Below are 1,153,433 nucleotides of genomic sequence, written 5' to 3'. Positions count from 1 at the left end.
TCACACCAGGTACATAATTCATTTTAACCACTGTATCAGAAGAACGTCTGCATTTTTCTACATCACCTATATAAGTTATTTTAGTACCTAACTAATATTCTCCTAAGGGTTTGGCTCATAATTTCAGCATTCCTTTCTTACTGGAATTAAGGTTTCCACCCACCCTGATTTTCCATTAGTATGAACTATCCTGCAAGGAATCACTTTTTCTTTTTTCTGGATAATTTCCTCAGGATAAATTCTCTGAAGTACTATATAACAAGGGTCAAAGGGTACCAGCATTTTTTATATTCTATCAGATTGCTTTTCTAACAGATTTAATGCTACCAGCACAACACAGTAAGGTATAAATTTCACTGTATTAGATAATATCACTCTTATTGTTCCAACTGAATAGACGGAAAATGATACCTCATTTTCAAAATTTGCACTTCTAAATTGGTATATTAAATTTTCTCCCATTTTCCTGATTTTATTTCCGCTTATGTGAATTATCTATTTCTTTCACACATTTATCTATCCAAACCTAAATGCTCTATGCAGTGCTTAGACACTAACATTAATCTCTTGTATGATAAATTTGTAAATATATTTTTCAGTGTTTGTTTTAATAGTTTCTGTACAATTTAGCTTTTATTTATTCAAAGGAGTAAATATTTTCTCTGTAACTTCAACTACTTCAAAGCCTACAGAGTTTTCACTTTGATACTTTTAATCGCTGAGTTATGGACCTATCTTTTCCTCCAGATTTATATATAGGCAGATTAATAAATGGTGTTGGAGTGCCAATCTCCTCCCCTTATATTAGATATATATCCTTACAAAATATTTTCCTTTCCTTCTTCCTCTCTTTCTCTCCCTATTTAGCCAATCTATCTATAATATTATCGGATTTTCTTTACTCATACTTATCTACATGAATGTGTATGCTAATCAAATATCTTCAAATATCTCTCTTCTTCAAAATTTTTAATTTTTTTGCTTTTTTAGGGCCGCACCCATGGCATATGGAGTTTCCCAGGCTAAGGGTCTAATCGGAGCTACAGCTGCGGGCCTACACCACAACCACAGCAACACAGGATCCGAGCCACGTCTGCAACCTACACCACACCTCACGGCAACACTGGATCCTTAACCCACCTAGTGAGGCCAGGGATCGAACCCACAACCTCATGGTTCCTAGTCAGATTCATTAACCACTGAGCCACAACGGGAACTCCTAAATTTTAATGCATTAACTTCTTATGGGAGAGTTCCCTACCACGAAAATATTGTCCTTGGTTCTCAAAATGATATTTTATATTCTTGCCAGTTTCCATATATATAAAAATCTTGTCATATTCAATAAATTCAGTTAAAATGTGTGTTTTTTCATTATAGTTTATGTTAAATGCATAAATTAATGAGAAATTTTTATCTTTATGGTCTTTATTCATCCCATCCAGATGAATAAAGACCATAAAGATCTTTTTTTTTTTTTTTTTAGGGCCACACCCATGGCATATGGAAGTTCCCAGGCTAGGAGTCAGTCAAATCAGAGCTGTAGCTGCCAGCCTATGCCACAGTCACAGCCATGCAGGATCCAAGCCGAATCTGCAATCTACACCACAACTCACGGCAATGCTGGATCCTTAACCCACTGAGCAAGGCCTGGGATCAAACCCACGTCCTCATGGACACCAGTTGGGTTTGTTACCACTGAGCCACAACAGGAACTCCCAGAATTGTACTGTCTTTATCTTTATTCTAGTCATTTTCTATAACTCTCAAAGTGAGATAGATCTATTTATATAGATCATATACATCTCCTATTAAGTTCAATCAAGTCATCTTATACTTAATTACTATTTTGATTGTGATATTTTTCATTGCGTTCTTTTTTGAAATTGTGGTTAAATACACATAACATAAAAATTTTACTATTTTAACCATTTCATTGTGTTCTTTAACTAGCTATCAGATTTATATTGGCTATTTCCAGACACTGACATGTTCAATCTGCAGGCTCAGTTGTGACCGAGGAACTTGAAATATTTAGGATCTTCATCATTGCCTATAAGTGGTGTCTAGATTTAGCTTTGCTGTCATAAATCTAGAGCCCATTTTACTTAGGGTAAGCATCACCTGCTGGGATAGGAACTTGCCATGAACCCTAGCTAGCTTGGCATCATGCTAACCTTATCCCCTAGGACTTGAATACAGCATCCTAAATTATGAATCCCAAATATTGGCAAGTTTTTTTCTCCCAAACCACCAATCAATGTGGAACTGCATTATTGCCAAAGGTCTGCCTAGAAGATCAAGAAGCTGTATCCTAATTATCAGATCAGAAGACTCCTTGGATATTGTCAATGGGCCAGATAAAAGACCACTTCCCACCATCTCTAGAAATCTTGATTTCAGCCATGGCCATCCCACATGGACCTCAACCAAGTTGCAAAACTGCCTCATGGTTGTCAACTTACTCCCTTTTTATTACTGGCCATTACATCGGTGGTCACAGTAGCCTCAAGGCTGAAACTGCCCAATATATAGCAGAAATAACCAGTATCCACTGTGAATCACTTCCTCTAGAACCCTGGAATACAAAGTTAAAGCTATCTACATATGTACTTGAAAAAATCAAATGAGCATTGTTATTTTACTTCACATACTATTACATGCCTTGTATTTATCAGATTTTCTCATTGATTAATCATCAAAAAATTATCATTATGTGGATACACTTACTTCAAATATTTACTGTGACAACATAAGTCATTTTAACAGGGGGAGAAATTTAGATCTGTTTTTTAAAACATGCATAGGGTTAACTCCCTTTACTTCATAAAAATACTCATAGCTTAGCTTCCAAGTAATAGGTATACTTGACATTACATAACAAGTTATAACTTAACATTTTCACTTATATTATGCCATTTAATCCTCATAACAACCACGTGTGATATTTAGGGCAGATAAGTACAGAAAAAAGAAAACAAGGACCAAGCAAGCTGAGTGTTTCCAGCTGATCACGGGAAACAACAGAACCCAGGTGTTCTGGCTGTTTTGGTCAGTGGTTTTCTTCTACATCATGTTCGTTTTTCTTTTTGGCCATGCCCACAGCATGCAAAAGTTCCTGGGCTAGGGATTGAACCTGTGGCCCAGCAGTGACAACATTGGCTCCTTAACCAACTATACAACCAGGGAACTCTGAAATCTGGTTTTTTGAAATGGGAAGAAAAATCTAACTATATAATAAATACCAGCATAATTTTCAATAAATATGTGAAACACACAAGATTGGTGGCAGTGATACTTTTGAAAAATAGGTTTTTCTATGGAAATTTAACATATATTGCAGGAGTTCCCGTCGTGGCGCAGTGGTTAACGAATCCGACTAGGAACCATGAGGTTGCGGGTTCGGTCCCTGCCCTTGCTCAGTGGGTTAACGATCTGGCGTTGCCGTGAGCTGTGGTGTAGGTTGCAGACGCGGCTCGGATCCCGCGTTGCTGTGGCTCTGGCGTAGGCCGGTGGCTACAGCTCCGATTGGACCCCTAGCCTGGGAACCTCCATATGCTGCGGGAGCGGCCCAAGAAATAGCAACAACAACAAAAAGACAAAAGACAAAAAAAAAAAAAAAAAAAAAAAAACATATATTGCAGGAAAATTTTTAGAAATCTGTATTTAAATGGATTGTGTTTTTTTTGAGAAATGGACAGAGCTTTAGAAATAGTAGTTCAGAACTTTCACTGCTATGACAAATCTTGTTAAAGTAACAATTTGCAATTTCTAAACATTTTAAAAATATGTAACTATTACGCTTGAGTGTATTTTTCAGTCTTTCCTATAAAAATGGAAAGAACACACACCTGCAGATGATGTAAATAAGCTTGCAGAAGTTCCAACAAGTTCTATAATATGAATACTCAAAGAGCACTCACATTATATTCATGTATAATACATCAGAAATGAAATACTAAGGCAAGTATTTTCAATCTCTCCCTAATTTAAAAACAAAACAAAACAAAACCAACCCTCAATTCAGAAGGATACTTGCTGTTCCCATCTCATGGTCTGGTGAGAATGTGCATATCTTTCATTTCACTGGTTATATTGAAAACTCCTCAAGTGCAAAGACCATGTTTTTGTTTCTTAAGGCTATCCATTCAAGGCCACACACCAGAGACACTCAACAAACACTTGCTGAAAGAGTGAATGAGTAGGTACAGAGAGCTTTGAATTATCAGAAAGCTTCTTTTGTTTTGCCTCTGAACAAAGCTTTTTTTCCCCCTTTTTAAAAAAATCTTAGAACAAGTAAATATTCAACTCTTCTGAAGTATACAAATCTAATTAGGACCTGCACTACTGAAACACAACACAAACTTTAAAGACAATGTCACCGCAGTAACAGCACCACAAAAAAAAAAAAAAAAGAAAAAAAAAGAAAAACCTTGAATTCTATTTTTAAATCTTCTAACTCATTTAGCAGCCACACAACTTACTTAACTTTGTGAGAGCTAGAGTGTCTGAAGGCAGCTAATAAGATACCTTTTATCACCCAGAGGGCCCAAGCATTCCTAGAATAGACACACTGAAATTTGTTGTTGGAGTAAAATTATCTAGGTAAACACTTCAAAATCATGAGTTACTTGGGTCAAAAAGTCAGACAGGAGTTCCCGTCGTGGTGCAGTGGTTAACGAATCCGACTAGGAACCATGAGGTTGCGGGTTCGGTCCCTGCCCTTGCTCAGTGGGTTAACGATCCGGCGTTGCCATGAGCTGTGGTGTAGGATGCAGACGCGGCTCGGATTCCGCGTTGCTGAGGCTCTGGAGTAGGCTGGTGGCTACGGCTCTGATTAGACCCCAGCCTGGGAATCTCCATATGCCGCGGGAGCGGCCCTAAAAGGACAAAAGCCAAAAAAAAAAAAAAAAAAAAAAAAAAAAAGTCATGGGTAATATGCTTATTGAATGAGAAGGAGAATTCAATATCATGATGGCTTCTTATAAGCAGCTTTCATGTTTTGCTCTATCCTCCCACTCCATTACACAGACACACATATACACACACACACACACACACACACACATGTTAATGGATTCATTTTTATTTATTAAGTACTTGTGTTCCAAATTCTGTTCTTAATCAAAGTAGCCATTGACATTTGCCTGGCTGCCATATTTCCTTCCCAAGACTCTGTTTATAGGCAACTGAACCAAAGTGTGGCCTAGAGGTTCATTCAAAATAAAACCTAAATTCAGTAAGATTAATCTTCAGCAAGGTTCTAAAACTGGCACATTTTGTTATTTCCATGCTGTTCCAGAGCTCACAATGTTTAAAAAAAAAAAAACAACTTCAATCTTGGTTTTAATTATCCTCCATCTCAGATTCTATTTATGTTTTTATTATATGAAACTCTACCTTGCCCATATTGGAAAATGTTCTTCCTGCTTTCTTTGATTAATCCTTACTCAGCATTAAAGTGTCAGCTTAAATATCAATTCCTCAGGGAAGCTTTCCCTGTACTCCCAAACTAGATTCCTCTAATTTTCTGGATGTCTCCCTTATGCACTTGAGATAACTAAAGTGAATGTTGGTGTTATACATTTCCCCCTTGTCTTCATCAGGATAAGGGACTATGCTATACTTGCCTATTGCTGAACCTGCTTGTACAATATTCAACAGAAAAAAAATGTATACTCAATAAAAGAATATACAACAAAACATATTCCTTTCTCAATACAGATCATATATATCTAGAAATCAGAAGGCTACATAAACCTTGCTCTTATAAGCTATGTACATAATAAACCAATCCTAATTTGAAGGGTATTACAATAAGGGTTAGGAATGTTTGGGGTTTTATTGCCAAAGCTAGGATCTCAGCTCTCAGTTCGAATTTGGATAAAATACGTTCAATTGTGAATTTAATCATACTATTTCTCTAGTTTATTAAATGAAGAAAAACTATCATACTAAACCAACATCTCAGAGAAAGTCTGAGAAGATATACATTTCTAATTACTTCAGAAAGATATTCTAAACAATAGAAAGAGGGACTAATCATAAAATATAAAATTTCAAATTTAATTTAAAGTGCAGAACATAGCACAAATTAAATTTGAAAATTTAGAGTTAAGAAGGAAGCCTAGATTTAAGGAAAAGATAGCTGATATAAAATATTCACTCAATATTTCAATTTTCAATTCAGATGCATCTGTGACTACCTAAAATGCAAAGATTATGTTTTAAGCCCAACACTTGCTCAGGGCTTTAGATTTTTTGTTTTTCAACTAATGGCATTTCATTTCAAAGTATGTTAATATAAAACCCATAATAGAACAAGCTATGCTAGGGAGGGAAAATAAGACTGCCTGTTTTTTTATCCTGCATGTCACTACTTTGCACATTTTTGTTTGTTTCCTTTAACTGCTGAAAAGATAAATGAGACCATTTGTATTTTTGTTAGTTTCAATATAAATTTTTGTACAATATTATTAGACTCTCTCATTGTGATGTAAGGGAAATATCTAGTACCAGTAAAAAGACTTAGCTTTGGATTAAATTGAATAAGAATACAGGGGGAAATAAAATTTCACCAGTACTATAGTACCTAATATTTTCATACATCATATAAGGTGACACCAGTTAGTGCTGGTATACTGTGATACAAACTGAAGCTATCCACAATAATTTTAAAAGCACGATTCTTCAATTTCAAAAATAAATATAGAGCTAGTATATAGATCTTCTTTACTAGGTTGTCAAAAGCAAGCATTAAACATTTAAATCTAGTATATGTACAATATCATACGTGACTCACCTATCTTCCATTAAACTATGAAACATAAAGCAGCTTTCAAAAAATATAACCAATAAAATGCTATAGTCTTAAAGCGCAATTAACCTATTTTAGAAGCTATAACTAATAACAGATATTGTAAATAGTAAATGTTTTAAGATGGGTTCAGAAATACTACATTTATAATGCTTAATAAAGTTTTACAGCTATTTCTGAAAAGTAAAGTCCTAAAATAGGGAACAGTAAGAAACAGTAGTGAATCTATTTTGCAGTATAGGGTATCTTTGAAGTGAATGTATTTGAATATATTAATGGAAAATGGGAATTTCTCTTTAATGTGAGAACCAACAGAACATAGGGTGATCTTTTTGTCTTAAGACAACTAGGAGTCTAAAACAGGAAAACTCTCTGTGATCCTGCTAAGTCTGAAAACTTGAAAAGGGAATATAGAATAGGGCTGTGAACTAGAAAAAAATCAAAGGATTAGAATTCAGTATTGTCAAATGCTGTCATATACCAAAATAACATGTTCTAATAATACTGTTTAATAGTATACCAGTTAACTCTTACCTATAAAAATAAATGTTTAAAACTTCTTGAAATAATTCCTCATAAAACTGATTTACTAAGCACAAGAAAAGTATACATAAATGTGTCATCAGTTAAGTACTCTTCCATCTCCCGACCTCCATTCCCCTCCCCGGCCCTCAGAAATCTAAAAATAAAATTATTTATACAAAGTACGTGTCTTCAAGAATGGCTTAATGGAAAAACACTAACTGGCCTTAGAGCTTAGAGCTAGAACACCGGAGCCAAGTCCCAATGCCTCCATTTTAATCACCTTTTGAGGGCAAGTCACTTTGCCTCTCAGAGCCTTGGGATATTAAATAGGGGTAATAATCTCTGCACTCCTCAATGGGTTGTTTTGAGATTCAGACTTAATAAAGGCAGTTTTTGACCTGAAACTTGCTTTGGTAATATCTTTCTTGGCATTGGGATCCTTTTGGCAAGGGGGGCTCTAGCATAAGTCAAAGAAACGCCTATTTGCCAAATGTCAATTCATGGTAACATCAATTAGAATTTACAAGGTGTCTCAGGAATATTTTTTCTCAATCATTTTTAAAGTTTCAAATGAGTCACACTGAATGGATTGGCAGAACAATGTAAACTGGGGAGTTAGAGCTTTTGGAGACCTCCAGCTCTTAACTCTCCCACCTGAGACAGGAGGGAAAGTGGCAGGACACAAATGTTAGATAATGAAGGGGCTCAGCTGTTGGGATGCAATACAGATCAGCTGAAACTAGAATGGCTTTGGGACTAATAGTCCAGTCATTGACCCTTAGCTCATTATACCTTCATTCTAATACTAAAAATCACTCCCCCATATGCCATGACAGTTCTGAGATGAACCATAAAAAGCCAAAGAGTGGGCAATAGCTCAATTCCTGGGAAATCCCCACTCTACCTCAAAAAAGCAAGAATATTCCTCCAACTCATTGTATGAAATTACTTAGCCCATAAAAATAAACGACCCCATGACCTGGTACCACTCTCCCTTCCGAGACAGACCACATTTCTGCCTCTGTAATGTGTCTCTCTAAATAAACTTGCCTTCCCTTTACTCTGGCTCGCTCTTGAATTCTTTCCTGCATGAAGCCAAGGACCCTCACAAAGTCAAGGACCCTTACTTGGCAGCCCATCCTAAGGACTCCTGTGGAGCTGGGTAGAAACAAATATTCCTCAAATTGCTGTTATGAAAACAATATGAAAATTAGTCAAGTAAAATCTCAGAGAACTGTTGAACATCTACCAAAAAGCACTGCACTCACTTTAAGTGCTGTAAACTTGACATAAATATATTCAAAAGAAGAATAAAGCCATTTAATAATTTTAAGAAGAATGTTTCTTAAAACAAAGTTTTGGTAAATTGGTAAATTTGATCAATTTGATCAACAAGACACTTGGAAAAGTCTGGAAGCACACGAACCATTTCCTAATGGTCTTTGACATGTTCAGTGCCTAGCACATTCAAAAGATGTTTGGCTGAAATAGAATGAAATAAAAGAGAAATCTGATGTCGATTTTATTTCAACATGTTAAATTTTAATTAAAATCAATTATTATCTCAGGTTTAAAATATGAAATGGACTAAGACAGCTGATATTCAAAAGTAAGAAGGTTTTTTACAGATAGGTTAATATATATATTAAACTCATTTACTAATAAATAGGAATCTGAATTTAAAAGTTTTAACTACCATAAGAAAAAAAAAATCATCAATCTAGTCTGTGACTTACCTACAGTGGAATTCTTACAGCACGTGTACAAATACTTCTCTTTCAAAATCCAAATATTGATCAAATGGAATGATTGTTTGGCATGAATTATGGTAGATGGCAGTCAATTCAACTTTCACTTTAAACTTTTCAGAACTGCACTACCTTTTTTGGTTACTGCTATTTAAACCCATGCTGATAAAAATACTTCTGAAAAAAAAGAATCATCCACCCTACTGCTTCAAAAAAAAAAAAACACCCCAAGGAGCAAAGATCTTGATACCTGCTCAGGGTTATCATTATGAATAACAATTATCAATAACTTCACTGCTGAAAGGGGGGGAAAAAAGACAAGATCTAGGCAAAATCTTGCTCATCTCATTACATAATCTCAAAATCAAGATACCATGTAAACCAAACTTTATTTGCTTTATTAGTTTCTATTTTAATTGCTATTTAAACTAGCATTTATAAATGTAGAAAATCAATATGTTTGAAAATAACTTCAAGTATTACATGCCTCAGAGAATGAAGCAATTACTATGATTAAAATCATAAGACATAATAACAGTTCTTACAGACCTCAGACAGTTCATACAGAGGCAGACACTATGGGATGAGAGTCTGGAATAAACAGGTGAAAATGCAGAGCATCTATTTTCCCCCTCACTATGCTTTCTCTATGAATGAAGGGCCAATTGAAAATGAAATTGAGAAAAAGCAGAAAGCATGGTAGCATCTTAAAATATCTACCAGCTTTACAACATAGCTAAGAGAATAGATCCTTGAGTCAAATTACCTGGGTGGATCCACTTAACTAGCTACGTAATCTTGGGAAAATTACTTAACCTCTCTGTGCCTCAGTTAGGATAAAATAGAATAAAAATATTACTTACTTCATCGGGATGTAGTGATGAAACTGAGCAAGACCCTGTGGGACCCGCCTGGGTAGAAATCCTTTCCATGCCCCCAACCCCTACCCCTGTGTCCCCCATTTCCTGTGTGTAGGGAAATAGGCTTGCTGAATACCAAGGGGGATATTCAAACAGTTGCTAATCAGGGAAGTGAGTAGATGCAGAAACAAAAGAGGTGCTGTCAAGAAAAAATAGTGCAGGAACTAAAGCAAGAGCCTGGTTCTTCTTCAAGGGATACACATAACAGTACCTTTGAGTTCTTTTTAGGTAACTAGGGCCCCACCCAGGTATTGGAGGATAACTTCAGGCTGAGCACAAGATTCCGGGAGCACTGCCCTGTTACCTCATCACAAACCAACCAGAAGATAGTCACATATGCTGCAGCCCTCACCCCAAATGTTGACTATAAAAATTTCTCCCAAAACCATAAGGGAATTCATGTCCTCTAAGCACGAGCCACCCATTCTTCCTGCAATAAACCTTTCTCTGCTCTAAACACCAAAGATTCAGTTTGTTTGGCCTCACTGTGTGGGAAACAGTGTAACAGAGCCAGGCCCTGTGGGGCTCCTGGGCACAAAATGCTTTGTGTTCCCCATCTCTTGTGTTTAGGGAAGAAGCTTCAGCCTCCATGAGGCTTCCCTGAGTTCCAAAGGTTAGGCTTAAACATTTGCTAATCAGAGAAGGGAGCACATGCAGAGACCAGGAAGGAGCAGGGAAGAGCAGAGACAATAGTGCAGCCTTGGGGCAAGGGTCCTCCTCAAGGGATATATATAACATTATCTTTGAGTTCTTCCCCAGAACTAAATGCCCCAACAAATGGAAGATATAACTACTTGATGAAGCATTCTTCATTCCAGGAAGGAGGACCACCATATTTAGTCCTGGGGCCACTTAACACCAGCTTTGAAGAATGCAAGCTTGCATCTACCTTAATCCTTATCTGCAGCCCTATTTTCCACTCCCAAACTATAAGACCTTCTCCTATTCTCTCCCAAAGGAGGGCACAGTCTTTAAGGCATTAGCCTGCTGTGGACTCCTTTGCCTGGCAAAGCAATAAGTTATCTTTTTCTCCTTCACCTAAAACTCAGCATGTTTCTATTCAGCACCAGTGGTCAGAGGCCAAGTTTCAGCAACAACAGTAAGTGTTCAGGAAAGATTACATGTTGTTATTATCTCATTAGGCAATCTATCTCTAGATTGTATCTATACTTAATAAGAAAGGAAATGCTTTTTTTGGATGTGAGATCAGTTCAATGCAAATTCACCATGTTAGATTATGTCAATAACTACAAAGGATCTAGTCCAATAGGGTTTACTATTTACTGGACCAGGAGGACCTTGCTGAAATACCTGAACCCTAAGGACAGAAATATCAGAAGGTATCTAGGAATAAATTTTCTCAGGTTTTTTTTTACTAGATGAACAGAAGTAGAAATGATGTGAAACTGTCAGGTATGAGTCCCTTCAGTGCTACATTAAAAAAAAAAAAATAGAGGCTTTCCTCATTATTGTCACACTTTCTAAAGTAAATATTCTGCATTTGTAGAGGTATTAAAAGGTTCCTAAGCTATTAAGCAATATAAAGGTTACTGCACTCTTCCAAACAACTGTTTTGTGATAAGGTCCCTCCAAGAACAAAGAGAGGCAACGTGGCATAACCAGTATGTGTGTGCGCATGCGTAACTCCGTGGCAGCAAGACATAATCAGTATTCATGTGCAACTTTGTAACATAGACCGTGTATGTTATCTTATAAGGGGGACAAAGAGACCAAAATGTAAAAGGGAAAATAACGGAGGGTGTATAAAACAGCGCACCGTTGCTTTCAGGGCTCAACCTTTGGATGTGAATCTGCTGAGCCAGTGCCGGCATGAATAGATGCTGCTTCTTGTCAAATAGCCTCAGTGTCCCGTCTCTCTGTACGAGAATCCTTCAACAGTTTCACATATATTCTGAATGAATAGAAAGTGTATGGGTTCATTATTCATTCACAGATAGTTTTTGCAATATTTTGCCATGTAACTGTTTCCAATCCAAAAGTATTCCAAATTTCTAGTAACTTCATCATTCATGAGGAAAGATTTTTATCAGGTATCTCCTTCTGACAAATGATAGTTGAATAAAAGGAGCCAATGTTTAAATTAGAGTAGATAACAAAAACTAAGAATATCTTTAATAGTGGTGCAAAAACAGTATCATTAAGTATTTGCCCTACACAAATAATGGCCATCCTTGGGGAAGGAAGCACCTCGAAGTGAGGCAAACTTTGAAAATAATGTTCATGCTTTACATACCAGATTCAAAGAAGTTAAAAAAAAAAAAAACATGCCGGAAAAGCATATTACATAAAACCAGAAAGTCATTATTCCAATGTACTGTCATAAACGAAAAGTTTTGTTGGCATTTTATGAAGTTTTGGGGTATCATTCTCTCTTACATACATCCCCAAAACTCTTATGGAAAAAAATCATCACCACTCCTGTCACTATCATTTATCACTTAAGAATCTCCCAGCCAAGAGGCTTGTGCCCTTGAAGATTCTCTTCAAAAAGGGAGAATAAAAGTAAATGCAGTTTACCATGATCCTCCTCAATTTCCTACTTTGTCACAAAAATTTATCAGCAATGCAGACAAGAAGATTACTTTAATAACTTAATGTTGGCTGACTTTGAGCAAATGGTCAATTTACTTACAACAGGCTGAAATGCATCAAATTGCCAAAAAGCTCAACCCTTGTATCCATGTATTCAACAAAATCATTTACCACTGCTGACTGTGGAGGAACACGCACATTGTTAGGCATTGTAGAAATAAAGATGTGGAATATGCTCTGAAGATCTACATGAGCAATAGCTCCAGATTAGATTTGTGAGGGGAGCGGGAGGGGGGCGGCGAGTGAAGTGGTTGCCATACCCATAAAAAACATAATAGTAATAATAAAATGTTCCTGTATGACAATATATACTTTCACTTAAAACGTCAATGGGAGGGTCTGGAGAGCTAGGCATAACCCTGTTTTCTCTCTATTAACCACTAACCTAGTTACTATACTATAGAGAGAAAAAGATAATGCTCATTACCAGGTAATGAATATCTTTAAAAGTGATATAGGATCACATCAGCATCAGTTAGATGGGACAACCAAATTATCAAATTTATTTCACTACCTTGTGCAATTTTTCAACATTATTTTTAAAGAGTAGCCTTCGGTCTTATAAAACAATAACAACAGCAACTACTGTTCACTGAGTAACTATTACATGCCAGGTATGGTGCTAAGGATCTTTCCACACATCAACTCTTAACCCTTATAACAACCTGCAAGGTAAACACTATCTGCCATGTTAGAGATAAAGAAACTAAGGTTCTGTCACTCAGTGACTTGCTTATGGCCACACGGCTGTTAAAATGTAAAGCCAAAATTGGAATACAGATCTGCCTGGTTCCAAAGCTCACACATTCTTTCCATTACACTTCACTGCCTTGTCAACATTCCATTCAGTATCCCTTAAGACAGCCATTCCATAACTGCGCATCTTGAGTTATATTACCAATCACTTAATTCCTTTACTGATGTGAAACATGCCTCACTGTAATGTATTCCTCGGTTCTACTTACTCCTTTCAGGCCTAGAGAGAACAAGGCAGCTGCTGCTTCTATACCACACTTCTTTAGATACTGGAAATTGCTATAAGACCCTGCTGCAAGTTCCTTCCTAGATTTTGTATTTTCACCCACAGAGGCAGCAGCAAAGGATGAGGGTCACAGGGGTGGGGAAGGGGACAAAAGACTGGTAGCAACTGAAATGACAATCAGGCAATAAAAGGCAATGCATATATGAGATGTATCTAAGCCAGGATAGCCTCTCTCAGGAAACACTTATTAACATAGTTATTGATTCCACTAGACCTGAATGTTCCAGCAGTCACAGTGACTATACCATTAAAATAGGTACAATGCAGGATCCAAGCTAGGCGTAGCAAAAGCAATTGAGATTTCAGACAGAATTCCTACTGTACTTTGAAACATGGGACCAAAATCTCTGTCAAATTCCTTTAAAAAAAAAAAAGTATCTTTTACATAACACCTTAGATTTTACAACATACTATTAAAAAACACTAAACATATAATTAGAAGAATATTTACACTATTGATTCATGCAGCCAGAAGATTTTGCAGTTTCAAATGCAAATTATAATACTCAAGATATGCATATTTTAGCCTTGCTTGCTTCGTTAAATGTGTGAAATGAGAAACTGGACTAAATGAATATGAATATAATTGGCTACATTTATACATTTGCTTTAGTTCAAAGTTTATCTCGGGTTGATACTGAAGTTTTCACAATTGAGGGAATTCAAATAAACATATATAAAATAGAGTGCTATTGTGGAGATCCTAAGAAATTCACTGCTTGAAGTAAATCCTTTTTTCTTTCTAACCATTGTCAGGACGTTTCACACTCAAGTATAAATGGTGCTTTTGCTTTAACTCATACTTCCTATTAGGTGAAATTAAAAAGACTAAAGGTGAAATACAAAAATATTCTTGCCATATGCAGGTCTGTGTGAGAGCTCCACTAAATAAAATTCATCTCAAATAATAACTATAAATGCACAGTTTTCCTGCTTCCCTACATGAAATAATTATTTGCTAATCAGGCTTAACAGACACAGAAACAGGGAAATAATTAATCATCTCATTAAAGAAAAGGGTAACACACCCCTGTCTTTTGAACATGTAAATGGTGCCTCATCAATAAATCGACTTCTACATACTTAAAGGGAGAGCCCACCAAGGTGATAACGTTCTGAAATTTATTGATGGTTTGCTCTTTTCACTAGCAGTTAGCCTTGGTTTTGGCTACTAGGATTATTGTCACTCTGTTTTAATCAGGTAGTCACTCTAGTGTCTATGTGAAAAGGAATCAGTTGAAGGGAGCAGAACTTACCACCCCAAAATATGTCACTTTGGCATGAGGATCATTTTGAGACAAAGACAAGTAAAACACAGCAGATTCAAGAAAAACTCTTTACCTTCTCACCTCCCCCCAAGACTGCCTAAATTGACATTGGAAAGAAGGCCTGTACCAAGAAGGCTATGACCAAAGCTACCTTTTTACCTAAAAAACGTATCTGCATAGCAAGACAACCTTTAGTTTTCCAAACATCTCCATTCTTCCTGTGACTGTCCTTCCTCTACTTTGTATCCCCAGGGCCCTAAACCCATTCCTTGGCTTAGGATGTTACATTGGCCTCACTTGCCTGACTGCCTTTGGCTCTCGTATCTTTATGGGACGCCCATACACCCAAAATTAAAATTTGCTTTTCTCTTGGTCATTTGTCTTATGTCCATTTGATTATTAGACCAACCAAAGAAGCTAGAAGGATAGAAGAAAAATTTTCCCTCTCCTACACAGTGTATATTTGCAAAGAGTTGAATACCTATTTCTGAATAATTATCTCTAAATAATTATCTCTGAAGAGACCAGTCACCAACTGGTAAACAATATGCCACTTATAAATAAGAACAAGTGGTATCAGACAGCTATCATTTTAATTTGGCAGAAAAATTGCAGTGCTTCCTTAAGATATTTACAGCACTTTCTAACTTAAAAATCCAGGAAGAAAAATGATAAATTTATGACAGGAAGACAAAAATCTTTTTATAAGGAGAGGTTTTTGCCACTAAAAATGTTTACTGATTAACTGCCTCCAAGATAAGTGGGACCAACCCATATGTAAAACCAGATTAATGATGGAGTAAGAAGAAATGTGTTTTCCTTGCCAAAGTGTTTTTAAATAAATCCTAAAATATTATTTTTCATATTTCATAACCACAACTGAATTATAAGGAGACTGTTAAAGCTTGGTAGCTTTTAAGAGTTCTGGCTTGTGTAATGAATGGTGTGATCAGTGTTTTCAATGAACAGGAGTTCAGGGAGGGTTAGTACACTGATGTGAAATAGCACTTCCTCTGCAATATGCTAAATATCCCTGAAAATATCTGTGTGTCAACATAAATTTCCTAGTCTCATTCAGGTTTACTGTTATCCACAAAACCATATGAAACAGAGCTATCACCATGTACTATGGTGGGCCAAGAAATTTGATTGCCAAAAATAATTTAGCATATAGATCTTCAGAGTTTATATATAAATCAATGACAATTTTACTATTGATATTAAAAGGATGGGATTTATTTCATGTTAACTTCTTTCAGTTTAAGTAGAATAAAAAATTTGACTTTCCTAAAAGTAAGGAAAGGTGAAATAAATAACTTAGTGAAAAATATTAATATCATTTTTAAAGTGTGACAGAGTAACTATTACCTTTAAATTGTTCATTTAAGCAAGTTTGTTTAATGAAAAATAAGCCACTTCACCAATGTAAAGCTTATGCATAACTGAAAAGAAGGAACTGATTGATGACAGTTTAAATGGTTACAATATGTTTTCATTTAGCATGTATAGTGAAGAATTATGCATGTGGATTTTGGATGCCTACTGATAGAGCAGTTCTGAAATACACCTTTGTGCTACTTATGAAATATATTTGCTAATAAAATTAATGGAGTAACAAAGAGCACAGAAAGAATATTGAAATTAGTTATTGGCATATCTGAAAGGGCATGTGCTTTGGGGGAGCTGGAGAAATACATATTTGAATGCTAATTCACACTTATTTACTTTGCAACTTAAGCAAGAGATTTAACCACTTGGAGCCTCAATTTACAATTCTCAGGTTACCTGCCTCATAGGGCAATATGAAAACTACATAAATTATGCCACTCAACAAATGCTAGTTTTCTACCTGTTTCCAAAATACTTCAAAAGCCCCTACTTATTGACAAATAATTGACACGCTAACTACTAAAAGCTTTTATACATTCAGTAAATCAGGTTTCCTAATATCCTCTACTGGTCAATCATTATATTAACCGACTCCCAATCCTTATATTTCTCACAAAGAAACATTCTGTGGTTACTTTTTACACATTTAGAAGAGTCTTTTCTTCTACAATCATGTTTTACTAACTTGCTTTTTACATAAGTACAATAACAATAATAACCATTCCAACGTTTAGGATACACCAACATAGGGAAATGGGAACAAAAGATTAAACAAGTTGGGGAAGTCAGGGTTATCAGGTCAAAAATGCCTGAATCAGAACATTCATCATGGGAGTTCCCATCCTGGCTCAGTGGTTAACAAATCTGACTAGGAACCATGAGGTTGAGGGTTCAATCCCTGGCCTTGCTCAGTGGGTTAAGGATCCGGCGTTGCTGTGGGCTGTGGTGTAGGTCACATACCTGGCTCAGATCCTGTGTTGCTGTGGCTCTGGCATAGGCTGGCAGCTAAAGCTCCGATTGGACCCCTAGTCTGGGAACTTCCAATGCCGTGGGAGTAGCCCTAGAAAAGGCAAAAAGACAAAAAAGACAAAAAAAAAAAAAAAAAAAAAAAAAAAGAACATTCATCATCATGCTTGGCCCAGTTGATCTATTTAGCCAAGATTGTTACCTCCTACCACCACCAAAGTTTCTTTCTTTACCCTGAATCTGTACTTTTATTTTTCATTTTCTTGTCTTTATTTTTTAGGGCCACACCCCCAGCAAATGGAGGTTCCCAGGCTAGGGGTGGAAAATCAGAGCTGTTGCTACTGGAGTATGCCACAACCATAGCAACTCCACATCCAAGCCGCATCTGCGACCCACACCACAGCTCACAGCAAGGCCAGATCCTTAACCCACTGAGAGAGGCCAGGGATCGAACTTGCATCTTCATGAATACTAGTCAGATTCATTTCTGCTGAGCCACAACGGGAACTCCCTGAATCTGTGCTTTTAAATCTAAGAGGGCATCCTTCAATTATACCTGAATTCAGATCCTAGTTCTACCAGTTACGTGGTGAGTGATTTGGATAATTAATTGACCTCATTTAACTCTACCAACTACTAAAGGTTATTGCCAATATTAAATGAAACTGAATGTATAAAGCACCTAGTAGGCATTTAATACATGTCCACACCCTCTCCATATGGAACTGCTAAATTAGGATTCCAAAAGGAGTACCAATGGATTTTTTTTAATTTTATTAGAGTATTGTTGATTTCTAATGTTGTATTGGTTTCAGGTATACAGCAAAGTGAATCAGTTAACCAATGGATTTTAAAAGCTGTAAATAACATATAATTCCACAAGTATTTTTTACATCACTACTACATTCTACCAGTGCTGGGATTGCAGATATAAACTAAACATACCTAGCACAGCACCTGAAACCTAGATGCTCAATAAATGCCAGTTGTGTTTCTTTTCAGCCCAAGGAGTTTACTATCCAACAAGCAAGAGATGTAAAACTACCATATAATATGAAAAGCAAGAAATCGATAAATAAAAATGTGTTATGACACTGCAAAAAAAAAAAAAGAATAATTCCAATGGATGGGAGGGACATTATGAAAAACAAACAATGACCTTTACAGTGGCTTGAGGGAGGAAGGCATTCTGTAAATGAGGAAAATCATGAACAGAAGCAACAAAGTTTGTATTATGCTGGGAAATTATGAATAGCAGAGCTAGGCTCGAGGACTAGATGTTCAGGATTGTGGAGGGTAGGGCGGGGGAGGGGCAGTGCAGGTGGAAAGCCAGGCTGCTAAGGAGCCTGGAGCCTGTCACACTGAGCTGGATGGTGGCAGGACAAGAAACAGCATGATTTAATTTAGTTTTTGAATAATACCTCTGGAGGCACTTTCAAGGGGCTGGGAGGCTCTCCTAAAACTAGCCCAAAAAAAAAAAACATTGAAGTGGGGAGGGAATTTAAAAAAAGAAGGCAATTATTTCAAGAGAGTTCACTGGAGAAAGTGTGAAACACAGATGAATGGAATACAGTGAGCCAGCTTCCTTCATTTCCTGAGTTCTTTCTCTGTTTGCCCTCCTTTTCTTAATTCTAAACTTCTTGGTTCCCAACAAACTGTCACATGATGGGCTTTCCATAACCTTATTTGGTAAGAGGGTACCATCGGCACTAAAGTCAAGGGAAGAGAAGACCCTACAAATGCTTAGAAGAGACTAAAGAACCAGGCAAAGACGTAACTCGCTTCCCTCTGGGCACATGTACGTGGTGGTATATGGAATGACTGGCCAATGGAGACCTGCTATATAGCACAGGGACCTCTACGCACTATTCTGTGATAATCTACATGGGAAAAGAATCTGAAGAGAATGGATATGTCTATATATACAACTGAATTACTCTGTTGTATAGCAGAAATTATCACAGCATTGTAAATCAACTATACTTAAATAAAACTTTCAAAAATGAAAAAGAAGAAGAAAGCAGAGTTCCCGTCCTGGCTTAGTGGTTAACGAATCAGACTAGGAACCATGAGGTTGCGGGTTCGATCCCTGGCCTTGCTCAGTGGGTTAAGGATCTGGCATTGCCGTGAGCTGTGGTGGAGGTCTCAGATGCAGCTGGGATCCCTCGTTGCTGTGGTTCTGGCATAGGCCAGCGGCTACAGCTCTGATTAGACCCCTAGCCTGGGAACCTCCATATGCTGCAGAAGCGGCCCTAGAAAAGGCAAAAAGACAAAAAAAAAAAAAAAAAAGAAAAGAAAGAAAGACATGCAAGCCCATCTACAAGCATAGGACAATCCTACCAGACTGTCCTATGCTTGCAGGCACACAAAGCAGGGGAAGAGTAAAGAACAAGGGGTTGTGCAAAGAGTGGATTAGGTATGACTCTGGAGTGGAATCACTGAAGGTGACGCCCCAGCCTCAGAGCTCAGTGGCTGTATAAAGTTAAGCAAGTCATTGCAACTCTCTGAGATTTGATTAATTCATTTTAAAATGAGAGAGAATGAGAGAAGTCAACTTCTTTGGTTGTTATAAAGATTATGTGAGATGATTCAGGCAAAGGGCTTAGAAGAACACTGGGCACACAGTAACTTATCTCAGTGGTAGCAGTGCAGTAGAAACACACTTTTGAAAGGAACAAAAGGACATTACCAATTAATAAGAGAGAGGAAAGATGTTTTTCAATGCAGAGAATAGAATGGCAATTTATTTTCAAAATGCAAAGCAATTAGTTCTGATTTGTTGAACCTACAACTTAAATGATAGAGATTCAAACAGAATAGAAACGGTGGATACATTTTTTTTAAATTGCATTCACAGAACCATCATTAATGATGTGTGATGTCTATTCCATTAGATATCGATTTTGTAATAGAAGGAAAAGGGATTTATGCAAAAAACACACAAACATGAGGAAACAAGGGGAAAGGCAACTGCAAGATAGAAAGAATCAGAGACTGCCGACCTGATCCATAACAGTGGCCCTGAAATGAATGTGGACCTTGTTTCCTCATGGTAAGATCAGGAGATAAAGTAAGATCAATGATTCTCAACGAAGAAGGTAGCTCCCCTACTTTAGGGTAGAGATTCATCAGATCATGTAAAATGCACTGTCCCGTCAAAAAAGAAAAAAAGAAAAAAAACTATAGAAGACATCTCTGCTCACCTGAACTTTCATCTTACACCTTACCAGGGATGTATGTCCTATCTGCACTATTAGCACTATTCTCATGCGCCATATCATCAGGGACATTTCGATGGAAAAAAAAATCGACGATCTAGATCTGCACTGTCCAATATGGTAACCACACTTCATGTGTGCCAATCAACACTTGACATGCGGTTAGGTAGAACTGAAATGTGCTTTACATGCAAAATACACACTAGATATTAAAGCGTTAGTATCCAACCAAAATGTAATATATGTCATTAATATAATGTAATATATGTCATTTTAAAATGATAATGTTCTAAACATGTTAGATTAAATAGAATACATTACTAAAATGAACTTCACCTGGTTCCTTTATTTTTTAAATGTGGCTACTACAATATTTAAAATTACATGTGTGTCTCACATTATATTTCTTCTAGACAGTTCCGCTCCAGTTGAAATTTTTATGTTGCATCTGGTGCAATAATTCTATGCTATCATGACTCCACTGTTAAAAGGGTAAAATAAAGTATAACTAGTTCTTACATCTTTGTGGAGAATAATATAAAAAATGTTTTAAAAACATAAAAGACATACTAAATACCATACTGACACTAAATACCATCAAATACAAAAGAACATTATAAGCACCAACATTAATTTTAAGAAAATGAAGTTTATTATTTAAAAGCATTCTCACACTGACAGTAGGACAGAAAAGTTCATGCCCAAGGTATTTTTTTGTTTCAATTAAACTCTTAATGTTTAATATAATTTGACAAAAATTACATATTTGTTTTAGGAATGTAATTGTTTTAGAAGCCACTCATTGACATAGGAAGAAAAAATTAAGTCTCTTAAAATTAAAAATTACGATGTACCATTTTTCTAAGCAGTAATTAAATCATGGTTGGCAATTTAACATGGAGATAATCTCTACAATGTTTTACTTCCTGACTATAGGCAGGACATTTGAGGTGCAGAAGGTAAGAGCATTAAACACTATATAATACATGATGACTGAAAGATAAGTAATGGAAAAAAAGGATCTATGCAATGGGGGTCGTAGCAGTGTAAGCATTTAGGGGAAATGACACATTTAAACTTCTCTGACCATAAGTAAAAGCTACAGTTTGGGAATCATACAGATTAAAATCTACTCTGCCTAACTACAAATCCTATATTAAGCATTCATGTATCTTCCTATATGTATATGATTATGACTCTCTATATCAACACAGACACTTACTCTTCACTCCTGGCCAAACTTCTTGAATCAGTAATTTACAGCAGTTTCCTTAATCCTGAGCAGATATATGCCAAGATGTATTTATCTACATCATTTTGCCCTGCTCACATTTTTTTCTTGTAACCCTTCCTGACAATTTCTCTAAAATAATTCTCCTATATTAGCATATCTTGTAACATCTTACGCTCTATTCAATGTGGATGTGGTATAGGATCTTGGGTTTTTCCCCTGTAATTACTAAATGAGAATTATCTACAGCTATGAAGATTCAAATACATAGCTAAAAATTTGATGATAAACATTAGAATCCAAATTTTCTGGCAGGAGAACTACCTTCTCCGATAACACATTTAAATACTGACTTAAGGAAATTCATTACGATTCAGCATAGGCTTAGCTCCAATATTAGAAACATGCCTCTAGGCTCATTTGTACAAGAATTTCTTATTCAGCATCTCAGCTGCACAGGTTTCCACACAGAAATGAGCAGGTAAAAATGGCTGGAGCTTCATAATGAGTCAACATTAACATAATTACTTTCCATTTCATCTATTACGGTACACTGCTTGAATCTCTCATTTCTTTTCATTTCAATCATTCCTTTAGAACACCCACAAGGCCCTGTTAAAGTAATGAAACTTTAGAGGCTATGCTATAGAAACTGAGGTGAGCTAAACACTTTTGAAATTTTCCCTTAGAAATGATCAAATGTTCCACACTAACATGGTGTAATTTTGTACTCTAATATTTCTTTATATCTCTTAAAACAATGTATACAATAAGATAATGGCATGAAAATTATTTACTCTGGCATCACAAAGCATGACTATAAAATAACAATCCTGTTTTGTTTTTTAACAAACAGAACTTAATCTTCCAAATGTGAATTGCCTATCACAGTTATCTCAAGGGCTATATATGTGCTATAATTATGCTGCCACTGCTGAAAACCTTTCTGAACATCTCTTTTGGATGAAAGAGTTATCTTCAAGAACAGTTTACCACCCAAACAGTAAAACATGTCTCATTGCTTCATATTTTAAGGCTAGGATTTGATTAGTTTAGTCACCCATCTCATTCATCACATTTAAGGCAGAAATTTTTGGCCATTTCTAAAGATTATTTTCACTCTCCGAAGATGAAGATTTACTACCGGCAAGGATATTCAAGAGAAACAGCACTTGAGTTTAAATAAAAGCCCCAGTGCTTATTATCAAGCAACTTTTGGGCAGCTTGCTTAAATACTGAGTCAGAATTTCCCAACTTAAAAAATGGAGATTATAATATCTGCTCTCAGGCATATAATGAGAATATCTGGTAAATAAGATGACATCTGTAATAGTACCAGCGTGGCGCCGAATAAGAAGGGATCAATAAATGAAAACATTATCTTTACACTGGAGGAAATACATTCCAGATGCCACCCACACATGAAAAATCTTAGTAAAATAGTTCTGATGTGTTGACAGTGGCACAAAAAGTCCTGCTCCATTTTAATTACAGAATTATCCTATTTGATGCTCTACATACATTCCTGAAAATAGCATAAACGTTTTTATTGTGAATATGCAAGTCTCCCTTTTACTTACAGAAATACGAGCAAAAATTTTGAGCACCTATTTCCAGGCACTATTTTAGGCACTGAAGGAGAAAAAGAAAATAAAGTGTCTGCCCTTAAAAATTAGAATTGACTAAACAGTTGCTTTATTTTGATTTGGTCAACCAGGAGACTATACTCTCCCACCCTGAAGTTCACTGGCTGCTCCCACAGGTACATAGACACACACACATAGACACACACACACACACACACACACACTTACACAAAAAGTTGTTAATAATATGTAAACATGTTCATCCATGAAGCTATTTATATGGTTCCTTTGGGAACTGGTCACTACCTAATGTGACATATAGTTCACATTTTTAGATCCATACTTCACAAAATACTCTTACCTAATATTAAAAGATAAAATAACTAAGATCTAAAATACCAGTGCTTGTCTTCCCAGTGACATAATTTCTCTTTGACACACACAAGAAAAGGAATACATGGTATATAAATTTTACTTCACTACTCTTCTGGCTAGAATGTCTCTATTCTTTAAGTATATCTGTACTGCAATAAAATGAAATTAACCAAGTGCCTAAGATTGGAAGTTGAGAAAAATAGAGCCATCATGCAAAATAATATTTTGCAGGGTTTTTTTTCCTATTCTGTAATGAGTATAAATAATTGGTCTAGGTCAGCCTGATTATTTAGCCTATCAGAGGAAAGAAGAATAGTTAGTCATTAATTATATCATTAAATTATGCAAAATCCAAGACTGTTTTGCTAATAAACTAGAGTATAACTAGCTATGTAATTATATGGAAATCAATATGCCTTTGAGAACAGTCATTTATCATGAGAAAAAATTCATTTCATAACCAAACAGCATTTTATGAGTACCTTAAACTCTAGATAACAAAAGTTCTCTAAATCATTTAGATTATATAATCCTATAAGACAAGGACTCTGGGTACAAATTCCTGTCTAGCTTTCAAGGCCCTTAATACCACCATGGCTAAGACTCCATGCCTAACCACAGTGGTGCAACTGCAAAAACTAGGCAGATGTCAAATGTGATCCTCAGACACTACCCTCCCAGCACAAAAGAAAGAAATTACTGTATTAGAGATAGGTAGATAACTGTATTTACAACTAAATAATATTCTTTTGGATACAAGCAAATATCTACTAAATTTTTAAAATCTTTGAGACATAAAATCTAAAACAGGAGTTCCCGTCATGGCGCAGTGGTTAACGAATCCGACTAGGAACCATGAGGTTGCGGGTTCGGTCCCTGCCCTTGCTCAGTGGGTTAATGATCCGGCGTTGCCATGAGCTGTGGTGTAAGTTGCAGACGCGGCTCGGATCCTGCGTTGCTGTGGCTTTGGCATAGGCTGGTGGCTACAGCTCCGATTAGACCCCTAGCCTGGGAACCTCCATAGGCCGCGGGAGCAGCCCAAGAAATGCCAAAAAAGACAAAAAAAAAAAAATCTAAAACAAAACATGAGAAGACAAAACACTTCCAACACAACGAATATTTAAAATTTATAAGATACAGAACCATCTTCCATTTTGCCATTAGGCCTGGTGAGGCAGGCGAGGGTAGAAGATGGCTAGATGACTCTTCCTCCCCCTTCTCTTTTGAAAAGGTCTTTAAAATCACCAAAGGGAATTTCCATCCAACACAAGAATCTTTAGGTGGTTTTATTGCCCCCTTGGGGTCGGCCCTGGTGGCCATGGGGAAAGGGAGAAATCTCTCACCTCTGTTTGGAAGGGGGCAAATAGAGGATAGAGGGTAGGACCCATGCTTTAGCGATATAGTAAAAAGAGAAACTGAGGGACCTTGCCATTGCTCTTTTCTCAATTCTCAGAGGTTTTCTTTTTTTTTTTATCTTTTTATGGCCGCACTCCCAGTATATGGTGGTTCTCAGGCTAGGGGTCGAATATGAACTGTAGCCTCTGGCCAATGCCACAGCAATAGCCACGCCAGATCTGAGCTGTGTCTGCGACCTACACCACAGCTCACGGAAACACCGGATCCTTAACCCACTGAGCAAGGCCAGGGATTGAACCTCCATCCTCATGGGTGCTAGTCAGATTCATTTCCACTAAGTCACAACAGGAACTCCATCAGAGGCTTTTAACATTCAGTGAATTCTCTGCACTGACTGGCTACACTGACTTGATGTTACCACTCTTTACTAATTTACACAGAGGCAACACAGCATCAAGGTTAGACAGAGTGTGATCTCTAAAGCAAGAATACTGGAGGCTTCAAACATTGGTTCCTCCACTTACTACTTATGGAATTCTGAGCAAGCAAGCTATTTAACCTCTCTGGACCTCAGTTTCCCCATCTGTAAAATGGGAATAATAATTGTACATACTTCTTCTTGTTGTGATGGTGAAATTAGTTCATATAGTAAAAGCACACACTCAGAACAATGCTTGACATATAATAAGTGTCTAATTAACATTAACTATTATTGTTCCTGCTGTTGTCATTTCCTAGCACATGCCTTCTTTTTGGATTGGCCCAGTTTCCTCCTTACTATTTTTTAAATTCCATTTTTGTTATTCCTCTCCCAGTAACATCCTTTAAAGTCCAATTCAACTGTCATGTATTCCATTAAGTCTTCCCTGCTGTGGAAGAGGCAATTTAACATAGTAATGAAAATGCCTCTGGAGTCAGAAGGCTCTCTCTCAGCTCTGTCACTGACCAGCTATAATTCCTTAGACAAATTATTTAACCTCTCTCTCAAGATCAAACAGGAAATTTTTAACTTCCTTCAAATAAAGATATTTTGTATTTTTTTTTCTGTATTCTCCACACCTAATTGTAGTGTTGAGTAAATAACAGGAGCTCAATAAAAAAGTTGAACAGTAAAGCCTGTCTTTTTTCTTTCCAGCATGCTTTATGCTAGAGTATGCAAGACAAGTTGACTGTTTATGACCTAATATATTTCAGTTTTTATTAAGAATTTTTTTAGAGAGTTCCTGTTGTGGCTCAGCAGGTTACAAACCTGACTGGTATCCATGAGGATGCGAGTTCGATCCTTTGCCTCACTCGGTGGGTAAAGGATCCAGCATTGCCATGAACTGTGGTGTTTTAAAAATATGACCAAAAGATAAAAGTAATATTTACCAAAGATGCCTTGTTTTCCTAATGTAGCATACTACTAAAATTTAAATAAGGGCTTCCATCCGTATCAGATATATAAAAAATCTGCAAGCTTGTATATTATACGATCCTGTTGTTCACTATACAGCTTTTGATATCCATTTGAATATCATACCTGGTCACTTTCCTAAATGTATTAATTATGCATGAGTAATTACCAAAGAGAAAAGTTCAGAGTTACTAGAAATTGAAGGAGAGGGAGAACATGACACCTATTTCAAAACACTTCTTCAAGATGTAGCTCACATTGTTGAGCAGAAATACTATCTCACTAGTTGATACAGACCACCAGCCTAGATGTATATGGTGAGTGACACAATCTAAATGTACCTGATTTAAAGAAAAGATACTTACACTGAAACATTCCTTGACATAACTAGGTGCTCAGTAATGTTGAAGAAATCCTGTTGTCTTCATTATAATCATGCAAGAGCAGTGCTTTCATGTATATCTCTGCGTGGTAATAAACCCTCTGAAAGGTCTTCAGGTTGAGTAAGTAAAAGACCAGTGAACTATCTGATTTTTCTGAACTCTTTTTTTTTTTTTTTTTTTTGCTTTTTAGGACTGCACCCATGGCATATGAAAGTTCCCAAGCTAGGAGTTGACTCAGAGCTATAGCTGCAAGCCTACGCCACAGCCACAGCAATGTGGGATCCGAATCATGTCTGCAACCTACACCATGACTCACGGCAACGCAAGGTCCTTAAGCCACTGAGCAAGGCCGGGGATCAAACCCATATCCTCATGGATGCTGGTTGGGTTTGTTATCGCTGAGCCACAGTGGGAACTCCCAGACTCATACAGTTTTATATATACATAAATTATATAAACAAAAAATATATTTATATAATTAGTGAATCTAATCCTTTAAAATTGTTGACCAATCTTAGAGAGGATTGTGCTTGCCTTCCTATGTAAAATAAAAGTGTTATATGCCTCATTTTAACCCAAAGCCATGAAAAAAGAACCAAAATACTTATTTAAAATACATTAAATCAGGGAGCTCCCTTGCGGCACACACAGTGGGTTAGGAATCCAGCATTGTCACTGCAGTGGTTTGGGTCACAGATTCTATCCCTGGCCCGGGGAACTACCCCATGTTGTGGGTGCAGCCAAAATAAATAAATAAATAAAATACACTATGTCAAAATTTTCTACCTGAGCTAAAGCTTTAAATACTAAATAAAATACATAATACCAATTTTAAAAATATATTACAAAGAGTAATTAAGGATAATTAGAAAAATCTCCTCTCAGAGTTTTCTACATACAAATCCTCACTTATTCCACTTTGCAAATTAGTAAGTACTTTTTTAATTTCAAAAGTCCTTCATTTTACCACTCTACATACTTTATAAGATAAAGCCATGCCTCCATACAGAACTTCCCATATTTGTATCTCCCTCTCAAGAAGTACACATCCCCCAAAAAGGCCAAAAAAGGTAAATAACAAGAGGTAAATAATAATTAGGCATATTAAAAGGTAAATAATAATTAGGCATATGTATCTACCCAAGTCATTACAAATAACAAAAATCTAAACAGAAGGAATTATTACCTCAACTCAATGCCTCTTCCACTGTTGTTTGCAAATCATTACACAAGTATATGCTCTGATGTCAAACTTTTTTTTTTTTTTTTTTTACTTTTTAGGGCTGCCTGTACCTGCGGCCTATGGAAGGTCTCAGGCTAGGGGTCGAATCAGAGCTGCAGCTTCCAGCCTACGCCACAGCCACAGCAACATGGGATCCGAGCTGCATCTGCGACCTACACCACAGCTTGTGGCAACATGGGATTCTTAACCTACTGAGCAAGGCCAGGGATTGAACTGCATCCTCATGGATAGTAGTTGGATTCTTAACCTGCTAGGCCACAACAGGAACTCCTCCTGGTTTCTTACTTTTTAAGAAGTACGAAAATGTGTCTTTTTCAATCTGGGAAAAGCCCTGGAATGACTGCCAACAGCAACTTTAACAGATCAGAAATATACTACCTCCCTGGGTCATGTTTCTATCCAAGTGCAAAGTGAGATAAAAATCTTTTCGTGGTCTGCCCCTACTTGCCTGGCATTTAGCTACCCAGAAGACTAGTAAGTTTGAAGATTTTACCATGCAAATTCCCTTCACCAGATAGTTTACACAACTTTAATACTGCCACTGGTCCTAGAAGAAGCTATATAATAAAATAATCTATATACTCTATAGATCCCAATTTTAGTAGTATCTGCTATGGTGCACTGTCAAAGTATATATGAGGGGAAGTTGGGAGACAATTTTATCTTAGTCAGGAAAGTAATACATGTGCACATTGAAAAATATATCAAACAATACATAAAGATATGATGTGAAAAGTAAACATCCTGCTTCCCAAAGCAGACTACTATTAAGAGTTTTTGGCAGATTGTTCTATACATTTTGACAATATAAACCCAAGAATATATATATATATATATATATACACACATACATACACACACATATACATACACACACATCTTTGAAAAGATAGACTCTTACCATACCTGCTTTTTTTGTCCCTTTTATCTCTATTATATTTCCATTATTAATAACCACTCACAGAAAGGCTTTTCTCCTTGGACTAAAATGACAGGAATGTACTCTCCCAGCCCTTGAAGTTAGGTGTGGCTATCAGACTTATTTAGATGATGCAATGTGAATAGAGTGAAGGATGGTACACTTACTTCCTTTTGCAGTATGGTGGAGCCCAGAATCCTGAGTGAGAATAACATGGGACAGAGCCCAACACTGACACAAGATAGGTGGCACGAGCAATAAATAAGCCTTTACTATTTAAAGACTGAAGTTAAAATTTCAGTGTATACTAGCCTGTGCTCAATAATATCTTTTTTTTTTTTTTTTTGGCTGCACCCACAGCATGCAGAAGAAATTCCCTGGGTCAAGGATTAAACCTGCACCACAGCAGTAACCAGAACCACAACAGTGACAACACCAAATCCTTAACCAATTGAACCACCAGGGAACTCCTTCATATATCTTGATGTCCATTCATATCTTAACACAGAGATCTACCTTAACTCACTGAAATGGTTCCATAACATTCTTTTTTCATGGTTCTTATTTTAAATCTTTTTTTACTTGAAGTGTAGTTAATTTAAAATGCTTCAGGTATATTATAATATTCTTTTGCATAAATAAATGATAATTTAATTCACTTGATCAACAAAATTTTTGTGCATATTTGCCTTGTCTTAAATACTGTTTTAAGTGCTTTAGATGTTAAAATTCATTTAGGAGTTCCCATTGTGGTGCAGCAGAAACAAATCTGACTAGGAACCATGAGGTTCGATCCCTGGCCTTACTCAGTGGGTTAAGGATCTGGTGTTGCTGTGAGTTGTGGTGTAGATTGCAGACCACAGCTCGGATCCCAAGTTGCTGTGGCTGTGGTGTAGGCCGGCAGCTGTAGCTCCAACTGGACCCCTAGCCTGGGATCCATATGCCGCGGGTATGGCCCTAAAAAGCAAATAAAATAAAATTCATTTAATTCTCACAGTAAGTCTAGGAGGTAGATTCTATCTTCACCCACAGTTTTGCAGGTGAAGAAGCTGAAATACATCAAGATAAAAGGACATTATGTCACTGCTAGTTTAATCTACATTTAATTCTGTTTGAAGTATCTTCTATATATTTATCAGTTATTTGTATTTCTTTAGGGGTATGCTGCCTGCTCAAAGGTTTTCTCATTTTTAAATTGGGATTTTTAGTTTGCTTGTAATTATGTCATAAAGTTCTTGTATATTAAGAGCATGAGGCCTTTGCCACATGTGTTGCAAATATTTTTTTTTCACTCTTTAATGTAGTACTTCACTTTATGATCTTTTTATCAAATCAGTTTGGAAATGGAATAACTGATCTTCACTGAGTTAAAATGCCTCTTCCATCATACAATAAATTCCTATACATATTAAGTAAGGTCTATTGCTGGACTCTGTATTGTCCGGTAATCCATCTATATCTAAAACAGATTCAAAGTATTTTACTTACAGTAATTTTAACATATTTCTCTTATTTAGTAGGATTAGCTACCCTTCACTGCACAGCTATCCTATTTTTTTCCTAGCTATTTCCAGATATTTATTCCTCTAAACAAAATGTAACACAACATTGTCAGTTTCTAAAAAAAGAAAAATCCTTCAGAAATCTTCATTGGTAGTTCATTGAATGTTTCTTACTGCTAAAATCAAATAACCATTTAACTCACAATTTGGATACAGAAGTACTATTAACATTGATTATATTTGTCTTGTTATGAGATATTCATATAAAGTGCAAATAATTTACACATTCCTTTCTCTTATCTCACTGCATAGGCTAATAGACACTGTCCCCTTTGCCTCCTAGTCTAATAAAAAAGAATAAAATGCTAAAAATTACAAGTTTGTTCCTGACTTTAATGGGAATTCTTCAAGTTTTCTTTTTGTTTTGTTTTTTTGTTTTGTTTTGTTTTTAGGGCCACACTTGCAGCACATGGATATTCCCAGGCTAGGGATCTAATCGGAGCTGTAGCTGTGGCCTACACCACAGCCACAGCAACACAGGATCCGAGCCGTGTCTGCAACCTACATCACAGCTCACAGCAACGCCAGATCCTTAACGCACTGAGCAAGGCCAGGGATTGAACCCGCAAACTCATGGTTCCTAGTGGGATTCATTTCCGCTGCGCCACGACGGGAACTCCCAGGAATTCTTCAAATATTTTAAACATAACTCTGTGTAAACATAACAGTGATACTTAGTTCGTGATAAATACTTTTATCATGTTAAGTACATAAGTAACTTTTCCTACTGTATCAAACTTTTTTCAAATTATAAAGCTGTTACATTTTATCAAAGACCTTTTGATAATATATTTGAGATAATGAGGGTTTTTTTCCCTTTTTATGTGGCATCTTAAAAAAATCAAAATGGAATGCATTCACTATATTTCACTTATCTACCTAATTATAGTCCTCCCCAAAACCTATGCATATTATTTAAGCACATTTTCCCTGGCAACAATGTGCTGCCTTTCCACCAAATGATGTGTATCTAAATAAATTTCTGTGGTTTGTTTATTAATATAAACCACACCAACTTCCCTGGTAAAGAAATGGGAACAGAAATTCTACAATGTAAAAAATGGAATCAATATATTCATATTATACAAATCAAGATCTCTCAAATTCTTTGGTAGGGAACTCATTATCCCATGAGATGATAATAAATGCCCTCAAATCACCTAAGATTTAGAAACAATGAGTTAACTAAAGTTAATCAATTTATCTACTATTGGATATTTCAGAATATTTCCTACGCTTGTATTTTAAAGTTAATGTGCACTGTGTTTCTTCAGTGGAGGTGTGTGTGTGGAGGTATACAGCATGCAAAATTTCCCAGTTATTTGGCCAAGACATATCCTTCATCCATGTACAACAAAACCCATGTCAGCGGGCACTGGCATCAAAATATACTGTTGGTAGAGCTGTCCAGCCAACCTGACTGCTCTTGTTGCCACTGGTAGCCAAGACATCTCCCAAAAGAAGCCTCTGTCCCACAAGTGAGAATGAGGCTGACCCACTGAGAGAAGAAGAGGTAAGAAAAAGACAAATATCCTAGTACCATTCTCATCTCTAATTATCTTGAGCTTCACTCCTATTCAAACTGGCCCCGGGTATACAGACAACAGGAAGAAAGCAGCAGTTCTCATACTGTGCTTAAAGGACTCCCTGATGACACTGGGACCCTTTCCAGGGTACATACAAGGTAAAAACTGTTCTCATAATAATAATAAGATATTACTTCTTCACACACAATTCTCTCACAAATCTCTGGTGAAGTTTTCCAGAGGCTACATGACCTGAGATGAACTATCACACTGATGGTAAATGAAGTGTGTGCCCTTGTATATGCTTGTATTTTTAAAGTTGCTCAATTTTTTATTTATTTATTCACCACATCCACACAGAACGCAGAAGTTCTCAGGCCAGGTGATTGATACCACACCACAGCACTGACCCGTACCACACTGGATCCTTAACCCACTGAGCCACCAGAGAATGCCCTGTTATTCTAATTTACTTTTCATCATTAAGGGTCTTTTCCTTGCCTTTAACCATTAAAACTGCCATATTTTATTTGTTTTCATTTTATTTAAGTATAGTTGGTTTACAATGTTGTGTTAATTTTGCTATATGGCAAAATGATTCAGTTATGCATATATGTATATATGCATACGTTTCAATATTATTTTCCATTTTGGCTTATCATAGGATATTGAATATAGTACTATGTGCTATACATATGACCTTTTTGTTTAAAACTGCTATATTTTGGGAGTTCCCGTCGTGGCGCAGTGGTTAACGAATCCGACTAGGAACCATGAGGTTGCGAGTTCAATCCCTGCCCTTGCTCACTGGGTTAACGATCCGGCATTCCCGTGAGCTGTGGTGCAGGTCGCAGACGTGGCTCGGATCCAGCATTGCTGTGGCTCTGGCGTAGGCTGGCAGCTACAGCTCTGATTAGACCCCTAGCCTGGGAACCTCCATATGCCGTGGGAGCGGCCCAAGAAATGGCAAAAAGACTAAATAAATAAATAAATAAATAAATAAATTTTTTAAATGAAACTGCTATATTTTGAAGTTCCTCTGTTGTTCAGTGAATTGAGGTCTCGGTGTTGTCACTGCTGTGGCTCAGGTCGCTGCTGTGGCACACATTCAATCCCAAAAAAATTAAAAATAAAACTGCTATATTTTAAATTCACTTTCAGTTGTACAATACAAAACCACAATGAAAAATTAAGTCATAATGTGGAAAAATGACTTTGAGAAGCAATATTCTTTTCAGGGGTACTTTATTTGAACACTGATTAAAATTTAAAGAAATCTCTATCTAAATATGTGGTTGAGAGGAGACTAAGCCTCATAAAAATTATTCTGAAGGCTTTTGGGATAATAAATTCAGAGACAGAATGTGGAGATGATGACGGTGAAAACACAAGAACCAGTCAGGAATTGATAGTTTCTGAGGTACTGGTCTACTAGAAAACAGGGAGAGCAATAAATAAGGGATAGAACAGGGGTGGTTGATAGGGTGAACAGGAAGTGACAAGAAACACAAAGAAAAGGCAAAGGCTAAAGTGAGTAATAAGGAAACATGATAGAGTCTATATTACATATATTAAGTATAAGGTGGCAGCAAAACACTGACATACAGCATAAAGGAATCACCATAATGGTGATTATAATGTTCTTACAATAACAAGAAAAGTGAAAAAAGAAATTTGATCTAAGAGAAGAACATAGCTATCTAGATTAGTAGTAGACTCACTTACACAGAAGAAATAGCTCTTGTTTTGGGAGTTCCCATTGTGGCTCAGCAGTAACCGATCCAACATAGTATCCATGAAGATGTTGGTGCAATCCCTGGCCTTGCTCAATGGGTTAAGGATCTGGCTTTGCTGTGGCTGTGGAGTAGGCCAGGAGCTGCAGCTCCAATTCGACCCCTAGCCTGGGAACTTCTATATGCCATGGGTGCTGCCCTAAAATGACCAAAGGAAAAAAAAGAAAAAGAAAATAGCTCTTGTTTCTAGTTCTGTGACTTTGCATAATTCTGTGCCCATATAAACACAGCCAATAAAAAATTCCACTTAAAAATCTCCATGAATGTATACATGGTACAACTTCACAACTAACAGTATTCTTTTTTTTTTCCCTTCTCCATTCATACTGTTTTATGATTTGTCTCTCCCACTACAGTTTATCACAGGATATTGAATATAGTTCCCTGTGCTATGCAGTAGGACCTTGGTGTCTATCAATTCTATACATAATGGTTTGCATCTGCTAATCCCAAACTTCAAATCCATCCCTCCCCCACCCAATTCTGACTTGGCAAACACAAGTCTGTTCTCTATATAACTGACAATATTCTTTAACAAGACAGTTTTTTAAAAAAAATGGAAAGAGGAGTTCCCTTCATAACTCAATGGTTAACGAACCTGACTAGGATCCGAGAGGCTGCAGGTTCGATCCCTGGCCTCACTCAATGGGTTAAGGATCCGGCGTTGCCGTAAGCTGTAGTGTAGGTTGCAGATGCAGCTCGGATCCCTTCTTGCTGTGGCTATGGCATAGGCCGGCAGCTCTATCTCCAATCTGACCCCTAACCTGGGAACTTCCATGTGCCGCAGGTAAGGCCCTAAAAAGCAAAAAAAAATTAAATAAATTAAATTAAAAGAAATGGAAAGAAAGAAAATAAATGCAGTAATTAAACAATTTACAAAAAAACTTGGAAGTTTTTCAAAATGAAAATTTTATCTGATCAGAAAAGCACCTAATACTTGTGAGGGAGAGAAAAGCTCCTATTAGTTACATATAAATAACCACTTAACAAAGGGTTCAATGTCTCAAAGAGATAGAACTAAGTAAAGCAATTGTCTTTGCTAACATGCATTTGCTAATATGCAGCATAAGTCTGTAATATGTGATACATGTTCAATTTAAACCATTACATAAATAATCAGGGGATAAAATCATATGGTCCACAGCCCCAATTGTTTACATATGCAAACTAACTGATATTTTCTTAAATAGCTCATGAGATTGGTCTTTTGAGAAAATCAAAAACACTTTGAGGGAAAATCATCCTGATGAACATCTGTAGGTAAATTAAACTAGTATATTTGTCCCTTACAATGATGCATGATGTTATCATCCCTTTCTGAATACACTATCTAAAAGTGAAATTATAAAGCATTTATTTGTTTGTTTTTTAAGAGCTTAGTGCCATGAGTGTGGACAGTGGGACTTTTACTTATTATACACAGAGCAGATGGGAAGATGTTACCAACTTTCAAACTTGTTTTTATTTTACTATTCACATCTGTACCAAAACATTCCAGTCTCAATAAGTTGATAATTTAAGGACATACAATTTCCCCCATGTGTGCTCTTCAACTCTGGATGTCTGGTGTTCAGTTAAATTTCATCTGTTTGCAATTTTTTCCCTTACAAGGCGTTATTTTTAGCATCCCAGTCTATTAACAAAACAAAAAAACCTGGATACAAATCTATTTCTAAATGTTAAGTCCCATTAAATCTGTCATCATTATAATTTCACCAAATATAACCCCCAAATGTGATCAAAATATATTACTAATATGATGCCCTATGATGTCTAAAGTAAAATCCCCGATGTGATCAAAAGATCAGGGTTTGGAAGGAAACATGGAGGTATTTACATATCTATTTTCTCATTTTCCCTTAGTCTGATCAACAATATATACAACATATTTGTCTTTTTTTATATCTAAAAGAAATGGTAGCTAAAGAATTGCTGTGGTTTCCTTCACCCTCTGCCTTCACACCATGAAGAAAAGAGAAAATATATTTTCACCCTTTATAAACAAAATGGAACCTAAATAATATTTCATCTTGCTAAACTCAGAGTTGATAAACAAGGCAGATACAAGGTTTATTAATTCTATCCATGAATGCTACCCTGTGAACACTGAGAATAAAGATAATGTAATCCAACCCCTTCTTCTGGATCATTTTTTCCTTTTGTCTCATTCCAAAACTTACTCATTGTTGGAAATTTAGAAAAAACAGTTAACATAAAAAGAAAATAAAAATCACCGTAATTTTAGAACTGCTATTAATATTTTAGCACATAGTTTTATCTTTTTTCCTACGTAAAATATATTCTTAAAACTAAGGTCATACTATATGTTGTATATATATTTCATATCCTGCTTTTATCATTTAATATATATCTTTCATATAATTATATAGACAATTAGTTTTAATTATCATGTAATAATTACTTAACAAACCCTTATTACTGGGCATCTGTTCTCTAACTTTTTACTATTAGAAATAATGCTGGAGTTCCCATCGTGGCTCAGTGGTTAACGAACCCAACTAGGATCCTTGAGGACATGAGTTCAATCCCTGGCCTCACTCAGTGGGTCAAGGATCTGGCATTGCTGTGAGCCGTGGTGTAGGTTGCAGATGTGGCTCAGATCTGACATTGCTGCAGCTGTGGCATGGGCCAGCAGCTGTAGCTGCAATTCAACCCCTAGCCTGGGAACTTCCATATGCCGCAGGTGCGGCCCTAAAAAGGAAAAAAGAAAAGAAAAAATGCTAAAGTGTGAACATCCACACACAAGTATCTTTTTCATATACCTGCTTCATTAGGAAATTTTTCCAGAATTAGAATTGCTGGATGTTAGTATAAATATTTGCATTACTATGTTTCATTTTGCTAAAGCTGCCTTCTAGGAGGACTGTACTAGTTTATAAATTAACTATCAAGAAATGAGAGTGACACTTCTCAGAACCCTCGCTGATCAGGTAATTATTTTATATCTTTTTGTCTATTAACTTGCATCATTATTTAATAGGCATTTTTTATTACTAGTAGGGCTGAACATATATACATGCAAACACACCTACATAAGCCCACCCTTACATACCACACATACCATGTACAGAACATATGCTTATACTATGTAAGTATCATATTCATTCATTACCTTTGTTTATATTTCTATTAAGATGTATATTCTTGTTGTTAAGAGCATTATCAAAATTTATAAAGTTTTTCCAAATTTATTAATGCATACTGTATTCTTTTTTTCTTTTTCTTTTTTCCCCTAGGGCTGCACCCAAGGCACATGGAAGTTCCCAAGCTAAGGGTCGAATCAGAGCTGCAGCTGGTGGCCTATGTCAGAGCCACAGCAATGCGGGATCCAACCCACACCGCAACTTGCAGCAATGCTGGATAGTTAACCCACTGAGCAAGGCCAGGGATCGAACCCGCATCCTCATGTATACTAGTTGGGTCCTTAACCTGTTGAGCCACGAAGGGAACTCTGCATACTGTATTCTTGATTTACAACAGTTCCTACTTTTTATACAGTCAGAAGGCTTTCTTCCTTTATGTCTTCTATGTCACTACACCTAACTCTTTAATTGTTCTGAAATTTATTTTGATGTTTGATGTGAGGTAGGAAATCAATTTATATCTTCCCTTCAATAATTTGTCAACTGCTCCAGCAACACTTTTCCCCACTGATTTGAAGTCTCTAACATAAGTTATAAAATTAGGAGTTCTCCTGTGGCACAGCAGGTTAAGGATCAAGCATTGTCAATTCAGTGACTCGGGTCGCTGCTGTGGCACGGGTTCAATACCTGTCCTGGGAAATTCCATATACCATGGGCACAGCCACACACACACACACACACACACACACACACACACACACACACACACACAAAGATTAAATCATCAAAAAATAAAAAGTAACTTATAAAATCAGAAAAAGCTTCTTGCCATAACTTTACCTGGCACGTTTTGCTCTCAGAAATATAACAGTAGCAACAAAATGATTGTGAATATTATCCACCTATCTATCTGAATAAAAGTTTTATAATACATGCTCAAAAGCATTAAAACCAACTTTGATTTAACACCATCCCTTTCTCTGAAACAATACTAGGGTACCATTTGTGTATTCAATCTCTCTTTAATTTCACGCACAATCCAACAGTAAGCCACTGAGTATGGGGAAGGCAGGGAAGACAGGAATACAGTATTCAGGAAACCAAACACAATATTCCTTTGTTTTTAAAATTGCATTTTACATAACAATTATTTTGATCTTCATGAAATAAATTGAAGGAATACAGTACAAGGAAGTAGGGTTTAATGTAAATTTGATGGCTTTTTATACTCAGAAGGTCTAAAATATCATTGTTCCTGACATTTAACTGCACTTTATAATCTAGATGTAACCTAAGAAAGAGTAGTACAGAAACTTTTCAAAGAGTCAAGACAAAAAAACCACAACCTAGCAAGTATGTCTTTGATGTTTTAAAAGCAGCCAAAACAATGTATTCTATGGGAAAATCTAAAGCAGACATATAGAATTTTGCCTGTTGTGAGCCTTGTATGGGAGACTTTTACATTACTGTGTCTTATGTATATAAATGGATTATATAGCTTTAGAAAAATGGTTCAACGCATCTTTAAAGTGTTTCCAAAGTGAAAATAACTTTCTTAAAGCTAAAAGTCACACACAGTACCAGTTTTAGTGACAGCAAACTATCAGAGTTACATTCAGACTTTTACTTTCAAAGGCAATAAAAGCTATATAACAGAACCAAATAAAAACCCTAGTCTTAAAGTTATGGGAGGGAGATTGATGCTAGATTTAAGATTGAAAACTTGCACTTTGGCCAAAAGTTAACTTAAAAGAACAACAACAACCAAAAAAAAACTCAATATTTTAAAAACTATTAGTATATCCTTTATAGAATTTACCTGACTTCCAATTATTTTTTTTTTTTTTTTGTCTTTTTGCTGTTTCTTTGGGCCGCTCCCGCGGCATATGGAGGTTCCCAGGCTAGGGGTCTAATCAGAGCTGTAGCCACTGGCCTACGCCACAGCCACAGCAACGCGGGATCCGAGCCGCGTCTGCAACCTACACCACAGCTCACAGCAACGCCGGACCGTTAACCCACTGAGCAAGGGCAGGGACCGAACCCGCAACCTCACGGTTCCTAGTCGGATTCGTTAATCACTGCGCCACAACGGGAACTCCCCCCAATTATTATTTTTTTTATTTTGCATTTTAGGGCTGCACCCGCACCATATGGAGGTTCCCAGGCCAGGGGTCTGATTGAAGCTACAGCTGCCGGCTTACACCACAGCCACAGCTATGCCAGATCCAAACCGTGTCTGCTGACCTACCCCACAGCTCATGGCAACACCGGATCCTTAACCCACTGAGCGAGGCCAAGGATCGAACCTGCAACCTCATGGTTCCTAGTTGGATTCGTTTCCACTGTGCCAGGACGGGAACTCCAAATTCCAATTTTTATCTGAATTTCAAAATTGTTAAATGTTTGATGCCATCACCTGAGAGATGTAGACATGACCATCATTGGTCACCTACCCATCTAGCAAATTCAAAAGCGTTACACTCCTGCCTGCTATTGCCCTGGCTTAAGGACTCTCGCAGCTCCATCTGTGTGCACATATTCAAGGAAGAAGGTAATTGAAACCTAGACTAAAGCAAAAAGTCAATGGTTCTGCTGTTTAGCCAAAAGGAAAAAACAGCAAAGGAGAATATAAAACAAATACCTTAACATGAAACACTGGTACATGAGTTTGCTTATGAAGCCTAAATTATTATGATTTACTTCCGGCTTACAAGCAGCTGGAAAGTTCTCCGGGCAACTCAGGAAGTGGTTTTGTTTTAAAGAGAGATAGCAGTTTTGCCTAGTTGGTAGATATAAATAGCTCTGCTGGATCTGGCCCTTGCTCCTCTGTGTGCTCTACCCCTATTCCTTGGCCCTCATGCTACTTCACATCCAAGGGATTTTTTTCCTGTTTTTCCATCATGCCAAGAGCTTGCCAATGTTAAAGCTGTAGTATTAGCTGCTCCCTTAGCCTGGAAGGGTTTTCCACTTGATCAACCCCACAGCTGGTTTCTTTATATTAAGGATTCAGGTTACCAATCACTACTTCAGAAAAGCCTTCTTTGATTATCAAGTTAAAAGAGTCACTCTGTCACTATCCTATCTCTCCACTTTAACTGTCTGTATCATTTATGATTGTCTTTTTTTGTTGTTGTTGTTCATTTGATCACTACTCTTTGCTGCCAGCTCCATGAGGATAGGGACTTTTGTTTGTTTTGTTCAGTGCCCTAGCCCCAGTACCCAGAACACTGTCATAGGCTAGCTGTCCAATAGATATTTTTTCAGCAAATACCCTTAGCTGGTTTGCAGAATTTTTTTCCTGGCCACACCTGTGACATGCGCAAGTTCCTGGGCCAGGGATCGAACTCATGCCACAGCAGCAACCATAGCTGCCTTGACAATGCCGGATCCTTAACCCGGCATTGTCATTGAAGTGCTAGAGAACTCCAACCAGCTATATTTCTAATCAGCTTTTTCCTGCCCATATGCCTCAATATAATGAGGTTAGACAAGAGTCCATTCCTCTGCCTCTAGGTGGATCTGGCCTTTTGGTCTCTAGTACAGCCACATCAAACAAGGCCATGATTCTCAACAAGAAAATGAAGCAACACTGGTGCACCTAAGGAGGAGGCACTAGGAAGCAATCTTTCCCATTAATCACCTTGATCATTAAGAGTTTCCTGGGAGTTCCCGTCGTGGAGCAACAGAAACAAATCTAACTAGGAACCATGAGGATGCAGGTTCGATCCTTGGCCTCACTCAGTGAGTGGGTTAAGGATCTGGCGTTGCCATGAGCTGTGGTGTAGGTCACAGATGCAACTCAGATCCCGAGTTGCTGTGGCTGTGGTGTAGGCCGGCAGCTCAGCTCCGATTTGACCCCTAGCCTGGGAACCTCCATATGCCACAGGTGCAGCCCTAAAAAGCAAAAAAAAAAAAAAAAATAGTTTCCAGAACTGGTATTGAAGTTTAGTCTCATTAAAATGTAAGTTCTTTGAGTGAAGGAACTTTTCGTCTCTTTGGGACATTGCTGTATTTCTAGCACCTAGAAGAGATTTCAGTGCATATTATGCATTCAGTAAATGTTTCCTGAATGAAGCAATGAATGAAAATGAATGGTTATATAATAAGCCCCAAATACTGACTTAGAAACAAAGATACTTAATTGCATGGGTTTGCTCTGCTTCTGAAGCCATATGGAGAAACATAGACCACAATTAGATTTTATATTCCTACTTCTAAGGAATTCTATACCATATGCTATTGCTCATAAGGTAATCGAGCTAGAAAGAGATCATAGTTTAAGAAAAGTCATCACTGATACTAGAAAAACTGCTAATGGTAAAATGACTCAAATACCCTAGAAAAATGGACAGCCTAGAATATTGATTACTTACATAAATTTTGGTTTGGGTTTTTTTTTGGGGGGGGAGGGGGTCTTTTTTGTCCTTTTAGGGCCATGTCCGTGGCATATGGAGGTTCCCAAGCTAGGGGTCCAATCGGAGCTGTAGTCACCGCTCTATGCTGGAACCACAGCAATGCCAGATCCGAGCCGCGTCTGCGACCTACACCACAGCTCATGGGAACACCGGATCCTCAACACACTGAGCCAGGCCAGGGGTCGAATCTACAACCTCATGGTGACTAGTCGGATTTGCTTCCGCTATGCCATGACGGGAACTCTCTTACATAAATTTTGTAAAAAATTTGAATGGTTGTAAATCACTAATATTTACTTATACTTTGCTCTGTTGTTAAGGAATCTGAAGTCTCTTGCAAGATTATGAAAACAACTAAAAAGACAGGAATAGAAAAAAAATATGTATCAGAACAGGTCAAGACTAAGAAAAATATTAGAACAAAGATTTAACTCTATTTTCTGGTGATCAAATAAAAAAATGTATAACCAGTTACTTTTCAAGGAAGCAAAGGCTTTTCTAGCATGTAGACTTGAGAAAAAAAATGGTTCGTGTGGGTTTTCATAAATGGACCTGATGATATAGTGAACCACATCCACTACAGAATTGCTGTATTAAAAATAGTAACAGATTTTTAGAGGAGTAATTCTTGTAACATTCCTCAGTGTAATCTAAACAAACATCAAATCAATAAAAAAATAATAATTCTTCTGTGACACAGGGGATTAATGAGAAAATGGATCTAAGTACATTACTCTCTTTGGGTCTGGACTGATCCAGAGTTATATATAGGACACAGAAAATTGATTTCATCTTGCATACCAAATTGGACTGATTTCTAGTCCATGTCTTTCATGGTGAACTGCCTGTAGTACTGTGTTAAGAATAATTAATAATCATAATCATAAATATTTTAAGCTTTACAAGGCATATGGTCTCTGTAGCAACTACTCAACTCTACCACTGTAGCATGAAAACAGCCATAGCAAATATTTAAAGAAATGGACATAGTTAGGGTCCATCCAACAAAATCTTATTTAGAAAAGCAAGTGGCAGGCAAAATTTGGCCCATAGGCCACAGTTTGCTGACCCTTGATTTAGAAGGACAGAGAGGCTACTATTCCTTCAAATAGGCCCCCAGAAATATAATTTTTCTTGATACAGCATTTGATAAAATTTGGATACATGACAGTTTGAACTTACGTCTTCTTTCCTGAGCCCATAGTTCATGTTTTCTAGGCTGCTGATTAAGGGCAAATCCATCTTTGAATAGATAAAGAAGCAAATAGCAAAATTGCCATTTTAAACTACTAATAAGCATCAAAAGTAAGTTTAATTTATACTGGCACTATGCAGTAGAAATTTCTGTGATGATAAAAGAGTTTTAACCTACACTTTTTCTTATCTGATAACAGTAGCCTCTAGCCACTCATGGCTACTGATACTTGAAATGTGGCTAGTGTGACTAAGGAACTAAATATCTAACTTTATTTATTTTTAAATAGCCACATGTGAATCAGGGCTATTCTATACTTTAATATATCATTCAGCACTTACCTAACTATATACAGACAATAAAAAAGTAATGCCTTGACTCGAAACGTTAGTGGGTATTATTCCCTTCACCCCAAAAGAGGTTCCTTGGTAACATGATTGGAGAAAGTAAAACAACAGACTTCTTATAGCTGTTAATATACTAGCACAATTCACTAATTTTCAAGAAGGGAATACAGTATTCAACTTTCTTTGTTTAAAAAAACAGCCCCCAATATGTCACAAGTTAATGTCTTCATTTGCATTTGAATATAGTATATTTATCTGAAGAATTGGAAATTCACAATAATAAATCTTAAAAGCATCATTATTTTCCTTCTTTAATTAATTTTCTATCACTTCACAAACTGATGAAAAAGATAGCCATATAAGGGAATAATGGTCAATGAGATGGTAGAATACGAAGCCTCAGACTCCCCTTCCTACCACAGAGATACTGATTCAACAACCATACACAGACCACTTTTCCTTGTTAGAAATATAGAAACCAGTTAAGAGACTCCTACATTCCAGGTGAGTGTGAAACCAGATACATGAAAGCCAACAGGAAAATATGTGGTACACTCCTGCCATAGTCCCTTCCCCCAGCAAAGAGCCATGCAATTAGGAAGAAATGCCCAGCTCTTTCTGGATCTTCCCTGATGAGGGTAAGAGAAGACGAGTCCCTATATCCAACTTTCTGACATTTAGGGTGACCTTGCCCAAAAGAGTAGAGCCTGACTTGGAGTACCAATGAGGCTTGGCATACTCTAGGTTGCTTGGGGCCACTGAGGACAAAAGAAAAGAGGTGGATGACATGCAGCTACTACAAGAGGACCAATGAAACAGCAGACAGATATCAGAGGGCACAAGCGATTACAAGCTCCTGAAAAATAAATTAAATAAACCAGAAAATCCCTCAATTTAAAATATACACACGTAAGTCCAGAATAGACATGTCTAGAAAAAAGGCTTCAGAGGCCCCCAGAACTTCTAGCAAGGTTGATTGGTGAAGGCCCTTCCTTGTAGGAACCAGTTATTAAAGACTTAGTTGGCTGTTTTTTCAAATGCACAGAAAACAACACAAAGTTACAATGAACACACACATATATATACACAAACCAAGGAAAAATGGCCTAAAAGGAATAAAAAACTATAGAAACTGACTCTAAAAAAAAACAAAAACAAAAACACAGAGGTACATTATATGACAAAGAATTCAAAACAGCTATCATAAATACGCTCAGAAAAATCATGCATGACCAAATTAAGAATTTCAACAAAGAAATAGAAAACAGAAAACAGGAACCATGGAGGGAGTTCCCTCTGTGGTGCAGTGGGTTAGGGATCCGGTGTTGTCTCTGTGGTGGCGCATGTTCCATTCCCAGCCCAGCACAGTAGGTTAAGGATCTGGCATTGCTGCAGCTATGGTGAAGGTCACAGCTACAACTGAGATTCCATCCCTAGCCTGGGAGCTTCCACATGACACAGGTGTGGCCAAAAAAAGAAAAAAGAAAAAGAACCAAACAGAAATTTGGAAACTGAAGAATGCAATAATTGAACTGAAAAATTCAATAGAGGCATCCTTTTTTTTTTTTTTTAGCAGTATGCTTTATTGACAACACAAATGTGTGAATTCATCATTTCCTTTTTTAGGTATAGAGCTAAAGGCACAGGGGGTGTCTTAGGCATCCAACAATAGAATTGATCAAGCAAAAGAAAGAACAGCATATTCAAAGACAAGTCATTTGAAATTACCCAAAGGAGCAAAAAGAAAAAAAGAATAAAAGAGTGAAGAATGCCTAAGAGACTTAAGGGTTATAAACAAGAAGAATAACATATTAAAGGAGTCCCAAGGGGTAAGAGAGAGAGAGAGAAAGGAGCAAAAACTTATTTAAAGAAATAATGGCCCCTTTCCATCAGTGCAATCTACTCTTGTCACCCAAGTATTTGCAAATGATATGACTGATCCAATATATATAAACAGCTCATACACCTGAACCTGAAAAAAAAAAACAAACTGATTTTAAAATGGACAGAGAACTGAATATAGACATTGTTCCAAAGAGGAAAGGCAAATGGCCAACAGGAACATGAAAAGGTGCTCAACATCATTAATTATCAGGGAAATGTAAATCAAAACCACAATGAGCTAGCACCTCACACCTATCACAATGATTGTCATAAAAAAGAATACAAAAAGCGAATGTCAGTGAGGATGTGAAGAAAGGGGAACCCTTGCACACTGTCAGTAGGAATGTAAATTGGTACAGCCCCCATAGAAAACAGTATGGAGATTTCTCATAAAAATAAAACTATAACTACTATATTGCCCAGCAATTCCACTCCTGGAATTTTGTTTCAAAAGGAACAAAAACACTAATTCAAAAAGATACATGCACCCCATTGTTCATAGCAGCAGTATTTACAATTGCCAAGTGGAAGCAACTCAACAGCTGAGTGGATAAATAAAACGTGGGGGGGGGCGGTGTACACATACATACAATGGAATACTACTCAGCCACATAAAGAATGAAATTTTGCCATTTGCAACAACATGGATGGACTTGGAGGGTATTATGCTAAGTGACATAAGTCAGACAGAAAAGGACAAATACTGTATGATATCATATGTGGAATCTGAAAAAATACCCAAACAAGTGAATATAACAAAAAAGAAACAGACTCACAAATATAGAGAAGAATCTAGTTGTTACCAGTGGGGAGAGGGAAGAGGGAGAGGAAATATAGAAGTAGAAGATTAAGAGACAAATTATTATGTATAAAGTAAGCTATAAGGGTATACTGTACAATACGAGGAATATAGCCAATATGTTATAAAAACTCTAAATGGAGTATAATCTTTAAAAATGGTTAATCACTATATTGTACACCTGTAACTTATATAGTATCATACATCAACTATACTTCAATTAAAGAAAAAGAAATAATGGCCCCAAATTTCCCAAATCAGGAGAAGGTAGTGAACATACAGATTCGAGAAGCAAGATGGAACTCAAAAAAGACAAACTGAAAGATATCTACCTCAAGACACATTATAATAAAAGTCACAAGTCAAAGACAGAGAATTTTGAAAGCAACAAGAAAAAAAGCAACTTGTCACACACAAGGGACCAAAACTAAAGATCTCATACTTTCTGCTTTCCAAACATATTACATGCTACAGTTAAAAAAGTATAATATTGGGAGTTCCCATCGTGGCGCAGTGGTTAACGAATCCGACTAGGAACCATGAGGTTGCGGGTTCGGTCCCTGCCCTCGCTCAGTGGGTTAACGATCCGGCGTTGCCATGAGCTGTGGTGTAGGTTGCAGACGCGGCTCGGATCCCGCGTTGCTGTGGCTCTGGCGTAGGCTGGTGGCTACAGCTCCGATTCAACCCCTAGCCTGGGAACCTCCATATGCCGTGGGAGCAGCCCAAGAAATAGTAACAACAACAACAACAACAAAAAGACAAAAGACAAAAAAAAAAAAAAGTATAATATTGGCACAATGACAGACATATAGGGACCAACAAAACAGAATAGTGAGGCCATTAGTAACACCTACACATATATAGTCAGCTGATCTTTGACAAGGGTGCCAAAAATACACAAGGAGGCAAGGAGAGACTCTTCAACAAATAGTGCTGGAGAAACTGGATATCCACATAAAAATGAATGAAACTAGACCTACTTGTCTTACACCAAATCAATGAAAAATGGGTTAGGAGTTCCCTGGTGGCCTAGCAGTTAAGGACTCAGCATTCTCAATGTGTGGCTTGAGTTGGATCCCCGGCCCAGGAACTTCTGCATGCTGTAGGTATAGTAAAAATAAATAAATAAATAAAAGATTCTGCTGCTGTGGTGCAACAGGTTAAGGATCCAGCATTGTCACTTGAGTGGCTAGGGTCACTGCTATGGCAAGGATTCACTCCCTAGCTCAGGAATTTGCACATGCCACAGGCTCAGCCAAAAAACAGAAACAAAACAAACAACAAAAAAATAAAATAAAAAAATGGCTTAAAGACTTATAATACAAGATCTGAAACTATAAAACTGCTAGAAGAAAACAAAGGGGAAAAGCTTCATGACATTGACTTTTCTTGGCAATGATTTTTTGGATATGATGCAAAAATAGGGTAACAGAAGCAAAATAAACAAATGGGACCAGATCAAACTAAAAACCTGCTGCACAGCACAGTGAAAAAAATCAGCAGAGTGAAAACGCAACCTGAAGTATGGGAGAAAATAATCTGCAAACCATATATCTGATAGAGTTACTATCCAAAATATATAAGGAACACCTACAACTCAATAGCAAAAAAAACCCCAAATACCCTGATTTAAAAATGGCAAAGGACATACATACTTCTCCAAAGAAGACATATAAATGGCCAATAGGTACAAGATGATCAACATCACTTAACAGGGAAATTAAAATCAAAATCACAGTAAGAATATCACCTCATACTTGTTAGAATGGCTATTACAGAAACAAAAAACCAAAAAGAAATGTTGAAAACGATGTGAAGAAATTGGAACCTGGAACACTTCTGATAGGAATGTAAAATAGTGCATCCACTATGGAAAACAGTATAGAGATTCCTCAAATACTTAAAAATAGAACTGCCATAGGATCTAGCCATCCCAGTTCTGGGTATATATACAAAACAATTGAAATCAGGATCAAAACAATTGAAATCAGGATCTTAAGGACAAATCTGCACTCTCCCGGTCATTGCAGAATTATTCACAACAGCCAAAACATGGGAACAACCTAAGTGTCCATTAACAATTAAGTGGATAAAGAAAATGTGAGATACACACACACACACACACACACACAATGAAATAATTATCCAGCCATAAAATAAAGGAAATCCTGTCATATGCTACAACATAAATGAAACTTGACAATATTATGCTAAGTGAAATAAGTTGGTACCAGAAGGCCAAATACTGTATGATTCCACTTACATAAGATATTTGAAGTAATCAAACTCATCGAAGTATAAAGTAGATTGCTGCTGGCCAGGGGCTAAGGGGAAAGGGAAATGGCGAGTTGTTGTTCAATGAATATACAATTCCATTCATGCAAAATGAAAAGTTCTAGAAATCTGCTATACAGCATTATGCTTACTGTTAACAATGCTGTACTATATGCTTAATACTTTCTTAAGAGGGTAAATCTCATGTTCTACATTATCACAATAACAAATTTTTTAAAGACAACCATGTTAAGCAAAGCTGAGGTCTCTGCAAACCTACTGTTTCATTGCTTAGGGAAATCAGTATTTTTGTAACAAGAGGCATTCTCTTCCAGCTACTAATGGACTAGAGGTGTAAAGAGAGATCACATTCAAGTCTCTAGAAAAGGTAGAATGGAAAAAGGGATAGACAGAGAGAGAGAGATGGAGATTTTGTTTCCATCAAATACCTAATAGAATAGCAAGAAAAATCACCAGGGTATATCAGGAAGCATTTGTGGCTGGATGTCCAATAACTTAATAATTTACTATTTTACTTTATATGGCAATCAATGAAATATGCATAAGCAAGTAAAAACATCTTTGCCAAGCATATCTTTAAATACATTTAAAATACATAAATACATGATCCTGTTCGAGGTAGTCTAAGAAGACACTTTTGAGTGACAAGAGAGAATAAAGTGAAGATCCCTGGCATCATGTAATTTAAAACAATCATCAATAGAAGAAAATTTAAGAGAAAATGGTGAGATTATCTTTAAATGGTGATACCCTCAAAAAAAAAATCACAAAATCAAACTCTAAACTAATCTTATAGTCCAATGGTAATGATCATTTTTTGGTGTTATCTGGATTACCGTTATCTGGATTTCCCTCAATGTGGTATTTCAAATGTATTTCTACCACCATTCCTGACAGAGCAGTAGCTGAAAAACATCTCCACTACTGCTCGCTGTGCCGGCCTTCCTTTGTTGAATAAATGGCTTAATAAAAATGTTTAGAGTAGGAAACTGTTCATGTTGAAAATGTGAAATGTCTTCTTTAATGGACAATTAAGCATTACCACATCTACGTGAAGTGCATACCTTTTTTTTAATGTAAACTTTTAAGCAAGATTTAAACCAGCCTTGCGGATATAATTCAAAATAGAAGGTGGGAAGAGGAAAGAATGCACAATCTTAGTTTCTTTGGCTTAATAGGAAATCTTTGTCCCTGTATCTATAGAACAATAATTAGTCTTTAGAGTGATACAGACCCTGGTGCAATTAATGTCATTTTGTAAATTTTATTACTATATTTTTTATTCCCTATCTAGGCCTCCCTTTGAGTTACCAATCAATGATGGGTGGGATTTTTGTCTATCTACTGAGTTATTTGTTAAATCAGCCCCATTATGAAGACATGAGAGAGTGGAAAGGATGGCACCTTTGTTAAAGTAGCTAGGAACTAAAGTGATATGAAATACAAAAGGTCAAGAAGAAATTTTCCCAATTAAGAGTGGGCCAAAAAAACCAAACACAATTTTTAAACCAACTGTGCTTTGAGATACGTTATTTTTAATTTATATGGAAAATGGACCTCAAAAAGGGCCCGCATATTTTTTTAAGATCCAAAGGAGATTTTGTTGTTTTTCTTTTTTTTTTTTTTTTTTTTTTTTTTTTAGGGTCACGTGTGCGGCATATGGAAGTTCCCAGGCTAGGGGTCGAATCAGAGCTGCTGCAGCCGCCAGCCTACACCACAGCCACAGCAATGGTGGCAGGATCTGAGCTGAGCTGTGTCTGCAACCATCACCGTGACTCATGGCAGCGCTGGATACTTAACCCACTGAGTGAAGCCAGGGATCGAACCCACATCATCATGGATACTAGGTGGATTACTGCTAAGCAGGAACTCCTTGTTGTTTTTCTACAACAGCAAATCTCATTTGTGCTGGACAACAGATGTTGGAGGGTCCTCCTTCCCAGTCTGAGCTTCCTGGACCAGAGTCCCTCTAAGTCTCCTTTTTACGCTAATATGCTCCTCAGATTGTGTATAAAACGTTTAGCCCATATTGAGTTTTATGAATTCCTAGTATCCTTTTTCCTTTGCCTAGCATCTCTGATTTCCACCTAGGATTTTCTCTTAACCCAGATGCTGTTCCTGGGTCCCAGACACTGTTTCTCAATTTCATAGACTATTAATGATTCCTCTTCAACCCTAAAACCTAGCTGTCTGACCAAATGACATTTACCTATATTCCCTGCCTTATTTAAAGTCATCTAGGAAATGGCATTATTTTGCTTTTTTTAATGGCTGAGTAGTATTCCATTGTGTCTATATGCCACATCTTCCTAATCCAATCATCTGTCGATAAACATTTAGGTTGTTTCCACGTCTTGGCTATTGTAAATAGTGATGCAATGAACAGCGCAAATGAACCTTTCCACAGAAAAGAAAATCATGGACTTGGAGAATAGACTTGTGGTTGCCAAGGAGGAGAGGAGGGAGCAGGATGGATTGGGAACTTGGGGTTAATAGATGCAGACTATTGCCTTTGGAATGGATAAGCAATGAGATCCTGCTGTGTAGCACTGGGAACTGTATCTAGTCACTTATGATGGAGCATGATAATGTGAGAAAAAAGAATCTACACATGTATGTGTAACTGGATCACCATGCTCTACAGCAGAAAATTGACACAACACTGTAAACCAGCTATAATGAAAAAAAATAAAAATTACATAAAAAAATTAAAAAATTGAAAAAATGGTCATCTAAGAGTTCCCATCGTGGTACAATGGAAATGAATCCAACTAGGAACCATGAGGTTGCAGGTTCAATCCCTGGCCTCGATCAGTGGGTTAAGGATCTGGTGTTGGTTGCTGTGAGCTGTGGTGTAGGTCGCAGAGGCAGCTCGGATCCTGCATTGCTGTGGCATAGGCTGGCAGTTATAGCTCTGATTCGACCCCAGGCTGGGAACCTCCATATGCCATGGGTGCGGCCCTAAAAAGCAAAATAAATAAATAAAGTCATCCACTGGCCCAGCTGGATTATTATTGACCTGGTTCCTTCACCAATGAGTACAGGATGTCTATACCTCTCCTTCCTTGTTGCAAGAGTGAAATACATACATACCATCAGCTAACCAAACCTATGACATTTAACTTTAATGTTAAAGTGGCAGTTCCAGTTTAACAGGAACTAGAAGCCAGGAAACTAAGCAAAAGTACATTGGATCATATATAGTTAGAACCTATAAAATGTAATATCTAATCTTTAATTTTTCAAATTATAAACCCTGCATGTTTGCACTGAATATGAGTGGTACATTGCTATAATAAAAAGCTAAGGATTTATCTGTAAAATTATATAAGATAGAAGGAAAAATTCCCAAGTTGATGACAGAATTCTGAATACTGAGTTGAAAATTCATGATATAACTATTAGGTTTCTACGTAGAATAATCACCAAAGACCCTGCAAAATGACACCTATATTTACACCAATGATACTCAGCGGTAACACAACAAACTAAGAGCTCTCTATTTTCTCTACTCAAATTTCGCTTTCTAGATATTCCAGGTTTCTCAATTACAGTGATGGTGAATAATGGGGAAAATCAGTAACCAGAGCAGATGCTACATAATTGGACTAGGTAACTTCCCATACTGTGTGGTTTGAGGACTACTTTTAGGTCTTATCGCCTTCACCCTTACCAGAAATACAGCATTATTCCATTCGGTATATAGTAACATCAGAAGAATTATTTCTGAAGAATCACGGTTACAATGGCTTCACATTACCTAGGCATTTCCAGTAAACTTTCTCACATTCACATTTTTAGATTGGAAAATCAGCACTCAAAATGAACCAGGTTTAGGGTCTGAGGTGATAAGATAGTTCCTATCTAAGTCAAATTACATCGGATGTGCAACAGTACAGTGACATACTCCACTCTCAGTGACTGGACAGCATGGAACCCCAGAAAACACACTAACAATAAAACAGAAGTCTAGGCAAAGCACTTCCGAAGAGTAAACTAAATTTACCCTAGTGTGGGATCAAAGACAGAAAATGTCATTGTATCATATATTACTTTAGTTTTGAGCTACTAAATAATTCAGGCACCGTATCGTTTCAGGAATGAAGTGAGAAATAATTTTAAAACCTACTAAATAAATACCATGCCAAGTGCTTATTTGGCTCACTCCCTTACCTTGTTCCTGTCTTTGCTCAAATATCACACCAAGGCCCATCCTGATCATCCTATTTCAAATTTTAAACCCATCCCTAGTACTCTCTACTCTGCTCTATTTCAGTTCTTTTTACCATAGCATTTATACCTGGGATTTTATATCTGTATATGTGTGTATATATATGTATGTGTTTGTATATGAGCGTATATACACATGTCCGTATTTCTTTGCCCTCACTATAATGTAGTCATATGCTGCTACCACAATGCCTGGATCATAGTAGACACTCAAATATGCATTATATACCTATGTTAGACTTTAATAGGTTGCCAGGAAATTCACTTAAGTATCCTACATCCTGGCAGTATGTTAGGGATATTAAAGAATTTCAGTGACTCTCCCCATTCCCTATAAGATTAAGGGCTTCCACATTTGGAAATGACACTCTGATGAATTACATGCTTTTCTCAAAAGTTTTAAACTAACTCCATTTAGATTCAGAGAATATTAGTGCTTCACTGGAAAGAGATGCTTTTTCTTACCACCCAGAAGCAATTCCTTTTCCAAGATGACAGTTATCACTTATTTATGCTGAATAAATTATTTTTAAATTTTAGCATATATTTATAACTTTATTTTTGGAACACTAGGAAGAACTGAACTATGACCATTATTCAATTAGAATGATCTAGCACTACTCTTTACTATTTTCCAAAATTACCTTGCCTAACTATCCCAAACCACAGCTGTAAAATGAATTATATTTGGTGAACAAATATTAAAATTAATAATATTTCATATTACTTTGAATACAGCTATAATTTCCTTTTCTAATACAACTTTTATAAAATGTGCCATTCCTTCCCTTTTGTTTCATTTAACCAACAAGAAAAATTACTTTACTCCTCGCTACTTATCAAAAGTTAATAAAACAATCCTACCTACTCTATTTGCTAAATGGGGAAAAGGGGAAGTTAGGACTTTGGGGGGAGAGAGAGAAGAGAGAATAAATGTGAACATTATGAGTTCCCTTCCGATATTTAAATTTGAGGAGGTGAAATAATAATACTGTCTAGGTATCTGGAAATATAAGACCAGAGGCAGGCGAAAAGTCTGGATCAAAGATATAAATTTAAGAACATACACATAAGGATGATAATATGAACTTATCACGGCAGGCAAATTTCAGCAGGAGAAAAAAAAAAAGCCTTGAACAAAACCTCAGGAACTAGGCAAAATTATTGGGGCAGAAAGATGGGAAGCTAGGAAATAGAAGCAGGGTATAGACAGGTAGAATGCACTGGCAGTTCAAGAAAGAAAGGGTAGAAGTTGATACCAAATGCCAAAAAAGAATTTCAAGAAGATGACATTTAAGAAAAGGACTTTAGATTTAGACTTTAATATAAAGGTCACAGGTAATCTTGGAAGAGGCTATTAACAGAGTACATGCACAGAAATTATGCTGTCTAGCATTGAAGTGTTCTCTTCTGCTCTGTGTGGCTGCTCTAAAGCTACCATTAGACATTTGTTGAGAATAAAAGTCAGTTCAATACATAATTTACATAATGTATGCTGTGGACCTCCTTTAACACATTAGGGTTAAGGAAAATAACAATTGGTTTGACAAGAGGCTACTATATTACATCAAATTTTCTATATGGAGTTGTCTGACTAAATAATTGATATATGGGGTCACTAATGTTTTAATTTTTAATGGAGGTATCATTATGTAATATGTATAAGTTAATAAAGAAAAGATCTTTTAAAAATACTGACAATAACAACTCAGGATGTGTGTAATACAGGTGGGGTGTAAATTAATCCAACACTTCGGAAAACCACTTGACATTACTATTGAATTTAAACCTAGGTATGTAACCTTTGAGGCAATTCTCTATACTAAATAGAAATGCATGCACAGGTACACAAAACACATGTACAACAGTATTCATAGCCAAAACACAAAGGTCTGTCAATATCTGAATGGGTGAGTTAATTTTGATACATTTTTATAATGGAATACTATAGAGCAGGGCTTGGCAAACTATGACCTATGGGCTCAGATCTTCAGCCTGTTTTCATAAATAAAGTTTTATTTGAATACAACCACATCCATTTATGGCTATCTTTGTATTACAATAGTCAAACGGAGCAGCTGTGACAGGACAGTATGATGCACAAACTCAAAAATATTTAATATTAGAGTTACCGCTGTGGCACAACGGGATCGACAGTGTCTCTGCAGCGGCAGGGATATGCATTCAATCCCCGACCCAGTGCAGTGGGTTAAGCATCTCGTGTTGCCACAGCTGTGAAGTAGACTGTAACTCTGGCTTGGATTTGATCCCTGGCCTGGGAATTCCATATGCTGCAGGGCAGCAAAAAAAACGTTATTGCCTTGCCCTTTACAGACAATGTTTGCCTACCTGGGCTACAGAACAAAAAAATGGCAAATTGCAGTTACACTCAAGACTCTGAACGACTCTCACAAACAAGAGGTTGAGTGAAAGAAGCCAGATATAGAAAAGGAGACACTCTATGATTCATGTCATATAAAGTTCAAAAAATAGGCAATACTAAATATAGTTCTTCCAGTTAAATTTGAAGAGGAAGAAGGCAATGGGAATTAAGAAGAATGAGGTGTTGGTTATGTGCGTGAATCGATCTTGAGATTATTCATTGAACTATATGCTTATGATTTGTGCACTTTTATATGTAGTGCTTCAATAATTTTTTTAAATATGGAGAAGGATTATATACCAAACTATTAATAGCCGTTATCCACAGAGAGTATAGGAGGGGAAGAATGAAGAGATTATTTTTAATAAATCTATATCCATGTTTTTTAACTTTTTAAATAAACCTATTATCTTAGAACTCTGAAAAAAGTTATAAAATGATATACATTATTATATATCTTTATCATGATATGATTATATTTTTATTCACAGGACTTAATACTTTGTAGGCACTCAAGTGACAACAGAAGGTTAGAAACTAAATGTTTAAATCACTCAGTGTCTCTAAATTCTGTGGCCCCACAATAGAAAATACATTTTATACCTGTTATATTCTGTGTTTTATCTAAAAGTTTCATAATCTTATGAAACCTTCTCATATGTTTTTAAGACACGATCTTAATTACCTTTGTCAGATTATATTTGTTATACATCCCCTATCTTTAGTAATACTGTGCATTAACATCATGGTCTTAACCATCCCCTTAAGCTAACTCTCCTCCTTTTCAAAGAGATAAAAGACTTTAGGAATTGAAAGTGACATTGAAAAAATGGTGCTGGCATCTACCAATTGTTGCTTAAAGTAAAGATTTAAGAAAGAAATATCTCTGCATGATTTAATGATTGCTTGCTATAGCAAAGTTCTTTTGTCTGGTCTCTAATACAGCTCCCTAGAGTGTCATGTTCAATATGCAACAAAACAATGATGTAGAGGTTTTGACAAAGAGCCCATCTCCCTATTGAGGTGGCATTACAGGATAATAGCTGCCTGAGCTATATAATTCAATGAACTATATTTTAGTATTAAAATATCTGTTAATCAGCTTTTAAAGCCACAATGTTCAAAACTCAGAACAATATGTAAAACATTCCTTTACCAAAGGGAATGACTAATCTTCTGTACAGCTTTGATAAGTTACAAAAAATAGGTTTATCTCAGAAGACTGGTTATGATTAATATGCAGTTCGTAAAGCTCCTTAGCACTGTATGGTCTCTCTCTAACTAAATCTAATAAAGATAGGTCACGCATTTTTCATATTCCTTTTTCACCCATGACAGATCTCTAATAGGATTTATATGCATTTGATATTAATTGTATCGAAGACTGCACCAATTGCAATAATCCTTCATTTCTTTGCCTTTTTAAAGCTATACATAAATTACGAAGTTTCCATTTTTGTTTGACTGCAGCTCTCACTGACAATCAAACCATGTTAATGATAGAGAGGTAGAGAAAGATTAAGAACAACCTCACCTAGTTCAGTGAAATACCAAATGATACCAAAGATTATAAACCTAGGTTTCAGAGCTGTTTTCGCTCTCCTCTCCCTTGTGTCAGAAGAGCTCAAGTATATAACATCAGTGAAAACCTTGTACTCCAAATTGGAGAGGAAAGGACATGCTTTTAATAACCATCTCACAGAGGGGTGCTGGCAGTAACCCATCGTTTTGATGAAGTATTGCTTTTCTAGCCATCTACAGAGACAACACAGGAAATGTAAAAATGAGATAGTGCTACCTAGAATGAAAAAGCGAGTGTCCTGGGGGCTCAATCTAAAATAGTCCTTAATTTTAGCTCTGAACTCAAAAGAGGCTTCACTTATATCTGGGGAAAAAGAAATGTATCTTGTGAGACTATTCAAATTGTAATTGCAGTTAAGAGAAGTGGACAATTATATTTTCATATTCTATATTCTGCACTATGACATAAATAGTGAAAAATTTCATCTGCAAAAGAACATACCAAGGGATTTGAGAAACTAATAAAATGTTGCTTTACATTCTATCAAAACACTTGGCTATTAGTGGGTAAAATCCAATGGAAAAAAAGTAGGTCACAATTTTAATGATTTTCTTTAGCTGAAACAGACGACATACAAATTCAGCATTTAAATGTCTCTCATACACACAGAAATTATTAAAAAAAAAAACCCGCAAGAAAGTCTGTATGACAAATTAAAGTTACAGAATTACCTCATGGATTATATATATAACTTTTGCCTTTGCATTAAGAAAGGTTACTTTTTAAATGCGATACTCATGAAAAAAACATGAACACAAATTCAAAAGTCAATTAACTAAAGAAAGGCAACCAAACACATCTCATCCATCTATAAAAGCTATATTTGGGAATCTTTCTGCCTCTGGTCATAAAGGAGTAAGTGATATTAGACTAGTCCTCCATCTGTAAACAACTAGAAAACTAGACAAAATATATGAAACAACTGTTTTCAGACCTTGGACAACATGCAGCACAAGCCTGTGATCCCTGAGAGAAAGGAAACACACAAAGTGAGCCCTGTACTCATCCCAGCTTTGTGTGTGGAGGCACCTTCCATATTGTAGTTCAGGAAGGGGGAAATTATGCAGAGTACTGGAGTCTCACAGAGCTAAAGAGAGAAAGAGAGAAAGATGTAAGATCAGGGAGGCTGAGGCAGCTTAGATTTATCAGGTACAGTATCAGAGAAGAGAAATCCCCACAGAAAAATTGTTCCAGACATCCACAATGGAGTCCCCTTGAGTTTTTGGCTGAATACCAATCTACACAAAGGTAGGGCAGACTTGATGAGGATGGGCACAGAATACTACTAGAGAAAGAATGTCCACCAGAAAAGAATAAACTTAACTTCTACTGCAGATCACACAGGACTAGGAGACATTTTGATCAACCAGAGTGGGGAGACTTCACTGAACATTCAGAGATCCAAAAAAGGCCACACTTTAGGAGTAGGATTAAACTAGCCCTATAGGAAATGCTACTTTAGATTCACACAAAGTTTAAAAATAAGTCTTGAAATGATCAGGATGATCTACATATAAATTAATGGCCAGAACAAAGCCTAACACTCTACAATATTCAACAATGTCATATTCTATCTAAAATTCAGTCAAAAATTACCAGATAATCAAAGAAGCAGGGAAATATGATTCATAAACATGAGGAAAAATCACTCAATAGAAATAAATGCAGAAGTGACAGGAGTTCCCGTCGTGGCGCAGTGGTTAACGAATCCGGCTAGGAACCATGAGGTTGCGGGTTCGGTCCCTGCCCTTGCTCAGTGGGTTAACGATCCGGCGTTGCCTGCCGTGAGCTGTGGTGTAGGTTGCAGACGCGGCTCGGATCCCGCGTTGCTGTGGCTCTGGCGTAGGCTGGTGGCTACAGCTCCGATTCAACCCCTAGCCTGGGAACCTCCATATGCCGTGGGAGCGGCCCAAGAAATAGCAACAACAACAACAACGACAAAAGACAAAAAGACAGAAAAAAAAAAAAAAAAAAGAAGTGACAGAGATGGTGGAAATAGCACGCAAAGATTTTAAAAACATATTATTAGTACATCCAAGATTTAAAGAAAACATGAACACAATGAGAAGAGAAATGTAACTACAAAAAAGAACCAAAAAAGACTCCAGAGCTGAAAGCTGTAATAAATGAAAATTTCACTGTATGGACTAATAGCAGATTAGACACTGAAATAAAAAAGACGAGTGAAGGAGTTCCCATTGCGGCTCAACAGTAACAAACCTGACTACTATCTGTGAGGACATGAGTTCAAGCCCTAGCCTGGATCAGTGGGTTAAGGATCTGACATTGCTGTGAGTTGTGGTATAGGTAGCAGACACAGCTTGGATCCCACGTTGTTGTGGCTGTGGCATAGGCTGGCAGCTGCAGCTCTGATTAGACCCCTAGCATGGGAACTTACATATGCTGCAAGTACAGCCCTAAAAGACAAAACAAAACAAAACAAAAAGGTGTAAAATAGAAATAATGGCAATAATAACTACCAATCTGAAGCACAGAAAGAAAAAAAAAATGGATGGCTAAAAAAATTATCACAGAGTTTCAATGACACATGGGACAATATGTGATGTAATATACAAGAAATTTCCAAAATGGTTAAGGGATCCTTCTGTATAGCAGAGTACTCTACCCAGTATTCTGTGATAATCTATGTGGGAAAAGAATCAGAGAAAATGAATATGCATATATGTACGACTGAGTCACTTTGTTGTACAGTAGAACTTATCACAGCCCTGTAAATTAACTATACTTCGGAGTTCCCGTCGTGGCGCAGTGGTTAACGAATCCGACTAGGAACCATGAGGTTGCGGGTTCGGTCCCTGCCCTTGCTCAGTGGGTTAACGATCCGGCGTTGCCATGAGCTGTGGTGTAGGTTGCAGACTCGGCTCAGATCCTGCGTTGCTGTGGCTCTGGCGTAGGCCGGTGGCTACAGCTCCGATTAGACCCCTAGCCTGGGAACCTCCATATGCCGCGGGAGCGGCCCAAGAAATAGCAAAAAGACCAAAAAAAAAAAACTATACTTCAATAAAACTTAAAAAAAATAAAGCTGCTGTGAACACTTATGTTTAAAAAAAGAAAAGTCAAAAGAAATATTTGAATAAGATAGCCCACAATTTTCCAAGCTTGATGAAAAATATCAATGTTCAAATGTAAGAATATCAAAGAACCCAAAACAAAATAAATACAAACCCAAGGTATATTATAATAATATTGTTGAAAACCAATGATAAAGAAAAAATTTTAATAGTAGCCAGAGGAAAAAACATGTTACATAGAGGGGATCAGAGTTTAAAATGATTGCTGACTTCTCATCAGAAACAGTACAGGCCATAAGAGAATAGAAGACATATTTAAAGCAATAAAACAAATGGCAGGGGGTGGAGAGAGTGAGGGGGGGGAAGGGGAGGTCAATCTATCATCTTAGAATTCTGTATCTCATGAAAATACTAGTTATCATGAAGATACTAATAGATAAATATAATCTTAAAGAATCCAATTGAAGAGAACTTACACTACAAGAAATGTTTAAAGGAAGTGTTTTAAGTGAAAGTAAATCAATGCCAGAAACTCAGATCTACATAAAGTAATGAAGAGTACCAGAATTGTGTGAAATAAAAAGATGAAAACAGATAAGACATTGTTTCTAGTTTGTTCTCCTTAAAATGTAATTGATTATTTAAAGAAAAAATAATACAATGTATGGTCAGACCTATAACATATGCAGAATAAAATATATGAAAATAATAACAAAAAAGATGAGAGGGAAGAATGTGAGTATGCTACTGTAAAGGTCTTATACAGAAATTACAGGGAGTTCCTGTCATGGCTCAGTGGTTAACGAAACCAACTAGGATCCATGAGGACACAGGTTCGATCCCTGGCCTTGCTCAATGGGTTAAGGATCTGGTGTTGCTGTGAGCTGTGGTGCATATTACAGATCTGGCTCGGATCCTGCACTGCTGTAGCTGTGGTGTAGGCTTGCAGCTGTAGCTCTGATTCAACCCCTAGACTGGGAACTTCCATATGCCACAGGTGTGGCCCTAAAAAGACAAAAGACCAAAAAAAAAAAAAAAAAAAAGAAAGAAAGAAAGAAAGAAAGAAATTACATAGTATTTAAAGCTAGATTGTCATAGGTTAAAGATTCATGGTGTAAACCCTATAGCAGCTATTGAAAATTAAAATAAAGAGATGTATCTAATAAGCCAATTGGTGAGATAGAATGGAATATTAAAAAAATACTTAATCTAAAAAAAAGCAGGAAAAGAAATCAAAGGAACAAAGGAAAGGTGAAACAGATAGAAAACAAGATTGACTAGAAACATAGTTACATTAATAATTGTATTAAATGTAAATGGATTAACCATACAAATTAATAGGCAGAGATTTCTAGACAGCATTAAAAATACATGTGCCCAAATTCATGCTTTCTACCAGAAACTCACTTTAGATATAAAGATACAGATTGGTTAAATATAAAATGATAGAAAATGATGCATCATGCAAACAGTAATCATAAGAAAGCTGGAATAGCTAAATATCACACAAAAGTATACTTTAGGACAAGGAATATTACCACAGATAAAGGAGGACATTCCATTATTATGAAATGGTCAATTAATAGGGAAGACAATCCTAAATGTGTATATAATCAATAACAGTTTCAAAACATATGAAGCAAAAACTGACAGAACTCAAGAAGAAATAGACAAATCCATAATTAGAGTTGGTGATTTTAACACACCTCTTTCAGTAACTGATAAAAAATGAGTAAATAGAAAATCATTAAGAATATAAAAGATGGAGACATCACTATTAACTGACTTGATCTAAATAATGTCTATAAAATAGTTTAAACCAACTGCAGAATATATCTTTTTTTCCAAGTGCACTGGAAACATTCAATAAAACAGACTATATGTCAAGCCATAAAACTAGCCTTAATAAATTTAAAAGTAATACAATAAAGCCATAATCGCTCAAGATTTTCAATTTTTGGGTGGTAATGAAATAAACTGCCACCTCTCAGGAACCACTAAAAGACCAGAACAAACCGTGGAAGTCAGGGTTCATTTCAGTACAAGTACTGCTGCTCTAAACCTTTGTTGAAATGGTAGGTTGAATGGTGGCCCCCCCCCAAAAGATATATCCATATTCTTACCCTGAGAACCTGTAAATGTGACCTTATTTGGGAAAAAAAAGTGTTCTTATAAATATAATTAAGTTAAGGATCTTAAGATGAGATCATTCTGGATTATCCAGATGGGTACTCAATTCAATGAAAAGTGTGCTTATAAAAGACACACAGAGAAGAGTCATACCAGGAAAAGAAGACAATGTGAAGCCAGAAGGAGAGACTAGAGTAATGCAGCGACAAGCCAAAGGATATCTGGAGCTATCTAATGCACAAGAGGCAAGGAAGACGTCTCCCTTAGAGCTTTCATAGGGAGTGCAGCCCTGCCAACACCTTGATTTCAGATACCTGGCCTCCAGAACTGTGATACAGTTAAGTTTCTGTTGTTTTAAGCCATCAAAGTTGTGGTAATTTATTATGGCAGTCTTAAGAAACTAGCAATCACATAGGTAAGAGTTTCTCCAGAGTCTATATATTAGAGATTTGTTATGAAATAGGATATACTAATCTTCAACTTGAAATGATGCAACCAATTTACTCTCCAATATGACTGTACCTATTTACAATTCCTATGAACAAAAAAGTTTCCAGTACCTGGTACTACCAGACTATTGGAGGAGAAGCAATTTAATGAGTGAGAAATGGCATTTGGTTATTTCAATGTTCCAAGTGGAGTTGAACTGGTTTGGGCAACTGGACCACTTGATTTCTAAGGTCCCTGCCAACTCAACAAATCTATTTCCATGATTTTTTCATTTACCCATTCAATACAACTTTATTCAATACCTATTTGTGTCAGCCAGGCACTTTGATCAGCACTAAGGACACACATATGAACAACATATCGTCTCTGTCCTTCTACCTCAATGGCTGTTTTACCTCCCAGCTTTCTTCTACTCTATATTCTTATGACAGGGACTTTGGCATTAGACGTGAATTTGACTCCTGATTCTATTCCACAAATTATGTGACTTTAGGCAAATTACTTTACCACTCTAAGCTTCCTTTTCTTCATCTCTTAAGAGAACAAGAATTCCATCTACCTCACAGAACTGTGAGGATTAGAGATAAAGGTAAATACCCACTGCATAATAAGTACTCGATATTAAAGTTCTTTTCTAACTTCCCTTAAAAAAAATGGAACACAGAAGATATGAGCGAGGGTTGGCAATTAACTAATAATTATCAAGTGTTCCCTTATCCAGAAATTCCACTTCTTGTATTCTAAAAACAAAAAATTAAAGTCTTCAAGGTTATGTAAATAAGGATGCTCATTTTAGAATTATAATGGCTAAAAACTGAAAATAAACCCAATGTCTTTTAATGGTGAAATGGCATGAGATATGTTTCCAAAGAAGGGAGGGACTTTCACTCTACTCTCTGGAAGGGAATAGTAATAGGAAGAAGACTTATAATCCTCCTGTCCAAGCCCTCACTTTCTTCTTTCCCTGGAAGGACAGATGTATCTAATTAAACAATCGCTAGGTCTCTGTCACTCATTAAGTTTCCATTCTCCATGGGCAGAGTTATTCTGTTAAAGTTCATTGCTCATGCACTGACCCATGCCTTATTTCTTTCTTCTCTTCACTTGCATCTACATGCCCTCTCTAACTCTGTTTCCACCTCTGCTTTATCTCCCCCAGATAAGCCCAATAGGATCTCCCTCCACCCCCAAATAGTCTGTTGTTTTTTGGAGGATGGGGGAAATAAAGCAGAGGTGGAAGCAGAAGTGGAAACACCAACATAAAAGAATACTATGGAGCCATTAAAAATTATTTAGCTTTCTATATTTTGACATGGAAAGATAATCATACTATCTTCTTGAGTAAAACTAAAAAACAAACACAAAAAACAAACACTAACTGCTTTTCTCAAGATGGTGAAATTAAGATGCATTTAGGGAGAGGGAGGGGAGTCTGTTTTCTTAACTTTTCTATAAGATAGTTATACAATTTGCATAAAATTATTGTTTTCTTAAGTATGGAAATAGAATGCGAAGAAAATAAGAACAAAAGTTCCTAATAGGGAGCAAAATCAAAATAGATAATGAGTAGATAAAAATAGATATTCTTTCATCATTCTCCAGTGGTTATAATAAGATTCTAGGAGTTCCCATCATGGCTCAGTGGTTAACGAACCCGACTAGTATCCGTGAGGACACAGGTTCAATCCATGGCCTTGCTCAGTGTATTAAGGATCCAGCATTGCCGTGAGCTATGGTACAGGTCGCAGAGGCAGCTCGGATCTCACATTGCTATGGCTGTGGTTTAGGCCGGCAGCTGTAGCTCTGAGTCAACCCCTGGCATGGGAACCCCCATGTGCCGCAGGTGCAGCCCTAAAAAGACAAAAAAAGAAAAAAAGATTCTATAACAAGTTTCCAAGTATGTTTTCCTCAAACAAAAGTTGTAATACGGTAGAACCTATATTGCAATATCCCAAAATAATGGAGCTTTTAATATCTTCAAGTCCTACTGATCCTGAAATTATCACTCTATGTAGTAAAATCATGAAATAGCAAAATTAGTCCTCATAACAGGTAGTGTACCCTGTAACAGCATCATTAGAAAGAGATTCTACTGCAGCTTCATTATGTTTATTCATTGACAAGTATACTTTTTTTCCAAACATTCCAAACTCATTACTAATAATCTAACTAACACCTCCTTGGAGCTTATTTTAAAGTAACTTTCATTTCCAAATGTAATGATATTCAAATAAGAAACAGTACCGGGCCTACACAAACAAACCTATTTTAAAATATCCAAAATTTAAATAAATTAACATTGAAATGAACAAACCAACTCTAAGTCTCCAAAGTTACATTAAATTTATATACTCTTGAAATTATGCTTTTATAGCAACTGAAGTGTTAAACTAACTGCAGCATACACAATTTTGTATATATCACAGGATTCAAGTTGACAAGAATATTCAATCTAATCTGATAGAAAAAAAGTATTCCCCAACCCTATCTGTGTTATACAAGAAGTCCTGATTTACAAGTTGGTTGTATTCTAAAGATGGTTTGCAAATCAGCTAGAAAAAATGCTGGGACAGATTTAATAAGAAAAACAAGTTTAAATAAAATGCTCAAGTGCCAAGGCTATCCTGAAAAACACAATTAACCCATTAAAATAATGTGCTACTTTAGTAATAGAAGTTCTAAGCCCTGGAATGGAGTCAAGAAGCCCTGAAAAAGAATGGATATGTGTATATGTATAACTGAATCATTTTGTTGTATAGCAGAAATTGTCACAAATCAACTATATTTCAATAAAACTATAAAAATAAAAAAAAAAGAGGAAGCCCTGAAAACTGAGTTGTTCATTGGGGAGCTTTGGTGGCAGCATAAGCCCAAAAGCAGCAAAGGAGAGTTCCAGCATTATGAGGTCCAATCACCCATGTTCAGAAGGATAAGCGAATTGTCTGTAAAATGAACAATCAAGGACTACTCATAAGAAAGTACAATACAGGAAGAGTAACTGTACAAAACCACACAGAGGCTACCAAATATCATGAAACAAAGCATTCTTTCACAGCTTTGACCTTAAAAATAAGGGCTGCTAGGTCTGCATTTCATTTACCATAAGTAAAGTACCCTCCTAAAAACTCCTAGAAGAATAGGGAGCCATTTTCCATTCACTACATATTCTTACACCCATAATTATCCCTGTTGCTCAATAATAACTGGGGAAAACTTGCTGGATATTGCGTCATGGTGCCCAGGGAGCACATTCAGATAAGAAGCAACACAGCATAACAGTTATAAGATCAGAGTTTAGCATCAGTCACAACTAATCTTGGGTGGGTTAGTTAATTTCTTTGAATTTCAGCCTTTTCCTGAATTGGAGATGAAAATAATGACTGCCCCACAGGGTTATAGAGGATTAAATGAAATCATCCATGAAAAACATTTATCACAGCAATTGGCACAAATTGTAAGTGGTCAGTAAATGTTACTAGACAGTTACCTAGCAGAGATGTTGGGACTGGGGTAGACCTTTATATAACAAACTGGCATAAGCCCTCTCCCCCCGTTGATAAGTAAAACAGCCAGCTTGCCAAAGAACTGCATACCTTAAGTCGGAAAAGTAGGAGCTTTTTTTCCTCCCCTTGAGATGGCACCAGGGTTTAACTATCTTTTATCCTATTTCTAGGCTTAACTGCCTTCACTCTCTCCAGAAAGTGTTACGACTTCTTTACCTCAGCAAGAACAGGAAACATCTTTGAAAAACAAAGTAGTTTGTCACCAACTGCTGTCTCTGGAAATCAATCTCAGAAATATTAATGTGAGGCAAGGGGGAAAACATGCAAAATGCATTCCAAATTTTACCAAATACTTCTGGAAACTTCCCTCTTGCACTTGGTGCAGTGCTTCTGTAGTTACACACGTAACCTTTTAAATTATATTAAGTATTGAATAAGTCACAGATATGTATTTGTCCCACGATCTTTTCATAAGAAGAGCTAAATATGAGTCATTCACCTGGCATAGTCAGTGAACTATGAATGTTGATCTATGAATGTGTGCTGTATGCGTACTTGAAAGACATCTCTTTGAGTATAACAACTAAAAGGGCGGGGGGGGGGGGGGAACTAATCGTTCCTGATGGAAACTTGCTGAAAATAATATTATGCCTAGATTGCACTGATGAAGAGTACATTGAATCTCCTCTTGATGACTCCTCATCAAGACCAATTTCTATTCCATACAATAAACAGAGATGCCCTCCAAAACCACTGAAGAGCACTGGGCTGCTTTTCTGTGAAATAACCAAAGACTACTATATTTTTATAGTTCCTCTTTCTGCTGTTAGCTGTCACATCTCACTGTCAATAGCACCTTTTTTTTTTTCTTTTCAAAACACAAGATTAACTAGGTGAGAGCCTGAGTTGACACCCACGATTCTCTAAGACACATAAGACTCTCCCCTCCCCCTTAATTGGCAGAAATTCAGGTCATACTCCAAATAGTTGAGATCAGCCAGAATACTGAGTTCCTGATCAGGCAACCTCTGTTGAATACAAAACTGTCATAATTGTATTCCAAAAAGCAGGAACGTAAAGCCCAACTGATAGAAACCTTTAAAACCAGAAAACATGTTGTCACAGCAAACTACATAAAGCAGTTATCAAAAGTGATTTTCTATCCATCGCCATGGAGATGCCGTCTATCAGGGATTCATCTAAACAGCCCAGAAATTAAGCTTTGAACATTTTAGGACATGTGATACTACAACAATATGCCCAGATTTTTGGGAATCTTCACTTTTTCCTTTGTTTTACTGCTTTCTTAGCTTTTGTCCTATGAATACCCCAACCCACCAACCATAATAAAGAAAACTAAAGATTCGGAATAGAAGCTGTTATAATATTATGGGGATTTATAATAACTGTCTGTAACCAGGAATCAACAGAGTCTATATCCTGGTTTACAATATTTGCAAGAGGACATTGACTATAAGCAACCGTACCTGCATAAGCTTTTTGGGTCTGTTGTGGAGCTAGGGAAGACAGGTGTGTTTGGCACATTCATAAAGCTCAAGAAAGGAATTTAAGGCGTTCCCATTGTGGTGCAGCGAAAACAAATCCGACTAGGAACCATGAGGTTGTGGGTTCGATCCCTGGCCTCACTCAGTGGGTTAAGGATCTAGTGTTGCCATGAGCTATGGTGTAGGTCGCAGATGTGGCTCAGATCTGGCATTGCTATGGCTCTGGCATAGGCCAGCAGCTGTAGCTCCCATTAGTCCCCTAGCCTGGGAACCTCCATATGCCATGAGTGCAGCCCTAAAAAGACAAAAGAAAAAAAAAATTAACAATAATGCAAATTGATGAACACACATTTAAAAACGCCAAGGTATTTGAGGTACCCCTAGTAAAGAAAAGAAACCTTAATCTCCCTAATGAATTAACCATGAGACTAGTTTGAAGCACTAAAAAAAAATGCAATCCAGCTTCCTTTTCCTCCCCAAAGTGATATTCATACAAATCCACAGTGTGCAGAAAAGCATTAATGTAGCAGGTCTAAGATTAAGGCTTGCTAGCAAGGTTTACCCTTGGCTGATGTCTGGGAACTTGGTTTTAGGGAGCATTCCTATTGCTCCTTAAATGATAAGGATGCTTGTGCCAGCTTGTACAAATAATGTGGATTATATACCGAGTGCCTGCTGTACTTTGGGGCATCTGAAATTTTGGTACCTGCTAAATATAGTGCCTACATGACAAGCCCCCCATAAAAACCTTGGGCACTGACTCCCTAATGGGCTTCCCTGGGCAGGAACATTGCAGATATACTGCTTCATTTTCACTGATGAGGGAAGAGAACACATGGGAGGGAGGAGAGAGAGAGAGAGATCATAAGGAAGCCTGCCCATGGATCCCTCCAGAATCCACCTGTAGTTCTCCCTCCCTTATGATGTGGTTGTGTATCCCCACTATGTCACTGTAGTAAATCTTAGCCATGAATAGAACTATATTCTGAGACCTGTGAGGCCTTCTAGCGTATCTCCAAATGTGAGAGTGGTCTTGGGAAGCTCTGACTATACATGTGGAACTGTTCTGAATGTGGGACAAAGGAGAATTTTAAAATGACTAATACCTGGGTCCCACCCTCAAGCTGCTTATCATCTAGTAGGAAAGTTGGGAGGGTGTGCTGGGAATAAACCAGTAAACCCTGATCATTCATTGAACATTTTAATGAGTATCTGTTCTATTTCTGGCAATGTCAGGTAATAGGCATAAAAGGAATATAAAAAACACAGCCTTTGTGTGAAGGACACAATAACAAACAATCCTCTTGGAAATAGCACTGCCTGAAATATTAGCAACAAAAAGATAGTAACTATTCCATCATGGACATTCCAATTTTCTGTGACCCATAATTTGACTTGCACAATTTATATGCTTCCTTGGGTAATACTAGGGGAGTTAGTCAATTTTCCTCAAAACATTCTGGAAAGGCAGGATTGTGGGCCCCTAAGTCTTGCCAGATACTTTAAATATATGTTGTCGATGCCTTCCTAAAGTTTACCAGCTATCAAGTATCAAGCACTATGCAAAATCTGCTTGAAATAGAAATATAAATACAGTCCCAACCTTCCAGGATCCCACAGCCTCCTGAAAGAGACAGAGAAATAAACAAATCATTAAAATTTCATGCTAAAGGTGTGAGAAGTTTGCAGGAAGTGATATGGTGGTGCTGAGGAAGAGCAAACTGGTTATCTCTACCATTACACGCCATTATTGTTGTTAGAAAACAAATGTGTGAAGAGGAGCTAACAATTTTCACACCTGAGTGGCAGAGTCTTAAAATTAACGATGAGTCTTACTACTAACTATACTTCAACACTGTTCTCAATTTTCTTTCAAGTTCTAAAATTAGAGAAACATTTTATCAAAATATAATTTTACCTGACAGAAAATTAAGTATAAAGATCTCTTATGGGTGATCCTTATTAACAATGGTATTGGTGAATAAATTACACCAGGCCCTGTGTAGGTAAGTCCTCACCAACAATTTCGTCTTGTTACCATTAGGAAAAGTTCCCAATGTTCAAAGCTATGTTTAGTTCTATTTGGTGTTACATCAAAAAGGAGTTTAAATTTTTAACCAATTTCCTCTAAGCCACAAAAAACAATTTTTATAAAGAGGAAATAAATCTTGAAATTACTTTTAATCATTTCATTAAATTTAAACCTCTTTACCTTAAAAAAATCACCAACTTTTTTTTCTTTATACAGAGTATTACAATCTCCTATCTTTGAAGACTTCAAAAATACATTAGTTCAAAATCCACTTCTTGGTTCCCACTGAGATTTAAATTACCTGAAACTAATAGCCTCACTGCAACAGTTCTATTCCATGGCTTGTAAGTTGAATTCACCAGCATGACATCTATGTTTTATATATGTAAATTCCACGGGTTTACTGTAAATTCATGACATCGACAACACTGGCTGAAAAAGATTGGTACTGCTACTGAAACAAATACACAAAATGAGACAGGAAGTAGCCATAATTTTTCCTACTTGCCTATTTTATTATGGTAATCATAGAAAAAATGGAGATAGTCTAGAGCACAAAAACTAAGATAGCAGCTGAAAGCAATGTAAACTATAAGAATAAGAAATATTTGCATATAAATCAAAGCAAGCAGTAAGGTTTACATCATGACACACAATGTAAAATTATTTTATTACAGAAGCTACTGCTTGCATACTACCTTCAATTATTATATTTTCTAAAATTTGGCACAGGCTATATTAAAAGAAAATTTACTGGCAATAGCATATACAGGGTTGACCAGAGTTATCCTTTACCTTTTCAGTTCTTTCTAACATTGCAATGAGTCTGGTCCGCAAAACAAAGCATTAAATTATTACTGAAATAAAAGGATGAGTGTTGTCATCACTGGAAGTCAGCATGAGGAGGTAGTTCAGTGTGAGGCTCTTTCAATGTTTTTTCCTATAACTGTTTCTTTCCTCTGTTAAATAGCTATGCAAGTAACATTGTCAATGCTCATCAAATTGGAATCAATAGTTTGTGTTTTTTTTTAACACAAACTGACCTAAATATATCTGTTATCTTTTCTGTAGTAGGAATTACATTTAGAATAACTGAACTGGGGAGTGGGCTCTCTATATCTGTGGGTTCCACATCTGCAGATTCAACCAACAGTCAATCCAAAATTATTTGCTGAAAAAAAAAAAAAAGAATGCCAGAAACTTCGAAAAAGCAAAACTTGAATATGCCACGCACCAGCAAATATTTACATAGCATTTACATCGTATTAGGTATTATAAGTAATCTAAAGATGATTTAAAGTACACAGGAGGTTGTGGGTAAATTACACCCAAATGTTATATGAATTTATATAAGGGACTTGAGCATCCTCTGCATTTTGGTATCCAAGACCAGGGTGGGGGGAGGGGTGCTGGTGCCTGAAACAAATCCCAGTGGACAGGAAGGGATAATGGTAATTGTTACCGGTCTTGATGTTCTCCTAAAACCTGCTTACAATTGCAGCTACTCACAACAGACAGGACTAATTCCAAGTTCTAATTACCTGAAGCCCCATTCTCCACAGTGCCTTAATTACTCCCTAGTAATCAGGTGAGCACTTACAGTAGGATACCAACTTATTCAGGGGTTATCAAGGGGCCGTTTAGTTCATTTCAACTATTGCACTAAATAACTTTTCTACTACGCAACGGTATAAAGTTTCACCCATGGTGACAGGGGATTTTTAGTACCTTTCTATGGAAAAGGGCCTACGGATACAATCATATTTTGGATTAACTCCCTTGGTTTCTTCAAACATAAACAGATTTCCTCAACCTTGTGAAATTTTGCTCACCTCCCTGCAAACCTCTATTCCTCAAGGACATCCTCCTCTGCTCTATTTGTGCCATTAGTTCCAGCTCATCCTTCCACTCACTCAACATGAACACTTCCCTGTATACACTCTTTGTCCCCCTACTCTTTCCTGTTCACTCTCTTCCCCTCAGGCAGGCTCAAATTTTCTAAGGTTTGGACCATGGCTCTGATATGAGGACTCACAAAGAAACAGCTCTTGCTCTCCCCCTACCTAATTTCTATTCAGCTTCTCCACAGCTTATCAGACATTTACACTTATATTTGACCATGTGTCCAAAATCATATCCATTTCACTCCCTTAGTAATGACAACACTCTCAGTGGCTAACATTTAACCCTCACAACATACCTCACAACAGACGCAATTTTTTTTTTTTTTTTTTTGTCATCACCATTTCACAGAGGAGTAAACCAACATTACACTGTCTGCCAGGATTTAAACCTAGGCCAACTGACTCCAGAGGCTGCCTTCTTAACCACTGCTGCTCACCATACCTGTGATTATCTGACTATGATTTAGCTAACCTTACAGAAATGGCTATTTTCCAAACTGCAATCAAGGTCTAGCCACCATTTCTCAGGTCTCCATTCTGTATTGATGATTTCCTCCACAATAATCCAGTATCTAGATAGTTCAAATAGACTAAAGTCCAGCTTTATCATTCAGACCCTGATGTTATTGACTGCCCTTTAAACTCATGGACCACATACCAACACATCTTCCTCTCTATAAATCCTATACATAGGTCAGGGACATTAGAAGAAATATGTTTAAGTTGTTTGGCTATGTGGCCACCTCCACATTAATTTTTTGCAAACTGCACACCTTTTATAAACCCTGATGGTCAAACCAATGAGTTTAATTATACTCACTCAATTGTGGATGCTTATATTGACACTATTGCTATTACATATATTTGAGATGGGTTTTAGTGTATGGAGAAGCCTCCTCCTAATATACCAATATTAAAAGGACTAGATTATATTTCAATCAGTAACACCGATCCCATACATCTATACCCACAAGAAATCAAAGGCCAGAATATGTTTCCTGACTCAAACCAATGAACAGTGAAAAAAATCAATGACAAGAAGTTTGAATATGGATCTTAATATTTTAATAAAAATAAATGGCTTATTCATTAAGATGATATATGCATTCATCCTGTTCCAGTATTATTTTCAGCCACATGAGACAATTCTATAACTGTAATTATGTAATCTGGCTGGGAAAACTGGTGCACCTATGCAGCATGTTAAAATCCCTAATTGCTGGAAAGCAGATCAATAAAGCAAAATACCTCCTGATCTAGAATCAGTAGAGAATGAAACATTTTAAGAAAAAATATTCCAGAAGATGAAAGTTTCCATTCCAATGCATCTATTTTAAGTTTTTTGGTTGAAATACATCTTTATTGACAATACTATTATACCTCCCAGTGATCTGAACATGGTACAATATACTACAGATAAACTGGGATATCCAGATGCAGATGGATGGTATCTAAAGCCAAAAGACTGATCACTGGGTGTCATAGGTTCCACATTCACACAATAGCTTTAGTTCTCAAGGTAACAGCAGATGTTTTTGTACAGACATAAAACACACAGAATAGAGGAGTGTTTCTCATGGGGTGGGGGGGCACTTTCTCCAGTTGCAAGAGTCCCTTCTCAGAATCAAGGGTGTTAGGTGGGGACGTATAAACTTCTCAAACTGTTGATATTCCTCATCTGTAGTTGAGAACTACCACAGAGGCGCTACCTTGTGACTTTTGTCTAAAAAGCCTCTTTGCTCCTTGACCTGCTACGATATGGAACTCGTCTTTATTTACATTTCTCAGCAGCCAGCTACCTCAATTACTCTTTCTAAAGTCCACTAGAAAACTGCTACCACCATCTATAGTTTGCATCTGTCACTGAGGATCTGCAAATCCGAAGGCCACAGCTGTTGATGCTATCACTGATTGCCTCCACTCTTCTCTCACTTCTTAGTTTCTCTTTTTGGCTTCTGTGCAAGAAGGTTAGGCTTTTCCAGCCAGTTACCAGTCAGAACATGCCTTTTTCTCTTATCATCAAACCAATGACTTAATGTGTAAAATCTCATCCCTAAGTCTTCTTTGGCTGTAGCTCTGGCTGGTGCACTCTTGTGTTCTCTGTCTCTCTCTCCTCGCCTTGCATTTTAGTCTTAACTGAGATATTCAGGGCTTTTCTCACCACCACAGTAGATCCCCACCCCACCCCTTACTTGTAGAGTGATATTTGATGTGGTTGTTTTATGCGTATCAAAAGATCTAGCCTTGGCTTACTACTAAGATTGCACTGCAATCTGATTTTATGCACTGGATGCTTCATACTAAATAAGCCCTTGTGGGAAAACAAAATACTTTATGACAGGCTAATGCAACTACAGTTTTAAAAAATAAGATGATCAATTTACACACTAGAAAATGTGACCTCTCCTCCCTTTACAGTGAAGAAACCAAGACTTACCCCCCCCCAAAAAAAACCTATGTTTCAGTGAGCTACTCTAATGCTAGCCCAACTAGACTCTAAGTTCCAGGGGACTTTTTTTCCCCCTATTATTTTTATTTCCCCTCTATACCTAGAAAAATACCTGACACCTTCAATAAATACTCGATATCTTATAAATAAATAAATAAATAAATAAGAAATATTGAGGGTAAAGAATGGGATTTACGTAGCATTAAATAGCAGTATAAAAGTCCTGATATAGATGTCACATCTTTAGTGGAGTTTGTGTCCATTTAAAAGCACTATAGAGTTATTTTTACAGCTCTATTTCTCTATTTTCAATAGTATTAATTTTTTTCCCTTTTTTTTTTTTTTTTTTTTGCTTTTTAGGGCCACATCTATGGCATATGGAAGTTCCCAGAGTAGGGGTCTAATCAGAGCTGCAGCTGCAGGCCTTCACCACAGCCACAGTAACAAAAGATCTGAGTCGTGTCTGCGACCTACACTACAGCTCATGGCAACATGGGATACTTAGCCCACTCCGTGAGGCCAGTGATCAAACCTGCATCCTCAAGGATACTAGTCATTACTGCTGAGTCACAATGGGAACTCCTAATTTTATTTCTTAAAATTGATGTCTGTAAGAAAAGGTACTTAAGTGTATAAACATATATGTTCTAACAGATTTTAGTGTTAGTTCATTCTTTCTATTTCCACATAAGTTATCTGAGTATACTGTTTTACCTAAGGTATTCTCTATGCATTAGAAAGCTATACAAATACAATTTTAAAGAATTAATTTATTGGAGTTCCTAATGTGGCACAGCAGGTTAAGGATCCAGTGTTGCTACAGCTGTGGCACAGGTCACAGCTGCAGCTTGGATTCGATCCCTGGCCCAGGAACTTCCATATGCCATGAGTGCGGCCAAAAAATTTAAAAAAGAATTAATAGCTGTTCCTTACGTAAGGAAATTATTCCATGTTCTACCTTCATCCTTAAAAATCCTTATGTATACTCATGTAGTCTCTTTTTATTTATATGATACATTATTTCTACGAAAATAGTTTTGAATATAGAACCAAAGGATAATTTTGGCAATTAGGAAAATGCTTTTTTTTCCCTAACCAGGCATCAAGTGATGCTTATATAATGAAACTTCAGAAACTGCTTAACCTAATTACTCAAAGAGCCTAATTGGAAGGGCAGATATCAGGAAACAGATATAAACTGGACAGTAGAATGTGGTAGAGGCAACAAAAAGAACCTGGAAACAGATTACAAAGGGCCATAAAACTTCTGGCTAAACTTTACCCTGATCTTATAGACAATACGAATTCCAGTGTCAGCTCTGAAATACAGTAATGCCATGAGATTGCTACCCAGCTCATAGCTCCCTGACCATTTCGCCACCATCTATACAGCTGCAAAGATTTACAGTTAAGGGTGACTGCTGCTTTTCAACTCTTCAATCCAGACCACTAAAAGTACTTTTGTTTTTACTTAAGAGCAGCACAAATTCCTAATTTCGGCCCTTTCTCTTATTTTATTAGGATCAAGGAAAGCTAATTTTAAAGTCCTGATTCAATGTTCCATGAAAGGAAATACATTTAAAATTCATGCAGACACACATAATTTAAATAATGGGTCTCCTAAATTTACATATTGAAATGGATATTTTCTCTAAGATTGGTAGTTTAAAAACTTTTCTGCAGAGACTAACCATTTTTTCAAGTATATTTAAGTGTATTCCATTAGTGGGAACTGATTTTATAAGTCAATCAAGAAGAACAATGACTATTTGGATAAACAGAAACATCTAACATCAGGCACTTTATAAAAGAGCTACAGTCCTATCAAAAAAAAGCATAGGAGTTCCCGTCGTGGCTCAGTGGTTAACAAATCCGACTGGGAACCATGAGGTTGCGGGTTCGGTCCCTGCCCTTGCTCAGTGGGTTGACGATCCGGTGTTGCTGTGAGCTGTGGTGTAGGTTGCAGACACTGCTCGGATCCCGCGTTGCTGTGGCTCTGGCATAGGCCGGTGGCTACAGCTCCGTTTCGACCCCTAGCCTGGGAACCTCCATATGCCACGGGAGCGGCCCAAGAAATAGCAAAAAGACAAAAAAAAAAAAAAAAAAAAAAAAAGACAAAAAAAAAGCATATAGATGATTTACCCATTTTGTTTTAGCTGTATTATATGAAGAAAACCCACATTTTCACAAATAAGTATCTATATATGGTAAGCATTTTAAAATAGCATCTCTTGGAGTTCTCTTGCGGCACATTTGAGTTAAGGATTCAGCACTGTCACTGCTGTGGTACCAGTTTGATCCCTGGCCTGGGAACTTCTACATGCCAAGGGCGCCACAAAAAATAAATAAATAAAATAACATCTCTTGCAATCTTAGGATACTTTATCATTAAAGATGCTAAGAGAAGCTACATTCTGAGGTGTACACAAAAATGAATTTATCTGGTCTTATAAATTACTAATCTGGATGGGAACATGGGTGCTATTTTTGTAACCTTTTAAAATAAGTAGAGCTCTCTTTTTAAACAGAATCAGGGAAAAAAATTTGCAGAACTCATGAAGCACCTCTACCAAAGCCTCGGGTGAAGAGCATGCAAGGAAGACAGTTTGCAAAGCATTGCTCTGGACGATCAAACACTATGGCAACCCACATTTCTATATGCAAAAGCCTTTTTTTTTTTTCAGAAAACACATTTGTGGGTGTTTATAGATTCCTGCTTGATAACGGTTAAAGGTAAACTGTCATGACTTTGTAAAGAATACTAGAACTCTGAAAAGAAATATGTCTAAAGGCACTCTGATTCAAATAGGAATCTAAGACTTCTTATATCCAGTAAGATACAGAAGATTTTAATATTTAGAATATTCAGAAGAATATTCAGTAATTAAATTAAGTACCAAATATAACCATCACAATGGATAAATGTCTTATATTATAATTACTTCAAATGTCACTATATCTGTCTAATGTTTTCTTCTGGGAAGCTGGGGGTGGAAGGAAAAGTTGGGATTTGGGAGTGTGAGGGAAATAGAACTGCCCCTGGATGAGGGTTAATAAATTAGTATGGCTATAATTACATCATAAAGTTCAAACCAAACAGATATTGTTCAATTTCCTTATTTGTTATTTTCAGTAAGTAACTGAAAGCTTTTAACAGAATTTCTATCATAAACTATGGCAGTGAACAGAATTTACATAAAGAAACCATTAGTCCGCACAAATATTTTTTTAAAAGTTAAAAGCAGAAGGGGAAATAAGGGGAAATGCTACTTTGAAGAATGCCACATGATAAATGCATACAGTATGATGAAATCAGAAATAACCATTTTGTAAAAACCCCAGTTATAATTTGATTCAGGCAAAAATCGTCAACCGATGTTTAAGCCATGTGAAATGATGCTGGGGAACAGGTGTATGTATATGTGATCTCAAAGTGTAACGCCACACACCACTTACTAATTTCAACGAAAAATATGGAAGAGAGCTTCTTGACCAAACGACCACACTTACCATTACCAATAATTGGGCAAACTGATATCCAGGTGCCTCACGATGGGAGGCACTGAGGGCAAACATCACCTACCTACAAGCATCCTTGACAAAAATGTCAATTAACTTGAAACTAATTATGGGGAAACAATCAGAAAAATGCAAATTGAGAAACATTCTGCAAAATAACTGGTTTGCCCTCACCAAAACATTAATGAGGAATTCCCATTATGGCTTGGCAGTTAACGAGTCTGACTAGCATCCATGAGGACGCAGGTTCAATTCCTGGCCTAACTCAGTGGGTTAGGATCTGGCATTGCTGTGAGCTGTGGTATAGGCCAGCAGCTGTAGCTCTAATTTGACCCCTAGCCTGGGAAACTCCACATGCCACAGGTGCGGCCCTAAAAAAAGAAAAAAAAATTTAAAGAAATGAAAAAAAATGTTTTAGGTCTAGGAACTGTTCTAGATTAAAGAAGACTAGAAATGTATGACAAATAAATGTGACACATGACCTTTGATGGCATCCTAGAGAAAAGTTATAAAGGAGATTCCCAATGGGGTAATTTGGGAAACTTGCATATGGGCTGTATATTAGATAACAGTATTTTATCAGTCATAAATTCTCTAAGTTTTAAAATTATACTGTGCTTAAGAGACGCTAAAGTACCTAGGGGTGAAGTATTACAAATCAGCAACTAAGACTCAGAAAAGAGAATAAAGGAAAAATTAAAAAATATATATAGCAAATATGATGATGTAAAAAAATTAGGGAATCTGGGTGAGAGGTGTGAGTATTCATTGCAATATTCTTGTAATGATTCTGTAGATTTGAAACTTTTCAAAATAAGAAATTAGAGCAAATAATAAAAAGTGGTAGTGAGTTTCTTACCAAAAAGGACAAAATGGGTAACTATAAAATAATCGATCAATTCCTTTAATAAAGGTATTGACTGCCAAACTTTCAATCTTGCTTTAACTTAGTTCAAATGGTTAATTTATATACAAAAAGCTTATAAAATATTTTGGGTGATTTTAATCAACTTGAAATGTGATAACTCAGAAATTAAAAGTATGCACTTGTATACTCACACACAAACTGATGTGACATTTTATAATTGAACTACATTAAAAACAAAAGCATGAAATTGTGTTAGCAGCTATTTCAGCCTAGTCATCTGTTTAATACAAGTAATTTTTCCATATGAAGATCTTGCTTCATTTGCAACAGTAATTCAATAGCGTCCCCCCAAAAGTAATGATATATAGAGGTTTACAAAATTTCATGAGACTTATGGATACATTTTTCTACTTTGCATACATTCAACACCTCTAGATTTTTCTCCAAATTATTCATATCTCATAAATAAGAAAAAATATAAAGTTATCTGTGACAACTGAGATTTAGTGTTGTTTCATATCTTGATAGCAATTTGCATATTATGCTCACCCAATAATGGAACAGATCATGGACATTTTTCATTAGTTTTTTTTAAGCTATCCAGGAAAACATGTAAAAATGGCCTGTAATTGTTCACACACTCAAACATTACTAAAGATAAAATCCTACCATAACTATTAAAGTTATCAAGTGCTTTCAGACAGAGTACAATAACAAGACTATAATTAAATGAAGTGAGGGTGCAAGGATTAGTTAAAATGCTACTTTGCTATCAGAAGGTATAAGCTACCAAAAATTATCTGTATCAATTTACCTCATCATAAAATAGAGATGCTTTTATGAAGGGGAACTATAGCTACAAAGAGAGGTAGAAGCCATGTTAAAAATATAACAACACAGTAGAAATGACTGGATATAGTATCAAATTATTAACAGTGCTTTATGTCAGGGTTAAGAGTGTATGATTTTAATTCCCTCTCAAACTCCATTATTCGATTTTCTGAAACATATTGTATTAATCTTAGAATGAGAATAACAAACTTGAAAAGCACTTGCTTTCAATCATGTTTGCTTTAAAACATATTTAAACACTGTGTATGTAAACATTTAGCACTACTTTAAAAAAAAAAAAGGCAAATTCTTAACTACTACCACAATATCAAAATACTACTCCAGAAACTTTCCAACCTCTGAGTTCATGTGACCTTAGTTAGTTGCTGAACCCCTAATCTGTAAAGTATATTCAACAATCAGCTGAAGAAAAGAGTTCCAACAAATTGAGAAACGGAAACCATATGTGTACAATTTAAAATGCAGATATTTTAATATTTATATGGAAGATTGGGGATAAGACTCCTGATTGTTTTGTACCTTTTCATAACAAGGGTGACTTTCAAATGTAGCTTGTGATCCAGGGGCCTTCTTAGAAGACCTGAGCGTTTACAATGATTATAACTGGCTTGGAAACTGACCCTGAAGAATGAAGGAATGAATGCATGCATGCATGTGTCACTGTAGGCTGGCAGTAGTTGTGGTTCAGCCCTTTCTTCCAAAAAAAACGTGTATTAGGGACCAGCGTGAGAACCATTTCTTTGATCATTGCTATAGCAATTATTTCAAAGTGTAGTGTGTTTTACGGTTTACCAAATTCTATTAGGACAGCAAGCAAGCTACAGATAAAGAGACTTGGGCTCAGGGAAGGTTGAGTGTTTCACCCCAAATCACTCAGCAATTAAGAGACAAAGCCATGAACCAAACCCCAGATATTTCTGAGTCCAAATGTTTTCATTTTACTGTTATAATTTATGCTATAAGCATCCATTTTGTGTGGTGGCTTAACAATGGGTATGATTTACTTTGTACCACAAGCTGTGAGCAGAAATAATTGGTGAAAAACTCTGGATGAAACATCTGGGATGTTTCTAGCTGGTGTGATGAGGAGCTATTTTTGGAGTTTCCCACATAATGAGAAAAGGATGGGGGGTGGGGGTGGCCTCAGTATTCTTAATTCACATACATATAGAAAAATCACAATCACTATCAATAGCGTCACCACTAAAACTACAAAGACATACACGCACACGCTGAGTAAAATGAAAATGAGAGCATTAAGGTTGGGTGTATTATCAAGTGGCACTTTACAGTTCTGAGGTCCTAAACTGTACAGTCCAAAAGCAATTAAAAAGAAGGCAGCACTATATGGAGAAGTGAAAGCAAGTGGGAGAAGAGGAAGCTGAGCAGCCACTTAAATCTACAAGCACCTAAAAGAGACTGCATGGGTGATGATGAACAATCGTCCTTAGTGGAAGTCAGAAACCTATTAAGAGGAAGGGACCTGAACTGCAATAGGAGAAATTTTGTTTATTCTTTAAAAAATATGTAAGATTTTAAGATACTGGACTGCATTTCCAATGGAAGAGGGCATCTATTCTTGAAAAGCATTATGAAAGCAGCTTTCTGATACAGTTTGGTGTCAGTAGTTGTGACGACATAGAGAGTAAACAAAAGGATGTTTAATTATTTTATCGCTGTTATAGCCTTGGTGTATTTAAAAATGTCTAAGGTGTATTAAGACATAGTCCTTGCCCTTTGAGAGCATATAAGCATTTTAATTACATAATATTAATTAAACAAAACTAATGTTTAATTGAAATTAATTATAAGAGGCAAGAGTGCATAAGAAAGGTGAACACTGATAATATAAAACTTGAAGAAGCATAATGTCTAATCTAATTTAGACACAGGGAAAATGGCTTTAGGAAATTAAAGGCAATTGCTAAAAATGGGATTATCTCTAATATTTATGTTTGGTTTATAAAGCAGCAGTATCTTTTTCCTCACATTTATGGTGCTATGTTCTGTTGATGTTACCCATTTTTGAATATCTGCTATGAAAGCACAAAGACCATGTCTGCTCAGTCATTTTTGGCCCATAAAGCAACATTTGCATAGAGGCATTTAATTCTGTGATAGAGTAGCTTTCCCACAGGCAGGGCTCTCTCTGTGTTATTAGTGTGACTAGAAGCACTCTATAGCTGGTGGAAAATAATCACCTATTAGCAATCCATGAAGGAGTAAACAATCATGTTAAGAGAAAGTAAACACTCAGGGTGATGATCATTATCATCACCAAATGATGATATGATTTGCTGGAATCCACCAAATAACCAAATTCTTACTCAGGTTTTGGTTAAGAGGCCAAGCTTTAGATTCAGTGTGACTGGGTTCAAGTCCTGGTTCTCTTAAATACTTACTGTGCAACCCTAGATAATGTACTTGGTTTCCTAAGTCTCACCTTTCTCGTCCATAAAATGGGGATGATAACCATTATGAAGACTAAAGTAGTTTTTACATGAACTTGCTTAGCATAGATCCTGGCACTTAGTGTTCTCTAAAGGTTAGTGTCAAATACAATGGAATGAATGTTATATGCTATATTAGTTTCCCAGGGCTGCCGTGACAAAGAAAAGTAAAACTACAGAGTAGGTAGCTTAAACCACCGAAATTTATTTCCTCACAGTCTGTCGGCTGTAACTCCAAAATCAAGGTGTCAGGAGGGTTGATTTCCTCTGAGGTCTCTCTCCTTGGCTTACAGATCGTCTTCTCTCTGTGTTCTCATATGGTGTTTCTTGGTCCAAATTTCCTCTTATAAGGATACCAATTAGAATGGATTATGGCATACCCTAAAAGCCTCCTTTTAATTTAATAATCTCTTTAAAGGCCCTTATCTCCAAATAGTCACATCCCCGAAGTACTGGGAGGTTTGGGTTTCAACATATGACTTTTAGGAAACAGAATTCAGCTCATAGTATATACCTTAACTCATTCTAAGCAAAAACACTCCACACAATAAGAAAATATGAAATAATTTTGAAGACGTCTCAGTTTTCTTAACTTCTCAGCTTTCCAACATAGAAGGAACGTATGTAACCTCATTTAACTTTGAGAAGATAGACAGATGGATATACAGATACACACACACACACTATCTAGTATACAGTTGCCGATCACACTTTGTAAAACAGCCCTATGCAAACCACTCTGTCAAAAAATATCATCAATGAAAATAAATGATTCGCCTAAAATATACAAAGTAGTTACTGTACTCAAAGCATAAGAATTATATTGCATGAGCAATTATTTTCTCCTTAGATCATAAGTTCACTGAAGAAAGGAACCATGACAGGTTAGTAAAAATTTACAAACAGATCAGCATAAAAATGTATCCAAGAAGCTTTTGATATTTTTGATTGATGCACTTGAAATTCATTTTTGTTTTTGATATTGTTTTGATACATAATTGTGGTTACAGCTATAATAGCACATACAATTAATGTAGTAATTCTGGTATCTGAATTATGGTGACCACAGTAAAAAAAAATTATCCTAAATGTTACTCACATGACCATTATTTAGAGAAGAAGGCCCACAAAGCATTAGGCTCAAAAACCATTTCATACAAGCATGTAAACTGGATACTAATTCAGATTATAAATATTGTGGCTGCCAACAGAAAATACCTTGTCAGTATCTATTACTCAAAAAAAAACTTCATGGAAAATGGCCAGACCCCAGGAACCTGGGGATGGAAGCAATGTGCTCCTAAAAAAAACTGATGCATAATTTCTATATATGCAGAAATACATATAATATATAGCTCAGATGAGAAAATATGCGAAAGTGCTTTAAAGACTCTGAAGCACTTTATAAATCTAAGGTGGCATTTTTACAAAGATCTTATTCTGCCCTTACCCCCTTCAAAGGAGCTAATTTTGGTTCAACCAAACCATCGTTTTCTAACAGATGAGCAAACATAAGAAACCTGGTTAACTAAAATGGGAAACTGAATCAGATGTGAGAAAAAGGCCAAAATTTTATATGTAGTGAGTTAGCTCTTTAATACTGATCGTGATCTTATCACGTCCAACTTTTCCCCTGCTGACAATGCTACCTGGATCAAGAAAGCACTGCCTCATAAGAAATATATTTATGTCATGCCACTTTAAGTTTTACTATGGTCACAGCAATTTTTACACAAAGCTTTTAAAGGATATGTGGTATAGAAACCATATTACTTAACAACAAAAACAAACGTAAAAATACATATCATGTAATTATCTCATGCTATATAGCTGATCAAAATTTTTGCCATAATTGAACAGCTTAGAAAATCAATGCAATATGAAATAATGACTACACTGGTTTTAAATGTCTTATTCAAAGCATCGGATTTTAAATGTAATCTATCTGATGATATGCATAGAGAAATATCCTCAATTGAAATTTTTAACATGATCACAATCTAAACAGACAGAAAATAAGCTTGCAATGCAGAATCCTACATGAAAAGGGTATCTCTGTGTTTCCAGTATCAGGATACACTATAAAATATAACTATCCCATCCTCATAAATATTAATGCAATCAATTTATAAAATATATGTCTAAACTAAATTCAAAGTTTATACCGCGTTTTCTGTGTCTCCAAATGTCCAAGGTAAGATGACTTGCTAATGTTTTTTAATCGACATTACCTTAACATTCCTTCAACAATGAATTTAATCTGGCATGATGAAATAATGTAATTTAAAACAATGCACTGGAAAGGAAGGGACTGATAAGAAATTGTTCTAAAAATGAATGGGAGTTCCCGTCGTGGCGCAGTGGTTATAACGAATCCGACTAGGAACCATGAGGTTGCAGTTTCGGTCCCTGCCCTTGCTCAGTGGGTCAAGGTTCCGGCATTGCCGTGAGCTGTGCTGTAGGTCGCAGACTCGGTTCGGATCCTGCGTTGCTGTGGCTCTGGCGTAGGCTGGCAGCTACAGCTCCGATTAGACCCCTAGCCTGGGAAACTCCATGTGCCGCGGGAGCGGCCCAAGAAATGGCAAAAAGACAAAAATAAATAAATAAATAAAAATAAAAATAAAAATGAATGGAGGTTTAAATAATAAAACCTTTCAAAACGTATGCAGATATTCCTATTCAAAACAAGTATAACACACAAGCCGGCTTGCAGTATCAAAACATAAGGAAATAGGAAGGTAGCTACTCACTGCACATAATAAATGTGAAATTAGAAAAGACTGAAATTGGAACTTCAATAGTGCTTGTGCTATTTTTAAAAGATCACATATAAAATATACCATGATTAAACAGTCTTAGGTCTTATTTTCATCTGATTACCAAATGAGTTTTTCTATTTTATATACACCAGTTAAAAATAATTGCATTGATTATTTTTATTCTGATTGAATTTAGATTTTTAGCAAAACTGTCACCACCATAAAACTAAGTATTTTACAGTAGCAACTCTCTTACAATTTCTAAGCCTATAAGAAAGAAAAAAAATCAAAGTGAGTGGAGTGTAAGAAAGTCCTGTTTATCAGGAAGCAGCTATTTCAAACTCCAATAATCAGTGTTTTGTCTCCCCCTTCTGGACTATACAATTTTTTTTTTTTTTTTTTTTTTTAAAGAAACAGCAAAGTAAGATTTGATCTTTTGTCACAGGGTATATTCAAATAATTGGCCTGACACAAGTGTAACATTACACGAAATACACATCATGATACTGTTCGATCAGTAAACTAATTAAACTGCAATTTAACAATGCAATAGCAGCTTAACAGCCCACAAATACATACTGCCATGCTTAGTATTATTTTACGGCTTATTATAATTACTAGGTAGATTGTAGTAAAAAATACATCAATGGCATTTTGAATTTACTACTTTGAGCCTGGCCATAAGTTTATACTTTTAACAGGAACTTTCAGTATGAGCTTCTTCACAAGCCTAGAAAAACAAATTTCATGTGGCTCTATTTTGAGGAAAAGGTCCTGAAAAATTCACTCATTCGGGCAAAGAAACATTACATTTGTAACTACCCTTCCTCTATGATGGGGCATCCTTTTGACAGATTACTTAGAAACATTGTAAAAGGTACAAATGTGATATACTGACTATATAAAATGGCTTATCTAGTAAGCAATACTACAGGCCACCAAAATGACTAGCTCTTTTCTATTTGGGTCCACTGAGTCAATGAGAAGTACACGTGACTTTCGCTGCCTGGTACAGATAATGAGACTGTGGTTTATAAACAGGTAAATGTTATCAGAATGATAAACAACGTACGTTCAGCAGCAATGTGCAGAGAATATATTTAAAAGAGTTAAAGTAGGAGTTTGAAACCAAATTATAAAATTCTACGCAATGCTACAAATGCCAAAGAAATGGTCTTGTGTGATGATAACCTTATTCTTGTTTCTGTGATTTTACATCTCTTCTTGATTAACATGTCTAAACTGAACTCATCCTGTTTTACTCCAAATGTGGTCTTGGCTCCTGACTTTTTCAGGAATGTTCAAGTCACCATCGCTTTAGTCACCCATGCTTGCAATTTCAGTCACTATTGATTCACACATCTCCTGGGCCCTTTTTTAATCATTTGCTGAGACTGATATATTCTACTTCCACAATCTCTCGCTCTCACCTATAACCTCCATTTAGTTCTTAGAAACCACTCTCTAGTTCAGGGTCTTAACTACTTAAACTACTGCAACAACCCCCAGCTTGATCTCCCTGCCCCAGTCTCTAACTTCTCCAATTTCCACTGCTCCATTAATCTTCCCCCAAAATAGTTCAGATTTTGTCATTCCATTGCTCAAAACCTCCCGGGATTCCTCACTGACTCTTAAAGTACTAACTCCTTGGCATAGCCCTCCTAAAATAACCTTAACCTATCGTTCCATGTTTACAACTTATCAATATGTTTCACCTATGTTTTTAGTCACCTTAACAAAGATACCCCTATACTTCCACTTGTTCACCCCGCTCCATCCATGGTGGCCTTTTGCTATTCTTCAAATACTCAAGATACATTCTGGCCTCAAAATTGGGGTACCTGATGCTCTCTGCCTGGAAAGCTCTTCCCTAGCTATTTGCATTGGCTCTCCCCAATTTCATTCATGTCTCTGTTCAAATGGTATTTGCTCAGAGAGCTCATCTATCTAAAATAGTGCTTCCCTAATCACACTCAGCTTTCCTATCTTGCTCTTTGGCCTTCATAGCACCTGCCGTTATATTTGACATGTGGCTTATTGTGTCTGTGTTCTCAAGTAGAATGTAATCTCCGTGAAGAAAATTTATCTGTATAGTTCATGATCTAAACATGTAGAATAGTGCCTGGCACATAATAGGTGTCCAGTAATTTTTTTGTCCAAAAAGGAATGAAACTGTGGCTAGAGAGATTACCAAGGTCATGGGAATGAATGACTGCTGAATCAGGGATTCAAATTCAAGTCTTTATGATGCCAAAACAAGCACTATCCCAAAAGACACCCTACCATTTGTCCTAGGTACTCAACTATTTGTCACTAAATTACCTTATATTTAACATTGTTAGTTCTGGTCATTATAATTCTGTTTTCCAATTATCATATGTAATCATGTCAATTCTTACTCTTTTCTTCCCCCACAGAACAGCTTTTTTCTACCTGTGGATAAAGTATTCCTGGCTTGCAGTAAAATCAAATCAGTCATTTTAGCTGATTTCTAAATCAGTTTTTAAAAATAATGTATTTTTCTTCAAGAAGTTTATAACACTTACAACTAGAAGCTACTGAAAAAGTCATTCAGTTCTTTCTATCTCTATCCTAACTCTAGATTCTCTTTTGCTAGTTTCAGATATTGACAAGAAGGTATTCTATCATTTCCTTTTATAGATGGCATCTATAACAAATCCTAAACTGTTGTAATAAATCTTTAAAATAACTTTGTCATGGGAGTTCCCTAGTGGCCTAGCAGGTTAAGGACCTGGCATTGTCACTACTATGCCTGGGTCACTGCTATGGCACATGTTAGATCCCTGGCCCAGGAACTTTCGCATGCTGCAGCCAAAAATAAATAAATAACTTTTTCAGTATTATCTTGAAACCACATGTAAATTTTTTAATTTGTTTTTCAAAGCCCAGCAATAATCTAGACAACATAACTTCCAATAAACAGGCAAAACATTCTCTTTTTTTCCATCCAGGTGAATCCTTACCACCATTCTTTTTTTTTTTGTCTTTTTGTCTTTTTGCTATTTCTTGGGCTGCTCCCGCGGCATATGGAGGTTCCCAGGCTAGGGGTCTAATCGGAGCTATAGCCACCGGCCTACGCCAGAGCCACAGCAACATGGGATCCGAGCCGCGTCTGCAACCTACACCGCAGCTCACGGCAACGCCAGATCGTTAACCCACTGAGCAAGGGCAGGGACCGAACCTGCAACCTCATGGTTCCTAGTCAGATTCGTTAACCACTGCACCACGACGGGAACTCCATTCCCTTGGTCTTTTCTAGGGCTGTACCCGCAGCACATGGAGGGTCCCAGGATAGGGGTCCAATCGGAGCTGTAGCCACTGGCCTATGCCACAGCCATAGCCACGTGGGATCCAAGCCACATCTGCAACCCACACCATAGCTCAGAGCAACACCGGATCCTCAACCCACTGAGCGAGGCCAGGGATCAAACCCGCAACCCCATGGTTCCTAGCTGGATTCGTTAACCACTGAGCCACGACGGGAACTCCTCCTCCCCCCATTCTTGACCCAGAATAAATCATTCTATCAAGCAGCACACATCTTGAATACTTAACCAAAAAAAAAAAAAAAGGCAGCTCGTAGTCTTATATTACCATGTAATCTTTGTGTATTATATCTTTTATTAACAAGCATTTCATAGAGTTTAACACATTTACAAAAAATGTAATTGAGACCTACTATTATTTGCAAGGTTCTTAATATGTTAAATATATTAAATATAAACAATAAACTTCCAAAACATCGTGAACTGGGTTTTATTATCCTCACTGTATTGATGGAGTGACTGAGATTCAGGAATGTTAAGGAAATTATTTAAGGTCAATCAGTTGGTATGCAACAGAGTTGCAATCTGAGCTCTAGTCTATTTGCCTTTCTAAACCCATGACATCTACTAAAATTTGCATTCCTTCATAGGGTCTATACTATGGACATAAAAAGACAGGGCCACAAGGTAATAGAGAGGATTATTCAAGGACATACAATATGATAAACTGAAGGAATACAGGAGTTATTACAAAACTTAATAATTTTATTATTCAGGCCCTTAAGTAACATATAATGTAATAGAAACTATAAAACAGAGTAGAAAGTGAGTCCATAAGAGAGTTAAAAATAAAGTACTATAGAAGTTTAGATAAATTACTAGAAGGAAGTCAGGGGATGGGGAAATAGGGAGAAAACGAATCAGAATAGACTTCATCGAAGAACAGAGGATGGGCAGTATGTTGAAAAAGGAAGGAAAACATTCTAAGCAAAAAGAAAAAAAAATCCAATGAGCCAAGTCAGAAGCAAGACTGTATGAGGCTGAGTGGGTAGTCATGTTCAACTAACAGCTTGATTTTTAAAGTAAATTTATAGAAGAGAATAGTTGAAAACTAAGGCTAATGGTTTTGACATATGGTACTGGCACAAAGACAGAATATAGATCTGTGGAACAGGATAGAAAGCCCAGAATTCAACCCACACACCTACAGCCAACTTATCTATGACAAAGGAGGCAAGAAGATACAATGGGGAAAGGACAGCCCCTTCAATAAGTGGTGCTGGGAAAACTGGACAGCCACATGGAAAAGAATGAAATTAGAACACTCCCTAACACCATACACAAAAATAAACTCCAAATGGATGAAAGACCTAGATATAAGACCAGACACTATAAAACTCTTAGAGGAAAACATAGGCCAAACACGCTCTGACATAAACCACAGCAACATCTTCTCAGATCCACCTCTTAGAGCAATGACAGTAAAAATAAAAATAAACACATGGGACCTAATCAAACTTAAACGTTTCTGCACAGCAAAGGAAACCCTAAATGAAAGGAAAAGACAACCCACACAATGGGAGAAAATCTTTGCAAGTGAATCCACTGACAAGGGATTAATCTCCACAATTTATAAACACCTCTGTATCTCCATACCAAAAAAACAAACAACCCCATCCAAAAATGGGCAGAAGATGTATACAGACAGTTCTCCAAAGAAGACATACAGATGGCCAAAAAACACATGAAAAGATGTACAACATCACTCATTATTAGAGAAATGCCAATCAAATCCACTACGAGGTACCACCTTACACCAGCCAGAATGACCACCATCAAAAAGTCTACAAACCATAAGTGCTGGAGAGGGTGTGGAGAAAAAGGAACCCTAGGACACTCTTGGTGGGATTTTAAATTGGTGCAACCACTGTGGAAAGCAGTATGGAGATGCCTCGGAAAACTACACATAGAGCTCCCATTTGATCCAGCAATCACTCCTGGGCATCTAGCCAGAGAAAACCATGACTCGCAAAGACACATGTACTCCGATGTTCATTGCAGCACTATTTTCAATAGCCAAGACATGGAAACAACCTAAATGTCCATCGACAGAGGAGTGGCTAAATAAGATGTGGTACATGTACACAATGGAATATAACTCAGCCATTAAAATGAATGAAATACCAGCATTTTCAGCAACATGGATGGACCGAGAAATTGTCATGCTAAGTGAAGTCAGCCATACAATGAGACACCAACATCAAATGCTTTCACTGACATGTGGAATCTGAAAAAAGGACAGACTGAACTTTGCAGAAGAGATGCTGACTCACAGACATTGAAAAACTTAGGGTCTCTGAAGGAGACAGTTTGGGAGGTGGGGGGATGTGCTTGGGTTATGGAATGGAAATCCTATGAAATTGGATTGTTATGATCATTATACAACTACAGATGTGATCAATTCATTTGAGTAATTTTAAAAAAAAGGCTAATGGTTTTGAGATCAGGAAGACCTCAGATGCCTCAATTTCTGTTTCTAATAAACACTGGAAAGATAAAAGAAAGATAAGGTCATAAAGACCTAGTTCATTACATATTCCATCTTTCCAATTTCAGTCTGGCTTCTACATCACTCATTTTTTTTGACCAACATCTGTAGTCTTTAGGCAACTATAATACATAAAGTGGTTATTCTAGGATTTATTCTCCCTGGAACACTTCTTATGAAATTCTTATCAAGCCATTTTATCAACAAATTTTCCATCTTGTATAGACTAATGAGACCATAAAAAATAAGCCCTTTTGTACCAGACTTTCACCAGGTGATTTTAAATATTTTACTTCACTCCTCTCTCTAGTCTCAACAAGCAATCAAACGCCTCTCTGCTGAAGGTACCCTTCCCACATAAACTCTAGAATTAATTCTGTCATCACTTCTAGACAGTGATCCCTAGAGTTTCCTCCCTTTATTGCAGGATTTGCAAACTCCAGTGTTGAGAAGCAGCTCACAGAGCAAACAAAGGGAATGAAATCGTTTATGTTGCTGATTAATGATAACTTCTATCTCATTATATTGTCTTTCTAACACTCCCGGACAAAACTTTTTATTAAACCATATGCAGCCTCTCTGCACACTCTGCAACCTTTCTATGTGGCAATTCGCATCTTTATTCTGTTTACCTGTCTGTGTTCCCCATTAGATCTAGTATTTTGGGGTCAGGCGCTATGTATGTTGGGGAAGAAAGACTATTTATTATAATAAAATATGCTAAATATTACAATAGAGTTATATACATGGTGTTACGGGAAGTAAGGAGTTATCTAAGATGGCTTTTCCTTCAAAGACTGACAAGAAGCTTAATCTTGATGGATATTTAGGAGCTTGCTGGGCACACTCAAGAAGAAAGGGGCATTCAGGCTCAAAGAATTAAAATATGCTTGACTTAGAGGTATCAAAAATAGGATGTTAAGGAATTGCCAAGTGATCTGTACAGAGAGGATGGGTGCATGTAAGAATGCTGTTGTAGATGAATTAGAAAAGGAGGTGGGGTTGAGATCACAGTTTCTTTTATTGCCCAAAACTCTGCTATTTAACCCCACTCTTCTGTACCTAAGCCTCCAATTGAAATTCTGAAAATTTTGAGGGGGATTAGCAGTGTGACCTCTGGTACCATACAGAAACATGCACGGGTGGGATGAGAGCAAAGACTAGGAGAATATTGAGGCGGCTATGGCAATCACAGGTGGGTTAAATGATGAGTCTGAACTAAGGAAGCAACAGTGTGGCTAATTACGGAATAGATTTGAGAGGAGAAATAATAATCAACAGAACTTGATAACTGGATGTAGAGAAATTAGTAATATTTCAGAGGCCTCTGGCATACACCATGGGATTGCTTATGGCACCAAGACCAGAAATATAGGGCTGCTCTGGCCCACTCTGAGCTCCAGATTCTTTTATTGCCCAAAACTCTGCTATTTAACCCCACTCTTCTGTACCTAAGCCTCCAATTCAAATTCTCACTGACTCACACATGTCTCCTAGGGTAGCCCCTCAAACAAATCTCTATCTATCCTAATCCAGTATTTCTCAAACTGGGCTCTTCAGGCTAACTTCGCAGAATCTCCTGTGCTGCTTGATAAAAACGCAGACTTCTTGGCCCTATCCCAGACCCCGTAAGATACAAAATTTCCATTCTGATACACTTTTGATTTTGAGAACCATTAGCCTAATCCAGTCTACCTACTGCTATCAAATTTACTTTTCTTAAACCCTGCTTTCCTCATGTCACTTGCTTGCTCCAACTAATTTCTAATCTTCTACCTGGACTTCAAGATCCCCTTTCAAATTGATTTTTAAATCTTTCCAATATACATTTTTGTTCTTTGTTCCAACAAAGTCAACCTCATCTCTCACTTCCCTCTTCCCCCACAACACTCCTCCCCACCATACACAATTTGGCTCTTTCTCCAAACCTTTGCATTGAACATTATTTCCATAATCTGAGAGCTTCTCCATCCGCTCTGCTCCCCAGTCAAATCCTAGCCACCATAACTAGCTATTTCTAGAAGCCCAGAAGTATGCATGGCATTTTCTCTAATTAATCTTAACCCTGCTTAAGTATTCCTATCACACAATCAACAGGCACAATTTAATAATGTTTGATTACTTCAACATATATTATTGAAACTATTAAGGTCTTATCCCATTCTTATTTTCCAGGCATCAGTGTGCCTAACATAGTTTTCAGCACAAAATAAGCACTGAAGAAATATTTGTTGATTTTTAAAATCATCCCAAAAGATCGATGGCTTTTTCACCTAAATGTCTTACAAATTAAAAAAAGGGAAAAAATATATCCACTATTCAAGATTCACTATTCAAGGTACCTAGTGATATTAAAGATAATATCTCCTACCCTGTTTTCTAAATACAGACTGTTTAATCATGAAAGCAAGGTAATTAAAAATAGCTCTTAATTACAATACAGGCCATGTTTGGTATATTAATGAAACCGTGTATCATGTAACTGTGGCACGGAAATACAGCATTTTGAGAATAGAACATTAAGAAGGCAACAAGAGTAAACCTTAAAACATAATGCAAGCCTGCTGTACAGCAGAAACTGACAGAACACTGTAAATAAACTATAACAAAAAATTTCTTTCAAAGATAATGCAAGCCAATCACTTCAATTTATCCACTTAATAACTAAATCTAAAAGAAATTACACTTGATTTGCCCCAAGTCACAAAGCCCATGGGTAGCCCCCAACAAAGACAAGCACCTAGGACTCCTGACTCAACATCAAAGGTTGCTTTCATTACACTATGTGCTCAGTGATACTATAGTCCAAGTGAGATGCTTCAATAAGAATTCCTGTTAGCGTCAACCAAACTTTTAGGAGTCTATCCCTGCCATCCTGAAAAACTGAGGGAAAACACACAATTTCATCAGAACCATAAGGACTTACACAGGCACAATTCAAAAAAAATTTTTTTTTAAATTGTGGTGCATCAGGTTATGGATCCAGCACTGTCACTGCAGTGACTTGGGTTGCTACTATGGAGTGGGTTCGATCCCTTGCTTGGGAACTTCCACCTGCCACAGGAGCAGCCAAAAAAATATAAATGAATGAATGAGTGAATTTTTAAAAAGAAGTAAAACTTTTTGAGACAAAATATACAAGCATATTCTAGTTCTAAAGCATTTCCAAAAGCCACAGGAAAAATACTTATCAAGTCTAATCACTTGATTTTAATATTCATCTTACTGCTTTGGCAAACTGTACACCAAAAGAAGAACGAAACATATAAAATACTGTGAGCAGAAAATCATTCAATCCCCAAAAGCACAAAGTCACATCTAAGGGTAAAACACATCTTTTGTACTCACCATAACTTTACTTCCAACTATCTGCATGCAGTGGCCAACGAAGAGTGGTTATGGTGTAAAAACAAACAAACAAACAAACAAAAAACAGCAACAGTATTAGTAATCAGAAGCTTTTCACAGAAGTTAATTGTTTAGTAAATTAGTTAGCTATCTACCCCTATACTTTTAACACTTTTAGTACTTTAGATCTAGAGACTAACACAACTATATCAGTACTGATTTCTAAATCCTTCAAAAATGTGTACTGTCTACAGAATAAATATTCTTAAATAAAAGATTATTACTATTTGAAGATTTTTTGAAGGTTCTGTAATGGGCTTCACAGCTAGTGAAATCTAATTATCAAGTAATCCAAGATTAAGTGTAATCAGACAGCAGATATCTATCAGCCCACAACCCCTCAAAAAATTATCAATGGAAAATTTAATTATTTTCCAAATATTGCTTTTTTTCCTCTTTCCTTGTTTTAACAGATATACTATTAAGGTTGAAATGAAGTATTTTAGAATGTAAATGTGGCATTTAAAGTCATGCATTAAGAAATAAACTTTAGGTTGAAAATTGGAATATTTTATATTGTTATAAATTTAAAGTTTAAAATATTGTTTTGTACTATACTTGAAAATTACAAAAAAATAAATAAAATTACAAAGATGATAGATTGTTTATGATTCTAGTTTTCTAAGTCATCCCAGCATTTCTATTTTAAGAGTAGAGTTTTCTATATAATGTGAAGACAAAGAAGCAGTTTATATTTAAACATAGAGTTATTCATTAGGAGGAAACAGTTCAAGAATTGCAACTTTGATTGAGATTATCTAGTGGTAAAGAGAATTTCTGAAAGGCAGAGTTGTGTTTAAGAAAGCAAGAAGTAAAATCATAGTCCTAAACCTAATTTTATACCAAAATCCAAATATAAATCACTGTTATCAGATTCCTACATTTGAATATCAAGCAATGTTCAAACAAGAGTTAATCCACGATCTTAAACCATTAATCTGATAGCAGTTATTACCAATATGTGTTCTATTTTTCAGCTTCTACTTTAAAAATAAAAATCAAATATAATTGAAATTCCCCACAAGAATTTTAAGTTGAACAGGATACCACAAGATACAAAAAGATAATGACAGTTTCCCAGTAAATTATTTCAGAGGAATCCATGAATCGCTAAATAGAGAAGCAGCTTTCTTAAATATTCCTTCAACAGACTATTATTTAGTTGAATAAAAGTCTCTTTGTTGCCATTAACAGTTTTCTGAATTGAAAGATATGCTATTGACCTAAATTACTTCCTCCCACCAAAAAGACAGAGGTCTTATTTGTCCCTTGTTTATTTAACACAGACATGAAAATAAAAAAAGGCAATCCTGTCTTAACAATTAAGGCAAGTCTATACTCAGTGAAACAACCAGAATATGGCCCATTTAATGATTCATTCAGATTGCAAAATGACTGCATTTGGCTAAAGCACATACCCCAGACAGATTAGATGGGCCAAGGAAAAGCCAAAAGAAACAGGTTTGGTCATGTTTGAATTCAACTGTTTCACCCTATCTAGGCAATGCCTGGAAAAGACCTGAGAAAGAAAATATCTGATAATGGCAAAGGCAAAACTATAATACTGTATACACACATAAAAATAGACATAATTCTCAACTGCTTATTATGTGGGTCAATCAAAAAATGTATAATGTGTTTGCATATCACTATTTTAAATTATTTCCTATTGGTATTTTTTAATAAATGATATCTTTCACTGTGTCTTCATAAAAATGTAAATTCACATTTTTTAAATCTCAATTTCAAAGACTGTGATTTAAGTTAGAAATAAACTACTTTCTCAATATTCTCATACGGACACTGACATTTGGCAAACTGATATTAAGATTTCAGTGACTAATTTTTCCCCATACATATCTACATAGACTGTTAAAATTTAACATGCAAAAGTCTGTTATCACTGATGTATTGTTGCCTCTTTCAGGATCATGAATTGGTATGATAATGCTGCAGTATTAACAAAGCTTGGTTTTCCAATTCTGAAAACATATGTTGAACTTTTGAAAAACACAGACTCATTCAGATTACTGGTAGCCAAATTATCTAAACGTTTATCAACTAACCTACATCAGGTCCATAATCACACTTGCTGCAATGAGCAAACCAGTCCAGCTTAAGCAGAGGAGAGGCTCTTTGCCACTCCCTTATTTAAAGCCATTCATCACTGTCAGTTACCCAAGCTACTTTTTCCTTTGGCATTCACACAACTTAACATTTTCTATTATGGGACCTGAAGAGGACAAAAACTAAGCAATAGTTTTCATCATTATCTTTTAATTTCCTTTATCTTATTCCAGGCTAATTTTGTCGTGGTCAATTACACAATTAAAGACCCGCCTTCGTTTTAGAAGCAGGTTTTGAGCACAAACCTGTGTATTAGTTTCACCTTGCTTTACTGTCCTGACCAAGGAAACCCAGAAAAATAGACATCTCTTATTAAGCGCATATTTTGTTTGCTTTTCAATTCCATAAAAAATGACTAATGCAGGTGTTAAAGGGGGTAATGAACATTTTATGTTCAAATTTAACTGAAATTCTCACTGGTTTAACATATGACTATAAAACATTTTTCCACCAGGGACTCTAGCCCTTAACTTTGCTTTTACTTCAAATTGAAAAGACGATTATAAAGCTATAGACTATTTAGACTATTTATAAAGCATTTTCCTAAAGAAGTGGTTACAATCATATCTACCTTAAATGTGGAAACATTTTTTTTTTTTGTCTTTTTTTTGCTATTTCTTGGGCCGCTCCTGCGGCATATGGAGGTTCCCAGGCTAGGGGTTGAATCAGAGCTGGAGCCACCGGCCTACACCAGAGCCACAGCAACGCGGGATCCGAGCCGCATCTGCAACCCGCACCACAGCTCACTTCAACGACGGATCGTTAACCCACTAAGCAAGGGCAGGGACCGAACCGAAACCTCATGGTTCCTAGTCGGATTCGTTAACCACTGCGCCACGACGGGAACTCCCTGGAAACATTTTAAATCAGTGTATCATAGTGAAAATGTAAGCATAAAAATGTATGACATGAAAAGCATATCTAGGACTTCCCGTGTGGCTCACAACATAACTACTCGGCATTGCTTCTACAGTGGCTGTGGCTTGACCCCTAGCCTGGGAACTTCCATATACCACAGGTGCGGCCACTTGTTGAAAAAGAAAAAAAAAAGACAGCAGGATGGAAACCTTGGTTACACATAGGTAAATGGCCATAGGCTAGGTTTAAATTTATGCAAATGTCATTGTCATGAACATGAAAAGGTCAAAAGATGAGAGGATGTTTTGTCACTAAATGGCATCTCTCTCACCCTCAAAAGGAAATCACATATGCAATTTTCTTTGTTTTCATCACTGAAAACACAGCACTAATGAATGTCTCCCCGAAGCGAGGAAGCTTTAAAACATGCTTATCAACAGGCTTTCTTTCATCACAGTATTTGGTTCCTGAAAAACATTAGCAAATAAAATGTAAAACCTTAGAACTCTAATGAAAGTTCTATACACATCAGGTGTTCATATGTGTGCTAAATGAAACAAATAAGGGTCATATACTAAATTGTTACAGTACACATTTTAAGGCTAATGCCTTAAATAAAGAGTTTTCAGGAGTTCCCATCATGGCTCAGTGGTTAACGAATCCGACTAGGAACCATGAGGTTTTGGGTTCAGATCCCTGGCCTTGCTCAGTGGGTTAAGGATCCGGCATTGCCGTGAGCTGTGGTGTAAGTCGCAGAAGAGGCTCTGATCCCGTGTTGCTGTGGCTCTGGTGTAGGCCAGTGGCTACAGCTCCTACTCGACCCCTAGCCTGGGAACCTCCATATGCCGTGGGAGCGGCTCAAGAAATGGCAAAAAGACAAAAAAAAAAAAAAAAAAAGAGAGAGAGAGTTTTCATGTCTTTTGAGAATCATTCAATTTCCATCTTTCAAATATAGTAATTTAAGAGAGCTCATCCAACATCTACTCAAATTTTACTATTTTAATCTGAAAAAAAATGAGTATTTAAAAGTGGGCATTTCTTTGATCAGTTGAAAAGGAAACAATATGAGAATAAGTTAAAACAAGTTAGACATAGAGTCAAAATCCAAAGGTTAAAGCCTAAGAGCTTCATATAATCTTCATTACACTCAGTCCCACTTACACAAACAAAAACAGCAAAGGAGCCAGAGACACTAATCAAATCTTGTCATTAAAAACACCACATAATTATTCATATATTGTTATCTGTACTTTGCACTCAGATTTAGCTATAGATTTACTAGTAGTATTTGCCTTTAGGTATTTGAAAAAGAACACAGAATGTACACCCTGCATTTCCTAAAGCATTTTACTGTGAACAATTAACTTGAGTGCAAAAATGAGAGGAGATTCATCAGAATTTCAAAGTAAAACCCTATGCCTCACCTAATTCTATTGAAAATGGCGCTCATGGCAAATTTCACTTATCACTTGAAACATATTTCTGCCCTTGGATATCAGAAGCAAATTAAAAAACATGCTGTTGCTCTGCTCTGGCAGAGCTGCAATGTGTTATGTTTAAATAGTTCAGCATTCAGATTTAGCTTGCTTAAAGTACAATATGGAATCAATACAATCGTAGAATTCAGGGCAAAATGCATCAGTAATTGCCACTGCAATTACTGTACTAAAATAGCATTAATAGGAGAGCCAAATAATTTTAGAACATCTTTTTCCGATGATAAACTATTTTATTCACTGGTCAACTTTTTAAATTTAAAATATATTATGTCTTAAATGCAAATGTGTGTGTGAAATACATACCACACAAACATAAAATCACAATGTGACATATATATACATACAAACACATATGTAATATATACATGCATAGTGATTTATGAACTCTAAATGTGAAAAGCTTCTTCTTTCCAGAAATTTAAAAGATACATGTCATGATTAAAAAAATACATTTTTTAATGAAAATAAATCAAAGTGGAAGGCTATTTTCAGAAGCAACTTAGGAAGTGAACAAAGTGAACACAGTCCATTAAAACACCAAGTTTTTCCTGCTCAAGACAAGTGTTTTCAGTGAACTCGACCTTCTAGTCTTTTGAGACTCAAACAGATTTCATTAAAGCTTCTATTATTAACTTATACACACTACTATATATAAAATAGATAACCAACAAGGGCCTACTATATAGCACAGGGAACTATGCTCAATATTTGTAGTAACTTATAAGGGAAAAGAATCTGAAAAAAAGATAAATATGTATGAACTGGCCATACACCTGAAACTAACACAACATTGTAAATCAATTACATGGCAAAGAAACCAAAAAACAAATACAAAAATCTCCTATTAAACACCCTCCTTTATGTTATATTAAACTAAACAATAACAATTCTGAGGTAGTTTACATAGGTAGTATCACAAAAATGAAAAACTGTCTTAAAAATATTGCTAAAAATTTCATGCAAGCAGATATCAGACACACTTCTTTAATGTAAACTTAGTTAAATCTTGTAACTAGGCTATATTTGTGTCTTCTCAAAATCTGAAATGTTCATATAAGAAACTGTATATTATGCTGAATATCTACAAACTGCAGACGTCACTAATTGTCATTAGTAAGTGCACAAAACCTCGGCCCACAAACTTACTGGATTAACTCTGTGCCCTCTATCCTTAGTCTGTCTTCTATACAAGAACATAAGTCTAATTAAGAACAGTTTTGAGGAAGTTCCCATAGTGGCTCAGCAGAAACTGATTAGCATTCATGAGGACACAGGTTCGACCCCTGGCCTCACTCAGTGGGTTAAGGATCCCGCGTGGCCATGAGCTGTGGTGTAGGTCGCAGATGCAGCTCAGATCTGACGTCGCTGTGGCTGTAGTGTAGGCCAGTGGCTACAGCTCTGATTCAACCCCTAGCCTGGGAACCTCCACATGCTGCGAGTGTGGCCCTAAAAAGACAAAAAAAAAAAAAAAGTTTTGAAATTTATACAAAATGTATTAGAGTACATGTATGAGCTTATTTTATGCATAGTCTATATGAGTACATCGAGGCAAGAACTTAAGAGATCTAAGGCTTGGTTATTTTTAAGCAGATAATGCTAAGCTCATTATGTGGGTGCCAGGAAAGTCTCAGTACTTACAGATTTGGCAGTAGCAGAAATATACTGGACAACCATCTCACGCTTGGTGGTAAAATCTTTGTTTCGTAAAGGAGCTTTTCGTTCTTCATTAAGGTTCATGTCCTCCTGTTAAAAGAACATTTATTGTGAGCATGAGCAAATTTCTGCTTAAGAGTTTCAGAGATGATTTAATAAATAGTTCATCTAAAAATGGTAAGTCATGCTGTGACTAACAACAATCATCATCTTGTGACTCATTCACTATTATTTTTCACTTATATACCATAATCTGGTATAAATTTCACCATATATTTATGGTTCATATTTCTACCTATTCAACTAATGAGCAGAAAGAAAAAAAAACATTTTAAACTCTTCCACAGAAAAAATTAGCAGTTTATAGCATAGATACATACCATCCAGCCTTAGCAAAAAAAAAAAAGCTATTTATTTACCACAAGGGTAAAAATAAACAATAAACGAACACTTTACTATTTGGCATATGCTCCCTTAGGATCATTATTATATAAAAGAGATATGATTTTTAAATTTCCATCTAATAAATATCTACACTATGTCACTAAAGAAAGATTCATGAGAATTTGTTGAATTCGCACAGGGGAAAAAAAAAATCAGAAACATAGTTACCTATATTGAGATAACAAAAACCACTCACTGGAGAGAAAAATATTCAATACTCTTTTGAGGTTCAAGTTTTAATTTGGTTGGAAACTTCACTTTATACTATGCAACATGCACGTGTATAACATTTTCACTAGACAAATTATTTGTCATCATTTTGAAACTCATGTGAATCCCTGAAACATACTAAGATGTACTTGAAGGACCACAAAACCAAGTTGGAAAGGATCATGCTTCAAAAAGCAACATCAATAAAAAGACCATCTACAGAATTGGTGAAAACATTAACAAACCGTATGTCTGATGAGGGATTTGTATCCAAATTATAAAAAAGGACTTTTTGCGGTTGCCAAGGGGGAGGTGGGAGAAGTTTGGGGTTGGTAGATGCAAACTATTACATTTAGAGTGGACAGGCAATGAAGTCCTACTATACAGTACAGGGAAGTATATCTAATCTCTTGAGAGAGAACATGATGGAAGATAGTATGAGAAAGAGAATGCGTATATATTGAGTCACTATGCTGTACAGTAGAAATTGGCACAACATTGTAAATCAAATACACTTTAATAAAAAAAAATAAAAAGAGGACTCTTACAAATCAGTAACAATACAAATCAGTAAAAATACAAATAACCCCAATACAAGTGGGCAAAGGATTTGAATAAACTAAAGAAGACATACAAATGGCCAACAAGTACATGATGTTCAACATCATTAATTAGGGAAATACAAATCAAAACTACAGTGAGATACCACTTTGCTCTCATCAGCATGACTATGACCAAAAAGATAACAACATATCTTGGTGAGGATGTAGAAAAAATTGGAACCCTCATACACTGCTGGTGAGAATATGAATGATGCAATCACTTTGGAAAACAGTCTAGCAGTTCCTCAAAAAGTTGTACATAAAATTATCACATGACCCAGCTTATACCCAAGAGAAATGAAAACATATAATATGTCCACACAAAAACTTGTACATGAATGTTCGTAGCAGCAGCATCAAAGAGTGGAAAAAATCCAAGTGCCCATTAAGTGATGAATGGATAAACAAATGTTATGTCCATACAAAGGAATATTATTCAGCTATAAAGAGGAGTACTGACACATGCTACAGCATGGATGAACATTAAAATCACATTATGGAAAATGAAAGAAGCCACTCAGAAAAGATCACACAGTATATGATTTCATTTACACTAAATGTCCAGAATAGGCAAATCTATAGACAGAGAAAGTGGATTAGCGGTTATCAGGGGCAGGGTAAGGGGCAGTGGGGAGAATTGGGGTGTGACTCCTGGGAGGTATGGTATTTCTTTGGGGGGTTATGACAATGTCCTAAATTTGATCATTGTGATAGTTCCACAATTCTTTGACTATATGAAAAAACACATTGAACTGTATACTTTAAGAGGATGAAATTTGCAACATCTGAATTGTATCTCAATTTTTTAAAAATCAGTATTATTTTTATCCCCTCACTTGCTTAGTCATCACTACAATTAAAACCTTTATAATTTTTTAATTGAGTAAACTAAAGGGCAAACAGAAATATTAAAATTACCTTAAAGAGTCGTATTTGAGAATGTGAAGAATAAAACAAAAGATCATAAAAAGTAATCAAACAATATCTGAATAGTAACTTCAATGCAGCAAGAATCTCATGAGCAATATTTGCACCCACTGCAGTGACTGCTATGATGATTAATTCACAATCAGTACCTGACCCCCCCCTTCCTAATCACTGTCTCTACCTCCCTTTCTATCTTATCTCCTTATTTTTCATCTACTTGTTAATGACTTACTTGAAGGCAGGCTCTCTTTCTCAAAGACTAGATCTAGCATCATTGAATCAAAGTAGGATCACAGAAATGAGGCTGGATTAAGGATCTTATAAAGTCCACATATACTCATCTGTGTTCTGTATCAATTTCAACTAACAGGGAACTCACTACCTCCACAGGAAACCCATCCCATTACAGGGCACCTTAATTTTGGCCAAGTGTTCTCTTGAAGGACTGTATCTGAAATATGTACAACAAACTACTAATATCCTGTTACAGTGATAGGACTGTAATTATTTTTTCTTCTCTACTTTTTAAATTCTGAATCACTTATTTACTGAACATGTAACACGCACCACAGACTATGCCAGGCTGAGTGGTGAATGCAAAACTCAAAGAGTACTTGAGTCCACAAGTTAAATGAGTTATTACTTGTGAAGTACTTAGAACAATGTCTGCTACTTAGTAAATGCTATATTTGTCTGTCAAATAAGAATAAACAATTCATGGCCTAGTAGGGAGAAGAGATATGCAAGCACATCATTATAATAGAGACATGCAAAGAATGTTTCAGGAACACAGCAGACAGATGGGAAGGTCAGCAGAGAATTATCAGGATCTGGGTCTTGAAGGATGGAAAAAAAAATCTTGAGTGAAGGCCAGGAGACTAGCTACCAGACCACAGTGGTCTTCTGTCATGATTGGCTGCCCAACAGCACTTGAACATGCCCACTACATTTTAAAACACCCTCACAGTGGCAGCCCCACCAAAGAAGAATCCATAAAAACCGCATTTCTCATCATGCTTATAGTTAGAGTACATAGGTGGCTTAGTTTCCACCCAAGACATACATATATGTAGGAGGTGTAGATTCAAAACTATTTAAGGAAAGACCATGAGTAATCAATCTGTTTGGTTACTACGAGTGACATCAGAGATGATGTGGTTATGGAACTGATGGCAGCAGCCACATCTTTGTTATCACAACAGTTTGACCAAGTGGTTTTGGGTTGGCAACAGCTCCTTCATAAGATTATATATCGGCTGTGTGGTTCTGGAAGTTATTCCTATACTAATGTTACCTGAAGCCAGTTTTGCAACCCTTCTGATTTATTATATACGAGATGTTGTATATATAACATATAAAATAAATGTTTCTAAAATATATTAAATATAAAATACATATTTTATATTTAAACTAGCTAGAATGCATTCTCTTATGTTTAATAATTTGGGGAATTTCCACTGTGGTGCAGCAGAAACGAATCCAACTAGTATCTGTGAGGATGAGGGTTCGATCCCTGGCCTTGCTCAGTGGGTCAGGGATCCTGCATTGCTGTGACTGTGGCGTAGGCCAGCAGCTGTAGCTCTGATTTGACCCCGGGCCTGGGAACTTCCATATGCCTTGGGGGTGACCCTAAAAAGCAAAACAAAAAAAATCAAAGTAAAAAATAATAATTTGGGCTAACACAGTAATTCAAGTAAAAGTGATAAGAGTCCAAAGGAAGAGAAATGGCAGTCAGATTGGACAGAGGGAATAAAGAATAATAAACAAATGTTATATGAAGGCAACACCATCTCCTTAGGGATAAAGTATATTACCGGCTTCAATTTATCTTCATGTGACATGGCTCAGCATCTCTCTCAAATACTCTATGGTTTGATAAATCCAAGGAAGGAAAGAACTTCTGCCATCTTCATCTTGAAATAGTATACCTCTATTAATTCAGCCTCTGATTTTATGACCTTATTGGCACGTACATAATTCTGCTGACTCGTGTTTGTTTCCATAAAAACCACTAAACACTGCTCCCGTACACTAGACTATGTCTCTACTATCTCTAAATATTCTAGTTACACTTTAAATATAGTAGTATAGTATAGCATATATAGTGTAGTAGTAGTATACAGTATAGTAGTTAACTATATAGCTAACTATAAATGTAGTTAGCATGAATCTGCATCCCCCTTATAGAATCAACTCTGGAACGTTGACAAGATAAGCGTGTCTGTATTTGTACTCCTCACAACCAAGCCTAAGAGTGTGGTAATGCCACCTCTGCCAGTCTCTAGGTAGAGTTTGCTCTTCTTCCAGTGACATTTCTACATTACCATGTCACTCCAGTTCAGTTTTTACCAGCACACACTGCTAAGATTATGCTATGAAAATAAAATCATGGAGGCAGGCAGGTCAATAAGGAGAATAAAGACCTCAGAGGAATGTCAAGATTAAGCGTAACCATGCACCCAAGCCTAGTGTATATTAACTAGTTGTCAAAGAATGGTGTTATTATCACTTCCCTAGTCTCATTTTTTCTTTTGTTACTTTTCGTCTTACCCTTTATGTTTTAATAATGAACAGTTATTGGTAGTTTTCTACATACACTATGCTGTTAATACACTTGCATTACTTCGCTTATGACACTATTCTATCTGCCTAAAAGGCTATCAACTTAAACTTAACCACCCTCTAGCTCTATTAACCCCCATCTCATCCCACCCCACCCAAATCCTTATCTGGCTAAGTAATATGCTTGTTAATTCTTGAGATTTCCCCCAAAGCACCTCATTTAGAAATGACTATATTCATTCTATTATTCCACATTAACTTCCTATTACTGTAGCACTTCAAATGAAACTCTCTCATAAATCCACCTTCCCTAAACTATACGCTAACAGAGGAAAGAAACTGGGTTCTTTTTTATCTTTGTTTTCCCAAAGAAAACGTATGCATTCCCAGAATGCACCGAGCATTTAATAAGTACTTGTTAAGCCAATGGGATATTTAGGAGCTTTTCTCTTAATAATTTGCTTTACATTAACAAATTTTTTTTATACTTATAAATTTGCTGCATAGCTTGACTGGGAATAAGTACCATTCACATGAAGAACAGACCATAACGATTCATCTTATAGAAAGCAGCAGCATCCTACTAATTAGGCAGCTAATACTTCCAAATCATTAACTCCAGCTTTATAAAACAATTATAAAACTAAATAGAACAATACTCAAAATTCAATATTAATTCTAAACAATGTAATTGAATAGGAAACTACTTCTAAACTGAGTTCTTACAGTACTCAAAATACAAAAGCAAGCTTTTAGTATATTTAACTTTCAGTACTTCCACAATACATAAGAATGTAGTATTTTACAGTTTTAAAAAATGGTGGAGTCAAAATATTATACTTATAATATTTGTATTGTATTTGTGTCAAGTCATATTTATAAACACTAAACCATTTTTCCTCCTACCACTTATGCTATGATGCAATTTTCCCATTATAGACAAACTCCTTCACCTCTTCATCAAATAAACATTGTATTCCTAAAGTTATTGCTGAGGAGCCATATAAGAATAGAGTCAAATAAGAAAGTTAAGGAGTTCTCTTGTGGCACAGCAGGTTAAGGATCCGGCATTATCACTGCAGCAGCTTGTGTTGCTGCTGTGTGCAGGTTCAATCCCTCTTAGGGGAACTTGCCCAGGAACTTCCACATGCCGCAGGCCAAGGCTTAAAAAAAAAAAAAAAAAAAAAAAGAGAGAGAAGGTTAAAAGTTAAACCAGCTCCCTATTCATTCATTTGTACTTTTATTCATTCGTTCCCATCTCACTCCCCATAAATGTTTAAACAGATAATGTTTAAACAGATAACTTCCTCATCTCTAACATTTTCTATTTCCTGAACCCTTCCGTTGTTTATCTCACTTGCTTTATGAGAGGTAAATGTCAACCCTTTGTTTTTATTTCTTACTTCTCTGTAAGAAGTAATACTTGCTCCTTCTTTCTATAAAGTTGTAAATTTCTATATATTTCTATAAAATAACTGTTTCTGTTTCTGCAACATGTATTGATCCCAGTTTAAGGCTGGATTTTCCACTTGCTGTTTTTAAGTCTGAACTTAACTTCACCATCAACTGTTTGCCCTCTTCGTTCTGCTTCTCAGTAGTAAATTATCAAGTATTCTCTAACTTCTATCTTGAGAGGATCTGTACCCCTAAAGAAAATGAACTGGAGTTCCTGTAGTGGCGCAGCAGAAATGAATCCAACTAGGAACCAAGAAGATGAACCAATGATACTTCAGTACCTAAAAATATACCCTAGCATAAATAGCAATTAGAGTAATCTTTGATTATTTTAAGATTATTAATTAATGGATTTTTACATTTCTTTTTTTCTCAAGAAATGTTCATATAAAAATGTGTCCTATAGATAATTCCTCTAACTTCTATGAACTTGAAAGGACAGAACATTTCTTTTTCAAACTTCCAATAAAAGCATCAGGGATTTTCTACATAAATAAATAATTGGCCAGTTGTTCCTGGTATTAATTAACTATCTCATGTGCTCCAAAGATCAAGTTAACTTTATCTGTACAGACTACAGCCACATACATAATTGGATCTACATAACATATAGAAGCTCATGTGGAAGACAAAGTTAAAGGGAAAAATACTGTCCAAATACATTATCTCTACGAATACTATGGAGCCAAAGGCAGGAAAAAAGCATGAAATTAAGTGACCGTTACTGAGTATTTTATAAAAATCTTCATATATTTATACTTTCAGATCTTATTGGAGAGAACCAACTATAAATATCTACATACACCTCTTCACCATCAAGAAGGTAAATTCAGAGTGTATCTTTAGATATTAGAAAATACAAATACTGTTTTCACTCTCCCATAATCCTTAATTCTGAGCTCAATGTTCAACCAGTGGTGTACATAGTTTAAAGATTACTTAAAGGATCCACTGTGGTTTGTGAAATATTTTTACTTAAAAATCATAAAAGAATATTTAACATGAGAATAACACTGAAACCCTCATTGGATCCACAGGTCCAAATGGCACATGAGGTATCTTAAGGGAAGAATGGGGTATTCACACCACACATTTGTTTACTGTCAGTGTATTGCAACATACTGCAGCTTACAAGTACCTGATTAAGTGGACTTATAAAAGTTATTTTATCTAGCTTTAACTAAGTCAACCCTCAAAAGAAACAACAACAAAATAGAAAAGTAACTTTAAAAGATTGCTACGAAGACAAAATATTGAGGTTAATAAGATAACACCATTAATGCAAGCACAAGGGAACAAGAAAATGCTGGAATGTTATATATCCTATTCACAAGTCTGTGCCTTTCGTCAGTCATAATGTATAATAAAAATAATAAAAATATAAAGCTAATAAGAAACGGATCCCACAAGATTGAAAATTAAGGTAACTACCTGAAATATGCATGTACATCAATTATCAATGATGACTCACTTTATACGCATATTGTACCTTAAAATATTAGCTAATGATATTATACAGCTACCTCAAACTGGCAGGCAATTGAAAATTCAAACATCTAGAGCATAAAGGAAGCTTTTCAATTTTCTCAGCCATAATCAGAATTATGTGATATGCAATCCAGTACTTAGTGAAATTTTGTAAACTTAATGACATATGTTTAGAAACCTCTTTTGAATGTTTTCTTTCTTTAATAGCAAAAGACAAAAGGTCCCATGACACTGGAGGAACACTTGGTAGAAGCAGATAAAAAATACATGCAAAACAACATGACAGTAAACTAAAACACACTCCTTTGTCAGCAAATGCTGTCAGAAGATACACAAAAATCATTGCTGAAAATTTGCTAAAACAAGTATTAGAAAAATTACTCAGTTGGGAGGGTTATCACACCATTGAATGAAAATACAGCTGTTTTTTTTTTCTTTTAAACAACTCAGCTTATATTATTCGCTAGATTGTTTCAATAATGAAATATAAAAACTACTTGAGTTGCTAATAAAACAATCTAACAGAGAAAACATATTGCCAAAATAAATGATTTATTTAATAAAAGGATGCCTTATGAAAAAACTGTTAAGTGGGAAGCATTCCCGAGTAAGGAAGGTTGCCCCGCATGCAAAATTCAAACCACAGCAAGAAAGAAGTTGAAACCCAAATACACACAGTGAGTCAAAAATGTAGGGTTTTTTTTTTTTAATAAAAGCAAGCTATTTCAATACAGTAGAATATTTACAGTATTTTTAAATGAGATTGAAAATGAGCATGAAAACACATTGTACCTTACAAAGATATCTCTGGCTATCTTGAGACGAAGTAATTTTTTTTTTCTTTTCTTTTTTTCTTTTTTTAAGGGCCACATATGCAGCATATGGAAGTTCCTGGGGCTAGGGGTCAAATTGGAGCTGCAACTGCAACTGCAGGCCCACACCACAGCCATAGCAACACCGGATAGGAGCCACATCTACAACCTACACCACAGCTTGTGGCAAAGCTGGACATTTAATCCAATGAGCAAGGCCAGGGCTCGAACGTGCATCCTCATCCTCACAGACACTATGTCGGGTTCTTAACCTGCTGAGCTACAATGGGAACTCTTAGTGTTTTATTTTTGGCCACACCAGTGCCACACGGAAGTTCCTGGGCCAGGGATCCAACCTGTGCCACTGCTGAGACAACACAGGATCCTTAAAGAGCTGCACCACACAGAAACTCCAAGACGAAGCATTTGAAAACTTCTGAAATTTAGCATGACTTGGGCATTTTTCATTCAAAAAAGTACAAGTAATCCCTTAACAGTTTAACAACTAGCAAGAAAATAACTGTTTTTCAAATGGACTTCATTGAAAAAGATACAACCCAACTGCCAGGTCAGTCTCCTTCACCCTTGCATAACTCACCTCTTCTTCTGAGCACTAGGTGCAGTGACTGCAGGGGACATGAGTAGCCAAACACAGGCACAAGGGTCTACACATCAAGGATGTGGAAGGAAAAATGCAAAGAGCCCATGTCCTTGATGACATCTAGTGAAGTCCATTTTTTAAAGCCCATTTATTCACAAATATGAAACTGCAATACTTCAGATTAGGTCCAGAAACAACCAACTGTCATCAAGGGAGATGGGAATTTACTACCCATGGCTTAGCAGGAAACCTTTGCCTGATTCATGGATTGCACAGAGCAAAGTTAATACTATGATTTAATAAGTGTTGTTAATGATGTTCTCATTTCCACTTGGACCTAGGTATCTTTGTCAGATTTATGTTTCAGCTGTAATAGACATTAAACCAAATATCAAAATGAAATGGACTTGGAACTAAACCTTCTAATTAGTCACTTTTTTAAACAAGACATAAAAAATAATGACACATGGACACTGTTCTCACTAAAAAGCTATTAATCATGACAGCAACGGCTTTTGTACCATTAATAAATAAAACAAACTCGTTTTAAATCGTTTTAAAATCTTGTTCATTTCATGTTTGGAATTCTTTACTATGTCTGTATTTTATAACATACATAGTATTAATACATACATATTTATAAACAATTTTTAAATAAAACATACTGGCGTTACTTGCTCAAATATATGTTTGTGTGTGTGTATGTGTATATATATATATATATATATATTTTTTTTTTTTTCTAACGGGATTGGAAATCAGAAAGTTTAAGAGACTACTACACTACACCAGAGGTTAACACTTTTTCTCTAAATGGCCAGACAGTTGAACGTTTTAGTCTTTGCAGGTCAAAGGTTCTTTGTCACAAGTACTCAGCTCCATAGTTATAGTCCAAAAGGAGCCATTGACAACATGTAAACCAATGGCTTTGGCTGTGTTCAGCAAAACTGTATTTATGAACACTGAATTTCACACAATGTTCATGTGCCCTGAAAAGTCTTCTTTTGATTTCTCTGCAACCATTTAAAAATACGAACCTATTTTTACTTTGGGAGTCATACAAAATAAAATCTTAGAGGCAGCGATGGTGCCTTTGTCATCTTTGTGTTCCCCTGCACCTAACAAAGTATCTGGCATTCAGTAAGTTGTCAAACTTCTCCATGACACAGAAATTTGTCTTCACCTTTTTTCTTTTCCACAATTACACCTTGCGTTTTGCTCTATCACCTCTATTGAACATAAGCTGCTTTGATGGTAGGGATTTTCCTTTAGTTGTACCTGGTATATAGAAGGCACTGGACCTTGATGAAGTAAACCATTCAAATTTTGAGAACACTTTAATGCCAAAAAACAGACTGAAAATTCACAAGTGAGACTGGGCTTCATAGTATATTCAGATCTCTGTTTCCTCCCTGTGCCCGTGTGCTGGATTAAGTACCCACAGTAGCCTATTCACAGCTGTCCCACTACCATGGAAATCCTGTGTTTACTGGTTTGTCTCCCTGAGTTCAGTGGGGGCATGGGAGGGAGTGCATTCATCTTTGTGCCTCCGGCACACAGCACACAACTGGCACACTGCATATATCAGTACATGGTGGCAGAAATACAGTTATGGGAAAAAAAAAAAAACTAGTGGAACTTTTCAAACAGAAAAAAATATTTTGGAAAACATTTCTAAGTACAAAGCAAGAACAGAGGGCATGAATTGTGACGATTATCAGCTACAGTCAGAGCAAAAAACTCCATGCCTTTCATTCTTCTTCCTGGGACTCCTATCCTACTACTCCCTCAGTTGTGAACCTTTGGTGAGAATTTATATATATGTGTATATACATATATATATATATATTAATTACCCAAATGAATTTATCACATCTGTAGTTATATAATGATCATAACAATCCAATTTTACAGGATTTCCATCCCATAACCCAAGCACATTTTGGTGAGAATTATATTGGGGAAGGAAATTTAATAGTAACCCAGATTTAGTTAAATTTGAGACCTGTTTACGGGGGTAAGTTTCCCTCCTCCTCTATATGCTTTCCTTAGGAGTATGTATATTGGGGAAGGAAATTTAATAGTAACCCAGATTTAGTTAAATTTGAGACCTGTTTATGGGGGTAAGTTTCCCTCCTTCTCTATATGCTTTCCTTAGGAGTATGTAAAAGAAAATAAAATGACTAGAAATGATGCTGGTGTTCTCTCAGTCTAAGGATATGGAGTAAACATATTGGAAATATACATGTAAAAAATGGAAAATTGGAGTTTCTATTGTGGCTCAGCAGGTCAAGAACCTGACATAGTATCTGTGAGGATGCAGCTTCGATCCCTGGCCTCGTTCAGTAGGTTAAGGATCCAGCATTGCTACAAGCTTCAGCACAGGTCGCAAACACAGCTCAAACCTGGCACGGCTGTGGCTGTGGCGTAGGCCGGCAGCTGCAGCTCCAATTCAACCCCCCAACCAGGGAACTGACATATGCCACGGGTACAGCTGTGAAAAGGGCGGGGTGGGGGGAAGGAAAGCAGGCTATATAGACAATTTCTAAGGATCTAGTTATTTCTAAAAACTATTTCCATGCCTTATTAAAAATTTTAAGACATATGCTACCCATAACTTATTTAATGGTAACTTAACCATTAATTAAAATTCCTTAATCTGACAGACAGCACTAAAAGTTTCTCATCCAAGCTAACCAACTCCTAAAAGACTGATGATGGGTAAGAAATATACCCATGAGAACAGTCAGGTGAGAACAAGCAGAACATCTGAGGTCCAAAGTCAAATAGACCTTCAAAATTGATAAAAGGCAAAAGTAAGAGAACAAACTGAACAGCTTTGGGATTATTTATAAGAGATCTACCAGATGGAATACAGGATAGATAATTTAATATTTATTGCATATAAGTACTTAAGTACTATCATTCAATTATGCCAACAATGCAAAATGTATTAATGTAAATTGCTGAATAGAAACAAAGTAAAAAAAAATCATATTTGCAGGTGGAATCATATATTAAACATTGCCTTAATAATTGAAGTTGAAATGAACTGTGCCTAGAAATCATAAATCACATTACTAGCCTCATCTTCTGTACACAAACTACTTAATTACCTGTATTAGAACACAGTCCTCACTGACATATTTATGTGAATCTAAAGTGGCCAACACAAGCTGGACCTCCACAGCAATAGATCCTTGTACTAGCTAAAAGAAATTAAATTCCAACTTGAACTTCCAAGACATCTATATGTGTGTTTTTTTATTTGTTTGTTTGCTTTTTAGGGCCACACCCGTGGCATATGGGAGTTCCCAGGCTAGGGGTCAAATTGCAACTACAGCTGTCGGCCATAGCCACAGCCACAGCAATGTGGGATCCAAGCCGCATCCGCAACCTAAACCACAGCTCACAGCAATGCTGGATCCTTAACCCGCTGAGCGAGGGCAGGAATCAAACCCGTATCCTCATGAGATACTAGTTGGGTTCCTTCCTGCTGAGCCACAAGGGCAACTCCTATATGTTTAATTTTTTAAGCTTAAAATGAAAATCCCCTAACCCAACTGCCCCCTAAAACAGAAAAGAACAGTTACTTACCAAAGGACAATAATACTCAAAAAGGAAATGGACAGTGACCAGACACTTTTCTCTCCTTGATGTAACTGCATTAATTGTTTGGATAAAAATGAGCTATCGCTATTAAATATTTAATAGTCCTTAAGCAGTATACTGAAGGTACAAAAACCAGTTCAGTTTTTCTCAGTAACCTCAAAGGTGCACGACCTGGCACCCTGCATATATCAATACATGGTGGTGGAAATGCAGTTATGGCAAAGAGTTTCAATTATCAGAGTAACAGAGGATTATATATGAATATTCCTTCTCATCATTTAAGCTTTTCACCAAAAGTTTCACTAAGATAATATCACCGCCCAGAAATTCCAAATAATAAATTATATTAGCAATTTTTTTTTTTAATGGCACCAAGTTTCCAGGCCAGGGATTGAATCCAAGCCACAGCTGTGACTTAAGCCACAGCTGCAGCAATGCTGGGTCAGACATTGAACCTGTGCCTCCGCAGTGACCCAAGCCACTGCAGTTGGATTCTTCACCCACTGTGCCACAGCAGGAACTCTTATATTAGCAATTTTAAGTAATTTACTTCTTTTCTTCATCATATAATACATATAATGTTGTGCCACTTTATGCAATTATTTTAAATGTTTCACGCCTCAAGGTATGTTATCCTTAAACACATATATGGTATTTAGGCCCAATGGTCCAAACATTTGTAGTTCTCCAAAGTCTAAAAAATCTGAGGACAAGATTGTCATAACAGCCTTCAAGTAGGACAAGAACATCTATTAGAATATCTATACAAGGGAGGATACCTACAAAGAATGAAATAATAAAGGGAAATTTCATATCTGGAAATCTGAGTTTGAGAGACAGACAACTTAAATGTCTTCTCCCAATCAACTGTGAAAATGGCATGTTAACAGTTTTCCATTACTAAATTGTGGGCCTCGTTCTTTTCAGTTAATGCTCTGTAAAAAGCAATAACATGGAAAAAAAAAAAAAAACAACAAAAAACAACTTTCCATCATCAATAGGAAAACAAGCCATCCTAAGCTGGCTTTACCTACCAGGCAATGTACCTCAGAGTTGCCTTCCACTTCCACCAAATATGTATGCAACGAAAAAGTATTAATTTGATATTTAGCTTAATGAGACATTATTAAAGATAGAGGTTACCAAAAATGCCAAATTTTTTAGATTTTTATGTACCTAAATTTAAGTTCCAGCTCAGCCCCTTACTAATTTAGGCAAGTTACAGCACCAATTTCTTTAGCCTCTAAGCCTTAATTTCCTTGTCTGAAAAACAGGATATAACTATGTTGCCCATTTTGCAGCATTCTCACAAGCATCAACTGAAATAATACATGTATATCATTCAGTTACATGGGGAGCATAAGTGCACAGTAAATGAAAGCTATGACAATTCATAAAATAACTTGTTTACTTAAACAGATTACACTCAAAGCAGAGATAATAAAGAAAATACATAAAGTTAAATGTGCTAGTAAACTTCTCTCAAAGAAAAGATACAACCCCTTAAAAAGATTTTTACTGGTCTTTTGTTGTTATCTTTAAGCAAACCATAACTCACTTCCAACATTCCCATGAAAGGAAAAATTCTCATTAGGAAAAATGTGGCACCAAGTTGTTCCTTTCTTTAAGTCACATTTATGAATCCACAAGCAAATCTTTGTAAAAACATAACACACTGAAAGAGGAAAGTGCTAATTTTCTGATGAAACATTATAATAAATATTTAGCAGTTCCCTGGTGGTGCAGTGGATTAAGGATTCGCTGTTGTTACTGCTGTGGCTTGGGTTTGATCCTTGCTTCAGGAACCTCTTCATGTTGCGGGTATGGACAAAAAAATATATATATTCAAACCACAAAACAGAAATGTTGTAAAAGGTTTAAAAACATTGTAAATGCTGTACATAAAAAGTTCAAAGCTGCCAGGATTCAGTTTTGCTTAGGGCTATAATCATGTAAAAGGCATGTGTGTGACTGAAGCAGAGTAAGAAAACAAAGAGGATAGTAGTAGAAGATATCAAAGAGATAAAGTGGGGGGTCAGATCATATGGGGCCTTAAAGGCTCTTACAAAAACACTGGCTTTTGTACTCTGAGGGAAATGGGGGCCGATGGTAGAGATTTGAGAAGCCAAGTGACATGACATTGTTCAGGTTTTAAAAGCGTGATGTTTCTATGTTAAGAATATACTGTAAGGGTCATGGTGGAAGCAGAGACATCAGTGATGAACTGTGTTAGTCATACTATATGAGACTTCAACTACTGTGGGACCAGTGAAGGCACTAAGAAATGGTCAGCTGTTTTAAGTACCTTATTGTGAAGGAAGAGCTCAAGGGTTTCCTAATGAATTGAATGTGAAAGTGAGGAAGAGAGCAGTCAAGGACAATTCCAAAGATTTTGGCTTGAGTAACTGGACAGATGGATAAACCATCAACTGAGCAGGAGAAGACACCAGAAGTAGCAGTAGTTCAGTTTGGGACATGTTACTTTTGAGAAGTCCATTCACCATCCAAGAAGAGATGTCGATTATGAAGTCTGATTATGAGAGTCTAGAGTTCAGACACGAGGACTAAGCTGGAGATAAACTTAAGAATTGTAAGCAAACGAATGGAACTTAAAGCCATAGCCCTGGTTGCAATCACCAAAAAAGATAGTGTAGAGAAGAGAAAACGTCCAAAGACTGATCCCTGGGCCTCTCCAACATTTAAAAATTTAAGACATAAAAAGGAATCAGCAAAGACAGCGAAGAAGACTGAAAAGCAGCATCCAAAGAGACAGGAGGAAAACCAAATCAGTGTTGCGGTGGTGGGGTGGATTTCAAATTGGAGACAATGACCAAGTGCATCAAATGCTGCTGATGGGTCAGTTGAGAACTGAGAAATGAACATGTGACTCAGAAGCATGAAGGTCTTTGGTAACACTGACAGCCATTTTGATGGAATGGTGGGATGGAAGCCTAGGCTAGAGTGAGTTTAGGAGAGAAAGTATAAAACCAGAGAAGTCAGAAGCAGCGAATATAAAAAAAATTATTTAGAGGTGTTTTGCAGCAAAGAAAGGTAAAAATAGGGAGAGGTAGCTGGCAAGGGAGATATGGTCATGAAAAAGTAAAGTAAGACAAGCATGTCTATATGCTGCTGGGAATGGCAGAAGAGAGAAGAGAAAATGATGGGAGCACTGTCCTTGAGAAAGTGAAAAGAATGGAACCTTACACACAAATGGAAGGATTGGAAAATGAAAATTTCATCTGTGGTGACAGGTAGCGAGACAAACTATGTGACTGCAGCCACTCAAACTTAGGTAGATGTGGTGGTGGGAGTCTGTGGAAGTTCTCTGATTGCTTCAACTTACTCAATAAATTAAGCAGCAAGGTGATCATCAGAGCATAAAGATAGGGAAGAGTTCAGAGGAATGAAAAACAAAGGAAAGTGTTAAATAGTCTTCTGGAAGCATAGTGGAGGGAACAGAGTAGGGACATATAAAATGACTGTCTGGGGCGTTCTCTGGTGGTCTAATGTTTAGGGCTTGGTGCTTTCACAGTTGCGGCCCAGGTTCAATCCACGGTCTGCGAACTGAGATCCCATATCAAGCCGCTACATGACATGGCCCAAATAAAAATACAACAACTATCTAAAAACAGAAGGGCCTACTTGGGGCTTGGAAAAGGAATCTGTTTCAGAAACATTATCAGAATCACCCTTGGAATTCCTGCTGTGGCACAGTGGGTTAAGAATCCTATTGCAGTGGCCTGGGTCACTGTGGAGGCATGGATTTGATCCCCAGCCCAGCACAGTGGGTTAAAGGATCCAGAACTGCTGCAGCTGTGCCGTAGATCGAAGCTGTGGCTCAGATTCAGTCCTTAGCCCAGGACCTTCAATATGCCATGGTGTAGCCATAAAATTAAAAAAAGAAAAAAAAAAGTCACACTAGATTAAAATAGGCAAACCTGGAAGACAGGAGGAAGACAGGTTAGGAGGCTATTTTCATAGCCCACAAGAAAAAACTGGAGAGAGATATTGTCTAAAGTAGGGCAAGAGTAGCTAAAGCACGACTGAGGAAACAGATGTAAGAGTCATTGCAAAAGCAAAACCAATGGGATTTGAAGTGGCAAATTGAAGGGCAATCTCAGGTGGTAAGGAAATACTGGCAGTGAAGAAAGAAGAGAGTTTTATTTGATAAAAGAAAGAGATGCAATGAACATTTATAAAATTATTTTACAGAAACCTTTATGCCACTATATTAGGAATATCATCTCCTTTAATCCTAAAAAGAATTATATGAGGTAGACCCTCTTATACCTTTGCTACAGTTACAAGAAAATAAAGATTAGAGAGGATACTTTACCTTCACTGGGTGATGTAATTAATGGCAGAGCCAGAACTTAAACCCAAGTCTAAATGACTCCAAAGTCCAAGCTCTTAGCCACTACACAAACATGCTCTGTAAAATTAAGGGCCTGGTAAAGGTAATATAGGTGGTTTGGCTTCCGAGAAGAATTTCAGAGCTCAAGATCTCAGAGGTGGAATTATTCCAAAGAATGACACAGTCCAAGGTGTAGTCATGCTTGTAATTAGCTAAATACATAGATGCAAAGGTCAGAGTACAGGAAACCAAGGAACTAAGGGCAAAAATGCAATGACAGGGTTGTTAACGTAATAGTTGAAATCACCAAAAGGAATAGCAATGGAAAGGTCAAAAGGATATTCAGATGCTATCAATATCAAGGTTGGTCAGCAAATAATAGAGTTTACAAGGGAAAGGAGTGTTGAAAGAATGGTTCAAAGAATATTACATAGAAGAAGCAATGGGAAAAAAGGATGTACCATAGGACTAGGATGAAGGACTGAAGAGAGTGGGAATGTCAGCACTTGTGTCAAGGGAGAAGCTAGATGCCAGCTCTGGCTAGACAAAAGGAATATTAAAGGAAAAAGAAAAGATAGAGGCAATTTGTATTCACTCAACAACTTTCAACAAATAGTGGGGGTGGGGCAGGGATGGTAACAACATGGTCCATAATGGGTAGAAGGGTCTAGATTTTCAGTATTCTTAGGCTTTTATTTTGGTATAGGTAAAGAGACCTTTGAAACTCCTGTGGATCTTAACTCAAAATAGACATTCACCAAAAAAAAAAAAAAAAGAAAGACCATGATAAGCATGACAGAGTTAGAACTAGATATTCTCATACTAAGTGAAGTAAGTCAGAAAGAGAAAGACAAATACCATGTATCACTCATATCTGGAATCTAATACATGGCACGAATGAACCTTTCCACAGAAAAGAAAACCATGGACATGGAGAACATACTTGTGGTTCCCAAGGGGGAGGGGGAAGGAGTGGGATGGATGGGAGTCTGGGGTTAGTAGATGTAAACTATTTCACTTGGAGTGGATAAGCAATGAGGTCCTTCTGCATAGCACAGGGAACTATACTAATCACTTGTGATGCAACATGATGGAAAATACTATGGAAAAAAATGTATATATAACTGGATCACTTTGCTGTACAGTAGAAGTTGACAGAACACAGTAAATCAAGTATAATTAAAAAATTATGGAGTTCCTGTCATGGCTCAGTGGTAATGAACCTGACTACTAACCATGAGGACAAAGATTCAAGCCCTGGCCTCGATCATTGGGTTAAGGATCCATCATTGCCATGAGCTGTGGGGTGTAGGTCACAGCTCAGATCCTGCGCTGCTGTGGCTGTGGTATAGGCTACAGCTCTGATTCAACCCCTACCTTGAAACTCCCATATGCCACAGGAGCAGCCCTAAAAAAAAAAAAAAAAAGTTAAAAATTAAAAAATAATCTACACTAGAAAATGGATTAAAATTTATTATATTAGTGGGGGAGGAAAAACTAAATGAATGAATCATCAATCAGGATCTCTACTTCCTCTCTGGTCAAGTAAACCAATGCAGCATGGACTAATGCCTCATTCTCCCCTCTCTTATCATAAACTGCTTAATAATCAAAATATTATATTAATATAAGAAATAATCTAAGCCACAAGCTATAAAATATAAGAAGCATGCTAGAAAATATAGGTTGCAGACTGTTGATAATAGAATTTGGAAGAATTAATTCCTTGGTCTCGTCTAGTGTTTTTTTGTTTTTTGTTTTGTTTTTGTTTTTTACACTCTGTCCTCCCAAGTGTATTTCATATACTTAACAAGATACCTTGTACTGTTTTTATAAAAGTAGACTTAGGCCTGTTTTGCTTCACAGAAACAGGAACACAATAAGGTAGTTAAAAATTGATTTAGTCATTGGAAACTTCTCATAGAGTAACCATGTGGTTCCCTTTACTCATAGAACTAGATGTTAGATCTGTGGGGAAGAACTATAAGACAGAGCTGCTAAATAAACTATGAAAACCTAACAGTCAAACTTTTTTTTTGGGGGGGGGTCTTTTCTAGGGCTGCACCCGCAGCATATGGAGGTTCCCAGGCTAGAGGTCTAATCGGAGTTGTAGCCGCCAGCCTACACCAGAGCCACAGCAATGCCTACACCACAGCTTTGGCAACGCTTGATCCAAGCCGTGTCTGCAACCTACACCACAGCTCACGGAAACACCAGATCCTTAACCCGCTAAGCGAGGCCAGGGATTGAACCCGCAACCTCATGGTTCCTAGTCAGATGCATTAACCACTAAGCCACAACAGGAACTCCACAAACTTTTTTTTTTTATCTTAAGTATTGGCACATCCCAAGGATCTGTACTGTTCTAGGATGGTAGCTTAGTACTGAATATGATTTGAACTTAATGCAGGTTTAAAGTGTGTCCAAAATTCAGAACCAGGCAGATCCATCTCTTCTGACCCCAAACATGGTCCTACCTAAAGTGAACGGCTTGAGTTTATAGGATCCCAAAGATTACAGGTGGGGAATTTTAAAGTGTGTCCATATTTCATTTGAGAGCAAAGAAGCCCAACTAAAACAACTGTGGACTGACATGACATATGGTTTGAGCAAAAATTCTTTTTGAAAGGGCTACCTTGAAGATAATGACTCAAACACTGAAATAACTCAGAGAAGGCAGAAGAAAGAGAATCCTTAAAAGTTTATTGACTTAAATAATTTTGCCTATGTTACATACAGTAAAAAAAAAAAAAAAAACTTTACAACTTTGCAAACACACACCCACAAAAAAATTCAGGAGCTCCCACTGTGGCACAGGGGTTAAGAACCCGATGCAGCGGCTCAGTTCACTGTGGACGTGAGGGTTCAATCCCCAGCCTGGTGCAGTGGGCCAAAGGATCTGGCATTGCCACAGCTGAAACATAGGTCACAACTATGGCTAGGACTCAAACTTCCATATGCTAGAGGTGCAGGCATAAAAAGAAAAAAAATATTGATTCGGTGTGCCAGAAATTACTGAACACTAGAGAATAAAAATAACACAGCCCCTGCTTTTAGGAGCTCATGGTGGAAGAGATAGATATGTCTTAGCTCAAAAAAAAAAAAAAAAGATACTTCCAAAAACAGTTCTGGCAGTTCTGGTGTATCCACAAGTTTCTGGTCTCTCCTTTATGTGATGTAAACACATTCCATACAAACACTGCTGCTTGAAATCCAGTGCTATTCTGGGCACCTGCATTTTAAAATTACAACAAAATTAGGGGGTCTAACTTACCATCATTTTTTCAAAGAGATCCAATACTTCTTTTTCAGACAAATTTAAAGATCGTTCATCATATAATGGCTGAGCCGCTGGAAACTCACTCATGGCAACTTGAGAATCAATAGGATGTTGGATAAGAGGTTTTTCTTTTTTGACAGTAGATTTTCTAAAACTTGTAATTCGGTCACGCTGTAAACAAAAAAAAGAAGGCCTAAGGAAGAGATCAAGAATCACAGACATGAAGAACTGAAACATCAAGATGGCACTTAGTATAATATATGTCAGTATTGTCTTTTGATAAAATGTTATTTTAAGCTGCAAGCTCCAGTTAGAGATTGTACTATTTTGAAATCCTGAAATAGCTCTTCAGCCTAGGGAGCCTTGGGGAAGGAATGAAAAGTATTCCTCAAAAGTAAAACTTGGTGCCTTGTCATATCTATTTTGCATAGTAAGTAGGTGAGAAAAATCCAGCCTCAAAGTTCTGTAGTGGTTTGAGAGATGATGTGTCTTTGGTGGTAACTTTTGAACTATGAGGGGAAAAAAGCAAGAAAATTAAATATCCAGCTCTAAGGGGAAAATTATACTAATGTTTCTCTTCTTCAAAGTGCCAAAATAATTGTGACAAGTATCTATGAATACTCTGTCAGGGTAGTGGTAGAATATAATGGCTAAGGGCATGAACCCTGGATTTGAATCTGCAATTTACTGGCATGAACCCTGGATTTGAATCTGCAATTTACTATGTCAGTTAGCCTGTGCAAAGAATTTGGGTCTCTCTATGACTGTTTCCTCATCTCTAAAATAGGGAAAACAAGTTATTGTATGTGGAAGGAAGGAAGAAAAGAAGGGAGGGTGGGAGGAAGGAAGGAAAGAGGGAAGGAAGGGAGGGAGGGAGGGAGAGAGGAAGAAGAGAAAGCAAGAAAGTTACCATGAGATTTAAGTAAGTATTATGTTTAGTGTACTTAGCTGCTATTACTATTGTTGTGTTGTTACTATTATTTCCCCTACCTTTTACTTCCCTAAAATGTGGGAACAACAAGGAAGCTGAACAAAATTTAAAATATTACCTTTTCCATTTCCTGGAAACATAACAAACAGAAATATCTTACTCCTACAAATACTATTATGAAGAACCTGCTATATTATGGATATTGACTTGGCACCATTAATTTCATGTACAATCTCTAATAATTAGCTTGCAATTTCACATAAAGTGAGTTAACAACCCCAGTTGCATGTAAACAGGCCCTTCTGTTTTAAACCACAGAACATTGGATATCAGAAATTAGTAATGACCATAAAACTGAATACAACTCAGTTTTATTCTGGTTTCTGTTAGGAAGCACATGCATACTGTCAGCTCACATTAAACAAGCAGATATGTTAGATAGGAGGACACTGCCTCATGACTGCCATGTTACCCAGTCCTTATAAGTCACTTCAACAATACAAAAAGCATCACAGAAGTTCTTACCACAATTAATATAGATTTCTGTTGCCCTCCCACTTAAAGAACATACTTTTTGATTCAAAGAACACTTTTTTTCTAAAAGGTGTACTTTGAAAGAAACATGAGCAGTTTTAAGCAGCTTATTTAGGATTACAAAAATTATTTTAGTACCTGATTACTTACAAAGAGATTATATAAATCATAATATTTTAGAGCTGGAAAGAAACTTGAAAAATCATCCAGATCAACTCTCTCACTTCACAGAAAAAGTGACTTGCTAAATTCACGAGTCCCTGGTTCCTATCCCATTGCTGGCATAAAAGATTCATTTCTTCGAATCACCTTCCGTATTTTCAAATTTTCTTTTGAATTTGAATTTCCTCGAGGAAAATTAAATTGGATTAGGTATTTAGTATATCTCCAACTCAATTAAAAATGTTGAGCAACCCCAAATAAGCTGAGTACATACCAAGAGTCAAATTTCACTGAAAGATAAGGTGGACATAAAAGCATTTAAATATGCAATCGACCATTAAATCAACATATCTCTGTTCTTTTCCCTTCATATCACTTAATATTTACTTTTGCAGTGCTGGCTTTTTTACTGAGTAGCATTATTTACATATATATTTGATCTTTCACTGTGCCCTTCACTTAGATCTAGAAAATTGACTTTTGTTTTCAGCTACATCTTGATAAGAAAATAAAGTTAAGCCATATATTTTCACTTCCTTAAATCACGAACAAGATTCTACACTATTTGTAGAAAGGAATTTGTAGAAAGAAAGAAAAAAATGACACTGCTTAAAATACCAATTTTTACAAGTTTAGCTATAAAAGGGCACATTTAAATTTTAAGCCCATAACTTTTAATAAGTTTTTCTATAAAAGATTCAAGCTCAAAAATATTTGAGGATTTTAAATTTAATAGTATATATCTAACATAATGAACTTAACTTCTTTTCTGTCTTAATTTCCTTCACTCAATATTGTTTAACATATTTGACTCAATTAATATGGCTACTGAGAAAGGAAAAAATTTGTTTTCCAGAGTTAGATTTACATACATTTTTTTAATTGGTTAAGGTATATATCAGGATGGTAATATCAAAATTTTGTTGAGATCTCATAAAACTGTTTATATTAGTATTCAAAAAAGAAGTCACTCTGACAATTCTTCCATCTACTGTACTACATAGACATCTAGATATTTTATATCTTACATATATCAATGCTTTAATGTCCACCCACTTCAATAAAAAGGTAACATGCATAAGTAATGTAATAACATGCTACTAAGTCCACCTTACCACATCATCTGCCAAAGTTTTTATTTGAATGTTCTATTAAAACCAAAAGAAAAAAAAAACCTGTCAGATAAGAGAAATTCATTAACTTAAATAAGAAAACAAATGAATGATTCTCATTTTATTATTTTCTCAACTACAACTAGTCAAAAATTAATAAGTTTAAATATAATAAAAACATACATTCTTTACAAAAGAAAAAACAATTTTTCAGGATTAAAAATGAAGGTTTGGAGGAGAGGATGTCTATCTATTTGTTTTTAAGATGACTCCCAAGGTTCCAAAGTCAGGTTTGGATCGAACTTCATGACCACAGTGCTCGAACACAAGGAAAGATGTAGCAAAGTCACAAGTCCTGTCAAGATTTTTTTGAAGTGTTACCATGAATAATCATATTTTTAAGATATGCAATTTTAAAATGAATACATAAGTCACATTTAATAGTAATGAAATATAATGAAACAGCTCAGTCTAGAATTCAGTTGCATCTGATATTTAAAGAACCCCTTTCTAAATATTATGGCTAAAATGGAACTTATTGATTCTGTTCAAATATACTTATTTCTCACAAATTCCCATACTTTTTATTTTTGACGTGTGGTTTTCTACTTCTAATGCTCCAAATCCTTGGAAAATGGTATATTCTAGTTAATAAAATACAGTGGTTAATAAAAACTACCATACAGCATATACAGGCAGCACTATTTGAAGAATTAGAGTACAGCCATACTAAATAAAGCAATACTAAAGCAAGCACAGTAACAGCTAATAATGTAGTAATATTCCAAATTCAGAAGATACTTCAAGATCTTACAATAACATACAATCATCATGAACGCACTTATTATAAATACATTAAAATGTATTGAAGTGATAGTTAAGAGATGTTATTAGGAAAGAATGCAGATTGTCTAAATCACTTGTTAGGAACTGCAACAAACCCTTCTGCCACATCTTGTGCATTTATTTCCTACAACAGAAGCTGAATGGTGTGCATCATGTATGTTCACATCCCTTTTTCTAAGAAAAACAGTCACCTCACTGGTGGGGAGAATTCTGTTAAGAGTTTTAAGTGAGAATTATTTGGTTTCAAGATCTCATAAAGATGTCTTCAAACACCACCAACCAAATGCTGTTAAAGATCATCCTCCCCTCAATCAGCTGGAGAAATATACTACTATAGTAGAGTTCTTTTTCTACTTTTAATCCACTGATTCCCTCAGGTATCTACACTTTTACATCTTTGCACTATGTCTTCCTCACATCCTGCTGACATAAACCCCAATCAATCTTTACTGCCTAGAGAAAAGAAAAGAAGGGGAATTATTTATATCCAAACTGAAGCCATTTTAAGAGAGATCAATTTACCCTAGTACTATCTCTACCTACTATTTTCTCTTTAATTTTCCCAGTGGGGTACAGAAAACTGTCTATGCACAATGACAAGCTCCATGATTTCCTGTAATGTAAAATCAGAGTGATAAATGTCAAAGTCTTAAAAGTGACTCAACTACCCTGCTGCCATCCAGATATGTACCTGTCCACCTGTTTTATTATCAAACAGGTTATATACTTCTTCAAGCAAACCCTGCTTTTCTTTTCTTCCCATCCTTTGGGGTTATAAACTCAAGACTAGAAACACATATATCTCCAAGGTGAGAATGTAATTTCAGGGAAAATAAGATTTGATTTAGTCAAATTCTCTAAGTTAAGCTACATATATGTCTGGAATGCTTTAAATCTGTATCTCAATTGAATATATGCTGACAGTTTAATCATGGGGGACAAAAACAAAAAAAAATTGCTAGCAATATTTCCACCTTGTCTTATGGGAAGAGATGAGAGTTTTCTTCTCTTCACCCATCCCATGCTATTTTTTAAAATTAACCTAGTCTTTGTGTGTGTGTGTCCATATTAAATCCCACGGTAAGGAGTTAGACACTATTAAAGTTGGATGAAATTTGAGATAATCTAGTCAAAAATCTCAATTTATAAATGATGAAATTGAAACTTAAAGAAGCTAAGGATCCACTCAAGGACCATAGATCTGATTGTCACTAGATACTAACCTCATCAATACATGGTCTATTCAGTTAGTATAATCAAGCCGTAGGATATTAGGGTTGAATTGCTGTATTCAAACAGTCCCTGATAATCACAAATTTGCAAATACTCCCAAGCCCCATTGGTTTCATTTCCCTTTGAGTAACTGCCTTATGCCATCATTACCAGGGGGTCAAGCATCATTGCAAGGAGAACTCCCCTGGCAACCAAAGTCCTTCCTAACATGTCATAAATGTCATCTACTGAACTCACTTTGACCAATATACACTAATGTTCTTCAAGTGGCTAGTTATTCTTCATGTGTCAATTATATAAAATTTAGATTCTTTAGTCTTCCATAATTCTTAAATTTTACCTAATTATACATTAAAACTGCCACAATTGTTAAGAATCAGAGCTCTTCTCCCAGCTTTATTCTAGTTGATTGCCATTGTTCTGTCAATTTCTGCTGTATAGCAAAGTGACCCAGTCATCCATCCATATACCTATACATACAATCTCTTTCTCATATTATCTTTCATCCTGTTCCATCACAAGTGATTGGACATAGTTCCCTGTTCTCTACAGCAGGACCTCATTGTTTTCTCAGCTTTCTAGGTGCAAATAGGAGGAATACCATGGTAGGAAAAAGTGAGTATACAATTAATAACCCAATGGAAACACTACATGAGCACAAAGCGTTGTTGCAGATGGTCAGGACAGACTTTCAAAAAGGAGGGTAGGAGTTCCCATCATGGCTCAGTGGAAACAAACCCGAGTAGGATCCATGAGTATGTGGGTTCCCTGGCCTCCCTCAGTGGGCTAAGGATTTGGTGTTGTCATGAGCTGTGGTTTAGGCTGCAGACAAAGCTTAGATCCAGTGTGGCTGTGGCGTAGGCCAGCAGCTACAGCTGTGATTCAACCCCTAGCCTGGGAACTTCCATATGCTGCAAGTATGGCCCTAAAAAAAAAAAAAAAAAAAAAGAGGTTAACATTTATGTTAATGGTAACAACTGCATTCCACCCATTCAGTTCCAAGACTTCCTTGTCACCTTGGTCTCCTCCTGTCCTTCATGCCCTACAGCCAAGCAGGTGTCAAGTTCCATGGCGATCTTTCTGCAGTTTCTTCTTCATTCCCACAAAAAAATCCCAGTTTAGATTCTAATCACTAATAATTAGCTCTACTATCATTCTCTCCCCATGGCCAAAGTTATTTTCTTAAAGCAAAGATCTAGTTCAAGCCACCATCACATCACCTCTTACCTACATTTCTGTCATAACCACCTATCTCCCCCCTCTTCCACCTTTACCCTGCTAGAGTTCATTCTGAACACACCGAGAAAATGACACTGTTAAAACTGAAGTTTTTAAAAAAAAAGGAAGTTAGATTATGTCACTTCTCTGCTCGAAACTTTTCTTTTTTTTTCTTTTTTTTTTTTTGTCTTTTTGTCTTTTGTTGTTGTTGTTGTTGTTGATGCTATTTCTTGGGCCGCTCCCGCGGCATATGGAGGTTCCCAGGCTAGGGGTTGAATCGGAGCTGTAGCCACCGGCGTATACCACAGCCAGAGCAGCACAGGGTCCGAGCCACGTCTGCGACCTACACCACAGCTCACGGCAACGCCGGATCGTTAACCCACTGAGCAAGGGCAGGGACCGAACCCGCAACCTCATGGTTCCTAGTCGGATTCGTTAACCACTGCGCCACGATGGGAACTCCTCGAAACTTTTCAATGGCACTCTATTATCACTAAATGTCAAAATCCTTACAATGGCCTACAAGACCCTACGTGGCTTCACACTCTCCATATCCCTCTGATCTCACCTCCTACTATAGCCCCTTCATTCACCCAGCTCCATTCATACCAACCAGCTCACTGTTCCCCAATAAGGCAATAAGCCACATGCACTGGCTCTTGTCTCTGCCTGGAATGTTCACTAACCACAAGGCTTCCTCCATCACTCCTCCACCTTTCAAGTTTGTGCTCAGTAAGGCCTCCTCTATTCATCCTATTTAAATAGAAACACCCACCTTCTCCACCCACTCCTGAGCTGCTTTACCATGCTCTATTTTCCCTCTTTTCAATAGGACTTGACAAATTCTAACATACTAAAAATGTGAGCTCCAAGATAATAGAGATTTTTGTTTTCAGCCATGGCCACAGTATGTAAAAGTTCACAGGCCAGGGAGGAAACCCAAACTACAGCAGTGAATCAAGCCACAGCAAGTGACAAAGTCAGATCCTTAAATCACTGAGCCACCAGACAACATTAAGAATAGATATTTTCATCTGTTTGGTTCAGAGATGTATCCCTAATGCCTGGAGCAGTGCTTGGCACACAGAATCCAACAAAAACTATCACATGCCCATTCACATTCAGTGGCTCCTGATGACCTACAGAATAAAGACTAATGTCCTTAAGATGGCATCCCAGAGTTCCTGTGGTGACTCAGGGGTTAACGAACCCAGCTGGTATCCATGAGGATGTGAGTGCGATCCCTGGCCTTGCTCTGTGGATTAAGGATCTGGCATGGCCATGAGCTATGGTGAGCTCAGATCCCAAGTTGCTGTGGTTGTGATGTAGGCTGGCAGCTACAGCTCCGATTTGACCCCCTAGCCTGGGAACTTCTGTATGCCACGAGTACAGCCCTAAAAATCAAAAAAAAAAAAAAAAAGGCATCCCAAGCCTTGTATTCTTCACCCTAAGCCACCTTCTACTTCTTCTCTAATGATCAATATGCTATGGAACAACAGAAATCCTTTGTTCCAATGTATGGCTCATTATGTCCTATTTGTGAACCCACTGTTCCATCTACTGGAATGCCCATCCAGCTAGGAAAACTTCTACTTCTACAGCTTCCCTTGAGTTCAAAGTTTGGTAATTAATAAACCAAACATGGAACCCTATCAAAAAAAAAAAAAGCAGAATTGGAGTTCCCATCATGGCTCAGTGGTTAACGAATCCAACTAGGAACGACAAGATTGTGGGTTCAATCCCCGGCTTTGCTCAGTGGGTTAAGGATCCCACATTGCCATGAGCTGTGGTGTACAGTCGCAGACGTGGCTCGGACCCTGTGCTGCTCTGGCTGTGGTATACGCCGGTGGCTACAGCTTCGATTCAACCCCCAGCCTGGGAACTTCCATATGCTGTGGTTGCGGACCTAGAAAAAGGCAAAATAAATAAATAAATAATAAATAAATAAAGGAAAAATGTGCTTTCATTAGTGTCTTCCTAGAGAGTTTCCTTCCTGGAGATCCTGTCATGGCTCAGTGGTTAACGAACCCAAATAGTATCCATGAGGATGTGGGTTAGATCCCTGGCATCACTCAGTGGGTTAAGGATCACAGCATTGCCATGAGCTGTGGTGTAGGTCACAGACATGGCTCGGATCCTGCGTTGCTATGGCTGTGGCAAAGGCTGGCAGCTGTAGCTCCCATTCAACCCCTAGCTTGAGAACCTCCATATGCTGTGGGTGTGGCCCCAAAAAGACAAAAGACAAAAAAAAATGTATTTCCTAAAAAGCATCTTCAAGAATGATAGAGCACCTTAACACAAATAGGAAATTATATTCATATAAAAAATTATGCAAATTACTTCTGAGAGAACCATCAAGAAAAACACTTTGAGCTCTTGATTTATAAGTTTTATTCAACTACAGTGTGTACATCCTGTATAACTACACACATTTGACAAATGTGGGTATTTTTTCATAGATTTCCCTCATGTAAAAACCTGCTTTCATAAATATCTTCTTGATAATATTGCTGAGAACTTTTCTTTATAACTGTTCAGGAAAAAAAAAAAAGAGAGAGAGAGAGAGAGAGACAAATGGAGTCTACCAAAAAGGAAAACCTTTAAGGACAGTTGAAGAGTTTGAGTTTAAGAAGGAGCAATTTGGAGTCTTCATTTTGGTTCCGGGGGTTAAGGGCCCAACACATTCTCCATGAGGATCCAGGTTTAACCCCTGGCCTACCTCAATGGGTTAAGAATCCGGTTTTGCTGCAAGTTGCGGCATAGGTCGAGGATGAGGCTCGGATGAGGCACTGCAGCTCCGACTGACCCCTAGCCTGGGAACTTCCATATGCCACAAGAGCAGCCCATAAAAATAAAAAAATAAAACCAAATAAGACGGGGCAATTTTTTGCCACTGCACATTAAAAACAACATTGAAAGTAATTATAAATTACATCATCTAAATTATCTGCAATAGGAAATAAATTATTTCTGCCACACAACTGTATTTGTACATTAATCAGAAAAGAATAACAATAACAAAAACACTACCAACAGGAAAAAAGTTCAAACAGCTATTTCTTTGATAAGATTAAATCACAGTCCGGGATTGGGCAAGATGGTGGAGGAGTAAGAGGTCATGCACAGCTTCTCCCACAAACACATCAAAAAAAAGTATATCTACATGTAAAACAACTCACACAGAACATCAACTGAATGCTGGCAGAAAACTTAAACCTCCAAAAAGAGCAAGAAACTCTTGACAGAACTGGGTAGAACAAAAGAAAAAAAGAGAAAAGGAATCAGGACCGACTAGCATTCCCAAGAGGGAGCCGTGAAGGAGAAAAGGGACCCACCTCCTGGGAAGCCACCTAACTAATGAAAGATGAGCTGAGTTGCCGGGGCCACAAAGTCGCAGCAGCTGGACTGAGAACAGCAAAAAAGAGTGAGAGCATGGGATCTGAAAGTTGCTGAGAAAAACGCAGCAGCTGGACTGAACAGCAGAGTGAGATCCACACATATCATCTGAACCACTAGCACGGTCTCCACAAAATGAGACGTTCACAGAGGGGCGGGGCACTGAGACTCAGGCTCCAGAGAGCCCTGTAAGTAGGAGTAGCCTGTGCCACCTTTCGGCAGGTCCTTGCTGCTATTGAGAGCCCAACGACCAGGCACTTATTGCTGACCCTAACCATTGCCTCTTTCTCCCTGAAAACACACTGAGCATCCTAGGAACAACAGCCTGCTCACACTGAAAAAAGAGACAGCAAATATTCAAACTACCACAACAAAAACAAATAGTAACCCCCTCAAAAATACAAAGGGGTATGCTTGCATAGAAGTAGCCTTCAAAGACTACAGTTTGGCTTCCCCGAACTCACAAAAAAAGAAAAACACTAGCAGGATGAAGAAGCACAGAAACCATTCCCACTTAAAGCAACAGGAGAATTCACCTAAAGCAATCATCAATGAAAGAGGCCTCTGCAGTCTGACAGACCTTGAGTTCAAAAGGGAGAAAGTGAAATACTGAAGGAATTAAAGAGAGGATATGAACAGTAATGCAGATTGCCTCAGGAAGGAGCTAGAAAATATAAGGAGGAGCCAAGATAAACTAGAAAATTCATTTGCAGAGATACAAACTGAGCTAAAGGCAATAAAGAGAAGAATGAATACTGCAGAGGAACGAATCAGTGATGTTGACGACAGAATGATGGAAATCACCCAAACAAGATGACACAAAAAACCAAATGAAAAAACATGAAGACAACATAAGAGACCTATGCAATAATATAAAGTGGGCTAATCGACACAGAATAGGAATTCCAGAAGGAGAAGAAAAAGAAAAGGACATTGAAAATACATTTGAAGAAATTATGGCTGAAAACTTTCCAAATCTAAAAGGATACTGATACAAAGATACAGGAAGTACAGAGGACCCCAAACAAGTTGAACCCAAACAGGCCCACACCAAGATATATTATAACAAAAATGACAAAAGTTAAAGAGAGGATTCTAGAGGCAGCAAGAGAAAAGCAAAGCATTAATTATAAGGGAGCCCCCATGAGGCTATCAGCGGATTTCTCTACAGAAACACTACAGGCCAGAAGGGAGTGGCAAGATATATTTAAAGTGCTGAAAGGAAAAAGTGTGCAACCTAGAATACTCTACCCAGCAAGAATATCATCTAAATTAGAAGGGAAAATAAAGAATTTCTCCAACGAACAAAAGCTACAAGAATACATCAATACTAAACCCATTCTAAAAGAAATACTAAAAGGGGTTCTATAAATTTAAAAAAAAAGAGAGAGAGAGAGAGAGAGAGAGAGAATTCGGATGAGGAAACCACAATTGGAAAGCAATCACTTCAATAAGCCAGCATACAGATCCAAACATGAAGATGTTAATTAAAAAAAAAAAAAAGACATCAAAATCATGCAATGTGGGTAAGGGAAGTAAGAAAAAATAGATTTTTTGTTTGTTTGTTTATCTTAATGATGTGTTTGAGCCTATACGATTATCAGGCTAAAGTAAGCAGATATAGGAAGGTGTTAACATACTTAAAAAACAGGGCAACCACAAATCAACGCCAAACATTACATTCACAAAAATGGAAAAGTCCTCAAGCATAAAATAAATGGAAACCATCCAACCCAAAAAAGAAAAGAAGAAAAGAGAAACATAGAGTCACCTGGAAAACAAGGCTTAAAATGGCAGTAAATAAATATCTATCAATAATCACCTTAAATGTCAATGGACTGAATGCTCCAATCAAAAGACACAGAGTGGCAGACCAGATAAAAAAGAAAAAACCTTCAATCTGCTGTTCACAAGAAACTCACCTTAGAGCAAAAGACACATACAGATTGAAAGTGAGGGGGTGGGAAAAGATACTTCATGCCAATGGACAAGAGAGGAAAGCAGGAGCAGCGATACTCATATCAGACAAAACAGATTTTAAACCCGAAGGCCATTAAGAAAGACAAAGGAGGAGTTCCCATCGAATCCGACTAGGAACGATGAGGTTGCGGGTTCGGTCCCTGCCCTTGCTCAGTGGGTTAAGGATCCAGCGTTGCCGTGAGCTGTGGTGTAGGTCGCAGACGCAGCTCAGATCCTGAATTGCTGTGGCTCTGGCATAGGCCAGCGGCTACAGCTCTGATTAGACCCCTAGCCTGGGAACCTCCACATGCCGCGGAAGCAGCCCAAGAAATAGCAAAAAAAAAAAAAAAAAAAAAAAAAAAAGAAAGACAGACAAAGGAGGACACTATTTTATGGTTAAAGGATCCATTCAAGAAGAGGATATTACAATCGTCAATATATATGCCCCTAATATATGAGCACCCAGATACACACAACAAATACTAATAGACATAAAAGGAGAAATTGATGGGAATACAATCACAGTAGGAGACTTTAACACCCCACTCACATCAATGGACAGATCCTCTAGACAGAAAATCAGCAAAGCTAACAGAGATCCCAAAGGAAACAATAGAAAAGTTAGACTTCATTGACATTTTCAGGACATTACATCCAAAAAAAAATCAGAATACACCATCTTCTCAAGTGCACATGGAACATTCTCAAGAATTGATCACATACTGGGGCACAAGGCTAACCTCAACACATTTAAGAATATAGGAAGTATTTCAAGTATCTTCTCTGACCACAATGGCATAAAACTAGGAATCAACCACAGGGAAAGAAAGAAGAAAAAACTTACTACATGGAGACTAAACAACATGCTACTAAGAAACAAATGGGTCAATGAGGAAATCAAGAAGGAAATTTAAAAATACCTCGAGACAAATGATAATGAAGACACAACCACTCAAAATCTATAGGACATAGCAAAAGCAGTGCTCAGAGGGAAGTTCTTAGCCATGCAGGCCTTCCTCAAAAAAGAAGAAAAATCTCAAATCAACAACTTAACCCACCACCTAAATGAATTAGAAAAAGAAGAACAAGAAAAACGTAAAGTCAGCAGAAGGAAGGATATCATAAAGATCAAAGAGGAAATCAATAAAATAGAGACTAAAAAAACAACCGGAGAAATCAATCAAACCAAGAGCTGGTTCTTTGAAAAGGTAAACAAAACTGACAAACCTCTGACTAGACTCACCAAGAAGAGGAGAGAAAAAACCCAAACAAACAAAATCAGAAATGAAAAAGGAGAAGTTGCAACGGATACTACAGAAATACAAAAAAAAAAACCATACAAGAACACTATGAACAATTGTATGCCAGCAAATTTGACAACCTAGAAGAAATGGACAACTTTCTGGAGACCTACAGCCTGCCAAAACTGAATCAAGAAGAAATAGATCAACTGAACAGACCGTTCACTAGAAATGAAATTGAAGATGGCATAAAAACACTCCCTACTAATTAATAAAAGTCCAGGACCAGACGGCTTCGCAGGTGAATTCTACCAAACATACAAAGGGGAACTTATACCCATCCTCCTTAAGCTTTTTCAAAAGGTTGAAGAAGAAGGAACACTCCCAAAGGCATTCTATGATGCCACCATCACCCTACGTCCAAAACCAGACAAAGATACCACCAAAAAAGAAAACTATCGGCCAATATCTTTGAGGAATACAGACGCAAAGATTCTCAACAAAATTTTAGCCATCCGAATACAACAACACATCAAAGAGACCGTACACCACAACCAGGTGGGATTCATCCCAGGTGCACAAGGATGGTTCGACATACACAAATCTATCAACGTCATACACCACAGTCACAAAAGAAAAGGCAAAAACCACATGATCATCTCAATAGATGCAGAAAAAGCATTTGACAAAGTCCAACATCCCTTCATGATAAAAGCTCGTAACCAAAGTGGGTACAGAAGGAACATTCCTTAACATAATCAAAGCCATTTATGACAAACCCACAGCAAATACAATACTTAATGGAGAAAAGCTGAAAGCCTTCCCACTAAAATCTGGAACAAGACAAGGATGTCCACTCTCACCACTGTTACTCAACATAGTACTGGAAGTCCTAGCCACAGCAATCAGACAAACAAAAGAAATAAAAAGCATCCAAATAGGAAGAGAAGAGGTAAAACTCACTGCATACAGACGATATGACACTATACATAGAAAACCCTAAGGACTCAACCCAAAAACTACTCGAACTGATCAACCAGTTCAGCAAAGTAGCAGGATATGAGATTAACATTCAGAAATCAGTCGCATTTCTGTATACTAACAATGAAATATTAGAAAAGGAATACAAAAACACAATACCTTTTAAAATTGTATCCCCGAAAAAAATCAAACACCTGGGAATACACCTGACCAAGGAGGTAAAGGACTTATATGCCAAGAACTATAAAACATTAATCAAGGAAGTTAAAGAAGATGTAAAGAAATGGAAAGATATTCCAGGCTCCTGGGTCAGAAAAATTAATATTGCAAAAATGGCCATACTCCCCAAAGCAATCTATAGATTCAATGCAATCCCTATCAAACTACCCATGACATTTTTCACAGAACTAGAACAAACAATCCAAACATTTATGTGGAACCACAAAAGAACCAGAACTGCCAAAGCAATTCTGAGGGAACAAAAACCAAGCAGGAGGCAGAACTCTCCCAGACTTCAGGCAGTATTACAAAGCCACAGTCATCAAGACAGTGTGGGACTGGTACCAAAACAGACAGACCGACCAATGGAACAGAATAGAGAACCCAGGCATAAACCCAGACACCTATGGTCCAGTAATCTTGGACAAAGGAGGCAAGAACATAAAATGGGAAAAAGACAGTCTTTTCAGCAAGCATTGCTGGGAAACCTGGACAGCTGCATGCAAAGCAACGAAACTAGAACACACCCTCACACCACGCACAAAAATAAACTCAAAATGGCTGAAAGACTTAAACATAAGACAAGACACCATCAAACTCCTGGAAGAGAACATAGGCAGAACATTCTCTGACATCTACCTTACAAATATTTTCTCAGGTCAGTCTCCCAAAGCAACAGAAATAAGAGCAAAAATAAACCCATGGGACCTCATCGAACTGAAAAGCTTTTGCACAGCAAAGGAAGCCAACAAGAAAACAAAAAGACAACTGACAGAATGGGAGAACATAGTTTCAAATGATGCAACGGACAAGGGCTTCATCTCTAGAATATACAAGCAACTGATACAACTCAACGGCAAAAAAGTCAACAACCCAATGGAAAAATGGGCAAAAGACCTGAATAGACATTGCTCCAAGGAAGACATACAGATGGCCAACAAGCACATGAAAACACGCTCAACATCCCTGATTATTAGAGAAATGTCAATCAAAACTACCACAAGATACCACCTCACACCAGTCAGAATGGCCATCATTAGCAAGTCCACGAATAACAAGTGCTGGAAGGGGTGTGGAGAAAAGGGAACCCTCCTGCACCGCTGGTGGGAATGTAAGCTGGTAGAACCACTATGGAGAACAGTAAGGAGGTACCTTAGAAATCTATGCATAGAACTACCATATGACCCAGCCATCCCACTCTTGGGCATATATCCGGACAAAAGTTTCCTTGAAAAAGGCACATGCACCCGCATGCTCACTGCAGCTCTATTCACAATAGCCAAGACATGGAAACAACCGAAATGTCCATCAACAGATTATCGGATTAGGAAATTGTGGTATATATACACAATGGAATACTACTCAGCCATAAAAAGAATAAAATAATGCCATTTGCAGCAACATGGATGGAACTAGAGACTCTCATCCTGAGTGAAGTAAGTCAGAAAGAGAAAAACAAATACCATATGATATCACTTATAACTGCAATCTAATATAAGGCACAAATGAACCTTTCCACAAAAGAGAAAATCATGGACTTGCAGAATAGACTTGTGATTGCCAAGCGGGAGGGGGAGGGAGTGGGTGGTTGGGGAGTTTGGGGTTAACAGATACAAACTATTGCCTTTGGAATGGATTAGCAATGAGATCCTGCTGTGTAGCACTGGGAACTATGTCTAGTCACTTATGATGGAGCATGATAATGTGCGAAAACAGAATGTGTGCATGCATGTGTAGCTGGGTCACCATGCTGTACAGTAGAAAAAAAAATTGTATTGGGGAAATAACTATTAAAAAAAATTTTTTTAGGAGTTCCCGTCGTGGCGCAGTGGTTAACGAATCCGACTAGGAACCATGAGGTTGCGGGTTTAGTCCCTGCCCTTGCTCAGTGGGTTAACGATCCGGCGTTGCCGTGAGCTGTGGTGTAGGTTGCAGACGCGGCTCGGATCCCGCGTTGCTGTGGCTCTGGCGTAGGCCGGTGGCTACAGCTCCGATTCAACCCCTAGCCTGGGAACCTCCATATGCCTCGGGAGCAGCCCAAGTAATAGCAACAACAACAACAAAAAGACAAAAAGACCAAAAAAAAAAAATTTTTTTTTAAAGCACAGTCATTCTTCTGTGAAGTGACGTTTAAAACATTTATTTATATATATATATATTTTTTGGTCTTTTTTTCGGGCCGCACCCATGGCATACGGAGGTTCCCAGGCTAGGGGTCTAATCTGAGCTGTTGCTGCTGACCTACACCAGAGCCACAGCAATGCCAAATCCGAGCCGTGTCTGCAACCTACACCACAGCTCACAGCAACACTGGATCCTTCACCCACTGAGCGAGGCCAGGGATCAAACCCACAACCTCATGGTTCCTAGTCGGATTCGTTTCTGCCACGCCATGACAGGAACTCCTAAAACATATTTTAAAATGGTTTTATTAAGATACATTCTCATTTATAATGATGTTCTACCGGGAAAAGCTCTCAAATTTTATCTGAATGTGATTTATATAGGTGTACACATCTCTCTCACACAGAACTTGCAACAGATGTTACAGATTTTACTCCTGTTTACAACTATAGTTACTATGCAGTTAAAACAAAACAAAAATGACCAATGTTTATTAGAGTCACACCCCTGAATTAAAAGCACTGATTAAAGTCATTTTAGTAAGTTTTTATTGTGCAAATCTAGTAATAGTCCTTAGGGTGAGGGCATATTACAACAATAATTATAGTGACCATTTATTTTCATTAAAATCAACTCTGGAAAAGCAATGAGCTTGTGAATTAGTCAAGCAATTAGAGCTTATTAAACTTCATTTATGATCAGTTATATTAAATATAACTTACTACAGTTCTATATGAGTATTGCATAATTGTCAAAGTTTCTCTCCAGACTCTCAACCCCTTAAGAATAAGAGAAATGTTTGATTTACTTAACCAACTCTAATGATGAAGTTCTGATTGAAATGTAGGACTCATTATTACAAGAAAATTAAGTTTTAATTTTCTCAATCAAGCAGAAATCAACAAAAACAGCAAGATCTAAAGATTCAACTCTCTTACGGCTCTCTCTAATGTTACATGGTAATACAGTGTCTTATAAACATCTTGCAATTACTCTAGTACCACAAAAATTGGACAATTAAATTGCATATAATTCAGAAGTCTCACCACTAACTCAAAAACTTCGCCACACTATTTGACTATTTTCTTCTCTTTTAGAGAAAATAAATAAGTTGGCCATCACAATAAAGATAAAGGGTCAATTACTCACCCAGCTTAAGTTTCTGTTCTCTAAGAAGGACAGGAGCAATATGATGCACAAAACCATGTTCAATTCAATTGAACAAATATTTAAGCATCTATTATGCACCTGTTCAGTGCTGGGCACTAGGAATATAACCATAAACAAGATAAGCATGTGCTCTTCCTTTATGGAAATTGTAGTCTAGTCGAAGATCCCAAGAATGAAAGAACAGGAGTTCCCGTTGTGGCTCAGTGGGTTAAGAACACAACTAGTATCCATGAAGATTCATGTTTAATCCCTGGCCCCACTCTTTGGGTTAAGGATTCGGCCTTGCCATGAGCTGTGTTGTAGGCCAGCAGCTGCATCTCTGATTTGACCTCTAGGCTGGGAACATCCATATGCTGAGTATGTCACCCTAAAAAGCAAAAAACAAACAAACAAACAAACAACACAAAGAATGAAAGAACAATCAATCACAACGGAAAATTTCTGAGAGTGCTGATTGGGTGGTACTCTATGGTAACCTCCATATACTTTCAAAATAAGGAAGGTCTTTAAGAAAGGCCATCCATCTCAACCTCTGATTCAGGGGTTCAAACCTCTAAATGACATCGCTGACCAAAACTTAAAAGATCAGAAGCAGCTGCAAAGAAGTAGTTATTCTTCAAAGGACTGCCTTCCAACTCATCAGATCCTGTTATTCACCCTGAACTTTTACAAATTAGTAAGATCGATCAAGACAATTCAAGGCTATTTAACCATCTAGCAACCAAGTTGAACATTCTCTTCAGCCATTCAAAAACTTTGCTATAAAGACTGTTTTAGTTGAGTATCTCTCCATTGCGTTTCACCAAGAAAGGTATATAATCTGATTTTTAGAACTGAGATCAATGTAGAAGAGGTTTGATTCCAATTACACAGGAGGAAAAACAAATTTTGGCTTTAAAAATCATTGAACTATTACTTCCTATGTTTAAAATTACTCCAAAATACTCTCTTACCTCCTTTCTAACAGTGAGGAGCATTTTCAGACACCCACCTGTCATATTAGGCACCATTCCTTTCTGTCACCATTAACACTTACAAAGAGATGGCAGACCAGCTGGCAGTGTGCTAGGCACTGAGATTTAAAGAGACATGGCCCAGAGTTCCCGTTGTGGCACAGTGGTTAATGAATCTAAGAACCATGAGGTTGCAGGTTCAATCCCTGGCCTTGCTCAGTGGGTTAAGGATCCGGCGTTGCTGTGAGCTGTGGTGTAGGTCGCAGACTCAGCTCAGATCCCACATTGCTGTGGTTCTAGCGTGGGCTGGTGGCTACAGCTCCGATTGGACCCCTAGCCTGGGAACCTCCATATGCCACGGGAGTGGACCTAGAAAAGGCAGAAAGACCAAAAAAAATAAATAAAAAATAAATAAATAAAGAGACATGGCCCTGCCCTCAAAGGGCAAAAGCCAAGTAGTTGAGAAGATGAAGTTACAGGCATTAAGCTCCAATTCTCCACCTTACTTTGCTGTTGTAAGCATCTCAAAATGTCCATTTCATCACTTTAATAGAGCAACACTTTTCTATTTTTGTAACTAAAAGGACACCATCTCAGAAGTACTGTCAAATCAAAAGCCTCTAATTTTAACCCACCAGAGTTCTTGGCTATTACAAATCAAAATTCTTTCCACCATTCTTACAACAAGAAAAAAATTCTTTTTGGGATTTGCTTCTCAAGATGCTCTCTCAATATAAAGAACAACATGTGTACCTACCAGAAATCAAGTATGACATCACAGCTTAAGGCTGCAGTTTTCTTCATGGAGCAAAAGACCATGTTAAGTTCATTGGATAAGTTTCATCAATCTGTCACAAGTTCTGCTCAAGCTTAAACTAACTGTCTGGCCATGAACTTCAATCTTTAACTGCCAAGAGGGGTGTCTATGATATGGGAATCCGGCTGTCTCTTCTATGACACAAGAATGCTCAGCTAAAGACTAGGGGTGGAGTGTTCCAGATATGTTTGCCGCTTAGGCCCTAAATGTTCATGTTAATGACTTGGAGGAAGTCACTTAGTATTTGAAATAATCAGACAACTGCAGAATAATCCAGGTTTTTCAGAGTAGAAACTTCTACAGGCACTAAACCATTTCAAATGGGAAAACTGGTGAGATATGAAAGTGCTTTCTTATTCTATGAATAAAAAGCAACAGAAATGAAAAGAAAGCCAGCTTTACCCAGCACGGTACTTTGTACATAATAGATATCCTTTGATCAAGGAGTTAGCCAAGTGGGGCTCAATATTTAATAAATAAAATTTTACCTTCTCTCTCTCTCTCTTTTTTTTTCCCTTGTCTTTTTGCCTTTCCTTGAGCCACTCCCATGGCATATGGAGGTTCCCAGGCTTGTGGTCGAATCGAAGCTGTAGCCACCGGCCTACGCCAGGCCAGAGCCACAGCAACATGGGATCCGAGCCGCATCTGCAACCTATACCACAGCTCACGGCAACGCCAGATCCTTAACCCACTGAGCAAGGCCAGGGATCGAACCCACAACCTCATGGTTCCTAGTTGGATTCGTTAACCACTGTGCCATGACGGGAACTCCCACCTTCTCTTTTTTAAAAAAGACAGATGTCTCAACCAAACACGAATGTTTGAGAACCCATCATATGCTCAGCACTTTGTGGCACAAAGAAGTTTATGATTCTGCACTGAAGGCATTTACAATCTAACCAGGGAGTGCAAACTAACCACATAGGAGATTCTGAGCTATGTTCTTCCTCCTCCCTGGGAACCATCACCTGTCCTGTCTTACTATATTCATAGCACCAGCCACTCTCTGAAATTATCTATTTATCTATTACTTATTTGTGTTCTAGTTTCTAGAAAACAAGTTCCATAACAGATTAATTTACCTGTCTTAATCACTTTTGGATCTCTAAAATTTACAACAGTAGCTGGAAGATAATACCTGCTCAAATATTTGGTGAATAAATTAAAGTACAATAGGAAATCAGAGAAGAAATAAATATAGCTTCATTAGCAAACTATAAAGAATTGTGCCCTAATTGCTGGGTAGGATTTGGATAGCCAGAAAGAGACCAAGGAAAGGAAATGACACAGGAAGCAGTGTTAACATTTTCCTTTAGGGAAGCAGCCTTATGAGACAAAGGGTTCAAGTTGGAGGGTATTACATTTTGAATATGTAGGGTGGTGGGGATGAAAAATATTGTCTGCCAGATCAGTAAACAAAGGATGTTGTGGCCATTAAGCCATCAGCCTCAGCAGCCCTGAGGGGATTCAGAATAGAGAAAAGCAGGATACAGGCCCCAGATAGTTAAGGTGCATATCAACAGGATGATTTCAATGAGCCCAGACTCTTGCCTCTTCCCATATATAGAAAAGCACTAAATTCATTAACTGCAATGTCTGGTTTTCTTGGACCAGTAATCAGCTGATGTTCCCATTATCTGGTTTTTGTTGCAAAAACTCCTACATATCCTGATTCCTCCCTTACCTCTTTGGAGCATCCTTCAGAGCTCTCTGAGAGGTTGTTTCCCAGGCTTGAGTCCTCAGAAAGTCCACCAAATAAAACATAATTCTCAACTTTTAGGCTGCGTGGGTTTTTTTTCAGTCAAGAGTGGGGACAGATTAGAGACATCTTGAAAACCACAAGGGTAGTCTAGACTAAGTCTGACAACCATTGAGGGGCCTTATGATTTCCTGATTCAGAGAGAGACATGGAGAAGGTGGTATTTTAGAAAGATAACTTCAGGTGGCACAGGTCCACAATCTCTTATCTGAAAGCCTTGAAGCCAGATGTGTTTTGGAATTCAGAGTGATTCATATTTTAGAAAGGAATATGGTATGTGTACCATATATTACAAAACATACCCAGCGGGATCCAGGGTAGCCCCTTGAATCAAATGCATTCAAGGTTAGCAGGGAAACAGGAATACTCCACAAAACAGGCTAAGTCAAGATTATATACAGCCTCAAGCCAGATTGGGTTTTTGTGGCCAAATGATAAAAATTCTGTTTTCAGAGCTTTTAGATTTTCGGATTTCAGAGAAGGATTGTAGGCTATATTATTCAGGACAGACTGAGGAATAAAACAAAGGCTAAAAAGGCAACTTGTAGAGATCAGCAAGTCTGATTTATTCTACTTAAATACTAGCTACCATTTATACTTAGCATTTATTATATGCCAGACACTATGCTAAGAGCTTCACTTACAGTACCTCACTTAAATCCTTACAGCACTCCCATGATTTTACCATCCTATTTTGCAGGTCAGGAAATCAAGATTGGCAGTCATTTGCCTAAATGCACAAAGATAATAAATTATACAGTTGGGATTAGAATTTAGGTGTGAGTAGCAGCCAAGCTCTAAAACCTCTTATCCACATTCTGAAATTTGTCCACAAGTGTCTTCAGCATATGTAATGGAATTGGTTAGAAGCAAGTTCTTTTTCAATCTTGGCCTTCCCATATAGAATTTGCTCTGCTTCGAATGCTCACCCCACGCCCCACTCTTTCCACTACTCATCATCTCTGGTCTCAGTTGAGCTTAAGTCCATCCTGTTATAGTCTCTCATGGTTCCTGACTTCTCCTTTGGTAACACAATCCAACTATCAAACTATAGTTGCCTATCAATACCAGTCTTCCCTGCTATACCATAAACTCAGTGCTATAAGGACTAGGTCTCTCTCTTAGTCCCCACTGTGTCCTCAATTTTTGCACTGTTTCTAGCAGAGTTGCACTCAAACCTGTCATGATTTACTGAATTAAAGATGCAAACAGAAGAGAGACCGAGACAGAGAGAGAAGTCCAGTTGTGAGGTGATAAGAGCTTAGACAAGGATGATTGCAAAAGAAATAGAAAGAAGGTAGTTACTATATATAATTTTCTTTAAAAGTATGCATGTTATTGAAGCAACTATACCCAGACACATGATTGCTGCTTGTATTAAATAGAGTAATTTAATATCTCTTGTTGTGATTACTATCTTTATAACACACAAATAACCTCTAAATGGCTATGATTATCACTCTGGAGATATTTTACCTCACAATGACTTGCCATGTATCTACTTTAAGTAGCTTTTATAAATAACCACATCATTTAGTTTTCTGATGTAGCTGCAAAATTAATCTGACAAAACAATTCACTCTTAAAGATTCACAAGTATGAATCACCTAAAACTGAAAATGATAGCTAAGCTGTGAATACAGTATTATTATAACATATTTTCTGTACAAATATATACATAAAAGTCAACCAATGATTTCAGTCAATTTCACTCTTAACTAATATTCTTGACTTTGCAAACAATTCCCAATGGGAACGGGTTGTGGTTCACTTGTTGGCAGTTGTTTAGCTCCTGGAATACAGGTTTCTAAAGGTGCAACTAGTTAAAATGGCTTCCAAAATGAAAGTGGACAACCCTCTCCTCACGTAAAACAAAAATAGTTTACTTGGACTCATACAGGAAGGACACTTAAAATAACTATAATACTGAACACTTAAAAAGTAAGCAAAACATGATTATATGGTGGATATGGTAAACAAAAATGATTTAAAATTTCAACCAACTTCAAAAGGATCTTTCAAAAAATTTAGGATTAACAAAAAATTATGTGGTAACCTTTCATCTTTTCCCCCCTTACTTTCAGATTCTATGCTCAGTACTGTTAACTCCCTTTAAACCTTCTGTCCTGTAGTGATTCTTAGTTTTTTATTTCAGTTTCAATTTAGATGAAGAATGCCATCTGAAAACAGTGACAGAAATTCTGTCAAAATAAAGAACACATTGCAGAAAAATTTCACTTATATCCCTGTGTTTTACAAATACTATCATCACAAATTAACAGGTAGTTTCATATTCTTGTTATGATCTTAGGGAGAGCAACAACTGTGTTTGCTATAAATCTCAAATTTCTTCCACCCTAACTGCATTTTTCAAAATGGACTCTTCATGTATTTGAATTAACCAAGGTAGAGTTAAGAACTAAAATTATAGGAGTTCCCATTGTGGCTCATCAGGTTAAGAACCTGATATGGTGTCAGTGAGAATGCGGGTTCAATCCCTGGTCACACTCAATGGGATAAGGATCCAGCATTGCCGCAAGCTGTGATATAGGCTGCAGATGCAGCTCAGATCTGGTGTGGCTGTGGTATAGGCCACAGCTGCAGCTCTGATTTGACCCCTAGCCTAGGAACTTCCATATTGTACAGGTACGGCCATAAAAAAGGGGAAAAAAAAAAAAGAAAGAACTACAACTATAAAACTAAACCAGCCACTATACTTTTAGCCTCTGAAGCCTTGTATGTAACATGTAATCACTATGAATTACAATATAAAAAATGATTAACTGGAGTTCCCATCGTGGCGCAGTGGTTAACGAATGCGACTGGGAACCATGAGGTTGTGGGTTCGGTCCCTGCCCTTGCTCAGTGGGTTAACGATCCGGCGTTGCCGTGAGCTGTGGTGTAGGTTGCAGACGCGGCTCGGATCCCGCGTTGCTGTGGCTCTGGCGTAGGCCAGTGGCTACAGCTCCGATTCAACCCCTAGCCTGGGAACCTCCGTATGCCACGGGAGTGGCCCAAAGAAATAGCAAAAAAAAAAAAAAAAAAAAAAAAAAGATTAACTGTATGTCCCTTTGCCTGAAAAATTACAGGCAACTCAAGAGCGAACATGCCTTTACATGTGTAAAGGGCAAAGAACGTGACTCAAACTCCCTTCTAGTTTTTTCTTTCTATTTTTTTTCTTTATTATAGTTGATTTACAATGTTGTGTCAATTTCTGCTGTATAGTTGCTTTTTATAATATCGCAAAGTCACAGACATTTTTCAAACGATTTTGATGTTAAAAACATTCTTTTCTTTTCACCTAGACTTTAAGACAACAGTGGTGTCTCCTATCCATAAATATATAGATCCCATGTTGCTAAAGCTGGAAAATACGATGCGGCTATTAACCTCTTCTGCAATTCTTTGACTTTGCTGATACCAACAAAGGCTGCTGACCAGCAAAATCAAGTTCTTTTCTGGGTGCTCCTAAAAACCAGTAAGAAATACATATACATCTCCACATATAATACTCCAGCCATCTTAAATTTGCCAGTAACACTCAGATATCAATGAGAGGTATTTTTGATAAAATGGAGAAAGTTTCTAAATTATACAGGCTAAATTTTGAGAACTTCTGAAAATATTCTCAGTTTTTGTTCAAATTTCTATTTTCCTCACTGCTGAGTAATTTGGTTTTATAACAGGTTAGCCAAATTAGGGATTGGGAAGGTTGAAAAACATTACTCTGAAACTGACAAAGATTTATAATCAGCAGATTACTGAAATATAAATATAGATATGCTTTAAGACTTATAGAATTTCTTACTGTATTGTCATGAGTTCTAGCTCCAAATTAATAAGCCAGCATCAAAATCATAGCCAAGTTTTTTACAAAATTCCTGAGGTTCTCTTCTAGTACCATTCTATTTGCTAACAATGTTTGACTTATTTTAAACAAAATTACTTATTTAATGGCCATATCATCAATACTATTGAATTATTTGACGCACATGGGCCCTTTGTCGCCCTGAGGCAACATGGAGACTCCATTCTGCTACTATACTTTGCTACAAAGTTCTCAAGGATGGTTGAATTCCCAGTTCTGTCTACAAACTCTTACTTACACTTTCAGACTAGCACTAGTATTATTCCAACAGTATCTTCCTTTGAAACATTTTCTGTAGAAAATATATATTCTAACTCAGGATGTGAAAAACTTGACTTTTCCCTTTCTTCAAGCAGCACTGGCTACCCTAGCAAGGGTACCTTTGGGGACAGAAGAGAGACAACTGGCCACTTATTTCAGTATACAGGTTTACAGAGTAACATAAGAGGGGTATCTTAACTGGGAAACACAGGGCAATATATCCCCCTTCCATTAAAAAATAAATTGTCCTGAAAGCTAAATCTCTTCATAAAGACTGACTTGAGAGTGCTTACATGGAATCTGTTGAAGACTAAGTATAAATGATCTACCAAGTTGAAAAGTCCATTTTCAGATATCCATTGAGTTGGCTGAACACCACAAATTTCTAAAACTACCACAAGTTTCTTCCTGAGTTTTTAAATAGTGATGACCATTTATTTGAGGAAGGTACTAGAATGACCCCTTCTCTGGTAACAATATAATATGCTAAGAAAAGCATTTTCTTTCACATGAACTGCTGAAATGAAACTTCATGTAGGTCCAAAGCTACAGTGACTAAACATGGACATGTAACCCATAGATATTGAAAGGGTGGCACAGTTTTTAAAATTCAAAAGGTAATGAAGCATGGTGTCTGTAAACAATAGTCAACGATGCTGAATGTTTTCCTTGGCAAGAGCATGCCTTATAAGAACCTGGAAATATCACAAAAGTGGTACTTTTTTTTTTTTCCCTGGAGGGTATCTTTCTTGATGCCATTCCCAAGGTCTTGGTTCAAACCTTGATCATAGCATATATCATAGTATATCATTTCCCACTAGAGAGTATGAACTTCCTAAGGTAGGGACTGGCTCTTAAATAGTTAGGTGATATAAATGGGTAAAAGATGGCATCTGCATATTGGCCCTATGTCGTCTACTTCTTTACAGCAGCTAAGACCCATTAAAAGCCCACAGGTGCCAACTTCAACTGTCTATACACCTGATTGATTTTAAATATAATCCCCAAAAGTAGATTTTCAGCTATTAGAGCCTGGCTGGTTTACCTACACTGTGAAGCTCCACCCAGTATCTGCTAGCCAAAGATAAAATAAAACCCTGTAGCTATAAAAGACCCCAGTCACTGCTATTCTCTGGAGCTCTCTGACCCAAAGACTCCCATTGTGTTGCTGAGTGACACCATCAAGACACATATACTCCCTCTCTGATCCTCCTCCCCTTCTGGGTAGTGACCCCTGCTGCTGCCTCTGGAAGATCTCAGACTATGAGGAACCCACCCACCCCCCCACCCCCCCCACCCCCCCCACCCCCGCCATGTGCAAATCTGTCAAAGCAGTCACCCAAATAAAGCTCACTGTGTATTACTGTCATTTCCCAGTCATCCTTTTTTTTTTTCCCCTTGATCAGCCCCCAGACCCCTCAAATCTACTATACAATACCTAGCTAATGGCCCTTGGAGCAGCAGCACACTTATCAAATGAATTACTAGAAGCTGGTAATTTCTTAATTTATGGCTTTTTTTTTGTTGTTGTTGTTGTTATTGTTGCTATTTCTTGGGCCGCTCCCGCGGCATATGGAGGTTCCCAGGCTAGGGGTTGAATCGGAGCTGTAGCCACCGGCCTACGCCAGAGCCACAGCAACGCAGGATCCGAGCCGCGTCTGCAACCTACACCACAGCTCACGGCAACGCCGGATCGTTAACCCACTGAGCAAGGGCAGGGACTGAACCCGCAACCTCATGGTTCCTAGTCGGATTCGTTAACCACTGCGCCACGACGGGAACTCCTAATTTCTTAATTTAAATAGGATCTCTCTCAAGTTTGATAATAGCCCTTCCCACAACTGGAACATCACAGAAAGAACCTCTGTGATAGAACAGTGATGGACACAAAGCTGAAATGGTAAGAGAGAAGGGATGGGTAGCCATAATACAGATGCCAACAAGACAAGTATAATTATCATTTATTGAAGGTTAACTATGTTCCAGGTACCATACTAAGCACTTTTACATATATTTTAAGATTAAATTTATGCAACAACCCTTAAAGTATATTCCATTATTTAGCCCCATTTTACAGATGGGGAACCTGAGTCTTATAGATGTAATGACTTGTAGATGTTAAAAGACAAAAGCGACTTAATCCAGATTTGTCATTCTCTGAAGCCAATGCTCATAAACAATATCCCATATCAAAGAAATAAGAGTACCTAAGGACTCAATGACAGCTAAAGAAATATCAGTAGCCCAAGAAAAAGCAGGAAGAGAGAATATGTAATAGGCATTTAAGGACAACACATCCAACTCAGCTAGAGGGCAAGAGGGTGTGGGGTTAGAAAGTTAAAAGAGAACAATAGAGAAGAATTCTAAAACCAAGAAATAAACATATGAAGGAAAATCCAGATGCATAAAGAATTAACATCACCCTAAAAAAAGTGAAATCAGGAGTTTCCTGCGGACCTAGCAGTGAAGATCCCTAGCCCAGGAACTTCCACATGCCACAGGCTCAGAAAAAAAAAATTCACTGAGCCCCTACTATATGCCAGACATTATACTTAGTGCTTTATTATTTTATTTTATTGGTATTTTTGTCTTTTTAGGGCCAGACCCACAGCGCATGGACGTTCCCAGGCTTGGGGTCTAATCAGAGCTATAGCCACCAGCCTAAGCCACAGCAACGCCAGATCCAAGCCGTGTCTGTGACCTGCACCACAACCACAGCTCGGTGCAACGCCGGATCCTTAACCCACTGAGCAAGGCCAGGGATCAAACCCGCAACTTCATGGTTCCTAGTTGGATTCGTTTCTGCTGCGCCACAACGGGAACTCCACTTAGAGCTTTTTTAAATTAATCCCCATAACAAATCTGTAATGTAGATATTATTATCCCCATTTTACTGATTAGAAACCTGAGATACACAGAAGTTAAACAAAATGATTTTCTAATATTCTTTGACCAGTTTTCTCTGACCTATATGCAGTACTGCCATGCCAGCTAACAATATACCTTCACATAGTAACTAAGAACATAGAACTACAGTATGATGTGATCCATCATAGTACCGATGGCAGAATCTTACCATATTCAATAGTAATCTTGGTTGAAAACCAAAGGAAGTTTTTGTTTGTTTCCTTGGCCACACCCATGGCACATGGCAGATCCCAGGCCAGGGATTGAACCCATGCCACAGCAATAAACAATGTAGAATACTTTACCACTAGGCCACCAGGGAACTCCTTTTTTTTTCTCCCCTAAGGAAGTTTTTAAACTGACATCTTAAGTCGTTTACATAGTTTACTTTCCGAATCCAAGCAAGAGCTATGGATAACAAAGGTCACATGCCTTCCTGATAACTCACATGAACTCAGCCTTGTATGACTTAGCTTGCCTATAAAAGCTGTTGAACTTATTTTCTGATACCCATACACACGGACCTTTCCAGGTGTTCTTTAATCAACACTTGACCAAGAAACCGTAAAATACAAAACAGTCAATAAGCAAGAAAATGCACTCATGAGCACACATGAGAAGACTTTCCCACGGTGTCTGCATTTTAAAAATATAGAAGAAGGAGTTAAGACCCAGCAGGTTAAGGATCTGGCATTGTCACTGCAGCACCTTGGGTCACTGCTGTGGCATGAGTTCAATCCCTGGTCTGGGAACTTCCACATGCCACAGGCAGGACCAAAAAAAAAAAAAAATTTATATATACATATATATATAAAACTTTATGAAATAAATGTTAATGATCTCTGTAAAATGAATTCTCAGTTTGGGATTTGCATGAAAAATGTTTATTCTTTTTATTTAAATCACATGGAAATAATTAGGTACTCCCATCTTACATAATAAGCCCTACAACAGAGATTAAAAACATTCCCGGAGTTCCCATGGTGGCGCAGTGGTTAACGAATCTGACTGGGAACCATGAGGTTGCAGGTTCGATCCCTGGCCTTGCTCAGTGGGTTAAGGATCCAGCGTTGCCTTGAGCTGTGGTGTAGGCCGCAGACGTGGCTCGGATCCTGCGTTGCTGTGGCTCTGGTGTAGGCCTGTGACTACAGCTCCAATTCGACCCCTAGCCTGGGAACTCCCATATGCCGTGGGAAGCAGCCCTCGAAAAGGCAAAAAGACAAAAAAAAAAAAAAAATTCCCAGTTTTTGCTTTTATCACCCTAAATTTAGTTTTAGCAACATACAAAATGAATATTTTAACTTAATCCCTCAAAGACTTGACAATTTGAACATAAACTTTGGAGACAGCAATGAAGAATTCACTCTCTTTGATCTAGCTTTGTCAAAGAGAAGCTTCCCTTGAATTCCAGAAAGGTAGAACCACAAACTTAGCAGTCTCACTAAATGGAATCAAGAGGGGAAAACCCGTATAAAATGAGATCATGAATTTAATATGCTACTAGGCTCTACATCCAATACGTTTTAACTAAATCATTATAGGGTATAGTTTCAAAGGAGGGGAAAAAAACCCAGAACTGAAAACAAATCAGAATTACTTCAGAAATATCCATTTACAATTGAGTAGTTTGTTGCAAGCTCGCCAGAAGTACATTTATCACAAGTAAAATCTGTCAAATTGATGGGATATTTTCTGCCAAAATCCATGTTGATGTGACCATATAGCACAAATGTAACATTTGTTCTGAGTAAACAGTGACTTGGATTTTCTTTTGCCTTCTCTTCTCCCTGTCAACATGACCAATAAGAGTGTTTCAGCTTAAAGAATATATGAGGTCATACTAATAAAATAACCCCTAAATTATATTATGTACTTAAAACATTCTAAAAAGCATTTATCTGAATGTTTATGATAATCAAGAATGAAAATAAATATCTTAAATATCATGTGACAAGGCAAAACTTAAACGGCTGCTTACTAAAGACACTGAGAAGTTCGCTCTCAATGGCTTCAAATCTAAGTGATAAACTGTAAGGTTCTCATTAGCGCTAAAATTCTAAGTTTCTAGTAAATATATGATACATGCTTGAGCTGGAGACTTTGATATATGAACCCAGAGGGATTAAATTTTGACCAAGGCTAGAAAAGTTGTTGTAATAAACAACTAGAAAGGAATAGATGGATCACATGACCCGGAAGAGAACAGGGGAGAAAAAAGTTTGGAAACTGGGAGTAGCTATATGTATGCAATTTTTCTGAACTATCCCAGTTCAGTAAAGGAAAGAATTGCCAAACAACTACTGACCATAATAAAAGGATACTGCCAGATTGAGGTTAACATAATTGCTGGGTAGACAGTTTTGACTTAAATCCAAGAGATAATACCTGGAGACTAAGTAAAAAAGTTGTAGGGGTTGGTTAACATTCAGCCAAGATGGACCAGGTGCCGGGGTGGGGCAAGAGGTAGCAAAAGAGAAACATAAAAATCTCAATCAATTTAATTACCTATGTCAAACCGGTTTGTTGTTTTTGTTTTTTTTTTTCTCTCAGTGTGACTAGGGCTTCCAGTTCTGCCTAGATTCACCATCCTGCCTGAAACAACCAAAAAAAAAAAAAAAAGAAGAAAAACAAACTCTTTCAAACAATGGCTTTCAAGACACTAGACATCAGGCAAGAAAGTCCAGTGATCCCTAAAAAAAGTAAACAATTGCCCCAGCATACTGCACTGAGAGAGTAGGTGGATCATGGCTCAGGGAAGGGACACAGGCAAAAGCTCTGCAGACCAACTGCTTCTGAGTTGAGGAACTGAGAAACCATGGAGACCAGACTCCTGGAGTTCACAAAGCCAGTGTCAGAAAGGAGAAAGCTACACAGAGACAGAAACTCAGGAGACCTGTGGTGGTCCACCCTGCGTGTCCAGCAGAGTGCTGATTGGTCCATGTATGTAAGAAAACTACCTGAGGGTGGGGAAAGACATCCAAAAGTCTCAGAGAGAGGATACTGCCTGGCACTCACACAGAGCCAGAAATAAAACCTTGTCTCTACCAGCCAGAATGGAAAACCTCATGATTAACAAATCACTGCACAGAGCTCTCAAACATTTCTTGCTTCAGTAAGGGAATAATTAGCCCTAGACTAAACCTTGCTCTTGTCTTTCCATACAAATCCTAAAAAGTGAGACCCAAAAGGATCAACCTGTTTCCAAGTAACTTAACTGCATTCCAGAATAATGCTCTAGAATAATTACAGCAATACAAAAATATCCATGACCCAACAAGACAAAATTCACAAAATTTGGCATCCAAATATTGTCAGATATGCCAAAAAAAGGAATATATGATCTATAATAAAGAAAAAAAAAACAGATCCAAAAGACAAAAAAAATTACTAAAAACTAGTGATAAAGAGAAAATAGTAAAAGCAGCCAGAGTAGAGAGAAAAGACATATTACATAAAAGGATGGAAGAAGATAAATAATGCAAACACAAGTGAAGAGAAGGCTAGAGTAGCCATATTTTAATATCAAAGTGGACCTCACAGCAAAAAAAATATATATATTTATATGTATATTACCAGGGATAAAAAGGTCATTTCCTAATGACAAAGGGGCAAATTAACCAAAATGGTATAATAATTCAAATGTTTATGCCCATTATAACATGAGCTTCAAAATACATGAAGCAGAAACTTTAAGAACTACAAGGAGAAACAGAGAAATCCACTTAGTAGTCAGATTTCAATACGCCCTCTCAATAATTGATAGAACAAAAGTTGACAAAAATCAGCAAGAATATGGAGGAGCTGAACAACACTATCAATCACCGTGATCAAACTAACATTTTCAGAACATTCCACACAACAACAGAGGCATTCTCCAGTACACATGGTACATTTACCACAAAACAAAGTCCCAATAAATTTAGAAGTACTCAAGTCATACAAAATATACTCTCCGATCACGGTAGAATTACACTTGAAATCAAAACCGAAAGATTCTGGAAATTCTCCAAATATTTGCAATGAAATACACTTCCAAGTAACAGAGGAGTCAAAGAAGAAAGCAAAAGAGATATTAGAAAGTATTTTGAACTAAATGAAAAGAAAATCACAACATATCAGAACTTGCAGGATGCCACAAAAGCAGTAACTGGGTAAATGTATAACAAAAAATATTTGTATTAGAAAATCAGAGAGCTCTCAAAGCAACGACCACAGCTGCCACCTAAGCAAACAGAAAAAGAAGAGCAAATGAAACCCAAAGCAAGCAGAAGAAAGGAAATCATAAACATCAAAATGGAAATCAATGAAATAGAAAACAACATAGAAAAATCAATAAAACCAAAAGTTAAGATCCACAAAACTGATTTTAAAAGAGAGAGAGAGAGAAGACCCACCACACTATGGCTTCACTGATAAAGTCTACCAAAATCAATTGTGCAGAAATGCTTTCAGAAAACTGAAGAAAATGCAAACTGATTCTCAGTTTGGGGGTGGAGATGAGATGGGAAGGGAGAGATTCTCAAAGGACATAACCCCTTTGCTGAGGGGAAGTGGATATGGTCACTATCATGATTGTGGTTATGGTTTCACAGTGTGCACATACGCAAAACTTGGCAAGCTGTCCACTTTAAATATGTGTGGTTTGCTGCATGTCAATTATACTTCAGTAGAGCTATTTAAATAGATTGATAGAACAGACAGATAAATAAATGACTATAAGCCAGTAAGTAACCAACTTATCTCCATTCACAAGGTATGAAAAAAATTGCAGGACTGAATTTATTCTTTAATATACTAGAAGGTACATATTCAAATCACTTTGAATTCCCTTTCTAAGATAGTAAACTCTAACTACCTACCAATGCAGGAACTCAAATATATGCCAGACTCAAAGCAAAATGTGACCTTAAACGTGGCTTTCTGTGTCTCTTATAAACTGGTTCTGAATACAGTTCCCAAACATTCCAAAAGGCATTTTGGGAAAATGGTAGCAGCATCACTACAAAATAAAAACAAAACCCGTATCACTCAGGGTGACCACACTGAGGGACAAGAATTGAACATACTTAAAAGGATTTGAGGGCTTAATATTTTATAGCCTTGGTTTATCACCTATAATCTGAGTTTTTTTTTTTTTTAACACTATGACAAAATAGGTCTTACACCCTAACCAGATCACTGAAAGTTTTACCGGTGACCCAGTTCAGAGGAAAGGTACCCAAAATACATTAATGGGTTCAGGTTATGCCTTTAGCTTTGGAGCCAAGTCACAAGACATTAAAAAGAAAAGATTAATCCAAAAGTCAATGCAGGCGTCTTATTCTCACACTATTATGTATATGAAGTAATTTCCATGATAAGACTCCTAACTTTTGGCTATATTTAAATACATACTGAGTAGCAGACACTCCCTCAAACCCTCATCTTTTCTCATCAGTAATCAAACATGAAGACACTCATTATGTGTGAAATTTCTTGAAAGATGCTCTAGTTTAAGTCATGGTAGCTTAAAATAGAAATAAACATGAGGCAAAGCATCACATTACATCTTATATGGGCCCCACTTCTTCTTAACTATGACTACTTAACTCCAATGATGACAGAGAATAAATCTTCAGCATCTAGTTAATATTGCCATGGGAAAGCATATATGATCCAGTCCTAACAAGTGAAGCACTGCAATCAGTTCCCTAGAGTGTGACTTTCAATGAGATTTGGCTCCATTAATAGCTTGCATCATTACTCAGTAATTGTTGCCTCTAGTTGAAAATCTTTGGTTTGAAATTCACTTTCAATTGCAAGGATTATTTTGCTGCACAATAATGCTTGGCTCCACAGATTTTTTTTTTTTTTCAGGTTAAAGAATAATCAAACGACTATCCCAAGAAAACCACAGCAAGGCTTAAGATTTTAAGTTACATGTATTTCTACTGTACATTATACATTTATCCTCTAAGAAAGCAAGCAAAGTTTTAGTGTAGTGCTTTTTTAAAGAAAAAAAAAAAACACACAGAACTTTCCACTTCATGATTTAACCATTCATGGCACTTAAGTCAGGAATTCTCTCTTGTTTATTAATAACACCAACACACTCCTCCAAAAGAATCACCTAATAATTTTCTTTGCTTGGTCAACAGCCATCACAAATTGATTAAATCACTTGAAAATATGCTATTTTTAATGTTTAAACATAAACATACACAAGCATGTGTATATATGTGTGGATATACACTGTGACACACACAGAGTTTAAGGATTAGAGAACTTTTGAGGTTCATCTCCTCTTAAGTTCCAAATGACTCTGCCTTTTTTCTACAGTCTTCTAGGTAAAATTCTTCAAGCAAAATAAACTTGTCAAATCAAAGCATAATTATAAATCATCATGGAAAAAGAATACTGATACAATTGATTTGTTTACTCACTCATTCACTCATTACTTCCTAAAAATGCCACACTGTGCTAGGTGCTAGAGATAAAATGATGAGCAAACAATAAAACACAATCCATGTTTTCATACAGCTTATAAACTAGTGGGAAAAAAAGACATTAAAGAATCATACACACTTACAATATGGTAACATGGTATGTGCTTATAACATGATAAGTGCTATGAAGGAGAGAGACGTGCTATGAAAACAGACAATGGGAGGAAATTACTGAGTTGAAGTAATGAAAGAAAGAACTGAGCTGAGGTCTTAAGGAAGAGCAGAGGTTAAGTAGGAAAAAACTGGGGAAGAACAGCCCATACAAAATTCTTGATATAGTCACTTCAGAAGAAAATCTGTCAGTCTGTTACAAAACGACACATAACTAAGCATACTCTCACCCCTCCTTGCTATTTACCCAAAGGAGCTGACACTTACATCCTTACAAAAACCTGCACACAGATATTTATAGTACCTTTATTCATAACTGCCAAAACTTGGAAGCAAGCACACAATGTCCCTCAGTAAGTGAATGGATAGATAATCTGTGGTACCTCCAGACAATAGAATATTATTTAGCATTGAAAAAAAATGAGACATCAGGCCCTGAAAAGAGATTGAGGAAACTTAAGGGCATGTTACTTAGTGAAAGAAGCCAAACTGAAAAGGATATACACTGTATTTTAACTCTATGACATTCTGGAAAAGGCAAAACTGTGGAGACAGTCAAGAGATCGGTGGTTACCAGGAGCTAGAGTGGGGTAAGAGATAAATAGGAGAAATACAGAAGATTTTTAGGACAAAAATCTTAAATCCTACTCTGATGCACTATGGTGGTAGATACATGTCATTATACATTTGTTAAAACCCACAGGATATACAACACCAAGAGTGAAGCTAATGTAAACTACGGGCTTGGACTGATAACAGTACGTCAATGTAGGTTCCACCTGTGTAGTAAATACACCATCCTGGTGCAGGATGTTGACAGAAGGAGAGGCAGTGCATGTGTGGAGGTAGAGGGTATACAGGCACTCCCCATACTTTTGGCTCAATTTTACTGTGAATATAAAACTGCTCTAAAAAAATTAAGTCCACTTTATAATAAAACACACAATACTTGAGGTAGGAGTGAGCTTGACACTACTTGCAAAGACCATGGATTGCAAAAACTAAGGAGGACACACTCCTAGGAGTAAAAGAAATAAAAACAAAATTAAGAGAGAATGTGTGCCTTGAAACAGACTCAAGTTCAGGCTGTGAATTACTCCAGCTCACCTTTATCATCTCCTCTCACATGCCAGGAGTTTTGAAATATGTACTAGGGTGTGCACACACACAAGCATGTGAACCAGAACACACACAAACACAACACACACACACACTTCATCCCACTCTTCACAGTAGGTAGCCAGACCAACTCAGAGATAAATGACCAGAAAGGGACCAACAGAGAATCTATGCATAAAAAATTTGGATGGGAGGCTGGCAAGATGGCGGAAGAGTAAGAGGACATGCTCACCTTCTCCCACAAACAAAAACACATCTACATCTAAAATGATTCGCACAGAACATCAACTGAATGCTGGCAGAAGAACTTAAACCTCCAAAAAGGGCAAGAAACTCTTGACAGAACTGTGTAAAACACAAGAAGAAAAATAGAGAGAGAAAAGGAATTAGGACAGGTCTAACACTCCTGTGAGGGAGTTGTGAAGGAGAAAGGGAACTACACACTCAGAAGCCACCTAACCAATGGAAAGATCAGCCCGAGTCAGAGAGAACTCCAAAAAGCCAAGAAAAGCACAGCAGCAGCTCTGAGATCCAAAAAGCAGAGTGAGAAATGCACAGACAATCTGAACCACTGGCACAGAAACCACAGACTGAGATGCTGGTGGGGACTAGGCGCTGAGACTTAGGCTCCAGAGCTAAGTCCCAGGGAGTGGGCTGGGGTTGGTGGTGTGGAGACAGCCTAAGGCAGTAGGGAGAGGTGCACTGCTGGCGTGGAAGGGGGGTTACACTAAGGGCGGGGCTGTGGAAAGCCACAGCAGAGGGAACCGGGAAGAAGGTCCGGACCAGCAAGAGAGACAAGGTGCCACTGCTACGAAGGGGAGAGGAGGAGGGAAAACTCCTTGGGCCCCGGTGTGCATTCTTGCCCACTGGATTGCAGAGAGCTGAGCGCTCCCTCCCAGTGCCAGTGCCTCACCTGCAGGCGGGCACCTTCATGCACTCCTGGTGCCCATGTCCCGCCCTCACGGAGCGGGCTCCACCAGACAACACAGGACTCTGCCAAACTACAGTTTGGCTTCCCCGAACTCACAAAAAAAGAAAAACACTAGCAGGATGAAGAAGCACAGAAACCATTCCCACTTAAAGCAACAGGAGAATTCACCTAAAGCAATCATCAATGAAAGAGGCCTCTGCAGTCTGACAGACCTTGAGTTCAAAAGGGAGAAAGTGAAATACTGAAGGAATTAAAGAGAGGATATGAACAGTAATGCAGATTGCCTCAGGAAGGAGCTAGAAAATATAAGGAGGAGCCAAGATAAACTAGAAAATTCATTTGCAGAGATACAAACTGAGCTAAAGGCAATAAAGAGAAGAATGAATACTGCAGAGGAACGAATCAGTGATGTTGACGACAGAATGATGGAAATCACCCAAACAAGATGACACAAAAAACCAAATGAAAAAACATGAAAACAACATAAGAGACCTATGCAATAATATAAAGTGGGCTAATCGACACAGAATAGGAATTCCAGAAGGAGAAGAAAAAGAAAAGGACATTGAAAATACATTTGAAGAAATTATGGCTGAAAACTTTCCAAATCTAAAAGGATACTGATACAAAGATACAGGAAGTACAGAGGACCCCAAACAAGTTGAACCCAAACAGGCCCACACCAAGATATATTATAACAAAAATGACAAAAGTTAAAGAGAGGATTCTAGAGGCAGCAAGAGAAAAGCAAAGCATTAATTATAAGGGAGCCCCCATGAGGCTATCAGCGGATTTCTCTACAGAAACACTACAGGCCAGAAGGGAGTGGCAAGATATATTTAAAGTGCTGAAAGGAAAAAGTGTGCAACCTAGAATACTCTACCCAGCAAGAATATCATCTAAATTAGAAGGGAAAATAAAGAATTTCTCCAACGAACAAAAGCTACAAGAATACATCAATACTAAACCCATTCTAAAAGAAATACTAAAAGGGGTTCTATAAATTTAAAAAAAAAGAGAGAGAGAGAGAGAGAGAATTCGGATGAGGAAACCACAATTGGAAAGCAATCACTTCAATAAGCCAGCATACAGATCCAAACATGAAGATGTTAATTAAAAAAAAAAAAAAAAGACATCAAAATCATGCAATGTGGGTAAGGGAAGTAAGAAAAAATAGATTTTTTGTTTGTTTGTTTATCTTAATGATGTGTTTGAGCCTATCAGGCTAAAGTAAGCAGATATAGGAAGGTGTTAACATACTTAAAAAACAGGGCAACCACAAATCAACGCCAAACATTACATTCACAAAAATGGAAAAGTCCTCAAGCATAAAATAAATGGAAACCATCCAACCCAAAAAAGAAAAGAAGAAAAGAGAAACATAGAGTCACCTGGAAAACAAGGCTTAAAATGGCAGTAAATAAATATCTATCAATAATCACCTTAAATGTCAATGGACTGAATGCTCCAATCAAAAGACACAGAGTGGCAGACCAGATAAAAAAGAAAAAACCTTCAATCTGCTGTTCACAAGAAACTCACCTTAGAGCAAAAGACACATACAGATTGAAAGTGAGGGGGTGGGAAAAGATACTTCATGCCAATGGACAAGAGAGGAAAGCAGGAGCAGCGATACTCATATCAGACAAAACAGATTTTAAACCCGAAGGCCATTAAGAAAGACAAAGGAGGAGTTCCCATCGAATCCGACTAGGAACGATGAGGTTGCGGGTTCGGTCCCTGCCCTTGCTCAGTGGGTTAAGGATCCAGCGTTGCCGTGAGCTGTGGTGTAGGTCGCAGACGCAGCTCAGATCCTGAATTGCTGTGGCTCTGGCATAGGCCAGCGGCTACAGCTCTGATTAGACCCCTAGCCTGGGAACCTCCACATGCCGCGGAAGCAGCCCAAGAAATAGCAAAAAAAAAAAAAAAAAAGAAAGACAGACAAAGGAGGACACTATTTTATGGTTAAAGGATCCATTCAAGAAGAGGATATTACAATCGTCAATATATATGCCCCTAATATATGAGCACCCAGATACACACAACAAATACTAATAGACATAAAAGGAGAAATTGATGGGAATACAATCACAGTAGGAGACTTTAACACCCCACTCACATCAATGGACAGATCCTCTAGACAGAAAATCAGCAAAGCTAACAGAGATCCCAAAGGAAACAATAGAAAAGTTAGACTTCATTGACATTTTCAGGACATTACATCCAAAAAAAAATCAGAATACACCATCTTCTCAAGTGCACATGGAACATTCTCAAGAATTGATCACATACTGGGGCACAAGGCTAACCTCAACACATTTAAGAATATAGGAAGTATTTCAAGTATCTTCTCTGACCACAATGGCATAAAACTAGGAATCAACCACAGGGAAAGAAAGAAGAAAAAACTTACTACATGGAGACTAAACAACATGCTACTAAGAAACAAATGGGTCAATGAGGAAATCAAGAAGGAAATTTAAAAATACCTCGAGACAAATGATAATGAAGACACAACCACTCAAAATCTATAGGACATAGCAAAAGCAGTGCTCAGAGGGAAGTTCTTAGCCATGCAGGCCTTCCTCAAAAAAGAAGAAAAATCTCAAATCAACAACTTAACCCACCACCTAAATGAATTAGAAAAAGAAGAACAAGAAAAACGTAAAGTCAGCAGAAGGAAGGATATCATAAAGATCAAAGAGGAAATCAATAAAATAGAGACTAAAAAAACAACCGGAGAAATCAATCAAACCAAGAGCTGGTTCTTTGAAAAGGTAAACAAAACTGACAAACCTCTGACTAGACTCACCAAGAAGAGGAGAGAAAAAACCCAAACAAACAAAATCAGAAATGAAAAAGGAGAAGTTGCAACGGATACTACAGAAATACAAAAAAAAAAACCATACAAGAACACTATGAACAATTGTATGCCAGCAAATTTGACAACCTAGAAGAAATGGACAACTTTCTGGAGACCTACAGCCTGCCAAAACTGAATCAAGAAGAAATAGATCAACTGAACAGACCGTTCACTAGAAATGAAATTGAAGATGGCATAAAAACACTCCCTACTAATTAATAAAAGTCCAGGACCAGACGGCTTCGCAGGTGAATTCTACCAAACATACAAAGGGGAACTTATACCCATCCTCCTTAAGCTTTTTCAAAAGGTTGAAGAAGAAGGAACACTCCCAAAGGCATTCTATGATGCCACCATCACCCTACGTCCAAAACCAGACAAAGATACCACCAAAAAAGAAAACTATCGGCCAATATCTTTGAGGAATACAGACGCAAAGATTCTCAACAAAATTTTAGCCATCCGAATACAACAACACATCAAAGAGACCGTACACCACAACCAGGTGGGATTCATCCCAGGTGCACAAGGATGGTTCGACATACACAAATCTATCAACGTCATACACCACAGTCACAAAAGAAAAGGCAAAAACCACATGATCATCTCAATAGATGCAGAAAAAGCATTTGACAAAGTCCAACATCCCTTCATGATAAAAGCTCGTAACCAAAGTGGGTACAGAAGGAACATTCCTTAACATAATCAAAGCCATTTATGACAAACCCACAGCAAATACAATACTTAATGGAGAAAAGCTGAAAGCCTTCCCACTAAAATCTGGAACAAGACAAGGATGTCCACTCTCACCACTGTTACTCAACATAGTACTGGAAGTCCTAGCCACAGCAATCAGACAAACAAAAGAAATAAAAAGCATCCAAATAGGAAGAGAAGAGGTAAAACTCACTGCATACAGACGATATGACACTATACATAGAAAACCCTAAGGACTCAACCCAAAAACTACTCGAACTGATCAACCAGTTCAGCAAAGTAGCAGGATATGAGATTAACATTCAGAAATCAGTCGCATTTCTGTATACTAACAATGAAATATTAGAAAAGGAATACAAAAACACAATACCTTTTAAAATTGTATCCCCGAAAAAAATCAAACACCTGGGAATACACCTGACCAAGGAGGTAAAGGACTTATATGCCAAGAACTATAAAACATTAATCAAGGAAGTTAAAGAAGATGTAAAGAAATGGAAAGATATTCCAGGCTCCTGGGTCAGAAAAATTAATATTGCAAAAATGGCCATACTCCCCAAAGCAATCTATAGATTCAATGCAATCCCTATCAAACTACCCATGACATTTTTCACAGAACTAGAACAAACAATCCAAACATTTATGTGGAACCACAAAAGAACCAGAACTGCCAAAGCAATTCTGAGGGAACAAAAACCAAGCAGGAGGCAGAACTCTCCCAGACTTCAGGCAGTATTACAAAGCCACAGTCATCAAGACAGTGTGGGACTGGTACCAAAACAGACAGACCGACCAATGGAACAGAATAGAGAACCCAGGCATAAACCCAGACACCTATGGTCCAGTAATCTTGGACAAAGGAGGCAAGAACATAAAATGGGAAAAAGACAGTCTTTTCAGCAAGCATTGCTGGGAAACCTGGACAGCTGCATGCAAAGCAACGAAACTAGAACACACCCTCACACCACGCACAAAAATAAACTCAAAATGGCTGAAAGACTTAAACATAAGACAAGACACCATCAAACTCCTGGAAGAGAACATAGGCAGAACATTCTCTGACATCTACCTTACAAATATTTTCTCAGGTCAGTCTCCCAAAGCAACAGAAATAAGAGCAAAAATAAACCCATGGGACCTCATCGAACTGAAAAGCTTTTGCACAGCAAAGGAAGCCAACAAGAAAACAAAAAGACAACTGACAGAATGGGAGAACATAGTTTCAAATGATGCAACGGACAAGGGCTTCATCTCTAGAATATACAAGCAACTGATACAACTCAACGGCAAAAAAGTCAACAACCCAATGGAAAAATGGGCAAAAGACCTGAATAGACATTGCTCCAAGGAAGACATACAGATGGCCAACAAGCACATGAAAACATGCTCAACATCCCTGATTATTAGAGAAATGTCAATCAAAACTACCACAAGATACCACCTCACACCAGTCAGAATGGCCATCATTAGCAAGTCCACGAATAACAAGTGCTGGAAGGGGTGTGGAGAAAAGGGAACCCTCCTGCACCGCTGGTGGGAATGTAAGCTGGTAGAACCACTATGGAGAACAGTAAGGAGGTACCTTAGAAATCTATGCATAGAACTACCATATGACCCAGCCATCCCACTCTTGGGCATATATCCGGACAAAAGTTTCCTTGAAAAAGGCACATGCACCCGCATGCTCACTGCAGCTCTATTCACAATAGCCAAGACATGGAAACAACCGAAATGTCCATCAACAGATTATCGGATTAGGAAATTGTGGTATATATACACAATGGAATACTACTCAGCCATAAAAAGAATAAAATAATGCCATTTGCAGCAACATGGATGGAACTAGAGACTCTCATCCTGAGTGAAGTAAGTCAGAAAGAGAAAAACAAATACCATATGATATCACTTATAACTGCAATCTAATATAAGGCACAAATGAACCTTTCCACAAAAGAGAAAATCATGGACTTGCAGAATAGACTTGTGATTGCCAAGCGGGAGGGGGAGGGAGTGGGTGGTTGGGGAGTTTGGGGTTAACAGATACAAACTATTGCCTTTGGAATGGATTAGCAATGAGATCCTGCTGTGTAGCACTGGGAACTATGTCTAGTCACTTATGATGGAGCATGATAATGTGCGAAAACAGAATGTGTGCATGCATGTGTAGCTGGGTCACCATGCTGTACAGTAGAAAAAAGAAATTATATTGGGGAAATAATTTTTAAAATTTTGAAAATTTTTTAAAAAAGAATTCAACTGCAGCAGCTCATGGAATGGTCCCCTGGGCCAGCGCAGTAGGCTATGAAGGATCCTGTGTTGCTGCAACTGCAGCAGAAGTTACAGGTGTGGCCTGGATTCAATCCTTGGCCCAGGAATTTCCATATGCCATGGGTGGGTCCATTTAAAAGAAAAAAACAATCAAATCATAGTTTATCATGTTCTAAAACCAACTCCAAATCATCTGGTTTACTCTTCCAATGATGTTTGTAAACTATCTTTATTAGACACTATCACCTAAGTAGTGGCATTTGTCTGCTAAATGACAAAATTAAGTGGTCAAGTAGTTTTTACTAAAAAGTAAGAAGTAACACTATGTATTAAGTAAGTAAAAACAAAAGTGTGGAAAAAAAATTTGGATGGACTTAGGTGTTGTTCTTCATAGTCTCAAATCACACATGAGCATGTAAAAATAGATCAAAGAAGGTATACTCTTAAACCATAAAAACTAAAAACAGTGATAGCAGTATTGTGATGATAAGGATGGGATGAGTAAGGGGTGGCATGAGCTCAATCCTCTTGTATTGTAGCAGGAAGTCAATAGATAATATCTAAAATAGATAAGGTAAGACAGGGCAGTACAAGCTTATTACTTGGAGATAAGGAGCAAACTACCAGACAAAACAGTTTAAGAGTTAAAAAGGGGTTGTTACTGGTGAACAACACCAGGGATGGAAAGATGCGGGGCATGAGATGGTTACTATTCATTACAAACCTTTCTGTACCACTGACCTTAATTATTTGCATGTATTATTTCAATAAAACTAAAGATCCTTTTAGGGAAAAAAAATGCAAGCAATGAAGGAAATAAAAACCATGCTGGCAGAATTCTAGAAAGGAAAGATGAAAAACATCATAAATAAAGCCCACAAAGGAAGCAACAATAAAAAGAATAAAACATTGGAAAAACAAAGTTAGGGAAGAGGTTGACAGGCCTGAGGAAGTCAAAAGAGACAAAATTGAAGCAAACAGTATATAATGACTATAGAGAAGATGACAGATAAGGAAAACAAAGGAGAGTCAGAGTAGTGAGTGGTGTGGCCAAAAAGTGGTGTGGCAGAAGAGTCAAAGTTAGTACCCAGCTCTAACATTTTACAGCTGCTTTGTATTAAACCGGATTATTTAGCAGAGTTCAAAATTCTAAGAATTCAATATCTAGCCAAATAATCACTTTAGTTTGTCAAGAGTGCTTTCCATTCAGAAGTTTGAGGTTTTAAATTTTGTTATTTTTTTTTTAACTATAGGCTTGTTTTCTGTGGAAAGTCCACTTTGATTATGTGCAAGAACAGAAAATGCTAGCAAATATTGCGATATTTGAATAGACTGTTACATCTAAAACTGCTCTAGATAAACAATACTGTAGTAGACTAAAAGAAAAAGCAAGTTATTTCTGAAAGGGTAAAAAAACGAATTTTTTAAAAACAGACCCATTCTTCACAACCTCATATAACTTCTCTGATATTTCACCCATTTAAGTATTCAAGGAGTACAGGAACACATAAGCAATTAATCATCTTGAATCAACAAAACATTTACCATATGAGGAAATTATAAAACTATTTTCCTAACCACTGGCTAATTTTCCCTCCTACCCCACAGTGAGAGAGGAGTCATGGAGGTGTTATATATGTTATTCAGATTCACTAGCACTAGCCCTTCAAATCCAGGGCACTAATCCATATAAAGGAACAAAACAAAAATGGAAAATTTCCTTTTCATCCATCAGAAGCAGTCAACTCACATTTTAAAATACCAGGAAAAATATGGCAGACAGGACAGTGAAGCAGCAATTTGCAATAAAAATTGTGATATGGTATACACCTCTGCATATGAATTCTAACCACTTGACTATTATACATTCAATCATTAAAAAGACATAAAAGTTTGTGGTTAAACTTTTTTTTTTTTCCAATACAAAGTTCGTGGTTAAACTTTTTTTTTTTTTTCCAATACAGTAGGGACAAAAAGTCAATCCAGCAAACTCCTTAGGGACAAACTGCTTTCTTCATCCTATCCTGAAGGGTGAGCCAGATCAGAGTAAGCCTAGGTAGTAGAATGATAGTTCATCTGCATTTGAAAAGAACTGTTAGGATAAGCGAAGAGTTCCAAAGTATCCATCAGACCTCACCTGTAAATGACACTTAGCAACTTCCCTACTAAAAATCCTACTAAAAATGCCGAATTCTGAGACAAATGTCAAGGTACAAATATACAGAATCCCTTAAGACTACCTTAGACGACAAATGTTCCAGAAGTCTATCCCTGGATAAATTCTTCAAAAATATTTATAATTACACGGGTTCAATCACTGTATGTTAAAATCATTCCCAGATTTTTCACTTCCACAAAATTTCCATATCCAATAAATATCATCTGTCATAGAAAGAAAGTTACAATAAACTAATTTGTAATTAGTCAATTTTGAAGAATGAGAATACTAAGTTCCCTGGTGGCACAGCAGGTTAAGGACCTGGCGTTGTCACTGATGAGGCGCAGGTTCAGTCCTAGCCTGGGAACTTCCACATGCCATGGTGTGCCCCCCCCCAAAAGAGTAAAAATTATCTTCAACATTTTATTGTAACTTGTAAACATGAAATATACTTCATCAATCTTCTCATGCGGAGCTAAGGCCCTTTCTTTTAATAGTGGCTCCTTAGCAACAGTTCAAAGCAGACTTCTTTTCATTAACCACAGCCTCAATGTATTTACAATTTGCATTTTCTTAGAAGAGAGAACTTAAAGATACCTGCAAAGCCAGAGGAATCCTTTTAGATTTTTATCTTCCCCTAGGCATTCAGCTCCCTAACCTATGCTTAATGCAGTGCGTAATCTTTTCAGAAGCTTTATCAATTCATGCAAAAGACAATTTTCCCCACACATTTCATCAATTTCATCATGTTTAAGTAAATCAAATAGCAATTACAGTTGGCAGTATCGGTTTGGAAACAAACTGACTTTGGTAAGCATACAACTTAACAGAAACGGAAGGTACTTCATAAATTATTAGAAACCAATGCTTTTAATGATATTAATCATTTGCCTCAATAATCAAATTGCCTAAGCTTAGAAAGTGCATGTCCTCCTTTATAGGTAAGAAAGATGAAAACAATTATTAATCATTGCTTATATTAAGCCAACTTGTTAAATACCCTTCAACTCAAAAGGTCATATAAGCAGTCTCAAACTTAGAAGAGCCATTCTTCTTGCCCCTCTTTGGCTACACACCCTTAACTCCAGAAGTCTCTCTGCTACTCTCACAGAAACAGTCATGAATAAAGAGAAGCTCTGAGAGAGATGGGCTCCTAAAGGAATAGAGGCAAGACTTGAAAAGTAGAAATAGCTTAGAGCTGATTATTCCCAAGGGAGAATCTTAAATCAGGGCTGCTTATATAATAACCCACTCCCCTAAAACATCCTCCTTTCATTGTCTAACTTTATTTATTCACTTTCCTGTGGTACCTGCCAGATATTTTGCCAAACAATTCATGTTTTTAACAACCATCTTTTTAAAATAATAATGATAGCACCTGCAAAAATGATTTTAGCATAACAGTTCATTCTGATAATTAGGAGAGAGAAGTATGACAGAAATGAGGCACTGAGGAAGAAGTAGGAGATTCTGGAACACTGAGAAACATAGAAGATCTGGCAGGGGGGAATCACAGAAGGAAGGGTGTCATCTGAAGGGAGGGGCACCATTATGTGGAAAAGGGGTACAGAAAGGGATTTGGGGGATCCCAATGATAAAATTTACCAATTTCTGCCACAGGGTGACCAAAAAAAATTTTTTTTCATTCTTTTTGTCAATTTCAAGATACAACCTATGGTCAGCCCTACACCTAGAAAAGAAGCAGGTAGGTACTCTCTCTTCATCATTCCCATACTACATGGCACATGACTGCTCCCAGAGCCCAGACTCATACTATTAATAGGGAGTTCCCTTTTGGCTCAGCAGGTTAAGGACCAAGCGTTGTCAATGCTGTGGCTTGGGTCCCTGCTGTGGCACAGGTTCAACCCCTGGCCCAGAAAGGGGCATGGCCAAAAAGAAGGAAAAACAAACAAACAAACAAAAAACAGCTCATGTGTAATGTACATTAAGTAGAATTTGCAAAAAGGGAGCTACCCTGGGAACCTAACCTCCCTACATAACCTGCTGCCAAAGAAACAGTGTTCTCAGAGATATGAAAAAAGAAAAATGTCTTACAAACACTTTTTGAAATACAGCATGTTCCTAGTATCTACAAGACTAAAGAATACTCACAGAGCAAAACTTAAAATGCAGAGATCAAAGAAGAAAGAAACTAAAGTTACCATTTCCAAGAAAGCTGTGGTTGTTATTAAATCACTCTGTCATTATAATATGCCATAGCAAGTCAACCTTTGCTAATCTTTGACTCTCTGTATAAAAATTTCACACCCCAAGGGTTTTAACACACCTCCACCTGAGGGTTCTTCCTGCCACACCTGCACCCAGGTTAAGGTGAGGATATGCTATTTTCTGTCTATTCCTGCTAGTCACGATTTTGTATATTTTTTTGCAGCTTGCATTAGGAAAGCAGGTAGGTTTTTAAAGACAATCACAACTCATAGACCCAAGAGATTCTTTGGGAGGGGCTCTGCTCCCAAAAACAAGCTACCTCAGTACCTAGTAACAAGGTCCCACAATCACCTAGAGTTACTGTGTCCAAAAGCACACTCATCTTCCTACCTACTTTCGTCTCTCCCTAACTCCACCATGCCTGTTCTTCCTTCTCTCTTCCAGATCCTACCCCAGTTCAGTCAATCACCAAGGTTGACAGTTCTAAATACTAATCTTCCTCCTTTTCTCCACCCCTATTACCAATGTCCTGGTTTAGCAGTTTATTTCTTATCTCTACAATTAAAATCACTTCCCTGGACTCTCAGCCTCCAATATTTCTAATGCATTTAGAAGACTTTATTCTCATTTGCTGTCTCAAGGAAATACAACTTAGTATCCTACTTGTTTCAACTTGGAACAATAGTGCTGACTCATAAACATATTTTCAAGCAATATATGAAACCAGTTAGACTGATTAAGAAATTACTTTTTTCAGAGTGCTAGTCATGGCTCAGTGGAAACGAATCTGACTAGCATCCATGAGGACACATGTTGATCCCTGGTCTTGCTCAGAGGGTTAAGGATGCGGCGTTGCCATGAGCTGTGGTGTAGGTCACATATGCAGCTCGGATCCCGCGTTTCTGTGACTGTGGTGTAGGCCAACAGCTACAGCTCCAATTTGACCCCTAGCCTGGGAACCTCCATATACTGTGGGTGCAGCCCTAAAAAGACAAAAAAAAAAAGTACTGTTTTCAATGTACTGGACATCTTTCATTAATAGTATGGCAATAGTTATAATTAGCATAAAATATATAAGGTGGTCTAAAAAAATCAGGAACAGATTTTGTTTACTAAAAAATCTACTTTGAAAATACAATTTGGTTTTTTTTAATAAAAATTTTAATTGATCCAGTCCACGTGAAAATCCTGAAAATTAAATATACTATAATCCGTTAACTCACAGTGAAGTCTTCTGTTCTGAATGCGTTTTTCCCATGTGGAATGTGGGGGGAGGAAGGAGTAACTGGTGAGTCAGTTCCTAGCCTATTTTAGCCCAAATTATTAATCTTTCCTGTCTCTAAACTTCAGCCATTCATATGGTGCTAATAAAATACTGATGTGTATATAAGTCATATTCTCCTTAATACTGTAAATCCTATATTTCGCAACTTTCTACTGTTCAGCACTAAATAGAATATTAGGAAACTGAACAGCACTACAGTATTTATCAAGTAAGGGAATAATGTCTATGGGAAATGTGTCCCACACTTTAAGGCAAGGGAGTGGGAGGGGGCGAGTGGAAGCGGAAAAAGTTCAGACCTATCATCAGCCCCAAAATTTGGGCCATAAAGTCAGGCGAAAGGGCAGGCAGGAGAGAGACTTGAGATATAAATTGTTTCCAGCACCACTACATTCATGGAGGCCATTGAGAAAGAAACAAAACAAAGACTGACTCCTACTGCCATGGAGTCCCACGGCTATCTCAGTGGGACGGGGAGGAAAAAAGCTGGGCAGTATTTTTGGGTCTAACATACCTGGGGAGCCCCTGCCCAAGGGCCTTTCATATGGCCATGTATTTATAACTCAGAGAATTCCTGTCCTCTGCTTTGGTAGTAGTGTTCTTCATATTTTGAGGGCTCAAGAGGGATTTTGCAAGAATCACAAATCTCTCATGAGAAAGTTGTCTAGTAAAGGATGATTCATGTCCTACAGACCTATGTCTTTTCAGAGTAATTTTGCAATACAACAAGGAGCTTGAAAAATTTCCCAGCCTGTATCTTGCAAAATAATGTCCTGTTTCTATAGCTACAAACCACTACACAAAAAATAATCATTCTCTTTCAGTAAAACACATGATAGGTAATATCCCTAAACTCAAGAAATTAGAAAATAACCACAACACATGCCACTTTGGCCTAAATACCTTTGCCCTCAACTCAACTAAAACACTGAATAACAGGTACGTATATAACAGAAAGGGAGTTCCACTTCATTTTTACAGGAGCAGCTAAACCTTAAAAGCCTATATTTTAAGTTTTAAGTTCAAATCAACATAATAATTAATAAAAACAATGATGACGGATACCATTTGTCATGTGTAACAAAACCAGTTTTTTGCAAAAACTAGATTTGAATACAGATTAACACATACTTTTGATACCCTGGATATGTGAAATCCTTTGTATATAGACAAACTTTCATTCCTCTGGCTCCTATCTCAAATCCATTCGGGCCTCTGTAGTAATAAAACCTTTAAGAGCTGTAGGAATCAAACTAAGTTGAGAGTGTCTCTTAATACAAAGCTCACTTGTTTAACTGAATTAAACTAAGCAGAGGATTTGAGTTCAAATCATGGCCTTAGGATGACTTTACCATAGTTGGGAGCAATATATCTCTTCTTACACTGTCACAGAAGATTCATATGTGAAAAGGGAAATAAACAAGTGAATCATGACAACACCTCAGTGAGGGTAATTTTACCTGGTTCCCTGTATCATAGATCTTGCAGCTTCCCTTGGATTATTCTGAGGACTGTAATTCAGCCTACAATGAATGCAACACCTTCAGTGTGACAGCAGCAGCCTTGTATGCTAAGCTACCTGACCTTTAGACAGTATCTATTTGCAAAAAAAAAAAAAAAAAAACTTTAGACTTAGAATCACTGCTCTACAGAGAAGTAAGATGGGAGAGAGGGCCAATTAAGTCACTACAAAACCATAAGTTATCAAAGTGCACGCTATTTACAGTACATGTTTAATTTCACAGGTTCAAAGCTGTCAAATTAAAGCACGTCAAAAGGTGGCACAATTAATAGATGCCTTTCTATTTACACTACAAACAGACCAATTACCACAGGGTTTTGACAAAAGATTTTAGACTTCATGATATTTCCAATTATAAAAAGTTCTGCAGGAAGGTCTGATTGTAACGCCTAGCACATCACTTCCCTGGCTTAGATATTCTCCTCGGGTTCCAGAATGGAGTCCAAACTCCTTCAGAGAAGCACTGCGTGCTCACCAGGATGGCCCTGCTCCATGGCTCTCACAGGTACACTCGACCTCCCTAGCCTAACACATCGGTCCTCAAACTCGCCCCAACTTAGTGCCCCCTGGCCCTGGAGCATCCTGTGCTAGGCAATGCCCTTTCTCCACCCTCCATCACTGTTTAAAAAGAACTCCCTGGACTTTAAGATGCTCTTCTATTGCCCATCTTTCAATGAAGTGGGGCCTACACTCCCAGCACTTTTTACCTCTGCAGTAGCCCTTAGCACATTCTACCACCCACCACAGGTTTCTACACTTCAGACTCTCCAAAGCTGTGTTCCCAGGAGCAAGGTAATTTCTTTTTAATTTTTTTTTTCCTTTTAGGGCCACACTCGTCGCATATTTAAGTTCCCAGTCTAGGAGTCCAATCAGAGCTGCAGTTACCAGCCTACACCACAACCACAGCAACTCGGGATCCAAGCCACATCTGCAATCTTTTTTTTTTTTTTTTAATTTCTTTTTTTTTGTCTTTTTGCTATTTCTTTGGGCCGCTCCCGCGGCATATGGAGGTTCCCAGGCTAGGGGTCGAATCGGAGCTGTAGCCACCGGCCTACGCCAGAGCCACAGCAACACGGGATACGAGCCGCGTCTGCAACCTACACCACAGCTCACAGCAACGCCGGATCCTTAACCCACTGAGCAAGGGCAGGGACCAAACCCGCAACCTCATGGTTCCTAGTTGGATTCATTAACCACTGTGCCACAACGGGAACTCCCACATCTGCAATCTACACCACAGCTCACAGAACACCAGATCCTAAACCCAGTGAACAAGGCCAGGGATCGAACCCACATCCTCATGGATAGTAGTCGAGTTCGTCACCTCTGAGCCATGATGGGAACTCCAGGGAAATTTCTTTTCATACCCTAATAATGCTTAGCACAATCCTGGAGTGGATTTCTCCAAAAGCTTTCTTAAATTAGATGAAGTCTTAAACAAGAAGAATTTTAGAGCCAGAACTTTTCCAACGGAGTAGCTTGCCCAAATTCTCAGTTAGTAATGCTAATGGTATTCAGCTCTCAGTTAGATGTTTGCAGACAACTCCCCACCAAATCCCCAAGCTCTATATTCTTTCTTAGCTAACTTAATCTAAACCATAAAATGTGTTAAGATGCATTTCTTTATTCAACTAAATAAGGTTTGTGATATGAGGAAAAATAAAATATAAAAATACAAAAACTGAAGTTGACTTTCATAAAGTAGAAAAACATTAAAGTCCATTTCTAAATTTGAAATATAGTCTGGTACTTCTAAGAAGGCTGCATGTATTTTGGAATCAGAATCAAGTAACCTGAGATTCATTTCCCTTCTTTATAAAATATGGGAAATAACCATACCTAGCAAATATATTGAGGATATAAATTAAGACGGTAACTTAAAGCTCCCCAAACAAGGCCTGGAACATTGTAGATGCCCAGTAAATGCTCCCTCTCTCCGTCTCACTTCTGAGTTGGTGAAAAAGGCATCCTATGATCATCTATATTGGGTTACAAAGCAAGTTCGGTCACAGCCTTTTTTCCCTCCAAGATCATAACACTTTTAAATCAATGACCCTTAAAAAAAAATACTTGCTTTTAGATAACTCTAAACTTATGTACATGATGAACCCTCTATCAAGAACATCTTCCCTTTTAAACTTACCAATTATTCCTCATTCTCCAAGACTCAGATTCAATCAAATATGGCCTCAGTGAAGTCTGTCCCCTCCCTGCCAGGCACAGTAGGTGGCATTCCCAAAAGCACTCTGCTCAAATCTATTATAGGACTTACTGCTTTAGACTTGTCAGTCCCTCTTTTCTCACTAGGCCACAAGCTCCTCAAGACGATGACCTATGTGCAGTTGTGTTTTTACCCTCAGCATGATGCCTCAAACATAATGAGGATTTTACATGTGTAGAATGAACATACACTATAACATCCATTTATAATAAGCACAAATGTGAATACTGGCTCGCTATGGGAAACTGAAAGCTGAATGAGAATGAGTTGATCATGTTACTTTCAATCAAGCAATTAAGATTTTAAGGGGGGAGTTCCCGTCGTGGCGCAATGGTTAAAGAATCCGACTAGGAACCATGAGGTTGCGGGTTCAATCCCTGCCCTTGCTCAGTGGGTTAACAATCCGGCGTTGCTGTGAGCTGTGGTGTAGGCCGCAGACGTGGCTCGGATCCCGCGTTGCTGTGGCTCTGGCGTAGGCTGGCGGCTACAGCTCTGATTAGACCCCTAGCCTGGGAACCTCCCATATGCCGCAGGAGCAGCCCAAGAAATGGCAAAAAGACAAAAAAAAAAAAAAAAAAAAAAAAAAAAGATTTTAAGGAATTACATGAAAAAAAAAGAGGAAAGTACACAGAAGTCACTGAGAAAAAAAAAAAAAAAAAAAGGACCAGAGGTTAGTTCAGACAGATGGACCAACACAGTTAATAGTTTCACTTAAATAAAGGGACAAATAGAAAAAGTAACCCTAAATATGAAAATAAACTTGCCTCTGATGAGTTGGGGGGGAAGTAGTCACTGACTTTCACTGGTCAAACAGGGAAGTTAAACTTGATTCCAACTGGAACAGAAATCATAAAGGTCAGTCAGTGACTAATATTATAGTACTTCAGTCTGGTGATAAGCAAGGCAAGAGTAAACCTCATCTTGAATATGTAATCGTGATAAACACTGTGTGGCGTGTGAGAGAGAGAGAAAAAAAAAGGGAGAGTGGTGTCAAGTTAATTTTAATTTTCTGCCAAGAGGAAGAACATTAAAACATCCACTGCCATCAAGTATTTCAGGTTACAGATGGGTCTCAGATAAATCAATCAATCAACCTGATGCTGATTTTGGTGGCCCTGCACCAATGTTAGATGGCTTTCGGCAAACACTGATATAGTATTGAACTGAGATGTCAGAGTAATTAAAGAGGTTTGGCATCAACTGCACTCAGGTAGCATCTGAAGAAGCAACTGCCTGCATATGGATATGGAGAAGAGCAGGTAGAGCGAGAAATTTTGGGGGATGGCAGGCAAGGAAAGCTGTTACTTTTGGCAGTCTACATTCAGAGGCATAAGCTGCCAGAGAAAACGATTCCATGGAATCTAAAATCTGTACAGATGATGAGTTCAAAGGGATCAGCATAAAAACTTGTTGAGGGTTCAAGGAATCAGCAGATGGGAAAAACAGCCTTTTAAGCTCATTAGGGTGAGAATGAATAGTTTTTTTCGAGGTCAGAAGTGAGATAAGTGATGAGGTGTCACTTACAACTGCAAAGTTAAAAACAGTCCAGTCCAGCATACATCCAGTAATGGAAAGGAAGGGAAATGAAAACAAAATTGGCGGAAGCCAATGAAATAAATAACACTTCCTTGAAGACAGGGATGATTTGGCCCAGTCTCAATACAGAAGAAAGGACACAATGGAGAATGATGTTTAGCTAAGGAGCTACAATATGTGTTTACCCTAAATAAACAAAATGTGATAGGATCCACAGCAAGATTCTCAACCTTGACATTACCGACATTTTGGGAGGGATAAATCTTTGCAGTGGGGGCTGTCTCACACACTGAAGTATGTTCAGCAGCATCCCTGGCCTCTACTCATGAAATACCAGTAGCACACTCCCCTATTTGTGATAATCAAAAATGTCTAAACATTACCAAGTGTCCCTGGAAGGTAAAACTGTACCCCATACCTAGAACCACTGTTGTAAAGAAAAAGAACACACTTGGGGGACAGAGGAATGCCATATCCTTCCTGATATATTTAAACACAAAGCTCTTGGCATTTAGATGAGATCAAAAACAAAAGGACATCACCAATCAGGACCAATATATTTGGAGGAAACGTGAATTTGAAAGAATAGATTAAGAAGGATATTTGCAAAACAGAAATTTTTTTTTAAATGCTGTCTGCTTAATTAACAGCTGTCCTGGGTATGTTTATATCATTATGTAAGCTTAAGGTACCCTTTACCTCGTTTCTTAAGGTGCCCTTTACCTCCTAGTTTCATGCTTAACTGTACATGGTTCTATGAAAAGAACCAACCTAGAAATTTTAACTTGTGAGATAAGTGAGCATAAGTATGAAAACAGCCCAATTCTAGGCCGATACTAGTATACTCATGATCTATTTAACTCATTGCATTTTTTGAAAGTTTCCCATTTTCTTTGGGGAGGGATAATGGTTAAGGCTGAGGGACTAGAACTCAAATCACATTCTGCACTTCCGTATTATCTGGCACCAAAGCCCATAGTTTAGGGCTCTATTACTTGTCACACATCAACACAAAAATAGTTTGTCACAACACTTTCAGCAGCCCAATTAAAAAAGATAGCACTTGGCTGAATATGCTGCACTTTTTTAGCAGCCAGTCTTTAGGCAAAGCAGACACAGGAAGCAGCAGGAGAAGGTAGGTGGTTCTTGGCACTCCCCTAAACAAGAAACAATGCATATCGTGTGTACTTGTGTAAGAGATAGCATTAGTTTTCTCAAAGCAGTTTTACTTCACACAAAATTTCACAAACAAACAGAAGGAGAGTGGGGAGGCAAAGATAGAAACTAAGAGATGAAGTAGACAGTATGGCTTGGAGAGTAACCTGTTCAGAAGCTACTCTCTTCACAGTTAACATACAAAAGACAAAATAAAAGAGAGACAGAGACAGAATTGCATACAATATACAACAGTAGTACAGTACAGGAGGCCTTGTGTTGGCCATGAAATTATTTGATAGAGGCTAGGCTGGCATTTTTAAGAATTATGTTCATGCACCCTTAAAATCCAATCACATCACTTTCATCCTCATCTTTTTTCTAGTAGATGATCACATATCTATTTCATGGCAGTGATTCAAAGAATTCTACCTTTTGATTACCAGTGACACTAAAATGAATGGCCCCTGAACTCTGTCTTCTAAATTAGACATAAGCATAATACAAATCCAAGTCCACCCATCACCAGTTTAGAGAACCACTAGGTCGTCAGGTCAATTTAGAGCTACTCGGAAGTTTAGGATCTTGGGCAGTATAGGAAATGTTAAAAACATGGATTTTAGAGTCACGCTGGTCTTGAATTCCAAATTCACCACTGCATATCCTTGGGCAAGTTACTTATCGGCTCTGAGCCTTTCTCCACACCTACAAAATAACTGTTATGAGGATCAAATAAGTTACTATTATGGGGGGGGGCGTAATCCGTCATTGGTCCCCATGCACCCCTGCACCTTCTTGCTAGGTTTGCCAAGACTGAAAGGCCCTGTTAGGCCATTTCCCAAGGCTGTGTTTGTAGCAAGTGACCATGATGATGAGGTAATAATATCACCCCTCCCCAAAGAGTGGGCTTGACTTCTTCCACTTTCCAGAAAAGTGGTAAGTCCTCCAAACTCGGTGTTCCTCTCTGCAGTGCAACTGCCTGCCAGTGTTGGCATCCATCATAGTCTACCTGGTGGGACTCAGGACCACAGTGAACCAGGGTGTTGTGGTGACATCCTGGCCACTGCTTCCACAATGAATGATAAACCATCTCTGTCACTGGCCCGGGAGTCTTGAGTCTTCTGTAATCCAGGAAATAGCAAGGGGTGGGGAAGCAGGATAAAATCCCAGACCCTGCTCAGTTCTTAACAAATACATACAAGGCGTTTAGAGGAGCAACCGGCATGGGTGATATTGGTGGTTATCCAGAATCAGTTCTGGGCAGGCTTGAGTACTACACATGGCCCAGCAGGGCCCTGCACACAATGTCTGGTTACAGAAATGTTGACATTCCCTTCACTGAACTAGACTACCTCAGACTCCAGAAATAGAACAGCAGAGTTAACGTATATTTTCTTTTGTTAGCATCCAGCTCTAAACCAGTCATCTTTCATGACTGCCAACTTTTCTAACTAGAACTCAGATGTCATGTTTTTATGTTAGGGCAGCTTCACCACTCCACCCATCCCCAGCTCTCGATAACCTTTGACTTCCAGAACGACAGAGCCAAGTGGAACCTTGAACACTGTTTATTTCAACTGCCTTATTTTGCAGAATAAACTGACACCCAAAGAGAGAATAAATGACTTCCCCCGAGTTACATTTTAAAAAGTGGCTGGCTTACTCTCTGTATAACCTGTTTAAATTTCCAGAAATTAACTTTTTAAAAAAAATACAACTTGATAGGATCATTTAACCTATTTAGCTTGTTTCAACTCTGAATAGCATATAAAGTACTTTTAGATTCTATAAGATGCACCTAGAAAATGCAAAGGCATGGTGCTAAGATCAAAATGCAGTTTCTACCAGTTTATGGCAACATGGTTGGTAATGGGTGTAGACAGAAAACACTTTTAAATAAATCTCTGTCACATCCAGTAATTGCTTTTACATCCAGTGCCATCATTCTACATGTTATTTCTGTGGCCAGGTAATAGGATACACCATTAATAATATTCACAAAAGCCAATAAAAACAAGAAGGAATAAGCTGATCTTCAGGGTTAGAAACATGTAAGTGATAATCGATTATTGAAAGGGAGGGGGTTGAAAGCAGGGATCTGTAACATAACATTTTGATCAACAATTAGCTACCACAGAGCTGGTAGAACAACATGGAAAATCAGGCCCAGAGCCCTGTACAACTCCTACTTTAAAGTATAACTAATGACTCAATTCCATTTTGTACAGAGATATGGATACTTCAAGTTTAGGATCTGGTCTCAGAACTACTCAGCTTATATAAAAACGGAGGAGTTGGATCTCTCAAGAAATTCACAAGGCCATGTGAAAACAGTTTGATGAAGCAAGCACAGGATATTCAGAGCAAGCCTGAGAATTTAGAGATCAGAGAACATGAGTTAGCCCTGCTTGAGTAAAACAAATACACGAAAAGCCAAACCACCAGCATGGATAAAATCCAGGCCATTTTTATTTTTTTACATTGTAAAATTATTCTTCCCTTTAATAGCTTGTTTAAAGACCATTAGCTACTCAACCAAAGGGGAGGAAAAATGTAAGCTAATGCACTGCCAATGAAAAACAAGCTGTGAGGTCAGCCTGAGGAAAGATTATGTCTACTCACAAATGTTTTACGTACACACTGACTCTTCTGGAACACATTGATTTTGTAATGCGAGGTACTAGACAGTAAGCATATTATTAGAGGACATGTTTCTGCCAAATTTATTTTAACCCATCCTTAGATAGCTTCTTGCCTTATATCATGGGCAATGTAAATGACATTAAAATTCTGACAGAAACTTCCCAAAAAGTGCAGTCTTATCTATACAATCTGTAACCATGTGAAAGCACTTTGGGATAATAAAGTCCAGAAAGTTACTGGAAGGAAGGCAGAGAGGGAGGAGCCTTAGGTTAGAGAAAGTAATCAACATCTTGAACCTGTAGCCTAGGCCTTCAAGGACATAGCCCTATACATTTGAGGACTGTAATCATTTAAAGCCAGGTTTAGGACAATATAGTACATACATCTTCACCTTTATTCTTTTTTCAGCATCAATGACAAATGGAAAATACTTACTCTTAATGAGACATTAAACCAAGTCCTGTGCCTTGCAGAATTTTTTCTCAGGTGTTGAGAAGTAAATCCACCTGATTTTACACACAGTAAGTAGCTAGCCCATATGGCACCTCTGTGTGAACAAGATGCAGTCCCCAGAAGTCAGTCTTGCGACTAGGCACATGATTTAGTTGGCGATGTGACGTCTATGGTCTCATACCCTTGAGTAGGGCCCAACTGTACACTCTGGCCCTGGTCTCAATTACACATATAAGTTCAAAATGTAAATGTTCAGTCTATATACAAGGTCTTGCTTTCTCCATATGGAATCTGCCTAAGCAGCTTCAGCCAGCATAATACACTCCTAAGCATTTGAGATTTTATCAGGGATGGATTTTAAAACACAGAGAAAACCGCCTCTAGCACTATCTCTCCCTCAAGAGATACAAGAGAAAAACGCCAGCTGTCCAGCCCCAACGATCACCTGTATCCTGTTTTGAGGAAAATCGCCCACCTGAGTCAGTAAATGGTCAGCCTAGAAGTTGCAGGGGGCGGGGAGATGGTTTACTAGTCTAAACCTACTTGAGTCCACAAAGTGTGAGAAATTATATGCCTATTGCCTCCCAGCAGAATAACAGCACTAAATTGCTGTCTGCAAAGTTGTGGTTACACCATTTCTTGACTCAATCTGTGTTGAGTCGGGGCCTTTTGCCCAAGTTGAGTTCTCACACTTCACCACTCCATCCCCAGCCCCATCACCTCATTAGTGTAGCCCAGTTTTCAATTTTAATCCCACAAATACCTAAATAAGGCAACTTAATAGTTCAGAGTTCTTTGTAAATGTTTGCTCACCCAACTGTCCACATTCAGCAACCTGGAATGTATTTAAAAGGCTAAAAAAAAAAAACAAAAACACTTCAGGTACGGAATTGGCCCTTGTGTTGCAATTGAAACTAGAACCAGTAACATAAACTTATTTGTATGGGTGTGCGTATCAAGAGCCATATGAACCCTTTATCTACAGAACTCAAGAATATGTTTCCTTTGTCCAACTACCTACAACATTTCCCTGGGAGGTAAATTATTACACATAACCCTACACCACTTCACAAATTGCAAAATGAAGAATGAGTGATTACCCAATTACTGAGGGGAACCAAAAGTCTTAATTTGGTCTCTCTTCTACACACATAGCAGCTGCTCTAAGGAGTCTCTCTGCACTTGTATACTCAACCTTTCCAGATGTTTCTACAGAATTAAAGACAGAAGTGAACTTAATTGGAGCTGATACTTCATGATAGCACTTGATGTGGAACAACTTTAAATGACATTTTTACCATTAATTTAAAGCAGTATTTGTTTAAAGAGCTTGGCGACATGTACATTAATTAGGCACATATTAAATTAAAAATCTGTTTTTGAGGCAACTGGGGATATATGCTTACGAAATCGAGTATTAGATGATTTTTAAAGATGTGACAGTGGCATAGTGGTTACATTTTCTAAAAGTCAGTAATTTTTAGAGATGCACCCTAAAGCATGTAGGAGTAAAATGACAAGATATCTGGGATTTGCATTAAAATACTTTAGCAAGAAAAAAAAAAAAAAACCAAGGCTGGATGAAGCCAATGTTGAAAATTAAAATAACTACTATATATAGTTAATGGATAATAATACCCAATGGTGATTCATTATACTATCCTCTCTACTTTACACTAAGTTGAAAATGTTCATACCTTTTGTTTAAAAAGCCTTATTAACTACTCATTTTACAAAAAGTGAAAACTCTATTTTTAGCTCTTTTAGCGAGATAAAAGACCAACAGATTAAGGGTAGATAAAAATTCCTCCTAATTTTGAGTAGATCTTTACCAAAGCATGTGGATATCTATCACAGAAGAAAAAATAAGTTTTTTTTTTTTTTTGTCTTTTTACTGCCACACCTGCAGTATATGGAAGTTACTGCACTAGCGGTCACGTCGGGGATGCAGCTGCTGGCCTTGCCACAGCAATACCAGATCCGAGCCACATCTGTGTCTCAGGCACCTAGGCCACAACTTACAGAAACACTGGATCCTTAACCCACTGAGTCACAGGGGGAACTCCAGATTTTTTTTTTTTTAAGGATTATACCCAACATCTCTTCTCCCTTGAATGAGCCCAGAATTGTCAGGTGACTGAATCACTAGGCTTTGAGAACTAATTCATTCCTAATGAAGTGGTGGATTCCTACTTAAGCCTGCCTGAATAGCCACTAAGAAGCTTCTCACTTGCAGTAGGCATGGCTACAGAGTCCAGGCAGGAGAGACTGGAGGCCAATTTGCTGTTCTGTATTTGGCAGTAATGCAGCTGACTCTGGCTAAAGCAATACAGAAAAAAATTTTATTCAACCAAAGCCTATGTAAATGGTGATTAGTTAAGATTTTGCTTTCCACATTCTTTCATGAGAAAGGCACCCATACCCTTTCCCCAGGCCACCTCACATAAAGCAAGCAACGATCAGGATTCAGTTGAAAGTCTGTTCAACATCCAGCCAGAGTAAATCATTTAGAATGAAACCGATTCAGCCTGATCAGGTAAACAAGTTTTAAATTGGTACAAATTGATTTATTTCTATTACTTACAATCTGAATAAAGAGCTATGTGAAACTGTATCTCAACCTTTCTTTACATGCATTACTTTTGAGTGTCTTCTACAAGATGCCCACTTAGATATCAACTAAATACCTATACGTCAAGTCACCTGGCCATCACCTTCATTTCTCTAGTCATGAGGCAAAATAAAGTATCAAACAGCCAAAATCTGATGGAAGGAACTGGTCTCTTCTGCATGGCAGACTGAATATAGGAAAAGGAGAAAGCTGGGTCTTCAATAATAATTCCTATAGTGCTACTGATCCCCAGTCTTATTTAGTCCAATGTGCCAATTCCTGTAAATTGGCATATATTATGTGTGCGCTATTTTCAGAGCATCCTATGACTATTAGGGTTCTTCGAGACCAGGTTGGAAAAGATGATTTTACTTCAATGGCATGTTGCTATTGCCAGAGCTCTTGGCACTGAGAGTGATATCTCGGTGGATTACAATTATAATCATTCCAAAGAGGAGCAAAAAAAAAAAAAAAAGATTGAATAATTTTTCACTTTCAGAATCCCTGAAGCATGATGACTCAGTGCTATAGCTAACTTTGACAAAAGCACTGACAGCTTTTAAACTTATCTCTAGGTCAAACCCCTTAACACACCAGTGACTCAGTTTTCTTATTTGTACAACAGCAGTAAGCTGCCTGACAAGACAGTGTCATAGGTATCTAGTGATCATTTTTTTCACAGAAACTTTAAATGCCTCAAATTGATAAATGGAAAGAAAAGGATAGCCTGATTCTTTTTCAAAAATTACAGTGGGGGGCAGTTCCCGCCGTGGCGCAGTGGTTAACGAATCCGACTGGGAACCATGAGGTTTCGGGTTCGGTCCCTGCCCTTGCTCAGTGGGTTAACGATCCAGCATTGCCGTGAGCTGTGGTGTAGGTTGCAGACGCGGCTTGGATCCCGCGTTGCTGTGGCTCTGGTGTAGGCTGGTGGCTACAGCTCTGATTCAACCCCTATCCTAGGAACCTCCATATGCCACAGGAGCGGCCCAAGAAATAGCAAAAAGACAAAAAAAAAAAAAAAAAATTACAGTGGGGGAAAAAAAAGTTAAATTCACGCCTTATATTCATTAAACAGAAAGGATTATTAGCAGAAGGACAGGATATATCACCTTCCACAGAGACAAATGGAATCGGCGAGAACAAGGAATCAATCAGCACATTACCGTGTTATGGCATTCTGTATAATAATGTTAGAACTATCGAAGTGCAAAAAAGCCATGAAACCATCCAATCACAATACAATGGATTCAGGTAATGTAAGGGGTTAACAATAATGCTCCATCTTTGCATAGCAATACAGAATGTCCTATATGCTTTCATATTCATTATTGTGCTTTATCTAAACCACCTTGTGAAGCAAATCAGGCAGGCATTATCTCCGACTGACAGACAAGTAATCAAGGGTTCAAATCTCTGGTATTAAATAGCTCATCAGAGACCACAAGCAAATAAAAGACAGAAAAGGTACTAGGACCCAGGTCCTTAAGTCCTCCATTCAGTATTCTTTTGCCAATAATCTGATATCTTCTAATAACAATAAAATGCTACTTGGATTATCATCAGTTTTGATACTGGTTCTCCACGTGGATGTTCAGGCTGTAACATCACAAGAATCCAACCCAACAAGGCGGGGAGGGATGAGATCTTCCAGCCCAAAAGTTTCTTGGCTTTCAAAATTATAGAAAGGACACAGAAGAATGTACAAATAGGATGTATACTCCATCAGATGAACCTGAGAAAAAAATGGCACATTTCTTTTTTGAAAAGCCTCCTTTCAACAATTTACACTCTCAAAATGTCTGGCCTATAGGAAAAGAATTTCCAGCTAATAATCATGAGTTGAATAGTTTTGCAACACTGGTCAGCAAGGTTTTCAAGAACAGGCCTCAAGCTGGATCCTTGCCCATAAGCACTTTAAAATCTTTTGGAGATACGAAATCAGTATGTAACTTTCAGACTCATGATGGTTAGGAATTCAGAATAAGGAAAAGCCTTCAGTAAGCTGAAGGTTTCATGAAAGAATGAGAGAAGTATGAGGCACCAGTGGGACTTTGAGAAGTGGATTTAATTTATAAAGGACAAACACAGTGGGCATTCAGATTGGTGAGGATGTGCAGGGTGGGTAGCAGAAAGGAAAGGCAATGGAGCGGCAGGAGGAAACTGAGATGCAGAGAAACGCGCTCAGTAAATGGGCGAGCTAGTAAAATGAATGAATCGATGTGCTACAATTAGAATCCAGGTCTCACCCCCTAAACATGGAACTCTTATGCCATTCTGCTCCTTCTAACTTGTCTTCCTGCCTCCACTCTGGCACCCCTGTCCAAGAAGTTCTCCAATGTCTTACATTTCTTTCTGAAACACAATTCTGATCTGGTGAGTCTCCTGCTTAAATGGCTTCAATGACTTGATTGTGGCTTTCAGAAAGAAGTTGAAACTCCAACATGGCATAATAATATCCATCATGATCTTTCCTCTTTTCCAGCAGGTCCACCATATGTAACCTTTGTTTCAGCCACTAACATCTACCCACAGCTCCCTTACCGGGCATTCTACCACATCTCTCTCTACCCTTGTGTATGTTGTTCTTTCACCCTTAGAGGCCTTTCCCTCCCCTTCTTCAATTAATGCCTTATTCTTGGTGCAAAAGTCACCTACTATGCTAAGCCTTCCTTTACCACACTCAAGCAGCCAATTAGTTTCAGATGCCTGTCAAGTTTCTCATTCTCCCTCCTAAGCATATTCCCATCCTTCCTTATCACACAGCTCTTTAATAGTGAATTAACTTCCCTGTCTCCCTCACTGGACAACCGAATCTTTATATCACCAACCTTCAGAATAATGCCTAGTGTGTAGTAACTGCTCAGTAATGTTGCATAAATATTGAACCCATTTGCTCAGTCTTTATCAGTTAAAACCCAAACATGATTTATCCAATTAAAAACAAATAACCAAATATTCAGGAAGTTATATAAGAACCAGAACATTAACTTCTGTTACTTCAAGTTACTAATGTGACTGTTTTCTAAACAACCAAAGGCTTCAGGAATTTTACAGAAACACAAAGTCAAAATGCAAAAACATCAAAGAATGTTAAGCCACAGTACAACACAGTATATGTGTGAGGGGTGCTGGTTCTACCATAACACTAGCTTCTCTTCACGGTTAAATATGTAGGATTTAGGATGTATCCTTCATTAACACTTCTAGAGCTCTCTGTACTATTTGAGGTGACAAAATACATTCCATGGTTGACATCAAATTACTAATTAAGACTCATGCTGCTTGATGACATGCTACAATCTGGGCCTAAACAGATAGCTACATAAAATACAAAGCTCTACTACTAAGGCATTATTCAAAATGTGATGAGTCCAAAACAAGGTTGCATTCATTAAGAACCAAAATAAAAAGTCATTATGAGGATGCACAGATGGAGAAAAGAACAGTAAGTTTTGTTATATTTTGATTTAATTAATCTCAAACAGAAGTCCTTGAAGTCATGAGACGTCGCTCTGAAAAAATTCTAATACTCATTAAAAGGTATATATAAATGAAAGCAGTCCTCTATAGAACACATGCCTTCCTTTTCCAGTTTCCCAGAACAATGAGCAACTAAATGAAAACAATTGAATCACAAGCCTTACACTATATGAATCTACTACACCATAGCTATTAAGTTAAATTTTCTATGTAGTAGAAACTTTCATTTTAGCTAATACCATATAGATGTGTGTAATTAACTGTTTACTCCCAGATGAACTATCTTCAACATCAACCACCTGTGTGATCCACGATATTTCCCTTCTCTCTTGTCGGTGACCTCCCCTTCTTCCCAGTTTTAAGTGTAATCAACTGGCATTTCCTTTTCTCTCTCTGGTAACTCAATAGTTCTTATTCTTCTATAGGAGACAGATTCCTTTGAGAAACTGATAAAAACTATGGGGCCCAGAAAAATGAATGTACCTACATATACACTCAAATTTTTCAGTTTCAGTTTAAGAACTCTTACCCTTACCCCCATAATCACCTACACAAATTATTTCTACTACCATATGGCTCTCTTTTATGATCCCCCACTGCAACTCCTTTACACAAACATAATTAAGGACTGCTACAGTGATTAACAACATTAACACAGAAAATTAAATGTTGTCTAGGTAAAGATGTATTTTACTAGCAATATTTTACGAAGCCCAGATGAACTCCTCTCTAAAAGGCCTTAGAAGACCATGTAGACCACTTCAATAAGACAACTCAAAAGGAGTAAGGCATTTATTTAAAAAGTTTACCAAGTCTTGTTATTTAGACAACGTTCCTTCCTTAAAAATGTGCTGAAATGTCTTCCTAAATTTGTTTTCGTTAACTCTGACATACTTGCTTGTAAAATAACGTATGGCTTAAAAGTTATTTTGAGCAAAAAAGTCCCTATTGATATTAAACTCTTGGATTCAAACTCTTGTTCTGCTATACCAAGCTAGGCACTGAAAGTGATACCATCTCATAACTATCTAGTTACCTTGTCAAAGCATAAAAGATGAAACAGGACAAATGGCCAAATGGAAGGGAAGAATATAACCAAGGTGTTATTCCTGAGATGAGTGCTTTTTCCTTAAGCGCATAGATCCTAAAAGTGGAAAGTTCTTGCTGAAAGTATCAAACTGTGGAAACTATCAGCTCACTTTAATTTTTCACTAAAACTTTTCCTCACCGTTTAAACCACAGTTTTGTACTGAGTCCAAAAGAAAATAAAAAGGAAACGCGGTCACTTTTCTACCACAAATTGATAAATTTCAAAATCACAACATCACAATTTTTAAACACATTAAATTCTGGCGACACCCACAAAACTTCGAAGTCTTTACAATAGGAGCACCATTAACCCTCTGCCAGCAAAGACAATTCACAAAGAACTTGTGACTCAATTTCTTCACTTGTAAATACCTGGGGGTGGGGGGTGGAGGGAGTGAGAATTACATCAAGTAATTCTCAATTTGCCTCAAGTTAGGGTGGACTTGATGAGACGTTAGACCTGGTTATTTTATTCTACCCGCCGGGTCCCTCTCCACATAACAGAAGACTTCGTATTTCCTATAACCATAACACTTCGATCACTGTTTTCCAATATGGACAATCCATAATTGAAAGGCAAATAGGAGGCATGAGAACAACAGGTACATACCAAATGGCGAGATGCCATAAGGGCTTTAGTTATATGTCACTGCCTCCTTCCTTCTTAGAATCAAGCTGCAGGTTAAAACTGAAAACTAGATATGCAACACGTGGCTTGTGCTTCAGACCTCAACTAAGAAACTTCACATTGAAGTTGTATTAGCTGAAATTGTTCAGGAAAACCATCTGCCTTCATGCTACCCGAATTAGAAAGTTTATTGATAAATGTCTGCCTCTATCGGCTAAGGGTTGGCAGAAACAGTCTTTAGCTAATATGCTTTATTAATTTCACCAGTTTTTAGGTTTCACTATTATTAAACTGTTTTCCTATAAACTGAAGAAAAAAAAAAAAAAAGAGGAACCGTTTTTACTGATGAGCTGAAAAAAACTCCAGTATTTCCCAATCTAATACCAGGCCCCATAGATTTCATTCCTCTGCACATGAAGTCAGTGGCAGGAAATGGACTGCTCCCACTGGTTCACACACTCTCAGGACAGGGAGATTTGTTCAGTCTGCCTGCCGCTTTTGGAGCGTTCTCAATCAACTAAGTACAAGTACTTAGACTCTGCCTATTACACACACGACAGCTGTTGGCACCTCAGCAGCCTCCAACGCCCACACTCCCCCCACTCTTCCAAAGAAATGTTTCTTGGGAGAGCACATGGAGAGGCAAGGGAGGGGTAAAAAAAAAAGTCACGTAGGCGGCTCTTTCTTAGATTTCTGGTCCAGTAAAAGACTGGGGGCCTACGTTGTGTGGTTTTGTTGTTATTGTTTGGAGGGATTGGTTAGTTGATTGGTCTGGGGTGTTTTTTTGTTTGTTTGTTTGTTTGTTTGTAAGTCTGTGGGTGGGCTTCCAAGTACTGAGACTAAGAGAGGTTTCCCTGCCCGGACCCTAACCGTTAAGAGGTAAAGCCCAGCAACTGACAAGGGTGGAAGGGGAGTGGAATCTCGCAAAAAAGGTTGGTGGCCGCAAGTTAGACAAACAACAGCCCCTACCCAGTACGCGGGGTCTCCCCAAGTTGGGGTGGGGCCTTCCTCCTTCCCGCACTGCCTCTCGGGCTGCCAAGAGGGAGAAAGGGATTAAGTGGAAAGGGGGTGCTCTTCCGCCCCCACGCCGTCTCCGCGCCTCGGCGTGGCCGCTGCTTTCGCGGCTCCCCGAGTTGCACAGCGAGGTCGCGGTCACCCTTGGGAGGGGGCCCCGGGTCCCCCTGTGTTCAACGGCAGGAGGATCCCGGGGCTCTCGCTGTCCCCAAGAACGGCGGGGGCTGCGGGAGCACTCACCAATTTTGGTTTGTTTTTCGTTTCCTCTTCGTTGGCGGCCCGGTTCCCCGCGCTCCGCTTGTTGCTTCGGCCCCCACTGGGTTCCTCGCCGCCGCCTCCCGCGCCCGCCGCCGCCGCCGCCCCGAGCTGCTCCATCTTTCTCCGGCCCTGTCACCTGTGCCCTGGAACCCCACCTCTCCTCCACTGAGGAAGCCCCTCGGGGCGGTCCAGCTGCCCCGCGCAGATTCGGCAGCACCTCTTTCCGGGAGGGAGAGTGGGTCTGCCTGGGGAGCTGCCGATCTCACGTCCCTGAGGCCCCCGGCTCCCAGGCACCCCCGACGCGACACGCCGTTGCCACTATTCTGCGCTGGGGCAAGCCCTGCCCCTGAGCGGCTGCTATTATCCCGGTCGCCGCCGCCGCCGCCGCCCTCAGGGCGGTGTTTAGGGTGGAGGGAAAGTAGGTGCCTATCTCTTTAAGAGGGCCTCCACACACGTGATTCATCAAAGTGCCCGCAGTCCGCCGCCCGGACGCGGAAAGCTACTTCCTACTCCCGCTGCCGAGCGGGTCGGGCTACTGAGCATGCCCGGCGCAGCGAAGGCAGCCAAACGAGGGGAGTTTAAGCTGCGGTTAAGCACTGATTTCCCTTCCTAGGGGCCTAATGTGAAATGGGAGGGAACTAGCCGAGAGGTGTAGCCCATTTCAGAGATGGGGACACTGAGGCCCGAGAGGATTCCCGTGTGGATTTCACGGGGCCGTCTCTCTTAGTGTCCGCTTCCACTCGTGTAGGCCTGAGCACCTTCCCTGGCTGACCGAGGCCTTGCCAGGTGGTTTGGTTGCGCTCCATTCTGTGGGAGGGGTTGATTGGCAAGGCAACCCGCGTCCCGTAGGAAAACCGCCACAGGGAGCGCTGATTAATTGCCTAGACAGACTGCACGGGTCAAAGTGGAAAGAGTGGGTGCTTTCTGTTGCCATGATTGCGTTGCGACCAAAGAAATACAGTCGTTCCTTTATTCCCAGGCTGCTGGGTAGAGGCAGCTGACGCCCACTGCTTAATCCCTAGGGGATGTAAGGCTCTCTAGCCAAAGCACCTATGGAGAGCTAACAATTGGATTGAGTACTATTTTTTAAGTTTTCCGAAACACTTCAGGTTTAAAGTTGTTTCGCGGAGTAAGATCGTGTGTGTCAAAGATCATTTGTTGAAAATGTAAATCTAGACAAATGCTAGGTGTTTTTGTGCAGCAACAGCAACCACCAAACACTGTGGGTATTCTTAGTCTCTAGTACCAGAGTTGTCAGGAAGAGGCCCACACCTCTTTAAAAATAATGCTCACATTGAGAACATTAGCAGGGCCAGGCAAGACCTGAATGAACCATCATGGTACAATCTGGAGAAGCTACCTGAAAAGTCAATTTAGGTCCCAAATCTATGAACATGCCCATGTGCCTGTTATTCAGATATCTTCAGACCGTGACCCTTTTACCATTCTCCCCTTCAGCCTAAATTTGTCTGTGCTGAAACTAATTTGTTTATGAACACATTTATTGAGAGTGCATTAGGATGAATTTGACCAGGCTAAAGGGGTGAGGAGGCAATTAACTTGGAAAGTAGAATAAAAAGAATGTTAGCTATCTGAAAGCAGTCTAAATCCTGGCTTGGCCTTTGTCATCAACATTCTTTTTAATCAAACAGGTAGTAAACTACCCAAGGACAGCAGGCAAAAGGGAATACATGCTCCCAGACAGGGTGGGCAAAGAGCCCCAAGGTAAATTTGCTTTGTTGAAGTTCCTATTTGACTTAAAATTTGATGTATATTTTGAACTCACTACACACACACACTCACTCCCATGTGATTTATTTTTTTTTCCCTGCATGATTTACATTACTTAAATATCTCCCCTCCTGAGAAATGGTGTAGAAATGAATGCTGCAGAAAGACACGACCTGATTATGCAGTACTTTTGTAGAATTCCCGTTGGAGAGATGTGGGCGTGGGCCATAGCTGAGGGTCCTCCAAGTTCAAATGTGGCCTAATAATCTTCTCAGCAGTTATTCATTGAAGTGATATCCATAATGCTGTGGGTTAGGAGGATGAAGCTCATAGTCCCTACCCTTTAGAACCTCCTGGTCTACTGGGAGACTGATTATTAATTTCACTTCAATACAACAGATAGGAACAGGGAGCCCATGGAATCCACTACCAGTGTCAGAGGCTTCGGGACACCTCCCCAAAGAGGATGATGTTTGAGCCGAGTCTTAAGGGCCTAATTAAAATCTCTAAGTTCTCTTCATGGCTCATCAGGTTAAGAACATGGCTAGTATCCATGAGGATGTGGGTTTGATCCCTGACCTTGCTCAGTGAGTTAAGGATCCGGGGTTTCTGTGAGCTGTGGTGTAGGTCTCAGATTAGGCTCGGATTCCACATTGCTGTGGCTGTGGTGTAGGCTGACAGCTGCAGCTCTGATTCAACCCCAAGCCTAGGAACTTCCATATGCTGCAGGTGTTGCCCTAAAGAGACAAAATAAAAAATAAAAATAAATAAAATCAGTAATTGTTTACTAATTGACAGCCTACTAAGTGTTAGAAACCCTGCCTGGCATTGGAGGTCCAATGGTGAACAAGATGAATATGCTTTGCTCTTATGGAACTTTCTGCCTTTTGGGAAGGATATTAAACAAAGAAGTAGTAAGCAATTACAAGGCAAAAAAAAAAGAGTGAAGAGCATCCCAGGCAAAGGAAATGACCATAGCATGTGCTGAGACTCTATGCTTAAGAAATTGGAGGGGACAGGCGGGGCCCCACTGTTGGCAAGGGAAGAAGCAAAACAGATAAGCAGGAGTTCCCATTGTGGCTCAGCGGAAATGAACCCAACTAATATCCATGAGGACACAGGTTCAATCCCTGGCCTCGCTTAGTGGGTTAAGGATCTGGCGTTGCCCTGATTGGACCCCTAACCAGGGAACTTCCATATGTCGCGGGTGCGGCCTAAATAAATAAATAAATCAGATAAGCAGTTTCGAGATCACGAAGGCCCCCACTTGTAGATCTATTTGGTGTGGTTTTAAAAGGAGTGAAGGTGTTGTACTACAGGTGACTTCTGTGTGGAGCGTGTGAATAGACTTGAATACACATTTCGAATATAAGGCCAGGTTAAGCTACATTTGAAATCAAATACATATTAAAAATGCATGATCATTACAGTCAAAAGGGAGAAAAATCTGTTCCTGATATGGCTTACATTTGACTTTATTGTGGTTGTCTCAGCCCCATCTAATTCTTGATTGTTTTTCAGCATTTTGCTCCATTTAATATAAAGTCATTACAAACAGACAAACCCCTTTCCTTCAAACTTCAGGGTCCGCAGCTGTTGCATAAGTTGCAGATGCAGCTCAGATTCGATTCCTGGCCCAGAAACTTCCACATGACACAGGTGTGACGGGAAAGAAAAAAACAAAACAAAATAAAAAACACCCAGCTCTCTCTTGGAAGCTAACACATGAAAGGAACCACTGGTCCCATGCAAGGACACTTTGTCCACTGACTATGAACCAAGCACCTCGCCAAGTGCAGGGCTGATCCCACTGCATCTATATTCCTTTATTTTTACCTTCCTGGGACACACAAATAGGCTGATGGGTGGAGAGACATCTTTTCTCTGATGATGCAGAAGAAAGGAGGCTACTAGCATCAATTGCGATTTCAAAAGAGTGTATTAGACCTGCTGACCTTGCAGTATCTCCCCCTGGCCTCTCCTAGGTTTAGCACCTGGTTAACATTAACAGCCAGCCCTGGGAGAAAAGAAAGATAAAAGTCTGCTAGGCTTTATCTTTCTTCTAACTGATCTTAGAGCCATCCCTTACCACAGAGGCTTCTGATGATCCTTACTAGAATTGCTCTAGCTTTCTGTGTTTCTCTTCTGCTGTGTGTTCTCATCTAAACAATCCAGGCCATTAATAGAGAAATTAAAGGCAATAGGGATTAGACAAAAATGAAAAATAACCACCTCCAGGGTCATGGAAAAATATTTATGAATTCAAGAGTTCCCAGGAGTAAACAAGTCTTTATTAAGCACATACTATATGGCCAACACCAAACTAGATGTCATGAGAATTAAAAAGTACCAGATGTTCTGCTCTAAAGGCATATATGTCTTCCTGAAGAATCTCCTGTTCTGCAGAATTGCACACTAAAAATAACAGAGCTTCTAGGGGAAACATGGTTAGGGAAGATCACTTAAATCCAAAGCACCTTGGTAATCAGAGCTCTAATGAAAACCATAACCATCCTAATAAAAACACTCAGGAGGTTGACTCTCCACTGGCATCTGCACCAAGCATCACAGCCAGTAGTGCTTGGTAGCCCTTGATGCTTCCTCTTTCCTCAACGTGAATCCTCAAAGACATTAACTTTTTTTTTTTTTTTTTTTTTTTGGTTTTTAGGGCCACACCCACAGCATATGGAAGTTCCCAGGCTAGGGGTCAAATCAGAGCTACAGCTGCTGGCCTACAACACAGCCACAGCAACACGGGATCTGATGCTTGCCTGCAGTTCACCGCAACACCAGATTCTTTAACCCACTGAGTGAGGCCAGGGATTGAACCTGCATCCTCATGGATACTAGCCGGGTTCATTTCTGCTGTGCCACAAAGGGAACTCCAGGCATTAACTTTTAATAGATGCCAATTTCATCAGAATTTTTAAAAATCTAATTGAGGAGTTCCAGCTTTTTAGAAACACATGATGAAAGGTCTTCACTTCTTCATTATCAGTACTCACAGCTTCTCCACCTAGTTTCATGTTGTGGGAAATGTACAAGTTGTTGAACCCACTAAACCAGCCACATGAAAGAGGCAGTTTTATACAGGATTCTTTTTTTTCTGAAAGTCTTCATATATTGAGAAGGCTTCTCTTTAATTGTGAGAAAGTTGGCTCCTGATCACTTTAGAACTTAAAGTGCTAAAAAACTTCACAAATGAACCCACTGGACTTCTACCTTCTTTTAATGACATCATTCTCCTGTTTACCCATCACTAGTGTGCTCTTTGTGATACACAAACACTTGTAATGAAACAGACTGTTAAACAGAAATTCTCCACCATCAGTATGAATAAAACCTACTTGAGAAAACAAACAAAACTAATGAGTGGAACCAGAAGTGAAAATCAGCAACATAATTCAGAGGTATTGACTCTAGATTCAGTATACCATGGTGAAAGGGTGAGATTAGTGCCAAGAATAGGTAAAGAAGTTTTCAAGGAGAGCTTGAGCAGCCAAGGTATGAAACAGAAATCAGATGTGAATAGGCAAAGCAAAGAAAGAAAGTAAGGGAAAGACGACATATGGAATGGCCTAGAAACAATACTAACCAATAATGTTGAGGGGCCAGTGGGGCTTGAGAAAATGGTGAGAACCTAAGAGGTTGAATAATAGTAGGAAACATGGTTATCCCCATAGCGTTTTCCTAGTATGTGAACAGATTTGAATATGAGACATAATAGTAGTGACTGCTAAGAATCTTTAGCAGAAATGTTATAGAGAAGCGTTTTAAGGAGCTGGTCTGGCACTGCTATGCAGAACTACTGAACACTGATTTTCCAACTTATTTTTCTATCAGTACAGAATTTTTTTCCCCCAAACAAAACCTTTACCAAAGCTCAATATGTATAACAGATACAAATCTAAATGACCTGTTTGACGTTACTGTGGGAGTGGAGATTACAGCCCTCATAACCACTTGGCTTCTCTCTCATCCTCTGAGGCTAACCTTTGAGGCACCAGTGCTGAACTCTAGCTAAAACTAGATAAAGTCCTGCTGGATAAAGTCATGAGGGTTGGAACTAGAGTAGCCCCAGAGGAAATGAAGAGAAAGGAATGAATCCAATGTTGTTTAACGGAACAAACTATTCCTCTCCACAGATTACATACAAGAAACAAAGGAAGAGAAAGAGTAAACAAGAATTACTAAAATGTTGGAATTAAACAACTGAGTAGTAAACTGAGAGATAGTATCTCAACAGGTACTTGTCATTGGCAAGCTGAGCCAGACCAAGGAGCCTGGTACCCAGACACTAAAGAAACTAGTTAGGGCAGGTCAGGAAAGCTAACAATGTTCCTGTGATCACCAACAGAAAGAGTCTGGAAAGGCTGGTAAAGCAGAAGGGTTGTGTAACAGTAGGCCATAAGCAGGCAGACAGCTAAACTCTGGAGTCTAACAATGGATGTCCTGGCAGGCAAGCAGAGAATAGAATCCAGACAGTCAGTGGCAGGCAATAGGCAGAGGTTGAAACAAGCCGTTCATAGCAGGAATCCAGTCATGGGGATTGGAATTAAGAAACAAATGAGCAATCCCTTAAGAGGGCTGGCAAAACAGTACAAAACAAGGCAGTGCACCAAGCCAAAAGGAATTGACCTGTTAGAAGTCCATGAAAAGAGGCAGACATGGGTGAATAAAAATGGCACCCAGGAATTCCCTGGTGGCTCAGTGGGTTAAGGATCCAGTATTGTCACTGCTGTGGCCTGGGTTCGATCACTGACCCAAGAACTTCTGCGTGCTCAGCTCAAGGCCAAAAACAAACAAACAAACAAAAAATGGCACCCAGACACCCAGTTACTTCAGCCGATCTGTGAGATCAGAGTAGGACAAGAAGCAATAGGTCCACTGGATGCTAAACCACCAAAACTACTGAAATACGGCTCCTTATATCCTCTCTGACTAGGAGCAGGATTGGTCTCAGTGGAAGAAAAGTGGAGAAGAAAAGGCCTGAAACACTAATGAGCAGTAATGGTCCCTTACCTGAGGGTAAAGGTTAATGTGTTCAGTCCTGATGGCTACCAGGTTTGGTATGGCTGAAACACAGCCCTACAAAAATTAGTCCAAGAGATGACAGTGCCAGTTTCTCCTTTTGGGAAAGTCCCAAGACTGGTAAGAGACTAAGAATTCCCAGTTTCATGTCATCTATGGATTTATACAATATGCTGAAAAGCAACCCTTTGAATTTTATCTGGAAAACATGCTTCTAACAAAGAACAGACTTCCTGTTCTACATTAACCAAAGCCACAAAGTGATTTTCAAGAGTGTCTTAACAGATCATGAATGGCAATTATCCAATCTATATGTTACTAAGACATAGATGTAGTAATAAACAGTGAGAGAAAAGCTTTCAATTTGCTTGCTAAATTATGTGGATCAGAGAAACACACATGGGTGGTCATTTATTTTATGAATTCGTTTTTTTTTTAATCAGTATAGTCTCCTGAAGATGAATATCGTTCAAAAGTGAGACTACAATTATGCAATTAAAATCAATTGTCTCTTTTACTTTGTGGTTTGTGTTTATTTTTTGACCTTTTCAAAATATATTTAATTACATGAAAATTAAGGAATAACTCTCTGACATCTGTAAACAGTAAAAACGTGTTTTCATATCTGGGCATCAGTAGTTAAGCAAGTCTTAGAAATAGGTTTGTTTTTGTTTTATATATTATCCCACATAAATGTTAACAGCTTTACTGAGATATAATTCATGTATCATACAATTCACCTTTTTAAATGTACAATCCAGTGGTTTTTAGAATAGTCACAGAATTGTACAACCTCTATGCAATCAATTTTAGAATCTTTTCATCACACCAAAAAGGATCCCTTCCTTGGCTATCTCCCCTCCCCAGTCTTCCCAAAATGCTCCCTCGCCCACCCCAGCTCAAGGCAACCACTAATTCACTTTACGTCTCTCTAGTTTTGCCTATTCTGGACAACTCACATAAATAGAATCATACAATATGTGTTTTGTGACTGTTTTTTTTCTCTGAGAATAATGTTTTCAAGGTTCAACCCTTCCGCATCAATTTTTATTTGTTCATTATTACCTTTTTTTTCTTGGACACAAATACAAATCAGTCATTTAAGCCACCCCCCCCACCATTCACACAGTGACACAGACTTACTTAAAATCCCAAGGAGTTGATATTTTCACGTGAACACCAAGCTTGCCCCTCCTTTCCTGGCAAAAGTAGGAGGAGATTTGGGATATGATTTTCCTATACAATGATGTAACAGAAGCATTTCTTTCTGACTTAGGGCCCCATGTCCAATGTTTTATGGAAATGACCATAAACACCATATGATCAAGTGTACATTATGTACCAGAACAACTCTTAGAAGTTTATATAAATAAATTAAACAGGGAAACCCAGAAACCAATTACATTAAATTGTATTCTACCTAATACAGTAGCAAAGAATATATAGTCTTCTATTTCAACATATTAGAAACTAAAATGTACATCAGACTCATTCAGAAGGCCTTCTTTGAGATTTACACATGAATTTTTAAGAAAGTTTTTGGGAAAGACTTTTGGTCACTGAATGATTTCTTGAGGACTAGATGCAAGGATATATATTTTGCTGCTACTTTTATTATGTTTATTTTTCTCAAATAGCTCTGTATTGTTGTCTTTCTGCTGCCTTCAAAACAGAAAGGCTAATGTGAGCTGCCATCTCATCAGTAGTAGCAGCTTCACCTCATACTGTGATATTGTACAAGGGCAGACCTGCCTCTAAACCCCATGAACCAACCATGATTTGCAGCAAGATTTCCATCCTTTAATCCCTCACCATGTTGTTGCTTTACACCATCAAAATGCCTCAAAGACTTGGCCTCAATAATGGACAAATTCAAAGCTTGATCCCACCAAAAAAATAAAAATAAAAGGAAGTTCCTGTTGTGGCTTAGCAGTAACAAGCCTGACTATTATCCATGAGGATGCAGGTTTTATCCCCGGCCTTGCTCAGTGAGTTAAGGATCCAGCATTGCCATGAGCTGTGGTGTACGTCACAGATGTGGCTCAGATCCCATGTGGCTGTGGCTGTGGCATAGGCCAGCAGCTGTAGCTCCAAATCAAACCCCAGCCAGGAAACTTCCATATGGTACAAGTTCGGCCCTACAAAATAAAAATAAAAACAAAAACAAAAAGCCTGATCCCAAATCTAACGAATAAAGCTTTTCCATCACAAACACAGCCCTGTGATAATATATAACTATTAGAAGATTACTTTTTTCATTGTATGCTATTTTCAATGATTAAAACTATAAAGTAATTATATTTTAGCTAGCATGTTATAAATTATACATATAATTTTAATTAACTAATATATTAACAAATATTGAGTAGTAGCTACGTCTAAGGCATGGTGCTAAGGATGATTGATACACTATTCATGATCTCATCGGGCTTAAGACATAGTTAAGGCAACTGACAGTTATACGTTTAACTGCAAAAGAATGTTACTGAAGTGTATAGGAGGAAGAGAATATAGAGAAGGTTTCACAGAAAAGCTGGGCCTGTAAAATTGTAAGTAGGATCCCAAAAGTTGAAAATTAGAGGAAAAGGGCACTTGAAGGACAGGGAACAGCATCACCAACAGAAAGGAAAATGTGAGCTGGGTTTGGCAACTGACTAGTCATCTAACGGGGATGGTGAGTAGGGTTTGTAATTGTATAGTGGGAGATAAAGCTGGGAAAGCACAGTGGGGCCAAGTCGGGAAACTTTGAATGCCATCTTGAATTCTGAATTTATTCTATAAGCTGTGGAGAGCTTCAAGAGATACATCAACAGGAAAAACATATGATTAGCCCTATGTTTTAGGAAATGCTCTGGCATTGGTATACAGGATAGTTTATAAGATGAGAAACTGGAGGCAGGGAGATAAATTAGGATACCACTTTCAAAAGCCATTCTTTTATGGGGGAATGAGTATGTTAGCTCAACCTGAGTGCCAAGTTGAGTGCTCGACAAATCTGACATAGTTAACCAAGACAGTCCAGAGAAAGAGGACTGGAAGGCAAAATCTGCTAAGAATAACCAAGAGTCAAAAATAAAGATAATGCAAAAGACTAGATTATCCATTAGACTTGCCTTGTAGACCCAAGAGTTTTAAGGTAGAGTTAGGATCATAGCAAGAAGGTGTCTTAAGGAAAAAAGGAGAATCAATGGTAAACAGCCTGGAGGCATCCATAGCTTAACCTTATTTGTTGGTAGATAAGAGATGCATGGATGTTTTGGGCTGGTTCAAGGGACCAGGGAAAATTAGATATTTCAGTGATAGACTCACAATAATGAGACCATTAACAAGGGCAGTGGAAAAGAGAATGGAAAGATGGGAACCGATTTCACAGGTAAAAGTCCCAGGATTTGATATCTGATAAAGGCAATGAGGGAATGGAAAAGGTAGAAGATAATTCTGAGGTTTCAATACTGAACAATGGGGAGATTGACAAGATTATAATGCAGATTAGGAATCTAGGAAGAGAAATATATTTGGAAAAATTATAATGCTGAGTTATATATGAAAGAAGCCAAATTTCAGGTGCCTGCAAATGGAAATGACATTAGACATTAGGCCTGGTGTTTCTGAGAAAGTTTGAAGACAGAGCTGAAGCTTTAGAGTTATTTATGCAGCCATTAGATGAAGATGTGGGAGTAGGTGAGCTAACCAAGGAAGAGAATATAGAGAGTTATGAGAATCAGAGAAAGAATTTTGTTAAAAGCTCATTTCTGGAGTTCCCGCTGTGGCTCAAGAGGATTGGCAGGGTCTCTGAAGTGCCAGGATGCAGGTTTGATCCCTGGCTGGGCACAGTGGGTTAAAAGATCTGGCATTGCCACAGTTGTGGCGTGAGTCACAACTGCTACTCAGATCTGATTCCTGGCTCATTTTCAAGTGTGGATGGGGGAAGAAAGTCATCCAGTGATATAACCTAACAGAATTTATTGCTCATGGTAGATTCTATGATTTCAGTATGAGTGACAGGGAGGGTTGTGATATTGAGGGATACTAGAATGCAGATTGGGAATATGGGAAAAGAGACATTTTTGATATTGTATGGTGGGATGCTAAAAAAAAAATTCAGACACATAGGTTGGGATACAGGTGAGTACAATAACACAGAAGAAAGACATTAACTTTAAAGAGGTGGTAGCCAGCAAAAAAGTCAGAAAGGATTTTGAAGTCTTTGGTGATATCAAATGTAGAAATCAAGAAACTTATATGATCTTTTTTTTTTTTTTTGGAAAAAACACACACTTGGAATACTATCCACACATTAAAGTGAAGCTAATGTTGCTCAGAACTCCAACTTAGAGATTGCTTTCAGAGACGGTTCATTGGCTAAAGGAAAAGAGTCTGGTTTCTTCAAAGAGTTCTAGTCTTGACACACACGTGTCTCTGTCAATTTCTTTCTCTCTGATTCCTCCTCTCTCTTCCCTCCTTTCTCTCCTGTATTCAGCTTAGTTCATTATCCTCCCCCTCCTGCCAGATGTAGTAGTTCAAACCCCTCACTGCTTCATGAAAGTCTCTGCTGGTGTTGGCTTGTGACCAGACACAGGGTAGAGGGGTTCTGTACAGTGGAGGTTAGGTCCAAGGAGTCAAGTTGAAGCTAAGAGCTGGGGGGAGCAGCATTCAGAATGTATCAGAGAGGAGACTACTGCCACATTTTATTTGTGTGTTGGAAGCCTGCTCTCTAAGTGCTAGAGGTTTATATCATGTAATTTACATTAAGTTAAGGACTGCCTAGATGTATCCTTATATATTAAAACCATACACAAAGAACACAAATAGACACATAGGTAATCCTTCGTTGCCATGTTAATGCATACACAAACATGTCCAAATTAATAATGACAAAGAAAGAGAATGAGTATGACTGAGAGACTGTAGTTACTTTGGTTATATTCAGGAATAAGTTGCATCTCATTTTCTAAATTTATTCATCCTCTCCGTTACTTCTAGAAAGCTGAACTAGCTTAATTTAGGCAGTGAACTACACTTTAGAAATATGTTTCAGAAGCTTTAGCACATAAATCCTACATCTCGATACTGAGTTCTTACCTCTAGAGAGCACAGTGAATTTCTACCCTAAGGGTAACTCAATGTCATGGGATCTCATTTAAAGACTTGCCTATGGATGATGGTGGCATAATCAGAGGGTTTACCACGTGAGTTTCAGAGGTCAGGATTCTTAGCCACACCTGCCAGCTTTGTACATCAAGTCAATTCACAAGAAAGGGCCTAATGGACAAATCATAGAGTAGAATGGTGATATATAGGAACAGCCTTGAGTTAGAACAGTGGTTCTCAAAGTATAGTCCCCAGACCAACAGCATCAGCATCACCTGGAATGTTGTTAGAACTGAAAATTCTTGAGCACCAACCTGGACCTATTTGATCAGAAATTTGATGATGCAATCCAACCATCTATGGTTTAACAAACCCTCCAGGTGATTCAGATGTATGCCCAAGATTGAGAACCACTGCTATAGAAGAAAAAAAAAATCATAAGCAGGAGGGTTCTAGGATAGAAGCAAAAGAACAGCAAGGTACCAGCAAGGGAGATTGAGTTGAATGAAGGAGGAGGAATCCTGAATTGTATCTCTGTGACTGCCACCCCAAGAACAGCACTTCTATTCAGATGTTTTAAAAGTGCTCAACTTCATGTTTAAAATATAGCCATAAATGGAATGGAATGGGAGACCAAATGTTAAATGAAGGCCCAGAACAGAATTAGGAGTAAATGACAAAAGAAAAGGATCAAATCTGAACCGGCAGGAGCTGTCAGGAGTAAAGCAAAGCACAGCAATGAGCAAAAGAGGTAAATTGGTTGCTTCTTTAGGAAAACTCTGATGCCCCTGACACTCAATACTGTTCTACTAAAGAGAACAAGAAGCAGCTCCAGGAGTTCCCATTGTGGCTCAGAGGTTAATGAACCCGACTAGCATCCATGAGGACGCAGGTTCGATCCCTGGCCTCGATCCATGGGTTAAGGATCCGTCATTGCTGCAAGCTTCAGTGTAGGTCAGAGATGCAGCTCGGATCTGGTGTTGCTGTTGCTTTGGCTGTGGCATAGGCTGGTGGCTACAGCTCCAATTCGACCTCTGCCTGGGAACCTCCATATGCCACGGGAGCGGCCATAAAAAGACAGAGGAGGAGGAGGAGGAGGAGAAGCTCCAATGGTGGGAAGGCGAGTTGAGGAGATAGGATATTAGGGTAGTGGAAAGGCAAGGAAGCCATCAGTCAGGTCGTAAGGTTTTGCAAGCTCCACTGTAAAGCAAGCTGCAAGGCAGTGAGGAAGCCACACAGCACACAGCAAATGTCTGTGTTCAGCTTCAGGCAAAGAGTGACCTGTCTGATCAGACAAGTATCAGATCCATCTGCATGCACCACAGGCCAACAGGCCAAACTTCTTAGCGGGGAAGTGCTCAACTTATTTTCTACTGGGACTCAAGATTCTTGGTTCACATCTCTGCTCCTCCACTATATGTTGTATAATTTGGGGTATGTTGCTTCATTCCACTGTGCCTATTTCCTCCTCTGTAAAATAGTACCTACTTCATAGTGCTGATGAGGCTGAAATGAGATAGTGCATGTCACATGATTGACTCAGGCTCTGCTCCATAAAGTGCTGAATACATTCCAGATATCATTGAGAGGAAGTACACATTATGGTTTACTTCACCTTTTACAAGACTTTCTGACTTTGGCCAAATCAGTTTCCTCATAAATTAAATGTTTCAGAATAATGCCTCCATCAGAGGTTGCTTTGAGAGTGAGATTAATTAATACATATAGAAATTACTTAGTGCAGTACCTGGCACATAGTAAGTATCCATTAACAATTACCTGCAATTATTATTTCTCAAGGTTATGCATGATTCCCTGAACTCTTTATTGAGGTATAATCAACATACAACAAACTACATATATTAATGAAATTTATATCCAAAATAGTCAAATTCATAGGCTCAAAGAATACAATGGTGGTTGCCAGGAGTTAGGGAAAGTATGGAAAGGGAAATTGCTAATTGTCAGGTATAAAATTTCAGTTATACAAGATGAATAAGTTCTAAAGACTTGCTGTACGGCATCATGCCTATAAATTACATAGTATTATACACTTAAAATCTGTTAAGAAGCTAGATCTCTTCTTAGCATTCTTACCACAATAAAATAATATTTTTAAAAGGACATATGTAAGAGTTCCCTCATGGCTCACTGGGGTAAGGACCTAGTGTTGTCACTACTGTGTCTTTGGTTACAGCTGTGGTACTGGCTCAATCCCTGGTCTGGGAACCTCCACCTGCTGTGGACGAGGCCAAAAAAAAAAAAAAAATGTATATAACCTTGTGCAACTCTCACCTCAGTGAAGAAAATGATCATATGCATCAACAAAAAAATTTTCCTCCTGACCTTATGTAGCTCCTCCTTCCCACTCCAGTCTTACCCAGGCAAATACTGATCTGCTTTCTTGTTGCAGTTTACACAGTTTCATAGAAATGGAATCATCACATTATGTATTCTCTGACTTATTTCACTTTGCTTATTTATGTATTTATTTATATCCTTTTAGGGCTGCACCCGTGGCATATGGAGGTTCAAAGACTAGGGGTCGAATTGGAGCTGTAGTTGCCGGCCTACACCACAGCCACAGCAATGCGGGATCCGAGCTGAGTCTTCGACCTACACCACAGTTCACGGCAATGCCAGATCCTTAACCCACTGAGCCAAGGTGATGGATCGAACTTGCATCCTTATGGATGCTAGTCAGATTCATTTCCACTGAGCCACGAGGGGAACTCCATGCATCTTTATTTTGAGATTCATCCACGCTGTTGCATCCTTATTGCTGAGTAGTATCTGTTGTATGGCTATACCACAGTTTGTATATTTAAGTATAAGTCTTCATGTATACATAGGCTTTCACTTCTTTTAAGAAAATACCTAGGAGTGGAATCGGCTTGGGTCATATAGTAGATGTATATTTAACTTGTTAAACTGCCAAAATTAGGGTATATCCATATAGTAGAACCACTCATCAATAAGAGAATGAACAATTGATATGACAAAAAAAATAGTTAAATCTCAAATAATTATACTAAGTGAAAAAGCCTGATAGAAAATAGTGCATAGGCATTCCTGTGGTGGCTCAGTGGTTAACGAATCTGACTAGGAACCATGAGGTTGTGCGGGTTCGATCCCTGGCCTTGCTCAGTGGGTTAAGGATCCGGCATTGCCATGAGCTGTGGTGTAGGTTGCAGATGCAGCTTGGATCCCGCATTGCTGTGGCTCTGGCGTAGGCCGGCGGCGGCTACAGCTCCGATTAGACCCCTAGCCTGGGAACCTCCATGTGCCACAGGAGTGGCCCTAGAAAAGGCGAAAAGACAGAAAAAAAGAAAAGAATATAGTGCATAGTATATGATTCCATTTCATAAGATATTCTTGCAACTGTAAAATAATCTATAGTGACAGAAAAGACTCAGTGGTTGTCTGGGCGTCGGAGGAGGGAGACTGTAGGGTCAAGAGGGAGGGCTTAAAGAGGAAATAAGGAATCTTCTGGAGCTGAGGTATGTGTTAATTATCTTGATCATGGTGATGATTTCATCAGTATAGCAATATGTCAGAGATGTCAAACTGTGGTTTAATTTTATATCGATGATGTCGCAATAGAGCTGTTAAAAATTCCCTGGCTGCTCAGCAGGTTAAGGATCCAGCATTGTCACTGCTGTGATACAGTTTCGATCCCTGACCTGGGAACTTCTGCATACCTTGGGTGCAACCAAAAAAATGTGTCATCAATACAATTTTTTTTTGGATCTCCAGAAAAAGATATACAACATGATTAACATAATTAACACTGCTGTATGTTATATATGAAAGTTATTAAGAGTAAATTCTAAGGGTTCTCATCAAAAGGAAAAGTTTTGTTTTGTTTTCTTTTTTATATCTGTGTGAGATGATGGAGGATCATTAAAGTTATGGTGGTAATCATTCCATGATGTATGTAAATCAAGTCCTTATGCTGTACACCTTAAACTTACATGGTGCTATATGTTGATTATATCTCAATAAAATTGGATGGAAAAGAAAAGAAACTGCCAAACTGTTTTCCAGGGAAATTGTATCATTTTACATTCCCAGCAGCAATGAAAAAGAATTCCAGTTGTCCTACATCCTTGGCAATACTTGTTAATGTCATTCTCTTTTAATTTTAGCCATTCTGATAGATGTGTGCTGGTATCTCGTGGTTTTAATTTGTATTTCCCTCATGATTAATAATGTCGAGCATCCTTTCATGTGCTTATTTCCTATCTAAATGCCTTTTATGAAGTATCTGCCCCAATATTGATTTTTAATTAGGTTGATGGGTTTTTTTTCTCATTTTTGAGTTTTGAGATTCTCCTTGTATCCTGAACACAAATCTTAGATATATACTTTGCAACTATTTTTGCCCAATCTGTGGCTTGTTTTCTTACTGTACTAACAATGCCTTTGGAAAAGCAGAGGAATTTTTTCGTGGGTTTTTTTTGTTTGTTTTTTTTTTTTTTTTTTTTTTTTGTCTTTTTAGGGCCACACCCGCAGCATATGGAAGTTCCCAGGCTAGGGGTTGAATTGGAGCCATAGCCACCGGCCTATGCCACAGCCACAGAAGGGTGGGATCTGAGCTGTGTCTGTGACCTACACTGCAGCTCACAGCAATGCTGGATCCTTAACCCACTGAATGGGGCCAGGGATTGAACCTGCATCCTCATGGATACTAGCTGGGTTCCTTTCCACTGAGCCACAATGGGAACACTGAAGAGCAGAGGTTTTACTTTTGATTAAATCCAATTTACCAATTTTTGTTTTATCAACTGTACACTGGGTATGATATTTTAAAAAAAAAATCTTTGGAGTTCCTGTTGTGGTACAGTGGAAACAATCCGACTAGTAACCATGAGGTTGTGGGTTTGATCCCTGGCCTCTCTCAGTTGGTTAAGAATCCAGTATTGCTGTGAGCTGTGGTGTAGGTCACAGACTAGGCTCAGATCTGGCGTTGCTGTGGCTGTGGTGTGGGCCAGCGGCTGTAGCTCCTATTCAACCCCTATCCTGGGAACTTCCATATGCCACGGGTGCAGCTCTAAAAAGCAAAACAAAAACAAAAACAAAAACAAAAACCCAAACTTTACATAACCTAAGTTCATGTATTTTTTTCTCCTGTATTTTCTTCTAGAAATATTGTGGTTTTAGGTGTTACATTTAGGTCTATGATCCCTCCTTTGAGTAAAATTTTGTAACGGCCTAAGGGATTGAAATTCTGGTTTTGGTTTTGTTTTTTTTACATGGAATCCAATTGTTCCATTACCATTTGTTGAAAAAAATTATCATCTTATCCACCTTGCACTTTTCTCCATATCACACATTTGTAAAAGATAAATTGTTCAGTTGTCCATATATGTGTGGGTTTATTTCTGGATCATTTATACTCCATTCCAGTCATTTATTTGTCTATCTTAGGTCAACATCGCATTGTTTTGATTGCTGTAGTTCTATTTTAAGTTTTGAAATTATAAAGTGGAATCCCTCTAACTTTCCTCTTCTCCTTCAAAGTTGCTTGCATTTCTACAAGAATTTTAGCATCGGCTTGTAAATTTATTGTTTTTTAAAAAAATTGTAATCTTTACAAAATTTAGTCCTTCGATCCATAAAAAAGTATCTCTGTCCATTTATTTAGGTTTTTTCTAATTTCTCTCAGTAATGGTTTCTATTTTCAGTTTAAAGTTTTCACTTCTTTTGTCAGATATGTTCCTAAAAGTTTCATAGCTTTTGATCTATTATAAATGATATTTTTAAAAAATTTAGCTTCTTATAATTTATTGCTAGTATATAGAAATTTATTTTTGTATGTGGATCTTCTATCTTTCAAATTGGCTAAACTCACTTATGAGTTTTAGTAGCTTTTTTGAATTTTCAACATAGACAATCATGTCTTCTGCAAATAAAGACAGTTTTACTTAATCCTTTGCAATCTGGATATATTTTATTTCTCTTTCATGCTGGATAGCCAAGCTAAAACTACTAGTAATAATATTGAATAGAAATGGCAAGAGAGTGTTAGATTTTATCAACTTCCTAACTTCAAAATTTAGTTGAAAGCTATAGTAATCAAGACTGTGTAGTACCCTCATAAAAATAAACTGTAAATAAGGACTTCCCGTCATGGCACAGCGGAAACGAATCCGACGAGGAACCATGAGATTGTGGGTTTGATAAAAGACAAATAATCCAATGTAAAAAAGGACAAAGAATTTTAATAAACATTTCTCAGAAGAAGATGTGATAATGGCCAATAAGCATATAGAATATTCAATATCATTAGCCATCAAGGAAATGCAAATTAAAACCACAGTGAGATACCACTTCACATTCACTATGATAGCTATAATCAAGGCAGGAAGTAACAAGTGCTGGCAGGGATGTGGAAAAACTGGAACCCTCATACATAGCTGGTGGGACTATAAAATGGTGCAGCTGCTTTGGAGAACAGTTTGGCAGTTTTAAAAAGAGCTGAACATAAAGTTGCCATATGACTACAATTTCACTCTTAGTCATATATTCAAGAGAATCTAAAATATATGTCTTCTGGAGTTCCCGTCATGGCTCGGTGGTTAATGAATCCGACTAGGAGCCATAGGTTGCGGGTTCGATCCCTGGCCTCGCTTCAGTGAGTTAAGGATCTGGTGTTGCCGTGAACTGTGGTATAGGTCACAGACACAGCTTTGATTTGGCATTGCTGTGGCTGTGCCATAGGCCAGTAGCTACAGCTCCGATTAGACCCCTAGCCTGGGAACCTCCCCTCCATATGCCATGGGTGCGGACCTAGAAAAGCCAAAAAAAAAAAAGGTATGTATATATATATATATATATATATATATATATATCTTCTAAAACTGGTACATGAATATTCATGCCACCATTATTTATAATAGTCAAAAGATAGAAACAACCCAAATACCCATCAACTTATGAATGGATAAACATAATGTGTTATATCCACATTATGGATAATACAATAGATATTATTTAGCCATAAAAAATGAAGAACTTAAAAAAAAGAAAGAAAAAAATGAAGAACTGCTTCACGTTAGAACATACATGAACTTTGAAAACCTTACGCTAAGTGAAAGAAGGCTGTCACAAAGAGGTCATACACTGTATGATTCCATATTCATAAAATGTCCAGTATAGGCAAATCCACAGAGACAAAAGTACATTAGTGGTTCCCAGGGGCTAGTGAAGGTGGGATGGGGAGTGGCTGGTAATTGGTATGAGGTTTATTTTTCAGATGATGTGAAATGTTCTGGAATCAGAGTGGTGATGTCGGTGCAATTTTGTGACTATCCTTAGAACCACTGAATTGTATGTGGTTATGATATGTGAGTTATATCTCAGATTTTTTTTTAATTTTTATTTTTTGCTTTTTAGGGCCACACTCGTGGCATATAGAAGTTCCATGCTAGGGGTCGAATTAGAGCTGCAGCTGCAGCTGCAGGCCTACACCATAGCCACAGCAACGCCAGACCAAACCACATCTGTGACCTATGCTACAGCTCACAGCAACGACAGATCCTTACCCACTGAACCAGGCCAGGGATTGAACCTACATCCTCATGAATACTAGTTGCGTTCTTAACCCACTGAGCCACAACAGGAACTCCTATATCTCAGTTTTTAAAAAAGAATTAAAAAACCCCTGAGATATAGAACTTTGTGAATAACCATGGAAAATAGAAATAGTGTTTTCCCCTGAGATGACTCCTCGTTATAAGGTGACAAATTCAAGATTTCTCTCTTATGATGTACCCTACTGCATGGGCTGGTATCTTCCCAAACCTCTTTGCATCACCCTGTGAGAAATGGGGCTCAGAGAACTGGTGCAAATACAGATACTTAGCAAATGCTATTGTTGATATTATTAAATTTGTCCTTTTGTCTCTGATCCTGGAGTCTTGCCAGCACCTATGAAACTGTGACTAACTTGTTAACTTGTACATGGGGTAAAATCTTAAGACTCTCAAAGATCTTGACAAGGACCATAAAATTAATTTAGTTCAACTTTCTCATTTTACATATTTCAGAGCTAAAGTACATAGCTATGTATTTTATTTCACAAACCAAAGAAGAAGAAATCAGTAGAAAAAAAATGTTTTCTTATGGAATGGGTTCATCAGCCCTTGACAACTTTGTCCTTAATTTGTTAGTATTGGTCATGAAATATTTCTTTGTATTTGTTAGATTCATATTAAAGTACAATTTTAAATACGTGACTCTAAAGAGGATTCCCTGACCTTTTCTTGGTGGTATTTACTGACCTAAAATTTCCTTCTTCCACTTGTAATAGCATCTGTGAAGGACCAAAGAGAAACAAGATCTATAATGAAGTTTAACTGGTGTATATAGCGATTTGTGATCAATTTATCCTTGGTTATCAGGAAAATGTTTTTGTGAAAAATAATCTAGAATTCGTTGAATGTTTCTTTAAGTGTATCCTAACTTCAGGATAACTTTTACAAGATAGATATCTGCTAAATGTTATTGATAATGAGTTGGATTATTTCATTAATTTTGTACCCTGATTCTTATACATCTTTAGGGTTTGTTCTAGTTCTTGGCAAACCATTTATGTATACTTTGATATTTTTAGTTTAAAAGGACAGTTTAGTCCTTGGATCGCAGAGTTCTTACATATAGCCTTGTGTTCAATGATAGCTTAGCTTATGATATCTTATCAAGACTGATTTTTGATTTGTAGCACACAGTCTGCAAGGTCATGACCATTATATTATGACAAAAAATTAATGCATTTCTGCTGAATTTTTTCTACAGTATAACTAGCATTTCATAAAATTTATTTTGTCTTGTTTTTGGCCACAACCACAGTATGCAGAAGTTCCTGGACCAGGAACTGAACCCACACCCATAACAGCAACCCGGGCTGCTACAGTGACAACACCAGATACTTAACCTGCTACACCACATGGAACTCCCTAAAGTTTTTTTTTTTTTTAATATCTACATGGAATATATTTTAAGGCTTTAGGCAAAAAATTAAATAGATAAATAAATTGTCTCAAAGCAATAAGCTCTAACATTTTATGCAGCAGTATTACTTAGGCAGTATTCTAGAGCTTAATATATTCCTTTGTCTTGGCTGGGTCACCATGGGTCTAGATAAGTTTGCTCCTTCAACATTGCATTTTTTTTCTATAATAATATTTAGTACATTGTATTGTACTTGCTTGTTTATATTGACTCCCCTGCTCCAGACTGCAAACTCCTCAAGGATAAGAAATGTATTTGTCTTTCCATCTCTCTGACCTATGCCAGAGCCTAAAACAAAGTAAGTATTCAGGAATGAATATTGGTTCCCCAGGCAGATTAGACCTTTAGAAAAGTAATACACAGCCAACTATATTTTACCAAAAACCCAATATTTAAATTTATACTAGATATATATTTTTTCAGTTACCTTTCTTTATATTAATCTGTATGGAAACTTGAAATAGTATCTATTAATGGGGATGAATTGTATTCTCCCAAAATTCATGTACTGAAGTTTTTTTTGAAATTGAAGTATAGTTGATTTACAATGTTGTATTAATGTTTGCTCTACAGGAAAGTGATTCAGTTATACATATACATTCTTTTTCATGTTCTTTTCCACTGTGGTTTATCACAGACTATTGAATATATTTCCCTGTGCTATACAGTAGGATCGTGTTTTTTGTCTATTTTATATATAGTAGTTTGTATCTGCTAATCTCAAAAATCCTAATTTATCCCTCCCCTAAACCCTTCCCTCTTTGGTAACCATATGTTTGTTTTCTATGTCCTTGAGTCTGCTTCTGTTTTGTAAATAAGTTCATTTGTGTCATCATATATTTAAGTCTTAACCCCTGGTATCTCAGACTATAACTGTATTTGAAGATACGGTCTTTTTTAGGTTTTGGCCTCCCCAAGGCATATGGAGTTTCTGGGGGCTAGGATCAGATCTGTGCTACAACTGCACAAGTTCAGATTCTTTAACCCACTGTGCCAGTCCAGGGATCAAACCTGCATCCTGGTGCTGCAGAGATGCTGAAGATCCTGTTACACCACTACAGGAACTCCAAGATAAGGTCTTTAAAGAAGTAGGTATAATAGCTTATATCTGCTAACCCCAACCTTCCACTCCATCCTTCTCCCAAACCACTCCCCCTTGACAACCACAAGTGTAAGCTATTATACGCAGAAGGGATAAACAACAAGGTCTATTCTATAGCACAGAGAACTATATTCAATGTCCTATGATAAACCATAATGGAAAAGAATATTTTAAAATGTGTATACACACACACACACACACACACACACACATATCTGAATCACTTTGTTGTACAACAGAAATTAACATTATAAATCAACTATACTTCAATAAAAAATAAATTTTAACTAAAGAGACAGGTAAGATGAAATGAGGTCCTTACAATTCATCCCCATTAATAGATACTATTTCAAGTTTCCATACAGATTAATATAAAGAAAGGTAACTGAAAAAATATATATCTAGTATAAATTTAAATATTGGGTTTTTGGTAAAATATAGTTGGCTGTGTATGGCCCATGCTCTTATAAGAAGATATTAGAACAGAGACACACAGAGGGAAGATCATGTGAAGACTCAAAGAGGAGATGGCTTTCTTCCAGGTGAGGAGAGAGGCCTGAGAAGAAACCAACCCTACAGATATCTTGATCTCATATTTCTAGCCTCCAGGATTGTAAAAAGATAAATTTCCATTTAAACCACCAGTCTCTGGCACTTTGTTACAGCAACCCTAGGTATGAATACAATAGCTAGAAAACTAATACAATAACTAAAAGATGGTTTGGGTAAGTATGGAATTTTTCAAGAGAGGAATCTCATGGTCCTTTGGAAATATTGCTTACATTAGAGCTTCTTCTCCTCTACCGAAAATATAACTTTATAGTAACCCAGTATTTGTTTTCTCTAATATCTTTACACAAATTTGCACATGCACTGTAAATTCCTTTTTCTCTGGCTCTCCCCTCTCTAGGTTTCATGGTTCTTTTTTTCTTCCTTCCTTCCTCCCTTCCTTCCTCTTTCTTCCTTCCTTTCCTTCTCCTTCTTCCTTCCTTCCTTTCCTCCTTCCTTTCCTTTCTTTCTCTCTTTCTTTTTCTTTCTTTCTTTCTTTCTTTCTTTCTTTCCTTCCTTCCTTCCTTCCTTCCTTCCTTCCTTCTTGCTTTCTTGCTTTCTCACTTTCTTTCTTTCTCACTTTCTTTCAACACAATCCCTCAGTTCCTGGGTGGAATTACAGTAGAGGTAACAGTTTATTTCCACATCACACGTCTTATGTTTTCTAAAGCATCTTCTAATTTCTGTGTCACCAGGGGCTATCATCTGCTTCCACTGTGTTACTAACTTACTAGCACAATGTATGAGCCAGGAAATGTATTTTAGAAAACTGGAATAAATGGAATTAGTGGATTGACAAAGAGAAAAGTTAGTTTTCTTATGAATCTCATTTTTTCTTCAGATTTAATTTTGGAATCAGAATTGTCTTAATTTAATGACAAGAAAGAGTCTTGTATAGTAGTCTTTTCAAAGGAGGTAATTATTTTAGAATATGATTTGTTTTCTAGAAAAATTTACAAGGAATGAATAGAAATAGTAACAGTTTTCCTCAAAACAATGTAATGTGTTACAATCCTTTGAAGTTAGTGTATTTCCAACAAGATATAGCCAACTCTGGAGACCCATCTAGATAGCTGTTTTGGCAAAATAACAAAACCCATTAGACAATTTCTCAGAAGAATAATACTTCTAGCCATAGCAGAATAGTCATTGGCCATCAAATTTAGTTTGAGAGTACATCCCTAGGATTCTATAAGGATACAAATTAATTCTCAAGAGTAATCTATTTCACAATTAATTTTAAATTATGTATTTCTGAACATATAGTTATATTTTTTATGAAGACATAGATAGAAATATTTTCTGAGTGAACAGAAGACAATAGCTCAATTTGAGATTTCCTCTTTTTCAGATAAAAATTATGGGAAACTTGGAAATGTGTACCCCTGGAATTATTGATCAAATGAAAGACTAACATTTAGGCACTACAGATAAGATGGATTCACTGGGAAGAGTTGAGTAAAAAGTGTCAGATAACCAGCTGAAATGTGAAAACAAAATCGGAATTCATATGTGTGTCGTTTTTGTTGGCTGTTGTTATTGTGTCAAGGAACTCATTAAATCCACAAAATCAATTGTTGATCTTTTTCATCAAGATGCCTATATGTGCTTCCTGGTTGATGTAGGACTAGCTCAGAGGAAAACTACTCTTTCCTTATTCTTATCTGGTTCATTTTTCCTTTCTAATGAGGGAAAACAGATGGATTCAACTGTACTTTTGCAAAATCTCCCTCCTGCCTGTTTTCCCACTAGGCCTTCTTGCTAAAACTGGCAAGAAGAGAGTAGCAAGTTGAAGATCACAATTCTTTGATTTCATCAACCCCAAAGCCTTTTATCTCCATTCCACTTTAGCTGAATGTTCCCATGGTCACAAACTAGTTTGTACAAAATTTAGCACACAAACCATCTATTTCAGCATCACTTATAGAGAACTTGTTTCAAATGCAGATTCCTCATGCCCCCCCAACCCCGATGACACTAACTCAGTAGATATAAGGTGGAACCCAATAATATTCAGATCAACAAAGCCCTTAAGTGATTCCCATGCAAGTGAATTGCTGAACATTTTTGAGGAACACAGCTCTACACAGGAATGCGTCAGGGTGGGGGATACTTGAGAGAGCTTTCGTGTGAAGTCCTCTGTTTTCCCTGTGAAACAGGTGAGTTTGTCTTCTTTTCTGACCCTCATCCCATTGGCACACTTCTATACATCCATCAGTATCCAAAACAAAGTAAAACCTTTGATGATAACTTCTCCCCATCCAATTCATCAATCTTATTTTGGGTCGCTAGGGTATCTCATGCCTGTCTTTATTATGGTACATATCACACACTGTAACAATTGCTTCTGTCTCCTGAAATCTTGGTGTTCCTTAGGGTTTTATTGTTTGTCTTCTTTCCTTACTCTTTACACATTCCTTGGACAATATCATCCATGCCCATGGCTTCAACTATCGCCCCCATAAAACTAATGACTTCATATTTCTCCAAATCTCCAGATCCTTACTCCCATTGGTCTTCTGGGCATCTCTACTTGATTGTTTATAAATATCCCATGTCTCAGTGCCAAAAAATGAATTTATTTTCTTCCTGTGTCCCAAGCCTCTCCCCCAAACCTGCTTTCCTCTTCTATTCTTCTAAATGGCACCAGTTGTACTCAGTTGTTGAAGGCATAAATTAAGCAGTCATCCTCATTCCTTTTCCCCTCTTTCCCTCACTGCATACTACCAGATCTTCTTCTGAGATAATTCTCAAATCTCTATTTTCCATTCCCCTACTTCTACTACACTGGATAAAAGCTAGTTTATTAGAGTATATGGTAGAGCCAAGAGTAAATAAAGATATTACTTGGTAAAAAGCAAGTAATTATATATATTGATTCCTCAGAAATGTTCCATGTTTGTTTCATTCCTAAAGATGTTGAAAAGGTAATTAGAAAGAGAGAAGTATAGAATAATATGTTAACCAAATCCTCATCTTTTACAGCTCAGAATAATGTCTAAGATCAATAAATTAAGAAATAGCAGAGCAACATGCTAAAAACAACATAAGCATACATTAAGGCAAATTCAGAATGTGGGAAATTCCTTGGCACGAGTGACCTGGATTATTAAGAGAAAATAAATGGGTAATTCCCACTGTGTCTCAGTGGTAACAAACCTGACTGGGATCCATAAGGATGCAGGTTTGATCCCTGGCCTTGCTCAGTGGGTTAAGAATCTGGCCTTGCTGTGTGTTGTGGTATAGGTAAGAGATGTGGCTCAGATCCCAAGTTGCTGTGGCTGTGGCATTGGCCAGCAGCTGTAACCCCAATTCACTCCCTAGCCTGGGAACTTCCATATGCCGTGGGTATAGCACTAAAAGAAAAAAAAAAGCAAATAAAATAAAATGAAATAAAATAAAAGGCATGGGAAAATGGGACAAAGGAACCATTATAGATTATTAGAGATTCAAGAAAAATGTCAACAAAATTCAATATGCTGATTTTGTTTAGATACTAATTTAAATAAACAAAAAGATATTTGGGAGACAATTGGGGAAACCTGAGCACAGATTAGGTACTGGATATTATTAAGTAATTATGATAAAGATATTGGGGTTATGTTTTTAAAATTCTCCTCAGTCTTTTAGAGACATATACCAAAGTGTCTGAGGGTGAAAAGATATGATGTCAAAGATTTACTAATACTTCAAAGCATATATAAAAATTAACTCAAAATGAATCATTGACCTAAATGTGAAAGCCAAAACTATAAAACTGCTATAAGAAAACATAGGAAAAATATTTTCTTCCTTCCTTCCTTCCTTCCTTCCTTCCTTCCTTCCTTCCTTCTTTCTTTCTTTCGTTCCTTTTTTCTTTCTTCTTCTTAGGGGTGTACCTGCAGGCAATGGAAGTTCCCAGACTAGGAGTCAAATGGGAGCTGTAGCTGCTGGAAACAGCCACAGCCACAGCAATGCAGGATCCAAGCCACATCTTCAACCTATACACAGCTCACGGCAACACTGGATCCTTAACCCGCTGAGCAAGGCCAGAGATCAAACGTGCATCCTCATGGATACTAATTGGGTTATTAACCTGCTGAGCCACATGGGAACTCCATTAAAAATATTTTCAAGCTGGGTTTTTGGCAAAGATTTCTTAGCTATGATACCTAAAACACAATACATAAAACAACAAATTGATAAATTGGACTTCATCAACATTAAAAATTCCTGCTATTCAAGGAGGCAGAACTCTCCCAGACTTCAGGCAGTATTACAAAGCCACAGTCATCAAGACAGTGTGGGACTGGTACCAAAACAGACAGACCGACCAATGGAACAGAATAAAGAACCCAGGCATAAACCCAGACACCTATGGTCCAGTAATCTTGGACAAAGGAGGCAAGAACATAAAATGGGAAAAAGACAGTCTTTTCAGCAAGCATTGCTGGGAAACCTGGACAGCTGCATGCAAAGCAACGAAACTAGAACACACCCTCACACCACGCACAAAAATAAACTCAAAATGGCTGAAAGACTTAAACATAAGACAAGACACCATCAAACTCCTGGAAGAGAACATAGGCAGAACATTCTCTGACATCTACCTTACAAATATTTTCTCAGGTCAGTCTCCCAAAGCAACAGAAATAAGAGCAAAAATAAACCCATGGGACCTCATCGAACTGAAAAGCTTTTGCACAGCAAAGGAAGCCAACAAGAAAACAAAAAGACAACTGACAGAATGGGAGAACATAGTTTCAAATGATGCAACGGACAAGGGCTTCATCTCTAGAATATACAAGCAACTGATACAACTCAACGGCAAAAAAGTCAACAACCCAATGGAAAAATGGGCAAAAGACCTGAATAGACATTGCTCCAAGGAAGACATACAGATGGCCAACAAGCACATGAAAACACGCTCAACATCCCTGATTATTAGAGAAATGTCAATCAAAACTACCACAAGATACCACCTCACACCAGTCAGAATGGCCATCATTAGCAAGTCCACGAATAACAAGTGCTGGAAGGGGTGTGGAGAAAAGGGAACCCTCCTGCACCGCTGGTGGGAATGTAAGCTGGTAGAACCACTATGGAGAACAGTAAGGAGGTACCTTAGAAATCTATGCATAGAACTACCATATGACCCAGCCATCCCACTCTTGGGCATATATCCGGACAAAAGTTTCCTTGAAAAAGGCACATGCACCCGCATGCTCACTGCAGCTCTATTCACAATAGCCAAGACATGGAAACAACCGAAATGTCCATCAACAGATTATCGGATTAGGAAATTGTGGTATATATACACAATGGAATACTACTCAGCCATAAAAAGAATAAAATAATGCCATTTGCAGCAACATGGATGGAACTAGAGACTCTCATCCTGAGTGAAGTAAGTCAGAAAGAGAAAAACAAATACCATATGATATCACTTATAACTGCAATCTAATATAAGGCACAAATGAACCTTTCCACAAAAGAGAAAATCATGGACTTGCAGAATTGACTTGTGATTGCCAAGGTGGAGGGGGAGGGAGTGGGTGGTTGGGGAGCTTGGGGTTAATGGATGCAAACTATTGCCTTTGAAATGGATTGGCAATGAGATCCTGCTGTGTAGCACTGGGAACTATGTCTAGTCACTTATGATGGAGCATGATAATGGGAGAAAATAGAATGTATACATGTATATTAACTGGGTCACCATGCTGTACAGAAGAAACAAAAATTGTATTGGGGAAATAACAAAAAAATTAAAAAAAATTCCTGCTATTCAAATGATACCAAGGACTGGGAGAGAATATTCACAAAGCATATATTTGATAAGTTATTATATAAAGAATATAAAAAGAATATATAAAATTCAATAATAAGTAAACAAATAATGTGACAATAAAAATGGTTGTGAGAAAAGAGCACAGCAGGTCTTGTTGCTCACTCCTTCCTCATACATCTCCAAGACATCTTGGAGCCATTACGGATCATTGGACAAGTTATCTGCAAATGTGATATTTGGATGGTTCTTTGCGTTGAGGATTGAGGATTTTATTGTGTGTATAATGGGCATTATTATACTATCTTTTTTTTTTTTTTGTCTTTTTGCTATTTCTTTGGGCCTCTCCCGCGGCATATGGAGGTTCCCAGGCTAGGGGTCGAATCAGAGCTGGAGCCACCGGCCTACGCCAGAGCCACAGCAACGCAGGATCCGAGCCGTGTCTGCGACCTACACCACAGCTCACGGCAATGCTGGATCCTTAACCCACTGAGCAAGGGCAGGGAATCGAACCCGCAACCTCATGGTTCCTAGTCGGATTCGTTAACCACCGCGCCACGACGGGAACTCCTATTATACTATCTTGTCAGTATTTCTTTGCATAAACATCAAGTTCATCATGTGCACCTGACTTTATTGTTGGTGTCCTGAGTTCTGCTTGGTTTAGCTGGTTGCACAGCAGGATGTGTTCATGTGTCCAGCCCTCCATAAAAGCCTTGGATTCTGAGATTGAATGGGCTTCCCTACATGGAGAGTCTTCACATATGTCCCTATAGTACACAGCCAAAGAAAAATATGTCCTGTGGGACTCCAGATGGCAAAGAACTTGGAAGCCTGTGCCTCACCACCCTGGACTCCACCTAGTAGATACCTTGTTCCTGTTGCTTATGTGCTACATATTTTTTTCTGTAACAAATGTTAGCTATGAGTAAAACCTGTTGTTGAGTCTTGTGATTCCTTCCGGTAAATTAGTAAATGTGAGGATGGTCTCGAGACAACAGGAAAATAATTTGAATAGCAACCTCCCCAAAGAAGATGTGAGTGGCTAATTAGCTGCATCTTAAATGCCTGCATAATAACATTCGTCATCTCAGAAATGCAAAATAAACCACAATGAGATATTGTTTTGTACCTTTTGGAATGACTAAAACTAAAAAGATTGATCATAACAAGTGCAAGGAGGTGGAAGAATTGGAATTCTCATACACTGAACATATAAAAACGAAACAGTACAACAATTTTGGGAAAACAGTTTCTTGAAGTTGTACACAGGCCTACCATACAATTCAGCCATCCCACTCCTATATATTTACCCAAAGGAAAAGAGAGCATGTGCATGTATTCATATAAAGTCTTTATACATGAATGTTCCTAATAGCTTTATTTGTAACAGGTCAAAACTGGAAATCATCCAAATTTCCATCAAAAAATTAATGGATAGGAGTTACCTTTGTGGCTTAGTGGTAACAAACCTGCCTAGTATCCATGAGGACATGGGTTGAGGATCCGATGTTGCTCTAAGCTATGGTGTAGGCCACAGATGCAGCTCGGATCTGGCGTTGTTGTGGCTGCGGCTGTGGCCAGCAGCTACAGTTCCAATTTGACCTCTAGCCTGGGAACTTTCATATGCCACAGGTGTGATCCTAAAAAGACAAAAAAAAAAAGTAGTGAATGGGTAAACTAATTGTTGCCTATTCATCTAGCCAATGGCTAACTACTCAGCAACCAAAATAAAAGAATTATGAATCCACGCAATATGGATAAATCTCAAAATAATTCTACTTAGTGAAAGAAGCCAGAAAAACAGTACTTACCCTATGATTCCATTCTAGAATTCTAGAAAATGGCGACTGTGGTGTCAAAAGCAGATCAGTGGTCTCCAGAATGGGGAAGGGGTATGGGGAGAGGCAAAGGATATGAAAAAATATTTGGGAGTAAGGAATGTGTCCATCAGTTTGACTGTAGCAATGGTTTCATAGGTGTATACATATTTTGAAACCTGCAAATATGTGTGATTCATTGTATGTCAATTATATAAAAAAAATATAAAAATAACAAACACCATTTAGGGAAAACTGTGGCTCAGTGTTACAAATTCCACTTTACCTCTTATGTTCCCAGAAACTTAAATTGTTTCCTTTGCAAACAACAAAGCAAAAGCATAGAGTTTCCAGGCACTGAGCAAGGCATGGAGGAGTTGGATATTGGAGCTAAAAGTTACACTTGACTCCTGCCCTATGGACTGGTTAGCTAGGGATATAAAACCTGAAACTATAAGAAACTCTAAGGAAAAAGAGGAGGAAGTCTTCTAGATGAAGCAATATTGGAACAATGTTCATAACTTGTGTAGCTGAATGATAGATATATGGGATTTTTAAAATAGAAAATGTGTCATTAACTCAACATATGAGCTAACAGAAGAACTAAAGACCAAAATATTCAAAAATGGTTGCCTACTGGTAGTGGAACTGTGGGAAAAAGAGGTAACCATTTATTTATTGATTAAATTTGTACCTAGTTTGTATACTACTTTATTAAAAATAAAAACACTTTTGGAGTTCCCTGGTAGACTAGTGGGTTAAGGACCTAACATTGTCACTCCTGTGGCTCTGGTCACTGCTGTTTTTAGGGTTCAATCCCTAGCTCAGGAACTTCTGTATGTCATGGGTGCAGCCAAAATAAATAAATAAATGAAAATAAAAAATAAAAACAATTTTGCAAAAAGTCAACATCAGACCTATGTTAAAAAAAAGTGTTCTTCCTTCTTTATGTGAAGTCACTAAGTTGTTTAAATCAGTTAATGATTCATATAGTAAATTTAGCCATTTTGATGATCACTTGATTTTTGAAAGGTAAAGTTTTTAAAAAGTTTTGATTTATTCTTATTTGTACAATTTTGGTAGAAGAAAAAGGTCCTAAATTTGGAGGTTGTAAGTACTCAGATATTTGAAAGCTATTAGGTTTTATTAAGAATGTATAATTTTGGTAAGGCTTTATGAAATGAAAAGAATTGTTGTCATGCTGATTATACATATATATCAAATATCATGTACTTCCAATTCTGAGGTATTTTTATTCTACATCACTATTATTCTTCTTTGCATAATGGGAAGAAAAATTTCAAGAACAAGAGTGAATTCAAGAAAGGAAAAAGAGTATTTTCTTTTTTTTTTTTTTTTTTGTCTTTTGTCTTTTTTGTTGTTGTTGTTGCTATTTCTTGGGCCGCTCCTGCGGCATATGGAGGTTCCCAGGCGAGGGGTTGAATCGGAGCTGTAGCCACCGGCCTATGCCAGAGCCACAGCAACGCGGGATCCGAGCCGCGTCTGCAACCTACACCACAGCTCACGGCAACGCCGGATCGTTAACCCACTGAGCATAGGGCAGGGATCGAACCCGCAACCTCATGGTTCCTAGTCGGATTCGTTAACCACTGCGCCACGACGGGAACTCCGAAAAAGAGTATTTTCATGCTTCCTCCTCTCGTCACTTGACGTTGCAGGAATCTTTGACCACCATAAAGGAAATAAAAATTTTAATATGTATTTTTTACATTTCTTTTTTCTTTTTATAGGTACACCTGCAGCTTATGGAAGTTCCCAGGCCAGGGGTCAAATTGGAGCTGCAACTGCTTACCTATACCATAGCCACAGCAACACTGGGATCCACACTGTATCTGTGACCTACGCTGAAGCTTGAGCGAGGCCAGGGACTGAACTTCCATCCTGACAGAGACTTTGTCGGATTCTTAACCCACTGAGCCACAATGAAAACTCCTATATATTTTAAAATATGTTAAAAGTGTATAAATTGGAGGAATTGGCGGTTCTAAGGATTCAGTAAAAGGGTTCTAAATTCATAGTGAATTTGAAAAAATTGCTGCTAACGGTGCCCTAACAGAATAATTGCTGAGAAACCCAAGAAGGTAAGAACACAGGAAACGCCATATCAAATCTGTGACTCTCCCCAAGATATCAAGGGATATTTTGGTGGAAGAACTCCATGCTTTCATTACAAAGCAATAACCTCAAAAATTTTTTCAAAACACCCCGATATCCTAAAAGTCCTTTCATAGCTCATTAGGAATCTACAATCAGTGAATTTCCTAAATCTTCCTTTGACCTCTTTGTGGTAAAATCTGTATAGCAGACTGAAGGGTACAAACTGCAGTCAAGCAAACCTGGGTTGGAATCTTAGATCTTAGACAGGTAGTTTCTCTGAGCCTCATTCTTGTCATCTGTAAGATGCAGATAACTAAATCAGCCACTTTATGAGTTTACTGTGTGTTCAATGAGAAAATTCATGTAAATCATTTAGCATAATGCCTGAAAATCAATACTTAGTAAATCCTTGTTATTTTGTATTTTCAGCCTGTACATTTTCTTGGTACTAGTTAGCAGGTCCATTCTATTAATTAAAAGAAAAATCCTTTTTTACTATAAAGGCTGAGCTTTAAAAAGGTGAAATAGCTTTTCCCTGGTGGTTACGAATCCAGCATTGTCACTGCTGTGGCTCTGGTCACTGCTGTGGTGTGGGTTTGATCCCTGGCCTGGGTACTTCTGCATGCCACAAGTACAGCCAAAATACATCAATAAAAAATAAAAATGTGAAATAATCATTTACATGATTTGATTTTAAGAGTGTCAGGAAGATTTTAGCCCCTTCCTTTCCCCTCCTCCCACATAAATGTTACAGGCTTCAAGTCCCCTTCAAGGAGATTAAACCCAAAAGCTTCTGGCCACATCTCATTGTAATGCCCCTTCCCCCACCTTGACCAGCCTGGGCTGCTCACTCCTGCTAGAGAAGGACTGTTGCCCATTCCTCACCCCACCTCTATATTACCTGTTTCCCATGCAAATAAGGTATCCTGCCCAAGACCAATCGGAAGATCAAATATGCCCCATACAAGATCAAACAACACTCAGCCCTTACCCAGGAATAGGGAAAATTGGATCTCTACTTAGGTCCAGGGTGTAGGGATATAAAAACAATTGTAACGAGAGGTGGGCCCTCTTTCTTAGCCCCTTCATTTCCTCTCCTCCCACATAAATGCAGCATACTCTACTACTCACTCAATTTCTTTCCACCAATAAAGCTCCATTTCTTTATTGACTGTGATCAAACGTCAAGTCAAAATTCAGATGTCATTAATGCGGGTACTTCTGCACATTCTAACAATGCATTGAAGACAGGTGAAATTTAAAAAAATAAAACAGATGTCCACAAAAAAAAAAAAAAAAAAGACTGAATGAAGAAGTCTCTCTGGGGAGAGACTAGGTCAGGAACTGAATGGGGGAGAGTGGAGCAAGTTTGCTAGGAACTACCAGGGAAAAGGAACTGTCTTTTACTTTAGGGCTAGGGAAGCTATTTATTGGAGTAAACTTTTTTCCAAGATAAGAATTACCTGGGTACTTTGTTTGACAAAAGGACTCCCAGGCCTTTGCCCTGGAATTTGATCAATTTAGGGAGGGGTTAAGAAATCTGAAGGGTTAATGAGCACTTGGGATTTTTAAGACCTGACCAATTTGAAAAAAAGCTAGAGAGCTTAGGAGCCAAAGCTTTGGAATCAGACAACACCTGGGTTCAAATCCTAATTTCCCTCCTTAAGGATGACTGATCATGAAGTTAATTAACCACCTTCAACCTCAGTTTCCATCTCCATAAAATGTGTGGGGATTAAATTAATGTGTACAAGACATTTGTCTCACAGTAGACACTGAAAAAAATAATTGGCATTATTATTGTCTTTCATTTCAATTCATTTATACTTATATATAAATCCTTAGAGGCTCCTGGGCAAGGTGCCAAAGTGGTCAATGTTTTTCTAGAACTTTTTGTTTGCTTTCCAGCATGTCCTTATCTTGGAAGCCAGAGTAAGAGAAATTAGCATTGTTATTGTGATTAGCTGTTGCAGGTCACCTTTTATATCTTTATGCCTTGTCATGTAAATTAGGCATTCAGAACATCTGAGGATTTCTACTCAAACCCTCTTCCACAGGCACTGATGTCACCTGTCCCCGAGAGTTGATTTGCTCCTAAGTTACAAGGTTTTTAGACTTTAGCCTTCTCTCTGAGTTCCAACTTGAAAAGACCCATAACACTTGATTTTGAGTTACAGTTTAAGCAAGGCTTTGAAAGAGCTTCAGAGATTGACTTCCAGGTAAGAAGGGGGCAGGGTGTCAGAGAAACAGAAATGGACAGAGGAAGACAATGCAGGGAAAATGTCAAAGACACCTTGACAGTAAAAAGGAAAAGACCATGAAAAAAGAGGTAAAGGTAGGTTGCCAGATAGAGGAAAGGGAAGGGTGAGGAGACAGAGAGAGACAAAGCTAGAGAAAGCAACAGAGACAGAGCTAGATGTGGGGGTACAGAGATAGACAAGCACAGACAAAGAGAAAGAGATCAACACTTGGGCTGGGAGGAAACCTCTGTTTTTAATAAAAGTAGGTTTCTATGGAAATTTCCCAAGAAGTTGAAGAAGGGGAAATTCATTTCTTTTAACAATAAAAAGAAATTCTTTTTTAGGGCCACACCCGCAGCATATGGAAGTTCCCAGGCTAGGGGTTGAATCGGAGCTGTAGCTGCTGGCCTACACCACCACAACAGCAATGCAGTGGGACCTGAGCTGCATTTGCTACCTACACCACAACTCACAGCAATGCTGGGTCCTTAACCCACTGAACCACGGCCAGGGATCAAACCCACGTCCTCATGGATACTAGTTGCTTAGTCTCTGCTGAGCCACGAGGGGAATTCCTATTTAACAGAATTTTAAAGTAATTACCATGGGAAAGGCACTGCTGAGCATAGTGTGGAAATACAAGATTTCAGCCCCTAGGTGGGTGGGTGGGGGCTATATGATAAGGCAAAAGGTGATTAAAACAAAGTAAAGATGTAAAGTGCTTCTTAGGTCAGAGGAGGAAAGAATGCATTCAATTGGAGGAAGGAGGAGGTGGCATTGGAGCTGGAGCCTGAAGAATGAATAAGAATTTAACAGATGGATGGGAAGACATTTTCAATGAGAAGGGCAGTAGTAGAAACTTTGAGCAAGGGAAACCAGATATGAGTTCAGGAAAAAGGGAACAGTATTATTTGGCTGAAGTTCAAGTTACAAGTAGGGGAATAGTGGGAGAAAACTAAAAATCATTTTGTGTGCAGAAAGAGGGGTAGAAGGTAAGACTGAGGAGCAAATAAGGGCTTTTAGATGGGAGAGTAACAAATCTGTGGGTGGGAAGCATTAGGAAGAGGGGAACAGGAAGCCAGGAAGTGAAGATGTGAAAGATACTGTTGTTATTGTGTGTTTCCAAGAGGTGAGTTCCATTGGCTGTCTCCTGAACAGCCCTTCCTCTCTGTTCTACAGTGTCCTAGTCATTATCGCTTGAATCACTAATGGTCTAAAGCCTTGATTAAAAGTAGAGGATAAAGTCAAGGGAGAAATTGAAGACAAACTGTAGGTTTCTAATTGGGAGGATGATAATGTCATTACCAGAAATTGGTTTGGAGGAGATAGGTTTAGTTTTTGATATGCAATATGTGGATGAAAAATGACACTTGCAACATCACTAAACAAAGGATGTTGCAGCCATCTAGCCAGCTGCAGCTACCCTGACTGTACACCCTGAAGGGATTCGGGATGGAGGAAGCAGGATGCTGATTCTAGATAGTTAAGATGCATTTCAAAGGAATGATTTCAATGAACTTAGACTCTTGCATCTTCCTATAGAAAGAAAAGCACTAAATTCATTAACTTGAAATGTCTGTTTTTCTTTAAGTAAGAGTAATATTTTGGTGTTCTGACTACCTGGTTTTTGTTGCAAAACTCCTATGTGTCCTGGCTCTTCCCTTACCTCTTTGGAGCTGTTCCTCAGAGCTGAGAGGCTGTCTTCTAGACTTAAGTTCTCAGAAATTCTGCAAAGTAAAACATAATTCTCAACTTTTAGGTTGTGCATTTTTTCTTTCAGTTGACATTAGAGATGCAAGTGCAACATTTAAATGATGTATGGGAGGTGACTGCATTGTGGATTTGGACATTTGTGAAGAGTTTGGTGCTCTAAAGCCTGGAGGTAGATTATGATGTGTTCCAGGAGATGGGCTGAAATAGGATCTGTGGAAAGAGTTCTTACATACTTCCTTTTAGCCCTGAGATCCTTTTTAGTTAAACTCTGGAACCCTGTGAAGGTATCAAGACTCTTGGTAGTAGATTTTTTTTCCCACTTAAAAAGGCATTTATTTATTGATTTTTGTTGAAGTATAGTTAGAATATCATGTTAGTTTTAGGTGTATAGCACAGCTATTCAGTTATATATATATATATATTTTTTTTTTTTTCTTCAGATTCTCTTCCCTTATTGGTTATTACAAAATATTGAGTATTGTTCCCTGTGCTATACAGTAGGTCCCTGTCGGTTATCTATTTTATGTAGATAACCGACATATAGTGTGTATATGTTAATCCCAAGCTTGTAATTTATCCCTCCCCGCAACTCCCCTATCCCCTTATGTTTGTTTTCTATGTCTGTGAGTCTCTTTCTGTTTTGGAAATAAGTTCGTTTGTATCTTTTTTTTTTTTTTTTTTTTTTTTTTTTTTTTTTTTAGATTCCACGTTATAAGTGATCTCGTATGATCTCAGTAGGAGATTTAAATTAGTTTCATTCTACTTGATTGTCACCTCCACCCCAACACCCCTTCCAGACCCAGGGGAAGAAGAGAGAGGGAATTAATAGGCAGTCATAAGCTATAGACCGTGGGATGGGATGAAGGAATGAAGTGTTCTTTTTTTCCAGCAGAGCATGGCACCTGCCTGCCTACATGGGTTACTCCAGCTATAATAGCAGATGGTGTGAGAATACTGGTGGCAAAGTGAGCTGGCTCTTAATCTATTCATACTGTCCTACTTTGCTCCTCAAGCTAGGGAGAGGGTATTCTGCTGACTTCTATAGAACCAATAGGACTAGCTTTAAAATGGCTAAGGACAGAATCAATCCTACTGTCTCCACGTGGGTACTTGCTTCTTCCTTAAGGATTCCTTAACCCTCAGCTATTCATGTTGGGGTAGGGGAGGGTGATTTGCCCTGAATAAAAAGAAGGTAAGGCTAGATGCAGAAACACTTGGATATCTTAGGACCTGTCCCCTACTACCTCTCACTGTGATATATTTTATTGATTGATTGATTGATTGATTGTCTTTTTGAACCCACACCTGCAGCATATGGAATTCCCAGGCTAGGGGTCGAATCAGCTGGCCTACGCCACAGCCACAGCAATGCTGGGTCTTTAACCCACCAAGCAGGGCTAGGGATCAGCCCTCATCCTCATGGATACTAGTCAGGTTCTTAACTCCCTGAGCCACAATGGGAACTCCTGTGGTATCTTTTAATTCCTCCTTTCTTTCATAGTGTTGAAAACATTTTCTTCCCTCCATCCCAAAAGTGCTTATTACAACCACATTTGGTGTAAAGTATCTCTTATATGTCTAAAAAATATGTCTAACTTTGTTACCCCCCTCCTAACCCCTCATTTTTTTCTTTTTGGCTGTGCCTGTGACATGTGCAAGTTCCCCGACCAAGGACTGAACCTGTACCACATCAGTGACCCAAGCCGCAGAAGTGATATTGCCGGGTCCTTAACCTGTTGAGCCACAGAGGAACCCTAGGTCCTTTAAAACATGTAAATTCCAATAATGAGGAATGGGTGCCTGGGTCTTCTGTAAGTAACCTCTTTCACTCTGCCAGCTGCTGGATCCCTTGAAGCAATTGATCTAGTGCAGAAATCTCAACTCTTAAAATACATCTCAATGACCTAGAAGAGCCCTTTAAACATACAGACACCCAGGCCCATCTTATGATGATCATTCCTTTGGTTTTGGAGGTAGAACCCAGAAATATGTATGTTTAACAAGGTTCCTAAGTGATCCTCATTCACATGAAATGTGTTCTCAGCAAATTGTAGTATTTCCATCTTGGCCTTGGACCACTCTATTTGGTCCGTACAGGTGCTATTCCCTCCTTGTATCAGCATCACCAATTTAGTAAGCATGAGATTCGCAAAAGGGAACATGTTAAAATGTATATTCTCAGTCCCCATCTCATAGCTCCTTGATCAGGATCTCTGAGAACAGGGCCCTGGAATTGAAATTTTTACAGATAGTACAATTACTTGCAGTGCACTAGTCTGCAAACCACACTTTGAGAAATACTGATCTAAGTCTGGGAAGTTAAAGTTGGACTCTCTTGGCAGGAGCCATGTGGTTTGGGGCATAGTGGAAAGAAGTAGATCTGATCAGCTGTTGAGTCACTGCAACTCAGTGGACCAAAAAAGACATGGTTGGAGTCTCTGCTTCAGTAATGTACTGAGCTGTGGTTACAGCCTAGGCAAATGAGGCCAGATGACAGCTGGAGAAGACCACTAATTAATTAAGCTTGGTCTAAGGTCAGGCCACCAACTGGCAGACACAAGTTCTTTTTTAAGTTGGAGAATATGGATGAGAGGGATAGGGGAGATCTGAAATATAAGAAGTTTTCCTTTGATTTTTCAAACTCCTTATTTATTTCTCTCAGGGCTTAAGTAGTTTCCTCTGTAACAGTATCAGAATTGACTCATGAATTATTATTCATTGTTAAATTATGTTAGGAATGCATTTGAAATGCAAGAACAAGGTGCACAATGTAGAAACTCTTTGAAAAGGCACTTGGACTTTTTTTTTTTTAAAGTGAGGGAGGAATTTTTTTTCAGTGATATTTGAAAAATGAAGGAAATGTTTGTATTTGTCATACTGTATATTTTGTGAAACTATCTCCTGATTTTCTATTACGTGTCCTTCTACTGTGAAAAGCCATGTAAGGTAAGGCTGATTGCTTTTCTGTTAATAGGGTAGCCGGAGGGTATAGCTCCTACCGGAAGTTAAACTGACTTTGAGATTTTGCATCTATTGTAATTTTCGGTTGTGATTTAAGCCTTTGACTGCTACCTATTGCTCAGAGTATTGTCTCTTCTTCCAGTCTCTTCTCTTCTTACAAGACAGTAAGCTTCCTGAAGGCAGGCATCTTGTCTAGACTATTTTTTACAGTGCTCTATCTGGCAGAGGAACATGCCCAGAGCAAGCTCTCAATAAAGACTGAACTTTTCATTCTTTTCTATGGCTGAGTAGTATTGCACTGTGTATGTGTGTATGTATGTGTATATATATATATAAAGTATACTATATACATATATATATTAAATGTATATGTACATATATATCACATCTTTATCCATTCATCTGCTGATGGACACTTAGGTTCCTGCCATTTGCAGCAACATGGATGACTTGGAGGGCGTTATGCTAAGTGAAATAAATCAGACAGAGAAAGACAAATGCTGTATGATCTCACTTATATGTGGAATCTAAAAAATAATACAAGGAGTTCTCTGGTGGCCTAGTGGTTAAGAACTCAGTGTTGCCACTTCTGTGGAATAGGTTCAATCCCTGGCCCAGGAACAATTTCTGCATGCTGTGGGTGCAACCAAAAAAAAAAAAGGAATTATTTGAGTTCTCTTGTGGCATGGTGGGTTAAGTTTCTAGTGTTGTCACTGCTGCAGCTTGGGTTGCTGCTGTGGTGCAGGTTCAATCCCTGGCCCAGGAACTTCCACAGGCTGCAGGTGTGGCCAAAAATAAATAAATACATAAATGATGCAAACTAGTGAATATAACAAAAAAGAAGTATACTCACAGATTAGAGCACAAACTGGTGGTTACCAGTGAGGAGAGGGAAGGGAGGAGAGGCAAGATGGGGGTAAGGAATTAAGAGGTACAAACTATTAGGTATAAAATAAGCTATAAGGAGGAGTCCCCTGGTGGCATAGAGGGTTAAGGATACAGCATTGTCACTGTTGAGTCTTGGGTTGCTGCTGTGGTGCAAGTTTTAACCCCTGGCCTGGGAACTTCCCTGTGCCTCTGGCGCTGCCAAAAAGATTAGAAAAAATAAGCTACAAAGATATATTTTACAACATGGGGAACATAGCCAATATTGTACAATAATTATAAATGGAGTATAGCCTTTGAGAATTGTGAATCACTGTATTGTACACCTATAATTTATAAAATGTTGTCCATCGATGATACTTCAATAAAAAAAGATAGAACTTACATGAGAGTACTGAGATGGGAATAACAGAATTGTATACATCCATTCCACTCTTGCTTAGTTGTAGCCCTAAGACACAGAGCAGCATGGGATATGGAATGGGACAATTTTGGCAAATCTGCCCCCACCCTTTCTGTTTATTATTATGCATCTTCAGCTGTGCTATTTAGAGTTGATGGTAGCTGAACCATTCTTGCAGAATGAGTAGAAGACAGAAAATTAGCAGGTCTCATTTGGAAGAGTTGAAAAGGAGGAATTGTCCTTCTGCTTTGTAATAGTGACACTGTGGTGACAACAGGCCCTAATGTATGAGTCATAGAAACTCTTATGAATTTGCCCACTTCCGCGATATTTGTGCAGACATGAATTACCTGATGATTATCTCTGTACATATGATTTCAGGTGAATCTGTGTATAAGCAAACTAGCAGTGAGGAGGAATTGTTCCCTGTGTGGACGTTTGGGCATAGAGGTAAAGCCATTCTTTGTAAAGGAGAGGACCTGATTTTACATATAGTGATATTTCAGAAAAAGCAGATATGTTAGATTGTTTTTTGTCTTCTTACTGACACTTCTATTTAATAACTGCCATGAGAGAAAACAACTCTGTTGTGAAAAACACTAACCTTACACTATCCAGCAGCTACAACCATAAATCTGAAATAGAAAGGTTGGTGGTAACCACCACTTGTATAAATAAGAAAAATGCAGTTGTTGACTTCCTATGACTTAGATAAGAAATAGAAAGCATTATGCAAATTAGTTGAGGCAATGAGGTATTTAATAAAGAGCTTGGTTTCATTCAACTATCTGAATATTTCTCAGAATTCTTATCAAATATCTGCTTCTCTCTTTGATTCCAGGTCTTCTCTGATAAAGTGCTCCTGGGAGTTCCCCTTGAGGCTTGGTGGGTTAAAAATCCAGCTAGTATCCATGAGGATATAGGTCCAACCCCTGGCCTTGATCAGTGGGCTAAGGATCTGGCGTTGCTGAGAGCTACAGTGTAGGTCACAGACACAGCTTGGATCTGGCATTGCTGTGGCTGTGGTGCAGGCCTGTAGCTGCAGCTCCAATTGGACCCTGAGCCTGGGAACTTAACATATGCTGCAGGTACAGCCATAAAAAGAAAAAAAATTTTTTAATTAAAAAAAATAGTGCTCCTTAGGTGAACCCAGCCCCACTCATCCCCAGTCAGCCAGGCTTTGGTTGAACTGACAAGATGGGTCAGAGATGGAGAGGATGGGGCTGAGAAACTAGATAGACTTACAGGTGTCAGGTAGGCAGGCAATCTGGAAAGTTCCTAGCAGTATGCTAGGGACTACCTAGGAAAACATCCAGGCAGTTAAACAGAGCCTAGGTGATATGCTGTGGTCCAGACAGGCTAATAATTGGTATAAAAGGGGTCTGCTAACAGATGGTAAAGAATAAGTCATGAAGCTAAGATTTAATGCAGACAGAACCTAATCACAAAGACAAATTCTAGACATGAATTCTAGGTTAGGTCTGAAGCCCAGATTGTTTATAATAAGGCAGGAGGCCAGAATGAAATCTAAGATAAAGATGGCAGTACTAATCATTGAGATTATGATTCCTCAATTGGAGACGAAAGTGAACCTATGGACAGAAATAGAATTGCTTCAGCTATTGGAATTACTTAGTTGTTGGGGTTCTAAGCTAGATACTATATTCCTGTGATAATTTTATTTAGATAGATGCCTGCTGCCATTGCCCGACACAGAGGAAAATTTAATCTTTATGTCCTTCTGGATATTGCAACTTGCTTATAAAATTTTATCTTATAAAAAAATAAAAATAAAATTTTATCTTAAAATGTCCTCTTTTATATATTCATTCCATGAACATTTATTAAATTACTATATTTCATATACTGTGAAGTAATGAGTTGAAAAAAACACAGCCATCGACATAAGAAAATTTGTAAGTTCATGAAGGAGCATCTAAAATGATGATTAGGAGTTCTCATTGTGGCTCAGTGAGTTAAGAACCCAACCAGTGCCCATGAGATTGCTAGTTCAGTCCTGGGTCTCACTCAGTGGGTTAAGGATCCAGCGTTGCAGCAAGCTGTGGTTTAGGTCACAGATGTGGCTTGGATCCTGTGTTGCTGTGATCGTGGTATAAGCTGGCAGCTGCAGTTCCAATTTGACCCCTAGCCCAGGAACTTCCACATGCTGCAGGTGTGGCCCTAAAAAGAAAAACAAAATTAAAAAGTGACAATTAAAATACGGTGTGCTAAAAGCACAAGGCATAGAGGTAACTTTCATTAAGCCATTCAATCAACCAAATGCATTGAGTGCCTTCTATTTTAGAGGCACTAGTCTGGGAACACAATACAAACCTGAGCCTAGACTTGTGGGGTCATGAAAACCATCCAAGAGAAAGTGAAGCATGATCTGCATTTTGAAAGAGGTAGCCAAGTAAAAGGATGTGTACCCATTCTCCTCTTCCTGCATACAAATAAAACACTGAATTTTTTGAGGCAGCATCGTATCTAGTTAAAAACTGCTTACCAGTTCATACACCATTTTGGGTATGAGTGACCATATATGTGAAAGCTTCTTGGACAGATGTTTGTTGAAAATCATTTTTTTCCCCAATGAAAACAAACTTGACTGACAGGTTCTTCACTCTTCCTTTTCTTCACACTTGAGAAGCAGACCTGAAATTTATTTATTTATTTATTATTTATTTATTTATTTTTGGTCTTTTTGCTATTTCTTTGGGCCGCTCCCGCGGCATATGGAGGTTCCCAGGCTAGGGGTCGAATCGGAGCTGGAGCCACCGGCCTACGCCAGAGCCACAGCAACGCAGGATCCGAGCCGCGTCTGCGACCTACACCACAGCTCACGGCAACGCCGAATCGTTAACCCACTGAGCAAGGGCAGGGACCGAACCCGCAATCTTATGGTTCCTAGTTAGATTCGTTAACCACTGCGCCACGACGGGAACTCCAGACCTGAAATTTAGAGATGAAATCATTATCTCACAGCCATGAGTACAAGAGCCTTCTTACAATAATGGTAAAATAAAAAGATAGTAGGAGTCTTGGTCCCTGATGATACCAAGTGACTTATATATCATTTAGACTTTTGTTTAAGCCGTTGTAGTCCTTTTGTTATTATGCACTATTAAACACAATTCTAAGTAATAAAAGGGGATGGGAGTTTGGTAGCAGAGAGTTCAAGAGAACATTCCCAGGCATGGGAAACAATGGCACATGCAAAAGTGTGGAGTGAGAAACTTTCAAGATGAAGACACTGTAAGGAGACCAAATTGGTTGGAGCTATGAAGGGAAAGTGGCCAGAGACGAATTGGAGAGGTAAGTAAGTAAAAACCAGTTCCTTGTCACTCAGATTAAGGAGGGTGGGCTTTGTTGTAAAGGCAGTGGAGAGCCTCTTATGGATTTTTTAATGATTTTTTTTTTTTCTGTTCACAGCATGCATGACTTCCCTGGCCAGCGGTTGAACTTGAGCCACAGCAGTGACAATGCTGGATCCTCACCCTGCTGAGCCACCAGGGAACTCCTCTTAGGGATTTTTTTAATGGCTTAATATTTACATTTTAGAAGGAACATTTTATTAGGATACTTAGGAACATTTGGGAGAGGAGAAACTGATAGTGGGCAGACTAGACAGGAGATTTATAATCATCCAGTGGTTAAAAACCAAAACCAAGGCAGTAGAAATGGGAATTGATAGACCAGATTAGACTTACTAATTATAGATCTGTAGAAAAGATTCAAAATATGTCAAGGAGGAGAATCTATGTAGATTGGATGTGTGAATTTGAAATGAAGAACATCTCAAAGATGATTCTCAGGTTTCTGTCTTGGGTGACCAGATGACCCACCAAGATAGGCATTATAAGAGGAGGTGTTGGTTAAGTAATGATCCAAACTCTGATATCTCTGATAACCAGAGGGAATTTAAATATGTTTTGCCCATTGTAAAAGTATCTCTTAGAAGCAGCAATAATACAGCCTCAACTCTTAGAGATGACATTTATACAAACTTATAGTATTTTCAGAAAATTCCTAAGAGGATTGAGATAGAATCATATTTTATTTCCATGGAATACTATGTTTTTTTTTTGTTCTTTAATATTTCTTAAATACTGTTAGAAACAAAAGCAAAATATAAAGACAAAAATAACAACACCCAAATAGCCACGCCACAGGAACTATAGTAATATTTTTTGTTTCTTTGTTGTCTATTTCAGACTAGTTCACCTCAGTAAGGAGAAAATGATGAATGGAAAAGAGTAAGAAGGAAGGAAATCTTCCATAAGAAACACTAAGCAGATGTTATTTTAATGTCTGACAGTTCTGCATAGTTTTGCACCTTTACGAGTTTATTGAGATAATGGTGGCAGGAAGATGCAGGCTCCAGGCACTGCTAAGTAATGAAACAATTTTGACTTTTACTTAATACTTCCATTAAAACCTTTTCATAATATCTGTGCTCTTTCAATCCAGCCTAAAGAGTACTCACATAAAAAGCCCTAGCAGTGGCGGAGGGAATCAAAACCACCTGCATTCTTTTCCATCTAGATGTTTTCTCTTTAGTTTGGACAAGTTGAGATGAAGGGCAGAGTTGCCCAGCACTTGTTATCAGCCCACGTACCCATCTGAAAACGGTAATGTCCAAAGTCTAGTAACCAGGTTTGGAAAGGGTTGGTTGTGCCTGAACTTTTGTACTTGATTGCATAAATCAAGAATCCATATTTGGGCAAAGTAATGAGAGAACCGTAGTCATTCATTCCGTCTTGGTAGGATTTGGTTTATTGCTACTGCCTTCTGAATTAGATGGATTGAAAGGGGGCACTTAAAAGACTTAAAAAAGCTACTCTTGTTACAAATGGGCTGTTGCTATGCTTAAACAGTGGGAAATCTGTTTCTAATACTTGAGAGGACAATGGTGTGATGGGAGAAAAACAGATACAGGTTCTTTTTTGTATTATTTTTCTCTTTTTGGGCCTGCACCTGTGGCATATGGAAGTTCCTGGGTCAGGGGTTGATTTGGAGTTGCAGCTGCAGGCCTATGCCACAGCCACAGCAATGCCAGATTTGAGCCCTCTCTGTGACCTTTGCCGCAGCTCACGGCAACACTGGATCCTTAACCCACTGAGTGAGCCCAGGGATCGAACCCACATCTTCATGGATACTAGTCAGGTTGATTACCACTGAACCATAACGGGAACTCCTAACTAGGTTCTTATGAGCTAGAAATATGGATTAGGAAGTTGTTGACTGTGGTCACTTGAGCTTTATTGGCATTTCAAAGGAAAAACTGAAAAAGAAAGTTTGACTTTATAAAATTTATTTTATGGGAGGCTATGCTCATAAGTAAGTTTTGAAAACACTCCTTGGAATAAAGTCAGATGCTAGGATAGTATTTGCTAAATTATCATTTCAAGGCCTAGGTACTTAGGCATTAAATGTATTTTGGGTTATCTGTTTAACTCGCATCTTTCTGACAAAGCGCTCAATGGCATGGGGAAATGTAAATCCTACACTCTGGGACTGGATAATAAAACACTCCAAAGGGAATTTTTTTTTCCGAATCCCACTTTATATTCATCTCAGACCCAGACTTTTTCCCTACCACAGCCTCATCACAGATGATTTTCTTCAAATGTGTGATCTTTTCTAAAATTTACTTCAATTTTTGCTCATACCTTTCATTTCCAAGAGTACTTTGCAGAATCCCAAACTATTTTAATTCCAGAGCAGTTTAGTTATAAATCAGTATAAAATCAAAGACTCACTGATCAGAAATCTAGGAATGAAATAGGTATATGTCTGTGAAGGCATGATAGTGATTTGGGACCAGACCAGGTAGTGAGGTAGTGGCCATAATGACAGAAGATCCATGGCATTGCCACTTTGCTTGGAAGCAGAAAGGGACAGGAAGATGTAATAATTCCTTAAGAAGAGTATAACAGGAAGGAAAAGAGCAAGAAATAAGCTGAACTCAGAAATAACTCTTGAAGTTTACTTTTCATTATATTCAAAGGCTCTAGAGTGCCATCTGACATTTCTACCAGGAGCAACAGTAAATAAAAGATATGAATACTTTTCATTTATATATGCATTTTATACCCCAAATATGGAAATCAGCCCAGTTGAGAATGAGCGTTCCTACCTGCAACATCAATGAATACGAAATCAACTGGACTGTCAACCCCCTTGGAAAGAGTCTCTTTGTTTCCAAGTCATGTTACTTGCCCTTGTAAGAAGCACAAAAATAGAGTATTTTATTTATTTATTTATTTTTCTTTCTTTTTTTTTTTTTGCCTTTTCTAGGGCCGCTTCCCATGGCATATGGGAGTTCCCAGGCTAGGGGTCCAATCAGAGCTGTAGCCACCAGCCGACTCCAGAGCCACAGCAACATGGGATCTGACCGCATCTGCGACCTACACCACAGCTCACAACAACGCCAGATCGTTAACCCACTGAGCAAGGCCAGGGATAGAACCCGCAATCTCATGGTTCCTAGTCGGATTCGTTAACCACTGTGTTACGATGGGAACTCCCAAAACAGAGTATTTTAAAAGAAAGTTGTGAGATATTTGGACTTTAAGAACTTGATTTTGACAAGTTCAAGAAGTAAAAGAGGGAGTTCCTGTTGTGGCGCAGTGGTTAATGAATCCGACTAGGAACCATGAGGTTACGGGTTCAGTCCCTGCCCTTGCTCAGTGGGTTGACGATCCGGCGTTGCCGTGAGCTGTGGTGTAGGTTGCAGACACGGCTCGGATCCTGCGTTGCTGTGGCTCTGGCGTAGGCCGGTGGCTCCAGCTCCGATTCAACCCCTCGCCTGGGAACCTCCATATGCCGCGGGAGTGGCCCAAGAAATAGCAACAACAACAACAAAGACAAAAAGACCAAAAAAAAAAAAAAAAGGAAGTAAAAGAGTACTCAACTTTTCATTTATACGGTGGGGGGTGTTTATCTTATTTAAAAAAAATCAGAATCAATAGCTAATTTATTTAACAAACAATTATTGAACATTTTCTATGTGACATTTGGTGATGGGCTACATAATGGATGTGTTAAAAATGAGAAGCAGGCAGGATACATTTCAGCCCAGGAGAGGAAGAAGGCAATTCTATGACAGAAGAGTAGGTGAGATATTAGGTCCAATGTAGTCTTTAAGCATCTCTCGTGTTCTACCAGGTAGATGACTGAAGATCAGCTTTACCCCACACAGTAGGAAATAGAGGCCCAGAAATGTATTCCCATTTTTTTTTTTCTGCCTCCCATTCCTAGATAATAAAGAAGATAAAACTATCATTTCTTTTTGGCTGAGCCCATGGCATGCAGAAGTTCCCAGGCCTAGATCGAATCGGTGCCACCGCAGTGATCCGAGAAGTGACAAAGCAGAATCTTTAACCACTAGGCATCTAGGGAGCTCCAAAAACATCATTTTAATAGGGAAGTTGATGGGCGTGTGTGAAAGTTCACATGCTTTTAAAAACCTCTGCAATTCTTGGCTTTTCTGTATTCTTATGGCAAAGCCCAGAATAGACACTTCCTCAGTGTCCTTCCTTCCCCGGGAACCATTATCTTTTACTTTACTTTTTTAAAAATAGGCTTTATTTTTTTAGAGCAGTTTTTGATTCACAGCAAAATTAGGCAGAAAGTGGGAGTTTTCTTGTAGCACTGTGGGTTGGGGATCCAGCATTGTCACCGCAGCTGCTTGAGTTGCTACTGTGGCATAGGTTCGATCCCTGGCCCAGAAACTTCCACATGCTGTGAGCACAGCGAAGAGAAAAAAATTAAGCAGAAAGTATGGAGAGCTCCTGAATACCTACTATCTCCCACATGCACATCCTCCCCTCTATCAACATCTTGCACCAGGATGGTATATTTATTACAAAGGAGGAACCTACATTGACACATCATTATCACCCCAAGTCCAGAGTTTACATTAGCTTCACTCTTGGTGTTGTATATTCCATGGGTTTGGACAAATGTGTAATGACATGTATATACCATTATAGTATCATGTAGAATAGTTTCACTGCTCTAAGTGTTTTCAGTACTCTGCTCCCTCCACCCTAACACCTGGCAAACACTGATCTTTTTTACTGTCTCCATAGTTTTGCCTTTTCCAGAGTGTCATAGAGTTGGAATCAAACAATATGTAGTCTTTTCAGATTGGCTTCTTTCACTTAGCAATAAGTATTTAAGGTTCCTCTATTCTTTTCATGATTTGATAGTTCATTTCTTCGTAGCACTAAATAGTATTCCATTGTCTGGATTTATTGCAGTTTATTTATCCATTCATCTAATGAAAGACATCTTGGTTGCTTCCAAATTTATGCAATTACGAATAAAGCTGCTGTACACATCTCTGTGTAGGTTTTTGTGGGAACATGAGTTTCACTTTATTTGGGAAATACCAAAGAGCATGATTGCTAGATTGTATGGTTAGAGTGTATTTCATTTTATAAAACACTGTCTTCCAAAGTGGCTGCACCATTTTGCATTCTCATCAAAAGTTCCTATTGCTCCACATCCTCACCAGCATTCGATGTTGTTAGCGTTCTGAATTATGGCCGTTCTAATTGATGTAGAGTTGTAATCCATTGTTGTTTCAATTTGCAGGTCCCTAATTATATATGATGTTAATATATTTTCTTATGCTTATTTGCCCATCTGTATACCTTCTTTGTTGAGTTGACTGTTTAAATCTTTTACCCATTTTATTAATTGGGCAGTTCTTTCTTTGTCTTATTGTTGAGTTTTATGAGTTCTTTGTGTATTTTGCATGACCATCCTTTGTCAGATATGTGTTTTGCAGATTTTTTTTTCTCCTGGTCTCTGGCTTGTCTTCTTTTCTCTTGAAAACTTCTACAGAGCAGAAGTTGTTAATTTCATATCAATTATTTCTTTCATGGATCATGCCTTTGGTGTTGTAACTAAAAAGTCGTTGCCAGTCCAAAAGGAAAAAAAAAAAAAAAAAGAGGTATTTTGTGGTGCAGCAGGTTAAGGATCTGGCATATAAAAAGTCATTGCCAAACCCAAAGCCAAAGCCATCTAGGTTTTCTCCTACATTATCTTCTATATGTTTTATACTTTTGTGTTTTACACTTGATCCATTTTGAAGTAATTTCTGTGAAGGATGTAAGGTGTATCTAGATTCATTTTTTTTTTACTTGTGGATGTCCAGTTGTTCCTGTACCATTTGTTGGAAAGACTGAATTTTTTGCATTATATTTCTTTGATTCTTTGTGAAAGATCAGTTGACTATATTTACATGGATTTATTCCTGGGCTCTCTATTCTGTTTCACTGATCTATTTGTCTAATATTCTGACAATACTGCACTGTTATTTAATGTAGCTTTGTAGTAAATCTTGAAGTCAGGTAGTTTCAGTGCTCTGACTTTGTTCTCCATGAACATTATATTGGCCATTCTGGGTCTTATGCCTCTCCATATAAAACTTAGAATCAGGAGTTCCCATCGTGGCTCAGTGGAAATGAATCTGACTAGCATCCATGAGAATGCAGGTTGGATCCATGGCCTTGCTCGGTGGGATAAGGATCTGGTGTTACCATGAGCTGTGGTGTAGGTTGCAGACTCAGCTCGGATCTGACGTTGCTATGGCTGTGGTGTAGGCAAGCGGCTACAGCTCTAATTCGACCCTGAGCCTGGGAACCTCCATATGCTGTGAGTGCAGCCCTAAAAAACAAATAAAATAAAATAAAATTTAGAATCAGTTTGTGATAACCACAAAATAACTTGCTGGGCTTTGCTTTACTTTTAAAACATTCAGTTATGAAACTTGACCCTGAGAAATGGGATGAACAATACAGTTATAGATAAGAAATTTTAGCAACATGCCTAATTTTGCTTATTCTGCATAATCAGACTCCCACCATTGTTTTTGTCCTATATAAAACCAGAAACATGCCTTAATAGCAAACTGTAATATCCACCAGAATTACTAAAATTAAAAAAAAAAGGAGTTCCTGCTGTGGTGTAATGGGATCAGCATGCCTCTGTAGGGCCAGGACACAGGTTTGATTCCCAGCCCAGCATGGTGGGGGTGAAAAGATCTGGTGCTGCCACAGCTGAGGCCTAGGTCACCACTTTGGCTCGGATCTGATCCCTGACCCTGGGAACTCCTTATGAATTGGGGTGGACAAAAAAGTAAAAAATCAAAAAGCAAACAAACAAACCAAAAACCAAAAAAAAAAAAAAAAAAACCCAAAACCAAAGACAACAACTTTCAAAATTAAGTGTTGGCTACAATGTAGAGCAACAGAAATTCATTTCCATTGCTGATGGAAGTGTAAATTGCTATAACCACTTTGGAAAACTGCTTCTGTGTGTGTGTGTGTGTGTGTGTGTGTGTGTGTGTGTGTGTGTGTGTGCCCCTGAGGCATATGAAAGTTCCCGGGCCATGGATTGAACCCACGAACCCATGCTGCAGTTGCAGCTCGTGCCACAGCTGCTATAAAGCCAGATCCTTAGCCCAATGTGCCAAAAGGGGACTTCCCCTTCTCTGTCTTAATTAAAACTGAATATATGCTTAACTTATAACCCAGAAATTCCACACCCAACATAAATACATACATATATTTATCAGTAGCGTGTACAAGAAATTTCACAACAGCATCATATAAGAGCCAGAAAAGAAATATTTATCAACAGAAGAATGGATATATGAACTAGGCTATATTTAGACAATTTGATGTTTCTAGCTATGAAAATAAACAACTACCACAGGCAGCATCATGGAAGAATCTCACAAACACAATGTTGTAGGAAAGCTGTCATATGCAAAATGCTCCATACTCTTTGATTACAATTTATATAAAGTTCAAAAACAAAAACCTGGTCTGTAATAAGAAATAGTGATTAGCTCTGAGTAGGAGGGGGATCATGAGTGGAAAGGGGAATGAGGGAGATAGAGTTTGATAATATTTTATTTGAGTTGAGTGATGGTTCCACAGGTTTTTTCATTCTGTGAAAATTCTTTGAGCTATATGCTTGTGATTTGTGTACTTTTTGGAATGCATAGTGTTATATTTCAGTGTAAACATTTATTAAAGAAACAAATTCAGTTGGCTCTACCGAGATCTATAAAAGCTATCAGAATATCTATGACAAGAAGTCGACATTTTTTTCAAACTCACTTTTTGGGAACTAGTAAACTACACAATGGGTTAATCTCTTGAGCAAGGGATTGCCATGTTATAGAGGAGGTGGGGTTGGAATTTTGATATGTCTAATTTCAAAGCTTACACTCACAGTCGCTATCCCGTACTACCTTCTATTATGATTACAGATTCTCTTCCAGACCTGCTTATGCTAACCATCTGTGTGTGGTTCTGTACATTTTCTTTTCCTATTTTATTTTATGACACCAAGGGATAGTGAATATATCCTTATTTATGTTTCATGATACTGAAATCAAGTTGAAAGACAGTTGTTTGCTCTAAACAAGGCCAAATAACTATCGTATGTGTGTATGTTGTGGTCACAAAGTTGGCGTTCGTATGAGGTGTATCATTATATCTTTTGACTAATTCTCCACTTGTTTCAAAATGCTTTTAATATTTTGTTCAGCATTTGACCACAGCTGAACACTGAGCAGGTAATCTCACTTAATTGTCTGTGTTGGATATTTAAGGTTTTTTTTTTCTCCTCTCAGGATGTGCTAACAAATTCAGAATCTTTCAGGGTACGCAAGCAATTTAATTTTTTCCAGTGTGCATTGACTTGTATGCAGAGATATTAAATTGTATCTGTCACCGTTCATCTGTTGCCCAATGATAGCATTTAGTAAGTTCCTTAAGAGTGTTTTGTAATTTCCCCTCCTCATCTGGACTAACTTTAATATCCATCCTTCTTCTGGTTCTTAATAAATTGGTGAAATTGCAACCCCACTAATCATACATAGGACTATAGCACCTCCCTATTAACCTTTTATACATACTGAAATGTGGTCATTCATTCATACTATTAGCTTTCCATCTCTTAAACACTTTATAATCCATAGCTAAAGTAGTACATACTCACCTTTTACTGAATTTAATACATAAGCATGAAAAGATGTGAGAATAATACTGTTTTCATAGAGGCAAACACTTCCCCCCCAGAGGTTAGCCATTTAATTTATCTATTTAATATCACAGATGATAATTCTGTTTTTCATTAAAAATAGTTTGTCCAGTATTCTAGCTCTGTGCATGTATTCATTATTGCTGCTTTAACTGTCTAAATGCAACTGATATTGTTGAAGACATATATTCTTTTTTTTTTTTTTTTTTTTGTCTTTTAGGACTGCACCAAGGCATATGGAGGTTCCCAGGCTAGGGGTCGAATTGGATCTGTAGCTACCAGCCTACAGCACAGCCATAGCAGCACTGGATCTGAGCCACGTCTGCGACCTACACCACTGCTCATGGCAATGCCGTATCCTTAACCCACTGAGTGAGACCAGGGATCGAACCTGCATCCTCATGGATAATAGTCGGCTTTGTTAACCACTGAGCCATGATGGGAACTCCAAAGACATATACTCTTTAAGATACTTTATGGTATAAATGTCCAACTCATTTTTTAATTTTTTGTTTAAGTTTTATTGAAGTATAGTTAAATGAAGTGACTGACATGGGATTAATCTCCAAAATATACAAACAACTCATGTAGTTCAATATCAAAAAAACCCCAACCCAATTGACAGAAAGGAGTTCCCCTTGTGCAGGTTAAGAACCCAACATAGCGTCCATGAGGATGCGGATTCAATCCCCGGCCTTGTTCAGTGGGCTAAGGATCTGGCATTGCCACAAGCCATGGCGTAGGTCACAGGTACAGCTCAGATCCAGTGTTGGATTGGCTGTGGTGTAGGCCAGTAGCTACAGCTCCGATTCGAACCCTAGCCAGGGAACTTCCATATGCTGCAGGTACAGTTGTAAAAAGAAAAAAAAAATGGGCAGAAGGTCTAAATAGATATTTTTCCAAAGAAGACATACAGATGGCCAAAAAACACATGAAAAAATGCTTCAATATTGCTAATTATCGGAGAAATCAAAACAATTATGAGGTACCACTTTACACCAGCCAGAATGGCCATCATCAAAATTCTACAATCAACTCATTTTTTAAATGTAGCAAAACAAAACGAGAATTTAATATACATATTTTTGTGATAGATATATCATTTTTCTTCACTTACTGTTTCAGAGACTGTATTACAGCTTTCCTAAAAGGGCAAAAACAAATAAGGCATTATTACCTCAAGTAGGATTTGCAAAATTAATAATTAATATGACAAGGTAGTTAAATTTTTGACATCCTTAACATTGTAATGCATAGAGCTAGCCCAGAAGACCATTAAGTAGTCATTATCAATATTATGGAGAATAGTAGATCCTCATTCTGTCAGGTAGATGCAGCAAACTAAAAAATTTTTCTTTATTATAGAGTCTAGGTACTAATTATAGAACACCTACCAAAGGTTGAACTTGTTCAGCGTTAAAAACAATGATACACCCACATGCTCTTTCAGCCACCTTTCAGTAAACTGCCTGTTTCAAAACTTGATAGTTTCAGCTCATATTATTAGCTTTTACCTTTTTTTGCAAGATACTTGGAAAGGTGAAATAGGATAGAAACTCATTACAATTCAATGGTATTTCTGCATTGCCTGTAGGCTTAATATTTTGACTTGTTTTTCTCATAGACACTTGGTTATAAATCCAAACGAGTATTTTTAAATCAGTCTTGGAAGAGAAATCTCTCATCACAACCTGTTAGGTTTTATTTGTGAAAATGTAATGAAAAGTTTAAGGAAGGAGGAAGAGACCTACAATACCAAGATTTTCATGAAAATTAATCTAATCTATTGCTAACCTCAAATTCCAAGTTGAAGTTTTGAAACAAGTTTTCCATGGCATTCTAGTTAATCTGTGATGATTTACATAAATAGCTTTTTTTTTCTTGCTCTACAGCAAATACAAAAATGCTGTTATTTCCAAATCCCTGAAAAACTATTTGTGATGACACTGAATAAACAAAAATCCTTTTAAAAGAACAGGCCACTGCTAAAATCAAGTCAGTTTCAGCATTCCTTTCCTAGAGCTATTTTGCATATTGGGTCATACAACAGTTTTAGTCCTAGGAACTGTCTATTTTGGGAGCTCACCTACAATCTGGTGACATTATGGAAAAAGTATGAAATTAGAACTGCAATATGAATTAAAAAAAAGCAAACATCCAGAGTTTAAAAGCTTATATTAGTACTTAGCTACTTTTCATTTATAAAGGTGCTTTTCAAGCACTAATTAATCCACTTAAAACCCCTGTGAGCCTGGCTGGACTAGAAGAAAATCAGAGTTTTGAAGACAGAAAAGTGAAAAGTTTCTAGTGGAGCGATACTTTTCCATAACTCATCTCCAGGCAGAATCTCCTCAATTGTTGTCAATTAAATTCCATTTATCTGAACAGTCAGGCTGTTCAGTAGATTAAGAAATTCAGGTTTGCCTGAAACCCTTAGAGATAACCCAAAGCATTGTCCCAGAGTGGAACAAAAATCTCAGAATTGAGAAATCAAGGAAGTCCAGAACTACCCTGGATATTTCTACATATTCAGGGTCAGTGATAGACTGATACAAACCTAAATACACTGGCTCTGACTAGAATTAGACATACTGCTAAGAAAATAACCAGTTGACTCACAATGTCTAATTCCTTTCTGACTCTGGCAGTGTCAATCAAACTTCCGGGGTTAAGGAATGCATGTGTGTGTCACCGGCTGCCACTGGCTGGCCTGAGGCATCAACAAGACAGAAGACCAAATAGAAGGGAAGAAGAGGTTGTGGTAGAAGATCACCAACAATTTTTTAAGATGTCAGTGGTAATTTCTACCAATGGCCTGGGGGGCAGAGAGATAAATGTTAAATCTGTTAAAGTAAAGGAATGAGTAAGAGTAAATTCAAGGAACAAATCATGCTGGAAAGTGCAGGGAGATCACCACATATAATAGCCAGTTCGTGTGGGAACCATGTCTGAAAGCATGTTATTGCATGTAGATAGAATCTATGACCTATACAAAACACAACCAAAGAAATATGTCAAATTCAAGGATGACATTGTGGCAAGGAGCAACAGTTTAACTATGTCTCCCACCCCCAGCACTTAGACACAATGCACACCCCACATCCCTGTTCTATATTTTTCTATGGCATTATCTTTTTCTAACATACTCTTTCTAACAATACAAGTCACAATTGACTTACCATGTGTCCTTCCCCTCTCTCCCCTTACAGAATGGAAACCACTAACATAGAAAGTTTTGTACTTTTTGATTATTGATGTATGCCTGGCATATACAATGGTGTCTAGATTATAATAGGTTCTCATAACTATTTGCTGACTAAAATGAATGAGGTAAATGTAGTTTAAGAAAGGAGTATGGGGAGTTCCCGTCGTGGCGCAGTGGTTAACGAATCCGACTAGGAACCATAAGATTGCGGGTTCGGTCCCTGCCCTTGCTCAGTGGGTTAACGATCCGGCGTTGCCATGAGCTGTAGTGTAGGTTGCAGACGCGGCTCGGATCCCGAGTTGCTGTGGCTCTGGCGTAGGCCGGTGGCTACAGCTCCGATTCAACCCCTAGCCTGGGAACCTCCATATGCCGCGGAAGCGGCCCAAGAGATAGCAACAACAACAACAAAAAGACAAAAAAAAAAAAAAAAAAAAAAAGGAGTATGGGATGTTCCTGAGTGGATGAGTGAAGAGTACGAAGCACACTGAGCTCATTACAGTGGATTGTTTATCAAGTACTATTTCTGTAGCCATATAGAATCTACCTTGAAGTATATGTTTTCTTTGGCTGCTGCTTTTTAGACAAATAGAAAGGAGACCACTGATGTGAACTGAGAAAAGGAGAGAGCAACAGGACAGGGGTTCGGAGAGAAAGTATGAGGAAGTGATATATTCTGTAGGGTCTTGTTGTCCACTGTAAAGACTTAGGCTTTGACTCGAACGAGGTAGGATACCAACAGAATTTTGAGGAGAGGAGTGACTTGATCTGACATATATTTTAACAAACTCTCTTAGGATGTTGTGTGAAGAATCAACTGTAGGAGTAAGAAGGCCAAAGCCAGGAGACCAGTTAAGAGACTGATAAAATAATTCAGAATTTAGAGGATGGTGGCTTGGACCTGTGAGTGGTAGCAGTGGAGATTTTGAGAACTGGTCAAATCAAGGATATGTTTTGAGGGTACAGCCAATGGGATTTCTCACTGGATTGGATATGGCCTGTGAGAGAAGGAAAATGAGTCAAGGATGACAGCAGTGTTTTTGCCATCAGCAAATGGAAGGACAGAGATATCATATACTGAGATGAAAAAGACTTGGTAGTTTGGAAGATTGGGGATGTTAAAAAATAGGTTGGAGACTTCAATACATTTTCAGATACTATGTTTCTTCCTTAGGCAGTGCAGAATGGTGGTGGTGGTGGATTCTAGTCCTTTCACTGTTGATTGTTTAGCTAAATCAACAAAGCTGTTGAGTAGGGATTTTGGGGGTTGTGTTTTGTTTTTACTTCTGAGATTGAATATGATGCAATACAAAGAATATTCAGAATAGCTATCAAGGAAGGAATAGATTTTTATTGTGGTAGATTAATGAGTACATTAAGATCAATTCATTTGGTGTTTTACTGTGATAATTCACCAAGAGAAAATAAGTATTTTTGGTGCCCATCTGTCCTCTTAAATTGATTGATACCAATAAACTGTAAAGATTAAATATACATATCTGCGCAAGGTAGAAACCGCTAGCAAAAATAAGATCAGAGTGACAACCAGCCATACCACGTTAAACTAAAAAGGCCACACACACACACACACTCACAACTCATAAGTTACAATGCTTTCTGAAAATTAAATCTTAAGGAGTGTGTTAGGGATTTCACACCTGTGAAAAACCTGTACAAACTCAGTATGGCTAATATTACAGCATTTGTTAAGCAAAAAAATAACTGGAGACACACCCATAGCCTTTGATCCAGAATTCCACTTCTACTAATTTCTCTTAAGGTAATATTAAGAAGTGCACAAAGATTTACATCCAAAATTGTCTCTCAGAGCTTTTGTTACTGTAACAAAAATTGGAGACCATATAATATCTAAATTTAGAGTATTTAAATCTAGAATATTCAAATTATGCACATTCATTCAACGGAATACTATTGAATTAATTCAAAGCAGTTAATTCAAAGAATATTGTTGAAGTGTATATATTAGTACAGAAAAACCTGTCTGACATATTGAATGAAGAAATCAAGTTAGAAAACAACACTACGTATGACCCCCTTGAAGAGTAGTGGGGTAATCTATTTCTTTTTCTTTCCTTTTTTTTTTTTGCCATTTCTTGGGCCACTCCCGTGGCATATGGAGGTTCCCAGGCTAGGGGTCTAATTGGACCTGAGCCGCCAGCCTACACCAGAGCCACAGCAACACCAGATCCGAGCTGCGTCTGCAACCTACACCACAGCTCATGGCAACACCGGATCGTTAACCCACTGAGCAAGGGCAGGGATCGAACCCACAACCTCATGGTTCCTAGTTGGATTCGTTAACCTCTGCGCCACGATGGGAACTCCCTATTTCTTTCTCTTTTTTTGTCTATTTGCCATTTCTCCGTGGCACATGGAGGTTCCCAGGCTAGGGGTCCAATAGGAGCTGAGCTGCCAGCCTAACACCAGAGCCCCAGCAACTCGGGATAAGAGCCGCGTCTGCAACCTACACCACAGCTCACAGCAATGCCGAATCCTTAACCCACTGAGCAAGGCCAGGGATCGAAGCCACAACCTCATGGTTCCTAGTCGGATTCGTTAACCCAAGACGGGAACTCCAGTAATCTATTTCTTTTTTTTTTTTTTTGTCTTTTGTCTTTTTTGTCTGTTGTTGTTGTTGTTGCTATTGTTGCTATTTCTTGGGCCGCTCCCGCGGCATATGGAGGTTCCCAGGCTAGGGGTTGAATCGGAGCTGTAGCCACCGGCCTACGCCAGAGCCACAGCAACGCAGGATCCGAGCCGCGTCTGCAACCTACACCACAGCTCACGGCAATGCCGGATCATTAACCCACTGAGCAAGGGCAGGGACCGAACCCGCAACCTCATGGTTCCTAGTCGGATTCGTTAACCACTGCGCCACGACGGGAACTCCCCAGTAATCTATTTCTTAACAGAAAAATTCTGTAAGTGTATACCATGAAATGGTAACTGGTTATCATTGGTGGGATTATGGACAACATCTATGATTATTTCTATTTCCAAAAATAAATGTGTGTTTCCTTTATAAGAAAAAAAGTTCAAATACATGGAACAACAAAGATTACAACAAAGTATTTCATGATTTAGAAAAATACACAGGTCTTGTTTCCCTGGAGACACACCCTTGTTCATGCATCATAGGATAAACCTTTAACAGCATATTATTACTGGCACTCCCTGGCTATAATATTTCTGATTGAGATTAGTATAAGTAATGAGATGCCAAATTAAGTGTTTAAAACACTCACAAAAAGCCCTTCCAGTGTGAGAAATGTGTCTAAATAACCACATGTTCATAAGATTACTCTCAGGGTTTTACCAATTTCTGTAATAATTTAAACAAACAACAATTAGTATGAATTCTCAGAGAAGCTTGTGTGCTTTTTCGTTAGTTATACAAAAACGGGGCTAGGGAGAAAACTCTCAATAGAAACGAGAGAACAGAAAGCCAGTATTTTTAATTTTCTCATTAAAGATCCATTTTTTTTCTCCATCTGGCAAGGCAAATAATGTAGAGATGGCCAACTCTAGATTATGAGGGTCATGAGGGGCAGAAGCAACATAGATAATTGAAATCCACAGATAATCTGGAAACCTAATTTTACCTAATAGTTGCAACCACCTCCTGGACAGAACTCTTCAGTACAGCTGCTAATGAGAAGCATAATTGAGTGGTTTGAGTTCATCTGCTTTCAGTTATCCTTTGCAGGTGCTAATGAACAGTGAAGTGGTCAAAGGCTGTCAGCCAAAGGAAGTGGTAGGAGAAAAAGAAAGACATAGATAACCCCAGAAACTGGATAATCAGCCTGGAAATGAGTTGAGTTGACTGCAGTGAGGATCAGCTATTAAAGACCTGCTTGACTAAATTCCATGAGGATATATGTCATGAAACCAGATCTTCATATTAAGCCTTTCTTTTTCTTTTCTTCTTTCTCAGCTGCACACGTAGCATATGAAAGTTCCCAGGCCACAGATCAAATCTGAGTCTATGCTGCAGTCTTGGCAAGGCCGGATCCTTAACCCACTGTACCACAGTGGGAACTCCCATTTTCAGGGTTTTCAAGCATGCAGAGCCTATCTTGAGTAACATGATTTCTGGTATATAGTCTTAGAAATTCTCTGTACTATGGTGATTTTACTGGGTGGCAATGATTGGATATTTATTGTCAGAGCACATCTAATTGACCACAGGCTCCTCTGCTAAATATGGCCAACGAACTGCTTATGAGTCAGGACATTGGCAGACAGCCCTTCTTTTAGACCAATGGGGATGTGATTGACTCACTCTCACCCCTTTCTGGGAGAGAATATAAGCATTGCTGGTATCCAAATCATTTTTTTAAAATTTTTGTTCCAAATTCATGTTTTAGTAAACAGCCTTTTGAAAGAATTGTTATGGTGAACATTTTGTGGTTTATGCTAAGCATTTTGTTTTCAAGAATTATTGAAAATAAATGTTTTTAGAGTGCAATTATTTTCAAGTATTACACAATAAACTCTAATATTTGTAACTAAAACTGTATCTATGTTTGATTAGTAATTAAGCTCTCAAATGGTTATGAAAGCAATTTCCTTTTATAAGGCTGTACTTTAGGACAAATTGCTTGATACATTCACTAATATTCAGAGCTTCGACTATATCTACATATGATTATGAATGTAGATTTCTATAGTAGTAAACTGATTTCCATTTATGGCAGTAGTATAAAACAAAGTGCACTGTAAACTATCTGATATTTGTAAATAAAACTGTATCTGCACATGAATATCAATTATGTTTTCTATAGCAGTTGTGAGACTAATCTCCATTTATAGCACTCGTTTTGAGTAAATGAGATTTTTAATCATTTTGATATCAACTGCTATTTCTTGATCTTGTCCTATGAGTGTGTCCCTTTGCCCATATTGTGAGCAAAAGGGCAAGTGAACTAGTTTTATATAATGTGAATTGTTTAAGCCACTTGGATATTCTAGACTACTCTTTAACTTTTGCTTAAAACTAAATAATTTTCAATTCAATTACAAGTAAACTTAAACAAATTCTACTTAACTGAAAAAACAAATTTGGGTAAACTTTAACCTAATTTACTTCCATGAAATACAATGGCATATGTAGATGAATTGTGAAATTCAATCATACCGAGTGCTTGCAGTGTGCCTGATCTGATAGTACGTGCTTTATATGTATTGACTCCTGTAATATTTGCAAAAACCCATGGGAGAGATGATACTATTACATCTTTAATTTATTATAGATGAGAAACTAAGATTAAATAATTTGTAAAAATTCATCCAGAGCTCATAAGTGGCAGGGCTCAGATTTATTTATTTATTTATTTATTTATTTTTTAGGGCTCAGATTTAAATCCAAGTAGTTGACCTCTAGAGTCAAGCTTTGTAATTCTCCTTGCTGTTGTCTTTGTAATTCTCCTATCTGTTGTCTAATGATATGCAGGCTGAGCATGACTACTTTTGGATACTCCAGGACCATCTTCCAACTTTGACCTCTGTTCATTTGGCAAGTGTCCATTACGTTCAAATAGGCCTGAAGAAATTCTATTTAGTACAGATTTTGAATTAATCTCCATGTGTTTATCAATTTGACTTCTCACACAGTTAATCACTCCTGTATTTAAAAATTTTTTTTCCTGGGCAAGCACGAGAAGTTCCCTGAGGAGCTCAAGCTGGCTGCGGCCCCAGAAGCGAGGCACAGGCGGTGTGGACACCGCTGCTGTGGGTGGTGTCTTAGATGTCTCCAATACCGACTGCCTGGGCTTCTCCGAGGTGGAGCTGGTGGCGATGGTGGTGGATGGCGTGAACCTGCTCATCAAGATGGAGCAGCGGCTGGATCAGGGCCAGGCCATTGATGACCTTGTGCTCGCCCAGAAGTGAAGCCTTGGCCTGCACCTGCTGCCAACACCAGCCCCACTGCTTCCTAATTTATTGCCCGGGCACCCCTGAGGCTCACCATTTGGTGGCTGAGTCCTTAGCCTCGCTGTAGAGACTTCTTCTGTCGCCCTCAGTAGAGTGTATTTTTGTGATGGCGAAGATGTTGCTGATGCTGAAATAAACGGGTTTTGGCCTAACCCCCTCCCCCGAAAAAAAAATTTTAACCTTCACTATTTGATGCCCTCAGTTCCCCCATGGATATGGGTTTCTATTAAACCAACAGGCAAACAATAAGGAACTAATTATAATACACTGCATTTGCAAAGCACTTTCGCATGCTTGCTCTCATAATTTTATTTGTTATTTTTTAATTATAAAAGCTACTGAAGTGTAGCAAGTGTCTTACAGTGAATGACTAAGTTGTGGAAGTACACACTGTGGATGGAAACATGTCCATGCATATCTAGATGCCCATCAGGGGTTCACTTATATAAGTGTTTAAAGGCTCTGATATGAATTATAATAACTGGGTAAATTGAAATTGCCCCAAGAACTAATACCCCTTCCTGAGTTTTGGGAGGATAAGGCCCTCCTTTGATCAAGAATTCAGTTTAATAGATGGGAAAGAACCAACTTTGAGGGGACTTTTATTAATTTTTTTGTCTCTGTCTTCTTCTAGGGCTGCACCTGCGGCATATGGAGGTTCCCAGGCTAGGGGTCGAATTGGAGCTGTAGTTGCCGGCCTACACCACAGCCACAGCAACTCGGGATATGAGCCGCTTCTGTGACCTACACCACAGTTCACGGCAACACCAGATCCTTAACCCACTGAGCAAGGCCAGGGATCAAACCTGCAACCTCATGGTTCCTAGTCGGATTCATTAACCACTGAGCCACGATGGGAACTCCTGAGGGAACTTATTATTGAGGTAAACTGGTTTGATCAGAAAAAAATTAAAAGGTCTGTTTTAGGCAGGAGAATACATGTGAGTCTGTGCTGTGCTGGAGGCTCAGAGTGGGGTGGTGGTGCTGGCTCTGATAGATAAAAGGTCAAATATGAGAGCTCTAGCATTAGAGTCATCCTAAGAACTTGAAAGCACAAGGCAGTGCTATTTGTGGCTTAGTAATACACTGATGTACAAGTAAGGGCAGAAATAACTGTTGGAATGGAATGGAAAAACAACTAAGGCTACATCATGGCAGACATCCAGAGGTATGATACAAGCAATTTCTGCTAGAGCACAAGTCTGGAGCAGCAGAGGCAGAGACGACAAATGTCATAGGAGGAGGAAAACCATCACCAGCCATTCAAAAACCATGGAGCCACACTCCTTGATTCTGCTCTACCCTCCTTGAATTGGAATGGGGAATGGATTCCAGAGACATCACTATCGGAGGGTAAGAGATTCTTTTCCCCTATAGGTTATTACATAATATCGAGTATAGTTCCCTGTGCTTTACAGTAACTCCTTTTTGGTTATTTATTTTATATATAGTAGTGTTATATGTTAATCCCAAGCGCCTAATTTATCCCTCCATCCCTTTTCTTCCTTTTTTGATTCTCCCTTTTCCCTCATAGTTTGTTTTTATTTCCTTCTTTATTTTACATTATTGAAGGCCTGCACATGTAAAGTATTCTACTAGGCCAGGTGGGGATTACAAAGGTGGATAAGACATAGGTGCTTTCAGCCTCATGAAAGAGCAAGACATACCCACAAATTATAAAATAGAATCCAAAAGATGTAGAAGTTCAGGGCTGGTACTGAGTAATGGCTGAATGTGAAATCTCTCATGTTCTAGGTCCCAAGTTGGTGGAGGGGCTGTTTTTGTATTGTAGTCTAGTAGCTTAGTCAATACTAGTCTTGCCTGGATCAGAGAGCTGGAGAGACAAATGATTAGTTCCTTTTTGAAATCTCTTGCATGCTTATAAACTTTAGAATTTTTCTTTCTCAGATAATCTTTATGCTTAAGATCTAGATCCATGGAGACTTCTTTAAGCTGTAGATAGATATGGGGAGAGGTTAGATCTGAACTATGGCCTTCAGAGCATGGAGCCATGGGAGCAAAGCTGGTTTGGAGAATCAAATAATTCATATAGAGAGCCAAGTCAAAGGAGCAGGGGAGAGAGGTAAGGAAGCAGGAGTTAAGCAATGTGACTGCAATCTAAAGGCTGCCGAGGTCGAGGAAGCATGATGAGAGGCAGGATAAGGAAAGGGTTCTAGTAAATATTGCCTCTGTGTGTTACCCTATAGAGGCAGCAACCTTTGTAAGGCATCTGTGGCCTCACCTGTGGATGGGAAAGGATTTACTAAAGCAAGATGCCTGATCAGATTCAATCTACGTTACTGCTATTTCCTGCAATTTGGACAACTGATTTTTTAAAACATTTGTTTTATTGAAGTAGAGTTGACTTATAATGCTGTGTTAGTTTCTGGTGTATAGTAAAGTGATTCTATATAGATAGATAGATATAGAATATATATATACTTTTTTCATATTCTTTTCCATTATGGTTTATTACAGGATATTGCATATAGTTCCCTGTGCTATGCAGTACGACCTTGTTGTTTATTCATTCTAAATGTAATAGTACTAACCCCAAACTCCCCATCCATCCCACTCCTCCCCCCTCCCCTTTGGCAACCACAAGTCCGTTCTCTGTGTCTATGAGTCTATTTCTGTTTTGTAGATAGATTCATTTAGTTAGTTTTTTTTTTTTTTTTTCTTTTTAGGACCAAACCTGTGGCGTGTGGAATTCCCAGGCTAGGGGTTGAATCAGAACTGCAGCTGCCAGCCTATGCCACAGCCACAGCAACGCAGGATCCTTAACCCACTGAGTGAGGGCAGGGATGGAACCCACATCCTCATGGATACTAGTTGGATTGTTAACTCACTGAACCACAACGGGAACTCCCATATTTTAGATTCCACATACAAGCGATGTCATATGGTAATTGTCCTTCTCTTTCTGTACTTAGTATAATAATCTCTAGTTGCATCCATGTTGCTGTGAATGGCATTATTTTGTTCTTTTTTATGGCTGAGTAGTATTCTATCATATATATGTACTACATCTTCTTAATCCATTCATCTGTCATTGAACCTTTAGGTCACTTCCATGTCTTGGCTACAGTGAATAGTGCTGCTATGAACATAGGTGTGCATGTATCTTTTCCAATGAAAGTTTTGTCTAGATATATGACTAGGAGTGGGATTCCTGGATCCAACTGATTTTAAAACTCTTTTATCTTGGCTCATTTAAATAATAAGAATTGGTGTGTTTACTCCTTACAGGCTTCTTTTGAGAATGGGGCTGTTTTACTGATCTAATCCTCCCTTCCACCTTCAGGGAGATAAGCTCATAAAGGATAAAGGATGAAGGATGAAAATTCTGATACTGAATAAAGGGGAAGCCTACTCAACTATGTGTTATTTAGCAGAAATACTCCCCAAACTCAGCCATCTAGAAATGCCAGAAAGAAATGTGTGAGTGAATATGTGCATGACAGTCACATCTAAAAGGAAAACTGCTATCAATATTGGTACTGGATAAAATATAATTAAAAATATTTAGTGGGGGAAAATAAGTTTATATTTATTTAAAATATCCAAAATGAGGGTATTTTATTCATGAATTGTATACATTAAAATAATATCAAAATTCATTAAGCATATTATGATTATGTTAAAAATAAAGAGAAATGGAAACAATTACAAAAGCTTAACATATCATCATTAGCTTCTATCAAGTAGATTAAATATATGGAAATATGGGGCACAAGAGCATTCCTTGCATCATAATATAAAAGATCAAAAAAATTGGAGGAGTTCCCTGGTGGCTTAGTGGGTTAAGGATCCAACATTTCACTGCTGTGGCTCTGGTTACTACTGTGGCTCATGTTTGATCCCTGGCCCAGGACTTTTGTCCACCATGGTGCAGCCAATAAATAAATAAATTAATTAATTAAATTGGAAATCTAAATATTCATCAAAGTGTGTTGACTACGTATATTCTGCTAATCCATACAATGGACCATCATAAAGCCCTTAAAAACTGTGATGTTTCTCCCTATAATGGCATAGAAGGATGAGCTTGTTATGTTCTTAAGTGAAAATAAATTGAGTAATATGTTTAGGATAACACTATTTTTTTAAAGACAAAACTACATATAATCTATGTATACACACATTCTCTATGTAAATGCATAGAGAATTGGCTGCCAAAAGTTATTGTCTCAGGGAGAAGAAAAGAAAAACTCACTTTTTCACTTTCTGTACTATTTAAATACTTTGCATTTTACATAGGTGTGCTTGTGTGTTTTATTTTTGTACATTTAGAAAATAATTTTTAAAAATTATAGATAACTCGGGAAGAGAAATAACCATAGACAAAATTGAAACATAACTGCAGGCATACCTCTTTTTACTGAGCTTCACTTTGCTATTCTTTGCAGGTGCAGCACTTTTTTAACAAGGTAAATATTTGTGGCAAATCCTGCATTGAGCAAGTCTATTTTTGCCAACAGCAGTTGTTCATTTCATGTCTCTGTGTGAGAACTTTGCTAATTCTCACAATATTTCAAACTTTTTCATCATTATTATATCTGTTGTGGTGATCGGTGACCAGTGATCTTTGATGTTACTATCGTACTGTATTGGTGGACCACTAGCTGCTCCTATATAAGACAATGAACTTTAACCAATAAATGTTGTATGTGTTCTGACTGCTCCACCAACTGGCCATTCCCCTGTCTCTCTCCATCTTCTTGGATCTCCCTATTCCCTAAGACACAGCAATATTGAAATTATGCCAGTAAATAATCCTACAATGGCCTCTAAGTGTTCTAGTGAAAGGAATAGTTAAAAGTTTCTCACTTTAAATAAAAAGCTAGAAATGATTAAGTTTAGTGAGAAAGGCATATTCAAAACCCAGGATAGACTAAAGGCTAGATCTCTTGCACCAAAATATTAGCCAGGTTGTGAATGAAAAAAAGAAAAATTCCTAAAGGAAATTAAAGCTTTTTTTGCTTATCACATGAGTGTAAGAAAGCAAAACAGCCTTAATGCTGATATGGAGAAAATTTTAGTGGTCTGGATAGATGATCAAACCAGTCACAATATTCACTTAAACCCAAGCCTAATCCAGAGCAAGGCCCTAACTCCCTTCAATTCTATAAAGGCTGAGAGGGGTGAGGAAGCAGCCCAAGAAAAATTTGAAGCTTCTAGATATTGATTCATGAAGTTGAAGGAAGGAGTCATTTCCATAACATCAAAGTACATGGTCAAGTGGTGAATGCTGATGTAGAAGCTGCAGCAAATTATCCAGAAGATCTGGCTAAGGTCATTAATGAAGGTGGCTATACTACACAACAGATTTTCTTTTCTTTTTTTTTTAATTTAATGATTTTTATTTTTTTCCATTAAAGCTGGTTTACAGCATTCTGTCAATTTTCTACTGTACAGCAAGGTGACCCAGTTACACATACATGTATACATTCTTTTTTCTCACATTATCATGCTCCATCATAAGTGACTAGATATAGTTCCCAGTGCTATACAGCAGGACCTCATTGTTATCCATTCCAAAGGCAATAGCTTGCATCTGTTAACCCCAAATTCCTAGTCCATCCCACTCCCTCCCCCTCCTCCTTGGCAACCACAAGTATGTTCTCCATGTCCATAAGTTTTCTTCCTGTGGAAAGGTTCATTTGTGCTGTATATTAGATTCCAGATATAAGTGACATCATATGGTATTTTTCTTTCTCTTTCTGACTTACTTCACTTAGTATGAGAGTCTCTAGTTCCAACAACAGATTTTCAGTGTAGCCTTATATTGGAAGAAGATGCCATCTAGGACTTTCACAGCTTGAAAGTAGAAGTCAATGTCTGTTTTCAAATCTTCAAAGGACAGGCTGACTCTCTTATTAGGAGCTGATACAGCTGGTGACTTTAAGTTGAAGTCAGTGTTCACTTACCATTTCAAAAATCCTTGCATCCCTAGGAATTATGCTAAATCTAACTCTGCCTATGCTCTATAAATGTAACAACAAAGCCTTGATGACAGCACATTGGCTTACAATATGGTTTAGTGAATATTTTAAGCTACCTGTTGAGGCCTACTTCTCAGAGAAAAAGATTCCTTTCAAAATATTACTGTGGGAGTTCCCATCTGGCTCAGTGGAAATGAATCTGACTAGGATTCATGAGGACGCAGGTTCAACCCCTGGCTTCGCTCAGTGCGTTAAGCGTCCGGCATTGCTGTGAGCTGTGGTGTAGGTCAGAGACACAGCTCGAATCCTGAGTTGCTGTGGCTATGGCGTAGGCCAGAAGCTGCAGCTCTGATTTGACCCCTATCCTAGGGACTTCCATATGCCACAGGTGCACCCCCCCCAAAAAAAAATTATTGCTCATTGATAATGTACCTGGTCACTTGAGAGCTCTGGTGAAGACATACAGTGAGATCAAATTTTTTTTTTTTAATTCATGCTTCCAAAAAAAAAAAAAAAAACCCATTCATTCTGCAGTCCATGGATCAGGAAGTAATTTCAACTTTAAAGTCTCATTATTTAAGAAATATATTTCATAAGGCTAAAGCTGCTGTAGGTAGTGATTCCTCAGATGGATCTGGGCAAAGTCAATTGAAAACTTTCTGGAAAGGATTCACCATCCTATATGCCATTAAGAATGGTTATGAGTCATTGGAAGAGGTCAAAATAATAGCATTAATAGGAGTTTGGATGAAGTTGATTCCAACCCTCATGGTTAACTTTCAGGGGTTCAAGACTTCAGTGGAGGAAGTCACTGCAGATGTGGTGGAAACAGCAAGAGAACTAGAATTAGAAGTGGAGGAGTTCCCACTGTGGCTCAGTGGGTTATAAACCTGACTAGTATCCATGAGGATGCGGGTTCCATCCCTGGCCTCACTCAGTGGGTTAAGGATCCAGCATTGCCATGAGCTGCAGTGTAGGTGGCAGATGTGGCTTGGATCCCTCATTGCTTGGCTGTGGTGTAGGCTGGTAGCTGCAGCTCAGATTCAACCCTTAGTCTGGGGACTTCCATATGTCAGATGTGTGGCCCTAAAAAAAAAAAAAAAAAAAAAAAAAAAAAAAAAAAAGAGGTGGGGCCTGAAGGTATGACTGAATTGATGCCATCTCATGATAAAAACTTGAACAGATGAAGAGTTGCTTCTTCTGGATTAGCAAAGAATTTTTTTTTTTTTTTGTCTTTTAGCTATTTCTTGGGCCGCTCCCGCGGCATATGGAGGTTCCCAGGCTAGGGGTCGAATCGGAGCTGTAGCCACTGGCCTATGCCAGAGCCACAGCAACGCGGGATCCGAGCCGCGTCTGCAACCTACACCACAGCTCATGGCAACGCCGGATCGTTAACCCACTGAGCAAGGCCAGGGACCGAACCCGTAATCTCATGGTTCCTAGTCGGATTCCTTAACCACTGCGCCACGACGGGTGATTGTTGAAATGATAACAAATAACTTATAATACAGCATAAACTTAGTTGATAAAGCAGTAGGAGGGTTTGAGAGAACTAACACTAATTTCAAAGGAAGTTCTGCTGTGGGTAAAATGCTATCCATCATCATTGCATGCTACAGAGTAATCATTCATGAAGGGAAGAGTCCATCTATGTGGCAAACTTCACTGTTATTTTAAGAAAAGGCCACAGCTACCCCAACTTTCAGCAACCACCACCCTGACCAATCAGCCATCAACATTGAGGCAATACCCTCCATCAGCATAAAGGTTATGACTCTTTGAAGGCTCGGTTGATGGTTAGCATTGTTTAGCAATAAGGTTTTTTTGTTTTTGTTTTTGCTTTATTGGCTATGTCCGCAGCACGCCAAAGATCCCAGGCCAGGGATCGAACCCATGCCATGGCTGGAACCAGAGCCACGGAAGTGACAAAACTGGATCCTTAACCTACTATGCTACCAGGGAACTCCAGCAGTAAGATTTTTCTTTTTCTTTCTTTTTTTTTTTTTTTTTTTTTGTCTTTTTGCCATTTCTTGGGCCACTTCTGCGGCATATGGAGGTTCCCAGGATAGGGGTCCAATCGGAGATGTAGCTGCCAGCCTACACCACAGCCACAGCAACCCAGGATCCGAGCCGCGTCTGCGACCTACACCACAGCTCACGGCAACGCCGGATCCTCAACCCACTGAGCAAGGCCAGGAATCGAACCCGAAACCTCGTGGTTCCCAGTCAGATTCATTAACCACTGAGCCATGGTGGGAACTCCCAATAAGGTATTTTTAAAATTAAGGTGTATATAAATATATATTTTTAGACATAATGCTTTTGCACACTTAATAGACTACAATATGGTATAAACATAATTTTTACATGCACTGGGAAGCCAAAAAAATTTGTGCGACCCACTTAATTACCAATTCAATCTGTTGCAGTGGTCTGGAACAAAACTTGCAATATCTCTGAGGTATGCCTGTATCCAATAATTTCTGCCAGGAAATTTTTTGGGCTTTTGCAGGTTCACAGGCAATTTCCCCAAAAAATGTAGTCTATTCAAGGTCATTCAAAATGATTAAAGTCCTCTAGAGTGGACTTTGATTTTTATTTGGCTTTGGGGGGGGTGTTTCTGGCATGTTTTGTGGCTTTCCAGTCTGAATCTTTGTTTGTTTGTTTTGGCCACACCCAAGGCCTGCAGAAGTTCATGGGCCGAGGATCAAACTCAAGTCACAGCAGTGACAACACTAGATCCTTAACCCTCTAGGTGACCAGTAGGCTCCCTGAATTTTTTGTTTTTGTTTTTTTAATGTTTGAGGAATTCACCTCAGAGATTTAGGAGAAGTTGGGACCTAACTTGCCTTCCACTAAAGAAACTAAAAAGGCCAGATACTATCTCTACTTCCAAAACTTTATTTGTAGATACATGACCTAGGCTAAACCTATCAGATTCTTTTACCAGGGACCAGAAATGTAAACCAAAGAAGCAGAAACAAGGAAGGCATTTTTTTTTTTTTTTTTTTTTTTGCTTTTTAGGGCTACACCTATGGCATATGGAAATTCCTCAGGCTAAGGGTCGAATCAGGGTTGCAGCTGCTGGCCTACGCCATAGTCACAGCAACGCCAGGTCTGAGCTGCATCTATGACCTACACTACAGCTCACAACAGTGCTGCATCCTTAACCCCCTGAGCAGGGCCTGGGATCGAACCTGCATCCTCATGGACACTATTTAGGTTCTTCACACACTGAACCACAATGGGAACTCCAAAACAAGGAAGATTTCTAGCAGTGGCTGTTGGCTGCAATATCTAGTATCCAGTGGTAGCAATCCTAGCAGTGTGGATACCTGACTCTTCTAAGGGCATGATGTAAACTATAGAGCTGGCCCCTGTCCTCCTGTGCCTCTTGCCTGCATACTGATCCTAAGCCTTCAATATTCCTATGAATTCTGTGAAATATCCAGCATTCTTCCAGTAAACTCCATGCTTGTTTATATTAACCAAGGTCACTTTCTGCTGTTTGAAATTAAGACACTTAACTATATACCTACTCAATGTATTTTATAGTCAGCATAACCCTGGTCCCCAAATATGAACAAGAAATGCCAAATTTAAAATATAGATGAAAATAATTGTGTAAAATATTAGTAGATCAAATGTGAGGAGTTCCCATTGTGGCTCAGTGGTTAACGAACTCAACTAGGATCAATGAGGACATGGGTTCGATCCCTGGCCTCGCTCATTGGGTTAAGGATCCAGTGTTGTTGTGAGCTGTGGTGTAGGTCGCAGATGAGCCTCGGATCCTGAATTGCTGTGGCTATGGCATAGGCTGGCAGCTAGAACCTCAATTCGATCCCTACCCTGGGAACCTCCATATGCCAAGGGTGCGGCCTTAAAAAGACAAAAAAATATTTGGCATTACATGGAAATAACAATCTATCTTAACCATGTAGGGCTTATTTCAAGGTTACCAAGTGTTTTTTTTTTTATTTTCAAGATAAGCTAATATATATATATATATAAAACATCAATAGTTTAAAATAAATTGGCATATCCATATATGCCTTCAGTAAAATGTTAATACCCACTCCATCAATTCAAATGTAATTAATAATTAAATACCTACTATGCACCAGATACTGATGCAGGTGCTCTGTTATGTAGATGAATAAGACTTAATCACCTACCTCATGGAGCCTATGGTCTAATTAAAAGAAAGATGAATGAATATAATTAAAATATAATGTTAAGTGTTTTGGTAGAGGTTTGTATATGTTAGTGACTCAGCACCAAGTTTCAAGAAAGGGAGTTCTCTTGTGGTGCAATGGGTTAAGGATCCAGCATTGTCACTACAGCAGCTTGGGTTGCTGCTGTGGGACAGGTTCCATCCCTGCCCTGAGAACTTCCACATGCTGTGAGCATGGCCAAAAAGAAAAAAAAAAGTTTCAAGAAAGGATTCTTCTTCTTCTTCTTTTTTCTTTTTTGGCTGCCCCATGGCATATGGAATTCCCAGGCCAGGGCTCAGATCTGAGCTGAAGTTTCGACCTATGCTACAGTTGTGGCAATGCCAGATCCTTAAAGCACGGTGCCAGGTCAGGGATCAAACCTGTGTCCCAGCACTCCAGGGATGCTGCCAATCCTCTTGCACCACAGCAGGAACTCCAAGAAACACTTCTTGAATAAGTATTTTTTTGCTGTTATCTTAAGAGCTTGGTCTTGCAAAAGAAGTGATGTGCTTTATTCCTTGATACTAGGAAGGATGAGAGAAAACTAGATGAAGCTATGTGGGGGGAGAGGGGATAGAAGAGCAAATTGGACTGTCTAAGAATTGCCCTTCCCACTTTATTTCCCCTCCATGGCTACCACCGTAATCTAAGCCACTATCATCTCTGGTCTAGACTAGTGCAATAGTTGCTTAACTCTTCTTTCTGTTTGTACTTTTTCTCCTTGCCAATTTGTTCTCTGCACAGCTAAAACAAATGAGTTTTCAGAACAAATATCAGGGGAGTTCCCTGGTAGTCTAGTGGTTAGGACTCAGTGCTTTCACTGCTGTGGCCTGGGTTCAATCCCTGGTCTGAGAACTGAGATTTCACATCAAGCTTCTGCACACCATGGTTAAAAAAAAAAAAAGAGAGATAAAGAGTCTAATAACCCAATAACCATAGAAGGAACTGAAAAGGTAGTAAAATTTTAAAATTATTTAGAAAAATTTTCATTTTGCTGGGAGTTCCCATCATGGCACAGCGGAAATGAATCCGACTAGGAACCATGAGGTTGTGGGTTCAATCCCTGGCCTCATTCAGTGGGTTTAGGATCCGGCATTGCCGTGAGCTGTGGTGTAGGTCATAGACTCGGCTTGGATCTGGCATTGCTGTGTCTTTGGCATAGGTCGGCGGCAATAGCTCCGACTGGACCCTAGCGGGGGGACCTCCATATGCTGCAGGTGTGGCCCTAAAAAAAAAAAAAAAAAAAAAAAAAAAAAGGACAAAAGACCAAAAAAAATTCATTTTTCTAAATAAAATAAAGATAGTAAAATATTAAAAAAAGAACATAAATAAAATACCACTCTATATCTAAGACTCTTCAGTGGCTCTCTCTTGCTCTTGGAGTAAGATAAGATCTTGTCTCCTTTTGCCCCTCCCCTCCTCTACAACAGCATTTGTATCATTTTCCCTGTTCCTCATAAGGCTCAGTGATTGTGCTTTTGTTTTTATCCTGGAACACACTACACCCTTTCCTGCCTTTGGTCCTTTGGATTGTTGTTGTTCCCCTACTCCAACTTTTCCCTAACCCCAAAGCCCCCCTCCTCTGCCTATATGCTTTACGTGTTTGTCCCATTTTCTTTTTTTTTTTTTTGTCTTTTTGCTATTTCTTGGGCCGCCCCTGCGGCATATGGAGGTTCCCAGGCTAGGGGCTGAATCGGAGCTGCAGCCACCAGCCTACGCCAGAGCCACAGCAACGCGGGATCCGAGCCGCGTCTGCAACCTACACCACAGCTCACGGCAACGCCGGATCGTTAACCCACTGAGCAAGGGCAGGGACCGAACCCACAACCTCATGGTTCCTAGTCGGATTCGTTAACCACTGCGCCACGACGGGAACTCCTTTTTTTTTTTTTTTTTTTTTTTTTTGCTATTTCTTTGGACCCCTCCCTCGGCATATGGAGGTTCGTTCCCAGGCTAGGGGTCGAATCGGAGCTGTAGCCACCAGCCTATGCCAGAGGCACAGCAACGCAGGATCCGAGCCGCGTCTGCGACCTACACCACTGAGCAAGGGCAGGGACCGAACCCGCAACCTCATGGTTCCTAGTCGGATTCGTTAACCACTGCGCCACGATGGGAACTCCTGTTTGTCCCATTTTCATCTTTCAGGTCTCACCTAATTTTTTTTTTTTTTTTGGAAATACCTTAACTGACAATTTTCTCCCATTTACTCTTGTTCAACCAGTTTATTTTTGCTATCATATAATTAGAGTATGTACACCTCTTGTTTACTTACTTTCCTGCTTCTCCACTAGATTGTAGGCACCCTGAGTGTAGGGATCTTTTCTGTCTTTATCTCCACTATATCCCTATAATTTAGACTAGTGGTTGGCACATAGAGTCTCAAAAAATATTTGTTGAATGGATTAATCTCTTCATAGCAGAGAAACCTTTATGAATAATACTAAAACACCAGTATCAACTAAAAAAATATGTGCAATGCACAGGCAGTGCATAACATCTCAAAGGTTAATATCTGTACACATATAGATAGAGCTGCTACATATCTGTAAGTTAAAGAATAGCAAATGAAGTATGCATAAAACATATGAACAATTTGTGGAAAAAGTATCTTCAACATTTTAATCACAAAAATTTTGTATTTTAAAATCTAATTTCAGAGTTCCCCTCATGGCTCAGCGGTTAATGAACCTGACTAGGACCCATGAGGTTGCAGGTTGGATCCCTGGCCTTTCTCATTGGGTTAAGGATCCGGTGTTACTGTGAGCTATGGCGTAGATTACAGACGCAGCTCGGATCTGGCATTGCTGTGGCTGTGGCATAGGCCAGCAGCTGTAGCTCTGATTCACCCCCTAGCCTGGGAAATTTCATATGCCGTGGGTGCAGCACTAAATAGCAAAAACAAAAACAGACAAACAAAAAACCCAAACTAATTTGGACCTATTAAATGATTGATATTGATATGACTGTTAATAGCCAGTGTTGACAATTTCATATACATGTATATATAGATTGAGAAGTTCCTTGGTGGCTCAGTGGGTTAAGGATCTAGTGTTGTCACTGCTGTGGCTCTGGTTACTACTGTGCCTCAAGTTCAATTCCTGGCCTAGGGACTTCCACACTTTGCAGGTGTGGCCAAAAAAGAAAAAGGTATAGATTGGTACAATCTTTCTGAAAGGCTATTTGATATTATCTTTTAAATTTAAATAGTATGTATCCCTTGATCTAGAATTTCTACTTTCAGAGATTTTCCTATAGAAATAAACAAATAAGTGCTATTCAAAGCTTGTTCTTACAAGGCATTTTTCTTTAATTGTGTACATCAATAAAAGACTGGTTCAAAAATTATATTTATTGGGTAAAAATTTTCTTGTATATAAAAAAGAAGAGATTGGTTCACCATATTATGGTAATTTACACAGCATAATACTTGTTAACATTTTGAAGCATTTCTATATGTAGTGGCCTGTAAGGATGCAGAATATGACCTTGAACTTAATCCTTGTACTATTTCTTTTCTTTCCTTCCTAAACTTCCTGGCCTTTTCCGTCATCAATTATAGTCACCTGTATGGCTTGAAGGTAAATCATAGTTATAGCAAGAATTAAAAGAGAAGGAGTTAATATATACTCTTTGCTGTTTTATCCCATTTTGTTTTTACCTCTAAAGTGCATGGAGAAACAAAAGGAAAGGCCTCTGGAAAGCAGAACATAGAGTTGGTGATGGTACAAAGCTTCAAAAGAAAATCGAAAAAGAAAAGATGCTGTTTACCCACTCCTCCCTAGTCCTGGGAAGAGATTAGATTATAGTAGGACAGAGTGTATTTATTGGGATAAAGAAAAAGCCCTTGGAAATGATCATACTCTAGAGACAAAAAGCTAGACTTCAGGGGATATGGATGATAGTAGGGAATCATCAATGGGGGGATGCTAATTATTCTATTTTACTGTCAGAGAGCAATATGAAAGCTGAACAGTATCAGCAAATATCCTTTACTAGTGAAGAGAGTATATAACTCTGCCAAGTTATCATGTCACCTCTTAAATATAAACCAAAACTTTCCTTTAAGATTTGCCTGTGGTCCTCACTGCTGCTCATGCTGCAAAAGTAGACCCTGAACTTTTCTGGGTCCCACCTCAACTGCGGCTTATAGATACTTCTTTTTGTCAATAGCCCAAAACTATGGTAAGTCACCCCAAATAGAGAGACAATGGTGTTATAGTAGGAAAAGTCCTGTCGCTGCTTCTTCATGGGGACTGGACAGCGGTAGAGAAATCTGCTTTTGTAAATGGAAGATATAAATATATACACCAAACTGTTAACAGTGAATGAAGTAGAGTGGAGAGATTTTTAATTTTACTCTGTTTTGTCTATTTCTGAATTGTTTGAATTTTTAAATAATAAAGCATACATTATTTGTATAAAAAAATGCCACTCTTAAGAAGAACAGAAAAATCTACTAGATAATGCAAATGCTGCATTTTATCTGACTGCTTGGTAATGAGGATAAATTAGATATTCCTTCAGAATCACTTAATGTCTATAGCAATTATATATTAATGTCACTATATATGGAATGTCACTTGGTGTCAGGACACCTTTAAAACCAAACGGGACTCATTGGAAACAATCTATCTACTCCAAAAGATGTTTACCAGATATATATCAACACAACTCTCTCATCTCCTCCATCATTTTGCCTGTGGCAATATTTTTTTTATGTTTTCAGTGGGCATTTTTTGGACTTCTGCTTCTACCCATAAAGGATGTCCTCTGTGGCACTTGCCTCCCTGCCATAAACAACTAGGAAGATGCACAAAATTTATGAAACAACAGTTTTCAGACCTTGTACGGTAGGCTATGCAGTATTTTAATCCATGAGAAGAGGGGAATACAGGGGGCAAGCCCTTACAACCATTTTGACTTTCTGGTGGACATTTTCCAGATAGTAGCGCAAAGGGACAGAATTTCTTTGAGTGGAGGAGATCAGAATTTAGGGAGGCCAATGTAACTGGAATTTATAAGGCAGTGTACTGGAGTGGGAGGTGCACAGAAAATGGCTCCATGAATCTACACAGGAGTGTTCTTCAGTCCTTGGCTAAACCAATCTGTGCATATCTAGAGTGAAACCGCATCAAGTTGGGCAAAGAAAAATTGTTAGGAAAAGAATGACCAGAAAGCTGTAAGCCAAACAGTTTCAAGAGTTCACACAGGATTGGAAATCACTTTGGTTCCAACTGGCCAGAAAGGAAGGCATCTTTGTATATCCAGGGCATTTAGTAGTGATCTCAGAAGGTCATACCTCAGTAGTAGAGCTCAAATAAGCTTAAAAACAAGCCTTAAATGCATTAAGATATCTTCATGTTATTTGACTGCCTGCTAGAATAAAGTCCTATGCTCTTTAAAGGAATACTATAGAATCTAGTACTCAACATTGTAAAATTTATGGTGTCTGGCATTCAGTAAAATAATTGCTGACATATTAAAAAGTAGGAAATTGTGACTCATAAGCAAAAAGCAGATGCTGAAATGAGAGACGATAGAATTTGCAAACAAGGAACTTAAAACATCTTTAATATACAGTTTCCATATACTAAGGAGGTAAGGGAAAACAAATCTAATGAGAAGACAAATGGGAGATATAAAAAAGACTAATTGGAACTTCTGGAGATGAAAACAATAATGTCCGAGATGAAAATTTAATTGGATGGACTATCTAGATCAGGAAGGCAAAAACAAGGAAAAATAGAGCTAGAAATCAGATGGCATTAGATATTGCAGAAGAAAAGATCAGTGAACCAGAAGACATAGCAATAGAAACTATGCAAACTGAAGCATGGAGAGGGAGAGAGGGAGCGATAGACTAAAAAAAAAAAAAAAAATGGCAAAAGTGGTCTCAGAGACCATATCAAGCAGTGAAAATATCAAGCAGTTCAGCATACTTGTAATTGGAGTCCTAAGAGGGTGATGGGGGAAAAAAAATTGAAGAACAGCCAAATGCTTTCCAAAATTGTTGAAAACTATAGATTTACACATCCAAGAAGCTCAACAAACTCAAAGCAGGATAAATGAAGTGGACATTTGTGTGTATTTGTTTTATCATTTCCTGAATCTTAGTTTATTAACTGGATTGTATTGTGATTTCTAGCTCTATTTTTCCTTGTTTTTGGCTTCCTGATCTAGTATTTTTTCTGATTTCTCAAAACCGATAGCCATCTGGACCAAGGCAATGGTAATGTCCATGTCGACAAAGGGGAAGAGATGTTTATTACTACAATTCCCCTTTGCATATTTTGAAGCTCTCCACTAAGGTAGAAGGTCTCTGTAATCTCTACCTGTCACTGTGAGTCCCTTTAGGCCCTACCAACGACTTTGTGTTATTAGGTTTCTTTTTAGTCACATGTTAAGATGACTATTCTAATTCTATTGGAATGTTTTAAATAATAAGAACTGTATCTTAACAATTACTTCTATTTCCCAGGTGTCTATTTAGCACCTTGCATGTAAGCCAGTCAACGAATATAGACTTATTGGTTGATTACTTCAGTGGTCTTCAAACTCTAGCATGCATCAGAATCATGTGGAGGGTTGATAAATTACAGATTGCTGGGTCCTATTGTTAGAGTTTACAATTAGTTACATCTGGGGTGGGGATTGATCATTTGTATTTATAACAATTCCCAGGTGATGCTGATATCACTGGTCCTCAAACCACCTATTGATAATGAACGGATTAGACTTTGTGAAATCCACCTGTTGAGAGATTACATATATTTCAAGTCTATTTAAATCCTACCTCTTCCATAGAGCAATTCCTGCTCCCTCAGAAAATAGATCCTCTTTTTTTGTTTTGTTTATTTGTTTGTTTTTATGGCCACACCCAAGGCATGTGGAAGTTCCCAGGCTAGGGATTGAATCCAAGCCACAGCTGTGGAAATGTTCAGATTTTTATATATATATATATATGATGATTTTAATTTTTTTTCATTATAACTGGTTTACAGTGTTCTGTAAATTTTCTACTCTACAGCATGGTGACCCAGTTACATAAACATGTATACATTCTTTTTTCTCACATTATCATGCTCCATCTAGATGAAGACTATTGCCTTTGGAATGGATTAGCAATGAGATACTGCTCGGATCTTTTAACCCACGTCACCAGGCCAGGGATCAAACGTGAGTCTCTGCAGCGACCTGAGCCATGGCAGTCAGATTCTTGACCCATTGCACCAGAGTTGGAATTCCTAGCTCCTCTTTCTAATATGTATTTCATATCCTCTCTACATCTCTTACAATATTTTCCATAGTATTTCTTATTTATAAATTGTTTGTGTAATGTGTTTATCTTGAATACTAAACTGACTGCAGAACTAGATCTTCAAAAGCTGGACAGGATAATTAACAAACTGATATTTGCCAATTATGTATCATTATGTGTATATATTTCTATATCCAAAAAATTACTAATGCTTTATAGAAACAACTAGGTGATGAAAATGAAAATAGAAATAAAATTTTCAGTTCTCGCTACTTTATATGCACCAGGTCAATGAAGTGTTAGGATTTGTGTGCCTGAATTAAGAAGAGTAAATCCAACAAGAAGTGTCTAATTGTTCTTCAATTTTAGTCCTAATTTATTGTTAATGGCACAGTCTAAATGCTAGGAAAGGTTAAATCTCCCCCCCCCAAAAAAAACCCCCATCTTCTAGAAGGAACAATTCTAACCAGGGTAAAGAACACACAATTTGAGTTTGGGTGCTGGAAACAATGAAGTAAAAGTTCAAGCTTCAGGTGTGCTCACGTATGAAAGGTGTGGTAAGGTGAGTCATCTCCATGTCTGATGCACACCCTGCTCCCATTCCTTTTAATGTAAAGCCAAGTGAGCATAGGGTTAGTGTCTGGAGCATATGAGACAGTTTAATCAAGCTCTACTCTAGGTAGATATTTGGGGAAGATTTTATCAGTTTTCTAACTGTCAGAATGTAAGACTTAAAGTTGGAGAAAAGGAGGAGTCAAGACCAGGGAGTGGTTCCTGGAAAAAGGGGTGAGAAATCACTCTACTTAATCCTGGTCTGGGCCTTGGATCATGGTCAAGTAGATAAAGAGTCATCTTCATTCACATATGGTCTAGCCTAGTTTAACCTGAAACTATATAAAGATTTGAGGCCATATGTCTAGTTAGAATGAAGTGTGCATTTGTCCAGTGTCTCCTATTTGCTATATATCGTCCTTAGGAATCTCACAGAGGAGCAGGCAGCATGATGGAATCTGAAGATTTTTTAATTAAAAAAAATTATATGCAATTTTAGCAGGTTACTTTCCATTTACAGTTATGATAAAATATTGGCTATATTACCATGTTGTAAGTATATCCTTGAGCCCACTTTTTTTTTTTTGTCTTTTTAGGGCTGCACCCATGGCATATGGAGGTTCCCAGGCTAGGGGTTGAATTGGAGCTATAGCTGCTGGCCTACACCACAGCTCACGGCAATGCCAGATCCTTAACCCGCTGAGCAAGGCCAGGGATCGAACCTGTGTCCTCATGGATACTAGTCAGATTCGTTTCCGCTGAGCCATGTTGGGAACCCCTCCTTGAGCCTATCTTACACCTAATAATTTGTACCTCCCACTTCCCATCCCTATTTTGCCTCTCCCTCCTTCTCTCTCCTCTAGATCTGTGAGTCTGCTTCTTTTATTTTATATCCACTAGCTTGTTGTATTTCTAAGATTCCACATATAAGTGATAACACATGGTATCTGTCTTTCTCTGTCTGACTTATTTTCACTTAGCATGATTTGGGACCCTAGCCATCTCTCCTTCCATCAGTGCTAATGACTAACTCATGCGATGTATTATGTACTCAGTTATTTAGGGATTAAGCCTGTTTTATGCAAAATATCTGATTATAACATCTCAATAGATGAACACTGTGAAAAGGAAATAATATTATTTTATTATTATTATTATTATTTTCTCTTTTTGCCTTTTCTAGGGCCGCTCCTGCAGCATATGGAGGTTCCCAGGCTAGGGGTCGAATCAGAGCTGTAGCCACCGGCCTCCGCCAGAACCACAGCAACGCAGGATCTGAGCAGTGTCTGCAACCTACACCACAGCTCACGGCAATGCCAGATCCTTAACCCACTGAGCCAGGCCAGGGATTGAACCAGCAACCTTATGGTTCCTAGTCGGATTTGTTAACCACTGAGCCACGACGGGAATTCCTAATATTATTTTAATTGAACAGGTAAGTTGTAGGATCCTTTTTATCTTTTAAAATAAAATTTGACTGCCATGCTATTTCTATTACAAAGCCTGAGTTTTGCAATAGATATAAATATCATCATAAAAATCTGTATTGTTTTCACTACTATAGGTTCCTTATTATTTTATTCTCCTGGAGGACACACTTCTTAGGAATCTTCTCTTCATTTCTATAAGTTCTCTACCAGTCAACATACTGGTATTAGGAAGAGTTAATTTATCATTAGCATCAGCCTATCAATAAAACCATTTTCATGTGCAAGGCTACATGATCCTATATTATTGTAAAAGAGCACAGTTGGAATAAATTATAATTACATTTCTTTTATGATGAAACGAAAGGTCATTTCCTCAGGTCTTTACCCACATTGAACTATTAAACATGTATTCTAATAAGCCACATTCAACTTTTTTAATACACCATCTTTATTGGTTTCTTTCTATCCTCCATTTCATTTACTGATCTGCATTTCCATTTATGCCAGCATCCTCTAATAATGCCATGACTCGCTCAGCAAAATCCTACCACTTCTGGCGACTGACCAAGCTTAACAATGTGCTTTCACATAAAAGCTTCCTAATTGTAGACTGCTATGTGAACTATTTTGGTAGGGAATTTATAATGCTGCTTTGAAATTAAATGAATGAAAATTAAGAGTCCAATTTCAAATTAGCTTGTACAAAGTCATTATCTATCATTCTGACCAGAAAAGCTGTAGGCCCTATATCATTTGAATAATATGATGGTGGAAAAGGCATGTCACTTATCCTAAATCTTAATATCATATTCATACTTGGACACCACCTAATTATATTTAATAAAATGTAAGTATATATAAAAAGCACAAATCACTTATCAAGATGTATTTCTTAAAGTATGATGGCATAGACAAGCTGTCATGTAATTTACTAAATAAAAATATTACTGTAATTTAACCTAAAGCATTTGGAATTAGTTCATCATCATGTATTTTGAGGGAAAAATATCCCTAAAGAGTTAAATATATTTAGTGATGAATTTTGAGTTTTTAAGTTGTGAAAATTCAGGTGTACTTATGTTTTATCATTCTTTCCAATAAAAATACTGAAAAGCAATTAATTCTCTTTCATAAATATAACAGTGAATCATTTTCCTGAAATGGACAACTATTGTGAGCAAAGATCCATAGCACATGCTCCCCAATAACTTCCATGAAAAATCTAGTACCGTCTTTTGTAGAATGTTTACTATGCATAATTTAAAAGTAGTTGAGTGACAATCACAGTGTTATTTTCTCCAAATGTTGATTTTTAAAATCTGTATATATATGCAATTAATATTATGTGGTGTTTATTTTTTCCCTGCCCAAATGAGTGGGACCTGCATTAGCACTGGATCATAAATCTATAAATGTGTCTTTTTGCACTCGATACGTGTGGATGCATGCACATACACGCAAAGAGGACTTCTTGACAAATTGAAGGAATTCACCAGTGATCAGTCACCGGTGTCAGAAGTAAGAAGTAGTTAAGGGAGTGCTGGTAAATCCCACCTCCCAAGCACACTCTTCTGACAACTAGAATGTGATCCCAGTAGAATGAAAAAGAAGTGTATGTGTCAACTATAATGATAGTAAAATTAATGCTTGAAGGAATAGCTCAGCCTTTCTGTCACCTGGCCCTGCACACCATCAGGTGTAGTTGCTCCATTTCTATTGACAAGTACTATATCTATCCTCATTTTACATCTCAGAAAAATTGAATACGATTTCTAAAGCAGAGCAATTCTAGATGATAATCAGCTCAAATATGTAGCTATAGGAGTGAGTAGTTAAATGTCAACATTAAAGTCTTCTTAATTTCATATGTGTTGTATATATATATATGAATCACTTTGCTAAACACCTTAAATTAACACAACATTGTAAATCAACTATACTCCTATATAGAATAAAAATTAAACAAAAATCTCTTATGCGTTAATCTAATTTTGTAATAAGCATTTTTAGGGCATGTGGTAGGCAGAATTCCAAGACAATCTCAATGACTCTTTTACAATCTCCTCCTCTTGAGTGTGTGGAACCTGTGAATGTGTGGAAAATCACTCCTGTGATTGTAATATTTTATAGCAAAAGGGATTTTGTGGATGTAATTGAATAATCACAGGAAAACTTAACAGGAACTGGACTCTTCCTAAAGAAAGTGATTTGAAGCATACAGAGATTTGATGCAAGAGACATTCATACATTGCTGGATTTAAAGATGGATGATTCCATACACTTGTGGTTGCCAAGGAGAAGGGGGGGTGGGAGAGGGATAGAATGGGAGTTTGGAGTTAGCATATGCAAACTATTATATATAGAATGGATAAACAACAAGGTCCTACTAGATAGTACAGGGAACCATATTCAATATCCTGTGATAAACCATAATGGAAAAAATGTGGAAAAGAGTGTACGCATATGGGAATTCCTTCATGGCGCAGCAGAAACGAATTGGACTAGGAACCATGAAGTTGTGGGTTTGATCCCTGGCCTCTCTCAGTGGGTTAAGGATCTGGCATTGCCATGAGCTGTGGTGTAGGTTGCAGATGTGGCTCGGATCTGGCAATGCTGTGGCTGTGGCGTAGACTGGTAGCTGCAGCTCCAATTCAACCTCTAGCCTGGGAACATATATATGCCATGCGTGCAGCCTTAAAAAGCAAAAAAAAAAAAAAAAAAAAAGAATGTGTATGTATGTATAACTGAGTTACTTTGCTATACAGCAGAAATTACCATAACATTGTTAATCAACTATACTTCAAGAAATAACTTTATTTATTTAAAGTATATTTGATTGACAATGTTGTGCCAATTTCTGCCGTAAAGTTAGTGATCCAGTCATACATTTATATACACTCCTTTTCTTATATTATCTTCCATCATGGTCTATCCCAAGAGATTGGATATAGTTCCCTGTGCTATACAGTAGGACTTCATTGCTTATCCATTTTAAATGTAATAGTTTGTATCTACTGACCACAAACTCCCAGTCCATCCTACTCCCTCTGTGCCCCTCCACCCCCAGCAACCACAAGTCTGTTCTCTATGTCAGTGAGTCTGTTTTTGTTTTGTAGATAGCTTCATTTGTGCCATATTTTAGATTCCACATATAAGTGATATATGGTATTTGTCTTTCTTTTTTTGACTTACTTAGTATGATAATCTCTAGTTGCATCCATGTTCCTGCAAATTGCATTATTTCATTCCTTTTTATTTTTTATTTTTTTAATTTTTTTTGTCTTTTTGTCTTTTTGCCATTTCTTGGGCCGCCCCCGCGGCATATGGAGGTTCCCAGGCTAGGGGTCGAATCAGAGCTGTAGCCACCGGCCTCCGCCAGAACCACAGCAACGCAGGATCTGAGCAGTGTCTGTGACCTACACCACAGCTCACGGCAATGCCGGATCGTTAACCCACTGAGCAAGGGCAGGGATGGAACCTGCAACCTCATGGTTCCTAGTCGGATTCATTTCTGCTGTGCCACGATGGGAACTCCTATTTCATTCCTTTTTATAGCTGAGTAGTATTCTATTATATATATGTACTACTTCATCTGTATCCATTCTTCTGTCGATGGACATTTAGGCTGTTTCTATATCTTGGCTATTGTGAATAGTGCTGCAATGAACATAGGGGTACATGTATCTTTTCAAATTGTAGTTTTCTCTTGATATATTCCCAAGAGTGGGATTGCCGGATCATATGACAGCTCTATATTTAGTTTTCTGGAGAACCTCTATAATGTTTCCCATAGTGGTTGTACCAATTTACATTCCCACCAACAGTGTAGAAGTGTCAATGAAATACTTAAAAAAAAAAGATGGAGGGTTTCATGCAGCAAACTACATAAGCTCTAGATTAGAACATCACCTGGTTTATAGCAGGCAAGGAAACTGGAACTTCAGTTATATAGTCACAAGGAATTGAATTATGCCACAATCATATGAATTTGGAAAAGGAGCCTGAGACTCAGAAGAGAACACAGCCCAGATGACACCTTGCTTTTAGCCTGAGGCTATCCTGTGCAGAGAAATCAGGTGTGTGGTACCCAGATTTATGATATAAAAAATTGTGAACTGATAAGTGAGTGTTGTTTTAAGCCACTAGATTTGGGGTAATTTGTTATGCAACAGTATATAAGGTATAGTTTTCAAACAACAAAATGCACCCATTTTAAGTTTAGGGTATGGTGAGTGTGAAAAATGACCCCACCTCCATATTTAAGATATAGGACATTAATGCCCCCAGTTCCCTTATGCTTCTTTGCCATCAATCCATTCCCTAACAGCAGGGCCCCCAATTCCCTTATGCTCCTTTGCCATCAATCCATCCCCTAACAGCAGGCAGTCATTTGTCTTATTTCTGCCATTATGTCTGATTTCTGTGATTTGATGTGTTAAATCTTGACACTCTCCTTTTTCTCATCATATGAGATCAATTACCGCTTTTATACTCTTCTATACAAACAAAAAATTTAAGTCGCCATTCTGAATACATAGAACAGTTTCTCTAAATACGTGTTAGCTATTAACTTAAAAAATATGTGCTGCATACTGGCTCTGTGCCAGGATCTGTTCTAGGCACCGAGATATACTAATAAGAAAAACTGCTAAAAAAAAAAAAATTGCTAAAGTCCACCCCTTATGTAGCCAAAGATGCCAAAGCTTCTGAGAGGTTGGTTTCTTTTCTCTTTTTTTTTTTAATCATATGACTGGCTCCCTCTCTCTGAGTTCTCTAAACATCACTGCTGGGAACATATAACCCCTATTTATATTAGCCTCATCTCAGACTGTAGGATAAAGCTAAGTAGAACAAGGCTCAAGTTCTCAGAACTTAATAATACAGTTTGTTTTACTGCATAGTTCCATGAATTTGTAGATGAGATGAATTAACTCTGTATCTTCAGTCTTTGTCCAGCATCCAGTTCTCCTGGGTCTGAGGCCCAGCTGTATCCTTCTAGAAAAATGGTTGTCAAGTCTGGCCAAATGCTAGAATCACTCTCGAAGTCATGAAAGAGTATTGAGACCCATTCTATTCCATTTGGCTTGGGCTTGGGCATTGACATTTATTAAAAGCTCCATTGTGTCTAATAATTCTAATTTGCAGGCAAGCTTTTAAAACACTCCTCTAGTTTTTTCATGGAGTGTCCTGCTCTTTCATCCTCTATCTTTGGTAGGGTTCCTAATTTATGTTGCCCACTAGGGATGCCTTCTCTACCCTATCATTTCCCCTCTGTGGTAACCACTGAATCCATGTGTTGAAAATCACTTATAAGATGGAAGGAGCCTGGGTCCTTGAATTACTAAAGGCAAGGTCACCCACTGAATCTTGCGTTAGACTACTGTAAAGATGGCTAGTGGCTGCTCAGTATCTATCTTTTTGTTCATCCTTACAAACATAATTTCCATATTATTGAGGATATCAATGTGTCACAATAAATATGCATATGTCCTGGTCCCTTTTAAAGATGGGATTGCTATAAGCAGACATATAAGCAGAAGTAGTCAGGAATTCTTGGAAATCTTCCAAGTGTTTGCTGTCTCCTTCCCCACTTTGTTTTTTCTTCCTATTTGAAGGCAGATGTAATGGCTGGAGTTACAGCAGCCATTATGTAACCATGAAGATGAAGGTCACACATTCTTGGGATGACAAATGAAGATAATAATGGAGACTGATTCTCTGATGACATTGAAAGCTGCTATACAAGTCTTGGGGTGCAAATCTCCAGATTTTTATTTACATAAAAGGAAAAAAATCTCACATAAACCATTATTTTAAGTCTCTGGTAGTACTGGCAGAATATAATTCCTAATTTATACATTCATAATGTCATATGTCCCCTTTTCCAGAATTTTATCAATCATCAGCCACTGGCTTTCCTGACACCCCCTGTAGATTTACCTGCACTACCTTCTACGGCTTGCTGTTTGGATCTGTTATTTCCTCATGTATTAGTCTTGTCTCTTGATTACTGATCATCCCCAGTTTGCTCTATTTTGCCTTCAGTGGAAACCTGTCACATTTGATCAAGGTTAGAGTGAATATATAATGATTACTTCAAGGCGATTCAAAAATGCATCCCAGCTAATGTGAATGCAACAACTTTATTCTCTCAGTGTGTTTTTTATGTCCACTTTTCTCAAAACCAAATTTAGATGGTCTTGCCAGCTCCATTTTCAGGTTAAAGTGAAATAAATAGTAGTATATAGATTATATGATGGACAACACCCCGTGAAATCCATCATCCAAGGAACAGAGAGATTGGATAGTGTGACCTATGATTTATAGGTGGGAAGACACCACCTATCATCTCTAGGAAGATCTGTTATACCTACTGGCTTTTCTCATGCTGTGTAGTATATTGTTTTCCAGGTCAGGTAAATCTCACATCCTTATTAAAGTTGTTTATTTCCTTTGTACATCCATGAAAATAGGAAAATAATAAAAGACACATACAAGATAACTCATGAACCAGTAACTTTTGTTCTCAATCTAGGAGGTTTGAAAGTGAAAATGTGAACTTGTGGTGCATAGCAGGTCTGGTTGTTTGAAGGATATCACGTGATGAAAGCAGCAGCGATGGGAAAAGATATACAAACAGTAGGAAAGTCACATCGGTGGGTGGCTCTGTGGCTTCCAATTTGCCCATTGTCACCTTGAGAAAACCAACTGAGATGGGTAGCTTTGTGTATTTGTTAATCCAGAGCAGTAAAAGAAAATGGTAGCATCACCTACTGAAAGTTACGTCAAGAAAAGTGACTGTGCAGTCCTAAAAAACAAACAAATAAAAATTGTTTCTCCCTCCTATTTGACTCCATATGCATTCTATTTATTCATTCAATAAACAATTAATACCCACTAGATGGTAGAAACTGCCAGGTGCTGGGAATACAATAGTGAACAAAGCCACAAGGATCACTGTTCTCTTCCTGTCTCAAGGCTTTGAATACCATCTGTACCTTTGACTCTAAAGTCTGTGGTTCTAGCTTGGAACTTTCCCTTGAACTCAAGGCGAGTATCCATCGTCCACCTCAGCATCTCCATCTGGATGTCTGATGGGCATTTCAAACATGGCTAAAGCCAGTACCTGTTCTTTCTTCCAACCCATAACCACCTCCTTTTGTCCCCTTTCCTGTCCCATTGACAATGTCAATGTCATTCTTCCCATTACTCAGGCCAACCTGGCTCTCTTATTGACTGCTCACTTCATTTTAAACCCCATGCCCAACTCCTGTTAACTCTACTTTCAGAATAAATCCGGGACACGGATTTTTTTTAATCACCTCCAGGTCTACACAACCTAGATGATTGTATTCAGCCTCTCAAGTGGTCTTCCTGCTTCCTTCCACCTTTGTTTAGTCTATTCTCCACACAGCGATCAAAGTAGTCCTTCCAAAACATTTCAGATTGTGTCACTCTTCTGTCAAAATTCTCTATGACTCATTCTTTCAGTAATTGCCAACATCCTTGCCATGGCTCACAAGACCCTCTACCATCTGCCCCTGCTTTACCTGTCTTTTTGCTCATGCAAAGAACATGCCTCATACTTTGCGCATGCTGGTCCCTCTGCTTGGAATGCTCTTCCCTTGGATATTGTTACAGTTGACCTCTTATTTTACATCTTTACTCATATATCTCATATACACTTTCATTGCAGTTGGCTTCATCTAAAAATTTCAACTCTATCGCACCATCATTTTTGCCTTTCCCAATTTACATTTCTCTAGCACTTATTTAAAACACACTACTATTGTCTATGTTCATTGAGTCCATGAGAGGAGGGGTTTTTGGTCTTTTTTTTTTAACTTTTATGGAGAAAAAGTATTGGTACTATGTTGGCATATAGTAGACACTGAAGCAATGTTGAATAAAATCAATAAAAATATTATGGAACTTAAATTCGAAAGGGGAAGAGACATGAATCAAGTAACTGAACATGTAAATATGTAATTAAAAGTGATGGCCTGGCGACTCAGCTTTCCTGATCAGGTGGTCAAAATAGCTCCCATCTCAGTCTTAGAATCTTTGATAATTAGGTCATGGAAGAAAAGGATTATTTGCTGCTTCCCCTCAACAATTCCATGATCAACTCTGTTAAACCATAGAATTCTAGACTTCCCTATTTGCCCTGCCTCCCCACCACACGCACACCCCATCAATACCAGGACGTTAAGGAAAATTTCTGAAGTGGGGGTTAATTCAAATAACAGCTAATTATTTTGAATGATTATTATGGTTAGGACATGGTTAGGAATGCTTATCTCGTGCTAAGCACTTTCAATCCAGGTAAGCTTAGGACAGTGTTTCCTGAGCTCCTGAGTTGTGATCAAGGTCACTGATGCTGTGAATTACAAATTCTGTGCTACAGTGTAGGTCCCCAGACAGGGATGGAATGATGCTATTTCAGCCTCTAGGACTATCTAGGAGGTGGTGGATTTGGTGTGGGGCAAGCCTCACTTCCCTTTTACCATGCCCTCTCTCACTTTCCTCCAGGACAACCGCACCAAATTGTAAAGGTACAGCAGGTTTTACGAAAGCCTTTATGCATTAATAGATTAATTATAGCTTTCATATAGTTGGCAAGGAATCCTTCACAGGAGCCCTGCACATGACTACACCCCACTCCTAGCCTTGCTCCCCTGTCCTCAAGTCCACCCCCTTCTACTACAAATCCTCTTTTCTAACTTCCACAGGGAAAACTCTATCATGTATTGTCATGGGTTATTCTCACCTAAAGCTCTGCTTCCTTTATAAACATTCATTTCTCCAAATCTCTCACATGCCATGCCCACAGCATGCGAAATTTCCCCAGACAAGGGATCAAACCCTCGCCATAGCAGCTACCTGAGCCACAGCAGTGATAAGATATGGATCAGATCCTTAACCCACTGAACCACCAGGGAACTCCCTATTCTAACCATTTTAAGTGAACAATCCAGTGGTATGGTATTAATTGCACTCACAAAGTTGTGCAAACATCACTACTGTTTCCAAAACCTTTTCATGACCCCAAAAAGAAACTTTTCATAATCATTAAGCAATAATACACCATTCCCCCTTCCACCTAACCCCTGGTAATCTTTATGAATTTTCCTATTCTAAACATCTCATATAGGTGAAAACATATTATAGCAAGCATCAGAACTTCATTCATTTTTTATGGTCAGCCTTACTCCAAAGCCCACATTATACTATCATGCCAGTAAAATCAGCCCTGCAGATCTTAATCCAGTTGACCATATCAGCTTAGAAATCTTCATCAGAGCTGCAGAGAAGGGTTTTTCCCCATATAACTGTGTCTTTAGAATTGGGTTGGCTGCATATATCAGGCAAACTCAATGAATTGCTTATTCAAGATAGCATTTCTCTCCCACATAAGAAAAAATTTAGACAGTTGGTCTAGCAAGTAATGAAGTCTAAATCTAATTGAAGCCGGGACTTTGGAGCTCTTTGTTTTGTCAAGAATCTCTGCTGGCCATTTTTAGTCAGAATGAGAATGTTTTCCCATCTCTTGGTTCAATGATGGGACACAAATTTGAGCCAAGCACCCCCCCCAAAAAAAAACAATAAATTAAAAAGCTGCATATTTAGAAACATACAGGACCAGGAGGTGTGGGAGAGACTAGAGAAGGGCAGCAATCAGTCAATTCCTCCAAACTGGTTTCCAAAGCAGAATTATCTGTAGATATTTATTCTATTTTATAAATTAGATTGGATAGGCTTTGCAAAATCTAATAAAAACAACACAAAATAGTCTATGTACATTCCTTTGTTTTTTGATCAGGCTCACAGCATATGGAAGCTCCTGGGCCAGCTGTTGAACCCATGCCACCACAGTGACACAAGCTGCTGCAGTAACAACCCTGGGTCCTTAGCCACAAGTGAACTCCTCAATGTACAGTCTATACAATCTCCCGATGTGAAAATTATACTTTTCAGTGTATAGACTACATAAAGAAGATTCTCTCCAACATACACAAATGTTTTATATATTGAGGACTTTGAAAATGAAGGTGCTAGAGAGAAAAAAAGAATCTGTTGTGTTTTGATGTTCTACCACTTTGCCAGCAATTAAAAAAGTACTTTTATAAGTAAAAGTTTGATTGCCAGCCTGGCACAATGGTTAAAGTTCCCTGTTGCTGCAGCTGTGGGGTAGGTCGTAGCTGTGGTTCAGATTCGATCCCTGGCCTGGGAATTTCATATGCCATGGGTGCAGCCAAAAACGAAAAAAAATTAAAATTAAAAAAAAAAAAGTGACTATGTTTTTCTAAGGTAAACATATTTCCTCCAGAGTCCTTAAGTTCCCATTCCAGGACGATCTTGCATTTTTGGTGACTTCATGAACTCTAGTTCTTAAGATTGAGTTGATGAAAATGAACTAGTCTGTGCAACGAGGTCTGTATGTTTAAAATCCAATTAAATTTTTTTTTTTTTTTTTTTTTTGCTTTTTAGGGCCACACTAGTGGCATATAGAGGTTCCCAGACTAGGGGTCTAATTGGAGCTACAGCTGCCAGCCTACACCACAGACACAGCAACGCACCGTCCAAGCCTCATCTGTGACCTACACCACAGCTCACAGCAACGCCAGATCCTTAACCCACTGAGCGAGGTCAGGGATGGAACCTGCATCCTCACGGTTCCTAGTTGCATTTGTTTTTGCTGCACCACAATGAGAACTCCAAAATCCAATGAATAATTAAATATTTTCACTGAACTGGTCTTTTTATTTCCTGTTAGTAGTCTTTTATACTACCATGATTCTGTTTCCCCAAGGTCTTAAGTTAGAGTTATTCAAACTCTGTTAGAAAAATAGTTTATTTAGAGATCATTCGTGTTTAGAAGAGAAAGTAAAGTCATGGACAAATGAAAAACACAAACTTTGCCCTCAAACCATTTTAATCATTAGCTTGACTTCCTTAATCATCAAGTTGTTTATTCTTTAAAAAACTGCCAATAAATAGTGAAACCAACTAATTATTACATTCTTTAATTTTCACACCACTTCCCAGCCATTTATTTGAACTTTGGGGGCAAACATACACTTAGTATGTGGAGATAATCTAAATCCACTACAGCAATTCTGCACAAGTTTAATCAATAAGGAGGAGGTAGCAGTGAGTAAAGGGGAATGCTGTGTTATCCTATTATGGGCTCCAACATCAAGGCCAGGCTCATATTCATCAATACTTGGAAAGTACCTAGTTTATTTACTTGTTAATGGTAGATTAAAAAAAATCGTGGTCAAGGTATCACTTATGGACCAGAGCTAGGAAGTCAGCCAGGAGAATAGAGCTGAGGAAGGTTGAGGTCTGGTAGAAATGAGGTAAAAGGGGAGTCACATATTCTGGGAGGTGAAGGTCAAGGAACAGGTCCAAAGCCACAATTTGTTCTGCATGAAGCTAAAGATGGAGCTGCAGTAAAGCTGGAGACTTTTATAGTCAGCTTTAAGGTTGACACCATCCATACCTGCAGTGGAAATTTTAGGACAGAAAGCAAAAATACCTATAGATTTCAACAAAGTCTCCTTATGTTCTATGGAATTTCCTCCAGTAGTATCATAACTTTCATGGCTTCCACTACCAATTTGTTGATCTTTGTGTGTGTGTGTGTGTGGGGGGGTGCTCACTGGACAAAAAAAAAGAATGGCGAATGGATGGATCAAGGGGAATAGCCAAGCTCTGACACTGACTCATATAGAAAAATGGCTATCGATGCCAATGCCAATGTCCAAAGGATTGGAGATGACAAGCTTACCCAGTATAGCAATAGCTGAGTAACAACATTTTAACTTCTAGGAAATTATCTTATGGAAATAATAAAGGGTGTGCCCCAAAGTATAACTTGTATGTTCTTCTCCATATTGTTTACAGTAGATAAAAGCTAAAGGCCCAACCATAAGGGAATAGTTGTAAAGGTATACTACATACATTCATGCAAGCATAAAATTAATCTTTTAGAAGAATATTTTATAGCAAAGATAAAGATAACTTTAAAAAGATTATATAAAAGTACAATGCATAAAAGTAGCATTTTCTACTGTAAATAAACTAATTTACAAAACAGAAATAGACTCACAGACATAGAAAACAAACTTATGGTTTCTAAAAGCTGATAGCAGGGATGGTGGGAGGGAGATAAATTAAGAGATTGGTATTAACATCTACACACTATTATATATCAAAATTGATAAACAACAAGGACCTGCTGGATAGTACAAGGGACAATATTCAGTGTCTTTTTTAAAATTTTGCTTTTCATTTTTGTAAACTCTTTTTTTTTTTTTTTTAGCTGCACTGCAGCATGTGGAAATTCCCAGGCTAAGGATCCAATCCAAGTCACTGCAGTGACAGCACTGGATCACCAACCCACTAAGCCACAAGGAACATTATATAATAAATAATATCTATATATATAAAATATATAATATATATAACAGAATCACTTTTCTGTACACTTGAAACTAACACATTATAAATTGACTATACTTCAATTAAAAAAAAGAAAAAATAATAGTTATTTCTTTGTCCCTTACAAAAAAGCAGCATTTTTCTCCACACTCCGTCCCCATTATCCTGTATTATTCTTGCTAATAGTACTTATCACCATGACATACTTGTTTGTTTTAATTGTCTGTATCCTTTCTCCTCATTAGTATATAAGCACTATGAGAACCAGGAATTGTTTGTTCACTTTTTTTTTTTTTTTTTTTTTTGGTTTTTAAGGCCACAGCTGCAACATATGGAAGTTCCCAGGCTGGGGGTTGAACTGGAGCTGCAGCTGTTGCCCTCCACCACAGCCACAGCAATGTGGGATCCAAGCCATATCTGCCAGCTACACCACAGGTGACCCAATGCCGGATCCTTAACCCACTGAGTGAGGCCAGGGATCGAACCCATGTCCTCGTGAATACTAGTCACTGAGCCACAACAGGAACTCCCTGTTTTGCTCACTATTGAATCCCCTACTCTTAATGCAATGCTTGGTATATAGGGGGTGCTTAATAAATATCTATTGAGTGAATGGATGAATAATGCTGGTGTATGTAGTAGGTCATCACAAAGTATAGAAGCACAGAAGAATGGTTCAAATACAGTCTATAAGATGATCAAGGAAGACTTCCTGGAGGAGGCCATCCCTGAATCTGTATTAAAGTGTGGTAAAGGGAAAAACTTCTGGAGGTTTCCTATTTATAGATTGTCCAGGACCACATTTCCAATCTGAAATACCACTTGTGAGCTAGATGCTTGTTGCTGTGACCCATTCATTAGTTGAACTTCCTCAGAGTTGTCTGCCTGTGGGTACAACTCTGGCATGCAGAAATTGCCAGGCTAGGCATCAAACCCAAGCCATGGCAATGACCCAAGCTATAGCAGTGACAACACTGGATCCTTAACCTGTTGAGCTGTCAGGGAACTCCTCATTAGATATCACTATATGTTGAAATTTTTCACTATGGCACAGGAATAAAACTAGACAATTATTTTCTAGTAAATTTACCCTCCTTTCCTATATCAGAATTTTTATTGAAGTATAGTTGATTTACAATGTTGTGTTAATATCTGCTGTACAGCAAAGTGATTCAGTTATACATATATGTACATTCTTTTTAAGTTTTATTGAAGTATAATTGATTTACAAATTTGTGATCATTTTTGCTGTACAACAAAGTAATTCAGTTATACATGTCCACATGTCATTCTCTCTCAGATTCTTTTCCCACATAGATTTTCACAGAATACTGGGTAGAGGTTTCTGTGCTGTACAGCAGGTCCCCATTAACCAATCATTGCATATACCTCAGTGTGTATATGCCAATCCCAAACCACCAGTCCACCCCCCCCCCCCACACCTCAGTTTTTATGTATGCATTCTTTTTCATATTCTTTTCCATTATGGTCTATCCCAGGATATGGAATATAGTTCCCTGTGCTATTCAGTAGAAACTTTTTTTTTTATTTATCAAAATGTTCCAATTCTTTTTTTTTATTTTCCCACTGTACAGCAAGGGGATCAGGTTATCCTTACATGTATACATTACAATTATATTTTTCTTTCCCCACCATTTGTTCTGTTGCAACATGAGTATCTAGACAAAGTTCTCAATGCTACTCAGCAGGATCTCCTTGTAAATCTATTCTAAGTTGCGTCTGATAAGCCCAAGCTCCCGATCCCTCCCACTCCCTCCCCCTCCCATCAGGCAGCCACAAGTCTCTTCTCCAAGTCCATGATTTTCTTTTCTGAGGAGATGTTCATTTGTGCTGGATATTAGATTCCAGTTATAAGTGATATCATATGGTATTTGTCTTTGTCTTTCTGGCTCATTTCACTCAGGATGAGAGTCTCTAGTTCCATCCATGTTGCTGCAAATGGCATTATGTCATTCTTTTTTATGGCTGAGTAGTATTCCATTGTGTATATATACCACCTCTTCCGAATCCAATCCTCTGTCAATGGACATTTGGGTTGTTTCCATGTCTTGGCTATTGTGAATAGTGCTGCAATGGACATGCAGGTGCACGTGTCTCTTTTAAGTAGAGTTTTGTCCGGATAGATGCCCAAGAGTGGGATTGTGGGGTCATATGGAAGTTCTATGGATAGATTTCTAAGGCATCTCCAAACTGTTCTCCATAGTGGCTGTACCAGTTGACATTCCCACCAACAGTGCAGGAGGGTTCCCTTTTCTCTACAGCCCCTCCAGCACTTGTTATTTGTGGATTTATTAATGATGGCCATTCTGACTGGTGTGAGGTGATATCTCATGGTAGTTTTGATTTGCATTTCTCTTATAATCAGCGATGTCGAGCATTTTTTCATGTGTTTGCTGGCCATCTGTATATATATTTTCTTTGGAGAAATGTAGAAATGTCTATTCAGGTCTTTTGCCCATTTTTCCATTGATTGATTGGCTTTTTTGCTGTTGGGTTGTATAAGTTGCTTATATATTCTAGAGATTAAGCCCTTGTCAGTTGCATCATTTGAAACTATGTTCTCCCATTCTGAAAGTTGTCTTTTTGTTTTCTTTTTGGTTTCCTTTGCTGTGCAAAAGCTTTTCAGTTCGATGAGGTCCCATGGGTTTATTTTTGCTCTAGTTTCTATTGCTTTGGGAGACTGACCTGAGAAAATATTCATGATGTTGAAGTCAGAGAGTGTTTTGCCTATGTTTTCTTCTAGGAGTTTGATGGTGTCCTGTCGTATATTTAAGTCTTTCAGCCATTTGGAGTTTATTTTTGTGCATGGTGTGAGGGTGTGTTCTAGTTTCATTGCTTTGCATGCAGCTGTCCAGGTTTCCCAGCAATGCTTGCTGAATAGACTTTCCTTTTCCCATTTTATGTTCTTGCCTCCCTTGTCAAAGATTAATTGACCATAGGTGTCAGGGTTTATTTCCGGGTTTTCTATTCTGTTCCATTGGTCTGTCTGTCTGTTTTGATACCAGTACCACACTGTTTTGATGACTGTGGCTTGTAGTATTGCTTGAAGTCTGGGAGAGTTATGCCTCCTGCTTGGTTTTTGTTCCTCAGGATTGCTTTGGCGATTTCTGGGTCTTTTGTGGTTCCATATAAATGTTTGGATTGTTTGTTCTAGTTCTGTGAAAAATGTCATGGGTAATTTGATAGGGATTGCATTGAATCTGTAGATTGCTTTGGGTAGTATGGCCATTTTCACAATATTGATTTTCCCAATCCAGGAACATGGAATATCTTTCCATTTCTTCACATCTTCTTTGATTTCTTTGATTAAAGTTTTATAGTTCTCGGCATATAAGTCCTTTACCTCTTTGGTCAGGTGTATTCCGAGGTATTTGATTTTGTGAGGTACAATTTTAAAAGGTATCATATTTTTGTATTCCTTTTCTAATGTTTCATTGCTGGTATACAGAAATGCAACTGACTTCTGAATGTTAATCTTATATCCTGCCACTTTGCAGAATTTATTAATCAGTTCAAGGAGTTTTGGGGTTGAGTCCTTAGGGTTTTCTAGGTATAGTATCATATCATCTGCATACAGTGACAGTTTGATCTCTTCTCCTCCTATATGGATGCCTTTTATTTCTTTTGTTTGTCTAATTGCTGTGGCTAAGACTTCCAAAACTATGTTGAAGAGCAGTGGTAAGAGTGGGCATCCCTGTCTTGTTCCAGATTTGAGTGAGAAGGCTTTCAGTTTTTCCCCATTGAGGATTATATTTGCTGTGGGTTTACCATAAATGGCTTTGATTATATTCAGGAATGTTGCCTCTATACCCACTTTGGCGAGGGTCTTGATCATGAATGGATGTTGGACTTTGTCAAATGCTTTTTCTGCGTCTATTGAGATGATCATATGATTTTTGACCTTTTTTTTTGTTAATGTGGTGTATGATGCTGATTGATTTGCGTATGTTGAACCATCCTTGTGAACCTGGGATGAACCCAACCTGGTCATGGTGTATAATTTTTTTGGTATGTTGTTGGATTCGGTTGGCTAAGATTTTGTTGAGAATTTTTGCATCTATATTCATCAATAACATTGGCCTATAGTTTTCTTTTTTGGTGGTATCTCTGTCTGGTTTTGGAATGAGGGTGATGGTGGCATCATAGAATGTCTTTGGGAGTATTCCTTCTTCTTCAACCTTTTGAAAGAGTTTAAGGAGGATGGGCACCAATTCCTCTTTATATGTTTGATAGAATTCACCTGTGAAGCCATCTGGTCCTGGACTTTTATTTGTAGGGAGTGATTTTATGACCTCTTCAATTTCATTTCTAGTGATCGGTCTGTTCAGTTGGTCTGTTTCTTGTTGATTCAGTTTTGGCAGGCTGTAAGATTCTAGAAAATTGTCCATTTCTTCCAGATTGTCAAACTTGTTGCCATATAGTTGTTCATAGTATTCTCTTATGGTTTTTTGTATTTCTGCTGTATCCGTTGTGATTTCTCCTTTTCCATTTACAATTTTGGTGATTTGGGTTCTTTACCTCCTCTTTTTAGTGAGTCTGGCCAGGGGTTTGTCAATTTTGTTCACCTTTTCAAAGAACCAGCTCTTGGTTTTGTTAATTTTCTCTATTGTTTTTTGAGTCTCTATTTTATTGATTTCTTCTTTGATCTTTATAATTTCCTTCCTTCTGCTGACTTTAGGACTTTTTTGTTCTTCTTTTTCTAATTCATTTAGGTGGAGTGTTAAGTTGTCAATTTGGGATCTTTCTTCTTTTTTGAGAAAGGCCTCTACTGCTATAAATTTCCCTCTGAGCACTGCTTTCGCAGCATCCCATAGATTTTGAGAGGTTGTGTCTTCATTATCATTTGTTTCAAGGTAGTTTTTAATTTCCTTCTTGATTTCCTCATTGACCCATTGGTTTTTTAGTAGCATGTTGTTGAGTCTCCATGTAGTAGGTTTTTTCTCTTTCCTTTTCCCATGGTTGATTTCTAATTTCATGGCATTGTGGTCAGAGAAGATGAAGTATCAATTATTTTTAAACAAAATATTATGCTTCATTTTTAGATTTCTTTATTAGAGGCATGAAGTTTATCCCTGCGGAAAAAAAAATGTGTTGTCTGGTGAATTCATGGGCTCGAAAATGAAAGCCACCTTGAGAAATTACCCAGGACATTTCTTGGATACCCATCACAGTCTCTTCAAACAGTTTAGACTAATTTGCATTAATATTTTTTAGAGATTCCCTGGCTGAGCAAGTTCCTATGGTAAACCAGTCTAAAATTTACCAGAAGTTTTTCTTTATATGTCATCTAAAACCTTTCTGGAAAAATGCCAACTTGTTTCCTTTTTGCTGTATTCAGGGAAGATATCAAAGGAATTATCTAGGAACCTTTTAAAAAATACTTTGGGATTAAAATATGCACAGTAATATGTATAAAATAGGTAAACAACAAAGACCTACTGTATAGCATAGGGAACTATATTCAATGTCTTTTTTTTTTTTTTTTTTGCTGTGCCTTGTAACATGTAGAATTACCAGGCCAGGGATCAAACTCACACCACAGTGGCCTGAGCCATTGCAGTGACAAGGCAGGATTCTTAACCTGGTCACCACAAGAAAATTCCTCAATGTCTTTTAATAAGCTTTAATGGAAAAGAATCTGAAGAGGAAAAATATATATACACACACACACACACATATATATCTGAATCATTTTGCTGTACACCTGAAGCTAACACAACACTGTAAATTAGCTGTATTTCAATTTTTTATATATAATGATTTTAATTTTTTAAAAATTATAGCTGGTTTACAGTGTTCTCTCAATTTTTTACTGTACAGCATGATGCCCCAGTTACACATACATGTATAGATTCTCTTTTCTCACATTATCATGCTCCATCATAAGTGACTAGATACAGTTCCCAGTGCTACACAGCGGGATCTCATTGCTTATCCATTCTAAAGGCAATAGTCTGCATCTATTAAGTTCCCAAGTTCCCAATCCATCCTGCTCCCTTCTCTCCCCCTTGGCAATCATGAGTCTATTCTCCAAGTCCATGATTTTCTTCTCAATATTTCAATTTTTAAAAAAAGGTTAAAAAATAAATTAAAATATAAAAATCCCAAATACCACCCCCCTCCCAAAAATGAGGCTGTAGTACAATAAAATTTTTTTTAAAAAACAACTCCACTTTGCATCATTGATGGAAGGATTCAATTTATTCTCTGCCTTCTTAGCTTTGGCTGATTTATCCTCACTTATGTTCCTGACTCTATGACTCTATTTTTTCTGTCCCACCTATCTGGAATACTCTCTTCCAACTCTTCCAGGTTATTATTTGCCATTTTTTTCCCATTCATTTCAAAAGTGGTTATTGGAACTTGGAACTGCTTGAAAAAAAAAAAAGCCCCAGGTTTCCTCTGGATGAAGAGTTTGTAATCTAATATAACAAAATCAAATGATAATATAAGGCAGGGTTTGGCGAACTAAAGTCCATGGATCCGTGAACCAAGTCCAGCCTGCCTCCATTGTAATAAAATTTTACTGAAACATAGTCAAGCTCATTCATTTGCAGATTGTCAATGGCTACTTTTGCCCAAGGAGTAGAATTGTGGCTGAAACTGCATGGCCTACAAAGCTGAAGATTCAGCTTTGACCCTTTATGGAAAAAGTTTTACTGAACCTTGATTTAAAGCAGTCAATGATTAAGGGCTATTGGAGCGGTCAACATTTAGTAGGTACAAGTAGGAAGTGGTAGAGGCATGTACTAAATCTGTGCTTCTCCATCTGCATAAGAAAGAACTAAAGTTTTTTTTTTTTTTCTCATCTTTTTAGGGCTGCGGAGGAGGAATATGGAGGTTCCCAGACTAGGGGTTGAATTGGAGCTGTAGCTCCTGGCCTACACCACAGCCACAGCAACACGGGATCCAAGCCAAGTCTGTGATGTACACCACAGCTCACAGCAACATCGGATCCTTAACCCACTGAGCGAGGTCAGGGATGGAACCTGCATCCTCATGGATGCTAGTAGATTCATTTCTGCTGAGCCACAATGGGAACTCCAAGAAAGGACTAAGTTTTTTTCCTCTAGTTTATCATGGGCTAATACTTTTTAAAAATTTTGTCGAAGTATAGTTGATTTACAATGTTATGTGAGTTCCTGGTGTACAGCAAAGTGATTCAGTTATGCACATATAGATATAGAGTCTTTTCCATTATGGTTTATTACAGGATATTGAATATAGTTCCCTGTACTATACACTAAGACCTTGTTGTATCCATGACTGACACCTTTTAAAAAATACAATTAAAAAAAAACTGGGAGTTCCCTGTTGGTCTAGAGGTTAGGATTTGTTGCTTTCACTGCTACAGCCTGGGTTCAATCCCTGGTCTGGGAACTGATATCCCATATGAAGCCGCTGCACACCACAGCCAAAATAATAAATAAATAGGTAAAGACAATATAACTTTAAAAAATACAATAAAAACAAGTCATTAGAAATGTGAAAGAAAGACATACAAAATACAAGCCCAAAGTGTTTTTAGTATTAGATTCAACCAGTATAAAATCACTTTATTAAATGGCTATAAGTTTCTAATTGCTTACTCTTAGCTTTGGTACTCCTCATGGACCCATAACAAAGAGTTCACATAATGGAATCAGCTCAAGGATTGTACTTGGAGTAGCACTTGTCTAAAAAGTTTCTGACTGAATCAACCTCCCTTGCTTGACATATTATTAGGTTATTACACAATCTGCAGTCAAGTTATGGTCAACAATACCTGTAGGCCTGTGAAATATTCTGTCTCTTGAGGTAGCTTTTTGTGATTCTGATCTGATACATTGCGCTGATATAATTTCCATCTGAGAGGACGATTCTCTTTCTCTTTATTTTCAAGAGTTAGTCAGTGCATTACAAATGGACTCATTCTAGCCAAGCTAATAGGACAATATTTTTTTTTTTTTATAACAAACAATTGTTACTGGCATGTCTTTGGGAGCAGTGTATTTTCCTCCTTGTTGACAAATTTATATAAGTTAGGTCATACATTCTATATCTAGAGTGTGGTGGTGGTTATACATCCATATGCCTTTGTCAAAACTCAGAACTAGGGAGTTCCCACTGTGGTGCAGTGTGTTGAGTCCGGTGTTGCTGCAGCTGTGGTGTAGGTTGCAGCTCTGGCTCAGATTCAATCCCTGGCCCAGGAACTTCCATATGCCACAGGTGTGGCCGAAAAAGAAAAAAACAAACAAACTCATATAACTAAAGGAGTGATTTTTAGGAGTTCCCGTCGTGGCGCAGTAGTTAACGAATCCGACCAGGAACCATGAGGTTGCAGGTTCGGTCCCTGCCCTTGCTCAGTGGGTTAACGATCCGGTGTTGCCGTGAGCTGTGGTGTAGGTTGCAGGCGTGGCTCGGATCCCACGTTGCTGTGGCTCTGGTGTAGGCCGGTGGCTACAGCTCCGATTCGACTCCTAGCTTGGGAATCTCCACATGCCGCGGGGAGCGGCCCAAGCAATAGCAAAAAAAAAAAAAAAAAAAAAAGGAGTGATTTTTATAGTATGTAAATTATCCTGGAATAAGGCTGACTTTTTAAAAAAAATGCAGTTTATAGGGCACCTCCCATTGAAGTTTCTCTTCCAGTAGATAGGAAATGCTAGCACCAGTGGGGTTAGAAATATGAGAAGTCTATTGGCTGAAAGCACCTATACCCTCTCCCCATGAAGGACGTCTTGCCTCAAGGAACAAAAATATTCAAGTTCAGTACCCAAGCCTCTGTCTCCTGAGGAAGATGCTTTTTGGACAAAACTAGCAGGCTCTAGGTTTTGAGATTTGTTATCCCTTTAGTGATCAACTCTTGCTTTCCTTAGAGACATAAACTATTTCAATTAAAACACGATCAAGTGTGGGAGGCCTGTGAGTCATTCTGCATAATAGGTGACTTTGCATGTTTCTGTTCTGACCTATTTTGTAAAATTTCCTCCTTCATGACCGAGTTCTTGTGGTTGAGGTGGAAGTTAGCAAGAGATATCAGAGTGTAGCCTTCAGATCAAGTCAGATTCAGATCAGTGGTAAGAGTATTCGGTGAAGGAAGAAGACATAAAGTGCCATAGCCGAGAAGGTTTCATGGAAGAGATGAGATTAATATGGCTACCCATAGTTGGGATTTGTACAGAAAAGTATTCTGGATGGGAAACTTGAGGCATATTGCTTAAGCCATTCTAGCTGGGCCAGAGGATTACCACTGGGGTATAGTGTATGTGATAAGGTGAGAAAAACAGATTTATTCTGTCAGCAATGAGAAGCCATTACAAGTTTTTCATAAGGGATGTGTAATCCTTGTTAAAAGTCTAGCTAAAACCCCACTTGCTCAAGTCTATACTTAAAGTTCATATTGTAGAAGACTTGCTAGCATCCTATTGTCTGTGTTTGCACTTTGTTTTTCTGATGAGACCATGAGCTCTTACAGACAGTAAATCTCTTGCTTGTCCTTGTCTTGCTTGTAAGTGGGCAGTACTTACTGAATTAGCTTGAAAGCATTTCTTATTTCTTAAATTCATCACAGTCTTCTAGGTTGATTTTTTAAAATCAGTATCAGATTTTCTACCTCACTCTTGAGTATTCAGTCTGAATCTTATAAGATTGTGATCTAAAGTTGGAAAGTTACCTAATAGTTCCTAGATGATATGCTCTAATTAATACAAGCCATTGTCATGGCCCCTCTTTGTTTTTTATCTTAATAACAGTGCAGTGCTGACTGGTGTTTATCTTGAGTTGATACAATTTCAAATCCTTGGCAGGGGATTTAGATATTTGTTGTGCAACACAATCTTTGGAAATGTACCATAAAATGCTCTCTGAATATGGAAACTATGTTATGAAAGGCTGGCACCCTGCAGAATAAAGTAGATTATCTGGAAAGTTTACAGCAAGATTTATGGTTGTTTCCCAACTTGTCCTGCCCAACAACCCTGTCATGTCTCATAATGGTTGCTCTTGGTTGCCAAGCTTGAGTGGTAATCAGAAAATCTTGTGGTAACATAAATTTTGGTGGGTCACTTTAGGGTTTGGAGCGGAATAAATAATCTACCAAAGACTTTCTTTCCTTGAATAAAGAAGATGGGAAGAAAGCTGTCATTAGCGTTTTCAATAGCAAATGTGCTCTCACTCTTCCATCTGTCTCACCCCAACCCTATCTTGAGTGAGCCTCCTCTATATGCTCAGAGCACCCTGCAATTATTCTTTCAAAGTGCTTACCACATTGTATTGACATTGTGGGCATATGGGTTGATTTGTTCCACATTGTGTAAGCTTTTTCAATGATGGGAACTGATTCATCTCTGTATCCCTGATGGCTAATGGAATGTTTGACTCATGGTGGTTAGTTAATGAATATTAGTTGAATTTAACTAAGACTAAGACTAATAATAATAATAGCTAGCATTGAGTGCAATTACTTTGTACCAGCCATTGCTTTAAGGACTTTTCAAGTATTAATCCAATTACCCCTCTCTACAATTCTATTCAAAATACCCAATTCAGATAAATAACAATGAAGTTAACTATCAGGTAAATTCAAGATTGTAAAACCGATGAGTGGTAGACATATATGTTTTTTTGTCTATGCATGTGTGCTTTATGTAAGCATGTACATGCTTTATAATGTGCTTTAACAATGGATGGAATATGTCTTTACCCATTCCCCTATGGATGAACATTTAGGTTATTCTCTCCCCTTTTTTTCCTACTATAGAGAATACTGTAGGACATATTTGAGTATGGATATTTCTCCAGAATTGACGAGGAGGAATTGATGGGTCATAGGATGAGTGCATTTTTCCTGTAATAGACATGACCAAATTGTCATCCCAAATGTCTGTTACAGTGATGATAGTAGTTTCTCCACACAAAAGATAGCTGGAGTAAATGGAGAAATATACCATATCCTTATAAGGAAAAGCTCAGTTTACTAAAAATGGCAGTCCTCATCAAATTAATTTGCAAATCCTAAGGAGCTTCAATTAAAGCCAAATAGAAATTAAAAAAAAATTATTACTCAATGAATTTTATTACATTTATAGTTGTACAATTATCATCACAGCCAAATTTTATAGCATTTCCATCCCAAACCCTCAGTGCCGAATAGAAGTTTTTTATTAAGTTTGACAGACCGATTCTTACTTTTAAGATGTAGAGAGGATTTCTCTTGTGGTGCAGCAGGTTAAGGATCTGGAATCGTCACTGATGTGGCTTGGTTCACTGCTGTGGCTTGGGTTCAATCCCTGACCAGGAACTTCCACATGCTGTGGGCAGGGACAAGAAAAGAGGTAGGAAAAATAAGCAAGAAGAGGTAAGAACTATTGAAAAAATAACAAAAATAGAAGGAGTGGTAATATTACCATGAATAGGAGAGGGGAGGGCATGAGAGGAAAGGAGAAGAGATGGCTGAAGAGAAGAAATAAAGAAAGGCTACCAATCAGAACATTTCCCATGATATGTTACAAAGCAAGCCTGAAGAATGTAATTTCTATCTTTAAAATGAATGCAAATATGTGAAATTTGAAAATGCATATAAGCAAGGACTAGAAGAAAGACTGCCTAAAGGAAAACATTGATTCAGTTAGGTGATGGGATTGTAGACTATTTTCATTTTGGAATGCAGGCATTTTAATATATTTTTTCAATAATGTGCATGAAAATAAACAAGATCCGGAACCTTAAAGAAAATCTTTTTTCTTCCATCTTCATCCTTCACAATGTTGCCAATGACAGTTCAGGTGTTATTGATTATTGCTCCTTTCTCTGGAAGCTAAGCTAAGAATTTTTTTTCCTTTTTATTCTGGAATTTCACCACGGTGTGTCTAGGTGTGGGTCTTTATCTATACGTCCTGCTATCCTGCCTGACTTCCGATGGGTCTCTTTTATCTGAGAACTCATGTCTTTCTTCTATTCTTTCTTTTTTTTTTCTTTTTATGGCCACACCTGCAGCATATGGAAGTTTACAGGCTAGGGGTTGAATCAGAGCTATGCCATGGCTTCACAACTCGGGATCCAATCCGAACCTGCAACCTTCACCACAGCTCACAACAATAATGGATCCTTAACCCACTGAGGGAGGCCAGGGATTGAACCCACATTCTCACAGACACTACGTTGGGTTCTTAATCCACTGAGCCACCATGGGAACTCCTCTTTGTCCATCCTTCCTATCCATCTAAAAAAAAAAAAAAAAGAAAAATCTCGTCTTTGAGTTCCCATTGAGGCTCAGTGGAAACGAATCTGACTAGTATCCATGAGGATGCAGGTTCCATTCCTGGTATGGCTCAGTGGGTTAAGGATCTGGCATTTGCCACGAGCTCTGATGTAGGTTGCAGACACGGCTCGTATCTCCTGCTGCTGTGGTTGTAGTGTAGGCCAGTAGCTACAGCTCTGATTTGACCCCTAGCCTGGGAGCCTCCATATACCAAGGGTGTGGCCCTAAAAAGACAAAAAAAAAAAAAAAACCAGCAACCAAAAAACAAAAAAACTCATCTTTTTCTCATCACTGATTGTAGACAAGTGTTGGAAATTCCAGATACATGCTTTGTATTTATAAATTTTCTTCCTTGTTCCCCTGCATTGCATTCTTACAGACATATTTGTTTAATTGAAGGGGAGTTAATGACTGTCATTGTCAGGGCAGGTGGGTCAGAAGAATTTCCCAACTCCTATAGGGGTGATAAAAAAGAAGAGTTTATTGAGAATAGAAATGCTGCTAGTGCAGGGGGATGACTTCCTGACAATCAGGGAAAGCTGACCCCCAAGGAGGACAAAGAGTTTATTGAGTGTGGTGAGATGGAGAGAAAATAGAATTTATTGAAATAAGAGGTGCTGCAAGCACAGTGGGACAACTTCCTGATGATCAGGGATGGCCAACAATGAGCGTGTGGTCATGTCTGTTTTTATAACCCAGGGAGAGGAGAGGTCTCACGATACATTTGCTGCCTGGCTGATTAGTTGGGGAAAGAGGGGTCTTATGATACACTTGTTGGTTTGTTGGGGGGCATATAGGGCCCCCACAGAGGTGGGGTGAGGAGTGGGCCACATACTTTTCCTACTAGGGGGTAGGAGAGAGTAGGCTAGGTTGCTCAAGGTGGGGCAAGGGGCATTATAATGAGATGGGTGGGGTGATGATAAGGGTCTGATAATTTTTTTCTTGGCCAGAGGCTTTGCATTCAGTCTTCTTGAAGGGGCCTTGAAGCCCAACAATGACTGGAGGTGGGGAGTCTAAGGAAGGCTTCTGGGGAATTGTTAAAGTTCTGATTCTTGATCTCAGGTTAGTTACATGTGTTTGCTCAATTTGTGAAAATTCTTAAACATTAGTTGTCTGATATATACAATTGTTTTCATAAAGAATTTTTTGAAAAATAATAACTTTAAGTTTTTTATAGACCAGAACAACTGGAAAGATTGTTGACCAAAAAAAATGCACAACCTAAAAGTTTAGAATTATGTTTTATTCAGTAGACTTTCTGAGGACTTAAGACTGGACTTCAGTCTCTCAGAGAGTTTTGAGGGACTTTGCTGAACAGGTTAGGGAGGAGCTAGGATATACAGAAGTTTTGCAACAAAAACCAGGTAGTTGGAATGTCAAAAGATTACTGTTAAAGAAAACCAGACATCTCAAGTTAATAAGTTTAGTGCTTTTTTTGCATGGGAAGACTCAAGAGTCTGAGCTCGTTGAAATCATTCCTTTGATACGCACATTAGCTATCTAGGGCCAGTATTCTGTTCTTTTCCAGCCTGAGTCCCCTCTGGGTGCACTACAATGGGTGGCTGCAGTAGCTGAGGGCTTGGCAGTGGGCAGCCCATTTTTCTCCATCCTGACTTCCCTCAGGGCTCACTGTCTGGGCTGACTGTAGTGGCTTGATAGCTGCAACATCCTTTGTTGATATGGCAGGGAACATTTTTCATTCACAGATGAAATTGCCATCTGAGATGAGATCTGACATGAGGTAGAGTAGATCTGGGAGAAGACCAGGAGTTTAGGTTTGAACATCTTGAGTTTGAACTGTCTTAGATATATGCAGGAAGAGATGTCAATTATTTTGTCCAATTTTCCTGATGAGCTGTCTTAGTCTATTGAGGCTACCATAACAAAACACCACAGATTAGAGGACTTATAAACAACAGAAAATTTTTTCTCAAAGTTCTGGGGGCTGGAAGTCTGAGATCAGGGTGCAAGTATGGTCAGGTGAGGGCCTCTCTCAGGTCACAGACTGTCATTTTCTTGCTGTGCCCTCACACATTGGAAGGAACTTGGGAGCTCTGCAGAGCCTATTTTATAAGAATACTATAATACCAGGAGGGTGAAACCCTTATAACCTAAGCACCTCCTAAAGGCCTCATCTCTTAATATTATCCCATAGGGCATTAGGATTTCAACATATGGAGTTGGGGGACACAAATATTCAGACCATAGCACAGGTCAAGTAAGATGAGGACTGAGGATTAGCTATTGGATTTAGCAATTTGGAGTTCACTAGTCACCTCCATGACTGTTGTTAGAGTTAACCAAAGGGCTAGAAGCTGATGAGTCATCTAAGCGCATGAAGAAGAGGAACTGGAGACAGGAAGTATAGGGAATTTTGCTGTTTGTTGTCTGGCCCAAGATCAGGATGGAAGCATTACAGTGGGGTCAAATTTCTGACTGCTTCTTCTGTATGGCTCACCTGTCATCATTTTTGTTGCCCCATGGTTTCAGTCAACTTTGTGTTAGAAGCACTCCAGAAGTTTTCCTCACTTCCAGGAGTCCCTCCTGTGCACCTTTGGACTATTATTCTTCCTTCCTTCCTTCTCTTTTTCTTTCTCTCTTTCCTTCTCTCCCTCTTTCTCCTTCTCTTCTTTTCTTTATTTTCTTTAATTTGATCTCACCTGATTACTATCTTTGGGGCATTTATTTTTCCAGTCCTCAAGAGCACCTTTTCTTATTTCCCAGCCTGTCATATCAATTCAATTTTTTCACTTTTTGAAACCTCAGTTTCCTTACCTAGAAAATATGCCAAAGAATGGAGTCTTAACCCATGGATTAAGAAAGGAAAGTGCTATGTAAATTGTATACTCTATTAAGAAAGGGTAAATTTCTTTTAGCTTTTACTTTTTTGAGAGTAATTGATTTTATCAATTGACTATATGGACTCTGTTTTCTTTCTTTCTTTTTTTACTTTTATTTTTTGCTTTTCAAGGCTGAACCTGTGGCATATGGAAGTTCCCAGGCTAGGGGTCGAATCAGAGCTGTAGTTGCTGGCCTATACCACAGCCATAGCAACACAGGATCCTAGCCATGTCTGCAACCCACACCACAGCTCATGGCAACACTGGATCCTTAAGCCACTGAGCCATGCCAGGCACTGAACCTGCATCCTCATGGATACTAGTTGGGTTCATAACCCACTGAGCCACAACGGGAACTCCCTGGACTCTGTTTTCTAACTGTGATGATTTTCCGTGAGTTTAGATGGCTCACATTTTAGTGAGATCCCTTCCCCATATCCTCTGCTTTAGCTTCTCTCTGAAGTACCTAGATAATAGTATCTGATGCACATTTCCTGAGTTGTTTTGCAGATGCTAAGATCCCACCAAATAGAAGTTAACTACTTGATGACCATAAGCACATAGCCCCCAGACCTACTGGAGCCTAAGGATTGATAACATTAACCCCTGTGACACTGCCCTGTTACAGCACCATCAACTAATTAGAGAATTGTGCACTAGCTATTCACATGCCCTGGGACAATGCTCCCTCACCGGGCCTTTAAAAAGCCCTCCCTGAAACTCTTTGTGGAGTTCAGGTGTTTTGAGCACTAGCTGCCTAGACTCCTTGCTTGGTGCCCTGCAATAAACACTGCACTTTTCCTTTACCACAGCCAGGTGTCAGTAGATTGGCTTTACTGTGCACCTGACTTTACTTCAGCAACACCAGCACATTTAATCAACTCTTCCGCCTCTGATTTGTTTCAAGTCGAGTAGGTAAGGAATGTCAGCTGGTGGCAGCCTCATACAATTTCAGTTTTCTGTTGTTGGGGTACCGTATTTACCCTGTTTTTGCTCCATTTATTCACTCTTTTTTTCTGGGGGTTAGTGTTAAATAAAAGTAGTTCCTCATCCTCTTATTCTATGTCAACCTGACTTGCTTTTTTTCTTTCCTTTTTCTTCTTTCTTTGCTTTGGTTATTCAAACTCACACTGAGGTTCTGAAATATCTCATAGTTTTAATCCCTAATTTTTCCACAGGAAGAAGAGAAATGGCTTCCCCCCCGCCAAAGAACTCTATCTAATTTTAGCATTGTTTATGCAATGATTTTGGGAGTATGTTTTCAAATCATTGTTAGTCTCTGTGTAGCCATTGTGGCCAAAGCAATGATGAAGATTAAATGTTAATACATTTAGAGAGAGAAAAGGGCCTGATCTAGGAAAATGCAACAAATATTTATTGAGTGCCTACTATGTGTCTGTGTAGTTATAGGTCCTGGAGAAACCTAGCAGTGAAAAAAACATACAGAAAAAGTGGAGATACAAAATGTATACTTATACTAAAAACTGCTTAAATGGCAATGAAAAATGCATTTTAAAATTCCTCTAGAGGGAGTTCCCATCATGGCTCAGTGGTTAAAGAACCCGACTAAGATCCATGAGGATATGGGTTCGATCCCTGGACTCGCTCAGTGGGTTAAGGATCCAGCATTGTTGTGAGCTGTGGTGTAGATTGCAGACAAGGCTTGGATCTGGCATTGCTGTGGCTCTGGAGTAGACCAGCAGCAACAACTCTGATTAGACCCCTAGCCTGGGAATCTCCATATGCCACCGGTGGAGCTCTAAAAAGACAAAAGACAGAAAAAAATTCCTCTAGAGATGATGTAATTTTCCTTTGAAAACCAGTTGTATACATTTGTGGGTTTAATCTCTGTGCTGTAATAATTTTATTTTGAAGGATTAAAACCAAAGAGTTACTTGCCCATTTTTTTCCTTTTTCTCTTTTGGTTGCCTCAAAACATCTGCTAAGTTTGCATTTGTATCTTAGCCTTTTGGTAGTAACCATTAATTTAAAGCAATTTGGGGCATTGAATGCTTTCACTTCAATGAGGACTTCTGCTCAAAGCTTACTCTACATTTTTCTGGAGTTACATGCTGTTTGCCATAAAAAGCAGACTATAATATTTATCATATGTTAGTGAGATTGAAGATCTTAAAGTTGAGGAAGCTCTTTTTTAATGCTTTGGCAGGAATCTTAATAATTTTACAGTACAAGTGAATACAGCTTATTTTGGGGAGAGGGATTTAAAATTCTTTAGCAAACTTTTTCAATTTTTCTGTATGTGCCCTGTGATGAAGGTGAATACAGAGTGCCTTTTTATTCATGGTTTGTTAGTGGTGACACATGGATGGCTTGTCAAAGAATGACTCCCAAGAGACTTGTCTTGTAGCTTTGGAGCATAATAGATGCTTCCCTACTCTGCTCCACCCAATTCCAATTTCTCTTCCCTAGTTAACCCCCTGCTGCCATTGAATATTTAATTATAGATTTGTTCTGATAGTACTTGTTAACTGATTCTTGTATGCTGACCTCACTAATGAGAATTTTATATTATTTCAAAACTCCTGGCAACAGGGTCAGTGTCTTGAAATGTAACACACCTTTCTTTCTTTTTTTAAAAAAATATTCTATTGGTGTATAGTTGATTCACAATGTGTTAATTTCTTCTGTATAGCAAAGTGATTGTTATATTCACTGACATATACATACTCTTTTTCATATTCTTTCCATTATGGGTTATTCACAGGATATTGAATATAGATCCCTGTGCTATACAGTAGGGCCTTGTTGTTTAACCATTCTATACATAATAGTTTGCATCTGCTAATTCCAAACTACAAATCCATCCTTCCCCCACTTTCTTCCCCCTTGGCAACCACAAGTTTGTTATCTATGTCTGTGCATCTGTTTCTGTTTCATAGATAAGTCATTTGTGCCATATTTTAGATTTTGTGTATGTGATATTGTATCACATTTTTCTTTCTCTTTCTGATTTGCTTCACTTCGTATGATAATCTCTAGGTCCATTTATATTTCTGCAAATAGTATTATTTCATTCTTTTTTATGGACTGAGTAGTAGTATTCCTTTGTATGTATGTACCACACATCTTTTTTATTCATTCATCTGTCAATAGGTTGTTAAAACACTTTTATTTTAAACTTTATTTTCCCCTTCAACACATACCACATTGATAAGCATTTAGTAGGAATTTGAGTGTTACTTTTGGATTCATTCATTTAGTCAAGATGTGAGGACTAGTATAAGCAGTGTATTGCCATGGAGTGAATGCCAAACTGAAAGTCCGGAGAACTTGATTCAAGACTGAGCTCTACCCTTTACCAGCAATAGGACCTTAAGCTTTTCATGATCTCTCTGTGAGATGTGATTTTTTTTCCTTTTAAAAAAAGGTGACCTAAGTAACTATTTTTTTTTGAAATTCACTTCAATTCTATGAGCTAGTGATCCAAATGAGTGAATAAAAGTCCTCTATGTTTCTAATTTCCCACCCATGCCTTATAGTTTGTGGATGTTCTCTTATCCTCTGGGATTTATATTTTTGGTTCCTCCTAATGGTATGTAACAAAATGATTTAAAGAAAGGAAAGAACTTGCATACAGTGTAGTATGTTCAGTAGAGAATTAGTAAATACAGAATTTAAAAAGCAGATTTTTTTTCACAGTCTATTGTTTTTCCAGGCAGTTACCAATGGTTTCAAAACACATCCTTCAAAGAATAACAAGCCTTTTTCTCTTCCATGCTTTCCTTTACATATTTGCTTTATTTTTAGCTGACATGAGGATCTGTGTGTTATAGACCAAATTTCTTCAAACTGGCCTTCATTTTAACATATGAAATTTTTCTAATCACAGTTATTTGTGAAAAGAAACTGTGCATGCTGATAGGAAATACAACAGAGTCAGCTAGTTTTAGAAATAATTATACCAGTCATGAAAATAAAGTATTGGTCTATGTGTTTAGGGCCTTGGAAGAAATCAGTCTGGGATAAATACATATATGAATCTCTGATATGAATAGAATTCTTTTTTATTCAAGTATAGTTGATTTACAGTGTTGTGTCATTTTCTGCTCTACAGCAAAGTGTATATATACATTCTTTTTCTCATATTATCTTCCGTCATGTTCTATACCAAGAGGTTGGACACAGTTCCCTATGCTATATAGTAGGGTCTCATTGCTTATCCATTCTAAATGTAATAGTTTGTATCTACTAACCCCAAACTCCCAGTCCATCCCTATCCCACTTTTCTCCCACTTGGCAACCACAAGTCTATTCTCCATGTCTGTGAGTCTGTTTCTGTTCTGTAAATAGGTTCATTTGTGCCATATTTTAGATTTCACATATAAGTGATATCACATGTTATTTGTCTTTCTCTTTCTGACTTCATTTTGTCCTTTTTTTAGATTCCACATGTAAGTGATACCATTTAATGTTAGTGTCTCATTGTATGGCTGACTTCACTTAGCATGATAATTTCCACGTCCATCTATGTTGATACAAATGCCATTAGTTCTTTCCTTTTAATGGCTGAGTCATATTCCATTGCGTATATGTACCACTTCTTCTTGATCCACTCCTCCCTTGATGGACATTTAGGTTGTTTCCATGTCTTGGCTATTGTATATAGTGCTGCAATGAACACTGGAGTACATGTGTCTTTTTGAGTAATGGTTTTCTCTGGGTAGATACCCAGGAGTGGGATTGCTGGATCAAATGGTAGTTCTATGTGTAGTTTTCTGAGGAATCTCCATACTGTTTTCCACAGAGGTTGCACCACTTTACAATCCCACCAATAGTGTCCTAGGGTCCCCTTTTCTCACATTCTCTCCAGCACTTATTGTTTATAGACTTTTTGATGATGGCCATTCTGGCTAGCGTAAGGTTTGGATTTGCATTTCTCTAATAATTAATGATGTTAAACATCTTTTCATGTGTTTTTTGGCCATCTGTATGTCTTCTTTGGAGAACTGTCTGTTCAGATCTTCTGCCCATTTTTTGATGGGGTTGTTTGTTTTTTTGGTATTAAGTGGTAGGAGGTGTTTATAAATTTTGGAGATTAATCCCTTGTCAGTTGCTTCATTTGCAACTATTTTCTCCCATTCTGTAGGTTGTCTTTTTATTTTGTTTAGAGTTTCCTTTGCTGTGCAGAGACTTTGAAGTTTAATTAAGTCCCATTTGTTTATTTTTGTTTTTACTGTTATTAATAGGAGGTGGCTGTGAGAAGATATTGCTGTGGTTTATGTTGGAGAGTGTTTGGCCTGTGTTTTCCTCTAGGATTTTTATAGTGTCTGGTCTTATATCTAGGTCTTTCATCCATTTGGAGTTTATTTTTGTGTATGGTGTTAGGGAGTGTTCTAATTTCATTCTTTTCCATGTGGCTGTCCAGTTTTCCCAGCACCACTTACTGAAGGGGCTGTCCTTTCTCCATTGTATCTTCTTGCCTCCTTTGTCATAGATAAGTTGGCTGTAGGTGTGTGGGTTGAATTCTGGGCTTTCTATCCTGTGCCACTGATCTATATTCTGTCTTTGTGCCAGTACCTTATGGTTTTGATGACTGTACCTTTGTAGTATAGTCTGAAGTCAGGGAGCCTGATTCCTCCAGCTCCATTTTTCTTTTTTAGGATGTCTTTGGCTATTCTGGGTCTTTTGTGCTCCCCCCCCCAAAAAAAAACTTGAAAATATTTTGTTCGAGTTCTGTGAAAAGTGTCCTTGGTAATTTGATAGGGATTGCATTGAAGCTGTAGATTTCCTTGGGTAGTATAGTCATTTTGATAATGTTGATTCTTCCAATCCACGAGCATGGTATGTCTTTCCATCTATTTGTGTCGTCTTTGATTTCTTTCATCAGTGTCTTATAGTTTTCAGAGTACAGGTCTTTTGTCTCTTTAGGAAGGTTTATTCCTAAGTATTTTATTCTTTTTTTTTTTTTTTTTTTTTTGGTCTTTTTGTTTTTTGTCTTTTTGTTGTTATTTCTTGGGCCGCTCCCGCAGCATATGGAGGTTCCCAGGCTAGGGGTCAAATCGGAGCTGTAGCCACCAGTCTACGCCAGAGCCACAGCAACGCAGGATCCAAGCTGCGTCTGCAACCTACACCACAGCTCACGGCAATGCCGGATCATTAACCCACTGAGCAAGGGCAGGGACCGAACCCGCAACCTCATGGTTCCTAGTCGGATTCATTAACCACTGCGCCACGACGGGAATTCCAGTATTTTATTCTTTTGGATGTGATGGTAAATGGTATCATTTCCCTAATTTCTTTTTCTGATATTTCATTGTTAGTATATAGAAATTCAGTCAATTTCTGTATGCTAATTTTGTATCCTGTGACTGCCAAATTCACTGATAAGCTCTAACAGTTTTCTGGCAGCATCTTTAGGATTTTCTAGGTCATCTAGTATTTCATGTCATGTGCAAATAGTAATAGTTTTACTTCTTCCTTTGCAATTTGGATTCCTTTGATTTCTTTCTCTTCTCTGATTTCTATGGGAGGTCTTCCAAATCTATGTTGAACAGTAATGGTGAGAGTGGACATCCTCGTCTTGTTCCTGATCTCAGTGGGAATTCTATCAGCTTTTTACCATTGAGAATGTTGTTAGCACTGGCTTTGTCATATATGGCCTTGAGTATGTTGAGGTAGGTTCCCTGTATGCCCACTTTCTGAAGGGTTTTGATCAGAAATGGGTGTTGGATTTTGTCAAAGGCTTTTTCTGCATCTCTGGAGAGGATCATATGGTTTTTATTCTTCAGTTTGTTAATGTGGTGTATCACACTGATTGACTTGCAGATATTGAAGAATCTTTGCATCCCTGGGATAAATCCCGCTTGATCATGACGTACAATCCTTTTAATATATTCTTGGATGTGGTTTGCTAGTATTTTGATGAGGAATTTTGCATCAATGTTCATCAGTGAAATTAGCCTGTAGTTTTCTTTTTTGTGGTATCTTTGTCTGGTTTTGGTATCAGGGTGATGGTGGCCTCATAGAATGAGTTTGGGAGTGTCCCTTCCTCTGTAATTTTTTGGAATGTTTTCAGAAGGATAGGTATTAACTCTCCTCTAAATGTTTGATAGAATTTGCCTGTGAAGCCATCTGGTCCTGGACTTTTGTTCATTGGATGTTTTTTATTTACAGTTTCCATTTCAGTTCTTGTGATTGGTATGTTCATCTTTTCTCTTTCATCTTGGTTTAGTCTTGGAAGATTATAGTTTTCTAAGAATTTATCCATTTCTTCTAGGCTGTCTGTTTTATTGGCATATAGTTGCATGTAGCAGTCTCTTATGATCCTTTGTATTTCTGTGATGTCCATTGTTACTTCTCCTTTTTCATTTCTAATTTTATTGATTTGAGTCCTCTCTCCTTTTTTCTTGATAAGTCTGGCTAAAGGTTCATCAATTCTGTTGATCTTTTCCAAGAACCATCTTTTAGTTTCATTGATCTTTTCTGTGTTTTTTTTTTTTTTTTTTTTGGTTTCTATTTCATTGATTTCTGCTCTCATCTTTATGATTTCTTTTCTTCTGATAACATTAGGTCTTGTCTGTTCTTCTCTCTCGAGCTGCTTTAGATGTAAAGTTAGCTTGTTTATTTGAGCTTTTTCTTGTTTCCTGAGGTGGGCTTGTATTGCTATAAACTTGCCTCTTAGAATGGCTTTTGCTGAATCCCATAGTTTTTGGAGTGTTGTATCTTTGTTGTCATTTGCTTCTAGGTATTTTTAAACTTTTTTTTTTTGCCATTTCTTGGGCTGCTTCTGCGGCATATGGAGGTTCCCAGGCTAGGGGTCTAACTGGAGCTGTAGCCACCGGCCTACACCACAGCCACAGCAACTTGAGATCTGAGCCGCGTCTGCAAGCTACACCACAGCTCACGGCAACGCTGGATCCTTAACCCACTGAGCAAGACCAGGGATTGAACCGGCAACCTTATGGTTCCTAGTCGGATTCGTTAACCACTGAGCCATGACGGGAACTCCTGCTTCTAGGTATTTTTAAATTTCCTCTTTGATTTCCTCAGTGATCCTTGGGTTGTTTAGTAGCATGTTGTTTAGTCTCCACGTGTTTGTGTTTTTTGCAGTGTTTTTCTTGTTGTTGATTTCCAGCCATATAGCATTGTGGTTGGAAAAGATGATATGATTTCAATTTTCTTTTTTTTTTCTTTTCTTTTTGCCTTTTCTAAAGCCACTCCCATGGCATAGTGAGGTTCCCAGGCTAGGGGTCTAATCAGAGCTGTAGCCGCCAGTCTATGCCAAAGCCATAGCAATGCTAGATCCAAGCAACATCTGTGACCTATGCCACAGCTCACAGCAACACTGGATCCTTAACCCACTGAGCAAGGCCATGGATCAAACCCACAACTCATGGTTTCTAGTCGGATTCATTAACCTCTGAGCCATGACAGGAATTCCTGATCTCAATTTTCTCAAAGCTACCGAGGCTTGATTTATGTCCCAGAATATGATCAATCCTAGAGAATATTCCTTGTGCACTTGAGAAGAATGTGTATTCTGCTGCTTTTGGATGGAATATCCTATAAATATCTATTAAGTCCATCTGATCTAATGCTTCATTCAGGACCTGTGTTTCCACGTTGATTTTCTGTCTGGATGATCTGTCCATTGCTGTAATAGGGGTGTTAAAATTCCCCCACTATTATTGTGTTATTGTCAATTTTTCCTTCTCAGGTTGTTAGCAGTTGCCTTATATATATCTAGGTGATCCTATGTTGGTTGCATATATATTTAAAATTGTTATATCTTCTTCTTGGATTGATCTTTTGATCATTACATAATGTTCTTCCTTGTCTCTTATAATGTTCTTTATTTTAAGGTCTATTTTGTCTGATGTAAGTATTGCTACTCCAGCTTTTTTTGATTCACGTTTGCATAGAATATTTTCTTCCATTCTCTCGCTTTCAATTTGTATGTGTCCCTAGAAGTGAACTGGGTCTCTTGAAGACAGCATATGTATGGGTCTTGTTTTGTGTCCATTCAGCCAGTCTACATCTTTTGATTGGGGCATTTACTCTATTTACATTTAAGGTAATTATTGATATGTATGTTCTTATTTCCATTTTATTAACTGTTTTGGATATGTTTTTGTTGCTCTTTTTTCTTCCCTTCTTCTATTGTTTGCTTCTCTTGTGGTTTGATGACTATCTTTAGTGTTGTATTCAAGTTGATTTTTCTTATTTGTGTGTGTATCAATTGTAGATTTTTGGTTTGCAGTTATCCTGAAGTTTTGATATAGGAGTCTATATATATATGAGATTATTTTTAGTTGTTGGTCTCTTAATTGCAAGTGCATCTCCAGTGTCCTGCATTTGTACCCTCCTCTTCTTACAATTTCTGATTTTGGTAGCATATTTGCGTATGAATGATTTCTCACCTTTACTGTATATATGCCTTTACTGGTGATCCTTGTCATTTGTGGTTTTTTTGTTTCTGGTTGTAGCCTTTTCTTTTATGTCTAGAGAAGTTCCTTTAGTATTTGTTGTAAAGCTTGTTTAGTGTTGCTGAATTCTCTTAGCTTTTGCTTATCTGTAAACCTTTTGATTTCTCCTTCAAATCTGAATGAGAGCTTTGCTGGGTAAAGTAAGCTTGGTTGGAAGTTTTTTCCTTTCATCACGTTAAGTATATCACGCCACTACTTTCTGGCCTGCAGAGTTTCTGCTGAAAAATCTGCTGATAAACTTATCATCCCAGAGTTCTCTTAGGCTGTCTTCATTTCTTTTCAATCTTTTTTCTCTTTTCTGTCCCACATCAGTGATTTCCACTAGTCTGTCCTCCACCTTGCTTATTCGTTCTTCTGCCTCCTATATTCTGCTATTGGTTGCTTCCAAAGAATTTTTTATTTCAGTTGTTGTATTTTGCATCTCCACTTGCTTAATTTTTTTTTTGTCTTTTTGCCTTTTCTAGGGCCACACCTGAGGCATATGGAGGCTCCCAGGCCAGGGGTCCAGTCGGAGCTGCAGCCACCGGCCTATGCCAGAGCCACAGCAATGCCAGATCTGAGCCACATCCATCACCCACACCACAACTCATGGCATCGCTGGATCCTCAACCCATCGAGCAAGGCCAGGGATCAAACCCACAACCTCATGGTTCCTTGTTGGATTTGTTAACCCCTGAGCCACAACAAGAACTCCTAAATTTTAAATCTTGTATTTCTTTGCTCAGTGTTTCCTGTAATTATCAGTCTTTGCCTCCAGTTTATTTCCAGTGTCTTGCATCATCTTCAGCATCATCAATCTAAAGTCTTTTTCCTGGAGGCTGATAACCTCCAGATCACTTCACTGTTTTACAGGGTTTTTTTCTAGCTCCCTTATCTGAGTCATAGTTCTGTGCCTTTTCATTTTTATAGGCTTTTGGTGTTGTCTCCTCTTTGCAGACAATAGATTTGTGGCCTCTCTTACTTCTGATGTCTGCCCTCCTTGTGGCTGAGGTTGGTATGGGCACTTGCTGTAGGCTTCCTGATGGGAGGGACTGATGCCTGCCCTCTAGTAGGTGGAGCTGATTCCTATCCCTCTGGTGGGTGGAGCTTTGTCTCTGGGTGAGATTAGAGGCAGCTATGTGCCTGGGTTGTCTTTCAGCAGCCTGTTTACTGATGGTTGGGGCTGTGATCCCTCCTGGATTGTTGTTTGGCCTGGGGCTTCTCCATGTTGATGGGTGGGGCCAAATTTTCCCAAAATGGCCACCTTGAGAGGAATACATAGTGATGCAGGTATGGGGTTGCTTATATTGTGTAATCACCCCTCCTACCTCTTGCTGTGGCCTCCTCTTTGTTTTCTGGATTAGGATATCTTTTTGAAAGTTTCCAGTCCATTTGGTTGAAGGTTGTTCAGCATTTGGTTGTAATTTTATTGTTTTTATGAGAGAAGGTGAGCTCCAGTCCTTCTTTCATTCTTTAAAATCTCTCTTTTTCTTTTTCTTTTTTCTTTTTTCTTTTTTTTTTTTTGCCTTTTGTCTTATTAGGGCTGCGCCAGTGGCATATGGAGGTTCGCAGGCCAGGTGTCCAGTCGGAGTTGTAGCTGCCAGCCTACACCACAGCCACAGCAACACCAGATCTGAGCTGTGTCTGTGACCTGCACCACAGCTCACAGCCACGCCAGATCCTTAACCCACTGAGCAAGGCCAGGAATCAAACCTGCAACCTCATCGTTCCTAGTTGGTTTTTTTCCACTGTGCCATGATGGGACCTCCCATTCTTTAAAATTCTTAATCAAATTAGAAAAAGGATCCTAATGGGACATGTTATCTAATCTGTCTCACCTTCCTACCTCTAAGAGTTATTGCAAGGACTTAACAAGACTCAACACATTGATATTACTTGACCATGAGTAACACCTTAGACCTATCTCCTTACCACTAATGCCTACTCTGGGGTAAGAAGAAAGGCACACTCTTCAGTGCCTCTGGGATACCTTAAATTGCCATTGGTGAAGACCCCCAAATTGGCATTCCAACCTTGTTTCCTAACTTAATTTCCAATTTGAAATTTCTAACTATCAGGAATCAGGCATGTGATAGTGAATCCCACTATCATTACAAAGTCGATAGAATGACAGTACAATTGATCACATTTATCTTACCTCAATTATTTTTTTCGTCCTAAACTTCCTAATTTTTCTCCAAGCCAGTTTTTCCCAGTGTAAACCAGAAAAGGAAAGATGTCTTGGGCTTTGCCTAAGGTGATCTAAACTTCTAAGATGGAATGATAGTGAGAAAGAAAGTAGCTAGGGTATTGGAAGTTGGAGAGGTGAAGCAGGAAAGGAGGTGGAGACAGAAAGGTTTGGAAACAGGAGGATTCAAAGGCTAAGGAAAGCACAATGAAATTAAACGTTAGTTCAGGAACTAATAACACAAATTTGGTTCATCTATTTCACCATCCATCTCATGTGGCTCAAGCACATTTGGGGCCTAGAATCTTATTTTTAAAGAGCCAGAGAGTTTAGCAAAATTTCCATTAATATAAACACTACTTTTTTAAGTCCTAAAGGCTTGAAAGCCATTTTGGAATCTTCACACCCTCAAATATTCCAACAACTACATGGCACCCAACAAATGCTTGCTAGAATAAATGGACAAAAACCCTATTGATGCTTCCTCCCCTAGGCCCTTTTTTATCCTTTATACCCCATTTCCACAGTTAGCCTAGGCAAAACTCTCTCCTTTAGTACTTGAATTCTTCCAAATTTTATTTCCAACTTCATCTTTCCTTACTGCTCATCAAGACCTTCCCACTCATGTAAAGCAGTCTCCATCCGCTGTCTCCTGGTCATGTTGATTCTTTCTTTTTTTAATGGCCACACATGCAGCATATGGAAGTTCCAGGGCTAAGGGTCAAATTGAAGCTGCAGCCAGAGCAACACAGGATCTGAGCCACGTCTGTGACCTACGCTGAAACTTGAGGCAACACTGGATCCTTAACCCACTGAGTGAGGCCAGGGATCGAACCTGCCTCCTCACGGAGACTACCTCGGGTTCTTTACCCACTGAACCACAATGGGAACTCTCCATTCTTTGGTTTCTTTATTCTTTCTTGTGCATACACTCTCTTTTTCTTTCAACTTAGTCCAACATCCCTAAGACCCAATTCAAGTCCTTATCACCTCTGTGAAACCTTCTATATATATTTCAGTGAAGATAAATCTAGTTTTAAAAAAAATTTCCATTATAACTCCTGTTGTATCATACATGTTTGCACTTAATATTTTTCTCCTGAATGGTGTATGTGTCTTGACTTCCTAGAGAGTGTGTGTCTCTTTGAGAGAAAACACTATATATTACACTTCTTTTGTGTTACTTACAATGTTTAACAAAAATGCTTTTGAATGAATGATTCATGTTGAGTACAGAATGGAAAAAAATGAAATAATATAAACATATTTAATTTTTTTTTGTCTTTTTGCCTTTTCTAGGGCTGCTCCTGTGGCATATGGAGGTTCCCAGGCTAGGGGTCGAATCGGAGCTGTAGCTGCCAGCCTAACCACCAGAGCCACAGCAACGTGGGATCCGAGCCTCGTCTGCGACCTACACCATAGCTCACGCAACATCGGATCCTTAACCCACTAAGCAAGGGCAGGGATCGAACCCACAACCTCATGGTTCCTAGTTGGATTCAATAACCACTGTGCCACAACAGGAACTCCAAATTTTTTGTTTTTTTAAACATATTTCACTTTATTATTCAAGGGATCAGCAAAATACCTTAAAGATGGACAATAGCCTTAACATCCCAAGTTTATAATCACACAACTTATACAAAGTTGATACACAGATATATACAAAGATTACTATATATATCATCTTTACAATATGTAATTGTATATAAAAGACAGAGGAGGCAATTTTCTAAAATAAGGGCTTAATAGTTGAAACTAACATAAAAAACTTCTTTTTACAAACATATTTGAGAATTTGGAAAGGAATTTATGCTCTTTGGAGTTTAGAATGAATCTATTAGGCTTCTAATAAAAGATAAATTGATCCCTGAAACATGTCCTTTTTTGATAAAGTTCTATTCAGTAAATAGAGATAACTGCTGTTTTACTTCTTTCAAAACTTGAAAAAAAAACCCATTACCATTGAATGCAGATTTTTAAGGCAATGATCTAATTATCTCCACATATTTCCAGGAACAATTTAAAACTCTGATAACTAAAGTCTTGGAAGAAACAATCAAGCCATTGAAGGCAAGAAATCTTTTGAGGCTATTACTGGTAAGCAAGGTAAAAATAGGTGAAACTTGTAATTGTTACAAATGTTATTTTTCAGATAGGTAAACTTTAAGCAGAGAGAAAACTTAGATTAGAAAAATGTTATCTGAACATTTCTGAAGTGGAGACTGGTCTATTGGTCTGAAGATTATAAAATAATAATAAAACTAGCTCCTTCTGAATAAAATGCTAATCTTGAACCACTTCATGAAATTGACATGCGTGCCTTTAATGGCTCATTTTTCTTTTTTCTCTTCCTAATTTTTTTCTCCTTAACATTTTATAAATGTCATAATACACATTAAGAATCATGATGCCTCCCCTGTATTTCTGAAATCATTATCTTGGATATTACTGAACAATTTCAAACATTCTAAATGCTGACATTGATTGATAAAGTTATTCATAATACATGCCTATTGCTGATTTAATTACTTTGGGGTTAAATGAAGAAGCATTTTAAATGGTATGCTCTGATAAAGTTCAATTATTGAAAACAAATCAAACAAGAAATATGTCTCAAGAAAGAAAGATGATCAAAGGACATCATTTTTGTGAAAAAGTTTGTTTTTAAATGTAGAATATTTATAAATTAATGGCACACAGAAAAGATGAATTCCTTGTCTTTTCTCTTTAAATATCAGCATCATCAAATATTAAGTGCCTGTAAATATCTACTCTAATTGATCTCATGCTTTTCTTTGACCTTGATACATAGTTGAATGTTTCCCTGTTCAGTCCTGCTGCTTTGCTGGCTAAATGATTTCTTCCTGTTGCTAAATCACTTGTTCCCCAAACCGTTTTCCAGGTTTTAACCTCTCCTCTCAAAAGTTCCTGTCTTTGCCACAACCCATCATATTAACACTGTCTGCAGGACTTGTCAGTAAAACAATTCTGCAGTAAAAGTAGTGCCACAGCTTTTAATGCAACTCCAAGCATAATACAGTCAGCTTGCATTGGGAGATGATGTAAGATGAAGTTTCAGGGCTGTGGTGAAGAGGTCTTCAAATCTAAATAGCTTCTGCAAGGCAAATGGTTCTGTGTTTCTCAGGTAATTGTAATCCTTGAAGCCAAAACACCTCTCAAGGTGTGTGATGACATGGTTATCAAATGATTTTCAATGATTTCTCAAGCGTCCGAGCTGCCTAGAATGGAAGATTTAGATTTGTTTGAAATTTATAATATTTGTCATTCAGCCTCTGAACCAGCTTGTTCCCATCATTTGGAATGGGGCTATACAGATGGCAATCCACTGGAATGCTTTTTTTTTCCCCATAGAGTAACTGCTCTCCTAGAATTGTAGCAGCATATTAAAGAAAAAAAATTACACCCTTTAAAAATAAGTTTCCCAGCTCCCATGGGATGTTATCTTGGGAAAACTTGATACTTCATTAAAAAAACAGAAAGAGCTCATACACAACAATATCTCATGTCAGTTAAGTGCTTTGAGGAAAAGTTTCCTTTGGTGAATCTTATATGTTTCTCATTGGAATTTTAAATTTATTTTGCTTAAGTATTTCCAGTAAGATTAACTTATATAATTAATAAGAACAATTATACTCTAAGATGTTTTCTCAACAATAAACTCATATTTTGATCTTGAGGACTACAGTGCAAAAAATATGAATCTGCCCTAAACAATGCTTGTTAACCATTAGTGAGAAAAATAACAAAGAAGTTAATGTCTTTTTAAAAACTTGCCTTGGATGACTATCTGCTTCATTCTTTAATGTTGGTGCTTAACTTATTTTAAGAAAGATTTCTGTTTTTTTAATCATAATATGGATAATGGAGTATAAAGCATGCTAATTTCTTTCTCAGTTTCCCACACATATGGGGAACAGAACTCTTCAAAGCAAAAGAAAATATCCGAGAATTCTCTTGTGGCGCAGTAGGTGAAAGCTCTGGAGGTGTCATGGAAGTGGCTTGGGTTGCTGCTGTGATGTGGGTTCAATCCCTGGTCCAAGAACTTCCATATGTGGCAGGTGCAACCAAGAGAATATCAATCAATCAATCAATCAAAGAGCATATCCAGGTCAGTATAGATGACATGGTGGCAGCGCCTCCTAATTGCAGGCAGAGAACATTAGCAATGAATAAAAATGCAGGAAAGCCTTCAACTGTGCTATTTTGCAGTTGTTTATGGGCATGCCTCTTGCATAGACTATGCTTCTTGAAGGTAAGGACCCTACTTTTCTTTTTCCTTTTTTTTATTTTTTAAATTGAATCGTAATTGATTTACAGTGTTATATTTAAGTACCCTGTTTTGTACCTTTATTAAACCCCTTCACTTAGCACATAATATCAGGGGCTAAAATAGGTCTGCTGATTGATGGAACACCTTATGATATAACGACCCATGAAGACAGTGACTCTGTTTTATCTCTTGAGCACCTAGTATACTTTCTGGCTACAGAGATGTGGAATAGGTGGGAAAAAGATTTATATTTTGTGAATACATACATCGTCTTATTTCAGCCTTTCCTAAGCTTCATGGACTAGTAGATAGGGTAGTTTATTATTTAGCCCCATTTTATAGATGGGGAGACAAAGATCCAGAGTAATGAATTGACTTACTATAACTTATAACTATTTAGTGAAAATGGGGCAAAGGGGCTCATCTATGGGTCAGTAAGTGCCCTTAAGAATAGATATTTTTCTCATATGATAAAAGAATATATTCATATATATTCATATATATATGAATGACCAGGTCACTTTGCTGTGCAGCAGAAATTAGCACAACATTGTAAATAAACTATCCTTTAATGAAAAATTTTTAAAAAGAATAGGTCTTGATGAGGAGTTCCCTGGTGGCTCAGTGCATTAAAGATCCAGCATTGTCATTGCTGTGGTGCAGATTCCATCCCTGGCTTCAGGGAACTTCTGAATGCTGTAGGTGTGGCAAAAAAAAAAAAAAAAAAAAAAAAAAAAAAAAAAAAAGTCTTGAGCAGGTCTGCTTCCACTCCTAAACAGAGAAAAGAATGTTGTGATTACAAATGGGTAATGTCAAGTACTTATTCTTCCAAGATATTCGAGTGTGTGTTTGGTGTTTGGTGACATTCTTTCAGCTCTTTCAAGGATGCGAGGACTGATTATTTATACATCATCTAATGTTTAACAATTTTTTTCCCACATTCTTTGTGATGTGCCAACTAATGTGTGGCCTCTTTTAAGGTGGTGGAATATTTCCCCAACTTTTGTCAAAAGCAGACAATCTAAATGAAAGTGTGACCATAGAGCTGATACTCGGGAGTTGAAAAACTATCCCAACAGTTTGATTAAAAAATTAATGTCAGAACATTCTGGAAAAATAGTTTAGTTCATGTTAAAATTGACTGGAACTGAGTGTTTTAAGGAAAGCAAAACTTAGGGAAGATAATAGAAAATAACTTTTTCCACTTATTGCTAAGGGATTCTAAAGCATACTTTCCTTAATGTAGTCCATGCTCTGCTTCATCCTCACTCATAATGGTTTTCTAATAATACAGAAGTTTGATGTTATCATTTTAAGTGGAAATCCACTCTGATCAAATCTTAAGTTGCTGCTACAGTGTTTGATTAACTCCAGATATTTGTTCTTGCTGCTCTTTTTTCATTAATTAAAAATCTCCTAGAAGGTCACACAATCTTATGCTATTCAGCAATCAAAAAGCTTTTGGGTCATTGCCAGTGTGAGGGAAGAAATAGAGACAGGTGTGATGACCTCTTCAAATTAGTGAGCTTTAGAGGACCTTGTGGGTGGAAATATTTTGCTAACTTCTGAGTTCTTTCCTTTGAAAAGATTTTAAATGTGTTACATGAGGATTATTAAAGACAGTCTTTATTTCAGTCTTCCTAAGATCTTCATCAAGTTGAGTACAACTCCTAGAGTCTTAAACCTATCCTGCTTGGCTCAGAGCCAACTCATTTCTAGGAATCAATCTCCTTTTTTGGGGATGGGAGGTGGAATGGTAAGTAAAGAGTGGAGCAGTTCCATTCTTCCTTCCCTTAATTCTTCCATCCATCTCTCTTTTCTTCTTTTTTCCCTCCCTCCTTCCCTTCTTTCCTTTTCTGCATTTACTAGGAGCAGCCCTAGTGGGAAAATTCACAAAAGAAAAGCACTCCAAAAAAACCTCAAACAATAACACCTGTCCAGGTGTTTGTTGGTAAAGTCTGGAGTTTCTTCGAGGATAGAAGTTTGTACCTGCTGTCAACTGGCAGATGATTATTACTGGAAAGGAAGAGGTTCTTTGAGACTGTGGTCAGGGATGTGGCAATACTACTGTTGGTGGAAGGCATATGCAGGAGACTGATTAAAAAATCCAAGGTTTTGGAGTTCCTATCATGGCCCAGCAGAAACGAATCTGACTAGTATCCATGAGGATGCAGGTTCACTCCCTGGCCTCACTCAGTGGGTTAAGGATCTGGCATTGCTGTGAGCTGTGGTGTAGGTCACAAATGTGGTTTGGATCCTGTGTTGCTTTGGCTGTGGTGTAGGCCAGCAGCTATAGCTCCGATTTGACCCCTAGCCTGGGAACTTCCATATGCCACAGGTGTGGCCCTAAAAAGAAAAAAAAAATCCACAAGAATTTTGTCAAGAGGTAAATCCTAGAGCCACTGGAAGTATGGAAAAAAAACCTCATCTTCCTGCCATGCACACCAGAGTGTTGGTACCTGGCAGATGGGAGAAAATCAGAATTCAATGGCCTCACTGGATAGCAGAATCATCAGTAATGATGGTGGCCACCTGATATTAAGGATTTCTCATTTCCCTATGACTTAGTTAACGCTGAGATTCCTGTAGAATCTGTTACTGTTGTAAGTTCCAAGAATGATTGGTAGTGAGTACCCTATCAGCTAGGAGTGTGAGGGTTCAGAACTAAGTTGAATTTTATTTTAAAAACAAAACAAAAAATGTGCTATTTCTTATAACAAAGCAACCAGTAACAAACTTATGCCTATCACAAATACATTTTAAAAATGGAAGGATGGCAGTTCCCTAGCGGCCTAGAAGTTAAAGTTTCAGCATTTGTCTCTGCTGTTGCTCAGGTTACTGCTGTGGCACGGATTTGATCCCTGCCCTAGGAACTTCCACATGCCATGGGTGTGGCCAGAAAAAAAAAATGGAAGGCTGCATCATACCTCTAGGAAGTGGGATGGGGTCCAGAAGAGCTTTTACTTTTTACTTGAAATGTTTATGTGCATGTGTGTGTATCTGTGGGAAGGGAGAATAATCTTTTCCTTTCAAAACCAAAACAAAATTCAATTTGGATTGAGAAGAGGATCTGGAGATGCATAGATATCTTCAAAGTCATGTGGACCAGCTCTTAACCTGATGCTTATTCTTAGGATGACTTTGAAAACCTGGAAGCCCATAGATTCAGACAGAGCTTTGAAGGGGATAAGCTATGAGGAAAGCAAAAGTGTATGTTCTCTTCTACTCATTATCCAATTCCACAAAGAATGTTTGCAAGTATGAATATTTTATCCTATTTCATAAGCTGCAATTATATGACCTTTAAATACCACTTATTTATTTATTGAACATTTAGTGACTATCTCTTGGTAGCCTATTATGTACCAGGCACTCTTCTAGGCACTTAGGATAAAAATAAATTAATTCTGCTCTTTCTGTCTATTTTAGTTGACTATTTTTGTGTGCCTCCACACTGTTGGTATGGGACATATCATTCTATTATATTGTTTATCAGGTTGTATTAATCAGTTTATGCAGTTTGGGTTGAAAATAGCTTTTATGTGCCTGTTGGTCATCTGTATGTCTTCTTTGAAGAAATGTCTCTTTAGGTCTTCTGCCCATTTTTCAATTGGATTGAAAACAGCTTTTATAATATAAAAGTAGAAAATATGAAAAGATGAGAATAATGGATTTGACTACATGAAAGAAACTGCACAGGAAAAAAATCAAGGACAATGTTGAAGTAGGAGAAATATTTGCAACATAAATGACACACAGGTTTTCTATCTGTAATATATAAAGAGTTCTTCCAGGACACTAAACAACAAATCAATAACCAGTTGAAAAATCTCCAGAGGGCACAAACAGAAAGTGTACTAAAGAAGAAATACATAGCTAATAAATATATTTAAACATTAGAAATATTTATGCTCACTAGTAACCAAGGAAATGTAAATCTAAGCAACAAGATACCATCTCTGGCTATTGAATTGGCAAAGACTAAAATTTCTAAAACTCCAGTTCCAATTCTTTAACAGTTTCTCAAAATCCAAACTATTGATATTTGGGGCAGGATCATTCTTTGTTGGTGGGGTTGGTGGAGGGTTGTCCTGTGCATTGTAGGATGTTAACAGAATCCCTGGCTTCTATTTACTAGATGCCAGTAGCTTCCCTTTCCTGTTGTGACAACCAAAAATGTCTCCAGGTGTGACCAAATTTCTTCTGGGAGGCAAGATTGCCTGAGTTGAGAACCACTGCTCTAAACACATAGGGGTGCTTAATCTTCTTCCCACCCATCATCCCCTCTTTCAGATCTGTGCACATTCTTTTTTTTTTTTTTTGGTGCTGCAAAAAGCTTTATATTCCCATTTGGTCCAAAGCATGGGAGAGGTTTCCCGGTTGGTTAAAAAGCTGCCTAATGGCTGCAGAGAGGGGCTTCAGGCAGACCCCTGACACCAGAGGGTCTCAAAGGCCACTGGGTTCTGGAGGCCCCTTGGTCATGCTGGAGGATGAGCCTTTCCAAGAGATACTCGCCTGGCCCAGCCTGGGAACCAGCCAGCCTGTGGAGGTTGGTCAGGTGGTCGCTGTCTTCTGGATGAGTTTCACCTGCTCATCCAGGAAGTGGCTCTCCAGGAGGTCAGAGGCAGAACCCAGAGCAGGCAGAGCCAAAAGGCTTGGTTCAGGTTCTTCTGCAGGAGCAGGGTGGCTTCCCAAGCGTCCTGGGTTTTACCCTATTCATCCGGAGATGGCTTCTGCATGTCCTGGAAGAGGGCTCTGCAGCCATTAAGGAATGGTTGGTGCCCTTGTGCTTCTCTCTAGCCAATTTGTGGGAAAAAAGTGGCCCAGCCCTCCAGAGCCACATCATTACATTGGAAATAGAAGCCCAGAGAGAGGTAGGTGTAGGAGGCCTGCAGGTGCATGTTGACCTGTCAGTTGATGGCGGCCTCCACCTTGGTGGAATAATTCTGATGAATCTAGGAGCTCATGATTGGTCTATAATAAGGATATAAGTTCAAAAACTGGTGTTGGTGAGGCCTAGGATAGCTGAGTGGACATTTAGTTTGCTTCCATGTCTTGGCTATTGTGAATAGTGTTACTATGAACATGTGGGTGATGTATCTTTTTGAATTTTAGTATTGTCCAGATATATGCCCAGGAGTGGGATTGCTGGGTCATATGGTAGTTCTATATTTAGTTTTCTGAGGAACCTCCATACTGTTTTCCATAGTGGTTGTACCAATTTACATTCCCACCAACAGTGTAGGAGGGTTCCCTTTTCTCCACACTCTCTCCAGCATGTTATTTATAGACTTATTAATTATAGCCATTCTGATTGGTGTGAGGTGGTACCTCATTGTAGTTTTGATTTACGTTTCTCTAATTAGTAACATTGAACATCTTTTCATGTGTTTTTTGGCCACCTGCCTGTCTTCTTTGGAGAAATGTCTATTTAGGTCTTCTGCCAATTTTTTAATAGGGTTGATTTTTTGTTAAGTCGTATGAGTTGTTTGTATATTTTAGAGATTCAGCCCTTGTCAGTTGCACCATTTGAAACCATTTTACCCCATTCCCTAGCTTGTCTTTTCATTTTTTTTATGGTTCCTTTTGTTGTGCACGAAATAATTTCAACGAAGTCAAGATATACTTATCTAATTAGGCCTTTTTCTACATTTATTTGTGCTCTAGTTTTGATCTACTTGAAAAATATTCCACATTGTCTCATCATATTTATTACTAAAATATTTTTGATATGATTTTTAAAAAATTTAAAGAGATCCTTGATCATCTGGCCTTCCACTTCATTTTGATATCAAATACTTGTGGTCAGAGTTCCTGTTGTGGTGCAGTGGTTAATGAATCTGACTAGGAACCATGAGGTTGCGGGTTTGATCCCTGGCCTCACTCAGTGGGTTAAGGATCCGGCGTTACCGTGAGCTGTGGTGTAGGTTGCAGACGTGGCTCGGATCCCGAGTTGCTGTGGCTCTGGTGTAGGCCGGTGGCTACAGTTCTGATTCAACCCTTAGCCTGGGAATCTCCATATGCTGCGGGAGCGGCCCCAGAAAAGGCAAAAAGACAAAAAAAAACAAAAAAAAAAACTTGTGGTCAAACTGAAAATATAGGCCCATGCCCCTGGTATATATCAGATTACTTCATGTGGATTCTTCTATAATTTTCTACTGGCTTTCTTTTATTTTAAAAAATAAGAATATAATAAATAAATTTGCAAGTCTAATGGAATGTGTAAGAGTTAACTGACAATTAAAGCGTTCATTTTGCTTTGCTGGTACTTAGAATTGTGGTTCCAACAGTTTTGTGAATGTATAATATTGTCAGTGCACCTAAGGGGTCATCAGGCCCTGCCATATTTGGGTTCATAAGGCCCTGCCATATTTATCTATTCTAACCAGTATATAGTCCTGCCTTCAAAGATTTCAAAGATTAGTGCTATTCATAATACAGTTTCCCTCCCAGAATTAGAATGCATGCATATAGTCAGCCCTCTGTATCCACAGGTTCCAAATCTGTAGATTTATCCAATCATGGACCAAAAATCCTCAGAAAAAAATTCTAGAAGGCTCCAAAGAGCAGAACTTGAACTTGCTGCATAGTGGCAACTATTTACATAGATTTTACATTGTTTTGGGTGTTGTAAGTAATCTAGAGATGATTTAAAGTATACAGAAGGATGTGCTTCGGTGACATGAAAATTCTATGCTATTTTATATAAGGAACTTGAGCGTCCTTGGATTTTGGTATCTGCAGGGGGTTCCCAATTTGTAACCAAAAGCCTACCAAGTATTTATGGAATAAGAGCAAAATAATTGATAGTCTTGGGAGAAGAGTACATCATAGGTGTTTTTTGTTTGTTTGTTCTTATTTTAGGGCTATACCTGCACATACGGAAGTTCTTAAGCTAGAGGTCACCACGGGAACACAGGATCTGAGCTGCATCTGCGACCTACACCACAACTCACAGAAATGCCAGATCCTTAACCCACTGAGCAAGGCCAGGGATTGAACCTATATCGTCATGAATACTAGTCAGGTTCCTTAGAGCTGAGCCATGACAGGAACTCCCATAGGTGTGTTTAAGTCAAGCAAACTACTCCTATTCTAATCTATGGTATATCTTTTTAGCTACAGAATATTTATGTCCTCCTGCTCCTTTAGCCACTGTTCAAAATGTTGTTTTTCTAAAACTAGGAGTCATGATGTTGTCCTTCTTTTTTAATTTTTTTAAAAAAATTATAGTTGATTTACAATATTCTGTCAATTTTTGCTAGACAGCAAAGTGACCCAGTCATATATATATATATATATATATATATATATATATATATATATATGCCGTCTTTCATTGTCCTTGAATTCAATATTTTATACTTTTGTAATTTTGCAATTCCCATGAAAGCAGATATTATTCACTGATAGCATGTTAGGCTGTGTGATTTGTGATGACATGGCCAAAAGCTCTTTTGTTTTATTAATAACATCTCTCTTTGGAAGGTCCCATCGTGACACAGCAGAAACGAATCTTACTGGTATCCTTGAGAATGCAGGTTCAATCCCTGGCCTCAGTGGTTCAGTGATCGGCATTGCTGTGAGCTGTGGTGTAGGTTGCAGACGTGGCTGTGATTCTGCATTGCTGTGGCTGTGATGTAGGCTGGCAGCTGCAGCTCTGATTCAACTCCTAGCCTGGGAACTTCCATATGCCTGGGTGTGGCCTTAAAAAGAAAAAAAAAAATAACATCTCTCTTTATAGGATGGATAATCTTTAAACAGCTTTCCCATTGTGTACTAAATCCAGCTGAAGAATGTAAATTCTTATTTGATTCTACAAAAGGTGTGGCTTAATTTGGTTTCTCTTTGTTTTCACTTCAATTAAGCCTCCCTAATCCTTTTTCATCAGAATCAACTGCTGTTACCCTGAACTCTCCCAGTAGGGTATTTGTATCTCTATTTAGTACTTATTCTGCTTTGGTTATTTGCCTAGTTGTCTTATCTATTACTAGAAGGAAGAAGGTACTCTCTTATTCATCTCTGTGCTCCCCTCAGCCCCTAGCATATGACTTGTACAGAGTAGGTCTCAAAATATTTTTGCTGGATTAAAAATAATTACAAAGATGAAATAGAATTTGTAATACCCATGATATTCAGACCTTTAATGCATATTTTAAGAAAGTATACAAACATTTTAACAGTATGGGTGTGTGAGTATATTTGGTGGAAATCCTGTGTGAAATCTGCCTAGATTTTTTTTTTCAAACAGGATTTTCATCAGCTAAGCAGCATTTAGTGTCGCAACCTTATCACTACCAGCAGTAAATTTCTTTGAAAATGCCAAGTGAGGGTCATTGGGCTAATGGATTTATCCATTATGATATTCTAGGAAATTATGCTATCCAACTTACGGAAGTTGCTTCAAGGTCAAATACTGTAATATCTAATTAGATTACAGGAGTGCCTGAAGATCCTCTTTGGACAATCTTGCCTATTTATACATCTCTTTTCTCAACTCTGACTATATATTTCTACTATCCAATGTTCAGATGTACTTTCTTTACCACTCTCTATTTACATTTAGGATCTGGCACTTATTTGAATTTTCAGCTCACCAGCATTTCAGAAAATTTTGCCCTTTGAGCAAGCACTTCTTTGGCTGTAAGGAACCAGGAATAAAAGCAGCAGGAGGATGAAAATAGTAATACTTAATTTAGAAATGGCTTCCTATAGAACAAATGAACTCTGGTTAGGAATTAGAATGTGATGCACTGAATGGGCTGAACAACCTCTCTTATGAATTCATGTGTAATGATTGGCAGGTATTGGACATCTTGTTAGACAATGAAAATATACAGTTCTTCTGCAGTCGATTCCTCTGAAAACATTATCCCTCCCTGGCCACTTCCTGTGCAGTGATTCACTCAAGACAGGTCTTCAATCACTTGGCCAATTATAAAATACAACACTAGCTACCTGGTTACCCTCTGGCTTCCTTTTTGACAGATCTCTGACCTGGGTTAAAGGAAAAAACATCATGCAAAGACATCAGGTATATAACAAAGGTCCCCAGCTTGAGCCTAAATGGTCCTCAAGTATGTTTCAAAATGCCCCAAAAGAATACACATATATACCCTGAAGGCAGAAACCATCTCTCACATTTTCTGAGCTACACTTATATGTTCATTGTCACTTTTGGACTTATTAGTTTGATATTTATCCTGTTTGATTTTTTCTTTTTTTTTTCTTTTTTTGCATTTTAGGGCCACACCCGGGCATATGGAAGTTCCCAGGCTAGGGGTTGAATAGGAGTTACAGCTGCTGGCCTACACCACAGCCATAGTAATGCCAGATCTGAGCTGCATCTGTGACTTACACCACAGCTCACAGCAATGCCAGATCCTTAACCCACTGAGCGAGGCCATGGATCAAACCTGCATCCTCATGGATCCTAGTAGGGTTCATTAACTGCTGAGCCATGAAGGGAACTCACTGATTTTTTTTCTTGATGCCACATTTTATTTTTATTATAAAAATCTTTAATTGAAGTGTAGTTGTTTTACAGTATTATATTAATTTTAGGTGTACAACATGGTGATTCAAAATTTTTTATAGATTATACTCCATTTAAAGTTATTATGAAATTTTGGCTATATTCCCTGTGCTTTACAATATATCCTTGTAGCTTATTTATTTTATACACAATAGTTTGTGTCTTTTAGTCCCCTACCTGCCCCGCCCCCTTCCCTCTCCCTATTGGTAAGTGCTATATCTGTGAGTCTGTTTCTGTTTTGATATGTACATTCATTTATTTCTCCAGTTTGATTTTAAATTCCACATCTGTTTTGGCTTCATTTGATTACATACGACTTCCATACTATATGTGTTATTGGTACTTTGGGGAATGGAGGAGGAAGAGTGCTAGATGAGGGGAGGAGGATGGAGTGGGGAGACAAGAGGTCATCAGCTTTCAGACATATGATGATAAGGGGATGAAAAAATCAGTGAGGGATGTATTTTGGAATGACATTTTGTTTCTCTAGTCACTAACCCCCACCCCAGAAATTCTTGGATTTTAGGGAGGCTGCTGAAAATTTCATTGTATAAATCTTGGTGATCTATATCATTTTATATCCCTGGTCATCTAAGTGGTTAGGATTCAGCAATCTCAGGTATCATTTTATAATTGGCTATTACATGAAAGAGTGGCTTCAGAAGTGTGGAGAACTTGGCATGATTTGAATACTTGAGTAAACCTTTTTTTACATTGCTATTCAAATCTATTAAGAATTCTGTTGTCATCTGGCAATTGTATACAGCTATGTTTATTTAAAAAAAATCCTGGGTTGGATTTTAACCTGGTTGAAGAGGAAAAGCAAAGAGGGGGCAGAGAAACCTTTACCTCTGTGCCAACAGAGTATATGAAAATTTCAACACAAAATGTAGCCCTGGATTTGATTCAGGAAAATACCACCAAAGACTATAATTGAGTTCCTATAAAGACATAAGTTCTTTAATTCAATGTCATCTTTTACTTACTAAGTAGAACATACCATCTCAGTGTGCCAGTAAAGTAGAATTCTATTATATTTACCTCGAGGTGCTGGATGTAATGAAGTCATTGGCAAAAGCTACATATTTTTTAAAGGCAAGGAAGAAAAAACAAATGATAAAACTCGAACCTCTACATTTCTATTGATCACAGGATGCAGATCTTATTTATTGTCTCTTTATCTGTCAAGAAATGGGAACATATAGTTTTAAAAAAATGTCCAAACTTTGATCTAGTTTTCTTCTCCTCTTCTCTGGTAAATTTTATGAGTATTTGAAAAGATGGAAAGATTAGAGAAAACTTTTCTTTTGATGTCTGTGCACTATTTGGTTAGAATCATAGCAAACATGTTTTGTTTTTGAAGAAGTAGTGCAGAATACTGTGTCAATGTAATGATAAAGTATACAGTGGTAATACCGAAGTGTTAAATAGTCTTTAAACACTAATACTTGAATTTGTAATAAATTTGGGGAAATTGCATTTACTGAGTTAAGTGATAAATTATAAAAACTAGACTTAATTGTGATGTGTAACATGTTCAACCAAAGAATAAATATGCTTGTAAAATGGAATAGTTTAATTCTGTATAATTTCTCAGTATGTTATAGTTATGTGTCTTTTCTTTGCAGGAAGAAGTAATGGACCAAAATATAGTCTGTTAGCAAACTAAGTATAAGAAATCATAAAATTTTTATATCTATTGATTCTTTCTTTTCAAAGTGGAAGGGATGTTGTATCTACTCTTTGGTAATGTTTAGTCCTTGCCCTTGTTTTTTCTTCTTCTTAGGGCTGCACCCATGGCATATGGAAGTTCCCAGGCTAAGGGTCAAATGGGAGCTGCAGCCACATCTATGCCACAGTCACAGCAACACTGATCCAAGCTGCATCTGTGACCTATGCCACAGCTCGTGGCAACACCAGATCCTTTACACACTGAGCGAGGTCAGGGATTGAATTTGCATCCTCACAGAGACAAGTTTGTGTCCTTAACCCATTGCACCACAATGGGAACTCCTCTTTGCTTCTTGTTTCATTTGCAGGGGATCGATTATCACAAAGTCTTGCTTTGGGGTCTGGTGAAAGCAGATGCTTGAATTTGTACTGTTCAGTCACCATGTTTCACAGTGGTTTCAGGGAAGAAATAATAACTACTGTGATGACTGATAGTTTCCTGTCTATGCAAGTCTAAATAATATGGAGGGGCGCCTGACACATCACTGTCACCGTCACTGTTGTGTGTTTAGGAGACTCATTGATGTTGCTCACCTATATTCAAAGGAAAAGAGCAGAGGCATGAACTCAGACAATTATTCTGAGTTCTCAAGCCCAGTCCTCCATGTGTTGAAAATCAAAGGCCCACATAGAATTAGAGATATAATTTTTCCTCTTTTCATAGGAAAGGGGAATGTGAGGCAATTTATTAAAATAAAGTGTCAAATGTTCTCAAGCAATTTGAGGATGGTCGTTAGCTTTTTTTTTTACAGGAAAATTATTTTTCTATCTGTGTTATGGTGTGAAGGTTACTTTTCATTTGGAGGATTTTATAATTTTGCATTGATTGGGAGACTGCTACTTATTTCCAAAACTAGTGTATGCAAATTATGATTAAATTCCTGAGTATTTAATATTTTGAATATCATTTTAAAAATAGGAATGATGGTACACTGAGATGATAATTAACTCATTATGAATAATTTATTTTATACCTTGAAACTCTGCATAAAGCAAAGTCGATGTTGCCTAAATTTTCAAGCGGATTCTAGTCAAGATAGCAGTAAGTTCAAGTTATAGTTTTATATATTAAGTGAGAAATCTCATTACAAGTGTTTTTCATTTAATGTTTCTTAGTTTATAATATTCATGCTAAAAACCCCCAGCTTGGGACCCTTGAAGCAATGTAGTATCCAAATAATTTTTTCTAGTAAATGTATTTTAATTATTTCAGACTTCCTGAAGAAAAAAAGGTAATTAAATCTACTTTGACTAGAGGTAGGTTTTATATATTAAAAGTTTACAGCAATTACAATTAATTTTTTAAGCTGATGAGTAAATATAACCATCTTTTGATTACAAATTTCAAATAATGGAGGCCATTGGACATCATACGATATTCCAGGATCAAACAGCATATCATTCATAGATTATGTTTAATTTTGATGACAAGGAGGAATGCCTCAATCCACTCTTTGTCTTTTTATTTTATCCTTAACGCATTTTGTTTAACCATTTAGCCTTTACTATGTGCCTGACAATATTCTGAGTATTTACAATAATCCTATGAGGCAAGCACTGTTATGATCCTCATTTTATTGAGGAGGAGTGTGGTTTGGTTAAAAAAAAAAAAAGTATGGGGAGTTCCCATTGTGGCTCAGCAGTAACAAACCCAATTAGTATCCGTGAGGACACAGGTTTGATCACTGGCCTTGCTCAGCAGGTTAACCAATCAGGCACTGCCGAGAGCTGTGGTGTAGGTTGCAGATATGGCTCGGATCTGGTGTTGCTGTGGCTGTGATCTAGGCTGGTGGCTACAGCTCTGATTCGACCCCTAGCCTGGGAAGTTCCATATGCTGTGGGTGTGGCCCTAAAAAAACCAGAAAAAAATGTATGAAATTTAGCATCAAACAGACTTGGATTAAATCCTGAATATAACACTTACTAACAATGTGGCCATGGGCATTTAATGTGTACTGATGTCTCTGAGCCTCAATTTCCTTTAGACAAAATGAGGGAAGATACTAAGTACCTTCCAGGGTTACTGTGAACATCAAATAAGAATATTGGAAAGCACCCAGCACAGTTTCTGGCATATCATAACTTTTCAATACAGTTTAATTTTCTTCCCATTCACTTTAGCTTTGCATTAGGCAGGACTTAGTTACAAGTGATGGAAACCCACATCAAACAGGCTTTAAAAAAAAGGAATGTGTTCATCATATATCTGGGAAACTCAAAGGGTTCCACCAATGCCATTAGAAAGTTTCATGGCTAGAGGCAGAAGAATCAAGTGCCCCACATTTCAATTGCAATCAACAGTTCCACGTTTGGGATCTGTTACTTTCCAATATTACTCTTCTAGATGTCAATGTCAATTTAATGAAATATCCCTTTGGACCATGACAGAGGTTTGACTGCTATTGGTCCCTTTAGCAGTCCTTGCAGAAATATCAGCAAGGTGATTTCCCTTAGCTTCCAGAATCAAGTCAATCATAAAAACAGCTAAAGCAGCAGGTAGTGCATTCAATAATTCCCAAACAAAGGGGCCATTTTAAATTTTCTTTCCATTAGAAATAAGGAAGCCATGTTGTTTACATAACATTCCAAAATCATAAGCTACTCCAAAAGCATACCTGCTATCAGTGTAAATTTTGGCACTTTTGTCCGTGGCTAAAACATAAGCCTGTGTATGATCTTATAATTTAGCCTATTGCACCAAAGTAGCCGTAAGTAAATATGTTACCTCAATAACTTCAAAAAGATTTGTAATACCACACCTGGCACAATATTTACCATTGCCATCATTTAAATAAAAACCATCAGTGAACCATGAGAAGTCAGTGTTACCCAGTGGAATTTCCTGTGGATCATTACAAAGAGTCAGGAGGTGGTCCATCAGCCTTAAGCAGTCCTGAGGTACATCATTGGTGACAAAGAGAAAAAGAGCGGCTGGGTTAAGGTTATTACAATGTGGAGAGTTAAGTGAGGAGCAGTTAACAAAAGGACTTCATAGGAGGTGGCTGGCTGAGAAATGTTTAGTGTGATGAGAATTCAGGAAAGTTCCTGAATTAAAGGAGGTGGGGTGGGGGAGGGAAGTATTGGGAGTTTGGGATTAGCAGATGCAAACTATTATATATATGATGGATAAATAACAAGATCCTACTGTATAACACAGGGAACTATACTCAGTATCCTGTGATAAATCATAATGGAAAAGAATATGAAAAAGACTATATATATATATATATATATATAGATAGATAGATAGATAGATCCATATATATATAACTGAGTCACATTGTCATACAGCAGAAATTAACACAACATTGTGAATCAACTATACCTCAAAATTTTAAAAAGAGAAATATGGACAAATGGGATCATATAATATTTTTTTTAAATGGTTAAAGGGGATCCCACAATGATGGTCTCAGTGGCTTTAACTAAAAGAGCAGTGGACTTAATGACTCCAATGCAAGGGACATATCCCTGTGCCACAGGACCCAGTTGCTGGCTGTAACACCCTGTAGTTTGGTGGTGGTCCCCATGATTTTGAGTGAGTACCCTGAGGGCATTTCCTTCTCTTTCATATACAAAAAATAAAAAGGGAATCTAATCATTGGGCCATCCAAGGGCAAGTCGATTCTTCAAACTCTCCTTCAAGGCTTTGAAGGCTATGTCATCTGTTTTTTTCTGCATAAAATTGGGTTACAATTATAACCATTTAGTAAAGATATAGAGGCTTGGCCAAAAGAGAGATATTTGGAATCTAATTTTAACCAACTAACCTGAAAAAACCTCGCAGCTGGGGCTTAGTTTGGGGAAAACTTGGATCCCATGAAGTCTATCTGGATCTAGGTATAGCCCTGATTCTGATAGCAGATGCCCTAAATATCAAACCTGGGTTTGGGAAAACTGTGATTTTTCTTTTGTGAGCTTATGCCCTTTATGCCTAAAAGCTTTTGCCAAGAGGGTGCTGTCTTCCTGTGAGGAGACTTGAGAAGGAGAGCAAAGAAGCAAATCCTCCAGATATGACAAGAGGACAGAACCCCTGGGGAACTTTATATCATCCAGATCAGCCTTCGGGATTTGTGAGAAATAAGGACTCTCACTACAACTCTAAGGTGATTACCATCCAGGTGAATTGTTTTTCTTCCCAAGTGAAGGCAAAAAGGTATATTGGCTAGCTTCACCAAATATAATACTAAAGAATGCCCTGCATGAATCAATTACATAAAGAATTTGCTTCCAGTGGGAGTGGATGTTAGTAGCCTATGGAGTTGGGAACAACAGGATGTGGAGGGATAATGGTGTTGTTTATTGGTTCGAGATGCTGTACAAATTCCCACTCTCAGCCCTTTCTCACCAGTAAATAGGAGTAATTCTGGGAGAAGTATTAGTGATAATGAGGCCTTGAGTCTTATAATCTTCTATTATGGGCTTTATGCCCTGAGGGTTTTTTACTTTTAGTGTATTGACTAATTTTGGGGAGAGGTTTTGAGGGGTCTGTTTGAATTTTGATGGGAGGTATGCTGTGAGTTTTGCTGACATAAGTTGGAGATTTTGCCCATAAGGAAAGTAGTAACTGATTTAATAGGGACAAATGATCAGTGTTTCCAGAATCAGCTCTAGTGCCATCGGAGAGAAACAAATAAAAGACACCAAAGTGAAACTGACAGCACTTAATGGCCTGAACCTAGCCAGAATCCAGATTGGGACTTGGACCCATGTTTTAAATTAGAATCACTCACCCGATGTCTGAACTTACTGAGGTTCGGGTTCTTTATGCTTCCTCACAGAAGGTATTCAGTGAGAGACAAAGTGATAGGCAAGAAATATATTTATTAAGATAGGATGCTTGTGAGAGATTCAAGTGGGCAGGCAGGGAAGCTCAGCCCCAAGGATCTGGTGGACTACAGTTTTATCATCCCAGGGGAGTGGGGATCAGAAAAGACTGCCTCTTTCTTTCTGGGAGTAGTAGCTCCTCCTTGGTATCTGGTAAGGTGTGCATTCAAATCAGCAAGAAGGGTGGTCCTCAAACTGCTGCCCTTGGTCTGAATCTGAATGCAGGCCTCATCCCATCCCCCACCCAACAACTTGAGGCAATTCTCATACCTTCACTAGTCAAGCAGGCCTGCCTTGTTCTGATGACTTTTTTGAGCAATTTATTAACTTACAGTGATCTCCCAACATCCCTCAGATTCCCCTCCCTATCTATGATCCTCTACTGAGACTTCTGAAACTACCTGTGTCTACTCCATCCCTATCATCTTCATAATTCTCATTAGCAACATGAGGAAAATCTTCACTGACTTGATTGAAAGGAGAGATGAGCACTTACATATATATTCTTGAAAGGGAAGATAAAAGCCTGCTCTCCAACTGAAGAAGGCAGATTATTGAGTTTCACTGGTCTTTTTTCCCCCTCTCCCCCTAAAATGGTTGCTTCACTTTTCCTCAGTTTGCTTTTCTCTACCAAATAATAACAAGACTTACTCTGTGGCTGAGAACTAAACAGCCAGGTCTTGACCTGAGCATAAGGGGAGAAGGACTTCAGATGTAATTCCAGCTGTTACAGGGTGGCTTTTTGCTTGCATTTCTTTGTAACAGATAAATAAATGATACAATCTTGAGAAAGCTTTCAGAATTCCCCTGAGGGGTGCCTTAGAAAAAGCCAACTCTCTGTTGAATTCAAGAAAGAAAGCAATTTCTGCCCATGCAAAAGACAGAGAGGGAAAACAGTGGGTTGACCACTGTGGGGATTTTAAGAGTATCTGAGGAAGATCTGTTTCCCTGGAGTATGATTTGAGTTTTATTCCATGGTTGATGTTTGTTGATGCAGTTCTGTCTTTTGTAAAGAAGCAAGCTAACTTACTGTTGACTTAGGAATCTAAAGAAAAAAGGCAGGGAAAGTGTAAAGCAGCAGTCTGGTTTATACCTGTCAGGTCTATATGGATTTTTTTTTCTTTTTTGTCTTTTGTCCTTTTAGGGCCACACCCGTGGCATATGGAGGCTTTCAGGCTAGGGGTCTAATCAGAACTGTAGCCGCTGGCTTATGTCAGAGACACGGCAATGCCAGATCCAAGCTGCATCTGTGAACTACACCACAGCTCATGGCAATGCCGGATCCTCAACCCACTGAGCAAGGCCAGGGATCGAACTCGCAACGTCATGGTTCCTAGTCGGATTCGTTAACCAATGAGCCACGATGGGAACTACTCTATATGGATTTGATGTCAAAATGAAGGTAACATTTGTCTTGGGAATCACTTTGAATAATTTAGAAATAATATTAAATGATTAACACCTCATATGTTCTGTCATTCTTGTTCCTACCCGTTCTCACACAATATAACATTATTATACATTGCGCTTCTTCCCAAAGGATCCCAAAGTGGTTTACAATCACAGCACACTTTTAAATCAGTCCAGGTCTCCTGGTTGAACAATGTATTTGGAATAACAGAATTATAACTTTCTTGGCAGAAATTCATTTTCCATGCATAATTCACCAGGAGTATCTACGGTACCAAAAAAATCAGTTTATATATAATTCTTAGTAATGGAAAAATCACTCCTTTAGTTACATGTGTGTCAAACTGAGGGAGAAGGTGAAACAGTAATGCTGAGTAAGAGTACCAAACTTGTGTACAACTAAAGGATAAAGGTCACCATTCTGCTTCCATCACAAACAGGTTTGTAATGGATTGTGTAAAGGGGACTGATGCACGTAGTGAATTATATAGTTCATGTATCTGGATCCATCATTAAGTTATAATGCATTGCCATCTGATCTAGAACTCTAGCTGGATGAAAGGGCTTCTTGGACATACGATAACCACTCTTAAAAACTTTTAATTTAAATTTTTAAAATTGAAGTATAGTTGATTATTTATAATATTGTGTTGTTTCATTTGCATAGCAAAGTGATTCTTTCCTATTATAAGTTGTTACAAGATATCAAATGTAGTTCCCTGTGCTATTTGGTAGGTCCTTGTTGTTTATCTATTTTGTATACACTAATGTGTATGTGTTAATCCCAACCTCCTTATTTATCACCCCCTTTCACCTTTCCCTTTGGTAACCATAAGTCTGTTTTCTATGTCTAATAACTACTCTCCTTAAGTGATCTGTACCAAACACACTGTGTATCCTGCCTGCTCACTTGCTGTTCCCCAAATTTAAACTCTGTATTAATTTAGGGGCTACCTTTCATTTTCCTCTATTTTATTAATATATTAAGGAAAAAAAGGAAAGCAGATGAAATTGAACAAAATCAGCTTGTGAGTGAGAGCTTTTAGAGCATATCTGCTAATAAAACATCACTTATAATTTAAATTTTCTAATAGGTAGAGCTCAGCATAATGTTTAACTAGGGAAAAATTTCCAAATTTCTTCTACTTACAATTTTAAGTTTTAACTGAAGATTAAGGGGAATTAGAATTCAGTAGTGTATATAACTGTGGCATCAAAAACTTAAGGCATGTGAAAGAAATCATTTCTTGGTCTTAAATGGAATGCCAATATTTATGATGTACTGTTATGAAATGTAGTTGACTATGGTCATTTTTTCATGAATATTTTACATTATATGTACTACCATCTGTATCTCAATTTCTCATTGATATGTTCAAAGGTGGAAAACACATTTTGAAAAATACTTAAAAATGTGGTCTTTTTCACCATGCCTGCTGGCTTTTTTTTTTCTTTTTTTTCTTTTTAGTGCTGCACCCAAGGCATATGGAGGTTCCCAGGCTAGGGGCTGAATCACAGCTGCAGCCACTGGCCTCCGCCACAGCCACAGCAACACCAGACCCAAGCCAAGTCTGTGACCTACACCACAGCTCATGGCAATGCCAGATCCTTAACCCATTGAACAAAGCCAGGGATTGAACCTGCATTCTCATGGATACTAGTTGGGTTCATTAACCAATGAGCCATGATGAGAACTCCCCCTTCTTATTTCCATAGCACTTTGAACCCCTATAGCCCCAGTGGCAGTAAACTGTTGGCCATATCTACTTTGCTTTGAAGACCTAGAACCAGCAGGCTGGTGGCTCTAGGACTCCTTATCACTTTACATTTCTGTTTAATTTCTGGTCCATGGAGATGGATAGGTTTTTTTTTTATTTTTATTTTTTGCTTTTGAGCTTGGTTGTGTCTTGTTTTTATCTTTATGTATTTTATCTAGAATTGCAATGTGTTTGAAGCACTGGAGATACATCAAATTGTGACCCTTGCCATTAAGAAGTCTTTTTGTAAAATTTTTTCACAATTTTACTTTTGCTTATTTTTTCCAAATAAATTATTCAGTATTTAGAGTATAAAAGAAAACTTCTTGGACTTTGAATGACCTCTGTAAAATCATTTACTCTTGAAATATCCTAAAATCAGGTTTTATTAGAACTTTTTGAACCGTGTCATATTTTCCAACAACAAACATTAAAATGTCATATTCATAGTCTCATACTGCTTTTAAATAAAGTATAAGATGCTCAATATTTTAAAAACTTTATTATGGGAATTTTCAGATAGAAAAGATAGAGATAATTAGTATAATGAATACTCATGTATTCATCATCCACTTCAGCTATTATCACTATTCTGCTATTCTGGGTTTATCGATCCCCTCTCCACCAACATTTAATTCTGCTTGTTTATGTTGGAGAATGTCAAAACAAATTTTAGCTATGATAGCATTTCAACCGTATATACTTCATTATATATCTTTAATAGACAATACTTTAAAATTATAACCATAATATTATCATCACAAGAAAAATAACAGTAATTTGTTAATATCATCTAATATTGTTCATGTTTACTTTTCCTAATGACCTCAAACATGTCTTTTTAATTGGCTTGAATCAGGATCTAATAAAGGTCACTACTGAAGTTGTTGATATCTTTCAATCTATTTTAATCAATAATAGGTTCCCCTCACCCGTTTTTCTCCTATGCTATTTATTTCTTTAAAAAAATCCAAATTGATTACAGGACATAGTAATTTTACTTGCAAAACTGGTTAGAAACAATTACATTTTTGGAGAATGGGCTTAATGTCCTTCTATGTGTAGACAGCTTGTGAAAGACCTAAAAAAGAACACTCTGAAAAATAATTTTAACCTATAACTTAATATTAAAATATTCTCTATTAGTTATCTATTGTTCTGTATCAAATTATTCTAAAACTTATCAGGTGAAAACAATAAGCATGTTATCACATACAGCTTTGGAGGGTCAGGAATTTGGAAGCTGCTTAGCGGGGTGGTTGCTTGGGATCTCTTAAGAGCTTGTGGTCAGCCAGGGCTGCAGCTTCTGAAGATTTTACTAGGGCTGTAGGATGCTCTTCTAAGATGGCTCACTCACATGGCTGTTGGCAGAAGGCTTCAGTTCCTTGCCACCTGGATGTCTTCATGGCTTCCTCTGAGGAGGTGGGGCTAAGACAAAAATCACAGTCTTTCATCACCTGATCTTGAAAGTTATATACTATTACTTCTGCTATCTACTAATGGTGACAAAGACCAATTCTGGTACAATCCAAGAGGGGAGTGGTGAATACCGGAAGATAAGCAACACTGGAGACCACCTTGGTAGCTGGTTACCTAAATGGGCAGTAAACCAGAAATAAACTGACTTATCATTCTGTCTATCACTGATCTTACAAATAATGTAATTTCTTTCCTTGCAGTAGGCCACAGAATAGGGTACTGATATGACAATAGTAATGGAAAACCTCTGTTTTCAGCTTCAGTTCACATTTTATATATGGTAGGGAAGTGCTTCTATTCATACGAACATTTCTGACACAGTACTTAGTGAAAGGATGCTTCTGTTTTTAGTATAAGAAACAATAACCTCTAATGACCCCTTCAACCCTGCAAGCCTGCTTTTCTATGAGCTAGCTGTTCCCAAGAATAATCTTATACATAGGAATTGCACCATTATGATCTCATCCCATTTTAGGAATGATTTCAGCAACAAAAGTGAATGAATTACTCAGAAAACACAATCATGAGTTATTTGTTAGCATTTGTAGGCTGTTAAACTTCTCATTAGCACAATATAATTAGTATTCCAGGCATGTATTATTAATGTTGTCATTATGGAAACAGGAAAAAGAGTACTTGTAGTAATACCATGGATTTCAAAAATGTCATCAGAATAAGAATTATGCATGCATGAATAAGATGTTCATTATTTTATTGCTTCTTATTTTCACTATATTTATATACACACTTAGTCAAATAAATTTAAGGCATGGCCAAAAGTGCAATACTGTAGATACAATAAAGGTATAATGAACATATTTTACTGGTAAGTATTCACTGGCTATTTTTTCATAATTCAAATAATAAGACATTAGAACTGGATAAGCCCCTTAAAATGCATATCATTTTATCCTCTAATTTTAAGACCCATACAGGTAAATTGATTAAACACAAATCAAAATGCAAATTTGCTGTCGAACCTTAACTTGAAGTGGAAACAAGACTCTTAACTCTTATTTCAGAAATTGTTCTAATACATTGTACCACTACTCAAATCACTAAAAACAAGACTTACTCTCAGTACCACATATAAGGATATTATTAAATTCAGTGTAGTTTATGAGGCAAACTACTATAACATCAGCAGGAAAACAAAACCAAAATTAATCAAGTTGCAATTTTATTTTAAGCAGTCAAAGAAACACATTATGTAAGGGATGAGGAGCCTATTTAGTCTCTTGTTGACCACTGATCTACTGAAGAAATCAGCTGATAGACAAACACCCAAATACTGATAAACCGACAAAAATTTGGGGCGGTAATCTTTGACTCATATAAGGACCTTGAAAAAATATAAACAGCATTAAATTCCATTTTAATGATCAGGATCCATAAAACAAAATGATAAAAAGTTCTATAGAGTCTCTATTCATTTATTCTTTAAAACTCTCTTTGTTTGCAAAGAAAAAGCAGCCTGTTGAGTAGCACATACAGTAAAATAAATGGGAAAATATAGATAGGAACTATCAGGGCAAGCCAAAATAAAATCATGAGCAGAAAGTCAATATCAGGGAAAATCAAGCATGAGAGTTCACGTAACTCCTGAAGTTGTGAGGCAAATTTAGCTTTGAGACTCCTGAGAATCAAAGAAAAAAAGAAACAGAGTCATTTTCATGATCCTCAAAGAATTTTTTTAAAACGATTTTTACTTGTTCCATTATAGTTGGTTTACAGTGTTATGTCAATTTTCTACTGTGCAGCAAAGTGACCCAGTTACACACACACACACATATATATACATTTATTTCCTCACATTATCCTCCATCATGCTCCATCACAACTGACTAGATATAGTTCCCAGTGCTATACAGCAGGATCTCATTTTTATCTACTCCAAATGCAATAGCTGTCATCCATTAACCTCAGATTCCCAGTCCATCCCACTCCCTCCCCCTCCCCCTCCCCCTTGGTAATCACAGGTCTGTTCTCCAAGTCCATGAGTTTCTTTTCTGTGGAAAGGTTCATTTGTGCCATATATTAGATTCTAGATATAAGTGATATCATATGGTATTTGCCTTTTCTTTCTGACTTACTTCACTTAGTACCAGAGTCTCTAGTTCTATCCATGTTGCTGTGAATGGCATTATTTTGTTCTTTTCATGGCTGAGTAGTAGTTCATTGTGTATATATACTACATATTCTTAATCCATTCATCAATGGACATTTAGGTTGTTTCCATGTTTTGGCTATTGTGAATAGTGCTGCTATGAACATACAGGTACATGTATCTTTTTCAAGGAAAGTATTGTCCAGATATATGCCCCAGAGTGGGATTCCTGGGTCATATGGTAGTTCTATATTTAGTTTTATGAGGTACCTCCATACTGTCTTCCATAGTGGTTGTACCAATTTACATTCCCATCAACAGCATAATAGGGCTCCCTTTTCTTCACATCCTCTCCAGCATTTGTTATTTGTGGACTTATTAATGATGGCCATTCTGACTGGTGTGAGATAGTATTTCAGAGTATTTTTGATTTACATTTTAAAGAACTTTTTAAAGTGATAGTTGGATTCTAAAAAAAAATCCACACACTTGGGGATTTCTGTTAGGAATACTGAGAGATATAATGGACAACAATTTTGATCTACAGCAAATTCTCTAGTGAAATTCTTATTATTTCTTGTGTTCTTTGAAAATTGACCTAATGTTAACACAAACTTGACTTGGTAAAGATTATTTCTGAAGGTCTAATGTAGCATAGGCCATGGATATACCATTCTGATAGTCTAGCTTAATCCAAAAGCAGAATTTAAAATATCCAGAAAAGTGAGGGAACTGAATAGTCATAATATTTGGTCATATTAAACATTGAAAGCAGCAGATAGCATGCCAAAATTAAGACCAAATATATCACTTATAGTGATAAGTGTGAATATATTAAACCCTCTTAATAAAAGACTAATATTCTAAGACTAGATCAGAGTAAGGTTAAAAATGAAGTGAAGAACAAAGCTATACCAGGCATATGAAAATGAGAGAAAAGAGAGATTCACAGCCTCAACACCAGGCAAAGTGGAATTAAAAGCAAAGAGGATAAAACTACATTGAGAAGACCAATTTTTATAGACAAAACAATGGTTAAGTATTAAATAAGACATGAAAATGTATAATGTGAAAGTTGTTGACTATAAGGGAAAGTTGACAAAAGAATGAACATCAGGAGGGATTTTAGCATGTCTCTCATAATCTTTGACAAATTAAATAGGAATAGAAGAAAGTAAAGAAAAATCAGTAATACTATCAATTTGACATGCATATTTATAGTACAGAAAATACACTTTTTTTCCCAAGTGTCTGCAGTAGATTTACCAAAATTTCTCATAGAGGATCTTTACTACTTTCCCCAAATTGAAAATTGTGTAAATCATTTTTTGACAAACATGCAGAGGACCATATATTAACAGCAGAGTTATAAATAGAAAAAAACGAAACCATTAAGCAACTAAAAATCACTCTTCTATAATTATTGACTCTATGAGAAAATCGAGCTTAGCTTAAATCACAATTTAGAAAATATTGCCAGTAAAAACAATACTATCAAAACTTATGAAGCCAAATCTGTATTCGGAGTAAACTTACTAGTTTTAAATGCATTTATTATTATTAAACAAGAAAGAATGAAAATCATGTTCATCTCAAGAGGGTGGAAAAAAGTACAATCTCCCTTAACCTCAAAAAGAACAGAAAGAAAAAGAAAACTGAGAAAAATTAGATAAATGAATTAAAAGTAAAAAATCTATTAAATAAAAAAAAATACAGGGAGTTCCTGTTGTGGTTCAGTGATGACCAAGCCAACTAGTATTCATGAGGAGGTGGGTTTGAACCCTGGCCTTATTTAGTGGGTTAAGCTTCCGCTGTTGCCACAAGCTATGGTGTAGGTTGCAAATGCAACTTCCATCTGGCATTGCTGTAGCTGTGGTATAGGCCTGCAGCTGTAGCTCTGATTTGACTCCTAGCCTAGAAACTTACATATGCTATGGGTGTGGCCCTAAAAAGACAATATATATACAGTTTTATTGACAAACAATTATGAGAGCTATTTCTTCAAAGACAGGATTAAAATGGACAAGCTTTTAGGAATGCCAAACAAGAAAAAAAATCATAAATATGCAATACTAGAAAGTAAATAAGTGGAATAACTACAGATAGAAAGGTACTTTTAAAAAACCTATTTAAAAAAATCTGAAAACCTTGGAGTTCCTTGGTGGCCCAGTGGTTAAGGACTTGGCATTATCACTGCTGTGGCTTGAGTTTGATCTCTGGTCTGGGAATTTCTGCATGTTGCAGGCATGGCCAAAAAAAAAAAAAAAAATCTGAAAATCTCAATATAATGCAGGAATATTTGGGGTAATATGAATTATTAAAATCAATCCAAGTAGAGGTAGAAAACTTGATTATAATTGGGACTTGTCACAGAAAATACCTAGCTACCTGTCAAGACAATTTCATAAGTTATTTCAAACTTCCAAATAACAGATGATAGGGAAAGAAAGAAAGCTTTCACCAATTATTTTACAAAGCTAGTATAAATCTGCTGCCAAAATTTGACAACACAAAACTAGAAAACAACTGTCCAACAACAATTGTGAATGTTGGTGCAAAAATCTAGATGCCAACGAATTGAATCCAGTGACATATTCAGAGACTAATAATTAAGTAAATGCTATACTATTAATGCATAGATGGCTCAATATTTAGAAAGTCAGAGTAATTCAAAATAAATCAAAGGAGAAAATATTTCAACAGTTTCTTAAATATTTTTTGGAGGGAGGAATTCAACAGACATTCCTAAAGAAAACCTCTGGTGAAATAGAAATATAAAAATAATTTCTTCATGTGATAAAAGCTCATGCAAGTCAAAACTAACATCATAGTTAATGAAGAAGTACTAGAAGAATTCCCTTCGTGGCTCAGAGGAAAGGATCTGACTGGCATCCATGAGGATGCAGGTTCGATCCCTGGCCTTGCTCAGTGGGTTAAGGATCCAGCATTGCCGTGAGCTGCAGCGTAGGCTGCAGATGTGGCTTGGATCCACCATTGCTGTGACTGTGGTATAGGTCAGCAGCTACAGCTCTGACTCAACCCCTAGCCTAGGAACCTCCATATGCCTTGGATGCAGCCCTAAAAAAAGACCAAAAAAAAAAAGAAGTACTAGAAGTCTAGAAGCATTCCCATTAAAATTCAAAACAAATGATTGTTCACCACTCCCTCTACTATTTAACATAATATGGACATGTTTGTCAATGAGTTAAATATAAATATACAAATCAAATATAAATGAAAAATTGAAAAATTTTATTGCTTGTAGGTGGTGTGATTCTCTATTGCCAAAACCCAGAAAATGAAGTACAAAACTATGATGTTAAATAGCAAAATCACTATTTTTTATTTTAATAATCCATTTGATAGTAAAATGGAAGAAATCACAATATTAATAAAAAGAACCAGGAGTTCCCGTCGTGGCGCAGTGGTTAACGAATCCGACTAGGACCATGAGGTTGCGGGTTCGGTCCCTGCCCTTACTCAGTGGGTTAACGATCCGGCGTTGCCATGAGCTGTGGTGTAGGTTGCAGACGCGGCTCGGATCCCGAGTTGCTGTGGCTCTGGCGTAGGCCGGTGGCTACAGCTCCGATTAGACCCCTAGCCTGGGAACCTCCATATGCCGCGGGAGCGGCCCAAGAAATAGCAACAACAACAAAAGACAAAAGACAAAAAAAAAAAAAAAAAAAAAAAAAAGAACCAAAATAATAAAGCTAACAAAAACCTGTGCATCACCAAATTAATAAGACAACTACAAATTTCTACTAAAAACATAACACCTTAGTAATTGGAGGAACATATTATAGAAAATATATTTTTATGGAGAGACCCATCTACTTATGATGCCAGAAAGATGTTACCAGAATCCAGGTTCTTATCCACGCAATCAAAGAAGAACTTCATGAACACATGGGCAGCAAACAAGCAAAGTCTTTATTACATGAAAGCAAATAGCTCCCAAGGCTGCTGGGAGAGGGGAGAAGAGCCCCCACTCTCTATTGTCCTATAGGGGTTTTTAATCCCTTAAAGAAGGGGGAGGTACAAACATGGAGTCCAGAAAGATGTGGTTTTCTCCCATTGGCTTTGCCCAGTTACATCTATCAGTCCTTGTCCAATAGGGGTTTTAAGGATGGAAATGTCCTGTAAGTTTTATGGTTTCTTTGTCCTTCTCTTCCCATAGACTAAGTCACCATTCCTCTCACTCCCTTTCTATCAGTTGAGGAGTGGGTTAGAGATTAAAGTCCTTATAGGGATAGGTATACTTCCTATAGTAAATAAGGCCTGTGGGAAGGCACACTTCATATAGTAAACAAGGCCTGTGGGGGTGTTACTCTCTGGAGCCCTTAAACCACATATTAATCAATAGCCATATCAAAGAATGCATCGAAGCCCATACTCCTACACTGACTACCTGAGTTAGTATTCTGCCACACACTCTCAATCAAAACCACATCACAGTATTTATTATTATTATTATGTATTTATTTAGTATCTATGTGTATGAAGAAAGAGATGTGATGTGACCAGAGCATCTTAGAATTCATGTGAAGAAATAAACATGAGAAGATATCCAATTGAATTCTGATAAAGAACAATTAAAGAATGGGAGGAGATGACTAGATATAAAAATATATTCTAGAGCTACAGAAATTGACATGGGATGCCAAAGTTGAACAATGAATGCAACAGACACATGCAGCATTTCAAACTAGTAGAGAAGGCACTGTTTTTCAATAAATAACTCTAAACACCTGGATAACCATTTGCATAGGAATAAATTCAAGATATATTGAAGAATAAATATACCAAGTAATAGATCCCAACATATATGAGAAGATAATATATAATAGAGATGCTATTTCCAATTCAGTGGTAAGAGGATGAAATATTTGATCTATGGTTCTGGGACAACTGGGTATCTATATGGAAGAAAATAATTTTAGACACCTATCTCACACCATATTAAGAAAAACACACCAGAAACACAGGAACTATATTAAATATCTTGTAATAACCTATAATGGAAAATAATCTGAAAAAGAATATATATATGTATATAGATAGCTGAATCTCCTCATTGTATATCTAAAACATCGTAAACCAACTACCCTTCAATTAAAAAATAAAAAAATTTTAAAAGCACCAGATGGGTTAAATGCTAAGTGTAAACAAAAATAAAACTATTGGAAGAAAAATAAGACTACATTTACAGTTTAGGAATAGAAAAGACATTGGTAAATTATATTTTAAAAATGTAAACATATCTGACTATGTAAAAGTGAAAACATTTGGTAAGGGGAAAAATCCAATAAATCAATGGAAAAATTTTTAGATTTGGGAAAATTCTGGTACTGATGATGACTACAAATTAATATCTATAAAATATATAGGAACAATTGCAAAATGACAGGAAAAAGAAAATGACCCAATATAAAATGAAGGATATAAAAAAGGAAATCATAGAAAATTAAATCCTTCCCCCAAAATGTAAATATGCTGAGCTCAATGGCAGTCAGAGAAATGTTTTTAAGCAAAATATTCCGTTACCATATTCTGTTAGTTCAAACCCCTTTTTTTCCTCTCAGTTTTTCATTTTAAAAATTGGAATGTGCCTTAGAATTGATGACATTCTACAGTTGATGTAGGCTAGGTAATAGTCCTTCTATGGTTACCCTGGCTGCACAGGCATGAATATGGTTGTTGCTTGGAGGCATGGCTAGAAAACTGCAATCCCTCAATGTTTCATTCAACCAGATCGTTGGGGAAAAGAATGAGTCCTGACTGTTTTTTGAAAACCTTGTATTGCCACTTTCTTGTATGATCAAGAATGCAGCATCAGAATTTGGAGAATTGATGTAAGTGGCTTCAAATAAAATCTCAGTGATGATAGTGAAGCCCTTTTGAGAAAAATGCCTCACAATCAATTGTGTGCAAATCTATGGGTGATGATAACTCTGACTTGAGAGTGTGCAGAGAAATTGGACTCGTGAGAAAGTTTTCTTTTAAGAACTGCTGTAACCAATTTAGTTCTTTTATAGTTTTTTAAAACATATGCACAAGAATAATATATAGGAGTTCCCGTTGTGGCACAGTGGTTAACGAATCCGACTAGGAACCATGAGGTTGCGGGTTCGGTCCCTGCCCTTGCTCAGTGGGTTAATGATCCGGCGTTGCCATGAGCTGTGGTGTAGGTTGCAGACGCGGCTAGGATCCTGCGTTGCTGTGGCTCTGGCGTAGGCTGGTGGCTACAGCTCTGATTCGACCCCTAGCCTGGGAATCTCCATATGCCGCGGGAGCGGCCCAAGAAATAGCAACAACAACAACAACAAAAAGACAAAAGACAAAAAAAAAAAAAAAAAAAAAAAAGAATAATATATAAAATTCTATGTGTGAATATGTCTCAAAGAACTCTTTCTTTCTTTTTTCTTTTGGTTATGCCGAAGACATGAGGAAGTTTCTGGGCCAAGGAACAAACCCCCACTACAGTTGTAACCACAGCCACAACAATGACAACACTGGATCCTTAAGTTTACTGAGCCACCAGGGAATTCCAGAACTCCTTCAATAAGAGTAAAAACTCTAATAAGAAAACATTGTGTCATATTTAAGTGGTAGCACTTTTTCTTTCCTAGTGGTACATAAAGTAATAAAATTAATCTTTCAATCAAAGGCATTTTAAGACTTAATGAAATACAGTAATTATTATGTCTCACCTATCAGGAAAACAAGAGCCTTGGTCCAAAAAGATTTGTATATTATAATACCATTTTTGTAAAACAAATGGTGATTCCAAACTCTCATATATAATGATAGGTAACATTTACATTACACATACAATGTGCCAGAACTCTTCTAAGGAATTTACATGTATGCACTCAGATAGATATTATGATGATGCTTACTTTAAAAAAGTAACTGAAGTATAGGGAGGTAAAGTCTCTTGTCCAAGTTCACACAGCTAGTAAACAGCAGAAATGTGATTTCAACATGGACATTTAGGCTCCAGTGTTCATGGTCCCATTCTCCTCCCTCTCTTCTTCCTCTCTCCCTCTTCTTTCTCTTACATGTCCACTTGTACGTGCACACACACACACACACCCACACTTTGTTTGCCTTTTTCTGTCTCTCTTATGGTGCTTGATTATATGAGGATGGGAGAACTCTGGAACAATACACACTAAATTTTTAACATAGGTTCTGAGGGTGATATAGATGTATGTCAAGCAAAATGAGAAAGGAAAAAAGAGAAAAACTTCACTAAAGCTATAGCTGTGTATGATGTGGTTGTCTTTATAACTTATGTACACTTAAATATGTGTATATGTATAAAACATAACAAAAGGAAAAGCGATTTAAAGTTAATAAAAGATAGTTCATAAAATAGATACAAAGGGTCAATGCAGGGAGTTCCTTGGTGGCTCAGTGAGTTAAGGAACTGGCATTGTCACTGCTGTGGCTTGGGTTGCTGCTATGGTGCAGGTTTGATTCCTGGCTCTAGAACTACCAGATGCTGTGGGCATGGCAAAAGAAAGCATACTCCCCAAAAAGGGTTAATGCATATGTTTGAATTTTACTAATTATCAAAAAAATCAAATTAAAAAAAATGGCATATGATTTTTGCCCATCAAATTTGCAAATATGGGGAGTTTCTGTTGTGGCTCAGTGGATTAAGAACCTGACTAGTGTCCATGAGAATGTGCTTTTGATCCCTGACCTCGCTCAGTGGTTTAAGGATCCGGCCTTGCCGCAAGCTGCAACATAGGTCACAAATGCAGTTCAGATCCTACATTGCTGTAGCAGTGGCATAGGCAGATGCAGCTCTGATTCGACCCTTAGCCTGGGAACTTCCATATGCCACAGCTGGGGGCCTAAAAAGAAAAAGAAAAAAAAATTGCAAAGATGAAGAAATGAAATATACAATGTTACTAGTAAAGCAAGGAAATAGGAGCCCTTATATGCTGTGGGTGAATATTTAGTCCAACCTATTTGGAGGAAAATGACAATATAATATTAAAAATTTCAATTTAGTAATTCTATTTCTAGGAATTCATCTTAAGGTAAAAATCAGCAATGATGACAAATGTTAGTATTACAGATGTTCAAAACAGTGTTATCATCTATGTATCTAACTATCCTTTCCTTTATCAATACATTTATTTATATTCTGGTACCAGCATGCATATCTAAATGTTAATTACAACAGCAAAGAAGGAGAAGGAAGAGGAAGGGGAGGAGGAAGATGCAGCCTAGATGTCTAAAAATATGGATGGTTAAATAGTGGTACATTTATTCAATTGAATGTTATACAGTAATTAAAATTCCATTCACAAATAATTCGTCACATATTTTATGACAGAAAAACTCCCTATTACATCACAAGGTAAAAAATTACTTATATTTAATGATTTTAAATTTGTGTGATAGCTTTAAGAATTTATAGAAAATTGAACAAATTACAGTGGTTATTTTTGTGTATAGGAACTATTTAATTTTTAAAAATCCTTAATCATATTTCAAAATATTTTATAATTTTATATTAGCTATTTATAGTTATATTACTACATATTATATTTATTTCTATACTTTTTATACTATATAATTAAGATGTAATGTTCATTATGTTATTTAAAACGAAAAAACAGAAACAAACTAATACTAGCTCATGTTTTATACTGGAAAAAAAATAAAGCATTCTAGTAAAGTAGAAGGTGGTTCAGGAAGGACAGTCTTTCTTTGAGGAACTCTCTTTCATAGTTTAATGTCACAATTAACATTCCTAAGAGCCAATAGTTATAGAGCATTAACATGTTCCTGGCCTGAATATAAGTGTTTTATATGAACTAACTCCTTTAAAACTCACAACAACCTTGCTCAGAAACTGAGGCACAGAGAGTTTGAGTAACTTGCCCAAAGTCACACAGCTAATAAGAGATAGAGCCTGGATCTGAATCCATGTAATTTGGTTTCAAAACCTGGGCTCTTAATCCTCACACTTATGCCGTTATCACAAAAGAAAAAGACAATGATTACAAACATATCTAGACCAATGGTGTAACCATAGAGTGTAACTGGAGATGGGTCTGAGATATGGGGACATTTCAGTTGGATGAATATGCAGTTAAGTAAGAGTATCTGAAATATTGTCTGTGGTAGCTTGGGCAGAATGTGAAGTAGTGAGTTACAATCTTAGTTCTTTGCTGCATTTCAGTGGATAGCTAATAATTTTGGGTAGATAATTCACAATGGCCCTTCCTCCCTCCCTCCCGCTTCCCTTCCTTCCTTCCTACCTTCCTTCCTTTCCGCTTTCCTTCCTTTCTGCCTTCTTCATTCCTGCCTTCCTGCCTTCTTCCTTTTTTCCTTCCTCAAAAAGCAATTCTCAGGTTTTCCTCCAGGCTATTTTTTAAGGCCTCTACTAGCCCACAGACTCAATAGCTGCTTCTTTATAAAATACCCCCATGTATGTTGTTGCTTTAGGCAGTCTCCCCAAACTTTACATTCCCAACCTCCTCTCTCCATCTTACGCCTCCTATATGGGACTCAGATCCAAATCTTGCCAGTGACCATCCATCCATCCCCCACCATGGTGCCATCTGGGATCCGATGGTCCCTTGCTTTACTATGCTGTCTTGCCTTGGACATAGGTTTAGTTCCCTTCCCACCAGCACCGGTGGGATCATGCTCTGCTGAAGCTTAGGGTAGAGTATCCACCCTTCTCTCACTGGAAAAACACAAAACCCACCTGTATGTCTTCTTTGGAGAAATGTCTATTTAGATTTGCCTATTTTTTTGATTGGGTTGTTTGTTTTTAATATTGAGCTGTATGAGCTGTTTATATATATTGGAGATTAATCCCTTATCAGTTGCATCATTTGGAAATATTTTATCCCATTCTGTATGTTGTCTTTTCATTTTGTTTATAGTTTCCTTTGCTCTGCAAAAGCTTATAAGTTTTGTTTAAGATGTGATATATATATATATATACACAGAATATTACTCAGCCATTGTAGCAACATGGATAGACCTAGAGATTATCATACTAAATGAAGTAAGTCAGACAGCGAAAGACAAATACCATATATAACTTATATGTGGAATCTAAATATATATACACACTCACGAATGAATTTACTTTCAAAAAAGAAAGAGACTCACAGACATAGAAAACAAACTTATGGTTACCAAAGGGGAAAATGGGGTGAGGGGAGAGATAAATTAGGAGTTTGGGATTAATATATACACAGTACTATATATAAAATAGATAAGTAACAAGGACCTATTGAATATCACAAAGAACTGTACTCAATATATTGTAATAACTTTTAAGGGAAAAGATTCTGAAAAAGAATATACATATAACTGAATTGCTGTGTAGTATGCCTACAATTAACATGATATTGTAAATCAACTATATTTCAATTAAAAAAATTTTAAATAAAGTTGGTGTCAGTAAAAAAATAGAAAAAAGAAAATATAAAACCTAAAGCAAACATATAAGCAAAATGTTAACCAAAACCAAACCAATTTTTGTTCTTTTGGTTGAAAGCAGTTGGTGAATATGATGACTTGGTTAAAAATAAATAATATAACTGTATTAGTCTGCTCGGGCAGTGTATGGTCAGGCCCCATAAGATGGCTGCTCTCATTCTCTGTGCATCCCCTGCTCGACCTGGCCCTGCCTCAACCTTACCTTATGTGCATGATGGCCTCCCACTCCTAAGCTGAGAGTTTAATCAGTAACCACCTATGTGATTGGCCCAACCCCCAGCTAATGATTGTTCTAGCCCTGGGACCAGAACAGCTCCAGTATATTCTATCATCTACAGGAGAACAGCAGCCCTAACCCAGTGGCCATGACAATGAAGGAGCCCTTCTGATATCTTGCCCCCTATAACTGATAAACTCCTCCCCTGTGTAGCAAAGATTGCTGCTGGGTCCTGCCTACCCTTGGCTGAACACCCATACACAGTGGGATGCTGTTCCAGGACCTTTGCCTCTGACTTGTTGCCCCTGTCCAACAAATCATTGATGTCTCCATTGCTGACTCTGGTTTCTTCCTTCAGTCTCCTTGCTGGGATGTTGCAAGAATCACAGGACTGTGGGGTTCAGTGCAACAGGCCACCATAACAAAATACCCCAAACTGGGTGTCTTAAGCAACAGAAATTTATTTTTCACTGTTCTGGAGGCTAGAAGTCCAAGATCAAATAGTCAGCAGGTTTAGTTTCTCCTGAGGCCTTTCTCATCTTGTGGATGGCCATCTTCTCACTATCCTTACATGGGCTTTCCTCTGTGCACCCATATCCTTGGTGTCTCTTCCTTTTCTTCCAAGGATATCAATCAGAATAGATTAGAGCCCCACCCTTAGGACCACATTTTACCTCCTTGAAGGCCCTTTATCCAGTCACGTTGAGAGTTAGTGCTTCAACACATGAACTTGGGGGAGATGATTCAATTCATAGCAATCACCCTCATGATTTTTTTGAGGATTGGTCATTTGTGTGCATTTTCATTTTATATGAAATGGGATATTACCATGATTGCTGTATAGTGACTGGTTATATTGTATTTAAGTAATCAACTATTTAGACATTTAAGTCAAACACTACCATTACCACTGCTGCTAGTAATAACACTAATACCAATATCAATACCATTAATGATTAATTCCTAGGATTGATGTGGGAATATAATAAAATATAGACTGAAGAAATAGATTCACCATAATTCCTGCCCCCCATTAAGTGGTTAATGAATGCTAGCATAATTTAAAAAAATTTCTTTTCTATCTCGGACCCATATTTCCAGCATTTCCTCTCATTTTTCTCCTGCTGCTCCTACAGTCTTCACAACAAAATACAAACCACTGAGCATATCTTGCAAGAAGTTTCCAATTTTGTGCCTGCCAAGTATATTTCTTTCAAGGACACTTTCCTTACTGCTCTAACACAAAGTTCGGTTGCCCTTTTCTGAGCTTGTGTACCATCTTTGATTCCTCCATTAGAGTGCTCATCGCAGCTCATTCTTAATGCTTGTTTGTCTTCTCTGCTAGATCAGAAGTTTTCTGATTATGCAGCTTGTTCATTATGTCCTCAGCATCTAGTACTGTACCTGGCATAGATTTGGCACTTCCTCTGCTGGGCTTCTAAGTAGAAGCATGTCTTCTCTTCCTGCAATAGGCTTGCTAGCTGCTCCCCTTGTCTCCCAAGATCATTGAGAGGACCAGATGAGACAATACATGTAAAATAGGTAATGTATATAAAGTATTCCACAAATAAAAAGCATTTGAATAATTTGTATATAACCTTGCACAAGGTTAATAAATCTTAATAGTTCAGAAAATTATAATCAAGTTTTAATGGGCAAATGCTAATGTACATTCTCCACCAATATTTAGTCATTATACAGACAAAAAGTAGGAGACATTTCTTACAGTAGAGATCTTTATAGTGTATTTCAACACATGATAAATTCATGAACATATCTTATCTCCTAGAACAGTTGTATATCTTAAAAACTCATCATCATAAGCATTCTCTGGATTTTTGCAGAATTAATCCTGAATAATTAATGAATATAAAAGAGTTAGACAAGTACTGTAGCATGCTAATCATTTGTTTCAATGTCAATTAGAGAAAAATAGTCCTTTTGGCCTGCTAACTTGTAATATGTATTCTAAAGTTAACTTTTAATTTATAAATATGAAATGTCTTGAATTGTTAATGAATATATTGAGATAGAGATCAATGTCATTGAAAGTTATATTTTGTAGAAAAAAATAGAAGCGCTGTGATTTAACAGAATTATTAACCACATTGAGAAGTTCTTGCAGGGTTTCCTAGTGGCATAGCAGGTTAAGGATCCAGTGTTGTCACTGCTGTAGCTTGGGTCACTGCTGTGTCATGGGTTCAATCCTTGGCCTGGGAACTTCCACATGCCTCAAGCGTGCCCCGCCCAAAAAAGACAGAGGAAGTTCTTGAAAATATATTTAGTTTATAGATCAATATTTACATAATATTTACATATTTCCTCAAAAATGGTATGCTTTCTTAAGCACTAATGACTTTGGAATTACAACAAATGCAAGTCTTAAATAATTTTGGGCAGAATGAATATAAATTTAATACAAACAACTGAAGGGGCAGATAATGTTCATTCATACTTTACATGTATCTCAAATGCATATAAGCCTTGATTATTCTGTTTCTAAGGATTTCACTCAGTTTCATCTCAGTCATGATTTATTGGTGCCTGCTTGAAGTTTCAGCCATAAATTAAGGTGAAAGTCGATGTAACTAAATGAAAATTCTTAAAATATGTAGACTTATTCCATTAATTTAGCTAAGAAAAGCAACTTCTAGGATGAAAAAAATAGTTTAACTATTTATTTGTCCTTGAGTTAGGTTTCAACATCAATTGTAAGGATGAAAAAAAAGTCTTTCTGTTAGAAGGTGAAATTCCCTTATTAAATGGTTGAAAGATTGTTCATTTAGACTTGGAGAGTATTTTTCTTTCTTTCTTTCTCTTTCTTTTCTTTTCTTTTTTTTTTTTTTTCTTTTTTTTGTCTTTTCAGGACTGCATCTGCGGCCTATGGAAGTTCCCAGGCTGGTGGTCTAGTTGGAGCTTATGGCAACACAGGATCCCTGACCCACTGAGTGAGTCCAGAGATTGAACCCTCATCCTCATGGATCCTAGTCAAGTTAATTACCACTGAGCCACAGTGGCAATTCCCTGGAGAATATTTTCTAGGCACTGCTATGATTTCTTCATGGGGAATACCTCTGTCTGTAGTTATAGAATCTTTTGATGACAAACCAGAACTGAAAGTTTATGGAATTTGTCTTCTTTCATTGTTCATCTATGCACATGGCCAAGAGTTGTAAGGATTGGCCTTTTCCCTAGAATGGTGCATTAATGATTCTATAATGATCAGAACAATGTAAATTGTGAACTTAGTGGGAAAAGCACTGGATTATAATTCAGATGGCTGAATTTAAGACTTATATGGGAGTTCCCATTGTGGCTCAGTGGGTTAAGGACCAGACATTCTCGCTGTGAGGATGCAGGTTCAATCCCTGGCCTCCAGCAGGTTAAGGATCTAGCTGTTGCTGCAAGCTGCAGTGTAGATAACAGATGCGGCTCAGATCCAGCATTGCAGTGGCTGTGGCATAGCCCTCAGCTGCAGCTCCTACTCCACACTTAGCCTGGGAACTTCCATATGCCACTGGTGGGGCGATAAAAAGAAAAAAAAAAGAGAGAGCGAGAGACTTATTTGCCACTGATTAGCTCTGTGAACTACAGGAAGACCTGTAGTCTTGAGTTTGTTTTTTAATATGTAAAATGGTCATAATGCTTACCTCACAGGGCTGTTGAGAGGATTAAATAAGATGTTGGGTATCTAAGTACTTTGTAAACCACAGGATATCACACAAGTACAAATAATTTTTTTTTGTTTTTGTTTTTTGTGTTTTGTTTGTTTGTTGGTTGGTTTTTTGTCTTTTTAGGGGTGCACCTGAGGCATATGGAGTTTCCCAGGCTAGGGGTCAAATTGGAGCTATAGCTGCCAGCCTACGCCACAGCTACAGCAATGCCAGATCCCAGCCTTGTCTGCGACATACACCACAGCTCACGGCAATGCTGGATCCTTAACCCGCTGAGCAAGGCCAGAGATTGAACCTGCGTCCTCATGGATATTAGTAAAATTCATTTCCACTGAGCCACAATGGAAACTCCACAAATAATTTTTCATAGAAAATTAACAATTTTGGTTCACTAATAAATTAAAATCTTTGTTCAGTTTGTTCTTGGATAAATAGATTTTGTTTTGTATTTCAGCCTATTCCTTTCTAAAGACACTGAACTAATTTTAATGGACTAATTATTTTCATAAAAAATCTAGTGTTGGAGTTCCCACAATGGCACAATGGAATCCATGGTGTCTCTGGAGCACGGGGTTGCAGGTTTGATCCTTAACAGTGGGTTAAGGATCTGGTGTCTGCTTTGACATAAGTGGCAGATTCGGCTCAGATCTGATCCCTGGTCCAAGAACTCCATATGCTGCAGGGCAGCCAAAAATAATAATAATAGTCTAATGTCTTAGGTAAAATGTGCTATTTTCGTACATGGAAATACAATAAGTTAATACTCAATGAGTTTCAGATGACCTCTATTTTAATGTGCTAAAAGATTAGCATGATCTTGTGATTTTTAAGTTTAGTGTTTTTTAGTATTTACAACGCTATACTTCCTTTTGCTTAATCTTGGGTAATTTAGACAAGTTTTAAATATATATTAGGAAACATGTTAATACCTAAATTGTATCTTTAGTAAATATGAATTTATTTTTGCTCTGTAAGATCTAAAATACCTCTTTGACCATAATCTTGCCATCAAAGCTGTGGTGTCCAGTGTTATTGATTTGCCCTTTCAGGAATCAAATACATTGTTCTAACTAGTTAAGAACTGAGCCATGAATGGAGCTCTTGTTAAAAAGGTACAAAGTCACAAACCTGGCCTGAGTTTATCCACTTGTCTTTATTTAGCCGGAGTCAGGAAACTGCCTTCACTGTCACAGACACACATTGGAGGGCTAAAGCATTGGGGCACAAGAGATGAGGCTGCTGACTAATGCTGTCTCTACAGTCTAGTTCAAAGCCAGCTGCCCTCACAGAAGCCCCTCATGAGGCTGGACCTTGGTCACTACAGGGCAGCTCAGATCCAGGTGGAGGGGGTTGGAAAACCAGCTAAGGGTGATTTTCCTTTGGTGGTTATTTTTTCAAGGTAAGGATGCAATTTATTGGCCAACCAATTGAAGTTACCCCTTGGGGAAAGAACATGTGCCATTGAGCAAGATGGGCTCTTAAATTTCCTAATGTTAATGGGACAATCCATCAACAGTCTCATATCTTTTTCCCTCTGAAGTCTGCACCACATCAGTCTTCCATATGGTTGCTAATCTCAAAACAAATAAAAACTTGTGCCTACATTTGAATTTCTGCAAAGCAAATATCATAGTTGTTAAACACAAATGCACCATTTTACACAATAAAGATATACTAGCTATTCCCCATAAGGGCAGTTTAGGTATTGGGTTATTTGGATCAAACCCCCTGGCTGAAAATAACTCTAAATGAGTCACCTTAAAAGCACTGAGGAGTTGAAAAGATAGTACAGCCCTACAAGGTCAGTTTCGAGGGGAAGCTTGACCCCAGAGGCTTGAGGGTTATTTGACTGCCAAAGTTGCTTTTACCTTGAAGACATTGGAGGGTCAAGGTGTAAAGACTCTTACAGGATACAATTTCCTATATTAAGCTGGATCCCAAAGGGCTATACTCTCAGGATTAGGATGGATCAGAACTAATCTGTCACCTCCTGATCCTCTCAACCCTATAGGCCCAGAGAGAAGACTTCTTTGGACCTAAGAAGAGCAGGAGAAGGGAAAGTAAGGGGGATAAAATACTCCTGAGAAGATGTGGTCACAGACCTGCCCTCATATAGATTTTTACCCCAAGAACATAAAACACAGATGGTCATGAATTTGGGTTGACGTGATCCCCAATTTGTAGAGCCCTCAAAAGGCAGCTAGAAGAAGGAAATTATACTTATTACAAGCCTTGGGGAATCTCAACAAATAATATTTTTGATTTAATAAAGTTGTATTTTGGGGGAGTTCCTGTCGTGGTGCAGTGGAAATGAATCTGACTAGGAACCATGAAGTTGTGGGTTTGATCCCTGGTCTCGCTCAGTGGGTTAAGGATCTGGCATTGCCGTGAGCTGTGGTGTAGGTCACAGATGTGGCTTGGATCTGGCATTGCTGTGGCTCTGGCATAGGCCAGCAGCTGTGGCTCTGATTAGACCCCTAGCCTGGGAACCTCCACATGCTGTGGGTGCAGCCCTGAAAAGACAAAAAAAAAAAAAAAAAAAAAAAAAAAAAGACAAAATAAAATAAAGTTGTATTTTTCAAAATGTACTGTTGTGAGTCATGTACATGCATCTTTACCACCAGCTGTGGCCTCTCCACCCTTGATATTTCTGGTGTAAATAACTTGAGCTCTGTGTTTCAAAACCAGTTTAATAAGTCCTTTACTAAGGAGCTCCTGAGAGGCCGCATCAGCCAGGGAACCACAAATTTTGTCTCTCAGAGACCACAACTGGGGTTATAAGCTTATGGTTGGGAACTTCCTTACCATTAGTCATATGTTGCTTTGTCAAACAAGGCTAGGTTATTGAGCTTGTCCTAAACTTTGTCTTTGGACCACTTCTTATTTTTGGCCTTGCCCCCACATTTGTCCCCTGAGTCTTTGTCTTTCTTGACCAATTTTCTGGCGTCTTTCTTCTTACCATCCTTGGGTGGCATAATGAAGCTCAGAGCAGCTACCACCACTGATGCCTTGCTAGGATGTAGGACCCAAAGTCCACAAATTAAGTTCTTAAAGGCAATAACCAGTAAACCAGTTGAAGATAATTAGACACATAGGAAATTTAAAAAAATCAGACATGGACATCTTAAATTACATTAATTGGTAATTTTGATGAATATTATGACAAAATCAGACTAATCTGTTATGGGTCCTCTCTCCTAATGCACAAATTGTATTATGATGTAACTATCATGACCACCATCCTCATATTTCTCAATATAAGTAAAAATAAATATTCTGTAATAATTATCACAGAAGTAGTTGCATGTTATATGCTCTTCAGTGAAGTGTTGAAGATTAGTTAATAGCACTCGTATTTAATTTTATGGAACAATGGCCTGCTTAGTACATTATCTGATGTTTCTAAAACAGACATCGATGACTGGTATGTAAACATATATTTCCAATAATAGTTATACAGAATTATTTCCTGAATCGTCTTTCTATTCCATAATATTTAGAGAATAGTAAAAGATAAATCTACTTTCCATTTTTAAAACTCCAATGTAGCTAGAATAGAAAATGAAACCAAACAATTAAAGTGACAATAATGAAACTTTCACTCAAATCCAGAGTGGTTACTATAGTAACTTAAAATTGGAGCATTATAATAAAAGTAGAATGAAAAGATACTTTCAAGTGCTATATTAATCTTTTGAAGTATGGAGAGGGGAGTTGGTGTTTGATATTTGAAAGGGACTAGATTGCTCTTGCAGCTTCCAAGGCAACTGATTTCGTCTTGCCTGATTTTTCTTTTATGTTAATGTAGGAAACCTCTGACTGTAGGCATTAACTAGGAGAGAAGGGAACTGTTAATTTTGCCTCTATTAATCTCTCTAAGACTGACGACAATAACTTTATACAAGCAACTCATAATTACCTATGGGAATGGAGGACAGATTGAATGAAAAAGTGCATTTACAAATGACCTAAAAGATCTAATTTTGATGTTTTTTTTCCTACTTTCTCCATCACCAAAGTAGGGGTACAGACACAGATCCAGATACAATGCAAGAGTTAACTAAAGAGGAAAGGAGTTCAGGATGAGTATGGTACAGCATTCAGCAGGTCCCATATTAAAACCACTGGGAGTTCCCATTGTGGCTCAACAGGTTAAGAATCTGACTAGTATCTGTGAGGATGTGGATTTGATCCCTGGCCTCCCTGAGTGGGTTAAGGATCCAGAATTGCCACAAGCTGTGGCATAGGTGGCAGATGAAGCTCGGATCTGGCATTGCTGTGGCTGTAGTGTAGACCGGCAGCTGCAGCTCTGATTTGACCCCCAGCCCAGGAAATTCCATATGCTGTAGGTGCAGCTGTAAAAAGAAACAAAGAAACAAACAAATAAACATACAAAACCACTGGGTTTTACTGTATCGAGGTCACTTTAAAACTTCATGCTAGTGGTACAGTCATTTTCATAAACTGATTGGTACTAACACAGCTTCCTGTGTCTGGAACCTAGAGATAGAAGTTAATAATTAAAAAGGGAGTGATAAAGAAACTAAGAAAGTAACTCTGACAAAGAGAAAAACCTCAAATAGTACTGCCTCTGACTCCCATAACAGGGAAAAGCCACTCTCTTCTTAATGGAATACAATCCTCTTGCCTTCCCTCCTTCCTTGCTTCCTTCCTCTTACCCCTTCCTTTCTCCTTTTCTTCTCTTTTCCTTCCACAAACATTGAGCAACTTCTATATTCCAGGCCCAGTGCTGACCCCATGTGCCATGGGGAATATACCCCTGAACAATATTGATTTAGTCCAGATGTCATCAAGCTTATAGTCTAGTGGAAGATAAAGACAATAAACCATTACATGGATACTTAATTACAATGAGATTTGGGTGTTCACTGGAAAAAATGCACAATGTGAGCACTGTGAGTTCAGTTTTATTTGGGGAATTTCTGAGGACTGTAGCCTGGGAGATAGCATCTCAGATAGCTCTGAGGAACTGGTCCCAAGAGGTAGAGGCAAAAGTTAGTATATTTGGGTGAAGGGGGTTCATGCAATCAAGAACACATGTTGGTAGATGGTTGCTGCTAGTCGTGAGGAGTAGATGTCTCTGTTAATGATGTCAGTGCTTTTCTAAGTATGAGAAAATGCAAGAAATTAGGTTCATAAAATTTTGTCCAGAAAATATTTGACTAAGTGAAGACCTGTTCTGCCAGTTTTACCAAGAGCACAGAGTGCCTCATTCATGATCTCCACCCTGAACTCCTTTCAGGGTGTGCTAAAGATCAAGAACTGCAGTAGCTAGTGAATTCATTCTGTAGAACCAGATGGCAAACAATATTCCTTATTTTTTTAAAATTTTTTATTTTTTAATCACATCTGTAGTTGTATAATGATCATCACAATCCAATTACACAGGATTTCCATTCCACAACCCAACTACATCCCCCCATGCCCCAAACAGTCTCCTCTGGAGACCATAATTTTTATAAAGTCTGTGAGTCAGCATCTGTTCTGAAAAGAAGTTCAGTCTGTCCTTTTTTCATATTCCACATGTCAGTGATAGCATTTGATGTTGGTCTCTCATTGTCTGACTGACTTCACTTGGCATGATAATTTCTAGGTCCATCCATGTTGCTAAAATGCTGGTATTTCGTTCATTTTAATGGCTGAGTCATATTCCATTGTGTATATGTACCACCTCTTCTTGATCCACTCCTCTGTCGATGGACATTTAGGTTGTTTCCATGTCTTGGCTGTTTGATAAGAGTGCTGCAATGAACATCGGAGTACATGTGTCTTTGTGAGTCAAGGTTTTCTCTGGCTAGATGCCCAGGAGTGGGATTGCTGGATCAAATGGTAGTTCTATGTGTAGTTTTCCGAGGCATCTCCATACCGTTTTCCACAGTGGTTGCACCCATTTACAATCCCACCAACAGTGTCAAAGGGTTCCTTTTTCTCCACACCCTCTCCAGCACTTATGGTTTGTAGACTTTTTGATGGTGGCCATTCTGGCTGGTGTAAGGTGGTACCTCCTAGTGGATTTGATTGGCATTTCTCTAATAATGAGTGATGATGCGCATCTTTTCATGTGTTTTTTGGCCATCCATATGTCTTCTTTGGAGAACTGTCTGTTTAGATCTTCTGCCCATTTTTGGATGGGGTTGTTTGTTTTTTTTTGGTATGGAGATACAGAAGGTGTTTATAAATTGCAGAGATTAATCCCTTGTCAGTGGATTTACTTGCAAAGATTTTCTCCCATTGTGTGGGTTGTCTTTTCCTTTCATTTAGGGTTTCCTTTGCTGTGCAGAAACCTTTAAGTTTGATTAGGTCCCATTTGTTTATTTTTATCTTTACTGTCATTGCTTTAAGAGGTGGATCTGAGAAGATGTTGCTGTCCTTTATGTCAGAGAGTGTTTGGCCTATGTTTTCCTCTAAGAGTTTTATAGTGTCTGGTCTTATATCTAGGTCTTTCATCCATTTGGAGTTTATTTTTGTGTATGGTGTTAGGGAGTGTTCTAATTTCATTCTTTTCCATGTGGCTGTCCAGTTTTCCCAGCACCACTTATTGAAGGGGCTGTCCTTTCCCCATTGTATCTTCTTGCCTCCTTTGTCATAGATGAGTTGGCTGTAGGTGCATGGGTTGAATTCTGGGCTTTCTATCCTGTTCCACTGATCTGTATTTCTGTCTTTGCGCCAGTACCTTATGGTTTTGATGACTGTACCTTTGTAGTATAGTCTGAAGTCAGGGAGCCTGATTCCTCCAGCTCCATTTTTCTTTTTTAGGATGTCTTTGGCTATTCTGGGTCTTTTGTGCTTCCAAACAAACTTGAAAATATTTTGTTCGAGTTCTGTGAAAAGTGTCCTTGGTAATTTGATAGGGACTGCATTGAAGCTGTAGATTGCCTTGGGTAGTATGGACATTTTGATAATATTAACTCTTCCAATCCACGAGCATGGTATGTCTTTCCATCTGTTTGTGCCATCTTTGATTTGTTTCATCAATGTCTTATAGTTTTCAGAGTACAGGTCTTTTGTCTCTTTAGGTAGGTTTACTCCTGGGTGTTTTATTCTTTTGGATGCGATGGTAAACGGGATTGCTTCCCTATTTTTCTCTTTCTGCTCTTTCATTGTTAGTATATTGGAATGCCATCGATTTCTGTGTATTAATTTTGTATCCTGTGACTTTGCCAAATTCATGGATGAGCTCTAACAGTTTTCTGGTGGAGTCGTTAGGATTCTCTAGGTATAGTCTCATGTCATCTGCAAATAGTGATAGTTTTACTTCTTCCTTTGCAATTTGGATTCCTTTGATTTCTTTCTCTTCTCCAATTGCTGTGGCTAGGACTTCCAAAACTATGTTGAAGAATAGTGGCGAGAACAGACATCCTTGTCTTGTTCCTGATCTCAGCGGGAATTCTTTCAGCTTTTCACCATTGAGAATGATGTTCGCTGTGGGTTTGTCATATATGGCCTTGATTATGTTGAGGTAGGTTCCCTGTATGCCCACTTTCTGAAGGGTTTTGATCAGAAATGGGTGTTGGATTTTGTCAAAGGCTTTTTCTGCATCTCTGGAGAGGATCATATGGTTTTTCTTCTTCAGTTTGTTAATGTGGTGTATCGCACTGATGGATTTGTGGATATTGAAGAACCTTTGCATCCCTGGGATAAATCCCACTTGATCATGATGTACAATCCTTTTTATGTATTGTTTGATGTGGTTTGCTAGTATTTTGATGAGGATTTTTGCATCGATGTTCATCAGTGAAATTGGCCTGTGGTTTTCTTTTTTTGTGGTATCTTTGTCTGGTTTTGGTACCAGGGTGATGGTGGCCAAGTAGAATGACTTTGGGAGTATCCCTTCCTCTGCAATTTTTTGAAATAGTTTCAGAAGGAGAGGTGTTAGCTCTTCTCTAAATGTTTGATAGAATTTGCCTGTGAAGCCATCTGGTCCTGGACTTTTGTATGTTGGAAGATTTTTAATCACAGTTTCAATATCAGTTCTTGTGGTTGGTCCCTTCATCTTTTCTCTTTCATCTCGGTTTAGACTTGGAAAAGTTTACTTTTCTAAGAATTTGCCCATTTCTTCTAGGTTTTCCGTTTTATTGGCGTAGAGTTGCATATAGTAGTCTCTGTGATCCTTTGTATTTCTGTGATGTCCATTGTTACTTCTCCTTTTTCATTTCTAATTTTATTGATTTGAGTCCTCTCTCTTTTTTTGCTTGAGAAGTATGGCCAGGGGGTTATCAATTTTGTTGATCTTTTCCAAGAACCAGCTTTTCGTTTCATTGATCTTTTCTATGGTTTTCTTTGTTTCTATTTCATTGATTTCTGCTCTGATCTTTATGATTTCTTTCCTTCTACTAACTTTAGCTCTTGTCTGTTCTTCTCTCTCAAGCTGCCTTAGATGTAAAGTTAGCTTGTTTATTTGAGCTTTTTCTTGTTTCCTGAGGTGGGCTTCAATCACTATAAACTTTCCTCCTAGAACAGCTTTTGCTGCATCCCGTAGGTTTTGGAGTGTTGTATTTTTGTTGTCACTTGCTTCTAGGTATTTTTTAATTTCTTCCTTGATTTCTTCAGTGAGCCATTGGTTGTTTAGTGGCATGTTGTTTAGTCTCCACGTGTTTGTGTTTTTTGCAAATTTTTTCTTGCTGTTGATTTCCAGTCTCGTACAGCATTGTGGTTGGTAAAGATGCTTGATATGATTTCAATTTTCTTAAAGTTACAGAGATTGGATTTGTAGCCCAGGATGTGGTCAATCTTAGAGAATGTTCCATGTGCACTTGAGAACAATGTGTATTCTGTTGCTTTTGGATGAAATGTCCTATAAATATCTATGAAGTCCATCTGGTCTAATGCTTCATTCAGGGCCCATGTTTCCCTATTGATTTTCTGTCTAGTTGATCTGTCCATTGCTGTAAGTGGGGTATTAAAGTCCCCCACCATTATTATGTTATTGTTGATTTGTCCTTTTAAGGTTGTTAGCAGTTGCCTTATATATTGTGGTGAACCTATGTTGGGTGCATAGATATTTAAAATTGTTATACCTTGTTATTGGATTGATTCTTTGATCATTATGTAATGACCTTCTTTGTCCCTTGAAATATTCATCATTTTAAAGTCTATTTTGTCTGATATGAGTACTGATACTCCAGCTTTCTTTTGATCCCCATTTGCATGGGATAGTTCCTTCCATCCTCTCACTTTCCATTTGTATGTGTCCCTAGAAGTGAAGTGGGTCTCTTGAAGACAGCATATATATGGGTGTTGTTTTTGTATCCATTCAGCCAGTCATTGTCTTTTGGTTGGGGCATTTAGTCCATTAACATTTAAGGTAATTATTGATATGTATGTTCTTATTGCCATTTTATTAACTGTTTTGGATTTGTTTTTGTTGCTCTTTTTTGTTTCCTTCTGATTTTGGTGGTATAATTGTGCATGGATGATTTCGTATCTTTCCTGTACATATACCTTTACTGGTGAGTCTTGTCATTTGTGGCATTTTTGTTTCCTGTTGCTGTCTTGTCTTTTCTGCCTAGAGACATTCCTTTAGTATTTGTTGTAAATCTGGTTTACTGTTTCTGAATTCTCTCAACTTTTGCTTATCTGTGAAGGTTTTGATTTCTCCTTCAAATGTGAATGAGAGCCTTGCTGGGTAAAGTAATCTTGGTTGGAGGTTTTTCTTTTCATCACGTTAAGTATATCATGCCACTCCCTTCTGGCCTGCAGAGTTTCTGCTGAAAAATCTGCTGATAACCTTATTGGGGTTCCCTTGTATGTTATTTGTTACTTTTCCCTAGCTGCTTTCAAGATTTTCTCTTTGTCTTTAACTTTGATCAGTTGGATTAATATGTGTCTCAGGGTGTTCCTCCTTGGGTTTATTTTATATGGTACTCTTTGCACTTCCTGGATTTGAGTGAGTGGTTCCTTCCCCATGTTAGGGAAGTGTTCGGCTATTATCACTGCAAATATTTTTTCTGTCCCCTTCTCTCTCTCCTCTCCTTCTGGCACCCCTACAATACGGATGTTGGCGTGTTTAACATTGTCCCAGAGTTCTCTGAGACTCTCTTCATTTGTTTTCAATCTTTTTTCTCTTTTCTGTTCCTCATCCATAGTTTCTACTAATCTGTCCTCCACCTTGCTTATTCGTTCTTCTGCCTCCTGTATTCTGCTGTTGGCTGCTCCTAGTGATTTTTTTATTTCTGTTATTGTATTTTGCATCCCTTCTTGTTTACGTTTTACATCTTGTATCTCTGCTCAGTGTTTCCTGTAAGTTATCCATCTTTGCCTCCAGTTTATTTCCAATGTCTTGCATCATCTTCAGCATCAACAGTCTAAAGTCTTTTTCCTGGAAGCTGTGAATCTCCTCCTCACTTAGCTGATTTTCTGGGGTTTTTCCTTTCTCCCTCATCTGAGTTATAATTCTCTGTCTTTTCATTTTGTTGTTGTTGTTCTTTTTGCCATTTCTTGGGCCACTCCTGTGGCATATAGAGTTTCCCAGGCTAGGGGTCGGAGCTCTAGCCACCAGCCTACCCCAAAGCCACAGGAACATGGGATCTGAGCCATGTCTGCAACCTACATCACAGCTCACAGCAATGCCAGAACCTTAACCCACTGAGCAAGGCCAGGGATCAAACCTGCAACCTCATGGTTCCTAGTCGGATTCGTTAACCACTGAGCCACAACGGGAACTCCTGTCTTTTCTTTTTTATAGGTTTTGGTGTGGTGACCTTTTTACAGTTAATAGAGTTGTAGCCTCTCTTACTTCTGGTGTCTACCCCCTTGTGGCTGAAGTCAGTATGGGGGCTTGCTGTAGGCTTCCTGATGGGAAGGACTGATGCCTACCCAACTGGTAGGTAGAGCTGATTCTAATCCCTCTGGTGGGTGGGGCTTAGTCTCTGGATGGGATTAGAGGCAGCTGTGTGCCTGAGGGGTCTTTACGCAGCCTGTTTACTGATGGGCAGGGCTGTGATCCCACCTGGATTGTTGTTTGCCTGGGGCTTTTCAGCATAGACTGACGGGTGGGGCCAGATTTTCCCAAAATGGGCACCTCCAGAGAAAGAAAGGCATGCTGCTGAATATTCACTAGAGCTTTGCTTTCAATGTCCCTCCCTCACAACAAGCTGCATTCACCCCTGTTTTCCCAGGAGGTCCTTGAAGAACTGCAGTCAGGTTTGACCCAGTTTCCTAGAGAGACCTCACTCTGCCCTGGGATCCAGTGTACGTGAAAGTCCGTGTGCGCCTTTTAAGAATGGGGTCTCCGTTTCCCCCAGTCCTTTGGAGCTCCTGCACACAAGCCCCACTGGCCTTCAATGTCAGATGCTCCAGGGACTCTTTCTCCCAGTGCCAGATCCCCACACGTGGGAGTTTGATGTGGGTCTCAGAACTCTCACTCCTGTAAGTGAGTCTCTCTCTGTGAACCAGTTAGTTTCCAGTCTGTGGGGCTTCCCACCTGGGAGGTATGGGGTTGTTTATATCACCAAATCGCCCCTCCTACCTCTTGATGTGGCCTCCTCTTTTTCTTCTGGAGTAGGGTATCTTTTTTAAGGTTTCCAGTCCATTTGGGTGAAGATTGCTTAGCCTTTAGTTGTGAATTTTGTTGTTTTTAGGAGAGAAGTTGAGCTCCAGTCCTTCTATTCCGCCGTCTTAATTCCATCTCCTGCAAACAGTATTCCTTAGTTAGCAAGGGCTAAAAACATATAAGGGGCACTGAGGGTATATGATAGGGTGAAAACTTAATCTGAGGGGATAAAGTTATTGTGAGAAAATGATATTTACATTGATTATTGTAGGGTGAGTAGTACTCAGCCAGCTGATGAATGCAGAGCAGAACAGTCCAAGAAAAGGAAGTACGTGCAAAGGCTTGAGCAGACAAGCAACTTAGTGTGTTTGAGATAAAGAGAAAGCCAGTAAGGCAGGAACCTAGTGACCAAAATGAGATTAGAAAGGGAAGCAAGTGTCTTAGAGACCTTTAGTGAACCCTTTTCTTTTGTTTATCCCCATTCTGTTGCAATTATTTGCATACATGATTATGGAGACTTTTTTCCCTTTTCATTTTTGTACGCTGGACATCTAGTGTGGTTCTGGGTGTATAGTAAGTGCTCAATTAATGCTTATCGAATTAGTGAAGTAAAAGAAAAATGACTTGCTTATGAGTAGAAGGACACGGTCATTACAGAAAACAAGAATAAGGTTGTATATTTTACTGTTTTTCTTATTGTATCTGTCAAGTCATATATTTTTTTTGTCTTTTGTGTTTTTGGGGCTGCACCTGTGGCATATGGAGGTTCCCAGGCTAGGAGTCGAATCAGAGTTGTAGCTGCTGGCCTATGGCACAGCCATAGCAATGCCAGATCCAATCCACATCTGCGATCTACACCATAGATCATGGCAATGCCAGATCCGTAACCCACTGAGTGAGGCCAGGGATCAAACCTGCATCCTCATGGATGCTAGTCAGATTGCTGAGCCATGATGGGAACTCCTGCAAAGTCATATTTATTCAAATAACAGGCATATTTTTTTTCTACAAGCAAAGATGTTATTGAACCCAAGTTCACATGCCCAATGTACAGTGATGCCAAACAGACCAAAACGTTTGGAGTTTGGTGTAGAGAAAGGTTTTTTGCAAGGCCAAAGGAGAACAGGTGGGGATGGCTTTTGCTCAAAAGGCCCAAACTCTGTGATGATTCCGGGGGAAGATTTTTTATAGGCAGAATTTGAGGGAAGCACTGTGACCCTCCTCTGATTGGTTGCTGGTGAGTTTACATGGTGGTGTTTCAAGAATCTCAGTCATCAGCCTTCTGATTCCAACCAGTCTGGAGTCCACATGCTTGTCATCAGCCTGAAGTTACACAACTTTCCACCTTGTTGTGGGCCTTTGTTCCCGTAGGAGAACTCAGAGATTTTTATCAGGTTGTTATCTGTATCCCTTGAGGAGGAACCAGGATCCTGCCTCATTGAAGCACTATTCTTCTTGACTGTTCTTCCTTGGTTTCTACATTCCCACTCCCCTAGGTAGTAACTGTTTGAATCTGCTTTTTGGAACTCAGGGAAGGTCTAGGAGGCTGAAAGCCTTTTACAAACAGAGATTGGGGGGACACAGAAATGAATGTTTTTGTTGCAGGAGGCCCCATAGTGTTTCAAAGAGACTGAGAAGAATTGATTCATGAAGTAATGAATTATTGGAGAGAAATAAGAGAAAATTAGTTTTGCAAGAAAAATACTGTAGAGGAGGAAAAATAATTTTTCCTATACCCTTCTACGTTCTTGACTAAAACACCCCTGTAATAAAAAGACAAATTAAAATGAGAAAATCAAATAGAAATTTAATAACAGGTGTACCTCCTATATACAGAAGAGAGACTCAGGAAGATCGAGTGACTCCCCAAAATGATCAAAGCCATCACCTTAAATACCGTCCTCAGCTAAAGACTAAAGAAGTTGTGGGTGGAAGACCAGTTAAAGGAAGTGACCAGAAAAAGCATAGTAAACAAAGGTAATGTTGTTATACAGATTTAAGTCCTTGCCTTCTCCACTGATGAGTTTCTAGGGATTAAGTCATCCTTCTCTTTTTGATGCAGAGAGGGAGACATCTTACAAATGGAGATTTCCCCTATAAATCTCTCTTATAAAAGGATAACTTCTACTCAATTTTCAGAGCTTTTCCTGTGTCTTCTCTTTCTTAAAAATAACCAGCTCAAGATAATCCTTGTGCCAAAGAGTGTAGAGAGAAAAAATATGTGTGACTGTTAAGAAATAAAACCACAAGATATTTAGGTATTTTAATTTCTTTAAACTTTACTCCAAATATATATATATATATATTATTTTTTAAATACTCTTGTTGGAAATATATATAGCTATATATGGTAGTATGAAACAAATGCAATTGATATAATTAACCATCCCAGGTTTAGGAGACACTCAGCAGTACACTATGGTCTAACAAATAGTATCTCAGCTCTAATTGCAGCTGAACTGCCCAGCATAAAGAAAATTTTAGAAATTCTAGGCCTGCAAAGTGATATGTACAGAGGAATCTCAGACCTTCCTCTTAATTCTTATAGCCATTATTGGTTGTCATATTCATTTGACACAAGGGTACTGTCATATGTTGAACATTTTAGGTATGTCTCATTTCTTCCATTAGATCATAAGTCCTTGTAGGTGGTGCTAATTAAGAGTTTTACTGCAATGTGCATAACACACAGATCTTATTTTAAGCACTTTTACTGCTTGTAATGCCTGACAATAATAAAAGAGTATTTGAGTGATATGACCCTAAGAACCTAAGAATTGTTTAAAGTTAAAGGTATTAAAAATGAAATATTGGTGACTATTTTAGCTTTGGTACAGAACACTTTTGGTGTTTAATTTTGACAACAGTGTGGTTTTGATCATCTCACAAAGAAAAGGCTAAAAATAATGCATATACATTTATACATAAGTAGAGTTGCCCCTTCAACAACATGAGTTAAAACTGTGTGGGTCCACTTATATGCAGAATTTTTTCACTAAATATGTACTACCCTAACACATGATCCACTGTTGGTTGGCTCCAGAAGTGGAATCTAGGATACACAGGGCCAACTATAAAGTTACATGTGGATTTTCAACTATGCTGAGGGTCAATGCCCCTAATTCCCACATTGTTCAAGGGTCAACTGTATTAAAGTATTTGTATATGTTATCAATGTTTTCATTTATAATCTCTGAAAAACTACCACAGTTGAACTGTATTAGAAATCAAAAGCCAGGAAATGTTATGCTTTTATTTTAATCTGTTTACTGAACTTTAGAGTTATGCTTTTCTATTTATTTATTTTTTTGACCTTGGTTTTCAAAGAAATCAAATGTGGTACTGTTTTTAGTGCTTGTTCTAGGTTATCTGACCACACTAACACAAGATCATCCTTTCTATATAAAAATATAAGGTGAATTCTACTTTGTCTATTTCCTGATGAATAAATGTAGCCACTTATTTGAGACAATGTGAAAGAAATGTTGTAAAGTTACACAGAAATAATTTAAATTAGAATCAAAATATATATATTATTTTTTAAAATACTCTCATTGGAAATATATATAGCTATATATTTTATATATATATATTACCTTCAGTTTGTAGGTGTCATCATGACATTTAGATGCTAGAGTTAAACAATATGATCCACAAAAAATTAAGCATTAACACTCTCAGTGCCATTTTCTTTTGTCTCCTAAGTATAAATTCTACCTGAACCTCAAAGAATTAGAGGTAATTTTCTTCCCTCCATTGTGTGTTGAATTACTAGACCATTGGATTAACAAAAGAAACATTTATGACCTGCTGACCAGATTTTTAGCATCCCTTCAAGCTTCTAAATCTTACAGGGGTTTTTAATCTCCCCTAAATTTACATGACAAAGCAGATGTTGTATATAAGCAAGATGTTTTTCTAGTCTTGGAATTTACTAATAGCTTTGCAATTATCCCTTACAGTTGACAGGGAGGGAGAGTGGGAGTAGATGGCATGTGTGGTTCCTTTTAATTCTAATATTTTCATAATTCCAACAGTTTTAGGAACTAGTTGAGCTGTTCTCACTGGTGACCATGGTCAAATGGCAGGATCCCCACTAAATATGTATATATATAGCCACAAAATGGAAAACATTCAGTCGGTGCAAATAATTCCTCATTAATAGGCATAATGAGCATCTGTATATTTGAACATTCCCTTTGGACCCTCTCTCAGTGTGGTAAACACTTTGCGTTTCTTCAAAGCATGGGTCAAAGGTCACTTCCACCTTAAGATCCCATTTAACTGTTCCAGAAGGATTAGGAGCTTTGTCCAGGTTTCTCATTTCTTCAGTCTTCACCAGCCTGTGGGGATGACAAAAACAATAATACCTCACATAATTGGTTCATGCACCCATCTGCATGACACATGACTTCAGGTTTCTTCAAAGGTCCTGCACTAAGTATTTCTGGAAGGGTATGAGGGATCCCTCATGTATATTCCAAATCAAGTTGGCTTCCATGAATGCAGTAGTGCCTCCACAAGACTACCTGCTGCTATACCTTGCTCTTATTTGTCTCTAATATTACTGTTAATAAGGAATCCATGCAATGATGCTTATACTACCAAAGATTTGATAAGAGTTTAGGATTTAACCATGAGTCATATTCCAGCTGGGATCAGGACATCAACACAGATGACAGCCACTAGCACTGCACCCCTTAGAGGACTAAGACTATACTCCCAGATCCTTCTTCCCTGACAAAGAGTGCTTCCTAGAGGCTCCTCAGAACTCATATACTTTTATTGGCTTATTTAACTGGTGTGCTGGATATGTCTATTTGTGAATCACACACAGACTCCAATTGGGACTCCCATAAGTTTCTTTGTTTTTTTTTTTTTTTTTAGGGCTGCACCTGTGGCATATGGAAGTTCTCTGGCTAGGGGTCAAATCAGCTACAGCTGCCAGCCTATGCTACAGCCACAGCTCGCAGCAATGCCAGATCCTTAACCCACTGTGTGAGGCCAAGGATCAAACCTTCATCCTCATGGGTACTAGTTGGGCTTGTTACTGCTGAGCTACAATGGGAACTTCCTCATAATTTTATTTTCAAATGGCAAGAAACATCTTTAAAATGTTGGCAAGTGTAAGATTCACTGAAAGAAAATCACTTCCTGCAATTAGATCACATAGTGCTTCCTGTTTTCAGTTATCTTAGTTGTTTCTCTTAGTTCATAAACACTGAGCACCCCTAACCCTACAGCTTGTACTAACTCAGTCCATGGAAACTTCTAGAAATCTTCCCATATAAAGCTTGATGTTTGCCCTTTGTGATCTCGACTCATGGATCAGATAGTGATCCTCAATGCCTTTGTCTCAATCTATCTATTCAGCTTCTATCTTACTAGATACATCAATTATAATCCTTACCCCACTGAATAGTAATTATTTAGTGCTGCCAATTCTGTCCCAAGTTCAAATACTTTTTGTTAAAGGACTTGTGCCAAGTGCTCTTTTCATGAGTAGTTTTTCTAGGCCTGTACCCAGATTCTTAGTGCTCTGTATTATAATGGTTAGCACAAGTAGGCTGACAAGAGTTAGAGAAATTGTCTTCAAATACAGTGATGAAAAATCTGTTTGGCTTGAAAGACATTAAATAAATAGAAAATATATACAAACTGCATTTTTCTATTTTTTCTAGGAAATTTTATAGCATTATTAAGGTATAATTCACAAACCATATATTTCACCCTTTTAAAAATATATTTGCTAGGAGTTCCCACTGTGGTATAGCAGGTTAAGGATCTGGCATTACTGCAGCTGTGGTGTAGGTCACAGCTGTGGCTCACCTTTGATTCCTGGCCCAGGAACTTCCATATGCCATGGATACAGCCATTTAAAAAAATATATATGCTAATCTTTTTTAGTATAGTGATAGATATGTGCAACTATTGCCACAGTCAATTCTAGAATATTTTCATCACCTCAAAAAAAATAATCTACCTTTTAGCTTTCATGTATGTCTCCTCATTTCCCTAGCCCTAAGTGGCCACTAATCTACTGTTTCTACAGATTTGCCTATTCTGGACATTTAATATAAATGGAATCATATAATGGATGATCTTTTGTGACTGACTTCTTTCAGTTAGCATAATGTTATTTTAAGGTTCATCCATGTTGTAGCATGTGTCAGTACTTCATTCCTTTTTAATGGATGAATGATATTTTATTATATAGATATATTGCAATTGGTTTATCATTTCATCCACTGATGGACATTTGGGCCCTTTCCACTTTTTGACTATTGTGAATAGTGCTTCAATGAACATGAGTACATGCACTCATTTGAACATCTGCTTCCAATCTTTTGGGTATATACCTAAGAATGAAATTTCAGGATCATATGGTAATTCTATGTTTAATTTTTTGAAGGAAAAAACCCTTTTCTGCAGCAGATAAGCCATGTTACATTTCCAAGAGTAGGTCTAAAGGTTCCAATTTCTCTACATCCTCACTAACATTTGCTACTTTTTATTTTTTTCAGTTATAGCCATCCTACTGGCTGTGAACTAGCACTTCATTATGGGTTCAATTTGAATTTCCCTAATGACTAATGATGATGAAAATCTTTTCATGTACTTGTTGGCCATTTGTATACCTTATTTAGAGAACGTTTACTTTAAGACCTTTGCCCATTTTCAACTGAGTTGTCTTTTTGTTGTTGAATTATAAGGTTTCTTTTTTTTTAAATTTGTTTTATTGAAGTACAGTTGATTTCCAGTGTCGTGTTAGTTTCTGCTGTACAGCAAAGTGATTCAGATATATATATATAGTAAAAAGAATGTGTATATATATTTTACTATTCTTTTCTTTTTTTTAGGGCCACACCCCCAGCAAATGGAAATCCCCAGGCTAGGGGTCAAATCAGAGCTGCAGCTGCCGGCCTACACCACAGCCATAGCAACACCAAATCTGAGCCATGTCTGTGACCTACACCACAGCTCACAGCAATGCTGGATCCTTAACGCACTGAGTGGGGCTTGGGATTGAACCCTTGTCTTCATGGATACTAGTCAGGTTCATTACCACAAGCCACAATGGGAACTCCCTTAATATTCTTTTCCATTATGGTTTATTACAGGATATTTATTGAATATAGTTCCTTGTGCTATATAGTAGGGCCTTGTTGATTATCCATTCTACATATAATAGTTTTCATCTGCTAATCCCGAACACCCAGTCCATCCCTTTCCTACTCCTGAGTTCTTTAATATCTTCTAGATAATAGAACCTTATTAGATATACTATTTAAAAATATTTTATCCCCTCCTTTAGGTTGTCTTTTCGCTTTCTTGATAATGTCTTTTGATGCAGAAGTTTTTAACTTTGATGAGGTATAATTTATCTATTTTTTCTTTTCTTGCTTGTGTTTTAAATTTCATATCTAATAATCCATTGCCAAATCCAAGTACATCAAGATTTATCCCTAAATTTCCTTCTAAGAGTTCTCTGGCTTTGGCTCTTATATTTAGGTTTGTAATCCATTTTGAATTAATTTTTGTATATAGTGTGAAATAGAGGTCTGACCTCATTATTTTGCATGTGATATTCAGTTGTCCCAGAATCATTTTTTTGAAAATATTTTTTCCTCAATTGAATGGTCTTGGCTCCCTTATTGGAAATAAGTTGACCATAGACAATGGATTCATATCTGGACTCAATTTCCTTCCACTGATTTATGTTTATCCTTATAGCAGTACCACAATGTTTTGATTTCTATTCTTTTGTAACAAGTTCTGATATTGAGAAGTATGTATCCTCCAACTTTTATTCTTTCTCAAGATTATTTTGGCTGTTATGAATCCTTGCAATTTCATATGAATTTTTGAATCAGTTTATGAATTTCTACAAAGAAGTCAGCTGGAATTCTGATAGGAATTGCATAGAATATATTGGTCAATTTGGAAAGTATTGCATCTTCACAATATTGTCTTTCAATCAAAGATCAAGAGATGTTTTCCCATTTATGTCCATCTTCCATAGTTTCCTTCAACAGTGTCTTATAGTTTTCAGTGTTTAAATTTTGTTCACCTCATTCCTAAGTAGTTCATTATTTTATGTTATTATAAATTTAATCATCTTCTTTATTTCATTTCAGATTTTTCAATGCAAGTGTATAGAAATACAATTGATCTTTTTATATTAATCTTGTTTCCTATAGTCTTACTCAAATAGTTCAAATAGTTTTTTAATAGATTCCTTAGGATTTTCTATATATGAGATCATGTCATATAGGAGTAAAGATAGTTTTTCTTCTTCTCTTCCAATATGAATGCTTTTTATTTATTTTTCTTATCTTATTGCTCTGGCTACCAGCTCTAATACAATATTGAGTAGAATTGGCAAGGGTGCACATCCTTGTCTTGTTCCTGATATTAGGATGAAAGCATGTAGTCTTTCACCATTAAATATGACATTAGTGATGAGTTCTTCATAGATGCCTTTTATTAGTTCAGGAAGCCCTCTTATATTCCTAGTAAGGAATCATATCTTTTATTTTATGCATTTATTTATTTTAAATCTTATTTTGGAGTTCCCGTTGTGGCTCAGTGGTTAACGAATCCAACTAGGAACCATGAGGTTGCGGGTTCGATCCCTTGCCTTGCTCAGTGGGTTAAGGATCTGGCATTGCCGTGAGCTGTGGTGTAGGTCACAGACGTGGCTCGGATCCTGCGTTGCTGTGGCTCTGGCATAGGCTAGCAGCTACAGCTCCGATTAGACCCCTAGCCTGGGAACCTCCATATGCCGCGGGAGCGCCTCAAGAAATGGCAAAAAAAAAAAAACCAAAAAAAAAAATCTTATTTGATTGTAGTAAGAACACAACTTAAGATCTACATTTGGGAGTTCCTATTGTGGTGCGGCAGAAATTAACCCGGCTAGTATCCATGAGGATACAAGTTCAATCCCTGGCCTCACTCAGTGTGTTAAGGATCTGAAGTTGCAGCTCGGATCTGGCATTGCTGTGGCTGTGGTATAGGCTAGCAGCTGTAGCTCCAATTTGACTCCTAGCCTGGGAACTCCCACATGCTGTACTTGAAAAAAAAAAAAGATACATTCGACAAATTTTTAAGTGTACAACACATTATTGTTGACAATTTTGTATAGCAGCTCTCTAGAGCTTATTCATCTTATTTAACTGAGAATTAATACCCATGGATTAGTAATTCTTCATTTTCCCTCCCATCAGTCCCTGTTAACCACCATTCCACTATGAGTCTATGAATTTCACTATTTTAGATACTTCATATAAGTGAAATCATGCAATATTTGTCTTTTTGTGATTGGTTTAAGAAATCATATATTTTATTTATTTATTTATTTATTTATTTTGTCCTTTTTGCCATTTCTTGGGCCGCTCCTACGGCATATGGAGGTTCCCAGGCTAGGGGTCGAATCAGAGCTGTAGCTGCCAGCCTATGCCAGAGCCACAGCAACGCGGGATCCGAGCCGCGTCTGCAACCTACACCACAGCTCATGGCAACGCCGGATCGTTAACCCACTGAGCAAGGGCAGGGACCGAACCCGCAACCTCATGGTTCCTAGTCGGATTCGTTAACCACTGCGCCACCACGGGAACTCCAGAAATCATATATTTTAAATAAAAATATATGCAATTAAACAGGTATTTGAAACATGATTTCTCCATTACTAAGCATTTCATTTTGCTGCATAACATATCAGAGCATCAGAATCTCCAGGTCTTTTTAAAAGTTTTTTCCTAGAGTTCCTGCCATGGCTCAGTGGTTAATGAATCTGACTAGGAACCATGAGGTTGTGGGTTCCATCCCTGGTCTTGCTCAGTGGGTTAAGGATCTGGCATTGCCATGACCTGTGGTGTAGGTCGCGGATGTGGCTCGGATCCTGCGTTGCTGTGGCTCTGGCTTAGGCCGGTGGCTACAGCTCCAATTAGACTCCTAGCCTGGGAACCTCCATTTGGTGCAGGTGTGGCCCTAGAAAAGCCAAGGGAAAAAAAAAAAAAAAAGCTTTTTCCTAACCTTCAGCCTGTGGTTAAACCTTGTCAAATTTATTTTTCTATTCTCAAATCTCACAAACCCCTCCCTATGTTACTTACTGGTTTTATTGAATACAACATATTCAAATATGAAGTGTTATAATTACATATTATAGTGAAGAAGGATTTAGAATACGAAGTGATTTTCTTTACCACTACTAAACTATAAAATAAATTAAAATGGAACCAACAGTCTTGCTGCAATAGAATCAGGGAGAAACTCATCTTTATTCCTTGGTCTTTTCTCTTTCTCCTTCACTTTGAAATGTGCCATGGACCTGTGGCTAAGGTCTCAGTGCCACGCCTTTGGCGATAGCTTGTCCCTGTTTCTCACTCAACTCTCTTGGGACAAGTAGCTTCTTTCTTGGGACAAGTAGCCAAGGATAACTTTCTAAATACAACTATGGAAATGAGTAGTAATTTAATCATTTAAGATTACTATTCCAGAAATTAGGTCATGGGAAATATTTCAAAGCTATTTGACCACATGAAACATGAGAGTTGCTTAACATTGTTCCAGTACTTAGAAAAGTATAGCCCTCACGGACCAGTCAGGAAAAAAGCCATCTCAAAAGATGTTGAGGAGTGAACTATCTCTGGCTCACACAAGAAGAGACTTGACTCAAGAATCTTTTTTATCTTTTTGCCTCAAGTAAAGCATGGATATTCTGAATTTGAAGGAATATCCAAAAATGGATTATGCTGACTGTATCAGGAATGCTTTTAGTTTGCAGATAAAAGAAAACCTAATTAAGAGTTGATAAAGCAAATAAAAGTTTGTTTTTCTTTTTTTGCTTTTTGGGGCTGCACCCACGGCATATGGACGTTCCCAGGCTAGGGGCTGAATCAGAGCTGTAGCTGCCAGCCAATGCCACAGCCACAGCCACAGCAACTCAGGATCCAAGCCGCATCTTCGACCTACACTATAGCTCATGGCAACACTGGATCCTTAACCCATTAAGCAAGCCCAGGGATCGAACCCGCAACCTCAAGGTTCCTAGTTGGATTCATTTCTGCTGAGCCACGACGGGAACTCCAAAAGTTTGTTTTTCTGACATGAGTCTAACTGTAGTTCTCGGAGTGTTTTTCAAAGACCTCTGTGGGTTCCTGATACTTTTCAGGTTTCTTCAAGATCAAAACAATTTTAATAAGAACTATAAGATAGTATGTCCCTTTTTCACTCTGTTGACATTTACACTGTTGGTACTAAAGCAACAAAAGCTAAAACTGCTGACTTAGCACAAATCAACAGACTGGTACCAAACTGTACTAGTAGTAGCCATTGTATTCTTCATTGTCATGCACTTGAAGGAAAGAAAGCCAGTTCCACTTTAGAATGCTCTGAAAGAGGCAGTAAAAAATGTGAATATTATTGACTCTTACTCTTGAATAGTCATTTTCTTGATATTCTGTGGACTGAAATGGGAATTTGCATAAAGTACTTCTGTTGCATACTAGAGTTGAATGCTTGTCTCCAGAAGAAAAGAGTTTGTGCAATTGAATAATGAGCTAGGTGGGCCACTTTTTTTTTTTTTTTAAGGAGCATAATTTTTACATGAAAGAATGACTGACAGGTAAACTATGGTTACACAGACTTGGGTATTTGGCAGATATTTTGAGAAAATGAATAAAGTGAGCCTGTCATTTTAAGGAAAACAACTCAAAGTATTTGTTACCCATAATAACATTTGTGCTTTCAAGTGAAAATTAGAGTTTTGGAAAACTTATCTGCCATCATGAGGTTGTCAGGTTTCCAACTTAAAGACTTTTCAGATGAGATTAATGGTAGTATTAACAAAAAAATGTGATTTTTTTTCCATATTCTACAATGAAATGTGTCAACAATTGGAAGCCCTGTATAAAACTCAGTGAACCAGTATTTTTCAAATGACAGATGAATACATCATGTTACAAAATCATGAGTGAGTAAAAGATCAATTAAAATGCAAGATAGACAAACAGATTTTAATGTGCCAGAGCATGAAATGCTCATTGATGTGGTTTCCAATTCCATGTTGCAACTTTTTTAAAACTACCATTTCTTGAAATTCAGTGAAATATCAAAGAGAAGTGTCTACAATTATCTAGAAAGGCCATTGAAGTACCTTTTTTTTTTCAAACTAAATACTTGTGTGAGGCTAGATTCTCTTTATATAATTGAACCAGAACTACATATCACAACAGGTTGAATGCAGAAGATGAGACTCTAGCCCTATTCTATTCATGCCAGACATTAAAGAAATTTGAAGATATTAAAACATTGCTACTCTTCTCACTAAATTTACCTTTAGAAAATATAATGTTTGTGGAAATATGTTACTTGAATCAATATGTAATAGGCATTGTTTTTAGTGTTTAAATGAATTAATAATTAAAATTTGTGGTGGGGAGTTCCCGTTGTGGTGCATCAGAAACAAATCCAACTGATATCCATGAGGATGTGGGTTCCATCCTTGGCCTTGCTCAGTGGGTCAGGGATCCAGCATTGCTGTGAGCTGTGGTGTAGGCCGCAGATATGGCTCAGATCTGGCATTGCTATAGCTGTGGTGTAGGCTCAGCTGCAGATTCAATTTCGTCCCTAGCCTGGGAACTTCTATATGCCTCGGGTGTGGCCCTAAAAAAAAAAAAAGAAGAATTTGTGACATTCCCTGGTGTCTCAGTGGGTTAAGGATCTGGCGTTCTCACTGTAGAGGCTTTGGTTGCTGCCATGATGTTGGGTTTGATCCCTGGCCCAGAACTTCCACATGCCATGGGCATGGCCAAAAAATTTTGTTTTAAATCTCTCCATTTTTAATTATAATATGGTAAATATCAATAGGTATATTTCACATAAGTGAAAGCTTTTTGGGGGTCTTCAATAATTTTAAAAAACTTTTCACTTTGAAATAATTTTAGATTTAGAGAAGAGTTGTGGAGATAAAAGAGTTTCTGTATACCCTTCATTGAGCTTCCCCTAATATTAACATCTTGCATAACCACAGCATATTTATCAAAACTAGGAAATTAACATTCTTCAATAGTGAGTATAATTGGAAAGGATTCCGAGCCCATTAAGTTTGAATTGCTAGTATTATTTCAGCTGCTCATCTGTGGCATCAAAGACCCAGACTCTGTTGTTGTTGTTGTGTTATAATTGACACATAACATTGTGTAAGTTTAAGGTGTATAATGTATTGATTTGATATATTCATATTGCAATATGATTGTCATTCTGTTGCATCACATAATTATCATTTCTTCTAGTGGTAGGAACAATTCAGATCTAGTCTCTTAGTAAGTTTAATGTTTATAATATAGTTTTGTTGAGTATAACCCCTGTACTGTTTATTAAATCTTCAGGACTTATTTATCTCCTAGTTGCAAGTGAATTCCTTTTAATTCCTTTAAATATCTCTTCCAGGAGTTCCGGTTGTGGCTCAGTGGTTAACGAATCCGACTAGGAACCATGAAGTTGCGGGTTCCATCCCTGGCCTTGCTCAGTGGGTTAAGGATCTGGCATTGCTGTGAGCTGTGGTGTAGGTTGCAGATGTGGCTTGGATCCTGCATTGCTGTGGCTCTGGCATAGGCTGGCAGCTACAGCTCCAATTAGACCCCTAGCCTGGGAACTGCCATATGCCATGGGAATGGCCCTAGAAAAGGCAAAATCTCTTCCATTCTTCTGCTCAGGCCCTGGTAACCACTATTCAACTCTGTTTTTATGAGTTCAGGTTTTCAGGGTTTTTTTTTTTTTTTGATTCCACATATAAGAGAGAATACGTAGTATTTGTCCTTTCCTGACAAACTCCATCTTTTCATTCTGTTCTATTGGCTTTTTATCCTCATCGTTGTCATCTCATGGTGGTAAGATGGCTGACAGAGCTCCAGTTTTCCCTTTTTAGTTTATGGCTAGAAGAAGGGAGAAGGGACAGTATCAGCAAGTTCCCCCCTTATGCCCTGTCCCCTTTACCAGGAAGCAAAATATTTCCCAGAAACAGCCCACCAGACTCATTTATCTCTCAGTGATCAGAACTCACTCAGCTTTCTGCCCAATCTTAGACAAATCACTTGCTGAAGAAGACAAAATTCAAGTGACTGGAGCGATTAGTTTATCCCCTGGGGCTGGTTTAGGGATCTTTTTTACCCTGAGATTAAGAGTATTAGCTAACTTCCTGAAAAAAAATCAAGTTCTCTATTTCAGGAACAAGAGTGGAGAGAACAGCTTTTTGGTAAATCATTGGAATTTTAACTGTCAGGTTGGAATTTCTATAAGACATTCTAGAAATTAAGCAAGTGAACCAGCTACTTGCATTATTCTGATTTGAAGGGTATGGAGGAAGTGTGGTATTATTTGGGACTATCTCCAAGCCCTTTATAAACACCTGACATAGGGATACCGGCAGTATGCTGTAAATTGCTATTTACCAGCACTCCTTCCACACATTTAATACGAATTTATAAGAATATAGGAGCAAATAAGAAAGTAACTCCTAATTCCAATTTATTCCCTCTGACAATCAGTTTAGGAAATACCAAAACAAATAAAAATGACTTTCATTTGGAAGACTTCCTGGGATTGAAGTTAGGAGTGATTGAAGAGGAAATCTCAGGCAAGAACCAAGGTGTCTCTTGATTTGTTTATGATGTGAGCACAAAAGGAGCAGCACATTGTAAAGTTGAATGACTCAAGGCCATTCTGGGAATAATCTAGGAGGAAGGCTGTGCTAGAGAATCATAATCAAAGAACTCTTGGAGAATAGGATCACTGCTTAATCCTACTGTTGATATGCCTATAACCATAGTAGTAAGAAATCTGGAAAGATTCCAACAGAAACCCTAAGATAAAGTGTCTTTGGACTATTTGGTGGGAAGTTAGTGTTTTATCATCCTAAATTTATGAAAAGAATATTATCATATCAGACTCATGAGAATCACAAAGGAAGTACACACGGAAGACACTCAAGAGAAATGAGTTTGAGATAGAACTTTGATCTATGCCTTCTCCTACTGTGGGGATCTGAACACAGATGAGCTGAGTTTGTTTTACAAAAGTTGAACATAAGCAGCTTATTCTATACATTCTATTCCTCAGAATCTTCTTACAAAGTGGGAGAACTTGCATGAGCCTCCCTTTTAGCTTGCTATATGTAAAGGTGTTGAATCCAGATGTGACTTTTGTGATTGCTGCATATTGTAACAAACGGCAGTACTGCCAACTTCATCACCATATAACAGACATTCATGGAAGCACTGCCTACCTGACCCAAAGGCAGAATGCATAGGTTTGCCTTTGTGGTTCCAGTGTATTAATGGAAACTGATCACTTAACCCACTATTCCAGGCTTATTCTGAAATCAGAATGCATCTTTTAAAAATCTTATTGGGAATCACTTCCATGTATAGGTTACTGTACTCCCTCAAAAAAGGAGAGTAGCCCGCAGTAGTAACATACCACTTTCAAAGCAGTCTATTACCTTACCTGGGGCCAGTCTCCTATCCTTCTCTATGTATCCTTAGCAAGATTCCAAGGTATTTTTATCCCTGGGCTACAGGAGCTCTTGCTTCCTGTTCTGGAATCCTATGCTAACACCTGATTTCTTTACAATGGACTGATGATGACAAAACTGGAAGCAACTTAATCACAGAGCCTTGGTCTGTCATATTACACAATAAAACACCACTCCTACTTTTTTATTTTCCTCATTAGCCAATTTTCTGCCAATACTTCCCTTGGGGCTATTCCACAGTGCTATCCATCCAATATCACAGTAGGTCTGTGTTTCAGGGTTCTAGAAAGGACCCTCCCCAGCCTTGGAATCAGAATGTTCCTTTAGGCAAGAGACAAGAGACAGGGAAGTGCCTGTACTTTTCCTGTGCTTGCGAGAAGACTGAATTTAATGGTGGAAGTTTACCTTACCTTAAATAGGACTTTTTAATCACAATTTCTGCTAAAATCCTAAAACTGAAGATAATAAATATGAAAATCCCACCCCCACCATTCTAAAAAAAATAACAAATGGAATTTCCTGTTGTGGCTCAATGGGTTAAGGACCTGACGTTGTCTCTGTGAGGAAGCAGGTTCGACCCCTGGCCTAGCTCAAGTGGTTAAGGATCCAGCATTGTCACAATCTGTGGCGTAGGTTGAAGATGCAGCTCAGATCTGGTGTTCCTGTGGCTGTGGTGTAGGATGCAGCTACCGCTCTGATTTGACTCCTGGCCTGAAAACTTCTGTATACTGCAGGTGTGGCCATAAAAAAAAGAAGAAAGTAGCAAATAGCTGCAAGCCCACTTCATGCCACTCTAAGGCTTTCTAAGAAATATTTTAATTGGCTCTTTTAACCATACCTCCACCTGTACACCAGCCAAGCTCTATGGGAGAAGTCTGTGGAATTAGATGAATTAATAAGAGTAAGTGAGTACTGAGGAGAAGTAGGCATTCCCCTACAGTCTTGATATTTCCCTTAGGTTGCAGAGGGAAGAAATAAACAGGAAGAAGCATTAGATCATAAAAACAAAGAAGATAGGTGTTCTCCACTCTGATGTTTTGAGGTGTGGATGGTGATGTCTCATGACTCCAGAGAGGAAATGGCTGTGGTCTGTGTTGTCTAATATGGGACCATAGGCTGCCTCATAATTATATGCCATATGTGTTATAGAAGCAATAAAAGGATTACCAGGCAATGAACAGCAGGTCCTTCTGGACCCCATGGGCTACCATGGGCTCCCAGAAAGGGCAGTAGCAACTAACAGTAGCAATCTATGTGAACTGATGGGCAAGAACCAGATGGCTCCATCTTTCCCTTTTCCCCATGCCTTGGTATTGAGTAAGAACTACCTGAAGGAGTGGCAATTTCTCCATTTTTCTAAGAGGGGCTCATCATTGGGTAGGGATAGGCTCTTGAAAGATACAAGGCAAGTTGTATGCAGGAGTAATGGAGGTGGGAAGAATATAGCAGGAATGTCAGGCACATTTTGAATATTTTCAGAGTTGTTGGGAGTGCAAAGTAAGGAACCCACCTATATTACACTAGGGTCTAAGGATTCTTCTGGGAAAGAATTACATGGGAAGAATCAAGATGAACAAGTTCAAGTCTGGAAATATACCAGTGTTTAAGGATAGAGTAGAAGGAGACTTAAAGTAGTATATGGTGGATATAAGATTATATTCTAGGCCAGACACAAGAATGTTAAGTCTGAATTAGTTAGCAAGAAGGCTACAGTTAAAAGAATAAATCTGCTTGAGACATTCAAAGTCAGAGAATCAGCAGCATTGGTGCCAACACTTTTGGAAGTAGTATGATGTGGTTCTTTGGTATAGCATCAGAGTATTACTTTCCTAGGTATATCATAATGAATTATCCCAAATTTGATATCTCTTCTAGCTTCTGGTGGCCCCTAGCACTCCCTGATTTGTGATAGCATAATTCTTCCATCTTCACATGGCCGTCTCTATGTGTCTTCTCTTTATCTGGTAAATATGCTTTTGTTGGATTTAGAGCCCATCTCAATTCCACTATGATTGCATCTCAATCCATAATTTAATTACATCCTCAAGTATCCTATTTCAAAATAAGGTCACATTCTGAGGTTTTGGATGGACACAAATTTGGGGAGGATGTTGTCTAACCCATTACAATCAGTAATTTCAGCATTGTCACAAGGAGGGACCCAGCATCTATAATATTGCCTCTGTCCAGCAAAAACTTTAGGTATTGGTGTTCTTGGTGAGAATATTATCTGCCTGAAGCCATCAGTGGAGAGCAGCAGCAGATGTCTTAAACGTAGTTGGGGATAGGACATGAATGAGGTCTTACTGAAGGAGATTGTTATAAGGGCTGGAAGTGGGGTAAATTGTCAAGAAGTTCACATTAAGATCCTGACTAGCTGGAGTTCCTGTTGTTGTTCAGTAGGTTAAGGATCCAGTGTTATTTCTATGAGGATGCAGGTTGGATCCCTGGTCTCACTCAGTGAGTTAAGGCTTCAGCATTACTGTAAGCTGCAGTGTAGGTCACAGATGCAGCGCAGATCCACTGTTGCTGTGGCTGTGGTACAGGGCAGCAGCTGTAGCTCTGATTCTACTCCTAGCCTGGGAACTTCATATGCTCAAAGTGCAGCTGTAAAAAGACAAAAAAAAAAAAAAAAAAAAAGATCCTGATTAGCTGATCCCAGTATATCCCAACTACATTTCATCATATTATTTAGTGCAAACAAAAGTGGGACAAAAATGATAAAATGAGTATCGACTGGACAATTGCAAGGAAGGGCACCAAGAAAGGATAGGCTTTGTAGTGACAGGAAGAGCAAAGAGAGGATAGCTAGAGGTAATAAAACCTCAAATGAGATTCTAAAGTTGAGCACAGAATTTCTTCAGTTTTATGAATGGGACTGGTATATCTAGAGTTGCTGGCATTGAAGCCACCACCATGTGGAGATGAACATTAGCTCCATTCATTGTCCCTTACTGATTAATAGGAAGATATGGGAAAGTGATCAAAAAGTCAACAAATCAGTAAGCATAAATGAAGTCAACAATGACAGGATCACATGTAAAGGGAAGGAAACACTGAGACACTTAAAGGAGAAAAAGAAGGGATTTGATTAATAGGCATGTTTACCAGTCTTATGAGGATAGAGAGACCAAAGAAAACAATTCCTTTTCATCATTACAGTGTTGTCTACTATTGCTTTAAGCTGAGTATAAATGAAGAAAAAACAAACGTTGATGGATTTCCATTTCAGAAAGGGAGTCTATGGACAAATATCAAATTTGTCCATTTTCTAGGTTGGTGGTACCTTCAACTCCAGAAGGCTTGAATTTAGCAGAAATAATATTAGTAAGAATCTGAAACTTCCTGACATTTTTTTGCATGACTAATTTAAAAAAGTTTTCAAATTAAAGGGTCTTTTTCTCGAAAGCACTAATTTCATTGACATTATTTCTGCACAACACAATCCATGTGTATTTTTTTATGGCCTGGCTGAAGACATACAGATATAGAATATTTCCATCCAAATAAAAATTGGGGACAAATGGTTTATCAGTATTTTTTTTCCTGATATGTTAATGTGTTGTAAACATTCTTACAAACAAATAAGAATTAAATTATCTTTAGCCATACATTTAGATTATCTTTATTGAAAAAATAGCATATAATTAAAGCTGTCCTAAAATTCTAGGAGGTATTTATGTCTTATTTGTACAATTGAAATTTTGATAATGATTTCAAGTACAGTTCAACTAGTATCTCATCCCCTTGACCTTACACTTGGCCTTGCCAGTATAGGGCATTGAAAAACCCAAACATCTATTTTGTTTGCTTGTTTTAAGTTCTGCTGCATAAAGTTGGAGAACAGTGTCAATTGGCTCCACTACAAATTTATGCCATTTACTCTCAATTGGGTCTTTAATACAACTGGCAATTTTTCATTCATCCCTATGATAATGCCCCTAGCAGCTGTTCAAAATCTTTTTTACTTTCCATAGGTTTTCAGTACCCCAAGAAGAAAATTGTAGTAACAAAGCAAAACAATTTCTAAAAGTGTAATGGAAGAAAACTTTTCTGAAATAATATTTAGAAATGCCTATTAAAAGAGCACAACCAGGTACCTTACGAAATTGACCCACATCAACTAATTGAAAGACATATTCTAGTAAATTTCCTCAACTTTAAGGGAAAACAATTCTATTTGCCTAAAAGGATCAAAATCATTCATAAAGGAAAGGAAATCAGATTATAGTCACGCTTTGACAGCAAAGTTTATGCCAGCAGAAAAAGCAGTAGCATACTCAAGATAGCCAAAGAAAGATGTGTAAGCCAAAGATTTATATCCAGACTGATTTTCAAATAAAAAAGAAAAAAAAACACACAGAAAGATTTATCAGCATGCAAGAACTCAGGGAATATTGTTCCTCTGAGACTTTTTACATTTTGGATAATGAGTTTCTGACAATTAAAATGTCTGGAGGGGCACCCTCAGTCTAAAACCTGATGGCATTGGAGTTAGCCTCCTGACTCAGTGGTAACGAATCTGATTAGTATCCATGAGGACACAGTTTCTATCTACGGCCTCACTCAGTTGGTTAAGGATCCAGTGTTGCCTTGAGCTGTGGTGTAGATCACAGACATGGCTCAGATCTGGCATTGCTGTGGCTGTGGTATAGGCCAGCAGCTATAGCTCCGATTCAACCCCTAGCCTGGGAATTTCCATATGCTGCGGATGCAGCCCTAAAAAGACAAAAATGAAAAATAAATAAATAAATTAATTAAAACTTGATGGCATTGACCATGAAAGCAGCCAAAAAACCAAATGTTTTATATCTCCTGATAGAGGCATTTGCCACGTAGGAAGCCAAAAGAGAAAAACAATCAACTAAAATCTAATCAAGCCTATAGAACCAACTCCCAGGAGTTCCTGTTGTGGCTCAGCAGGTTAAGAATCCCACATAGTCTCCATGAGGATTTGGGTTCAATTCCTGGCCTTGCTCAGTGGGTTAAGGATCTGACTTTGCCATGAGCTACAGCTGCAGCAGGTGCAGCTTGGATCTGGTGTTGCTGTGGCTGTGGTGTAGGCATGCAGCTGCAGTTCCAGCTCCAGTTCAATCCCTAGCCAGCCTGGGAACCTCCATACGCCTCAGGTGCAGCCCTAAAAAGAAAAAGAAAAAAAAAAAAAAAAAAGAAGAACCAGCTCCAATTTTCCAGAAAATGCAGTTGAGAACAAAATCAAGAATAGAAAACTCTAGAGGAAAAAAAAGATGTGGTTTCTTCAAGAAATGAACTGCAAGGAAAAAAGGACTAAGGAGAAACTCTAAATTAAAAGAGACTTAGAAATTATGATGGGGAAAGATAAACATAGCTAAACAGTGTTTATAAATGAGCATTTGGGTGATGAACTAAAAACAAAAGTAAAGACTTGATTACTGGAAAGGTCCAGATAGAGATTACTTTTGAGGAGATGGAGACAGTTGTGATTAGAAGAGCTCTCTGGAGAAGCTAGAAAAATTAACCTAATTTGTAACCTAGGTGGGTATTTACAAGAATATTTGCCTCATAATAATGCCTTAAGGTATACATTTAGTTTATGCAGTTTTCTGTATCTGTTATATTCTACAATAATTTTTTAAAAAAGAAACAATATATGGTGTTCCACATTAGTTATCTTTTCCTTTATGCAGTAAGGCATGAACGCCCAGCCTGAGTACACGTAGTTTTATTGTAGGGACATAGAGGGCAGGGCCAGAATGGCCTAATTGCTTGGGAAATAAATGACAACTTGGGGAATATTCAGTATTCCTCAGCAAAAATAATTCCTCTGTTTTCACCCACTACAAGTCTCATAACTTCCATTATTTCTTTTATAAATGTGATTTACTCCCTAGTAATCAAAATTATGAATAAAAATAACAGTAATTTAATATTTTATTTATTCATTTATTTATTTATTTTGGCCACCCTGTTCCCAGGCCAGGGATCAGATCTGAGCTACAGTTGTGACCTACACTGATGCTGTGGCAATATTGGATCCTTTAACCCACTCAGTAGGGCCGGGGATCAAACCTGTGTCCTGGTGCTACAGAGATGGTGATGATCCCATTGCACCACAGCAGGAAGTTTTAACAGTAAATTTTATACTTCATAGATCAACTGCTGGTGAAAATGAACATTTTTACATAAAATCTGCAAATTCCCTCTCATTTTAACTCAGGTGCCTTTTATATTTATCACTATGTCTTCAATCTGATATAAACGAGGTCACCAAGAGTAAGTTCAATTTTATCCACATACACTAAAATAGAAGAAAGATGGCATAGAAGAAAGTAAAATCTACCAGGTGTATCATTTGCTCTTAGCTTTGTTACTTTATTACTAGCTAGCTTCTATTACCCATCAGGCTTGTACCATCTTTTACAGTATAAATAATAATTTTTTAAACTTTTGATAATGGAAAATTTCAGGTATATACAGGCATAGATAGGGTAGTATAACAGACCTCCATGTACTCATTATGTGGCCTCAAAAATTATTAACACATGGACCATCTTCTTTTATTTACACACATATCCAGTTCCCCATTTCACTAGATTATTTTGGAGAAAAGACTACACATTATATTATTTTTTTTTCCCAAAAATACCTTCAACAGAGACAGTGGCAGGGACTCCTTTAAGAAAACAACACACACTAAGACTCAGCCAAATTCTGTCTGTACCCCAGTGCCTAAAGGAGAGCAAAGCCAACAAAATCCTGCACCTCTATCTAGAAAATGTCTTCTATCTTGCTAAAGATTAAGTTTCCAACTCTGTCCTTAAATTTATACCACCAGTTGGCATTCATGCCTATGGGATACCAAAGCTATCAAAAGCAACAATGCTATCCAGAAAATTCTTTTTTTCTTCTTCTTCTTTAGCCATCCCATAGCATATGGAGTTCCCAGGCCAGGGATCGATCTGAGCCTCAGTTGTGACCTACACCAGAGCCGTGGCAATGTTGGATCCTTAACCCACTGTGCCAGCCGAGGATGGAACCTGCATCCCAGCGCTGCAGAAATACCACTGATACTGTTGTGTCACAGTGTGAACTCCCAGAAAATTCTTAATATCTTACTAAAGTTTAAGTTTATAACATTTTAGTTGTCCTTTAAAGTTGAATCCGTATGGCTAACAAAGAGAATTGACCTAAAAAAGCAAGATTTGGGTTAGTCCCAGCTCTGCTACTTTTTATTACTACCTCTTTAAGCACATCACTTAAAACTTTGAGCCTGTTCCCTCAGAGGAAGAGAGCCATAGCTCAATTTTTTGTCAAGCCCTATATCTCTGAGTCTTTAATAAACTGACTTTGAGTAGCACTCTCTCCTGCTGGAGTTGTAAGATAAAGCTTAAATGCTCTTCACAAAGAGTTAACTGTAGTTGCAAAATGCTCTAAGGTTAAGATAAAAGAGCACTTTAAAAAATATAAAGGAGCACTTTAAGAAATTCTAAAGTATAAATTTTTACTACAGATACTATCACTGCTATTCCAAGAATCTACTATTTGTGAGATACTTTTCTAGCACATGTACATAGACACAATCAGAAATTGCTCTTCAAAGAGCTGGAAAATCATTGACTTGCTATATAATAAAATGTTCACCTAGAAAGTACACTAAATCAGAATTCACTTTCAGATAAATTTTCACCCTGGTCTTAATAAGTCACCTTAGGAAATAATATTTACACTCAACATATGTTTAGCAATGTCATTTCTAGAAAATTATTAAATGCAAAAATGTTTCCAGTAGGAAATAATTCTCTGGATTGAAAATTCTTCCTGTCAGTTTGTACTATTAATATTCAACCCCCCATCCTCTACCACCATGAGAAAAGTATAGAGTGTGGCATGACTGAGCACACTCTGATTTCTCTCCTTTAGTGCATTGCAACTGCCATCTCATGGGAACATACTGACCAGAACGAAGAAATACAATTCCTAATTCCCTCCAAATACTCATTAAGATCAATGCAATAAATTCAACATACATTTTGATGTCTTACCCATCTGCAGAATGTCTTCAGCTTCCAGTCCTTTTGTTGCTGCTTTCACCTGTGGGTGGGGTCGGGGGTAAGGGCTCAGGAACTCACTGGAAATTCTCTGGAAAGGCTAGTAGCCCCGTCTTCAAGACATCTGCCTCTGTAATGCAGACCTTGCAGATCATGGTTGGCTGGCCACTTTCTGCACGTATTTCTATCTACTTTCTAATCTGCACATATTTCTATTCCACTACAATTGTTGAATAGTAATTCAACAATTTCCGACTACTTGAATTCCCTTCCCTCTCCTAGCTGTGCTTGATTCTTTCCACTGTGAAGAAAGTTATCGTCCATGATATAGATTCCCTGGCTATACCGTTGTTTACTTTCCTTTTTACTAAGATAATGGATTTCCTCTATATTATAGTTGAAGTGTCCTATATCCTGAGAGATTTCTTGGTTGGTAAACATCATATTTAGAGTTTCCTGCCCACTTTAGTAGCCCACCTTATTTTTCATAATAATCCAGAATAACTGTGTATGTATTCAAGTATAGTTGATTTACAATGTTGTGTTAGTCTCTGGTGTACAAGAAGGTGATTCCGTTTTATATATATTTTATAGATTAGACCACCATTCTTGAATTTCCTGCCCACTTTGAGACAAGACTTATCAAGACCACATCTGTCTATTGTAACTTGCTTCTATTATACCCTGGTGTTTTCTTCACAGTAAGAGACTCTCATACTCCTTTGCATTGTTCTTCACCACAATTACACTTGAGGACAAAATCTGTACCAGTCATGGCCACATAGTCTTTTCAATAAACATCTAGATTTCCCCCTGTCCTTCAGAGGTGCACTTATTTATATGGATCAAACAACACAACTACCTAGTCTAGAAATAAACATTTTGAATTTAATGTTGGGGGGTGGCCCCCCCCCCTTCAGATGTGACTGCTTAATAGTGACTAGACTCCATGACTAACTTGTCTGGAATCTAATATAACTGGAACTAATTTGATAGCAGTTTGTCCCTCCTTCTTCAGTTGAGCATTTACCTATATTGATCAGACCCCATGTCTAATTGTTCAGGATCCAGAATCACTGGAATTAATCTTGCTAGTAGGAGTTTGCCCTTCCTTCTTCAATTAGGCATTTAGTTAGAGGGATCAGACCCCAGGACTAATTTGTCTGGGATTTAGTATCACTGAAATTGATTTTACTTGTGGCATATGTCCTCCTTTTGTTTCAGGGAAACCTTTAATTGTATAGATTAGACAACACAAACAACCAGTCAGAAAACCAACATCTTTGGATATAATTTTGGAATTGAATTCCTTTTCTTCTCCTTCTTCAGATAGGTGCTCATTTATTTAGATTACAACCTCAAGATTAACTCATCCAGAATCCAATATCACTGGAATTCATTTTGATGGTTTTGATTTTCTCTGTCTGCTTTCATGTAAGACTTTTCCTATATGGATCAGACCACCATGTATACTTTTTCTTATCATACTTCAGATATATATTTATTTCTATGGATCAGGTCACATATTTCTATTGTCCAGGATCAAATATCACTGAAATTAAATTTGATGTTCATCTGGAGCCTACATTTTCTGCTGGGTTTTGTGTGTGTGTGTGTGTGTGTATTTTAATTCAAGCATAGCTTATTTACAGTGTGTTAGTTTCTGGTGCACAGGAAAGTGATTCAGTTTTATATATATAGGTGAATTTGTGAATCACCGCTGTATTATATTCTTTTCCATTATAGTTTCTTACAAGATATTGAATGCATTTCCCTGTGCTATACAGGAGGACCTTATTTATCTATTTTATATACAATAGTTTGCTCTGCTAATCTCAAGCTCCTAATTTATCCCCCTCCCCTTTTCCTCTTTGGTAACTGTAAGCTTGTTTTCTATGTCTTTGAATCTGTTTTGTAAAAAAGTTCATTTATATCATTTGTTTGGCTGTGCACACAGCATGAGGAAGTTCCCGGGCCAAGGATCAAACCTGCACCACAGCAACAATCAGAGCTGCTGCAGTGATACCAGATTCTTTTTTTTTTGTCTTTTGTCTTTTGTTGTTGTTGTTGTTGTTGCTATTTCTTGGGCCGCTCCCGCGGCATATGGAGGTTCCCAGGCTAGGGGTTGAATCGGAGCTGTAGCCACCGGCCTACGCCAGGGCCACAGCAACGCAGGATCCGAGCCGCGTCTGCAACCTACACCACAGCTCACGGCAACGCCGGATCGTTAACCCACTGAGCAAGGGCAGGGACCGAACCCGCAACCTCATGGTTCCTAGTTGGATTCGTTAACCACTGCGCCACGACGGGAACTCCAGATACCAGATTCTTAACACACTGTGCCATAAGGGAATTCCCTGTATCATATTTTAGATTCTGTATATATGTGATAACATATGATATTTGTTTTTCTCTGACTTACTTCACTTAGTATGATAATCTATAGGTCCATCCATGTTGCTGCAAATGGCATTATTTCACTTTTTTTATGGCTGAATAATATCCCATTGTAATACAATACATCTTCTCTATCCATTCTAGTGTTGATGGACATTTAGGTTGCTCCTATGTCTTGGATATTACAAATAGTATTGCAATGAATATTGGGATGCATGTATCTTTTCAAATTAGAGTTTTCTCTGGATATATGCTCAGGAATGGGATTGCTGGATCATATGGTAACTATTTTTAGTTTTTTGAGGAACCTCCATACTGTTCTCCATAATGGCTGCACCAATTTATATTCCTACCAACAGTGTAGGAGTGTTTGGTTTTCTTCACACTTTCTCCAGCATGCCAGCATTTATTATTTGCAGACCTTTTTTTTTTTTTTTTTTTTTCTCTTCATGGGCGCATCTGCAGCATATGGAAGTTCCCTAGCTAGGGTCAAATCAGAGCCGCAGCTCCAGGCCTACATCACTGTCATGCAACACTGGATCAGAGCCACATCTGCAACATATGCCACACAGCTTGCAGCAAGGCTGGATCTTTAACCTACTAAGTGAGGCCAGGGATCGAACCTGTATTTTCATGGAGACTACATTGGTTCTTAACCCGCTAAGCCACAATGAGAACTCCTTATTATTTGTAGACTTTTTAATGATGTCCATTATGACAGGTGTGAGGTGGTACCTCATTGTAGTTTTGATTTTGAGCTTTGCTTTTTTGTCTAACCCCAAACTCAATCTTTCCCCTAAACCTAGTTCCATTCCCATTTTTTCCTTTACTGACCTATTTTCACTACCATCCTCACTAGAATACCTTCTTAGATATGGCCTCCTTAATCACTTGACTGCCTACTTTAAGAAGTGTCTGGGAGTTCCCATCGTGGCGCAGTGGTTAACGAATCCGACTAGGAACCATGAGGTTGCGGGTTCGGTCCCTGCCCTTGCTCAGTGGGTTAACGATCCGGCGTTGCCGTGAGCTGTGGTGTAGGTTGCAGACGCGGCTCGGATCCTGCGTTGCTGTGGCTCTGGCGTAGGCCGGTGGCTACAGCTCCGATTCAACCCCTAGCCTGGGAACCTCCATATGCCGCGGGAGCGGCCCAAGAAATAGTAACAACAACAACAACAATAACAACAACAACAAAAGACAAAAAAAAAAAAAAAAAAAGAAGTGTCTGAACTCCACATACTTTATTCTGTAGGCTTGATAAACATAGTCCATATTTTAAAACTATAAAGACAGAAAAGAGGAGTTCCTGTTGTGGTTCAGTGGTTAACGAATCCGACTAGGAACCACGAGGTTGCGGGTTTGATCCCTGGCCTTGCTCAGTGGGTTAAGGATCCGGCACTGCCATGAGCTGTGGTGTAGGTTGCAGACATGGCTCAGATCCCGCGTTGCTGTGGCTGTGGTCTAGGCCGGCGGCTACAGCTCCGATTCGACCCTTAGCCTGGGAATCTCCATATGCCGTGGGTGAGGCCCTAGGAAAGACAAAAAGACCAAAAAAAAAAAAAAAAAAAAAGACAGAAAAGAGAAGCAGAAGGTAAGAAAGTACATTGGGGGGAGTTCCCATTGTGGCACAGTGGAAACGAATCCGTCTAGGAACCATGAGGTTGCTGGTTCGATCCCTGGCCTTGTTCAGTGGGTTAAGGATCTGGCATTGCCATGAGCTGTGGTATATATAGGTCTCAGACCTGGTGTTGCTGTGGCTGTGGAGTAGGCTGGCAGCTGTAGCTCTAATTCCCTAGCCTGGGAACCTCCATATGCCATGGGTGTTGCCCTAAAAAACAAAACAAACAAACAAACAAAAGCCAGCTTTGAAATAATAGACAAAGAAAATCCATGTAATAAAAGTTGGTCCTCCAACCTATTTACAACTTTGAAGCTTATTCTCCTATATAATAATGTCTGTCCCCTTGTAGAAATTGTCTCTGATTGGCTCTGTCTTCTATTACATGGCTCTTTTCAAGGATGTTCTGTTCTTATCCCCCCAACCCTCACATAAAACTCCCAAAAAAATGGATTTACCCAGTTCTTCCTTATCCAATCATGTATGAAGCCCATCCCTGCCTTTACTTCTTTAAGACAGTTCTGTCATTAGGCCCCTTCCTATGCCCCATAGATATAAGTACACAAAAGCCCTAACAAAACCCCCAAATGAGGGAACTCAGTTCAGTTCTCTTTCATCTAATCACATTCTGCATGCTGACCCACCTGGCATTTCTCTCTTCTAGAAAGTTCTGTGCTCATAATGGCACTATATCAGAAACATCTAGAAGAAGTTTCTTAGTTCCATTTTCCTTCAATGCCAAATGTTCACATCTGCTCTAAAACAGTCATTTTTCCCAGAGTATTTTGTTATCAAACATACCCTCATAGAAACACCCAGGTGTGTGGACTTATTGGGTTATTTCTCATTAAATCACATTCTGAGCCAATCTTTCAGAAAATTCTGTCCTTACGCTTCAACCCAATATAGACCCTAACAGAAATCCCACAGGAGGAAACATAATTCAGTACTTCTTCCATCAATCACTTTCTGACATCATAACATTTCATCCTAATACCATCACTACATTAGAAACCTACTGGGTCAAAATCGTTCATTTCTCCCTCAGCCAATCATGTTCTAATCTGCTCCCCAGATCTGTACTTGTCCTAGAATGTTCAGTCCTTATGTACCCAATCTGAAAGAAACCCCAGGAGTGGGAACTTTTTTCAGTCTTCCCTCATCCAATTATGTTCTGAGACTTCCTCCTGACCTTTATTCTTTTCAGAAAGTTCTATTTCCATCCCTGCCTTACCTAGACATATTCAAAGAAACCCAAAGAATTGGGAACATATTTTAATTCTCCTTTGAGCAATCTTATTCATATACCATCCCAGACCTGTAATTTTCCTAGACTGTTATATCTTCATTTACTCATCCTCACAGAAACTTCTAGGGTGAAGAGATTAGGATGAAACATTCTAGGGAAAAAGAAAGTACAAGAAGGGGTTAGAACATGATTAGTTGAAGGAGAACTGAACTAAGGTCCTTGCCCTGGGGATTGCTGTAATAGTGGTTGTGAGAACAGAACTTTCTGGAAGAAATCAAAGTCAGGAAGTATAGTCAAGTGATTGGTTGAAGGAATATGAACTAAAATACCTCTTATGTGGTTTTTTAAAGACTGAGCTTGTGAGTAGGGAGGTAAGAACAGATTTTTCTGGAAGAAGTAAAGGTCTAGGGGCAGATTTTTCTAGAAGAAGTAAAGGTCTGATTATTTGAAGGAGAATTAAACTAAGCTCCCTAGCCTGGGTATTTCTGATAGAGTAAGGGTATGAAGACAAATGTTTCCTGAAAAAGAAAAGTCTAGATGTGAAGACAGAATGCAATTTGTTGAATCAACTAAGTCTCTCTACTGAGATTTCTGTGACAGTGGGTGAGGGGATAAAGACAAAGCTATTTGGAGGAAGTAAAGGTCATTGCTAGCTCAGAACATGATTAAATAACAATGAATTAAAAAGCTCACTTCATAGAAGCTTTCTGTATTGAGGCCGAGAAGGGGACAAACTATTCTGGGAAAAGTAAATGTCTGGGAGCATTGATGGTAACAATGTCACTTGGTTGAAAGAGATCTGAGCTAAGCTTAGTCCCCTGGATATTTCTGATAAAGTGAGGATATGATAGAGAATCTTCTAGAAGAAATAATCTATCTCTACTTCCAATGTCCGTAAGGGTGGAGGCAAAGGGAATGAAAACAGAAACTCTAGGCAAAGTGAAGATCTGGAAGCAGATCCAAATATGACTGGTTGAAGTAGAATGGTCTAAGCTATATATGTCTGATACAGTGAGGTTATGAAACAGAACTTTTCAAGAAGTAAAGGCCAGGTGGTGGGGTTTGCTCAGTTTTATACCTGAACTCTTCTTTTCCCAGAATGTTCTTTCCTCATTCCCTCACCATTGCAGGATCATCCAAAGGAGGGAGGGTATTATATTTCTCCCTCAACCAACATTGGTTGAGATCAATTTCCTCTACTCTGGTTTCCCCTTGATTCACAGGCCCTAAATGGGTACAAGTCTGACTATCTAGGCAATATTCATATGAAAGAAAAGCTGAATAATTATATTTCAAAGGATGTATAGCCAAGTAACTTTCTTTTCCCCAATACCTCCAAAGAAGATAAAAAATAAAAACAAGCCTGGCTTTATTCTTGTCATTAAAAAAAAATTCTTTCCACTTTCGTATATTCTTTGAGTTTGAGGGAATGTAATGGTGCCTTCTGGAGTCTCCCCAAAAAACCTGTTTAAAGCAAATTCATGAGGAGTCCCCATTGTGGCTCAGCAGGTTAAGAACCCGACACAGTGCCTGTGAGGACACGGGTTTGATCCCTGGCCTTGCTCAGTGGGTTAAGGATCTGGTGCTGCAAGCTGCGGCATAGGTCACAGATGTGGCTTGGATCTGGCTTTGCTGTGTCTGTAGTGAGGCTGGCAGCTGCAGCCCTGATTTGACCCCCAGTAAAGGAATTTCAATATACTACAGGTGCAGCCATACAAAGAAAAAAAAAAAAAAAAAGCAAATTCATGAGACAATAAATGACACATTTTTTTTTTTTTCAGTTGTGGAAAAAATTTTGTTGTAAATACTCAGTTGTAAATATTTTGAGATCCATACAGGGTTGTAAGAAGTAATAGGAAGAGAGCTCCGGTATACTTTACTCAGTTTCCTCAAATAGTAACATCTTGTAAAACTGTACTGAAATATCACAATAAGGATTTTGGACATGATACAATCCACTCATATTATTCAAGTTTTCCCAGTTTCACTTTCAGTCATTTGTGTGTGGGGGGGTATTTATTTCTACACAATTGTGTCCCATGAATAAGTTCCTGTATCCACTATCACAGACAAGATACAAAATAGTTCCATTGTCACACGAATCTCTTCTATTTGCAACAATTCCTACTTTCCCCAGACCTTGCCCTGTCCCTAAATCCTATCAACCACTAATCTAGTTTCCCTGTCTATAAATTTGTCCTTTCAAGAATGTTGTATAAAAGGGGAATTCCTGCCATGGCTCAGTGGAAACTAATCTGACTAGTATCCGTGAGGAAGCAGGTTCAATCCCTGGCCTTGCTCAGTGGGTTAAGGATCTGGTGTTGCCATGAGCTACAGTGTAGGTCACAGACACAGCTCTTGTCTGGCATGGCTATGGCTGTGGTGTAGGCTGGCGACCACTGCTCTGATTTGACTCCTAGCCTGTGAACCTCCATATGCAGTGGATACTGCCCTAAATAAAGACAAGAAAATTAAAAAATTTAAAAAAAGAAATGCCATTTTTCATCATTTACTTGGGGAATTTCAATATAGTTTGGGTATTAGATGAGGTGAGATCATACTGAAATGGAAAGATGAAGATTGTTGACTTAAAAGCAGGTTCTATACAGTATAAAGTTATTTGGTCAAAAATATACAAAGAAAATTGAAAGAAATATATATATTATAAAAAATTATTTGTTTCATAATATATATATTACTTAAAGTGATATATAGATATATGCTTAAAGTTAAGAAGCATATGCATTAGAGTTAACACATGGAATCTCTGGAGTTGGCAGTGTGAAGACTGTTTTTAAGTTTTTGCTTGATTATATTTTCTAATTTTCTGCACTGCATATATACTACTTCTGTAATAATAAATGGTATTTTCATTTGCTCATTTTCAGGGCACTCATTTTATTTTATGTTGACTCTTTTGTGTAATGGTTTACATTTTGTTATGGATGGTGGATTTGTTTTGTGCTTATTGAATATAAGTAGAATATACCAGTATAGTTAGAATATATCCATACTGGCTTAGAATAAACAAGGTGGGGGTTGGGGGTAGGTTTTACCTGCTTAAACAGTTTATTGTTGACTTGGATTATCTTCAAAATATTGCTTTAAGGGCAACCACACTGATTTTCCTTGACCTGAGGCCTGTTCATAAATATTCCACATGAGAATCTGCTAATTCAATAAACATATATTAATTGATGGCTAACTTGATGCCTGGCTCTAATCTAGGTGCTTTGGATACATCAGTGTACAAACCAAATAAAAATACTGCCCTTAGAGAATTAACATTCTAGTGGGGGGAGGTAGACAATAAACAGAATGCATCAGTACATTTTATTAAACATTCTAAAACTAAGGTCTTTAGAAAAAAAATAAAGCAGCATAAAGGGGATCTGAAATACAGGAGTGAGGATGAGATTTTATTTATTTATTTTTATTTTTTTTACTTTAAAATTTTATTTTTATAAAATTTTAAGGTTACATTCCATTTGCAAATATTATAAAATATTGGCTATATTCTTCATGTTGTACCATACATCCTTGAGCCTATCTTACACCCAATAGTTTGTACCTCTGCCTCCCCACCTCTACTCTTTCCCTGCCTTCCTCCCTACTGATAACCACTAGTTTGTTCTCTATATCTGTGAGTCTGCTTCTTTTATGTTATATTTACTAATTTGTTTTATTTTTTAGGTTCCATGTATGAGATATCATACAGTATTTGTCTTTCTTTGTCTGATTTATTTTACTTCACATAATACCCTCCAAGTCCAACCATGTTGCTGCAAATGGCAAAATTTCATACTTTTTTATGGTTGAGTAGTATTCTGTTGTATATATAAACCACATATTCTTCATCCATTCATCTGTCAATGGACACTTAGGTTGCTTCCATATCTTGGTAATTATAAATAGTGCTGCTGTGAACATAGTAGTTCACGTATCCTTTTGAATTAGTGTTTTTTTTAATATATAGTGGGTGAGATTTTAAATAGGGGGTCAGGATATACCATACTAAGCTGATATACAAGAAAAGACTCAGAGGAAGTGAGGAGTGAGCCATACAGGTATGGGGAAAGAAAAATATCAGGCAGAGATGCAGACTTATGTGGAGAGTGTTTCTTGTGAGTTGGGGAAGCAGCACAGAGTCCAGTGTGGCTGATGTGGAGTGAGCACTGGCACGATAGGGATTTAGAAGATTTGGTCAGAGAGATAGACCTATAGAGCCTTGGAGGCCATTTGTAAGGTCCTTGCCTTTTACTCAGAGTGAAATAGGAGTCATTGAAGTGAATAGGGCAATGACCTGACTTGACCTAGGTTATTAATGAGATAACAATGGGGTCTGAAAAGAAGCCAGGGCAGAAGCAGGAGGGCCAGGAGTTCACTGGTGGTGGCAGGGGAAGTCATGAGAAGTGGTCAGATTTGGAAATATTTTGAAGAGAAAGTCAGCAGGATTAAGTGACATCAGAGAGACTGATGGTAGAGCAAGGTTGAGGGATAAAATAAAGAATGCTACTATGGATGTGGTAACCATAGTTGTCTCTTAGACAGCAAATACAATTCTCGTTTCCATCATCAGTACCAATGATCTGCCAGCACTGACTGTGGGGGAGGAAATCATAGGTACAAGAACCATAGAAAACATTTTCTTTATATCCAGTGTACAAGAAAACTAAGAGTACCAGGGGTATGCAAATACAATTACAGCCTTTTCTAACACTTAACATTTACTTACATATTGAATGAGGTACTTACTAGATGCTCAATATTAGTGCTAGGGAAATTGGGGATCAACTACATAGTTTTGAATGTTGGATTCACTATTTACTAGTCATTAAGCCCCATTGTGCCTTGGATTACCATCCGAAAAATAAGAACAATAAATAATACCAACCTCATAGTGACATTGGGAGGATTAAATGAGAAAATCTTGTGTGAAGCCTTTACAACAACACATGACAAACGTGCTACATCTTACTCATTATTTTCATCAAGGCCTCTCTTTTCCTTTCCAGCACATCCTCTCCCCCAGCCAATCCTAATAACAGAAAAGAATACCTATAATATGAGTGATGGGAACAGTTAGCACATATGTCATATACCAAGATCAAAATGCAAAAGTCTAGAACCTCAGGTCAGTTCCTATTGCTGTGTCCGAGCAACATCACACTGCCTAGATATCTACAAGGTACTTTTTCAGACTCACATACACGTGCAAAAATAGGTAAAGGGATGGAATTAAGACGGCGGAATAGAAGGACTGGAGCTCAACTTCTCTCCTAAAAACAACAAAATTCACAACTAAAGGCTAAGCAATCTTCACCCAAATGGACTGGAAACCTTAAAAAAGATACCCTACTCCAGAAGAAAAAGAGGAGGCCACATCAAGAGGTAGGAGGGGCGATTTGGTGATATAAACAACCCCATACCTCCCAGGTGGGAAGCCCCACAGACTGGAAACTAACTGGTTCACAGAGAGAGACTCACTTACAGGAGTGAGAGTTCTGAGACCCACATCAAACTCCCACGTGTGGGGATCTGGCACTGGGAGAAAGAGTCCCTGGAGCATCTGACATTGAAGGCCAGTGGGGCTTGTGTGCAGGAGCTCCAAAGGACTGGGGGAAACGGAGACCCCATTCTTAAAAGGCGCACACGGACTTTCACGTACACTGGATCCCAGGGCAGAGTGAGGTCTCTCTAGGAAACTGGGTCAAACCTGACTGCAGTTCTTCAAGGACCTCCTGGGAAAACAGGGGTGAATGCAGCTTGTTGTGAGGGAGGGACATTGAAAGCAAAGCTCTAGTGAATATTCAGCAGCATGCCTTTCTTTCTCTGGAGGTGCCCATTTTGGGAAAATCTGGCCCCACCCGTCAGTCTATGCTGAAAAGCCCCAGGCAAACAACAATCCAGGTGGGATCACAGCCCTGCCCATCAGTAAACAGGCTGCGTAAAGACCCCTCAGGCACACAGCTGCCTCTAATCCCATCCAGAGACTAAGCCCCACCCACCAGAGGGATTAGAATCAGCTCTACCTACCAGTTGGGTAGGCATCAGTCCTTCCCATCAGGAAGCCTACAGCAAGCCCCCATACTGACTTCAGCCACAAGGGGGTAGACACCAGAAGTAAGAGAGGCTACAACTCTATTAACTGTAAAAAGGTCACCACACCAAAACCTATAAAAAAGAAAAGACAGGAGTTCCCGTTGTGGCTCAGTGGTTAACGAATCCGACTAGGAACCATGAGGTTGCAGGTTTGATCCCTGGCCTTGCTCAGTGGGTTAAGGTTCTGGCATTGCTGTGAGCTGTGATGTAGGTTGCAGACATGGCTCAGATCCCATGTTCCTGTGGCTTTGGGGTAGGCTGGTGGCTAGAGCTCCGACCCCTAGCCTGGGAAACTCTATATGCCACAGGAGTGGCCCAAGAAATGGCAAAAAGAACAACAACAACAAAATGAAAAGACAGAGAATTATAACTCAGATGAGGGAGAAAGGAAAAACCCCAGAAAATCAGCTAAGTGAGGAGGAGATTCACAGCTTCCAGGAAAAAGACTTTAGACTGTTGATGCTGAAGATGATGCAAGACATTGGAAATAAACTGGAGGCAAAGATGGATAACTTACAGGAAACACTGAGCAGAGATACAAGATGTAAAACGTAAACAAGAAGGGATGCAAAATACAATAACAGAAATAAAAAAATCACTAGGAGCAGCCAACAGCAGAATACAGGAGGCAGAAGAACGAATAAGCAAGGTGGAGGACAGATTAGTAGAAACTATGGATGAGGAACAGAAAAGAGAAAAAAGATTGAAAACAAATGAAGAGAGTCTCAGAGAACTCTGGGACAATGTTAAACACTCCAACATCCGTATTGTAGGGGTGCCAGAAGGAGAGGAGAGAGAGAAGGGGACAGAAAAAATATTTGCAGTGATAATAGCCGAACACTTCCCTAACATGGGGAAGGAACCACTCACTCAAATCCAGGAAGTGCAAAGAGTACCATATAAAATAAACCCAAGGAGGAACACCCTGAGACACATATTAATCCAACTGATCAAAGTTAAAGACAAAGAGAAAATCTTGAAAGCAGCTAGGGAAAAGTAACAAATAACATACAAGGGAACCCCAATAAGGTTATCAGCAGATTTTTCAGCAGAAACTCTGCAGGCCAGAAGGGAGTGGCATGATATACTTAACGTGATGAAAAGAAAAACCTCCAACCAAGATTACTTTACCCAGCAAGGCTCTCATTCACATTTGAAGGAGAAATCAAAACCTTCACAGATAAGCAAAAGTTGAGAGAATTCAGAAACAGTAAACCAGATTTACAACAAATACTAAAGGAATGTCTCTAGGCAGAAAAGACAAGACAGCAACAGGAAACAAAAATGCCACAAATGACAAGACTCACCAGTAAAGGTATATGTACAGGAAAGATACGAAATCATCCATGCACAATTATACCACCAAAATCAGAAGGAAACAAAAAAGAGCAACAAAAACAAATCCAAAACAGTTAATAAAATGGCAATAAGAACATACATATCAATAATTACCTTAAATGTTAATGGACTAAATGCCCCAACCAAAAGACAATGACTGGCTGAATGGATACAAAAACAACACCCATATATATGCTGTCTTCAAGAGACCCACTTCACTTCTAGGGACACATACAAATGGAAAGTGAGAGGATGGAAGGAACTATCCCATGCAAATGGGGATCAAAAGAAAGCTGGAGTATCAGTACTCATATCAGACAAAATAGACTTTAAAATGATGAATATTTCAAGGGACAAAGAAGGTCATTACATAATGATCAAAGAATCAATCCAATAACAAGGTATAACAATTTTAAATATCTATGCACCCAACATAGGTTCACCACAATATATAAGGCAACTGCTAACAACCTTAAAAGGACAAATCAACAATAACATAATAATGGTGGGGGACTTTAATACCCCACTTACAGCAATGGACAGATCAACTAGACAGAAAATCAATAGGGAAACATGGGCCCTGAATGAAGCATTAGACCAGATGGACTTCATAGATATTTATAGGACATTTCATCCAAAAGCAACAGAATACACATTGTTCTCAAGTGCACATGGAACATTCTCTAAGATTGACCACATCCTGGGCTACAAATCCAATCTCTGTAACTTTAAGAAAATTGAAATCATATCAAGCATCTTTACCAACCACAATGCTGTACGAGACTGGAAATCAACAGCAAGAAAAAATTTGCAAAAAACACAAACACGTGGAGACTAAACAACATGCCACTAAACAACCAATGGCTCACTGAAGAAATCAAGGAAGAAATTAAAAAATACCTAGAAGCAAGTGACAACAAAAATACAACACTCCAAAACCTACGGGATGCAGCAAAAGCTGTTCTAGGAGGAAAGTTTATAGTGATTGAAGCCCACCTCAGGAAACAAGAAAAAGCTCAAATAAACAAGCTAACTTTACATCTAAGGCAGCTTGAGAGAGAAGAACAGACAAGAGCTAAAGTTAGTAGAAGGAAAGAAATCATAAAGATCAGAGCAGAAATCAATGAAATAGAAACAAAGAAAACCATAGAAAAGATCAATGAAACGAAAAGCTGGTTCTTGGAAAAGATCAACAAAATTGATAACCCCCTGGCCATACTTCTCAAGCAAAAAAAGAGAGAGGACTCAAATCAATAAAATTAGAAATGAAAAAGGAGAAGTAACAATGGACATCACAGAAATACAAAGGATCACAGAGACTACTATATGCAACTCTACGCCAATAAAACGGAAAACCTAGAAGAAATGGGCAAATTCTTAGAAAAGTAAACTTTTCCAAGTCTAAACCGAGATGAAAGAGAAAAGATGAAGGGACCAACCACAAGAACTGATATTGAAACTGTGATTAAAAATCTTCCAACATACAAAAGTCCAGGACCAGATGGCTTCACAGGCAAATTCTATCAAACATTTAGAGAAGAGCTAACACCTCTCCTTCTGAAACTATTTCAAAAAATTGCAGAGGAAGGGATACTCCCAAAGTCATTCTACTTGGCCACCATCACCCTGGTACCAAAACCAGACAAAGATACCACAAAAAAAGAAAACCACAGGCCAATTTCACTGATGAACATCGATGCAAAAATCCTCATCAAAATACTAGCAAACCACATCAAACAATACATAAAAAGGATTGTACATCATGATCAAGTGGGATTTATCCCAGGGATGCAAAGGTTCTTCAATATCCACAAATCCATCAGTGCGATACACCACATTAACAAACTGAAGAAGAAAAACCATATGATCCTCTCCAGAGATGCAGAAAAAGCCTTTGACAAAATCCAACACCCATTTCTGATCAAAACCCTTCAGAAAGTGGGCATACAGGGAACCTACCTCAACATAATCAAGGCCATATATGACAAACCCACAGCGAACATCATTCTCAATGGTGAAAAGCTGAAAGAATTCCCGCTGAGATCAGGAACAAGACAAGGATGTCTGTTCTCGCCACTATTCTTCAACATAGTTTTGGAAGTCCTAGCCACAGCAATTGGAGAAGAGAAAGAAATCAAAGGAATCCAAATTGCAAAGGAAGAAGTAAAACTATCACTATTTGCAGATGACATGAGACTATACCTAGAGAATCCTAACGACTCCACCAGAAAACTGTTAGAGCTCATCCATGAATTTGGCAAAGTCACAGGATACAAAATTAATACACAGAAATCGATGGCATTCCAATATACTAACAATGAAAGAGCAGAAAGAGAAAAATAGGGAAGCAATCCCGTTTACCATCGCATCCAAAAGAATAAAACACCCAGGAGTAAACCTACCTAAAGAGACAAAAGACCTGTACTCTGAAAACTATAAGACATTGATGAAACAAATCAAAGATGGCACAAACAGATGGAAAGACATACCATGCTCGTGGATTGGAAGAGTTAATATTATCAAAATGTCCATACTACCCAAGGCAATCTACAGCTTCAATGCAGTCCCTATCAAATTACCAAGGACACTTTTCACAGAACTCGAACAAAATATTTTCAAGTTTGTTTGGAAGCACAAAAGACCCAGAATAGCCAAAGACATCCTAAAAAAGAAAAATGGAGCTGGAGGAATCAGGCTCCCTGACTTCAGACTATACTACAAAGGTACAGTCATCAAAACCATAAGGTACTGGCGCAAAGACAGAAATACAGATCAGTGGAACAGGATAGAAAGCCCAGAATTCAACCCATGCACCTACAGCCAACTCATCTATGACAAAGGAGGCAAGAAGATACAATGGGGAAAGGACAGCCCCTTCAATAAGTGGTGCTGGGAAAACTGGACAGCCACATGGAAAAGAATGAAATTAGAACACTCCCTAACACCATACACAAAAATAAACTCCAAATGGATGAAAGACCTAGATATAAGACCAGACACTATAAAACTCTTAGAGGAAAACATAGGCCAAACACTCTCTGACATAAAGGACAGCAACATCTTCTCAGATCCACCTCTTAAAGCAATGACAGTAAAGATAAAAATAAACAAATGGGACCTAATCAAACTTAAAGGTTTCTGCACAGCAAAGGAAACCCTAAATGAAAGGAAAAGACAACCCACACAATGGGAGAAAATCTTTGCAAGTAAATCCACTGACAAGGGATTAATCTCCACAATTTATAAACACCTTCTGTATCTCCATACCAAAAAAAAACAAACAACCCCATCCAAAAATGGGCAGAAGATCTAAACAGACAGTTCTCCAAAGAAGACATATGGATGGCCAAAAAACACATGAAAAGATGCGCATCATCACTCATTATTAGAGAAATGCCAATCAAATCCACTACGAGGTACCACCTTACACCAGCCAGAATGGCCACCATCAAAAAGTCTACAAACCATAAGTGCTGGAGAGGGTGTGGAGAAAAAGGAACCCTTTGACACTGTTGGTGGGATTGTAAATGGGTGCAACCACTGTGGAAAACGGTATGGAGATGCCTCGGAAAACTACACATAGAACTACCATTTGATCCAGCAATCCCACTCCTGGGCATCTAGCCAGAGAAAACCTTGACTCACAAAGACACATGTACTCCGATGTTCATTGCAGCACTCTTATCAAACAGCCAAGACATGGAAACAACCTAAATGTCCATCGACAGAGGAGTGGATCAAGAAGAGGTGGTACATATACACAATGGAATATGACTCAGCCATTAAAATGAACGAAATACCAGCATTTTAGCAACATGGATGGACCTAGAAATTATAATTACAAAGAAATTATCACTTATGAGGTCAGTCAGACAATGAGAGACCAACATCAAATGCTATCACTTACATGTGGAATCTTAAAAAAAAAAAAGGACACAATGAACTTCTTTTCAGAACATATACTGACTCACAGACTTTGGAAAACTTATGGTTTCCAAATGAGACAAGTTGGAAGGGGGATGCGCTGGGGGTATGGGATGGAAATGCTATAAAATTTGGTTGTGATGACTGTTGTACAACTATAAATGTAATAAAATTCATTGAGTAATAAAAAAATTTAAAAAAGAACATAGACTTGACCCTCTGTCCATTGGCAGATTAAAAAATAAGAAAGAAGAAATTAAGAAACAACTAGATTACCTAGGGGGAAATAGAAGTCTCGAACCTTCAAAATACACAACACAAGTAATAGTAGACAGTGTCAGAGGTACCCCAGTTAATTTGTAAAGCAAGTTAATATGTGACTATATTTATTATTTCTATAGGGCATTTATATTTTGACTGATTGCTTATTCAGTTCAACAAAACTACTATCTCAATTCATAACTGGAGTTTAGAATGGGTCAGACCAAGACTGACTGGAAGTCACATGTGACTGATCACTAGAAAGGCAGGACAGGAATGTGGATATGAGAGTATAAGATGAGAGTTCCTGTTGTGGCACAACAGGATTAGCTGTGTCTCTGCAGTGCAAGGACATAGGTTCAATTCCCATTGGATCTGATCCCTGGCTGTGGAGCTGAATATGCCACAAGGAGACCAAAGAAGGAAAAAAATTTTTTTTTAATTTAAAAATTGGCACAATGAGTTCCTGTCGTGGTGCAGTAGAAATGAATTCGAGGTTGTGGGTTTGATCGCTGGCCTTGCTCAGTGGGTTAAGGATCCAGCGTTGCCATGAACTGTGGTGTAGGCCAGCAGCAACAGCTCTGATTAGACCCCTAGCCTGGGAACCTTCATATGCTGCAGGTGTGGCCCTAAAAAGACAAAAAGACAAAAAAATTTTTTTAAATAAAAAATAAAAATTGGCACAACATTGTAAATCAACTATACTTTAATTTTTTAAAAATGGGAAAAAATGATGAGACCCAAGGAGGTCTGCTATTAAGTTCTGAAAGACACAAACAGCAGCAAACTGGCTTCAAGTAAAACTTTATTAGGCATTACCAAGCCAGCAATAGCAACTGGGATTTAGGACAGAGCTGAGGTTCTGCCAAGACCCACTCAGAATTCTAGACTTGGAAGAATGGTATAAAAACCCAGGTAGGGACTTATATCCTCGGGCAAAAGACCAAGATCTAGTTATAGGAACTAGGGTACCTATTAGAATCTGATACACAAAAACTAGGGTGAGAACCAGAGCATAGGCCAGCATGGAGACATCAGCAAGTCACCTTGATTTTGAGTAGGTGAGCTATTAACTTGCCTAGGGCTCCCTTTCTTCCTCCTGCCCAAGACCTCAATCCATCTCAGAGATTGAGGTAGCCTTAAACCTAGATTAGAGGGTTAAAAGGCTCAGAAAGGTTTAGGTGCAAGGGACCTAGTATGCCATTTCTCCCTATAGAATGGCCAGTGTCACTGCCATCTGCCTATTTTGTTTTTGCATTTAAATTAATCAGCTCTAGCAGCAAATCATTTTAAAAATTCTTTAAGAAAAGTATTGTTCTAACGGCATTGAACTCATTCTTCATTTTCTTTTGCAAGAGCATGTCACTAGCCTATAAGAGAACTTGTCCTGGCTACTGTCCTTTCCTGAAGACGTCACTATACAATCCTGCCACTGGGACTAGTTGTCATCCTAGTGTAGGGTTGCCAATTTCATCCATCATCAGCATTCACATAAAGACTCAAGTCTCATCAAATAGCAGAAATTATATACTACTTACTTTTCCCCAGGACAAATTTAAGGAGAAGAAGGAAGGCAATCAAGAATCACCTAGATCGCCTCAGGGGGAAAATTTTAAAAATAGTAAAAGTTGATTTCTGTGATATATGTTACCCTGCAGCGAGATTGAAGCAATGTAGCCTCCCTGGGGCTTCGTTGGTCCACCACCTGGAAGCGTCAGTTGGTACAGATTGTAACAGACGGTCTGCTTAAAGGCATTGGCCACATGGAGCCTGTGACATCTGTGGGTTTTGGTCTTTAATGATTGTGTACATGATTCTAGTTCCGAGATGTGTTTTTATCCACTGTGGGATCTGGAAGATAGTTAAAAAATGATATTTTTAAAAAACAAAGTAAATGGAATCTCTTGGTTGCATCTTATCCTGTGCCACATTGAGTCAGTGCTTTACGAATAATACATTCCAACTTCATAACATAGAATGTGATTGGATTTCTTGTTCAACATTTGAGTGGAAGAGTTAAGGAAAGCTAGAACTCGAAGGGGTATCCAGCCATCATTTTGCCCTGTGTTATGTAATGAATACCCGCCCACCACGACCCGCCACCAAAAAAAAAAAAAAAGTTTGTCAAAGCTTAAGCCCTGGCTCCTATAAATGTGACCTTATTTGGAAATAAAGTCTTTGCAGATATAATCAAGTTAAAATGTGGTCATAGTGGATGACCGAGGTCTTTAACAGAGAAAATGTGGACACATGGAAACACAAGGAAGATGATCACGTGAAGACAGAGGCATTATGCTTCCATAAGTGGAGGAAAGCCACCAGAAGTTGGAAGGAAGCACCCGTGGAGGCTGTAGAGGGAGAATGACACTGCCAAATCTTGATTTGAGACTTCTGGTCTCCAGAACTGTGAGGGAATAAGATTCCATTGTTGTAAGCCACCCAGTTAGTAGTACTTTTTTTTTTTTTTTTTTCACAGAAGCCCTTGGAAAGAAACACACTGTTTCGTATCTCTTGTCAGGATTGTATTTAAACAAGGCCAATTAGATTTTAGAGCATTCCAGGCAGTTTTTTTTTTGTTTGTTTTTGTTTGTTTGTTTGTTTTTTTAAGATCTGTGGCTACTAGTGAGTTTTGGGGTTTGGCTCCTGGGAGTGGGGCTGCTGAAGAGACCTAAGCTACCCAGTAAATTAAGTACAGGGAAACTGGACTTGAATAACTCAAGACACTTAAGAATATTTTTTGGGGTGAATAACTAGGCTTTTGGAGTGGCTGGTTTTTGGCTTTTGTTTTTAATTTCTTGTTTATGTATATCTCAGAAACATCTGAAGTGTCAAGAGAGGAGAGAGGCTTTTCAATCATTCTGGTTATATTCATTATTAACTGATTCAAAATGTGGGAGTAATGCTGTATGGGGAATTAGCTGGTCGGCTTTTGAGCAGGTTTCAAATCCATTTATGGCAATCTGGGTGAGCTACATCTCCCCCCACCAGCAAGGTTTTTAACTATTAGCTATTATAGATTCTAGCACAAATTCTGCTAAAATCTTAGTAAATAAACAGTATTGTTTTCACCCATGATAGATTTATTAGCAGGCTGATGTCTGTCAGTGATCAATTGCTCACTGTTCTTTTGGAAAGGTCTGTTATGGGAGTGTTTAACAATATAGATAAACAGTTGAGGTGTTTGTATTACAAACATTAAGACCTCTTAAAATAGCAGTAGGGAATATGGTAGTTAACTCTATAATTTCATTTTATTGGCAAACACAAAGAGACAGAAATGTAAAGCCTCGTCTTATAAAAATATTACTTCTCTGCCACATCCTGACTTTCAGTGACTTATGCCCAGAAGCCACAAGTTTTGGTGTAGGACACATATGGTTTTTGTTTTTTGTTTTTTGGGTTTTTTCGCCATTTACATTACTCTGCTCTTCTGGCCATCAATGCTCATAATACCAGGTGTTCCCACAGATCCACACAAGTGGAAGATTCACTCATTTAGAAATGAGAAGGAGTTAGAAGCTTCAGAAAGTCAGGGGATGAGAATTTGCTGGAGATTTTCAGAGAGGCACTATAATGTGTCATAGGAATTACATGAGTAGCACATTTACATTCACTTTTGTAGAGAATCAATGTATTCAATAAAAATAACTAGGAATTAAAGTAGATAAATTTTTAAGATTTTGCAAAAATAAATTAAAAGCTTTATGTATTTCAGAAGCTTACAAATCCAACACCTAATATTCCCAGATACAGATATTTTCTGTTTGGCATTATTGGTAATTGGATAACAAAACCTGTATTTACAAAGTACAATTGCAGAGTCATTTTAGAAGATGTTATTACAATATGAACATTTCTGCATTTTTTTGGTTTTACTTAGAATGTGACTATAATAACTGAGTCTTGCTAGAGAAGATAGAGCTGATGAGATTTATACTTAAAGAAAAGTGAAATCCAAGTGAGTTGGGACAGTCAGAAGCCCACAAGTGGGTACGAGATTATTTAAACTCTCTGAAAGCCAGAGACAAGAAGTGGAAGAGGGGAAGAAATTCAGTGCACATAGTTTGACAGTATCTGTAAATAATGGTATACATTCCCTTTCTGTAGTTATTATTTAAAGCCAGCTAGCAGACAGGAGCTATAAAAATAGCTGGCCAGAACAACTTTTTTTTTTCACTTTTAAAAACTTACTGAACGTTTTCACTGCCACGATCCAGTATCTCAATGACTGTATACACAAATATTGATTATAGATGGAATGCACATGCACACGCACACACATACACATACCACGCATACACCCTTTAGTCTCCAGAGTTTTTCATCACATTTAATTGAGTTGGCATATAATTTATCACTTAGTAGATGGAAAAATAGGTCAAAGACATTAGCCCCCAACCAAGATTTAGTTTAAGTCCCATTTGGCATATGTTACAGTCCACCAATTTAAACTTGGCCTACAATTACAGAGCATTAGATTTGGAAAAGACCAGAGAAACCATCAATCTTAGCCATTTATTTTGATACTTTCATGCATCCTTTGGACCAATTATTGAATAACTACCATATGCTAGGCTCATTAGTAGATGTTAGGGTAGGAGTTCTCCTGTGGTTCAGCAGTTTAAGGATTGATTTTGACAGGGCAGCAGCTTGGATTGCTGCTATGGCCTGGCTCAATCCCTGACTCCAGAACTTCGGAAAGCCTCAGATTTGACAAAAAAAAAAAAAAAAAAAAAAAAAATGCTGGGGGATAATAATGGTGAATACAATAGTCTTTGTCCTCAAAAATCTCATAACCCAGGGCAGTGCCTCTCAAACTTAAATATATATGTATACAGTTCAACTGGGAAATACTGTTTATCCATCATCCAGTCTAGGGTAGGGCCTAAGAGTCTGAATTTTTAACAGACTCTCAGGTGATGCCCACTCTGGTGGGCCACACTTTGAGACACAAGGGTTTAGAGGGTGAATAGATGAGAAACAGATCTAAAGAGGCCCAATGGCCTATCCAATACAACAAACTAACCATTGAATCCAGATTCCTGACTCAGCCCAGTGCTCCTTGTATTCCTTCAAGCTCCTCTGACAACCAGTTTTTTAAAAAAATTATTTGGCTCATGAGTCACCCACACATTTAAAGTGATTATAACTGTTGAACTTAAATTTAGTGGTAAAGAGTTGCAAATTTCCATTTGCTCTGAAGGAGGTATTGAAAAGTGTATGCGGAGTTCCCGTCGTGGCGCAGTGGTTAACGAATCCGACTAGGAACCATGAGGTTGCGGGTTCGGTCCCTGCCCTTGCTCAGTGGGTTAACGATCCGGCGTTGCCGTGAGCTGTGGTGTAGGTTGCAGACGAGGCTCGGACCCCGCGTTGCTGTGGCTCTGGCGTAGGCCGGTGGCTACAGCTCCGATTCAACCCCTAGCCTGGGAACCTCCATATGCCGCGGGAGCGGCCCAAGAAATAGCAACAACAACAACAACAACAAAAAGACAAAAGACAAAAGACAAAAAAAAAAAAAAAAAAAAAAGAAAAGTGTATGCCTCAAAAGGTGGCCATTCCACAGAAATTCTAAAACCCAGGGGAAAGATCTCACTATCCATTACTGCATGTACTCATTTGTACAAGAAATATTTATTTGCAGGCTACTCTGTGCATAGACTAGTCTTTACCCACTTCTGCACCCATAATACATTGTGCAGTGCTAAGAACACAAAGAAATGCCCATGAAGTCCTTTTGACTAAATGATAGCAATAAGTAGATATTATGGAAGATCAAGTGTACTGTTTGAACCCTCTCCTGAAGGAATTTGAGATCTAGTTGTAAGAACAAGATATTTTTAAATATCATTCCCAGAGAATAATTTCCTACATATGAGCAAGATTATGATCTTGTGATATAAACTAATAATAAGTGCTGCAGGAATTTGAAGTTGTAGAAAATTCCGTATAGACTGGGTCTCATCAGAAATCTTCAGAAAGTACATGAAAATGGAGGCAAAGTATAGAGAGATTGAATAATTGAATGGGGAGGGACTGTGAAAATATTTAAATTAGGGAGACCTCATGCATGCAGGTGCAGTGATAGAACTGACTGTGAAGTTTAGTTGATGGTAGTAGATTGACCTGATATGGAAGTATTTGGAGCTTGGAGGTCCTAAGATTAAGGAAAACTATTATATCAGTACAGGATGAACCTCCTTAAGAAATGTTCTCTACAAATCTGTTTCTATGTCTGCGAGTTTGTTTCTATTTTGCAGATAGGTTAATTTGTGCCATATTTTAGATTCCACATATAAGTGATATCATATGGTATTTGTCTTTCTCTTTCTGGTTTACTTCACTTAGAATGAGAATCTCTAGTTCCATCCATGTTGCTGCAAATGGTGTTATGTTGTTCTTTTTTGTAGTTGCCAAAAGGGAGGGGGGAGGGAGAGGGATGGATGGGGAGTTTGGGGTTGGTAGATGCAAACTATTACATTTAGAATGGATAAGCAATGAGGACCTACTGTATAGCACAGGGAACTATGTCTAGTCTCTTGAACTAGACCATAGTGGAAGATAACATAACAAAAAGAAAGTGTATATATGTATGACTAGGTCACGTCCTGTACAGCAGAATTTGACTCAACACTATAAATCAACTATACCCTAATAAAAATTAATTTAAAAAATGTTTTCTATAAACACACAGTAGAAATGTATAACACAGAAGTTTTTACTTTGTTCTGTCTTCTTGGATAATTATTCTAATATTAACAGATTACCATCAGCCTATTGAGATTATCACTCAATTATTTAGTTAGAAGTGCACTTAATCTAGTAGTAAGACATAGAAAGTAACATGAACTATTTTGCAAGTGAAAAATATTTCTATGTTTTATTTTCAGAGAGTATGTCTCTAAGTAAGCTTTCTCAGAGCCAGTTATCCAGCTTTTTTTGAGAGCAAAACAATCTTTTCAAAGCATAGCTATTACAAACACTGTGTTGTAATACATTAGAAGACTGTGACAACTATCCGGTGCAATCTTAGATTTATAACTCTTCAGAGAATAAATGCATTGAACATTCTACACATTATTCTACAGTATGTCTAAGGTTACTACTAAACACTTAATGATGGAAAGAATCAACAGAGATTTACATTTTATTGTGAAAGTTTTGAATACAAATCTCTGTAAATTTCAGTTTAACATATATTTGACCTATGAATGACTTAGAAGATTATAAGAAAGAGGAATGAGGGATGGTAAATCACTTGACCAGTATAAATGGAGGCCAAAATAACCCATTGATAATTGTCGATGTATTCTTAAATTCCTGAATGTGCTTTTCAGAATTTATGTGAACTTGAGTCAAATTCTTATCAATCTTTTAAAAATGTTTTTAAATTTTGTTTATTTATTTGGCTGTGTCTGCTGAGCTACCAGGGAACTCTGCTTATCAATCTTTAAGAATTACTTGGTTAGAGGTCCCTGGTGGCCTAGGGGGTTAAGGGCCCAGTGTCGTCACTGCTGTGGCTTAGGTCATTGCTGTGGCACAGTTTGATCCCTGGCTTTGGAACTTCCACATGCTTTGGGTATGGCAGGAAAAAAAAAAAAAAGAATAGTAATTACTTGGAATTCTCCATGCTGCCTTCTTAGACTTTCCACTCAAAAGTTCTATTTTTCTTCTGCAAATGCATTTTTGAATCTTTCTGATCAACCTCCTAATTTATTACCAAATGTGGAAATTCTGTTTTATCCCATCTAAAGGAGCAGTAGAAAAACTACCCTTTCACATATTACAGAATATATCTTTTTGTTTGTTATACGCACTGTGTTGATCACACAAGGCTCAACCCATTTTATTTTTTCATATATTCCTCTACTTTGGAGGTTAGTGCCTCTCTATATTTCCTCGCACTGAGCCTACAAGATAGAAATCCCTTGGGTCCCTCCATCATTTGTTTGCTTCCTTTAACTCTTGGCAGCTTCAGTTCTGTCTCTGGCAGCTGCTGGGGAAGCCTCTTTGTTAACCTTCCCTGACAGGCCCTGAGATAATTCTGGGAAGCTTTACTAATTTGCCCTTCTAACCCCCTAGTGCTTGCTTTCCTTTGCAGATGTTTTGCTGTGCTTTTCATAACCATAAATGTATTTCAGATGAACCACTGTAGTTTACAGTTGCTGCAGCCTTTCTCATGCTAAGATTCTAAACAAGTTTCAACAGCTGCTAAGGAGGCTGGCAAAAAGCCTTGATTGCTAATTCTGCTCTAAATGGCTTTTCACAATGGGACATTCTGTAATATTTGATAGTCTTGAAAGCAAATAATTTCTACCTTGTATTATTACTACTTATATCATACTCATTCCCAGCTTTAAAAAGATTCCATGTCTGTACTTTCCTAAATGGTCTTCATTTTATTTAAAACTCTATAGAAAAGTTAGCGGTTCCCAAAGGAATAAGGGAGTCATGATTGGAAAAACAGGTAAGAATGGTATCAATAGGGTCAAGTGAGGTGATGCATAAATATAGTAAACTGTACCTTTGTGATGGTGAGAGTTTGCTCTCTTGGCTTTAATTTGTAAATAGGTGGAAGGAAGGAGGGCTGCTCAGGTAAAATTTCAGCAGATTCAGGTGCTCCTTAGTATGTTTCCTGTGTCCTGGGTTGGGGGTGCTGTTCAGTAATTGGGTGTGAAGTGAGGAAGATGTGCTCAGTATCTCACAAATAAATCCACATTGCCATAGGAGTTCCCATTGTGGCCAGTGGTTTATGAACTCAACTAGTATCCAAAAGAACATGAGTTCTATCCCTGGTCTAGTTCAGTGGGTTAAGGATCCAGTGTTGCTGTGAGCTGTGGTGTAGTTCGCAGATGTGGCTCGGATCCCGTGTTGCTATGGCTGTGGCATAGGCAGGCAGCTGTAGCTCTGATTCTATCCCTAGCCAGGGAACCTCCATATGTTGCGGGCGTGGCCCTAAAAAGACCAAAATAACAATAATAACAATAATAAATCCACACCGCTGTGAATCTGCTGCAGATAATAGAGCGCATTATGTGAAACAAAAAGGGGCACACCATGTTATAATGAGGCAGTCATTGAAAACAATCTGAACTGTAACTGCTAGGGGTGGATTTACAAATTACATTTAATCTGCTAATGTCTCCAAATTTGTTCTGTTATCTAACAAAATGTTTTTAGCATTCTAACAAGAGAACTGAGCCATATTTTACTCTGTTTTATGACTCATGACTTGTCAACTAAGTTTCGTTGGTGGATCTTTTATTATAAAGATATTTAGGTCATAAATAATAACACACTAATAAAATGAACAATATATTGAAAAACACAGAGAATTTCAATTTATTTTTGTTTTCAAACAGTGCATTGACCCTTCCCCAGAATCAGTTATATTCCTGATTTTTTTTCTTTTTCAGCATGTGGAAGTTCATGGGCCAGGCATCAAACCACACCACAGCAGTGATCCGAGCCACTGCAGGGTCAACACAAGGGAACTCTTATATCTATGATTTGTAAATAAATCCCAATATACCTCTGATTTTTAAAAATCTTTATAAACTAGAAGCGGAAAATAATTCAAAAATATGGTAAACACCAACACCATATTTAACAGTGAAACATTAGAGCATTATTTTAGAAATATACTCACATTAGCATATTCATTCTATGGTATATTAATAGGTTGATGATGATAAAGGGTTTCATAGTCAAATAAGTTTGGGAAATGCTGGGTTAAAGTTTTTCATTTGATGTAGAATTTCTCAGAACATTTAATGTGTTAATATTCAATGGAACTCTATAATAAAAATATATAACTTGGTGGTATCAGAAATGCATTTGAGGAGTTCCCGTCGTGGTGCAGCAGGAATGAATCCGACTAGGAACCATGGGGTTGCGGGTTCCAGCCCTGGCCAAACCTAGTGGGTTAAGGATCTGGTGTGGCCGTGAGCGGTGGTGTAGTTTGCAGATGTGGCTCGGATCTGGCATTGCTGTGGCTGTGGTGTAGGCCGGCAGCTACAGCTCCAATTAGACCCCTAGCTTGGGAACCTCCATATGCTGCAGGTGCAGCCCTCAAAAAGACAAAAGACAAAAAAAAAGAAATGCATTTGACCACAGAAATTTTGTTCTAGAGCATCTCTAGTGAGAAAGGATCTGAGGAATACCGCTACCACTTTCAGCAGACAAAAGCCAGTATGTAGCAACTTTCTGTCAGCAGCTACTCCTATCTAATTCACCACAGATAGGTGTCATGCTGTGATGTGGTTAGATTTCATTGTGCATCAGAATCAGCTGGGGATGTTTGTCAAAATTCAGATTCCTAGGATGTACTCTGATTCAGCAAATCTGGCCTGAGTTCCAGGAGTCTACATGTTAATGAGCATCAGGTGAGGTTTCTGATGTAGATGTCTAAATTTGATACTTTAAGAGACACAACAGGAGGAGAGAGGACAAGATGGCGGAGGAGTAGGGGGACATGCTCGCCCTCTCCCACAAACACAACAAAAAAAGCACATCTACAGAAAAAGTGACTCACACAGAACAAGTGACTCACACAGGACAGCAACCAATCGCTGGCAGAGGAACCTAAACTCCAATAATGTCAAGAAGTTCATGACATTACTGGGCAGAACGGGAGAAAAGAGGAGAGCGAGAGAAGGTGAATCCGAGCGAGACGGGCGCTCCCGAAAGGGAACTGCGGAGGAGAAAGGGATCCCGCACCCTGGAAAGTCACCTACCAGGCGAAAGATCAAACGAACCAGAGGAATCTCCAGATGCAGAGAAGAGTGTAGCAGTAAGTTGGAGTATGGAAAAGCCGATCAAGAACCAAACGGACCATCTGAACTACGGGCACAGTCACCAAAAATTGAGACGCCTGGGTGGGGGCTGGGCACCGAATCCTCGGCTCCAGAGGTTAGTCCCTGAGAAAGGGCCAGGGGACGCCTGGGTGGGGGCTGGGCACCGAGACCTCAGCTCCAGAGGTTAGTCCCCGGGCTGGGGGGTGGGGCGGAGCGGAAACTGCTTGGGAGGTCTAGAAAGAATTGAAGGGGCAGAGACTGCCTGGGAGACTAGAAAACAAAGCTGTCACAGAGGAAGGGAGAAATACTCCAGGGGCGGGGAAGTGGAAAGCCACATCAGAGGGAACCTGGGAGAAGAGCCTGGTCTGCTCCCGTGCTGGGGAGGGGAGAGAAGAAGCGGTGGGTCCCCATAGAATACCCCCCATGCCACAGCAAGATTACAGGCCCGTTAGCTAGTTGAAAACTGTGCTTCCCAGTGCATCCCCTCCCCCCACCCCCGCCACCCCCTAAGCTCTCGCCGAACCTGGGGCTGCCTGCCATCCAGGAGGGCTGGCCTCAACAATTGCCTGAAGTCTACCACCGCAGGGGCTGTCCCTGCACAGGCCTGCTTGCCCTTTGGAGGGGCTACACTTCCGCAAAGCAGCACCAAACAACCCAGCCCCCGAGAAAAGGCCTGCAGCCCAGAAAAGCTAGAACAAGCCTAGCCAGGCCGGAATAGATCTGCCTAATTCTCGGACGGTTTTTCTGAGTCGGGCTGCCCTGGGGAGGAGCCTCTTGAGTCTCCAAGGGCCCTGAACCCGCCCAAGCCCCCAGGGGGTGCCCTAGTGGATCAGCTGCATAGGACTGCCAGCTCCAGGCAGGACCCCCTGCAGCCCAGAAAAGCTGCAACAAGCTTGGCCGAGCTGGGAAAAGATCTCAGAGGGTTTTTCTGAGTCAAGCTGCCCTGGGGAGGAGCCTCTTGGGTTTCCAGTGGCCCTGCTACTCGCCCAAGCCCCCAGGGGGTCCTAAGACCTAGTGGATCAGCTGCATAGGACTGCCAGCTCCAGGCAGGACCCCCTGCAGCCCAGAAAAGCTGCAACAAGCTTGGCCGAGCTGGGAAAAGATCTCAGACAGTCTTTCTGAGTCAGGCTGCCCTGGGGAGGAGCCTCTTAGGTTTCCAGCGGCCCTGCTACCCGCCCAAGCCCCCAGGGGGTGCCCAACTCCCGCGGAATAGCTGCTCAGCACCACCAGCCACCTGGATGAGCCCCTGAAGCCCAGAAAAGCTGCAACAAGCTTGGCCAGACTGTGAAAAGATCCGCCTACATTCGCAGGCTGTCCTTCTGAGTTGGGCTGCCCTAGGGAAGAGCCTCTTAGGTTCTCAGTGACCCAGATACCTGCTCCAGCCCCCAGGGGGTGCTGCACTCCTGAGGAACAGCTGCCCAACACTGCCAACCCCGTGCAAGAACCCCACAGCCTAAAAACACCAGAGCAAGCTCTGCCTGACCGAGTGAAATCTGCTACCATCGTGGTGTGGACCTCCCAGTCCTGTCTGCCCTCAGGAAGTCCTCCTTTGCTTCAAAGAAACACTGTTAGCCCCATCAACACTCCAGAAAAGCCACACTGCCTCAAAAAAGATTGACCAACAACGACAGCCCTCAGGAAATATTCCACGGCAGTGACAAGGCAAACACTGCCCAATCACGAAGAGTACAACTCCCTTGGGAGAAAGAAAACAACAAGCAAGATGAAGAAGCTGAGAAACCACCCCCAGTCAAACCAACAGGAGAACTCACCTAAAACAGTCAACAATGAAACAGATCTCTGCAGTCAGACCGACCTGGAGTTCAAAAGAGAAACAGTGAATATACTGAAGGAATTAAGAGAAGATATGAACAGTAATGCAGATACCCTCAGAAAGGAACTAGAAAATATAAGGAGGAGCCAAGAAAAACTAGAACATTCATTTGCAGAGATGCAAACTGAACTAAGGGCAGTAAAAACCAGAATGAATAATGCAGAAGAACGAATCAGTGATATGGAAGATAGAATAATGGAAATCTCTCAATCCAGTCAACAGACAGAAAACCGAATCAAAAAACTGGAAAGCAATATAAGAGACCTATGGGATAATATAAAGCAGGCCAATCTACGCATAATAGGAATTCCAGAAGGAGTAGAAAAAGATAAGGGGATGGAAAATATATTTGAAGAAATTATCGCTGGAAACTTCCCAAATCTAAAGGATACTGGGTTCGAGATACAAGAAGCACAGAGGGCCCCAAACAAACTCAACCCAAACAGACCCACACCAAGACACATCATAATAAAAATGGCAAAAGTTATTGATAAAGAGAGGATCCTAAAGGCAGCAAGAGAAAAACAGAATGTTACCTACAAGGGAACCCCCATAAGAATATCAGCTGCTTTCTCTACAGAAACACTACAGGCCAGGAGGGAATGGCAAGAGATATTTATTTTTATTTTTTATTTTTTATATTTTTGTCTTTTTTGCTATTTCTTGGGCCACTCCCGCAGCATATGGAGGTTCCCAGGCTAGGGGTCTAATCAGAGCTGTGGCCACCAGCCTATGCCAGAGGCACAGCAATGCAGGATCTGAGCCGCGTCTGCAACCTACACCACAGCTCACGGCAATGCCGGATTGTTAACCCACTGAGCAAGGGCAGGGACCGAACCCGCAACCTCATGGTTCCTAGTCGGATTCGTTAACCACTACGCCACCATCGGAACTCCACAAGAGATATTTAAAGTGCTAAAAGGATAAAATAGGCAAGCTAGAATAGTCTATCCAGCAGGAATATCATTTTTTTTTTGTCTTTTGTCTTGTTGTTGTTGTTGTTGTTGCTATTTCTTGGGCCGCTCCTGCGGCATATGGAGGTTCCCAGGCTAGGGGTTGAATAGGAGCTGTAGCCACCGGCCTATGCCAGAGCCACAGCAACGCGGGATCCGAGCCTCGTCTGCAACCTACACCACAGCTCACGGCAACGCCGGATCGTTAACCCACTGAGCAAGGGCAGGGACTGAATCCGCAACCTAGTTCCTAGTTCCTAGTCGGATTCGTTAACCACTGCGCCACGACGGAACCTCAAGAATATCATTTAAAATAGAAGGGGAAATAACAATTTTTTCCATCAAACAAAAACTTAAAGAATACAGCAACACAAAGCCCAGGTTAAAGGAAATATTGAAAGGGCTTCTCTAAACCAAAAAGAAAGGAAGGAAAGGGAAGAAAAAAGAAAAGAAAAAAAAAAAAAGAAGAAGAAGAAGAGGAAGAACTAGGACTGAGGAAACCGCAATCAGAGAGCTGTCACTCAAATAAGCCAGCATACAGATTTAATCATGAACATGCTTCAAACAAAATAAAATTAAAAAGAAAAAAATAAAAGAGTCATCAAAACCATAAAATGTGGGCAAGGGATGTTAGGAAGTAAATAACTCTTTTTGTTTGTTTCTTTGTATGTTTCTCTTCTTAATGTTAATATAGTAATGAAGTGTTTGAACTTACAGGACCATCAGGCTAAAACACACAATTATGGGAAGGGGTTAGCATACTTAAAAATCAGGGCAACCACAAGCCAAAACCAAATATTGCATTTGCAAAAAATGAAAAAAAAAAACACTCAAGCAGATAATAACAGGAGACCATCCAACCAAAAAAAAAAAAAAAAAAAAAAAAAAAGAGAGGAAGAATGGAGAACCATAGAATCAACTGGAACACGAGGTTCAAATGGCAATAAATAATCATCTATCAATTATCACCTTAAATGTCAATGGACTGAATGCCCCAATCAAAAGACACAGAGTGGCTGAGTGGATAAAAAGGCAAAAACCTTCAATATGCTGCCTACAAGAAACTCACCTCAGGACAAAAGTTACATATAGATTGAAAGTGAAAGGGTGGGGAAAAATATTTCACGCCAATAGACATGACAGAAAAGCAGGAGTCGCAATGCTCATATCAGACAAAATAGACTTTAAAACAAAAGACATAAAGAAAGACAATGAAGGACACTAGTTAACAATTAAGGGACCCATCCAAGGAGAGGATGTTACTATCGTCAACATATATGCCCCAAATACAGGAGCACCCAGATACATACAACAAATATTAACAGACATAAAGGGAGATGTTGATGAGAATACAATCATAGTAGGAGACCTTAATACCCCCCTCACATCAATGGAGAGATCCTCTAGACAGAAAACCAATAAAGCAACAGAGATCCTAAAGGAAACAATAGAAAAGTTAGACTTAATTGATATCCTCAGGACACTACATCCAAAAAAATCAGAATACACATTCTTCTCAAATGCTCATGGAACATTCTCAAGAATCAACCACATATTGGGACACAAAGCTAACCTCAATAAATTTAGGAGCATAGAAATTATCTCAAGTATCTTCTCTGACCACAATGCCATGAAATTAGAAATCAACCATGGGAAAAGGAAAGAGACTCCTACTACATGGAGACTCAACAACAGGCTACTAAAAAACCCATGGGTCAATGAGGAAATCAAGAAGGAAATTAAAAACTACCTTGAAACAAATGATAATGAAGACACACCCTCTCAAAATCTATGGGATGCTGCGAAAGCAGTGCTCAGAGGGAAATTTATAGCAGTAGAGGCCTTTCTCAAAAAAGAAGAAAGATCCCAAATTGACAACTTAACACTCCACCTAAATGAATTAGAAAAAGAAGAACAAAAAAGTCCTAAAGTCAGCAGAAGGAAGGAAGTTATAAAGATCAAAGAAGAAATCAATAAAATAGAGACTCAAAAAACTATAGAGAAAATTAATAAAACCAAGAGCTGCTTCTTTGAAAAGGTGAACAAAATTGACAAACCCCTGGCCAGACTCACTAAAAAGAGGAGGTAAAGAACCCAAATCACCAAAATTGTAAATGGAAAAGGAGAAATCACAACGGATACAGCAGAAATACAAAAAACCATAAGAGAATACTATGAACAACTGTATGGCAACAAGTTTGACAATCTGGAAGAAATGGACAATTTTCTAGAATCTTACAGCCTGCCAAAACTGAATCAACAAGAAACAGACCAACTGAACAGACCGATCACTAGAAATGAAATTGAAGAGGTCATAAAATCACTCCCTACAAATAAAAGTCCAGGACCAGATGGCTTCACAGGTGAATTCTATCAAACATATAAAGAGGAATTGGTGCCCATCCTCCTTAAACTCTTTCAAAAGGTTGAAGAAGAAGGAATACTCCCAAAGACATTTTATGAGGCCACCATCACCCTCATTCCAAAACCAGACAGAGATACCACCAAAAAAGAAAACTATCGCCCAATATCATTGATGAATATAGATGCAAAAATTCTCAACAAAATCTTAGCCAACCGAATCCAACAACATATCAAAAAAATTATACACCATGACCAGGTTGGGTTCATCCCAGGTTCACAAGGATGGTTCAACATACGCAAATCAATCAGCATCATACACCACATTAACAAAAAAAAGGTCAAAAATCATATGATCATCTCAATAGACGCAGAAAAAGCATTTGACAAAATTCAACATCCATTCATGATCAAGACCCTCACCAATGTGGGTATAGAGGGAACATTCCTGAATATAATCAAAGCCATTTATGATAAACCCACAGCAAATATAATCCTCAATGGGGAAAAACTGAAAGCCTTCTCACTCAAATCTGGAAAAAGACAGGGGTGCCCACTCTCACCACTGCTCTTCAACATCGTTTTGGAAGTCTTAGCCACAGCAATTAGACAAACAAAAGAAATAAAAGGCATCCATATAGGAAGAGAAGAGATAAAACTGTCACTGTATGCAGACGACATGATACTATACCTAGAAAACCCTAAGGACTCAACCCCAAAACTCCTTGAACTGATTAATAAATTCAGCAAAGTAGCAGGATATAAGATTAACATTCAGAAGTCAGTTGCATTTCTGTATACCAGCAATGAAATATTAGAAAGGGAATACGTAAATATGATACCTTTTAAAATTGCACCTCACAAAATCAAATACCTCGGAATACACCTGACCAAAGAGGTAAAGGACCTGTATGCCAAGAACTATAAAACTTTAATCAAAGAAATCAAATAAGATGTAAAGAAATGGAAAGATATTCCATGTTCCTGGATTGGGAAAATCAATATTGTAAAAATGGCCATAGTACCCACAGCAATCTACAAATTCAATGCAATCCCTATCAAAATACCCATGACATTTTTCACAGAACTAGAACAAACAATCCAAACATTTATATGGAACCACAAAAGACCCAGAATCGCCAAAGCAATCCTGAGAAACAAAAACCAAGCAGGAGGCATAACTCTCCCAGACTTCAAGCAATACTACAAAGCCACAGTCATCAAAACAGTGTGGTACTGGTATCAAAACAGAAAGATAGACCAATGGAACTGAATAGAGAACCCGGAAATAAACCCTGACACCTATGGTCAATTAATCTTTGACAAGGGAGGCAAGAACATAAAATGGGAAAAGGAAAGTCTATTCAGCAAGCATTGCTGGGAAACCTGGACAGCTGCATGCAAAGCAATGAAACTAGAACACACCCTCACACCATGCACAAAAATAAACTCCAAATGGCTGAAAGACTTAAATATACGACAGGACACCATCAAACTCCTAGAAGAAAACATAGGCAAAACACTCTCTGACTTCAACATCATGAATATTTTCTCAGGTCAGTCTCCCAAAGCAATCGAAATCAGAGCAAAAATAAACCCATGGGACCTCATCAAACTGAAAAGCTTTTGCACAGCAAAGGAAACCCAAAAGAAGCGAAAAAGACAACTTAGAGAATGGGAGAAAACAGTTTCAAATGATGCAACTGACCAGGGCTTCATCTCTAGAATATATAAACAACATATACAACCCAACAGCAAAAAAACCAATCAATCAATGGAAAAATAGGCAAAAGACCTGAATAGACATTTCTCCAAAGAAGATATACAGATGGCCAACAAACACATGAAAAAATGCTCAACATCGCTGGTTATAAGAGAAATGCAAATCAAAACTACCATGAGATACCACCTCACACCAGTCAGAATGGCCATCATTAATAAATCCACAAATGACAAGTGCTGGAGCGGCTGTGGAGAAAAGGGAACCCTCCTGCACTGCTGGTGGGAATGTAAACTGGTACAGCCACTATGGAGAACAGTTTGGAGATACCTTAGAAATCTATACATAGAACTTCCCGGGAGTTCCCGTGGTGGTGCAGTGGTTAACGAATCCGACTAGGAACCATGAGGTTGCGGGTTCGGTCCCTGCCCTTGCTCAGTGGGTTAACGATCCGGCGTTGCCGTGAGCTGTGGTGTAGGTTGCAGACGAGGCTCGGATCCTGCGTTGCTGTGGCTCTGGCGTAGGCCGGTGGCTACAGCTCCGATTAGACCCCTAGCCTGGGAACCTCCATATGCCACGGGAGCGGCCCAAGAAATAGCAACAACAACAACAACAACAAAAGACAAAAAGACAAAAAAAAAAAAAAAAAAGAACTTCCATATGACCCCGCAATCCCACTCTTGGGCATCTATCCAGACAAAACTCTACTTAAAAGAGACACATGCACCCACATGTTCATTGCAGCACTATTCACAATAGCCAGGACGTGGAAACAACCCAAATGTCTATTGACAGATGATTGGATTCGGAAGAAGTGGTATATATACACAATGGAATACTACTCAGCTGTAAAAAAGAATGACATAATGCCATTTGCAGCAACATGGATGGAACTAGAGAATCTCATACTGAGTGAAATGAGCCAGAAAGACAAAGACAAATACCATATGATATCACTTATCACTGGAATCTAATATCCAGCACAAATGAACATCTCCTCAGAAAAGAAAATCATGGACTTGGAGAAGAGACTTCTGGCTGCCTGATGGGAGGGGGAGGGAGTGGGAGGAATCGGGAGTTTGGGCTTATCAGACACAACTTAGAATAGATTTACAAGGAGATCCTGCTGAATAGCATTGAGAACTTTGTCTAGATACTCATGTTGCAACAGAACAAAGGGTGAGTGAAAAAATGTAATTGTAATGTATACATGTAAGGATAACCTGATCCCCTTGCTGTACAATGGGAAAATAAAAAAATTAAAAAAAAAAAGAGAGACAAAACATTAGTCAATGAATAAATTTGAAAAGACAGGAGTTCCCTGGTGGCCTAGCAGTTAAGGACTTGACATTGTCGTTGCTATGGCTTGGGTTTGATTACAGGTCTGGAAACTTCCTCATGCTGCAAGCATGGCCAACAAAAAGATATGTAATTAATTGTATAATTATGAATCCAAAAGTTTAATAACACTGATATCATATGTTGATATTGGGATATTATGAAAGTTTATCAACAAAAGGGCAATTAGGTGTGGATAAAGCTGCTACATTCATTTGACTTCTTTATTAGTCATCTTTAATACTCCTAAGCCAAACATGGACTCATTGGCTAAATATCACCTTAAAATATTTGTGTGAGAGTTCCTGTCATGGCTCAGTGGGTTAATAACCTAACTAGAATCGATGAGGATGTGGGTTTGAACCCTGGCTTCTCTCGGTGGATTAAGGATCTGGTGTTACCACAAGCTGCGGTATAAGTTGCAGATGCAGCTTGGATCAAGAGTTGCCATGGCTGTGGCATAGGCCTGCAGCTGCAGCTCTAATTTAAGCCCTAGCCCAGAAACTTCCATGAGGCTGTAAAAAGAAAAAAAAATGTGTGTGATCAGCACTTTGGATCATGTGGCATATAACTGAAATCCATGATGATGTCCTTTCCCTTGACAAACCTCAACTTGTAACTCCTCTTCCAACAATGGTTGCAGTTATCTACACAGAGCGTGGTATTTTGTGTTTCGTGCCTCTGCTCATGTTGTTCCCCTTGTCTGAAACATCTTTTCCCTATTTTTCCCGTGTTCTCTGTTGAGTGTGAATATGTTTGGATCATTTGGAATGAGCATATATTTATGTAGCTAAAGCGGTGATGACTGAGGCTAATAAGGTGTGGACATGTAGTTGTAGGGACAGGAATAGTATGTTTGTCTGACACTAAAGATAGCCTAAAATTCAGAAGGATTCAGGTGATCTGGGATGCTAAATATATAGCATTTTAGGAAGGTATGAGTATGAGAAAGAGAAGCAGATGAAATTGTGCTCAGTGTCCAAGATACTTTTTTTGCATCTCATTGAATTTTACTGATCATTGAATCTGCTTTGCCTGTTTGTTGGTAATAATTTCATTCATTTTTGACTAATTTGCATACCTGCCTGGCTCGGTCTCAGCAATAGTACTTTATTGTGCATTAATAATGATTACTGGTTATTGGCTGAATGAGACGGCTCTTTCTACTGGGTAGGATACATCCTCGGATTTCAGTCAAAGCACTTATTTTTAATCCTTAAAATAAAAATACAATGTTTCTCAGCTATTTCAATCACCACTGCTTCTTTTCAATCTTCAGTTAGAGGAAGCGTCATGTCTTGGCATCTCCATTATTCATATTTGGTGCTACGATTTTTGTCAAGATGCCAAATATCTGCCATGATAGACATATATTGGTAGATGGATTGTGGTCATACTGTCTGATAATGGAGAATAATTCTATTTAAGTTTTTTAGAGATGTTAGACTTCATTCCCTTCTAATCTGAGACCTGTTTCCAGAGAAAAGAAAAGAAAGGATATTGCATTTAGTTATGATTCATGAATGTCAGGATTTAAGTGTTTTAGGGCTTTGTGGGAGGGGAAGAGATAGTGGAAACAGGAAGCCAAGCTGCCATAAGAACATACATAACCAATAATTAATTGACTATAGACGTGAGCGAACCTACAGAAAACATTAGAAAATACTATTGTACATGAACTGTATTAACGTTAATATTGTGAACAGCTGGATGGCTGCATGTTTGATAACGAAGCAAGTCATTTTAATTTGATTTAAGCTTCAGCTTTTAATTGAATTTGTAGGAACATGGGAAAAATCAACAGGCAGCTTCTGGCAATTCAAAAATAATATTTTGGCTCAGGGTCTAAGCTTCTCTCTAAATTTGGGAAATTTGGCTCTGGATAAAGACAGAACAAAGCAAAATCACACTGTATATACCAACGACAGCAGATTTGTTTTGATTTTAAATAAATGCAGATTGTTTGTCAGAAAGTTAACTATGCCTTTAGACAAAATTACATCTTACAGTGACTTGTAAGATATCTTATATAATTATTAAATAGTTCTAATTATTAGTTTTATTTAATAATTAAGTCAGCTATCTAATTATTAAATAGTTTTTTGAAAGAGCTACGTGATGTTTTCCTCTATGAAAAGTCAAGAATATCATGTAGAATAATTTTTCAAAGATCTTCAAAGTGGAACAGTATGCTGAGGCCAGAGATGAATCTTCTTTGTTAATAGACCCTGGAAGAACTGGGCAAGAATTTTTTTAATGGGACCCTGTGTCTTTTGATGAGGGCTGACGAAGACTTATGTGCTCAAAATTGCTGCTTCCTACAAGAAATATAAAAGATCATCAGTTTTCCTTTCCCGAAAAGGGTGCCCTGAGCAATCCCATTTGTATCCCAATAACCTCAGGGTATAATCTAACCTGTCACTGTTTTGCATCCTCAGATGAAACACTTTATCATCTTACTCCATCATTCAGTAGAACAATGCAAGGCAAAACAGACTATTTTGTGGTAGAAACATGAATCATATTCTAGAGAAGAGGAGGTACCTAAAGATGAAATAGTTTTTCTTCCCCCTGCAGAGATGATGGATCTCTTCTGCCCATCTTTTTTTCTTATAAAAGAACAGATTCAGTTGTTTTTATCCAGTTTCCAAATCACCAAGCTGAAAGTTGACTTTTTTCAAAAACTTTTGGGCCAGATTTTCTCAAGTAAGGAAAATACCCAGCTCAACAGTCATGTCCTTCAAGGAGTTTTCCCTAATTATCCTTATTCCACTTGATTTCTCCCTTTCTTTGCATTCTGTAGTATCTCATATATATATATTTTGAATGGATTATCAGACATTTTTTGTTCTTTTCTTTTGAGTGTGTCTATCTTAGATCTCATTCTAAAAAATTAGATTATATAGGACAGGAATTCTCTCTTTTATGTTTTATGTTTTCTATAGTGTGTGCTGCTTAATAGAAATGATCAATATAACATGTTCATAAGTGTCCTTGGAGAGCCTCCATATTGGCAAAGAGTAATTGAAAAACAATTTAGTATCTGGTAAAAACTGTAAGTTATTTTTCCTTGGTAGAAACATTACATAGGAGTTATGTGACCAGTATACTTTGATATTATTTATTATGTAGATCATAGTTTGGAATTGGAGTTAAGTGGGTTAAGGATCTGGCATTGTCACTGCTGTGGTGCAGGTTCGATTCCTGGCCCAGGAACTTCTGCCTGTTGAGAGTGTGGCCAAAAAAATAAAATAGGTTGAAATTTGTAGGTTGATATATGAAGATAAGAATTCCTTTTTAAATAACTTTGAAAATACATCAACCCCTTCAACCTTAGGGATATCATATTATCTTAAAGGAATCATATCCAAAATGTGGAAAATAAGCAATCTCTAACTGAGAAGGTTGAGATCAAACTAGCACCAGGTTTGTTTGGATAATGAGCGTAATGTTATCTGCTGATATAAATGAAAGGCTATAGCAATTACTTTGGATAATTGTGGTTGGTGGTTCAGAGTAGAGCAGGATACAGAAATATATAGCTGCTATGGAAGCCCACGAATGAAAGGCCTTTGGAAGATACAGTCAGTTTTTGATTATCTACAGATAGGTAATTCACACCTCATGATACATTTTAAATTTCATCACTGGCTAGCTTTTCCTTGTGTCTCAGCCTCATCTTTTCCCCCTCTCAGTTTTGTGGTCTTTGGAAACTTCCACTTAGATGGGTATCTAGACTCAACAAAACAAAAGCAGCAAGGTGAATTTCTGGAAGAAATAACTGCATGGAATGAAAAACAAAACACGTAGATATATACAGTAGACTCCAGGTCGTAGGTGAATGTGCTTCTGTGCTCATATGGAATAGCTTTTGCACTATGAAAGTTCCTTGCACAATATAGGTTGTTTAATAACCTTATTTGCATCAGTCTGTAGCACTCAACTGGGTGAACTAATTGGTAATTCTTTGTGAAGAATTTTGAATGCTGTTCGCTATTAGTATAGATATGGGCCAGACCGAATTTAGATGTCATGAGACATTATATATTCCATCTGTTTCTTCAGTTGCTGGATAATGTGTAGAAACAAGGTCTTCAGGATGAATGCAATGATACTGATAGATTGAAAATTCCTGAAAGTGTGTGTTGGTGACTTCTCTGTTCTGGACCTTGGATGGATTATACTCAAATTAATGGGAAAGATAAACCTGGGAGGATTAGATGTAGGATAAGTGAGGTGAGTGATACTGACCCTCCCAATACCTTTATTAATTTTTTTCTAAAGGTATGAATGAAATGTCCTTAAATAGTGGATGTTGTCTGACTAAAAATTTGTCAAGAGCTAGGTCAATGACTGAGAATAGTGCCTTCTTGGACTGATTTTTTTCTTGCATCTGATAATTCATTTGGTGTATTTGTCTTATCTCCTCACAAGCACTTTCAGGACTACAAGCATAGCTTCCTTACCATTTGTATTCCCCATAGATTGTGCAGAGCGGCACGTACTTACTCCGTACTTGATAATTGTTGTTTGCATGAATGAATAACCTGGTAAATGTTTTCTTCAAGCACATCAGTATCTATTTTATTAATGACAAGTAGTTGTCTTTTTTTTTTTGTCTTTTTGCCTTTTGTAGGGCTGCTCTCACGGCATACGGAGGTTCCCAGGCTAGGGGTCAAATAGGAGCTGTAGCCACTGGCCTATGCCAGAGCCACAGGAACTCGAGATCCAAGCTGCATCTGCAACCTGCACCACAGGTCATGGCAACGCCGGATCCTTAACCCACTGAGCAAGGCCAGGGATTGAACCCACAACCTCATGGTTCCTAGTCGGATTCGTTTCCGCTGTGCTATGACGGGAACTCTGGTAGTTGTCTTTTCTTAATAAAACCAGGAGACCAAGGCTTCCATGGCCAATTATATTTGTCACTCTCCGTATGAAGGGGTTGTTCCAGTACCTTACTTCCAATATCATTTCTTCTTAATCTTTTTGTTCTGAAATTATTTTCTATCTCTTTTATTATATTTGTACTTCATCATAAAATAAAAAAGTTTAGGTCTCTAAAACACACCCTCCAATTTCTTCTTATGCTTTCCAAACTTGATTATCCATATGCATACTTTATTATCATAAGGTATCAATTTTATTTTAAAGTGGCATTAAGTATTTATTTATATTTTCTTTTTGACAACTGTTTTTAAACGTGATAGTAGCCTGTGGCTATGTTGAATGTGTAAGCTAATTAATGAGTGGATCTTGAATTTGACTTGAGAACACTAGAACAAGGTTCCTGGAAGTGTCTGGCTGATTTTGTACCTTAGAGGTGTCCAAATGCTACAGTATCCTTTTCCTCTTTTCTAATTTAAGTAGAAAAAAAGATTTTGTTACTGTTTTTGTTAGTTGCATGAAGGCAGAGACTATGGCTTTCACCTCCAGTCTCTAGAACAGTGCATAAAACATAATAGACTATCAATGTATATTTCTAAAAGGAATGCAAATGAAGGTAATATGACCAAGTAGCCACACTGACCTTCTAGCTATCGTCAAACCTGCCAATTAATTTTCCACCTCAGGGCCTTTACACTTGCTATTTTCTCAGTTCTGAATGCTCTAGATACCTATGAGATTAATTACATCATTTTATTTAGGTCTATGTTAAAATGTTACTTCTTTAGAAAAGTTTTCCCTCTACAGCCTATTAAAACAGTCTACCTCCAAATACCCCACCACAAACACTCTTGTCCTGCTTCACTTTTTCTTCATACCACATATTGCTATGACATTTTATTTTGTCATTATGTGTTTGATGTTTTGTCTCTTCCGCCACCCCTCACCTCAATACACTGCCACCATAAAATGTAAGGTCCATAAGTCCTGGGAGTGTATCACTCCAAGGTCTCATCGGAAACAGAAATTCTTGCATCCTTTCAGATGGTCCAAATAAGGAGACTTTAAAGAATGAATTTTTCCCAGAAGTATGGACAGGATTGTGGGAATAAATAAGGTATGTTGACAGGGCAAGTAGAAGAAAGAATTAGTAAAAAAAATTAGTAGAGTAAGAACTGGATCTGGGAAGGAGGTTTGTCTTAAGGAAGATGTGGTCTTGGAGGAACTCTACTATGAATATAGAGAGACATGTCCCTGGAAGTCAGGAAGAGCAGAAGAAATTCCCAACTCTTTTCTTGTTCTTCAATTTTCTGCCTGTGAATCCATTGTTAAAATCTGAGCAGAGGAGTTCCCTTCATGGTTCAGTGGTTAACGAACCTGACAAGGATCCATGAGGATGCAGGTTCAATCCCTGTCCTCGCTCAGTGGGTTAAGGATCCAACATTGCTGTGAGCTGTGATTTGGGTTGCAGATGAGGCTCGGATCTCAAGTTGCTGTGGCTGTGGTGTAGGCCATCAGCTGTAGCTCCAGTTCAACTCCTAGCCTGAGAACTTCCATATGCCAAGAGTGTGGCGCTAAAAAGAAAAAGAAGAAAGAAAATCTGAGCAGAAACCAGCTAGCAAGGAGCCTAAGTGAAGCAATTCTTAGCAGTCAGCCTCCTGGGGAACAGAGTGGGCCAGAGAAAGGTGAAGACGTGAATCCTGTGAAGGAAACAGGATGAATAGCACAGGTATATTTTTTGGCTCACTTCTATGTCTTTCATGCCCAGAACAGTACCTAGCACATTTTAGGTACTCGATAAAGATTTGTTAAATAAAATAATCAATGGTAGTAGTAGATTGGGAGCAAAAGGACTGTGGAATTTATCCAGGATATTATCGTAGAGCATCTCAGATTTTATTTTGGGGTGAGGGTTGCTGTCCAAGGCATATGTGTGGAGAAATTTACAGACAGCCCCGGAAAGAAGACATTCAGTGTCCTTTATCATCTCAATCTAGTAATCACTTAGGTTGTAATTTATGGGTTAGATTTTTAAATAATTTATTTTACATTATATAAATTCATTATATATTATTTTCATATTCTTTTCTGTTATGGTTTGCCACAGGATATTGAATATAGTTCCATGTGCTATACAGTAGGAACTTATTGTTTACCTATTCTATATATAATAGTTTGCATCTGCTAATTCCAAACTCCCAGTCCATCCCTCCCCCACCACGTCTCCACCTTGGCAACCACTGGTCTGTTCTCTCTGTCTGTGAGTCTGTTTCTGCTTTTGGAAAAGTTCATTTGTGTCATATTTTAGATTCCATATATAAGTGATATCATAGGATATTTGTCTTTCTTTTTCTGACTTCACTTAAAATGATAATCTCTAGGTCCATCTTTGTTGCTGCAAATGGCATTATTTCATTCTTTTTATGGCTGAGTAATATTCCACTGTATGTATGTATACATATGTGTGGGTGTGTGTGTGTTCATATATGTATACATCACATCTGTGTCCATTCATCTGTCAATATATATTTAGTTTGCTTCTATGTCTTGGCTATTGTAAATAGTGCTGCTATGAATATAGGGATGCATGCATCTTTTTGCATTAGTTTTGTCTGGATATATGCCCAGGAATGGGATTGCTGGATCATATGGTAGCTCTAATTTTAGCTTGTTAAGGAACTTTCATACTGTTTTCCATAATGATTGAACCAATTTACATTCCCACCAACAGTGTATGAGGATTCAATTTATGGGTTAGATCTTAATATTCAATAATCCTGGGAGAAATTTTCCAAAAAGAAATTTTGTTAACTAGTTGGTTGTATTTCTCAGAGTAAAAGGCACTAGAAGATAGCTATGGATTACTTTATTATTATACAAGGTAAGCATAAAGGATTTAATAACATCATTGATTGCTTAGCTTTAACTTCTAGCCTGATTCATGAGGATTCACAGGGATGAGCAGCCTAAATAGGGGATAGAGAGATAGCATGATGTCAGTTGTGTACCTCTACTTCTTTAGTTCTGCTTTATTATAAGACTACTCTGACACCAATGTGGATGATGGGTTAGAAGCAGATATTATTCACTGAAATAGGGAAATCAGGAGAAGGCTCACATATTAGAGGGAAGATGATGACTTGAGTTTGGACATGTTGAGATATATATATATATATATATGAATCTAAAGTAAGAAGACTGAAAATTATTAGTACACAGGTAGTTGAAATCATGAGAGAGGATCATATATCACTTAGGGAGAACCTGAAGCATGAAAAGAAATACAATCTCCTCTCCTCTTCACCTCTGAACAAACCCAGAACCAGAATGCCATGTCCCTAGATGCCCATACTGAGTGTGTGGGTTTGGGATGAAGTGTTCCACGGACTGCAGAGCATGCAGCTCAAAGTGACATGAGAAGCAGAGTCAAAGGATGACACTGGAATAGTGAGAAACTCATATTATACCAACCAAAAGTTCACTTTGAAGATGTGAGGCCAAGAAAGAGAATTTGGGCACAAGACAATGACAAATCAAGGGCAGCTGATCAGAGTGTAGTAATATAGATGACCTCTCATGGGAAGGTTCCCTCAATGCTGGGGCAAAGCCACCAGGGCCTTTCGTAGGACATCTGCAGTTACTGAGCACCCTTAGTAACATAGAACAACTACTGAATGTGCACATAGAGACATAAGGTGACTATTGGTAGAGGCTTTTGCCAGAACATTTTCACTGCAATGGTGAGAGCAAAAGGCAAACTATAGTATATTGTGAAGTGATGAAATAGGAAAAAATAGAAACAACAATTCCAGACTCTGGGGTCAGTAACTAGAGGACTCTGCAGGCTGTAGAAAGGATTTTTGCTTTGCTATTTTTAAGAGGAGAGATTCTTGAGCATATGCGTAGTGTGTGAGAAATACCCTGAAAATGAGAAAGAGGGGAGGTGGGGGAAGAAAGAGAGAGAGAGAAAGAGAGAGGGAGGGAGAGGGAGAGATAGGGAGGGAGGGAGAGAATGAGTGAGAATAACAAATAGGCAAGGTCTTAAGAACCATAAGGAAGGGGGTCAAGAACATGGGAGGAAAGATTTGTCTTGAAGCTGAGCAGTGAGTCCTTTTCTCCAGAGACTGCATTAAAGAAGTCAGGGTGGTAGAGTAATAAATAGGTTTTGGGATATTGAGAGGAAAATTTGAGGGAGTTGATATTTTATTCTCTTTAAAGAAAAATACAAGGCTGAGATAAAAGTTTTCATGGTGGTGGTGGTGGTGCTGGTGGAGATCACTTTGAGAAAGTTGAAAAAGGTTTGGAATAGAAGAGTCCAGTCAATCTGGAAATTCCCTTAGAAATCTCTTAGTCCTATGGTTTTCAAACTTTTGTTTTTCTATCAGGAGAACCATTTATGCAAATGACTCCTTTGCAGAAGTTCAGATGTGCAAATCAGAGAGCTCAATGGCCCAGATGGAAGTGGTGGAAAGAAGACCCTGAGCCTCACTCATCATCATCTTTGCTCCCTCCACCTGCACATCCTCCTTGTTGCCTGATGCATGTCCAGAAACACCTGTGAAGAATCCCTAGTGCTCCTTTGAGCATGGTTTCAGAATAATCAGCCCCATCATTTTGTAGATGAGGAATAAAACCCAGAGGAAAGAATTGACTTGTCTGGAGTAGAATCAGGACTAGAATCTATCTCTCCCAATTCCTAGCCAAAACATTTTTTTAAACCATGTTATGCTACCCCACTGCTTGTGAAACTAAAATCAATTGCCCTCAATAAAAGTCTCTAAGAATCTGGAACTTTAGGTTTTATTTTTCTATCAACATTCATCCTTAGGTAATTCCTTTCTGTAATTCACATTTATTTGTTGAAAGATAAAAGGAAATGTCTTTTCCTACTTACCTCTCAACTTTTAGATTAAATAAGAAAATGTGATAGTTCCTCCTTAGAAGGAAGTTGTATTGCATATTCAAAATATTACTTGTGAAAAATATAAGGGCTTTTCTTTTTCAGTGATGATTGCAAGAGAAAAGCATTGGAATATTTTTAAATGCTAAATTGCTTCAGGTACTCTTCAGTAACTTTTTTTTCTACCTGGAATGATGTTTCTAAAGTTCATCCTGTTATTGTGCATACATGTAAGTCATTCCTTTTCACTGCTGTGTAATATTCCATCACATGACTATACCACTATTTATTTGTAGTTTAGAGGTACATTGTATATGTGACAAAATTAGGGTAGCTTTAAAAAGCAAGGAAAAAAGTTCCTGTTGTAGTTCATCAGAAACAAACCTGACTGGTGTTCATGAGGATGCGGGTTCGATCCCCAGGCCTTGCTCAGTGGGTTAAGGATCCTGCATTGCCATGAGATGTGGTGTAGGTTGCAGAAACAGCTTGTATCTGGCATTGCTGTGGCTGTGGCATAGGCCAGCAGCTATAGCTCTGATTCAACCCCTAGCCTGGGAACTTCCAAATGTCATGGGTGTGGCCCTAAAAAGACAAAAAAAAAAAAAAAAAAAAAAAAAAAAAGAGGAGTTCCCGTCGTGGCGCAGTGGTTAACGAATCCGACTAGGAACCATGAGGTTGCGGGTTCGGTCCCTGCCCTTGCTCAGTGGGTTAACGATCCGGCGTTGCCGTGAGCTGTGGTGTAGGTTGCAGACGAGGCTCGGATCCCGTGTTGCTGTGGCTCTGGCGTAGGCCGGTGGCTACAGCTCCGATTCAACCCCTAGCCTGGGAACCTCCATATGCCGTGGGAGCGGCCCAAGAAATAGCAACAACAACAACAAAAGACAAAAAGACAAAAAAAAAAAAAAAAAAAGAAAAGAAAAAAAAAGGAAAAAAATTTTAAAAAAAGCAAGGAAATTATTTTTAAAAATCAGCATAGTAATGACCTCTTAAGCGGAGATAGGGGTATCAAATTAGAAACTCCAGAGTAGCTTTAATGTTATTAATACTATTTCATTGCAAGTGTTCTCTAAGTGTGATCTCAAGGCCACCAGCATCAGCATCACCTGAGATCTCGTTAGAAATTCACATTTTCAGGTCCTACCCAATCCTATTGAATCAGAGACTCTGGGATGTGCCCAGCAATCATGTTGTATCAAGCTCTCTAGTGAATCTGATGTATGCTGACATTTGAGAATCACTACTGTAGGGTTATGCTTTACAGCCAACACACAAGCTTCTCCCTCTCTTTCATCCTCTGTCTCTTGTTCCTTTTTCTCTCATATTATATAATACAAAATAAAAAGAAAACATCTGAGCAGTGACTATCCAGAAATAAAGAGCTGGGGACATATTAGAGCTATTTGAGAGCATTTCTTTTTTGCTGGCTTTTTAGCCAGGAGGGCAAATGGTAGAAAAAAAGAGGAAAAGTAGAACCTTGGGGTAATTCAGGAGGAAAGTGCAGGTGAGATAAGAGAGGGTCTTTTAGCCCTATGTTATGGTAAGAGTATGGTTGAAAATACAGAGTATACTTTGAGGTATATGTATGTATCTGTGCATGTGCTTGTGTGTGTGTGTGTGTGTGTGTGTGTGTGCGCGCGCGCGCGCTCGCGCGTGTTTGGGCACTTAGAATGATACCTTGCTTAGAAAGGTTAGCATGCACCATTGGTAGAGATAATTACTCCCCCTCTCTATTTACCCCTGCTTCTGAATAATTTAGAGCCAGCAGGGAATAACTTACTCTCACCACAGGACACAACTGCTGTTATTCAAATGGATCTTGCTGCCTTGGCCAGGCATTCAAAAATGAAATGAATCTGTGTCATTGCTACTCTGGTGCCCTTTTTGTTTTCATTTTTTTATTTTGGAGCTGCAGTTGCCTTTGCAAGCTATCTTTTTTCCCTGCTGCTAGCATCGCATATCATCACATTGAAAGTGAATTCACACAAAGGAGAAAAAAGCATCGTCTTTATTTATTTTGAAAGAAACCTGTTATTAACTGAATATTTATTCTTAAATGGCTTACTAGTGTTCCAGACTGCAAAAGGGAAGTCCACTCTGAAAGGTACCACACAGTCTCACAAAGATGCCATCCTAGTACACAGAGGACATGGAGGGCTTGAACTGCCAAATGACTGGAGACACTTAGAGAAGAATTTCTTGAAAGAAATGAATTGCACGGCATACACACCCTAAATAAAACACCTCTAGCAGACAGAAAATAGCACCAAATTTGTTTTATACATTTTTGTGGATTGTCAACAAAACTGGTGACATATTTTGGGCCATAGACATACCAGAGCAATAGTTTATTCTCTTTATCAGACTTGTATTAAGGGAAACTAAATTCCATAAGAAAGTCTCTTTTTATCACCTTGTTGAGATCCTTGATATTATAAAACTTCCTAATGAGTCTACCAACATGATCCACATGCCAACCCATCCTTCATGCCACTGCTAGATTGACCTTCATGAAGCACAGCTTTGATCATGTCCTTGGTCCAAATGTTACTTCTCTACCATTGCTCTGGTGAATTAGAAATCTAAGGCTGACTGTGACCCCTACTGTTTTTGGGGTCTTTTCTGGCTGTGGCCACTGCATATGGAAGTTCCTGGGCCAGAGATTGAATCCAAGCTACAGCTGTGACCTATGCCCATTGCACCTCAGTGGAAACTCCAATCCCTTCTATTAATAATTGTGCAGGATCTTCCTTACACATTTTTGTTGTGCACTAACTACACCTAGTATAATTTGACTATTTTATTAATATTTTAGCCCTTCACCTTGATCTCTTTACATAGTTTTATCCTTTTCCATTGTTTTTATTGTTGTTGGTTGCCACAAATTCTTTTTGGAATGTGGAAAGGTACAAACAGATGCATACATAAATACGCAAGTAATTGTCCTTAAAGGCTTTCACTGCCTCTCTCATGTACTAAATAAACTCTGAACTTCTCAGCCTAGCTGACATCCTCCTTGATATGGTCTGAGCCCACTTTTTCAGTTTTATTGTCCACTTTTCAGGGATGGCCACTATGGCCCATGTGACTGCATCACTTGCCTTTCTCCAAACTTGCCATGTGTTTTGCTGCCTCCATACCTTTGTGTATGCTATTACCTCTACCAGGATTATTTTCTCTTATCTCTGCCTGCTGAGATCCTCTCTATTAAGGTGCATAGTTCCACTGCTACTTCTTCCTGAGACCTTTCCTCATCCAGCCACCATTTATAATCTGCCCCTCTCCAGAACATTTCCTTTATTGTTCTGATCATATTTTACCTTGTATTGCAGTTATTTGTACACTCAGATTATACCACCTGCCTTCATGCCCTGAAAAACTAGAAGCTTCTTGAGGGCAAGAGACATTCCAATCCATTCCTGAGGGCAAGGGAAGTAAAATCCATTCCCACTACTGGAAAACCCAGCAAAAAGAGTAGGGCCCTGTTGTCACAGGGTCAGTAGCACTAGCTCCTTTATGAAGGATATTTTGCTTCTTTTTCACTGAAAAAGAACATTAGCCTCTGAGGATTGAATAATTGTGGGGAAAGGATGTAATAAACATGGAAAATATAGTTAAGCATCACAGAAGAAAAAGTGGACACAATAACATGGTAATGCTAAACTCTAGGCAGAAAATAAGGATACAATTTGTTTATTCTCCTAGGGTACAGTCATTGGAATGGTTAAATGTCCCATCGAGTTGTCCAAACTATCTAAAAAGTCAACAGACACCCTGAGTCAGTTTGAAGAATTTGATAATATGCCCTTAGAGATGGAGAGAGGATACAGCTACCAAAAATAGATCTGATGAGTGAGTGCAGCAGAATTCCTAGTATGACAAAATCAGGAAGCAGGAATTTATTGAGCTGAAAATCATAACAGGAAAGCAAAAGACAATGGTAATACTTGATTCTTAAAGTGGAGTTGTTAAATAAATATACAAAGATGCCAAAAGTTTAAAACGATGCTTATTTTCCTCTTCTTATTTTATTGTTATATACCATGTATAAAGAAAAGAATGTTGCCCACCATTCTGGCTCAACAAGAATCAAGCTATCAGCCACTGCAGTCACCACTGACAGTGCACCTTGAGGATGTTCAGGATGGAGAAAAACCAGGAAATATTCTGTGCTTTGGATATACTAGACCCTAGCTAGTTAAGATGCATATCTAGGGAATAATTCAATGACCCCTGGATTCTTGCATCTTCCCACACATAGAAAAGCACTAAAGTAATTTACCTGAGACTTCTGTTCTTTGTGATTAGCAGTAATCTTTTGATATTCGACTACATGTTTTGTTTTTTCCCACCAAAAAAAAAAAAAAAAAAAAAGAGAGAGAGAGAGGAAAAAAATATCCCGTACATCCTGGCTCTTCCCTTACCTCTTCAGAGCAGATCCTCAGAGCTATCTGAGAGGCTGTCTCCCCAGCCATAGTCCTCAGCAAGTTTCCCAAATAAAACTTAACTTACAACTTTTACATTGGGCCTTTTTCTTTCGTTGACACATGTTGCCTTGCTCATTATCACTTCTAAGAACTACATTCAAAATACCTTCTGTTGATTAGACTCAACATATACTTCATATTTACCTAATTGGTTAAAAAAAAAGCAAAGAAAAAGCTGAGGAACAAAAGGCAAAAGGAACAAAGAAGACTTGAAAGTAATTATTTTGAAGATTTTTGTTTAGGCTTAGGGAAAAAAAAGGCATTCAGCATGCTGCTGCTGACATATGGTTCACTCTGCGACCCTCAAAACCAAATAGTATGAATAATCCAAAGCTTGCTAGAATCCAAGACTTTTATATTAAAGTAATTCTTTTTTTTCCTTCAGCATTGTGTAGCTGCTTTGCTACACAAGATAAACACATTTCCTATCTTTTTCTTTTCATTTTTCCCCCTTTGTTTCAAGAGCAAGCTTTAGAGTTAATAAAACTCAAATAAAGTGGGACAGCAGTACTTAGGACTATTTTTATGTTTTTGTTCAGGACCTGGGTCACAGAAAAATGCTAGCTTTGAAGGTGGAAAAAACATGGCTTTTTTTTTTTTTTTTTTTTTTGGACATTTGGAAGATACCACATGCATTTTTTTAAATTTTTTTTTTTATTTTTTGCCATTTCTTGGGCCGTTCCTGTAGCATATGGAGGTTCCCAGGCTAGGGGTCAAATCAGAGCTGTAGCCACTGGCCTATGCCAGAGCCACAGCAACGCAGGATCCGAGCCTCATCTGCAACCTACACCACAGCTCATGGCAACGTCGGATTCTTAACCCACTGAGCAAGGCCAGGGATCGAACCCACAACCTCAAGGTTCCTAGTCAGATTAGTTAACCACTGAGCCACTACAGGAACTCCACCACATGCATTTTTAACATAGTGTAGTGAAGATGCCTAATTTCAGATCTTTATATGCCTTCCATTATTAATGTTCCAAGCAGTAAAATATATGAAATAAAATGGTACTTTTTAATGAATGTGATTGATCACTTTTGCATTCTTTTTTTTTTTTTTTTTTGCTTTTTAGGGCCGCACCCGTGGCACATGGAGATTCCCAGGCTAGGGGTCTAATTGGAGCTACAGCTGCCAGGCTATGTCATAGTCACAGCAACGTGGGTTCTGAGCCACATCCGTGACCTACACCACAGTTCACGGCAACGCCAGATCTTTAACCCACTGAGCAAGGCCAGGGATCGCACCCACGCCCTCATGGATACTAGTCGGGTTCATTAACTGTTGAGCAATGACAGAACCTCCCTGGGCAGATGGTCTTGATGCTTATGTTAAAACAAGAAGTAGTCAAAGTTCAAATTCCATCCAGGCTGAGATGTGCATAGGTCACACTTCCTCAATAGCCTCTTGGCTCTGTTTTAGAGAGCTCTTTTAGCAATACTGACTCCATTTTGATTTTCCTTTCACACATCATTTCCACCTATATTTTGAGGCCCAGTTTAGATGCTCCATGTTTCACAGTCTTTTATTTATTATAGTTTTTATATCTTACTTCCCCTCACTATTATTTACCCTCACGATAGCTCCTTAGTTGCAGGAACCAACCTTATAATTCCATAGCAGTGTAGTATCCTTTCTTTTACATGCCGATTGCCAATAATCCTTTGTGGAATAATGAGAATGAACTCTAATATCCACCACTGGACACTGGACCTCTGAACCTTTCTGTCTTTTTTTTTTTTTTTGGCCATGCTCATAGCTTGTGAAAGTTCCTGGGCCAGGAATCAAACCTATACCACAGCAATGACTGAATCTGCTACAGTGACAATGCTGGATTCTTAACCTGCAGAGCCACGTGGGAACTCCATGAACTTTCCTGTCTTAATTACATTTAGATATCCACACTTTGCTGGTCAAGGGAATTAATTTTATAGCAACCTTACTTTCCATAAGCAAGAGGAATCAGGTGGCTTATAGATGATAGCCCTGTTTATCATCAGAGATGTAATGTTTATTATGTATGGGAAAAACATCAGGTTCATTAATGGAGAACAAAAGTTTGGAACAAGAAGTTAAGTCTCTGAATCAAGAGTGAAAGTTGATGGTTCCCTGTGGCGCAGTAGGTTAAGGATCCAGCGTTGTCACTGCTGTGGCTCGGTGGTCAGGTGGTCACTGTGGGGCAGTTAGATCCCTGGCGCTAGAATTTGCCCATGCTGGGGCTTGGCCATAAAAGAAAAAAAAAAGATTTAAAGCTGACAAAGCACAGCAGGATGTAGTCCCTTCAGATATTTGAAGGAATGACCAAACCATCAATTTAGCCCAAAGAATGTGGGACTCTGCATGAAACAAAGCCTTAGATACATCAAAATAACCACAGTGGCAGACCTGAAATGAGAGAATCTCTTAGGCTTGAAGCATAATTTGCATAAATCCCAGAACTCAAGCCTCAGGTGCCAATAATACTCAAAATAATCTTTAGGATTGTCCAGGGGTTTAGCTATTCCCACTGATAAAGGGTATTTAGCATTTCTTGACTCATCATTTAAAAGCAAATGTCCTGGCCACTAGAATAAAGCCTTAAGAATTCTCCTCCTTGTTTATTTGGTGAGTTAAGTTGGCGGGCCACCACTGGAGGGAAATTGATGTCTGTTAAAACCACAGGTGTGAGTTTTGCAATCTCTCTGGAAACTGCCCAGGATGTCGCTGTTTTGAAGGCTGACTTCCCCTTGGGGAAGAAAAAAAAAAAAAAAAAAGTAAATGCATCCTGCACTATTGTCATACTGAGCTGTAGAAGAGCAAGGGTTTAAAAGCCTCTTGAGAAATAAACACAAGTGACAAAAGACTAATTCTTTTGGCATTCTTTATAGGAAAACCATGTTCCTCTCTAAAGAGAAAACTCCATGAAGTTGGTCATTTGTGAGTTCCTTCAAAGTTCCTCTCTGGGTGGGGGGAGGGGGAGATCAGCCAATTATCTGATTGTGTGGGTGGTCTGACAGCAATATCTGTCACCTATTGACCTCAGGAAAGATGCAGTTGATCAGGCTGACTGGTGGCATGTTGCTTTCCTTTCTCTCTGCTCCATGCATATCTCCCCTAAAGCTGTGTCAGATTCGCTGATATTTTGAAAACAACTTGTCTCATTGCTTTGACTGAAGAAGAGCTGCTAGCTAAGTATAAAGGAATTCAACCACATTAAGTCCCTAGGCAATTCGGGGGCTGAAGATCTAGAAGATTATTCTAGAAACTTGGATAATATTAATGAGCTACCCACTGTTCATTCATTGAAGGTCCAGATCCTGGCACAGTCTGCATGGGCTTAGGTAGTATTTAGCTGTCCCACTAGGAATTTGTCACTTACTATAAGCAAAATAAGTAAACAAATCAATATAGGAGACCACCAAGTTGCTTCTCCCACAGTATGTTCTGCACACATGGATTAGTCAAAATTTGTGTGAAGCAAATTCAAAGGCTTTTGTTTTGGAGGGTTTTTTTTCCCTATATTTTTTTGAGGGGGGGCACATGAAAGTTCCCAGGCCAGAGATTAAATCCACACCACAGCAGGAACCTAAGCCACAGCAGGGACAACACTGGATTCTTAGCCAGCTGAGCCATCAGGGAACTCCTCAAAGGCTTTTGAACGTAGGACTTCTCAAAGCCTTTATTCTGTTTCCATGTGCTTTGTGACTCTCTAAGAGGAAGCTAGAGTATGTAGTGTTTCCCTACATTTCTCTTGTCAAAGAGAAATGTTTCACAGGCTCATCCAGTGGGACCAGGGCTTGGTCCTTTGACGGATGTGGGTATAAGACGGAATACTTGTTAACAACAAACTGTCAGCAGCATCACTATTGGAGAACAGTTCACATAGTGAGCAAGTTTTTATTTTCTTTCATGGATAAAACTCTCTCTACTTGTTCTAACATCCTGTTCTTGGCTTAAGAAACAGTGCAACTAGCATAATCCTGCATATCTTTTGCTTTAGGTCACTCAAGAAAGTTAATTCACTTATATTTAGAAAAAGTACAAAACACTGGCCTTACAGAAAGAACATTCTTTTCTTGAGTTTCCTTTTTGAGTCTTCACATAACTAGAATTAAGGAGGACCAAAATGATATAATTTTGGGTAGGAAAGCTGGGCCTCTACTATTTTGGTAGGCATCATAATTAGAGAGCCTTTCACTCCAGATGAAGCGGTAATATTGGGTCTGATACAAATCACTCCTTCTTTCTTTGTTTTTTTATCCATCTGATCAATGTTTATTGAGTGCTTACTATATTCTTAGCACCCTTTGAGGTGTTTGGGATAGAGTTTTTAACAAAAATCTCCAAACTCATGGAGCTTACCTTTTATGGACTAAGGAGATAGACAGGTAAATACATTAATGATAAAATGATATGCTTACAGATTGGTTAATTGATATGTAGCAACTAAAACAAGGTGATAAACTGGAGAGTGACTAAGGGGAGTGGGGAGTTCTTTATATTAAAAAAGTGCAATTTAGAATTTAAGTTGCTAATCTCAAATATGTTTATAATGAAGTTCTTTAGCAACAAAACCTAAAACCTTGCATTGATTTTCTTTATAAATATTGTATAAAGAAGAGATGATAACTAAACTGATGAGGAGTCAGCTTTTTTAACACCTAGAAGGGCAAGCTTCCAAATTTAAACCAGAGGAGTCACAAGAACCCTTGAGGTAGGGTCTTTGGCTGGTTTTCAAACCAGAAAAAAAAAAAAAAGCCTGGGTAACTGGAACATAAGTGAGCCAGGGAACAAGCAGTGAGTGTGATATCATGGATTAGTGGTTCTCAAATGTGGTCAGGTACCTTAATACTCATACATTGGCTGGCATGCTGTACTTTTAAGTTCCTTGAGTAAGAGGCAATGTCCTCAGGCATCCAATTGATGCAGGTCCTTATGGTTCTCTGACAATGAAAAATTGGGGAGATAGGATTTAGTGCAGTGGTTATCAAAATATGTTTCCTGGGCCATAGACATCAATATCACCCAGAAATTTGTTATAAATGCATATTTTCAACCTCAGCCTAGCCTTATAAATCAGAAACTCTGGGGCTGGGGTCTCACAGCCTGTGTGGTAATAAATTGTCCAGGCAATTCTAATGCCAGATAAGAATTAGAGAATCACTGTGCTGGAAGGTAACTGGGATTGGGGTTGGGGGGTAAAAGAGCATCACTCTCGACTGGAAAAGAAGTATCTTCTTTCATTTAAAAGTCTCAGTTCTCAGAGTTCCCGTGGTGGCTCAGTGGTTAACGAATCTGACTAGGAACCATGAGGTTTCGGGTTTGATCCCTGGCCTTGCTCAGTGGGTTAAGTATCCGGTGTTACTGCGAGCTATGGTGTAGGTTGCAGACGTGGCTTGGATTCCGCATTGCTGTGGCTCTGGAATAGGCCGGTAGCAACAGCTCTGGTTAGGCCCCTAGCCTGGAAACCTCCATATGCCACGGGTGCAGCCCTAGAAAAGACTAAATAAATAAATAAATAAATAAATAAATAAATAAAATAAAAGTCTCACTCCTCCATGTGTGCCCTTGAACTCATCTTCTAATAGAAAGGACCTAGCTTAATTAATTCAGTAATTCTTCCTGACTGTATTGGAATTAAACAGGCAGTGCTCTAAGCTTGTACACGACTTATTTCAGTTAATCCTCATAGTCACCCTGTGGGATAGGTACTATTATCATTCCCATTTTTTAGATCAGGAACTGGGTGCACAGAGAAGAAATTTGTCCCAGGTCACACAAATAAGAAGAAAGGTATGTATCTGGACGGCCTTGTTCCGAAGCTGCATTAATTTTCCATTAACCTCTATTCATTTCAAAAACGCTTGTATTAACTTTTCTATACAGCCTCTCAGCATACCTGGGAAAATTGGGGTGATTTGATCTAAGATAACATTGTCCAAACAACTGCATTCACTTTTGACTTAAACTTTAAGTCACTGAATGATGCCCATGGGGTCATCTGGTGACTATTCTTATCTGAGGCTCTAAGAGGTGAAATGGCTTGCCTATAGCTAGCTGGTTAGTGTCAGAGCCAAGACTTAACACCCAGGTCCCCAGCTTTCAACTCAGTGTTAAGTCATTTCCAATGAAAACAAAACTAGCGCTATGACATACTGAAAACAACAAAGCCAGGTCATATATCCAGCAGCTCATGTATGTACCAGCCTTCCTTTACCTGGCTTTTCTGAACACAGTTTTTTTCTTGATTCTGGTGTCTCTGAAGGGCCCTAGGACAGGGCCTCCCAGGGCAGATACTGCTCTATCTAACAATACTGCCCTCTCTGCAGAGTGCAAGAAGGGCACTATTAAATTCTATTGGAAATAACTTGCATTGTCAAACACATGAAAACAACCATGAATCAAAAACAAAGTAACTTTTTGCCTCATTCTTTTCAGTTTCCTAGCTTTTCTGGTGGTTTGTTTGCTTGGTTTTACTTTGAAGTATTTTTCTCATTCTATCTGTAGTGCAGTTTTGCCAGGGAATGTATAGAAGTTGACTCTCTCTATGGCCTTAAGAAAATTATCCATCACATCCGCCCTCTAAGCTTAAGGCCTTATCACAAAACCTCAGCAATATTAAACACTAGTTCTCCATTTTGACATATAAATCTCAAAGTAACCGTGCTTTCTATCTTTGCCTTCTGCTCTGTGTTTGCAAAAGTGTGATGTATAATTTAAGTTTTTAATCTCAAATGTGTTTGCTCTATAGGAAAGTTATAGTGATAAAATGTACTGCCTCAGCTTGATTTTCTTTATAAATGTGCTAACTTCTCTTGTGCTCTTCCCTTTATTATAGTGAGCAAATGAAATAAATTATTAATTCTAATATAAAATCTACTTGTGATTGGCATTGTTTTTATTTTCATTCGTCTCCGTCAAGCTGTTTGGGGGGGGGTCTCTTAGAGAATTAATAAGAGGTTGTAATGACAGATCGTATTTTGTAAATGAGAAGTAATTTTTTTGGGGGGGCACACTTGTGGCATGAGGAAGTTTCCAGGCCAGGGATCAAACCTGAGCCATAGCAGTGAACATAACCATAGCAGCGACAACTCCAGATCCTTAACTCAATGAGCCACATTGAAGTCCTCTTCGTGTGTTTTTAACAAAAATTAATTTCATCCCTGGCTGTCCCACAAACATATTGTCTTATGAGAAGGAAAAATGTTCCCTTAAAATTTTCTAGAAGGGAACTCTTACTTGCAGATCCTTTCTTAAGTATTTTTGAGACTAGACTGTGTGTTGAAAAGTAATGCTCACGCTCTTAGTAAGGATCTGAGAAGGTATTTTACTCGAATACCAGTTTCCTCTTTTATAAAAACTCTGCTTTGCTTTCTGTAAAATTATGACTTTTGCAAAGAATACCTTAATAATAAATATGAGTCATTTTGCTCGAATGCTAATACTGGGTTTTTTGCTGCAATAAAAGAAAACATTTCTAAACTGTTCCTAAAAACTAAGTACAGGCCCACGCACTACAATATAGAAATTCTGTGTTGTACAATTAGTTTTAATTAAGAGCTAGTTTGACTTTCAGGTAAATTGTTATCCTACTTCCCTGGCGCAGCCCATTAGCAGCATTACCGCAGTTTGAGGAGTTACTAGCAAGTGTTTTTACCTTTATCGTGGCTGATTAACAACAGATCGTATCAGGTTTAGGGACAAGGCTTACTTATTTTCCAAGAGGCAGGAGTTCTCATGCTGGGATTATATGTCTCTCCAGAAGGCTGAGGGAGAGTTTCACTTTTTTTTCTATGTGTGTTTTTTTCTTCACTTGCATACACTCATTTTCTTTACAATGCATAAATATGCAAATAACCCTACTGAGACAGGCACACCTGTTTTTCTCTAATACTTTAGAAGGTGTACCAGACGTTAAGATGACCAACTGTCCTGGTTTGAGTGGGATCAAGGGCTTTTCCCTGAATGAAGGACTTTCAGTGCCCAAAGCAGGAATATCTGCGGCTAACCAAGACAGTTGGTGACCTGAGTTTACCTATATGACAACGCAAAAGCTTTATATTCTGCAAGAGTTAATTCTGGACTTAAAGGGGGGAGATTTGGGAAGTTAATACTTCTCATAGATACTAAAGGAGTTAAAATCATCAATCCTGTCAACAGGCCCAAGAACTAGTCAGGTGTCAAGGTCAGAGGTAACAAGAAAAATATGAGAAGAAAATCATAGTCTTAGGAGTTCCTATTGTTATAGGGTTAAGAACTGACATAGTATCCATGAGGATGTGGGTTCAATCCCTGTCCTCACTCAGTGCGTTAAGGATCCAGGATTGCTGTAAACTGTGGCCTACAGATGCGGCTTGGATCCAGCATTTCCACGGCTGTGGCATAGGCCTGCAGCTGCAGTTACAATTCAATCCCTAGCCCAGGAATGTCCATATGCCACAGGTGCAGCCCTAAAAAGAAAAATTTTTTAAATAAAAAAATATAATTTTAGATTCTATACCTTTATTCTGGGTCTCAGGATCTATTTCAAGTGTTCATTAAACAGTAGGGTTTGTATATCAAGCTGAACAATAATGCAAAGGATTATGAGAAATATTTGCACGATTTGTTTTTATCTCCTTGGTGTGCCATAAAACACAACAGGCTGTGAATTATTGTGTAATAGCTAATGAATTGTTCCATTAAATATGAGATGGATGGTTGGGATCCAGTTACATGTACTTCCCATTTCAGCCTATGGAATTATAGTTCTGAGAGATGTGTACATTTGTCATTAAGTCTGGGATTCAGAGCAAGAGTCTTTTCAATTTTTAGTTCTTTGATCCAACACAAAGTTACACGCTTTCAGCCAAGTTTCTTAAAGTTAGTGATGTGGTTTTCTGATTCTTTGACTTGAGAGTGCAAAAATTAGCTCTCAACTTCTAGGCTGAACAATTTTGGACAGTCCATAAAAGTAGGGGTTATTTGATATGAAGATGGGAAAGAAGTCAGCTTTAGTATCAGAAATGAGCTCTACAAATGCATGGTGTAGCCACAATTCTTTTCCCATGTTATTTGCTTGTCAGGAAACAATGAAGTTAGCATCAAGTGGAAAGTCCTCTGTCTGACTTTCATTATCTGCTCTCAAACTACCTATCAAATCCTATTTCCCACTGGGAAGTATGGCACAGGAATCAGAGCCTGCATTCTGAAATTAGACTGGGTTCCAAACCTTGCTCCATCATTATATAAGCTCTATGACCTTGGGCACATTATTTAATCTCTCTGTGCCTCAGTTTCATCATTTGCAAAATTGGGCTGTTATTAATAATACTCATGGGGTAAATATATGTAAAACACTGAGAATAATTCCTTTCACAGAGTGTATGCTGTTGTTATTATTAGTGTTGTCATTGTTATTATTCCTTAATGTGTGTTTTGCTCTAGGCTTCGTATTTTCTTTAATATCTATATGCCATACTGACTTTTTTTTTCTAATGGTTTTGCTTGTGTTGAATTATCTACATGCAATATGATACTTTTTCCCACTTTCCCAAACCTTATCCATTTTGAACGACCATTTCAATACTGATCTCTTATGTGTGACCTTCACAAAACTCTCCTTTGGGTAAATTCCTTTATAATTACTATGTGGAACATTACATTTCACTTTTCAATTATCTGCTGTTTGGTGTGAGGTAATATCTCCTCTGCTGAACTGAAAACCTTTTGACAGAGCAATATCTTGTCTATTTTATGGTATGTTTTTTAGCCTCTAGTATGTTTCTAACCAAATAGTTGATTGATTCATATCAGGGAACCTATGCCTAAATTTGGTCCTTTGAGTCTAACTTTGAGACAGAAAGGCATCACTTCAAGATTCAGTCTCACCAAATCTTGCTAATATTACACTGATTTTCAGCAGTTACGCATTTCTGGTAGAATATTATTTACAGGTCAATTTTCTTTCATGTTTGGATTTTGAAAAGAATAAAGCATTGCGCTTTTACATAAAGTTCATATACATCACTAAACCACACTTACTAGAGTTAATCCCTTGAAGATAGGATGAATTATGATAAGAACAATTTAAAAAAATTTCTTACAGAAATTTCCACATACAAAAGTAAAGAGAATAATATAATCGATTCCATGTACCTAACATCCAATTTACACAATTATTAACACCTTTCCAAGCTTGCTTCCTCTATCCCACCCATATTTTTGGCCTGGAATATTTTAAATCAAATTTATCACTTTTCATCTCTAAATAGCTCAATGTGCACCATCGAGAGTTGAAGAGAAACAAAAATAATTTTTAAAAGAATGAAGAACTAGTTCTCAATACTGTGCTAAAATCATCAAATCTTTTCTTACAGTCTTACAACTTTAATAATACCACGTTGTTCTCTTCTACCCCAAAGATATAAGTAAACATGTAAAAACAGATGTTCCTAGTGGATGACAGGAAATATATGTGAAATGTGAAGGGTATTTTACTGTCTCAGCTAGTCTTTGAAGTAGAGAAGCAACCAAGCTTTGATAAGAAACCCTGCATTATGATTTTATTGTGCTAGATTACCATAATAAAAAATGAAAAGTATATATTTCATTTGAGTGTCTTCAGCTCCATGATATTTTTGGATAGGTTAAATTAAATGGAGAATGGGCTATCCAGGTTCACCATACACTATAGCTCATCAATCAATTTTCATAAACCTATTTTTTCTAGGGAAGTTAGGACCTAAATAGCTTTAATGATTTGATGACACTATTTCACAAATGATTGTGATATCATTCCTTCTTTAACTGATCATAAACCACCCCAAAAGTGTAAAGGTAGATGTTTAAATACCTATTTGCCTTATTGAGTTTACCAAGCCCTGTCTATACAAATGGTAATCTATGACAAAGGAGGCAAGAAGATACAATGGAGAAAAGGCAGCCTGTTCAATAAGTGGTGCTGGGAAAACTGGAGAGCCACATGGAAAAGAATGAAATTAGAACACTCCCTAACACCATACACAAAAATAAACTCCAAATGGATGAAAGACCTAGATATAAGACCAGACACTATAAAACTCTTAGAGGAAAACATAGGCCAAACACTCCCTGACATAAATGACAGCAATATCTTCTCAGATCCACCTCCTAGAGTAATGACAGTAAAAATAAAAATAAACAAATGGGACTTAATTAAACTTCAAAGTTTCTGCACAGCAAAGGAAACCCTCAACAAAACGAAAGACAACCCACAGAATGGGAGAAAATAGTTGCAAATGAATCAACGGACAAGGGATTAATCTCTGCAATTTATAAACACCTTCTGTAGCTCAATACCAAAAAAAACAAACAACCCCATCCAAAAATGGGCAGAAGATCTAAACAGACAGTTCTCCAAAGAAGACATAAAGATGGTCAAAAAATACATGATAAGATGTTCAGCATCACTCATTATTAGAGAAATATGAATCAAAACCACTGTGAGGTACCACATTACACCAGCCAGAATGGCCATCATCCAAAAGTCTACAAACCATAAGTGCTGGAGAGAGGGTGGAGAAAAAGGAACCCTATGACACTGTTGGTGGGATTGTAAATTGGTACAACCACTGTGGAAAGCAGTATGGAGAGTCGTCCGAAAACTACACATAGAACTACCATTTGATCCAGCAATCCCACTCCTGGGCATCTAGCCAGAGAAAACCAGGACTCGCAAAGACATGCGTACTCCAATGTTCATTGCAGCACTCTTTGCAATAGCCAAGACATGGAAACAACATAAATGTCCATCGATAGAGGAGTGGATCAAGAAGAAGTGGTACATATACACAATGGAATATGACTCAGCCATTAAAGGGAACGAAATACTGGCATTTTTAGCAACATGGATGGACCTAGAAATTATCATGCCAAGTGAAGTCAGCCAGACAATGAGACACCAACATCAAATGCTATCACTGACATGTGAAATATGAAAAAAGGACACAATGAACTCCTTTGCAGAACAGATGCTGACTTACAGACTGAAAAACTTATGGTCTCCAAAGGAGACAGTTTGGAGGGTGGGGGATGCGCTGGGGTTGTGTGTTGGAAATTCTATAAAATTGGATTGTGATGATCATTGTACAACTATAAATGTAATAAATTCATTGAGTAATAAAAAAGAGGCACATAATGAGAATTGTTAGGGATATGCATATTTCTTACAACAAAAGTTGGATATTTCTGTTATATATATCTGATCTGGACATGTATAAGAAATTATATTTAGGGGTTACAGTTGTCAGTCATTTATACATTACACCTGTAGATTGGACATCTATCCTTTTTATACTTGTTTCCTTACAGTTGGAGTAAGCCTGTATAGATAAATACACACATAGCTGGGAGTACCATAAATCCATGAAGGCAATATCAGTTCTGACTGGAATGAAATGTACCTGACTGGCTGTCAGTTCTCTTTGTAATTTAGGGTTCAGTGAACTCCCATTTTAGAATCTTTGAGGATGAACCAAAATTCAAATAAAAACTTCCCCGCAGGCAGTTAAAGCTGAACTATAAGTCTGTCTTTCAGTGATTTTTGTTCTGATATTTTTCTTCACATTCATAACTACTGTGTATATTTTAACTTTGCAGATATTCTGCCCAGTAAAAGGTTCAAGTTTGTGTCCTGATTCCATGGCATTAATTTGTAGCAAAGCTTGCGTGTATTTCCATACTCTTACTGAATTAACTTTAGGCTTTTATTTTCCCTTTATTGTGTGAATTTGACTAAAGCTGAGCCATTCTTCAAAGTGAAAAGGTTTTATTTGGAAAATTCCTTTGAAATGACTTCTTTATTATAGATTCCAGAATTGCCAGACTACAGTCATTTCTAGAATATAATTCCCAAGAAATTTCTTTCACCAAAGTGAATTATGGATTACTGGCACATACATTTTTTTCCTTGCATGGCAAACAGGAAAAAAAAATAAAGAGGATTTTAATCTCAATTTTGAAGAAAAATAATTTGGTTGGGTGCCCTGAAATTCAATCTTTGATCATGGGTATTCAAAGTCAAAAGAAAATTTCAGGACTGCTGTTTTTCCCTGCCTCATTTTTCATCCTCCTGAATATGTTTTTCTTTTGAAATATTATGAGACTACATTCTGAATAATGCTTACCATGAACATTTAAAACACAATGGCATATCCAAGGTAAAAATAGAGGAAAGCACCTCAATAGCATTCTGTCAGAGAGTTGGATTTTATGGTTTCTCATGAGAATAATTAGAAAAGTTAACCATGAAGCTATCTAAACTACATACCAGATATGGCTGAGAAAATGTCTTCCAGTAGATCTTTTAATCTATAAGCTTTAGGTCACATTTCTTTTGCGCTTACAGATAGTAGGTATATTTGACTGTTAGCCTAGAAAATGGAAAGTCATTATTTATTTGGAAAGCTAAGGCCCTGAGAGGCAGTCGGCTTATTCTGTGACTAGTTCTACAACCTGTGCCAGTCACCTGATTTTTAGCCTCTAGTTTCTTACCAGAAAAATGGGAGCAATGTGTTATTGTGATGGCAAGACAAATGTGATGCATGTGCAAATGCCATGAGATAGCAAAATCTCACCTAATTTCATTGGTAAGATGAAGAAAGGTGAAATGTAATTATGGTACCATGATGCCAAAAATTATCGTGGAATACATACATATATATTGATTTATCGTTTAAAAATCATAGAATAAAATAATTCAGAAAGCATCTTTAAGGTGACAATTTCAAACTAAATTATCTTTTTGTCAAAACAGCAACCACAATAACAAGAAAACCAGAGGACATAATTTTTGGCTTTGTGGAGAAGATGGTAGTACCAGGTAGGAAACAATATAATACGAGAAAAAAATCATTGATGACTTCGGGTTTAATAAGAAATGTACATTCCAGCAGAAAGCAGACAAAAGGCTATGTTTTTCTTGACAGTAGCACTAACCACTATGTTAGTTGGTCTGCAGGTGACCAAACCTTGTTGGAGACGTTCTCAGTTTTAACACTGGGAGTCCCTCATCATGGCAAAAAAACTCCTCTGTCCCCATCAAAACAGGCTTGGATCTCTCTATTTGGTTTTCATGACACTGGCTTTGAGTTTGTCAAGATAATGCAGTGGGGAATGGAAATTCACAAGGCTTTCCATCTTTATAGTTAATACAGTAATTTTAGCCTTGGGCACGCATATTCTCTGGTAATATCATTTTTATAATTTTGTTTCAGAAGTGTTTGCTGGGTAAGTGGGTACAGCACACCCATGCTCTCTAGTGGAGGTTCCTAGAAGTGCTTAGGAGGGATTGTGCCCTACAGAAGTCATCACAGTGATCTGGAGACGGTGGGGTGGGGTGGAATGTTAACGATAAGAAGGCTCAAGGAGATAAAAAGATACCAAAGGACCCTGCCAAGAGGGTTTGGGTTTCGCCTTTGCGGGCAGACCCCCTCCCTGCCAGCGCGGTTTGGATGTGGGCAGGGTTCAGGTGAGGCACCCGCTCCTGGCAGGGTTGGTCCCATTGTGGAGGGGCTCTGCGCGGCCTGCAACCCGGGGCTGGAATTCTGCCCCTTCCAGCCTCAAGTCATCTGCCCTCCCGCCTGCCGCGTCAGACACGGAGCCTGGCCCCATGGCCCCGCCGCTACCATCTGTGAGGGCTGGATCCATGAGATGTGCAGCCTATGACCCTGCCAGGCCCTGTCCCTGCAAGCGGAGCAGGTGCTACACCATCAGCGCTCGGGTTACCAGGATATCCTTGTCTTCTGCAGTAAGAGCTACGGTAACGTGCTGGTGTTGGATGGTGTCATCCAGTGCTCAGAGAGGGACAAGTTTTCCTGCCAGGAGATGATAGCCAACCTTCCCCTCTGCAACCACCCCAACCCACTCAAGGTGCTGATACTCGGGGGCGGGGATGGGGGGTGTCCTGCAGGAGGTGGTGAAGCATTCCTCCGTGGAGTCCGTGGTTCAGTGTGAGATCGACAAGGATGTCATTCAAGTCTCTGCCGGGCATGGCCGTTGGCTATTTGAACTCAAAGATGACCCTACTTGTGGGTGATGGTTTTGAGTTCATGAAACAGAACTGGGATGTTTTCGATGGCATTGTCACTGACTCCTCAGACCCCCTGGGCCCTGCTGAGAGTATCTTCAAGGAATCCTATTATCGGCTCATGAAGACAGCACTTAAGAAGGATGGCACCCTCTGCTGCTAGGGCTAGTGTCAGTGGCTGCACCTGAACCTCATCAAGGAGATGGGACAGTTCTGCGAATCATTGTTCCTGGCGGTGGGCTATGCTTACTGCACCATCACCCCCTACCCCAGTGGCCAAATTGGCTTCATGCTGTGCAGCAAAATCCAAGCACCAACTTCCCCAAGCCTGTGCAGCAGCTGACACAGAAGCATGTGGTACAGATGCCACTGAAATTCTACAAAAATGACTTGCACCAGGCAGCCTTTGTCCTGCCCTATTTTGCCTACAAGGCCCTGAATGATGTGTGCTGAGTCCAGGAGCTGCTGATGATGCTGCCCAGGACCTCTGGCCAGGGAGCCTCTAGGGTGTCTGGACCCCGCCAGCCTTGGGGAAGACCCCCGCTGTCTTGCTCACCAACCCAGGATTCCAGGCCCCAGAATGCTGCCCAGCTTGCCCTATTAGGTGGACTTTCTCTGTGTGAGGCGTTCAGCTTCTAAGCTTATACCAGGTGCATAGGGTACCATCTCTGTTTTCTGTTTCCCCCTCACTCACCAAACACGTGTATATATAACAACAACAATGATAAAAAAGTACCCTGCAAATATTAGAAACTCAACAGAAGATATTTGCATACTGTTTATTTTTGAGTATTCAAGAGCCTATTTAGGGGGCGTGCAATATCTCTTCTAAACCACAAGTACCTGAGATCTTCATAGTACAGTTTACAACTTGGAGGAGGAAAAAGTATTTTGATGAGCTACAAATTGGCTAGTCATTAAAAAGCTAAAGCATATATTAGTCCTAAAGTGATGGGTCATAGGGCAGTACATCTGAACCCAGAAGTTGAAATTGGGGCGGAAATAGTCTTTCTTTCACTATTTCCTTCCTTCACTTGAAGAGAACCTCTTGCTTGCTATAAAAAGAAAGGCAGGGATCAAGAAATAGAAAGGAGAAACAGAAGACAACCACAAACATGAAACAGGCAAGAGTTGTTCTGAATGCTCTTCATTCACCCAAAATCAGCAGAGTGAATTTCAAGCCCACTGAATAATAATTAAGGCCCCATTTGTCTAGATTCCAAATATCTGAAGCCTATTTGAGTAGGCCTGTGTTTTTTGCACCCATAAGAACCATGTGATATAGGTGGAAATAATTCTGCTTGAGAAAGATAAAATATCTTGAAAGGGATTTTCCATAGAAGAGGCCCATTCTAGATCTTAAGTCTGCCAGAAAGCTCCAGAAAGTTAAATGCAGAATGTTGTGGTAGCATACTTGGTCATGTACAGCTCTGTTATATAAGCATCATCTATTAAATTCGGACTCACTTTTTGTTTTTTCCCAAACTTGCATAATAATGCCAAATGCATTAATAGTGGAACCTTGGTGACTGGATTCTCTGAGTGTCTTGTTGGCTTTACCCATGGCAAATGTTTTTCAAAAGGGAGGAGGAGGATGACAGCGGTGGGGCTTGGAAAATTTCGCTACCTAGGAATAGGCTCTCTGACTCCAGCTAGGATTGAAAGTCAGTGTGTGTCACAACATCTGCTAGATGATCTACCAGGTCTGATCATGAAATTCTTTCACAATCCAACTACACGTTTTCTGATATACAACTTGCCTGTTGCCTCATTGCCTCTTGCCTTTCTTTGTGGAAACTATGGAAAGAGCTCTATTTCTTGCCTAAGATGTAGGTATACCCTTATAAGGACTCAGATATTGATGTAACAGTAGAGAATATGAACTCTAACCATTTTGCCCACTAAGGACTGGCAATCTTCCTCGGAATGTGGAAGAAGAAAACTCCATGATTCATTCATCAGATAAGTATTCAAAACATGACTGCTAAATGCTATTTTAACAACTCCAGAACACATTTTATAATGTTTTTTAGTATTAGAGATATTATAAGAAAACACCTTTTAAAAGTTATAATGTTAAAAATATTATAACGCCAGAAAGAAACACCCACTCAACCTTGTCAATAAAGGCAATTCTATTTCATGATATAGTATTAAAAAGACATGAAAATAGAAATTATATACAAATGACACAGATGCTTGAGGGGTTGTTTTTAGATTTTCTTCCTTATATTTTGAGGACAGGTAAACAGTTTCATAAGTTTTCTATTTTGTAAAAATAGCTGAAACTAAATTGTAAGCTTCAAAACTGCCCCAGTTTTGCTTTACTAAAAGGACATGTACTAAGAGTTCATATGTAGAAGCCATAAACCAAGTAAACATATGATTAGCAAGACATAGTCATTTATTTCGTGTTACTGTTGATCAACAATGTTTATTAATTCTCCACGGCATGCTAAACTTTACTGGATATTCCTTTTGAAAAAAATCTTTAGTGAGAAAAGGGACAAAAATATTTAAATTCGGCTATGGATTCTAGATCATTGTGTGTTTTAAAAAAATACACTGTACTTTCAGTTCACTAAATGCAATTTGTGATGCATTTGGTTAGATAATTAGTGCAGAAGAAAATAAGTAAGAACTTGGATTTGGGACACTCTAGCCATTTCTGTGACCTGATTAATTTCTTATGTAGCACTCATTTAAATAAATTGCTCACACTAATTTTAGATCTCTAAATTGCTCATACTTGGTGAGTAGAAACTGATTATGATTGTTATATCCATGAAGTGATACAGAACTTAGAAATTTCAACTCAAATCTCAAAGTTAGTAGGCATGAATTAATTTGAAATCTTATCTCAAAGTAGCTCCAATGTTCTAACATTTGTGAATTTATAATATTGTGTGATTAATGAGGGGAGCCACTGGTGACCACTTCAGGGATTGAAGTAACTGAAATGAGAAAAAAGCAAATTTATTCAGTTTTATTGTAGAAGTTTGGGGTACCACTGGAAGCAGAGATTATTGAACTGACCATTGTAGCATATAAAGAAGATTCTTGTGCCAAAACCCACTGAGGCAACAGTGGTTTCTTAAACAAAAAACAAAAACAAGGAATATAAAATGGTATTTTATATTTTGCTCTGTGAAATCTAAGCTTTGTGGAGCAATTCTTTTCTTTGTTCGTTTGTTTGTTTCTGTCTTTTTTTAGGGCCGCTTGTGTGGCATATGGAAGTTCCCAGGCTAGGGGTTGAATTGGAAGTAATTAGGATTAGGTGAAGTCCTGAGGGTAGGACTCTCATGATGGGATTAGTGCCCTTGCAAGAGGAGGAGGAGGAGGTACCAGAGAGCTTGCTCTCTCTTTTACTGTGCACACACACAAGTGAAAAAGTCATGTGACCTCACACAAAGGTGAAGGGTGGTGGCCATCTCTAAGCCAAGAGAAGAAGCCTCAGAATGAAACCTACCTTGCCAGCACATTGCTCTTGGACTCTCCAGCTTCCAGAACTGTGAGAAATAGTTTTCTGTTGTTTAAGTCACCAAGCCTATGGTATTTTGTTATAGCAGCTGGAGTTCACTAAGACCATCATAGTTCTAAATACCTGTTTTTTCAAATGGTAGTATAAAGATTTTCACTTCTTTTGGTGGCATCCTCCTCTTTTTGTGTGTGTGTGTGTGTGTGTGTGTTTTTAGGGCCCCACCAGTGGCATATGGAAGTTTCCAGGCTAGGGGTCCAGTTGGAGCTTCAGCTGCCAGCTTATGTCACTGACACAGCAATGCCAGATCCAAGCAGCATCTGCAATCTACACCACACCTCATGGAAATGCTGGATCCTTAACTTACTGAGCGAGGCCAGGGATTGAATACACATCCTCATGGATACTAGTCAGGTTCATAACCTGCTGAGCCACAATGGGAATTCCTTGTTTCCTCCTCTTGTAATAATATTGCCTTATAGTTAGTCACAGAATAACTATACTTGTATGGCTTCCAAACAGTTAAAAGTACCTTATCACATATTTTGCTTCATAAGAAACAGCTATAGGAGTTCCCTCTGTGGCGCAGTGGGCTAAGGATCTGGCATTGTCTCTGCAGTGGCTTGGGTTGCTGCTGAGGCTTCGGTTTGATCCCCAGCCCAGTACAGTAGTTTAAGGATCTGGCCTTGCCACAGCTGTGGCAGGTGCAGCCAAAAAGAAAAAAAAAGAAAAAAGTAACAGCTTTATAGTTTGGTGCCCAGTGCATTTGAAATATTTGCAATCCAACAGGAGGTACTTCCTCTCAGCCCATATTATCCTTCTAATCAAAGTGGCAATTAAGTAGTTCATTAATGGCCATACCACAATCATGGACTTATGGAAGGGATTATAATGGTAAGATTGCCCACCCCTTTAATTTTACTTCTCCAAGGAAGTAAGGATGAATGAAAGAGTAAATATAGCTATATTACCAAATGACATTTTTTTAAAATGGTGAGTGGAACTTTAAAAAAAAAAAGACAAAAAGTACATAGAGAATACTAGGTATATTTAGGTTTTTGTTTTTGTTTTTCGCTTTTTAGGGTCTCACTTGGGGCATATGGAAGTTCCCAGGTTAGGGGTCAAATCAGAGCTACAGCTGCCAGCCTACACCACAGCCACAGCAGTGAGGTATCTGAGCTGTGTCTGCGACCTACACCACAGATCATGGCAATGCTGGACCCTTGCACACTTCACTGAGCAAGGCCAAGGATTGAACCCACATCCTCATGGATCCTAGTCGTGTTCATTAACCGCTGAGCCACTAAGGGAACTCCATATTTAGGTTTTATTTGTATCCTCTTAAAGAGTAACTTAATTCAACTTTGGAGCCATCTATGATTAAAGTTTCAGAAAACACATTTGGCTTCATCTTATCTTTGAAATGAAAGCTGTATTCAGTCTTGAACCAAAGCAAATAAGGGTACAATGATGCATTAGCAAATGTGATAATTGGTGGAGCTGGGTTTTGTGGGTTTTTTTTTTTTTTTGGTAGTCTTTTTATTTCTTTAGAATAGTAAGGAGGTATATTTTGCTAAACTTCTAAGAACTATGAGGTTGTTTTCCTCCCTTACTGAACAGAAGCCACCTGCCACATATATAGGCTTTTGGAATTATTTTGATTTGAGTTGTGGAAAATAGAAAGCAAAATCTTATACAGTAGAGGACATACCTTTGCAGTAAATCTACAGTTGTCTTACAGCTGTTCATTGAGTGTTTGGAGTCTCTTTTTAATTCAAGGATGTCTTTAGGATCTGGTTTCTGAAAACAATCTCAAATTACCATCAAAATGTAATTGGGCCTTTAGAGTATATACTACCCTATGTTCTCCCTGTCAAGGAACTGACATTCTGTGAACCCTATTTAATTTTTCAGCTATCTTAATAGAATGTGTTGAGTAAGCATTAAAGAGTATTATTATTATCACCACCATCATCGTCACCATCATTAATTTTGTTAAAAGGAAACCTTGGGAGGCCTAAGTGACCTGCTGGCAAGGATTATCCGCTGTGGAGTGTGCCGGGGAATGTTTTGCTCTCAGCAGTAGCAGCATTATAATCAACGGAAATTGCCCATAGGGGATTGAAAAGACACTGTGATGATTAAGTTCACCAGAAAGACATGGTAAGTTTTGGAGCTTATTGTAAACTCTACTCTCTGAACCTTCTGCAGATTTCATTGACTACAGTATCTAAATCAGAAGATATAGCAGTTTTTTGTTTTTGTTTGTTTCACATGCTCAGCAAAAACTGTTAACTGGCTTGTGTGTGCTGGGGGGGGGGGTTATAAATAAACATTCACTGAATGTTTCTCATATTCTACTGAGTAAATATTAAACTGCATTTTCCTATTTTTGCTAATAGTCATCATCATCAAAAAGTTTGTCTTTTTAAACATTTTCCCATATGTCCGTGGTTCAGTTAAACATTCTCTGCCCTCTAAGAAATTATAACTTAAAATAGTATCAATACTTCACCACTCTATGTTTCAACAAACCTTTCTGATCGAAGTACCCTAAAGGCCTTGACTTGACCTTTACATAAATAAATGTGGGCAATGGATATTAGGGTTTGCCAAGTTACAAAAAACTACTATTTTTCAAGTCCCATAAGGACTTTATTTGTTACTATCATTTGAGAACAGGGCAACACATCAATTTAGTATATTTAGCAACTTTTCACACAGAGAGGTTAGAAAGACTTGTTTGAACATCAAAGTAATAACCCAGAATAAATACCTAAATCAGTGTTTCTCAAATGTAAATGATGATATCAATATTCACACTAAATACTCTGGGTAATTCTGATGCACACAAGCCACTTACTGTTTACTATGCTTTGAATAATACTGCTCTAATAATACTGCTCTACTGCTCTTCCACTTTCTTGGTCTGACAGCAAGTGCCTCTCCTTAAGAATTCAGAAATTTTGAGAACCAAATGGATTAGATGTAAAACCTTTCCATCTTTAAATACATTACTTCACACAGTTTGAAGGAAGCTTTCAAGTTTGATAGATTTCAATCTTCTTATTAATATCATTTACTTTGTAACATACATGTGTAATCCAGTCTTCCACAATATCTGAGGGAGTGTTTGTGTGTGTCTCTTCTCTCTCCAGATGACCGAGATATCAGTTTGTTTGAGCAGCTTATATCATTCCTGACTTATTACAGTTCATTGGGCTTAATGTTTTCTTTCTTTCTCTTTTTCTTTCTTCCTTCCTTCCTTCCTTCCTTTCTTTCTTTCTTTCTTTCTTTCTTTCTTTCTTTCTTTCTTTCTTTCTTTCTTTCTTTCTTTCTTTCTTTCTTTCTTTCTTTCTTTCTTTCTTTCCTTTTTAGGGCTGCACCTGTGGCATATGGAAGTTCCCAGGCTACGGGTTGAACCAGAGCTGCACCTGCTAGCCTACACCACAGCCATTGCAATGAGGGATCTGAGCTGTATCTGTGACCTACACCACAGCTCACAGCAACGACAGATCCTTAACCCACTGAACAAGGCCAGGGATCGAACCCAAGTGCTCATAGACACTTGTTGGGTTCGTTACCACTGATCCACAAAGAGAACTCCTCATTGAGCTTAGTAATATTTTCTGGTCACTCATGATATCAATATATTTGCTTTAAAGAGGTTTTGTAAGTTATATACAAAAAGGAACTTTTCTATCATGCAGAGAAAGATATTATATGTACATAAGGCAGTATTTGCAGCATGACAATCAAAAATACCTCAAGGAGTGGGGCCTTAGATTGTGTATTTAGTCGCCAGTTACAGAATATAGGAATCTATTATGTTAAACCATTATATACCTAGAGTTGAAGTAAAATATGTCAGAACATTTTTTAAAAGAAGTCTCAATTTATTAATTGCATGTAAAAAAGGAATAGATCAAATCCCACTTGCATGAATTGATTGAAATAGTAAAGGGAATTTTATTTTTAAAAACAAAAAGACATTCTCAAAAGATGCTATTATTGGGAGTTCCCATCGTGGCGCAGTGGTTAACGAATCCGACTAGGAACCATGAGGTTTCGGGTTCGATCCCTGCCCTTGTTCAGTGGGTTAACAATCCGGCGTTGCTGTGAGCTGTGGTATAGGTTGCAGATGCGGCTCAGATCCTGCGTTGCTGTGGCTCTGGCATAGGCTGGTAGCTACAGCTCTGATTGGACCCCTAGCCTGGGAACCTCCATATGCCGTGGGAGCGGCCCAAGAAATAGCAAAAAGACCAAAATAAATAAATAAATAAATAAATAAATAAATAAATAAATAAATATTAAAAAAAAAAGAAAAGAAAAAGAAACACACACAAAAAAAGATGCTATTATTTACTGAACTTTAAAGAGTTCCTCTGCGAAGGCCTTCCTGGTATATTAAAGACTGGCTCCAATCAAAAGTATTCTCTATGGTTGCTGGCTGATGGTATAATTATACTAAGTTATCAAGATTCTGTTCTTGATTCCCAGGGTGAAATTCCCTTCTTTTGCTACCATGGAATTGACATGCTTTGTCATTCATTATTCATCATTCTTTTGCTTCTTCTGCTTTACAGTCTGGATCCAGAAAAGTCCCATTAGAGAATTAACCACAAATGCTCAGACATCCTGATAATGGCAATATTTTTTCTGTATTGTTTGTTTTTCTCACTTGTCAGAGGGTCATCTAACTAGAGCTTCATCAGTTTATGATTGTTGTAGATAGTCTTCAGAGGCTGAGTCACTTCTCCAATTTCTGTTGTTAGTTTTGTTTGTTTGCTTTTGTCTGTGGCTGGAGAGGTCTTTCTGAAACAAACCTACAACTTACCAAACACAAAAACAATCAGTCAAACCTTCTGGTTTTCCTCAAGGGGCTCAATGTTTAGTTTATTCATTAAGAAATTTTGCTTTGTGTTTCTCTCCCTCCTCCTCCATCTCTACTTCCTTATGTCTATAAGAAAAGGTCAAGCAGCTTTGTGCTTTAATAGGCACAGCTGAAGGCAGAGTTCTGCCTCTGGGTAATGTTTATTCTGGAAAAATTTAGGAGACATTGGTTTGGTCTGACTCATCTAGATTATGTCATAAGCCATCTTGGGCGAAAAAGAGAAGATGCCCTAAATATTGATGCCTGTCCAGACTCAGTTTTATGTTTAAAAACCAAAGAAGTGTGGCCACTGTAACCTCTTAATTACCCAGTAAATATTTATCAGTCCACTAATATTTTGTTAGTCATCTTTGCTTCCAGGGATTTGAATAAAGTTCAGAAACACAATAGTTTTTTGTTATTTACTGAACAAATGGTTATTCTTGACAAGTAGCCATTTTTAAACCTTCTATAGTAATTTGAAAGAACAATGCTAAGGAAAAATCAGATTGTGCATTTACTCATACCAGAGCTCTGCATGTCTCTGCTGGAGGAGGTTGTGGGTATGGAGAGCAGAAAAGGCGAGTAATATCCTGACCCTCCTTTATTGTTCGGCCCTTTCTTTGCTCTTAAATCTCTGGGCATATCTGCCAGGAATTATCACCTAAGGGATTCTAATTTCCTGTTCCTACCTCTGGCCAGCAGCCCAGGGCTACCACCATGCCCCCTCCTCCCCAGTTGGCCACTGTTCCACTTGAAACAGAGAAGGGAAAAACTAGTTGACTGATTTCATGCTAAACCTAGTGGAAGTCTTTTTATTTACTTATTTAAACTTCACTCACTGTATAAACAGAGTATACTTGTTATATATTCAGCAAAGTGTTAGGTGTAAAGGGGCAGTAATGGGGGGAGGGGAGCAGTATCAATAAGAGAAGGGGCAGGAGTTCCTGCTGTGGCTCAGTGGGTTAAAAATCAGACTTCAGTGGCTTGGGTTACTGTGGAGACAAAGGTTTGATTCCCAGCCCAGTGGGTTAAAAGATCTGGTGCTGCTGCAGCTGCAGAATAGGTAGCAGCTGTGGCTCAGATTCAGTCCCTGGCCTGGGAACTTCCATATGCCGTGGGTGTGGCCATAAAATTAAAAGAAAGAAACAGAAGCCTTCCTTATCTTAAGTCTAGCTGGGGGGAAATTAAGTATCCTAGTCAAATAAATGAAAGCAATTAAAAGGCACAGGCAAACAAAACAAAACAAAACAAAAACCCCAACTCTCTCTCTCTCTCTCTCTATATATATATATATATATATATAATGTAAACAATATATATAACTGCTGACAGGGATGGGATAACCCACAAACACTTATTTCAATTCACCACTTGAATGGACATTATGAGCTAGAATCTGTATCAAAAACATGATGGAAAAGAAGAGGTAACCATTTGGAGGCAAACACTGCTACAGATAACTTTATTATGAAGTAGATTGTGCTGAGTGTTTTAAGATATACAAAGTACCATGTGGGAAATTATGAAGGGAAACATTTTGAGAGAGGGAGTAAGGGTTCTGTATTCAATTCCAATGTCAGAGGATTCCCTATACCAACAGGCAATTCTCTGACACAAGGTGGGTGCCCAACAATTCGGCTGGACTCTAATGCTATCTACCCAGCTATCTGGAGATAGCATCAGTTTTCACAGGTTAATAAAGGTTTAGTCCTACAAGATCATACCTTTCCACCCCCAACCCCCAACCAGGCACCAATCACAAGCCCAGGTTATCACCAGTGTGTCTAGTGTGTCTGATGGTCAGGTATAGATTGCCAACAACTGCTTCCTTGGGTTCGATTAATTTGCTAGAGAATCTCACAGAACTCAGACAAACATTTTACTTACTATATTATTACCATTTTTTTTGAAGGATATGACTCAGGAACAGCCAGATGGAACAGATACATAGGGCTACGCATGGGGAAAGGGTGCAGAGTTTCCATGCTCTGAGTTCCCTGGTCTCCTAGCACCTCCATGCTTTAACCGACCCTGTAACTCTGAACATCCTCCTTTTGGGTGTTTATGGTGGCTTCATTACACAGTCATAATTGATTAACTCATTGGCCATTAGTGATTCATTCAATCTCTTGCCCCTTTCCCCTCCCAGGAATTCAGGGGGCGGGACTGAAAGTTCCAACCCTCTCCTCCTGATTGATTCTCCTGGCAACCATCCCCAATTTTGGGGTGTTTTCCAAAAGCCACCTTATTCAATAACATACACTCAGTTGCAGTGGAAAGGTGGCTTGTTATTTCACCTTTATGGTTCTGAAGGGGTTTTAGGAACTGAGAGCAGGAGACCAAATATTATAACAAAAGATGCTCCCATTGTTCTTATCACTCAGGAAATTCCATGGGTTTGGGGACCTGTGAGCCAGGAAACTTGGACAAAGACCAAACATATATGAGAAATATATTTTGATCATCTGAATTATTAAATATACATTTCTTTTAAGTTAAAATATCACAGGGGTTTTAAAAAATTTTGTATAAGAGGTGTGATTTGTGCTGTAAAGGATGTAGCTAATATTTTTTTATAGGTAGAAATGACGGGGGTGGAGGTGGGGATGAGGAAGAGTGCAGGGTGTGGGGGATGTGGGGGGTGCATTCAGATTCCCCTGTTGTATTGCATAAGGTAGGCTGCAGGAGCAGGTCAGATAGAAAGACATGCTAGATGTGAAGGTCCTTGAAAGCAAAACTGGGCAGCTGGACCTAAATTTTGTAGACAATGCAATACTGATGATTTTTGAAGAAAGAAGTAAGGTGAAGAAATCTATCCTCTAAGAAGTTGTTCAGCACATGGTTAAGAGCTGGTGCTCTGAAGTCAGACAAAACTAGATACAATCAATGAATATTTATTGAGCTCCTATGTGCCAGGGACTATTCTAGTAATTGGGGCCATAGTAATGATGTATAATGGCAAGACCTCTGCTCTCATGGTACTTACTTTTTAGCTATGGACATGAGAGACAAATGACAATAACACACATAAAGATATTTCCAGATAATTTTAGATCATGATAAGTGTGATGAAGAAAATAAAATAGGGTGATATGATAATGACTGGTTGAGGGCAGGGAAACCATTTTAGATTTGGTGGTTAGTCTCACCGATGAGGTGAATTTTGAGTTGAGACCTGAATTAAATGATGGTATGAGCCACCTGAATATCCAAGGCAAAGTCCTCCAATCAAAGTGAAGAGCAGATTCAAAGGCCCTTGTAGGAATGAGCACGAGGTGTTCCAGAAAGAGACAGAAGGCCTGTGTTGCTGGACTGAAGTAAATAAAGGGAACACCTGTGTGAAAGTAGGTTCCAGAAGGAGGCAGGGCTCTGATTATATTTGTCTTTGGAGGCCAGGGTAAGGCTTTTCTTTTTTATTTTAATTATAATAGAATTATAACAGAAACAGTTAGAGGAAGTTTTAAGCAGGGTTTGATATAAGATGATTTATATCTTTAAAAAAAGTGGCTCTGGCCAATGTGGAGAATTTGTATGGGGTGGAGATAGAATTGGAGGACTCAGGATATGTTTTTAAGGTAGAGTGGGCAAAACCCGTCCAAAGTCTATTGCTTTCTACTTTTTTTTTTTTCCTGCCCCTGTGGTATGTGGAAGTTCCCCAGGCCAGGGATTGAATCCTAGCAACAGCAGTGATAACACCAGATCCTTAACGGGCTGAGCCAACCAGGGAACATTTGTTTTCTAATTATTTGACCTTGAACAAATTACCTAACCTCACCTCAGCCTCAATGTTTGCATCTGAAAAGGGGATAATAATAGTACTGACTTTATAGATTTGCTGTGAGAATTAAATGAAAACTCCATACTATATAGCTAGCACATCATATATACTCATTCAAGATAGGAATTGATGGTGATAATAACTCCTGATTGGACCTGTGAGTAACCAGAGGCGTGGCGATCTGTTAGGAGACTATTGTGATTATCCACGAGAGTTAAAGTGAGAGGCCAAACTAGGGCAGTGGAAAGGAAAAGTAGGAAAGCATCATGTTAATAAATTTAATTAATGTATACCAAACATTTACGTAGGGATACTTAATGACAAATTCAAACGACTAATAAAGTTTAACATTAGTACATGCAGAGAGTCAAAACCCACCTCTATGGGGAGACTGAAAATAAAATTGCTAACGGTTTACTTATTTTCTCTCCTTTATTTCCTGGTTGACTAATTACTTTTCTATATTATCATTTCCCATCACATAAAACTATGATTCATTTAAAGTGTGCTGTTGAGATGTGGTCTAAGTACTCCAACAGAGACTTCATATGAAATGACTGAGCATGCCTTGCACTCTTTTTCAACTCTGTACTATAACTAAAGTCTTCTTGTGCTGTGTTTGAACTTCAGGTGATTCTCTTGTTTTCATGAAAAAAATGAAAGTAAGACTTTCCATCTGTTGTTTTATGTTGGTGGTAAACCCGGTTACCCAATCAATGGCAATGCTCTGATGATGGTAATGGTAATTTTCTTCTAACATTATAAGTTACCAGATTAGTCATTATCCTTGGACTATGAAAGGGCAGTTTTTAGTTCCTCATTTCTATTTTCTGGTGTTGATCACTCATGTTAGACCTATTGACCTCGTCTGATATTTATGAAGTTTGATGCACAGTTACCAAGGTGACAAGACATTAGCCATAAAGGTTAAGGCTTACGAATATTAAAACTTTAATGAATTCTTTGTTAGGTGTGAATTTGTATCAATTATTTCCTTACAGACAATTGAAAAGAAGCCAGAATTTCAAATATACAAATCATCAGGCAAAGATCGATAGGACTCAGAGAAATCCTGGTTAGTTCACCACTGTAAATACTATTTTTCTTTTGTTTTTGAGTTTCAGGTTTTTGGAAAAACAATTAAAAAGGGAAATAAGAGGGGGAAAAATCAGTGGTGTTGTCTAGGTATTTTATAAAACATCCAAAGGACATTAATTGCTAAGGTAATAAGATGGGCAGATCAGTTCTGATTCAATTGCTATTATAAAATGTTTTTACAGTTGTTCCCATTGTGGCCCAGCAGAAACGAATCTGACTAATGTCCATGAGGATGCGGGTTCAATCCCTGGCCTTGCTCAGTGGGTTGGGGATCCAGCATTGCTGTGAGCTGTGGTGTAGATTGCAGATGCAGCTCAGATCCCATGTTGCTGTGGCTGTGGCTGTGGCTGTGGCTGTGGCTGGCAGCTGTAGCTCCGATTTGACCCCTAGCCTGGGAACTTACCTATGTCACAAATGTGGCCCTAAAAGGCAAAAAAAAAAAAAAAGTTTCAATAAAAGTCACATAACTGTGATCAAAAGAAACATTGGCTATAAGCAAGATTTTAAACAAATAGCAACATATGCTGCTTCAATGTGTTTTTGTCACCTAAATGTGCATATTCACAATTGTTAGTACTCTTCATCAAGGACTAGGGTATTCTCAGAAGTCACATTGGAACTTACAGGCCCTCTGTATCAGTCACCAATTCATGCTTAAATGAACTTGGATACTGTAGCCTTTTAAGGTTCCTGCTATTGGTATTTAGGTTTTCTCTCTCTCAGTAGTTTTCCACTCACAGTTTGGGAAGACAGGCTGTTTCTCTTTGCTATAACCATGTACACATTTCAAATGAAAAACTCACAGGAAACAAATGGTGACTAGCCTAACTCTGTAAGCTGAGATCATTTTATACAGAAAGGTAGGGGTTGAACATGAAAGAAAATCTGGGGCTCCTTTTGTTCTTTTATGTTTGCTTCTATCCACTCCATTCTAAGGTTGCCTCAAGGGCACTGAATGTTCAGTAAAGATGAATTGTCAATTCTTCACCTTCTGGGAAGATTGTCAGGTAAGTAAACTGTCAATAGCAATTCTTTTTCTTAAGTAAATAATTAGCTCCCAACACCCCTTCCTTAACATTTTCCAAAGTATATTCCTCTCACATTCAAATCTGCCCTCAAATCTACCCAATTATGGTGAATTGAGAAAATAATTCCCATATCCCATTTCTAGAGCTACTGTAAATTCCTTTAGATATAACCATATTGTAACATACATGCTGTTTTAGCTATGAAGATTTTACAAAATATATTTTAATAACATCGGGCCTTTATGCTAGAAATTTATAGACATTATTCATTTTCACAGGCACCTTTTTGAGAGGAGAATTATTAATCTTACTTTATAGATGAGGAAACAAACTCAGAATGATGAAGCTCTTTGCCTAAGTCACAGATCTTGTATGTGGTCAACTGTGGATTTGAATCCAGGTCTGCCTAATTCTAAAGCCCCTTTCTCACTATATATAAAAGACTGCAGCTCTTCCAGATGCTTACAATTATTTGATAAAATTATCTTCTTTATTTTTCTCTCTCCTGGTCCCAGAATGTAACCTTCATAAGAACAAGGACTTTGTCTTTCTTGTTTACCACTGTGACCCCAGGGCCTAGAAACATTTACGGTACGTTATGAACACTCAGTAAATATTATTGCATGAAAATAATCATGAAAGGTTGTTAATTTCAAATTAGATAGTTGTATAAGAAGTACTAAAAGTGCCAAATGAGTGCTATGGGTGTTGATCACTGGGAGAGATTATCACAGGTTGTAGGCTACAACAATAGTATAAACTATGGACTGCCAAAAAGGAGTGCATATACCTCAGCAGGTTGAGGATCCAACATTGGCACAGCTGTGGCATAGGTTGCAGCTGTGGCTCAGATTTGATCCCTGCTGCGGTTGTGGCCAAGAAAAAAAAAGTGTGTGTGTATATATATATATATATGTGCGTGTGTATATATATATATATATATGTATGTATGTATAAAATATGTTAGAACTTGTACCCATTGATTTCTTTTACCTCATTCTTTTTCAATTTTGTTTTTCGTATTTTATAATGTACATATTATTATTATTATTATTTGTCTTTTTGCCTTTTAGGGCCTCACCCGTGGCATATGGAGGTTCCCAGGCTAGGGGTCGAATTGGAGCTACAGCTGCCGGCCTGTGCCACAGCCACAGCAACATGAGATCCCAGCTGTGTCTGTGACCTACACCACAGCTCATGGCAACACCAGATCCTTAACCTACTGAGTGAGGACAGGGATCAAACCCGTGGCCTCATGGATGCTTTTCGGGTTCACTAACCACCGAGCCACAATGGGAACTCCATTATAATGTACACATTATTGTTGTAATATATTTGGTATACTGTTATATAATAAGTAATATATAATATACAATAATATGCACAGTAATATACACAGTAATATAATAATATACATATGTATATGTAGGGATGGGTAGGTTCTTAAACGTTTTTACTGATAGTTGTGCTTGGAGATCTGTAGTTCAGAGGGAGAAATAAACATAAGCATATATCTATAATTTAGTGTTCTACCTGCTAATAGATGTCTAGACAAAGTACTTCAGAAAGGAAGATAAGGGGATTGCTAATACTTCTTGATTTTGTCAAGGTGCTGGTGGTGGTGGTGGCACTGATGTATATGGATGTGGAGGAAGGAGGTCAAAAAGTTGCACTAAGAAGGTAACATTTTCAATAAAATCCTGTGGAAATGGCAGGTGAAATGGGAATTTTCAAGGAGAGAGAGCACTTGCAAAGGTATAGAGGTATAACCTTTTTTTAATGGAAGTACAGTTGATTTACAATGTTGTATTAGTACACAGCAAAGTGATTCAGTTGCATGTGTGTGTGTATACACATATATATATACACACACACATATTCTTTTCCAGTTACTTTCCATTATTGGTTATTATAAAATATTGAATAAACTTACCTGCTCTACAGTAGGTCCTTGTTGTTTATTTTATTTTATTTATTTATTTATTTTTTTGTCTTTTGTTGTTGTTGTTATTGTTGTTGTTGTTGCTATTTCTTGGGCCGCTCCCTCGGCATTATTGTTGTTGTTGTTGTTGATATTTCTTGGGCCGCTCCCGCGGCATATGAAGGTTCCCAGGCTAGGGGTTGAATCGGAGCTGTAGCCACGGGCCTACACCAGAGCCACAGCAACGTGGGATCCGAGCCTCGTCTGCAACCTACACCACAGCTCATGGCAACGCCGGATCGTTAACTCACTGAGCAAGGGCAGGGACCGAACCCACAACCTCATGGTTCCTAGTCGGATTCGTTAACCACTGAGCCACGACGGGAACTCCTGTTTATCTATTTTATATACAGTAGTGTGTATCTCTGAATCCCAAACTCCTAATTTATCCCACCCTTCCCTTTTCCCCTTTGGTAACCATAAATTTGTTTTCAAAGTCTGTGAGTCTGTTCCTATTCTACAAGTAAGTCATCTGTGTCCTTTTTTAAGATTCCACATATAAGTGATATTGTTATAGGCTTCAAGTCCCCTTCATAGAAATTAAGCCCAAAAGCCTCTGGCCATGTCTCATTGTAATGCCCCTTCCCCCACCTTGACTAGCCTGGGCTGCTCACTCCTGTTATAGAAGGAATGTTGCCCATTCCTCACCCTGCCTCTATATAACCTGTTCCCCATGCAAATAAGGCATCTTTCCCAAGGCCAATTTGAAGATCAAATATGCTCCACACGATATCAAACAACACTCATCCCTTATGCATGGCATAGGGGGCTGGGGCAGGAGAAATTGGGTCTGCACTCAGGTCCGCAGCATGGGGATAAAAAAACAATTTTAAAAGTGAGGCGGGCCCTTTTTTTTACCTGCACATGTGTGCACATTCATGCACTCTCTCTTTCTGAAAATGTACTTTTGCATTAATAAATTTGTAAAACACCCGCCATTTCAATGTTTTGTTATGGCAGGGCAGGGACCAAGGAAACTGCAATTTTATCATTCTGGAACAAACTCTATCATTATCATTTGATGTTTGGCTCTCTCTGTCTGACTTACTTCATTCAGTATGATAATCTCTAGGTCCATCTGTGTTGCTGTAAATGACATTATTTCATGCTTTTTATGGCTAAGTAACATTCTATTGTGTGTGTATGTATACATCTTCTTTATCTATTCCTCTGTCAATGAACACTTATGTTGCTTCCATGTCTTTGCTTCACTCAAAACTTTGTTTAAAATTTTCCTCCTTAGAGAAGAACTTTTCTTTAAAAAAAATTAATTTATAATATATTAGTTTCAGGTGCACAATAAAGTGAGAATCTATCAGATTTCTTTTCTATTATAGGTTATTACAAGATATTGAATATAGTTCCCTGCACTGTATAGTATAACTTCCTTGATATGTCTGAAGAACTATAAAGCATATCCGCATTGCTAGAGGAGAAGAACAGGCAGTAGAATGGAGAGCAGCTGTACATTATTTTTGGATTACAAGTACTTAAAATATAAATACATATATTGAAATTGAGTGCTCATGTATTAATAAGCTAGTTTGGTATAGGATCCCAAAAACTGGAGATGACTTAGTGAACTAAACTACAGGTAATAATATTTTGAACTAAGGTGGTGACTATGGCATATGAAGAACAGCATATCTTCAAGTGATATCCCAGCAGAAAGATTAAAGGGCCAGTGAAGAAGAGTTAAAGATGACTGCTAGATTTCAAGCCTAGATGAGGTTATTATAACATTGACATATAAAGTCATCTTGAGCAGAGGAGGGCAGTTTTTGGAGGTAAAATAATTTTGGATAAACAACAAATTAGAGAAGGGATATCCACATGTAAGTGACCAATAGGGAACTGGAGATATGAGGTGGGAACTCTGGAAGAAATCTGGGTAGGAGTTGGGAGTTTGAGAAACATTCTCATTATTGGTTCATCAAACATTTATCGGCACCCACTCTGTGCCAGGCACTATGCTAGACACTGGTGCTAGAGTGGGAAAAAGACATGTCATACCAACCCTCAAGATGCTTACCTAATACTCATCAGGGAGAGACAGACAATAAACAAGGAAAATGTTTGCATACGATTATAAATTATGGTAAGTGCATAGGGGAGCAAAATTTGCCACCCCAAAATGTCTCTTTTTCATGTGAATTATATCAAGCTAAAAACAATCAAAGTCCAAAAAAACTTTCCCCCTAACTGCCTAAAGAATGCAGATAGAGGACCTCTTCTAGGAAGGGCACTGTCACCATAAATAACTACAGTATGAACTAGGTTTGTAAACAGGGAGGAGCCTAGCAAAGTGTTAAAATATCTCTCTGTGTTCCATTGTCTCTACATGGCCCAGCAAACATTTGGTTACCAAACATTTGCTTTTTCATCTCCATGTCAATTGTCTTCTTCCCCTTTGAAATCCCAAGCTCCTATCCCCAACATCCTCTTCTGTCTTTAGCTGAAGATGATATTTAAAAAGAGGGTTTCAGCAATTTTGGTGAGTTACTGTTTTCTTGGGTTTCACCCATGCATGCATGTTATTAAACTTTTGTGTGACTTTCTTTCGTTAATCAGTCTCATGTCAATTTAATACTCAAAGCAGCCACAAGAACCTAGAAGGGGGGAGGAAAATTTCTTCCTCTCCAAAAAGTGCTCTGAAGAGTGGCCTATTTTAGTTTAGACAGTCAAAGAAAGACTCTGAGGAAGTGCTATTTGACCTGAGGGCTGATCAATGAGACAGACCAGCCAGGCAAAGTAGAAAAAAGAACAATCTAGCAAGAGGGAACAAGCAGGCTTAGATGTGGAACATATCTTGGTGTGTTGTGGGAATAGAAAGAAACCCAGTGTGACTGAAGCTACTGAGCAAGGGACATAGTGGCACAGTATGAAGCTGGAAAGGAAGGAAGAAGCCAGATCATGTAGGACCTTGAAAGGCACATAAAGAACTTGACATTAATTCTTCTTGTAATAGGAAATATTATTGGCCAATTTTAACTGGGGGCAACAAAATGATCAAACTTACCTTTAAAATTCCTCTGAACTATATAATACAGATGGTTAAAGCACTGAAAACAGATACATTCTCAGAAGAAGAGAGAATAAGTGCAGAAAAAAAAGAGGGTGAGGGCTGAGTCTTAGGGAATGCTCCTCATTAGGCTATGATGGGAGAGGGAGGAGCCAGAGAAGGAGAAAAGGAGTATTCAGAGAAGCAGAAAAGGTGCCATGAAAGTCCACATATAAGAAAGTTTCACCGAAGAAAATCTGGTCAACATTGCTAAATGCTGAAAAGATTGGAGGCAGGGACAAAGTCTGAGAAAGGATCGATAGATTTGGGGGTAGGAAAACATTCTGAAAGTGTAGCTTTTAAAGAGAACAAAGAAGCTATAGACAGTGAGTAGAAACCACAATTCTGAGACTTTAATAGTCAATGGAATGATAAAGTAAAATAATGGGTTTGAAAATGGGCAGAAGAGGAGTTCTCTTTGTTACTCAGCAGGTTAAGAACCTAAATATCTGAGGGCACAGGTCTGATCCCTGGCCTCGTTCAGTGGGTTAAGGATCTGGCGTTGTGGCAAGCTGCAGCATAGGTTACAAATGTGGCTTGGATTCTGTGTTGCTGTGGCTGTGGTGTAGGCCAGCAGCTCTGGCTCTGATTTGACCCTTAGCCTGGGAACTTCTATAGGCCATGAGTGTGGCCCTAAAAAGAAAAAGGGGGGGGGCATAAAATGAGTTCCCATTGTGGCTCAGCAGGTTAAGAACCTGACTAGTATCCATGCAGATATGGGCTTGATCCCTGGCCTCCCTCAGTGGGTTAAGGATCCAGCGTTGTTATAAGCTGTGGTGTAGGTCGCAGATACAACTCAGATCCAGTGTTGATGTGGCTGTGGCATAGGCCTGAAGCTGCAGCTCTGATTCACCCCCTAGCCCAGGAACTTCCATATGCTGCAGGTGTGGCTGTAAAAATAATAAAAAAAAAATGTGCAGAACCATTTGCAGCAACATGGATGGAACTAGAAACTCTCATACTGAGTGAAGCAAGTCAAAAAGGGAAAGACAAATACCATATGATATCACTTATATCTGGAATCTAATATATGGCACAAAGGAAACTTTCCACAGAAAATAAAATCATGGACTTGGAGAATAGACTTGTGGTTGCCAAGAGGGAGGGGGAGGGAGTGGGATGGATGGGGTGCCTGGGATTAATAGATGCAGACTATTGCCTTTGGAATGGATTAGCAATGAGGTCCTGCTGTGTAGCACCGGGAACTATGTCTGGTCACTTGTGATGGAGCATGGTAATGTGAGAAAAAAGAATGTATACATGTATGTGTAACTGGGTCACCATGCTGTACAGTAGAAAATTGATAGCACATTGTAATAGAAAAAAATAAAAATCATTATATAAGAAAAAAAAGTGCAGAAGACCTGAATAGGCATTTATCAAAGAAGATATATAGATGGTTAACAGGTACATAAAAAGATATTCAACATGGCTAGTTATTAATGCAAATGGAAACCACAGTGAGATACCACCTCACACTTGTCAGAATGGCCATCATCAAAAAGTCTACAAACAATAGGAGTTCCTGTTGTTGCACAACAGGATTGGTGGCATCTTGGGAGTGCTGGGATGCAGATTCAATCTCCCGCCTGGCCCAGTGGATTAAGGATCCTGCATTCTCGCAGCTGCAGCTTAGCTTGCAACTGTGATTCAAATCTGATCCCTGGCCTGGGAACTCCATATCCTGTGGGGCAGCCAAAAAAGAAAAAAAAAGTCTACAAATAATTAACGCTAGAGAGGGTATGGAGAAAAGGGAACCCTTTTACATTGTTGGTGGGAATGTAAATTAGTAAAACTGCTGTGGAAAACAGTATGGATGTTCCTCAAAAAACTAAAAATAGAGTTACCATATGATCCAGCAATCCCACTCCAATCCTACTCCTGGGCATCTATCCAGAGAAAATCATAATTCAAAAAGATACATGCACCCCAATGTTCATAGCAGTACTATTTACAATAGTCAAGACATGGAAGCAACTTAAATGTCCATCCACAGAGGAAGGGATAAAGAAGAGGAATTGTTATATCACATGTAAAGTATATATATTTGATAAAGATGTGATATATATGATATGATGTATATTTAATACATATGATATATATGATATACATGTGAAGGAATGTTACCTAGCTATAAAAAAAGAATGAAATTCTTCCATTTGCAAGAACATGGATGGACCTAGAGAGTATTATGCTTAATGAAATCAAAGACAAATACTATATATCATCTCTCATATATGGAATCTAAAAAAATAAAATGAATGTATAAAGCAAAACAGAAACAGATTCACAGATATGGAAAATAAGTCAGTGGGTACCAGTGGGGAGAGGGAAGTGGGGAAGGGCAAGATAGGGGTGTGAAATTAAGAGATACAAACTACCATGTATAAAATAGGTGAGCAAAAAAGAATGTATTGTACAGCACAGGAAATTATAGCCATTATTTTGTAATAACTTTAAATGGAGTATAATCTATAAACATACTGAGTCACTATGCTATACCCCTGAAGCTAATATTAAGTCAACCATATTTCCATTTAAAAAATCCTAAAAATGTAGAATCATGAGTAGAAGTAGCAAGTTCAAGCAAAGGTCTTTTCAGACTAGTGGAGACCTGTGGGAGGTTAGATTTGAGTGTGGGCTAAGAGAAGTGGTGGAGTGCTGGAAAGGTGAAAGGAGGCAACTGAAAATGTCTGAAAATGTTTGAAATATTAGGGGATAATTTAGAGGCCAAGAGCCTGGAGCATATTGAAAGAGAGGCAGCCAAGATCACAAGTGCTAGTACTAAATTTTACAGGAAGAAGATGCTCTTTCCTCTAAGACTGGAAAGAAGGGTAAGAGAGTAGACTGAGTGACAGAGAAACTTTGATGTGAAATGGCAGAAAGTTTAGGGAGTTCACAACAGTTGACATTACCTTTTCAGTCAATTGAAATTAACAACACACACACAAGTAGTATAAAGTCTCAATAAAGTCTCTTCAGGGCAAGGGAGATTGGGCTACTTTGTTTGTTTTGTTTCATTTTTTTTATATTCTCCATAGTATCTAATGGCATATTGTACATGGTAGGTGTCAGTTAACATAGGCTGTTATTTGATGTCTCTATTCTCAAGGCATTTACAACTGTGAACAATCAAATTACATATGCAGTATATGATAATTTCCAAAAGAGTGATGCTGCTAATAAATAAATGTTGCGGGATTTCAAAGGAAGGAAGTGGCAAGTGTGCCTACAGATTGAGCTGATATGGGAATGCTTCATAGAGGAGTTGAGTCATTATCTGGGCCTAAATGATTGCCTAGTATTTAAACGCAGATTTGGCAATAAACCAGAAATAGGCATTTTCTATATCAGGCCTCGTATAGTGACCTTAGGGCAAATAGGAGCAGTCTGATCACTTTAGGAAATATGAGAGAAAATCAGCAGGATGTTATTCGAGAAGTTGCTGAGTTTTAGAAACAGAAGGATCCAAGTAAGAAAGGGACTTTGAACCTGTGTCAGGAGGCTGAGAGGTTAGGAGTCTTTATTTTGGACAGCATCCTCCCAAATTAAATGTGAAATTAGGGATTTCAGTGTAATTTGGAAGGAAAGCCAGATTCCATTCTGTAGTCATTTCCAGATTCTTCTTTCTAAAGTCAAGACACAATTATGTTACTCCCCTGCTCAAAAATACTCAGTGGTTCCCTAGCGCCTATGCAATTAATATACAGACCCAGTGGCCTAGCACTGATAGAAATTCACAGTAAGTTTCCAAACATTTCCAGGCTTATTTCCAATTATACCACATACATACCACATACTCTTGTCAACTAGACTAGGAACTGTTTCCTCATCATGCAATATGCTTCCTAATCTCCATTCCTCTGCTCATGATATTAACTCTATCTCTCGTTTGATCTGTGTCAAAGTCTTACCCCCTTTTAAAAGACCCATTTCCCATGCCAGCACTTCTTCCATAAAGTCTGTACTGCCCTTTCCCACAAGAGAGGGTTTTGTCTCTTCTGTTAATTTTCATAGCACTTGGGAACTCAAAGAAATTTCTAATGTACCTTATATTGTAGTTATTTGTAAGGTCACCTGATTCCTGTCTTATCTTCTGATCCTCACTAAATATACTGCTCATTTTTTATCCCCTTCAGTACTTAGCATCAACAGTTTTTGACATGGACTGCGGTAGAAGTAGCATGAGGTAAGGGGTGGATGTAGTTGGGGAGAGAGCAGTGGAAACTTGCTAACAAGAGCTATCTCAACCTTTGTCTTGGTGATCTCTCTGAAACATGGAATCATCAAATTTTTAATGTTAATTTTTTCACACATGCTAATTATTTTCATGATCTTTATTTATTTATTTATTTATTTATTTATCTATTTACTTAAAATGCAAGTATGTTTTGGCGTTCCCATTGTGGCTCAGCAGTAACGAACCTGACTAGTAAACATGAGGACGCAGGTTTGATCTCTGGCCTTGCTCAGCTGCTTAAGGATCTGGCATTGCCCTGGTACAGGTCACAGATGCAGCTCAGATCCTGTGTTGCTGTGGCTGTGGGGGCATAGGCTGGCAGCTAGAGCTCAGATTCCACCCCTAGCCTAGAAACTTCTATATGCTGTGGACGTGGCCCTAAAAAGACCAAAAAAAAAAAAAAAAAAATCTCTGGAGTTCCCTTGTGGTTCAGTGGTAATGTATCTGACTAGTATCCACGAGGATGCAGGTTCAATTCCTGGCCTCGCTCAGTGGGTTAAGAATCTGGTGTTGCCATGAACTGTAGTGTAGGTCACAGACACGGCTCAAATCTGGTTGCTGTGGCTGTGGCATAGGCCAGCAGCAGTAGCTCCAATTTACCCCTAGGCTGAGAAGTTCCATATGTGGCGGGTGTGGCCCTAAAAAGAAAAAAAAAAAAAAAGCATGTTTTAATGTTTAGGAAATCTATATAATATGGTATGCTATATTAAAGGAAGAAAAATAATAAATTATCTAAACACAGATAGAAAAGGCACTGGATAAAATTCCAGATCCACCTTGATTTAATGACAAAAACTCATCTTTTTCTTTAGGTAGTAAATAAAGATATCTCCTATAACTTGACAAAAGACATTTATCAGAAATCACTATGAAGCATTATATTTAATGGCTAACTACTAAAGAAGTTTTATTTAAAAGGAAAAAGGAATTCCCATTGTGGCTCAGCAGGTTAAGGACCTGACATTGTCTCTGGGAGGATGTGGATTCGATCCCTGGGCTTGCTCAATGGGTTAAGGCTCCAGCATTGCTGCAGGCTGCTGCATAGGTTGCAGATGTGGCTCAGAACCAGTGTTGCTGTAGCTATGGCGTAGACCTCAGCTGCAGCTCCTATTCAACCCCTAACCTGAGAACTTCCTTATGTTGCTGGTATGGCTGTAAAAAGAAAAAATAAAATAGAATCAGGGAAAGGAAGCTATCACTGCTATTTTTCCATATTTTTAAAATTGAAGTATAGTTGATTTACAATATTGTGTTAATTCCTGCTGTACAGCAAAGTGATTCAATTACACATACATATATGTATATATATTTACACACACACTTTTAAAAAATATTCATTTCCATTATGGTTTATCATAGGACATTGAATATAGTTCTCTGTGCTATACAGTAGACCTTGTTGTTTATCCCCTCTGTGTATAATAGCTTACATCTACTCACCCCAACATCCCACTCCATCCTTTTTCCAACCCCCTTCCCCTTGGCAACCACAAATCTGTTCTCCTTATCTGTGAGTTTGTTTCTGTTTTGTAGATAGGTTCATTTGTGTCATATTTTATTTATTTCTTTTTCTTTTCTTTTTTTTTTATGGCTGCATCCACAGCATATAGAAGTTCCCGGGCCAGGAGATGAATTTGAGCTGCATATGGAGCCTACACCACAGCCATTGTAAAACCAGATCCAAGCTGCATCTGTGACCCACACCACAGCTTGCAGCAACACCAGATCCTCAACCCACCAAGCGCGGCCAGGGATCAAACCCATATCCTCACGGAGACTATGTCAGGTTCTTAACCTACTGAATCACAACAGGAACTCCCCATTTGTGTTGGATTCCACATGTAAATGGTATGATATTTGTCTTTCTCTGTCTGAATTCACTTAGTATGACAGTCTCTAGTTGCATCCATGTTGCTGTGAAAGGCATTATTTCATTCTTTTTTTATGGCCGACTAGTATTCCATTGTATATATGCACTGTATCTTATTAATCTATTCATCTGTCAATGGACATTTAGGTTGTCCAGATACATGCCCAGAAATGGGATTGCTGGATCATATGGTAGTTCTACATTTAGTTGCCTGAGGAACCTCCACACTATTTTCCATAGCGGCTATATCTCATTATTACTATTTATTTATTTATTTGTATATTTATTTTTGCCTTTTTTTTTAGAGCTGTATCCATGACATATGGAAGTTCCTAGGTTAGGGGTTTAATTGGAGCCCTAGCTGCCAGCCACAGCCACAGCAACATAGGATCCAAGCCGTGTCTGCGACCTACACCACAGCTCACAGCAACGCTGGATCCTTAACCAACCCACTGAGCAAGGCCAGGGATCTAAACAGCATTCTCATGGATACTAGTCAGATTCATTTCAGCTGCACCGCAACAGGAACCCTTCATTATCACTATTTCTATTCAGTGTAGCGATTTCCTATTGTAGCACTAACAGATCTTATGATCATTTTTAAGTTACAAATATACTGAGCAAGTAGTGTACTAAGTATAATGTTTGCCTTATGATACATGGAGGTAGCATAATAGAGAGGAAAGAGAGAAATACTTTGAATTTCAGTAGACCTCACTTTGGATCCTTAATAGCTATGTATAACTCTGTTGTTTGCCCAACGTTTATTCCTTCTTTTGGTAATTTCAGACCAATTTTCCTTTTAGGGAATCACTTCTTTCCTGTTATTAATCCATGAGGCTTGAGGTAGGGCTAACGATATTCCTCCATGCTCCCCTTCAGTTTCAAGGGAATGCATGGGACCTAGGTCTGGACAATTGCCATATTCCTTATCTCTGGCTAATACCAGGCTGATGAGACTCAATTGGGAAAAACGAAACCCTCTGTCTCTTGAGAGAATGGGATATAGGAATGAAACTGCTGTCTGTCACCTGTGTACAACCAGGATCAAGCCTAAGAACAAAGCCAATGCAGGGCACACACAAGAGAATGAGACATGATGACATCATTCAGTCTCTGGATCTAGCCATAGGTGAAGGCACTTCACCCCTTCATTCTTCATTCTCTACTCCCTTAGACTTTGAGTTACATGAGTCAGTGAACAGCTTGTTCATTCCTTAAGTCAATTTGAGGGGGATTTATTTTGCTTGTAGTCAAATAACGGTAAGTAAACATATCACATGAACTTGGGCAAGTCATTCACAGCCTCTTTGAGGCTCAGGTCATCTATATATGGGGAGGAATCATGTAGAGGCTCACCTACATGTGAAATGTAAGTGAGAGCATTTTGACAACTATAAATGTTTATTAAAAAAGAGGATAGGTGTTAGTGTCTTTCATGCAAAGAAAAAAACCACTGTTTACTATGATTATGTTTTCTTGAAAAAACAAAGAAACATTTTTCAGTTGACCAGTATAGACAGTGGAAAAGCAAAAGCCTGTGCCCAAACTGTTACAGTTAAATATCTCAACATAGGATTTCTCTTTGATGACTGAAATCACAAATTTCTTTCTTTTTAAGCAAAGAGCATGAAAACCTACTACTTATTATTCCACCTAGAATATGCAAGAGCTAGCATTTAACTTTAAGGCTGGTTCTTAAAAACCTGCATAAAAGTTTTGAAATAAAGATTTGTTGCTGTCTCATATTCTCCACGTATTCTGAGTATAGGTTGTAAATATGTGTTAGGGCAAAGCATTTAAGAAATAGCAAAATTCAAGCTTGGAACATCGCATTAGTCATTCAAAGGAGACATTTGAAAATTGGTTCAAATACTGTCTCTACCACCTTTTCCCTCCCACTCCTTTCTTTATATATCATATTATCTTTGATGAACCAGACACTTAAATAATCATCTGTGTGATCTGAAAGAGCTAATGCAATTGCCAAAGAAGCCTAATTTATAACCTGCCACCTTCGGGACTTAGAATCAGCTGCATTTTTAAAATACATTTCAATTACTGGAAGAAATTTGCCTGTGAAAGTGGGTATGTAGGTGTGGGATGGATGGAGAACCTGTTAGTATGAACCATCATCCTACTTTGGACCTAAGAGATCGATCCTGACGGTTTTGAACCCAAGGATTGTATGTTTAATTTTCACTTGTTTCATAATAAAGGACTGACATGAGGATGTAATGGTGCTTGCAAAATTCTATTTTAAGACCAGGAGATAAGCTAGCACAGCAGAATAATATTTAGAAAGTAAGCATAGGAGTTCAAACAATTGTCTCCTTTATGTCAGAAAGATGGTCTTGCTCTTAATTTTTTTCCAATCAGTTTTCATTGGCTAGAAATGCTAAATAATACAGTATCTTCAGGGGGAAAATTGGTCTGTGTGCCACAGTATTCTATGCAAATGAACCCTGTAATGTAAAACCATCACTCATGCGTCTATGAATATAGTTTCTTACATTCAGTATAAATCCTGATGTACCATCCTTTTTTTCCCCCTTGACATCTGTGGAGTATATCCTAGAAAGTTAAAGAAAAAAATCCTTAAGTAGCTTTCTTCTTAATACAACTATGAGGGAAGCAAATATATTAACTCAGTATTCACCAGGATTTATGCTTTTACTATACATGATTTGATAAAATCGAGGAATATTTTGTTCTTTACAATGAATCTACCAATGCGTAAGAAAGGTTCTAACATTCTTTAGTATGGGAAGACTATTCAATACCTAGAAATAATAGTATCTGTGTTCAGACAAGGGCTAAAACATATCTTTTTGCATGGGGCCGAGGAGGTGTAGCTTTTTAAAGTAGTTTCAATAAACAGATAAAGCTCCCAATGCTGCATGAAGTTCTTCCCACTGCAACCCTAGATCTCCATTTTACAAAAGAGGTATATTGATTTTAATGATGATGAAGCTGAGAATGATAAAGCTTAAATGATTTACCTATCACCCTAGAACCAAGAGATGGTAGATACAGGATTTAAAAATTCGCTCTAAAAAGATATAACAAGTTTGTTTGATAATTCAGCCAGTGTTCTTAACCACTGTGTTGTCTTACCTCTCAAGCAAAAAGTGACTGATAATTTCAGCAGTGTCCCTTTCTGCAACATACCAACTTAAACTCTAAGAAGTAGTCACGCAGTTTCCCCCCCAACCCTTACCGCTCTATTCCCAATTCTGTTCTCACTCGATTTCTCTACCACCTTCCATGATCAGCAGTAATGATTTTTCAAGGCCATCAAAGTGCAATGAACATACTTATTTTAAAAATATTAAAACCAACTCTGAGAGAAGGAAGAAATAACTTGTGTAAAGTCACATAACCAGTCGGAAGCAGTACAAATCCGCTTGTTCAGTCCAGTGCTGTTTCTAAAGAGAAAACAAAACTCACCACACAGTGTGTTTTTATATATATAGTCTACATATAACTATCTATTGTATTATATATAACATATATAACACATATATAGGTAACATCTTACATATTTAACATATCATATCTATTTAATGTTTATGTATGTAGTCAGCCTGTGGTCAGTTGAATAAATGTATGTATGTATTCCGAGATCAATTAAATAAATGAGGGATCAAATGCACCTGTAAGCACAATATTAATCTGAAAGGTATCAAACTATCGTGTCGGGAACAGAACGCTGGAGTTTTCCCCTCCTAACAGGTTCTTTCCCCATTATTCTCTATCACGGGAAGTAGTTACCGTAACTTTTAGGGCACAGCGAACAGAAGGAAAAGATTGGAGTTCGCAGCACCTGGCATCTCAGAGCAGCGTCCATATAGATCTGGTACCTGGATTCTGGAGGAGAGGGTGTGGGCCAGCAGCTGCTGGTGTCTCCTGGGCACAATAAGGCTGGATGGGTTGTGTGGAAACAAAAATTTGGAGATTGGTTCCAATGCCTCACTCAGCCTTGGCGAAGGCCCATTTTTGAGATGGTTTGGACCAGAAAGCAAGGGAGTATTGCCCTCTCCCTTCCCTGAGCAGCCTCTCTGAGCACCCCCTAGCTTCAGCATCTGGCAGGGAAACTGCCACAAAGGAACCTGTTACAAAGGAACCGGCAGGACATGTGGTTTGCAGTCCCAGCCGGAGTCCCAGCCACGGCGTTATCGAAAGGCATCACCACAAACTTGAACATAGACGGTGAGTGTGAGAAACGATAACTTAATACATGCAGCTTAATAACGGGCACAGAGGATCTTAGTGAAAAAATCGGGTACTTTCCTCTCCTGCACCCCTCCCCCTCCAATAACATGTTTGTAAGTTTCAAGAGGTATGGCGGAAGGAACCGTTGTTTCTATGGAAGGTGGGTAGTATCTTTTAAATCTTCTTTCCTAATCTGCAGAGGATATCCTTTATGCCTTCTGGCCTAACGGATTCCTAGCTACTGCTTCTATCTCGCTATTGAGACTGTCGTTTCATAACTCTTTGTTTGCTAAATCCAGTGCAGGCTTTTTTTTTTTTTTTTTTTTTTTTGCGTGCTGTCTCATTTTCTTTGGTATGAATACTGTCGACAATTTCCTTCTTAAAACTCTTTCCAGAACACTTATCTTTTTTGATTTTTTTGGTTTCTGGCTTTTTTCTTGGCTTTACCCATTCCTCTCCCCACCCTCCCCATCCCCCACCCCCGCTTGGAATTCTGGAGATAACTTTTTCTTTTTACTTTTTTTTGGACGATCTCATCCAGTCCTACACTTTTAGCTGCAACCTATATATCCATGACTCTCGATCTATAGTGGTAACTCAAACTTCTTTTCGTGAAATCTGATTGCATCTGTCTCTCTCCTGTATGGCTCTGCTTGACTGACCCATTGATATCTCAAACCTAAAATGTCCAAAACAAAACTCATTATCTTCTCTCCATGAAACCTCTTCTTCCTTCTACCTTCTCATTCTTTGGCTAATAATATCAATGCCTATTAAATCACCCAAGCTAGAAAACCTGTAGTCATTTTCGACTAATTTCTCTCTCCCTCAAGCTCCTGAATCCAATCAGTCATCAAGTCTTATTGATTACCCTGTAGCTTAAATATCACTTGGTTCTGTTTCAGCCTTTTTTATTCCTTCAGGCACTGCTTAGTTCAGGCTTTCACCATTTCTTGCCTTGACTCTTACAACAACCTCCTAAGTGGAATTCTTGCTGCCATTTCTCTCCCTTTCCAGATAGCTTCCATATTATCGAGATTAGCTTTCTGAAAAACAAATCTGGACATGCTGTTCTCCTACTTAAAAAAAATCACAAGCCACCACACAAAAAGAACAAGTTCAAGGTGTTCTCACTTCCCAAAGAGTAAATTATAAAGTCCCCTCTTTCTCTGTCTGAGTAAACTTCTAGTAATTCTGTGAGACCTAGATCAAATAACTTAATAGTGTGGAGTTTTCCTGGACTCATCCAGAAAAACTTTTCTTTCCAGCATTTCTGCATCACTTTGCATTTGCTTGTATTAGCATGCATCGCTTTGGATTGCGTTGTTTTACATGTCTGCCTCCCATACCAGACCTATGGGCTCTCCAAAAGGCAAGGACCTTTTTTTAATCATCTTTGTATTCAAACCATCTGGCATAGTGCCAGGAACATTCTAGAAACTTATACAGCATTGGTTAAAGAAATGAATAAATGGGTTTATTCATGTGTACAAGCAGAGACTCTCTAGGAACAAATTGTAATCTTACCTAACTTTTCTACTCAAGAAAGAATATTGGAAGGTAAGTGAGTGAGGATAATTATGAATTGACTCAATAAATCACTTACAGACTTTTTTAAAAAAAATATTATTAGAACTATTATTTGCAGCTCACCTCAAAACTGATCTGAGATACAATGATGTATCATGATCTTCCAGTGGAGAATGGCTATTTCTCTGAAAAACGTAGATCCAGTGCTTTTTAGGTTTGGAATTAAACCTTATCTGTTGCTTTTATTTATTTATTTAGTCTTTTTTGGCTGCCCCGTGGCATATGGAGTTCCCAGGCCAGACATCAGATCCAAGCTGCAGTTGTGACCTATGCTGCACCTGCAACAATGCCTGACCCTTAACCTACTGTGCTGGACGGGGGATTAAACCTGCATCTCAGTGCTCCAGAGATGCTGCTGGTCTCGTTGCACCATAGCAGGAATTACATATTCCTTTTAAAGTGTTTTTTTTTTTTTTTTTTTTTCGGTCATGCTTTACTCATCTGCACACACACACACACACACAAGCTCTGAAGCCTTTGATGTCGGGCTCATTTCTACAAATCTGATACATATATCATTGCCCTTTCTCATAAATACAGCCCTCCAGGTCAGCACTCAAGTATACTGCAAGGGTGTTTGCATTCTTCTGTTTCTTGTGATACTGGTCCTATGTGGAAACAGCATTTTTGCACTTCGGGGGTTGTCATTGCAGGTCCCTCAGAAGATAATGTCATTTTTCAAAGAAATAATGAAAATAGAAAATTGTTTTTTTTTTTTTTTTTTTAGGGCCACACTTGCAGCATATGGAAGGTCCCAGGCTAGGGTTCGAATCAGAGGTGCAGCTGCCGGCCTACACCACAACCACAGCAACACGGGACCCAAGTTGCATCTGTGGCCTACACCGCAGCTCACAGCAATGCTGGATCCTTAACCCACTGAGTGAAGCCAGGGATAGAACCCACCTCCTCATGGATCCTAGTCAGGATTGTTAACCTCTGAGCCATGAAGGGAACTCTGGTGTTTTTTTAAGAAAGAAAACTTACACAATGGGTTTATAAAGTTTTATCTGTACTTAGAAGCTCCACTGGCTCTTCTAACTCTGAATTTTGTGATTTCATGATTAAATGGTTGCTGTGGGTTAAAGGGAATGGATCTTCTATTTATTTTAAAAAAATTATGGTATTGAAGTATAGTTGATTTACAATGATGTGTTAATTTCTGTTGTATAGCCAAGTGATTCAGTTACAAATATAGTCTTTTTCATGTTCCTTTCTATCATGGTTTATCACAGGATATTGAATATAGTTCCTTGTGCTATTCAGTAGGATCTTGTTTTGTTTCTTCTTCTGAAAGGAGAAACTGAGTCAACTAGGCATGGCATAGATAGTACAGTCTTAGATTACTTTCAACTGTCCCTATAGAAAGTGAGACTCTGGCAGTACAGTGACCTAATCACTCCTCTTACAGTATTCACAAATCATGTGAATTAACAAAAAATTGTATTCTCACTAAAGTATATTCATATGGCAGATTTTTAAAAGATCTTACGGCCGCACACATGGCATATGGAAGTTCATGGCCAAGAATTGAATCCGAGCTATCCTTTAACCCACTGGCTGGGCCAGGGATCAAATCCATGCCTCCTCAGGGACCTGAGCCACTGCAGTCAGAATTTTAACCTACTGCGCCATGGAGGGAATTCCCACTCAGCAGATTTTGAACCTTGAATCCTTTTGGTTTGTGGGTGGTAATTCCTTTCCTGAAGAGAACCCTATTTCTCATATGCTAGTTTAGGTATGTGAGAAGAGATTTGACACAGGTGAACTGTCTCTGGATTTTTCTGGTGTTATTCAGAAGTCTCTTAGAAAACTTGCCTTCATTCTCAAGGGAAAAAAAAGTAAGAAACGTAAGGATCTGTGTCAAAATAACCTGTAAAGATAAAACCCAGAGTCTCTTTTGGAAGGGAATAGGCTGAACATGTTCTTAAAGCAATTGTTTTTCTTCACTGGGAAAAAGCTGGAAGATATCACTGATTTTAATTGTTTTTGTGTAATAAATCACATCATTGTGCCCAAACATTGGATCCCTTAGGTTAGGTGCACTTTCTCTCCTATTAATAGGAACCATGCACAAACGGGTGAAATTAGGAAGAGCTTTGCTAGTCTGAAAAACATGGGACATGACTAATAGTGGTCAATGTAAGTACCATCTAAGGAACCTTGTGTCAGAGCTACCCCACACAGATTCAGCCCATGGGGAAAGGTCAGAAGAGGTGGGAAAACTACAGGTTGCATCTTTTGATTATGGAAATTCCACCAAAGGAATCTTAGACTCTTCCATTTGGCACTCTGATAAGGGCATGGCATTTATGTTATATGATTTTATTTGGTACTGTGTGAAAACTTAATAGACTCATTGTACTGAGAAAATAAAGGCAAATAACCCAAACTTCGCTGTCCTAAAGAATATACAATTTTTCCTAGCTGATTTGGAAAACTGTGCAGGCTCTGTGTTATGGGTACCAGCAGATACCGCAGCAAGGAAAGCTATCCAGGATGGAGTCAGTACCATGGCATCTGGGAGGTGTGAATGTGTCTATCAAGGTTGGTATTCATCTTTGATGGCTTTTGGACACCAGAGAGCTCTTTTTAGTTCTAAACATTTTGTAAATGTTCTTCCTTTGATACAGCTGACCTTCTTAACCCCTTCTTGGTGGCAGAATAGATCAGTGATTGTGGTGACAGTCTCATTTTGAGGACAGAGGGAAAGAATTCTTATCAACCTATGCGTCTTTTGACCTTCCTAGACCTACATATGAAATGACTAAATTTCTTGGTACAGAAGAACTAATAAAATTGCAGTGGCCTTTTTTTCTCTGGCTGTGTCCTGTAAAAGGTAGACTGCTTATTTAACACATCAACATTAGCTATTGCCCTTGGGAAGAAAAGCAGAGGGAAAGTTGGAATTTTGTACCTTCCAGCTCTGCAATGCCTTACTAGGTTAGTATGAAGAAGCTATAAAATGAAAGAGCTGTCTTAGTATGTCATGGTTCATGGGTTACCTGTCGGTGAATCAGACTCCTTTTCCTTAGAAATATTTCTTTGGTGTGTCATGATTCACAGGAGAGGAAGAAGTACAGATTGGTTCAAAATATATATGTGTATATGTATATTTTTTGTTTCTTATTTCAATTTTCTAATTTTTCCTTTTCTCTCTTACCACTCTCTTCTACCACTTTCAGCTTTTGGCTTTCCTCATGTCACCTCCAGCTGTGTTCACGTGATGGCCATGGCTGGCTCATAAATTTAAATGACTAGTGCTGGGTGGATAAGCAAGTAGATTCTCTGTCACGTTGCCTCCACCCCAAGCAATAATATTTTCGGTGCTTATCCATAGATCTTTGCAACTTATCTGAACTTCTCTGGCCTGCTCAAATCTATCAGTCTACATATCCCCAAAGACCCATCTATTCTGTAAGATTTATGTTTATTCTTGTTTTTTAGTCAAGTAGGACTGCATCTATTTTCTGGTAGATAAGTATTTTTAATTCCACCGTTATCTGAAAGAAGATGTTTCTCATTTTTGAAAGAGAAACAGTGAAGTGGAGAGGAAGGGGCATTGACCTGGGAACTGATGCAAACTCAGATATTAACTGCTAATGAGACTTTGGTAACCTCAGAATAGTCACTTGACTCTCCGTGGTCTCAGTTTCCTTATGTGAAAGAAGTATCTACATCAGTCTGTGTGGTTTGAGTGTTGACATTCAATAGATAATTTACAGTGTCAGCAATTTATCTTTCCTCTGCAATTTATCTTTTCCTCTGTGAAATTAGGTGCACATCATATAGAATAGAGTATGTACTAAAGAACATCAATTAGGTATTCGAGCAGGAAATAGGTTGTGTGTCGTGTGTGTGTGTGTGTGTGTGTTTGCCTGTGTGTGTATGCACAAGTGTGCTATAATGCCTTTAAAAATAATGTTTTTCATACTATATGAATAATGCATTTTCTGCTTTGGTATTTCTTGCTGCTTCATAAACTGCCCAACACTTAGTGTCTTAAATAGCAACATTTTATTACTTATCTTTTTATGGACAATTTGGCTCCATATGGATGGTTCTTCTCTTCTATGTGCTGGTGGCACAGTCATCTCAGGGCTTGACTGGGTTAGGGAATCCAAGATGGCTCCACTTCCGTGCCTTGGTGGGTCTGGCTTAAAGACTGTGCTTATGTAAAACACTGACAAGGTTGAGCCTCTTCTCTCCGTATAATCTTGGGCTTCTCTCTCTCTTTATGATCTCTCTGCTTCGTTTCTCCATGAGTTTCTTACATGGTGGCTCAGGGCTCCCAAGGCACAAAAATGGAAGATTTTAGGCCTTTTTAAATCTTACGCTTTGTAACTCAAACTCCATTTCTACTGCCTCATTCTTTGGTTAAAGAGTCATCCAGCCAGCCAAAATTCACATTCACAGACATAGTTTTTTGGGGATCATCTTTGGAGATAAGCTATTTTACACACTTTCTCTCTATATTAATAAGAAAATAAGGTAAAAATTTTCCAGAAATATTTTAAGATCGACTATGAAAAAAATAGCAAAATAATATGTACCTTATAATATTATTTTGGGTAAAAATGTGTGTATATGCATGCAAGGAAAAAATATGCAAGAAAAAACAAGAGTTCCCGTCATGGCTCAGTGGTTAATGAATCCGACTAGGAACCATGAGGTTACAGGTTCCATCCCTGGTCTCGCTCAGTGGGTTAAGGATCCAGCGTTGCCGTGAGCTGTGGTGTAGGTTGCAGATGAGGCTCGGATCCCATGTTGCTGTGGCTCTGGCGTTGGCCTGCGGCTACAGCTCTGATTAGACCCCTAGCCTGGGAACCTTCATATGCTGTGGGAGTGGCCCAAAAAATGGCAAAAAGACAAAAAAAAATAAAGAAAAAAACAAGAAGAGATTTTAAAGTTATTTTTGTATTGTAGAGGTTCTAGATGATAATAGTTCCTTGTTTTTATTTCAATAATGCACGTGTATTACTTGTATAAAACATTGAATCAATTTAAGTCCTACCACCCAGTGATAACTGCTATTAAAACATTCTACTTAAACATTCTTTGAAAACATGATTTTACTTGTTACATCATATTTTATTATATGGCAGTATTATAATTTATTTAATAATTTCCCTACTGCTGTCCATTTAGGTTATTTATTTATGTATGTGTATATTGTTATTTTAAATAATATGGTGAACGTTTTGGTACATATTTGACTATATTCTTTATAGTTTTCTTACACTAAAGTAATGGAAGTGAAATTTCAGAATGAGGGGGTATGAATTTTCATGTCTTTCAATAAATATTCCCAAACTATTTTCTAGGAAGTTATAAGAATTTATTCTACTTTTTTATTGTCTCTGACAGAAGACCTAATCTGAATCAGGACTGGTAGATGGATGTTAATTGAAAAAGTTAAGGTAAGGGATAAAATATACATATATATACACATATATTGTAGCATTTTTATTTTTAACTTAAAATTTGTTGGCGTTCCCGTCGTGGCGCAGTGGTTAACGAATCCGACTAGGAACCATGAGGTTGCGGGTTCGGTCCCTGTCCTTGCTCAGTGGGTTGAGGATCCGGCGTTGCTGTGAGCTGTGGTGTAGGTTGCAGACGCGGCTCGGATCCCGTGTTGCTGTGGCTCTGGTGTAGGCTGGTGGCTACAGCTCTGATTCGACCCCTAGCCTGGGAACCTCCATATGCCGCGGGAGTGGCCCAGGAAATAGCACAAAGACAAATAAAATAAAATAAAAAATAAATAAATAAAATAAAATTTGTAAATACATGTGCGTTCATTTGCTAGCCTTCTGCTAGCAAGGATTTTTCTTTGAATATGGTCCCATTTACTCTATTTCACTTATGTTTAGTGGTATGCTGATAAATATCTAACAACCAACTCTGGATAAAAGCCCTGATTGTTGTGTTTGATGATTTCTGTGGTGCAACTACTCCTGTTGTTGCTGTTTTTAAGCTATTAACATGGCACTGAATGTGGCATTGGAAAGAAACGTGCAGCAGCATACCATTACACTATATTTCCACTATACAGATAGACTAAGTGTAAATAACCTCAAGAGTAAAATGGAAAATATTTAGAAGTGATGGATCTTCAGTATTTAATGTTTATTTAAAAATATAATTTATTTAATTCTAAGTTTGTATCAGTGATTAGTGATGGCAATGTTTGACAGTAGGCTCACCAAATTCCTGAAAACTTGAAAATTGGCATCCTCTATGATTTCCAGTTTTGGTTTCTTTGAAGTAGAACACGGATTTAAAATCACTTGTTGGGAAATTTTAGTGCAGAGTCCTTCTGGATTTATATGACTCCTGCTCTCGACCAATCTTTTATGGTTGTTTCAAGCACATCTAATTTGACATCTTTTTCCCCATTGCTTTTTTTTTTATTTTCTAATTTAATTTTTTTATTAAAGTATTATTGATTTGCTATGTTGGGCCAGTTTCTACTGGACAGCAAAGTGACTCATACACACATTCTTTTTTTGTATTCTTTTCTATCATGGTAGTTTGACATCTTTTTATTTTATTGAAAATAAGTTTTTTAGTAATTTATCTTTATTAAACTAAAATTTAATTATCATCAAAATCTCTTGTTTTTTTCTCTTTTCACTTCCACATACTACCATCACCATTTTATGTAATATATAAAGTAGATTATAAAGCTTGTGAATAATTCATAATACTGGCTCTTGGTGAATGTATAACTCAGTTGGTGGGAACAGAATTGCCCAAGTATCCACAACCACAAGAGTCTCCTGGTTGTAAGTGTTTAACGTGCCACAGGAATGGAGATGAATTAGGCAAGTGCTGTATTTTATACGAAGTTTCTTTCATCTGAAGGACAGTTCTTTAGTAAAATGCCTGATAGTGAGATGGATAATGTAGGTTTCTACACTATTCCTTCCAGTCAGGATTTATTTTACTGATTCGCCCATGCTATTTCCTCCACCATCTATAAGAAGGATGTGTGAGGGGGCTAGTCAGAGTCATAGGGAAGGTATGTCAAGCCCACTGGCCCAGGAAACAATCATATCGGTGACCCCGTGCTCTAGAGGTGGTTACCACTGGATTCTAGCCAACTGAGCTAATGAAGCTCTTGACATTATATTTTTCTTGACAATTTGTTTTGTCTTCTACTTTATATTCCATTAAAGTGGTTATTAAGCCAAAGAACAGGAGAGGCAGGATGATCCTTACAGAGCAATTCCATTTCCCTCATTTTATAGAATTTCTCTCAAACTCTGTTCCAGGCCCATGCTTTTTTTTTTTTTTTTTTGTCTTTGTCTTTTTAGGGGCACACCCGTGGCACATGGAGGTTCCCAGGCTAGGGGTCCAATCGGAGTTTAGTTGTCGCCCACAGACACAGCCACAGCAACTCAGGATCCAAGCCGCATTGGAGACCTATACCACAGCTCATGGCAACAACAGATCCTTAATCCACTGAGCAAGGCCAGGGATTGAACCCGAAACCTCATGGTTCCTACTCGAGCTCTTTAACCACTGAACCACGATGTGAACTCCCCATGCTTCTTTTGTTATGATGTCTATAACTCAGGAATGTAGAGTTGTAATGCCAACAAATACTTTCCTGCAGAGGACTGGCATTTTGTGTTATATATCTGGATGGCTCCCTCAAAGTGTGTGCCTGGATAACTGAGGTTTGAGGATACTAATTGTTAAGGAACGGGGGAAGAATCTCCAGTGCTACTTATTATGAACCTGGTAATAATGTTAGAAAGGTAAACAAGACTCCACCAAGTGAAAATGTCAAGTGGTATTTGTGAAACTTTCAAATTTCCCCTGAGCTTCAAGGTAGCCAAATGACCAAAGTCAATCGGAAAGGTTAATGACTGTTCCTTTAAGTAGTTGTTGCCAGAAATGCCATTTCCATCCTGCTTTCTGGCAGGAGAGGCTTCATCATAACCTTCTGTAAAGGAGATTTTTAGAATTCTTAGACCATGAAGCATACTCTTTCTGTTATCTGCCTCAGTGATTTTTTCTTTTCTTTTTTTTTTTTTTTTTTTTTTGCTAATTGTATCAGGCCAGAGAAAAAAATTTATGCCCAGTCAACCACAGCTTCCTAGGTCATAGGCAATTCAAAGTGTTGACTTTAATGATAAATTTCAACTGTTTCATCCATCAATGCTATTAAAAGTCATCTTATTTCCAGGGTCAATATTTTATTTTATTTTCTATTTTATTTTATTTTTTTAATCACATTTGTAGTTGTATAATGATCATCACAATCCAATTACACAGGATTTCCATTCCACAACCCAACTACATCCCCCCATGCCCCAAACAGTCTCCTCTGGAGACCATAATTTTTATAAAGTCTGTGAGTCAGCATCTGTTCTGAAAAGAAGTTCAGTCTGTCCTTTTTTCATATTCCACATGTCAGTGATAGCATTTGATGTTGGTCTCTCATTGTCTGACTGACTTCACTTGGCATGATAATTTCTAGGTCCATCCATGTTGCTAAAATGCTGGTATTTCGTTCATTTTAATGGCTGAGTCATATTCCATTGTGTATATGTACCACCTCTTCTTGATCCACTCCTCTGTCGATGGACATTTAGGTTGTTTCCATGTCTTGGCTGTTTGATAAGAGTGCTGCAATGAACATCGGAGTACATGTGTCTTTGTGAGTCAAGGTTTTCTCTGGCTAGATGCCCAGGAGTGGGATTGCTGGATCAAATGGTAGTTCTATGTGTAGTTTTCCGAGGCATCTCCATACCGTTTTCCACAGTGGTTGCACCCATTTACAATCCCACCAACAGTGTCAAAGGGTTCCTTTTTCTCCACACCCTCTCCAGCACTTATGGTTTGTAGACTTTTTGATGGTGGCCATTCTGGCTGGTGTAAGGTGGTACCTCCTAGTGGATTTGATTGGCATTTCTCTAATAATGAGTGATGATGCGCATCTTTTCATGTGTTTTTTGGCCATCCATATGTCTTCTTTGGAGAACTGTCTGTTTAGATCTTCTGCCCATTTTTGGATGGGGTTGTTTGTTTTTTTTTGGTATGGAGATACAGAAGGTGTTTATAAATTGTGGAGATTAATCCCTTGTCAGTGGATTTACTTGCAAAGATTTTCTCCCATTGTGTGGGTTGTCTTTTCCTTTCATTTAGGGTTTCCTTTGCTGTGCAGAAACCTTTAAGTTTGATTAGGTCCCATTTGTTTATTTTTATCTTTACTGTCATTGCTTTAAGAGGTGGATCTGAGAAGATGTTGCTGTCCTTTATGTCAGAGAGTGTTTGGCCTATGTTTTCCTCTAAGAGTTTTATAGTGTCTGGTCTTATATCTAGGTCTTTCATCCATTTGGAGTTTATTTTTGTGTATGGTGTTAGGGAGTGTTCTAATTTCATTCTTTTCCATGTGGCTGTCCAGTTTTCCCAGCACCACTTATTGAAGGGGCTGTCCTTTCCCCATTGTATCTTCTTGCCTCCTTTGTCATAGATGAGTTGGCTGTAGGTGCATGGGTTGAATTCTGGGCTTTCTATCCTGTTCCACTGATCTGTATTTCTGTCTTTGCGCCAGTACCTTATGGTTTTGATGACTGTACCTTTGTAGTATAGTCTGAAGTCAGGGAGCCTGATTCCTCCAGCTCCATTTTTCTTTTTTAGGATGTCTTTGGCTATTCTGGGTCTTTTGTGCTTCCAAACAAACTTGAAAATATTTTGTTCGAGTTCTGTGAAAAGTGTCCTTGGTAATTTGATAGGGACTGCATTGAAGCTGTAGATTGCCTTGGGTAGTATGGACATTTTGATAATATTAACTCTTCCAATCCACGAGCATGGTATGTCTTTCCATCTGTTTGTGCCATCTTTGATTTGTTTCATCAATGTCTTATAGTTTTCAGAGTACAGGTCTTTTGTCTCTTTAGGTAGGTTTACTCCTGGGTGTTTTATTCTTTTGGATGCGATGGTAAACGGGATTGCTTCCCTATTTTTCTCTTTCTGCTCTTTCATTGTTAGTATATTGGAATGCCATCGATTTCTGTGTATTAATTTTGTATCCTGTGACTTTGCCAAATTCATGGATGAGCTCTAACAGTTTTCTGGTGGAGTCGTTAGGATTCTCTAGGTATAGTCTCATGTCATCTGCAAATAGTGATAGTTTTACTTCTTCCTTTGCAATTTGGATTCCTTTGATTTCTTTCTCTTCTCCAATTGCTGTGGCTAGGACTTCCAAAACTATGTTGAAGAATAGTGGCGAGAACAGACATCCTTGTCTTGTTCCTGATCTCAGCGGGAATTCTTTCAGCTTTTCACCATTGAGAATGATGTTCGCTGTGGGTTTGTCATATATGGCCTTGATTATGTTGAGGTAGGTTCCCTGTATGCCCACTTTCTGAAGGGTTTTGATCAGAAATGGGTGTTGGATTTTGTCAAAGGCTTTTTCTGCATCTCTGGAGAGGATCATATGGTTTTTCTTCTTCAGTTTGTTAATGTGGTGTATCGCACTGATGGATTTGTGGATATTGAAGAACCTTTGCATCCCTGGGATAAATCCCACTTGATCATGATGTACAATCCTTTTTATGTATTGTTTGATGTGGTTTGCTAGTATTTTGATGAGGATTTTTGCATCGATGTTCATCAGTGAAATTGGCCTGTGGTTTTCTTTTTTTGTGGTATCTTTGTCTGGTTTTGGTACCAGGGTGATGGTGGCCAAGTAGAATGACTTTGGGAGTATCCCTTCCTCTGCAATTTTTTGAAATAGTTTCAGAAGGAGAGGTGTTAGCTCTTCTCTAAATGTTTGATAGAATTTGCCTGTGAAGCCATCTGGTCCTGGACTTTTGTATGTTGGAAGATTTTTAATCACAGTTTCAATATCAGTTCTTGTGGTTGGTCCCTTCATCTTTTCTCTTTCATCTCGGTTTAGACTTGGAAAAGTTTACTTTTCTAAGAATTTGCCCATTTCTTCTAGGTTTTCCGTTTTATTGGCGTAGAGTTGCATATAGTAGTCTCTGTGATCCTTTGTATTTCTGTGATGTCCATTGTTACTTCTCCTTTTTCATTTCTAATTTTATTGATTTGAGTCCTCTCTCTTTTTTTGCTTGAGAAGTATGGCCAGGGGGTTATCAATTTTGTTGATCTTTTCCAAGAACCAGCTTTTCGTTTCATTGATCTTTTCTATGGTTTTCTTTGTTTCTATTTCATTGATTTCTGCTCTGATCTTTATGATTTCTTTCCTTCTACTAACTTTAGCTCTTGTCTGTTCTTCTCTCTCAAGCTGCCTTAGATGTAAAGTTAGCTTGTTTATTTGAGCTTTTTCTTGTTTCCTGAGGTGGGCTTCAATCACTATAAACTTTCCTCCTAGAACAGCTTTTGCTGCATCCCGTAGGTTTTGGAGTGTTGTATTTTTGTTGTCACTTGCTTCTAGGCATTTTTTTAATTTTTCCCTTTCATTTCTTCAGTGAGCCATTGGTTGTTTAGTGGCATGTTGTTTAGTCTCCAAGTGTTTGTGTTTTTTGCAGATTTTTTTATTGTTTTTGATTTCCAGTCATATAGCAATGTGGTTGGAAAAGCTTGATATGGTTTCAATTTTCTTAAAGTTACAGAGATTGGATTTGTAGCCCAGGATGTGATCAGTCTTAGAGAATGTTCCATGTGCAGTTGAGAAGAATGTGTATTCTGTTGCTTTTGGATGAAATGTCCTATAAATATCTATGAAGTCCATCTGGTCTAATGCTTCATTCAGGGCCCATGTTTCCCTATTGATTTTCTGTCTAGTTGATCTGTCCATTGCTGTAAGTGGGGTATTAAAGTCCCCCACCATTATTATGTTATTGTTGATTTGTCCTTTTAAGGTTGTTAGCAGTTGCCTTATATATTGTGGTGAACCTATGTTGGGTGCATAGATATTTAAAATTGTTATATCTTCTTCTTGGATTGATCCTTTGATCATTATGTAATCTCCTTCTTTGTCCCTTAAAATATTCTTCATTTTAGAGTCTATTTTGTCTGATATGAGTATTGCTACTCCAGCTTTCTTTTGATCCCCATTTGTCTGAAATATTTTCTTCCATCCTCTCACTTTCCATTTGTATGTGTCCCTAGAAGTGAAGTGGGTCTCTTAAAGACAGCATATGTATGGGTTTTGTTTTTGTATCCATTCAGCCAGTCATTGTCTTTTGGTTGGGGCATTTAGTCCATTAACATTTAAGGTAATTATTGATATGTATGTTCTTATTGCCATTTTATTAACTGTTTTGGATTTGTTTTTGTTGCTCTTTTTTCTTCCCTTCTTTTCTTGTTCTCTCCTCTTGCGGTTTGATGACTATCTTTAGTGTTGTATTTGAGTTGATTTTTCTTATTTGTGTGTGTATCAATTGTAGATTTTTGGTTTGCAGTTATTCTGAAGTTTTGATATGAGTCTATATATTTATATACGAAATTGTTTTAAGTTGTTGGTCTCTTAATTACAAGTGTATCTCCAGTGTCCTGCATTTGTATTCTCCTCTTCTCACGATTTCTGATTTTGGTGGCAAAATTGTGCATGGATGATTTCATCTCTTTACTGTATATATAACTTTACTGGTGAGTCTTGTCATTTGTGGCATTTTTGTTTCTGGTTGCAGCCTTTTTTTTTCTGTCTAGAGAAGTTCCTTTAGTACTTGTTTCAAGACTGGTTTAGTGTTGTTGAATTCTCTTAGCCTTCACTTATCTGTGCAGCTTTGTGTGTGTGTGTGCGTGTGTGTGTGCAGCTTTTGTTTTCTCCTTCAAATCTGAATGGGGGCCTTGCTGGGTAAAGCAATCTTGGTTGGAGGTTTTTTCCTTTCATCACGTTAAGTATATCATGCCACTCCCTTCTGCCCTGCAGAGTTTCTGCTGAAATATCTGCCAATGACCTTATTGTGGTTCCTTTGTATGTTATTTTTTTTCTTTTCTCCTGCTGCTTTCAAGATTTTCTCTTTGTCTGTAATTTTGATCAGTTGGATTAATATGTGTCTCTGTGTATTCCTCCTTGGGTTTATTTTATATGGGACTCATTGTGCTTCCAGGATTTGAGTGAGAGGATCCTTTCCCATGTTAGGGAAGATTTCGGCTATTACCTCTTGGAATATGTTTTCTGTCCCCTTCTCTCTCTCCACTCCTTCTGGCACCCCTGTAATAGGGATGATGGTGTGTTTAACATTGTCCCAGAGTTCTCTGAGACTCTCTTCATTTGTTTTCAATCTTTTTTCTCTTTTTTGTTCTGCATCCGTAATTTCCACTAAATCTGTCCTCCACCTTGCTTATCATTCTTCTGCCTCCTATATTCTGCTGGTAGCTGCTTCTAGTGAATTTTTTATTTTGGTTATTATATTTTGCATCTCTTCTGGTTTAAGGTTTTTTTTTTTTTTTTTTTTTTTGTCCTTTTGCCATTTCTTGGGCTGCTCCCATGGCATATGGAGGTTCTCAGGCTAGGGGTCTAATCAGAGCTGTGGGCACTGGCCTGCGCCAGAGCCACAGCAACATGGAATCTGAGCCACATCTGCAACCTACACCACAGCTCACGGCAACACTGGATTCTTAACCCACTGAGCAAGCCCAGGGATCGAACCCTCAACCTCATGGTTCCTAGTCGGATTTGTTACCCCCTGAGCCACGACGGGAACTTCAAAGTTTTATATCTTGTATCTCTTTGGTCAGTGTTTCCTGTAAGTTGTCCATCTTTGCCTCCAGTTTATTTCCAATGTCTTACATCATCTTTAGCATCAACAGTCTAAAGTCTTTTTCCTAGAGGCTGAGAATCTCCTGATCACTTAGCTGTTTTTTTGGGTTTTTTTCTTTCTCCATCATCTGAGGTATAGTTCTCTGTCTTTTCATTTTTATAGGTTTTTGGTGTGGTGACCTTTTTACAGATAATAGAGTTGTAGCCTCTCTTACTTCTGGTGTCTGCCCCCCTTGTGGCTGATGTTGGTATGGGGGCTTTGATGTTGGCTTCCTGATAGGAGGGACTGATGCCTGCCCACTGGTAGGTGGAGCTGATTCCTATCCCTCTGGTGGGTGGGGCTTTGTGTCTGGGCAAGATTAGAGGCAGCTGTGTGCCTGAGGGGTCTTTAGGCAGCCTGTTTACTGAAGGCCAGGCCTGTGTTCCCACCTGGATTGTTGTTTGGCTTGTGGCTTCTCAGCACTGACTGATGGGTGGGGCAGATTTTCCCAAAAAATGCCCACCTCTAGAGAAAGGCATGTTGCTGAATAGTCCCTAGAGCTTTGCTTCCAATGACCTTCCCCCACAGCAAGCCACATTCACCCCTGTTTTCTCAGTATGTCCTCTAAGAACTGCAGTCAGGTTTGACCCAGATTCCTGTGGAGACTTTGCTTGCCCTGGAACCTAGTGCACGTGAAAGTCTGTGTGCACCTTTTAAGAATGGGGTCTCTGTTTCCCCAAGTCCCATGGAGCTCCTGCACACAAGCCCCACTGGCCTTGAATGTCAGATGCTCCAGGGGCTCTTTCTCCCAGTGCCAGATCCCCACACATGGGAGTTTGATGTGGGTCTCAGAACTCTCACTCCTGTAGGTGAATCTCTGTGAACCAGTTAGTTTCCAGTTTGTGGGGCTTCCCACCCAGGAGGTATGGGGTTGCTTGTATCACATAATCGCCCCTCCTACCTCTTGATGTGGCCTCCTCTTTGTCTTCTGGAGTAGGATATCTTTTTTAAGGTTTCCGGTCCATTTGGTTGAAGATTGTTTTGACTTTAGTTGTGAATTTTGTTGTTTTTAGGAGAGAAGTTGAGCTCCAGTCCTTCTATTCCACCATCTTAATCCCATCTCCAGGGTCAGTATTTTAGAATTAACGCAATAAGTTTGAACACTTTACCCTTTGACTTTCCTATATGCAATTGCTAATTCCAGTCTTATCTTTATTCATGTCATTCTCTCTACCAGGTAATTTTTTTTTCTTATTCATAATTCTTGTAAATTTTTGACAGTCAATATTCTTTCCATATGAACCTGAAATCAAGTTAAAGTTAAAGTTTTAGCATGGCTTAAAGGGTTAGTCTAACCACTCTATGAGTCAACAGGGGACATAAAAAGTGATCAGGGCCCATGAAGTGTTTGTGAGGGTAAATACTCGCTGGTTATAGCCAGGGACACTTGTCAAGAGAAACATTCTTTAGGACTGAAAAACTGGGGAAGAGCCAGCAATTCGGGATGGCCCAGTTTTCGTTCTTTTGAGACAAGTTACATTATCTTATTCAATCCTTTTTGCTTTGAGTGTGTCAGAATCACTTATCTACCAAGTCTCATAGTTATCAAGAAGCAGTACCAGGACTCAAACCAAATTCTTCCAGGTGTCAAATTCATCTTGCTTTCCAATTTACAGTTACTATGGCACTAGTAGATAGGAAATGCTGCTTTGATCCAATTGTTTGATTTTTGTAAAAACAGATTTCCAAAGTTTCCTTTACAGTGACTCAGGCTAGACAAGATTGGCACCTAGGAGTCATGGATCTTTTCATCTGCCCCATCCTCTGAATCCAGCTCACCCACCCTATAGATAAGATTCATTGAGACATCTAATCATAGAATTGCCCTGTTTTTTGTTTTTCATTTTTTTTTTTTGGCCTGCCCCCATGACATATGGAAGTTTTGGGGCCAGGAATTGAATCTGAGCCCTGGGCTGTGACCCATGCCACAGATGCAGCAACACCAGATCTTTAACCCACTGTGCTAGGCCAGGGATTGAATTGGCACCTCCACAGAGACAAGCCAGATCACTAACCTACTCCACCACAGCAGGAATTGTAGAATTGCCCTGCCTTCTGATAGCTTCCAATCTAGAGGGAATCTTTGCTTCCTTAGACCCTCCCCCAAATTGCATAGCCTGCTTCCAAATCCTGTAATTTGTTCTAATACTCTCTTCCTGAGATGTTCCCTTTGATGTATGTCTTCCCTCACCGCAACAAGTAATGTGCCTAACTTGTTCCACTTAGAAGTGTGTTCTTGGTGGTCTTTGGCTGAACAGAATGGACACTAGGCTCTCATGATAGACGGAATGTTTTAGAGCCTAGTTCTTGTTTGGAATATCTAGTGAGCAGTTACCCCAATAGAAGTGGCTAGAGCCCTCTGTCACCTCATTGGTGCTGTATGAGATAGAATCCTCTTTCTTAGTGGACCTTTGGACCTGATTCAAATTTCTGGGCATCATAGGCTATAGCTCCAGTTGTGTCTCTCTAGAGAGGAGGAGCTCCCAGTGGGATGTGGCTGGGGGGTTTAATGCAAATAACACTGGATGGGTTTTCAGAAAACTTGATTTCTAGTTTTGTCTCTCTTGGAAAATAACATTGTAGGCATAGTCAAGTTGTTTTACTTCTTTGGGCTTCAGGTTTTTAGCTTTAAAAGGAAAGAGTTGGACAGTAGAAGTCTCTGAGAATCTTTCTAGCTCTACCATTCAGTGATTCTTTTATTTTAAATCCACTATGGAGATGCCATCTCCTCACTCTAGTAGGTAATACCATATCACTCTGAGGAGTTTTGTAATGTGAGTCACCCAAAATGCTCAATTTTAAAAAGATACCTCAAGTACACATAAAGGTATAGTTTGTAATTTTCTTCACAGATATTTGCAGACAGATGGCCAGCATAATTGTTTCTTGTGTAAAAGCAGACATTGTTGAAATATAATAAGAACCAGATAAATCTGCAGGGACTCTCTTAGCTCTGTCTCCAGAGAATCAGTGCTAATAAGTCAAATTAGTCATTTTTATTTAGGAGATATAAAAAGGTTTCATGCTGTACCAGCTGTCATAAAATTTTGGAGAAAAGTATTACTTACAAAGCTTCTGGGGGAATGTTTCACAGAAGTATTTTAACCTTTATAGCTTACAAATCAATGGCTTCCTTTCTTTGTAAATGGTATTTTTGGTCTAAATTCTCTCTCTCTCTCTCTTTTTTTTTTTTCATTTTTGGGTTCCCTGTGGCATATGGAGTTACTGGGCCAGGGATGAGATCTGAGCTGCAGTCACAACCTCAGCCGTAGCTGCGGCAATGCCGGATCCTTGACCCACTGTGCCAGGCCAGGGATTGAACTTGCAATCCAGAGCTTTCAAGACACTGCCAATCCCATTACACCACAGCAAGAACTCCCTAATTTCTATTTAACAACAAAGGTTTAGCAAAAAGGAAAACAGGAAAAAAAATTAACAGGACTGCCTTTTAGTGAAGTACCTGTTATATGTTGCTTTTTCATGGAGCTAGGATTTTCGTGTGAGTCTAAAATGAGTTGTGATGAAATATATTTAGAGATTTGTTTTTAGGTAAAATAAGTGTAATTTCTAGAAAGCTATGCTCTACTGTTTAACCTTCATGCATAGTATAAATTACAATGGTAACCACAGTACATGCATACTTTATATGCATGCGTGAAAAATCCCTCCCTTATTATTACTGAATTGTGTCTGTGCATGATTGTAGAGTCAAAAAAATCTTCTATCTACTGTAATTTATTCTTCTGACACGTTCTCTATTCTTTCTCATTTTCTCACTTTTTTTTCCCTCTTTGTTTATTCACCTTGCAGATTCAGGGTGTTTTTTTTTTTTTTCCTTTTTTCTTTTTAGTTTTTCATTAAAAGAAACCAGGCTCATAAAAGAAAGGACAGGGTTTGAAACAGAAATCTAGAATCAGAGATTTATAAGTTTATATATAAGAGCCTGTCATTGCAATTGCAGGTGACCTCATGCCAGGAAAGAAATGTATAATAAATCACAAGGTACCAGGTTAATGAGAATGTTTCCAGAAATAATCAGAAAAGATAGTGGAGTTCTCAAAAACTAACAGTGAAAATTGAGCCATTACATATGAATGATGTTTATAGGGATAAATAATATTTGGAAAGTATTAAATAGAAAATCTAGATTTTACTTGCCTAAATTGCAAATTTAGCCTTAGAGTTGTCATAGCAACTTGAATACATTTCTTTGAAATGATTGTTTAATTATGAAATTGTAGAAGTAGCTTTTTTTTTTTTTTTTGTCTTTTGTCCTTTTAGGGCTCCACCCACAGCATATTGAGATTCCCAGGCTAGGGGTCTAATCCAAGCTGTTGCCGCTGTCCTAGGCCAGAGCCACAGCAACACCAGATCTGAGCCATGTCTGTGACCTACACCACAGCCCATGGCAACACCAGATCCTTAACTCACTGAGCAAGGCCAGGGGTCAAACCCGCAACCTCATGGTTCCTAGTCAGATTCGTTTCCAATGTACCATGACAGGAACTCCTACTAGTAGCTTTTTAACAATTTTTACCATATATCATATAAGGAGCCTTATGGCCTCAGTTTCTTTAAAACAAAATTGCACTTTGTTTCTCATCCTTTTCATTGTACTAAGTCTAAAGTACATTTTTTCACATTTTTGCATAATGTCTGTTTATGAGTCTATCAGATAATGCATTTGTTAAATAGTTGACCTTTGCCATTAGGATTAGAGCAGTGCTGCTCCAGATTTCAAGGATGAAGATTGCTTATATGTATCAAAATAGTTCTTAGAACTATCCTCTTTTCACCCTTGCCTCCATGAAAATAGCTTTCATTTTCTATTTTTCTTTTATAATGTCATATAGCGTCTTTTAAATCAGTATTATTTTAATTAATTTGCCCTTTGTTAATAACCATGAAATCTTGTGTATGTGTTAAAAAATAGTAGCACATAGAACTGGGAACTATGTCTAGTCACTTATGATGGAGCATGATAATGTGAGAATAAAGAATGTATACATGTATGTGTAACTGGGTCACCATGCTGTACAGTAGGAAAAAAATGTATTGGGAAATAAAAAAAATAGTAGCATATATTATTATTCAGTTAGCAGATTAGTATACACATGGATTGACAAGCTGTTTGTAAAAACTAGTCAGTATTTTTCTACCTAGATTGGGAACCACTAGTTTAGAGCTTGACACCATTAAATTGTCCCCTCCTTGCTTTTGTTGACTTAATTCCCAAAGTGATTCTCCAGACTCCCTCTCCAAATCTGACTATAATTTTAGGTGGGCTGTTCCTAAAACAGCATTCTTATAGAATAACATTTTGACCATCCTCCTGTTTTTGCCTTGAAGTTTGTCATGGGGGAGCGTATGGCAAGGCTGGGTGAGATGGGAAACTGTGAGAATTGGGTACTATGTGCTTTGAGCTGAAGCTGTGCATTTCCTGCTCAAGAGAAAATGAATTGAGGGTTGGAGGGTTGGCGATCCAAGTAGAAGTTTGTGGATGATAAGTTAGAGTTCAAACATTGAGAGCAGCACAAACAAACACCAAGTCCAAAGGTAGAATCAGTGTCAGGATTGCTGAGCCAAATGTTCAGGAGTTGAATTTTGAAAAGACTAGGGTAAAAACAGGAGCAAGTGTGATACTGCTCTTTATTCATCTGCTTTTGAAATTGATCCAGATTTGGCTATTGATTTTTAATAAATGGTGAAGGGCTAATTGGCTTACTGCTCAGTGTTTTCCATTTGGTCTTCTCAGCTCTGATTAGCAACTGGTAGGTTAGCTTGTTCTCCTTTTCATAACTGAAAGCCATAACATTGGTTTGGTTATATCATAAGAAGCAGGATAATAGATGTTTGGACTGGAAAATCCCTCTCCTGATCCATAATTCTCAATTCTACATTTTATATAGTTTTTCTAATACAAATTAAACCATTGACCTTTTCTTAAACCCTCTCCTATGGGTTTTCCCTCCCACAGAAAAACAATCTGTTTTCTATCTACAGGCAGTTCAGAAAGCTGCATCTAGCTATCATGTGGCTATGTGATGTTGGGCATAAGGGAATTCTATGTAAATTAGTGATCTCTGCTCTGATCCTTCTTTCCTGGTGTGGAAGCTGAGAAAGGCTTGGAGAGCTCCTTGGGGCTGCAACAGAAGTTGAGAGCCTTCTTGTACCACAGCTGTGACACATTGTACCAGTGGACAAATACCAAACCATCTGAATGTCAAGGAGCAAACCTGGGGAAGTGAGCGTAAATGGGATGTTAGCGCAAGAGACCTATGTTAAGAGAGGTTAAATAGATATCTTTACTGCATAACTTATCATAATATGTCTTATGATGATGTGAAATGTGACTTTCCTAGATGGAGATAGGTTATACCCTCTTTTCCAAACTTATTCGACCACTGACTCTTTGAAGATTTGTAAGTGTGTGAAGTGGGGATAATATCTTGGCAGACATTAGTGTTCTGTTGAGCTGCCTTAATAGACATACAATTTAAAATATACATTCTGCTAATTGTGCATTCATGTTATTTTTTTGAATGTGGAAAAGTAGATCTGCTTTAGAATGAGCAGAGCACGAATAATGTAATTTAATTTGTTAAGGTCTGTGAGGTAATACGGCACATCAGTACAACATCCTAAAACTGAGATGTTGGATTTGCACTGTTTCAGGCAAGTTCAACTACTAGGGTACTAGGATGGTGGCCACAGTGGGAAGGAAGACAGACTTGGGCCACTGATCATCCTGACATGTTCTTTATCAGTCTTTATAGGAACCCAAATCTAATTTCAAACAAAACCTAAACAATAGCAATGAGTTTCCATACAATTTACTTCTGAAATTCAAATGAATTTCTTTCCTTGAGGTGCCATAAAACATTATTTTAATTTTTAATTTTTTGGCCGCACCTGTGCAGCATGCAAAATTTCCTGGCCTGGGATAGAACCCAAGCCGCAGCAATGACGACATGGAATCCTTAACCATAAGGCCACCACGGAACTCTAAAATATTATTTTTAAATTCCGAAGTGTTCTTTCTGTACTCAGCTCTCTCTCAGCGATTGCATTTTTCTTCCTCCCTCCCTCCCTTCCTTCCTTCCTTCAGTTTTGTTTTGTTTTTGTTTTTGTTTTGTGGCTTTTTAGGGCTGCACCTGCAGCAGATAGAAGTTCCCAGGCTAGGGGTTGAAATCAGAGCTGAAGCTGCCAGCCTACACCACAGCCCATGGCAATGTCGCCGGATCCTTAACCCACTGAATGAGGCCAGGGATTGAACCCATGTCCTCATGTTTACTAGTCATGTTCATTACCACTGAGCCACAATGGGAACTCCCATGTTTTTCCAACACAAAGAAAAAATCATCTGTTTACATTAAAAGGCACTACTTAAAAGTCCATTTTTCATCATTCAAATCTGTAGGTCTGGAAATACTTTTCCTTTTGAGAATTTACAAATGTCACAGTCTTCTTCCCTTCCCTAGTCACCTTTCACAGACAGAATTCTTCCTAATTAAGAGTTTAACTTGTGAGGTGGTATGTTTCATTTGTCGGAATTCATGTCAGTGTGCTGAGACATCTGTTCAGAACACGGATCACCCTCTCATCCAGTTAATTTATACTTGCTGGACATGGCTGCTCCTTTTCCTTTGCAAGGAAGTCATCGTTGGCTGCAGGCAAACTTCCCAGTTGAGAATATCATTTCATTAAGCCTGTCTCCACATTGTTTCCTTAGTCTTTTGCAAGGTGGAGGAAGGGATATCAGGTACAAGTTGCTAAATGTTAATGAACTTCCTTAAGCAGGTTCTGAAGCTGGTAGTCATGGCTAGCCTCACCAGAAGGCAGATGGTCTGCTGCAAATCCAATTTGGTTGTGGGGGTGTTGATAAGAACCTCTCTTCCGTCCAATGCTTGGCATTTACCAGTATTTTCCTCTGTTGGGAGTTTATTCTTTAGATGTTGAAGATTTCAGCCTCTCCAAAGATCTTTACTAAAATGCAAATATCCCAAAGAGAAGGGGGGTTATGATAAGATTTCTTATTATCTAGTAATTTAACCAATTTGAGTTTGACTTTCTTGGCAAGTAGAGGCCAGAGCAGGGATGCATCCAAGTATTGTGGGACCTGAAACTTAAAGAGGAGGGCTTAAAGAGAAAAAAGAGTAGGAGTTCCTGCTGTGGTGCTGGGGGTTAAGAATCCGACTGCAGTGGCTTGGGTTACTGAGGAGGTGTGAGTTCAATACCCAGCCTGGTGCAGTGGGTTAAGGATCTGGTGTTGCTGCACTTGTAGTGCAGGTTGCAATTGTGGCTCAGATTTAGCCACTGGCCGCAGAACTTTGGTATGCCTTGGGTGTGGTGATAAAAAAGAAAAAGAAAAAGAAAAGTAAATTGTAGAAGGTAGGTGGTGGATATATGGGCAATTAAAAAAAAAATAGAGCATGCCTTCCACACACCAAATACTTCATGTACATTATCTTATTTATGTGTTGTAGGTATGAACACTCTCATATTACAGATGTGGAAATTTAACCTTAGAGAACCTTGCCTATATACACACACAGCTAATAAACAGTTGAACTATGATATTGATATTAAGTTTTTCTGCCTCTCAAAGTTCACTGTAGGTGAAAGGGCTTCCTTGGGCTGGGCTCTCTTATACCCCTAGGGACTGAACTTCTCCTGGGTGGAAAATGATTGTGCTTAAAGAAATGTTTTGGAGTTCATTTGGTGGTGTAGCAGATTAAGGATCCATTGTTGTCACTGCTGTGGCGCGGTTTCGCTCCATGGCCCCTGAAGTTCTGCATGGTGCAGGTGCAGCTAAAAAAAAAAATTTCTGTTTAGCTCATGTTAGAGTAAGACCACATATGATAAAAAATGGTGTAGTTACTAAACTCTATTATCATATGCTCCTCTTATATATGAATCTGAGCTGCCTGCTGCATGCCAAGAGTCATTGTATTAGGGTTCTGTGGAGAAACAGAACCAACAATATGTACATATATATAGAGAGAAAGATATTTATTATAAGGAATTGGGCAATATGATTGTGGAGGCTGGCAAGTCCAAAATCTGTACTGTGGGCCAGCAGGCTGGAGACCCATGAGAGCCTATGGTCCAGATGAAGTTCAAAGGCAGCTTTCTGAAGAATTCCCTCTTGCTTAGGGAGGCTGATCTTTTTGTTCTTATCAGGCGTTCAGCAGATTGGATGAGGCCTACTCAGATGATGGAGGGAAAACTGCTTTACTCAGCATTCACTGATTTAAATGTTAATCTCACCCAAAACACCCTTCAAATTGATTCATTAAAATTAACCATTACAGCCATCTAAGCCATAGTCTTCCCTTTTCTATTATGGAGGACCAGCTCTGGGGTGAGGGGTGGGGTGGGCGGTCACTGGGTCTCCCAAGGCATCCACTGGACTCAGGTGCCTGGCATATGGAAACTTTGGGTTTGGCTGTGTCCTTGGCATGTGGAAGTTCCCCAGCCAGGGTTTGAACCTGCGCCACAACAGTGACCTGAGCCACAGAAGTAACGATTCCAAATCCTTAACCTGCTGAGCCACCAGGGAACTCCTGGACACTTTTTATAGTGGGCAGAGACCATCTGCTCCTGCTTTTGGATATTCAGAAACCACCCAGCAAAAATAGGTCCTAAAATCCCATCAGTCACATTACTGAAATTGCCATAGAACTTTTTCCTAATTCCTGTGTCTCCCCCAACCCAAGTATGATTTATCCTCCCCATCCAGTAGATTACCACTTTATTTTCACATTTGTTGTGTAATTTATCATACTATAAGCTCTAATATAGGTAGTCCTAAAACATGTTTCATCTACTGACCCCCCCCCTTTTCCAGCAATAGCTACTAATTTATAAGCCACTTGAGAGCATGGTTTTGTGTCATTTCTCTCTATGTCCCTCATTGGATCTAGCCATGGACCTTACTCATAGTAGGGGCTCAAAGGATATATTGGTTGGAATGACCTGAAATGCATTTGTGGGACTCCAAAATAGTGCTGACCAGTGCCTACTTGAAGCAAAGGGGAAGATACATGTCTCATAAACTGTCGCTTGACAACCAAAGCGCCAGCATTTTCAATCTTGTTCCTATGGCTCCTCCTAGTGGGAAGGTAGCAAAATCTCTTGGCTATAGGATTCCTTGCACCATTCCTGTCAGAAACAAGAAACAGGAATCAAACAGGAACATAAAAACCTTTTGTAGGAATTGTGTATGCTTTTAAAAAATTTACTTAATTTTTGATTTATAGCCGGGTCTTAAGTTTCTAAAATGTCCCTTCAGCCTGCTTTTGAAGCAGTTTGGATTATTGGGGGTGGGGAGCAGATTTAATCAGGGAATGTTGATATAAACTATGGCATTCCTTGTAGGCATGGGGCCAGGCACAGTGTGAGAAGAGAGCTGTTTGGCTGCTTCTTAGAACTTAAGTGGAGTGAGCAACAAACATCTTTCCCCTTTTCCCTAAGCTCTATCCTACACTGTAGCTCAGCAGGGGAGCAGTGAAGTTGCTGCTGGGTGCCTCTGGCCCCTGGCAGCACCTCCTGCCTTTCCCCCTGAGACCTGGGCAGTACCTTTTGCTTTGGTCCTGACAGGTAGGTCAATTTGTTTCAGTCTGTGCAACCGACTTATGCTGCTTAAGAATCCCTTCAGCGTATGCTTCAGGTAATCTATACTGCAGATAAAAGACAGTGGTTTTGATTTTTACATTTCTCTATAGAAATCACAGCCTCTTGTCTTTAATCCCAATGTTTTGAGGGGCTGTCTGGGTATTATGTATGCATGCTTAATGATTCATCCTCCTAGGACTTTGAATTTGTTCTTAACTGAACCCTGTTCTTTTATAGAATTTTAGAAATATTAAATATAATGTGATAAACCTTGGCGATGCCTGCTTTCAGGAGGTTGATTGCAACAGTTTTTTTCTTTTTTTTAAACCAACCGATACGCAGAACTACACATTCCCCAATATAGGTATAGAGTAAAAATCTTAAAATGGAAAAATCTTCTTTCTTGGCTATGAGGAAAATAATTAACTATCTGACCACTGATTCATACCAGTGAATGTGATGCCCCTTAGCTTTTCTGAGGTTATGCAGAACTCTTGTCTATCTGGCTTCATAAACTGTGGAATAGGCTTTCTGGAGACAAAAACCTGAGAGTGAATGTTATAACATGAATCAGCCCTGGCTACAAATTTGATGTAGTGTTTGCTGGAATTGACAGCAAAAGGCAACGTTAATCCATATACTAGTGCAGCAGTGGTTTCATTTCATCCCTTTGCAACTACGTGACTTGGAATATATTTGTGTTTTCTTTTTATTTCAGTATGAGCAGACAACATGGCACCTTTTGAGACATGACAGAGATTTGAAGCAATAGAGCTTATACCTTCTGCATTAGAGAAGCAGTTCTAGGTTAGGATTTTAGGCTCACTAACTGGAGACATTAAACATAAAATCACATGGTAGGGATAAATACTGTCATGTATGGTTTGCTCAGTTAATTGGAACTTATGTGTTCCCACTTCTGGTTGTATCCTGCTTGGTCAGGGTCTCTTCTGTGCCCTTGGACAAGTTATAGGATTTAATTTTCTACTTTTCTTAGATTAATTATGTGGGATTTGATTGTATAGTGCTAAATCTACCTAGGAGTTATATGTATTCTCTCTGTTTAATCTAGTGAGTCACAGTTGACTACCATGAGATAATTAAAGATGCAAGTTCTGTGGTTGGTGGGGGACACAATCAACAGTTTAAAAATCTTGTTGAGATTATTACACCCACATATTTACTGGAGAAAAATAATACAAACTAGAAGTGGTATTTCTTTCGGGGCAGAAATACCTAAAATACCAGAAAGGACCCATAGCTTTTTTAAGAACAATGGAAGAGTAAGGGATATTTATTCTTTACTCCTCTATACACATTTATACACACACATCCTCTATACACATTTATACACACACACACATTTTTATACACACATATCTATACACATTTACACATATATACGTGTATATATTTGCTCCAATGCCAATATATGATAAGTACTTGACTTTTTTTTTTAGCTGCACTCACATCATTCAGAAATCCTGAGACCAGGGATTGAACCCATACCACTGCAGTGACAATGCCAAATCCTTAACTGCTAGGCCAACAGGGAACTCCTTGAGTTTTTTTATATGCATACTTTTCAGTGTTGATAACTGACTTAACAGAGAATACACGTAAGCATATGTGCTATTGTTAGTTTGTCTCAATGACTAATCTATAACCACACAATTGAGCATTTTGTCAAGTTGTGTTTGAGGGGCCCGCTAGGTTCTCTTGTATCTGGGGAGGGCTTTCTGGCCCAACAGTTAACTAGTACTTGTCAAAGAAGACAAGTCTGTTGGCCTGGATGCTTATCCCATCTTTGGACAAGCGGTAGACTAGAGAGTCCTTGTCTGATTGACAGCTGTCTACAGCACATAACCTATAGGTGACAGAGAAAATTCCACACTGAAAAATGCTACCTGAAAACTGATAGCTAATATGGAATGGCAGTGTAGGGGAGGAAAAATAATTTTCCCTCTACCTTTCTAGGTTCCTGGCTGAGACTCCCACCCACCCAAATAATAAAGGACAGATTAACAACAGTAACAACAAAAAAAACCCCCAAAACCAGAATTGTAATAACAATAACCTCTTGTATACATGGAGATACCCAGGAAAACTGAATAACTTCCTGAAATGACCAAATATCATCTTTGGCTAAAGACAAAAGAAGATGTTGGGGGTGGACAGTCAGTTATGGGAGGTGACCAGGAAAAGCACAGTAAACAAGGGTTAGGTTGTTGTGCAGATTTGGGGGGGGCACACTTACAAATGCAGAGTTCTTTTATAAATGTAAATTTCCACCACAGAAGGGCAGCTTCTACTGTTTTCAGAGATTCTTCTGTGTTTGCAGTTTCTTTAAATAATCAATCTTATGTCAAAGAATTGTTTATCAGTCTTTAAATAATCAATCTTATGTCAAAGAATTGTTTATCAGGGTGGTAAATTCTGCTCCCCTCAGTCCTGCCTTTGAAACATCCCTAGTAAGTTTTACAGTCCAGACAGTCCAAAAGCCAAGTTGATAGATTGCTTCATCTCATTTTTTTTTTTTTTTGGCTGCACCCATGGCATGCTAGAACTTTTCATAAGGAATCTCAGATTGAGTTGTTAACAGCCTGTCAAGGCTAAGAAGCAAAGCCAAATACTTGCCATCACACTTTGCCTGCAATACCTGTACATTTGGGTGAATTCCTCTCTTCTTGAGGTCCCCAAATATCCTGAGGTTTCTATACCTGCTGGGAAATGATATTCCTTACTCACTCAGCAAGGCTGCTGGAAATTCTATAAGGAAGGTACCAGGCTGTTTTCCCAAGGGCCTTTAGTGGCTCCATAAAGCCATCCTTAGTTCCTTAAAGCTGTCTGGTCATATCTGAGTCTATGCATACTTCTCCCAAATATGACATTCCAGTCAAAGCCTTTGTAATATAACCAAGTGTTTCCAATTGTGTCTTGTTTCAAGGACAACAGATTCTTATTGAACTTATGCAAATAAATATATTGCCATGAAAAGAATACTTAAGAGTTTCTGAAAGCTATAAGGCTCAGATAGGGAGAAAAAGTAAATGTTTCATCTTTCTTCACAAAGATATTTTCTACTAAGTTTTTGATAGCTTAAGAGAGAAAAAAGGATTTCCTAAAATCTGGAAAAGCAAAATACTAAGAGAACCAGCAAGGAAAAAGAAAGTCACAAAAATTATTAATCATCTTCATCAGTACATTCAGTCCCATGTAATTAATTCTTGTTGATATTGATCTTTTGTTAGTAGCTTTATGAATCCTGTTTTCCCTTGGAGTTCTGCAAATTCTTACCCAGTTCAGTTTTATGATCTTAAGTTTATCAGAAACCTATATTTGTTGAAATTTCTTTCTATGAGTCTCCTTGAAGATAAGGCATTTTTGCAGGAATACTTTTATAAAAGCATCTGAGTAAAATAATAACTCTGTGTAAATGACAAAAAGACTTAAAAATTACCATGGTTAAAGATCTGATGAGAAAATTCATTACCATACAATTAACAAGGAAATTTGGTTATTTCTGTAACATACAACAATCAAGATAATAACTAGAACTATGACTGATTAACATTATATTAGGACATATCAGATTTCTAGTTATTGCATACAAATTCTGGAATGCTTATATACAAATACAATATAAAGAAGGCTTAGTATCACTTCTTATTCAGCAATGCTTCCCATGTAATTTAACATATTTAATAAACCTGATTAGTGTAACATTTTCCTTTACACAAGGCAAGTGAACAAATTTTTTGAAATGTTCCAGGGGCCCTCTGGAAAATTCAATGTTATTTGAGGTCAACAAAGATTTCATGTAGAATTTTATTTTGGGAAGTCTGTAAAAAATGTCAAAAGATTTTGGACACTTGAAGTTCCCTGGTCTCTCATCATGTTAAGGATCTGGTGTCACTGCTATGGCTCAGGTCACAGCTGTGGTGTGGTTTCAATTCCTGGCATGGGAACTTCCACGTACCAAGAACTTCCACATTTTGGGCACAGCCAAAAAAAAAAAAGAAAAAAGAAAAGGAAAAGTTTTGGACCCTTGCCTAAATAGGTTCACAGATCATTATGAAACAGTACTCAATTATCTAGTTAACCAAGTGCTGATGAAAGAATTCAAAGGTGATTACATAGTTGTAAGCAAAACTTAGCTCTAATAAGGTTAGGAAAACTCAGTTTTCCTGAGTAATCAAAGACCTGGTAGAAACAACACAGGGAATTATTTTGATAAAACAAAATCTGCTTTCTGCTTAAAAGGTGAAGAAACTTTCACAACTTGTTAAAAAAAAAAAGACCAAAAGTCTAAAAAAACTTTGACCTTTTAACATATAAAGCGGAATTCAGATACCAGTTTACTCTTGATATTATGACTCATTCATTCTACACTTAGCCATTCTTGAATACACCAAAAAAAATTTCTTTCCAAAGATTCCTTTTCCATAAACCTTCTACAAATTTCTTTTCTTTCAACAAAAATGCATCTCCATTCTTGATGACTTCTTTTACCAAAAATATATATCCTACCTTCCTTGAATGCAGAGATGTTTCCCTTATTAATTCTAGTAGTTTTAATCACATATATGAGATTTCTTAACCCTTAGAAACATTGATTTCTAGTGAAAACTAAATAGTAAACAATTGTGGACTGTTACACCAGTATTCTCTAGATTGGCAGATTTAGGAATACATTTTATAATTTCTAGAAGAATGTACCCTATCAATTGTACAATATTTCACTGTGGCACAGGAAATATTTAGTAATATGCCCAAATACCTTTAGTTTCTATGTAATAAATAGAATGCTAAAAGGAGATAAATTTATGTTTACTAATTAATGTTTCACTATTTCATTTTATTTGGAAATGATCTCTATAGTCAATAAATTCCTATCATTTAAATGAACTTAGCAAAACTCCAAAGTTTCAAATTACCAAAAAGATTTCATGTGCTAGTTTTAAGTACACATAACATAAAACATAATTATTGTGGCTTAAAAATCTTATCCCATTTACATCTATCTAAATCATTTTTTCCTGACAGACTACTCATGAGAACTTCGTGAGATATTAGACAGAGTCAGCCATTACTCCAAGCTATTTTTCCTGTTGACAAATTTTGTAAATGATATAACATGAATTTATTTGACTAATAAACCCATGCAGAAGAAAAGTTGTATGTCTGCATTATATCCAATGGTGATTAACTCCAAAGACATGTCTATGTGTGTTAAACCAACCAGCTCTCAGGTCCTAGAGAACTAAGAGGTGGAAAATCTACATCACAAAGGCACAGAGGAAAGTATTCAAGTTTCCTCCAAGAAGGAGTTTGGGGCATATATACCTATTATCATAGGTCTATTTAATTTTTTCTCTTTTTCTTTAATGCAAAACAATTCAGTTTCTAATGACTCAATACCTACAGGCATTTTGAGATGAATAGGGGAGGTTTGGTGATTGGTAAAGGTAGGTGGGGGTTGAATTGCTTCTAGAGCCACATTTCTGGTTCTGTAGAGATTTATGAGACAAAGATAGTTGTTTCCAGTTCCCCAAAGAATGAGATTGCAGCCTGAATATCAAGGGCAAGACCCACCTATCTAACTAAATTATCTCCAATTTGCTTCTTTCTCTGTGGGTACATAGTTTTATTTTATTTGGCTTAGGGGAGAAGGCCAAAAAAAAAAAAAAAAAAAAAGATCCTGTTAGGTTCTGAATATCAGCTCTGGTCAGGAGTTCAGACAGACTGGTGACCTATCATCTTATTTTCTGTCTTTTTATCTATCCACTAATCTCAGGAGGTAATCCATTTATAAAAAGCTTTTGAGGATCCTCCCTGGGTTTAAGAAATTGTTTAACTATGGCCTTTAGTTTGGCCTTTGACCTGAAGAGAATCACCTGTCACCTTGGGTGGTCTTATTTTAAAAGGTAACTGTTTAGTACTTTCTTCAGAGTGCAAAGACAATTTAGACAAAAGATTACTACCCTGAGTACTCAAAGGAGGATAGAGGGGAGTAGTAGGAGTTACATTAATCTTTTGTTTTGGGTACTTCTTATATCTTGAATTTTTCATCAGTCTTTTAAAAAAATCTTTCAGTGAAGCCTTTTGGAGGCTTCTGCATATCTCATTATGTTTGATGTGGAAGCCCTTGCTTTTCAGTGTACTTATTTTTTCTTTTTAGGGCTGCATCTGCTAGGGGTTGAATCAGAGCCACAGCTGCCGGCCCACACCACAGCCACAGCAACATGGGATCCGAGCCACACCTGTGACCCACATTGCAGCTTGTGGCAATGCCGGATCCTTAACCCACTGAGCGAGGCCAGGGATTGAACCTCCATCCTCATGGATATTAGTCAGGTCCTTAACCCACTGAGCCACAATGGGAACTCCGTAAGTGCACCTCTTAAATGATCTTATGTAATTGGAACATCACTTATAATGGCCATTGTAATCCCCCTGAGGGCTGGCAGCAGTTTGGTGGAACCCTAGCCACAAATGGAGTTTAACTCACATTTTCTGTTCAGCCATATGTACAAATGGGATGCAGCCCACATTTATGTCCAGCTATATTTTTTTTCAAAACTTCCAAAAGCAGTGTTTGTTTTATTTTCAATTTTTTTAATTAAAGTACAGTTGATTTAAAATGTAGTGCCAATTTCTGCTGTACAGCAAAGTGACCCAGTCTCTTTCTCTCTCTCTGTCTATATATATATATATATATATATATATATATATATATATATACACACATATATATGCACATTCTTTTGCTCATATTATCTTCCATCATGTTTGGTCCCAAGAGATTGGGTATAGTTCCTTGTGCTATACAGTAGGAACTCATTGCTTACCAATTCTAAATGTAATAGTTTGCATCTACTAACCTCAAACTCTCAGTCCATCCCACTCTCTCCACTGCCCCTTGGCAACCACACGTCTGTTCTCTATGTCTATGAGTCTGTTTCTGTTCTATAGATAGGTTTCATTTTAGATTCTACATGTAAGTAATATCATACAATATTTGTCTTTCTCATTCTGATATCTTGCCATATTTTAAAACTTCCAACCTGACAGTTGCCAAGCCAAGTTGTCAGGATACAAAACAGGCTTGGTAAGATCTTTCCATTTTTGTAGATATCTACTCTTTCTGGGACTGCAGTTCTTAGATATAAAGTAAGCAGGTGTGTTGGAGGGTGATGCACTTAATGCTTTGGATTTTTAAAAGGGAGGATTTACATTGGATGGGGAGTTTAATTTTTGTTTTATCATTTTGTTAAAGGAGTCTATAAAGCTAGCTATTATACTTCTCTGTATCTACTTTGTTGTTGTTGTTGTTGTTGTTGTTGTTTTGTTGCTATTTCTTGGGCCGCTCCCGCGGCATATGGAGGTTCCCAGGCTAGGGGTTGAATCGGAGCTGCAGCCGCCGGCCTACACCAGAGCCACAGCAATGCGGGATCCGAGCCGCGTCTGCAACCTACACCACAGCTCACGGGCAACGCCGGATTGTTAACCCACTGAGCAAGGGCAGGGACCGAACCTGCAACCTCATGGTTCCTAGTCGGATTCGTTAACCACTGCGCCACGATGGGAACTCCTGTATCTACTTTTTAATTTGGTCTTTCCATAGGTACAAATAAGATGATTGTTTAGGATGAAAGTTCTCTAAAAATATATATTTTAAAATATTGTAATTCAAAAGATCCATTGTCTGGCTATTGACAAATAATATCTCTTAATCTCAATAGCAACTCAAAGTGGTAAGACACTTTTTTTTTAATGGATGCATATGGAAGTTCCTGGGCCAGGGATGGAATCTGAGCCACAGCTGTGACCTGTGCCACAGCTGTGGCGATGCTGAATCCTTTAATCCACTGTGCCAGGCCAGGGATTGAACCCATGCCATTATAGTGACCTGAGCTGCTTCAGTCAGATTCTTAACCCACTGTGCCACAGCAGGAAACCCCCTAGTAAGCCTTTTGATGGATTAACCAAGGCTGCAAGAAGTGTCCCACAAGAGAGTGCAAAAAATTGCATCCTTCATAAGATCAGAAAGTTCACTCCCAGATTTAGCCTGAGAAAGTGAAGACTTCGTTGTTGTAGGCATTAGGAAGGGTGTAGTGAAAATGTGTCTCTGGCTTCTCATGAGAATGTTAGAGGCCTCCAAGTCATAGTCCTGCTAGTCTGTGACAATGGGCAGGTGCTATTGGAATGGAACTTTTCCAGCCCTAATAAGACGATTAAGGTTGAGATGACAAAGGCTCCTTATGGACTAGGACCCCTTGTAACACACTCCTCTGAGAGCCTGCACAGTTTGACAAAGGAAATGCTGCTTCTTGTATCCACAACCTCTTTGGATGGCTGCCAGATGTGTGCTGGTACATGCATCCTTCAATTGGTGGAAACCAGAGAGAATATTCTCACTGGTCCTAAAGTCAAACTTTCAGAAAGGACATAGATGAAGACAACAGAAACAAAAGAAAACCATGACTATCTCTTGGAGGATAAAGATCATAGCAAATAAGAGCACTCATAAAATAAATTTTTTTTTTTTTTTTGTCTTTTTGCCTTTTCTAGGGCCACTCCTGCGGCATATGGAGGTTCCCAGGCTAGGGGTCTAATTGAAGCTGTAGCTGCCAGCCTACGTCACAGCCGCAGCAACGTGGGATCCGAGCCACATCTGCGACCTAAACCACAGCTCATGGCAATGCTGGATCCTTAACCCACAAGCAAGGCCAGGGATGGAACCCACAACCTCATGGTTCCTAGTCGGATTTGTTAACCACTGTGCCATGTCAGGAACTCCTGAATTTTAACCAATTCTCTATACCCAAGAAATTAATTCCATTGATATTTTCTCCTGATAATGCAAATTTAGGAAAAGAAAAGGTTTATTAACACTCTCACTTCCATTAGAACCTATAGGCAGAGATCCAGGAGACTGACATGATAAGAGATATTACCTTCTGTGGCTTTTTGTCAGATTTTCCAGCATCTTTCAGCTTCAGCAGCCTTGGAGAAGGTAGTGTCCATGTAGTGAAGTTTCCTGACAACTATGCCAACTCTTGGGGAGGAAAAAGTAGTCCCTTTTCCCTTCTAGGTTCTTTAGCTGGTTTAATAACTAAGTTGATATAAGACAGACTAAGAGAAGAAAAAATTTAATAATATGTATACATGGGAGAGAGACAGGAAAATGGAGTAACTCTCTGAAATGGCAGAAGCCCTCACTTTAAATGCCATTTTTGACTAAGGACAAAGGAAGCTATTTGGTGCAGGCAGTCAGTTATGGGAGATGAGCAGGAACAAAGGGTAAGGTTATTGTACAGATTTTTAAGTTGGTGCCTTCTGCATTGATAAGTGTCTAGAGATAGTTATTTCCTTCTTCCTGGTACAGTGAGGGAGACATCCTTATAGATGGAAATCTTTCTTATCCATAGAAATGTCTCTTAGAAAAGGGTAACTTCAAATCCATTTTTAGAGCTTCTCCAGTGTCTGCAGTTTCTTGAAATAACCAGCCTAAGGTAATCCTTATGTCAAAGAGCCACATATTGGAGTGGCAACTTCTACTCCTCCACATCATCTTTACATTGAGGTCTTGGAGAGTATCCTATTTAAATTTTTAACTTATGCCCACTTCCCCCCCCCCCAAATTCACATCCCTTTCCCTGCTTTTTTTTTTCTTTTTTGCCTTCTTAGTGTATATCACCAGATAGAATATAAACTTTTTTTGAGGCATGTGTGTGTGTGTGTGTGTCTGTGTGTTGCCTGTATCCTCAGGTAGAATATAATTTCTTTGAGGGTAGGGATTTTTGTCTGTCATGTTCATTGTCATAATCTTGGTGCCTTGAATAGTACCTGGCACATTTAACAATGATAAATGGTCGAATGAATGAAAGAAAGGAAGGACAAAAAAGAAGGAAGAAGGCATTAGTAAGGCATTGATTCCACGGTTCAGAGATTGTTTTTGCTTTTAAAATTGGAGCCAAAATGTTTTCAACCTTTATTTTTCATTAGGATAGAGGTAAATTAGGGAATACTATATCTCTTGAATGGAGAGGACTGTAGTCAAATAGAGCTGCCTACTCTTAGATGGAGGGTGAAATCGAATAGGACCCTGTGGGGCCCTCCCAGGTATAAATCCTTTCCTTGTCTACTGTTTCTACTTTGTTGGAAATAGGCTTCATTCATCCTCTTAGACCTTCCTGAATACCAAGGAGCAGATTCAAACAGTTGCTAATCGGAGAAGCAAGCAAGTGCAGAAACAAAGGAGGAACAGTCAAAAAACAGTAGTGCAGCAATTAAAGCTCGGTTCCTCTTCAAGGAATATGCATAACAATATCTTTGAGTTCTGCAAACTAAGGCCACTACTCTTGTGGAGGAGGGTAACTTCAGGCTGAGCCCAAGATCTTCGGAGCAGTGCTGTTACCTCACTGCCAACCAATAAGAAGAAAGTCACACAGCCTGCAGCCCTCACCCCCCTCCCCCACCCTTTTTTAGTTGAAGGACAGTTGACTTCCAATGTTGTGTTGGTTTCAGGTGCATAGCAAGGTGATTCATATATACAGAATCATATGACCAGAGAACTGGTGGCTCATGCTCAAAAAACCCAAACTCCTCAATGGTTTTCAGGGAGCAGATTTTATAGACAAGATTTGGGTTGAGGAGTACTGCAAGGATATATATATCCTTTTTCAGATTCTTTTCCATAATAGGTTATTAGAGAATATTGAGTAGAGTTCCCTGTGCTATACAGTAGGACTTTTTGATTATCTATTTTATGTATAGTAGTGTATATATGTTAACATCGAACTTCTAATACATCCCTCCCCCAACCCTTCCTTTTTGGTAACCACAAGTTTGTTTTCTAAGTCTGTTTCTGTTTTATAAATAATTTAATTTGTGTCATATTTTATATTGCACATATAAATGATATGATATGTCTTTCTCTATCTGACTTACTTCACTTAGTATGATAATCTCTAGGTCCTTCCATGTTACTGAAAATGGCAATACTTCATTCTTTTTTATGGCTGAGTAATATTCCATTGTGTGTGTGTGTGTGTGTGTGTGTGTGTGTGTGTGTGTGTACATAACTTCTTTATCCATTCATGTGTCAATGGACATTTAGGTTGCTTCCATGTTTCCATGTCTTTGTCTTTTGTAAATAGTGCTGCAATGAACATTGGGGTGCATGTACGGTTTTTTTTTTTTTTTTTTTGAATTATGGTTTTCTCTGGTCATATTCCCAGGAGTGAGATTGCAGTACTCCTCAACCCAAATCTTGTCTATAAAATCTTCTCCCTGAAAACTATTGAGGAGTTTGGGTTTTTTGAGCATGAGCCTCCTGTTATTTGGACTTGCAGTAAACCTTCCTCTGCTCCAAACTCCTACTTTCAGTTTGTTTGGCCTCACTGTATTTTGGGAATACAAACTTGTGTTCTGTAACAAGGGGGCTTCAATAAGGAGAAAAGATACAATAGATCAAGGATTCCAAAGAGCATGTTGGTCAGGGGCCAATAACATAATATCCAATTCATTGACTTAGAGGTGGAAGTGGGAATTCCCATTGTGGCTCAGGGGATTAAAACCTGACATAGTGTCCGTGAGGATGCGGGTTTGAACCCTGGCCTTGCTCAGTGGGTTGAGGATCCTGTGTTGCTGCAAGCTGTAGTGTAGGACAGCAGGTGTGGCTTTGATTCGACCCCTGGCCTTGGAACTTCCATATACCACAAGTACGACTGTAAGAAAGAAAAAAAAAATAAGTGGGGGTGGAAAAAGGGTTAGCATGGCCATTAGGGAGGAGAGAGAGATGGAAGGGAAATAGGTGTAAAATATACAACTAAATCAAGTTGGTTATGAAAATGTTTATTCCCAAGCAAATTGATTTGATTTTTAACCATTTTTTGTTTAACCCAGAGATGTTAAAAGACTTATTTATTTATTTATTTATTTATTTAGGCCACACCCATGGCATGTACAAGTCCCTGGGCCAGGGATCCAACCCACACCACAGTGGTGACCTGAGCCACAGCAGCGACAATGCAGGATTCTTAACCAGCTGAGCCACCAGGCAATTCCAAAAGACTTATTTTAATTTCAAAACATAATACAGGAACTATTCTTATGATGAACTTTATTATTAGAAAAGGTGCTGTAAATGAAAATTAAGTTAAATCTGGTTTTCATAATTAAACAATGAAGTCTTCCTAATCAAAGATTTCTTCCCACTTTTAAAATTCTGTATTTCATCTAAAATTGTGGACTTTATAAGAGACCAGAATATGCCACCCTAAATATGCCTTTTTGGCATAAGGATTATTTTGAGGTGATTATTTTGAGAAACAGAAATAGGAGATCTCTGAAAACAGCATAAATTACTTTTTTGTAAAGGAAATTAACATTTACACAGAAAATCTCCTTTTGTACCAGGAAGAGAAGGATTACCACAAAATCTCCAGAAACTCTTATCAATGAAGAAGGCACAGACTTAAATCTGCGTAACAAAACCTTACTTCTGTTTACCTTATCACCTGCTCACCTTTCCATAACTTGCCTCCCTCATCCCTTCTTACTTTGTTTTGGCTGAACATGGTATTTAAGTTCAAATTCTAAGCTGCTTTGAGTTACTCAATTTTTCTGGGTTTCTCCCATGTACACATGAGATAAATTTCTCTTGTTTTGCTCTTGTTAATCTGTTTTTTGTTACAGGCACCCCAGCGGAGAAGTAGAAGGGTAAAGGGAAAAGGATTTTTTCCTTCCCCACACCTGCATGTTATAAAGATTTTTAAAGAGTATATAATTGATTAGTTAGGATACTATAGAAAATTGTATTTAGTAATACAATTAGAGTTCTTAGCTTCCTCTTCATAATTTCTACTTTATTTTTATGATAAAACAAATAGAATTGGAAACAATACCTTCATTAGACTAGTTTATTCAGATGTTCTGCCTTGGAGAGTTTTTCCACAGGCATTTTCAAGGAGTGTTCTGGGGAAACCTAGGGCCACCTGATGATTTCTTGTGAAATGGTCATAGAGGTATCTGCTGTTTTGCTAATGCAGATTGCCAATGTAGCAAACAATTTCTTGTCCCTTCTGCTGCTTTCAAAGAGAAAGGCTAGGAGTTCCCGTCGTGGCGCAGTGGTTAACGAATCCGACTAGGAACCATGAGGTTGCGGGTTCGGTCCCTGCCCTTGCTCCGTGGGTTAACGATCCGGCGTTGCCGTGAGCTGTGGTGTAGGTTGCAGACGCGGCTCGGATCCCACGTTGCTGTGGCTCTGGCGTAGGCTGGTGGCTACAGCTCCGATTCAACCCCTAGCCTGGGAACCTCCATATGCCGCGGAAGCGGCCCAAGAAATAGCAACAACAACAACAACTACAACAACAACAACACCAAAAAAAAGAGAGACAAAAGACAAAAAACAAAAAACAAACAAAAGAGAAAGGCTAAATTGAATTGCCATCTCATCAGTATCAGCCTTTTCATTCATATCCTGATATTATGCAAAGGCAGACCTTATGAACAAACCTTGATTTGCACTGAAATTTGCATCCTTTGATCACTTACCATGTTCCTGCTTCTCTCTGTTAAAAAGCCTCAAAGCCTTGGTTTGGCCAAACTTAATGGCATGCAGGGCTAAGCATGATCCCAAAGCCACAAAAAAATGCCTTTCCATCTCAAGTACAAGTTCTGCATGTTGTCATTTCATGCTAGATTGCAACTATCGCTAGAGTGCTTTTTCTCCCTTTTAGAAACAATTTTAAGTTTGAATACAGTAATGTAATGATACTTTTTTGGTGACAAGTGTACCATAACTTCTACATTCAAATGAATGTTTTCCTTAAAAGTAATTGCATTGGGCCAAGGTAAACATTTAAAATGCTCTTATTATAGTTCACTTATTGTTATTAGTTTATTTTTTATTCAAATATAGTTGATTTACAATGCTGTACCAATTTCTACAATGTGTTTTCTCTCTTTTTTTTTTTTTTTTGTCTTTTTCTAGGGCCACACCCGAGGCATATGGAGGTTCCCAGGCTAGGGTCTAATCGGAGTTGTAACCGCTGGCCTACGACACAGCCACAGCAACACCAGATCCAAGCCGCGTCTTCGACCTACAACACAGCTCATGGCAATGCCGGATCCTTAACCCACTGAGTGAGGCCAGGGATCAAAGCTGCAACCTCATGGTTAATAGTCGGATTCGTTAACCACTGAGCCACGACGGGAACTCCATATTTTCTTTTTTTAAAATATTATTTTCCATAATGGTCTAGCCCATGAAACTGGATATAGTTCACTGCGCTATACACTAGGACATTTTTTCAAATACTTTTCAAACCTTTAGTAAATTGCTTTCGGAGATAGTTTACCAGCAACACAAATACACAATAAATCCAGTCTCATTACTTTGTAGTAATGCAGGTTTAATTTCTTATCCTCTCTACTTGTCTTATAATTCCCTTGTATCTTTCATCCTTTCAACAATCAATAAATATCAAATTTTTTAGGTCCTGGGGATATGATGGTGAATAAGCCTCTCCCGTATTGAGAGAGAAGAGGTGGAGAAAGAATATATGGGCTGCTCTGGAACCGGACTGAACCAAGTACTGCTGTTACTGAATGCCCCATGCACAGTGAGACCAAATAAAACCATCAGAATTTGGGACAGAAAAAGCTTTATTTCGGGGAGAATGAGTGGCTTATGCTTAAAAACCTTGAATTCCCTGATGGTTTTCAGGGAGAAGTTTTTATAGGCAACATTTGGGGTGAGAACTTTTGGTGTGTGACTCTTTTTCTGATTGATTGGTGCTGACGTAACAGGGCAGTGCTCCGGGAATCTTGTGCTCAGCCTGAAGTTACTCTCCTCTACCTGGGTGGGGCCTTAGTTACTTCTGAAGAACTCAAAGGTACTGTTATGCATATCCCTTGAGGAAGAACCCAGCTCCTATTTTAATTGCTGTACTCTTATTTCTTGACTGCTCCTCCATTGTTTCTGCACTCCCTTGCCCTTTGGAACTCAGGAAAGGTCTTGGAGGCTGAATGAAGCCTATTTCCTACTAACCAGAAATGGGAGAGGAGAAGGATTTGTACCAGGCCCCACAGGTTCCTGCTCAGTTTCACTGCTGGAGTGTAAGGAAATGAACTGTACTTTATTTACTTCTCTAGCTCCAGCACCTAGCTGGCATACAGTAGGTGCTTAATCAATATTTGATTAATAGCTTGGTTAGTGGCCTGTTAGCTTTAAATGCTGTAAGTTAATAATATGGGAATAGTTGACGGATCATTGGAAATCAATATGTCAGGTTCCTCTGCATTGTTTCTCTTGATTCTTGCCCACATGCCGCAAAGATTGGAGATGGAGGCAGCTATTCCAGCTGGGAAGTACTACAGTGGTGCCAGAATAGAGCCAGTGGTCTCACCGTGCAGGGATGGAGGCAGGCGGTCTCTCAGACAGGAGTGTTTGGGTTCAGGACAGGAGCGGTTCTGAGTCAAAGGGAATTCCCCTCAAACTGACAGCACCTTAGGTTGAAAGTTACAGCTCTTGTCTGGGCACTTTTAATGGGCCATTCCTGGTGAGGCAGAATAACTCAGGTAGTCAGTGTAGGAGCATGGGCTTCGTTGCATTCTTTGTTAAGCTATTGATTAACATTTGTGGCTTAAGGTTTCCAGGGAGTAACATCCCCACAGGCCTTGTTTACTGTAGGGAGTGTACCTATGCCCAGATGGGCATTAATCCCCAGTCCCCTGTGACTCAGTTTACGGGAAGAGAAGGGCGAAGAAATCATAAAACTTATGGGACATTTCCACTCCTAAAACCCCTATTGGACAAGGACTGATATAGGTAACTGGGCAAGGCCAATGGGAGAAAAACCACATCTTTCTGGACCCCATGTTGGTAACTCCCGATCTTTAAGGGATAAAAACCCCTATAGGACAATGGGGGGGGGGGGCCTCTTCTTCCACCTCCCAGCAGCCCTGGGTGCTGTTTGCTTTCCTGTAATAAAGACTTTGCTTGCTTGCTGCCTGTGTGTTTGCAAAGTTCATTTTTTGGCTGCATTAACAAGAACCTGGATTCTGGTAACCTTTTCTGCATCACCGGTCCATCTCCCTGAGAGAAAAAAATGCTCTTGCCAGTTGCCTCAGAGATAGCAGTCTTGATCGCAATCAAGAGTCAAGTTCATAGCTGTGTACAGCAAATTTTATTTATGCCCTCAGAGAGAGCGGGCTGTCCTGGGGAAGGGACTGGCTCTGGCTGCAACTGGGTCTTTCTTTTTATCTCCATATTGCAGCTGTGTTTGGGGACCCCAATTCTCCCACTCTAGGCCCCTAATTTTTCCTGTTCCAGACCCCCTGTGCTGTGCGTAAGGGCTGAGTGTTGTTTGGGTTCTGTATGGGGGTGCATTTTGATCTTCCGATTGGTTTCAGGCAGGATGCCTTATCTGCATAGGGAACAGGTTATAGGGAAGTGCTACAAGCATGCCTCATTTGTATAGGGAAGTACTCTGAAGAGCAGGCTCTGGTATCTTCATGTGTCTTTATTGTTTGATTACAGGCCTCCTATTTTTGGTAATGATAAATGGCCTGTTTTAAATCATCCGGGTCTGAGTCCATATCCTATCCTATCCTATATCCTAACAAATATACCATAATTTGAGGAGTGCCAACATAGTGACAAGGTAGAAGTGTTCTAATTACAGAATTTGTTGTCAGAAACTCTGCTGTCACTGGTCAAAGTAAAATAGGAGGTAAAGTTATATGCTTCAGAATCTCTGAAAAGATATCCAGTGAGCTCCATTTTGTCTTTCAAATATTGTGTGACATGACTCTTGAAACAGATACTGTTGATAGTTCACCCAACATGTGCTCCTTACTTCCCTTCCTCTTTCTAATGAAGCCCAGATTTTGTCCAGGTGTCAGTCCTCTTTGATAAGGCTCACCCCATTTCAGGTCACAGGAGTTGGATCCTAATCTAAGATAGTCTTGATAGTCCTGTTTTCCTTGACTAAGATTGATTGGTATAAGTGCAAATAAGTATATGAAATGATTCTGGAAAGCTTTCTGGAAAATGTTTCGTTATTCTGCCTCTCAGAACTGTTGCCAGCATCATGCTACACATCTGAGGGGGAGTTCTACAGACAGAGAAGGGGTGAGATAACAGGGTGGTGCTCTAGGAATCTTGTGCCCAGCCTGAAGTTGCCATCCTCTACCTGGGTAGGGCCTTGGTTCCTGCAGAAGAACTCAAAGATATTGTTATGTATATTCTTTGAGGAGGAACCAGGACCCTGCCCCAAGGCTGCACTATTGTTTCTTGACTGTTCCTCCCTAGTTTTTTGCACCTTCTTCCTTTCTCTGATTAGCAACTGTTTGAATCTGCCCTTTGGAACTCAGGGAAGGTCAAAGAGACTGAATAAAACCTATTTCCTACAAACAAGAAACAAAGGATTTGTACCCAGGAGGGCCCCACAGGGTTCTGCTTAGTTTCGGCACCAGCACAGCAATGAGGTGGCCATAGACCCTGACTGGACGGTTATTTTCTTATGCCTAGGGATGTTTTTGTAACCTCAGGTTGCAGGTATAGGGGCAGAACAAATTTTCCTTCTTCCCTTCTAGGTTTTTTGAATGGTATAATAATGAAATTGATACAAGAAAGATTAACAGGAGCAAAGCAAACACAAATATATGGTACTAGAGCCCTGTAAAAATATGAAGACTCAGAAGGCAACCAGGGAATTGAAGCTTCTATAATATCCTGAGCTAAGGGAAGGGGTTGTGGTCTGGGGATACAAAGAGGAGGAAGGCCATTCATAGAAACGGAGAGGAGATGTTTAGAAAACAGAAGTTACCCTGGTATACAGATAAGTTTCTTAGGTAAAAAGGTACCTCTGGTGTAGGCTTCTTCCAGGTACAGATCCCCTTTCCAATGTCAATTTAGGCAGTTGAGGGAGAGGTAAAGAGCTTTTCCTGAATCTGATGGGTTTTGGCTCAAAATAATCCTGATGCCAAAATGCTGTGTATTTGTGGGTGACAAATTCTGCTCCCTTTCACAAGGAACAGCAGCAATCCAGTTTTACTGTCAATGTGGCTATTTTGAAGGTAAGTGAGAAAGGGAGGAAGCACTGAAATCCATTTACACAGTTGAACAAAAGATAGTATTTAGAATACTTTACAGCCCTTGTGCACCAAAAGCAAATCTAATACTGAGTAATTCTCAGGATTCAGGTTCTCTCTTCTGCTTCTACTTTTTCCTACCATGATTCTGCCTATTTCTACTGCTGCTGGATATCCTCTGCTCTCAATTTCACGGCTTTCCATTGCCTCGTGGGCTCTGTTTACTGTGCTTTTGCCATTTGCATTTAAGCTTCTGTCCCCATTCTCTCGTCTATGTCTCTTGACCATTTTTATGATCTTCGGGGTTTCAAATCCCTAGGTAAGATTATGGCATCATCTAGTATGAATCTGTCTTCATATTTGAGAAGGTGCCATAATCCAATAGAAAACTGGTGTTCTACACAGGCATATCTGAGTTATATGCTCCTTCATGAGGCATGTGTTAAAAAAATGGCAGTGTTAGCATGATCTAAGGGTGGAGTTTTTTGGCCCTCTAACATCAAAAGATCATCCATCAGACACAGAGACCCAGTTGAATGGTTGGTGGTCTTAACTAGTTTGAAATGGGCAAGACAAAATCCATGTTCTTGAAAAAACAGCTTAAGCAACTTACTGTAGCAACCCATATGTGAGATGTATTATCTGTAGGGGGCAGTTAAAGGAGTCTTGTGATGTATGGTCTACATGTTATATTGTCTTCATTGTCTACATGAAAGTTGGAGGGTATACAGTTTACAAGAACAATGAAGGTGAACTTGATTGTTGAAGGTGGATTACAGGATATTATTTATTAAACAAGTAGGATTTAAGGGATGGATCTAGCTGATGACTACCTTCGTTTTCAAGTGTGGCCAAGGTTGCAGTTTTGTATAACACAAAACATGGAGGTTTGCTCCCAGGAAACTAATTCTGGATGTTTCATTCAGAAGATGACTACTTATAGCAGATGCTTTAGAATGTCAGAGCATCATGGTGTTATGGCTTATATAGTACAATGGGACATGAGAAAATGTGAATCAGAGGAATATGTCCTTCTTTTTAACCTCCTTTAGAAGTATACACACTTGAGAAGATATCGTGACTTCTACTACTGCTTTTTCCTCTTCCATTTTCTAAGAATTTTCACTTGGCCAACTAGCCCTCCACAAGCCTCGCAGTCTTCTCACTCAGATCCTCATCTTTCTGTAGTACCATGATTAACTAACACGCCATGCTTCCTCTTTTCTCTACCATGATCATGACCACCTCCATTCTCTTGCTCAAAACATGACAAAGGGAGATTTTGTGGCCAACCACTGGATTTCTTGGGTGTACTAGTAGGTAGAGGAAGAACTAGGTGCTAGGTATTGTATCCAGTGCTTTATGTGGTAAGAAAATAGTGCCATTAGAGGCAACTGTCATGTTTATCCAGTTTGTTGTGAAAAAGTGGCTATAGTAGACATTCAAAAATGATTTTTTTGATTATGATGGTGAAGTATTCTTGTTGTTTGTGTTTATAGTACTAAGTTGTAAATGGGATTCATTTTCCTAAAGAGTAGTCAAAATATACTCAGAATGACTCTTAATATTACATTGCTTTTAGCCACTTTCCAACTCACTTTGGAACTTCTCATTCCTGTATTTAACAATGAGGAAGAGAAAAAGAAATCCTTGGCATAGTGATTTTCCTTGTTACTTTCTGTGATTGTTTAGTTTCTCTTTGCATCCTGAATATTCCAGGTGCTGAAATAAACATGTATTTTCTAGAAGAGTTATATTTTGAAGTAATTAAAACATCCAGTCTTGCAATTAAAAAAAAAGTTGTTTGCAATGCTGTGAGGGCTGATTTCTAGACCTAGAAATTTGTTGAAGAAAATTTATTTATATAAAGTAAGAAGAAAGTGTCAATGTAGGAAATAGGTATTCTCATGCTGATTTGTAAGACAAAAGAAGGGGGGAGGTGGGAGTGGATAGAGACAAGATCACTTGGAAGTAAAACAATATCTGTCTCAAGGCTATTCATAAATAACCACACAATTCATTTATAGATTTATTTCTATCTATTTTCCTTTCTACTGTATTACCATGCCTGTCGCTGAGACATAGATATAAACTTGGAATTGCATTATTGAAGTTGCTTTCTCAATTACTTTTCTAGCATAATTACTTTTGTACTAGAGAGTTTTAAAAATCAATGGTGTTCTTTGCAATATCTTTGTAACAGTTAATTAATATTACAACTCATGCTAGCAAAGTTATTCTGCTTAGTAAAAAGAACCTTGCTTTTAACATCCCCAACCAGTAAGAAAAGCAATGGGCAAAGTATATTTATTTAAGGATATAGTTTAAAATAACTGCCCAATTCTGGTAGAGTTGAGAGCAGACTATACAAACATCAATGACTCCAACTGAAGGTAGCAATGAATGAAGTTGTCAATAATTATTTTAATATTAGAAGCTCTCTAAATCTTCTAAGAACATGTCTTTGGTTTGTGTTGAGGCTTGATTGATTTTAGCTTGTCCACCATTATATTCAAGTATTACTTAATAGAATTGTTAAGTAATATAATATACCAATTCTAATAACTATTTCAGCTCTTCTGATTCTCATCAATGTGTGTTAATGATTATCTTCTAATGAATGGTCAAAAAAATTTGGCTTTCTATAATTGGTCTCAAGTTTTTCATCCTTAAAATAGATACAGACTCTGAAGGTCTTAGTTGGATTGATATGTGGAATAACCATTACAAATGAATTACTAAGAAGTTTGCAAATACAAAAGTTCTGTAATAGATATTAATAATAATTTTAGGTAGACACTTGTAATTGTAACTTTGAGTGACTACTTCAAGGGTTGACTCCTCTTTTATGTTAGAGTTTGCTCAGATCTTTTCAAAACAGCTCCCTGTTCATTGACATCTTTAATTCTTTTTGACAGAAAGCGTCAAAACCTTTCCTTCAACAGAATGTTCAGTAACCTTCACCAAATAGCCATTAATTAAGCAATTAAAATAAATTTGAAGAAAAAAGAACTTTGAGAGGAGACTAGAATTAACTCAAAAGATAGTTTAAAAATAGTTTTCTAGCACTTGAGTCATTATTGACCAAAAAGTTCCTAAGGGATATTAACAATGCATTTGATAGTTGCCAAGGAAACCTTAACCTTTCCTGAGAATGTCTGCCCTTCTGCATTGTACCTGATTGTCAGAATAAGTTCAGCAACTGATTATAACTGAGCCATTTTCAACATCAAGCTTTTTCTTGTCAATCCCTTTTCAAAGAATAAGCTCAAGTATTCAGGATATCTTACTCTGTATCTGTTTTTATGTCACTGAGGATTCATACTTCAAATATGGAGATTCTTTATTAACAATTTCCCCCAAAATTCTGATTTCCTGGAGACAAATCAGTCCTAATTTAGAGACAAGGAAACTGAGGTACTTAATGTTTTTATTGTGTGAGGATAATTCTGTCATAACGCTTACTGGCTTCCTTTGTTCAGAACATTTCTTTTTTTTTTTTTTTTTTGTCTTTTGTCTGTTGTTGTTGCTATCTCTTGGGCCGCTTCCACGGCATATGGAGGTTCCCAGGCTAGGGGTTGAATCGGAGCTGTAGCCACCGGCCTACGCCAGAGCCACAGCAATGCGGGATCCGAGCCGCGTCTGCAACCTACACCACAGCTCACGGCAACGCCGGATCGTTAACCCACTGAGCAAGGGCAGGGACCGAACCCGCAACCTCATGGTTCCTAGTCGGATTCGTTAACCGCTGCGCCACCATGGGAACTCCTGTTCAGAATATTTCTTAGTCCATTCGGTCTGCTATAACAAAATGCCGAGACATGGTGGCTTATAAACAAGCAACATTTATTTCTTACAGATTTGGAGCCTGAAAGTCTGAGATTAGGGGGCCAGCATGGTTGGGTGAGGGTCCTCTCCTAGGTGGAAGACTTCTCATTTTGTCCTCATATGACAGAACCAGCAAGACAACTCTCTCAGGTCTGTTGTTTTTTGGGTTTTTTGTTTGTTTGTTTTTTTGGCCATGCCTGTGACACGTGGAAGTTCCCAGGCCAGGGATCAAACCCACACCACAGCAGTGACTCGAGCTGCTACAGTGATGACAGTGGATCCTTAACCCACTGAGCCACCAGGAAACTCTACTCACACCTGTTTAATAAGGGCATGACTTTCATTCACAAGGGCTCCACCCTCCAGACCTAATTACCTCGAAAAGGCTCCGATGCATCTATTAATACCATCACAGTGGGCATTAGGATGTCAACATAAGGAATTTGGGGGGGGACACAAACATTCAGACAGCAACAGAGCACAATAACTAGTCAAATATCTAGCAATGTTTAAAAATAGTCTGGGAGTTCCTGTTGTGGCTCAGTGGAAACAAACCTGACTAGTATCCATGCAGATGCGGGTTCGATTGCTGACCTTGCTCAGTGGGTTAAGGATCTGGCATTTCTGTGAGCTATGGTGCAGGTCACAGATGTGGCTTGGATCACACATTGCTGTGGCTGTGGTGTAGGCCGGCAGCTGTAGCTTCAATTCGACCTCTAGCCTGGGAACTTCCATAATACCATGCAAGTGCAGCCCTAAAAAAAAAAAGAGAAAAAAAAGAAAAAAAAAATCTGTGTTTTTCTAAGTAAAACTGCCTAAAAACAAGTTTGGTTTCATGTATGTACATTAACCAGAACCAGGAACCTCAGTCATAGTGGGAAAAGTACCAGCCAGGGAGCCAGGGGACCTGGTTATACAACTTACTAGGTATGTGACCTTGGCCAAACCAATTGATATCTACATTTCTTCATCTATTAAATGGCATTGATGCTCTCCATCTCACAGGGATGTTGGAAGAATTAAATGAGATCATGTATGCTGAACCGCTGACATGGTTAACATACTCAGCATCTAAAAATCTAATTATTTATCATTGCTTAAGGAGTATATATCGTGTGAACACAGACTCTGTATTCTGAATGCTGACTTGAGGATTATGAGCTACACAAATATATTAGGATGTTAGGAGAGCAACATTCTTGATATTGGTACTATACTGGAGATTCCAAGTTATATGGTCATCGTAGACATAATATTATACTGCATAGGCAGGGTAGGAAGGGGACTACTATTTATTTGTTAGTGTCCCAGATGCTATGCTAAGTATTTTGCATTCTGTTATCCCATTAAGTCCTCGCAACCTAATGAGATAGGCATAGGTATTATTTCCACATATGTAACATTAGTAGGCTTTAAAATAAAAAAGGAAGGGAGCACAAATGCAGTCTTTGGGGGAAATTGGCAGAATTAAGTTTTGCAGGTTTTATCCACGCAAATTCTGCTAATCACTTGTGCAGGTCTGCACATGAAGAGGTTGGTATCAATGGAAAAAAAGAGTAGTGATACAGTAAGTAGATTTATTTCTTTGTATGATTGGGAAGATTTGAAGTGAAACAAAAGCAGCAACATTCTCAACTGAAAACTGAGTGTTTCTGTTTTTCATATTGTTAAGGCAAATAATGAATTATTTGTATGTGTGAGAATTGAATGAAAATCAAACATAGGGAGTTCCCGTCGTGGCACAGTGGTTGGCGAATCCGACTAGGAACCATGAGGTTGCGGGTTCGGTCCCTGCCCTTGCTCAGTGGGTTAACGATCTGGCGTTGCCGTGAGCTGTGGTGTAGGTTGCAGACGCGGCTCGGATCCCGCATTGCTGTGGCTCTGGCGTAGGCCGGTGGCTACAGCTCCGATTAGACCCCTAGCCTGGGAACCTCCATATGCCACAGGGAGCGGCCCAAGAAATAGCAAAAAGACAAAAAAAAAAAAATGCTGTTAGAGTATGACAAACTTTATGTAAAGAACCAACAAGATGTGTACTTTCTCCAGCTTCTTTCATGCCATATCTTGCATAGATTTTGTACTTTTTCCCTGGAGTCTGTGAGTATGTCTAAGAGAATTTTTTTATTGTGCTAAAATATGCATAACAAAATTAATCCTTTTAATAATTTAAACTGTTCAATTCAGTGGCGTTAAATACATTCACATTTTTGTGCAACCATTACTGCTATCAGTCTCTTCCATGAAACAGTAACTCCCCATACTCGTTTCCCTCCAGTCCCTGATAACCACTATTCTCCTTTCTTTTCTTTTTTTTGCCATTTCTTGGGCCGTTTCTACTGCATATGGAACTTCCCAGGCTAGGGGTCCAATCGGAACTGTAGCTTCCAGCCTACGCCAGAGCCACAGCAACGCGGGATCCAAGCCATGTCTGCAACCTACACCACAGCTCACGGCAACACTGGATCGTTAACCCACTGAGCAAGGGCAGGGATCGAACCTGCAACCTCATGGTTCCTAGTCGGATTCGTTAACCACTGTGCCATGATGGGAACTCCCACTATTCTACTTTCTATCCCTATGAATTTTATAATTGGAGTACCTCACATAAATGGAATCATACAATATTTGTTCTTTTGTGTCTGGCTTATTTCACTTAGTGTAAAAGTTCTCAAGGTTTATCCAGGTTGTAGCATGTATTAGAATTCCATTCCTGGAGTTCCCGTCGTGGCTCAGGGGTTAACGAATCTGACTAAGAACCATGAGGTTGTGGGTTCGATCTCTGGCCTGGCTCAGTGGGTTAAGGATCCAGCGTTGCCGTGAGCTGTGGTGTAGGTCTCAGACATGGCTCGGATCCCGCGTTGCTGTGGCTCTGGCGTAGGCTGGCAGCTACAGCTCCAATTGGACCCCTGGCCTGGGAACCTCCATATGCCACGGAAGCAGCCGAGAAATGGCAAAAAGACAAAAAAAAAAAAAAAAGAATTCCATTCCTTTTTAAGGCTGAATAATATTCAATTTTATGTATATAGCACATTTTGTTCATTCATCCATCAATGAATGTTTTCACTTTTGGCTATTTGTGAATAATGCTGCTAAGAGTATTGTTGTACAAATAACAGTTTGAACCCCTGATATCAGTTGTTTTGGATGTATAACCAGAAGTAGAATTGTTGGATCATACATGGTCACTCTATGTGTTTGAGGAATTGCTATATTGTTTTTATGGCACATTATTTTACATTCCCAGCAGCAGTGCACAAGGGTTTCAATTTTTCCATATCCTCACTAATGTTTATTACTTTCTGCTTTTTTTTTTTTTTTCTTTTTGGCCTCCCTGTGGCGTATGGAGTTTCCTGGCCAGGGATCAGATCTGAGCTGAGGTTGTGACCTACACTGGATCCTTAACTCACTGTGCCAGGTGGGAATTGAACCTGCATCCCAGAGCTCCAGAGGTGTGGCAGATCCTATTTTACCACAGGGGGAATTCCACTGCTTGCTTGCTTGCTTGCTTGCTTTCAGTAATAGCCAAGCTAATAGTGTGAAGTGATATCTCATTGTGGTTTTAATTTGCATTTTCCTAATGATTGGTGATATTGACCAGTGCTTATTGGCTTTTTGTATATCTTCTTTGGAGAAATGTCTATTCAAATGCTTATTTTGAATATTTGTTGTTTTATTGTTGTTGAGTTGTAGGAGTTCTTTATAAATTTTGGATATTAATCCCTTATTAAATATATGATTGGCAGAGTTCCCGTTGTGGCTCAGTGGTTAACAAATCCGACTAGGAACCATGAGGTTGCGGGTTCGATCTGTGGCCTGGCTCAGTGGGTTAAGGATCCAGCGTTGCTGTGAGCTGTGGTGTAGGTTGCAGACGTGGCTCAGACCCCGCGTTGCTGTGGTTGTGGTGTAGGCCAGCGGCTACAGCCCTGATTCGACCCCTAGCCTGGGAACCTCCATATGCCACGGAAGCGGCCCAAGAAATGGAAAAAATATATATATACACACACACATGATTGGCAAGTGTTTTCTCTCATTCTGTTTGGGTTGCCTTTTTACTCTTTTTATAGTATCTATTGCTATATAGAAGTTTTTAATTTTAATGGATACCATTGATCTATTTTTTCTTTGGTTGCCTATATTTGTGATGTCATATCCAAGAAATCATTGCTAAATCCAATGTCATGAAGTTTTCCCCCCATTTAATATAAGTATTAATGCTTATATTTAGGTGAATGATTTTCGTGTGTTGAAATGTCTTGCATTCCAGGAATAAATTCTACTTGTTCATTTTAATGTGCTGCTGAAATCAGCCTGCTAGTATTTTGTTGAAGACTTGTATATTGATATTCATAAAGGGATATTTGTCTGTGATTTTCTTTTCTTATAGTGTTTATGTCTGGCTTTGGTGTCAGGGTAATGCTGGATTGACAGAATGAGTCTGGAAGTGTTCCTCGTCATTATTTTGGAAGGGTTTGAGAAAGATTGTTGTCAATTTTATTTCAAGTGTTTGGTAGAATTCACCAGTTAAGCCATCTGGTCCAGGGCCTTTTTTGTTGGCAAGTTTTTATTACTGACTTAATCTCCCTATTATCTATAAGTCTATTCAGATATTCTGTTTTTTATGATTCAGTCTTAGTAGGTTATATAGTTTTAGGAATTTATCTATTTTACCTAGGTTATCCAAGTTTTTGGCATACAGTTGTCCATAGTAATCTTTTATAAACTTTTCTTATTTACGTAAAATATGTAGAATGCCCCCATTTTCATTTTTTGATTTTGGTAATCTGAATCTTCCTTCTTTTTTTCTCAAACTAGGTGAAGATTTCTATACTTTATTGATCTTTTCAAAGATGTTTGATTTCCTTCTTGTAGCTTTGGGTTTGGTTTGTTCTTTCTATAGTTCCTTATAACATGAAGTTAGGTTGTTGCTTTAAGATCTTTCTTCTTTTTTAATATAAACACTTATAGCTATAAAATTATAATTTCCTTTGTGATTTCTTTGGTCCATTGGTTGTTTAAGAGTGTGTTGTTTAATTTCTACATATTTGTTTTCTAATTTTTGTTCTACTGATTTCTAATTTCATTCCAATGTGATGGAAAAGATATTTTGTATATTTTCATGTTTTCAAAATTTATTTAAACTTATTCTGTGGTCTATCCTGAAAAATATTACATGTGCACTTGAGAAAAATGTGTTTTCCAGTTGGGAGGAGTATTCTGTGTATGTCTGTTAGGTCCATTTGATTGATAATATTATTCAAGTCCTCTGTTTCCTTGTTGATCCTCTGTCTATTTTTTCTCTCTAATTATTGAAAATGGAGTATTGAAGTCTCCAATAATTATTGTATGTGTCTCTTTCTCCTTTTAATTCTGTCAATGTTTGCCTCATATATTTTGGAGGTCTGGTGTTTGATGTATAAATGGTTATAATTGCTTTATCCTCTTGGTGAATTGACCCCTTTACCAGCATATAAAGTACTTATTTGTCTCTTGTAACAGTTTTTGATTTTAACCCTATTTTGTTGGGTATTAGTATAGCCACTCCAGCTCTCCTTAGTTTCTATTGGCATTGAATATTTTTCTACATTTTTAACTTTCAACCTATTTCAATACTTAGATATAAAGTTTGTCTCCTGTAGACAGCAGTTAGTTAAATAATGCTTTTTTAAACCATTTTGCCAATCTATGGCTTTTGACTGGGTAGTTTAATCCATTTAAAGTAATTCCTGATAGGGAAGGACTTACATTTACCATTTTGTTTTCTGTATGTCTCTTATTTCCTCCAGAGTGCCTATAAAGTTATATTAGCTTATTTTGGGATTGCTTTTTGATGTTTCCATGTGAAAACTTGATGTTGGAGTTTCCTCCTCACCTGATTCACTGCTGATTTAGATATTTAAAACTAGAAGACCACAATTCATACATGAGGTGATAAACATATCTTAAGTTTTAAGGGACAGGACAATTATAGATATAAAGAGTTCAAAAAGTCAAGGAAGGGATGCCTGGGGGAGTTTCCTTGTGGTCTAGTGGTTAACATTTGGCACTTTCACTGCTGTGGCTAAGGTTCAGTCCCTGGTCTGGGAACTGAGATCCCACATCAAGCTGCACCTGGTGCACGTGGTGGCCAAAAAAAAAAAAAAAAAAAAAAAAAAAGGGATTCCTTACCTATATTGATCGATATTTAGGGACTTCATGGATGGCTTCTATGCACCACACTGACATTGTAAACTCAATTTTGTGTTTGTTTCTTATTTATTTATTTATTTATTTTTACTTATGTGTCTGTACCTGTGGCATATGGAGGTTCCTGGGCTAGGGGTCAAATCAGAGCTGTAGGTGAGGCCTATACCACAGCCACAGCAACACTGGATCCGAGCCACATCTGCAACCTGTGCTGCAGCTTGCAGCAATGCTGGGTCCTTAACCCACTGAGCAAGGCCAGGGATCAAACCCACATTCTCATGGACACTATGTCAGGTTCTTAACTTGCTGAGCCACAATAGGAAGTCCTTGTGTTTGTTTCTGATTGGCTTGGGCAGTAGGGAAGTGTTCATAGCTTTTATTAAATTCTTAAAGGGAATGTACTTAATCTTTTCCTGATTGTAAAAGAAATATGTACTTCTCAAATGATATGTGACCCACAAGGCATCAGAGAAGTTCTATTAAAACATAAAGGACCAGCTCATCATGTAACATGTATTAATAGTTAGTGACATGGTGATTAAACCTACTCCAGAACATCTATAAAAAGGAAATTTTCTCAAGTTTACTGTAACAGATAACTATAACCTTGAAATCAAAATTGAAAAGAACTTCAAAAAAGGAAAAAGGAAAACTACTGACATGCACAGATAGGTGTAAACAACCTAGAAACTTCTGTGTTTCTCCTGTTAAGCCAGATTTCCACCCTCTCAGAGACTGATCAGTTTTCTATCTCTATCTTTATTTATTACTGTATCTCCAGCCTATGCCTATCCATTACCATCTCCCCCTCCTTTTCACCTACTAAGCATTAGAGCTTCTGGCATCTTTTTTTTTTTTTTTTTTTGTATTTTTGCCATTTCTTGGGCCGCTCCCGCGGCATATGGAGGTTCCCAGGCTAGGGGTCTAATTGGAGTTGTAGCCACCGGCCTACACCACAGCCACAGCAATGTGGGATCTGAGCCGCGTCTGCAACCTACACCACAGCTCACGGCAACACCGGATCCTCAACCCACTGAGCAAGGCCAGGGATCGAACTTACAACCTCATGGTTCCTAGTCAGATTAGTTAACCACTGCACCACTACGGGAACCCCCTTCTGGCCTCTCTTAAGGCCAAGTTCATCTAGTTTATGATCATTTTCAAAGGCCAGACTTTTTTTCACTCTATGATGAATGTATAGTGTACATGGTTTATTTTTCCAGTCATGTATTTTTTTATATGTGCTGCTATCAAATATAGTTTTCTTAGTTATCTTAAAAACTGACTGTGTTTATCCATTTCTATTCTGTAATAGAATAGGGCCATTATGAGATAATTCTCTGCAGAGCAATTCTTAAGCCAGTTCTCTAAACTCCATGACTTCATATACACAAGTGGTTATCTGTAGTGTGTGTGTATATGTGTGTGTTCATGCACACACACACACACACACGCACACACCTTCACCTGTTTTCTTGGATAAAGTTCATAGCCTTCCTGAGATTTTCAATTTCCAAAGAGTGAAGAACTAGTTTAGATGAATTGTAGCTTCTCCAAAGGGTTAAACCCTCCACCTCCAATTAAGAACCACCTGTTAATTTAGATTAATTCATGATTAATTTATGGAGGTTTTGTTGAAAAATTGTGGGACTGCTGCCATAGTTTTCATGAATTGTCTCTGAATACCTTGACGTAGAGAGAATCTTGAATGGAATATACCTGAGATTGGCCCAGAATTTCTTATGTTTTTCACTCTCTTAGTTAACTAATTTACTTTCATACCGTGGAAATTTTCACAGTAATTTTAGTAGAATTTTCAGTATAAATTTTTTTGGCCTGTGGCATGTGGAAATTCCCAGGCCAGGGATTGAACCCATGCCACAGCAATGACCTGGGCTGCTGCAGTGACAATGCTGGATCCTTAACCTACAAAGGAACACCAAAACAGATTCTGTTTGAAGAAGCATTTAGCTTAGTAAAATGTAACCTTTTGGTTTTAGGCATTATGTGTAACCCAAAAGAAGTTTATTTTTTGTCTTTTCTAGGGCTGCACCCACAGCATATGGAGGTTCCCAGGCTAGGTGTCTAATTGGAGCTGTAGCCACCGGCCTACGCCAGAACCACAGCAACGAGATATCTGAACTGCGTCTGCAACCTACACCACAGCTCACGGCAATGCCAGATCCTTAGCCCACTGAGCAAGGCCAGGGATCGAACCTGCAACCTCATGGTTCCTAGTCGGATTCGTTAACCACTGAGCCACGAAGGGAACTCCCCAAAAGAAGTTTAAAAATACCCTCAACCTTTCAAAATTACTGCTTATAGCTTCAAATACTCCAAAAATGGTATGCTGATTCACTCTTTGTCTAAATATGACTTATTCCAGCAGATATTATTGCTAAGAAAGAAGAGGAAGGGCAGTTCTCTGGTGGTCTAGCAGTTAAGGGTCTGGTATTGTCATTGCTGTGGCTCGGGTCACTGCTGTGGCTCGGGTCACTGCTGTGGCTCGGGTCACTGCTGTGTTTGATCCCTGCTCTGGGAACTTCTGTGGGTGTGGCTAAAAAAGAGGAATGAGTGATAACTGTGGGAAGTTATAGTAATTATTTCTTTCACTCAGACTAGCTAAGAGTTAACTTTGGAGTAAGCAGTACCTTCTCTTTTAAATGTAGATACTTTCCCTTTTTCCAGGGCTAACCCTATTAGGTATTGACACCTTAAAAGTGATATGGGGCATAAAGGAGGGATAATTTTGGAGATGGAGGTATAGTTTGAGTCTTTCAAAGTTACTATGAATTAGGTTGCTGGCCCCATTGATGAGGACACCCTAGGCCTCCATGTCAAGCTCCTAAGGTACCTGGGTCTCCTTCTTGAATTTCCTTATCTGAATGTGACAGAATAATTAATACTGTGAGGCTTGTTAGACAGGGCCAGGTTGAGCGGGTTGATTAAATTGGCATCCATAAGGGCATGGTGTCATAAAAAATTTTAGGCTATGGAGAAATTAAGAGAAGGACATGAGGTTGTGTGAAATGAGATAATATGATATCGCTTGATCAAATCAGATCAGTGTCATTTTTATGTATGTGAGTATACAATATACAGCCCAAAGGAGAACTTCTGATTTAAAATAATTTCATACCAACACATTTGCTTAAAGTTCTGATGAATGTTGAAATGGCTCAATATGGACAAAGAGAGCTCATACTATATTCAAGTTGAACCTTGGGTTCTGATGTGATTGAATCTCCCCCAATAAACCACCCTCAGTGATAATGGCATGAGGCAGCTAATATGGATGTGTCATGAATTATTTGTCTGTTCTTTAGCCTAAGTCTGACCTGTGGATTAGAAGTTCAGCTGCCTCAAAACATAAAAAATCACTTTATTTGGATTAGTGGGGCAGAGGTTGATGGAAAAATTTATTTTCTCCTCTCAACTCTTGAGAATGAAAAAAGGCAAAGGTTCTCCCTTTGACAAATCCAGTCCTTCAAGTTAAAAAGCAGGCACGAAAGTGCTTATGGACAAAATCAAGTATAGATTTATTTCTACTAGTTTTCCCTCAAAGTTAAAAATAAATTTTGTAGGGACAGAAGACTAGGTACTGATGGTTGAAATCCAACTGCTTTTAAGAATTAGAGTTTGGGAGGACAAGATGGCGGAGGAGTAGGGGGACACGCTCGCCCTCTCCCACAAACACAACAAAAAAAGCACATCTACAGAATAAATGACTCGCACAGAACAGCAACCAATCGCTGGCAGAAGAACCTAAACTCCAATAACAGCAAGAAGTTCGTGACACTATTGGGCAGAACGGGAGAAAAGAGGAGAGTGAGAGAAGGTGAATCCGAGCGGGACGGGCGCTCCCTAAAGGGAACTGCAGAGGAGAAAGGGATCCCGCACCCTGGAAAGTCACCTACATGGGGGAAAGATCAAACGAACCGGAGGAATCCCCAGATGCAGAGAAGAGTGTAGCAGTAAGTCGGAGTATGGAAAAACCGATCAAGAACCCAATGGACCATCTGAACTACGGGCACAGTCACCAAAAATTGAGACGCCTGGGTGGGGGCTGGGCACCGAATCCTCGGCTCCAGAGGTTAGTCCCCGGGAAAGGGCCGGGGGACGCCTGGGTGGGGGCTGAGCACCGAGACCTCGCCTCCGAAGGTTAATCCCTGAGAAAGGGCCGGGGGACGCCTGGCGGGGGCTGGGCACCGAGACCTCAGCTCCAGAGGTTAGTCCCCGGGCTGGGGGGGCGGGGCAGAGTGGAAACTGCTTGGGAGGTCTCTAAACCATTTGACGGGGCAGAGACTGCCTGGGAGACTAGAAAACAAAGCTGTCGCAGAGGAAGGGAACAATACTCTAGGGATGGGGAAGTGGAAAGCCACCTCAGAGGGAACCTGGGAGAAGAGCCTGGTCTGCTCCCATGCTGGGGAGGGAAGAGAAGAAGGGGTGTGTCCCCATAGAATACCCCCCATGCCACAGCAAGCTTACAGGCCCGCTAGCTAGCAAAAAGCTGTGCTTCCCAGTGCATCCCCTCCCCCCACCCCCGCCACCCCCTACGCTCTCGCCGAACCTGGGGCTGCCTGCCATCCAGGAGGGCTGGCCTCAACAATTGCCTGAAGCCTACCACCGCAGGGGCTGTCCCTGCACAGGCCTGCTTGCCCTTTGGAGGGGCTACACTTCCACAGAATAGCACCAAACACCACCAGCCCCCTAGAAAAGGCCTGCAGCCCAGAAAAGCTAGAACAAGCCTAGCCAGGCCGTGAATAGATCGGCCTAATTCTCCGACGGGTTTTCTGAGTTGGGCTGCCCTGGGGAGGAGCCTCTTGGGTCTCCAAGGGCCTTGCTACCCGCCCAAGCCCCCAGGGGGTGCTGAGACCTAGTGGACCAGCTGCATAGGACTGCCAGCTCCAGGCAGGACCCCCTGCAGCCCAGAAAAGCTGCAACAAGCCTGGCCGAGTTGGGAAAAGATCTCAGATGGTTCTTCTGAGTCGGGCTGCCCTGGGGAGGAGCCTCTTGGGTCTCCAAGGGCCCTGCTACCCGCCCAAGCCCCCAAGGGGTGCTGAGACCTAGTGGACCAGCTGCATAAGACTGCCAGCTCCAGGCAGGACCCCCTGCAGCCCAGAAAAGCTGCAACAAGCCTGGCCGAGTGGGGAAAAGATCTCAGACGGTTTTTCTGAGTTGGGCTGCCCTGGGGAGGAGCCTCTTGGGTCTCCAAGGGCCCTGCAACCCGCCCAAGCTCCCAGGGGGTGCCCCACTCCCGTGAAATAACTGCTCAGCACCACCAGCCCCCTGGAAGAGCCCCTGCAGCCCAGAAAAGCTGCAACAAGCTCGGCCAGACTGTGAAAAGATCCGCCTACATTCTCAGGCTGTCCTTCTGAGTTGGGCTGCCCTAGGGAAGAGCCTCTTAGGTTCTCAGTGACCCTGATAGCTGCTCCAGCCCCCAGGGGGTGATGCACCCCTGAGGAGCAGCTGCCCAACACCGCCAACTCCCTGCAAGAACCCCACAGCCTAAAAACACCAGAGCAAGCTCTGCATGACCAAGTGAAATCTGCTACCATCGTGGTGTGGACCTCCCAGTCCTGTCTGCCCTCAGGAAGTCCTCCTTTCCTTCAAAGAAACACTGTTAGCCCCATCAACACTCCAGAAAAGCCACACTGCCTCAAAAAAGATTGACCAACAACGCCAGCCCTCAGGAAATATTCCACGGCAGTGACAAGGCAAACACTACCCGATAACAGAGAGTACAACTCCCTCAGGAGAAAGAAAACAACAAGCAAGATGAAGAAGCTGAGAAACCACCCCCAGTCAAACCAACAGGAGAACTCACCTAAAACAGTCAACAATGAAACAGATCTCGGCAGTCTGACAGACCTGGAGTTCAAAAGAGAAATAGTGAAAATACTGAAGGAATTAAGAGAAGATATGAACAGTAATGCAGATACCCTCAGAAAGGAACTAGAAAATATAAGGAGGAGCCAAGAAAAACTAGAACATTCATTTGCAGAGATGCAAACTGAACTAAGGGCAGTAAAAACCAGAATGAATAATGCAGAACAACGAATCAGTGATATAGAAGATAGAATAATGGAAATCACCCAATCAGGTCAGCAGACAGAAAACTGAATCAAAAAACTGGAAAGCAATATAAGAGACCTATGGGATAATATAAAGCGGGCCAACCTACGCATAATAGGAATTCCAGAAGGAGTAGAAAAAGATAAGGGAATGGAAAATATATTTGAAGAAATTATCACTGGAAACTTCCCAAATCTAAAGGATACTGGGTTCAAGATACAAGAAGCACAGAGGGCCCCAAACAAACTCAACCCAAACAGACCCAAACCAAAACACATCATAATAAAAATGGCAAAACTTAGTGATAAGGAGAGGATCCTAAAGGCAGCAAGAGAAAAACAGAATGTTACCTACAAGGGAACCCCCATAAGGATATCAGCTGATTTCTCTACAGAAACACTACAGGCCAGGAGGGAATGGCAAGAGATATTTAAAGTGCTAAAAGGAAAAAATATGCAACCTAGAATACTTTATCCAGCAAGAATATCATTTAAAATAGAAGGGGAAATAAAAAATTTTCCCAACAAACAAGAACTTAAAGAATACAGCAACACAAAACCCAGGTTAAAGGAAATATTGAAAGGGCTTCTCTAAACCAGAAAGAAAGGAAGGAAAGGGAAGAAAAAAGAAAAGAAAAAAAAAAAGAAGAAGAAGAAGAGGAAGAACTAGGACTGAGGAAACCGCAATCAGAGAGCAGTCACTCAAATAAGCCAGCATACAGATTTAATCATGAACATGCTTCAAACAAAATAAAATTAAAAAGAAAAAAATAAAAGAGTCATCAAAACCATAAAATGTGGGCAAGGGATGTTAGGAGGTAAATAACCCTTTTTGTTTGTATGTATGTCTCTCTTCTTAATTTTAATATAGTAATGAAGTGTTTGAACTTGCAGGACCATCAGGCTAAAACACACAATTATGGGAAGGGGTTAGCATACTTAAAAAACAGGGCAACCACAAGCCAAAACCAAATACTGCATTTGCAAAAAATGAAAAAAAAAAAAAACACTCAAGCAATAATAACAGGAGATCATCCAACCAAAAAAAAAAAAAAAAAAAAAAAAAAGAAAGAATGGAGAACCATAGAATCAACTGGAACACGAGGTTCAAATGGCAATAAATAATCATCTATCAATTATCACCTTAAATGTCAATGGACTGAATGCCCCAATCAAAAGACACAGAGTGGCTGAGTGGATAAAAAGGCAAAAACCTTCAATATGCTGCCTACAAGAAACTCACCTTAGGACAAAAGATACATACAGATTGAAAGTGAAAGGGTGGGGAAAAGTATTTCATGCCAATAGACATGACAGAAAAGCAGGAGTCGCAACGCTCATATCAGACAAAATAGACTTTAAAACAAAAGACATAAGAAAGACAAAGAAGGACACTATTTAATGATTAAGGGATCCATCCAAGGAGAGGATGTTACTATCATCAACATATATGCCCCAAACATAGGAGCACCCAGATACATACAACAAATATTAACAGACATAAAGGGAGATATTGATGAGAATACAATCATAGTAGGAGACCTAAATACCCCCCTCACATCAATGGACAGATCCTCTAGACAGAAAACCAATAAAGCAACAGAGATCCTAAAGGAAACAATAGAAAAGTTAGACTTAATTGATATCTTCAGGACACTACATCCAAAAAAATCAGAATACACATTCTTCTCAAATGCTCATGGAGCATTCTCAAGAATCGACCACATATTGGGACATAAAGCTAAACTCAATAAATTTAGGAGCATAGAAATTATCTCAAGTATCTTCTCTGACCACAATGTCATGAAATTAGAAATCAACCATGGGAAAAGCAAAGAGAAAAAACCTACTCCACGGAGACTCAACAACATGCTACTAAAAAACCCATGGGTCAATGAGGAAATCAAGAAGGAAATTAAAAACTACCTTGAAACAAATGATAATGAAGACACAACCTCTCAAAATCTATGGGATGCTGTGGAAGCAGTGCTCAGAGGGAAATTTATAGCAGTAGAGGCCTTTCTCAAAAAAGAAGAAAGAACCCAAATTGACAACTTAACCCTCCACCTAAATGAATTAGAAAAAGAAGAACAAAAAAGTCCTAAAGTCAGCAGAAGGAAGGAAGTTATAAAGATCAAAGAAGAAATCAATAAAATAGAGATTCAAAAAGCAATAGAGAAAATTAATAAAACCAAGAGCTGCTTCTTTGAAAAGGTGAACAAAATTGATAAACCCCTGGCCAGACTCACTAAAAAGAGGAGGTGAAGAACCCAAATCACCAAAATTATAAATGAAAAAGGAGAAATCACAACGGATACAGCAGAAATACAAAAAACCATAAGAGAATACTATGAAGAACTATATGGCAACAAGTTTGACAATCTGGAAGAAATGGACACTTTTCTAGAATCGTACAGCCTGCCAAAACTGAATCAACAAGAAACAGACCAACTGAACAGACCGATCACTAGAAATGAAATTGAAGAGGTCATAAAATCACTCCCTACAAATAAAAGTCCAGGACCAGATGGCTTCACAGGTGAATTCTATCAAACATATAAAGAGGAATTGGTGCCCATCCTCCTTAAACTCTTTCAAAAGGTTGAAGAAGAAGGAATACTCCCAAAGACATTTTATGAGGCCACCATCACCCTCATTCCAAAACCAGACAGAGATACCACCAAAAAAGAAAACTATCGGCCAATATCATTGATGAATATAGATGCAAAAATTCTCAACAAAATCTTAGCCAACCGAATCCAACAACATACCAAAAAAATTGTACACCATGACCAGGTTGGGTTCATCCCAGTTTCACAAGGATGGTTCAACATATGCAAATCAATCAGCATCATACACCACATTAACAAAAAAAAAGTCAAAAATCATATGATCATCTCAATAGATGCAGAAAAAGCATTTGACAAAATCCAACATCCATTCATGATCAAGACCCTCGCCAAAGTGGGTATAGAGGGAACATTCCTGAATATAGTCAAAGCCATTTATCATAAACCCACAGCAAATATAATCCTCAATGGGGAAAAACTGAAAGCCTTCTCACTCAAATCTGGAACAAGACAGGGATGCCCACTCTCACCACTGCTCTTCAACATAGTTTTGGAAGTCCTAGCCACAGCAATTAGACAAACAAAAGAAATAAAAGGCATCCATATAGGAAGAGAAGACATCAAACTGTCACTGTATGCAGATGACATGATTCTATACCTAGAAAACCCTAAGGACTCAACCCCAAAACTCCTTGAACTGATTAATAAATTCTGCAAAGTGGCAGGATATAAGATTAACATTCAGAAGTCAGTTGCATTTCTGTATACCAGCAATGAAACATTAGAAAAGGAATACAAAAATACGATACCTTTTAAAATTGTACCACACAAAATCAAATACCTCACAATACACCTGACCAAAGAGGTAAAGGACCTATATGCCGAGAACTATAAAACCTTAATCAAAGAAATCAAAGAAGATGTAAAGAAATGGAAAGATATTCCATGTTCCTGGATTGGGAAAATCAATATTGTGAAAATGGCCATACTACCCAAAGCAATCTACAGATTCAATGCAATCCCTATCAAATTACCCAGGACATTTTTCACAGAACTAGAACAAACAATCCAAACATTTATATGAAACCACAAAAGACCCAGAATCGCCAAAGCAATCCTGAGAAACAAAAACCAAGCAGGAGGCATAACTCTCCCAGACTTCAAGCAATACTACAAAGCCACAGTCATCAAAACAGTGTGGTACTGGTATCAAAACAGACAGACAGACAAACCAATGGAACAGAATAGAGAATCCGGAAATTAACCCTGACACCTATGGTCAATTAATCTTTGACAAGGGAGGCAAGAACATCAAATGGGAAAAGGAACGTCTATTCAGCAAGCATTGCTGGGAAACCTGGACAGCTGCATGCAAAGCAATGAAACTAGAACACACCCTCACACCATGCACAAAAATAAACTCCAAATGGCTGAAAGACTTAAATATACGACAGGACACCATCAAACTCCTAGAAGAAAACATAGGCAAAACACTCTCTGACTTCAACATCATGAATATTTTCTCAGGTCAGTCTCCCAAAGCAATAGAAAGTAGAGCAAAAATAAACCCATGGGACCTCATCAAACTGAAAAGCTTTTGCACAGCAAAGGAAACCCAAAAGAAAACAAAAAGACAACTTACAGAATGGGAGAAAATAGTTTCAAATGATGCAACTGACAAGGGCTTAATCTCTAGAATATATAAGCAACTTATACAACTCAACAGCAAAAAAACCAATCAATCAATGGAAAAATGGGCAAAAGACCTGAATAGACTGTTCTCCAAAGAAGATATACAGATGGCCAACAAACACATGAAAAAATGCTCAACATCGCTGATTATAAGAGAAATGCAAATCAAAACTACCATGAGATACCACCTCACACCAGTCAGAATGGCCATCATTAATAAATCCACAAATGACAAGTGCTGGAGGGGCTGTGGAGAAAAGGGAACCCTCCTGCACTGCTGGTGGGAATGTAAACTGGTACAGCCACTATGGAGAACAGTTTGGAGACACCTTAGAAATCTATCCATAGAACTTCCATATGACCCTGCAATCCCACTCTTGGGCATCTATCCGGACAAAGCTCTACTTAAAAGAGACACATGCACCCGCATGTTCATTGTAGCACTATTCACAATAGCCAGGACATGGAAACAATCCAAATGTCCATCGACAGATGATTGGATTCGGAAGAGTGGTATATATACACAATGGAATACTACTCAGCCATAAAAAAGAATGACATAATGCCATTTGCAGCAACATGGATGGAACTAGAGAATCTCATCCTGAGTGAAATGAGCCAGAAAGACAAAGACAAATACCATATGATATCACTGATAACTGGAATCTAATATCCAGCACAAATGAACATCTCCTCAGAAGAGAAAATCATGGACTTGGAGAAGAGACTTGTGGCTGCCTGATGGGTGGGGGAGGGAGTGGGAGGGATCGGGAGCTTGGGCTTATCAGACACAACCTAGAATAGATTTACAAGGAGATCCCGCTGAGTAGCATTGAGAACTATGTCTAGATACTCATGTTGCAACAGAAGAAAGGGTGGGGGAAAAACTGTAATTGCAATGTATACATGTAAGGATAACCTGACCCCCTTGCAGTACAGTGGGAAAAAAAAAAAAGAATTAGAAAAGAGTTTTCTTTCTAAATTCATTTTATTTTTTGGTGGTTTTTTTTTTTTTTTTGGTCTTTTCTAGGGTCACACCCTCAGCATATGGAGGTTCCCAGGCTAGGGGTCTAATCAGAGCTGTAGCTGCCGGCCTACGCCACAGCCACAGCAACATGGGATCCAAGCCACGTCTGTGACCTACACGACAGCTCCTGATAACGCTAGATCCTTAACCCACTGAGCAAGGCTAGGGATCGAACCTGCAACCTCGTGGTTCCTAGTCGGATTCATTAACCACTGAGCCATGACGGGAACTCCTAAATTCATTTTAAAGTGAAAGAATAGAAGGCCTGAGGCAAGGGTTGGTAGGAGAACAAACAAATGCTTTTAAGACTACACCTCGAAGAAAGGGTAGACTAAGCCACTTTCATCAGAAAGTAGGAGTTAACACTTTGACTTGATTGCCCTAACTACCTAAATATTCCTTTAAATGAGAAAATTAATTCCATCTCATGTGTTTAGGAGTTCCCATTGTGGCTCGGTGGAAACAAATCTGACTAGTATCCATGAGGACGCAGATTTGATCCCTGGCCTCCCTCAGTGTATTAAGGATCCCACATTGTCATGAGCTGTGGTGTAGGTGTAGGTTGCAGGGTGCAGCTTGGATCCTGTGTTGCTCTGACTGTGGTGTAGGCCAGTGGTTGCAGCTCCCATCTAACCCCTAGCCTGGAACCCTCCATATGCAATGGATATGGACCTAAAAAGACCAAAAAAAAAAAAAAAAAAAAAAGAAAAAAAAAGAAATTACATTTGTATATGGTTGTCTATAAATTTACATTGTGTCAACACAAAATAAGCTATTATTGAAACTAATATTCCAAATACAATAATACAAATACTTTGTATTTCTATACATCTTTATAGTATATAAGGCATATATATACGTGTGTGTGTGTGTGTGTGTGTGTGTGTATTTGTACTAAAACTGCATATCAACACTATGAGTTACCACTTCTGTTGAATTCAAGATTCTGGGAGGTTTTCTGACTTACCCAAGACAAGAAAAAAATAAAGCATTAGAAGTAAGAGTGAACCCAGGTAGTCTATCTCTAAATTGGATTTTTAAATTACCATGTTGCTCAAAAGCTTGAAATAAATGTGAAGGAAAAGACAAATTTACCTAAAAATATAATCATTATTGCCTGAATGTGAACACCAGTGGGATATCTACTAATTTAATATCTTTGATTAGGTGAGAAGTAGAACTATTTCTTCTTTGCTTAATCTAATCAATCTACTATAATGATAGGAAAAACAAGAAGGTTGAAAATGAATTTTAGAGAATTTACAGATTCTGTATACTACATAACAGTTTAGCTGAGTCATAAAATCTCCTTTTGGAAAAGTCTTCTGGTCTTATTTATAGTGTTAATATAAAAATGAATCTTGAAAGTTCTGAGTAGTAATTCTTCATTTCTGTATCTGATGGTAAATAGGGCTAGCTCTGATATATAAGATCAATATGTTACAAAATCAAATAGGCCAAAAGACTATGAGATATTAGTATTTTTCTCAACTCCTAGTAGCTGTTGATACTAAACTACATTAAGAACATCCTCTGGGCTGTTGTCATGCTATAGGTTTTTTCCAGCTGCAAGGAAAATGCCCTAGGATAAAAAAACAAAGAAGGTTTTATTAATGAACAAATTATATCCTGGCAATTTTGCATATTTTAAAGTCACATATTCTGTGAAGAGATTTGGAAGAATTTTGACATGTGTAGAAGTCAGAATTTGTTTCTGAAGGAAATTTTGTGTAGTGATATTATTCATAGACTATATATTAAAAATATGTTTAGTATTTACTTTCAAGTAAATTCAGCTTTCTCTTTAATAATATATGAAAGTACATTTTTTGAGATATTTAGGCCACACACTGTACTCTCTATGTTATCCTTTATCAACTTGTTATTGCTATCTGATTTGACAATATGTAATATTGTTATATATAAAACAACAGGCAAGGTTTAAGGGGCATACACCACCTTAAGTGCTTTTTATGTACTTCTTTATTGAACTTTCAGAACTCCAAGTAGTTTTATTATTATTCTCATTTTATGGATGAGGAAATTGAAGCTTGGGGGAGTAAAGTAAGTTGCCTAAGGTCACACACCTAGTGAGTGGTGAAATGGGTCTTCAGGTTCAGTATATACAGCTTCAAAACCTGCATTTTTAACCCCTATGCAATGTTTTAAAGGTAGCTACAGTTTGCTTTCCCATATTCTTTTAATACTTTTTATGGATAGCGATAAGAGTGCCAGTTCTGGAGTCTGTCTGCACTGTTTTTTTTTGTTATTGTTATTATTATTACTATTATTATTATTGTATTTGGCTGCACCTGTGGCATGTGGAAGTTTCTGGGCCAGAGATTGAACCCACTCCAGAGCAGCAACCCAAGCCACAACGGGGACAATACTGAATCCTTAACCTGCTGAGCCACCAGGGAACTCCCTGGTTTAAATCCTAGCCCAGTATTTGGCTAATTACTTAACTTTTCTGTGCTTGAGTTGCTTCATGGGTAATATGGGCATACTAATAGTATTTACCTCATAGGGTCATGGTTAGGATACATTTAGATATTACGTGTGACAAGCTTAGAAGAGTGGCTGGCAGATATAGCAAGTGCCTAATGAATGCTAGCATTAGCTTTTCCTCTTCTTCCTCCCCCTCCTTCTATTGTTGTTGTTGTTGTTGTATTATCATTGCTACTTTCATGTCTCCTTCTTTAGAATTCCTGCTTTCTTTACTCCCCAAGGTGCTGTTTTGCATTTTAGCTAAGGATTTCCCATTTAGATATTTTCTATTCTTGACTTATGATGGTGTTATTCCTCTACCATTAAAGCAATGACAACAAAATAACATTTGCAAGAGATTGCCTTAAATTTTGCTAAGATTTTTCTCTCAATGTTGCTTTAAGAAAAATATCTTCTAGGTAGTTTGTATTTGTAATTGGGACTTACAAGAGAAAGCAGGAAAGAAGCTGTCAAATCTGTAGACAACACTGTTTACTGCATTTTAATTTCAAATGGCAGCCACCAGAAAGGTGTTGTAAGAAAGGATATTTCTTTAAGGGGAAGACATTTTTCCAAAAAAATTCCAGAAACCCCAAAAACTTCTTCACCATCACAGATGAGTTTGGCAGTTGATCAGACCTCAATAATTTTATACAGCATTAAGCTCTTTGAATGTATATATTCTTACTTTTACAGTTTTTTTATTTTGTGTTTAATATCAATGGACTGATTCAGAAAATGATTGTAATGTTCATGTTTAATATCTTACAGCAATACTGTTTTATATTTACATATAAATATACCAGCATGATTAAAAAAGATAATATATATGTATATAGTATTAGTATACCTTATGGGAGTATTCACAGTTTCTGGGGTGTATTTTATAATGAAAAGAGCACAATTTGCATCAAAGATGAACCTTATGAACTTTCATGCACCTCATATTATATTGAACTTTTTAAAGCAAATATTGTTAAAACTGTAAGGATAAATTTTTACAAAGAAAAAGTCATAATGGAGGTAATACGTCTCAGTCTATTTTACTAAAAGTGAGGAGTAACACTGAAGCATTTAATACCATAATATAATGCATACACTTAAAGAGATCACATATTATTTTCAACTGTATATTGAACATTTATTTTAAATATAGTAATTGCATATTAGATGATAAAATGTAAGTAGGAGTTCCCATCATGGCTCAGTGGAAATGAATCCAACTAGGAACCATGAGGTTGTAGGTTCGATCCCTGGCCTCGCTCATTGGGTTAAGGATCTGGGGTTGCTGTGAGCTGTGGTGTAGGTCTCAGATGCGGCTTGGATTTGGCGTTGCTATGGTTCTGGTGTGGGCCAGCAGTAACGACTCTGATTAGACCCCTAGCCTGGGAATTTCCATATGCCGTGGGTGCGGCCCTCAAAAGACAAAAGACAAAAAACAAAAGGCAAAAAACAAAAAACTTAAGTAAATTCCAAAGAGTAGAAATCATGTAAGCAACATTCTCTGATGTCAATATAATAACACTGGAAATAAATAACAATAGGATAAGCAATGAAAATATGTAACTACTTGAAAATTAAAATACATTCTATACAGAGCTGTTGGGTCAAAGAGGGAATGAAAACTAGAATTTCAGACCATTTAGAAAGCAACAATAAAGACATTACCTATAAAAACTTATGGGAAGTATACAAAGCTATACTTATGAAAATTCTTAGCAGTTAAAAATTTCCTTTTTTTAATGGTTTTTATTTTTTCCATTATAGTTGGCTTACAGTGTTCTGTCAATTTCTACTGTACAGCAAAGCGACCCAGTCTCTCTCTCTCACACACACACATATGCTTTTTCTCACATTATCCTCTGTCATACTCTGTCACAAGTGCCTAGATATAGATCCCAGTGCTATACAGTAGGATCTCATTGCTTATCCACTCCAAATGCAATAGTTTGCATCTATTAACCCCAGACTCTCTGTCCATCCCACTCCCTCCCCCTCCCCCTCCCCCTTGGCAACCACTAGTCTGTTCTCCAAGTCCATGTGTTTCTTTTCTGTGGAAAGGTCCATTTGTGCCGTATATTAGATTACAGATATAAGTGATATTGTTTGGTATTTGTCTTTCTGACTTAATAAATGCAAAAGAATAAAAATAAATAAATGAAGCATTCAACTCAGCAGTCTATAACAAAAGTAACAAAATAAGCTTAAGTTAAGCAGAAGGGAGGGAAATTATAGAAGCCACAGTTAAATGAATTAGAAAACCATAGGCTGGAAAGACAAATCCAAGAGCTCATTCATTGGAAAGAGAAATTTCTTACCATTTTGTTCAAGAAAAAAAGGGGTAAACTTCAAATTTAGAACATTAGGCATGAGAATGGTGATATACCCCCAGATATTGAAAAGATTTTAAAAAACAAATATAATGAGGGACAAACTTGTACAGCAAAATATTAAAAAGTAACTGCTAAAACATTTAAAAAATTTAACATGAAAATAGTGTTATGAATTGAACAGAAAGCCTAGAAACAGAACCGTATAAGAATGTAGAATATAATATTTATATTTCAAATCAGTTGGTGAAGGATAAATTAATCAATGCATGGTATTGGGACCACTGGCTGACTCTAATAAAAATTAAGTCCCTGCATCACACCAAAATAAATTCAAAGTTAAATCTATATTAGAATTGAAGAAAAGAAAGCAAATAGCCTAGAAGAAAATATATGTGAATATTTATATAATCAGAGGATGAGGAAAGTCGTTCCGAGTGTGACACCAAAGCCAGATCCTATATAGGAATCCACTGGTAGATGTACAACAAAAAAAGAAAGGAAAAACTTTTATACGTTAGTATCTACCATAGCCAAAATTAAAATGCAAGTTACATACTTGGAAAAATTACAACAAATATGATAAAGAATTAATATTCCTTTGTAAAAATACAATTTTGGTCTTAGAGAAAAGTTCTAGGAATAGTATACTTTTCCAGTACTTTGGAGGATAAATCTTTTTGTCTTGAAATGAGGATCTGGGTGGTCACAGCATCTGTGACTTAAATCATAATATTAATGATGTGATTACTGATTATTTCTATTTTTTTGCCTCTCTATATTTTACAAATGTTTTACCATAAACATGTATGTTAACAATGTTAGAAACAAATCAATATTTTTTTTTCCAAAGATAAAATTGCTGTACTGCTTTGGAAAAGAAATGCTTGTCATCCTAGGACTTGAATATTTCTTTAGAAGTAGAATGGCACAATGAGGTTTAGTGCTGCCTGAATCTGGTTTCAAATCAGTTTTATGGCCTTAGGCCTGAGCCCTTGATATCTTACTTAATATCTCATAGAGTTTCAGTTCCCTCATTTGTAGTGGAGGAAGGCTGAGTGCGTGACCGAAGGAGGGGTGCAGATGAGGGGGCAGATAGCTGATACCTATCTTGAAGGAATGTTGTGAATGTGAGTTAGAAATAATATTGCTAAAGTGCCTGCCACATAGTAAGACCTTAATAAATGACAGCCATTATTTGTTCATTTATTTACACTATACATTTTATTAAGGCCTTTGGATTTTGCTCTTTGTTTAAAAATATTATCTACATTCATACTTGATATCTTCCCAGAAATAAACTAAAGGCTAGAACAGCTTGAAAAATTGAAATGTTTTTCAAAAGTATTCAGTTTTAGAATCTTGCAGGAATAGAGTCCAGGCATTCTCTAGGTATTTGCTTAACCCTTTATTTTCAACTAAATGTTCATTTATCAAACAAATGAACTGAGAGCAAGGGAAAAGTGATAGATTGCTTTCTGTCATGTAGAGAACAACTTTCTAGATTTAAAGGTATATAATTTTTCTTAGTTTTGTTCAATACTGCACTTGATTTAAAAATGTTCCTTTAATACCATATTTTAGGCATTATAGTATGATCAACCATCCATGCAAAATTTAAATCTTCATGACTACTTGTTGAAAAATTTATAAGAAAGCACAATGTAGTCAGTTACAAGAAAATGATGTGAATGCAGCTTTGGTATACTGGGCAGTAGTTACTGCAGTTAAAGCTTAGAAAATTTAATTGTGTTTTTTTTTTTTTGTCGTATATTCTTTCCTACTCTTGCTTTCTGTGAAAATTCCAGCCTACTTTTTAATATCATAAATTATTTTCCCTTTAATGCATTTCTCACTTTAAATCTTTGACTTGCGCTGATGAAAAATAGAATAAAATTTTGCATTAGTATCATTTTATTCCTTTATTTATCTGATAGACTCTACAGTGCTCTCTTTAATCCAATTTAAGGATTAATGGTGGGAAAGATTGCTCATAGGTTTTCAAACCTAGTACTGTGTAGGGATGACCTTCTGTGTTTGAGAGCTTTGCCCCTTTTCAAGAATTATTGGACTGTAAAAATTCCAATCAATTTGCCTGTAGCCACAACTATTTTGAAAAGACTAACCAATTAATTTAGTCAAACAATTGGATACTTTATTAAAAAACAAAGCAAAACCATACTGAACTAAACTCTCACTCACAAAATCCTCACTCAAATAAGTTGTTTGGTATTACATAGAAATGTAAAGGCATTTGAATGCATTTTTCCATTTTAATAAATAATGGTAGCATCATGTTATGCATTACACACACACACACAAAAAAAAAAACACACGCACACACACACATATGGAAGTTCCATGGCATATGGAAGTTCCCTGGCCAGCAGTTGAATCCGAGCCACGGCTGCAGCAGTGCCAGATCCTTAACCCACTGTGCTGGGCCAGCGATCAAACCTATGCCACCACAGAGACAACACCAGGTCCTTAACTTGCTGCGGCACAGTGAGAACTCCCCAACATCCATTTGTGATGATGAATTTTATCTGTCAACTTTACGAGGCCACAGGGTGCCTAGGTATTTGGTCCAACATTATTCTGGGTGTATCTGTGAGGGTATTTTTGTTTGAGATTAACATTTAAATTTCTTGAGTGAGTAAAAGAGATCTCTCTCTCAAATGTGGGAGGGCTTCATCCAATAAATTGAAGGTTTGAAGAGAACAAGAAGGCTGGCCTTCACCTAAGTAAGAATTATTCTTGCCTGAGAGCCCCTTTGTGTGTGTGTGTTAGACTATTTAATATGAGATACACAAATTTTTAAGTGTACAATACTGAGTTATTAACAATAGGCACAAGGTTTAGTATTAGTTATATCTTAATAAAGCTGTTTAAAAGAAGAATTCTTCCAGTCTGACAGCTTTCAGACTGAGACATTGGCTTTTGTTCTATTTTTGGACTTGAACTGAAACATTTGCTTTCCTGAGTATCTAGCTGCTGACTGAACCCTCAACCTAATAAAAATATATTATTGGAGTTCCCGTTGTGGTGCAGTAATTAACGAATCTGACTAGGAACCATGAGGTTTCGGGTTCGATCCCTGGCCTTGCTCAGTGGGTTAAGGATCCGGCATTGCCATGAGCTGTGGTGTAGGTCACAGACATTGCTCAAATCCTGCGTTGCTGTGGCTCTGGCGTAGGCCGGTGGCTACAGCTCTGATTAGACCCTAGCCTGGGAACCTCCATATGCCACAGGAAGCGGCCCTAGAAAAGGCAAGAAGACTATATATATATATATTACTATTTATTTTTTAGGGCTGCACCCACAGCATATGGAAGTTCCTGGGCCAGGGATTGAATCCGAGCTGCAGCATAACCACAGTTGCAGCAATGCCGGATCTTTAACCTACTGTGCTGAGCCAGTATCGAACCCATGCCTCTGCAGTGACCCAGGCCACTGCAGTTGGGTTCTTAACCCACTGTGCCATGGCAGGAACCCCCTCAACATGCAGATCTTAATACTTATCAGCCTCTTCATAAGAGTAGGATTCAATTCCTTATGATAAATCTCTTTCTATAGATAATATACATCCTGTTGGTTCTGCTTCTCTGGCAAACTCTCACTAATACACCATTATAATAATTTAGTCATATATTGAGTATTTATAATATGCCATTCACTGGTGTTGTGTACTAAAACATAACCAAAACATTTAATCCTCACAATAACCTTATGATCAAGGCACAACTTCCGTGCCCATTTCTAGAGAGGGAACTGAGGCTTGGGAAGTGTAAACAACATAGAAAATGCTACACTACTAGTAAATATTGGGGCAGGTATTCAAACCCATGCTACCCCACTCTAGACAGGAAACTTAACAATATGCTATAATTGTATCTTCTTTCTCCTTGAAAAGTCATAGGTAAATTTCAGAGGAAGTGACTGAGCATATTCATCAAATATCTTCTTGGGTCTCCCCTTTAATGGATCTTAGGTATTAAACAGGTGAGCTTGTGTTTACTCTCCTAGTTGAATTTGTTTTAGGCCAAAACCAAAAGGTTAGGCCAAAAGGTTAAACCATTCCCTGACTCAACTATCTTCGCAAGAGCCCCGTGAGGAAAATATACACAAGTGTTGTCTCCTTTTTTTTTTTTTTTTTTTTTTTTTTGTCTTTTTAGGGGTGCGCCTGCAGCATATGGAGGTTCCCAGGCTAGGGATCAAATTGGAGCTATAGCGGCCAGCCTATTCCACAGCCATAGCAACGCCAGATCTGAGCCACGTCTGCAACCTACACTACAGCTCACGGCAATGCCAGATCCTTAACCCACTGAGAGAGGCCAGGGATCGAATCCACAACCTCATGGTTCCTAGTCGGATTAATTTCTGCTGTGCTACGATGGGAACTCCAAGTGTTGTCTCCTTTATAAAACTGAGGCCCAGATGTGAAAGGCAACACAAATTAGGGTGAGACTAAGCCTCAGCGTGACTGATTCATGGATGGTATAATTTTCCACTCCATAGAAGCCTGTTGTATTTAATTTAGCTCAAATAAGTACAGATACTGGGTAATTTAGGCTGAATATAGAAATATGAGGCCAAATATATTGCTAAGTATCATTGGACATCTTATTATGCTTTGAATTGTGTCCTCAGCAATCCTTCAAGGAAAATCGGCCATTATTCCTTTCCAGTGCTACAGAAAGGATTGATTTTGTTGAAGTTGTTTATAAGCCCATCATTGAATGTCATACACTGTATTATAACACTAGAAATAAAGTTTTTGTTGTTAGGATTTGGCAGGAATGTAAAATTGTAGATAGTTTGGACTGTGATATAGGCTACTTGCATTTCAGCTTTGAACAGTTACAACTTTGTAAATAATTTAATGCTTGCTCTATTTTGTGCTCAAGAGAGCTTAAAATAATATAGATTCCTTCTTGACTGCTCCTGTGCAAAAATGAGACTCATATTGAGTTCAAAATGTTATCAGGATCTTTTTTTTTAACTTTTTAAGAATTGACATATTGGCTCTTGAATGGCCTACAGTTCTGTATTACCGAGAAGCAAACCGAACTTGGCTTGTATTTGAAACTGCCCTTAATCTAACATGAGCACAAATGCATTTTATGATGACCAGTCAGTTTATTTTAGAAACGCATGCAGATTTACTTTTAAGTTGCAAAGTTATTTCTTGATGACGATGTTTGCCTGAATGGACTGAAAAGACATGGGCAACTCACAAAATACAATCACCTTGAATGTATTTCCTGAAAGCCTAGTAACTTCTAATTTCTTTTAGGTTAAATAAGAGTTAGATGCCTCATTTACTCCTGCAGCCAATCAGCCTTAAGGGCATGTGGTCATCTAGATATTTTAGGCTGTATCAAACATAGTTAAAAAAATATATAATGCCTCAAATAATTTCACCTTTAATGATTTAGAAAACTTTTCAATATTAGTTTAAAACACTAATACCTTGGGCAGATGTTACTGTATTACCCTATTTATGTTTATATTTGTATATGTAGCAGTTAAGACAATCTTTTTGTTCATAGATTGAACCTGCATTTAGAGTGTATAATTACCAGAGAAGGGAGAAAGTGGGTAGTCACATAAATTGGTACTCATAAATCCCACTTGTTCTCCTAAACATTTTTATATATGATTAACTCAATTGACATAACAATTTTACAATTAACTCCATTCAAGTAAGAGAGCCCCTTTCTCTCCCAGCATCTATATTAGCAGCTCTTAGGAAACAAAATGGCCCTGCTTAGACTATGTACCCATTCCTGAACCATCTCTGAGGGCAAGACTTGGAATCCTCTGCCTGACCACGCCTTGTCCTGGTTCCATATATGTGGCTGAAGTCCTGGCAAGATTAGATGGACCAGAACCATGTGACTTGGGTTCCCCACAGAAAAAAATAGAGCAATTTAGGGAAGGGAGAAGGCAATAAATTGTAGAAGATCTGGATGATAATACCATGAAGCTTGATGTAATAGACATGGATTAAGTCAGTTGAAGGAAGAGATAATAAAAATAGAAGCAGAAATGAATGACTGGAAAAAAAAATAAAGCTAGTCAATAAAAATAAAAGCTAAGAATAACTGGCATTAGGAATCCCTGGGAAAGAGGAATAAGGATCAAATGCATAAATAAATTGGAAATTGAAAGGAAGCATGAGAATAGATGCAAGAAACCATTAGAGGCAAAATAAATTTGAAAACTAAGATGAAATGGCATATTGGACACCAAGCCCCACCTCTTGTGCCCTCAACCCACTGTTTATTCTAGTTGTCGTGGCAAACATATTTGCATAGGTGTGACCTAATAATTTCGACCATTTTGATTTCTGATGTGTGAGAACCCATAGCACTCATATGCATATGCAGCCCATAAATAAGAGGTATTTAATAGACTATGGGGCTCTCCTTGACCAATGAGGAACAGGAATCATTGGGTGAATGGTGAAAAATTCTGAGATGCATTCTATATAGCTCCTCATACAAAAATTTATTTTATTGAAGTATAGTTGATTTACAACATTGTGTTAGTTTCTGATGTACAGCAAAGTGATTCAGATATGTATATATATGTTCTTTTCCATTATGGTTTATCACAGGATATTGAATACAGCTCCCTGTGCTGTACAGCAGGACCTCATTGCTTATCCATTATATATATAATAGTTTGCATCTACTAACCCCATCCTCCCACTCTATCCTTCCCCCCTCCACCCCCCCACCCCCACTGGCAACCACAAGTCTGTCTTCTATGTTTGTGAGTCTATTTATGTTTTGTAGATAGGTTCATTTGTGCCATATTTTAGATTCCACATATAAGTGATGTCATATGGTATTTGTCTTTTTCTTTCTGGCTTCACTTAATATAATAGTCTCTAGGTCCATATATGTTGGTGCAGATGACATTATTTTATGCTTTTTCATGGCTGAGTAGTATTCCATTGTATGTGTGTATGTATGTGGGTCTATATATATGTGTGTATATATATATATGTGATATATATCTATATGATATCTATCTATCTATCTAATCTTCTTTACCTGTTGAATAGGCTTTCCTCCCTTCCTTTTTTCACTTCTCTCCAGTGTCACAATGCCACATACCCATTCCCTGGGTTCATGTCCCCTAGATATATTATCTGCCCACAAGGTGCTTGTCTCAGGCTTCACCATATAGGGAATAATCCTGGGCTTAGACAATTGCTCAATTTTTCAGACAAATAAATATTAGCAGAATAAAGCCAGAAGAAATAGAAAATATAAATAAGGTGATTATCATTAAAGAAATTGAACTGAAAATGAAAAAAAATATATTACCTTCACTCTGACTCCATTGTGAAGGTATCAGGCCCCACTAAATGTGATTTTTATCACACCTTCAAGGAATAGATAATCCCTATTACAAAAATATTTTTCAGAGTCTAGACAATAAGTATATGTTTCCCAAGTCGCTTTATGAAATTAATAACAGAATACTAAAAAATGGATAAAGTATAAGAAAATTATAGTCCACTCTCTTTTCTGAACATAAAGACAAAAACCCCATTTAAACATTAGAAAATTGAAAGATATATGACAATATATAATAAGGTAGAAAACAATGCAGTAATTCAGAATTCAGTTCAATAATTCAGTAATTGAAATATCCTGATTCAGTAATTTATTTTTAGATATTTAGAAATTTGTGCACATATGCACAAAATTGGTTGCTAAGTCAGTTTTTACTTACAATACAAAAATCAGGAAACAAATGTTTATCATAGTGAATGGATAAGTGATGATGGCTTAATGAGATAGAATATTATATAGCAGACAAAATGAATGAATTTTATATAAATAACATGGATAAAAGTATAAATTAATGAGCTAGATTTTTATATATCAACATGGATAGATCTTAAAAACATGAAGTTGAGTAAAAAATAAAGCTACAGAATGATGTATATGATATTTAACATTTTTTAAGGCAGTCCAAACAATATTGTTTAATTTTTCATGAAAATACTTCACTTGTAAGAACATGAGCAAAGATGCACATCAAATTACTGATGATTCTGGGTAAGGAGGGAAGGAGGGGAGTTAGTTTGGGAAAGGATACAAAGGGGCTTAAACTCCATCAGTAATATTTTATGTATTTTCAGGAAAAGTTGATCAGTTATGATAGAATTGATGTTTATTAGTTCCAGAAGGCAGATAATTATAATTGTTCTTAGTAATTTTCTTAATAAAATTGTAACCCTCATTAGCAGATAACATTTCTTTTTTTTTTTTTTTTTTTTTTTTGTCTTTTGTCCTTTTAGGGCCGCACCCACGGCATACGGAGGTTCCCAGGCTAGGGGTCTAATCGTAGCTATTGCTGCCGGCCTACGTCACAGCCACAGCAACTCCAGATTGGAGCCTCGTCTGCAATCTACACAACAGTTCCCAGCAACGCCAGATCCTTAACCCACTGAGCAAGGCCAGGAATTGAACCCACAACCTCATGGTTCCTAGTTGGATTCATTTCCGCTGCACCACGATGGGAACTCCGCAGATAACATTTCAATATTGTATATTCAAGCAGCACTTATAGTTCATTAAGAAAATGAGATACACTGTGTAGTCAATGGAAAAGTGGGCAAATATTTAAGATAAAATATAAAAAACCAGAAGTATTAGTACTACTATTTACATAAAATGAATATTTTACTAACATATATATATATGCATGTACATACCTATATAACCTATCATCTACCTACCTACTTACAAACCCCCCCGTGATGTACCAAAAGACATATTTATTATGTAGTTATAGTAATGAAAAATTGTAAATAGCTAAAATGACTTAAAGTAGGCCGTATGCTTAAATGCTTTATGGTCCAATTGTACTATGGAATTCTGTGTAGCTACTTAAAATTAGAATTCTGTCTACTGGTGGGGAAAATTTCCATGTGTGAAGCGGAGAAAAACATACTAGGGATCCATGTGTATACCATATAAAACACACATATGTACAAGCATACATACACGTACACACACACACACACACACAATGTATACATACTGGAAGGAAATACACCAAAATATTGATACTTGTAATATATGCCTTTTGGGATAATGGGTAGTTTTTTTTTTTTTTTTTTTTTTTTTTCCGCCATGTCCCATGGCATATGGAAGTTCATGGGTCAGGGATTGAACCTGTGCCACAACTGTAACCAGAACCACAACAGTGACAACATTGGATCCTTAACCTGCAGAGCCATGAGGGAACTTCAAGAATGGTTTTTATAAAGTTATTTGTCCTTTTATAATATTCCAAATTTTCTGTAATGACCTCATTTTTTTAAGGCAGAGAGAAAACCTGCTGCTAAAATATTAATATAATCTTTTTCTAATACATCTGTAGTGGGGCATACCCTGCAATACACATGGCCATTTACTGTTATTTTTTAGTCAGCTATCAACTATAATATCGACAATATCAACTATAATAGCAAAGGTTGGCAGGATTAGTATATAATCCAGCAATGTGTATAGGATACCTAAATCAAGCCCATTTTCTCATTGTGCATCTTCTTTTGCTTAAATAATGCTGCTAAATGCCTTGAGCTCATTACACTTTAAGGCTGTAAATAGTGGTAAAATTCTATAGTGGTAAAATTATCCCTTCCCTCCCCACCCCACCCCCCAATTATCCAGAGGAAAGGAAATGAAATTTATTTTGTACTCAGCAAGGGTGTCAGTCATTTCCATAGAAAAGATGATGATAGTGGACTAAATTGCTGAGTCTTTAAAAGTTCAGTGAAATTATTCTCAAAGGCTCTGCTTGAATAGTTTAATAACTAGCTAGTACTTCTGCTATAATCTATCAAATATTGGGGTAGCACCTTATGGTTCCATGAACTGTTGGAAATTGTCTAACTGCTGGAATGAAATACCTAGTAAGGATTGTGGAAATGATATAGGACACTCAGAGAAATCTTTATAAAAAAGAAAATAGAGGAGTTCCCGTTGTGGCGCAGTGGTTAACGAATCCGACTAGGAACCATGAGGTTGTGGGTTCGGTCCCTGTCCTTGCTCAGTGGGTTAACGATCCGGCGTTGCAGTGAGCTGTGGTGTAGGTTGCAGACGCGGCTCGGATCCTGCGTTGCTGTGGCTCTGGCGTAGGCCAGTGGCTACAGCTCCGATTCGACCCCTAGCCTGGAAACCTCCATATGCCGCGGGAGCGGCCCAAAGAAATAGCAAAAAGACAAAAAAAAAAAAAAAAAAAGAGAAAAAATTTAAATGCGTCATATTATTAATAATGTTGACACTTGCTTACGTGTACTTAAAAGTATCTCCTAAATATGATTGTCCATGTAAAATAACTATTCATATATTTTATTGTTTTGGGCTACGGTGGAAAAAGAATACTGGGAAAGCAATTTAATTTAGATTATAAGCGTTTAAGAAATGCTGATAATATACTAAGTAATGTCTCATTTATCTAGCATGAAGTGTTCCAGTTAATGTAATCTTACCTATTTTAGTACTCAGAGTTTTATTGCTGTAAACTTTTTTCACTTAAAAGAATCTTTGTACAATATAATGGGCATTGTGCAAGGCTCAGGGAATGAATATATCAATAGGGGGTAATTTTATAATTTTGGTTTATAGTTATTGACTTAATTCTTGGTTACCCTATTAACCTAGGCATTCTCTTAGGGAAATTGTATGCTTTATTCCTTTCGGTATATAGCACAGCTCTTAGTATATGATAGTCATTTAATAAATGTTTAATGAATAAAAATTCCTTTGTTATATTCTAATACCTTTCATTGCTGTCATAGCTTTTGGAGGTCTGCTACTTATCCTTCTAATCTGATTTATGTTCTTTCATTTATATCTCTGTGCCTATTATGTGCAAGGTTCTATTTAAAAGCTTTGAGAGTTACAAAGATGAGCAACATATGGAACTTTCCCTCAAGGAGCTTATAAAGCTTCCTTTTTAGTTGGAGCAGTTGGGAATGTAAGACTTGTATAAAAATACCTATAATAAAAGCATGTGATGAGTGTCAGCCACTAGTGAAAAACTGGACAAATCAAATAGCCCTTTCCTAGTCCTCATTATCTTGACCTTTCTGCAACCTTCATGGGGCTTTAAAGGATGGAGAAATGGTTCTTTATAGAACACAAATGAAGCAAATGGCATTTTGGAGAATAGGATAAGTTAGACCTGGATCCTGCCAGAAAAGATCTTCCAGGTTTGTAAGGAAAAGAACACATTACATAAATAATTAGAATAATAAGCAGGAATTTTAAGTGCCATGAAATAAGAACAGATAATAAGCTGTGGGAACTCAGGGGAAGGAGAGCTCATTTTGAATTTTATTCTTATGAAATAAGTATGTGCTTTCTCACAACTGGCCTCTTAGAAGTCTTTTTTATAAAGGTTTGTGGCTCTCCCCTCCCCCCCCGATGGTTGAAGTTACTAGAAGTCTGTTCTATGGATAAGTGACATGTAACTCTGTAAGCCTTTTTTTTTTTTTTTTTTTTTTGGAAAAGGTATATGTTTATGTGCAGAGGCAGAGAAATAGGAAAAAGGGAAATCTAAGAGCAGAGAGATATGCACTTGATAAGAGGAGGATTTCTAGATGAGAGCAGCCCTTATTGGGGGGAGATGTGTTATTGGAGGTGTAAACAATTACTTTTTCCTGTGTTTGAAGAGCCAAAAAAAAAAATCAGTATGCATGTAGCTATACAAAAAGCATTGTGATCAATTTTATGTTTCATGTGGAAAATCTGTTTCACTGCTTTAGAATTACCATTCCTGTTTATATTCTATGAGCTTCTGTCATTAAAGAGGAATATAATAAGATAAAAGCAGTAAACTATGAACGTTTTAGACTAGCCAGGTTAAAAAGTTGCCATTTGGAGTATAAAGACCAGATCTTGCTGGTAAAATAGCAGCCCACACATTGATTGAAAGCAGGTTAGTTTGCTTCATTGTCAGGAATTATCCCCTGAATATATTACTTTTCTGAGGAAGGTTGGTACTTTGAGGGGAAGAATTGGTCAGGCTATTATCTGTGCAGAGGAGTGAGCTTTGCAAAAACAACATCTGGCATGATTAAACTTGACTGCCAAGGTAGAGCCAATGGTGAAGGATAAGAGTATAATAAAATTTTACTCATGTAGGCAGAACCACTCTACCAAAAATAGCAAAGTGAACCAGAAGAAAGCTAACGTGAATATAATTCAGTCTAAAAAGTCAGTGAGACTGGCACACTACATTATTTTGGGAAATTTCAAAAACCAAGGTAACATAGCCTTTTCCTCAACAAATCCACGTTGTTAAAGGTTCAAGGTGTTATTGGAAGGAGCGTTAATGTTAGATATTAATGCCTAAGGAACTGTGGGTTTATGAAAAAAAAAAGGTACATTTATATTTGAACTCCTAAAGGTACCAAAAATGGCCACAGGCTAGGAGTAGTATATTTCGAGGCACTCTGGTATCCACTGTCTATTCCCTGTTTTGAGGATATAAATACTTAGCAGTTGCATGGTGAAGTCTGTTCATTCAGAGGTACCCGCAGTGATCTTGAAAATAATGTCAAGTACAATGTATTCATTTTGCCTTTTGAATACTGGTTGAGCATTGAATATTAAAATTATTTTAATTCATTCAAAAATCATAAAATAATAGCATTAGTACCGAAGTCTTCTATTTTTTGACATTTTGAAAACTTTAAGGATAGAAGTAAAATCTATTGTCCCTGACTAAATACATGTAATTATTGCACACTTTCTTTCTTCCCCTTTTTTGATTCTGTGTGTATTGAAGTAATTTGGAAATTACTTTTATGGGCTTAAGAAACTTTAAATCTGTTTGCCACTTTCTAGTTTTATTATCCTTAGGAAATTACTTAGTCTCTTTAGGTTTTAGTTTCCACACCTATCAAAGAAGGAAACTGTTGGAATAATAATCTCTAAGGCTCTTTCAACATTCTGTGGTTCCCCCATGAACATCTTATCTGCGATTCAAGAGAATTTAGTTTGAAGTTCCACATGAATTTAAAGATACTGTTTCCCAATAACTAAAGCACCTTATAGCATTTATTGCATCAAACTGAACTTATTTGTCACCCTTTTTACCGTTCTCTGAGACCCTTGAAGGGAAGGACATTCCATTATCAACTAGTACAGTGTCTTTCACATAGTTTTCTTTCAAGAAATGCTAAATGAATGAACAGGTGCATAAATGTGTAGCTCCTTATGGTTGTGACTTTAATTGCTTAAATGTGTGCCTCTCTGCTCACCTGACAGAAGGGCTTGATTCCTGTTCTTTCTTACAAGTCATTTGTATCAAATGAAGTTGTTGACATGAAAGGGCTTGTGAGTCCTTACTCATGTTGCATAAAAGTAAAGTTTCTTTATCATTATTTTCCACAGTGGATTGAAGAAACTTGAGCTCAAAAATTTTGAGTTCAGTTTCTCCTTAATCCACTTCTCATTTCCAAATATATTTAATTTATACTTTTTAAGTTTTCTTGTGTAACACAAGAAATTCTTTTTAGAATTATTCCATGCCTCAGTTTGAAAGATCTTTCGGGAGAAATTCCAGATAGCTTTAGAGAAGCTGAAATTTCCACCATTTTGAATAGGAAAAGTCACATTATGAAAGTTAAAGAGGAATCACCTTGCCTTTCCTTTCTTGCAGAATTTAAAATGAGGACCATCCAGGAGTTCCCGTAGTGGCGCACCAGAAATGAATCCAACTAGGAACCATGAGGTTGCGGGTTCGATTCCCTGGCCTTGCTCAGTGGGTTAAGGATCTGGTGTTGCCATGAGCTGTGGTTAGGTCACAGACGTGGCTCAGATCTTACATTGCTGTGGCTGTGGCGTAGGCTGGCAGCTGTAGCTCTGATTTGACCCCTAGCCTAGCAACCTCCATATGCTGCGAGCGTGGCCCTAAAAAGCAAAAAATAAATAAATAAACAAACACATAAATAAAATGAGGATCATCCATTTCATTCAACTCATCAATGTGCTTTCCTAGAAATTATCCAATAAATAGGCTTCCCCAGAAGTAAAACAAATGGGATTTTGGCTGCTTTCTAGTTGTATGAACTGTCAATTATGAATGGCTCATGATGTGACTATGGTAAAATTATGGAAGTATGCTACTCATAGGTGATATAAATTAAAGAATCAAAATAGCCACATGAAACTTCAGAAACCTGTTATACTAATTTTCTGCTTAAAAAATAACAACCATACAAAAACATAAACCTCGATAGAAATTTGAATCTTATATTGGATATATATGTGTATATTTATAATCTTAATATTATATATATTATATATCTACTATGATATTAATGATTTATGACTATGTTTGGCCATTAAGTGTTCAGATTCTAGAGATGATGATATTGGTAGGAGAACAGTAGATCTCTGGAGGGTTGATATTTCACATACCTTGTCAATATCTCACTCATTGATTATTACAAAGAAATATTGTCAGGATTGTGTCACTATTCAAAACTAACAGATAATTCAGTTTTAAAAAATATCAGACTTACATGATGAACACACTGTCTGCTTGAGGGACTGAAAATGTCACTTTTCAGACATGTGTTTGGTGCATGAAGGGACAACCTTATCTTTCAATACGAAGTAATGTATTTCAATAATAAAGCTTTCAACAATAGAATCGTCCCTATCTCTTTAGGGAAGGCTGCTCTTCTAAATTTTCATTACTAGATGAAGTAACATGTTGTGAAGAATTGTTTTAAAATCCAGTTCACATTAGATATAATTTGTCTTTTTAGTAAATTGGGATTAATCGTCAATTTAAGATCAAGTGCAGAAACTCTGTTCTATTTATCTTATGTAGGTTTTTGTTCCTAATAGGTACTCAATATATGCAGTCTGTATCCAGTGTAACATTACTTCTGCATTAATGATAACTCTTGAAAGTGAAAAAAGCCATTCTGATGAGCATGAGGATAAATGGAAATTTATGGTTTTATATTAATGAAAATTCTAAAAGTGAATCTGTGCTCAGTTAATACTGGTCTGGGAGTCAATATTGCAGGTCATCTCTCTCTCTCATGTATTGTATTAATCAGGGTTCTTCAGAGAAATAGAACCAATAGGAGATCTATATCTCTATCTACATTTATATCTACATCTATATAGATATCTAAATAATTATAATGAGCTATAGGAATTGCTTCACACAACTGTGGAGGACAAGAAGTCCCACAATCACTGTCTTCAACCTGGAGAACTAGGGAAAGACAGTGGTGTAATTCAGCAGATGGTGTAATTCAGTCCCAGTCTGAATGCCTGAGAACCAGGAGAACAGAGAGTGTAAGGTCCATTTTGAGTCCCCAGAACCAGGAGTGCCAATGTCAATGTCTGAGAGCAGGAGAGGATGGATCTCCCAACTTAAGCAAAGAACAAATTTGCCCTTTCTCCTCCCACATAGTCTATTTAGCCCATATTGGTGAAGGTGATCTTCTTAATTCAGTCTACAGATTCAAAAGCTAATCTTTTCTAGAAAACACAAACACATCCAGAAATAATGTTTTACCAGCTACCTGGGCATCCCTTAGTCCAGTCAATTTGACACAAAATTAACCATTTTATACATGTGTATATATGTGCATATATATGCATATGTACACAATACACATATATGCATATATCTATGTTATGTATTTTAAAAAATATATAGTGTTTTTTCAACTCTGATGATCTCTCTTTGGCCTCATTATTTCCCACTGCAGAGAGGCTTTCTCTAAATGGCAGAGGATATGGCCACAAATAGTTAAGCAACTACTTCTCAGTGGATTTTGGACAGTTTGGCTGGTCTGCATATCCATCCCTGGACCAATCATTGTGATTTAGTTAGAAGAGAGTCTTAGATGATTTTCATCATCTCTGCCACTTGGTATTATCAGTCTCTTTGATTTACCCCATTCTAATAGGTTTGTAGTGGTTATATATTTTTTAAAATAAAGAATGTATAGCTAAAGTCTTCTTTGTTTTCTATTGTAATTGTGAAAAAATGACTTATTTGATCAATTGGTACAATCTATTACATTGATAGATTGCCCAGTAGTATATCTTGTTTTCATTATTAAGATAAAACTTCCTTGATCATGGTGAGTGATTCTTTTATTACCGAATTTTCTTTTTCAGGATTTTTATTCAGGGTCTTACATCTCTGTTCAGAAGTGAAATTAATCTTCTTTAAACTGTAATCATCAGGATTTGTTATGAGAGTTACCTTAACTTTGTAAAAGGCAGTGAATAGCTATCTTAAGAGGTTCTTAAAAAAACTTAACAAGTATAATCATCTGGCCTTGGGGAATCTTTGGAGGTGTAAGATTTAGTCTTAAAATATTCATCTTTGGAGTGATGGTGAAACCAAAAGCTCTATTGGTGATATGATCCTTTCTTCAAGATGCATTTAAATAATACTGTTCAGGTAGGTCTTATAAAATATAATCATTTTGTTAAAAGTGAGTGGGAAGAACATGACAGTGTGGACATAGAAGAAAAGGAGTAGGAAGGAACTAATTAGAGATTCTGATTGCCTGTGCTTAAAAGAATTTGGGATTAACAGATGCACACTACTATATATAAATAGATAACCAACAAGGATCAACTCTGTAGCACAAGGAACTATAACCAATATTTTTCAATGACCTATAAAGGGAAAGAGTCTGAAAAAGAATAGATATATATGTATAATTAAATTATTTTTCTGTATACCTGAAACTAACACAACATTGTAAGTCAACTATACTTCTATGTAAAAAAAAGATGCTAGCTCTCAGAATTATGAAGTTTTTGTGAATCTACAGGCTGTCCTGCAATCATAACACTTAGGTGTTTAAAATAATTTTCAGCTATATGTCTTATTCAATATTATAGAAATTTCAAATACACTTGATATCCCTTTTGACAAACTTTAAATATTCTGATAATAAAAGGGAATGGTATCACAAAGTTCCTATGAGCTGCATGTTTTCAGTATAAACCATTAAGGAGGCAGAGTCTCAGTCAGGGGAAGAATCAAAATTGATTTTCTATAAAGTTTCTGTAGGAAGATTCCTGAGGACTTTGGCTTTTCCAGTTGGGAAGAAATGAATGTATCTCCCTGGCGTGTGCCCTTGTAGGATACATTTCCAGAGGCCACACAGCTCACGTTCTCTGAGGGACGCATCGAGGCAACTTTCTCAGGGATAATGGAAACCTAGTGGCCAAGATTCTGGACTCATAGCCCACAGCCTTGCTCCTCGCCTCTCTTATCTCTTGGAGTGACATTTCCTTCACTCTCTTTGACCTGTTGTTCTTGCCTCCCAGGGAAATGTGGAGGGAGGAAAACAGTTGAAATTGCAGTTTTTGCTGGAGAAATATGTCCCGAAGTTGGTATTTTAACTGTACTACTATGATTTCTAATATTTGCTATTCTAAGATTCTGGGATGCAGCAATTTTATTTGTATGAGAAAATTCTAACAGGTAGTTTTTTAATTCACTGCATGGTCCATTGTGACGTTCGATAAGTACTTTTTGAGTGAATAGAAGAGTGATTGAAATAAACAATTTTACCATCTGTTAGAATAACCCAATTATATGATTTGAAATAATTTCTCCTAGGAAAAATACAAAAATAGGTATTATATAGTCTAGAAAGATAACATTATGGATGTCTTCTTTCTCTTCATTTATCTCTTTAAAATATTTCTTGCTCATGGGAGTTCCCCTTGTGGCTCAGTGGGTTAAGGATCTGGCATTGCTGCAAGCTGCAAACATATGTCACAGATGCAGCTCGGAGCTGGTGTTGCTGTGGCTGTGGTGTAGGCCCACAGCTGCAGCTCTGATTGGGCTCCTAGCTTTGGAACTTCCATGTGCCCTAGGTGTGGCTGTAAAGATAAAAAATTTCTTTCTCAGTCATTTCTTTACCCCTGCTGTCTCTTTTCTCACACATGCACACACACACACATACATAATATACATGTATAAAATGTATAACCTTTCAATCCCTCATATTTTTTCCTTTATAGCCCACCTCTCTTTCAGTCTTCTTGTCAATTTCTCTCTTCCTGTCTTCTCTCTTCCTCTTTTGCTTTCTGTTTCCATGGTCACCCTCCCAAAGTCCATACATCTCTGGTTTCCCTCACTCTTTTCCCATACCTATCATTGTTTCTCTCCTTCATGTTTGTTTGATCTCTCCCCATTTTTCTTTCTCTTTCTCCACACTCTTCTGTGTTTCTTCCATAGTAGGAAAACACACACCCCCTTAATCCTCTCCTTTTCTCTCGCCCATGTTTTCCTCCCTCCCTTTGTAGCTCAGGCTAACAGAGTTAGCCTTCCTATCTCAACTAGGTTTTCTCAGTATCCTAGCCTCTCTTGGGATCTCTTTTTCTGTTTTTCTGTCTTCTTCCTTATTTATCTGCTTCTCCATGGTTGCATTCTCTTTGCTCAGGACTCCCCTCATTTCCATCTCTATTTTTCTGTGTCACTCTGACTGTGCTTTTTCCTTTCCCTCTACTGCATTTTCCTCTCGACCTGGTGTGTTTCTCTTTCCACTAGTCTGACTATACATATCAGCATCTCTGTATAGATTGCCATGATCTTCCAGGAAAGATAACGTTGCTTTTTTTTTGTGCTTCCCAGCACTTGTTCATATCTCCATAAGCACATGCACCACAAAATGTCATTTATTCCTCAGTGCTGCCAGAGTGCTCATTCTGCTAAGGCAAAGGCTGGTGAGGACTATGGGAAGGAACAAACCTGGATTTGAATCCTATATGCATCAATTGGACAAGTTTCTTCACCACTCTGGGCTTGTTTTCTTAGCAGATCATTGTAAGATGAGCCATATAATTTGTTTTCCAAACAGAGGTACATTTGAGAGTGAAAAGGTGTTCCAAAAATAGTTAAATAATAATTGGAAATGTTGATTGATTGGATGAGCAAACTGGCTTTATTTATTTATTTATTTTTAAAGTTTTATTCACATATAGTTGATTTACTATGTTGTGTTAATTTCTGCTGTTCAACAAACTGATTCAGTTATACATATACACACATCCATTCACTTTCAGATTCTTTGTCCACATAGATTATCACAGAATATTGGGTAGAGTTCTCTCTGCTGTACAGCAGGTCCCCGTTGGTTTTATTAATGGACTTGTAAAATAGTTTTATACAAAACCTTTCCATAAATAAAATCTTCTGAAAAGTAAAAATAATACATATTTGTGTACATTAAACAAAACTAAAACCTTATATTAATTATCTAAATTAACACTGCAATCACTATGTAAAACAATTACAACACTCCAAAAGGATTTTCAGTTAATCCCTTCCCTCTTCCTCTGGCCCATGGCAAAACTTGATCTGCTTTCTATCACCATAGAATAGTTTTGTCTTTTCTAAAATTTCATTTATTTTTATTTTATTTTATTTTTTGTCTTTTTGTCTTTTCAGGGCCACACCTGGGGCATGTGGAGGTTCCCAGGCTAGGGGTCTAACCGGAGCTATGGCTGATGGCCTATGCCACAGCCATAGCAACATGGGATCTGAGCCACATTGGTGACCTACACCACAGCTCACGGCAATGCCGGATCCTTAACCCACTGAGCAAGGCCAGTGATCCAACCCACAGCCTCATGTTTCCTAGTCAGATTCGTTTCCACTGAGCCATGACGGGAACTCCCTAAAATTTCATTTAAATGGAATCATAGAACATGTACATTTTTAAAATATTAATTCATGTCCATGCATTTTTTAGGTAATATTTCATTTTATGGAAGACAATAATTTGTTTATCCTTTTGGCTTGAGTGAATTTTTAGTGAGAAATGAAAGTAGATCCTTGTGTCCAATCAGCTATTTGTATCAGGCAGTTTTTTTTTTTTTTTTTTTGGTGGCTGCACTTGTGGCATATGGAAGTTCCTGGGCTAGGGGTTGAATTGGAGCTGCAGCTGCAGCCTATGCCACAGCCACACCAGATCTGAGCTATATCTGTGACCTATGCCACAGCTTGACACAACACTGGGTCCTTAGCACACTAAGTGAGGCCAAGGATTGAATCCATATCCTCACAGAGACAATGTAGGTCCTTAACCTGCTGAGCTACAATGGGAACTCCAAGACAGTCTTCTTTACAAGAAATGTCCATGCATTCCTGGTTTGCTGAGATTTCTTTTTATTGTTTTAATCCTGCACAATTGCTAATTTGATTAGATCCTCTTTTTCTAGATCTTTTGAGATAATCTTTCTCTTATTCCAACTTTTTCTGTTAACATGGTGAATTACTTTATTTCCTAATGTTAAACCAGCCTTGCATTCTTGAAACACACCTTTGTCACATTGTGTTATCCTTTTTATCCATTGCTTCATTTAGGTTGCTACTATTTCATTACATCCTTTACATTTATTTCCTACTTGAGACTAGTTCAGGATTTTAAGTTCTCATAGTCTTTTTTTTGCCTAATTTTTGTATCAAGATTGTAACTGTCTCATAAATTACATTTGGGAGTGATCTCTACTTTTCCTTGAAATATATTCTATAAGATTGATTTCTTTGTCCCTTATGTGTTAAGGAAAGTTCTATATTAGTTTTCTTTTGCTGTGATAATTACTAAAAATGTAGCAGCTCGAGATAGAATACATTGATTATCCATAGTTCTGTAGGTCAGAAATCAAGTGGACAGGCTGGTTTCTCTACTTTGACTCATAGGCCAAAATGAAGGAGTTGGCAGGGTTGTATTCCCTCTGGATCTTCTGGGGTAGAATTCATTTTGAGGTTCATCAGATAGCACTCAGAATTCAGTTCTTTGCAGCAAAAGGACTGAGTTACCTGTTCCTTGAATAAACTGATTGGCAACTTTAATTCCATTAGGAAAGTGTTTTTGAACTTTTAATATTAACATATTCACAGGCATAATGCCAGAGGCAAAAATCATGGAGGCCTAAATCCTGCCTACCAAAAGTTGATCTACGAAACCATCTGTGTCTGGCCTTTTTTTCTGTGTAGAAAATTTTAATTAGTGATCTTTACAAGTAACTGTAATTTCAGTATTTTCTATTTATTTTTGATTCAACTTGCAACATTAAATTTTCTTCTAGTAATTTATCAATTTTATCCAAGTTTTCAAAGTATGTGTGTAGTTTTTCCTAATACTATCTTTTACATTTTTGTGGTAACAGTCATGACATTCTTTTACATCTTTGTGGTAACAGTCATGACATTCTGTTTATTCCAAATGTTATTTATTTGTGCTTGCCCTTTTATTTTCTTTTTATTTTTTTTATTTTAATGATTTTTATTTTTTTCCATTACAGCTGGTTTACACTGTTCTGTCAGTTTTCTACTGTACAGCAAGGTGACTCAGTCACACATACATGTATACATTCTATTTTCTCACATTATCATGCTCCATCATAAGTGACTAGATATAGTTCCCAGGGCTAGACATTCCAAAGGCAATAGTTTTTTTTCTTATATAATGGTTTACAGTGTGCTATCAATTTTCTACTGTACAGCATGGTGACCCAGTTACACGTACATGTATACATTCTTTTTTCTCACATTACCATGCTCCATCATAAGTGACCAGACATAGTTCCTGGTGCTACACAGCAGGATCTCATTGCTTATCCATTCCAAAGGCAATAGTTTGCATCTACTAACCCCAAATTCCTAGTCCATCCCACTCCCTCCCCCTCCCCCTTGGTAATCACAGGTCTGTTCTCCAAGTCCATGAGTTTCTTTTCTGTGGAAAGGTTCATTTGTGCCATATATTAGATTCCAGATATAAGTGATATCATGTGGTATTTGTCTTTCTCTTTCTGACTTATTTCACTTAGTATGAGAGTCTCTAGTCCGATCCATGTTGCTGCAAATGGTTATTTTCTTGATCACTTGTGCCAGAGGAGTTTTCATTATCTTTTCCAAGTACCAACAGCTAGCATTATTAATAAACTGTTTTGCATCTGTCATCAATTTCATACAGTTCTGCTCTTATTTTTGTTATTTATTTCCTTGGAAATAATGAATATCATTAGGGGGTATGTTATAAGTTCATCATTGAATAATGGATATTAAAACACACAATATATTTATTTTCTTGGTAAAGATTTGCAGCTTATCAATGCTGGAGTTTTTTTTGTGTGTGTGTGTGTGTGTGTGTGTGTGTGTCTTTTCTAGGGCCGCACCCGCGGCATATGGAGGTTCCCAGTCTAGGGATCTAATCAGAGCTGTAGCCACTGGCCTAGGCCAGAGCCACAGCCATGCAGGATCTGAGCTGAATCTGTGATCTACACCACAGCTCACAGCAACGCTGGATCCTTAACCCACTGAGCAAGGCTAGGGATTGAACCTGCAACCTCATGATTCCTAGTCGGATTCGTTAACCACTGCGCCATGATGGGAATTCCTCAGTGCTGGAGTTTTTAACTCATGTAATCATGTCGATTGAATTCCAGATAATTGAGGAAGAGGGAATTACAGTATTAGAGTAAAAGGATTTCAATTACATATGAACTTCACTTTAAGAGAATAGCATACAATGTAGAAAAGAATAGTAGAAATATCGACTTTGAAATCATATATATCTGGATTGTGACTCTGTCACTTGCTTATTATGTGATTTTAGGCAAGTACATAATCTCTCTGAACTTTAGTTCCTTCATGTGATAGTCAGTGGTGCTGTTTGCCAAGTATTTTCACTTCTCTCCTGATACTGGTACTTAGTAGGACTATACTTCTTTATATCCTTGCTTTGAGAGGGGGCATTGAATAGTTCTGGCCAATGAATTGTGAGTGGAAGGGTCCTATTGCTTTGGGGCCAGAACACATGATTTCAGGTTTTCCTATACTTTTCTTAAATGAGTTCATTATTTTTTTTCTCACAGGAAGGAAACTATAGAGTCTTAAGAAAGGAGTCAAAGAATCAATGGTTATAAAATTAGGGGAGAAGTTCCCATTGTGGCTCAGTAGTTTAACAATCCGACCAGTATCCATGAGGATGGGGGTTCCATTCCTGGCCTTGCTCAGTGGGTTAAGGATCTGGCATTACCACAAAGCTGTGGTGTAGGTCAGAGATGCGGCTTGGCTTGGATCTGGTGTTGCTGTGGCTGTGGTATAGGCTGGCAGCTGCAGCTCCGATTCAACTCGTAGCCTGAGAACTTCCAAATGCAGCTGTAAAAAGAAAAAAAAAATAGGGGAAGACCAAGAAAGTGTAGTGTCTGACTGGATTAGTTAAGCCATTTAAGAGATCATAAGCTCCTATGCAACAAAAGATTATTGTATCTCCCCGCCCCCAACCCAGTACTTTATTAAACTATTGAACTGAAAAGTAAGTATAATAAGAAAGAAATTCTGAATCTTCACCAAAAAAATCTGGATTTTTGGGGGGAGCATTTTATTGAGATATCAAATTAACAAAAAATTGCTTTCTTTCCTTCTCCTCTGCTTTGCTTGTACCTAATCATTTTTAAATAAAGTTTACTAGGAAAATAAATCAAGATAATAGAGAGAATATTTACAGAATCATATATCAAACTGAAATTAAGACAATTTGGAAGTCTATATAATTTGGCACTTGGGAGGTCTTTGGTGTCCTTAAGAACAGCATGGGCGAGGAAGGAAAGAGGAGTCATCACACAATGGGTAGAGGTGTAAATAGAAGGAAAGGAAATTGATACACCAAATACTGGTCACTGTGGCCATGCATAGACAGTGAATATGGTAGGATGGAAGGCAAGGGTAGGGCTTTATTGTGGAGGTGGGGGCAGGGGAGAGCAGAGCATACCCACCCCCAAGGCTTCCAGAGCCCTGTGCCTGATGGATGATATACAAGCCATTAAGCCTCCTTCCTCCTAGTGTTTTCTCTTCTACCACTTCCCTTTCTACTATCAGCAGCTTCTATGAGTCCAGAATTGGGCCACATATGCTCACAGGCTTTCTATGCTAGATGCACAAAACATTGGCTCCACTCAGGAGTCTCCCTACTTCTAACCCTCTTTTAGGCTTTCTGCCATTCGACCAGGCCTTGGCCTCAGGTTGCTTGGCTGTCTCTTACCCAATTCTCTGAGAAAACTTCCAGTACTGGCCAGCATCGCTCCCACAAGAATATCACCTACGAGCAGGATGTAAAACTTTGTAGAAAGGTTGGGATCTGAGCCAGTGTCATTAAAGTTGCCCTGAGTAGAATGTAAACCACAGTTCTAAAGGTCTTCAGCATTTAAATCTGCATAAGGCTAAGCTCAGCTACAGTTTAGTAGAATTGCAATAAAGGGCTGGGTCTGACACATGACCATGGGAGACAGGTGACCTGACCACCAGATCCACAAGACCAACAGTGCCCAGGAGCCTACACTCTTCACCTGACTGAGAGGGCTGAGCCTTCCACATGAGCATAGGAGTCCATGTCCATATGATTCACCAACAGTGATGTCTGCATTGCTCATATGACTGAGAGGGCTAAGCCTGCCTCATGAAGCTAAGGTTCACATGACAGTAAGATCTATGTGACCTGCAGGATTCAAGAGTCTGTGAAGTTCATGTGATAATAGTTGTTATTCAGAGAGACCACATGACCTAGGGGTCCAAGAGGGGTGCTGACCTCATCAGTGGGGCTGGGCATGTCCCATAGCTATAGCGTCCACATGATCACAGGATCCACATGACTCACAGACTTGGAGCCAGCAGTCCTCAACTGATGGGAGGGCAGGGTCTGACAGGGAGTATAGGGGCCAGCAAGATGTGGGCTGCCACTTGAACTGGGTTCACATGCTCTTATGGCTTAGGAGCCACTATGTTCATGTGTCCTGTAGGCCTAGGCCTGTTACATGTTGGTGGGTCAGCATGGCTGGAGGATCTGTGTGATCCCCCTGAATCTAATCTGCCTTATGACAATAGGGTGCAATGAGACTGAGTTCCTCAGGGTCTGCATGGCTCAGGGGACTATCCTGTTCATGTGACAATCTGTGTTTCTCCACATTCCAAGTGTACTTGCATGGCAGCCAAACTTGGACTTCAGCTGCCACCACTTCTCTTTAATAAGAAAATTTTATTTATTTATTTTTTCTAATAGCACATATAATACAAATTTGATACATGAATATACAACAAATTAATATATAACAATGAAATAGTTCCTCCCTAAAACCATATTTCAGAGGGAGTACTGCAAGGGCCTAAGGATTGGGTAGAGGTCTGGGTTGTTGACTTAATTTCATGTAGGCCTAAAAGTCATTAAAACAAATCTAAGTCAATTTTAATTGTTATTTTGCAATCAGAAAATGTGTGGAGTGATTACTGTGTACTGGACACTTGAAAAGGTTAACTCATTAATAGTGGCAACTCTATGGAGTATGTACTATTATTATTACAATTTTACAGATGGGGAAGTTGAAGCACAGAGGTGTAAAGTCACTTGCCTAAGAAGTCACTAAGCTTGGAGGTGGCAAGGCCCAGGGTTTGCCTCCAGAGATTTAGGCTCCAGACTCTGGCTTCTGATCACTTACCAGTTCCCCAGAGAAAATTAATATGAATTCAACCTTTCTAATTCAAGCCAACTGGAAAGCCAACCTCACTTACTGAAAAGTTTAAGGCATGAAAGATCTCTTTGAAATGCTGTTTAAATAGTTTCAAGTATGAATACAAATGGTAATGAAAACAAATCAAACAAAATTTAATCAGATTAAGGGCCTCAGGATATTTGTTTTAATGTATAGGTATGTTTACATTTACTGTATCAAATAATTGTATATAAAAGTAGGTATAACATACTAATTAGTTGAAAACAGTTCCTTCTTGAAGTTTTTTTGTTTTGTTTTGTTTTGTTTTGTTTTTTTGGCTGCTCTGCAGCATGTGACATTCCCAAGGCAGGGATCAGATCTGAGCCATGGTTGCAACCTATGCTGCAGCTTCAGCAATGTCAGATCCTTTAACACACTGTGCTGGGCCAGGGATCAATCCTGCATTCTGGTACTCTAGGGACACTGCAGATCCTGTTGCTCCACAGTGGGAACTCTGCTTCCTTCTTTAAGGAAAGAGACATTGTAAAGTTTAATAATCATACCTGGCTCTTTCCTGAAATATAAAAGGTACAAAGGAATGAAATCTGAATTAATTAGATTTACTATATTTATATCCTGCCTGTGCTATTTTAGAAAGGACAAAGGAGAATATACATTATAGTTTAAAACACTTTCAATTTCAAGAATAACTGGGAAACTGCAGTTTTTGCCAGTATGTCCACAATCAACTTGATAAATGGTCTTTCTGGCTTGCCAGCTTAGGCAAACTTAATGCTATATAAGTAGTGGGATTATTTTGCTGTGTCTTGGCAGTGTGGCATGGCTACACAAATAAGCTAGAGAAAAGACCAAAGTTTGTACCATGACTACAACTGAATATACTAGCAAAGACACTGTGTGCTTGTGGTTCTAAGCCCCTTGAAGAAAGTTCTGATTTTTGTAGTGAAGAATAGAAAGAGATGACAGCTTTTGTACAAATCTATGGGACAAATATCACTGTAGAATAATAAGATGAGGTCACATGTTTATGGTACAGCCTAAAAAAACTTTAAGTTGGATTTAGAAAGCATCTATATTCAGTAATAGGATAGAATTTGACATCAAGACCTGATGTGTATCCCAGCATTTTTTTGTATAAATATCTACATGTGGACTGACCAATAGTGGAAGACAGCAGAGTTTTATCTAGCTCACCTATGCTCACCTGAGACTTACTTGGTTTGGACGGTGTTTGGGGCCAACTTCTTTTACCAACAAAGCAAAACAAGATAAAACAACAAAATCTCTGGGCTTCTCATTATCCTCTTCTTAAAGTCACATTTTGCTCCTATCAGACCTGATACTCAAATCATTCATTCTTGCTCTGAGATGATTATCGGGAATTTATTAGGAATAAATATTTAGCTACCTCAGTGAGAGTCTGTCAGTACTCTCTAAGATACATTTGAGCGACAGGAGTAAGTCTGCTGATAACATCTGTCTCCCCACGGTCCATAGGTGTTAGCAGTTTAAGCCTTGCATTTGTCAGTTGCTATGTTTATTAGATGAGGCAGGTTGGTAAGCCATTCCCTTTGCATGTCATTTGCCAGTATGCTGGGGATTACCTTTTCCTTCCTTTACTTTTTTTTCCCCTTGTGGTTGACATCTTGGAGGTCACTGCTAGTGGTTTTAGAAGGAGTGGCTTTACCTAGCCAAGAAGTGAGGAAAGAGGATAATGGAACTCTTGCAATCATGTTAAACATAGATACTCAAGTTCAAACACCAACGTTAAATTGGTAGTAAATGCACAACTGAATTAGAGGTCCTATTGAATTTACTTTTTAGAAAATAAAATTGAAAGAATGTATAAATGTATGTGTGACTAGGTCACCTTGCTGTACAGTAGAAAATTGACAGAACACTGCAAACCAGCTGTGATATGATGGAAAAAAAATCATTTTAAAAAAAAGAAAAGAAAATTGACTGACTTGGCAACACTCTACAGGGGAGATCATCAGATGAGGCTATGTGATTACGGAAACTATGCACAAAACATACCTTTCTTGGTTCCTTTGTGAGAGTCATCAACGAGCTAGAGTAGCTTCATCGTCACTGTCAAGCAATTGGAAAGAAGAGATACAGGTGCTGATGGTGCTCCTTGTCAAGATGCTCTAATGTGTCCAGTTGCTGCCCCCAGGACAGTGTTAAAGCTCAATAGCTCTAGGTAATGGACTCACCATCTGGGGACTACCACAGTGTGGAAATAGAGAATTATAACCACAGTGAAAACTTACCAAGCCAAAGAATGGAGAGGAGTGAGAAGGAGGGGATTCCTTGCGGGGAGTTTGCTCATAAGCTGTGCCATTTGTGATGAAATGACTCTCCGGCAGAGTTTGAAAATCTCCTCCATATGGAGACCATTATCAAATAAACATTGTGGTTGAAGGCTTTAAAAATTATTAGGAGGGGAGAATGTACATTGTCTCATCTTGGTTCCTTGTATCTGCTTGGTTTAACTTTTCTTTTGTTTTTTGGCTGCCCAGCAGTATATTGAGTTCCTGGGCCAGGGATCAGATCTGAACCACAGTTTCAACCTACACTACAGCTGTGCTGACTTGGAATCCTTAACCAGCCGTGCCTGGCCACGGATAAAACCTGTGTCTTGGAGCTGCAGAAATGCCACTGAACCCGTTGCACCATAGCAGGAACTATTTTTTTTTCCTACTCAAAAAATTATTCTTATTATTTTTTGGAAAATATTTCAGATTAGTTTTTTAATAAGCAGCTGCCCTGTTTTTTCTTGTGTTCCTTTTTTTTTTAAAGAAAGCAATATTTTATTCTTTTCCAAAATATACAGCAAGTAATCAAGAACATTTTTCTTGAGTCCAGTGCTATTTCCCCTTTAGCTCACTGCCTCTCAGGCCAAATCCCAAGTCTGCTTTAAGGAAAATGGAAAACTCTCTTGTCCTTAGTTCAACAAAGTTAATGGATTGGGGTCCTTGAGGACAGTGGTTCTCTCGAGAAAATTGAGCATTCCCTTTGCAACCTTAAAAAAAAACTGAGATGAAATTCTTTTAACATACAATGAATCATTTGAAAGTATACAATTCAGTGGCACTTAGTGCAGTCACAATGTTGTTCCACTCACCACTTTTCTCTAGTGTCAAAGCTTTTTTGTCACCCCAGGAGAACACCCTGTTCCTTTTAAGTAACCACTTCACTTCCTCTCTCTGCCTCAACCACTGGCAACTATTCATCTGCTTTCTCTTTTTATGGATTTGCTGTACTGCATGTTATATATGAAAAGAATCATACATGGAATTCCTGTTGTGGCACAGAGGAAATGAATCCAACTAGGAACCATGAGGTTGCAGGTTCAATCCCTGGCCTTGCTCAGTGGGTTAAGGATCCAGCGTTGCTGTGAGCCGTGGCATAGGTTGCAGATGCGGCTCGGATCCCATGTTGCTGTGGTTCTGGCATAGGCCAGAGGCTACAGCTCTGATTCAACCTCTAGCCCGGGAACCTCCATATGCCATGGGTGTGGCCCTAAAGAGCAAAAATAAAAAAAAAAATTAAAAAAATGCTATTTGAGAGTGTGAACTGGTATCTCACTGTGGTTTAGATTAATTTGTTTCCTTGATGACTGGTGGAATTGAACATCTTTTCATGTAGTAATTAGTCATTTGTACATTTTCTTTGGAGAAATGACTATTCAACTTCATTACTCATTTCTTAATTGGGTTGTCTTCTTGTTGTTGAGTTGTAAGATTTCTTTATATGTTCTGGATACCAGACCCTTATTAGATATATGATTCGCAAATAATTTCTTCCTGTGGGCTGTCTTTTGTTCTTTGATGCACCAAAATTTAAAAATTTGTCTTTTTTATTATGCAGGAGAATTATTTTTCTTATGTCCAACTTACTTCTCTAATTTATGTTATCCACATGGCAAATGTAGACAGATTGATAACCGTATTCTACATGTGGATTATTGACATAGTCATGACTTAAAAATATATTTAAACTATATTAACTGTGAAATACAGAATATCGAACAGTCTGTAGAGTACAACTTCAATTGTGAGTAAAAGACTGGTAGTTAGATGATAGTATGTGTGTAGAAGATATCTAGAAGGAGCCACCAGAAACAATAGTGGTTATCTAGGGAATATGACCTTCATTTTTCAATTTATACCTTTTGTATTGCTTGAATTTTATGTAGCAAGGATATATTACTTTAACAACAAAATTCAGTAGATTTAAAAACCCACACAACATTACCTTTTACTGTAAGCTTCGGGTGACTTAATTAGTATAGTGATCTCATTTTCCAAACCCATGTCAGAGAAATGGTCTAATAGTCTTAAAAATACTGATTTGCTACAACTTATTATTTTTTTTTAATTTTTATTTTATTTTCCCACTGTACAGCAAGGGGGTCAGGTTATCCTTACATGTATACATTACAATTACAGTTTTTCCCCCACCATTTCTTCTGCTGCAACATGAGTATCTAGACAAAGTTCTCAATGCTACTCAGCAGGATCTCCTTGTAAATCTATTCTAGGTTGTGTCTGATAAGCCCAAGCTCCCGATCCCTCCCACTCCCTCCCCCTCCCATCAGGCAACCACAAGTCTCTTCTCCAAGTCCATGATTTTCTCTTCTGAGGAGATGTTCATTTGTGCTGGATATTAGATTCCAGTTATAAGTGATATCATATGGTATTTGTCTTTGTCTTTCTGGCTCATTTCACTCAGGATGAGAGTCTCTAGTTCCATCCATGTTGCTGCAAATGGCATGATGTCATCCTTTTTTATGGCTGAGTAGTATTCCATTGTGTATATATACCACTCTTCTGAATCCAATCCTCTGTCGATGGACATTTGGATTGTTTCCATGTCCTGGCTATTGTGAATAGTGCTGCAATGAACATGCGGGTGCATGTGTCTCTTTTAAGTAGAGCTTTGTCCGGATAGATGCCCAAGAGTGGGATTGCAGGGTCATATGGAAGTTCTATGGATAGATTTCTAAGGTGTCTCCAAACTGTTCTCCATAGTGGCTGTACCAGTTTACATTCCCACCAGCAGTGCAGGAGGGTTCCCTTTTCTCCACAGCCCCTCCAGCACTTGTCATTTGTGGATTTATTAATGATGGCCATTCTGACTGGTGTGAGGTGGTATCTCATGGTAGTTTTGATTTGCATTTCTCTTATAATCAGCGATGTTGAGCATTTTTTCATGTGTTTGTTGGCCATCTGTATATCTTCTTTGGAGAACAGTCTATTCAGGTCTTTTGCCCATTTTTCCATTGATTGATTGGTTTTTTTGCTGTTGAGTTGTATAAGTTGCTTATATATTCTAGAGATTAAGCCCTTGTCAGTTGCATCATTTGAAACTATTTTCTCCCATTCTGTAAGTTGTCTTTTTGTTTTCTTTTGGGTTTCCTTTGCTGTGCAAAAGCTTTTCAGTTTGATGAGGTCCCATGGGTTTATTTTTGCTCTACTTTCTATTGCTTTGGGAGACTGACCTGAGAAAATATTCATGATGTTGAAGTCAGAGAGTGTTTTGCCTATGTTTTCTTCTAGGAGTTTGATGGTGTCCTGTCGTATATTTAAGTCTTTCAGCCATTTGGAGTTTATTTTTGTGCATGGTGTGAGGGTGTGTTCTAGTTTCATTGCTTTGTATGCAGCTGTCCAGGTTTCCCAGCAATGCTTGCTGAATAGACGTTCCTTTTCCCATTTGATGTTCTTGCCTCCCTTGTCAAAGATTAATTGACCATAGGTGTCAGGGTTAATTTCCGGATTCTCTATTCTGTTCCATTGGTTTGTCTGTCTGTCTGTTTTGATACCAGTACCACACTGTTTTGATGACTGTGGCTTTGTAGTATTGCTTGAAGTCTGGGAGAGTTATGCCTCCTGCTTGGTTTTTGTTTCTCAGGATTGCTTTGGCGATTCTGGGTCTTTTGTGGTTTCATATAAATGTTTGGATTGTTTGTTCTAGTTCTGTGAAAAATGTCCTGGGTAATTTGATAGGGATTGCATTGAATCTGTAGATTGCTTTGGGTAGGATGGCCATTTTCACAATATTGATTTTCCCAATCCAGGAACATGGAATATCTTTCCATTTCTTTACATCTTCTTTGATTTCTTTGATTAAGGTTTTATAGTTCTCGGCATATAGGTCCTTTACCTCTTTGGTCAGGTGTATTGTGAGGTATTTGATTTTGTGTGGTACAATTTTAAAAGGTATCGTATTTTTGTATTCCTTTTCTAATGTTCCATTGCTGGTATACAGAAATGCAACTGACTTCTGAATGTTAATCTTATATCCTGCCACTTTGCTGAATTTATTAATCAGTTCAAGGTGTTTTGAGGTTGAGTCCTTAGGGTTTTCTAGGTATAGAATCATGTCATCTGCATACAGTGACAGTTTGATCTCTTCTCTTCCTATATGGATGCCTTTTATTTCTTTTGTTTGTCTAATTGCTGTGGCTAAGACTTCCAAAACGATGTTGAAGAGCAGTGGTGAGAGTGGGCATCCCTGTCTTGTTCCAGATTTGAGTGAGAAGGCTTTCAGTTTTTCCCCATTGAGGATTATATTTGCTGTGGGTTTATCATAAATGGCTTTGATTATATTCAGGAATGTTCCCTCTATACCCACTTTGGCGAGGGTCTTGATCATGAATGGATATTGAACTTTGTCAAATGCTTTTTCTGCATCTATTGAGATGATCATATGATTTTTGACTTTTTTTTTGTTAATGTGGTGTATGATGCTGATTGATTTGCATATGTTGAACCATCCTTGTGAACCTGGGATGAACCCAACCTGGTCATGGTGTACAATTTTTTTGGTATGTTGTTGGATTCGGTTGGCTAAGATTTTGTTGAGAATTTTTGCGTCTATATTCATCAGAGATATTGGGCGATAGTTTTCTTTTTTGGTGGTATCTCTGCCTGGTTTTGGAATGAGGGTGATGGTGGCCTCATAGAATGTCTTTGGGAGTATTCCTTCTTCTTCAACCTTTTGAAAGAGTTTAAGGAGGATGGGCACCAATTCCTCTTTATATGTTTGATAAAATTCACCTGTGAAGCCATCTGGTCCTGGGCTTTTATTTGTAGGGAGTGATTTTATGACCTCTTCAATTTCATTTCTAGTGATCGGTCTGTTCAGTTGGTCTGTTTCTTGTTGATTCAGTTTTGGCAGGCTGTAAGATTCTAGAAAATTGTCCATTTCTTCCAGATTGTCAAACTTGTTGCCATATAGTTCTTCATAGTATTCTCTTATGGTTTTTTGTATTTCTGCTGTATCCGTTGTGATTTCTCCTTTTTCATTTATAATTTTGGTGATTTGGGTTCTTCACCTCCTCTTTTTAGTGAGTCTGGCCAGGGGTTTATCAATTTTGTTCACCTTTTCAAAGAAGCAGCTCTTGGTTTTATTAATTTTCTCTATAGTTTTTTGAGTCTCTATTTTATTGATTTCTTCTTTGATCTTTATAATTTCCTTCCTTCTGCTGACTTTAGGACTTTTTTGTTCTTCTTTTTCTAATTCATTTAGGTGGAGTGTTAAGTTGTCCATTTGGGATCTTTCTTCTTTTTTGAGAAAGGCCTGTATTGCTATAAATTTCCCTCTGAGCACTGCTTCCACAGCATCCCATAGATTTTGAGAGGTTGTGTCTTCATTATCATTTGTTTCAAGGTAGTTTTTAATTTCCTTCTTGATTTCCTCATTGACCCATTGGTTTTTTAGTAGCATGTTGTTGAGTCTCCATGGAGTAGGTTTTTTCTCTTTGCTTTTCCCGTGGTTGATTTCTAATTTCATGGCATTGTGGTCAGAGAAAATACTTGAGATAATTTCTATGCTCCTAAATTTATTGAGATTCGCTTTATGTCCCAATATGTGGTTGATTCTTGAGAATGTTCCATGAGCATTTGAGAAGAATGTGTATTCTGATTTTTTTGGATGTAGTGTCCTGAAGATATCAATTAAGTCTAACTTTTCTATTGTTTCCTTTAGGATCTCTGTTGCTTTATTGGTTTTCTGTCTAGAGGATCTGTCCATTGATGTGAGGGGGGTATTTAGGTCTCCTACTATGATTGTATTCTCATCAATATCTCCCTTTATGTCTGTTAATATTTGTTGTATGTATCTGGGTGCTCCTATGTTTGGGGCATATATGTTGATGATAGTAACATCCTCTCCTTGGATGGATCCCTTAATCATTAAATAGTGTCCTTCTTTGTCTTTCTTATGTCTTTTGTTTTAAAGTCTATTTTGTCTGATATGAGCGTTGCGACTCCTGCTTTTCTGTCATGTCTATTGGCATGAAATACTTTTCCCCACCCTTTCACTTTCAATCTATATGTATCTTTTGTCCTAAGGTGAGTTTCTTGTAGGCAGCATATTGAAGGTTTTTGCCTTTTTATCCACTCAGCCACTCTGTGTCTTTTGATTGGGGCATTCAGTCCATTGACATTTAAGGTGATAATTGATAGATGATTATTTATTGCCATTTGATCCTCGTGTTCCAGTTGATTCTATGGTTCTCCATTCTTCTTCTTTTTTTTTTTTTTTGGTTGGATGATCTCCTGTTATTATCTGCTTGAGTGTATTTTTTTTTTTATTTTTTGCGAATGCAATATTTGGTTTTGGCTTGTGGTTGCCCTGTTTTTTAAGTATGCTAACCCCTTCCCATTATTGTGTGTTTTAGCCTGATGGTCCTGTAAGTTCAAACACTTCATTATTATATTAAAATTAAGAAGAGAGACATTCATACAAACAAAAAGGATTATTTACCTCCTAACATCCCTTGCCCACATTTTATGGTTTTGATGACTCTTTTATTTTTTTCTTTTTAATTTTATTTTGTTTGAAGCATGTTCATGATTAAATCTGTATGCTGGCTTATTTGAGTGACTGCTCTCTGATTGCGGTTTCCTCAGTCCTAGTTCTTCCTCTTCTTCTTCTTCTTTTTTTTTTTCTTTTCTTTTTTCTTCCCTTTCCTTCCTTTCTTTTTGGTTTAGAGAAGCCCTTTCAATATTTCCTTTAACCTGGGTTTTGTGTTTCTGTATTCTTTAAGTTTTTGTTTGTTGGGAAAATTTTTTATTTCCCCTTCTATTTTAAATGATATTCTTGCTGGATAAAGTATTCTAGGTTGCATATTTTTTCCTTTTAGCACTTTAAATATCTCTTGCCATTCCCTCCTGGCCTGTAGTGTTTCTGTAGAGAAATCAGCTGATATTCTTATGGGGGTTCCCTTGTAGGTAACATTCTGTTTTTCTCTTGCTGCCTTGAGGATCCTCTCTTTATCACTAACTTTTGCCATTTTTATTATGATGTGTCTTGGTGTGGGTCTGTTTGGGTTGAGTTTGTTTGGGGCCCTCTGTGCTTCTTGTATCTTGAACCCAGTATCCTTTAGATTTGGGAAGTTTCCAGTGATAATTTCTTCAAATATATTTTCCATTCCCTTATCTTTTTCTACTCCTTCTGGAATTCCTATTATGCGTAGGTTGGCCCGCTTTATATTATCCCATAGGTCTCTTAGATTGCTTTCCAGTTTTTTGATTCGGTTTTCTGTCTCTTGACCAGATTGAGTGATTTCCATTATTCTATCTTCCATATCACTGATTCGTTCTTCTGCATTATTCATTCTGGTTTTTACTGCCCCTAGTTCAGTTTGCATCTCTGCAAATGAATGTTCTAGTTTTTCTTGGCTCCTCCTTATATTTTCTAGTTCCTTTCTGAGGGTATCTGCATTACTGTTCATATCTTCTCTTAATTCCTTCAGTATTTTCACTATTTCTCTTTTGAACTCCAGGTCTGTCAGACTGCCGAGATCTGTTTCATTGTTGACTGTTTTAGGTGAGTTCTCCTGTTGGTTTGACTGGGGGTGGTTTCTCAGCTTCTTCATCTTGCTTGTTGTCTTCTTTCTCCTGAGGGAGTTGTACTCTCCGTTATCAGGTAGTGTTTGCCTTGTCACTGCCGTGGAATATTTCCTGAGGGCTGTCGTTGTTGGTCAATCTTTTTTGAGGCAGTGTGGCTTTTCTGGAGTGTTGATGGGACTAACAGTGTTTCTTTGAAGCAAAGGTGGACTTCCTAAGGGTAGACAGAACTGGGAGGTCCACCCCACGATGGTAGCGGATTTCACCTGGTTCCCAGCAACCCCTGGGGCCTTGGGCGGGTAGCAGGGCCCTTGGAGACCCAAGAGGCTCCTCCCCAGGGCAGCCCGATTCAGAAAAACCGTCTGAGATCTTTTCCCCATTCGGCCAGGCTTGTTGCAGATTTTCTGGGCTGCAGGGGGTCCTGCCTGGAGCTGGCAGTCCTATGCAGCTGGTCCCCTAGGTCTCAGCACCCCTTGGGATCTTGGGCGGGTAGCAGGGCCCTTGGAGACTCAAGAGGCTCCTCCCCAGGGCAGCCCGACTCAGAAAAACCGCCTGAGATCTTTTCCCGATTCGGCCAGGCTTGTTGCAGCTTTTCTGGGCTGCAGGGGGTCCTGCCTGGAGCTGGCAGTCCTATGCAGCTGGTCCACTAGGTCTCAGCACCCCTTGGGGTCTTGGGCAGGTAGTAGGGCCCTTGGAGACTCAAGAGGCTCCTCCCCAGGGCAGCCTGACTCAGAAAGACCGTCTGAGATCTTTTCCCGATTCGGCCAGGCTTGTTGCAGCTTTTCTGGGCTGCAGGGGGTCCTGCCTGGAGCTGGCAGTCCTATGCAGCTGGTCCACTAGGTCTCAGCACCCCTTGGGATCTTGGGCGGGTAGCAGGGCCCTTGGAGACTCAAGAGGCTCCTCCCAAGGGCAGCCTGACTCAGAAAGACCGTCTGAGATCTTTTCTCAGCTCGGCCAGGCTTGTTGCAGCTTTTCTGGGCTGCAGGGGGTCCTGCCTGGAGCTGGCAGTCCTATGCAGCTGGTCCACTAGGTCTCAGCACCCCTTGGGGTCTTGGGCGGGTAGCAGGGCCCTTGGAGACTCAAGAGGCTCCTCCCCAGGGCACCTGACTCAGAAAGACCGTCTGAGATCTTTTCCCAGCTCGGCCAGGCTTGTTGCAGCTTTTCTGGGCTGCAGGGCGTCCTGCCTGGAGCTGGCAGTCCTATGCAGCTGGTCCACTAGGTCTTAGTACCCCCTGGGGTCTTGGGCGGGTAGCAAGGCCCTTGGAGACCCAAGAGGCTCCTCCCCGGGGGAGCCCGTCTCAGAAAAACCGTCGGAGAATTAGGCCGATCTATTCCGGCCTGGCTAGGCTTGTTCTAGCTTTTCTGGGCTGCAGGCCTTTTCTAGGGGGCTGGTGGTGTTTGGTGCTGCTCTGTGGAAGTGTAGCCCCTCCAAAGGGCAAGCAGGCCTGTGCAGGGAGAGCCCCTGCGGTGGTAGGCTTCAGGCAATTGTTGAGGCCAGCCCTCCTGGATGGCAGGCAGCCCCAGGTTCGGCGAGAGCGTAGGGGGTGGCGGGGGTGGGGGGAGGGGATGCACTGGGAAGCACAGCTTTCTGCTAGCTAGCGGGCCTGTAAGCTTGCTGTGGCGTGGGGGGTATTCTATGGGAACCCACCCCTTCTTCTCTCCCCTCCCCAGCACGGGCGCAGACCAGGCTCTTCTCCCAGGTTCCCTCTGAGGTGGCTTTCCACTTCCCCGCCCCTAGAGTATTGCTCCCTTCCTCTGCGACAGCTTTGTTTTCTAGTCTCCCAGGCAGTCTCTGCCCCGTCAAATGGTTTAGAGACCTCCCAAGCAGTTTCCGCTCTTCCCCGCCCCCCTAGCCCGGGGACTAATCTCTGGAGCCGAGGTCTCGGTGCCCAGCCCCCACCCAGGCATCCCCCGGCCCTTTCTTGGGGACTAACCTTCGGAGGCGAGGTCTCGGTGCCCAGCCCCCACCCAGGAGTCCCCCGGCCCCCTCTCGGGGACCAACCTTCAGAGGCGAGGTCTCGGTGCCCAGCCCCCACCCTGGCGTCTCAATTTTTGGTGACTGTGCCCGTAGTTCAGATGGTCCGTTGGGTTCTTGATCGGTTTTTCCGTACTCCGACTTACTGCTACACTCTTCTCTGCATCTGGGGATTCCTCCGGTTCATTTGATCTTTCGCCCGGTAGGTGACTTTCCAGGGTGCGGGATCCCTTTCTCCTCCGCAGTTCCCTTTTCGGGAGCACCCGTCCCGCTGGGATTCACCTTCTTTCACTCTCCTCTTTTCTCCCGTTCTGCCCAATAATGTCACGAACTTCTTGCTGTTATTGGAGTTTAGGTTCCTCTGCCAGCTATTGGTTGCTGTTCTGTGTGAGTCATTTCTTCTGTAGATGTGCTTTTTTTGTTGTGTTTGTGGGAGAGGGCGAGCGTGTCCCCCTACTCCTCCGCCATCTTGTCCCAAGCTGCTTCAACTTATGATGGGATTACATCCCAGCAAAGCCATCATAAGTTGAAAATATACTTAATATACCTAACTTACCAAAAATCATAGCTCAGCCTAACTTACCTTAAACATGCTCAGAATATTTACATTAGCTTATAGTAGAGTGAAATCATCTATTACAAAGCATATTTTATCGTAAAGGGTTAAAAATCTTATGTAATTTCTTGAGCACTGTACTGAAAAAGAACTTTTTTTTTTTTTTTTTTGGTCTTTTTAGGGCTGCAGCTGTGGCGTATGGACGTTCCCAGGTTAGGGGGCTCGAATCAGAGCTGTAGCTGCTGGCCTATACCACAGCCAAAGCAGTGAAGGATCCAAGCCTCGTCTGTGACCTACACCACAGCTCATGGCAATGCTGGGTTCTTAACCTTCTGAGCAAGGCCAGGGATTGAACCTGTGTCCTCATGGGTGCTACTCAGATTTGTTTCTGCTGAGCCATGATGGGAACTCCAGAAAAATAGTTTTTTTTTAATTTAATTTTTATGTTATCTTTGAGTACAGTCGACTTACAATATTGTGTTAGTTTCAACTGTATAGCAAAGTGATTCAGTTACACATTCTTTTTCAGATTCTTTTCCCATACAGGTTATTACAGAATATTGAGTAGAATTCCCTGTGCTATACAGTAGGTCCTTGTTGATTATCTGTTTAGTATATAGTAGTATTTATGAATTAATCTTAAACTCCTAATTTATAAAAAGAGAATGGTTTTATGGGTGCAAGATTGTTGTTAAGTGTACTGGTTGTTTCCCCTCATGGTCCTATGGCTGACTGGGAGCTGTGAGTCACTGCTGCCAGCCAGCATCACAAGATAGTATCATACTGTATATATCATTAGCCTAGAGAAAGATCAAAATTCAAAGTATGGTTTTTACTAAATACATATTGCTTTTGTACGGCTGTAAACTAGAAAAATCTTAAATCAAACCATTTGTAAAGTCGTGGACCTTCTGTACAGGTAGGGAACTGAGTTAAAATATTTGAAACTGGGTCTGATCTATAAGAGTCAGAAATTGAGATGCCACATAGTGGGCTTTTTTAAATTCTACAAAATTTTTTAGTTGATATGTAATTGACATATATTGTTGTATTTGTTCTAGGTGTACACATAATGATTTGATTTATGTATATATTGTGAAAATATACTGCAGTAAATTTCATTAACATCCATTATCACATACAGCTACAATTTTTTTCTTGTGATGAGAACTTTTAAGATCTACTGTTGCAGAAACTTTCAAGTATACAGTACAGTATTGTTACCGTATATTATATTACATGCTGTACATTAATCCCCAGGACTTATTTAAAACTGTAAGTTTATACTTTTTAACTATCTTCATTCATTTTACTCACTCTTCACCCCTGTCCCCAGTAACTACCAATCTACTCTCTGTATCCGTAAGTTCTTTTTTTTTAAGATTCCACGTATAAATTATATCATATCATGGTATCATGACATCATGATATTTGTCTTTCTTGGTCTGACTTTCTTTACTTAGTATAATGTCCTCAAGGTCCATCCATGTTGTCATTGTTGCATATAGCAGGATTTCCTTCTTTTTTTATGGCTGAGTAGTATTTTGTTGTATATACTTATATACCACATTTTCTTTGTCCATTTATCCATTGATGGACACTTTTGTTTTTTCCATATCTTTTTTTTTTAATGGCCACACCCATGGCATTTGGAAGTTTCTGGACCAGGGATTGAATCCGAGCCACAGCTGTGACAACGCCTATGCCTGCAGGGATTGAACCTGTGCATCCACAGTGACCCCAGTGGTTGCAGTCAGATTCTTAACCCACTGTGCCACAATGGGAACTCACTCCATATCATGACTATTATAAATAATGCTGCAATGAACATGGGCTCTTCAACATAGTGATTTAGTTTCTTCAGATAAATACTCAGAAGTGGAATTGCTGGTTCTTATGGTAGTTCTAGTTTCAGTTTTTTTGAGGAACCTCCATAATGTTTTCCGTAATTTCTGTACTGGTTTACATTCTGACCAACAGTGCATGAGGCTTGCCTTTCTTTCACATCCTAACCAACATTTGTTATTTCTTGTCTTTGATAATAGCCATTACAACAGGTTTGGGCCAGTATTTCATTGTGGTTTTGATTTGCATTTCCCTTTTGATCAATGATGTTGAAAATCTTTTTATGTACCTGTTGGCTTTCTGTATGTCTTCTTCGGAAAAATGTCTGCGTAGATCCTCTGCCCATTTTTTAATCACTTTTTTTTTCTATTGAGATGTATGAGTTCTTTATATATTTTATATAATAACCCCTTATCAAATATATATGATTTGAAAATATTTTCTATCATTTGGTAGGTTGCCTTTTCATTTTGTTGATTGTTTCCTTTGCTTTTCAGAAGCTTTCTTTTGGTGCCTTTGCTTTTGGTGTCAATTCTGAAAAAAAAAATCATCGGCAATAAAATTAACCCCTATGTTTTCTTCTAAGGAGGTTTATGGTTTCAGTTCTTACTTTCAAGTCTTTAATCTTTTTTTAGTTGATTTTTGTGTATAGTGTAAGATAGGGGTCCAGTTTTATTTTTTTGCATGTGAATAGCCAGTTTTCCCAACTTCATTTATTGGAAAGACTATCCTTTCCACCATTGTATATTCTTGGCTTCTTTGTTGTAAATTAATTGGCCATATATGCATGGGTTCATTTCTGGCCTCTATAATCTGTTCCATTGATCTATATGTCTGTTTTTATGCCAAAAACATACTGTTTTGATTACTGCAGTTTTATAATATAGTTTGAAACCAGGACATGTGAGTCCTCCCATTTAGTTCTTCTTTCAAAGATCGCTTTAGCTATTGGGGGTTTTGTTTTTCCTTACAACTTAAAAAATTTTTTTTGTTCTATTTCTGTGGTAAATGCTGTCGTAATTTTGATAGGGATTGCACTGAATTTGTGGATTGCTTTGGGTAGTACGGTCATTTTAATAATATTAATTCTTGCAATCCATAGGCATGGAATATCTTTCCATTTATTTGTGTCCTCATTTTATTTCATTAATTTCCTGTGATTTCATTGTACAGGTTTTCACCTCTTTGGTTAAATTCATACCTAGATATTTTATTCTTTTTGATGCTGTCATAATGGGGATTTTTTTCTTAATTTCTCTTTCTAATAGTTTGTTATTAAGATATAACACACACAGCAGATTTATGTATATTGATTTTATATTCTGCAACTTTAATGAATTCATTTATTAGATCTAACAGTTTTTTTGGTGGAATCTTTAGGGTTTCTTATATGTAATATCATCTCCTCTGAACATAGAGAAAATTTTACTTCTTCCTTTCCAATTTGGATGTTTTTTGTTTATTTTTCTTTCCTGTTTGCTCTAGCTAGAATTTCCAGTGCTATGTTGAATAAAAGTGTCAAGAGTCAGCATCCTTGTCTTGTTCCTGATTTTAGAGGAAAAGCTTTCCATTTTTTCCATTGCTTATTCTTTTAACTTTGGGCTTGTCATACATGGCTTTTATTATATTGAGGTATGTTCCCTCTATACCCACTTTGTTGAGAGTTTTTATCATGAATAGATCTTGAATTTTGCCAAATGCTTTTTTATGAATCTATTGTGATGATCATATGAATTTTACACTTAATTTTGTTAATGTGGTGTGTCACATTGTTTGATTTGTGGATGTTGAACCATCTTTACATCTCTGGAATGAATTCCACTTGATCATGGTGTATGTCGCTTTTAATGTATTTTTGGATTTAGCTTGCTAATATTTTGTCGAGGATTTTTGCATCTGTTTTCACTATGGATAGTGTTCTGTAATTTTATTGTAATCTCTTTGTCTGGTTTTTGTATCAGGGTAATGTGGGTCTCATAAAATGAGTTTGGAAATGTTGTCTCTTCAATTTTTTGGAAGAGTTTAAGGAGACTTGTTATTAGGTTTTTTATATGTTTGATAGAATTCACCAGTGAGGCCATCTGGTCCTGAACTTTTGTTAGTTTGAAGCTTTTTGATTACTGATTCAATGTCAGTCTGTTCAGATTCTCTGTTTCTTCCTGGTATAGTCTTAGTAGGTTATATATTTCTAGGTATGTTTTTCCTTTTTTTTCTAGGTTGTCCAATTTGTCATGTAATTGTTCATAGTAGTCTAGTGGTCCTTTGTATTTATGGGGTAACTGTTGTAACGTCTCCCCTTTCATTTCTGATTTTATTTATATGAGTCCTTTGCTTTTCGTAATGAGTCTTGCTAAAGCTTTGTCTGTTTTATCTGTTCAAAAATACAGATTTAGTTTCATTGATCTATTATTTTTTAGCCTCTATTTCATTTATTTCCTCTCTGACTTTGTTACTTACTTCCTTCTGCCAACTTTTTTTGGCCTTATTTTGTTCTTCTTCTTCTAGGTTTTTGAGTTGTAAAGTTATGTTGTTTATTTGAGGTCTTTATTTTTTCTTAATGCAGACATTTATTGCCATGAACTGGACATGGTGAATCCTGCCATATAAGATGGTGAACTTAATAACTGTTGTGTGTATTCTTACTATACGAACTGGCCATTCCCTCATCTCTCTCCCTCTCCTTGGGCCTTTCTATTCCCTGAGACACCATACTATTGAAATTAAGTTAGTTAATAACCCTACAATGGCCTATAAACATTTAGTAAAAGGAAACATCAAGGTCTCTCACTTTATTAATTTTTATTATTTTTATTTTTATTTTATTTATTCTTGTTAGGACTGCACATGTGGCATATGGAGGTTCCGAGGCTAGGGGTATAATCAGAGTTACAGCTGCTAGCCTATGCCAAGCTGCAGCAACTCCAGATCCAAGCAACCCACACACAGCTCACGGCCATGCTGGATCCTTAACTCACTGAACAAGGCCAGGGATCTAACCTGCAACCTCATAGTTCCTAGTTGGATTCATTTCCACTTCACCATGATGGGTACTCCTCACTTTAAATAAAAGCTAGACATGATTAAGCTTAATGAGGAAGTCATGAGAAAGTTGAGACAGGCTAAAAGCTAGGCATTTGGTGCCAAAAAGTTTGGCACAAATGGAAATTGTGATTGCAATGGAAATGTTCTTGAAGGAAATTAAAAGTGCTACTCCATTGAATACAAAAATGAATAAAAAAGCAAAACAACCTTATTGCTGATATGGAGAAAATTTTAGTGGTCTGGATAGAAGATCAAACCTGCTACAGCATTTCCTTAAGCCAAAAGCCTAATCACTCTTTTCAATTCTGTAAAGGCACAGAGAGGTAAGGAAGCTACTGAAGGAAAGTGCTAATGTCAAAGCTGCAGCAAGTTATCCAGAAGATCTAGTTAGGATAATTAATGAAGGTGGCTACACCAAAAGAACAGATTTTCAATGTAGATGAATCAGCCTTATATTGGAAGAAGATATCATGTAGGACTTTCCTAGCTAGAGAGAAGTCAATGCATGGTTTCAAAGCTTCAAAGGACAGGCTGACTCTCCTGTTAGGGGCTAATGTAGCTGGTGACTTTAAGTTGAGGCCAGTGTTCACTTATCACTCTGAGAATCCTAGTGCCCTTAAGAATTATGCTAAATCTACTCTGCCTATGCTCTATAAATGGAAGAACAAAGCCTAGATGACAGCATATCAATTCATAACATAATTTACTGAATAGTTTAAACCCACATTTGAGAGCTACTGCTCAGAAAAAAAAAAGATTCCTTTCAAAATATTACTGCTCATTGACAATGCACCTGGTCACCCATGGGCTCTGGTAAAGATGTACAATGAGATTAATATTTTCATACTTCAAACATAACTATTCTGTAGCCCATGAATCAAGAAGTAATTACAAGTTTTAAGTCTTATTATTTAAGAAATACATTTTGTAAGGTTATAGCTGCCATAGATAGTGATTCCTCAGATGGGTCTGGGCAAAGTTTATTGAAAACCCTGTGGAAAGGATTTGCCATTCTAGATGACATTAAGAATATTTGTGATTCATGGGAAGAGGTCAAAATATCAGTGTTCACAGAAGTTTGGAAGAAGTTGGTTCCAATCCTCATGGTTCAAGACTTCAGGGAAGAAAATCACTGTAGATATGATGGAAACAGTGAAAGAACTAGAATTAGAAGTAGATCCTGGGAGTCCCCATTGTGGTGCAGTGGAAATGAATCCAACTAGAAACTGTGAGGTTGCAAGTTCAATCCCTGGTCTCGCTCACTGGGTTAAGGATCGGGCATTGCTATGAGCTGTGGTGTAGGTCACAGACACAGCTTAGATCCCCCTTTGCTGTTGATTGTGGCATAGGCTGACAGCTGTAGCTCCAATTAGACCCCTAGCCTGGGAAGTTTTATATGCCATGGGTGCGGCCCTAAAAAGCAAAAAAAAAAAAAAAAAAAAAAAGAAGTAGAGCCTGAAGATATGACTGAATTGCTACCATCTCATGATAAAAACTTTTAACAGCTGGGGAGATGCTTCTTCTGGATGAGCAAAGTGGTTTCTTGTGACAGAATTACTTCTGGTGAAGATGCCATGGAGATTGTTGATATGACAAAGGATTTAGAATAGGACATAAACTTAGGTGATAAAGCAGGGGAGGAGTTTGAGAGGACTGACACCACTTACAAAAGAAGTTCTACAGTGGGTAAAGTGCTATTAAAACAAATCGCATTTCACAGAGAAGTTGATCATGAAAGGAATAGTCAATCACTGTTGTCTTTTTTTAAGAAATGGCCCTACTTTTAGCAACCCACCCCATCGACCTATCAGCATCCATCAACATTGAGGCAAGATCCTCCACCAGCAAAAAGATTATGACTCATTAAGACTCAGATAATGGTTAGTATTTTTTTTTAGCAATAAAGTATTTCTTGGTTAAGGAATGCACGTTGGTTTTTTTAGACATAATGATATTGTCCACATGATAGACTACAGTATAGTATAAACATAACTTTTATATGAAAACTAAAAATTTCATGTGGCTTGCTTTATTGAGATGTTTAATGTAGTATTCTGAAGCCAAACCTGCAATGTCTCTGGGATATACCTGTAGTCAATTTTTGTCTATTTTTCTGGGTCAATTGTTACCCATCTTTTTGGCAAATATCTTTATATCCATTTCTTCTTGCCTCTCAGTTAAAAAAATTTAGTTCAGTTTGTATTTTACTGAAATATATGCATTCCTTACATATGCAGTGAAAGTCTGTTAGTTTGTAAATATCTATCTTTGTTTGAAAATACCTTTATCTTTTGATTCTGTTTAAGTAGATGTTTAGCTGATTGACAAGCAAGTGGACCAGGACAGTACCACAAACATTAGGTGGTGCAGTCCTCCTGACAACAGCGTGACAAGCATGTGGTCTTGCAGTGAGGGCTTGGACAGTTCATGGGTCGATGCATCATGACTATGGTTTTGAAAGGGGACTGTGCTACTTTCAAGCTACTTCCTACTACTTTCCTGCTACTTTCTATTGTTTAGTATCTCCTAAATTCTACTGAAAAGCAGGAGGTAAGATCTTTTGCCAAGAGTAGGGAAGATAAGAGGACATTAGAGATCTGAGAAAAATACAGAAAGTTTGAAATAACTACCATGGAGACTGGAAGAAAGGTTTATGTAGTGGAAGAATGGTATCAGGCATCAATGAGACTTCACTCGAAGTTGGAGACCATGCATTTTCAATTCCACTGATTTTACAGTGGCTCATTTTTCTCCAGCAACCAGATATAGCCCTGGAGACCTAGACTGATCCATGGTTGCCCATCAGCTGACATGTTACAACTGTTGTAAAAGGAATATTGGGATTTAGGTAAGAGACTATTTAATGTGATGGCTGATGGGAATCTAAGCTGGTTAAGGAAGAAAGCAGCTGGCTATGTCTATGTGGTTGAGGAAAAGCAGGAGTACACAATTGAGCAAGTTAGAAGAATAAGACATTGTAGATATTCAGAATGTGATATTTCAAGAATTGGTGGTTTCAGGAGCTAAGGTATGGCTGGGAAGGTAAACTGAAATGAATGGAGGTGAAGAGAATTTGAAATAAGTAGCTAAAGCAACTGAGAGGCTTAAAAGTTGGAGGCATCCTTCATGTCTCAGGATTCCTGCTTTGAGAAATGTGCTGGTAAAATAGAAGCAAGACATACCTGTAATAAGTTGATTTTAAAATGCAATGAACTGAGCCTCATAATCTTCTTACAGGAATGATATATCTCTGTATTCTTTTCATATTCAAGTGTATTATGGAAAAATGTTGGACAACAATATAATTCATTTGGCATAAGATTTCTTTTTTTATTGAAGTGTAGTTAATTTACAATGTTTTATTTTCTGATGTGCAGCAAAGTGATTCAGATATATATATATATGTTTTTTTTTTTCAGATTCTTTTCCCTTATAGGTTGTTACAGGATATTGAACATAGTTCCCTGTGCTATACAATAGGACCTTGTTGTTTATCTATTTTATATGTAGTAGTTTGCATCTGCTAATCCGAAACTCCTAATTTACTCCCCCTTTGGTAAGCATAAATTTGGTTTCTGTATCTATGAGTCTATTTCTGTTTTGTAAATAAGTTCATTTGTATCCATTTTTTAGATTCTACATGTAAGTGGTATCATATATTTGTCTCTCTCTCTGACTTATGTCACCTAGTATGATAATATCTAGGTCCATCCATCTTGCTGCAAATGACATTATTTCTTTCTTTTTTATGGCTGAGAAATACTCCATTGTATATATGTACCACATCTTCTTAATCCATTTGTCTGTAGATGGGCATTTAGGTTGTTTCTATGTCTTTGCTATTGTGAATAGTGCTGCTGTGGACATTGGGGTGCATATATCTTTTTGAATTAGGCATAAGATTTCTTAACACTGTGCCTTTTCTCATCTTTCACTTCACCATCCAGGGATGTGGCCATTCATAAGCAGAAGTGAATGATTCCAAAAAATAATGTGAATGATTATTTTCAATATTCAAGTAAAATTTAATTTTATATGACAGTTTTGGACCACAAGGATGAAGCAGAATTTTGCTATTACTTATGAGTAAAATATCCAAAATTATAATAGCCTCTAGTCTTTACCTCACATTTTCCACATCATAATGAATGAAGCAGTTCTATATATGGATTATAGAGAATGTATAAAAATTATTTTAGAAACTCTAGATGAAAGGTTTTTGATTGGGAAAATTCCAAGTCTCAGTTAGTAGTTGTGAAACTTTTGTTGTTATGGTTCTGAATCATTTTGGATTTAAACTCTAGCTTTCACATTAGATAATCTTCAGTCCAGAATGAGTAGAAGAAAAATAACTGACAATTTTGAAGCTCTTTTCAGATAATGAAAATCCTGTAATGAATAGAAGTAGTTTTAATTTTTCACTCAGTAATTTATTTCAACTCTCTTAAGAGAAATCTCAAGAGAGTATTATAGGTTTTGGCATAATTTTCCAAATGTAACCTTAGCCAGCACAGATGAATTATTTCATAAGAAGTTTTAACATTTTATGAACTTACATTAATTAATTCCTCAGTGAGCTGCTATATTAAAGCATGTGAACAGGTACATGATAGAAATTAAGTTTAATATTATGATTTTAGTTCATTCCTCCCTTCCTCCTTCCCTTTCTTTTATACTTGTATTTGTTAATTGCTACAGGAAATTTGGGAGATTGGCTCAAGAACTACACAAGAAACAGATTAGTCATTTCACTGCATTTGTAGACATTACTGTGTTCATTTTGTTAAACTAATCAAGAGAGACATTGTGCAAAAGGAGCAAAGTTTCTTAGGTGTCATAAATCTGGGACCCTTTCTCCCCCATTTGAGAAGAAATTAGAAAAAAATCTAATCTCATTTATGGTGTAGTTAATAGTAATAAACTTATAGTTTCCATAGGAGGTTCAAGTTCTTATGTAATTACAACATGGGTGTCAGTATGTGTTTGGCATGAGTTATCTGTTTAAAGTAGATCTCTCGGAGTTCCTTGGTCGTCTAGTGGCTGAAGAATCTGGCTGAAGGATCTGCTGTGGCATGGGTTTGATTCCTAGTCCATCTTTTCTTCTTATCACTGATAATTTTTACTATATTAAGCAAGTATCAACTTTTCTGGGCTTTAGTTACCTCATCTTATAAAATCTACATAGTAATATATTGAGTGTCCAAAGACAAGCAGCTTGTAGGGTCCTTTTTAGTTCTAGGATTTTTACTTTGATAAATGGCAATGTGGTAAGGGATCTCATTAAAATATCATTTTTTTAGGACAACAAATGTTGTTATGCCAAAATTTTAGGAAAGCCTTTGATATAGTTCTATTGAGCAGTATCATTCTGAAATATCCATGTTTAATAAATAGTTAATTGAAGGATGGAAGTGTGGATCTTTTAAGCCATTCATTTAACAAACATATTAGATATTTCACTATGAACTAAAAAATAAATAAGGTATACAAAATAATTAAATTCAAATATTTGTATTATATACAAAGTAAAGAAGGAATACAAAAAATAATTAAGATACAGTCCATGCTCTCCAGTCTAAGGGGTAAACTTTCATCTAAACAAGCAATTATAAAAGTATGACATTCTGTTGACAGCCTTAGTCTATATGTTTCTTTATCAAATTTGACTTCTACCTGACATTATGACCCATTATGATTTCCTGTAGAGTTAAAGCAAATTTTTTTTTGTTCATTTTTGTTTTTTTGTGATAGGCAAGAAATAGATTTATTAAGGTAGGACACTTGTGGAGGATGTAAGCAGGCAGGCAAGAAGGCTTTGCCCTGGGGATTAGGTGGGCTACATTTTTGTAATCCAAGGAAAGTGGGGAGGGGGAAAAGACCACCTTCTTCCTCATTCTTCCAGTAGATGTCAGGCTTACATCATTAGTTCCTATCGGGTAGGAGAGTATTTGACCCTATGAGGTCAAACTAGGACTGTCATGGTGCTTATTCCAATCAGTAGAAGGGTGGTAACCTATGCTGTAATATGTTGAATCATCTGTATAATGATGATTCTGTATAATAATTATACAGGTTTCTGTATAATGAGGGTCTCCTACTTTGGAATGTCATCTTTCCCTTAAGTTCCTGTCCTTGGTCCTGAGGATCATTATCTTGCTGAACTTGAATGCAGGCCTCATTTTATCTTTTGCTTAATGACCTTCATTCCTAGACGTTCTGATAGCTTTCTTGAGCGATTATTAATTTACAGTGTCTCCCAAAGTTCCCTAGGTATCCCTCTCTACCTATGGTCTCCTATTGGGACTCCCTGCCTGTGTAACTACACTATTCTATCCGTATCATTTCCCCCTCCAGGTGTTTTAACTTATGCTTAAAGGGGGTTATGGGGCAATGACTGTTCAGTAACTACTTGGGGCTGAGATAAGGTGTAAGCCTGCTTAGGGAAGAAAAAAAAACACCCTTCTATCCCTTCTCTCTTGGGACAGCCATAAGCCAGTGTTGCTCTGGTTAACATTATTTTTCGAGCTATCTTAGAAGTTAAATAGAGTAGGATTTTAGATGCCATCCCTTCCAAAGTAGTCTCCCAACCAGGTATTAGTGCCTGAAAAGTTGCCTCAAGGGAAGGGTACAGAAGGTGTCCTCGATGAATGGGAGTTGGTCTGGCTGGTGTCTGGATTTACTGAGGCTCAGGTTCTTTGTGTCTCAGCCCAGAAGTAATTCAGTGAGAGGCAAAATGATAGGCAAGAAATAAACTTATTAAGATAGGATGCTTATGAGGGATGCAAGCAGGCAGGTGAAGGAGCTCTACCAAAGTGTGTGTTTATTAATTGGTAGAGTTCAGTTAAGATACTACACAGTTAGCATTAAAGCAAATCTGCTGCCTTTCATTTTTGATCTACTTGATTATTCTCTTTTTTAAAAATCTTTGTCAATTTTCCTACATTGTACTATATTTGATTAATATGAATAGATAATCTGAAGGAGACAAGGACTACCAATCATATGTCTAGATCCACTGAAATTACACTTTAATAAACTGCTAAATAAATGCTTATTTAAATGAAAACAAAAACAAGACCTTGTTTTTGTACCTTTCTAAGATACTTGAGAAGGGGGTCAGCATTTGTTTAACTGTTGTTACTGTTTCAGCAGTTTTCGTTTGGGGGTAAAATGACATTACAGGGTTATAAATCTATGAAACCATAGCAGAATACATATTTGGCATTTTATCTAGGTTGCAAAAGTGAGGGAATGATTCATTTGAAAGATTTAGATATTGTTTCTTGCTTGACATAATTCTTACTCCAGATGTATCGGTCGCGTATAATAGAGTAAAACCAGCCATTTGTAAAAGTGAACAATATGATTCAAGTCAACAAATTCAATTTCAGACTTATTTTTCATGTATAGAGATTACGTCCATCAGTGGAGGCAGAATCTTTAATTAAACAAGATTTTTCTGTGCTTAGGCTCCACTTTACTACTAATTGTCTCTATGCTTCAGAGTGGGGTTCAGGCTCTTCACTTAAAGATGCTTCTATGGATTATATTGGTTTTTAAGATTTAGGTTTTATTTTCCCCTTCACTCAAGGAATTTTTATTTTATTTTATTTTATTTTTTATTTTTTGGGCTGCACCTGCAGCATATGGAGGTTCCCAGGCTAGGGGTAGAATCGGAGCTACAGCTGCTGGCCTATGCCACAGCCATAGCAACGCCAGATCCAAGCCATGTCTACAACATACACCACAGCTCATGATAAGGCCAGGTCCTTAACCCACTGAGTGAGGCCAGGGATCGAACCCGCAACCTCATGGTTCCTTAGTCAGATTTGTTTCCACTGCACCACGACAGGAACTCCCATGGAAATTTTTATTTTATAAATGAAATATTAGTGCTAAAATTGACATCAGAAAGGGGTTCCCCCGTGGCACAGCAGGTTAATGATCCAGTGTTGTCGGCATCTGTCGCAGCTGTGCTTCACGTTAGATCCCTGGACTGAGAACTTCTGTATGCTGCAGGTGTGGCCAAAAAAGGAGAAAAAAAAATTTGACATAACAGAACATAGCATTCACCAGGGAAAATCAGGTTAAAGTGTCCCAAGTATCCTGAAGATGCAAGGAGAACCTTGGACCTGCCTACTGTCACTTAGTGTCTTTCCTCAAATAAAATCTCTCTTGCTGGAGGTATTGGCTAGGCCTTCATGTCCCCTTTTCGAATTAATCCTAAAAGGGTAGCCTTCCCTTGTGTGAATCATCTTTAGAAACATTTGCTTTCTGTACACTCACTAATCAATTTCACTTGTTTTTAGAGACAGACATTTAATAAACCAAGAAAAACAATTTCTTCAAACATATCATAATCAAGATTCACATCAGTAGTTTTAGTAGATTAATTTTCTTGGCTAATAATAAATATAATTCCCTTCAATGTACAATATTACCAGAATAATTAAGGGATCAAAGTTTCTTTGAACTAAGTAATTCAACCTCAGGGTTAACAAAGTCTCTAGATATTTAATCTTAACCAAATAATTTTAAAATACAAAATGAGACTATCACCCTGTGATATTGGGAATGATGAAATCTTGATATAATTAACTTCATATTCATTATTCTGTTCTTAAAAGATGTTTTTTTGGCAGCACCCAAGTTGGAAGTAAGAGAAATTTCTGTGATGAAAAAGTATGCATATGTCAAAAGCTTGTAGATCATAGACTCCTTCAGCTTTCCGTTGATCACTGTATTGGAACAATTAGTAAGTGAGTTAAACCAGTGAATTAAGATAAAAACAAAATTGTTGGCTCATTAAAACTGCAATCTGAAGGCATCACAATGCTTCAGTAAATCTCTCAATACAGCCCAGCTGAAATGAGGTGGATCACTAAACCTGCTCAGGGAAACAGTTTGAATGGCTCCACTGCCTATACCTGCTCTAGCCACATCAGAGAACCTCATGTTTGCTATTACCTGCTTCTTAGAGGCTCATTTCCTTAGCTAACAAGATATATGACCTCTTAAGACTTTGATATTCATATGTTTCATTTGATTAGTTGTTGTCTCTCTTGACTCCTTTATTTAATTTTATTTATTTATTTATTTATTTAGTCATTTTCAGGCCATGCCTGCAGCATATGGAAATAACCAGGCTAGGGGTTGAATCAGAGCTGCAGCTGCCAACCTATGCCCACGGCCACAGCAGTGCAGGATCCAAGCTGCATTTTCAACCTACACCATAGCTCATGTCAATGCTAGATCCTTAACCTACTGAGCAAGACCAGGGGTTGAATCCACATCCTCATGTTACTAGTTGGGTGAGATGAGCCACGATGTGAACTTCTAGAGTTGCCACATTATAATATTAAAAATGTCTAGTTTTCAACTGGAAAATAACTTTCAACCAGAAAATTGGAGGTATATAAAGACAGAAGAAAATATGGACCATACACAAGAATAAATCAATAGAAGCTATGCCTGAGGAAGCCAAGATTATGGACTTTCTAGACAATGGACTTAAAATAACTTTAAATATGTTCAATAGTCTAAGCAAAACCATGTCTAAAGAAATAAAAGAAAATATGAGAAAAATTCATCACCAAATAAAGCACATCACTAAAGAGATATTCACAAAAAGGAATCAAATAGGGATTTTAGACTTGGAAAGGACAACATGTGAAATGAAAATATCATAAGAAGAGCTCCAAAACAGATCTGTGCAAGCAGAAAAAAGAAATAGGATATTGAAGATCTGTCTATTGAGATTATCCAGCCTAAGGAAGATAAGGAAATAAAGAATGAAGAATGGTCAGAAGAATCTCAAAGACCTGGGTTAAACCATCAGGCATACCATTATATGCATCTTGAGAATTCAAGGAGAGAAGAAAAATAGATGAGTAGGAAGCATATTTGAAGAAATAATGGCCACAAACTTCCCAAATTTGATGAAAAAAAAAATCTATGTACTCGACAAGCTCAATGAACTCCAAGTAGATTGGTGAGTAACCTCAAAGAGATCCACACCTAGAAATATTAAAATCAAACTATTACAAGCTAAAGACAGAGAGACACTTTAAAGCAACAAGAGAGAAATGCCTCATCACCAACAAGGGATCTTCAATTTAATTAACAATTGGCTTCTCATCAGAACCATGAGGTCAGAGGGAAGTGGAATGACATATTCAAAGTGTTGAAGCAAAAATAACTGTCAACCAAGAATTCTACATGCAGAAAAACAATCCTTCAAAAATGGAGGAGAACTTAAGACTCCTGGGGAAAGAAAAAAAGCTAAGGGAATCCATTGCTTATAGAACCATCCTATAATAAATGCTAAAAGGTGTCTTTAGGTTGGAATGAAAAGATACTAAATGGTGATTCAACGCCACGTAAAGAAATAAATATCTCTGATAAAGGAAACTATATATGCAAATATAAAACTAATATTATGCTTTGTTGTTCGACATATGAAAAATAAATGTATTTAATAAACCATACTAATAGATTAAATGCACATGTTCATCTAAGTGAGACAGAAAAACATTTGACCAAATCATATGCTGTGGGGTGGCCAAAAAAAGAAAAAAAAAACAAAACAAACAAACATTGTACTGGAGGTTTGAACAAGGAAAGTTAGGTGACAAAAATAAATAAAAGGCATCAATAAAGGAAAATGTTATGGACTGAATTGTGTTCCCTCCTAAAATTCATGTGTTGAAGTACTAACCCAAGTACTTCAGAATATGACTATATATGGAGATAAATAGGATATGAATAGGTCTTTAAACAGGTGACTAATTTAAAATGAGGTCTTTATGGAGGACCCTAATCCTAATTGTTGTTCTTATAAGGAGAAGAGATTTGGACACATGGAGAGATACTGTGGGTGCACAGACAGAGGAAAGACCATGTGAGGATACAGTGAGAAGGCTGCCATCTCACACAGAAAGAGGCCTCAGGAGAAACCAAACCTATCAACGTTTTGATCTTGGGCTTCTGGTCTACATAACTCTTAGAAAATAAATTTTTAGGTTTACTGTTTTTGTTTTTGTTTTTGATTTTCCTTTTTCAGGGCTGCACCTGCAGCATATGGAAGGTCCCAGACAAGGGGTTGAATCAGAGCTGCAGCTCCTGGCCTACACAACAGCCACAGAAAGGCCAGATCCGAACCCACCTGATGGATACTAGCCAGGTTTGTTTCTGCTGAGCCACAACAGGAACTCCAAATTTCTATTGTTTATATGACCCATTCTGTGATATTTTTATTATGGAAGCCCTAGAAAACATACAGAAAGGAAGTAGTAAAGGATCTCTATTTGCAGATGACAAGATCTTATGTATAGAAAAACCTAAAGAGTCTACAAAAATACTATTATAGCTAAAAATCAAGTTCAATAAAGTTGCAGGACTGATATGCAAAAATCTGTGGAGTTTCGATTCACTAGTAATGGATGATATTACAATGAAATTAAGAAATAATTCCATTTTCAATATAATAAACAAATAAAATACTTATGAATAAATTTAAGTAAGAAGATACAAGACATACTGTGAAAATTGAAAACATTGTTGGGCTAAATTAGAGAACATTTAAAAAAATGGAAAGATATTCTGTGTTCATGGATTGGGAGACTTAATATCATCATGATAGCAATATTCCCCAAATAGTCTACAGGTTCAATGTGATTTCTATAAATATTACAGTTGCCTTTTTTTTTTCCCCAGAAATGGACAAACATACTAAAATTGATGCTGAATTGCAAGGAACAGACAAGAGCCAAAACAACCTTGAAAAATAAGAAAAAATTGACTTAGACTTTCCAATCACAAAAGTACTACAAAGTTACAGTAACCAAGACAGTGGCATTAAAATAGATATATAGATAAGTAGGGTAGAAATGAGAGTCCAAAAATAAACCCATATTTATGGCCAGTTCATTTTAACATGGGTGCCAAGATTATTCAATGTAGAAAGAATAGTCTTTTTAATAAATAGTGCTATTACAGGTGAATATCCAAGTGCAAAAAGAATTTGGATCCTTCAAATATTGTATAAAATAAACTCAGAATGGATCAATAATCTAAATGTAAGAGCTAAAACTGTAAAATTATTACAAGCAAATGTAGGCACCTTAGATTAGGCAAAGGTTTCTTAGCTCTGACACCAAAAGCACAAACAACCATGGGAAAAATAGATAAATTTGACTTTATCAAATTAATAAATTTTGTTAACCAGAGCACACTATAAAAATAGTAATGAGTAGTCCACACAATGGGATAAAATATTTAAAAATCATATATCTGATAAGGGTATAGTATATAGAAGATATAAAGAACTATTACGACAATAAGAAAAAAGAGGAAGTTTCCATGTGGTACAGTGGGTTAAGAATCTGGTGTTGCTGTATCTGTGGTGCAGGTGTGGTGTGGGTTCGATCCCTAACCTGGGAGCTTTCACATGCTGTGGGTGCAGCCAAATATAAAAAAAATAAAAACATAAAAAGGAAAAAAGAAACCACGAAGAACTTGATTTAAAAACTGACAGTATTTGAAAAGACATATACAAATATCCAGTAAGCACAAGATGCTCAACATTATTAGACTTTAGGGAATTGTAAATCAAAACCACAATGAGAAACCCTTCATACCACTAGGATGACTATGATGAGAAAAAACTGATAACAAGTGTTAGTGAGGATGTGGAAAAATCAGAGCCTTCATACACTTTTGGTGGGAATGCAAAATGTTGAGTACCTTGTGGAAAACAACTTAGTGGTTCCTCAAAAAGTTAAACAGAATTATTATATGACTGAACAGTTTTATTTCTAGGTATGTACATAATAGAACTGAAATCATTTGTTTACACAAAACCTTGTACACAAATACTTGTATTAGCATTATTCTTTATAGCAAAAAAAGTGGACATAACTCAAATGTTCATTAGCTGGGGAATAGATAAAGCAAATATTGTATATCTGTACAGTGGAATATTATTCAACCATAAAAGTGATTAAAGTACTGATATGTACTACAACATGGATGTAGCATAACCTTAAAAACATTATGCTAAATGAAATAAGCTGACACAAAAGGCCACCATATTTAGTTTACCAAAATGTTATTATTAATCCACTTAAATCTGTGTATAGATTGAAAGTTGATCAGTGGTTGCCAAGGGAAGAGGGAAGAGGAGGATTGGGAATAACTACTGATAGTTATAGGGATTCTTTTAGTGTTTTTTTTTTTTTTAGTGACTTTATTTTTTCCATTATAGCTGGTTTACAGTTTACAGTGTTCTGTCAATTTTCTACTGTACAGCAAAATGACCTACTCATACATACATATATACACTCTTTTCTCACATTATCCTCCATCATGCTCCATCATAATCTTTTAGTGTTAATGAAAATGTTCTGGTGTTAGTGTTGATGGTTGCACAGCATAGTCAATATACTAAACACCTCAAGTGCACAATTAAAATGGTGAATTTTGTGCTATGCGAATTTTATCTCAGTAAAAAAATGTGAAAAGGTACAGAAGTAATTTATAGAATAAAATAATTTATAATCTCATAACCTTAACATAAATGTTAATAGTTTGTGTATTAATGTGAGATCCCTCTCTCTCCAAACAGATAGATAGACAGATAGTCTCTATGCTTAAAACGGTAAAGGAAACATTATTATAAATATATTGTTTATACAATCTTTAAATTCTGCTATTTTTACTTAATAGTGATGCATATTTTTCATGTTATCACACACTTGTTATAAACATTTTAAATCATTCAATTTATCAGCTGAATTAGTCATGATTTAATTAAACATTTTTCTATCTTGAAAATTTTAGATTATGTATGGAATTTTGTAACTATACATAATATCAGGATGAAATTTTTCCTTAAGATAACATTCGAGGAGTTCCTGTTGTGACTCAGAGGTAACGAACCAGGCTAGTATCAATGAGGATGTGGGTTTGATCCCTGGCCTCGCTCAGTGGGTCAAGGATCCAGTGTTGCCATGAGCTGTGGTGTAGGTCTCAGACATGGCTTGGATCCCGAGTTGCTGTGGCTTTGGTGTAGGCCAGGAGCTGCAGCTCCGATTCAACCCCTAGCCTGGGAACTTCCATGTGCCATGGGTGTGGCCCTAAAAAAAAATAGAAATAATTTTGCCTGTTATAACCCCTTTAAAGTTTTTGTTTCCTACTTTGAATTATTTCCTGAAATGCTGTATAAATTTACTATTGCCAGGAAAGCGCCTGTTTATACATTTTACAGCATTTTATTCTTTCAACATAAGGGGGAAAAGTTGCAATGTAATTTGTAAATAAAACAAAATATACTTTTATTTCATACAGTTTTTTGTTAGATTGTTCATTTTTAATATAGTTAATTGTTGAATTTTCTATTAGTGGGTCTGTGTACTTTGTAAAACATAATAGTATATCTTCATTTGGGAAGTTTTTATCATAACTCTTTCTCTGCTGCTTCTTACAAAAATGTTGATCCATCTTCCCTTATGTTATTTCCAAAATATAGAAGCAAAGTTTCAAGGACTTTTAACTGCCTGCAAATATTTGTGTTTGGGTTAGAATTTAGAGGGAAGAAAGAAAATCATGTTATTGCTGAAAGTGAGAAACTACTTTTAAGGTTCACTAATGACCCTCTAATGCCAATTGAAAAGGGAAATTTATAAAGCAGAAAATTTAATACATAAAATTAATAAAACGAATCCAGGGGCAATTAATTGCGATGGGAAGATACCTTCCTGGAAAATGTAATAAAGAAAAATAAAAGACAAAGGAAAGAAAAAAAGCAAAAGCAAGAAGATATATAAGATTAAGAATACAAAATTATATAAAACAATAGAAACAGAGGCTTTTAAAAATAAAAGACTTCTATATACAATTCTCTTCTAATAGATTTGCGAAACTCAAGATACTGATTTTTCAAAAATACCAAATGCCTAAAATTGTCTCAAGATTTAGAAAAATGAAAAGATTAGTAGCTGTGGAAGAAACACTTTAGTTGTCAAAGAATTATCTCTGAAACCTCTCTCCTTACTCAGATAGTTTTGTACTGGAATATTCTTCAATATTTCAGGGAAAAATCATTTATTTTCTATAGAAACTACTCCAGAGCCTAGAATATAAGGGATAACTTCCTGGTTTATATAATTAATAGAGTATAATTCTGATAAAACCTGACAAAAACAGTTATAAAAAGTACACATTTGATTATAATTCTGAAGATTGATGCAAATAATCCTATATGTAAGGCTTCTGAGACAATGTAGGAATAAACTGGAAGGATGACATTAATAAGTATAGTTTATTCCAGGAATGCAAAGATGGTTGATTGTCAAGTATGAAATAATCTAGATTAATAGCTCAAGAGATAAAACATCTTAATTATCAAAGGATAGCTAGTATAATTCAGTATTTACTCAAGATTAAAAGATTGAGAGTAAGAGAGATATAAAGATATTTTCTTAATAAAGAAAAACTAATCAAGTCCAAAGTTACATTGTACACAATAATCAAAAATTTAAAGGAATTTTTGTTAATATCAGAAGTTTTAGGCAGTTCATTAGTAGCCAAGCAAGCAGGCAACCAACTAAATGAACCCAAAAATAAGAAGGATACATTTTGGAAAAGAGGAGATTGAACTATGCTTATCTGATGATTGGTAATCTGCATAACCTCAGATACTTAATTGAAAAAGATTGAAACTAATAAGAGTTCATGAAAGTAGACCAGAAGCCAGTAAATTTTTTTCTGTTAAAGGACTAGATATTAAATATTTTAGGCTTTTAGGACATTATGGTCTCTGTTACAGCTACTCAGTTCAGCTCTTATAGCATTAAAGCAGCTATAGACAATAAGTAAATGAATGAACCTGGATGTGTACTAATAAAGCTTTATTTATAAGAACAAACTGCAGGTCAGATTTGGCTTGAAGGATTTAGTTTCCAGACCCTATTTCAGACAAATTCTCCTAATTTCAGCATCAGTCAGAAATTATATTATTAACCAAAAACACATTAAAAGAGTAATGCAATTCATTAATAGCACAAAACAAAAATACCTAAGAAAACTGAACAGGAAATGTGCAAGATCAGTATGGCAAAATTATATAATTTTATTTAGGAGCAGATAGGGACTTATGAAAATTGAATAAAAACCCATGATCTTTGATGGAAAACCTTTATGTTGTAATAATGGAAATTTTCTCTAAATACATCATAGTTTAAAGAAGTTCCAACTGTAAATTTTGTTGTTGTTGTTGTTCATGCCCAGGGCATGCAGAAATTCCCAAGCCAGAGTTCGAACCTGAGCCACAACAGTAACCCAAGGCACAATAGTGACAACAATGCCAACTTTTAAACTGCTAGGTCACCAGGGAACTCCTGGAAGTTTTTTTTGGGCTGACATAGTCTAAAGTTCAGTTCAGTGGGAAAAATTAAATATAAAAGATAGCAAATAGGAGTTCGTGTTGTGGCTCAGTGGGTTGAGAACCTGATATAGTCTCTGTGAGAATACAGGTTTGAACCCTGGCCTTGCGTAGTAGGTTAAGGATCCAGCATTGCCACAAGCTGTGGCATAGGCCTCAGCTGCAGCTCCTGTTCGACCCCTAACCCAGAAACCTCCATATGATGCAGGTGCAGCCTTAAAAAAAAAGAAAAAAAATTGCCTGGAATACCTTTTGTTATCCTTTATATTAAACATATCTGTATCACTTTGTTTTAGGTGTGGGCCTTATGAATACCATATTGTTTATATTTAAAAATACAAACACAAGTGTAGTTACTTAACACATTTGATTAATAAGAAAATGCAGTATATTTCTGTGTATTAATTTTGTATCCTGTGACTTTGCCAAATTCATGGATGAGCTCTAACAGTTTTCTGGTAGAGTCATTAGGATTCTCTAGGTATAGTCTCATGTCATCTGCAAATAGTGATAGTTTTACTTCTTCCTTTGCAATTTGGATTCTTTGATTTCTTTTTCTTCTCCGATTGCTGTGGCTAGGACTTCCAAAACTATGTTGAGGAGTAGTGGCGAGAGAGTACATCCTTGTCTTGTTCCTGATCTCAGCAGAAATTCTTTCAGCTTTTCCCCATTGAGAATGATGTTCGCTGTGGGTTTGTCATATATGGCCTTGATTATGTTGAGGTAGGTTCCCTGTATGCCCACTTTCTGAAGGGTTTTGATCAGAAATGGGTGTTGGATTTTGTCAAAGGCTTTTTCTGCATCTCTGGTGAGGTTTTTCTTCTTCAGTTTGTTAATGTGGTATATCACACTTATTGATTTGTGGATATTGAAGAACGTTTGCATCCCTGGGATAAATCCACTTGATCATGATGAACAATCCTTTTAATGTATTGTTGGATTGGGTTTGCTAGTATTTTGTTGAGGAATTTTGCATCTATGTGCATCAGTGAAATTGGCCTGTAATTTTCTTTTTTTGTGGTATCTTTGTCTGGTTTTGATATGAGGGTGATGGTGGTCTCATACAATGAGTTTGGGAGTGTCCCTTCCTCTGCAATTTTTTTGGAATAGTTTCAGATGGAGAGGTGTTAACTCTTCTCTAAATGTTTGATAGAATTCACCCGTGAAGGCATCTGGTCCTGGACTTTTTGTTTGCTGGAAGTTTTTTAATTAGAGTTTCAATTTCAGTTCTTGTGATTGGTCCCTTCATCTTTTCTATTTCATCTTGGTTTAGTCTTGGAAGATTGTACTTTTCTAAGAATTAGTCCATTTATTCTAGGTTTTCCATTTTTTTTTGGTGTATAGTTGCATATAGTAGTCTCTTATGATCCTTTGTATTTCTGTGATGTCCATTGTTACTTCTCCTGTTTCATTTCTGATTTTATTGCATTTCTATATACTAACAATGAAAGATCAGAAAGAGAAATTATGGAAATGATCCTGTTTACCATTACATCAAAAAGACTGAAATACTTAGGAATAAACCTACCTAAAGAGACAAAAGACCTATACTCTGAAAACTATAAGACACTGATGAAAGAAATCAAAGAGGGAGTTCCCTTTGTGGCTCAGTGGTAAATGAATCCGACTAGGAACCATGAGGTTTTGGATTTGATCCCTGGCCTTGTTCAGTGGATTAAGGATCTGGCATTGCCGTGAACTATGGTATAGGTCACAGACGCAGCTCAGATCCTATATTGCTGTGGCTCTGGCGTAGGCTGGTGGCTACAGCTCTGATTAGATCCCTAGCCTGGGAACCTCCATATGCCATGGGTGTAGCCCTAGAAAAGGCAAAAAGACCAAAAAAAAAAAAAAAAAAAAAGAAATCAAAGATGACACAAACAGATGGAAAGACATACCATGCTCGTGGATTGGAGAGTTAATATTATCAAAATGTCTATACTACCTAAGGCAATCTACGGATTCAATGCAATCCCTATCAAATTACCAAGGACACTTTTCACAGAACTCGAACAAAATATTTTCAAGTTTGTTTGGAAGCACCAAAGACCCAGAATAGCCAAAGACATCCTGAAAAAGGAAAATGGAGCTGGAGGAATCAGGCTCCCTGACTTCAGACTATACGACAAAGCAACATATGGTCATCAAAACCATATGGTACTGGCACAAAGACAGAAATACAGATCAGTGGAACAAGATATAAAGCCCAGAATTCAACCCACGCACCTACAGACAACTAATCTTTGACAAAGGAGGCAAGAATACACAATGGAGAAAGGACAGCCCCTTCAGTAAGTGGTGCTGGGAAAACTGGACAGCCACATGGAAAAGAGTGAAATTAGAACACCCCCTAACACCATACACAAAAATAAACTCCAAATGGATGAAAGACCTAGATATAAGACCAGACACTATAAAACTCTTAGAGGAAAACATAGGCCAAACACTCTCTGACATAAAGGACAGCAACATCTTCTCAGATCCACCTCTTAGAGCAATGACAATAAAAACAAAAATAAACAAATGGGACTTAATTAAACTTCAAAGTTTCTGCACAGCAAAGGAAACCCTAAATGAAAGGAAAAGACAACCCACACAATGGGAGAAAATCTTTGCAAGTGAATCCACTGACAAGGGATTAATCTCCACAATTTATAAACACCTTCTGCAGCTCCATACCAAAAAAACCAAACAACCCCATCCAAAAATGGGCAGAAGATCTAAACAGACAGTTCTCCAAAGAAGACATACGGATGGCCAAAAACCACATGAAAAGATGTTCAACATCACTCATGATTAGAGAAATGCCAATCAAATCCACTAGGAGGTAACACCTTACACCAGCCAGAATGGCCATCATCCAAAAGTCTACAAACAATAAGTGCTGGAGAGGGTGTGGAGAAAAAGGAACCCTTTGACACTGTTCGTGGGAATGTAAATTGGTGCAACCACTATGGAAACAATATGGAGATTCCTCAGAAAACTAAAAATAGAATTACCATTTGATCTAGCAATTCCACTCCTGGGCATCTATCCAGAGAAAACCATGACTCGAAAAGACACATGTACTCCAGTGTTCATTGCAGCACTCTATCCAATAGCCCAGACATGGAAACAACCTAAAAGTCCATCAACACGGGAGTGGCTAAAGAAGATGTGGTACATATACACAATGGAATACGACTCGGTTATTAAAAAGAAAATATAACAGCATTTGTAGCAACATGGATGGACCAAGAAATTATCATGCCAAGTGAAGTCAGTCAGACAATGAGACTCCAACATCAAATGCTATCACTTACATGTGGAATCTAAAAAATAAACAGAATGAACTTCTTTGTAGAACAGATTCTGACGCACAGACTTTGAAAAACTTATGGTTTCCAAATGAGGTAGTTTGGGGGGTGGGGGGATGCACTGAGAGTTTGGGATGGAAATGTTTCAGAAATTTGGTTGTGATGATTGTTGTATAATTATAAATGTTATAAAATCATTGAGTAATTAAAAAATAAAATAAAAAAGTTATATTTCAGTTATATCTTTTGTGGTATATGTTCTCTATTTGCAATGATTTTGTGTTTTTTTCTCTTTTATTATTTTCTTCTTTACATAAATACTTTTTTCTTTAAATAAATACAGGTTTCTTTGTTGAATTTTTTCCCTACTTTTTTTTGAAGCTATGTATTCTGTTATTATTTTTTGTTAAGTATACATTTTAAATTTATACTTAAACATATTTTCTGGTAAACTATGAAGGAAATCAGCCTTTACACATATCTAAGAAATATTTCATGAACCTAAGAATTTTCATATCTAAGCTTTGGAGAATGCCCTCATTTGTGAGTAAACTGATATACTCTTGAATACTATTTCTGGTCTCTTTCTCTGAGTGAGGGAGGTTTCAGCATTTCCTCAGCCTTGAACCAGAAGTATCCTTTGACTTTTTACTTGTAAAAATCATCTAAAGATGCTGATTATAATGGCCACAAAGATTTACATATAAGGATATTAATTGCAAAATTTTTTATATTTACAAAAATAAAAGAGTCAGTGTAGATGTTTACCAGTAAGGAAATGTTAAAAATAATTCTATATTCATGTGGTAAAATATTATTGATCACTCACATGGTATTTTACTGAATATTTAATGTCATAGGAAGATGTTGATAATATAATGTTTAATGCAAAATATTATGTACAGTATCTTTTATGGAAGATAGTGGACTGGAATGAAATATACCACAAGGTTGATAGTAATTATATATGAATAAGGGAATTATGGCTCATTTCTTTTTTCTTTTTCTTGCATTGCTATATTTTAAAAATACAGGAGTTCCCACCATGGCACAGCGGAAATGAATCTGACTAGGAACCATGAGGTTGAGGGTTCGATCCCTGGCCTTGCTCATTGGGTTAAGGATCCGGTGTTGCAGTGAGCTGTGCTATAGTTTGCAAATGCAGCTTGGATCTGGCATTGCTGTGGCTCTGGTGCAGGCTGGCAGCAACAGCTTCAATTAGACCCCTAGCCCGGGAACATCCATATGCTGTGGGCGCGGCCCTAAAAAGACAAAAAATACAAAAAAATAAAAATAAAAATACATGTTTGTGTATGTTGCAAAAAATTTTTGAGTTGCTTAATATCCTTGACCTAGGTTAAGGTATTTGAGACAAAGATGTAGTGGGCGTAAACTCTCAGTTTATAAATTTTGGTGCATAGTTAATTTTTTCCCTACATCTGAACTTAAATTCTTGTTTCTGGTCCCAATAAACTGGGTTGCAGAAATAATCTCAACAATTCAAATTTTCTTCAGTCATTTCCTCAAGTTCCTCTAAGTCCTTATCTCTTGCCTTAATTTTGTTTTTTGGGTAGATCATCTGTTTCTCTGTCATCACATTATCATTTATTCATGTTGATATGCCTTCATCCTTGTCAAAACCATGGCCTTGGTCCATGACTGTCACAGTATGTCCTTCTCATTCCTATCACAAAGACTTATTGGTCTATACTTTCCCATTCTTCTAGAGAACACGGACTACATGTGGCTCTTCGCATATCTTGTAGAACAATGGGGAGCTCTGAGGCTGTTGGAAATCTATGATTCTAAACTCCAAATGTAGCCATGTCTATTTTTTGCTTCTGTTTCCTTCTGGGGTTAGTGGACATGGAAAGACATATCAGAAAGGGAGGTACAAAACATTTCTGGTCTCCTATTCTCCAAACTCTTCTGGGGTTTCATACCCTTAAACCATCACATCTCAGCTAGTGTCAGGTATTACTGCTCAGGGCCATTTTTCATGAGCATCTGCTCTCTTGTATCACTTCCAACTTTCTTCCCCAGACTGTGGAATCTTTACTTTTGACTGGGAAAAGAGATTCTTAACTCCAGACCCATCGTTTGTGACATAAATTTGAAGTTTCTAATTCTTCACAGTTGAGGCTCTGGAAGCTCAACATCCCAGATTTCTGTAATTCAAATAAGTTTTTAAAATTCAAAAGCCAAGGTTTGAATATTTTTCTGTTCCCCAAGGCAGTGGAAAGCACTGCATGAATTGGGTAGAAGAGAAATTCCAAAGAAAGAAAATACAGAAAAATTAGCTTAATATCTTTTTTTTTTTTTTTTTTTTGTCATTTTCCCGTTTCTTTGGCTGCTGACGCGGCACATGGAGGTTCCCAGGCTAGGGGTCGAATCAGAGCTGTAGCCGCCGCTGGCCTACACCACAGCCACAGCAACACAGGATCTGAGCCCCGTCTGCAACCTACACCACAGTTCATGGCAACACCGGATCTCCAACCCACTGAGCAAGGCCAGGGATCAAACTCGCAACCTCATGGTTCCTAGTCAGATTTGTTAACCACTGAGCCACAACGGGAACTCCTAGTTTAATATCTTGAAATGGTATCCCATCACACAGAAATAAAAACTATACTCTTATGTTATGTCAATCCCACTTAAGGGTATCAGAATTATTTTTCTGAAATATAAATATGGCTATTATTTTTCTTAACTTCAACAAATCCCTGTTGTGTATAAACGTTCCCATAATTGGTTTTGGGTTATCTTTGTGGCCTTTTTTTCCCTGACTGGTCCTTATACTGTGACCATAAAAGATTTGCTTGTTATTGTCTAAATATACCATTTCATTTTAAGCTTCTGTGCCTTTGCTCATGCTCTTTCCTCAAGAGTGAATTGCCCATCCTACCCTCACAAGCCTGGGAAATAATACTCATACTTTAAAGCTCAGCTCTGATGTCTGATCAAAGTCTATACGAATTCCTCTCCAATCATGCTGCTACAGCATCACCACAGTCTCAAAACAGATGGTTTTTACAGTGTTGCCCAAAGTGGAGTGTGGCATTCCTTAAACATCACTTCCACGCCTCCTTCCCTATAATCATCTATTCTCTCTAGAGGCAAACTTATCCATACCTTTGGCTTCAATTATTCTGTACATTTCCCAAATGATATTTCTAACTGAAATATTTCAAGTGACGTACAGACCCATAAATCCAGCTGGCTTCTCTTCACATCCATTTGGATTTCTTTCAAGCAGCTCAATCTCAAGTGTTCACAACTGAATTCATTATGTACTCAAATTTTTGGTGAATATAAGATTAAAATAGGACCCAAATTGCTCCCTCCTGGGCTCCTTGCTGCTTTCCTAATGCAACTTTTGGTGCTAGAACCATCTGACTATATGTAATCAGGTTGCCATTCTCTCATTATATGTAATCAGGTTGCCATTCTTGCCCTACTATCCTGCAAAATGCAGACATGCTTATACTTTGTCAGATCTATAAGCAGCAGTTCCTTCAATGTGTGCTTCAGCAGCCATTGAGAATTCTTCCTCATCTTGCCATATTGTATACTGAGTGCAAGCTCTGGAGTGCAGCATTGCTGTGTTTACATTGCAGCTCTGCTACTTACTAGCAGCATGACCTTGAGGAGGTGACCCATCCTGCGTGAGCCTCAGGTTTTTCATCTATAAAATGTGGGAAATAATACCTACATCACCTAGTTGTTGTGTGGAACATTTAAATTAATATGTATAATAATAGTACCTAGCACAGGCCTAGTTCAAGGGAAATACTCATAATGTTTATTTTATCCTTTTTCTTCTCTCTTCTTGGAAAATACTTTACCTGATCTTCTCTTTTAGCATTTCTTTTTTTGTTTTTCATCCCAATTGTTTACATTCTGTATCTCTGACTATATTGTATGTTTCTTGAGGGGAAGAAATATGTTTTTTAATCTCAGAAAACTAACATCAGAGTTCAGTAAGTGCATTTGAATGAATGAGTGAAGAAATGAATGAATAAAATGATTGGGACAGCAGATTTGAATCTGTTTTACCCTTTGATATAGTTGAGCTTTTTCCAGGCTTTTATTCAACTGGGTATCTTGTTTAACACAAAATACACTTATTTACTTGGTGTTGCGTTAAGAATTATAATGATAATATTTCATGTGCAAAAGCTGGGAATTCACACATTTTAAAATCTTGTCATTGGAACTCAAAGAAATTTGGGTTGTTTTAGAAGAAATCTGAGTGGTTAACATTGATCCCTAGGGGATTTTCATAGATTCTCAAGTTTTATGGCCTGTTTCAGCTTCCTTTTTAGTTTAAAAATGTGTCCTACAGCTCTCTTTGGTAAGACAGTCCACTGCATTATTGATTTAAAAGTCAATAAAGAAGAATGGTAAATCATAATATATCAATTCTTGTTCCTAAATTGTTGCCTATTCATTCTTAAATATGACAGTAACAAAACCTGAAAGTTGCCTCCACCTTTAGGAAGGTAAAATTCCACTAAATTCCATTGACAGACAAGTCACTGAAATGAAGGAAAGTAATTGCGTGGCTCTTTTTGGCATCTGTTGTCCCCATTAATTGTAATGTAGGAAATGAACGTCAAAGCATATGTAACTCCAGGCCTTTGACTACAAGATTTACTCCAGTGTTTTCCCAGAAATGCTGATGGAATGTAAAAGGCTGAGGACACCCATTGAAATTTATTAACAAGCCAGAAAGCAGCTGTTTCTGTAAGTTGCAAATGAAAGCAAATGTTAAGCTGTTGAACAGCCCTTTTGTTTTTTGTGGTCCACTACAAAAGGGCTTTATTATAGCCTTAGCTTTGGAAGTGGCCTTCATGTAGGTTGAAAGAGATACCCAAAGGAGAGATGGAAATTTTGTATTTAGTGGTGCCTCAGGGTGGCCATGTTTTTTTCCTCATTTAAAAATGTTCTCAGAGGCTTTCTGTATCTTTGAAGTTAGTCATTCAACACTTCCCAATATTGGCTTGTGGGGCATAAAGGAAATAGCAATTTTTGGAGTACAAAATGAAGAGGGCATTGTGTGGAATTCAATATGCTTAGTCAAGCACTTTTTTGAAGGAGACATTTGTGTTCATGTTGCCTTAAGGAGTTTATAGAGAAATGCTCTTTCTAATCTTTTTGCTATCAGTTTCATCACAACCTGGGTTTGTGAGCCTCATCTGATTACTCAAACTCGGAATTTTCTCCCACCTCTGAACACTTGTAACATACTGTTCATGTCAGTCATTTTACTGTTACATACAGCCTCACATCATTAGTCAAATATTGAAGTATTTGTATCTCATCTGCCTGAGTCCCTGCTTCTCAAAATTGTGTCTTAAACATCCTTAACATATCTGTCATATTATTTCTTATCAAAGGTGCATTGCTATTTCTTGCACATTGTGGGGAACAGGAAATGTATGCTGATTGATTGAGCTACAGGCGTCATTTTACTATTTTGAGCAACAGAGTACATTATTCAAGCAAATCCATAATGTTTATTCTTGATAGTAGATTTTCTAAATTATCATTCCATTGTGTTAAAGTAGGTACTTTCCATGTGCAGCAACATGGATGGACCTAGAGATTATCATACTAAATGAATTAAGCCAGCTAGAGAAAGACCAATATCATATGATATCACTTACATGTGGAATCTAATAAAAAATAGATATAAGCGAACTTATTTAGAAAAACAAAAATAGATGCACAGACATAGAAAACAAATTTATGGCTACCAAAGGGGAAGGGGGGGAGAGATAAATTAGAAGTTTGTGATTAACATATACACGCTACTGTATATAAAATAGATAACCAATAAGGACACAAGGAACTATATACTCAGTATTTTGTAATAACCTATAAGGGAAAAAAATCTGAGAAAGAATATATATATATATATTCAGTATATATATTCAATATATATATTCATGTATATATGACTGAATCACTGTGCTGTACACCTGGATGAAACTAACATGACATTGTAAATCAACTATACTTCAATTTAAAAAAAAGTAAATACTTTAAGACATTAAATGTCACAAGCATCTTTTACACTCTGAAGAATAGTGTAAGGATTTTTCCAATCAATTTTAAGAGGCTCTAAGGCCCTCTCTTGCTTATGTAGTAGGCTTTCTTCCTTTTGTATTTACTGTTCCCTCAAGAGCTCTCCCTCATCTGTGCCATTCAACCTGCTTGCTAGATCATGCCTGCTGCTGGTTGCAGACCTTTTGGATCATTTCTTGCTTTGTCCTGTTCTCTTTCCTTTTCCACATTTGCCCGGCCTTTACTTGCTGACCTGGTTTTATCCCAGAAGATATACTTCACTGTTGCATGCTGACGTGGTAAACCTCTTCAGCCACACCTCACTTCCAGAATTTTCTCTCTAGAAGGCAGTGGGTACTATTTAGTCAGGGGGAAAGGTAGAATAATAAAGGCTAAATCCAAAATTTGTTATTTGAAAAATTCTAAGATGCTGAAGACAATAAAGTAAAGATCTATATCTGGAGCAAGAATTAAAAGGACTAAGAAAAATAATATGTATATTATATATATGTATATATGACTGGGTCACTTTGCTGTACAGTAGAAATTGACAGAACACTGTAAATCAACTAACAGAAAAAACAAAAATCATAAAAACAAAAGGACTGGGACAGACAGCAATCAAAAAAGGAAATGAATCAATTCTCATTAAACATCTGCACATTTCTCAACATCCTTTTCAATCTCACCTACTTATGATGTTCTTCCTCTGTACTCCAGTCCATGCCTACTCCTTTCTGCCATTTCTAAAGCCCCACATCACGAAGTGCATTTATAATAATTACACCTTTTGAATATAGATCACATGTAGTTTTGAATCAGGCTGCAAACTTTCAGTGGAGGCAAGTTTCCAGAGCCAGAAAAATTATAATTTAGGGTGTTGAAATAATCTGAAAATGTGATTTGAGAATCATTGCAGTCATCTTTGAGACTAAGGGGCAGGAGATGGGTATCTACGGTGATTTAAAAAGATAGATTCCTGGAGTTCCCGTCGTGGCGCAGTGGTTAACGAATCCGACTAGGAACCATGAGGTTGCGGGTTTGGTCCCTGCCCTTGCTCAGTGGGTTAACGATCCGGCGTTGCCGTGAGCTGTGGTGTAGGTTGCAGATGCGGCTCGGATCCCACGTTTTGCTGTGGCTCTGGCGTAGGCCAGTGGCTACAGCTCCGATTCAACCCCTAGCCTGGGAACCTCCATATGCCGCGGGAGCGGCCCAAGAAATAGCAACAACAACAACAACAACAAAAAGACAAAAAAGACAAAAAAAAAAAAATAAAAAAAATAAAAAGATAGATTCCTGACAATACAGAACTATAATCTAGGCATGTCTTCCTGGCAGGATTGTAGACTAGATTGTGAAAGAAATGTCTTATGCACCCTAAGAAAAGAAAATGGTAATCACCAGGAACCAGACGGTTTCTTCTAGGAATAAGTCATGCTAAAATAACCACATTGGTTATTTTGTCACATTACTAGTATGATAGATAGGAAGCTGTCTTGTTTTTGCAAACATTTGATAATCTTTAGCATGCTACTCATTTGGAATAGATAGGGATATGTGTGCTGGGTGAGAATAAAGTTAAATAAGTTTTTAAAATTGTTTGACTAATCCTAAACTGAGTACATTGGTTTCCTCTAATGATACCCCAGGCTTTGTTCTTGGTTATGTTCTGATAAACAATTTTTATCAAAGATTAAAGATTTCTAAGACAACATCCTTGTGGAGTATGCAGATGACAGTAGGGAGAATAGTTGTCATGGCAAGGCACCCCAGAGCAGAAAGGATAAAAACATGGATTTGGGAACTGGAAAGAATGAAGGCTTGAATCCACTCTACCGTAGTTACTAGCTGTGTGACCTGGGGTGAATTACTTTTTGCTAATTTATGAAGACTAAATGATCACACAGAAAACAAATAGTAGCTTCAATGTTTTTTCCTGTTGTTTTGTTTTCTTTTTGGTGTTCATACAACCATTATTACTTCCAATAGGCCAGAAAGATGACCTAAAACTGAAGATGGAATTTAGCAGTTAAGAAAATCAATTGTACAAATGGAAGTGCTAAATATACTACCTCTCATGTTAATAAAACTTGGTGGTTTTAGTTGACCGTAAGCTCAGTATGAGCCAAACATATGATATTAATGACAAGCCAGCTAATGCAATTTAGATTTTCAATAGAATGGTAGTATTTTGATTAAGGGAGTTAATAGTCCCTCAGTAGTGTTCAGACCACATTTGGCAGGCTGTGTTCAAGGGGAACTTTGATTTTCATAGAAGAGGGTAGCTGCAATGGTAAACAGTCAGGGGAAGTGGCTTAAATATTTGAAAATCATCCTGCTGGAGGATATAAGACTTATGGGGTGGGGAATGATAATAGACAAATCAAGGGAAGTTTTTTTTCCCCCAAGCTTCTTAACATGGAGAATTTGAAACAGATACAAAAACAGCAAGATTAGTATAATGATCTCCCATATACCTATCATCCAACTGCAATGGTTTTCAATTTATGGACAATCTTGTTTTAGCTATTATCCTCCCAGTTGGAGTATTTGGAAGGAAAGATCAGAATTTCAGATTTCATGTTGTTTTATCCATAACTATTTTGCTATGTACTTTTAAAAGGTAAGAATTAAAAACCCATAACTACAATACCATTAACACACCTAAAAATGAATAATTTCTTAATATCATCAAATTTCCAGTTAGTATACAACTTTCCCTGGTTTTCCCCTTACTGTTATTTTATAGTTTCTTTGACTAAAGATCTTGATAAACTCACATGTTATAATTGGTTGATCTATCTCTTAATTCCATTTGTCTTTGTCTTTTTTGATCCATATTATTTTTTGATAATTCAATAGATTAGATTTTTCCAGAGTTTGGATTTTGTGCATTGAATTCTTGTGGTACAGTTTTTTTCTTTGGCCTCTGTATTTCCTATGAATTAATAGTTGGAATTTGAGAATTGGTCAGATTAGGTTTAATGTTTTTGAAAAAATGCTTCATAGGCAGTGTTAAATTTCTTCTGTCAGGAGATACTTCATTTCTAGTTATCTCTCATTTTTTAAATATTAGCAGTCATTGGGAGTTCCCTGGTGTCTTAGTCGGTTAACAATCTAGCATTTTCACTTCTGTGGTATGGATTCCATCTCTGGCCTGGGGAACTTCTGCATGTGTGGGAGTGGCCAGAAACAGCCATTGATAAACATTAACTAGTTTTTTTTTTTTTTTTTTCCCAGTAGAGGTTTCAAAAATGGTTATATTCAAGCTCCATCATTCCTTTTCATTTATTACCTGGAATATTTCTGAAAAGGCAAAGTCCCCCTCATTAACTTTTTTGTTGTAGGAGTTTTTTTCAAGCAAATAGATGTTTGTCACCTTCCGAAGGTCATGTTGTGTCCTGGAATCTGAGTAGGGTCAGGAGGAGATAATGGGAGAGTTTGAATTGGCTACTCCAGCAAGTTTTCCTTCACAGTAAGAACCAGTGGTAGATGATAGCAGTTTTTGAATAAAGTGATTTAAGGAAGAAGCTCATTCTATTTAGTTCCAGAGAACCCACTAAGACCCATTGAAAGCATTGAGGAAGGAAGGTCAATCTACATTTAATATGAAGAAAATGCCACTAACAATTAGAACAGGTCCCAAATGGAATGGCTTGCTTCCTAGAGCAGGTAGTTGCCTGTTACTGGGATATTCAAGAAAGGGTTAGAAGACAGTCTTTGGCGGACATTGTAAAAGGAAACTTTATGCTGAGTAGAAATTTAACAGTCCTTTTCATCTGAGTTTCCATGATACTAAAATGCTCCGGAGGAACCAGAAGAAAGACAGACATGTAGGAACTCCTTCAGGGTGACAGCTGTGTAAGAAATCCATTTTGAATATTTGTGGTAGAAATTTCTGATCCAAAAAGCAAATGCTATAAGTAATTTAAAAAGGATATTCTTGGTATGTTCCTCATATTCAGTTTGCTTGTTAACACCTTGTAACTCCTGACCTTTGCCTGTGGAGAAGGTGTGATAATTCTTTTGTTAACGACTCATAGTTTGTTCCCAAATGAGGACTTTTTCCCACAAATTGCAGTCATACTACAGTATTAACAGATGCCACTATTGCTGTGGCAACCTTAAACTCAGTATTTTGCCACTGGGGAGGGATTCCCACACTCAGAGTGAAAAATTCAGCTCAAGGTTATTAATAAGTTCTTGCGTTATTGTATATTCTTTTTTTTGTGTTTTTTTTTTTTCAGGATAGTAATTCCAAGACATGCTAATAAGTGCTTTCTCAACCCCAGTATGGCAGAAAAAGTGGGTTCTGTGGTCAAAATAATAAAGAAAACTCTGTTTATTCACTTATCCAGCCATCCCTTTATTTATTTTTACATTGATATTCCAGGAGCCTATGATATGCTAATTATATTGTTAATATTCAAAAGAAGGATATACTATGGTATCTGGAATTTCTCACACTTAATTTGACCACAGAATATTTTTTTCATAGAACACATTATAGGATGATTGTTCTGTGATACATACACAATTACACAATTAAACAAAACAAAACAAAAACTTGGAATCATCCAATCCTCATTTTCTCTCATTTCAAATCCAGTTCACCAGTAAACCCTGTTGTTTCTACTGTCAAAATATACCTAGTGGAATATTTCTCATCCATAAAAAAAATAAAATAATGCCATGTGCAGAAACATGGATGGACCTGTAGATTATCATACTAAGTGAAGTGAACTAGACTGAAAAAGACAAATATCATATGATACTGCTTATATGTGGAATCTGAAAAGAAAAAAACAAAACAGACCCACAGACAGAAAAATAAATAAGGTTACCAAAGGGGAAGAGAGGGGAGGAATAAATTAAGAGGATGGGATTAATACATCCACACTACTATTTGTAAAGTTGAATAACTAATAAGGATCTTCTGTATAGCTCAGGAACTATATTCAGTATTTTGTAATAACCTATAAGGGAAAATATTCTGAAAAAGAATATATATATATCTTTATATAGAATATATATAAAACTGTATATATATGTATATAAAATTGAATCACTGTGCTGTATACCTTAAACTAATACAACATTGTAAATCAACTATACTTCAAAAAAAGTCCAGGAGTTCCTGTTGTGGCACAGTGGAAATGAATCTGACTAGGAACCATAAGGTTGTGGGTTTGATCCCTGGCCTTGCTCAGTGGGTTAAGGGTCTGGCATTGCTATGAGATGTGGTGTACGTCGCAGACGCAGCTCAGATCTGGTGTTACTGTAGCTGTGGCTGTGGCTGGCAGCTGTAGCTCCGATTTGACCCCTAGCCTGGGAACTTCCATATGCTGTGGGTGTGGCCCTAAAAAGCAAAAAAAAAAAAAAAAAAAAAAAAAAAAAAAAATCCAGAATATGATACTTTCTGATCACCGCCCTATACCCTTATCCCAGCTATTTCTCTCTCTCTTTCTCTTTCTCCATCCTTCCTATATTTTTCAAAGAGTACTACTATGACTAACACACTATTTTTTTTTTTTTGTCTTTTGTCTTTTTAGGGCCGCACCCATGGCATATAGAGGTTCCCAGGCTAGGGGTCTAATTGGAGCTACAGCTGCCAGCTTACGCCACAGCCACAGCAACGCCAGATCCAAGCTGCATCTGTGACCTATACCACAGCTCATGGCAACGCTGGGTCCTTAACCCACTGAGCAAGGCCAGGGATCGAACCCGCAAGCTCATGGTTCCTAGTAGGATTCATTTCCGCTGTGCCATGACGGGAACTCCTAACACACTATTTTCTTTGCCTGTTTATCTCTTTATTGTCTCTCTCATCCCACTAGAATGTAACCTCCATGAAGAGTGGGGCTTTTCCCTATTTCTTGCTGTATTTCTAGCATCTGGAAGTGTGCCAGGCTGTAATAGGTGCCAAATACATATTTGTTGAATAAACGAATGAGGTAGCTGACACCACAAGTGCTCACAGTAAGGGGACATATGCATGGAAGTATTCTGCAGGGAGAATTGGCTTTTAGTTAGCCTGACAGCAGCTACTCCCTGCAGAATACTTCCATGCATATGTCCTCTTACTACGAGCACTTGTGGTGTCAGCTACCTCATTCGCTGATTCAACAAATGTGTTGTGAGACCTTGAACATGTTACCCAATTGCTCTTTGCCTCAGCTTTGTTACACATGGGAATAATGATCCATATTCCTTAGATTTATTGTAATTATTCAGCAGTGTATTTAATTATATGTTCTATGTAATAAGGATATTAAATACTAAAAAAGTATTTAAAGTACCTAGTGCAAAATTAGCATGATTCCTAGCAGAAAGTCCAGTACAAGTTCTAGAAAACTACTGTAACAAAGAAATTAAGTTACCTTTCTTTCTCTTCTTCGTCCCTGTCCTCCCTTCAGTCCTGGGGTTGAGATTTCACTGAGCTCTTCGTGTTCTGTTTTGTGATCTGCAACACATATTTGTGAAGTTGTATTAGGGTGAGATCTGTGAATATGGAGATTTTTTTTCCTTTTGTGTAACAGGCCTTAATCAGCTAGGTCATGCCAAACACTGTCTTTCCATCAACACAACTGACAGTCTCAAATAATATTTGCTAATAGGGGAATTAGAAACCACAGCGTCAGAGAGAATGGGCACTGGCAAGTGTGATGTTATCTATAAACTCCTGTTTGGGAATTGCATTCGGAATCACATTCTGAGCTACATTAGATGATCGGTTTCATTACTTTATAGTCACACCTCATTTTTTTTGACCCAAATACTGTTAGCAGTTTTATTGCTCATCCTTTTCATGAGATCTGACTCTGAATGACTTTTAGCTGTTTCAGAAAATCGAATCTTCCCCTCAGAGGACTGAGATTTGCCATCATTGAGCATACTCATGACAGTGTCTCTCATACTCTGTATCAAATCCCAATGAGTAATTCCAGAAATGTTTGTATAGTAGCAGCATTGTTAAAATCAGTGGGTGACCACTTTTGAAGAACAATGCTCATTTGATTGTCTCATTTCTGTTATGTTTGTGGAAAAATTGGTCTGAAAAGGCCATAGTCACATCTTGGATAAACTGTTATATCAAAATACTCTCAAATCTGTCTTTATTTTCCCAAGTCCCCTGTGGCTTTTCATCCACATGCTAACTTTATCTATATGACCAAAGCATTGGAATGAAAACCAACAAAGGCGCTATGATATGTTCAGCCATTTTGATGGACTTAGATCAATGGCTCCATTACTGTGACAGTAACCCTTCTATTTAGAGATAACTTAAATTGCTTGATCTGTGAGAATGGTTGATGATACCACTGCGTATAAACATCATGTCTTCATGTAAATATTGTTCTTCCCCCAAGTGCACTCAATCCTTTTTCTCTACTCATTCTGCTCCATTTTTTTTTCACTTTTTAAAAAAGTGTTACACATTCTGTTTTTCTTCTCATCTTGTATTAAGTTCTAGGTCCGTTATTTTCAGAGACATTCTGTGTATTATGTGGTGATTGGGGTCGGGGATGGTCTTAAGTGAAGATCTCTCTGTTCCTGAGGAATAGTGACTGGAAAAGGAGAGAACAGAGAGAGTTTGATCATTTCTGCCCATCCCTTTTACTTGGCAGAGGTTAATTTCCTGCTAAGTCTTTCTTCCTTTTTGTGCTAAGTATAAAATTTGAAGCAGGGCTATTTCTTTTACTCCAGAAGCTTATAACCCCATATCTCTCACCTTGATGCACAGCTTCCTGACTCCCTTTGCTCTAAAGTTAATCTTTGTTAAATACTGTAAGCAGAGACATATTTACTTTGAAGTCAGAGAAGCTTAAGCTACAGGGCTCCTTACTTGCACTGACCCTTCCAATATCCTGTACTTCATTTAGTACGTGTAATTTTGTATAATTTTCCGTAAAGTTCTTCCCTTCTAGTAGTATAGGGTTTAGGCCCGGAAGCCCCCCCACCCCCCAAATCCACCCTTGAAAATAATTATCCCTTCTGTCTCTTATAGTTAGTTTCCTCTTGGACATTTGTTCCTACTATTGCACTGCTGTTCCTTCTGTCCTTTATCTCTGTTCAGGGCAAGTTGAAGGCCAAACCTTAACTGATATATGGGTTCTCTGAATGGCTTCTTTTACTCTGTTCAATGTGAATTAGTCTTGGAGAATTGAGAAGGCTTTTAAGACACAATGATGGCTGTGGTTCTGAGAAAACATGGGAGGAGTCAGATAGACTGGAGTTCTACAAAGGCATTTACTAGTTTGACATTAGTTAACGTTTTGAAGCCTCAATCCCTTATCTGCCAAATGGAAACAATGATATTTACCTTTCAGATTTGCTCTGAGGATTAAACAAGAGCATCTAAGTGAAAGCACCCTACTTGCTTCCAGTGCCTGGCACTTGGTATTGACACATTTAAATCCTACTTCCTTTTCCTTCAGCTGCCATAGCATGACACAGCAGAGGAAGATGGTTATAGGCAGGGAGAATGTTTTCCATCTGCATTTTTAGGAAAGCTTCCTTGGCCTACAAGAACATGTGTGTCAGGCGCAGAACAGGCACAGAGCATGAATGTCATTATTCAGCAAAGGCAAGTGAGCCCCCAGGCAGTCACAGAGGGATGGAATTGCTGCTTTGTTTGAAAGAGTGGCAGCTGAAAGGGCAGCAGCAACAGCATCCTGTAAGCCACCCATCTTCAAGCTCTAGAGTGTGTTGGGCTCTGATAAGAGAGAGTACATCCTTCCCATCCCAAATGTACTAAAAGTCTCATGTCACCCCTTTCTTTATTGCCTCCTATGTTTACAGAATCAACATTTGGTCTTAAAATAGGAGAATGAGTCTTTCTTGGGGGTGGAGGGGTGGCATAGAATATCATTTATTACACGGATGATTTTCAGGTGTGTTTCTTAAATCATAGCTAGCAAAAGGCAGAGGAGAGCCAGGGAGGCTACAGTAAGCTATTGAGTCAGGGTGCCTTGCTTCTTTCTGTCTTTTCTGAGCACTTTTCTATCAGAGTGTTTGTTCATTAAAAAAAAAATCTTATCAGCATGGTTTATAAGCATATTTTGAACATTAGGGTTTTGAAATATTGTATAATTTCTTGGCTTAAAAATTAAGCAAATTAACCATCTCATTATGCTTAGTAGAGATTTAACCCTAGGCAATAGAGAAAATTTATTATAAACAATACCCAGTAGGTATATTGTGACTGCAATCTGGTTGGGAATGTTTTGTTCCAAAGTTTTGTGGATTTGACTATTATACACTTTACTTATGCAGAAAAATAATAGAAATAACATCAGGCTGGGAGTGAGGTATTCTAATCCTAGTTCTTTATGAGTCAGATCTGTGAGAGTTCCCACCATGGCACAGTGGGTTAAGAATCCTGACTTCAGTGGCTCAGGTTCCTGTGGAGGCACAGGTTCTATCGCCAGTGTGGTACAGTGGGTTAAAGTATCTGGCATTGCTGCAGCTGTGGAGTAGTCACGGCTGAGGCTCAGATTTGAGCCCTTCCCTGGGAAATTCCATATGCCATGGGTATGGCCATTAAAAAAAAGTTTGTGGCTTTTGGATGAATCGCTTCATTTTACACAGCAGATGATACGTCTACAAAGCATGAAGGTAACTCTGTTTCTAGGTTGCATTGTGAAGGCCCATGAGATCATGTACGTGCAAGTTTTGTAAATGCAGAGGAAAGCAGACAAACTAGTAACAGTAACTTCTCATATTAATGTGAGTGATTTAAGCACAGGGTTAGACCCTTGATATTTGAGAAAAAAATAAAATGTAGAGAAACGGCTGGTTAGCGTGAACCCAAAACTCTGAATCAAGTTAAGGTTACTTCTTATGTGGACATTATTAATACAGCTCTTTGTAGAAATGCCTTCACAAAATTATAATTTAATATTATCCCAGCTTTTATTGGAGATATATTTTAAAAATAGCCAGGGGAAAAATTTTGCTGTAAGAACATTGCCTCTTAGGTTCAATGTTTCTTATATAAAGAGCTTCATGAAAAACCTCTCTAATCATTTTGTGTCAGACAAAAGCAAACAAAACTATATCCAAATGAATTGGTATTTTTAATCAAACAATAGCCACTACATAATCTATTATATTTTCAACTTTGCCTTGACTATCAGGAAGCTCAGTTAAATATAATGATGGATTGCAGTAATTAACCTCAGTGCATAGTTTTCTCACATAGTTATCTTCTTCCCTCAACCTTAAAGCCTTTTTGTATAGGTGTTAGGCATAGTAAACTGATTCAAATATTTTATTTTTGAAAATAGACTAATGGATAAATAATATTTCTGTATAAATCTGGTGGCTCATTTGTATTAGCAAGGCCAGGGTATTTGGTTTGATTCCCATGTAGGCAATTGAAAATTGCTCTACTCAAATACAATCTGCACTGACCTGGATGACCCTGGATGACTGGTGTGCAAACCTTTGGCTACAAGGAAAATAATGAGTAAAAATTCGGGACCAATTAATGTTAACTAAACCTTTAACAATACTATAAAAATAGCTAAAACTGTATGCTATCAATAATAGTATAATATACTCAACTTCAGAAATGAATGATAATTGTGTTTTCCATTCACATGTGTCAGGCTCGTATTTTGCCTTTGTTCCCTGAGTAATGATCATGGTACGTTAAGATCTGAGATTCCACTCCATCCTATCATGGCATTGGAGTAGTAGAATAAAAATGTTTTCTATGTTTAGGCTAATGGGCCAAAGACAGATGATCTTACAGTCTTTCAGGAACCAGGAGCATTAGAATATATCAATATATTCCTTTGTGCCCAAAAAAGTAATGACAGAGACATTGTTAGACTCCCAGATTTCAAAAGTACTTCTGGTGGGCTATAAGGGCAGTGGGTTAAGCTCACTAAAGAAGGCTTTGAATTTCTTTTTTAGATGCAGGGCAGTAAGCAGAAGGTTGGAAAATAAGGTCTAGTGAAGCCTTGTTAGAGTTGTTGAGATCAATTTTGGACTAAATTTCTCAAAGAACTGACCCTCTTCCTGAATAGGGAAGGGTTACTCCAGTGGGACAAGCTCTGGCTTCCAAAACAGGGAGACTCATTTAGACTTCAGAAACAGCATCTCATGGAGTTCCCCTTGTGGTGCAGTGGAAACAAATCTGACTAGTAACCATGAGGTTGCAGGTTCAATCCCTGGCCTCACTCAGTGGGTTAAGGATCTAGTGTTGCCGTGAGATGTGCTGTAGGTCGCAGATGCGGCTCGGATCTGGTGTTGCTGTGGCTGTGGTGTAGGCTGGCAGCTGTGGCTCCAATTCGACCCCTAGCCTGGGAACCTCCATATGCTGTGAGTGCGGCCCTAAAAAGCAAAAATAAACAAACAAAAAAGAAATAGCATCTCATGGACGGTCACCTGAGACATTGCAGAAAGGCTTAATGAACCACATAGCAAGGCAAGGACAAGAAGAAGATTCTTTTAAGTATCATTATTAAGAGATTAAGTCAAAAGCATTCTTCTTTTCGCATTTCCACCTTTCTAGGCTATCTTACCTTTAAAGAAAACGCATAGCAGGCCTACAGAAACTGGAGAATAGATGCTCATCTCCCAAGAGCCTAAGCCTCATTCACCATGATTTCCCTTCTTGAAATAGACTGCCAGGGCCAAGAGACTAGACAAGAATAGGGCATGGCAGGAGATTCAGGGTACAGAACCACCCAAGCCAGTCTATACAACCTACAGTTTTTAAGCTACATTGCTTACTCTTGCTCTTTTGGGGTAAGTTCTATTACAAGTATATTCCTGCTCGGAGGTGGCTCTAACTGTGTAAGGGACAGAAAACCCCAGAGTAGGAGTAGAAGATCCAGTATCAAGAGAGGGAAAAACTTTCAGGAAATAATGGCATTCTATAGAATGAATTTCAGGATAAAGACTCAGTTTCCACCTTGTTTGGGTACAGGTTGCATGTGTATGTCTATGCATAGGCATGTGGATGAGAAGTCAGCTTTCTTCATGGAGGTGTAAATATTTACTGGAGAAAATAAGGAATAAAGATAATATTTTTGAGATATTAACCAGGAAAGTTTATTCCCCTTGATGTTTTATCGTCTTTATGGATGTTCTCTTTACCACCAACCCTTCAAAAGTTTTTATAAGCACAGAAAGCAGAGTGAATAACAACAGCAGGGGTCAGAGCAAGACTTCCTACTCCTGGGAGTAGGCAAGATTCCATTGAGGTGGAAGAGAAGGAAAGCCTTGTAAAGCATCTGTGTGGAGATTTAGACCCACCACACATTCAGGTAGCGATACAAATACTTACAATTCACAGGTGTCTCAATTTTATCATTGAATTTGAAGTATTGGTGATTCCAATTAAGGCCTATTTGCTATGAATCTTCAACTTCCTGATATTTATTAACTCTTTACATAGGGTAAAAATAAGGGAGCAATCTCAAGTGTTGCTAGATAGAAGAAGAAATCAACAAGATAGAATATAGAGTTTCAGAGAAATTAAATTAATAAGAATAGGTATATTCTGAGTATTTATAATGCATATGGGTTCTCTGGGAGAAAGAAAAAGATGCGATAAAGTCTATCTTAATGGAACTTAGAATTTTATTCAGGATATAAAATTGAATATATGTAACATTACTAAATGATATGTGACTGAGTATGTTATAGTGGCAGCATGATTCAAATCGTGTTCTATGTCCTCTGGGAGGCCAAAGTAAGAAGGGTCAGTGTTTATGGGAATGATTATAATTGCTTCACATTGCATGGTCTCTGGAATCAAATTCTTCTTTTATTGCTCTTGGCTCTGCTATACTATTTGTGGGACCTTTGGCATGTTAAATAATGCTTTTGAGAACCCTTCTACACTGTTGGTGGGAATGAAATTTGTGTAGCCACTATGGAGAACAGTATGGAGGTTCCCCACAAAACTCAAAATAGAGTCACTATATGACCCAGCAATTCCACTCCTGGGCATATATCCAGAAAAAACTCTAATTTGAAGGGTTACATGCACACCAACGTTCATTGCAGCACAATTCACAATAACCAAGACATGGAAGCCACCTAAATATTCATCGACGGATGAACTGGATAAAGAAGATGTGGGTTCACACATACACACAATGGATTACTACTCATCCATGTGTAGCCCTGAAAACTATGTCTATTCACTTATGATGGAGCATGATAGTGTGAGAAAAAAGAATGTATACATGTATGTGTAACTGGGTCACCATGCTGTACAGCAGAAAATTGAAAGAACACTGTAAACCAGCTATAATGGGAAAAAAATCATTAAAAAATAATGAAATAATGCCTTTGAAGCAACTTGCATGGACCTAAAGATCATCATACTAAGTGAAGTCAGAAAGAGAAAGACAAATACCATATGATATCACTTATATGTGGAATCTAAAATATGACACAAATGAACTCATCTACAAAACAGAAGACTCACAGACAAAGAGAACAGACTTGTGATTGCCAAGGGGGAGGTGGATGGGGTAAGGATGGATTTATAGTTTGGGATTAGCAGATGCCAACTATTATATATAGAATGGACAAACAACAAGGTTCTACTGTATAGCACAGGGAACTAGATTCAGTATCATGAGATAAAACATAATGGATAAAAATATGAAAAAAGATGTATATATGTGTATAGCTGAGTCACTTTGCTGTAGAGCAGAATTTAATACAACATTGTAAATCATCTATACTTCAATTGAAAAAAAGCTAAAAAAATTTGAGCCCCATTTTTATTATTTGTAAAATAGGCATTGTAATATTACCTAATTCATTAGATTGTTGTGAGAATTTAATAAAATAATGCATGCTAAATACCAAGCATAGTCATTGGCACACAGTAATGTTTATTAAATAGAGATATTAAAGAGAAGATCAGATCTGAGGCAGTATTTGAAAGAGTATGATGGATAAAAAGATGGAAGAAAGCATCCCATATCAAGAGGATGGATGAGCTGTGTTATAGAATTAGGAATGGCTTGTTTTGGGAGCAGTGACATGAATCTGGCAGAACTAGAACTTTCTCTCAGGAGAATTAGATTTTAAATGTATGTTGAGGTGGTAGTAGTTACAGAAAGAGACCATAGTAGGGTTCTTTGAGATTTTAGGAAAAAGGTCAGGAAAAGCTTATTACCCTTTGGGAGTGAAACAAGTACAAATCAGCATATATTGATGAGATTATTTATAGATTTCATCCACAGATACCATGTGTTGCTAAAGAGTCTTAAAAAATACAGTAGTCTAATCAATAGCTCCCCAGTTTCTCACATCCTAATCAAGGTGATCAGGGTATATCTTTAGATTGAATTTGTAACTAAAGAAAGCTGCACCCTAATTAACTATATTGTTTTATTTATGAAAGGACAGAAGTCTTGAGATCTGCACGAGGTCTCTCCAAAATTCTGGAAGAGTAGTGAGAAGCCACAGAAAGTTTGAGTCAGAATATAACATAATCAAATCACTATTTTGGAAGCTAAATGGGAGTGGTAGGAAAAATGGACTGAAAGAGTAATAATTGCAGGCAGGGAGGTAAATTAGAAGTCAGTGATTCTTAACATGCATGTAAAATGGCTCAATTTGCACCTATACTTTGATGTATAATTTGTTCAGAAAAAGACTGTAATATATAACAGTAGTTTATGACCAATTTAGAACTTTGACAGTTCTATAGATATAGATCTCAGTAATGTAAAACTTAAATTTTTTTCTGGCTAAGGACCACCAATTTATTTTTATATATTTATATTTATTTATTTATTTTAATTTATTTATTTTTATTTTTTAATCACCAATTTTTTATTATTTTTTTGGAAATAAAATATGTATGTTCAATTAAAAAATAATGTTAAAACCAGTACCCAGGTACCCACCATTCAGTTTAAGACCTAGAGTGCTACCAGAACCTTAGAATCCCCTCTGCATCAATGGAATCCATCTCCTGGAGGTAACCACTACCCTGATTGATACAAATTCTCTTGATTACAATTATTTTTTATTACTTCTGTGTGTCTGCATAAGCAATATGTTACTTAATCTGTTTCAGTGATAAATGGAATCATACTCTTCTGTGATTTGCTTCATTAGCTCTACATTATCATTTGTAGATTCATAAACATTAATATGTATAGCTATATTTCATTTTTTGCTGCTGTATACTCTTCCATTATATGACTATACCACAATTTGGTTAACTAGTCTTATATAGTTTAGATATTTGGCTATTTCAAGTATTTCTCCTATAATGATAGTAATGTTGTACCAGCCTCAGTTTATATGCCCCACTACAGATATTCTAGTCCCTCCCACCCAACCCTTTCCTACTTCCATTCCTCTCTAGTAAGTACTCATACTATGTCTATGGTCCTCAAGCCCAGGAGCTGTTTTTATCACAGACTGAGGAGCACATGTGCATGGCACAAATTGGCAAAAGAGTCTATTATGTCGTGCACCATCCTAACTAGACCATGAGGACTTTGGCTTCTATACCAATTCCTTGGAAGATACAGTTGACACAAAATGGAGATGGGAGAAGCTAATTTCCTGCAGAGCAATCTTCGGCCAGGTTGAGTTGGGAGAGAGGAAGGAACAAATACATTGATCTTTCTTTGTCTTCCCTTCCCCAACAGACTGTTTTAAGATAAGGTAGTTTCATAAGGCTCTTTGAAGACATTGCATGAGCCTATGCCATTTATTCTGTTTGGCCAGCTCTTGAATGTATTTACCCTCCTATCTTTCCTACCTAACCTAACTTTTAAAAAAAACTTTTTATGGCTTATTTTAGATATTTTACTTTTATCCCCCTCACTCCTGCTTCCCTCATTGCATGCCCCAGTAAAGCCTGAGCACATAAAACTTTTGCCTCTGTTTTCCAGGGAACCTGACCTTAGACAGCTGCAATGTGCAGCTTAACACTTTTTTTTTTTTTTCCAGCACATGCACAGAGTTTCTTTAGAATATTTACCTAGGGGTGGAATTGCTAAATTGTCACTATAGCTGTACTTGTAGAATTGCTGAATTGTAGTAAATACTCAGATTGATTAAGCAATACCAAACTCTTTTCCAAAGTGGTTTTTACCCCTGTATACTTTCACTAGCACTGCATGAAACTTCCTGTTGCTTGAGAACCTCTTCAAAACTTGGTGCTGTCTATACTTTTAGTACTTATAATTTGGTGAGTATATAATGGTATCTCATTTGGCTTTCCTAAGGTTTTCCTAGAATATAACTAAGGCTGAGGACCATTTCACATGTTCACAGAACATTAGTAGTTCATCTTTAAAATGACTGTCCATGTATCTTACACATTTTCTATCAGTATGGCTGTCTTTTCTTTCTGATGAGTCAGAGTTCTTTCTATAGTTGTACAATAATCCTTTTTTGGTTATATGTCTTTCAAATATGTTCTCCTGGCTTTTTTTTCCATATGGATCACCTTTTAATGCATAGTCTATTTCTTCCATACTGAGCTGCAATGTTTGTTCTGTTATAGACCATGTTTCCAGATATGCATGGGTTTGTTTTGGATTGTCTGTTTTGTTCTGTCATTTTGCATGTCTACCCTATTCTGATATTACATTGTCTTTATTAACATAGTTTTATAGTAAGTTGTGAAAATTGATAGGGCAATTTCCCCTGCTTACTCTGTTGGAATATGTTGTCTCTGTCTGATTGTTTGCTTTACCAAGTTACACACATTACACACACACACACACGCACACACACATAACCTGTCAGGATCTTTTTCTGTAAATGCTTTGTATCTTTAGATCATTTTTTTTGGCTTTTGTCTTTTGTCTTTCTAGGGCCACATCCGTGGCACATGGAAGTTCCCAGGCTAGGGGTCCAATCAAAACTGTAGCCGCTAGCCTATGCCACAGCCACAGCAACTCCAGATCTGAGTTGCATCTGTGACCTGCACCACAGCTCATGGCAATGCCGGATCATTAACCCACTGAGCAAGGCCAGGGATCGACCCTGAGTCCTCATGAATGCTGGTCAGATTTGTTTCCACTGATCCACAATGGGAACTCCCTAGATCAATTTGTACTGTGCTCATGAAGATGATCAGTTTATGAATTTTCTTTTTTAGCATGGTACTTGTCTTTTTAAGTTGCATTTCATAAAATGAATGGGAGAATATTTTCTTTTTTTCTTATCTGCAATAGTTTATGTAAGATTTGAATTGTCTGTGCCTTTAATGTGTGGTAGAGATGTCTCATAAAGTCACTTAGGCCTAGGTGTTCTTTGATCAAATACTTTGAAAAAATACTGCTTCAATTTCTTTAATCATTATAATACTATTTAGATTTTGTTTCTCTGTGTTATTTTTTTGGTGCTTATATGCTTCTAAAAATTTATTCATCTGTATCTTTAGATTTCTTGGCATAATGTTATTTGCACTTCCCTTTTATCTATTTCCTTTCTGTTATACCTGATTCATGCCCACTTTTCTCATTCCTAATATACTGCTTTCATCTTTTTTTTCTTCTTGATTAATTTTACCGAAGTGTTGTCTTCTTTTAGTCTTCCCTAAGAACCACATTTTGACATTCTCTATCATCTCTATGCTTTATATTTGATTAACTTCTGATTTTAGCTTTATTCTGCTTTATCCTTCTGTTTTCTTTTGATTTATTCTGATGCTCTTTTTCTAACATCTCATGTTATGCTTAGCTCATTAATTTTGAGGCTTTCTTCTTTTTAAACTGTTTTTGGATTAAGATCTACATAAGAAGACTGTAAAAGCATATGTATCCAGTTTAATGAATATTTATTAAGAAATAGAGAACTCCCAGCTCAATTGGTCCTCTGCGCAGTCATCCCACTCTGCCTCTTCGTGTAACCAGTACCTTGATGAGATATAATTTGTGTTTTTAAAATTTTCTTATTTAAATATGCATCCCTAAACAATAGCTTAACCTTCTCTGTTTTTGAACTTTGCATATAGTGGAGCAAAACATAATGTACCCCTTAAAAACTTTATCTTTTTCACCTAATACTATTCTGTTAGATGCATTCCTTCACTTTCATTGCTGTAGTCAATTTTGTCAATATACCACAATTTATATATTCATTGTGCTGTTACTAAACATTTGGCTTATTTTGGTTTTTGCTTTTACAAATTATCCTGCTGTGAATATTCTTGTACATTTCTCTTGGGGCAAGAATTTCTCTATATCCTTACATGCAGAATTGTTCACCCATAAGGTTTGTCTAAGTTAACCTTTAGTAGAATATAATAAGCCATTTGTCTAAGTGTTTGTACCAGTTTACACTCTCACCAGGTACCAATTTCCAATCTTGCAAGCAGTGTACAGTGTGTGCGAGTTCTCATAGCTTTTTATTTTGGTCTTTGCTAGCTTTTTACTTGTCTCCAGTCTTGTGTTATAATGTATTTAATTTTGCTTTATAATGAGCCTTCCTTGATTGCTACTAAGATTGGGCTTCTTTTCATTTTTTTTCAAATGTGATCATTTAAAACATTATGTTTTATCTCAGTACCATTTTATTTGCACCCCACTTACTATAATAGGGTGCAGTTTATTGCTTAGTTCTAAATATATTGTAATGTCCTTTATGATTTCTTCTTTAACCTAAGAATTACTTCAGAATTTGTTTTTAAACTTCCATTCATAGGACATCAACTTCTTACATCTCCTAATTTTGTCTTTATTTTCTCCAGCAACTTCAGTGACTGACTTTCTGTTCAGGGATATTTTCTCCCACTGGAAAGTAATGAATCTGTAATTACTTAATAAAAATTAACAATGTAGAGTAGGGAAAAAATTCATTGAAAAAGCTAATGGACAAGGCCCCTAGGTTCATTCCCTCAGGACACTTGATTCAAATTCATGCCTCAAAAAATGCAAGTGACAATATTTTTATTAAAAATTTTAAATTAAAAATGGGGAATAGCAAAGTGAATATTAAAATCTATGAATTATAGTGACATTTACTCAACAAATTTTAATGATCTTCACATGTATTACTTAGTCTGACTCAACCATAGTCCTGTAAGATAGGTAATATTATGTTTGTCTCATACAAGGTGTTAAGAGTTGTTAAGGGCCTGGACTAAGGCTGCAAGAGTGCAGATTTTTAGATCAATATGAGGAAAATTCTAGAGGTAATATAGATTGGTCTTGGAAACCATTTTGAGATATGATAACATTAATTTAGATAGGCATCACAAGAAAAGGAACAGATTTTAGATGGGAGAAAGTTAAATTTGAAGAGCAGCCAAAAATAATTTTTTAAAGTTATTTATGGAGTAGTATGAAACATATATTTGGAGTTAAAAAAACCCCAACAAATGTCTAAATTTATCTGTCAAGAGGTACGATGGGAGCCATGTGAGAGAATGAGAGTTTCTAAGGGAAGGAATGGCAACCATGAAGAAAGGCAGACGTTGGGTTCTGTCTACATTTGAAGGATGAGTGGAGGAAAAAGAAAGCTCAAGAAACTAAACTGAATGCAAAAAATAAAAATATGAGGACAACTAGAGAGTATAATTTCATGATGGCCAAAGGAGGAGAATATTTGAACAAGGGAGAGGGTGTGGTTGCCCCAGCTGCTGTAGAAGCTGGTTATTCAGGAGGCTGTGCAGAGTCCATGGAATTTGATCATTAGGAAATCAATGGTGACCTTATTGAAAGCAGCATCAATAGAGTTGTGGGGAAGAGGTTATGTAATCATTTAGGAATGACTCAATGATGAGAAATAATAGATTATAAATAGATTATTCTTTCCTGTAGTTTGAAGAGAAAGAAAAGGAGAATTTAAGGAAAAGGCAGGCAGAGTGTAGTGTTTGCTTGTTTGTTTTGTTTTCTTGTCTTAATAGTGATGTTTGAGTGTATTTTTAGAAGAGAGGGGAAATTATCAATGCTGTAAAAAAAGACTGAAAATTCAAAAAAGGGGAGATACTACAGGAAATGTGTTGGAGATGGAAAAGTCACTCTATTTATAGTCAAGAATCTAGTGTTATATATATATACTGGCTCTGCCTTTGTCCACATTTATGTTTATAGGCAAATCATTTAACATTTTGTGGTCCCAATTTTCTGCATCTATATAGCCAAAATAATCACATTTACTACATGTCTTATAGAATTCATCTAAAAATTTAGTAAATAACATATATAAAAGTGCAGTTAGAAATGAATGTATGTCCCATATATGAGAGCACAGCTGTGATAAGTGATCATTAATGTTGATTCCTTTTTTCTTTGGAATACATATTATTAGTAAGAGTAATAGTGATTGTGTAGACACAGTTTCAGAGGTTGGTTTAAAGGTTATATATGTAGTTTCTCCTTGAAAATTGATTTATATATAACTTTCTCCAAAATGGAAGGGAAAAGGAAGGTCGAAGGAAAGTTTGAAGGAGAAACTTGAAGGATGTAATTTCACAGTATTCAGGGCTTTAAAAATTCAAAATAAGTAAAATTTAAATTCAAATGACATCAGTTATTTGTAAGGAAGCTGAACAAATGTGGGAATACTGCTTATATCTCATATTGCTAGCAGTAGCCCATGGAAAATTTTTTTATCTTTAGTTATTTCTTACAAGTTTCAATTTTTGGTCCACACTTCATTCTGTGAGTTCTTATGATATCTATGAAACTTGGATTTTCTCTAACAAATATTTTTGAATAGTATGTGCAAAACATTGTACTAGGGCAATGTTTTTCAACTGAGGGTAGTTCTATTTACATGGGAGTGATTCTGCCCAACAACAATGTTTAAAAATACATGGGGACAATTTCAAAGATCATAATAACTAGAATGCTCTTGGCATTTGGTGGGAGGGTTCTCTAACTATTAAATATTGTTAAGTTCATAGAACACTTCTATACATTTTCTAGGTACTGCAGGGAACTAAAATATTAAAACAAATTTGTGTTGAAGTATGTATGTAGTTTCCTTGTGGCTACAAGACATACACATTAAAGATTTTATAACAGTACAAAAATACTGCTGAAGTATGTAAAATAAGTGGGAAAGATAACGGCATTATTGATAGCAGAGACCATACCCATTCCATTTTTTCCTGGCTTCTAACCTACTGCCTGGAAAATCATAGGTCTCTAGTAAATATGTATTGAATGAATAAGCAAATGAATGAATGAATATATGATACAGGATTTGAGAAGAGACACATTCAAAGGAATATTGTGGTGCAGTGACAGGAACATGGAGTTGGGAATCAAGAAAGAGGCTTGGGGTTCTGGTCATTATTTGCCCATGGCTCTGTAATTTTTAAATCATTCAATTTCTAAGTTGTGATTTAATCATCTATAGACAAGACTATTGTACTAGATTATTTCTAGGCAAATTTCCAACTCTAAAATTCAATGTATTTATGAATTAGGGGCAGTTATGTATAGGAGATGAAGTTTGAATTGTGTGTCAAAGCCTAGAGCAAAAGGAGTCAGTACCTGGAAGGGAAAGCAGTCATCATAGAGTAAGTATGAATCAGCATTGTATGGAGAAGAGAATTCTTGTTGGGAAGTTATAAATAGCAAGTTAGTAAAATCAGAGTAGGGTGATGATCATGGTAGCCTTTGAGATTTAGGATAACTAGGTGAATTTAATGCTGTAGATAATTGATTGGCTTCTTCTTGACTTGATCCAATTATGGAGTATCATCATTGATTCAGGTCCTTCTCACTGTGTTACCCCCTACCAGATTAGTTAAAATTGGTCATAAAACCTTTGACATTACAATTGGATCCGTTGACCTTTCTCTGTAGAGCAACTTCAGCCCTATATGTTATTCCCCTAGGCCAGTGTCACTCAAAGTGTAGTCTTTTGATGATAACTTCCAAATCTCCCTAGGATGCATATTAAATATACAAATGTCCTACCCAGCTATGCTGAAGCTGAGTCTCTAAGAAGTGCTGTCCAAGAATCCACATTTGAAACAATTGAACCAGGTGAATCTTAGGCACAGAACCAGCTTCATGGCCAGGTGATCTGTGCCATAACACAGGGCCCCACACTCAGAACGGTCCTACCCTTTCTTTAATGCTCTGCTGTTGCTCTCTTGAGATTGTTAATTGTTTTTAACAAGGTGTCTACTTTTTCATTTTGCATTGGGCTCTATAGATTCTATAGTTAGTACCACTTAAGAGAAGTGCTAAATTTTGAAAACCATTGCCCTACCTTGGTCCTTACACATTCCTAACTTCCTTCCCATTCTCATTGACCTTTGTCATGGTGGGCCTAACATGATTTCTACCAAAGAGATGGGATTATGGCATCAGGCAATTAGAAATGTTGACATGGTTTGGGGGAGAAATTTAAATGAAAAAAAGTATGTCTTTTTTTTTTAAAGTCTAATCTAACAGCATTGTGATTTGTAGAAAATAAAGACTGGAGGATGGGAGCCAATTTAGGAGGTGATTGCAATAAATCATGCCTGAACTACCCAAAAAAGAATGATAGTTGGAGTGGATACAAATGAGTGCCAAAACCAAAACAAAAGAATTCATAGAACTTGGTTATTGATTATTTATAAGCCCAGAAGAGTTTCCAAGCCTTGGGGCCTAGATGAATGGAATAGGCATGTTATGAGGGGCATTTAGGTTTAGAAGGAAAAAGGCATTCCATTTTTGATACAGAGCATTTGATGGAAGGTAATCCAGGTGGAAAGGCCCAGTTGGAAATGACAGGTAATCCAGGTAGAAAGGTTCAGTTGGAAATGATGGGTAATCCAGGTAGAAAGGCCTAGTTGGATATTACAAATTAGAGCTGTTGGTTTGATGCAGAGATTAAAGCTTGGAGAGTTCAAAAAAGGGCTAATGCTTGAAGCTGTGAGAGCACACCTACAGGATAGGAAAGATGTAAAGAAAGTGAAAGACTAAACAGACATGTTTTGCTCTCCATAGTTAGAAGATAGAAGTGCTGTAAAGGAGGAAAGGAAGGAGTAGGCATAGATAGTTAGGAATCTTAGATTAGATACTTACATAGATACTTAGGAATCTTACATTTGTTTCAGCTCAGAGTCAGTGGAATAGACTGGATAACCACATGTTCTTTTCAGCTTCATGGCCCTGTGAGTCTATTTAGTCTATCACACTGCCTATGTATAATTATTATTATGTGGCTGAGTAAACTCAGTTTCTTCAAGATGTTAATATTTCTCTGGTCATCTCCAGTGATGCATAGCCATATCCTTTGTCAATAACTGTTATACTGCAGCTTGCCTTAAGAGACTGTTCGAAGGAGCAAGAAAAAAATTTTCCTGGGTAGAAGAGGTGATTTGTTATCTAAAAGTCAAAAGAATGAGCACTGGGAGGATACTACTTAAAAATAGTGTTGCCTGGGTAGTGCACTTACTTTGATTATGTCATGAGATTGTCAGATTTAAAAGAATGTGTGTACTTTTTCTTAGAAGACATAGGCTAAAGGTTTTCTAATCCATTATGGTGGAGCCTTTTATGAGAAGTTTGTTTTGAAATTGCTGTCATACATTTAATGCTTGGAATTCATAGAATCTCATGCTATCCCCACCCACTACGTCTGACTAAGTTTTCTGTTTTTTAAAATAGGATCATTGATCCTGAAGACATTTTTTTTTTTTTTGCATTTTAACTTGAGAACACTGGTCATGACAAAGTAAGTCAGACTCAAAAATCAAGTCATAAGGTTTCATTTATAATCTGAGCTATGTCTATTGCACAGAAAAAACAGGTAAATTATACAAAAACTTTTCCGTGATAAGAACAGATAGGGCACTTTAATAATACTTTGTAAATCTTGAAAAGAGCTCATGATAATAATACATCATCTTTGGAAGCTGTATGAAGCAAAAAATTAATGCCTGCCAAATCAATGCCAGTCTTTTGTCTCAAAGCTAAAATTAACAAAGACCATCCAACCCTCTAACATGTCCAAAGAGAAGAAAGCCCCTGTGCTTTAATTAATGCTCAGTGTATGTAATTAACACAAGAGATGGTCTACCACTTACCTTTGGAAATAAAGAAAACTCCTTTCTTAATTAGTCTCTTTATAAAATGTCTCCAATGTTTTTATTCTTCCTGAAGACTGATTTTCAGTGTAAGAAATCTAGTATGCTGAAATAAGAGAGATATATTCTTTATCTAAGGAATAAAAAGCCTTTGAGAATATATAGCTACTTTGAAAAACCTACTGAACAGTGCATAGGGAAAAGTCTTTATTTTTACATCATGTGAAGAAATGTATTGTTAAGTTGTAAGCAAAATTGTCAGCAGTCTCATGATGCCTCAACACAATGGGCAGCCACTTGAATTAATATTTTAATTTGCCTTGTTCTTATTAGAGGATATATGGCAGGTTTCCATCTTGTCTATGAAATTCTCTGATTTTAATTTTGGTTAAATCCTTAGCAGTCATCTCATGTTGTATTTGATAGGAGGCTAATTTCCAATACTCCATTAACAAGGTTTCTTCAATGAGGATGAGATTTTAAAATGAAATTTGCATATCTGCCATGCCGTGATTCAACATTCAGTCTCATTGCTTCTTTGTTTCTGTGAAACATGATGGAGATTAGTGAAAGCGGTTCATTCTACACCTTTGTGGTTTCTTCCACTGATGAATAAGTTTGGATAGATCCGTTATTATGTTAATTTCCTTGTGTTATCTTTGGTTGCCTGGGACCATGGGACAAGAAATTTCACAAATTTTGGAAAATAATAAAATGATTCTCAGCAAGGCAATCACAGGGACATATTCAGCTGTGAAATTTGTCAACTATACAAACACTTCCATGTTTGTCTGGCATCAAGATTGCTAGAAGGAGGAAGAATGAAAGACAGCCATTTAATGAGACTGTATAATTTTTGCTGTTCGAGCAACACTACCTTATTCTTAAATTGGAAGACTATAAGAGAAAATACACAATATTAGCCAGAGGAAGGACTAGAGGAATATCATATGGTACAGCTGACTGATGGGGAGAAGTTAAAAGAAAGGAGGATGAGGCATTAATCTCAGAGTGGATGGATTAGAGTTTAGATCAGAGCTGTGTCTGTGAAAATGTTAAACCAATGGTAGGTCTAGTAAATTCATAGATGTAATTAGAATTTTTTTATTGAAGTATAGTTGATTGGCAATGCTGTGTTGATTACTGTTGTATAGCAAAACAATTTGTTTATACATACATGCATATATAAATATATATATTCTTTTTCATATTCTTTTCCATTATGGTTTATCACAGGATATTGAATATAGTTTCCTGTTCTACACAGTAGGACCTTGTTGTTTATGCATTCTATATATAGTAGTTTGCATCTGCTAACCCCAAACTCCCACTCCATCTGTCCCCAGCCACTGCCCCCGTCCCTTGGCAACCACAAGTCTGTTCCCTAGAGGTAATTATAGAGGTTTCAAAAATGATTCCTAGGCAGCCAGTCAGTATCGGGAGTACAGCTGAGAGGGATGAGGAATTTGGGGGTGTGGTGGAAATATTCTGATGACAGTCTAATTTTAGGTCATAACAAATAATTCAATGAAAAAGATCTTATGAACAATCAGAATCAAGGGAGGAAAAATGGACGGGGATGGTGAGATGCTGATTCACTGATTGTGGATGAACTGAAGCAATGAAAACAAAAATGCAGTTTGTTAGAGTGAATGTAAAGAGACTAGGTCAACTTTATCTCTTATACTTTTTGAGGAGCATAAGGGAAGAATAGTCTGTGTGGGAGGGAGCATTTCTAGAAGCCTTTGGGGGTGCCACTTTAGAGTTTCTTGTAATGCCATCTACTGTCCACGAAGAGCTGCATACTGTGGTAATTATTGTTTTGATTACTATACTTTATTGATATATAATGGGTGAAATAAAATAATGGAGTGCATTCATTCACCAGCAACTAGGATGAAAGTTATTATTATAAAACGCTTGAAGGTACTCAGAAGTCCCTGGCCACTTATGTATTTAATTCAAGCAACCTGACTCTTGTTTTCCTAAGCCATCACTCTCTCTGACAAAAAATCATTGGAATAAAAGTCTATCTTTCCAGGCAATGAAAATGAACAGGGCAGTTTTCGTAATGGCTCCAGTAATAGCAATGGACTACAGGATTTACACAGTCCTTTTAGAGTGAATAACTAGGAACAAAATGAATGAGACTGATGTCTAAATGTGGCTTATGTATTTATATGTGCTTGTATGTATATCAACTACGTCTTCATCTATAGAAAGAGGAGCACCCTTTACCAACCATTCGCTGAATTATTGATGCAAATTTCCTAAACCATCTCTTTTTTTGCTATTACTTAAATATTGTAGAAAACTATGTTCCAGAAAGTCATACCCTTTAGGAACAGAATGAATAGATCGGCTAATGTACCTTTTAAATAAATGACTTGTGGGGAAATAAAACTTCCTTGGATTTCTTGTAGCTCCTGTAAAAAATCTCCATCCTTCTGACACCAAAAACATGTATATTATATAAAGATTAGGCATGTTTGCTTTCACTTCCCCTAGGAACATTTTACTGTTAACATACTGTGAAAATGAGATCTATAGTCACTCGTGTAGTTAATTGCTTTGACTCAAGTGGGACAAATAATTACAATCCAAATGAAGTTCATAGGTGAAGCCCCAAGATACCAGAAAGCCTGGAGTTCCATCTTCCTATGCATTTCCCAAATGTTTTCCTTGGTGACAGCTTCAGAGCTTAAAAACTGGAGATGCCCAAGTTTTACCTGACTCTTGTAAAGATATGTTTACTTTTCCAAAGATTAGGAGTTCCCATCGTGGCTCAGTGGTTAACGAATCCGACTAGGAACCATGAGGTTGCGGGTTCGATCCTTGGCCTTGCTCATTGGGTTAAGGATCTGGCATTGCCGTGAGCTGTGGTGTAAGTCGCAGATGCAGCTCGGATTCCGCGTTGCTGTGGCTCTGGGGTAGGCCAGTGGCTACAGCTCCGATTAGACCCCTTGCGTGGAAACCTCCATATGTCACGGGAGCAGCCCTAGAAAAAGCAAAAAGACAAAAAAAAAAAAAAAAGATTAAGGTGAAAATCTAAGCTCATTTCCATTTTGTCTCAAAGGAGCAAATTTTTTTTTATCCTCCCTCTCTTTTCATGAGGAAAGAGGATGACATCTTTCTTCTCTATATAAATGAGAATATCCATTGTTCGGCATCACTCACCTAAGAAAATCTGCTGCTTGAGTAGGAAATACGACATGGCTTTTGTGGTGTCACACCAGGGGTACAGTTGTGGGTAAGGGGAGGGACTTGTTTTTTATTGACTGTATGGTAATTAGTGAGAAATCTGTCTCTGATCCAGAACACCTTGTTTAAGCATTAATAAAGATGAACAGAAAAGAAGCAACAGACTGCATGATCAAATTGACTTCTGTGAAAGGGATAAATACCACAGAGACAATTTTTTTGAGATTTTTTCCAGATTTCATATGAGGCTCTGTCCTAGGTATTATAGCATCCTATGTAACTATAGTGGTTTGGGAATAGCTCCTAGAGTAATAGATATTGGTGGAACTTACTATATACCACAGAAACATAGGCTTTATAGAGGCGTAGTGCAGACTTTATCATTTTATCTGCAAAGCTTCTGCTAAAGTGAGAAATTTAAAAATCACCTAGTTGATCGAACTAGGGACAACAAATCCAGAAACATCAGAACCCATTTTCCTCCACATATGGAAAAATTATTGTAGATAGTTTTTCACCTCAGGATTTTCATTTTACTTCATTAAGCACGCACTCGATCTCAAGTCTATCAAACTGTAATGTAAATGTACTTCTGTTTGTATAATAGAGTCTTTTTAAAGTTTTTATTTACATAGAATTTATATATTATTAACACTTCAGAGTTTATAAATTGCTTTGAAATTGGTTAGTACATTAAGTCCTTGAAACATATAGGGGGTGGACATTGATTCCTATTTCTAAGATGGAGAAACTGTGTTAAGTGAGGTGATAAGGCTTATCAGAGTGACAGAGTTTGAGAGCATGCTCTAAATCTAGGAATTCAGAGTCTGAGTATATATTTGTTTCAACCACAGAAAAGTTACTTATCACTTTCTTGGAAAGTTCTTAAACACTATGGTAGCTTATGGAAATGTTTTCTGAACTGTTTATATATGTAGACTGAAAAACAATATTATTTAAGATTCTGAATAGAATGGATGGTTTTTAAAAATGTTACGCAACTCTTTTGGCACACCAAGAAAGAGTACCTTCAGAAAGAACTCTATACTAAACTCTAATTAATGCCTTCTATTGATGGAAACCAGAACAAAATGAATTTACTTATTGAATCTATTCCATTTTGTTGATTTGATCAGTTTTTAAAATTTTTAAAAATTATTTATTTATTTATTTTATTACTCAATGAATTTATCACATCTGTAGTGATTTGATCATTGGTAAAATGAATAATAGGGCTCCTTCTCATGAGAAGTAATTTTCAGTGGAAAAAGTTACAAGTTCATGACTTTAGTGAAGGATTATCTAATTTAGCTTGCTTTTAAGTCCTATTCAGTAGTTTACATAGCATCCAAAGTCATAGAATTGTTAGGATATGCAGCAGGTATTGCTTGTGAGCCAACCTGTCATCTTTTTCCTACTGCGAGTTTCCAACAGAGTCACATTTTGTTTAGGTGTGCTCCATATGTGCATGGAGCTAAAGGATCCTCCTATATGTCATTCCTCCTCTATCCTTCACAGGCATTTCTCAAGCAAATTTTTTTCTTTATTTTTTTATTACTCAATGAATTTATTACACTTATAGTTTTACAATGAACATCACAATCCAATTTTATAGGATTTCCATCCCACAACCCCAGCACATCCCCCCAACCCCTGTACAGTGTGTTTTGGAAACCATAAGTTTTTCAAAGTCTGTGAATCAGTATCTGTTCTGCAAAGAAGTTCGTTGTGTCCTTTTTTCATATTCCACATGTCAGTGATAGCATTTTATGTTGGTGTCTCATTGTCTGACTGACTTCACTTGGCATGATAATTTCTAGGTCCATCCATGTTGCTAAAAATGCTGGTATTTCATTCATTTTAATGGCTGAGTCATTTCCATTGTATATATAAACCACTTCTTCTTGATCCACTCCTCTATCGATGGACATTTAGGTTGTTTCCATGTCTTGGCAATTGAAAACAGTGCTGCAATTAACATTGGAGTACCTGCATCTTCTGGAGTCATGGATTTCTCTGGATAGATGATGCCCAGGAGTGGGATTGCTAGATCAAATGGGAGTTCTATGTGTAGTTTTCTAAGGAATCTCCATACTGTTTTTTTCACAGTGGTTGCACCAATTTACATTCCCACGAACAGTGTCAAAGGGTTCCTTTTTCTCCACACCCTCTCCAGCACTTATGGTTTGTAGACTTTTGGATGATGGCCATTTCTGGCTGGTACCTCCTAGTGGTTTTGATTTGCATTTCTCTAATAATGAGTGATGTTGAACATCTTTTCATGTGTTTTTTGGCCATCTGTATGTCTTCTTTGGAAAGTTATCTGTTTAGATCTTCTGCCCATTTTTGGATGGGGTTGTTTGGTTTTTTTGGTATGGAGCTGCAGAAGGTGTTTATAAATTGTGGAGATTAATCCCTTGTCAGTGGATTCACTTGCAAAGATTTTCTCCCATTGTGTGGGTTGTCTTTTCCTTTCATTTAGGGTTTCCTTTGCTGTGCAGAAACTTTGAAGTTTAATTAAGTCCCATTTGTTTAATTTTGTTTTTACTGTCATTACTCTAAGAGGTGGATCTGAGAAGATATTGCTGTCCTTTATGTCAGAGAGTGTTTGGCCTATGTTTTCCTCTAGGATTTTTATAGTGTCTGGTCTTATATCTAGGTCTTTCATCCATTTGGAGTTTATTTTTGTGTATGGTGTTAGGAAGGGTTCTAATTTCCTTCTTTTCCATGTGGCTGTCCAGTTTTCCCAGCACCACTTACTGAAGGGGCTGTCCTTTCTCCATTGTATCTTCTTGCCTCCTTTGTCATAGATTAGTTGGCTATAGGTGCATGGATTTAATTCTGGGCTTTATATCTTGTTCCACTGATCTATATATCTGTCTTTGTGCCAGTACCATGTGATTTTGATGATTGTTGCTTTGTAGTATAGTCTGAATCCGGGAGCTTATTTCCTCCAGCCCTATTTTTCTTTTTCAGGATGTCTTTGGCTATTCTGGGTCTTTTGTGCTTCCAAACAAACTTAAATATATTTTGTTCGAGTTCTGTGAAAAGTGTCCTTGGTAATTTGATAGTGACTGCATTGGATTTGTAGACTTCCTTGGGTAGTATAGTCATTTTGATAATATTGACTTTTCTAATCCACGAGCATGGTATGTCTTTCCATCTGTTTGTGCCATCTTTGATTTGTTTCATCAATGTCTTATAGTTTTCAGAGTACAGGTCTTTTGTCTCTTTAGATAAGTTTACTCCCAGGTATTTTATTCTTTTTGATGCAGTGGTAAATGGGATTGCCTCCCTAATTTCTCTTTCTGCTCTTTCATTGTTAGTATATAGGAATGCCATCGATTTCTGTGTATTAATTTTGTATCCTGTGACTTTGCCAAATTCGTGGATGAGCTCTAACAGTTTTCTGGTAAAGTCATTAGGATTCTCTAGGTATAGTCTCATGTCATCTGCAAATAGTGATAGTTTTACTTCTTCCTTTGCAATTTGGATTCCTTTGATTTCTTTCTCTTCTCCAATTGCTGTGGCTAGGACTTCAAAAACCATGTTGAAGAGTAGTGGCAATAGCAGACATCCTTGTCTTGTTCCTGATCTCAGCAGGAATTCTTTTAGCTTTTCACCATTGAGAATGATGTTCGCTATGGATTTGTCATATATGGCCTTGATTATGTTGAGGTAGGTTCCCTGTATGCCCACTTTCTGAAGGGTTTTGATCAGAAATGGGTGTTGGATTTTGTCAAAGGCTTTTTCTGCATCTCTGGAGAGGATCATATGGTTTTTCTTCTTCAGGAATTCTTTTAGCTTTTCACCATTGAGAATGATGTTCGCTGTGGATTTGTCAAATATGGCCTTGATTATGTTGAGGAAGGTTCCCTGTATGCCCACTTTCTGAAGGGTTTTTATCAGAAATGGGTGTTGGATTTTGTCAAAGGCTTTTTCTGCATCTCTGGAGAGGATCATATGGTTTTTCGTCTTCAGTTTGTTAATGTATATCAGACTGATGGATTTGTGGATATTGAAGAATCCTTGCATCCTTGGGATAAATCCCACTTGATCATGATGTACAACCTTTTAATGTATTGTTCGATGTGGTTTGCTAGTATTTTATTGAGGATTTTAACATGTATGTTAATCAGTGAAATTGGCCTGTAGTTTTCTTTTTTGTGGTATCTTTGGTTTTGGTATCAGGGTGATGGTGGCCTCATAGAATGAGTTTGGGAGTATCACTTCCTCTGCAATTTTTTGAAATAGTTTCAGAAGGAGAAGTGTTAACTCTTCTCTAAATGTTTGATAGAATTTGCCTGTGAAACCATCTGGTCCTGGACTTTTGTATGTTGGAAGATTTTTAATCACAGTTTCAATATCAGTTCTTGTGATTAGTCTTTTCATCTTTGCTATTTCATCTTGGTTTAGTCTTGGAAGATTGTACTTTTCTAAGAATTTGTCCATTTCTTCTATGTTTTCCATTTTATTGGCATACAGTTGCATGTAGTAATCTCTTATGATCCTTTGTATTTCTGTGATGTCCATTGTTACTTCTCCTGTTTCATTTCTAATTTTATTGATTTGAGTCCTCTCTCTTTTTTGCTTGATAAGTCTCACTAAGTGTTTATCTATTTTGTTGATCTTTTCCAAGAACCAGCTTTTCGTTTCATTGATCTTTTCTGTGATTTCCTTCACTTCTATTTTATTGATTTCTGCTCTCATCTTTATGATTTCTTTCCTTCTACTAACTTTACGTCTTGTCTGTTCTTCTCTCTCAAGCTGCCTTAGATGTAAATTAGCTTGTTTATTTGAGCTTTTTCTTGTTTCCTGAGGTGGGCTTGTTTTGCTATAAACTTTCCTCTTCAAACGGCTTTTGCTGCATCCCATAGGTTTTGGAGTGTCATATCTTCATTGTCATTTGATTCTAGGTATTTTTTCATTTCCTCTTTGATTTCTTCAGTGATCCATTGGTTGTTTAGTAGCAAGTTGTTGATTCTCCATGTGTTTGTGTTTTTTGCAGATTTTTTCTTGTTGTTGATTTCCAGTCATATAGCAATGTGGTTGAAAAAGATGCTTGATATGATTTCAATTTTCTTAAAGTTACCAAGGTTGGATTTGTAGCCCAGGGTGTGATCAATCTTAGTGAATGTTCCATGTGCACTTGAGAAGAATGTGTATTCTGCTGCTTTTGGATGAAATGTCCTATAAATATCTATTAAGTCCATCTGGTCTAATGCTTCCTTCAGGGCCTGTGTTTCCTTATTGATTTTCTGTCTGCTTGATCTGTCCATTGCTGTAAGTGGGGTGTTAAAGTCCCCCACTATGATTGTGTTATTGTTGATTTGTCCTTTTAAGGTTGTTAGCAGTTGCCTTATATATTGTGGTGAACCTGTGTTGGGTGCATAGATATTTAAAATTGTTATATCTTCTTCTTGGATTGATCCTTTGATCATTATGTTATGACCTTCTTTGTCCCTTGAAATATTCATCATTTTAAAGTCTATTTTGTCTGATATGAGTACTGCTACTCCAGCTGTCTTTTGATCTCCATTTGCATGAAATATTTTCTTCAACCATCTCACTTTCCATTTGTGTGTGTCCCTAGAAGTGAAGTGGGTCTCTTGAAGACAGCATATATATGGGTGTTGTTTTTGTATCCATTCAGCCAGTCTTTGTCTTTTGGTTGGGGCATTTAATCCATTAACATTTAAGGTAATTATTGATATGTATGTTCTATTGCCATTTTATTCATTGTTTTGGAATTGTTTTTGTTACTCGTTTTTCTTCCTTTCTTCTCTTGTTCTCTCCTCTTCTGCTTTGATGACTATCTTTAGTGTTGCATTTGAGTTGATTTTTATTTGTTTGTGTATCTGTTGTAGATTTTTGGTTTGCAGTTATTCTGAAGTTTTGATAGGAATCTATATATTTATATACGAGATTGTTTTAAGTTGTTGGTCTCTTAATTGCAAGTGTATCTCCAGTGTCCTGCATTTGTACCCTCCTCTTCTCATGATTTCCGATTTTGGTGCCATAATTGTGCATGGATGATTTCATCTCTTTACTGTATATATACCTTTACTGGTGAGCCTTGTCATTTGTGGTACTTTTGTTTCCTGTTGTGGCCTTTTCTTTTCTGCCTAGAGAAGTTCCTTTAGTATTTGTTGCAAGGCTGAGTGTGTTGCTGAATTCTCTCAGCTTTTGCTTATCTGTGAAGGTTTTGATTTCTCCTTCAATCTGAATGAGAGCCTTTCTGGGTAAAGTAATCTTGGTTGGAGGTTTTTCCTTTCATCATGTTAAGTATATTGTGCCACTCCCTTCTGGCCTGGAGAGTTTTTGCTGAAAAATCTGGCGATAACCTTATTGGGGTTCCCTTGTATGTTATTTGTTTCTTTTCCCTAGCTGCTTTCAAGATTTTCTCTTTGTCTTTAACTTTGATCAGTTGGATTAATATGCGTCTTGGGGTGTTCCTCCTTGGGTTTATTTTATATGGTACTCTTTGTGCTTCCTGGATTTGAGTGAGTGGTTCCTTTCCCATGTTAGGGAAGTGTTTGGCTATTATTGCTTCGAATATTTTTTCTGTCTCCTTCTCTCTCTCTTCTCCTTCTGGCACCCCTACAATACGGATTTTGGTGCGTTTAATGTTGTCCCAGAGTTCTATGAGACTCTCTTCATTTGTTTTCAGTTTTTTTTTTTTCTCTTTTTTGGTCCTCATCTGTGATTTCCGCTAATCAGTCCTCTACCTCGCTTATTCATTCTTCTGCCTCCTGTATTCTGCTGTTAGCTGCTTCTAGTGAATTTTTTATTTCAGTTATTGTATTTTGCATGTCTTCTTGTTTAAGTTTTATATCTTGTATCTCTTTGCTCAGTGTTTCCTGTGAGTTATCCATCTTTGCCTCCAGTTTATTTCCAATGTCTTGCATCATCTTCAGCATCAACAGTCAAATCTCCTCCTTGCTTAGCTGTTTTTCTGGGGTTTTTCCTTTCTCCCTCCTCTGAGTTATAGTTCTCTGTCTTTACATTTTTATAGGTTTTTGGTGTGGTGACCTTTTTACAGATAATAGAGTTGTAGCCTCTCTTACTTCTGGTGTCTGCCCCCCTTGTGGCTGAAGTTGGTATGGGTGCTTGCTCTAGGCTTCCTGATGGGAGGAACTGATGCCTGCTCACTGGTAGGTAGAGCTGATTCCTATCCATCTGGTGGGTGGGGCTTTGTGTCTGGGTGAGATTAGAGGCTGCTGTGTGCCTGGGGGGTCTGTAGGCAGCTGGTTTACTGATGGGCAGGGCTGTGATCCCACCTGGATTGTTGTTTGGCCTGGGGCTTCTCTGATGATGGTTGGGGTCAGATATTCCCAAAATGCGCACCTCCATGAAAGGCATGCTGCTGAATATTCTCAGGAGCTTTGCTTCCAATGACCTTCCCACACAGCAAGCCACATTCACCCCTGTTTTCCCAGGATGTCCTCCAAGAACTGCAGTCAGGTTTGACCCAGATTCCTATGGAGACTTTGCTTTTCCCTTGGACCCCGTGCATGTGAAAGTCTGTGTGTGACTTTCAAGAATGGGGTCTCCATTTCCCCCAGTCCTGTGGAGCTCCTATGCACAAGCCTTACTGGCCTTAAGTGCCAGTTGCTCTGGGGGCTCTTTCTCCCAGTGCCAGATCCCCACATGTGAGAGTTTGATTTGGGGCTAAGAACTCTCACTCCTGTAGGTGAGTCTCTATGAAACAGTTTCTTTACATTCTGTGGGGCTTCCCACCCAGGAGGTATGGGGGTGATTATATCATGTAATAGCCCCTCCTACCTCTTGATATAGCCTCCTCTTTGTCTTCTGGAGTAGGATATCTTTTTGAAAGTTTCCAGTCCACTTGTTTGAAGATTGCTCAGTATTTGGTTGTAAATTTTGTTGTTTTTAGGAGAGAAGTTGAGCTCCAGTCCTTCTATTCTGTCATCCTAATCCCATCTCCCTCCAGCAAATATCTTGCATGTACTGTTCCAGCTTGCTTTCTGCTTCTCAGAGTATCCTACATTATACAGACTTATTGTAGAAGCATGTAATCGAAGTTGCAATTGGAAGCCTTTTCAGGGCCATAGAGAACAAGCTGTAGGATAAAGCTGACATTAATTTATATATGTGTATATATATATATTATATATTTTTTTCTTCTTATACACTGTGGCATATGGAAGTTTCCAGGCTAGGGATCCAATCAGAGCCTACACCACAGCTGCAGCAATGCCAGATCTGAGCCACATCTCTGACCCATACCACACCTTGCAGCAACACCAGATCCCTAACCCAATGAGCAAGGCCAGGGATCAAACCCACATCCTCACAGCCACTATGTCATATTCTTTACCTGCTGAGGCACAACAGAAACTCCAAGCTCAAGGTGACATTTTGAGTAACAGTGAAAAAATGAAAAAATATTTGGTTTCATAATGATGTCAGTAACAGGCTGAATCACCCAACCTGGAATTTGTCTTATTTCTGAACTACATATTATGCAAATTCTACTCATTTCCTTATTGTTTAAGTACGTTTAAGTAATGTTTTTGGTTTCTTGCAGGGAAAATAGAGAAGATTTTAGAGTGCTTAAGTATAGTATATAAATATAGTAATTGAGGAAGTTTAGTGTTTGGTTAAAATAATAGATTCTTGACCCAGGCTGCTTTTATTCAAACTCCAGATCCACTGCTTACTTAGGCAAGTAATTTAACTTTATTTTCCTTATTTTTAAAGTGAAGCTGGTTGAGTTCCCCTTGTCGCTCAGTGGTAATGAACCTGAATAGTGGTAACGAACCTGGCTAGTATCCATGAGGCTGTGGGTTTGATCCCTGTCCCCATTCAATGGGTTAAGGATCTCGTGTTGCCATGAGCTATGGTGTAGGTCACAGACTTGGCTCAGATCCCATGTTGCTGCGGCTGTGGCATAGAATGGCAGTGACCCAAGTTGCTGCATTGATAACCAGATCCTTATCCCACTGTGCCAAAAAGGAACTCCCAGGATTTTTATTTTGGTGTAAACACTTTTCATGGCCATGTTTTATGATGTTACTGAGTATTGTACTCTTGCCTGATCTCCACCATTAAGCAATACAGCTGCTATGACCATACACATAAAAAATATCAACTCTCTGATTATGAGAATAACCTCTAATTCAGTTCAAGTGATGAAATCATGTATACGAAGCTCTAAGCTAACATATTTTGATGTTTCTATATAGTCTATAGATTTTCCCTTTTGTCCAGGTAATTTCTAGTTCATTACTGGTAAGTAATCATAAATAGTGCAAAGATATAGACTGATGACTCAAAATATATGTGTGATTTAGTATCAATAAAACAGATACATTCAACTCAGTGCATAACAGTAAATAATTTATAAATTAGTAACATTTAATTTCTTTGTACTAGTCTTAATTGGAAAAGGTGTATTTAGCCAAGAATGTATCTGAGTAGCCAAAATATATTATCAGTCAAGCCCATGTTCTTTGCTTTGAGGGAAATGAAAGTAGGCGCTCTATTGTTACCTATTTTTAAAATTTAATTTGAAATGATTTCAAACTTATGGAATTGCTTCAAGAATAGCACAAAGAACTCCAATTGTCCTTCACACATATTTACCAGTTGTTAACATTTTGCTACTTTTCCTTAATCATATTTTTTCATAAACAATAAGCGTAATGCTATTATCTAGCATATAGTTTATATTCAAATTTTGCCAGTTGCTCCAATAATGAACCAATAATGTCCTTTTTAGTAATGCAGGATTACACGTTCATTCAGTTGTCATTTGACTTTAGTCTCTAATTAGAATGTTACCTCAGAGTTTTTATTATGATATTGATATTTTTTAAGATTATAGGACATATATTTTGTAGAATGTACCTCATTTTTTATTCATCTTACATTTCATGATTAAATTCAAGTCATGCATTTTTGGCAGGAATATCATAGTGGAAATGTTGTGTCCTTTAATCTACATCACATTTCCTACCACCAATTATATTAACTTTGATTTTAAGATTTTGTCTCCTGGTTCGCTCCAGTGTTTGTAATTAATAGGTAATTTGTGGAGAAATGCTTCAACACTATGTAAACATAGTATGTGGTTCTTCACATATCACCCAATAGTTTTAGTGGCTGTTGATGATTTGCAGAACAAATTATTAGTATAATAATTATGGTTTCAAAATGGTGAGTTTTTTCTCTTTCTTTTTTGCTTTTTAGGACTGCACCCACAACATATGGAAGTTCCCAGGCTAGGGGTTGAATCAGAGCTATAGCCGCTGTCCTACACCCTAGCCACAGCAACACAGATCCGAGCCATGTCTGCGACCCACACCACAGCTCATGGCAATGATGTATCCCCAACCCGTGAGCGAGGCCAGGGATCGAACCCGCAACCCCATAGACCCTAGTCGGGTTTGTTAATCACTGAGCCACAAAGGGAACTCCCAGCTTTTTTTTCTTTTTATGGCCACACCTGTAGCATATTGAAGTTTTCAGTCTAGGCGTTGAATCAGAGCTGCAGCTGCTGGTCTACACCACAGCCACAGTAATGGTAGATCCTTAACCCACTGAACAAGGCCATGGGTCAAACCCACATCCTCATGGACACTGTTTTGGGTTCTTAATCCACTGAACCACAATGGGAACACCAAACACCATCATTTTTATATCACTTTTTTTTTTGTACTAAAGGCATTCACACATACTTGGCTCTATGATTTTTCCAGACTGTAGCAGATGCTAAGCAGCAAATTAGAAGAGAGGATGTTCAGAAAAATAAGAAGACACACTGACAGCATATGTGGCAGTTGATAGAGGAAAAGAAGGAAAAAATATAATGATAAAACCTAATAACATATAAAGCAGAACAGTATGTGTGTGCCTCTGATTTGAATGCTTAAGGTCATAGTTTATTTCCCATCTTGAGCCACGGAAGCTGTAAAAAGTCCCCACTGCAGCTGCAAACAGTTGGCTTAGGGCATTACTCTAGACTGTTTCCAACCCTTTGCTTTAAATGTTTACCCCACAGTTTTCATTGTGTTGATTTTATGCCCAGAATGTCTCTCTCTAGTTGGATTGGGATGGTTTGCATGACATATTGGTTTAGCTGGTTTCCAAAATGAATCATTTTGAATTTTCCTTGGGCTCCAGGCACTGTATCCCTTAGGGAAATAATGCCCACCTCCACACTTGGGATGGAAACCTTCAGCTAAGGCTGTGTTTCCCTCATTCCCTCCTACCTGGAAGATGGAATAGAACCCTCAGATGTCATTCAGTGAAAGGTCATACAAAATTACATCCTTTAGTAGCCTCTAAGGTCACTTAGAGGTCATTTTTATAGGCCAGTATAGTACTTGACATATTATAAATTATTAATAACCAATACATTGATAAATATTCACTAATGGCTAGCAATCAGTGAATTAAAAGAAAATGACCCTGAAGCATGAGAAAATATACATACATGTTCAACACTATTTATTTAATAAATAAGGAAAATGTGTATATATGTATAAGCAAAAATAAGACTCATTTTAATGCTTTTACACTTAAAAGGTGATTAACACTTTTTGTCATTTTTAGTATCTGCGTAGTATTCATCAAATAAATGAATAATTTATTTTGCTAATCATATATGACTGAATGTTCAGATTGTTTCCAAGTTTTCACTTGTAAGTAATGTTGGGAAAAACTATTTATAAAAAAATATATGTAAGTGAAGTTGTTTCCTTGAAGCCTATAAAATAGAATGTTTGTTTTGCTTCTTTTTACGGCCACACCTGTGGCATATGGAAGTTCCCATTACTGTAACTAATGTTGGGAAAAACTATTTATAAACAAATATATATAAGTAAAGTTGTTTCCTCGAAACCCATAAAATAGAATGTTTGTTTTGTTTCTTTTTACGGCCACACCTGTGGCATATGGAAGTTCCCAGGTTGAATTGGAGCTGCAGCTGTGGGCCTTTGCCACAGCCGCAGCAGTATGGGATCCGAGCTGTGTCTGTGACCTACACCATAGCTCATGGCAATGCTAGATCCTTAACCCACTGATCCTGGCCAGTGATTGAACCTGCATCTTCATGGACACTATGTTGGGTTCTTAACCTGCTGAGCCACAACGGGAATTCCTAGAATGTTTGAATTAAAGGGAATGGACAATTCAAAGGACTTGTCTTGAACTGCCAAAGTATACTTCAGAAAGATGCAATCATTTGTGGTACCCCCAGCCAGGTGAGTGTTAACATGATTTTGTATTTGTAATTTGATAGCTAGAATGTATTTTATTTCCATCACCAGTGAATTGTTTTCAAATGTTTGTTGGTATTTGAATATCTCCCTTTTCATTTTCCTATTTATGTCTTTTCTCCATTTTTGGATTCTTGTATTCTTTTTCCTTACTGATTTGTATTTGCATCTCTACACATATTCTTTTATATCTGAGTGTAGAATATTGAATTTTTCTTCCTGGATACGTCATAGTTTCAACATTAAGCGTTTTACTCTGTCTTGTTATTCCTGTTTTAAATAGGATATTTCTTTTCATTATGCTTTTATTCACTATCTATATTTATGTTATTGCCCTCACCAGTCACTCTCCTGAACTCTCATTTTCATTTTAATAGTTTCACACACTTGAGTCTCATGAATTTTCTAGTAGACAATCATACTCTCTATGATTAGTAGTAAACACCTCTTTCTGTGTGATATATTTCCCCTTTCCTCTTCATCTTATTTAATTGACTAACATTGCCAGAAAATTAGGAACTTACAATGGTGATAATGGGCATCCTCTTCTTATTGCTGTCTTTGAATGGGTTGAAATTTAACACATTTTAATATTTAACTTTATCATTTAAATTATATAGAAATTTCAATTAGATAGCCTGGAGCATAACTCTTCAACTCCAAAAAAAAAAAAAAAAAGTCCTCACTCTTAAGTAAATTTTTAGAGAAATAATCTAATTGAGCTGTCCCTAGGTTTGGAATGCTGAGTGAAGTGTGAAAAATCGTTTTGTAAGGCTTTCAAGCTTTTTGCATGACAAAAATTATGTATACTTATGATCTACTTTTTAAGTTAGGAAATATGAGTTGGATTTAATATGTTTTCTATCTTTTTAGATGATTATAGAAGTAAACCTAGTGCTCAGTATTTTAAAGAATCGTGTACTTTTTAATTTGTTGACTGCTTATTTTTATACTAGGAAGTTAGGTCAAAACTTGCAGTAAATTTTTTAAATGGTCTATAACCATTCACACTTGCTAAATACAAAATGGTTTGAGTGGATATAGTGCAAAGAACAAAGCAAAACAAAAACAGAAACAAATTTATTGAATTTTGTCAGCTTTTTTATTTGTAATATATATTATTCTAAATGCCTCTTTAGTTTAATTCCTCTTTATCACATCAGTACAGTTGGTTTTTGTTCAATGCTATGATCCCAGATGAAATGGGGATTTTTTTTCACATTTATTTTATTTTTTTAAATTAAAGTATGTGGTTGATTTACAATGTTGTGTTAATTTCTGCTGTACAGCAGAGTGATTCAGTTATACATATATATGCATTCTTTTTTATATTCTTTTGCATTATGATTTATCTCAGGATATTGAATATAGTTCCCTGTGCTATTCAGTGGGACTTTGCTGTTTATCCCTCCTTGCCTTTTTATATTTTAAAAGGTTTTTTGAATTTTGTACATATTTTCTTGTCTTTTAATATAATCCATGCTATTTTTATGTAGGGACATTAATATTTTCAAACATAAGAAATGCAGTCACATAAAACCAATGATCAATAGATGTGGGTTCAAAGAGCTGTTTTCCAGTTCCTCCATTTAGAATGTGTATTTGTGAGTGTTATGACTACCCCTACAATATAAATTGAGGTTCTAAGGAAAGTCCCTATTTGTATCATTTATGTTCTGTTTTTCTAAATATTTTAGTTGAGCAACATAAGAATATAACTGAAATAATACTTCTAGCGTTAGAAGTATCCAAATGGTAAAGGGTGTTTCTTTTTTTTTTTTTTTTTTTGAAAGTGCCTCTACAATTTTAACTGCCTTTCACTCTCAAATTAGAGCTAGGAAACTTGTATCTGACTGTAATTTTCCAATTTTCCTCTTTTAAACTACAGCAGTCAACATTTTGGCAGTGTTGGGAACTTGATTTGCAGATTGTGTACATTTTTTTTTTTGTCTTTTAGGGCCACACCGGTGGCATATGGAGGTTCCCAGGCTACGGGTGGAATCAGAGTTGTAGCCGCCAGCCTACACCACAGCAACATAGAATCTGACCTGCATCTGCGACCTATACCACAGCTCACAGCAACGCCAGATCCTTAACCCATTGAGTGAGGCCAGGGATCAAACCTCATGGATGCTAGTCCGGTTTGTTAACCTCTGAGCCATGACGGGAACTCCTAGATTGTGTGCATTTTTAAGGAATTGCTTTGCCTTTCCTCCCACCTTCTACCCTCCTTCCCCATTCTTTCCTTTTCTTCTTTCCTTCCTACCTTCCTTCTTTTTTTTTTTTTTCCTTTTGTTTTCCTTGTTCCAGATTTGAGCAATTTCATAGACATAGTCCTAAAAGCAGCTAGGTGCTATCATTACATTAATTCTATGTTTTCCATTATTGCCACAAAATGCTTCAGAACCTTAGCAATTGATTGCCAGCATGATGGTGAGGCAGAGTGACCTGAGATGATGAGAGGGGAGGAGGAGGGGAGGGAGGAAGTGAGAAAGGGGAGAGAGGGAGGGAGAGAGAGAGAAGGAGGGGGGAGGGAGGGAGGGAGAGAGAGAGATTGGAAAGCAGTAAGCCTGATTTTCTATTCTAATTTTCTTGAAACTTGTAAGTTGGCATGTCAGAGTGGAAAGTGAAGTACACTAGGGCAACTGAGTTCCAAGTTCACCCCTATTGCCAGCTCTCTGTGTGACGTAGGTAAGCACTTCACAAAACAAAAACAGACTCACAGACATAGAATACAAACTTCTGGTTACCAAAGAGGTGGGAGAAGGAGGAAGGGATAAACTAGGAGCTTTGGATTAAACAAAGATACCTTATTATACATAAAATAGATAAACAACAAGGGCCTACTGTATAGCACCTGGAACTATATTCAATATCTTATAAAAACCTATAATGAAAAAGAATCTGAAAAAGAATATATATCTAAATAACTTTACTGTACACCCAAAACTAACACAGTATTGTAAATCAGCCATACTTCAATTAAAGAAAAAGGGACTTTTCATCTCTAATGTCACTAGAATGTAAAAAATGAGTAAAAAGTTTTGTCTCTCTTGTCCTCTCATGTGTCTCCAGCACCTAGAGCAGTGTTTATAGATGTTTAATAAAACATCTCTATTGTTGAAAAATAATTTAATAATTGTTCTAGAAAAGACATATAAGAGAGTAGCATGGCAACAGTAAGTGCAAACTTGTGCTAATATGGTGTGTTTGCTTACTCTCTCTTGGCACATAGCCTCTAGCATCTCCAAACACAGTAGCCAAAGTGGTTCTCTGATAGGTGCCTAAGGGTTTATATCTCCTCATCTTATGCGCCCATAAAAGAAAACCTCAGGAAACCTCATTTCTAGTCCTGGATTTCCCAATAGCTGCATGATTTTGGTCAAGTATTTTCACTTTTTTAGGAAAAAATTTTTTTCTCATATGAAAAAATTGCTGTGGCTGTGATGTAAGCTGGCAGTTGCAGCTCTGATTTGACCCCTAGCCTGGGAACTTCCGTGTACTGCATATTGTTGAGATTACTTTGATCATACATTTATTCATCCATTCATTCATTCAACAAACATTTATGCGGTGTTCCCATTGTGGCTCAGTGGGTTAAGAACCTGACACAGTCTCTGTGAAGATATGGGTGTGATTCCTGGCCTTTCTCAGAAGGTTAAGGATCTAACACTGGCACAAGCTGTGGTATAAGTTGCAGATACGGCTCAGGTCCTGAGTTACTGTGGCTGTGGTGTAGGCCTTCAGCTGCTGCTCTGATTCGACCCCTAGCCTGGGAATTTCCATATGCCATAGGTGCAGCTGCAAAAAAACAAAAACAAAAACAAAAACATTGGGAGTTTCCGTTGTGGCTCAGCAGGTTAAGAACCTGGCTACTATCCATGAAGATATTGGTTTGATCCCTGGACTCGCTTAGTGGGTTAAGGATTTGGCATTGCCCTGAGCTGTGGTGTAGGCCTCAGATGCAGCTTGGATCCTGCATTGCTGTGGCTGTGGCTCTGGATTTGACCCCTAGCCTGGGAACTTCCATATACTGCAGGTGTGGCCCTAAAAAAACCAAAACAAAGCAAAACAAAAAACTTTCATGGAATGCCAGTGGTATATAAGGCATCCAGATGAATAAAGCAACTGATTTATAAAACATTAAGTCTCTAAAATTCTTTGAGTATACAAGTGTCTTTATAGGTATAGGCAATAAAAAGTAATCACTAAATTATTTTCTGAGTCTGGTTTAATAATTTTCAATTATATTTTCCCCAGAAGGAAAAATGAGTTATTATATATATATATATATATATATATATATATATATATATATGTATAGTACTTAGACTCCTACCTTTATTTTTTAATCAGAAGAACAAGTTAATTAAATTGTTTCATCTTTCTCCTTCATCAAGGACTAAGTCTGGAGCCTATGCACATTAGCATTTTCTGTTGGATTTATTAGGTGATGATTTTTAAATATCTGATTTTAATAAGCCCCAATATTATGTATAAGCACACTGATATAAACAGAGCTTTTAATACCACCATGTATTTTTTGCAAGTTTTCCTTTTTCTCACCTCAGTGTAGAAAGAAATACTGGTATTTCCTAAAATGTTCTCCCCTGGCTGACTCTGTATGAGTATAAAATGTTTATAATTTGCCATACTTTTGTGGTCTATAAAGAGGAAGGGGATTATGACCTGATTTCTTGCAAGTACATGTGGCTCCCATATGGATCTATAGTGAGGATGGGAGTGGTTGGCATCATCCATCTCTAACCCACAGACACTTTCTTCATATCTGAATGGCTGTACCTTGATGTTTTTATCTTGTGTCACTTACTGTACTGTGTTCTTCGTCTCCTTTTTGGCCTAACAGGTGTATGAACTTGTAAAGTCAAACTGAGCCATGATATTTTTTCTTTTTAGGGCCGCATTTGCGGCATATGGAAATTCCCAGGCTAAGGGTCGAATTGGAGCTGCAGCTGCCAGCCTGCACCACAGCCACGGCAACACTGGAACCAAGCCGCATCTTTGACCTACACTGCAGCTTGGAGCAATGCTGGATCCTTAACCCACTGAGTGAGGCCTGGGATCAAATCCGCATACTCATGCATACTAGTCTGGTTCTTAAACCACTGAACCACAGTGTTTTTAGAATGTCGCATCACAGCATGGTCTTCCTGTAGCTGCAACTGCTGGTTCCTGTCCATTGGCTGCAACATGATGTTTCTTGAGTTCAGACATCTGTGGGTTTTTGGTGTTTCTGCTACTGCTATGATAGGCCAGGTGTTAAACAAATGGTTTTGTAATGAGGTTGGAGCTCGAGCAGATGTGAACCTACAAATTAAAGAGATGTTTAATACTCTAGAAACTCCCCATGTTATCATCGGTTTGCCTCTCCTCTACCTTCCCAGCCTCTGTGCCTGAAATATGCCTGGTGCTTTGCTTTCCCTTCCTAACTCTATTCTCTTATACCCTTGAATTGGCTCATCAGCCTGATTCTGATCTACTATGTTCCAAATCACACTTACCACTTCTTGACAGTTCAAAATACTTGGTTAAGAGCAACAGCTCTGGTGGCAGGCAGATTTAGGTTTGAATCTCACTGGCAATGATTTTTAGCTATGGAATTTGGGCAAATTATTTAACCCAATTTACCACTAGTAGATTTCTTTCTTGGCTGTGCCCAAGGCATTCAAATTTCCTAGGCCAGGGAGCAAACCTATGCAACAGCAGCAACCCGAGCCACAGCAGTGACAATGCCAGATCCTAAACTTGCTGCACCACCAGGAAACTCCTCACCAGTAAAAATTTTTAAAAATAAGGCAGTGTGAAAATAAATGACGTGATGTGTTCAGGACTTTGGAAAATGCCTCAAAAAATGCACAATGTTTCCTCAGTGCTTGTTCTTGTTTTTATGCCCAGGTTATTGCCTGACACCTAGCAATTCTCTGTGACTGATTTGCTTTGAACTTTCTGATCCTCTCCTCCTTCCTAATTCTAGTCTCCTCATCTGACAGTGACTTGATAAGAAATAATCCTTAGAGCATACTGAATGGTAATAAAGTATGATTACCTCAAAACATATATCTAACTCCTGGTTATCCAGGAGTTATCCAGGAGTTATCCAGTCAATCAAGATATGCAGCTCATTATCCAGCTAATCCAAAATATCTAACAAATTGCTAGACTGTGAACTTCAGAAGCTATGAACATTTAGTTTTGCTTCAAAATTTATCCAGAACTCTGTCCTACTGATAGCACATAGTCTATTTGGTAGCACGAATCCAGACATTTTCCAGTTATTTAGAACTATTGTTCTTGCTAACCTTCTAGCAAGGGACCTCAACTCAGAGATGCTCTTGGATACAGATCAATGAACTTTCCAAAAGATAACAATTCAAGAGTCAGAGAGTTTTCCTGTCATTTAGTATAGAAACTACTGGGCTCTGAATACAAAGTTCATGATTCTGTTATATGTGTGCATAACTGCCCTTCTGCAAGTGTCTTCTTGAGATAAGATTGGCTTTGAAAACATTTCTAAACCTTGAAAATATTTCTAAACCTAGGCATAGAATTCCTTCATTAAACTGTGAGTTCCCTGAGGTCAGGGAATGTGTTTCTTTTCATTTTTATCCTCAGGATCTGACATGCTTAGTAAACATTTAATTATTGAATTAATTTACTGAATTCTGGCTCAACTTGGAGATTGATTTCTCAGATATTCTTATGAAAAAGTGACAATGATTTTGAGAAGAGATTTTCCTGGCAGCTGTTGAAAAGGTCTTGGTGAATAAGATGAGAAGCAGAAACATATTACTTTGGGTGTTTGACTTAGAGATTCACTTGGTTAAGGATCCAGTATTGCTGTGAGCTGTAGCGTAGTTCACAGATGAGGCTCTGATCCAGCGTTGCTGTGGCTATGAGACTGATCCCTATAGTTTAGGCTGGTTTCTAGTTCTGTCTAGATACAGCTTGCTCAAAGAGGAATTGAAAGGTTCTGGTGTTTGAGTTCTGGCGTATTTTCAAAATGAAGAAATGCCAGAACACAGTTTCAAAAACAGTACGGCTTATTTTCAAATCCTTAATAATTTAGTGTAAGACTACCTTACTTTTAATCACTGTTTCCAGTATATACCCTGGATTTCCTCATTTCTGTACCTTTGCTCACATTATTTCCCATCTGGATTGTTGTACCTCAACACTCACTCAGTCTAAAATCAAGTATCCATTCCTCTATGCTTAAAGTTGTCCATACTTATGACTTGCTTTTGTTTACGTGGCTGTTATTTTGTATGTTCTATCACTTTTAGCCAAACCATCTTCTCACTAACATAATGGGTAATGTTAAGCATTCTTATAAGGCTTATAACATTACTTATGCATCGGTAATTCCCAAATCCAGGGCTCTGTCTTTCTCCTGAACTTCAGTTGATTCAGTATTTCCTGCTGAACTTATCCACATATACACCTACGCACATCTCCAATTCAGCATGTTTATTTATTTATTTATTTATTTATTTTATTTCCCAGTGTACAGCAAGGGGGTCAGGTTATCCTTACATGTATACATTAGAATTATATTTTTTCCCCCACCCTTTCTTCTGTTGCAACATGAGTATCTAGACAAAGTTCTCAATGCTATTCAGCAGGATCTCCTTGTAAATCTATTCTAAATTGTGTCTGATAAGCCCAAGCTCCCGATCCCTCCCACTCCCTCCCCCTCCCATCAGGCAGCCACAAGTCTCTTCTCCAAGTCCATGATTTTCTTTTCTGAGGAGATGTTCATTTGTGCTGGATATTAGATTCCAGTTATAAGTGATATCATATGGTATTTGTCTTTGTCTTTCTGGCTCATTTCACTCAGGATGAGAGTCTCTAGTTCCATCCATGTTGCTACAAATGGCATTATGCCATTCTTTTTTACGGCTGAGTAGTATTCCATTGTGTATATATACCACTCTTCCGAATCCAATCATCTGTCGATGGACATTTGGGTTGTTTCCACGTCGTGGCTATTGTGAATAGTGCTGCAATGAACATGCGGGTGCATGTGTCTCTTTTAAGTAGAGTTTTGTCCGGATAGATGCCCAAGAGTGGGATTGCGGGGTCATATGGAAGTTCTATGGATAGATTTCTAAGGTATCTTCAAACTGTTCTCCATAATGGCTGTACCAGTTTACATTCCCACCAACAGTGCAGGAGGGTTCCCTTTTCTCCACAGCCCCTCCAGCACTTGTCATTTGTGGATTTATTAATGATGGCCATTCTGACTGGTGTGAGGTGGTATCTCATGGTAGTTTTGATTTGCATTTCTCTTATAATCAGCGATGTTGAGCATTTTCTCATGTGTTTGTTGGCCATCTGCATATCTTCTTTGGAGAACAGTCTATTCAGGTCTTTTGCCCATTTTTCCATTGATTGATTGCCTTTTTTGCTGTTGAGTTGTATAAGTTGCTTATATATTCTAGAGATTAAGCCCTGGTCAGTTGCATCATTTGAAACTATTTTCTCCCATTCTGTCAGTTGTCTTTTTGTTTTCTTTTGGGTTTCCTTTGCTGTGCAGAAGCTTTTCAGTTTGATGAGGTCCCATGGGTTTATTTTTGCTCTAATTTCTATTGCTTTGGGAGACTGACCTGAGAAAATATTCATGATGTTGATGTCAGAGAGTGTTTTGCCTATGTTTTCTTCTCGGAGTTTGATGGTGTCCTGTCGTGTATTTAAGTCTTTCAGCCATTTGGAGATTATTTTTGTGCATGGTGTGAGGGTGTGTTCTAGTTTCGTTGCTTTGCATGCAGCTGTCCAGGTTTCCCAGCAATGCTTGCTGAATAGACTTTCCTTTTCCCATTTTATGTTCTTGCCTCCCTTGTCAAAGATTAATTGACCATAGGTGTCAGGGTTTATTTCCGCATTCTCTATTCTGTTCCATTGGTCTGTCTGTCTGTTTTGGTACCAGTACCACACTGTTTTGATGACTGTGGCTTTGTAGTATTGCTTGAAGTCTGGGAGAGTTATGCCTCCTGCTTGGTTTTTGTTTCTCAGGATTGCTTTGGCAATTCTGGGTCTTTTGTGGTTCCATATAAATGTTTGGATTGTTTGGTCTAGTTCTGTGAAACATGTCATGGGTAATTTGATAGGGATTGCATTGAATCTGTAGATTGCTTTGGGTAGTATGGCCATTTTTACAATATTGATTTTCCCAATCCAGGAACATGGAATATCTTTCCATTTCTTTACATCTTCTTTGATTTCTTTGATTAAAGTTTTATAGTTCTTGGCATATAGGTCCTTTACCTCTTTGGTCAGGTGTATTGTGAGGTATTTGATTTTGTGAGGTGCAATTTTAAAAGGTATCGTATTTTTGTATTCCTTTTCTAAGGTTTCATTGCTGGTGTACAGAAATGCAACTGACTTCTGAATGTTAACCTTATATCCTGCTACTTTGCTGAATTTATTAATCAGTTCAAGGAGTTTTGGGGTTGAGTCCTTAGGTTTTCTATGTATAGTATCATGTCATCTGCATACAGTGACAGTTTGATCTCTTCTCTTCCTATATGGATGCCTTTGATTTCTTTTGTTTGTCTAATTGCTGTGGCTAGGACTTCCAAAACTATGTTGAAGAGCAGTGGTGAGAGTGGGCATCCCTGTCTTGTTCCAGATTTGAGTGAGAAGGCTTTCAGTTTTTCCCCATTGAGTATTATATTTGCTGTGGGTTTATCATAAATGGCTTTGACTATATTCAGGAATGTTCCCTCTATACCCACTTTGGCGAGGGTCTTGATCATGAATGGATGTTGAACTTTGTCAAATGCTTTTTCTGCATCTATTGAGATGATCATATGATTTCTGACTTTTTTTTTTGTTAATGTGGTGTATGATGCTGATTGATTTGCATATGTTGAACCATCCTTGTGAACCTGGGATGAACCCAACCTGGTCATGATGTACAATTTTTTTGGTATGTTGTTGGATTCGGTTGGCTAAGATTTTGTTGAGAATTTTTGCATCTATATTCATCAATGATATTGGCCGATAGTTTTCTTTTTTGGTGGTATCTCTGTCTGGTTTTGGAATGAGGGTGATGGTGGCATCATAGAATGTCTTTGGGAGTATTCCTTCTTCTTCAACCTTTTGAAAGAGTTTAAGGAGGATGGGCACCAATTCCTCTTTATATGTTTGATAGAATTCACCTGTGAAGCCATCTGGTCCTGGACTTTTATTTGTAGGGAGTGATTTTATGACCTCTTCAATTTCATTTCTAGTGATTGGTCTGTTCAGTTGGTCTGTTTCTTGTTGATTCAGTTTTGGCAGGCTGTAAGATTCTAGAAAATTGTCCATTTCTTCCAGATTGTCAAACTTTTTGCCTTATAGTTCTTCATAGTATTCTCTTATGGTTTTTTGTATTTCTGCTGTATCCGTTGTGATTTCTCCTTTTTCATTTATAATTTTGGTGATTTGGGTTCTTTCTCTCCTCTTTTTAGTGAGTCTGGCCAGGGGTTTATCAATTTTGTTCACCTTTTCAAAGAACCAGCTCTTGGTTTTATTAATTTTCTCTATTGCTTTTTGAATCTCTATTTTATTGATTTCTTCTTTGATCTTTATAACTTCCTTCCTTCTGCTGACTTTAGGACTTTTTTGTTCTTCTTTTTCTAATTCGTTTAGGTGGAGGGTTAAGTTGTCAATTTGGGTTCTTTCTTCTTTTTTGAGAAAGGCCTCTACTGCTATAAATTTCCCTCTGAGCACTGCTTCCACAGCATCCCATAGATTTTGAGAGGTTGTGTCTTCATTATCATTTGTTTCAAGGTAGTTTTTAATTTCCTTCTTGATTTCCTCATTGACCCATGGGTTTTTTAGTAGCATGTTGTTGAGTCTCCATGGAGTAGGTTTTTTCTCTTTGCTTTTCCCATGGTTGATTTCTAATTTCATGGCATTGTGGTCAGAGAAGATACTTGAGATAATATCTATGCTCCTAAATTTATTGAGTTTAGCCTTGTGTCCCAATATGTGGTCGATTCTTGAGAATGTTCCATGAGCATTTGCGAAGAATGTGTATTCTGATTTTTTTGGATGTAGTGTCCTGAAGACATCAATTAAGTCTAACTTTTCTATTGTTTCCTTTAGGATCTCCGTTGCTTTATTGGTTTTCTGTCTAGAGGATCTGGCCATTGATGTGAGGGGAGTATTAAGGTCTCCTACTATGATTGTATTCTCATCAATATCTCCCTTTATGTCTGTTAATATTTGTTGTATGTATCTGGGTGCTCCTGTATTTGGGGCATATATGTTGATGATAGTAACATCCTCTCCTTGGATGGATCCCTTAATCGTTAACTAGTGTCCTTCTTTGTCTTTCTTTATGTCTTTTGTTTTAAAGTCTATTTTGTCTGATATGAGCGTTGCGACTCCTGCTTTTCTGTCATGTCTATTGGCGTGAAATATTTTTCCCCACCCTTTCACTTTCAATCTATATGTATCTTTTGTCCTGAGGTGAGTTTCTTGTAGGCAGCATATTGAAGGTTTTTGCCTTTTTATCCACTCAGCCACCCTGTGTCTTTTGATTGGGGCATTCAGTCCATTGACATTTAAGGTGATAATTGATAGATGATTATTTATTGCCATTTGAACCTCGTGTTCCAGTTGATTCTGTGGTTCTCCATTCTTCCTTTCTTATTTTTTTTTTTTTTTTGGTTGGATGGTCTCCTGTTATTATTTGCTTGAGTGTATTTTTTTTTTCATTTTTTGCAAATGCAATATTTGGTTTTGGCTTGTGGTTGCCCTGATTTTTAAGTATACTAACCCCTTCCCTTAATTGTGTGTTTTAGCCTGATGGTCCTGTAAGTTCAAACACTTAATTACTATATTAACATTAAGAAGAGAAACATACAAACAAACAAACAAAAAGGGTTATTTACTTCCTAACATCCCTTGCCCACATTTTATGGTTTTGATGACTCTTTTTTATTTTTTTCTTTTTAATTTTATTTTGTTTGAAGCATGTTCATGATTAAATCTGTATGCTGGCTTATTTGAGTGACTGCTCTCTGATTGCGGTTTCCTCAGTCCTAGTTCTTCCTCCTCTTCTTTTTCTTTTCTTTTTCCTTCACTTTCTTTCCTTCCTTTCTTTTTGGTTTAGAGAAGCCCTTTCAGTATTTCTTTTAACCTGGGTTTTGTGTTGCTGTATTCTTGTAGTTTTTGTTTGTTGGAAAAAAATTCTTATTTCCCCTTCTATTTTAAATGATATTCTTGCTGGATAGAGTATTCTAGATTGCATATTTTTTCCTTTAGCACTTTAAATATCTCTTACCATTCCCTCCTGGCCTGTAGTGTTTCTGTAGAGAAATCAGCTGATATTCTTATGTGGGTTCCCTTGTAGGTAACATTCTGTTTTTCTCTTGCTGCCTTGAGGATCCTCTCTTTATCACTAACTTTTGCCATTTTTATTATGATGTGTCTTGGTGTGGGTCTGTTTGCGTTCAGTTTGTTTGGGGTCCTCTGTGCTTCTTGTATCTTGAACCCAGTATCCTTTAGATTTGGGAAGTTTCCATCGATAATTTCTTCAAATATATCTTCCACCCCCTTATCTTTTTCTACTCCTTCTGGAATTCCTATTATGCGTAGATTGGCCCACTTTATATTATCCCATAGGTCTCTTATATTGCTTTCTAGTTTTTTGATTCGGTTTTCTGTCTCTTGACCAGATTGAGTGATTTCCATTATTCTATCTTCCATATCACTGATTCGTTGTTCTGCATTATTCATTCTGGTTTTTACTGCCCTTAGTTCAGTTTGCATCTCTGCAAATGAATGTTCTAGTTTTTCTTGGCTCCTCCTTATATCTTCTAGTTCCTTTCTGAGGGTATCTGCATTACTGTTCATATCTTCTCTTAATTCCTTCAGTATATTCACTATTTCTCTTTTGAACTCCAGGTCTGTCAGACTGCCGAGATCTGTTTCATTGTTGACTGTTTTAGGTGAGTTCTCCTGTTGGTTTGACTGGGGGTGGTTTCTCAGCTTCTTCATCTTGCTTGTTGTTTTCTTTCTCCTGAGGGAGTTGTAGTCTCCGTTATCAGGCAGTGTTTGCCTTGTCACTGCCGTGGAATATTTCCTGAGGGCTGGCGTTGTTGGTGAATATTTTTTGAGGCAGTGTGGCTTTTCTGGAGTGTTGATGGGGCTAACAGTGTTTCTTTGAAGCAAAGGAGGACTTCCTGAGGGCAGACAGGACTGGGAGGTCCACACCACGATGGTAGCAGATTTCACTTGGTCATACAAAGCTTGCTCTGGTGTTTTTAGGCTGTGGGGTTCTTGCAGGGGGTTGGTGGTGTTGAACAGCTGCTCCTCAGGAGTGCAGCACCCCCTGGGGGCTGTAGCAGCTATCTGGGTCACTGAGAACCCAGGAGGCTCTTCCCTAGGGCAGCCCAACTCAGAAGGATGGCCTGCGAATGTAGCCGGATCTTTTCACAGTCTGGCCAAGCTTGTTGCAGCTTTTCTGGGCTTCTGGGGGTCCTCCAGGGGGCTGGTCGTGCTGAGCAGCTATTCCGCAGAAGTGGGGCACCCCCTAGGGGCTTGGGCGGGTAGCAGGGCCGTTGGAAACCCAAGAGGCTCCTCCCCGGGGCAGCCCGACTCAGAAAAACCGTCTGAGAATTAGGCAGATCTATTCACGGCCTGGCTAGACTTGTTCTAGCTTTTCTGGGCTATAGGCCTTTTCTCGGGGGCTGGTGGTGTTTGGTGCTACTCTGCGGAAGTGTAGCCCCTCCAAAGGGCAAGCAGGCCTGTGCAGGGACAGCCCCTGCGGTGGTAGGCTTCAGGCAATTGTTGAGGCCAGCCCTCCTGGATGGCAGGCAGCCCCACGTTTGGCGACAGCGTAGGGGCTGGTGGGTGTGGGGGGAGGGGATGCACTGGGAAGCACAGCTTTCAGCTAGCTAGCGGGCCTGTAAGTTTGCTGTGGCATGGGGGGTATTCAATGTTGACCCACCCCTTCTTCTCTTCCCTCCCCAGCACAGGCGCAGACCAGGCTCTTCTCCCAGGTTCCCTCTGATGTGGCTTTCCACTTCCCCGCCCCTAGAGTATTGCTCCCTTCCTCTGCAACAGCTTTCTTTTCTAGTCTCCCAGGCAGTCTCTTCCCCCTCAAATGGTTTCTAGACCTCCCAAGCAGTTTCTGCTCCGCCCCGCCCCCCCAGCCTGGGGACTAACCTCTGGAGCCGAGGTCTCGGTACCCAGCCCCCACCCAGGCGTCCCCCGGCCCTTTCTTGGGGACTAACCTTTGGAGGCGAGGTCTCGGTGCCCAGCCCCCACCCAGGCGTCCCCCGGTCCTTTCCTGGGGACTAACCTCTGGAGCCGAGGATTCGGTGCCCAGCCCCCACCCAGGCGTCTCAATTTTTGGTGACTGTGCCCGTAGTTCAGATGGTCCGTTTGGTTCTTGATCGGCTTTTCCGTACTCCAACTTACTGCTACACTCTTCTCTGCATCTGGAGATTGCTCCGGTTTTTTTGATCTTTCCCCCGGTAGGTGACTTTCCAGGGTGCGGGATCCCTTTCTCCTCCGCAGTTCCCTTTCGGGAGCGCCCGTCCCGCTCGGATTCACTTTCTCTCACTCTCCTCTTTTCTCCCGTTCTGCCCAGTAATGTCACGAACTTCTTGCCGTTATTGGAGTTTAGGTTCCTCTGCCAGCGATTGGTTGCTGTTCTGTGCAAGTCATTTCTTCTGTAGATGTGCTTTTTTTGTTGTGTTTGTGGGAGAGGGCGAGCGTGTCCCCCTACTCCTCCACCATCTTGTCCTCCCTCCCTTAACTAACTTTTTGTAGCTACATAATATCCCATAGAATAATTTCCTTTACCACTCCTCAATGACAGATATTCTATGCAGTAAGCAAGATAGCCGACAGTGAGATTGCTGGGTCAAAGGTTATACCCATAACCTTTTTGAATAGATGTGCTACAATGTTTAGCAATTCTTTCTCCCAGAAATGTGTGAGTGCATGTTTCTTTATACTTAACTGCACTGACAGTTATTCATATTTAAAATGTTTCTCAGTGGTGAAGGGTGGAAACAGTTGATCATTATTTTTATTTGCACTTTTTGAATGAATAAATTTGAGCAGCTTTTCACATGTTAATTGACCAGTTTGAGTTTCTCTTTAAAAGACAACAGGTTCAAATTTTTTTACAAATTAAAAAAGATAGAAATCTCCCATTTTACAAATAATTCGTATTATTTTAAAAAGGTATATTTTCCCTGATTCATTTTTTTTGCAGATAACAGAATCATAATATCAAAACTGATAAACACAAAAAAGAAAAGTAGATCAATGGTTCTCAGTGCTGGGTCCACAGTGTAATCGTTTAGGGAGATTTTGAAAAATGCTCATGTGTATGTCCCACCCAGGAGTTTCTGATTTGTTTATTTAATTTGAGTTATGGCCAGGAAATTATATTCTAACATACTACAGACCAATGTTCCTTATTCTAGTAATGCCAGACTCTAAATGAAATACTAACAAATTGAATCAAGTAGTTCATTAAAGGAATAATACCACATAATTGCATAGAGTTTATTCTAGGAATATAAAGATGCTTCAGCATGAGGAAATCTACCAACATAATTCATTACCCCCCAAACTGAAGAAGACCACAGTTATATCACTAAATTCCAAATGTTATTTTCTAAAATTCAACCAGCATTTCTAGGACCATATCTGAGTGTATTTGGACTAGAAAAATATTATCATGATAAAACAACTTATCACAATCCATAGAAAGATTATTGTAAAGGGAGATACACTAAAGTCTTCACATTCCCATTAAGGTCAGGATCAAGTTATGAATGTTTGTTTTAAGCAATAGTAAATATTATTTTGGAGATCTGGCTAATGCACTGAAACAGTGAACAAGTGTTGGAAATAGGGAGACATATACAAGCATGTCATGAAATTGTATGCCTAGAAAATCCAAAAGACTATAAAATGTGGAAATGTTTATAATTTTATAAAGTAAAAGGATAAACTGTGGCTATAGAAATTAAATAGCCTTTCTTTTCTTTTTTTTTTTTTTTTTGTCTTTTGTTGTTGTTGTTGTTGTTGCTATTTCTTGGGCCGCTCCCTCGGCATTATTGTTGTTGTTGTTGTTGTTGTTGCCATTTCTTGGGCCGCTCCCGCGGCATATGGAGGTTCCCAGGCTAGGGGTCCAATCGGAGCTGTAGCCACCGGCCTACGCCAGAGCCACAGCAACGCGGGATCCGAGCCTCGTCTGCAACCTACACCACAGCTCACGGCAACGCCGGATCGTTAACCCACTGAGCAAGGGCAGGGATCGAACCCGCAACCTCATGGTTCCTAGTCGGATTCGTTAACCACTGCGCCACGACGGGAACTCCAAATAGCTTTTCTTTATACTAGGAATAAGTGGTTAGAAGACCAAATCGAAAATATATCACATCCATTATTATAAAAATGTGAAATACCTGAAATTAAACCTAATAAAGAAACTATAGGACCTATGTGAAGATAGGTCCTATATTTTTGAAAGATTTTTTTGAAAGATTTAAAATGTCTCCCAAAGTTAAATGCTATACACTGTTTCTGTATAAAAAATATTTTAAAATGTCAATTACATCAAATACAAATGCAATATGCTAAAACACACGTGCATGCACGATTCTGAATTTATTAAAAATTGAAATCAAATGGAATTAAGTTTAAATAGAAGAATTAACGCCTGAAAATATTTAAGAATCCTATGAAAATGAGAATGCTTCATGGGGATTCTTTTATTAGATATTAACTTAAACCATCAGAATAGACAGATAAATGATAGATGTTATCTTTCTACCTAGGTGATTTCCTTGACAAAACTTTAGTCTGACTCCTCTAAACCCTCTTTTCAATGAGGCCTTGACCCTGGGCTTGAGTGTCTCCTTATTGGGCCTACACTGCCCAGTTTTAGAAAGAATCCTGTCAAGTCAATTTAGAGAGAACTCCCACCCTTGATATCTAATCACCCTTGATATTTGGCCAAATTTCTCATTCCCACCATCCCATAGGTGATATCTCATCACCTTGGTCTGCCTTCACCCAAAATCCTGTTAGGTCAGTATAGCAAGAATTCCTCCTCTCTTTGATGTTGCCATTTAATAATTTTGTATCCCCCCCGCCCCCCCCTCACCTGCTCCTTGGCCATAAATCCCACTTGTCATTGGTGTATTTGGTACTGAACCCAGTTCTATACTGCGGTATTCCCCCACCCATTGTAATAGCCTTGAATAAAATATATTTTTACTGCTTTCACCACTGTCCAGTTCTGGTTTTCTTTAACAGTGGGAACTGCAGGACATCATAACATCCAGAAAAAAACCTGAGTATGTATATTGGAACTTAATATTTGGCAAATATTTTCTTTTAATTTTATATGGAAATGATGGTTTTCCAAAATAATGGTGCTGGCATTTGTTACTCACATGGAGGAAAATAAATTTATATCCCTATCTTCCAACATACACAAAAGTAATTCAAAATGGAATGATGATATAAATGTCAAGAAATAAGATATAAGAAGTTAAATGATTTTAAAAAAATCTTTATGTGAGAGAGGAACTATAGATATCCTAAGTAAAATTTGTACTGATTTTTCTAGGTAAACAATTAAAACTCATATCTTCCAAAAATAAAGATCATGTACAGTGTCAAAAGAAAATAAACATAAAATATTTGCAATACTTTTAGCAGATTGTTATCCCTAATAAACTGAGAACTTAATTAAAAAATAGAAAGTCAAAGTCAAATAATCTAAAAGTAAACTGGGCAAATAATATGAAGAAAAGATTCATAGAATAGGAAATGATGTAATTCTTTGAATTTTTGAAACCAAGTACTTGCATAACTTATGTTAAATAAAAACCACAGTATATTGCTGACTTTCTATCAAACAAACAATTCATGATGAAAATATATATATTTCAGATATAGCTTATATCATATCTGATTCTTCATTTAAGTCTGATTTTATGGAAGGTGTAGGAAGAACCTGGGAATAAGACCGTGATCAACTAAGAGGAATTTGGCAGTTTTAATTTTGTTATTTAAACTTAAGGCAGTATATCCACTATGAAAGACTGAGACATACAAATGTTTCTCAAAGATGTTTTAAAGCCTCCCGAATTGACACCAACTATTTATTCAGCACTTGTGTGGCCCATAAGATGGTACTTTATCTCATTTAATCTTCAGAACAACTTATGAGATAGATACAATTATTATTTTTATATTAAGTATAGGAAGCTGAGGCTCAGAGATACTAAATAACTTTCCTAGTATCACATAGTGGTAAAGCAGGGCCTTGTGCTAAGTCTTTATGATTCTATAGAACATGCTCCTGACTTTTTAACTGCATGTGTTTTAAATGACAACCACATGGAAACCATACCATTTTCTCAGTCTGGGTCTCTGAAATGTTGATACATAAGTACTTCAACTTTTTTTTTGCCTCATGTATCTTTTTGGGAATTTGATGGAAATACTTGAATCTGCTTTTGAGAAAACTGCAAATATGTGTGAACACATACACAGACACTCATAACTTTGCATACAATTTCCAGGAAATCATGGCCCTTCTGAAGGCTACTCTGGACCCCCACGTTGTGAACCTCTGTTTTACTTGAGGAAGATCAGGAGATCTGGAAACACTGGTTTCACCATTCATGCAATTGTACCATTTTTTTTTTTTTGCAATTGTACCATTTTTAATAGAACTTCATTGACCTATTTTTTAAATTTCATATCTGATTTATTTTATGCAAATACAGAATAAAATGGAACTTTAGGGTTCATTATTAAAGAAGCAAGTTGGAGGATGACCTGCTAACAGAGAAATAAAAATTATCCCTGTGTTCTTTATCGACCTAGAAAAGATGTGGAACATTCAGAAACACAAAACATCAGTGATACAAAATACTTTTGTTATAAACTATATTACTAAAATTATACACCAAATAGTCCTCTTAAAGAGAATAACTCTACCTACCTTTTTTATGTCCATTTTAACAAAGGATTTACTTGCCTGTCTTTAACATAGGTCTTAAAACTTCTCAGGGGTTCTTATTGATTCTGAAATAATGTATTTTCTATGTGCACCATGTTGTTAAATCTAGTGGATAGCTACTTTGAAGATTGTTTGCCATTTCTGAAGAAAAATAATAACTGTTACCTCATCAGTTATGATGGTTCCATTATTGACAGATGGACCATATAGATAATAAAGGCATAACATAGGTGGGGATATTTGATTAACCAAAATGTCTTCTACACTGAACTCTGATACCCAGTTTGTGGTTAGTTGTGTAATAGATAAGAATATCTAGGATAGTGTGATATTCAACACATATTTTTGCAAGTTAGTAACAGTAAAAGCTCCTCAAAGCAAAACAAGTGTGAGTTATTGAAAGTGATGGGATTTTTTTTTTTTTTTTTTGTCTTTTTAGGGCCATACCTGTGGCACATGGAGGTTCCCAGGCTAGGGGTCAAATCAGAGCTGTAGCTGCTGGCCTACACCACAGCCACAGCAACGCAGGATCCGAGCTGTGTCTGTGACCTACTCCACACCACAGCTCATGGCAACGCTGGATCCTTAACCCACTGAACAAGGCCAGGGATCGAATCTGCATCCTCATGGATGCTAGTCAGATTTGTTTCTGATGAGCCATGATGGGAACTCCCAAAGTGATGGAATTAAGATGTTTATAGGTAGTAATGGATGCTTTTCTATTAACTGAGAATGCATGAAAATACAGGCTTGATGAATAGACATCAATTATAATCTGTTAGTCTTGTTTTTGTTCTTTTTTCCTTCGCACCTTTGTATCTTGCCAAAAAATTTCAGGCAAAATATTTATTCAGTAATGCCATTATTTATCAATGAGTTTCCTTTGACCTTGTGATTGCACAATGATATTGAAGCATAGAAAGAAGTAATGATAGTCTCAGAGCAAAGTATTCGCAGTAAAACAATTAAATGCATCCTATAGGCTTCTTAGCACCCGTGATATGTCTGGGTCTTGGCTCAGATTGCTTGCGACATGGTCATCTTTTTAAAAGTTGAAGATGAAAGTGCCTTATGTCTGTGCACTTGTGTGTACCAGAGGATTTTCTTTTGAAAAATTTACCTCAGTTTGTTAGCATTTCAGTTTCACAGCTTTTTTTTTTTCTTTTTTCTTTTTAGGGCCTCGCCTGTGGCATATGGAAGTTCCCAGGCTAGGGGTCAAATTGGAGCTGTGGCTGCTGGTCTACAGCACAGCCATAGCCACAACACCACCAGACCAGAGCCAAATCTGCAACCTACACCACAGCTTACAGCAGTGCCAGATCCTTAACTCACTGAGTGAAACCAGGGATGGAACCCACATCCTCATGGATACTAGTCGGGTTCTTAACCCTCTGAGCCACAACAGGAACTCTCATAGCTTCTATTTTTACCTTTACTTAGGCCCTCATAATACTTTCACTGGAGAAACACTCTAAAATTTTAAATTGCCTTATTTTATTTTATTTTATTTATTTTATTTTATTTTATTTTAATTTTTGGCCTCACCCGAGGCATGTGGAAGTTCCCAGGCCAGAGATCGAACCTATGCCATGACAACAACCTGCACCATAGCAGTGACAATGCCAGATCCCTAACCTGCTGTGCCACAAGAGAACATTTTTTTCTTTTTTGCCCAATTAATTTTACATTTATTTTGGGCCTAGAAAAAAAAATCTCATTGTATTGAGGAAACCTTAGAATAAAAATTCATACTCAGTCTTTTTCCGATATCATTATTTATAGTCATTAAAGTACCTCTTGGCATCTAAGGGTGATGTCACTCAGAGGGCAGACTGAGTAGTGCATTCCTTCAGCCATGAGCACATGATCAATGAGCATGTAAATGGGAGGTTTTATAAAATCTTAAATTCTCACATTCCTTTTTTTAGTTTTTAATTCTCACATTCCCCCCCCCCTTTTTTTTTAATCTGTAGAGCTTCTTGAGTTTTTTAGAGAAGTTTTTTTTTGGAGAAAGATTCTTGGATTTCTACATTAGACATGTGCCTAGACCCCCGAGGCTGCAGGTGGCTGCTGTTTTGATCATGGAACCTTACTTGGTTTTCCCTAATCAAAAGCTCCTGTGTGATGTAACTGCACAGATAGGTGATTCATTTCACCTCAGTGTCAGACAAAGCAGACCAGGCTCTGATGCACTGATGTTAAGGGATAAGCATTACTTTTCCTCTCCAGATTTTATCACAGGCAAATGCTGTTGCCGTGAAGATTCATTTTCACCCCATAACTTCTTTCTGGATATAATAATTGCCCTCTTGCACGATAATACACTTATCCCACTAAGCAAAAGCTGATAAAAAGCAGCTTTCTAACACCATGGCTATTTAGATATATCTCCTTAATCCTTACCAGCATAAGGTCAGACAATTAATGTGAAAACTCCCTGTGTGTTTGCATTTTTGTGTGTGTTTCTAGGCTTGAAACCAGTAAAAGGTCCTTTACAATTCTTATAGTAAATTTGCTACTGTAAAGAAATAGCAGATACAATCAGGGGTTATAGTTCTAAAGTTATGAAATGAGTCAAAGTTTCCATTCTTCCCTGAAGTCTCAATGAGGCTTCTTTGATGAAAGGCCTTTAAAACTTCCCAGGGTTGTTTCTACTATTCTGAGAACTAACTGGTTAGTTTAAACTGATGCTCAAACTCTATTCTTTGTGCTACATGAATTGAATTGAGCCCTGGATCCTACTGAAGTTAAATGCCTGAAATGCAATGCTCTACTTTCTTTCAACAATGCATATTTGCTGGCTGTCCTCTTCATTCATTGAATTTTCAAAAATAATACAAATGGTTGTAACTATGAATAAGACATTTGCGAAAAGTACATTAAACCAGAGATCAGTAGACTAATTTTCTGATCCAGACTTTGCTATGAACTGGATGGATGATTTTAGGGCAAGTCGCTTTCCTTCAGTAGGCACCATATTATCTTTGGAAAATAAGCGATTTAGACTTTTTATGTCCCTTTTTATCTCTGAATATCTGTCATCTATTGTTTTACCTTTACCAGACAGTAACATTTATTATGAGGTATTGTTTTTCAGCCTCTTTAGAAGAATATTTCCGATTTATTTACAGAGTTATGGCAGCCATTTTGAAGCCCTCTGTTCTTTTTTGTCATCTTGAGAAACAAATCAACATTAAAGTATGATAATATTTGTCTCTCTTTTTTTTAAATTTGCAACTCTTTAGCAGTGTAGTAATAAATAAGCTGACAGAATTTATTGACAAAAAAGGAATACTTCATTGTATGAGTTAATCTTCTTTCCTGTGATGCATTAATGTCCTTCAATAAAGTTCATCCAATTTTGTTCCCATACTTCAAGAGAGAAGTTTAGAATGTGTTTCAGACAATAATGCTTGCATTTAATGAGTCAGAATCTATAGAATAACCCTAAGGAAAATTTTTAAAAAAGGAAATCCCTGTTCTAAAGGTAGGGCACTATGGTGGACATACCAGTTACTCAGTGTGAAAAGGCAAAGGATCCATTTTTCCTTCTCGCTTTTGTTTCCAGATTTCTTCAATTAGAGTGCCTCCTAGAGCTATTGTTTATGGAAGCTGGCATTGGGAAGACATAAAGGTAAGATAAGAGGAAAATGTTCAATTTATATGTCTGAGTTTTATAGCTTAGTTCATTTATTCCTTCATTCATTCATCAAATATACCTAGTATATCTGTGTCAAGTGCCATGCTTTGACTACATACATCCATATTAGTGACTTAGTGTGTTTTCCCCTCTTTAAAAATTCTGAGATGTGTCAAGATGTTAGAGAGGAATAGATGACAACTAAGTAAATATTTTTGTGTTTACCACTAAGCCTTACCATTATTTGGTGTTTGATCCAGATAGTTTTTTAAAGAAATAAAATATTAGAGATGTTTTTCCTGATCCTATTACTTTCACTTATTCCCTGAGGTGACCAATAGCCTTTACTTGATATATTTTCATACATATGCATGAATCTGTACCAACTTATAAGATTGATTTGCATATTTAAAAATTGTATATAAATGGCATATAAATAGTATCATTCTAACTGTATTATTCTATAACCTATTTTTTTTTCTCAAATGTATGGCTTTGAACTTAAATCCATATTGATACAAGCAGCTCCACTTGCATTTTCTTTTTGCTTTTTAGGGCCACACCCATGGCATATGGAGGTTCCCAGGCTAGAGTTTGAATCAGAGCTGTAGCCGCTAGCCTATGTGCCAGAGCCACAGCAACACCAGATTTGAGCTGTGTCTGTGACCTACACCATAGCTCAAGGCAACGCTGGATCCTTAACCCACTGAGCGAGGCCAGGGGTCGAACCCACAACCTCATGGTTCCTAGTCAGGTTCGTTAACTACTCTGCCACGACGGGAATTCCTTTACTGTTTTTCAATTCTGTATTTCACTTATCTCCATTTAAACCTTTATTTTTTCTTTCCTTCTTCTAGCATTGAGTTTAATTTGGTCATTTTCTGGTTCCATAAGGTATATAGTTAGGTTCTTGATTTGAGCTCCTTCTTCTTCTTCTTTTGTTCCTGAAACATATGGAAGTTCCCAAGCCAGGGACTGAAACCACACCATACAGTGACCCAAGCCACAGCTGTAACAATGCCAGATCCTTATCCACCAGGGAACTCTTTCTTTTTTCTTTTTTAATGTATACATTTAGAACTATAGATTTCTCTCATAGGATTGCTTTCACTGCATCTCATAAATTTTGATATATTGTGCTTTCATTTGCTTCAAGGTATTTTGTTATTTCCTTTATGATTTCTTTTTTTTTAACCTATTGGTTGTTTATGAGTGTGTTGTTTAATTTCCATGTATTTGTGGATATTTTTGTTTCTCTTCTCTTAATTTCTAGTGTCATTCCATTGTTATAAAAAAAGATACTTTGTATGATTTCAAACATTTTAAAGTTATTAAGATTTGTTTTGTAGCCTAATAATTGTCTACCCTGGATAATTTTTCATGTACACTAAGGAGAATATGTTATTCTGCTGTTATTGAAAGGAATATTCTCTGTTTATTAGTTCTAATTGGCTAATAGTGTAGTTAAAGTTTTGTATACCCTTGTTGATTTTATGTATGATTATTCTATACATTATTGAAGGTGGTATATTAAAATGTCACATTATTGTTGTAGAATTTTCTATTTTCCCCTTCATTTCTGTTTATTTTTCTTCATATATTTTAGAACTTCTTTTTTAGGTTACACATGTTTATAATTTTTAGACATCTTGTTATATTGATCTATTCCTTTTTTTTTTGGTAGCCTTTTCTGACTTAATGTCTATTTTGTCTGAATAGTTCTCTTTTGGTGTCTATTTGAATGGGATATCTTTTTCTACTATTTTAATCCAATCTGCCAATCTCTCTGTTTTAATAGGATAATTTAATCCCTTTACATTTAATATGATTAATGATAAGGGTTTCTTTTTGCAATTTATTGTTTTCTGCTTGTTTTTCATATTTTTGTTCTTCACTTTTTCCATTACTGACCTTTTAAAAATCATTTTTTACATTATGCTATTTTGGTTTTCATCTTTTTTTCTGTTTTTGTATATCTTTAAGTTATTTTCTTATTGGTACTTTGGGGATTTCAAACATTCTAGTTCAAACAGTACCAACTGAATTTCAATACTATAAAGACACTCTGCTCCTACATGTCTTTTTTTTTTTTCTTTTTAGAGCCACACTTGCATCATATGGAAGTTCCTAGGCTAGGGTTTGAAGCAGAGCTTCAGCTGCCAGCCTATACCACAGCCACAGCAATGCCAGATCCAAGCCACATCTGAGATCTACACCATAGATTGTAGCAGTGCTGGATCCAGAGCTCACTGAGCGAGGCCCAGGATTGAACCCGCATCCTCATGGATACTAGTTGGGTTCTTAACCCACTGAGCCACAACAGGAACTCCCTATATGCCTTATTTTGTGCAGACATTGTTTTCCTGATTTCCTTTAGTAGTTTTTTTCATGATTTCTTTTAGTTTACAAAACATATTTAAAATAGTTAATTTAACTTCTTTGAGAAATATTTCCAATGTCTGGACTTACTGGCTGATGGTTTCTATCAAATTATTTTCTCCATCTTAATAGGCTATTTGTTCCCATTCCTTTGTATGCTTTGTAAATTTTCATTGAGACTTGGATATTCTGAGTATTATGTTCTGGTAACTCTGGAAATATAATTCTCTCATTTCTCTCAGATGACTATTTTTTGTTTGTTTGTTTGTTGAGGCCTGGAACTATGCTTTTATGATTTTCTGAACTATTTTTGCAAAGCATATATCTTTGTTGTGTGTGGTCACTGAAGTTTCTCTTTCTTATTTTTTTCTGCAGTCAACCAGTGACAGTAATTTCCTTAAATATCTGGCTCTCAATAGGGGGAAAAGTGATCTTGTATCTTTAAATTCTCCTGTGGCTAAGAAGCCTTCTTAGCCCTTTGGTGTGGAAACAGTAGCTGGTCTCTATGCCAATCCCTCAGTGATAAAAAGCAGCAATTGCAATCAAATTACAAAATCTCTATCCCTGGAGGACAAGTTCTTATTGCTCATCTGACTCTAGCAAGTTGTATTATGAACATGGGCTATAGACTGCACAGCTGCCTGCCATGGGGTTGGTGGATGGAGAGTAGTAGCTGTTATGTGTAAAGGCCAAAACTGACTGACATTTACCATATTCTTCATCAAGCTTTCATCAAGATCTCCACTGGATTCTGCAAAGTGCTATAGTCAGAGTTCAAAATAGTTGCTTTAGATAGTTCCTGGCAGTTCATTTGTTGTTTCTGTAGAAGTACATTCCTGAAATAGCCTATTCTACCTTGTCACTCAGGAATTGCTTTTTTTGTTGCTTATTTTGTTCATTTTAAATTTGAGTGCTAATAAGTTTAATATAGTTTTTTTAAAATCTCAGTGTCTAGAGATTATGAGTCTTTGTCTGAAATATTTTTCTATTTTGTTTGCCCTTTAATTTTTTTGCTATTAATATTAATTTTATTTATGTTTTGAAATCTATTGATTTTTTTTGTTTGAGAATTAGAAAGTCCTACCTTTTTCAAGATCAATTATATATTTACCTACATTTCATTCTAGATGTTAATATTTCATTTTTCAATTTTCATTTTTTAAATCATGTGAAATTTATTTGGATGTATTGTACTTGGTAAGACTATAACCTATATAACCTTATTTCTTTATAAATTGTGAGCTAAAGTTCCCAACACCTTTTGGTTTTGATTAATGCCCTTTTTCATAAGTTAAATTGATGTTTCCTTGTCTTAAACTGGCCTATAAGTTCTGTTCCAGTGATATGCCTGCTAATGCTTTCATCTATACAACTTGGTTTTAAACCTTTATACTTGTAGTAGATTATATTATTCCAAATATTTATTCTGTCCCTGGTGATAAGATGTATGTTCACATCTTTTGCTGTGAATTTTGCAGTGCCTTCCCACTGAGATTGAGGGATTAGCATATCACTTGCTTTGGCCAATGTGATTTTAGGAAATGTGACACAGAGAGGGACTTGAAGTGTTACCAGAGTTGGGCTTGTTCTCTTTCTTCTCATGGGACTGCCATGATAAGAACATACCAAGGATGGAAGACATATAGAGATAAACTGCCTCAGCTAAACTTCCCCAGCTAGGCTTAGCTTAGGGTAGCTAACCCCTAGTCAACTGAAAGATATATAAGAAATCCCAGCCAATTTCCATAAAGCTCAGTAGCCTGTAATATACTAGATTAGCCAGTCTCTAACTGAGTCACAATCATATAAAATAAATAAATCTAGTAAGATTTTCATGGTTGCTTATTATACAGAAATAACTGACCAACTCAACAATACATTTTAATATGTGGTAGAACATCAACCCATTTTATTTATTTACTAATTTGCAAAAGCAATTTACAGCTCTTCTTGGCTGTTTGTCCTGGTTTGCTTAGTAATACAATTATTTACATGAAAATCTTATATTTCACCTTGACCCAGTCTAATTCTAAGAGATCTTTGAAAGCAGAGACTAATTTATTCATTTTTAATAGGATCCATCATGATATCTAGCTCAAAGCTACTTTGCTTATAATGATGTATCGTCATTGTTGAACTAAACTGAATAACTGCAAATTAAATTTTCAAAGCATGTAGTAAATCCCTACATTACCGTTTACTTCATTACCTGTAATGAAATTTAGAATGTTTGGTGCCATATAGATGCAGCCTATATTTGGATAGGTTTTATTTTATTCTGTAGTCTCTTCTCCATCGTGGCAATGGTTGTTACAATTTATATCAAATGGCATGTGTTACTTTGGGTTATGATAGTATTCATAATATAGGAGCTGCATAATTCATTTCCATTTCTCTTTGTTTTTCAATTTTACTTTAGATTACTCTCCTCCAACTTACCCTTAATTGGTTTATTTTTATCTTAATAAATTAAGTAATATTTGAATTTATATGAAAGTTTTTACAGCCAGTGGACAACACTGATTTGGCCCAATAAGTCAGAATGTTTGCAGATTTTTCATGTGGTTTTAGTGATCTTATATGTAATACTTTTGAATAATAACATAGTAGATTGATTATACATAACTTATGAAATGAAAGTCAATGTTGTCTGGCTTTTGATTTTGCTTGAGTTCAAAAAGGGAGCAGGGAAGAATATCAGGGCCAAATGAATATCTCAGCAATGTAATGTGATTAATTTTTTGAGTATGAATGTATTTTTAATATTTCTATCAGGATTTGTTAGAACCATCTTCCCCTTAATATTTATCACACTAGGGATCTTATTAATTGTACTTTATCTTTTGGCTGCACTTTTCCCTCTTTCCATCTGTTTGTGGGGCATTTTAATTGCCTTTACAGATCTCCACAACAACTAAATATTTTCTGAGGCAGCCAATGATAGATGGTTCTGCTATTGTGTTTAATCATTCCCATGAAATATTATACTAAAACTGATTATGATTAAATTAAATAAATTAAATAAAATTATGATTTAGAAGACCTCACTAATTTATGTTTGCATTTAATAAAACTAACCTCTTAAATCATTTGTCCAAAGTTTAAAAAACATATGTTTCCTAAAAACAAAGGAGTTAGAAAAAGGTAACTAAATTGTTAGTGTGATGGCAGCACTTTCAAGACATTCTAGGCTTGCGTTTCAGGATGTGTGAGAAGCACATAAATAACTTTCCTAATTTTCATTCAGTCAAGCTTTCCTCATACCTTGTGCAGGGCATATGACTTTGTTCAAGTCATTTAACATCTCTGAGGATCTGCTTTGTAAAGCTTTTATTTTCCAAACTAATTATCTTACACTGTACATGGTAAAAGGAGGTATCTCTATTACTTTAATAATGATTCTCCTGGGATATTTACAGTACAATCATTATAAAAGTATATATTAAGATAGTCAATATGCCACTTTCCTCCTGTCTTCTAAACCATGCAAATATAGCTGACTCTGTATAATGAATATAATGGCCTCTTGAAATTGCCTATATCTGTTATATGTGGTGAAACAAGGGTGCCTGGCACACAATGTCTATCATATAAATAAACACTCAATAAATGTTTATTGTTTAAAATTTTTACTTTCAGGAAAAGCATTCTCTGAACAGACAGTTAGATACCTGGTTGCCTATACGAGTATTGGCAATAATATTTGCATAAATTGATGCTAAAATTATCTCCAGTAAGAAGACATATATCTGGTTTTTTTTTCATGTAAATCTACTGAGGAAAGGATCTCTAGGTAGAAACGATCTTATTGTATTTCCACCTTGAGTTGAAAAGATGCTGACAAATACAGTGATGTTTATTGAAATAGTTGAAAGAAAATCCTGTTATTAAGGCTCTTATAAATTTTGGACATTGACATTAATTGAAAAAAATAAGCAGGGTTCTCTTTTGTTTTTCTCTCTCCAAAATGGTTGCCATGTCAAGAGTACAAAGAATTGCAGTTTTCCTTGACTCTTCTTAATCTGCCCACACACTTACTCATATTCTCCAACCATTGATTTTTATTAAGCTTACTCCCATGGCATATGGAAGTTCCCAGGCCAGGAGTTGAATCCTAGTCACTGTTGTGGCAATGCAGGATCCTTCAACCCACTGCACTGGGCCAGGTTTGAACTTGTGCCTCCATAGAAACCTGAGCCACTGCAGTAGGATTCTTAACCCACTGAGCCACAGTGGGAGCTCCCCAACCATTACATTTTTTCTTTTGTTTCCATTCTTTTTTCTTTTCTTTTTTTTTTTTTTTTTTTTTTTTCAGGGCTGCACCGGCAGTATATGGAAGATCCCACACTAGGGGTTAAATTGGAGCTACAGCTGCCAGCCTACACCATAGCCACAGCAATGCATGATCTGAGCTGGGTTTGTGACCTACACCACAGCTCACGGCAATGCTGGATTTGTAACCCACTGAACAAGGCCAGGGATCAAAACCACATCCTCAAGAATCCTAGTCTGGTTCATTAACCGCTGAGCCATGATGGGAATTCCTTCTGTTTCCATTCTTTTTTTTTTTAAATGTCTTTTTGCCTTTTCTAGGGTCACTGCTGTGGCACATGGAGGTTCCCAGGCTAGGGGTCTAATCGGAGCTGTAGCCACCAGCCTACGCTAGAGCCACAGCAACTCAGGATCCGAGCTGCATCTGTGACTTACACCACAGCTCAGGGCAATGCCAGATCCTCAACCCGCTGAGCAACACCAGGAATCGAACCCTCAACCTCATGCTTCCTAGTCGGATTCGTTAACCACTGAGCCACACTGGGAACTCCCTGTTTCCATTCTTGATGCAGAATAACATACCTGACCTCTTTTTAAGATTTAGCATGAATGGAGAAAATCTAACACATAGGCCAGGTTCTGACGTTTTGATGGAAAAGAATAGGTCAGGATCAAGAGCTAGCCAATAAGAGACACTATCCAAAAACTCAGAACCAGGGAATGAAGAGGTAGAGTTCAAATCCTAAAGGAAAAGTAACAAGTCAAATCAAGGTACAAAATAAACAGTGTTCACCATGGATGTCATAATAGGGAGAAACTTAGTTGAATGAACACTTTCCTCATATCCCCATACTCTTAGGCTCTTGCCTTCTTTTATGAGCATCAAGGAACAGAGACCCCACATCTGAGTTGATGTTGAGTAAAAAGCAGATACGGTGCTTTACATATAAGGGTCTATAAGGGCATGTTGGGTCTCTGGTGTCAAATGATAATCCTAGAAGCTTGGAGGAAAGTACAGAAACCAATAGAATGTAAAAACAATCTATTCTCGCTTCATGCTTGTGCTTCCTACTATCTCTCTTTTCTCAGTTTAACACATTTTATATGAAGAGTGTGATATAGTTTTCAGTGGTGGAGAAAGTTAAAGTTCTCTGTATTTGGACTGATAGTCTGCATATGGGATACTCCATAAGGACATGGCTGGAACCAACCTTGGTGAAAATGACTTTCAGATGGTCACAAAGTCACTGCTACTGAGTGGTCTTCATCAGACTGAATGTGTTAGTCATCACATACACCAGAGTAATGTTGTACAGGTTTCCTGGGAAAGTCCTCTAAAAACAGTGAGCAGCATATTCTGAGAATGAGGAGTGTTGAATTCAGTGTAATCTTCATAAATTATTTAAAGAGTACGAGGCAAAAGAAAGAACAAAAGGAAAGCATGATAATGTGATGAACGCTTTTTACTTTTTGCCAGTGACAAAGAAGAATCCTATTATCATTTATTCATTAATACAAACATTTCTGAGATATTACCTTTTCACTTGCAACGAGTGGATCTTTATTTTTCTCCTTGCAGGTCAGTTTGTCCAGTGTAGAGACATATCCATATAATGCTAAACTATGTGCATAAAAAGTTAAAATTCTTGGAATTCCCTGGTGGCACAGCAGATTAAGAATCCAGAATTGTCACTTCTTGGTTCAGTTTGCTGCTCTGGTGCAGATTTGATCTCTGGCCTGGAACCTCCACATGCTGTGGGCATGGCAAAAAAAAGAGTTAAAATTCTTATTGAATATTCAGAATGTTTGACCCATGTAACATCAAATCTACATATTTGATAGCGCCAAGGAAATGCTCCACTCCCTTCCAGACTCTGTTCCTACTGGCCTCTGAGGCTGCTGGAACACTGGAGTACCAGTTGCTACTCTTGATACCACTTCAACCCATTTGTCTTAACAAAAGGAGCAAATAGGTGAGGGCACTTGTCACAAGAGTCCTTGGGGTCCCTCTGTTTAGACTGTACTTCTTCTAAATGCTCTACAAGTCACTTGAGGCAATGAGGAAAGACAACTACCTCATCATGTTATCTTGGCATCCAACTGGGTTAGAATTTGTTTAATTTCAATGAATGAGCATGTTTGAGAAAGATGGATACATTTGCACAGATGGGAAAAGCAATAGAGAGGTTCAAATGGTGGTAGTAAGTCCATGTGTAGAGATAGTATAGTCAGACAGAATCAGACTATCCAGGGCTTTAATCCAGGCTCTGCTTGTTTCTAGAACCATGATCTTGGGTGATAACTTAGTCTATTTGACTCTTATCTGTGTAAAATGAGGATAATATTCTGTAACTCACAGGTTTCTGCAAGAGAGAAATGAGATACATCATATATAGTAAGCATTAAATGGCATTGAACTTATCTTAGAACACAGAATCTGTATGCTGTGAAAGATGCCAGGGCAAGGCAACAGTCATCCTCAGGGTTATAGGCTGAATTGGCTAAGTGGTGGGGAGAGAGGAGAACTTGAAGGCAGAAGGAAGAGCACAAGCAAGGGAATAATGGTACAATAAAAAGGAGCTTCTTAGATCAGACTAAAAAAAAAAAAAAAGCAGAGGAGCAAGCAATCTTTGCCTACATGCAGGCAAATCCCCCCCTCCCCTCAGAAAAGAAAGAGCCTCTCTTAAAATCAGCTCTAGACGTTACTTTTCACATTTTTCACTCTTATTGCCAGAAGTCTGATTAAGTTGGAAGTACAGTCAGTTTTCTCAGGAAATGGTAGTGGTGTCAATTAGAATGGTGTGAAACTAGCAGGTTTCATGTAACAGTGGGGTCAGTGGAAATTATAGTCACTGCAATTTAAGAGCATCTCTCAATCCATGAAGTTTGCAAACTTTTTTCATGTATCCCAAAGAAGGAAACATATTAACTTTAGAACCAGCTATTAACAGAATTACTCTCCACGATACTTTCAGAAGTGGCGGGGATGGTGGGGGATTAAGGTACAGAACCATTTAATGACTATCATTGCAGGAGTTCCCATCATGGCTCAGCAGAAATGAATCTGACTAGCAGGTCACAGGTTCAATCCCTGGCTTTGCTCAGAATTTTAAGTATCTGGGGTTGCCATGAGCTGTGGTGTAGGTTGCAGACATGGCTCAGATCCCACATTGCTGTGGCTGTGGTGTAGGACAGCAGCTGCAGCTCTGATTCAACTCCTAGCCTGGGAACCTCCTTATGGTACAGGTGCAGCCCTAAAAAAATAAAATAAAAAAAAATAGGCTACCACTGCTGACCCCAAAGAGAAAGAGAAGGAACATGACACATTTCATTATTTTAATACAATCTAAGCAGTGTTAACCCAGTTTTTTCATTATATCCTGAGATGTGTGTTTAGTGTTTTAATAGCCCTCTGGAATATATTGCTGTTGATGAGTATAGATAGAAGGATTGCAAGGATATTGTGCTCCTTCCAATAATGGAATTACACCCCCAAATAGCTCCCTACTGGTGCCTGCAGTAGTCATCTATCACTCTTTTGACTTGAAATTTTGAAGGTTCCCGTTAAGTTGCTGATAGATTTGGGAGGGATAATGTACTAAGCCGTGAAGTGTTGTTAAACCTTAAGTGAGAATTAATTGATAAGATCCTTTCCAACAAGATAATCTATTGAAAAGAGGCTTTCCAGTGAAGAACATAGGAAATTATCTGGTGGGAATGAGTTTGATTAGAATGGGGGCATTCAGAATAAAGATACTATAAGGGTACCTGGAAGATGGTACAAAAGTATCTATCAGTAGGTAAAAAAAGACAACTGAAAGAAGAGGAATAAGCTTTCTGGGGGCAATTTTAGCAAGAGATGACCATGTGTCCAGCTCTGGGTTAAGGACATTCACATTTAGTTTTTTCTTGTGTGCTGAAATTAGGCATTATATTTACTTTACATTTTTTTGTGTAGGGTCAGCTCTGTATATAGATGGAGCTATTATTTTAAGAATTCATTTTCTTTTTTTTTCTTTTTAGGGCCATACCCGCAGCATATGCAGGTTTCCAGGCTAGGGGTCCAATCGGAGCTGTGGCCACTGGCCTATGCAACAGCCACAGTAATGCCAGATCCGAGCCACATCTGTGAACTGCTTCGCAGTTCATGGCAATGCTGGATCCTTAACCCACTGAGGAATGCCAGGGATAGAACCAGCGGGATCTCCAAGAATTTGTTTTCTGATATGTATAAGTTTTTTTGTTAATTTATTTTTTCCCACTGTACAGCAAGGGGATAAAGATATCCTTACATGTATACATTTTTCCCCCACCCTTTGTTCTGTTGCAATATGAGTATCTAGACATAGTTCACAATGCTATTCAGCAGGATCTCCTTGTAAATCTATTCTAAGTTGTGTCTGATAAGCCCAAGATCCCGATCCCTCCCACTCCCTCCCCCTCCCATCAGGCAGCCACAAGTCTTTTCTCCAAGTCCATGATTTTCTTTTCTGAGGAGATGTTCATTTGTGCTGGATATTAGATTCCAGTTATAAGTGATATCATATGGTATTTGTCTTTGTCTTTCTGGCTCATTTCACTCAGTATGACGTCTCTAGTTCCATCCATGTTGCTGCAAATGGCATTATGTCATTCTTTTTTAGGGCTGAGTAGTATTCCATTGTGTATATATACCACTTCTTCCGAATCCAATCCTCTGTCGATGGACATTTGGGTTGTTTCCATGCCTGGCTATCGTGAATAGTGCTGCAATGAACATGCGGGTGCATGTGTCTCTTTTAAATAGAGTTTTGTCCAGATATAAGCCCAAGAGTGGGATTGTAGGGTCATATGGAAGGTCTATGTATAGATTTCTAAGGTATCTCCAAACTGTTCCCCATAGTGGCTGTACCAGTTTACATTCCCACCAGCAGTGCAGGAGGGTTCCCTTTTCTCCACAGCCCCTCCAGCACTTGTTATTTGTGGATTTATTAATGATGGCCATTCTGACTGGTGTGAGGTGGTATCTCATGGTAGTTTTTATTTGCATTTCTCTTATAATCAGCGATGTTGAGCATTTTTTCCTGTGTTTGTTGGCCATCTGCATATCTTCTTTGGAGAAATGTCTGTTCAGGTCTTTTGCCCATTTTTCCATTGATTGATTGCCTTTTTTGCTGTTGAGTTGTATAAGTTGCTTATATATTCTAGAGATTAAGCCCTTGTCAGTTGCATCATTTGAAACTATTTTCTCCCATTCTGTCAGTTGTCTTTTTGTTTTCTTTTGGGTTTCCTTTGCTGTGCAGAAGCTTTTCAGTTTGATGAGGTCCCATGGGTTTATTTTTGCTCTAATTTCTATTGCTTTGGGAGACTGACCTGAGAAAATATTCATGATGTTGATGTCAGAGAGTGTTTTGCCTATGTTTTCTTCTCGGAGTTTGATGGTGTCCTGTCGTGTATTTAAGTCTTTCAGCCATTTGGAGTGTATTTTTGTGCATGGTGTGAGGGTGTGTTCTAGTTTCGTTGCTTTGCATGCAGCTGTCCAGGTTTCCCAGCAATGCTTGCTGAATAGACTTTCCTTTTCCCATTTTATGTTCTTGCCTCCCTTGTCAAAGATTAATTGACCATAGGTGTCAGGCTTTATTTCCGGGTTCTCTATTCTGTTCCATTGGTCTGTCTGTCTGTTTTGATACCCGTACCACACTGTTTTGATGACTGTGGCTTTGTAGTATTTCTTGAAGTCTGGGAGAGTGATGCCTCCTGCTTGGTTTTTGTTTCTCAGGATTGCTTTGGCGATTCTGGGTCTTTTGTGGTTCCATATAAATGTTTGGATTGTTTGTTCTAGTTCTGTGAAAAATGTCCTGGGTAATTTGATAGGGATTGCATTGAATTTGTAGATTGCTTTGGGTAGTGATATCTTTAAGTTTTGATTGAATTTGTATTCATAGTTCTTGTGTTTTACTTTTCAAGTGTAAGGACCAAGAAAAATAAGACAAACTTCCCTAATGAATACACTGGCAGCTCTCCTTCAGGAAAGGGATTAAACAGTATTTGGTCAGTTGTATCTAGATGATAGGGAAGAATTGCACCGTCATTTTTTTCCTGGTTATTCTAAAAGGGTCTTTCAAACCCTTCACGTCCTCCTGCCTTATATGCAGATGTATGAAGATAATTACAGATGTTGCATTCCAGCCTGGGCATACATTTCAGTGAAAACTGAGGTTCAGTAATAAGTCCTTATGACATAAATTCATATCCTACTCTTTAAACCTGTGTTTGTATATTTGGCATTAGAGAAACAAGAGAGGAATATCTGGTTTTATAAAACAGACAAATGGCAAATCTTATCATGGGTAAAGATTTCTTTTAAGCTTAGTTCTTTAATGATCGACATTGGGCTCCAAAGTGATTTTATTTTATTTTGCTTTTCTCTAGAGCATTACACCCCAGTAAATAAAAATAAATAAGGAGAAAGATTTAGTTTTATATGCATGAGAGTAAGGAGCCTCAGAATGTCAGCCTTCCGGGCTGTATTTTCTCACGTGTGACTCTTCGATGATTTCTGGTCTAGGATACTGTAAGCTCCCATATACACAACTCTCTGGATTAATTAGGAACTGCATATATGAGCTTATATATGGCAAATACAACAAAGTGCGCACTTACGCAAAGCAACTTAGCTGTGTACACTCATAAATATGACCTCAGTTTGACACTTGAAATGATAATTCTGTGCTAATCAGCACCAAAAGAACATTCTGTTGTTTTGTAATGAATAAGACATTGGGGGAATAAGCATGTTGATGTCAAGAATTGTATCTGCTGTGAAATTTATTTCAACCAGGTACAGTTATGTATGATTTTTTAATCATTTGTTTTCAGATCAATCAGCTTAATGGGCTTAGTTGACCGTGAGTAGTTTCAAATTCAAAATTTCAATCAGAAATCACTGTTGAAATTGTGCTCTTGTACAATTAAAATTTCCACTGACTGGACAAATAGAACATTACAAATAGATTGTAAATAGAAAAGGAAGACCAAGTAAGGGAGTGAAAGAAAATGATGTGCCTCCCAGTGTGATGTATATACTTTGAGAAAAAAGCAAAAGCCACCAAAGGGATAAAAATGTATAATTCTGATAAAAAACACTTTTAGAGGTTTTACATACAACGGTCCCTTACTATCATGTCTTAGTATGCTGGAATTTGGGGAAACAATGATTTTGAGGCCAAAATATACAAGAAAGTAATGATCATCAGGAGAGAACTTTGATCTTAAACCTGTAGAAAGAATATCAACCTCGTTTTCATCATGCAAGGTTTACAGGGAGACAAAAATCTAAGACACATACCTAAAAAGATAATGAATTATCATAAGTTTTATGCACTGCATAGGATCACAGGGGGAGATGCAGAGTAGTGAGGCTGCTTGTTGCACAGCTAAAATTGGGGGGTTTCTTGACAGCTTGCTAAAACAAAAGCACCTACATGAAAACTCAACTATTACTGTAATCAGAAGTGAATAAGCATACTTCTCTTTATCCAGAGTTAAATATAATTTAACTAAATGATTTTATATTAAAAGAGCTTTGTAAAAAGAATATTCAGGAAACTGAAGACAACAGTAGGAGACGAATTGTACTGAATTTTTCCATGAAGTGCTTTCTGCTCAGAGATAAAAATGTTCATAATTTGGAGATTAATGGAAGTTCTATACTATTTCTTAATGGTATAATTTATAGTTCTCCACTCTCAAAGACATAGTATTATTTATTATAAAAGAAAATTCCTTTGAGCACATGAAAGTACTTTATAACAATAATAAGTAAAAGTGAATAATCCACCCCCCCAAAAAATGTGGAACTTGTTCATTGTTTCTGCCTCAAGGAAAAAAAATATTTTCATAAGCATGCGAGAAGTCAGAATTTATGTAACATAAAAGATATATCTTTTTATAATCTTTCTAAACAATATTATAGCAAAAACTAGTAGGGCTATGGAATTATTTTGCTGCCATCAGAAGATTAACATATAATCTTAACTATATTTCAACCTGATTATTTGTTTGAGTGAACACATGTCTTTGGGAGAGACATCTATGAAGTGAGGAAAAAGGAAGCACCTGCTTATCTAGTTACATGTCCAAAATCAGCCCGAGTGGCCAATGTGGTGAGAGCCAGAATCTATCTGATTCATCTGATTATGATTATGATATAACATTATTATTAGATGAATGTTATTCACATACAAATTTGTATGAGATATGCATGATGATTTTATGTGTGCCTCAGACTGCTTTCCTAAAATTATGTTTTGTCTACATGTATTCCCATTTCAGGAAGATCTAAAGCCACTGAAATTGAGAAAAGATATCGTCATCTCTATTGAATTACTTTTTTTTTTTTTTTTTTTTTTTTTTTTTAGCTTTTTGCTTTCCTGTGGCATATGGAGTTCCTGGGCTAGAGATGAGATCTGAGCCTTAGTGTCAACCTAAGCTGCAGCTGTGACAAGCTGGATCCTTAACTCACTGTGCCATGCCAGGGATCACATGTGTGTCCCAGTGCTCCCAAGATGGCACCAATCCCTTTGGGGCACAGTGGGAACTCCTATGAATGACATATTTTTAATATCAACATGGAGAAATTCAATGTCTGATCTATCATAGTATATCTATTTGGGTGGCTCTAAAATCTGTATTTTCAGCCTAGACCTCTCTAAAATTTCAGTTCTATATAACCAACTGTCTACTGGGTATCTCTGTGTATTCCACTGGTCCCTCAAGTCAACATGTCCAACATGGAAGTCATGTGTTTTTCTCTCCAAGCTTGTTTTAGGACTTGTTTTACATTCAATTTGAAACCACTTCCTAATAATCCCACCTTCTTCACACTTTTCGCATGTGGCACCTCCTCTATATCCTTGAGTTCAGTCTTCTTCATCTCTTCCCACTTTTCTGCTTGTTTCTAATCTTGCCTTCCTGGAAACTATTGTCTACACCACTGCCTGAATTATCCTTTAATGGAATGTGTCATCTGATCATATTACTCCCCTAAATAAAATATTTCAGTGGGACTTCTAGATAAACACATGAGTTCATAGGAGTGTTCATCTTAACCACTTCTTGAAACCGATAAAACATGGATAGTAAAAGCAACTAAAAAGGTATAAAGTCACAAGGACAAAGAGGATAGGACAGGAAATGCAGAAGACTAGATATATCCATACGTTTTGGGAGACAGGAGGCAAATGAATGAGTAGTAATTTATGGAACGAAAAAGAAAGAGATAAAACTTAAGTACCTGAACAGGGAGAAGTAAATTCCTGTAATACAATATAAAGGCTCAGAAACTAAAGACAGCAGATAAGTATAGAGGCAGATTTTCTGTTTGTGGTTTTTAGGTAGAAACAGGTAGATTTATTGAAAGTCTGGAAAAGTAGTAAGATCCCAGATTCTCTTAAAAAGCTTAATTCCCTTCCTTTAGGCAACAGTTCTAGGGTATAGTATATTTATTTTTCAAAATCTTTAATACTTAAAATATACATGATATACATTTGAATATATGCATATGATTTCTTTACAATGCCCACGAAACTTACCTGTGCTAGCCTGAGCAATTGTGATTCTCTACCACTGTTCTCTTGTAAGCTTTGTGTGTGCCTTTCAATTTTCGGGAGGTAGATTTTCAATAAACATGTCATTGACTTTCCATAAACTGTGTACAAATTGGCTTTTTTTACTGACCAGGGCTTAAAGGATAGAAAATTTCAAGAACCTGTAACCTAAAAAATCTTGGATAATCTTTATTGATGGATATTTGAGTTCCTATTATACTCTAGCAATTGGTGTTTAAGAAGGGGCAGTAGGTGGAATCCATACATAAGGATTGGGGATGCAGAGACCTGGGAGAAGTGACAAACTGTAGGTGACATACACTGTGGAATTCCATAGCATATTTACAGCTTGGCTTGCATTTTGGTGGGTTGCACAGAATGACCTTTGCAGCATGGTGATAGGATATAGAAAACCCAGTCTTTGGGGAATGGAAAGATAATAAGGCTGAGATAAAAGGTAGGTGGGTTATAAAATAGGATGAAATGATATTTCGTATGAACATGGTATGTGCTGTGATTTTTGAAGCCTTTTCAATTTTCATATCTCTCTAGTGGCAACTGGGGAGACATATCATCATGACTGGATTGGAGAATTGACAGCCTACCAGAAAATATCATTGTACAGTTTGGGACTAGTGAAGATGGAAATCATAATACTTTTTTCTTTTTTGCACAAGCACCCCAGGAAATTAACCTCCAAATACAAGTGAGTAATGTACTCTTTTGACTTCTTTATGGATTAGTAAACTGGTGAAATACGGTGAAACTATGTAAGTTGACTAAAGATGTACAAGAAGACATGCATTGCAGAAAATAAATTTGAACTCTGCTTCTCAACTCTTGATTTAACCAGAGACAGTTCTGTCTCAAACATGAGATTCTATATAGAAGCATGAGGGAATTAGGAAGTAAAATCTGATGAGTATTTTTCCTGAAATATTATAGCTGTCATTCCCAGGGCCCTAGTCCTGGGATAGTGGCAGGTTAAGATATTAAATTCATATTTTTCTGGGAACTCTTCATGGACTGGTGCCATATCAGTGACAATGCAGACAGAAGCACAGTGATTTTTAAAGAGCATACTTTTTGGTGTACCCTCTGTTTAGTACAGCTATATGCAGAGCAGCTAGCAGTGTTCATCTGAATCTTTTGCTATTTGTCAAAAGAATTACTGTTTTCTGACATAATCTTTCTTTTCTAAGAAAAAAAATCAGTGGTGCATATTGTAACTGTGTTTTAACATTTGAACTTTTGTCCTAAAGATCAAAACATTAAGATGACTACAAAAGAAAGAAAGGGATGTGACTATAATTCAAGCATTTTAAAATTTAAAAACCAGGTATTCTGTTTCCCCCCTTTAATGCATTAAGCATTGTCTCATAAAGCCATGAATGTAAACTGCGACCAGTTCACTGAGAAAGGCTATAATCAAAGAACATATAACGATATATTTGTCTTTCCTTTCTTGTCTTTACATTTAATTTTCATATATATCCATGTTTGTGCAGTGACTTTGGATGTGTCTCCTGAAGGCAGATACTTCTGTAAGTTTTACAGTGAAGACAGTTAAGGGTAACAAGATGACTGGGAGAGGCTATGTTGCGTAGTGTGGATAGGGCCAGAATATATAGGAGGAGTAGGGAAGCAGGGGTCTGATACCCAAGGGAGCCAGAGTTTGCGCCTTTGTTTGCTGAGGAAACTAGCACAAGAACTGTCTGTTCATTATCTCCTCTATATATTTAAAGGACACGCTTTCAAATGCATTCCTTTAAGGACTTTTCATTATAGTTTGAATAACGGTCATGGTGACATACTGTCTTTTAATCTATAGAAAAAGAACCAGTTCGAGAGACTCTGCGTAATGTGTTTACTTCACCAATCTATCTCTGCTGAGCTCTGTGAGTTGTCATGTTAGGGATGAAATGTTCTGAAGATGATACTGGAAGTAAATATTTGCCCTAACACTTTAAACAAATTTTATTTTATTGAAGTATAGTTGATTTACAATGTTGTGCTAATTTCTACTCTACAGCAAGGTGATTCAGTTACATACACACACACACACACACACACACACAGACACTCACACACATGCACACTCTGCCCTAATACTCTTTGTATGGCAAAGTGGTTACAAGGTCTTTTTCAGTCTATTAAATAAATCAAATATGTAGCCTCATGACGTTTATAATTAAAAAAATAGATATGAAGAATAAATGCAACAAGTTTAAGAAATGTGTTTTGTAATGATAGTACCAGCACAACTGCCAAGATATTATAGCCCTTCCTATGCACCAGGCACTCTTCTAGCTGCTTTACATTTATCACCTTATGTATGCATGAGTGAAGAAAACTTGGTGAGATAGGAACGAATATCCTCATTTTACAAAAGAGGCAGATTGGAGATTCAGTCCCAGGTAGGGTGGTTCCAGAGTCTGCACCCTTTATTGCTGTGTGGTACTGCCGCTCATAAAACAAGGCTATGTGTTTTTTGACTTGGCTTTATGACAAGACCACAGTTTAGGCATATTTGTGAGCCAGTGGAGTTTGTGTCTGGCTCAGCTCAGTTATACCTTTATCCACCCTTTCCTAACTTTCCTAGTGGCCGTCTCACCCCAGGGTCTCATGCTTGACTGCTTCCCTACACTTTTGTTCTAGTGGGAAAGCACACGATAAAATATATCCTCTAAAGTATATATTATGTTATTCCTCTCAGAAATATATTCTTTTCAGGTATAGAAAATGTTAATTCTTCAAGAAATATTTGCATTTTTAAAGAGGATGGATGCATGGAGAGGAGATTGGGAAAATATTAAGTGGGTGAGATTTCTGAAAGCTCCTCAAATTGCAAAAAAGTAGATAATTACATACTTCCCCTACCTTTATGGACAGCCTAGCTTTATGGTGCTATCAGCACTTCCTTGCCAGATGTAAAGGTCATAAGAAATTGGATAGTTTTCATATCACTTCAGAGGCTCCTGGCTCCTCTACTCACCCTGAATTCATTACTACCCTCTGGATTTCTGTGGAAAAGAAAAATCCTTACTATTTGTGGTGCAGTAGGGATTAATTTCTGGCTCATTGAATTGCTAGGTTTAGCAAATATAAATACATGGTTCCAATTCAAATTTTAATCTCATATAATGAATAATTTTTCATATAAATCCATCCCATGCAATATTTGGGACTAATACAAAAATTATTTGCTGTTTATCTGAAATTCAAATTTAATTGGAGATCTATTTTATCGGGTAACCATACTCAGGGTGGATTTTAATTGTCTCTGGACAGACAAAACTTTTGATTATGGATATCTTAGAGTAATCTAGTTATGAGATGGTAAAAATATGAAGTAGAATGGTGACTATGGAGAACAGGATGAATCCAGACGCACAATGGAAGGAGAATCAAAACGTGATGATTGCTTACCTGAGCAGTGCTGGTGAGCCAAGGTGTCTTATATAGAAGTTATAAGTAACAAAGTGAAAGTCTTTAAAAAGGAATGAGACCAGAAATTTTGGGATTTTCGTTCAGTTTTTGGGTGAAAATAGGTTGCATATGTTAATCAGAGCAAAGACTAGATTGAGTCCAGGAAGTCAGATAAGGTTTAGGAGATTAAGTGAAACTGAAATGTTATCTTAGGCAATTATCCAGAAATCTGAAGGTTGGTTAGTTTGCTCTTGAATATTTAGAAACTAAAAATTAAAAAGCAAAAAAATAAAGAGAAAATACTAATCTTTTGATGTTATATCATCATACTCCTATATGAATAAAGAATATACCTTAAATTTAACAGTTTAGTTGAGATGACTGGACAGAGTGTGATTGTTTACAACCAAACCTAAAATTGCAAAATGTCATACACATAGTCTGTTCTGGAAAAATTCTAAAAATTTAATGCTATTTTTTGATGTCACAAAATACTTCAAAAAGGATAACCCAGTTTCATTTCCCATTGGAATCTGAGTTTTTTCCTCCCTCAGGAGATGATTCTTCAAAGAGTAGATGACAACTAGTGGCTAAATTAGGAAATATAAGTTAGATTTATAGAATTGCTTATAATGTGAATCTTATTTTCTGTTCTAGCTAGAATGCCCATTAACTATTTTGATTTATTGATTTATTTACATTTAGTTTGATTCTAAAAGTTAATAAATTATTGTTCATATGGGAAGGTGAATGCTTAGTCATGCAGCTTTTGCAAGATGCTGATACTAAGAGTTGGAATACAAGGTAAGAAAAGCATTTTCTTTTGTTTGTTTTGATTTTAGGGCTGCACCTGCAGCATATGGAGGTTCCCAGGCTAGATGTCTAATCCGAGCTGTAACCCTGGCCTACGCCACAGCCACAGCAACTCAGAATCTGAACTGCATCTGTGACCTACACCACAGCTCATGGCAACGCTGGATCCCTAACCCACTGAACGAGGCCAGGGATCGAACCCGCAACCTCATGGTTCCTAGTCAGATTCGTTAACCACTGAGCTACAAAGGGAACTCCAGAAAAGCATTTTTGATGTAAAGGGAGTGGTGTAGAGCATACACAGTAGGGGAAGAGCAGTGTTACCATGGGAACTGTAATCCTGAATTTCATGACTTGTCTTGTGTGATTACATATTTAATGCTGTAGGAGGTTTGTGTGACTTTTCCCTTTATTTTGAGGATGATTTATTTGCGAATAATCAGGAAAGGATCAGGCTTAGGTGTGACCTGAATCTGCCCAAACTAGGAGGATCTTGCATCTTTTAGGAAGATAGAAGGCAGAAAGAAAAACAGTATGGGAAGGTGATCTCTTCAAAAGTCTGTAAGTTCAGCACACTGCAAGCTTTCACCATAGAAAACAACAGGAATGATTTTGCACTTTGACTTCATTTGCAGCTGAGGATTTCCAAAATGCTTTGCAATGGGCACAGAAGCTTTACACCATTTCTTGAAACCCCAAGGGCTAGTCGTGACAGTGAATGAATTTCAGGGGGATAGCTTGCAGCTAAAACTGGCAACAGAAGGCGAGAGAGGCTAGGGAGACATACTTTTGCATGGATTTACTGAAGTGCAGCTTAGCACAGTGAAGCATGAGTACAATTGTTTGAGAAATAGCAGAATACAGGCAAAGTGTGTAGCAGTCAGTGTATAAGTTGTTTTGTTCTTAGAAAGGGTCTTGTTCTTGGGTGGCTGTGGGGTGAGAGTGCTGAACCCTAACCACTAGACCACAAGGGCTAGCAGGCTTGATGTAGATTCCCAATCCTTGTCTCGTTGGAGAAAAAAATTTGGCAAAGAAACTGAGAGTCATGAAGCGAATGAAGTATTAAGAGAAGATACTGGGGAAGAAAGCATGGGCAGATTTAGTGGGGGTGGGGGAGACAGAGAGACAGAAAGAGAGAGAGAGAGAAAAGAGTGACATGTCCTTTGAAGGTGGTTTAAATCACTTGTGTGGTGGCAGTTCTTTTGGGCTTCCACTGGCCAATCATCTTGCTTTGTCTGGCCTTGAGTCCACATTTGGCCTGACCAAGGGCCCTCCCCTGTTTGTGCACACATCTTTTAGACAAGATGGATTCTAGCGCCAGGGTTTCTGGAAGTTGACAGGATGTACTATGTTCCGGTGCCTCCTCCCTTCTCTGACCTCTGAGGAACCTTTCTGCACATGTGTAGTTCGGGAGGTCTCCTTGACCTCAAAAAAGCGAAATTTGTGGTCTTTAACTTTTATCCAAGCAGGACTCAGATCCTCCTTGCTCCTGCCATGATCTTCATGTTGAAGTATCTGTCCACAGGGAACAGATTCCAGTTGCTCAGCCTGGGACCCATCTATCTCCTGCCTCAATCTGGAATCAAATATGAGGATTAGATTGCATGCATACACAAAGATGTGTCAAGCTGATCACACATCAGCCTGCTTCTTGTGTCTTCACATCATGCCTTTTGATGGAAAAGGAAATATACAGTCAATTAATAACGTCTTTTTACTCTAGTTCTTAACGTATGGATATCTCCAAAGAGGCGGATATTTGCAATACTTTTTTATATTGATTATCTTATTTTTCTTTGTGTATTGCCAGAGGCATTAGGTTATGGGGCTATGCCAGTTTAGGCAATAGATATTCCAACAGATATTCTGTAACATTTACTCTGTTAAGTGTATACTAAACAATTGATAAGGCATAAAATACTCGTGCATATACTAACATGGTGGAGATCATATAAAGGTCAGGGTCCTTTTGGTTCCTTTTGGGGAAGGTTTTAATGTAAGTGCTGTGCCTAAAAAAATTTACCTGAAATTGATATGCTAATAAGTATTAATGTTAATACTAATACTTTCTGGCTTCATCTATTTTTAACTCAAGATGTGACATTCCTAAGGTCAATCAACCTAAGCTTCTGAAGCCTGCAAATGTAGTGTATACACTACAGGAAAAAATTTAATTATTGCTCTAGATGATAAATAGGAAAGCAAATGGTGAATGGAATCCAATTTTAGAGTAGAAAACATATAAATGAATACAAAGAAATTAAATGAAATTTGCCTTTTAAGTTATGGAGTACCAACCATATCATCAGGGAAAGAACTTGTTTAATGGAGGAGAAAAATATTAAAAGTTTGAAAGAGTGCTTAGCATTAGTATAAAGAAGCAAACAATGGTGAATGAATTAAAGTGTAGAATAACAGTCAAAAAGAATCACTCCAATCTTTTATAAGGAAATAGTCAGAAAAGTGATCACCCTGGTTTTGGTCAACTTATAATAAAAGCATTTTACCCTAGAGAGGAGTAGAAAAGGAGAGAAAAACAAAACTAGCCAAGTTTTAGTTTTTCACTGAGTACATATGGATTGAAATAAATAATAAATAAAAGAAACAGAGAAATGTAAGACCGAGGGTAAAAAAAAAAATATTTTGAGTGTAATACATGTTGCACAGATAGACCCTACTATCAATGAAATGCTAAAAGCATTTGTATGTGAAAAATAGGATATCAGAGGACCAGAATTTGATAAATATTTGGCACAATGCAGTATAATTACTTTGCCTGAGCTCTTCTCTTTATTACCATTTTCTCATGAAATTTCTTACCTTGTGGAGGAAAAGCTGTGTTTTAATAAGCTAGCGATGACTACTTTTATAATTGGAACCCAAAAGAGAGCTCTATTTCATCATATTGATATAAACTAGAGCTCCATGAAATGAAAAAGGAAAGGGAAAAAGATTTCTCTGAATAAGAATGATTTAGAAATCAATGCAGTATCAAAACTGATACAAGAGGAAAATTGCTTAAATGTTAAGTTAGGATGAAAATGATACAGACAGAAGTAAAAGGAAGAGGACAGTGAAACTGAGTCATCTGTAGATGAAGCAAAGGCAAAGAATGTATATTAACAGTGTATCTAAGGATGACCTGACCCCCTTGCTGTACAGTGGGAAAATAATAATAAAAAAACAAAACAAAACAAAACAAAACAGTGTACATTGCTGCCAAGGTAGTTTAGGATTTGTCAGCAATTCATTGAATATCTTGATTTGCGGTGGGATTTAGAACTTAAATGTATGGACTCTCAATCTGTATAAAGGGGATTTTTATAGCTTATTCAAAATCTAGAAAAAAATCAATTTGGCCCCTTTGACTCTTTAAAGTACAGTTTCTACAGAAGCTCTAGTATATATATATATATTTTTTTTTATTAAAATATAGTTGATTTACAATGCTGTGCCAATTTCTGCTGTATAGCTAAGTGATCCAGTTATATTCTCTTTTAAATTCTCTTTTAAATTTTATTTTCCATCATGGTCTCCAGTGTATTTTAGATATCACTTTTCTTACTTGTACAAAACAAAACAAAATATACTTTCTGTTCACATTCAATTTGTTCTGAATTCTGGAGCCTGCATTAAAAACTATGTGATATATTCCTAAACTAAAACCCCCTTTTGCTCTATCTATAAAACAGAACAGCAGAGAATATTATTATCAGAATAACATACACACATCTTTACTTACCTAAAAATGAAACTAAATTTTTATATGTAATTTTTTTAATGACCTTAGAATAAACTCTAGAAATGAAGTCCAGAAAGATCTCTCTTATTTTTTCCCCATTTTACCCAGTATTTTCATTTTGTAATGCTCCTTGGATGTTACACTAACATGAGATTAGAAAGCTAGACTCTTTTATAGTAAGGTGTACTTCAAAGAATATTTTCAAAGTAATGTTTCCATTTAATTTTAAACAATTAAAGCAATGAAATCAGATTTGCTGCCTAAAAAAGACTTCTGTCTTTATAAACCTAGACCATTCCCACCATCCATGACAGACTTGTATGAAAATCCTCCTCAATAATCGAGTATTAATATGTCCATTCCATGTGTGGAGAACTCAAACTTTTTTTGGTATCATTTTTTTTTCCCCCTAGTATGACGTCTTTGACTCTTAGCTCCATTTCACTTCCTAGCATTTTAGAGTATGATTCTTTTTATTACCTTTTATAGAATAGCTTTTAACAATCCAGTTTATGGATTACCTGTTATGTTTTTCTTATATTCCTCTTCCTATATTAATATATTTTTAGTATTTTACAGTGTTTAAAGTTATTATATTTTATCTTTAGCATTTTTTAATGCTTAAAAAGATATGGGATAGATATAAGTGCAATAAGAATATTATAAATATTTATCTACTGACCTCCAAAATAGGACATTCATACATATTTCCTTCTGTTGGCAGTGATAAATGATAAATAAGGCCAGTGTACTGAGCTTAAAATAAAGCTTAAAATAAATTAAACTCATTGAAACTACTTATCTTTTGTCTCTAGCATTTGTTAAATGTTAAGGACAAAAATAAATTTATTATGCGAATATATCCCTCTTTCTTTTTTTTTCTCTTTTCTTTTTTTTTTGTCTTTTTGCCTTTTCTAGGGCTGCTTCCATGGCATATGGATGTTCCCAGGCTAGGGGTCTAATCGGAGCTGTAGTTGCCAGCCTACGCCACAGTCATAGCAATGCCAGATCCGAGACGTGTCTGCGACCTACACCACAGCTCACAGCAATGCCAGATCCTTAACCCACTGAGCAAGGCCAGGGATTGAACCTGAAACCTCATGGTTCCTAGTCGGGGATCCGTTAACCACTGAGCCACGACGGGAACTCCTATCCCTCTTTTTTATCAAAATGTTGTACTATAGACATCAGTGAAAATGGCAGAGTAGCTTCAAGGGCCCATTCCTCCACAGAATTATAAAAAAATCAAGCAAAAACTGTGAGAATAGGAGTTCCTGTTTTGGCTCAGTGATAATGATACCCAACTAGTATCCATGAGGATGTGGGTTTGATTCCTGACTCTCAGTGGGTTAAGGATCTGGCGTTGCTGTGAGCTTCAGTGTAGGTCATAGATGTAGCTTGGATCTGGCGTTCCTGTGACTGCGGTGTAGGCTGGCAGCTGCAGCTCTGATTCGACCCTTAGCCTGGGAACTTCCATATGCTGTGGATGCAGCCCTAAAAAAACAAAACAAAACAAAACTGTGAGAATAAACTTCGTTGGAACTATGGAGACAATCAAAGTTTAAAACAACCAAGTAAATGCTGAATCAAGAGAAAGACAAATTAAAAATTGTAGGGAAGCTTTGTGGCATTATATTTACCCTTACCCCATATTCTTTCTCTGCCCAGCAAGTCACATTCTCAGTGTGGAAACCGGGTCCCTGTTTTTGATGAAGAGCACACCTTATTCCCAAAGAATTGTGTTTGTTCTAACCTGTCTGGCTTTTTTTTTTTCCCCAACTTGGAACACTCTGGGCACCAAAATGGTGGGCATTTCTTGAAAATACTGTTATGCCAAAAGAATGACCCACAGCCACATGGGATAAAAGACTACAGTTGAGGCAAATAATAAAGTGTTGAAAGCCTAGGAGGAAAAGCTGGAGAGAGAGTTTCTTTGGGAGATCCAGGAATTCAAAGGTACTTGTGTATTCTGGGGGAATTTAGAAAGCCATGTGCGTGCCCAGAACAGAATATTTGATTGGAAAAGACCTGAGAAGACCCTAAATTTTCATTTCTGGCTGAACTCCGGCCTTCATTTTAGGAAGTGAAGGACAAGGCAGAATTGTAAGTGGTGTGGCTAAGTACTAAAATGTCACAGAACATAGCCAGTTTGCAAAGAGTAACAAAAAAAATTTCCCTTCTTTCTTCCCTCCATCCCTTCCTTCCTTCCATTTTTCTTTCTAGTCCTAACTAGAGCAATTAGATAATAAAAAGAAATAAAAGGCTTCACAATCGCAAATAACATAATTCTATATGTAGAAAGTCCCATGGAATCTACAAAAAGGAAAAAAAACCCTCTGGACTTCCCTCTGTGGCGCAATGAGATTGGCGGTGTCTGCAGCATCAGGACACAGGTTTGATCCCTGCTCTGGCACAGTGGGTTAAAGTATCTCACCTTGCTAGGGTATAGGTCACAACTGAGGCCCAGATCTGATCACTGGCCCTGGAACTCCATAGGCTGAGGGGCGGCCAAAAAAGAATGAAAGGAAAAAAAAACAACCAATATTTATTATGTTTTTATTGTGTTCCCTAATGAGATTTGTTTAAGTCTCCAAAACCTCAGAATGTGACATTATTTGGAAATAGGGCCATTGCAAAAGTAACTCATTAAGATGAGGTCATAATAGATTAGGATTTGTCTTTCATCGATTATTACTAGTGTCCTTTAAGAAGGGGTAAAGAGACACAGATACTTGAAAGAAGAATGTCATGTGATGATGGATATGTAGACTAGAGATCTGTCTCTAAATCAAGGAATGCTAAAGATTTTCAGGGCTACTAGAAGCTGGACGGAACAAGGAAAGACTCTTCCATGGAGCCTCTCGGGAGAGTATGGCCCTGCCAACACCTTGATTTCAGATTTCTAGACTCCAGAACTGTGAGAAAACAAATTTCTGTTGTTTTAAGCCGTCTAATTAGTGGTAGTTTGTTATGGCAGACCTAGGAATCTAATACAGATTATTGTGTTGGGGAGAGGCAGTGCTATTTTAACATATGCCTGAAAAATGTGGAGTTGGTTTTCAAGTTGAGTCATGAGTAGAAACCAGAAGAATTGTGAGATGCTTGATAGAAAAATCATAGGGTACTTTGATGGTTGGTAGAACTATGACTATTAAATGTATTTCCAGTGACTCCTTAGAGGTAAATGATAAACGTGTTTTTGGACACTGGAGGAGACGATATAAAGTGGCAGAGCCTTAACTGAGTTATGCTCTATTATTGGGAGGAAAGTGGAACTTGTAAACAATGAGCTTGAATATTTAGTCAAGGAGATTTATAACCAAGGTGTAGAAGGTTTAGCATGGATTCTCCTTGCTGTGTATAGAAAATGCAAGAAGAGGGAGTTCCTGTCATGGCTTAGCGGAAACGAATCTGACAAGTATCCATAAGGATGCAGATTCAATCCCTGGCCTTGCTCAGTTGGTTAAGGACCCACCTTTGCTGTGAGCTGTGGTGTAGGTCACAGACATGGCTCGGATCTGGTGTTGCTGTGAGTGTGGTATTTGCCGGCAGCTGCAGCTCCCTTTTGACACCCAGGCTGAGAACCTCCATAAGCCACGGGTGCGGCCCTAAAAAGACAAAAAGACACATGCTCAAAAAAAAAAAAAAAAAAAAAAAAAAAAAAAAAGAGAGAGAGAGAGAAAGAAAATGCAAGAAGAAAGGTAAATTAAGCACAAGGGTGCCAGCATCTGATGATCTGGAAAATTCTCTGCCTGTCCAGATAGTGTGCTCTAGAAGCAGGGCCAAGTTTGTGGCTGGACAACTTTCTAAGAGATAAAATATGTGACTTATGGATTCAGTCAACCATCTAAGCAGAAGCCAGGAACAGAGATGTGGTTATCCAGGAAGTATCTGTGGAGAACCCTCCTTGTCTAATGGCTTGGATCCATATAAATTGGATGGGATAAATATGTTTGGGGAATTTTTTTGTACCAGAAAAAATGAGGCCAGTCTGGACTGAAAAGGACAGAGGTGGGACAAAAGAAAGGAAAAATTACTCCAAGGGCAGAGCCATGGATGCAGAGGACAGATTAGCTGCAGAGAATTACTTTCAGGTCTTGAGATCTAATAGAATTCTCCCTGCTGGGTTTTTGACTTGATTGGAACCTGTGGAGCATTTAATTCATGTTTCTCCCTTTTGTAATGGGAGTGTCTATCCTATGCCTGTCTCACCATTGTGCTTTGGAAAAAGATTACTTATTTTCTGGTTTCACAGGTCCACAGGGGAAGAATATTGCCCCAGGATGGACCATACCCAGACTCTCATCCATGATTGATTTAGTTATTTAGATAAGAATTTGGACTTCATCAAAATTAAAAACTTTGATGAATAAAGGATTTATCAAGAAAGTTAAAAGACAACCTACAAAATAAGAAATATTTATAAATCATCTATCTGATAAGGATTTAGTATCCAGATTATATAGAGAACTCTTACGACCCAAGAGGGAAAGGACAAACAACCCAATTAAGAAATGGGCAGAGGGGGAGTTCCTGTTGTGGTGAAGCAGAAAGGAATCCGACTAGTATTCATGAGGATTCTGGTTCGATCTCTGGCCTCCATCAGTGGGTTGGGGAATCCAGTGTTGCCATGAGCTGTGGTGTAGGTCACAGATGCGGCCCTAAAAAGAAAAAAGGTGGAGGGGGAGAGGAATTGAATAGGCTAAAAACCACTGAATTTTACTTTTATTTTTTTCTTTTTTTCTGGGGGGGGGGGTTGCACCTGCAGAATACAGAAGTTCCTGGGCTAGGGGTCTAATTGGAGCTACAGCTGCCGACTTACACCACAACCATAGCCACGCCAGATCTGATCCATGTCTGTGATCTATGCCACAGCTCACAGCAATGCCGGATTGTTAACCCACTGATCAAAGCCAGGGATCAAACCCACATCCTCATGGGTACTAGTCAGATTCCTTTCCACTGAGCCACAAGGAGAACTCCTGAAATTTACACTTTATATTGTTAATGTATGGTATATGAATTATATCAATAAAGCTGTGGTATTAAAGAAATATATGATATTTAAAGAAATGTATTAAAGAAAGATATATGATAATTAAACACAAGCAACAGAATAAAAAATACATAAATTGAACTTCCTCAAAATTAAATGCTTTGCGCAAAAGTTACCATCAAGAAAATGAAAAGAAAATGCACAGAATGGGAGAAAATACTTGTAAATCATGTATCTGAAAAAAGTCTAGTATCCAGAATATATAAAGAAATCTTACAACTAAATGATTAAAAGACAAATAACCCAATTTAAAAAATGGGCAAAGGATCTGAATAGATATTTCTTTGAAGATATACAAATAGCTAATAAGCACAAGAAAAGATGTTTGATATCATCAGCCAGCAGGGAAATGCAGTCAATCGCAATTCAAATCACAATAAGATGCCACTTTACACTCACTAGGATGCTTATGATAAAAAAGAAAGACAGCAGCAAATGTTGGTGAGGATGTAGAAAAATAGGAACCATCATGCATTGCTGGTGGGAATGTGGAATGGTGCAGCCACTGTGGAAAACAGTTTGGCAGTTCCTCAAAAAATTAACATAAAATTATCATATGATCCAGCAATCCCCTCTCTAGGTACATACCCAAGAGAAATGAAAACATATGTCCACACCAAAAATGTGCACACAAATGTTCACTGCAGCGTTATTCATAGTAGCCCCAAAGTGAAAACAACCGAAATAACCTTCAACTGGTAAATGGATAAACAAAATATGGTGCTTCCTTTTAATGGAATGTTGTTGGGCAATAAAAAATAATGACGTAGTGATACATGAAACAACATTTAAAATCCCTGAAAACATTATGCTAAGTTGCAGAAGCCAATCACAAAGGAACACATTGAAGGATTTCATTTATATGAAATGTCCAGAGTAGGCAGAGCTGTAGAAACAGATGTTAGGCTGTTAGCTCCTTAGGGCTGGGGTGCTGTGATGGAATAGAGAGTGTTTGGTAATAGGTATGGGGTTTCATTTTAGGGATTATGAAAATCTAAAATTAAATTGTGGTGATGATTACACAACTCTGTGAATATACTAAAACCCACTGAATTGTAGTTCAAAATTATGTGAATTATATTTCAACAAAACTTTTTAAAAAACAAACTCTGATGATTTCAGGGGCCATTTATCAGTAATGAAGTCAAGTTTGTGAGTGTGAGATTCCAATGGAAAGCTAATAATTAAAGACAAAAATATATTTCATTACTAAAATAAAAACAATATAAAACTAATAAAACCTGGAAAAATACATTTTAACTAAGAATAGAAGATAGTGCTATGTTGTTTCTAGTGCATTTCTAAGATATTTAATGACCACTTTAGGCATCCTGGAAAGAGTATTACAGCACCAATATTCCAGTGCTAATTGTACACATATACACACTCATGCAGACCTATGCATTTTTCATGCATGAGGGTGGATATCTGAAACTCCTTTGAATAACTTCTCTGCAAGATATATTTAGGTTATTTTCAACACAAATAGGATAGAGATCTAAAACGTCTTTTTTAAATTTTTATTTTATTTTAATTGTTATTTCCCCGATACACTGTACAGCATGGTGACCCAGTTACACACACATGTACACATTCTATATTCTCATATTATCATGCTCCATCATAAGTGACTAGACATCGTTCCCAGTGCTACATATCAGGATCTCATTGCTAATCCATTCCAAAAGCAATAGTTTGCATCTGTTAATCCCAAGCTCCAAATCCACCCCACTCCCTTCCCCTCCCCCTTGGCAACCACAAGTCTCTTCTCTAAGTCCATGATTTTCTTTTCTGTGGAAAGTTTCCTTTGTGCCATGTATTAGATTCCAGATATGAGTGATATCATATGGTATTTGTCTTTCTCTTTCTGGCTTACTTCACTCAGGATGAGAGTCTCTAGTTCCATCCATGTTGCTGCCAATGATATTATTTCATTCTTTTTTATGGCTAAGTAGTATTCCATTGTGTATATATACCACATCTTCCTAATTCAATCATCTATCAGTGGACATTTGGGTTATTAGCCATGTCTTGGCTATCGTGAATAGTGCTGCAATGAACAGGCGGGTGCATGTGTCTTTTTTAAGGAAAGTTTTGTCCGGATATATGCCCAGGAGTGGGATTTCTGGGTCATATGGTAGTTCTATGCATAGTTTTCTAAGGTAGCTCCATACTGTTCTCCATAATGGCTGTACCAGCTTACATTCCCACCAACAGTGCAGGAGGGTTCCCTTTTCTCCACACCCCCTCCAGCATTTGTTATTTGTGGACTTATTAATGATGGCCATTCTGACTGGTGAGAGGCAGTATCTCCTGGCAGTTTTGATATGCATTTCTCTAATCATCAGGGATGTTGAGCATTTTTTCATGTGCTTGTTGGCCATCTGTATATCTTCCTTGGAGAAATGTCTTTTCAGGTCTTTTGCCCATTTTGCCATTGCGTTGTTGGCTTTTTTGCTGTTGAGTTGTATCAGTTGCTTGCATATTCTAGAGATGAAGCCCTTGTCGGTTGCATCATTTGAAACTATTTTCTCCCATTCTGTCAGTTGTCTTTTTCATTTTTTTGTGGCTTCCTTTGCTGTGCAAAAGCTTTTCAGTTTGATTAGGTCCCATTGGTTTATTTTTGCTCTTATTTCTATTGCTTTGGGAGACTGACCTGATAAACCTTTGTAAGGTTGATGTCAGAGAGTGTTTTGCCTATGTTCTCTTCCAGGAGTTTGATGGTGTCTTGGCTTATATTTAAGTCTTTCAGCCATGTTGAGTTTATTTTGGTGCATGGTGTGAGGGTGTGTTCTAGTTTCATTGCTTTGCATGCAGCTGTCCAGGTTTCCTAGCAATACTTGCTTAAAAGACTCTCTAAAAAGTCATTTTTAATTCATAGAATAATTTCTTTGAAAATCTGTGCTATAGGACAGAGGTTATTCGACCTGATGAAGTAAATGTGTGGTTGCCCTGTACATAATTTAATGTAAGAAGTGTCTCAAACCTCATTGTCTCATTGGCTACGGTTCAGAGCTTTAAATTCTCACCTTTGGGAGTTCCCGTCGTGGCGCAGTGGTTAACGAATCCGACTAGGAACCATGAGGTTGCGGGTTCAGTCCCTGCCCTTGCTCAGTGGGTTAACGATCTGGCGTTGCCGTGAGCTGTGGTGTAGGTTGCAGACGCGGCTCGGATCCCGCGTTGCTGTGGCTCTGGCATAGGCCGGCAGCTACAGCTCCGATTCGACCCCTAGCCTGGGAACCTCCATATGCCTCGGGAGTGGACCAAGAAATAGAAAAAAAAAAAAAAAAAAAAAAAAAAAGACAAAAAAAAATTTCTCACCTTTATTTGGAATTATTCTTTCAGGCTCATGGTGGGGGGTAGTACCCTACATCTAGATAGTATATTACCATTTTAAAGTGCTTTTATATACATTATTTCATTGAATTCTCACAACAACTTCTGGTTAAAGGTACTGTTGTACAGGGTTTTTTTTCCCATTTTTTAAGTTTTATTGATGTATTGTTGATTTATAATGCTGCTTTAATTTCTGCTGGGCAACAAAGTGATTAGGTTATACACATGTACGTATCCATTCTTTGTCAGACTCATTTCCCATGTAGATTATCACATAAAAATGAGTAGAGTTCCTTATGATACACAGTTTTTGTAGCTTGAGAAAACTAATGCTCAATGAGGCTAACCTACCCAAGGGCACGTTAAGTCACAAAAAAGCTGAAGCTTGAACATTGATGGTCCAATTTTAAGTGCACCTTTCCATGGTATCCAAGCTAATGTAAAAGTTGAGTGCATCCAGAGGCATCTATTCAAATGGGTCTCCTACATGGGGAACAGAGAGGAGGGGAGAAATAACATGGTATCCTGTTAGTGCCAGAAATCTATAGAGTGAATTATTTTATCAGACTCACTCGCTGTCATCCAGGACAGAGCTGGGCCCTGAGTTATGGAAGTTTTTATGTGAGAGGAAGGAGACAAGGTTTGAGGAATCGAGTCAAATAAAAAACAATTTTAACTCAGGGTATAAAATAGATGTTAAGGAAATATATGTTTATTAAATATTGTCAGTATTCCTAGGATATTTTACTAGCACACAAACTAACTTTTAATTAGAAATAGACATTTTATTTATTTTGTTTTGTATCAGTCATTTAGATGAGCCCCAGCTCTGCTATGTATAAACATGTTAGAAAGATGTGCTCTGTGAGTCTAAGGATCTTGAGTTGTGTTTTGCTTGGGGAATTGTATTTAGAACCTTAGAGGGGTTATACAATTTACATGTGCTGTCTTCTCGTGTAGAGCTTTAAATTCTCTGTCCTATCCGTACCACAAAGAGTTTAGGCCTTTGAATTCTCCACTTCTGATTTTCTTTTGATAAAGCATCGCTTTTCATTGCATTTCCTTCATTTATCCTGCAAAATAACCCTGTAATGTGGCTTGGTAACATCTTCTTTATCCATTTCTGCAAATGAAATTAGTTTGCCTCAGGTGTCACGTAAATAAGTCAAACACAATTGTTTAAGTATGAATTGTAAGTCTTTCTTCTCTCACCTGCTTGCATAGCCTGTTGCTTTGGAATGGGAAAACAAAATGGAAAAGGCCATTTTCTTTTTTTTTTCTTTTTTTCTTCTCCTTTTAAAATGTGTTGTTCAGGGGACACGTCAATATTCAAAGTCATATTCAACCAGTTCATTTCTGACCACTGAAGAAGGAAACTGCCCTCCTGCTTATCTGGCCTCATTTCTTAGGAGATATGTGTTAGAAAGCAACCTGCTATATTTTTTCACAGTTGCAGATAAACTAACCCTGCTTTTCAATATATTGCATGTTGTCATTTTATTTCTCTTCTGGAAAGAAATGAGATTTGGCATACTTGTTAAAAGGACAGAAGATCGGTCTGTGCCTGAATTCCGATTCTAGTTCTGTTTTGAATTCCATCTGCTCATTTCTATCAAATACTTCAGTGGGTGAGTTTTTTTTGTTGTTTGTTTGGTAACCCTCTCTATTTTTCCGCTTGCAAAGTAGGTAGAAGAATGTTCCTGCATATTTACCTCAGGGGTATATGAAAAATAGTAAGGATTGCTATTATTTAGCATAATTAAATTTTCATAAATGCTAGAAGCAGTCCGTATTGTTTATATTATTTATAATTAAAGTTGAAACTTTACATGTGTCTACATGTGCAAAATCAAGCAAATAAGCCCAAATAAATAAATCGTAAAGTTAAATGTAGCATTTTATAGTTAAGCATCATATTCATATATATATGTATTTTCATTAATTTATGCATTTCACATGTACCCATGTTCTTACTCTTATATGGAGCTCACAGATTTTTCATAATAAGCCCAGGTAATTCCAGTAAAAGTGATTTGTTTGAATAATTATCTCCATTTTCCATTTCAGATTGCATGCGTGCACACGGATTTGAAGTATTACTTTTCATTTAAGCCATGTTTTTATTACACGGAGCCAATTTATGTCTAATTCTACTCCAGGTCTTTATAGTAGTTTACCTTCTATTCTTAACTTGCTGTGAGTCAATTATTTTGTTTTGAGTTGCTTTTAATTTTCAGCCACTGAGTTACCTAGTTATTCCTTAGTGAGTTCCTTCCCAAGGCTATAGTAGCAATGCAACTTATCAGTTAGGATGCCTTCAGCTTTAAGGAACAGAAAACCTAGGCAAAAGTGGACTAAATAATGAAGAAAATTATTTTCCTCATTAAAAGAAATTCAGAGTACATGTTGCCTGTGTAGGGTATTACATTGGCTCAGTGCCATCATCAAGAACTCCTGTCCTTTGCATTTTTCAGTTCTGATATCTTCAGTGTGCTAGCTTTGTCTTCAAGCTATTTTCCCTCATCGTCATAACATGGCTGCCCCCGAAAGGGCAATGTCCAGTGGAATAATTTTCTTCCCTTGGGTCTCTTTTCAATTTTTAGTAAAAAAAATTTTTATTATAGTTGATATTTAGTGTTGTGTCAATTTCTGCTGTATAGCATAGTGACCCAGTCATACATATATATATACATACATAGCTTTTGCTCATATTATCTTCCATCATGTTCTGTCCCAAGAGATTGGGTATAGTTCCTTATGCTGTACAGTAGGAACTCATTGCTTACACATTATAAATGTATGGGTTGGACTCCCAGTCCATCCCACTTCTTCCCACTCCTCCTTGGCAACCACAAGTCTGTCCTCTATGTCCATGAGTTTCTTTCTGTTCTGTTGATAGGTTTATTTGTGCCATATATTAGATTTCAGATATAAGTGATATCATATGGTATTTGTCTTTCTCTTTATGAGTTAGTTCACTTAGTATGAGAATCTCTAGTTTCATCCGTGTTGCTGCACATGGCATTAGTTTGTCTTTTTATGGCTGAGTAGTATTCCATTGTATATATGTACCACTTCTTTTTTTTTTTTTTTAATTTTCCCACTGTACAGCAAGGGGGTCAGGTTATCCTTACATGTATACATTGCAGTTACAGTTTTTTCCCCCACCCTTTCTTCTGTTGCGACATTAGTATCTAGACATAGTTCTCATGCTATTCAGCAGGAACTCCTTGTAAATCTATTCTAGGTTGTGTCTGATAAGCCCAAGCTCCTGATCCCTCCCACTCCCTCCCCCTCCCATCAGGCAGCCACAAGTCTCTTCTCAAAGTCCATGATTTTCTTTTCTGAGGAGATGTTCATTTGTGCTGGATATTAGATTCCAGTTATAAGTGATATCATATGGTATTTGTCTTTGTCTTTCTGGCTCATTTCACTCAGGATGAGATTCTCTAGTTCCATCCATGTTGCTGAAAATGGCATTATGTTATCCTTTTTTACGGCTGAGTAGTATTCCATTGTGTATATATACCACTCTTCCGAATCCAATCATCTGTCGATGGACATTTGGGTTGTTTCCACGTCGTGGCTATTGTGAATAGTGCTGCAATGAACATGCGGGTGCACGTGTCTCTTTTAAGTAGAGTTTTGTCCGGATAGATGCCCAAGAGTGGGATTGCGGGGTCATATGGAAGTTCTATGTATAGATTTCTAAGGTATCTCCAAACTGTTCTCCATAGTGGCTGTACCAGTTTACATTCCCACCAGCAGTGCAGGAGGGTTCCCTTTTCTCCACAGCCCCTCCAGCACTTGTTATTTGTGGATTTATTAATGATGGCCATTCTGACTGGTGTGAGGTGGTATCTCATGGTAGTTTTTATTTGCATTTCTCTTATAATCAGCGATGTTGAGCATTTTTTCCTGTGTTTGTTGGCCATCTGCATATCTTCTTTGGAGAAATGTCTGTTCAGGTCTTTTGCCCATTTTTCCATTGATTGATTGCCTTTTTTGCTGTTGAGTTGTATAAGTTGCTTATATATTCTAGAGATTAAGCCCTTGTCAGTTGCATCATTTGAAACTATTTTCTCCCATTCTGTCAGTTGTCTTTTTGTTTTCTTTTGGGTTTCCTTTGCTGTGCAGAAGCTTTTCAGTTTGATGAGGTCCCATGGGTTTATTTTTGCTCTAATTTCTATTGCTTTGGGAGACTGACCTGAGAAAATATTCATGATGTTGATGTCAGAGAGTGTTTTGCCTATGTTTTCTTCTAGGAGTTGGATGGTGTCCTGTCGTATATTTAAGTCTTTCAGCCATTTGGAGTGTATTTTTGTGCATGGTGTGAGGGTGTGTTCTAGTTTCGTTGCTTTGCATGCAGCTGTCCAGGTTTCCCAGCAATGTTTGCTGAATAGACTTTCCTTTTCCCATTTTATGTTCTTGCCTCCCTTGTCAAAGATTAATTGACCATAGGTGTCAGGCTTTATTTCCGGGTTCTCTATTCTGTTCCATTGGTCTGTCTGTCTGTTTTGATACCCGTACCACACTGTTTTGATGACTGTGGCTTTGTAGTATTTCTTGAAGTCTGGGAGAGTTATGCCTCCTGCTTGGTTTTTGTTTCTCAGGATTGCTTTGGCGATTCTGGGTCTTTTGTGGTTCCATATAAATGTTTGGATTGTTTGTTGTACCACGTCTTAATCCATTCATTTGTAGATGGACTTTAGGTTGTTTTCATGTCTTGGGTATTGCAAATAGTGCTACTATGAACATCAGGGTGCATGTGTCTTTTCAAATTATGGTTTTCTCTGGGTATATGTCCAGAAGTAGGATTGCTGGATCACATGGTAATTCTGTCTTCATTGCAAAAATATGGAACACTTCACAAATTTGTGGGTCATCCTTGTGCAGGGGCCATGGTAATATTCTCTGTCTCATTCCAATTTTAGTGTATATGCTGCTGGAGCAAGCACTCCTTGTGTTTCTTTTTAAGAAGAAAGATTTGTTTACTATAAGCCTCCAACAGATCTCTGTTTATGTCTGATCAGCCAAAAGGAAATCTTTTTTTAATAAAGTTTTATGTCTGTATCTACAGCATTATGGAAGTTCTCAGGCCAGGGATTGAATCCAAGCCACAGCTGTGACATTTAACCCACTGTGCTAGGCTTGGGGTTGAACCCACACCTCTGCAGTGACCCAAGCCTCTGCAGTCAGATTCTTAACACACTGTGCCAGAGCAGGAACTCCCCCAAAAGGGAATCATATTCTCACTTATTAATCAAACATTGGCCAGAGTTAAGAGACCGTTGTATTTAGAATAAAATACTTAGGAATTACCCTTGAGTCACATGATAGTGAAGTAGGATTCCTGTAGTAATTGATGGTTCTAGCTGCAAGTAAAAAGGAAATACTAGCTATTAGCTAGGCTATTGGTGGTGTCTGCTCTCTCTAGGAATTGGCACCCTCCCTTTAGGCTTCTTCCTGAGAAACATTCATGAGGATATTCCTGGCAGCCTATTCACTTCTTTGCTAATGGAGTTTTCTTTGAGAATTTCCTGTATTGCTTTTGAAAGTAGGCCTAAAACAAGGCCCTAAAATTTTGTCTTTACGTCACTCATATTACTTGACTTGTATTGCTCACATGCATATAATAAAAAACTTAATTGAGGTACAATTTATGTATGACTTTATGTATAAATTATGTATACCCATTTTAAGTGCTGGTTTGATGAGGTTTGACGTATATGCTTGTGTAACCATCACAATAATCAGAATATACAACATTTTCATAACTCAAAAACTTCCTTTAAACTCCCTTTCTAGTCAGGTCTCTCCAAACCTGTCTACAAGCACCCATTGACCTTCTTTTTGTAATTGTAGGTTAATGTTGTTTTTTCTAGACTTTCATATACATGAAATACTACAGTATTTACTATTTTTATCTGACACATTTCACTTAGCATATTTTTAGATTCATATACATCTACATTAGTCATCTGGTAGTCTTTATTAAGACTTGTATTCCATCTTGGAGTTCCCATCGTGGCTCAGTGGTTAACGAATCCGACTAGGAACCATGAGGTTGTGGGTTTGATCCATGGCCTTGCTCAGTGGGTTAAGGATCTGGCGTTGCCGTGAGCTGTAGTGTAGGTTGCAGATGCGACTCGGATCTGGTGTTGCTATGGTCGTGGTGTAAGCTGGGGGCTACAGCTTCGATTAGATCCCTAGCCTGGGAACCTCCATATGCCACGGGAGTGGCCCTAGAAATGGTAAAAAGACAAAAAACAAACAAAAAAAACCTTGTATTCCAGCTTGTAGTTCTATGACAATTTCATTATCCGTTTACTTGTTTTTTTTTTTTTTTTTTTTTTGTCTTTTTGCTATTTCTTTGGGCCGCTCCCGCGGCATATGGAGGTTCCCAGGCTAGGGGTCTAATCGGAGCTGTAGCCACCCGCCTACGCCAGAGCCACAGCAACAGGGATCCGAGCCGCGTCTGCAACCTACACCACAGCTCACGGCAACGCCGGATCGTTAACCCACTGAGCAAGGGGCAGGGACCGAACCCGCAACCTCATGGTTCCTAGTCGGATTCGTTAACCACTGCGCCACGACGGGAACTCCATATCCGTTTACTTGTTAACAAATATTTGAATTATTTCCCGATTTTTAGCTATTTGGAATGAAGCTTCTATGAACATTCACCTATAATTCTTTGTGTTGACATGAGTTTTTCTTTAACTTAGCTAATATTTAGGAGTGGAATTATATTGCGTTTAACTTCATATAATCCTGTCAAACTGTTATCCAAAGTTACACCATTTTACATTGCCAACAGCAGTGTACAGAATTTCAGATATTCCACATCTTCCTCAACACTTGGTATTGTCAATCTTTAAAAAAATTTAGCCACTATAAATTTCATAATTGTATGTTAATTTTCATATCCTGGATGACTAATGGTGGTTTTCATGCTTATTGTTCATGTACATATCTTCTTTTGTTAATTCTTCTCCAAACTCCCCAATTTGCTTATTGTGTTCTTTCTTTTCATTGTTATTCCCAATTTACTTATTGTGTTCTTTCTTTTTATTAAGTTATAAGAAATATTTCTATATTCTTGATATACATCCCATGACAGGTAGGTGAATTGTGAATCTTTTATTTCCAGTCTGTGGCATGCTTTTTCATTTTCTGGACAATACTTTTTTTTTTTTTTTGACTGTGCCCATGGCATGTGGAAATTCACATGCCGATCGAACCTTTGCCGTGGTAGTGACATGAGCCACTGCAGTGACAATGCTGGACCCTTAAGCTTCTGTGCCACAAGGGAAGTTCTGGACAGTATTTCAGAGTTGAAGTTTTAAATTTGTATGAATAACACTTTATTGATATTTTCTTTTATGATTTGTGATTTTTGTATACCATATAAGAACACTTTGCCTATCTCTAAGTTGCAAATAAGTCCTCTTTTGTTGCCTTTTATGGTGTGTTCAGAAAACTTTTTACTTAAATGGTCAGATAACAAATATCTTAGGTTTTGAGATTATATATGGTCACTGTTGTGTATTTTCTTTCTCTTCCTCTTCTATAAAAATGTAAAAAATATCCTTAGCTCAAGCACCGTGTTGAAACAGACTATAGATCAAAAGCAGTTCATGGACCATTGTTTGGCCTGCTCCTGTTCTCAGATTTATAAATGTGGCTTTTATGCTTAAGCCTGTGATTCATTTCAAGTTAATTTTTGTATATGGTATGAAATAACAGTTGATGTTCATTATTTCCCCCTAAACATATATCCAAATTGTTTCCACACCTGTAGTTGAAAAGACTAGGATTTCTTCAGTGAATGACCTTGGCATTTTGGCAAAAAATCAGTTGACCATGTAAGTATGGATCTGTTTCTGGATTCTCAGAGCTGTTTCATTGACCTTAAAGTCTAATCCTAGATAATTGACATCTTAACAGTATTGACTCTTTCAGCACATATATAGAGCATATCTCTCTATTTAGGTTTTCTTTAATTCCCTTCAATAGTGTTTTGTACATATTTTGTTTTGTAGGAGAATATCCTTACCCTCTTGTCTTAGAGGGAAAGAATTCAGGTATTATCTATAGAATTTTTTGCTGTTCTTCATCAGAATGAGTAAGTTCCCTTTTCTTCCTATATCTTGAGAATTTTTACCATGCATGTATATTGAGTCATTGTTTTATGATTGCATTTGTTTTGTTTGTGTTTTGCCTGCTCTCACACCGGGAACTTTGTCTCGGTGGCAGTATACAGCAGCTGATATTTCTGATCCATTCTTAAGGCCTCCTAAGAGTGCTATTTTTAGCTTCACTCCTCCAAGTTCTCCCCTGTACATGAATAATTTTGCAGTAAATTAATGATTTGGACAGAGTTTTAGTTTTCTCTCTCTGTGACTGCCTTGCTTTTTAGGGATGACTTCTAATTTCCAACTACTCTGATGACCTCCAGCTCTGTCGTATGACACCAGAAGCCCATAAGGCTTTAGTTTTCTGCCACTAGAGCTACACATGACTGGGAATATCTTTGTTATTGATTTATAATTTAATTCTATTGTAGTCAGAGAACATTGTCCTGATGATTTCACTACTTTGTAATTGAGATTTTTTTTTATGGTTCCATTTATGGCTATTTCATGTGAACTTAAATCTGTGTTCTCTCTTATTGGATAAGTATTCTATAAAATTTCCATTTGGTTAAGTGGGTTTATTGTGTTGTTCATGCCTTCTGTATCAATCCTGATTTTCTATATACTTGTTCTGTTGATTACAAAGAAAAGAATTCTGAAATTTCCAACCGCAATTCTGGCCTTTTCTCTTTCTCCATTCAGTTCTATCATGTATTTAAAACTCTATAATTAGATGCATGTACATTTAGGTTTATTATATTCTCTGTGGGAATTGACGTATGATAATTAGGAAATACTCTTCTTTCCCCTGGCAATATTTTTTGTCCTGAAATCTAGTTTATCTGATATTAATATAACCACTGCACTTGTGGTATGGGTAGTGTTTGCATGGTGTTATCTTTCTTTATTCTTTTACATTGAAACCATCTGTGTTTTTATCTTTAACGTGCATATCTTAGGTCATATCATTGGGTCTTTTTGTTCTTTTTTTTTTTTGTCTTTTTAGGGCTGCACCCAAGACATATGGAAGTTCCCAGGCTAGGGTCAAATTGGAGCTGCAGCTGCCAACCTATACTACAGCCACAGCAACACCAGATCCAAGCTGCATCTGCAACCTACACCACAACTCACGGCAATGCTGGATCCTTTAACCTACTGAGCGAAGCCAGGGATTGAACCCAGATCCTCATGGATGCTAGTCGGATTCTTAACCCACTGAGCCACAATGGGAACACCTCACTGGGTCTTTTCTATTAATACATTATTACTGCCACCATCTTTTAATTAAGTATTTAGACTATTCATCTTTAATGCAATTATTAATATAGTTGGGCTTAAAACTACCATCATGTGTTTTTTCTACATGCCCCATTTATTTTCCTCAGTGGTTATGATGTGTACATTTTTACTTTAACAATTTACCTTCAAATACTATTATATCACTTAATGCATAATATGAGATGTTTCTAAAAGTATGCTTCCCACTTCAACATGTTATAAACAGCAGTAGTTGGATATTACTTTTAAACAATTATCTTCTAAAGAAATAAAAAAATGAGAAAAAGTCTTAAATTTACTCATGTATTTACAATTTCTAAGCTCTTTTTCATTCCTTACTATAGAAAAAATATATTTCTATTGGGTATCATTTCCTTCTGCTTGAAGAACTTTAAACATTTCAATAGTGAAGATTTGATGACTACAAATTCTCTCAGTGAGTTTTTGTGTGACAAGGTATTTTGCCTTCATATTTGAAGACTGTTTTCACTGGATATAGAATTCTTATTTGACAATTATCTATAGTTCAGTACTTTGATGATGTTATTTAGTGTCTTCTGGATTTCAGAGATTCTAATCATTACTCTGGCTTTATTCTGGCCTTTGTCCCTCCAGATAGATATTCACTACAAAATGTCAAAGCAAGTTCCAATTACATGTAGGTTGGGTTGTTGGATATTTTTCCATGTGTCATTAAAACTCAGTTCAGTGTTTCCAATTTTTTTTTCTGTCTGCGCTTTAATTTGAATAGCTTCTATTGCTTTGTCTTCAGATTTATTGAACTTTTCTTCTGTAGTGTCTTAAGCCATTCTATATATCTTTATTTCAGATATTATATTTTTCACCTCTAAAAGTCTCACTTAGCTCTTTTCCTGTCTTCTTCCACTTCACTAATTGTATTTATGTTTTTATTTTATCCTTGAGGATGTTTATAATTGTTTTGAAAAATTCCTATGTGTTATCCCATCGTGTCTTTGATTTCAAGTTCTGTTGTTATTAACTCGTTTTTCTTCTGCTTATGGGTCATATTCTTCTTCATGTGTCTATTAATTGTGATGGGATGTTGGACATTGTAATTTTATTTTATTTTATTTGTTTATTTATTTATTTATCTTTTGTCTTTTGTCCTTATAGGGCCGCACCCACAGCCTATGGAGGTTCCCAGGCTAGGGGTCTAATCGGAGCTGTTGCTGCCAGCCTTTGCCAGAGCCACAGCAACGCCAGATCTGACCCACGTCTGTGACCCACACCACAGCTCATGACAATGCTGGATCCTTAACCCACTGAGTGAGGCCAGGGATTGAACCCACAACCTCATGGTTCCTAGTCAGATTCGTTTCTGCTGTGCCATGACGGGAACTCCTGTAATTTTATTTTTTGAGTGATAGCTTTTGTTATCTTCTCTTAAAAAATGTTTGACTTTTTATGGCAGGCAATTAAGTTACTTGTGCAATAGCCTGATCCTTTTGAGTTTTTCTTTAAAGCATTTTTAGAATGTTTCTAACATAGCATTTATTGCTAGTTTAGCCCTCCTACTGGAGCATGACTTTCCTTTGGTTCCTACTGAATGCCCTGGCTGCTCAATTAGAACTTTCCAATCTTGCTGGTCAAAATTTGAAAATTTCCTCAATCTGTGTAAACTCCTCAGTTATTATTTGGCTTACGTCATATTGTTTCACTCTATGAATGTGTAGCTGAATATTCAGCAGCAGACACAAGTGGACCACTATGCTCACTTTGGAGCTCTTTTCTGTGAATCTGCTGCCTTTCTAATACAGGACCCTATAGATTCTAGCCTAAGCAATCTGCCAAACTCTGATTTATGACTCCTCAATTCAGTGAACCTCTGCCACACTCTGCTTAGGTTTTCTTTCCATATACCCTGGTTTGGAAAATGTGTCTCAGCATAGAGCTGAAGTATCATTTTTTTTCCATTGTCTCTTGGATCATAGTTCTGTCTTGCTCTTTGATTATTTCTAAAAATGGTGGTTTTACACACACACACACAGTCCAGTTTTCTAGTTGTTTATGTTAGTAGGCTCCAGTTAGTACATCACATCTAGAACCAGATATTTTTCATAGGCTTTTTGCTTGTGTTGGAGCTCCTTGCTATGAAGAAAAACACCAGTTTTTTTTTTTTCTTTTTTAGCATATGGAAGTTCCTGGGCCAGGGATCATATCTGAGCTGGAGCTGCAGACTGTGCCACAGTTACAGCAATGCCAGATCCTTAACCCATTATGCTAGGCTGGAATTGAACCAACAATGCCACAGAGATAAGCTAGGTCATTAACCCACTGTGCCACAGCAGGAACTCCAAGAAAACACCAGCTTTTGAAGCTGAATCAAGCCTGTATATAAAGATTTCTTTCTACAACTCTTGATGAGACCATCTGGAAATTTAAAAAAATGCCTGCAGGAAATATTAATTTTTATAATTTTAGTCAATAATGAAAGTAAAAAAGAAAGCATTTTTGAAGACTGAATTTAAAAACAGAGGAGACAAAGTATATAGGCATTTTTCAAACCAAAATACCATGATTTTTCACAGAGGGTGGAAACGGATTCTTTGATATAAAAGGAGGACTAACTTGAGTAGAGTATCTGTGTTCGTGAGCATAAGAAAAGGAGCAGCTGGTATTGTTCTTTATTTTCCATAGTGTCATAATTGGGTTTTTAGTTGCTTGAATTACGTGATTACTTGTGACATTTTCTAGTTCTAACATTTTGTATTTATATGAAATATTTTTAAGTGCTCATTATGTCCAAGACTGGCTTTGATGATTTGCAGAACAGAACTAAAAATATACAATCTATGCCTTCTTTGAGATTTTTATAATTTAGCATGGAAAATAAGAGAAATATACTCACATGTGCAAACATATGGTAAGAGGTAGGGTATTATGAGTGATTAAAATGTTAATAGTGAAAGAGCCATGACAATTTATAGAAATGACATTTTTGTGAATGAATCTGGGAGGGCTACAATGAGGAAGGCTTCTGATCTAGGCTTTGAAGAATGGATGAACTTTTGTTAGGTGTGAATAAAAGAGCATTTCTGGTGGAAAAATTTTGTCAGAACCTTTGATACTATGTTATTTTGTGTGTATGTTGCAAAGTTTATTGATACAGCTAGATATATGCATTTGTACATTTTTAAGGATGTAGGTGAAATTGGACTATTGAAATTTATCCTAAGGGTTCTGTTAACAAAGATGTTAAATGAAGGAAACTGTCATTGCTCTTTGATCTCGTTGTTGTTAATTCTTTTTCCACTCATTAAACTTTAACTGGAAGACTTTTCATAGAATATAATCCCTATAAGGTACACACGTTTATTTTTCTTTAAAAAGTTAGTGGTTTGATTCATCACACTGAGAGTTTTTCCATGTTATTTGGCTGCTTAGAGTCTGAAAGTTAGTAAGAATTTTAAAAACACACATACAAGAACAAATTATTGAATGTTTACTGTGTCCTAGCTGCTATGGTAAAGAGTTTACATGGATTATCTCATTTAAATTCTTACACCAAACCTACAAGATAATTAGTATTATTATTTCCATTTTGTACATGAAGAAACTGAGGCATGGGAAATTTCAGTGTTTCCCAAGACTATGGTGTTAGTAACTGACAGAGCAGAGTTTTTCTGATTCAGTAATCCACATTTTTACCTAGTGCTACACTACAGACTGATATGCTTTTATTGGTTAGCTAATAATATTCAATTAATAATGATATCTATTATTAAGAATTTATTATGTGGCAGGCATAATTTTAAGCAATTTCATTTGTTATTTTAATTTTCATAATTAACTGGTGATTTAGAGATGAAGCAAATGAAAAATCAGAGAAGTTAAGCAATTTACCCAAGTTTACAGAGTTAAGGAGTCCTTGCATAGGATTAGAAACCAGATCAATCGTGTAGATCCTGTGTGGCTCAGCAGGTTAAGGATAGGATCCATTGTTGTCACTGCAGTGGCTTGGGGTTGCTGCTATAGCATGGGTTTGATCTCTGGCCTGGGAACTTCTGCATGCCATGGGTGCAGTCAAAAAAAAAAAAGATCAGTCTTATTAAAAATATATTTATTTATTTATTTTAAATTTTATGGTTGCACCCAAAGCATATGGAGGTTCCCTGGCCAGGGATTGAATCTGAGCCACAGCTGCTACCCGTACTGCATCTGTGGCAACAATGGATCCTTTAATCCACTGTGCTGGGCCAGGGATAGAACCCGCACTGCTGCAATGACCTGAGCTACTGTAATTGCATTCTTAACCCACTGTGCCATGGTGGGAAATCCTGATCAATCTCATCATAAGGCTAGCGTTCTTAAGCATTTTTATTCATTGTCTCATGTTCCAGTATTTTGATTGACTTAATGCAATTTCTAATGGTGCATAAAGTATAATATGAAACTTTATTAGAATTAAAAATATACATAAACAAGTATCTGAGGAAGACTTAGGTAGAAAGAAGAGGTATCAATATTACCATCACTCTATCCCACCTTCTAGGAAGTCTAGGCATGTCAGACTCTTGCAGCTTGTGTTATGATATAATTATTGTAAGAACAGCTCTGTGAAAACCATCCAGTCCAATCTTGGTAAAACAAATAGTGGTCACTCATAGAAATCATTTTAGCATTTTGTATTCTCACACCAGAACTATTACCAAAATTAATCACATTTAACCAAGGATAATAAGTAACTTTATATTCATACTAATAATTCAAAAAGTAGGTTTCAGTTTATAAAAAGAAATTTCTTACAAGTTTTCTACAATAAAAAAATGAAATAAGATACAATTTCATTGGTAATACCTAGCAATCAGAGCCCCTAATTCTTGAGATATGCTAGAACACAATTTTCAACTGTCATGTTGACATTACATGCAGTTTTAGCACTTAAAATTTCATTCAGATGTAAATTGATTTAGTATTTGCTAAACATTATGAGAATTTTGTGTAAAAGGGAATTTTTCAGGTGCAGATTTACCAAGCAGAATAGCTCAGAGATTCCAAAAGCTTTTGAACATAGTTTTAAGTATGAATTTTTAATAATGTATGTCAGACATTTTTTTTTTTGGTGAAAAACTTTTTTTCTTTTTTGCGTGGTTAATTTGCTTTTGAGGGTAATTTTTAATTAATTAATTAATTAATTTTTCTTTTTATTGCTGAACCTGTGACATATGGAAGTGCCTATGCTAGGGGGTGAATCATAGCTACAGCTACCGGCCTACTCCACAGCCACAGCTACGCTGGATCTGAGCCACATCTGCACCCATTGCCACAGCAATGCTGGATCCTTAACCTACTGAGAGAGACGAGGGATCCAAGGCGCATCATCATGGACACTATGTTGGCTTCTTAACCCACTGTGACACAATGCAAACTCCCAATTTTTAAAAATTTTACTGAAGTATAGTTGATTTGCAATGTTGTGTTTATTGCAGCTATACAGTAGTGAGTCAGTTATATATTCCTTTTCATATTCATTTCCTTTATGGTTTATGACAGGATATTGAATATAGTTCCCTGTACTGTACAATAGGATCTTGTTTTTTTCCATATTGTATATAATAATTTGCATCTGCTAACTCCAGACTCCCAGTCTTTCCCTCCCGTATTCCCTTCCCCCTTGGCAAGTCTATTCTTTATCTGTGAGTCTGCTTTTGTTTCTATTTCATAAATATCACACAAATCAACGTATCTATGAAGACATGTTGATTTGTCTGATATTTCATGTGATATCATATTATGTGACAGAATTTTCATTTTAGTTTCTATGCTGATTATTACAAAAAAAATAGTTTTTTTAAAAAGGCTTGTTTAAATGAAACCGCAGTAAGGAAAAATCTTCATCATTAGGCATGACATTTTATTGAATACACATTTCTATTTAAACAATGTAAATTTTTTTGGATATTAGACAAAATATAATTATGACCAAGATTTTTAGTGTGTCTTGAATAGGTAATATTTAGCACTTATGCTAATAAATATATATTGCAATTTTAACAAATTAGTATGTCATGCACACTGAAAAGAAAATAAGAGATCTAAAACAAGTAGCTTGTTTACATTAACAAAATAATGCACTAGAGTCAAATTTTAATGCAACCATTTAAGGCATTTTCATGATAATGTAAAATTCAAAAGACAACCAGATAAACATACATCAGAACTGTAGCACAGTACAAGAATTTGTATCTAGATTAAATTTTAAAAAGTTCAATTTTATAGTCACCGTCCTGTCTCTCCTTGCTTCTTGCATGGTTAAAAAATGTATTTTCAAATGATGATCATAAAGCTACTTAAAAGCTTTACATTCCCAGAGATTTTCTTTCTGAGTAGATATCTTTATACAGGAACAAATTGACCCTTTTTTCACAGTTAAGATTTATGTAGAAGTTATGAAAGAAAATATAGGCAAGAAAAGTATCAAAATCTCTTTACTTCATAATTGTAGAATGTGGGAGTTCCTACTGTGGCTCAGCAGAACAAATCTGACTAGTATCCATGAGGATGCAGGATCCCTGGCCTTGGTCAGTGGATTAAGGATCTGGCGTTGCTGTGAGCTGTGGTGTAGTTCGCAGACATGGCTTGGATCTTGTGTTGCTGTGGCTGTGGTATAGGCTGGCAGCTACAGCTCCAGTTCGACCCCTAGCTTGGGAACCTCCACATGCTGCAGGTGTGGCCCTAAAAGACAAAAAAAAAATTGTAGAATGTATAAAATTCCCAGTGTGCTCCTATAGAATGTCCACAGTATTAGAGCTAAAGAGTTAGGGCCAAAGAGTATATGAATGTTTTGGGTGGGGGTGTAGGGGAGAGTTGGGGGAGGGGAAGAAGGGAAAGGAAGAATGAATTTTTACCGAATTTGCATTTAAACTGAGAATGTTTCAAAGTTAGACGGTTAGTATTATAGAATCGCAATTTATGATCAGTTTGCTATTTTTATACATTCTAGTAAGACACAAGCCTTATTGATGAGAACATGCTTAAGAAAATCTTTGAAAAATTAAGGGATAAAAGCAATATTGACTGCTTTAATGTAAACTCTTTTTCTCACCCTCAGATGTGCCATTTGGTACATGGAATAATGACTGGAGTGCCCAGTTTCTCAGGGTAGGCTCATAATGCATTATTTGAAAGCTTAGGAGTTTTTGTTGTGGCTCAGTGGTTAACAAACCCGACTAGTAACCATGAGGTTGAAGGTTCAATCCCTGGCTTTGGTCAGTGGATTAAGGATCTGGCGTTGCCGTGAGCTGTGGTGTAGGTCGCAGATGTGGCTCGGATCTGGCATTGCTGTGGCTTTGGCATAGGCCAGTGGCTACAGCTGATTCGACCCCTAGCCTGGGAACCTCCATATGCCATGGGTGTGGCCCTAAAAAGACAAAAGACCAAAAATAAATAAATAAATAAATAAATAAATAAAGCTCATTAGCATCTCTATATTAATTTTTTTTTGCAGATTCTCTCCCTCTATCATTTTATCTGGCACAGTTTTTGTAAGTGAAAATTGTTTTATTCACCACTGGTCATATATTTATTTTGATTAGAGATACATAGATTTAACATTAGCTTTGAGGTGAATAACTAAATATAATATTAGCATATAAGCATATGTTGAGTTGCAGCCTGATATACAAAACCTTCAACATGAAGTTTGGTGAACAACTTCTAGAAAATGTTAGTCATATTTTTCAATTCCTCAATTTCCACTAACATGGATGGTAGGAAATTGAGTCATTTTTATGCTTAAAATAGTGTGTATTTTCTATTTCAGGAACCTGTTTGTTTTTTTCATATAGAACTTATATTGCTTATGTACCTTCATGAAATTTTTCATTAGTTATTTGTTTATTTACATGCTTATTGTGTATCTCTATCATGGTTTGCAAATTCCATAAGTCCAGAGATCTCTTTGCTCACTGTTGTATTCTTAGCACCTAATATAATGATGTCACATTACAGGCACTGAATAAATATTTTTGAATGGAGTATGTGGATATCAGCTACAGTGAGGAAAAGAAACAAAATGGTTTCCAAAAGCAGGATTATCAGTGTAGCAGTGTAGCTAGCCTGTAAATATGGATTAACAAGTTATATTTGGCTCCTATTTAATAAAATGTATAGTCTAAATATAAAGATATTTCCTTTTGCTTCTTCACAGGAGTATATAGTTACACATACATGTACAAGGAAGCAAAACAAAATAACTATCAACTCGGTTGCCTTTGTCTTTATCCTTGAGATATGTTGGCTTTCAGTGAACTCACCAATATTCATAATCAGTACTTGGCAGACCCTACAGTAATACAGGTCTTCTACGAAAATAAGTAGTGAAATAGAAATTGATTTTTTTGAAAACTAAAGTTTATTGGATTTTACTGAGCATATGGGTTTTTCTTCATTTTGTCCTAATGCCTCATTGGAAATATCAGGAAAGGAGTACAAAATGGAATAAATTCATAATAGCCCCTAAAATAAGAAGAATAGGTATTGACACATTTGAAGTATATTCAGTTCTGGATTATAGAAGACAGGTAAGTCTTATTGATAGATAAACCACATCAAGATATGCTACACAGAACAGATAGTAATGTGATAAAAGGCTGCAAATTCAGGAAGAGCAGGTACAAGGAGTGGCAAGTAATTATTAAAATGGGTATTTATTAAAATGGTTATTTTGGTACACTTATGAAATTTAATCTTTGGTTAAAATCAGACATATAAATTATAAAAAAATAAGGAGGCTCAGCAGAAACGAATCTAGTATCATCCATGAGGATGCAGGTTCAATCCCTGGCCTCACTCAGTGGGTTAAGGATCTGGTGTTGTCGTGAGTTGTGGTGTAGGTCACAGATGTAGGCTGGCAGCTGTGGCTTATACCTGGGAACTTCCATATACCGCAGGTTCAGCCCTAAAAAAAAAAAAAAAAAAAAAAAAAGAATGAAGAGAAGACCCTAAATGTATGCCAACCTAAGCAATATTTCATTTACAAAGGAATACAAATCATTTTGAGATCATTTCATATCAGTAATATGGTAATAATAATTGTCTATTAACATGATAATTTTTACTATATCCTTGTTAGAGTTGTGATAATTCAATAGTATAAAACATACAAAGTGCTTAAAAGCATCCCTGACACGATGTAAACACTCAACAGAGTTTAACTGCTATCCTTTTTTTTTAAAGAGTTGCCTCCACACTTTTTTTTCCTGTCATTTAACCGTTTTCTGGAAGTTGAAGTATAGGTGATTTGCAATGTTGTGTTAGTTTCAGGTGCAGAGCAAAGTAATTCACTTGTACATACACACATGTGGCATTATTTCATTCTTTTTATGGGTGAGTAATAGTCTCACCCATATATATATATATATATATATATATATATATATATATATATATATATAAAATCTTCTTTATCCATTCCTCTGTTGATGGACATTTAGGTTGCTCTCATGTCTTGGCTATTGTAAATAGTGCTGTTATGAACATTGTGGTGCATGTATCTTTTTGAATTAGAGTTTGTGTATTTTCCAGATATATGCCCAGAAGTGGGAGTCCTAAATCATCTATTTTTAGTTTTTTTTAAAGATCTTCCATATTTTTCTCAATAGTGGCTGTGCTAATATACATGTAGTATAGAAGGGTTCCTTTTTCTGCCCTCTCCAACATTTATTATTTATAGACTTAATAATGATGGTCATTCTGACTGGTGTGGTGTGATACCTCACTGTAGTTTTGATTTGCATCTTTCTGATGATTAGGGATACTGAGAATCTTCAAGTGCCTTTTGACCATCTGTATATCTTCTTTGGAGAAATTTCTATTTAGGTCTTCTGCCACTTTTTTGATTGTTTTTTTTATATCAAGCTGTATGAGCTGTTTGTATATTTTGGAAATTAAGCCCTTGTCTGTGGCATCATTTGCAAATATTTTCTCCCATCCCAAAGGTGGTCATTTCTTTTGTTTATGGTTTCCTTTGCTGTGTAAAAGTTTTTAAATTTAATTTGGTCCCATTTGTTTATTTTTGCTTTTATTTCCATTACTCTAGGGAACAGATAAAAATAATAATGCTGTGATTTATGTCAGAGTGTTCTGCCTTTGTTTTTTTCTAGGAGTTTTATAGTATCCAGTCTTACATTGAGGTATTTAATCAATTTTGAGGTTATTTTTGTATATAGTGTTAGAAATTGTTCCAATTACATACTTTTACATGTCTCTGTCCAGTTTTCCCAGCACCACTTATTGAAGATACTGTTTATTCTCCATTGAATATTCTTGCCTCATTTGTCATAGATTAATTGATCATATGTGCATGGTTGACTTCTGGGCTTTCTGTTCTGTTCAGTTGGTCTGTATTTCTGTTTTGGGGCTGGTGCTATATTGTTTTGATGACTATAGCTTTGTAGTCTGAAGCCAGAGAGCCTGATTCCTTCAGCTGTGTTCTTTCTCAAGATTGTTTTGGCTATTTGGGGCCTTTTATGTTTCAATACAAATAAATTTTTTTTTGTTCTAGTTCTGTGAAAAATGCTGTTGGTAATTTGATAGGGATTGTGTTGAACCTATAGATTGCCTTGGGTAGTATTGTCATTTTATATATTTAAAAAATGTTTTTATTATAGTTGATTTACAATGTTCTGTCAATTTCTGCTGTAAAGTGACCCATCAATATATACATCTATATCTATCTATCTATCTATATATGGATATATATATATGAATATATATAAGAATATATATATATATACACATTTTTTTTCTCACATTATCCTCCATCATGTTCCATTACAAGTGACTAGATATAGTTTCCTGTGCTCTACAGCAGGATCTCATTGCTTATCTATTCTAAATGCAATAGTTTGGATCCACTAACTACAAACTCCCAGTCCATCCTGCTCCCTCCCCACACTCCTTGGCACCCACAAATCTGTTCTCCAAGTCCATGGGTTTCTTTTCTGTGGAAAGGTTCATCTGTGCCATATATTTGATTCCAGATATAAGTGATATCATATGGTATTTGTCTTTCTGACTTACTTCACTTAGTATATGAGTCTCTAGTTCCATCCATGTTGCTATAAATGGCATTAAATTAAAAAAATACAATAAAATCAGGAAGTGTGACAGCTTCAATTTTGTCCTGCTGCCTCAAGATGACTTTGGCTATTTGAGGTCTTCTGTGGTTCAATATGAATTTTAGGATTGTTTTTCTATTTCTGTAAAAATACCATTGGAATCTTGATAGCGATCGCATTGAATCTAAAGATAGCTTTGAGTAGTTAGGTCATTTTAATAGTTTCCATTGTTCTAATCCACAAACACAAGATATCTTTACATTTATTATATGTCTTTTTCAGTTTCTTTCATCTGTGTATTAAAGTTTTCAGCTTACAAATCTGTCACCTTCTTGGTTAATTTCAAAGTGTTTTATTGTATTTGATGCTATTGTGAATGTATTTTTTTATTTCTTTTTCATATATTTTACCATTATTATATGGAAATGCAACTGATTTGTGTATGCTGATTTTGTATATGCAGCTTTATCGGCTTCACTGGTTACTTCTAACACTTTCTTGGTGGAGTCTCTAGGGTTTTCTGTGTATGAGATCATGTAATCTGCAGAGATAATTTTACTTATTTTTTTTCAATTTGTATGCCTTTTATTTCTTTTACTTGCCTGATGCTCAGGCGAGTACTTCTAGTACTGTATTGAATAGGAATGGTTAGAGTAGGCACCCTTGTCTTGCTCTTGATTTTAGAGGAAAGGTTTTCAGGTTTCATCTTTGCATATGATGTTATCTGTGGGTTTGTCATATATGGCCTTTAATATGTTGAAGTTCCTTTTTTATATAACCAAGTTATTGAGAGCTTTTATCATTAAAGAATGTAATGCTTTTTCTGCAACTATTCAGAGGATCATGTGATGTTAATCCTTTATCAATGTTGTGTATCATATATATTGATTTGCATATGTGAGACCATTCTTGCATTCCAGGAATTAATGACACTTCATCATAGTTTATGATACTTTTAATATATTGTTGAATTTGTCTTTCTAGAATATTGTTGAGTATTTTTACATATATGGTCATCAAGAATATTGGGCTATAGTTTTCTATTTTTGTACTTCCTTATCTGACTTTGATACTGGGATAATTCTGTCCTCCTAATATTAGAAGGAATTTGGGAGGGTTATCTCATGTTTAATGTTTTGAAAGAATTTGAGAAGAACTAGCATTAGTTCTTCAGATGTTTGGTGGAATTCTCTATTAAAACCATCTGGTCCTGGGCTTTTATTTGTTGGGAGGTTTTTTTTTTAATTTTATTTACTACTTCAATTTATAGTTGTTGGTCTATTCAGATTTTCTATTTCTTCATAATTCATTCTAGTCTATGTTTCTGGGAAATTATCCATTTATTCTAGGTCATCCAGTTTTGTGGTGTATAATTATTCATAGTAGTCTCCTATAATCTTTTGTATTTCTGTGGTATTGGTTGTATTGCCTCCCTTTTCATGTATAACTTTATTTGAGTCCTCTCTTTTGGGGGAGTTAGTATGGCTTAAGGTTTGTCCAATTTCTCTTTTTAAAATAGTTCAGTTTTATTGATTTTTCTATTGTCTTTGTAGTCTATTTCATTTATTTCCGTTTTAACATTTATTATTTCCTTATCTTTGCTAACTTTGGAATTTTTCTTATTTCTTGAGGTATAAAGTTAGGTTCTTTATTTGAGATTATTTTGTAATATAGGCCTTAATATTACTATAAATTTCCTTCTTGGAATTGCTTTTGCTGTATCCCTTGGGATTTGACGTGTCGTGCCTTCTCTTTCATTTTATTCAAGACATTTTTCTGACTTCCCCTTTTATTCCACTCATTGGTTGTTCAGGAATGTGTTGTTTAATTTCTCCATATTTGTGAATTTTCTAATTTTCAACATGTATTCATTTATAATTTCATACCATTGTGTTTGGAAAAGATAACTAGATGTGATTTCAATCTTTTTGGATTTGTTAAGGCTTCCTTTTCTTTTTTTGGCCACAGCCACAGCATACAAAATTCCTGGCCCCAAAATTGAACCTGAGCCACAGAAGTGACAATGCTGAATCCTTAACCTCTAGGCTACCACGGAACTCCTGTTAACTCCTCTTTTGTGGCCAAACATATAATCTATCATGCAGAATGTTCCATGTATGCTTGAGAAGAAAGTGTATTCTGATGTTGCTTGGAATGTTCTGTATATCTCTTGAGTTCCATTTTTTCTATAGTTTTATTCAAGTCCTATGTTTATTAATTTTCTGTCTGCATGATCTATCCAATGTTAAAAGTGGGGTAAAGCCCCCAAATATTTTTGTATGCTATTTCTCCCCTCAGTTCTGTTAATATTTGCTTAAAATTTGAATTCTCCAAGATTCGGTGCATATATATTTATAATTGCTATACAATCTTGATGAATTTATTCCTTTATTATTTTATAGTGACTTGCTTTTTGTCTCTTGTGACTTATTTTGTCTAAAGATCTATTTTATGTAGTATAACTATAGCTACCCCTGCTTTCTTTTGGTTAGCACATATATGGAATATCTTTTTTCATCCCTTCCCTTTCAGCTTGTCTGTTTCCTTTAAACAAAAGTGAGTCTCACAGGGACTATATGATATAGATAGACCTAGGGTAGACCATGACCATGGTGGAAAACAATATTAAAAAAAGAATGTGTATATATATATGTGTGTGTATATATACACACACACACATGACTGAGTCACTTTGCTGTGCAGCAGAAATTGGTACAACATCGTAAATAAGCTATATTTTAATTTTAAAAGAGTTAAGTCTCTAGTAGGTAGCATATAGTTAGATATTGTGGGTTTTTTAATATTCAATTACTATATGTCTTTTGATTAGAGAATTTAGTTCATTTACATTTCAAAAACTCATAATAAGTAAGAACTTACTTTTGCTGTTTTGTTAATTGTTTTCTTACTGTCTTTTAAGTTCCTTTTTTTTTCTTTCTCTCTTCCTGTCATCCTTTGTGATTCATTTTTTTTTTTTTTTGTAGGACTATACTTTAGTTCCTATCTATCTTCTATGTATCTGCTATAGAGTTTTGCTTTCTGGTTACCATTAGACTTATATAGAATATGTTACAGATATAACAATTTATTTTAATCTGTAACAACTTACTTTCAATTGTGTATATAAATTCTATAATTTTACTTCTTCTCTCCCACATTTTATGCTATTGTTATCACTCTTTACATCTTTTAATATTGTGTACCTATTAACAAATTTTTGTAGCTCTTGATATTTTTAATATTACTGTTTTAAAACTTTTATTTAGAGATTCACACAGCATCATCATACTATTAGCATATTATAAATCTGATAATACGTTTACCTTTACCAGTGAGTTTTTTTACTTATATATTTTAATGTCACTACTTAGTGTGCTTTCATCTCAACATGAAGAACCCTATTTAGCATTTTTTGGTAAAATAAGTCTAGTGGTGATGAACTCCCTTAGGTTTGTTTGTCTGAGAATGTCCTTATTTCTTCTTCATTCTGAAGGACAGTCTTACTAATTATAGTATTATTAGTTGGTAGGTTTTTTAAAAAAAATTCAATGGTTTGAATATATCATCCCATTCTCTCCTGACCTGCAAGGTTTCTGTAGAGAAAAACACCTGTATCCTTATGGAGGTTCTCTTGTATGTGATGAGTCATTTTTCTTTGCTGCTTTCAAAATTCTTTCTTTGTTTTTGACTTTTAATATTTTGATTATAATGTGTCATAGAGTAATCTTTTGGTTGATATTACTTGGTGTCCTTTGAATTTCTTTTATCTGAATGTCCATCTCTCTCCCTGGATTTGGGAAGTTTTCAGCTGTTATGTCTTTAACTATGCTTTCTGTCTCATCCTCTCTCTCTCTTCTTTTCTGAGACTCCCATGATAAAAGTGTCAGTTTCCCTGATGGTGTTCCATGCTTCATGTAGGCTTTGTTCACTCCTTAAATTTTGCTGTTTCTTTCTTCTGCAATAAAGTCTGTTGTTGAATCTCTCTATTAAATTTTTTACTTCTGTGATTATATTTTTAAGCTCCAGGATTTCTGTTTGTTTTTTTATGGTTTCTATCCTTTCTTAAAATTCTCACTTTGTGTATGCATTATTTTCCTGATTTTGTTTAGATGTCTGTGTTCTTTTTCATTTCGTTGAGTTTCTTTCAAGTGATTATTTTTTATTTTTTGTCAGGGAAATCATAGATTCCCATTTCTCTGGGGTCAGTTATTAGAGATTTGTTAGTTTTCTTTGGTGGTGTCATATTTGCCTGATTCTTCATGATCTGTATACTTTTGCATCATTATCTGTGCATTTGAAGAAGAAACACTTCTTCCAGTTGTTATAACCTGATTATAGCAGGTAAAGTTCTTCTTCTGTCCAATCACTGGGCTGATGGGATTACCTCCTGAATTGCTATTATGCTTGGAGGAACCAGTCGCAAGGTTGGTATGCAGCAGGGTCTCTGGTTGGCAGGATTATTTGAGAAGCACAGTGAACATGAATCTTTTTGATCTCTGTGTGGATGGAACTTCATCCAGTACCTTGTTCAGTAGGGTGACACTAGAACAAGAGTCTACTTCAGGGTCCACATTTGGGTCCTCAGATGGTGGGCCTATTACCAGATGTGTGGACAAGTGTGTTACCTCCCAGAGCCCTGGGAGAGCTACTGCCTGGTTACTCAAAAGGTCCTTGAGTAAGCAGTACTGGCCCAGGAATATGGCCAAAAGGCAGCAGAACCACAGGCTGAAACCCAAAGTTGTTTCCATTTCCATAGTCAAGATCGAGGTCCACAAACATGGTCCTGGAGGCACAGATGGGCATGTCTCCTGTCAGGTCTCTGAGTAAGCTTGACTGCACCTTGACTATGGCTAGAGGGGCCAGAGCCAAATATCAAGCCATTTAATAATCTTCTGAGGTGAAAACATGAGTGTCTTCCACTGTTTTCCTGGGCCAGGAGTACTTATTATGAACTGTGGCTAGGAGGGACTGGATTCAGGTATGGGGCTTTTTAGGATCTCCAGGGATACAGCTGGGAGTATCTCCTCCTGGGTCCCTTGTGCCAGCAAGACTGTTCATGGACTGAGGTTGTATCAGGCTAGAGCCCCAATATAGGGCCCTTTCAGAATCTGTTGAACAGTTGACTCCTCCCACATTCCTTGGCATATAGTGCTGGTGACAGTCTCAAAGCCAAACAGGGCTATGGCTGAGTTCTCAAGAATATGGACCTGTTTCTGAGTCAGCCACCTGAGTACAAGCCTGCCTTCTCAAAATGGCTCTCCTTGGTCTTGGACTGTATTGATGTTTCACAATCCTTACCTTGATCCCAAAGCTTTTAACAAAGGACTTTTGTCCTGGATGGATGCCCAATTATTATTGTTGAGGGGGGAAATGAGCAAGGAACATCTTATTTGACCATCTTGCTGATATCACTCTTTATGCATATAATTTTAAAGTTTTATGTTTCTTTTACCTGAGTTTAACAGAGGAACTGAAAGAATTGATTTATTTCAGATAAACATTTCTCCATCAAAGGAGATATTAATGTCTAAAGACTTTAAGTTTGAGGGTTTGTTGTTGAGGCTATTAATTTGATCAGTCATACTTAGTCCATTTCTTTTTGTTTTTATTGCTGTTTCTCCAATACATTTTTTTCCTACTGTACAGCATGGTGACCCAGTTACACATACATGTACACATTCTATTTTCTCACATTATCATGATCCATCAAAAGTGACTAGACATAGTTCCCAGTGTTACACAGCAGAATCTCATTGCTAGTCCCTTCCAAAGCCTATAGTTTGCATCTATTAACCCCAAGCTCCCAATCCAACCTACTACCTCCCCCTCCCCCTTGGCAAACACAAGTCTATTCTCCAAGTCCATGATTTTCTTTTCCATAGTCCATTTCTATTGACCACTTCTAATTTTGCTTCATCCTAACTACTAATTTGTTATTTAAATGACCATTATTTTTACATTGTTAAGTTTTCACCATTTATATTCTGTTCTGGGTCTAAAATTTCAAGAAGTCTTAGTTGCACTTTAAAATAGCTTTGAGTTGTATACATTGTTTGTATATTTTAGTGATTAAGCCCTTGTCAATTGCATCCTCTGAAACTATTTTCTCCCATTCTGTAAGTTGTCTTTTTCGGTTTTTTTTATGGTTTCCTTTGCTGTGCAAAAGCTTGTCAGTTTGATTAGGTCCTATTGGTTTATTTTTGCTCTTATTTCTGTTGCTTTGGGAGACTGACCTGAGAAAACATTTGTGAGGTTGATGTCAGAGAATGTTTTCCTATGTTCTCTTCCAGGAGTTTGATGGTGTCTTGGCTTATATTTAAGTCTTTCAGCCATGTTGAGTTTATTTTGGTGCATGGTGTGAGGGTGTGTTCTAGTTTCATTGCTTTGCATGCAGCTGTCCAGGTTTCCCAGCAATGCTTGCTGAATAGACTTTCCTTTTCCCATTTTATGTTCTTGCCTCCCTTGTCAAAGATTAATGGACCATAGGTGTCAGGGTTTATTTCTGGGTTCTCTATTCTGTTCCATTGGTCTGTCTGTCTGTTTTGGTACCAATACCACACTGTTTTGATGACTGTGGCTTTGTGATATTGCCTGAAGTCTGGGAGAGTTATGCCTCCTGCTTGTTTTTTGTTTCTCAGGATTTCTTTGGCATTTCTGGGTCTTTTGTGGTTCCATATAAGTTTTTGGATTTTTCTAGTTCTGTGAAAAATGTCATGCGTAATTTCATAGGGATTGTAATGAATCTGTAGATTGTTTTTGGGTAGTATTAATTTTTCCAACCCAGGAGCATGGAATATTTTTCCATTTCTTTACATCTTCTTTAATTTCATTGATTAATGTTTTACAGTTCTCAGCATCTAAGTCTTTCACCTCCTTGGTCAGGTTTATTCCCAAGTATTTAATTTTTGGGGTGTCATTTTAAAGGGTATTGCATTTTTGTATTCCTTTTCTAATATTTCATTGTGAATATACAGAAATGTGACTGATTTCTGAATGGTAATCTTGTATCCAGCTACTTTGCTGAATTTGTTGATCAGTTCAAGTAGTTTTTGGGTTGAGTCCTTAGGGTTTTCTATATATAGAATCATGTCAGCTGCATACAGTGATAGTTTTACCTCTTCTCTTCCAGTTTGGATACCTTTTATTTATTTTGTTTGTCTGATTGCTGTGGCTAGGACTTCCAATACTATGTTGAATAAAAGTGGTGAGAATGGACATCCTTGTCTTATTCCGGATTTTAGAGGGAAGACTTTCAGCTTTTCTCCATTGAGTAATATATTTGCTGTGGGTTTGTCATAAATGGCCTTGATTATGTTAAGTAATGTTCCCTCTGTACCCACTTTGGTAAGAGTTTTGATCATGAGTGGATGTTGGAGTTTGTCAAATGCTTTTTCTGCATCTGTTGAGGCGATCATGTGATTTTTGACTTTTCTTTTGTTAATGTTGTGTATGACGTTGATTGACTTGCCTATGTTGAGCCATCCTTGTGAACATGGGATGAATTCCACTTGGTTGTGGTGTATGACTTTTTTTATATATCGTTGGATTTGGTTGGCTAAAATTTTGTTGAGAATTTTTACGTCTGTATTCATCAAAGATATTGGTCTATGACTATTTTTGGTGGTATCTCTGTCTGGTTTTGGAGTTAGGGAGATGGTGGCATCATAGAATGTCTTTGGAAGTATTCCTTGTTCTTCAACCTTTTGGAAAAGTTTAAAGAGGATGGGTATACATTCCTCTTTGTATGTTTGTTGGAATTCGCCTGTGAAGCCCTCTGGCCCTGGATTTTTATTTGTAGGGAGTGTTTTTATTATATATTCAATTTCATTTCCAATAATTGGTCTGTTCAGTTGATCTTTTCTTCTTGGTTCAGTTTTGGTGGTCTGTAAGTCTGTAGAATGTTGTCCATTTCTTCTATGTCGTCAAAATTGTCAGCATATAATTGTTCATAGTTCTTATGTTTTTTTAAAATATTTCTGTAGTATCTGTTGTGATTTCTCCTTTTTCATTTCTTATTTTGTTTATTTGGGTTCTTTCTCTCCTCTTCTTGGTGAGTCTGGCCAGAAGTTTGTCAGTTTTGTTTATCTTTTCAAAGAATAAGCTCTTGTTTTTATTGATTTTTTTCTGTTGTTTTTTGAATCTCTAAATTATTGATTTCCTCTCTGATCTTTATGATTTCCTTCCTTCTGCTGACTTTACCTTTTGTTTGTTCTTTTTCTAATTTATTTAGGTGGTGGGTTAAGTTGTCAATTTGAGATCTGTCTTCTTTTTTGAGGAAGGCCTGTATTGCTATGAACTTCCCTCTGAGCACTGCTTTTGTGGCATCCCATAGATTTTGAGTGATTGTGTCTTCATCATTTGTCTCAAGGTATTTTTAATTTCCTTCTTGATTTCCTCATTGACCCATTTGTTTTTTAATAGCATGTAGTTTAGTCTCCATGTGGTCAGATTTTTCTCACTTCTTTTTCCTGTGGTTGATTTCTAGTTTCATGCCCTTGTGGTCAGAGAAGACACTTGAAATAATTTCTGTACTTCTAAGTTTGTTGAGGTTAGTTTTGTGCCCCAGTATATGATCGATCCTTGAGATTGTTCCATGTGCATTTGAGAAGAATGTATATTCCATTTTTTTTGGATGTAATGTCCTGAAAATGTCAATTAAGTCTAACTTTTTTATCATGCCATTTAGGATCTTTGTTGCCTTATTGATTTTCTGTCTAGAAGATCTGTCCATTGATGTGAGTGGTGTGTTAAAAAATCTCTTACTGTTATTGTATTCACATCAATTTTTCCTTTTATGTCTGGGAATGTAAATTGGTGCAACCACTATAGAAAACGGTATGGAGGTACCTTAGAAAACTATGCATAGAACTACCATATGACCCAGAAATCCCACTCCTGGGCATATATCCGGACAAAACTTTCCTTAAAAATGACACATGCACCCGCCTGTTCATTGCAGCACTATTCACAATAGCCAAGACATGGAAACAACCCAAATGTCCACTGATAGATGACTGGATTAGGAAGATGTGGTATATATACACAATGGAATACTACTTATCCATAAAAAAGAACAAAATAATGTCGTTGGCAGCAACATGGATGGAACTAGAGACTCTCATACTAAGTGAAGTAAGTCAGAAAGAGAAAGACAAATACCATATGATATCACTCATATCTGGAATCTAATAGATGGCACAAATGAACCTCTCCATGGAAAAGAAAGTCATGGACTTGGAGAACAGGCTTGTGGTTGACAAGGAGTAGGGGGAGGGATTGGGATGACTGGGAATTTGGGGATAATAGATGCAAACTATTGCCTTTGGAATAGATAAGTAATGAGTTCCTTCTGTTAGCACTGGGTACTATATCTAGTCACTTATGATGGAGCATGATAATGTGAGAAAAAAATGTATATATGTATCTATGACTGGGTAACCTTGCTGTATAGTAGAAAATTGACAGAACACTGTAAAACAGCTATGATGGAAAAAATAAAAATCATTAAAAAATAAACCAAGAAAGATAACTTTGATAATTCCCTAGATATGGATACTTTTCTAAGTAAATATATCACTTTTCTACAGCCTCTGCTTCCTCAGTGAAAAAGAATCAGGTACAGATGAGGAGCAACAGAGAAATAAAAAGAATAGATCTCATGCTCTTAACATTCCAACCCCAGAATCAGACTAATGCAGTTCTAGAGAGATCTGGGATCTAGAAAGAAGGGGAAATTGAACCAGGAGTTGATAAATGATAATATCTAAAATTATCAAATGATTACCTGAAAGTAGAATCACTTTATAAACAAAAGTGACTAAGTTATGAAATTAGACCTAATCATTCCCTGTTACCCAAGAGGAAATAGGTGCCACAGATAAAAGTATGTAGTAGTTGCTAAGAAGTTCTACATGTTCTTCCATACTTTGGTGAGTCGAAACTTCTGAATCAAATTAGTTATAGGATTTTATAATTTTTCATTATGTAAAATTTCAAATGCATACCAAAGTAGAGAGAGAAGTCTAGTGATATGCCATGAAGCTATCACCCATTGGGAATTATTGTCAGCATTTTGACATTGTTATTTTATCTATTCCCCCATTTTTTCTTTTGGGTTGTACCATGTGGCATGTAGACCTGAGTTGCTGCAGTGACAGTGCTGGATCCTTAACCTGCTGTGCCACATGGGAACTCCTTCCTGTTCCCCCATTTTAAATAGTACATATTTTCCTTTTTAACTTTTAATTTTGAAATAATTTCAAATTTATATAAAAGTTATAAGAACAGTACAAGGAATGCCTGAACACCCTTCACTTACTTTTTCTAGATGGTAAGAGATTATCAAGTTTGCTCTGTCACTCCCTCTGGATACATATTATCTTTTCTAAATTGTTTGATAATAAATGCTTGACATGGAGCCCCTGACTTCTAAATACTTAAGTGTATTTCTTCAAAAAAAGGTATTCACTTACATAACTACAGTAGATTTGCCAAAATCAAGAAATTAATGCTGACTGCTGTAACCCTAGTGTAAAATCTATAGATATGATTCAAATTTTGTCATTTTCCCAATAATGGATTTTATTGCAGAAGGCAAGAAATCTCTAAGACAAATACATCATCACACACTGCATTTAGTTTTGTTTCTTTAATTTTCTTTAATCTGAAACTATTCTTCTGTCTTGTTGAAGACCTTTTGTCTTAGGTTTTTCACGACCTTGATATTTTTGAAGAATGTTGGCTGGTTATTTTGTCCCTCTGTTTAGATTTGGCTTGTTTCCTTATGATTATATTTAGTTTAACATCTTTGGTAGGAACACCATAGGAGCAATATTGTGTCAGTCAAAGCAAACTGTCAGAAGATACAATTAAAGGTGGTGTTAACTTTGGTCATTTGGTTAAGATGGTATCAGTTATGTCTCCCTATTTTAAAGTGGTTTTTTTTTGAAAGTTAATATATGTTCTTTTATAATTAACAGGTATGTTTTGAGAGACACTGTGAGATGATTTAATATGCCATTTTCACCAAATTTGCACCCGTTAGATTTAGCGTTCATTGATGATTCTTGCCTGAATTGTTACTTCTTATGCTGACAAATAATTTTACAATTCTATGATTTCTTTTATGTTTACTCATTGAAAATTTACTACAAAGAAGTTTCCCTACTCCTCCATTTATTTATTCATACATCAGTATGAACTTATGCAATTTTATTTTACTCAATGGTTGTTAACCATTATTGTCATTATTTCTTTGATACTCAAACTGTCCCATTTAAATTCTCCCAAATTTTGCCATTGGGATTCCTTTCAAGCTGCTTTCTGTGTCATTTTGATGTGACCTTATCATTACTTTCTGACACAACAAGATGTTCTAGGATCGTCTTGTTCTTTCTATTTCATTTCTGGAATCAGTCATTTATCTAAGAAGTCTTGGTTACTTCTGCTGAAGATTTATATGCAGGGACCATTATTTGGACACTTGGTACACATTGCTTCTGGGATGCCATGGCCAAGGCTTTAGCTCCTTTTAGTAGACAAGGAATATGTTTGCATGTACATATTGTGTGTATGTGACTATATGTGTGTGTGTGCATAAATACATATACATCATATATATGTGTGTATATACACACAGATATGTATGTTTATGTACACATACATACCATGATCTAATACTGTTAATTCCAATTCTTTTTGTTTTTTTCTTTTTTTAGGGCTGTACCCACAGTGTATGGAAGTTCCCAGGGAAGGGGTCTAATTGGAGCAGTAGCTGCTGGCTTACACCACAGCCACAGCAATGCCAGATCCAAGCTGCATCTGCGACCTACACCACAGCTCACAGCAATGCCGGATCCTTAACCCATTGAGCAAGGCCAGGGATCAAACCTGTGTCCCCATGAACGCTAGTCAGATTTGTTTCCACTGAACCATGATGGGAACTCCTGTTGAGTCCAATTCTGATTCTCATATAAAACCACAAAACTCATTCTAACCTCCATTCTTTCAAGATCTGTAACTCCCTTCAGAGGAAATAATCCTAGCATACACACACCCACAAATATTTCATAATTGCTAGCCAATAGTACTGGGGACAATACAACTTCTACCTAGAATTCAGTGTTTGTTTACAGTGGGGTTTTTTGGACTGTAGACTGAGGGAATATAGTCAAAATATTGTGTTAATATGTTATCTGGGTTAGTTATTCTCCCCCCTCCCACTCACTGTTGAGATGTAATTTATTTGCAATACCAATACACTCTTCTTTTTCTGTTTATATTCAATTTCAATTTTAATTTTCCTCATCTTGGCTGGCTTTATTTTTTGTTTAACATCCAAAATATTTACATGATACCAAAACTCTAAGCAAAAATAGTGAGAAGTGTTACTCCAAACCCTTTACCCCATAATCACCATCAATCCTTTCTACCTAACACCTATGCACTCTCTGGAGGTAACAAATATCATTTGTTTCTGATTTATTCTTCATGTTTCTTTTTTTATTGAAGTATAATTGATTTATAATATTTCATGTAAAAATAAAAATCATTTATATATAATATGATTAAAATATATATTTTTTATATATAATGATTATCATATATTAAAATACAAGATATTACAAGATATTGAATATAACTCCCTGTGTTATACAGTAGGTCCTTGTTGTTCATCTGTTCTATACATAGTAATATGTATCTGTTAACCCCATACTCCTAATTTATCCCTCCCCTTTTCCCTTTTGGTAACCATAAGTTTGTTTTCTATGTCTGTGAGTCTATATTTCTGTTTTGTAAGTAAGTTCCTTTGTATAATTTTTTTACGATTCCACATTTAAGTGATATCATATGTTGTTTGTCTTTGTCTGACTTACTTCACTTAGTATGATAATCTTTAGGTCCATCTATGTTGCTTCAAATAGCATTATTTCATTCTTTATTATGACCGAGTAGTATTCCACTGTGTATATATGCCACATCTTCTTGATCCATTCCCTGTCAGTGGACACTTAGGTTGTTCTCATGTCTTGGCTATTGTAAATAATGCTGCTATGAACATTGAGTGCATGTATCTTTTTGAATTAGAGTTTTTGTCTTTTCCTGATATATGCCTGGGAGTGGGATTACCGGATCACATGGTAACTCTACCTGTGCTTCTTTTTTGCACAACTGAGTAGATGGGTATATATTGTCTTATTTCCCCCTTTCCCTTAAAGAAAAGTTAGCAACTATAGATACTCTTTGGACTTTAAAAATGTATTCAATCACTTTCCTATGCATGAGCATTTAGATTGCTTCTAATATCTTATAATTACATACAACACCACACTGAAGAACCTTGTACATATACATATTTTCTTATTTTTTTGAGTTGTATCTTTAGGGTAAAGTAATAGAGGTGGAATTGCTGTATCAAAAGGAAAATTAATTTGTAATGTTTGGTAGGTATTACCAATACCCCATCATAACGGGAATGTTGCATGGATCTAGATTCCCCCCCACAATGAGTGAGAGTGCCAGTTTTCTTAGCTTTACCAACTAATGCACTGTTGTAATTTTTGCCAATCTGATAGATGAAATATAGTATCTCAGTGTACTTTCAATTTGCATTTCTATTATGATAAATGAGTTTGAACATCTTTTCATCTTTTTAAAGTATATATATTTCATGATATATATAACATATACAATTGTATATTCATGTCTTTTGCCCATTTCTATTGGATTTTTGGTCTTTTCTCCTCAACCTTTTGGAGTTGTTATAAAGATACAGATATTAGTCTTTTAGCTGTGATATATGCTGATATTTTTCTCCCAAGTTTGTGAGTTATCTTTTGATTTTACTTTTTGAGTTTTTGTGACGCCTTTTAATTTTTTTATATAGTCAAATTCATCAATATTTTATTTTGTTAAATTTGGATTTGAGTCATAGGTAGAAAGCATTACCCTACTTCCCTGTTTTTTTTTTTCTAGTACTTATATGGTTTTATTTTTTACATTTAGACCTCTGACCTATTTGGGGTTTATTCTCATGTATGGCATGAAATAGGCTCTCATTTAGTCTTATTTTAAAATGGATAACTGGTTGTTCCAGGACCATTAAAAATAAGTCTAGCTTTGTGCCAGTGATTTGAGATGTCATCTTCATCATATACTAAACTCCCATGTGTTCTTGATCTATTTCTGGACTTTCTGTTGTATTCACTGATGCTCCCTTGTGGGTTTTTCTTTTTCAGTGTTTACTCTCTAATTTGGGGTTTTATTTTTCCATTTGAACTATAGTATCAACTTTTTGGCTCCAGGAAAGAAAAATACTTCCTGGTATTTCATATTGGGATTGTTCTTAATTTATAAATTAATATAGAACTGATGTCTTTATGTTACAGAGACATACTATGAAAGAAAAAGAGATATTTTTCATTTGCTTGAAGATTCTTTGTTGTAATTTTTAAGAGTGTTTTAAAATTTTCCTTAAAGAAGTCTACACATTTCTTGTTAATTTTATTCCTATGTATGTCATTTTGTTTCTCTTATGAATGGGGATTGCTCTACCATTGTATTTTCTAGCTATTATTGTTTGTGTTTGTAAGGGCTATTGATATCTATATGAAAATGTTGTATTTTACTACCTTGCTGAATTATATTATTGGTTCAAGTTAGTTTTAATGTTGAATATCCAGGTTTTTCCAGATATGCTATCATATCATCTACAAATACATGGTTTTCCTTCTTTTTTATTGATGTATAATTGACACACATTATATCAGCTTGAGGTATATAGCATAATCATTTGATATTTGTATATGTTGCAAAATGATTGCCACAATACATCTAGTTGACATCCAGCCCCACACACAATTACAATTTTTTCTGTAATGAGAACTTTTAGGATTTACTCTTTTAGCAACTTTCAAATATGCAGTGCAGTATTATTAACTATGGTTCCTTACTATGTGTTATATCTCCAGGACTTATTCATTTTATACCTGGAAGTTGGTACCTTTTGATCTTGAGAAGTTTTCCTCTTTATATTTCAGTTATTATGACCTCTAGTTAATTTCTCTTTTCTTATTTCATTGAGTGATACCTCTATACAATGCTGAATATTGGAGGAAATAATGGACATATTTACATTATTCTTGATTATAGTCAGAATTTTTATATAGTTTCCTTATTAAATAAGATACTGACTTTAAGTAAAAAAAAGCACAGGTGAAGCCAAAGAGACCAGTTTGAAAACTATAGCAATGAACCAGGCAGAGGTCACCTAGTCAGGGTGATGGTAGTAGGGATGCAGACAAGCAGATTTGAGATATATTTTTAGGTGGCAGCAACTGTGCTTGAAAGTGAAAATGCCACAGGAGAAACAAGGAAAACATTACCTTGAATTCTTTTAGTTCAAGAAACTGGGTGTGTGCATATATTATCTCATCATTTACATTGGAGGATCCTTGATAGTAAGTAGTTTTAGTGTAGTGATTCAAATGTCATATTTTGGAATTGGATTTCCTGGACTTAAAATCAGGCTTTGACATTTACTAAATGGCCTTGAAAAAGTTACTTAATTATTCTAAGACCTGGTTTTCCTCTACATGTATACAAGTGATAATAATACCTAGTTCATAAGGTGTTTATGAGAATTAAATGAAATAACAAAAACTAAACATAAATAATAAAAACAAGATTACCCTTTAGGAGTTTCCACTGGGGTACAGCAGGTTAAGGATCTGGCATTACCATAGCTGTGGCATAGGCTGAAGCTGTTGCTTAGATTTGATCACTGGCCTGGGAGCTTCCATATGCTGTAAGTGTGGCCAAAAAAGAATAAAAAAAGAAAAAAGAAGCTTTAGCACAGTGTTTGTACATATAAGGGTTTAATAACTCTTAGTGATGATGACGATGATGATAGTTGTGTATCATTAATACCACCTGGAATCTATCAAGTATTCCATAAATACCATTCAGTCAATGATTTGGCCTAAAAGTGCTTGTTGATGTACGACATATATTTTAGGTCATTGTGTTGCATTACAATTTTGGTGAGTATCCTGCCTTATGTTAGGTTAACGTTAATTTTTTAGAGTAATGGAATTTTTGAGACCCAATAAACTAAAGGTATCCTAAAAAATCTTAGACTGTTTCTCTGGTGACATCAGATATTTTATAAATATACCTGGTAAAAAGTATTAGTAAAGCATAGGCAGTTTAATAAATTCAGAACTTGTATTTGTGTCAATGAACACCATTTTGCCCGAGGCAGATAGAATTTGTTATAAAAAATGGCAAAATTTTTTCTCGCACCAAATCAACAAGGTGACTGCCTTTTAATGTAATCTCATTTATGTGTTTGGCAGGGAGGTAAGAGTGGAACTGATCATTGTATACTTTTTGTGAACTTGAATAACAGTTACACTTCTGAGCAATGGTTTATATTTTGTCATTTACTTGGTTAAAATCTTTTTTATTAACACAGAAGGATCTCATTGTTAATCCATTCCAAAAGCAATAGTTTGCATCTATTAACCCCAAGATCCCAATCCCTCCCACTCCCTCCCCATCCCCCAGGCAACCACAAGCCTGTTCTCCAAGTCCATGATTTTCTTTTCCATGGAGAGGTTCATTTGTGCCATTAGATTATTAGATTCCAGATATGAGTGATATCATATGGTATTTGTCTTTCTCTTTCTGACTTACTTCACTTAGTATGAGAGTCTCTAGTTCCATCCATGTTGCTGCCAACGACATTATTTTGTTCTTTTTTATGGATAAGTAGTATTCCATTGTGTATATATACCACATCTTCCTAATCCAGTCATCTATCAGTGGACATTTGGGTTGTTTCCATGTCTTGGCTATTGTGAATAGTGCTGCAATGAACAGGCGGGTGCATGTGTCATTTTTAAGTAGAGTTTTGTCCGGATAGATGCCCAAGAGTGGGATTTCTGGGTCATATGGTAGTTCTATGCATAGTTTTCTAAGGTACCTCCATACTGTTCTCCATAATGGCTGTACCAGCTTACATTCCCACCAACAGTGCAGGAGGGTTCCCTTTTCTCCACACCCCCTCCAGCATTTGTTATTTGTGGACTTATTAATGATGGCCATTCTGACTGGTGAGAGGCAGTATCTCCTGGCAGTTTTGATATGCATTTCATCAATAATCAGGGATGTTGAGCATTGTTTCAAGTGCTTGTTGGCCATCTGTATATCTTCCTTGGAGAAATGTCTTTTCAGGTCTTTTGCCCATTTTGCCATTGCGTTGTTGGCTTTTTCAATGTTAGTGATATAAATTGCTTGTATATTCTAGAGATTAAGCCCATGTCAGTTGCATCATTTGAAACTATTTTCTCCCATTCTGTAAGTTGTCTTTTTCATTTTTTTGTGGCTTCCTTTGCTGTGCAAAAGCTTTTCAGTTTGATTATGTCCCATTGGTTTATTTTTGCTCTTATTTCTATTGCTTTGGGAGACTGACCTGATAAAACATTTGTAAGGTTGATGTCAGAGAGTGTTTTGCCTATGTTCTCTTCCAGGAGTTTGATGGTGTCTTGGCTTATATTTAAGTCTTTCAGCCATGTTGAGTTTATTTTGGTGCATGGTGTGAGGGTGTGTTCTAGTTTCATTGCTTTGCATGCAGCTGTCCAGGTTTCCCAGCAATGCTTGCTGAATAGACTTTCCTTTTCCCATTTTATGTTCTTGCCTCCCTTGTCAAAGATTAATGGACCATAGGTGTCAGGGTTTATTTCTGGGTTCTCTATTCTCTTCCATTGGTCTGTCTGTCTGTTTTGGTACCAGTCCCACACTGTCTTGATGACTGTGGCTTTGTGATATTGCCTGAAGTCTGGGAGAGTTATGCCTCCTGCTTGTTTTTTGTTTCTCAGGATTGCTTTGGCAACTCTGTTTTTTTTTTTTTTTTTTTTTTGTGGTTCCATATAAATGTTTGGATTGTTTGTTCTAGTTCTGTGAAAAATGTCCTGGGTAATTTGATAGGGATTGCATTGACTCTGTAGATTGCTTTGGGTAGTATGACCATTTCTACAATATTAATTTTTCTAATCTAGGAGCATGGAATATTTTTCCATTTCTTTACATCCTCTTTAATTTCCTTGATTAATGTTTTATAGTTCTTAGCATATAGGTCCACTGCCTCCTTGGTCAGGTGTATTCTCAGGTATTTGATTTTTTGTGGTTCAATTTTAAAAGTATTGTATTTTTGTATTCCTTTTCTAAAGTTTCATTGTCAGTATACAGAAATGCGACTGATTTCTGAGTGTTAATCTTATATCCTGCTACTTTGCTGAATTCAGGTTTAGTCTTTAGGGTTTTCTATATGTGGTATCATGCCATCTGCATACAGTAACAGTTTTATCTCTTCTCATCCTATTTGGATGCCTTTTATTTCTTTTGTTTGTCTGATTTCTGTGGCTAGGAGTTCCATTACTATGTTGAACAGCAGTGGTGAGAGTGGGCGTCCTTTTCTTGTTCCAGATTTTAGTGGAAAGGCTTTCAGTTTTTCTCCAATGAGTATTCTATTTGCTGTGGGTTTGTCATAAATGGTTTTGATTATGTTAAGGAATGCTACCTCTATAGCCACTTTGGTGAGAGTTTTTATCATAAATGGATATTGGACGTTGTCAAATGCTTTTTCTGCATCTACTCAGAGATCAAATGGTTTTTGACTTTTCTTTTGTTAATGTCATGTATGACATCGATTTATTTGCATATGTTGAACCATCCTTGTGAACATGGGATGAATCCCACCTGGTTATGGTGTATGATCTTTTTTGTATGTTGTTGGATTTGGTTGGCTGGAATTTTATTGAGAATTGTTGCTTCTATATTCATCAATGATATTCGCCTATAGTTTTCTTTTTTGGTGGTATCTGTCTGGTTTTGGAATTAGGGTGATGGTGGCATCATAGAATGTCTTTGGGAGTGTTCCTTCTTCTTCAACCTTTTGAAAAAGTTTAAGGAGGATGGGCACCAGATCCTCTTTCTATGTTTGGTAGACTTTGCCTGTGAAGCCATCTGGTCCTGGACTTTTATTAGTAGGAAGTGTTTCTATGACATATTCAATTTTATTTCTAGTAATTGGTCTGTTCAGTAGATCTATTTCTTCTTGATTCAGTTTTGGCAGGCTGTAGGACTCTAGAAAGTTGTCCGTTTCTTCCACATTGTCAAATTTGTTGGCATATAAGTGTTCATAGTATTCTTGTATGGTTTTCTGTATTTCTGTAGTATTCATTGCGATTTGTCCTTTTTCATTTCTTGTTTTGTTTATTTGGGTTCTTTTTCTCCTCTTCTTAGTGAGTCTAGCCAGAGGTTTGTCAATTTTGTTTACCTTTTTAAAGAACCAGCTTTGGTTTTGTTGATTTTTTTCTATTGTTTTTTGAATTTCTATTTTATTGATTTCCTCTCTGATCTTTATGATCTCCTTCCTTATGCTGACTTTACCTTTTGTTTGTTCTTATTTTTCTAATTCATTTAGGTCGTGAGTTAGGTTGTCAATTTGAGATCTTTTTTTTTTTGAGGAAGGCCTGTATTGCTCTGTACTTCCCTCTGAGCACTGCTTTTGCAGCGTCCCATAGATTTTGAGTGGTTGTGCCTTCATTATTGTTTGTCTTGAGGTATTTTTTAATTTCCTTGTTGATTTCCTCATGGACCCATGGGTTTTTTAGTAGCATGTTGTTTAGTCTCCATGTAATCGTTTTTTTTTTTTTTTTTTTTTTTTTTTTTTCTCTCTTCTTTTTCCTGCGGTTCATTTCTAGTTTCATGCCCTCGTGGTCAGAGAAGATACTTGAAATAATTTCTATGCTCTTAAATTTGTTGAGGTTAGCTTTGTGCCCCAGTATGTGATCAATTCTTGAGAATGTTCCATGTGCACTTGAGAAGAATGTGTATTCTGAATTTTTTGTATGTAATGTCCTGAAAATATCAATTAAATCTAACTTTTCTATTTTGTCCTTTAGGATCTCTGTTGCCCTATTGTTTTCTATCTAGAGGATCTGTCTATTGATGTGAGTGGGGTGTTACAGTCTCCTACTATGACTGTATTCCCAACAGTTTCTCCTTTTATATCTATTAGTATTTGTTGTAGGTATCTGGGTGCTCCTGTATTTGGGGCATATATGTTGACAATTGTAATATCCTCTTCTTGAATGGATCCATTAACCATTAAATAGTGTCCTTCTTTGTCTTTCTTTATGGCCTTCGTTTTAAAGTCTTTTGAGTATTTAAAGTCTACATGAGTACAGCAACTCCTGCTTTCCTGTCTTGTCCATTGGCATTAAATATCTCTTTCCCACCCCTCATTTTCAATCTACATGTGTCCTTTGTCCTAAGGTGAGTTTCTTGTAGGAAGCAGATTGAAGGTTTTTGCTTTTTTATCCAAACTGCCACTCTGTGTCTTTTGATTGGAGTACTCAGTCCATTGACACTTAAGGTGATAATTGATAGATGTTTATTTATTGCCATTTTAAACCTTATTTTGCAGTTGATTCTATGTTTCTCCATTCTTCCTTTCTTTTTTTGGTTGGATGGTTTCCATTTATTTTCTGCTTGAGTACTTTTCTTTTCATTTTTTGTGAATGTAATGTTCGGTTTTGATTTTGCTTGCCCTGTTTTTTAAGTATGTTAACCCCTGCCTATAACTGCTTGCTTTAGCCTGATAGTCATGTAGGCTCAAACACATCATTAAAATAAAAAAAATAATTTATTTCCTTACTTCCCTTGCCAACATTGTATGATTTTGATGTCTTTTTTTTTTAAAAAAAAACATATTCATGATTAGATATGTATGCTGGCTTATTTAAGTGACTCCTCTCTGATTTTGGTTTTCTCCATCCTAGTTTTTGCTCTTTTTTTTTTTTTAATTTAGAGAAGCCCTTTCAGAATTTCTTTTAGAATGGGTTTATCTAAGAAGAGAAAGAAAAATTTACTGTATATCATTCAGGATTTTCTTGATGGGAATAATCTTAATTAAGAAATACCATAGACGAGTTCCCATCATGGCTCAGCAGAAACGAATCTGACTAGGGGCCATGAGGTTGAGGGTTTGAACCTTGGCCTCGCTCAGTGGGTTAAGGATCCAGCATTGTCGTGAGCTGTGGTGTAGGTCACAGACGTGGCTCAGATCTGACGTTGCTGTGGCTGTGGCCTAGGCTGGCAGCTGTAGCTCCGATTAGACCCTTAGCCTGGGAATCTCTATATGCCCTGGGTGTGGCCCTAAAATAAAAGAAAAAAAAAGAAAAAGAAATATTATATAAATCTCCTCATTGTCTATAAATAGCTCCTTATCAAAAAAACAAAAATGTAAGTCAATTGTACTCATTAAATTTTGAATATGAATATAGCTTTTTAAGCATAATTCTCTTAAAGGGTAATGTTGCTGAGGCCCTGGTAGCTCTAGAAAATAAATCCATTCACGGTTTTATATAACGTTGAATTTAAAAAGTATTTACACCTTCTTATATAGAGTGATGAAAAGAAAGGATGCAAATTTATTTTTATTTAATTTTATTTTATTTGTGTGTTTTTGCCTTCTCTAGGCCCACTCCCGTGGCATATGGAGGTTCCCAGGCTAGGGGTCTAATCAAAGGTGTACCAGAGCCATAGCAACATGGGATCCAAGCTGCGTCTGTGACCTATACCACATCTCATGGCAACGCTAGATCCTTAACCCACTGAGCAAGGTCAGGGATTGAACCCGCAACCTCATGGTTCCTAGTCGGATTCATTAACCACTGAGCCACGATGGGAACTCTGGGAATTTATTTTAAAATTGACATATCTTTATAAATTTTCTCCCATGATATAGCTACATAAAAGTGTGATTATTTACTGCTTTTGAATTGATAGTCATTAAATCTACTGTCAAGGAAAAAAACAATGAGGGTCATATCCTGCTGTGGTTTTGACTATGATGCTTCTAATTGAAGTCAGTGGGTGTTTGGTGTATGAGATGATGACTGTCTATGAACTTTGATTATTTGATTCAACTGGAATCTTCAACTTTGTCTTATGAAGTATACAAGAATGATATCTGAGGAAATTTTTAAATGAAAAACAACATCTTTCAAATATATTTTACCTTCTACATCCTTCTAACAAGATTATTACTCAATCATTTTTCCTTTGATCAGAAGTACATTAGTAATGGACACTGTTATTCTTTTCCTTCTCATATATTGTGCATAGATGTTACATTTCATTCTGCTTGTAATATAAGCAGTCTTTTATTTGTCATTGAAAGTATTATGTTTCAGAGTTTAGAGTGGTTATCTCTGGCAAACAGAAAGCTATTTCCCTAACTATGATTATGCTTAATGGTTCATAAATGTCTGCATAATGATGCTCTTGTTTACTTATCCTCCTTGTTTACTTTCATCCCTACTAGTTATTCTTTAAGGCCCCTTGTATAATGCAAATTAGTCATTCTATATCCCTAAACCAGAGTGTTGAATTTATAGTAGATTATCTTGCTGCCTATATTCTAATCCCTTTTCAGATACTTTAAAATAAACTGGCCCAGTTTTAAAATCGATTCTAATATGCCTTTAAAAGGAAGGCAAAAAAAAAGACAAAAATAAAAAGAAGGGTGTAGATACATATGATCTTATTTACATCATTTTGATCATAGAAAATACATTTATTATTAAAATTAATTTAAAACAACAAATATTATTTAAAAATAAATAGAAAAGGCAGTGTTTTTACAAAGCACTCTTATAAAAGCTCTCCTGTTATTTTAAAAGCAAATACAACAAATGTAAAAATTATCTTACAATCAAAACCTTGTTTTTGTTGTTTGTTTTTTTTTTTTGAGGTGCTTCTAGAAACAAGAATTTCTGTTTTGACTTTGACTTCTCAATTGGTGGGAGTAGGATTTTTGATTCTTGAGCCATTACAACAGCAGATAGATCCTAGTACAGACCTAGAAAGTTATAGGATCAAAGACCTAGATATAGATGGAATTACGAAGAAAGACATTTGAAACTATCATCCTATGTGAGGTTGATTTTGATACCAAATACCTCAATAATATGATTGAACGCATTGCTGTGAAACACAGAGACACTCAATTTGAATCAATAAAAAAAGACTCAGAATCCATATTTCTGGCACAAAACTCTTCCCCCATGAAATCTTTCTACTTTCAGTAAAGAAGATCTTGTTTCCAGTTTATACCTATTGGGACATTTCTACCCTCTCTCCAAAATCCTTGGTTCAGGGCATGTAACCTAAGCTGGCTCAAACAGGGGATGCTATGACAGAAGTATTTTGAAGCCTGGAGTTGCAGTAGCCATTTCATTGCAAGTAAGCCAGCCCGAGGACAAAGCACACTTAAAAAGTGCAGTGCTGAGAGAATCACTGATCAAATCACATCAGAAGCTTATCCAACCTTAGAAATCTCATTTACAAGAGCCAATAAATCCCGTTATTTGTTTAGTTTGAATTATGTTTTCTGTTGCTTACAACATAAGAGTCTGAGCTTATTCAGAAGTTGTAAACCTCATGAAGTCAGTTAATGATGACTTTCCATATGGTTGAATGTGGGAACAACTGAAGCTAAAGTAAGTCCAGTTTTAAGAAAAACTCTGTGTCATCATTTCATGTATAAGATCTCTGGAGTCATTTGCAGATCATCAGCGCCACATCACCTTTATCACAAATGATTAGAGGGATAAATTAGAAGGAAAAGCAGGAATAAAAGACTAGAAACACTTTTGAAAGATTAAATCAGATTTTAATGTGAGAATCTGGAACCCTAACCCTAATCGTCCTCTTACCCAATAGAGAGTATCACCCATTTTTCAGTCCTCTATCTACTACAGTTGTCACAGCTACTGCTACATATTCTTGCTAGATTTCAGTCCTTTCAGCTCTATCTTTTATGATATAGAAGAGCATCAATCATTACAAAGTATTTAAATAAATAACTGAAGGCTCTTAGAAATGGCATACAAGCAGCTGTATATATGAGTCTGGAGCAAGAGTTTTCAAACTCGTAAGAATCACCTATAGAGCTTTTAAAATTCTGGACCTCACACCCAGGCAAATCTGATGCAAGTGGTCATTTCATCATTGGAGAAACTGATGAAAAGAAAGTCAGCTACCATTTCTTGTGTATTTTCATGGATCTAGATTTCCCAAACCAGAAAAATTTGACTCTAAAAATGTAACACCTAAAATCAAGAAATGATTTGAAATTGTCATTTATATTTTCATTTAAATCATTTGTGCAGCTGATTGTATTGTCTGGATTCCACCAGCATAGCTTATACTAGAAAAATTGACATTTTTTTTTTAAATTTTATTTTCCCACTGTACAGCAAGGGGATCAAGTTATCCTTACATGTATACATTTTCCCCCCACCCTTTGTTCTGTTGCAACATGCGTATATAGACATAGTACTCGATGCTACTCAGCAGGATCTCCTTGTAAATCTATTCTAAGTTGTGTCTGATAAGCCCAGGCTCCCGATCCCTCCCACTCCCTCCCCCTCCCATCAGGCAGCCACAAGTCTTTTCTCCAAGTCCATGATTTTCTTTTCTGAGGAGATGTTCATTTGTGCTGGATATTAGGTTCCAGTTATAAGTGATATCATATGGTATTTGTCTTTGTCTTTCTGGCTCATTTCACTCAGTATGACAGTCTCTAGTTCCATCCATGTTGCTGCAAATAGCATTATGTCATTCTTTTTTATGGCTGAGTAGTATTCCATTGTGTATATATACCACTTCTTCCGAATCCAATCCTCTGTCGATGGACATTTGGGTTGTTTCCATGCCTGGCTATCGTGAATAGTGCTGCAATGAACATGCGGGTGCATGTGTCTCCTTTAAGTAGAGTTTTGTCCGGATAGATGCCCAAGAGTGGGATTGCAGGGTCGTATGGAAGTTCTATGGATAGATTTCTAAGGTATCTCCAAACTGTTCCCCGTAGTGGCTGTACCAGTTTACATTCCCACCAACAGTGCAGGAGGGTTCCCTTTTCTCCACAATCCCTCCAACACTTGTTATTTGTGGACTTTTTAATGGTGGCCATTCTGACTGGTGTGAGGTGGTATCTCATGGTAGTTTTGATTTTTATTTCTCTTATAACCAGCGATGTTGAGCATTTTCTCATGTGTTTGCTGGCCATCTGTATATTTTCCTTGGAGAAATGTCTATTCAGTTCTTTTGCCCATTTTTCCATTGGTTGATTGTCTTTTTTGCTGTTGAGTTGTATAAGTTGCTTATATATTCTAGAGATTAAGCCCTTGTCGGTTGCATCTTTTGAAACTATTTTCTCCCAGTCTGTAAGTTGTCTTGAACAACAAAAGACCCAATATCACCAAAGCAATCTTGAGAAACAAAAACCTAGCAGGAGTCATAACTCTCCCAGACTTCAGGCAATATCACAAAGCCACAGTTATCAAGACAGTGTGGGACTGGTATCAAAACAGACAGACAGACCAATGGAACAGAATAGAGAACCCAGAAATAAACCCTGACACCTATGGTCAATTAATCTTTGACAAGGGAGGCAAGAACATAAAATGGGAAAAAGAAAGTCTATTCAGCAAGCATTGCTGGGAAACCTGGACAGCTGCATGCAAAGCAATGAAACTAGAACACACCCTCACACCAGGCACCAAAATACACTCAACATGCCTGAAAGACTTAAATATAAGACAGGACACCATCCAACTCCTAGAAGAGAACATAGGCAAAACACTCTCTGACATCAACATCATGAATATTTTCTCAGGTCAGTCTCCCAAAGCAATAGAAATAAGAGCAAAAATAAACCCATGGGACCTAATCAAACTGAAAAGCTTTTGCATAGGAAAGGAAACCCTAAATTGACATTTTAAAGCAGTATTATGTATTAAAAGGGTCTGTGTTTTGACTTAACATAGCCTGGTTACTTAAAGTGTAATTTTACCAGAGTTCACCCCAATTTTCTCATTGCTGAAATGTAAATCTTAGGATTCTTCAAAGGACTTTTGTGAGAAATAAGTAAGATAATGAAGGTATATACTTACCATAGGATTTTATACAAAGTACAAACTAGTAAATTGCAGTTATTGTTACTTGAATTCACTGGTTATTTAATTCTTTTACATATAATTTTTTAAAAACAGATTCTAGGATTTGTTTGCTTTAGAATGGTTATACAGAAAATTACCAATTTAGAGAGACTTAGTATTATTTAGTAATAATAGATCCATCACTTTAGTCCTTTAAGCCTCAGCTAGGCTGTTGGTGAAAGGAAACTAAAAGCTCAATGCCTTAAACCTCCCAAGAGTAGCCTAGTGATCTTTAAAAGTCTGTTACCTGCTACGATTTATATTTATCCTGAAACACAAATTATGTGAAAAAGAAAATAAGGGAAAAGGTCATAGTTGCGCATGTGTATGTTGTTGACAAGCTACAACATTACTCACATTTAATGAAGTATTAAGACCGAGAATATGGCAATGATCAATTAAATAGCAGTGTAAGCAACCATACAATAAGGAACTAAAATTCCAGGTAAAGTTATACAGTTAGATTTATTTGAATCTGTTGTATCATATGTTATAACTATCACTCACCATAAAATTGTACCCTGGAGAACCTTAATTGCAAAGTAAATGATTAAAGAGGAGTGTTGTACTAGACAAAAGAAATAAATGCTGCAATAACTTTTCAGCTCCTACCTAATAATTTGGAAATGACTTGAATGAGAACTAGAGTATTATGCTCAGTGAAGTGTTATTTTCTTTTAAAGTTATTATTATTTTTAAATTTTATTGAAGTATACTTAATTTACAAGATTGTGAGGAGGGAGACAAGATGGCGGAGGAGTAGGGGGACACACTCGCCCTCTCCCACAAACACAACAAAAAAAGCACATCTACAGAATAAATGACTTGCACAGAACAGCAACCAATTGCTGGCAGAAGAACCTAAACTCCAATAATGGCAAGAAGTTCGTGACATTACTAGGTAAAACAAGAGAAAAGAGGAGAGTGACAGAAGGTGAATCCGAGCAGGACGGGCGCTCCCGAAAGGGAACTGAGGAGGAGAAAGGGATCCCGCACCCTGGAAAGTCACCTACTCGGGGGAAAGATCAAACGAACCGGAGGAATCTCCAGATGCAGAGAAGAGTGTAGCAGTTAGTTGGAGTACTGAAAAGCAGATCAAGAACCGAACGGACCATCTGAACAATGGGCACAGTCACCAAAATTTGAGACGCCTGGGTGGGGGCTGGGTACCGAGTCCTCCGCTCTGAAGGTTGGTCCCCAGGAAAGGGCTGGGGGGGGCGGGCGGGGCGGAGCGGAGACTGCTTGGAAGGTCTAGAAACCGGTCTGTCAAGTTTGACGGGCCAGAGACTGCCTGGGAGACTAGAAAACAAAGCTGTCGCAGAGGAAGGGAGCAATATTCTAGGGGCAGGGAAGTGGAAAGCCACATCAGAGGGAACCTGGGAGAAGAGCCTGGTCTGCGCCTGTGCTGGGGAGGGAAGAGAAGAAGGGGTGGGTCCCCATAGAATACCCCCCACGCCACAGCAAGTTTACAGGCCCACTAGCTAGCAAAATGCTGTGCTTCCCAGTGCATCCCCTCCCTCCACCCCTGCCACCCCCTATGCTCTTGCTGGACCTGGGGCTGCCTGCCATCCGGGAGGGCTGGCCTCAACAACTGCCTGAAGCCTACCACCACAGGGGCTGTCCCTGCACAGGCCTGCTTGCCCTTTGGAGGGGCTACACCTCCGCAGAGCAGCACCAAACACTACCAGCCCCCGAGAAAAGGCCTGTAGCCCAGAAAAGCTAGAACAAGCCTAGCCAGGCCATGAAAAGATCTGCCTAATTCTCAGATGGTCTTTCTGAGTCGGGCTGCCCTGGGGAGGAGCCTCTTGGGTTTCCAACGGCCCTGCTACCCGCCCAAGCCCCCAGAGGGTGCCGAGCTCTAGCGGATCAGCTGCATAGGACTGCCAGCTCCAGGAAGGATCCCCTGCAGCCCAGAAAAGCTGCAACAAGCCTGTCCAGGCCATGAAACGATCTCAGATGGTCTTTCTGAGTCGGGCTGCCCTGGGGAGGTGCCTCTTGGGTTTTCACCGGCCCTGCTAGCAGCCCAAGCCCTCAAGGGGTGCCCCACTCCCATGGAATAGCTGCTCAGAACCACCAACCTCCTGGAGGAGCCCCTGCAGCCCAGAAAAGCTACAACAAGCTTGGGCAGACTGTGACAAGATCTGCCTACATTCTCAGGCCGTCCTTCTGAATTGGGCTGCCCGAGGGAAGAGCCTCTTATGTTCTCAGTGACCCAGATAGTTGCTCCAGCCCCCAGGGGGCGCTGCACTCCTGAGGAACAGCTGCCCAACACCGCCAACCTCCTGCAAGAACCCCACAGCCTAAAAATACCAGGGCAAGCTCTGCCTGACCGACTGAAATCTGCTACCATCGTGGTGTGGACCTCCCAGTCCTGTCTGCCCTCAGGAAGTCCTCCTTTGCTTCAAAGAGACCCTGTTAGCCCCATCAACACTCCAGAAATGCCACGTTGTCTCAAAAAAAGACTGACCAAAAACGCCAGCCCTTAGGAAACATTCCATGGCAGTGACAAGGCAAACACTGCCTGATAACGGAGAGTACAGCTCCCTCAGGAAAAGAAAACAACAAGCAAGATGAAGAAGCTGAGAAACCACCCCCAGTCAAACCAACAGGAGAACTCACCTAAAACAGTCAACAATGAAACAGATCTCTGCAGTCTGACAGACCTGGAATTCAAAAGAGAAATAGTGAAAATACTGAAGGAATTAAGAGAAGATATGAACAGTAATGCAGATACCCTCCGAAAGGAGCTAGAAAATATAAGGAGGAGCCAAGAAAAACTAGAACATTCATTTGCAGAGATGCAAACTGAACTAAGGGCAGTAAAAACCAGAATGAATAATGCAGAACAACGAATCAGTGATATAGAAGATAGAATAATGGAAATCACCCAATCAGGTCAGCAGACAGAAAACCGAATCAAAAAACTAGAAAGCAATATAAGAGACATATGGGATAATAAAAAGCGGGCCAATCTACGCATAATAGGAATTCCAGAAGGAGCAGAAAAAGATAAGGGGATGGAAAATATATTTGAAGAAATTATCACTGGAAACGTCCCAAATCTAAAGGATACTGGGTTCAAGATACAGGAAGCAAAGAGGGCCCCAAATAAGCTGAACCCAAACAGACCCACACCAAGACACATCATAATAAAAATGGCAAAAGTTAGTGATAAAGAGAGGATCCTCAAGGCAGCAAGAGAAAAACAGAATGTTACCTACAAGGGAACCCCCATAAGAATATCAGCTGATTTCTCTACAGAAACACTACAGGCCAGGAGGGAATGGCAAGAGATATTTAAAGTGCTAAAGGAAAAAATATGCAACCTAGAATACTCTATCCAGCAAGAATATCATTTAAAATAGAAGGGGAAATAAAAATTTTTTCCAACAAACAAAAGCTAAAAGAATACAGCAACACAAAACCCAGGTTAAAAGAAATACTGAAAGGGCTTCTCTAAACCAAAAAGAAAGGAAGGAAAGGGAGGAAAAAGAAAAGAAAAAAAAAGAAGAAGAAGAGGAAGAACTAGGACTGAGGAAACCACAATCAGAGAGCAGTCACTCAAATAAGCCAGCATACAGATTTAATCATGAACATGCTTCAAACAAAATAAAATTAAAAAGAAAAAAAAAGAGTCATCAAAACCATAAAATGTGGGCAAGGGATGTCAGGAAATAAATAGCCCCTTTATGTTTGTTTGTATGAATGTCTCTCTTCTTAATTTTAATATAATAATGAAGTGTTTGAAGTTACAGGACCATCAGGCTAAAACACACAATTATAGGAAGGGGTTAGCATACTTAAAAAACAGGGCAACCACAAGCCAAAACCAAATATTGCATTCGCAAAAAATGAAAAAAAAACCAAAACACTCAAGCAGATAATAAGAGGAGACCATCCAACCAAAAAAAAAAAAAAAAAAAAGAAAGGAAAGAAAGGAAGAAAGGAAGAATGGAGAAGCATAGAATCAACTGGAACACGAGGTTCAAAATGGCAATAAATAATCATCTATCACCTTAAATGTCAATGGACTGAATGCCCCAATCAAAAGACACAGAGTGGCTGAGTGGATAAAAAGGCAAAAACCTTCAATATGCTGCCTACAAGAAACTCACCTTAGGACAAAAGATACATATAGATTGAAAGTGAAAGGGTGGGAAAAATATTTCATGCCAATTATCATGACTGGAAAGCAGGAGTTGCAACACTCATATCAGACAAAATAGACTTTAAAACAAAAGACATAAAGAAAGACTAAGAAGGACACTATTTAATGATTAAGGGATCCATCCAAGGAGAGGATGTTACTATCATCAACATATATGCCCCAAATATAGGAGCACCCAGATACATAGAAAAAATATTAACAGACATAAAGGGAGATGTTGATGAGAATACAATCATAGTAGGAGACCTTAATACCCCCCTCATATCAATGGACAGATCCTCTAGACAGAAAACCAGTAAAGCAACAGAGATCCTAAAGGAAACAATAGAAAAGTTAGACTTAATTGATGTCTTCAGGACACTACATCCAAAAAAATCAGAATACACATTCTTCTCAAATGCTCATGGAACATTCTCAAGAATCGACCACATATTGGGACACAAGGCTAACTTCAACAAATTTAGGAGCATAGAAATTATCTCAAGTATCTTCTCTGACCACAACGTCATGAAATTAGAAATCAACCATGGGAAAAGGAAAGAGAAAAAACCTACTACATGGAGACCAAACAACATGCTACTAAAAAACCCATGGGTCAATGAGGAAATCAAGAAGGAAATTAAAAACTACCTTGAAACAAATAATAATGAAGACACAACCTCTCAAAATCTATGGGATGCTGCGAAAGCAGTGCTCAGAGGGAAATTTATAGCAGTAGAGGCCTTTCTCAAAAAAGAAGAAAGATCCCAAATTGACAACTTAACCCTCCACCTAAACGAATTAGAAAAAGAAGAACAAAAAAGACCTAAAGTCAGCAGAAGGAAGGAAATTATAAAGATCAAAGAAGAAATCAATAAAATAGAGACTCAAAAAACAATAGAGAAAATTAATAAAACCAAGAGCTGGTTCTTTGAAAAGGTGAACAAAATTGACAAACCCCTGGCCAGACTCACTAAAAAGAGGAGAGAAAGAACCCAAATCACCAAAATTATAAATGAAAAAGGAGAAGTCACAACGGTTACAGCAGAAATACAAAAAACCATAAGAGAATACTATGAACAACTATACGGCAACAAGTTTGACAATCTGGAAGAAATGGACAATTTTCTAGAATCTTATAACCTGCCAAACCTGAATCAAGCAGAAACAGACCAACTGAACAGACCGATCACTAGAAATGAAATTGAAGAGGTCATAAAATCACTCCCTACAACTAAAAGTCCAGGACCAGATGGCTTCACAGGTGAATTCTATCAAACATATAAAGAGGAATTGGTGCCCATCCTCCTTAAACTCTTTCAAAAGGTTGAAGAAGAAGGAATACTCCCTAAGACATTCTATGATGCCACCATCACCCTCATTCCAAAACCAGACAGAGATACCACCAAAAAAGAAAACTATCGGCCAATATCATTGATGAATATAGAAGCAGAAATTCTCAACAAAATCTTAGCCAACCGAATCCAACAACATATCCAAAAAATTATACACCATGACCAGGTTGGGTTCATCCCAGGTTCACAAGGATGGTTCAACATATGCAAATCAATCAACATCATACACCACATTAACAAAAAAAAGTCAAAAATCATATGATCATCTCAATAGACGCAGAAAAAGCATTTGACAAAGTTCAACATCCATTCATGATCAAGACCCTCGCCAAAGTGGGTATAGAGGGAACATTCCTGAATACAATCAAAGCCATTTATGATAAAAACCCACAGCAAATATAATACTCAATGGGGAAAAACTGAAAGCCTTCTCATTCAAATCTGGAACAAGACAGGGATGCCCACTCTCACCACTGCTCTTCAACATTGTTTTGGAAGTCCTAGCCACAGCAATTAGACAATCAAAAGAAATAAGAGGCACCCATATAGGAAGAGAAGAGATAAAGCTGTCACTGTATGCAGATGACATGATACTATACATAGAAAACCTAAGGACTCAACCCCAAAACTCCTTGAACTGATTAATAAATTCAGCAAAGTAGCAGGATATAAGATTAACATTCAGAAGTCAGTTGCATTTCTGTACACCAGCAATGAAACTTTAGAAAAGGAATACAAAAATACGATACCCTTTAAAATTGCACCTCACAAAATCAAATACCTCGGAATACACCTGACCAAGGAGGTAAAGGACCTATATGCCGAGAACTACAAAACTTTAATCAAAGAAATCAAAGAAGATATAAAAAAATGGAAAGATATTCCATGCTCCTGGATTGGAAAAATCAATATTGTAAAAATGGCCATCCTACCCAAAGCAATCTACAGATTCAATGCAATCCCTATCAAATTACCCATGACATGTTTCACAGAACTAGACCAAACAATCCAAACATTTATATGGAACCACAAAAGACCCAGAATTGCCAAAGCAATCCTGAGAAACAAAAACCAAGCAGGAGGCATAACTCTCCCAGACTTCAAGAAATACTACAAAGCCACAGTCATCAAAACAGTGTGGTACTGGTATCAAAACAGACAGACAGACCAATGGAAGAGAATAGAGAACCCAGAAATAAACCCTGACACCTATGGTCAATTAATCTTTGACAAGGGAGGCAAGAACATAAAATGGGAAAAAGAAAGTCTATTCAGCAAGCATTGCTGGGAAACCTGGACAGCTGCATGCAAAGCAATGAGACTAGAACACACCCTCACACCAGGCACCAAAATACACTCAAAATGGCTGAAAGACTTAAATATACGACAGGACACCATCCAACTCCTAGAAGAAAACATAGGCAAAACACTCTCTGACATCAACATCATGAATATTTTCTCAGGTCAGTCTCCCAAAGCAATAGAAATTAGAGCAAAAATAAACCCATGGGACCTCATCAAACTGAAAAGCTTCTGCACAGCAAAGGAAACCCAAAAGAAAACAAAAAGACAACTGACAGAATGGGAGAAAATAGTTTCAAATGATGCAATGGACAAGGGCTTAATCTCTAAAATATTCAAAAAACGTATACAACCCAACAGCAAAAAAACCAATCAATCAATGGAAAAATAGGCAAAAGACCCGAATAGACATTTCTCCAAAGAAGATATACAGATGGCCAACAAACACATGAAAAAATGCTCAACATCGCTGGTTATAAGAGAAATAAAAATCAAAACTACCATGAGATACCACCTCACACCAGTCAGAATGGCCACCATTAAAAAGTCCACAAATAACAAGTGTTGGAGGGATTGTGGAGAAAAGGGAACCCTCCTGCACTGTTGGTGGGAATGTAAACTGGTACAGCCACTACGGGGAACAGTTTGGAGATACCTTAGAAATCTATCCATAGAACTTCCATACGACCCTGCAATCCCACTCTTGGGCATCTATCCGGACAAAACTCTACTTAAAGGAGACACATGCACCCGCATGTTCATTGCAGCACTATTCACGATAGCCAGGCATGGAAACAACCCAAATGTCCATCGACAGAGGATTGGATTCGGAAGAAGTGGTATATATACACAATGGAATACTACTCAGCCATAAAAAAGAATGACATAATGCTATTTGCAGCAACATGGATGGAACTAGAGACTGTCATACTGAGTGAAATGAGCCAGAAAGACAAAGACAAATACCATATGATATCACTTATAACTGGAACCTAATATCCAGCACAAATGAACATCTCCTCAGAAAAGAAAATCATGGACTTGGAGAAAAGACTTGTGGCTGCCTGATGGGAGGGGGAGGGAGTGGGAGGGATCGGGAGCTTGGGCTTATCAGACACAACCTAGAATAGATTTATAAGGAGATTCTGCTGAGTAGCATTGAGAACTATTTCTAGATACGCATGTTGCAACAGAACAAAGTGTGTGGGAAAAAATGTAATTGTAATGTATACATGTAAGGATAACTTGATCCCCTTGCTGTACATTGGGAAAAAAAAATTTACAAGGTTGTGATAATTTCTGCTGTACAAAAAAGTGACCCAGTCTTTTCAATTTTTTTTTATATGCCATTACTCTCTGTCCAGTATCTCTTAACCATCCTGAAGGTTTATGAGTTTTATTAACCAAGCAAAAAGAACTTGGGATTCAAAAGGACTATGTATAGAATCATAACATTAATTCAAATCAAGTGGAAGGAAAGGATGAACTCATATCACTGACAGTGGTTGTGTCTGATCATTATATTTCTTTTGAAAATTCACAGTGAATACAATAGATTTTCTTAGGATTTAATTTTATTTTCTTATGAGATCATTATGAAACAGAAAGTTTTGACATAATTCAGTTGACTATTTACACAAAAGATATGTTATAATCTCTGCTTTGCTACTTTCCTCATTCAATTTTCATTAGGTTTGTGTCATTATTAATGTAGCATTCTACCTATTATTTTGTGCTTTCTTATTGATAAGCCCTTAACCATAATCCGTTGTCATTACGGTCTCTTAAAGTTTGCTTTCAGCATCTATTTATAAAGTATATTTTGTCTCCTCCAACTTTTTCTTTGGTTCAAAACAATAGGGAATTTAAAATTAGTCAGTATTCAATCTGGATAATATAACATTGCGTTAGTTACATTAAGCAGAAAGAGATTTAACACAAGGAATTAGGTGCTTACAAATCAGTTGGGAAGGTGGTAGACTGAATGTCAGATGTAATGTCACTGGTTTTCAGGCAGGGAATCAGAGAGTTACTACCATGCAGAATTAGGAAACTAAAGGAATCCTCTGAATATATAACTGCTCCTCTTCAATCTTGAGAAGGGTAAATGAGGGGAGAACACAAAAATAACCTCAAATAACTTAAATCTGGGAAGTCTAAACATCTTCCTACCACTACTGTCAGTGGAAGATGACTTTTTCTTGTCTTCTTCCAAAGCTCATGTGAAAGCAGCTCATTTATTATATATAGAAAAGTGGATATTTGGCAAACTGAGAAATGTTGTTGCAATGTTTCAAACTCTTGCAATGGAGGAGATGGTATAGAAGGCAATGGAAATGTTGCCAAAAGTCACATACAGTATTTATCACAGTCCTCTCCTTTGGCAAATAGCATCCACAAACATGCTTCTGTTTAAAAATTTAAGCATCAACAGTAGCAAAAATCTATTCTACCTAAGCAATTGCAGCTACCCCTCCTACAAACAAAAGGAGACTCAAAGTCCTATCAGACACTGTATCCATCCTGCAGAATATTAATTCCTCTTCTAGAGGAGCCACATGACATTTTGATATCCTTTAAAGAGTAAACCATAAGGTTAACAACCACCGGTACTTCTTCATTTAATAGGAGGAGAGAGGCAAAAAAAAAAAAAAAAAAAAAAAAAGACTGATTGCCAATTATGCAAATATGTACAAAGAAAGCAAGGCTGAGACTATGCCTACCACACCCCTCAATCCTGCTGTAGTTGGCATTAAGACCTCCTTTAGTACCCATTTCTTGTTCCTTTGTAGTCCGCAAAATTTTTTGCTAGCAATGGTTACTTGGTGCTGTAAGCTAAAACTTCATTCCTGTAGAGTCTCAGCCCTTAGTGGTGCTGCTGGCACTGGATTTTTGGTCATCTTCCATTAACTTATATATACCACTGGGCATGGAAGTACTAAGGGGCAGTCTATGAAATCCCCTAGTTTTCAGACATCTCTGTTTTGAGGAGCAGTAACTCTATGTCCCATTGGTAATCAGGATTGATCACCCCAGTATCATAATATTTCAATGTGTTGATGCTGATTTTCAACAATAATTATCATAGTGCTTGTATTTTTTTTCTTTTTTTCATTCTAAGTTTACATGGCCAATATATCCACATTGGATATTGAAGTTTTCTGTTTTGATACAGATGTAAGTTATTTTATAGAATGACTTTCTTTAAAAATAGCTTTGTTGAAATTTTCTACTTGAACAGATGGGTTAGCAAATTTCAGAATGTCTGAGATGATTAGTTTTACCTGGACTCACAAGGAAGAAATATTTCTTGCTAATATGGCATGATTTTTTTGTGCTTTCTCTCTCACAAACACAAAAGTTTTGAGAGATAAGAAAGTACTATAGAGGTGGATATTAGCTCCTTGGGCTGAATTCCACATTATAGAGATTATATTTTGTAGATGCACCAACATGAAGTAGTCTGTAAGAATACAATCTGGTTTTTCAAAATGTGTTTTGATATAAGTTATGATACAAGATAAAATATTATTTAGAATAAGATTTTTTAATTTGACTTAGTTATTATTGGGACCAGTCATTTGAGAGAAGTTTGAGACATGGATAATTAGTCATTAGCACCATGCCTGCTGTTTCTGAATAGTCTCCTTTTTCTCTGAACTATTTACTTATCAAACCCTTATCTACATAAAAATATTAAAAGTTAAAACCTTCATCCAGAAGTTTTCAAATACAAAATATGCAAATATTAGTACACATGTGAAAAATTTACATGAAGAATAAGAGAATTCACCAGGTGAATAGGTGTACAGGGCTGGGAATTCAGGAGAGTATTCCTGGGAAAGTTATGAACACTAGAGGAATTGAAGGAAGCTAAGTTTTTGTGGACAGTAAGGGGGAAATTACGAAGAAGAGAAGATGTTGGGGAGGTAAATCAGATCAGCTCTTTAAGGATCTTGTAAAATAAGCAAACAAACAATCAGCAAGGAGTTTGCACTGTGGCAGGAGAGCATGGAAAAATGTGTCGAAGGGAAGTAATCCTGGGAAAAGGGAGATTAGTTCCGTGATTGTTACAGGAGTCCAGACAGGAGTTCAGAGTGCCCTGAACTGGGATATGGGGAGTGGGAATTCAGTAAAATGGACAGATTTAAATGTTCATTTAGAAGCTAAAATAGGTAATACTTAGGACTAATTAGATGGTCGAACGGGTGGAGTGGTCAAGACGTTCCCTTGGACACTGGTAGATAGAATACTATAAGCACAAAAGCATATTTTTCTTTAACTTTGTTGTTTGGCCCATAAAACTGATTACAAAAAGGAAACAAAGGATATATACCATATAAGAAAAGGATATCTATACAAGAAAACAATTTATCCCCCCATGCTCGCTTTCCCCTTTGGTAACCATAAGTTTCTTTTTTGTCTGTGAGTCTGTTTGTGTTTTGTAAATCAGTTCATTTTTGACCATATTTTATTTTGCTTCCACTTCCTGACATGAATACATAAATACATGCTGTCCTCACTCCTCTACTCAAAATATACAAGTATTTCCCAGAAAACTTAAGCAGTGGATGGCAAATGCTAGTCTATCTACAAATGGGCTGAATCAGAATAATTTTGAAGTGAGGTATATACTAAAAATACAGATTCCTGGATGCTGTATACTAAATCAGCATCATATGTGTGAAGCCCAGGGGCCTACTTTTAAAACAAGTACTCCAGATATTTATGCATAGACAGGTTTGTGAACCAACCCTATATTGATTCTGGACTTCTGGTATCTATTTAATATGTGACTGTAAGAGGAAAGTGGAAAAGTGTCCTAGCCGGTGAACTTGCAAAGGGTATTGGTTCCATTTCAGTGATTTTCTCCTCCATTCAAAAATGAGGAGACTGGATAAAGTGTTTTCTCCCATTAATGGTTCTGTTCTATATAATGGTGAATGGAGAAGTAAACAGAACCCAAACACAGAGTACATATAAAATTATGGGCTGATTTTTAATTTTCCATTCCCTCTTATAGCAACCTTAAATCTTTTCTTCATTCTTTGACTAACTTGCTTTTAATACTAACTGACTCACCATGAAATACTTTATGTATGCTAATAACTGTATAATTAAGTATGTTTAATTGCTTACAGTAAGTAAGGCAAAAGAGGGAATCCTTTTGAGGAATTTCAGAACCCAACTATTTTGTTCATAGGGATTATTATGTTTTTCAGTTACTTTAGTTATGTGTTGTTTATTATGATCAGTGTTCATAGTTAATTAAGTATTACTGCATCTCATTCTTTGTTTTTGTTATTAGTTAAAGTCATGTAATGGGATAATAAAATGTATTTAATATGTAAAACTTCTTTTAAAAGTGTATCAGGAGTTCCCATTGTGGCTCAGCAGAAATGAATCTGGCCAATATCCATGAGGAAACAGGTTCAATCCCTGGCCTTGCTCAGTGGGTTAAGGATCCTGCATTGCCATGAGCTGTGGTGTAGGTCCCAGAAATGGCTCAGATCCTGTGTTGCTATGGTTGTAGTGTAGACTCCAGCTGCAGCTCTGATTAGACCCATAGCCTGGGAACTTCCATATGCTGCAGGTGTGGCCCCCCCAAAAAGTATAAAATTTTCTAATTGTTGAAATAATTCTTACAATATTATTAGCACCCAACACTGAGTGTTATCATTTCATTAGTCACAGAATTTTATTTTTTTGTAGCTCATTCTGTGCACTTTTTCTGTTATTTGAAATTTAAGAAATACATTTGCTGATTGCAGGATGGGCATGAATTGCTGCTCTTGAGAATATAATGGGAAATGAGCTTGAAGAAATAACTGTCTATTTAATGAAATGCAGCAAGAATAAGGCTTTTATAGTGAGGTATTTTTCTTTGGCTTTTGAAAATCATCTTTTTTATATCTTATTTATTTTTAATATTTATTTATTTACAATGATCATCACAATCCAATTTTATAGGATTTCCATCCCACAACCCCAGTGTCTATTCAATACTGTGTAATAACCTATATTAGAAAAGAATCAGAAAGGAAATGCATATATGTGAATGTATAACTGAATTACTTTGCTGTACACCTGAAACTAACACATTATATCTCAACTGTACTCCAATAAAATTTAAAAAATGAAAAAAAAAAGAAAAAAGAAAATCATCTTCTAAACGCTAGCCTACTCCTAGCTGTTATAAGTATGAAGCTAAAGCTATGCATTAAAAAATCTCTGTCTCCATTCTTTAGATCATTGTATAATTTTAGGTGCTAAGATTTTCCTTTGATGATTGCAGATACTATAGAACAACACAGAATTGGAAATTCCAAGTAAATTTTCACCGTTATCAACATGCCTTAACATGTGAAAGAAGTTTGTACGTATTTTGGTCTTACCACGAATTTATACCCTTGTCATATAGTCTTAATCTGTTTTCTTCATTGAATTTTCAAGTTTTGCTTTTCACATTTAGATCTACACAACTGGAATTCATATTTGTGTGGGGTAGTGGTGTTGTGCTAGAATCAGCTTGCAGGAGATGATTGGATACATCTCTTCCCAACTCTGCATTCCATGGCATCATAGCAGTAGCTGGATTACTCATGGTGGAAGTCTTTACCCTGCCCCAGAAATTGGCAAGTGTCAAAAATCAGGCTCCCAGTCACCACATCCCAGAGAGTGGATTGTTAAACATTTCCTTTTATGTCCCTTGAAGGTAGGGATCTAATTTTGCCTTATTTCCCATATAGAAAACCAGTTGTCACAGCATCATTTGATGAATAATTCATCCTCTCTTCATTAAATAGTGATTCCACCTCTGTTATATAGCAAAACTGTGTTATGTACATATCTATATCTTAGCTGAGATAGAGAAAGCTGAGCTGCTAGGAGTTGGGGTAGCCAGTTAAAACCACAAGCCAAAATGGAAGTAACAGTCAAGACTTTAATCACTTACTGTGACAGTATAAGCAAGAGGCTAAACCAAAGAAAGTGCCAATTCCCTTGTTCTGTACCACCTCCCCTCCACACCATGGCATGGTGGACTGGTTGAGAGTCAAGTGGATCAACACAGATGTGGGGCTTCTCTCACTGTCAAGGAAGCCTTGAACAAAAACTCCTGCAGTTTTATAGACCTGGGGACCAGGGGAGGGCGAGTGGAAGAAGTGAGAAGTGGAAAAGTACTGGATATGGAGTTAAAGTGAAGAAAAAGTGCCCCCATCCCTATCAGTAGCTTTTATTTAGCAGAGACATCTGAAGAGGGCCTCTGTTGAATGTCTTGTAGAAAGAATCTCTGAAATGAGGACACCCAGGCTAGGAATGCAGGTAAGTGAATGGGGCTCCAGTGGTCCTGAGTCATTGAGGGCAGCTTACTTCAGAGACAAATGCACTGGCTGTGCATCAAGTTTGGAGTGGGGAGAATAGCTTTCTGCCATGAGGCCTGCCAGGTAAAGCCATTGGGGGTACCTATAGTTGGACCTGAAAAATCATACATAGGGTTTTTGACCAGGAGCCAGACTCCTTAAGTCTGTTTCTTTGTTTAGTATTATGCCACTTTGTTCTATTTTTCTATCTCTGGACCATAGCTTAAAAAGTTCTGAATATTTGGAGAGGTGTTTCTCTTTTCCTTCTCTTCTTATTCTTCTTCCTTTACTTATGGACACATTGTTATTTTTACTTACTATCTTCTGTAGGAACTTCACAGGAAAAGTTCTTCAGAGACCTTTATGCAATTGCATCTGCCATATATCATTATCTGCCATGTGTTACCCCAGACCAAGGCTCTGTTGATTTTCTCAGCTGATAAGTCCCTAGGCTAGAATATAAATTTGGATTCTAAATCCAACTGAGGTAAAATCCTCAGGGTTTTGATTCATCAGTAGAGCCTTGCCTGCCTGCCTTTCTTTCTTTCTTTCCTTCCTTCCTTCCTTCCTTCCTTCCTTCCTTCCTTCCTTCCTTCCTTCCTTCTTTCCTTCCTTCCTTCCTTCCTTCCTTCCTTCCTTCCTTCCTTCCTTTCTTTCTTTCCCTTTCTTTCTTTCTTTCTTTCTTTCTTTCTTTCTTTCTTTCTTTCTTTCTTTCTTTCTTTCTTTCTTTCTTTCTTTCTTTCTTTCTTTCTTGTTATCCAAAGCCCTGGCTTCCTGCTATCTCCCTCTGTCAGTAGGTGAGGTTTGTCTAATACACCTTTCTCTGAGGATGCAGCCCTTAAAGGATCCCAGGTTTGTGTAAGAATCTCTCATGTTTAACTCCTTGTCTTGGCTCCCAGCCTTGCCACCTGTATGAATGATAGAACATGAATATATCTTTCCATATTATCATATTATACATTATATTTTAGTTTCCTTATTCCATGTAGGTTGCATTTCTGGTTTCCTAAAAGCAGAGTCTCAAACAGGGATTTGGCATGAAAATAATATATTGAGTTAATACTTTAGGAAAAACCTAAAGGGAGAAGGGGAAGCAGGGTAGGGAAAGGGAAGAACCTGTGTAAGGATGTGATTTCAGGGAAAATATAGCTATGATTTGATCCTCAGTGGAGGGTTTTGGGGGTGGGGGTGGGAAGTCTGGAGCATAACTCAAATCATAGAATTGTCTGTCTTTGAGACAAATGGTCTAGAGTTTTCTACCCTCATGTCTGTCATAGGGATATTGGGACAGAGTGCATAATCTCCCAGGTAAAGAAGCTCTTGTCAGCCAAGGGCAGTTCTCCCAAGAAAAAAGGCAGGTATTCATAGCATCCAGGGTAACGGGTACAATGGCCAGGTAAAGGGTGTCTGAATGATGCAATAACAACAATTTGTAGTAATGTATGACTTTTTCCACCATCTTGGCGTACCAATACGGTATCTCTCAATATTCATTTTTACTGCTCATTGCTAGCTTGTCTTCATTTATGAAAAGTTTATTATCTCCCTCCAGAGACCTCTTTCTCTAGTGAATCAATCACAAAGACTATGGACTAATCAAAGGGCTCCTCTTTCTAGACTCACGGATGAGAACAGACTGGTGTTGCCTAAAGGGAGAGGGAAGGAATTGGGATGAACTGTGAACAGTGGATAGTCAATGAGGTCCTACTGTATAGCACAGGGAACTATATCCAGTCTCCTGGGATAAACCGTAATGGAAAGGAATATATAAAAAAAAGAATGTATAAACATATATAACTAAGTCACTCTGCTGTACAGCAGAAATTAGCATTACATTGTAAATCTACTATACTTTAATTAAAAAAAATCCAAAGGCCTTCTGTTTCTAAAAGCCATATAAATGGGACAGGGAATTTTACTAGCCCCAGTGTAGTACAGTCTGCATATTGTCAGTCTTCACAGTCCTTTTGTCCTGCAGAACGCAGTCAATGTCCAGTACTGCAGTGATGCACTGGCTTAGCCATGTGCTTGTTAGTACTGTAAAGTGCCCTATTCTCAGACTCTAAGATAACATCTCTTTTAGTCACAGTGGTGAGTAGGTCCAAAAAATTTCCAGATGTAACAGCATGGTATATTCAGCCTACTGATATACCTATCAACATTATATTTATATGACTAAAGGAGGTAGCTCAACTGAATTTTCTCTTAATAACAAAAATATGCATGATAATGTAAGAAAAAAGAATGTATACATGTATGTATAACTGGGTCACCATGCTGTACAGTAGAAAATTGATGGAACACTGTAAACCAGCTATAATGGAAAAAAATGAAAATCATTATATAAAAAAGAACAAAAAATATGACTCCAAGTGATTTTCTGTCTCTTTTAGACCAAGATTTCTCAACCTTAGCACTATTAACATTTTGTACGGCTAATTCTTTATTGGAGGAGAGGCTATTCTGTGCATTATAGAATATGTAGCAGCATCCATGGTGTCTACCCACTACATGCTAGCAGTACTGCCCACCTATTCTCCAGCTGTGACAACCATGAATGTCTCCTGACATTGCTAAATGTCCCCTTAGAGTAAAAATCAGCCCTGGTTGAAGACCACTGTTCTAGATGTAAAAGGTGCATAATTATAAAAATCCCTGATCATCAGCCAATGCATTATATGTTTCTCATTGTTCCCTTAGTTACATAACCACTTGGAGGCAAGTGGCTGTGTACTTAGCATAGTACCTAGTACATACTAGTGACTAGTACTTAGCATAGTACTTTGTACATACTAGTTGATTACTTCCTTGTAATACTAATCTACTCTTTTATTCTTGCCTATTCTTAACATAAAATCACTTGATTTTAAAATTCATTAGGAGTTCCCGTCGTGGCGCAGTGGTTAACGAATCCGACTAGGAACCATGAGGTTGCGGGTTCGGTCCCTGCCCTTGCTCAGTGGGTTAACGATCCGGCGTTGCCGTGAGCTGTGGTGTAGGTTACAGACGCGGCTCGGATCCCGCGTTGCTGAGGCTCTGGCGTAGGCCGGTGGCTAAGCTCCGATTCGACCCCTAGCCTGGGAACCTCCATATGCCGCGGGAGCGGCCCAAGAAATAGCAAAAAAAAAAGACAAAAAAAAAAAATAAAAAAATAAAATAAAATTCATTAAATATGTGCTGCCAAATAAATTGAGAGTCAAGTTCAATGGGGAGAGAATTTTTTATTCACGTCCTAATGCAAATTTCTTAAATGTAATAAGCTGTGTGTCATAATTCTCTGCTACACAAGTAAATTGAATAAAATAAAATGTTTTATTTTTTATTTTTTCCTTTTTAGGGCCACACATGTGGCATATGGAAGTTCCCAGGCTATGGGTCAGATCAGAGCTGCAGCTGCTGGCCTACACCACAGCCACAGCAATGCCAAAGCCGAACCAAGTCTATGAACTACACCACAGCTCATGGCAACATCAGATCCCCAACCCACTGAGCGAGACTAGGGATCGAACCTGCATCCTCATGGATAGTAGTCAAATCCTTTTCTGCTGCCCCACAATCAGAACTCCCAAAATTAAATGTTTTAAATAAAAATCTTATTTAATTTTTATATAGGTTTTCTTTCACACCATGAAAATATGGTTGAGTATGTTTGTCTACAGAAATTCTAAGTATTTATTCTTACTTGGTTTTATTCAGTTGAATAATTGGTTAGTGATCAGGGAACATTTGAAATTATGCCTTATGCCCAAAATATTCTGGCATCACTCTCTCTTGGCAATTTAGAAACAAATCCAACTTGTTGGTTATCATAAAGTAGGTTGAAAGGAGTGTTTATTGAAGATAAAGGGTTTTTTTTTTTGCTTTTTTTTAGGGCTACACCCACAGCATATGGAAGTTTCCAGGCTAGGGGTTGAATCAGAGCTACAGTTGACAACCTACACCACAGCCACAGCAATGCCAGATCCCAGCTGCATCTGACCTACACTGAAGCTCACTGCAATGCAGGATCCCCATCCCACTGAGTGAGGCCAGGGATCAAACCCTCATCCTCTTGGATACTAGTTGAATTCATTTCTACTGTGTTACAATGGGAACTCCAAAGATGAAGATTTCCAGAGGTATGAATTTAAAGGCAGGGGATGAATGATAAAAGGAGAGAATATTAATGTTGAGGGGTAGATATTCCATTTATAAAGTGATATAGTTTGCTTTAGTTCATACTCTAAATTTTGTGATATCATCATCAGTTTAAGAATGTTATATCAAAATAGTAAGTTTGTATCATCAATGAGTGTTTTGCATAGGAAACAGAACATGATTGCCAAAGTATCAGGGCAATTAGTTATAATGAATAGATACATGAAAGTTCCCTATTCAAAATTTCTCTTATCTTAGAACTCAGCAAGGTGGAAAGGCTTAAACTATAAAATATAAGGTTTTTTTTCCTGGCCACACCCATGGCATGTGGAAGTTCAAGGGCCAGGGATCAAACCCATGCCATGGTTGCAACCTGCAGCACTGCTTCAGCAACACCAGGTCCTTAACCCTCTGCACCACAGGGGAACTTCCTAAAGTACAAGAGGTTTTTTCTTTTTTTACAGATATTCTTTAACTTTTATTGTATCTGTAGGGTTGGTCCTCCATTTCCATGGGCTCTATATTTAACCAACACAGATAGGAAATATCCAGAAAAAAATTCTAGAAAGTTCTAAAAAGCAAAACTCAAATCTGTTGGGTGCTGGCAACTATTTACATAGCATTTACATTGTATTTACAACTATTTACACAACACTTCATTGTATTAGGTTTAAAGTCTTTGGGAGGATGCAGTAACCTATATCCAAATGCTATGTCATTTTATGTAAAGGACATTATCATCTGCAGTTTTTGGTATCCACAGTTTGCTAGAACCAATCCCCTGGATATCAAGGGATGACTGTGTTAACTATTGAAGCATTTGGTATAATTGTAATTTATGTTATATATCTGTTCCTATGACATGTATAGGAAGATTCTGTGATGAATTTTAATCATTTAATTTTACCAATGGCAAAGTCTCACAAAATTATAGCAAAAAATGCTTAATAGGTGGCTAGGGTAAGGTAATTTACAGACTATTCTGACCAAATGCAGCAACATTGCATGTTCTTGGTCAGTGATGGAATTTTAAATGGGACCCTTAAATCTCTTGATACAATGAAATACTTTGCACAGTATCTCATTTAAACTAGGCCATTAGCATTGAGACTCTTGTATGGCAGAAAGAACATTTAACCCACACCAAGAAAATAGTTTCTAGTCTGTATTTGACACTCATTCACTGATTATGTATCATTGCATGTACTACCTTTCCATGCCTTAGTTTTCTCATCTGTACGATGGGAAACATAATTCCTTCTATGAACTATATCTTATCAGAAATAAAACTTCCAGGAGTTCCCGTCGTGGCGCAGTGGTTAATGAATCCGACTAGGAACCATGAGGTTGCGGGTTCGGTCCCTGCCCTTGCTCAGTGGGTTAACGATCCAGCGTTGCCCTGAGCTGTGGTGTAGGTCGCAGACGCGGCTCGGATCCCGTGTTGTTGTGGCTCTGGCGTAGGCCGGTGGCTACAGCTCCGATTTGACCCCTAGCCTGGGAACCTCCATATGCCGCGGGAGCGGCCCAAGAAATAGCAACAACAACCACAAAAGACAAAAAACAAAAAAAAAAAAGAAAAAAAAAGAAATAAAACTTCCACATATTACATACTGTTTTTCATCATTCAAGCAATCAACATTTTTTTTGTCTTTTTGTCTTTTCTAGGGCCGCTTCCTGTGGCATATGGAGGTTCCCAGGCTAGGGGGTCAAGTCGGAGCTGTAGCCACCGGCCTACGCCAGAGCCTCAGCAACGCGGGATCCGAGCCGCGTCTGTAACCTACACCACAGCTCAGGGCAACGCTGGATCGTTAACCCACTGAGCAAGGGCAGGGACCGAACCCGCAACCTCATGGTTCCTAGTCGGATTCGTTAACCACTGCGCCACGACGGGAACTCCTCAAGCAATCAACATTTATTTAGAGTCTCTTATATGTTCATTCCATCCACCTGCTGGGAACCAAGGTATTGTTTTCAGTCTTGGCTGCATATCAGAATCACTGGTGAGCTACTTTTAAACTACAGATTCCTGAGCCTCCCTCTTGACTTTTTTTGTTTTTTTGTTTTTTTGTTTTTTGCTTCTTTTAGAGCTGCACTCGTGGCATATGGAAGTTCCCAGGCTAGTTGTTGAATCAGCTTCCAGCCTACTCCACAGCCACAGCAACGCCAGATTTGATCTGTGTCCTACACCACAGCTTATGGCAACGCCAGATCCTTAACCCACTGAGTGAAGCCAAGGATTGAACCTGCATCCTCATGGATACTAGTCAGATTTGCTTCTGCTGAGCCACAATGGGTACTCCCTAGACTTTTTTTCAAAAATTATTTTATCTAATTTTTTTAGTAAGTACAGTGGATTTGCAGTGTTGTGTCAATTTCTGCTGTACAGCATAGCAACATGTATATACATACTTTTTCTCATACTGTCTTCCAAAATGTTCTATCCCAAGAGACTGATATAGTTTTTGTGCTATACCACATTGTAAATAGGACCTCATTGCTTATCCATTCTAAATGTAATAGTTTTCATAGGCTTCTTGAGTTAGAAAATCTGAGTATTACACTGTGGAATCTGTATTTTTAAAAAAACATATAACTCCTCAGATGCTTCTTTCTTATCTGTAACTGAATTCAGTATAATTTCTGTAGGGCATGAACAATAATGAATAAATTATGTAAAAAATCATAACTTAGTTGAAGATATAAGTTCAGTACTGAATATAAAGCAAAGGCTAAAAAATATATGTAAACATAAATATTAAAGAAAGGCCAGAATAAGTCAGTGGAGTAAGTAGATGATGCAGGATTTGAATTGAGTCGAAGTTGGAAAAGGGCAAGGGGAAAGAAATGAAGGAAAAATTAGAGTAGTGATGGCATAAAGAAGAAACAAGATTAGTTGGTTTTTAGTGCAGTGAAGTCTGACTGGATTAGAGAAAAAGTTTGGTGAAAAATAGAAATCTGCTCCCTGGCTTCTTCTTTGTTGTTTGATCAGGTTTTGTTTGTTTGTTTTTACAAACTATATTTTAATTTAATTTTACTACACATAATGGTTTAATTGCATGTTATCAATAATATACAAAACATTTTCTTTTCTATTTCATGAAATAATGTTATTGTAGTATTTCCTATGCATCTTCAACAATCATCTTTACCATCATTACAACTGCTTTTTAAGTCATTTAATAAAGTTCTTCAGAGCACTTCTGTTCTATATAAATAAGAGATTCTTCTTTCTGAATCTGTGTATGTTGCCAACAATTTTTCCAAAGCATTAAGTATCATTTGAATAACATTGACACAATTAAAAATAATCTCGTAGGTACATTTTTTTTGTATTTTTTATTTATTTATTTATTTACTTTTTGTCTTTTTGCTATTTCTTTGGGCCGCTCCCGCGGCATACGGAGGTTCCCAGGCTAGGGGTGGAATCGGAGCTGTAGCCACCCGCCTACGCCAGAGCCACAACAACACGGGATCCGAGCCGCGTCTGCGACCTACACCACAGCTCACAGCAACGCTGGATCATTAACCCACTGAGCAAGGGCAGGGACCGAACCCGCAACCTCATGGTTCCTAGTCGGATTCATTAACCACTGCGCCACGACGGGAACTCCTCGTAGGTACGTTTTTGTTTTTTGTCTTTTTAGGGCCACACCTGTGGCATATGGATGTTCCCAGGCTTGGGGACCAAATCGGAGCTGTAGCTGCCAGCCTATGCCACAGCCACAGCAACGCCAGGTCCAAGCTGCACCTGTGGTGAACTACACCACAGCTCACGGAAATGCCAGATTCTTGACCCACTGAGCAAGGCCAGGGATCAAACCCGCATCCTCATGGATGCTAGTTGGTTTCGTTAACTGCTGAGTCACGATGAGAACTCTTTGTAGGTACATATTTTAATCTCTGTAATTTTCTCACTTATTGAATTGCCTTTTGTGTTTTAAAAACATTTTAATGAAAATATGATACACCTATTAAAAGAGCATAAGACATCAGTGCACAGTTGGATGAATAATTATATAGTGAATTTTATTTTAACTACCACCAATGTCAGGAAATAAAACATTACCAACCATCTTTCCCCACTCCCTTGGCTGAAAATTCCTGTATGTCCCTTCCTGGTTAAATTTCCTCCCTCTTCTAAAAAGTAAATACTATTATGGTTTTTCTAACAGTGACTCTTTTGCTCTTTTTTATAGATTTGCCATTAATATATGTGTACCTAAAAATTTATATAATAGATTTTCCTGTTTTAAATTTTATATGAAAGCTATGACATTATATATGCTCTTTTATGTCTTGCTTTTTTTTTCTTGCTCAAAATTATGTTTATGAGATTCATCCATGTTGCAAATAGCTGTAGTTAATTCATTTTCATCACTAAACAGCATACAGATGGATGAATAGTCCAGTCCATAGATAGTGTTTATGAACATTTGAATTGTTTTCAATTCTTGTCTGTTTCAAACAGTGCTGCTCCTAACTTTATTTTACATGTACCTGTTGCGGAGGGGAGTTGATGGGTCACAGGAAATGAGTATCTTCAACTTTAAAAGATAACACCAGTCCATATTATAAAATGGTTTTTATATTACCATCAGCAGTATGTGAAAATTCCATAACATCATTTGAAATCGTGTATCTTTTAATTTTTGTCAAGCAATTGTATTTGTTATAAGCTTGAATTTGTACCCTGATGACTAATAAGGTTGAACACCTTTTCAAATGTTTATTGACAATTCAGATATCCTCTTTTGAAGAGTGCCTGTTCAAGACTCTTACCCATTTTTCTATTGCTTTTTACTTTTGGTAAGTGTTTTTATATATTCTGAATGTGAGTCTCTTGTTATTTATATGCATTGCAAATATCTTTTCTCACTGTTGGTTTACCCTTTTACTCTCTTAATGGTGTCTTTTGATGAATAGAAATTCTTAGTTGTAATGTAGTCTAATTTATCCATCTACCCTAGATGTATAAGCATAAGGCTAATGCTTTATGATTCTTGCTTAAGAAATTCTCCCCTACCCCAACATCATGAAGATAATCTCATATGTTTATGATCTAGAAGCTCCATTATTTTCCTTCTCAAATTTAGATGTACAATTACTTCCCTCTTTGATTGTTATTGTTCTTACCTGTAGTTAACTGAGTTCCTCCTCTAATTGTGCTAAGTACTATTTGAGGAACTATTTCTGATTTTCTTGTATTACCTGCTTGTCTGCTTACTTTCTATCTTTTCTCTATCACTATGAGGAATTCAATATAAAAATTAGTTTAGCTACTTCTTGGACTTGGTCAGCCAGTTTAAATGCAATGTTTGATTTGATATTAGCCATTTAGACTCAAGTTGGATAAACTTTTACTCAGTTCCAAGGCCTCTCAAATTAGCATGCCTTCTATTTCCTGATCACAAGATAATTCCTTTTACTTTAATGAAAGAACTGGTGTTACTTGGTAAACAGTACATATTTTAAATTCCACACAAGGGAAAATCTCATTCTAGTGCCAAAGATGATTGACTAAGAGTATTTGGGATAGTTAATAAGTCTGAGCTATCACAAGCCTACATATGTGAATTTTAAGCAAAATGATTCTCTCAGCTTCCATCCTAATAGCTTGTAGATTTTGTAAAAGTGTTCAGTGGGTAAATGACCATGTAAAAACCCTCTGCATGCTGCTACTCCTCTACTTGTTTAATCAATGATCATGGTACTAGCAACTTTACCTTTGGCATGTCTTTAAACAGAGTATATGAATATCTGAAAATATTGAAAGCATTAAGAATTAGGGGTAAATATGCCTTTCCAATTGAATACTTGGAGAGGATTGGCTTGATTATCTTTTTTTGCTCTGGCTGTTTTGTTTTGATTGTGTAAAAACTACCATCATCCAAATTTCTGTTCCATTTCATGAAGGGGCAGAGATTCCCTGTAGTATCCTTCATGCTATTTGTGCATCCAATTGATTGCAGCTGTATCCAGAAGAAAGGGAACAAATGTTTTGCTGCTTCTGGTGCCAAGAAGTAGATTAAATTTGGAAACATATCATTGATGGGCAATTAAAACTCAGAAACATGGGATTTGCTAACTTAGAGCCAGGAATAGAAGATAAGAAACATCACTGTGTTTTCAGTATTTTCAGTCATGATTCTTGTTAAGGTGACTAGAGTCTGAATATTTAGATTTAAGATTTAATGGAAAGGTTTATTTCTAAATAATTTTTATTCATTTTCTAAATAATTGATTCCATCCTATAGCAGCCTTTTAAAATGCTCTTTTTCCAAGCCATAGTTTATATACATTGAATGCAAAAATCATCTGTTGGAAAAAAATTTGAAGCCTCCCTTTGTGCATGACCCCCCCCCACAAACACACATGAACACACAGTTGTATATAAAAGCATGTTTTGTGAAATCCCAGTAGAAAAGGAGGTTTTCTGAATCAGTGTTCGCGATATAAGAATGAAAATTATTTTACTTGACATGTATTAGGCCAGCATAATGTCTCAAAACAAAAAGAAAACATTATCTTATTTACTTGTTTTCTTGTTCATTTTAGAACTTGTAGTACTATATATTTTAGGATATCTAGGTCTCAGACATGAGACAAGCCCTAAGTCTCTATTCAAATGATGTTCTTGCCTAGATTTTCTCTTCTTCTGCTATTGGAGATTTGGCCTAATTCAACAGAATGCCTTGATTATCTCTATTTGAGGAACTCCTTCTGGTCAGAAGAAATCTGCTATGGATCATCATGCTGTCAGAAATCCATGCCTCTTCAGCTTGATGAAGGCACTGGCAATGGGACCACAATGGCTGTCATTTGTGGCTGGATGGATATTCTTGGAGGTTTCTCAGAGAAAGCTGACAAATAGTTGGCAGAGTAGTCGCCATTTCTAACAGATTTCATCAGCACTACTCTGTCAGATGGAGAAACATTTAAACACCAACCGGGCATGTTGAACACCAGAGCTGCGGAGCTGGCAGCATCACATATATTTGTGAGAGAACATTGGGATGAACTTGTAACAATCATCAAGCAGCTGCACAACACCCGTGTCATGGGAACACATTTTTCTCCTGACTGAAACATGTCAAAACAAAAACCCCATTGCTAGAGGCTAGTGGGGAAACTGTATGAATGCCAGGATTTAGAGAATTGGGTGAGGGTTTTTTTTTTGTGTTTATTCATTTGTTTCGTTTTGTTTTGTTTTGTAGGGCTTCACCTATGGCATGGAAGTTCCCAGGCAAGGGGTCGAATTAGAGCTGCAGCTGGAAACTATTCCACAGCTCATAGCAACGCCAGATCCTTAACCCACTGAGCAAGGCCAGGGATCGAATCCACATCCTCATAGATAGGGGTCTCATCTCACTGTGCCACAATGGGAACTCCTTGGGTGAGGTTTTGAGAGTCCATTTGGGAAAAAAAAATGTATTGAGTGTTACACATGTGCGTGCTTGCAACGACACCCTCTTCTACTTTAGAGTTAGTAGATAGCTTTTCATTAAATGCTGGCTTTTGTTCTCTTACCTCTGACCTCTCCTTTTCCCCCCAATACTCTAGCTATTTTTTAAGGCCTGATTGGCATAATAGAAGATAATTATATCTTTTCCTTGAGATCTGTGTTGCAATTTGACTTTTGTGGATTCAGGGTCAAAGAATCGTGCTGTAGGGCTCTGGGACTTGCTGTATATAAATAGTAGTTCATTTTCAGAATGAGCTTCTTATGTCTGGTGTATCATTCCTAAAATTTTATATCAAAATGAAATAGGGAATTTAGGTGACTAGCAAGATAATTCAGACAACTCTAAACTACCTATTTCTGTCTGGATTACTTGCATGAATCAAGAGAAACATTTTTTCCTCTGAGGTATCCATCTAATTGCTTTAATTCTATACCTAATTCTATACCTAATTTCACTTCCAGTGAAGAACCTCAACCCTCTCTTTTTCCATCTTTTACTCCCATCTATCTCCTTATCATTATAAACTTTCATTTTCCTAGTGATTCATACAAGAAAATATGCATTGAAGATATTTAATTATAAAAAGCTTGTTTTAGTTGCTGGCATTAGAGTATTGAATAACTTTTAAATTTTTTAAACCATTTTTTAAGATTGAAGTATAGTTAATTTACAATGTTGTGTTTCAGGTGTACAGCAAAGTGATTCAGTTATATATTCTTTTTCAGATTATTTTCCATTATAAATGGTTATAATATATTTAATGTAGTTCCCTGTGTAATACATAAGACCTATTTGTTTATCTGCTTTTTCTGTAGTAGTTTGTATCTGCTAATCCCAAACTCCAAATTTATCCCTTCCCCTTGCCCCCACTATCCCCTTTGGTAACCATAAGTTTATTTTCTATGTCTGTGAGTCTATTTCTGTTTTGCCAAGTTCATTTATACTCCAGATTCCACATATAAGTGATATCATATGAAAATTGACTTTGTCTAGCTTACTTCACTTAGTCTGATAATCTCTAGGTCCATCCATGTTGCTGAAAATGACATTATTTCAATTCTTTTTTATGGCTAATATTCCATTGTATATATGTACCACATCTTTATACATTCATCTGTCAATAGACACTTAGGTTGCTTCTATTTCTTGGCTATTGTAAATCGTGCTGCTATGAACATTGGGATGCATGCATCTTTTTGAATTGTGGCTTTTTTCTTTTAGTTCTTTAAAGAACCTCTATACTGTTCTCATAGTGGCTGTACCAATTTACATTCCTACCGAGTAGGAGAGTTCTCTTTTTTCCACACCTTCTCCAGCATTTATTGTTTGTAGACTATTTAATGATATGGCCATTCTGACTGGTGAGGTGCTACTTCATTGTAGTTTTGCTTTGCATTTCTCTAGTTATTAGTGATATTGAGCATATTTTCATGTGTCTGTTGAACATCTTTATGTCTTCTTTGGGGAAATGTCTATTTAAGTCTTCAGCTCATTTTTTTATTGAATTTTGGGGGGGCTTGATATTAAGCTATATGAACTATTTGTCTATTTTTGAAATTAATCCCTTGTCTATAGCATTGTTTGCAAATATTTGCAAAATTTTAAAATGTAACTTCTGTTTTAACTTAATTTTTGGTTTTGAAGAATCTTATCTAATTTTGCATTAACATTACATTTTATGTGTGATAATTTTACTTTTACCTATTGAATATATTTATTTGAAATATACTGTAATATGTTCCAATAACTACCTTTCCAGTTAAACACAGTAATAGCAGTAATTAAGCATGAGAGCAACTACCCTAAAATTTTATACTTGTTAAATAATAATGAATCCCTATCACCAAAATAAAGTATCTCATATCGATGACTATGTTTTTCAAATTAATGTATCATAGTAGCATTGAGACAATAAGGCAAATTCTCTAGAAAACCTGAGATGCCATAAGATTTAGAAAACATACACTTATTTGGTATACCTGAATGTCAAAAAAGTGCATTTAGGAGTTCCTGGTCATGGCACAGCAGAAATGAATTCGACTAGGAACCATAAGGTTGCGGGTTTGATCCCTGGCCTCACTCAGTGGGTTGAGGATCCCTTGTTGCCACGAGCTGTGGTGTAGGTCACAGATGTGGCTTGGATCTGGTGTTACTGTGGCTCTGGCCTAGGCTGGCAGCTGTAGCTCCGATTAGATCCCTAGCCTGTGAACCTCCAGATGCTGTGGGTATGGCCCTAAAAAGACAAAAAAAAAAAAAAAAAAAAAAGACAAAAAAAGCGCCTTTATTCACTCACTCATCAACTCACATTAGCCACAAAAAAGTATTATTTTCTAGAATTAGAAGAAAATAGATACCAACTTAGTAAGAATATAGCCATACATAGATAATTTTTATTTATAATATTGGAAATCATATAAAGTATTAAAATGATACAAAGGAGTGAAAACACACTACAAATCGTATCTGGACTTCATCCCATATATGTATTCTGTAAGGTATGTGTGTGAGTTAGGTGGAAGTCTTGACAACATGATAAAACTTGAAAGGATAAGAAGTTGCTTCATGTGGATGAACAGAGAAAGTGGTTTCTTGAGATGAAATCTACCCCTGGTGATGGGGCTGTGAAGATTTTTGTGGCAATGGGATAGTTGTATATCTTGACTTAGTTTATGGTTGCATGAATCAACACATGTGATAAACCTGCATAGAACTACATACAAGTACATGTAAAACTGGTGAAATCACAATAAGCTCTGATGATTATACTAATGTCAGTTTCCTGGTTTGATATTGTGCTATTGTTATGCAAGATGTCACTATTGGAGGAAGCCAAAAGTATACACAGGATCATACATTTGTTTGAAAAATCCTATAAATCTAGATTTCAAACTATATATATGCTCAGAAAATCTTACTTTTCACAAAAGAATTATTCTTGAAGAATATTTATGGCAGCTTTGTTAATAATAGCCCAAAATTGGAAACAATGGAAATATCCATGAGCAAGAGAATGAATAAAGGGATTATAGCTTATTCATATAATAGAATACTATTCAACAATGTAAAGAAGTGAAGTACTGGTACATGAAACAACATCAGTGAATCACGTAGATACTATTTTGGGGAAAAAGATGACCTCAAAAGTATTCATACTAGAGAGGATTAATATGGAGGAATAGAAGGACTGGAGTTCAACTTCTCTCCTAAAAACAACAAAATTCACAACTAAAAGCTGAGCAATCTCCACCTGAATGGATCGGAAACCTTAAAAAAGATACCCTACTCCAGAAGAAAAAGAGGAGGACACATCAAGAGGTAGGAGGGGAGATTTCATGATATAAACAACCCCATACCTCCCAGGTGGGAAGCTCCACAGACTGAAAACTAACTGGTTCACAGAGACTCACCTACAGGAGTGAGTGTTCTGAGATCCACATCAAACCCTCATGTGATGGGATCTGGCACTGGGAGAAAGAGAACATGGAGCATCTGGCATTGAAGGCCAGTGGGGCTTGTGCACAGGAGCTCCACAGGACTGGGGGAAATGGGGACCCCATTCTTAAAAGGTGCACATGGACTTTCACGTGCACTGTATCCCAGGGCAAAGCAAGGTCTCCTTAGGAATCTGGGTCAAACCTGACTGCAGTTCTCAGAGGTCATCCTGGGAAAACAGGGGTGAATGTGGCTAGTTGTGAGGCAGGGACGTTGAAAGAAAAGCTCTCAAGAATATTCAGCAGCCCTGCCATTCTCTGAAGGTGGCCATTTTGAGAAAATCTGGCTCCACCCATCAGTCAGTGCTGAGAAGCCCCAGGGAAAACAACAATCCTGGTGAGATAACAGCCCCACCCCTCAGAAAACAGGATGCCTAAAGACCCCTCAGGCACACAGCTGCCTCTAATCCCATCCAGAGACTAAGCCCCACCAACCAGAGGGATTAGAATCAGCTCCACCTACCAGTGGGAAGGCATCAGCCCCCCCCATCAGGAAGCCTACAGCAAGCATCCATACAGACTTCAGCCACAAGGGGGGCAGACACCAGAAGTAAGAGAGGCTACAACTCTATTATCTGTAAAAAGGTCTCCACAGCAAAAACCTATAAAAATGAAATGACAGAGAATTATAACTCAGATGAGGGAGAAAGGAAAAACCCCAGAAAGTCAGCTAAGTGATAAGGAGATTCTCAGCCTCCAGGGAAAAGACTACATTTTTGATGCTGAAGAGGATGCAAGACATTGGAAATAAACTGGAGGCAAAGATGGATAACTTACAGGAAACACTGAGAAAAGAGATACAAGTTATAACACTTAAACAAAAAGAGATGCAAAATACAATAACAAATAAAAAATTCACTAGAAGCAGCTAACAGCAGAATACAGGAGGCAGAAGAATGAATAAGCAAGGTGGAGGACAGATTCATGGAAATTACGGATGCAAAACAGAAAAGAGAAAAAAAGACAAAACAAATGAAGAGAGTCTCAGGGAACTCTGGGACAATGTTAAATGCACCAACATCCATATTATAGGGTTGCCAGAAGGAGAAGAGAGAGAGAAGAGGACAGAAAAAAATATTCCAAGAGATAATAGCTGAAAACTTCCCTAACACGGGAAAGGAACCTCTCACTCAAAGCCAGGAAGTACAACGAGTACCATATAAAATAAACCCAAGGAGGAATACACTGAGACACATATTAATCCAACTGACCAAAATTAAAGACAAAGAAAAAACCTTGAAAGCAGCTAGGGAAAAGAAACAAATAACATACAAGGGAACCCCAATAAGGTTATCAGCAGATTTTTCAGCAGAAACTCTGCAGGCCAGAAGGGAGTGGCATGATATACTTAACATGATGAAAGGAAAACACCTCCAACCAAGATTACTCTACCCAGCAAGGCTCTCATTCAGATTTGAAGGAGAAGTCAAAACCTTCACAGATAAGCAAAAGCTGAGAGAATTCAGCAATACTAAATCAGCCTTGCAACAAATACTAAAGGAACTTCTCTAGGCTGAAAAGAAAAGACAGCAGCAGGAAACAAAAATTCCACAAATGACAAGGCTCACCAGAAAAGGTATATATATACAGTAAAAATTTGAAATCATCCATGCACAATTATACCACCAAAATCAGAAATCAAGAGAAGAGTTGGGTACAAATGCAGGATACTGGAGATGAACTTGCAACTAAGAGAACAACAACTTGAAATAATCTCATATACATGTAGACTCTTATATCAAACCAAAAATCTACAATTGATACACAAACAAGGAATCTCTGAAGAAGAAATACATCTCATAATAAATAAGTGCATAATCCACCATGAAGGGGGTCATTTGACATCATTCTTGGAATGCTGAAGTCTTCTTAGATCTGATTCTGATTTCCTCTCCATCAAAGAATGTATGATAATTATAATTAAATAATGCCACTGTACAATTAAATAATACAGTTCTACAATTGTATTATTAATAACCATTTCTCTCCATGGTACAATGTAAGGTCTATGATGTCTTGTTCATCACATCACCTAAAATGGTGTAATGCCTATATTGAAGAATCAATAAGATGTAACAAATTATGAGGACATATTTATATAGTTCCGCTGTTTTTTAACCAATTTATGCATTTTATATTTTACTTATTTTCAGAGGGTATATTATTTTTGTTATTCTTACCAGTTAAGTTATTCTTTTTATTATGCTATATAAAATATTTAATTGTATACAAGTTTTTATTCTTTATAAATTTTGGCTGCATAATATACACAATTTTAATATAATGCTAATTTTAAAGAAAAATTGAAATGTAATAGATAATACTAAATAGTAAAGATGAAAGCCATACAAAACGGGATAAAGCATATAATAAATTTCCTGTTTGTCTCAGCATATTTTCCATTCCACTTCTCCAGAGGGAGACACTTAATCTGTTTCTTAAGATCCAAGATATAATAATCTGTCTTAATGTAATTGTGTTTAAATATATGCATTTTATTCTGTAAAAATAATATTTTCTGATAAGCTATGTGGGAAAAGAATGTGAAAGGGAATGGATATATGTACATGTATAACTGAATCTCTGTTGTACAGCAGAAATTATCACAACCTTGTAAATCAACTATACTTAAATTTTTTTAAAAAATGAAAAGAAAAAGTATTCATACTGTATAGATATTCAGCTACTAGATGCCTTTTAAAAAATACTTAAACATTTTTATTGAATGGAGTTCCCATCGTGGCTCAGTGGAGACCAATCTGACTAGGAACCATGAGGTTGCGGGTTCAATCCCTGGCCTCGCTCAGTGGGTTAAGGATCTGGCATTGCTGTGAGCTGTGGTGTAGGTCACAGATGCGGCTTGGATCTGGCATTGCTGTGGCTGTGGCATAGGCCAGTGGCTATAGCTCAGAATAGACCCCTATCCTGGGAAGCTCCATATGCTGTGGGCTTGGCCCTAAAATGAAAAAAAAAATTTATTGGAGGAGTTCCCATTGTGTTTCAGTAGATTATGAACCTGACTGACTAATGTCCATGAGGATGTGGGTTCGATCCCTGGCTTTACTCAGTGGGTAAAGGATGTGGCATTGCCACAAACTGCAGCATAGTTTGTAGATGTGGCTTGGATTTGGTGCGGCTGTGGCTGTGGGCATAGGCCTGCAGTTGCAGCTCCAATTCAACCCCTAGCCTGGGAACTTTCATTTGCCACAGGTGCAGCCATAAAAATAAAAAAAATATTGGAATATAGTTTACTTATACTGTTGTGTTAGTTTCAAGTGTACAGCAAAGTGAATCAGTTATACATATACATATATTCAGTCTTTTTCAGATTATTTTCCCATTTAGCTTATTAAAGAATATTGAGTAGTGTTCCCTGTGCTATATAGTAGGTCCTTGTTACTTAGGTATTTATATATAGTAGTGTGTTTATGAATTTCTTCTCATTTCCTCTGTAGTGGGTCTGAAAGTAGTGCTATTTGCCTCCAAGGTCCTCATTTATCTCCTACGGAAAATCATACGCTTGTATCATCTCAGTGCTCCTATTTGCTCAGTTAAAAACCACCTAAAACTGAATGATGTAAAACAATAAGAATTTTATATTCATGAACACTGGTGGGTCAGGAATTAGTAAAAGACACAGTGAACAACATGTCTTTGCTGGATAATATTCAGGACCTCAAATGGGGAGACTAACAGGCTGGCTGTCTTGACATTGGGACTGGGATCATTTGAGTGCTCTTCATTCACATGTCCTACACTGATGTGCAGGGCCTGGAAGATTAAGGTGGTCAGTGGGAGCACCTGCATGTGGCCTGTCTGTGTGGTTTGGTTTCCTCCCAACGTGGAAGATTCTGGGTAGTCAGACTTTGCATATGGTGGCTCAGGACTCCAGGCAGGAGTCTTCAGAGAACAAGATGGTGGCTGCACTGCTTTTTCTGATCTCACCTCAGAAGTCAGGAAGATATGCAGCTCCTCTTCTGCAACATTCTTTTGATTACAAGGAAATCAAAAGACCACCTAGATTCAAGAGAAGTGTACATAGACCCCACCTCTCAATAAATAGGAGGAAAATCAAGTTTATATTGTAGAGAATTAGGTGAGATGGGAATTATTTTATTGCAGCCATTTGGGGAAAATACGGTCTATCGCACCAAGTCTTTTTCATTACAAGGAACCACTCATCTGCCTTAGGCCCTTCTCACCATTTACAAGTCCTCTTTAATTTTTTCCCAAAAGATTCCAGAAAATCTGTTCTCCTAGGACTCACTATACAATATCAATGGTAACCATATCAATCCTACAAAAATCAATCTTAAAAAATTTGGTAACAGGTAGTGACCAAAAGAATTTAAATATACTGAGGGTATTATAGATTCATTCTTTTATTTTTATTTTTTTCTTCTTCTTAGGGTCACACCCACAGCATATGGAAGTTCCCAGGCTAAGGGTTGAACTGGAGCGGCAGCTGCCAGCCTATGCCACAGCCATAGCCATAGCCACAGCAACACCAGATCTGAGCCACATCTGCAACCTATGCTGCAGCTCATGGGAGCAGAGCACCTGATCCTTAACCCACTGAGCAAGGACAGGGATTGACCCCACATTCTCATGGATACTAGTCAGGTTCTTAACCCACTGAGCCATGATGGGAACTCCTAGATGCATTCTCTTAAATTGGAAATATATTCCTATTCTATTGATATAAGAATCTCTGGGCTGGGACTTGTGAATCTATAATTTAATAGCCCTTTTAGCATCACATGGGAGCCTATCAGAAATGTAGAATCTTAGGCTTCACCCCAGATCTGCTGAATTAGAATCTGCATTTTAAGAAGATCCCCAGGTGATTGGTATGCACTTAAAAGTTTGGGACGCTCTGGCTTAAGTAATTCTGACTGTTTTCCAGGTGCAGAAACCTATTTCTTTGAAAATAATGTTCATCAGAATGTGGTTAATCAGCACCATCTGCAGCAGAATCATTGACTGAAGTTATAGAAGTTGAGGCCCTAGAATTTTATTAAACACTCCCCCAACTGCCCCAGTGATGGTAAGGTTTGATAAGCATTTCTCCAAAGCAGTACAAAACAGACTCACAGACATGGAGAACAGACTTGTGGTTGCCAAGGGGGATTGGAGTGGGAATGGGGTGCACTGGGAGTTTGGGGTTAGGAAATACAAAGAATGGATGGTCAATGAGGTCCTTTTTTACAGCACAGGGAACTATAGCCAATCTCTTGGGATATGTATGTATAACTGACTCAGTTTGCTGCACAGCATAAATTGGCACAACATTGCAAATCAACTACACTTTAATAATAAATAAATAAATAAATAAATAAATAAATAAATAAATAAAGCAGTGTTCTAAGTGTGGGCATCACACCAGCAGCATTTGTTTCATCTGGGTACTTAGAAACTCTCGGTTGGGGGCAGCTTGGTAAACCATGTTTTCGCAAGCCTGCTGGATAAATCTCATGCACACTAGTCTGAGAACCATTGTGCCAAAGTATAGGCAATGTACCCAGAAATGGATAACATCAGATTATTAGTTTACCAGACCCAGGTTTGTGTTGCCGACACTAAAGAATTTCATGCAGTTTTCCAAATCTTGTTCATTACTTTGGCTACAAATTGTGAAAAATTATTTTATATCGTATCAGTGCTTTCATAGGAAAACACATCTATGTTGTCATGTTTACATTTCGACTGAGTACTTTCATTGAAACTTTCCTTCCAGGTACAACTTTGGTTTTATAATTTGTCACAGACACTTCATCAATATTAAATAGCAGAGAATATTGCACATAACCATTTCTGTCCTGCCATTTAGTATTACAGATGGGTGACAAGTGTATCCTGTAGCCCACCTGTATCTGTTGTCTACCAACTGTTTAGTTGTCACGGGTATAACAGTGTGTCTGACAGCCTGAATAGACCAAGTGTTAATGAAAAGAAGCACCTGGACAGAAGAGTCTGACTCTTGCCCCATCAGTTGAAACAGCTGTGATCTACAGCCTGCCAAGAAAAAGTCAAGAAGGGCGAGCAAGCTTTGGAAGAAAGAAAAAAATTAAAAGAGGACACAACTTAAGCTCGTCTCAGTAAGCTGGTCCCACTGGATATAAGTGAATGACTGTAAAAAGTTCCAAGAGGTATCTCTGGAGAGCAGGTTTGAAAATAAAGGCAACACTCTGAAGACATGTAATATCTTTTTGAGAAGAGGAGATCCCTTCTCTGTCCTTGCCACCTGTGTAGCTATGATGTCATTATACTTGTGGTGTACCACGCTTCAAGGTTTTACAGAATTGTTGGTGTTCTTCATTACAGTGTATAGATAACCAGGTATGAGTTGGCTTTGTGGCTTCTACCTGGTATTGCATTCAAAATTCTGCATGATTGATATGTCTGGGATGAAATATGTTATTTGCAGCTTTGATAGCTGAATTGCAGCTGTGTGAGATGGTCTAGATCTGGTTGTTAAATCCATAGGAAAGAGATGGTAACAATCCTTTTGGATAAAATAGATGTATGTGCACTAAAAAAAGACTGGAAGGAAATACAGCCAGATGTTAGTAATAGTTATGTCTCGGAGGTCAGATTATGTTAATTTAATCTTTCCACCTGTCTGGTTTTCCAAGTTACCTATAATAAAAATGTTTCACTATATGTTACTTTTAATAGTATAATTTTACAAGATAACAGTTTTGTCTAATGAAAAAGGGGACTGAAGAAGTACATATTTCACTACTACTGAATTAGATGCAGTGATTTTCTCTGGTGTAGCATGGTCTTGGACCAGCTGCAACAGCATCACATGGGATGTTTGAAATGCACCCAAGTCTTACTGAATTAGGATCTTCAATTTTACAAGATTCCCAGTTGATGTCTGTGCATGGAAATTTCGAAGAAGCATTGAGCTGGTGCATTAGTTTCGTTAGCCTTAAGAAAGAGAATCACCCATGCTACAATGTTAAATGCCTATATCAGGTATTGCATACACACAGACTCTACTGAAAGCAGAATTTTCCAATTGAATCAATCTACTTAATTTAAATGTTCCCTATACATGAGATGCATAGGTAAAGGAAATGAAAGAATCTATAGTAGAGAAAGTTTGTTAAGGAGGGAAAATGAGACCAAATGCAGGTTATTCCTCATTTGGTTTTTGTTCTCACTGACACTTTGGATTGCAGTGGTCCAGCACCTGGAAATGAAGTTTGTTGCCAACCAAAAGTAATGGTAAACTTATGTCAATGTCTGGAATTCCCATGGTGCCCTCATTTCTGCAGTTTCAGGGAAAACGACTTGTGCAAAAGCTTGGATTGTAATTATTACAGCTGGTGGGTTTTCTTATGCCACAGCCATTCGAGAATCATTTGTAATTGCTGCTGTACTTATTACCAAAGTGTGAAGCACAGCAAGTCCAGACTCCTGTTTTTTTCATATGATTTATGCCTCTGTTCTTTCTCTTTTTATGCTCTTCTATATGCTGTTATCAAATTAATGTATTTCATTTTCCCCAATATTTCCCTAATATTTTATTCAGTAAACATTTTAGAATCCAAAGAGGTGATATAATATAAAAGCAATTTTAAAGATCCCAGTTTACAGATGCATATGATATTTACATAGATTGTTAGAAAATGTGTATTGCCTCTTCTGACTCTTTTAGTAGATAGTTCCTTATACTGTTTCTTCTTCCCCACCCCCCATTCTGTATGTGAGTGTCTTTGTGTGTTTGACTAATGAGAGAAACAGAAGGAAAGCAGCATGATGTGTAGCCTAATACAGTGTTTCTCCAATTTAATGTGCAAGTGAAGCACCTGGGAATCATGCTAAAGTGCAGATTCTGAATATTTCCTAAGCAAGGTAGGAGAAGAAAGAATCCAGGCTCAAGAGGCAAAAAACAAACAAACAAAAACAAACAACCAAAAACCCCAAAGGAAACAACAACAAAAATACCCACCAAAATCTCCAAGAATAAGTTCCCGCTGTGGCACAGTGGTGCAACGGGATGGGCGGCATCTTGGGAGCACTGGGACACAGGTTCGATTCCCCCTACCTCCCCCCACAGCACAGTGGATTAAGGATCAGGCGTTGCCACAGCTGTGGCTTAGGTCACAACAGTGGCTCCAATCTGATCCCTAGCCTGGGAACTCCACATGCTGTGGGGAGGCCAAAAAAGAGAAAAAACTCCAAAACAAAAAAATCCCACAAAACTTAGCCCAGATAATTAATCTGTGTCAGTTACTTCAATTCAATGATTACTTTAATTCTTGGATTTCATTATCTGTACAGTGGGACTAAAAATTATAAATATTAAAAAAAATAACGCTTCTAAAGCACCTGACACATGGGAGAAACTCAATAAATAGTAGTCACTGTATCATTGCCAGTAGATTAATGGTCTGGCATTTACAATAGACTGAAGGAAAAAGATGTGTCAAATGAAACACCTAACATATGTCATGATGTGAAATCTCATGCTTGCTTATATCTGGTCTTTTTCTGCTTCTTTAACTGCAAGAATTTCCCCCTGGGCTATGAACTGACAGAATAAAAATGGGAGACTGATATCATTTCAGCATTCCCAACTTCAATCCAGAGCAATTTGCCTAGATTGCATCACTATCAGTTTTTGATATCATTTTTGTTCTTGCCTTAGCAATGAAGAGTAGAACCTAACCTTTTGGACTTCATAGACTTCTTATTTTCTTGGTTATAAACTCACATTATTTTGTTTTCTGTTTTTGTTCTTTTCTGTTTTTTTTTTCATTTTTGTTTCATTTTTTCATTTTTGTTCAAGATTGAAATTCTTCCTCTAGCTAAGTTGTCTTAAGCTTTCTTGCAATTTCAGAAACATTCCAGTTCTAACCTAGGCTAACATTATGACAGTCCTTGGGTTTACCCTGGTCCTTGGAGAGAGAACCAGATTGTTTTAGACCTGCCAATAAAAATATTGGAATGAATTTTAACAGATTTATTAGTCAAATATTTCAGTCTCTGGTTGCATACAGAGATCGCTACACAAAATTCCCTTAACATCCACGAAATTACTTCCTCATGCATTCTCTGTTTATATTATACTAGAATGACATACTCAGCAGACAGGAAGGCTAAGAAAGGGAATTCCAGTCTTATGTGTGGTGGTTTGTCTCCCAAGAGTTCAATTTCCTTGGCTAGATTTTATATAATACAGGGTTAATTCGCAGGTACCCTTTACACATTGAAGTGTTCTGAGTTAAAACTGTACTTTTCTGTCAAGGTTGAATGTCTGATTCCTTCATTGATGCTTTGACATCTTACCTTCAAAGGATGGATCTGAAATCTCATCAGTTTAGTATTCAGGTCTAGTTGGACTTTTTTTTTTTTTTTTTTTTAGTTCTCTTTCAATTTACTCCTACTGGCATAAAGTTGTAATTCAATGTATGATTATTATGGTACATCTGTTGAAAATCTATCAAGACTTAATAGAAACACCACTAATATGATCAATACTAATGCAATTCCTATTGTATTATTGCTAATCATGAACATAATTGTTAATATACAAGCATACCTTGCTTTATTGTGCTTTATTGTGTTTCATACATAGTGCATTTTTTAACAGATTGAAGGTTTATGGCAACCCTGTGGTTAAGCAAGGCTCTCGTCGCCATTTTTTCAATAGCATTTGCTCACTTTGTGTCTATGTGTCACATTTTGGTAATTCTCGCAATATTTCAAATATTTTTATTGCTATCATATTTATTATGGTTATCTGTGATTAGTGATCTTTGATGTTACTAGTGGAAAAAGATTATGACTTGCTGAAGGCTCAGATGATAGAACTTTTTAGCAATAAGATATTTTATTAAAATATGTATATTTCTTTTTTAGACATAATTCTATTGCACACTTAATAGACTACAATATTGTGAAAGCATAACTTTTATATGCACTGAGAAACCCCCAAAATTCATGTGACTTGGTTTATTGATGTATTTGCTTTATTATGGTGGTCTGGAACTGAACCTGTATTATCTCTGAGGTATGCTTATACTGTTATTGTTAATAATGCATGATACCTTATGGTGTGAAATATTCATGATACCTTATGTTGTATAACTGGTGTGGTGGAGGTGTATATCTGGCGATGCTTGTGTTACCTATTTAGGTCAGAGGATGGCAGGCTATATTGGGATAGGTGAACTATTTGAATGAAAACCTAAGAAGTAGCTTGTCGAAAGGGTCAAGTTCTAGGAATTGATGTTCTGTGAAAGTTCTCATGATAAATCGCTTCCTGTAGCTTGAAAACATCTATTCATTATTTACCAAATAATAATTGACCATCTCTTGAGGTCCTCCTTTTTGAGGCAGAGACGCAAACATTAATGTGATAATCATAGGCAGAATTATCTGTTAACCTAACTGTTCCAAAGACAAAGATCACATGCTGTGAAGATAACATGATGCATGTCCTTTTGTGTGTTATGCTTATTGTGTCCTGTACCTAGAGACACTGGCTGTCGGCTGCTACAGGCCTTGGTGGGGTGACCCTCAAGAGGCTGCTTCTTTGGGGAGGACCCTCACAATGCTCAAGTCATGCTTAATTTATGACACTTAAGGGATGTCAGTGTAATTAGCAATTTACACATCTGTTTCCTCAATCAGAATGAAAGCACCAGGAGGTCAGACACTCATTTATCCCAGCCCTGTATTCCTAGCTCAGTGCTTGGCACACAGTAAGTGTTCAATAAATGTTAGCCAGAGGATGAAATAAATCCTACTGCAGCATCGCACATGTTAAAATTATATCTTGAGCCAGCATTTTTTCAGCAATAGTGCAGAACCGCAAGACCTCTTTACCTCAATTATGTTCTCATTTTCCAGCATATCAGATGGTACTGTTTCATTGTAGAATGAGACCTACTAAGATCCATTCTTTTCACCTCTATGCTCAATTTCAAAGTATATCTTTGAAGCTCAATTAGAGGTCTATAAATCAAAAAATATTTAAGGGTATCATTTAGAAAATTAGCAACTTTGCATCAGAGAGTTAAGTTCAATTATTGGTTTGGGAGCAAAGCTTTAAAATGCCAAATAAATCGCAAGTGTCTTCAGTGAACATACTGGGCAGACTGTGATGTTACAAAGTTTGATCCTGATTGCAACTATGGAGATAGGTTTGAAAAATTTCTACCATGATTATCTTTCTTTTATTTTTTTGGGAGGGGGTTAATTGCTTGTAAAAGCACCCAGTTTACTGCTGCATCAGCCCTTTTTCTTCTCAGTTTTACTGCTAACACTTCTCTTTCTCAGTCTCCTTCCAGAGGCTAAAATATGTCTGCATGCATCCAGTATATTTAACTTATACCCAGAATGAGATAGGGATATTACAGAAGCAGGACTGTGAAAAGAATTTAGAAAGGTAAATTTTTTCTGGTTGGCCTGCCGTAATAAATATGGATAAACTCGGTAGATGATTCTAGTGCAATAAGTATGCTAAAAGAACTCTGAGTCAGACACTGACACAGACTGTGAAACTCTTGACTCTCATAATGGAGGCCTCAATTCATTAAGCCACCTTGAATTCGGTCAAGGAAAGAATAGGCTCCCACAAAAGCGAAAGTCTCCTTAATGAGCTATTAATTGTTTACATGCATCTGAAGCTGCCTGATGATATTTCTTCTAATTTTACTAATGTATTCTTGGCCCTGCTACTCTGATGGCCTCAGGCAAAGTCTATCATAAAAATGCAGGTGTGCTTAGCAGGTATAATAAAAGTATAATAAAAGTGCAGATGTGCATAGCAGGTTTGTCAGTTGCTATGCTCATATCAGCTTAAAAGAACTTCACATTTCTATAAATTAAGAAATGAATCATGAGTGCACTGATTCTCTGATTGCCCTCTCTTCATCATTTTCTCCGCAGGCCCTGACTGACTAGGCTATTTTATAGGAGTTGGAGATGACTCATTACCCCACATTACTTTCTCTCACAGATGGCATCATTTTATCTTATGTACAAAGAGACTGACAAGTGACATTGTTGCATTGATTTTATTGTATTAGGCTATGGAGAGCACTGGAAGTGATGAATATATAATCTGGGCCTGGAGTTTGCATTTGGGACTTGGGGTATTGGTAGGATAGAGGGAGATAAAAAGGGAGAATTTTTTTTTTTTTTTTTGTCTTTTTGCTATGTCTTGGGCCACTCCTGCAGCATATGGAGGTTCCCAGCCTAGGAGTCTAATCAGAGCTGTAGCTGCCAGCCTACGCCAGAGCCACAGCAACTCGGGACCCAAGCCGTGTCTGCAACCTACATCACAGCTCACGGCAACGCCGGATCCTTAACCCACTGAGCAAGGGCAGGGACCGAACCTGCAACCTCATGGTTCCTAGTCGGATTCGTTAACCATTGCACCACGACGGGAACTCCGAGAATTTTTTTTTAAAAGGGGCCTACTGAGGGTGGAAAGACCAGTGTTAAGAGAGAGATATTATTTTCTATACATTAGGGAATATGGAAGACCCAAAGATGGTTCTCAGGCTGAGCTAGTCATTTGGCACTGAAAAGTGGTTTTTAAACTGTGCTAAAACTGTTGACCCAAGGCTTTTCAATTCCTGACCATAGTTACATACTTGCTGGTAATTTTCATTAACCAAGGAACCTAGGGATGCTGTAGGGCTGAGCTAATGATTGGCTTCTTGCCAATGCTGAAATGCTAGGGAAGAGATTTCCCCCATTAAGTCAAATATGAGAGGTAAGAATCCTCTAAAATTGTGTATGTGTGTGTTTATATGCATGCTTTGCATATTGCATATTGCAAACCTGATTCCAAATATGGAAGAAGTGGGAATATATGGAAATTCAGTGACAATATAAGTTTTATTGTATAAGATGAGCAAAGGATAATTTTGTAGAGTTTCTTATGACATATTCAGTGGAAAAAAATCTATCAACTGGGTAGAATCCTCTATTTCTTCTGTCATAAAGCTGTATTTTTTGTTATAGGTACCTGCCATTGTGATAATGGAATTATCAAAGCTTGTTATACAAAAAGGGCTCATTACACTCAGCAAAGCATGCAAATACCAGTGTAATTTACTGTCATAGCCAATAACAAGGTGCTCTTTTATAGAACTTAATGCCACCTGTTAAAATTCAGGTTTTCTAAATCAGAGCTAGTGCACCAGGTATTAATTTTACTCTGTCACACAATATAGATATAGTAAATATCCCATTATTTTCTTTTTCTTTCTTTCTTTCTTTTTTTCTTTTTTTGGCTTTTTGCCTTTTCTAGGGCCTCTCCCATGGCATATGGAGGTTCCCAGGCTAGGGGTCGAATCGGAGCTATAGTCACTGGCCTATGCCAGAGCCACAGCAACGCGGGATCCAAGCCACGTCTGCAACCTACACCACAGCTCACGGCAATGCTGGATCCTAAACCCACTGAGCAAGGCCAAGGATTTAACCCATGACCTCATGGTTCCTAGTCAGATTCGTTAACCACTGCGCCACGACGGGAACTCCCCATTATTTTCTAAACCAAGTTAAATCTGACACAAAGCCCCCCTCATGGGGACCGTGGGAAGGATCTAATATCACTCATTATCAGATCTCCCTTCCCATCTCTCCAGGGTTGTGTTACCGAATTCAAGTTCGTGTGGTGCACAGCGAGGCCAAACAAACTGAAATGCTGGAGTTTGGAGCAGAGAAAGGTTTATTGTAGGTCATGCAGGGAGATGGGTGGCTTAAGGCCCCCATCCCCCCCAAACCCTACTCCCTGAAGGGTTTAAACAAAGCATTTTTAAAGGCAAGGTGAGGGAGGGAAGTGGTTATTTGTGACAAACTTCTTGGTATTGGAATCCTTTGCTCTTGCAGCTGTCCACTTAGGTCAGGTCATGATGTTCTTGTAAAACCCAAGACAAATGTTATTCTCTCTATTGCCACTTTTTTTTCCTCTATATAAATGGGCTCTTAAAGGTCAGAGCCCTGAGAATAGACCATCCTATGTATTTTAGGCTATAGGCAGCATTCTTTTACAAAAGGTACAGGGTCAGCATGACCAAGCACAAGCAACCAAGCAAAAAGGTTAAAAGTAAAAGGAACCAATCTAATATGGAGATAGATTTGTTTTCCCCATGACAGTTGTGGGAAGGCTTTGGGGGGTGGGCGTTAGGGATTATGCTGTCCAGAGTTGGAGAAAATCCCTTAGTGACAAAGTCCACAAAGATCCCGAGACTTCCTTTTCCACTGGGGGTGATGGTACCGCTTTTTCTCTGACTGGTTTGGGTACAGGTTTTGGGACTGGGATGGAAGTACTAGCATATACATTCTCTAGATGGAACTCACCTGAGGCTCCATCTCTTCCATGTAGACTCTCAGGGCTTAAAAGCATATGTCCCAGCTCTTTGTGGAATCATAAAAAGCATAGTCATTTTCCAGTCTTGGACACTATCATAGACCCAGGTCCAGCTATTTTCCACCTATCTAAGTACTTCTCTCCATCCTTTCTCTCTTCAGGGTGATTTTGCATAATCCTTTCCCAATGGACTTTTAGAAACACAAGTTTACACTCTCTCTAGTTGGATAGTGAACCAGGGAATATTGAAATCAGTCTGTTACATTAAAATTACCTCATCCTGATAGCAGTAGTTTGATGAACTCACAAACAACTGTTCTTATTATTGCAAAGTGAAGAATCATTCATGTAGTTGTGTCTATTGCTGATTAAAAGATTGTGAGGATAGAGAGGTAGACTGTGTCTCAGGCTAAAAGTTCTTCTAAACTCATGTTCCCAAAGTAGGCTCCATTGCATCATTCTCTTCTTTTAAAACATTAATGTTTCTCATTGACTATCAAAGTAAAACTTTTCTGACCTCTTCAATGTGATCTCAATTTACCTTTTCAGTTTTGTATCCTGTCCATATTCCATGCTTAGGCAAAACTGGACTCTGTTATCTGAACATTCTGGTATCTGATCCTTATCACCTGTAGGCCCTTGTTCTTGCTCTTTTGACTCAAATGCCCTCTCTTTGTATCTGCCTTTGGATATCCTGCTCATTACTCACAGTTCAACCCAGATACTATTTCCTTCAAGGGTTCTTTCCTGATTTCTTTGATTTGGTTTTCTCTGTTTCTCTTTGAACTTCTTTGTCCCCCCCCCCCCTTTTAATAAATCTCATATTCTTAGGCTGTAGACTGCAGTTGGTTGTATTTTTGCTCTACTTTTCAGCTAGATTGTACATATCCTGATGGCAGGCACTGTGACCAAGGACTGACAAATCTCCTAGCATAGTGCCTTGAAAGGATAGACACTCAACAATTAGTTTTGAAATTAGTAGATCATATCCAGGGCTATTTTTAGGTCAGACATTGTTTTCTCTTTTTTTCTCACAATGTCTCCATATGTTTGGGGGCTCTATCTGTTTTTATACCTGTGAGTTTCTCTCTCAAGCAGTTCTTACACCTTGGCTTCCTGCAGAGTAAACACATATAGCTATTTGTTCCTGCTTGTTTTCATTTGAGCTTTCCTTGAAGTTTCTGTTCTGGTCTATTACTGAAAAAACTTTTGTCTCCTTTGCTGTGTTTCTCTTGAAAATCATTCAGTTGTATTAGAATAGAAGAGGTAATTCTACACCATACATTTATCTAACTTTTAAAAAAGTTGATAGGAATTCTAGGCACCACAAGAATAATTCTAAAACCAACAGGCAAACAAATAACATAGTAGCATTTTATTTTAAAAGTGTTCCAAACTAGAAGGAGCTTAGTGTACCTTTGTAAATGCTGGGTCCCCTGTTTTTCATACTATTCTCATCCACCTTGTAAACCCCTTTATATCCTTCATGACCCAGGTCAAGTAACATTTTTAGTAAAGTTAGTTCCACTTGATGTGTGCCACTACCTTGCCTTTTACTAATATCAAATATACCAAGTATTGCAGTATACTGTTCCTTTAGAGTACTCCTCACTATTGTAATAAATTACTTTCTGGGTATTAAACCCAGACATTGTCATTAGACTATGACTCTGTAGGACAAGTACCATTTCTTTTTCTCAGTTAAAATCCCAAGTGCTTCCAATTTAGCAGACTATTCATAGCAGTGTGTTGCATGAGATATACAAATATTTTCTTATGTTTCAGAAATGGAGGAAAATTTTCTGGATTATTTTATAGTCTGGGATATTAAAGACTATTTAAGATGATATTAGCAATATTTTGAAGGTAGAGAAAGAGTAGTAAATAGTGAACTTGCAGCAAACTGAGTATTTTGGTTAATTTCATATTCATGATAGTTAGATGCTGCCATATACAAGACACACAGTTTCCATTTCGCAAAGCCTTAAAATAAAATATAACAGAACTTAGCCATAATAATATGGTGAATGCATTGTTTTGTTGTTGATTTAGAAGGTTTTCTGAATCTTGGAGTATCTCTAAGGCATGATGGAATTGGATGATTCCTTTCCACCTTGATTCTCAATCTATAGATTTAGTATATATAATCTTGGAAAGGCAAGTCCTTGGTTTTTCTGAGCCAGGTCAATAATACTTTAACTCCACGTACTGTTGTAAGGCTGTCCATGTGGCAGCCTTGCCCAGGCAAGTTATTCAGAAGAAGCCAGTCCATAATTTTGGCCAATGAATAGCCTTTGATTGCTTGAGTAGATGGCCAAATAGCTTATAAGTCTCTTACAATAGAAAGAGAGAAAAGGGGGCAAGGTATGTAGACATCTGGACACTTCTGTGTAAAAAGGGGTTGTTGATGACCAAATCTGTGGAAAACTGAAGAACCAAAAATTGTGTGACAAGAAAGTGGGCTCACATACCAAAAGAAGAGAGTTCAGTTTGCACACTATAAGACTTCCAATGTTGTGCTATTAATCATGCCAACAGTTCACTTTATGCAAAACTAAAAGTCACATGTCATGATCCTTATAGACTGAAGAGAGAGGGAGGAAGGGAGAGACCATTAAACATAATCATTATGCAAAAACTCACTTTATAGAATGGATAATGAACATTTATGATCATCCAGAGACAGAACCCCTGGTGAGAATGAGACAGTGCTAAATGCATGCTAAACAAATAATAGGGCAGAGTATTGATTTAATATCATTTAAAAATATACCTCTGTGATGCCAAATGAGCATCTAACTATGAAATATGGTTAACATGTAACACAAAGCATGAGAGGCTTGTTTGGAACCACATTTACATTGCAAACACAGAGGCCCAGTATTTCAGTAATGAGAAACTTGTCTACCTGTTTGGGTAATAGAACCATTTTAATTAATTTAATTATATTTCATACATTTATTGATGTCTATCTGGAAAAATGTTCAAGATTTGAATATAATCAAATGCACCAAATGAGGCCAATAATATTTTATTGATTTCAATTTAATCTAAGGAGAGAGTTTTGTTTTTGATCTAATTCCTTAGAAGTTCAAGTAATGAAGTATACAATATGTAGTATTTCCATTAGTGAGCATGCCTCTGTTAACCTTAAAATAGAACTAGATATTAGAATGTGGGCACTCTTACTGAGGAGATTAAATATGTTTTTATTTTAAGAATGCAGTGAAATTAATTGGAATTGGAATATTATTCTGATCTTGATAAAATGGTAGTCTCTGATTACAATATAAGCCATCAACATTTTTTCATCTTCTATTTCTAGTTTTTTTTATTATTGAAAAAAATGAAGATTGAAGTTAAAGCAGTGCATTAGTAAAGTTTATTCATTCTATGAATGAACTCCAAGCTATATAGGTCTTGGTTCTGCCATTAGCTAGTGTATGTATGGCTTTGACTAAGTCCCTTCTGGTCCTCAGTTTCTTCATTTATAAGTTTACTATTGAAATACCAATATTTCATAATTCTAAACACATGAGAAGATTAGGGCTGTGCTCTCCTGGCAGTACTTAAAGAGAGGTAGGAACATCTTATGCAGAAAGGTGAGTCTGTACTTTACCTGGCTGAATTCTTCTTCTTGAAAGCCAAGTGACAGCTAAGTGGCCTTTATTTAGATTCTATCCTGCATAGGCATGACTCCATTCCTAGTATGGACCACAGATTCTTAATTTATAACAAATGAGTTGTTTTAAGCTTGTTCTCAATGCTTAACTGCTTGAATGAACTAGGTTCCTCAAATAGCTCTCCTTATGGGATCTAAGAAGGCATTTGTGTCATTACAGGGTCAGTGCCCAATACATAGGGACAAATTTCTGCTCTGTTGATGGAAGACACATTTTTTTCATGACATTCACTGTGTTTGAGGAAAAATTTTATTACACCTTCTCATACCCCCATACAAACAAACACATTCTTTTCCACCTACTACTTATCTGAAACTATGAACTACATGTCAGTATTGATATTAGTATTTCTATTTTATAGTAGAAATGTAAAAATGAATCTCTTACCTGAATACTGTCTTTCAGGATGTGGCTGTTGATATCTGCTGCTCCTCTACTGCTACAATTGTATTAATACTTCTTGGAAAGAATGGATCTCTTTTATAAACAAAATATTTCTTGTGCTTGCAATTAGAAACAGATGCATTCGTGAAATACCAAATGTAACACTTAAATCGGCCTTTTCCTTCATGTATCTTAAGGGGATTCTTTAAAGCATTGTAGGGGAGAAAAAATAATTTTCCCCCTACCGTTCTAGGTTCTTGGCTGGGACTCCCAATGTAATGAAAGACTCCCATGTAATAAAAGACAAATTAACTGGAAAAAAAACATACAGAAGTTTAATCACATGTATACCTTCTACATATGTGGGAGATACCAGGAGAACTGAGTAACTCTCTGAAATGGCCCAAGTCACCACCATAAATACCATCTCCAGCAAAAGACAAAAGAAAAATATTGGGGATCAGGGTAAGGAAGACAATGGCCAATTTTGGGAGGTGGCCAGGAAAAGCAGTGTAAACAAGGGTAGGTTTATTATACAGATGTAAGTCCTTGCTTTCTCATTAATAAGAATTTTGTTTCTTTTTTATTTTCTTTTTTTAAAAAAATTTGTCCACCCCATGGCATATGGAGTTCCTGGGCTGGGGATCAGATCCCATTGTGGCAATGCCAGATGGGCCAGATGGATCCTTTAACCCACTGTGCCCAGGATCCAACCTGGCACTATAGAGACATTGCCAATCCCATTGCACCACAGCAGAGGATGATTTATTCACCCTTCTCTTCCTGGTAGGAAATGGGAGACACCTTTACAAATGGAGATTTACCTTATACATGTAACCTTCTCTTTCAAAAGGGCAATTACAAGAAATTCTACAAGTTGCTACAAGTTACTCCTTCTAGTTGCCCTTTTGTAAGAGAAATATACATGTATAAGGTAAATCTCCATTTGTAAAGGAAATCAACTATAATAAAAATAAATTAATTTAAAAAACAAAAAAAGTGCAACTACTACTAGGTATTCAGAGCTCCTCCGGTATCCGGTATCCGGTGTTTCTAAAAGTAACCAGCTCAAAGAGTTCCCGCCTTGGTGCAGTGGGTTAAGAATCTGGCTCCAGTCTCTACAGAGGTGGGTTCCATCTCCAGCCCAGCACAGTGGGTTAGAGGATCCAGCATTGTGCAGCTCCTATTCAATCCCTAACCAGGAAACTTACACATGCTGCAGGTATGGCCATAAAAAGAAAGAAAGAAAAAAAAAAAAACAGTTCAGATAATCCTTACACTATAGAGGCATGTTTTGGGGTGACACGCTCTTTAGTATTTTGTGAAGTTTATGTAGTACAAGTGTGGAAAGTAACATAATGTCTTTTCTATCAAAGGAAATCTTGGTGTCTCCATTTTGATCCTGTTTCAGCGGAAACACTCCTGTGACCCCCTTCCTCTTTCCTTCTTTTCCCAGCAACAATTTGTTTCAATTAGCCAACTGGGAAGAATGTGCGCCCTGACCTGACCAATGGGAAGGGGACAGGTACATCACCTGTGTTTGGGATAAATAGGGGAGGGTCCTTTGTTCAGCGTGCGTGCTTTTTGGAGTACTCGCACCCTTCTGCAGAAGGAAAGAGCCTTGTCGAGATTTCTTCTTGTCCACGTGTCTCACTTTCTGACACTGATGACCTGAGCCAGAGTTATCTTAATTTCCAACATAAGGAAATCAGGAAGTTCATACTAAATGCAAAAAAAAAAAAAATCAGTTTAACAAGTTCTTTGTATTACATATTGTCAGCTAAAAGTAATGTTGCCAGAATTTGCCCTCTGTCTGCCAGTGCTGAATTGAAATGCAGAGACAGTTTTGGGTAAAGAAGAGAACAATAGCTTTATTGCTTTGCGAGGCAAAGGAGGGTCACAGCAGGCTAATGCCTTAAATAATTGTGAGGAGTTCTATAGTAAAAAGGAGAAAAACTGTTTTTCAGATAGGAATCAGGATTGGGACAAACATGCATTCTTTTTCTTTGAAGTAATCTTAGTCATCAAAGCTGGAGCCAGGAGATGTTCATGATGGTGGTCTTCTGGGTTATTGCCTAGAATAACAGTACTTACAAAAAGGGCATATTGATCAGAAATTAGAACAAACTAGGAAAGTTCCTGAAAAATATCATGTGCTAATAATCTTTAACCCACAGGCAATTGTGCTCAGAGTGCCTAATCTTTAGCTTATGGGTGATTGTGATTGTGCTTAGGGTGCAATTAAATCAGGGAGAAGGACAAGGAAGGACTCTAAGTTGTTCAATTTTAAAGTATACATTTTAAAAAGAAGCATAAGGAATATAAGTTTTCTCTTGGGGGTATGAGGCACCTGCATCAGTAGGACAACTATAGTTAAGTCCCTTGAAACCATAATGGTATCTATTGCATTCAATGTGATTATTTGATATATATTTAAAGATTTTGATTTTAGCATTACATTTAATTAATTAATAAAGATATTTTTTCTAATTAAAGAGGAAATATAGGAATGAAATATTATTTCTGAGAGTACTTTTGGAAGAAGCAGCCAAAGTAAGGAGGAGAATTCTCTAGAATTTCTTACATCTGAAAGTCACTGGCTACCATCATAGGGATGTCACAAGGATAGATGGTCACAGAGTTGGGATGAAGCAGTCTGGAGAAATTATAATCATCCTGAAAGTCTGTTTTGCTGTACAGAGGTGCAATTTTGATACTGTCAAGGAGGAAAAAAATTTTGCCCTACCCTCCTGGGTTTTTCTGGCTAGTCTAAGAATTAAAATAACAGGATACAGATTTTTTTGTGTCCCTTTTTGGTCACACTGTGACATATGGAGTTCCCAGCCTGGGGATTGAGTCCCAACCAAAGCTACAACCTATGCCACAGCTGTGGCAATGCAAGATTCTTAACCCACTGTGTCTGGCTACAGAGACACCATTGATCCTGTTGTGCCACACTGGGAACTCTGACGTGAGACAGATTAACAGGAGAGAAATAAAACATTTTCATATATATAGGAACCTCACATCTATGAGAAGGTCAGGGACCCTGCATACAAGAGAGGGTCAGAGACTGAAAAGAAATCTAGGCCATCCAGGCTGAGGACCAGGATAAGGACCTGGGGCTTCTATGGACAGGAGGGTCATTCACAGGACGTTAAGAAAAGCAAATGTTTATAATTAGATGTTTGCTCTGCTGTATAGATGGGGCCACTTCAATACACTTTCTCTCTGGCAATAACTTTTTTCTTAGAAAAAATCTCCAATTTAAATTCTCTAGGTAGTTAGGGAGGGGCAGTAGTTTTTCTTGAGCCCATAGGGCCTCAATTGCTTTTAAACTCAAAATAATCCTTCTGCCAAACTGGCACATCTTTGGAAGGCCTGTTCTGAAACATTGCAAGACCTTATCATTATCCAAATATTTCATCCTTTTTGTAAGTTATGAAAAGTTGAAGGAATATTTCATTAAAATCTCTAAGTGATCTTCAGTGATAATTTTTAAACGAACACTGATTCCCTTTGCTTTGTTTCTTGAATAAGAAAGAAATGAACTCCCAGAGTTCCTGTTGTGGCTCAGTGGTTAACGAATCCGACTAGGAGCTATGAGATTGCGGGTTCGATCCCATGAAATTGCGGGTTCGATCCCTGGCCTTGCTCAGTGGGTTGAGTATCCGGTGTTGCCGTGAGCTGTGGTGTGAGTTGCAGATGTGACTGGGATCCCGAGTTGCTGTGGCTCTGGCGTAGGCCGGCAGCTATAGCTCCTATTAGACCCCTAGCCTGGGAACCTCCATATGCTGCAGGAGTGGCCCTAGAAAAGGCAAAAAGACAAAAAGAAAAAAGAAATTAACTCCACAATAGGAAATATGCTTTTTTTAAAAACCACTGAAGGATATTTTAAAAATCTCTCTGCCTATTAAATATTACCAGTTGCCATTCAGCATAATGCCCAATGTACACTGATTTCTTCAGAGGTTAGAAGATAGCTCAATTTATGGGGCAGAATTGAACAATGGCATAACCAAGGGGGAGAGAGACTGGAAAGCTTACTAATTAGGACAGATTCCTGACCAGGCATTTCACTTGTGCAACTTCCACCAAAATCATCAGGAATCTTCTGATGACTCAATTTTCTCATGCAGCTCTCAGATCTTAAAAGCACTGGAAACCTTAAATAGTGTGTAAATGTTGTGTTTTCAAAAAGAGAGGAAGATGGAGTTCCGTCGTGGCTCAGTGAATCTGATTGGAACCATGAGGTTGCGGGTTTGATCCCTGGCCTTGCTCAGTGGGTTAAGGATCTGGCGTTGCCGTGAGCTGTGGTGTAGTCCCGCATTGCTGTGGCTCTGGCTTAGGCTGGTGGCTACAGCTCTGATTAGACCCCTAGCCTGGGAACCTCCATATGCCGTGGGTGTGGCCCTAGAAAAGACAAAAAAGACAAAACAACAACAACAACAACAACAAAAAACAAAAAGAGAGGAAGAATTTATACATACCCCAGATAATTCTGCATAGACTTTTGCATAATGGGGAACCACCAAAGTGATTTAACCACATGGGAAACTACAACCTAAACAACAAGATATTACAGTCTCATTTCTGCCTTTGCCTTAGACCAGGACTCCATTGGCAATGGCAAGTAGAGGAGTGGAATTTTTTCAAGATACCTTTATGTTCGATGCAAAAGTGAAAAATGATCTTTGTTATTTAAGTAATTATCAGGTCTCTTAGGATGAAAGTGATGCTTTGCTGGTACTAACAATGCTGTCTTCCTAAATTGGAACATAAGAATAACAAAACTGAGCATGACTTTGTTGAATTAATGTGTATATTTCTTTGTGCATATCCAGATGCAGATGTACTTTTTAATTTCAAATTTCAGTTGTGCTTTAAGAAATACATGCTCTTAGAAAAAAAAAAAAAGACTCTGAGTCTTTTTAAAAGGTAGCTGGTGACAAAGCTTTTATAAGACATTATTAACTTACTTTTTTTCTATGTAAAACATCATCCCTAAAATCCTTGACAGATGAATGATAGGGAAGGAATTTTGCTTTTCTTTAGAAATGAGTTGAATATTCACCTCTTCCTGATTGAGGGAGTTTTTGGTTGTTGTTGTTTTGGTTTTTTGGTTTTGAATTTCCCGAGATAGAAAATACTGCATAGTTTTTGTTACACTTATGCTTTGGGAAAAGATGGTGTATTAGTTTCCTAGGTCTGCCTTTAAAAATTACCCAGAACTCACAAGAGAAATTTATCATCTCACAGTTCTGGAGGTTAGAAATCCAAAATCAAAATCCAAAATCAAAGTGTCATCTGGGTTGGTTCCTTCGGAGGGCTGTGAGGGAAAATCTCTTCCATGTCTCTCTCCTAGATTCTGGTTTCCTGGCATCACTCCAATCTCTGCCTTCATATTCACATGGCACTTTGTCTCTTTATATAATCTTACCTCTGTGCACATCTGCTTCTGTGTCCAAATTTACCCTTTTTGTAAATTCATAGTCATATTGGATGAGGACTTACCCTACTGATTTCAGCTGAACTTGATCAGCCACAACTAATTTTTTTTTTTTTTTTGTCTTTTTGCCTTTTCTAGGGCCACTCCCACGGCATATGGAGATTCCCAGGCTAGGGGTCTAATCGGAGCCATAGCTACCGGCCTATGCCAGAGCCACAGCAACGCGGGATCCGAGTTGCGTCTGCAACCTACACCACAGCTCACGGCAACGCTGGATCCTTAACCCACTGAGCAAGGCCAGGGACTGAACCTGCAACCTCATGGTTTCTAGTCAGATTTGTTAACCACTGCGCCACAACGGGAACTCCAGCTGCAAGTAATTTATGTTCAAATAAGGTCACATTCACAGGTATTGAGGGCTTAGGACTTCAGATCTTTGGCAGGATGGGCAGCAGGCACAGGTGGAAAGTTGAAATCTGAAATTAGAGCAAAACAAAGAGGAAAAGAGAAGACATTTTGGTGACATTTACATGAATTGAACAGAGGTAACCAGAATGTTCTAGGTGGGATTCCGAACTACTTTGATAGCTACTGAACCACAAATCAAGAATGCTTAGATAAGGCAGGAAGGAGCAGGTGCCTACTGAAGGTTTAGCTAGATGAAGCGCCAATATTCCAAAAGGTTGAGGAGTCAGCACAACGTTCATGGACATGATGATCTTAGAGCATATATTGTTCTCTGCATTATTTTAATTTGTCTGTTCTGAACATGTGTTCATGGTCACCAAAAGGTGCTCAGATCTCTATAGTGGATTTGGCTATTTGTTGGAAATGGAATATAGATGATAGAGTAGACACTAGTAGATACTAGAGTAGATAGTAGTTATTCCATGCAGCCTATAAAAAAAATCTACTGGAATAAATTATCCTACTACATGAATCCAGCCAATATCTACTACTTTCCCTTGAACTGGCATGATATGGTGTGATGTAATAGTCCTAGGTTTCAGAGTTTACTAGAAAAAACTATTTTAGTTAAAGCTTTGAAATAATGTTATTTAATGGTGATTGGTACAAAATCAAAGAGATTTCTAGTTACTTATACCCTAGACTGATTACTTTAAAAGGTACTCAATTTTAATTATTTAATGTATTTATAAATAAGTTATAATTTTATTTTTTCAGTTTTATTTATTTAATTTATTTTATTAGGCAATCTTGTTTAAATTCAATTCTTAAAATAGTAATTTAAGGTATAGAAAAATTTTATATCAATTTAAATTTCTGTTAAATTTTATCCTTTGTAGTTCAGGCACAGACCTCTATCACTACTTTGTAGCAATATATTCTAAAGCTGGGAGAAAATCAGACTGGAAAATAAAGCTCTCCTAAGAATTAAAAGGACACTCTATCAAGTGGCAGCAGCATTGCTGCATGTGTAAAAATAGATGCAGGTTTCATGATCTCAGCCGAAGGAAATATAACCATGTCACATACTTTACTGAAATATATGGGTGGCCTTTGAGGATAATAATAAACATTAATAATCAACAGAAATATCCCAATCTCTTTATGTAGTGCATATTAAAGTTTTCAACTATGTGTAATCAGCATGACATTTTACAACTTTAATAATTAGTTCAAGTTCAAAGCAATATGCCTCCAAGTTGTTATATGTCTTCAACTCCTCATGGAGTTTTCCTGTGGAAGAAGATAGTCTTTGAAGTCACCAAAGCTCTGTAGGAATGATGATGAAAATATAGTCATTTATATTTAACAAAGCAGACATTACCAATGCTACTATCTTCGCAAGCTTTATTAAAATTCTTAGACATCTTCTTTGTCCCAAGTTACTGAATGAACAATGTGCTCCCAACTTAAATAAACAATAGAATGTGCTGTCATGAATTGTCAAGTAGCTGAGGTACCTTTAGTAGAAAGCAAGTATTGTTTTTGCTTTCACTAGCTTAAGAGTACGGTACAGGAGGAGTTCCCTCTGTGGTACAATGGGATTGGCGGCATCTCTGCAGCTCCAGGATAGAGGTTCGATTCCCAGCTGGCACAGTGGGTTAAAGGATCTGGCGTTGCCATTGCAGCATAGGTCGCAGCTGTGACTCAGGTGGACCACCTCACTGCGTGACTTTAGGAAAGCAACCTTCTCAGGTTCTCAGGGTACTAATTTGTGAAATAAACAGGTTGGAAAAAATGATCACCTAAGTTCTTTTCAGTTCTAAGATTCTATGACTGTATGGTTCAGTGTTTCTCCTTCTGACAGTATTTAGGGTGTTTCTTCCCTGCCACAGCATGTGAAAGTTCCCAGGCTAGGGATCAAACCTGCGCCACAAAAGTGGCCTGAGCTGCTGCAGTGACAACAATGGATCCTTAACCCACTGTGCCACTAGAGAACTTCCAATGTTTCACCTTGATTGGTGGCTCTCAAGTAATAATGACAATCTTTCTCAATTTGAAGTTTCACCCTTATTATAAAATGAAACACAGGGAAACCACACAAAACAAGCATATAGTTTAATGCATTATTTTGAAGGGATCATGTGCGTTGTAACCACTACCTGGTTTCTTGAATTAAACAGTAAGAACCACCTCCGAAGCCCTTTCATTGTGTTGCATTCCAATATCAACTTTATCCATCCTCCTTCCCAAAGTAACCACTATCTTCACTTTTCAAATAATTAATCATTCCCTTGCATTCATTCAATTCAATGATTATTTTTTACTTTATGTCAACTTCATTGAAGTATAATATGCATATGATAAAATGCACTTATTGTTGTGTTTGATTGTTTTTAACAAATATATATATACTCATGTCACCAGCAACCAAATCAAGATGTAGAATATTTATTTCAATTAACACTAAATGTTTGTTTTTGCTCCTTTGCAGTCAGTTCACCTCCCTCCTCCATTCTCAGTTTAGTCACTGCATTCCATGAGAGGGAAATAGGGACTATATCCAGGCTTTTCCATTAGGAAATTTATAAGACCATTGCCATTTCTCTTTTGTTCACCATTGTATCACCTAATACCAAGTATAGTGCAAGGCAATAGCAAGTACTCAATAAATAGCCATAAAATGAGACTTCAAGGAGTATACAGATAAATACACAGTAGAATGTTATGAAAACTATAAGATACAAACAAAAGTTCTACATTGGGTAGGACATAAAATACAGGAAAGGTTTGAGGTAATGATGGAAAAATAAATTAAGGCTTATATTGTGAAGAGCTTTGAAAATCGTATTTTTTCCCTTTATTTCTAAGTAATAGGACAATCATTGAGGTTTTGGATAGAGGAGTGATTGATGTAATTACAGTTGTACTTCAGGAAGATTAAGTTTGTGACAGTGTATAGGATAAATTAGAAAGAATATATAGTTGGCAAAGACCAGTAAAGAGATAATTATGGTCATCCAGGCATAAGGTAATGAAGGACTGAACCTGGGGATGTAGTAGAAGAGGACTTTGTGAAGATATACTCCAGACAATTGTTCCTACCATACAGGAGTCTTCTCCACTGAATGGCCATTTTCTTCCTTCAACTTGAAGAATACTGGATAAAACTATGAACATTTTGCTGATTCAGTAGTTTCATAGCTATTGTGCCTAATTTCTCAACCAAAATATTGGCATCATCTTCTATCCTAGCTATATACGATACAGAGGCATATACTGTGACACCCCTGTGGAATCTGCAGAGATTTTTCCCTTAAACACAGTGATGAATTCTGAAAGTCCTTCATGTGTTTGCCAATATTTTAAGGTGTGGCATTTCAGAAATTCGTCTTCCTTGCCCCTGAAAAAAAACTCTCTTTTTTTCAATCATGTAAAATCTGGGTACATTACTTAAACTCCATGAGTCTCAGATTTTAGTTTAGTTTTCTTTTGTTTTCATTTATAAAATACAGATGATATTTTCTGCCTTAGAGAGCTGTTGTACAGATTAAGTAAAATTATTTTTCTAAAGTGCTGAGCATGCTGAGCAGCATGTTTGGCACATAGGAGAAGATCTGTATACCTTAAATGCTATTGATATAGTTGTTATTGGTTTTATCACTGTTAATCATGTAGCAAAAACAATTCACACAACCTCTATTAGTGTAAGCACAGAAAGTAAAGAGTTTGACACTGGTAATCCAGTGTCTTTGGTCTCAAAATTAAAATTCCCATCATCTATAGAGCTACAATATACCTCATAATGATCGTTGTCTTTTCTTTAGGTGAAATATATTGGGAGTACTATTAATAAAATATGGTTTATTTTTGGAAGAGGGAGAAAATGAGAATGCTTATGTTTTTTCTTTTTTCCCTGTGCTATTAATTCTCTGATTGTCATCTATTCATTCTCCTCTTTTGTAGCAAACAGGTTGATGTCTAGATAACCCACTTTTCTAGAGCCATTTCTTACACCCTTAATTTTTTCATGGCCAAGGTAATGGCAGAGTAGCTCAATCTATCTCATGAAATGTTTAAAAAAGAGTGTCAATTGGGGTTCCTCGGTATATAGAAATGCTTTTTGATGAATGAGTTATTTCCCTAGAAGTTTTTCCAATCTGTATTTGTAACACTGTCTGTAAACTTGAGGTAATTATCATGATTTACTATAGAAAGTCATAGTTTAGGTCCATGCCATGTAAAGAAATAAGAACGAATAAAAATAGATGAAAAAAAACCCACTTAGTACAGACAGTCATTAAATTAACATTATGAAATTATATTTATTTCCTGAATACAATTTTGGAGCACATCAGTTGTGGATAATTTAGAAACATTGGAGTGAACTAATTATGCAAACTTTCATGGTCAATTTCAACCTGCATGTGTTAATATTAAATGCAATTTGATTCCTACACATGTTTATTATAGGTTCTTATGATTTATCAATGACAAAATGAGCAATGATTATTCCAATAAGGAAAAATAGAAAATTAAAAAATGAAATATTCATATTCAATATTCAAAGTTAATATTAACTCTAGTCTCCCATTTGAGGATATGTAAGAAAGATAAAATACCACAGTAAAAGTTTGGGGAACTAAATTATGCTAGAGTAGTATATTTAAAGGAAACGAGATCATTTTATAAAAATCTAATGAAATATCATACTGGAAAGAAATGTTTCTTCCTCCCCATTGATTTCATTTGTCAGATTAGTTCTAGATTTTAAATCCAAATTTGTTCTTGCTGGTTTTGAAATTTTGTTTAAAGTTGTGGGTCTTTATCTTTTGTTGACATATGCTGTCATAGCTATGATGCCTTTGATTTTTCTTCCAGCTCATATAATGGAACTTTTCTTTTTGGAACCTGGTAATTTTAAGATTAGAATTCTTTGTTTGAAAGGAACAAACCATTGGCTGACCTCAGCCCATTTTATTTTTGATCTAAGGTTCATCTAAACCCCATGATAGCACCAAGGTCCAAAGTTTTTAAAGATACAAATATCTTTTATTCCCCATTCTCCTTTACAGAAAATAACATCAACTAAAAACTCCTTCTATCTGAAATTTTTCCACTTTGAGGAAATTTCAAATGGTTCTTGAATCTCTTTACACAAAGGTGTTATTTCAGTGTCTTGACCCCCAAGTCTTCAGCTTCACTTAGAGCAAGTGTATTATTGTTGAAAGATGACTTATTCTTCAATATTAATTAATGTGGAATTTTAGTTTAAAAATATGCAAAATGTTCTGCAATTAGAGGCAGAACTTCTAAAACAAAGTGTATATCATGGTATGTAATTTCTGGAAATAGATAAGAAGAAAATCACATTACAAATACAAGGTTTAAGTTTTTAAAAATAGTATATCAACATTTAAAAAAAAATCAAAGAACTTGCTAAATAGGAAAGCAGGAATGAATCTGTGTATCAGTGACCCAGAAACTTGAAGTAGGCCGTTCTCCTGGAATTCAATCCATTGGAACAAAATGAAATATAGGAGTTAATTGACACAGAACATAGATTCACAAGTTTCAAGATCACTATAAATGTCATTCTTTAAATAGAAACAGGGAGAATAGAGGAAAGGAAATAAAGGGTAATAAAAGAATATATAGTTAATTCATTTATTCGCCAAATTAGTGCCATGTCCTAGGCACCGTTCCAGACTCAGGGAAAGATTAATAGTAATATTTAAAAATCAGACAAAAGTCTGCATATATGGAACTTACATTCTGCTTGGAACGACCTATACTAAGCAGGATAAATAAACCATAATGTGTTAGAGTATGAAAAGGGATCAGAAGAAAAAATAAGCAAGGAATAAGAATTTGAAATATTTAGGTAAATTTTTCATTTTGGAAGTGGTGGTCAAAGAAGACCTCACTGACCCAGAGACATATGGACATTGAGGTAAAATGTTGGGGTGAACTATGCTGCTGTCTGCAGGAAGAGCATCCCAGATAGAAGTAATTATAAGTATGAAGGCCCTTGAGTCAAGAGCATATGAGATACATTGAAGGAACAGAACTGAAGTTCACTTTGTAGAGAATAAGGGAAGATTAGTAGGAAGCAATGTCAGAGGAAAGGAAGGACACCTTATGTAGTTTTGCTTGTCACAGTAAGAACTTTGACTTACTGTGGAGTGCCATTGGAGGTTTTTGAGAAGAGGAGTGGTATCATCTGACAGATTTTAACAGGATCATAGAACATATCTCAACACAATAAAAGCTGTTTATGACAAATCCACATCTAACATAATATTCAATGGTGAAAGCTAAAAGACTTCCTGCTGAAATCTGGAACAAGACAAGGATGCACACTCTTACCACTTCTGTTCAACATGGTACTAAAAGCCACAGCAGTTAGGAAAAAGAAATAAAAGTTATCCAAAATGGAAGGGAAGAAGTAAAATTTTCATTATATGCAGATGACATGATACTATATATATATATATATATATATATATATATACACACAACTCTTTCAGTTTTTTTCTGTAAAGGAAAAGAGATGGAGGTGGAATTGCATCAGAGGTTCCTTGTCTATGTAATGGGAGAAATAACAGTTTGTGTACCAGTGGGAATTATTCAGTAAAGAAGAAAAATTTTATGATAAAAAATTGGAGGATATCTGGAACGATGTCCTTGAATGGTGGAGAGCAGATAGAGGCCAATTCACAGGGAGAGGCATAGGCTAGGATCATGCACAATCCATTCACAGAAATAGAAAGGAAGTAAAATATATGGATAGAGATACCAATAAATAGGTGCATGTGTTGGTGAGAATGTATTGACGTTCTCATCTGGTTATTGTTTTCTCAATGGAATATGGAGCAAGGTCATCATCTGAGAATGAAGATAGGAGAAGAGGCACTAGTGTTTTCAGGAAATGACACATATAAAGTAGTCAGCTGGAAGTGTTGGAGATTAAGTGCACTAGGGAAATAGAGCATAATAGCTAGTCAACATTAAGGGCCTATTTGAGGTTAATAGTCATGAATTAAATGTGAGGCCATTCAGTAGACCTGTGTGTTTCTATGGCTATGTTCAGCTGCAGGGATTGCAAGTATAAGTAGCTGGAGAATTTGATTTAACTAAGGTTTTAGTCTCGCCAGCTGAGTAAAATGAAGTGAAAAAGAGAGGCATGGGAGGTAAGGAGAGTGTAGGAGGGTATATGCACATTAACTTTGGAATTTAAGCTGCATCATGAGAGAAAGGCTATTAAGGGGGTAATGGCCAATGAAAAGGGTTAGGATCAAGGTTTGTGGTTATTAGTTCAGTGGAAGGATTGTTGGAGTCAAGATAGTAGAGGAAGTTTGCTGGAAAGATAAGAAGTGGTGGTTAAAAAATGGAATGTTTGAAATTAAAATCAGGGAATACAAAGGTGTGGCTATGAGATTAAGTAAGTGATTGAGATAGGATGGAGAAACAGAATGTTAGAGAGGAAAGTATGTCCAGGAACTGAGAGGCCAGTTTACAGGAACGATCTATATGAATTTGTAAATCTCCAAGAATTAGGATAGTTAGTGTTTGAGAGTGACAGTGAGACAGGAGCTAAAGAAATGAGGTTGAGATTGGGGATCTGCAGACCATTGAAATAAGAAAATAAGTAGCTGTTTAATGGGGAGAAAAAGCATGATCTCAAAGAGTCTAGATAATGGTGATGAGGAAGGAGTGCAGGTGCCCCAAATCCAGACCCCATGGAATGAGGCTTGTGGAAGCAAAATTACCACAGACACCCCAGTTGTGTTTATTTCTGAAAACATTTACTTGTAATTCAGTGGCTGAAATAGGGCATTGCATAATCTGCAGTCAAAGAACACTAAAAACACTCAGATTAAAAATTAAGAACCTGTCCCTAGACATTAGCCATGATATTTACCTAATAAAAGACAGATTCAGAGTTCCTGCTGGGGCTCATACTGCGAAGGTATGAAGGTATGAGTTCGATCCCTGCCCTGGTGCAGTGGATTAAAGGATCCAGTGTTTAATCTCTGGCCTGGGAACTTCCATATAATGTGGGTGTGGCAGCAAAAAAGAGACATTCATGTACATACATAGAAATATGGTTTATTGGGGAGCTTTCAGGGTTATTGATGAGGCAACCAAACCTCACCTCAGTCCTATCTACAGCTGAAGCTCTACTGTTTCTAGATTTATTTTTCCTTCCTGTTTTTAAATATTTCCTATTTAGATGTATGATATTTTCGGACCTTTGTGGTAGCTCTCTATGATTGTGTGTTTTTTGTTGCTATTTTTACTCTTAAAATGTTTTATGTATTCATTTATTTAGTAGTATTTTAATTTATTCCTTCCTTAGTCTTTTTTTACTTTATTTTTTACATTTTCTTCCATTTTTATTGAAACATAATCATACAGCACTCTATAAGTTTAAGGTATACAGCATAATTTGACTTACATATATCATGATGTGATTATTACAGTAAGTTTAGTGACCATCCACCATCTCATATAGGTTCAAAACTAAAGAAATAGAAAAAGAAATTTTCCTTGTGATGAGAACACTTGGTATTGGCTGTCTTAACAATTTTCATATATAACATAGCAGTATTAATTATATTAATTATATTGTACCTTATATCCCTAGTACTTACTTATCACTGAAAGTCTGTGCCTTTTGACTGCCTTCATCGAATTCCCTTTACCCCGACCCTCCTGCCTCTGGTAACCACAAATCTGGTCTCTTTTTATAAGAATTTGTTTTTGTACTATAATTGACCTGTAACACTATGTTAGTTACTGCTACACAACTTAGTGATTTGATATTTCTGTACGTTTTTAAAAGATCGCAATATCTACTTATGATCTGTCATAAAAAGATAGTCTGTAGTTATTGACTATATGATGAACACTATACACTTTGTACGCATGAATGATTTATTTTTTAGCTGGAAGTTTGTGCCTCTTAATACTCCTCACCTATTTCTTTCCTTCTCCTACCACTCCCCTCTGGAAGCCACCTGTTTGTTCTCTGTATCTATAACTCTGTTTCTGTTTTGTTGTTTATTTATTTTCTTAGATTCCAAATGAGTGAAATGATATAGTATTTGTTTTTCTCTGACTTATTTCCCTTAGCATAATACCCTCTAGGTCTATCCATGCTCTCAGGTTTCATTCTATTTTATGGCTAAGATCTATTCCATTTTGTGTGTGTGTGTGTCACAATCTTCATTATCCGGATGGATCTGTTGATAAGCACCGAGATTTCTTCCATATCCTGGCTATTGTAAATGATGCTGCAATTAATATAGAGGTGGATATATCTTTAAAATTAATGTTTTTGTTTTATTCAGATAAATACCAAAAGTGGAATTGCTGCATAATATGGTAGTTCTACTTTTAATTTTTTGAGGAACCTCCATACTCTTTTGCATAGTGGCTCCACCAATTTACATTCCCAACAAAAACTCACTGTGGTTACCTTTTCTCCACATCTTTGCCAACACTTGTTATCTATTTATTTATTTATTTGATGGTAGTCACTTTGACAGGTTAGAGGTCATATTTCATTGTGGTATTGAATTGCACTACCCTGATGATTAGTGATGTTGAACATCCTTTCCTGTGCCTGTTGGCCATCTGTATGTCTTCTGTGGAAAAATGTTTATTCAGTCTTCTGCCCAATTTTTAATTAGTTGTTTGGTTTTTTTGGTGGTGAGTTATATGAGTTCTTTGTATATTCTGAATAGTAATCAAGACCTTATTGGATATATAATTTGCAAATATCTTCTCCCATTCAGTAGGTGATCTTTTCATTTTGCTGATAGTTTCCTAACTGTTCAAAAGTTTTTTAAATTTAATATTGCCCCATTTATGTATTGTTGCTTTTGTTTCCCTTGTCTAAGGAGATGTATCAAAAAAGTACTACTGGAGTTCCCATTGTGGCTCAGCAATAATGAAACTAACTAGTATCCATGAGAATGAGGCCCAATCCCTGGCCTTGCTTAGTGGTTATAGATCAAGCATTGCCATGGGCTGTGGTGTAGGTCACAGATGCAGCTCAGGTCCTGCATTGCTGTGGCTGTGGTTCCCCCAGCCTGAGAACCTCCATGTGCCACAGGCATGGCCCTAAAAAGCAAAAAATTATATATACTTATATATTACTAAGACCAGTGTCAAAGAATATACTGTCTGTTTTCTTGTAGAAGTTTTATGGTTTCAGGTCTTACATTTAAGTCTTTAATCCATTTTGATTTTATTTTTGTGTGTGAGAGAGTAGTCCATTTTGATTCTTTTACATGTAACTGTCCAGTTTTCCCAACACCATTTATTGAAGTGGCTGTCTTTTCCCCATTGTATATCCTTGTCTCCTTTGTCATAGATTGATTGACCATAATTGTGTCGACTTATTTATGGGCTCTCTATTCTGCTCCATTGATTTAGGGTCTATTTTTGTGCCAGTACCATACTGTTTTTATTACTGTAGCTTTGTAGTATGCTTTTATTTTTTATTTTATTATTTTTTTTTTTTTTTTAGGGCTGCACTTGTGGCATATGGAAATTCCCAGGCCAAGGGTTGAATCAGAGTTGCAGCTTCTGACCTACACCATAGCCACAGCAATGCAGGATCCTTAACCCACTGATCAAGGCCAGGGATTGAGCCCATATCCTCATGGACACTATGTCAGGTTCTTAACCCTCTGAGCCACAACAGGAACTCCTGTAGTATGGTTTTAAATCAGGGAGTGTGAGACCTTCAACTTTGTTCTTTTTTCTCAAGATTATTTTGGCTATTTGGGGTCTTTTGTGTTTCCATACAAATTAAAAAAAATTTTTCTGGTTCTATTAAAAATACCATTGGTAATTTGATAGGTGAATCCATAGATTGCCTTGGGTTATATAGTCATTTTAACAATATTAGCTATTTTAATTCATGAACATGGTATATCTTTCTATCTGTTTGTGTCACCTTCAGTTTCTTTCATCAATGTCATAGTTTTCTGAGTACAGGTCTTTTACCTCCTTAGTTAGATTTATTCCTTGTTTTTTAATTCTTTCTCTTTTTTTTTTGGTCTTTTTGCCTTTTCTAGGGCCACTCCCATGGCATATGGAGGTTCCCAGGCTAGGGGTCTAATCAGAGCTGTAGCCACCAGCCTATGCCAGAGCCACAGCAACACAGGATCCGAGTCACATCTGCAACTTACACCACAGCTCATGGCAATGCCAGATCCTTAACCCAATGAGCAAGGCCAGGGATTGAACTCGCAACCTCCATGGTTCCTAGTCGGATTTGTTAACCACTGAGCCATGATGGGAACTCCCGTTTTTTAATTCTTTTTGATGTGATTATAAATGAGATTGTTTTCTTAATTTTTCTTTCTGAGAGTTCATTATTAGGTATATGAAAGGAAACAGATTTATGTGTATTAATTTCATATCCTGCAAGTTTACGGAATTCATTGATGGGTTCTAATAGCTTTTTGGATGCATCTTTAGGATTTTCTAGGTTTAGTGTGTCATCTAAAAACAGTGACATTTTTATTTCTTCCTTTGCAATTTGGAAATCTTTGATTTCTTTTTCTTATCTGGTTAGTGTGACTAGAACTTCCAATTGTATGTTGAATAAAAGTGGTGAGAGGGGGCATCCTTGTCTTATTCCTAATCTTAGAGGGAATGCTTTCGTCTTTTCACTGTTGAGTGTGATTTTAACTATCGGATTGTCATATATAGTCTTTCTAATGTTGATGTGTGTTCTCTCTGTACCCACTTTGTTGTGAAATTTTATTATAAATAGATATTGAATTTTGCTAAAAGCTTCTTCTAAAACATTTATTGAGATGATTATGATTTTTTTTTTTAGGGATGCACATGCAGCATATGGAGTTTTGCAGGCTAGGGACTGAATCAGAGCTGTAGTTGCTGGCCTATACCACAGCCACAGCAACATGGGATTTAAGCTCTGTGACCTACACCACAGCTCATGGCAGCACCAGAGAGATGATTATGATTTTTATCCTTCAATTTGTTAATGTGGTGTGTCACATTGATTGATTTGCATTCATTAAATCATCATTGCGTCATTGGTATAAAACCCACTCATCATGGTTTATGATCCCTTTAATATATTGTTACATTTGATTTGTTAATATTTTGTTGAGGGTTTTTGCATCTGTGTTTATCATTGTTATTACCCTGTAATTTTCTTTTTGTGATAGCTTTGGTTTTGGTGGCAGGATGATGCTTGCCTCATAGAATGAGTTTAGAAGCATTCTTTCTCTGCAGTTTTTTTTTTTTGAATTATTTAAGAAGGATAGGTGTTAACTCTTCTCTCAGTGTTTGGTATAATTTACCTATGAAGCCATCTGGTGATGAAATTTTGTTTGTTGGGAATTATTTTATTACTGAGTCAGTTTTATTGCTGGTATTGGTCTGTTCGTATTTTCTATTTCTTCCTTCCTGATTTTTCCTCCATTACTCTTTTATTTATCACTGTGAAATAGGGCATATCAAATGTAGGGCAGAGGGTAAAAGAAAGGACAATCCATAATCCAATCAGTGGAACCTTGTGTCATACAGTTTACCCTTCAAAGATTCCTTCTGAACCTCCAAGAGGCTTCCTCAGGTGAAGTTTACTTCTCTATAGAATTTAGTTAGGTGTTTAGTGATAGCTAATCACCTTATCTAGGTGAGTCAGGAAAATTACAACCATAATAGCTGAAACAGTTAGTTCTGTTTTTCAAAAGCTATTCAGAACTTCTGCGAGGATATACAAGAACTATAAACCATGGTATTTGCTCTATACATCTAGCTGATTCAGATGGTTTTTCTAAGGAGTCTACAGCACAGATGGAGAAGGAAGAAGGAGAAAAAATTAACATAGAAGTATCCTGTAATGATGGTATGACAGGTTTTACACAAGGGAAGACCCATGTCATTTGAAACATCCTTTGAGACAAAACAATAGGAGATATAATGGTATGACTGTAACTAAGCTTTTGAAATTTCTTTTATGCTGGACTGTTTTTAGGATAAACTGACCTAAAAAAACATACATTCAAAAGACTTTTACCTTTGTGTAGGGTTTTTTAACTCTTTAATATAAGAGGAAGTTTGGGTGTTCCTGATGTGGCTCAGTGGCTCATCCATGAGGATGCGGGTTCAATCCTTGGCCTCTCTTAGCAGGTTAAGGATCCAGCATTGCTACAAGCTGTGGTGTAGGTTGCACATGTGGCTCAGATCCCTTGTTGCTGTGGCTGTGGCATAGGCCTCAGCTACAGCTCTGATTCAACCCCCTAGCCTGGGACTGGGAACTTCCATGTGCTGCAGGTACAGCCATAAAAAAGAAAAATAAAAAAAGAGGAAACTTGGTATGACTGAAACCATATTCAGTGGAGATTTTTAGAAGGATGGTTGCTTCCATGTTACAACTCTCTGTCTCATGATTTTTTTTTTTTTTTTTTTTTTTTTTTTTGCTTTTTAGGGCTGCACCATCAGCATATGGAAGTTAACAGGCTAGTGGTTGAATCAGAGCTACAGCTTCCAGTCTAAACCACAGCCACATCAATGCAAGATCTGAGCTGGATCTGCGACCTATGCCACAGCTCACGGCAATGACAGATCATTAACCCACTGAGCGAAGCCAGGGATAGAACCAGGGTCCTCATGGATCCTAGTTGGGTTCATTATCCACTGAGCCACGATGGGAACTCCTCATGATATCTTTCTATGATTAATACTTGAGAAGAATGCTCAATTGCAAAATCAGGCACCTATTGACTCCACGATCATCTTCAGTCCCTACTCTTCTCAAAACAAGAGGGATAGGCTATCCTAGAGACCTGCAAAAGATAATTGATCAACACTTGAAACCTTGGCATTCATTCCCCCACAAAAGGCCTTTTTACCCAAGTGAACTTGCAAAATTCCAACACAAGTTCCAGTTTACTGCTCCATCTGGAACACTGTTTCACCCAGGAATTTGTTCAAGTCAATAGCTGTAACTTTGCAAAAAATGATCACTATTTTTCCCCCAATCTGGTTTTTACTGATAGTCTTCGAGAGCTCAAGACTGTTTCCCTCCCCTATCCATTTTCACTGAGGATTTTTGAAATTTCAGTCTTCTGAGCCTACTGACTATAAACTATCTCCATTTGCTCCTTGAATAGACTGATTTCAATGGCTGCAAATTTGACAATCAAGGACTTGCTCAAATATAGGTAGATGAGCTACACCTGTCCAGAGATATTTGTTAGCAATAATGTACTCATAATATCATTTGTTTCCAGAGATCTGTATATTTGACATCTAAATTCTTTCATCTTAGTATCCTTAGACTTTTAAACAATCTAACCACTTGACAAAGTAGTATGGCAGACTGATAATATTGGTATCTATAATGCTAAATAGATAATTTCCAAGTCATCTGATATTTATAGTAATGACATTTATTTCCATTCCATATAAAATAGAAATGATAGATATTAACTTAAGTATTGATATCTGTGTATCAAGATAGATATGGTCCACATATCAGTTATCAGTTCACATAAAACTGTTCTGGTTTTCTTTACCAAATATTTTAGGTGTTTACTGAAGAGAAGCATGATGCTAAACAATTTGTAGTCATAGTCTCACACATCATCATACTGCTGTATTAGCTACAAGGTAGGTGATTTTATAGAAGAAGCAGCTGAGGCTCAGAGAAGTTAAATGTCTTATGTATGGTCACACAGCTATCAATTAGAAAATCTCAAATAGGAAATGAGGCCCAAATCTGTTTTACTTAATCCCATGCCAATTCCGCTACACACTTCCTTTAACCTACCTGATAATTAGAGCCTGCTAGATTTCTAGGACCAAGGATAATGCTGCTAAATCTTCAAACACACGTGGACTGGGAAGATGCCTCACTTGAAGACCATACCTTTGTAGATACCCATCAAGGAATGAGGATAAATTTGCTAAATCCAGTCTATGTGAAATGGCAACAACTGAATTCAGTAGTATTTCTACTGAATTTCAGATAAATGAGTAATTTTTTTTTTTTGTTAGCGTAAGTGTGGCCCATGCAATATTTAGGACATATCTGTATTTAAAAAATTTTCTCTTGTTTATTTGAAATTAAAATTTAACTGGGCATCCTGTATTTTTATTTGTTAAATATTGCAATTGTATAAATGAAACAATTGTAGTTAGAGATTCCAATTTCAGGGAAGCCATTTAGTTGTGTTTTCCTTGAGCCTTTTAGAAAAACAGCCTTGATCTAGTACATAGTGATTGGATAATGGCATCAGTGTTGTGCTCTGAAGTAGGGAAAGGCCTTTATCTGGGGGCAGAGGGCAATAAATTTAACAATATCCTGGACTTTTGCTCCATGCAGAATTATTTGCATTTTTGCTATACACAGTTTCTGAAATTGATTTCTTGTGTATTATGGCACCTACAAGGTGGAATTCATTGCACCTGAACTTTTAGAATAAAATTCACTGATGGAACTAAATTATTGGAAAGAGAAAATAACCTTTTATGGGCCATGTTTTTTTTTTTTTTCACTCTGTGATTACACAGTGTAGTACAAAAATATTGACCTTAGGTTAGAAACTTTGAGTCTTGCTTCCAACATATTAGGCAAGTGATCTAGGAAAAGTTACTTTCTTCTCTGAACTTCACTTTCTTTATTCATATAGCAGGGGTGATAAATAATCCCTGTCCAGTCTACTTCACATAATTGTTAATAAGACTAAATGAGAAAATAGATACATGGATACAGAAGTGAGTTGTGAGGACTATCCAAAATGTAAATAATTATCTTTATTTTCTTCCAAAAAAGCTTTAACTGATGACCAATTATGATATTGAAAATACTAATAAAGAATAACTGATTTGCCTTTCAGAGAAATTTGGTTGTTTTCAGATCATTTTTGGCAGCAAGAAAATATTTCATTGCTATGTGATTTACTATTTTGGTATTCGTATCTGTGAAACCATTTGAAATTGACTTGTTCCAAGCTGAGTAAAAGTAAATAAAAATTTAGACTCTCATGAGAGACTATGTGATATCGTGTGAATATGGATTATGTGATCACATATAACATATACGTACTCATAGAAGTGATTAAAAACTGTCAGTCACATGATGTGTGCTGATGCTGTAATAAATCTTGCAAAACTTTGTTCTTCAGCACCAAAGACCATCTCCCTTCCCTTTCTATCAAGGCATCTGCTTCCCTTCCCTGTGCCTGGCTCAGAAAGCTGATCTTATTTTATTTTCCCTTGACTAGTATAAAAAGGGTCATATGATGATCTTATCAGGATTTTTTGCCTTTTAGCATCAGACACTGGGAGAAAAACTAAAGATACACACACACATACACACACACACTCACAATGTTTTCATATGTATCTGGAGCTTAGATAAGGGCCAAGTGAATTAAAACCTGAAAGATCTAGAGGTTGTTAAGAAACCTGCCCCTTCCCCCCATTCATGTTCTACTGAATCAAGGTGCTGCTTCTTTTTAGGCTCACCACTCTTGCTAAGTCCTGTCTTTGCAGTAGACTTTAAGTTCCATAAAAACAGAGGCCTTTTACCACATTGGTCATTTTTTTTTGTATTCCTAGTGCTTATAAAGATACTAATGTATATTTGTTGAATTAATAATCAGAACACATTTATTTATTTATTTATTTATTTATTTTATTTTTTGGCTAACACCCATGCCATGTGGAAGTTCCTGGGCCAGGGATTGAACCCGTGCCACAGCAGAGATAATGATAGATCCTTAACCACTGGGCCACCAGGGAACTCCTTTCACAGCACTTTCAAAATTCACACATGATCTCACCAACTAGAAGTAGGTGCTGCTGACATTTCAGTGCATTAATTTTCAATCATTCCTTTGTGTCACTTTCCTCTCTATCTCATTGGTTCTGTCTACCTCATTTAATGGGAGCTGTCATTTTTACCAAGCCTCTAAGACCCATTCCAGCAGTGTATTAGAACCACTAAATGGGTCCTTAACACAGAAAAGTGTCAAAATATCAACAGACTTTCATTTGTCCATCTTTATTTTATGCCACCTTCAATACTACACCCTCAGGCTCTCTTCCCAGATATAGTTTCCCAGTTTTCTGCCAGTCCATGTTAGCTGGGTCCTTCAGCAACTTTGGCTTATAACCATCTACTCCTTTGGTAGACCTAGCACTTCCCTATTAGGTTCAGGCTGGGCTCTGACTCTCATTGTTGGTCTGGAGTCCAGGAGGGGAGATAGGGCTAGATCCTGAAGTGGGCTAACATGGTCTTACAATACATTTACTTCATTTTGAGCCTTCTGCGTAGTCTTCAAACCAGAGGCTTTGTCTCTTCTAAGAGAGAATGAGAGCATTGTTCAGGTCCAGCGGGCTGGGGAGAATCTGGGAGTTCAAGCTGATCAAGTGGATCTACCCAGATATTCTCATTCAGAATTTGCTAGGGTCCCATGATTTCTTTAGGAAGATCCTGACTTTGGCATAGGAGACTTTCCTAGGCTGAGAATTCAACCTCTTCTGATGTTCAATCTCTCATGATTAATTCTATGAGTCTGCATTCTGACTATAGGAGATAAAAGTAATTTTAGGAGTTCAGTCCTGGCTCAGTGACTGACTAGTCAGTCAGAACCTGACTAGCATCCATGAGGATGCGGGTTTGATCCCTGGCCTTACTCAGTGGGTTAAGGATCCAGCATTGCCATGAGCTGTGGTGTAGGATTCAGACACAGCTCGGATCCTCTGTTGCTGTGGCTGTGGTGTAGGCCAGTGACTGTAGCTCCAATTGGACCGCTAGCCTGGGAACTTACATTTGCCATGGGTGTGGCTCAAGAAAGACAAAAAGACAAAAAAATAAACACATAAAATAAGGTGTTTTTAAAATGCTTCCAATTAGCCCCTCTGACATCACATATTACTTTATATTGGTAATTAAACCATCTGAGCCTGTAGTTTGCTTTCTTTTAAGCGTCAGTGGGGCTTAGCAACAACCACCCCAAAACACATCCTAAATAGTTATTAAGCTCCCTATATTTTGTAAACACCAGAGACTAAAAATGCTCGTGCACCTCTGCCTTCTGGCTACCACTAATGGGTACTACCTGTCATTTAGCCACTGAGACTCTTTCCTACAACTTATTGTGATACCAGCTCTACTAGTTTTTATTTCATTGAAGCAAGCTTGAGATGGGATTTTTTTGAGAAATAGATTTATTGAGGGGTCACCTGCTGGTAAATCCTTTAAGGGAGTGAGGAAAGCAGCTTAGAGTGGATGATGACCCAAGGCAAAGATGTGGTTTTAACTATAGTCCTGTTTGTTTCAAGTGGGAGACCTTGGAGCATGAATGTCACCATAGAGTTATCCCACCTTGAGACAGTGTTCTGGCATCTTACACTATAAACTCCCAGGTATTTCCAAGAAAGACAGCTCCTTGCTGCTGAGGCCAGTTCTCAAGAGGATGGAACTGTGAACTGTTAACACCCAGTACTTATAGCAGCTAGGATAATTGTTGCATTGTGAAGTAAAATAGATCCAAGCAAGGCACTAACAACTTACACTATGTGGGCTCAGGAGCAGAATTTGTGCAGAATCATGAAAGAAACTATGGTGATGACTTGGGAAAGAACATTGTAGGCAAAGTAAATGGCAAGTACAAGGTAGGAATATTCTTTGTGCATTCTAGTAATAGCAAGAAAGTCTGATGGAATATTACTCACCAATAAAAAGAATGAAATAATGCCATTTGTAGCAATATGGATGGACCTAGAGATTATCATACTAAGTGAAGTCAGGCAGAGAAAGACAAGTATAATATCAAAAATAAAGATACAAATGAACTTATTTACAAAATAAAAGTAGACACAGAAAACAAAATTATGATTATCAAAGAGGAAAGGGAATGAGGGAGAGATAAATTTGGAGTTTGTGGAATTCCTGCTGTGGTGCAATAGGATCAGTGGTGTCTCTGCAGCTCCAGGACGCAGCTTCAATCTCTGATCTGGATTAAATGATTTGGCATTGCCACAGCTTTGGTGTAGGTTATAACTGCAGCTCAGATCTGATCCCTGGCCCAGGAACTTCACACACTGTGGGGTGGCCAAAAAAGGAAAAAAAAATGGGAGTTTGGGATTAACAGATACATACTACTATATATAAAATAAATAACCAACTAGGACCTACTGTATAGCACAGGGAACTATACTTAATATCTTATAATAACCTGTAAGGAAAAAGAATCTGAAAAAGAATGTATACATATATATTTTCATATATATGTATGCTTGTATAACTGAATCACTTTGTTGTACACATGAAATTAACACAACCTTGTAAATCTACTTTGATTTAAAATAAAAGACAGGGGGAAAAAAGAAAGCTTGTGTTATGTGGGTGAGTGCAGGGATAGAAGGTAGATTAGGTCAAAGAGATAGCAGGGCTCGACTGTGAACAGCCTTATAGGCCATCGAGTGGACCTTGGATTTTATTCTGAATGAGATGAGTTATTAGCAGGGCAATGATGTTATCTAACTTGACATTTCCAAAGGACTCAATCTGGCTGCTAGGCTGAGAATAGATTGTAAAGTGGTAAGGCCAGAGTAGGGAGATAAGCTAGGAAGTTTCATAGTAGTCCAGGCAACAGATGTTTGTGGTTTGAATTAAAGTTGTAGAGGTAGAGTTGAGGAGATGTCATTAGATTCTGGATATACTTTTAAGGGCATCCTAAAAGAAGGTGTGGATGGATTTGATGCACAGTATGTGAGAGAAAAGTAAGGAAGTTTGGGGCCTGAACATCTGGAAGAATAGATGAGATAAATAGTTTCTCTGGGACTAATATATCTTTGAGAGTGGAAGTCAAAACTTTGGTTTTACAGATCTTAATTTGGAGATGCCATTTAGAATCAGTTGCACATTTAAAGTAGGCAGTTGGGTATGCAAGTCAGTTCATAACTGATTAAAATAATACCCTGTTATTGAACATTTAGATTGCTTCTATTATTTGTTGCTGTTATAAACAACAGGGCCATAACTAACTTGCAATATACATTGTTACACATATGACTACAAGATTCCTAGATGTGGAAGTTCTACCCTCTAGGTTTTAGATACATGGTATAAAAATTGTTCTCCCCAATTTTATAATCATTTTACCCTGTAATTGGCAGTGTACTGTTTATCAACACCACTACCAATCCCAATTATTGTTATTCTTTTAAATAGTCGTCATTTTGACAAATGAAAGATGGGATTTCTCTTGTTACTGGTAAGATTGAGGATCTTTGTTCTAGTGTTTTTCTCTGTCTTTCTTTCCTTTTATTTGTTTGCTAAATTACTTGAGCTGCCATAACAAAGTACCACAGACTATGTGGCTTTAACAACTGAGTGGTTGTTGTGGAGGCTGGAAGTCTTAGGTCAAGGTGTTGACAGGAGGAATTTCTTCTGAAGCATCTTCTTGGCTTGTAGATAGCCATCTTCTTCCTGTGTCTTCACATGGGCTGTTTTCTGTTGTCTAATTCATTTTATAAGGACACTAGTCAGATTGGATTAGGGCTCATCCATAGTCCTCACTTTACTAATTACCTCTTTGAAGGCTCTATCTATCTCTAAAAATGGCCATATTGGCAGCTAGAGTGTCAGCAGAGGAATTTTTGGGAAACATAATTCAGTCCATAGAACCAAGGATATTAACTCTTTTCATAAATATTCCAATTATATTTGTTCTAGTGTTTAAACAGTCTATTGACTTTGGATACAGAGATTTTTGCAACAAGAAAGTTTACATTTAACACCTTAATTAGTCTGAATCCAAATGTGTGATATGGACCAAGGGAAAGCCCTAATTTGACTTTTTTCCCATGGAGTCCATTGGTCCTCATACTATTTATTGCAAAGTTATTTCCACATCATTTGTGATTCTTTAGTTATCATCATGTATTAGGAACTGTTTCATTAAGCTTCTTGTTATGCTTGAGTCATCGCCATGTTGTTTTAACTTTTATAACTTTTTTTTTGCAGTGTTCATCAATTTCACATTTTATTGGATTGTGGAAAGCATAAAGATTTTTAAAACAAATTTTACATATCATAAAATTAAAATATCATTATTTAATTCATTAACAATTGATGTATATTCCAGAGAAAATGCTGCCATAATAAGTATTTTCACCACTTAATAATGGATAGCCTGAGCTCTATGCTAGATTATACACCAGTAAATTTCATTTATCACATTATTTTAAAATTTGGGAAATATGAAGCCATATTTATTAGTCATCAAAAGATCTACATCTTTCTTTTTACTGAAAGATGTATTGGTTAAGGTTCTGTTAGTATTCTGGCAAAACTAAAACAATGGGTATCATAACTTTTTAATTTGTTTTAATATTTGGTTTGATCTCCCACTCCTTTTGATTTTTAGACTTACCCTAGTTTTATTTTTCACTTTTTTCAAAATGATTTTTAGAATTATTCTAAGTTTTCCCCAAAAAGTCCATTGATATTTTTATTGTCCATATTTTAATTCGAGTTTTTCCTTGGTAGCTTGCAGTTTTGGTTGTTTTGAAAGTGCACCTTTTCTTTTTTTATGAGTTATTTCTAATATCAAGGAAATATATTTATTTTTATATACTTTTATAGTTTTAATTTACTGTTTTATCAAACTCTTGTGTTACTTCTAATGTTTTATAAATTAATACTCTTGCATTTTTAGGCATATGATAATCTAAAAATAGTGATAATTCTGTGACTTTTTTAACAGTTATAACTCACATTTTTGTTTCATGCATTATTGAATTAGCCAGAATATCCATATAAATATTCACTTTTAATGGTGATAGCAAGTATCCATATCTTGAACTTTATTTTCATTGGAACACTACTGGTATTTCTCTTTTACCCACACATGAAATTGGATATATTGAGGTAATCTGTGTGAATTGTCACATGAAAACCATGTTTATGTTTTTCATTGAAATGACTTTTTAAAAAAATTTATTTATTTATTTACTTTTGCATTTTAGGGCTTCAGGTGTGGCATATCAAAGTTCCCAGACTAGAGGTCGAATCAGAGCTACAGCTGCTGGTCTATGCCACAGCCATAGCAATGCAAGATCTGAGCCATGTCTGCAGCCTACACTACAGCTCAGGGAAATGCTGGATCCTTAAGCCACTGAGCAATGCCAGGGATCGAACCAGCATCCTCATGGATAATAGTCGGGTTTGTTTGGGCTGAGCCATAGTGGGAACTCCCTTTTTTTTTTTTGAAATGCCTTTTAAATAGTCTGCATTTCATTAGATAATCTCTCCTCTGTGACATGTAGTGAGTGAAAAGAGCTGAGTTATACTTCCTATACTGTGCCTTTCAGAATTCTCCGAGTGACATCTTATTTCATTATAGGTGTTAGTTCAAATCAATAAAGATCATTGCATACCTATAATATACAAGGCTCTGTGCCATGAGCTGAGGAAATGGAATTAAACTTTTTCCTTAACTTCAAAATTTTCTTTCTATTGGGAAAACAGATATATAAGCCCATAGATGGCAATACATCATGGCTTATTCAAGATAGAGTGGGAACACAGTAGATGGTGTAGTCAATTCTACCTGGGTTAGTGGGCAGAGTCTTTTTTTTATTGAAAAATACTTATTTTAGAATATTGTGTTAATTTCTGCTGTACAGCAAAATGACACAATTATACATAAAAGTTCTTTTTCATATTATTTTTCATTATGGTTTATTGCAGGTATTGAATCTAGTTCCCTGTGGTATACAGTAGAACCTTGTTGTTTATCCAGTCTATATATAATAGTTTGCATCTGCTGATCCCAACCTCCCAATCTCTCCCCTCACCTCCCCTCCCCCTTGGCAACCACAAGTATTTCCTCTATAACTGTGAGTCTGTTTTTGTTTCATAGATTTGTACCATATTTTAGATTCCACATATAAGTGATATCATATGATATTTGTCTTTCTCTGACTTACTTCTCTTAGTATGATAATCTCTAGGTCTATCCATGTTGCTGCAAATGGCATTATTTCCTTATTTATTATGGCTTTGTAATATTCCATTGTGTGTGTGTGTGTGTGTGTGTGTGTGTGTGTGTGTGTGTGTACCATGTCTTCTTTATCCATCCATCTGTTGATGGACATTTAGGTTGTTTCCTTATCTTGGCTATTGTGAATAGTGCTGCTATGAACATAGGAGTGCATGTATTTTTTTGAATTATAATTTTGTTGTGGTATATGCCTGGGAGTGGGATTGTTGGATCATATCACAACTCTATTTTCAGTTTTTTGAGGAACCCCATGCTCTTTTCCATAGTGGCTGTACCAATTTATATTTAGTGGGCAGAATCTTTTTCTGAGGCTATGGAAGAGATAACACTTAAGATGAATCTTCAAAGTTGTATGTGTTTTTGGTAAGCAAGCAAGAAAAGGCTATTGCAGGCATAAAGAGCAGCACAATCACATCTGTCTGTAGGTGTGAAATGTCCTAGTGTATTTGAAGCTTAATGGTATTTCGATATTGCTGGCCTTGGTCATTTAGGCATCAAAGAGCCAGGACACTCAAATCAAAATAAAATATTAATTATGTTTGCATTACTTGCCACTTTTAATTATTTGTGATTCTCTGCTCCTCCCAGGTTTTATTGTGGATCATTAAGAATTGACTGAAGTGAGGATAAAGAAAGATAATTGAAAAATCCAGAAAAAAGTGCTACACAAATGAAATGAATTATTGACAATATTAATTTTCATTTCCTTGACTAGTACAGTGGTGGAGACTGATAATTGCCCCCTAACATTCATTCTCCCTTTCGTATATAGGAATAGAATTTATGTTGGGCACACAACCAACTAGTCAAAGATTACATATCAGAGGCTCTGTGGTAGGTATCTAAGGCTAATCATGTGACAAGATTTTGGCCAATAGAATGTGAATAGAAATGATGCGTCTCATCTCTAGGCAGTTCATTTAAAAGAAATGGGTATTTCCTCCCTTGTATCTTCATATCCTTCCTTCAGGCTGGAATGTAAACATGATAGCATAAGCTATAAAGCTCTCCTAGACAAAGAGATAGTAGCTATGTATTGATGATATCATATCAGTATTTTGGAAGGAACCAGGAGCCCGGATGATTTGGAAGCTGCGTACCCAGGTTTTGAGGTGAAGGTAAAATAAATCTCTTATGTTTAAGCAACTAGTATTCAAGTTCTTTGATTTATAGCAGCCAAATCAGCACCTAACATAACACAAGCACTATTTCTAGGAAAGGATTAGAAGAAATTTTTGGTGATTATGGACTTGTCAATAAGTGAACCAAGTGATCAAAATGCGATTTCTGCATTGGTAACCTTGGCTACTCATGAAACAGAGAACTCTACCGTAGCATCTCTCTCCATTTATAATGGAGAGTATACTTAAAACAAATTTTTATTTTCACGGTTTAAATATCTCAAGTTACACAGGAGATTTTTTTCACATATTGACAAAGTTAACACTAAAAGAAAAGTTATAGTCACTGTGGGGGTATTTTCCCAATGTGACATAAAAATAATTTATATGATTAAAAATACATAATGATTAAGCTATTTCTGACCTATTGTTCTTGGGAAAAAGTAAAAAGAAAAATAAGCAACTCGATTAATCCCAAAGCTCAGTGCCATTCTGGAGCCTCAAAGGGAAGTCTTCTTACCTGCAAAGGAGCAGTGACTTTGGGCCTGATTGTTTTGCTTGGAATGATCAGTAGGAGAAAACTGACATTGACAGATGGCTTTAAGATTTCTCCTTTTGACAAGGAAAGCAAAGCAGACTGAAAACATATCAACAGAAATGTTGATGTGTAAAGGTAGTACAGCTGGTGCTCTACTATCGGATGAATCAATAATTAAAGGATGATCTCTATTTTTCTGTAATACACAAAGCAACAAATGGCTGCTGAGATTAATTAATAATTGAATAGAAGATAAGGGCTTTAATCAATCTTAAAAGCCACTTATTGTAAGCATAGCACAACCAAACACACATATCAAAAACAGAGAAAAGACTTTCTATTCTATTAGAAGGTTTGGGAAACATCATACTTACTTTCTGGGAAGCATCCCAGGGAGAGGCTGATTAGTCAGAATGAAAGGCTGATCAAAGGTATAGTTAAAAAAGGAATGTTCTTAAAATGTCAGCTCAAAAAACTGAATTATGTTTGATAAGGGATTTAGAATGATTATTTTAGAAAAGATGTCATTTAGATCTTTTTTTATAATTAGAGATCTAAAATATCTGTTGCAGCCAATTGAATCAAGTTAGATTTCTCTGAGACTCTGATGCAGCAAATAAATCATTGGGCATATGGAGAAGTAGTGTTCAGCAATAGAGAAAACCCTAAAATGGGAAAACAAGAGACCTAGGGTCCCATGCTAGCTCTGCCATTAGCCAAGTGTTGCAAAGTTCTCTTCCAGCCTTGAATTCTGTGATTTCCAAAAGAAATTACAATCTTTCCAACAATCAAATTTTGTTATATATGTCCCTGAATTTGAAATTTGCATGGAAAGGGATTTGGAAAATTTAATTTGCTACCCATTTTGATTCAGATCCCAAAACTCAGACCTCAACCTAATGAATAAGAGAAGACCTTTTCTGATTAAGATTGATAAAGAGCCAATTATAAGTGTATTTACCTGATCAGGACTATTCATAAATGCAAACAGCTCTATTCTACGAGGGCAAAGGAGGTTACGTTTGCTTATTATATGCACAAATGACTTGTGTTTTATTAAAAACCACAGCTTGCTCATTAAGTGTTACAAATAGCATAACTAGATTTGCTTTTCTTAGAGATTTAAGAGGGAAATGGTACTTAAAACACTGAAATGGTGAGAAGGCATTTGATTTAGCAGAAAGGAATTTTTATGTTTCGGGTTTTATGGGCTTTTGGTTTTTAGAACTTCATTAAATGTATTGTAACCATATATTCTAAACTCACAGCCCACATAATAAGCAATTCTATAAAGTCACCTTTCTTTATACGACTATAAGGTATTACACAGAGTGGCCTTGTATCATTACTATTGTGTACTTGTGGTCATTGAAGATTTTTAGTTATAGAGATCTCATTGCACTAGTCAGCCACAGAACGCTACATGAGAAAGATAGGAGGATAGTATAAATTATACTTTTACTTACATGAACTAATGATTTTATTAAAACAAGAACTAAAATATATTTCCTTAGAACTAGTCCCAGTAATAGAGTGACAACTCAGTATATTCCTTTTAGACTCTTTTTTATAATGATGCTAACTTTATTTCACTAGCAGAGGAGAATACCCTGAATGTTGCCTCAGTCCTTGGTAACATTCAAAATGGCACCAATCAGTGGAAGCTACTTCTGTCAGTCTTTAGAAGCAGTAATTTAGTTAAAATGAATTTCCTCCCTCAAATCTCATATCCCATGTCAGTAGTATTCTTTATTTTCCAAGATTTTTTTTAACTGAGTTAGACAGATGGTTGTCTCTCTTTGAAAGATGAGGCAAAAAGCCAAAATAAAAATTGCCAAAATAGCATGCTTCTATTAGAAATAGGAATTTGGGGATTTCCTATGTTTGAAATATATTATCTAGGGGCTTAAAATACACATTTTAAAGAAAAATAAGATTTTTAAGTCCAAACTTATAAAATCCAGACTCATAACCTTGTTAAACCTAAAGCTCTGGGGACTATATAAAAAATACTGGTGTGAATTATAAACTAGTGTAAGAGACCTAAATCAAAAGTGGATTCAATCATTCCCTGCTCCCAAATGGAAAAATGAAGTCTGAACCTTCAGTACCTATAATGTGACCTTATTTGGAAATAGGATCTTTGCTGATGTAATCAAGATAAGATGAGGTCCTACTGGATTAGAGTGAGACTTGGATCCAATGACTGGTGTCTTTGTAATGGGAGAGAAATTTGAAGACTGACATACAAACAGGGAAGACCACGTGAGGACAGAGGAAGCAGCTGAAGTGATGCAACTACATGTCAAGAAATACCAAGGATTTCATGAACTACCAGAAGCTAGAAGACGCATCAGAAAGATTTTCCCTCAGAACCTCCAGAAGGAACCAGTCCTACCAACACCTGGATCAGATTTTTGGACCCCTGAACAATAAGAGACTAAATTTTTGTTGTTTTAAACCACCCAGTTTGTGGTACTTTGTTAAGGCAGCCCTAACAAACTAATACGCAAGATATTTATGAAAAGAATATTGAAGGAGTGAGTGAGGAAAAGGAAGGAGAGAATTTAAAGATCATTATGACTAAAGTATTCGTCATTCTGTTACTGGCTTATTTCACTTAGTGTGACATCTTTCATGTTTATTATCCATGTTTTCACAAATGGAAGGATTTCTTTATTTTTTAAGGCTGAATAATATTCTATTGTGTGTATAAACCATGCTTTTTTGATCCATTCATCTGTCAATGGACATTTAGTTTGTTTCCATATCTTGGCTATTGTGCATAGTTCCACTATGAACATGGGAAAGCAGCTATCTCTTTGTTGTCCTGATTTCCATTCTTGGCTACATACCCAGAAGTGGAATTGCTAGATCATATGGTAATCCTATTTTTAATTTTTTGAGGAACCTACGTTACTGTTTTCCATAGCTGCTCTACCATTTTACATTCCCACCAACCATGTTCAAGGGTTCCAGTTTATCCACAAATTTACCAACACTTATTTTTATTTTTATTTATAATAGCCATCCTAAGAGGTGTGAGGTGATTGATTTGTGTTTCTCTGATGATTGGTGATAGTGTGCATTTTTTCATGTACCTGTTAGCCATCTGTGTGTCTTCTTTGGACAAATGCCTATTCAAGTCCTTTGCCCATTTTTTTTTGGTTAAGTTATTTGGAGTATTTTTGCTATTGAGTTATAGGAGTTTATTTTGGATATTAACATCAATTATGTAATCTTCATATATTTTCTCTCACTCCATAGATTGCCTTTTCATTTTGTGGATTGGTGTTCTTTGACTGTACAGAAACAAACACTTTTTAGTTTTAGTTCTTTTGATGTACTTCCACTCATCTGTTTTTGGTTTTATTGCCCATACTCTTGGTGTCATAGCTAAGAAATCATTGCCAAGACTAATGATTCCACTTACATGAAGTATCTAAAATAGTAAACTCACAGAAACAGAGAATACAGTCATGATTGGAGAGATGGGGAAATGGGGAACTGTTGTTCAATGGGTATAGTTTCTCTTATGTAAGATGAACAAGTTCTAGAGATCTCCTAAGCAACATAGTCTCTATAGTTAACAATACTGTATAGTGAGGGGTGGTGAGGGAGAGAAATAGGTCAGGGAGATTAAGAGGTACAAAGTTCCAGGAATTCCCACTGCGGTACTGTGGGTTAAGAATCTGACTGCAGGGGCGTAGGCTGCTACAGAGGTGCAGGTTCAATCCCCAGCCCAGTGTAGTGGGTTAAAGGATTCCACATTGCTACAGCTGTGGCATAGGTTGCCACTGCAGCTGTGATTCAGTCCCTGGCCCGGGAACTTCCATATGCCATGGGTGTGGCCATTAAAAAAAAGAGAGAGATACAGAGACAGAGAGACATAGAGAGAGAGAGAAACAAACTTTCAGTTACAAAATAAATGACTCATGGACATGAAATGTACAGTGTGGAGAATATAATAAATACGGAATATGTTTGTATGGTGACAGATCATAACTAGACATCGTAGTGATCATTTTGAAATGTATAGAAATATCAAATCACTATGTTGTATAACAGAAACTAACATAGTGTTTTAGGTCAATTATATTAAAAGGAAAAAACCCTCATAGAGAAAAAGAGTTCAGATTTGTGGTTACCAGAGATGGGGAGAGGGAATTGGATGAAGACAGTCAAAAGGTACAAACTTCGAATTAAAATGTAAGTAAGTACTATGGTTGTAACATGGTAAATATAACTTGTGCCACAACAGGAACTCCAAGAGGCGGTGGTTTATTATACACACACACACACACACATGTATATACACAAACACATTTTATTGGGGAATGTTCTTTGCCCTTTAAATATCTACTTCAATTAAGAAGTTTGTCAAGTGTAAATTCAGTCATCTACCAAGCATTTCTTACTTCTTACTTTTAAAGTAGAAACATTTATCACACTGGTCTGGAAAACTCAAGCCACAAAATGGTGTGTCTCTCTATTTATCTACCTATTTATTTATCTATCTATATTATTTTGGCTTTTTGCAATGTATGTTTAGAAATAAAACTCTGAGTCCTATTTGGGCTCTTTAAGGTTGGAAGGTCCATTAGACTTTCCAAGTGGCAGTGTGCAGTAGAGAATTTTATATACTCTATGATTTCTGAAATTCAGTAGAGTAGTCCAGGCTGGACTCTAGATTTGAGAGGCATCCGTCAATAGATCTGAACTCATGATACTGGGTGAGACAGCTTAGAGAGAGTGTGTAGATAGGAGGGGTAAGGAAGACTCGCGGGACAGTCCAACTTCTAAAAGTCTTATTCATGAGGAAGAATCAGCAAAGGAGACCAAAAAAAGTGTCTAAATGATATGAGAAAAAGAGTGTGTATATATGTATGACTGGGTCACTTTGCTGTACAGCAGAAATTGACACAGCATTGTAAATCAACTGTACTTTAAAAAGAAAACTAGGCAATGATTCAGGGAGAGTCAAGTGCTGTTGATGGGTCAGTTAGATCAGAGATTTCCCCACTGGCTTGGGCAAAATATAAGTCATTGGTTTCTTTCGTGAAAGCTTTTTCAAGACAAAGAATTTGGGTTAGTGAGGATAGATAAGTATTTGGAAGAGTATATCAATACCATGGTTTGAAAAATAAATGAAGAAATTGATTTAGTGAGTAGAGACAAGTATTTGGAGAATTGTTACTGTCGAAGGAAAATAGAGAAACTGTGTGGGTTTTTTTGTTTTGTTTATTTGTTATATGTTTAAGATGTATGATAACAATGCATATTTGAGGATGACAATGTGGTTGATTCAGCAGAGAGGAAGAGGAGAGGTAGGAGTAATTTAATTGGGGGAGTAAAGTCCTTCTGAAGGTGAGAAGGGATGGGTTCAAGCAAGGCACAAGGGAACACGCTACTAGGGGATACTTCTACAATAACAGCAAGGCAGTAGAGTATGGGATTTAGAGTCAGTCTCTGGAGGCAGACTTTCTCTGTGTTTGCCACTTGTGGTTTTTATAAATTTTGGCAGGGGAGGGTAGCCTTGGACAAATGCTTTCATTTCCTCATTTCTAAAATGGGGATGATATACGATATCTAAACAAACAAAACTCATAGAAACATAAATCAGATTGGTGGTTGCCAGAGGCGGTGGGTGGGGGAATTGAGTGAAGATGGTCAAAAGGTACAAACTTCCAGTTATAAGATAAATAAATTTAAGTCCTGAGGATGTAATGTACACTGTGGTGACTATAGTTAAAAGTCCCAGGAGTTCCTGTCGTGGCTCAGCGTTTAATGAACCCTACTAACATCCATGAAGATGTGAGTTCGATCCCTGGCCTTGTTCAATGGGTTAAGGATATGGCATTGCCATGAGCTGTGGTGTAGGTCACAGATGCAGCTCAGATCTCGCATTGCTGTGGATGTGGTGTAGGCTGGTGGCTTCACTCCGATTTGACTCCTAACCTGGGAACCTCCATATGCCATGGGTGTAGTCCTAAAAAGACAAAAAACAAAAAGACAAATAAAGTCCTGTTTTATATATTTGATATATTTGTAATGCTAAGAGAGTAGATCTTGAAAGTTCTTGTGACAAGGAAAACAATCTTTTTAACTCTGTGAAGTGATGGAGCTTAACTAAATGTATTGTGTTACCATTTTGCAATATATACATATATCAATAATTATGTTGTAAACTTTATTTCTTATGCAATATCTCAGTAAAACTGGAAAAAATTAAGTATAGATGAATAATAGCACATAGCTTATAGAGTTATAAATATTAAATACATTGAAATGGATGAAGTGTGTAAAGTAATGTTTGGCACATGGCAAATTCTCAACAAAACCCAACCATTGTGGTTGCTGCTGCTGGGTCATATGGGAACAGATGCAAGTGTGTGGGTAAAGTTGTTGATGGAAAGATGAGGCAGTTGTCATCTGATTGTACCCATTAGGTCTAAGAAGAATGCTTTGGGTTATCAGAGGGATTAGTGAAAGAAAATTTGAGGAGAAAGGAGAAGGTATTAAGTGGTTATTTTTCTTCTAATGAAATGCATTCTAATATCAGTGGGAAAAATCTAGTACTGGGACCTCTATATCATTGAATTGTTAAAAGGAGTAAATGAGATCATGTTTAAGAAATACTTAAAAAGCACTGTATGAATGGAATTATTATTTGGTCAACACTGGTTGTTGTAAAGTGAAATGTTTCCTCAAACAGTTTGCCGTAGGGAATGGTAAAGAACATTATGTAATTGGTTTGATGTTGCTCCTTAAATCATCAATTTATTTTTTGATGTTTCATAAACACTGACTATATTTGAGGTTGTCTTTTCTCATTCATATAGATAGCATTTTTACTAAGTGTGAAGCAAAAAATAAAGTCCATAAATTTAATTTTTTTTATGTAGTGAAGAATTAAGACATGGAATATACCACTTAGCATTTATAGTTCTCTTATACTCCAAAAGTGACTATTTAATAGGGTAAGTTTATTTTAAAACAAGATTTAGGTATTCATGTTTGTAGCAAATAAATGGCATCTAAAAATCCTGGCAAAGTTACCATTTTGACAACATGAAATTTTCCCATCCAGCTGGTCATTAGGCCTTTCCAACTGTCAACGTCTCTTGCAATCTGCTTTAATAGTAGCATATAATTAGCTTTATACAGATCAGAGACTTTTGGGGGTAATATTCCAATACAAATATCAAAATCCCAAGAAAGTTAACTCAAAGAGACATATGTCCCCACCATTTTTCATGACAATCTTTATCTCTGAAGGCTGTAGCAGCTGATTTGTGTAAGGTACTTTGAGTCATAATATGGAAGTATTGTAATTAAATACCTACTGGAGTTCTGGAAAATATATTCAGGAGGATGATATAAATAGCAGCGTATCATTAATGTACATTGTCTTTTGCATATATAGTTTAGTAATCACTTCAAAGAAATGTGCCAAATAATTGGGGAAAAAACTGTAATACAGAGTGAATTTTTCAAGTTTAAAATCAGCACAACTTTATTTATAAGGTAACATATTGTCCAGTTAGTCTAAAAGTAATCTAATTTTAAGGTATTCCACAGTGAGTTATGTACACATTTCCACACCTAGACACACAGACACATGGAGATTCTCTAGGACAGTATGCCAATTTAAAGGAGATGAGATTGTGATACTCAAATAGAATTTGAGGCATCTTTTTATTTCCTGAGTTAAGGAATTCCATTTTAGAACCTCAAGATTTCAACACCTAATGTCCTTAATTATCTTTAACAAGAATGGCTTCATCTTGGCCAGTTTCACACTACTATAGAAAGACTTCTTCCCTAATGAGATGTAATCTTTAGAGTGTATAGAAGATGGAAGCATAGTCATCTTCTCCCCAGACTCTGTTTATGTGGAAGTGTTTACAATAGCTTTTTGTGAAAGTGTTGCCTGAGCAGAGAACTAAGGGCCAAACTATGAATAAGACAAGGCAGTATGCAGGATATGTCTGTTCACTAGCAGAGAAAAGAGAGAGAACCCCAACCATATATGCCATTTCTAAGATTTTTCCATTGCTTTGCAACAGATTAATTTGAGGACTATCAATAATCAAATATTCCTGTTAAGTGAAAAATGGAATCTACCAGGCATTATATTTGCCCATAAAGAGACTTGCTGTTTGGCAGCAAGTGTGTCTCAGCCTATAACTTGGCCATGGCCATGATGCCAACTCCTATAGGAGTGGTGAGTTTACCATCTACTGAAGACACTAACTCTGGCTTTATTACAGCTGCTAATGATGAATTAGGCAATAACCAGAATCCATTGACAGTAAGAAGGAAACTGCAGTCTGGAATTTACATGCAAATATCCTAAGTGAAAAATGTTCACTAATAAAGTCTGAACTAAATGTCAGGTGGGATTTTTTTTTATTCCTTTTGAGTTTTTCATAAGCCCATTGCCTACACCCCAGGGAGTTGACAAGAAATTCCTGACTTGAGTTTCTCATTCTCCATCGATTTATTCATGTCCCTTGATGATTATACTCCTTTCATAAAATCATACTCATTTTCTAGCTGGGAATTGTTAAAGATTTGTTTACAAAGTCATTTGTGTTTCTGTTTCTGTATAAACTGCTCATTCCTGGTAAGTACTAGAGTGGACTGAGTGAGGACTTGAAGGACAAGCATTCTAACTCATCTCTGATGCTTGATGGCAGATCATTAGATACACAAGTGAGTGGGATTTTAGGCAAGCCAGGGTAGGGAAGGGCAGAAAAAGGATATCATATTAATGCCCCCACTTGATGGCTGAACAATTAGAGACCCAGAAAAGATAATTGGTTTGTCTGAGTTATACAACTGGTTACCTTCAAACATTCATTAGGAAATCATAGGTCTTATATTTGATTGTTTTCCATCACTTTACTCAGACCTCTAATATCTAATGGCAACATAAGTATAGCTTCTTCTATCCCTGGTTTCTCAATCACTGTTAAGGAGTATATTCTATGTAGAAAATAAAACTCCCTAGTTTCAATGACATAGAATATGATGGGTGCCTTGCAATAAGTAAATCTTAATGTAAATTCCACAAATACTGTGATGCGAATATATTATGAATTATTTAAAATCCCCTACTAAAAAGTTATTTTTAATGAATATTTCACTTATCTGGCCATGACATATGTCCACCAATTGATGATTCATCTGATATGGCTGTAAAGCTGGATGTCCCCTTGCTTCCCTAAGGCTTCCTACTAAGACAACACATACTGCCCCGTGTTGCTTTTTTCAGTTTTAGTGCCATATACCTTGAACAAGCAATGAGCATGTATAAATCTTAAGAATATAGACCTTCTGTTCACATAGCCCCTACACTCTCCCAGAAAACAGGGCAATTCACCAGTTTCACCACTGTAGGACACAGTGGTTACATGCACAACTTCCAGAATCAAATGGACCTGGGTTTGAATCTATGAGTTTAGGTTTATTTATATATTAGCCATCTGACCTTGGGGAAGTTACTCAACTTCTCTTGTTCTTCATTTCTTCATCTGAAAAATGGGAAAAATACTGGTACCTGCCTCAGAGCACTGAGGAAAGGTGCAACAAATTGATTATTACAAAGTTTTGCCAAATGCTGTGTGCATATCATGTAGTCAATATGTAAATTATAGCTGCTGTTGCTGCCACCACTGCTGCAGCTGTTATTGTTATTGGATCATCATTAGAAATCCCACAGAAGCAAATTGGGAAGGGGAAAGTACAGGCGTAGAATAAGGAATAAGTGATACATCTCCTCTCTGTGTAGTACAAGAGAATGATAGCTTACCAGCTAATTTCTTGAACTGTCTCACATAATTCTGAGGGCAGCACAGTGCCCTTTCTGGTTGGTAAACTACACCTCTAACTCTTTTAAATGATCAGAGTTTATAAAGTAAAAGCCAAAGTGTGATTTTCTAAGCATTTTTGCTTTTCTTATAAAGTATATGCCACAGGCTTAGGAAAAATTTAATCAATTGGTGATGATTCACATATTCCTAAATCATCAGGACTGATTGTGGAAAAGCCTTTTGATATGTAGGGGCTTTTTATTCTTATTGTAACCATATAGTCTGTCCTATGAAAAAGTAGGTTATTGTAGTTCTGAAATGAATGTATTTACCACTAAAGATTTATTTTTATACTCTGAATTTGTTGATGTAGGGGGTGGAGGGGACGAGGGAGCAAAGGGAGTGTTTTAAACATGTTTAGAATGAGCATTTCTACCCATAAGAAAGAATTCCAGTAGACATAGAGTGTTTGAGAGCAAGGTGCTTATACAAACAGAAACTGATTGCCTATCTCTTTGTTCGCCTACTCACGCACGAAATACTCAGAAATATCCATCTGAGATGTATTTTAACTAAAAATTTTGTTCTTCTCATATCTTATGTCTTGGTCACAAAGTGTTTACTGTAGTCCCCCTAAGCACTGAAATCATAGTCTAGAAAAATAAGACTGGTTCATTACCTGGATCATAGAACTGGTGAATATTGGGAGCCTATCTAAAAGCCAAGCTACACTTGTTTATTCTCTATTCTTGAAAAGCATATTGGCACAGAATGTCACAGATAGACTAAGTGATAAAGTAATTGTAAATGGGCAAGACTGGTATAAACATGTAAACTAGCATGAATACTGGTGTTGATGCCAAGCTTCTGATACTCAGGATCCTGGAGGAAGTTGAAGAACAGGTCAAGATCTATATAATCACAGTGCTTTGATATGGACAGGATAATAGCTTAAAAAAGGAGCTGCAGAAATACTCTTTGTATGGTATGGAGAGACACTTATTATTTGCCAGAACTCCAAACACCATTAAGTAGCTAAAATTAATAAGTTTAATCCATTTATTTCCTGAGAAAATCAGGTCAGTTCTTTCTGACACCAAATGAATAAGCTTCTGTGATGGATTTACCAAGATTCTTTTCCAAGGTCCTGTCAAGAAATGGGGTCTATGTAGGATTGCTTCTCCTGGCCTAGAAACCTGTATTCTTCTCAGTGTTCCTAAACATGTTAAGTAGTAGAGTATAGAATTTAAAGTAAATCACTTTGTTTTGTTCTTTTTTATGGCTGAGTAGTATTCCATTCTGTATATATACTACATCTTAATCCATTCATCTGTTGATGGACATTTAGGTTGTTTCCATGTCTTGGCTATTGTGAATGGTGCTACAGTGAACATAAAGGTGCATGTGTCAATGTCATTTGCAGCAACATGGTTGGAACTAGAGACTCTCATACTAAGTGATGTAGGTTAGAAAGAGAAAGACAAATACCACACAATATCACTTATATCTGGAATCCAATGTATGGCACAAATAAAAATTTCCACAGAAAAGAAACTCATGGACTTGGAAAACAGAATCGTGGTTGCCAAGGGAGAGGAGTAGGGAGTGGGATGGACTGGGAATCTGAGGTTAATAGAGGCAAACTATTGCCTTTGGAATGGATAAGCAATGAGATCCCGCTGTATAGCACTGGGAACTGTATCTAGTCACTTATGATGGAGGATAATGTGAGAAAAAGAATATATATATGTATGTGTGACTGGGTCACTTTTCTGTACAGTAGAAAACTGACCAAACTCTGTAAACCACCTATAATGGAAAAAATAAAAATCATTTAAAAGAAAGACAAAGACAAATACCATATGATATCACTTATAACTGGAATCTAATATCCAGCACAAATGAACATCTCCTCAGAAAAGAAAATCATGGACTTGGAGAAGAGACTTGTGGCTGCCTGATGGGAGGGGGAGGGAGTGGGAGGGATCGGGAGCTTGGGCTTATCAGACACAACCTAGAATAGATTTACAAGGAGATCCTGCTGAATAGCATTGAGAACTATGTCTAGATACTCATGTTGCAACAGAAGAAATGGTGGGGGAAAAAACTGTAACTGCAATGTATACATCTAAGGATAACCTGACCCCCTTGCTGTACAGTGGGAAAATAAAAAATAAAAAAAAAATGAAAATAAATAAATAAATAAAAAAGTAAAAAAAAGAAAATTGGTTTCCTATGAAGCCATATCTTCCTGTAGGATTTTTCTTAAAATATCTGGAGTAAAGAAGGAAACCATATAGGGGAGGGATAAATTAGGACGATGAGATCAATATATACATGCTACCATATATGAAAGAGATAACTAACAAGGATCTACTGTATAGCATAGGGAACTCTACTCAATGTTCTGTAATAACACATATGGGGAAAAATAATGGGTATGTGTATGTATATATATATATATATATACATATATTATATATAACTGATTCATTTCTGTACACCTAAAATTAATGCATCATTGTAAGTCAACTGTACTCCAATAAAATTAAAACAAAACAAAACAGGAAAAAACAAAACAACAACAAAAAAACAAGTCACAGGCAGAAATGCAGATGGTCCAGGGCCTTGTCTTCAGAATAATAGTAACACACCTAAAGACCAGTCTCTCAAGAGAGCACATGCACTTAACCAAGTTATAATAGAAAAAATATGATGGCTATTTAATAGTTTGCAGTGATTAAAAAAATAATCACAGTTATTGAAATGATTGGAGTCTGCATGACAAGCATATTTCCTCTCTGTAGGCACTTATATGGAACTCATAGTGAGAAAGTTGCGTGGAGGAATGGACTCTAAGCAAGAGATATTAGGTGTTCCTGCCATGGCACGGTGGGTTAAGAATCTGATTGCTGTGGCATGGGTCACTCTGGAGGTGCAGTTTCAGTTCCCAGCCTGGAGCTGTGGGTTAAAGGATCTATGCCACAGCTCTGGCTTGGATTCGATCCCTGGCCTGGGAACTTGCATATGCCTTGAGTGTGGCTATAAAATAAAATTAAAAAACAAACAAACAAAAAGACCCCAAGAGACTTTAAAGTTTTAGTCTTATCAAGCTAAAATAGATAATCACAAGAAAATTGATCTTACTAATAGAATGAAAATTCTTGACTCTGTTGGCAGCAATACCCTGACCCCATTTTCACAGTAGAAATAGCTGTAAATGAGGAAGTTATGATTAAAGACCTTTTCTCTACTGGGCAGTGCTTATATAAAGTCTGCCAGTCTTTGCCTCTGTGATATTCCTTTTCCATTTCAATGACTCACCATTCCTTACCACCTTCTGATTTTCCTTAGATTTGATAATAACTTCAAGCAAGTTACAGTCAAAAACCTGTGGGCTTTGGACTTGTAGCATTCAGGGTCCCATGGAGAAAGAACACACTCTAGATGGTTCAAACAATAAAACATTAATGGATAGATGTGCATCACCCTGGAACTACCACCAGTTAGAAGTTGTAACAACCACTAATCCTGAAGGGATTACAGCAACTGAGTAAAAGCAGGAACCATGGAAGAGACTCTAATGGGAAGGAGGTATAAAGTAAGAAGGTCATAGGGAAGGACTCTGCCCTTTTTCTTTGCCTACCCTAACATTTCCTACTGGTGCCTCCTGTTTGCCTAACCTCATGGGAGATCAACTGGCAAAGGAACATGTGTAATTTATTCCACAGAAGTCAACCTCCCAGGGAACAGAGCATGAAAGAAAAGGGATAGAGATGGATATTGCTGGAGTTTGTGGAGAGGGGGACAAAAGATAATAAGCAGCATAGGAGTAGTCAATGCACATCTTTCTAGAGACCTTTGTGTCTTAGTTGGCTTGGTCTTCTATAGCAGTCTATATAAGACTATCAATAAGTCACCTTGCATAGACAGGGTGATTTACAAATAGTAGAAACTTAATGCTCATGGTTTTAGAGGCTGGAAGTCCAAGATCAGAGTGCCACCATGGTCCGGTTCTGGTCAATGCTCTCTTTGTTGTATGTTGCCAACTTCACGCTATGGAATCAGACAAAGGAGTTTTCTCAGACATTTTTTATAAGGACACAATCTCATTCATGAGGACATCACCCTCATGGCCTAGTAACATCTCAAAGTATCCACCTCCTAAGACTATAACCTTGGGGGTTAGGATTTCAACATATGAATCAGTGGGAAACATAAACTTTCGGACCTCAGTGGTAATCTGGCTCACTGTGTCCTGCTCTTATGTTCTCTAAAATATAAATCTTGTTTAATCTCATATCAAATGTCTTGGTCACAAAGTGCTTACTGTAGTCCTCCTAAGCACTGAAATCATAGTCTAGAAGAAATAAGACTGGTTCATTACTTGAATCATAGAAATGCTGAACATTGGGAGTCCATCTAAAAGCCAAAGCTAAACTCGCTTATTCTCTATTCTGGAAAAGAATATAGGAGTAGAAGAATGACATTGCTAGAAAAGAAGAAAATGGGTGTGGTGCTGAGAATACATGTGTGTTGGCATGAATATTATCCATGGGCCTGAATCATCATTGCACACCAATACATTTTTTATTTTAATCATGAAGGAACTAGTACTACTGTTACCCTACATTCTCAACCAGGGGAAAGAAGGGAAAGAGAAATTGATATTGTTTGTTGGAAAGACAAAACCACTGAGTGATTTCTAGGAGGAAAAAAGAGTAACTTTGGCTTGACATCACTTTCAAATAAATAGTTATCAACAAGCCCTCTACTACCTTTGGCTGAAATATGCAATGATCAAGGCAAGGAAGATTTACCCTTTTTACTACTTTCAAGTATAATCATACCCTTCTACATTTAATGTATACATTCAGGCCAAATTGGATTATTTCCTCACTTTTCCACTCTAATCCATTTACTTGTTTTGTTTCTTTAGTACCTATTGAAATTTTTCCCATCTTTCAAGGCTTATTTCAACATTGCTCCTAATCTTTGATGAAGCCTTTTTTTGATCAATCTGTATTATTGTGTTTATTCTTCCCAGGTAATTGTTCACCTTCTGGGCTATTAGACAGTTGACAGTCAGATCTTTGAGATCAGAAACAGTATCATGCTAATCATTGTTTCCTTAGCAACAACTGGCATAGTGCCTAGGAGCCCCACCTTTGGTGTGAAGAGACTTTGGACTCCTTAGATGCCAACATAGTGGGTTCAGCATTTTGCTAGTGCTATTGACAACTGTGGCATCATTATTATATATGCTAATGGAAACCATGTTAACAGATGTTCTTGGGAGTAAGGATTTAAAATGTCAGTGGATACGGATGTTGATGATATGAAAAAGTCTGTTTTCATAGGACTGAGTTTCCCTCACAGAATACTAATAATTCTTATACTCTTATGAGTACTTTTTTCTTTATAAATTTCCAATTTCATAAAACTTTGTAAAAAGTTATCCTCAAGTTCTATAAAGGATAAAAAATGAAGATGCTGTTCTTTTCTAATTTGTTACTTTTCACAAGCATGACTCCCAGTTTGTTACTTACGCTAGCAGGTATTCTCTATCACAGTATCTATTTCCAAATTGCAAGAGGTAATATACATTCTAATTGGATCCTTGTTATCTGTCTAAAAACTGAAAATGAAACAATTACTTAACATTCTGCCTTTAAGATTTTATCCATTTTTAATGACTAACTTCTACTTTCACATTAAATAAGTTCAGCACTTATCAGCAATTATGAATATAAAAATAAAGTATAATGATGTAATAAAATACAGTACATAAAAATGGCACAAAATATAACTGGTGGTTAATTAAGAGATAATGCCTGCAGTACTGAATACTGTCATCCTTTGGCACAAATATTAAGGCGAAGGAAAGTCATTATATTAAGAGCAGGAAAGTAATTTATAAACATTATATTTATGCTGCAGTCTGATTTATAGGAATACTACCAGATAACAAAGACCAGGAGGGTTATGTAGAAGAATGGTATTCTTGTGCCCATCTATTCTCTGCCACAGATGCCTTTCTGTTCTTAGGCAAAATGCCCTTCCTACCTTGGCTTTAGTTTTCTTCATTGTAAAATGGAGGAAACATCTCTGTTTTAATTACTTTATATGATATTAATGATTGCAAAATAAAGGAAAAGATGAGAGAGAATATTGACAAGTAATGTTATATAGATGGGGGAGAAGGCGTGCACACACACACACACACCAAACAGATAAAAGCTTCACTGGTATTAGGGATTTTTTTTCTTTTTTTATTGAACTATAGTTATATTTACATTGTTGTGACAGTTTCAGGTGTACAGCAGTGTGATTCAGTTATACATATACTATATATATCTATTCTTTTTTCATTTTATTTCTCATTATAAGTAATTACAAGATATTGAGTGTAATTCCCCTGTGCTATACAATGACATTGTTCATTTTATATATAATAATGGGTATCTCATAATCCCAAACTCCTAATTTACCCCTATCAAAACCGCATGGTACTGGCACAAAGACAGAAATATAGATCAGTGGAACAAGATAGAAAGCCCAGAATTCAACCCATGCACCTACAACCAACTAATCTATGACAAAGGAGGCAAGAATATACAATGGAGAAAGGACAGCTTGTTCAGTAAGTGTTGCTGGGAAAACTGGACAGCCACATGGAAAAGAATGAAATTAGAACACTCCCTAACACCATACACACAAAAAAAGCTCAAAATGGATGAAAGACCTAGATATAAGACCAGACACTATAAAACTCTTAGAGGAAAACATAGGCCAAACACTCCCCGACATAAACGAGAGCAACATCTTCTCAGATCCACCTCCTAGAGTAATGACAATAAAAACAAATATAAACAAATGGGACTTAATTAAACGTAAAAGTTTCTGCACAGCAAAGGAAACCCTCAACAAAACAAAAAGAAAACCCACAGAATGGGAGAAAATCTTTGCAAGTGAAGCAACTGACAAGGGATTAATCTCCACAATTTATAAACACCTTCTGTATCTCCATACCAAAAAAACAAATAACCCCATCCAAAAATGGGCAGAAGATCTAAACAGACAGTTCTCCAAAGAAGACATACAGATGGCCAAAAACCACATGAAAAGATGTTCAGCGTCACTCATTATTAGAGAAATGCAAATCAAAACCACTAGGAGGTACCACCTTACACCAGCCAGAATGGCCATCATCCAAAAGTCTACAAACAATAAGTGCTGGAGAGGGTGTGGAGAAAAAGGAACCCTATGACACTGTTGATGGGATTGTAAATTGGTGCAACCACTGTGGAAAACAGTATGGAGATTCCTCAGAAAACTAAACATAGAACTACCATTTGACCTAGCAATCCCACTCCTGGGCATCTATCCAGAGAAAACCACGACTTGCAAAGACACATATACTCTGATGTTCATTGCAGCACTATTTACAATAGCCAAGACATGGAGACAACCTAAATGTCCATCATCAGAGGAGTGGATCAAGAAGATGTAGTACATGTACACAATGGAATATGACTCTGCCATTAAAAGGAAAGAAATAATGGCATTTTTAGCAACATGAAGGGACCTAGAATTTATCATGCTAAGTGAAGTCAGCCATACAATGAGATACCAACATCAAATGCTTTCACTAACATGTGGAATCTGGAAAAATGGACAGACTAAACTTCTTTGCAGAACAGATGCTGACTCACAGACATTGAAAAATTTTTGGTCTCTGGAGGAGACAGTTTGGGGGGTGAAGGGATGTGCTTGGGCTGTGGGATGGAAATCCTATGAAATCAGATTGTTATGATCATTATACAACTACAGATGTGATAAGTTCATTTGAGTAATAAAAAAAACCTAGTTATTTAAATTTTATAATTATTTAACAGGTGTGGTGGCAGTGGTGTGAGTGGGTTGCAGAACCATACTGCCACCTGAATGAGATCATTCATTTGGTTAATAAGCATTTTAGAAATAAAAGTTTTAGGAGACAAAATAAAATTTTGCACTGCCCACCTTCCCAAACTAATCAATCAAACAAAAAATACTGTCAGTATGAATATATGGGTCAAGAAGCAGAGATGGACTTGTGCTTGGGCAGTGACCATCTGAATGATAGCTGGGTCTTTAAGACTATCATTTGGTTTGTTACTCCATCAGTATTCACTCTAAAAAATATTTATTCTTGTAAGAGTTATGATTGACCCTTATTTTGGTGTTATTTTTACCTCATAATTAAGTACATTTAAGACAAAAGAAACATTATCACGGGAAAGATCAAGATCATTTCCATGATATCCTAAATAATACAAATAGTGATAAAAAGACATTGAGTAAAAGTCTTTAAGATAAAAAGGATGGAATAATTTGGAATTTAAATTTAATTTTTAAAAAGTTATTAAAGCAATATAAAAATCACTATTTATAGTCATTTGTATTTAGTTGACTGTGAATTAATAATGTGTATTTATTTTATTTCCTGTAAAAGGTTTTAATGTCAGCAATTATAATCTTAGAGATATTAAATTCAATTAAAGAATCAAATGTGCTAATTGTTCCTTTAAGTATCAAAGTCATTTTCAAGTTTTAAGTGTATAATAGACATTTTAACATTGGATGCGACTTTTTATACTAAGAGAACAAGTTAAGCCCAAAAAGCATGCAAAGGCATTTATATTTTAATCTGGAAAAAAATGTCAGTGGAAACAACCTTATCAATTTGCAGCCACAAAAGCCAGTTATAACGTCAGGAAAATAAATTGCCACAATAAGATTTTATTAAGGAAACAGTGGCTTCACCTTTAAAAGTTCAATCACATATTCATTGCATGCAATCATTTGTTAAAACTCTAGTCTGAAAAAAAAACAAAAAACAAAAAACCTCTAGTCTGTCTGTTCTAATTTGTTTTCCATAAGCTCTTTCTATTGCTTTTTCTCTTTGTTCTACAACATTGCCATTAGTAAGGGATTTCAATTGTGTGAAAGAAAGAATGGCTAAAAATTCCGTTGGTTCATTGTTAACCAGAGAGCATTGAAGAGTCATTTGAAAGGTATGTAGAATGGTAATAGATTGGAGACTGAAAGAAAGGAAGAAAATAAATGTTAATATTAGTGAACTCATTTTCCTTGTAGGAGTATTGATTTCATTCATATTGCTTGATAGATAGGATGACTAAGCAAAAAACTCCAAATCCAAAGGCATCAATTGAGCAGGAAACAGGAATGCAGTAGAAGAAGGGTGTAATGATGAATGTTACTTTGTTAAAAGAAGAAAAAAATGCAATAATTCTTCATGAGGGATTCATCATTTTTCTTCTTATTTTCAAACTATCTTAATAAGCATTTGATAAATGCCCATTTAGCTATAAGAGAAAAATTATGTTTAAAATCTTGGTTCACAGGTCATCTTTCAAATATTTCACTGAAATAATAATTAAAAAAATCTTTATCAGATCCCCTGTACAATGTTTAATGTTTTGGCTTTAACTTTTCTAATAGTTGTAGAGAAACAGTAAGAGATTTCATCATGAGCAATAGCAAATTTATGACAAAATAGTATATCATATATATTTCCCAAGCAACATTGAGAAGAGTTTACATGAAAATTTCACTACAGATATTGATCTCAGTAGATAGCACATTATTCCAACTGCATATATGCAGACTTAAGATGAAGCTATTCTCACAGGGATTCCATGATATTAAAATGTGGGGGTTTATGAAAATTGTAAAAACTGTGGAATGAAGTTGAGAATACAAATATTTACAACTGTTAGTGTATAGTCATACATATCCATATGGAAGTTTCATGACGAATCGGAAGGGATAAAACAACAACCATGATTTTTCTCTCATTTCATGTAGAAAGCCAGTCTATTTATCTCTATTGAGTAGATTGTCTATTCAAGATAGTTGTGCTAGAAGGCATTTGTCTAGCAAAATTGTGTTATGTTCAGAATGAAAATAAAAGGAAAAACAAAGATTTACTGAATTTTTTATTGGCCAGATTTGGAAGATAGATTCTCTTTGAAAAGAATTACATATAAAAGTATAATATTATGTGCACAATCTTAAAGTTCATAGACTTAAAAATATACACACCCTAAAAGTTGAGAGTTAAGTTTTATTTGGTGCAAAATGAGGCCTGTAGCCTGGGAGGCAGCATTTCAGATAGCTCTGAAATACCATTCCAGAGAGGCAAGGAGGGATGCCAGTATATATGTGATTTTGGTGAAGGGGGAGATGCATGCAACCAAGCATACATTTTGCAGAAAGTTGCTGCTAGCCTTGTGAAGGTTACTGATAGTCATGAGGAGCAGACACTACCATGAAGGATTTTATTGCTTTTCTAGATATGAGGAGATACAAGAATTAGGCTTATAATGTCTTCTCTTGAAAATGTCTAACTACCTGAAGACATGTTCTGCTAGTTTTCCCAGAGCACAGAGTGCCTCACTCCTAGTCTCCACCTTAAACTCCTTTCAGGGGGTGATGAGAGTCAGTGGCTGCAGTGGCTCATGATTCAATCTGTGTAGAAGCAGATGGCAAGTGCCAATCTCCAGTTCACAGTTTTCAGTGATATCTTAACATTTGTTGTGCTGATTGTAATAGTGTACAATTTAATGTCTTAGCAAATAAACAATATTTTGTGTGGCTTTCCTAAGGAAAAAAAATAGTGCTTTTTTTTTTGATCTGACCACATTCTTGATGAATAAGAAATAGGAGAGTGAGAAATGAATAATCTATTTGCAAAAGCATCTTTATTAGTGGAAAAAGAAATGTAATTTGGATGACACTCCAGACTTAACAACAACTACTCTGTATTTCATTCCTATTCTGTGGCAGGAAGTTTACAATATTAGCTTATATTATTATCAAAATATTCCCACTCTTGGAAAGTTTGTTTTAAGTCACTATATTTTAACTTAAAACCTACAACATTATCAGTTTTTGCTAACTGAGATTGGCTAACAGGGACCTGCTGTATAGCATAGGGAACTCTACCCAGTATTGTGTGATAATCTATGTGGGAAAATAATCTAAAAGAGAAGGGATATGTGTATATGTATAACTGAACCACTTTGCTGTATAGCTGAAATTATCACAACCTTGTAAATCAAATATACTTCAACAAAACTTTAAAAAAATTCAAAAAAAGAAACCCAGGGAAGATTTTCACTTTTATGAAAAAAAGGTGAAATGTGAAAATAGTATTCAGCATTTGTTTTGCAGCAAGCCGTTATAAAGGTATGCCCAACACCTTGCAGCAGATGTGGCACCATCATTCTCCTTCTAGAGGAACTGCACTCAGTATCTCAGCATCAAGCCACCATAGTTCAAAACTGTGTCCATGAGCATTTGCGCTTTATCTTGATTTATTTTCTGCATCTATTAGCAGGATGAGACAAAGATAATTTCTTCTTTGCTTTGTGCCATTTCAGAGTGGGGGAGGGAAGAACTTATATTATCGTTATCAATGTTATCTCCAAATTACAAATTCTGCTATAGAAGCTCAGATAGATCACATGTCCATGGTTGCACAGCTAATAAATGACAGAGTTGGGATTCAGACCCAAATGTTATTCAACCAACTTAGTCTGAAATAAAATGCCTTAACTCTTTTCTTAATAATGAAACACAAATCTTGAGGAATGGGTATAATGCAGGGTTATTACACTGATAGAACACAGAGAGAGCATGAGAACTGTGCTATTTTGAATTTTCCCTGTGTTTAGGGGAAACAGAAAAAAAGTGTCTCCCTTATCTGGAAATGTTTATCTGAAATAAACTCAGCTAAAATTTCTGGACTGGTCTTTGCCATATGAGCAAACACAGATAATAAGGATAAAGTCATTCTTGGATTGCTGATCATAATAAAATATTTTGCAAAAGATTGAAAATAGCAAAAATAATCTCTTCTCCAAGATAGACTTAGGTGGTCAGAGATGATTTTCTCTAGGTTACAGAGGCACCAATTATTATTCCAGTAGTTTTTAGCAGCTGGAGATATTTTGTGTGTATATTGATGTGGCTATTTGTCAATATTCTCACAGAGAACTAGAACTACTCCTTTTTTTAATTGCTGTCCATGATCACTAATTACAAACGTCAGTGAATGTTCAGCAAATGCTATATGTATTCCATCTCATTTAATGGAAACCTAGTATTGTTTCCCTTGTATTTCACATCCAGAATTGCAAACACCAGCTTTGGAATATGCACCTGCAGTTTTGCACACAGAATAATTTACACCAGATAATGTGGATGTTTGACCACTTTACTTAATCAAATTAGATCTAGTAATTAGTATTGTTGCACCACTCTATTTCATATGGAAGACAATACATTGAGAAGGAAAAAAGCTAAAATATGGGGCTGTTGCTCACCTTTGGATCTCGTGCTAATGTTCTTCGTTGAAGAGAGATTTTACAAATTTCGGAAAATCCTTTATACATTTACTCTCATATGATGAGCACTTTTTAAATTGGAGTGAAAAAAATATTACAGAAGCATAATTGGCAACCTATGGCTGTCTCCTTACCACCACCTCTTTGAAGAATTACACTTACTGGTAAGTTAGGATACCTCAGAATTGCTAGTTCTCACTCAAATAAGTCCATGAAGTAAATATGACCAAATGGCAGGATCCAATTTCAATTGTGTGCTTATGCTTAAATCTATTTGTAAAATTTGCAATGTATTCATTGTAGCATGCTGGAGATGGGAAACACTTTTAAGGTAACCTTATTACAGAGAGGAAAATGAGGCCCAGAGAAAGTAGTCTGTGACAGAACTAGGACCAGAACCTCAAATTTCTCTCTCCAGTTCTGGAATATATTCTGTGTTGCACCTCTTACATTTCATCAGAAGATATGGGAAGCATATAGTTACCCCTTTTCTTTGTCCTGCTTATGCATTTAAGAAACACAGTCATGAAAAATATCTCCTGAAAAATGTGATTAAAGAGATAACTTGCTTACAGTTAAATGTATAAGATTATTGCTTGTGCTATGGAAAAAAAAATGTGAGGACAGATCAGGTTATATTATAAGCATTCTTTCCATTCTAATACTCTTCTGTGGTCTAGGGAATACTTCTCTATGTCTATTTCATTCAATTTTGTGTCTTACACTTAAAATTCAGGTGTTCATTCCATATGACCCTGCAATCCCACTCTTGGGCATCTATCCAGACAAAACTCTACTTAAAAGAGACACATGCACCCGCATGTTCATTGCAGCACTATTCACAATAGCCAGGACATGGAAACAATCCAAATGTCCATCGACAGATGATTGGATTCGGAAGAGGTGGTATATATACACAATGGAATACTACTCAGCCATAAAAAAGGATGACATCATGCCATTTGCAGCAACATGGATGGAACTAGAGACTCTCATCCTGAGTGAAATGAGCCAGAAAGACAAAGACAAATACCATATGATATCACTGATAACTGGAATCTAATATCCAGCACAAATGAACATCTCCTCAGAAAAGAAAATCATGGACTTGGAGAAGAGACTTGTGGTTGCCTGATGGGAGGGGGAGGGAGTGGGAGGGATCGGGAGCTTGGGCTTATCAGACACAACCTAGAATAGATTTACAAGGAGATCCCGCTGAATAGCATTGAGAACTATGTCTAGATACTCATGTTGCAACAGAAGAAATGGTGGGGGAAAAAACTGTAACTGCAATGTATACATGTAAGGATAACCTGACCCCCTTGCTGTACAGTGGGAAAATAAAATAAAAATAAAAATAAAAATAAAATAAAATAAAATAAAATTCAGGTGTTCAGTCCATTATTTAGAAAGATTCATTGAAAGAGAGTTTTTTTTTAATCTATCAACAAAGAAAATGATCATCAGACAAAAGCCTAAAATAGTTATGGAGCATCATGTCCCTTTTGGGAAAGGATTAAGAACTATCAAAAAAGGAGGACAAAAACCTTTTCATTTTCTGATATTGAATGATAATACTAAGTGATGTAATGTTTGTTTTGCTTAACTTCCTGTTATTTCATACATACTTCACAGTATTATTATACTCTGTCATTATACCTCAGGATGCCTTTCCCAATTGAATGTTTCTTATATAAGTAAAAACAAGTCATAACTTTATGAATATGGATGATTGATGTAGAAACTGTACAGCTTAGAATTTGGCATTTGGGGTTTTATAGCATTCTAAATCTACACGTTTAAAGCTCTTGTTAAAAGATGCCGTGCTTAACCCCATCAGCAGTTTTCCCTGCAATACTCTTCTCATCTTCTTTTTTCTCTCTTCCATTCTCCATTTGTGAATCTTCTCCTGTATATGCTAGTGTTTATGTGTTTCCTTCAGTCAGTCCTATTAAGACTCTTTCCAAACTATTGCTTTTGGAGTGGATTAGCAATGAGATCCTGCTGTTAAGCACTGAGAACTATGTCAAGTCACTTGTGACAGAGTGTGATAATGTGAGGAAAAAGAATGTATACATGTATGTGTAACTGGGTCACTATGCTGTACAGTAGGAAAAAAAATTGTATTGGGAAATAACAATAAAAAAAAGACTCCCTTTCCTTCCTTCCTTTGACATTTTCTTATTGAAGATCCTAGATGCTGTGGTGATTAAGGGCTCTGAATTCACAGGATGACTAAGATAGATAGGCTTATCATACATTAGCAGTGAAGCCAGCTACACATTCTTAGTGCCTCTGAAGTGGAAATAGCTTCATAGTTTAGTAGCCCAAGTCATCCTTTGAAACAGGTGCCCTTAATTTTTCCTCAACTAAATGTAGTGTGGCTTTATTGATATGGCTTAAATTTCTTTGATACAGGTTTCTGACAGGGACATCCCAGGGGTTTCTGGATTCAAAGAGGAAAGGGGATGAGAGAGAAAGGAATGATTAAGATCTTTAAAGAAGAGTTGGCAGATACACAAAATAGAACCTCCCTATCAGCCAAAAAGAGTCCCTGCACCGGTTAGATGACAGACCAGTAAAAGAGGTGAGAAATTTCAAGTAAGACCTGTATCTTTGATGGTCCAGGAAAAATAAGCTTAATAACATTACCTCTCAATTCAGATCTCTCGGGGCTTTGTATATAAAGAAATCCAAATTAAAGGTTGACTGACTTGATCATTAGCAATAGAAGTGAACTTAAAGAATACTCCAGTAGACATTTTAATCTGAACCCTCAGTATCCAGAAGAGGCCGAAGCCCTTTACGAACTGATCACTGGACATTCTCAGGTAGGGCTCTTCTCTCTTCAAGAAAGCATGGTACCTTTGTTTTGACAGTTGTAAAGGTGAGGAGTTCCCACTGTGGCACAAGATTGGTGGCATCTCTGCAGCATCAAGACACAGGTTCGATCCCCAGCCCTGCACAGTGAATTAAGGGATCTGGCATTCCCAGGGCTGTAGCTTGGATCTCCTGGTCCAGGAACTCCATATGTGGAGGGGCAGCCCCCCCCCAAAAAAATTTATAAAGATGGCATTTATTAACACAGGAAAGAATCCAGAAAGATTTATGGGTAGCCCTATAAACATTCATTTCTTTGCTTTTTGTAAATAAAGCTTGTGTTATCAGAAGCCGTTTTTTCTTTTCTTTCTTTCTTTCTTTCTTTCTTTCTTTCTTTCTTTCTTTCTTTCTTTCCTTCCTTCCTTCCTTCCTTCCTTCCTTCCTTCCTTCCTTCCTTCCTTCCTTTCTTTCTTTCTTTCTTTCTTTCTTTCTTTCTTTCTTTCTTTCTTTCTTTCTTTCTTTCTTTCTTTCTTTCTTTTTTCTTTTCCACCCCACAGTGTATGGAATTCCCAGGGCCAGGGATCAGATCCTAGCCACAGTTGCAATCTAAGTCTCAGCTGTGGCAATGCCAGATCCTTAAGCATTGTGTTGGGCCAAGGGTTGAACCTATGTCCCAGCACTCCCAAGACATCACTGATTCCTTTGCGCCACAGCAAGAACTCCAGCCCTTTCTCTTATTTTTATTACTCAATGAATTTTATTACATTAATAGTTGTACAATGATCATCACAACCCAATTTTATAGGATTTCTATTTCAAACCTCCAGTGCATTCCCCAATCCCCCAACCTGTCTCATTTGGAAACCATAAGTTTTTCAGTCTATTGAGCAATATCTGTTCTGCAAAGAACATGGACGGACCTAGAAATTATCATGTTAAGTGAAGTTAGTTAGACAGTGTGATACCAACATCATATGCTATCACTTACATGTGGAATCTAAAAAAAGACACAATGAACTCCAGCCCTTATTTTTTTTAGACTTTTGTGTTCAGAAAAGTGTGCCCTAATCTACTAAAGTAAATCATCATCAATAACATTTGGGGTCAAGAGTGGAATTTAAAAATACTTGTAAACGCTGTACTCAGTTACTTTTTTAGTAATGAACCAATAATGGGCCTGTGGAACATAATAAAGCCATACTTGATTTATTTCACATTAAGACTCAGATGCTAACATACAGGGAACATAGAGGCCAAGATGTTCTTGTTCCTTGGTTTATACACAGTATTGACTTACTGTTTATCAACCATACCTTGTGTATCATCTTCTAGGCAATTACATTACTAATCTTATTGTGTTTTATGTAGTAAAACTGACCTGTTCATAAGCACATTTTTGGGAAAATAAAGACAACTTCCATGATACTTTGATCTATATAAGCTTAATTAGAACTATTTAGATCTAATTTGTCTTCAAATTGCCGTGAATTGCATGCATATTCCTACTCTATTGTTATTGACTGAAAATGTAACTCATAAATGGCATTCACACCCCTAAATTGCCATAATCAACTTTGCTCTTTAACTGCTCATGATAGTTTGTAATTTCTCTTTGACTACTGCTTGCCTTTATTATAGAAATGAAACTGAATGGAAACCATGTAAGTAAATAAACAGGTGAGTAAAATATGTCTTTCTAATATATATTTTACAAGTATCTTGAACAGCTTGCTAGTTTAATTTTCTTGATTCTTCAAAAAAAGTCCCTTTTGGGTCATCTCTCTTTGTGTTCTCTCTCTAGTTAAAATATTACATTTGTCACACAGTATTATTAATTCTTGCATGCCTGCCTCTCCAAATATATTGTGTCATCTGGTTTATTCTCACATTCTGTTTTGGATGTTTATTGATGCATTAAAAAATACTCCATAAATGGAGTTCCCATCATTGTTCAGTGGGTTAAGAACCCAGCTAGGATCCATGAGGATGCTGGTTTGATCCCTGGCCTCACTCAGTGGGTTAAAGATCTGGCATTGTAGCAAGCTGCGGCATAGGTCTCAGATGCGGTTTGGATCCCGTATTGCTGTGGCTGTGGTGTAGGCTGGTGACTGAGGCTCCGATTTGACCCCTAGCCTGGGAACTTCCATATCCGAAGGTGCAGCCCTAAAAGGAAAAAAAAATACCCCATAACTTAATGATATTAAGTGGCTTGAAATAACATTCTTTTTTTCTGCTGCTTCTTAATAATAGTAGTAGTAATAGTAGTATTTTTATGAATTTGTGAGTAAGGAATTTGGCAGGAGCTTGGCTGGTTGGTTCAACACTGACTGACATGGCATTAAATCTAGGCAGCTGGTGCTGGAGGACCTACATAAAAGATGGCTTCTTCATACAAATATCTGATGTCTTGGTGCTCCTTGACTTCTCCCTCTTTCTTCTGATAGTGTCTCACTTTTTGGGACTTCTTTGTGTGGCATGATAGTCTCAGATTAATCAGACTTCATATATGGCAACTGGTCTCCCAAGAGCAAATGTTCCCAGAGGCCCTAAGCAGAAGTTGCAGGACTTGCTGTGACTTAGCTTTGAAACTCCTAGAACATCACTTCTCCCACATTGCATTGGTTAAACATGTTTGTAAGCCAGCCTCCACTCAAGAGAAGGGGAGAAATAGACTCTACTTCTCAGTGAGGGAATGAATGGTATACACACATAAGGGAAGGAAGGAATTAATGATAGCCATCTTGAAGACAAGCTACCACACATCTCCAAGCTTTTGATCATGAAATGTTGTGTTATATTCATTTTTGTTTTTTCAGTTCCTTGTGGAGTGCTTGGTATATCATTAGGTTCAGTAATGTGTAAGTGACTGACTAAAGTTCTCACTTCTGAGCAGAAGATTCAATATTCCTCCCCAAAAAAGTTATTGAATTTACAGTTGCCTGATAAATACCTCTCCTGAACATCTCTTGCTAGTATTTCAAATTCTATAGGCTTGAAGTGGAGCTCATAAAATAGAGCTTCTCTTCTAGGCTTCCTTAATCTCACCATTCTCCCAGTTCACGATGGCTCAAAAGCTAAGAATCCTTGAGTCCACCATCTTTATAGCCTTTCACATTCATCAACTTCTGTTGATTCTACTCTTCTCTGCCCCCTCCTTTCCAGTCATTTTGCTACCACAGCATTTCATGCCCTCCTCACTTCTCTTTTTAATTATTATGAGAGCCTTCTAATCTTCTTTGTCCCCACCCTGACTGCTATAATTTATCCTATACTGACAATTAAATGTCTGTAATGCACAGCTCTGATCATGTTCCTTTTCAACTCCATAGTACTGTGATGGAAAGTTACAGTAGTCAGTAATGCATGCCCATGTTTTTTTTTGTGCAAGTCCTATTTACTGCCCATTTGAAGGTGAACACTGAAGCCCTCATCCTTGTTAGATAATAAGTGGCCTTTCTAAAGGCTCCTATAGCAAGCTGTATTCATTGAGTTTTGTAGGGCCTTTTGCTTTTCTCTGTCTCCCTTTGTCTTTCTGTTTCTGTCTCTTTTTCTCCTTCCCTCTGTATCTCTCTACCTCTCTCTCTCTCTCTCTCTCTATATATATATATATATATATGTGTGTGTGTGTGTGTGTGTGCGTGCGTGCGTGTGTGTGTATGTGTGTGTGTGTGTGTGATTTCTTCACTGAATATTAAAGGAGGGACTATATAGTGTGTCTTTTATTTCCAGAGTCCAGCATAGTACTTTACATATAATAGATGCCTAAAAATATGTGATAGAAAGATAAGAAAAATGAATCACCTATGCCTGGATAAATCACACTTAATGGATAGGCATTAGGGAAAACAGAACTGGGAGAGAGATGCTTTTGAAAACTCAGTGCCACAGTTTTATGGGGCTTGCCTTGGCTTTTTAGGATCCCCATTAGTGTGTGCTCATTCATGGATTTATGAGCATAGCCATGAACACCTCAAACTGTATTTAAAATTGGATGTATCATGTGTGGCAGTGACCAAAATGGTTAAAAAACATTGCTCTGAGTTTATCTTTCTTTTCTTGTTAAAATTAGCCATATCTATATTTTATTGCCTAAGGGATTTGTGAGGTCACTAGCTTGCTTATCTCTGATACTTAATTTCTATTTTTAAAAATTTTAGAGATATAATTGATATCATTGTATTAGTATCAGGCATATAACATCATGATTCAGTATATGCATATATTGTGAAATGGCCACCATAAATCTAGTTAACTTCTATCACCACACAGAGTTTCAGATTTTTTTTCTTGTGATGAGAACTTTAAGATTTACCCTATTCTAGAGTTCCCGTTGTGGCTCAGTGGTTGACGAATCCTACTAGGAACCATGAGGTTGCGTGTTCGATCCCTGGCCTTGCTCAGTGGGTTAAGGATCTGGTATTGCCGTGAGCTGTGGTGTAGATCACAGATGTGGCTCGGATCCCATGTTGCTGTGGCTCTGTCATAGGCCGGTGGGTACAGCTCCGATTAGGCCCCCAGCCTGGGAACCTCCATATGCCATGGGTGCAGCCCTAGAAAAAGACAGAAAAAAAAAAGATTTACCCTCTTAGCAGCTTTCAAATACACAGTATTATTAACTATAGTCACCATGCTGTATATTACATCCCTAGGACTTATTTATTTTATAACTGGAAGTTTTATATATATAAGTATATATCTTTATCCATTTATCATTAGATGGACATTAAGTTATTTTCATGTCCTGGCTATGATAAATAAAGCTGCAGTGAACATGGGGGTACATATATCTTTTCAAATTAGTGTATTGTTACCATTATTACATTAATATAATATATCACCCTTGTTATATGAGGAAGACATGGCCTAAAGGATACATCTTTATTGATGGTAATTTTTAATGTCTGGCATTCTTTTATATACAGGTAGATTTTTATTTGAATTCCAGCATTAGCATATACTAGTTATCACTTTTATCTATGAATCTCAGTTTTCCCATCTGGAAAAAATGGCAACAGTAATACAAATCACAGAATGTTTTTATGGAGAGTAAATTAGATAAGGTACATAAACTCCTTAGCAGAGCTATAAAACAAGTATATTTCTAATACGTGTTAGTTCTCACTCAGCCTAGTTGGAAATATATTTGGGGGCTCTGCTCCACCAATTATTGGCTGAGGGAAAATTATTTAACTGTTCTGTGCCTCAGGTACAATTTGTAGCTTGAATAAGAAAATAGATATAAGAGAAAGACATATCACATTTTATCACTTAAATGTGGAATCTAAAATATGACCCACACAAACTCATCTAGGAAACAGAAAGAGACTCACAGACATAGAGAACAGACTTGTGATTGCCGAGGGGGAGGAAGTTGGGGTGGATGGGAGATTGGAGTTAATAGGTGCAAACTACTGTATTGAGAATGTATGAGCAGTGAGGTCCTACTGTACAGTACAGGGAACTATGTCCAATCTCTTGGGATAGAACATGATGGAAGATAGCACGAGAAAAAGAATATGTATATATGGATAACTGGGTCTCTTTGCTGTACAGCAGAAATTAACATAACATTGTAAATCAGTGATACTTCAGGATTTCCCATTGTGGCTCAGCAGGTTAAGGACACAACATTGTCTATGTGAGGATGTGGGTTTGATCCCTGGCTGCACTTGGTGGGTTAAGGATCTGGCATTGCTGCAAGCTGAGCTGCAGCTCAGATTTGCCCCCTGGCCTGGGAACTTCCATATGCCACACGTGTGGCCATAAAAAGAGAAAAACAAAAATAAAACTATACTCAAATAAAATTTTGAAACAAGAAATACCTTAGAATAGTGCTTTGCACATAAACACTCAATATTTTAGCTGTTGGTATCAGTTTTATAGATCAGACTTTGTACATTTTATTAGCCTTCTTTTTTATATGCAATCTTTATAGTTTAATACAAAGAACAAAGTCTCATATTTATATCAGTGTTTCATAAAGATTTTTCCACAGAGAGGAATGACTACAGATAATGAAGAATGCCCCTTCTACATATGCTTGTACTTTTTAGCAGAAATAGGAAATGTAGTATTTTATTTGACTTATTCTTTGGTACTTAAATCTGAAATCTTATAATCTCTCATTTAATGTTGACTTCTATTTACTCTTGTCTTTGTAAGACCAGACATTTAAGAAATAACTGAAGAGAATGGGAAAGGAACCATGGAGAAAAGTCAGAATTTTCAAGACTTAGTATAATCCTAGGAAAGTCCTATGATTTTTTTGAGTTCATTAGTGTTTCTTAAAAAAAAAAATAGCCACCTTCTTTAGCCAGGCTGCTTTGCTAAATCTCAGATGGAGAGCCATTTTTCTTTTCTCAGCTTTTTTTAAAAAGAAAAATTGTATACATTTAACTTGTAAAACATGATGCTATTTTGATATAAATATACATAGTGAAATGATTACTACTGTGAATTTATCTCCTCACATAGTTATCATTTTGTGTGTGTGTGTGTGTGTGTGTGTGTGCGCGCGCGTGTGTGTAGTGAGAGCAACTGATATCTATGCTTTTAGCAAATTTCTCGATTTTGTTTTTAGGCTTCCATGATGATAGCAAGGTTTCATTGTGATGGTTGTTACCATCCTCATTACTATCCATTTCTGTTCTTCTAGGTAATACACAGAACAATAGCTATGGTGGCCAACAAAATGTGTCTGCTACTGATATGGTACTGGGGGCTGCAATACTATGGTAATGATACAGATTTTCTTTTTTCTTTTTGTAAGAAGATACACTGAACTAGTTTTGTATTTAATTAAGAAAATATCAGAATAGAGTTTCCCTCAAAAGTAGTCTGGGTTATATCTTTTTTTCTTCTTCCTCATCCTCACCTCCAGGGTCCTGTATATCTGGCTATGCCCCTCTCCTCACTCTTCCTGATAGCCTCTCTGGCAATCCCTCTGTCCCTCCTGTGTGCTGAGCACCTTCACTTGTTAGGGCCTTTGTAAATGTGGTTTCCCCCCGCCTCCTTGCAACACTCCGTCTTTTTTTAATCTAGCTAACATCTTTTTTTTAATCCAAAAGAACTATCTATTCCCAGACTTTAAAATTGTATAATTATTAATTTCTAATACTAATTGAAGTATAGTTGATTTACACTGTTTTGTTTCAGGTGTACAACTAAGTGAATCAGTTATATACACTATTTTTCAGATTCTTTTCCCATATAGGTTATTACAGAATATTGAGTAGAGTTCCCTGTGCTATACAGTAGGTCCTTGTTACTTATGTTTTATTTATAGCAGTATGATATGTCAATCTCAACTTCCAAATTTATCCCTCCTCCTACACCCTACCCTCTACCCCCTACCCCCAGCTGTCCCCTTTAGTAACCATAAGTTTGTTTTTTGAAAGTCTGTGAGTCTATTTCTGTTTTGTAAATAAGTTCATTTTTTACATGTTTTTACATCCCCACATCTTATCCTCCTTTTTTTTTCCAACTTAAATGGAGGCCCTTCTTGCTCTTCCAGAATAAACTTTCCTAGTTATGTGCTTGCCCAGGAAACTTTCCATTATGTGATTGATCACCCAGGTGGTTTTACTTTCCCTCATAGACCTAAGGAAAAGAGTAACTTTTTTGCTGTTTGTGCAAATCATGGTCTAATGTCTTTCTCCCTCATTAGACTCTAAATTTTAGGAAGGTAGAGACACTCCCTGTCTTGTTCATGGTGCTATTCCTGGCACCTTCCCTGGGCCTTGGCATTATGGAGGTTTTCAGTATTTGTTGTGTGAATGAATCTGGTCTTGGAAGAATTATAATCTACTCCACTGTACTTGAGTATATTCTTAGGGCATACACTGTTTTCAAAGCATTAATATAATTTACATTAAGGGTACTGCCTCAGTGAGAGATTTTCTGTCATTCTCTGTGCCGATGTGGAAAAGTCCTAATTTCACATTCATATGATGCGAGCAGATTTAAGTAGACAATGAATAATATATTTAGTTTATAACAGAACCAATTTTATGAAGGTGTTTAAAACATTTAAGACATTTTGCTTCCATTTAGCTCAAGCCTGGTTCTCATATAATAGAATTCCTTTGCTCAGTATATTAATTACATTTATAAAAACAGGAAGTGGGAGACACCTGATTTATGTTTTTAAAGGAACCTCCTCACTCCAGCATGGCTCTGCAGTGCTAATTAAGCCACTGAAAACTGCTGGGCCTAAAGTATTAGCAAATAGTGGGAAAAATAGAAGTGATAAAGTAGAAGAAATAAAAGAATAGATCTGGGAGGCAGATCTGAGTTCAAACTACAGATCCTCCATTACTTGTTGTGTAACTTGGGGAAAGTTACTCAACTTTTCTAAACCTCAGTTTTTACCTTGGTAAAAGGGACTTAACTAAAATTTGCCTTGCCTGCTCATTGTGAAAAGCACAAGAGATTATGTGAGAGATTAGAGAGCCTAGAATTTTGTATAATAGCTAGTAGCTCTTATTACAAATGAGGAAAAGAGAAAAACAGGAGAGACATTTAACAGAGAGAAAAGATGAAAGAAAAAGGTGCATTTGGTTTGAAGCAGGGCTGGCTTTAAGAGGTGAGTAAGCATTTACTAAAGTGGGAGGAGATACAACAGGTTAAGCTTTTACGGGTTAAATTATAACGGGTTACTATGCTGGGGTAAATTTATAGAAACCATTGTTATGGGTTGAACCGTGTTCACCTGTGAAATACATACATGCATAGATGCCTTAGCCCCCAGTAGCTCAGAATGCGACTGTATTTGGAGATTTTAATGAGGTAATTAAAGTAAAATGATGTTATATGGGTGGGCCCTAATCCAATAGGACTGGTGTCCTTGTAAGAAGAGTTAGGATATGGGCAACACAGACTGAAGGTTGCGACCACACAAGGTCCCAAGGGGACTGCAGCCATCTGTGAACCAAGGAGAGGGACCTGGGAATGAAACTATCCCTGCCCCCACCTTGGCATTGGACTCCCAGCCTCTGGAAATGTAAGGAAATTTAATTCTATTCTTTATGTCACCCAGCCTGAGGTATTTTGTTATGTCAGCCATGCCAAAATAATACAGCCACAAAGCTTGCTTCATTTTTAAAAGGAACCCATGAGAGACAACATATGTAAACATATCTACTATGGTGCTTAGTTCATAGGAAGTGCCCATAAATACCAGATGAATCTGTTGACAAGCAGAATGTTCTAAAGGAAAGCTCTTTAGGTTGGGTCTCAGAGGAGCTGATTCTTAATTCCCTGTTTGTTGCTGACTAGTCTTAGGACCGTTATTTCCCTGGGCCTCAGAATTTTCACCTGTAGAAAGAATAGTTTAGAGCAAATGAGTTTTATTTTTCCCTGGAACTGAAGAATTATTGGAAAATCCTAATTTCTTAAATGTGTTACTAGCAGAGATAAAACTTGAATTCTGATCTTTTTTATTTCTGAGCAATGTTCTTTCTTGCTGTAAGTGTTCTACAGCCTTGAAATTTAGTTTTGTGACTTAGATGTCAGAGAGGGATGTTCTTGCTTTTTTTCTCTCATCAAATTTTTCAATACCAGAAATTTGCCATTGTGTTTACTGTGGAAATCTTCTGATTTCAATAAATATGGTGTTGAAATATTCCTTGGCTGTGCTGCATTAAAGATTGCTTTCAAGAGGGCTAATTTAAATGAAATCAACATGTAAAAGAGCAAGTCACATACTGGTTTGCTTTCTGATTAAGAAATTAGTCTTCTGTAATTGTGGAGCCAAAAGAAAGGGTTGGGGGGAATCACTGCTGTGGCCTACTTATGGCTTGGTCAGAAGCAGCTATTTATATTTTGAATTGATGTTTTCTTGGTGATAAGGCCTCAATGTCCAACCCATGTGCTGCTGCAAGATAAATTGGTAACAGTTGTGAGTTTATCCAAGAAAAGGTAATATTCGGATCTTCAGTTTCAGCACATAAAATGGCTTAGTGTTCTATAGTAATGGCAAAGTTTTTGTTTAATACAATTTAGACAGTTGTTAATGTCTGTTTTTTGAAACCAACAAAAGGTAAACCCTACACATGCAATACTAAAACTTGCCAACTTGATTTTAAATTGGAAATGTGAAATAATCTTATATGCGTTATAACTTTTTACTCTGTATTGTATGAGCTTGATTAAGTCTTAATTGTGTTTTTTTCAGGATGGCAAAAGCCATTGGACTTCTTCCTTTGATTATATTACTTAAAAAAAAAAAGTCATACTAATAATTACTGAAGTTGAAGTCCCCTTGTTGTGCAATAGGTTAAGAATCCAGCATTGTCACTGCAGCAGCTCAGGTCACTGCTGTGGTGCAGGTTCGATCCCTGGCTTGGGAACTTTCACATGCTGTGGGTGCAACCAAAAAAAAAATTCCTAAAGTTTATATAGTACTAATTATCATATGGATACTGCTCTCAATGCTTTAGCTATATTAACTCATTAAATCTTCACAATAAATCATTTAATCCTCACAACAACCTCATGAAGTAAGGTGTATATAACTATCTCAAGGTCTCAAAACTCACAAGTGGTAGAATTGAGATCCAGGCAGTTTGACCCCAGAGTCCCTGCCTCTAATCACTTTGTGAGCTGTTTCCTCAAAGGCAACAACCTTAAATTACCAATATCCCACATGCCGTAGGATGCAGTCTTTTTTCTGACCTCTTTGATTTTACTTCCTTAAGGCTGGATAATCAGACAAGGAATTCATTCATATTTATCTTTGAGGAATAAAGTGTGAGACAGAAAAGAACATTTGCTCCTTATTATTAACTTGAAGGTAATCCTACAAAGCTGAATCTGGGCATGAAAATATGAATTGCCAATACTTCCAATCAGCTTAAACTCCAGCTGGTCTGTTACAATTCACATATTAGGATCTGAGCCCAGATTCCATGAAAGAGAAAAGCAGGTAGTTGGAGATGATGTCCATTTTAACAGCCACACAGACTCTACATCTGATAAGTAGAGTGTGGCTATCTCATTGTATTTGTTTTTCCTGTTAGAAATAACTTTCACACACATCTCTGAACATTTTAAAGTGGTAAAGTCACATGGTATCAAAATTTAGATTATTGACTTCATTAAAGTTCTTTTCTTTCTAACTCAAAATTTATTAAATGTTTGAATTTCATTAAATATTAAGTGTGTATGTACTTTATTAATTTTATGTTCTTGTCTTTACTTGTTTTTAAACCTTCCATTTCAAAAATGTAAAAACGGAATGAATCTACAAAATCTGTCGATATTTCAAGAAAGTTGGATGATTTTATACATATGTGTGTATATAATATATACATCATATAAGCATTAAGTACATATTTTTCCTTCTGATATTTGAGAAATCACCAAATTTCAGTACGAGTTTTTCTAGTCAATTAGATACTTGTACTTGCCCATTGGGGGCAAACATCTGGATTTCTGAAGCAAGTGAGTAAAGAGCCCATTATTTAGGATCATCCTCTTGAAAACTCTCTAGCCTCTATGAGCTATGCACTAGCACCTTCTTCTAAGAGATAGATCCCTGGGTAAAAACATCCTGTCCAGTCTTTCCATCCCCTCTAATTTCATATTCTTGTCATCTTCAGCCACTTCTTTGAGGATACCAGGCCAGCTGTATATATTGATGTGGGGCCAGAGGTCCCAGGCCCACTACAGACCTGAATCTAAACTTGACCAAAGCAGAAAATGTAATAAAGGCCTTAGCTTGGGGATTAAAACCTTATTGCCTTAAATTGAGCATCTGATATTATCTGGTGTCCAGTGTATCTTCCAATCCTCTTTATCTCCATTACCCACTGCCACCAATACCTAGTTTCTCAGTTGGCTCAATATATATACCTGGGCTTCAATCTCAGTTTTCCTGTCTAGCATTCAAGTTGTCAGAATTTAAGCCTATTCAAAGTCACATTACAACTATCTGGTACCTTAATACTCTTATTCTGCCTACCACTATTACGAAAAATGGATTCAGTCACCCATATCCTGAGCTTTTGGATGGAGTCCTACCTTGACTTGACCCAACACCCAAAACTATAGTGCTTGGCACCTTAATAATATTCCACATATCACATGAGTAATTACTTGAAGCATGACTAAAACTCTCTACTCATTGGCCCACTCAGCTAACCTTTCAAAGCAAGATAATTCAGCAAGAATAAATTTCCCCTGCCTCAACTTACTGGCATTTTTACCATTACTAGATCCAAGCCTGTCTAAACCTAGAGCCTCTCACCATCATATCATGCAAGAAGTTTCTTTTTTTTTCTGGTAGAATATACAAAACATAAAATTTACAATTTTAAGTGTGTAGTTCAGTGACATTAGCATACTGTTGTGCAACCATTACCTCTATCCTCCCAAATCTCAAGCTGAAATTCTATACCCACTAAATAGTAACTTCCATTCCTCCTTCTCCTTGGGCCTCTGGTAACCACTATTCAACTTTCTGTCTATATGAACTTGATTATTGTTTAGTATCTTATACAAGTGAAATCATATTATTTTTGTTCTGTGGCTTATTTCAATTAACATGATGTCTTCAAAGCTCAGCCAGATTGTATATGTATTTGAATTTCATTCCTTTTTAAAGCTGAATAATATTTTAAAGTAAGTGCCACATTTTGTTTATCCATTCATCCATAAATGGACATTTGGATTGTTACCACCATTTTTATTGAAGTATATTGATTTATAATGTCTTTATTTCAGGTGTATAACATAGTGATTCAATATTTTTACAGATCATATTTTATTAAAACTTAATACAATATAATGGTTATAATTGCCTGTGCTGTACAACATACCCTCATTGCTTACCTATTTTATGCATAGTAGTTTGTATCTTTTAATCCTATACCACTATCTTTCCCCTCCCCCTCCCCACTGGTAACCACTAGTTTGTTCATATCTGTGAGTCTGTTTCTGTTTTGCTATATGCATTCATTTGTATTATTTTTTAGTTTTCACATACAAATGACATCAGTATTTGTCTTTCTCTGTCCTTCATATCTTATTAAGCATAATATACTCTAGGTCCTTACATGTTGCTGAAAATGGCAGAATTTCATTGTTTATGTGTATATGGAGTAGTATTCCATTGTGTGTGTGTGTGCGGGTGTGTGTATGTATATATTATATACTACCTCTTTATCCAATTGTTTGTTGATTGATACTTGTGTTGTTTCCATATCTTGGATTGCTAATTATTAGATACATCCAAATCAAAAGAAGATATAACCTCACACCTTTCAGAATGGCTATTATCAAAAAGTCTACAAATAAAAAATGTTGGCAAGGATGTGAAGAAAAGGGAACACTCCTTCACTGTTGGTGAGAATGTAAATTGGTGAAACCAGTATGGAAAACATATGGAGCCTCCTCAAAAAACTAAAAATAGAATCACTATATGATCCAGCAATTCCATTCTTGATACTTTACCTGAAGAAAATGAAAGTACTAATTCAAGAAGATACATTCATCCCAATGTTCATTGCAGCACTAATTGCAATAGCTAAGACATGAAAGCAATCCAGGTGTTACCACCTTTTGGGTATTGTGAATAATGATGCTGTGAACATGAGTGTACAAATATCTGTTTGAGTTCCTGATTTTAATTCTTTTGGGTATATAACCAAAATTAGAGTTTTTGGATCATATGGTAATTTTGCTTAAGTTTTTGAGGAACTACCATTCTATTTTCTACTGAGGATGCACCGTTTTACATTCCCACCAGTAATACACAAGGGTTCCAATTTCTCCATATCCTTTCTTACTCTTGTTAATTCTGTTTTGTTTTTGTTTTTAAATTTTTGGTAATAGCCATCCTAAAGGAATTGAAATGGTGTATCTTTATCATTTTGATATGAATTTACCTAATGATTCGTGATATTGGGCACTTTTTCAAGTGCTTGCTGGCCATTTGTATATCTTCTTTGGAGAAATATCTGTTCAAGTCCTTTGCCAATTTTTCAATTGGGCCGTTTGTTTGTTTTTTCCTTTGTTCTCAAATTGTGACAGTTCTTTATATATTCTAGATAGTAATCCATAATCAGATGTATGATTTCAGAATATTTTTATCTATTCTGTGGGTTGCCTTTTAACTCTGTGGATAGCGTCCTTTTGATGCAAAACAAGTTTTTGATTTTGATTAAATATAAATTATCTATGCTTTTAGTATCATACCAAGAAATCGTTGCCAAGTCCAATGTCATGAAGCTTTCCCCCTGTGCTTTCTTCTGAAAAGTTTTATAATTTTACATCTTATATTTTAGGTCTTTGGTCTACTATAAGTTGATTTTTCTATATGGTATAAGGTAAGGGTTCAACTTCTTTTGCATGTGGATATCCATTTTTCCCAGCACCATTTGTTGAAAAGCCTGTCCCTTCCCCATTGCATTGTCTTGGCACTCTTGTCAAAAATCACTTCACCATATATGTACAGGTTTATTTCTGGTTTCTCTATTCTATACCAATGGTCTATATCTCTTTCTCTAAACCAGTGCCACATTATGTTGATTATTGCAGATTTGTAGTAAATTTTGAAATTGGGAATTGTGTCTTTGAACTTTGTTCTTCTTAGAACTTTGTTCTTTTGAAAAAGTTTGAGGAGGATGGGTATAAGTTATCCTTTGTATGTTTGGTGGAATTCACCTGTGAAGCCATCTGGTCCTGGACATTTATTTGTAGGCAGTGTTTTTATGACATAATTCCTTTTCTAGTGATTGGTCTGTTCAGTTGATCTATTTCTTCTTGATTCAGTTTTGGCAGGCTGTAAGTCTTTAGAAAGTTGTCCATTTCTTCCAGATTGTCAATTTTGTTGGTGTATAAGTGTTCATAGTATTCTCATATGTTTTTTTGTATTTCTGCAGTATCTGCGTGATTTCTCCTTTTTCATTTATGATTTTGTTTATTTGGGTTCTTTCTCTCCTCTTCTTAGTGAGTCTAGCCAGAGATTTGTCAATTTTGTTTATCTGTTCTGCCGGAGGCCAGCTCTGGCAGTCAGGGAGCATGCACTTCCTGATCGGAGAGGGATGCACGTGGTGAATGTACATACAGAGACAGCTGCTTTGTCCCTTCTTTCAGGGCGCTGGACTGCTCAAATTTTATTAGCATAAGTGGTTGATTATATAGACAGTTTTTCAGTATAGATTACATTACAGTGTTAAAAGTACATTGGTTAACTATTACGTGGTATAGCAGCTATGCATCCTGTTTTAAGATCTCTATCTTAACTAAACTTAGTACTTTGAAGAGGCCATAAAACACAAGAATTTAGCATTTACAAACTTTGTTTGTAGACTGGTGCTTATCTTCAAAGTGTAATGGCAGGGAGATGGTGTCAGTAAATATAAAACAACTTAATTAAACTAGCTATCACTTAAAAGCTTTTAAAATCAAAGACAAAACTCACAGCTAGGCTTTTTGGATAAGATATGGCTAACTTCTATGGACCTCATTAAAATCCTAACTCTAAAGTTTACTATATAACTAGTTAATAGATAAACACTATGTTTTAACTAAGTTGGATTTAAGTAGGGGAAAAGTCCTTCAGGGTGAAATTTTTATTATACTATTGTAATTTTGTTAAATCACAAATCACAGGACAATAAGAATGGGAAATAAGAATAATAAGTAAATAATCAGGAAAGACTGAGAAAAACTGAATAGCAAGTGAATAACAGAAAAGACTAAGTTATCCATGGAACAATCCCCACTCAGCAACATAAAATGGAAATTATTTCCTGGGAAATTTAGTTTTCCACCTATGTCAGCAGGCGAGCCTTATTGTCTTCTGGGGCCTGTCCTTGGAATTGTGCCCTACAGGCAGGCATCCCCTTGTTTAGGAACCTGCCCTCGGAATTGTACCGTTCAGGCAGACCTCTTTTTCTGATTAGGAGACTGCCCTTGGAATTGCGCCGTTCAGGCAAGTTCCCTTCCTTGGCTTCTTGTATCTTCTCGGCTCCCCGCACTATTCAAAGAACCAGCTCTTGGTTTTATTGATTTTTTTTTCTATTGTTTTTTTTTTTTAATCTCTATTGTATTGATTTCCTCTTTGATCTTTATGATCTCCTTCCTTCTGCTGACTTTACCTTTTGTTTGTTCTTTTTCTAATTCATTTAGGTTGTGGGTTAAGTTGTCAATTTGAGATCAGTCAAATTGAAGACAGCCTGTATTGCTATGAACTTCCCTCTGAGCACTGCTTTTGCAGCGTCCCATAGATTTTGAGTGGTTGTGTCTTCATTATTGTTTGTCTCGAGGTATTTTTTAATTTCCTTGTTGATTTCCTCATGGACCCATGGGTTTTTTAGTAGCATGTTGTTTAGTCTCCATGTAATCGGTTTTTTCTCACTTCTTTTTCCTGTGGTTGATTTCTAATTTCCTGCCCTCGTGGTCAGAGAAGATACTTGAAATAATTTCTATGCTCTTAAATTTGTTGAGGTTAGCTTTGTGCCCCAGTATGTGATCAATTCTTGAGAATGTTCCATGTGCACTTGAGAGGAATGTGTATTCTTATTTTGGGGGGATTAATGTCCTGAAAATGTTAAGTCTAACCTTTTTATCGTGCCATTTAGGATCTCTGTTGCCCTATTGTTTTCTATCTAGAGGATCTGTCTATTGATGTGAGTGGGGTGTTACAGTCTCCTACTATGACTGTGTTCCCAACAGTTTCTCCTTTTATATCTATTAGTATTTGTTGTAGGTATCTGGGTGCTCCTATATTTGGGGCATATATGTTGACGATTGTAATATCCTCTTCTTGAATGGATCCATTAACCATTAAATAGTGTCCTTCTTTGTCTTTCTTTATGGCCTTCGTTTTAAAGTCTTTTGAGTATTTAAAGTCTACATGAGTACAGCAACTCCTGCTTTCCTGTCTTGTCCATTGGCATTAAATATCTCTTTCCCACCCCTCATTTTCAATCTACATGTGTCCTTTGTCCTAAGGTGAGTTTCTTGTAGGAAGCAGATTGAAGGTTTTTGCTTTTTTATCCAAACTGCCACTCTGTGTCTTTTGATTGGAGTACTCAGTCCATTGACACTTAAGGTGATAATTGATAGATGTTTATTTATTGCCATTTTAAACCTTATTTTGCAGTTGATTCTATGTTTCTCCATTCTTCCTTTCTTTTTTTGGTTGGATGGTTTCCATTTATTTTCTGCTTGAGTACTTTTCTTTTCATTTTTTGTGAATGTAATGTTCGGTTTTGATTTTGCTTGCCCTGTTTTTTAAGTATGTTAACCCCTGCCTATAACTGCTTGCTTTAGCCTGATAGTCATGTAGGCTCAAACACATCATTAAAATAAAAAAAATAATTTATTTCCTTACTTCCCTTTCCCACATTGTATGATTTTGATGTCTTTTTAAAAAAAAAAAAAACATTCATGGTTAGATATGTATGCTGGCTTATTTAAGTGATCACTTTCCAATTGTGGTTTCTTCCATCCTAGTTATTCTTCTTTTTTTTTTTAATATAGAGAAGCCTTTTCAGTATTCTTTTTAGAATGGGTTTTGTATTGCTGTAGTCTTTTAGCTTTTGTTTGTTGGAGAAATTCTTTATTTCCCCTTCTATTTTAAATGACATTCTTGCTGGATAGAGTATTCTAGGTTGCATATTTTTTTTTCCTTTCAGTGCTTTAAATATATCTTGCCATTCCCTCCTGGCCTGTAGAGTTTCTGTAGAGAAATCAGCTGATAGCCTTATGGGGGTGCCCTTATAATTGACATTTTGCTTTTCTCTTGCTGCCTTTAGAATCCTCTCTTTATCTTTAACTTTTGCCATTTTTATTATAATATCTCTTGGTGCGGGCCTCTTTGGGTTCAACTTGTTTGGGGCCCTCTGTGCTTCCTGTATCTTGAAATCAGTATCCTTTAGATTTGGGAAGTTTTCCAGCGATAATTTCTTCAAATATATTTTCAATCCCCTTTTCTTTTTCTTCTCCTTCTGGAATTCCTATTATGCATAGATTGGCCCGCTTTATATTATCTCATAGGTCTCATGTTGCTTTCATGTTTTTTTCATTTGGTTTTCTATCTGCTGCCCTGTTTGGGTGATTTCCATTATTCCATCTTCCATATCACTAATTCGTTCCTCTGCATTATTCATTCTGGTCTTTATTGCCTTTAGCTCAGTTTGTATCTCTGCAAATGAATTTTCTAGTTTTTCTTGTCTCCTCCTTATATTTTCTAGTTCCTTTCTGAGGGAGTCTGCATAACTGCTCATATCTTCTCTTAATTCCTTCAGTATTTTCAATATCTCCCTTTTGAACTCCATGGCTGTCAGACTGCAGATCTGTGTTTCACTGTTGACTGCTTTAGGTGAATTCTCCTCTTCCTTTAACTGGGAATGGTTTCTGAGCTTCTTCATCTTGCTTATGTTTTTCTATTTCCATGAATTTGGGGAAGCCAAACTGTAGTTTGGCACACTCCAGGGTGGGCCGCCATAGTGCTTCCCATGGGGTGAGTACTGCTGGACAGGGCACGGTGCACCACCAGGTGGCTTCCCATGGGTGGTGGGGCTGGTCTGCCATGGATTGCAGGTGGCTTCTTGCTGCAGGGTTTGGAGGGGATGCTCTGTGAATGCTCTGCTCTCTGCTAGCTAGCAGGCAAATGCGCATGCTGGGGCACAAGGAGATTTCTATGGCAGCCTGCCCCTCCTCCTCAATGGCGCCTTGTCTCTCCTGCAGGTCTGGTCCTTCTCCTGGGTTCCCTCTGTCATGGCTTTCCACTCCCCAGCCCTTAGGGTATCACTCCCCCTGCCTGTGGCACACTGCTCCCTAGTCCCTTAGGCTGTCCCCACAGAGCCAACATCAGCCAGCTCCCAGGGACTAACCTCTAGAGCCTAAGTCTCAGTGCCCATCCCCCACCGGAGCATCTCAGGCTGTGGTGTCTGCACCAGTGGTTCAGATGATCTGTGCATCTCTCACTCTGCTTCTCAGTTCTCAGACCTGCTGCTGCGCTTTTCTTGGCATCTTGGAGATCCTGCCAACTTGACTGATCTTTCCGTTGGTTAGGTGGCTTCCCAGAGTGTGGATTCTGTTTCTCCTTCACAGCTCCCTCTTGGGAATGCTAGTCTCATCCTGATTCCCTTCTCTCTCTCTCCTCTTTTCTGTTGTTTTACTCAGTTATGTCAAGAGTTTCTTGCTATTTTTGGAGGTTTAAATTCTGCCAGCATTTAGTTGACATTCTGTGTGAGTCATTTTACATGCGGCTCTGTTTTTTTGATGCGTTTGTGGGAGAGGTTGAACATGTCCTCTTACTCTTCCACCATCTTTCCTTCTCCTGCTCTGGATTTGAAAATTGGACATTTGAAAAACAGCCGTCTCATCCAGTTTATGCAGTTTGTCCCTATGCTAGAGCAGTCCTATACTTATTAGCTAGATGTGCTTTGAGTCTTAGAAAAAGCTCCAGATGAAGGCCCAGATGAAGGCTTAAGGTATTCTCAAGTCTTTTCTTAGTATATGTCTAACCTGGGTTTGTATATGAGTTTTTGATTCCTTCCTCTATATAGCTGCTTTGGAAAGTCTTAAGTTTCCCAAAGAGTTCCCCTCCCCATCTTCTCCCTCGAGCTTAGATAGTCTATTGTATGCCTCCACCTGTGTTCTCTTGCCCTAGACATCTGAAAGTCTGGGTGTTCCCTTGCATCTTTTGTGACCAATACCCACACTTTGTTTCGTTTCCCAGTCTGACATCTGAATTATACTGTTTTACCCTGTTTGATTTATGTGTAGGTAAAACAAAGACTAGTTTGTCAAACAACTCTCAAACAGGTTAGAAGATTACGGAAAAAGTATGTTGTGCCTCCTATGGTTTGAGACTAATTTGAGACCACATTTCTTCCTTGTCTGGAGAAAACTGTGCCTTTCAAAGGAGGGGATGGGACCAAGGCAAGTTAAAATGCCACAAACTACTCTACCAATTTGAACTGTGGCTTTTTCTTGATTGGGCATTTCCCCGAATGCTGGAGATCTTTGACTATCTTTGAGAGCTCTTATAAAGGCCGTATTTTTCCCTTCTCCTCTCTCTTTCTCTCTCATATATATTATACTATATATATAAATATATATATATATATACATATATATATATATATATATATATATATAATAAGTAAATTTCCATGGAAAATGGGTGCCTAGACCACCACTTTGCTGACCTCACATAGAAGTCTTATTTTATGGCTGTCATATGGATACTCAGCCCCTCTTTTGATCCCCCCCAACATGGCTTATCTATTTGTAGAAGGACCTTGAGGTTAGCATATTGCTACAGCTAAAACAGAAACTTTAAATGAATGGAATACCAGAGTTCCCATAGTGGCACAGTGGAAACAAATCCAACTAGGAACCATGAGGTTGCAGGTTCAGTCTCTGGCCTTGCTCAGTGGATTAAAGATCTGGCACTGCTGTGAGCTGTGGTGTAGGTCACAGATGATGCAGCTTGGATCTGGTGTTGCTGTGGCTCTGACTTAGGCTGGCAGCAGCAGCTCCAATTGGACCCCTAGCCTGGGAACCTCCATATGCTGCAGATGTGACCCTAAAATGACAAAAGACAAAATAAATAAATAAATAAATAAATGTAATACCTACACCAATGAAATAGAAATAGAAACCAGAGTGCAATTCAGTACATACTCAACAGAATGGCTAAAATTAAAAAAAAAAAAAAGATGGAAAATACCAAGTATTGGAAAGGGTATGGAGCAACCAGAACTCACATATACTACTGGGATAGAAGTGTAAATTATTTATAAGCGCCTTTATCAGTATATAATAACCAAACATATGCATAGTTAAGACCCAGGAATTTTCTTCTTAGGCATATATCAAACACAAATATGTTTACCAAAATATATATACCAGAATTTTCAAAGCAGCAGTATTTGAATCTGTTTCTACTTGTTAAGTTATTTTGTATCATTTTTTATTAGATTATACAATTAGTGACATGATATTTGTCTTTGGCTTACTTCACTTAATATGATATCTCCAGGTCCATCCATGTTATTTCAAGTGACATTATTTCATTCTTTTTAATGACTGAGTAGTATTCCTGTGTGTGTGTGTGTGTGTGTGTGTGTGTGTGTGTGTGTGTGTGTGTGTGATATATACCACATCTTCTTTATTCATCCATTTATGGACATTTAGGTTGCTTCCACATCTTGACTACTGAAAATCATGCTTCTATGAACATAGGGATCCTCATATCTTTTTGAATTAGCGTTTTGTCGAGATACATGACCAAGAGTAGGATTGCTGGATCATACGGCAACTCCATTTTTAGTTATTTGAAGAATCTTCATACTGTTTTTCCATAGTGGCCGTATGAATTTAAATTTAACCAAACATGTGGAAAAGTTCCCTTTATTCCACATTTTCTCCAGCAAGACCAAATTTCTTTATTCCTAAAGTTCCCATTGTGACTCAGCAGGATAAGAAACTGATGTTGTCTCTGTGAGGATGCAGTTTTGATCCCTGACATTACTTAGTGGGTTAAGGATTTGGCTTTGCCTTGAGCTGTGGTGCAGGTTGCAGATGCAGCTCGGATCCAGCATTGCTGTGGCTGTTATGTAGACTGGCAGCTGCAGCTGCAGCTCTGGTTCAGCCCCTAGTCTGGGAACCTCCATATGCCACAGATGTGGCCTTAAAAAGAAAAAAAAATTCTTTATTCCTCTAAAACCCACACCATCTTTACCTGTATGGTCGTGTGGACGGTGGCAAAAATGATAAGGAGAAGAAATATAATCACTTTGTGTCAATTTCATTCCCACAATTAAGCTGTTAGGTGAATAATAGGTCATAATGCTATTTTCATGTAACAAATGAAGAAAGATAGGCACACAAATGTTACATATCTAGCCCATTTCATCATGATCCAGAATTCAAATCTAAATACTCTTGCTTAAGAGTCCATGCTTTATTATATCCCTCTCAAGTAGGGATAATATTTTTAAAAAGATGTATTTTTAAAAGAGTCTGTAAAACTGCAACCCAGTAAACATATATTAGGCCTCCTTAATTCCCATTAATGATAAAAAAATACCTTCTCCTGCTCACTTTCTATAGTTATGCTCCATATCCCACAGGTAGCCAGTCTGGTGTTCCTTTGACCACAGTTCTGGAATTCCCTGCCTTTCTACTAATGGATTCTTCCTTAAATGCCCTTTGAGGAAGCATGATGAAGATCATATATTTTCCTTCTTAGGCTAGTTAGTTTCCACAGTTACATGGACATTCCTTATCTACTCCAGAGTCTTACATACTTCAGGGCAGGAGACTGTTTAAATCTCTGTTTTTAGTTCCTAGCTGGTGACTTAGAACATATTAGGTCCTTAATAAAGATTTGTTTAATTTGTTATTCAAATTAAAGACCTTCTGTTCCTTAGTGACATATCATTATTTTATTATATATTTCTTGATTGAAAACATTTTCTAATGCTATTAAAGCCAAAGAGGTGATGGTGAGTAGAAGGCAATGTGGTAGATTCTCTGGAGCACACAGGTTTTTCGTTTGTTTGTTTGTTTTGATTTGCTCCTCTAAAACATACTCTTTAGGTAATAACTTATGTAGTCTGTTAACATAGTGCCACCTCAGCTAGTCACCAGATCTTTTCAATTCAGTCTATTGGAGTATCTTTTTTTCTGGGGACTCGTCTCAGATTTTATCATGGAAACCAATAGAAACATAAGATTTGTTTTACATAAATTAGTTTTACAGCCACATTTTTGGAAACACATCTGTTCCATAAAGAGAAAGAGCTTTACTTATAGCGATAACTTGCTTTATGCAATGTGAATGACATTGTTTCTCTTGTGTTTAATGAACTTTCCCATTATCTACTTGTCAGTTGGATGTGGACATTAGCAATTTTGGATCATGGATCCAAATCTGGTCTCATTCCTATATTATGAAATCCTTGGCTGAACATCATGTTACAGTTCAATCCATTGCATTCCTTGCCAGCAAAGATAACCACGGAGTCATTCCAGTCTTTGCTATTGCTAAATTTCCTCAGTTTTGGAACTCTGGCTGGGAGCCATCTGTAGTGTGTTTTCCTGGCTATCATCAAGTTTTCCATCTGTCAGTATTTAACACTGCCCAGGTATGAACTCATAAACTAAATAGCTCTCTCAAATCTAAAAGTATATTATAGGGACAGAAAGCTGAAATGATCCACATTTTAATTAAGAAAGAAAATAAATGGAGTTAATAGAAATTATTTGCTTGCCTCATCTGAGATTTAGAACTTCAGTAACAATTTGAGGTCTGAGAGAAAGCTTCTTTTTCTGGCCTTGGAATAAAGCCACTTGGAAAATTAGAATGATGACACAGCAAAAGCAAGTCAGTTACTGTATTTTAACTATGAATGTTCAGCTGAGGTGATTTGGGTTCTATTTGTCATCTCTAAATGTCAAGTGTGTGTGTTGGGGGGGTTTGTTTTTTCTCTTTGGGGTAGGGTTGTAGTTCTTGGGAAAGAGAAAAGCAATCATGGATATTATAATTGAGTGACAATGGCAATGCCAGCTATGGCTTTTAGAAATTTACCAGCTACTATGATTTAGAACAGTGCTTTTGAAACTACAAGTTGAGGAATTCCTGTTGTGGCTCAGCAGGTTAAGGACTCGATGCTGTCTCTGTGAGGATGTGGGTTCGATCCCTGGCCTTGCTCAATGGGTTAAGGATCCGGCCTTGCCACAAGCTGTGGCATAGATCACAGATGTGTCTCAGGTCCCATGTTGCCATGGATGTGGCATAGGCCTCAGCTGCAGCTCTGATTAGATCCCTTGGCTTGGGAACTTCCATATGTGGCAGGTGCAGCCATAAAAAGAAAGGGAAAAAAAAAACCCTACTAATTGAGAACTATTAGTGGGTTATGAAATCAATTTAGTAGGTCACTACTAGTATATTTAAAAAGTAGAATAGAATAGAGTAGAAAACCTCAGTATGCATCACGTATAGTTAAAGTATTGATTTCTAAAACCTGGTTTTATGTTTATATGCAAAGGTATGCAGACATACATGTATATGTACTATGTAAAAATGCAAAACAATCCCTTCATGTTAAGGTAAAAATGTTTGCGGTCCTCTGATTTAGAGAGTAAGAGTCTTGGTCCACCTTTTACAATCTTGTCAGAATAAGAGATGATATAATTTCTCCTGATTTGAGAGGATAGGGAAAAAACACTAGTGTTAGCATGTTAAAATGAATTAAACCTTTTCTCTTGGTGCTGAAAATGATCAAGGTAATTAATTTAGATAAATCTTAGGTTATCTAAGTTAATTCATGAGTTATATGTTGAATGTATATTGATGTTTCAAATCATCCTTCTAGAAAAACTCCATTTGAACCCATAAAACAAGAATCTGGGTAAACTTAAATCTCTGGGAGTATTTCAGAACCCTAGGGATTTTGCAACTTCAGGAGCCTGCCTGAGGCAGAAATAGGGCCCCCCTTCCTCCCCCAACACACACAAACATACATACACACACACAAGCATACCAAACTTGTTGGCTGCTGTGACCCTGAAGTTGCCTGTCTAGACCCATAGTCCCAGCAGGGTTTGGGGCTCTCCTTAGGCTCCTGTAATATTCCTTTGAGGCTTCTTCTACATGATGCTAGTGCAGCTACTCATAGCATACTTCAAGCTATTTTGGTCTTTAGTTATTTTCATTTCAGTGGGAAACTTGAGTAGGCTATTTGATGATTCATTCATTTTCAACATCTATGGCCTGAAACCAATCAGGTTTTTCTTGTCTGAAGAGCTGGTGCTAGTGTCCATCTATCTATGAGCTATCTTTTCTAACCTTCCCTTCAAGTATATATACTCCCTGACTTCCAAATACAGACAACTTCTAAACCCACAACTGCTTTCACCTGAATTAAGAAAAATGCTTTGATTCTATCCACATGATGGCAGAATAGAACTATGAGTAAAATTTTCATTTTTTTTTCAGCTAGTCTTGCTGTTTCATAGAAATAGTCTGAGATATTTGAGTATGGCTATACTTATGTGGCAACTGATCTGTCTGGCTTTGACAAAGTAAAATAGCATTCTGAATGGCAAAACCATTTGTTTGCTAGCCTTGTTTATCCAGAAGATCAGAGGGTGTATGACTCTGCCAAGGTGCACAAAATAAATTGTATATTGAAATAAAAATTCATTCATTTTATATTGCTTCAGTGATCAATGAAGAGCACCACTTGATTGATCCAGCTCTGGTGATCAGAAATAATCAGGAAAATGGCTGAAGTCAATGGATTAACAGTGCTATGAGTTTGCCGCTATCTAAAGCTACTCATAATCATTTAAAGAACATCCCCTTTATTGCTTATTTTACTTTATCAATTTTTTAGCACATTCCACTGTTGAAATGGGCATGTGTTTGATGAATGACAATAAGCCCATTAGTGTTATAAATATAACAATGTAAAAGTCTCTGATTGCATTTGTAATGACAATCAATTTTCCCCTCTAATTACATTAATTATAGCATTACATACCTTTGCAATTTGTACAGGATTGTGCTCAATTAGGTTCATGTTGTATTTCAATAAAGCATTTTTGCCACTGTCATAAATCTTGGGAGCACCTAAGTCGTGGAGATAGTGGCAACCAAAGATTGATCTACAGTGTTGGAATTCAGTGGGAAATCATGTCTTGTTATTGATTACTAAAAGAGTCATTAATTTATGGGAGCCGGTTGGAGATTTTGGCAAGTTTAGAACTTATTTCAAAATCATTCTCAATTCTAGCCATTCTCTTCTCGGAGAGAGTGAGCCAGGATAGGAGGGAGGGGAGGGGCGGGAAGGAAGAGGACAAGGGAGGTGGGGAAGGAGAGAGAGAGAGGGAATACAAATTAAAATCTTAAAATTGCAAAATGATTTTATGTTGCATTTTGTTAAACAGAGTAGGGTGATGTGTGTGTATGCAGTTATATCAAGGTCAATAGCAACCTGACTATTACCAGACCACAATCAGGTTGAGTAATTGGTTTCTGACAGTAATCCGTTTATTCTCTCAGAAATGTAACTACCAGAAAATACCTAGCCACTCATTCTAAAAGCAGAAGAATTTAAGTAGCAGGTGAAAACCAGCCTAGAGATAGCTCTTTTCTTGCTTTCAAATTGGAAATTTTCTAAAGGTACAGTCTTATCTTCAGAAACTAATTAAAATGGCATAAAAAAGAATCTAGAACTAGTTTGTAAAAGGAAGGAAGGCTTCATGCTTAGAAATTTCATAATTTGTCATTTAGTTTATGAAATAGTATTTGATTTTGGTCATGAATACCATGTAATGGAGGTCTTATTTATCTCCTGGTTTCAAGTGTATGTTTTATTTATCTTCATTTAGGGTTTTGAAGTACCTGTGACTATGTAAGTTGACAGATTGGATATAAATAACTCTTACTCTTTTTTTTCCTTCTCATTTTTAAATTCTGAAAATGTGTTTGGAATAGTATAGGTTTTATAATGACAGGGAGCTTCTGAGCTTTCAGCTACAGGTGGAAGATTTGAACACCAGCAATGCAGCATGGCTGATAAAGAAAAAAACCTGGTATTATTGTTGCTAGATTTTTATTTCTATGGTAACCATGATGTCACTGGTGCCTGCAATGCTTAAACCTTCCATCTCTAATAACTTGAACTGATCTGGTAGGACAGCAATGTAAAAATGAGATAAACTTCTAATAGAATACAATCACCATAAGCAGTGATACAGATAATGTTTGGGAATATAAAAGTAGAATTTTGGTTGGGACTAAAAGAAGAAGGTAGCATAGAATTTATTTTCTTAAAGAGAAAGCATTTTTTTTAATATATGGTCACTATGATGTGAGTGTAAAGGAGATTAAAAAATACAGTAGGGAAGGAGCTATCCATATGCTACATAGGCTTTATTATTTGTAGCTAGAGAAGTAGACAGCTGGGTGGAAAATTCATGCATTGGGGATTAATGTTTAATTCCTGTTAAGAAATGCAGAAAGTAAGTGACATGTATATAATCCAACAGTAATATTGCTATGAAGCATATTAATGATTTTATTATATTGCAGATGATTTTTTGCTTATACTCCTTTTCCTATTTAAACTACTTCTATTCTCTCCTCAGTGCTACAGGAGGAAGCTTCCTTCTTGCTCTTACTATCTTTGGCGAAGAAAAAGCAGCTCTTTGCTTGCAGTGCTCTAAATCTATCTTCTCAGGGAAGAGTGAATTTCTTAACTTCATGGGTTTGAAAGAAGAAAAGATATTCCATGCCCATATTTTAAGGGAGGGAAAAAAATTTTGGAGGTACTAATAACCAGAAAACTCCTATAAGGTTCATGAAGGCGAAGGCCATATGACTAGGAGTGGGGCTTGAACTCCATTCTCTTCAAAGTGATCTTTATGATTCCCCAGCAGAGGAGATTTTTCTAGTCAAACCAAGGTAATGGAGAGAAAAATCAAGGATGCTGCACCTGCTTTCCTCACTGTGGCCCCAGTCCTGTCTGACCCTCATGGCCAGAAATCCTGGTTCTCAAGTCCTAAAGAACAGGGCTGTTGCCATAGTACTGCCTCACCTACCTCATCTATTCCTGCTAATTGTGGTTGAGATGGAGTTGAGTGGGAGTGGCATACCAGGGGACTGTCCTTTCTGCCTTACCTGAAAGGGTAGTGTGTGGGGGTGGTTTCTAGGTGGGTCAAAGTTCGAAAATTTTTCTTGGTGTTTGTGATGCCACTCTGCTATGGTACTGGCTGGGTTTCCAATGTTTTCTTTTCTTGTTGTTGTTGTTTTGTTTTGTTTTGTTTTTTCCACTGTTCAGCATGGGGACAAAGTTACACATAACATGTATACATAATTTTTCCTCCCATTGCAGTGTGTGATGTAAGTATCTAGACATAGTTCCCAGTGTTACACAGCAGCATCTCATTGTAAATCCATTCCAAGAGCAATAGTTTGCATCTGATAACCCCATGCTCTCAATCCCTCCTCCCTCTCCCCTCTGCATAGCAACAAGTCTATTCTCCAAGTCCATGATTTTCTTTACTGTGGAAAGGTTCATTTGTGCCATCTATTAGATTCCAGATATGAGTGATATCATACGGTATTTGACTTTCTCTTTCTGACTTACTTCACTCATGATGAGAGTCTCTAGTTCCATCCATGTTGCTGCCAATAGCATTATGTCATTCTTTTTTATGGCTGAGTAGTATTCCATTGTGTATATATACCACCTCTTCCGAATCCAATCATTTGTTAATGGACATTTGGGTTGTTTCCATGTCTTGGCTATTGTGAAAAGTGCTGCAATGAACATGCAGGTGCATGTGTCATTTTTAAGAAAAGTTTTGTCCAGATATATGCCCAAGAGTGGGATTGTGGGGTCATATGGAAGTTCTATGTATATATGTCTAAGGTACCCACATACTGTTCTCCATAGTGGTTGTACCAGCTTACATTCCTACCAAGGGATTCCCTTTTCTCCACACCCACTCCAGCAATTGTTATTGTCAACTTATTAATGGTGGCCATTCTGACTGGTGAGAGGTGGTATCTCATGGTAGTTTTGATTTGCATTTCTCTTATAATCAGGGATGTTGAGCATTGTTTCAAGTGCTTGTTGGCCATGTGTATATCTTCCTTGGAGAAATGTCTATTCAAGTCTTTTGCCCATTTCTCAATTGGGTTTTTGGCATTTTTGCTGTTGAGTTGTATCAGCTGCTTATATATTCTAGAGATTAAGCCCTTGTCGGTTGCATCATTTGAAACTGTTTTCTCCCATTCTGTAAGTTGTCTTTTTGTTTTCTTTTTGGTTTCCTTTGCTGTGCAAAAGCTTGTCAGTTTGATTAGGTCCCATTGGTTTATTTTTGCTCTAATTTCTGTTGCTTTGGGAGACTGACCTGAGAAAAATTTTGTAAGGTGGATGTCAGAGAGTGTTTTGCCTATGTTCTCTTCCAGGAGGTTGATGGTGTCTTGACTTATATTTAAGTGTTTCAGCCATTTTGAGTTTATTTTTGTGCATGGTATGAGGGTGTTCTTGTTTCATTGATTTTCCTGCAGCTACCCAGGTTTTCCCAGCAATGCTTGCTGAATAGACTGGCTTTTCCCCATTTTAAGTTCTTGCCTCCTTTGTCCAAGATTAATTGACCATAGGTGTCTGGGTTTATTTTTGGGTTCTCTATTCTGTTCCATTGGTCTGTCTGTTTTGGCACCAGTACCACACTGTCTTGATGACTGTGGCTTTGTGATATTGTCTGTGTCTGGGAGAGTGATTCCTCCTGCTTGGTTTTTGTTCCTCAGGATTGCTTTGGCAATTCTGGGTCATTTGTGGTCCTATATAAATGTTTGGATTGTTTGTTCTAGTTCTGTGAAAAATGTCATGGGTAATTTGATAGGGATTGCTGAATCTGTAGATTGCTTTGGGTAGTATGGCCATTTTTACAATATTAATTTTTCCAACCCAGAAGCATGGAATAGCTTTCCCTTTCTTTACATCATCTTTAATTTCTTTGATTAATGTTTTATAGTTCTCAGCATATAGGTCCTCTGCCTCCTTGGTCAGGTGTATTCCGAGGTATTTGATTTTGTGAGGTGCAATTTTAAAAGGTATTGCATTTTTGCATTCCTTTTCTAATATTTCATTGTTAATATACAGAAAAGCAACTGATTTCTGAATGTTAGTCTTATACCCTGCTACTTTGCTGAATTTATTAATCAGTTCAATTAGCTTTTGGGTTGAGTGCTTATGGTTTTCTATGTATAGTATCATGCCATCTGCATACAGTGACAGTTTGATCTCTTCTCTTCCTATATGGATGCCTTTTATTTCTTTTGTTTGTCTAATTGCTGTGGCTAGGACTTCCAAAACTATGTTGAAGAGCAGTGGTGAGAGTGGGCATCCCTGTCTTGTTCCAGATTTGAGTGAGAAGGCTTTCAGTTTTTCCGCATTCAGTATTATATTTGCTGTGGGTTTGTCATAAATGGTTTTGATTATGTTAAGGTATGTTCCCTCTATAGCCACTTTGGTGAGAGTTTTTATCATAAATGGTTGTTGGACTTTGTCAAATGCTTTTTCTGCATCCATTGAGATGATCATATGATTTTTGACTTTTCTTTTGTTAATGTTGTGTGTGATGTTGATTGATTTACGTATGTTGAACCATCCCTGTGAACCTGGAATGAATACCATCTGGTCATGGTGTATGGTCTTTTTGATGTGTTGTTGGATTCAGTTGGCTAAGATTTTGTTGAGAATTTTTGCATCTATATTCATCAATGATATTGGCCGAGAGTTTTCTTTTTTGGTGGTATCTCTGTCTGGTTTTGGAATGAGGGTGATGGTGGCATCATAGAATGTCTTTGGGAGTGTTCCTTCTTCTTCAACCTTTTGAAAAAGTTTAAGGAGGTTGGGCACCAGATCCTCTTTGTATGTTTGGTAGACTTCGCCTCTGAAGCCATCTGGTCCTGGACGTTTATTTGTCGGGAGTGTTTTTATGATATATTCAATTTCGTTTCTAGTGATTGGTCTGTTCAGTTGATCTATTTCTTCTTGATTCAGTTTTGGCAGGCTGTAAGTCTCTAGAAAGTTGTCCATTTCTTCCAGATTGTCAATTTTGTTGGTGTATAAGTTTTCATAGTATTCACTTATGTTTTTTTGTATTTCTTCAGTATCTGTGTGATTTCTCCTTTTTCATTTCTGATTTTGTTTATTTGGGTTCTTTCTCTCCTCTTCTTAGTGAGTCTGACCAGGGGTTTGTCAATTTTGTTTACCTTTTCAAAGAACCAGCTCTTGCTTTTTTTTATTTCTTCTATTTTTTTTTTGAATTTCTATTGTATTGATTTCCTCTTTGATCTTTATGATCTCCTTCCTTCTGCTGACTTTACCTTTTGTTTGTTCTTTTTCTAATTCATTTAGGTTGTGGGTTAAGTTGTCAATTTGAGATCAGTCAAATTGAGGACAGCCTGTATTGCTATGAACTTCCCTCTGAGCACTGCTTTTGCAGCGTCCCATAGATTTTGAGTGGTTGTGTCTTCATTATTGTTTGTCTCGAGGTATTTTTTAATTTCCTTGTTGATTTCCTCATGGACCCATGGGTTTTTTAGTAGCATGTTGTTTAGTCTCCATGTAATCGGTTTTTTCTCACTTCTTTTTCCTGTGGTTGATTTCTAATTTCCTGCCCTCGTGGTCAGAGAAGATACTTGAAATAATTTCTATGCTCTTAAATTTGTTGAGGTTAGCTTTGTGCCCCAGTATGTGATCAATTCTTGAGAATGTTCCATGTGCACTTGAGGGGAATGTGTATTCTGATTTTTTTGGATGTAGTGTCCCAAAGAGGTCATTTAAGTCTAACTTTTCTATTGTTTCCTTTAGGATCTCTGTGGCTTTATTGGTGTTCTGTCTAGAGTATATGTCCACTGATGTGAGTGGGGTATTAAAGTCTCCTACTATGATTGTATTCCCATCAATTTCTCCTTTTATGTCTGTTAATATTTGTTGTATGTATCTCCTATATTTGGGGCATATATGTTGAAGATAGTAATATCCTCTTCTTGAATGGATCCTTTAACCATTAAATAGTGTCCTTCTTTGTCTTTCTTTATGGCTTTTGTTTTAAAGTCTATTTCGTCTGATATGAGTGTGGCAACTCCTGCTTTCCTGCCTTGTCCTTTGGCATGAAATATCTCTTTCCCATCCCCTCTCTTTCAATCTATATGTGTCCTTTGTTCTAAGGTGAGTTTCTTGTAGGAAGCAGATTGAAGGTTTTTGCTTTTTTATCCAATCTGCCACTCTGTGTCTTTTGATTGGAGCATTCAGTCCTTTGACATTTAAGGTGATAATTGATAGATGATTATTTATTGCCATTTTAAACCTCGTTTTCCAGTTCATTCTATGTTTCTCCATTCTTCCTTTTTTTTTTTTTTTTTTTTTTTGGTTGGGTGGTCTCCAATTATTTTATGCTTGAGTATTTTTCTTTTCATTTTTTTTGTGAATGTAGTGTTTGGTTTTGATTTTGCTTGCCCTGTTTTTTTAGTTTGTTAACCACTTCCTATAATTGCGTGTTTAGCCTGATAGCCCTGTAGGTTCAAACACTTCATTACCATAAAATTTTTTTAAAAAATTTAAAAAGTACCTATTTATTTCCTTACTTCCCTTGCCCACATTGTATGATTTTGATGTCTCTCTTTTTATTTTTAATTTTGTTTTGTTTTAAACATCTTCATGATTAGATCCGTATGCTGGCTTATTTGAGTTACTGCTCTCTCTCTGATTCTGGTTTCTTTCATCCCAGTTCTTCTCTTTTTTCTTTTTAATTTAGAGAAGCCCTTTCAATGTTTCTTTTAGAATGGGTTTTGTATCGCTGTATTCATTTAGCTTTTATTCATTGGAAAAAAATTTTTTTGTTGTTTTCTGACTTTTTTTTTTCTTGAGCTGCTCTGATGGCATATGGAGGTTCCCAGGCTAGGGTGTCTAATCAGAGATATTGCCAATGGCCTATGCCAGAGCCACAGCAATGCAGGACCCAAGCTGCATCTGCAACCCACACTGCGGCTCACGGCAACACCAGATCCTTAAACCACTGAGCAAGGCCAGGGATCAAAACCGCAACCTCATGGTTCCTAGTTGGTTCATTAACCACTGAAACACGATGGGAACACCAGAAAAAAATTTTATTTTGCCTTCTATTTTAAATAATATTCTTGCTGGATAGAATATTCTAGGTTGCAGATTTTTTCCTTTCAGTGCTTTAAATATATCTTGCCATTCCCTCCTGGCCTGTAGTGTTTCTGTAGAGAAATCAGCTGATAGCCTTATGGGGGTTCCCTTATAACTAATGCTTAGTTTTTCTCTTGCTGCCTTTAGAATCCTCTCTTTGTCATTAACTTTTGCCATTTTTATTATAATATCTCTTGGTGCGGGCCTCTTTGGGTTCAACTTGTTTGGGGCCTTGTGTGCTTCCTGTATCTTGAAATCAGTATCCTTTAGATTTGGGAAGTTTTCCAGCATTAATTTCTTCAAATATATTTTCCATTCCCTTATCTTTTTCTACTCCTTCTGGAATTCCTATTATGCATAGATTGGCCCACTTTATATTATCCCATAGGTCTCTTATATTGCTTTCCTGTTTTTTCATTTGGTTTTCTATCTGCTGCCCTGTTTGGGTGATTTCCATTATTCTATCTTCCATATCACTGATTTGTTCTTCTGCATTATTCATTCTGGTTTTTACTGCCCTTAGTTCAGTTTGTATCTCTGCAAAGGAATGTTCTAGTTTTTCTTGTCTCCTCCTTATATTTTCTAGTTCCTTTCTGAGGGTGTCTGCCTTACTGTTCATATCTGCTCTTAATTCCTTCAGTATTTTCACTATTTCTCTTTTGAACTCCAGGTCTGTCAGACTGCCAAGATCTGTTTCATTGTTGACTGTTTTAGGTGAGTTCTCCTGTTGGTTTGACTGGGGGTGGTTTCTCAGCTTCTTCATCTTTCTTTTTATTTTCTTTTTTGTGGTGGAGGCACAGTCCCTGTGGCCAGGGAGGTTTGCCCTGGAACTGCTGTGGAGTGTTTCCCGAGGGCTGGCAGTGTTGGCTGGCCTTCTTTGAGGCATCAGTGCATTTCCTGAGAGTGGTTGGGGCTAGCAGGGTCACTCTGAAGCAAAGGAGGACTTCCTGAGGGTGGGTGGGACTGGCAGGTCTGCCCCACAATGGAGGCAGAGTTCCCGTGGCCGGACAGGGCTTGCTCCAGTGCTTCTGGGCCACAGAGCTCTTCCACGGGGTGGGTGGTGCTGGGCAGCTGCACTGCAGGAGTGCAGCACCTCCAAAAGGCTAGTAGGCCAGGCCAGGGAAAGACCTGGAAGTGGTTGGCTTCCTGCGAGTGGTGAGGCCACCCTCCGGGATGGCAGGCAGCCTCAGGTCAGGTGCACTCTGGGGTAGGGGAAGGGGGATGCACTGGGAAGCACTGATCTCTGCCTGCTGGCAGGCAAGCATGCTCACTGCAGTGCAAGAAGTATTCTATGGTATCCCTCCTCTCTTCCTCTCCCCTCCCCAACACTGGCGCCTTGTCTCTCCTGTGGGTCCAGATCTCCCAGTTTCCCTCTGTCATGGCTTCCTACTTCCCAGCCCTTAGCATATTGCTCCCTCCACCCATGATGCATCGCTTCCTAGTCCCTCAGGCTGTCTCCAAACCACCAACCCCAGACCACTCCCAGGGACTAAGCTCCAGAGCCTAGGTCTCGGTGCCCAGCCCCCACCCAAGCATCTCGGTTTTTGGTGACTGTGCCAGTAGTTCAGATGATCTGGTCAGCTCTCACTCTGCTTTTCAGATCTCAGTCCTTCTGCTGTGCTTTTCTTGGCATCTGGAGATCCATCTGACTCGGTTGATCTTTCCATCAATTAGGTGACTTTCCAGGGTTTGGGTTCCCTTTGTCCTTCACAGTTCCCTTTCTGGAGTGCCTGTCTGGTCCTGATTCCCCTTCTCTCACTCTCCTATTTTCTTTCATTTTACCCAGTTATGTCACGAGATTCTTGCCATTTTCGGAGGTTTACGTTCTTCTGCCAGCATTCAGTTGCTGTTCTGTGCAAGTTGTTTAACATGTAGATGTGTTTTTTTTTTTGTTGTGTTTGTGAGAGAGGGCAAGCACTTCCCCTACTCTTCTGCCATCTTGCCTCCTTCTCCAGGTCTCCAGTCTTAATGAAACTCATTTTTGGGGGTTTCCTGTTTTAAATGTTCACAAGGGACAATTCTTCTCCATTAGAGTGAGAGAATTTGTTTCAGTTTGATCATATGCCTTCCAGCACTATTTACATTTCTATTGTTATCTGACTGCAGCTATCAACTTTACAGGCACTAGAGTGATAAAAATGCTTCCGGTTGACATACAAGCTGAAATCTGGCTGTGAGCTCTGGAAATCTCTGCTTTATAAACATCCCTATCCTTGATAGCATATTGAGAAAAAAGACAAAGTAAGAATAACTCTTTGTATTGCACTGAGAGCATAAAGTCATTCAGCTCTCAGTGGGCAAGATGCAACATTTCCCTAAAGAAAATATGGACTTGTACTTCTGTGTTTGATTGTAGTAAGACTTAAAGTTACCGCTTGCTTGTCATTTATATATCCGTGTATCCTAACAGAGGCATAAAGGAACTATTTTAAATATAAAGGGACTGCTAATTGTACAATGAAAACTACCCTGGATTAATAATACTGATTAGAGCTGACATCTATTTAACATTATAACATTGTACTTTTCAAATACCAGGTGTCTGAGATTATATGCTAGGCAAAGGACAGAGAAAGTTACATCAATTTAATCTGTGCCCACACTGAGAAAAGATAAAAAGAATTTCTGGCATTATTTGCGTGGGATGTCATCTAGAAAGGAAAATTAAAGAATCTCTTTCATGATGCCCTCCAAGGATACTAACACTAGGCCATGTTCTTTAAGGAAGCAATGTAGTACAGGATAGAGATTGAGAGGATGCTTTTAAAGACCAACTGCTGGGTTACAATTCCACCTCCGCCAAGTACTGAGGGTAGTTTGACCTTGGATGACATTCTCAATCTCTTCATGCCCCCATTCCCTCAACTGTAAAGGAAGATGGTAGCAGTACCTACATCGGAACCTTGCTAAGTGGGTTAAATAATCTAATGCATGCAGCATTCCTAGGGAAATGCCTGGTCCACAGTTTGTGTTCAACAAATGTTAGCTACCTTTGGAGTTCCTGTAGTGGCTCAGTGGTTAATGAATCTGACTAGGAACCATGAGGTTGTGGAATCGATCCTTTGCCTTGCTCAGTGGGTTAAGGATCCGGCATTGCTGTGAGCTGTGGTGTAGGTCACAGACACAGCTTGGATCCCTCATTGCTGTGGCTCTGGAGTGTAGGCCAGCAGCTACAGCTCCAATTCGACCCCTAGCCTGGGAAACTCCATATGCCATGGGAGCGGCCCAGGAAATGGCAAAAACACAAAACAAACAAACAAACAAATGTTAGCTACTTATATTAACTGTTGTTTCATTGGGTCAGAATGGAAAAAGTAGTGGAAGGAGAGGGAGGCCAAAAAAAGTATTTCATATTTCAAAAATACTGAACTGTTTCATACGTGCTTAGTATACTAACAGGATTTTGGAAAAGTTTCTGATTTTTGCCCTCTCTGTCTGTACCATTGCCCATAGCTTTTCAAATTATTTTATTTACCACCCCTCAGCCTTAAAATGTCAGTTTGTTGCCACATATGGCTATTTACTTCCCATTGTAGAGGTCAAAATGGCCCATTTCACACTGTTCTCATTGCCCAAAGATGTACATAATCTCATTTTCTAGCATCTCATCATTTGACCTATAATCTACTCTAAGCAACTGTGCCTATGCTCCTAGCAGATATCTTAACCATATAATTATATTATTATTGTTAGTTGTTGAGTGATTCTTTGAGAGTGATATTCCCTATTGGTATTATATCATTGCTATTTGTTGCTAATTGTGGCTTTCATATAATGTCACAATGTTTCCAGCCTCATCTCTTATTAGATTATTAAATCTCTGATGGAAAAGATCTTTATCTAGATACTAAACAGACTCCAGAGTGGCAATAAATTTTAGGGGAATAAAAATAAGGGAGGCTTGGAATTCCCTGGTGGCACAGCAGGTAAAGAATCTGGCATTGTCACTGTTGTGGCTCAGGAACACCTTAGCCTGAAATGGAAGTGACATTTCTGTCAGATTTTGGTGACTAGACCCCATGTTGTTTAGATGATGTACCACTTTTCTTTTGCTATGAAACAAACCACCCCCAAAATTAGTGGCCTAAAATAAAACCAGCAACAATAATTACTTTGCTCAGGAATCTGTGATTTGGGTGGGGATGGTGAGAATAGCCCATCTCTGTTTTGCTTGATATCACCTTGGAGAGGTTTGAAGGCTAAAGGTTAGAATCATCTGAATCATTGCTCACATGTACAGCGATGTTGGTTGTGGCTCAGAATTGATTGATGGGGCCGTGACCTTGAACATCTACATTTCATGGTCACTAGGTTCCAAAGTGTGCATTGAGAGGGAGAGAACATACCAGAAAGAAGCTGTATTTGCTTCTTATGACATAACCTGACAAATCACACAGCATCATTGCTACCATATTCTATGCAATAAAAGCGAGTCATGAAGACTCACTCATATTCAAGGTTGTAGTATTTGTTTTCTATGTTACTTTGTTTAATTTTACTGGAGTATATTTAACTTACAATGTTGTATTAGTTTTAGGTGTACAGCAAAGTGAATTAGTCATACATATAAATATATCCATTCTTTTTTCCCCATTTTCTATGTTTTGTAGGGAGGAATGCCAAATAATATATGGTCCACCACAGATATTATCACCACTGCAAGTACTACTATCTGGAATTCTTTGAGTATTTAGTACATGCCAGATATGATACTGCATTATATCATTTAATTCCTACCAGATACCTCTGAGATTAATACCATTGTACCCATTTTAAAGATGACAAAAATGACCTTCAGACTGTTAAATACCTGGGCCAAAGTTTCATAGGGGAGACTCTAGGACTAAATCCAAAAAGTCATGTCTTTAACCACTGCAATATATGTCTTTTTCTTTTGATATTACGCTTGGGTCATGATAGGAACGCATTTTTATGTGTGTGTGGAATGGGGACTGACTGCTAAGTGATGAATCAGTGAACAAAATTCATTTGGCTTTATTGCTCTAATAGAGGAACACATTGGTACCTCTAAGGATGCTACATTAAAATAAGAACCTGCCAATAGCTCTCTGAAATGTGTGCCTAACTCTGGTCAATAGAAAACAGTTTAAAACTCTTACAGTCAGTGCCCTTTGAATAATATGCTCTCAAGAACTTATAAGATACATGGCATTAGAGAAGATACCCAACAAGTAGGTGTCTAACTCTGTCAACAGTCAGGAAACCTTGGGAGTGTGTGGTTTAAAAATACAGAGAAAGAGGAGACAAGATGGTGGAAGAGTAGTGGGACACGCTCACCATCTCCCACAAACACAACAAAAAAAGCACATCTACAGGATAAATGATTCACACAGAACAGCAACCAATCAATGGCAGAAGAACCTAAACTCCAATAATGGCAAGAAGTTCGTGACATTACTAGGTAAAACAAGAGAAAAGAGGAGAGTGACAGAAGGTAAATCCGAGCTGGACGGGCGCTCCCAAAAGAGAACTGAGGAGGAGAAAGGGATCCTGCACACTGGAAAGTCACCTACTCGGGGGAAAGATCAAACGAACCGGAGGAATCTCCAGATGCAGAGAAGAGTGTAGCAGTTAGTTGGAGTACTGAAAAGCAGATCAAGAACCGAACGGACCATCTGAACAATGGGCACAGTCACCAAAAATTGAGACGCCAGGTTGGGGGCTGGGGCAACGGAGTTAGTCCCCGGGAAAGGGCTGGGGGGCGGGGCAGAGTGGAGACTGCTTGGGAGGTCTAGAAACGGGTCTGTCAAGTTTGACGGGGCAGAGACTGCCTGGGAGACTAGAAAAGAAAGCTGTTGCAGAGGAAGGGAACAATACTCTAGGGGCGGGAAGTGGAAAGCCACATCAGAGGGAACCTGGGACAAGAGCCTGGTCGGCGCCCATGCTGGGGAGGGGAGAGAAGAAGGGGTGGGTCCCCATAGAATACTCCCCATGCCACAGCAAGCTTATAGGCCCGCTAGCTAGCAAAAAGCTGTGCTTCCCAGTGCATCCCCTCCCTGCACCCCTGCCACCCCCCTACGCTCTCGCGAACCTGGGGCTGCCTGCCATCCGGGAGGGCTGGCCTCAACAACTGCCTGAAGCCTACCACCACAGGGGCTGTCCCTGCACAGGCCCACTTGCCCTTTGGAGGGGCTACACCTCCGCAGAGCAGCACCAAACACCACCAGCCCCCGAGAAAAGGCCTGCAGCCCAGAAAAGCTAGAACAAGCCTAGCCAGGCCATGAAAAGATCTGCCTAATTCTCGGATGGTCATCTGAGTCAGGCTGCCCTGGGGAGGAGCCTATTGGGTTTTCAGTGGCCCTGCTAGCCACTCAAGCCCTTGGAGGTTTCTGCACTCTTGCAGAACAGATGCAAAGGACTGCCAGCTCTCTGCAGGACCCCTGCAGCCTGGAAAAGCTACAACAAGCTTGGCCAGACTGTGAAAAGATCTGTCTACATTCTCAGGCTGTCCTTCTGAATTGGGCTGCCCTAGGGAAGAGTCTCTTAGGTTCTCAGTGACCCAGATAGTTGCTCCAGCCCCCAGGGAGCGCTGCACTCCTGAGAAACAGCTGCCCAACACCGCCAACCTCCTGCAAGAACCCCACAGCCTAAAAACACCAGAGCAAGCTCTGCAAGTGAAATCTGCTACCATCATGGTGTGGACCTCCCAGTCCTGTCTACCCTCAGGAAGCCCTCCTTTGCTTCAAAGAAACACTGTTAGCCCCATCACCACTCCAGAAATGCCACGTTGCCTCAAAAAAAGACTGCCCAACAACGCCAGCCCTCAGGAAACATTCCACGGCAGTGACGAGGCAAACACTGCCCGATAACGGAGAGTACAACTCCCACAGGAAAAAGAAAACAACAAGCAAGATGAAAAAGCTGAGAAACCACCCCCAGTCAAACCAACAGGAGAACTCACCTAAAACAGTCAACAATGAAACAGATCTTGGCAGTCTGACAGACCTGGAGTTCAAAAGAGAAATAGTGAAAATACTGAAGGAATTAAGAGCAGATATGAACAGTAAGGCAGACACCCTCAGAAAGGAACTAGAAAATATAAGGAGGAGACAAGAAAAACTAGAACATTCCTTTGCAGAGATACAAACTGAACTAAGGGCAGTAAAAACCAGAATGAATAATGCAGAAGAACAAATCAGTGATATGGAAGATAGAATAATGGAAATCACCCAAACAGGGCAGCAGATAGAAAACCAAATGAAAAAACAGGAAAGCAATATAAGAGACCTATGGGATAATATAAAGTGGGCCAATCTATGCATAATAGGAATTCCAGAAGGAGTAGAAAAAGATAAGGGAATGGAAAATATATTTGAAGAAATTATCACTGGAAACTTCCCAAATCTAAAGGATACTTGGTTCAAGATACAGGAAGCACAGAGGGCCCCAAACAAGTTGAACCCAAATAGACCCACACCAAGACACATCATAATAAAAATGGCAAAAGTTAATGATAAAGAGAGGATCCTAAAGGCAGCAAGAGAAAAGCAGAATGTTACCTACAAGGGAACCCCCATAAGGCTATCAGCTGATTTCTCTACAGAAACACTACAGGCCAGGAGGGAATGGCAAGAGATATTTAAAGTGCTAAAAGGAAAAAAATATGCAATCTAGAATACTCTATCCAGCAAGAATATCATTTAAAATAGAAGGGGAAATAAGAATTTTTTCCAACAAACAAAATCTAAAAGAATACAGCAACACAAAACCCAGGCTAAAAGAAATACTGAAAGGGCTTCTCTAAACCAAAAAGAAAGGAAGCAAAGGGAAGAAAAAAGAAAAGAAAAAAAAAAAGAAGAAGAAGAGGAAGAACTAGGACTGAGGAAACCACAATCATAGAGCAGTCACTCAAATAAGCCAGCATACAGATTTAATCATGAACATGCTTCAAACATAATAAAATTAAAAAGAAAAAAAAAGAGTCATCAAAATCATAAAATGTGGGCAAGGGATGTTAGGAAATAAAGAGACCCTTTTTGTTTGTTTGTTTGTATGTTTCTCTTCTTAATGTTAATATAGTAATTAAGTGTTTGAAGTTACAGGACCATTAGGCTAAAACACACAATTATAGGAAGGGGTTAGCATACTTAAAAACAGGGCAACCACAAGCCAAAAGCAAATATTGCATTTGCAAAAAATGAAAAAAAAAACCAAAACACTCAAGCAGATAATAACAGGAGACCATCCAAACAAAAAACAAAAAAAAAAAAAAAGAAAGGAAGAAAGGAAGAATGGAGAACCATAGAATCAACTGGAACATGAGGTTCAAAATGGCAATAAATAATCATCTATCAATTATCACCTTAAATGTCAATGGACTGAATGCCCCAATCAAAAGACACAGAGTGGCTGAGTGGATAAAAAGGCAAAAACCTTCAATATGCTGCCTACAAGAAACTCACCTTAGGACAAATGACACATATAGGTTGAAAGTGAAAGTGTGGGAAAAATATTTCACGCCAATAGACATGACTGGAAAGCAGGAGTTGCAACACTCATATCAGACAAAATAGACTTTAAAACAAAAGACATAAAGAAAGACAAAGAAGGACACTATTTAATGATTAAGGGATCCATCCAAGGAGAGGATGTTACTATCATCAACATATATGCCCCAAATATGGGAGCACCCAGATACATACAACAAATATTAACATACATAAAGGGAGATATTGATGAGAATACAATCATAGTAGGAGACCTAAATACCCCCCTCACATCAATGGACAGATCCTCTAGACAGAAAACCAATAAAGCAACAGAGATCCTAAAGGAAACAATAGAAAAGTTAGACTTCATTGATATCTTCAGGACACTACATCCAAAAAAATCAGAATACACATTCTTCTCAAATGCACATTGAACATTCTCAAGAATCGACCACATATTGGGACACAAAGCTAACCTCAATAAATTTAGGAGTGTAGAAATTATCTCAAGTATCTTCTCTGACCACAATGCCATGAAATTAGAAATCAACCATGGGAAAAGCAAAGAGAAAAAACCTACTCCATGGAGACTCAACAACATGCTACTAAAAAACCAATGGGTCAATGAGGAAATCAAGAAGGAAATTAAAAACTACCTTGAAACAAATGATAATGAAGACACAACCTCTCAAAATCTATGGGATGCTGCGAAAGCAGTGCTCAGAGGGAAATTTATAGCAGTAGAGGCCTTTCTCATAAAAGAAGAAAGATCCCAAATTGACAACTTAACCTTCCACCTAAGCGAATTAGCAAAAGAAGAACAAAAAAGACCTAAAGTCAGCAGAAGGAAGGAAATTATAAAGATCAAAGAAGACATCAATAAAATAGAAACTCGAAAAACAATAGAGAAAATTAATAAAACCAAGAGCTGGTTCTTTGAAAAGGTGAACAAAATTGACAAACCCCTGGCCAGACTCACTAAAAAGAGGAGAGAAAGAACCCAAATCACCAAAATTATAAATGAAAAAGGAGAAGTCACAACGGTTACAGCAGAAATACAAAAAACCATAAGCGAATACTATGAACAACTATAGGGCAACAAGTTTGACAATCTGGAAGAAATGGACAATTTTCTAGAATCTTACAGCCTGCCAAAACTGAATCAAGCAGAAACAGACCAACTGAACAGACCGATCACTAGAAATGAAATTGAAGAGGTCATAAAAACACTCCCTACAAATAAAAGTCCAGGACCAGATGGCTTCACAGGTGAATTCTATCAAACATATAAAGAGGAATTGGTGCCCATCCTCCTTAAACTCTTTCAAAAGGTTGAAGAAGAAGGAATACTCCCAAAGACATTCTATGAGGCCACCATCACCCTCATTCCAAAACCAGACAGAGATACCACCAAAAAAGAAAACTATCGCCCAATATCATTGATGAATATAGAAGCAGAAATTCTCAACAAAAACTTAGCCAACCGAATCCAACAACATATCCAAAAACTTATACACCATGACCAGGTTGGGTTCATCTCAGGTTCACAAGGATGTTTCAACATACGCAAATCAATCAACATCATATACCACATTAACAAAAGAAAAGTCAAAAATCATATGATCATCTCAATAGACGCAGAAAAAGCATTTGACAAACTCCAACAACCACTCATGATCAAGACCCTCGCAAAAGTGTGTATAGAGGGAACATTCCTGAATATAATCAAAGCCACTTATGATATACCCACAGCAAATATCACACTCAATGGAGAAAAACTGAAAGCCTTCTCACTCAAATCTGGAACAAGACAGGGATGCCCACTCTCACCATTGCTCTTCAACATCGTTTTGGAAGTCTTAGCCACAGCAATTAGACAAACAAAAGAAATCAAAGGCACCCATATAGGAAGAGAAGAGATCTAACTGTCACTGTATGCAGATGACATGATTCTATACCTAGAAAACCCTAAGGACTCAACCCCAAAACTCCGTGAACTGATTAATAAATTCAGCAAAGTGGCAGGATATAAGATTAACATTCAGAAGTCAGTTGCATTTCTGTATACCAGCAATGAAACATTAGAAAAGGAATACAAAAATACGATCCCTTTTAAAATTGTACCACACAAAATCAAATACCTCGGAATACACCTGACCAAAGAGGTAAAGGACCTATATGCCGATAACTATAAAACTTTAATCAAAGAAATCAAAGAAGATGTAAAGAAATGGAAAGATATTCCATGTTCCTGGATTGGGAAAATCAATATTGTAAAAATGGCCATACTACCCCAAGCAGTCTACAGATTCAATGCAATCCCTATCAAATTACCCAGGACATTTTTCACAGAACTAGAGCAAACAATCCAAACATTTATATGGGACCACAAAAGACCCAGAATTGCCAAAGCAATCCTGAGGAACAAAAACCAAGCAGGAGGCATAACTCTCCCAGACTTCAAGAAATATTACAAAGCCACAGTCCTCAAAACAGCATGGTACTGGTATCAAAAGAGACAGACAGACCAATGGAACACAGTAGAGAACCCGGAAATAAACCGGGACACCTATGGTCAATTAATCTTTGACAAAGGAGGCAAGAACATAAAATGGGAAAAAGAAAGTCTATTCAGCAAGCATTGGTGGCAAATCTGGACAGCAGCATGCAAAGCAATGAAACTAGAACACACCCTCACACCATGCACAAAAATAATCTCAAAATGGCTGAAAGACTTAAATATATGATAGGACACCATCAAACTCCTAGAAGAAAACATAGGCAAAACACTCTCTGACATCAACATCATGAATATTTTCTCAGGTCAGTCTCCCAAAGCAATAGAAAGTAGAGCAAAAATAAACCCATGGGACCTAATCAAACCGAAAAGCTTTTGCACAGCAAAGGAAACCCAAAAGAAAACAAAAAGACAACTTTCAGAATGGGAGAAAACAGTTTCAAATGATGCAACTGACAAGGGCTTAATCTCTAGAATATATAAACAACTTATACAACTCAACAGCAAAAAAGCCAACCACCCAATGGAAAAATAGGCAAAAGACCCAAATAGACATTTCTCCAAAGAAGATATACAGATGGCCAACAAACACATGAGAAAATGCTCAACATCGCTGACTATAAGAGAAATGCAAATCAAAACTACCATGAGATACCACCTCACACCAGTCAGAATGGCCATCATTAATAAATCCACAAATAACAAGTGCTGGAGGGGCTGTGGAGAAAAGGGAACCCTCCTGCACTGCTGGTGGGAATGTAAACTGGGGCAGCCACTATGGGGAACAGTTTGGAGATGCCTTAGAAATCTATCCATAGAACTTCCATATGACCCCGCAATCCCACTCTTGGGCATGTATCCAGACAAAACTGTACTTAAAAGAGACACATGCACCCGCATGTTCATTGCAGCTCTATTCACAATAGCCAGGACGTGAAAACAACCCAAATGTCCATCGACAGATGATTGTATTCGGAAGAAGTGGTATATATACACAATGGAATACTACTCAGCCATAAAAAAGAATGACATAATGCCATTTGCAGCAACATGGATGGAACTAGAGAATCTCATCCTGAGTGAAATGAGCCAGAAAGACAAAGACAAATACCATATGATATCACTTATAACTGGAATCTAATATCCAGCACAAATGAACATCTCCTCAGAAAAGAAAATCATGGACTTGGAGAAAAGACTTGTGGCTGCCTGATGGGAGGGGGAGGGAGTGGGAGGGATCAGGAGCTTGGGCTTATCAGACACAACTTAGAATAGATTTACAAGGAGATCCTGCTGAGAAGCATTGAGTACTATGTCTAGATACGCATGTTGCAACAGAAGAAAGAGTGGGGAAAAAATGTAATTTTAATGTATACATGTAAGGATAACTTGATCCCCTTGCTGTACAGTGGGAAAATAAAAAAAATACAAAAAAAATACAGAGAAAATTCAAGTTAGTGACTCAGTTCTTGATCTCCTGATGAGTTCTGTGCCTCAGCAACTATAGCAAGTGGAACCCTTCATTGTATGATGGCCAAGACATTGGATGTAGTGACTTGGGTGGTTTGTTTTCTATGACCAATGCTGAGGAATTTCTTGTAATTACAGGAATCATTGCCAGTGCCATTTAACTTATGAACTCTGCCCAGACTTGTTTATAGAGCTAACAGGTTGCACACTTATTTGTTGGCCTTGGAAAATCCCAACATATTTGCCCTGACTAAATTGCCTTGATTGACAGTAGAGATATCATTAATTAAACTAAATAAGTGCAAGGCCCTCTGCTTTTCTTGGCTCTGTTAGCATAGCCTCATGGAGGGTGGTAATTATATGTGGGAGGCAAACAGCTATATATGGTTGTCCTTCAATGTGGAATAAATTTGGAAGGAGAAAGAGACCAACAACAGAAAGAGAGATGAATTTCAAAGAACATTTGTCTGTAATACACTGTGTCAAATGAAATGGGTGAAATGAGATTGATAGCATCATTAATCAGACATGCCTTTTGGAACATTCAGATTCAAAAATGCAAAAAATGTAGAATAACTGATAGCACATATAGAGTCATGCATATACTCAGTTCTTGCTTTACTCAGTTAGATTCAACTATATTGTTGCTTCAAGGAATGTTCCCTTTTTAAAAATTTATACATTAAAATAAGTGAACTTTAAGCTACAGTCCAGATCTCTGCCTTTTAGTATTTTTTTACAGTGAAATTGAAGTACAGCAAACTAAAACACTTTTATGTATGACCTAAACATTTTTGGTCCATCAAGTCAACTAGTAAAGACCATTTCTATAAGGTTATGGTTTATCTTAATGGAATTTTTGTTCTGATTTGGATAAAGAAATTCCTAGAATAAACTCTTTGGGGAGAATAACATCAGTGCATGAAAATTGCACCTAAGATGCTACAGTATCTGTCACTTTTTCCTCTTGTCAAACCTTTGTTTCTTGAAAGAGGAAAGTTGAAAGCTATTTAAACTGATGAGACAAGTCAATGGTAGACCTGTGTAAGCTTTCTGTCCTTTTTTTGCCAGCTAAGAATGAAACATTTTGTAATCTGTCAAGTCCAAAATGGACAGTTATCCATGAGAATGACACATGTTTTTTACTCCACAGGGGCAGATATTTAATGAACATATGAACATTTGATGAACACATAATTATCTTGTAAACATTTGTTTTGTGATGTTTTCAACAAAATACTATTTTTAAAGAGAGCATGAGAAGTACATTTGGTGGTTCATCACTTTATCTTGGCATGAAGTAATACACTTAAAAGAGGCAGAATTTGATGCTGTACCTGATGCTGTCTCCAAGCCATAATTGTTTATTTTCAGATGACTCCTGTTTTGATAGATCTTTCAAGAAACTGCATTCAATTTTTCACTGAATCCATATAACTCCAAGTATCTAAGCACTTCAGTTTCAGAAGTCTGGGCCTGGGAATCGAGATTACAGGTTTAATATTGTGGAAAAATTTTAGATGTTATTAAATAGCAAACATTCTTAAATTTTCTCAAGGTTTGTGAGCATAGAAAATGAAATATGGGGCACAGATGAGATGTTTACTAGTATATACTCTGTACACAAAATCAGCCAAGTGTGTATCATCATTAAATATTTCATCCCACAAAATGGTTATACTTAAAAGTCTATATTATTTTGATTGATTCAGAGCTGTCTTAAGAATTCATGACATTGAGATTGTACTTCTCTCAAATCTAATAAGACTTCCATATAAATATTTTATTAATGCCTATATCTACATATACTCTAACTGGAAGAGAAGATTTGTTATTATATGTCAGGGCAGTGAATTTTTATGTAGACTTGAAGGAGAGGTGCATATATGCAATGTTTTAAGTTTATGTTCACAGCCCATATCTAAGCTTTCCAATTGGGTGTCTCCCAAAGAGTTTTAAAGTAATTATTGAATAATATTTGGCTAAAAATAATCTACTCCTAGTCTTTCAGCATTAGTGTGGCCATCTGAATAACTCAACCTCATATATACACTTTCCCCCGGTTCTTTTGAAAATAGAAAAATAATGAATTTGGCTCACAAGTATTTTTTGAGTGTCTAATGTGCCACTTTTATACAGCTCATCACACTGACTTATAATTATTGATTACCAGCATTTTTCCCTGACTAGACTATGTTCTTTAGGAGGAAAGAGATTGTGCCTTAATCATCTCTGTACTCTCCTTACTCAGCACAAAGAATGACACATAAGTGCTCAATAAATAATGGTGACGATGTGAGTGAGTATGTCAATAAAGTCATAAGCACGTGAGTGAAAAACCTCATCAACCAAGTAGCAATGGGTACAGCGAAGTAGAGGACGGAAATATTATTTCTAGCTCAGAGAAGGGAGTGATAGGAATACCAGGAAAGGCATTGGGAATGAGGTGACACTTGAGCTGGACTTTTTTTTTTTAACTTTATGGCTATACTCAAGGCATATGGAAATTCCCAGGCCAGGGATTGAATTCAGGCCACAGCTGTGACCTATGTTGCAGCTGTGGCAATGGCTGGGTGCTTTAACCCACTGTGCTGGGCCAGGGATTGAACCCATGCCTCCACAGTGACCCAGCCACAGCTGGATTCTTAGCCTACTGCACTACAGCAGGAATTCCAAGATGGACCTTAAAGAATGGATAGGAGGCCATTAGATTTGGTTACCAGTCCTTATTTACTTTAGAAAACGGGTTCAGTGAAATGTGGAGAGCAAATAGCAGAAGGCAAGAGGCTAAAGATTGGGGTAGATATGAAAAAAGAGAGCTACGACTTTTCCGTTTAAATAATTTTATGATTGGTGTCAAGTGTCTAGAGCCATCCAGACCTAGATTTGAATCCCAGTTTTGCCCCTTATAAGTTGTATAAATCTCTTGGGTCTCTGCCTTTCTTATCTCTGAAATGAAGAAAATTTGACACTGTCTTTTGTGAGTACTGAATGAGAAATTATGTAGGCTGGTATAGCACTTGGTCTAAATACTCAATAATTAAGCTACCAAACAAAGGAGGGAAAGGACCATAGCAGGAGAGAATAGCAGATTAGAATAAGCAAATTTCCTTTCTCAAAGAATTTTGAGATCTTGGAGTTCCTGTCGTGGCATAGTAGTTAATGAATATGACTAGGAACCATGAGGTTGCAGGTTCGATCCCTGGCATTGCTCAGTGGGTTAAGGATCCGGCATTGCCGTGAGCTGTGGTGTAGGTCACAGATGCAGTTCAGATTCCGAGTTGCTGCGGCTGTGGCGTAGGCCAGGGTTACAGCTCCGATTATACCCCTAGCCTGGGAATTTCCATATGCTGCGGGAGCAGCCCTAGAAAAGGCAAAAAAAAAAAAAGAAAAAAAAAAAAAAGAAAAAAAAATTGAGATCTCAAATGAGTGTTGGTGATTTTCTCATAGTAAAATCTTCCATGAGATTCTATATTCCTAAATCAAGAGTTTTAGCAACCAAGGAAATTTTTTTTTTTTTACTTTGGTGTCCATTCAGTTCTTGGTTGTTTACCTTTCCCCAGTGCCTTTAAACTGTTAAGCAATCTTTCCTAATGTCTTTATATGACCAGAGTTTCTCATATCTGTTCAGCCTTCTTCTTCAATGTACCGTAGGATCATACTATGAGAATTACAAGGTAACAAGGTCAGATTAATGTCACTTTTTCAAGTAATATATTTGAATTTCAGAAGGGGTTTTTACAGAAGCCCAATGGCTTAACCCATTTGCCTGTTGATAATTTATGTTCTGCCAATTTCCACAAGGGATTTGTCATGGCACAATAAGGTAAAATAGTCACTCTGATTAGTGATGAGAATTTTAGATTTGATTTTAGTCATTAATTTTCTGGATAGATTTGCTAGGAATCTTATGCAGGCCTGCAAGAGAGCTATTTGTTTGCAAATAGGTATCTTAGTGAGCCTCAGAACATATTCTACTTGGGTTTTCCCAGTGGATTAGCTTTGAACCACAAATCAAAGGTCTATATCCTGTTTGGAAAATATGCTGTTCTAAGTGTCAGCATCTTTGTGTCAATAGTGTTACGTGGTATATGAACATTCAGATGCATCTATTTGTATAATTTTAAAAAATTGTTTTATTAAAGTATAGTTGATTTACAATGTTCCTTCAAATTCTGCTGTACAGCAAAATGACCCAGCCACCCATACATGCACATTCTGCTTTGTGTGTGTGTGTTTTCATTTTCCATCATTTTTTTTTTTTGTCTTTTTGTCTTTTGTTGTTGTTGTTGTTGTTGCTATTTCTTGGGCCGCTCCCGCGGCATATGGAGGTTCCCAGGCTAGGGGTTGAATCGGAGCTGTAGCCACCAGCCTACGCCAGAGCCACAGCAACGTGGGATCCGAGCCGCGTCTGCAACCTACACCACAGCTCACGGCAACGCCGGATCGTTAACCCACTGAGCAAGGGGCAGGGACCGAACCCGCAACCTCATGGTTCCCAGTCGGATTCGTTAACCACTGCGCCACGACGGGAACTCCCCATTTTCTATCATGTTTTAACCCAAGAGAACAGACACAGTTACCTGTGCTGCACAGCAGGACCCATATATTCTAAATGTAACAGTCTACATCTACCAACCCCAAACTCCCAGTCTGTCCCGCTCTCTCCCTTATCCTCCCTGGCAAACACAAGTCTGCCCTCCATGTCCATGATCTGTTTCTGTTTTGTAGATAGATCATTTGTGCCGTATTTTAGATTCCACATATAAATGATATCATACGGTGTTTGTCTTTCTCCTTCTAACTTCACTTAGTATGAGAATCTCTGGTTCCATCCATGTTGCTGCAAATGTACAATTTGATGAATTTTGAAAGATGTTTACCTCTGTGAAACCATAACCCCAATCAAGATAGAGAACAATTCTAACACTCCAAAAGTCTCCTCAAAATTTTTGTGCTCCACCCCTACCTCTATCACTTACCCAATGCAACCACTGATCTACCTTCTGTTATTATAGATTAGTTTACATTTTCTAGAGTTTATATTAATAGAACCATACACCATGTATTGTTTTGTGTCTGACTTCTTTTCAATCAACATATTTCCTTTGAGATTTATGCTTATTGTTTCATGTTCCAGTTATTGTTGTTTATTTATTTATTTATTTAATAATCATATCACAATGGCTGCACCTGTTGCATTTGAAAATTCCCCAGCTAGGGTTCAAATCAGAGCTGTAGCTGAGGCCCACACCATGGCCATAGCAACACCAGATCTGAGCCACATCTGTGACCTATGCTGCAGCTTGCAACAATGCCAGATTCTCAACCCACTGAGAGAGGCCAGGGATTGAACTGGCATCCACATGGACACTATGTGAGGTTCTTAACCCGCTGAGCCACAATGGAAACTCACTTCATTGTTTTTATTGATGAGTAAGTACTAATTACTCATGTTGATTATCTATCTACATATTGATAAGTACTTGGGTTATTTCCAGTTTTAGGTACTCTGAATAATGCTGCTATGGACATTTTCATGTGCAAGTGTTTAATGGACATATATTTTGACTTCTGGGATAAATCATTCATGGAATGGGTAGGTTATATAGCAGGTGTATGTTCAATTTTTTAAAAGTAATTGCCAAGCAGTTTTCTAAAGTGGCTGAACTGTTTTACATTTCCACACGGAGTTTACAATAGTTCCATTCAATCTACACATCACTGCCAATGTATGGTATTTTCTTTTTCTTTCTTTTTTCAGAAATAGTTTTCTAAAGGACTTATAGTGGTATCTTGTTCTCTTAATCTGCATTTCCCTGATGTTGTACATTTCTTCATGGCTATTTTTATTTGTGAACTACTTGGTTTAATTTTTTTGTTTTGTTTTTGCCTTATGATTATTTAATTGTAAGAGTTATTTTATATTCTCAATATAAAATTTGTCAGAAATATGCAGAATGGGAAAAAGTGTTTTCATTACATCTAATCTTTCTTGGTGTCTTTGAAAGACCCAACATTTTAAATTTTGAAAGAGAATTGATCAGTTCTTTATTTTACCATTTGTGCTTTTGGTTCTTATCTAAGAAGTCTCTCTCTAACCTAATGTCACAAAGATTTTCTCCAGTGTTTTCTTCTAGAGCAAAGCTGTTCAATAGGACTTTCTGAATGATGGAAATATTCAATATCTGCATTGTCCATATAGGAGCCACTAGCCAATTTTGGCTATCGAGCACTTGAGATACAGCTAGTGAGACTAAGGAGCTAAATTCTTAATTTTATTCCATTGCTAATTTTAAGTATAAATTGAGATATATGACAGGCTGCTGTTTTGTACACTGTCATTCTAGAGGTTTTATAGCTTTAACTTTTATCTCTGACCAACAAGTTAATTGTTGTATATTTTGTAATAATCTGGTTATTATTTGCCATTTGAATAACTATTTTTTCCTAGCACCATTTGTTGAAAAGACGTCCCCTTCTCTGTTGAATTAGTTGGGCACCTTTATTGAAAATTAATGGACCATGTATTTATGATTAAAATTCTGGATTCTGCATTGTGTTCTGGATTCTGTGTTGTGTGGATATATTACTGTGGCTTTAGTGTAAGTGTTGAAATCATATTCTGTAATACTTCCCTATTATTCCTAGTTTTTAAAAAAATCATTTTGCTATTCTAGGTTACTTCCCTTTCCATATAAATTTTAGCATCAGCTTGTCAGTTTCTGTAGAAGCCTGCTGGGATTTAGATTGTGAATGTGTTGGCTCTATAGATTGATGTGGGGAGAATTGAAAATTTTAACAACATTGAGTTGTATAATTCGTATATGTAGATGATCTCTCTATTAGGTAATCTTTAATTTCCCTCAACAATGTTTGCAGTTTTCAGTTGTATACTTATGTTTGATTTTTTTTTCCTGTGCAAATTTTATTTAATTTTAGATACTTTTTAAATGGAATTATTTTCCGATTGTGTCTCTTTGTACATAAAATACAATTAATTTTTGTGTATATTAACCACATGTCCTGTATCCTTGCCAAATTCACTTATTTTATATATGTCTTAGGGTTTTTGATATAAACAATGAAACCACTGGAAAATAGGGACAAATTTAATTCTTCCTTTCCTATGTTTATGCCTTTATACTTTTTCTTACATCACTGCAATGACAGGGACCTCTGGTAAATGAGAAGTGCAGGCTGAGAGCAGGCATCCTTACTTTGTTCCTTCCTGACTTAGAAGAAAAGTGTTTATATTTCACTATTAAGTACATTATCTGTATAATATTAATTGTGCATATGTTGTGTATATACGTGTGTGTGTGTGTGTGTGTGTGTGTGTGTGTGTATAAGTTTATACCATAGTTTATCTATCCATTCACCTTTTGGAAGACTTCACAGTTGCTTCTATTTTTTGGCAATTATGAATAAAAATACTATAAGCTTTCATGTATAGGTTTTTGTGTGAACATGCATTTTCAACTCATTTGGCCAAATAACTAGGAGTGTTATTCTTGGATCACTTGGTAAGACTGTGTTTAATCTTGTAGGAAACTGCCAAATTATCTTCCAAAATGGTTTTATCTTTGTGCTTTCCCACCATCATTGAGTGAGAGTTCCTGTTGCCCTACATCCTTTTCAGCATTTGGTATTATCAGGTTTTTTGTTTTTGTTTTTTTTAGCTATTATAATGGATGTGCAGTGGTATCTTGTCATTCAAATTTACAATTCCCTAATGTCATATGATGTTGAACAATTTTTCATATGCTTTTTTGCCATCCTGTTTGGAGAAATTCCTATTCAAATCTTTTCCTCACTTTTTAAGTGTTTGTTTTTTTCTTATTGTTGAGTTTTAAGTGTTCTTTACATATTTAGAATACAAGTCCTTTATCAGATATGTATTTTTCAAATGTTTTCTCCCAGTCTGTATTTTTTTAATGCACTATCTTTCCTTCATTCCTTCCTTCTGTCTTGCCTCCCTCCCTTCCTTCTTTTCTTTCCTGCCTGCCACACCTGCAGCAAACCCAAGCCACAGCAGCAACCCGATACACAACAGAGACAATGCCACATCCTTAACCTGCTGAGCCACAAGGGAACTTCACATGATTTTAATTTTAATGAAGTTGACTGAATCAGTTTTCCATTGAGTCATTTTTTTTTTAATTTAAAGAAGCCATTGCCAAACCAAATGAATGTGATTTCTCCTACACCTCCAAAGATTTCTCTAACACCATCTGGGTGTATTACAGTTCAACTCAATTCTGACACTACGGTTTCAGTCTTATAAGACTACTCCTACCCACTTCAGATGTCAATTGCAAGTCCAGAGTATCAACCTGTGCTTCTGACCAATTGGCTGTACACCAGAGGCTCCCAAATCTCTTCCTCGGATTTGAATAATTTAGCAACTCACAGAACTCAGAAACTTTTACTAGATAACCAGTTTATTACAAAAGGATATAACTATGGAACAGCCAGATGGTAGAGTTGCATAGGGCAGGGTATGTGAGAAAGAGCAAGGGGCTTCCATGCCCTCTTTGGGCATACCACTGTCCAGTACCTCCACATGTTTATCAGCCCAGAAGCTCTCCAGACTCTCTTCTTTTGGGTTTTATAGAGGTTTCCTTATATAAGCATGATTGATTAAATCATCGGTTATTGAAGACTGATGCAACCTTCAGCTGCTGTCCTCTTCCAAGAGGTGGGGGGGGGGCTGCAACCAGCCCCTATCCCCAAGTGGGATCCAAGTTACCTCATTAACATAACAAAGGACACCTATAGCACTTACATTTCAGGAAATCTGAAAAAAGTTTCAGGAGTCCTGTGCCAGAAACAAAGTCCAAATATATATTTCTTGTTATAAATCATAATATCACAATTATCTTCTAGGAGTTTTACAGTTTTGCATTTTACATTTAGGTTTTTAATTCACTTTGAGTTACTTTTTTTGTTAAGAAGTCTGCCTACATTCATTTTTTGCATGTGTGTGTTGTATTACTATAGCATCACTTTTTGCAAAAACTATCTTTTCTCCATTGCATTGCCTTTGCTCTTTTGTTAAAGATTAGTTATATAGACATAACTAAATTATATATTATATATGTGTGAAGTATATTTCTTGGGTTTCTATTTTGATCTTTTGATCTATTTGTCTATTCTTTTCACCAATACCACACTCTCTTGATAATTGTAATTTTATATTAACTCCTGAAATTGGATAATATCAATTTTCTGACTTTGTTCTTCTTCAGCATTATGTTAGTTATCTGCATTTTGTACTTTTCCATTAAAAACTCAATAGCCAGTTTTTTAGTATCCACAAAATTAATGACTGGGTTTTTGTTTAATTTCACATTGAATGTTGGAAGGAATTAATACTTTAATAATGAGTCTTCCTATCCATGAACATGTAATATTTCCTCATTTAAACCTTCTATGATTTTTTCAATAGGATTTGTGGATTTCCTCATATAAATCTTGCATATATTTTGTTAAAATTATTCCTAAATCATTTTGGGGGTGCTAACAAAATGGTATTGTGTTCTTAATTTCAAATTAGAATTGTTCATTGCTGATATATAGGAAAGCAATTGACTTCTGTATATCAGTCATATATCCTGCAATTGCTATAATTGCTCATTAGTTCTGAAACTTTTTTATTATTGATTATTTGGGGATTTTCTATACAATCAGGTCATCTGCAAACACAGTTTTATTTCATCCTTTCTTCTCTGTATATCTTTTATTTCCTTTTCTTCCTTTGTTGCACTAGCTAGGAGTTCCAAAACAATGTAGAATAGGTGTGGTGAGAGGGCACATCCCTGTCTTATTCCTGATCTTAATGAGAAATCATTTAGTTTTTCCACCATTAGTTAGTATAATGTTAATTGTAGGGTTTTTTTTATTTATTTTATTTATTTATTTATTTGTCTTTTTGCCTTTTCTAGGACCGCTCCTGCAGCATATGGAGGTTCCCAGGCTCGGGGCCTAATCGGAGCTGTACCCACCGGCCTACGACAGAGCCACAGCAATGCAGGATCCAAGCCGCATCTGCACCCTACACCACAGCTCATGGCAATGCCAGGTCCTTAACCCACTGAACAAGGCCAGGGACCGAACCCGCAACCTCATGGTTCCTAGTTGGATTCGTTAACCACTGTGCCACAACGGGAACTCCTAATCGTAGGGTTTTTTAATATGGATTTCAAAAAAATCAATTTGAGGAAGTTCCTCTTTTTCTAATTTGCTGAGTTTGTTTATCATGAATGGGTATTGGGTTTTGTCAAATGCTTTTTTTTTTAATCAGTGATAGGATCATATGGTTTTTCTTCCTTTTATTTTAGCTTTTCAGGGCCGTACCCATAGCTTATGGAGGTTCCCAGGCAAAGGGTCGAATAGGAGCTATAGCTGCCAGCCTACACCACAGCCACAGCAATGCAGGATCTGAGCCACATCTGTGACCTACACCACAGCTCATAGCAACGCCAGCTCCTTAACCCACTGAGTGAGGCCAGGGATTGAACCCACAACCTCATGGTTCCTAGTTGGGTTCATTTCTGCTTCACCGCGAATGGAAATCCTTCTATAGCATGTTGATGTGATAGATTAAATTAATTTACATTTAAGTGTTGAACTAGCTTTGCACATCTGAAATAAATACCATTTGGTCATGGTATATAATTCTTTTTATGCATTTTTGGATTGGATTTAATAATACTTTGTTGAATTTTGCATTTATGTTTAAGAGAGATATTTGTCTGTCATTTTCCTAATGTGTTTGTCAGTATTAGCCAGGCCTCATAGAATGAATCAGGAAGTGTTCACTGCACCTCTGTTTTAGGAAGAGATGTACAGAGTTGATGTCTTTTTTTTCCCCTTAAACTTAGAAGAAGTCACTAACAAAACAATCTGGGCTTAGTGCTTTATGTTGAAAGGTTAATTACTGATTCAATTTCTTTAATAGATATGAGTAAAACAGATTAGCCATTTTTCTTTCTATGAGTTTTGGTAGATTTTTGCTATTGACTGACTCAAAACTCAAATGCCGAAGTATTCTCAAATGTGTTGTTTAGAGGTATGGGCTTTGGGAGGTGATTAGGTCATGAGGACAAAGCTCTGGTAAATGGGATTAGTGACCTTATAAAGAGACCCCAGAAAGCTCCCTTGCCTCTTCTGCCATTTTGAGGACACAGTGAGAAGACTGTCATTCATCTATGAACCACAAAATGCATCCTCATTAGACACTGAATCTGTCAGCACCTGGATCTTGGACTTCCCAGCATCCAAAATTGTGAGAATAAGTTTCTGTTGTTTATAAGCCACTCAGTCTATGGCAATTTGTTATAGCATCCCAAATGGATTGAGACAGTGTCTTTCAAATAGTCAGACCATATCATCTAAGTTGCCAAATGTATGGACATATTATTCCTTAATGTCTATGTGATCAGTAGTGGTGGTCCCTCTTCATTTCTTATATTAGTAACTAGTGCAATATCTCTTTTTTTCTTGCTTAGCCTGGCTATATAAGATCAATTATATTGTTGATCTTGTCAGAGAACTAACTTTTGGTTTTGTTGATTTTTCTCTATGGTTTTCCTCTTTTCAATGTCAGTAATTTTTTATCATTTTTATTATTCTTTTTTTTCTTCTTGCTTTATGTTTATTTTGCTTTTCTTTAGTTTCTAAGGTAGGTACTTAGATTACTGATTTCAGATCTTTTTTCTAATGTATATATATTTAATACTATAAATTTTCCTCTAAGCACTGGTTTCACTCTACCCCCTCCACATTTTGATAAGCTGTATTTCCATTTTTATTTAGTTCAAAATATTTTTAATAGTCTCTTGGAGATTTCCTCTTTGACACATTTGTCATTTGGAAGTGTGTTATTTTAATATTCAAATATTTGGGTATTTCTCACCTATCTTTTTATTGTTGATTTCTAGTTTAATTCCATTTGTGGCTTGAGAGCATACTTTGTATGATATCTATTCTTTTAAATTTGTTAAGATGTATGTTTTATAGCCCAGAAGGTGGTTTTTCTCAGTGGATATTCCATGTGAACTTGAGAAGAATGTGTATTCTGCTATTATAGAATGAAATGTTCCATAAGTGTCAATTAGATACAGTGGATTGATGATGATTTCAGTTCAACTATATCTTTACTGATTTTCTGCCTGTTGAGTCTGTCTATTACTGATAGAAGTATGTTGAAATCTCCAACTCTGATATTGGATTTGTGTATTTTCCCTTGCAGTTCTGCCAGTTTTTGCCTCACATATTCTGATGCTCTGTAGTTAGGTACATACACATTCAGGATTGTTATGTTTTTTTGGAGTACCCTTTTATCATTATATAATATTCCCATTTATTTTTATTATTTTCTTGATAAACTCTGAAATCTACTTTGTGTAAAATTAATATACCTCTTCCATCTTTCACTTGATTAGTGTTAGCATGGTATATATTTATCTATCCCTTTACTTTTTACTCTATTTGGTTATAATGCAGTATTACTAAACTGATATAGAAACAAAGGTGAACTATTTTGGCCAGCAAGTAGACTATGATAATTGTTTGCATAATTGGCTGCTATAATTTTTCTATCCCATATGTATGCACTTTTGCAGTTTGACTCAGCTGGTCCTCCCATCAAGAGATAGACTATATACCTATTTCTCTATGAATCTTGGCTGAACTTTTGACTTGCTTTGATCCATAAAATATAGTAGAAGTAAGTTCTGGAATTCTAAGCTTAAGCCTATGAACTTCTGCTTTCCCAATAGTGTTGCCCTGAGAGTCATGTTAATAAAGCCTGGAGTGGTCTCCTTGGGGATAAGAGACTACATGGACCATTTTGTAGCTCATATCAACTACCAAGTAAGCAAGTGAGACCATATAGAATGGTTCATCCTCAATTGAGTTGGTAGGCAACTGCAGTCACACGAGTTGATACCAGCAGAAGAATTGCCTAACTGAGCCCATCCTATGGGATCTAAATATATAGAAATTTTTTTTCAAGCTACTCAATTTTGGGATGCTTTGTTATGCTGAAATGAAAACTGATACTCCTCCTCTATGAGCAACAAATTCCTCTTTCCTCAGGTTGTCTTAATTTCCCTGTCTTAATTAAAACCGTCTCTTTGCAGTTTTCTCAAATTCAAAGAAACTGTTCTAATACCACATAAACTTAGGTGTAGGACATGGAGTCAGTATATATTCTTTGATATCCATTGTTCTTTCTATACTATTATTCCTCCTCTCTCATGTTTAATACTCTCTGTAGCTTTGGCTTTCATGCTGTAACACTATCACCTACTAATCCTTCTTCTTCTTGTCATCTACTGGCATCCTTGTCAAACTCCCTGATTCATGCATAATTGTAGAAACCTGCTCACTTTTTCCCTCCTCATCTCTAAACTTTCAACCATTCCTAGTGATTCAAATACCTTCCTGAATAATTCACTGGCTTGGTAACTCACTTCCTTGATTTCTACTCACTTTCAACAATCTTTTCCTACATTCTGTCAAACTCACCTTTGGCAATGATCATATCCTGGATCTTATATTCAGTCTTGTTTCTTGCTGAATTTACTGCTCTATACTACCTATAAATGTTAAAATAACTTAGGACATATTTCTAGGTACCTTTAAAATCCATATTCCCCCATAAGTTAATGTTATTGATTTTTTAATTTATTATTTAAATGCTACACTGGATATGTATATCTTCTACCAATATCTCTTCCTTGAGCTCCAGACACTTATGTATTCAACTGCCTATGTGACATTTCCACTTGCATGTCTTGAAAACATCTCAAATCTACTATGTCCAAAATAGACCTTATTTTTTCCCATTTAAGCTTATCTCCCCACTCAATAAATCCATGGTACCCAGCTTCACAAGGCAGACACCAGACTGTTCTTGATTGCCCCATACCCTTCACACTTATATGTAATTCTTCACTAAGTATGATTTAGTTTTCTTTCAAACTATTGTTTATTTTATATATATATATATATTTTTCTACTGTACAGCATGGTGACCCAGTTACACTTACATGTGTACAACCTTTGTTCTCACATTACATGTTCCATCATAAGTGACTAGACAGAGTTCCTAGTGTTACACAGCAGGATTCCATTATTAATCCATACAGAAGGCAACAGTCTGCATCTATTTACCCCAAGCTCCTAGTCCCTTTCACTTCTTCCTCCTTGGCAACCACAAGTCTATTCTCCAAGTCCATGAGTTTCTTTACTGTGGAAAGGTTCATTTGTGCCATCTATTAGATTCCAGATAGAAGTGATATCATATGGTATTTGACTTTCTCTTTCTGACTTACTTCACTCAGGATGAGAGTCTCTAGTTCCATCCATGTTGCTGCAAATGGCATTATTTTGTTCTTTTTTATGGCCGAGTGGTATTCCACTGTGTGTATAGACCACATCTTCATAATCCAATCATCTATAAGTGGACCTTTGGGTTGTTTCCATGTCTTGGCTATTGTGAATAGTGCTGCAATGAACATGCAGGTGCATGTGTCTTTTTAAAGTAGAGTTTTGTCCGGATATATGCCCAAGAGTGGGATTGCTGGGTCATATAATACTTCTATGTATAGATTTCTAAGGTACCTCCATACTGTTCTCCATAGTGGTTGTAACACTTTACATTCCCACCAAAAGTGCAGGAGGGTTCCCTTTTCTCCATACCCCCTCCAGCATTTGTTATTTGTGGACTTATTAATGATGGCCAATCTGACTGGTGAGAGGTGGTATCTCCTGGTAGTTTTGATTTGAATTTCTCTTATAATCAGCAATGTTGAGCATTGTTTCAAGTGCTTGTTGGCCATCTGTATATCTTCCTTGGAGAAATGTCTATTCAGGTCCTTTGCCAATTTTTCCATTGGGTTGTTGGCTTTTTTGCCAACAAAAAAGTTTATCAGTTGTATCAGTTGTTTGTATATTTTAGAGATTAGGCCCTTGTCAGTTGCATCATTTGAAACTATTTTTCCCATTCTGTAAGTTGTCTTTTTGTTTTCTTTTGCTGTGCAAAATCTTGTCAGTTTGATTAGGTCCCATTGGTTTATTTTTGCTTTTATTTCTCTTGCCTTGGGAGACTAATCTGAGAAAACATTTGTAAGGTTGATGTCAGAGAATATTTTGCCTATGTTCTCTTCCAGGAGTTTGATGGTGTCTTATCTTATATTTAGGTCTTTCAGACATTTTGGTTTATTTTTGTGCATGGTGTGAGGGTGTGTTCTAGTTTCATTTATTTGCATGCAGCTGTCCAGGTTTCCCACAAATTCTTGCTGAAAAGACTGTCTTTTTCCCATTTTATCTTCTATTGTTTAAATCCATACAATTATCTACACTTATACTCACCACACTAGTTCAGATGAAGAATCTCTAACCTGGACTCTTCCAACAGCCATCTAACTGGTCTTCCTGATTCAACTTTTTATAAACCTATAGTTTATTCTATGCAAAGAAGCCAGAGAATTCTTTTTTTTTTTAATTTGAATTGAAATGGCACCACATTTCTGCTTTAAAACTCTTTGATGGCAACACAATGAACTTATAATAGATGCCAGGGTCTTTAATGTGGGCTAAAAAAAGACCCTCCAGAATATGGTCCCTGTCTATCCCTCTGACCTTATCCATTATTCCCCTCATTTTCTATGTTCTGGTCACAACTGCCTTCTTCGTGTTCCTGACACCTACCTAGCTTTTGACTGTTTTAGATTATTTGGACTAACTATTCTTGCTGCATTCTATCATCTTCCCCAAATCTACTATCCTAACTCTTCATATGACTTCAATTACCACCAATTTCAACTAAATTTCCCTCATTATTCCTTATTGTAGGCTTCTGTATTTCCTTTACAACTTTACTGTTTTATTTACTTTAACAATGTTTTCCTGATTTTGTGTCTTCTCTCTACTATAATATAAACTCCCTAAGAACAAGCACTGTGTCTCTCATGTTTAATGCTTGGTGCTTAGCACACTAGCAGAGGTTTCACACATGTTGCATGCTCAGTAAGTATATATTGAATGGACAAAGGGAGTGAGCATTATTGACTGTACGAGTTGCTTTGGCGTTGCTTCTTAGATAGATCTCAGGATTGTGGGGTCAGAATATAATCTATGCCATATATAATTGGCAGATAGCAGCTGTAGGAGACACGGGATGATTTAATTTATCTAATAAATATTGAATAGATGATATTTCATATGTACTAGGGATTTTGCTAAATATTGTATATTCAGTGGTAAGTATAAGAAACAAGATTTATGACCTTATGGAAATTACAGTCCAGGAAGCTTTTTAGGTGGCATTTGGTGATCTCTTTCTGTTCAGGGCGGTGTTCCATAAGGAGCACAAGAGGGAGAATGGATTTGTGGGGATATAGGATATAGAGGTTGATGTGAAATTTGAGAAATTGAGAACAATTAGCTACTAAGAGAGGTAGAAGAACAACACATCATTTATCCATTCCCTGAATCTCCCAACCTGTGTTCGCACAACACACACACACCACAGTTTACATTTTCCTCTACATGCTAGTTGCACAGTGTGAGGAGAGGGGATTTTTATATTTAAAGCACTTTGGTGAATTCCCCAGATTTCCTAAGTTCAAGTACTGAGAAACTGGAATTACTATGGGAAAGGTAGCTAAATTTTGTGCTCAGAATATACAATTATAGGACCATGAAAAGTCTGGGAAAAAGTGAGTGATGTATGACATGTTATTTTGAGGAGAAAAGCAGAACTAAGTTTCTAGGCAGAGAAGTTAAAGAGTCAGGGGAAATAATGTGTTCATGGAACTAAAATTATTTTTGTGTTGAGTATCTTTTTTTTTGCTTAAAAAGACAATCATATCTAAGATAATAAATTTAACTGGTTGAAAGGAGAAAAGTTACATTATTTGTAGAAAATGTAATTAGACAACCTAGAAACTCATGAAAAGAAAGTGTAAAATTGAGAATAAGAGATTTCAGTAAAGTGGCCCATTACAAGATGTATATACGGAAATCACTGTCAGGTTTCCTATATGTCAACAATAAATTATAACTCTAGTGGGGATAATCTCATATTTACAAATATATAATATGGTTAGGAATAGCCTAAATACAGTAAATAAATGAAAATATGACAATATGCAACTGGGATATATTTAAATTTTTTTTGAGAAAAAGAAATACAGCATGTTCTTAGGTAGAGATATTCAATACAATAAACAAATCAATTTATAGGATTATAGAATTAACACAATCCTTGAAATTATTCCAAAGTCAGTCTTGAAGGAATAGGAAAGAATACTCAAAGAAATTTTGAAAAATGAGTTATAAAGAAAGCTGCTTATCTTGCCACAAAATATAACCCATTCTTAAAATATAGTATTTAAAATCAAAGCATGATAATGCTACAATCTATAGTCATATAAATGGAATGCAATAAATTTCCTTGTAATAGATTTTAGAATAAACAAGAATTTAATATATGACAATGGAAGCATCATAAACCAATAGTGAAGATTAGGTGAGAGTAAATATTTATCCCTATAACTGGCCAAAAAATATCCAGTAAAATTTTCGCTTCTACCATATATTAACTCAAAAGAAATTCCAAAGAGATAACATTTTCAAAATTAATTAAATTTAGGTCAGTTTAGAGTGGATAGAAACTTTTTAGTACCTAAGTCATGAAAAAAGATACAAACAGAACGATTGATAGTGAACTATGTAAAATACTGCAAGTTTCTGAACATTGAAAACATCATGAATCAACTCAAAAGGTAGAGGAAAAATTAGGAACATAAATGAGGCAGATTAAAGGTTAATATCCATAACATAGACAAAGCACATACAGCTTAAGGGGGAAAAAACCCCTGTAATACTCCCGTGGAAAAAGAAAGCAAGGAGTATACATGGCCAATAAACATGGGTAAACACATTTCATGTCACTAGTAGTTAAAACAATACAAATTAAAACAGTAAGGTGCCATTTTTTTTCACCAGCATATTGGATTTTTTTTGTCTTTTATGTTAGTGTTCAGTGGTGCTGAAGATAGTAGTGAGGAATGTAAACTGATAGTTTCTAGAGGATCAATTTAAAATTATATGTCAAGAATTTCAGAAAGGCTTTGTGCCACTTAACCAAGCATTCTACTTCTATGAATATATCTTAAGGAAACAAATTAGAGATGTGGACAATGATTTATATACAGAGATATTCATAACATTATTTAAATTGCACAAAAATTAAAACTATTAAATATTTGAAAATAAGAGTTTTGTTAAATAAATATGGTAGATCCTTATTTTAAAGTTATGAACATCACATTTTTAAAGTTTTTAAGGGTGAGGTACAATACTCTTAAGGAGATTATCATCTAGAATTTTTTTAAAGGATCATGAATCCATAAATGTAAAAAATTTAAAAAAATTTTGGTAGTACACCAAAATGTTAACAGCAGTTGTTTCTTGGTGTTGGGATTTGTACCATTTTATTGATGATTTTACTGATTGTTGGATTGATAACTAGTTAGAAAGAAAAGTGTTGTTTATGCTTCACGTGCATTAACCTCATTTGATCCTTCCAATAATGTAGTGAGGTGGGATATTAAAATGATTATATCTACTTTACATGCAATGAAAAAGGAATTGAGAGATCAAGTGACTTATCTAAGGTCTCACAGTCCCTAAATGATCTCCTATCGCTCATGTAGTACCTGATACATAGTAAGTACTCAATATCTATCTATTGAATGACTTAGTTCAAAACTATTCCATAAGCATATCTTTAGGATTCTTTCTATTGTAGCCCAAACTTCTGAAGTAACTTATGGGTTGGGCCTTCAACACTTGGCCATTTATGGACATTCTATAAGATATTACTATATTTTATTTGCATTCACAGAACATTTAACTGGAGCTAGAAATATTTAGTGCCATTATATTTCATCAATTTGATTTGGTTTTATAACAATAATGTTTTAGTTATTTAGAAAGTAATTGCCTCAAGATCAGGGGTCATGCCTTCTCTATGTCCATGTCTATACAGAGTTACTCAATTGGCCGTGGCACAATTTGGCAGTTTAGACTGTCTTAATGATTGCTTGTGCAGCAATCCATCAGTTTGAATGTACTTTGATCCAACTGGATTGTTAAAATGGACAAAAACATTGGATTGACTGTGCCATGGTACATTACTTTTGGGTCATAGGTAATGTCCTGTAAGGCATCTAACATAGTGGCATGAACATTAGAACATTCAATAAATAAATGTGATAATGATGGTAAAAGCAAACTTAACTACAATTATAACATTTTTTTTCTAAATGGTCAGCAATTCTGCTTTGCAAATGGAAGAGCATAGATGGCATTTTTTTTTTTTTTTTTTGTCTTTTTGCTATTTCTTGGGCCGCTCCCGTGGCATATGGAGGTTCCCGGGCTAGGGGTCAAATTGGAGCTGTAGCCACTGGCCTACGCCAGAGCCACAGCAACGCTGGATCCGAGCCACATCTGCAACCTACAGCACAGTTCACAGCAACGCCAGATCGTTAACCCACTGAGCAAGGGCAGGGACCGAACCCTCAACCTCATGGTTCCTAGTCGGATTCGTTAACCACTGCACCACGATGGGAACTCCTAGATGGCATTTTTTAAAGCTCTTTAATTTATATCTTCAGAATCCCCAGCTGTAAGTATAATTAAGTTCAGCACTTAGTATTTTATTGGTTTGTTTTTTATCTTTATTATTATGGAGACATGTTCTATTGACACATTTTAGATTTGTAACTTGGTCCCAACGGAGTTTTATTAAACTCGTATCATAACCATCTCTACAGATTTCTGTTTAAATTATCATGAGACTTTTATTTATATCAGATGTCTATTGTTTAAAAGCTTATGCTTTTGAGAAAATGTTACACAATTTTTATATTTTAATACAAAAGTATATCTTAAAAAGCAAAACAAAAAACATTTCATACCAAAGAATAAACCTTTTGATATAGGTGAATTACTTGGATGGCTATTAAAAGAGAAATATTGCAATGAGGAAAGCAGCATGCCAATATTTTACAACTCCAGAAAGTACATTTTACAACCGTAATGATACTCCCAACCAAGGTGTAATAAATTGAATTGTGTCCTCTCAAAAGTTTATATATTGAAGCCATGGATCCTATTGTGGCTATATTTTGGAAATAAGGCCTTTAAGGAGATAATGAAGGCTACATCAAGTCATAATGGTGTGGCGCTAATCTGAGAGGACTACTGTCCTTATAAGAGGAAGATACCAGAGCTACCTGGCTTGCCCTTGCTCAAGTTCATGCTTGCTCTTATTCTCACTTTCCTCTATGCACAAAAGAAAGGCCGTGTGAAAATACAGTAAGAAGGCAGCCAGTATGCAAGCCAGCAAGCCAGCAGGAGACGCCTCACCAGAAACCAAACCTATCAGTAACTTGATCTTGAACTTTCAGCTTCCAGAACTGTGAGAAATAAATCTCTGTTGTTGAAGTCACCTGTTCTGTGGCATCTTGTAGTAGTGTTCCAAGCTGATTAATATGGCAGGATTTGTGGATAAAATCTCCCTCTTCAACTACCTGCTAAAAATCAGTTTTTACCCAGTTCAAAATAAGAATCACATTTCTTAAAGATGGGCAGAAGCATGCCAAAACAGGTCTCTAGAAATTATTTTCAAGAAAACCATAAAACACAGTATTCTGCTATTGAGCCTCATAGGGAAAAAAAGGAAGAAGCGATATAGATTCATAGGAAACCTTCCAATGAGCTCCAATTTAGATTTTTTTTTAACATTGGAGGAGATGCCCATTTATAAGGACAAAGCTTTTGATAATGTTAAGTGTGTAAATTTTTTTGTTTGTTTTAGTTGTAATGAGAGTGGGACTGATATTAAGTTATGTGCTGGTATTTTCATTTGATTTACAGCATCTATTCTGACTATTCAGTGTTAGTGTCATACTAGTTGATTTTTTTTTTTTTAACTATCATCAATGCTTAGAGCAAGAAGAACAGAAAGGTAATGGTTTGCTGAATAAGCCATGTGGGTACCTCAACACAAAAAGCTGACTGGTCAACATTTTTTTTTTTTTGGTTCAGTCTTCCCTGTCAAAATAAATAATTACAGATAGGGAAAAATCAGAAGAAACATCGACATAAGAGAAATTATTCTCATTCTGGGAAAAGACACTTAACCTTAAAATGTTTGATATTTAAGAGCTTTGTTCTATTAATCTAATCTTCAAGTTCAGTTTTGCCACTATTTTCAATGCCATGATAACGCTCCACAGACTGAGAGAGCATGTCCAGAAAAGGAGATTGAGGAATTCCCTTCGTAGCGCAGCGAAAACGAATCCTCCTAGGAACTGTGAGGTTGTGGGTTCAATCCCTGGCCTCGCTAAATGAGTTAAGGATCTGGCATTGCCGTGAGCTATGGTGTGGCTCACAGATTCAGCTCGTATCCTGTGTTGCTGTGGCTGTGGTGTAGGCCAGCAGCTGTGGCTCCGATTTGACCTCTAGCCTGGGAATCTCCATATGCTGCGGGTGTAGCCCTATAAAGCAAAAACAAACAAACAAACAAACAAGCAAAAGGAGATTGAAAATGGATTTGAACAGAAGTATTGTTTATTATAGTAAATGTAGAGGTTTTATGATGATTATTTTAAAGAGGGCAACATTTGTCAAAAATCGTTCAATAATGGGAATTCCCACTGTGGCTCAGCGGAAACAAACCTGATTAGTATCCATGAGGATGCAGGTTCAATCCCTGGCTTCACTCAGGGATAAGGATGAAGGATCTGGCATTGCTGCAAGCTGCGGTGTAGGTTGCAGACATGGCTCAGATCTGGCATTGTTGTGGCTGTGGTGTAGGCCAGCAGGTGTAGCTCTGATTCGACCCCTAGCCTGGCAACTTCTATATGCCACACTTGTGGCCCTAAAAAGCAAAAATGTTTGGTAATGTTTGTTGGAAAAAAAAAAAAAACAGACTTAAGGCTTTAGCTAGTTTTTTATGAGTTAAATCATACACACAACATTAATTGAGTGATACTTATGTAAGGTATAAGGTTAAGCATCTGTGATGATAGATAAGACCCAGTACATACATTGAAGGAGTTTATACTTTATGTAGCAGTGATTAAAATATGATAAATCACTGGTTACTGAACAAAGTAGCTAGTGAATGCTGCCAAAGCAAGCCTATAATTTGTTTACTTTCCGAATTCAAAATAGGGATACAAATCTAAACTGCCCTTGGCCTTAGAGGTCAGGAAAAGAAACTCTAATCTAGCATTGTTCAAGAGAAACATAATGTAAATCACAAAATGCAATTACACATGTGTAGTTTTACCTTTTCTAGTAACCACCTTCAATAAAAGAAAATGCTTAAATTCATTTTAATATATTTTATCTATCTTCTATATACAGAATATTTTCAACATAAAAATCAATATCAATAATGAAACATTTTACATTATTTTTTGTGCTAAATCTTTTAAGTCTTATGTATATTTTATACTTAATGGTTTTCATTTCAATTAGCCAAATTTCAAGTGCTTACATGGCACAAACAGCTAGTGGCTACCATATTAGATGATACAAGTATAATTCATATGATCTTGAACTGCTCTAGGAGTTTGAATCTATTATATTCTTTGCTTCTTAGGTCCTCACCTGCGGTATACGGAAGTTCCCAGGCTAGGAATTGAATCAGAACTACAGCTGCCGGCCTACTCCATAGCCTCAGCAACACCAGATCCAAGTCACATCTGTGATCTACACCACAGCTTGTGGCAACACCGGATCCTTAATGCACTGAGCGAGGCCAGGAATCGAACCTGCATCCTCATAAATACTAGTCGTGTTTGTAACTGCTGAGCCATTCATGGGAACTCCTGAATCTATTGTATTCTTTCTGAAGCTTGCTTTTTAGATGACTCAAATGACGAACTTTTTCTGAGATTCCAGTTTCATCTTATTAGTTCAATTGGATAATGTTCATAGCTTTCATCCCAATAAGGGCTCTCCACAAAGAAATGCTATTCTACTTCTTTAGAGTTTCTCTAAACCCCCAAGAGCCATCTTTTAATGTTTTCTTTCATGTCTTACTGGATGTATTTCTATTATAGCACTCAAAAAACTTCAGAGCATTTATTGAATAAATGTCTTTTCCTATATGACGCAATATAAAAAGGTAGAAGGTTTTCAGTCAAACTGACCTGGGTTCTGAGCTCAGTCTGGCACCTGGCAAGTTCCTTAACCTCTTTAAATCCTCCTCATGTTTAAAATGAGGATAGTAACAATATCTACCTTATTGTAAGAGAGATGTGAGATAATGTTTATAAATTTATATATAACACTTTGCCCATTGACTATGATTAGTAAGCATTCCATAAATAGTATCCTTTATTGTTGTTAATAATTTTAATAAAACAATGCCCTTATAATTTTTATATTCTTTATGCCTAGCATAGCAGGCTTTTAATATATTTTATTGATTAATTAGTCAAGGTTAACCAGATAAGATAATGTATTAACTTGCTCAAGCTCTTTAACTTTCCAGAAAGTTGAAACCTTAGAATTATTACTGCTAGGAAATTAAATTGAACAGTCTTGGCTTAAAGTTTAAGAAATTAGTCATAGATTCCATTATTTCTCTAAAAACTTCAGCAATTTTTGTACTTACTTCTCCAGAGAAAGTAACTAAAATATCCCAAATTCTGTGGGCCTACCATAGCCTTAGTGTGTATTCAGGAACATCCATAGTTCTTGATCTTTTCCTATTGTCTATTGGAAATGAAGAAAGTTTAGTAACCTGCTAGAAAACACTTGGTCAAAGCAAAAAGACTAAGAATGGAAAAATCAAAAATCAATTGTCTGACTTCACAAAGAGTGCTTTTATTTCTTAGAGATAAAGTCTTGTTGGAGAATAGAGTTTAGAATCAAAGGAGGCTGAGATTTTGTTAGAAACAGACATGCTATACTCAACACATACATACACATTCATTCAAAGACATGTACAGTGTACACACAAACACATCACGCATGCACACAGACACCCAGGTTTACACCTGCTTAAATTCTCTAATATTTTCAGTAATCATTAAGCATTCCAGCAGAAACTTCTTTGACTATTCCAGTGTTTTTGTGGGGAATGTACAGGTTGAGTCACTGAGTTTATTTTACCCTCATTACTTTGGCTGTTCTGTAGCAATGTCCTGTACGGTGGCCACTCTGAGCTGCTATTGTCACAGGAAATGGTGTGGTGGTAAGTAGATGGGAGCCACTCTCAAAGGATTGCTCATTCAACTAACCCTAGTCTGGGAATAGGCAATTGAATATCAAAGTGCCCGTGATCATACTGGTTGTTCCTTCTACTTCAAATGTGAATGTTTCAATTTTGCAGATTTAAGAAGGGCATCATCCGTAAGGATAAGACACCAAAATTTCCCTCAGCCACAGCTGTATTTTTTGCTCCTGATTTATGTTGTTATATTAGATTGTGTAGCTCTTAAGAACATGAATGAGGAGTGCCTGTTGTGGCACAGCAGTAATGATCCTGACTAGTATCCACGAGGACATGGGTTTGATCCCTGGCTTTGCTCAGTGGGTTAAGGATCTGGTGTTGCTGTGAGCTATGGTGTAGGTCGCAGATACGTCTCAGATCTCACATTGCTGTGGTTAAGGCATAGGCTGAGAGCTACAGTTCTGATTTAACCCCTAGTCTGGGAACTTCCATATGCCATGGGTGCAGCCCTAAAAAGAAAAAAAAAAAAAAAAAGAAAGAAATATGGATGAAATTTCCATGTGTGGGGCTAATCCACTGGGAATCAGATAGACTGAGGACAATGAATCTCTTTTACATTTGATAAGAAGTATTCGATAATGTTTTCGAGCAGCTGTAGGGTCAAGTTTTTATAATATAATGTACAAATTACTGTTATCATCATTAACATTATTATCACTCTGTAACTAATAATTATGTACTATGTTGCAATAAATCATAGTTTTAGGCAATTAGTAAAGCTTGGAATGATGTCTCCAAAGGTCCCTGGCAGGATAAAAACAAATGTAGCAAATGTTGACAATTCTTTACTCTGGGTGATGAGTATATGGGGATTCCGTGTACTTTTCTTGCAATTTTTGTGTAAGTTTGTAATTCAATCAAAAATTTTTGGAGTTCCCGTCGTGGCGCAGTGGTTAACGAATCCGACTAGGAACCATGAGGTTGCGGGTTCGGTCCCTGCCCTTGCTCAGTGGGTTAACGATCCGGCGTTGCCGTGAGCTGTGGTGTAGGTTGCAGACGCGGCTCAGATCCCGAGTTGCTGTGGCTCTGGCGTAGGCCGGTGGCTACAGCTCCGATTCAACCCCTAGCCTGGGAACCTCCATATGCCGCGGGAGCGGCCCAAGAAATAGCAACAACAACAAAAGACAAAAAAAAAAAAAAAAAAAAAAAAAAAAATTTAAAGTTGCAAAGGTATCTAAACATGTAATGTCTTTTTTTTTTTTTTTTTTTTGTCTTTTTAGGGATGCACCTGCAGCATATGGAAGTTTCCAGGCTAGGGGTTGAATCTGAGCTGCAGCTGCCAGCCTACACCACAGCCACAGCAATGCCAGATCCAAGCCACATCTGGTAGCTACACCACAGCTCGTGGCAACACCCAATCCTTAACCCACTGAGCAAGGCCAGGTATTGAACACACATCCTCATGGATATTAGCTGGGTTTGTTACTGCTGAGCCACAATGGGAACTCCAAAACATGTAATGTCTTTAAATTTCCATTCCTTTGGCACTAATCAGCAACCCAGAAACTATGGTGACCCTAAGAATTTGTGATTCATTTGGTTATAAATGGTCTGAGTACAGCACCTTTTTTTGGGTTTTATGCTTGTCAATACATCTATCTTATTGTGATCATCTCTCTAACACTGAGTGTGTATATGTATTATTCAAATATTAATGATGTCCTTATTTTAAGCAAGTTTGCATCAGCATTCAGGATAGGGTAATGACCTCATCTGGGGAGGCTTTCTCTCTAGTGAGTGGCTTTTCTGAAGTCTCAGACTCATTTCTGTCCTGGGAAGCCCTTTGATTCCCCACCCCACATTCTCTAGTTTGACCCAAGTTTCCTAATAAAAAGGCTGATGATTGCAGTGCCCTTTTTCCAGCCTCACTGTCAGCTAGAAAAACACTGAAGCTTTTAAAATAAATTCTCTTCCAGCCTGGAACTCTTTACCTAGGAAAGTTTTATAATCTATTATAGAGTTTCAAGAGTAAATCTAAAACAACCATGAAAGTGCCTTTACATTGCAAAGAAAGCCTTGGGTAAACTTGTCATGTGCTTCCAAATTCCCTTTCCGTGATAAATCAGGTCAGGGCTGTAAAGGTTCACAAACATGTCAAGGCAAACTATGCTTTTTGATTTCACTTTTGAATTTTAAATGGGATCATCCTTGGCCATGAAGGCCAAATTCCAGTCATGAAGCCCTTTGGAATATCTCCAAAAAGGCAATGTACTTGGTTACAAGAAAAAGAACTGACTGTTACTTCTGTCTCTTGTCAGTTTCTGTGAGTAAGTCACCTGGTTGAATCATTTCCATCCAGGAGAGATCATCAGAATCATCCTTTGCCTGTTTGGAAATAGTTTGTAAGGACAAAAGCCATAAAAAAATATCTGGACATTTGTTTTCAGAAATGCATAATTCAATTTTTTTAAAAATATCAGGGAATTTTTTTACTTTCAAAATTTTTATGGGCATATTGTTGCTTTACAATGTTGTGTTAGTTTCAAGTATACAGCAAAATGATTCATATATATATATATATATATATATATATATATAAATTCTTTTTCAGATTCTTCTCCCATACAGATTATTACAGAATATTGAATTCCCTGTGCTATACAGTAGATCCTTATTGGTTATCTATTTTATATGTAGTAGTGTGTATATGTTAATCCCAAACTCCTAATTTATCCCACCCTCCCATGTTTCCCCTTTTGGTATACATAAGTTTGTTTCTGAAATCTGTGAGTTGGGTTCTGTTTTATAAATAAGTTCATTTGTATTGTTTTTTTTAATTAGATTCTGCATATAAGTGGTATCATATGATATTTGTCTTTCTCTGCCTGACTTACTTCACTTAGTATGACAAAATCTAGGTCCATCCATGTTCCTGCAAATGGCATTATCCTGTTTTTTATGACTGAGTAATATTATATTGTGTATATGTACCACATCTTCTTTATCCATTCCGTGTCAATAGACATTTAAGTTACTTCTGTGTCTTGGCTATTGTGAATAGTGCTGCAGTGAACTTTGGGGTGCGTGTATCTTTTTTTTTTTTTTTTTTTTTTTTTGCTTTGCTTTTTTAGGGCCGCACCTGTGGCACATGGAGGCTCCTTGTCTAGGGATTGAATCGGAGCTGTAGCTGCTGGCCTATACCACAGCCACAACAACACCAGATCCCAGCTGCATCTGTGACCTACACCACAGCTCATGGCAATGCTGGATCCTTAACCCACTGAGTGAGGCCAGAGATCAAACCTGAGTCCTCATGTATCAGATTCATTTCTACTGCACCACGGTGGGAACCCCAGGATGCATGTTTCTTTTTGATTATGGTTTTCTCCAGATACATGCCCAGGAGTGGGATTACTGGATCATATGGTAGTTCAATTTTTAGTTTTGTAAAGAACCTCCATACTATTCCCCATAGTGGTGGCATCAATCTACATTCCTACCAATAATGTAGGTGGTTTCCCTTTTATCCACACCCTCTCCAACATTTATTGTTTGTAGACATTTCAACAATGGCCATTCTGACCAGAAAAACACCAGGAATTTTTGAAGTCTCTGAGGGAAGTCCATTCAAGGGAAATCTATACACAAGCTGTCTAAAACTTTCACCAAATGGGTGTGACTTTGTGATAAGGAAATTCATCAGGTTTTTATCAGGAGCTTCACAATTATGATTAATTATTATTATATTTTTGTTGTTAAGCGAGGATAGAGAGAAATTCATTGGTGCTATTTATATGGGTAAATGAGCTAGCTACCTTTGAACCCCTGTGGCCATATAACACCTAGCATAATGTATGTCTTATTAAATAAACCAAACTTTTATCAAATGCCTATATGAATTAGCATTGTAAAAGCAGGTGAGATCTCTTTCTAAGATGTGTGGTCATCATCCATTATTATGACAGGGAGCACAACTTGATTTTGAACCTCTTGGTTCTGAATAATTTGCTTTGTCTCATATTTGAGGGGAAAAAATGGTACCTCAATTCTATAGTGTTCTCAGTGAATATAATGTACATTCTATTTTAATAGCTTTTTATAGCCTCTATTTTTTATTAATGCACCCTGAATATGCTGTGCTTTTTATTGTGAATAACCAATAAAAGATGGCTGTAAAAATAGTCATAACACCATACTGTTTTCTTCCATACTTTTATCTCCCACTGTAAACTTAGATGCTGCTCAGAAATGCAATTAAAGTAAAATGAACTCACAAAGAAAAACATTTAGGGTGATGACAAGAGCTTATTCAGTTCCCTATGGCTTCTTTTACTGGACATATTCATAATAGCACAATGTTTATTTGGCTTATTCCTGTATCTAGTCTTCCTTATTTGTAATTATCTAATATCGGTGATTAAAAATTGCATCTAGAAATTGAAGACAGACATTTCATAGACATCTTAACTCCTCATAGATTGGTGAATATTACTTACTTGTGGTGAGACAAAAGGGTAACTCAGAGATAAAAATGTTTCTGAAGTGTGTTTCAGAACCTATTATGTGCAAGGTATTTTTTTCATGATACAAAAGGGTATAAAATACAGCCCTGATCCTCAGGCAATGTGTAATCTATTTGAGGGAAAATAGAATATTAGTAAACAATTAATGTGCATAAGCAATGACTGTTTAAAGCTCATAGAAGAGAAGGAATCTTTCTTGGCTTATTTTCCAAAGAAGGTTTCACTGTAATAGTTGGATTGGGGCTAAATCTGGGTTTCATAAGGATCAGCTAGATGGAGAGTAGTGAAATGACCTTGCAGGTTCCAAAAATAGGCAAGCAGGACTGTGTTTAGGAAGACCAGGAGTAAACATCTTTCCCTACCCCTCTTTAAATTTTACCCTCTTCAGAAATAGAGACATATGTACTGTGAAACCAAAGAGGAGGCTGGAAAAGAAAGGTCAAGCTAGATTTAGATATTCCTGAATGCAAGGCTGACACATTTGGGCTCAATCCTTTAGCTGGTTGAAATCCATGGGAGGTTTTTAAGCAGAAGAGCAACATGATTTAAGAGCATGACAGTGACGTGTGGGATCATGGGGAGGGAAGAAACTGAAAGCAGGGAGGTGAAGCAAGGCTTGTATTATCATGCTTAGACTAAGCAGGAGGGCTCTCTGTAGAGGGCAGTTGCAATTAGAAACCCTGAGGAGCAAAGTGTTGAAGAATATGGGATGTCACTGTACTTGGGATCCAGTACTCAGTGCTGAACATCTCTTTCCATGACTGAATAGCTATTTATTTTTTTTGTTATTTGTGCTTTGGGTTAATATCCAAAAAAACAATTGCCTAACCCAAGGTCACGAAAATTTATCTTTGGTTTTTTTTTTTTTTTTAAGAGTTTTGTACTTTTAACTCTAATATTTAGGTTTTGGATTCATGTTGAGTCATGTCCATTGCTTTTCGGTTGTACTACTTTTACCTGATCTCATATGTGTATGTATCCAGGTGTTGTGTGTATGTGTGTGTGTGCGTGTGTGTGTGTGTGCGTGTGCGTATGTGTGTGTGTGTATTTTCTGAGGGTGACCACCCCTGGGCTCTTTCACTCTATATTCTGTCTTTTTTATACTTCACTCCTTCTGTCTTCTGTTCCACATCTGACCTGTCCCCACTCCCTCTCATCTCAAACACAACAGTTTTTAGAAGCAAGAGCTATAGAGTTATGACCTTAGGGTGAGCATCTTATGTTTATGACTATATATGTATACATATATACTTATACACATTAACATATATAATACACATATTAATATATACATATACACATTAAAATTTACATATATACATATGCACACATTAACATTTACATACATATACACATACATGTTAACATTTACATATATATGTATATAGATTTATAAGTTTTTTTTAGTGTTTTTGAAGACATGTCACTTAGCCCTAGCAACTTTTTTCTGTACTTCACATGCAAGATTTCTGCACCAATCTCAGTTTTGTTTTGTAGGCATTATATTTTCATTTGTAATTCATAGCTAAGACTTACTTTCAGTGAAACAAGATTCATATGGATTTATACATTCATTTTTTGCATTTTTATTATATTCGGGAGGGAAGAAGAAACTTTATTATACTGCCACAAACATACTAAAAAATATCCTTTCCTGATTCTTCCCCATCACAACACTGATTCTCTACCACCTATGTCTTATTCCTCATTTATAATATAGAGTAGCTTTTTTTTTTAAAGCAGGAATCAAAGTACTAAGTTCTTATAAGCCTTGCAACAAGCTTATCAGATGTTTTTTCCTACAATTTATCCATCGTTGTGAGCAGTAGCTTATATCCCAAGTTGCAATGTCCAGCACATGATAAGAGATAATGACTTAGGACTTGGCAAAAGGCCAAGATTAGGGATAGGTGCATAATTGGTAATTAATAATGTGAGAAGAATAATTCCCAGAATGTTTGTGGAATAATGCTCATGCTAAGAATAGTTAGTATGTCTAACCTTGTGTATAAATGAAGTAGTTGGCCAGCTTACTACATGGAATTATTTTCTGCCAAAATGATTTCTCCTTATGATCTCTGATGATATCTTAATTTATACTTTCAGCATTTATTCCATTCAATTTAAGTATTATCTCTTGTTAAAATACAAAAGTCTGTGTCACATACAACATAAGCCTATATGTCCCAGGCTGTGTTCTTTGGAACACTGTATCCAAAAGCTGTTAATTGTTTTTCTATGACAAATACCAAATTTGGGGAAACAATAGTTAAATAAAATTAAACAAGTTTCTTTGCAGGGTGGGGTACTTCTGAGATCCTATAGTAAATGCATTGTGATACCTCAAAAAGGTAAATTATGTCATACTTCCACAGCCTATTTGACCACGAATAATTTTTAAAATAAATCATCTATTATACTTCTCTTCTCAATACAGTTTTGGAAATTCCTTACAGTATAAGATGATTTATCACTGACAGAATTCTGAGAAAAGGCTGCTAGATGGAGCACAAAACATTTACCTTTTGATAGATGGGTCAGAATATAAAATAGTGAGGAAGAGAGATGGGGATCTCTATGATCAGATTGTGCAGTACTATTACCTTGCTTAGGTCTGTACAGTTGTCCTGGGTTGAGTGGCCAGTAAGGCAGAGGGGCACTGGAAGGTACATAGGAAAACATCACTTGACACTTTTTAGAACTATCATTTTCATGGTATCAGGCAACTAGTATGGATGAAAGATTAGGAGCCTTTGGATGTATGTAAATCTTCTTCAGCTTGGAAGTCATTCCTGTTATAGTGACACTCACCAAGTATATTCTTCCTATTTGGTAAAACTGATACGGAAATAATTCATATTAGGAAACACAGTTTCTATTTTTAGTCAATGAAATCATCATTCTCCCAGTAACTCAGGCTTAAAAATTTGAAATCATCTATGGCATTTATGTCTCCCTTGCTCCCAGATAAAATCTATCACTGAGTCCTGCTTCATTAATTTTCTTGCATTCTTTCCACAATTCTTGCTCAGAACTCCCATCTTCTGATTCAAAACCATTCTCCATATTATGGTCGGCTTCATCTTCGTGAAACCCCCCCCTCCCATTTATAACAGTCTCTTATTCAAGCACCTTCATGGATACAATATCCAAACTCTTTCAAATGGCATGTAAGGACTTCCATTTCTTAGCCCATGCATACTTCTCCAATCCTGTATTCCACTGTCCCCTAATAGGATCCCTTTGCTCCTGTCAAAGTGATCTGCCATCAACCATCTGTAAGTACTCTCTTCCTACTCATTTTCTCCTTTCCCTTACCTCTTTGCCTACCTAAAACTGACCCATTCTTCCACTCTCAGAACAAGGACTACTGCTGGGAAGACTTTTACAGTAACATCAGGTCATAGTGACATTTGCCTCTTCTGAAATAACTGAGCATTTACCATTTGTACCACTGATTTGGGACTAAGTCCCATATGTCTTATATTGTTTGTCCCTTATCTCCTCAAGTAGATGGTAAGCTCCTTGAAAGAAACAATTATACCTTATACTTCTTTCAAACTCTCAAATATAGAAAAGGTTTTGAAGAATTATAGTGAAACAAGTGCAAATTTTCATATATAAAATGCATTAAGTGACTACTTGATCTCTGAACACAACTTTGAGCATAGTAAAAAGAACTTCACTTCTGGTTTTCCTCAAAAATTAAGCATTTCTCTGTAATCTGATCTTATAGCAGTATTTGAAATTACATGTTTTCTTTTGAAATTTATTTACATGTATGAAATATTATTTACGTGTATGAGGTTTCATTGATGCCAAAACCTCTGACTAGTAATTAATGAAATTTCCCATTTTTACCAGTGAAATTTTTGTTGTTGAATAAGAAAAAGAATAGGGAGGAGCTCTTTAGTGGCTCAGTGGGTTAAGGATCTGGTGTTGTCACTGCCATGGCATGGGTTCAATCCCTGGCCTGGGAACTTCCACATGTTGTAGGCACAGCTGAAAAAAAAAAAAAAAAAAAAGACTAGAGAAATATAATTTTCTGTTGAATTTTAAAAGAGAATGTGATACTTTCATGCCATAGAATCTCCCAAATGTAGCACTTCTCTTTCTCAGAGAACTTCATATTTCTCTGCCAAATGAATAATTCATATTTGTAATAAGCAGAAATGTTATTCTTTTTGGGGATAGAGAGGAACTCATTTTTGATGATCCTAAGTTGTTTATCAAAACCACCTTGAAAGTGTTTCCTTGATTTCCTTATTGACTAATTATAATTTGAACGTGTTTTGGCACTGCTTATGGTGCAGGATTTGATTACAGATGTCTAGTATAGCAAACTTGTCCTTTCTTTCTCATTTTTTAAAAAGTAAAACCTCTTGGAAATGCCAGCATTTAGAGTGCTAATATAAAATATATGTCTCCCAGCAAAAGTTCAAGGAAAATTAGGTGGTCTATCTAGTATGTGGTGTTTGGGGGGGGGGGGGGCTGTGAAGGAAGAAGGCTAGACCCAGAGCTTCCTTTAAAAAGCACAGAGCATTTCATCCATTAATATGAACATTAACAAACATCACGGTAGTTGCCTAGAAACAAGCAAGAGGGAGTCAAATAATGAAAAGGACTCTGATACCCCAGTGAACCAAATTGAAATTGAAACTTAAATCTACTAGAAAATGGGGTGGTGACCAAATTAGCTTACACAATTCAGTGCTTGAAAATGTGCTTAAATACACACACACATATGCACAAAGCCTTGCGTTTAATTTGCCTGTCACCTTATCAGGCTTTTTTCAATGTATTACTTAGAGGCAGTAATAATTGCTCGGTCAGAGAGTTTAGGGAAATAGAATGGTAAAGGCTGAAGTAAATGTTTTATGGGGCCATTTGAAATCTTGTAAATGATAGGGTATCTCAAAGGATAACCTCTCACATTATACATTTATAAGCCCACCCTTAATATTCTATCCCATTGAAGGAGGTGCCTATTCCCTTGGCAGTTTAAAGCAATACTTAAAAATTCCCTGTAATGGAAATACGAATCAGAAAGTTTGGAGTGACTGATAAAATTCTGCTCTGTGGTTTTCAAAGGAGGATATAAAATATCACACAGTGGGAGGATCAGGTCCCTCTGGCTAAATGCCTCCCCTGGTAAGCACAAAGGATACTCTATGTATCAAACTTGACAAGAGTAAGAAAGACAAATGCATATGCTTTTATAGAAACACCAGATCATTTAAGTGTGAGAAAAAGTGTAATAGAAAAAATTGGCCCAGGACTACTAACATTTTACTGCTCAAAAATGAAATTTATGTATGGCTCATTTTTTTTTCATGCTATTAAACAGCTCTTTTAAAAAAAATACTGGAAACTTCTGTATGAAGATACTTAGTATCATTATGATATGATAGAGTATCAATTCATCTATTCTACAAGCATTGTTATCAATTATGTGCTGAGAATCTATTGTGTCTAGAGTCCTGGGCAGGGGGAGATATGGAGGTGATATAAGCTCCGATGCTTGAACATTGGAGATCATAGGCCACAGTGGAGGAGAAGGTCTGTAAGTAAATAACTAGAATAGTGCAACCAGTGCTATAAGGGAATTTTGCATCAAGTTTTCTGGAAACATGGAGGAAATAAGTTATCCCTTCTGGAAGAATTAGGAAAAGTTTCACAAAAAAGATATTTGAGTTGGAGCTTAAATAATGGATAAGATATTTTTGCCTAGAGAAAAAAGGGGAAAGGGTTGGCTGAGCAAGATAATATCATGTTCAAAAAAAAAAAAAAATCACAGAAGCCTGAAAAAAAATGAGGCAAAGAAGACAGGATGAAAACCTGTGACTAAAGTATTAGAAATCTTTGGTTGCCACTATTGAAGTTTTAGTAAGCAGTGGACCCCAAACCTTGCCGATTATAAAAACAAAAAAAGTCTTCTGAGAGCTTTCTAATACAGATCACCTCATCTTCACATTCCCCAAAGTCTTAACCCATCCCAGCCTCCACTCTAAGTCCAAAAATCTCATCTAAATATAACCAGCTCAAAAAGTCACATGTTCTGATCACAACGACCTTCTATGGGAGTACTATTACTATCTTTTATTTTATTTTTTTGTTTAAGTCCCATCTTTTTTTACTTGAAGTATATTTGATTTATAAAAAAATACATTCAGGTATACAGCATAGTGCTTCAGTATTTTTACAGATTATACTCCATTTAAAGGTACTTCAAAATAACGACTAAAATGCCCTGCGTTGTACGATATATCCTTGTAGCTTATTTATTTATTTATACATAGTAGTTTGTATCTCATAATCCCATCCCCCTGTCTTGCTTCTCCCCCTTTATGTCTCCCCACTGGTAACCACTAGTTTGTTTCTATTATCAGTGAGTCTGTTTGTTTTGTTATCTACATTTGTTTATTGTACTTTTTAAGATTCTACATATAAGTGATAACAGAGTATTTGTCTATGACTTATTTCACAAAGAATAATATCCTCTAGGTCTATCCATATTGCTACAAATGGCATTGTTTCATTCTTTTTGTAGCTGAGTAATATTCTTGTGTATATATGCTACATTTTCTTTATCCATTCATCTGTGATGGACACTTAGGTTGCTTCCATATCTTGGATATTGTAAATAATGCACTGTGAACATTGAGGTGAATGTGATTGGCACATTGGAAGGATATGAATTTGGGGGGACCAGAGGGCACACTGTTGTGAGCTGAATTGTGGTCTCTCAAAAGAAATACTCAAGTCCTAATCCCCAGTACCCGTGAATATGACCTTATTTAGTAATAGAGCCTTTGCAGTTATGATTGAGTTAAGATGGGGTTATGCTAGACTAGGGTGGGTCTTAATCAATTTTGTGTGTGCTTAAAAGTAGAGTGGAATTTAGATAGAGACAGACAAGAAAAATGGCCATGGAAAGACAAAAGCAGAGATTGGAGTTATGCTTCTGTAAACCAAGGAATGCCAAGGATTAGCAGCAACCATGAATCATGCCTAACTTGGTGACCATATCAGAGGGTGCTGTTATCTTTTCTCATAGCACTTTCACAGATAAGAATTTACATTTCTTTCAGTGATCTTACAATTAGCTTTTCTCTTTTTCACTAGAGAATATGCCCTATAAGGCTGGGAACCATGCCTGTTTTTGCTCATGGTTGGTGCTCTAGTGCCTAGCATAGTGTCTGGCTTGTAGTAGACTTTTAGCACATATTTATTAAATAATTTAGTGAATGAATGAATGGTAAATTGATTGAATTATCTAGAGGAGCGTTTTCAGTACTCCAATAGTTTTAGAAAGGGGAAAAGAGGTAACTACGTCTGTCAATTATGATACCATTGGTGACCTTAGCAACAGCAGTTTAAATAGCACTGAGTACATTAGACTGGGGAAAGGAGGCAGGTTAGGGATGTATATATAGTTGTTTTTAGGAATTTTGATAGAACCATGAAAAGAGGGCGGTAACTTGAAGAGAATGTAGCATCTAGGTAAGAATGGAGATTTGAATCTTCGAATAAGCTGAAGGAACCAAGGAGGGGGACCCATGTATGATATAAGAAAGGAAGAATCCAGAAGTAGTAAGAAGATATGGATAAAGAGCACCTTATGGATAAAGAGATTTTTCAAGAAAGAGGACCTCTTCCTCTAGCAAGCAAGCAGGAGTTTAAAGACATATGCATATACACATGCATTTAGAGGTAGAAGAAAGGCATGTTGACAAAGTTGCTCACTTACAGTCTCATTTTCTTTCTGCAAAATAGATGCTAGGTCACAAGTAGTGGAGAGTAGTTATGCAATTTTCCTTAGTAACTCTTTAACAATTCTGTAGCAGGAGATAGAACAGCAAACATTAGTATAAATTTAGGATTAGAAAAAATATGGCAGGTTGTATAGAAAGTCAAAGTAGTAGACCTTGACTTTGCATGTGATATTTGTGTTAATATAATTGTAATAAGTATAATTATCATATCGCATATCATAAATTGCTAAAGTGATTAGCCGAAGCCTCCCATGGCATATCTTTTACATTCTGACATGATCATATACAATTGATTTTTAAAATACTCTGAATCCTGGGTAACTCTAAGAAAATGGCTTCCACCTATGTTTGTGTTATCCTATACATCTTGCAATAAAATATATACAGATCAACCAAAAGAGCAAATAAGACCACATATAAGCCAGATCTTTAGAATAGCTAGAAAACAGAATACTCTGCACTTCGAATTACCTGAAAATAGAGAAAAAAAAAAACTCTTTAGTCAGCAAACATCTCTCAAGCTCGTACTTAAAGTCTTTTCAGAGAGTGAGGGGAGTCTGGAAAAATTGTAGAAAAGAGGAAAGGAGAGCTAAACTCACTCCTAGAGTAAGAAAGTCCACCAAAGTTGTGAATATACTAAAAAGATAATAAGTAGGCAAGAACACTGACTTCGGACTTATGTAGGACTTGTGTCTCAGCAGGCCTTACCTCTGGACATGAAGAGGTTAAAAGGAAAGGGCAAGTAGTCTTAGAAGACAGGACATTAAAGTGGAGAAAATAGAAGGGGAAAATTTAGAATCCTGGAAACAAAGCCACCAACTATTTAGAGAACACAACTTATTTCCTTAACACTGTCACCACCAACAGAAAATCAAAGCTGAAGAATTTGCACTTGCTATCTTTAAAGAGATGGACGTTTTTGAATTAGAAATCTTATAAACCACCCCCAAACACCCATCCCTGCCTGTAAAATTAATGTGAAATCTATATGTAGCTATAAAAATTTACTCTAATAATAAATTGGAAACTGAGTCAAAACATTTCAAGTGCTGACTCAGCCTTCCGCAAGTAAACAACTATATAGTAAAAGGAAATTATATAAAAGTATCTCAAACTGAATTAAGTATCCTCAATCACTTGGAGAAATGAAAATGCACCTAGAATCTAAAATTCAAAAACTACAAATAGAAATGGATAAGCAACAGGAAGAAATGAAATGATGGTTGATTGAACTCATGAAAGAAATCAAAGAGGACAAAATTGTCTCAGAAATTGAGACTATGTTTCAAGTTGTTGTGATTGAAGCAATCTGAATGTCCAATAATGTTTAAAAGTTGGAGTTCGTGGCGCAGTGATTAACGAATCCGACTAGGAACCATGAGGTTGCAGGTTCAGTCCCTGGCCTTGCTCAGTGGGTTAAGGATCCGGCATTGCTATGAGCTGTGGTGTAGGCTGCAGACGTGGCTCGGATCCCACATTGCTGTGGCTCTGGCGTAGGCTGGTGGCTACAGCTCTGATTCGACCCCCAGCCTGGGAAACTCCATATGCCGCAGAAGCGGCCCAAGAAATGGCAAAAAGACAAAAAATAAAATAAAATAAAATAAAATAAAATAAAATAAAATAAAATAAAATAAAATAAAATAAAATAAAATAAAATAAAATAAAATAAAATAAAATAAAATAATGTTTAAAAGTAAATAAATAATGGCTATCTATTTCATAGAAATACGTGGTGCTTAAATATGATGTGACAGAACAAGAGTTTTCAATCTGCTCTGTGAAAACTTAGAGATTCCTAAATATGATTGAAAAGATTTCCAATAAAAAGGGTATAGACAGGTTGTCAGTTTCTTTAGATCCCTATGCAACAGTCCAAATACACCACTCCTGCTTTTATCTACTTTACAAATTTGTCCATTCTTGGACTTTTTTTTTTAATAGAAAAATGTTTCCAAAGCCTGCAAAAAAGAATATTAAATTTCATTGAAAGATTTTCATGTTATACTGATACAAAGCAGGACGTAAAACAGTGTGTACTTGCCCTCTGTCTGACTTTGGCCATGTATTTAACCCCTCTTTTCCTCATTCTTATCATTTTAAAATGGGCTTAATAATCATACTTATCTCTAGTATTATTTTGAAGATTAAATTATCTAATTAGCACCTGGAATTTAACAAGTGCTGTATAATATAAAAGAGTCTCAAAGGAAAGGATTATACCCAGTGCCTAGAGTGATTAACTCAAATTATGAAATTACACATAATGACTTCCTCCATTGGCGTATCTCCATTTTATCATTTTTTCCTTATAGTCACAAAAAAAGCATAACAGATGTTGAAAGGCATAAAGACACTTCCATGAACAGGCAGTGCTATCTATGCTGTATACTGACAATGACTGCCTCTATGGCTTTTGTTACCATCAATAGGACCTGCCACTGATTGCAACTATTTCTTTGCCTTGCAATCTCGGAAACAGTAACTTTCTCTGTGATTGAAATCAACAGAGATGTCCTTGGCCTTCTGTACTAGATGAACATGTTATTGCAGTTTTGTTTTAGAGTTTGTTGGTACTCTTTCTGTATACTACACTCAATCAATAATGACCTCACTTTGGGGGGGGTGGAGTTTGGTTTTCAAATGTGAAGCATTGTGGCAATGTTGGATTTTGTTTGCTTGTTTGTTTTTTGTTTTTTTTTTTTTTTTGCCACACCTGTGGCATGCAGAAGTTCCTAGGCCAGGTCTTGAACCCATACCTCAGCAGTGACCTGAGTCACAGTAGTGATGACACCAGATCCTTAACCTGCTGAGTCACCAGAGAATTCCATGGCAGTGTTGTTTTTAAGCTGACTTGGTTCCAGGATCTTGTTATTATTATTGAAGTAAGTTATGCAGTTATGGGAAAAAAAAAGTGGTCCCCTTCCAATGTTATTTAATATTTTCATGATTATTTTTTGTTTTTATGGTTATTTTAACTCCCATTTTCTATCTTATTCATCTGTATATTAAAACTAAGTTTAATTCATTTATGCACTCTCTAGTCTCTTGAACAGCTGCTGGCAAAAGAAACCACATATATGCCATGTGTGATTTACCACGTAATTCTAAGGTAAGGAATAGGTAGATGGGAATACAAACTAGGCTACTTTATAAACCCAACAACATTTTTAACATTATTTTTCCTAGGTATAGACTTGTAGGTCGAAGGATATTTATTTTCTTTTATTACTTTAAACATGTTGCTCCACTGTCTTCCCACTTGCATTATTGCTGTGAGTAATCTGCATTATATTTATCTTTTATCTTCTGTCTGTAATATGTATTTGCCCCCTGACTAATTTAAATGTTTTTTATTTGTCACTGGTTTTGAGCAATTTGATTATGATGTGCCTTGGTATAGTTTTCTACAATGGGGTAATGATGGTTTCTCTAGTATCCAAATGTTTGTCAATTGCTAGTACTCCATCTGAGGGCAATAATAAGAAGGCTTAGAGGCAGGCAGAATTTTTGCTAAAGCAGAAGTCCATCTTTCTACTGATGACCCTTGATCTCTGGGTATTGACTCAGTGCTAACATTGTGCCAGTTGTCCATAGGCGTGTTGTGAGAATTAAATTGGTTAATATATATTGCTTGCTTAAAAGGCCTTCTGATTTGATATCTCAAAATTTATTTTCTATGTGGAATACACATTGTCTTGAATGACAGCTTATTCATTACTCTACAATGCCATGCAAATAGAAGGCCTCTAATATTTTGCTGTTACATGGTTTCTGCTAAACTCTGTTTTTTTCCTTAGATATCTGGGTTAAACACTTCAAGTACCCTGAAGCAAAAGAGTACTTATATTTTCTAGCAAAACCAAGAAGGATAGTGTGGATGGTGTATGGTAAGCTTAAAGGAGTCTGGAAGGATATTAGCTCACAGAGGTAGTTTTGGAGGTATAGACATTATGTTTCACTCATAAAGTGTGTAAAGCCATATCAAAGATTTTAGTTTTTACACAGAGGTAGGAAATCACGGGATTGGGGCTGTTTAAAAGTGAAGTGACATAATATAATTAGAATAATTAAAATAATTATACTGACTAACTTATGAGGAAAATATTATATTGGGAGTAAGGATAACAGCAGAAAACATTTTGGGAGCTGTCGAAGAAATTCAGCTGTTCAGTCTTAATTGGTCTGTAATGTTGGTACTGAGAGCAGTGACAAGTGGTCAAGGTCTGGATATATTTTGGGCATAAAACTAATGGAATTTGCTAGTGGGTTGAATATGAGGTGTGAGAGAAATAAAGGAGTCTGGGATGATTTTATATATATATATATATATATTTAATCTCAGTGGTTGGACAAATTGAATATAATTTACTGTGATAGGGAAGAGAGACAGTCGTGTAGTGAGATGTGATACTGAGATGCTTATAAGACATCTAAGTGAAAATATCTCATAGGCATTTGGCTATATAAGTCTGGACATCAGGAGAACAAAGAAGGAAAATTTGGTAATGTATAAGAGCATGAAGAGACAAAGGGGCCTCATAAGCTGAGTGAAAAAACTGTTCAAGAAGGAGTGAGTGTCAAACTATACTGGCAGGCTTATAGTTCAGATATTATAAGAACTAGGAAATAATCATTGTATTTGTCAAGATATAGCTCATTGGTGATCCTAAAAATACTGAGTAGGGGGTGAAAGCCTGATTGAAATAGAGTGGAGAGAAAATGAGGCTTCATAATGGGTTGCATAAAATCAAACATATCTACACATCCTTAAAATAACTCTCCTGATCAACAGAAGGACAAATTAAGCCACATATAACTCATTTTCATCACAATGAGAAGACAAATAATACTACAAATAGCAGATTAAAGAGGGAAAAGGAATTATGTGTATCAGAACTATGTTATACACCACCTTAGTCAAAAGTGGTACTATTAGGAATGAATTAGGGGTTTGGGATTAACAGATACACACTACTATATATATAAAAGAGATAAACAACAAGGACCTACTGTATGTCACAGAGAACTATATTCAATATTTTGTAATAACCTATAATGGAAAAGAATCTGAAAGATATATAAACTGAATCGCTTTGCTGTATACTTGAAATATTATAAACTAATACTATACTTCAATAAAAACTTTAAAAAATAGTTGAAGAGTGTCAGGAAATAAATAAATGAAGGTCAAAAAAAGAGTGGTACTATTTCAAAATTGCATAACATGGATCTTATAAAGAATCATCAGAAAACACAAAACCAAGCAAATTATTCAAAATAGCTGATCTATATTTGTCAAATAAGTAAAGGTGAATAAAAATTAACTGAGGCTGAAGAACCATCCCAGATAAAAGACTAAAAGACATAACTAAATGCAATGCATGATATAGAATTAGATCTTGAATAGGAAAAAAAAAATGCTCATAAAAGACATTCATCACTCAATTGGAAAATTTGCATTAGAAAATAGTATTTCATAATGTTAAACTTTATTTTTCTGATGACATGTTGTAGTTATAAGAGAACACCTTTGTTCCTAGGAAATGCACACTGAGCTATGTTGGGGAAAAGAACATAATGTTGGTAACTTACTCTTAAATGGTTGTTTGGGAAAAAAAAATATATATATATGTATGTGTGTGTTTGTGTATATATATCCTATATCTAGAAAGAATAAAGGAAGTGTGGCAAAATAGTAACAACTGGTGAATCTAGGTAAGGGTAGAAGAGACAGAGGGCTTCATTGTTCCAATCTTTTAATAAGTTTTGTTTTTTTGTTTATTTATTTATTTATTTGCCTTTTTTAGGGCCACAACTGCAGCACATGGAAGTTCCCAGGCCAGGGGTCAAATCTGAGCCACAGCTGCTGGCCTACATCACAGCTCACAGCAATGCTGGATCCTCAACCCAATGAGCCAGGCCAGGGGTCCAACCCACATCTTCATGTTTCCTAGTTGGAGCCACAACGGGAACTCTAGATAAGTTTTATATTAGCATAAAAAGTTAAAATGGGAGGAGAGGAAGAAAAGATAGCAAGTTTAAGCAAATTGAGAATTTGCTATGAGGAGTAGCCGAAAAAGGGGACAGTTACCAAAGGGATATGTGAGGTCTAGGAGGGCTTTTCAAAATAATACTACTAATAGTATTGATAAATAATAATACCGATACATCACTTTCCAAGCCCCAGGTATAAAGTGCTTTACCTATCTAATTCATTTAATTCACACATGCACTGAATTAGATAGGTAAAGCACTTTATACCTGCAGCATATGGTAGAAAGGGAACTACTGCAGAAGTTCATATGCTGATGGGAATGATCCAAAGAGGGAAATAAGTGACAAGGCCATCAGCTGAGAGCAAGGATGAGTAAAGAGATATTAGAGGTTTAAAGGAGAAAGCAGAAGGTGTGATTTAATATTCGTGGAGAGTGTGAGAGTGAATTGTGAGGGAAATGCAATAAGATTGCAATGCAGTGCTAATGGTCCACTTGAGGCTTTATCTTATGCATTGAAAATGAGATAAGCTGTCATGGTTCTTTTTTTCTCCAGCCATGTCCAATGGCCAGTATACCACAGAGTAGGTACAGAATTATGGCTTTTCCCATCATTATACAAGAGGGAGAAGGAAACAATGAGTTTGAGAGTGTGTGCAGTGGAGTTGGAATGCAGTAGACCATGATATTTAAATGAGACAAGGAGGGAAATGAGGATTTGATGATGAGAAATTGTGAAAAGGTGGTAGGACAGATACATTTTGAGCCCCAGTAAGATCAAATCCTTGTAATTGCTGAGCTACTAGTGGGAATAAGCCTGAAAAATAGAATACTGTGGTTAGAGATGTAGATATGTAAATCTGAGATTACTGAGGCGTTATAGTTACTGGTGATGACAAGATCTAGGTTTATATCTGTAGGACTGGGCAGCTGAGGTAGGTTGGACAAGATCATTGGAGGAAAAGATATTAAGAAATAGAGAAGCTATGATATTAAAAGAATCATTCATGTGTATATTGAAATCACTGAGAATCGTGAGTCAAAGTTAGTATCCATGTTCTTTTCATCCTTAATTCATTCACTGCCTTAGTCAATAAATTCTCATTGAATACTTTTTAATACATTAAGCACTTTACCATGTACTAGCAATAAAGTGAAGAAAAGACAAAATCCAGTGCCTCAAGGAGCTTATATTTTAGTTGGATAGACTAATAATAAATATATAATGTGAGGTAATTCTAATACTGTGAAGAAAATAAAAGCAGAGTAAGTGACTATTTTAATAGGTGTAAGCATGGATTCATACATTTTTTTGTGTGTCAAAGAGCAAGTCATGTAGAGATCAGTAAGCAATGCCTTTAGGCAGAGGAAAGAACAAGTGCAGTGATCCAGAGGTGAGGATGAGCTTGACTTACTTAAGGCCATTGTAACTAGAGTAAAGTGAGCAAGTGGGAGAGTGCTAGGAGATGATGTCAGAAAGAAATGTAGGGCACAACTCTTGGACCATTTTGAGAAGGGCAATCATGTAATCTGAGTAATGGTTTTTAAAAGATTTACTTTGGAGTTCCCGTTGTGGCACAGTGGTTAACAAATCCAACTGGGAACCATGAGGTTGCGGGTTCGGTCCCTGCCCTTGCTCAGTGGGTTAACGATCCGGCGTTGCCGTGAGCTGTGGTGTAGGTTGCAGACATGGCTCAGATCCCTCATTGCTGTGGCTCTGGCGTAGGCCGGTGGCAACAGCTCCAATTAGACCCCTAGGCTGGGAACCTCCATATGCCGTGGGAGTGGCCCTAGAAAAGACAAAAAGACAAACAAACAAACAAACAAACCAAAAAAACCCATTTACTTTGGTTGCAGTGTGAAGGATAGTCTAAGGGAAGGCACAAGTAGAAAAAGGGAGATGGTATATTTAGGAGGCCATTTCTATAGTCTGGGCAAGAGATGAGGATGGTGGATGATGATGATGTCGAGGACGTATTTTATTACCAGAATCCTTCTCTAGTTCACTCTTTACCACAGTTGTTTTAAATTAGTTCAAAAATATTTAGTGGTTTCTAACATAAAAAAATAAAAGACCAATTCTTTTTAGTAGAGAGTTGTCTTACCTTGAAAAATATGTCAAAAGTACTAATGTCAAAGTTCCTGTGTGGCTAAGTGGATTAAAGATCCAGCATTGTCACTACAGTGGCTTGGGTCACTGCTGTGGTACAGGTTTGATCCTTGGCCTGGGAACCTCCACATGCCATGGGCATGGCCAAACAAAAAAAGTGCTAGGGTCACCAGTGTTAGTGTAGAAATCCAAATTCATATATTTATTTATGTGAAAGTGTGAAGCAGTGAAGAGCTGCAAGGAGAGGGAGAAGTGTAAAATAAAGAATAAACTAGGATAATAACATAATAATTTAGGTAATCTTTGTCATATTGAGAAGGACATATTAGGGGAGATGGATGGTTTTTATCAGACTATGAAATGCTATTTATATGTGAATATGTATTGTCTGTATTTTTTTATTGAAGTGTAGTTGATTTACAAAGATGTGTTAGTTTCATGTGTACAGCAAAGTGATTCAGTTATATATATGTGTATGTATATAAAACCTTTTCCAGATTCTTTTCCATTATACTTTATTACAAGATTTTTTTGGTCTTTTTGTCTTTTTAGGACTGCACCCATGGCATATGGAGGTTCCCAGGCTAGGGGTCCAATTGGAGCTGTAGCCACCAGCCTATGCCAGAGCCACAGCCTATGCCAGAGCCACAGCAACATGGGATCTGAGCTGTGGCTGGGACCTACACCACAGCTCACAGCAAAGGTGAATCCTTAACCCACTGAGTGAGGCCTGGGATCAAGCCCATGTCCTCATGGATGCTAGTTGGGCTCACTAACCTCTGAGCCACAATGGGAACTCCAGTTTATTAATATTGACTATAGTTTACTGAGCTATACAGTAGGTCCTTGTTGTTTATCTATTTTGTATGTAGTAGTGTGCATCTGTTAACCCCAAACTCCTAATTTATACCTCCGCATCATTTCTCCTTTGGTAACCATAAGCTTATTTTCTATATCTGTGATTCAGTTAATTTCTATTTTGTAAATAAGTACATTTGTATCATTTTTTTAGATTCTACATATAAATATCACACAATATTTGTCTTTCTCTGACTTACTTCAGTTAGTATGATAATTTCTAGGTCCATCCATGTTGCTGCAAATAACATCATTTCATTCTTCTTATGGATGAGTGATATTCCATTGTGTGTGTGTTACACACACACACACACACACACACACACATATCTTCTTTATCCATTCATCTGTTGATTGACATCTAGATTGCTTCTGTGTCTTGGCTCTTGTAAATAGTGCCACTATGAACATTGGGGTGCACGTATCTTTTCAAATTATGGGTTTCTTCAGATATATGCCCAGGAGTGGGATTATTGAACCACATGGTAACTCTATTTTTAGGTTTTTTAGGAAACTTCATGCTATTCTCTATAGTGTTTGCACGAGTTTACATTCCCACCAACAGTGTGGTAGGGTTCCCTTTTCTCTACACCCTCTCTAGCATTTATTATTTATAGACTTTTTGATGATGGCCATTCTGACTGTTGGGAGTTGATATATCATTATAGTTTTGATTTGCATTTCTCTAATAATTAGTGATATTTAGCATCTTTTCATGTGCTTGTTGGCTGTCTGTGTGTCTTTTTTGGAGAAATATCTGTTTAGGTGTTCTGACCATTTTTTGAATAGGTTGTCTGTTTGTTTTTTTGATATTGTGCTCTATGGCCTGTTTGTATATTTTGGAAATTAAGCCCTTGTCAGTTGCATCATTTGCAAATATTTTCTCCCATTCCATGTAGGTTGTCTTTTCATTTTGATTGTGTTTTACCTTGCTGTGCACAAGCTTTTAAGTTTAATTAAGTCCCATTTGTTTATTTTTGTTTTTATTTTAATTACTCTAGGAGGTGGCTTTGAAAAGATATTGCTGTGATTTATGTCAAAGAATGTTCCTGCCTATGTTTTCCTCTAAGAGTTTTATAGTATCTGGTCTTACATTTAGGTCTTTAATCCATTTTGAGTTTATTTTCATGTATGGTTTAGAGAGAGTCCTAATTTCATTCTTTTACATGTGGTTGTCCAGTTTTCCCAGCACCACTTATTGAAGAGAATGTCTTTTCTCCATTGCATATTATTGCCTCCTTTGTCATAGATTAATTGACCATATGTACATGGTTTATTTCTGGGCTTTCCTATTCCATTGATCTATATTTCTATTTTTGTGCCAGTACCGTACTGTTTTGATGACTGTAGGTTTGTAGTACAGTCTGAAGTCAGGGAGCTTGATTCTTCCAGCTCCATTCTTCCTTCTAAGATTGTTTTTGCTGAGTTCCTATTGTGGTGCAGCAGAAACAAATCCGAATAGGAGCCATGAAGTTGCAGGTTTGATCCCTGGCCTTGCTCAGTGGGTTAAGGACCTACCGTTGCCATGAACTGTGGTATAGGTCACAGAAGTGGCTTGGATCTGGTGTTGCTGTGGCTGTGGTGTTGGCCAGCAGCTGTAGCTCCAATTAGACCCCTAGCCTGGGAACCTCCATGTGCTGCAGGTGTGGCCCTAAAAAGCAAAAAAAAAAAAAAAAAAAAGATTGTTTTGACTATTTGAGGTCTTTTGTGTTTTTACACAAATTGTAAAGTTATTTTAGTTCTATGAAAAATACCATTGGTAATTCAGTAGGGGTTGGATTGATCTATAGATTGCCTTGGGTAGTATTGTCATTTTTAACAATATTGATTCTTCCAATCCAAGAACACAGTGTATCTTTCCAACTGTTTGTGTCATCACCAATTTCTTTTATAAGTGTCATAGTTTTCAAAGTACAGTTTTTTGCCTCCTTGAATAGGTTTATTTCTAGGTATTTAATTCTTTTTGCTGTGATGGTAAATGGGATTTTTTTCCTTAATTTTTGTTTTTGCTGGTTTGTTGTTAGTATATAGGAATGCAAGAGATTTCTGTGTATTAATTTTATATCCTACATTTTCTATCATTGATGAGCTCTAGCAGTTTTCTGATATCATCTTTAGGATTTTCTATGTATAATATCATGTCATCTACAAACAGTAACAGTTTTACTTGTTACTTTCCAATTTGGATTCCTTTTATGTCTTGAGTTTTCCTTCTTCCATATTAGAAACTTAAAAAGTAATTTCTAGTAGAGCCATTCAATAATATGTTTTTTTCTCCCTTGGCTTTGTTAGTATTAGAGAAGGACTGTGTTGGATAAAGAGCCTAGTTGTTCCGAAGAGCAAAGCCTGAAATGAAAAAGGAGAAACCAGAAGTAAAGATACTACTCTGTATGAAGGAGCAGAAAACATGGCTGTTATAGGCTGTTATTGGGTGCAGAAGCTGTTATAGCACCAGAGCCCTAAAAGTAGAAAACAAGTGTTTATGATTTTAAAGAAGAAAGATTTTCAACTGTCGTAGCAACAGGAAAGTGTCAGCATGATTCTGGGTTTTATATTTCTTCATCCTTACTTTCAGTTATCCTTAATTACTGCATCTCTTTAATGGCATATGTGTTTAATATAAGGTAATATTTTAGTAGTCAATTTATCCAATAAAAAGCAATATTAAGTGTGTTCCATTCTAAAGTGGAGAGGATTTTAAAATTATAGAAGTTAAAATAAGGTCTCTGGAGTTCCCTCGTGATTTAGAATGTTAAGATCTGTTGTCACTCTGGTCACGGTTGTGGTGTGGGTTCAATCCCTGGCCTGGGAACTTCCACATGCTGTGGGTGTAGCCAAAATAATAAAAAAAATAGGTCTCTGTTCTCTGGGGATCTTAAAATTAAGAGTATATTGGTTATCTCTAGAGCTATCAATGTAATGGAAACTTTTACTTAAATGGACTAAGATCCCTGGTAATGCCATGCAGATAATTACTCTAAACTGTTCAATCAAGAACCCAGAGGTATTAAGGTTATGCCTGCCTGATTTAGTCATATATAGTGACTCAGCTTTTAAGACTTGAGAATGTTTGTATATTTCAATTGTCTGGAAAAAAAGCAAGTACCTCTTCTTCGATTCTTCTCAAAGTCATTGTTTTATTTCTTTTGAGTGCCTCAGAGAGTTAGATTTTTAAAAGATGTACCCATTTCAGTTATGGTTACCAGATAGTTCAATAACAGGCATATGCTACATAAAACTGTAGAGCAAATAAAAAAGAAATCTATTGAATACCTATTTGTAATGATCTATATTGCAGCTTAGATATTTATTTACATTATAATTCGAGGGTTATGTGCATATGTCATGCCACCATTTTATACAGAGAATAACTGGAAACTGGGACCAAAACTAAGATCTAAGGTCAACCATTATAGCTAAAATGCAATGGAGATGAAAAATTAATACCTTCATAAATGAAAATGTAGAGCAAGATTTACTGATTTGAGAAGATCCAATTTGAGGCTGTCTTTCTTTTTTACCTTCATTCATGGGGTGATTTGCTGGATCCTGACACACTGAATTATAGATTTACCATTTCCCCCTAAAATAAATTTTATTAAATTACTTTTGACAAGCACACACTAATGAAGAAAAACATGGGGAAATGATAATCTTCCAATTTATGGGAAAAAAATAGTGATATAACCCAGGCATTGCTGCTTGATTACTTAATTGCCAGACATCACCCAAGCTAAAACAGCAACTTCCTGTTGACTTCTCAATGGGTGTGACCAAATTCCCATCTCTCTCCAGCCTGGGGTTTTTAATGAAGACACTACAAAAAGGAATTTGGATAATCCATTCAAAATATCTCTAGAATATTAAAAAACAAAGAAACAAAAACAGATATAGCCCATCTTTTTTTTAATTTTTATTTTTATTTTATTTTATTTTTTTTAATGTCTATCAGAAATTTTTTTTTTCCCACTGTACAGCAAGGGGGTCAGGTTATCCTTACATGTATACCTTACAATTACAGTTTTTCCCCCACCATTTCTTCTGTTGCAACATGAGTATCTAGACATAGTTCTCAATGCTATTCAGCAGGATCTCCTTGTAAATCTATTCTAGGTTGTGTCTGATAAGCCCAAGCTCCCGATCCCTCCCACTCCCTCCCCCTCCCATCAGGCAGCCACAAGTCTCTTCTCCAAGTCCATGATTTTCTTTTCTGAGGAGATGTTCATTTGTGCTGGATATTAGATTCCAGTTATAAGTGATATCATATGGTATTTGTCTTTGTCTTTCTGGCTCATTTCACTCAGGATGAGAGTCTCTAGTTCCATCCATGTTGCTGAAAATGGCATTATGTCATTCTTTTTTATGGCTGAGTAGTATTCCATTGTGTATATATACCACCTCTTCCGAATCCAATCATCTGTCGATGGACATTTGGATTGTTTCCATGTCCTGGCTATTGTGAATAGTGCTGCAATGAACATGCGGGTGCATGTGTCTCTTTTAAGTAGAGTTTTGTCCGGATAGATGCCCAAGAGTGGGATTGCGGGGTCATGTGGAAGTTCTATGGATAAATTTCTAAGGTATCTCCAAACTGTTCTCCATAGTGGCTGTACCAGTTTACATTCCCACCAACAGTGCAGGAGGGTTCCCTTTTCTGCACACCCCCTCCAGCACTTATTATCTGTGGACTTATTAATGATGGCCATTCTGACTGGTGTGAGGTGGTATCTCATGGTAGTTTTGATTTGCATTTCTCTTATAACCAGCGATGTTGAGCATTTTTTCATGTGTTTGTTGGCCATCTGTATATCTTCTTTGGAGAAATGTCTGTTCAGGTCTTTTGCCCATTTTTCCATTGATTGATTGGTTTTTTTGCTGTTGAGTTGTATAAGTTGCTCCATCTTCTTGATATGAATAGGTAAAGTCTAGGGTGCAGAAACAGTCTGTCTTGCAGCATTGTATAATGCCTTACCCATATGCTGTTTTATTTTATTTTTTCCTGCTCCTACTTGTTTTTCATTTCTCATCTTAATTTTCATATAAGGGTGAAGTATTTTCTGGTTTTTAGGAAACTGACAGAGGAAGGAATATGTTACATGCTAATGATTAATTTTAGTGCTTATATAATTAGGCAATAGGACTATATGAAATTGCTTGAGTTTTGAGATAACATTAAATTCTCCTTCTTTAAAAGCCTTGTCCAAAGCTTTCCTGATTACAGCCAACATCTGATTGCTCTGCCCATGAAGTCTCCTTTTAACCATGTCCTTTAAAAATAAGTATCATGTGCATTGTATTTTGTCCACTTTATTTTTATTTTCTATTTTTTTATTCTTCGGGTATAGTGCCTTGAGTTGAAGATGTTTAAAATCCCATTTCCCTCTCTTCATTTTCTTTCTTCCTTTCCTTCTCTCAAGCCTGTATAGCTCAGTTAGTTTCAATCAGTATTTCAGGTCACAAGAGAACACATTTCTGCTTCATTTTCATCCTTTGCCTTTAGTAAGACACTCCCTTTTATGTCTCATATCCTTCAAAAGCTATCTTTTCTAACTTGAAATACTTTCAAGGTATGGTGTATGCATTGGTGTAGGGGCCGAGGCAGGGGAAAGAGGTCATCATGCATATCAGGTTCAGAGTTAGCTGTCAATTCTGCAAGGATAGTAATTCAGTCCTAGACATATCCTTGTCACAGTTTATAGCATAAATGTTCATTGAACACATAACACCATTGTATTAGGGCTCTCCAGAGAAATAGAACCAATATCTAGGTAGATCCTATAAGTTCTGTTTCTTCAAAGAACCCTAATAATAAATCATAGTCTTTGTAATAAATAAAACAAATATCATAGTAACATATAGTCCTTATAATAAATATATATTTATGAATAAACAAGATTTATTATATATGTTTTATTATAACAGTTATCATTTATTATAAGGAATAAGTTTCAATATCTGCTGAGAGAATAGACAAACTGGAGACCCAAGAGATCTGATAGTTTAGTTCCAGTTTGAGTCTGAAGGCCTAAGAACCAGGAAAGCTAATAGTGGGGTTCTAGTCCAAAGGCTCAAGATCCTGGAAGAGCCAATATTTCAGTTTGAGTCCAAAGCCTGGTAGAAGCCCAGTGTCCCAGTTTGAAGAAAGCCAAGCAGGAAGAATTTTCTTTTACTTAGAGGAATGTCAGCCTATTTTTCTATACAGGACTTGAACTTATAGGATGAGGCCCACCCATATTGGGGAAGCCAATCACTTTATTCAGCCTACAGATGCAAGTGTTAATCTTATCCAAAGACACCCTTATTGACACAGCCAGAATATTGTTTGACCATATATCTGGGGCTCCTAAGGCCCAGTCAAGTTGACACATAAAATTAACCATCATATAGCCCTAGTAAACCAATTTAGACTTTGACTAATCCTAACCACCAAGGAGAAATTGTACTGCTATTCCACAATGGAGGTAAGAAATAGCATGACTGGAATACAGGAGATCCCTTAGGGTATCGCAAGTATTATGCCTTTTGATTAAAGTCAATGGAAAACTACCACAACCCACTTTGGGCAGGATTACTAATGGCACAGATCCTTCAGGAATTAAAGTTTGGACCACCCCACCAGGTAAAGAACCCATGACCACCTAAGGTACTTGCTGGGAGCAAAGGAATATATCCAACCCAATATTCATAGCAACTTTATTTATTTATTTATTTATTTTATTTATTTACTTATTTATTTATTTTTGTCTTTTTGCCTTTTTCTAGGGCTGCTCCCACGGCAATATGGAGTTTCCCAGGATAGGGGAATAATCGGAGCTGTAGCCACCAGCCTACGTCAGGGCCACAGCAACATGGGATCCAAGCTGCATCTGTGACCTACACCACAGCTCACGGCAATGCTGGATCCTCAACCCACTGAGCAAGGCCAGGGATAGAATCCGCAACATCATGGTTCCTAGTTGGATTCATTGACCACTGAGCCATGGCAGGAACTCCGGCAACATTATTGATAATTGCCAAGATATGGAAATAACTTACATGTCCATCAACAGATAAACAGATAAAGAAGATATAGTGTACACACACACACACACACAAACACACACACACACACACACACACGCATACAATGGAATACTACTTAGCCATAAAAAGAATGAAATTTTGTCATTTGTAACAACATGGATGTACTTGGAGAGTATTTTGTCTAATAAAATGTCAGACATGAGAGACTAATACTGTATGATCTCACTTATATGTGTAATATAAAAAAATAAAACTAGTGAATATAATAAAAAGGAAATAGACTCACAGACATAGAGAACCAACTAGTAGTTAACAGCAGGAAGTGGGACAGAGGAAAGGGTGATAATAGGGAAGATTTCTAGGTATCTGGGGACCATCTTCATGGAAATTATTGGAGATGTTTGTTATTAGATTCTGGGCCCCATTCTCAGCTCTTCTTAAATGGGCTCTGGGAGTACAATCCAGAGATTGGCCTTTAACAAGCTCCCAGATAATTTTATTGTACACTGAAGCTTAAAAGCCATTAAATGAGAAGGATTCCCTGGCTTGAAAAATATATACCTCTAAAAGAAAGGAAATAATTATGGGCTAATACCAAAAGACTCCAGGGAAATGGACACTGAACTAACAATCCAGAGTCCTGGGGTTTATTCTAGTCTCAGTTCTGCCATACCAACATATGTTAAGCAACTCACTTTCTCATTGTGGACCCTAATTTCCTAAATGTGTTAAAAGAACAATTAAAACAAAGTATATTGGAGTTCTCTAGTGGCTCAGCAGATTAAAAATCCAACATTGTCACAGCTGTGGCTTAGGTTAATGCTGTGGCATAGGTTCAATCCCTGGCCTGGGAACTTCCACATGCTGTGGGTATGCCCCCAACCCCAAAGGAAATATATTACTTACCGTGTACCAGATGTTTTAACATATTTTATCTCACCTGTTTCTCAGAATATCCCGTAGGCTACTTTCCATTTTACAAATGAGGAAATGAGTCTCAGGGACATATAATAACTTTCCCAAGGTTGCATAATCTAATGAGTGGCAGAGAGATGTTTGAAATATAGATGGGCCTGTCTTCCCTCTACTATTTATGTCTGCCTCTTAAACTTGAAGTGGCTTAATTTGGTCCCTTCCACCTCTGACATTTTGAGCTCTTATGCAATATTTCTCTGGCCAATGCTGAAACAACTCAGATAATCGTATTCTTATTAGTTTTACTACAAATATGTAGTTGGAGGAATTCCCATTGTGGTGCAGCAGAAGTGAATCTGACTAGTATCCACAAGGATACAGACAGGTTCGATCCCTGGCTTCGCTCAGTGGGTTAAGGATCTAGCATTGCCATGAGCTGTGGTGTAGGCTGCAGATGCGGTTCAGATCCCGAGTTGCTGTGGCTGTGGTGTAGGCCAGCAGCTGTAGCTCCAATTCAACCCCTAGCCTGGGAACTTCCATATGCTGCAGGTGCAGCCCTAAAAAGCAAAAAACAAAAATAAAAACAAAAAAACATAGCCAGAGAAAAGAACTATGAAATGGTGGTAAAATTAACAATCAAAATTCACAAAGGCAGCAAGCCATGGATGAATAAAGTTCTGATGACCATAACCCAAGTTTACCTAAGGAATTACTTACTTTTTGCCTTTGCTTATCTCAGAAACCACTCACTCCTAATGTTTGTCAAGCAAATTAAACTACTCCTTTTGAATGCTCAACACATTTCATATTTACTTCTCATGACGTTGAGTATAGTCCATCTTATGTTATAGTTATTTACATTTTATCTAATAATAATTTATGTAGGTGTTCCACCCTCAAAGAAGTGGACCACAACTCCTCAGTCCTAAAGTGTGGGTTGTGTATAACTATTCCTGATGACAGCATGGAAAGGGTCAAAGGGGCAGCTTTGTAGTGGATAATCCTAATTAGCATTATCTCACCAGATGATCAAGGTTAACATCATCATTGATAGGTCATGTTGATAGTAAGTACTCTTAGTATGTGATAAGAATGGCAGTTTGGGAGTTCCCGTTGTGGTGCAGTGGTTAAGGAATCTGACTAGGAACCATGAGGTTGCGGGTTTGATCACTGGCCTTGCTCAGTGGGTTAAGGATCTGGTGTTGCGGTGAGCTGTGGTGTAGGTCACAGATGTGGCTTGGATCCCGTGTTGCTGTGGTTCTGGTGTAGGCCAGCGTCTATAGCTCCGATTAGACCCCTAGCCTGGGAACCTCCATATGCTGTTGGATGCAGCCCTATAAAAGGCAAAAAAAAAAAAAAAAAAAAGAATGGCAGTTTGCCTCTGTGAGCTTCTTCCCCTAAATCAATAACCCTATTCTAATAATGAGAAAAACATCAGACAAATCCCAATTGAGGAGTATTCTACACAATATCTGACTAGCACTCCAGAAAACTCTCACGGTCATTCAAAATAAAGAAAATCTAAAATCTGTCATAGACAAGAGGTGCCTAAGGAGACGTGAAAACTAAACGTAATGTGGTATCTTGAATGGGATCCTGGAACAGAAAAATATTATTTTAAAGTGTGGACTTTAATCATAATATATCAATATTGGTTCATTGATTGTTAACCAGTGTACAAGTATATGAGTTACCATACTCATATAAGATATTGATAATAAGGGAAATTGGTACTTTAGTTCAAGAAATTGGAGAAACACAGTCTTAACTTCCTAACTTATGATAAATCTAACTCAACTAAAAAAGAACTTCTGATGGTTAAGCAACCTTGGCTCTTCTGTCAACTTACCATTTATCTTCATTGTGAGCAGTCTGAAGTACATATAAAATCCAGACCATGTGCCTTGCCAGTAATTTCTTCCCCTGGACACATATTGCTGAATGCAATCTAAGTGTTCTACATCCAGTGACTTTGTGTCTGTAGCTCTCTCACTCTGTAGGAGAGCATTTCTGCTAAATAAATAAATAAATAAAAAGAATTAAAAAAAAGAAATCTCACTTAATTTTTTTCTTTGCTATAATTTCTCAAAATCTTCTAGGAAAACGTCATCTCTTTGATACATTGTTGTGTAGGACTCTGGGATTTGTGTTATGTGTCTAGATCAAATGTTGCTTTTTGTGAAGTCTTTGCCCTACCATCATATATTCCTTCAGGCTTTTTCTGGGATGAGAAGATATAGTCCTAAAATAGGCTAGAATGCAAGTCATATTTTTCTGTTTTTAGAGAAAAGCATGAAGTAGTCCTTAAACTGTCTCTATTTAAATGACACTTCTTTAACTACATTGTTAAGCAGTAGTTGTAGTAAATTCTGACACATCACTCTCAGCTCTCCAGAGATTGATTGTACCTCTGTTTATGGCTTCGAGGCAGCTGAATGATTTAAGATAGGTCAAGTTCTTATGATAGTGTCTGACATATTGTGAATGCTATGTAAGTGTTCACCATTAGCGGTGTTGCTATGATGTTACCTTATGTATGTTGATTACACATGCAAAAGAAATAACTGTCATTAACTAAAAACTCTTGTTCCCATTGGGAAAGGGGGCTGATGGTGAGCTTCATTCTCAATGACCTTGAAGGGTCAGTGGGAGCTTATTAATGGCAGGAATATCAAAAGATGATTCCATAAAACTAATACCAGGAAATCCATCCTCATGATTAAGAATCACTGATTAGTATTTTTAATATAATTAGCCCCCAAGTTGCAGGAATTTCAGTTTCCTTTGAGCATAAGTTATAATAATAACCTGCCTTCTCAAGACATTTTACAATTTACTCAGAGTTTCTTATATATTTTCTCATTTGATCATCACAACAAAACTATGCAGTAAATAGGAAACCAAAATAGAGCAAAACATTGGCACAGCTGTATGGAAAATATTACCTGTTTTATAATTTCTGCTTCACGTTTAGTGGAAATTTAAGACCAGAATTGGATTTTTTTTTTCCTTACATACTGGGTCAGCATTTTGTGACAAGTCATTGTAATGGAAATAATTTGATGGTTCTGAATTTAATCCAATTAATGTTCTAAGATTTCTGAAAATATTTCTGAATGCTTAGTTTTCATTGCTTTTCTATTTATAAGACCATTTTCAACAATTGTAGAGAAAAGTGGATATCCTATAATAAAAATGTTGTAGTTTATGTCCTAGGTCAAAAACCAAAGCCTAGACCTTCAGAACTATAGTGAAATGGAACTTAATAATTCAGAATCCCTTATTCTTCTCACCTTCATACATTTTCCCCATTTGGGGATAGATGGTAATTTTAATCTGTTATACTTTATCTGAAGAAATACTGGTTCCCAAATACCTTTATTTGCCTCAAATGTGTAGTATCTAGCAAATTCTCTGGTTAAATTTAAGTGCTCAGTATTTGTTGAATGTGTTTGAATATATCGGCCCATGAGAACTTTAAGCACAAATTTTGAAGAAGTAGTTCTTAATTATTAAGGAACATATTCATGATTCCTATTGAAATTGTAAATCTTATACATCTGCATTGCCCTGGGAATGTCCATATCTTTCCTCAGATCCTACTAAAAGTCCTTCTATTTAAAAACTTGTTAAAAAGAATAAGTCAAAGCACAATAGACCTAATCCCAAATCAGCCTCATTTTATATTGATGGGTATCAGTTAGAAGAAAATGAATGCTATTTGGGTAGCATTTTCCATGGTTAAGTAAAATTAATGTTACTTTCAAGTCTATACTCAAATATCACATTATCAAGGAAATCTCTCCTGACCAACCTTCATAAAACAATAACTGCTTTCATTCTCTTAATATGACCCCCTATATTTTTTTAAAGAATATAGCACCAACTGACAATATATATTTTTGTTTGTCTCTTCTCCAACTGCCCCCTTATTAGAATGTATGAGGGGTAACTATAGAGGCTTTGCATTGCCCATTCTTTTACATTCAGAGCCTAAAACTCTGCCTGTGGAAATAGCAGATGATCAATAAATATTTGTTGATGAATGAATGAACTCATGCTAAAGAAGAAAAAACTGTTAAATCTTGAGAAACCAAATGTGTATGAAGCTTAGATAACCATCATGAAGTGACCTGTAAAATACAATGGTTCATTAAAAACTGTGTCATAAATACGTATCACCTGTATCAAAATGGGTATGAAATGGTTAGATGACAACACCAGGTTATTCTGGAGCTATAGATTGGTGTGGTTCATTGTAGGAGCCCTTTTTAGCTCTGTCCAAGCTAAAGATATGCTTTAAGAAAGAAAAGAAAATGGCTTCTATAGAAATTCTCATATTATCTTAGTGGGGTGAGAAAAAAATGCAGAATTGAATAGAGAGACACATGAGAATATATGACTCAAAGAGCACTCTGACTTGAGGGGTACATTACTGCCTGAATAGCGTTGTGATTCTTGGCATGAAACGTATCTGTAGCAGGAATTTTGTAAAGCACAGAAAAGCAGAACAAACATTCAGTAATTTCACAAAAGAGTGGATTTAGGCAGTGGCTATGGCTAGAAACACGCTAAGTGAAGAGTGTACTAGAAGTCTAAATTTTGAACTATTACAGATTGAGAAATTACAAGAAAATGAGTCTATAACGATAAAACTTTCTTCAGAGAAACATAAGAAAAGTTGTATAAATGGAGAACCATATTCTAGTTGCATTTTTATCAGTTTTTGCTTCCTGTATTTTGAAGCTTCCTTATTAGGTGCATGAACATTTTATTATTATTATTATTATTATTATTATTAGTCTTTTTGCCATTTCCAGGGCTGCTCCAGTGGCACACGGAGGTTCCCGGGCTAGGGGTCGAATCGGAACTGTAGCCACCGGCCTATGCCAGAGCCACAGCAATGTGGGATTCGAGCTGTGTCTGCAACTTACACCGCAGCTCATGGCAACACTGGATCCTTAACCCACTGAGCAAGGCCAGGGTTCGAACACGCAACCTCATGGTTCCTAGTTGGATTCATTAACCACTGAGCCATGACGGGAACTCCACATGAACATTTTTTTTAATGATTTTTATTTTTTCCATCATAGCTGGTTTACAGTGTTCTGTCAATTTTCTACTGTACAGCATGGTAACCCAGTAACACATACATATATACATTCTTTTTCTCACATTATCATGCTCCATCATAAGTGACTAGATATAGTGCCCAGTGCTATACAGCAGGATCTCATTGCTTATCCATTCCAAAGGCAATAGTTTGCATCTAGTAACCCCAAATTCCCCATCCATCCCACTCCCTCCCTCTCCCCCTTGGCAACCACAAGTCTGTTCTCCAAGTCTATGATTTTCTTTTATGTGTAAAGGTTCATTTGTGCTGTATATTAGATTCCAAATATAAGTGATACCACATGGTATTTGACTTTCTCTTTCTGACTTACTTCACTCAGGATGAGAGTCTCTAGTTCCATCCATGTTGCTGCAAATGGCATTATTTCGTTCTTTTTTATGGCTGAGTAGTATTCCATTGTGTATATATATCACATCTTCTTGATCCATTCATCTGTCAATGGACATTTGGGTTGTTTCCATGTCTTGGCTATTGTGAATAGTGATGCAATGAACATGTGGATGCATGTGTCTTTTTAAAGGAAAGTTTTGTCCGGATACATGCCCAAGAGTAGGATTGCTGGGTCATATGGTAGTTCTATGCATAGTTTTCTAAGATACCTCCATACTGTGTTCCATAGTGGTTGTACCAGCTTAAATTCCCACCAACAGTGCAGGAGGGTTCCCTTTTCTGCACACCCCCTCCAGCATTTATTTGTTGAATGATGATGGCCATTCTGACTGGTGTGAGGTGGTGCCTCATTGTAGTTTGATTTGCATTTCTCAAATAATCAGCGATGTTGAGCATTTTTTCATGTGCTTGTTGGCCATCTGTATATCTTCTTTGGAGAAATGTCTATTCAGGTCTTTTGGCCATTTTTCCATTGGGTTGTTGGCTTTTTTTGCTGTTGGGTTGTATAAGTTGTTTGTATATTTTATAGATTAAGCCCTTGTCAGTTGCATCATTTGAAATTATTTTCTCCCATTCTGTAAGTTGTCTTTTTGTTTGTCTTTTTTCCTTTGCTGTACAAAAGCTTGTCAATTTGATGATATCCCATTGGTTTATTTTTGCTTTTATTTCTGTTGCCTTAGGAGACAGACCTGAGAAAACATTTGTAACGCTGATGTCAGAGAATGTTTTGCCTAGGAGTTTGATGGTGTCTTATCTTATGTGTCAGTCTTTAAGCCATTTTGAGTTTATTTTTGTGCATGGTGTGACAGTATCTTCTAGTTTCATTGATTTACATGAGGCTGTCCAGTTTTCCCAGCACCACTTCCTGAAAAGACTGTCTTTTTCTCATTTTGATTTCTTGCCTCCTTTGTCAAAGATTAATGGACTGTAGGTGTCTGGGTTTATTTCTGGGTTCCCTATTCTGATCCATTAGTCTGTATGTCTGTTTGGTGCATGAACATTTAGAATCATTTTGTCTTCTTATCAGGTAAGACCCCTTTATTATTGTGAACTGAACTTCTTTATCCTTAGTAATATTCTTTGCTCTGAAATGGACTCAATCACTCCAGTTTTCTTTCAATTTATGTTGGCATGGCATATGTTTTTCCATTCTTTTGTGCTTAATTTACTTGCGTGTTTATATTTAAGTGTGTTTTCTGTAGGGAGAATATAGTTGGGTCTTGCTTTTTATCCAGTCTGAAAACCTTGGCTTTTTAATTGTGGTGTTAAGAGAGTTTAGATTCAATGTAATTATCAATATGCATTTAAATTGACCATCTTACTATTTATTTTCTATGTGTTTAATCTGCTTTCTTTTGAACTAATTGATTCTCTTTTATAGTTTATCTTCTTGTTGGCTTATTAGCTAAAACTGGGTTTTTGTTGTTGTTGTTGTTACTTTGGTGGTTGTTTTTGAATCGACAGTATATGCATCTTTAACTTACCACAGTAAAGCTTCAAATGATATACCACTTATTGCATAAGAGTGTGTATAAAATGTATAAGAACTTTACTTTTACAATTTTTAATTATTTTAAATAAGTATCTTTGAAAGTGATTTAAATAAGGATAAAAACATCCTTACTACCTACCCAAATTGTTGCCATTCCTAGTGTTTTCCTTTCCTTTGTAAAGACAGATCCAGATCACCATAGAGTATATTTCTCCTCTGGCTGAAGGAATCCCTTTGATATTTCTTGTAGTCTGCTGCTACTGAATTCTTTCACCTTTTATGTGTCTGAAATATTTTTTATTTCACCTTTATTTTTTCAAGACCGATTCATGGGGTATAGAACCGTAGTTTTTTTCTTTTTTCTTTTTTTTTTTTTTTGTCCTTTAGTGTTTTAAAGATGTTGCTCCTCTATCTTCTAACTTGCAGTGTTTTTGGTGAGAAATTTGCTGTCATCTTTTTTTTTTCTCTTTGCAGCAGTTTATTTTATTTTTTTCTTCTGACTGCTTTTAAGATTTTCTTTTTATCACTGGTTTTGAGCAATTTGTTTATTATACTCCTTGGCTTTCTTTGTTTTTGTGCTTGTGGTTTTTGCATCTACAGTTTTCATCAAATATGGGAAATTTGCGCCCATTGTTTCTTCAAATATTTTTCTGCCTTCTTTTTTCTATCTTCCTATTGACAACTGCAATTAAATGTGTGTTTGACTGCTTTAACTTGTTCCACAAATCACAGATGATGGTTATTCTTATTTTAAAATTCTATTTTCTCTTTCTGTTTCATTTTAGATAATTTTTATTGCTAGGTCTTCAAGTTTATCAGTATTTTTTTCTTTAATATTTAATCAGTCATGAATTAACTCAATGTATTTATTGTCTCAAATATTATAGTTTTCATCTCTAGAAATCTAATATGGTTGTGTTAAAATATCTTCTCTGTTTCTCCAAAACATTTTAAACATATGGAATGCAATTATAACAACTATTTTATTGCCTTCATCTACTAATTATAATACCTATGTCAGTCCTAATTTTCTTTTGTCATGTTTTTTCTTTTCATTATTGATTGTATTTTATTGTTTATTTTCATGCCTAGTAATATTTGAATAGATATTTGAAATGATACATGTTACCTTTTTGGATGCTGGGTACTTTTGCATTTCAAAAATAATTTCGAGCTTTGTTCTTGATAACATTTAAGGTAACTGGTCTTTTGGGGATGTGCTTTTAATATTTGTCAATCAAGACAAGAGCAATATTCAGTCTGGGGCTGATTATTCCATACTACTGAGCAAGTATACTTCTGTTTTGATCCCAATACCCTCAGAGTCATAAGGTTTTCCTGTCTGGTTGGTGGGTACAGTCATCATTTTTAGCCCTGTGTCAGCACTGTATACCCTTACTTCTAATCCTTTATGGTGGTGCTCTTCCTTGTGTAGTTTTCTAACATACTGATCAAACAGCAGCTGAATACTTGTGGGGGAACTTCTTTGAATTTCTGGAGTTTTCTCTCTGTGCAGCTCTCTCATTCTAGTGCTCTGTTTTGCACACTCAAGCTGCCTGGGTCCTTCCAGACTCTTGGGTCTGTTTTGTCAGCTTACAGGGTTTGCCAGTCTCCATTTGTGTTTTCCCACCCTGATGTTGAAGTCTAAAACTCTCTCAATACAGTAAAGTCGAGAAATCATAAACCTCAAATCATTTAATTATGACTTCACAAGGATTATTATATTTCATTGTCCATATACAGTTGTCTTGACAACCATTGTTTCATATATTTTTCTATTTTTTTTTCATAATTGCTTCAAGTGGGAGAGTTATTCAGTCTTTGTTACTCCATGTTGGTTGGAAACAAAAATCTGAGTACTTTAGTCTCATTTTGTAATAACTTATTGAATTAAATATTTATTTTATTAATTGTTTTTTCTCACTAAAAAGTGAACATTAAGGCTAAGTATTTGCCTCTGTATATAGTTATAATAATAAATCTCATAATCTCAATTTATTTTTGTGGCTTTATTATTTAGAGATTATTTTTCAAATATTGGGTTGGATGTGTTTTTAAAATATTCTTAGTTTTATTGATTTTTGAACAAATAATGTGACATGAAATTTTCTTTTTTGGCTTTTTAGATAGGATCTCTGTTGCTTAATATAAAATCAAGTCATTAGTATTTCTGAATCTTCATGCTGAGAATAAACATTGGTTTTTGTAATATTATCAAGTCCAAGTTAATTTTTTAGAGTACTGTGTATATTTCTTATTTAGTCTTTATCTTCAGACCCTCTCTACATATTCTAATAAGTTTCTAAATCTTGTCATGGAAATTTGTCATTTCCCCATTTCTCACATAGATAATACCTCCATATATTATAGAGAAAGTAATTTATATGTGATTACCTCATTCAGAGCTCTGATTGGCTTAAGCCAATCTCCCAGACAGTAGTGATTGGTTCAAGGGAGGTTAATTTAAATCACTTGGAAGTAGCACAATTTCTACCACAAAGGACTTTGTTCTTCCCTTTGAGAGCATGGGACAAGGATATGAGGATTGCAGTTGCTGAAGCAATTTTATGGCCATAACGCAAGAGTCTGGATTTGACAGATACAGAAATTTCCATATAGAATCTAAACAAAAAACCACTATGGAATATAGAGCAGAAAAATGAAGAGAACGGCATTATAGGCCTTATCATTGTAGCCCATTGATCAAGTTTTGCCTGAAGCCAGCCCACCCGTAAGTTTTCAGTAATGAGAAACAATAGATTTCTTTCCTTTCCTTTTGTATCCCATTTGCATTTGAGCCAGGGTTTTTTTTTGTTGTTGTTGTTGTTGTTGTTGTTTTTGTTACTTGCAACCAAAAGTATCCAGATATAGATCCTGACTGATGTTTTCAATCAATATATCATGTTCAGAGTGTGCAAAATAGGTGAGTAGTGCCTGTTACAGAAAGATTTCAGCTGCCTGAGGTTGGTAATATATTACATGCACTCTAATACTTATATGTTTTATAAATACACACTTTTCTCCAAATGCTAGTTCAGAGTATTTTGCCTTCTTTTAAAAATAACAAAAAGACTTTATTATCTTGTTTCTAAAACTATTAGCATAAAAGAAACTGCAAATGAGGAATGGGAATTACTACTATTATAGGCAGGCTCTCTGATGTCAGAGGGAAGGCATAGTGAATTTTTTTATGCCTTGAGGAGACAGAATGCAAAAGCATAGTAGTCTGATGGAAGCAAAGACTCCTACTACATACACCTTGAGTTCATTAAGGTGATTCTTAATTATCAGGAACAGTAAAATTATATTTATAATTCTAAACATTGTCTACATTTAGTATATTAATTTGAAATATGTATTTAGTAATAACAAGAGTTTAAAACCTAATGAGGTCTCTAGATAATCAGTTTTACTAGTTATGAGGTTTTAAAAATTACAAGCTTTTTCTGGAGGTTCTTTAGAGGATAATAATAAAAATGATAGGTCCATGGTCATATGACCATGACTAGGCATCTTAAATAATTTTTCTAACACCGCCATTCTCTCTTTGCTTATAACTTTGCCCTTGTTTCATTTTCTCTTTAGAATTGCAAGGAATATTCTAATAGGCTTCCTTTCCTTCCTGAAAAGGAAAAAAAGAGAAAATATAAAATAGTACTGATTAAACCATTTCCCAGAGGAAAAAGAAGAGGCACATTTTTGCCTTGAAAATACTTAAAAAAGGAAGTACTTTATAGTTGAATTTGAAGGTCATTTTTTAAAGTGGTGTTATGATAGCTGGTTTGCATGGGTTTTTTGTTTTGTTTTGTTGTTGTTGTTGTTTTTGGGTCAATCCCAATAGAACACTGTAGCAGCAGAATATAGTATGAATATTCATTACTTCACAAGTAGTTTGGCTTTTGCTGAATCCTAAGAGAAAATTAGCTAGGATAAAACAAAAACATTTCTATTTTTCTTTTAACCTGCTAGTTGCCTTAGGTTTGTTCGTTACTTCCATGGAAAAGGTTGTATTCTTTCCCAAAGAGCTGACCTCAGTTCTTGAGAACTATCTGTAAGAGAAGAGATGCTGATATCAGTCAAAATTTCAAGTATCATTCAGATACTTGCATTTCTAAAATATGAAAAGGTGAGGAGCAGTGGTAGAGAAACAGTTCATAAGTTATAAAAAGCATCTGTATATGTTTAAACGATTAAATATTGAGGTAAGAATTTCAATGATAAAACTGTGTCTTAGAATGCTCATCCAATATTTAAAGGGAGGGAAATAGGCAAATTGGGTTTCCATTGAATCTCTCAAGGGTAGTACAGTTGATCACACTGAGTTTAGTATCTGTCCAAAAGATGGTGATCTCCTTAAGCAAATAACCATTTTTATTTTAACAGTGGCTCATAAAGAGAATCCTTTTGATGTATTGGTTTTTCTTTCTCTATAACATAGATCTGGTTAATATATCCATGGTTGAAAGAATCATCAATTTTCACAAGAAGTTGGATGACTTTGTTTAGCTTTTGCTGATAGTGGATCAGGGTAGTTGTCTTTTTAATTTTTTTTTTCATGGTATTGCTTTTAAAGAACCTGAGGGGATATGGAGCAACTCATTCAATTCTTTCCAGGCTCCAGTGATATGAAGATACTAATGAAGTCACTCACAAAATTGTTTGTTCTTTAGGTCAATCAGTCTATTTGGCCCTGTGTAAATAACTACGAAACCATTATTTTAGGAGAAAAATTCCGGTTTGCTTTAAATCAGTATCACATTAAGATGTGCCCTCATCTGAGTATTGACCTCTATATACTGACCTATGTTATGAAATACAAGACATAAGTTTAGGTATGGACAGTGTACCATTTCAATTAGTGGATAACAAAAAAATAAGAATCTCTAACGTTTCCAATTGTGAAAGTGTATAAAGACTGTGTGTGTATGTGTATGTATCTGTATCAGTCACGGTTTTCCAGATAAATAAATCAAACCAATAGTAGATCAATAGATCAATCTACTTTTCGATCTATCTGTCTGTCTATCTATCTATCTATCTATCTATCTATCTATCTATATTTCATGCACACGTGTGTGTGTGTGTGTGTGTGTGTGTGTGTGTGTGTGTGTGCGCACATGTGTTGGGGGGTAGGGAGAGGGAAATTTAAGGAACTGGGTCACATAATTGTGGGGCTGGCAAGTATGAAATTTGTATGGCAAGCCAGCAGGCTGAAAACTCAGGCAGAAGTTGTAGTCCTGAGAAAGAATTTCTGCTGGGAAACCTCACTTAAGGTTTGTTAACTAATTGGATGAAGCCCACCCACATTATCAAGGGTAATCTCCTTTACTTGAAATCAACTGACTATAGATGTTAACCACATCTACAAGGTACTTTCACAGCAACACCTAGATTAGTGTTTGATTAAATAATTAGGCATCATAACCATATGATACATAAAAGTAGCCATCACAATACTGAAGAGTTGGAAAGAATTTCCCTTCCCTTCTTCCCTTCTAATTCTTTGTCTAGTCTGATCATCAGATGGACATCAGACAAATTAACTGGAAAAAAGAAAAGGTTTAATAACATGTATACCTTTTGTATACATGAGAACAACCCAGGAAAATGGAGTAACTCTCTGAAATGGCCAAAGCCATCACCTTAAATACCATCTTCAGCTAAAGACAAAAGAAAATGTTAAGGGTGGGGTCAGTTATGGGCCTTGACCAGGAAAAACATAGTAAGAAGATTATAGTTGTTATGCAGATTTACATCCTTGCCTTCTCCCTTGATAAGAGTTCTGAGATTTGCGATGATCATCCTTCTCTTCCTGGTAAGGAGAAGGGGACACCCTTACAAACGGAGATTTCCTTTATAAGTGTAAACATCTCTTATAAAAGGAAAACTTCAACTCAGTTTTAAGAGCTTCTCTTATGTCTGGTGTTTTTCTTAAAATAATCAATATGCCAAAGAGGCATTTTGGGGGTAGCAAAATATTCCCCCCTTCATATCTTAGAGATATAAAATTCTTTGTTTTCTTGAAACTGATTTCATAAATAATTTTCCATTAGATAAAAAAGTTGTCCTTAACTTTTTCTCTAAATCACTAAGTGAATATTCTACATAGAGATTAGATTTATTATCACTAACATTTTTCTTCCTGGGAAGAAACACCACCACACTTATTACTATCTCTCATTTGCTAACTTGACATAACCTGTTTCAGACTATGTTCATGTTTTTGTGAAGTTTTGGTGTCCATCTTAGAGCACTTCAGGTACATTCAACTGTCTCTAAATTGGAGAAACAATAGCTTATTAGAGCCACATAGGCAAAGGGCTATTTTGAAATAGTCTTGCTTTTATGAAACAGGTAATTATCACAGATGAAAACACATCCCATTTTCAAACAGGTTTATTCTCTTTTCCCTTTATAGCTGTTTTTGGTCCAAGGAACCTACCATAATCCATTAAAAGATGTGATTTTTAACAGAATGGTAATTAAATATTCAGTATTCCATTCTTTTTATTGTCTGCATTTGTGATAAATCTTCTATTCCTTGGATAATGCCAGTGGCAAAAATAACTTTATTCATAATTTTAGCTCTATTTTCTAAAACTCTTGATATTGAAACTGAGCAGGGCCTTTTTGGGCTCCTGGGCAGACAAGCCTTTCTGTGTCCTCCATTTCTTGTTTTTAGGGAATAAGCTTCAGCCTCCATGACCTTCCCTGAGTTCCAAAGGGCAGATTCAAATAGTTGCTAATCAAGGAAGGGAGGGGATGCAGAGACCAGAGAAGAAAAGTCAAGAGGCAATAGTGTAGCCTTGGGGCAGGATCCTGATACCTCTTTTTTTTTTTTTTGTCTTTTTGCTATGTCTTGGTCCGCTCCCGCGGCATATGGAGGTTCCCAGGCTAGGGGTCGAATTGGAGCTGTAGCCACTGGCCTACGCCAGAGCCACAGCAACGTGGGATCCGAGCCACGTCTGCAACCTACACCACAGCTCACGGCAATGCCCAGTTAACCCACTGAGCAAGGGCAGGGACCGAGCCCGCTACCTCATGGTTCCTAGTCGGATTCGTTAACCACTGCACCAGGACGGGAACTCCAGGATCCTGATACCTCTTTAAGGAATATGTATAACAGTATCTTTTGAGTTCTTCTGAAGAATTAAAACCACCAACAAATGGAATATGTTAATAAAGCATTCTTCATTCCAAAAGAAGGATCATCAGAACCAATTCTGGGACCACCTAAACACCAGCTTTGAAAAACAATGCAAGCTCCCATCTACCCTGATTTCCATCAGTGACCTTATTTTCCACTTGCAAACTATAAAACCACCTCCTATTCACTCCCAAAGGGAGGCAGTCATTAAGGTATTAACCTGCTATGGCCCCCTTTGCCTGGCAAGGCAATAAAGCTATCTTTTTCTCCTTCACCCAAAACTCTTGTCTCCGTACTAATATTAAGCACAAGAGGACAGAGGCTGAGTTTCGGCAACAATATTTAAAAACCTTTTTTTTTTTTTTCCTTGCCCATGGCATGTGGGAAGCTCCTGGGTCAGGGATTAACACTGCACCACAGCAGCAATTGGGCTGCTGCAGTGACAACACCACATCCTTAAACTGATGCACCTCAAGGGAATTCCCTAAAAGTCATTCTTTTGAAGATGTGCCATTTTGAATTGTGAGTTGTCCAATAGATCATGCCACTGACTATAGCCAAAGACAAAATAAGTATCTAGCAGATTTGGATAATCTTAGGCCGTTTATAGCTAGATGAAAATAATGAATTTTTTATTCTTGGATTACATTGGATTAGTAATTTAAAATTCAAATAATTAAAAATTATAAATACAGATGATATTCCAAAACATATTTACCCCTTGCTTCTCCTTAGCCAAAAGAAAAGAGCCTTCACAATGGGCCAGAAATAAGACTGATTAATGAGATTTGAAGGGCAAAAATAAATAAATAAAAGAATCCAGTAATAATGTTGGAGGTTATTGAGTGCACACTGTTGCCTTCAGGAATGATGCACCAAATTGTTGCAAAGGTGCAAATTTTAAATTTTAAGACCGTTAGTGAAAAATCACCTTCACTAATCCAATTTAATGTTTAAAAGCCCTAAAAATGCAGGTATACAGCAGATACCTGTTGTGATCAATTAGCTCTGATGGTATTATACCAGAAAGTGCCTGCTTTCATGAATAATCAACAAATCTAGTAATGCTTTTCTTTGAAGTTATTGAGCCAGGCCCCATTCTTTTAAAGTTAGCATTTCAGAAGATTATGCTATAGGCATTCTGAAGTTGCAACTCTAATGTCATGATAGGCTGACTCTATAGGACATTTCAAATCAATAGTGACCTTTAGTATAATTTCATACAATCTAGCAAGGAAACAATTTTTACCTGACAAATGGTTGGAAACAAAGTGGTTAAATTCGTGTACTTTGTCCTTTAGGTACTATAACCATTAGTGCATTAGTAAAATGCCTTTATAACACAGATTCCTTTATAACACCATGCATGATGGAATAAAAGTTTGTGTAGTATGATCTCATCTTAGGTCCTGATTTAAAAAAAAAAGAAAAAGAAAAGGTTAGCCTGTAGAAGTTAGTTTCATCTTTAACATCTCAATTCACATTTGATTTCATGCATGGCACTCATGAAAATAAGGTTATATTGAGGATTCAGAATCCAGGGTATTAATGACTGTGTGAAAAACACAAATCTAGAAATGGCAATAGGATAAACTACTTTTAGAAAATTGTATAGCTGTACTCAGGAAAAGAAAAATACAATCATTAACACAGAAGTACAGCCAAGGTTCTGTGTATGATTCGTGTACCTCCATAAAGCCTTAAATTATGCTACCTAGAAGATTAATGCATTAAATGTATCCTTGCCTTTTAATATAGTAAGACATTTGTGATCAAATGTCTTACACATGTGTACGCAAAATATTCTGCAAAATAAAAGGGAAAATAACGAATTTTCAATTCATTTCCAAAGTCTTTGTAAAGATAAATGGAAAAAAGATTATTGCCAAGTTATGGAGTTGATGTGCTATAATTAGAAATGATACCTAAATTATTTGTTAAACTAGAAATACATTCAGAATCACAAAGCTTATATGCATTGTCTTATATGTTATGAAAATAAACATTCTGGTAGGCTACCTTCTGTATTTAATATAAATGGTGACAAAATAAAATAACTCCAAATCGCATAAATGCTCCAGAGATTTTCAAGGAGATAGGAAGGTGGGTTTGTTCATTTTCAGGCATGCCATTCTATGGCATTGGGAGGAATCCAAATGAATTTGCCTCATTCTTTGATATGGATTATGTTGACTGTTATGCCTACTGCATTTTGATCTTTGCAGTATAATAATATATTTTACACAGTAAATAATAAAGCTATTCCAAATTGATTCATAGAATAGCAGCAATTCATGAAATTCTTACACTATTGAATGATTCACTCTACCACCCACTGAACTGGGCTTTTCCCGACTACCCTACAGAGGAGACAGTGTCCACTGTTTGATGTCACCTGGGAGAGTAATTTGACTTTCAAGGTCATTGAGTTTAAATTCACTCAATTTTATGAACTGAAGTAACATCATTCTGCATTTGTACTGTGTGAAATAGGATTAAAATTCAGCAAAACTATAAAGTGGGTGAAGTCAATCTTTAGTTTCTTGCTATCTCCACATTTAGAATCCCTTTCTCCTTTTCTGGTAGCAGTCCAAGACTCAAAGTGCAGTATATCTTACGGTGGAGTATAGATCTTTGGGCTTCAGACATTCCCATATTCTACTACTTCTCTGAGAAAAGCTCACTGCTTCTAGAGTAAAAGTTCCTGAGAAAAATCATTAAAGGTGGTCTTACTCTGAATTGTGCATTATGATTATTTGTATAATTCTAACACATTGAATAATTTACAAAATATATAATTCATATTGATTTTTAGAATATAGTTTATAAGGTGAATAAGGCAACCATTTAAAGAGACAGACACCCATAAATTGGTACAACCACTATGGAAACAGTATGGAGGTTCTTCAGAAAACTAAAGATAGAGCTACCATATGATAAAGCAATCCCACTCCTGGGCATATGTCTGGACAAAAACTATAATTCAAAAAGATACATGAACCGCTATGTTCATCACAGCACTATTCACAATGAGCCAAGACATGGAAACTACCTAAATGTCCAATGGCAGATGAATGGATTAAGAATATGTAGTACACATACACAATGGAATACTACTCACCCATAAAAAAGAACAAAATAATGCCATTTGCAGCAACGTGGATGGAACTAGAGATTCTCATTCTAAGTGAGAAAAAGACAAACACCGTATGATATCACTTATATATAGAATCTAAAATGTGGTACAAATGAATATATCTATAAAACAGAAACAAACTCATGGACATAGAGAACAGATTTGTGATTGCCAAGGGGAAGGGAGTGGGATGCACCAAGAGTTTTAGGTTAGTAGATACAAACTATTACATTTAGAATGGATAAGCAGTGAGGTGCTACTTTATAGCACAGGGAACTATATCCAGTCTCTTGTGATAGAACCTGATGGAAGATAATATGAGGCAAAGAATATATATATATATATATATATATATATATATATATATATATGACTGGGTCACTTTGCTGTACAGCAGAAATTGACACAATATACTATAATAAAAAAAATAGAGATGTACCCATTATGTGATTGGCGTGGGCGAGTTAAGCACATAAATAACATCATCAGCAATGCCCTGCAAGCTAATCACACACATTTCATATGGTTATGTAATGACTTTCATTATTTACCATTAGAAATCAAGTTTTTATTGGAGTTCCTAATGTGGGATAGCAGGATGGACAACATCTGTGCAGTACTGGGATGAAGGTTCAATCCTTGGCCCGGCACAGTTGATTAAAGGATCCGGCATTGCTTCAGATGCAGCATAAGTCGCAACTGCAGCTCATACCTGATTCCTGGCCCAGGAACTCCACAGGCTGCAGTGCGGCCAAAGGAGAAAAGAAAAAAAAAAAAAAAAAAAAAAAGAAATCTTGTATAGTCTTAAAAAATGGCAAAATGGGTTACAAGATGATTGTGAACTTAAAAAACAGAGTGGGTCTTTAAAAATCTTTACTGTGGAGTTCCTTGGTGGTGGTGCATCAGGCTAAGGATCCCACATTGTCACTGCTGGCTCAGGTCACTGCTGTGGCATGGGCTTGATCCCTGCCCCAAGAACTTCTGTATGCCACAGGCACAGTCAAACAAAAATACCTACATTAAGGTGAGTGGTAAGTAACATAGGCATTTATACTGTGAAGACTGCATTTCTTGAAGCCCTAGGAAAACTTTGTTTATAATGCTTCACTGTTCAGCAAAGCCGGGATAAATCTAATTGTATTTGGTAAGGCTTTTGCTACTACTCTGAGCACTTAAAACATTTTGGCATATCTCCTGTTCATTTTTGGTCGTTAAGGGATCTACCATTCACAGAGATTTTTCCGTATTAATATTCATGTCTTCTGCTGGCTTTCCCTGCTCTTTCAACTGATGTCTTATTAGTTGACATAATGAGAATTGCCTAATCAAGCTTTTTATAGTACTAAGAACTGGGGAAAGATTTTTTAAAATTATATGCATATAATGCATATCATTAAAATCAGTGACATTGTTAACAAGAATAAGCTCATAGCATAGTCACTTGAAGAGAGGAACTATTTCTGCCCATCCCCCATGATTATCACATAGAAAGGAGAAACAAAGATATACAGACTGTCAACATCTGTACAATGAGATTTCCAAATTTATAATGGAATTAATGCTTTTGAAGCTATAAATATCAAAATGTGGCTTGGCATCTACTAACTCACGCTTTTTGACAATAAGCTGTGCTAAAAGGCAGTCAGTTGGTGTTGCAGGGGAGCACTATGGGCGGTGGGGTTGCAACTTGTTTCCTGATGCACATCCATGGGCCATATGGTCAGGGTCTTCATGGAAACAAATTGTCCATAATTTTCTTCCAGTCTGAGGATTGGGTAGTAAAAGTATTTCAGAGCCGTAGAACGACCTCAACAAAATCTGTTAATTATACCAATTGTATGAAGGTGGATATGATTCATCTTATCCACTCTCTACACGTATCTCCAAGTCAGGTGTGCATACTATTGCAGTTAGTGTGGCAGAGCTATTTCATGCCATCTTCTCCAGGACTTGGATGTTTCTCCTTCCATCAAGGTAAGGAGTGAGTAGCACACCTCTCAACATTTTCCAGAACCAAGAAAACCCAGCTTAGAAGAATAGTCAGTCTCACCATAGTTGTTTAAAACTAGTTGAAAACTGTAACATAATTATTACAAAGACTCAGAATATGTGTTTTTCTACCACAACAGTTGTAGATCTTTACATTTGTTTTCTTTTGATTTTGTAGTTGTATGTTGCTAGTATCAGTGATTCAGCGTATTACCCTGGAAACTCTTAATTTGAATAGCATTTCATTTTAAGAGGTCTTTTCTAATTCAATGACTAAGTGTGTATGATTATGATGGAAGTCGATAAGAGAAGTTAGGACACATCAAATAAATATCAAAGGGCATAGTGCTTTTTCTTTTTTGCCTTTTCTAAGGTCACACCTGCGGCACATTGAGGTTCCCAGGCTAGGAGTCTAACACCACAGCTCATGGCAACACTGGATCCTTAATCCACTGAGCGAGACCAAGGATTGAACCTGCAACCTCATTGTTCCTAGTCAGATTTGTTAACCACTGAGCCACAACAGGAACTCCAGGGCTTTGTGTTTTGCACATGGTTAAAAAAGTATGTATCATGGAAATCAAGTGCTTTAATAAGAAATGTGATGTCTTTAAGCTTCAGAGATAATAGTGATCAATAGTCAATAGGTACTGAGGTTTGAGTTGTTTAGTCAAAAGCAAGATGGGGCTATGTGCAAAATAATTTCCATTCCTTTTGTCTTGTGACCAACAGCACATGGTTGTAATCCAGCTAACTGGGGGTGCCTTCTCTAACCAGAATATTAAATGAAACCAACTGGCCTATGTGAGAATTTGCTCCATGAATTTAATCTTTTTAATACTGTGCTGTAACCAATGCAGCAAATAAGTTCTAGCTCAAAGTAGAAATAAAAGTATCTATTGTCCAAATTGCCCATAACTATTCACTATTGCCATAATTGCAGTTCTGCAATTCTGGTTCTGGTGAGTGAAAAAATAAATGGATTATACATTATAGGAGAGACAAAGAAGTTTTTACTCAAAGAACAATAAAAGGTAAAACAACATGGCCACACCCTTTATTTTTATGGTTCTTGGGAAATTATTTGAAATGAAAATTATTAAATTGCCTCAAAATGGATCTGACTTAATTGTCTATAAATGCAAAGTGTTGGGACAGTTGCCTTTATATCTTATGACTTGAATAGCATTAAGTTAAATGTACCTTCAAGCTCTTACATTGCACCAGAAATTCTATGGCTTTGTAATCACTGCTGCCATTCCTGCTGAAAGATCACCCACATTTGGTAATAGCAAGTGCTCCACGGTAAAAAAATGTGTGGATTTTCCACTTTATTTAACTTTATCTTAAAAAGATTTGAATGGTAATTTCAACTAGTAAGTTGTTACAACATGTTTTATATCACCAGTCACATTCATGTGCCATTTACATTTGTGATGAAAATATCTGCATATACTTGGATTTGGCTGAAAATAATATTACACTTATCCAGACCACTTAGGTTTGATAACGTGAGTTTAATAGCTCAATCTCCCAAGAACAATTTCACATGGAATTTCCAGATTGTACAGCTGTGCTCTTAGCTGTGTGTCTAGTTCGAATGCCTGGATTATACATTTCATCTTGGGTTTATCTGGTATTAACATGCAATTTCTGGAACTGTTTTCAGTCACTACCTCTGATATGCACATATCCTTTTGCCTGTACCTCCTGTTAACAATTGATGTTATTAACTACTTAATAGTTTATGCCTTTCTAAGGCAAGTTCATTTTCTTTTTAGATGATTATATCCACATATTTATCTTAGATGTTAGAATTCTGGAGAGCAAAAATCGAGTTAAAAGCAGTAGCAACAAAGAACTTATTAAAATGCTACTGTGTCTGAATATATAAAGCACTATTAACACACTTCATTGGTAATATAGAGATATGTGTGATATTTTTGGGAGGGGATTATAAATATCAAGATGTGGATTAGTGAGACATGTAAAAATATCACATAGAGGTTGGGGATTTAATTCGAAATTGCAGAAAAACAGACCTAGACAAGAAGCAAAGAATGATGGGAGAGCATGAAAGGCAGAGCATTCCTGTCTGGAAAATGACAGGAGCAAAATGCGAGGTTACTGAGAGCTTCACCTGGCACCTCAGACAGGTGGCGATAAATCTTTTATGTTGATCTTGCTGTTAATTGCATGTGTATATACAATTCCATAAAAGGAATGGTCAATTGACTGCTAAGTGGTATCATTCTTATTATTTACATTATTATTTGAGACAAAATTCTTTTCGATGAGAAATAGTATTTCAGGCAAATTATAGTTCACATAACTATCATCAGTATTATGAAATGTGCCCAAGTATGTATTTTGCATTGTTTGCATTGGGAGCAGGGAGGGAGAGGAGGCAAGCTAAGGGGTAGCTGTGGTCTGTCTAGTTCTTTTATGGTCTAGTAGCCATTACTAGCCTCTCCTTTTTTTTTGTCTTTTCAAACAGTTCCAGTACCAACTACTCCTTGAAACAAAGTAGATGTAAAAACCCAACTTCCACACTTCCTAGTAGCACAACATATGCAAAAACGGCGTGTAAACAATAGACTTGCAAGTTTAAAAAAAAAAAAGGAGTAAGACATAGGGATGGGGGAGCTTATGTATACGTTAAATCTTCCTTGTCCCCTCTTATTACCACACTCTGCACACTTTGCATCCTGTTTTCCTCCATCCATATTTTAAATGCAGCTTTTCATTTGTTAATTTAAAGACAGACTAGACATCAGCTGTGGACATTAACAAAAGAACACAGAACAAAAACAGATTCTGAAGTCTCCTTTTCCTAATAGTGAGATTTCTACCTGTTCCACAGTGAGTGTAACTGCAATCTCCCTGACATATTTCAAAAAGCATCCTACTTTCTGTTCACTGAAGCAGGGGTGCCCTGGCTACTAAGTGCATTAGGTGGTCAACAAAGGGCCATCCAGTAAAGTCTGTGCTGGGCAGAATGGAGGGTAGGCAGGTGCTCTGCTATAGGGATTGGTAATTAAAGAACTTCATCATTTGAATTTGACCAGCCTCTCTTTCATTCCTGACAACTTGAGCCATTTCAGCTGTGCTATGCCATTGCATTAAAAGGTCACATTTCCACTGCCAGAGTGAAAAGTGAAGAATTGAAGAATTCAATTACACAAATGATCCCGACTTTGACTTCCCCCCCATTTTTGCCTAAAATTACCCAAATATTTATCATACCGTGTTTTGACCTCAGAATATAATTACCAACATTAAAGTACATTTTAAATATATCATTATGGTGTAAATAACTCTGTTGCCACCCTTGTCACAACCAGGTTTAAAATGTGAAATGGATCTAAGGCAGGAAGAAAATCTAACCAGTACAAGCTGTTGAAATGTAATGCTGTTATATTTAGCATACTGTGTGTACTTGATAGGGCATAATGTTTTGGGAACTGCAACTTCTTTATTCATAGTCATCATATTTCAAATGAAAAGAAGAGGCATTGAAATGGTTCCTATCTTTTACCCCCGTGGCTGATTGTGTAGGCGATGGGAAATTTTCACTGATCTCTTCGGCATTTGTCTCAGGGATCTTTTTTCCCTGTTTGATTTAAGCCTTAAGGAATTATTATTGAATGCTGATGAGACTTTGGGTAAAGCCTCCAGCCAGTTTTAGTCTTTTTTTTCTTTCATTTTGGCAAATTTGTTTCAGAAAGTTAGACACCTGTCTTGCTCTTAATAGGGAAACTCTAAGGTCAGTTAAAACCATTTCCCATAACTGTTTAAGATGTGCTTGTGACTGCCTGACCAGGTGAATAGGTAAGCATTTTCAGTCATTGCTCGGGAGAATAAATTACCTTGCTTGGACCAGGCTTGGAGTGAAAAATGAATCAAATGCCACAGAGTCTTAACTGTAGCTGTCTCTGTGCTTGGTGGAATGCTTCCGTCTTTTGTGATGCAAATAGTAATTTATTTTTTGCCCAATAGCAGGTCAGCCACAAGGACGTAGTTTCCTTCCAAGGTGGAGGAGCTGATTTAACCTGTCGTTATGCTTTTCTACAAGATTCTTATTTACAACAGTTTCTTAATGAGTTATGTCAGAGTAGTTGCTGGTATGATCCTCTTGATATCAGGGCCTGTGAAGCAGAATTGTTAATGATGCACGCCTTGCTAGTTCCAGTGGAGAACATTACCGAATGACTGTAGCGCCATGGACCAGATGCTAAGCTCATAGTAAATGGAACAGTGCCACCTTTTGGTCATTAAGGTAGAAAAACAAATTGGGATGGCTAGGGTGCTGCCAACCAGAGAGGTGTTTCAAACTCTTTGCGATTGATCTGACGGTCATGCAATCTGCAAATAATAGTAACGTAATTCTTTTCTCTCTTTTTTTTGGTCCTGTTTTCTCCTTTGTGTCAGCGCCTGTGATTTGACTGTATGCATTCCACGTAATAACGATGCTTCAGAAGAAACTGAATTATGCTACATTCTAATTAGGTTTTGCCCTGGAATGAATTACACATGCATTATGCAGATAATGTGAAGGATTCCATGGTTACCATTGTACACATGTACCATTGTACAGTGACAATTTATCCAAGGAAATATTTGGGAAGAATTTGGAAAGAAGCCAACTTAATTGAACATTGCAGTATTTGTTTAGGATTGTGAGTTGGACACTTAAAAAATGTATAAGACCTTTATTGAAAAAAATTATAAAATTGTTAAAGAATGTAACAGAAGCTATGTATAAATGTAGAGCTAGACCATGCTTATGATTTGCAAGATACAATTTTGTAAGGGTATCAATCCTCTTCAAAGTAATATATATATATTGGCTAAGTCCCTGTATCGCATTGCTTTCCTATCACACATTCACAAATATCAGTTAAACATTATGCTTTATTATCCCCCCAAATATTCACATGCTGCATCCCTCAATTCTCTCAAGTCTTTGCCCAGATATCAGCTTCTCAGCAAGACCAACCCAGACCATCCTATTTAAAGTTACAGCCTTCCCTCCCAACCCAGCACTCCAATTTCATTTACCCTCCTCTATTTTTCTATAATACTTAACAGCTTCTAGCATACTATATAATATACCCATTTATTATATTTATTACATATTTACCCAAAATAGAATAGACACTCCACAAGAACAGGAATATTCTAACATAGTTAATGAAATATAATTCATAATGCCGATAGTAACGATTTGTTTGTTTCTTTTTGGCCATGCCCATGGCATGTGGAAGTTCCCAGGCCAGGGACTGAACCCATGCCACAGCAGCTACACAAGCTGCTGCAGTGACAACACCGGATCCTTAACCCACTGAGCCATCAAAGAAAGAGTTGAACACTGATTTTAATTAAAAAAAATATTTCAGGTCTGCCTTATTCTTCTTCTACATAGTCTTTCCATGATGCAATAAATGCCAGTTAATTAAATTATAATCATTAAAATATTGACATTCACTTTTTAAATTAATTTTTTAGAAGAAAGAGGCAAATTACAAGAAAGCAAGGTGACAGCAGGGACTTAGCCAAAAGAGAAAATCCTAGGGTAGGGTTCTGATAGATATGAACAATAAACCCCATCTTCTATGCCATCTGCAAGTCAGTACAACTGTGATAGATGTCCAGAATATGCAAGACCCAAATTCTAAAAGAAGCATAAAAATATGTTCCCTGAAAACCTACTAGGAGAACACTTTTTTTTAAAAAAATTAGTGTCCAAATCACAATCTAAGAAAAGTTCTGTAGCACTAAAAGAATTTCCTTCTTTCAAAATTCTTTCCAAATATTTCCTCGCATTGACATACATAAAATAAGTGTCTGTGCATACTGAAACATTTTCAAAATGGTTTTCAGCTTTTATTAAATGAGAGGTTGGATCTGCAACTTAATGATGTATTATTGGAAATAGTGTCTCTCAACCCTGTCGACTTCAAGGAACAAATAGTACAACTTTAGACATATCAGCAAGCTTGACAAAAAGATGTTATTAAACTGTTGGTCCTCTCCGGCAGTGATAGCTGATGCTTGTTCAACTAGGCATAGGATTCTCTTTCTAAAGTGAGAGAGGGTGAAGGCTGTGTTTCAGGGGCCAAAAAAGTTTGCCTTAGGCCTTCTTTGGCATTGATGATGACCCTTGGGCTGGCTCCTGGAGTTTTTCCACACAGATTTTTTGACTCTTATCCTTCCAGACAAAGCTTGAAACCAGGCATAATGCTTGCTTTGCTTTTTTTTCCTCAAACAATCAAGAGTATATAATCTAGCATGCTGGATTATATAGTTTCCTTAGCTGCTAGAGAACAAAGGGAATTTCAGTCCCAAACCACTGTAACTAGCATATCTCAGGTACCTAAGAACATTTAGTTTCTTTAGGTCTCTTTAATGATGTCTATTCTGTTTTTAACTTTAATTATTCTAAATTACATTACATTATTTGGATTGCTTCTTACCTCAGGCTGCCATTACAGAATGCCATAGACTGGGTGGCTTGAACAACAGAAATTTATTTCATGCATTTCTGGGGGTCGAGAAGTCCAAGATGTGCCAGGATGGGAGGTTTCATTCTGAGGCCTCTTCTTTTGGCTTGAAGGGGGCTCCATCTCACTGTGTGCTCACATGATCTCTTCTTTGTGCACACTGGGAGAGAAGGAAAGAGACAGACAGATCCCTGGTGTCTCTTCTAAAGGCCCAAGTTCTATCATGAGGGCCCTACCCTTAAGACCTCATCTAACCCTAATTACTTCGAAAATGTCCTGTCTCCAAATACCATCGCATTGGAGTTAAGGATGTCAACACATGAATTTTGGAGGGACATAAACATTCAGTTCATAGCAAATAGCTTCAAATCCTTTAGGAAAGAAATGGGGCCAAATTGTGAAACTATAAATATCACATATGTAAGACACTATATTAGAGACTAGGGAATATAGAAATAGATTTAACAAGGATTCTACGTTTGAAGGGTTTTTGTCATTAAAGCAAATGTGTATAAGTATATTTCAGTTTGCTTTGTGAATTAAATTTAACTTTCCAAAATTAACATTTACACATCATATAAGATATCTGTAATATTAAAACCAATGAAACATATTTCAAACAAAGCTTTTATCTTCTCCTTGCATAAAATATGATTAGTTTAATATGTTTAGATATAGAAATGTTCTTATTGTTGCGGGAAACTGAATATATTTAATTTTCTCTCTTCTACCATGATTGAAATTACTGCAAACTATTTCCATTCATTATCTCAATGTAGTTGGAACATATTATTATATTAGATACACTTTGTACATGGATATAATATATTGTATAGTATATCAGAGGTAATGAATTTTTAGTCCTGTTAAAATGTACCAAATGATGGAAATTAGAAAGATTAAATATATACTCCTTTTCAAGTCAACATACATTTAATTAAATATAAATATTCTATTTAAAGAAACAGTCAGGGTTGAAGGACTATAAATTTTGAGTTATGTTTTTCTTTTTTAAATATCTTGAAAATTCTTGTGATAATTTTTTCTGCATATACTCCCTGTCCTTTCTGAGAAACCTACACAAAGCCTACTTAAAAGTCTCCTTTACTACTTCCTAATGTATCATAAACAAAGAGAATGTTCTTTCTTCAAATAGGCTAGGCTCCTAGTAGATGTCACTGGTGAACCAAAAAACAAACAAACAAACAAACAAACAAGAGGTTGCTCTTTCCATAAGGATTTTCAGGCCCTATGGAGTAGTGAAGAACTTGTGACAAAGGCATATGATAGGCCAACGTTTAGACCTATTTTGCCTTATTCACTCCTCTCAAATTTGAAGGGAAGGACCAAGCAGTACACCAGTAGAAACCAAATTTCCCTCTCCTTTGATCTTATTTCCTCTTCTGAGCTATGCTTCTGCCACCTTTGTATTGAGATATGCCGAGTCATAAAATACTGATGGTTTTTATGGTTCATTAGATGGGGTCAGCAAATGGTCAGAGTTCTACACACTCCCCACAGCTGACCTGACCTAGTAACTGACTTAAAAATACCCTCCTTCTTGAACTAGACTCAGCTGACCAAAGAAAAGTGAAATATGGTATTCATTAATAGCCATTAAATGCATTCAGTTTTTCAGATTTGATATGTTTAATATTTAAAAAGGACTTAGAAGGATTCCCTGGTGGCTCAGCAGGTTAAGGATCTGGCATTGTCACTGCTATGGTACAGGTTCAACCCCTGGCCCAGGAAATTCCACATTCCACATGACCAAAAAATAAATAAAATGATAAATAAAATAAGGACTTAGAGAACACAACAAAGAAGAAAGAACTGGAGAGAAAACATTCCCTAGTGGAAGATGACAACTTGGTTCATAAAGGCTGAATCTTAGAATGTATTCTATAGTTCTTTTATTAGAAGTTAGTATATATGTGTGGATCAAGACTCTGTGTAAAGTGGTAGGAAATGGAAGAGAGGAGGGACGGCTTTGCAAAATATCAACTAAGCCTTCTTCACAATTTTTCCTGAGGTTGGATCTACTCTGTATCTGTCAGTAAATCATAATGGAGGGACTGCCTCTTGGAAAAATATAAACAGAAAGGGAAGAGTAGGAAGCCAGGTATTATGGAAGCCATAAATTACATTCCCAAATGACCTGAAAGTTGTCAGATTCATTCCCAGAGAATACTAACCTGTGTGTGCTGAAATTGGCCAACTGATTATTTCTTCTAGTATGGATATTAATACAATGAAAATATTATGTCCTTTTGTTTTAAATTGTATTTTTCTTTCAATAAATAATGGACATGGCAAGCATTGTACTAGTCAAAAAGTTATATAGTGTCTTTTTGCATAGACACCAAATGTCTCCTTTGCCTAATCCCCATACTTTCAGTTCAGTGTTCCTCAGAGAAAATCTGTATTACCAATTTCCTAGATATTCTTCCAGAGATATTCTATGAATATTCAATCACATCTATGTATATGTATTTTCATTTCTTTTAACAATAATAGTGCACTCTACACTCTGTTCTGCATCTTTTTAAAAGTAAAAATGTATCTTGGGGCGTTCTCATGGTGGCTTAGTGGTAACAAATGTGACTAGTATCCATGAGGACACAGGTTCGATCCCTGGCCTTGCTCACTGGGTTAAGTATCTGGCATTGCCGTGGGCTATGGCATAGGTCACAGACGTGGTTTGGATCTGGCATTGCTGTGGCTATGGCTTAGGCCACCAGCTAAAACTGATTCGATTCCTAGCCTGGGGACTTCAATATGTCACAGGTGTGGCCCAAAAAAGACCAAAAAAAAGTATCTTGAATCTCATTTCATTTTAGTATAACTAGAGTTTTCTATTCTTACTGGTGGTTGCAAGGTATTCTCTTATGGATGTGCCATAATTTGTATAATCTATCACCTATCAAAGGACCTTGGAGTTGTTTTCAATCTTCCTGTACTATAGATAAATTTGTAATGAACATTCTTACATGTCCATCTTTGTATGCATGTGCAAGCCTATGTCTAGATAAATTCCTAGAAATGGAATTGTTGGTTCAAAGGGCACGTACATTTTCAAGTTCAATACATACAAATCACAAATAGGTTCCAATCTTATGAATATTAAATAACATTGTGGACATCCAGCATTGAAGGATGACTGCAAAAACCTGTTGTATCAAACTCGAACTTGTTCCACATTTATTAAGCAAATATTTATTGAGCAGCTACCATACATCAGATACTAATCTAGGCACTAGTGAGACAGCAAAGTTCTTCCTCTCAGTTACATTCTAGTAGGAAAGTCACATGGTGATATGTAGGGATGTTTACACAGGGCTTAGTGAAAGATCTAGTTTCCTGCATTGCTCCTATTTTCTATTTCTCTTTTCCCCAGTGTTAATGTTATAGGGATTAACACTGGGGCTAGATAGAATCTGCGAAAAAACCCTAGGGACATCATTGTAAATGTCTCACTTCTCTCAGCAAGCTGCACCCCCACATTAGTGGCAATAAAAAGCAATGGTAGGGCAGTCCCTTGTGGCTCAGTGCTTAACCCACTGAGGATCTGGCATTGTCACCGCAGTGGTTCAGGTCACTGCTGTGTCACAGGTTCAATTCCTGGCCTAGAAACTTCCGCATGCCATGGGCATGGCCAGAAAAAAAAAAAAACAATTATAAACTATACCTTTCTAAGGTGAATAATCATTCTTAATCTGAGTACTTTTTGCTGGTAGTAGACCTAGGGTATTCTCCACCTTCCAAATTTGTCAGTTCTTAATATTTACCTCAGTATTGCAGATACATGTTCCATGTGTAAGCAAATATATTGTCCACATTGTGTTTTCAGGATGCACAGCAGCTTCTAGTCAGCAGCAATAAAGTAATCCTACACCCAATTATATGACCAAACAATTAGCACCAGCCTGTGTATTCAATAAATTGTTGGTTGGTTGCTGGCTCTATTGGGAGCTGAGAATGGTAATTATGGCAGTAGCGCATTTCAGCTAGTGATACAACAGGCAAGATGAGTAAAGCATTTGATTAGAGCAGCTGGTTCTTTGGATGGACAGAAACCCAGATGGAATAGTTCTGAGTGACTGAGCATTAGTAAGGTTATGCAGTGTTCTGGCATACAGTCATCTCTGCTTTGGGAAGATTTCACTCAGGTCTTCCTAGTAGAGAACTTGGAACAAGAAGCTAGAACATAAAAAAGATACTTTGAGTGAAAAAAAATTGACCTTAAAAAAATGAGTGAAGAGCCTCTTTATTACCAATCCTATCTTACATTATTTAGGCACACTCTAGTTTTTATAGCATATAGGCAAAACTAATTGTTAATTATGTTTATAGCAAAATTTATGAAATTAGAATGAACTTTATTTTACTCTGGCTATAACTAATAGACTATATTGACTTGTATTTATTTTTTTCTTTTTGTGGCCACACCTGTGGTATATGGAAGTTTCTGGGCTATGGGTCAAATTAGAGCTGCAGCTGAAGCCTATACCACAGCCACTGCAACACCAGATTTGAGCTGCATCTGTGACCTATGTTGTAGCTTGAGACAGGGTCAAATCCTTAACCCAATAAGCGAGGCTAGGGATTGAACCTCCATCCTCACACACACACTATGTTGGGTTCTTAACCCACTGAGCCACAATGGGAACTCCCTGACTTGTATTTTTAATGAAATAGAGTAAAAACAAAGTGGAATTTTTTTTTTGTCTTTTTGCTTTTTCTAGGGCCACTTACTGCAACATATGGAGGTTCCCAGGCTGGGGTCTAATCAGAGCTGTAGCCTCTGGCCTACACCAGAGCCACAGCAACACGGGATCAGAGCCACGTCTGTGACCTACACCACAGCTCATGGCAACGCCAGATCCTTAACCTGCTGAGCAAGGCCAGGGATCGAACCTGCAACCTCATGGTTCCTAGTTGGATTCATTAACCACTGCACCACAACAGGAACCCCCAAAGTGGAATTTGTACAATGTGTATTCTAAAATATGAAAACAGAGTTGGAAAAAATAGACACAATTGGCATACCCCAGTGGTCCTTCTATTCTGGTTTCTATATGTTCTTTAGAAGAGTTTATCTGGGATTATGTATGCTGCCAAGAGGAGTCAGAAAGCTGCTTTTGTGCTTCAAGAGCTAGAAGTATATTAAACACTAAAGATTTCATATAAAATAGTTTTTAAGGGATTTTTTAAAATTTCCAGAAAATACATATTCCTACAATGAGAAATGGATGGCTATCATAATTTTTGATTTCCCTTGTGGACGATCATCCCATGAATATATTGAGGACTTTGATATATTTTGTTACCTTTCCTGATTTATTTATATTTATTGATGACTCAACTGGTTATCAATTAAGTACTGTTAATATGCTTTCAGTAGCCATAAGAGGTATTTATGGTCCTGTTATTTCTTAGCAAGTAAATTGGTACAACTACTTGACCATGCACTCCATTGCTTGGTGCTGAAGTATTACAGTAATAGAAACACTGTGCTTGAAATTCATCATGATGAAGTCTGCATTCTACCCATGTGGTCTCTTAAAAAAGCAGGTGTTTGCAAAAGGCTATGCAAGGAAGTGATGGAAAAAGTGAATCTCTCAGGGATTAAGATGGAAGAATAGAAGGACTGGAGCTCAACTTCTCTCCTAAGAACAACAAAATTTACAACCAAATGCTGAGCAAAATTCAACCAAATGGACTGGAAACTTTCAAAAATATATCCTACTCCAGAAGACAAAGAGGAGGGCACATCAAGAGGTAGGAGGGGCAATTACATGGTATAAGCAACCCCATACCTCCTGGGTGGGAAGCCCCACAGATTAGAAGGAACTGATTCACAGAGATTCACTTACAGGAGTGAGAGTTCTAAGCCCCACAGCAAACTCCCAAGTGTGGGGATCTGGAACTGGCATTGAAGGCCAGTGGGGCTTGTGTGCAGGAGCTCCATGTCACTGGGGGAAACAGAGACCACATTCTTAAAAGCGGCACACAGACCTTCACATGCACTGGGTCCAAGGGCAAAGCAAGTACCATATAAAATAAACCCAAGGAGGAATATCCCAAGAGATATCTTAATCAAATTGGCCAAAATTAAAGACAAAGAGAAAATCTTCAGAGCAACTAGGGAAAAGAAACAAGTAACATACAAGGGAATCCCAATAAGGTTATCACCAGATTTTTCAGCAGAAACTCTGCGGGCCAGAAGGGAGTGGCATGATATACTTAACGTGATGAAAGGAAAACACCTCCAACCAAGATTACTCTACCCAGCAAGGCTCTCATTCAGATTTGAAGGAGAAATCAAAACCTTCACAGATAAGCAAAATTTGAGAGAATTCAGCAACACCAAACCAGCTTTACAACAAATACTAAAGGAACTTCTCTAGGCAAAAAAGAAAAGGCTGCAACCAGAAACAAAAATACCACAAATGACAAGGCTCACCAGTAAAGGTATATATACAGTAAAGATATGATGTCATCCACACACAATTATGCCACCAAAATCAGAAATCGTGAGAAGAGGTGGGTACCAATGCAGGACACTGGAGATGCATTTGCAATTAAGAGAAAAACAATTTAAAACAATCTCATATACATAGAGACTCATATCAAAACTTCAGAATAACTGCAAACCAAAAATCTACAATGGATATACAAACAAATAAGAAAAATCAACTCAAATACAACACTAAAGATAGTCATCAAACCAAAACAGGAGAGAACAAGAGACGAAGGGAAGAAAAAAGAGCAACAGAAACAAATCCAAAGCAATTAATAAAATGTCAATAAGAACAAACATATTAATAATTACCATAAATGTTAGTGGACTAAACACCCAAACCAAAAGACATAGACTGGCTGGATGGATACAAAAGCAAGATCCTTATATATGCTGTCTTCAAGAGATGCACTTCACTTCTAGGGACACATACAAATTGAAAGTGAAAGGATGGGGGATAATATTCTGTGCAAATGGGAATCAAAAGAAAGCTGGAGTATCAATATTCATATCATCAAAACAGACTTAAAAATGAATATTTTAAGGGACAAGGAAAGTCACTACCTAATAACCAAAGGATCATTCCAAGAAGAAGATATAACAATTTTAAATATCTACGCACCCAACATAGGTTCACCACAATATATAAGGTGACTGCTAACAACCTTAAAAGGACAATTCAACAATAACACAATCATAGTGGGGGACTTTAACACCCCACTTACAGCAATGGACAGATCATCCAGACAGAAATTAAATAAGGAAACACAGGCCATGAATGAAGCATTAGACCAGATGGACTTAATAGATGTTTATAGGACATTCCATCCAAAAACAACAAAATATACATTCTTATCAAGTGCACATGGAACATTCTCTAAGATTGATCATATCCTAGGCTACAAATCCAACCTCAGTAACTTTAAGAAAATTGTCATCATATCAAGCATTTTTTCTGACCACAATGTTATACGACTGGAAATCAATAATAAGAAACAAAACTGCAAAAAACACAAACACGTGGAGATTACACAACCAATGGATCACTGAAGAAATCAAAGAGGAATTTAAAAATACCTAGAAGCAAATCACAACAAAGATACAACACTCCAAAACATAAGGGATGCAGCAAAAGCCATTCTTAGAGGAAATTTTATAGTGATACAAACCCACCTCAAGAAACAAGAAAAAGCTCAAATAAACAGGCTAATTTTACATCTAAGGCAGCTCGAGTGAGAACAGACAAGACCTAAAGTTAGTAGAAGGAAAGAAATCATAAAGATCAGAGAAGAAATTGAAATAGAAGCAAAGAAAACCATAGAAAAGATCAATGAAACGAAAAGCTGGTTCTTTGAAAAGATCAAGAAAATTGATAAACCTTTAGCTAGATTTATCAAGAAAAAAGGGGAGAGGACTCAAATCAATAAAATTAGAAATGAAAAAGGAGAAGTAACAACGGACACCACAGAAATACAAAGGATCATAAGAGACTACTACATGCAACTACACACCAATAAAATGGAAAACCTAGAAGAAATGGACAAATTCTTAGAAAGGTACAATCTTCCAAGACTAATCCAAGATGAAAGAGAAAAGATGAATGGACCCATCATAAGAACCAAAATTGAAACTGTGATTAAAAACCTTCCAACAAAAGTCCAGCACCAGATGGCTTCACAGGCGAATTCTATCAAACATTTAGAGAAGAGCTAACACCTCTCCTCCTGAAACTATTTCAAAAAATTGCAGAGGAAGGGATACTCCCAAAGTAATTCTACTTGGCCACCATCACCCTTGATAGAAAAACCAAAGATACCACCAAAAAAGAAAACTACGGGCCAATTTCACTGATGAACATACATGCAAAAATCCTCAACAAAATACCAGCAAACCACATCCAACAATACATTAAGAGGATCGTACATCATGATCAAGTGGGATTTATCCCAGGGATTCTTCAATATCCACCTACAAATCATTCAGTGTGATATGCCACATTAACAAACTGAAGAATAAAAACCATATGATCCTCACAATAGATGCAGAAAAAGCCGTTGACAAAATCCAATACCCATTTCTGATAAAAACCCTTCAGAAAGTGGGCATAGAGGGAACCTACCTCAACATGATAAAGGCCATATATGACAAACCCACAGCGAACATCATTCTCAATGGTGAAAAGCTGAAAGAATTCCCGCTGAGATCAGGAACAAGACAAGGACGTCCACTCTTGCAACTAGTATTCAACATAGTTTTGGAAGACCTAGCCACAGCACTCAGTGAAGAAAAAGGAATAAAAGGAATCCAAATTGGAAAGGAAGAAGTAAAACTATCACTATTTGCAGATGACATGAGACTATACCTAGAGAATCCTAAAGACTCCATCAGAAAACTGTTAGAGCTCATCTATGAATTTGGCAAATTTTCAGGATACAAAATTAATACACAGAAATTGACAGCATTTCTATATACTAACAATGAAAGAACAGAAAGAGAAATTAGGGAAGCAGTCCCATTTACCTTTGTATCCAAAAGAATATAATACCCAAAAATAAACCTACCTAAAGAGACAAAAGACCTGTACTCTGAAAACTATAAGACACTGATGAAAGAAATCAAAGGTGACACAAATAGATGGAAAGACATACTATGATCTTGGATTGGGAGAGTTAATATTATCAAAATGACTATACTACCTAAGGCAATCTACAGATTCAATGCAATCCCTATCAATTACCAAGGACATTTTTCACAGAACTCGAACAAAATATTTTAAAGTTTGTTTGGAAGAACTAAAGACCCAGAATAGCCAAAGCTATCCTGAGAAAGAAAAATGGAGCTGGAGGAATCAGGCTTCCTGACTTCAGACTATACTACAAAGCAACAATCATCAAAACCGTATGGTACTGGCACAAAGACAGAAATATAGATCAGTGGAACAGGATAGAAAGCCCAGAATTCAACCCACGCACCTACAGCCAACTAATCTATGACAAAGTAGGCAGGAATATACAATGGAGCAAAAACAGCCCCTTGAATAAGTGGTGCTGGGAAAATTGGACAGCCATATGGAAAAGAATGAAATTAGAACACTCCCTAATACCATATACAAAAATAAATTCAAAATGTATCAAAGACCTAGATATAAGACCAGACACTATAAAACTCTTAGAGGACAATATAGGCCAAACCGTCTCTGACATAAATGACAGCAACATCTTCTCAGATCCACCTCTTAGGGTAATGACAGTAAAAACAAAAATAAACAAATGGGACTTCATTAAACTTAAAAATGTCTGCAGAGCAAAGCAATCCCTAAACAAAATGAAAAGACCACCCACAGAATGAGAGAAAATCTTTGCAAATGAATTGACTGACAAGGGATCAATCTCCAAAATTTATAAACACCTTCTGTAGCTCAATACCAAAAAAAACAAACAACCCCATCAAGAAAAGGGCAGAAGATCTAAACAGACGATTCCCCAAAGAAGATATATGGATGGCAAAAAAACACATGAAAAGATGTTCAACATCACTCATTATTAGAGAAATGCAAATGAAATCCAGTAGGAGGTACCACCTTGCACCAGCCAGAATGGCCATCATCAAAAAGTCTACAAACATTAAGTGCTGGAGAGGGGATGGAGAAAAAGGAACCCTAGTACACTGTTGGTGGGATTATAAATTGGTGCAACCACTGTGGAAAACAGTATGGAGAGTCCTCAGAAAACTACACATAGAACTACCATTTGATCCAGCAATCCCACTCCTGGGCATCTAGCCAGAGAAAACCATGACTCAAAAAGATGTTTGTACTCCAACGTTCATTGCAGCACTATTTACAATAGCCAAGACATGGAAACAACCTAAATGTGCATCGACAGAGGAATGGATCAAGAGGTGGAACAAATACACAATGGAATATGACTGAGCCATTAAAAGGAACGAAATTCTGGCATTTTTAGCAACATGGATGCACCTAGAAATTATCATGCTAAGTGAAGTCAGTCAGACAATGAGACATGAACATCAAATGCTTCCACTGACATATGGAATCTGAAAAAAGACACAATGAACTTCTTTGCAGAACAGATACTGATTCACAGACTTTGAAAAACTTATGGTTTCCAAAGCAGGCAGTTCAGGGGGTGGGGGTATTGCTGGGGTTGTGGGATGGAAGTCCTGTGAAATTTGATTGTGATGATTATTTTACAACTATAAATGTAATAAATTCATTGAGTAATTAAAATAAATAAAATAAAATTTTTTAAAAAAGTAAATCCCTCATTTAAGAAGACATTTACTTATTTTGTACCATGAGATAGTATAAACAATAGTAAAATGAGATAAATTTAATTCAGCTGAAAGACCATGTAAAATTTAAAAAGTTGTCTCATAGGTGAGAATTTATTGTTAGCTTTTCCACTTCCTTGCATTCATTACGTTATACCTAGCCAAATAATAGAAATTACATTTACTTAAATGTTTTCCTTTCTTTTATGTATACCCACTTTTTTTTTTCATTTCTCTCACATAGTACCAATATTGAAGACAGTTTTGGTAACAATTAGCATCTTTTTACAACTACATAAATCTGTATTTCTAGTCTCTGAAACTAGGATGTAAAACCACGTTTGGTGTTTCTGCTCCAGTTTGGAAGGAGGTGGTTTGTGTCTCCTAGTTTCCACACACAGTATATTCCCAACAGTCAGCATGGGACCACACCTATTCTGCCAGCTTTCTTGATGATAGTTGTAATTTGTGGATTTTTTTCTCTAGCATTTATCAAGGGAGTTTCATATGCCAGGGGATGAGTAACATTTAGACAACTCCAAATTTCTGATTTTTCAGAATATTTATTTATTTATTTTTTCTTTTTATGGCCTTATCTGTGCCATATGGAAGTTCCTGGGCTAGGGGTCAAATTAGAGCTGCATCTGCAACCTGCACTGCAGCTTGTGGCAGTGCGAGATTCTTATCCTACTGAGCGAGGCCAGTGATCGTATTTGTATCCTCACAAAGACAATGTTGGGTTTTTAGCAAACTGAGCCATAAGGGGAACTCCTCAGAAGACTTCTGGTTCTTGTAGCCATAAAGCCTGACATTGGAATTTATGCTGTAAGCCACTCTGATTGCCAGGCTACACCCTGTCAAAGTAGCATATTTGTATAATCCCACCCTTAAAACCTCTGGGTTAAAAGGGTAAAATTTTAAAGGGTAAACTATGGTAATTGGAACTTTCATTAATATGCTTGAAATATTACCTATACTGCCGGAGGCCAGCTCCGGCGGCCAGGGAGTGTACATCCGGATCGGAGATGGACAGCGTAGGCGAAAGAATGGAGACAGCCGCTTTGTCCCTTCTTTCAGGGTGCTGGACTGCTCAAATTTTATTAGTGTAAGTGGTTGATTATATAGACAGTTTTTCACTACAAATTACATCATAGTGTTAAAAGTACATTGGTTAACTATTAGGCTTTGTTTTTTGATCACATGGTACAGTAGCGATACGTCATGTTTTAAAATCTTTAGTCTAACTAAATTTAGTGAGAACAATTCAAGGACAAACAGACACAGCATATCATGTGGGAAAGAAGAGACCCAGCACAAACCATCTCATGGCCAGCTAATTCCCACAAGCTGAAGAAGTCACAAACACAAAAAATCCTGTCTTTAGACTAGTGTCTATCTTCAAAGTGTCCTTGGCAGGGAGACAGTGTGAGAAAATACAAATCAACTTAGCTAGCTACCACTAAAAGTTTCTAAAATCAAGGACAAAACTCACAGCTGGGTTTCTTTTGATCAAGAATAATATATGTCTAACTTCTACAGACCTCATTAAAATCCTAACTCTAAAGTTTACTGTATAACTGGTTAGTAGATAAACACTATGTTTTTAATTGAGTTGGATTTAAATAGGGGAAAGTCCTTCAAAATGAAATTCTTATTATATTATTATTGTAATTTTGTTAAATCACAAATCACCACAGGAAAATAAGAATGGGAAATAAGAATAATAAGCAAATAATCAGGACAGACTGAGGAAACCTGAATAACAAATAAAACAACAGGAAAGACTAGGTCACCTGAGAAACAATCCATGTTCTCTGGTGCAAACATGGAAATTGCTTTCCCAAGAAAGCCCCAATTCTTCCCCATCAACATCAAAATGAGAGCTGTGTAACCTGAGGCCTGCCCTCGGCTTGTACCATTCAGGTAGGCTTTTATCCTGTCCAGAGGCCCACCTTCGGCATGTACCGTTCAGGTGAGCTCCCTTCCTTGGTTAGGAACCTGCCTTCAGGTTTTTCTGCCATCAGGCAAAGTCCTTTATTTGAGTCCTAGCATTGCCTCAGCTCCTCGCATCGTACATTTTCTTCTTTCAGGTCATTATGCCACTAGTAGTTTTTTAAAGTATTTTTTTTCCTCTTTTTGTCTTTTCCGGGCTGAACCTGCGGCACACGGAGGTTCCCAGGCCAGGGGTCCAATTGGAGCCACAGCTGCTGGCCTATGCCAGAGCCACAGCAATACCAGATCTGAGCCGCATCCGTGAACCACACCACAGCTCATGGTGATGCGAGGGATCAAACTCGCAACCCCATGGTTCCCAGTGAGATCCATTTCTGCTGCGCCATGACAGGAACTCCTTAAAGTATTTTTTAAAAAATTGAATTATAGTTGATTTATAATGTTAATTTCTCCTGTACGGCAAAGTGATTCAGTTATATAATATATATTCTTTTTCATATTCATTTCCATCATGGTGTATCTCAGGATACTGAATATATTTCCCTGTGCTATACAGGAGGACCTTGTTGTTTATTCATCCTATATATAATAGTTTGCATCTACTAACCCCAAACTCCCAGTCCATCCCTCCCCTACTCCCCCTCCTTTGCAACCACAGATTTGTTCTCTATGTCTATGAGTCTTATTAAAGGTTTTTTTTTTTTCTTTTGGTCTTTTTAGGGCTACACCTGTAGCATGTGCAGGTTCCCAGGCTAGGGAGTGAATTGGAGCTGCAGCTGCTGGCCTATGCCACAGCCACAGCAATGCCATATCTGAGCTGTGTCTGCAACTACACCACAGCCTACAGCAATGCTGGATCCTTAACTCACTGAGTGAAGCCAGAGATCAAACCTTCATCCTCATGGACATTAGTCAGATTTGTTTCTGCTGAGCCATGATGGGAACTCCTTATTAAAGTATTTTAATAACCCAAAAGAATTAGTATCTTTTCCACAAAACCTTACTTATCAAACATGTTTTTCCTCTTATATCCAGTTAAAGTCTAGAGCAGTAATTTCTAAAAATTTCTAGGTGACCCTTGTTTCCTTTTCAGAGTTATCACTATTTGCATGTAGTGTATGTATCACAGGTGAGGTATAGCAATCAAAATAAATTTGAGACAGTTATCCAAACACTGAAAATAATTTCTAGAAATGAGAATGATAGATAAATCCATAACACTAAGCTCCAATTATTTTATTTTCTCTACTAGAAAAACTGTATAAAACCTTAAGATCGACAGTGAATTTTATTGGTATATGTGTGGGAGTATCTAATAATCTTGTATGCGTCTAATCCTTTTAAACCTCCCATTTGATCCCTGATATCTTTCATATATTACGGAGAGGGGGAACTTCAGATATGCTTTTCATCTACATAGCAATTTGGTTACAGAAATATTCCAGAGAATTAACCATCGATTATGTTATATCTGAATTTCTATAGATTTTTCTTTCCTGAATCAGAACTCCCAAGTTTTTCTATCCCATGGAAGTATTGCTCTCATATTCAGGATGATGGACTGCAAACTTTAAGAGTCTAGTCAGCAAAGTTCAGTGCTTCTGTGGTCATAGAGTCTGCTGTCTATTATTTCCTTATTAATGAGATAACAACACATGGTCTTTTAACTATGTGAGAAAGGCAAATTCAATGGGTTTCTAGTTTCATGCCAAGATTGTACTACTTTTCTTAGGTTGACAGTCAGCTTTGGCATTTGGCTGTTCTCCAGTTATGTTTTTGATAGGCACTGCTTCACATGAAAAAGAAAGACTATCATTACACTACATCAATATATGATGACAAATTGCCCCCAGAAATTTTGTTTCAGCTGCTAAGATGGGGTTTGATCTTTCACTGCTTACCATAGTAGTTAAAAATTGAGAAATTCTATTGTTTTTAAAAATTTATTCAACATTGAGTGTATACAAAAGAATATATTATTTATAAATTATAAGGTATAATGCATTGTTATGAACACTTTTCTCTCATGCAGTTTAAGAAAAATAACATTATCATATCTTTCAAGTCCTCTGACTGCCCCACCCTTCCCTCTTCTCATTGAAGTAGTCCCTATCCTGAATTTTTAACTTATCATTCTCTTGCTTTTCTTTCTACTTTTACTCTGTATGTTTATATGTCTATATAGTCATCTTTTTAGTTTTGCACAATTTAGTCTTTTTTAAATTTATTTTTAATTGAAATATAGTTGTTTCACAATGTTGTATTAGTTTCTGGTTTATAGCAAAGTATACTCGAAACTAGTCAAATTTTTTTCCATTATGGTTTAGTAAAGGGTATTGAATGTAGTTCCCTGTGCTATACAGTAGGACTTTGTTGTTTGTTTAGTTTCTATATAATAGTTTGAATCTACTAATCCTAAACTCCCAATCCATTCTTCTCCCACCCCCTCTTCCCCTTAGCAATCACATCTGTTCTGTATGTCTGTGAGTCTGTTTCTGTTTCATAGATAAATTCATTTATGTCATATTTTAGATTCCAAATATAAATTGTATCATATGATATTTTCTTTCTGACTTACTTCACTTAGTACAATAATCTCTAGGTCCATCCATGTTGCTGAAAATAACATTATTTCATTATTTTTATAACTGAGTACTATTCCATTGTGTGTGTGTGTGTGTGTGTGTGTGTATCACTTCATCTTTATCCATTCATCTATATATATATCACTTCTTCATCTATTCATCTGTCAATGGACGTTTAGGTTGCTTCCATGTCTTGACTATTGTAAATATGCCGTTTAATCTATATACAAGAAATCATACTGGAGGCATTTTTCTGTGACTTATTTTTAAGATAAATAGTATGTTCTTCATACTCATTCATGTTGTTTCATGAAGTTTTAGTTCATTATTATTTGCTGCTTTATAGAATATTCCAGAATATGACTATTCACAAATGTTTTTATCAGAGTTCCTGTTGTGGCACCATAAGTTAAGAATATGACTGCAGTGACTTGGGTCACTGCAGAGGTGTGGGTTCAATCCCTGGCTTGGTGCAGTGGGTTAAGGATCTGGCATTGCCACAGCTGTGGCTCAGATTCAGTCCCTGGCCCAGGAACTTCCATATGCTGTGGGTGTGGCTATAAATTTTTTTTTTTAAAAGAATGTATTTATTAATTCTACTGCTGATAGACATTTGAGATTTGAGTTATCTACTTTTTTTTTTTTTTACTATTGCAAATAGTAATGTTATGAACATTCCTGTAGCTGTCTCCTGGTGCACATCTGCAAGAGTTTATCCAGTATACAATACCTAGGAGTGCAGTTACTGGATCATAAGATATGTGTGACTTCAGCTTCACTAGATAACATCAGTTTATTTTTCAAAATGGTGACAAGTGCTCCAGTTACTCTGCATCTTTTACAACACTTATTATTGTCAGATTTAAATGTTTGCCAGTATGGTGGATTTGAAAAGGTGTCACCTTTGGGTGGATTTTGCATTTCCATTAGTAGTGAAGTTGAACTTCTGTATGCGTTGTGGCAATTTGTGCTTCTGTGAAGTGACTGGCCAAGGTTTTTGCCCATTTGTCTATTGAAGTTTTATTTTTTTCCTATTGCTTTTTAAAAATACATTCTGGATATTAATCCTTTGTCAGTTATCTGTTGCAAATATCTTCTCTTAATCTGTGATTTGTCTTTTCACTTTAATGACAATTCAGTGAACAGAAGTTTTAAACATAAGCATAATCAAATTTGATAATCTTTTTATTTCTGTTGTGTTTTAATAAATTCTTCCCTACCTTAAGTTCATAAAGATATTTTCCTGTTTTCTACATTCTTGCCTTTTACATTTAACTTTCTAAATCTATTTGGATTTTTTGTTTTTTTATGGTGTTAGATGGGAATTTGGTTCCCACATGCAGAGCAAGTTGTTCCAGAATTGCTTATGGAGATGTTCACCCTTTCTTCACTGACCTGCAGTGCCAGTTGTGATAAGCTTTTGTGTATCTATGGGTCTCTTTCTGGGTTCTTAATTCTATGTCATTAATTAATTTGTCTATCCCTATGCTAATACTAAATTGTCTTAATTATTGTAGCTTTATAAAAATTCTTGATCAGTGTTTTTTCTACTTCTGGATTGTTATGACTATTCTTGGTCTTTTTGTTTTTTCATATAAATTTTTGAATCATATTGCTAAATTACACACACATCCACCTGTTAGGGTATTGTTTGGTATTGAATAGAATCTCTATTTTAATCTGAAGCAAGAGTTCCTGCTGTGGCTCAGCGGGCTAAGAACCCAACATATTCCAACATATTCTCCGTGATGATGCAGGTTCGATCCCTGGCCTTGCTCAGTGGGTTAAGGATCCAGCGTTACCACAAGCTGTAAGTGTGGGTTGTAGAAGTGCCTCGAACCCTGTGTTGCTGTGGCTGTGGCGTAGGCATGCAGCTACAACTCTGATTCAACCCCTAGCCCAGGGACTTCCTTATGTTGCAGGTATGGCTGTGAAAAGAAAAAAAATATCTGAAGTGGATTGACATTACTATAATGTTGAGTCTTCTACTTCATATCTACAGTGTAATCTCTCAATCTATTTAAGTTTTTAAGCTGTTTTTATAAAATTTATGATTTTATAAAATTTTTGCAATTTATTTGCTTTCATTTTTAAGTATTTGATGGTCTTGATACTGTGACGTATGGTAGTTATTCTTACATTTTCTAACAATTTGTTACTGGGATATGCAGTTGGTTTGGGTATTTGTTTTTATATTCAGTAATCTTGCTAAATTACCTTATTCTAAATATTTACATGTAGATTACATTGGGTGTCTTTAAATATAATCTTACCACTTGTAAATAAGGGTAACTTTCTTTCTTTATTCCCAATCTTTATTCCTCACCACTTCTTTTTGCTTGCCTCCATGTGCTAGCAAGGAGTTTCTGTCAAATGTTGGATAGAATTTTTGATAGTAGTTTCCATTTCCTGTTCCTGATCTTAAAAGGAATAATTTTAATATCTTATCATTGAGTACCACATTTGTTGAAGGAGTTCTTTAAAATATTCTTTACAATGTTAAAAAAAATTTTTCTTTGGTTTTTAATTTGCTGAGTAGTATCTTGAATGGTATTGAATTTTAAGGAAAACTTTTTTTCTGAAGCTCTTGAGATGATTTTTTCCCTTTGATTTGTTAATGTGGTGAATTATCATATTAGATATCATTTGGTCACACATTTATATCCTTCATTTTACCTTTTACTGCATCCGCTGTAGTGGCAGGCAGGGCAACCAGCTTTGTGCAGGTGTAACCTGACAGCACCCACCTCGGCTATACTTAATTTTTTTTTTAGTTAAAGCATAGTTGATTTACAGTATTGTGTTAGTTTCAGGTGTTCAGAAAAGTGATTCAGTTACATATATACATATTTTTTTTCAGATTATTTTCCATTATAGGTCATTATAAGATATCGAGTATAGTTTCCTGTGCTATAGCTAGGTCCTTTTTGCTTATCTACTTTATGCATAGTAGTTTGTATCTGTTAATACCATACTCCTAATTTATCCCTGCTCTCCTTCCTCTTTTGAAACCCTTCTTAGTGTACTTTTTATCTCTCACTCTCTGCCCTGGGGACTTCTCTGATGCCATGGTGTAGAAAGTTCTGGATACCTGCTTGGAAGTTATGCACAGATTGTAAATGAGAATGAGTTAAAGGACCCTGGGACAACTCAAGCCAGTCCAAAAATATTTTCATCTTTTCTGTTCTGAATGGATACTTCGGAGGTGTTTTCTTTGTGGCTTTACAATGGTCAAAGCCAAGTTGCCCACAGTTGAGAATGCTCCATTATACTGGCTTCCCAGCTTTTTCATTATTGTTTTCTCCAAATAATTACTTGTACGTAAATCCTTCTGGGTGGATAGAGGATGGGGTGGAACGAGGACGCAGGATAGGACAGTTACATTGTTTATTGGATTTCATGAACTTTAAATTCCAGGATAAGCCAAGATTGGTCATGGTGTCTAATGTTTTGTGCAGTAAATTTGACTTACTGATAATTTGTTTATTATTTTGCATCAATTTCAAGAGACATATTGGCTTATAAACTTTCTTTTCCTTGTAAGACTCTCATATCATGCTTATACTAGTCTTAGGGAAATGAGCCGGGGGGGGGGTGTTTCCTCCTTTTTATACTGTGGGATAGTTTGTGAAAATTAGTTATTTATTTCTTAATAGATCTCACTAACACAACCATCAGGTCCTGAAGTTTGCATTCTGAGACTATTTAAACTACTGATTCCATGTCTTTAATATTTGGATATTATCTTTATTCCTGAGATACTTTTATTGTCTTTTTACATAAGTTTTTGAATTTATGGAAATGAAGTTATTTCCAGTATCCTATTTCTGTCTTTTATTCCAAATGTTTATTTGTGAGTTTCTTTTTTACTCCCGCCTTTTTTTCTCTTTTGCTAATTTAGGTTTTTATTTTTATTTATTTATTTAAGTTCAGTTTTATTAGTCTTGTCAAAAAGCCTTTTGCTTTATTTATTGTCCTTATTCTAAGTTTGCTTTCTAGTTCATTTCTGCTCTTATATTTACTTTTCCTCTGTATTTTATTTAGGTTTATTTTTCTATTCTTTTTTCATTTCTTAAACTAGATGCTCATACCGTCAATTTTCACCCTTTATTCTTTTCTGATGTCATCATTTAAGAGAATAAATTTCCTTCTAAATACTACTTTAGATATACTCACTCTTGTTCTCGCTCTCTCCCTCCCTCTGTATTTCTCCACACTGCCTTTCAAACTGCCCTCTGTTAGGGCTTTTTCAGTGTATAGTAGCAGCATTATGGTAGTTGGACTTATTACATAGTTGCTCAGGGATTCAACAGACTGAAATGGAAGCTTCAATTCCTGAAGATTAGCTCTAGAACTGACACAGCAACATTTCCACCTTGCTCTCCTGGCCGTAGCAATCCTAGTTCATCCTTGATTCAAGAGGAGAGGGAAATACGGGGAAATAGACTCCATGTATCTCAATGGAAAGAGTGTCAAAGAATCCGAAGCCAATTTTAATGCAATACAAGTTCTGTCCCTGAAATTTTACTGTAAAATATGTCATTATTATTTAACTTAGCACATTTTTAAAATTTTAACTATGATTTTTTCTTTGAGCTAAGAATTACTGAGAAGTGTGGTTCTTAATTTGTTAAGAAATATATGGTTATTTTTTAGTGTATCTTCATGTCACTGATTTATTTTTAACTGTATTATTGTCAGCTGATTTGCTCTATGTAATGCTAATATATACTGTGTTTATTTTTATTTGGATTTTTACTCAGAATTTACATTTTTTTTTGAAGTGTATTTAAAATAATTGGTACTCTGAAGTGTTCTATATTCGTCCAATAGATTAGATTTGCTAATTAGATGGTTCAAATATTCCATACCCTTACCGAGTTCTTTGCTTTTTTACTTTTCCAAATAATGAAAAAGATTAATTAAAAATATCCGGAGAGAGGACAAGATGGCGGAGGAGTAGGGGGACACGCTCGCCCTCTCCCACAAACACAACAAAAAAAGCACATCTACAGAAGAAATGACTCACACAGAACAGCAACCAATCGCTGGCAGAGGAACCTAAACTCCAATAACGGCAAGAAGTTCGTGACATTATTGGGCAGAACGGGAGAAAAGAGGAGAGTGAGAGAAGGTGAATCCCAGCGGGACGGGCGCTCCCGAAAAGGGAACTGTGGAGGAGAAAGGGATCCCGCACCCTGGAAAGTCACCTACTGGGGAAAGATCAAATGAACCGGAGGAATCCCCAGATGCAGAGAGGAGTGTAGCAGTAAGTCGGAATACGGAAAAACCGATCAAGAACCCAACGGACCATCTGAACTACGGGCACAGTCACGAAAAATTGAGACGCCTGGTTGGGGGCTGGGCACCGAATCCTCGGCTCCAGAGGTTAGTCCCCGGGAAAGGGCGGGGGGACGCCTGGGTGGGGGCTGGGCACCGAGACCTCGCCTCTGAAGGTTAGTCCCCGAGAGGGGGCCGGGGGACGCCTGGGTGGGGGCTGGGCACCGAGACCTCAGCGCCAGAGATTAGTCCCCAGGCTAGGGGGGCGGGGAAGAGCGGAAACTGCTTGGGAGGTCTCTAAACCATTTGACGGGGCAGAGACTGCCTGGGAGACTAGAAAACAAAGCTGTCGAATTGGAAGGGAACAATACTCTAGGGGCGGGGAAGTGGAAAGCCACCTCAGAGGGAACCTGGGAGAAGAGCCTGGTCTGTGCCCGTGCTGGGGAGGGGAGAGAAGAAGGGGTGGGTCCCCATAGAATACCCCCCACGCCACAGCAAGCTTACAGGCCCACTAGCTAGCAGAAAGCTGTGCTTCCCAGTGCATTCCCTTCCCCCACCCCCACCACCCCCTATGCTCTCGCCGAACCTGGGGCTGCCTGCCATCCAGGAGGGCTGGCCTCAACAATTGCCTGAAGCCTACCACCGCAGGGGCTCTCCCTGCACAGGCCTGCTTGCCCTTTGGAGGGGCTACACTTCCACAGAGCAGCACCAAACACCACCAGCCCCCTAGAAAAGGCCTGCAGCCCAGAAAAGCTAGAACAAGCCTAGCCAGGCCGTGAATAGATCGGCCTAATTCTCCGACGGTTTTTCTGAGACGGGCTGCCCCGGGGAGGAGCCTCTTGGGTCTCCAAGGGCCCTGCTACCCACCCAAGACCCCAGGGGGTGCTAAGACCTAGTGGACCAGCTGCATAGGACTGCCAGCTCCAGGCAGGACCCCCTGCAGCCCAGAAAAGCTGCAACAAGCCTGGCCGAGTTGGGAAAAGATCTCAGACGGTCTTTCTGAGTCGGGCTGCCCTGGGGAGAAGCCTCTTGAGTCTCCAAGGGCCCTGCTACCCGCCCAAGCCCCCAGGGAAGGCTGAGACCTAGTGGACCAGCTGCATAGGACTGCCAGCTCCAGGCAGGACTCCCTGCAGCCCAGAAAAGCTGCAACAAGCCTGGCCAAATCGGGAAAAGATCTCAGATGGTCTTTCTGAGACGGGCTGCCTTGGGGAGGAGCCTCTTGAGTCTCCAAGGGCCCTGCTACCTGCCCAAGACCTCAGGGGGTGCTGAGAACCAAGTGAAATCTGCTACCATCGTGGGGTGGACCTCCCAGTCCTGTCTGCCCTCAGGAAGCCCTCCTTTGCTTCAAAGAAACACTGTTAGCCCCATCAACACTCCAGAAAAGCCACACTGCCTCAAAAAAGATTGACCAACAACGCCAGCCCTCAGGAAATATTCCACGGCAGTGACAAGGCAAACACTACCCGATAACGGAGAGTACAACTCCCTCAGGAGAACGAAAACAACAAGCAAGATGAAGAAGCTGAGTAACCACCCCCAGTCAAACCAACAGGAGAACTCACCTAAAACAGTCAACAATGAAACAGATCTCTGCAGTCAGACAGACCTGGAATTCAAAAGAGAAATAGTGAAAATACTGAAGGAATTAAGAGAAGATATGAACAGTAATGCAGATACCCTCCGAAAGGAGCTAGAAAATATAAGGAGGAGCCAAGAAAAACTAGAACATTCATTTGCAGAGATGCAAACTGAACTAGGGGCAGTAAAAACCAGAATGAATAATGCAGAACAACGAATCAGTGATATGGAAGATAGAATAATGGAAATCACTCAATCTGGTCAACAGACAGAAAACCGAATCAAAAACTGGAAAGCAATATAAGAGACCTATGGGATAATATAAAGCGGGCCAATCTACGCATAATAGGAATTCCAGAAGGAGTAGAAAAAGATAAGGGAATGGAAAATATATTTGAAGAAATTATCGCTGGAAACTTCCCAAATCTAAAGGAAACTGGGTTCAAGATACAAGAAGCACAGAGGGCCCCAAACAAACTCAACCCAAACAGACCCACACCAAGACACATCATAATAAAAATGGCAAAAGTTAGTGATAAAGAGAGGATCCTCAAGGCAGCAAGAGAAAAACAGAATGTTACCTACAAGGGAACCCCCATAAGAATATCAGCTGATTTCTCTACAGAAACACTACAGGCCAGGAGGGAATGGCAAGAGATATTTAAAGTGCTAAAAGGAAAAAATATGCAACCTAGAATACTCTATCCAGCAAGAATATCATTTAAAATAGAAGGGGAAATAAAATTTTTTCCCAACAAACAAAAACTAAAAGAATAGAGCAACACAAAACCCAGGTTAAAGGAAATATTGAAAGGGCTTCTCTAAACCAAAAAGAAAGGAAGGAAAGGGAAGAAAAAAGAAAAGGAAAAAAAAAAAAGAAGAAGAAGAAGAGGAAGAACTAGGACTGAGGAAACCGCAATCAGAGAGCAGTCACTCAAATAAGCCAGCATACAGATTTAATCATGAACATGCTTTAAACAAAATAAAATTAAAAAGAAAAAAATAAAAGAGTCATCAAAACCATAAAATGTGGGCAAGGGATGTTAGGAAGTAAATAACCCTTTTTGTTTATATGTATGTCTCTCTTCTTAATTTTAATATAGTAATGAAGTGTTTGAACTTACAGGACCATCAGGCTACAACACACAATTATGGGAAGGGGTTAGCATACGTAAAAATCAGGGCAACCACAAGCCAAAACCAAATATTGCATTTGCAAAAAATGAAAAAAAAATACACTCAAACAGATAATAACAGAACACCATCCAACCAAAAAAAAAAAAAAAAAAAAAAGAAAGGAAGAATGGAGAACCATAGAATCAACTGGAATACGAGGATCAAATGGCAATAAATAATCATCTATCAATTATCACCTTAAATGTCAATGGACTGAATGCCCCAATCAAAAGACACAGAGTGGCTGAGTGGATTAAAAGGCAAAAACCTTCAATATGCTGCCTACAAGAAACTCACCTTAGGACAAAAGATACATATAGATTGAAAGTGAAAGGCTGGGGAAAAGTATTTCATGCCAATAGACATGACAGAAAAGCAGGAGTCGCAACGCTCATATCAGACAAAATAGACTTTAAAACAAAAGGCATAAAGAAAGACAAAGAAGGACACTATTTAATGATTAAGGGATCCATCCAAGGAGAGGATGTTACTATCATCAACATATATGCCCCAAACATAGGAGCACCCAGATACATACAACAAATATTAACAGACATAAAGGGATATATTGATGAGAATACAATCATAGTAGGAGACCTAAATACCCCCCTCACATCAATGGACAGATCCTCTAGACAGAAAACCAATAAAGCAACAGAGATCGTAAAGGAAACAATAGAAAAGTTAGACTTAATTGATATCTTCAGGACACTACATCCAAAAAAAATCAGATTATACAGTCTTCTCAAATGCTCATGGAACATTGTCAAGAATCGACCACATATTGGGACACAAAGCGAATCTCAATAAATTTAGGAGCATAGAAATTATCTCAAGTATCTTCTCTGACCACAATGCCATGAAATTAGAAATCAACCACGGGAAAAGGAAAGAGAAAAAACCTACTCCATGGATATTAAACAACATGCTACTAAAAAACCAATGGGTCAATGAGGAAATCAAGAAGGAAATTAAAAACTACCTTGAAACAAATGATAATGAAGACACAACCTCTCAAAACCTATGGGATGCTGCGAAAGCAGTGCCCAGAGGGAAATTTATAGCAATACAGGCCTTTCTCAAAAAAGAAGAAAGATCCCAAATTGACAACTTAAGCCTCCACCTAAACGAATTAGAAAAAGAAGAACAAAAAAGTCCTAAAGTCAGCAGAAGGAAGGAAATTATAAAGATCAAAGAAGAAATCAATAAAATAGAGACTCAAAAAACAATAGAGAAAATTAATAAAACCAAGAGCTGGTTCTTTGAAAAGGTGAACAAAATAAACAAACCCCTGGCCAGACTCACTAAAAAGAGGAGAGAAAGAACCCAAATCACCAAAATTATAAATGAAAAAGGAGAAATCACAACGGATACAGCAGAAATACAAAAAACCATAAGAGAATACTATGAACAACTATACGGCAACAAGTTTGACAATCTGGAAGAAATGGAAAATTTTCTAGAATCTTACAGTCTGCCAAAACTGAATCAACAAGAAACAGACCAACTGAAGAGACCGATCACTAGAAATGAAATTGAAGAGGTCATAAAATCACTCCCTACAAATAAAAGCCCAGGACCAGATGGCTTCACAGGTGAATTTTATCAAACATATAAAGAGGAATTGGTGCCCATCCTCCTTAAACTCTTTCAAAAGGTTGAAGAAGAAGGAATACTCCCAAAGACATTCTATGATGCCACCATCACCCTCATTCCAAAACCAGGCAGAGATACCACCAAAAAAGAAAACTATCGCCCAATATCATTGATGAATATAGATGCAAAAATTCTCAACAAAATCTTAGCCAACCGAATCCAACAACATATCAAAAAAATTATACACCATGACCAGGTTGGGTTCATCCCAGGTTCACAAGGATGGTTCAACATACGCAAATCAATCAGCATCATACACCACATTAACAAAAAAAAGGTCAAAAATCATATGATCATCTCAATAGACGCAGAAAAAGCATTTGACAAAGTTCAACATCCATTCATGATCAAGACCCTCGCCAAAGTGGGTATAGAGGGAACAGTCCTGAATATAATCAAAGCCATTTATGATAAACCCACAGCAAATATAATCCTCAATGGGGAAAAACTGAAAGCCTTCTCACTCAAATCTGGAACAAGACAGGGATGCCCACTCTCACCACTGCTCTTCAACATCGTTTTGGAAGTCCTAGCCACAGCAATTAGACAAACAGAAGAAATAAAAGGCATCCATATAGGAAGAGAAGAGATCAAACTGTCACTGTATGCAGATGACATGATTCTATACCTAGAAAACCCTAAGGACTCAACCCCAAAACTCCTTGAACTGATTAATAAATTCAGCAAAGTGGCAGGATATAAGATTAACATTCAGAAGTCAGTTGCATTTCTGTATACCAGCAATGAAACATTAGAAAAGGAATACAAAAATACGATCCCTTTTAAAATTGTACCACACAAAATCAAATACCTCGGAATACACCTGACCAAAGAGGTAAAGGACCTATATGCTGAGAACTATAAAACCTTAATCAAAGAAATCAAAGAAGATGTAAAGAAATGGAAAGATATTCCATGTTCCTGGATTGGAAAAATCAATATTGTGAAAATGGCCATCCTACCCAAAGCAATCTACAGATTCAATGCAATCCCTATCAAATTACCCAGGACATTTTTCACAGAACTAGAACAAACAATCCAAACATTTATATGGAACCACAAAAGACCCAGAATCGCCAAAGCAATCCTGAGAAACAAAAACCAAGCAGGAGGCATAACTCTCCCAGACTTCAAGAAATACTACAAAGCCACAGTCACCAAAACAGTGTGGTACTGGTATCAAAACAGACAGACAGACCAATGGAACAGAATAGAGAATCCGGAAATAAACCCTGACACCTATGGTCAATTAATCTTTGACAAGGGAGGCAAGAACATAAAATGGGAAAAGGAAAGTCTATTCAGCAAGCATTGCTGGGAAACCTGGACAGCTGCATGCAAAGCAATGAGACTAGAACACACCCTCACACCATGCACAAAAATACACTCCAAATGGCTGAAAGACTTAAATATACGACAGGACACCATCAAACTCCTAGAAGAAAACATAGGCAAAACACTCTCTGACATCAACATCATGAATATTTTCTCAGGTCAGTCTCCCAAAGCAATAGAAATGAGAGCAAAAATAAACCCATGGGACTTAATCAAACTGACAAGCTTTTGCACAGCAAAGGAAACCCAAAAGAAAACAAAAAGACAACTTACAGAATGGGAGAAAATAGTTTCAAATGATGCAACTGACAAGGGCTTAATCTCTAGAATATATAAGCAACTTATACAACTCAATAGCAAAAAAACCAATCAATCAATGGAAAAATGGGCAAAAGACCTGAATAGACATTTCTCCAAAGAAGATATACAGATGGCCAACAAACACATGAAAAAATGCTCAACATCACTGGTTATAAGAGAAATGCAAATCAAAACTACCATGAGATACCACCTCACACCAGTCAGAATGGCCATCATTAATAAATCCACAAATAACAAGTGCTGGAGGGGCTGTGGAGAAAAGGGAACCCTCCTGCACTGCTGGTGGGAATGTCAACTGGTACAGCCACTATGGAGAACAGTTTGGAGATACCTTAGAAATCTATCCATAGACCTTCCATATGACCCTGCAATCCCACTCTTGGGCATCTATCCGGACAAAGCTCTACTCAAAAGAGACACATGCACCCGCATGTTCATTGCAGCACTATTCACGATAGCCAGGACATGGAAACAATCCAAATGTCCATCGACAGAGGATTGGATTCGGAAGAGGTGGTATATATACACAATGGAATACTACTCAGCCATAAAAAAGGATGACATCATGCCATTTGCAGCAACATGGATGGAACTAGAGAATCTCATCCTGAGTGAAATGAGCCAGAAAGACAAAGACAAATACCATATGATATCACTTATAACTGGAATCTAATATCCAGCACAAATGAACATCTCCTCAGAAGAGAAAATCATGGACTTGGAGAAGAGACTTGTGGCTGCCTGATGGGAGGGGGAGGGAGTGGGAGGCATCGGGAGCTTGGGCTTATCAGACACAACCTAGAATAGATTTACAAGGAGATCCCGCTGAATAGCATTGAGAACTATGTCTAGATACTCATGTTGCAACAGAAGAAATGGTGGGGGAAAAACTGTAATTGTAATGTATACATGTAAGGATAACCTGACCCCCTTGCTGTACAGTGGGAAAATAAAAAAAAAAAAACCAAAAAAAAATATCCAACTATAATTGTGGATTTTAGGATTTTTCCTATAAGTTTATTAGTTTTTGTTTCACATAATTTGAGGCTATGCTATTGGTTCATACATATTTAGAGTTGTTATATCTTCTTGGTGAAATGACCCTTTGTCATTATGTAGTTGCCTTTTTTATGTCTTTACAATAAAGTATATTTTATTTGATATTAATATAGGTAAACTGGTTTTATTTGAAATAGTATTTGTTATACTTTTTTTCTCATAATTTTACTTTCACTCTATTTTCTCCTATGTTTTGGTTGTATCTGTTATGAACAACATATAGCTATGTGGTGAAAAATGTTCAATGATCTTTGTCTTTCCACAGGACTATTCAGTTGATTTGTAGTTATTATAAACATCGATATATTTAGCTATCTCGCTATCTGATTTTATGCCTTCTATTCGCTATTTGCCCCAGCTTTTCTGTATTTGTTTTTCTCTCTTTACTTGACTTTTTTTTGGTTTATTTTTTCCCATTCCTTTTTTCTCTACTGTTTTAGAACGTATTTACTCTGAACTTCTAAATGAGAATCACAGGAAGTTTAACATGACTACTTAATTTATGAGTACCTAAATTAAAATCTTTAAATTCAATTAATTTAAGAATCAGGGAGTTCCCTTCATGTCTCAGTGGTTAATGCCCCTGACTCGGATCCATGAGGTTGTGGGTTTGATTCCTGGCCTCACTCAGTGAGTTAAGGATCCAGCATTGACATGAGCTGTGGTATAGGTCGCAGATGCGGCTTGGATTTTGCATTGCTGCTGCCGAGGTATAGGCTGGCAGCTGTAGCTCTGATTTGACCCCTAGCCTGGGAACTTCCATATTCCATGGGTGCAGCCCTAAAAAGCAAGAAAAAAAAAGAATCTTAGGATACATTAAGGACAATCTTCCCTTCCCACTCATATGTTATTGTTGTGTTTATTTCTATATTATTAATCCATTAGATATTATTTTACAGAGTCAATATTTACCACTATCTTTGCTGTTCTTTCCTTTATCTCAGGCCTTCCATGGGGGATAATTTTTCTTCTGCTTGAAATACTTCCTTTGGCATTTGTTTTTCGATGGTCTCGTAATATAAATCTCAGTACATTTTGGTTAGCCTTAAATTGTCTTTATTTCACCCTCGTTCTTAAAATATATTTCTCCTGGAAATAGATTTTTGGTTGATATCTATTTTTTCTCAGCACAAAGAAGATGCAAATCCACTGTCTTCTGATTTCCACTCTTGTTGTTTAAAAGCCAGCCATTAGTATAACTGCATTGTTGTATGTAATTTTTCTTTTCTTTTTCTGCTGCTTTTAAAATCTTCTCTTTGTAATATTCTTCACTTTCACTGGGATATGTGTAAAAGTGGGTCTCTTTTCATGTAAACGCTGAGATTTATTATGCTTGTTGAACTTGTAGATTACTGTCTTTTTCAAGTTCTGGAAAATTCTTTTTTTTTTTTTGGTCTTTTTGCCATTTCTTGGGCCGCTCCTACAGCATATGGAGGTTCCCAGGCTAGGGGTTGAATCGGAGCTGTAGCCACCGGCTTAGGCCAGAGCCACAGCAACGCGGGATCCAAGCTGCGTCTGCAACCTACACCACAGCTCACGGCAATGCTGGATCCTTAACCCACTGAGCAAGGCCAGGGATCCAACCCGCAATCATATGGTTCCTAGTCAGATTTGTTAACCACTGAGCCACCATGGGAACTCCAGGAAAATTCTTAACCATTAAGTCTTCAGATGTTACTTCTGCCCCTTTATTTCCCTCCTCTTCTTTTGGAGCCCCAATTTTATGTGTGGTAAAACTTTTCACTCCATACTCCATATATCTTACATTCATTTTGTGTATTTTGCATTTCTGTGTTTCCATGGGGCACACTAATGATTTGTTTAGAACTGTCTTCCAGTTTTCTATGTTGTTAGGTACATTGGATGTTTTTACTCATTGTGGAGATTTTTTTAAATAATAAAATTATAAATTAAATATCTTGAAATTTCTTCTTTCTTAATTTTCAAACTTCACCTTTATTTTCTGAAACCTTAAATATAATTATTTAATATTATGTCTTATAGTTCCAATTCCTGAATTCTTGAAGTATTAATATTTTGTCATCTGTTTCTGTTGTTTCTCAGTCATGTTACTTTGTTCTCTGATGTTCTTTTTTAAAAAATGGTCTTGGTACTTAGACGATCAAATGGAAATCCTATAAACTCTATTGATGTTTTACAGGCATTCATTAATATGTGAGGAGAATTGAACTTGATAAATAGTGGATACCTGCTTATATAAAGATGTGCCTCTAATGGTATTTATTGATTAGGGGATGATAGAATTATGTGATGACATTAGAAGTAACACTCAATTGATTTTAAATATCTTAGAAATGCTATAAAATTTGGTCTTTTTTTTTATCTTTTCTAGGGCCACACCCACAGCATATGGAGGTTCCCAGGCTAGGGGTCTAATCAGAGCTGTAACTGTTGGCCTACACCAGAGCCACAGCAACACCAAATCCAAGCCACGTCTGCAAATCTACACCACAGCTTATGGCAATGCTGGATCCTTAACCCACTGAGCAAGGCCAGGGATCGAACCCTCAACCTCATGGTTCCTAGTCAGATTCATTAACCACTGAGCCACGATGAAAACTCCAAGGCTTGCTATAAAATTTCAATGTCCATTGGGTTTAAAGTTTTGAGGTTAAAATAAAATACTCCTCCTAAAATTTTGAGGAACAAGTTAGACTGCCAGTTTTGTTTTTGTGGGTTTTTTTTTTTTTTTGGCAAGAAAGTGTACTGTTTAAAACACATGTTATCATATATTTATTTCATGTAAGAAAGGACATGTTAACATCAAAAAACTAGAAAAGATGATGAATAATCCTTTTGGAAAAGGGACAGTGGGTGGTTAAGCTGACTATGTAAAATTGTGCTTTTTATAATTTTACCACAGGTCAGTAAAAGAAGATACCTTAACCAGTACCATGGTCCATGGATTAGCATTGAGAACCATTATATTAGAAGCCAGATCTGGAAATTTCAAGTTTATGAATTTAATCTCCATAGAGATCTGTTACCTTTCTCCACTCAAATAACATAGAGTCTATCCCTGACTCCATCCATATGTCTCCTAATTCATGTTACCGGTAGTAAGATTACAGGTGAGAAAATTTGGCTAGATTGGAGATCATCTCTTCCTTCTACTTAAAATTAAGATAAGTCATTTGAAATTTACACCATTATACATACAGATCATCAATACCATTTCCTATCTGAAAAGGAACATGAGTATTGCGTGAGTATCACCAATTTTCTTTTTACTTCTAGTTTGGGATATTAAGGAGACTGGGAGTACTGATTATAACATGTATGTATTGTCCTTACTGCATAATGCAAGCTCTGGGAAAAAGGGCCCAATAACTTCTAACAGTTCATCACCATTCCTTGTAAAAACAGAATATCTAAAGTCCTTTCTGTAGTTGTTCCAATCTTAGCATTAAAGTGGAAAAACACACCTTCCCTTTCTTTCTTTCACCCTATTTCCTTCCTTCTGCACGAACAGAAAGTTGAAACCCTTCATCACTGCTTTATCTTATCTCTCTGTCAAACACATTTCTCCTGAGATGCTGGAACTGCTCTGCTTTCTTATTTGTGGGGTGAAAAATCAGGCAGATTGTTCATTTTTTTGTGTCTTATTTTCCAATAATCTGAGAAAGAGCACACTAAGTGCAATAATAGTGATTGTCTCTTTATTCTCACTACCCATAGCCTGCTGACCCTGCCACCTTCACTTCCACCCACCCTTATCCCAGGCAGCTGGAAGGAAATTTGTTAGTCCTACACTTCGAAGGGAGCCTTTGCTGACATTAGTTTTGCCTTTGTAATACAATAAAAATTACCCTTCTACCTCCTGGCAAGCCAAGACCTCATTAACTTTAATTGTACAAGTTTACATCAGATATGCTGAAATAAATGGAAATAGCAAGAGCAGGTCGAGCTGTACTTCAGTGCTTATGGTGAGACCACAGTTTTATCATTCAAATTCTTCTAAGAGTTAATCAACCTTCTCTAGGTGTGAAGTTAAAAGATTATGTCAACCCCCTAGGAAAGAAAAAAAGGAATAATGTTTATATGCTAGAGACCAGAAGTCTTAAATCATAATAAAATCTGAGTCATGTTGTTTCATTCTTTTACTTAACCAAGTTAGCTAATTAAGCCACTTGGCTTAGTTCTTTCAGTTGGTAACTTAATTATAACATCCTTTATTGAATTAATACAATTAGAATATGTTTGCTTAATGTAACCTCTGCCTCCTCTTGCATTACTTCTTTTTAAGCATACAAATCTAACATGATTTATAATTTGATCAGTCTGATAAGTTCAAAGAATCTTTGAAAATATCTAAAATAATGTTTTTATATAGACTCAGCATTAATTGGAACATTTAACAGTCTTTCTTTTTTCTCCTCAGTTACAACACTAACAGTTCTCCTGATGTCTTAGATATTCCACCAACCAGATTATTTCATTCTTCTTAAGCCTTTGGCAATGTTCTCTTTCTCAGATTATATTAGCCTGAATCAGAATTTCTAAAAGGTGTCTGTTCTATAGAACATTAGTTCCTTCAGATGTTTATATGTGTTACAAGAGGGAAGAATACCATGATTGAACAATTTTGGGAATACTTGGTTAAGCAAATGTGAAGAGGATTATTTATGCATTTGTTTTTCATTCATTCATTCAATAAATGTTTGTGCTCCGGGTATTGTTTAATCATAGTTCAACAAGACAGAACAAGTCCTTGCCATCATTACACTTAGACTTTAGGGAAAGACATAAATGAATGGCAAATGTGTAATGTTAATATCAGATAGATAAAACTGCTATGAAGGATATTAAAGCAGCATAGATGATCAAGAGTGATAGGATTTGGGAGTTTGTTTTAGACAGGAGGTAAAGGAAGACGTCTCAGAGAAGGTGTTAATTTGAACAGAAACTTGAATGAAATGAGGGAGGCAAACCATGCTATGATTAGGGGTGGGATGGGGTGGGGAGAATTTCAAAGTAAAGGAAAGAGCAAATTCAAAGGCTTTAATATGGGAATAAACTTGATGTATTTGAGGATCAGCATGAAGGCTGGTGTGACTGCAGTGTAATAGTGAGGCAGATCAGGGTGGGGATGAGGTCCAATATGCAGTGAAGGTCTAGATTATGTAGAGCCTGTCAAACCATAGTAAGAGTTTTAGATTTTATTACTAGGAGACTCCTCAGGACTTTTGAAGTGTTAATATGCAATGGTATACTATGAAGCAAGAGTAGTGTATTATATACACTTTCCCAAAGTTACATAGCCAGGGATTCCTCTTTCAGTTGACTATCTCTCAGGATTAGGCCTTAAGTGTGATCCTTGAAATGCGCTTTGAGAAACTTTGGACTAGATGCTTTTGAATCACTGGTTTTAGGTGGAATATTTCAATCAGTAAAATTGACTGAGGTAAGTGTAAGGTACAAAGAACTCAGTTCACATTTACATGTATATTCTCACATTCCAGCATTAGTATGAGTTTCATTTTAGTCCACTTTTCAGACTTAATTCACTTCAAATTTCCTTTGAAACAAGTGAGCCAATTCATCTTAATGAGAGTTTTTGGAGGAAGAGAGACTTTGGGAAGGCAGTCTATTTAAATATTGAAAAACTTGCTATTTTTTTGAAATGCCTTTTTCCTTGCTCTTTCCACAGGCATTTTGGATTCAAGAATCATGTAATGTCTTGTTATTCTTATATTACAAATTAAGAATTGGTGCACTCTGGGATAACTTCAACTTCTTCTTATTGCTTCTTATAAAATGCTTTTTAATCATGGGGTGGATGAGATTTACACATTAGAATAATTGTCTCCTTTATTTATTCATATCTCTTATCTACCTGTGCCTAAAGTCATGGTTAGATATATTTATTCAGTATTTTCATGTATATGGTGCTGTATAAGGTAGTATAGAGTACAACTCAATAAGTCACAGGTCTTTTAATCTGAGTGTCTTATTGAAGATAGGCTACACTGGATGTATGCATACAACATTTATTAAATACTTAGCATGTGAAAGGTGGTCTCTTAGAAATATATAGTTATAGGGAACACATGCTAATATTAGTAAAGAAATTTTGGTACTTATATATTTTTTGTTTTTGATGAAAGACGTCAGCCTCCTTTCTAGCTGTGAAAAAGTAGTGAATTATTACTATCTTGCAAGTTGGGAAAAGCTAGTGGGGAGGAGACTGTGACTTGATATGCGTTCATCAGAACTCTTAAGGTATGAACATTTCATTGAATGTAAATTATGCCTCAATAAAAATAATGCATATGTGATCATTTACTACCCTGCCCCCACAACTAAATTCAATGTTGTCGTTTGTTATTAAGATACAATTAAAATCTTGAACATGACTTAGAGTCTTTGGCTCTTGCTTTCCTCTCAACATCAACTCCTACCATACTTCCTGTATTCCAGTCATTCTAAACTTTTTATTTTTTTTTTCAGTTTTTCAAAATATCCTTCCCGGTGCCAGGTTCTTGCATATCCTTTTCTTTTTGCTTGGAATTCCCTCTTTGCCCTATGCTTTGCTTACTTCACTAATATTCATTCTTCATATTTCAGCTCACATATCCCTTCTTCAGAAAAGCTTTCCCTAACCTCCCTAACTAGGACAACCTCTTCTATTAAATGCTATTCAATGCCACTTTCCTTTATACCCTTAGCATTCTTGCAGTCTTTTGTTTAAATAACAAATTTCTGAAGTTCCCACTGTGGCACAGTGGGTTAAGTGGCTTGGGTCACTGTAGAGGTGTGTGTTCAATCCCTGGCCTAGCACAGTGGGGGTAAATATCTGGCATTGCTGCAGCTGTGGTGTAGGTTGCAGCCATGGCTTGGATTTGATCTCTGGCCCAAGAACTTCCATGTGCCTTAGGTGTGGCTGTTTAAAAACAAAAACTTAAAAAAGATCTAGCTTGATGACTAAACTGTGATCTTCATTCTGTCAGACTCTCTGTCTTTTTTTTTTTTTTTTTTTGTCCCCAGAGCTCAACACAGTGCCTGGGATATAATAGGCACTCCATATTTATTGAATGGATGGATGGATTAGTGACTAGTGAGCTTGAAATATGAATTCCTGATCTCTGGTATATTTGATAGGATGAAAGAGCCTTATAGTGAATGAAATAACAATCATAATGAAATGCATGATGAAAATTATCCTAAGGAGGTAGGGAGCTGAACTTTGTATCAAGGTGTTGTAGTGAGTTTGGTGTGACACAAAGAAAAAAGTGGAACAGAAATTCAGCAGCACTAGAATTATGACATGGGCCTATGATTCTTACTTTCAATGAAGCAGGAATGTTCCCCAGGATGGGAATTATAACTGAAATAAAGAGAAAATTTAGGAAACATAGGTTGCCAATTAGAAAATCAAGACTGTGTAAGTCATGGAAAAATCTGTTTTATCTTACTAGCTGGAAGAACTTTTTCATCATTAAACTTTACTATCCATTGCATAGGCTGCCTTATAAGACAGAAATTATTTAAGCATTGTCTAGATTGTTATCTGTGAGTGGTATTAGAGAGCAGCATCCTTTATTAGATGGGAAATAATACAAGATGAGTTCTTTGCTGTATCAAAATTCTGTGATATTGGGACATGATGTTTTCTCCTTTGGGAACTAATTATACAGTGAGGAGACATAGTGAAAATATAAAGAAGTGTATGATAAATGACCTAAAGAGATAAATAAAATACTGTTGAGCTTATGAAGAGGAAAGATCTCTTCTGGGTGGGGAGACAAGACCATTTTTATTGGAGAAGATGGCATTTGAGCAAGGTCTTAAAAGTGGATGAAGTATCCAATAGACAGAAAAAGAAAGAAAAGAGAGAAATTCATGGTAAAGTGTATAGTCATGACAAAGATTTTGGTGGTGTGAATGCACACATTCAAAAACTAACATTAGTTTAGAATGGTTGAATTATAGAGTATGTATTATAAGGTTCATGAGAAATAAGCTTAGAAAATAGAACCACAGTTATATGAATTTAAAATTTAGAAGGATCCTTAGAAAGCTTCTTGTTTATGGAGTTCCCATTGTGGCGCAGTGGTTAACGAATCCGACTAGGAACCATGAGGTTGCGGGTTCGATCCCTGGCCTTGCTCAGCGGGTTAAGGACCCGGCGTTGCTGTGAGCTGTGGTGAAGGTTGCAGACGCGGCTCGGATCCTGCATTGCTGTGGCTCTGTCGTAGGCTGGTGGCTACAGCTCCGATTAGACCCCTAGCCTGGGAACCTCCATATGCCACGGAAGCGGCCCTAGAAAAGGCAAAAAGACAAAAAAAAAAAAAAAAAGAAAGCTTCTTGTTTAAAACCACTCATTTTATGTAAACAAATTGAGGCCCCCAAACATTAATTGATTCGGCCAATACTACCTTGCTATTATGTGGCTGAGCATAGCCTTGAACCCAAGTCTGTTAGATTCTTAAATTGTTAACTTAAGAATCTTTCTCTCTCTCCACTATACCTCACTACAAAACTTGGGATGGCTGGTACATGTCAGATGAAGGCATGGCTTGCTATGGAAATATTTTGAGCAACAAGTAATATGAATAGACCTGTGTTTTAGAAATATTCATCTTATGGTAGGAGGAGGAAATAAGGAGGACAATAGAGGAAACATATTTGAAAGGGAAGCTATTATGTTCAGCGAGACTTGCTATCAAAACCAGATATTGCTGACATTACATGGTAGGCAACATGAAATGTGAGAGTAGAGATCAAGAGAGTAGTTAGGTGTGGAGAAAGATCTGGGAGTCATCCAAATAAAAATGATAGAAAGCCAAAGACATGGAGTAAATGGCCTTCAAAAAGAAAAGTATGATAAATAAAAAGGAGAAAAATCAAAAAATGGAAACTTAAGTAGTATTCTGTGTGGAAGGAGGAAAGGAAACCAGTGATAGAAATAGAGAAAATATAGTTAAGAGAGAGGAAAGAAGAGGTGCATAACTTGTAACACAAAGCCAAGTTTTAAGAAAAATGGACTTGTTAACCTCAAATTAATAGACTACTAAATATTTCTCCAGTGAAGATGAGTTTATTTGGGATCAGCAGAGAATCATTCAGGGTCTGCAACCATGATGAGCCACATGCAAGTCCCCACCCAGCAAGGGAAGGAGAATTTTCTTATGAAGAGGTAGAGGAAGCTGGGAGAGCCGTAGTAAACAAAGGGTACGTGGCTTTTCTTTTTTTTTTTATTATTTTATTTAATTTTTTTTTATTTTATTTTCCCACTGTACAGCAAGGGGGTCAGGTTATCCTTACATGTATACATTACAATTACAGTTTTTCCCCCACCATTTCTTCTGTTGCAACATGAGTATCTAGACATAGTTCTCAATGCTATTCAGCGGGATCTCCTTGTAAATCTATTCTAGGTTGTGTCTGATAAGCCCAAGCTCCCGATGCCTCCCACTCCCTCCCCCTCCCATCAGGCAGCCACAAGTCTCTTCTCCAAGTCCATGATTTTCTCTTCTGAGGAGATGTTCATTTGTGCTGGATATTAGATTCCAGTTATAAGTGATATCATATGGTATTTGTCTTTGTCTTTCTGGCTCATTTCACTCAGGATGAGATTCTCTAGTTCCATCCATGTTGCTGCAAATGGCATGATGTCATCCTTTTTTATGGCTGAGTAGTATTCCATTGTGTATATATACCACCTCTTCCGAATCCAATCATCTGTCGATGGACATTTGGGTTGTTTCCATGTCCTGGCTGTTGTGAATAGTGCTGCAATGAACATGCGGGTGCATGTGTCTCTTTTGAGTAGAGCTTTGTCCGGATAGATGCCCAAGAGTGGGATTGCAGGGTCATATGGAAGGTCTATGGATAGATTTCTAAGGTATCTCCAAACTGTTCTCCATAGTGGCTGTACCAGTTGACATTCCCACCAGCAGTGCAGGAGGGTTCCCTTTTCTCCACAGCCCCTCCAGCACTTGTTATTTGTGGATTTATTAATGATGGCCATTCTGACTGGTGTGAGGTGGTATCTCATGGTAGTTTTGATTTGCATTTCTCTTATAATCAGCGATGTTGAGCATGAAAAAAAAAAGTCAAAAATCATATGATCATATCAATAGACGCAGAAAAAGCATTTGACAAAGTTCAACATCCATTCATGATCAAGACCCTCGCCAAAGTGGGTATAGAGGGAACAGTCCTGAATATAATCAAAGCCATTTATGATAAACCCACAGCAAATATAATCCTCAATGGGGAAAAACTGAAAGCCTTCTCACTCAAATCTGGAACAAGACAGGGATGCCCACTCTCACCACTGCTCTTCAACATCGTTTTGGAAGTCTTAGCCACAGCAATTAGACAAACAAAAGAAATAAAAGGCATCCATATAGGAAGAGAAGAGATCAAACTGTCACTGTATGCAGATGACATGATTCTATACCTAGAAAACCCTAAGGACTCAACCCCAAAACTCCTTGAACTGATTAATAAATTCAGCAAAGTGGCAGGATATAAGATTAACATTCAGAAGTCAGTTGCATTTCTGTATACCAGCAATGAAACATTAGAAAAGGAATACAAAAATACGATCCCTTTTAAAATTGTACCACACAAAATCAAATACCTCGGAATACACCTGACCAAAGAGGTAAAGGACCTATATGCCGATAACTATAAAACTTTAATCAAAGAAATCAAAGAAGATGTAAAGAAATGGAAAGATATTCCATGTTCCTGCATTGGAAAAATCAATATTGTGAAAATGGCCATCCTACCCCAAGCAGTCTACAGATTCAATGCAATCCCTATCAAATTACCCAGGACATTTTTCACAGAACTAGAGCAAACAATCCAAACATTTATATGGGACCACAAAAGACCCAGAATCGCCAAAGCAATCCTGAGAAACAAAAACCAAGCAGGAGGCATAACTCTCCCAGACTTCAAGAAATACTACAAAGCCGCAGTCACCAAAACAGTGTGGTACTGGTATCAAAACAGACAGACAGACCAATGGAACAGAATAGAGAATCCGGAAATAAACCCTGACACCTATGGTCCATTAATCTTTGACAAGGGAGGCAAGAACATAAAATGGGAAAAGGAAAGTCTATTCAGCAAGCATTGCTGGGAAACCTGGACAGCTGCATGCAAAGCAATGAAACTAGAACACACCCTCACACCATGTACGTGGCTTTTCATTGGCTGAGTCCTTGCCAGGAAAGAAGTCTTTTTCTCTTGAGTTCTATCATCTCAAGGTGTGACAGCTCCCCCTGCTGGTGTCCAAACTCTAAGTTTCTGTTTATTAATAATAATGCTTTACAGACTTGTAGGACAGTATTCTGTGGTGCAAAGTGATGGAGGAAGATGAATGTTGAATAAAGACTGTTGATGAAACATTCACAAGCACTTTTAACAATGCTTCCCATATTCAGAGTAATACTCTGACTCAGGCAAAGGGAGAAAAACCATTTCTCCTTTACGCTTCAATGGGACTTGAGGCTCTTTAAGTAGAGCTGCTCAGCTGTCATCAGGGGCCACCAGCTAACACAGGGTACTAAGCATGTCCAAAAACTGTCATATCTGAAGCTCAACGGAAGCTGCCACAGGTATCACAAGGGAAAGTGTATGTTTGATTTTATTGCTTTGATGGTACCAGTCCCTTTGTGGAAGGCAATTGAATGATATGCTGCTGTGTGATACACTGACTTTCGGGTTTTGGATTGGATTTCCCTGACAGCTATCCTCCTCTTCATTCAATTGTTTGAATTGTCAGGGTATAGAAATTCTAATCTTCAAAGGTCCCCTTTTCTCTTTTCCTCTTTCTTTCCCTTTCTACCATTTTTCTTTGTTTTATAATAAAAAAGATTAAGGCAGTAGGCATTTACACTGTAACTCACAATACTATTAAGAGAAGGCTTAATGTGATTATGACTAATCCTTTCATTTTACTTTATCTGGTTATCATTAAGTTTCTTTCCTACCCTTCTGAACTGTTATATTTTATACACCTCATATGAAAACAACATTTATTAGAGGTATATAATTATTATAATGGAAATAAAGTGACTTTCTTTTACACTATAGTGGACCTACTCCTGGATTGCTCCTTTAACTGCCTCATCTGGGTGAATTAAAATGCAACTTTTATAGATCATACACCTTGAACTTTTTTTAAAAATGTGTATAAATTTCCACCGAATCATCCATGTAATAGTATTTATAAAAGAGCTATCTGGAATAAGAGTAGCTTATACAGAACGAAGTTGTGTGACTTAGAATTACTGTTTGTTTTAGAATTAGGAGTTAATTTTCTAGTTAAAAAAGTGCTTCATTTTGTTAACTATGCTGTTTCAAAATAATTTTAGAGTCGTTAAATCACATACAGACACAGGTAGGTGATTTAGTCCAGTGGGTTAATCAGTGGCAATCATGAGGTTAAAGTCTGTGCTCCTGTATTAGCTTAAACCCGTGGTTTTCATCAAGGGGGTTTTTGCCCTGCAAGGGACATTTGGCAATGACTGGAGACAATTTTGGTTGTCACAACTGGGGGTCGAATAGGCCATACTATTGGCATCTAGTTGGTAGAGGCCAGAGATGCTGCTAAACATTATTCACAACAAAGAATTATCTGGCCCAAAATGTCAATAGTACTGAGATTGAGAAAGCTTGGATAAAACTCTGTTCTTTAGACAGATCCTTCATTCTATTTTTGTTTTAGTTTATTGAAGTATAGTTGATTTATAATGTATTAATTTCTGCTGTACAGAAAGTGATTCAGTTATACATATATATACACATAATTTTTCATATTTTTTCCATTATTATCGCTAGACATTGAATATAGTTCCCTGTGCTATACGTAGGACCTTTTTGTTTATGTATTCTACATGTAATAGTTTTCATCGACTAATTTCACACTCCCAATCTATCCCTCCCCTAACCCCTCCTTCTTGGCAACCACAAGTCTGTTCTCTATGTTTGTGAGTCTGTTTCTGTTTCATAGATAAGTTCATAAATACATACATTGTGTCCTATTTTATACTCCACATATGAGTGTATCATATGGTATTTGTCTTTCTCTTTCTGACTTAGTATGATGATCTCTAGGTCCATCCATTTTGTTGCAAATGGCATTATTTCATCCTTTCTATGGCTGAGTAGTATTCCATTGTGTGTATATGTATATATACATACATGCAGCATGTCTTTATTCAACTGTTGATGGACTTTTAGGTTGTTTCCATGTCTTGGCTATTGTGAATAGTGTTGTGATGGACATTGGGGTGCATGTATCCTTTCAAATTAGTTTTTGTATTGTCCAGATATATGCCTAGGAGTGGGACTGCTAAATCACATGGCAACTCTTTTTTTCAGTTTTTTAAGGAAACTCCACTGTGTTTTCCATAGTGGCTGCACCAACTTACATTCTTACCAATAGTGTAGGATGGTCTCCACACCCTCTCCAGCATTTGTTGTTTGTTTTTGTTGTTGTTGTTGTTTTGTTTTTTGTTTTTTGCCTTATAGGGCCATACTTGCAGAATATGGATGTTCCCAGCCTAGGGGTCGAATCAGAGCTACGGCTGCCAGCCTACACCACAGCCACAGCAACGCAGGAGCTGAGCATGTCTGTGACCTACACCATAGCTCATGGCAATGCCAGATCCTTAACTCACCAAGCAAGGCCAGAAATCAAACCCATGTCCTCGTGGATGCTAGTCAGGTTTGTTACCATTGAGCTATGATGGGAACTCCCTCTCCAGCATTTGTTATTTGTAGGTTTTTTTGATGGTGGCCATTCTAACTGGTGTGAGGTGATACCTCATTATAGTTTTTATTTGCATTTCTCTAGTAATTAGTGATGTTTAGCATCTTTTCATGTGTCTTTGTCCATCTGTATGCAGACAGACCCTTCATTCTTTCACCATACCCAATCTCTTCACAGATATATGGTATATATTACTGAGATGCCTTAAGATGTCAGTGAAGGTATCTACTTGTAAATCTTTCCCACTATAGGAAAGATTGGGGTTGTAGAGAGGTGATTCCAGAAAATCTGGCACTTATAAGAGCTCCCACTCTATACCAGACACTCTGTTAGGTGCTTTGCTTATACTGACTGATCCTCACATAGAAACCGTTTGAAGTAGGTCATTTTTACAGATGTTCAAAGTGAGAATAACTTTCCAAGGTTATACAGTGCATCAGAATTGTGATTTGCCACGCCACATGCCTCTTCTTTCACTAAACTGGAAAGGGGTGCAAAGTACTTAACTGTAAATAGTACAGCAGTGGTACTATATCCCTATATGAAAGCCTTGTCATTATCATTCAGTAAGATAACTGACATATTGCAAAAATTTTGCTTGCAAAAACTGATTCGATAACATATCAAATTTTGTCCTTCCTTGACAAAAAATAAAGAGAAGCTGACAGTCTTGCCTTTATAATAGAAAATTCACTGTTCAGTGAAAATGAAGGTCTTTTCAAAGCGCAATTTGCTTCATCTTACTAGATGTGAACAAATTAAATGATCTTTCTTAGTCTTTTCCAGTCTTAAGAGCATATCGTCACCCAAACTTTCTTTATCCCCCAATTCTTATTACTTAAATCCTAAATTTATATTTTATAAACCAGCAACTATTCAGGAATAGACACTAAAAGAGAGAAAGAGGGAGCGATACAGAGATGGACAGAGAAAATATACATGTGTTATACATGCATCTAAGAGTGTGATTTGGGGATACTTTAGTACCAAAATGTGGCTGTATCAGATATGTCATAGTGAAAATTAACTGACAGTGTCTTTGAAATAGCATTTAGAACCAATCTCCATGATGAGGCTAGCTTAATTAAAATTGTGAAACATCAAGGTTCTACTGTATAGAGAACGGATTTGTGATTGCCAAGGGGTAGGGGGCATGGGAAAGGGATGAACTAAGTAACTGTTTGGAGTTATCAGATGCAAACTATTACATATAGAATGGATAAACAACAAGCCCTACTGTATAGCACAGGGAACTATATTCAATATCCCGTGATAAATCAAAATGGGGAAGAATATGAAAATAAATATATATAAATGAACTGCTTTGCGCTACAGCAGAAATTAACACCACAGTGAAAGTAAAATATACCTCAATGAAATAAATTTTAAAAATAAAAATAATTCCTATATCCTATGATGTTGCTGACTGGTAACAAGAGCAATGACAAAAACCCTAGTGGGTGAAATAGTTTTTGCTATAATCCATGTAGATACCTGGCATTTAACAAGTATATACATGACAACAGAAATAGGTCCCATATTTGATAAAAACACTTTAGTTTGAAAATGTCTAAATACTGTTCTTAGGACAACTATTTCATTCAATTGATTTGCCAGCTATAGTGTGAGAGAATGGGCTTGTTCGCAGCCATATCCTGAGCTGATGTGGGAAGGGGCCGTCTTCCCTGCCTTCACTCGCCTGTAAGATTAGTGGATTAATGACTATTTTTGGTGATCAGAGATATTCTACCTGATTCACAATTTTATGACTCATACCCTGACCTTATTTTTTAAAACAAATTCTATATCTCATACTGCATAATTAGAACATGATTAAATTGGAAGCTTCTCAGACTGAAAGTGGAGTGATTGAGGTGAGCAATATGTGCAGTAGAACATTATTTTCCCTCTCTATAGCTCCAGAGGACAAACAGAGATGTAGTGTGGTGGTGTTTTGCTATTTCTTTATAGGGAAGCATTTGCAAGGAAGACTTCCAGGGGTGGGATAGTAATTTTGGCAGCATGATCTTCCACTAGATATTTTAAGTCCACCAGGGATTCACCAAAGAGAAGTTTTAATCTCTAGACTCCTTTTAACCAAGATACCCGAGGAAACAAAGTACCCCTTGGATTTAGAATGCTAGCAAGGCCACAGAAAGAAATGTTCACGTAATGCTGGCTTCTGGGTTCTTGAGATGACTTTTTCATCTAGCTCTAAATTCATGCCATGATAAAGGAAAAGTAAAAACAGCATTGAAATTGGAATGTGAGAGATTGCATGGAGATGGCTATTTATATTTTAGAGTTAATCTAATCTAGAGTCAGAAAGAAGAAAAGCAACTCTTTAAATCACTGAAACCTAAAGTCAAACAAAAAAAATCAAATATTTGAGTTCAATTTTAAACATGGGGACAAAAATATATAGATTTAAGAAATGTGGTATTTTGCTGTCCTCTGAAGCATAGCACTAACGCTGTTTATAGCCATAAGGTTGATCATTTATAAGGTGCAAATGCAGAGCCCATTAGGATCTTGTTTAAGTCCTTTATGGTCTCTCTCTCCATTTGCATCCTGTTTTACAGTTTAAAATCCACCATATATATATATATATATATATATATATATATATATAAAAATATATATATATATATATAAATATATGGGTGACTCAAATTTGAAATGCAATAGAACTACTTTAAATTTTATTGGACTGAGACTTTATTAAAGGTAGGCATTAGAACTTTGGTATTCTTCATACTGACCTCTAAAATCTAGGTAAATTTTAGTGAGAGAAAGATGAGAAAAAAATGACTCATCCCAAATATTTACAAGATGAAAAAAGATGATCACAAAATTCACTGATATAAAATGCAGAAATGTCTTTGCATTTTATATTATTGCCATCTCCTCCTACTTTCCAGTGTGTCTCTATTGCTCTCAAGAGACCCATCTTTAAGTAAGGCTACGCTGTGTCTGCAGAGTAATCTACAGCAGGCTGACAGCCTATTGAGGAAATCCTGTGCAGTGAATATTTATGACACCTCTGATTATTTAAAAATGTATTATTGACTTTTAACTTTTATTATGACCCAAGAAATGCAGGCTATGTGCCTGCATATGGATGGCATGGACATATACATGTCCTTGTGTTTCACGTCACTTTCATGTCATTTGAGACAATAAATTCCATCTTTATTAAGAACAATGTAGTAGATTATTTCCTGAAGCTCACCAGTGGTATTTTTGTGGAATGGAAATTATCATCCAGATGACTAAAATTCCCACAGAGATGATGTAAGATATTTGTTATGCATTTTACAGGTTAATTATAAAGATGAGGATGATAATGGTAACTCGATTTGTCAATTTAAAATGCAGGTATTAAACAAATAGAGAGCATGTAATTAAAATTTGGAAGAATGGGCAATTCATGACCACTAATGGTAATCAAAACAGGTAGAGATTTAAGATTTTTACCTTTACAAAATTAGATCCATAGTTTGATTTTCAAATATTTTTTCAAGAACCTGCTCTAGCAAAAATAGGCACAAAAAGAATTCGTAAGGTCAAAAGGCTAATACGCATGCAGGATACATGGCTAATAAGAATAACTGAGTGTGCAAAGGACTTGAACATATGGATTCAAACGGTCCTGTAAACAGTCTCCTAGCACATCACATGTGACCATGAGGAAAAAGTGAGTTGCTTGTGTTACCACAAAAATATTAGAATACAGGTATTTGAAAGTGTTCTTTTTTCTCCAGATGAAACTATCCTCAAATGTCTGAGTTCCCACAGATCAAGTTCACATCAAAGGAAATAAAGGTGTTTAAAAAAGCAGGGTTTGCGTTTCCTCTGACAGCATAATCCTGTGACAAAGAGTGTAGTAATTCTAGCAGAATCTGGGCAGCTGCACAGCGTCCCAGTCTGCCTAATGGTCTGTCAGCTCCCAGTGCTGCAAAACTCTTAACACTTTTTGGCAGTCAGCTTTAGCAAGTCCCGTCCAGGCTGGCTGCATGACCACCAGGCAGAGTCTGTGCTCTGGGGACTAAGGGAAATGGAATCTGAAACTGCAGGAAAGAATATGTGCCTTATTTAAAAAGAAGTATTTTCAACCAATTCTGGTTTTGACTAATTTGAGAACTTATCACATGATTGCCTTTGAGGCAGAAAGTATTTCGGCATTCTTGTAATGAAGCTGAATATTAAAGTATTCAGTGCTTTTCTCTTTATGGCTTTAAGTGCACTGAGGCATAATTCTTCATGGTTTGACACAGATGTGTATTTTGCAGTGATAATGGTCAATCTTTGCTAAGATAGAGGATGTTGTCTGAAATACTGATGAACCACCTGAATTGATTCTCTGGGAGACTGTGGAATAGGTTGTGGTGTGTAAGTGGAGGAGAAAAGAAACCAAATAGTCTGAATATAGATACTGAAAATTAAATTTGCATTTTTAAAGAACATCATGTGTTTGGTTAACACTAGAATATCAATAAAAACTTTAATGCTGAAGGAAGTTGGCTAAAATAGGTAAAATTGATAGAAATGTTTTATCAGTAGATCATTGGTTTAGTGGCTATTGTATCTACAATACCCAGGAAATGGACATAAGTGTGCCACTTTGCACAATAATATGTGTCCTTCCTAAATTCAGACAAATGCTAGTATGTATAAGGCACAAATCAATGCTACTAAGCCCACCAAAAGTGTGAGTGAGTTTTTCCAATAATTTAGACCCACTCTTTCTCCAAACCCTTGACAGAAAAATTGTAATAGGGATTGCTAGTAAATATATTTTGTTATAATATGCAAAGATAAAATAGAAATATATATGTATATTAATACTCACATATATGTAATTATGCCTGCTGTAAAGGACTAGCACTTATAGAGGATATGGTGTTCTCTCCACTTCTAGAGAAGGAAGGTTTCAGATAAAAATAGTATTTGCTGCAGTTAAGTAGGGACCTCTTAGGATTATATCTGTAATTCTTCATTCCCTTTTCCTTTTTCTGCTTGTAAACTGACTTCTTGGTTTAGATACTATGTTCTCAGTTATTTTACACTGGTGCCTCACTGAAGATGCTGGTTTAGAGGATAAGTGCTTGGAGTGTGAGAACCATTTTTTTTTCTTTTTTTTCTTTTTTTTGTCATTTTGCCATTTCTTGGGCCGCTCCCACGGCATATGGAGGTTCCCAGGCTAGGGGTCTAATCAGAGCTGTAGCCAATGGCCTACACCACAGCCACAGCAACGCGGGATCCGAGCCACGTCTGCAACCTACATCACAGCTCACAGCAATACTGGATCCTTAACCCACTGATCAAGGCCAGAGATCGAACCTGCAACCTCATGGTTCCTAGTCAGATTCGTTAACCACTGCGCCACGACGGGAACTCCTCTTCTTGCTTGCATTTTAATTATCCTTGTAACTAGATTTTTAAGTAAAAACACATTTTCCTTTTTTTCCCTTTAATCGTAACATTAGTTGTGGTTTATAATTTTGCTTTAGGTTGAATAGGAAATAAGCAAATTTGGTATTTCTGGAGATTTGGGCAAGTTGCAAAAATACAAAAAAGAAAAATGATTATGTTAACATTAGCAAACTTACATGAACTACATTTTAATAACATGCTTGGTTCAAGACTTGGACAAAGGTTCGTGGCAGGTCCTATTTTATTTGAGAAAGTTTGTCGCCTTTGATCACATCCCTACAATACTTGACGCATAGCAATAAAATATATTTAATGATCTTTCTGACAGTTCCAAGCCAGACAGTACTATATATCTCTTTCTAGTGTTCTTGAAAACTTTTTTTTTTTTTTTGACTTAGAATGTGTAGACAGCTTGGATTTGTTTCAGGAAGATGCTAAATTTTACATTAAAATTTGTATTTCCCAATAAGCTTAAAAGTTCTCTCAAGTTCACTTTCCTGATTAAAATCCACCAGTGGATCCTCACTGTCATTATAATTAAATCTTAAATCTTTACTATGGTTTACGAAGTACAAGTTGTGATACCTTCCTGCCTCTCTGGCCTCATGTTATCCCCTTTGTCCACTCATTAACTTTGTTAGGACCACCCTGGCCTACTTTCTGCTCCTTGAACAGGCTCTTTCCCTCCGCTTCAGTGTATGTGCACATGGTACATTTAGATCTCAGTGCAAATGCCACCTGTCACCTCTCAGGAAAGTTGTGTACCCACAGCCAACTACTATCTTATTGGGGACATTTTAATTTCCTATTAATGTTTACCAGTATATGATATTGTATCATATATTTGTTTGTATATTGTTTGCCTTCTCCTTCTAGATGTAAATACCATGGAGTCAGAACCTTGTCTTTTGTATTGACATGGTACTCTTTATACCCAGAACAGTGTCTTGCATATAGTGGGTACTCAACAAATGTTTCTTAGTTTTATTGAAGTAAAGTTGATTTACAATGTTGTGTTAATTTCAGGCGTACAGAAGAGTGATTTAATTATACATATATTTTTTTCAGGTTCTTTTCCATTATAGGTTATTATACAATATTTAATATAGTTTCTTGTGCTATACAGTTGGTCCTTTGTTGGTTATGTCTTTTATATATAGTAGTATGTATATGTTAAACCCAAACTAGTTTATTCTTTCCCCTTTGGTAACCATAAGTTTATTTTCTATGTCTGTGAGTCTATTTCTGTTTTATAAATAAGTTCATTTGTATCATTTTTTTAGATTTCTCATATTAGTGATATCATATAATGTTTGTCTTTCTCTGTCTTACTTCACTTAGTGTGATAATCTCTAGATCCACTTATGTTGCTGCAAATGGCATTATTTCATTCTTTTTATGAGTGAGTAATATTCCACTGTATATATATACCACATCTTCTTAATCCATTCATCTGTCAATGGACATTTAGGTAGCTTCCATGTCTTTGCTGTTGTGAATAGTACTGCAATGAACATTAGGGTGCATTTCACCATGATCAATACATGTAGATACTAGTTGGGTTCATTACTGCTGAGCCACAATGGGAACTCCCGAAAATGGCATTTTCAGCCTTGCATTTGCTTATTGTTTGGGTGTCTCAGTGACATTAATTGAGCAAGCGTGGATGTGCTAAGTATCTTCTTAGTCCTTTGACTCAAAAATGAATAAGAAATGCTCTATACTCTTAAAGATCTCACAGTCTGGTGTAACTGAGATTAGTGCAAAACAACATTTGAAGTACTGTAGGCTGGTAGGTTATCAGTACTTCCCTAACTAGAATCCTCAAGTAATGTAAATTCTTTTCAGTATTAGTGTGAAACTGTATTTATTTTCTCTGGAGAAATGCTGCCAGATGTTTAAAATTCACCTCTGCCCTTTGTTAGCTGTGAACCTTAGGTAAGTTGCTGAATTTCCATGTGTTATATTTTCCTCATTTGTAAAATTGGGGATAATAACAGTACCTACCTCATAGGATTTTTGTGAGGTAATTTAATGAGATGATTCATGTAAAGCACTTAAATTATCACAGTGCCTTGTACATAATATGTTCTCAGTAAGTGATGATGATTACTATTTTAGAAGTTCTGTCATCCAGACAGTCTGATTTATTTAAATGGAAAAAAATTCAAGAGTTAGTTTAAATAACTTCATGATGTTAATTCAGCTGGTAACACCACTAAACTACCTTCAAGGTGCAGTTAAATTTAATTCCATCAAGAAAAACAACTTAGATGCAAAAAAAAAAGAAAGAAAAGAAATTTCAAAAAACTAATAAATATCACTGAAGTGTCCCTTCCTTCTTGATGAAACATGTCTTTCAAGATACTAAGGAAAATAGAATAAGCAAAAGCATGGTAGTTATGATCAATACAGCCTGTCTCAGGTGTTTAGATGGAGGCATAGCCTTTAATTTGCTTATACTGTTGATCTTTGAACAACATGAGTTTGAACTCCAAAGGTCCACTTATACATGCATTTTTTTTTTCTAAATACATACTAGAGTACTACATAATCCATGGTTTGGTGATTCTGTGAATGGGTAAGCTCTGACGAAGAGGACAAACTATAAAGTTGTATGCAAATTTTTGACTATGTGGAAGGTCCACGACCCTAATACCCCCTTGTTCAAGGAACCACCATGTACTTTCAAAAACACTTTGTGAGGCAAAGAGCTGGAGTGTTTCATAATACTGGTGACATTTTTTTCTTTAATATATTAAATATTTACTATTTTAATAATTTAAAAAATATAAACATGTCAGAGTTTGATATAGTATTTTGTAAAATATATTTTAAGGATTTGTAGTATAGTTATTTGGAAAGTTCTTTATTTTTATTTAACTTGTCATTGGAAAGTTTGGAGCAGAAATCTAAAATCCAGGAAAAGAAGGAATTGAGAGGAAGGAATGTTATTTATAGCTACAGTTTACAAGGAGGATGTGAGGGCATTTGATGTATTTTGACATAAGATCAATTCACCATTTTCTTACAGTCATAAATGGTTAAATAACCCTTATTTGACCAAGTGCCACATTTTTTCAAGCATTGTGATAAAAAAGTTCTATTTTATGTCAATTTCAAGTAATAATGTTCATGGATATTTTTTAAATTATTATAAAATGCTTAGTTAATGAATATCTTAGGAAGTTGCTATAGAAGACCACAACATATAAAATAAAGCACATAATAATTTAGCTTAGGAACTAGCACATAGTAATTACTCGAAATTTGTTAGCTAATATGAAAAAAAATATAATGGTGTTCTTGCCTTTGAGGGAATTTTCTTGAAATGAATAGACACAAAGACAGATATATTTAACATAGAATAAATTTATTCATTAAGTGGTAATTAAATATATACCATTTTAAATTACTGGCTGAGGGGAGAGGAAGAAGTAAAAATCAATTAAAAAATAATACAACAAAATCAAATACCTCGGAATACACCTGACCAAGGAGGTAAAGGACCTATATGCCAAGAACTATAAAACATTAATCAAAGAAATCAAAGAAGATGTAAAGAAATGGAAAGATATTCCATGTTCCTGCATTGGAAAAATCAATATTGTGAAAATGGACATACTACCCAAAGCAATCTACAGATTCAATGCAATCCCTATCAAATTACCCAGGACATTTTTCACAGAACTAGAACAAACAATCCAAACATTTAGATGGAACCACAAAAGACCCAGAATCGCCAAAGCAATCCTGAGAAACAAAACCAAGCAGGAGGCATCACTCTCCCAGACTTCAAGAAATACTACAAAGCCACAGTCATCAAAACAGCATGGTACTGGTACCAAAACAGACAGACAGACCAATGGAACAGAATAGAGAATCCGGAAATAAACCCTGACACCTATGGTCAATTAATCTTTGACAAGGGAGGCAAGAACATAAAATGGGAAAAGGAAAGTCTATTCAGCAAGCATTGCTGGGAAACCTGGACAGCTGCATGTAAAGCAATGAAACTAGAACACACCCTCACACCATGCACAAAAATACACTCCAAATGGCTGAAAGACTTAAATATACGACAGGACACCATCAAACTCCTAGAAGAAAACATAGGCAAAACACTCTCTGACATCAACATCATGAATATTTTCTCAGGTCAGTCTCCCAAAGCAATAGAAATGAGAGCAAAAATAAACCCATGGGACCTCATCAAACTGAAAAGCTTTTGCATAGCAAAGGAAATCCAAAAGAAACCAAAAAGACAACTTACAGAATGGGAGAAAATAGTTTCAAATGATGCAACTGACAAGGGCTTAATCTCTAGAATATATAAGCAACTTATACAACTCAACAGCAAAAAAGCCAATCAATCAATGGGAAAATGGGCAAAAGACCTGAATAGACATTTCTCCAAAGAAGATATACAGATGGCCAACAAACACATGAAAAAATGCTCAACATCACTGACTATAAGAGAAATGCAAATCAAAACTACCATGAGATACCACCTCACACCAGTCAGAATGGCCATCATTAAGAAGTCCACAAATAACAAGTGCTGGAGGGGCTGTGCAGAAAAGGGACCCCTCCTGCACTGTTGGTGGGAATGTAAACTGGTACAGCCACTATGGAGAACAGTTTGGAGATACCTTAGAAATCTATCCATAGACCTTCCATATGACCCTGCAATCCCACTCTTGGGCATCTATCCGGACAAAACTCTACTTAAAAGAGACGCATGCACCCGCATGTTCATTGCAGCACTATTCACAATAGCCAGGACATGGAAACAACCCAAATATCCATCAACAGATGATTGGATTCAGATTCGGAAGAGGTGGTATATATACACAATGGAATACTACTCAGCCATAAAAAAGGATGACATCATGTCATTTGCAGCAACATGGATGGAACTAGAGAATCTCATACTGAGTGGAATGAGCCAGAAAGACCATATGATATCACTTATAACTGGAATCTAATATCCAGCACAAATGATCATCTCCTCAGAAGAGAAAATCATGGACTTGGAGAAGAGACTTGTGGCTGCCTGATGGGAGGGGAGGGAGTGGGAGGCATCGGGAGCTTGGGCTTATCAGACACAACTTAGAATAGATTTACAAGGAGATCCCGCTGAATAGCATTGAGAACTATGTCTAGATACTCATGTTGCAACAGAAGAAATGGTGGGGGAAAAACTGTAATTGTAATGTATACATGTAAGGATAACCTGACCCCCTTGCTGTACAGTGGGAAAAGAAAAAAAAGAAAAAAAAAAGAGAAAAAAAAATAATACAAAGGACAAAAAGCTCACAGTCTATTTTGTGATGGGTAAGAGACTAAGAAACCAACTTATATGCTCATCTCATTTAATTCGTAGAATTTTTCAGCTAAATATAACTATACCTATTTGACACATGATGAAATTGAGGCTCAGAGAGGTGAAAGAGCTTCACTAAGGTCACATAGGTAGTTAAGTGGTTGAATTTGAATTTCAACTCAGATCTGTCTTGATCTAATCACAGTGCTCTTTTCATTATGCCTAGCCACCTTAATAGCAGAGACTATGAAAACAGAAAATTAGTATAATGGAGAACTAAATATTCTAAGTACCATAAAAATGTGTAAGTCCAGTGTGATATTATGTGGATTCAGGTGAGGGCAAGATAAAAAGGATAGTGGGTATATTTTAGGCCACTTATTAATTTATTATACACTATGCCCTATGCAAGGCACAAAATGGAATACCAAAATATTATGGTCTAAATTTTAATATGATATATTTAGTTTTTAATTAATTGAAAACATTTTGATGCAGTGGGTGGTTTTCGTGTGTGTGTTAAGCTTTACTAAAAACGAAAGGAATGCAGTTTGAAGAAGAGTGGGTAATCGAAATTATTTATATATATGAAATATTGTATATACATATATACTATATTATTATATTACATGCTTCACCCTCAAGAAAATATACCAAGAGGGAAGGTTTTCTCATCTTCAAGATTATTGACTGTGATCAGGGTGGGAAAATACTAGATATAGGGAGGAAACATCTGAGAATATCTGAAGTGATCTATTGAAAGTATGTATTTATTTGGGAAACGAAAAGCTATGATAAGAGACATGGCCGTCTTGTCTAAGGAACATTAAAAAAAACCCTCTATATTTGCCCTAAGACAATCATGAGTGATGCAGAAACTCCTTTTGGAAGCTAGCAATAGAAGCTTCTGTATGACAAAGTAGTGCACAAGTGGCTTATTATTTTTCAAAAATACAAATTTATGAACCTCACCATAATTGAGAATATTGATTGATTGTTTAACATTCTTAAAGTGTTGGCTAATCTCTGTGTACCACATACTTGGAACTGTAGCCCTGTTCTTTCTGACACATCAATCAATATAATTTATAGGAAAAGAGCAGCAACTGGCAGCTGCTGTAGTTAGAGATGTGACTATTTCAGATGGAAATCCTTAAGTACAGGTGATTTAAAATTTGATCTCAAATATGATTTGTATTGAAACTTGCTGTTCTCATTAAACAAAATAAAAAATGTTAAAGTCTTTAACTTAACTGCAGAGCATTTTGAGGACCATGCAGGATTCCTCCCTATTCACTTCCTAGCTAGATGCATTTTTATTTTCTTTCTAACGTAAAATAGAGCCCTCCCTTGTAACTTTCAGGTTTTAACTCCTTGTCAATTGACAAATATATATGTAAAAAGATTATTTTCAATCAATATCCTACATCCCCCAACAGTCTTTTCATCATTGGAGAATTTCTAATGTGTTTCTAATTACATTTTCCAGAAACAAAGCTGAATCAAGAAATGCAGATTTCAAGGATTTCTTTTGGGAAACAATGTTACTTCATTTGTTTTTAGGAAATCTGTTGATGTAAGAGTTCCCTTAGTGACGCAGGGGTTAACGAACCCAACTAACATCCATGAGAGGGGGCGGGTTGGATCCTTGGCCTCGCTAGGATATGGTGTTGCCAGGAGCTGTGGTGTAGGTCACAGATATGGTGGCTCAGATCCTATGTTGCTGTGGCTGTGGCGTAGGCCAGCAGCTACGGCTCTGAATGGACCCCTAGCCTGGGAACCCTCATATGCCACGGGTGCAGTCCTAAAAAGACAAAAGAGACAAAAAAATAATCTGTTTATGTACAAGATAGTATATTTGATGTCAATAATAATTTTACTATGTGATCTCTCTACTAAATAGAACATATTGCATTAATAAAATTCCATGCATATCATTTTCAGTGAGAGTTTTGAAGAAATACTATGAGGTATCTGATTATTACATAATAATTTATAATTTCGAAAGTATGTATAATTTTGATTTTAATTATATATTTCAAATTTGTTAATGACCACTCATTTTTATTGAAAAGATAGTATTACATTAAATAAAATGTCAAGCATTTTAAATTCACATTACAATACTAACAGAAAATGGTACTTTTCATTATTATATATTTTACAATGATATTTTCTATATAGCTGCAATTATACTAATACCTTATTGCTTATTTTCTTCTTCAATCCTAATATTATAATGTTAAGTGTTTCTACAGTTTTTTTTTTAATTTTTTTTTGTCTTTTTGCCTTTCCTAGTGCCGTTCCTATGGCATATGGAGATTCCCAGGCTAGGGGTCTAATCAGAGCCATAGCCACCGGCCTACGCCAGAGCCATGGCAACGCGGGATCCGAGCAGCGACTGCAACCTACACCACAGCTCAAGGCAACACCGGATCCTCGACCCACTGAGCAAGGCCAGGGATCCAACCCGCAACCTCATGGTTCCTAGTCGGATTCGTTAACCGCTGTGCCACAACAGGAACTCCAACAGTTTTTAAATATTATTAGAATTTTTATGCATGCTCAGTAGCTTATAGTACTGATAAGCCATAATTTATTAAACTAATTCCTAGTCATGTAGATTGCACCATAATTTGTAGTAATTTAAGTAATACTTCATGGAGGTCCTATCGTGGCTTAGCGGTTAATGAATCTGACTAGCATCCATGAGGACAGGGGTTCAATCCCTGGCCTTGCTCACTGGGTTAAGGATTTGGCATTGCAGTGAGCTGTGGTGTAGGTTGCAGATGCAGCTCAGATCCAAGTTTCTGTGGCTCTGGCGTAGGCCAGCGGCTACAGCTCCAATTAGACCCCTACCCTGGGAACGTCCATGTGCCTCAAGCCTGGCCTTAAAGAGACAAAAAGACAATAATAATAATAATGTAGAGGATTTTGATGACTCTTTTTTGCTTTTAGGAATCTTTCTTTTTTTATTGAGTAGCTTTACGTCTTTTGTCTGTAGGAAATTATATTTAAATACAGTGAAAAACTATATAACTTTCTTAATTGGCAAAATGGCAGACAATACTACTCAAGTTTTAATATTATAAAGTGGGTTTCACTTTGTCCTTTTACCAGCACTATTCCTTTTACCCATCCTTGGAAGTGTTTGAAGTTATAGAGGACACTATCTCATACAAATGCCTTTTATTTGATACATTCAAAATTTATTTATTTATTTACTTATTTATTTATTTTATTTTTGGCCATGCCTGGGGCATGTGAAGTTCCCAGGGATCAAACCCACACTGCAGTAGTGATCCAAGATGCAGCAGTGACAATGCTGGGTCCTTAAGCCATTGAGCCACAGACGAACTCCTATTTTTGTTTTTTTAAAGCAGAGTTAATAAATAAACATAACATATAGTACAGGCTTCTATGGCAACAGTTGGTCTTCATCAATTTAACTCCCCATAAAGAATTTATCATCAGAGATGATGCCTCACAAATTTACTTCCTTTACATTTTGAAACAGTGAACTTGATTATTTTTGCCACCTCCTCTCTCAGCCTCTGCATTATTTTCTGCTTCTTGTGATTCATATTGATGTTCTAGTGTGTGTGTGCTTCAAAAAATATACTACCATCATTCAGATCATCTTTACTCATTCTACCCAAAAGGTAATTCTTGGGGAAGATGACACGAGAGACATCGCTTTTTTTTCTTTCTCTTTTTCATTTGTGTCATCAACTTAGGCAATTCTCCCTGCTCTGTTGTTTTGGACACACTAGGCTCAACTTTCAAGTCTTTTCTCTTTCCTCGTTTTGTATTTCATTATTTGCCTCTTGTGACTACTCATGATTGATTTTGCACACATTTGAGAGCAAGGCAGATTCCATGCTATCATAACATGGTGGACTATCTAGTTTTCAGTTTCCTGAAATTATTTTGTACAAAATCTTATTTCCTTTTTTTAAAAATTTTTTTTGGCCTGTTTAGGGCTAAACCTGCAGATATGAAAGTTCCCAGGCTAGGGGTCAAATTGGAGCTTCAGCTGCCGGCCTATGCCACAGCAACAGCAATGCCATATCCGAGCCCCATCTGTGACATACGCTGCAGCTTGTGGTAATGCCAGATCCTTAACCCACTAAGCAAGGCCAAGGATTGAACCTGCATTCTCATAGATACTAGTTGGGTTTGTAACCCACTGAGCTACCACAGGAACTCCCAAGTCTTATTTTCAATTAAGAGATCCAAAATCAGCAATTGCTGAAGTTCCTGTGGTGGCTCAGTGGTAATGAACCCGACTAGTATCCATGAGGATGCAGGTTTGATCCCTGGCCTTGCTTAGTGGGTTAAGTATCTGGTGATGCTGTGAAAGCCCTGGTGTAGGTCACAGACTTGGCTTGGATCTGGCGTGGCTATGGCTGTGGCTATGGCTGGCAGCTACAGCTCTGATTCAAATCCTAGCCTGGGAACTTCCAAATGCCACTTGTGCAGCCCTAAAAAGACAAAAAACAAAAAAATCAGCAATTGCCGTAACCAATTAATCATTACTAAAGCTGCATTTTCTTTGCCTTACAAACACTATAGGTGGTAAATTCTTTAAGGTCTGCTGGGACATTCCATGTTTATTGCAGCATTGTTTGCAATAGACAAGATATGGAAATAACCCAAATATCCATAACAGATAAACGGATCAAAATGATGTGGTACCTATACACAATTAAATATTATTCAGCCATGAGAAAGGAGGGTATCCTTCCATTTGTGACAACATGAAGGGACCTTGAGCATATTATATTAAAGAAGATAAGTTAGAGAAAAACAATTACTGTATGCAATCACTTATATATGGAATTAAAAAAAGTTAAACCTATAAAAAAACAGTAAAATGGTGGCTACTAGAGATTAGGGGCATAGGTATGATGGTGTTTAAATATAAAATTTGTGAAAAGTAGTAAATACCCCATAGAGATAAAATGCACAGTATAATGACAATAACATTATACTATAATTATGTAATGTGATAAATATTGCTACATCAATAATCATATTACAATATATGAATATATAAAAATAACATACTACACATCTAAAAAATTATACAATATTACATGTCAAAGTTATTCAGTTAAAAAAAAGCTGCCTCCTGTGTGCAGTGTATTCTTGTAATATAGCTTCTATGTACTCCTGAAAGAATTGTCTTCCAATATACTCAGCATACTGAGAATTCTTGGAACTCTCCATGCTTGAGTCATAGAACTCTTAGTTCACTAAAGAGGTGCACAGCAAATTTGTCAGTACATTATAAAGAAAGCCATCCAGTGTTCTTAGGTGTACATGGTTTTCCCTCTTTGTTTTTGTTTTTGTTTTTTTTGAGGCATTCTTCATTAAGAATTCCAACTTGGGGAGTTCTCATTGTGGCTAAGCCAATTAAGAACTGGACATAGTGTCTGAGAGGATGTGGGTTCAATCTCTGGCCTTGCTCAGTGGATTAAGGATCCAGCATTGCTGCAAGGTCTGATGTAGGTCACAGATGCTGCTCAGATCTGGTGTTGCTGTGGCTGTTTTGTGGTCCAGCAGCTGCAGCTCCAATTCAACCTGTAGCCTGGGAACTTCCATATGCTGCGGGTGCAGCTGTAAAAAGAAAGAAACAAACAAAAAAGAATTCCAGTTTGGGTGGTTTGTAAGTAAAGTGAGATCCCAAGGAAGAATATTCATACCAATCCCCCTCCCGCTCCCGCCCGAGGCAAATTTCTTGAACAAGTGCTTGTTGCTATAGGATACAGAGAAGCCCAGTGTTGCACCCTTTTAGTAGTGCTCAGAACCCTGCTTGAGGCCCCACAGCGCTGCAGGTAGGTGCCCACATGACTACCTAGATGCCACCTCCTTACTGTCGTCTACATGCTGCCTGTTCTAAGACTAAGATCCTGGTGGCATCTGTAGCATGTGGAACAGTATGCCAGCAAGAGGCACACAGGACTTGGAGTGGATGAAGCAGAAGTAGAAGAATTACTTCTTGAGACTAAAGTCCTAGGAGTGGAATTTCTAAGTCAGTTTGAACATAATTGTGGCCATTGCTTCACAGGTTTTGCCAGTTAAATTAGTCAACAGAAATAAGTTGCTACATCAGTTTCATTTAATTCTTGTCAAAAGCAGGCATTGTTACTTTTCTAGCTGTTGCTATTTTAGTTTTTGTAGTTTACCAAATGTAAATATACTGAGCCTCTTTTATATGCCAGGCACTATGCTAGGTTCTGGGAATAGATATATGAGTATGATCATATGTCTACTATGGAATAAGTTATGGTTTATTGAAAAAGACAGTTTGCAAATAGATTTACAAAAATTACTCTTGGAGAAAGTACTACTTGACCATCATAGATAAAGCAATTAACCTCGCTTGTGGTAGGTAGAGATCTCACAATAAGGGAACACTCTTTGATTTGGGTCTTGGTGGTAGAATGATGCCAGCAAAAAAGGGAAATTTCTTTAACCATCACAAGGAATACTAAATCAAAGGCATACAGTTGCCAAAAATAATGTAACAGGAGTATAGAGTGCATAAGAGAGAGAGGCAGGTTATTGAGATGCTAGAGATTGTTTGAAAAGATTGTGAAGGCCTGTGATAAACCAAAGAGATTTACTTCAATCTGTGGAAAAGGGTGGAACCACAACGTTTTTAATTAGGGATACAAAGATGATATTACTTTATTAGAAAGATGCAATGTCCTCAATATGACAAAAGAGCTGGAGTGGAAAAAAAAAACTCGTTTACGGTAAGATTATAAGTATTCCTAAACAAGTAAAGAAGGAGGATTGACAGAAAAGAACAGATTGGAAATATTCCTCATGTACAATCCAAAAGATTTTGTTATCATTTGATTTGGGAGTGGAAGCAGATATTATTCAGGTTTCTGGCTTGGAAGCCTGCTGAGTAAATAGGGATGCGATTAACTAAGAATAAGAATAGCGTAAACAGGAGAATTATGATTCCAAATATGATGGAGTAGCTTGTACCAGACTAATATTCCTCCTATATAAAAAAAGAAAACTGGATATAATATAAAACCATCTGTTTAAAAACATCAGAGAGCTGCCAAGGCCATTCGAAGGGAGAAAAGGAACCTCAGAGAGGTAAGCAAACATTCTGTGAGTCACCTTTTCCTCAGGGTATTTTTCAAATCTTGCTATAAAGAAAGAGGCTGAGAATCTGAACAGAGGGCTGTAACTATGAGGTAGAGAAGCTAAACAAAGTTTCAGGCAATCTCACAAGGCTGGAGAGAGAAAAATAAAAAACAAAAATAAAAAAAAATCAAGGATACCACATAAGCCAGGACTTGATGGGCCCAGAATCCTGAGAGAAGGGGAGGAACAGAGAAAGTGAGTCTGACACTCTAAGATTTCACTTTGAACTATTCACTGAATTCTTGTGCTACGCAAAGTCAGAGGCTAAGATACTAAATAGAAAATCCATGAAAATCAGAGTGAAGTTTTTGGTATTCTTAGAGAACTAAAGTGACCAAAAATAATTCTGGAAATGTCAAGGAGGAAGGGCCTTAATAAACACTCCAGACTTTCATGTGAGACCCCTGGAGGATTATTCCCTGGGAATGGAAGTAAAACTGAGGTAGTCTAAACTTTATAAAATCCGCCGCTCCAATTTCAAGCTGGCTCAGTCCCTAATTTGATAACATAATTTGTCTCCATTTTATCTGCCTGCCAGTATATAATGTGAATTTTCTTTGGAAAAATAAAATAGGATCTAGAGCCTCTGTAATTTTTCATTTACAATATCTGGCATTTGACCAAAATTTACTGAGTATGCTAAGAAATAAGATAAAGAGAAAAAATAATAGAAACAGATTCATGAATGTACCCATTTTTGGAGTTATACATAGACTTGAAAATAATAGTGGTTAATATGTTTAAGAATTTAGATGACAAAAGGGAAACTTTTATCAGAGAGAAGGAATCACAAAAAAATAAAATGGCAATAATAGATCTGAAAAATGCAATAATTAAATAACTAAAAGGATAAGTTTAATAGATTAGATTCATCTGAATATAGAATTAATGAAATAGAAGAAAGTCATATGGCATATGCAGGCTGAAACATAGCAAAAAAGATGAAATATAGAAATGAGCATAAGAGAATTATGGAACATGGTAAAATGACTAATATATTTGCAATTAGTATCCCAAAAGAGGAAGAGAGGACAGGTCAGAAGTAATATTTGAAGAAATAATGGCTAAGAATTTCCCCAAATCAACAGAAGATATCAAGACATTTAATAAGCTCTACAAACTGAACCCCAAGCAGATAGGTTAGAAAAAAAACCACACTTAGACGTATATCATAGTGAAATTGCTAAAAAGTAAGAGCAAAGAAAAAAGCATCAAAATATCCAGGAAAAAAATTATCTTCAAATGAGAAACCATAATACTGACAAGTGAATTAAATGAGGAAACCAGAATATAGGAAAATAATATAATTACAGTGTTCAAAAGAAAGTAATGGCCAAGCTAGAATCCCCTATTCAACAAGTATATCCTTAAAATATAAGGAAAAAATACATTTTTAGACAAACAAAAAGATCATTTATTGTCAAATGACTTGCTAAAAGAAAAAGCAAAGAGACTTCTTCAGGTAAATGAAAGTGATCCCAGGTAAAAATATGGAATGAAGTTTTAAAAAAGAAGAGTAACAGAAAGTATAAGTGGATTGATAAATGTCAATGACCATTGATTATAGAGAACAATAAGAATGATGTTTTTTTTGAAAAAAGAATTCAGCCCACTGACAGGGAACTGAAATCTGTTACTCAGGAATAAGCAGGAATTACACTTGGTGAATTTGACAAGAGTTGTCAGCCTAGTAAGGAGGGGAATTTGCCACTGGGTCACTCAAGGTGCTCCCAGTTTTCTCTGATATCAAGGCAGTATGTAATATTCATCTTTATTTTAGTCCATATGCTATAATTGACATCTGGACACCTTCTTATTAATTTAAACTCTGGTGATGACTAAGACTTTGGAGAGTAGGATGAGGAAGTTAAGTAGACCTTGACTAGGAAGAAGAGGGTAAAAATGTAAGCTGGTCATCAAAAAATGAACTTCATTTTCATTTTCAAAAAATTAAAGCAATTGAGGGCCACATGATTTGGCATTGGTGTGGGGACCGGTAAATTTAGATTAATCAATGCCTCTGGCAATAGTGACACCCAGCAGGGAAATATAGCCATTATTTCATAATAACTTTAAATGGAATACAATCTGTAAAAATATTGAATCATTATTATGCACATGAAACTAAATACTCCTGCAAACTAACTATACTTTAATTAAAAAAAATAAAAATAAAATAAATAATAATGACACCCAGCTAGGGTTCCATTTGCAACTTTGTAACTTAAACAGGCGTGCATTGAGGAGCTCATTTAACCAGCTTCTGGGTCATTCAGGAGAGGTGGGAGTTCCATTGAATACTTTCTTCAAGAGGACAGCTCTATGTGCTCTGGGAATTGAAATGAGTGCATTGGTCACTATGAGTAATTGCTGCAACTTCAAAGGGAATAATGAGTATCCTGGTGAGATCTTGTATTATGGCTTCAGGATTTGTAGAAGCATCTGTTACCTTGATTTATATTTTATATATGTGTGAGGCAAGAAGTTTCTAGAGTTCTTTAGTCCAGACAAGATGTATCAGTTTCCTGGAGGTGTCATAACAATATACCACAAACTAGATGGTCTAAAACAAAAATTTATTCCTGCACAGATCTCGATGCTAGAAGTCTGAAATAAGGTTGGGTTATGCTCTGAAACCACAAAGGGAGGATTGTTCCTTAGCTCTTCTGACTCTGGTGTCCCCAGGTGTTCCTTGGCTGTGGCAACATACCTTCAATTTCTGTTTCTATCTTCACATTACAGTCTGTCTCTGTGTCTTCATATGGCTGTCTTCTTGTAAGGACACCAGTATTCCAATAGGACCTTATCTTAACTAATTATATATACAATGAACCTATTTCCAAATAAAGTCACATTCTGAAGTACTAGGGGTTAGGCTATCAACATACATTGTCTAGAAGTTCTCATTGTGGCTCAGTAGGTTAAGAACATGACTAGTATCCATGAGGACATGGGTTTGATCCCTGGCCTCAATCAGTGTGTTAAGGATCTGGTGTTGCCATGAGCTGTGGTGCAGATCACAGGCATGGCTTGAATCCTGCGTTGCTGTGGCTGTGGTGTAGGCTGGCAGCTGCGATTTGACCCCTATCCTGGGAACTTCCATGTGCCATGGGTGTGCCCCTAAAAATACACAAAACAAACAAAAAAACTTTTCTGGGGACACAATTCAACCCACAACAGAGGGCAAGTATTCAGAGGGCCTAAAGATTTGTGAAAATGGACAGGTGGGTCTAATTATTGACAAGGGCACCCAGTGATAAGATGACTGCCTGAAGTTCAATCAAGTACGCTAACTTTGGGTCCCATCATTGATCAAGAACATACTGGTTAAAAACTGAGAATCAGTCAATTTCTATCAACCTCCATTATGCAAAATGGTGGCTATGCCATCTGTAAAGTGTATCCCTGCTCACTCAGTTGATCCCAAGGGGCTTGTCAGGTGGCCGAGGAATCTGGAAGAAGGATGAACTCCTCTAGCACTGTGGCTAGAGACTGAGGACAAGGGAGGCCACTGCCGCCTGCATTTGAGATAATCCAGAGGGCTCATGTTTGGTTCAATTCTGTAGAAAGGAGGACTCAATAGCTTGTGATGTGTTGCTCCCTGATCTAAGACATAATGGAGAGCTGTACACAGGGGGTCACAGGATGAAGGTCTACAAGAGCCTCTGTTTCCAGGAAGGCTAAGTATGTGGCCAGTAATTGCTGCTGTAATTATTTATAGTGTGGGGCTGAAGAGAGCAGTCTCATATCAGAAGCTCAGGGGCCACACATGAGGCATGAGAGAAGGTTGCTAAAGCCTCTACAGTGAGCCTCTATAGTGCCCTCTGAGGTTACTAATAGGGATTCCTACTATACTAAAATTTGAACAGATTCTAAAACCTTTTGTTGGAGGAGGCATCATTCAAGGGTGGATGATTTGCAAGTAATGCTATAAATGGGCTTAAGTAAATTTGTAAAAGAGGAATAATATGTTGCCTCCAGATCTTAAAAAGACCTAAAAGTTATTTGGCTTGTATTAATATTGTGGGCACTAAGAGGTTCAATGAGCTGTTTCTCTTTATGATAGCAGCCCTTGATTTACTGAATTATTTTAGAGAATTTAATGGGTGGAATCAGTTATTTCAACAATATTGTAATGGAGGCCTTAATTGATTTGACCATGGAATTAGATTGTAGTAACCCACTGTGAGGCATTATTCAGTCTTTCCAGATTTCTGACAAACTGGGTTAAATGGAGAAGCAGTAAAGATAATCATTCCTTCATTAATTAGGTCTTTTATAAGTTTCAATCCTTAAAAGCCTTCTTGTAATTTACTTTGGGCCATATTAACTCTTTTAACTGCAGGGTGGGATGTCAATTGATGTCCCTTTTCTCAAGCAAATTTGTAAGTGCCAAAGACTTAATTTTAATTTATTACTCATTAGTTAAGAGCAGTCATGACTACTGTGGGATCTTTGAGGGTAATGGGTTATATGACCATGGACCTTTTGGCAAGAAAATAATTCTGATAGTTAAGATGAGGCGTAACTACTTGTCCTCTATTTTATATGTAGATACTCCCCTATGGTTATAGGGGATGACATGTTTAAATTTAGTGGAATCCCCACATGTAATGATATTCGAGCCATGGTATTAAGGTCATGAAGGTTTGCCAATCAGTGTACTTCACCAGATGTTAAAGTTAATTGAGGACCCAACTTGTAGAGGTGCAAAAGCATTCAGTGCACTTTGATCTTTTTTATGAATAATTAATTTTAGTAAATTTTAGATTGCCAGTTGAGTGAAACTGTCAATCTTTGTTTCATATTTTTTGTTTGTTTCTTTTCCTTGTTTTCAGGATTTTTTATTTTCTTCCTTTTCTTCTGTAATACAAGACGATATATATTTGGTCTTTGTCCCCAGTTCCTGGCATACAACCAAAATCCTTGGAATTTCCAGAGTGATAAAAGGGTCTTTTGTATGCTAATGAGATGACTGGTGATTGGGAGCCCTAGATGGCTTCATGATGGGGACTGATTGCCAGAATTACTAAGGTATGATTAGAGGGTTGGAACTTTGAGCCCCACTCCATGACCTTGAAAGAGTAGAAAGGGGCTGAAGATTGTTAATCATCAACAGAGAATGATTTAATCAATCAGGCCTACGTAATAAAACCTCCATTAAACCCTAAATGACAGGGTTTGGAGAGCTTCCAGGTTGGTGAGCAAATCAAGGTACCAGGAAAGTGACAAACCTGGAGAGGGAATGGAAGCTCTGAGCCCCTTCCCTCATACCTTTCCCTATGTATCTCTTCCACATTGCTGTTTTTGACTTGTATCCTTTATATTAAACTAGTAATAGCAAAGGAAATGTTTTCCTGAATCTTCTGAGCCATTTTAACAAATTATCAAACCTGAGGAAGGGGTTTTGGAAACCTCCAATTTACATCTGATTGGTCAGAAATATAGATGGCACCTGGGACCTGTAACTGGCATGTGAAACAGAGGCAGTATTATGAGACTGAGTCCTTCACCTGTGGGGTCTGTGCTAACTCTGGGTAGTGTCAGAATTGAATTGAACTGTAGGATACCCAGTTGGTGTCAGAATTAGTTGGTGTAGGAAAAAAAATCCTCACATATTTGGTGCCAAAAGTGTTGTGATGTAAAAACCATACATCATTATAACAAAAGTGTTTGATTTCTCTTACCTGAGCTGCTTCTGGCTATATTTGAAAATTGGTACTTTCCACCCTCTATTGCTTCTGCAAAAGTGCCACTGGTGCCCTCTCCATCACTGACTATGCCTCCATTGTCACTGGTTCCATGCTACTGCCAGTGTTGCTGCTGTTGCTGGCATTGCTGTCCTGGACACTGGGACGGCTGGGGCCTTCCCTGTGTCTGGGGTCATCTGAGTCACAGGCACCACTACTGTGGTGGAGAGAGTGGGTAATGGATAGACAGAGTCATGAGTGTCACCACAGCTGGAAGGACAAGGGTTGTGGGCCCTGCCATACTGCTGCCTGGTTTCATGTAGCACTGCATCCTGAAGGCCAGAGCCACATATGCTACTTCTGTTGCTGCTATCAAGTTCTCCAGAACTGTTTGCTAAGTTTCTATGGCCAAGGGACTAGGATCTTGGTTGCCCACTGTTGTTTTCTCAGTTCTGCGTCCTCTATGTGTTCCATTCCACTCACCTTCAGATGCCTAAACATACAAGTCCCTCTAGCATCCTAATATGTTTTTTAAGTTAATGAATGTTTTACTAGTTGTAGATTGAGGCGTGAGATAAAAGCATCATCTCACACCATCATGATGCTGATGTCATTCCCTATTTGACTTCTTAAACCAAGATAATGCTTTAATTCAATAAAAATTATTTTTTCAAACTCGGTTTTGAAAGTATACATGCATAGAACTTTAGTTTTGTGTAAGGAATGTACAGAGATATGTGCTGTAATGTGGTTGGGAGGCTGGATGTACCCTCTGTTTCAGTTCTGCATTCCTTCCTGTCAAAGTCCTGCACATATTGACTTCTTTTTTTAAATTTTATTTTATTTTCCCACTGTACAGCAAGGGGATCAAGTTATCCTTACATGTATACATTACATTTTTTTCCCCATCCTTATTGCAACATGAGTATTTAGACATAGTTCTCAATGCTACTCAGCAGGATCTCCTTGTAAATCTATTCTAAATTGTGTCTGATAACCCCAAGCTCCCAATCCCTCCCACTCCCTCCCTCTCCCATCAGGCAGCCACAAGCCTGTTTTCCAAGTCCATGATTTTCTTTTCTGTGGAGATGTTCATTTGTGCTGGATATTAGATTCCAGTTATAAGTGACATCGTATGGTATTTGTCTTTGTCTTTCTGGCTCATTTCACTCAGTATGAGATTCTCTAGTTCCATCATGTTGCTGAAAATGGCATTATGTCATTCTTTTTTATGGCTGAGTAGTATTCCATTGTGTATATATACACCAATTCTTCCTAATCCAATCATCTATCAATTGACATTTGGGTTGTTTCCTTGTCCTGGCTATTGTGAATAGTGCTGCAATGAACATGCGGGTGCATGTGTCTCTTTTAAGTAGAGTTTTGTCCGGATAGGTGCCCAAGAGTGGGATTGTGGGGTCATATGGAAGGTCTATGGATAGATTTCTAAGGTATCTCCAAACTGTTCTCCATAGTGGCTGTACCAGTTTACATTCCCACCAACAGTGCAGGAGGGTTCCCTTTTCTCCACAGCCCCTCCAGCACTTGTTATTTGTGGACTTCTTAATGATGGCCATTCTGACTGGTGTGAGGTGGTATCTCATGGTAGTTTTGATTTGCATTTCTCTTATAGTCAGCGATGTTGAGCATTTTTTCATGTGTTTGCTGGCCATCTGCATATCTTCCTTGGATAACAGTCTATTCAGGTCTTCTGCCCATTTTTCCATTGGGTGGTTGGCTTTTTTGCTGTTGAGTTGTATAAGTTGTTTATATATTCTAGAGATGAAGCCCTTGTCCATTGCAACATTTGAAACTATTTTCTCCCATTCTGAAAGTTGTCTTTTTGTTTTCTTTTGGATATCCTTTGCTGTGCAAAAGCTTGTCAGTTTGATTAAGTCCCATGGGTTTATTTTTGCTCTCATTTCTATTGCTTTGGGAGACTGACCTGAGAAAATATTCATGAGGTTGATGTCAGAGAGTGTTTTGCCTATGTTTTCTTCTAGGAGTTTGATGGTGTCCTGTCATATATTTAAGTCTTTCAGCCATTTGGAGTTTATTTCGGTACATGGTGTGAGGGTGTGTTCTAATTTCATTGCTTTACATGCAGCTGTCCAGGTTTCCCAGCAATGCTTGCTGAATAGACTTTCCTTTTCCCATTTTATGTTCTTGCCTCCCTTGTCAAAGATTAATTGGCCACAGGTGTCAGGGTTTATTTTCACGTTCTCTATTCTGTTCCATTGGTCTGTCTGTCTGTTTTGATACCAATACCACACTGTCTTGATGACTGTGGCGTTGTAATATTGCCTCAAGTCTGGGAGGGTTATGCCTCCTGCTTGGTTTTTGTTTCTCAGGATTGCTTTGGCGATTCTGGGTCTTTTGTTGTTCCATCTAAATGTTTGGATTGTTTGTTCTAGTTCTGTGAAAAATGTCCTGGGTAATTTGATAGGGATTGCATTGAATCTGTAGATTGCTTTGGGTAGGATGTCCATTTTCACAATATTGATTTTTCCAATCCAGGAACATGGAATATCTTTCCATTTCTTTACATCTTCTTTGATTTCTTTGATTAAAGTTTTATAGTTATCGGCATATAGGTCCTTTACCTCTTTGGTCAGGTGTATTCCAAGGTTATTTGATTTTGTGAGGTACAATTTTAAAAGGTATCGTATTTTTGTATTCCTTTTCTAATGTTTCATTGCTGGTATACAAAAATGTGACTGGCTTCTGAATGTTAATCTTATATCCTGCCACTTTGCTGAATTTATTAATCAGTTCAATTAGCTTTTGGGTTGAGTGCTTATGGTTTTCTGTGTATAGTATCATGTCGTCTGCGTACAGTGACAGTTTTATCTCTTCTCTTCCTATATGGATGCCTCTTATTTCTTTTGATTGTCTAATTGCTGTGGCTAGGACTTCCAAAACGATGTTGAAGAGCAGTGGTGAGAGTGGGCATCCCTGTCTTGTTCCAGATTTGAGTGAGAAGGCTTTCAGTTTTTCCCCATTGAGGATTATATTTGCTGTGGGTTTATCATAAATGGCTTTGATTATATTCAGGAATGTTCCCTCTATACACACTTTTGCAAGGGTCTTGATCATGAGTGGTTGTTGGACTTTGTCAAATGCTTTTTCTGCGTCTATTGAGATGATCATATGACTTTTCTTTTGTTAATGTTGTGTATGATGTTGATTGATTTGCATATGTTGAACCATCCTTGTGAACCTGGGATGAACCCTACCTGGTCATGGTGTATAATTTTTTTAATATGTTGTTGGATTCGGTTGGCTAAGATTTTGTTGAGAATTTTTGCATCTGTATTCATTAATGATATTGGCCGATAGTTTTCTTTTCTGGTGGTATCTCTGCCTGGTTTTGGAATGAGGGTGATGGTGGCATCATAGAATGTCTTAGGGAGTATTCCTTCTTCTTCAACCTTTTGAAATAGTTTCAGGAGGATGCACCAATTCCTCTTTATATGTTTGATAGAATTCACCTGTGAAGCCATCTGGTCCTGGACTTTTATTTGTAGGGAGTGTTTTTATGACTTCTTCAATTTCATTTCTAGTGATCAGTCTGTTCAGTTGGTCTGTTTCTTTTTGATTCAGTTTTGGCAGGCTGTAAGATTCTAGAAAATTGTCTACTCCTTCCAGATTGTCAAATTTGTGGCATATAGTTGTTCATAATATTCTCTTATGTTTTTGTATTTCTGCAGTATCTGTTGTGATTTCTCCTTTTTCATTTATAATTTTGGTTATTTGGGTTCTTTCTCTCCTCTTTTTAGTGAGTCTGGCCAGGGGTTTGTCAATTTTGTTCACCTTTTCAAAGAACCAGCTCTTGGTTTTATTAATTTTCTCTATTGTTTTTTGAGTCTCTATTTTATTGATGTCTTCTTTGATCTTTATAATTTCCTTCCTTCTGCTGACTTTAGGACTTTTTTGTTCTTCTTTTTCTAATTCATTTAGGTGGAGGGTTAAGTTGTCAATTTGGGATCTTTCTTCTTTTTTGAGAAATGCCTGTATTACTATGAACGTCCCTCTGAGCACTTCTTTCACAGCATCCCATAGATTTTGAGAGGTTGTGTCTTCATTATCAGTTGTTTTTTAAATTTTTTAATTTATTTCTTGATTTCTTCATTGACCCATTGGCTTTTTAGTAGCGTGTTGTTTAGTCTCCATGTAGTAGGTTTTTTCTCTTTCCTTTTCCCATGGTTGATTTCTAATTTCATGACGTTGTGGTCAGAGAAGATACTTGAGATAATTTCTATGCTCCTAAATTTGTTGAGGTTAGCTTTGTGTCCAAATATGTGGTCGATTCTTGAGAATGTTCCATGAGCATTTGAGAAGAATGTGTATTCTGATTTTTTTGGATGTAGTGACCTGAAGATATCAATTAAGTCTAACTTTTCTATTGTTTCCTTCAAGATCTCTGTTGCTTTATTGGTTTTCTGTCTAGAGGATCTGTCCATTGATGTGAGGGGGGTATTAAGGTCTCCTACTATGATTGTATTCTCATCAATTTTTCCCTTTATGTCTGTTAGTATTTGTTGTATGTATCTGGGTGCTCCTGTATTTGGGGCATATATGTTGACGATAGTAACATCCTCTCCTTGGATCGATCCGTTAATCATTAAGTAGTGTCCTTCTTTGTCTTTCTTTATGTCTTTTGTTTTAAAGTCTATTTTGTCTTTTATGAGTGTTGCAACTCCTGCTTTCCTGTCATGTCTATTGTTGTGAAATATTTTTCCCCACCCTTTCACTTTCAATCTATATGTATCTTTTGTCCTAAGGTGAGTTTCTTGTAGGCAGCATATTGAAGGTTTTTGCCTTTTTATCCACTCAGCCACTCTGTGTCTTTTGATTGGGGCATTCAGTCTATTGACATTTAAGGTGATGATTATTTATTGCCATTTGAACCTCATGTTTCAGTTGATTCTATGGTTCTCCATTCTTTCTTTCTTTTTTTTTTTTTTTGTTTGGATGGTCTTCGGTTGTTATCTGCTTGAGTGTTTTTTTGTTGTTGTTTCATTTTTTTGCGAATGCAATGTTTGGTTTTGGCTTGTGGTTGCCCTGTTTTTTAAGTATGCTAACTCCTTCCTATAATTGTGTGTTTTAGCCTGATGGTCCTGTAAGTTCAAACACTTCATTACTATATTAAAATTAAGAAGAGAAGCATACAAACAAAGAAACACAAAGGGTCTCTTTATTTCCTAACATCCCTTGCCCACATTGTATGATTTTGATAACTCTTTTTTTTCTTTTTAATTTTATTTTGTTTGATGCATGTTCATGATTAAATCTGTATGCTGGCTTATTTGAGTGACTGCTCTCTGATTGTGGTTTCCTCAGTCCTAGTTCTTCCTCTTCTTCTTTTTTTCTTTTTTCCTTTTTCTTCTCTTTCTTTCCTTTCTTTTTGGTTTAGAGAAGCCCTTTCAGCATTTCTTTTAGCCTGGGCTTTGTATTGCTGTATTTTTTTAGCTCTCATTTGTTGGAAAAAATTTTTATTTCCCCTTCTATTTTAAATGATATTCTTGCTGGATAGAGTATTCTAGGTTGCATATTTTTTTTTTTCCTTTTAGCACTTTAAATATCTCTTGCCATTCCTTCCTGGCCTGTAGTGTTTCTGTAGAGAAATCAGCTGATAATCTTATGGGGGTTCCCTTGTAGGTAACATTCTGTTTTTCTCTTGCTGCCTTGAGGATCCTCTCTTTATCACTAACTTTTGCCATTTTTATTATAATGTGTCTTGGTGTGGGTCTATTTGGGTTCAACTTGTTTGGAGCCCTCTGTGCTTCCTGTATCTTGAACTAAGTATCCTTTAGATTTGGGAAGTTTCCAGTGATAATTTCTTCAAATATATTTTCCATTCCCTTACCTTTTTCTACTCCTTCTGGAATTCCTATTATGCGTAGATTGGCCCACTTTATATTATCCCATATGTCTCTTATATTGCTTTCTAGTTTTTTGATTCGGTTTTCTGTCTGCTGACCTGATTGGGTGATTTCCATTATTCTATCTTCCACATCACTGATTCGTTCTTCTGCATTATTCATTCTGGTTTTTACTGCCTGTAGTTCTGTTTGTATCTCTGCAAATGAATGTTCTAGTTTTTCTTGGCTCCTCCTTATATCTTCTCGTTCCTTTCTGAGGGTGTCTGCATTACCTTTCATATCTTCTCTTAATTCCTTCAGTATCTTCACTATTTCTCTTTTGAACTCCAGGTCTGTCAGACTGCCGAGATCTGTTTCATTGTTCACTGTTTTAGGTGAGTTCTCCTGTTGGTTTGACTGGAGGTGGTTTCTCAGCTTCTTCGTCTTGCTTGTTGTTTTCTTTCTCCTGAGGGAGTTGTACTCTCCGTGGTCGGGCAGTATTTGCCTTGTCACTGCCATGGAATGTTTCCTGAGGGCTGGCGTTGTTGGTCAGTCTTTTTTTGAGGCAGTGTGGCTTTTCTGGAGTTTTGATGGGGCTGACAGGGTTTCTTTGAAGCAAAGGAGGACTTCCTGAGGGCAGACAGGACTGGGAGGTCCACACCACGATGGTAGCAGATTTCACTCAGTCATGCAGAGCTTGCTCTGGTGTTTTTAGTCTGTGGGATTCTTGCAGGGGGTTGGCAGTGTTGGGCAGCTGTTCCTCAGGATTGAAGCATCCCCTGTGGGCTGGAGCAGGTATCTGTGTCACTGAGAACGCAAGAGGCTCTTCCCCAGGGAAGCCCGACTCAGAAGGACTGTCTGAGAATGTAGGCAGATCTTTTCACTTCCTAGCCATGCTTGTTGTAGCTTTTCTGGGTTTCAGGGGGTCCTGCAGAGAGCTGGCAGTCCTGTACAGCTGTTCTGGGAAAGTGAGGCACCCCCCGAGGGCTGAGGAAGCTAGCTGGGCTGCTGCGAACCCAAGAGGCTCTTCCCCAGGGCAGCCCGACTTGGAAGGACTCTCTGAGAATTAGGCAGACCTTTTCACGGCCTGGCCAGGCTTGTTGTAGCTTTTCTGGCCTGCAGGCCTTTTATTCGGGGCTGGTGGTGTTTTGTGGTGTTTGGTGCTGCTCCGTGGGGGTGTAGCCCCTCCAAAGGGCAAGCATGCCAGTGCAGGTACAGCCCCTGCAGTGTTTGGGTTCAGGCAATTGTTGAGGCCAGCCCTCCTGGATTGCAGGCACCCCCAGGTCTGGCGAGTGCATAGGGGGTGGTGGGGCAGGGGGAGGGGATGCACTGGAAAGCACAGCTTTCTGATAGCTAGTGGGCTGGTAAGCTTGCTGTGGCATGGGGAGTATTCTATGGGGACCCACCCCTTCTTCTCTCCCCTCCCCAACCCTGGTGCAGACCCAGCTCTTCTCTGAGATTCCCTCTGATGTGGCTTTCCACTTCCCTGCCCTTAGAGTATTGCTCCCTCCCCCTACAACGCTGTGCTTTCTAGTCTCCCAGGCAGTCTCTGCCCTGTCAAACTTGACAGACCGGTTTCTAGACCCCCCCAAGCAGCCTTGTAGGACTGAATCCTTAATCTGTGGTAGTGTCAGAATTGAGCTGATTTGTAGGACACCCAGTTGGTGTCAGAGAATTGCTTGGAATTGGGTGCAGAACCTTTAATCATGCATTACTTTTATATATTATTATATCAATTTTTGGGCTTTTAATTCTGTTACACTGAACTGTATCTCTGTTTCTGCCTGAAGATGAAGAATTCTATTTCTTGATACTTTAAAAAATGTAAAACAGATGTTTTAAAACACAAAAGGGGCTCTAACTCCAATCTTCAGTTCAACCACAGTGCTTTTGATTCTCAGTGTGTTGGTATATCTTTATCATGTATTTTTCCATATAAATTTGAAAATCATTTCACAGAGTTATCCTCTCTCTGGATCTGACCCTGGTATGATTTTTATGGTAATAACATTAAACATATAAAATAATTTGAAGTATATACATATTTTTACTTCATCTTTTCACTCAAGACACTCCATTTATGAATTTATAGTTTTTCAGTGACTTTAAAGTTAGTTTATAAAGATCCACTATATAACTCTTTAAGTTTATTCCTAAGAACTCTTGCCATTATTAATAAAGTCTCATGGTTCTTTATGCTTGTTAGCTAGGCATGTTGGTAGACAAGAATGCTCCTGACTTTTCAACATTTATCTTACGCATGAACACATTTTTTTTTTCACCAACCACAACTTAAGTCTTTATTTTCAGGTAACCAAATGTCTCAGTGTACACAAGACTAAGGGGTTTCCCAGGATAGGAGACTTTCTGTGCTTAAAACCAGGACAATCATAGGAAACTGGTACAGTTAGTTAACCTACTTGGTCTTTATCTTTTTTTTTAATTACTCAATGGATTTTATTACATTTATAGTTGTACAACAATCATCACAACACAATTTTATAGCATTTCTACTCCAAACCCCAGGCGCATCCCCTCAACCCCCCAACCTGTCTCATTTGGAAAACATAAGTTTTTCAAAGTCTGTATATCAGCATCTGTTCTGCAAAGAAGTTCATTGTGTCCTTTTTTTAGAATCCACATGTAAGTTACAGCATTTGATGTTGGTGTCTCACTGTCTGACTGACTTCACTTAGCATGATAATTTCTAGGTCCATCCATGTTGCTGCAAATGCCATTATTTCTTTCCTTTTAATGGCTGAGTCATATTCCATTGTGCATATGTACCATCTTCTTTATCCACTCCTCTGTCGATGCACATTTTGGTTGTTTCCATGTCTTGGCTATTGTATATAGTGCTGCAATGAACACTGGAGTACATGTACCTTTTCAAGTCATTGCTTCCTCTGGATAGATGACTGGGAGTGAGATTGCTGGATCAAATGGTAATTCTAGGTTTTCTCTCACGTTATCTTCTAGGGTCCTATAGTTTTGCATTTTACATTAAGGCATATAATCCTTTTTGAATTCATTTTTGTGAAGGGTGCATGTGCAGTTGTTTCAGCACCGTTTATCAAAGAGACTGTTTTTGATCCCTTGTATTGCTTTGGTCCTTTGTCAAAGATCAGTTGACTATGTTTATGGGGTCTAGTTCTGGTCTTTTTTCTGATGCATTGATGTATTTGTCTATTTTTTCCACAAATACTACACTTATTGATCACTGCAATTCACCTTAAGTCTTGAAGATTTATAGTATCAGTTCTCCAACTTTGTTCTTCTCATTCAGTACTATTGTGGGTCTTTGGCCTCTCCAATATAAACTTTAGAATAAATTTGGCAGTATCCATAAATAACTTGCTAGGGTTTTGATTGGCATTGCATTGAATCTATAGATCAACTTGGGAAGAACTGATATCTTGACAATACTGACTCTTCCTATCCATAAGCATGGAATATCTCTAAATTTATTTAGTTCTTCTTTGATTCCATTCGTAAGTGTTTTGTAGTTTTCCTTACATGGATCTCACATATATTTTGTTAGATTTATAACCAAGTTTTTCACTTTTTTTGGTGCTAATGCTATTGTGTTTTAATTTCTAGCTCCACTTGTTCATTTTTGATATATAGGAAAGCAACTGACTTTTGTATATTAATCTTGCATCTTGCAAACTTGGTATAGTTTCTTGTTAGTTTCAAGAGGTTTTTTGGTTAATTATTCAGATTTTCTCTGTATATGATCATGTCATCAGTGAACATAGACAGTTTTATATCTTCTTTCCCAATCCGTATAACTTTTATTTCCTTTTCTTGCCTTATTGCATTAGCAAGGACTTCTAAGACAATGTTGGAAAAGAGTAGAAAGAGGGGAACACCCTTGTCTTCTTCCTAATATTAATGGGAAAGTATCAAGTTTGTCATAATTACATATGATGTAAGCTGTAGGGTTTTTGTAGATAGTCTTTACCAGGTTGAGACAGTTTCACTCTATTTTTAATTTGCTGAGAGGTTTTATCATGAATGGCAGCTGGACTTTGTCAAATGCTTTTCCTGCATCTTTTGATATGATCATGTAATTGCTCCTTTTTAGTCTGTTGATATGATAGATTATATTAGTTGATTTTCAAATGTTTAACAAACCTTCCATAACTGGGATAAATCCCACCTAGTCATTGTGTACAATTCTTATATTTTTTTGGATTTTATTTGATTTGATCTGACTTTACAACTCTGTTCATGGTATGTTGGTTTGTAGTACTCTTGTAATGTCTTTGTCTTGTTTTTATATTAAGGTAATAGTGGCCTCGTAAAATGAGTTAGGAATTATTCTATCTGCTTTTATCCTCTGAAAGAGATTATAGCTAATTGCTATAATTTCTTTCTTAATTGTTTGGTACAATTCAATAGTAAACCCATCTGGGTCTGATATTTTCTGCCTAGGAAGGTTATTATTTATTGGTTCAATTTTTTTTAAAGGATATAGGCTTAGTCTGATTTTATCTTTTTGTGTGAGTTTTGACAGATTGTGTCTTTCAAAGAATTACTAAATTTCATCTAGGTTATCAAAGTTGTGGGCATAGTGTGGCTTGAACTATTATTTTATTATCATTTTGGTATCTGTGGAATCTGTATTATGCCCTCTGTTTCATTTCTGATATTGTTACTTTGTGTCTTACCTTTTTTTTTTTCCTTAGCCTGGCTAGAGGCTTATTGATTTATTGATCTTTTCAAAGAACAAATTTTTGGTTTTGTTGATTTTTCTCTATTGTTTTTCTGTTTTCAATTTCATTGATTTCATCTGCTTGCTTTGGATTGAATTTGTTTTCTAGTGGAAACTTAAATTATTGATTTTAGATCTTTTTATTTTTTATTTTAATTTTAAATAATTTATTTTCTTAGGGCTGCACCTGTGGCATAAGGAAGTTCCCTGGGTAGGGGTCAAATCGGAGCTACAACTGCTGGTCTACACTATAGACACAGCAACACAGGATCCAAGCCATGTCTGTGACCTACACCACAGCTCATGGCAACATCAGATCCTTAACCCACTGAATGAGGGCAGGGATTGAACCCACATCCTCATACTAGTCAGGTTCTAAATCAGCTGAGCCATGATGGGAACTCCTTTTCTAACACATGTATTCAGTGCTATAAAATTCCCTCTAAGAGCTGCTTTCACTGCATCTTAAAAATTTTGATAAGTTGTGTTTTCACTTTCATCTATTTAAATATATTTTAAATTTCCATTGAGACTTCTTCTCTGAACTATGTGTTATTTCAGTGTGTTGTTTAATCTTGACATATTTAGGGCTTTTCCAGTTATATTTTTGTTAATGATTTCTATTTTAATTCCACTGTGATGTGAGGGCAGACATTGTAGGACTTATCTTCTTTTAAGTTTGTTCACCTGTGTTTTATGACCCAGAATGTGGTCTGTCTTGGTGCATATCCCATGTCAGCTTGAGAAAAATGTATATTCTGCTGTTTCTGGATGAAGCAGTCTATAGATGTCAATTATATTCAGTTGGTTGATGGTGTTGTTGAGTTCAACTCTGTACTTACTGATTTTGTGTCCACTGGACCCATCCATTTCTGAGAGAGAGGTGTTAAGTTTCCAACTATGATGGTGGAGGCATTCTGTTTCTCCCTGCTGTTCTATCAGTTTGTGCCTCATGTCATTTGATGTTCTGCTGTTAGGCATATACACATTAAGAATTTTTATGTCTTATTGGGGAGAGTTCCCTTCATGACTCAGCAGTTAGCAACTAAACTAGGACTCATGAGGATGAGGGTTTGATCCTTGGCCTCCCTAAGTTGGCTAAGGATCCAGCATTGCCATGAGCTGTGGTGTAGGTTGCAGACGTGGTTTGGATTTCATGTTGCTGTGGTTGTGGTATAGGTCAGTGGCCACAGCTCCAATTCGACCCCTAGTGGCCACAGCTCCAATTCGACCCCTAGCCTAGGAACCTCCACATGCTGTGAGTGTGGCACTAAGAAGACAAGACAAAAAAAATTTTTATGTCTTATTGGATAACCTCACTCCTTTCTCATGTAATGACCTTTAACCTGGATAACTCCTTGCTTTGAAGTCTTCTTTGCCTGAAATTAATATAGCTACTCCTGCTTTCTTTTGATTGATGTTAGCATAATATATTTTTCTCCATCCATTTCCCTTTAATCTATGTCTTTATATTTAAAGTGAGTTATTGTAAATAACATATTTTGCATTGTATTTTTTAATCTACTCTTACGATACTGTCATTTAATTTATGCAGTTAGACCACTGATAATCAAAATAATTATTGATATATTTGGATTAATATCTAGCATATTCATTAATGCTTTCTATTTGTTGCCCTTATTCTTTATTCCTAATTTTATCATCTATTTTTTCTGCTTTTTGTTGTATTAATTGATAATTTAATAAGATTCTATTTTCTCTCCTTTCTTAGTATATCATTTATACTTTTTAAAAAACTGTTTTAGTTATTTAAAATATTTGACCTGGGGAGTTCCTGTTGTGGTGCAGCAGAAACGAATCCAACTGGGAACCATGAGGTTGTAGGTTCCATCGCTGGCCTTGCTAAGTGGGTTAAGGATCTGGCATTGCTGTGAGCTGTGGTGTAGATTGCGGATGCTGCTCAGATCCCATGTGGCTATGGCTGTGGCATAGGCCAGTGGCTGCAACTCCGATTCAACCACTAACCTTGGAACCTCCATATGCTGTGGGTGCAGCCCTAAAAAGAAAAAAAAAATTAGATCTGGTAATTCCAGCGTCACCGCCATGTCTGGTTTTGATGCTTGCTCTGTCTCTTCAAGATTTTTTTTCCTTTTGGTATTTTTTGTAATTTTTTCTTGATAGTTGGACATGCTGTATAGGTTAAAAGGAACTGCTGTTGGGGATAGGGGAAGGTTTTATAGCCCTGTGATTATGTCTTAGCCTTTTAGTGAGCTAATGCCTCTGGAGTGTAAACTTCACAAGTTATTCTGTTTTTTCCTCCCCCCTTAAGTAGGAGAGTATGGGTAGAGTGGGCTGGAACTGCATATTTTCCTTCTCCCATGTCAGGGGCTAGAGCTGGCTAGAGTTAGTTATTTCCTTTCTCCCAGGTTAGTTAGGATCTGATAATACTCCATCAGGTTGGGCTCTGATTAACTAGTTTCTCCTGAGGGCAGTCCTTATTAAGAAGAACAGAGATGGACCTAGAAATTATCATACAAAGTGAAGCAAGTCAGAGAAAAATAAATATCATATGAGATCGCTAATATGTGGAATCTAACAAAAAATGATACAAAAGAACTTACAAAACAGAAACAGACTCAAATATTTTGAAACCAAATTCATGTTTTCCTAAGAAAGAATGTGTGACGGGAGGGATAAATTAGGAGGTTGGGATTGACATATACACAATACTATATATAAAAGAGTTAGGTAATGAGGATCTACTGTATAGCATAGGGTAATCTATTCAACACTGTATAATAACTTATGAGGAAAGGAATCTGAAAAAGAACAGATATATGTATATGTATAACTGATTTACTTTGTTGTACATCTGAAATTAACACAATTTTCTAAGTCAACTATACTGTAATAAAATTTCTTTAAAAAACAAATAAATAAAAATAAAACACCTTTTGCTTAGGTTCAATCAAAAAAAAAGAACAGGGAGGTCTAAAAAATTTCAAAATTGTTCCTTCTCCATTCCCACTGCTGAAAGCCTAAGAGGATTTTCCTCTGATATTTACTGTGGGAATCTAACTGAGCTCCTAGAGTTATATCTCACAATATTGTGGGGCCTCCTATGACTGGGTCCCTCTGGGGTTGTTAAGTCTCAGAGTAGTCCATACCAAGCCTTCAGCAGTTTGCCAATTACATTTTCTGTTTTCCTACCTGGGTGCTGGTTCACAAGGCTGTTTCCGCAGGTGAATCTATGCTCTGGTAAATGGAGAGTCCTTGTATTTGCCTGTCTCCTCAATCTTGAGGGCAGTGGTTTTCCCTGTGTCCTTACCTCTCCTATGGATCCAAGAATTGCTGATCTTTCGGTCTGTTCAGCCTTTTGCTTATTAGGACGTAGTTGTGACTTGTAAGCTTCTTGCAGAATCAGAAACATGACCACTTTCTGAAATTATTGCATTATTTTTCATACTGTTGAAAAACTAATTTGATTTTCTAGGTATACTACTGTGTTATTATTTAATGGAGTACTCTTTTCTTTCTTACTAAAATTTATCTCCCTTATTTCATTTCTTATTATTTTAAGCAATACTTATAGCACATAGATATTTTTGTTGTTTCAAGAGTTAAAGAGAGTGCCTAGAATTTTATTAGTGAGATTTTGTTTTCTTTTATGAAAGAGTTACTTAATATTATGTTTGACAATAAACTGCCTGTTTTCTGATACTTACACAAAATTAAATATTTTTTTCTGTATGAAATGAACACACATATTTTGGACTACAATTGTCTTCATATTAGAATCAACCCAAAAGTGTGTGTGTGTTCCATTTGTATATCCACCATTCTTAGTTTCTATGCTGCTACATATAGTCCCTAAGCTGCTAAGTCTGGTTTCCTATATTACTCTTGATTTAAAATCATTATAACTGGGAGTTCCTGTCATGGCTCATCAGTAACAAACCTGACTAGTAACCATGAGGACATGGGCTTGATCCCTGGCCTCCCTCAGTGGATTAAGGATCCAGCATTGCTGTAAGCTGTGGTGTAGGTTTCAGATGCTGCTTGGATCCCGCATTGCTGTGAGTATGGTGTAGGCCAGCAGCTACAGCTCCAATTTGACCCCTAGCCTGGGTACTTCCATGTGCCATGGGTGTGGCCCTAAAAACACAAATAATAATAATAGTAACTGAAAGATGTAAAATTTTTGGATGGAGTTAAATAAACCTTGTATGAACTTAGCTTACTGCTAATTTTTGTTTCAGGTTCTCTATAATTGAACCTATGTCCGTTGAATTTTCCACGAATTTCCCAGATAATTAGATTATGGAAGAGTGCTCATGCATTTTCCCCCTTCCAACACATTCAGAAATCCTTGAAAGTGTTAGCATACTAACTGCAAAATGATTGGTATAGGAACTCAGCTACTTATATGTAACTTCTGGAGGCAAAATTTGCTCCCAACATTTTTAGCTTCTATTTATTGATCAGTTACTAAGGATGCAGTAGTGTGTAAAACAGATGCTACTATTTTACTGATGAAAAAACTGAGACTTTACCTAGCCCAAGGCCATATTATCAATAAAAGATAAAGCTTGGATCTCTACTGATGCTTATTTGATCCTGGACCTTCTGTTCACGACTAGGTGTCATGCAGCATTTCCTTTTCAGTGGCCAAAGGATGTAAAGAATCTCCTTGAAGTCATTTTCTCCACTGGCCTTCTTCACATTTTCCTGTATCTTTGAACTTATATTTGGATATCACCTTCAGTCTTTCCCAATACTGCTTAGGCTACTCTGTCATATCTAGTATGCCCTCACCTGCCTTCCTCTTTTTCTAAGCCATGATGAAATTTTAGCTCACTTGTTATGTCTTAAGAGAAGGAAAGAGGAGAAATTATTGGTGTGTGTGTTTATGTGCGTGCATACATGAACTTGTGGGCACCTCTTCTTCTTCTTTCATTTGTTGCCATCTTTCCTCTTATCTGTTGTGTTGTTTCAGTGGTGTTTTTAACCCTTATGTTTCTCTTTGCTTAGCAAGTCACTTCTGGTCCCTTCCTGTAGTTACTTCCCAATCAACCTTACGTGACTCCTGTCCCCTTCTCCATTAAATTCCTGTGGAAAAACAATGTACTAATTTTGTCTGCTGGCAGTTGTAAGTCATATTTCATGGTTGATGACATTTTAATTCATATTGACAGTAAATTTATGCCAATACATGTTTATATGAGTATCAGTAATATAAAAAGCTAAGAATTTCAAGAATTGAAAGATTTTTCATTTAGTCAAAAAACCATTCACTATTTAACTACTTTATTATTAAAAGAGTTGAGGTAAACCCTTGATAGCAGAGCAGTGAACTCAAAGAAATGAATTTTCTCCTCTTCAAGGCTTGATGGTCCAAGGTTCATTATGTGAGATCCAGGTAAATTGAACATTAATAAAACATGTATAACTATATAATCCAACATATAGATCATCACATGTATTTTGATAATCATCCATTTCAGATTACTTAGAGTTGATACAGTGAATATATGATTCAGATTCTCATCAGAGATGTCTAGAAATTAAAGTGAATGCCAAATGTCAGCAGTGTTGGTATAGCAACACATACTAGTGGTCAAGCCTAATATACTACTGTGTAACATGACTTCTATATTAGAGTTTTTGTAATTTCATTTTAAGTAAAACGTCTTGTACAGTAAGAAATAAACTAGGCTTTAAATCAGTCAGCGAAGGAACTTAAAATTAAAATCACACTATTCTGCAGAAGTTTATTCCTGTTGTGAATATTGATCATGAGATACTGGATTTTTTTAAAATATAAACTTGTTATTTTACTGATCAGAATTTAACAGCTTAGGTCCAAAAGTATATTTCTTACTCTCAGATTTTATGCCACCGTTTGTCTAACTACTATATCGAGTATTGAATACCATTGACGATCTCGAGCTTGTGCCCCTTCTAGTTTCAGCAGTGTAGAAAGTGACATACTTTGCTGTACATCTCCTTAGTCGTTTCTTGTCTCGATTAGATGGGATAGTAGAGCCATCATTTGGGTAGTTGGCCATTTTAAGATAGTGTCCCACTGATCAATACCAAAGACTTATAATTATATGTGCTACTAACACTTTATAGTGCTGCTAGGGATTTAATTTAATGTTGCTTGAAGAATGGAATGAGTCTTGTGTTGATGCCTTAAGTACTTGAAAAGGAATTATCATCAGTTTACCATATTAACCAGTGCAAGAAATCCCTCAGTCTAGTAGAAAACAGGTTAAATGGACAGAGTTTACATTTTGTAGAATAGAGGAAGGAGGAAGTCTTCAAATGTGACTATTGATTGATTTCACAAAACTAGTGAATAAGGCAATCAGAATAAACTATAGTACTAAACTGCAATATTATTGTCTATTTGAAATCACTTGCTTTCCCTGTTCTCAAACTGTATCTATTTCACTACTGAGGCTTGAAGTAGTAAATCCACAAATAGATTTTAACTGGAGATGGAGCATTTTTAGTAAAACATTTTCTAATAGAATCTAATTCTGTAACCTGACATTCGAAACCCTCACAAACTAGCCTTTACCAACCATTCCAGATTTTTTAATCTATGTTTATATATGAAACTTCCATTTTAACAGAACTATTTTACTCTACTCCAGGTATGCTTATGGAATTTCATATTTGCACCTTTGTTCATAATAACAACTACCATTTATTAAGCATTTATCAGTGTCATGCATGTTGCAAAGTGCTTTTCATGCATGATCACATTTAATCTTCACAAAAAGTCTATGAGGGAGGTGCCTCTCATATCTGCATATTATACATGAGAGTAATGAGATCCCAAGAGGTTAAGAATTTTCCCAGTGTGGCATTCCTATTGTGGCTCAGTGAGATAAGGACACAACAAGGTCTCTGTGAGGTTGCAGGTTCAATCCCTGGCCTTACTCAGTGGGTTAAGGATCCAGCATTGCTGCAAGCTGCAGTGTAGGTTGCAGATGTGGCTTGGATACAGTGTTGCTGTGGCTGTGTTGTAGGCCAGCAGCTGCAGTTCTGATTCAACCCTTAGCCCAGGAACTTCCATATGCCTTAGGTGCTGCTTTAAAAAAAAAAGAAAGAAAGAAACAACCTGGAAACACAGAAAGAGGCACCTAGGAGGATTTCTGAAAACAAATGTAGTAGTGCAGGCATTGTGGTGTTAAGGAGGAGTTTCTGAAGGAGGTAATAATGATAGAGCTGAATGGAACAGAACTGGATTTGACCATAGTATTAATACTTAATGGTGGTATAACTTCAAGAACAGCTGAAGGTTATATGTGAATTAATAGTTGCAATTTCAGAGTTCTTGTGAAATTTAAAGCTGGTAAAGCATATAAAAGCATATAAAACTGTGTACTTAGTAGATCCTGTTCAACAGTGGTTACTTCCCTGTCCCCTCTCCCTTTCCTCAGCTCCACGTGTTGCTTTCATATGTCTACATTTATATTTGGGTGCAGCAAGAATGAAAGAGAATGCTCCGAGCTGAAACATACATGTGATTGACTTGCAGTTCGGTACATCATGAACTTCAGAAAAGTCTATCAATTGAAGCTGTAGCTATTCCTAGATAGAAGTAATTTACAAAGGAAATGTGTCAGCAGGTATAGAATCTATGAGTAGCATATGAGTGACCACATTGTTCATTCTTTTAAAGTAGATTATCTCTCTTTTTTCTCAATTCTTCAAAGACTCTTGGCTCATTTGAATCATCTTACACATTTATGACTGAAGGAACCTCTGTGTGAAGTTTGAAGATTAATTGACCTCAGAGGTGTGCCATCTTTATGTAAATTGAAATTTTTCTACTGGGTTTCATTTCTAGCAGAGCATTACTGGCGTGTTAAGTGGAGTTGGTGTTAAAACGAAATAATCTGTTTTACTGAGAAGACACTGAAAAGGAAAAGAAATAATTCCCTGGTCAAGCACTTCAACCATTCCATTAGTGTTGAGGTAGAGATGTTAACCTCTTGTTCTCTAACTACAAAATGGTAGATTGACAATATTCATTAGTGCTGTGCTTTGGATAAGGCTGCAAAAAAGCATTCTCACCCTGGACATAGGCAATAAAGTCTGAAGTATCCAAATGCCCAGTGTTCATTGTGAGCTCCGTGAAGTCTTGGTCACTGGGTCACAATAGCCCAGTTTCCTGACAAGTTAATTTGCAAGTCATTACCACCAGCAAATCAGTTACAAAGGATCATTCAAATTAAAATAATACAATGCAATGGAAATCCTAGCCTTCTTATTTCAGTTATTTATCATATGAGGCTTTGTTTTAAATTTTTGTTTGAAACTAAGCAGTATATTGATTAGTTTTCAACAACTCCTGAATCACAGTTCAACACAAATTATCTTAAATTGAGGCAATCAGGAAATACAGCAGACCATGTTCAGCTTAGCTGCATACATTATGGGGAATGATGATACAAAAACTCTTAGTTTCATCTAGATGCTTCTGATTTTTCCCAAGACAAATGACTTGTGCCCTGTGATATTCAAAGATGAAAACAGAGATGAAACTTAAATGCTAGACTCTGGTGGTCTGAAGGGAAGCTTTGGCAAAGGAGCAGTATAATAAGCCTGTATTTAGTCTAGGATAAGCAGATGTATAGTCTCTGGACTAGTTTAGGAGAAATGAAAATTTTTGTCATGATAACAAAGGTAATATGTATCTTATTTTTCTTTGCTGTGATTTCTGCTTGAAAGTCAGGTCACCTTATATGAGAGTGAAATTATATTCAAGAGCATAATTCAAGTGTTAATGCCAGTTCCTTAAATGGTATTCATAATGAAATGGTTCAAATGAATATTCAATTAGTTCCACAGAAGAGTAAGTGTAAACCCGCAGAAAAGAAACTTGTGTGTGTTACTCTTTTTGGAACAAATCCTCTTTGTGTGTCTAATTCCTTTTAGTCTATACCCCAAATTCCACAGCAACTCCTTTGGAAACAGAGGAGGTGTTATCCTCCTGTTTTCTAAAATTTGCTACAGCAAAGTAGGTTTTGCTTTCCTACTTGTGGTTCTGCTCACTTGGAGAAATATTCCTTAGTTGATATTTTGGTGTTTTCCCCCAATCATGGAAATACAGCAGAGTTCTCAATAAACCGACAGCTAGAGGTGACTAGAGAGATTTCCTTTTAGCTTGAGAGTACAGTGCCATGAAATCTGTGACTCTGCAAATATTTATTGATTGCCTTCAAGATTGGCCAAGCTCCTTCCTTCTCTCCTTAAATTTTTAAAATTCCTGCTACAGCAATAAGTTATCTCAACTAGCAATAAGTTATCAATCCTTGCAGTATAGAATGCTCTCTGTATCCTATTTTTCTTTCTGACTTTGGCACTGGTCCTTGTGTTCTCGTAGTGTCTTTTGTGTATTAGGCCATATTAAATTCCTTAGCTTTTGTTGCAGTTTAAAAAGTTACTATAATCCTTGTTTGACTGCAGCCTACAATGCCAATTAATGCAGTTAGACTGAATTAATTAATTAATTCACTTAGACTGAATTAATTAATTAATTAATGTCAATTAATTCAGTTAGACTGAATTAGACCTTTGTTACTCAAAGGACAGTTGGTATAATCGACTTGTTAGCAATGCAGAATCTGGGGCCCTCGTCCAGACACACTGAACCAGAATCTGCATTTCAGAGCTCATACATGTGTATATTAAAATTTGAAAAATATAGATCAGTGTCTGGCATATGGTAGATGAGAAAATAAATACTTAACAGAATGAATGAACATAATAAAAATTATAAATGGGTGTTAGAAATTATACTATATCATTGGTTTTAATTTAAACAACAAATACTGGAGTAATTTTTTAAAGCTTCCAAACAAACTTTGAACATTGAAATGTGGAAATAAATTATCAGAAAGAGAATAGATTCTTTCCAGAAAAGAGCTTTGCTTATGCATAAGAAAACTGAATGAATCATAAATGTAGTCATGGATTTTAGATATGAGATCATGTGCCAAGCTCCAACTTAGAAATTATATTACCAAATGACATAGTCTTACTAACTTTTTAAGAAATAGCACAACTATGGAATTAATAATTATAAGGAAGTTTTTCCTTTTAAATGAAGAAATGATCATTTTCATATGCCACCTTCCCCATTCCAATATGACCAAATAGTGTCTCTGCTTTTTCTGTTGTGCCCTGTATCTACTTCTGGTTTCTGGCTCTGTCCTTGCTCCATAGGGATCAAAAGGTATAGCATGACACTATAACACAAGGGGACAAGGACAAGCTTTTTGTAAATAAAGATTGATTTAGAAAATTAAGTAGGTCATAAAATAGAATAATAAATGGCAAAAATTGATTCATCCATCAGTAAAGTGATTTATTATTATTTGAAAAAATACACAGATAAATCTGATCAACTGAAACCCTTAATGAATTAAGTGTGAACATCTGCTCTACTGCAAATAAATAATCAAACAAAAACAGTATGTCACAATAATGTAAACTATAATTTGTATTAGCAAGGGATATTGAAAATAAAGTTTAAAGAATTCAAACTGTTGTGTTCCTTGTCCAACATTATTTTAAAGAGCTCTTATTCAAGATGGATAAACAAAGAACAAAATACAAATTATTGTAATGAAATGATGTTCTTAAAACTTTTAGAGCTTTCTCTTTTAAAATAACTGGAACAAATTGGTTGAAACTGGTAAGGTTTTTCTTTTTTTCTTTTTTTCTTTTTGCCTTTTTAGGGCCACACTTGTGGCATATGGAAGTTCCCAGGCTAGGGGTCGAATCAGAGCTGCAGCTGGAGCCTACACTATAGCCACAGCAATGCAGGATCCAAACCACATCTGTGACCTACACCACAGCTCACGGCAACACTGGATCCTTAACCCACTGAGCGAGGCCAGGGATCAAACCCCTGTCCTCATGGACACTAGTTGGGTTTATTAACACTGAGCCACAACAGGAACTCCCAGTCTTTTCTGTTTTATAAATAATATGCTACCCTTGGATTAAAATCAGTGTTTATGCCTTTTGTGTCTTTTAAGTGACCACTTAAGAAAATATATATACATGTGTATTTTGAAATGGAGATCTATGGAATGATAATTGTTGGGAGTTTTTTGTTTTGTTTTGTTTTGCCTTATTGACTGCACCTGTGGCATGCTGAAGTTCCAAGGCCAGAGACTGAACCTATGCCACAGCTGTAATCAGAGACACAGCAGTGACAACACAGGATCCTTAACCTGCTGAGTCATGAGGGAACTCCTCTGGGGTGTGTGTGTGTGTTGGTTTTGTTTTTAAAAAATTATAATCCTATGTGATTCTCTTTTATTTTATTTTAGGGAAATTATTATGAGTAGCAGGAAAATTAGAGTATAATATACTAATGACACTGGAACAATAAAAGCCCATGCCTTTTTCCTTTAGCTTTCTCATTCAAATTCTCTGTTCTTGTCAGTGATTATCCCACTTTATCTTATTCCACAACCACCTGAGGAGCTTGGAAAAATGCATATTGCTGGGCCCAAATAGGTCTGAAGTAAAGCCCAGAAATTTCTATTTAAAATGACAAACAACCTAGGTAAATTGTGATGCTATATATAATCTTTTGAGAAACATCTCTCTAAAACATTAATACCATCTTACTTTCCCCAGGTAAAAGACTGAATTAAGGGCTTTTAAATAAACTCTATGGAATTGTCTTAGATTCTAAAACATTCATGGGAATGTTTATGCTTTAGAAGTATAATGGACTTCCTGAAAATAATTTTATTTAAGGCCATTATATCTGTTTCATAGGAAAATCAGTATTACAACAAGCAGTTCTACTGATCTCAAATAAGTAGAAAATATTTGAGATCTTGCTAATTTTTAAGGAAAATATTGCGGTTTGTGTGTAATCTTTAAAACAATATTAGCTCTTTCTGCACTTGGTATTTAGTATCTACAAAAATGGTCAGATGCAGTTTAATCACTCAAGAATTCCTGACAATATTTTCCTGATAACATTGGAGTCTTTAGTAGGTTTCATGATGCTAACTGTGAACTGTATTTTTTGAAGCTAAGAGTTCTCCACCAGTGGATTAGTGTAAAATCCATATTAATTGTCCAAGAAAAAAATCAGAGGCATAATTAAGCATTTTAAAAAAGTCTGCCTTTATATGCTCTGATTTTTAAATGCCTAAGCAATGAGGATTTTATGACTTCTTAGAGACTGTTCTACACAAAACACACATATAAGCTGTTTTGGAAATGTCCTTATGCGGTTTCACATCATTACTCCTTTTGGGCTCTTTTCTCCTTGATGTTTAACCTTTACGAATAAAAGTGGCCTTCTTGTCTTTATTTGGTCAACACTTCCATTGACAGTTATACATGTTTACTAAACATTTCAAAACCTCGATTGCCTAGAATGTTCAGGAATAGACTTTTTTTTTTTTTTTTTACTTTGAGTTCATACGAAAGCTAAGGGGTTAAATTAAAAGAAAACATTTTATTATATAACTTGTTATTAAAAATACTTGTAAAATGTTTTCATCTGATTTCTGGTCTTATAGAGCTCTGTTTGCAGAAGACACTTACATATGTCATTCTTTGCTTGTTGAATGACTTGTAGTGACATCTGAATATCAGTGATTCATGTGCAACACTGTACATCTTAAGAGAATAAAGGACTGGGCTAAATCTGTACTGACCCTGGATCTCTAGAGCTTTGACCAAATTATGTATATATGTATTACTGACTTACTAAAAATTTTGAGTATTTGGATTATGGTCTATCAATATTTTACTTGAGTTGCAATAATAGGGGACTGTTGTGAGAGAGAAGGAGAGAGAGATATTGAACTGTAAATATTCTTCTTTTCCAAGGACCATTCACTTATTTGTGGATATTTTAAGGAAAATATATCCAAAACTAAATACTTTGTGAAAAAATGAAAGCCAAATATGCTAGAATAATAAAGGTCATTCATCTCTTTTGGAGAATATAAAGGTTAACCTTTTTTTTCTGCTTTTTAAGGCTGCACTTGCAGCATATGGAAGTTCCCAGGGTAGTGGTCAAGTTGGAGCTGCAGCTGCTGGCCTATGCCACAGCCACAGCAATTTGGGATCTGAGCTGTGTCTGCGACCTACACCATAGCTCACAACAATGCCAGATCCTTAATCCAATGAGTGGGGCCAGGGATTGAACCCTCATCCTCATGGATACTAGTTGGGTTCGTAACCTGCTGAACCACAACAGGAACTCCCTAAAGCTTAACTTATAAAGATTGTGAGAACCAAGGAAATAACCTTGCTTAATTTAATCATATCCAAAAGAATAAAATACCTAGGAACAAACTTAACGAAGGAGGTGAAAGACCTATACTCTGAAAATTATAAAATGATGATGAAGAAAGTTGAAGAAGATACAAAGAAATGGAAAGATGTCTGGTGTTCATGGATTATGGGAATTAGTATTTGCTAAAATTGTACCTGCTGCCCAAGCAATCTACAGATTTAATGAAATCACTATCAAAATATTCAGGATATTTTTCACGGAACTAGAAAAATAATTATAAAATATATGGAACCACAAAAGACCCCAAATAGGCAAAGAAATCTTGAACAAAAAGAATGAAGTTTGGAGGAATCATGCTCCCTGACTTCAGACTATGCTATAAAGTTACAGCCATCAAAACAGTATGGTACTGGCACAAAAACAGACCCATAGATCAGTGGAACAGGATAGAAAGCCCAGAAGTAAACCCCATACCCATGGTCAATTAATCTATGACAAAGGAGGCAAGAATATACAATAGAGAAAAGAGTCTCTTCAAAAAGTGGTGCTGATTAAACAGGACAGATACATGTAAAACAATGAGATTAGAGCATTCTCTAGCACCATACACAAAAATAAGCTCAAATGGATTAAAGACCTAAATGCAAGACTGGAAACCATAAAGTTCCTGGAGGAAAACATAGGCAGAACACTCTTTTACATAAAATGTAGTAATGCTTTTTTTGATCTATCTCCTAAGGCATAGGATATGAAAATAAATAAACAAATGTGGCCTAATTAAACTTAAAAGCTTTTGCACAACAAAGGAAACCATTGAGAAATTGAAAAGACAACCTAATGAATGGAAGAAAATATTTGCTAATGATATGACTGATAAGGGGTTAATATTTGAAATATATAAACAACTCATACCAAAAAAATCAACAACCTAATTTAAAAGTGGGCAGGAGATATGAATAGACATTTTTCCAAAGCATACCTATATATGATCAAGAGGTACATGAAAACATGCTAAACATCATTCATTAATTATCAGAGAAACACAACTCAAAACCTCAAGGAGATGTCACCTCATGCCTGTGAGACTGGCATCACAAAAAGACCACAAGTAGTAAATATTGGAGAGGATGTGTAGAAAAGGGAACCCCCCTACACTGTTGATGGGAATGTAAATTGGTACAGCCACTATGCAAAACAGTATGGAGGTTCCTCAAAAAACTAAAGATAGAACTACCATATGAACCAGCAATTTTACTCCTGGTATATATCAGAAGAAAAAACACCACTAATTTGACAAGATACATGCACCCCAATGTTCATTGCCAAGATATGGAAACAACCTAAGTGTCCATCAGTACACAAATGGGTGAAGAAGATGTGGTGTATACACATGTGGGCACACACACACAGACATACACAGACTGGAATACTACTCAGACATAAGAAAGGAATGGAATTTTGCCGTTAGCAACAGCATGGATGGACCTGGAGGGTTTTATGCTTAGTGAAATATGTCAGACAAAGACACATACTGCGGAGTTCCTGTTGTGGCATAGCAGAAATGAATCAGCCTATTATCCATAAGGATGGGGGTTCAATCCCTGGCTTCCCTCGGGGGTTAAGGATCCAGTGTTGCTGTGAGCTGTGGTGTGGCTCAGATTTGGAGTAGATTTGGAGTGGCAGTGGCTATGGCCAGCAGCTGTATCTCTGATTTGATCCCTAGCCTGGGAACTTACATGTGGTGTGAGTGTGACCCTAAAAAGCAAAAACAACAACAACAAGAACAAGAAAAAAAACAAGGCTCATACTGTATGTTATCATTCACATGTGAATATAAACAATATAGCTAGTGAATATAACAAAAAAGAAACAGACTCATAGAGAACAAACTAGTGATTACCAGTGGGGAGAGGGAAGATAGGAAGGTCAAGATAGAGGTAGGGGATTAAGAAGTACAAACTATGATGCATAAAATAAGCTACAAGCATATACTGTATGACAACAGGGAATGTGGCCGATATTTTATAACTTTAAAATAAATACAATCTATAAAAATATTGAATCACTATGTTGTATACTTAATACAAATTAATATAATGTTGTAGGTCAACTATACTTCAGTTAAGATGGAAGAGCCAATGTTGAATTCCAGTTTTCAAGTCCACAAACAGTTTTACCAAAGCTAGATGGTAAAAAAGGCAGCACTTGCTATGTGGTATACATTTTCATTTTTCTCTTCATATGTATTTTCATTCTGTTGTTAAAATTTGCATTTAAAAAAGCATTTTTCCTTTACTACAATGTAAGGAGATCAACTCTGCCCATTATTATCTGCATATGTGGTTATTCAGTTTTGTACTTAAATATCCTTATGGATTGAATACTATCTAGCAATAAATTGCCCAAATCATAACCATTTCAATATTTCTAAATTACACTTTTTATTGTTTTTGTATTTCCCTATTTGGGGTTGGTCTGGCCCTATTTTGGTTTCATTGCTTTCTTAAAATTGCTTGTTATTTTCATTTAAATTCATTAGGTAAATTTCTCCCCCTCACACTCCAGCTTTGCTTTTTTGGAAAAAAATGTTTTAGTTTATTTTATATTTAAAAACTTTCAGTATATCCATAAAGTCTGTATCTGAATACTGTGAAAGTTGTATTATATCATAATGTTGGTGCTTAATATTTAAGAGTGCCAATCCATAGTTTGACATAGGTGGTTTATGAAAGGCAGATTAGTCAGCTTAGTTTTTTTCTTTTCCTCTTTTATTCATCAGGCTATTTTTTCTTTAGAATTTGTGGTGTATTTGCAAACCTACTTTTTATTCCCCTTATAGGCCTCTTGACTTGAAAGAACTCATTCTCCTCTTTTCCACCTTTATCTCTTTCTAGGCAAGCCTGTGACTGGCTGGATATTTATGCTGAGGTTTCTCCTTACATCTCTGCTTTCAATGAGGATCCTCTTTACATTTCTGCCAAGTGGCCAAGCTTAATCTTTAGGTTATTATTTATTTGCTTTCTTATTCTGTTCCATTGACAGAAAGAGTGTCAACGTTTCATGAAACCTGAATGACTTTCTTTTATTTTTTTAAGTTGGTGTCTGATTACCACATTTTATATCATTCTTTGTTTTTAGCCAGTTCACTTATTCCCTACTATTTCCTTTAGGTTTCCTCTTTTCTCAACATACTTTCATTTCATATGTCCTTGTTTTTCTCTGCTTTATAAACTAGTTGTGGTTATAAACCAGGTAGTCAGGGATCACTGAGTCAGAGCTTCCTTCTCTATACAGTCACAATTGTTTTTCTCTTACAGTGAAGAAATAAATCCAAGTTTTACTTCCTTTGATTCTTCTTTTTTTTTTTTTTTGTCTTTTTTTGTTGTTGTTGTTGTTGCTATTTCTTGGGCCACTCCCGCGGCATATGGAGGTTCCCAGGCTAGGGGTTGAATCGGAGCTGTAGCCACTGGCCTACGCCAGAGCCACAGGAACGCGGGATCCAAGCCGCGTCTGCAACCTACATACACCACAGCTCACGGCAACGCCGGATCGTTAACCCACTGATCAAGGACAGGGACCTAACCCGCAACCTCATGGTTCCTAGTCGGATTCGTTAACCACTGCGCCACGACGGGAACTCCTCCTTTGATTCTTAATATTCCGTTTATCTATAATTTCTACCTCAGCATTTCCTCATAAATTCTGCATCAAGTCAGTTATTTCAAGCACATGTACTTTATCTGGATAGTATTTTCTACTCTCACCACCAGATTGTCAATGACATGGAGAATTCCCAAATTTTACATTAGCCATATAAAGGCTGTCATAATAATTTGGGACCTAAAGACTTAAAATATTTATGAGGTAAAGTAGTCTACAATGTCAGCCACATCATTGTGTCATTCAGGTAAGTATGCCTGTGATTGAACTCTGTCAGTATCCATTTCAAACCACTATTTCAATCATGCTTTTTAAAATATTATAATTTAGTAAAAGCAAATGAGATCTGTGCAAGGGAAAATTGAAAGTTAGTGATATATGAAAAAAAAAAAAGCACTGGATTCCTGATTCTCCTTTTAGGTGACCATTCTCATCAATAGAGGCAGCAAAATAATGATAAAGTAGAAAGTGCCCTAAACTGAGATCCCCAGATGCCTTGGCTCTATAGTCCTAATTTGATTACTTAATTACTATGTTTGAATAAGCCATGTTCCCCTTTTGTACTTCAGTTGGTATTAGGTAATTGAAATAGGTAATTCTGCAAGTGCATTCTAGATCTAAATTTTTGTTTTTCTATAAGAGGCTGGGATTCACGGATCAGGCTTTGTGTCTGATTGAATAAATGCCTCATAAAAGTCAATTTCATAAAGAACTATTGTTGGATTGAGGGTTCTGGGAGAGGTACAGGAATCAGTCACTCTCTTTAGGTAAATACTTCGGATTCAAATATTAGGTGAGTCAAGAGCTATACACACGGAGTCCCCACCACTGCGCAATGGGATTGGCAGCATCTCTGGAACGATGGGACACAAGTTCAATCCCCTGCCCAGCACAGTGAGTTAAAGATCCTGATCCCTGGCCCAGGAGCTGTATATGCCACAGGGTGGCCAAAAAAGAAAAAAATGAAACAAAACAAAACTACTGAATTGTACATTAAAAAATAGAAAACAAAATACTTAAAAAAAAAAGCTGTATGCTCTTACCAGATACATGTTTGCCATCTGGAAAAACAGCTTTTAAAATTAACTGTGCACCTTCTCTGCACTCCTCTGGAATTTACCTGTCATGGTTTATCATTTTCTTAAAAGTCAGCTTATCCTACGAAAAGCTTATAAGCCGTCAGATGTCATTGGCTCCTTAAAGATTCAGGCCTAACAGACATAATTCCTTCTAGTGTCTCAATTAGATGTTTTTCTTAGCTTCATAATGTTGCTGAGTGCTGCTTCACAGATGTTATTATTCAGCCTGAGAATAGATACATTTTATTGTTAAATGATCTGATCCCTTTAAATGATGAAATTTGGGGGATTCTTGGGTCTGTTAGATCTGTTACTATGTTTGTGATTTATTAGCCAAATTTATTTTCTATATCTCTCTGGCTCATGACGTTTGAAAAATAATATGGCTACCAATTATTAAAATTTTGTTTGACTTTACTGCCATGTTTAGTATAGCCCAAGGAACAAAGAATCAGAAATGAAATGTGCATTGATATGCTTGCTGGTCCTTTCCAAAAAGGGCATTTGTTTTGCAGTGCACCAACCAGCTTATCAGTATGAGTATAGAAACTTTAATGGCAGTATCAGTTGCATCAATACACATTCTCAGAGTCCACTTAGAATCATTCCCACAATCTTGCTAGTTTTCAACAGCGCTGTTGAAGCAAATTGCTGAATTGGAAACTCCAATCTATTATGTCATGAAATCATCTAATAGGTCATTGGAGCACTGATTAGTTTAACACAAATTTCAAAAGCCCATTATGATTTTTACTAATTGAGTACCAAAAAGTTGACCTTACATGGTGGCTCTTTACCTAGAAAAATAAACTTTTTATTAAACAGGATTGGATCTATTGTATTTAGCATATCCCAGATTGATGAAATGTTTGGCAGTGTCTTGAGAAATTAGAGTGTAGTTGACTATGATGAATGAGTGGCTTCCCTAGAAAGGTTTCTAAAGAGGCAGGCAGTTATGGATTTGACTTGATGACATGAATAGAATTATGACAGAAATCCATAATGCAAAGTTAGAGACAGTCACAAGAAACAATACAGGATAAAGTCATATTACCCTAGACTAAAAATAGTAATAATAATAAGGAGATCTGTAGATGTGTCTGACTATTTAAAAAATGCACTCACAGGAAATGATAGATTTATAGGAGAGAAATGTTAAATAGCCCCAATAACCACAGATATGACTTTAGTTAGAAGGGATTTTGAATAAAGAAATGAATAAGCATTTAGGCAAATATTATTTTCAGTAGAACTATGTAGGAGAACATCGCACTTTATAAAAATCTAAGCAAGTTGTTGCAATTAAGAATTGGGAGACAGTTTTAAAGAAAACTAATTTTGGTTAAGATTATGATTTAATATGTTTGTATTCTGTGTGTTTAATTACTATGAAAATTTAGACAACTGGAAATTAAACAGAAATATTAGAATATCTTTGGGGAAAATTTTTGTATTACCTGGCCATGCCGAACAGAAGATTGTAGAATCTTGGGAGACAGGATGTTGATAATTAAATTTACATCTACATTGTTTGCTTGAATAATGGCTAATATTTTTGCTTGGTATCTAGGTTTAGATGCTTATTTGAACTGAATAGTGAAAAGCAAGCCTTTGAAAACATCAAATTTTAAATCATGATAAAGCAAATCATTTTTGTTTCTAATTCCTAGAAAACCAATTTATACATCTTTTATTTTCTCTTTTTTAAAGACCTTAATTGTTTTATTACAGTATAGCAGATTTACAATGTTGTGCCACTTTTTGCCATACAGCAAAGTGACCCAGTCACACCTATACATACATTCCTTTTCTCATATTATTATCTATAATGTTCTATTACAAGTGATTGGGTATAGTTCCCTGTGCTATACAGTAGCACATTGCTTCTCCATTCTAAATATAATAGTTTGCATCTACTAACCCCAAACTTCTAGTCCATATCACTCCCTCCCCTCTCCCACTTGGCAACCAAAATCTGTTCTCTATGTCTGTGAGTATGTTTCTGTTTTGTAGATAGGTTTATTTGTTCCATATTTTAGATTTCACACATAAGTGATATCATATGGTATCTGTCTTTTCTGGATTACTTCTCTTATATGAGAATCTCTAGTTGCATCCATGTTGCTGCAAATTTCATTATTTTTTTCTTTTTTATGGTTAAGTAGTATCCCATTGTGTATATGTACCACATTTTTAATCCACTCATCTATTGATGTACATTTAGGTTGTTTCCATGTCTTGGCTATTGTGAATATTTGAATTGTAGTTTTGTCCAGATATATGCTCAGGGATGGGATTGCTAGATCATATAACAGTTCTATATTTAGTTTTCAGAGAAAACTCCATACTGTTTTCCATAGTGGTTGTACCAATTTACATCCCCATCAACAGCGTAGGAGGGTTCCCTTTTCTCCACACCTTCTCCAGCATTTGTTATTTGTAGACTTATAAATTATGGCCATTCTGACTGGTGTGAGGTGGTGCCTCACTGTAGTTTTGACTTGCATTTCTCTAATAATTAGTGATGTTGAGCATTTTTTCAGGTACCTACTGGCCATCTGGATGTATTCTTTGGAGAAATGTGTATTTAGGTCCCATGCCCATTTTTTCGATTGGGTTGTTTGGTTTTTTTGCTGTTGAGTTGGGCAAGTTGTTTGTATGTTTTGCAGATGAATCCCTTATAGATTGCATTGTTTTCAAATATTTTATCCCATTCCTTAGGTTGTATTTTTGTTTTTCTTAAGGTTTCCTTTGCTGTGCAAAACTTGTAAGTTTGATTAGGTCCCATTTGTTTATTTCTCTTTTTATTTCCATTGCCGTGGGAGACTGACCTAGGAAAACATTTGTACAGTTTATGTTAGAGAATGTTTTGCTTATGTTCTCTTCTAGGAGTTTTATGGTGTCTTGTCTTATTTTTAAGTCTTTAAGCCATTTTGAGTGTATTTATGTGCATGGTATGAGGGTGTGTTCTAGTTTCATTGGTTTACATGCAGCTGTCCAGGTTTCCTATTACCACTTGCTGAAGACACTGTCTTTCCCCATTTTATATTCCTGCCTCCTTTGTCAAAGGTTAACTGACCATAGGTATCTTGAGTTTATTTCTGGGCTTTCTATTCTGTTTCATTTAGTCCATATATTTTAAAGACCTTAATTTTTAAAGCAGTTTTTGATTTACAACAAATTTAGTTTTAAGGTACAGGGATTTCCAGTGTATCCTCTGCCCCCACACATATGTAGCTTCCCCCATTACTGACATCATTCAACAGAATGAAACACACTTTTATCAAGGATGAATCTACATTGGACACATCATAATCCCCTAAAGTCCATGATTTACCTTAGCGTTTATTCTTGTTGTTGTACATTCTGTGGTTTGGGGCAAATATATAATGACATATAATCATCATTATAATATCATACAGAATATTTTAACTGTATGGAACATCCTCTGTGTTCTGACTGTTCATTTCTCCCTGATATTAACCCCTGACAAATATTTCTCTTTTTATTGTCCCCATAGTTTTTATTTTTCCAGAATACCACATATTTGGAATCATATGGCATGTAGCCTTTTCAGATGACCTTTCACTTAGTAACATACATTTAAGTTTCATGGATTAATAGCTCATTTCTTTTTAGTGCTGAATAACATTCTATCAACTAGATGTATCACTGTTCATTTATCCCTTCACCTCTCGAAGGACATCTTGGTTGTTTTCCAGTTTGGGCAGTTATCAGTAAAGCTGCTATAAAACATCTATGCACAGGTTTTTGTATGGACATAAGTTCGTAACTCCTTTGAGTAAAATACAAAGGAGCATGACTGCTAGATATAATGCTAAGAATGTGTTTTGCTTTGTATGAAATTACCAAACTGTTTTTTAGAAAGTGGATTGTCCATTTTGCATTCCCACCAGCAGTGAGTGAGAGTTCCTCTTGCTCCACAACCTCGCCAGCATTTAATGGTCTCAGTGTTCTAGATTTTGGCCATTCTAATAGATGTGTATTGGTATCTCATTGTTTTAATTTGTATTTCCCTGAAGACATAATGATGCAGCATCTTTTTATATACTTATTTGCCATCTGTATTTCTTCTTTGATGAGGTGTCTGTTAAGGTCTTTGGCCCACTTTTCAAATTGGGTTGCTTGTTTTCTTACTGTTAAGTTTTAAGAGTTCTTGGTATATTTTGAATAACAGAACTTTATCAGATATGTCTTTTGCAAATATTTTCTCCTTGTATATGGCCTGTCTTCTAATCCTCTTGCCATTGTCTTTCACAGAGCAGAAGTTTTTAATTTTAATGAAGTCCAGCTTATCCATTATTTCTGAAAACCAGGAGAGCTAAGGGCAAGAGAGGGAAGATTGATGTCTCAGCTCAAGAAATAAGGCAGGAATGGCTAAGGCTGACTTCTTCTTTCCTTTGTCTTTTTGAAATATTTAGGCCCTCAGCAGATTGGATGATGCTCCCCCACATTGAGGAGAGCATACTACTGAAGTAAGTTTCCCATTTCACATGCTAGCTTTATCTGGAAATACTCTTACAGACACACTGAGAAATAACTTTTAGCCAAATATTTGGGTACCCTGTGATCCAATCAAGTTGACATAAAATTAACCTTCACACTAATGGGGTAAATTGCTTTTTATTATTAGTAGTACTTAATTAGTGTTTAATACTCATCTATCTGATAGTATACATGCCATCATTGATTGTGAAAAGGAAACTATAGGATATTAGGGGATATAGATAGGGCATTATAGTTATAGACAAAATATTAATTTTTGTGTGTATTTGTTGCATACTTTGAAAACTTTTCAGCATAAATGTACAGGTCTTCAGATATTTTTACATACATTTTCTTCTTATGAGATACTGCATTTGTCCTATGGTCCTGTAATAAATTACCACAGACTTAGTGGCTTAAAACAACACTATCATCATACAGTTCTGGAAATCAAATGGGTTTCACTGAGATTAAATCACAATGTTGGCAGGGTTGCATTCCTTTCCAGAGATATTAGGAGAGCACCCATTTTCTTGGTTTTTGCAGCTTCTAGAGGCCACCTGCTTTCCTTGGCCCCGGTTCCCTTCTTCCATTTTCAAAGCCTGCATTGGCTGGTTAGGTCTTTCTCATGATACCATCTATCTGGTTTTGATTCTTCTGCCCCCTTCTTTTTCCATTTAGGGACTCCTGTGATTACATTGAGCTCCTTTGGGTAATCAAGGACAATCTCCTTATCTTAAGGTCAACTGATTAGGAAACTTAATTCCATCTGCAACCCTAGTTCACCTTTGCTATGTAAAATAACATATTAACATGTTCTGAGAATTAGGATGTGGACATCTTTAGTGGCAGGGTGGTAGAAGGGGCATTAATCTGCTGTAATAAATTGCCACAAATTTAGTGACTTTTAAGAACAGAAATTTATTCTCTCACTGTTCTGGAGCCCAGAATTCTAAAATCAGTATCACTGGGTTGAAATAAGGGTATCAGCAGGTCTGTAGTGCTTCAGAGGCTCTAAGAAGAAAAATTGTTTCCTTGCCTCTTCTAGCTTCTGGTAGCTGTTAGTATTCCTTGCCTTGCTTGCCTTGTGGCTGTATCACTCTAGTCTCTGCCTCCATAATTTCATTACCTTCTTCTCTTCTGTGTGTGTCAAATCCGCTCTGTCTCTCTCATTTGTGATTTGATTTAGGGTCTGCCTGGATAATTCAAAATAACCTCTCTATTTCAATATCCTTAATTTAATCCCATCTACAAAGACTCTTTTTCCTTATAAGGTAACGTTTATAGGTGCCAGGGATTAGAACAAGATATCTTTGGTTATTTCAAGGTGAGTAATTAAAAAGAGAAAGCATCACAACTAAAGATAAGCTGAGATAGTGAGGCAAAGCATTATGAGTAGGGTGGCCATTTTTCAGCCTACTATAGTCTTTGAATTTGTGTAGTTTGTAGAATCCAGGAGATAAACGAAAAAATCTGTTTTAGATTACTCTCTTTCCTACAGTTTCAGGATCTGTGGGAAGCTTTTTGACATATAAAGATAGTGAATATAAAATAACAGTATAACATAAACTAAGGACATGAAATTCTAACATTACTTCCAAACATCAGAAATACAGGTTAATTCAAGAAATTTGCTGATTTTTACAGTGTTCCTATTGAAAATTTCCAAATACACTGAACTCCACCCTACCCTGAATGTCATGAAAAAGGAGAGTTGAGATCATGTTCTCACACTGCCATGACTCTTCCTGGCCTCACTTGGTGGTTGGATCAATGTTTCCATCTTTCTCTGACCCTTTCCAGCTGAGAACAAGTGGAGGTATGCCCATAATATGTTGGAATTTGGCCTATATATCTACTGTGCCCCCATCAGCCTAAAACAAAATTGGGTTCTCAAAACATTTTATACTTTAGTGAGGCATAATCCTTCTTGAGGTCATACAAAAGTGACAAATAATGTTCTCTACCTTTAGGATCATCTACTTGTTGGCAAGCTGGTGGTATCCTGTTGTCATTACTTCTCGATTCCAGTCAAAATTTAACAGAACCCTTAATACTTTAGTCATTACTTCTCGATTCCAGTCAAAATTTAACAGAACCCTTAATACTTTAGTCATTACTTCTCGATTCCAGTCAAAATTTAACAGAACCCTTAATACTTTAGTCATAACCACTGTTCCAGTCAAAATTTAACAGAACCCTTAATACTTTAGTCATAACCACTGTTCCAGTCAAAATTTAAAAGAACCCTTAATACTTTAGTCATAACCACTGTTCTATTCCTGATATGAACATAGATAAGATCATGTCCCCCTTAACGTATTAATATATGTTAAATCATTTTTTGAATATGGAAGAACAAAGGGGGAAATCTCAGATTCTAGCTACATTTATATTTTCTACCTCATTTGGCTCTTGCTTTGCCTCACTATCCCAGCTTATCTTTAGTCGTGATACATTCTCCCTTTAGTTACTCCCCTTGAAAGGAACAGACTCTCTCCTATCTCCTACAGTGTGATTAACAATAGGAAGAGTTATGTTTACCTGTCAGAAACAAACAAAAAAAGGAATGGACTCCTAATAGAATAGTTGGAGACATGTTACACCAAATAAGTATATATCTGCAGTAAATGGTAACTTCTGAATATTTATGCGAACCAAATTACAGATAAAAACTTGTACATCAGCAATTGCAGGGATTAAGTGAAACTTTGAGAGAATTAATATAAAACTGATCTAAGGTTTTATCAGGAAGTCTCAACTGTAAGAAAGCTCATTTGCATTAGATCCTATAATCTCAAATTTTGTAGAAGAACTTGTAATCCAAAAAAGAATTAAGATTTCCTATAGATATTTAAAAACATGTCTAGAAATATGTCTAGCAGTTCTTCTAAACACTGTGTATGAGATCACTTATTTTTATATTCAATTAACATTTTCCTTATTTTAACTTCTTGAAAAGTTTCACCTCTTTTTTTCACTGATGCAGTACATGTAAATGCCACTCTCCTATTTTATGACACACTTTCGAATAGTTGCATTGATTTTAATTTTAATATGCTTTTATCATTATCCACTTGAAAAATCCCAGAATGAGTAAATTTATTTTTTTATCCTTACAGATTTTAAAAAAAGGACAGCTTATAGTAAAGGACTTTCAATCATCTCTGTTTTGCATTTCAATGAGAAAAGCAGGGCTGCTCAAATTTATTTTATTAGTGCCAGTATGGTCTTTAATTTAAAAAGTAAGCACTAATAATAATTTTAGTAAAATACTAGAAAAAAGAGCATGATAGTAAAATGCTATACTCAAAATTGCTCCTAAATAAATGGACTTATTAATCAATTAAATTTCTATTTTGTTAGTAACTGTATGAGCTAAGAGCCATGAGCTTATATTCTTGAAGCAAATGGTTTCATTGAAAAAAAATTTATCTTATGCATGATAACAAGATAAATGACATATAAAATAAAAATGATAATTCTCAGAGTCTATGCTTTAGAAAACTTAGCCACTCTAAAGTTGGGGATTCATGGCCCTAGGTTATCTAGGCTTTATACTTTTTCCAAGCTAGAATTCAGAAAGCAGCACTGGAGTACATTCGCACAACCTTCACTGTTGTACATATATTCTAAAGTATAGACTCTTTGGCTTCCCCCCAAAAAAAATGTTGATTCAATAAATCTGGGGTGAGACCCTGGAATCTGTTATTTTTCAGGATCTTCAAGCGATTCTGATGCACCTCTAATTAGTTTTGGGGCCCAGAGCATTTTGGTAATTTAAAATCCACAGAATATGAGAATTGCAAGAGACCCTTAAGGTGTTTGAGTCCAGTCTTTTCATTTTATAGATAAGGAAACTTAGGCTCAGAGAAGTACAGCACAACACCTTGTTCATAATCAGACTTCTTCAAATCCATACCTATTGCTATAGCTGATGCTGGGCTAGAACCCAGGTGACCTCATGTACAAAGGATTTGTGTCAGTAAGGGAAAGAATTGCAATAGGAAAATCCAGCCAAAGGGATTGGAATGGGGCCCACCTTTCTGGTGTTCAAAACAGTTTGATCCAAAGTCAATGCCTTTATAACAGAGACTTGGCCCTTTTGGTATAACATTATATTCTCCTAGAGAGAAGAAAACATATGTCAACTTTTAATACTGTTGCCCTAGGCTATTTACCTCTATGTCTGCCATCCTCCAGGACCCAGTTTAAAATATTCTCACTTCCAAATGGGCTCCTCCCAAATCTCCAAATCTCACTGTTTACCCCTCTTTTGATTTCCCATTGGACCAGTTGTCTGTACCTCTTGTTTGGACCCAATATTTGCTGCTTTGCAGTATTTCTTTTGCATATATTTTGTCTCTTTCCCCATATAGAATTTCTGAAGGTTGTGGGTTTATTTTTGTTTTCTTGCTACCTGGTTCTATGCTTTGTTTGTGTAAGGCCTCAGAAACATATTGCTATGACAGTAGAGGACCAAAAACACAAATAAGAAAAACAATGATTTTCATTGGAGTTTGTGATTCTTATGCTGATTTTGGGGGAAATGTGAAACCTGGTTTAAAAAAAAAATGATGTGGTTTTTTTAAAACCTGGTTTTAAAAAAAAAACTGATGAAATTCTCTGATTAAACCAGTCAAAAGGTGGTGCATATCTTATATAATCATGTAGATGGGGAATTTTCATACATGCTAAGCTGCATATTTCTGACCCATGTATACTTTAGCAATCAATAAAAGTTCCCAGACTGCACATCTTTTTACATTTTTTCCCTCCCTCTTTAACCTCATCTTCAGTTGCTTCTTTTTTTCCTATTATTTTTGGAAAAAAAAATTGAATTATTTGCTACATCAGTGATCAGAAGCCACCTATTCAGCCCAGGTACTAAGAGGAGCACTTTAGTTGAATGCCACAAATGCCAAGAGGAATAGTAGTAAATGAAGTCATCTGAGAGAAAGAAAAGAGAGAGACTTGGGGGAGGGGCAATGTAAAAATATATATATTGGGTCTGTGATCATATATATAGGAAAAGAATCTGAAAAAGAATGATATCTGTACATGTATATCTGAATCACTTTGTTGTACAGCAGAAATTATCACAACGTTGTAAATCAACTATACTTCAATAAAATTTTTTTAAATGGAAAAAAATATATATAGGGAAGTAGACACCAGGTATTTTGTGGATCTTTTAATTTTCTGATGAAAGATGCAAAGTAAGTTAAGACATAAATGTTACTAAGAAATATCCACTTCATATTTAGAAGAGACATCATGTAAAGAAAGGAAGATGGGCTCTGAAATTTAAATTTGGCTTTTATTTGTTGCTTACATATTTTTAAATTTAAAAATGGTAGGTTTCAGCAAGGTAGAGCAGATGACACTCTGTATTTTTGCTTTACAAAAATGTGAATGTGTGTGATGCTTTTAACAGAATGGTGAAACTAGATATGAAGTATTCACTACTTTCACTGATGTGGGAGATTATAAAGATTATATTACAGAGTTCTTAAAAGGATGGATTAATCTTTTCTTCACAAGTAGATGTTCCTACTGTAGGGCATTTATTTAGTCAAATGAAGCAGGAAAGAAATGAGATAATAGGACAATTTGTCATTCAAAGTTTAAACAGAATTGGAATTGTGAATTTTATGCTACTGAATATGAATTTTATTAATAAAATGTAAGCTTGCAGAGAATTTCTAAGAAGAGGAAGAGCTATGACTTTTGTAAATGTCAAGTATATTTGACTTTTAAATGAATCTACATGGAAGAAAAAATAGCAAATTACCAGATTTTAAATGGTTGAAAGAAGTTATGCAAGAGCTAAGGAGACTAACTTTGTGGCATCAAAATAAGATTATAGTAAAGGAAAATGTATGATATTAAGTAACATGAAGCTTTTCTATGGAAATAATTATTACATGTACAGAATCTTAATGTTCCTGATTGCTTTATTAGGGTGGTCATATTCCCAAGCCTTAAATATTGCTCTAAAAAAAAAAACTTTAAAGAATGTACTGTTCATAATGCCTCTGATTAATTATAATCATTTAACACATCTAGCATTAAGATTCTAGGATGATATTGAATAAGGCTTAAGAATTTTCAAATATACAGTATAAGTGCAACCACTATATAAATTTGCTAATCATTATGAGGACTGGGGGGAGAAAATTTTCTTAGGACAACAGTTTTTAACTGCAATATGAAAGTCATTTTCTAGTTGCGGGAAGCATATACGCACATATACACAATGATTTATTTTTCATTATTATTTGAAGCCTAGTGTACTGAGCACAATAAGGCTTGAGGGAGGAGGAAAAAAAAAACCTAAAAAAAAACCCTATTTGCTGAACATGAAAGAATGCCATATATTCTAACCTGACATAAATGATCAATTCAGTAAGTCTAAGACACAAGCACATGGGTTAGCTATGGTTGGTCATGTATAAACTCTGAAATTAGCTTGTTCCGATAAATACTGGAGGTGAAGCATGCCGTTAATACAAAGTTGAGCATTTATGCTCCCTAGGTCTGACTCACTGAACCACAAGAATGGCCTGAAACAGTCACTATTCTACTGGTAAATCTAACTTGCTCCCAGTAAATAACCAGATGCTGATGACTAATAATCTATTATCAAAAAAAAAGTATAGGAAATACCTATGTCATTTACTGATGATTTCAAATATGATTTTGCCAAAAGAATCTTGAAAATAATTTAAGACAATGTTGTTCAACACAGAAATAGTGATCAATTCTTTAAGCCCGCTCCTTAGAGAAGGGTTCGTTACTGCTCGGCATATATCATAAACCTTGGTCATTCATGAGGCAAGTGCTGCTATATGTTAGGGTAGCCAAGGGACAGCTGTTAGATCATCCTAATGTGTAGTCAACTGAGAGCTTCTGAATATTTGGAAGCTGAGTCCTTCATCATGGGAACACACTGGAGGCAGGTACAGTCATGTGTTTTCTAAGATTAAACAAAAAATATAAATAAAATCAATATTACTTGTTACTTAATACTGGTTTCAGTTTACTATGAATATATATTTTATTCATGTATTCAAAAGGTATTTTTGAATAGCTATTTGGTGCCAATAATACTGGTATGATCTGAGTATGGGACAGTGAATATGGCAGACAAGGCCCCTACCCTCAAAAAACTTACAGTTTAATGGGAAAGACTGATGTTAACAGTAAACAAACAAAGAAAACATTTAACTACAGTTTGTGATGAACTATTAGTCTTAGGAAGGAATTAAATAGGGAAATTATTACAGAATAATGGGGTGAGAGAAAGCAGCAGGAAATATTTAGATAGGATAGAAAAGGGGTGTCCCTCTAAAGAGGTGACATCTAAGCTGAGAGCCTTGGGGTAGAGTCAAAACTGGTTATTGAGGTTTTGAGGGATGGGACCAATGCTTTGTAATCTCTAAGCAAAGGGAAATAGGCTATGAAAGACATTGAGAACATGCGTCCGACTATTCCAGAAATGAGACCTGTAGACTTGTGGCAGAGTCAGCCAGGTAGAAAATAGCAGGGGATTCATTTGGGCAGGTAGATATGGCTCAGATGCAGCTAGGCATGATAAAGCATGGATTTCTTGGGGACATTAGTTATTTGGCAGCGTATCAGAGCATTTAGTTTTAAAAATAAATCTTTTTTTCCTACCTTTGAGGAATTTTTCCTGTCAATTTGTTAAGGGAAATTGAGATCCTACCTACCATTACTTCACCAATGTACCTGTCAGAGAAGTGAAAGGTTTATTTTCTCTCCATGGCTACACTCTGCAGCCCCTATAACTTTTCTTCTCTCATCCAGAAATTCTTGAGATTCAAAGTAGATTATTACATGGCTATAGGCATCTGTAAATTATTTTCCCCACAAATACCACCTGATGTTCTTTTTAACTTCTTTTTTTTTTAACCACACCCGCAGCATGTGGAAGGCCGCAGACCAGAGATCGAACCCATGCCATAGCACTAACCAGATCCTTAACTGCTAGGGCACCAGGGAACTCCTTATTTTTTCCTATTGAAGAAAAGCTTTCTTCATAACCATCATAGAAACTTTTAAAGAAGTTCATTTGCCAGGTGAAGAAGAACATTATCTTACTATCTTTCTAACGCTGGAACTTAGAAGTTCTTAGTTCAATCTGAACTATCAGCAGATGATGTATTTCTTTCTTGCTAACATATAAATTCCTTAAGAGGAGATATCAGGGCCTTATTTTACCATTGTACCAAATACAGTACCTTACATTGAATAAGCACTCACATATAAGGAAGTTTACACATATGAGTTAGAGAGTTTAGCTATGTTTTTAGGTCATATATACTGTGACCACTCATTCACTCCCATTACAAGCTTCTGGTTTTGGTGAGTAAGAAATGGGAAGAAAAGTGATGGTGAAGAAGCCCTTTAACAATTTTTTTCCTTTGGCCACCCACGGCACATAGAGTTCCTGGGTCAGGGATCAGTAGATCTAAGCTGTACCCTTAACCCACCGTGCCGGGCCGGGAACCAAAGCTCTGTTCTAGCACTCCAGAGATGCTGCTGGTCCCATTGTGCCACAGTGTGAACTCCCCTCTTAGCATTTTCATTACTTTATTCAATTCCATTTAAATGTGATATGTCTTCCCCACTAAATTATTTGCTCTAGTGAGGTGGGCCCCGTGATTATTCTGTTCACCATTGTGGCTCCCACCCCAGCCTGCACTCCACCTCCCATGGAATCTTCTAATTACATGGGATGGTGATTCGTCTTAAAGGGTATGGGGCACAGCTTTTCTACTAAGTGAAGCTTTGAGGAATGCCAGGAACAAAGGGAGATAGTTCAAATACTTGAGAAACAACAAAACTAAAGAGACAGGATCCCAAAAAAATGGAAATTTACTTCAGGATCAGAAAGCTTAGAGTTTAAAGCCTGGTGGAAACCAGATTAGGGTAGAGACAGGTTCAAGTCAGCAAGGAAGTTGGAAGAGAATTCTGGGGTGAATGTTTCAGATTATTACTTCCCAGAAGGTAGTAGGATTGACTAAAAGCCCAGAGCCAGAATGAACAGTCATTACCTTTCTGAGCAACATTGAAATTCAGTTTAGAAGTATAAGCTTTGTAACTTGAAGTATTGGAAGTCACTTATTTCTTCATATAACACTTCAATCTGTGCAGTGTTCATGAATTCCCCAAGGTAATTAGTTTTGTGGAATATTTCCAGGTGGCATAGTTCTCTTTGTTATGGCTCCTGGGAATATATCAAATACAGGACAAGCACTTTTGTCACAAAGTTATATTAGGAAATCAGCAGCAACTGCTATTGTAACACATATATAGTTCACCCCTGAACACACTTGCTTTATAAATAAGGAGGAGGGATGGGCAGAATGCAAGTAGAGTCTATGCTAATATAAAGGTTAGAGCTCTTTTTGCTCTACTTTGTTTAAGGTGTTTGGCTTTTTATTTATTTATTTTTTAACTTACTGTGGTCATGTCTCTCTGTATCCAAGCTTTTTGGTGGTCTCTTTCCAGACTGACTCTTGTATTGGCTATGTGCCTTGCTTTGGCCAATGGGACATTAGCAAGATTAACATGAGCGGAGACTTCAAAAGTTCAAGTGCATTTTTGTTTTCTCTCTTTGATCTCTGCCAATATTGGGACAAGATGCCTAGGCAGGTTTGCTGGGTGGATGTGAGAAACACAGAGAAGATCTGAGTTATGTGAGAAGATTCCATGCTAAACAAACTAGCTCCCAGTTGACCCATCAGCTGACCACATAGACATGAGCCATTGCAGTAGCAATCAGCCAAACTTGGCCTAGAATAGTAGAACTACCTAGTGACCCATGGACAGATAAACAGTTTTTCTTTCTCTTAGGGGTTGGTCAGCAATACATAACTGATATTCCTATTGTATTTGGAGCCAGCTCCTGTCTTTATCTTCAAGAACTTCCATGGTCTCAAACTTTGCATAGTTCCTTAGAGTTGATGAATTGTTCTTACCTTAAGAACTTCAGATGCTCCAGTTGTCTGGGCTTCTAATCTGTCCCTTGCCTAGTTCTTTACCTATAGCTGTGTTTGAGGTCTCAGATTCTCTGACTTAACCCTGCCTTTTATTTTATTTTTTCAAATTTCCATTTTGGCTATTTGTCCAGACAGAACAGAATGCCTTCAACAGTTGGGGAAAACTTTGTATTTGATGTTAGGCACTAAGTTCTTAGGTGGAGTAGTGACATGACAAAAGGGCAATTTAAGAAAAATCTGCCTGGAAACTGTAAGCCCGATAAATATAGGTGAGAAGAGACCAAAGATAATAACTCTAGTTATTGGTTGAGTTTAGGTAGAAGGAATGATTGGACATCTGTGACCTGGAGAGGAGATTGGGAAAACGAGACTGAATGTATGGATCTCTGCTGGGGAAGCAAATGAGTACATTCTTTTGTTAATATTCTAATACAAAGCATTAAGAATTGTTGCTGAAATTTTTTTCCCTGAACTCTCCAATGCAATATATGTTGTTTGTAGTTTTCTAACTAGATTGTAGCCCCAGGGTTCCCATTATAAACTGTAAAATAGACTAGACTGAAATCACAAAAGATCGAAATGGCAACATTTATTTGTATAATGAATGCCAAGAAAAAGCCTTCAAACTAGAATTATTGTGATAATTTAAAACCAGCATCTTGAAATAGAGATACAAATAATACTGAATCCTTCCAATATATGAATTTGGTATCAAAGAGTTTCATATATTCTGAAATAGATGCAACCTGAAAGTATTAAGGTTTTGACAGTGTAGGTTCAAAATTAAGTAAACATGAGAATGAAAAGAAAGTAATGGGGCAAGGTATCTGGTCTGTCATTCACTAATTTGTACAGATTGAGAAATAACTAGTTTATTTTCATAGTGATGCTCTCTCACCTTTTCTATAAATATGCTTTTCCCCCACTAATCCTTCCAAAAGAATAAATTACTTCTAGAGATATGATCCAATATTCAACCCCAGAGTTCTGTCTTACACCTGATATTTTATAGGCAAGTCATACCCATGAATTGTTTTTATTGTTTGTTTTGGTGGAGAGGGGTCGAATTCAAGATATCTCTCTAGGAAGAAAGAGAATAGTATCTAAGTGTCCCAGTATATATGCAAATGTTGTCGAAACTTCCTAAACAAAAATAAAATCCAAAAGGTAATCAAGCAGGAGATGCCAAATAGAAGATGCCAAATCTTTGAATAAGATGCTACACTTTTGTCACCCTTTCTAAATGGCCATGTTCTATTTAACAGGCAGTAAAAATAATAGTAGAATTTAGATATGAATTTTTCTAGTCTAATATACTACAGCGAGATATTTATTATTCAATAGGCATATTGACTATTGTGAGTAAAAAAGCAACCAGAAGATGGAAGAGTTGTATATACTAATATTAGCAAAATAATCATAGACTTATTGACGTGGTTCCCAAATCCTCCAGGATTGATTTGGTCAATTTGACTGGATGTCCCTAAAGGGACTAGTTAAGTAAGACCTAAGAAAATTATTTTTTTTATACCTTTAGTCCCAGAGATAAGGAAAGAGCAGATGAAGGACATTTTAATGTAATTATATTAATCTGCCTTGTTTTTGAATACATAATCATTTCTCATCTGCTTTGTTCTATTTGGCTAAAAATTGAATCCTGTGAAAATTCGCAATTCAATATAAAGTTTAGAAACAGAATATGACAGATTCAAGGAAACGAGAAAAGAAATTGGGCATATGGAGAAATATCATGCTATCTAAGGGTGACAATATAAGTATTATATTTCTATATATCTTTTTATTTTTTTTGTCTTTTTGTCTTTTTCTAGGTCACACCCACAGCATATGGAAGTTCCCAGGCTAGGAGTCTAATCAGAGCTGTAGTTGCTGGCCTATGCCAGAGCCACAGCAATGCCAGATCCGAGCTGCATCTGCAACCTACACCACAGCTCATGGCAGCACAGGATCCTTAACCCACTGAACAAGGCCAGGGATCAAACCTACAACCTCATGGTTCCCAGTCGGATTCATTAACCACCAAGCCACAATGGGAACTCCAATATTTCTATATATCCTAATAAAAATCTTTGCAAACCAAGTATTGGGGACATAACCACTCTTACAAAGTAACTCACAAGTAATCTGCATGCATTTTGAGAAAGCTTCAACGTTAGGCAAATCATTTTTATAATGTTTTTCTAATACTGGTAAGTTATATTTATTTATTTAAAAATTCTATTGAGGGAGTTCCCTTTGTGGCTCAGTGGTTAACAAACCTGACTAGGAACCACGAGGATGTGGGTTTGATCACTGGTCTTGCTCAGTGGGTTAAGAATTGGGCATTGCCATGAGCTGCGGTGTAGTTGCAGACGTGGCTCGGATCCCACATTGTTGTGGTGTAGGCTGGCACCTGCAGCTCCGATTGGACCCCTAGTCTGGGAACCTCCTATGCCACAGGTGTGGCCCTAAAAAGCAAAAAAAAAAAAAAAATTCTATTAAGGAGTTCCCACTATGGTGTGGTGGGTTAAAAATCCTACTGGCTTGGGTTGCTGCAGAGCCCCAAATTTGATCCCAAGCCCCGCCCAATGGGTTAAAGTATCCAGTGGTGTAGGTTGCAACTGCAGCTCAGATTCAGTCCCTGGCCTGGGAACTTCCATATGCCATGGATGGGGCCAAAAAGAAATTCTATTGAATACCTACTGTAGTCAAAACTGTTATTTTATTTCAAATATTGAAAGTTTAAATAATTTAAAAAACAACAAAGATAACTGGTTACCCCTGTGTAGATGGTGCTTTCTCACTATTGATGTCAAATACTTCATGATATTGAAGATCTAATTCAGTATAATCATTTATTGAGTGCCAGTAACTGTGTAAGTCAGCTGGAGTATGACAGTGAACTGGACAGCATCCCATCCCTCAAGATGCTATAATTCAGTTGGGGGTGAAAATTCTATTTGGATCATTAATGAGAAATACTTTAAAATTCTGGTTAAGATCTCTTCTTAATTTCCTTAACTGGCCAAGTACAACAAAATTCACAGTTCCCCAGATTTAAGCTAAACTATCTCAAAAGCTTATTAACTAGGATGGAGGAGTTACAGGAAGTATTTATTTAGAATCCCTTTAAAATGATTGTATTCAATCCAGAGGCTGTTCCAATTTCCAAGATCATTGCAACTCTCAGCTTAACTGAAACAGATAAGTGAAAAATAAATCATCTGCCTGGTTATTTTTGTACAATTGATCCTAAAGGTATGGCAGAATATGAAGGGTATAACTTAGGCACATTAATACAGATAGGCTGTGTTACCTGTTTTACTTCCTAAATAGTCCACTGTGTGTTTCTTTCAGTTTGAAAAGCGGTAATACCTAATCCCTAAAGACTGTTTAGGAATTTTTATTAATATTGAAACAGTAAGTTACCTGATGAACCTGTTGTGACCACTTGGATTAGAAGCCAACAGTAAAGGTTAGATGTGAAAACCATAGATAGCAGTTATATTTCAAGGACGAATAAAAATGCCAGCATGTCTAGGGTTATCAGTCATTACAATTAGAAAATCTATAAGATAGGTACTTCAAAAGTGCTTTGATATCTGGTTTCATCTCAATCCCTGCCCAGTCACCTACTGCTCCTAAACAAAGCAGCATTTAACCAGCTTTGCATTTGACTGGACTGAGATTGAATAGCTTGGATGTAATTTTCAGTTTGGCTGAACACCAATAGAGATTCATTCATTCTAGCTCATATAGTGTGCCATGAATTCACAACTTCTTTACCATTCAGTCAAAGAAAAGAAAGGAGAGAGCAAATGTCCATCCCTCAGCAGGTTTTGTGGTGGTGGTAGGTGGTGGTAATAGTGGTTGTTATTTTTAACTTAAGTGGCAGCTGTGTTCTCGTTTAATGGAAATACTGGTGATATGCTTTTGTGAGGTATAATGGGACTTTGTAAACTATGACAGGAAATCCTTGCAATTGTTTCAGTTCCTTTAAGAAGATACACATTCTAAACTATTTGTAAAAACTCATTAAGTCCTGGCCATTTTCTGTAGGTATGTTATGTGTTCAAGAAAGATGAACCTGAACTCCCTGAAGGCCTTTACAAGAAAGCCATAAAAGTAAATAAATCTTTTTTTTTATGGCCATACCTGTGGCATATGGAAGTTCCCAGGCTAAGGGCTGAATCAGAGCTGCAGCTGGCAGCATATGCCTCAGCCATACCTGATCTGAGCTGCATCTTTACCCTATGACACAACTTGTGGCAATGCTGGATCCTTAACCCACTGAGGCAGGCCATGAATTGAACCCGTGTCCTTACTATGTTGCGTTCTTAACCCACTGAGCCACAATGGTAACTGTAAATAGTTTTGTTTTTAATCTATACTGCAGATTTTTGTAGGAATTGTAGCATTTTTCCTGGGCTATCTGATGCCAGTTTTCAAAAGTGTGAGGGATTTATCCCACTTGAAAAACAACAATTTAATTCAAGTCATATTTCCATGTTAAAATAATCCATACATAGGTCTATACATATAATACATATCTACACACATTTATTAGATCACCAACATAGCTCAAACAGCATTTAAAAACAAAGAAGGAAAATTAAAATCTAAATGATGTGTATCACTGGATTTTCAGAGAAGTCTAGATAGAGTTTATTTGAAGCATTCTTAACTGAGTATAGAACTTGGCAGTGTTTGAAGTCAGTAGCAATAAGTATAGTCTAAGTGTCCCTGAAAACTGCTTCATCTGCACAAGGTTCCTGAGCAGCTTCCTAGGAGTCCACCAGTGGGCTGGGCACTAAAGAGAATAGGGAAAAGAACACCATATAGTGATAAGAACAAGGGATTGGAAGAGATGTGGATTCTAGTCTAATCTTCCCTGGATCTCAGTTGTCTCAACATGTATAAAATGAGGAAAGGTCACAGGATGACCTTAGGATTTTCCTTCTAGAGAACTAGAAGACATTGACTTCTAACCCAGGCCCATAAAGCTACTTCAGATATTTTAGACCGGCAAACATGAAGCTATTAGTGAAGTGTTTAAAAGATAATATGAACAAATGCTAGATAATATAGAATATGATGTAAGAGATCAAGTAAGATTGATATCAGTGCTGTGGTAGAATGGCTTTTTGGAAGATAGCATCTATACTTTGGGTCTTATAGGTTGGGTAGAGAAGAGCAGAAAACACTATTGCCCAAAACAAACCATGAAACAACATGGTTGGACTTACACCTTCATATTTAATGTTTTTTAAATCTTTTAAAAATTTTTTATTGTTACTGACCTAGTCATTTAAATTGGTCTGCAAGAAATGAAGGCAATGTTCAGTATTTTGAAAGTAAACTAAAATGTTTTCATAACATCCCCTGCTATTATCTTGGTGTTTCTCTTTAATACAAATAGCATTTATTTTTGGCCTTCCAGAACATATTCAGTTCTTGAAGTTATCGGTAATTATTCCTCTTGGTGAAAATGGAACCCCAAAAGTACCTACTATTTTACTGATATAAAGTGATGATACTAAATGTTAAGAGAAAGATAAATTATAACTCCAATACATATAGCATGATTCTTGGTGTGCATGATACTTTTTGCATGAATGATTTAATTTTATAAATTTATTTAATATAATTTATACAAACCAGCAAAAGCATGACAAATAGCTAGAGGGAAGCTTTCTATGTTAGGTATAATTTAGGAGTATATTTGACATCCATTTGATCATTATTTTAAAATGTTTATTTCCAGCCAGAAAGATATCCATTGCCCTTTGCACTGCTTCACGACTAGAATGCTTGTTTGTATTATCTGCTGGATGATCCTATACTTTTTGAATAGAAAAATTGCCTTTTATTTTGATGAAATATGTTCGCTAGGATGCCAATAAGTTAAAATATGAATATGATGACTTCTTATAGTTAAAAACATGACAGAGATTACTAGTGCAGAGATGAATGGTTTCATGATATAAAGTCATGCATAATTTACAGTTAACCTTTACTGGCTCAACATAATTTTGTGTATAGTGATACCTGTTGATTCAGTGATTAAGGAAGGAAGGGGAAACTAGAGACCATTTTGCCGCACATCTCAGGGTGCCCTATTCAGCAAATGTTGAAGTTGGTAGTTCCTAAAATAATTTATAGCTCTAGTCATTTGTCTTTGTTGCTTTTGTTTATAAGGTTGTACCATTATATTAATAAATATTTCAGTTTCAAGAGAATTAATATGGAAGTCTGTGTGTAGTGTTGAATCACAAACTGCATAGCTATGGGAAGGGAGGTTAGGGCTATACAGGCTATACCTATCACGTCAAAGTCCTGTTTTCATTTTCTTTGGATATATACCCAGAAGTGGAATTGCTGGAATCTATGGTAGATCTATTTTCAATTTTTTGAGGAACCTCCATATTGTTTTCCATAAGAGTTGGACCAATTTACATTCCCACCAATGTTTAAGGGTTCCCTTTTCACCACATCCTCACCACCGCCTGTTATCTCTTCTTGATAACAGCATTCTAACAGGTGTGGAGTGATAGCTCATTGTGGTTTTAACTTGCATTTATTTCCTTGATTGGTGATGTTGAGCATTTTTTCATGTGTCTGTTGGCCATTTTGGTGTCCTCCTTGGAAAAATGAGTCTTTAGTTCTTCTGTCCATTTTAATTGGATTATTTGTCTTTACTATTAAGTTGTTTGAGTCCTTTGTATATTTTTGGATGTTACCTCCTTATCTCATATATGGTAAAATTTTTCTTCCATTCTGTAGGTTATATTTTCATTTGTTTTTTTCTTTTGTTGTGCAGCTTTTAAGTTTGATGTACTCCCACTTGTTCATTTTTCAATTTCTTAATATGGAAGAATTAAGGTAATACTTATGTGATTCTTCACTTGAGGCTTTGTTTACCAAGAATAAAAAACAATTTTGAAAAATCTACTGAAGTTGAAATATGTAGGGTTTGACTAGCATGGACTTGGAGCAATGGCCAATGGTTTAATATGTGAATGGATGACCAACTACAAATTTTTTTTTTTTTGGTTTTCTAGGGCCACACCTGTAGCATATGGAGGTTCCCAGGCTAGGGGTCGGATCGGAGCTGTAGCCACTGGCCTATGCCACAGCCACACCCACGCCAGATCCAAGCCACATCTGCAACCTACACCACAGCTCATGGCAACACCAGATCCTTAACCCACTGAGCAAGGCCAGGGATCGAACCCACAACCTCATGGTTCCTAGTTGGATTCAACTCCGCTGTGCCATGATGAGAACTCCCCAATTTCAAATTTTTAATAAAAAATTATTCTTATACTAGAAGAACTCTAAGATAAATCCTCTGTGAATTAGCTATGTTAGCCCTGCTTAGGAGTTCCTGCTGTGGTGCAGTGGGTTAAGAATCCGACTGCAACAGCTCAGGTCACTGAAGAGGCATGGGTTCAGCACAGTGGGTTAAGGATCCAACGTTGCTGCAGCTGTGGTGTAGGTCACAGCTGTGGCTCAGATTCAGTCCCTGGTCCAGGAACTTCCATATGCCATAAGTGTAGACATTAAAAAAAAAAAAAAGCCTGTTTAGTTTAGTTTCAGAAATTGACCAAAAGGGGTTTTTTTGTTTGTTTATTTTTAAGGAAGTATTACCACCTTAGGTTCTAAGCAGGAATTATTGTACATTGTAATGTGCCTGAAAACAAACAAACAAACAAAAAACAGAAGGTAAAATTTTGTATATGACATAAGTCTCAAATGAAAACTTTTGTTTTTCTTTAATACATTTCCTTAGACAAGAGGAACAGGACTTAGTGTTCCCTAAGGTTAGGTTCTTGCCTTCTCACAGAAGGAATTCAGAAATGAGACAGAAATTGTGAAAAAAAGTGAGGATTTATTAAAGTGAGAAATACACCTCTTAAAAGAGGTGGGCAGAGAGAGAAGCAAAGAGGCAAGAAACTACCCTGCATTTATCTGGCATAAATTATATGGGGCATCCAATTGGCATGGGAGGAATATTCACTGGGAAGGTAAGGTTTGGGGTTTTATTCCATACTTTTCATTCCAGCTCCACCTTCCCAAAGGAAGGAGACATTTTTGTCCTTATTTAGTTTTGATGCGAAGTGTCATGGCATTGGTGCATGATCTGCATAACTAATTTTATTATGATTTCACTATAATTAGGGTATACTAGGCAACAGGTTACATTCAGATGCTGGAGATTCCTATTTTTCATTGTCTGCCCATGGACCCCACTCGTTGCATGATGCATAGTTTCCTGCCATCTGGCCCCATGACCCCTTTTCTGCTCATACCTAACTCTCTGCCTGCTGTAACATTAGGAGTAGATAGAATAGGAATGGGCTTTAAAGCTGATACTGTCCTCAAATAAATAGTCCACCCTTGGAATATCCCTAGAGTTTCCTACATTTAAAGCTTTAGCACCTTAAAAGCAAATATTCCCTCAGAGACATCGTGCCTTAATTTGCTGCCAATAACTTTTTAGCTAAGTCAATAGCAACATCATACAGCATAGGAACTTGGAATGGAGAAAAGGAGAGGGGGAGGAATGAGAACTGGTAATGGGGAAATGAGAGGGTGCCAAGCTGGCCCCTTCAGGCTTTCCTAGAGTTAACTATGCATGGGCATCAATTATTCACTGCATCTTGGATATAGAGCTTTGTGGCCTCAGGTATGGAAATCCTCTTGAGGATCTAAGGTATCATCTTCATGGCAACCAACTGCCAGTACTGAAGTTAAAAAAGAAAGTATCCTTCTGCCAAAAATTTTATCCAGCTAGCTTCAATTCACAATAGTGTTAAGTTGAGTAGATCCTTATGACACCTGCTCTGCCTTTGCCAAATTTTAATTACACACAGCTCTGCTCAGGAAAAGACAAGCTTTTTTCTGAATTTGGTGGTGGGAGAGATGCTGACTGCCTGGGGACTAGAGTAAGCTCAGCAAACATAAATCTTTGTTTCTTAAAAAAATGTCAGCAGAAAGCCACCAATAAAAAGCAGCATACAAAACAGAAACAAAACAAATTCCTTGAAGAAGTGTGGTATGAATGTTTCTTGCTGGAATTCAAATACCCCACTTATTAACCTGTACTAGGTTAAACTCCTTTGACCAGTAAAGGGTACTATTCTGTTAGTGAATTTTTTTTTTAATTTGACATATTACAGCCTTTTGGGGGACAGAAGAGAAAAGAACAAATACATTCTTAGATCATTACCACTGGCTGTGCAAATCATAAAACCCTGGCAAGAGTGTGAGGGTGAGTCTCAAAAAGGAAATAGAAAAAAGGGTTGTGGGTCAAGTTTTTAATGGAAGAAATACTGAATCTGAGTAGTCAAAAATGGAGTAGCACGCTATAGTTTCTTTTGTTTTTAGTTCAAAAGCAAACAAAATCTTTATAGTCATTTTAGCAGTTACTATAAAGGAGCAGGACCCTATGGGGCCCTCCTGAGACAGAACCCCCTACCCTACATCTTCTGCTTTAGCTCCTCTCTGAAGTATCTAGATAACAGTGTCTAATGCACATTTCCTGAATTGTTTTACAAATGTGAATCACCCATCCCCCACCACAAAATGGAAGATGTTAACTACTTGTGGACAATGAGCACACAGCTCCCCACCCCTGCTGGAGCCTAACTGATAAGGTTAATCCATGAGACACTGCTGTTACTTCACCATCAGCCAATCAGAGAACTGTGCACAAGCTGATCACTTATCTGATGATTCCCCTTCCTCTCCTGGCTTTTAAAAATGCTTTATGATTTTGTTTGGGAGATCAGGGTTTTTTTGTTTGTTTGTTTGTTTTTCTGTTTGTTTGTTTGTTTTTTGACCACCTATCTTTTTTGCATGGACTGCAATAAACATTTCTCTGCTCCAAACTCCAAATATTTTGGTTTGTTTGGCCTCACTGTGTGTCAGGCATGTGAACTTGAGCTAACATTACCTTTATGTAGTTTTCATTGTGTATAAGGATAATACAATTGAAGATGGTAGGTTGTCTCTCTAATGAAATATGCCATTTACCATTTTTCACAGAACTGTATCAAAAAAATTTAAATGTGTGTGGAAAGACAAAAGACCCTAAATATGAAAAGCAATCCTGAGAAAGAAAAATGGAGCTGGAGGAATCAGGCTCCCTGATGTCAGACTATACTACAAAGCTACAGTCATCAAAACAGTATGGTACTGGCAAAACCCAGAAATACAGATCAGTGGAACAGTGTAGAAAGCCCAGAAATAAACCCAAGCACCTGTGGTCAGTTAATCTACAATGAAGTAGGCAAGAATATACAATGGAGAAAAGACAGTCTCTTCAATAAGTGGTGCTGGGAAAACTGGACAGGTACATATAAAAGAATGGAATTAGAACACTTTCTAACACCATACACAGAAATAAACTCAAAATGGATAAATAACATAAATGTAAGACTGGATAGTATAAAAAAACTCTTAGAGGAAAACATCGGCTGAACAGTTTCTGACATAAACAATAACAATATCTTTTCAGATCCACCTCTTAGAGTAATGACAGTAAAAACAAAAACAAAGTAATGAAAATTAATTAAACTTAAAGGTTTTTGTACAGCAAAGGCAACCAAAACAAAAAGACAACCCACAGAATTGGAGAATATATTTGCAAATGAAGCAACTGACAAGGGTTTAACCTCCAAAATATTCAGACACCTCTTGCAGCTCAATATCAAAAAAATAACCCAATCAAAAAGTGGACAGAAGCTCTAAATAGACATTTCTCCAAAGACATACAGATGGCCAAAAAACACATTAAAACATGCTCAACATCACTAATGATTAGAGAAATGCAAGTCAAAACTACTATGAGGTACCACCTTATACCAGCCAGAATGGCCATCATCAAAAAGTCTACAAATAATGTGGAGAAGGTATGGAGAAAAGGGAACCCTATTACACTGTTGGCAGGGATATACATTGTTGCAACCACTATGGAAAACTGTATGGAGTTTCCTCAGAAAAAATTAAAAATAGAACTACCATATGATCCAGCAATCCCACTCTTGAATATCTGTCTGGAGAAAACCATAATTTGAAAATATACGTGCACCCCGATGTTAATTGCAGCACTATTTACAATAGCCAAGACATGGAAGCAACCTAAATGTCCATCACCAGAGGAATGGATAAAGAAGATGTAATATATATATGTATATATATATATGAAGTGAAGTTAGGCAGCGAAGACAAACATTGTATGAAATCACTTATATTTGGAATCTAAAAAAAAAGGATACAAGTGAACTTATTTGCAGAACAGAAACAGACTCACAGACTTTGAAAAACTTACAGTTACTAAAGAGAACGGGTTGGGGGTGGGTGGGAGGGAGGCATGGACTAGGGTTTTGGGATTGGAATATACACACTGAGGTATATGGAATGACTGGCCGATGGGAACATACTATATAGCACAGAGAACTCTACCCAATATTCTGTGATAGTCTATGTGGGAAAAGAATCTGAAAGAGAATAGATACATATATATGTGTGATTGAATCACTTTATCGTATAGCAGAAATTATCACAACCTTATAAAATAACTATAATTCAATAAAATTAAAAATAAATAAATAAAATATGCCATTTAAAATAATTATTAGATCAGAAGTAGGCAAAATTTAAACAGCACTTCTCCCCTTTCCAGTAAGGCAGTAAATAATAACTTCAAGAGATTTGAGAGGAAGATGTGGTTTGGATGAGGAACTGGCTATTCACTATGTCCCTTAAATTGTTACTCCCTGTTATAAATAGTAATAAAATCATTTTAACAGGGGGCTCTGAACATGCATTTATAATTATGGAAACTGCATTCTACTCTATAATCAGACTTGGGTGTAGAAGATCCAAGAACTGCTGTGGCTGATGGAAGCCTTAAAAATAATAAAATAAAATGAACTGAGGAATACTTTTAGAGCCTAGGAAGATAGCATGTATGAGTGAAGCATAGTAAAAGACCATTGTTGAGTGATGGGGCCAGTGGCAACCTGGAGAATGAAATGTCTGCCTGAAGACAGTCAAATTCAGATTCCTAAGAAAATAATGTTCTGGCCAAACAAGTAAATCTGTGGACAAGTTCCCACCAGCTGTTGCTAGTTCACCCCTTCCTTAGAACCTGGCAAATAAATGAATAAGCACACATTTTACTTATAAAAGGTACCTTGAAAATCCTGCATGAACCTGGTAAGTGACCCTGCATTTTAACTTTGGAAAGCTCTCTATTATGAGCTAACACAGGTTTCATAGAGGAGTTGATGTTTAATCCTCAAATTGAGGGATGTGTGAATTTTTACAGACAATGAAATGGGTTTTGCATAAGGGCATGAGTAAAGGCAAACAAATAGGCAAGGAATATGTTTAGGAAACAGTAAATAATCTGGTGTAACAAGTGGTGATAAATGAGGCTGTAAATTTAGGTTGGGGAATTGTGAAAAATTTGAATGCCATGTTAAGAAATTGGCCATGTTGGAGTTTTCTTGTGGTTCAGTGAGTTAAGAATCCGGTGTTTTCACTGCTGTGGCTTGGGTTGCTGCTATGGTGCAGGTTTGATGGATCGCTGGCCCAGGAACTTCCACATGCCAGATATGATAATAACCAGCCTGGAAGATTTCTCAGATGGATTCTCTACTGCCCTTTGAGTATCTGTGGAGGAAAAAATTTCTGGCCCATTTAATAGGCGGTGGATTTCAAGTGCTACTGTCTTTCCACAGGGACATTACATAAAAGAATGTCCGAGGTGAAGAAAACACTTTTACATTATATACTTCAAACTTCTCATTTCACTAATGGGGAATCTGGGATCTGGGGAAGTGATGTAGCTTGATGAATGTTACACAGATTCAAGAACTAGAATAATCTTTCGACTACCCCAATCTATCTCATCATGTTTCAGTTCAATTTCTCTTTGCATGGCTGTTACACTGTGCTTTCATTTTTTGCTAAATTTGAAATTTTTGGAGTCAGGCAAAGCTGCATATCACCTCTAAAGAGCTATGAAAGTTTCTGCCAATGAAATCAATAGTACTTGATACTCTGCCATCTCCAGGTGTGAGGAAAGATTTTTTTTCATGGGATTCTGGCTAACCCCTGCTATTTTAGGTGAGCTGTGCAAATGATTTGAAATGCATCATAAATTAACTGTGGCATGTCTGTTACCACAATATTGGGCATGTTGATTTACAGGTAGTCATTCTCTTTTCAGTGCTGATTCATTTTCTAATCATGAGCTGTCTCCCCTAGTTTGCATCTAGGAAAGATTGACCTTATTCAAAGGTAGAAGAGATAGATGCCTATGTGGTATGATTTGAAGTCCAATCCCCACGTAAAGTTTCTAATTCATATGCTTAGGCTCATTCTTTAGGGATCTGCTATAGGCACATACATTTTAATAATGTCATATCTTCATTATTTATTATAGCTCATATCACTAGAAAATTACTCTCCTTATCTCCTTTAATATATATTTTCCCTAAATTTTACTTTTATTATATTCATAATGCCATTCTTGACACTTTGCTTTGGAGCTTGATTAATGTACCTTTGCAACATATGAATTTTAAGTGTATTTAGACATTCTGTTTCTGAGAGAGATCACACATTAACCAGGTAACGTATTAGTGAGGATGGGTTTATCTAATTCACCCATTGTGCAGGTTTTATACTGCTGCATAACAAATGATCACAAATGGAGTAGCTTAAAGCAGTGCCAGTGTATTAGCTTGTAATTCTGCAGGTCAGAAGTCCAGCAAAACTCAACTGATTCTCTGGATGAGGGTTTCATAGGACTGAAATCAAGATGTCTGCTGGGCTGAGATTTTTTTCTTTAATGGCCACATCTGCAGCATATTTAAGTTCCTGGGCCAGGGATGGAATTCAAGCCACAACTGTGACCTACTTCACATTGCAGCAGCATCAGATCCTTTAAGCAACTGCACCAGGCCAGGGATTGAACCCATGCCTCCACAGCAACCCGAGTGGCTGCAGTCAGATTCTTAATCCATTGCACCATGGTGGGAAATCCCTGGGTTGGGTTTAGATCTTATCTAGAGGTTCTGGGGAAATAAGCTTCCAGGCTTATTTATGTTGTTAGTCACATTCATTTCCTTGCAGTTGTGAGACTGAAGTCCTCACTGTCTTTCCAGTTACGAGTTGGGGTTCCCTCTGGAATGTGGAAGGCTTCTCACATTCCTTCTGCATAGCCCCCTCCATCTTGAAACCAACAGTGGCCAAGTTCTTCTCATCATACAAATTTCACTTGCTCTTCTCTTACTCTCCTGCTATCAGCTGGAGAAAGTTCTCAGCTTTTAAGAGCACCTGTGATTAGACTTGGTCCACTCAGATAATCACAAATTTTTAAAGAAGGAAGGCCATTTAGATCTTCTGCCCATTTTTTGATGGGGTTGTTTGTTTTTTTGGTATGGAGCTGCAGAAGGTGTTTTATAAATTTTGGAGATTAATCCCTTGTCAATAGATTCACTTGCAAAGATTTTCCCCCATTCTATGGGTTGTCTTTTCATTTTGTTTAGGGTTTCCTTTGCTGTGCAGAAACTTTTAAATGGGCAGAAGATCTAAACAGACAGTTCTCCAAAGGAGACATACAGATGGCCAAGAAGCACATGAAAAGATGTTCAACATCACTCATTATTAGAGAAATGCAAATCAAAACCACTGTGAGGTACCACCTTACACCAGCCAGAATGGCCATCATCCAAAAGTCTACAAACAATAAGTGCTGGAGAGGGTGTGGAGAAAAAGGAACCCTAGGACACTGTTGGTGGGATTGCACATTGGTGCAACCACTGTGGAAAACAGTATGGAGATTCCTCAGAAAACTACACATAGAACTACCATTTGATCCAGCAATCCCACTCCTGGGCATCTAGCCAGAGAAAACCACGACTTGCAAAGACATATGTACTCCAATGTTCATTGTAGTCCTATTTTCCATAACCAAGATATGGAAACAACCTAAATGTCCATTGACAGAGTGGGTCAAGAAGAGGTGGTACATATACACAATGGAATATTACTCAGCCATTAATAGGAATACAATACCGGCATTTTTAGCAGCATGGATGGACCTAGAAACTATCATGCTAAGTGAAGTCAGCCAGACAGCCAGACAATGAGACACCAACATTAAATGCTTTCACTGACATGTGGAATCTGAAAAAAGGACAGACTGAACTTTTTTGCAGAACAGATGCTGACTCACAGACATTGAAAAACTTATGGTCTCTGGAGGAGACAGTTTGGGGGGTGGGGGGATGTGCTTGGGCTGTGGGGTGGAAATCCTGTGAAATAAGATTGCTATGATCATTATACAACTACAGATGTGATAAATTCATTTGAGTAATTTAAAAATAAATAAGTAAATAAAAAAGAAAGTCATAGGTTCTGTCAGCTCTCAAGGGGAGGAGATTATACAAGGGCTTGACTCATTGGGGGCCATTCTGGAATTCTGCATGTGAGAATGACTAAATAAAGAAGTATCTGAAGCATCAACTATGCCTTAGAAGGAAATGTGGTAAATGGAAAGCAAAATCAAGAGGAAGAATTTGAACAATTTTATCATGATGAAGAAACTCAGGATTAGGAGGAAAAAGCTCCTCAAAATGAATTTCAGAAAATATTATTCAAAAGGCCAACTGAATCATAGCTGGGTAAAATATTAAAAATTTATACAATTCTCTGATGTGGCGGTTATTATCTGTGGGGACTTTTTTGACTATAGTGAGCATCTGTTGACATACTCTATTTAAATGTAATGTTGGAAGATGACCAGTTGGTTGAGAACTGGGATGATTACTTTTGATGATTCATATTTGTGATGTTTTTGATTTCATAAGTACTTAAATTTGGGGAAACAATTTTCTTTAGATAAGAATATGTTATGATGTAAAGCAACAAGAAGTAAAAACTGCACTTGGTTTCGGACGAAGGTATTTCTGCTTTTAGAAGATGCGTCACTATTAATAACTGCCAACCATAGGACAGACCCAGCCTTGGGTCCTTTCCCATTCAACAACACCAATACATTTCTCATATGATCTCCAGATTTTATGGAATAAGATGATTCAACCAATGGCCCTCTCTGCTATTGTCTAGATACTACAATGCTGGAAAGACAATATTAGGCTTGAAAGTATGTCATCTAAAAATTTAATTCCCTTTTTCTGACATGAAATACAGATATCAACCACCTACATCAGAGTGATTGGGTGATTGACACATTTGCAGTTGATTAGGTTCTGGTTAATCCTAAATAATATAAAATTAGTCATAATCATATAATTAATTTTTCTAATATTTTCAGCTGGCATCCCTTAGACTCTCTTATATGGTTTGTCTCTTCTCCTAACCTGAAGCATTTTCTGTAAAGAAGTAACTATTAGAGAAAGAAACTTTTTGCATATATATGACATGTGATATATGTTATAATCAATTTAAGTAGGATTCCTGTTGGCTGCCAGGCCAGTTCTACCTGTAAATGTCTAATGGATCTTTTAAAGGGTTATGGACATTCAAGGATTCCTAAGCATTAGACTTATTGTGATTTTTAATGTGATGCTGTTAGAGAATTTATATTCTATATAACACGATTAAAAGGCCCTTCCTTTGTTTGGCCTTAGGGAAGGTAAAATCAAAGTTAGATTTTGTTAAATGGTTCTGTGTATTGAATAGATTTAAACCAACTGTCAGATGATGCTCTTTGAAATATGACCCTGAATGTGCAGCCACTAGTTTCTCATACAATCTGGTTTAAATTCAGAACAAAGTCCTTTGCCTAAACACATGGAAAGAGTTGGCTACTGTCTCGCTCTGGCACAATTACAAATTCAGTAATTTTAACCAAATGAATGTTATGCTTTTGTTTTATTTTTTACACTTAATTTAATTCTGTGAAAAGACTCACATGGCTCAAAAATGAACAAGTATAAACAGAGTGAAAAGTCTCCTTTCCATTCCTGTACCTAGTTCCTACTTCATATTTTATATTTAACCACTGCTAATTTGTTTGTTCTCTTTTTTTCCATGTCAATACACATTGGCGCAATTTCTGCACTTCTGTTCTGTTGCATTGATCTGTCAATTCATGCAACAACAGGACTATATTTTAGTTTGGGGCTTTATATTAAGTGTTAATACCTAGTAAGCCTGGTTTCTCTTGCTTGCTCTTCTTTTGTCAATTTTTTATGATTATGATTTGCTTATTTTTTTCCATTTGAACTCTAGGTTCAGCATGTGTAGTTAAAAAATAGATTTATATTTAAAATAGATTACATATTTATAAGTTGATTTGGGGAACACTGATATTTTGATAATTCTGTCATTGTCTACAGAAGCATGGTGAAGTCCCTGGATGACAGATTTCCTGAGAGTGCTAAAGGGCAGGTGAAAGAAAATTTCTGAGTTTCTGGCTTCGGAGTTCCTGTTGTAGCTCAGCAGGTTTTGAACCCAGCTGGTATCCATGAGGTTGTGGGTTCAATCCCTGGCCTCGCTCAGTAGGTTAAGAATCTGGCATTGCCATGAACTGTGGTGTAGGTCGCAGACGAGGCTTGGATTCTGCATTGCTATGGCATGGTGTAGGCTGGAGTTGCAGCTTAATTCTACCCCTAGCACGGGAACTTCCATATGCTGCAGGTGTGGCTCAAAAAAGCCAAAGAAAAAAAGTTTCTGGCTTAGGTTTCTGCATAGATGCGGACTTGCAACCAAATAGATTAAAGAGTATAACAAGAATAATCCAAATCAACACTTTATGTGTACATCTGTGTGTGTTGGGGAGGGGAAAATAAGAGGTATTATATTTGCTCTTTTTTCTAAACTTTTATTTGGACATAAAATACTAAATTACAGGAGTTCCCATTGTGGCTCGACAGGTTAAGAACCTGACGTATTGTCCATGAGGATGCAGGTTTGATTCCTGGCCTCCCTCAGTGGGTTAAAGATCCGGCATTGCTGCAAGCTATGGCATAGGTCTCAGATGTGGCTCAGATCTGGCGTTGCTGTGGCTGTGGTATAGGCCCACAGCTGTAGCTCCAATTTAACCCCTAGCCTGGGAACTTCCATATGCAGCAGGTGTGGCCATAAAAAGTTAAAAAAAAAAAAGTTACAAAAATAGTGTAATGAATACCTGAATCCCCTTTACCAGACTTGCATATTAACAGTTTGCTTCACTTGCTTTGCTTCACTTGCTTCCCCTCTACACTCTCACACTCACACACACGAAACACACACACAACTTTTCTGAATCACTGGAAAGTAAATTGGAAACATTCTATGCCTTCATTCTTGAATACTTCAGTCTGTTTTTGCTAAGAATGAGGACTTGCTTTTCTGATCTATCATAGGTATTCTGATTTTTTTTCAGTTTACCTAATCATGTATTTTTAGTTGGATTCTGTTCCTCAGCCTTTCTCCCTCTTTTAGATGTTTACAGCTTTAAAGAATGCAGGGCTTTAAAAATAATAATGTTCATTTTGAGTTTGTCTCTTGTTTCCTGATGATTAGGTTTGGGTTATATAACCTGGGGTAGAATACTACATAAATAATGTCTTTCCTAGAGCGTCACATCCATGGACACACAATGTACAGCTCTACCTTATCTGTGATGCTAACTTTATCACTGAGACAAAGTTTTGCTGATTTCTCAGTGGTAGAATTACTTTTTTTCTTGTAAGTAATAAGCAATCCGTGGGAAGACATTTTAAGCCCATGAAAATATCCTGCTTCTGCCTGATCAAGCTCCCCCCTACAAATTTAATGTCCATTGGTAATTTTTGCCTGTGTCAGTCTTTACTATGATGGCCACAAATGATGATTTTTTTCCAACTGTAGCAATCCCTGTAATGTTATCCAGGATTATCTCACTCTTCAACTACTTATTTATGTATTTATTTATCTTATTATGATGATGATGGATACTTATTTCTTCAGTGGTTTGTAATACAGTGATCACTTAATTTTAGTTACGTTGTTGAGGTGCCTGTATGGCTGTGTTGTTTCCTTTCCAGCTAAATTGTAATCTTCCCAACAGTGGGAACTGTGTTTCTGTTTCCTTCTTATTACATTTCTTCCTACACAAACACTCACGCATGCACACACACACACACACACACAAACCTCTAGTCCAAAACTGTTTACAGAAGTCACTTACTAAAGACTGACTAAATGACCAACGTCTTCAGGGTGCTGGCAGTGACATCTGTAGCTTCAAGTCATAGACGCATGTGGTTGCCCTATTCAGTTTATTTAATCACCACCAAATAAAATATTGGAAGTTTAATATGGATCCTTGTGATAACTACTTAGGATAATGTTTGTGGAGAATCAACATTTTTAAGTCACCAGTTGTAGCATGTAATTAATTGTGCATTTCCCTTAAATCTCAAAATTTAATCTTTGCTCATATTGTGTATGAAAAGTCACATTACTAAGTTTGCTTTCAATTTATTTTACTACTCTGTCATGTCTAATGCTCTTTCTATTGCAATATTGTTTTCTAATGTAAAATTTGCTCTGATTCTCATTTCCCACCTGAATCTCCCTGGTTTGTTTCTCCCATGGTACTCTCTAAAGAAACAGGAACAGACAATATTTTTCCTGATAAGCTCTAAGTCTATATAGGATATTGACTTCGGAGACAGCATATTGTTGGTGTCTTAAAAACAAGTCTCTCTTTTCAGTTCATTTTTAAGAATATGAGCTGTAGGAGTTCCTGTCGTGGCTCAGCGGTTAACGAATCTGACTAGGAACCATGAGGTTGAGGGTTCGGTCCCTGGCCTTGCTCAGTGGGTTAACGATCCGGTGTTGCCGTGAGCTGTGGTGTAGGTTGCAGACGCAGCTTGGATCCCACGTTGCTGTGGCTCTGGTGTAGGCCGGTGGCTACAGCTCCGATTAGACCCCTAGCCTGGGAATCTCCGTATGCCACAGAAGCAGCCCTAGAAAAGGCAAAAAGACAAAAAAAAAAAAAAAAAAAAAAAGAATGTGAGCTTTCCCTAGATTGTAGAAATTACTCCCATAGTCTCTTGAGAGTTCAGAAATCCTTTAGCAAAATTTGGGTTTGTGAATATGTATACACACAACTTTCTCTATGCTCTGCCATATACCTCTTCACATAGGATACACACAAATAGTTTTTTTTTCCCTCCATCTACTTCACTTGTTATTTCCAAAGTGACTCAGTGGCAGGAGTATTTCAGCTTCAATAAGTCCCTTTTTTGTTGTTATAGCATTTCTCCTCTTCTATCCTAGCATGGTATGTGAGGGAAGGTGTTCTCCAAAGACATTAGCTATTGGTAGTTGTTGTCTTAAGAGATTTCTGAGTCCCTGTTCAGGGATTTTAATTCACTTTGTCTCTAGCTTCTTTTTTTTTTTCTTTTATTTTCCCACTGTACAGCAAGGGGGTCAGGTTATCCTTACATGTATACATTGCAATTACAGTTTTTCCCCCACTCTTTCTTCTGTTGCAACATGAGTATCTAGACATAGTTCTCAATGCTATTCAGCAGGATCTCCTTGTAAATCTATTCTAGGTTGTGTCTGATAAGCCCAAGCTCCCGATCCCTCCCACTCCCTCCCCCTCCCATCCAGGCAACCACAAGTCTCTTCTCCAAGTCCATGATTTTCCTTTCTGAGGAGATGTTCATTTGTGCTGGATATTAGATTCCAGTTATAAGTGATATCATATGGTATTTGTCGTTGTCTTTCTGGCTCATTTCACTCAGTATGAGATTCTCTAGTTCCATCCATGTTGCTGCAAATGGCATTATCTTGTTCTTTTTTATGGCTGAGTAGTATTCCATTGTGTATATATACCACCTCTTCCGAATCCAATCCTCTGTTGATGGACATTTAGAACTAGAACAAACAATCCAAACATTTATATGGAACAACAAAAGACCCAGAATCGCCAAAGCAATCCTGAGAAACAAAAACCAAGCAGGAGGCATAACTCTCCCAGACTTCAAGAAATACTACAAAGCCACAGTCATCAAAACAGTGTGGTACTGGTACCAAAACAGACAGACAGACCAATGGAACAGAATAGAGAATCCAGAAATAATCTCTAGCTTCTAAAATTAGCTTCTCCATACATTTTTTTTTTTTTTGGTGTTCTATATTACACTGAAGAAACTCCATATAATCCAATTTCTCCTGCAAACTTTGAGTTTGGAATTAAGCTTTTTATACATGCATATATGCACATGTCACAATACGTAGAGGTACTGTTTTTTGTTAGTTTAAAGTTTTTATTATAGTTGATTTACAGTTTTTATCAATGTCTACTGTACAGCAAAGTAACCCAGTCATACATATATATACGTTCTTTTTGTCATATTATATTCCATCATGTTCCAACACAAGAGATTGGATATCTATTCTAAATGTAATAGTTTGCATCTACTAACATGTTTTAAAGGAAATCACTGGAAAAAAACAAAATTCCTAGCTGTGGGTCCATCTTGATGTTAACACAGATAAATGTGGCTTAAGAATCACCTCTTTATAAATAGGTGGGGGTATACCAATGAGAGGTAACATGTAAACTGGTATAGTTGGTGATGACATTATTCTGGATAGTTTTTAATGTCATTATTGTAAGATATTGCCAAAAGGTAAAGATAATTCAATAAAGAGGCTAACATCAGAATTAGGGATGTTTTTCTAAGTACAAATATCAAGAAACAAGGAATTCAATTTGCTCTCGCCCTCCAACTTTTCACAAACTTGCTCTCCATTTTCTATTTATATTTTGGGAATATTTGAAAATAATATTCGACATAACTTAAAGATGAAGCTTCCTAATGCCAGACAAAAGGATTAGTCTCTTTAAACCTAATTTTGGTGTTGTGTCCCTTCCTCCCTTTTGTTCTTTGTACCAACACAACACATTTTTCTATAGTATGTTTTTGGTCAGTTGAGCATTCAGGACCAAACATCAAAGATATCATATCATCTTTTTACTCTGGAACTTAATTCCTTTTCATAGAAAAACTGAGTGTCATGGCAGTTCCATGATTTGAAAATGTATCCTTTATGTATATTTCAAAGTAGTCTTTTGTTCTCCAATTTATTTTTTTCTCATGTTACCACTGCCATTTTACCTCCTGTCCCAATAACTTTATGTTTAATATATATGTTTCTGAACTTTATTCTTATCTTTACTTGAGTAATTTTTTTTTAGAAGACCTTGAAAGTGTTAGTCTGACTTAGTTTGCACATGACGTTATGCTGAGAGAGGCAGTGTTATCCAGTAAAAAACATAGAGACCCTGGAGAATTAGAAAGAATTGCATTTGCCGTCTGAGTCTGCCACTGACTAGCTGTAGTTTTATACACGAATAACTTAACCATGTCTTTCTTATTTATATGAGATAAACAATTATCTACTTCTTCAAACAGTCATTGTAAAGGTTTAATTTAATAAGATAACACATGTAAACATCTAGTTCAGGTCTGGCAAAAAGGCAATCTTGCGAATATGGTAGTTACTGTTATTTTTTATCGTTACTGTTGTGTTTTGGTTTTGGAGTTTATTTTTAAATTGTTTTTTATATTGTGAGAGCAGGAAGAACTAATAAGCCTGCTCTACTGCTTGATATAAGGAGTTGCAAACAGATTTTGGTATTGTCCCTGATTGGCTCAGAGGGCTGGGAAATTACTCAAATCTTTCTTTCTCTCCATATGAAGAAATAAATCATCTATGTAGGGAGTGGTGATGGCTATTAGCTGATTAGTTTTCTCCAAACTCGTTGACCTTACAGGAATGTATAAATACTAGGTGGTGGTTATTATTATTTTTTTTCAAATGAAACCCTTCTTAAGGTTTTAATGATTCAGAAGTCCTGTGTTTTCATGTTATTGTATATATGTAATTGCGAAAGTGAATTTCAGCCAAAAAATTTTAGAGAGACAGCTACCATGTGTCTTTTCCCTTTAAGCAATTTCTTCTGGTTTTATTTCATAGATGCCTTTTTAACACATCTCTGACAACCCTTCCCCCAAGCAAATCAGGGAGTATCAAAGAACAGTGGGGGCTATTAAAAATGATATTCTGGTATATCATTCTGATTTCCCTTAGGGAACCATTTTGATATTTTATCAGACTGTGTCTAGTAGTCTACGGAGATTTTACTTATATTTAAGACTCAAAATCCATAAAAATCAATTGTATTTTTTGTTGCATTTGCATTTATATAGATCCTTTAATATATTTTATATCATAGTTCTTTTACAGACCAATGAATTACATAGCTTAATGGCAAGGATTATAGCTGGAAAAATTGACAGCTATTATTTACAGAAGTCCCCCTTTTACACATTTCTGCATGTGAGAAGGAATGTTGCAGATTATAGAAAAGTGTAAGTGGAAGGGAATTAATTAATACCTATAATTAAGACAGTATTAAGTTACTGTCTTTCAATGTCAATAGTGATTGTAAAACATATTATACTGAATAAATGGATATTAAGGGGCTTTTCATCAGATCAGGCAACCAGCTACATTCATATCAAGGATCATCACATCAGAGCTTCCTACCACAGTATGAAGATGGGCTTCTGGACAGGACATATATGTAGAGGTGGCAAACATATTCACAACTTGGACTCTTGGCTATAGAAGAGATGCTTGAAAGCTATGTATCACTAAAAAGTATTCTAAGTAATCATTAACATAAATTATAGAATCCTGCTTGCACTTTAGGACTAGTTTCACAGCTGACAATTGGGAAGATTTACATGTATTTGTAAGAATATAGATTGTGGAATTAGCAAGTGAAATCTAATGGATTGGGGAAAAGGAAAAAAAGAGACAATTTATAGAAAATGTAATTTACTCTATAAATTAGAAGTTTTACTATTTTCTGAATTCAATTCCATATCCAAGATCCACCTTTTAAAAAAATATTGCATCCCTTACAATACTAATGTATCATGGTGTGGTAAATAGCAGGAACCCTGCTAGTTTACACAGTGGGGAGTCTCCTCTGCTTCTCCAAAAAGAGATGTTTGATCTTCTTTCATATAACTTAAATTCAATCAAAATATGCTTCAAGGACTACTATAAAAAATTTAACTGATGCTATCTTATATAGTTGAGGATCCTTGGGGTATATACAAAGTTAAAACTGACTGATTCATGTGTGAATATTAACCCTGTAATCATAAAGTCCTTGAGTTGAATGAGCTCTTCTTATGACACTTATTACAGAAATAAGACTCTGAAGGTTAACAGGTTTCTGCCATAGACTGAATGCGTACCCTGCCCACCCACCCTACACTCTGCCAAATTCATTTGTTGAAACCAAATCCCCAGTGTTGATGGAATTTGAAGGCAGGGGCCTTTGGGAGGTGATTATGTCGTGAGGGCAAAGCCCTCAGGATTGGGCTTAATAGAGAGATCCCTTAACCCTTCTGCTGTGTGAGGACAGTGAAAAGATAGCCAACTATGAACTGGGAAGCCAGTGCCAGACACCAAATCTGCTGGTATCTTGAGCTTGGACTTCTGTTTTCTTGTTTCCATGATTCTCATATCTGGTTCATCATTAGAATCCACGGGAGGAGCTTTACAAAATAGAATTGCTGTTTCCAAACCAGACCTACTGAATAAAGTTTTTCACAAGTCTTTTTTAGTGCAGGGATATTCTTCTAGTGCCTTCTAAGGAATTTTTATAAGCCAGGTTTGAGAACCATGGATTTAGACCAAAGACAATCAGATTTGGTGAAGTTTTATTTCTAAGTATATTCAGAAATGGGGATTCCATTAGGTCCATAGATAATTTGGAATTAATTACACTGTCATGACATAATTTTAAATCTTTTTCCTACAAAACAAAACTATAAACTCCAGCTCAACTTGCCTTAGAAACTAGCCTTGCTCTTTTCTTTAGGAGCTATTCAAAATATTAAAGGATTGTATTTAATTATCCCCCAGGCACTTTTTATCTGTAATAACCCAGTCCCCTTAATTTTTTTTTCCCTATATGTCTTATTTTCTAACTTTTTAATGGCTTTTGTTCTTCTTCTGAAGAACCTAGTTTCTTCGAATACGAATATGTAGACACCAATAGCATACAAATTCTGAGAAGAATAAGTTGACTAATAACTAGTCTTACTAGAATATCCATTTCTAATGGCAGGAATTTAAACTTGGCTGTTTCAGTTTTGGTCAGCCATTATGGCTTATAATTTTTACTACTTAAGCATTTCTATAGTTAATACAGACCTAATGAAAATAGGACTCAGCCATTATCCTAAGAATAGTAATAAAATCTTTTGGAGCTGAGACTTTCACAACTTACTTTTTTTTTTAATATATAGCATCTAAACACATACATATACATAAACACAGACATAGCTGTCTGAGGGTAAACTGGACTGCTGTGATCAGAAATAGTTGATTTGGGGAGTTCCTGTTGTGGCCAGGGGAAACAAATCTGACTAGTATCCATGAGCACACGGGTTCAATCCCTGGCCTCCCTCCATGGGTTGGTGATGTGGCATTGCTGTGAGCTGTGGTGTAGGTCCAAGGTGCAGCTTGTATCAGATCCTGAGTTGCTACGGCTGTGGTATAGGCCAGCAGCTTGGATCTGCTGTGGCCGTGGCCGGCAGCTGCAGCTCTGATTCAACCCCTAGCCTGAATTTCCATATGCCGAGGGTGCAGGTCTAAAAAGCAAAAAGAAAAAGAAAAAGAAAAGAAATAATGATTTGACATAACCCTGACATAATTGCATAACCTAATTTCTAACAACTAAAATAATATCTTTTAGCTAATCATGAGCCCCCTCCAAGAAAAATAATGAATTTAAGCCAGTCTCCTGAACTTATATAATATGCTGAAATCTGAACCAATCCCTACTTTTATTTTTCCTACTGAATTTTTTAAACCTAAATCAACAAATGAACCAACTGCAACTGGAAAAAAATAAATTTAGTTTTTAAAACTGAAATATAAATACAGAGTGAAACCGAAATATCGAAACATTTGCCTTACTGATTCTGATTTGGCTGAAAAACTATTTTGTTTAATTCCTTAGTTCAGACAGCTAACTTGGAGATAGCTATATTTTTTTGTCCAGCGCAATAGACAAGTTAATGTTCAAGGGGTAGAGAGAAAAAAGCTCTTAATCAAAAATCACCTAGCTTTATCCAGTAAACTCTGGTAAATTAAAGCTAATACCTCCTAAAACTTTCTGATGGAGGAATCTGTTACATGTATTAATCCTGAATACTTATGGACACACATGATTTCGACTATTGCATAATACCATTTAGTTTTGTGAATTTTCTTATTAGTTTACCTGGGTATTCTTTTACTTTGTGTCCACACAGCATACCTGCTTTTATGTAGTTTTCTAAAAAGTAAACATTATATGGAACAATATTTAAATTAACTCAATTGATCTCCTGATATTTTCAAACTGAGGTTTGATATAATATACTTTAATACCAAAGGTCAGTGAACATAAAAATCTCCATTGCATGCCTATTTTAGGGGGTGCGTGTGTGTGTGTGTGTATGTGCACACGAGTGTGTGTGTATATGTGTAACACTGATTTCTGTACAGTTATTTCACTTTTCAAAGCAGTTTCACATCTATTATTCCATTTAATCTCCATACTTTTAACCAAGGTATTTACATATTACATATAAAGTTCTCCCACCATCAAAGCAACACAACTTGTTCAGATATTTAAATAACAAACATTTCTTACTAAAAATGAAAATAATTACCTCATGTTTTCTTTATGTTGCCTTCTCCTATTTCTTCCTCTTATTCAGTTTTGTTAATGTGTCATCATTTAATCATTTGTTTTTAACTTCCTACTCTGTGCAAGAGCTGTAGTTTACTATCTAGCTAGCTATCTTGCTAGATGCTAAGGAGAATACGAAAAAGAAGACAATATATTTGGCTTTAGGATATCTGCATTATGATAAGGAAAGTAAATACATATGATTCGAAGTAAAATAGACTTCCTCTTCACATTTTAAATTTGTTCCACCAGAATCTTGGTTTCCTGTCTTTCCTTCTTGACAATGAATTACCTGAAGGCAGAGATTGAGTCTCATTGATTTTCAAATCCTAGCATGGAGCTCAGTGTTAGGCATGTAGTAGATGTATGCTGTTTCATGTCACTCCCTGTTTTAAATCCTTTAATTTCTTTAATTTCTAGAGATAGAATTCAACCCCTCAGCATGTAATATAGACCCTTTATGACTTAGGTCTGTACTGTCCTATATGATAGCCACTTGCCACATGTATTGAGCACTTGAAATGCAGCTAGTCTGAATTTAGACATGCTGTAAAAGTAAAATACATGCTAGATTTCAATGATTTAGGACCAAAGCAGTGATGTAAAAGGTCTCATTAATAGTTATCTTGATTATATCTTAAAAATGACATTTTGGTTATATTAAATACCATTCATTATTAAAATGAATTTCATCTTTTTTGATTTTAAAAAATGTGGTTATTTTAAATTACATATGTGGCTTGCAGTTGTTTCTAATAGACACTTGTTTCTGCTTGTGAAAAGTCTATTTGCTCTCTTCCAAAAGTGAGTGCTAAATTCCTGTTTCGATTCCTTTGCATATCTGCTTGGCATTCTCTTTCTTAGTACCGTCCATTGGCAAAAGACTACCCACTCTACCCCATCTTTGACCACCCCCCTCTCCAGATCTGCTTTAGTTGCCCTATGTCTATAATACCACATCATTCTTCACAGAGCCTCATCTAGCACTTATCTCACTGTATGGTGTTTCTTGGTTTATTTCTGCCTCTTTTGAGACTGGGGCTGATTCTCTGCAAATATCCTGCATTGAATACACTTTCTGGGTTAGCATAATGCTTAATGTTGTTGAATGAATGCAAGAAGGACTTGGTTGAATAGCAAATCTAAAGGAAAATTTTAAGGTATGAATGTGGATGATGGCTCTAACCCAAACCCACCACCCTAGACACAGCCCCCAAAATAGACCCCAAACTTCCCCCACTTCCTTCACAAAAAAACCCCCACCAACATGAAACAGGAGCCACTATAGAGTTACATATAAACCCAGTAAACATTTATTTTTGAGAAAACATTAACTGTCGTAAAATAAAAGTCTCAAATCCTTGTTATCTTTTCACTCTAATGTCAAAAGTTTATTAAAAACAAAAACAAAAACAAAACCTGGTTCTTAAGAAACAGCTGGAAACGGCTGAGAAAGTTAGTAACAAAGTCTTAGTAAACAGTCCTTCAGTCATTTCCTACTTCAGTAATGGTAAGTTTTCATTCTCAGAGAGAATGGTTTTGTGGCAGTGGCTTCTTTCTTCATCTTCAGAAAGGCTGATAAAGTCCCTGATAACCACCGTTAAAGGGAGATGCTTCATTCATTTGAACATTGTAATTAGTAAATGCAGTTCCAAAAGCATTAGTCCCATAGTTATAGCTAAGAAAATACTCTCCACCATAGGTATTAAACACTGGCCGATCATTGTAGTAGGCATTATGGAAATTGCCATACACTTGATTAGAAAAATTAAACCCTTCATTACAGGCTGAGAAGGGAACAGGAACAAACACAGGAGAAGGGCTTCCATCACCTCCAACTGCCCCACAAACATTTGGATTTGCTCCAAAAGCATTTGGGTTTACTCCAAAAGTACTTGGGTTTGCTCCGCAAAGATCTGGGTTTGCTCTGCAAAGATTGCGGTTTGCTCCAAAAGCACTTGGATTTGCTCTGCAAAGATTTGGATTAGCTCCAAAAGGATTCGGGTTTGCCACATAAGGATTCAGGTTTGCCACATAAGGATTCAGGTTTGCCATGTAAGGATTTGGGTTTGCCATGTAAGGATTTGGGTTTGCCTGGGAGCCTATTCCTCCCCAGCGGTTGCCAACTCTGGCAAAAGGAAACTCTCTTCCTCCCCTGTGTTGCGACTTCACATATGCTTTTGGGAGTGCAATTTTAATTTCGCACCGCCCAGAGCCAATTAGATGGTACCTGGTTTCTAACAGCTTCCTCACTGGTTTTTCATCCGTGTATGTGATAAAACAGAAGGCTCGTCTTTCGTTCATTCTTGGACACACTGGAAGCTCAATATTCTCAATCATGCCAAAGGCCCCAAAATACTCTCTGATTTTTTCCTCAGACATACGGGGGTTCAATCCTCCAACAAAAACTTTTCTTGGAGGGAATTTCACTTCCATGGCTTTAGCCCGTTTAAGGTCGATCATTTTGCCATCCACTTTGTGCTCTTCGACTTGGAGCACCTTTTCAACGGAGGCACTATCTTTGAAAAGCACAAATCCAAACCCCCTAGAGAGTCCGGTGTCTGGATAGGTTTTTATAATAAAATCTAGGATCTCCCCAAATTGGGTCAAATATTCGAGAAGAGCTTGCTTACTGATATTGCGGGATATTCCCCCGATGAACATTTTACTGGCATCGTACTGATTCTTGCTGGCTTTGATTAGGAACCCCTGAGGGAATTGTTGTGGTTCATCCACTCTGTTCATGGCAAAGTTAATGGCGTCCATCGAAGGGAGGCTGGCGGCGGCGGGGCTGTATCGTTGCCGAAAAGCGTGGCTCAGTTTCAACTGGCAGAGAGGGGGAATATGGGAATTGGTGGGGGAGGTGACGAAACAGGGACGCGGTGACGTGAGACGGTGAGACCGTGGGAGTGAGTGGTTTGAATTTTGAAATGGGCGGTTAAGGAGGAGTGCTTATTGTACACCGGCTTGCTCTGGAGAAATTGTCTGGCTTCTGGACCTGATGTTTATGCCTTTAAGGACAAAATAATAGCCTCTCCTCCCCCTACCCCCTGCAAAGGGAAAGTTTATCAGGAGCCACAGCTACACCTTGGTGGCGCATTCAAGTTTTGTTAAAACTCGATAGTTCTTTCAAGATGGAGCCTGCATGTCTCTGTTGCCACTTGTTCATCACTGTCCTTTCCATCCTTCTGGTGTCTGTGGAAGTATTTGGGGGCTGGGGTGGGAAAGGAGGTGAGGAAGGTAAACTGGAAAGTGAGTACAGGAGGAGCACAGTACCTGCAGGTGACGTCGAAGTAATCTAAAATCAAATTCAAAAAAAACCTTTGTTGATATGTAACTTACATATGACCCAATTCATCCTCCTGACATGTTTAATGTATTTACAGAGTTGTGCGATCATTACCACAATTTAATTTCAAATTAAATTAAAATTTTTAATGACAATTTTATAAAATTAAAATTTAATTCCCCCCAAAAGAAATTCTGTACCCCAATTAGTCTCTTATCATTTTACCCTGAACCCTCAGAAATCATACAATCTGTGGCCAATATTTTCAAAGATCATCCATATTGTGGTGTATTTCAGTATTTCATTATTTTTTTATGGCTGAATATGTTCTACTGTACAGATTAACACATTTGGTTTATCTTTTTCTATAGGAAAAATATTTGAAAGTATTGATGTTGTTATATTATTACATATGTGCATTATAGTTAAAATAAGAATTATAAGGGATTTTTCTGTCAGTCATTTGTGTTTCTGATTTCTGGCATGATCAGTCAGTCAGTGTAAAAAGGTTTTGTCACAACTGTCCAGGTTATTGAGATGTTATTTAATAATAGTTTAACCTCTCCTTGCATCTGAAGACAAAAACTCAAATTTTTGAATGCTTAATTGACTAAGTTCTTCCTTGACCACTTCCTATCCCATGCAATCGAGTAATTTCTGTTTGTCTTCTTTCAAATACTAGCTTTTTTGAGGGAAGGATTTTTAAATTCCTCCACAGTACCTCCCTACATATTCTATCTCTAAATACTTGCACTTAATGAATTTCTGCAATTACTATTTTTTAAAAAAATTCCTATTGTTAATAATAATAATACATGCTTATTTCTCTCTTTAAACTTGTGTACTCACCATCATTGGGACAGAAGAGAAAGGGAACTGTATTTTTAAAATACCCTCAATGAAATAAACCATAGGGAAAATGAATTATTTCACAACAAAGGTAAAACTAAAAATTCTAGGAAAAAAGTCCCTAGCTCACACTTTAGTTATAAACTATTTGAAGGCCCATCTGCTCTCACATCTTAAGTGCTATTCCACACTGCTGTGCCTCTGTTCATTCTGAACATTCTTCCTCAAAAAGCCTTCCGTCTGTGAACCTATTATACCCTTTTTCTACATCTTTGTCAAGGTGCGTGTGTGTGTGTGTGTGTGTGTGTGTGTGTGTGTGTAATCTGTCAATGAGCTTCTCATGGATAGGTGACAGGCACAGTGCCATACTTGAGGTTTCAACACAAAGGATAATATGTATAATACACATTTTTTTTTAAAAAAAGGAACTCACCAAATGCTTGTTGAAATAAACTAAGCAGTGGGGTTCTGAGGACCACATTTTTTTAAATGCTTCAGCTACCTGACCTCTGAGAGGATGAACCTATTGCAGATTACTTCCTGAATGCTGATCTGCCACAGTTTCAGAGATCTGACCTCTCTTCTTAGAGAAGAGGCTGCAGTATTGAAATTTTCTTATTTCTGGGTCATTTGCAAACAAATCCAGATAACCACAAAGAAGCCAGAGCTCTCTTTAGCTCCTGCTTTCACTAGAATGAGAATCTTAGGGGCATTGTATCCTCTGTGTTTCTAAACTAATGAGGCGCCTCGATGGCTAGTTACTTACCTGTGACTCTTTTTCTAATTAGGCCTTGGCCGATATCATAGTTTAGACCCCTGGGTGGGCTAGTTAGCTTTATTCACTTACATGGCTACAGGCTGCCCCCCTGACCCCAGTTCTTGGCTTTGCAAATGCATGTTCCTGGTCACAAGGGGCTGCTGGGTCTGAGCATGACAATGAATCAGTTACAAGACAATGCTCACTCCTGGATCCAAAATTCAAAGCATTTAACCTACTGATCTTGGGTCAATAGTGTCATCTTGGTACATGAAAGACAACACATTATTACTGGAATTACTTTTGAGGCAACAAAATTAAAAAAAAAATTGTGTTTCTTCTTGATCCCCTAATGAAAATATTTTTGCTCATTGAGGTACTCCACTCCCACACACATGCTCTGTGATTTTTAGCTGTCTAAAACATTTTTAAAAGATTCCTTTCCATGGTAATATCTAAAGAAATTAAAATCTGTACTGTTTAGCTTTAGACTTCCATGGCGATGGCACCACACAACTTAATATAGGTTAGGTATTGAAATATTGTCATCATATTCTTTATATATATATATATAATGATTTTTTTCAATATAGATAGTTTACAGTGTTCTGTCAATTTTCTCCTGTACAGCATGGTGACCCAGTTACACATACAAGTATACATTCTTTTTTCTCACATTATCATGCTCCATCATAAGCAACCAGACATAGATCCCAGTGCTACACTGCAGGATCTCATTGCTTATCCATTCCAAAGGCAATAGTTTGCACCTATTAATCCCAAGCTCCCAATCTATCCCACTCACACCCCTCCCCCTTGGCAACTACAAGTCTATTCTCCAAGTCTATGATTTTCTTTTCTGTGCTGTATATTAGATTCCAGATATAAGTGATATGTGATATTATATGGTATTTGTCTTTCTCTTTCTGACTGACTTCTCTCAGGATGAGAGTCTCTAGTTCCATCCATGTTGCCGAAAATGGCATTATTTCGTTCTTTTTTGAGGCTGACTAGTATTCAATTGCATATACATACGCCACATCTTCCTAATCCAGTCATCTATCAGTGGACATTTGGGTTGATTCGATGTCTTGGCTAGTGTGAATAGTGCTGCAATGAACATGTGTGTGCATGTGTCTTTTTTAAGGAAAGTTTTGTCTGGATATATGCCTGAGTGGGATTGCTGGGTCATATGGTAGTTCTATGTATACTTTCTAAGGTACCTCCATACTATTCTCCATAGTGGTTGTACCAGCTTACATTCCCACCAACAGTGCAGGAGGGTTCCTGTTTCTCCATACCCCATCCAGCATTTGTTATTTGGGGACTAATTAATAATGGCCCTTCTGACTGGTGTGAGGTGGTATTTCATGGTTGTTTTGATTTGCATTTCTCTAATAATCAGGGATGCTGAGTGTTGTTTCAAGTGCTTCAATCTGTATATCTTCCTTGGAGAACAGTCTATTCAGGTCTTTTGCCCATTTTTCCATTGGGTTGTTGGCTTTTTTGCTGTTGAGTTGTATCAGTTGCTTGTATATTCTAGAGAGTAAGCCCTGTCGGTTGTATCATTTGAAACTATTGTCTCCCATTCTGTCAGTTGTCTTTTTGTTTTCTTTTTGGTTGCCTTTGCTGTGCAAAAGCTTGTCAGTTTGATTAAATCCCATTGGTTTATTTTTGCTCTAGTTTCTATTGCTTTGGGAGACTGACCTGAGAAAACATTTGTAAGGTTGATGTCAGAGAATGTTTTGCCTATATTCTCTTCCAGGAGTTTGATAGTGTCTTGGCTTATATTTAAGTCTTTCAGCCATTTTGAGTTTATTTTTGTGGATGATGTGAGGGTGTGTTCTAGTTTCATTGATTTGCATGCAACTGTCCAGGTTTCCCAGCAATACTTGCTGAAAAGACTTTCTTTTTCCCATTTTATGTTCTTGCCTCCTTTGTCAAAGATTAATTGACCATAGGTGTCTGGGTTTATTTCTGGGTTCTCTATTCTGTTCCATTGGTTGGTCTGTCTGTTTTGGTTCCAGTACCACACAGTCTTGATGACCGTGGCTTTGTAACATTGCCTGAAGTCTGGGAGAGTTTTGTCTCCTGATTGGCTTTTGTTCCTCAGAATTGTTTTGGCATTCTGGGTCTTTTGTGGTTCCATATGAATTTTTGGACTGTTTGTTCTAGTTCTGAGAAAAATGTCATGGGTAATTTGATAGGGATTGCATTGAATCTGTAGATCACTTTGGGTAGTATGGCCATTTATACAATATTATTTTTTTCAAGCCAGAAGCATAGAATATCTTTCCATTTCTTTACATCTTCTTTAATTTCCATGATTAATGTTTTATAGTTTTTGGTTTATAAGTCTTTTACTTCCTCAGTCAGGTGTGTTCCAGGTATTTCATTTTTTTGGAGTGCAGTTTTAAAGGGCATTGTATTTTAATATTTCTTTTCTAGTATTTCATTGCTAGTATATAGAAACGCAACTGATTTCTGAATGTTAATCTTATATCCTGCTACTTTGCTGAATTTGTGGATCAGTTCAAGTAGTTTTTGGTTTGAGTCCTTAGGGTTTTGTATATATAGTATCATGTCATCTGCATACAGTGACAGTTCGACCTCTTCTGTTCCAATTTGGATGTCTTTTATTTTTTTTGTTTGTCTGACTGCTGTAGCTAGGACTTCCAGTACTATGTTGAAAAACAGTGGCGAGAGTGGGCATCCTTGTCTTGTTCCAGATTTTAGTGGGAAGGCTTTCAGCTTTTCTGCATTGAGTATTATATTTGCTGTAGGTTTGTCATAAATGGCTTTTGTTATGTTCAGGAATGTTCCCTCTGTACACACTTTGATAAGAGTTTTGATCATGAATGGATGTTGGACGTTGTCAAATGCTTTTTCTGCATCTATTGAGATGATCATGTGGTTTTTGCCTTTTATTAATGTGGTGTATGGCATTGATTGATTTGCATATGTTGAACCATCCTTGTGAAACTGGGATGAATCCCAGTGTCATTCTGTATAATCTTTTTTATATGTTTTTGGATTTGTTTGGCTAAAATTTTGCTGAGAATTTTTGTGTCTGTATTCATCAAAGATATTGATCTATAGTTTTCTTTTTTGGTGGTATCTTTGTCTGGTTTTGGAATTATGGTAATGGTGGCATCATAGAATGTCTTTGGGAGTGTTCCTTCTTCTTCAACTTTTTGAAAAAGTTTAAGGAGGATGGGTATAAGTTCCTCTCTGTATGTTTGGTAGAATTTGCCTGTGGAGCCATCTGGTCCTGGGCTTTTATTTGTAGGGAGTGTTTTTATGACACCTTCAATTTCATTTCTAGTGATCGGTCTGTTCAGTTGGTCTGTTTCTTCTTGATTCAGTTTTGGCAGGCTGTAAGTCTCTAGAAAGTGGTCCATTTCTTCCAGGTTGTCAAATTTGTTAGCATACAATTGTTGATAGTATTCTCTCATAGTTTTTTGTATTTCTGTATATTCTGTTGTGACTTCTCCGTTTTCATTTCTTATTTTGTTTATTTGGGTTTTTTGTCTCCTCTTCTTGGTGAGTCTAGCAAGAGGTTTGTCCATTTTGTTTACCTTTTCATAGAACCAGCTCTTGGTTTTATTGATTTCTTCTATTGTTTTAATCTCTATTTTATTGATTTCCTCTTTGATCTTTATGATCTCCTTCCTTCTGCTCTTTTTGGTTTTGTTTGTTCTTATTTTTCTATTTCATTTATGTAGTGAGTTAAATTGTCAGTTTGAGATCTTTCTTCCTTTTTGAGGAAGGCCTGTATTGCTATGAACTTCCCTCTGAGCACTGCTTTTGTGGCATCCCATAGATTTTGAGTGGTTGTGTCTTCATTATCAATTGTCTCGCAGTATTTTTTAATTTCTTTCTTGATTTCCTCATTGACCCATGGGTTTTTTAGTAGCATGTTTTTTAGTCTCTGTGTCATTAGTTTTTTCTCATTTCTTTTCCTGTGGTTGATTTCTAGTGTCATGCCATTGTGGTAAGAGAAGTTACTTGAAATAATTTATATAGTCTTAAATTTTCTCAGGTTAGCTTTTATGCCAGTATGTGATCAATCCTTGAGAGTGTTCCATGTGCACTTTAGAAGAATGTATATTCTGATTTTTTTGGATGTAGTGTCCTGAAGATATTAAGTCTAACATTTCTATTGTGTCCCTTAGGATCTCTGTTGCCATATAGATTTTCTATCTAGAGGATCTGTCCATTGTTGTGAGTGGGGTGTTAAAGTCTCCTACTATGATTGTATTCCCATCAATTTCTCCTTTCATGTCTGTTAGTATTTTTTTGTAGGTATCTGGGTGCTTCTATATTAGGGGCATATATATTGACTATTATAATATCCTCTTATTGAATAGATCCTTTTGTTATTAAATAGTGTCCTTCTTTGTCTTTATGGCCTTCACTTTAAAGTCTATTTTGTCTGATATGAGTATTGCAACTCCTGCTTTCCTGTCTTGTCCATTGGCATGAAATCTCTTTTCCCATTCCTTCACTTTCAATCTATATGTGTCCTTTGCTCTAATGTGAGTTTCTTGAAGGCAGCAGATTGAAGGTTTTTGCTTTTTTATCCAATCAGCCACTCTGTGTCTTTTGATTGGAGCATTCAATCCATTCACATTAAGGTGATTATTGATTGATATGTATTTATTGCCATTTTAAACCTTGTTTTCCAGTTGATTCTATGTTTCTCTTTTCCTCCTTTCTTTTTTGGTTGGATGATTTCCATTTATTTTATGCTTCAGTACTTTTTTTTCAGTTTTTGTGAATGAAATGTTCAGTTTTGATTTGTGGTTGCCCTCTTTTTTAAGCATGTTAAACCCTTCCTATATCTGTTTCCTTTAGCCTGATAGTCATATAGGATCAAACACATCATTAAAATAAAAAAAAAGAATCTATATTTTCTTACTTTCCTTCCCCACATTGTATGATTTTGATATCTTTTTTTTTTTTAATTTTAACATCATCATGTTTAGACCTGTATGCTGGCTTATTTAAGTCACTGCTTTCCAATTGTGGTTTCCTCCATCCTAATTCTTCTTACTTTTTAATTTTTTTTTTAATTTGGAGAGGCCCTCTCAGTATTTCTTTCAGAATGAGTTTAGTATTGATGCATTCTTTTAGCTTTTATTTGCTAGAGAAATTCTTTATTTCCTCTTCTATTTTAAATCATATTCTTGCTGGATAGAGTATTCTAGGTTGTAAATTTTTTTTCTTTTAGGGCTTTAAATATATCTTGCCACTCACTTCTGGCCTGTAGTGTTTCTGTAGAGAAATCAGCTGATAGCCTTATGAGGTTTCACTTATAATTAACGCTTTTCTTTTCTCTTGCTGCCTTTAGAATCCTCTCTTTATCTTTAACTTTTGCCATTTTTTTATAATATGTCTTGGTGTGGGCCTGTTTGGGTTCAACTTGTTTGGGGCCCTCTGTGCTTCCTGTATTTTGATATCAGTATCCTTTAGATTTGGAAAGTTTCCAGTGATAATTTCTTCAAATATATTTTCAATTCCCTTTTCTTTTTCTTTTCCTTCTGGAATGCCTATTATGTGTAGATTGGCCTGCTTTATATCCCATAGATCTCTTATGTTGCTTTTATGTTTTTCCATCTGGTTTTCTGTCTGTTGTCCTGATTGGGTGATTTCCATTATTCTATCTTCCACGTCACTAATTTGTTCCTCTGCATTATTCATTCTGCTCTTTATTGCCTTTAGCTCAGTTTGTATCTCTGCAAATGAATTTTCTAGTTTTTCTTGGCTCCTCCTTGTATTTTCTAGTTCCTTTCTAAAGGAATTTGTGCTACTATTCATATCCTCTCTTAATTCCTTGATATTCAGCCTTATTTCCTTCACTATTTTCACTGTCTCCCTTTTGAATTTAATGTCTGTCAGACTGCAGAGGTCTGTTTCTTTCTTGACTGCTTTAGGTGAATTCTTCTGTTCCTTTAACTGGGAATGGTTTCTGAGCTTCTTCATCTTGCTTGTGTTTTTCCTTTTTCTGTGAGATTGGGGAAGCCAAACTATAGTTTTGTAAGGCTACTTCTCTGCAAGAGCACCCCTTTGTAATTTCTGGGGGGTTACTCTTTATTTTTGGTGTGAAAGTTTGAACCTTTGCTATCTCTTTCTTCGGTGTGAGCAGGCTATTATTCCCAGGATGCTCAGTGTGTTTTCAGGGAGAAGGAGGCAATGGGTAGGGCCAGCAGTCAGTGCCTGTTCATTGGGCTCTCGATAGCATCAAGGACCTGCCAGAAGGTGGCACAGGCTACTCCTAGTTGCAGGACCCTGGGAAGTGGTAATGAGCTCTAGGCAGATCTACAATATAACCAGAGCACTTGACAGTAGCAGTAGCAGGGTGTGTGAGTTCCCATGGGAGTGTGAGCAACAACAGCTAGTGCTGCAGTGCCCTCCTCTGAGGTGATTGTAACTGCAGGTTATACCTATTCAGGGACTGCTACTGGTAGCAGGCCATGACCACGTCTGGAGTCAGTGATACTTGCAGTGGTTTGCCACCTGCACCTGTCAACCTTGCATGAAGCAACCTGTCTCACTTATCCCACATGGGAGGTGCTGCACAGTCTGCTTCTAGTTGCAGGATCCTGGGAAGTGACAGAGATCAGGCATGTGGATACTGCCTGGAGCATTTGGCAGTGGCTGCAGCAGGGCAGCTATGTTCCCAGGGTTGCGAGAGCACCAACAGGTGGTGTTTAGCTGCAAAGCCCTCCTCTATGTTTCCCTTGAGGTGAATGGGGCTGCAAGTGGTGTCTGTTCACAGACCCCTAGTTGTGGTGAGCCACTCCCACCTCTGGAGCCAGAGATAACTGTGGTGGTTTAACCCTGCATCCTGAAGACCATACAAGAAGCACCTCATCCTGATTAGCCCCCACAGGAGGTGCTGCACAAGCTGCTCCTAGTTTCAGCTTCCTGGGAATGGACAGTGACCAAGCATCTGGGTACTGCCCAGAGCATTTGGCAGTGGCAGCAGCAATGCATGTGTGCCCTCAGGGGAGCAAGAGCAACAACAGATGGTGTTCCATAGCAATGTCCTTCTCTGTGATGCCCTCTGAGGTGGTTGGGGCTGCAAGTGATTTTTGTTCAGGTATCTCTAGTAGCAGTGGGCCATGCCCACCTCTGGAATCAGAGATAACTGTGATGGTTTGCCCCTGCCACCTACAGACCACACAAGAAGCACCCTGTCCCACTTAGCCCATGCAGGAGGTGCTGCACCAGCTGCTCCTGGTTGTAGGGTCTTGGGAAAGGACAGTGCCCAAGTGTCTGGGCACTCCCCAGAGCTTTTGACAGTGGCAGCTGCAGGGCAGGTGTGTTCCCAATGGAGTGAGAGCAACAGCATATGGTGCTTGGTTGCGGTGCCCTCTTTTTTTCTTTTTTGCCAACCCCTGAGGTGACTGGGGTCGCAGGTGCAGCCCACTCACAGGCAAGCCATGCTTCCCCCTGGCCTCTGATACAACCACCATGGTCTGTCCCTGCCACCTGTAGATCTTGCAAGAGGCACCATGTCATACTTAGCCCCCTGATGTCCTTAGACCACACAAGAGGTGCCTGGCCACCCATAGCCTGCACAAGAAGTGCCCAGTCTCCTCTAAATGAGCAAGAGGCTTCTCGCTGCCTGTAGCCTGCACCAGAGCTGCCCTGCCCTCTGAGAGCCCATGGGTTCGCCCGTGCATGCTTAGGCACAGGGAAATTCCTATGGAGGTCTTCCCCTCCCTCCTCTTCTCACCCTTCCCAACAACGGTGCCTTGCCTCTCGTGCAGGCCTGGACCTTCTCCCAGGCTCCCTCTGCTGTGGCATTCCACTACCCAGCCCATAGTGTACCACTCCCCCACCCATGGCATACTGCTCCTTAGCCCCTTAGGCTGTCCCCACACAGCCAGCCCCAGTTATCTTCCCAGGTCTGACCTCCGGAGCCTAAGTCTCAGTGCACAGCCCCTGCCTGAGCATCTTAGGCTGTGGTTCAGATGATCTGTGCAGCTCTCACTCTGCTTTGCCATTCTCAGTCTAGCTGCTCACTTTTCTCAATGTCTTTGATGTCCCTCTTGCTTGGTTGATCTTTCCGCCAGTTAGGTGGCTTCTCAGGATGTGAATTCCTTTTCTCCTTCACAGCTCCCTCTTGGGGATGCTAGTCCCATCCTGATTCCTTTTCTCTCTCTCTCTTTTTTTTTGTCTGTTCTACCCAGTTCTGTCAAGAGTTTCTTGCCCTTTTTGGAGGCTTAAGTTCTTCTGCCAGCATTCAGTTGATGTTCTGTGTGAGTCTTTTTACATGTAGATTTTTTTTTTGATGTGTTTCTGGGAAAAGGTGAGCGCAACCTCTTACTCCTCTGCCATCTTGATCCACTTCCCCCTTGTCATCACATTCTTAATGTTATCTTTCCTTATGGAGAAGAATAGTAGAAATAGTTCTGACTTGTAATTTATGCTTATTCTACATTAAATCAAAATTTGTATTTTGGAGAATTGAAGGGAATGGAGATATATCTGTTAAGAAGTGAATAAATGAATGAATGAATTTTAGGCTCCAAGACAGTTATCAAAGATATTTTACAAATGTGGATTGCTTATATAAAACAAACCCTATAAATAAATCAAAGAACAAGTGCCACAGAAGCTAGGGATATAAAATCAGGATTTGCTGCTTTGGGGGGTAGGGGCCTGAGTGCTATGATACATGCAGGCTGCCATAATTTTTGTGTTTTATGGAACATGGGATGCCTGACTTGGGTTTGTCTTACTGTGATCTAGAACATGCCCGCAGGATTTATAGCTCTTAATTTGATCATTCCTTGGACATTAGTATCTCATTTATAATTGTTGGAAAATGGAGGAAAAGATGAAAGATGACATATGCCTTTGGAATTAATCTGCCTCTCTTATCATGGGACTCAACCTTGGCAGAAGGATGCAGGGGGACCCATAAATCAGGAAGGTAACCTGGATATATCCTGATTTGATATGCTGGCATAGACCTGTCTCAGTGGTAATATGTTCTTTAATGCTCTGTTGAACCTGTTCTCTTTAGTGAAATGAAAATGCATGTGTTTGACATACATGGTCTAGTTGGTTGTTTGATAAAGTGAGATTTCCCTTACTCTTTTTCCTCTTCATTTTCCACAGAAACTGCCAGTGCCCATTACTTGAATTAAGTCAAGAGTGCTAGCAGATAGTTGAAAAATGATCATTTAGGAAATACTGTTCTCCAATAGCTTTGAGTGTATCCAAATAGTGATCTAGCTAAAGGTAGTCCATTGGACATAGACTAAAAATTAATTTGATATCAGAAGTTTTTAACAGCTGAATCCAGCTTCTGGACTTCTGCTTGGTTGGGAGTCATTTAAAAACCCCCTTTTGCCATCTGCAAGGGAGGCAAATGCACTTGGTTGTAGGGAGGCCACATAAACATGGCAGTTCAAGAAATGCTTGACAGGACATGTGTATGTATTAAAATATGCATTTTTCTTGTGAATGCCACTGAAAATAGGTAGTTAAATTATGCAAATCTCAGGCCCTAAAGGTTTTTTTTTTTTTTTTTTTAAGGAAGGATTGGTAGAGAGGAAGATTCATTCTCCAACACCATGTGCTGAACAATATGCAGGATACAGTAAAGGGAAGTCTACTGAGATATCCTCTGTGTCTCCTAGTCTTCCTTAGGAGAATTACCTGGTTGGCACAGAAAGAATGGGAGTCCATTCCCTAAGCACCTATGCATAACCTGGAGAATATTGGAACAACAGTGTGTGACCTGGTAATATTCTTTTGCCCTCTTCACCTTCTAATTAGCCAATGTCATGTCAAAGAATTGGGGGTGCCCTATGGATGTAGAGATAAAAAGATTCCAAAATTGGCTTTTTTTTTTCCTTTTGCATGTAGGTCAGAATTCCCCATGCCTATTGAGTTGAATTAAAATTCAACAAATATAATTCAACAAATTAAAATTTGTAGTGTACTTTGATATTTTGCCTCATTTAATTATTTACTTTTGTGACTTTCACTTTTTGGTAGAGGGGAAAAAATGCCTACCTGCCAACTCATTTGTTATTTTATTTATAACAGTCATTTGGTGAAGGGGCTCTAGTTGGATTTTTTTAACTTAATGGCATCTAAATTTGTTATTCATGAATTCGTAAAAATCATGAATGTAACTATGTTTACATATGAATTATGAAAATGTAAAGTTTAGATATTATTTTACAAACATATATACAAATAAATATATGAAATCAACATATACACTATAAGAAGTAAATGCATATAGTGCTTTGACTTATAAAGAATGTCTGATTAATTTATTTTTATACGGTTGTTCAACAGTGATCTTGAGGGGTTAATTCCAGGTCCCCCTTCTGATACCAAAAATCCATGGATGCTCAAGTCCCTAATGTAGACTTGCATATAACATAGCACTTCCATATGTATACTTTTTTTTTTCTTTTTAGGGCTGCACCCATGACATATGGAGATTCCCATACCAGGGATCTAATTGGAGCTACAGCTCCCAGCCTATGCCAGAGCCACAGCAATGCCAGATCCAAGCCACATCTGCAACCTACACCACAGCTCATGGCAACGCCAGATCCTTAACCCCCTAAGGGAAGCCAGGGATTGAATGCACAACCTCATGGTTCCTAGTCAGATTCATTTCTGCTGCACCACAACTGGAACTCCCATCTGTATACTTTAAATCATCTTTAGATTTCTTATAATACCTAAAACAATGTAAATACTATATAAATTGTACCAGCACACAGCAAATTCAAGTTTTGCTTCTTTAAACTTTCTGGAGTTTTTTTTCCAAATATTTTCTTTTCTTTTCTCTTTTTCTTTTTTTTGTCTTTTTAGGGCTTCACCCATGGCATATGGAGGTTCCCAGGCTAGGGATCAAATCGAAGCTGCAGCCACTGGCCTAAACCACAGCCACAGCACTGCCAGATCTGAGCCAAGTTTTTGATCTACACCACAGCTCACAGCAACGATGGATCCTTAACCCACTGAGCAAGGCCAGGGATTGAACTTGTGTCCTCATGGATGCTATTCAGATTTGTTTCCGCTGAGCCATTATGGGAACTCCTCCAAATATTTTCAATCCAAGTTGGCTGAATCCATGGATATAGGACACGAAGATACAGAGAGCCAGCCGTACTATTTAATGTGAACTTCTTTATAGTTATTTTTGTTGGATCAAAGAAACATCTATATTTACATATTCATGGGCTCTGGTCTTTGTCCTAAGAAATAAAAGTACTGAGAAGAGGTTTAATTCTGTTGTGCTTTCCACAGGGTGGGGAGGCTTATAAATAATTTTTCACAAATCTCTTCTAGGGAAAAACACACTGACCAATAATTTCCAGTTGTGATTATTTTATGAGTATAATTCCTGATTTTGTAAAGGATAACATGCTTAAAAATCAAAATATACAATCCTTGTGTCTCACTTCAATCCCCTTCTCATTACAACTCACATACAAATCTAAGCTGATCACAGAAAGAACAGTCATAGAATCAGAATTACAGAGGTTTGTGCCAAGTGCAAAGGACATGCAGAAGGGATTCAAAAATATAATCAGTACCAACTGAGGTGGTATTGAGAATAGTCTGACAGAAATGGACAATGGAAGGTTAATGCTGCTTCAATAAAACCCCTGAGTCAGGTACTAAGGCAGAAAGATTTTAGGTACATCTAGAACTAGAGGAATTAGAGATACAAATACAAACTTACAAGGATGTCTTCTGGATCAAACCAAAAAGATGAACACTGTATTCATTAGCGAGAAATGTAATATGGTGAATCCATAGTCAGTTATAATCTAATTTTAGGCTTTTCACTGTTTCTGTTGCTTCTGTCTGAAGTATTATCTGCTTTAAGTGACAGTGGCTAAATAATCCAAATACCAAAGTTTTATGCCCATCCAGTTCTTTTTGCTTTTTCCTTTGACTTATTCTTGCAAATGGCAGGCTTCAGAATTCCAAACAATATGGTTCTCAGTACTTTTGTGAATGTGGGAACAATATTCCTCACTTGGCAATTACTTTTTTCTTTTTAATCTATCAATATCCAGTTTATTTTTTAATCAGTGTTGACTCTGCCTGCACAGGTCTGTTTAGTTTTGTTTTTCCAATCTGTAGTAATCAGGACTTCATTTTTTTCCCCCTGAAAATTTAATATCCAAATTGTCTATGCCTTCTCTCTGTAGATATTGTTACCTAATAGATTGTCTATTCCAACCTTAACAACCACTCCTAGGCTTGTTGAAGACAGAGCTTAAGGAAGAGTGTAGCATTTATATAAATTCAATGTTTTCAACCATTTAGCCAGCATGTAATGAGCATCAGACAGAGAAGGGGGAATAATGGTACCTCAGGCAGAGAAAATGAAACCAAACACAGCCCTGCAGGACTCCTGTGCAAAAAAGCCTTTCTGTGTCTCCCTTTTCTTGTTCTTAGGAAATGGGCCTCATTCAGCCACCATGAACTTCCTTGAGTTCCTAGGGACAGTTTCATACAGTTGTTGATCAGGGAAGGGAGGGCATGCAAAAAGAAGGGAGGAACAATCAAGGACAGTTTAGAGTCTTTCCTTGTCCTTCTCTCTGGTTTAACTGCACCCTAAACACAATAACCTGTAAGCTAAAGATGAGGCACCCTGAGCATAATTGCCTATGGGTTAAAAATTATTAGCACATGATGTTTTTCAGGAACTTTCCTAGTTTGTGCTAATCTCTGATCAGTATGCCCTTTTTGCAAGTACTGTTATTCTAGGCAATAACCCAGAAGACCACCATCATGATCATACCAAGATCTTCTGACTCCAGCTTTGATGACTAAGATTCCCCCCCAAAAAGAAGTATGCATATTTGTCCCAATCCTTAATCCTATCTGAAAACCTGTTTGTCTCCTTTTTACTATAAAACTCCTTGCAATTCTAATGGGGGCAGGGGTGGGGGGGCACCGTCTTTGGGGCATTAGCCTGCTGTGACCCTTCTTTGCCTGGCAAAATAATAAAGCTATTTTTTCTCCTTTACCCAAAACTCTGTCTCTGCATTTCAATTTGGAACCCATGACAGAGGCCGAAACAGTATGCACAAAAACTTGGATTTGTTCTAAGAGTAACAGTAGGTTAGCTGGGGTATCATTTATATGGAAGCATATGATAAGAGATGAGGTTGGAATTTTGGAATCTTTTTATTGTCAATCATTTAGATTTATTTGTAGGAGAGAATCCAAGGGGGAAAGCAGATTTTTTTTAATTGGGGGAAGGGTGAGTTCCCATTGTGGCTCAGTAGGAAAAGAACCCAGCACAGTGTCCCTGAGGATGCAAGATCAATCCCTGGCCTTGTTCAGTGGGTTAAGGATCTGGTGTTGCTGCAAGCTGTGGCGTAGGTTGCATATGCAGCTCGGATCCAGTGTTGCCATGGCTGTGGTGTAGGCTTGTAGCTGCAGATCCAATTCAACTATTAACCTGGGGACTTCCATATGCTACAGGTGCAGCCCTATAAAGAGAAAAGAAAGAAAAAGAAAGAAAGAAAGAAAGAAAGCAGGTATTCTAGTGATAGACATATACTCTATCATCAACAAGCAGAGGAATTGCTTAATATTTTCCTCTGACTGGGTCCTTTTTGAGTATGTTGCAAACATTTTTGAACCTTCAAGTGTCAGGTACTATACTAGGATTTGTGGATACAAGTGTGAATAGAGTATTTATATGAACTAACATTAGGATGGGGATAGATTTGTAAACACAAGCCCGATTATACTGTAAATATAGTCATAGAGGTTAACACAGGGTTTTGAGGGAGTGGAGAAGGGGCATACCAATTGTAGCCTGGAGGCAGAAAGGTGTAAGATGTCTTGAAGAAAGAGAACAGAATGAGAAGCCAAGGGAGGCCAGCATGAAACCCTTAGATGCTCTAGCGTTTAAGGGACCAGAGAGCTTTTCACAGCCTATGGAGTTTATGCCAATTTAAATTTGAAACCTATTTGGTCTTTAGAATGGTTTAGAAAAGTGCTTCCTCTTGAAGATTCAGCAAATGAGTTAACTACAGACATCATATTTATTTGATTTCCCCTATAGAGTATGACACATTTGCATAATAACCTTTGCATATCTTTGTGACCACATATGAATGAGCCAAAAATATATGCTACCATTTGAATTAACAGTCAGTTACTCAAATATAGGACACCAAAGGCAGAAGCAATAAAAGAGAAGTTTTATATATTAGACTTCATCAAAATTAAAACTTTTGCATTTTAGAAGACACCATTGAGAAAATGAAAAGGAAGACCACAAATTGGGAGAAAATATTTTCAAATCATATAATATGTAAGAGTGGAATTGCATTTAAAATATACAAGGAATATCTGCAGTTCAATTGTAAAAAAATCAATAACTCAATTATTAAATGAAGAAAAGATATGAATAAAAATTTCACCAAAAAATATTGAAATAGTCAATAAGCATGTAAAAAGATGTACAATATCATTAATCATGAGGGAAATGAAAATTAAAGCCACAATAAGATACTACCTCAAACCCACTTGAATAACTATAGTAGGAGTTCCCATCATGGCTCAGTGGTTAACAAATCTAACTAGCATCCATGAGGATGCAAGTTTGATCCCTGGCCTCGATCAGTGGGTTAAGGATCAAGCTTGGCTGTGAGCTGTGGTGCAGGTTGCAGACATGACTCGGATCTGGCGTTGCTGTGGCTGTGGTGTAGGCCAGCAGCTACAGTTCTGATTCATCCCCTAGCCTGGGAATCTCCATATGCTCTGGGTGAGGTCCTCAAAAGCAAAAAAAAAAAAAAAAAAAAAAAATTATAGTAACTATAGTAAACATACATAAAGAATCGTAAGTGTTGGTGAGGATGTGGAGAAATGATAATTTTCATATATTAATAATAGGAATGTAAAATGGGAAGCTGATTTAGAAAAAAGTTTGATGTTTCTTAAAAAAATAAACATATATTTGCAATATGACCTAGCAAACCCACCCCTAGGGATCTACACAGGAAAAATGAAAACCTATGTCTGGTACACAAAGGTTTATAGCCACATTATTCATAATAATTCAAAAGGGGGAAAATGTCTATCACCTTGTTAAAGTATAAACAAGTGTGGTATATCCATGTAATGAAATTATGAAAGAACAAATGATACATGGATGAATCTCAAAAACATTACGTGCAAGAAGTCAGATGTAGAGGAAGTCAGATTCCATTCACATGAAATGTCTAGAAAAAGGAAATTTATATGGACAAAAAATAGAATAGTGGTTGCTTGGGACTGAGGAGGGAACAGAGAGCAGCTGTAGGTGGGCATGAAGAACTTTGGAGGGATGATTGCAGTGGTCTAGAATTGGATTATGTGATGGCTGCATATTTCTATAGACTTAAAATCATGACATTATACAAACAAAATGGCTTTATGGTATGTAAATTATATGTTAATAAGCCTATTAAAAAACAAACTAAAGTCAGTTATAAAACATGCCAGGGCTACTCAAGTGAAAATATCATAAATGAGAATTATGTGGTTGATTATATTGAAATGGTTACAAAAATAGATAATTTTTCTATGATGATTTTATAATACAAAAGTATCTGAACATTGGAAAGTATGAACTTAAAATTGAATTCCCAAAATTCTGGAATTAGCTATCACCATTTTTGTTCATACATATATTATTCCAGTGTCCTTCAGATTTTTCCTCATGCTTTTGTGCTTTTAACCTTAGAAATATTAAAGGAAAATTTGAAAATCAATCAAATGTTAAAAAAAGAACAAAGCAAACCTTTGTTTCTAGTGTAAGATAATTTTGATCGGATTTTCATACCATATTTGAAAGATTTTATGTATAAATACACAATTCCTGAAAATTCTCTAGGCCATTTTAGAAAACATCTCAAATTTGGTCTTTGTTGCAGGAGAAAATACATGTCATTTATAGGGATGCAATATCCATATTCTAGAATGTTTCCTTGTGCAACTAGAAAAGTGTGATGGAAATTTTGTTGAAATGCAAGGATCATGAAGCTTTATATCTATACATGCTATGAGTATATTAGTTGACTTTTAAAAATAACTTTTGAAGTATACTATACATGCAGAAAGTATACAGTACCCATAATACAAATGTATAAGATCCATTTTGAAAAACTGAGCAATTGATTTTTTTTTAATTTATTTATTTTTTTTATTTTCCCACTGTAGAGCAAGGGGATCAAGTTCTCCTTACATGTATGCATTATAATTACATTTTTTTCCTCACCCTTTGTTCTGTTGTAACATGAGTGTCTGGACATAGTTCTCAATGCTATGAGAACTCAGCAGGATCTCCTTGTAAATCTATTCTAAGTTATGTGTGATAAGCCCAAGCTCCGGATCCCTCCCACTCCCTCCCCCTCCCATCAGGTAGCCACAAGTCTCTTCTCCAAGTCCATGATTTTCTTTTCTGAGGAGATGATCATTTGTGCTGGATATTAGATTCCAAATATAAGTGATATCATATGGTATTTGTCTTTGTCTTTCTGGCTCATTTCACTCAGGATGAGAGTCTCTAGTTCCATCCATGTTGCTGCAAATGGCATTATCTTGTTCTTTTTTATGGCTGAGTAGTATTCCATTGTGTATATATACCACTTCTTCCTAATCCAATCATCTGTCGATGGACATTTGGGTTGTTTCCACGTCCTGGCTATTGTGAATAGTGCTACAATGAACATGCAGGTGCATGTGTCTCTTTTAAGTAGAGTTTTGTCTGGATATATGCCCAAGAGTGGGATTGTGGGGTCATATGGAAGGTCTATGGATAGATTTCTAAGGTATCTCCAAACTGTTCTCCACAGTGGCTGTATCAGTTTACATTCCCACCAACAGTGCAGGAGGGTTCCCTTTTCTCCACAGCCCCTGTAGCACTTGTTATTTGTGGACTTATTGATGAGGGCCATTCTGACTGGTGTGAGGTGGTATCTCATGGTAGTTTTGATTTGCATTTATCTTATAATCAGTGATGTTGAGCATTTTTTCATGCGTTTCCTGGTCATCTGGATTGGAAAAATCAATATTGTAAAAATGGCCATACTACCCAAAGCAATCTACAGATTCAATGCAATCCCTATCAAATGACCCATGACATTTTTTGCAGAACTAGAACAAACAATCCAAACATTTATATGGAACAACAAAAGACCCAGAATTGCCAAAGCAATCCTGAGAAACAAAAACCAAGCAGGAGGCATAACCCTCCCAGAAATACTACAAAGCCACAGTCATCAAAACAGTGTGGTACTGGTATCAAAACAGACAGAAAGACCAATGGAACAGAATAGAGCACCTAAAAATAAACCCTGACACCTGTGGTCCATTAATCTTTGACAAGGGAGGCAAGACCATAAAATGGGAAAAAGAAAGTCTATTCAGCAAGTATTGCTGGGAAATCTGGACAGCTGCATGCAAAGCAACGAAACTAGAACACACCCTCACACCATGCACAAAAATACACTCAAAATGGCTGAAAGACTTAAAAATAAGCCAAGACACCATCAAACTCCTAGAAGAGAACATAGGCAAAACACTCTCTGACTTCAACCTCATGAATATTTTCTCAAGTCAGTCTCCCAAAGCAATAGAAATAAGAGCAAAAATAAACCCATGGGACCTAATCAAACTGACAAGCTTTTGCACAGCAAAGGAAACCCAAAAGAAAACAAAAAGACAACTTTCAGAATGGGAGAAAACAGTTTCAAATGTTGCAGCTGACAAGGGCTTAATCTCTAGAATATATAAACAACTTATACAACTCAACAGTAAAAAAGCCAATCAAGCAATGGAAAAACGGGCAAAAGACCTGAACAGACATTTCTCCAAAGAAGCAATTGATTTTTAATTATAATTCTCAGGTGAGAGATGAATTTGGATATATACAGTAAGGACTGAAAAAAATTTTTTTTTTTGTCTTTTTGCTATTTCTTTGGGCCGCTCCCGTGGCATATGGAGGTTCCCAGGCTAGGGGTCTAATCGGAGCTGTAGCCCCCGGCCTATGTCAGAGCCACAGCAACGCAGGATCCGAGCCATGTCTGCAACCTACACCCAGCTCACGGCAACGCCGGATTGTTAACCCACTGAGCAAGGCCAGGAACCGAACCCGCAACCTCATGGTTCCTCGTCGGATTCCTTAACCACTGTGCCACGACGGGAACTCCAGGACTGAAAAATCTTAATGTAAATATTGCAAAATAATTATTTTGTGTTCCTCTGAGGACTGTTGATGCTCTTTAATCTCTTTAATATCAATCATATTTGATTCTCTGAAATGGAGTTTCTGAGCCAGCGCACAGTGGAGGTGTATTTTTCCTTACTATATTATATCATTTTTATAGTTGTCTTACTGGATTTCAAGCACACGAGTGCACCCAGCAGCAGTAAAATCCTCTTAGAGGATTTTGCTAATGCTTAAAGGTTTCTGTTAAGAATATATATAGGAAACTATTTTCCTCAAACAGTTGTAAGTTCAGAAGTCATCACCTATGGCAATAGAAAATAAGAAACAATCCCTTTACTTTAGTTTTCTATTAACAGGGCAATACATGTAAAATAATACCTAAAATGGCTGTCAAATAATTTATTGAATTTCCTGCTTCTTCTCATTTTGTTTTCTGAGGTTCAACAGTAAATCTTCTAAAACCTCACGGAAGAGAAAACTTTCATCTTCTCAATATCTCATTCTAAGAAAGTGAGTAGGAAGCAGGCAGAGCTTGTTTTTCTAACACTTATGGAAAAACGGAGAATTCCCCAGGATAAATTTTCTCTCTTGGTCTTTTTGAATTAGATATCTGCTAGGTGCATTCATCTATATTCCAAGAGAATCTCTGAAAAAGTATACCTATAGCGGACAGTCTGGAAATCAATAAATGAAACAAAAAACCAAGAAGTTATATACTTATGTATGGTTATAATATATTATATTTATGTATGTGTGTGTGTGTGTGTATATATATATATATATATATATATATGCATATATATAGTTATTTGGGGGCAAACCATATTTGAGAGATTCAGATAGGTTTTTTTTTTGATAAAATAAGCCTATGTTATACTGATGATCAAAGAGTGGAGCCACAAAATAGCCAAACTATGGCTCCTAATACCTAGCCACCATCTGGATTCTATAAGGTGAATGTTAAGATAACTAGTAATTGTAAAGTTCCTCCTTCAAACATGTTTTGGTTCAGAAAAGTTAGTACAGAAAAGTGTTAAAAAGATTTCATAGTTTTGTTTTTTTTTTCAGAGAGCTTTAGTGTTTGTTTTTTTAAATATAAAGTTTTTTTTTAACTTTTGAATAGTAGCTTTATAAAAAAGATGTAAGGATGTTAGAGAGTTCCCAAATACCCAACACTCAGTTTCCCTCATAATACTGTGGTACATTTGTCACAGGTAAGGAAGCAATACCTGTATATTACTATTAACTAAACACCCCAGTTTACTCAGATTTCACTTCTTTTCCCTTAATATATTTTCTTTGTTACAGTTATTTTTCATGTCTTCTAGTCTCTTCTGGGCTGTTATAGTTTCTTGGACTCTTCCTTATTTTTGATAACTTTGACAGTTTTGAGGAGTACTGGTCAGGCATTTTGTGAAACATCTCTCAATTTAGGTGTTTCTGATGTTTTTCTCATGGTTAAACTGTGTCATGGGCTCTTGGGAGGAAAACAAGAGCGGTAAAGTGCCCTTTTCATCAGACATCAGATCCTAGGTACATGCAGTGAGCATGATTTGTCACTAGTGATCACCTTGATCACCTGGTTGAGGTAGTGGTTGCCAGGATACTCCAATGTGAAGCTACTTTTTCTCCCATTCCATAATCTACTCTTTCATGGTTTAGTCATTTAAAAGTATATTCTTTATGAAGTGATTTTAGAATGACATTTTATTTCATTTTCCCTTTTGTCTAAGAATAACATCTTTTTCTCATCCATTGTTACCAAAGTTCATGTGCCTGATGCATAGTGAAGCCAAACAAACTAAAACATCAGAATTTGAAGCAGAGAAAGGTTTATTGCAGAGCCACACAAGTCTTATGCTCAAAACCCCCAAACTCCCCATTGGTTTTCAGGGAGAATTTTTTATGGGCAGAATTTGGGGTAAAGGCTGCAGGGTATGTGACTGTCTTCTGATTGATTGGAGGTGAGGGCATAGAATGTTCCAGGCATCCTATGCTCAGCACGAGGTTGCCATCTTCCACCTGAGTGGTGGCCTTAGTTCTGCAGAAGAACTCAAAGGTACTGTTATATGTATCCCTTGAGAAAGAACAGGACCTGGCCCCAAGGCTGCACTATTGTTTCTTGACTGCTCTTTCTTTGTTTTGCATGCTCTCCTTTCCCTGATTAGCCACTGTTTGAATCCTCTCTTTGGAACTCAGGGAAGGTCAAGGAGGCTGAAAAAAGCCTATTTCCTACAAACAAGAAACAGGGGACACAGGAAAATTTGTGTGGGAGTGCCACAGGGTCCTGCTCAGTTTCATAGTCAGAAATATCTAACCATTTACTTAATATGTTCTGTGTGTGAGGTTTAATATTGCTTATTTCTTTTTTAAAAAGTCAAGATACAATTATGGCTCTGTTGATTCTTAAGATGGATATTTTTATGCCATTTGATTACTTCTATTCATGATAGAGCAACATATGGTTATAAGCTTAAACATTCTTTAAAAAAAAAAAGAAATATTAAATAATTTGTCTGAGTCACAGCTAATATGAAGAAAAGGGAAGAAAACTCAAGACCTGGAAACATTTACTAATGACATGACTGCCTTTAAATTCCTCCCATCCAAGCATCTTTCTCAGCCTAACATCATGTTAAACCCATCACTTCAACATTGCAAAGAGAGCCCACTGTCAAGTGTTAAAACATAAGGAAAATTCAAGACAAGTCATTTATAAAAGGAAAAACTTCCAGTCTTGCAAAAGATGTGAGACATCTCAGTGTTGAATAAATTGATATTGAAAACAATGTGATCACATGCAAAATCACAGATAACTGAGAATATGGCAGAGCTTGACATTAAAAATTCAAAAGAAAGTCCAGAAGGATGGTGACAGGAAGCCCACTTTAAAGGAGAATGATTTGAATTTTGACAAATTAAATGAGGTCCCTGGAAAAACTGATGAAGTCTCAGAAGATTTTCATGAAAATAATCCTATATATGATATTGCTGTTAATTAAAAATGAAAGTAAAATAAAAAAAAAAAAAAAGATACTCTACCTGGGCTTTGTTTTTTGGCTGTTATTCCCAGGTCCGTGAAAGAGTCTTTTGGCCCAGAGAAGACATTGAACTAGAAGGTGATCTCTGATAGAATATCAAGTCTCTTGTCCGTGTGATGCCTCCTTCCAGGTGACTGACTAGGATTATCTCAATTGAATCCATCTTTCTGGAATTTCCACAATGGCCCAAGTACCTAGATGCACTTCTCTGAGTTAATGTAAAGGCAGTAAGTTGACTCATTAATATAAATAGCAACAATCATTTTATAGCTGATGGGTATGGTCTTTTGCACTCTAAGCATATATGTAGAGAACTTGTAATGTGTTACCATCAAAAATACAGGCCTACCAGTATTGCTAAATTCATCCTTAACCTATCAAATAAATATTTCAAAAGACTGAATATAGTGTGCAGGATTTTAGTGTGTCTTTCTGCTTCTCTGGGATTTTATGCTAATGCAGGAATCACTCAAGATTTTGAAACTGCAAGACTTCCCTCAGATTGACAAGTTGTCTCTACTGATCCTGGGTTTGGCTGCTGAGGCCTTTATTTTAACCATTAAAACACCTTTGCTATTCATTGTTCTTGCCTTTGTTTTGCAAGGCTGGAGCTCAATTACTACATCTTGGCCTTTTGAAGTTGAGGAGTAGGTAGCAGTGAGGCTACAAGATTAACAATAATTGTCAGAGGACAGATAGGGGATAAAGCAAAGAACCACTAGGGATTGCTCCTGAAATCAGTTTGTGTGTGTGTTTTTTTTTAATGGGGGTCGATGTGCAACTCTGGTATTTTTAGGGGCATCAGCAATAGCTTTGACTTGAACATGTTTCTCCTTTTTTTCAACTCTGCTCTGATGCAAGTAATCGATATTGTAGTTTTGGTGAAAAAATCCTTTTTGACAAAAGCTCCAAGATTGATTACCTAGATCAATACCATTTTTAAGAACAATTCATCAACACTGTATTTAAACAGAGACCATGATGCATTTAAACTCTTAATAATACAAACTTTTCCCCGCCCCCCTCCTCCTTGTGTATCATCTCCTTTTCCCCCAACACAGCAGTAGATTTCACAGTGGTATATCTTGTCACACAGTTTCCTAGGCGTTAAAATAAGACAACAGTTTTTCCAAGTTGTTGTTCCTCTCCTCTCCCCTCTTCTCCTCACAGCTCTTTGTTGTTCCTAACTTGCAAATAAACCTGCTATTGTTCTCCAAATACTGAGGTTCTGGAATGCTGTTTTCTTGGTCTTATAAAAACTGAGAGCACACGTCCTGGAAGAAAATGAATACAAAGAAATGCAGAGCTTTGTTGCAATCAAGCTCTTACACTTTTCAATCAGCAGTCACTCTAGGGGTAGGTGTAATTGTCTTGGTAATTCAGGTAAAAGCACATTTTTGGCCTGAATGACTATGGTAATTATGGCTATGTGGATCCAGTTTAGGGGAGGATAAAAACTGTCCTTGTATGTCAGGGTGTACTTCTAAAAATCATAACAATGAGAAACAGCCACTAGCTGATAGAAACTCAGGATGGTTTAATGCAGTCAATTTCCTTCAATACATTTTTGCAATTAAATAATTATCCATCTGTCCAGAATGCAAAACTAACCTAGAAGCACCGAGATGACAGTGGTCTTCCAAACCACTTTTTCTATATTCTTGCTAAAAATATGAGGAAAATGAAAAGTGGAAAATGGAAGAACTGGGCTAGATGTAAGGTCTCTAACAACTATCAGTTGGTAGCTTTAAAATTGCTTCTAACTTGGAGCTCCTGCTGTGGTGCAAAAGGATTGGCTTTGTCTTGGGGGCTCTTGGGAACACTAGGAGGCAGGTTTGATCCCTGGCCCTGCACAGTGGTTTAAGAATCCTCTGGTAGGAGTTCCTGCCCTGACTCAACAGAAAAAAATCTGACTAATAAACATGAGGATGCAGGTTCAATCCCTGGCCTCACTGAGTGAGTTAAGGATCTGGCATTGCCATGAGCTGTGGTATAGGTCACAGATGAGGCTCTGATCTGGAGTTGCTGTGGCTGTGGCGTAGGCCAGTGGCTACAACTCTGATGCGACCCCTAGCCTGGGAACCTCCATATGCTGCAGGTGAGGCCCTAAAAAAGACTAAAATAAAAAAAGAATCTTCTGGAATTGCCACAAATGCAGGTCATGACTATGGCTTGGACCAAGAACGCCATATGCCACCGAGCACCGAAAATGGAAAAAAAAAATTGCTTGTAACTTTCATAATGTGGGGGCTTTGCCTTAGAATTTATGTGTCATTTTCAAAGCTTTTTCTCATGTCCTTTCTCAGTTTGTGCTTTTAGATTATGTCATATGCAGTGCCAAGGGGGCCAAGAAGTGCTATATGAAAACTAAAGATTTATATAATTCAGGCCAAGCAAAGGTAAATTGCATACTGACTTAGGCTGGTAAAAAACCAAAAATATAATTGATGCACGAGTTTTTCTTTGCAAAAGATTCACTACAAAAGAGCTTCTAAAGTCCAGGTAAAAGTATCATACAAGTTCATTTTTAAAAACATCAGTGAAATTGAGGTTGAGGTGAACTTAGAGAGTGTTCTGGGTTGCATACTTAGTAGTATAGTATACCAATACTACCAAGATTCAAAAGTAATACTCAATTCACTTGGAATGTTCTACATGTCCTCTGTGTAGAATTTACTTGTAGTGAGTTTTAGAAGATTTTCTGGACTGCATGGTGGGTTTACTAATGGTAATTCTACTTTCCATGGAGGCGAAAGCCACTCTGCTTTACCCATATTTAATGGGAAAAAAAAGGTAAGTGGAGTGACCAATCCATTAATAACCTTTTCTAGGGCTTTCTGCCCTTAATAGATGAGCACACAAGTGGCTCTCCTGTATCCTACATGAGGATTTGATGTCTGTCAACATGAGGAAATGTGGGTCAGAGGAGGCCTTGGGAACTCAAAAAGTTTCATGTAGTACATGCATCCTCACTTTACAGCCCATCTTCTCTAACCTAGTACATTGGCAGTGTTCAAAAATCCAACTGAATAAATGTGAAGATCTAATTGATTTCATTCAATGATTCATGAATTGGGTGGCATCCTATCTATCAAACAGAAGGATGCTCTGAGGAGGTGTACAAAATGGAAGGATTTTATAGAAACAAGGTGGAACAAAGAGGTTATTAGGGAAATAAAAGAAAAATTGTTTCAGGAAAGGTTGCCTCACTAGTGCCAACCTGGAAATTCCAGATACTCCTTTCCTGGGAGAAGTTGAAACTGTAATTAAAACTTGGTTTGATGTCCTGGAGGCATGTGGTTCCACCTTGGGCCTGCTGTTTCTTTATTCTTCTCTCTCTCTTTTTTCTTAAACAGCAGGTGATTCATGAAGGGAAGGTTTATCTTTTGAGAATTCAGTGTTCCTCTTCAGAGTATTTTTTTTCTTAAAAAGAATTATAAATTTTTCCCCAGAAGCATTTAAAAAGAATGGAAATGTCACAAGCAAGTAAACTTATATGGTATCTTTATCCATAACATTTCGTATTTGAGGTCAAAACATACGTATATGTTTTGAGTCTTAATGGAACACAGAACAGATAGTCTTCTAGAATCTAGGACACTGTTTCTCAAAACTTTACTTCTAAAATGTCTGCAACTTTTCCCCCCTTATTCTCATAAAAGAGAACCTTCCCATCCTCCCCAATTATTTTATCATATTTCTCAGAAAGAAAACATTTTGCTTATTTTAGAAATATATAACAACTTCTATATATTATATATATTAATTATATGTATAAATTATATACAATATAATAATTTCATTCTTACTCAAGTTAGATACCATTCATGATCCGAAATTATTTGAAGATACAATTAAGTGGATGCATATCATGCATAGGATGAATACTTTAACAAAGCTGCAGTCTTTCTTGATGTGGCCCTGTAAGTAGCTCATTTGCCTCTTTTCTGTTTGTCCATCTCTGTTTTCCTCAGACCTTAAAATGAGATCACTAGGTAACATTTAACCTAACTCCTGACATCTGTTCTAATGAATGTACACAAAGCCTTACCTAGTCTGTTGATTCCTTTCCTGGAATAAGAAGAGTAAGAATGAAGAATTAAGTCATGAAAGAACAGCTGACTCTCTACCCCCAGCTTCTTCCTCTTAGCAAATGTACAGGTGGACTATGTGGGTAAGGTAGCATCCAAAGGAAAATAAGAAGTCAGCAGGTCTGTACACAATGGAAAAATGAAGAAGAATCCAATCTCCTACCTTAATGATTAGTGGAAATTATTTCCCTTTTTTCCTTTTAAAAACTTTCATGGCTGAGCAGAATCTTCAGAGTTGGTTTTGGGACACAGGTAGCCATCTCCCTGATTAAAGTAAATTTCCCTTTTCCAACCAATTCTTATCTCTTGAGTATTGACTTTTTGAGAGCCCACAGCCAAACTTGAGTTTGGTAACAACCCTTGTTTGCTTTTTTGGGTTGGCCATTTGAAACTCCCTTCCTCCACTCCGCATTATTATATTGTTCAGGAGACTGAAATATTCAGCCAGTAAGAAACAATGGTCCCAGACATATTTAACATTGAGAGTTTTTATTAACATTGAGAGCAAATGCAAGATCATGTCCTTTGTCCCACAGTATGACACCAAAACAAGCATTTGCTTCACCTTCCCCCACTTTATGTATGGCTTCAGGCTACAAAAGCAGTTATTCCCCTATACATTCAACCAGCTATACTGAATTACCTCACAGGTCTATTAATTTTTCCTTCTCTCTCTTCAGGCTCTTGTTGCATGTCTGCCCACAGCTTTACTTTCCCTCACCTCTCTCAGTGTTTTCTGGAATTGACCCTGAGGCCTAAATCTCATACTCTGAAAATGGTTTTGGGTCAAAAATCAACTAGTCAATTCATACAATTGTTGAAATAAATTTCTAGGCCCAAGATGGAGCTGGTCCTGCCTGAGATGCCAGATCAGCAAACGAAAACTGAGATAACTTTGGCATCCCTATACATACTTTTCTTGACCAAAAATGTGGTATATTTAGTCAGCCAGTCCACAAATGCCCAATCAACTTTGGGCTTTCTCATTCCAAATAAGGTTAACTGTGTGGCCTCAGTCAATTGGGTATTTTCTATCTGTTTCTTCTTTGTTCTTTATTCTATAAAAACTTCCTGTCTTTTGTCCCATGTTGCCATCCTTTAAAACTAGACTCTCTACTACATGAAATTCTACATAAAGTTTGTCTTCTTTAATCATTTTTAATGGTTTTTTGGTGATGAGGAATGGGCTCTGAAGCTGATTGCCAATGGCCCATAGCACAATGAGATGCACAGGGGCAGAGGATACCTTTAGAACCCTTTGAGTTCACTGTTCTTCTCATTGTTACCAAGGGCCATGTGTAAGTCACTCTTGGATTTGCACTTCACTCCTTTGTGTGCACCTCTCTGAGCCAAACAAATCTGATTTAATAAATAATGTTCCCAGAAAGGTTCTCAGTCCCTGGAAAGGTTCTGGAATACTTATATTGAGAGACCACAATGGGTGGCAGCAACTAGGACACTCACAAAGCCCTAGGGTAAGTCCACAGCATAAACTTCTGAGGGACTTGAGAAAATAAGATAAAAAATTCAGAATGTTTTGACCTCAAAACCACAATCTAAGGTGGTACATATAAGACTATTAAAAGCTTTCAGGGTGTCTGCCATTACAATCATCCCTTATTATCTGTGGGGTATTGGTTCTAGGACCCCTTGCAGATACTAAAATCAGTGAATTTTCAAGTCCCTTCTATAAAATGGCATTGTACAGTTGGTCCTCTTTATTGGTGGGTTCTATACCCACAGATACGGAGAGCCAACTATAAAAAAATTTCTAGTGAAGGGAATAATAGACCTATCGCTAATGGTAATCTTGGAAGCCAAATCCATGAAACTGTTTGGTATCAGTTGAGCATTTAAAAACTGTTACACTGGTCATCACCTAACTCTAAGACCTCTGTGTTAGGATAAGTTGCTTACGGAACAGGTTAGATTGACAGTAGGTCACTCGCCAACTTCAAGAAAACTTCTATGTCAAATGCTTTTTCTGCATCTATTGAGATGATCATATGGTTTTTGACTTTCCTTTTGTTAATGTGGTATATAATGTTGCTTTATTTGCATAGGTTGAACCATCCTTGTGAAACTGGGATGAACCCTACCCAGTCATGGTGTATGATCTTTTTGATATGTTGTTGGATTCGGTTGGCTAAAATTTTGCTGAGAATTTTTGTGTCTGTATTCATCAAAGATATTGATCTATAGTTTTCTTTTTTGGGATGCTCAAGATCCCTGATTATTAGAGAAATGCAAATCAAAACAACCATGACATACCACCTCACACCAGTCAGAATGGCCACCATTAATAAGTCCACAAATAACAAGTGCTGGAAAAAGACAGGGGTGCCCACTCTCACCACTGCTCTTCAACATAGTTTTGGAAGTCCTAGCCACAGCAATTAGACAATCAAAAGAAATAAGAGGCATTCATATAGGAAGAGAAGAGATAAAACTGTCACTGTATGCAGATGACATGATACTATACACAGAAAACCCTAAGGACTCAGCCCAAAAACTCCTTGAACTGATTAATAAATTCAGCAAAGTAGCAGGATATAAGATTAACATTCAGAAGCCAGTCACATTTTTGTATACCAGCAATGAAACATTAGAAAAGGAATACAAAAATACAATATCTTTTAAAAGTGCACCTCACAAAATCAAATACCTTGGAATACACCTGACCAAAGAGGTAAAGGACCTATATGCTGAGAACTATAAAACTTTAATCAAAGAAATCAAAGAAGATGTAAAGAAATGGAAAGATATTCCATGTTCCTGGATTGGAAAAATCAATATTGTAAAAATGGCCATACTACCCAAAGCAATCTACAGATTCAATGCAATCCCTATCAAATGACCCATGACATTTTTTGCAGAACTAGAACAAACAATCCAAACATTTATATGGAACAACAAAAGACCCAGAATCGCCAAAGCAATCCTGAGAAACAAAAC

General features: G+C 37.4%; 1 protein-coding gene, 3 long non-coding RNA genes, 1 other non-coding gene and 3 pseudogenes across 30 annotated transcripts in view; 4 read left to right on the top strand and 4 right to left on the bottom strand.

Annotated features, from left to right (window-relative positions):
- The window catches only part of DIAPH2 (diaphanous related formin 2), a 1,391,236-nt gene extending 1,205,194 nt beyond the window's left edge, over positions 1 to 186,042 (bottom strand). For 6 of the 13 annotated variants that reach the window (XR_014834656.1, XR_014834653.1, XM_021080479.2 and 3 more), the window contains exons 1-5: positions 185,677 to 186,042; positions 122,033 to 122,065; positions 119,285 to 119,461; positions 98,929 to 99,033; positions 92,747 to 92,767 (exon numbers count right to left, since the gene is read on the bottom strand). Coding sequence is in view for 9 of the 13 variants with exons in the window: in XM_021080479.2 (XP_020936138.1) it covers positions 92,747 to 92,767; positions 98,929 to 99,033; positions 119,285 to 119,461; positions 122,033 to 122,065; positions 185,677 to 185,811 (471 nt within the window). In the remaining 4 variants the exon portion in view is untranslated. Of the gene's footprint in view, positions 1 to 92,746; positions 92,768 to 98,928; positions 99,034 to 119,284; positions 119,462 to 122,032; positions 122,093 to 185,676 lie in introns of all 13 variants that reach the window. The other 7 variants (XR_014834654.1, XM_085006647.1, XR_014834655.1 and 4 more) reach the window with 5 other exon arrangements.
- LOC146394703 (uncharacterized) lies at positions 29,325 to 35,469 on the top strand. Its single transcript, XR_014834675.1, has 3 exons — positions 29,325 to 29,820; positions 31,142 to 32,813; positions 33,118 to 35,469. It is a non-coding gene; the product is annotated as an uncharacterized LOC146394703 (long non-coding RNA).
- Positions 177,176 to 185,381, top strand: LOC146394702 (uncharacterized). Its single transcript, XR_014834672.1, has 2 exons — positions 177,176 to 179,975; positions 180,256 to 185,381. It is a non-coding gene; the product is annotated as an uncharacterized LOC146394702 (long non-coding RNA).
- A 62,364-nt stretch (positions 186,043 to 248,406) lies between the features above and the next one.
- On the top strand, positions 248,407 to 1,008,144 carry LOC146394699 (uncharacterized). 14 transcript variants are annotated; one of them, XR_014834663.1, is made up of 7 exons: positions 453,145 to 453,305; positions 462,438 to 462,513; positions 463,532 to 463,602; positions 484,244 to 484,296; positions 678,187 to 678,252; positions 695,049 to 695,202; positions 1,005,439 to 1,008,144. It is a non-coding gene; the product is annotated as an uncharacterized LOC146394699 (long non-coding RNA). The 14 variants fall into 14 exon arrangements; XR_014834661.1 differs by lacking the exons at positions 463,532 to 463,602; positions 484,244 to 484,296 and adding an exon at positions 248,535 to 248,693; XR_014834665.1 differs by lacking the exons at positions 453,145 to 453,305; positions 462,438 to 462,513; positions 463,532 to 463,602; positions 1,005,439 to 1,008,144 and adding exons at positions 477,177 to 477,286; positions 481,304 to 481,423; positions 860,355 to 862,936.
- Positions 350,010 to 350,386, bottom strand: LOC146394701 (small ribosomal subunit protein eS25 pseudogene; annotated as a pseudogene).
- LOC100512148 (spermidine synthase pseudogene) lies at positions 446,980 to 448,117 on the top strand (annotated as a pseudogene).
- Positions 715,724 to 715,830, bottom strand: LOC146394700 (U6 spliceosomal RNA). Its single transcript, XR_014835955.1, has one exon. It is a non-coding gene; the product is annotated as a U6 spliceosomal RNA (small nuclear RNA).
- Positions 1,008,145 to 1,121,782: 113,638 nt separating the features above from the next.
- On the bottom strand, positions 1,121,783 to 1,122,982 carry LOC100511612 (heterogeneous nuclear ribonucleoprotein D-like-A pseudogene; annotated as a pseudogene).
- Positions 1,122,983 to 1,153,433: the final 30,451 nt, after the last annotated feature.

This window comes from Sus scrofa, chromosome X, assembly GCF_054392235.1.
Source record: "Sus scrofa isolate SSC_HxYL_T2T_F1_AM1 chromosome X, Sscrofa_HxYL_maternal_Yorkshire_Landrace_v2.0, whole genome shotgun sequence".
Taxonomy (NCBI): Eukaryota; Metazoa; Chordata; class Mammalia; order Artiodactyla; family Suidae; genus Sus; species Sus scrofa.
This window is presented reverse-complemented; position numbering and strand designations above follow the sequence as displayed.